General features: G+C 39.4%; 19 protein-coding genes and 1 long non-coding RNA gene across 30 annotated transcripts in view; 11 read left to right on the top strand and 9 right to left on the bottom strand.

Moving 5' to 3' along the window:
• LOC308662915 (store-operated calcium entry regulator STIMATE-like) overlaps nt 1-1,420 on the top strand; it is a 46,953-nt gene extending 45,533 nt beyond the window's left edge. Inside the window, exon 9 of the mRNA XM_081319059.1 lies at nt 878-1,420. The gene's annotated coding sequence lies outside the window, so the exon portion shown is untranslated. The remainder of the gene's footprint in view (nt 1-877) is intronic.
• A 7,055-nt stretch (nt 1,421-8,475) lies between these two features.
• On the top strand, nt 8,476-26,428 carry MUSTN1 (musculoskeletal, embryonic nuclear protein 1). The gene is made up of 3 exons (XM_081315895.1): nt 8,476-8,884; nt 22,816-22,936; nt 26,022-26,428. Exons 1-3 carry the CDS (start codon nt 8,876-8,878, stop codon nt 26,126-26,128), a joined length of 237 nt encoding a protein of 78 aa, XP_081172021.1. The 5' UTR covers nt 8,476-8,875; the 3' UTR covers nt 26,129-26,428.
• A 49,287-nt stretch (nt 26,429-75,715) lies between these two features.
• On the top strand, nt 75,716-96,259 carry LOC308662914 (inter-alpha-trypsin inhibitor heavy chain H4-like; the record flags this gene model as incomplete). Its single annotated transcript, XM_081319058.1, has 20 exons — nt 75,716-75,790; nt 77,900-78,060; nt 79,179-79,283; nt 79,930-80,092; nt 80,189-80,299; nt 80,409-80,537; nt 81,894-82,010; nt 82,719-82,887; nt 84,745-84,870; nt 85,697-85,878; nt 86,006-86,188; nt 86,701-86,840; nt 87,221-87,366; nt 88,642-88,713; nt 88,807-88,884; nt 91,267-91,389; nt 92,178-92,349; nt 92,903-93,057; nt 94,929-95,016; nt 96,184-96,259. The coding sequence occupies 20 exons, from the start codon at nt 75,716-75,718 to the stop codon at nt 96,257-96,259; spliced, it is 2,571 nt and encodes an 856-aa protein (XP_081175184.1).
• Nucleotides 96,260-108,683: 12,424 nt separating this feature from the next.
• LOC308662913 (inter-alpha-trypsin inhibitor heavy chain H4-like) lies at nt 108,684-158,079 on the top strand (the record flags this gene model as incomplete). Its single annotated transcript, XM_081319057.1, has 17 exons — nt 108,684-108,758; nt 121,026-121,186; nt 122,824-122,928; nt 123,143-123,305; nt 123,402-123,512; nt 123,623-123,751; nt 125,723-125,839; nt 126,533-126,701; nt 131,037-131,162; nt 142,179-142,360; nt 142,488-142,670; nt 145,510-145,649; nt 146,030-146,175; nt 152,492-152,614; nt 153,399-153,570; nt 155,499-155,653; nt 157,988-158,079. 17 exons carry the CDS (start codon nt 108,684-108,686, stop codon nt 158,077-158,079), a joined length of 2,349 nt encoding a protein of 782 aa, XP_081175183.1.
• Nucleotides 158,080-172,380: 14,301 nt separating this feature from the next.
• LOC308662912 (inter-alpha-trypsin inhibitor heavy chain H3-like) lies at nt 172,381-212,509 on the top strand (the record flags this gene model as incomplete). The annotated part of the gene is made up of 20 exons (XM_081319056.1): nt 172,381-172,436; nt 178,993-179,013; nt 179,133-179,211; nt 179,690-179,856; nt 180,867-180,971; nt 181,671-181,833; nt 182,278-182,388; nt 183,457-183,582; nt 183,661-183,777; nt 185,029-185,197; nt 186,871-186,996; nt 187,924-188,090; nt 189,190-189,375; nt 190,152-190,291; nt 192,437-192,591; nt 204,474-204,662; nt 205,357-205,561; nt 210,518-210,690; nt 212,180-212,291; nt 212,380-212,509. The coding sequence occupies 20 exons, from the start codon at nt 172,381-172,383 to the stop codon at nt 212,507-212,509; spliced, it is 2,697 nt and encodes an 898-aa protein (XP_081175182.1).
• Nucleotides 212,510-242,377: 29,868 nt separating this feature from the next.
• Nucleotides 242,378-274,992, bottom strand: LOC308662910 (inter-alpha-trypsin inhibitor heavy chain H3-like; the record flags this gene model as incomplete). Its single annotated transcript, XM_081319054.1, has 20 exons — nt 242,378-242,711; nt 242,800-242,911; nt 246,084-246,256; nt 248,758-248,962; nt 252,893-253,006; nt 253,862-253,913; nt 256,559-256,724; nt 257,246-257,385; nt 258,365-258,550; nt 260,493-260,658; nt 261,434-261,563; nt 261,716-261,884; nt 263,445-263,561; nt 263,666-263,791; nt 271,607-271,717; nt 271,951-272,113; nt 272,301-272,405; nt 272,912-273,078; nt 273,819-273,839; nt 274,900-274,992. 20 exons carry the CDS (start codon nt 274,990-274,992, stop codon nt 242,582-242,584), a joined length of 2,646 nt encoding a protein of 881 aa, XP_081175180.1. The 3' UTR covers nt 242,378-242,581.
• Nucleotides 274,993-281,257: 6,265 nt separating this feature from the next.
• Nucleotides 281,258-316,093, bottom strand: LOC308662909 (inter-alpha-trypsin inhibitor heavy chain H3-like; the record flags this gene model as incomplete). Its single annotated transcript, XM_081319053.1, has 21 exons — nt 281,258-284,303; nt 284,392-284,503; nt 285,754-285,926; nt 287,702-287,906; nt 291,374-291,487; nt 292,084-292,140; nt 292,901-292,988; nt 293,943-294,108; nt 294,582-294,721; nt 295,612-295,797; nt 299,767-299,932; nt 300,838-300,967; nt 301,121-301,289; nt 306,876-306,992; nt 307,097-307,222; nt 312,674-312,784; nt 313,024-313,186; nt 313,392-313,496; nt 314,003-314,169; nt 314,909-314,929; nt 316,001-316,093. 21 exons carry the CDS (start codon nt 316,091-316,093, stop codon nt 284,174-284,176), a joined length of 2,739 nt encoding a protein of 912 aa, XP_081175179.1. The 3' UTR covers nt 281,258-284,173.
• A 5,919-nt stretch (nt 316,094-322,012) lies between these two features.
• Nucleotides 322,013-353,415, top strand: NEK4 (NIMA related kinase 4). Of its 2 annotated transcripts, XM_081316822.1 has the most exons (17): nt 322,013-322,219; nt 326,305-326,571; nt 326,931-327,128; nt 328,053-328,160; nt 329,494-329,648; nt 331,550-331,679; nt 337,569-337,967; nt 340,474-340,623; nt 341,686-341,820; nt 342,132-342,198; nt 343,574-343,683; nt 345,479-345,567; nt 347,328-347,527; nt 347,836-347,969; nt 349,759-350,020; nt 352,110-352,235; nt 353,298-353,415. In XM_081316822.1, the coding sequence occupies exons 1-15, from the start codon at nt 322,127-322,129 to the stop codon at nt 349,849-349,851; spliced, it is 2,328 nt and encodes a 775-aa protein (XP_081172948.1). In that variant the 5' UTR covers nt 322,013-322,126; the 3' UTR covers nt 349,852-350,020; nt 352,110-352,235; nt 353,298-353,415. The 2 variants fall into 2 exon arrangements, with proteins under 2 accessions (XP_081172948.1, XP_081172949.1); XM_081316823.1 differs by lacking the exon at nt 352,110-352,235 and having other exon boundaries at nt 337,569-337,955.
• Nucleotides 352,252-360,221, bottom strand: SPCS1 (signal peptidase complex subunit 1). Its single transcript, XM_081316827.1, has 4 exons — nt 359,865-360,221; nt 354,232-354,291; nt 353,744-353,830; nt 352,252-353,382 (listed from the first exon to the last, which is right to left on the bottom strand). Exons 1-4 carry the CDS (start codon nt 360,171-360,173, stop codon nt 353,260-353,262), a joined length of 579 nt encoding a protein of 192 aa, XP_081172953.1. The 5' UTR covers nt 360,174-360,221; the 3' UTR covers nt 352,252-353,259.
• Nucleotides 360,222-360,261: 40 nt separating this feature from the next.
• GLT8D1 (glycosyltransferase 8 domain containing 1) lies at nt 360,262-374,736 on the top strand. The gene is given in 11 exon segments (XM_081316826.1): nt 360,262-360,692; nt 365,833-365,880; nt 365,967-366,065; nt 366,654-366,870; nt 367,631-367,748; nt 368,084-368,168; nt 369,501-369,613; nt 371,158-371,324; nt 373,041-373,153; nt 373,782-373,948; nt 373,950-374,736. Coding segments are annotated over 10 exon segments (1,119 nt in total). The 5' UTR covers nt 360,262-360,692; nt 365,833-365,864; the 3' UTR covers nt 373,974-374,736.
• A 1,663-nt stretch (nt 374,737-376,399) lies between these two features.
• On the bottom strand, nt 376,400-393,430 carry GNL3 (G protein nucleolar 3). The gene is made up of 15 exons (XM_081316825.1): nt 393,215-393,430; nt 391,497-391,555; nt 389,337-389,474; nt 388,888-388,983; nt 386,558-386,641; nt 385,617-385,752; nt 384,689-384,792; nt 383,619-383,760; nt 382,890-382,977; nt 382,059-382,227; nt 381,428-381,570; nt 379,328-379,464; nt 377,758-377,939; nt 377,279-377,360; nt 376,400-377,126 (listed from the first exon to the last, which is right to left on the bottom strand). The coding sequence occupies exons 1-15, from the start codon at nt 393,225-393,227 to the stop codon at nt 377,062-377,064; spliced, it is 1,638 nt and encodes a 545-aa protein (XP_081172951.1). The 5' UTR covers nt 393,228-393,430; the 3' UTR covers nt 376,400-377,061.
• Nucleotides 393,394-456,524, top strand: PBRM1 (polybromo 1; the record flags this gene model as incomplete). Of its 4 annotated transcripts, none has more annotated exons than XM_081316819.1 (31): nt 393,394-393,541; nt 401,337-401,492; nt 403,259-403,356; nt 404,546-404,693; nt 405,189-405,329; nt 405,485-405,601; nt 409,107-409,175; nt 409,609-409,707; nt 411,657-411,772; nt 413,101-413,196; nt 416,018-416,109; nt 416,884-417,100; nt 417,820-417,961; nt 418,433-418,530; nt 420,414-420,690; nt 422,179-422,284; nt 425,004-425,646; nt 426,114-426,325; nt 432,764-432,949; nt 433,732-433,889; nt 434,783-435,049; nt 435,362-435,507; nt 436,010-436,167; nt 436,650-436,833; nt 439,251-439,461; nt 441,034-441,235; nt 446,859-447,023; nt 450,816-450,962; nt 452,854-452,921; nt 453,755-453,971; nt 456,156-456,524. In XM_081316819.1, 30 exons carry the CDS (start codon nt 401,352-401,354, stop codon nt 456,326-456,328), a joined length of 5,094 nt encoding a protein of 1,697 aa, XP_081172945.1. In that variant the 3' UTR covers nt 456,329-456,524. The 4 variants fall into 4 exon arrangements, with proteins under 4 accessions (XP_081172945.1, XP_081172946.1, XP_081172947.1 ...); XM_081316820.1 differs by having other exon boundaries at nt 393,406-393,541; nt 401,340-401,492; XM_081316821.1 differs by lacking the exon at nt 393,394-393,541 and adding an exon at nt 398,966-399,019 and having other exon boundaries at nt 411,657-411,742.
• A 6,458-nt stretch (nt 456,525-462,982) lies between these two features.
• Nucleotides 462,983-466,289, bottom strand: UQCC5 (ubiquinol-cytochrome c reductase complex assembly factor 5). Its single transcript, XM_081316828.1, has 3 exons — nt 465,954-466,289; nt 464,399-464,588; nt 462,983-463,168 (listed from the first exon to the last, which is right to left on the bottom strand). The coding sequence occupies exons 2-3, from the start codon at nt 464,547-464,549 to the stop codon at nt 463,110-463,112; spliced, it is 210 nt and encodes a 69-aa protein (XP_081172954.1). The 5' UTR covers nt 464,550-464,588; nt 465,954-466,289; the 3' UTR covers nt 462,983-463,109.
• Nucleotides 466,290-467,175: 886 nt separating this feature from the next.
• NT5DC2 (5'-nucleotidase domain containing 2) lies at nt 467,176-499,031 on the top strand. Its single transcript, XM_081316824.1, has 14 exons — nt 467,176-467,820; nt 471,456-471,640; nt 473,225-473,299; nt 477,224-477,279; nt 479,696-479,789; nt 484,184-484,312; nt 484,767-484,827; nt 485,565-485,667; nt 487,585-487,686; nt 489,304-489,385; nt 492,240-492,326; nt 494,648-494,788; nt 495,008-495,072; nt 495,937-499,031. The coding sequence occupies exons 1-14, from the start codon at nt 467,442-467,444 to the stop codon at nt 496,196-496,198; spliced, it is 1,821 nt and encodes a 606-aa protein (XP_081172950.1). The 5' UTR covers nt 467,176-467,441; the 3' UTR covers nt 496,199-499,031.
• A 101-nt stretch (nt 499,032-499,132) lies between these two features.
• On the bottom strand, nt 499,133-620,828 carry STAB1 (stabilin 1; the record flags this gene model as incomplete). The annotated part of the gene is made up of 69 exons (XM_081319052.1): nt 499,133-499,972; nt 500,459-500,566; nt 501,364-501,510; nt 509,458-509,568; nt 509,747-509,893; nt 511,473-511,592; nt 513,474-513,580; nt 513,704-513,869; nt 514,843-514,976; nt 515,611-515,755; nt 516,872-517,065; nt 518,734-518,841; nt 521,030-521,134; nt 522,359-522,508; nt 526,345-526,534; nt 529,791-529,850; nt 530,499-530,645; nt 532,236-532,322; nt 533,562-533,738; nt 535,999-536,058; nt 536,758-536,895; nt 537,425-537,571; nt 538,933-539,016; nt 540,171-540,218; nt 541,606-541,722; nt 546,140-546,214; nt 548,364-548,437; nt 549,222-549,347; nt 550,132-550,211; nt 551,033-551,078; nt 553,144-553,239; nt 555,450-555,645; nt 556,270-556,365; nt 556,584-556,640; nt 558,072-558,200; nt 558,597-558,728; nt 560,058-560,165; nt 560,621-560,713; nt 560,986-561,063; nt 562,063-562,174; nt 564,450-564,580; nt 565,270-565,317; nt 567,412-567,507; nt 568,594-568,689; nt 573,013-573,171; nt 574,054-574,147; nt 575,206-575,389; nt 575,916-576,027; nt 576,952-577,038; nt 578,350-578,451; nt 579,748-579,810; nt 581,755-581,913; nt 582,163-582,243; nt 583,003-583,056; nt 585,309-585,422; nt 586,045-586,107; nt 587,661-587,807; nt 589,766-589,888; nt 592,142-592,230; nt 593,672-593,799; nt 602,637-602,773; nt 603,174-603,367; nt 608,956-609,072; nt 609,879-609,974; nt 611,641-611,710; nt 612,883-612,968; nt 613,772-613,887; nt 617,319-617,449; nt 620,748-620,828. 69 exons carry the CDS (start codon nt 620,826-620,828, stop codon nt 499,916-499,918), a joined length of 7,710 nt encoding a protein of 2,569 aa, XP_081175178.1. The 3' UTR covers nt 499,133-499,915.
• Nucleotides 620,829-625,504: 4,676 nt separating this feature from the next.
• NISCH (nischarin) lies at nt 625,505-681,274 on the bottom strand. 7 transcript variants are annotated; one of them, XM_081315891.1, is made up of 21 exons: nt 681,006-681,274; nt 670,052-670,135; nt 668,084-668,266; nt 667,043-667,091; nt 663,599-663,762; nt 661,834-661,929; nt 659,284-659,379; nt 658,657-658,806; nt 658,259-658,327; nt 654,026-654,211; nt 651,097-651,225; nt 647,673-647,786; nt 646,552-646,660; nt 642,211-642,329; nt 636,510-636,559; nt 634,860-636,173; nt 634,138-634,312; nt 633,409-633,562; nt 632,675-632,794; nt 629,955-630,116; nt 625,505-626,907 (listed from the first exon to the last, which is right to left on the bottom strand). In XM_081315891.1, the coding sequence occupies exons 1-21, from the start codon at nt 681,090-681,092 to the stop codon at nt 626,279-626,281; spliced, it is 4,239 nt and encodes a 1,412-aa protein (XP_081172017.1). In that variant the 5' UTR covers nt 681,093-681,274; the 3' UTR covers nt 625,505-626,278. The 7 variants fall into 7 exon arrangements, 4 of the variants coding, with proteins under 4 accessions (XP_081172017.1, XP_081172019.1, XP_081172018.1 ...); XM_081315893.1 differs by lacking the exons at nt 625,505-626,907; nt 629,955-630,116; nt 632,675-632,794; nt 633,409-633,562; nt 634,138-634,312 and having other exon boundaries at nt 635,839-636,042; XR_014024894.1 differs by lacking the exons at nt 625,505-626,907; nt 629,955-630,116; nt 632,675-632,794; nt 633,409-633,562; nt 634,138-634,312 and having other exon boundaries at nt 636,026-636,042; nt 646,544-646,660.
• Nucleotides 681,275-686,892: 5,618 nt separating this feature from the next.
• Nucleotides 686,893-701,638, top strand: TNNC1 (troponin C1, slow skeletal and cardiac type). The gene is made up of 6 exons (XM_081315525.1): nt 686,893-687,023; nt 693,624-693,654; nt 696,095-696,241; nt 696,379-696,493; nt 699,441-699,577; nt 701,177-701,638. Exons 1-6 carry the CDS (start codon nt 687,000-687,002, stop codon nt 701,206-701,208), a joined length of 486 nt encoding a protein of 161 aa, XP_081171651.1. The 5' UTR covers nt 686,893-686,999; the 3' UTR covers nt 701,209-701,638.
• A 16,191-nt stretch (nt 701,639-717,829) lies between these two features.
• Nucleotides 717,830-721,336, bottom strand: RPL29 (ribosomal protein L29). Its single transcript, XM_081317014.1, has 4 exons — nt 721,251-721,336; nt 720,555-720,599; nt 719,029-719,093; nt 717,830-718,047 (listed from the first exon to the last, which is right to left on the bottom strand). The coding sequence occupies exons 2-4, from the start codon at nt 720,589-720,591 to the stop codon at nt 717,949-717,951; spliced, it is 201 nt and encodes a 66-aa protein (XP_081173140.1). The 5' UTR covers nt 720,592-720,599; nt 721,251-721,336; the 3' UTR covers nt 717,830-717,948.
• A 337,982-nt stretch (nt 721,337-1,059,318) lies between these two features.
• LOC308661874 lies at nt 1,059,319-1,062,667 on the top strand. The gene is made up of 3 exons (XR_014025031.1): nt 1,059,319-1,059,464; nt 1,061,069-1,061,130; nt 1,062,607-1,062,667. It is a non-coding gene; the product is annotated as an uncharacterized lncRNA (long non-coding RNA).
• Nucleotides 1,062,668-1,133,103: 70,436 nt separating this feature from the next.
• DUSP7 (dual specificity phosphatase 7) lies at nt 1,133,104-1,143,462 on the bottom strand. The gene is made up of 3 exons (XM_081315524.1): nt 1,142,561-1,143,462; nt 1,138,158-1,138,586; nt 1,133,104-1,135,748 (listed from the first exon to the last, which is right to left on the bottom strand). The coding sequence occupies exons 1-3, from the start codon at nt 1,142,973-1,142,975 to the stop codon at nt 1,135,441-1,135,443; spliced, it is 1,152 nt and encodes a 383-aa protein (XP_081171650.1). The 5' UTR covers nt 1,142,976-1,143,462; the 3' UTR covers nt 1,133,104-1,135,440.
• Between the last annotated feature and the right edge of the window lie 9,971 nt (nt 1,143,463-1,153,433).

Genomic DNA, 1,153,433 nt, shown 5'->3' with positions numbered 1-1,153,433 from the left:
AAAGCCTTAAATGTGTTTAAACAGTCCACTGTTAAACAGAGTTCACATTTATTGTTTTGTGTTGAATGGCATTGCCCAGCAGCCTGATCTGAAGCTCAAAAGAAGAAATAATATTCTTCTTAAATTTGATTCTGTCAATGCTTTTTTGTAAAATAATGCCAATCTTTTTCTAACAAGTCTGAGATTCAGGTCTTTCCACACTTAGAAAATTGTAATAGAATGTTGGATTTGCTGGAGAAAAATGTAAGCCTTCCCATTTTCAAATGGCTAAGAAACAGAAATGAAATGATCAAGATTAACACCCCTCATAAAATCAAGACTTTCGATATCTTACAGAATTGTTTTAGAAATCCTGCGGTCATTAATGCAACCTTCGTTTTTTTTGACTTCAGTGTTTTAATGTCTCCCCAACTACCCTTAAGTAAAAAGTAAAACGTTCTGTACAAATGTTGCTGGTGAAACGTGCGCTAAGTTTCTCTTCAGGGAAAAGACCTCAAACTCGTTGAATTGTGAACCAAACTAAAACAATGCAAAATGTCCCAGCGCCATTCCTTCACAAGCAGGTGCTTACTTAGGTTTCCTATTAAGCCTTGCTGGAAAAGAAGGGGGCAGGGCCAGATTGTGCAGCCTTACATTTTTCTTCTTCACAAGTTGGGTCTTTGTGGTTTTTGTGCATAGCAGATTGCAGGTTTTAGCTTCCATATGAAAAGGGTGATAATGGCGAGCACACAGATTCAGCCACGTTGGATCATAGGAGACTTTCAATGCATCAGAACTGTTGATGTTCAGTAAATGATGGGGAAATTATGGTTTTAGATATATAAACATCTTGAATCGTTTCTTTTTCTTTTTCTTTCTTTTTTTTTTTACTCAAAAGGGCAATCCAAATTGATGTGTACATAAATGGGAAAACTTGGGAAAATGAAACTTGGAAGCCAAGAGATGTTCCCCACTGGAAGAAGGGGTCAGAACAGTGATTTTACCAGTTCTACTTTTCTCCAAGGCTGTCTCCTTTGTTGTCCCATGAAACAACTTTTTAGAAAGCACAAGGCAGACGGAGTGAGAATAAGGACTGGATCCAGCCTTTGCTAATTAATTACACAATGTAGTTTTGGGACTCAAAACAAAAATGAATGTTAGTCCTACAGCATTAAAAAGGAAACCATAAGGCCCATCAGATCATAATTTTACTGTTGGTATTTTATGAAAATGGAAAGCATATGTGTTGTACCTAAATAATGGTTTACAATAAAATCTGATTTGATACAAATCTGTCATTATTTGCCTTTAACACATGAGCTACATGTAATTTGGGATAGTTTTAACTGGTAGTAGAGATAAAAATCATAGAAACCTGTTGTTGGAGAGGACCACGCGAGCTCAAACCCCTTCCTTAACCACAGGATCAATTTAGAACATGCCAGACTGATCAAGCCACCAACTCCAATGAAGGGGGACCCATTATCATGCTGGAGATCGCTGATGGACCAATAATAGATCCCATCTCTCCCCTTATATTTTGTTCTTTCCCTCCCCATCTTTGTTATGTACTGTATTTTGATTATGATTTTAGAAGACTCGTTTCATATTCAGGTGGAACTGCCTTCCAGTTGGCTTAAATCCCTTGTTCTGTATCCTGCATCTTAGAATGATAACAAGTCTTCACTTTCTTCTGTATGATTTAATTTCAAGTGGTTGAAGAGTGTTATATTTCTTACCTCCACTCTCTTCACAAAAGTAAATGTCTCCACCTATTCCAGTCTCATTTTATTTTCTTCTTCTTAAAGTGTACTGCTCAGAAATGGACATTCAAGGTGGAATTTGAAGAAAGTAGAATATAGTAGAATGATCACTTTCTTTCATTTGAAAAATATGGTTTTATTGATGCAGACTTAAAGTGCATCTGCTTTTTTTTGTAACCACATATGTTCCATTTGCAATCAAATATGTTTTTTCTTCTTTTGAGAACTATTAACAAATTAGTATGCTTATCTTATAACTCAGTTTTCACAATCCTGTAATGCCTTAATTCAGGATAGAGTTGGGGAGATTGGATGGAGCTGAGCATTTATTGGCCGGATGCCCTTCCTGACGCCGTGCAGAGTTCACAGCAGATATTTTTTCATTGTGCCCTAGGAAAAAAACATCCGTTACCTAGGAATGAACTCTCAGCCTTCCAAGTGGGAGGCGAGCATCTCCCTTATCTTCCCAGGACTTCCCCATTCCTTCCATTAGCCCACTAACACTGTCAAATTTACCATTTTGTTTGAGCTTCATTTGAAAATTATTGGGTTTTTTATCCTAAGAAGTTCATATCTTTGTGTCCCCTCTTGACATTTCTTCATATTTTTCCCGATAGTTTGGGAACTCCTATGCTATATGATTAGGGATACCTGTTTCTTACAAAGAATCCATGCATTGCTCAACAAGTCTGTTCTGTGAATAAGAGGAAGTTTAAATCTGAGGTCACCAATGTGCTGTCTACAGTTCCCTCCTGTACCATCTGCTATACTTCATCTTCTTGTTCTTTTGGAGTTGGGTAACTAATAAATTTGAAAAAATAAATGAATAATTCAAAGGAAATGAAAAGCTGGCACGTTACAAAGCAAGTGCCAATCTTTGCATCACTTTAATGTTTCCAGTAGTATTAAAAAATAAATTATTGATGGCTGTATCTGAGTTGTTACTTAGATGAGAGCCAAAAATAATTTGAAAGGCTACTTATGGACTTGTGGGAGTAGCAGAGGTATCAACAGTTTGCTTTCTGTAAAACAGCCTAAGAGTGTTTATACTCTTCGTGACAGCCAGCTGTTTAATAGAGACATTCCCCCACCCTGTTCCTCATGTCTCTGGCGAGGGAGTCAAATGACAGTGCACCCCAATTTAAATACTTCTGTCAGACATTGGGATGCAAGTGTCACATGCCAGAAAAATAAGAAGATCCAGGCAGTTGAAATGGGTATAAAGATTTATTGCAAGTTTAATCTATATACAAGATTCTGAACTACTAATAGTCCAAGCAAATTAGCGGTAGATAAGAGTTAAAGGAATTCACGTTGGGCTGAATTTAGACCTCTGGTGGGCACAAAGGGACTCGTGATTGATGACTTGTTTGAACCCTCCCTCAGGCTCAGCCTAGTCATCTCCTACAACGTGTGTAATTATGGCATTTTCATGTTGATCTTGTGTGCATGTCATCATTTTAATGTCATTCCTATATGTTGCAAATGCCATTTGTTGTTGTTAGTTGCGAAGTCGTGTCCGACCCATCGCGACCCTATGGACAATGTTCCTCCAGGCTTTCCTGTCCTCTACCATCTTCTGGAGTCCATTTAAGCTCACGCCTACTGCTTCAGTGACTCCATCCAGCCACCTCATTCTCTGTCGTCCCCTTCTTCTATTGCCCTCAATCTTTCCCAGCATTAGGCTCTTCTCCAGTGAGTCCTTCCTCCTCATTAGGTGGCCAAAGTATTTGAGTTTTAGCTTCAGGATCTGGCCTTCTAAAGAGCAGTCAGGGTTGATCTCCTCTAGGACTGACCGGTTTGATCGCCTTGCAGTCCAAGGGACTCGCAGGAGTCTTCTCCAGCACCAGAGTTCAAAGGCCTCAATTCTTTTGCGCTCAGCCTTTCTTATGGTCCAACTTTCACTGCCATACATTGCAACTGGGAAGACCATAGCCTTGACTATACGCACTTGTGTTGACAGGGTGATGTCTCTGCTTTTTACTGTGCTGTCTAGATTTGCCATGGCTTTCCTCCCGAGGAGCAAGCGTCTTTTAATTTCTTGACTACAGTCCCCATCTGCAGTGATCTTGGAGCCCAGGAAAATAAAATCTGTCACTACCTCCATTTCTTCCCCATCTATTTGCCAGGAATTGAGAGGGCCGGATGCCATGATCTTGGTTTTCTTAATGTTTAGTTTCAACCCAACTTTTGCACTCTCCTTCTTCACTCGCAACAAGAGACTCTTCAGTTCCTCTTCACTTTCTGCCATTAGAGTGGTATCATCTGCATATCTTAGGTTGTTGATATTTCTTCCAGCAATCTTAATTCCAACTTTTGATTCATCTAGCCCTGCCTTTCTCATGATGTGTTCTGCATATAAGTTAAATAGGCAAGGCGACAGTATACAGCCTTGCCGGACTCCTTTCCCAATTTGGAACCAATCAGTGGTTCCGTGTCCAGTTCTCACTGTTGCTTCTTGGCCCGCATATAGGTTTCTCAAGAGACAAATAAGATGTTCTGGTACTCCCATCTCTTTAAGAACTTGCCACAGTTTGTTATGATCCACACAATCAAAGGCTTTAGCATAGTCAATGAAGCAGAAGTAGATGTTTTTCTGGAACTCTCTAGCTTTCTCCATGATCCAGCGTATGTTGGCTATTTGATCTCTAGTTCCTCTGCCTCTTCGAAATCCTGCCTGTACTTCTGGTAGTTCTCGATCCACATACTGCTGGAGTCTAGCTTGTAGGATTTTAAGCATAACTTTACTAGCATGAGAAATGAGTGCAATGGTGCGATAGTTTGAACATTCTTTGGCACTGCCTTTCTTTGGAATTGGAATGTAAACTGATCTTTTCCAATCCTGTGGCCACTGTTGAGTTTTCCAAATTTGCTGGCAAATTGAGTGTAGCACTTTTACTGCATCTTTTAAGATTTTGAATAGCTCAGCTGGAATACTGTCACCTCCACTAGCTTTGTTGTTGCTCAGCTTTTCTAAGGCCCACTTCACTTCACATTCTAGGATGTCTGGCTCGAGGTCAGTGACCACCTCATTGTGATTATCAGGGACGTTAAGCTCATTCTTGTATAGTTCTTCTGTGTAATTTTGCCATCTCTTCTTAATCTCTTCTGCCTCTGTTAGGTCCCTGCCATTTTGGTCCTTTATCATGCCACTTTTTGCATTGAACGTTCCCTTCATCTCCCCAATTTTCTTGAAAAGATCTCTGGTCCTCCCTATTCTATTGTTTTCTTCTATTTCTTTGCACTGTTCATTTAAGAAGGCATTCTTATCTCTTCTAGCTATTCTATGGAATTCTGCATTCAATTGGGTGTATCTTTCTTTTTCTCCCTTGCCTTTTGCTTCCCTCCTTTCCTCAGCTATTTGCAAAGCTTCCTCAGACAGCCATTTTGCTTTCTTGCATTTCTTTTTCTTTGGGATGGTTTTGGTTGCTACCTCTTGTACAATATTGCGAACCTCTGTCCATAGTTCTTCAGGCACCCTGTCTATCAGATCTAATTCCTTAAATCTGTTTGTCACCTCTACTGTATATTCAATGGGGATATGATTTAATTCATACCTGACTGGCCTGGTGCTTTTCCCTACTTTCTTCAGTTTAAGCCTAAACTTTGCAACAAGAAGCTCATGGTCTGAGCCACAGTCAGCTCCTGGTCTTGTTTTTACTGACTGTATAGAGCTTCTCCATCTTTGGCTGCAGAGCATATAGTCAATCTGATTTCTGTGTTGACCGTCTGGTGATGTCCATGTGTAGAGCCGTCTCTTGGGTTGTTGGAAAAGAGTGTTTGCTATGACCATCGTATTCTCTTGACAAAATTCTATCAGCCTGTGCCCTGCTTCATTTTGTAGTCCAAGGCCAAACTTGCCTGTTATTCCGGTTATCTTTTGGCTTCCTACTTTAGCATTCCAATCCCCCATGATGATAAGGACATCATTTTTTGGTGTTAGTTCTATAAGGTGCTGTAGGGCTTCATAGAACCGGTCAATTTCATCCTCTTCAGCACCGGTGGTTGGAGCATAGACTTGGACTACTGTGATATTGAATGGTTTGCCTTGGATTCGAACTGAGATCATTCTGTCATTTTGAGGATTGTATCCCAGTATTGCTTTTCCTACTCTTTTATTGACTATGAAGGCTACTCCATTTCTTCTGAGGGATTCTTGCCCGCAGTAGTATACCTGATGGTCATCTGAATTAAATTCACCCATTCCTGTCCATTTTAGTTCACTGATACCTAAGATGTCAATGTTCAGTCTTGTCATCTCTTGTTTGACCACGTCCAGCTTGCCTTGATTCATGGATCTTACATTCCAGGTTCCTATGGAGAAAAAATCTTTACAGCATCGGACTTTCCTTTCACCACCAGACATATCCACAGCTGAGCGTCCTTTCGGGTTTGGCCCAGTCGCTTCATTCTTTCTGGCGCTACTAGTACTAGCCCTCTGCTCTTCCCCAGTAGCATATTGGACGCCTTCCGACCTGAGGGGCTCATCTTCCAGCGTCATATCGTTTTGCCTTTTGGTACTGTCCATAGGGTTTTCATGGCAAAGATACTGGAGTGGGTTGCCATTTCCTTCTCCAGTGGATCACGTTTTGTCAGAACTCTCTGCTATGACCTGTCCGTCTTGGGTGGCCCTGCACGGCATAGCTCATAGCTTCATTGAATTACGCAAGCCCCTTCGCCACGACAAGGCAGTAATCCATGAAGGGGAAATGCCATTTATTACCCCACAAAATCAGTTTTTGAAAGAATTGGGTATGTCTAGTTTAATGAAAAGAAGGACTAGGGGTGACATGATAGCAGTGTTCCAATATCTCAGGGGCTGCCACAAAGAATAGGAGATAAATTTATTCTCAAACCACCTGAAGGCAGGACAAGAAGCAATGGGTGGAAACTAATCAAGGAGAGAAGCAAGTAGAACTAAGAAGAAATTTCCTGACAGAACAATTAACCAGTGGAAGAACCTACCTCCATAAGTTGTGAATGCTCCAACACTGGAAGTTTTTAAGAAGAAATTGGACAACCGTTTGTCTGAAATGGTATAGGGTTTCCTGCCTGAGCTGGGGGTTGGACTAGAAGACCTCCAAGGTCCCTTCCAACTCTGTTATTCTATTCTATAGTCAAAATTCTAAGTTTGCCCAATGGTCTAAATCTCTTTTAAAACTTGTGGACTTCAATTCCCAGAATTCCTCAACCAGCCATGGGAATTTAAGTATTAAAGTTGCCAAGTTTGGAGACCTCTGGCCTAAGTTAAAAATACCTCCTTTAAAGATTGTTTTCTGCATTCTTCCCATTCCCTTTAATACCAAAATAGGGGATACATAACTGGGAACTCATGGAGATTAATACCACTGTGGTGATACTTGGAAGCAGCATTCCCTAAGCATTGTCTTGTGTATTTTATTTATAACCAGGATTTAACACTTTCACTTGGACAGAAGTGGTGGCTGAATACAGAAATGTGAGTTTGTGTAGAAAAAGAATGTATGGAGGAGGGAGCTTACAAAACATAGAAGAAAAAGAAGACCCTTCTCTCCCTCTGAACTATTTTTGTCCTAATATTATTTACTCATTTATAGTCCATCTTTGAAAAGGGGGGGGGGGTTTGCCGTGGGAGTAATTAATCTTCATGATATAAGCAATAAAAGGAATAGCTTAAAATACATCAGCTTTAAAACTAACGAAGCAGAACCTAGATATCTGGGCACATAAAATGAAACTTAATTAGAAAAAGTGTTGCATAAGGAAGGGCTGGAAGGATTTTTCCTAAAAAGAACAGTCCCCAAGTTCTTAATTTAGACCAGTCGATAAGACAAATTTCAATCAGCCATGTTGGATTGCTTTGAAACAGAGCAAGAGAGAATATTCAGTGTTTGTTATGTGATGTTGATTTCAGGTTTTTCTGCAGGCACTGGACAATCTTCTTTGGAATAACTCACTTAGCAACAGAAATTTTGGACTCAATTGTGGTCATAAGTCATGGACTACCTATACTCTCTAGCAACTGACAATTTAAATTGATGCCACGCAGATTAACAACCACTTTAAAATAATGGGGGAAAAGTTATTTTCACTTTAAAAATATGGAGATTATACAGTATCTACAGTGGCTTCATTGTTTTGCTTTTTATATTGGGCAAAAAACTAGTGATTGAATAGTCTGCTTGAAAATGTAAAGCAGTTCATTCTAGTTGCTTGCAAAATTGCTTGTAGCTCTGTGAACTTCAAATGTTTATCTTGCATTACCAGTTCCTATGCCATATAGGGACTTAAAGGCAGTGGTGGGATTCAGCCACTTCGCACCACTTTGACAGAACTGGTAGTTAATTTTTTATTGCCCAGGCCCAGAATGGACGTCTAGAAGCAGCATCCACACAGACAACCGGTTGTTCATATATTTGAATCCCACCACTGCTTAAAGGGATATAAGCACATTAGATTAAAGCTGCTTAGAAATCAGTGCAAATGTCAGCTGACATTTAGCTCTTGTTTGTACCCTGGAAGTTATTTTCGAACTAGCTATAATTTTTGAACTACTTACACAAGTTGAAATATTATAGGAATCCAACCTAAATAAAATAAGTTGATGGCTAGGGTCATCTCACTAAGTCAAAATGTGATTTATTTCTGGTAGCTTAGTACTTCCTCACTGATTCACCTGTAGAAAGTGTTCATCCCAGGATTAATATCATGACAGATATTTCCTGCTCCAGTTGAGGATCAGCAAGTTTTGGTAGGTATTTTATTCTTCTACATTCATGGAGCATCTGCAATATAAAAGCATTGCCCTTTATAGCTATAAATAAATGGCCCCAGGGCTTCCTTTGAAGACACACTTGTTCCTAAAGACAAGGCTTCTGTATAGTTCTGCTAGCGCAGCTGTCTTTTCTTGTCACTTGTAATGTTCCTCTCACTCCACTGGTACAGTTTATTAAATGCTACAAACTTCAGTCACGGCTAAGAATAAACCTCTCGACAGTAACATGTTGTCAACCTTAAACACTCCAGAAGCTAGACTGGGAAGATGACCATGTAGAATGACTTCATAGAAGAGCCTATATAAGCCAAAGGAAGTAGGTTACTGCAGAGTTGATCCAAGGAACTACAGACTCAGTATTTTTACAAGTGTCACAACAATGTCCCAGGTATGATTTTTTTTTCTACTGCTTTATTTACAAGAATGATCATAACAATTTCTAAGAGAAACTGCAACTCTGGTGGATTTAGTCATTAGTAAGAAATGAAAAACTCATGATTTATTTTCCATCTCACCGATTTTTTTTGCTTGCACAGTCTTACTGGCATCTTTAGTGCAATAATAAATATGTCTTTGTGAAAATTTAGCTTGCAATTATTTTAAATTAGAGCAGTAACCAAAGTATGGCTTAGCTTTCTCTTTCTCATAGAATACGTGTAAAGCTATAGACCAGTGTTTTAAAACACTTCGGTCATATTACTCAATAAAATGCTTTCATTTACAATTGTGTGCAGAATTCTGCTTTATTTACAATATGCAACAAATATTGCTAAAATATATTTCTTCCTTTTGCTTGAGGGTCTTGTTTGCTGAATGCGAGATCAAAATTCTTAGGGCTGGTTAAAGAGAAAGAAGGCTCTATTAATTTCTAACAGAATTAAGTTTATTTTGGCAATAAACATCTTACAATGTTGAGATTTTTCCATTGTGTTGGAAAATGATGAAAATGTAAAGATAATTCACATGTACTTAGGGAACATTCATGTACAAAAGCAGGGAACTTCTTAATCCAAACAAAAAGACGGAAGGAAATCTGGGAGCAGGACTGCGTCGCAACTATTTAGAAACTCCTTGGAGAGGCTATATAAAGAAGTGTAGTCCTAAATCTTTTGATTAATGTTTTCAAATTGTGGTGCTTCAGAAGACTCTTGAGATTCCCTTGTACTGCAAGGAGATCAGATCAGTCAAATCAACCCTGACTGTTCCTTAGAAGGAGAAATGCTGAAGCTGAAGCTCAAGCACTTTGGCCACCAAATGAGAAGACTTGTTGGAAAAGACCCTGATGTAGTACAAGACTGAAGGCAAAAGGAGAAGGGGACTGCAGAGGATAAGATGGTTAGATCTAGTGTAATTTATGTAATGAACGTGAATTTGGACAAACTCCGGGAGACAGTGGAAAAAGAGAGGGCCTGGTGCGCAGTGGCCATTGGAATTAAGAAAAGTTGGACATAACTAGCGACTGAACAACAAAACCCTAAATCAGAGCTGAAAGGATCACTGGAGAGTGTATATTTTTCATCAGTCTGTCTCAGATAAGTTGTAGGATAGTTTGTTATTGGGTGTGCAAGGAGAGAAGAGGATTTTGGCAAAATTTGCCAATTATTGCATGTTATTTCCATAATTCTGGGAATAGTCTCACTGCTGATCTTGGATGTTGTTTCTCCTTGGGATTTTTATTATGGGAAACGATTTGTTCTGCTGAAGGACACTATTTTGATGCATGTTTCAAAAAGCCAGAAAAACATGGACGTTGTTATTATTGTGTAGTGGGTCCGACGCAAGGAAGAGACGCCAGCCGGAGTACGTGTTCAGCTCTTTATTGGAAGGGGGGTAGTGTACTGGGGAATGAGGGTTACCTGGCCTCCTTAAATACCTAGCCAGGTAAGCGGACAGCCAATGGGGTTGGCCCTAGGTTTCCCACCGAAACTGGTTTCCCGCCAAAACCATTCAGGCCAACGCCCCCTGGTGGCTGTTGCTATGCAGGTGCCTGCATACATAACAGTTATTATTTGTACAAACGTGAACAAATGTTTATATTTAATAATTTATGTATTGAAAATATTAAGAATTATATTTGTTTAAGGTTGAAGAAGGAGAATACTATTGGGAGAAGGGAAGATCAAAGAAATATACTATTAATTAATATACTAATTATGGAAGTACAAAAATTTATTATTATTGACTGTTAACTACTATTGATTGGATTTTTTCCCAAAATTTATGAACAAAGACAACACACTATACACTAGGCACTAAGGATTGTTATTGTAAAAAATCAATAAAACATTTCTTTAAAAAAGCCAGAAAAACACGTTGCTATCAGCTTGTAGCTGTCCTAAAATTCTTCCAAAATTTTGCATTGTTTATTAAATATATTTTGAACAGGAGATGTATGTCTGTACCCATCTATACTTATTTTCAGTCATTGCTATACAAGAATTATGCTGGATAAATACAAAATACCCAGTATGGACATGGAAATAAGTGGGAATGAAGAGGAGACCATATCAAATCAAAACTGTAGGACTGAAATTTCTGTGAAATTTTTCTTTCACTTTATTAACCAAAATGAAAAGTGGAAGATTTCTGCAGGGACACAGTAGAACACACATTTTCTGTTGTACTAAATGTTGGCCAATGAACAAAACATATCATCCATTATTCCAGGACATCATTTTTTCCAACCTGGTGTCTTGAGGTCCCCATAATGTCCAAACAGCATGACTAATGGATGTAGTTCTTAAGATTACAAGAATTGAAGTCCAACATTTTTAGAGGGTATGATATTGGGACATTCTCATTCCAGTTATTTATTGGTCATTAGTTGACAACTATGTGATTATTATATGTAACATATAGTGTAGCATATAATGTCCATGAGGCAAAGGATTTTTCTTTCTTTCTTCATTGTTTCACATATATGTAGCCAAATTAAAGAATGTAAAACAATGAAGAGAGAAGTTCTCCTATGTTCATGTCTGGTTCATGGTTCTCTGCTCTACTCCCAAGAGGATTCTAATTTTTTTCGCTATGAGTTTCTCTCATTTCAGCAGAAACAGATTGGAAGGGACTTTGGGGGGGTCTTCTAGTCCAGGAAACCCCATTTCAGACAAAAATGGTTGTTCAATCTCTTCTTTAAAACATCCAGTGCTGGAGCACCCACAACTTTTGTAAGCAACCTGTTCCACTGGTTAATTGTTCTGTCAGGAAATTTCTCCTCAGTTCTAGGTTGGTTCTCTCCTTGATTAGTTTCCATCCATTGCTTCTTGTCCTGCCTTCAGGTGGTTTGGAGAATAAATTGATCTCTGCTTCTTTGTGGCAGCCCCTTAGATATTGGAATGCTGCTGTTATGTCACCTCTAGATCTTCTTTTCATTAGACACACCCAATTCTTGTAACCATCCTTCATATGCTTAGCCTCCAGTCCCCTAATCAACTTTGTTGTTCTTTGCTGCACTCTTTCTAAACTCCCAACATCTTTTTTTATCATAGTGTCCAAAACTAGATGCAATATTTCAAGTGTGATCTTACCAAAACTTTATAAAGTGGTAATAAGATTTCGAAAGATTGAGGGCAAGAGAAGAATGGGATGACAGAGAATAAGGTGGCTGAAGCAGTAGGTGTGAGCTTAAATGGACTGCAGAAGATGGTAGAGGACAGGAAGGCCTGCAGAAACATTGTCCATGGGGTTGTGATGGGTCAGACATGACTTTGCAACTAACAACAACAAATAACATTTCATGTGATTGATCTTGATTCTATCCCTCTGTTAATGCAGCCTTGGATTGTGTTGGCTTTTTTGGCAGCTGCAGTACACTGCTGGATCATGTTTAAATGATTATCCACTAGGACTCTAAGTTCTCTCTCCATTTTAAAACAAAGATAATCAATAACTTGATTATCTTTCTTATACTGGATGTATGTCCAAAAACCTCTCTACATATACCAAGGAATGTGCTAATTATCTTCATTTTTATTACTTCCCATAAAACATGTTGATCCTAAAAGAAAGCACTATGTTAAGATGGAGACGGTAAAACCAACAGTCTGCAAACTGAGGGTAACTTTCACAGCTTACGTTATTTAAAATGCAAAGAGGCAGATGGGTTATACTGTCTCTATTTAATATTTTAGATTTCCTTGGCAAGTTGTTCAGCTGAAACAGATGGTCTTCATTCTGCTGAATATAAATCTGCAGCAGTTTATCTGACTGATTTTTTATATGGGAATGATGGTTACTTACTTAAACTTAATTAACCATGATGTGCATGACAACATGGAGGCAGGTGAAAAAGAAATTCAATATCTATCTACCCACCACACAATTCCATTTTAGGATATGCAGTGTGAAGCAGAGAGCACAAAGTATAAGAAATAGTATGCGACAGATAAGAAAAAAAGAAATTATAACTAATTTTTTTCAATATTCCAGTTCCATTTTCTATCTATACCTCTCCAGGGTTTTCTGCCTACCAACCATACTTACTTCTACTGCAACAATACGCTTCTTAATAAAATGCCTTTTCTTCTTTAAATTTCTCATCTTTTTTTTACAGAATCTCACTTTCAGTCTCTATCCAACTACAACTTATTTGCTCTTCTTGATATATTCACTTCTTCCTTTACTTGTTTTGCAAAGAAATTCTCATTCATTCTTTCCATAAGATTAAACAAGTTCAATGTACTTTTTTCACACTTTGTATTTGCTTTTCTATTCAGTTTACATTAACTCTTGACTCTTTATTTTTTCACTCTGTTTGCTTTTCTATTCAGCTTACATTAACTCTTGACTCTTACCTGTTCTTGTTATATCACAACTTTCTTAAGTATCACATTTCAATAATTATGTTTCTCCCAACCTACACAAATATACACGTAGCAAAGTGAGTAACAGCATTTTAGTTTCCTATAGAAACAGAGCACATATTTTCCACTATCACTCTAACAGCATTTGGACATCTTAAAATTTCTCTGTGCATTTTTAGTAGACGCATTTCAATACACAAATTCATATACTTGCTCTACATTTTCTCCATATACAGTATGTATTACTTGTAATCATTCATTCCTTTTTTTCTGTGCAATACAATCGCCTTAGTCTTTGATAAATTAGATATTCATATCCATACTCCATATTGCATCTAAAATTTGCATCTAATGTTTTCTACAAATATTTAGGATCTCATTTCAGAACATGGTGTCATATGCATACAAAAATACAAAATGTCCATGCCTTCAAATAACTTCTGATGTCCTCACAAGCATTTCTTGTATATTTATCCATAAATGCATTAAATAAATAAATAAATAGCCATGAAAATATCACATAGTCTTTTCTTATTCCTGGCTCAGTGTTGAACTATTCACTAATCATTATAGCCTGGCACATGCTTTACAGGTACTCCTCAACTTACAACAGTTTGTTCAGTGACTGTTCAAAGTTACAATAGCGCTGAAAAATGTGACTTATGACCATTTCTCATAGTTACAATGTTTGTAGCATTCCCGTGATCATGTAGCCAAAATTCAGATGCTTGGCAACTGGTTCACATTTATGACCTTTGCTGTGTTCCGGGGTCATGTGATCCCCTTTTGCGACCTTCTGACAAGCAACGTCAATGGGGAAGCCAGATTCACTTAACAACCAGGTTACTAACTTATCAACTGCAGTGATTCACTTCACCTGGAGGCGGTTCAGGTCTGGATGGGGAGAAACAGGCTTTGTCTCAATCCTGCCAAGACTGAGTGGCTGTGCGTATCGGCATCTTGGGCTAACCAGATTATTCCACCTTTAACGATGGGGGGTGAGGTGTTACCCCCCATTGATAGGGCTCACAATTTGGGCGTCCTCCTGGATTCACGGCTCAATTTTGAAGATCATATAGGAGCCGTGGCCAGGGGGGCTTTTGCCCAGGTTCGCCTGGTGCGCCAGTTGTGACCCTATCTAGACCGAGATGCCCTACGCACAGTCACTCATGCGCTCGTGACCTCCCGTCTAGACTACTGCAATGCTCTCTACATGGGGCTGCCCTTGAGGACCACTCGGAGGCTTCAACTGGTGCAGAATGCGGCCGTGCGAGTTGTGATGGGGGTTTCCCAATACTCCCATGTAACACCTCTACTCTGCGAGCTGCATTGGCTTCCGGTTGCCCTCTGGGTGAGATTCAAGGTGCTGGTGATGACCTATAAAGCCCTGAATGGCTTGGGTCCGGGATATCTGAGGGAACACCTGCTGCCGGCATCAAGCTCCCTTTGTCCAGTGCGCTCCCACAGGGAGGGTCTTCTCAGGGTGCCGTCGATAAAAGATTGTCGGCAGACAACACCCAGGGGAAGGGCCTTCTCTGTGGGTGCGCCTGCCCTCTGGAACCAGCTGCCCGTGGAGCTTAGGACTGCCCCCGACCTCCGCACATTTCGCCGGGACCTGAAAACCTGGCTCTTCGAGCTTTCCGGTCCAGGCTGAGAATTTTTAACTGGGGTTTTTAATTCTAGGGATGATTTAATCTTTTTTTAAATTTGTTTTTAACTTTTGTATTGGTTGTTTCAAATGCCCTGTAAACCGCCCTGAGTCCTTCGGGAAAGGGCGGTATATAAATTTAATAAAATAAATAAAAATAAAAATAAACTATAGCAATAAAAGTCTTTAAATGGGGCAAAAGTCACTTAACAAATGTTTCACTTAACAGAAATCTTGGGCACAATTGTGGTCATAAATCAAGGTCTACGTTTATTTCTGTTATATTTCTCTTTTATCACATTCAACTACACAATTACATAAAAGCATTTAAGCCTATTTGTTTATCCTATCTTTTGTCTAAGTCAACAAATGTACCATAAATCTCCATTCCTCCATTCATACATTTTCAAATGATCTTCTGAATAGCAAAACTCTGCTTTCCATACTGCCTGGCATAAAGCTGCCCTGCATTCTCCAAATTGTCCTATGATATGTAATTTTTTTTTTTATTAAAAAGTTTTAACATACAATTTTTCCTTTAAAAATCCCCCCTCCCCCTCCCTTCTCCCTCCCCCCCTACCTCTCCCCCCTCCCCCCCTCCCCCCCGACTTCCCAGAGCTAAATACAAGGTATATAAAAAAAACAATCATAAACAACCATATACTAACATCCATAAACTCTAAAATCCATCACTCTCTAGCTTATATAGGATAATATATATATATATTAAATATATATAGAAAAACAAAAATAGAAAAAGAAGAAAAGAAAGAAGACTTATTCATATGCTACATGAAACTTCTTAACCCTATACTTGTTCTGGATAAACTCAATCCATTTTCTCCATTCCATAATATAGCGTTCTTGCGAGTGATCTTTCAAATAGGCCGAAATCTTCGCCATCTCAGCCAGGTCGGAAACCTTTAAAGTCCACTCTTCTATGGTCGGCAGTTCCTCTTTCTTCCAATACTGACCTATCAAAAGTCTTGCTGCCGTAATAAAATTCAACATCAACTTAGTGTCCACAACTGTAGCATCTGTAATTATTCCCAACAAAAAAAGTTGCGGACAAAACTTTATCCTCTGTTTAAAAATCTTCTGCATGTTCCACCAGACTTTTATCCAAAAGGCCTTAACCTTTTTACAAGTCCACCATATATGAAAATATGTTGCGTCTTCATCACTGCACCTCCAACATTTAGGCTGATAATTCGGATACATACTTGCAAGCTTTTTAGGATCTAAATGCCATCTATAAAACATTTTGTAAAAATTTTCTCTTAGATTTTGAGCTTGTGTAAATTTTACATTCCTCACCCAAATCTTTTCCCACGTGTCCATTGTAATAACTTCCTGGATGTTTTGGGCCCATTTTATCATACAATCCTTAACAAGTTCTGTTTCTGAATCAATCTCTATCAACGCAAGATATATCCGTTTAATATGTGCTGGTCCCTGATTTCTGATTTGCTTTATCAAGTTTTCATCAGTCATTGTAAATCCATTTTTCTGGTCTTCTTTCCACCTGGCCCGTAACTGAGTATATTGAAACCAATTTTGAACAACCTTCTCTTCTCGCAAGAGGCTATATGATTTCAAACACCAAACATTTCTTTCCAAGCTTAGGATCTCCTTGTACGTAGTCACATCATGTTTGAAGCCAGCATGTATATTTTCTATTGCTTGTTTTGGAATTGCCCACAATGGTATCTTGCAGTCTAACTTATGTCTATACTTCTTCCAAACTCTCAACAATGCCTGTCTTAAAATATGCACTCTAAACACATTGTCTACCTTCTTGTCATACAACAAATATGCATGCCAGCCAAACAACAAATCGTGGCCCTCAAGATTTAATAATCTCTCTTGTGACAAATTAATCCAATCACTTATTCCTACTAATGCAGCAGCTTCATAATATAGTTTAAAATTAGGCATTTTGAGACCACCTCTCTCACGAGTATCCTGCATAATCTTAAGTTTAACTCGTGGCCTTTTCCCTGCCCAAACAAATTTATTGATACCTCGCTGCCATTCCTCCAGATTAGAATCTTTCTTAAGAATCGGTATCATTTGAAATAAAAATAAAAATTTAGGCAGGACATTCATTTTCACTGCTGCAATACGTCCCAACAAAGACAATTGCAATTTTCCCCAACTCTCCAATTCTTTTTGAATTTTCCCCCACAATTTTTCATAATTATTTTTATATATGTAATTTTAACAAACAAGACGCCTTGATTGTCTGTTACAATTAAATTACATTAGCTCCAGCAAGATTTCTACATTTAGTTCCTATGTCAACAATAAATGTTCTCTGCGCAGATACTTAAAGATTCCTAAATACAGGTAGTCCTTGACCTGTGACTACAGTGGAGTCCAAAATTTCCATTGCTAAGTAAGATAGTTGTTAAGTGAATTTTGCCCCATTCTATGACCTTTTTGCCATAATTGCTAAGCAACTCGCTGCAGTTAAGTGAATCATGTGGTTATTAAATGAATCTAACTTTCCCCACTAGCTTTACTTGTCAGAAACCATCTGGGAAGGCTACAAATGGTGATCACATGACCCTGGGACAGGGCAACTTCTGTAAATACATGCCAGTCGCCCGAATTTTGATCATGTGACCATGGGGATGCTGCAGTGGTCGTAAGTGTGAAACCATAAGTGTGAAAATAAGTCACATTTTTCAGTGCCATTGTAAGTTTGATCCCTAAATGAATGGTTGTAAGTTGAGGGTTACCTGTATGGGCATTTCTTTGAGTATATGCTTTTTCATTTGAATCAAAGGCCGATTGTTAGAAATTCTGCTTTATTCTATAGAAATGGTAGCAGAAGGTTATTATACAGCCATACAGCTTGGTAGCAGAGGATGGCTACATAGTCATAGAGATCAAATAAAGTGTAGTCTACAGTCACCATGGGCCTTGCTGCTTAACCGTTTCAACGTTCACAGGAAACCCTCCTCAGAACACAAAGGAACCATAGATTATAACCATAGATGCAAATTAAACACTGCTATCTACTGGCTGAATAATTCTGTAGTTACTGCAATACAATGAATGAATGAACCTTTATTGTCAAAGTACAACCATGCATACATTGAGATTGGCTGAGCCTCCCTTCGTGCCCCCACCCCCAAATCACAGTGACAACAAACCCTCCATCTTATTATACCATGTGAGCTAATTGCACAACACACCGGCCTTGCAAGTCAATCATACAAAATACATTCTAACATGTATTCCAACTCTCATACAGTGTTGCAACTTGCAACCATTCATTTAGTGACCAAAGTTACAATGGCACTGAAAAAATGTACTTACTTGACGTATACACTGAAAACCTTAAAACTGTCATGAAGCTGTTTTCTTGCTTGAAACAAAAGACTTTGGAAGTTTAAAACAGTTGCCATTTCAAGCTAATACGAATCAGGCTTTTTCCCTATGACTTACAAAATGCCATTTCTTCCTCATCTAGTAAGCTAGGTGGACTTGTTCAGTTTAACTCTGACAGTGCTAGAGAATTCACATCCACACATTCTTTTTCTATGCCCACTTTTCATTTATTTTACTGGGAAATTCATCTTTGATTACTCTTTCATACAGGAGCCATATATTTTCTTTCTGCTGTAATTCTGCTTAAAAATCTCACTTCTTTTTCTTCTTTCCTTTTCAAAATCCATACTTTTTTCCAGGGTCCATTCTAGGCCTTTTCATACTTCCAGACCCTCATGCCACTCATTTCCTTCACTAACTCTCTCAGTTTTTCATCATAATTAAATCAATGAGGCTTTTTAAAATTTAGATTCATTGCTATATGCCAGGTCCGTTGCTAATAAGGCTCCCCTTGTTCGAGACCTAGTGGAGAGTGAGCACGCGGACCTGGCTTGCATCACGGAAACCTGGCTGGGCCCAGAGGGTGGTGTCCCTCTGGTTGACCTCTGCCCGCCTGGTTTCCGGGTGCTGCACCAGCCTCGGGCCCATGGTAGGGGCGGAGGAGTGGCAGTAATCATCAGGGAGACCCTTAGCCCGCGGGAGACCACCGTCCCTCAGATAGTCGGGTGTGAGTCTCTCTTTCTGAGATACGGTCCTGGGGCGCAGTTGGGCCTGCTGCTGGCGTACCTTCCACCTAATCGCGCAGCGGCAGCCCTGCCTAAGCTACTCGACGTCCTCTCGGGGTTGGTGGTTGAATTCCCCAAACTCATGGTTTTGGGCAACTTCAACCTACCGTCCCTAGGAGGATCGTCCGAACTAGCTCGGGAGTTCATGGCTTCCATGACAGCCATGGACCTGTCGCAAATAATTTCAGGACCGACTCATGAGGAAGGCCACACCCCCGACTTGGTGTTCTTATCTGGACGGTGGCATGATGATATTGGTGGGGGCTCCCCAACCGTTATGCCCCTGTCATGGACCGATCATCACCTCCTACGGCTAGACTTCCGCTTTGTCACCCCCCGCCGTGGGTGCGCGGAGCCAACCAGATGGTACCGCCCCAGGCGCCTAATGGACCCTGATAGGTTCCAGGCAGCGCTTGGAAACCCACCTGCACTCCCTCACAGCTCGGCGGATGCCTTAGTGGAAGCCTGGGAAAGGGCAGCCACAGAGGCACTTGACCGAGTTGTACCCCTGCGGCCCCTGACCCGGCGCAGATCCCAGCAAGCCCCATGGTTCACCGCGGAGCTCCGGGAGATGAAGCGTCGGAGACGGGGCCTAGAGAGCCGTTGGAGATCCAGTCGATCCGAATCCGACTGGTTGCGACTAAGAATCCACACCAGGTCTTATCTCACAGCAATAAGGGTGGCGAGATCCAATTACTTTTCCACCCTCATCGCGTCCGCAGATAATCGCCCGGCTGCCCTGTTCAGAGTGACTCACTCCCTTCTGAACCAAGAGGTGAGGGAGGAACCCTTACAGGGTCGAGCCGAGGAATTTGGTCAATATCTGTTGGATAAAATCGCTCGTATTCGAACCGGCCTGGACTCCAACTGGGCAGAGTCTGAGGAACAGGACATGGGCAGTCTTGTCGACGTCATCTGGGAGGAATTTGATCCTGTGACTCCAAAGGAAGTGGACAGGATTATGAGGAGGTTGAGCTCCTCCACATGCTTACTGGACCCGTGCCCTTCCTGGCTGGCTTATGCAGCTCGAGAGGGGACACGAGGCTGGCTTCAGGCGGTCATCTCGGCTTCTCTGAGTGAGGGTCACTTCCCCGCCTCCTTGAAGGAGGCGGTGGTGAGACCTCTCCTCAAGAAGCCCACCTTGGACCCAGCTTCATTGAATAACTTTCGTCCAGTCTCCAACCTTCGCTTCCTTGCGAAGGTTGTTGAGAGTGTGGTGGCGCATCAGCTTCCTCAGGTCCTGGATGAAGCGGATTATCTAGACCCGTGCCAATAGGGCTTCAGGCCGGGCTACAGCACGGAGACGGCATTGGTCGCTCTGATGAATGATCTCTGGAGGGCCCGGGACAGGGGCCATTCCTCTGTCCTAGTCTTATTAGACCTTTCGGCGGCTTTCGATACCATCGACCATGGTATCTTGCTGCGGCGCCTCAGGGGATTGGGAGTGGGAGGCACGGTTCTGCGGTGGTTCTCCTCCTTTCTCCTGGGACGCTCGCAGTCGGTGTTGGCAGGAGGACAGAGGTCGACTCCGAGGCCTCTCGTTTGTGGAGTCCCTCAGGGGTCGGTTCTCTCGCCTCTCCTGTTCAACATCTACATGAAACCGCTAGGTGAGATCATCCGTGGTTTTGGAGTAGGGTACCATCAGTATGCTGATGACACCCAGCTTTTCATCTCAACTCCAAACAGCATCAGTGATGCCCTCGACGTGATGTCCCGTTGCCTGGAAGCGGTTCGGGAATGGATGGGGAGGAACAGGCTTCAACTCAACCCGGACAAGACTGAATGGCTGTACATACCGGCATGCCAGGATACTCAGAGCATTCCATCCCTTAACATCGGGGGTGAGTTATTACCCCCTGTTGATAGGGCCCGCAACCTGGGTGTCCTCCTAGACTCACAGCTATCCTTGGAAGATCACATAGGAGCTGTGACCAGGGGGGCCTTCACTCGGGTTCGACTGGTGCGCCAACTACGACCTTATCTGGACCTGGATGCCTTACGTACAGTCACCCATGCACTTGTGACCTCTCGCCTTGACTACTGTAACGCTCTCTACATGGGGCTGCCCTTGAGAGCCACTCGGAAGCTTCAGCTGGTGCAGAGTGTAGCTGCACGAACACTTTTGGGGGCCTCCCGATACTCCCATATCACACCTCTCCTCCGTGAGCTGCACTGGCTTCTGGTTGCCTTCCAAGTGAAATTCAAGGTGCTAATGATGACATACAAAGCCCTACATGGCATGGGTCCGGATTACCTACGGGAGCACCTACTGCCAGCATCAACACCCCTCCGTCCTGTGCGCTCCCACAGAGAGGGCCTCCTCAGGGTGCCACCGGTCAAAGAATGCCGGCTGGTGGCCCCCAGGGGGAGGGCATTCTCAGTGGGTGCGCCAACCCTCTGGAACTGCTTGCCTACCGAAATCCGGATGGCCCCCGACCTTCGCACCTTCCGGCGCGACTTAAAAACTTACCTGTTCCAGCAGTCCGGCTTGGCCTGATAGCTCTTGGGGTTTCATTTGTTTTTTACTATTGTTTAACTGTATATCCACCTTGCTCTGTACACCGCCCCGAGTCCCTCGGGAGAAGGGCGGTATATAAAAACAAACAAACAAACAAACAAACAAATAAATAAATAAATAAATAAATAAATAAATAAATAAATAAATATACTTAAGCTTCAGTCAAAAGGTTTTTTTTCCTAAGCAGATATGGACCAGTTATCCTTCCTCTTGACTCTTGAATGTCCAATGCTCCCAATTATTTTTTTGTAATCTTTCATTTCTACCTAATCACTTTGAGTAGCTTACAACCATTCAAATATAATAAGAAGTAATAAAATCACAATAAAACAAGACATGAAACAACATAAAAACAGTCATAAACAGAAAGTCAAGACCCAGGAAAGTGGTAGCCCACCATCACCAAAATCTTCAAAAACAGAATATGTAACTTTTACTGGCTTGGCAGAAAACCAAAAGCAGGCACACCTCCAAGGATAAGAAGTTCAAGGGCACTGACTCCTCTATGGAAAAGATCTGTCCAGGTTTATTTTTTCCCTCCCCTGATGAGAGGTTGGGAATCTGACTGTCTTCTCTCTCAATAACTGCAGAGGACTATGAAGGTTTTGGCTGGCCAAAATAGTTTAATGGCAGTTTTCCTAACTGTTTCCTGCTCAGTGTGTTGAGTTCTGCATACTCAGAATTGTAGAATTGGAGTTAAATGTGGTTCTTTCTCTAAAGCCTCTGCTTGGCGCAAGAATTCAGACTATATTCACAACAAATAGATTTCCATTTTATTTCCATTCCATTCCGGAGGTGAAACCGTATGGTGAACAGTTAAGAGAATTCGGTATGTCTAGCCTATCAGAGAGAAGGATTAGGGGTCACATGACAGCTGTCTTCCAGAACTTCAGGTGCTGTCACAAAGAGGAGGGGATTGACCTATTTTCCAAAGCATCTGAGGATAGGATAAGTAGTGGCAGTCATTAAAGAGAGATCCAACAACTAGGGAGAAATTTCCTGAGTACAATTAAACAGTTGCTTTCTGAAGTTGTGGGTGCTCTATCACTGGAAGCTTTCTAGAAGAGCCTGGAGAACCATTTGACAGGGATAGAATAAGAATACTGCCTTATTGGACGACTAGAAGACCTCCAAACAGCCTGATGTTGCAATTATATCTTTGTGACTGCTACCTAAGACTACTACATTTCCTGCTTCAAAGTGTTCTTTCTCTTGTCTCCTCAGCCAGCTCCTGTGAAAAAGAAACGTCCTCCAGTAAAAGAAGAAGATCTCAAAGGAGCCAGAGGAAAACTGTCTAGCCATCAAGAAATCAAATCCAAAACCTATCAAGTCATGAGGGAGTGTGGTGAGGGAGTGTGTGATGCTTCTACATGATTTTCATGCTGGATTTATTGCTACAATGGCAGCTGCTTCTGGTTTTTGTCTTCTTGTGACCCAAGAAGATAAAAGCTTACTTTGGGGTCCCAGTTCTGCTTTTAAATGCTATTTGTGTCGTACTGCTTCCATAAATTAAGTTCACTGAAGTAACATAAGTCCCAATAATGAACATTAAGAACTGAAGTCTTGCCTTGAAATAATGTACAATGGAGAATCTTCAATCCTTTTGACTAATAATATTAAACAAATTTCTTGGCCTGTCATGCCATGGCATATGGAATGGAAAGTAAAATAAGGAATAGACTGCCTATGGAGATTCTCAGTCATCCAGGTCATAGTTGTCCTAATGGTGTTTTTTCAACAAAGCAACTGGACTGGTTTTTTTTTTCTTGAGGAAGAATAATAATACATTTTGCTTCTCATCCAAGAAGCTTTTAATGAAACTTGTTCAGCTTTGAAAAAGCACCTTTGAGACAAGGAAATAGACTGCTTCACAAATTTAGCCTGAGGACAAATGGTTGCCTATATCCATCTTCAGTTCCAACAACATTGGAAACATTGACACAACAGCATCCTCCCTCCTCAGATGAGGCTGTTTGGAAGGCCTTGAACACCTGGCTCTGTGCCTAGGGTCCCAAGCGTGTAATTTCTTAGTTACATTGACACCAACAGATTATAATATCTCTTGACTGCTATTTGCATTGAATTGCCTTTTGTATTGTGTTTTAACTGTTTAGATTGTTTTTATGATTCTTTGCCAACCAGAGTTACTGGTTTGAGATGGGTAGCTATACAACAGGAATGAATGAATGTTACCATAGGAACAATCTACAGCATCAGTGTCACACTGCTGGCCCATGGGCCAGATGCATCGTAGCAAAACCGCACCCACCCCATTGCTGGCAATGGCAAAAAAGTTGCGATACGTCGCAACACATCACGTGACATTGCGAGTTTGATACACCTGATCTACAGTGTCTCGTTGATGATTTATTTTTATTTATTTTATTTTATTGGATTTATATACTGCCCTTTCCCGAAGGACTCAGGGCGGTTTACAGGGTATTTAAAACAAAAATCAATACAAAAGTTAAAAACAATTAAAAAGGATTAAATCAATCCCTGAAAAAAATAAAAACCCCAATTAAAATTAAAATTCTCAGCCTGGGCTGGGGAGCTCGAAGAGCCAGGTCTTCAGGTCCCGGCGAAATGAACAGAGGTCGGGGGCAGTCCTAAACTCCATGGGCAGCTGGTTCCAGAGGGCAGGCGCACCCACTGAGAAGGCCCTCCCCCTGGGTGTTATCCGCCAGCAATCCTTTACCGGCGGCACCCTGAGAAGACCCTCCCTGTGGGAGATGATGTAGTGCATAATACAGTCAGGGGCTCTATTTTAGACTCTGTAGGCAAGGGAGCTTGGGCATTGTTCGCCAGGGCCATCCTGATTTTGGCAATCAGAAAATCTGTTGTTTCAAATCTCCCTACATACACTAAAGATTCATCTGTCCCCACTTCCCCTCTCAGAAGGAAGGAGATCCCTGATCATATGGACCTAGCAGAGAAAGGGTGGATTCCCTGCAATGAGCACTGGTCAACCCAAGTCAGAAGCAGCTGAACCATGGATGTTCAGAGAGGATGTTCACTGAAAGAAGGAGAATCTTGCTTTGCTGCACTGTCCTGCCCTCTGCCACTCCCACCCCCAATCAACTGGAATGCCTGGTTCATAGGGTGGGCTGGGGTTGAGCTGTTTCTGTCTCTAAAGGCAGCCGCACCTCATCCCCTGAAGCTGATCTGTGAGGGTGTGGTTTACAGATTAGCTCCCTTGCAGATTAGTTGCAAGTCCAGTGCTAACTAGTCTGGGGAAAAGCCATGTGCATCTTCAGCTAAGAAACTTCCTTCTCACTTCTCACTTCGCAATCTTTGCCCCAACTGCCTCCCCCCCCTGCCCCGAAGGGAATTTAAAACATGGGTTTAAATAGAACTATTCCAGAACTGTATGAAAGTAGCTGCAAAAAACTTGGTTGCCTTTGCACAAAATGAGAGCAAGGTTTTTCAGTGGTTCAAGCCACCTATCAACACTCATCTGATCTTCAGCCCTTAAGGGAGCAATTAGTGGATACCTAACATGTTTGGTAAGAAGGCAAACAGAGCTAGAAGAATTTACCCACAATTTTCCTTAATTTGTCCTGCATTAAAGCCCCAAGGGCAGCCCTTCCCCCAGCCTCCTTACTGAGATTGCATAGAGAGCCAGTGCAAAGCATGTCAGTCTATATTTTTCTGCCAGCTCATAAGGGGAAGGATAACACTTTAAAATATTGCATGCTTTAAAAGGAAAGAACAGGAAAATAAGAAAAGCATAAACAGTCAAGAGACTATCAGCATCGTAAGGTTAAGTAAATGCATTCTTTGAAGAAGGTGAATTAGGCTTTCCTGTATTTACATATCTTATGCCATTTTATGACTGCAGATCATTACTATCAACAGCTGTACGTAGCACAGTATGAAATATGAGTTAAAATTGTCTGTTACAGCCTTGTCTTTTATTTGTTTCTTCTTAGCATTTTTTTGCAATTGCAGGATCTGCTTTTTTTTTTAAATTCATCCTTTGGTTGCAACAGGAATTGACTGACTAGCCCAGAGGTAGGCAACCTTGGCTCTTTTATGACTCATGGACTTCAACTCCCAGAATTCCTGAGCCACCCATAAAAGAGCCAAGGTTGCCTACCCCTGGACTAGCCTGACACCTGAGACTGATGATGTGGGCTGAAAGAAAGTGACTGGTCCAAAATCACCCAGCCAGCTTTCAAGGCTAAAGTATTGAGTATTTGCTCTGTTTGCCCCACTGGTGATTTTACTCCCACCTGATGATTACAGTGCAACCCAGAACATCCCCCTCAAAGTCTGGTGCATCTGAACAGGTTGCATGTCCCTACTTTGAAACATACATGATGTAGACTCTGGTGTTACTGTGCTTATTATGTTATCCTTCAGTTTGTCATAACTGTGACTGTGAACTATTCTTGCTGAAGCATTAATCAGCTACGCCTTTTTTTCAGAGCAAGCTGGCTCTGCTGCGCCATCTGTCTTCAGCCGAGAATGCACCGGAGGAGAAACTGTCTTTGACAAACCAAAATCAGAGCCTCCAAAAAGTGTTTTTGGCTGACAGCCATGAATATTCCCAGCATCCTTCACTGCTTGTCTTGTTTCCTTATATATCAGTCTTATTATTGGGCTTCTAACCTAATTCTTCAGTGATGAATCAACAAAAGTACTTGAACTGAAAGATGTCTCTTTTTTTTTTAGCTATCCAATAGTTAATTCAAGTTATGGAGTGCAGGATGATATTGTAATGACCAATTTTGTTCACAAAAATGCTCCAGGATTCTTCCTTTTAAAGTTAATGACCCAGTTCTAATTGTAATTATTGTGTAAAAGAAAATAAAGCTGGATGATTTTGACCTTTGATTATACTCTTTTATTCACTTGCAGTGTAACTAGGGAATATAAATATGTCACTTATATAATGATTTACGCACACAATTTGGTAGGAAATCTTTGGATTTCTATGGAAATAGTGATGTCTTTCTGTGGGAGAGCAACAAAGCTGAGTCTGGTTAAAATCTTGGCCTGGGACAAAACAACAGCCCAAGAGCTTTCTTTTAACTTTAACAATATTCCTTCAGGAAAAAAATATCCTCTGCCCATGCATACTTGCCAAAATAAGATTTTCCTTAATGTAGTCCTGGATTGCTGCCTCATAGCTTGAATTCTTCAGAGTAAAATAGAGCTGGAAGGGACCTTGGAGGTGTTCTATTTAGTCCAACCCTTGCTCAAGCAGGAGACCCTATACCAGACGTGTCAAACACAAGGCCAGGGGGCCGAATGCGGCCCGCAAAGTGGTTTCATGTGGCCCGCGAAGCCATCCTGGAAACAGTGAGGGAACGGCCCCCACTGCCTTGGCCCTGGCCCAGAGACCCTCAGATCGGTCCCACTCCTGCCCAGGCCCCCATAGGCACCCTTGATGCGAACGATGTAGACCTGGCCACGCCCACCCAGTAGGCCATACGCACTCTAGCCACGCCCACCCAGTAGGCCACGTCCACCCTGGCTATACCCACCCGGCCCCCTGAGGGCAACCGCAATGCTGATGCGGCCCTCAATGAAATTGAGTTTGACACCCCTGCCCTATACCATTTCAGACAAGTGGCTGTCCAGTTTCTTCTTAAAAACCTCCAGTGATGAAGAATGCACAACTTCTGGAGGCAAGCTGTTCCACTGGTTAATTGTTCTCACTGTTAGGAAGTTTCTCCTTAATTCCAGATTGCTTCTCTTCTTGATTAATTTCCATTCATTGATCCTATCTTGCCTTCTGGTGGTTTGGAAAAAAAATTGACCCCCCTCTTCTTTGTGGCAGTCCCTCAAATACTGGAATACAGCTATCATGTCACTCGTAGTCCTTCTTTTCTCTCTAGACTATCTATACCCAGTTCCTGCAACCGTTCTTCATACTGTATGTTTTAGTGTCCAGACTTTTGATGATCTTAGTTGCTTTTCTCTGCACTTTTTCCAAAGCCTCAACATATTTTTTGTAATGTAACCAAAACTGGTGTGATCTTACTAAGGTTTTATAAAGTTGTGCTAATACTTCATGTGATCTTGATTCTGTGCCTCTGTTTATAAAACCAAGGATTGCATTAGCTTTTTTGATTGCTGCTGCACAGTGCTGGCTCATATTTAAGTGACTGTCTACTAGGATTCTAAAATCCCTCTTACAGTTACTGTTTTTGAGCCAGGTCTCACCTGAAGTATGTACAAAACTGGACATTCTTCATCTTTGCCAGTGCAAACTTTGCTAAAACCCATCTTGTTACACATAGTGATGCTTGTTCCAAAGGATCAAGAGAGTGAGTGCAAAGTGGTACTTCTAGAGCTATTGAAGGAAGGTTCAGAAACAATCTTGCCTCTTAACAAAAGGATTTACTGCCTTGAAATAACTATCTATGGAGGATGAGAGAAAGTTTGGAAATGGAACCAACTTAAAGATAAAATATTATTGTTGTTAGCTGCGAAGTCGTGTCCGACCCATCGCGACCCTATGGACAACATTCCTCCAGGCCTTTCTGTCCTCTACCATCTTCTGGAGTCCATTTAAGCTCACGCCTACTGCTTCAGTGACTCCATCCAGCCACCTCATTCTCTGTCGTCCCCTTCTTCTATTGCCCTCAATCTTTCCCAGCATTAGGCTCTTCTCCAGTGAGTCCTTCCTCCTCATTAGGTGGCCAAAGTATTTGAGTTTTAGCTTCAGGATCTGGCCTTCTAAAGAGCAGTCAGGGTTGATCTCCTCTAGGACTGACCGGTTTGATCGCCTTGCAGTCCAAGGGACTCGCAGGAGTCTTCTCCAGCACCAGAGTTCAAAGGCCTCAATTCTTTTGCGCTCAGCCTTTCTTATGGTCCAACTTTCACTGCCATACATTGCAACTGGGAAGACCATAGCCTTGACTATACGCACTTGTGTTGACAGGGTGATGTCTCTGCTTTTTACTGTGCTGTCTAGATTTGCCATGGCTTTCCTCCCGAGGAGCAAGCGTCTTTTAATTTCTTGACTACAGTCCCCATCTGCAGTGATCTTGGAGCCCAGGAAAATAAAATCTGTCACTACCTCCATTTCTTCCCCATCTATTTGCCAGGAATTGAGAGGGCCAGATGCCATGATCGTGGTTTTCTTAATGTTAAGTTTCAACCCAAGTTTTGCACTCTCCTTCTTCACCCGCAACAAGAGGCTCTTTAGTTCTTCTTCACTTTCTGCCATTAGAGTGGTATCATCTGCGTATCTTAGGTTGTTGATATTTCTTCCAGCAATCTTAATTCCAACTTTTGATTCATCTAGCCCTGCCTTTCTCATGATGTGCTCTGTATATAAGTTAAATAGGCAGGGCGACAGTATACAGCCTTGCCGGACTCCTTTCCCAATTTTGAACCAATCAGTGGTTCCATGTCCAGTTCTCACTGTTGCTTCTTGACCTGCATATAGGTTTCTCAAGAGACAAATAAGATGGTCTGGTACTCCCATCTCTTTAAGAACTTGCCACAGTTTGTTATGATCCACACAATCAAAGGCTTTAGCATAGTCAATGAAGCAGAAGTAGATGTTTTTCTGGAACTCCCTAGCTTTCTCCATGATCCAGCGTATGTTGGCAATTTGATCTCTAGTTCCTCTGCCTCTTCGAAATCCTGCCTGTACTTCTGGTAGTTCTCGATCCACATACTGCTGAAGTCTAGCTTGTAGGATTTTAAGCATGACTTTACTAGCATGAGAAATGAGTGCAATGGTGCGATAGTTTGAACATTCTTTGGCACTGCCTTTCTTTGGAATTGGAATGTAAACTGATCTTTTCCAATCCTGTGGCCACTGTTGAGTTTTCCAAATTTGCTGGCAAATTGAGTGTAGCACTTTTACTGCACTGTCTTTTAAGATTTTGAATAGCTCAGCTGGAATACTGTCACCTCCACTAGCTTTGTTGTTGCTCAGCTTTTCTAAGGCCCACTTCACTTCACATTCTAGGATGTCTGGCTCGAGGTCAGTGACCACCTCATTGTGATTATCAGGGACATTAAGCTCATTCTTGTATAGTTCTTCTGTGTAATTTTGCCACCTCTTCTTAATCTCTTCTGCCTCTGTTAGGTCCCTGCCATTTTGGTCCTTTATCATGCCCATTTTTGCATTAAACGTTCCCTTCATCTCTCCAATTTTCTTGAAAAGATCTCTGGTCCTCCCTATTCTATTGTTTTCTTCTATTTCTTTGCACTGTTCATTTAAGAAGGCATTCTTATCTCTTCTAGCTATTCTCTGGAATTCTGCATTCAATTGGGCATATCTATGTTTTTCTCCCTTGCCTTTCACTTCCCTCCTTTCCTCAGCTATTTGCAAAGCTTCCTCAGACAGCCATTTTGCTTTCTTGCATTTCTTTTTCTTTGGGATGGTTTTGGTTGCTACCTGTTGTACAATGTCGCGAACCTCTGTCCATAGTTCTTCAGGCACTCTGTCTATCAGATCTAATTCCTTAAATCTATTTGTCACCTCTACTGTATATTCAACAGGGATATGATTTAATTCATACCTGAGTGGCCTAGTGCTTTTCCCTACTTTCTTCAGTTTAAGCTTAAACTTTGCAAGGAGAAGCTCATGGTCTGAGCCACAGTCAGCTCCTGGTCTTGTTTTTACTGACTGTATAGAGCTTCTCCATCTTTGGCTGCAGAGCATATAGTCAATCTGATTTCTGTGATGACCGTCTGGTGATGTCCATGTGTAGAGCCATCTCTTGGGTTGTTGGAAAAGAGTGTTTGCTATGTCGTATTCTCTTGACAAAATTCTATCAGCCTGTGCCCTGCTTCATTTTGTACTCCAAGGCCAAACTTGCCTGTTATTCCGGTTATCTTTTGGCTTCCTACTTTAGCATTCCAATCCCCCATGATGATAAGGACATCATTTTTTGGTGTTAGTTCTATAAGGTGCTGTAGGGCTTCATAGAACCGGTCAATTTCATCCTCTTCAGCACTGGTGGTTGGGGCATAGACTTGGACTACTGTGATATTGAATGGTTTGCCTTGGATTCGAACTGAGATCATTCTGTCATTTTGAGGATTGTATCCCAGTATTGCTTTTCCTACTCTTTTATTGACTATGAAGGCTACTCCATTTCTTCTGAGGGATTCTTGCCCGCAGTAGTATACCTGATGGTCATCTGAATTAAATTCACCCATTCCTGTCCATTTTAGTTCGCTGATACCTAAGATGTCGATGTTCAGTCTTGTCATCTCTTGTTTGACCACGTCCAGCTTTCCTTGATTCATGGATCTTACATTCCAGGTTCCTATGGAGAAAAAATCTTTACAGCATCGGACTTTCCTTTCACCACCAGACACATCCACAGCTGAGCGTCCTTTCGGCTTTGGCCCAGTCGCTTCATTCTTTCTGGCGCTACTAGTACTAGCCCTCTGCTCTTCCCCAGTAGCATATTGGATGCCTTCCGACCTGAGGGGCTCATCTTCCAGCGTCATATCGTTTTGCCTTTTGGTACTGTCCATAGGGTTTTCATGGCAAAGATACTGGAGTGGGTTGCCATTTCCTTCTCCAGTGGATCACGTTTTGTCAGAACTCTCGGCTATGACCTGTCCGTCTTGGGTGGCCCTGCACGGCATAGCTCATAGCTTCATTGAATTACGCAAGCCCCTTCGCCACGACAAGGCAGTAATCCATGAAGGGGAAAATATTATTACCTTTAATTAATTTCCCCCAAGTCAGAGCCATCACCCAATTCTGGGACAATGGTGCACATTTCTATAGGTGAAGTATCACTGAGATCAACTTATTATTATGGTTTGTCACACAGTCAGCTAGATGTTCAGACTGGATTTGGCATTTTTATTCACTTATCGTGTCCTTGACAAGGACTGGGATTGGCAGATGTTGTTGTATAATAATAAAGGCATTGTCGCAGGATGTAAGCTGTTCCAAGCCTTTTGCAATAGACTGGTGGTGATTTGTCAATCTTATGGTATTCAAGTGGTGCTCCAGATGTTTTGGCAAGGCGCCTGAGGAGTCTACCACTACAGGTACCATCCTTGCTTTTTTCCCCAGAGTCATTCTATTTCTCTAAGCAGTTCTTTACATTTTGTGATTTTTTCCCCAGTTTTTTCCCCCAGTGTTATTTGGCAGGTGCTGGTCTGTTTGAATTTAAAAGTTCCAGTCCACTGTATTCCTCATTTTTCAAATACTTTGTTATTTTGTGGTCCCACCAGTTCTTACTTGCATACGAATGGTATTTCTTAAAGATACTCCAATTCACTGTTTTTCGTATTTTGTCATGTCATTGTTTGTAATCAGTCTCTGTGAACTTTTTTGGAGAAGCTACTACAGGGTTCACTGTTTTTTCAGCTTTGCAGATGGCATTTCCTGCCTATTGATGTCTCCTCCTCCTCCTCCTCCTCCTCCTCCTCCTCCTCCTCCTCCTCCTCCTCCTCTTTCTTTCATATTGGAACTTTGGAGCAATACTATATTGCTACTATTTTTATCTCCTGACTTTCTCAAAAGCAGCCTGATATTAAGCTGCCATTGCCTAGCGCTGCTATTTCTTGAAACACCAAAAAACCATGAAGCAACCTTTGCTCTCTTACCTGACCAATTTGAATGCAGAAAACAGCATTAAATCCATGTCCTGCCATTTGATCATGTTCCTATGTGTAGACTGAGTTCTCAAAGATTGGTGCCTCTAAGAGGACAGCTGCAGAGCTGTCAGTTACCTGTCCCTTTGTTGTATTTTTAAAGAGTTGTGTATTCTTTAAAGCAACCCCTTGACAAGATGCCAAAGTAATTGATCCTCTACAGGGCATAAAATGAGAAGTTGGACTGAGGAGGCAGAGAAGATGTGAAATTTTCCATCACTAAGATGGGGCTACCTTCAAGTCTCCAGAGAGTCTACCTAGCAAGAGGTATGATTAAAAACAGAGAACAGTGCTTGGAAATAAATCAACTCAACTCTTGATCTCGGATGACATTTGAGAATCACAGTAATCTGGAGCAAATTTCAATATGGTGAAGAATCAGTGCATGAACTTGCTTTTAACATATTTTAATATATATTATTTCATACAATGGACTTTTCATGTAAATGTATGAAAACAAGCATTGTCTGAATTAAGACAAGTTCACATTAACAATAAGAATTGATCTGCTTCTGAGCTTACTCAGTAGGATTTCTTCCTTCCTTCCTTCCTTCCTTCCTTCCTTCCTTCCTTCCTTCCTTCCTTCCTTCCTTTCTTCCTTCTTGTAATATTTTATTAATTTTCTAATTTTACATTTAAGTATTTAAAAAGCAACGTGTGGCTGTGTTCATCAATAATTCAATAACACACAAAAGTCTTTAGTATAAATCTCAAGCTACCACATGAAATATTTCTTCTCTTTTTCCCTTAATATCTACTGTCTCATATTTAAACTAATACAGTTCTTATTATATCAATTAAGTAAAGATAGCATTGTTACATTTATTAATAAATAAATTTTTAGCTTATACATATCCTAGTTACTTTAACATTCAATCTTTATAGACAATCAGTCCTGTAATTAGTTTTTCCCAATTTTTAGTTTCCCATCAATATTTAAATTTAACATTTGATATTTATAATTTCCAAGTTTTAGGTAACCCAAGTTTCCTTTATCACAATTCATAACAAAGTCTAATATTCAAGATAGACATCTTATCCATTTGAATATTTTTTTATTTCCCACCATCTTGCATCATCTAGTTAATAATACAGTATAAGATCCTTATTTTCAACTAATTTCCAAATGTCTTAAATTTAATGACCAAAATTTCCCCTATTTCAACATCAAATATTTCCTCTTTTTTCCCTTAATTTATACTGTCTCATATTTAAGCTAATACAGTTCTTATTATATTAACTAAGTAAAAACATGTTTATTACATTTATCAGAATTTTTTTAGCTTATACATATCTTAATTACTTTTGCATTCAATCTTTATAAATAATCAGTATCCTATTTATTTGTTTTCCCCAATTTTTAATTTCCCATCAATATTGAAATGTAATTTTTAATGTTTATATTTCCAAGTTATAAATGACCAAAATTTTCTTTATCTCAGTTCATAACAAAATCTAATATTCAAAATACACATCTTGTCTATTTGAATATATTGAATTTTAATTAGTAATATAAAATCCTCTCTAATAAATCAAAACCCCCAATTTTCTTCAGCTTTATTCTGCCTTTCTTCCTTTGCCAGCTCGCCTTCCATGTCAGTGCTTTTAAGTCATCAAATAGATCTCCCTCTGTCGTTATATATATATTATTTGAAGTAAAAGAGACCATCCAGTCACCATTTTTTTCAGAAGGGCTAGCAAATCGTCTCTCTATTATTCCAGATCTCCATAGTTGTCCTGATATGTTTGTCTTCCTTTCAGTCTGTTCTTCTTGCTCCTCAAGTTTCTTCTGGTTTATATAGAAAATCTTTTCCATTTTAAGTGTTGTCAGTCCCTTTCCTAAATTTTCCATTGACTGTATTTGTTGGTCAGTTGAATCTTCTATCATAGTATTTAATTGTTCCACTTCTTCTGTTATGTTCTGCATAGTTAATTCTTTAATTGTAGTTAAAGTTTGAGTTCATATATCTAGGTTGACATCTTGTTCTTTTCTGTAGCATCTTATTTCATTGCAAGCTGAAAGAATGGTTTCATGTATTGCTTTCAACATAAAAAGAATCTGTTCCTGGTCTTCATCCATATTCTCTTAATAGTGTGTTAAGTTAAAAAAAATTAAATTCAGAGAATGAAAATAATTTTATAACTAAGTATAGAACACAGCTGAGCTTCTCACAGCTGATATTTTTCAAGGTTGAAGAAGTCTTATCTATAGTCTGGGCTTCAAGCCAAGTCTCCTTTAGACAATAACAACTTGTAATATCAAACATGGCCACAAGATGTCACCATTGCCATTTAAGATTTTTTAAGTCCAAAATTTTTATAATCCTTTTATCAATTTTATTTCTTCTTTGTAAATAAAACCAAAGTCTTTAGTAAAGATAAATCTTTTGTTCCCCAAATTTTAAAAGTATATAAATCCAGTTACTTAAGGTTATTCTTTCAATGTTTTAACTCCCCTGGAGTCACCGCTATTCTTAGCGGGTGGGATAGAAGTTCCCTTCCCTCTCTCCTCACAGGGGAGAAAATACTTTGGAAGCTTTTACAGGAGAAGAAAATACTTAGGATTGAAGAGAGGTTCAGATCTCACCCAGTCTCATCCGTGCTGCTTTAGAAGTGCCTGGTGGTAAGTTTTACTTCGGCTGTCTGCAGCCAAGGGACAAGCCAAATTTCTATGGCTGGTCTTTCATCCGGCGGTTTGGAGGGCTGCCCTGGATCAAACAGAAGGGCTACCGCCCTCCTGTGATCAATCAGGGGTCCCCTCCTTGCTTGTCGCCCCTACAGGGCAACTTTCGACCCTTCCCAGGTTCCCCCAGTGGTGCGATCTTTCTTTCTTTCTTTCTTTCTTTCTTTCTTTCTTTCTTTCTTTCTTTCTTTCTTTCTTTCTTTCTTTCTTTCTTTCTTTCTTTCTTTCTTTCTTTCTTTCTTTCTTTCTTTCTTTCTTTCTTTCTTTCTTTCTTTCTTTCTTTCTTTCTTTCTTTCTTTCTTTCTTTCTTTCTTTCTTCTCTCTCTCTTCTTTCTCTTCTTTTCTCTCTTCTCTTCTCCCTCCATCTTTGTATCTACCATTACTGTACATGAGATGGATTTAGATTATAGTTGCCAGGCATCTTATCTCAGTTTCCATCAACCTCATTTGTTCCATATGGACAATGGGTGGAGTCATTATTCCATTCAGTTTCCTCAGACCTTTTCCTTGTTTCTCCCTACCCATGACATGAACTTCCCCAGTATTTTTCTTAATGGTATGTCCTCATCAGTGCTTTTTTTGTAAAAGGAAAAGGTGCTGGAACTCACACATGTCATACAACCTGCCTTGCCTATCCTACAAGGTTCCATCCAAAAAAGGTGCCGGAACTCCGTTCTGAGTGTTCTATGATAAAAAAAGCCCCTGGTCCTCATAATATTTCCCTTGTCTCATGCCAGAGGCCACAGCAAAGAGATATTTTTATCACTTGCAGGTTTAAAACATTTTTTCCTTCTTTCTCAAAGAGATTTTTGGAGGATATTTAGCATGGTTCATTAAAATGAGATCAGGCATGACCCCCTCTTCTCTTCTCACTGGATATCACCATCATGGCCATTTTGATTTGACTTGGCACATGAGAGAGACTGAACACCTGGCTTCTTCAGAAATATCTGTCTGGGTAAAACCTGACTGGTGCTTGCTGAAGTGCCTGTCCAGCCTTGTACAAGTTCTTTATAATACAATGCTTAACCCTCTCTTGAAAGAACACAAGTCTAGTGCTCTCTTGAGAAACAGTGCTACTCTTGGGCACATAACAGGTCTCTTTAAATCAGAAAGTCAGCCAGGTTCTTCCACTTTTATGATATGTCCCCTGCCACCAATAAATAAAATTTACTTACTTATCTTGCCTTAGGTCAAAGGGGCACTCCTGGTCAACTTCATTGTCACAGAAGAATAGGGATTGGCAACGAAGATAGCACATGTTATGCCTGTGTATTTTTCTACTGCCTCATGGACTGGAGGAAAACATTTTAACATGGCCCAGACAACCAGTCCTGGCATTTTGGAACAGAATGATGGGTTTGGTTTATGTTTTAAAGCACAAATAGTACTGCAGATCCTGGTGTAAGCGTCTGTATTCTTTTCACAACCCAGAAGGGGAATTTCAGGATTTGCTTCGTGGTTCTGAATTATCCTGGAAATTTTAGTGCACTACTTCATATTAAAACACTTGCTGAATTTAATTGCTTACTAATTTACTGGTAAGAGCCTCATGATGGCGCTGTCAGCTTATGTAGTTACTTGATTTTAAAAAGGAATGGGATGGTTGTTTCTAAACTGTGCTCTATTTATTTATTTATTTTTTTAGAAATGTTTTATTGATTTTTTACAGTAACAATCCTTAGTGCCTAGTGTACAGCATGTTGTCTTGGTTCATAAGTTTTGAAGGAAAAAACAATCAATAGTAGTTAATTAATAGTCAATAATAATTAATTTTTGTACTTCCATAATTAGTATATTAATTAATAGTATATTTCTTTGATCTTCCCTTCTCCCAATAGTATTCTCCTTCATCAACCTTAAACAAATATAATTGTTAATATTTTCAATGCATAAATGTTTAAATATAAACATTTTCCCATGTTTGTACAAATAATAATAGTGTCCATATATGACATTTTTTTCTTATCAACTTGTGTTGTTTTTATAAAAATCATCTTATTAGTTCACCATATATCCTATTTTTATAATTCTTGTTTAAGCTTAATTTCTCCTTAATATTTTTATTTTTATTTTTATTCCATTTATATCCCGCCCTTCTCCGAAGACTCAGGGCGGCTTACAAGCTTAGCAGTAGCCTTCATTCAATGTATATGCCTGCTTATTAGGGCTTTCACACACACCCCAAGTGGCATTATTACAAAGTCAGCTTAATTGCCCCCAACAATCTGGGTCCTCATATTCAAACAATTCAAACAATTCTTATCAGTCATAATTTTCTCAATATTTATCATCTAAATATCCAGATTTTCCATTTAGATACACCATCCCAATGTTTTCATATTTCATGTATTATAAAAAAATACTATACTGCTTATCTATCTTATGACATCTACCTATAACATCTTTTCTGATCAGTTTATATTTCACTTATATTTGTTAAATCACTATATATCCTACTTTCAAAATTCTTAAGTTTAATTTCTCCTCAATATCTCAATCATTCCTTAATCCTGATTCTCTTCAACTTAATTTATCTTTGAATTTCAAATTTTTTATTCACATACACATTCCCAAAAATTTTACATTTTATACATTCAATCAATCAAAGGCCAACACATAAATTAAACATTCAAATAAAACAAAACTAAACAGAACCATCACAAGAGGACATAGCAATATATTACAATTAATGATGTAATCAATGTGTGATCAAGGTCTGCCTAGTTTTACAGACAGTATATCAAAAACTAGCTAGCTTCAGAAAAACTGAATCATACTGACCTGACAATAAAAATACATTGAGTATAGTCTAAAACTGGATAAAACACATAATAAAATTAATTATAAAAGATTATTAAAAGATCTAAAATGATTGTTTATGTTTCTGGCGAATCTCCAATGCTGCTGCACAGAATCTAGCCACCTGCGCTGTGAACACTGCTTGCTTATCTTTAAGCAGCCACTGGAGATAAATACTTTCCAAACAACCAGGATACCTATCAATTATGGAAAAGTTATGGATTTTCTGAATTTCCTTCTGTAGAAGGAACATCGGAGTATGTGTCCAATGGTCTCCACCTCTCCTGAGCCACAGGAGTAGAGTCTTTCAGACAGTGATGTCTTTTTATACTTGCCATACAGGACGGCCAATGGAAACGCATGACACCGTGCAAGTGAGAATGCTTTCCGGTCATTTACTGACTCCAAATGACTAAGATACCTGGCAAGTGTAACCACATATCTAATAGAATCTTGGTGCCAGAAACAGCGGAGCTATACCTAAGTCCGCTTGCCTCTTGATGTCCTCTACCCTTTGACGCAAGGTTTGTTTTGCTTGGTCATAGTCCAATTTGAGAACTGAGGCTGACAAGAAGCCTAGTTTGGAAAGGTTGGACTCGACTGCCTTGATCCATGAAGAGGAGAATTTATCTTGTAGAATTAATGGAACAAGGCCTTGCGGAAAGCAATTAAGCCTTAGCCAGATGTTTAAGGAAGCTATACAGATTCTTGCTTTGACTTTTATCAATCCTGTCTCCAGGCGCAGAAGTGCATTTGGGACATAGCACAGCATCTGGAGAATTGTTCTGATAAATTTGGATTGAACTCTTTCCAGTGGTATAAAACACAAAGCTGAGGGTCTGAGCAAGGTCCCGTAGAGAAGCTGTGCTAGCATCTTGGCCAGAAAGAGCTTAATCGCAGCTGGAACATAGTGTCCTCCCTTTGTGTGGAAAAAATTAAGAATGCCATTCGCTGATCGTTGGCCAGAGATAGCTGCGTATTCTCCATGGGCTTTTTGTGAGCCAGTGGCATGGATGACCACCCCTAGTTACTTAAAGGTGGTTACCTGCTGTATTTTGTGGCTATTTAAATACCATGAGTACCATTTTCGTCTTTTTGAAAAAGCCATAACCTTTGTTTTCTCATAATTTATGTCCAGTTTATTATATTTGCAATACTGGACAAGGGCTCTCAAGGCTCTTTTAAGGTCAACTGGAGTCCTGGAGAGAATCACAGTGTCATCTGCATAGAGCAGCAGAGCAATGCTTCGGTCACCCATTTTTGGATTATTTAAGCATTTTACCATATCATTTATGTAAAAATTGAAGAGCAAGGGGGACAACCTCCTTTTGAGTTTCAACTGACCTCGAGAGAGACCCTTGCATATTACACCTCACCTTGAGGGATGTTTTGGTATGTAAGACACGTAACAGATGGAGGAGTCTGTGATCAATTGAGGCAGCTTCCAGCTTCTCCCATAGCTTAGTCCTTGTAACCGTGTCAAAAGCTGCCTTAAGATCTATAAAGGCAGCGTATAATGATACAGGTCTATCTGATGCATATTTTTCAATCAAATGATGAAGAACTAAGTACTGATCTATGGTGCCTCTCCCCTCTCTAAACCTGGCTTGTTCTTTGTCAATCAGGTTCTCAAGATCCAACCACTCCTTTAATTTATCTTGCAGGTATTTGGCATAGAGTTTGCTGATTATATTTAGCAGACTTATTGGTCTGTAGTTGGCAGGGTTGTCTCTCTTTCCCTTTTTATAAATTGAGACCACAATTGCCAAGCCCCAATCCTCTGGGACATGGCTGGTGGAGTCAATATAGGTGAATAGCGCTGCCAGGACAGGTATCCACCACTCCATATTATTCTTTAGTAATTCGGCCAAAATGAAGTCAGTTCCTGGAGCCTTCCCGATCCTGAGTTGGCCAATGAGGTATTTAATTTCAGACTCTGAAACTGGAGGCCACTCAGGTAAATCCTTCATTATAGTCATTGTACTCTCACTGGAGGGGTCTTCATACATTCTCCGAAAATGGAGTTCCCAGGTTATAGGAGATATATGACAGTCTAATGGGGTATAGATTCTTTCAGAGTGGCAAGCTATTAGATGCCAAAATAGAGAAGAGTTCTTTTGCTTTGCTGCCATGATGAGCTGTTCCCAGGAAGACTTTGTGTCTTGTCTCTTCTTGAATGCAATCAATTGCTTGAATTGTTTTTTAAATGTAAGTAATACTAGCACACACGTGCGGGGGAACCTTTACCTTTACCTTTAATTGTTTAAGAATTGCTTTATTGCCATATCCAGTCTCGCTTTTGTACTCCTTGTATGCCAAGTTAAGGGCTTTCTTGGCTTCTACGCAGTCCTTATCAAACCATGGTTTGGAGATGGTACAGGACCTCTTAACTGAGAAATTTTGGTCATGTGCTAATAATGGTTGTAGCTTATAAACTAAACTTTTATATAGTTCTAATAAATCTTGAGTCGGGTTGGCTGATATAAAGGCTGCACGGATTTTTTGAAAATTATCCTCTGTTAGGGCTCTCCTTACCTTCTGATCCATTTGTTGGGTCCATTTACCTGACATCTTGTTAGGTCGGCTGTAGAGATTGCAGGGATAAAATTATCCTTGGAGGGTATCTGCCTGATAAAGGGCTTCATGAGGAAGATGATCACTTTCTAGGTAAGGCAGGACTTCAAAATTTTCTATATAATGTACTAAGTCCATAGAAGATAAGATGTAATCAATGGTGCTAGTTTTGGACCCTGCCATTAATGTAAATTTGCCAGGATAGTCACCAGGCCATGAGCTGTTAGATATGAAGAAGTTAAATTTATTTGCCAACTTGGCAAGACAGAGGCCAGCATAGTTAGCTCTAATGTCTTTAGAGAGTTGTATGAGGGGGGCTGCAAAGTCGCGTGGTCGCACAGAGAGACGGACACTTGAGCTGGGTAGTACTTCTTTATTTGGATCAGGAACGAAGCTGGGGCAAAGGGGGTTACCTGACGTTTCTTATACCTGCCCAGGTGAATGATGACCAATAGATTTGAACCTGGGCTTCCTGCCAGTGCAGGTGGCCAATAGGTTTAAACCCTGGCTTCCCGCCAGAGCTGACCATGCCTGGGGCTGTCAATGACTCACTCCATTCCAGCTTTTCCCGCCTCAGCAGTTATCGCCTGGAGCTGTCCAGCCCCCTGCTGTGCTGGTATTTCCTGTGTATGTTTAGCAGCATACACTACAGGGGCATTGGTTTGTATAGGGACCTTCGATGGTGGATATTGATGCTGTTTCATGAATAATGTATAATCATTTGGTCCCAATCTGGCATTAAAGTCTCCCCCTAAATGGATCCTGGCATTTGGGTGTTCCATGAGTTGTTTATAAATGTAGTGTTCCAACTCCAGCCATACAGCAGTGATTTCAGCTTTTTTAGTGAAGGAGGGAGATCAACTAATTATCAAAAGCAGGACTGAATCCCACTTGAGGAGAAGGGCCATAGCTGAATGGTTTAAAGGGGTAATAAGTGTGGACTCTGCTCTCAAATTGGTAGAAATAAATATACCCAGCCCTCCTTTCAGTCTCCCTGGGCCTCTGCCTGGCCTTGCTTCCAGCTTATATGAATAATAGCCATTAAGCAGGAGGTCATCAATAGTCCAAGTATCTTGCACCAATATAATATCCTTACCTTTCAGAGGATCAGAGTGATTAAGGCCTCTGAAATGATACCACCGGGCTACATTTCATGACACGATGTTTAAAGTGTTTTCCTTGCACTGGCCTTCATATAGTCAGTTCAAGTTCTCCATAGGGGCACTTGATGGAGGATAGTTATAATAATTGTTATTTGATGCATTAGATTGAGTAGTTATTGTCAATGCTTCTTTTAAATCATCCAGTCTCTGTGTATAATTAGCTTGCTCAGGTTCTGGCAATATATGGTTAAAGTCTATCAACATTTCTTCTGTCACACCCCCAGCAGAATCAGTGACTGTGGGTAACTCTGATTGTGGATCACTTCTCTGTTTTCTCAAGGTTGATTCAGCTGCTCGTGCTTCAAACTTATCAGTGTGAGGTCTGATGCTGCTTGGATTTAAAGCCATAGTTCCCTCATGGAGAGACTGAACCAGGAGTGGGCACAGGTTCCCTGAGCGGAAGACACGTATTGGAAATATTGAAAAACTGCTCTAAAAAGCTTTGAGAGAATTATGGACTGCTTGAAGGATAACAAAATCCACATACATTGCCTTCTTGCTGGTAGCCACTCTGCATGTAATAAATCAATCTGAGTATACTTGCAGCGGAGCAGCTGGCTCAGAGACTGCCTAACAGCTTTTCTATCACTCCAACGGCTTCTATTCCTTCTGTTGTCATAGATTTGCAAGGTAACCTGGTTGGTCTGTAAACTGAGCTTATAATGGTCACCTCTAGAGCTATCTGATTGAGTGTTGTTTTCTTTGTAGGTATTCTTTCCTCTCTCATTTATAGAAGGGAGAGAGGGGCCTATTCTAGTTTCCATTTCTGCATTAGCCATCCCATGTCTATCATTTTGTGTTCTCCTGGATCCTTCTGCAATGTTTGTTTGACTGCTGATAAACTTTGCAAAAGACTTTTTCAAGCAGTCAACCTTATTTGTGACAAATTGATAAAAGTTTGTAGATTGAATTTACGGTTTGAGCTGTGAGCAAACTTTGGAAAGGAGATCTGTTTCATTCTCCTTTACTAAGTTTGTTACTATCCCATCCTGTGCAGGAAAAGCGGGTGCTGAATTCCAGGGAGGGGAGCTATTTTTTGTGAGAGAAGCAGAAATTTCTATATACTATTTGCTTTCAAGCTCAGTTTATAAATCCCATTCCAATGAGTCACATACAGATGGGTTACTTGCTGGAGCAGGCTATTTGCAGCTAAATCTTCCATTTTCTGCTGCTTCAGTGGCTTGGAAGAACTCTGTGCTGCCGAGTGAACATGCTGTTTCTTTCTCTTTTTCCCCATTCTTGGTAATCCTGGCTTGTAGAGTTGGTAAAATGTAGGTAAAACAATGGTAGCCTCTCCGGTATATATCCTTTATAAAAAGTCTTTGACTATTATAAAAAGTCAAACAAGAGTTAAAACAGATTTAAAAACAGGTTAAATTGGTTAGGTTAAAATGCAGTGTTAAAAGGGGTTAAAAAGTTAAAATAAAAATAAAATAAAATAAAGCTTTTACTTTTGGAGGAGCTCTTTACAGCCTTTGCTCCCTGTCCACCATCTTGGCTCCTCCCTCATACATTATAAAAAATACTATGCTACTTATATCTCTTATCCCTACTATTGTAAGGTCCCTTTATATCCAAAGTTATCTGTTCTTTTAACTGTAGAACTGGAGTTGCACTATATGTAAGAGAGCATTACATATCTGCAGAAATGCACATGGCCCAAGACAAAATCTCTCCAGAAAGTGTATGGGTCAATATAAAAGAAAACAAAAGTGACTTTGCCATATGTGTTTATTACAGACCACCCAACCAATCAGATGAAATACACAAACTCTTTGTCAACCAACAAATGCATGCAGGAAGCACACCACAGTAGTAATGGGAGACTTTCACTATCCAGATATCAACTGGGAGACAAACTCTGCAGTGAGCAGGAGAACAAACAGATTCCTAACCAACCTAGCCTACAACTTTGTCACTCAAAAGGTGGAGGAGGGAACTAGACGTAAAGCTATACTGGACTTAATCCTTACAAACAGAGAAGAAATGATAGAGGGAGTTGAAGTTGCCGGAACCTTGGGCGAAAGTGACCACATCATACTAGAATTTAATACAATGCAAACACCAGCAATAGAAAACAATCCAACCAATGTCCCAAACTTCAAAAGAGCCGACTTTAACAAACTAAGAGAGAACCTAGGAAAAATGCAACGGATGAAAATCCTAAAGGGGAAAACAACCCAGGAAGCATGGGGAAAATCTAAAAAATGTGGTCACAAAAGCCCAGACTAGCACAATACCACTGGAAAAAAAACAAGAAATCCAAGAAGAAACCAGTATGGCTGCACAAAGAACTTACTAACAAACTAAAAGACAAAAGGACAAATACAAAAAGAGGGGCACATAACTAAAGCCGATCGTCAGCAGACAGCCAGAGCATGCAAAGACGAAGTCAGGAAAGCAAAGGCTCAGAACAAAAAAAAGGCTAGCAACAGAAATCAAAGACAATTAAAAAAAGTTTCTTCCAACATATTAACAAGAACAAAAATCAAGGAAACTGTAGGCCTGCTAAAGGGAGAAGATGGCAAGGAAATTTCAGGCAACAGGGAGAAAGCAGAGCTGCTTAACTCATACTTTGAGTCAGTCTTCACACAAAAAGAAACTACAGCCCAAAACACAAAAAAAAACCCCACTGCAAAAGACATACCAGAAAGAAAAATTAAAATAAGCAAGAAAATGGTAAGGGAGCACCTATCCAACCTTGATGAATATAAATCACTGGGACATGGCAGGCTACATCCCAGAGTTCTGAAAGAGCTGACAGACATTATCTCAGAACCGTTGCACCAAATCCTCCATAAATCTTGGAGCACAGGAAAAATACTTGAGGATTGGGAAAGGGCTGATGTAATCCCCATCTTCAAGAAAGGAAAAAAAACGGACCCAGGAAACTACAGACCAATTAGTTTAACATCAATAGCTGGGAAAAACCTAGAAAACATTATTAAAAAGCAGATATGTGAACAACTAGAAGCAAACAAAGTCATAGCTAGTAGCTAGCACAGGTTTGTCAAAAATAGATCATGCCAATCCAATCTCATCTCATTCTTCGATAAAGTGACTAAACTACTAGACCAGCGAAACTCAGTGAACATAGTGTACCTAGACTTCAGTAAGGCATTTGACAAGGTAGACCACAACTTACTCCTTGGTAAACTAAGAAAAGGTGGGATAGAAAGCATCACTACCAGATGGATCTGTAACTGGCTAGCAAACCTTACTTGATGAGTAATCCTCAATGGCACTACATCCACATGGAGAGAAGTAAGCAGTGGGGTGCCACAAGGTTCCGTTCTAGGCCCAGTACTCTTCAATATCTTCCTAAATGACCTAGATGAGGGAATTGAAGGGGAACTAATCAAATCTGCACATGACAGCAAACTGACAGGAATAGCCAACACCCCAGAAGACAAACACAGGATCCAAAAAGATCTTGACCAACTTGAACAATGGGCCCTATCCAACAAAATGAGTTTCAATGTGGAGAAAAGCAAAGTTTTACATTTAGGCAGGAATAACCAAAGGCACAAATACAGATTGGGCGAGACCTGGCTCAAAAACAGTGTGAGAGGGACCTTGGAGTCCTAGTGGACGATCACTTAACTATGAGCCAGCAGTGTGCAGCAGCAACAAAAAAAGCTAACACAATCCTGGGTTGTATAAACAGAGGCATAGAAATAAAGATAATGAGAAGTACTATTACCGCTTTATAAACCCTTAGTAAGACCACACCTAGAATATTGCAGCCAATTTTGGTTACCATACCAGAAAAAGATGTTGAGAGTTTGGAAAAAAAATCAAAGAAGAGCAACTAAGATGATCAAAGGCCTGGAGACTAAAACATATGAAGAACGGCTTCGGGATTTGGGTCTGGCTAATCTACGGAAAAGAAGAAATAGGGGAGACATGATAGGGGTTTTCCAGTATCTAAGGGGCTACCACAAGGCAGAGGGGGCCAGGTTGTTCACCAGAGCACCAGATGGAAGGAAGAGAAACAATGGTTGGAAACTGACCAAAGAGAGAAGCAACCTGGAACTAAGGACAAATTTCCTAACAGTGAGCGCAATCAACCAGTGGAACAGATTACCCCCAGAAATTGTGGGTGCTCCACGATTGGATATTTTTAAGAAGAGACTAGACATCCACCTGTCTGAGACAATACAGGTTCTCCTGCTTGAGCAGGGGGCTGGACTAGAAGACCTTCAAGGTCCCTTCCAGCTCTATTCTATTCTAATTATACAGTATTTTGTTTTAGGGCACTAAACCACTGCAACCTTAGTTCAGGCTCCTCTCATAATCTCCCAAACCAAGAGCAATAGAATAAAGGAGTGCTACACACCTTGTGGTGGGGAATGAAGAATTGACTCAATCTTCTTTTTGAGGATAGGAACAGATTTTTCTGTTCGTGTTAAAGCATGGGATGAAGTCTCTTCACGGAAGGTTATGGTCCATAATGTACTACATTTATCCAGTGCAGTCTAATATATGGTTTTTTCCCCAACTTTCCAGTCTAGGGCTTAGAAAGAATGACTACCTCAGTCACCTGCTATGCCTGAAAAAGGACCAGAACTGGTTTTCTTCTGGTACAAGTTCAGTACTTTTAACCACTGCATTTAACTGGAGAGAGCCATCCATTCACACAATCAAACTTGAGTTCTGTGAGCTATGCCGAGAGATACACTTTACCAGATATATAACCATACATCAAGGAAATCAAGGAGCAGTACTGCAATATGCATACAGTGCAATATTTTAATATGGCACAGATATAAAAACAAAAACAATAAAGCTTCTGAACAAAAAATAACAACTGAAATGACTATCCAAACTCGTTCTGGCTATAAACTCTGAACCTGTTCTGTTCTTGCCTTCACCAATCTGTTTCCACAACTATGGAATCTCCAAACCTTGGAACTTTCCACCAAGACTGGCAGACCAAGCTACTGTTATATTAACAGGAGCATCCCCCCCAGTCATTAGCACTGATGATGTTACCTAGTATGGTAATGAAATGTCTGCAAGCAAACAACTAAGCTCAGAGAGTACCATGGACTCCACAGTCCAACTCTATGCTACAGACATTCTCTCCTATTGACAAAAATATTTCCTGCCCAATCTTGTGCCAGAAGGACTTTGCTGGATTCAACCTAATATGTAAATATTAGACCTGCTCATTCTTCAATTTCTCCATAGCCTAGATGTTTATTAATCCAGCCTTTCCTGTAAATTAGTGACTCGGAATCTGTGTTATTTACAGAGTGGAACATTTTGTGTTGTTTTTTTGCCACTGATAACCCAACCTGAATTTTCTGATTATCCAGAATGTTATTCTTCCTCCTTCTCCTGTCATTGCCTAGGATTGGCTCACTTCCCCAAAATGAGGAAAGCTCTCCTACTGTTTGTTCACTTACTCATTCTTTATTTTAATTTATATTGGAGAGTTCCACTCAAGAGTCCTTGTTGTAGGATTCATTCTTCTCAATCTGTTATCTGAATATGGAGTATTTTAAAAGAATACCAAGTAATTAAGTAGAGCAGCAGCTGTAACAGGTCTCATTTATAAAGAATAAAATGATCATAATAGAATTGCTTTGGATGAAGAGTGCAGACTTAGCCCAACTAGGAATGAATAAAAGGAGGGGGAGCGAGGGAGGGAGGGAGCGAGGGAGGGACAGAAGAAGGAGAGGAGAGAAGAAGGGGGTGGGGAGAGAAAATACATTCTTCAACAATTTATGTCTTTCACCAATCTGTTTCCACAACTATGGAATCTCCAAACCTTGGAACTTTCCACCAAGACTGGCAGGCCAAGCTACTGTATATTAACAGGAACATCCCCCACAGTCATTAGCACTGATGATGTTACTGTCAACTCTACAGTATTTAAGCTAGGTATTTGGGCCACATTATTGCCCAAACCCATGAGGTTCGAACAGGCAGATGGATCCCTGATAGGTGGGACCCCAGCTACTCACTTAACTGAACCAATGCGCCTAGAACTATGGGAGCATTGGGAGTTTATACATTTTATGGTGGTTCCAAAATGACTGAAGCCGTGATTTGGGGACTATCTTGGCTGGATAAATGGCAACCCATGATCTGGTGGGAAAACGGAATGAGAACTCTAAGGCTAGCAATGGGACCTTCACTTCCTGATTCCACCAACGACACAAATAAGGCCCAAGGGCAGTCTCCTGAGACCCTAAAAACTGCTGTAAACTCCCCACCTGGGATATCGCTTGTCCCAACCGAGTACCGAGACCTAGGGGAGGTGTTCAGCAAAACCAGGTGTGACATCCTGCCTCCCCACAGATTGTGCTATTGAAATTTTACCTGGAGCTAAATTGCCCAAGCTGGAAATGTACTCAATGATGCCCCACAAATTGAAGGAACTGAGGGAATACATTGACAAGAACCTGGCTAGAGGATTCATTCAGCCAGCAAAATCCCAAGTAGCTGCCCCTGTGCTTTTCAAAGAAAAAAAGATGGATAGCTGAGACTGTGTGTAGATTTCAAATGGTTAAATGGGGTCAGTGTGGAAAATATGTACCACCTTAACTTAATTAAGGACATGTTAGTCCATTTAGCAAAAGGCAAGATTTTTACCAAACTGGATCTAAGAGAGGCGTGTTATCGAGTGAGAATTAAAAAGGGAATGAGTGGAAAATGGCTTTTAACATCCCCCTGGGGAGCTTTCACTTCAATGTTATGCCTTTTGGACTGCAAGGAGCCCCTGCAGTATTCATACAAATGATCAATCAAGTGTTACATGATCATCTGTACAACGGGGTCTTAGTCTAACTTTTTTCCTTTTTTTAACACATTTTATTATTTAAAACTTTGGACAAGGTGTTAATGGTCTGACAATCCTTCTTGTCATGACATCATTTTTGTATTTTATATACATATATACACTTTATGTACATATCATTTATATACAGTTATAGAATATTCAATCTTATCAACCACCTTATTCTAGTAATATGTGAAATCAGCATCCTGTGTGTTTCTGTTGTGACCTTCCTTTCTGATCCCACCATGAGTAAAACTTATTCCAAATTTTGTAGTAATCTGACTGGTCTTTATTTTTAATTTCCAAAGTTAACTTGCCCATTTCTGTGCACGCCCAAATTTTACTTATCACTTCACTCTCTTCCGGTATTTCACTGTTTTTCCATATCTGGGCGAATGTCATTCTCGCTGCTGTGATGATTAGTATTATTAAATATAACTTTTCTTTGCTATGTTTCTCTTCTGTTTTGCCAAGCGGGAAAGATTCTGGTCTACATTCGACTCTCTGTCCTAATATTTCCTCTAGCCATGTCCGAATCCTTTGCCAATACTTTTGCGTCTTATTACAGGACCACCAAACATGAAAATAAGCACCTAATTCTTCGGAACACTTCCAACAGCTAGGGGATATTGTCTTGTACATTTTTGCTAATCCTGCTGGGGGGAGATGCCACCGATAAAACATTTTATATAAATTTTCTTTATAAGCTGAGGCCAGCGTTATCTTTTTATTTCTATCCCAGAGAGTTTGCCAGATATCAAAATCTATGCCATATCCCAAATTTTTAGCCCATATCAGCATTGGTTCTTTAACTTGTTCCTCAAACATTTTGTACCCCAATAGCAAACTATACAATTTCCTTATTTGTTTCTCATCTGGCCCCAATAAAATTTTATCCAATGCAGTTTCTTGAATATTTATCCCCCACTCTTTCTTATCTTTCCCATATTGTGTTTGTATCTGTAGGTAAGCCCACCATTCCAATTTTATTCCTTGTTGTTCTAGTTCCTGTCTAGATTTCAGTTCTCCCATTTCATTTATAATATCCTTGTATGTAGTACTGTTTTCCAAATTAAACAAATTTGGGTAGACTATCGCTTCAAGGGTGGACAACCAGACAACAAGCAAAGCCATCTGAGCCAGACAGCTCACTGATGAAAAGATTAAAGGAAGAATTGAAAACTGACTCCTGGTTTCAGGAAAATCAGACCATACTGACTTATTGAGATGGGCTACCTTGGAAGGGGTCAAAACTGTATTTGCCCGAATCCCTTAGAGTCCAAGCACTCCAGTGTAGTCACGATACCAAACAGGCTGGCCACTTTGGATATTTAAAAACTTTACATTTGGTCCGGAGGCAATTTTGGTGGCCAGGTTTGAAAAAAAGATGTTGAAAAATATGTAAAATATGTAACAAGCTGTGCAACATGTTCAACAATGAATAGACACCCCAGAAGGCCTGGTCTTTTGCAGTGAGTGGTGGATCCTTCCCAGCCATGAGAGGAGATTGCCATGGATTTTATAGTGGAATTACCAGAAAGAGGAAATATGATAATATGGACTGTGGTTGATCTTTTTTCGAAGCAAGGCCATTTCATAACCTACTCAGGTCTTCCTTCTGCCCAGAAGTTAGCCAAAATGTTCCTCAAACATATTTACAGACTCCATGAGGTGCCAAAATGGATTATTTCAGTCAGGGGGGTTCAGTTTACTGCTAGGTTTTGGAGGGACTTCCTTAAACTGATTGGATCCAGACAAGGGCTGTTGTCAGCTTTTCATCTGTGGAGCAGCTGAAAAAGTGAATGTAATGACGGAACAATATATTAGATGCTATGTGGATTACCAGCAGATGAACTGGGCTGACCTCCTCCCTTTCTCTGAAGTGGCTTACAATAACACCGTGCATAGCAGCACTGGATTCACTCCTTTTAAAATAGCCACTGGTAGAGAGTTCATCCCTATGCCTGAGTACCCACAAGACCCTCCTGCTTCTCAGACTTTAGATTAGTCAGTGGCATCCTGGAAAGCTTTTGGGACAATACTAAGGAAGCTTTAGAAAAAGCGTCAAAAATCTACAAAGAACAAGCTTATAAAAAGGGCTCTTCACAGACCATTCCATGTGGGGGAGAAGGTTTATTTTTCTACAAAATATTTAAGACTCAGGTTGCCTAGCAAACAATTGGGACCAAAGTATCTATATTTCAGATTATAAATCCAGTCACATAGAATTAAAACTCCCTTGCCTCTTGGAAAAATCCACCCAGTTTTCCACTGCAGTCTGTTAAAGCCTTTCAGGGAGTCTTCTTTAAGACCTCCTCCCAAACAAGCACCTGGTTCTCTTGTAGTAGAGAGAGAGACTCATTATGAAATAAAACGAATTCTTGACTCTAGATTATACAAAGGGAAATTACAGTATTTAGTGCAATGGAAGGGATATCCATTATCAGAGGCCACTTGGGTGAAAATTACTGATGTAAAAGCTGAAAGATTGATACGTAGATTTTTTTTGACAAACATCAAAATAAGCCTTGGGGAGATTCCTAATTTTAATTCTTTCTTATTTGCAGGATTTCTCTTTTTTCTAGGGGATCTGACTGTCAACTCTACAACAAAATTAGCTGAAGCCATTTTCCCTTCGTTTTCGGTTGCCACAGAATTTGGGGTGGGGGGATGAGAGTTTTATCTTAGATATAACAATAAATTGTTCTGTGGGACCAAGGTCATTGTTAACTGCATTTTGGTGGGCTGTAACTTTAGTTTGAAAGCCTGCACAAGTATTTAATTGGGGAATGTGATTTATGACATACTACTGGGGTGGGAAGTTTCACTTGATAACCTTGTAACTTTGGGGGGGGGGTTCAGTCTTAGGTTCACTTTTGAACTTGCCGATATTATGTAGCCAAATAAATATGTTCTTTAAGGAAACATTTTTGCCTTGGAGTTCTTTTTGCTGGTCTCATCTATCGGAACCATGACAATTACCTAGTATGGTAATGAAATGTCTGCAAGCAAACAACCAAGCTCAGGACAGTACCATGGACTCCACAGTCCAGCTAAACCAAGAATTGATAGAGACTTCATCATTAAATATGGAGGTAAGATAAAAGAAGAACTAGAAATTCATTTAAGATGAATGATGAAGATGTAGAAGTGAACTAGAATGAATTTAAAAATGCAATAGTAGAGGTAACAAATTCAGAACAGGGAGAGGGGTACCACAAGAAAAAACAGTGGATGATGGAGGAAATTCTTCATCTCATATAAAAATAAAAACAAAGAAAAATACAATGAATTGCCGAAAACAATTAGAAAAAAAATCAACTGGCAAAAGAAAAGTTGTTTGCAAAAAGATGCAAGGAAATAGAAGAGACAGAATGTATGCATGATCATTTCAGTTTACACAAAAAAGTGAAAGAAGCAACAGGCCTCTACAGAAAGAAAACCAACAACTTAGATGACAAAGAGGGGGAAATTATCTTAGATGAGGATGAAAAACTAAAAAGATGAAAGGAATATATTGAAGAACTTTTTGAGGACACTAGGGATGATATAGATATGGGAAGTATAATAACTGGACCAAACATCACTATGAAGGAGGTTGAACATGCAATAAAAATAGCAAAAACAAGAAAAGCCACAGGACCTGATGGTATCCCAGTAGAAATCTTAAAATTGCTGGAAGACATTAGGAAGAATTTTTTACTGCAGCTCTTCAATCGAATATATGAAACAGGAAAGATACAAAATGATTGGCTAAAATAAACCTTTGTTACAATCCCTAAAAAATAAATGCAAAGAAGTGTATTGAATACAGAACAATAAGCTTAATGAGTGATACCCTGAAAATATTCACACAAGAATATACAACAAAATTGAGGAGCATCTAGGTAACACACAATTTGGTTTCAGAAACAATCTTGGTACACGAGATGCACTATTCAGCATTCAAGTTCTTGTACAGCATTGTAGAGATTTTGATTTTGAAAAAGCATTTGATAAAATAAGACACAGCAAACTATAAGAAATCCTGAATCAAGTGGGACTAGATGACAAAGACATCCAAATCATAAAGAATCTATATTGGCCAAAAATACTCAACTGATGCAGAAATACAAAGAGGGGTCAGACAGGGATGTATTCTGTCTCCACTGTTGTTCAATATCTACTCTGAGTCAATCTTCAACGAGGCACAGAAGAACACTGATGCTGGCATCAACGAAAACAGTGTTTGGAGCAACAATTTAAGATATGCTGACAATACAGTTCTGCTTGCCAGTAAGCATGAAGACCTTCAGCTCCTCATCAACAGAATCACAGAAATATCTGAAAACTACAGCTTGAAGCTTAACACCTCAAAAACCAAGATCATGGTCGTCAGCAAACAACCCGTTAATTTACCACCAATAAATTTGGAAGGAATACCGTTAGGAAAAGTTGAAAGGATCATGTACCTTGGTTCTAATTTACAGTACATGAAAGCTGGGAAATGACCATTGAAGTAAAGACAAGAATAGAGAAAGCTCGAACAGCATTCTTCTGCAGTCACGACATAAGCCTAAGATTGAAAATCAGGCTTGTCAGATGTTATATCTTTTCTTTTTTTAAAAAAAAAATGATTTTTCAGTTAAAATCTACATATTTAGAAAGCATCATGGTGACTGGGTAATCAGAGATTCAGTAACAGAGTTTTCAGTACTTAATTCAGGTTACATTATCAAAACGTCCTTCTCAATTTCCCTTAACATTTCATACAACCAGTTTAAACTAATAAATTTCTAGAAATAGCATGGTCAGTTAAAAAAATTGTCAATTCAATTTCATTGAGATATATCTATGTCCTGTTATTAAATTTTACCTAATTTTGATTTTAATTATATTATTCAAATTCAGCCTTTAACATCCCAAATAATATTCACAACCCAAATTTCCCTTATTTCATTACAGCAAAAACTATAGCATCTAACATGTACACAGTGGCTGAGTAGCTATGTTCTACCTAAAAAACATTGTCTGTTTCACATCCTAATACATCACACGTTACTGACAGGACCACAACCTATGTTTATCAATCTACAACTATTTATACACAACCAGATTCTGTTTTAAATTTTAGCTAATTCTTAATTCTTAAATGGAATAATCAAAGGTCTTTTAACATCAAACGTGAGATCTATAAACCAAATTTCCATTATGTCAGTGCACAAATTATAATGTCTAAAATAAGCCTAATAAATACATCAACACATTCTAGTTCTATCTCATAAACATTTTCTATTTTAGATCCTGCTAGATCACTGATTACTGAAAGGATAACCTTTAATGGTTCTCTAAGAACTCACTTTTTAAATCTAATTCTGGCTTTCTTTTTTTGCCAATCAGGTTTCCTGACCAAGGCCTTTAAATTGCCAGATAGGTCTCCCTTCACTTCAGTACATATTATTTGAATCGAAGGGGGCCATCTAGGCATCAGTGATCCACAAAAACCAAACCATTTGTAGTCATTATGTTGTTGCCCTGTTAGTTCTAGTCTCTGTATTTGCTCTAAAAACTTTATCTTCAGTTTGGTCTGGATTCCTCTTCCATCTTGGTTTGTCTGCTTTAAGTAGAGAGTCTTATCCAGTTTTGTAATTAGTGCTTGGCTATCCAGGCTTTCAGGAAACTGTCTTTGTTGATCTTCCACGTCCTCTATGTTAGCATCACTATCTTGCACATAGTATACTTCTAAAGTTATAGGCTCTTTTGATGGAGTCAAAAGTTGAGTATTAAGTTTTCCCACAGTTTGTTCTTGGTCCTTAAGGTTATTTGCCATAGTGATAGTTCCTTGTACTTTTAGAGTTTATTTATTTATTTATTTTTATTTAATTACATTTGTATACCGCCCTTCTCCCGAAGGACTCAGGGCGGTGAACAGGGCATATATAAAAATACAAAATGGACTTCCAGTGGCGGCGTGGCGCCGAAGACAGCCTTCCCGGGCTGCCCGCGGCTCAGCTGTTTGTTTTTTCGCCCGAAACAGCGCCGATCAGCTGTTCGGGCGAAATTGAAGCCCCCTCCTCGGGAGAAGAGGAGGGGGTGAGGCCCCAGGTAGGGGTAGAGTTCTCCGGGGCCGCCTGAGCTTGGAGCTTGGGCGGCTGAAGGATTGAACTCCCCCGAAGCCTGGGTTGCTCCCAGCTGGCCGGCGTCTCTGCTTTGAACTTTTTGGAGCAGAGCCAGGCGTCTGCGAACCATCCCTGCCTGAAGAAAGGACTATGATTTAAAGGAGCAGGCAGAGCGGTACAAGAGGCAAAGGTGAAGAGGATTATTTTACTATATTCTCTAGCTTGTTGGACTTTTTAAACTTTAAGTGAAAGTGCGTCATAATTGAGGACTAAAAGATGGCGGCGAAACCTCCCCCTAAAACTCTTCGGAGCGGTGGATCCTCGCCGGTGCAACAATCATCACTACAGGCGTTGCACCCTCCTGAAGCGCTGACATCGAAGGACTTACGAGATGCTCTGGATAAACTTTTGGAATCAATCAATCAATCAATGGGTGATAAATTTGCACAGATGGAGGAGAAATTGGAGAAATTGGAGGAGAGAATGGAAGAGAGGATGGAACAGAAGTTCAGCGTGATGAAGGTAGACATTTTGTCTTCAGTGCATAAAGTGGTGGAATGTGTGGAAGAATTAGATGAAAAAATGGATGATTTGGCTCAAAGGAATGCTATATTAGAAGTTAAAGCACGGGAGAATGAAAATGCAAGAGACAAAGTGGAAAGGGAGTTAAGCTTAGCTCAATATTACCAGATGCAGTTTGCTGTCAGAATCAGAGGTTTAAAAGAGAATATTAAAGAAGATTTAAAGCAGCTGATTTCTGAGGCTCTTGAAGTGGTATTAAACCAGCCAGCATCTGAAATAAGAGCAGCTATGGATAAAGTGTTTCGGGTGAATTCATGGATTGCCAGACAGAGAAAGTTGCCTAGAGATGTGGTGGTTTATTTTGCAAAAAGAGAGATTAGAGATCAAGTTATACAAGCTGCCTATGATGCTAAAGTGGTGATTGCTGAACAAGAAGTCTTGGTTTTAAAAGAAATTCCTCCAAGGATTTTAAGGGGAAGGAAAGACTATACATTTCTCGTGCATGAGCTTAAGCAAAGAGATATAAGGTTCAGATGGGAGATTCCAGATGGGCTGATGGTGATGCATGAAGGTAAAAGGTATCGGCTGATTACTGTGAAGCAAGCGCGTGATTTCTACAATAATGTCTTAAAAGCAACCCCATTAACACTTCTGGAAGCTGGAAAGGGATCTGGAGAAGGAGAACATCAAGAGGATGAAACAGAGGAAAGTGGTGCTGGAGGAGATCAAGCTACAACTTCTTTGGATGATCCTAGAGAGCAAAGAGTAACGCGTGCTGCTTTAAAACGAGCAAAGAAAATAAAAGAACAAGATCAGCAAAAGTCTTCAGATTCTTCACAACGTACATATAGTCAAGCTGTGGGAGGAGCACGGCCTAAAGAAATTAGTCCTATCAAAGCAGTGCTTCAAGAGCTTTGGGAGGATATGCATGGCAACTAAATTTCTAACCTGGAATGTTAATGGACTAAATTCACCACAGAAGAGGAAGAAAGTTTTTCAATATTTAAAACAATTTAAGATAGATGTTATATGTTTGCAAGAAACGCATATTAGAGTTTTGGATCAAAAGCATTTATTGAACTCGAGACTGGGTACGCAATTTGTTGCCTCTGCAGAGAATAAGAAAAATGGAGTGGTTGTTTATGTTAAAAGTGCATTAACAGCAGACTTAATTGAAGCAGATAAGCATGGAAGATATGTTATGATTGAGCTGTTGTTAGAAGGTAAAAAGACGCTTCTAGTTGGATTATATGCACCTAACCAACAACAAGCTGATTTTTTTAGCTTACTCCATACAAAGCTTACCCAGTTGGATTATAAATCTTTTATTTTTATGGGAGACTGGAATGGTGTTTTGGATGTACAGTTGGATAAGGCTGGAGCTTTTAAGCGCATTCCAAGTCATGCTAGACTGCCTAAATCTTTTTTTGAAATGAAGGATGACCTGGAATTGCGAGATATTTGGCGTGAGAGACACTTGCAGGAGAAGGATTATACTTTTTATTCTGACAGACACCAATCTTTTTCGAGGATTGATTTTATTTTGTTGACTAATGATTTTTTTTTGAGAACTAAAAAGGTGAAGATTTGTGCAAGAACTATTTCTGACCACAGTCCAGTTTGGTTGGAGATTGATAAGGAGAAAAGAGACAGGCGCTCGTGGCGCGTAAATGAGAATTTGTTTAGAAATCAGAGAAATGTGGAAGAATGCAAACAGCGGATGAAGGATTTTTTTGAAACTAATATGAACAAAGGTACTTCTATGGACATGGTGTGGGATGCTAGCAAGGCATATATGAGAGGGGTGTTGATATATATGAACAACAAACATAGACGTGCTGTGGAAGCTAGGAGGAAAGAACTGGAGAATGAAATAAAGGAAAAAGAAAAGGCTTTGATTTTGAATTCAGAGGATGTGAAGATTAAGGAGGCTATTAAATTGTTAAAAGGACAATTTGATAAATTAATGGCTGACCAAGTGGCAACCAATCTGCGGTTTGCCAGGCATAACACTTTTTGTAACGCTAACAAACCAGGCAGATGGTTAGCTTACAGATTGAGGAAAAAACAAAGGGCTTCTAATATAGACAAGATTGTGCATAAAGGAAGGGTTGTGTTTCAGCAGGACCTTATCAAGGACGCTTTTGTGGATTTTTATTCTAAATTATATGCTAAGGAGAAAATTAATGAAAAGGACATTGATATATATTTGGAAAATGCTAGCATCCCGGTTCTTACGCAAGTACAAAAAGAAGGGATTAATCAACTGATCACAGAAGAAGAAATTTTTATAGCAATTAAGGAATTGAAGGTGGATAAAGCACCAGGTACGGATGGCTTGACTGCGGCCTATTATAAAAATTTACAATTAGAAATGATAAAACCGTTAAAGGAACTGTTCCAGACAATCTAGAGGGGGGGAAAGGTGCCACCGTCTTGGAGAACAGCTTTTATCTCTTTGATTCCGAAGGAAGACCAAGATGTTACTCAAGTTAAAAATTATAGACCGATATCGCTCTTAAACACAGATTACAAGATATTTGCTAAGGTCTTGGCTAATAGACTGATGAGGGTTCTGCAACAGGTGATTCATGGGGATCAAACAGGGTTTATTAGTGGTAGGCAAATGAAAAATAATGTGAGGCATATAGTTGACGTGTTAGAGTTTTTGGAAAGGAACAACCAGATTGCTGCGGTGCTAATTTTTTTAGATGCTGAAAAAGCTTTTGATCAATTGAATTGGAAATTTTTGTTGAAAGTTTTAGATAAAATGGATTTTGGGGAAATTTTTTTACAACCGATTAGGGCATTATATCAAAAACAAACTGCCCGAATTATAGTTAATAATAGCTTGACAGAAGTATGTAATATTGAGAAGGGCACAAGGCAAGGGTGTCCGTTATCGCCCTTGTTATTTGTGTTAACATTAGAGATATTATTGGTTAAAATTCGGAATTCGGAAAAAATTAAGGGGATTCGAATTGGAGATCAGGACTATAGATTGAGAGCATTCGCAGACGATCTGGTTGTTACAGTGACCCAGCCAGAGAACTCTGTTGTGGACCTGATGGAGATAATAACACAATATGGGAAGGTTTCTGGATTTAAGGTTAATGTACAAAAAACAAAAATTTTGGCCAAAAATATGACAACATCGCAAAAGGCCCTTTTAGAAGGTCTAACTGGATTTGAGATTATTAAAAGGGTTAAATATTTGGGGGTGATTTTGTCGCCCTCTAATACAAAGCTATATAAAAATAATTATGAAAAATTATGGGGGAAAATTCAAAAAGAATTGGAGAGTTGGAAAAAATTGCAATTGTCTTTGTTGGGACGGATTGCAGCAGTAAAAATGAATGTCCTGCCTAAATTTTTATTTTTATTTCAAATGATACCGATTCTTAAGAAAGATTTTAATTTGGAGGAATGGCAGCGAGGTATCAATAAATTTGTGTGGGCAGGGAAAAAACCACGAGTTAAACTTAAGATTATGCAGGATACTCGTGAGAGAGGTGGCCTTAAATTGCCTAATTTTAAATTATATTATGAAGCTGCTGCATTAGTAGGAATAAGTGACTGGATTAATTTGACGCAAGGGAGGTTATTAAATCTTGAGGGCCATGATTTGTTGTTTGGCTGGCATGCATATTTGTTGTATGATAAGAAGGTAGACAACGTGTTTAGGGTGCATATTTTAAGACAGGCATTGCTGAGAGTTTGGAAGAAGTACAGACATAAGTTAAGTTGTAAGATACCATTGTGGGCAATTCCAAAACACGCAATAGAAAATATACATGCTGGCTTCAAACATGATTTGACTACGTACAAGGAGATTCTCAGTTTGGAAAGAAATGTTTGGTGTTTGAAATCATATAGCCTCTTGCGAGAAGAGAAGGTTGTTCAAAATTGGTTTCAATATACTCAGTTACGGGCCAGGTGGAAAGACGACCAGAAAAATGGATTTACAATGACTGATGAAAATTTGATAAAGCAAATCAGGAATCAGGGACCAGCACATATCAAACGGATATATCTTGCATTGATAGAGATTGACTCAGAAACAGAGCTTGTTAAGGATTGTATGATAAAATAGGCCCAAAATATCCAGGAAGCTATCACAATGGACACATGGGAAAAGATTTGGGTGAGGAACGTAAAATTTACACAAGCTCAAAATTTAAGAGAGAATTTTTACAAAATGTTTTATAGATGGCATTTAGATCCCAAAAAGCTTGCAAGTATGTATCTGAATTATCAGCCTAAATGTTGGAGGTGTGGTGATGAAGATGCAACATATTTTCATATATGGTGGACTTGTAAAAAGGTTAAGGCTTTTTGGATAAAAGTCTGGTGGAACATGCAGAAGATTTTTAAACAGAGGATAAAGTTTTGTCCGCAATTTTTTTTGTTGGGAATAATTACAGATGTTACAGTTGTGGACACCAAGTTGATGTTGAACTTAATTACGGCGGCAAGACTTTTGATAGGCCAATACTGGAGGAAAGAGGAACTGCCGACTATAGAGGAATGGACTTTAAAGGTTTCTGACCTGGCAGAGATGGCGAAGATTTCGGCCTATTTGAAGGATCATTCGCAAGAACGCTATATTATGGAATGGAGAAAATGGATTGATTTTATCCAGAATAAGTATAGGGTTAAGAAGTTTTATGTAGCATTTGAATAAGTCTTCTTTCGTTTTTTTTTCTTTTATTATTTTAGTTTCTTTTTATACATATTTAATATTATTATCATTTGTTTTATCTTATATAAGCTAGAGATTGATGGATTTTAGAGTTTATAATTGTTAGTATATGATTGTTTATGATTGCTTTTTATATATATACCTTGTATTTAGCTCTGGGAAGTCGGGGGGGGGAGGGGGGGAGGGGGGGAGCTAGGGAGGGGGGAGGAGGGAGGGGGAAGGGGGGATTTTTAAAGGAAAACTGTATTTTAAAACTTTTCAATAAAAAAAAAATACAGAATACAAAAATTAAAAAGAATTAAACAGTAGCCCAGCTAAAACAATCAGTAATAATATAAAAATCCCCATTAAAACCCCAAACACATCCCCCATCAGGCCAGGCCAGCTTGTTCAAATAGATGGGTCTTCAGACCGCATCGGAAGGAGCAAAGGTCAGGTGCCATCCGGAGCTCGACCGGCAACTGATTCCATAAAGCCGGAGTGCCCACAGAGAAGGCCCTGTTGTCAGCTCTTTGGATAGAATCAAATTTTTTGTATTAGTTTTTTCAATATCTTGTTGTATCTTGTGTTCCTCTGTCTCAGTAGTAATTTGTTTCAGTTTTGTTATAGTTTGAGTTGTAAAGTCTTTAGTTGAAGTCTGGGTTACAGCTTGTAAATTGGAGTTGGCACCTAAATTTTCCAGCCTGGAGATAAACATTTCAGAAACTTTATGGATTGTTTCTAATATGAGCTTATAATCAAGCGAGGTTTGTGGCTGATCAGTCTCCATTTTGAAGTAGTGAAATAGTCCTTAGTGGAGGTTAATTTTTAAACAAAAGTCAGTAAATATTCACCCCCACAAGCCTCGAGTTCACCTTCAGCTGTTTCAGGTTTTTATCTTTAGCTGATAATGTCAAGGGAAGTTCCAAAATAAACAGGTTTATTTGCCAAAAAGGCCACAAAATGTCCCCAGCATACTTAAAATCTTTTTCAGACAGAGTAAATTTATCAGTTTTGAGTACTTTTAAGTAACTTTTAAGTAGTTCTTTTCTCTCTTTTCTCTCGTTTTAATCAACAAATCAACAACAACTTTTATTGATTAGCCCTTGGGCCATATCAAAGTACAAAGTTCCAGCAACAAACCGTCACCAAAACTAGATAAAAGCAATCCGAAATGGAATTTGATAAAATACAATTTAAAATGGAATTAAAATACAATTTAAGTTAAAATATTAATAAAATGCAAATTTAAGATATAGATAAAATATGGAAACATTATATTTCGGAGTCGCCCTTACAATCTACCCCAATCAGTCCCACATATGCAGATCTTAACTGGATCATTTTGTTCAAATACTGTGCTACATTGGATGTTATTTTCAAGTTCTGGCCGGACATAAGGTAAGTTATTTTGATATGGGGATCCCAATGGGTCATTCGTTTGGTATATAGACCAAGATACCTGTCTCTCACCCTCTTATACAAACAACAATCAAATAGGATGTGAGCCAGGTCCTCTACCTCTGCCGCTCCGCAAATGCAGAGACGCTCATTGTACGGTATAGCATGAAATCTCCCATGTCTGACCATTGTGTCAAGCTGTTCAAATCTTGCTCTCGTAAATATCTCCCTAAGATGTTTTGGGAGTTGTGACTTCAAATAACTGTCCACTTGAAAAGTACATTTGTATTTACTCAGCCATTTCAAGTTACCCACCTTACTAAGGATAGCTATATCAGTTTGTGCTTCTATATCCTTAATTCTTTGGGCAACTCTTTTTTTAGATTGTTCTCCTGTTACACAAGAAACAGGAAGGCCACAGCTTCTTACAAAATTTGTTAGTTTGGTGATCCAGGAGATTTGTGATTGTAGTTTTATTTGCTCTAGTAGGCATAATTTGGGGAGTCTATCAGTCTCCATTTCATTAACTTTGCACCAGTAGTTATAAGCTCTAATTTTAGATAATGCCTGAATTGTATGAATTCCCAATTCAGCTCTAACTGCTGCAGCAGATGTTCTTGGATCTACACCCAAAATGCATCTCAGGTGCTGGGACTGTGTTCGTTCTAAAGCTGTGGTTGAATAAAGACCCCAAATTTCTGCTCCATACAAGAGCATTGTCGTAACCTTAGCCTTATAAACTTTGAGTAGTGGAGCTAGGGACCCTGGGTAACTATGATTCTTTAGTTTGAGCAATAAATTCAAACGGGCTTTTGCTCTAAATGTACTTCGTTGATGATGGCAGGCCCAAGATCCAGTCTTGGAAAAAGTTACTCCCAAATATACAAAGGTATTAACCTGTTCAATTGGTTCACCGTCTAATTGCCACTTATGTCTCTGATGGTTTCTTCCAAACACCATTATTTTCGATTTGGATTTGCTAATAATTAGGGAGTTATCCTGGCAATAAGAGCTGAATCTTCTTAATAGCCTACGTAATCCTACTTGTGAGTATGATAATAAAATCATATCATCAGCATAAAGCAAGCTGTTACAGTAAGTATTTAGGATCATCGGCATGTGTACCATGGTATCCTTCATTAACCCTGGCAAATCATTGATGTATAAATTAAATAATAATGGGGCCAGGATACACCCTTGCCTTATCCCTTTATTTGTGTGAATCCTATTAGTCAGGGCCCCATTAACCCCATACTGCACCCTCAAACAGGTACTTGTGTAAAGGGCTTTAATCAAAGCCAGAAGTCTGGGTTCTATTTTAAGAGATGTCAATTTACTCCATAGTACGTCTTTATTTACCATATCAAATGCTGCTGTAAGGTCTATAAAAGCAGCAAACAGGGGTCTCCTCTTATAGGCATATTTGGCAATTAGATGGTTCAAAACAAAGCAGTTATCAATAGTAGATCTGTTCTGTCTAAAACCTGCTTGTTCTTCTGTGAGGATGTTGTTTTCCTCTACCCAGATTTCAATTCTGTTCAAAAGGTACCTAGCATATATTTTTGCTACAATGTCAATCAGGCTGATGGGCCTATAATTACTAGGATCCTTTTTATTCCCTTTTTTATATATAGGGACAACTATTGCCATCTTCCACCCGTCTGGTATATGGCAGGTGTTATTTATGTGTGTAAAAAGACCTGCTAATACAGGGCCCCACCAGTTGGGAAATTTCTTAAATAATTCTGCTGGTAAAAAATCCTCGCCTGGGGCTTTATTGCTCTTTAAGCTTTTAATGATGGACTGTATCTCCTTTTCTGAAACTGGTGGCCAAGGGGGGGAGGGTTCTCGGATTTACCAAATCACTGTTTAAAAATAATTTCTTTACCGGTTCAGTGGGGGAAAACAAGCACTGATAATAATTCTCCCAGTCCGCAGCAGAGATTGGTATGTCAAATGCAAATCTCTGTTCCTTCAGAATACCTGCTACTGAGTGCCAAAATAATACTGAATTATGACTTCTGGCAGCCAACTCAAGTTCTGACCAGATTGAAATGGCAAAACGTTTTTTCTTTAATGTTATAGTTTTTTTATATTCCCTTCTTGTGTGCAGCATCTTAGCTTGTATATGGGCAGTAGGATTCCTCTGGGCAAGCCTCATGGCTGCCTTCAATTTCTTTTTCTGTCGCTGGCAATCAGGATCAAACCAGCGAGGTCTACCCACTTGGGCTCTTTTTGTAGTAGGTTTAGCTGTTAGGTGTTTCTTCAGTATGTTACACAGATTGGAGAATGCATTGAAGGCTGACATCCAGTCAGTAGTAGATGACTGTATTGTTCTAGCCCACTTAGTAGCATTCTCTGTTTTAAGGCATTCTAATATTGCCTTAGTATCAACTTTGGCCCAAATTAACCTTTTATTTTGGGTCACCTCTACCTTTTTGGTGAGCCATCTGTCAGCCATGTTATATGGTCTTAAATCTGAGCGGCCTCGCAATGTCACACTTACAGGCTGATGGTCGCTATTGTCGCTAAGGTGTACTGTGACCTCTGAGAAGAGGTCAGCCTTATCTCTAGACACACAAAAGAGATCCAGTACACTACTTGAATTGGCTGAGTGGTATGTATAAGGGTATATATAATTCTTGTCCTTACCTCCCAAAATTTGGAGATTACCCTTAAAAATTAAGGAGACTAGGAGAAGGCCAGCGGCATTACTTTTACAGTCTCTTGAGAGCCACTGAGGATGGTTATCAAAGAACTCCCCTGGGATTCCCTTCTTCTGGGCAAGCTCATACAGAGAGGGACCCAGTCTAGTATTCAGATCTCCTAATAATACCACTATGGACTGAGGGTACAATATAGATAAATCTTCTAAGATAACTTCCAAGCCCATCCAATATTCAAAATTATAGTGCTGGGATGTGCTTGGAGGAATGTACACATTTACCAATATTAACTCAAACTGGTCATATTCAAATTTGACAGCTAGAAAGTACGGATACTTATCTTCGTTATATAATTTCTCTCCCTGCCATTGCAACTCTTCTTTTATAAGAATGCATAGCCCACCAGAGGGTCTCCCTTTGTTCTTTGTTTTTAGGGCTGGGGAGGCCCATCCCTGAAAGCCTGGCAATTGTACTGGTTCATCCATTTCGGTTAGCCAGGTTTCTTGAAAGGCTATTACGTCAAATCTAGAAAGAAAGCTCATTAGTCCACTATCAACCATCCTTTTCCAGCCAGCTATGTTCCAGGTCATCAACTGTATGGGGTTCTCAGAAGCAACGTGGTCTGACTTGGTTGATTGGCTAGATGGTGGAAATGCCAGATGTCAACTTGACAATGGAGCTGGGTCAATATCATCTAAGCTTCCCATATAAACACAGTTGTTGTGAGGTTCGATATTTCTCCTCGTGGGTTGCAGAACTTGTTGTTGCTCCTCTATATCTCGGTTGCCAGTGTGCCTCTGCTCTTGCTCCAAGAATGATTTTTTTTCCAAAGAGCAGGTACTCTGGCTTAAGTCAATAAATGTAGATTTATGTCCATTTTTGGAGGGGCATGGCTGAGGGTTCATCTTGTGGAGAGATGTTGTGGGAACTTCTAAATCAAATGAGGATGGAAGCTGGATTATGTCCTTAGTGTTTGTCAGCTTAGGGGGCATTGTGTGATGAAGCCCTTTGTCTTTCAGTTGTTTCTCAGAGGATGGGTCAGTCAGTGCAGTTACTCCACTCTCAGCCTGTGTGACAACACCTTTTTTTACTGTTGAGGTAAAGGCAGATTGTTGATTAAATATCTTGTCACAAGGTTGCGTGTTTAGTGGGTCCAAATTAAATAGAGGCTTTGCTGTAGATTGGGTTGTTGTCAGTGCCTCTTTTAGGTCGTCCAATCTTTGAATGATGTTAACTTGCTCAGGTTCTGGCAATGCACTGAATAGGTCAATCAACATTTCCTCTGGCACATCCTCAGCAGTTCCTGCAGCTGTGGGTAACACAGTTCGTATATTGCTTCTTTGCTTTCTCAGGGTCAGTTCAGTTGCAGCAGCCTCAGGCTTAGTAGTGTGAGGGCTGTTGCAGCCTAGATTTAAAGCGACAGTTCCCTCTTGGTGACGCTGTTTCAGGAGTGGGCACACTTTTTCTGAGCAAAAGACCCTTATTGGAAATATAGAGAAAAAGCTCAGAAAGGGCTTCATTCTGAAGAGCATGGAGGGAATTGTGGGCTGCTTGAATGATAGGAGAATTCTCATACATTGTGTTCTTGCTGGCAGCCACTCTACATGTAGTAGATCTATCTGAGTGGATTCACAGCGGAGCAGCTGGCTCAGGGACAGCCTAATAGCTTTTCTATTGCTCCAACGCCCTCTATTTACTCTCTTGTCATAAATTTGCAAAGTAACCTGGTTAGTTTGCAGACTGTAGTTATATTGGTCATCTCTTAGACCTTTGCCTGATTGAGTGTTTTCTCTGTAGGTGTTCAAATTTTTGGGAGGAGAACAAGGTCCTTCTCTACTTTCACCTTCTGAGTTAGCCATCCCATGTCTGTCCATGGTTATCCTCCCAAGTCCTTCCACAGTATTTGGGTGGCTCCTAACAAACTCTGCAAAAGACTCTTTCAGACAATCAACCTTATCCATGACAATTGACAAGAGATTATATATTGAGTTTACAGTTTGGGCTGTAAGCAAACATTGTCTAGAGAGGAAGTCTGTCACATTTTCCCCCTTCAAATTTGCTACATCTCCCTCCTGTGTAAAAGAGGCTGTTGCCAGATTCCAAGGAGGGGAGCCATTCTCCAAGAGGGAGGAGGACAACTCCACATGCTGTCTGCTCTCCAGTTCAGTTTGTAAGTCCCATTCCGATGAGTCACATAAATTAAATTTATCTGATAAGGTGCCTGCGAATGAGTTACTTACTGGAGCAGACTGTCTGTTTGCAATATAATCCTCCATTTTCTGCTGCTTCAAAGGCTTGGATATACTTTCTGCTGCAGAGTGCTGTCTCTTCCTTCTTTTCCCCATTCAGGTTTGTTAAAACAGGTTTAAAAATAAGTTTAAAACTATGGTTTAAAAAGTTGAAATGGGTTAAAAATGGGTTTAAAAAGTTTAAAAGAGGTAGGTTAAAATACAATATTAAAAGAGGTTAAAAAGTTAAAATAAAAATAAAGTAAAATAAAATAAAACCTTTACTTTTGGAGGAGCTCTTTACAGCCTTTGCTGCCTCTCCACCATCTTGGCTCCGCCCCCTCGTTTTAATCAAATAGACAGAATAGCCAGCTTCTGTAAGGATAGGAGTTTTGGGTCACCAAAAATAGAAAGGAAGTAAGTCGAATTAAATAGTATTATTCTGTTCAAGGTTTTCTTTTTTCTCCCAGTGTGATCAAAAGCCGCCCTTAAGGAGGGTGAGGAAAAAAAGCTTCCTTCCCTCTCTCCTCACTGGGGGAAGCAAATTCAAGGAGCTTTTGGCAGGAAAAAGTAGGCAATTAGGAAAGTAAGAAGGCAATTCTTACCCAGTTTTCAAGTGCTTTCAAGTGCTTTGTTGTAATTTTGGCTTCGGCTGGAAACAGCTGAAATGATGGCCATGGAAGTGGCCAATCCTTTCTTTGTCGGCTCAGACAGTTGCTCCAAGCTGATGGGAGGGCCACCGCCCTTCTACCACTGACTGGAGAGACCTCTCCCCTACTCGTCATACCTCCAGGGTGACTTTCAACCCCTTTACAGGGGCCCCCCGATGAAGAAATCAAGACAACGTGGGGAGCATTCCCTCATATATCTGGTCATGCCGAAAACTGGAACCGGAAGCCAGATATTATATCTTTGCTATCCTGCTCTATGGAGTAGAGCGTTGGTCTCTGACAGAAGGCCACCTGAAGAGATTAGAAGGATTTGAAATGTGGATTTACAGGTGGATGTTACGTATAAGCTGGGCTGACAAGATCAGAAATGAGGTGATAAGCCGCCTGGGAAAGCCAAGGAAAATCATTAAAACAATTAAAAAATGAGAGTTAGAATATTTTGCACATGTGATGCGACACCCAAAAAAATACAGCATACTCCATTTAATACAGGGAAAGATTGAAGGCAAACGAGGTCCAGGCAGAAGAAGAACATAATGGCTTCAAAATCTAAGGGACTAGTTTGGACAAAACTCAGCAGCACTTTTTGTGTGGCTGCTGATAAAAATAGGATTGCCAAAGCCTGATTATTCAGTTGTAGAATTGATGGAGATAATAACGCAATATGGGAAAGTTTCTGGATTTAAGGTCAACATACAAAAAACTAAAATGTTGTCTAAAAACATGACAGTATCACAAAAGGCTGTTTTAGAAGAGCTAACGGGATTTGAAATAGTTAAAAGGGTTAAATATTTGGGGATATATTTGTCACCCTCAAATGTGAAGTTATATAAAAATAATTATGAAAAGTTATGGGGAAAAGTACAAAAAGAATTAGATAGTTGGAAAAAATTACAATTATCTTTTTTGGGAAGAATTGCAGCAGTGAAAATGAATGTTTTGCCAAAATTTTTATTTTTATTTCAAATGATACCTATACTTAAAAAGGATTTAAATTTGGAGGAATGGCAAAAAGGAATTAATAAATTTGTTTGGGCAGGGAAAAAGCCACGAGTTAAATTTAAAATAATGCAAGATACGCGTGAAAGAGGTGGTCTTAAAATGCCTAATTTTAAATTATTTAATTTAAATTAATTTAATAATTTCATTTGTATACCGCCCTTCTCCCGAAGGACTCAGGGCGGTGAACAGGGCAATACATAATAAAAAACAAGATACAAAAATTAAAAAGTAATTAAACAACAATGCCCGTAATAATTAATACATATTAAAAGTTAAAACCAATTTAAAAAAACCAACCCCATCCCATCAGACCAGGCCAGCTTGTTCAAAAAAGAAGGTTTTGAGATCGCGCCGGAAGGAGCGAAGCTCGGGGGCCATCCGGAGCTCGACCGGCAAGCGGTTCCACAGGTCTGGTGTGCTCACAGAGAACGCTCTTCCCCTGGGGGCCACCAATCAGCATTCTTTGATCGGAGGCACCCTGAGGAGGCCCTCTCTGTGGGAGCGCACTGGATGGAGGGAAGTTGATGCTGGCCGCAGGTGTTGCCGTAGGTAATCCGGACCCATGCCATGTAGGGCTTTGTAAGTCATCACTAACACCTTGAACCTCACCCGGAGAGCAACCGGCAGCCAATGCAGCTCGCGGAGCAAAGGTGTAACATGGGAGTATCGGGAAACCCCCAGGACTACTCGTGTGGCTGCATTCTGCACCAGTTGAAGTCTCCGAGTGGACTTCAAGGGCAGCCCCATGTAGAGAGCATTACAGTAGTCTAGACGAGAAGTCACGAGCGCATGAGTGACTGTACGCAACTGGCGCACCAGGTGAACCTGGGCAAAGGCCCCCCTAGTCACAGCTCCAATATGCTCTTCCAAAGAGAGCTGTGAATCTAGAAGGACCCCCAAGTTGCGCGCCCCATCTACAGGGGGTAATAGCTCACCCCCCATGGCCAGAGATGGGATAATCGGAATTTCCCGGGATGCCGGCACGAACAGCCACTCAGTCTTGTCAGGGTTGAGTCGAAGCCTGTTCCTCCCCATCCAGACCCGGACCGCCTCCAGGCAGCGGGACATCACGTCGAGGGCATCACTGGGGTGGTTTGGGGTTGAAATAAAAAGCTGGGTATCATCAGCATATTGATGATACCCAACTCCAAAACCACGAATGATCTCACCCAGCGGCTTCATATAGATGTTGAACAAGAGAGGCGAGATAACCAATTCCTGAGGAACTCCACAAATGAGAGGTCTCAAGGTCGATCTCTGCCCCCCTGCCAACACCGACTGCGAACGTCCCAGAAGGTAGGAGGAGAACCACTGGAGAACTGTGCCTCCCACTCCTAACCCCCTGAGACGTCGCAGCAGGATACCATGGTCAATGGATCTAAAGCCGCTGAGAGGTCTAAAAGGACTAGGACAGAGGAGCATCCCCTGTCCCGAGCCCGCCAGAGATCATTCACCAGCGCGACCAATGCCGTCTCCGTGCTGTACCCAGGCCTGAAACCCGATTGGTACGGGTCTAGATAATCAGCTTCATCCAAGAACAAAGGAAGGTTGGAGACCGGACGAAAGTTGTTTAATATTGCTGGGTCCAAGCAGGCTTCTTGAGGAGGGGTCTCACCACCGCCTCCTTCAAGGCAGCGGGAAAGCTACCCTCACTCAAAGAAGCAGTAATCACTGCCTGGAGCCAGCCTCGTGTCCCATCCCGGGCCGCATAAGTCAGCCAGGAGGGACACGGGTCCAACAAACACATGGTGGAGCTCAGCTTCCCCATGATCTTGTCCACTTCTTCAGGAGTCACAGGGTCGAACTCTTCCCAGATTAAATCGACAAGGCTGCCCGTATCCTCATCGTCAGACTCTGCCCAGTCGGAGTCCAGACCGGTCCGGATCTGAGCTATTTTGTCTGACAGAAATTGACTAAACTCCTCGGCTCGACCCTGCAAGGGGTCCTCCCTCACCTCCCGATTAAGGAGAGAGCGAGTTACTCTAAACAGGACAGCCGGGCGATTATCTGCGGACGCGATGAGGGTGGCGAAGTGGTTAGACCTCGCCACCCTCATCGCCGCGAGATAAGTTCTCGTAAATGACCTTAGTCGTAACTGGTCGGATTCGGATCGGCTGGATCTCCAACAGCTCTCTAGGCCCCGTCTCCGACGCTTCATCTACCGGAGCTCCATGGAGAACCATGGAGCCCATTGGGATCTGCGCCGGGTCAAGGGCCCCATGGGTACAACTTGGTCGAGTGCCTCTGTGGCTGCCCTTTCCCAGGCTTCCACTAGGGCATCGACCGAGCTGTGAGCAAAGGAGGCAGGTGGGGGCCCCAGCGCCGTCTGGAACCGCTCAGGGTCCATCAGGCGCATAGGATGGAACCATCTTATTGGCTCAACAACCCCATGACGGAGAGTGGCAAAACGGAAGACCAACCGCAGGAGATGATCGGTCCATGACAGGGGTGTAATAATTGGGGAAACCCCCCCGAAATCATCTAACCACCGTCCGGATAGAAAAACCAGATCAAGCGTGTGACACCCCCCCATGAGTTGGGCCCTGAATAACCTGCATCAGGTCCATGGCCGTCATGGAAGCCATGAACTCCCGAGCTAACTCAGATGATCCCCCCAGGGATGGTAGGTTGAAGTCACCCAAAACTATAAGTTTGGGGAACTCAACCACCAACCCTGAGAGGATATCGAGAAGCTCAGGCAGGGCTGCTGCTATGCGACTAGGCGAAACGTACACCAGCAGCAAGCCCAACTGAGCTCTAGGGCCACATCTCAGGAGGAGGGACTCACACCCGACCATCTGGACCATGGTGGTGACCATTATATTATGAAGCTGCTGCTTTGTCAGCGATAAGTGACTGGTTTAATTTACCACAAGCGAGATTATTAAATCTTCATTTTCTTCATTTTATTTTTTTTCTTCATTTTATTGCATTTATATACCGCCCTTTCCCTGAGGACTCAGGGCGGTTTACAGGGAGTTAAAAATCAACCATACAAAAGTTAAAAAACCAATTTAAAAAGATTAAACCAACCCTGTACAATTAAAAACCCCAATTAAAATAAATTTCTCCTCAGCCTGGGCCCGAGAGCTCAAAGAGCCAGGTCTTCAGGCCCCGGCGGAATGATCGGAGGTCGGGGGCAGTCCTCAGCTCCACTGGCAGCTGGTTCCAGAGGGCAGGCGCCCCCACTGAGAAGGCCCTATCCCTGGGTGTCACCTGCCGGCAATCTCTTACCGGTGGGACCCTGAGCAGACCCTCCCTGTGGGAGCGCACTGGGCGAAGGGCATTTGATGCCGGCAGCAGGTGTTCCCTCAAATACCCTGGACCCAGGCCATGTAGGGCTTTATAGGTGATAACCAGCACCTTGAATTTCACCCGGAGGGCAATCGGAAGCCAATGCAGCTCGCGGAGTAGAGGTGTTACATGGGAGTATCGGGAGACCCCCATTACAACTCGCGCGGCCGCATTCTGCACCAGTTGAAGCCTCCGAGTGGTCTTCAAGGGCAGCCCCATGTAGAGAGCGTTACAGTAGTCCAAACGGGAGGTCACAAGCGCATGAGTAACTGTGCGTAGGGCGTCTCGGTCCAGATAGGGACGCAACTGGCGCACCAGGCGAACCTGTGCAAAAGCCCCCCTGGTCACGGCTCCTATGTGATCTTCAAAATTGAGTCGTGAATCCAGGAGGACGCCCAAGTTGCGAGCCCTATCAACGTGGGGGTAACACCTCACCCCCCATCGTTAGAGGTGGAATAACCTGGTTAGCCCGAGATGCCGATATGCACAGCCACTCAGTCTTGGCGGGATTGAGACGAAGCCTGTTTCTCCCCATCCAGACCTGAACCGCCTCCAGGCACCGGGACATCACGGCGAGGGCATCACTGGGTTGGTTTGGGGTGGAAAGAAAAAGTTGGGTATCATCAGCGTACTGATGATACCCCACCCCGAAGCCACGAATGATCTCGCCCAGCGGCTTCATATAGATGTTGAACAGGAGAGGCGAGAGAACCGACCCCTGAGGGACTCCACAAATGAGAGGCCTTGGGGCGGATCTCTGCCCTCCCGTCAACACTGACTGCGAGCGGCCCTGGAGGTAGGAGGAGAACCATCATAAAACGGTGCCTCCCACTCCCAACCCCCTGAGACGCCGCAGCAGGATACCATGGTCAATGGTATCGAAAGCCGCTGAGAGATCTAATAGGACCAGGACAGAGGAGCAACCCCTGTCCCTTGCCCTCCAGAGATCATTCACCAATCTTGAGGGTCATCATTTGTTATTTGGATGGCATGCATATTTATTGTATGATAAGAAGGTGGATAATGTGTTTAAGATACATATTTTAAGGTATGCTCTGTTGCGAGTTTGGAAAAAGTACAGACACAAGTTAAATTATAAGATACCTATTTGGGTAATACCTAAACACGCAATAGAAAATATAAATGTTGGATTTAAACATGATGTGACTACATATAAGGAAATTTTAAATTTTGAGAAGAATGTATGGCAATTGAAGTCATATAACATTTTAAAAGAAGAAAAGATTGTACAAACCTGGTTCCAGTATGGGCAATTACAAGCTAGGTGGAAAGAGGACCAGAAAACTGGTTTTTCAATGATTGATGAGAATTTGGTAAAGCAAATTAGAGATCAAGGTCAAGCACATATAAAAAGGATATATCTTGCATTGATAGAAATTGATTCAGAGACGGAACTTGTTAAAGATTGTATGATAAAGTGGGCTCAGAATTTTCAAGAAGTTATTACAATGGATACTTGGGAAAAGATCTGGGTGAGAAATGTAAAATTTACATAGGCCCAAAATTTAAGAGAGAACTTTTATAAAATGTTTTATAGGTGGCACTTAGATCCTAAAAAATTAGCAAGTATTTATCCGAATTGCCAGCCCAAATGTTGGAGGTGTGGTTGTGAGGATGCAACGTATTTTCATATATGGTGGACTTGTAAAAGGGTTAAAGCTTTTTGGATTAAAATCTGGTGGAATATGCAAAAAATATTCAAGAAAAGGATAAAGTTTTGTCCGCAACTGTTTTTATTGGGTATTATCACAGATGCTACTGTTGTGGACACTAAGCTGATGTTGAATTTAATTACGGCAGCGAGACTTTTAGTAGCGCAATATTGGAAGAAGGAAGAACTGTCGACTATAGAAGAATGGACTTTAAAAGTTTCCAATCTGGCGGAAATGGCAAAGATTTCAGTGTATTTGAAAGACCAATCGCAACAGAGATACATTGTGGAGTGGAGAAGATGGATTGATTATATCCAGAATAAATATGGGACTAAAAAGTTTCACTTAGCATTTGAATAAGTAGTGGATTTATATGATGTATAACTAGCTTGTAGTTATTTTATTAAGAGTTAAAGTGCGATAGAATTTAATATTTTATTGTCGTTTGCATATTTTAGATTATGTTTGTTTGTATTTTTCTACCCTGTATTTAGCTCTGGGAAGTCGGGGAGGGGGGGAGGGGAGGGGAGAGTTGGGGAGGTTTGGGGAAAGGGGAGGGGGATGGGAGGGGTTATGTATTTAAAAATGTACTGTAAAACTTTTCAATAAAAAAAAGGATTGCCAACATGATCGCCAACGTCCAATAACGGATATGGCACAAGAAGTTGACAAAAAATATTTCCTGCCCAATCTTGTGTCAGAAGGACATTGCTGGATTCAGCCCAATATGTAAACATTACAGCTGCTCATTCTTCAATTTCTCCATAGCCTAGATGTTTATTAATCCAGCCTTTCCTTTAAAGTAGTGACTCAGAAGCTCTGTTACTTACAGAATGGAAAGGGTTTTGCCACTGATAACCCAACCTGAATTTGCTGATTATCCAGGATGTTATTCTTCTTCCTCCTCCTGTCATTGCCTTGGATTGGCCCATTTCCCCATAATGGATGAAATCCCAGTTCTGAGAAAAGGACTTGATTATTCAGTCACTTAAAAGATCTGGCTGAAAATGAAGAACTTAATTCATTTTCAGGATGTAGAAAGAATAGTGATTTCCTGACAGTTAGAACAATTAAATAGTGGAACAGTTTGCTTTCAGAGGTTGTGGGTGCTCCATCACTGAAAGTTTTTAAGAAGAGACTGGACAACCATTTGTCTGAAGTGGTATAGGGTTTCCTGATTGAGCAGGGGGTTGGACTCGAAGACTGCCAAGGTCCCTTCCAGCTCTGTTATTTTGATATTCACCAAAGTATAGAACATTTCTTGCCAGCATGACAGCAAATTAACTGCAGTCATGATTTAAAATGAAAACAAAATGTAAATAACAGCAGAATTAACCATTGGAACACTTGATTGGTGTTTTACCAATGAGAAAACACTTCCTCATATCCAGCTACCAGGATAAAACAGTCAAAGAGTCAAAGATAGATTTTATCGAAAATGTGGACTTATTTTATTGATCTGAATTTTTCAGTGGTTATTTCAAAAGGAGGAGTTTGGCCATCCTAGGATTTAACGCAGACAATATGTGAGTTGTATTAATATCACCAATGTAATCAAGCAACGAATCAGTGAACACCTAGAGGCAAACAAAGTCATTACCAAAAGCCAACATGGGTTTGTCAAAAACAGATCATGCCAGACAAATCTTATTGCATTCTTTGACCAGGTGACAAAATTAGTGGACCAGAGGAATGCTGTTGATATAATTTACTTGGACTTCAGCAAGGCATTTGATAAAGTAGACCTCAATGGAACTGCATCTACATGGAGGGAAGTGTGTAGTGGGGTGCCCCAGGGTTCTCTTCTGGGTCCAGTGCTCTTCAACATCTTCATTAATGATTTGTATGAGGGGATAGATGGGGAGCTCATCAAATTTGCAGGTGACACCAAGCTGGCAGGAATAGCCAACACTCCAGAAGATAGACTTAAGATACAGAAGGATCTTGACAGATTTGAACATTGGGTGCTATCTAACAAAATGAAATTCAATGGTGAAAGGTATTACATTTAGGCAAGAAAAATCAAATGCACAGGTATGGTAGGTAGTTCCTTGCTCAATAGTAGCAACTGTGAGAGGGATCTCAGAGTCCTAGTGGACAACCACTTAAATATGAGCCAGCAATGTGCTGCAGCTGCCAAAAAAGCCAACCCAGTGCTAGGCTGCATTAACAGAGGGATAGAATCAAGATCACGTGAAGTATTAATACCACTTTACAATGCTTTGGAAAGGCCATACTTCGAATACTGCATCCAGTTTTGGTCACCACAATGTAAAAAACATGTTGAGACTCTAGAAAGAGTAGAGAGAAGAGCAACAAAGATGATTAGGGGGCTAGAGGCTAAAACATATAAGGAACTGTTGCTTGAATTGGGTATGTCTAGTTTAATGAAGAGAAGGACAAGGTGGGGACATGATAGCAGTGTTCCAATATCTCAGGGTCTGCCACAAAGAAGAGGGAGTCAAGCTATTCTCCAAAGGACCTGAAGGCAGGACCTGAAGCAATGGATGGAAACTAACCAAAGAGAGAAGCAACCTAGAACGAAGGAGAAATTTCCTGACAGTTAGAACAATTAATCAGTGGAACAACCTGCCACCAGAAGCTGTGAATGCTCCAACACTGGAAGTTTTTAAGAAGAGATTGGTCAGCCATTTGTCTGAAATGGTATAGGGTTTCCTGCATGAGCAGAGGGTTGGACTAGATGACCTCCAAGATCCCTTCCAACATTATTATTATTATTATTATTATTATTATTATTATTATTATTATTATTATTATTATTATTATTATTATTATTATTATTATTATTATATCTACGCAGTGCAAATAGATGACAATAACAATGTCTTGCCTTCTAAAAAACCCCAGATATATTTGATAAACTTTCTATGGAAAAAACTGCTATAGTTCCCAATATTTCTCAAAGGTTACTACCTTTCTGAAACATTTAAGAAAACATTTTTTAAAGACAGTGAAGTTGAAACTTGGCCTTCAACTTTAAATTTTGGAGTTACAAGACCAATGACCAGTTGACTGAAGAGTAATTGTAATCCCAGATAATGTACTCAGGAACTATTCAATAAAAGTTAAATCAGGCAGCAATATTTGAATATTTAGCAAGATTTTGAGGCAGTTGTAGTATGTAGGAAGAGGTGAGTTATACTTACATCTCTGTGTAAATATTAGACTTACGGTTTCTCAAATTTTACCAAACAGTAGTTGTTCATTAACTTTATCTATATAAAATGAATTCTCCTCTATGTTTCTTTCCATTTCCAAAATGGGAAAACAATTGTTTGCTCTGTGGCTGGCTTTGTCTTCACAAATTCTATTGACAGATGCTTTTCTCTATCAGGTACTTGCCTTTGTTGGTAATTGTTCATTGAAATATGAAAAGAATATACATGCCTGAATTTTTAATGATTCAATTAATTTTACAGGTTGAAAGTTAAAACCAATAGCTAACTGAGAAGAACTAGACTTAGACCAAGGGAAGATGAGTTGCACTGTAACTGAACATGTTGTTTAGAAATGGCACGTATGACTTGTACTTGGATATGTGTATTATTAGTGTAAAGATGTAACTGAAGGTGAATAAGAGCAGATTAACAGGGGAATTTGTTGTCCCTCAGAGAGGTTGTGGCACCTCATTTAAGGTGCTCAAAGGAGGTATGTGAATTTGGATTCCCTCACCAAAGTGGGGATTGAACTCAGGCACCAAAATGCTTCTAGCTCTTTGATTCTAAGTTCAGCTTATCAGTTGGTGGAATGAGAGTTTGGTGGATTTTGAGCTTTATCTGTTGCCCAAGTGAATAAGGATATTTTGCTGGAATCCTAGCACTTTGGAATCACCCTTAGTTTGGATCCATTCTCAAGGGCCAGCAGACTCCAGAACTCGATTTATTACAAGTTCCTGTAAAGTAATGCAAGACTTCAACCAAGCAAATCTCTTTTCTTGATGTGTGGCAGCTCTTCAGAGTCTAAGAGCAGCCCAGGCTCCCTTGCTGGGAATATTTTTTGCCTCAATGTGTTTTTCATCCTTCAGAGACAGGAGCTCTCCTTTCTCTTGCTTGCGGTAAATAATCCCTATGTCCTAAATCAGAAGCTGCAAAGGCAAACACTTTTGGAAGGAATGGAAAAGACTGAGGTTTAATAATGCTCCAAACTGAGTGGTCTCTTAAAAGTATTAACATGAGATAGATTGAAAAGCGAAAGAGACGTTGATAGTTTCCAGAGTTCTGCAGAAGACTTTTCCCATTCGTTTTCACTTTTTATAACCACAAAATGTATTTCTGCTACATCTAAGTACGGTGACTTCTTATAGTTAGAAAAGACAGTGTTATTGACAATTTCATTTTTGCTCTGCTATCCCATCCTCAAAAGGAACTTCTGAATAGAACCCTACTCGACCTCTAGTTATATCTAAATGTATATATTTCAGATTATGGAGAAATATCCTAAAGCAGGTCAACTAGTGGGTATCCACAGGGGAAAGCTCAAAAAAGTCAATTGGCAGCACATCGGCATGACTGATGGCCCACTTGTTGTACTGATGAATATTCAAAGAACAGAACTTCAATAGCATATTCTTTATTTTTAGGTCAAATACAAAATGCAAATATAAGCATAGAGATGCAGGGAAGGCCCATGTCTTAAGTAAGAACAAGGTAAAGATGTCCCTTGTGGCCGATTTAGGATATCAGGACAGAGCAACCCATTCTGAAGGATAGGGGCAGGGATGGGTAGATGCTCTTTTAGGAAGCTGCAGATATTTATGGAATTTTCTTCCATGGGTGCCAGAAAATTTTTTTGCACTTCTGAACATTTCAGAATTGGGAGGTGGCTGTTGGTAGGCTGCACAGAGCACACTAAATCAAATTCTTACGATAGCAATTTTTTCAGCAAAGTGTCATATTTTTTATAACTTTAGACAACCCAAGTCGGATTGGGGTTTTCCTTCCTTCCTTCCTTCCTTCCTTCCTTCCTTCCTTCCTTCCTTCCTTCCTTCCTTCCTTCCTCCCTCCCTCCCTCCCTCCCTCCCTCCCTCCTTTTCTGTCATTATCTGCCTGCCTGCCTGCCTGCAGCACTGAAGCAGTCATAACGTCCTCAAATTTCATTCCATTAGATGCATTTTTGTCAGTTAGCTATTTTGAAGAAGCTTGATTCAAAAACTGTTGCCTTATAATTCACCATTTCACTCAGGCAAAGATCATAACAAGAGTTTTAGTAGCATATAGGTGTTTTATATAATATATTCAAACAATATAATACAGTTTAATAATTTAAAAGAACAATCTTGCATTTTCATTACAGCAAATTATCATATCAAAAATTGATTTATGTCTGTTTATTATAAAAATGACTCTGTGTGGTATTTGCTACTAATACTTTTAGTCTTTGTTCTATTGTTAGTAACAATTTCCAGCAAAGAAACCGTTAGAAGCTTTCTCTCTTCTTCCCCTAGAATGGCATTGAAATTGACAGCCTGCACATTGACTGCAAAGTTGTGTCACGGTATGCCCACACAGTCATCACCAGCAAAATTGTCAACAGGGAAGATTATTCTGATGCGGCTGTTTTCGATGTGGAACTACCCAAGAAAGCCTTCATCACAAACTTCAGCATGTAAGCACCATTTAGGCATTTGAAAAGATGAAGCATTTCAGAATTTGAGCAAGAGTTGGCAGTCAATCTCCCACTGAGGACTATAGAAAGAAAGGAGTAAATATATACAACAACATGGTTCAACCTTGCAAATTTAATATGTGTGGACTTCAACTCCCAGAATTCCCTAGCCAGCTTGCTTGCTGGCTGGGGAATTCCGAGAACTGAAGTCCACACATATTAAAGTTCCCAAGGTTAAGAAAAACAACAGTCCACAGGATGTATCCTTTTTTCTTGTTTACAACATTTATACGAATGTCCAGATTGTCTACATAATAAATCTGGTAGATATCATGAGACCCATAATGCCTTTTAACAGACCTTTTTACAAACTTGATCTATGGGAGCAATTTAGGTGGCAAATCCACTAAGGTATGGCTCAACATTTGAAATGATAAGACAGATTTGAATTTTATTTACTCATTTTTTGAGGTTTATAAGACATTCCCATTACCAAATCTGGAGTAGCATTGTTGTTGTTAGCTTCGAAGTCGAGTCTGACCCATCGTGACCCTATGGACAATGTTCCTCCAGGCCTTCCTGTCCTCTACCATCTTCTGGAGTCCATTTAAGCTCACGCCTACTGCTTCAGTGACTCCATCCAGCCACCTCATTCTGGGACTATAAGCACAAATACAGATCAAATTACTGTAAAAACAAACCATGAAATTATATCTATGTAAAAGTGGGAAATATTTTCAGAACAGTTGAAACCAATGAATGGAAACCTCATCTGGAAGATACGTTTCATTCAAAGCAAAATAAACCTGATTGACTAAAATGTAATCAGAAGAATTATTCAGCAGAACTATCCATACAACCCTACTTCCATGATTGAATGAATTGGATAAGAAATAATACTGGAAAAAATTACAATGATAAAGAAAGACAATTTAACCTCCCCCCTAATTAATATTTCCCATGAACATGAAATTATGATTAAAATGAAACTGAAATTATATTCAATCCAGTAATGTTGGGTTTTATTTTCTTTCACTTCATAAAGTACCTTACTATCAGTGGGTTTTCCTTTTCTATTTTTGGACCTTTATGAATTCTTTGAAACATCTATTTTGAAGGACCATTGATGGAGAAACATACCCTGGAATAATCCAGGAGAAACAGGCCGCTCAAACTCAGTATCAGTCTGCCATTTTACGAGGTGAAAGTGCTGGACTGGTCAAGTAAGTACAAGAAGTTTTCTCAAATTTCGATTTTAAGTGGATTTCTTTTCTTAACCAGATCCACTCAGTGCATGTGATCCACTGTTCCTTGGCACATGCAGATAATTAGATTCCACAATCATTCCTCAGAGGGTTAAGCATTAAAGCCTTATATAAGGAAATCCATGTAATCAAGTAATAAACCATGCGGGCCATCTTGGAATATTAAAGATGGCTCAGGAAGACAATGGATAATGTGAGGCTTATCATGAATACCAAAAATAGCAAAAAGGGGTTCTGCCACAAGCTATATAAGGAGAAAGGGCAGAGGGGGAGGGCAAAAGGGAAATAGTGATTAAAATAGGTAAGGAACTGGTGACAGAACATTTAGCTACTCTGATTGAATATAGTCTCAGGGTGCTAAAGAAACTGGCAGGTGTGATCTCAGAACTACTGATTGTAATCTTTGAGAATTGCTGGAGGTACAGGGAATGTGTCAGAAGACTGAAGAAGAGACAATGTTTTTCTGATCTTTTAAAGAGAGGGGAAAGCAGACCTAAGAAACTACAGACCATTTGCAGAAATCGTAGCAAAGATTATCAAGCAGTAGGTTTGCAAGCACTTAGAAAGGAACAAAATACCTAAATTATACTTTTCTCATTTATAGATCAGCTGGAAGAAAATTGGAAAAGTTTAGTGTTTCAGTTAATGTCAAAGCAAAAGGTAAAGTTAACTTTGAATTGCATTATGAGCAACTACTCGATCGAAAGCTAGGGAAATATGAATTGATCACCAAAGTCAAGCCCCAACAACTGGTGAAAGACTTTCAGGTAAAATCTCCACCAACAGTTTTGTCAATCTGTCATTATCAGCTCATATTAAGAAGGCAGGACCCAATCTCATCTTTTGCTTTTGCTTATACTTAGATTGATACTCACATCTTTGAGCCACAAGGCATAGCCTTTGTAGAAACGGAAAACAGCTTCTTGAACAATGAAATAAATGATGCTGCCATAAAGACACAGGAGGAGACCGAGGTACATGGCTGCATTTGACCCAAAACTCCTTAGAAAATTCTAACAGCAAGAAATCACTGTTGTATTAATAGTTTGCCTGACATGATTTTTATTTATCTTTAATGTTCAGGCTCATATTTCACTTAAACCAACCTTAAACCAACAAAGGAAAAACTCTGAGTCTGAAGAGACTCTTCTAGATGGAAATTTCATCATACGTTATGATGTTAAAAGGAATGTTCCCATAGGTGACATACAGGTAAGGTGATGTTTTTAATTCATCCGTGAATCCTACAATGGCCATTATCTAGGGTCTATCCTGAAATGTTCAAGTATCATAAACATTAGACAGTAATGGATAGAGTTGGGGGGAGAGGAGTTATGCCATGTTCTCAAGGTATTGCCTTCATCTTATTCCTGTCTTTGAGCTAGGGCAGCCAAGTCATTTTCAGCTTTAAAGTTTTAAAGTTTTCCCTCTTCTGCTGACAGATCCTTTCCATGGATAAGATCTAGCTTGCTTCATGTACTTGCTGATGAGATCAGGGGTTGAGATCTATCCCAATCCTGTTATTTTAGATTATTGAAGGTCTGTTTCCTCCTCTGAAATCTGAACCCAAGGGATATAAACCTAAACTAACCTTGTTTGTTCAAAACTTACTGGAAATGTAATAAATGTAATAAAAGCCAACTCTTGAGAATATCAATTTATTTCCCAGATCTCCCAGATTCCATCATAAATTCATAGTACTTATGCTATATTCCAATTTGTACTATACCACAAACTGGTCCCAATTTTTTCCCCCAGTATCTATCCATGAGGTACTTCATCTCATCCTTAGACCCTCAACTGGGACTGGCTTAAGTTGTACTGGGATTAGATTTAGTTTTCCCTTTTTTTTTACTCCATACTGCCCAGAGAAAGCTTCAGTCAGACAATCTGTTAAGCTTTGCCACCCATTAGCTGGAAGAAAAGCTAGTGATTGACAGAAACATGGTACAAGAGCAGTCATGGTAGGACAGGGATCAATGGTCAGGTCAGCAAATTTCAGGCTGGGGAACTGCCAGCAGACAGCAGTGTACTGTAACTGCATGGCAGGGAATCTATCCTATGAGAAATAGCACACACTTTGTGTTGGTCTGCTCCCTGTGGAAAATGTGTGTTTGTTGGGAAACCGAACCACAGCTGGAACAGATATAGTCAAAATATTTTTACTTCCTATCAATAAAAGTACAGAATGTTATTTCCATTCAGGATATGTGTTTTATTGAACTGAATTTATGCACCTATAGTTAGGAATACATTCACATTTATATTTTGTTAAAGCAGACGTCCTTAGCTAAAAAGTTGGTTTCAGACTTCATTGTTTTTCATACAATAAACTACTGTGTGCTTGGGAGTGCTGAATGACTTATAGAAATGTATTTCTTCAACCAAACTGTATTTTTAGAGTCACCCAGTTGGCAAGAAGGGCAAAATATAAATTAAACAAATAAATAAATAGATAAAAGTATTTTTGACCCAGTATCCCATAGAGCTAATTTTGATTTCTTTAACTTCCAGTACATCAAAATATATATCTGTAACACGTTAAAATGAATGTTTTGTTCATTTCAGATCGTGAATGGTTATTTTGTCCATTATTTTGCACCCAGAGAAATGCCAGTATTTCCAAAAAATATCATCTTTGTTATAGATCAAAGTGGATCTATGACTGGCAGTAAAATTCAGCAGGTAATTTCTCCCCAAACAGAGCATTTTCTTGAGACTACTAATAGTTTTTGTTGTATTCCAGGCTTAATTACAATGAAAATTATCTTATTTCAACAAGCCACCTTCAGGTATTCTCAGCCTCCTCTCTCTTTTATAGCTGTGAATCGAAATAGAGCAATGATGCTGTAGAGTCAAAATAAACAGCCCTGCTTTCCATCTTTTTTAATGTTCAGATTTATTTCCTTGTTGGCTTTGCATGTATCATTACTTTTGGGTGAATTATTATTACCAAGGTACTTGTTAGTTTGTTCTTTCTCTGTCCCAGTCATTTTGGGTCAGTCGTTTTCTGTTAACTAACCTACCTCACAGGGCTGTTGTCATAAGATGACTTGAGATTTAAGAGGAAAGGTGAAATATAAATCTAGAGAGCAAATAATTGAGCAACTGGCTAAAAGCTTTAGAATGAGCTGTGGAAATAATTACCCTTCGAAGTTGGTTAAATATTCCATCTTATTTGCAAGCCATTAACAACTGCCTCTGTTTTATCAAAGGCAGACATTGTAATTATGGAATATGTCCTCCTTTGTTTTCTAACTTATATTAAAGGAAAATGAAGTTTCTGTGTGCACAGGTCAAGGTTATATATATTTTCACTTATTATAATAGTTGTCAAAATGGTAGCTTTAGGCTTCAGAATTTAACCGTGTGTTGTTTTACTCTTCGTTATAGACTAAAGAAGCATTGGGAAAGATTTTGGAAGATCTGGATTCTAAAGACTATTTTAATTTAATTGTCTTTAGTTGGAATAGTTCATACTGGAAACCCACTTTGTTGCAAGCCAGCGAGGAGAATGTGAAATCAGCTAAACAGTACGTTCAAACCATTGAGGCTGATGGAGGTCAGTATGAGGACTAAGAAAGTTTGTCCATCTTTACAATACCTGTTTAATCAGGAGTTAACTGGAACTGATATCAAACCTTCTTGATTCCAGTTTTTCATATAATTACTTGACATATTTTTTGTTTAAAAAAACAAATTATTACTTCTTCCTTCTTATATTCAACATTGTTCAAAGTATTTTAGATTACATTAATAAAAATGAGGCTTGTTGCTTTGGGAAAAACAGGGAGGTAGGAGTATTAGGTATATTAGGAGCCCAGGTGGCGCAATGGTTAGAATACAGTATTGCAGGTTAACTCAGTCCACAGTTGGCAGTTCAATCCTTCCAAAGTTGGTAAAATAAGGATCCAGATTATTGGGGGCAATATGTTGACATTGTAAACACCTCAGAGAATGCTGTAAAGCACTATGGGGTGGTATCTAAGACTAAGTGCTATTGCTATATTTGCTGTCTTAAGTTGATATTTATCTATGTGTCTGTCCATTATCTATCTGTCTATCTGCCTGTCTATCTATCTATCTATCTATCTATCTATCTATCTATCTATCTATCTATCTATCTATCTATCTATCTATCTATCATCTATCTATGTCTGAATAAAAATCTCAGCTCAGAGATTTTTTTTAAAGCTCAGAGAGCACCAGGCACTCTACATAGAAATCTGTACTACTACTACTAATAATAAAGTTCATTCTTCCATATATTTGATTTGGTTTTTTTCTGAGAGGTCAACAAAGTTAGTTTTTTGGAACTGAAGCTATTATTAGGAACCTATTATTATTAAAATGAAAGATATTTATTATTGCCTTAGCGATTCTCCTGATTTGAAACCAGAGCTTTATACTTGTACAAGTTATGCCAATCCCATATAGGGACTTAGTGCTCCTTTCAAAGCAGCACAATAGCAATAGGACCCCACATTGTCATCTGTGTTCATCAGCTGTTTATTGTTCTTAGCTGGGGTGCATACAATTTTAGCTAAACTATTTTCCCTTTGGAATCTGAAGCTCCAAAATGTTGGCAGGCTGGTATTTTCCATTTCTCAAGAACTTTAATTTTTGACTCTTCCTAGTATAGATCCAGCTGCTGTACCATATTACCAATACAGTATTTCTTTTAAGACATTTTTGAAAAAAGCCCACCAGAAGAGATGGTGATTGTACAGTTTGTCCAGACTTTCTATAGCAACTGTTCAGAACTGGAACACAACCTGACATAAAAATATGGATATGGAGCCAGGTGCTGACTTAATACTGATTTTTGCATTGACTGGTCATCTACTGTAATGCAGCTTGATGGCATTTATAATATTTTTGGACCAGTGGCAATAGAGAAACATTAGTTGGCTTCAAACCACATGTTTGTTTGTGACATATATAAATGTCATTTATAAATGAATAAATAATCTAAGACTCTGAGCAGTTAAAGCAGTTAAAGGCAAAGAAAAAAAGTTATAAACCTAAATCATCCACAGTAAATTTAGAAACCCAAATCAGTAACAGCCTGGAACCAAAATAAATAACAACACTGGCATCATAACATTTTTTACAAGTCCTCCAGAATACCAAATTGTTAAAAATTTCCAGAAGGCAAAAAGTAAGGGTTAATTTGATTTCTGCTGGGAAACAAAACTGTAATGTAGGTGTTGCCATTGAAAAGCAGAATTTATGAACCATCAACTTCTCAAAATTAAAGTGCCTTTATTTACCTGTATTTATTTCATCAGCAATGAGACTTAAAACTGCATCTGATTAAATAGATTTCTTCAAATGTCTTGAAATTTCCTCTCTATGTTTTTTTAGGACAATCCCATCACTACTAGCATATTCATTGTTACAATTCTTTCTATTGCAGCAACGAATATTAATGAAGCTCTTTTGACAGCCATTGAGTTTCTGGATCAAGCCACCCGTGAGGAGTCATTGCCAGAAAAAAGCATTTCGATGATCATTTTGCTGACAGATGGTGACCCCACGGTTGGTAAGTTAGGAACAGAAAAGCTCTTATTGCTATTTATTTTAGTATGTACTTTTGAACAATAACATCATTTTTTCAAAAAAAAGTTCATTTAACACAGCCTTATTTTCTTCCTTAGCTTTTACCTCACTTATCAAACTTCACAATTTCAAATATCCTCAAATGTTTCTTGTGACTTCTTTTCCAGTGGTTTTATTCATTCAGCTCCATATCTATGTGCAGTATGTTTGTGTGAAGGTTGGTGAGTGAGTGTGTTGTTAATATGAAGGCCACAGGATTGAGGTTGGTGAAAGGAAAGAAAAATAATAATAATTCGCTATTGATAAGGTATATAAATCTTTCCACGTATATTGGAAAACAAACCCTATCATCAACCTTACAATGAGGATCAGCCTAAGGAAAACATTCTGTATGTCTCTTAGCTCTGAAATAAAATCTGCTGTTCATTTAAATATTTCAGAAATCGCATCAACTTCTCTGATCCACAGTAATATTCCATTCTTCATATTACAAATAGACTATGTTTGTTTTTTGTGATAATAACACTTTGGAAATCTGTAGTGCAGTCATATTCTATTGCGTCTGTTATTATTTTCACATGCCCATTATTCACTCTTAATCCTTTATTTTGGTTCAGTGGCACATCTGAGCAAGTTACTTCATGAGGTGCTCTGCCATGTATGCACATACCATGTTCATATCCTGACTTTTCAGCAGAAAAGGGCACCCAAGACAGCCAGTGCTGATAAAGTAGAAAAATTAGCAAATATAATGAATAATTTAAAAGAAAACTAATGCAGATATTTGTGCTTGTTCAAACATATCACAGGTGAAACAAACCCTAAACTAATATACAAAAACATTAAGCAAGCCAATCAAGGAAAGTATTTCCTCTACTGCCTTGGCTTTGGATTTGATGTAAGCTATGGATTTCTGGAGAAGTTGGCCTTAGACAATTCAGGATTCGCTCGACGTATATATGAGGACTCAGATGCAGCCCTTCAGCTCCAGGTAAGAACCGATGTTCAAAACGTGTCAGTATCTTTTGACATACATCAGTAGCACGCTAAAAATAAACTTAATTTTCCTGATTGAAATATGCAATGATTTCCTGTGGTTCTATCTTCCTTTATTTAAGGACTTTTATAGTGAAGTGGCTATTCCCATCCTGAAGGAGATTAATATAAACTACATTGGCAATGCTGTAGAGGATGTCACTGAGAATAACTTTAAGTTGCTCTGTGACGGTTCTGAAATTGTAGTGGCCGGAAAACTTGAGAATGAAATTGATACTTTTTCCTTGGAAGTAAAAGCTCAGGCGGTAAGTACCATGCAATTACTCCTAGTGAAAAAGGTACAAGAGTTCTGTTTCATAGGTGAAATACTGAGCTATGTTTCCAAACTAAGTTCTGAAAAGAAGTAACAGTGTGTTACCTTCAAAATGTTTTAAAAATACAAAATGGAGTGCATCTATGTATGTGTACAAAAACATAGGTGAAGCCGCTGCGTTACATATTGCATGATAAAGAAATCTTAAAGCAAACCATGAATGAAAGGACTGTAGCTGCTGCTACAAGTGTAGCTGCTGTTAGGATCATTTGCAGGTTAAACCAGATTTTGCCTTCATGCTGTGCAAATGTGGCCAATGAATTCAGTACTTTGAATATGCAATTCACCATTTCATTTGAGAGCTTTAATTTTAATGTGTAGAATCTTTTCTTTCTTGAAGGTAGTAAATTGAAAGGGCCTGTCCTTTCAAATATGTTCTGCCAAATGGAATTTGATTGGATATTATATCAATAACTCACCCTGATCCCTTTCCCCATTTTTCAGCATGGAAGCAATTTGACCCTGAAAGAAGATGCTAATGTCGAAGAGAAAGCACAAGTTTTTGAACATCAGAAATACATATATGGAAATTTCATTGAAAAATTATGGGCCTATTTAACCATTCAACAGCTATTAGAAAAGTCGTGAGTGATTATCTTTGCACATTTGGGGGGACGGTAACTCAAAGAAAATACTTTCTTTTAAATCTCCTCGGACAAGCGCTGGCTCTTCGGCTTTGAAACGGAGATGAGCACCGGCCCCTAGAGTCGGAAACGACTAGCACGCATGTGCGGGGGAACCTTTACCTTTTTTTAACTCAAGTAGTTAGTGCTTGAGTTCACAAAGGTGCTGGTCACGTACTAATTTCAGTTCTGTTATTCATTCCTGTTTCACTCTTAGTCTATCTTGTCCTTCAGCTTGCTTCACTTTGTGTCTCAGTGAGAAAATATGTATATTCCAAACCACATCTTAAAAAATCCTGATTTACATATAGAATCAGCGGAAACTATGCTCTGTGTTTCAGCATTTTGGAGCAAGGAGCAGGGAAAAAAAATCTGGAAAACCAAGCATTAAACCTCTCCTTGAAGTACAGCTTTGTAACACCCTTGACTTCCATGGTGGTCACTACACCAGATGCTAAAGAGTTGGTTAAGAAACCAACAGAACAAGGTAAAAACCCACATCATTTTTTCTGTGTGCAATATGAACCTCGGAATAGATTGCTGGCCATTTCATTGTCTTCTGAATTTCAATCAGTTGCTAGAAGAATGACCGGGACAATGTTTATGAGGATATCTGTAAGAGCTGCCGTGATGAATTAAGAATTCTGAAATAAAAACATGCGAATTATGGTGTGTGAGAGCATAAATATAATATCAGTGACGTTCACACTGAATACAGTATATATATTTCAAGTGTTAACTGATTACCATGAAACAGGATTGAGATTTTTCTAACATTATTTTTATTTTCTTTGAGGAAATATTTTTAATTTTTTTTAAAAAAACAAAACCCTAATCCTATTCCTTGTTTACTCAATAATATAACCAGAAATAGATCAAGCTATTTTCTGTATTGTGGTTTTATTAAATATAAACTGAATTTTCTTTAGATGAACTAGATTGATTCACATATTAGATTATTTCAATATAAAACTGAACTGTGTTCTATCCACTTTCTTTTTATACTAATTATATTTTTGTACTATTTTTTTTAAAAGGACTAATAAATGGAATGGAAAACAGAAAATTATAGCTGAAAGCTTTGTTATTTTCATTGCCTATCTTGCCACTGTGGTTATTCCTAAATTCCTAGGTTATGTTCTATAAATACTATAAGAACAGATTGTGTGTTGTGATTGTGATTGTAGTTCATAATGTTACAAAGTCTCTTGATGGAATTCTGTGATTCAGAATTCTGAATTAGACTGCAAAAGATTTGGTAAACTAATAAGGTGATGAGATGTAGTTTGGTCCAGTAGTTAAGGCCCCAGGCTAGAAACCAGGAGACTGTGAGTTCAAATCCTACTTTTGCCATGAAAGCCAGCTGGGTGACCTTGGTCCAATCCTTCTCTCTCAGCCCACCCGCTTGACAGGGTTTTTTGCTATGGGAAAACTAGGAGCAGGAAGATTTTTGGATATGTTTACCACCCTGAGTTATTTGTAAAAATAATAAAAGCGGGATACAAAATGAAAATAATAATAATTAAAATAATAATGGGTTTTCTATTGAATCAGGAGGATCTAAGTTCTGTTAACCATAAAACTGACCAGTCTACTTCAAAACAGTTGTAATCTTTCAGCATAAATAATCTCAGAGGTGGGTGAGCATGTTCTTTTTCTTACCCAAGGGGACAGTTCTGAGAATTGAGAATCTAGAAAATGATGGAAAATGAAGCCCACTTTTTAATAAAGTTGATATTATTTCTGTCATTTCTTTGTCTAGATAATGAGAATTTCCAGGAAAGATATCCAGGACTTGCTGGAAGTTCACATTCATTTAGCCATCCATCCCGTGGTATGTTTTATATTTTAGAAATATAGTGCCAGTTTTTATTTCTGACAATTTTTCCCATCATAAAACCCACCTAACATCAGGATTCTTTCATAGGTACACAACTATTGGTTTCTACAAGTGCCAAGCTTGCAGCATCTCCTGTCGCTCTACCTCATACAGTTGTCCACCCAGGTATTTTGTCATCTTAAGAAAAATTACTGTTCAGGCTGATAGTTAGTTTGGTCAGTCTGTTGTCTGTAGTACTGAGGTTTTTTTCAACGCAAGTTACTTTTTTGTAAACAATGAAACAGTGGTGATATGAAATTATTCTATCAATATTATTTTCATATGTTACAAATGTGCATGCATCAGTAGATGTAGATTATGCCATAGACCACATTATAAATAGAGCCCTTCATTTAGGAACCTGGTTGGGAAGAAGGGCGGCATATAAAATTAATAAATAAATAATTGTTCTGCTTTCTACAACATCCAAGCATTTAAATAATTTCATTTTCCTCCATTATTTCACCCTATAATCATTTTTAGACAATACTTCTGATACGTGAAGAAGAGGCAGAGACCGGGGGCGGGGGGGGAGGCATTCAAGAGAGGAATCAGTCTGGAATCATTACATTCCCACAAGAGAATCAAGTCCAGCCCCCGCTTGAATTCCATTAACTCTTACGTAGTGCTAATTTATTGCTTATCACTAGTTAACCAGAATCTTGTGCATAGGCATGAGCAATAGATAATCTTAACTGGAACTTATTGTGTAGTTCTGATTCTTCATGCCTGACATTTGCCCAGGGTAGGAATCCAGCACTACTCCACATGGCTTAACCCATGGCTATAAAGCCTCTCTTTCAATGTTTACAGCAAGGAGAATCCAGGGCCTACTTGTCTTTTTGTTCTATTATTGAACAATCCTTATCATTACCACCTCAAATCTGCTTCTGGGTAATGCAAAGCCATTGCTTTCTGCCCTGACTTCTGAAACACCTTTGAATATGCCTGTCTTCAATACAGCCAGTTTGTGTATTCCATAAGGTAAAGGTAAAGGTTCCCCCGCACATGCGTGCTAGTCGTTTCCGACTCTAGGGGCCGGTGCTCATCTCCGTTTCATAGCCGAAGAGCCAGCGTTTGTCCGAGGACGTCTCCGTGGTCATGTGGCCGGCATGACTAGACGCCAAAGGCGCACGGAACGCTGTTACCTTCCCACCATAGTGGTCCCTATTTTTCTACTTGCATTTTTACGTGCTTTCGAACTGCTAGGTGGGCAGAAGCTGGGACGAGTAACAGGCGCTCACTCTGTTACGCGGCACTCGGGATTCGACCCGAGTACAGTATTTCTTTTATCATAGATAAATTACTACTAAGTAGTCATAGAGTGCCCTAATTCAATTAGAGTGTCCCCAGGCCTTAAAAAGAAAACCAGGTTATTGTCTGATGCAGGCCCAGTATGGATCTTGAGAAGAGCCTAAGCATTTGCCTTGGGTGGCATGATAATTAGCAAGAAGGAAAACAGTGTTTGTATTTACATTCATTAGAGAGGAAGGGGTTACAAAAGAGGGGTTACATTTGTGCGGTGCTTATTCTCTTGTAACCTCTTCGTCTCCAATCTCTTCATTCTGAGAGGGGGGAGGAGGGGGTACAAAAGAACAGGTCAGGCACAGGAGAGATTATGTAAAGAGATCTTTTTTTTTCTTCCCCTCCCCCCTTGTTTAAGCAATCTCTCCATTCTGTAAACTGGCGGGAGGGGGGAATAAGCAATGAATCTGTACTTCATTAATCTTAAAGAAAGCAGACACTATTATTTTATTATTTCAGAGTAGAAAAACCATAGGATTATTTATTATTTATTAAATTTATATGCCGCCCCTCTCACCACTAAGGTGTCTCTAGATATCCTTTTAAAGCATCTCAAATGGTGTATTTAATCTACTGCAGCAAAACAGCAGAGGGAAAGCAAGTGAGGCTGTCAGTTTACTTCGTCTTCATATGTTTTGACTCCATAAGTGCAACTTGGGTTTAAATTACAGTGAACATTTATTTATTTATTTATTTTATTTTAATTCCATTTATATCCCGCCCTTCTCCGAAGACTCAGGGCGGCTTACAAGCTTAGCAACATATTTTCTTGATGGGAAAAAAAAATGACAAACCTGAAAAGGGAGCAAATATGAAAGAGGTTCATAAGGATTTAAAAGTGTTTGTGTTTATATGCTTCACAAAGGAAAATGCAAGAGCAAAATTAAGAAAATAAATCATTAAATTAAATGAATATAAACAGTTTTATAGTTTTCTGAAATAAAGGTCATATGGTACTGTCGCCTAGGTGGACCATGCCAGCTCATTAACAGGCTATTTTATTTTTTTACTGAGTGAAAAATCCTGACTTTTAGGATGCTGTGCATGGTCATTTGATGAAACAATTAGTGCTGTTGACACTAATTATAATTAGCTCAATTTTGTCAGCCATAAAGCTTAGCTAAGGTATTGGGGTTCTTGGGGTTCTTGGACAATTCCACAAATCAGTATAAAATACATATTAATAATTACTTTTCTTTCCAGGATATTTTGGGACTGTAGATCCCCATTTCCTTTTTCAACTACCTCATGAAAAATTTTTAGTTTGTGTAACTTTAAGTTGTCAGCCACAAACACCCTTAAATCTGTTGTCTGATCCAGAGAAAGGTAAGCGATTTCCATAAAGAATTGGGTAGATCTGAGTTTTCAAAGTTTTATGGGAATGTTTTCCGTGTAACAATCTATGAAAATCTATTCTTTTCTGATTCTTGTTTTTGTTGACTGTACTTTTCATCTTATTTCAGACAAATGCATTGTAACCTGTTGCAGATTCCAATATGTATATGTGGGTGTACTGACTTATCTTTGTTCCTAAATCCACTGATTATTTGTGATATTTATTTTAAACGTTGGAGATTTCTATCAACTCTTTATTGATTGTCTTGTATTATATCTGCTGCACAGATGTAAAAAATATTTAGCAGCATTGGCATGATAGATTAATGCTTGTCAGCTATCTGGATAAAAAGAGATTTTGTCATTATTTGTGTAATGTAACTAAGTCATCTCCAAATGAAGCTTGACTGCTGGTGAATTTCATGGACATGTTTAAACATCTTTTCCCTGGAGGTAGATGTAGAAATAGTAGACATAGATATAGTGGACATAGATGTAGACGTAGAGAGCTTTTCTATCTATCTTGTAATCTGCGGTTTTATGGTGGTCTCCCATCTAAATCCTAAGTGGGTTAAACTCATCTTAGGTTTTAAGTCTAAATAAATTGAGCAAGGTAGTGCACTGAATTGGCAATCAGATTAACTAAAGAGCAATCTTGTGAGATTCAGATGTTTTTTATTCATTGTATGGCAATTTATATGGCAATTATTTCTGTCCTAATGAATGTTAGGCAAACACTAATACACTTATTTCCTGAGTGTTCCTTTACATATTTGTAGGGATCCAAGTGATTGGCAAGGCTGCTGAAAAAAAGCATTTTACACAGTTTGAAATAATTTATCCGAGGCTTAACCTGGAACTAAATGTGTCAACAAAACAAATCACGCTGAAAAGTAATGGCTCCAGTGACTCTTTTTTGTGGAATGACACAGAATCTTTAACAATTGAAGGGTAAACTTGTTGTTTTTAGTTTTCTTTTATAGACAATTGAAATCTCCAATCCCTAAAACGTAGTTTCTTTTGCATAATCTGTCAGACTGAAAGGTGTCCTTTCTTCCTCCCAGAAACAGTCCACATAAAATGAAAATCTTTGTATGTCAGGCTGCAATATTAATAATATTGAATTGGCTTTATTTTTTTTACCTCCCTGGATATAGCTTTAAAACATTTTACTGTAGCTTTAAAACATTTTACTGTAATAGATGCTTCATAATATATCTTCAGAAAGAATATCATATTCTTTAAACCCTTATGAGGCCTACTCTATTAGGAATTTGCCACTATGCAGCTTTCTTAAAATTGGCTTATGATGTTGTTTATACAATCTCAAGGAACAGTTAGTAAAATTGGCTTATACAATCCCAAGGAATTGTTTATACAAGCCCAAGGAATAGTTAGTAAAACTTTGAGTAAACCAATATGACCACTTGCTATTGCATTTGTTCATCAGCATGACAAATTGTCAAAGGAATATTAGAAAATAATACAATTTGTTCTGTCTTAGGCTAAACATTACACTGACAAGTGGAGAAAGTCTCTTTCTGTCAGGACCAGACAACATTGTGACCAAAATTTTCTATATACCTCCTCCACTGGATCGGCTTGGGTTGTATTTTGAGAATAGCAATTCCTTTTCTAAAGAAGTTACTGGACTTTTTGGTAAGTATTTAACTACTGCTGTAGACTATAGTAATACAATTTGGAATTAAATTTGGCTTTTTAATATGATCATAGTATCCACAAAGCACCTTATGCACGTTATCTTGCTAGTCTTGCTAGATAACCCTTTGAGGTACATGAGCATTAAAAAGATAAATTTGCCCTTGAATCAATTTTGACTCTTAGTGAATCATGAACATATAAATTGCCTTGTGGTTTCTTTCTCAACAATGGGGGAAATTGCTTTTGGGTGCTAGTGAGTTTCACATTTTTTTCTTAGCACTCCAAGTCAGTAGCAAAAAATATAATAACCTTCTAAACTGAGGGTTGGGAGAGTGAAAACTATTCGTATGGAAATGGCCTTTGATAAGTTTTCTTATATAAAAAAAAAAGCTTTCTAGTGATTCAGAAGAGGACAAACACTGTGTCTTTAGAAGCACATATTTCTTCAGGGTGAGGAAAAAGAAAACTGGATTGTTTCCTTTTCCACTTCTCATTTGCAGAAATATTATATGTGATGGTTTTGCAACTTTGCCTCTATTTACATTATTTTTTTAATCAAGGCTTCCTGATCACAGTGTTTTGTAATAAAGATATTGATGTAGTAAATCAGAGCCAATCCTAGTGCCCTTTGGAAATTGCCTCCCAGGGTTACAAATGGTGTGTGTGTGTGTGTGTGTGTGTGTGTGTGTGTGTGTGTGTAAAATTGGTGGGATTCTGTTTATATGTAGTACTATAGAACAAACAGAACATTCAGTCACCATGTGCTTTACTGCTTAACTGTTTTTTTAACAGTAACAGGAAACAGGAAACTTTACTTAGAACAAAAAGGACATAGAGTATATAACATAGATCCAAACTTATAAATACTGCTATCCATTGGCTAAATACTACTGTAATTGTTGCACCAACCCTATGGAATCAGCTCCCCCCTGAGCTTCGGATAGCCCAAAACCTCCAATCCTTTCGCCGCGGCCTCAAAACACACCTGTTCCACCAAGCTGACCTAGACTGACAGGCATCTTAATTAATTTATATTTAGTATTTTTAATCCATTTTTAAATTCTCTAATTTTTATTGCACTGATGTTCTCAATTTCATTTATCTTGATTTATGCACTTATTATATGTTTTATTGTGAGCCGCCCTGAGTCCTTCAGGAGATAGGGCGGGATATAAATCCCATCAATAAATAAATAAATAAATGAAATACATTACAACAAAATATATTCCGACAGAGGATAAAGCCAAATCTATTGCCTTGCACTGATTATGATGAACTTGCAAAAGAATATAGGGCACACTCGATCCATGGATGAAGCTTTCCAAATGGAAAAGTAATTTCACAATTAACTAGTAGCACAATGTGCATCAACATTCCAGAAATGTTCATAACTCATTGGTCCCCAACCCTGGTCCATGGACCGGTACCAGGACATAGCATGCTAGAAATTGGTCCACACAAACAAGCAAGGAATCCCATCTGTGGAATGCAGGCAGTACATGAAAACAGGCCCCCTCCAGTCCACAGAAAAACTCTCTCCACAGAAAGAGTCCCTGGTGCTCAAAAGGTTGGGGAATTCTATCATAACTCATAAATCTAAGAGTTATTTGAAAAAGCACAACAAAAGTGGTCTGAAGTTTAGATTGTAGCTTTGAATTGCTATGGGCCGATCAAAATATAATCCCAAAATATGCAGTTAAAATGCTGAAAGATTCATTGATCATAATTACTTAAAGAAAAGCAAAGGGAAAATATTTAACAGACTTCAAATGTGACAGATTTAAGCAGAATGTAATCTGCCTCTAGATTGTCTAGGCTATTACATTTAAAATTGTAATTGTGGGTTTGTGTCTTTTTGTGTTTTCCAGGTCAGTTTTTCACTAATACATATTTTGAAATACATTCTGGCCAAGTAAGATTCATTTCTGTACAGGGACAGCTCTATGTATCCACCAGGTGAGAGAAACCAAAAAGTACTTACTTGATAAACTATGTTTATAGAAGAACGGTTGCAGGAATTGAGTATGTTTAGTCTAGTGAAAAGAAGGACGAGGGGTGACATGATAGCAGTGTTCTAATATTTGAGGGGCTGCCACAGAGAAAAGGAGCTCAATCTATTCGCCAAAGCACCTGAGGGCAGGACAAGAAGCAACGGGTGGAAACTAACCAAGGAGAAAACCAACCTAGAAATAAGGAGAAATTTCCTGACAATGAGAACCATTAATCAGTGGAACGACTTGCCTCCAGAAATTGTGGATGCTCCAACACTGGAGCTTTCTAAAAAGTGATTGGACAACCATTTGTCTATAATGTTATAGGGTCTCCTGCTTGAGCAGGGGGTTGGACTACAAGACCTCCAAGGTCTGTTCCAACCCTGTTATTCTGTTGTTTTTGTTGCCTTTTCTCTAGACTAAAAATTTTAGTCTTTAGAACTTAGCTTTTATCATGGATTTGAGAATGCAAGTGGGATGGAGTTGTGGAAAAGGTTTACTTAAAGGCAGAGGATTCTCACAAGTGTTAGAATTTAAAAATTTTGTAATGATTTATTTAGTCCTTGATTTTGGAAGTTCTGTCAGAAAGGTCTACCTTCCTTTAAGCTCTCAGAGAAGAGAGATACAAATATTGCATTATGTCACACACCCATGGATAGGATTTTACATATGTTCCACTGTACCTTTTGGACAGGTGTGTGTGATTTTTTTCTATTTTTTACATTGTGTGGTATTTTCAGTTACGCTGATTAACAGAAGGCATCAACTAACCAATTTCATTCTTACTAGGTTTTCCTCAGACATGGTGTGTCCCATGTAATTTGAACCCCTTAGAATAATACCCAGATACCCCTATTCTAGGATACCCAATTAGAGGTGAAACCAGTCACATAATGCCTCCTAGTGGTCCATGTTATTGATTTGCGGTAAATTTCTTTTCAATATAACTGTAATATCCTGTTAAACCTTTTAAAATAAAAAGTACTGTAATGTGTAGACCCCTCACTGCAAATCTAGGATAACCAAAGCAAATAAGCTAATCAGACAATAATTTAATACCACTAGTGGTTTATGTCTGGCTATAGCTTTTATCATTAATAAACTTAACACTTCTATTTTTCTATTTTTTCAGGACACGTGGCAAGGATTATAGAACTGGATCTAGTCAAACTGAACTTTTCTGCTGGCCACTGCAAATAAACAATTAAATAACATACTTAACAGCAGGAGATTTTTACTGCCTAATGTCCATGTTTTTATTGAATAGAATAAAATCTTCCACATGTTTACAGTTTAATTAAATTATCGACATAAGAGTGAATGGCCACACTTGTTGAATAACACTGCTATGTCCATAAAATTTGGTACCTTGTGGAAACCTAAATTCAAAGAACTGATTTTGTTTTCTAAAAAACAAAAAAAAGACTATTATTGTTCTTACAAAGAAGACATATTTTTTTCAATTTAGTTCAAAATGGCATATGTTATTGTGATACAAATGATTCTACATTGCTTTATTGGGTTAACAATAAAGAAAAATTGTTTCTGAAAAATGTAACAATAATGACATCTTCCCAGTTTAATAAAATATTTTTTAAAAAATGAGTTTGGGCTGAGTTTCAAGGAAATTAATGTAATGAGTGCATTAGGTTATATAAAAGTATATAATTGTTCACATGTGACCATTATTCTAATTTTTGCTGAACAAATAATAAATCCAAAAAACCCAATAGTGTCTTTTCTAGTTTTTACCAAAAAAAGTACCTCAGATTGCACCCCCCCTGTAAAAAAGAAGATGAGTGCTGGTGATTCTATTCTCAAAGGAACAGAATCAGCCATCTGCAGGCCAGACATACAATCCAGAGAGGTATGTTGTCTCCTGGAGCAAAAATCAAAGATGTGGCTGAGAACCTAACCAAAATAATTAGGCCAACAGATTACTACCGTCTCCTAGTCCTTCACATTGGGACAAATGACACAACAAAGAACCTGAGCACAATACTGAGAGACTATAACCAACTAGGCAATAAAGTTAAGGAGCTAGGAGCACAAGTAGTTTTCTCATCAGTACTCCCAACAAAAGGCCAACAAACATTGAGAAAAAAATTTTTCTAGAAATAAACCTCTGGCTAAAGGGTTGGTGTTGCCAAGAAAACTTTGGTTTCCTGGACTATAGACTGCATTTCCTATGCGAAGGACTCTTGGCAAGGGATGGGCTGCAAATGTACTTGGAAAAAGACTGGTCCAACTCATTAGAAGGGCTTTAAACTAAAATTGAGGAGGGAAGAGTGACCAATCATTAGAATCTCTAGAACACAAAACCAATCACAAATCCCAAGAAATGCACATGATCAAAGATAAAAGCTCTCCAGAATCTATATGGGTCAATATAAAAGCAAAAAAAAGGAACATTGCCATAGGGGTATACTACAGGCCACCCAACCAATCAGAAGAAATAGATGGACTCTTTGCCAACCAGTTAACAAATGTATGTACAAAACATACCACAGTAGTAATGGGAGACTTCAACTACTTAGATATCAGCTGGGAGACAAACTCTGCAGCGAGCAGGAGATCAAACAGATTCCTAACCAACCTAGCCGACATCTTTGTCATCCAAAAGGTAGAGGAGGGAACTAGAAGTACAGCTATACTGGACCTAATTCTTACTAATAGAGAAGAAATGATAGAGGGAGTTGAAGTTGCCGGAACCTTGGGGGAAAGTGACCATGTCTTACTGGAATTCAATATCATGCAAACACAAGCAATAGAAAATAATTCAAGCAATGTCTTAAACTTCAAAAGAGCTGATTTTACCAAACTCAGAGAGAACCTAGGAAATATTCCATGGATGAAAATCCTAAAGGGGAAAACAACTCAAGAAGTGTTGAAAACTCTGAAAAATGCTATCATAAAAGCCCATTGCAGCACAATGCCACTGAAAAAGAAAAACAAGAAAGTCAAGAAGAAACGAGCATGGCTGCACAAAGATCTCTCAGACAAACTGAAAGACAAGAAGGATAAATACAAAAAATGGAAAGAGGGAGACATAACTAAGGTTGATTATCAACAGACAGCCAGAACATACAGAGACCAAGTCAGGAAAGCAAAGCCTCAAAATGAACAAAGGCTAGCAACACAAATCAAGGACAATAAAAAAGCTTCTTCCAACATATTAACAAGAAAAAAATCAAGGAATCTGTATGCCTGCTAAAATGCGAAGATGGCAAGGACATTACAGGCAACAGGGAGAAAGCAGAGCTGCTTAACTCATACTTTGTGTCAGTCTTCACACAAAAAGAAACTACAGCCCAAAACACCAAAAAAACCCCACTGCAAAAGACATACCAGAAAGAAAAATTAAAATAAGCAAGAAAATGGTAAGGGAGCACCTATCCAACCTTGATGAATATAAATCACTGGGACATGGCAGGCTACATCCCAGAGTTCTGAAAGAGCTGACAGACATTATCTCAGAACCGTTGCACCAAATCCTCCATAAATCTTGGAGCACAGGAAAAATACTTGAGGATTGGGAAAGGGCTGATGTAATCCCCATCTTCAAGAAAGGAAAAAAAACGGACCCAGGAAACTACAGACCAATTAGTTTAACATCAATAGCTGGGAAAAACCTAGAAAACATTATTAAAAAGCAGATATGTGAACAACTAGAAGCAAACAAAGTCATAGCTAGTAGCTAGCACAAATTTGTCAAAAATAGATCATGCCAATCCAATCTCATCTCATTCTTCGATAAAGTGACTACACTACTAGACCAGCGAAACTCAGTGAATATAGTATACCTAGACTTCAGTAAGGCATTTGACAAGGTAAATGCAACTTACTCCTTGGTAAACTAAGAAAAGGTGGGATAGAAAACATCACTACCAGATGGATCTGTAACTGGCTAGCAAACCTTACTTGATGAGTAATCCTCAATGGCACTACATCCACATGGAGAGAAGTAAGCAGTGGGGTACCACAAGGTTCTGTCTTAGGCCCAGTACTCTTCAATATCATTATCAATGACTTAGATGAGAGAATAGAAGGGGAACTCATCAAATTTGCAGGTGACACCAAACTAGCAGGAGTAGCCAACACCCCAGAAGACAAACTCAGGATCCAAAAAGATCTTGACCAACTTGAACAATGGGCCCTATCCAACAAAATGAGTTCCAATGTAGAGAAAAGCAAAGTCTTACATTTAGGCAGGAATAACCAAAGGCACAAATACAGATTGGGCGAGACCTGGCTCAAAAACACTGTGAGAGGGACCTTGGAGTCCTAGTGGACGATCACTTGACTATGAGCCAGCAGTGTGCAGCAGCAACAAACAAAGTTAACACAATCCTGGGTTGTATAAACAGAGGCATAGAATCAAGATCACGAGAAGTACTATTACTGCTTTATAAAGCCTTAGTAAGACCACACCTAGAATACTGCAGCCAATATTGGTCACCATACCACAAAAAAGATGTTGAGAGGTTGGAAAAAATTCAAAGAAGAGCAACTAAGATGATCAAAGGCCTGGAGACTAAAACATATGAAGAACGGCTGCGGGATTTGGGTCTGGCTAGTCTACGGAAAAGAAGAAATAGGGGAGACATGGTAGGAGTTTTCCAGTATCTAAGGGGCTACCACAAGGCAGAGGGAGCCAGGTTGTTCACCAGAGCACCAGATGAAAGGACGAGAAACAATGGTTGGAAACTGACCAAAGAGAGAAGCAACCCGGAACTAAGGACAAATTTCCTAACAGTGAGCACAATCAACCAGTGGAACAGATTACCCCCAGAAATCATGGGTGCTCCACGATTGGATATTTTTAAGAAGAGACTAGACATCCACCTGTCTGAGACAATACAGGTTCTCCTGCTTGAGCAGGGGGCTGGACTAGAAGACCTTCAAGGTCCCTTCCAGCTCTATTCTATTCTAATTATACAGTATTTTCTTTTAGGGCACTAAACCACTGCAACCTTAGTTCAGGCTCCTCTCATAATCTCCCAAACCAAGAGCAACAGAATAAAGGAGTGCTACACACCTTGTGGTGGGGAATGAAGAATTGACTCAATCTTCTTTTTGAGGATAAGAACAGATTTTTCTGTTCGTGGTAAAGCATGGGATGAAGTCTCTTTACGGAAGGTTATGGTCCATAATGTACTACATTTATCCAGTGCAGTGTGATATATGTTTTTTCCCCCCAACTTTCCAGTCTAGGGCTTAGAAAGAATGACTACCTCAGTCACCTGCTATGCCTGAAAAAGGACCAGAACTGGTTTTCTTCTGGTACAAGTTCAGTACTTTTAACCACTGCATTTAACTGGAGAGAGCCATCCATTCACACAATCAAACTTGAGTTCTGTGAGCTATGCCGAGAGATACACTTTACCAGATATATAACCATACATCAAGGAAATCAAGGAGCAGTACTGCAATATGCATACAGTGCAATATTTTAATATGGCACAGATATAAAAACAGAAACAATAAAGCTTCTGAACAAAAAATAACAACTGAAATGACTACCCAAACTGGTTCTGGCTATAAACTCTGAACCTGTTCTGTTCTTGCCTTCACCAATCTGTTTCCACAACTATGGAATCTCCAAACCTTGGAACTTTCCACCAAGACTGGCAGGCCAAGCTACTGTTATATTAACAGGAGCATCCCCCCCAGTCATTAGCACTGATGATGTTACCTAGTATGGTAATGAAATGTCTGCAAGCAAACAACTAAGCTCAGAGAGTACCATGGACTCCACAGTCCAACTCTATGCTACAGACATTCTCTCCTATTGACAAAAAATATTTCCTGCCCAATCTTGTGCCATGAGGACTTTGCTGGATTCAACCTAATATGTAAATATTAGACCTGCTCATTCTTCAATTTCTCCATAGCCTAGATGTTTATTAATCCAGCCTTTCCTGTAAATTAGTGACTCAGAATCTGTGTTATTTACAGAGTGGAACAGTTTTTTTAATTTTTGCCACTGATAACCCAACCTGAATTTTCTGATTATCCAGAATGTTATTCTTCCTCCTTCTCCTGTCATTGCCTAGGATTGGCTCACTTCCCCAAAATGAGGAAAGCTCTCCTACTGTTTGTTCACTTACTCATTCTTTATTTTAATTTATATTGGAGAGTTCCACTCAAGAGTCCTTGTTGTAGGATTCATTCTTCTCAATCTGTTATCTGAATATGGAGTATTTTAAAAGAATACCAAGTAATTAAGTAGAGCAGCAGCTGTAACAGGTCTCATTTATAAAGAATAAAATGATCATAATAGAATTGCTTTGGATGAAGAGTGCAGACTTAGCCCAACTAGGAATGAATAAAAGGAGGGGGAGCAAGGGAGGGAGGGAGCGAGGGAGGGAGGGAGGGAGGGACAGAAGAAGGAGAGGAGAGAAGAAGGGGGTGGGGAGAGAAAATACATTCTTCAACAATTTATGTCTTTCACCAATCTGTTTCCACAACTATGGAATCTCCAAGCCTTGGAACTTTCCACCAAGACTGGCAGGCCAAGCTACTGTATATTAACAGGAGCATCCCCCACAGTCATTAGCACTGATGATGTTACCTATTATGCTAATGAAATGTCTGCAAGTAAACAACTAAGCTCAGAGAGTACCATGGACTCCACAGTCCAACTCTATGCTACAGACATTCTCTCTTATTGACAAAAAATATTTCCTGCCCAATCTTGTGCCATGAGGACTTTGCTGGATTCAACCTAATATGTAAATATTAGAGCTTCTCATTCTTCAATTTCTCCATAGCCTAGATGTTTATTAATCCAGCCTTTCCTGTAAATTAGTGACTCAAAAGCTCTGTTATTTACAGAATGGAAAGGGTTTTTTGTTTTTTTTGCCACTGATAACCCAACCTGAATTTTCTGATTATCCAGAATGTTGTTCTTCCTCCTTCTCCTGTCATTGTCTTGGATTGGCTCACTTCCCCAAAATAAGGAAAGCTCTCCTCCTACTGTTTGTTTATTTATTCATTCCTTATTTATCAGTGTATTGTCATTTTGAAATAAAATGAATTCTTGAGTCTAGTTTATACAAAGGGAAATTACAGTATTTAGTGCAAAGGGATATCCATTATCAGAGGCCACTTGGGTGAAAACTACTGATGTAAAAGCTGAAAGATTGATACGTAGATTTTTTTTTTGACAAACATCCAAATAAGCCTTGGAGAGATTCCTAATTTTAATTCTCTCTCATTTGCAGGATTTCTCTTTTTTCTAGGGGATCCGACTGTCAATTGAAGCCATTTTCCCTTCATTTTTGGTTCCCACAGAATTTTTTTTTTGGGGGGGGAGGAATGAGAGTTTTATCTTAGACATAACAATAAATTGTTCTGTGGGACCAAGGTCATTGCTAACTGCATTTTGGTGGGCTGTAACTTTAGTTTGAAAGCTCACACAAGTAGTTAATTAGGGAATGTGATTTATGACATACTACTGGTTTGAGAAGTTTCACTTGGTAACTTTGTAGCTTTGGATGTGTGTGTATCAGTCTTGGGTTCACTTTTGAACTTGCCGATATTATGTACCCAAATAAATATGTTCTTTAAGGAAACATTTTTGCCTTGGAGTTCTTTTTGTTGGTCTCATCTATCAGAACCATGACAGTTACCTAGTATGGTAATGAAATGTCTGCAAGCAAACAATCAAGCTCAGAGAGTACCATGGGCCCCACAGGCCAGCTCTAAGCTACAGATATTCTCTCCAATTGACAAAAAATATTTCCTGCCCAATCTTGTGTCAGAAGGACATTGCTGGATTCAACCCAATGTGTAAACATGCTTCAGTTTCTCCATAGCCTAGATGTTTATTAATACAGCCTTCCCTATAAATTAGTGACTCAGAAGCTATGTTATTTACAGAGTGGAAAGGTTGTTTTTTTGCCACTGATAACTCAACTGGAGTTTATTGATTATCCAGGATGTTATTCTTCCTCCTCCCCCTGTCATTTCCTTGGATTGGCCCACTTCCCCCAAATGAGAAAAACTCTCTTACTGTTTGTTCATTTGTTCATTCCTTATTTTAATTTATATTGGAGAGATCCACTCAGAGTCCTTGTTATACGATTTGTTCTTCTGAATCTGTTATCTGAATATGGAGTATTTTAAAAGAATACCAAGTAATTAAGTAGAGCAGCAGCTGTAACAGGTCTCATTTATAAAGAATAAAATGATCATAATAGAATTGCTTTGGATGAAGAGTGTAGACTTAGCCCAGCTAGGAATGAATAAAAGGAGGGGGAGAGAGGGAGGGAGGGACAGAAGGAGGGGTGGAGAGAGAGAATACATTCTTCAGCAATTTATATCTTTCTTTTTAGACTCAACATGGTAATGTGTATTAATTTGTAGCTACATTCTGGATGAAATCCCAGTTCTGAGAAAAGGACTTGATTATTCAGTCACTTAAAAGATCTGGCTGAAAATGAAGAACTTAATTCTGGGTGAGATCATTCGTGGTTTCGGGGTGGGGTATCATCAATACGCTGATGATACCCAGCTTTTTCTTTCCACCCCGAACCAACCCAGTGATGCCCTCGATGTGATGTCCCATTGCCTGGAGGCGGTCCAGGTTTGGATGGAGAGGAACAGGCTTCGACTCAATCCCGCCAAGACTGAGTGGCTGTGCATACCGGCATCTCGGGAGAACCAGTTTTGTCCATCGTTAACTATGGGGGGTGAGGTGTTACCCCCCGTTGATAGGGCTCGCAACTTGGGCGTCCTCCTGGATTCACGGCTCAGTTTGGAAGATCATATAGGAGCCGTGACCAGGGGGGCTTTTGCCCAGGTTCGCCTGGTGCGCCAGTTGCGGCCCTATCTGGACCGAGATGCCCTACGCACAGTCACTCATGCGCTCGTGACCTCCCGGTTAGACTACTGCAACACTGTCTACATGGGGCTGCCCTTGAGGACCACTCGCAGGCTTCAGCTGGTGCAGAATGCAGCCACGCGAGTTGTGATGGGAGTCTCCCGATACTCCCGTGTAACACCTCTTCCCCGCAAGCTGCATTGGCTTCCAGTTGCCCTCCGGGTGAGATTCAAGGTGCTGGTGATGACCTATAAAGCACTAAATGGCATGGGTCAGCAGGGAGCACCTGCTGCCAGCATCAAATTCCCATCGTCATGTGCGCTCCCATAGGGAGGGCCTCCTTAGGGTGCCGCCGGTTAGGGAGTGCCGGCGGGTGATCCCCAGAGGGAGGGCATTCTCTGTGGGCGCGCCTGCCCTTTGAAATGATTTACCTGTGGAACTCCGGACTGCCCCCGATCTGCGTTCGTTTCGCCGGGACCTGAAAACCTGGCTTTTCGATCTATCAGGCCTGGACTGAAGGTGTTTTAAGCTTTTTTAAACATTGTTTTAATTGTTTGGGCTATAATTAATTTAATTCATTTTAATTCTATTTTATCCTAATTTTATATTGTCTTTTATATGTTACCCTGTAAACCGCCCTGAGTCCTTCGGGAATAGGGTGGTATAGAAAACTAATTAATTAATTAATTAATTAATTAAATAAATAAATTTTCAGGATGTAGAAAGAATAGTGATTTCCTGACAGTTAGAACAATTAAATAGTGGAACGGTTTGCTTTCAGAAGTTGTGGGTGCTCCATCACTGAAAGTTGTTAAGAAGAGACTGGACAACCATTTGTCTGAAGTGGTATAGGTTTTCCTGATTGAGCAGGGGGTTGGACTCCAAGGTCCCTTCCAGCTCTGTTATTTTGATATTCACCAAAGTATAGATCATTTCTTGCCAGCATGACAGCAAATTAACTGCAGTCATGATTTAAAATGAAAACAAAATGTAAATAACAGCAGAATTAACCATTGGAACAATTGATTGGTGTTTTACCAATGAGAAAACACTTCCTCATATCCAGCTATCAGGATAAAACAGTCAAAGAGTCAAAGATAGATTTTATAGAAAATGTGGACTTATTTTATTGATCTGAATTTTTCAGTGGTTATTTCAAAAGGAGGAGTTTGGCAATCCTAGGATTTAACGCAGACAATATGTGAGTTGTATTAATATCACCAGTGTAATCAAGCAACGAATCAGTGAACACCTAGAGGCAAACAAAGTCATTACCAAAAGCCAACATGGGTTTGTCAAAAACAGAACATGCCAGACAAATCTTATTACATTCTTTGACCAGGTAACAAAATTAGTCGACCAGAGGAATGCTGTTGATATAATTTACTTGGACTTCAGCAAGGCATTTGATAAAGTAGACCTCAATGGAACTGCATCTACATGGAGGGAAGTGTGTAGTGGGGTGCCCCAGGGTTCTCTTCTGGGTCTAGTGCTCTTCAACATCTTCATTAATGATTTGGATGAGGGGATAGATGAGGAACACATCAAATTTGCAGGTGACACCAAGCTGGCAGGAATAGCCAACACTCCAGAAGATAGACTTAAGATACAGAAGGATCTTGAGAGATTTGAACATTGGGTGCTATCTAACAAAATGAAATTCAATGGTGAAAGGTACTACATTTAGGCAAGAAAAATCAAATGCACAGGTATGATAGGTAGTACCTTGCTCAATAGTAGCAACTGTGAGAGGGATCTCAGAGTCGTAGTGGACAACCACTTAAATATGAGCCAGCAATGTGCTGCAGCTGCCAAAAAAGCCAACCCAGTGCTAGGCTGCATTTACAGAAGGATAGAATCAAGATCACGTGAAGTATTAATACCACTTTACAATGCTTTGGAAAGGCCATACTTCGAATACTGCATCCAGTTTTGGTCACCACAATGTAAAAAACATGTTGAGACTCTAGAAGGAGTACAGAGAAGAGCGACAAAGATGATTAGGGGACTAGAGGCTGAAACATATAAGGAACTGTTGCTTGAATTGGGTATGTCTAATTTAATGAAGAGAAGGACAAGGGGGGGACATGATAGCAGTGTTCCAATATCTCAGGGTCTGCCACAAAGAAGAGGGAGTCAAGCTATTCTCCAAAGGACCTAAACGCAGGACAAGAAGCAATGGATGGAAACTAACCAAAGAGAGAAGGAACCTAGAACTAAGGAGAAATTTCCTGACAGTTAGAACAATTAATCAGTGGAACAACCTGCCACCATAAGCAGAGGGTTGGACTAGATGACCTCCAAGATCCCTTCCAACGTTATTATTATTATTATTATTATTATTATTATTATTATTATTATTATTATTATTATTATTATTATTATTATTATCTATGCAGTGCAAATAGATGATAATAACAATGTCTTGGCTTCTAAAAAACCCCTGATATATTTGATAAACTTTGTATGAAAAAAACTGCTATAGTTCCCAATATTTCTCAAAGGTTACTACCTTTCTGAAACATTTAAGAAAACATTTTTTAAAGATAATAAAGTTGAAACTTGGCCTTCAATTTTAAATTTTGGAGTTACAAGACCAATGACCAGTTGAGTGAAGAGTAATTGTAATCCCAGATAATGTACTCAGGAACTATAATAATAATAATAATAATAATAATAATAATAATAATAATAATAATAATAATAACAATAACAACAACAACAACAACAACAACAATAATAATAATAATAATAATAATAATAATAATAATAATAATAATAATAATAATAATAATAATAATAATAATAATAATAATAAAGTTGGAAGGGACCTTGGAGGTCATCTAGTCCAACCCCCTGCTCAGGCAGGAAACCCTATACCATTTCAGGCAAATGGCTGTCCAGTCTCTTCTTTAAAACTTCCAGTGTTGGAGCATTCACCTCTTCTGGAGGGAGGTTGTTCCACTGGTTAATTGTTCTAACTGTCAGGAAGTTTCTCCTTAGTTCTAGGTTGCTTCTCTCCTTGACTAGTTTCCATCCGTTGCTTCTTGTCCTGCTTTCAGGTGCTTTGGAGAATAGCTTGACTCCCTCTTCTTTGTGGTAGCCCCTGAGATATTGGAACACTGCTATCATGTCACCCCTCACCCTTCTCTTCCTTAAACTACACATACCCAATTCCAGCAACCGTTCCCTATATGTTTTAGCCTCCAGCCCCCTAATCATCTTGGTTGCTCTTCTCTGTACCCTTTCTAGAGTCTCGACATCTTTTTTACATCGTGGTGACCAAAACTGGATGCAGTATTCCAGGTGTGGCCTTACCAAAGCATTGTAAAGTGGTATTAGTACTTCACTTGATCTTGATTGTATCCCTCTGTTAATGCAGCCTAGCACTGTGTTGGCTTTTTTGGCAGCTGCAGCACACTGCTGGCTCATATTGAAGTGATTGTCTACTAAGACTCCGAGATCCCTCTCACAGTTACTATTATTGAGCAAGGTACCGCCTATACTATACCTATGCATTTGATTTTTCCTGCCTAAATGTAGAACCTTACTTTTTTCACCATTGAATTTCATTTTGTTAGATAGTGCCCAGTGTTCGAGTCTGTCCAGATCCTTCTGTATCTTAAGCCTATCTTCTGGAGTATTGGCTATTCCTGCCAGCTTGGTGTCGTCTGCAAATTTGATGAGTTCCCCATCTATCTCCTCATCCAAGTCATTAATGAAGATATTGAAGAGCACTGGGCCCAGAACAGAGCCCTGGGGCACCCCACTACACACTTCCTTCCATGTAGATGCGGTTCCATTGAGGACCACACGCTGAGTACGGCCTGTCAGCCAGCTACAAATCCATCTGGTGGTAATGCTATCTAACCCACATTTTTCTATCTTATCAAGTAGTAGGTTGTGATCTACTTTATCAAATGCCTTACTGAAGTCCAAGTAAATTATATCTACAGCGTTCCTCTGGTCTACTAATTTTGTCACTTGGTCAAAGAATGTAATAAGATTTGTCTGGCATGATCTGTTTTTGACAAACCCATGTTGACTTTTAGTGATGACTTTGTTTGCATCAAGGTGTTCGCTGATTTGTTGTTTGATTATCTTTTCCAGAATCTTCCCAGGTATTGAGGTCAGGCTGATAGGTCTGTAGTTTCCTGGATCTATTTTTTTCCCTTTTTTGAAGATGGGAACTACATCAGCTCTCTTCCAGTCCTCTGGTAGTTCCCCAGTGCTCCAGGATCTTTGAAAAATATAGTTCAGTGGTTCTGAGATCACATCTGCCAGTTCCTTGAGAACCTTGGGGTGTAATCCATCTGGTCCTGGTGATTTGAACTCGTCTAGGCTGGACAGGTGCTCACTTACCATTTTCTTGCCTATCTTAACTTGTGTTTCTATTCTGTTTTTTATGGCACTGGTTTGGGTAGGTTGGACTGTTTTTTCCCTTTGTGTAAAGACAGATGCAAAAAACGAGTTAAATAGTTCTGCTTTCTCCCTATTGCTTGTCACCTTGTTGCCACTTTCCCCCACTAATGGACCAATCATTTCCTTAACTTTTTTCTTGTTTTTTATATGTTGAAAGAAGCATAAAAGCTTTCAACTAATCAATAAAAGTTAAATCAGGCAGCAATATTTGAATATTTAGCAAGATTTTGAGGCAGTTGTAGTATGTAGGAAGAGGTTAGTTCTACTTACATCTCTGTGTAAATATTAGACTTACGGTTTCTCAAATTTTACCAAACAGTAGTTGTTCATTAACTTTATCTATATAAAATGAATTCTCCTCTATGTTTCTTTCCATTTCCAAAATGGGAAAACAATTGTTTGCTCTGTGGCTGGCTTTGTCTTCACAAATTCTATTGACAGATGCTTTTAGCTATCAGGTACTTGCCTTTGTTGGTGCTTAATTGTTCATTGAAATATGAAAAGAATATACATGCCTGAATTTTTAATGATTCAATTAATTTTACAGGTTGAAAGTTAAAACCAATAGCTAACTGAGAAGAACTAGACTTAGACCAAGGGAAGATGAGTTGCACTGTAACTGAACATGTTGTTTAGAAATGGCACCTATGACTTGTACTTGGATATGTGTATTATTAGTGTAAAGATGTAACTGAAGGTGAATAAGAGCAGATTAACAGGGGAATTTGTTGTCCCTCAGAGAGGTTGTGGCACCTCATTTAAGGTGCTCAAAGGAGGTATGTGAATTTGGATTCCCTCACCAAAGTGGGGATTGAACTCAGGCACCAAAATGCTTCTAGCTCTTTGATTCTAAGTTCAGCTTATCAGTTGGTGGAATGAGAGTTTGGTGGATTTTGAGCTTTATCTGTTGCCCAAGTGAATAAGGATATTTTGCTGGAATCCTAGCACTTTGGAATCACCCTTAGTTTGGATCCATTCTCAAGGGCCAGCAGACTCCAGAACTCGATTTATTACAAGTTCCTGTAAAGTAATGCAAGACTTCAACCAAGCAAATCTCTTTTCTTGATGTGTGGCAGCTCTTCAGAGTCTAAGAGCAGCCCAGGCTCCCTTGCTGGGAATATTTTTTGCCTCAATGTGTTTTTCATCCTTCAGAGACAGGAGCTCTCCTTTCTCTTGCTTGCGGTAAATAATCCCTATGTCCTAAATCAGAAGCTGCAAAGGCAAACACTTTTGGAAGGAATGGAAAAGACTGAGGTTTAATAATGCTCCAAACTGAGTGGTCTCTTAAAAGTATTAACATGAGATAGATTGAAAAGCGAAAGAGACGTTGATAGTTTCCAAAGTTCTGCAGAAGACTTTTCCCATTCATTTTCACTTTTTATAACCACAAAATGTATTTCTGCTACATCTAAGTACGGTGACTTCTTATAGTTAGAAAAGACAGTGTTATTGACAATTTCATTTTTGCTCTGCTATCCCATCCTCAAAAGGAACCTCTGAATAGAACCTTACTCGACCTCTAGTTATATCTAAATGTATATATTTCAGATTATGGAGAAATAGCCTAAAGCAGGTCAACTAGTGGGTATCCACAGGGGAAGGTTCAAAAAAGTCAATTGGCAGCACATCGGCATGACTGAAGGCCCACTTGTTGTACTGATGAATATTCAAAGAACAGAACTTCAATAACATAGCTGCACCCTTAACTTTAAAAACAACAACAACAAAAAACCTTTGTGGATATCCCTGCAGATATCAGGATCCTAGGCAGAAATTCACACCCATTCAGCTGCATGTACAGGATTTGAGATAGTCTATAAGAAAAGCCAAGTCTTTAAGCCAATTACGACTTTTAAAGAGATATCAATTGTTAAATCAATCTTTACTTTTTAAACAAGTTGTTTAAGGAAAAGGGAAATGAAAAGGGAAATGAATTCATCAATGAGATTTTAACTTTCTTAAAGAGACTCAGTTCAGACTCTGTACAGGGAGTCCTCAACTTACAACTATTCATTTAAAGATGGTTAGAGTTATGATGGTGCTGAAAAAAGTGACCTATCGTCTGTTCGTGAAATGGTTACTATTGCACCATTCCAGGATCACAACGTTACAATCTGTGACCTTCCTAGCCAGATTTGCTTAATGACTGTAGTAAAAATGGTTGTAAAATCGTGTCTGGTTATGTGATAACTCCTTTAATGACTGTATCACTTAGCAACTGAAATTCCAGTCCCAATTGTGGTTGTAGGTCAAAGGTTACCTGTACACTATTACAATATTCTACACTTTTAGAATTCTATTCTAATCTATTCTGTAATCATGAGTGGGAAATATCTGGCTATGGTTTATTTAAAAGTTACTAAGCAAGGAGACCTTTGAGCAGTTTGTTGTGTACTGGGATCGTTGAGACATTGAAGAGGTGAAAGTGGAAAGTAACAGTACATTTATTGAGTTAACACAGAAGTGGCTCTAACAGCCACTTTGACATCTATTTATACGGATCGCCAATAGGCGGCAGCCAATGAAACCAGAGCAACTTTTCCTGCTCAAAACACAAGCTTGCAAAGTAGTGGACAGACAGTTAAGAATTTCAATGAATACAATAGTTAACCATTTATAACTGCCCATATGAATTCACTTTAATACATGACACAGTTCATGTGCCAAAGACAGCCAGCCATGTCCTGAGAAAATATTGAAGACATAAATGCTATGCCTTTTCTCCTTGCATCCTGTAACACATTTTTGCCTTAACAGTCTGCCAAGCATCAATCTTGATTACTTATTTTATTCTTTATTGTTTAGGACAAATACAAAATGCAAATATAAGCATAGAGATGCAGGGAAGGCCCATGTCTTAAGTAAACACAAGATAAAGATGTCCCTTGTGGCTGATTTAGGATATCAGGACAGAGCAACCCAATTTGTAGGATGTGGGCAGGGATGGGTAGATGTTCTTTTAGGAAGATGCAGATATTTATGGAATTTTCTTCTGTGGGTGCCAGAGAAAAAAATCTACACTTCTGAACATTTCAGAATTGGGAGGTGGCTGTTGATAGGCTACGCACAGCAAACTAAATCAAATTCTTACAATAGCAATTTTTTTCAGCAAAGTGTCATATTTTTTATAACATTAGACAACCCATGTCCGATTGTGATATTCCTTCCTTCCTTCCTTCCTTCCTTCCTTCTTTCCTTCCTTCCTTCCTTCCTTCCTTCCTTCCTTCCTTCCTTCCTTCCTTCCTTCCTTCCTTCCTTCCTTCCTTCCTTCCTTCCTTCCTCCCTCATTTCCTCCTTCTCTGTCATTATCTGCCTGCCTGCCTGCAGCACTGAAGCAGCCATAACTTCCTCAAATTTCATTCCATTAGATGCGTTTTGTCAGTCAGCTGTTTTGAAGAAGCTTGGTTCAAAAACTGTTGCCTTATAATTCACCATTTCACTCAGGCAAAGATCATAACAAGAGTTTTAGTAACATATAGGTGTTTTAAATAATATATTCAAACAATATTAAACAGTTTAATAATTTAAAAGAATGAGCTTGCATTTTTATTACAGCAAATTATCATATCAAAAATTGATTTATGTCTGTTTATTATAAAAGTTCTGACAAAATGTGATCTACTGGAGAAGGAAATGGCAACCCACTCCAGTATCTTTGCCATGAAAACCCCATGGACAGTACCAAAAGGCAAAAAAGATATCACGCTGGAAGATGAGCCCCTCAGGTCAGAAGGTGTCCAATATACTGTACTACTGGGAAAGAGCAGAGGGCTAGTACTAGTAGTGCCAGAAAGAGTGAAGTGACTGGGCCAAAGCTGAAAGGACGCTCAGCTGTGGATGCATCTGGTTGTGAAAGTGTAAAGTAGCGTGGTCGCACACAGAGACGGACACTCAGCTGGGTAGTAACTTCTTTATTGAGGTCAGGAACGAAGCTAGGGAAAGGGGGTTACCTGGCGTATCTTTATACCTGCCCAGGTGAATACCATCCAATGGATTCAAACCTGGGATTCCCGCCAGTGCAGGTGACCAATAGATTTAAACCCTGGCTTCCCGCCAGAGGTGACCAAGCCCAGGGGCTGTCAGGCTTTGTTCGAACCAGGCTTTCCCGCCAAAAGTGGTTATAGCCTGGAGCTGTCCAGCCCCCTGCTGTGCTGACATTCTGTGTATGCTTTTAGTCGCATACACTACACCCCTTCCCCCATAGTGAGGTTTTATCCCCTTTCCATTCCTTCTCTCCAACTATATACAGTCTTATTAACTATATACAATTTGTTACATTCTATTAATTACTTTGACATTTCCACCTTCCTCCCCCCTTAGGAACGCACATAGTCAGAGAGATAGCTTGGAGCCTTGTGGGCCCTGCTTGACCGTCTTAGGAAACAGGAGACAGCACCGGTGGTGTGGTGCTGTCTCCTGTTTCTCCTGGTTGCTGTAGAGGTGGTGGATTGTGGTGTGTGTGTGTGTGTTGCTGTTCCAGGGGATTGTGTGATGCTGGGGTTTAGTTGGCTGCTTTGATAGTATTGCTGTGCCCTTTCTTCATTTGTGTTCAGTGTTTCCCTGTCTCCACTGCTGGTTTCCTGCCTGGTGTAGGGTTGCCCTTGTGACCCTCTGGTAGCCCTCCTGGATGCTTGTGTTGATGATTCCTTCTCCTCATCAGACCCCAGTGTGTCCTCAAAAACCCTTTCAGGAGCCCTTTTCCTTAGCTGGTCCAGATGCCTTTTCCACAGGAGTCCCCCCTCCACCCTTACCTTGTAGGACAGGGGTCCTGTTTGGTCTAATATTTGCCCTGGCTCCCATGGGTGACCTGAGCTATAGTTCCTTGCCCAGATGGAATCCCCAGTGTTAAAATCTTTCCTGATATTTGGGGTCCCGACGTCTGCTGCTACTCTGTCTGGGTGGAGCCTGTCCAGTGTTGTTATCAGACGTCTGCCCCTTCTGAGTTCAGCTGGGCTTTTGCCAGTTGCGGAGCAGGGTGTTGAGTGTTGGTGAAGAAGGAAGGTGGACAGCCGTTGCTTCCATTCCCCCTGAACTATGTGCTTGAGGGCGTCCTTGGTTGTGCGCAAGAATCTTTCTGCCAACCCATTACTGGCTGGATGGAAGGGGGCTGAGGTGGTGTGTCTAATCCCCAAAGTCCTCAGGAACACCTGAAAATCCAACGAAGTAAATTGCATTCCGTTATCTGACACAATTACATCTGGAAGACCTTGGGTTGCAAACAGCCCCCTTAATGCCTGAATGGTTCCTGCTGAGGTCATGTTGCCTACAGGCACCACCTCCAGCCATTTAGAATGGCTGTCTACCACTACTAGGAATGTGTGTCCCTGGAATGCCCCCACATAGTCTATGTGCACCCTGGACCATGGGGTGTGTGTTTCCTCCCACTTGTGTACTGCTGCATGTGGTTGTTCGGGCCGTGACCTCTGGCATCTGTAGCACCCAGCTACTAACCCTTCTATTTCCTTGTCTAACCCTGACCACCACAGGTAGCTCCTTGCCAGAGCCTTCATCCTTACCACCCCTGGGTGGCCCTCGTGCAGTGACTGAAGGACTCTTTCTCTTAGCCCTTTGCTTTGTGTGGCAGGAAGGTGTGATAAAAGTTGAGCAGGCCCAGGAATGCCTGCAACTCTGACTTATTCTGTGGAATTGGGGCTTCTTTGATTGCCCTGACCTTGGATGCTGATGGATGGATGCCTTGAGCATCGATCCTGAACCCTAGGAACTCTGTCTCAGTCACCCCAATCTTGCACTTGTCCCTCTTGAGTTTCAGTCCTGCAGCCCTAAACCTTTCTAACACAGCTTTCAGGTGGTCTGCCAAAACATCCTCAGAGCTACCTGCAATTAGGACATCATCAAAGTATGGGCAAACCCCTGGTATCCCCTTGAGGGTTTTTTCCATAACCTCTTGAAAAATCCCAGGAGCCACGCTTACCCAAAACTGCAGCCGGTCTACCTGGAATGCTCCCTTGTGTGTGACTATCGTTTGCACTTTAGCAGCCTCCGGGTCGACCGGTAGCTGCTGATAAGCTTGAGCAAGATCCAACTTTGCAAACACCAACCCACCTTGCAGGGACGTGAGAATGCTGCTAACTGCGGGGACCGGGTAGGAATGGGCACTCAGAGTTCAGTTGATTGTCCCCTTATAGTTGGCGCAAATACGGACCTCGCCATTCGCCTTGAGAGGTGTCACGATGGGGGTCTCCCATTCCGCTCCATCGACTGGAGTTAACACCCCCTGGTCTACCAGCTTGTCCAGTTCCCCCTTTATTTTGTGCTTTAAAGCAAACGGAACTCTCCTAGCCTTCATTCTGATGGGCTGAACCTGGGGGTTTAATTTAAACGAAATTGGGGGGGGCTGTGTGTCTCCCTAACTGCTCATCAAACACATCTGGAAAATCTTTGCAGACAGATTCAAGTGAATGGCAGCTCCGCGTCTGGTGAATCCCGGTGATTCCAATGCCCAGCGCTTTGAACCACCCTAACCCCATGAGGCTGGTTCGCTGCCCTTCAACGACCAATACATTCAATTTGCCCAAGAACCTCCTGTACTGTACCATCACTGACGCCTCCCCCCGAATGTTTATCGGTGAATTTTGAAAGTCAGAGAGGGTCAGTCTGGATGACCTCAAGGGAACCCGCTGGCCGCTCCACTCGCAAATTTCTTTAAACATTCTGGCGGAGATGATTCACACGGCTGACCCCGAGTCCAGTTCCATCGTGCAGGGGATCCCTTGCAGTTTCACCCTTAATTTTATTTTTGGAGTGAGTGTCTGAGGGCCCCCTGTTGACCAAACAGCCCCCCGTCCCTCCATGTGGCTGACCGTCAGTCTCTGCAACCGCTCCCCGGTACCTGTAGCAGACTGGAACTCCGCTTCCACTTCGTGCAGGCTGTCCCGTTGCTTGCTCCTGCAGACCGACGCGATGTGCCCGGTCTTTTCACACACCCAACACTTCACCAATTTGAACCGGCAGGTAGACCGGGGGTGCTGTCCTCCACAGCTTGCGCAGTGGTTAGATTGGGAGCCGTTTGTGCTGCAGCCAGAACACTGGGTAGACCGGGGTTGTCCGCAGCCGCCGTGCTGGGTAGACCGGGGCCCGCAGCCACAATGCTGGGTAGACCGGGGCTGGTTCGCACTGTAACTGGGGAGTTGGGTAGACTGGGGGGTGTTTGCTCCACACCTGCACTCCTGGTACTTCAGGTCCATTGCGGCTGGTCTTGGCTCCCTCAAGTTGTCTCAGGTGGTGGTGAAGGGTCGAGGGGTTCGCTGTATGGTGTCCACTTCGGATGCTGCCCCTTCTGCCCTGCTGCAGCTGCTCAGCTGATGGATGGATCCGCTTTCCCTCGCATCGGACTCCTTGGCCACGTTCCAGGCTAGGAACTCCTCCTGAACGTCTCTCAGGGTTAGCTTTTGCTTTGTGAACATCTTCTGCCGCAGCTTCCGATCCCGCAACCCACAGACAATATGATCCCGTAGCCTGATTTCTAGATTCTCAAAATTGCAGAGATGGGCTACCTGCCTTAGGGTGGCCATGTATTGTTTAGTGGACTCACCCGGGTGTTGGTCCTGTTTTTCAAAATGATACCTTCACGCAATCTCGGACGTGTCTGGTCTGAAGTGTTCGGTCAGCTTCGCCAGCAGTTCGTTGTACTCGATGGTGTTGATGTCATCGGGTGAGCAGAGACCGACCGCCAGCTGGTATGTTTCCGTTCCGCAGCTGCAGAGCAGCGCCGCCGCTCTCTGCTGGTCATCCTTAACCCCGTTTGCCCTTAGATAGCACTCGAGCTGTCCCACGAAGGCTTCCCACTCTTCGGGACAGTTACTATTAAAAAGGGGATACTGACCCAGCTGTGCCATTCCGCTGTCTCGGGTCATCCTGCATCCTGATCCGGTGCTGCCGATGGGGTCTCATCTGCGGCTAGCGATGTCCAGGGCAGGATCCCACCTTCGTCGCCAGTGTAAAGTAGCATGGTCGCACACAGAGACGGACACTCAGCTGGGTAGTAACTTCTTTATTGAGGTCAGGAACGAAGCTAGGGAAAAGGGGTTACCTGGCGTATCTTTATACCTGCCCAGGTGAATACCATCCAGTGGATTCAAATCTGGGCTTCCCACCAGTGCAGGTGACCAATAGATTTAAACCCTGGCTTCCCACCATGCCCCGGGGCTGTCAGGCTTTGTTCTAACCAGGCTTTCCCACCAAAAGTGGTTATAGCCTGGAGCTGTCCAGCCCTCTGCTGTGCTGACATCCTGTGTATGCTTTTAGTCGCATACACTACAGAAAGGAAAGTCCAATGCTGTAAAGATCTATTCCCCATAGGAAACTGGAATGTAAGATCCATGAATCAAGGCAAGCTGGACATGGTCAAACAAGAGATGGCAAGACTGAACATCGACATCTTAGGAATCAGCGAACTAAAATAGACAGGAATGGGTGAATTTAATTCAGATGACCATTAGGTATACTACTGCGGGCAAGAATCCCTCAGAAGAAATGGAGTAGCCTTCATAGTTAATAAAAAAGTAGGAAAAGCAATACTGAGATACAATCCCCAAAATGACAGAATGATCTCAGTGCGAATCCAAGGCAAACCATGCAATATCACAGTAGTCCAAGTCTATGCCCCAACCACTGGTGCTGAAGAGGATGAAATTGACTGGTTCTATGAAGCCCTACAGCATCTTATAGAATCAACACCAAACAAATGATGTCCTTATCATCATGGGAGATTGGAATGCTAAAGTAGGAAGCCAAAAGATAACTGGAATAACAGGCAAGTTTGGCCTTGGAGTACAAAATGAAGCAGGGCACAGGGTGACAGAATTTTGTCAAGAGAATACGATGGTCATAGCAAACACTCTTTTCCAACAACCCAAGAGACGGCTCTACACATGGACATCACCAGACGGTCAACACAGAAATCAGATTGACTATATGCTCTGCAGCCAAAGATACAGTCAGTAAAAACAAGACCAGGAGCTAACTGGCTCAGATCATGAGCTTCTCATTGCAAAATTTAGGCTTAAATTGAGGAAAGTAGGGAAAAGCACTAGGCCACTTAGGTATGAACTAAATCGTATCCCTGATGAATATACAGTATAAGTGACAAATTAGATCTGATACACAGAGTGCCTGAAGAACTATGGATGGAGGTTTGCAACATTGTACAAGAGGTAGCAACTAAAACCATCCCAAAGAAAAAGAAATGCAAGAAAGCAAAATGGCCGTCTGAGGAAGCTTTTCAAATAGCTGAGGAAAGGAGGGAAGCAAAAGGCAAGGGAGAAAAAGAAAGATACACCCACCCAACTGAATTCAGAATTCCAGAGAATAGCTAGAAGAGATAAGAATGCCTTCTTAAATGAACAGTGCAAAGAAATAGAAGAAAACAATAGAATAGGGAGGACTAGAGATCTCTTCAAGTAAATTGGAGATATGATGGGAACGTTTCATGCAAAGATGGGCATGAGAAAGGACCAAAATGGCAGGGACCTAACAGAGGCAGAATTGATTAAAAAGAGGTGGCAAAATTACACAGAAGAACTATACAAGAACGAGCTTAGCATTCCTGATAACCATGATGGAGTGGTCACTGACCTCAAGCCAGACTTCCTAGAATGTGAAGTGAAATGGACCTTAGGAAACAACAAAGCTAGTGGAGGTGACAGTATTCCAGCTAAGCTATTCAAAATCTTAAAAGACGATGCAGTAAAGGTGCTGCACTCAATTTGCCAGCAAATTTGGAAAACTCAACAGTGGCTCAACATTCCAATTCCAAAGAAAGGCAATGCCAAAGAATGTTCAAACTATCGCACCATTGCACTCATTTCACATGCTAGTAAAGTTATGCTTAAAATCCTATAAGCTAGACTCCAGCAGTATGTGGATCGAGAACTACCAGAAGTAGAGGCAGGATTTCAAAGACGCAGGCCTCAGTGATTACCATCTCGTTGCACTGACATCCACCATTATGAAATGCTTTGAGAAGCTGATAAAAGACATTATCATATCCAGCCTCTCACCAGCATCTGACCCACTTCAGTTTGCCTATCAACCAAATCACTCTATGGAGGATGCTATTTCTTCAGTTCTCCATCTGAACTTGAACCACTTAGAGGAAAGAAATACTCATGTGTGTTTGTTTTTTGTTGACTTCAGTTCAACATTTAACACAATCATTCTCCAGCATCTAGTAGACAAACTGGGACTTTTAGGCTTAAACTCCTTTGTGCAAGTGGATTCTTGATTTTCTTACCAACAGGCCCCAATATGTGCGAGTTGGAACAAATACCTCTAATACCATTTTCTTGAGCACAAGTTCTCCTCAGGACTGCATCCTAAGTCCACTGCTGTTCACCCTGTTGACCCATGACTGTTGTGCTAGGTTTGCCACCAACCATATTGTGAAGTTTGCAGATGATACAACAGTAGTGTGCCTTATTCATGATGACGAGGTGGAAGCTCACCACAAGGAAGTTGAGGGGTTGGTGAACTGGTGTAAGGAAAACAGCCTAGTTTTAAATACTGGAAAAACCAAAGAGATCGTTGTCAATTTCAGAAAAGGCAGGCACAGCCACACTTTGCTGTGCATAAATGATTCACCTGTGGAGCTGGTTACCAGCATCAAATTCCTGGGTGTGCAGCTAACAAGTAGGCTGGCTTGGTCGCTCAACAGTGAGAAACTGGTGAAGTGGACACAGCAGCGCCTGCATTTTCTGTGTCGCATGAGAAAAGCACATCTTCCTTCCCCTGCCCTGACCACTTTCTACAGGGGAACAATCGAGAGCATCCTGTCATACAGCATCACAGTCTGGTTTGGAAGCATCACTGCTTCAGACAGGAAGGCGGTGCAGAGAGTGGTGAGGATGGCTGAAAAGATCATTGGCAGTTCCCTCCCCTCCATCCAGGACATAGCACAGAGGCATTGCTTGAACAAGGTCTGTAAGATTATCTGGGACACTACACATCCTCTTCATGACCTGTTTTCCTTGTTACCTTCTGGGAGGAGGCTTTGTGGTATCCGCAGCAGAACATCCAGATTCAGCCATAGTTTCATTCTATACAGCATTAACCTTGTGAACTCTCAAGATTCCTCCTTCCGTTATATATTCAAGATGGACAGTATTTAATATTTATTTGTTATGTATATGTAGGGCTGTGGGTCTATACATATGTGTATATAGTATGGTTAGGTGTGTGTCATGTATGTGTTCCACTTTGTGAGCGGGCAACTAAATTTCATTTTTTTGATGTGTGCTGTTATGCCCACAGTAAAAAAATGACAATAAAGCTTACCTTATCTTATCTTATCTTATCTTATCTTATCTTATCTTATCTTATCTTATCTTATCTTATCTTATCTTATCTTATCTTATCTTATCTTATCTTATCTTATCTTATCTTATCTTATCTTATCTTACCTTACCTTACCTTACCTTACCTTACCTTATCTTATCATCTCATCTCAGAGGAACAAGAAATCAAATTGCCAGCGTACACTGGATCATGGAGAAAGCTAGGGAGTTCCAGAAAACATCTATTACTGCTTCATTGACTATGCTAAAGCCTTTGATTGTGTGGATCACAACAAATTGTGGCAAGTTCTTAAAGAGATGGGAGTACCAGACCATCTTATTTGTCTCTTGAGAAACCTATATGCGGGTCAAGAAGCAACAGTGAGAACTGGACACGGAACCACTGATTGGTTCAAAATTGGGAAAGGAGTCCAGCAAGGCTGTATTCTGTTGCCCTGCCTATTTAACTTATATGCAGAGAACATCATGAGAAAGGCTGGGCTAGATGAATCAAAAGTTGGAATTAAGATTGCCGGGAGAAATATCAACAACCTAAGATATGCAGATGATACCCCTCTAATAGCAGAAAGTGAAGAGGAACTAAAGAGCCTCTTGATGTGGGTTAAGAAGGAGAGTGCAAAAGTTGGCTTGAAACTAAACATTAAGAAAACCAAGATAATGGCATCCGGCCCTCTCAATTCCTGGCAAATAGATGGGGAAGAAATGGAGGTGGTGACAGATTTTATCTTCCTGGGCTGCAAGATCACCACAGACGGGGACTGCAGCCAAGAAATTAAAAGATGCTTGCTCCTGGGGAGGAAAGTTATGGCAAATCTAAACAGCATACTAAAAAGCAGAGACATCACCCTGCCAAAAAAGGAAGTATAGTCAAGGCCATGGTTTTCCCAGTTGCAATGTATGGCTGTGAAAGTTGGACCATAAGAAAGGCTGAGCACCAAAGAATTGAAGCCTTTGAACTATGGTACTGGAGAAGATTCCTGCAAGTCCCTTGGACTGCAAGGCGATCAAACTGGTCAGTCCTAGAGGAAATCAACCCTGACTTCTCTTTAGAAGGTCAGATCCTGAAGTTGAAACTCAGATACTTTGGCCACCTAATGAGAAAGAAGGATTCACTGGAGAAGAGCCTAATGCTGGGAAAGGTTGAGGGCAATAGAAGAAGGGGACGACAGAGAATGAGGTGGCTGGATGGAGTGACTGAAGCAGTAGGCGTGAGCTAAAATGGACTCCAGAAGATGGTAGAGGAACATTGTCCATGGGGTTGTGATGGGTTGGACACGACTTTGCAACTAACAACAACAATTATACAAATGACTCTGTGTGGTATTTGCTACTAATATTTTTAGTCTTTGTTCTATTGTTAGTAACAATTTCCAGCAAAGAAACTGATAGAAGCTTTCTCTCTTTTTCCCCTAGAATGGCATTGAAATCAACAGCCTGCACATTGATGGCAAAGTTATGTTGCGGTATGCCCACACAGTCATCACCAGCAGAATTGTCAACAGGGGAAATGAATCTGATGAGGCTGTTTTCGATGTGGAACTACCCAAGAAAGCCTTCATCACAAACTTCAGCATGTAAGCACCATTTATTTATTTATTTATTTATTTTATTTTATTTGTATACTGCCCTTCTCCCGAAGGACTCAGGGCGGTGAACAGGGCCATAAATACCAAAATAACCAAAATACAAAAATTAAAAACAAATTAAACCCTAGTACCCAAATGCAAAAAATAAATTACATTAAAACAATAATTAAAACCAAAACCCATCAGACCAGGCCGGCTTGTTCAAACAAATAGGTTTTAAGATCACGTCGGAAGGAGCGAAGGTCGGGAGCCGTCTGGCGTGCCCACAGAGAACGCCCTCCCCCTGGGGGCCACCAGACGGCATTCTCCGACTGGCAGCACCCTGAGGAGGCCCTCTCTGTGGGAGCACACTGGGCGGAGGGAAGTTGATGCTGGCCGCAGGTGCTCCCTAAGGTACTCCGGACCCATGCCATGTAGGGCTTTGTAGGTCATTACCAGTACCTTGAATCTCACCCAGAAGGCAACCGGAAGCCAATGCAGCTCATGGAGCAGAGGTGTAATATGGGAGTATCGGGAGACCCCCAACACAACTTGCGCGGCTGCATTCTGCACCAGTTGGAGCCTCCAAGTGGTCCTCAAGGGCAGCCCCATGTAGAGAGCGTTGCAGTAGTCTAACCGAGAGGTCACGAGCGCATGAGTGACTGTACGCAAGGCATCACGGTCTAGATAGGGCATTTAGGCATTTGAAAAGATGAAGCATTTCAGAATTTGAGCAAAAGTTGGCAGTCAATGTCCCACTGAGGACTATAGAAAGAAAGGAGTAAATATATACAACAGCATGGTTCAACCTTGCAACTTCAATATGTGTGCACTTCAACTTCCAGAATTCCCTAGCCAGCTTGCTTGCTGGTTGGGGAATTCCGAGAACTGAAGTCCACACATATTAAAGTTCCCAAGGTTAAGAAAAACAACAGTCTACATGATGTATCCTTATTTCTTGTTTACGTTTATAAAAATGTCCAGATTGTCTACATATTAAATCTGGTAGATATCATGACACCCATAACATCTTTTAACAGACCTTTTTACAAACTTGATCTATGGGAGCAATTTAGGTGGCAAATCCACTAAAGTACACCTGAAATGATAAGACAGATTTGAACATTATTTACTCATTTTTTGAGGTTTATAAGACATTCCCATTAACAAATCTGGAGTAGCATACAACTCTGGGACTAAAAACACAAATACAGATCAAATTACTGTAAAAAACAAACCATGAAGTTATACCAATGTAAAACTGGGAAATATTTTCAGAACAGTTGAAACCATTGCAGGCAAACCTCAACTGGAAGATACTTTTCATTCAAAGCAAAATAAACTTGATTGATTAAAATGTAATCACAAGAATTATTCAGCAATGGAGTTATCCATACAAGCCTACTTCCACAATTGATTGAACTGTATAAGAAGTAAATGATAAAGAAAGGCAATGCAATCTCCCCCCCCCACCCAATTAATATTTCCCATGAAGATGAAATGATTAATATGAAACTGAAATTATATTCAATCCAGTAATGTAGGATTTTATTTTATTTTTCACTTCATAAAGTACCTTACTATCAGTGGGTTTTCCTTATCTATTTCTGGACCTTTATGAATTCTTTGAAACATCTATTTTGAAGGACCATAGATGGAGAAACATACCCTGGAATAATCAAGGAGAAACAGGACGCTCAAACTCAGTACGAGTCTGCCATTTCACGAGGTCAAAGTGCTGGACTGGTCAAGTAAGTACAATCTTTGAGAATTGCTGGAGGTACAGGGAACATGCCAGAAGACTGAATAAGAGGCAATGTTTTTCTGATCTTTTAAAGAGAGGGGGAAGCAGACCTAAGAAACTACAGACCATTTGCAAAAATTGTAGCCAGGATTATCAAGCAGTAGGTTTGCAAGCACTTAGAAAGGAACAAAATACCTAAATTAAACTTTTCTCATTTATAGATCAGCTGGAAGAAAATTGGAAAAGTTTAGTGTTTCAGTTAATGTCAAAGCAAAAGGTAAAGTTAACTTTGAATTGCATTATGAGCAACTACTCGATCCAAAGCTAGGGAAATATGAATTGATCACCAAAGTCAAGCCCAAACAACTGGTGAAAGACTTTCAGGTAAAATCTCCACCAACAGTTTTGTCAATCTGTCATTATCAGCTCATATTAAGAAGGCAGGACCCAATCTCATCTTTTGCTTTTGCTTATACTTAGATTGATACTCACATCTTTGAGCCACAAGGCATAGCCTTTGTAGAAACGGAAAACAGCTTCTTGGGCAATGAAATAAATGATGCTGTCATAAAGACACAGGAGGAGACCGAGGTACATGGCTGCATTTGACCCAAAACTCCTTAGAAAACTTTTAACAACAAGAAATCACTGTTGTATTAATAGTTTGCCTGAGATGATTTTTATTTGTCTTTAATGTTCAGGCTCATATTTCATTTAAACCAACCTTAAACCAACAAAGGAAAAACCCTGAGTCTGAAGAGACTCTTCTAGATGGAAATTTCATCATACGTTATGATGTTAAAAGGAATGTTCCCGTAGGTGACATACAGGTAAGGTGATGTTTTTAATTCATCAGACAATGGCCATTGTCTTGGGTCTATCCTGAAATTTTCCAGTATCATAATCATTAGGCAGTAATGGATATTGTTGTGGGGAGAGGAGTTATGCCATGTTCTCAAGGTATTGCCTTCATCTTATTCCTGTCTTTGAGCTAGGGCAGCCAAGTCATTTTCAGCTTTAAAGTTTTAAAGTTTTCCCTCTTCTGCTGACAGATCCTTTCCATGGATAAGATCTAGCTTGCTTCATGTACTTGCTGATGAGATCAGGGGTTGAGATCTATCCCAATCCTGTTATTTTAGATTATTGAAGGTCTGTTTCCTCCTCTGTTCTTTGGGTATTGACCTCTATGGCCATTTTGGCCTGGGCTGCAAGAGGCACTGAAAAAGGGCCACAAGCGATGCTCTTCTGAAACAATGTTAGACAAACATTTAAAAAACAAGACTAGCGTTCTTTGGAACTAGTATTACCCAGAAGCTTACCCTAATTTAAACTGGGAAAGAGAACCACATTCTTCCAGCTGTGTATTGCTGCTTTTGTCACAAATACAAGTTTCCAACTGCTTCTGTCAACAAAGGCAGAGATGGTTTTATTACTTGGTGGGAAGACCTGGTGCCATTTGGCCTGTTCCACAGCCACTTGCTGCTATACCCTTGCAGTGCTAGTCAGGGGTGGAGCTCTCTTGTTTTTGACTACACCACCCACCTCAGACCTTTCCCTCATCATCTGTTAGCTGACGTTAGTTTTTTGAGAAGGATCTATTGTTTTATCATGACCGTGCTAAACTCTTATCCAGAAATCACTCAAATGACAAACCTTAGATACAGAGTACCTTCATGCCTTCATCCTGGCTGTAGGTTGGCTGGACTATTTGTTCTAAGTCCCCTTCTACACATACCATCTCTGTCCCACCACTTCCTTCTCAGGTTGCATTCAACGTAAAAGAAGAGGAAACCCAGGGGAACCCACCAATCCCTCTTCTCATGAAATGATCAGGACAGCAGCACTCGCTGTCCTCTTGAAATATGTGGCATGTTTTTCTCTCTGCTCCTGGGCTGGAAGATGGTACTTTATGTGGCTGTCTCACTGTGTCTTTTAGTATACTTAGCTGAACTCTTAGCTTTGAGTAAGGCTCATTTAGAAAGGCCACATCCTCTGTTTTGGTCAGTGATTCCAATTCAATGATTCAGAGTAATGAAATGTGAACCCAAGGGATATAAACAAAAACTAACCTTGTTTGTTCAAAACTTACTGGAAATGTAATAAAAGCCAACTCTTGAGAATATCAGTTTATTTCCCAGATCTCCCAGATTCCATCATAAATTCATAGTACTTATGCTATATTCTGGTCCCAATTTTTTTCCCCATTATCTGTCTATGAGGTACTTCATCTCATCCTTAGACTCTCAACTGGGACTGGCTTAAGCTGTACTGGGATTAGATCTAGTTTTCCCTTTTTATTACTCCATACTGCCCAGAGAAAGCTTCAGTCAGACAATCTGTTAAGCTTTGCCACCCAATAGCTGGAGGAAAAACTTGTGATTGACAGGAACATGGCACAAAAGCAGTCATGGTAGGACAGGGATCAATGGTCAGGTCAGCAAATTTCAGGCTGGAAAACTGCCAGCGGACAGCAGTGTAACTGCATAGCAGGGAACCTATCCTATGAGAAACAGCACACTTTGTGTTGGTCTGCTCCCTGTGGAAAATGTGTTTTTCATACAATAAACTACTGTGTGCTTGGGAGTGCTGAATGACTTATAGAAATGTATTTCTTCAACCAAACTGTATTTTCAGAGTCACCCAGTTGGCAAGATGGGCAGAATATAAATTAAACAAATAAATAAATAGATAAAAGTATTTTTGACCCAGTATCGCATAGAGCTAATTTTGCTTTCTTTATCTTCCAGTACATCAAAATATATATATGTAACGTGTTAAAATGAATGTTTTGTTCATTTCAGATCGTGAATGGTTATTTTGTCCATTATTTTGCACCCAGAGAAATGCCAGTATTTCCAAAAAATATCATCTTTGTTATAGATCAAAGTGGATCTATGAGTGGCAATAAAATTCAGCAGGTAATTTCTCCCCAAACAGAGCATTTTCTTGAGACTACTAATAGTTTTTGTTGTATTCCAGGCTTAATTACAATGGAAATTATCTCATTTCAACAAGCCACATTCAGGTATTCTCAGCCTCCTCTCTCTTTTATAGCAGTGAATCGAAAAAGAGCAATGATGGTTGTAGAGTCAAAATAAACAGCCCTGCTTTCCATCTTTTTTAATGTTCAGATTTATTTCATTGTTGGCTTTGCATATATCATTACTTTTGGGTGAATTATTATTACCAAGGTACTTGTTAGTTTGTTCTTTCTCTGTCCCAGTCATTTTGGGTCAGTCATTTTCTGTTAACTAACCTACCTCACAGGGCTGTTGTCATAAGATGACTTGAGATTTAAGAGGAAAGGTGAAATATAAATCTAGAGAGCAAATAATTGAGCAACTGGCTAACCCTAACCCTAATTACCCTTTGAAGTTGGTTAATATTCCATCTTATTTGCAAGTCATTAACAACTGCCTCTGTTTTATCAAAGGCATACATTGTAATTATGGAATATGTCCTCCTTTGTTTTCTAACTTATATTAAAGGAAAATGAAGTTTCTGTGTGCACAGGTCAAGGTTATATATATTTTCACTTATTATAATAGTTGTCAAAATGGTAGCTTTAGACTTCAGAATTTAACCGTGTGTTGTTTTACTCTTCGTTATAGACTAAAGAAGCATTGGGAAAGATTTTGGAAGATCTGGATTCTAAAGACTATTTTAATTTAATTGTCTTTAGTTGGACTAGTTCATACTGGAAACCCACTTTGTTGCAAGCCAGCGAGGAGAATGTGGAATCAGCTAAACAGTACGTTCAAACCATTGAGGCTGGTGGAGGTCAGTATGAGGACTAAGAAAGTTTGTCCATCTTTACAATACCTATTTAATCAGGAGTTAATGGAACTCATATCCAAACCTTCTTGATTCCAGTTTTTCATAAAATTACTTGATATATTTTTTGTTTAAAAAAACAAATTATTACCTCTTCCTTCTTATATTCAACATTGTTCGAAGTATTTTAGATTACATTAATAAAAATGAGGCTTGTTGCTTTGGGAAAAACAGGGAGGTAGGAGTATTGGGTATATTAGGAGCCCAAGTGGCGCAGTGGTTAAAATACAGTATTGCAGGCTAACTCAGTTCATAGTTAAATCCTTCCAAAGTTGATAAAATAAGGATCCAGATTATTGGGGACAATATGTTGAATTGTAAACACCTCAGAGAATGCTGTAAAGCACTAGGGGGTGGTATCTAAGACTAAGTGCTATTGCTATATTTGCTGTCTTAAGTTGATATTTATTTATTTGTCTGTCTATTATCTATCTATCTGTCTTTCTCTCTGTCTATCTATCTATCTGTCTCTATCTATCTATCATCTATCTATCTATCTATCTATCTATCTATCTATCTATCTATCTATCTATCTATCTATGTCTGAATAAAAATCTCAGCTCAGAGATTTTTTTTAAAGGCTCAGAGAGCACCAGGGACTCCACATAAAAATCTGTACTACTACTGCTACTACTAATAAAAATCATTTTTCAGAGGTTTTACCAGTATATAAGAAGCAAAATGGAAAAGGCCAGCGTATAGCAGAATACAATATGTGACTAAAGGAGTGGTGTAAAGGGGAAGGTTTTGCTTATATTAATCATGATGTCTGTAGCTGGTCCAATGAAAAAATGTACAAAAAGAGATGGTTTGCATCCATCCAAGAAAGGGACTGAGTGACTTTCTCAGTGATCTGAGTGATTTTCTGGAGGAATATTTAAACTACACAATGGGGACAGTGAGTTAATTGCTACAGAACATCCCTGTCCCTGGCAATCTAAAAATTATAGGGTTATCAGTGCATGTAACATAGATGTGTGTGTGGACAAGAATATCAACCTTGCTGTCACACAAAATCAAGCTTATAATAGTGAATGCCACACAAAGTGCACTAACCAAACAGGTGGTAAGAAATAGGAAAACTCAGGCACCACACAGTTTATGTAGAAAGTAAACACAGGGTCAGACATAAAGGACTCAAATGTCTATATACCAATGCACAGAGTATGAACAGTAAGCAGGGTGAATTAGAAATTCAGGTAAATGAGGGCGGATATGATATTGTTGCCATTACGGAAACATGGTGGGATGAAACCCACAAATGGAACAAACAGCTACAGGGATTTAAATTATTTAAAAGGGAACAAACAAAAAAGGAGGTGGAGTTGCTCTCTATATAAGAAATAACTACATCTCTACAGAAACAGAGCACAATGATGAAAACTGTCTTGAAAGCATTTGGGTCAATATAAAAGGGGGGGGAAATGACATTGCCGTAGATGTATACTACAGACCACCCAACCAAAGAGAGGAAATAGATGAACGTTTTGCTAATCAGCCAACTAAGGTATGTAGGAAGCACATCATAATAGTAATGGGGGAATTTACTTACCCTGACATCAACTGGGAGACAAATTCTGCACCATGTGGAAGATCAAACAAATTCCCGACAAACCTAGCAGACAACTTTTTCTTCCCAAAAGTGCAGAAGGGAACTAGGAGATCAGCCATATTGGACTTAATTCTCACTAACAGAGATGAAATGACAGAAGGTGTTGAAGCCACAGGAACCTTGGGAGGGAGTGATCATGCAATATTGGAATTCAACATTATGGAAACACAAGCAATAGAACACAGTCAAACGTCTTTGACTTTAAGAGAGCTAAATTCAATAAACTTAGAGAGCACTTGGGAAGAATTCCATGGATGAGAATCCTCAAGAGGAAAACAACTCAAGAAGCTTGAGAAATTTTGAAAAGTGAAATAATAAAAGCCCAGTCTGGCACAATACCAACGAAGAAGAAAAATAACAGCTCTCAAAAGAAACCAGCATGGCTGCACAAAGAACTCTCTGATAAATTTAAAGACAAAAAAGGACAAGTATAAAAAGCAGAAAAAGAGGCACATAACTAAAGCAGAATATCAGCAAATAGCCCGAGTCTGCAAAGATGAAGTGAGGAAAGCTAAGGCTCAAAATGAACTAAGGCTTGCAACAAAAGTCCAAAATTTAAAAAAAGCTTCTTTCAACATGTAAAAAACAAGAAAAAAGTTAAGGAAATGATTGGTCCATTAGTGGAAGAAAGTGGCAAGAAGGTGACAAGCAACAGGGAGAAAGCAGAACTATTTAACTCGTTTTTTGCATCTGCCTTTACACAAAGGGAAAAAACAGTCCAACCTATCAGAAACAGTACCATAAAAAACAGACTAGAAACACAAGTTAAGATAGGCAATAAAATGGTAAGTGAGCACCTGTTCAGCCTAGATGAGTTCAAATCACCAGGACCAGATGGATTACACCCCAAGGTTCTCAAGGAACTGGAAGATGTGATCTCAGAACCACTGAACCACTATATTTTTCAAAGATTCTGGAGCACTGAGGAACTACCAGAGAACTGGAAAAGAGCTGATGTAGTTCCCATCTTCAAAAAAGGGGAAAAAATAGATCCAGGAAACTACAGACCTATTAGCCTGACCTAAATTCCTGGGAAGATTCTGGAAAAGATAATTAAAAATGAATCAGCGAACACCTAGAGGCAAACAAAGTCACTACTAAAAGCCAACATGGGTTTGTTAAAAACAGATCATGCCAGACAAATCTTATTGCATTCTTTAATCAAGGGACAAAATTAGTGGACCAGAAGAATGCTGTAGATATAATTTACTTGGACTTCAGTAAGGCATTTGATAAAGTAGAGTACAACCTACTACTTGATAAGATAGAAAAATGTGGATTAGACAGCATCATCACCAGATGGATTCGTAGCTGGCTGACTGGCCACACTCAGCATGTGGTCCTCAATAGATCTGCATCTACATGGAGGGAAGTGTGTAGTGTGGTGCCCCAGGGCTCTGTTCTGGGCCTAGTGCTCTTTAACATCTTCATCAATGATTTGGATGACGGAATAGATGGGGAACTCATCAAATTTGCAGATGACATCAAGCTGGCAGGAATAGCCAACACTCCAGAACATAGGCTTAAAGATACAGGAGGATCTTGACAGATTTGAACACTGGGTGCTATCTAACAAAATGAAATTCAATGGTGAAAAAAAAGTAAGGTTCTACATTTAAGTAAGAAAAACCAAATGGAGAGGTATAGTATAGGTGGTTCCTTGCTCAATACTAGTAACTGTGAGACAGATCTTGGAGTCTTAATGGACAATGATTTAAATATGAGCCAGCAGTGTGCTACAGGTACCAGAAAAGCCAACCCAGTGCTAGGCTGCATTAACAGAGGGATAGAATCAAGATCACGTGAAGTATTAATACCACTTTGCAATGCCTTGGTAAGGCCACACTTGGAATACTGCATCCAGTACATCACCACAATGTAAATGTAAAAAAAAGATGTTGAGACTCTAGAAAGAGTACAGAGAAGAGCAACAAAGATGATTAGGGGACTGGAGACTAAAACATGTAAGGAACGGTTGCTGGAATTGGATATGTCTAGTTTAATGAAGAGAAGGATGAGGGGGGACATGATAGCAGTGTTCCAATACCTCAGGGGCTGCCACAAAGAAGACGGAGTCAAACTATTCTCCAAAGCACCTGAAGCACGAAAAGAAGCAATGGATAGAAACTAATCAAGGAGAGAAGCAACCTAGAACTAAGGAGAAACTTCCTGCAGTTAGAACAATTAATCAGTGGAACAACGTCCCTCCAGAAGCGGCGAATGCTCCAACACCATTTATAAGAAGAGACTGGACAGCCATTTTTCTGAAATAGTATAGGGTTTCCTGACTGAGCAAAAGTAGCGGTCAATTTGATTTCTGTTGGGAAACAAAACCGTAGTGTAGGTGTTGCCATTGAAAAGCAGCATTTATGAACCATCAACTTCACAAAATTAAGAGATCAACAATCTTTTCTCTGGAATGCAGAGATTGGCTGGTTCAATTGTAATTGAAGGTGGTATTCCGGAAAATGTTGCTTTTGAGTGGCTGGATAGTAGAAATAGTGTCAAAGTGCCTTTATTTACCTGTATTTATTTCATCAGCAATGAGACTTAAAACTGCATCTGATTAAATAGATTTCTTCAAATGTCTTGAAATTTCCTCTCTATGTTTTTTTAGGACAATCCCATCACTACTAGCATATTCATTGTTACAATTCTTTCTATTGCAGCAACGAATATTAATGAAGCTCTTTTGACAGCCATTGAGTTTCTGGATCAAGCCACCCGTGAGGAGTCATTGCCAGAAAAAAGCATTTCGATGATCATTTTGCTGACAGATGGTGACCCCACTGTTGGTAGGTTAGGAACAGAAAAGCTCTTATTGCTATTTATTTTAGTATGTAGTTTTGAACAATAACATCATTTTTTCAAAAAAAGTTCATTTAACACAGCCTTATTTTCTTCCTTAGCTTTTACCTCACTTATCGAACTTCACAATTTCAAATATCCTCAAATGTTTCTTCTGACTTCTTTTCCAGTGGTTTTATTCATTCAGCTCCATATCTATGTGCAGTATGTTTGTGTGAAGGTTGGTGAGTGAGTGTGTTGTTAATATGAAGGCCACAGGATTGAGGTTGGTGAAAAGAAAGAATAATAATAATTCGCTATTGATAACGTATATAAATCTTTCCAAGTATATTGGAAAACAAACCCTATCATCAACCTTATAATGAGGATCAGCCTAAGGAAAACATTCTGTATGTCTCTTAGCTCTGAAATAAAATCTGCTGATCATTTAAATATTTCAGAAATCGCATCAATGAACTGATGATTATTATAATGCGCATGCCCAAGATGGCGGATGTGCTTGGCTGAGCTCCGCGAGGAGCTCCAGCTACTTGGCGACCCTAGGAGTCCCAAAAGGTGCTCTATGCCCTCCATGTTGGGGTTAGGACGGGCAGACAAAAGGCTGTTGGTTGCCGTTTTTTGGCAGCGGCATAGTCCTCCGTTTTGGGAATTGGCTCCGTGAATTTCGGTGACCTTCGGAGGGGCCTCGGCTAAGCCCAGTGGAGCCTGGGAGAACCTAGAAGGCTCGGAAGAGCCGCGCTCTGTGAGGCGCCGATCAGCTGATGGTTGGAGCCGATGGAGCCCGTCAGAGCCTGGGAGAACCTGGAAGGCCCAGAGGAGCTGATGGTTGGAGCCGATGGAGCTGCGGTTTGGAACAGCGCTTGGAATGGCGGAATGGCGGAAGAATTGCAGCGGCATCTGGAGCGGCTGGCAGGGAGGTGAGCTGGAGTGCTGCAGCCGCTCCGACGTGGGGACCCACGGCCCAGTGGTGGAGTGCGGACGGTTCGTGTTTCAGACGGTTGTGCGGCACAGACCATCTTTACGTCGCTCGTGCTCCGAGAGGCCAGCTAGACCGAGTTTGCAGCCTAGCGGAAGATCTGTGGGGATCTTGGTTTCCTCCCCTATTTGCTCACTTATCGCCTGACTCTCTCCTGACACGGAGAAGAACATTTGCAGCTGGGATATCTTGCCATTTTATGATTCAGCAGGCGTTTATGCCTTGGACTAATAGCTGCTTAATTCTTTTGTCTGCCGCGCCCCCAAAGGATTCAGAAGGACCTGGGTACAAAGTCACTGTGAGAGAGTGGCTTAGACTCACCATCTGCTACCCCCCTAGAGGTGAGAGATCTATGGGGTATGCCTTACCCTGGGCGTGTGTTCCAGACCGCTCCCCAGATCAGACCTACGACCGTCATGAGAGGACGGTGGTTGACCTGTTCTGGAGGTTCACCCAGCTTGAGTGGCAGTGGAGCTGGGTTGGCGGACTGGATACCCACTCACCTTCTGACTTTAGACCCTCCTGATCAATCATGGGATCGCCTTTTGCTGGACCTGCTTGGACAATCATGACTCGCCTTTGCTATACCAGCACGGACTTGTTCGCCCTCAGGGGTGCCACCCCCTTCCTGGGTGTGACCCGCCTTTTTCTCCACTTCTCCTCTTGATGAAGGGCCCAATTGTTGGGACCCTGAGAGATGGTTGGGCAGGGACAGGAGCCTCCGGTATAAATTTAATAAGAGGCCCCTGGTTAATTTTTTAGCTAAATTTTTTGTGGGGTTAGGTAGGGGGGAGGGATTACAGGTTTGGTTGGAAACTGGGGGGTGTCCACCAACTGTTGTTCAGGCCAGGTCCGGGATTGATCACACCAGGAGGGAGCTAGGGCTGGTTGCCTCCGGGGCCCTGGAGCGGGGTGTGGGATTACCTATTCCCATGACATTAGGGAATGGCAGCAGGTGTATGAACAGAGGGCCACATCAACATCTGGGAGTGCGTCCCCGCTATCTTCAAGCGGTGATGTGCTCTGACCCTCTGGTTTCGGCACGTGGTTCTGGGAGCGAGGATGAGCAGCCACCTGAGCTCAGGCTTGTGTATTTTAACGCCAGGTCCGTAGTTAATAAGGCTCCTCTCATCTGGGATCTGGTTGAGGGAGAGCATGCGGACCTGGCTTGCATTACAGAGACCTGGTTGGGCTCAGAGGGTGGTGTCCCTCTGGTCGATCTTTGCCCACCACATTTCCGGGTGTTGCACCGGCCTCGGGCTCAGGGTAGGGGCAGGGGAGTGGCGGTAGTTGTGAGGGAGACCCTTTGTCCGCGGAAGGCCACCGTTGTCCAACTAGCCGGGTGTGAGTCCCTCCTCCTGAGATGTGGCCCTAGGGCTCAGTTGGGCTTGCTGCTGCTGTACCTTTTGCCTAGTCGCGCAGCAGCAGCCCTGCCTGAGCTTCTCGATATCCTCTCGGGGCTGGTGATTGAGTTCCCCAAATTTATGATCTTGGGTGACTTTAATCTACCATCCCTGGGAGGATCATCTGAGTTAGCTCGGGAGTTCATGGCTTCCATGACAGCCATGGACCTGATGCAAGTAATTCAGGGCCCGACTCATGTGGGGGGCCACACGCTCAATTTGGTTTTTCTATCTGGACGGTGGTTAGATGATCTGGTTGGGGGTTCTCCAATTGTTATGCCCCAGTCATGGACCGATCATCATCTCCTGCGGTTGGTCTTCCGTTTTGCCACTCCCCGTCGTGGGGTTGTTGAACCAATGAGATGGTTCCGTCCTAGGCACTTAATGGACCCTGAGAGGTTCCAGGCAGCGCTTGGGTCCCCACCTGCCTCCTTTGCTCACAGCTCGGCCGATGCCCTAGTGGAAGCCTGGGAAAAGGCAGCCACGGAGGCACTCGACCGAGTTATACCCATGCAGCCCCTGACCCAGTGCAGATCCCAGTGGGCTCCATGGTTTTCCGTGGAGCTCTGGGAAATGAAGCGTCGGAGATGGGGCCTAGAGAGCTGTTGGAGATCCAGCCAGTCTGAATCCGACCGATTGTGACTAAGGTCCTTTACAAGGTCTTATCTCGCAGCAATGAGGATGGCAAGGTCTAATTACTTTGCTACCCTCATCACGTCTGCAGATAACCGCCCAGCCGCTCTGTTTAGGGTGACCCGCTCCCTCCTTAATCAGGAGGTGAGGGAGGAGCCCTTGCAGGGTCGTGCCAAGGAGTTTAGCCAACATCTGTCAGGCAAAATCGCTCGGATCCGGACCGGTTTGGACTCCGACTGGGCAGAGTCTGACGATGAGGACATGGGCAGTCTTGTTGATGTTATCTGGGAGGAGTTTGATCCTGTGACTCTGGATGATGTGGACAGGATCATGGGGAAGCTGAGCTCCACCACGTGTTTATTGGACCCGTGCCCCTCCTGGCTGGTTTATGCAGCTCGGGATGGGACACGAGGCTGGCTCCAGGCAGTGATAACTGCTTCCTTGAGTGAGGGTAGTTTTCCCGCCACCTTGAAGGAGGCGGTGGTGAGACCTCTCCTCAAGAAGCCTGCCTTGGACCTAGCTGTATTAAACAACTTTCGTCCGGTCTCCAACCTTCGCTTTCTTGCGAAGGTTGTTGAGAGCGTGGTGGCGCATCAGCTCCCTTTGTTCCTGGAGGAAGCTGATTATCTGGACCCGTACCAATCAGGTTTCAGGCCTGGGCACAGCACGGAGACGGCATTGGTCACTCTGGTGAATGATCTCTGGTGGGCTCGGGACATGGGTTGTTCCTCTGTCCTAGTCCTATTAGATCTCTCAGCGGCTTTTGATACCATCGACCATGGTATCTTGCTGCGGTGTCTCAGGGGGTTGGGAGTGGGAGGCACGGTTCTTCAGTGGTTCTCCTCCTACCTTCTGGGACGTTCACAGTCGGTGTTGGCAGGGGGGCAGAGGTCGACCTCGAGGCCTCTCGTTTGTGGAGTTCCTCAGGGGTCGGTCCTCTCGCCTCTCCTGTTCAACATCTATATGAAGCCTCTGGGTGAGATCATTCGTGGTTTTGGAGTTGGTTATCATCAGTACGCTGATGATACCCAGCTTTTCATTTCGACCCCAAACCACCCCAGTGATGCCCTCGACGTGATGTCCCGTTGCCTGGAGGTGGTCCGGGTCTGGATGGGGAGGAACAGGCTTCAGGTCAACCCTGACAAGACTGAGTGGCTGTGCGTGCCGGCATCTCAGTAAATTCAGATTATTCTACCTCTTACTATGGGGGGTGAGTTATTACCCCCCGTAGATAGGGCTCGCAACTTGGGTGTCCTCCTAGATTCACAGCTTTCCTTAGAAGATCATATAGTAACTGTGACTAGGGGGGCCTTCGCCCAGGTTTGCCTGGTGCACCAGTTGCGGCCCTATCTGGACCGGGATGCCTTGCGTACAGTCACTCATGCGCTCGTGACCTCTTGGTTAGACTACTGCAGAATGCAGCTGTGTGAGTTGTGTTGGGGGTCTCCCGATACTCCCATGTTATACCTCTGCTCTGTGAGCTGCATTGGCTTCCATTTGCCCTCCGGGTGAGATTCAAGGTGCTGGTGATGACCTATAAAGCCCTACATGGCATGGGTTCGGATTACCTACGGGAGCACCTGCGGCTGGCGTCAACTTCCCTTCGTCCAGTGCGCTCCCACAGAGTGGGCCTCCTCAGGGTGCCACCGGTCAGAGAATGTCGATTGGTGACCCCCAGGTGGAGGGCGTTCTCTGTGGGCGCGCCAGACCTGTGGAACCATTTACCGGTTGAGCTCCGGATGGCTCCCGACCTCCGCTCCTTCCGACGTGATTTAAAAACTTATTTATTCGAACAAGCCGGCCTGGTCTGATGGGTTTGGGGTTTTAATTATTGATTTTAACTAATTTATTGTATCGGGCACAATTGTTTAATTTGTTTTTAATTTTTGTATCTTTTTTTTATTGAAAAGTTTTACAGTACATTTTATCTTTAACAATCCCCCCTCCCCCCACCCCTACCTAACCCTCCCTATCCCTCCCCCCCATTCCCCCTCCCCCCCGACTTCCCAGAGCTAAGTACAAGGTATAAAAACAAAGAACAATCATAAACATCCATATGCTAAAAACAATAAACTATTAACTCTATCGCCCTCTAGCTCATATAAAATGACTACAAGCAATACTAATGTTACATATAAAAAGAAAAAAAAAGGAAAAAAGAAAAGGAAACTTATTCAAATGCTAAATGAAACTTTTTAGTCCCATATTTGTTCTGAATATAATCAATCCACTTTTTCCACTCCATAATATAACGTTCTTGCGAATGATCTTTCAAGTAAGCCGAAATCTTTGCCATTTCCGCCAGGCCAGAAACCTTTAGAGTCCATTCTTCTATAGTCGGCAGTTCCTTCTTTTTCCAATATTGACCTATTAATAGTCTTGCTGCTGTAATTAAATTCAACATCAACTTAATGTCCACAACATGAGCATCTGTAATTATGCCCAGCAAAAACAATTGCGGACAAAACTTTATCCTTTGCTTGAAGATCTTCTGCATATTCCACCAAATTTTTATCCAAAAAGCCTTAACCTTTTTGCAGGTCCACCATATATGAAAATACGTTGCATCTTCACCACCACATCTCCAACATTTAGGTTGATAATTCGGATACATACTTGCAAGCTTTTTAGGATCTAAATGCCATCTATAAAACATTTTATAAAAGTTCTCTCTTAGGTTTTGGGCTTGCGTGAATTTTACATTCCTCACCCAGATCTTTTCCCACGTATCCATTGTAATAACTTCTTGGATGTTCTGGGCCCATTTTATCATACAGTCTTTAACAAGTTCTGTTTCTGAGTCAATATCTATCAATGCAAGATAAATCCGTTTAATATATGCTGGACCCTGATTTCTAATTTGCTTTATCAAATTTTCATCAGTCATTGAGAAACCAATTTTCTGGTCTTCTTTCCACCTGGCACGTAATTGAGTATATTGGAACCAAGTTTGAACAATCTTCTCATCTCGCAAGAGATTGTACGGCTTCAAACACCAGACGTTCCTTTCCAAACTTAAGATCTCCTTATACGTAGTCACATCATGTTTGAAGCCTACATTTATGTTTTCTATTGCATGTTTCAGGATTGCCCACAACGGCATCTTGCAGTCTAACTTATGTCTATACTTCTTCCAAACTCTCAACAATGCCTGTCTTAAAATATGCACTTTAAATACATTATCTACCTTCTTATCATACAACAAATATGCATGCCAGCCAAATAACAAGTCGTGGCCCTCAAGATTTAATAATCTCCCTTGTGTCAAATTAATCCAATCACTTATTCCTGACAACGCAGCAGCTTCATAATATAATTTAAGATTAGGCATTTTAAGACCACCTCTTTCACGAGTATCCTGCATTATCTTAAGTTTAATTCGTGGCCTTTTCCCTGCCCACACAAATTTATTGATACCCCGTTGCCATTCTTCCAAATTAGAATCTTTTTTAAGAATCGGTATCATTTGGAATAAAAATAAAAATTTAGGCAGGACATTCATTTTCACTGCTGCAATTCTTCCCAATAAAGACAATTGCAATTTTTCCCAACTCTCCAATTCTTTTTGAATTTTTCCCCATAACTTTTCATAATTATTTTTATATAACTTTGCATTTGAGGGTGACAGATACACCCCCAAATATTTAACCCTTTTAACAATCTCAAATCCAGTTAATCCTTCTAAAAGGGCCTTTTGCGGTATTGTCATATTTTTGGCCAAAATTTTTGTTTTTTGTACATTAACCTTAAATCCAGAAACCTTCCCATATTGCATTATTATCTCCATCAGGTCCACAACAGAGCTTTCTGGCTGAGTCACCGTAACAACCAGATCGTCTGCAAACGCCCTCAATCTATAATCCTGATCTCTAATTTGAATACCCTTAATTTTTTCCGAATTCCGTATTTTTATCAATAATATCTCCAATGTTAAAACAAATAATAAAGGTGATAACGGACACCCTTGTCTTGTGCCCTTCTCAATATTGCATACTTCAGTCAGACTATTGTTAACTATTATTCGGGCAGTTTGTTTTTGATATAATGCCCTAATTGGTTGTAAAAATTTATCCCCAAAATTCATTTTATCTAAAACTTTCATCAAAAATTGCCAATTCAATTGATCAAAAGCTTTTTCAGCATCTAAGAAAATTAGCGCCGCAGGGATCTGGTTGTTCCTTTCCAAAAACTCCACCACATCAACTATATGCCTCACATTATTTTTCATTTGTCTACCACTAATAAACCCGGTTTGATCCCCATGAATCATCTGTTGCAAAACCCTCATCAATCTATTAGCTAATACCTTAGCAAATATCTTGTAGTCTGTATTTAAAAGTGATATTGGTCTGTAGTTTTTTACTTGAGTAGCATCTTGATCTTCCTTCGGAATCAAAGAAATAAAAGCAGTTCTCCAAGACGGAGGCACCTTTCCCCCCTTCTGAATTGTCTGGAACAATTCCCTTAATGGCTTTATCAGCTCCAATTGTAGATGTTTGTAGTAGACCGCCGTCAGACCATCCGTACCTGGCGCTTTATCCAACTTCAATTCCTTAATTGCTATAAAAATTTCTTCTTCTGTTATCAATTGATTAATCTCCTCCTTTTGTTCCTGTGTAAGAACCGGGATGCTAGCATTCTTCAAATATACATCAATATCTGTTTCATTAATCTTCTCCTTAACATATAGCTTAGAATAAAAATCCACAAAGGCTTCCTTGATAAGATCCTGTTGAAACACAACCTTTCCTTTGTATTCAATTTTATCTATGTTAGAGGCCCTTTGTTTTTTCCTTAACCTGTAGGCTAGCCACCTACCTGGTTTATTGGCATTGCAAAAAGTGTTATGCCTAGCAAACCGTAAGTTAGTTGCCACCTGATCAGCCATCAACTTATCAAATTGTCCTCTTAACAAGTTAATAACCTCTTTAATCTTCACATCCGATGGATTCAAAATTAGGGCCTTTTCTTTTTCCCTAATTTCATTCTCCAGTTCTTTCCTCCTAATTTCCATATTACGTCTGTATTTATTATTCATATATATTAACACCCCTCTCATATAAGCTTTGCTAGCATCCCAAACCATGTCCATAGAAGTATCCTTATTCATATTAATTTCAAAAAAGTCTTTCATCTGCTTTTTACATTCTTCCACATTTCTCTGATTTCTAAACAAATTCTCATTTACGCGCCAGGAGCGCCTATCTCTATTGTCCTTATTGATCTCTAACCAGACTGGACTATGGTCAGATATAGTTCTTGCACAGATCTTTATCTTCTTAATCCTAGAAAAAAAATCATTAGTCAGTAATATAAAATCAATCCTAGAAAAAGATTGGTGTCTATCAGGAAAAAAAGTATAATCCTTTTCATGTAAATGCGTTTCACGCCAAATGTCTCGTAATTCCAGATCATCCTTCATTTCAAAAAAAGATTTAGGCAGTCTAGCATGACTCGGGGCATGTTTAAAAAACCCCGATTTGTCCAGCTGTACATCCAAGACCCCATTCCAATCTCCCATAAAAATAAAAGATTTATAATCCAACTGGGTAATCTTTGTATCTAGTGAACTATAAAAGTCAGCTTGTTGTTGATTTGGAGCATACAGTCCAACTAAAAGCGTTTTTTTGCCTTCTAACAGCAAATCTATCATAACATATCTTCCTTGCTTATCTACTTCAATTAGTTCCGCTGTCAGAGTATTCTTAACATAAATAACCACTCCATTTTTCTTATTCATTGCAGAAGCAATAAATTGCGTACCCAACCTTGAATTCAACAAGTACTTTTGGTCCATAACCCTAATATGCGTTTCTTGCAAGCAAATAACGTCAGTCTTAAATTGTTTTAAATATTGAAAAACTTTCTTTCTCTTCTGTGGTGAATTTAATCCATTAACATTCCAGGTTAGGAACTTAGTCACCATTCTTGGCATCCCGAAGCTTCTGGAGCACGTCTGCCAGGACCCCTGTAACTTCCTTAGGCCGCGCCCCTCCCACAGCTTCACTGTAAGTACGCTTTGGAGGTTCCATAACTTTCTGCTGATCTTGTTCTTGCTCTTGTCTCACTCGTCTTAAAGCGGCACGCGTCATCCTCTGCTCTCCAGCAGCTGCCGATGAAACTGTAATTTGATCCCCTCCAGCACCATTCTCCTCTGTCTGTGTTCCATCAGCATCTTGAGGCTTTCCCTCGCCATATCCCTTTACAGCTTCCAGAAGTGATAGAGGGGTTGCTTTTAAAACTTTTCTGTAAAAATCATGTGCCTGAGTCACTGTAACCAGACGGTATCTTTTACCTTCATGCATCACCACCATGCCCACTGGAATCTCCCATCTAAACTTGATGTCACATTTCTTAAGTTCCTGTGCTAGGAAGGCAAAATCTTTCCTTCTCCTTAAAATCTTTGGAGGAATCTCTTTTAAAACCAAAACTTCTTGCTCAGCAACCACAAACTTAGTATCATAAGCAACTTGAATAACTTCATCCCTAATTGCTCTCTTTGTAAAGTAAACAACCACATCTCTAGGTAACTTCCTCTGCCTTGCAATCCAGGAGTTCACACGAAAGATTTTATCTATACTTCCCTCAATTTCAGCTGCTGATTGGCCCAGTATCACTTCCAAAGCCTCGGAGATCAGCTGCTTTAAATCTTCTTTAGGATTCTCTTTTAAGCCCCTGATTCTGATAGCAAACTCCATCTGATGGTACTGGACCAGACTCAAGTCTCCATCCATTTTATCCCTTATATTTTCATTCTCTAATACTTTTACTTCTAATATAGAGTTCTTTTGACTAAGATCCTCCACTTTTTCATCCAAGCTTTGCACACATACAACCACATTTTCAATTGTAGACAAGATGTCTGCCCTCATTGCTCTAAACTTCTCTTCCAGCTTCTCTTCCATTTTCTCCTCCAGCTTTTCCATCATATCTGACATTAATTGTGTTTGCTTTTCAAAGGCATCCTGTAAATCTTTAAGAGTCAGTGCCGGAGCAGGTGTGGGAGGGAGCAAAGCTTGCAACGAAGTCTGTTGCACCGGGGAAGCCCCCGCACTCCGAAGAACTTTAGAGGCTTTCGTCGCCATCTTCCCCCACTTTCACTTGTTGCGCACTTTCACTTTTAATCCATAAAATCCGTTGAGCTAGAGAGTAAAGATAAAAGTCCACTTCACCTTGACCTCCTGTACCGCTCTGCCTGCGTCTTGATACTCAAGAGTCTTTCCTTCTGGCAGGGGTGGTTGCTAACACTTGGCTCTGCTCCAAAAATCACAGAGCAGAGACGCTGCACAGCCCGGAGCAAACCCAAGCTTCGGGGGGGCTCAATCCTTCAGCCGCCCAAACTTAAAGCTCAGGCGGCCCCGGAGAGCTCAACCCCTACCTGGGGCCTCACCCCCTCCTCTTCTCCCAGGGAGGGGGCTTCCGAATCACCAAAACAGCTGATCGGCGCTGTTTTTCAGTGATTCAACAAAGCTGCGAAGCGGACAGCCCAGAGATGGCTGTCTTCAGCGTCGCATCACCACTGGAAGCCAATTTTTGTATCTTGTATTTTTGGTATTTATTGCCCTGTACACCGCTCTGAGTCCTTCGGGAGAAGGGCGGTATATAAATCAAATAAATATAAATATAAATATAAACTTCTCTGATCCACAGTAATATTCCATTCTTCATATTACAAATAGACTATGTTTGTTTTTTGTGATAATAACACTTTGGAAATCTGTAGTGCAGTCATATTCTATTGCGTCTGTTATTATTTTCACATGCCCATTATTCACTCTTAATCCTTTATTTTGGTTCAGTGACACATCTGAGCAAGTTACTTCATGAGGTGCTCTGCCATGTATGCACATACCATGTTCACATCCTGTCTTTTCAGCAGAAAAGGGCACCCAAGACAGCCAGTGCTGATAAAGTAGAAAAATTAGCAAATATAATGAATAATTTAAAAGAAAACTAATGCAGATATTTGTGCTTGTTCAAACATATCACAGGTGAAACAATCCCTAAAGTAATATACAAAAACATTAAGCAAGCCAACCAAGGAAAGTATTTCCTCTACTGCCTTGGCTTTGGATTTGATGTAAGCTATGGATTTCTGGAGAAGTTGGCCGTAGACAATTCAGGATTTGCTCGACGTATATATGAGGACTCAGATGCAGCCCTTCAGCTCCAGGTAAGAACCGATGTTCAAAACGTGTCAGTATCTTTTGACATACATCAGTAGCACGCTAAAAATAAACTTAATTTTCCTGATTGAAATATGCAATGATTTCCTGTGGTTCTATCTTCCTTTATTTAAGGACTTTTATAGTGAAGTGGCTATTCCCATCCTGAAGGAGATTCATATAAACTACATTGGCAATGCTGTAGAGGATGTCACTGAGAATAACTTTAAGTTGCTCTGTGACGGTTCTGAAATTGTAGTGGCCGGAAAACTTGAGAATGAAATTGATACTTTTTCCTTGGAAGTAAAAGCTCAGGCGGTAAGTACCATGCAATTACTCCTAGTGAAAAAGGTACAAGAGTTCTGTTTCATAGGTGAAATACTAAGCTATGTTTCCAAACTAAGTTCTGAAAAGAAGTAACAGTGTGTTACCCTCAAAATGTTTTAAAAATACAAAATGGAGTGCATCTATGTATGTGTACAAAAACATAGGTGAAGCCGCTGCGTTACATATTGCATGATAAAGAAATCTTAAAGCAAACCGTGAATGAAAGGACTGTAGCTGCTGCTACAAGTGTAGCTGCTGTTAGGATCATTTGCAGGTTAAACCAGATTTTGCATTTCATGCTGTGCAAATGTGGCCAATGAATTCAGTACTTTGAATATGCAATTCACCATTTCATTTGAGAGCTTTAATTTTAATGTGTATAATCTTTTCTTTCTTGAAGGTAGTAAATTGAAAGGGCCTGTCCTTTCAAATGTTGTTAGTTGCGAAGTCGTGTCCGACCCATCGCGACCCTATGGACAATGTTCCTCCAGGCCTTCCTGTCCTCTACCATCTTCTGGAGTACATCTAAGCTCACGCCTACTGCTTCAATGACTCCATCCAGCCACCTCATTCTCTGTCGTCCCCTTCTTCTCTTGCCCTCAATCTTTCCCAGCATTAGGCTCTTCTCCAGTGAGTCCTTCCTTCTCATTAGGTGGCCAAAGTATTTGAGTTTTAGCTTCAGGATCTGGCCTTCTAAAGAGCAGTCAGGGTTGATCTCCTCTAGGACTGACCGGTTTGATCGCCTTGCAGTCCAAGGAACTCGCAGGAGTCTTCTCCAGCACCATAGTTCAAAGGCTTCAATTCTTTGGCGCTCAGCCTTTCTTATGGTCCAACTTTCACTGCCATACATTGCAACTGGGAAGACCATAGCCTTGACTATACGCACTTTTGTTGGCAGGGTGATGTCTCTGCTTTTTAGTGTGCTGTCTAGATTTGCCATGGCTTTCCTCCCCAGGAGCAAGCGTCTTTTAATTTCTTGGCTACAGTCCCCATCTGCAGTGATCTTGGAGCCCAGGAAAATAAAATCTGTCACTACCTCCATTTCTTCCCCATCTATTTGCCAGGAATTGAGAGGGCCAGATGCCATGATCTTGGTTTTCTTAATGTTTAGTTTCAACCCAAGTTTTGCACTCTCCTTCTTCACCCGCAACACGAGGCTCTTTAGTTCTTCTTCACTTTCTGCCATTAGAGTGGTATCATCTGCATATCTTTGGTTGTTGATGTTTCTTCCGGCAATCTTAATTCCAACTTTTGATTCATCTAGCCCTGCCTTTCTCATGATGTGCTCTGCATATAAGTTAAATAGGCAAGGCGACAGTATACAGCCTTGCCGGACTCCTTTCCCAATTTTGAACCAATCAGTGGTTCCGTGTCCAGTTCTCACTGTTGCTTTTTGGCCCGCATATAGATTTCTCAAGAGACAAATAAGATGGTCTGGTATGCCCATCTCTTTAAGGACTTGCCAGAGTTTGTTATGATCCACACAATCAAAGGCTTTAGCATAGTCAATGAAGCAGAAGTAGATGTTTTTCTGGAACTCTCTAGCTTTCTCCATGATCCAGCGTATGTTAGCAATTTGATCTCTAGTTCCTCTGCCTCTTCGAAATCCTGCCTGTACATCTGGTAGTTCTCGATCCACATACTGCTGGAGTCTAGCTTGTAGAATTTTAAGCATAACTTTACTAGCATGAGAAATGAGTGCAATGGTGCGATAGTTTGAACATTCTTTGGCACTGCCTTTCTTTGGAATTGGAATGTAAACTGATCTTTTCCAATCCTGTGGCCACTGTTGAGTTTTCCAAATTTGCTGGCAAATTGAGTGTAGCACTTTTAGTGCATCGTCTTTTAAAATTTTGAATAGCTCAGCTGGAATACTGTCACCTCCACTAGCTTTGTTGTTGCTCAGCTTTTCTAAGGCCCACTTCACTTCACATTCTAGGATGTCTGGCTCGAGGTCAGTGACCACCTCATTGTGATTATCAGGGACGTTAAGCTCATTCTTGTATAGTTCTTCTGTGTAATTTTGCCACCTCTTCTTAATCTCTTCTGCCTCTGTTAGGTCCCTGCCATTTTGGTCCTTTATCATGCCCATTTTTGCATGAAACGTTCCTTTCATCTCTCCAATTTTCTTGAAAAGATCTCTGGTCCTCCCTATTCTATTGTTTTCTTCTATTTCTTTGCATTGTTCATTTAAGAAGGCATTCTTATCTCTTCTAGCTATTCTTTGGAATTCTGCATTTAATTGGGCATATCTTTCTTTTTCTCCCTTGCCTTTCGCTTCCCTCCTTTCCTCAGCTATTTGCAAAGCTTCCTCAGACAGCCATTTTGCTTTCTTGCAATTCTTTTTCTTTGGGATGGTTTTGGTTGCTACCTGTTGTACAATGTTGCGAACCTCTGTCCATAGTTCTTCAGGTACTCTGTCTATCAGATCTAATTCCTTAAATCTATTTGTCACCTCTACTGTATATTCAACAGGGATATGATTTAATTCATACCTGACTGGCCTAGCGCTTTTCCCTACTTTCTTTAATTTAAGCCTAAACTTTGCAACAAGAAGCTCATGGTCTGAGCCACAGTCAGCTCCTGGTCTTGTTTTTATTGACTGTATAGAGCTTCTCCATCTTTGGCTGCAGAGCATATAGTCAATCTGATTTCTGTGTTGACCGTCTGGTGATGTCCATGTGTAAAGCCGTCTCTTGGGTTGTTGGAAAAGGGTGTTTGCTATGACCATCGTATTCTCTTGACAGTCCTTTCAAATATGTTCTGCCAAATGGAATTTGATTGGATATTATATCAATAACTCACCCTGATCCCTTTCCCCATTTTTCAGCATGGAAGCAATTTGACCCTGAAAGAAGATGCTAATGTCGAAGAGAAAGCACAAGTTTTTGAACATCAGAAATACATATATGGAAATTTCATTGAAAAATTATGGGCCTATTTAACCATTCAACAGCTATTAGAAAAGTCGTGAGTGATTATCTTTGCACATTTGGGGGGACGGTAACTCAAAGAAAATACTTTCTTTTAAATCTCCTCGGACAAGCGCTGGCTCTTCGGCTTTGAAACGGAGATGAGCACCGGCCCCTAGAGTCGGAAACGACTAGCACGCATGTGCGGGGGAACCTTTACCTTTTTTTAACTCAAGTAGTTAGTGCTTGAGTTCACAAAGGTGCTGGTCACGTACTAATTTCAGTTCTGTTATTCATTCCTGTTTCACTCTTAGTCTATCTTGTCCTTCAGCTTGCTTCACTTTGTGTCTCAGTGAGAAAATATGTATATTCCAAACCACATCTTAAAAAATCCTGATTTACATATAGAATCAGCGGAAACTATGCTCTGTGTTTCAGCATTTTGGAGCAAGGAACAGGGAAAAAAAATCTGGAAAACCAAGCATTAAACCTCTCCTTGAAGTACAGCTTTGTAACACCCTTGACTTCCATGGTGGTCACTACACCAGATGCTAAAGAGTTGGTTAAGAAACCAACAGAACAAGGTAAAAACCCACATCATTTTTTCTGTGTGCAATATGAACCTCGGAATAGATTGCTGGCCATTTCATTGTCTTCTGAATTTCAATCATTTGCTAGAAGAATGACCGGGACAATGTTTATGAGGATATCTGTAAGAGCTGCCGTGATGAATTAAGAATTCTGAAATAAAAACATGCGAATTATGGTGTGTGAGAGCATAAATATAGTATCAGTGACGTTCACACTGAATACAGTATATATATTTCAAGTGTTAACTGATTACCATGAAACAGGATTGAGATTTTTCTAACATTATTTTTATTTTCTTTGAGGAAATATTTTTATTTTTTTAAAAAAAAACAAAACCCTAATCCTATTCCTTGTTTACTCAATAATATAACCAGAAATAGATCAAGCTATTTTCTGTATTGTGGTTTTATTAAATATAAACTGAATTTTCTTTAGATGAACTAGATTGATTCACATATTAGATTATTTCAAAATAAAACTGAACTGTGTTCTATCCACTTTCTTTTTATACTAAATATATTTTTGTACTATTTTTTTTTAAAAAGGATTAATAAATAGAATGGAAACCAGAAGATTATAGCTGAAAGCTTTGTTATTTTCATTGCCTATCTTGCCACTGTAGTTATTCCTAAATTCCTAGGTTATGTTCTATAAATACTATAAGAACAGATTGTGTGTTGTGATTGTGATTGTAGTTCATAATGTTACAAAGTCTCTTGATGGAATTCTGTGATTCAGAATTCTGAATTAGACTGCCAAAGATTTGGTAAACTAATAAGGTGATGAGATGCAGTTTGGTCTAGTAGTTAAGGCCCCAGGCTAGAAACCAGGAGACTGTGAGTTCAAATCCTACTTTTGCCATGAAAGCCAGCTGGGTGACCTTGGTCCAATCCTTCTCTCTCAGCCCACCCACTTGACAGGGTTTTTGCTATGGGAAAACTAGGAGCAGGAAGATTTTTGGATATGTTTACCACCCTGTTATTTGTAAAAATAATAAAAGCGGGATACAAAATGAAAATAATAATAATTAAAATAATAATGGGTTTTCTATTGAATCAGGAGGATCTAAGTTCTGTTAACCATAAAACTGACCAGTCTACTTCAAAACAGTTGTAATCTTTCAGCATAAATAATCTCAGAGGTGGGTGAGCATGTTCTTTTTCTTACCCAAGGGGACAGTTCTGAGAATTGAGAATCTAGAAAATGATGAAAAATGAAGCCCACTTTGAAATAAAGTTGATATTATTACTGTCATTTCTTTGTCTAGATAATGAGAAATTCCAGAAAAGAAATCCAGGACTTGCTGGAAATTTACATTCCTTTAGCCACCCATCCCGTGGTATGTTTTATATTTTAGAAATATAGTGCCAGTTTTTATTTCTGACAATTTTTCCCATCATAAAACCCACCTAACATCAGGATTCTTTCATAGGTACACGACTATTGGTTTCTACAAGTTCCAGGCTTAGGGGTCCTTCTGCGGCTCTGACTCAAACACTTGATCACCCAGGTATTTTGTCATCTTAAGTCTAACAAAAATTACTGTTCAGGCTGATAGTTTGATCAGGCTGTTGCCTATATTTTTGTGAAGTGGGTTGCGCATGACATCCTCTCCAGTCGGTAATGAAATCCAAAAAGCTATTTCAGTAAGAAACCTAGGCTTTTCTTAATGCATGTTTTGAAATATTCAAAATAAAAGGCAAAGCTTTGGTTATTTTCAACAGAAGTTACTTTTTTGTAACAAATGAAACAGTGGTGATATGAAAATATTCTATCAATATTATTTTCATATGTTACAAATGTGCATGCATCAGTAGATGTAGATTATGCCTTAGGCCACATTATAAATAGAGCCCTTCATTTAGGAACCTGGTTGGGAAGAAGGGCGGCATATTAATTTAATAAATTAATAATTGTTCCCCTTTCTACAATATCATTTCATTTCCCTCCCTTATTTCTGCCCTATAATCATTTTTTAGACAATACTTCTGATACATGACCATAGAAAGACAACTGCCATAAAATTGGGCATAGTCATCTGTGATCTGTTTAACACCATCACAATTTATGACCAAAATTTAATTATAGTCATAAGTCAAAGACTATCTGTACAAGAGAGTAGGCAGGCACACAAATTTGGAATTTAGCAAAGTACTCATTGCTTTAATTGTGTATTCCTCATTGTGCCTGCTTACTCTATTAAAATAAGAGCATGTTATCTGGACTGAGTTTGATCCTGTTTCCCCTGATGATGTGGACAGGATCATGGGGAGGCTGAGCACCACCACCTGTTTGTTGGATCTGTGCCCCTCCTGGCTAGCTTATGCAGCCCGGGAGGGGACACGAGGCTGGTTCCATGCAGTAATAACTGCTTCTTTGAAGGAGGGTGTCTTCCCTGCCGCCTTGAAGGAGGCGGTAGTGAGACCCCTCCTCAAGAAGCCTGCCCTGGACTCGGCTGTTTTAAATAACTATTGTCCAGTCTCCAACCTTCGCTTTTTGGCGAAGGTTGTTGAGAGTGTGGTGGCGCATCAGCTTCCTCTGTTCCTGGAGGAAACTGATTATCTGGACCCGTACCAATCGGGTTTCAGGCCCGGATACAGCACGGAGACGGCATTGGTCGCGCTGGTGAATGATCTCTGGCGGGCTCGGGACAGGGGTTGTTCCTCTGTCCTGGTCCTATTAGATCTCTCAGCGGCTTTTGATACCATCGACCATGGTATCCTACTGCGGTGTCTCAGGGGGTTGGGAGTGGGGGGCACTGTTTTACAGTGGATCTGCTCCTACCTCCTGGGCCGCTCACAGTCGGTGTTGACAGGAGGGCAGAGATCCGCCCCGAGGCCTCTCATTTGTCGAGTTCCTCAGGGGTCGGTTCTCTCGCCCCTCCTGTTCAACATCTATATGAAGCTGGGTGAGATCATTCGTGGTTTCGGGGTGGGGTATCACCAGTACGCTGATGATACCCAACTTTTTCTTTCCACCCCGAACCAACCCAGCGATGCCCTCGCCGTGATGTCCCGGTGCCTGGAGGCGGTCCAGGTCTGGATGGGGAGAAACAGGCTTCGTCTCAATCCCGCCAAGACTGAGTGGCTGTGCATATCGGCATCTCGGGTCAACCAGACTATTCCATCTTTAACGATGGGGGGTGAGGTGTCACCCCCCGTTGATAGGGCTCACAACTTGGGCGTCCTCCTGGATTCATGACTCAATTTTGAAGACCATATAGGAGCCGTGACCAGGGGGGCTTTTGCCCAGGTTCGCCTGGTGCGCCAGTTGCGACCCTATCTCGACCGGGATGCCCTACGCACAGTCACTCATGCGCTCATGACCTCCCATTTAGACTACTGCAATGCTCTCTACATGGGGCTGCCCTTGAAGACCACTCGGAGGCTTCAGCTGGTGCAGAATGCGGCCGTGTGAGTTGTGATGGGGGTTTCCCGATACTCCCATGTAACACCTCTACTCCGCGAGCTGCATTGGCTTCCGGTTGCCCTCCGGGTGAGATTCAAGGTGCTGGTGATGACCTATAAAGCCCTAAATGGCTTGGGTCCGGGATATCTGAGGGAACACCTGCTGCCGGCATCAACTTCCCTTCGTCCAGTGCGCTCCCACAGGGAGGGTCTTCTCAGGGTGCCACCGGTAAGAGATTGCCGGCGGGTAACACCCAGGGATAGGGCCTTCTCAGTGGGGGCGCCTGCCCTTTGGAACCAGCTGCCAGTGGAGCTGAGGACTGCCCCCGACCTCCGTTCATTCCGCCGGGGCCTGAAGAGCTGGCTCTTCGAGCTCTCTGGCCCAGGCTGAGGATTAATCTTATTTTAACTGGGGTTTTATTTAGGCAGGGACACATATATATTTTTTTAAAAAAATTGTTTTTAACTTTTGTATTTTGGTTTTTTAATCACCCTGTAAACCGCCCTGAGTCCTTCGGGAAAGGGCGGTATATAAATGTAATAAAATAAAATAAATAAATAATTATTATAATCCCTTCCTCTTCAGTCTCTCTATTCTGCAAGGGAGGAAAAAACATACTTGAGGCACAGGACCACACATCCTGGCTACAATGGTGATCCTGTGACTGAGGAATACTGCAGAGTTTGTTAATATGGGGGACTGTTTCTAAAATTATTATTTTAGCACCACTGTAACTTCCAATGGTTACTAAACAAGGAAGTCAGCAAGTAAGGATTACCAGGTCTTAATCTGATTTTAGTACTTTGTCTCTATGTATATCTATGCAAATTTGTGGGAAACAACATTTATTAATAGTATACATATATTATCTCTCCCTCTGTATATGTGTGTCTGTGCGCGCGCAGATAAATGTGTTTGTGGCAGGTGGAGGGGTGCTTCTTATCTTACCAGTAAAACTGAGACTAGGATTGGTAAGAAATAAATATAATTCTTGTTTTAGATAATGAATTGCTATTCTATGTATTAGAATAAAGTAAAAGACAAAAATGAGCCATCTTCATTAACATGTACACTTCTGCAGGTGATACAGTCTTTAAATCATCAAGGACATATTTGAAGGATCGGAGACCAAAGTCAAGAATGGAAGTGCATTATGACTTTACAACGTTAAAGTCAGAAACGCATGGTCAGTGTCAACGGATTGCCCATATGCAGAAATAGATTGATACAATATCAATAGGTGTCAATGGTTCTGCTATGCAGATAGAGACTTTTGACCATTTCATTTGGGTTAGAATCCCAGTTCAAAAATGCTTTGGCATGTTTAAGGCAAATTACAAAACTTGATCAACTCCCCGACCCTTTGGAATGCCCATCTGGATGCTGGCAGCCCTGCCTGTAATTGACAAGACTAAGCAGTTTCACCCTAACCGTTGGCTTTTGTTTGCCTCCCAGTGTCAAGCTACAAAGATTGCTTGTGCTAGGATAGCCATGCCACTTCTAGCTAAATTACAAGGGGAGAGGGGAACGTATGGAATGCATAAGTGGTTTATATCCCTATGGGAAGCAAGAACCTAGGAGCTATGTTATGGTGAGCAGAGTCATAACCACTGCCTGGAGACTAACTGGACAGTGTGACCTGAGAGGGGAGGGAAGACTTTACTCTTTTAATTATTTTTCTTGCACCATATTGCCAGGGCTGTTTTTCTATTCATTAGTGCCGGTATGCTGTACTTGATAAAGTTTTGCATTAAAGATTGGAATATTGCAGGTGTGCTAACTTCATTGGGATCATCAGCCAGAACCTTGACACACAGCCCCTCCCTCCCCTTTGGAATGCTCACCCCCCCATGCTGGGATAATTAGCAATGTTTGTATTTACATTCATTAGAGAGGAAGGGTTACAGCCCTGAGCACATCATGCAAACAGCCAGTGTATTATTCCCTATTTGTGCGGTGCTTATTCTCTTGTAACCTCTTCATCTCCAATTTCTTCATTCTGAGAGGGGGTAAGAGGGGGTACAAAAGAACAGGTCAGGCACAGGAGAGATTATGTAAAGAGATCATTTTTTCCTTCCCCTCCCCCCCCCTTGTGTAAGCAATCTCTCCTTTCTGTAAAGTGGGGGGGAAAACAAGCAATGAATCTGTACTTCATTAATCTTAAAGTAGACACTATTATTTTAAGAATAATATTAGCATCAGAGTAGAAAAACCATAGGATTATTATTTATTAAATTTATATGCCACCCCTCTCACCACTAAGGTGTCTCTAGATATCCTTTTGAAGCATCTCAAATGGTGTATTTAATCTACTGCAGCAAAACAGCAGAGGGAAAGCAATTGAGGCTGTCAGTTTACTTCGTCTTCATATGTTTTGACTCCATAAGTGCAACTTGGGTTTAAATTACAGTGAACATATTTTCTTGATAGGAAAAAAAATGACAAACCTGAAAAGGAAGCAAATATGAAAGAGGTTCATAAGGATTTAAAAGTGTTTGTGTTTATATGCTTCACAAAGGAAAATTCAAGAGCAAAATTAAGAAAATAAAACATTAAACTAAATGAACCTAAACAAGGACAGTTTTCTGAAATAAAGGTCGTATCGCACTGTAGCCTAAGTGGACCATGCCAGCTCATTAACAGGATATTTTATTTTTTTACTGAGTGAAAAATCCTGACTTTTAGGATGCTGTGCATGGTCATTTGATGAAACAAATTACCCCCATGAAGAATTTGACAGCTCTGTTAATTAATATTTAGTAAACTTTTGCAGCCTGCTGTTGACACTAATTATAATTAGCTCAATTTTGTCAGTCATAAGGCTTAGCTAAGATATTAGGGATCTTGGAGAATTTCACAAATCAGTATAAAATACATACTAATAATTACTTTTCTTTCCAGGATTTTCTGGGACTGTAGATCCCCATTTCCTTTTTCAACAACCTCATGAAAAATTTTTAGTTTGTGTAACTTTTAGTCATCAGCCAAAAACAACCTTAAATCTGTTGTCTGATCCAGAGAAAGGTAAGTGATTTCCATAAAGAATTGGGTAGATCTGAATATTCAAAGTTCTACGGGAATGTTTTCCTTGTAACAATCTATGAAAATCTATTCTTTTCTGATTCTTATTTTTGCTGACTGTTCTTTTCATCCCATTTCAGACAAATGCATTGTAACTTGTTGCAAATTCCAATATGTATATGTGGGTGTACTGACTTATCTTTGTTCCTAAATCCACTGATTATTTGTCATGTTTATTTTAAACGTTGGAGATTTCTATCAACTCTTTATTGATTGTCTTGTATTATATCTGCTGCACAGATGTAAAAAATATTTAGCAGCATTGGCATGATAGATTAATGCTTGTCAGCTATCTGGATAAAAAGAGATTTTGTAATTATTTGTGTAATGTAACTAAGTCATCTCCAAATTAAGCTTGACTGCTGGTGAATTTCATGGACATGTTTAAACATCTTTTCCCTGGAGGTAGATGTAGAAATAGTAGACATAGATATAGTGGACATAGATGTAGACGTAGAGAGCTTTTCTATCTAGCTAGTAATCTGTGGTTTTATGGTGGTCTCCCATCTAAATCCTAAATGGGTTAAACTCATCTTAGGTTTTAAGTCTAAATAAATTGAGCAAGGTAGTGCACTGAATTGGCAATCAGATTAACTAAAGAGCAATCTTGTGAGATTCAGATGTTTTTTATTCATTGTATGGCAATTTATATGGCAATTATTTCTGTACTAATGAATGTTAGGCAAGCACTAATACATTTCCTGAATGTTCCTTTACATATTTGTAGGGATCCAAGTGACTGGCAAGTTTGGTGAAAACAAGCATTTTACACAGTTTGAAATAATTTATCCGAGGCTTAACCTGGAACTAAATGTGTCAACAAAACAAATTACACTGAAAAGTAATGGCTCCAGTGACTCTTTTTTGTGGAATGACACAGAATCTTTAACAATTGAAGGGTAAACTTGTTGTTTTTAGTTTTCTTTTATAGACAATTGAAATCTCCAATCCCTAAAACGTAGTTTCTTTTGCATAATCTGTCAGACTGAAAGGTGTCCTTTCTTCCTCCCAGAAACAGTCCACATAAAATGAAAATCTTTGTATGTCAGGCTGCAATATTAATAATATTGAATTGGCTTTATTTTTTTACCTCCCTGGATATAGCTTTAAAACATTTTAGTGTAGCTTTAAAGCATTTTACTGTAATAGATGCTTCATAATATATCTTCAGAAATAATATCATATTCTTTAAACCCTTATGAGGCCTACTCTATTAGGAATCTGCCACTATGCAGCTTTCTTAAAATTGGCTTATGATGTTTATACAATCTTGAGGAACAAGATTATACAATCTCAAGGAACAGTTAGTAAAATTGGCTTATACAATCCCAAGGAATTGTTTATACAAGCCCAAGGAATAGTTAGTAAAACTTTGAGTAAACCAATATGACCACTTGCTATTGCATTTGTAGGTAAAATTTCTCACCTCTAATTTACACTCCTTCATTAAGATAGAATTAAAGACTAATGCAGCCAATACAGCATTTGGTCAGTTTGTTATGGAAATATTTGAACATAGTCTCTTTTTGCATAATTTATCAGAGTAATAATTTAAGAATTTATGTTTGAGAATACAAATAAATTATTTGGATATTTGAGATGCATTGCTTAGATGGTTCCCATTCCAGCTAGACCCTCAGCTTGAAATTCAGTCTGATTAATCCTTCCATGTTGCAATTTTTAGTTCTTTGTTCCTTGGAAAAAGGTGGTGGTTTTAATTCATTTAAATAAAATGAAATTAAATCTAGGTGATATAAAAACTATAGTATCCTTTGTCTAATTTTTCAGTTGTTAACTAGATATTAGAAAGACTTACAATGCCTGAGATTTAATAGGATTCAAATTACCAGCTTCTTTTCAGTCTGATTTTTGCCCTTATTAGTGATTGAAACTGTTTTTGGTAATCCGATGTATGGCCATGATGGAAATAGAAACATGGCAATAGTATTGATCTTTCTGATGAATTAGCAGCTTTTAAAGATGGTGATCATACTGTCAGGATTAATACAACATCCTGTTTAAGTATACTGTATATACTTGGAATTTATTGCTCTATTATCTTTCTTCTGTGGTTCTTCTAGATTTAAATTTATATGAATGGTATTTGATACCCACATAAAATTAATCAGAAGGAGACAATGGAAATCCTAAACTGGTATCTGAAAACAATTCCAAATTGATAAAGGCAAATCATATACAATTCTGATTTCTCTTGATTGTTTCTAAGTCAGCTTTGTTTCTAAGTCAGCTTTACCTATGTAATTGTTTCATGTTGCCTTCTATAGTATCTTTATTTATTTTTCTCTTTTTTTAAAAAAAGGTGGGGGATGTGGATAGTTATTTGATAAATATCCATCAAACAGATGGGGGAAACAGTTGAGATTTTGCCTTCTCCCTACAGTCACAAATCTAGAGTAAGCTATTTAAGACTCTTTAATAAAAGCATAAGATGTAAGCCTGAAAACAAGAAGTGATTTTTGGGTTTTTTGTGTGTGGTTTTTTTAAATCATCCTCTTTTTGTTGTAGTAGATGATGCCTTCCATCAATGGAGGGACAACAATTAAAAACTGCCTTTAAAGTGTTGCTTGAATAAGCATTTTCTAATTTTCTGTAAGGCCATTGTGCTGGAAACTGCTGTGTAAATTACTTCCGGGAACTATACAGTATAAGGGATATATAATAAGAAACAAATGCAAAAAAAATCATTTACATATGGTTTATTAAAATTGTGTTTGCCAATAACAGTATGAGCAATATTAAATTACTACATCAGCATGACAAATTGTCAAAGGAATATTAGGAAATAATACAATTTGTTCTGTCTTAGGCTAAACATTACACTGACAAGTGGAGAAAGTCTCTTTCTGTCAGGACCAGACAACATTGTGACCAAAATTTTCTATATACCTCCTCCACTGGATCGGCTTGGGTTGTACTTTGAGAATAGCAATTCCTTTTCTAAACAAGTTACTGGACTTCTTGGTAAGTATTTAACTACTGCTGTTGACTACAGTAATACAATTTGGAATTAAATTTGGCTTTTTAATATGATCATAGTATCCACAAAGCACCTTATCCACGTTATCTTGCTAGTCTTGCTAGATAACCCTTTGAGGTACATGAGCATTAAAAAGATAAATTTGCCCTTGAATCAGTGTTGACTTTTAGTGACTTCATGAACATATAAATAAGTTTTCTTATAAAAAGAAGCTTCCTAGTGATTCAGAAGAGTACAAAGACTGCATCTATAGAAGCGCTTATTTCTTCAGAGTGAGGAAAAAGAAAACTGGATTGTTTCCTTTTTCATTTCTCGTTTTGAGAAATATATCTTTGCCTCTATTTACATTATTTTTTAATCAAGGCTTCCTGATCACAGTGTTTTGTAATAAAGATATTGATGTAGTAAATCAGAGCCAATCCTAGTGCTCTTTGGAAACTGCCTTCCAGGGTTACAAATGGTGTGTGTGTGTGTGTGTGTGTAAAATTTGTGGGATTTGGAGAATAAAACACAACAAGTTTGTTGAACACTCTGGATGTTCAAGTTCTTGTGTAATTGTTTGCTGCTCATCATTGCTCAATTGTTTGTTGCTCAATCATTTACCCTCTGTGAGTTTGGTCTCAGCTGAGCAGAGAACAAACATGTCTTGTATAGTTTTTCATTAATCATTCTCCCTACTCTTGGCACTTGAAATAGTCCATCTTCACCTAGAAAAATAATAATAATGTTTGATATTTTTATTCAAATTGGCAAACAAGCAATAAATGGAAGAGGAAGGAAATACATAATTCCCCTGAAATTTGAAATAAAATAAATAAACAAGCTTGTGGCCTATAACAGAAACTACTGCATTTTTTTTCTTGTGAAATTTGTCAGGGTTTATTCTCTAATAAGGGATTAGCAGCCTTCCAAATTTTTAAAATGAGAAATTTAAAGCCACTTATTATTTCCAATCACAGTCCGAACATATGTGTTGAAGGTTTTCATCAAACTATGAAAGCAATATCATGGTATCGTGATTCATAACATATATGTATCACAATACACCGACTGTATGTTGTGGAGCCTGCATTGTGATAGTGCAATATGGCTTTTGTCATTTGTTCATCCCATGCATGTCTCTGAGTCAATCAGAGATTTGCATTTTTAAATCAAGATCTGAATTCACACCTGAAATAGAAGTAGGCATTCTTTTAAATAATCCAAGATGGGCAGCTTAACCTACCCCAAACTGCAACTAAGTACCAGCATAGAAGTGAGAGGACATGATTGCAAGCTATTTCGTAGACTGTTTCATTTAAATGTGAGAATTGCTTCATGGAAGATGTTAGAAATTCTGTTAATATGTAGCTCTACAGAACAAACAGAATATTCAGTCACTATGTGCTTTCCTGCTTAATTGTTTTTTAACTGTAACAGGAAAGAGGAAACTTCACTTAGAACAAAAAGGACATAGAGCAGACATGTCAAACTCGTGACATCATGTGACGTCGTGAGATGTATCTGGACTGTTTTGCCATTGCCGGCAATGGGGTGGGGGTGGCTTCCAGATGACACATCCAATAGTTTGACACCCCTGACATAGAGTAAATACCATAGATCCAAACTTGTAAATACTGCTATCCACTGGCTAAATACTACTGTAATTATTGCATAAAATACATTCCAACAAAATGTATTCAAGCAGAGGATAAAGCCAAATCTATTGCCTGCACTGATTATGATGGTCTTGGAGAAGACTATATGGCACACTCTAGCCATGGGTGAAGCTTCTGAATAGAAAAGTAATTTCAAAATTAACTAGTAGCACAATAGTGCATCAAAATTCCAGAAATGTTTATATCTCAGGGGCTCCCAACCCCCGGTCCATGGACCGGTACCGGGACACAGCATGACAGAAACCGGTCCACACAAACAAGCAAGACCCATCTGTGGGATGCAGGCAGTACATGAAAACAAGTCCCCTCCAGTCTGCAGAAAAACTCTCTCCACGGAACCAGTCCCTGGTGCTCAAAAGGTTGGGGACCTCTGTCATAACTCATAAATGTAAGAGTTAGTTGAAAAAGCACAACAAAAGTGTTCTGAAGTTTAGATTGTAGCTTTGAATTGCTATGGGCTGATTAAAATATAATCCCAAAATATGCAGTTAAAATGCTGAATGATTCATTGATCATAACTACTTAAAGAAAAGCAAAGGGAAAATATTTAACAGACCTCAAATGTGACAGATTTAAGCAGAATGTAATCTGCCTCTAGATTGTCTAGGCTATTACATTAAAAATTGTAATTGTGTGTTTGTGTCTTTTTGTGTTTTCCAGGTCAGTTTTTCACTAATACATCTTTTGAAATACATTCTGGCCAAGTAAGATTCATTTCTGTACAGGGACAGCTCTATGTATCCACCAGGTGAGAGAAACCAAAAAGTACTTACCGTATATACTTGAGTATAAGCCGACTCGAGTATAAGCCGAGACCCCCATTTTCACCCCCAAAAACTGGAAAAAGTTCGTGACTCGAGTATAAGCCGATCCGCCGTTCTGCAAGCCTCCGCCGCCAGCAGAGGCTCGATCCGCCATTTTGCAAGCCTGAATACACAGGAATACCCTGTGTGGCCGCGGCTCTCGGGGAAGCCCTGGCTGTCCGCTTCCTCGTTCCACGCTGCCATTCGGGGCCCGCGCGTTCCCTGGGCAAATCGCGGCGCCCAGCAGGCGAGGAAACACGCCCGCTCCAGTCGCCCCCCCTTCCCTCAGGAGACGCGAAGCAAGTGACCGCCCGGAACTTACCGAGGACTTGCGCGCGGCCGAGGCTTCGGTGCTTCCAGGATCGCGCGCACCTCTCCCAAGCCGCCGCCGTCCGGAGACCTGCCGAAGTTTGGGGAGATTTGGGGAGGTGCGCGCGCACCTCCCCAAACCTCCCCAAACGTCAGCAGGTCTCCGGATCTCCGTGCCTTGCCTGCCTGCTTCTTTCGCTCACCCGTGCTTTCTCTCCCCATCGCTCACCCGTGCTTTCCCCCCCCATCGCTCACCCGTGCTTTCCCCCCCCATCGCTCACCCGTGCTTTCCCCCCCCATCGCTCACCCGTGCTTTCCCCCCCCATCGCTCACCCGTGCTTTCCCCCCCCATCGCTCACCCGTGCTTTCTCTCCCCATCGCTCACCCGTGCTTTCCCCCCCCATCGCTCACCCGTGCTTTCTCTCCCCATCGCTCACCCGTGCCGCCCCGAAAATGCCGCTGCCGCTCGCCCGCTTGCTCGCTTCCTCGCCCGGGGACCAGCACCAGCCAGCCAGCCCGCCGGCGAGAAGCCCGGCCCGGAGGTGAGGGGAGGGAGCGGAGTCGCTCACCCGTGCTTTCCCCCCCCCATCGCTCACCCGTGCTTTCTCTCCCCATCGCTCACCCGTGCTTTCCCCCCCCATCGCTCACCCGTGCTTTCTCTCCCCATCGCTCACCCGTGCCGCCCCGAAAATGCCGCTGCCGCTCGCCCGCTTGCTCGCTTCCTCGCCCGGGGACCAGCACCAGCCAGCCAGCCCGCCGGCGAGAAGCCCGGCCCGGAGGTGAGGGGAGGGAGCGGAGTCGCTCACCCGTGCTTTCCCCCCCCCCATCGCTCACCCGTGCTTTCTCTCCCCATCAAAGATTCTTGGAAGTAATGGTTGGAAAAGTTTGCAAGTCTTTGGGAAAGTTCAAGAAGTGAAAGGAATACCCTCCTCTTGAAAGACCAGATAAGGCAGACAGGGAGATGAAGAGTTCAACCGAGTTTCCTCTTTTGTTCAGGCATCTGCACCCGCTGCTTTTAAACTCGCCTGGCGCTGCAACGGCACCCGTTTTCCCCGGCGAGTTTTCCCTACCTGGCCCCTGCAGAATCGCGGCGGCGCCCCCGGAGAAGCCTACCCCGAGGCTGCGGCCGATTTTTCCTTCTCCTAGACTCTGCCGCCCAGAGCGTTGTTTCTCCCCCTCGTGCGTGCATGGGATGAGGCGAGAAACCAACAGCCTGCGTCCGTCTCTCTTTATGTATATTTCTGTATATATCTTATCTCGGGATCTAGACCTTTCGAAGGAGAAGGGGCAGCTGGAGTTCGTGAGTTGCTGTGGGACCCAAGGGTTGGGGGAAGAGAGATGGGAGGGAAAAGGGGAGAAACCTGCCGCTGGCTAGTTCTTTGTCTGATCGGGGAGCCTGAACAAAAGAGGAAACTCGGTTGAACTCTTCATCTCCCTGTCTGCCTTATCTGGCTTTTTGAAACGCACCACCGGCTGCTCCGTCCAGAAGCCCAGATTCGGGAGGGCTGCTTGGCTTCCACTTGAGCCCATCTATGTCCGCGGGCCCCCCCCCACTACCCCTAGACCTCCGCCGCCGGCGGAGGCTGGATCCGCGCTCCGCAGCGGCAGGGCGCGGATCCAGCAGAAAGAAGCAGGCAGGCAAGGCACGGAGATCCGGAGACCTGCTGATGATTGGGGAGGTTTGGGCACCTCCCCAAACCTCGGCAGGTCTTCGGATCTCCGTGCCTTGCCTGCCTGCTTCTTTCTGCTGGATCCGCGCCCTGCCGCCGGCAGAGGCTTGCGGAGCGCGGATCCATTGTGGGGCGGGGGGGAAAGCCCTTTAGCAGGATTTGCCTGCATGCCGGCGGAGGCTGGATCCGTGCTCCACAAGCCTCTGCCGGCGGCAGGGCGCGGATCCAGCAGAAAGAAGCAGGCAGGCAAGGCACGGAGATCCGAAGACCTGCCGAGGTTTGGGGAGGTGCCCAAACCTCCCCAATCATCAGCAGGTCTCCGGATCTCCGTGCCTTGCCTGCCTGCTTCTTTCTGCTGGATCCGCGCCCTGCCGCTGCGGAGCGCGGATCCAGCCTCCGCCGGCGGCGGAGGTCTAGGGGTAGTGGGGGGGGGCCCGCGGACATAGATGGGCTCAAGTGGAAGCCAAGCAGCCCTCCCGAATCTGGGCTTCTGGACGGAGCAGCCGGTGGTGCGTTTCAAAAAGCCAGATAAGGCAGACAGGGAGATGAAGAGTTCAACCGAGTTTCCTCTTTTGTTCAGGCTCCCCGATCAGACAAAGAACTAGCCAGCGGCAGGTTTCTCCCCTTTTCCCTCCCATCTCTCTTCCCCCAACCCTTGGGTCCCACAGCAACTCACGAACTCCAGCCGCCCCTTCTCCTTCGAAAGGTCTAGATCCCGAGATAAGATATATACAGAAATATACATAAAGAGAGACGGACGCAGGCTGTTGGTTTCTCGCCTCATCCCATGCACGCATGAGGGGGAGAAACAACGCTCTGGGCAGCAGAGTCTAGGAGAAGGAAAAATCGGCCGCAGCCTCGGGGTAGGCTTCTCCGGGGGCGCCGCCGCGATTCTGCAGGGGCCAGGTAGGGAAAACTCGCCGGGGGAAACGGGTGCCGTTGCAGCGCCAGGCGAGTTTAAAAGCAGCGGGTGCAGATGCCTGAACAAAAGAGGAAACTCGGTTGAACTCTTCATCTCCCTGTCTGCCTTATCTGGTCTTTCAAGAGGAGGGTATTCCTTTCACTTCTTGAACTTTCCCAAAGACTTGCAAACTTTTCCAACCATTACTTCCAAGAATCTTTGATGGGGAGAGAAAGCACGGGTGAGCGATGGGGGGGGGGAAAGCACGGGTGAGCGACTCCGCTCCCTCCCCTCACCTCCGGGCCGGGCTTCTCGCCGGCGGGCTGGCTGGCTGGTGCTGGTCCCCGGGCGAGGAAGCGAGCAAGCGGGCGAGCGGCAGCGGCATTTTCGGGGCGGCACGGGTGAGCGATGGGGAGAGAAAGCACGGGTGAGCGATGGGGGGGGAAAGCACGGGTGAGCGATGGGGAGAGAAAGCACGGGTGAGCGATGGGGGGGGGAAAGCACGGGTGAGCGACTCCGCTCCCTCCCCTCACCTCCGGGCCGGGCTTCTCGCCGGCGGGCTGGCTGGCTGGTGCTGGTCCCCGGGCGAGGAAGCGAGCAAGCGGGCGAGCGGCAGCGGCATTTTCGGGGCGGCACGGGTGAGCGATGGGGAGAGAAAGCACGGGTGAGCGATGGGGGGGGAAAGCACGGGTGAGCGATGGGGAGAGAAAGCACGGGTGAGCAATGGGGGGGAAAGCACGGGTGAGCGATGGGGGGGAAAGCACGGGTGAGCGATGGGGGGGGAAAGCGGCAGCGGCATTTTCGGGGGCAGCGGGTGAGCGATGGGGGGGGGGAAAGCGGCAGCGGCATTTTCGGGGGCAGCGGGTGAGCGATGGGGGGGGGAAAGCGGCAGCGGCATTTTCGGGGGCAGCGGGTGAGCGATGGGGGGGAAAGCGGCAGCGGCATTTTCGGGGGCAGCGGGTGAGCGATGGGGGGGGGAAAGCGGCAGCGGCGGTTGTTGGGGGCGCAGCAGGCGAGGCAGCTTCTCTCAGCAGCCTGTTCCGAACGAACGGACAGTTCTTTTTTTTTGTTGACTGGAGTATAAGCCGAAGTGGAGTTTTTCAGCCCAAAAAGTGGGCTGAAAAATTCGGCTTATACTCAAGTATATACGGTACTTGATAAACTATGTTCACAGAAGAACGGTTGCAGGAATTGAGTATGTTTAGTCTAGTGAAAAGAAGGACGAGGGGTGACATGATAGCAGTGTTCTAATATTTGAGGGGCTGCCACAGAGAAGAGGAGCTCAATCTATTCGCCAAAGCACCTGAGGGCAGGACAAGAAGCAACGGATGGAAACTAACCAAGAATAAAACCAACCTAGAAATAAGGAGAAATTTCCTGACAATAAGAACCATTAATCAGTGGGATGACTTACCTCCAGAAATTGTGGATGCTCCAACACTGGAGCTTTCTAAAAAGTGATTGGACAACCATTTGTCTATAATGTTATAGGGTCTCCTGCTTGAGCAGGGGGTTGGACTACAAGACCACCAAGGTCCCTTCCAACCCTGTTATTCTGTTGTTTTTGTTGCCTTTTTTCTTGACTAAAAATTTTAGTCTTTAGAACTTAGCTTTTATCATGGATTTGAGAATGCAAGTGGGATGGAGTTGTGGAAAAGGTTTACTTAAAGTCAGAGGATTCTCACAAGTGTTAGAATTTAAAAATTTTGTAATGATTTATTTAGTCCTTGATTTTGGAAGCTCTGCCAGAAAGGTCTACCTTCCTTTGAGCTCTCAGAGAAGAGAGATACAAATATTGCATTATGTCACACACCCATGGATAGGATTTTACATATGTTCCACTGTACCTTTTGGACAGGTGTGTGTGATTTTTTTCTATTTTTTACATTGTGTGGTATTTTCAGTTACGCTGATTAACAGAAGGCATCAACTAACCAATTTCATTCTTACTAGGTTTTCCTCAGACACGGTGTGTCCCATGTAATTTGAACCCCTTAGAATAATACCCAGATACCCCTATTCTAGGATACCCAATTAGAGGTGAAACCAGTCACATAATGCCTCCTAGTGGTCCATGTTATTGATTTGCAGTAAATTTCTTTTCAGTATAACTGTAATATCCTGTTAAACCTTTTAAAATAAAAAGTACTGTAATGTGTAGACCCCTCACTGCAAATCTAGGATAACCAAAGCAAATAAGCTAATCAGACAATAATTTAATACCACTAGTGGTTTATGTCTGGCTATAGCTTTTATCATTAATAAATCTAACACTTAACACTTCTATTTTTTATTTTTCAGGAGACGTGGGAAGGATTATAGAACTGGATCTAGTCAAACTGAACTTTTCTGCTGGCCACTGCAAATAAAAAATTAAAGAACACACAACAGCAGAAGATTTTTACTGCCTAATGTCCATGATTTTATTGAATAGCATAAAATCTTCCACGTTTTTCAGTTTAATTACATTATGGACATAAAAGTGAATGGCCACACTTGTTGAATAACACTGCTATGTCCATAAAATTTGGTACCTTGTGAAAACCTAAATTCAAAGAACTGATTTTGTTTTCTAAAAAAAAACCCCAAAAGCCTATTATTGTCCTTACTAAGAAGTCATATTTTTTTCCAATTTAGTTCAAAATGGCATATGTTATTGTGATACAAATGAATCTACATTGCCTTATTGGGTTAATAATAAAGAAAAATTGTTTCTGATAAGTGTAACAATAATGACATCTTGCCAGTTTAATAAAATAATTTTTAAAAAGGAGTTTGGGACTGAGGTTGCAGGCAATTAATGTAATGAGTCTATATTAGATTATATAAAAGTATATAATTGAGCAATCAATTTCTCCCCTAGATGGAAATGCACAAACCCACAACCTCCCCCTCAAAGAAAAAATGCAGACACCTAGCAAAGAAACAACACCAAATATCCCTTAAAAAGTCACATCAACAAACACACCTGAGACAAACAGAAAAGCACCTCAGACTGCACACACACACACACACACCCAAAAAAGAAGGCAAGTTCTGGTGATACGAGATTCTATACTCAAAGGAACAGAATCAGCCATCTGCAGGCCAGACATACAATCCAGGGAGGTCTCCCTGGAGCAAAAATCAAAGATGTGGCTGAGAACCTAACCAAAATAATTAGGCCCACAAATTACTACCCTCTCCTATTCCTTCACATTGGGACAAATGACACAACAAAGAACCTGAGCACAATACTGAGAGACTATAACCAACTAGGCAATAAAGTTAAGTAGTTAGGAGCACAAGTAGTGTTCTCATCAGTACTCCTAACAAAAGACCAACACCCATTGAAAAAAAGAATTCTAGAAATAAACCACTGGCTAAAGGGTTGGTGTCGCCAAGAAAACTTTGGTTTCCTGGACTATAGACTGCATTTCCTATGCAAGAGACTCTTGACAAGGGATAGGCTGCAGGGAAAAATATACTTGAAAAAAGTCTCATTAGAAGGGCTTTAAACTCATTAGAAGGGCTTTAAACTAAAATTGAGGGAGGAAGAGTGACCAATCATTAGAATCTCTAGAATACAAAAGCAATCACAAATCCCAAGAAAATAAATCAAACAAAGAGGTAGGGAGTGATGAGAAAAAAATAAAAAAATCAAACAACAATCAGGAGATCCTGGAAACATACCCATGGACAGACATAAAAGCCTTAAATGTTTATATACTAATGTTCAAAGCTTGGGGGACAAACAGGGTGAACTAAAAGCAATAGTACACAAGGGTGGGTATGACATAGTTGGCATTACAGAAACCTGGTGGGACAAAATCCATGACTGGAATGGACTGATGGATGGATACAAATTGCTCAAAAGAAACACAACTACAAAAAGAGGAGGAGGAGTTGCACTATATGTAAGAAAATACTACATATCTACAGAAATGCACATGATCAAAGATAAACATTCTCCAGAATCTATATGGGTCAATATAAAAAGAAAAAAAGTGACATTGCCATAGGGGTATACTACAGGCCACCCAACCAATCAGAAGAAACAGGTGGACTCTTTGCCAACCAGTTAACAAATGTATGTACAAAACATACCACAGTAGTAATGGGTGTTCTGTACCAGCCTGCTACCGGCCCTGCAGAAAAGGCAGGGACAACCCCTCCACAAACGGCAAGAGGCTGGAATTATGCCTAACAAATTTATTGCAACAAAAACAAACAAGACACGAACCAAGAAACAGGAGCTTAAAGAAACATGAACCATCCGAACGGTTGCCTTCAGCAAACCAGCCCTCCCAGACATTCCCCTTATATAGAGTTCAGGGCGTGGCTTCTCTCTGCCTCCTTCCGAGAAGCCCCATTGCCTTCCTCTGTTTACTCCTAATTGACTGCCTCCTGCGTCGGGCATCCTTGAACAGGGCCAGCTGTGGGTCATCTTCATCTACACTGTCAGGCTCACACAACTGGGTCTCCGTGGTGACCAAGTGGGAGGGGCCTGGCTGAGGGCTATCATCAGCAAGATCTTCAACCCCCTCAGCAAGGTCTTCAACACCCCCCTCCTCCTCTGAGTCATCCGACCAAACTGCCGAACCCACAGGCTGACCCTGAATCACAACAATGGGAGACTTCAACTACCCAGATATCAGCTAGGAGACAAACTCTGGAGCAAGCAGGAAATCAAACGGATTCCTAGCCAACAACTTTGTCATCTAAAAGGTAGAGGAGGGAACTAGAAGTAAAGCTATACTGGACCTAATTCTTACTAATAGAGAAGAAGTGATAAAGGGAGTTGAAGTTGCCAGAACCTTGGGGGAAAGTGACCATGTCTTACTGGAATTCAATATCATGCAAACACAAGCAACAGAAAATAATTCAAGCAATGTCTTAAACTTCAAAAGAGCTGATTTTACCAAACTCAGAGAGAACCTAGGAAATATTCCATGGATGAAAATCTTAAAGGGGAAAACAACTCAAGAAGTGTGGGAAACCTGAAAAATGCTATCATAAAAGCCCATTGCAGCACAATACCACTGAAAAAGAAAAACAAGAAAGTCAAGAAGAAACCAGCATGTCTGCACAAAGATCTCTCAGACAAACTGAAAGACTAAAAGGACAAGTACAAAAAGTGGAAAGAGGGAGACATAAAAAACGCTGATTATCAACAGACAGCCAGAACATGCAAAGAACAAATCAGGAAAGCAAAGGCTCAGAATGAACAAAGACTTGCAACAGAAATCACGGATAATAAAAAAAGATTTTTCAACATATTATTAATAGCAAAAAAGAAGTCAAGGAAATTGTATGTCCACTAAAGAGAGAAGATGGTAAGGAAGTAACAAGCAATAGGGAGAAAGCAGAGCTGGTTAACTCATTCTTTGCATCAGTCTTCACACAAAAAGAAATTATAGCACAACATACCAAAAAAATATTGCAAAAGACATACTAGAAACAAAAATTAAAATAAGCAAGAAAATGGTAAGAGAACACCTATCCAACCTTGACGAATATAAATCAACAGGGCCTGACAGTTCTTATTTATATATTTTATTAGTTTTTATAGGAGTAGGAAGAGGGTGGGGTCGGGATTGGAGTTGGGATTTGGGTTAGTGTTAGGGTTGGGTTGGGGCTGGGGTTAGGGTTTTTACAAATAATATTTTCAATATTAAGCAAACAACATAATGTCTGGGCTCATGTGTTTAAAGAATAAAAAAACCAGTGAGTAATAATTATCATAAACAATACATTAATTAATAGTTTGATAGTCTTCTTCTTGCTAATATATATTCAGAGTTACATATCACATTCCTTTCTCTCTAACTTGTTTTTCTAGCCATTGATAAAAATTATCCCATGTTCTAAAACACACTGAGTCTTCTTTCTCTTTTATCTTTAAAGTCATCTATCCATTTCTGCACACTCTAAAATTTTCTTAATTCTTCAGTTGGTAAATTTTCATTTTTCCAATATTGGGCAAATACAACTCTTGCTGCAGTTAGTACATGTAGAATTAAATATATACAGTCTTTCTCATAATTTGCTCCTATTATTCCTAACAAAAATAATTCTGATTTAAAGTCTATTTGTTTTTTAGTCATTTTCTCCAACCATAAATGTATTTGGAGCCAAAATCTTTTTGCTTTAGGGCATTTCCATCAGCTATGGTAATAAGTACCTGGTCTTTGTTTACATTTCCAACACTTGTTTGAAGTATTTTTAAACATTATTTGCTAATCTCACTGGTGTCATATGCCATCTGTAAAACATTTTATATAAGTTGTCTTTATGTGCCACTGCTTTAGTTAATTAAATTCTGTCACAAGATTGAATCTCCATGGAGATTTCTTTCTCCCATCTCAAACTTTTCTTCAAAGTTTTAGAAATCCTCTTTTGTAAATCCAAAAAGAAATCCTTGTCCAGGTCCTTCTTCATCTCTTGATTTGTCGTAAAAAGATTTTTAAAATCCTGCCTTTATTATTTTTATTCCACCTTCTTTTTTCCTCACAACAAAAACTCTGTGAGGTGAGCTTGGCTGAGAGAGAATGATTGGTCCAAAGTTATCCAGCCAGCTTTCCTGCTTAAGGCATCGTTCTCAAGGTTGGCAAGTCTCTCCGGGACTTCTTCCCATATGACGTGAGATAAGGCAGATGGCTGGAGGCACAATCCTTTCACACCCCCAAGTAAGATGCTTCAAAAAGGATAGAACAAAGCAAAATAAGTACATTGCAGAAAACCCATAGGTTATTCCCCCGAATTCACAACACAAACATCCCCCCACAATAGAATGGCAGAACCTGAAAAGCATAAGGAAGAAATACAGTGAGGATCTGACATGCCTTCCCCCTTAAAAAAAGAGAGACCCACCTGGAGAAGAGAAAATAATAACAGAGAGAATGAAAGGTGTCTCCCAAAACCCAGAGTTAATCTCAGTCACTCACCACGCTTGCAGCAAGAGTCCTCCAGGAGTCCTCTTGGCTCTTTTCCAAAATAAGACGCACGAACACGCTCAGAAGGCGCTCTGACTCCCAGCACCACAGGATCCAAGGAAAACTGGCAAGTTTCCAAACAAGAGACAGGAGTTCCAAATAGAAGTGACTGACAAGCAGGGAGATGAATACTTGTCTACCACACCTAATTGTCTCCACCCCTGCCTTTTATCCATAGCTGAGGGTTAGCAGCAGTGACTTTTCCACCCCAAAGACTGGCCCATAGCCTCTCACTGTTCTTCTCTTCTCAGCCTCTGCCGTGCCCATGCATCAATCACTGGCCCCATCATCCTCTCCTGAATCACTTGCTTCCAGGTACAGAGGTCTCAGCCTTTCCATCTAGAGGCTGGTGGATGGCCCAAGCTCTGCCTCTGTCCCTGGCTGCAACAGCTCCATTCCTTCATCCCCATTGGAGCTTTCAGCTAGCCCGATGCCCACTCCTGTGTTTCCTACTCTGAGTTGGCTGTGGAGTCTTCTGGCAGCCGACAGGCCACAACACCTAAAAGGCTTAGGCTTCACCCTCTTTTTATCTGCCTGCAATTTATAGGCTTCTCTAGCTTTGTCTAAGGCTTTTCTGACAACTGGCTGTGTGTTTTGCAATTGCAAGATCCATTCCTTAAGGGAAGGGATGGTAGGTTCATTGGCAGGTAGTTCAGGCATCAGGTTGAAACTCTGTCCTGTGGCCACTTGGAATGGGGTGTAACCAGTACTGGAATGCACTGCATTGTTGTAGGCTACTTCAGCGATTGGGTGCAGGTCAGTCCAATTGTCTTGTTGATAGTTTATGAAGCTCCTCAAGTATTGTTCTAGTACTGAGTTTGTTTGTTCTGTTCCCCCCCCCCATTCATTTGAAAATGATGACTGGATGACAGGCCTTGAACTGTGCCCAGTAGGTCCAAAAAGGCTCTGCAGAAATTGTAGGTGAATTTGACCCCCCCATCAGAGATCATGCATTGTGGGGCTCCATGTAGCCAATAAATGTGTTGTACAAACATGTTAGCCAAGGCTTTAGCAGTTGGAAATCTTTGGCAAGGGATGAAATGGATTTGTTTGGAGAATAAATCTGTTACTACCCAAATAACAGTGTTTCCTGCACTTTCTGGTAGCTACACAATAAAGACCGTAGAGATCTCTCTCCAGGGTGCTGAAGGATTCACAACCGCCTGTAGGAGGCCCTGCCTCTGTTTAGCTGCTGCGCAAATGGGGAAATTGGCTACATAGCTCTCAATGTCCTTTTTTAAAGATGGCCACCAAAACTGTCTCTTTATCAGATGGAGGGTTTTCACAAACCCAAAGTGCTCCGCTAGTTTTGAATCGTGGCAGAGTTGCATGAACTTTAGCCTGAGTTGTATGGATGTATAATTCCCCCCCTACCCAAGGTAATCCATCTTGCATTGAAAAGAGGTTTTTGTGACCAAGGAACCACTCATCCTTCTCTAGGGCTTGTGGCCGCCATACTGTCCAGTGGCAGGATGCTTTTTGCTTGCACCCTCATGTTGATGGGGGCTGCTAATTGCCTTCTGGGCAATAGCGGTTTAATTATTTCAGCTTTCATGCTGTTGTATTGCAGCATCCATGATAGGACATCTGCCAAAAAGTCCCCCCCCAGTAAGTATTGGAGAGTAAAATTGAATTGGTGGAAGTCCTGGGTCCATTGAGCTTCTTTATGGGACAGCTTCTTGAGGGTCTTTAATGTTTTGAGGTTTTTATGATCAGTCCAAACTTGGAAAGGGATCTTGTTCCCTTTCAGGAAGTACCTCCAGGTGAGGAAGGCCTAGCACACAACGTAAGTTTCTTTCTCCCTGACAGCCCATCTTTTTCAGTTTCTGTGAGTTTCTTTGAGGTATAGCTGCAAGGTTGTAATTGGCCTGCCTGGTTTTCCTGGAGTATTACTGCACCCACCATTACACCGCTGGCATCAGCCTGGATGACAAACTTTTTTTTCTGGATCTGGGTGTTTTATCACTGGCTCCGCAGAGAAAAGTCTTTTTAATTTATTTCTCAAATGCCGCTTGCCATTCCATAATCCATTCTAGTGGCTGGCTAGGTTTCAGCTTGTCTTCCCCTTTTTTTTTAGTAAGTTAGTAATGGGAAGCATGATATAAGTGAGGGAGGAGATGAATTGCCAGTAGAAGTCTGCAAAACTCAGAAAACTTTGCAGCTGCTTCTGGGTGCATGGTGGGGCCTACTCCAAATAGCTTGCACCTTTCCTGGGTCCATTTCCACCCCTTTGTGAGAAATCCAGTAGCCCAAATAGTCAATCTTTTCTTTGTGAAATTCACATTTCGAAAGTTTGTTATACAGTTTGGCTGCACGGAGCTTATTTAAAACTGCTCTGGCTAATTTAACATGCTCAGTGTAGATTAATATGTCATTCAGGTACACCAACCCCCCTCTTGTACAAATGCTCATGGAGGACCTTGTTAATTAGCTGCATAAACATTGTTGGCGCTCCTTGTAGCCCAAAACAGGAGTACTTTGAACTGGAAGCACCTTAGCAGGCAGTTGAAAGTGGCCTTGCACTCATCCCCATCCTTAATTCTAACCCAGTAACATGTTTCGCACAGATCTAACTTGGAGAAAATCTTTCCCTTTGAGAGGTGGGCTAGCATGTCTTTCATGAGCGGCAAGGGGTAGACATTGTCCACACATGCAGCATTCAAGCATCTATAATCCATAAAGAGACAGAGACCCATCTTTCTTTTCCTGAAATAGCACTGGGGTAGCCATTTTTGGTCTGGCCGGTTGAATGAAATCGCCCACCAAATTCTTATCTATGAATTTGCACAGTTCCTCTAACTCCCAGAGGGGGGGAGTCATCGAATAGAGCATGAGTTTTGGCAGCTTAGCTCCAGGGACAATCTCAATAGCCTAGTCTGTGGGATGGGGCGGCAATTCATCAGATCCCTTCTTGCTAAAGACCTCAGCCAGGTCCTGGTACTCCCTGGGTATGCCTTCCAATTCCCAATTGTTGATAGCTGCCACCACTTTGGGCTTGCACTTCACTTTGGTGCCACAGTGGCTATTGGGCAAGTGGGGTTTCCCTTTTGAGAATCTCAAATCTCCTGTCCTCCAGTTCACCCTTGGGTTCCATTTTTTTTAACTATGCCAGTCCTAGGATTAAGGGCCATTCCATGCCAGGGATCACTATAAAAGTCAGTCTCAGCCTTGTCCCCCATGGTAGATTTTATGGACATTGTAGCGAGGGTGGCCAGGATGCCCCTTGCAATAGACCCATCTAACTGCCTGAACAAAATTGGCTTCTTCAGCCACCTCACAGGAATCCCCAGATTAAACATCTGAGGCAGCCCGAGTCCAGTAAAGCCTTTAGGGCCACCTTCTTCTCCATCCCTGGGCTTAGCCGTTCTATGGATCTGGTAATGGGTGTGATGGGTCCACTTACCAAAAGTTCATGATTTGAGTTGCTGTCAGACATCTCTGGGCCCTTCTCCAGTGGGGTCGGAGTTCTCCCTCCCAATTTCTTGGAGGGGTGGAACTCCACAACCATGGCATTTTTCATCTCCATCTCCCTCAGGTGCTGGGGTGTGGGGTTTAACAGTTCTTCCTCCCCCCCCAGGCCAGTTTCCTTTTCTCACTGGAGTCTTCGAACAACACTCTGCAGCTTGATGGCCCTCTTTGCCACATTTAAAGCAAGCAGTTGAGTGCTGTGGGGGCTTTTGTTGCCTCTCACTTCCTCTTTGGTGGGGAACTCTCCATGCTTGACCAAAATGATGTTGATTTTGGGCTTAGTTGATCTCTGCCTCCTTGGCTAAGATGCCCCAGTCGTGGAGGTGGACAGAGGCTCCTTGGACAAAATAAGCATGATAGAGGTCATCATTCAGCCCATCCTTGAAACAACTCACTAAGATGACTTGTTTGGCAGAACCCGAAAGACAGAATGGCAGAAGCCAAAATGAAAGCATAGGAAACAAATACATTGAGGGTCTGGCACTTTTGTTCTACTTTGAGATAAATTTTTACTCACTTTTTCAAACTTGTTCCTTGAAAGGCCTCTTTCAAATAAATTATACAGGTAGTCCTCAAGTTAGGACAGCAATTGGGCTAGAATTTCCATTGTTCAACAATGTGATCATAAAACAAAATATCATATGACTGCATCATTTAGAAATGACAATCCCTGCAGTTGTTGTTGCTCTACTTAAATGATAGTGGGTCATTAAACAAACACCTCCTCACAGTTTCCTACCAGCTTCCAACAACCAAAGTCATTGGGAAGCTGGTAGGAAATTGTAAGTCCCAGGTGGCTGGCAGGCAGATCAAGTGGCTCCCGCTCAGTGGGATAGGGAGCGAAGGAATATGTGGGTGGCCAGGGAGATGGGGCACAAATGTAGTAGGGCTTCGAATGCTTCTGCCATGTGGGAGAAGGAGTGTGAGGATGCATGATGGTGAGGATGGTGTAAGTGTAGGAGGGATTGAAGTGGATATTGCCAGGTGAGAGAGGATGGGTGAATGGCAGGGGGGTAAAGTACAAGTGATGCCTATTAGTTTGAAAGAGAACAGAAGGGGGCAGAGCCTGTCCAAGTTCTGAGAAGAGGTGGAACAGATTCATTGGTCTGGCTTACATCCTGGTTTGCAAACGTTAATTTATGGCTTGGGATGTTATTGAACCCTGCAACAGTGGCTTATTTAAAAACCATGGCTTATTGCTATGGCTAAATCCATTCTCAAAGGCAATCATTCAAACTGTATTGTTAGAAAACAGTTTACGATAAAGGCAGAAATAATGACCATGGATGGAAATATAAGACAGAAGTACTTTGTAAGCTGAGAATTGTATTGGTCTATGGTGGGAAAACTTCAGAAAGAGTCTGGTATCATCTTTTCCAAGCAGCCAATTTTATTAGTGAACATACATTTTCCTTCTAATGTTAATTGAAAAAGTACAAGAAGACACAAGACAGAAGTACTATGCCTGGGAAATCTCAGAAATATGTCAACAAACCTATTAGCTCCCACTTCTACTTAATCTATTGCTTGTCTTACATGAAGGCAGAAGCCCAATTTTCCAAAACTGAGTCTTAAATCTGCCATTCAGCAAGTCATTTGGAGCTTTCTTGGGAACAAACAACTTTGGAATAGGTTTCACTGCAGCTGGCTTCCTGCTGCAGCTGGGATTATTCTGAGAATGGGTGGGAGAGAAAAAAAAGCTGCTTCCTTTTGGCTTTTTTCAATGACAAATGGGTGAGCGATTTAGCCAAGATACACACTGTCTTTTCCCCACATAATCAGTCTTTGATTCTGTTGAGTAACTGTAATCTATTTCTATGATTTTGTAATTAATTTGCAGACATTGACAAATATTTGGTTTTCTATCTGAGCTTCTAATTTATGTTTCACCAAAGTCATTGCAAGACTGCCTGATCTTGTTCATTCCTGCCAATGTCTTCGATCATGGGGAGATGTCTGCTGTTTTATATTCTGCTGGCAACAATTCCTGCTGTTGGATCTTATGATTTTCTAATAAATAATGTCAGAAATATCAAGGTAAGCATACGGAAAGGCAGATTGGTATTTATTCACTCATTTATTTATTTATTAGATTTACACCCCACCAGAATCAAATGGCTCTCAGTGACTTATTGATATTGAAACCATATGAGTTATGCATGCATTGTTTTGACATTGAACTGCTAGCAAAAGTCTCCAGTGGAAAGTCTCACTTCTCCTGGATACTGGAAATTACAAAATCTGGTATCGTGAAGTACTATTTTTGAAATTGCAGTATTACAAACCCCATTCTTTTCTGTTTCCAAAGTTTCTACTAAGTTTATGCTACAGTTTTTTAATGTATTGTACTCCAACAATACTACCTATTTTGATATTAGGCACATACACAAACACAAATTAAATGTAACAAAATATTGATCCATATATAAACAAACAATCCTAGAACTAAGGAGAAACTTCCTGACAGTTAGAACAATTAACCAGTGGAACAACCTGCCTCCAGAAGTGGTGAATGCTCCAACACTGGAAGTTTTTAAAAGACTGGCCAGCCACTTGTCTGAAATGGTACAGGGTTTCCTGCCTGAGCAGGGGGTTGGACTAGATGACCTCCAAGGTCCCTTCCAAATTATTATTATTATTATTATTATTATTATTATTATTATTATTATTATTATTATTACTATTATTATTATTACTATTATTATTATCATCATCATCATCATCATCATCATCATCATCATCATCATCATCTTAGGCTTTATTTAGTTTCTTTTCGGGTATTGTTTTATTGAACTGCTCTTCTATACTTGATTACATGATATATAGCATCACAGTGACCATCAGGAGTGACCAATCTGTACATGCCTATTAATAACAAAAAAAGTGAGAAAACTGCTAATTTATTAATGAAACAAACAGAATGGCAAGCGGTGTGTTTTCACATTCTGGAATGCAGAAATCCTAATCTATAGAGAAAGAGTTTAGCTACCATTATTTTCTAATTTGTACAGACTAGTGTTTCTTAGAGGGAACCTGAATTGGGCAAAGAATTATATGTTGGAGACCAAACTACTTTAACCCATATTTTATCTTTATAGCTGATTAAAAAAAACGAGAAGGGACAAGGGATGGAAGACATTGAGGCACATACAGATTTTGGACTTAACATGTGTGTGGGTTGGAGTCATCCCACTCCTAGTATGGCCCACTCCAAATATTTGCAATAAGAGGAACATATCTATAAGGGCTTTTCTTCAGAGGAATTAGGAGGGGAAAGGCAATTCCAGTTGGGACTATAGCGAAAGCATTATGATAAAAACCCCTCTTCTTCCACACAATAATACTGATCTAGCTCACCCCTCTATAGCATGTCAATGCCCAAATCCACATACATCCCTTGTCCTGCCAGAAGCCCAGGACACCAAATATCCTAGGGCATGAAGCCTCATTCCTCTGCTGATATCTTAAGGGCAACCTGCAGGCAATGGGGTTTGTGTAGGACAATGGGGTTTTCTCTATTATCCCTCCTCAAGACTGCATGCAGGCAATGGAAGGTCCTCAGAAAGGATTCATCCTGCAGCATCCTAGTGGCACCAAGTATCTTTTACCATGTTGGTTGTTTCACAAGCTCCAAATGCAAACAATTTAGAAATAAAAATCTTCCATAGAAATGGTGAGCCATTTGTTGTAACAAAGGGACATTTTTAGAATTGCACAGGCAATTTGAGTTATTACATTTTATGGATCATATAAAATCGTGTTTGTAAACTTCATCTGGTTCAGAAGTTGTTATTGGCTGTATTGTGCAAACCTTACACTGGCTGCCTTCCAGTGTATTCTGGCAGTGTATTTTGGCCTGTAAGGATCAAAGTAGAAGTCCAAAGTGCCAGTTCTTCCTATATCAATCTGTTCAATCAAAGAAACTATTAAACATGGGTAGGTGCATTTCAGTTAACATGGCCATCAGGTCAAAGGGCATCAGGTTGAAGAAAGCTGACAACCTTTCTCTTGAGAGCTCAATGCTTGGACTTTAGGAAGGTCAGTAGTAGGGTGGAACTTTTTAGTGGTAAAGTTATAGCATTTCTTCCCCTAGAAATGTTTCATTAATTTCTTCATCATTTTGTGAGTGACAGAATTATTTATTTATTTAATTCAATTTATATGTCACTCACTTCACTATCAAGCAATTCTGGGAGACTTACAGAAAATAGTATTTTCATCATATTCTTTCACTAGTTTTCAAAGTTTGTGTCATCAGCATAACAACAACAACAACTGGCTGATTGTATGAAAACCATAACTATATCTGCCTCTTGGAAAGGACTTGATAGCTGGATAAAAATGTCAAATCCAGTCTAAATATCTGGATGTGCAATGAAGCATAATAAAAATAAAACCATTAGTACCACCAGGGAACAACATTTTTCTATGCCAGGTTCCTTGGGAAAGACTTGATAGGTGAATCAAAATGCCAAATCTATTCCAAAGATCTGATGGACTGTGCAATAAACCATAGTAATAATAATAAAGAATACACTTATACGGCACCTAATTCTCAGTTACTCTAGGGTATTTAGAATTGTTAAAATATTTTTTAAAAAACAAAGAACATTATAACATTACATTACAAAAACAGCACAAGGCAAAGGAATAACGATGGTAAAAAGCAGTGCTTTTTTTGTAAAAGAAAAAGGTGCCGGAACTCACACATGCCATACAACCCACCTTGCCTACCCTACAAGGTTCCATTCAAAAAAGGTGCCGGAACTCCGTTCTGAGGGTTCAATGACAAAAAAAGCCCTGGTAAAAAGAATAAATCCAGAGGAAAAGAGAAAGAAAGAAAAGGACATCAATCACCCACAAAAAAGGCCTGGGCAAAGAGCCTGGTCTTTAAGGCCCTTCAAAAAAAGGTGGGAGCCATTCAAATATCAGGGGGAACCTTAGTCCAGAGAACAGGCAAAACCATTTTAGGAGCTGGGGTGGCGCAGTGGTTAAAATGCAGAATAATAATAATAATAATAATAATAATAATAATAATAATAATAATAATAATAATAATAATAATAATAATAATAATATCATCATCATCATCATCATCATCGTCATCGTCATCGTCATCGTCATCGTCATCGTCATCGTCATCGTCATCACCATCATCCTTCTGAAGTTCAGCAGTTCAAATCTCACTAGCTCAGGGGTAGGCAACCTTGGCTCTTTTATGACTCATAGACTTTAACTCCCAGAAATCCTGAGTCAGCCATGCTAAGGGGAAAGGGAGAGGTTTCCAAGCTGAGCCAGGCTGGCTCAGGAATTCTGGGAGTTGAAGTCCATGAGTCATAAAAAAGCCAAGGTTGCCTATCCCTGCACTAGCTCAAGGTTGATTCTAACTTCCATCCTTCCGAGGTTGGCAAAACGAGGACTCAGATTGTTGGCAATATGCTGACTCTGTAAACTGCTTAGAGAGGACCATAAAGCATTGTGAAGGGGTATATAAGTCTAAGTGCTATTGCTATTGAGCCTGCTTTCAGACAGACTGAAAAAGAATCTATTTAATGTAAACCCAGTATGATGTTTTATTTTGAGCTTTAAATTCTTATAAAAGCATGCTCTTAAAAAGAAGTTTGAATGACAGACTAGAACTGAAGACCCCATTAGTCATGGACCTCACTGGATAATATTGGGCCTGTTACTACCTCCCAATCTATATCCAAGAGGGTTGTGAAAAACAATGGAATTTTTCAACTTTTGGAGGAGAGATGGGATGGAATCAGTGGTGGGATTCATCTATGTGAACAACTGGTTCTCTGCATGGATGCCACTTCCAGAAGTCCATTCTGGGCCTGGGCAACAAAACAATTAGCTACCGGTTCTGCCAAAGTGGTGCGAACTGGCTGAATACCACCACTGGATATGATGCATCTAATGAGTGGATTAAATAAATATATTAATTTTATTTATTTTATTTATTTAATTAGTTTTCTATACCGCCCTATTCCCGAAGGACTCAGGGTGGTTTACCGGGGCAATATTTAAAAGACAATATAAATTAAGATAAAAATAGAATTAAAAAGAATTAAATTAATAATAGCCCAATAATAAAACAATGTTAAAACTTAAAACTAAAAACCCCCTCAGTCCAGGCCAGATAGATTGAAAAGCCAGGTTTTCAGGTCCCAGCGAAATGAGCACAGGTCGGGGGCAGTCCCGAGTTCCACAGCTAAATCATTCCAAAGGGCAGGCACGCCCACAGAGAATGCCTTCCCTCTGGGGATCACCCGCCGGCATTCCCTGACCGGCGGCACCCTAAGGAGGCCCTCCCTATGGGAGCACACAGGACGATGGGAAGTTGATGCCGGCAGCAGGTGTTCCCTTAGATAGTCTGGACCCAAGCCATTTAGGGCTTTATAGGTCATCACCAGCACCTTGAATCTCACCCGGAGGGCAACTGGAAGCCAATGCAGCTCGCGGAGAAGAGGTGTTACACGGGAGTATCGGGAGACTCCCATCACAACTTGTGCAGCCTCATTCTGCACCAGCTGAAGCCTCCGAGGGGTCCTCAAGGGCAGCCCCATGTAGAGAGCGTTGCAGTAGTCTAACCAGGAGGTCATGAGCGCATGGGTGACTGTGCGTAGGGCATCTCGGTCCAAATAGGGGCGCAACTGGTGCACCAGGTGAACCTGGGCAAAAGCCCCCCTGGTCACGGCTCCTATATGATCTTCCAAACTGAGCCATGAATCCAGGAGAACACCCAAGTTGTGAGCCCTGTCAACAGGGGGTAACACCTCACCCCCCATAGTTAACAATGGACAAAACTGGTTCTCCCGAGATGCCGGTATGCACAGCCACTCAGTCTTGGCGGGATTGAGTTGAAGCCTGTTTCTCCCCATCCAAACCCGGACCCCCTTCAGGCAACAGGACATCACGTCGAGGGCATCACTGGGTTGGTTCGGGGTGGAAAGAAAAAGCTGGGTATCATCAGCATACTGATGATACCCCACCCCGAAACCACGAATGAGCTCACCCAGCGGCTTTATATAGATGTTGAACAAGAGGGGAGAAAGAACCGACCCCTGAGGAACTCCATAAATGAGAGACCTCGGGGCGGACCTCTGCCCTCCTGTCAACACCGACTGTGAGCGGCCCAGGAGGTAGGAGCAGATCCACTGTAAAACAGTGCCCCCCACTCCCAACCCCCTGAGATGCCGCAGTAGGATACCATGGTCGATGGTATCAAAAGCCGCTGAGAGATCTAACAGGACTAGGACAGAGGAACATCCCCTGTCCCAAGCCCGCCAGAGATCATTCACCAGCGCGACCAATGCCGTCTCCGTGCTGTACCCGGGCCTGAAGCCCGATTGGTACGGGTCTAGATAATAGACAGATAATAGACAGATGAATGTTGCAGCAATGCATATTCTAAGGTAAAGAATTATTATTATAAATATATCAAAACATTTACTATAACATAAATTTATTTAGTCATTTAAATTTGACTAACAATGAATAAAAATTTATTTTTATTACTTTTTTTCCATTACAGAAAAGAAATGTTGCAGATGCTGTAAGTATTCTCTTTTTTTATGAGCCTTGTGCTGGAAAACCTTTCATCCTATTACACTGATTTTGAGCTGAACTGCAGTATTCATATACATGCTCTAGTTTGGGTTACCTTTTTTTTAGTCCAGACATTGCAGATACTGAAAGCTGCTGCATGTTAGAAACTGTGGAGCATTGGCAAAATGCCTTCCAGTTTCACTTTGTAAGGCTCTTGAATTGAGATTTTGTTGCATGCTTTAGGTGAGAAGTGTATGCATAATGGCTCCAAGCTCTGTATCAAAAGATTCTACATGATTTCCTTTCATTAAGCTTGAAAAAATTGTCTGTAAGAATTGTGCACCATAAAAATGAGACTAATATATATTGGAAGACCAGATTGTAATATCTTGATCCTGTGTTGCTTTTACTAGTATATGTATTTATGTATCTACAGTATTTATATCCATGTAACCAAAAACGTTTAAGTTGGGATAAAATGGAAAGTCTAATGGTAGCACTATTAGTCTTTTTTGAATGTCAGTACATATTGAGAAAATGGATACATATTTGTTGTTTTTTCTAGTTTTCATTGTGCCATTAAAACTTTGTTCTGAACTTCTGTTTGAGTTATACCAATCTTCCCAATTTGAAACTGGTTAATGTCTTTCACTAACCCACCAAGTAAATGCTCATTTTTCCAGAACACGGTTGGCATCGATATGCATAGCATGAACATTGATTCCCATATTACCTCTCGATTTGCTCATAATGTCATCACCAGTCGGGCCATCAACCTTGGCAATGTATCTAAGGAAGCCTTCTTTGATGTGGAGCTGCCAAAGACAGCATTCATCACAAGCTTCACCATGTATGTACATCTATTTTCCCAAATGACTGAGTTGTGAACAGACTACCCAATTTGGCCTTCATGGAGTCATTGCCTTAGGTGAAAAAAGTAGAAATTAAGTGTAAGTCTGCACCTTTGATTTCAGCTTTCAAATATGTGAACTAGCTCAATTTTGGAATTAAATTATCTCTCAATTTGCAAAGAGCCTTCTCTGTCTGTCTGCCTGTCCCTCTGTCTATCAAATTTATAACTACCCATCTCACTACCCATTTCTACCCATGTAGAAATGATTCTGAGCAGTATACAATAAATATAATAAAAGAGACGATAAAGCCCCCCACAAAAATACTAGAGGGAAAGATAATTTTATGTATCCCCATCAAATGGAATGGGGTTTGTTCATTCTTAGGGTCCTAACTGATTACATGTTTGATGTCTAGTAGTAACTGCATTATTCTTTCATAATATTGTAGAATAGGGAAGATTAATCTGTGATCTCCAGATTATTTCAATTCCCACAGGACCCTGTGAGCTGTAGTTTAATCTTTGGGGAGGGCCACAAACTTCCCAGCTCTCTAAGAGACACTCCTTTTGAATAACAAATTCCATTTAAAAAAATAAAAACGTAATCACATTTTTATTCTATTTGGCCGAAGAGAGTATTGGAAAACATGTTTTAAATAAGCAATTGCCTAACTAATCTCTCTTTTTATTTTGTGATGAACAAAGTCTAACTGCTGCTTCTTTCTGTGCACTGTCTAAAAATGCCAGTGATTGAACATGGTCTTTGTAGAGCACATGCCTCACCACAGAGCTAAGACTTCCCTTTCGCAGAACATCAATTACAGTTGGGTGTTTTCTTCATAATTGTCCTGTGTTTAATTGCAGTTGTCTAATCTTTAAGACAATTGTGATAGAAATGTTTTCCCTTTAAAGTAAATCATATGAAGGGATATATAAAAAAAAATTGGTGCACTGAAAAGAGAAAGACCAGAAATATTTTCATGTATAGAATACTTTTTCTTTCCTAGGACAATTGATGGTATGACATATCCAGGAACTATAAAGGAAAAAGAAGCTGCTCAAAAACAGTACCAACAAGCGGTTTCAAAAGGACAGACAGCTGGTCTAGTAAGGTAAGATTTTTTTAAAAAAAATCCTGGTGATTTATTTCAGGATGACAAAGAGAGAGAAATGTATGGATTTGTACACAGATTCTTGGAGGAAGTGTTGACTGTTGCACAGTTATTTCAACAAATTGCTAGTGGGCAAGAATAAATATGTTCAATACTATTTGTAAGTCCAGATTGTGCGTTCAATGAAGCATACATGCACAAGGACTGTACTGTTTGATGTACCAACATCAAAAAAAATACCATTTTGAATGAGAAAGGATGAGAAAGTTTATAACTATTTACAGATCCATTATGTAAGGAGAGGAGAATTTATCATTTTTTCTTATTTATTTTTTCAGTATCCAGCCAGGGTGGATTTTTTTTCTATGTTTAATGTTTTGATGATTACTTTTACTTTTTACTTTTTCATACACATTTTTTTCTTTTTCTTTTTGTTGTTATTGTTGGATATATGTTTTTTTTCTCTTTTTTTCTATATTGTAACTTATTCCCATTGATAAAACATAATAAATATATATTAAAAGAAATACCATTTTGGAGGGATATAGGAGCTCCGTTTCTCACAACTTGACTTTTTTTTGTTTAATTTCACTGACGTTTAACTTTTAAAAATTATTCCTTTAAATTAAAAAATACTAAAATGCATTTTATTTTAATGCAATGGTATATATGCTCAATTGAAAAACTGGGCCTTTCTAGAGCTTCCGGGAGGAAGACAGAAAAATTTACTGTTTCAGTCAATATTGCATCATCCAGTGAAGTGGTTTTCGAGTTGGCCTTTGAGGAGCTGCTGAAACGAAGATTTGGCTATTATGAGATGTTCATAAACGTCAACCCAAAGCAGATTGTCAAGAACTTTGAGGTAAAGTACTTCTGAACTTACACATTGATGGTGTTTTTTCAGAGTGGACTTAAATGAGTGGACATAATCTTATGCAGAATTGACTTGGGAGGCCGGTGTGTGGTGTAGTTGGTTCACATGGTGTGGTAGGATGGAGGGTTTGTTGTCACTGTGTGTTGGGGGCAGAGAGCACGGGGGGTGGGAGGCTCAGTTAATCTCAATGTACACATGTTGTACTTTGACAATAAAGGTTTATTTATTTATTTATTTAGTACACATTTTATAATTTTCATTACTATACCTTTATGCTGCTTAAGATGACAGTAAGAACAGATAGTAACTGTTCTTCTCAAGATCCAAAGAAAGATTTAGAAACTAACATTAGTATGGGTCCTCTTTGGTGGCCACTTCCTGAATTTGTCAGTGAATTTGTCAGTGACAGCATGACTCAAATTAACATTTCAGATTGAAGTCAACATCTTTGAACCCCAGGGCATCAGTTATTTGGAAGCTGAAGGTTCATTCATCACCAATGACTTGTTACCGGTCTTACAGAAGTCTTTTTCAGGAAAAAAGGTATACTAGATAACAAACTGAGCCAAAATGAGTTTGATTTGTTTTATAACAAAACAGGAAGCTTCAACACTGGTTTATTTTATTTAATTAAAGTATTTCTACTGCTGCTGATCTCATGTGTAACGACTCTGTATGGCTCACAAAACCACATCAAAACCAAAGTAAACAATAAAACTAACCACCAAAAAGCCTAAGCGAATCCTGATCGATGCTTCCTAACTCATCAGCAGACATAGGACTCCATCATTTTATCTCTGTGTTTGGGGAAAGAGCCAGCTGTTGTTTGGCTTCTGGAAAGCTTAAAAAAGAAGGAGAAACTGACAGATCTCATGAGGAAGGCTGTTCCCTAGAACGGGGGCTGCTATAGAAAAGATATGCTTTCTAGGACCTTCTAGGAAATTAAGGGAATATATTAAGGGAATAATATATACACTGGACATGAAAAACCAATAATTAAACTGGAAGTGTAGAACAGGCCCACCGTTCCAAACTGTGCACCATAGTGCCTGCTGGCACCACAGCGAATTCTCAGGGATGCTGTGGGATTATTTTACTACTTAATAATCTTGTAGTAGAGTAGACCTGACAAGGAAACCAAAGCCATAAAGGTCAGTGCTCCTTTTTTTTGTAAAGCTTTAGTAAACTTGCAAGTCTGAATACACTTCCCCCCCCCTCCCCACCTTTATTTTAAAATGAACTAAGGAGGGTTTGTCTGAAATGGTTACTCATATTGCATTCTGGACCTGGGCACAAGCCGCTTTTATCTGACTGTTGCTTCAGTAGTGCCATGGTGCAGTTTGGGAACTGCCAAGGTTCTGTGAAAAATTTACTGAGACACTTAAGGACGCATTAAAGAGAGAAGGTTTGGGACCCTCTTAACTAGGCAGTTATTTGAGGGAGTAACATGAAGGCTTAGATTGTTTCATGTGCAAGGTGTTAACTTCTCTGTGAAGCATGTATTCATATTTATAGATCCCCACTGAACATAGATTGCATATGAATGGTTAAATCTGTTAAATTTATATCTGAGTATTTATAGGTGTGCATGTGCATACATTGTGTTTTCAGGGTCATGTTTCTTTCAAGCCAACTCTGGATCAACAACGGACCTGTGTAGACTGTCTAACAACACTACTGAATGGAGATTTTATTGTAAAGTATGATGTAAACAGAGAAACTTCAGGAAACATACAGGTAAGCAGGAGTTAGTTAAATGGATGTGCTAATTGTATCTTATATACTTCATACATTTTTTACCTTCTTATTTTTCAGATTGTCAATGGATACTTTGTACACTTTTTTGCACCAAAAAATATTTTACGTTTGTCTAAGAACATTGTTTTTATCATTGATGTCAGCGGGTCCATGTTGGGACGTAAACTGAAACAGGTAACCCAATATTTTAAAGTCAGTTTCAAGGACAACTAATGCTCTAATTAGCAGAAAGGCTCTCTCAGTTTGCCTCATTACTTTTCTTTGCCAGCACTCTTGCATCCCAGTTATGTGGCCATGATCATGTGATTTAATACTGGCCCCTTTTAGATGTGCATAGCACATGCCACGCAGCATATAAAAAGGAGGACTTCATTCACACAGTAGCTGCCATCATCTCACCTTTTTTTATCCCCTCCAACTCACATCAAACTTCATGACTGAAGGGAAAAGGCAAGAGGTAAGCAGCAGTCAGACTGCTGCTGAGACAGACTATAGTCAGACTGCATTTTAACATGGAACTCATATTTGAATCTTATGCCAATTGAAGGTCTCCTATACAGAGGTTCTCAATGGTATGGAGAAGAGATTTTGGAGGATGGCACATCTTCTGGCCTATTGCAAGAGTGCCACTTCCTGTCTGTCATTGGAAACTGTACCTCCTTGGCTATTCTTGCTGGGAGTTAAGATGGAACAAGAGGAACTGGACAGTTTATGCACTCTGTTTCTTCTAATGTTTTAGTTGTTTTGGTCATGAAAATATTTATCTTGTGGAAGGCCATTTCCAGGAAAATGATCTTTCCCTTAGGACACAAAACTAAAGGGTCTCTCTCCACCCTTGTGCAGAGGAAAATGACCTTTATTAATACATCTCCCTCCTTTTGAAAGTTAGGAATCCCTTACTGGCTTTTAATATGTTTCATCCATAATAATATCAAGACATTAATGTTTCTATGGCTAGAACTTTCACAAACCCTGTGCTTGGAGCAGAATCAAAAAGATGCAATTTGGTAGGTGGTGCCATGCCCCCCCAAAAATGAGGTCCATAACAAAGGGCTTCCAGAAAGGCTATGAGTGCCTAATCCAGAAAAGGCACCAAGGCCAACCAAAGGGGGAGGTTCTGGGCCAATCTAGAATTCTAAAATGGCTTGGGGATAAATCCCATCAGTTGCCACCAGTATGGACAATAGAAAGGAAGTGTGGGACTGGTAATCCAGAATGTGTCTCCAGAACCAAACTGCCTATTTTTGTTATGAATCCTAAACTATATCCTAGTTTATACAGCTTTTCCATAGTTGATTGTGCCTCTGTATATAGCCAAACTGAGTTCTTGTATAAATGAAAATAATTGCTGAAAGTAACCAAGTTAAACTTGTATATCTTTATCAAGGTTCTTGCTTTAAGCATTGTTCTAATGTTTAATTTTAGACAAAAGAAGCACTGCTAAAAATATTAGAAGATATAAAAGAAGAGGACTACATAAATTTTGTACTGTTTTGGGGTGATGTACACAAATGGAAAGACACTTTAATCAAAGCCACTCCTGAGAACCTGGCAGAAGCAAGACGTTATGTTCAGCAGATTGCTATAGATGGATGTATGTTTTGTGGTGAAATGGACTGAATTTATTTAATTGTATTAACTAATAACATTTGCAGTTTCTTTATAGCAGGGTAGCATGTAAATTCCAGCAAGGGAAGAAAATGGTGGGGGGTTCAATTTTCAGGGGACAGAATAAACTTCACCTATCTTTCATTATTTATTTATTTTTATGCATCTATATCCTGAGTGTCATTAAAAAAAGATGGATAACAACAATAACATCACCTCTTTATTATGTGTAATCCAATTAATATCATCTAAAACAGTGTTTCTCAACCTTAGCAATTTTAAGATGTTGGGACTTCAATCCCCAGAATTCCGTAGCCAGCATCTTAAAGTTGCTAAGGTTAGAATCAGTAATCTAAAAACCTGATGAGATTCTCTGTGGGGAGAATTGCAAGGGCTTCAAAAACTGCATGTCCCTGTTCCCTGAGATAAGGACATAAAATGAACAAATGAAGGAGACACAAACAGTGCTGAATATTATGTTAGTGAATCAGGATACACCTGTAATTTTATCACAGAGAGTCTGCATGGCAATTGCCTCATAATGGATGTTGAAGGCCACCTGGTGACATCCACAGTGTCATGCCATAAGCTCTCTCCCTTTTAGTTTTCTGTGTCAAATATAAAAAGGGGGGTTGTGTTTCAACACTGCATTGCTGATTTTGTTGCACTGATTCTCCATGTCCGTCCCTGCCACAGTGCCCTGGTCTATTAGTCTCCTTCATTTCCAATTTGTCCTGACATAAATGCACACATCTTTGATGTGTTTCTGTATGTGAATGTATATCAGTGTCTTATATGAAATCAGACTATTGCCCAGTGGTGGGATTCAGCCAGTTCGTACCATTTCTGCAGAATTGGTAGCTAATTTTTTGTTGCCCAGGCCCAGAATGGACTTCCAGAAGCGGCATCCACACAGAGAGCCGGTTGTTCACATATTTGAATCCCACCATTGCTATTGCCCCTTGGAGCGGAGTATAGGTTTGACTAGCTAAGCTAATAGCTCTCCAGGGTTTCACGGATATCTTTTGAAGTACCACAGTCTGAGATTCTAGCCAAAGATTAAATATAAGAGATGTAGCATATTGCTCTACTGCAGGATTTTGTAAGCTGTAATACTGCATGAGCTCAGCCATAGATTTGACTTACCCTCATTTCTTAGATATAATAGCTTGAAGGAAAGAAAGACAATTTTAAAGAATAGATATGGCACACAGAGAAAGGAAAAACAAATTTTATCATGGAAGCCCAGCTGTTGGTTGAATGTTACAACATTCTCTTTCATTATATAAACCTGTAAATACAAGTGCAAGTGTGTGGAGTATAGTATTACAGAATATAGAATAACACAGTTGGAAGGGACTTAGAGATCTCCTAGTTGAAGCAGAAAATCCTATACCATTCCAGACAAATGGCTGTCCAATTAATTCTTAAAAATCTCCAGTGGTGAAGTATCCACAACTTCTGGAGGCAAGCCGTTCCCCTGATTAATTGTTCTCACTATCAGAAAATTTCTCCTTAATTCTAGGTTGGATGTCTCCTTGATAGGTTTCTGTCCATTGCTTGTCCTGCGATCAGGTGCTTTGGAGAATAGGTTGACCTCCCTCTTCTCTGTGACAATCTTTGAGGTATTTATTTTCAATTTGTGCACTTTTATTCCAGGGACAAATCTTAATGCTGGTTTAATGACTGGTATTGAACTGCTGAATGAAGCTCACAAAAATGGTTCTTTGCCTGAAAGAAGTGCTTCCTTAATTATTATGTTAACAGATGGCAGACCAAATAAAGGTAATTTTCTTGACAAGCAAACTTGGCTAATATTCTGGAACTAGCTTTGGGTTTCATATTTTATTCTTACATAAATTAATCTCTGTATTTGACATATACATTTAACACTAATCATTGTTTATAAAAATACTGATCAAATCATGTATTTAACAATGGTTTTTGCAGAGGTAAACATAGTATGCAATTATTTAGGAAATTTGAAGAGAATTTCACCTTAATGAAGAATAAACCATTTAACCATGCTTAGAGTCCCTTCATTCTTCTGGCTTCAATGAGAGGGAACAAGTAATAAATTCTTCAGTAAAACATCATTTCTCATTTTATCAAACCCAGAAAACTATAGCTAATGCATAGCTAACAAAGTGCTAAGCTATGGTTTACTAAATTCCCAGTTATTGAATATATCACAGTTGGCCATATTTACAAAACCAAGACCAAATTACTTTATGGATTAATTTGATGTGCAAAACCAGCCAAACTAATGAACAAACTTTGAACAAACTATGTTATAATGTCAACTTTAAACCATACTTGTTCATTGTAGCTTCTTCATTGTACAAATCATTGCACACAAAAAAGACATAGAACTGGTTCCTGTTAGTTCATGTGTTCATATAAATGGAAAAACAAAAAGGGGTTGGGTGTGCCAAAAAATTATTCAGTTCTCAACCTAAGCAAAATACAGTGTGCTGCTTTGTTTATATGAACCACAATTATATGTCAACTGAACTATAGAAAGTGTTCAACGGGAAACTGCTGTCCTGAGTGACAATTCTGATTTCAAAAGCAAGCCATGCTGCAAATTCATACTAAGCTGAGTTTTTATTACTTGGGGAAGTATAAATCAAATAGGAACAACAAAAATATAATTTTAAAAAAATATATGTTAAATATTTGTGTGTTTTCCTGTAGGAGAAGTAAACACAGACATAATTTTAGAAAATGTCAGAAACGCAATTCAAGGAAAATATCCTTTATATAATCTTGGGTTTGGCTATGATGTGGACTATGCATCTTTAGAAAAGATGGCATCAGAGAACAATGGCTTGGCTCGGCGTATCTACGAAGATTCCGATTCTGCTCTGCAGCTGCAGGTTTAAATGATTCAACATTCATACAAAATAATGGATAAAAATAGCTATGATATAATTGTTTTACTTTTAAGTTTATAAAAAAAATTAAGTCCAGCAGTAACATCCTTTTCTATATGATCATGGCTTGGGAGATCAGCACAAGACATTGTGGGCTGTTCCCTGACACCACTGGATGACATCGCCAGGGCTCGCTGCCTTGGAAGAGTGAGGAAAATTCTCAGGGATGACTCACACCCTGGACGGTATCTCTTTACCCTCCTACCATCGGGTAGGAGATATAGGAGTATAGCCAGCCACACCAACAGGCTGAAAAACACCTTTTATCCATGGGCTGTTAGGCTTTTGAACGAGAAATAACTTGTGTGAATTTTATGCAGAACTGACTTGGGAGGCCGGTGTGTGGTGTAGTTGGTTCACATGGTGTAGTAAGATGGAGGGTTTGTTGTCACTGTGTGTTGCGGGGTGGGAGCACAAAGTGAGGCTCAACTAATCTCAATGTATACATAGTTGTACTTTGACAATAAAGATTCATTCATTCATCAGACCAGTCAGAGAGGTCCCACAATGACTTCTACAGTGCAATAGCAGAAAGATTGATGGAAGGGAGCTGTCCTTTAGGCTTATATTACAGTGCCACAGGGCATGTTATGTTGGCTTGTTTTGGTAGCTGAGCAAGTCTTATCTACTTCCCTCGGAGCCAGTGACTTGTGCCTTAACAGCCACCTCTACAGGGTAGTGACAGTGCAAAGTGCAAAGATACCTTTATATCCCACGTTTATTTTTATTTTTTTATAAACAACTCAAGGCAGCGAACCTCCTCCTATTTTCCCCACAACAACCAACCTGTGAGATGGATTGAGCTGAGAGAGAGAGAGAGGTGATTGGCCCAAAGTCTTAGGCTTTCATGCCTAAGGCAGGACTAGAACTCACAGTCTCCTGGTTTCCAGGCCAGCACCTTTACCACCATTGTTAGTAAAGAATGGAATTTAATAGGGCGTCAATTTCCCCGACAAACTGTCAAGCTGAACTTTTACTGATGTTTGAGTCAATATGTTTCTGTATTTGCTTTTTAAAAAAATTCTGTTTGATTTGCCTTTAGGGCTTTTATGATGAAGTGGCCAATCCTTTACTTACTGAAGTGGAGTTACAGTATCCTGAAAATGCCATCTCTGATCTGACTCAAAATCATTTTAAACACTATTATGACGGTTCTGAAATTGTTGTGGCAGGACGCATCATAGATGATGTTCTCAACAGTATTACTGCAGATGTGAAAGCTCATGGGGTAAATACAAGATTGGATTCTTCTCCACTCATGGAGGGAGACAGCAGCCCATCCATAATATAGTGGTTCCCTATTTGAAAGGGTCATATAAATGGGAACTTGTCATTCAAAGCAGAACAACTCATCTATTCAAACATAGACCAAGGAGTTATTTCAATACTTTCCATATTTGGCATTCAGTAAGCAGTAAGCAGAAAGTAGAGGACAGGAAGGCCTGGAGGAACATTGTCCATAGGGTCGCAATGGGTCGAACACGACTTCGCAACTAACAACAACAACAAAGCAGAAAGTGTACAGTATGTGTGCCAGAGTCTGTTTGTATGTGTCTACATAGGAGACTTAAATGAACATTCTGCTTCTGGATCTTCCAGAGTCCTAAAAGGGTAAGGAAATTGGGGTGTTCAGCCACATAGCCACATTTATGGCCAGTTCCATAGTTCCAAAATCCACGGCCACTTTTTACAATGGTTTTGCCCATCCATGGCAAAACTAGACCCAAAGAGTACTATTGGTTCACTTACTGGCCATGGCATTTGCTTAACAACTATAGATTTGCTTAATGACCATTGTAAAAAAGTTTGTAAAATCAGGTTGGTCTAACCCACTTTAGACATGTAAATGTGAAGAGCAGGCTCTTTTACTGTCATATGTCAAAGACTACCTATAGATGTTGCCCCTGCTATATAGTAAACTATTACTATAAATCTAATCAATCTGAACTGCTGTCATACAAATGAATCAGTAAGAAAAGCTTTTCTTTTAAAAATTTCTAACAGGCTGAAGATGACCTAACTTTCTCTGAACAATCAGATATTAATGAGACAGCCAAAGCTTTTGAAGAACAAAAGTACATATTTGGGAATCACACTGAGAGACTTTGGGCTTACTTAACCATTCAACAGCTTTTGGAAAAACGGTAATGAAGAATATTTTCCTCATCATACTCTAGTTTAGAAATTTTATAAAAGCATCCTCTATTCAATCCAATCAATTAACAATCCTAAGCAGAATAGAATAGAATAGAATAGAATAGAATAGAATAGAATAGAATAGAATAGAATAGAATAGAATAGAATAGAATAGAATAGAATAGAATAGAATAGAATAGAATAGAATAGAATAAAATAGAATAGAATAGAATAGAATAGAATAGAATAGAATAGAATAGAATAGAATAGAATAGAATAGAATAGAATAGAATAACAAAGTCGGAAGGGAGGTCTTCTAGTCCAACCCCCTGCTCAGGCAGGAAACCCTATACAATTTTAGACAGTTGTTTGCCCAATCTCTTCTTAAAAACTTCCAGTGTTGGAGCATTCACAACTTTTGGAGCCAGGTTGTTCCACTGATTAATTGTTTAACTGTCAGGAAATTTCTCCTTAGTTCCAAATTGCTTCTCTCCTTGATTAGTTTCCATCCATTGCTTCTTGTCCTGCCTTCAGGTGCTTTGGAGAATAGCTTGACTCCCTCTTCTTTGTGGCAATCTCTGAGATAGTGGAACACTGCTATCATGTCATCCCTTGTCCTTCTCTTCATTAAACTAGACATACCCAATTCCAGCAATCATTCCTTGTATGGTTTAGCCTCGAGACCTCTAATCATCTTTGTTGCTCTTTTCTGTACTCTTTCTACAGTCTCAACATCTTTCCTACATTGTGGTGACCAAAACTGGATGCAGTATTCCAAGTATGGCCTTATCAAGGCATTGTAAAGTGGTATTAACACTTCACATGATCTTGATTCTATTCCTCTGTTAATGCAGCCTATCACTGTGTTGGCTTTTTTGGCAGCTGTAGGACACTGCTGGCTCATATTTAAGTCATTGTACACTAGGACTCCGAGATCCCTCTCACAATTACTACTATGGAGCAAGTTACCTCCTATACTATACCTGTACATTTGTTTTTTCTTGCCTAAATGTAGAACCTTACTTTTTTCACCATCGAATTTCATTTTGTTATATAGTGCCCAATATTCAAGTCTGTCAAGATCCTCCTGTATCTTAAGCCTATCTTCTGGAGTATTGGCTATTCCTGCCAGCTTGGTGTCAAATGCAAATTTGATGAGTTCCCCATCTATCCCCTCATCCAAATCATTGATGAAGATGTTGAAGAGCACTGGGCCCAGAACAGAGCCCTGGGGTACCCCACTACTCATTTCCCTCCATGTAAATGCAGTTCCATTGAGGACCACACATTGAGTGTGATTGGTCAGTTGGTCAGTTATGAAATCCATCTGGTGATGTTGCTGTTTAATTACCTGGGGATAAGCCCCATTGCACACAGTGTATTTTCCCCTGTCATATTGATTTGTGAATTTCTAAACCACATGTTAAAAACAAACTGAGACTGAAACATTTAAAAACAGTAATTTATGAACAAACTTAAAATGATCAGGGATATAACTAAATAAACTCTTTGTAAAACCCCTTAGAAAACACAAAACAGCTCAATATGTAGTAGAGTTAGAATTATAGCAGTATAAATAATGCAATACTTACCCTATTTTCATTTGTTCTGAAATTTTATTAAAGTATTTGTTTGCTCAATTTAGAAGGCTGCTGGAGTCAACAATGACTCTGGGTGGACTGAATAATTAAAAGACTAGAGAACAAAATTAAAAAGAGGGAATAAAAGAAATGTCTTTCATGTCAGTGAATTTTATACAACAGCCTTTTAAATGTAAATAACACTGCAACTTCCATGTTGGTCTATCAAGCTGTGAAAGTTATTATACAATTAACTAGAACATCAGGGGCCGGTGCCTTCCAATAAAGAAATGCTGCAGCTTTAACAGTATGGTATTGGCTTCTTATCTCCAATTTCAGATTCTATAAAATGTTCACAGAAAACATGCTCAGGATACAATAGAAACAGCCATTCTCATTAACTGTCAAAGTATTACTGCCATTTGAATATAGAGCTTTGGTTACTATTGTAGATATCAATAGATTTTGTGTATGTATTGCATCCTCTAAAAAAAAACAAAGAAGTCCTTTATGCCACTGGCTGTAAAAACATCTAGTAGCAAGTAATATATTAGGTGTTGTTCTATCATCTAGGAATTCAGCAAAGGGAGACGAAAAGGCTAACCTTACTGCCAAAGTCCTGGAGATGTCTCTGAAATATAAGTTTGTGACTCCTCTGACATCCCTGGTGGTCACAAAGCCAGAAGACAATACTGATAAAGCTGTACTTGCTGACAAGCCACTAGAAGGTACACATACTTACTAACTTTTCTAGTGTTGCCAATAAAAGGCATAAGGGATGTTGTCACACACATGAAATACCTGTACTTACATGTGGAGATAGCCACATAAGCCTGGGAAAGAATGACACTGTTTTAATGATCCAGAAAGCAATGTTTTTATGGGCTGCTATATATTCTGAATTATCTTTTGAAGAATTTGCTCAAACTTACAATATAATATATTTGGTTTTATAGTCCATCTGGGCTATAGGAATCTGAATAGCCATAAGATCACAACAGCGAGCTAGTTTTCTATATTTCTGCCATCTAGTTGTTATTTGTTTTTTGCAGCCTAGACCAAGAAAATCTACAAACCTACATACCCAGCATGCTCCCTTTTGGAATAGGGAGAAGCAAAAGAAAGCAGAAAGCAGAAAAGAAGCAAGAAAATTAAGACATAGTGTAAGGAAAAACAAAGCAAATATAGCTATGTCTAGTTCACCTCAATACCATTTACTATAGCTTTCTATATTCTGATTCTACTAGCCTCATTTTAGGCATAAAAGCCAGCAGTTTAACTTTGGGCCAGTCACTCTCAATCTCTCAGCCCAACCCACCTCACGGTTGTTGTTGTGAAGAAAACAGGAGGAGGAAGGAGCAATGCCATTTTTTGTTATTTATAAAAACAATAAAGGTGGTAGAAAAAAAAATTAAAAATACTAAGTCAATACATCACTTCATATTGTCTTTTGTTCTTTTACATCTTACCCTGCGTTTTTGACAAAATCATCTCTTTCCATCATAGCAGACTCAGGCTTCCCTTTCTTCTTGACCCATTAATTCCTCCTTCAGATATTTGTTTGATGATTTGATCTGCAGTCATTTTTACTACATAGCCAGTCCACTTCAGCTCATTAATCCACATTTTAGCTTCCCGACTCATCATCAGTCCAGAAGCTCAGGCTACCTTTATTCTCAACATTAAATCTCTCCCTTTCTCTTCATCCTCCTCTCCGCCTACCTGCTCTTTGTCATTTCATTCTCTTATATTCCAAATTGCAAGAATCTACTGATCTACACCAAAGATGCTTTTTCATGAGGCAATTGGACTTCCTTGTTTTTCTCTAAAGAAGTCTTGCTTCTCATCCAAGAAGCTTCTTCAGCTCTGACTGGATGGCGGGGAGCTGAAGAAGCTGAAGAAGCCTCTTGGATGAGAAGCGAAATGTCTTCAAAGAAAAACAAGAAAGTCCAGTTGCCTCATGAAAAAGCATCTTTGGGATAACTATGACCTGGATGACTGAGAAGCTCCATAGATTACAGGTCTACAGATCTTGACTACTGTCATCCTTCATGATTTGGGAAATTAAAGATTTAAAATACTATAATATATTTTTAGCAATGTAAAGAAGATATAGCTTAATCATACCCATGCAACATGCAGTTATGTTAAATTTGTACCATATAAAGCTGCACCATATAAAGAAAATTTGTATAAAATGTTTTATAGATGGCACATGACACCAGTGAGACTAGCCCAAATGTTTAAAAATACTACAAATATCTGTTGGAAATGTAATCAAAGACTAGGTATTTATTATCATATATGGTGGTCATGTCCTAAAGCAAAACGGTTTTGGCTTAAGATACATCTATGGTTGGAGAAGATGGTTAAAAAACAAATAGAATTTAAACCAGAATTGTTTCTATTAAGAATGATAGGCCCTAACTATGACAAGGAGAGTGGATACTTAATGTTACATGTATTGACAGCAGCGAGAATTATGTATGCCCAATATTGGAAAAATGAAAAGTTACCGACTGAAGAAGTATTAATCAAGAAAATATTGGATTGTGCAGAAATGGATAGATTAACTTTAGAGATTAAAGAGAAAGAACTTTCAGTTTAGTATAGAACTTGGAACAAATTTTATCAATGGCTAGATAAGCGAGTTAGAGAGAAAGGAATGTGATATGCAATTTTGAATTTATCTGAGTAAGAAAAATACTATACATTGAAAACTTAGTATTGTTTATGATAATCTATTATACCTACCATTGTTATTATTAGCTTTAATACTTTTATTTATATATATTTACCCAGACAATATGCTGTTTGCCAAATATTGAATGTTATTGGGGGAAACCCCAAACCCCATCCCCAACCTTTCCTGTACCCTATCCCAAATTCCCATCCCATTACCCCCCTTTTTAACCCTATAAAAACTAATTTAAAAAAATCAGATTTTTTTTCCATAAATCTTTATAGGATTATAAATCTTAAATGTTCTTGCTGAGCATTTTTGTTTATCAAAGCAGTATTTTATTAATAATGTCATTTTTTGTTTTGCATCTTTCTTATACATTGTTGGAACAGCTGAGGGTAAGTTGGACTTTTATTGAAATTTTTAACTTTATTTTTTTTAAAAAAATAATTCAGGAAAATAACTAAGTTTTACTTGGGGTTCATTGCTGCCAACGGCATAGACCTCAGGGCTCCTCTTTTGTATGTCAAAGCTGGTCATGTGAATGGACAAATATTTGGTTTGGATGATGGATATTTGTAGGAATTGGCTGCATTTATTCGAATGACAAAAGTAAAATTAAAATAAAAAATCTTGCTCTCTTTCTCTATAGTATATTTAGAATGTATTGGAAAAGGTAATTGAGGGAAGTGATTTGAATGCTGGATGTGGCAGATTTTCTGGATATTTTGATCCTTCCAGAATTCATCTGTAGAAATTCCTAATAATAAAATAATACTTCAGAAAAGTGGGGATTTGGGGTTCTTTTCCTTATTCACATTAAAGTAATTCTTTGTGTTCTTTCATTTGCATATATTCAACAACATAAGTGGCAATTCTATATTTTTTGAACTATCTCACTTCATTAAAAAGTAATTGGATAGAATTGTTTCTGTGACATTTCTTCTGTACTGATTGAAAATACTGCTAACTGTAATATTAAAAAAATACAGACATACATTATTTTTCTTGTTTCAGTTTGCATAATAATCAGTCTACTTGTGAAACTGAAAATTTTATTGCTTTTTTAAGTTTGCAATGAAAATGGAGCTTTGCCGTTACACACACTCTGAAATCTCCAGTGAGAAATGGCATGTAAAGAAATGTTGTAAATAAATGGACATAATCACTTATAGTCTCCAAGAGATTTAGTCTCTGTCAGTTTGCCTTTTGATAGCAAGCATTTTAAAGCTATTTAGTGCCATGACCATCTATGGATGCCCTTTTACTCAGGATCTGGCTTCTATCCAGTCATAAATCTAAGTTGTTATTGTGGTCAGTGTAGCTATCTCTGAAGGGGGTTCCTTTCCATTGGGGAAATCTTATAAAAGAACATAACTAAATCTGCATTGACATACTTCAGGAATATCTTCAAGTGGTTGAAATAAGCTGCCTTAATAAAAGCAACTCTCTGAAAAGCAATGCCATTTTTTTTGAGGGAAATGGACTGTCCATGCTCATGACTCCCTGCAGAATATTCTCTTGGAGAAGATCAATTAATTTTCATTTCAAAACTGAAATGAAGTGGGTGGTTTTTCATAAATACTTAGATATACAGGCAACACAGAACTGAACTAATAGGAATGCCTATAGTGACCCATTATAATTTTGGACCAGTTAATTAAAAATCCTTGACAGAAATTCCTTAACCATATCAGTACAGATTTATTGTGTTCTTCTTGTATGACTTTTCTTTATTCGTTGATTGGAATTTCTCAAATGCTAAGTTATTTTATTCATACTGTTTTCCCCTTTCTTTTATTTACTTGACAATGGCAGACATTTTATGAATAAAAAACAGTCGATGAGGGTAGACATTTTGTCTACAGTGGAAAGTGTGGCTGAATGTGTGCAAGGTTTGGATGAAAAAGTGGAAGATCTGACTCAAAAGAATGCTATATTAGAAGTAAAGGTACTGGAGAATGAAGATTTAAGAGACAAAATGGACAGAGAATTGAGTCTTGTTCAGTATTATCAGATGCAGTATGCTGTTAGAATCAGAGGCTTAAAAGAAAATACCAAAGAAGACCTAAAGCAGCTGATTTCTGAGGCTCTGGAAGCAGTATTGGGTCAGCCAGCATCTGAAATAAAGGGATGCATGGATAAAGTCTTTCGTGTAAACTCATGGGTTGCTAGACAGAGAAAGCTACCTAGAGATGTGGTGGTTTATTTTGCAAAAAGAGAAACTAGAGATGAAGTTATTCAAGCCGCCTATGATACTAAAGTAGTGGTTGCTGACCAAGAAGTTTTGGTTTTAAAGGAAATTCCTCCAAAGATTTTAAGGAGAAGGAAGGACTTTGCATTTCTTGTGCAGGAACTTAAGCAACGTGATATAAGGTTCAGATGGGAGATTCCAGTTGGATTGGTGGTGATGCATGAAGGTAAAAGATACCGTCTGGTTACTGTGACACAGGCGCGTGATTTCTACAATAATGTTTTAAAAGCAACCCCACTATCACTTCTGGAAGCTGCAAAGGGATCTGGAGAAGGAAAACCTCAAGAGGCCGAAGATGGACAGACAGAGGAGAACGGTGCTGGAGGGGATCAAATTATAACTTCGTTGGCTGATGCTGGAGAGCAGAGGGTGACGCGTGCTGCTTTAAAATGAGCAAAACAAATAAAAGAACAAGACCAACAGAAGTTTATGGAATTTTCAAAGCGTACTTACAGCGAGGCAGTGGGAGGAGCACGGCCCAAAGGAGACAGAGGGGCTATAAAAGATGTGCTCCAACAGCTTCGGGATGACAAGTATGGCGACTAAATTTCTAACCTGGAACGTTAATGGACTAAATTCGCCTCAGAAGAGAAAGAAAGTTTTTCAATATTTAAAACAATTTAAGATTGATGTTATATGCTTGCAAGAAACGCATATTAGGGCTATGGACCAAAAGTATTTATTGAACTCAAGGTTGGGCACGCAATTTGTCGCCTCTGCAATGAATAAGAAAAACGGAGTGGTTGTCTATGTTAAAAGTGCTTTAACAGCGGACTTAATTGAAGCAGATAAGCATGGAAGATACGTTATGATAGATTTGTTGCTAGAAGGCAAAAAAATGCTTTTAGTTGGACTGTATGCTCCTAATCAACAACAACAACAAGCTGATTTTTTTAGTTTACTTCATACAAAGCTTACTCAGTTGGATTACAAATCGTTTATTTTTATGGGGGACTGGAATGGTGTTTTGGATGTACAGATGGATAAGGCTGGTTTTTTTAAGCGTGTTCCGTGTCATGCCAGATTGCCTAAATCTTTTTTTGAAATGAAGGATGATTTGGAACTGCGAGACATTTGGCGTGACACACACCCGCATGAAAAGGATTATACATTTTTTTCGGATAGACATCAATCTTTTTCCAGGATTGACTTCATTTTGCTGACTAACGACTTTTTTTCTAGGATTAAGAAGGTAAAGATCTGTGCAAGAGCTATTTCTGACCATAGTCCAGTATGGTTAGAGATCAATAAGGACAATAGAGATAGGCGCTCGTGGCGCGTAAATGAGAACTTGTTTAGAAATCAGAAAAATGTGGAAGAAAAATTAATATGAATAAGGATACTTCTATGGACATGGTTTGGGATGCTAGCAAGGCCTATATGAGAGGGGTGTTGATATATATGAATAATAAACACAGACGTACTTTGGAAGCTAGAAGGAAAGAATTGGAGAATGAAATTAAGGAAAAAGAGAAGGCCTTGATTTTGAATCCATTGGATGTGAAGACTAAGGAGGTTATTAAGCTATTAAGAGGACAATTTGATAAGCTAATGGCTGACCAGGTGGCAACCAATTTGCGGTTTGCCAGGCATAATACTTTTTGCAATGCTAATAAGCCAGGTAGATGGCTAGCTTACAGACTAAGGAAAAAGCAAAGGGCTTCTAATATAGACAAAATTGAACATAAGGGAAAGGTTGTGTTTCAACAGGATCTTATTAAGGAAGCCTTTGTGGATTTTTATTCTAAATTATATGCTAAGGCGAAGATTAATGAAAAAGACATTGATGTATATTTGGAGAATGCTAGCATCCCGGTTCTTACGCAAGTACAAAAAGAGGAGATTAATCAATTGATTACAGAAGAAGAAATTCTTACAGCAATTAAGGAGTTGAAGGTGGATAAAGCGCCAGGTACGGATGGTCTGACTGCGGCTTACTACAAAAATTTACAATTAGAGTTGATAAAACCGTTAAAGGAATTGTTCCAGACAATTCAGAGAGGGGGAAAGGTGCCTCCGTCTTGGAGAACTGCTTTTATTTCTTTGATTCCGAAGGAAGACCAAGATGTTACTCAAGTTAAAAACTACAGACCGATATCACTTTTAAATACAGATTACAAGATATTTGCTAAGGTGTTGGCTAATAGATTGATGAGGGTTCTGCAACAGGTGATTCATGGGGATCAAACTGGGTTTATTAGTGGTAGGAAAATGAAAAATAACGTGAGGCATATAGTTGATGTGTTGGAATTTTTGGAAAGGAACAACCAGATCCCTGCGGCGCTAATTTTTTTAGATGCTGAAAAAGCCTTTGATCAATTGAACTGGCAATTTTTGATGAAAGTTTTAGATAAAATGAATTTTGGGGATAAATTTCTGCAACCAATTAGGGCATTATATCAAAAACAAACAGCCCGAATAATAGTTAATAATAGTTTCACAGAAGCATGTAATATTGAGAAGGGTACAAGGCAAGGGTGCCCGTTATCGCCTTTGTTATTTGTGTTAACATTGGAGATATTATTGGTAAAAATACGGAACTCGGAAAGAATTAAGGGTATACAAATTAGAGATCAGGATTATAGATTGAGAGCGTTCGCAGACGATCTGGTTGTTACAGTGACCCAGCCGGAGAGCTCTGTTGTGGACCTGATGGAGATAATAATGCAATATGGGAAGGTTTCTGGATTTAAAGTTAATGTACAAAAAACTAAAATTTTGGCTAAAAACATGACAGCATCGCAAAAGGCCCTTTTAGAAGGGTTAACTGGATTTGAGATTGTTAAAAAGGTCAAATATTTGGGGGTGCTTCTGTCGCCCTCTAATACAAAATTATATAAAAACAACTATGAAAAATTATGGGGGAAAATTCAAAAAGAAATGGAGAGTTGGGAAAAACTGCAATTGTCTTTGTTGGGGCGAATCGCAGCAGTGAAAATGAATGTCCTGCCTAAATTTTTATTTTTATTTCAAATGATACCGGTTCTTAAGAAAGATTCTAATCTGGAGGAATGGCAGCGAGGTATCAACAAATTTGTCTGGGCAGGGAAAAGGCCACGAGTTAAACTTAAGATTATGCAGGATACTCGTAAAAGAGGTGGTCTTAAAATGCCTAATCTTAAATTATATTATGAAGCTGCTGCGTTAGCAGGTATAAGTGATTGGATTAATTTGACACAAGAGAGATTATTAAATCTTGAGGGCCACGATTTGTTGTTTGGCTGGCATGCATATTTGTTGTATGATAAGAAGGTAGATAATGTGTTTAGAGTGCATATTTTAAGACAGGCATTGCTGAGAGTTTGGAAGAAGTATAGATATAAGTTAGACTGTAAGATACCTTTGTGGGCAATTCCAAAACACGCAATAGAAAATATAAATGTTGGTTTTAAACATGATGTGACTACGTATAAGGAGATTTTAAGCTTGGAAAGAAATGTCTGGTGTCTGAAACCATACAGTCTCTTGCGAGATGAGAAGATTGTTCAAACTTGGTTTCAATATATTCAGCTACGGGCCAGGTGGAAAGAAGACCAGAAAACTGGTTTTACAATGACTGATGAAAATCTGATAAAGCAAATTAGAAATCAGGGACCAGCACATATTAAACGGATATATCTTGCATTGATAGAGATTGACTCAGAAACAGAACTTGTTAAGGATTGTATGATAAAATGGGCCCAAAACATCCAAGAAGTTATTACAATGGACACGTGGGAAAAGATTTGGGTGAGGAACGTAAAATTTACACAAGCTCAAAATTTAAGAGAGAACTTCTATAAAATGTTTTATAGATGGCATCTAGATCCTAAAAAGCTTGCAAGTATGTACCCGAATTATCAGCCAAAATGCTGGAGGTGTGGCGATGAAGATGCAACATATTTTCACATATGGTGGACTTGCAAAAAGGTTAAGGCCTTCTGGATAAAAATTTGGTGGAATATGCAGAAGATTTTCAAGCAAAGGATAAAGTTTTGTCCGCAACTTTTTTTGTTGGGAATAATTACAGATGCTACGGTTGTGGACACTAAGTTGATGTTGAATTTAATTACGGCAGCAAGACTCTTAATAGGTCAGTATTGGAAGAAGGAGGAACTGCCGACCATAGAAGAATGGACTTTAAAGGTTTCTGACCTGGCAGAGATGGCAAAGATCTCGGCTTATTTGAAAGATCACTCGCAAGAACGTTATATCATGGAATGGAGAAAATGGATTGAGTATATCCAGAACAAATATAGGACTAAAAAGTTTCATGTAGCATTTGAATAAGTCTTCCTTTTCTTTTTCTTTTTTCTCTTTTTTTTCTATATATACTTAATATTAATAGTGTTTGTATTATCCTATATGAGCCAGAGAGTGATAGATTTTAGAGTTTATGGTTGTTAGCATATGGATGTTTATGATCGGTTTTTTTTTGTTTTTATACCTTGTACTTAGCTCTGGGAAGTCGGGAGGGGGGAGGGGGAGAGGGGTAGGGAGGGAGGGAGAAGGGAGGGGGAGGGGGGACTGTTAAAGATAAAATGTATGTTAAAACTTTTCAATAAAAAAAAACAGTCACATGAAAGTGTAATATAGTGTTGAAGGTTCACTGAAACTGTGAGGTTAAAATAAGGATGAAAATGGAGATAAAAATTCAATACTCCTAAAGTGGTAAAACAAATACAGCTATCCTAATTTCAGTTGTGTAACCCCTTTTCCTTCCCCCCCATGCAGCAGCACCAGCAGTATCTGCTTATCCATCATATAACCCACCAAGCTACAGTCACACGTATACAAGTGGTAAGTTTTGTTTTGATGCATTTTTTTGTAAATAGAAAGTAGGAGATGAAAGATGTTCCTTAGCTTCAAAAGCTTAATATCGAAAGTCTGCTGGTGGACATTTTATATTGTGATTATTTTACCATAAAACACATTAGTAGTATACATGGGTCACATCTGATTTGGAGGTTTAGGACTGTGCTAAAAGAGTAGTGTAGGTAGTAGTAGTAGTAAGTTATATCCTTTTTTGCTTTCTAGTTTTTTCTAACCATGGTTCTCTAACCATGAAATCCAGCAAATAATAATTTAGTTAGCATGGTTGACAATTCTGCCTTGCTAAACCATTTACAGGTAGTGCTCGGTTAGCAATGGCAACTGGGATTGGAACTTCCATCACTAAATGAGGCAATTGTAAAGTGCAACATCATGTGATTGCATTGCTTAGCAACAACAGCAACCCCAGCAATCCCACTGCCATCATTAAGCAAGAATCACAAGTCCTCAAGCGAGTTCCAGGTGACTTGCAAATAGACCCACAGGCAGGTAAGATACAGTGCATAGTGTAACTATAGCAGTCCAAGAATGGCAGCTGCCAGGCTGAGGTGGGGTATGAGCAATTTACTAGAGTGACTGGCAGCCTTCCCTGTCAGTTTCCTCATTGACTTTGCTTGTGGGAAGCCAGCAGAGAAGGTTGCAAAAGGAAAACATATGACCATGGGATACTGCAAACTTTGAAAGCGTGAACCAGTTGTCAAGTGCCCAGATCACAGTCACATGACTGAGGGAGTGCTGTGATGACTGGAACTTCAAAGACCAGTAGTATGTAAGTCTTCTTTTTCAGTGCCATTGTAACTTTGAACAGTCAATGAATGGTTGATAACAAAGAAGTATCTCTATAGTTATGTCATCATCTCATTCCAAAAGTTAATCAACTGGTTCATCAATTATAGCAAACACTGATTAGAAAAATCTAGTATACGGACAAGAGAATTTCCATAAAAAAGGGGATTACTAGATGAATCTAAATCTAAAACTCCACTGCAAACCTTATATGAAAATATTTTCAACAAATATTTGTAGCATACTCGTGTCAGAAACCCCGAGGTGTTTCTGAGTTGAAAAGATTAGTCAGTAACATCACCGTTTCCTGGGGGATGCCCAATTGGGGGCTCCTTTCATGTCCCTGACAGGAGCTGGAATGAAGGATGGGAGCTCATCTTGCCTCACAGCAGCATTGGGTCTTGAACATGGGCATCCTAACCATGTGAACCACTGTGAACCACTGTGCTACCTTCAACATATATTGAGTGGCACGCTAAAAGTATTATCATAGTGAAAGTATTATCATAGTATATGAACCAGATTCATGATATAATTTAGTCAGAACGTTTCACTAAAATGGCTTCAGAATTAAACCTCAAATGTGCAGAGTGAAATCTTAACAAATAGTAATGTCAATTTATAATGTAATCTGTTTAGCATTAGAGTCTCATGTGAATGTAATTCAATTAAAAGCAACATAGCCATTGTGTACTTATAACGGTAAGGTGTACTTAGCCATCTGGGACTTATACAACAAGTAGTGGTTAAAACAAACTACAACTGACTACAACCCCAACCAAATATCTGTCTTCAGACTGCCGTAGGCTGGCTTGGTCACTCAACAGCAAGACACTGGTGAAGTGGGCATAGCAGTGCCTGCATTTTCTGCATCACATGAGAAAAGCACATCTTCCTTCCCCTGTCCTTACCACTTTCTACAGAGGGACAATCAAGAGCATCCTGTCATAATGCATTACTGTGTGGTTTGGAAGCATCACTGCTTCAGACAGGAAGGCGGTGCAGAGAGTGGTGAGGATGGCCGAAAAGATGATTGGCAGTTCCCTCCCTTCTATCCAGCATATAAGCATTGCTGAACAGGGTTGGCAGGATTTTCTGGGACACTACCCATCCTCTTCATGACCTGTTTTCCTTGTTACCTTCTGGGAGGAGGCCTTGTGGTATCTGAAGCAGAACATCCAGATTCAGCCACAGTTTTGTTCCATACAGTATTAACCTTGTGAACTCTCAAGCTTCCTCTTTCTGCTATAGAAATAGCACTTAGACCTATATACCACTTCATAGTGCTTTACAGCCCTCTCTAAGTGGTTTACAGAGTCAGCATGTTGCCCCCAAAAATCTGGGTGCTCATTTTACTGGCTTTGGAAGGTTGGAAGGCTGAGTCAACCTTGAGCCACTCAGAATTGAACTCCTGGAGTGAACAGTGAGTTAGCCTGCAGTATTGCATTCTAAGGGACGCGGTGGCTCAGTGGGTTAGGACGCTGAGCTTGTCGATCAGAAGGTCGGCAGTTTGGTGGGTTGAATCCCGAGTGCCGCGTAAAAGAGTGAGCACCTGTTACTCATCCCAGCTTCTGCCAACCTAGCAGTTTGAAACCACGTAAAAATGCAAGTAGAAAAATAGGGACCACTATGGTAGGAAGGTAACAGCATTCCGTGTGCCTTTGGCGTCTAGCCATGCCGGCCACATGACCACGGAGATGTCCTTGGACAAGCGCTGGCTCTTCAGCTTTGAAACGGAGATGAGCACCGGCCCCTAGAGTCGGAAACGACTAGCACGCATGTGCGGGGGAACCTTTACCTTTACCTTACTGCATTCTAACCACTGTGCCACCATAGCTATGTATTCAAGATGGAATGTGATTAATATTTACATGTATTTGTATATAAGGGTGTAGGTATATACTGTACATATGTTGTATATAGAATGTCCATATGTGTGTTATGTATGTGTACACTTTTGAGAGCAGGCAACTGAATTTCATTTTTAATGTGTGCCAGTGTGCACACGGTAAAAAATGACAATAAAGGTTATCTCTTATCTTTTTTGAATATGTTAATGACATTAATTATAAAAGGGGTGAAATATATCATAAGGCATACGATTCTCATTTGTATGGGATCAAAGATCAAGCAGCCATTTGTCTTTGCAGTTGATGGAGATCCACATTTCATCATAGACATTCCACAAAAAGAAGACCATCTTTGCTTTAACATTTATGAAGATCCAGGGAAAATTTTAAACCTAATCAGGGACCCAAGTACAGGTAAGTTGAAATGATCCTGCCAAGACACAGGTTTTCCATTTCATCTTCTGCCTAAGAATTAACTCAGATATTGTGTATTTATTGATTTAATCAGTTCATATGACCACCAAACTTACAAACTGCAACTTTGGGCAGCTTGCCTAGAATTAAAACAGAAAAATAAGGGCAGGGATGTGTGTGTGTTACAAAATGTAATCATGAGAAAACACAGTGCATCCAAAGCAGTTGCCAATCATGAGCTCTACTGTTACAAAACAGGCTGAATATGGCCTGATGCCTGGAGGAAAGAGCCACGTTTTCACAGCTTTACAAAAGACCAGCAACACGGGCCATCCAAATCTTTAGGGAGGGGGCAGGGTGGAAGATGCCTTTCCATAGAAAGAGTCTGCAACAGAGAAGGAACAGAACTGAGGAGGTCATACTTATTATTATAGTGATTTTGCAGGACATAAAATATATTATTTCATTGCATTAATATACTGCTCAAAAAAAATAAAGGGAACACAAGATAAGACATCCTACTATTAAATACAGTACATTGTGTTGTTTAAGTGTTCCCTTTTTTTGAGCAGTATATATTTCTATAGCTATTGAAAACTGCTTGTATTTATTGTATTTATTTATATAATAAAATCAAATTGCTTTCCATTGAAAGAAACCTAGAAAGGCCTCTCTTCTTCATCCTTTTTTTAAGGCATTACTGTCAATGGACAGCTGATTGGAAATAAGCAGAGCAGGAATGATGTTCAGCCACAGAATAGTTATATTGGTAGACTTGGGATTCTCAGTGAAGAACTGAATTTAAAGCTTGAAGTAACTCCTGAGAAAATCATTCTATACAATGGCACAAAGCAGATGACATTCACGTGGCTGGATGAAGTTACCTTACTACGTCCCACGTAAGATCCTAAATCACTTTTAAAAGTAAAGTGGACTTGTGTCAAGAAACTCAAAGAAGGAAGCTGACCCATCAAAGTATTTTATTTTATTATTAAATTCATGCTTATTATGCTTTTGCAGGCAAGGGCAGTATCATACTCTGATTCCTGTTTTAACCACACAAGAATGTAGAGTGGGTTATGTAAAAGATAACAAGTAACCTGAACTTTAATCATGGTTAAACAGAGATCTGGGGCCTTGGTATCTGAATATGCTTGATAACTGTACTTATTCCATGAGACAATCTCTCTCCCTCTCCCTCCCTCCCTCCCTCCCTCCCTCTCTCCCTCTCTTTATTCCCCCCCATTGAGGACCCACCCCAATCCACGTCTTAGGAAAACAAAAACTCTTGGAGTCAGTTCTAGTCCAAAAGGAATTTTTACTAGGACATGCTTGGTTGTGGAAATACAAGACAGGACTTAGTATTGTTTTACAAATTGAAACTTTAAAAAGGGTTCCCGGTTCAACCCCCCCTTCCCACAACACCATTTGGTCAGCCCCCATCATTTTACTTCGTGTCATCCCTTTTGTGGGAAAACAGGAACTTCGAAACTTTATGGTTATTGCCTTCTTCCTCTACAGATTTAAATGAAAACACAGGCCAGATGCCCTCTTCTCTAACCCTCCCTTTTGTTCCCCCAGTTCAAAAGGTTTCCCTTGGTCTTTGAAATAACCTAAGGCAGGCTGAATCCACATGCGCTCCTCCTTCCTCGGGAGATGGCAGAATCCATGGGGGTGGGATAATGTTTTAAACATACATTTATGAATGTGATATAAATGGATTCTGACAGTAAGTGTGTGTGTGAGAGAGAGTGAAAAACACTGGGAGAAACATAATTTTGCTATATCCCGCTAGAAATAAAGCTTAGAAAGGGACAATAATACTATGGTAGGGATTGGTAGAAAGTGACAACAACAGTACACATAAAAGATTTTAAAACATAAAGCATTCTTCATTTGCAATGTATTAGTATCCCCTTAGAAATAAGCCCCATTGAATTCAATAGAAGCTACTCCAAAACATGTATAGAATCACAGTTATGCTTTTCATTCAGAATTACCCCTTCTAACTCATGTTAATTTCCCCTGTAGTGCTTAGTTGTTCTTTGAGTCTTTGAGAAATACAGTGATATGAAGAGGGCATCCATTCTGGTCCTTTCTGTCTCAGCCCACACTGATCTGAAATCAGGGTACCAGGACTACAGCAGTACATCCCTCACCCCAATGACTGTGATTCCAACAGCTGGTGTTGGCTGTTGGCTTTTGGCTTGATGCTTTAGGATCAAAGGCATACTCTGCCAAGTTGCTAAAAACCTAGGTTGTATTTGACATTCCACAGCGAGGTTGAACCATTCACACTCAGAGAATAAAGCTAGCTTCCAACAGGACAGGAAAAGGGGAAAGAACATTAGCATTAATGATGTTATCTAGTTTGGGTAATGAAATGTCTACAAGAAAACAGCCAAGCTCAGAAAGCACCAAGGACCCCTCATTTCAACCCTGAGCAACAAATATTCTCCTTTGTTGGCTTTATGTCACCTTTTCAGTGCTGTTGTAACTTTGAACGGTCACTAAATGAATTGTTGTAATTTGAAGGCTACCTGCATTAGCATATTTTTTCCTCTGAGCTGTCCACAGAGGGCCTTCTCTGTGGGCGCTCCGGCTTTATGGAACCAGCTGCCGGTCGAGCTCCGGATGGCACCGGACCTTCGCTCCTTCCGACGCGGTCTGAAGACCCATTTATTTGAACAAGCTGGCCTGGCCTGATGGGGGATGTTAGGTTTTTTAATGGGGTTTTTTATATTGTTATTGTCTTTATCTGGGCTATTATTTAATCCTTTTTAATTTTTGTATTCTCTATTTATATGTGCCCTGTTCAACGCCCTGAGTCCTTCGGGAGAAGGGCGGTATATAAATATAATAAAATAAATAAATAAATAAATAAATACTTTTCCATTATTTTTTAAAATAAATAAATAAATCCATCAGTGTATCATTTTTTCCACATCCTCCTATTCTTTTCATTATTTTTCTACTCCTTGAAGTGACTAGGAAGATAATGAAATAATGCACTGATGGACACATTAAAATAACAATATAGCTGAAAAATAGGTAACTGAAGGGGAAAAAATAGTACGTTGAGATTTAAAACTGCTATCTCTATCCAAACTAATATTTTGCTGCATGTAAGCAAAGGTTATAACCATTATGTTACAAATAAGTCTACTGTAAATGTTACTACAGTAGATGTTATCCAGGGAAAGCAGAGAAAAAGCAGTTTTATTTCAAAATTGATTGGTGTCCCTCCGTGTTATGTATGTTTTAATACTTTAAGTTTATACATTTAATTTAGATTTGTATATGGAGATTGATAAGGGAGATGAATCTTCTCATGGGGGGGTTGAAATATCAATCAGAAAAAGTATACAACATGCAAGAACCTTCTTCTGAAAGCTGTTCAGAATTTTTCTTTTCATTTATAATATTTTTAAAATAGAAAATTTGGGCAGGCAGGTTTAGATTAAGTAGTTCTGTAAATCATCGTCAGCTGAAACAAACTGAGCAAGCAGACCTTCAAACCTGTTTATTTTCCCAGCAGGATTGCAGGAAAAGCAGGAAATCTCTATGGTTCTAAACACCTTGCCATTCAGGAATTAACTATTTCCCTGCCTACAAAGTAGTGCTTCTAAAGCAGGCTGAGGAATTCTGAGAGTTGAAGTCCACAAGTCTTAAAGTTGCAAAGTTTGAAGACCCCGGTTCTAAAGTCAGTGCCTATCCTGAATTGCTAAATAAGTAGTTATGATTCAGTTGCCATCTGAATTTCAGATGGGAATTTCAGATCATACATAGCCGGCAACCTCTTGTGGCTAACAGAACTCTGATCTTTCTTCAACAGCTAAAACTGCCTAAATTCCACTTTGTTTGCCTGCTGACCTCTTTGTCAGGACCCACCTCAATCCACATCTTAGGAAATAAGAACTCTTGGATGCAAGTTTAGTCCAAAAGGAAAATGTTTAATAGGATGGAATCGATTGTGGCAATACAAGACGGAATCTAACAAAGTTACATTTCAATCCTATATAAAGCATTCCCATTTCAGCCCCCTCCCCTCATCCATTTGGTCAGGCTCCCATCATTTACTTAGGAGTCAGGCCCTTCCGTGGGAAAGGGAACTCTCCTTGTTTTTATTGTTATTGCTTCTTCCTTTTCAGTTGTAAATGAAGATGCGATCCAGATTTGTCTCTCCCCCTCCCTCCCCCAGTTCAAACGTTTCCCTGTTGTTTGAAGATCGCCTTAAGTAACCATCCTCTCCCCCCCCCTCGGAGAGATGGCAGAATCCCCAGAATAAGCACAATGTTCTACCTATACATTTATGAAATGTGATATAAATGGATTCTGACACTCTTCTTTATCTCATCAACACTAACTCATTTTAGCTGCAGTAAAAGAGAATATCTATAGTTTAGGATTGAATTACGGAATCTTTGGTGCTCTCTGAGCCTGGTTGTTTGCAGAAATTTCTTTATCCAGCTAAATAATATCATGAATGCCAGTGATTTGCTCATATAGAGCTCAATCACATTTATGCACCAGTCAAAAGAAACAATAAGTATCTAGAAAGGAAATAAAAATATTACAGCAACATTCAGATAAGCAGGGATCAGCACCAGACAATCAATATCCTAATCAAGGAACTACCAAGGAGAAAACCACTCCCTCACTAACACTGGCAGGGTAAACTACAGTATATCTAAACTGGGAGCAACCCCACATTCCCTTGCAACTATGATGCTGTCTAGTTGGGCAGTGAAATATCCTCAAGCAAACAATCAAGCTCAGAGGACACCAAGTGCTCCTTTCAGTTCCTTAGCCCATCTCAGCTTCCTTCCCCTTTTCATCAGACAAGCTCTCTCTCTCCCTCTCTCTCTCTGTGTGTGTGTGTGTGTGTGTGTATGCGTGTGCGTGTGTGTCTGTTTATATATACTTTATCTGCTTGTTTGTTTAGTCTCTCAATAAACAATACTCACAATACAGTATTTTAAGGAGGTGAGCATATGATGAAAACAAAAACAGAAATATAGTAAAGAAACTCAAACCAGATCCAATAAGATTTGTTTTTGGACCACCCATCACCCTCATAGAGACAATCACTAAAACACTCTAGTTCTAATACAAGGACTGGAACCAAACACGAGACTCACATATCCCTCTGACCCCAAAAGCCTGCAGAAACAAGGTCTTTCATGCCTTAGGAAAGGCCAAAAGGTCAAGGATCTCAGGGAGGATGCAGTTTGTTCTGGGCTATTTTTCCCCCAAAGATTTCATTACCTCCAGGCATAGTTTATATATCTGAGAGGCCATGTGTCAGGATAGCAGACAGAGTTTACAAGCTCCATTTTGTTATATTGATACAAATGTGTACACAAACACAGACTTCTAAAAATATGAATGACTAGGAAGGCCTGTCACAGGAAGGAAAGGACTTTGCAATTTCCCCCCCAGAAGCAGAATGTTGAAAGAGCACATCAGCAGGTGAATTGTTGAGGGAGACGATATGGCAGCCTGTAGTCTTGACAGGTTTTTCTTAAGATGGTTTAGAGCCAAACTAGCATGAATACAGGGTAAAAACTTACAGGTAGAGTACAGAGAGGTCCTCTGTAATTTAGAGAGATCACATTAAAATCTGACGTCCTAGGGAATATCTCTAAATTTCATAGGATTTTTTCTGCCTTCTGTCCATACAGAAGAGTTTGGAAAAGCTTTGCAACGCTTGGAGTTTCTTCGTGGTAGTGTGGGTAAATTGAAACCAGTACCTATTCTTGTCTCAATGATAAAAATGGCTTGGGTTGCCTGCTTACACTACTTTGAAACCATTGCATTGACCTGCTTCTATCATATTTTCTCATCCAAACTAGTCTGACCTTTAAAATCATCCGAAAGAAGAGTTTGGAAGTATCTGTGGGAGAAGGAGCAACATTTGTAATAGTTTTACATCGAGCTTGGCGGAGAAATCCAAAGCATGGAGATTTTCTTGGGTTGTACACTCTGGATAGCCACAGACTATCTGAACACACCCATGGTCTGTTAGGTAGGAATTTGTGCAACATTTTTGATGTGCAGAACTTAAAAGGAACTGTTCATTCTATTTAAATCTGAAAGGCTCTGATAATTGAAGTTTCCTTCCATAAAATATTGTGCTCACAAAGATGAAAAGTAGCAAGCAACTGTTTTATTATCAATATACAAGAAGACGTCTTGGATTTCTGGATGAAATATAATTATTTTTTCTTTTTGGTAACTCTTTCATCAGGTTTTAAAAATATATTAATTTCTTTTGTACACTGGGAAAAGAGAATTTAAATATCTTTCTTGACTAGTTTCATTTATGTAGCTATCCAAAGAGTTGATCTTATTCCACAGAAAAGCTTCCAAGATACAAGATGAATGTCTCTGTTATTGCTTCATATTACAACTATCCCTTGGAAAATAACATCACACCAAATGAGAGATGTAATGTCCTATTTTATTTTTTTTTGAAAAAAATAAAAAAGTAGGAAAAGTATGAGATGGAAATTTGTGTATCAGATTGTTTCCAATCCCTTTTAATTGAAATGAATGGCAGCAAGAAAGTTAGAAGCATGGCATCAGGAAGGGCCTCTGACCAGTAAATACTCAGTTCCATCCAGTCTGCCTGATTCTACTGAAAGGTAAGGGATTAGAGGGTCATAATAAGTGAGGTTGTTTTTTTGCCAAAACAAAAGAAAACAAGAAGGAAATAACAAGGGTGTATTTACTATAAGCTTAGGAACTTTTAAAAAAAATGTTTTTTTTAAATAAACAGTAAAACATCGTTTAAAACTTTTAGAAAGCTGCAAACCAGCTTAAAGGTTCAGATTAATTTGGAATTATTTATAAAGAATCCTTCCTGCAGGAAAATGTTTTAAAAAGTGCAAAATTTTAAAAACTAGACACTACAGGAAACTAATCATTTCAATTAAAGATAAGAACAGATACATTTGACTAATAGATACAGAATGGTGCATTGTGAAAATACTGAAGGACACTTTTGAAGAATGGTGTCAAAAGTTAATATTAACAATGTCAGTCAACAGCAATATCTGACTTACATGGATAGACTGTTTAAAAAAATGTAATGGAAGAGCAACAAGTACTGCAAGTAAGAGACTGAGTTGAAAGTGGATTTAACAATGACAGGTTACAAGAATGACATGGAAATTTCATTCACTGGACATACAAAAAAAACCTTATGTTTTATTAATTAAAAGGGACAAACAAATAATAAATCAAGGGAGTGACCTGGATAATTTTCCTATATTGAACTTTTAAAAAACTGGTTAAAGTTTTGAATTTCATGAGAAAGGAGAAAGAAATGAAAAGAAATCAACTTTCTTTTATCTTTAATGAGAGTACTTGAAAAATCAAGTTTTATTTAATAATAGGGAAAAGTAGGATCTTGCCTGAGTAGAACCTCTGCAAAGACCAATATTCTATTTTATTTCTATTTGACATGTTTTTCTAGAAAACAGTTTAATTGATGTTGCTGCTTTCATCTTCAGGTCAGTTTTTTCACCCAATTAACTTTACCATACTTGAGGTCCATCCTGGATCTACTCCAGAGAAACCAGATGCTACCATGCTTGTTAAAAATCACCAGCTTACAGTCACCAGGTAAACAATAATTCAAGTATTGTGGAAATGGTATTTTACCTGCAGGAGGTTTGCCTCTGAAATTTTACTTTCTGTGATTTTCCTGCAGGGGATGGCAAAAAGACTACACTGAAGATTCAAAGCATGGCAAAAATGTTCCTTGTTGGTTTATTCACAATAATGGAGAAGGTCTGATTGATGGCACATACACTGACTACATAGTCTCTAATCTGTTTTAATCAAACATTTAACTATGATGATGGCATTTTGAAACAATCAAATATTATTACATGACACGTGCCCAACGACATCAAAATCCTAATAAATTATAATTTCTTCTCTATAATGAAATAATTCTATACTGTATTATAAACTTACCCAAAGAGAATCACTAGTTAACCCACAAAACTCATGAGCTACTGTGTCTTCCATTTCTTTTAAATATTAGCTCTGAATGTTTCCTCTCTATAGTTAAATGAAACAAAATATAATGTTGTTAGAAAGAGCTTTTTAAAATATGTTAAGAATCTTATAAAAACCTATATAACATCTTAGAAAATGTTATGTAATTTTCAACTGATATTAAAATTTGTATGTGTATATGTGTTTGTATTTATTTTATACACAATAGCTAATAATTATCATCGGAAAGACACATTATTACAAAAGCCAATGCAATAAAATTACTTAACAGAATAACAGAAAACTAGAATAACAGAACTGGAATTGACCTTGGAGGTCATCTAGTCCAACCCCCTGCTCAGGCAGGAAACCCTATACCATTTTAGACATATGGTTGTCCAATCTCTTCTTAAAAACTTCCAGTGTTGGAGCATTCACAACTTCTGGAGGCAATTTGTTCCACTGATTAATTGTTCTAACTGTCAGGAAATTTCTCCTTAGTTCTAGGTTGTTTCACTCCTAGATTAGTTTCTATCCATTGCTTCTTGTCCTGCCTTCAGGTGCTTTGGAGAATAGCTTGACTCCCTCTTCTTTGTTGCAACCTCTGAGATATTAGAACACTGCTATCATGTCACCCCTAGTCCTTTTCATTAAACTAGACATATCCAATTTCAGAAACCATTCTTTATATGTTTTAGCCTCCAGTCCCCTAGTTCACAATTTAACAGCAAAGACAAACCAAACATAACATAGACATATTTAACATACTTAAAACAATACCTCACAATATATCCAAGCATATATAAATCCATGTATATCCACAGCTAAAACAAAATAGAAATTACCTTGCCGTCTTCTCTATTAATCTTAACACTAGTTAAATAAAATATTCTTTAAATCCCTTTTAATGGCCCTAGAGCTTTTATGAAAATAATGTAAAGGAGGAATCTGATTCCAGAGAAGTGAAAGAGGTCCCTGCTCAGAAAAATGTAAGGAAGAAACAGGACTGTAGGGAGAACTAAATCCTGAGTGGGTGAGTTTCCTAACAAAAGGACTGGTAGTTTAAATGGGACTTATATAATGCTTTACAGTGCTTTACAGCCCTCTCTAAGAGATTTACAGAGTCAGCATTTTGCCCCCAACAATCTGGGTCCTCATTTTACCGACCTCGGAAGGATGGAAGGCTGAGTCAACCTTGAGCCAGTGAGAATCAAACTGCCGAACTGCTGGCAGCTGGCAGTCAGCAGAATTAGCTTGCAATACTGCATTCTAACCACTGTGGCATTCAGAATCCTGTTATGTTGCCAAGGCCGAAGCAGGTTATGATAGAGCTCTTTATTGCTCTGCCCCTGCAGTAGACATTAAGGCTCCATCCCCACTTCTCTGAAGGCAGCCACCCTCAGTCCCACAAAAGCCAGTAAGCAACAAAACCAATTTGCAAAGACAGAGAGTCCAAAGAGAAGTCCAAAGAGAAAGTGCAAGCCTACAGGGCAAAGTCAAGGTCCACAGGGCAAGGCTAATCCACAAGGAAAAAGGCAAGTCCACACAACAGAAGTGAAACGTAAAGGTAAACAAGTCCCTGCTGATTTTACTTTGCTAATCATTGCTGACTCTTAGAGGCCAGTCTTCACCTCTGTTGCAAGGCCACTGAGCCAGTGTTGTCCGAAAACATTTCTGTTATGTACTGGGCTTTTGGGTACCACACTACGTGCGTTGCTGGAGAGCTAACGGCTCTCCAGCAACCCAGACAGGCCGTCTCCGGGCCTGCAATTGGTCAGCCTCTGGCAGCAAGCAGATCCTGCTTCACCGTTTAAAAGGGCTGAAGTTTTTGAGGGGTCGGCAATACTCGCGGGAGGGAAGAGACATTTTCCCCTCCCCTCTCTAGGCCGGCTAGTAAAGCTACACTAGTGGCCGCGTGCTCAGTGGACGCATTCCCTGAGCCCAAGAAGCAGGATCCAAGAACACAGGAAACGAGGAAAGATGCCGAAGGTCGGCAAGCTCAGAGAGTTCGACATAAAACATCCAGAAGAATGGCCATCTTACCTCTCGCAAGTGGAGAACTATCTATGGGCAAACCAAATTGCAGAGTGAGGCCTAAAGGCCACCACATTGCTGTGCGTGTGCGGACAAGCAACTTTTGTCCTAGCAGAAAACCTTTTCGCACTGATGAAAGAGAAGCTGACTGGGCATTTTCAGCCCAAGATGTTGGAGATGGCGTGGCATTTTAAGTTTGACCAAAGAGTGCAGTTACCCAGTGAGACAGCTTCAGAGTTTATTGACGGCCTAAGGCAGGCCGCACGCCTTTGCAAGTTCTCGAACTTAGAGAAACGACTGAGAGACCAATTTGTCTGTGGCCTTCAAGACAGAACTCTTCAGCAGAGACTGTTTGCTAGACCCAATCTCACATTCTCCGAGGCACAGGATGAGGTCATGGCCAACAAAGCAGCCGGGGGTGCAGTGCAAACAGTGCAGCCCACCAAACCTTCAAGGGTTGAAGATTCTGTCCATCTTGAGGTCGCCAAATGCGTCACAGAATCGTCAGAAGATGAAGAACCCGAAATCAACAAGCTCCAAAGGTAACAAACATGCAAAACCGCAGAAACCACCAACGAGAGAACAATTACAAGGCAGTTCTCTTATCTAGATGTAAGGGGTGAGGAGGCAACCATCTTCGCGCCAGTTGCAGATTTCTCTTGGCCATGTGTAGAGCTTGCGGAAGGACCGGGCACATCATGGTGGTTTGCAGAGCCCGCCAGAGAGACAGGCCACCCAAACACCAGTCGAAGGAACTGACTAGGACAGGTACTGGGGCCCAGGGTCCAGTTAGTGTGGAGTTCTTCAGAAGCCGGAGGAGCATTTGCCCCACCGGGGCTCGTCATCCCCTCAAGCCTAAACTCAAGCTCTCGATAGAGCTACAAGGAGTTCCATGTAAAATGGAGTTGGACTCCAGCTCAGCAGTATCGATCATTTCTCAAGACATTCAACTTTGTGTGTAGGTGCAGTAACCACTGGGCTAAACTAAGGCCCTCAGATATTATTTTAACAGATTTTCAGAACGCTCACATTAAAGTTAAGGGTGAAGCCACATTATTGGTAAAATTTAAAGGGTTTTTTGGGGACCTGGATGTCATAGTAGTAGAGGGCCAAAGAATGAGTCTTATTGGACTTGATTGGTTTGATGCTTTGGGCATTTAAATTATGGGCATTAATAGTACACAAACTGCAGACCTCATGACTGTTTGTGAGGAATTCGCGGATATTTTCGAATCAACCCTGGGGACGTACACAGGCCCACCAATTTCATTTAAGTTAGATCCTAACATTGTGCCAATTAGGATTAAGCCTCGCAGGGTCCCTTTTGCCCTAAAGCACAAAATCAATTCTGAAATCGATAAGTTAGTAGAACAGGGAGTATTACAGCCTGTTGATGGGGGGAGTGGGAAACTCCTATTGTCACCCCCTTGAAGTCCAATGGGGAAGTTCGCATTTGCGCAGATTATAAATGCACATTAAATTAGGGCCTTAATCAACATGCTTATCCAGTTCCTGTAGTCAGCCATATTTTAGCCTCCTTACAAGGAGGAACCATTTTTGCTAAACTTGATTTAGTGCAGGCGTATCAGCAATTGCTGGTTGACGAGGCCACAGCCGCAGCTCAAACAATAGTAACTCACAGAGGGGCATTCAAAGTCAAACGCTTGCAGTTTGGTGTCAGTGTTGCACCGGGTATTTTCCAAGGGATTATGGAACGCATTCTTAAGGGTATTCAGGGTGTCTGCCCCTATTTTGATGATGTTCTCATTGCCGGGGAATCCCCAGAAGTGTTGGCCAATAAGCTCAGGGCTGTTTTGCAGAGGCTCCACAATGCAGGCCTCAAATTAAAGAAAAACAAATGTAGTATTGGGGTCTCATCAACGGAATTCTTGGGGTTCCGTATTGATGCTAATTCCAATTCACCCCGCTGATTCAAAAGTGAAGGCCATCAAAATGGCTCCAAGGCCTAAATCAAAGGAAGAGCTGCAAGCATTTTTGGGCCTCCTAAATTTTTATCACACATTCCTACCTCATAAGGCTGCGATAGCAGAGACCCTCCACAAGCTGCTTGATAAAAAAGCCCCTTGGAAATGGACTAGCTTACACGAAAAAAGTTTCCAGGATTTGAAAGCCCTTCTATCAGAAAAGTCCACTGTAACTCATTACATAGAGTCTAAACCTGTATGTCTTGCATGTGATGCATCTCCCTATGGGGTGGGGGCAATCTTAAGCCACATAGAGAAAAATGGGAAACAGGTTCCTATTGCGTTTTATTCTAGGACCTTATCTTCTGCTGAGCGCAATTATGCACAGATTGATAAAGAAGTCTTGGCCATAGTGGCTGGAGTCAAGAAATTTCATGATTATTTATATCGCAGGGATTTCACTGTCTACACTGACCACAAACCTCTTTTGGGATTGTTCACAACAGACAAACAAACTCCCCACATACTAACTCCAAGAATGCTCAGGTGGTCTATATTTTTGTCTGCATACAATTTTAAGTTAATTCATAAACTGGGGAAGGAAATGGGCCATGCGGATGGCCTCCGCAGACTACCACTGCCACTAATGGATCTTGATCCAGCTCCTGCTGCTAAAATATTGTCCATTCAGGGCTTACCTGAGTTTCCCCTCCACGCAGGGGATATTGCTGCTGAAACTGCCACAGATAAAATTCTGAGCAGAGCGTTGCCATAGGTATACACGGGCTGGTTGGAAAAAAGTCCAGGCTCTGAATTTCAAAGTTATTTTGTCAGGAGACATGAGTTGTCTGCACACAAGGGCTGCATTTTATGGGGCAACAGAGTCATTATTCCCTCTTCATTGAGGGACAGAGTCTTACACTCTTTACATGAAGGCCATCCAGGCATTGTAAGGATGAAAGCCTTAGCTAGAAGTTACCTTTGGTGGCCTGCCCTGAATAAGGCTGTAGAGGATCAAGTTCATGGTTTCTATACTTGCCAGCAATCTAGGCCTGAAATGCCTCAGGCCCCAGTTCACAGGTGGGAAGAAACACACACTCCCTGGTCCAGGGTTCACATAGACTACAGTGGGCCTTTTCAAGGACAGCTTTTCCTGATAGTAGTGGATAGCCACTCAAAATGGCTGGAAGTAGTTCCAGTCCCTAATATGACTACTGCTAGGACCATCCAGGTGCTGAGAAAACTCATTGCAACACATGGGTTGCCTGACGTTTTAGTTTCTGATAATGGGGCTCAATTCACTGCTGCTGAGTTTCAGGCTTTTCTTAGAGCTAACCTCATCAGACATGCTACGTCTGCACCATTTCATCCTTCTTCGAATGGACAAGTAGAATGCATGGTGAGGACAACAAAGGAGGCACTCAAGCATATTATCACAGGTGACTGGCATCACAGATTAGCAGATTTTTTGCTCTACCAGCATTCTACACCCTGCACTGCTACAGGTAAAAGTCCTGCTGAGCTTCATTGGGGAAAATGTTTAATTACTAAACTGGACAGGTTGCATCCAGACAGAGTGGCATCAGAAGCCTCTAGACCAAAACCCCTGAGGGGGCTGCAAATGGGTGATTTGGTTTGGGCCAGAAACTATGGGCCAGGAAATTTATGGGTTCCTGGTCAGGTGACCAAGGCATCTGGACCCCTATCTTACAAAGTGGGGTTGGAGGGAGGGCGACTGGTCAGAAGACACATTGACCAGCTTAGAAAGAGGTTTCCAGAATGGTCACTAAGAGAGGACTGTGGCATAAGTCCCTCCCGAGGTCCTCAAACTGGCACCCAAGCCAGCCCACACCAGAACCACTAGGGTTTCCCCTTCTCAGCAGAAGTTGATTGCAAGGAAGAACCAGGTAGCTCAGAAGTGCAACATGGAACCCCTGACCAGGCGAGCCAGCCAAATCTCAGCAACTGCTGTGCCTACTCTGCAGAACAGACTGACTCTGGGGTGGGCTAACCTGGTGAGGCCAGCCAGAGCATTTCAATTCCCCTGGACGATGGAGCACAAGGTGACATGGGTCTACTTAGCCCACCGGGTAAGCTGGTAGACCACAAAGTGAGTGGAACTCCAAGGTGTTCCTCCAGGCCACACAAACCTCCAGCGTATCTTACAGACTATATTGTAAAATAAAGTGATGTATAGTGTGTGACAATTGTACCACTACCTACAGAAATTGGGGCATTTTGAAACTGCTTGTAAGCATGTTCATTGAGACGTTGTTTAATCTCTTGTAGTACTTACTGCATTGGCAAGCTATTTAGCCGTTGTTTAATCTTATTGTAGTCCCTAATGCAATGGCACGTCTGTAAAGGTCACTTAATATCATTCTAGCCACCATGAATGCATAAGCATTATTTTTTTATTATTTTTTTATTAGGTATTTTGGTTGTTGGGAGTGATTCATAAGTCTTGGCTGTTGTCAAGTTTATTAAGGGGATTATAGCCTGATCTTAGGAGGGAGGGGTGTTATGTACTGGGCTTTTGGGTACCACACCACGTGCATTGCTGGAGAGCTAACGGCTCTCCAGCAACCCAGACAAGCCATCTCTGGGCCTGCAATTGGTCAGCCTCTGGCAGCAAGCGCGGGTTCAATCTTATTGGCTGCTACCATAGGGCTTGGCTATATATTGGGGCTGGGAGCAGCCCAAGCTCAAGTACAGTTCCATCTAGAAATAAAGAATGAGTTTCTCTACACTCAGCCGTGTGTCTTCATTCCTGCTCACCAGAACCCACAACATAACAATTTCTACAGTCATGTGGCTAGCATGACATAACAGAGTGCCGTTACCTTCCCACTGAAGTGGTGTATAGTTATCTATTCACATTTGCATGCTTTTGAACTGCTAAGTTGGCATGAGCTGGGTGAGCAAATAGGACCTCACCCCGTCACATGGAGCTCAGGTCTCAAACTTGGGTTGTCGGCTTTTTAGCCAACAAGTCCAGCATCTTAACCACTGAACCACCTCGCCACCCCTGTACTAACAGAAGAGCCAGTCATAAAGTTCTTGGGATAGTACATATCCTTTCAAACTGAAAGTGCCAATTTTGGAAAGATCTTCCACATAAGAAGTAATTAAGCAGGCATACAAGCCTAACAGTTGATGCGTTTCTCATCTATATCATTCCGCTAAAGAGACAGGAATTTTTTTTAAATAATATTGTATTAGTTTTTCAATATTTACAATAATATCTTTAGAAAGCAACGTGGTGTCCAAGTTATAATAGTTCCATTTTCAGACAGATACATATTATTACAAATCTCCACATTATTATAGCTAATACTTCCTCTCTTTTTTCTTCGATATATATTATCTCTTATCTAAGTTAACATATTTTTATTGCTATCCATCAATCACTTAATAGTTTATTTTATTTTATTTTTTGAATGTATATCCATCGATCTTTTAATATATTTCATATTTTAACATTCCATCTTTAAAACATCAAACACCTTATCTATTTTTTCTAGCTTTAATTTTGTATTAATATTAAAATTAAAACATTTAAGATTTTGATTTCATATTACTAAATAACCTCTTTTTCCTTTATACAATTCTCTTCCATACTTAATACTGTAATCCAGTTCTCATTTATCTCATTTCCATATCTATATCAATTTTATTTTATTTAAAATAATAATCATTAAAATACAAATCGCAAGGAGAAAAAAAGAAAAAAAGAAAAAGAAAGAAAGAAAGAAGAAAGGAGGAAAAAGAAAAGAGGAGGACAATAAAATATTCTTGTTTCTCATTTAGTTTCCACATATTAAACCTTAACCAAAATTTGTTCCATTTTAACATTCAATACATCCTTCATATCTCTGCATCCAAATATACTAGCTACATTCTTAACATATATACTGTACATCTTAACCCATATTGTTTTAAAAAATTCAATGTTTCAATGTTAATTTAATTTAATTTAATTTAATAATTTGATTTCTATACCGCCCTTCTCCCGAAGGACTCAGGGCGGTGAACAGGGCAATACACAATAAAAATCAGATACAAAAATTAAAAAACCATTAAAAACCAATTAAACATCATGCCCATAAAATCAATACATATTAAGTTAAAAACTAATTTTAAAAACCCAACCCCATCCCGTCAGACCAGGCCAGCTTGTTCGAAAAAGAATGTTTTAAGATCGCGCCGGAAGGAGCGAAGGTCGGGGGCCGTCCGGAGCTCAACCGGTAAGCTGTTCCAAAGGTCTGGCGCGCCCACAGAGAACGCTCTCCCCCTGGGGGTCACCAATCGGCATTCTTTGATCGGCGGCACCCTGAGGAGGCCCTCTCTGTGGGAGTGCACTGGACGGAGGGACGTTGACGCCGGTCGCAGGTGTTGCCGTAGGTAATCCGGACCCATGCCATGAAGGGCTTTGTACGTCATAACTAACACCTTGAACCTCACCCGGAGAGCAACCGGTAGCCAATGCAGCTCGCGGAGCAGAGGTGTAACATGGGAGTATCGGGAAACTCCCAAGATGACTCGCGCGGCCGCATTCTGCACCAGCTGGAGTCTCCGGGTGGACCTCAAGGGCAGCCCCATGTAGAGAGCATTACAATAGTCTAGACGAGAGGTCACAAGCGCATGAGTGACTGTGCGCAAGGCATCCCGGTCTAGATAGGGCCGCAACTGGCGCACCAGGAGAACCTGGGCAAAGGCCCCCCTAGTCACAGCTCCAATATGCTCTTCCAAAGAGAGCTGTGAATCTAGAAGGACCCCCAAGTTGCGGGCCCTATCTACGGGGGGTAATAGCTCACCCCCCATGGCCAATGATGGGATAATCGGAATTTCCCGTGATGCCGGCACGAACAGCCACTCAGTCTTGTCAGGGTTGAGTCGAAGCCTGTTCCTCCCCATTCAGACCCGGACCGCCTCCAGGCAACGGGACATCACGTCGAGGGCATCGCTGGGGTGGTTTGGGGTAGAAATAAAAAGTTGGGTATCATCAGCATATTGGTGATACCCAACTCCAAAACCACGAATGATCTCACCCAGCGGCTTCATATAGATGTTGAACAGGAGAGGTGAGAGAACCGATCCCTGAGGAACTCCACAAATGAGAGGTCTCAGGGTCGATCTCTGCCCCCCTGCTAACACCGACTGCGAACGTCCCAGGAGGTAAGAGGAGAACCACTGGAGAACCGTGCCTCCCACTCCTAACCCCCTGAGACGTCGCAGCAGGATACCATGGTCGATGGTATCAAAAGCTGCTGAGAGGTCTAAAAGGACTAGGACAGAGGAACAACCCCTGTCCCGAGCCCGCCAGAGATCATTCACCAGCGCGACCAATGCCGTCTCCGTGCTGTACCCGGGCCTGAAACCCGATTGGTACGGGTCTAGGTAGTCAGCTTCCTCCAAGAACAAAGGGAGCTGATGCGCCACCACGCTCTCAACAACCTTCGCCAAAAAGCGAAGGTTGGAGACCGGACGATAGTTGTTTAAAATTGCTGGGTCCAAGGCAGGCTTCTTGAGGAGGGGTCTCACCACCGCCTCCTTCAAGGCGGCAGGAAAACTACCCTGACTCAAAGAAGCAGTAATCACTGCCTGGAGCCAGCCTCGTGTCCCATCCCGAGCTGCATAAGTCAGCCAGGAGGGGCACGGGTCCAACAAACACGTGGTGGAGCTCAGCTTCCCCATGATCTTGTCCACTTCTTCAGGGGTCACAGGATCGAACTCTATTCATTTGTATTTTGTTTTTTATCTTTATTATTATTTTTGTTAAGTGATCAATATTTTTATCTACTCATCAAATCATTCTCGTAATCCCAGTACTATCCTGTCTATTTTAATATTATGTATTTCAGGCCTCTTAAAAATGTTCATATTTCTTCAATCTTATTCTTGCTTTCTTCCTTTGCCATGTCATTTTATGCTTCTTTGCCTCCAGGTCATCAAAGCATTCTTGTATTACTATATTATGTTGAGGTGGACCTCCAATCTTCACCTTTGAAGAGTTAAAGAATCTACCAATAGCACCAAGTCTTATTATTTTCACCTCTTGATACAATTGTCCTGGTCCAAGTAAACATCCTTCCATATTTTCTTCATCACCATCTTCAGAAACTTGTATTTGTTGACTATTTAGTTCTTCTGCCAATATATTTAATTGTTCAATTTCTTCTATTGAGTCCTGTCCCAATAAAATATTAGTTGTAATCACAGTCTGAGTTTGGGTTAGTTTTATTGAAATACTTTCTAACTCTTTTCCAAAGGCTTTTATTTCATCGCCAGCTGTAGAAAGAAGCTGATAAGTTTGGTAGGATATTTCCCACAGAGCATGAATTTGTTTTTGAAAATCTTCCATTGTAGACTCTCACACCTGACGTTCAAGGTTATTCTTTATCTTGGGTTTTTGTTTTTGTTTTTTTTTCTTTAAAGAGAAAGTCAGAATTGCAATTTCAAATTTAGCCACTGGGTGTCCTCCAAGTACTTTAAGAATACTTTTCTTTTGTTATTTGTTCCTTAAACATTTTGTTTCCAAAAAACCTCCACCCCTGAATTTGTTTGCTGCCTTCCGAGGAGAGGGTTAAATTCCCCCTCCCTCTTCACAGGGGGGAAAGTACTTAGCAGCTTAATTAGGTGAAAAAAGGATGATTGAGGTACAAGAGAGGAATCTTACTCTCGTCTCTTCCACGCTGCTTAATGTTGCCTGATGTTAGCTTTGACTGATGTTAGCTGTGACTAGGGGGTCTTCGCCCAGGTTCGCCTGGTGCACCAGTTGCGGCCCTATCTGGACCGGGATGCCTTGTGTACGGTCACTCATGCGCTCGTGACCTCTCGTCTTGACTATTGCAATGCTCTCTACATGGGGCTGCCCTTGAGGACCACTCGGAGGATCCAACTGGTACAGAATGCGGCCGCGAGAGTTGTGTTGGGAGTCTCCCGATACTCCCATGTTACACCCCTGCTCCACAAGCTGCATTGGCTCCCAGTTGTCTTCCGGGTGAGATTCAAGGTGCTGGTAATGACCTACAAAGCCCTTCATGGCATGGGTCCGGAATACCTCAGGGAGCACCTGCGGCCGGCATCAACTTCCCTCCGCCCAGTGCGCTCCCACAGAGAGGGCCTCCTCAGGGTGCCACCGGTCAAAGAATGTCGACTGGTGGCCCCCAGGGGGAGGGCGTTCTCTGTGGGCGCGCCGGATTTATGGAACCATCTTCCGGTTGAGCTCCGGATGGCGCCCGACCTTCGCTCCTTCTGGCGCGATCTAAAGACCTACCTGTTCGAACAAGCCGGCCTGGCCTGATGGGTGATGGTTTGGGTTTTATTGTTTTTTATGTATTTTAACTTATTGTTATAGTTTTTGGGCATCTTGTTTAATCTCTTTTAACTTTTGTATTCTTGTTTTTTAACATGTATTGCCCTGTTCACCGCCCTGAGTCCTTCGGGAGAAGGGCGGTATACAAATAAAATTATTATTATTATTATTATTATTATTATTATTATTATTATTATTATTATTATTATTATTATTATTATTATTATTATTATTATTATTATTATTATTATTATTATTATTATTATTCAGCTGTCTGCAGCTTAGGAGCTGGCCATATTCCTATGGTCAGTCTTTCGTCCGCCGGTACAAAGGGAATGCAGGCACTAACGAGGGGGTTCCTGCCCCCCCCCCGCATTTCTGCAAAGGTCCCTTCTGTCTGGACACCCCTCCAGGGTGACTCTTTGGTCCCTCTAGGACCCCCCCAGCGATGCAAATCTGGACGTGGAAGATGGGAGCCATCCTCCAGACATCCATTTTACAGCTGTAGACAAACCGGAAGCCAGGAAATTTTTATCATGCATAAAATTATCAGCCTTAGTTATTTCTGTGCCATATGCAGCAGTCTATACCAATGGCAAAGACAACAGCAAACAGTTGTTGTACATATTTGGGCCTAAGTACACCCAAACAATTCTCACTTCAACATATGCATGCTATTCTATTAGGTTAGAATCTCTATTTAGACAATATTTTGTAAGCCAATAAACTGCTGCCTATCAACCAGGAGATCCATGCAGTGTAGTGCAGTGTAGTTGCCATTATTTTAATTTGAAGACTGCATATGTCAAATTACTGTGGATGAGGGGGGGGAAGGGGGAATGATAACATCTTTTTAAATCATAATTTTCATTACAGTTCTGTCTTTTGGGAAATTCTTTAAATTGGTGTTTCTCCAACTAAACAGAAGTGCTATCTATTCTCCCTCTAGGTAGCAGAAAACATACAGACTTGAAAACTTCTATCTTTGTTGCAAATCTCTGTCCTGTTTGTGCACCCAGTTATTATCTATGAATACCTCCAAAGTAATAAATTACAAATTGGAATAGATTTTATCCACCTTTAGGCTGCCAGAGGACAGGGTCAAACTAAAGCAAAAAATACTTTTTTAAACAAGCCGATATATGCCTGTCTCAACTCATAGGTTGGGGAAAACGAAGACAATGTCATGGGCCAAGTAGAAAAAACAGATACTGTTAGGACAGCTTTGTGCCATCCTTAGGTGTGAAAGGGTGGATAGGTGGGGGAGGTCCTGTCTGTTAATTATAGTAAAGGTTGGGGCCAAAAAATGGACCTCACCCTTTTTAACTAGTAATTGGCTGGAACACCATTATTAAATATAAGAGGTAACCTAGGGGTGTTTATTCTTAAGGAACTGCAGGTCTGTTATCTTTCTATTGAGTATGTTACAGAGTTTCATCATTCATTCAGTGATTTTTGTTGTTATGGCTGAGATCTAGATTATTGCAGAGGTTTTTGCTGCTTCTCTATCCAGCCAACCTTTTTCCAGATTTTGTCAAAAGACATAATTCCACAAAAGCACAAAAAAACAAAACAAAAAAGTAAATATATAATGATAAAATGATCATATGATTTCACTTACATATAGAACAGAACAGAACAGAACAGAACAGAATAGAATAGAATAGAATAGAGCTGGAAGGAACCTTGGAGGTCTTCTAGTCCAGCCCCCTGCTCAAGCAGGAGAACCTATACCATCTCAGATAAGAGACTGTCCAGTCTCTTCTTTAAAACCTTCAGTGATGGAGCACCCACGATTTCTGGAGGCAAGCTGTTCCACTGGTTAATTGTCCTCACTGTTAAGAACTTTCTCCTTAATTCCAGGTTGCTTCTCTCTTTGATCAGTTTCCAACCATTGTTTCTCGTCCTTCCCTCTGGTGCTTTGGTGAATAACATGACCCCCTCTTCTTTGTGGCAGCCCCTCAAATACTGGAATACTGCTATCATGTCTCCCATATTTCTTCTTTACTTTAGACTAGCGAAACCCAAGTCCTGAAGCTGTTCTTCATATGTTTTAGTCTCCAGGCCTTTGGTCATCTTAGTTGCTATTGTTTGAATTTTTCCCAAACTCTCAACATCTTTTTTGTGATATGGTGACCAAAATTGGCTGCAGTATTTCAGGTGTGGTCTTACTAGGGTTTTATAAAGCAGCACTAATACTTCGTGTGATCTTGATTCTATGCTTCTGTTTATACAATCCAGGATTGTATTAGATTTTTGCTGTACACTGCTGGCTCATAATCAAGTGATCGTCCACTAGGAGTCCAAGGTCCCTCTCACAGTGACTGTTTTTGAGCCATGTCTCGCCCAATCTGTACTTGTACCTTTGATTTTTCCTGCCTAAATGTAAAACTTTGCTTTTCTCCACTTTGAAACTCATTTTGTTGGATAGGGCCCATTGTTCAAGTTAGTCAAGATCTTTTTGGATCCTGAGTTTGTCTTCTGGGGTGTTGGCTACTCCTGTCAGTTTGCCGTCATGTGCAAATTTGATGAGTTCCCCTTCAATTCCCTCATCTAAGTCATTTATGAAGATATTGAAGAGTACTGGTCCTAAAACGGAACCTTGTGGTACCCCCACTACTTACTTCTCTCCATGTGGATATGGTGCTATTGAGGACTACTCATTGAGTACAGTTTGCCAGCCAGCTACAGATCCATCTGGTGGTGATGTTGTCTATTCCACCTTTTTCTAGCTTACCAAGGAGTAGGTTGTAGTCTACTTTATCAAATGCCTTATAGTATATAAAGACACATCTATCCCTGTCCTTTTCCAGGATCAGCAGCACTATGCCATTCATTTTCACCATTCCATTTTTTTCCAAATAGAGTTTGCTTATTATTTTTGTGAGCAACATTTTTTGTTGATTTGTGCAACATTTTTGGGTAGCTAACCTGTAACATATCTAAAACCAATGTTTGACTTTCTCTACTTTAGTCTGTCCCCTTCATGGATTACTGCCTTGTCGTGGCGAAGGGGCTTGCGTAATTCAATGAAGCTATGAGCTATGCCGTACAGGGCCACCCAAGACGGACAGGTCATAGCAGAGAGTTCTGACAAAACGTGATCCACTGGAGAAGGAAATGGCAAACCACTCCAGTATCTTTGCCATGAAAACCCTATGGACAGTACCAAAAGGCAAAACGATATGACGCTGGAAGATGAACCCCTCAGGTCGGAAGGTGTCCAATATGCTACTGGGGAAGAGCAGAGGGCTAGTACTAGTAGCGCCAGAAAGAATGAAGCGACTGGGCCAAAGCCGAAAGGACGCTCAGCTGTGGATATGTCTGGTGGTGAAAGGAAAGTCCGATGCTGTAAAGATTTTTTCTACATAGGAACCTGGAATGTAAGATCCATGAATCAAGGAAAACTGGACGTGGTCAAACAAGAGATGACAAGACTGAACATTGACATCTTAGTATCAGCGAACTAAAATGGACAGGAATGGGTGAATTTAATTCAGATGACCATCAGGTATACTACTGTGGGCAAGAATCCCTCAGAAGAAATGGAGTAGCCTTCATAGTCAATAAAAGAGTAGGAAAAGCAATACTGGGATACAATCCTCAAAATGACAGAATGATCTCAGTTCGAATCCAAGGCAAACCATTCAATATCACAGTAGTCCAGGTCTATGCCCCAACCACCAGTGCTGAAGAGGATGAAATTGACCAGTTCTATGAAGCACTACAGCACCTTATAGAACTAACACCAAAAAATGATGTTCTTATCATCATGGGGGATTGGAATGCTAAAGTAGGAAGCCAAAAGATAACTGGAATAACAGGCAAGTTTGGCCTTGGAGTGCAAAATGAAGCAGGGCACAGGCTGATAGAATTCTGTCAAGAGAATACGATGGTCATAGCAAACACTCTTTTCCAACAACCCAAGAGACGGCTCTACACATGGACATCACCAGATGGTCAACACAGAAATCAGATTGACTATATGCTCTGCAGCCAAAGATGGAGAAGCTCTATACAATCAGTAAAAACAAGACCAGGAGCTGACTGTGGCTCAGACCATGAGCTTCTCCTTGCAAAGTTTAGGCTTAAACTGAAGAAAGTAGGGAAAAGCACTAGGCCACTCAGGTATGAATTAAATCATATCCCTGTTGAATATACAGTAGAGGTGACAAATAGATTTAAGGAATTAGATCTGATAGACAGAGTGCCTGAAGAACTATGGACAGAGGTTCGCGACATTGTACAACAGGTAGCAACCAAAACCATCCCAAAGAAAAAGAAATGCAAGAAAGCAAAATGGCTGTCTGAGGAAGCTTTGCAAATAGCTGAGGAAAGGAGGGAAGCGAAGGCAAGGGAGAAAAAGAAAGATACACCCAATTGAATGCAGAATTCCAGAGAATAGCTAGAAGAGATAAGAATGCCTTCTTAAATGAACAGTGCAAAGAAATAGAAGAAAATAATAGAATAGGGAGGACCAGAGATCTTTTCAAGAAAATTGGAGAAATGAAGGGAACGTTTAATGCAAAAATGGGCATGATAAAGGACCAAAATGGCAGGGACCTAACAGAGGCAGAAGAGATTAAGAAGAGGTGGCAAAATTACACAGAAGAACTATACAAGAATGAGCTTAACGTCCCTGATAATCACAATGAGGTGGTCACTGACCTTGAGCCAGACATCCTAGAATGTGAAGTGAAGTGGGCCTTAGAAAAGCTGAGCAACAACAAAGCTAGTGGAAGTGACAGTATTCCAGCTGAGCTATTCAAAATCTTAAAAGACAATGCAGTAAAAGTGCTACACTCAATTTGCCAGCAAATTTGGAAAACTCAACAATGGCCACAGGATTGGAAAAGATCAGTTTACATTCCAATTCCAAAGAAAGGCAGTGCCAAAGAATGTTCAAACTATCGCACCATTGCACTCATTTCTCATGCTAGTAAAGTCATGCTTAAAATCCTACAAGCTAGACTTCAGCAGTATGTGGATCGAGAACTACCAGAAGTGCAGGCAGGATTTCGAAGAGGCAGAGGAACTAGAGATCAAATTGCCAACATACGCTGGATCATGGAGAAAGCTAGGGAGTTCCAGAAAAACATCTACTTCTGCTTCATTGACTATGCTAAAGCCTTTGATTGTGTGGATCATAACAAACTGTGGCAAGTTCTTAAAGAGATGGGAGTACCAGACCATCTTATTTGTCTCTTGAGAAACCTATATGCGGGTCAAGAAGCAACAGTGAGAACTGGACACGGAACCACTGATTGGTTCAAAATTGGGAAAGGAGTCCGGCAAGGCTGTATACTGTCGCCCTGCCTATTTAACTTATATGCAGAGCACATCATGAGAAAGGCAGGGCTAGATGAATCAAAAGTTGGAATTAAGATTGCCGGAAGAAATATCAACAACCTAAGATACGCAGATGATGCCACTCTAATGGCAGAAAGTGAAGAAGAACTAAAGAGCCTCTTGTTGCAGGTGAAGAAGGAGAGTGCAAAACTTGGGTTGAAACTTAACATTAAGAAAACCAAGATCATGGCATCTGGCCCTCTCAATTCCTGGCAAATAGATGGGGAAGAAATGGAGGTAGTGACAGATTTTATTTTCCTGGGCTCCAAGATCACTGCAGATGGGGACTGTAGCCAAGAAATTAAAAGACGCTTGCTCCTGGGGAGGAAAGCCATGGCAAATCTAGACAGCACACTAAAAAGCAGAAACATCACCCTGTCAACAAAAGTGCGTATAGTCAAGGCTATGGTCTTCCCAGTTGCAACGTATGGCAGTGAAAGTTGGACCATAAGAAAGGCTGAGCGCCAAAGAATTGAGGCCTTTGAACTGTGGTGCTGGAGAAGACTCCTGCGAGTCCCTTGGACCGCAAGGCGATCAAACCGGTCAGTCCTAGAGGAGATCAATCCTGACTGCTCTTTAGAAGGCCAGATCCTGAAGCTAAAACTCAAGTACTTTGGCCACCTAATGAGAAGGAAGGACTCACTGGAGAAGAGCCTAATGCTGGGAAAGATCGAGGGCAATAGAAGAAGGGGACGACAGAGAATGAGGTGGCTGGATGGAGTCACTGAAGCAGTAGGCGTGAGCTTAAATGGACTCCAGAAGATGGTAGAGGACAGGAAGGCCTGGAGGAATGTTGTCCATAGGGTCGCGATGGGTCGGACACGACTTCGCAGCTAACAACAAACAACTTTAGTCTGTCACAATATTTTTAATATATATTCTGTTCGGATTTTGTTTATTTAATCTTTACTTGATTTTCTTCCCAGAATCTAGCTAAATAACACATAAGGACTCTGACCTTAAACGAGATAAATCCCAAATCTGCAGTTGGACAATATGGTTAACTAAAATGTCACAAAAGTGAGGAAGCTTTTGAATTCTTCAGATCTCTTCTTCAGGCAGATGTAGAAACCTGAAGTGTAGATAATATCTGCCTGAAGAAGAGTTCTGAAGAATTCAAAAGCTTGTGTCAGAATCCATTTATATCCCATTCATAAATCCCTACCTGTATGGTCTAAAATCTTACACCCCTCACTGGATTTTGCCATTCCCAAGGAGGAGAAGAGAAGATGTTAATTGGCCATCCCTATCCATTTGATGTAAGGTTGTTTATTCAGCTTGCCTGGAGGCCATCATTAGACCAGGGGAAGAACCTTTGAACTGAGAAGAACAAAGAAAGGGAGGGGGGAGAGATCTGGTTTGTATCTCCGATTAGAATCTGAAAGGGAGGAAGGAAATGTCGTAAAGGCATGGAAGATCCCTCTTCCCTTGGAAGGTTTTGACACTTGAACCTTTATTGATCCGGGACTGACCAAATGGACTGAGGGGAGGGGGTTTCACTCGGGGACACTTTAAAAGTATCAATCTGTAACACAGTTTTCAGATCCTGTCTAGTTTTTCCACTGACAATCATGTTTTAGTAAAAGCTCCTTCTTGGACAATCCTGTCTCCAAGAGTTCTTCTTTCCTAAGATGTGGATTGGGGTGGGTCCTGACAGCTTGCTTTCTGTTGAAAGTCTTCAGTTTGTCCTCCAATCATCCAACAGTGCTCCAACAAGCTTAATAATATATATTACTTATCTCTAATAAAAGAAATAGGCTGATAGTCTTTTGTCTTTATTTTAACTAACCAGGTCTGTGTCCACTCACTGGCTAGTAAAATAGAAAGCTATCCTCAGTGAAGGATAAGCAGGCTGTACCAGAGAGGACAGCTTTTATTGTCAGAAGAAAAAATGCTTCTTCCCCAGGTGAAAAAAACCTTGCTGGAACTCAGCTGGAAGGATGGAGGACAAGCCAAGCATCCAGCCTGCTTCATCTAGAGAAAGTAAACTAAAAGCTCATTTCTTAGACAGCTGGAACACAAAAGAGTAAGGAAAGAAGGGGACTGCTGAATTAATAAAACCGATTATCATCTCCCAATAACCTGGTTTTTGCTAACAGTGGATCCTAATAAAAATGTTGATGTTTTAATACATATGTTAATAGAATATGGAGATTTTCAGTTTTAAGATAAATAAAGGGAAAAAAACAAGATCATATACTACTAAAACTCTCCTGTCTATTTGTCTATAAGTCAACTTCAATTAGCCAAAATGATGCATCATAGGGCAACCATTTTTGAATCCAGTAACTTAAAGATTGCATAGAAAATCAAAGAACCATTATTCCCATATAATTGATATTTTAAAGATCTTCACACCAGTTGCATTTACAAATTTGCGGCCACTTCAGCACTGCTGTGGTCAGCCACAGTCACATAATTGTGATTTCTGACACTATGTGCCAGCTTCCCACAAGTAAAGTCAATGGGAAGCAAGCAGGAAATCAAAAGTTGCTCCAACTCCCACTGCTTTCCCCCCCCTGTCCATGGACATTCAGTTTATCTCTTTAGGTAAGTGAATATTGACAAAGAAAAACCGAATATAATATGTCATAGGTTGTCTAGTATTAATTAAATATATGACAGAGGGTGATCAAAATCAGAATAATTGACTGGTTTCATACTGGAGATGGTTAATATCTAGGAGTAAATGAATGTCTTACGACCGTAGAATGCTTTTCTGGTTGTTGTTGTATATACCTATATTGAAAAAATGATGTGCCCTTTTGCAATGGCAAAAAGATCTCAATTCATATAACAAGGCAAAAAAAACCATAAGATCAAATGAAAGTGTTACAGGATGCTAAAGAAAGAGATAGTTTAGCAGAACCTAATCTAAAATTATATTTTGTGGCAAGCTTTCTGGTATGTTTAAAAGAATAGATCTTGTTGAGGAAGAGAAGGTTGTTAAATTTGGAGGTGTAACAGTAACAGTATAACAAAGTTGGAAAGATCCTTGGAGGCCTTCCATTCAGGACAATTTGCTGTCCAGTCTCTTCTTTAAAACTTCCAGTGTTGAAGCATTCACAGCTTCTGGAGGTAGGTTGTTCCACTAGTTAATTGTTCTCACTGTCAGGAAATTTCTCCTTAGTTCTAGGTTGGATCTCTCTTTGATAAATTTTCAAATGCTACTTTTTGACAGGCGCTCAGATGCATTGGAGAATGAGATAATTCAGATAAGGACTAAATAGGTTAGATGATAAGGTAAGGTTAAAATATACATTGAGTTTAAAAATCACCATGTCCAAGATGCCCTGTTAAAAATTTGGAATAAATACTGTATAAGAAAAGTTTGTTCCTATATTGTCATTAGGTAAAGGTAAACGTTCCCCCGCACATGCGTGCTAGTTGTTTCCAACTCTAGGGGCCAGTGCTCATCTCTGTTTCAAAGCCGAAGAGCCAGCGCTTGTCCGAGGACATCTCTGTGGTCATGTGGCCGGCATGACTAGATGCCAAAGGCACACGGAACGCTGTTACCTTCCCACTGTAGTGGTCCCTATTTTTCTACTTGCATTTTTACGTGCTTTTGAACTGCTAGGTTGGCAGAAGCTGGGACAAGTAACAGGCACTCACTCTGCTACACGGCACTCGGGATTTGACCCGCCAAACTGCCGACCTTCTGATCGACAAGCCCAGCGTCCTAACCCACTGAGCCACCGCGTCCCTATATTGTCATTATACACCTCAATTTGAGAAGCTTTTGTCAGGAGACAGATAGCAAGCCAAGAGAAATGGTTAAATTATGAGGATTTGCTGATGTTTATAGATGACAAATCTATACTTAAGATTTGTATAGCTAAGTGCAGAAGGTATAAATTTGACTAGGTTTGCCTATGTGCAAATAAAGGCACACTTTGAAAAGGATGTGAAACAAGGAGATATAGGAAGAAGTAAGAATGAATTTCAAATATGACCAACATGCAATTGCAATAATTTATAAACTGCTGTTAAAATGTGATATAGAAGATGAACAAGTTGAGCAATACAACATTAGGATGGTAGATATTGGACACAGTATTGGTAAAGGATATTTGGGGGAAATGAACGCTAAAAATATTAAATTTACTCTGTGCAATAATTTAAGAGAAAAAAAATATAAAATTGTGTATAGATGACACTTGTGAAACTATCAAAAATGTATAAGAATGTTTCAAGGAACTGTTGAAATTGTGGAAAAGAGGATGGAACCTACTGTATATGTGGTAGAGACTGCAATCCAAATTATTATTATTATTATTATTATTATTATTATTATTATTATTATTATTATTATTATTATTATTATTATTTATTAAATTTATATACCGCCCTTCTCCCGAGGGACTCAGGGCGGTGAACAGGGCATATATAAATAGCAAATACAAAAATTAAAAAGAGAATTAAATAATCGCCCAGTAAAACAATACAGTATAAAAACCCATTAAAAGCCCTAAAATCCCCCCATCAGGCCAGGCCAGCTTGTTCGAATAAGTGGGTCTTCAGACCGCGTCGGAAGGAGCGAAGGTCCGGTGCCGTCCGGAGCTCGACCGGCAGCTGGTTCCATAAAGCCGGAGTGCCCACAGAGAAGGCCCTCCCCCTGGGGGCCGCCAGCCGACATTCTCTGAGCGGGGGCACCCTGAGGAGGCCCTCTCTGTGGGAACGCGCAGGGCGGAGGGAAGTTGACGCCGGCAGCAGGTGGTCCCCAAGGTACTCCGGACCCATGCCATGTAGGGACTTAAAGACCATAACTAGAACCTTGAACCTCACCCGGAAGACAACTGGTAACCAATGTAGCTCACGGAGCAAAGGTGTAACATGGGAGTACCAGGAAACTCCCAAGACAACTCTCGCGGCCGCATTCTGTACCAGTTGGAGCCTCCGAGTGGTCTTCAAGGGAAGCCCCATGTAAAGAGCATTGCAGTAGTCCAGACGAGAGGTCACGAGCACATGAGTGACCGTACACAGGGCATCCCGGTCTAGATAGGGCCACAACTGGCGCACCAGGCAAACCTGGGCGAAAGCCCCCCTAGTCACGGCCACTATATGGTCTTCCAGAGTAAGCCGTGAATCTAGGAGGACTCCCAAGTTGCGAGCCCTATCTACGGGGGGTAAAAGCTCACCCCCCATAGAAAGAGATGGAATATTTTGAATGTCCCGGGATGCCGGAATGCACAGCCACTCAGTCTTGTCAGGGTTGAGCTGAAGTCTGTTCCTCCCCATCCAGACCCGAACCGCCTCCAGGCAACGGGACATCACGTCGAGGGCATCACTGGGGTGGTTTGGGGTCGAAATAAAAAGCTGGGTATCATCGGCGTACTGATGATACCCAACCCCAAAACCACGAATGATCTCACCCAGCGGTTTCATATAGATGTTGAACAGAAGAGGCGAGAGGACCGACCCCTGAGGAACTCCACAAACGAGAGTCCTTGGGGTCAACCTCTGCCCCCCTGCCAACACCGACTGCAAGCGTCTCAGGAGATAGGAGGAGAACCACCAAAGAACTGTGCCTCCCACTCCCAATCCCCTGAGACGCCGCAGCAGGATACCATGGTCGATGGTATCGAAAGCCGCCGAGAGGTCTAATAGGACTAGGACAGAGGAATATCCCCTGTCCCGGGCCCTCCAGAGATCATTCACCAGAGCGACCAATGCCGTCTCCATGCTGTACCCGGGCCTGAAACCCGATTGGGACTGGTCTAGATAATCCGCTTCATCCAGGACCAGGGGGAGCTGATGCGCCACCACACTCTCAACAACCTTCGCAAGAAAGCGAAGGTTGGAGACCGGACGAAAGTTATTCAATACAGCTGGGTCCAGGGCGGGCTTCTTGAGGAGAGGTCTCACCACTGCCTCCTTCAAGATGGTGGGGAAATTACCCTCACTCAGAGAAGCCGATATAACCGCCTGGAAGCAGCCTCGTGTCCCCTCCCGAGCTGCATAGACCAGCCAAGAAGGGCACGGGTCCAATAAACATGTGGTGGAGCTCAACCTCCCCATAATAATGGATGAAATTGGTAAAATAATAAGAATCCCTTCCAGAAGTAGACGTTAGGGTTTATGGAAAAACAACTGAGTAAAAAGAACAGTCTTAAAATTGCATGTGATCACTCCAACAAGATTATTATATGCACACAACTGGAAAAATATTGAAAAATATCCAAAAATCGAAGACTGGATAGAGCCTTGGTGGAGCAGTGGGCTAATGCCTCCTTAAGTAACACCAGCTGCCTGCAATTATTGCAGGTTCGCATCCCACCAGGCTCAAGGTTGACTCAGCCTTCCATCCTTCCGAGGTAGGTAAAATGAGGACCCAGATTGTTGGGGGCAATAAGCTGACTTTGTAATAATGCCGCTTGGGGGGGGCGAAAGCCCGAATAAGCAGGCATATACATAGAATGAAGGCTATTGCTAAGCACATTGGTTTGTGCTTAGATTGTAAGCCGCCCTGAGTCTTCGGAGAAGGGCGGGATATAAATGGGATTAAATAAAAAAAATTAAAGTTATGGACTTGGTGGAAATGGCAAAACTGACATGCCTAATAAGGGACAAATCTACAGAGGCTTTTTGTTAAAGACTGGAGCCCAATTTTGGGTTACATTACAAAAGTAGACAAAAAGAGCTTGATGATAAAGGGAGGGTAATAGAAAATTTACATAGTAATTGTTGTTGTTGTTAGCTGCGAAGTCGTGTCCGACCCATCGCGACCCTATGGACAACATTCCTCCAGGCCTTCCTGTCCTCTACCATCTTCTGGAGTCCATTTAAGCTCACGCCTACTGCTTCAGTGACTCCATCCAGCCACCTCATTCTCTGTCGTCCCCTTCTTCTATTGCCCTCGATCTTTCCCAGCATTAGGCTCTTCTCCAGTGAGTCCTTCCTTCTCATTAGGTGGCCAAAGTACTTGAGTTTTAGCTTCAGGATCTGGCCTTCTAAAGAGCAGTCAGGGTTGATCTCCTCTAGGACTGACCGGTTTGATCGCCTTGCAGTCCAAGGGACTCGTAGGAGTCTTCTCCAGCACCACAGTTCAAAGGCCTCAATTCTTTGGCGCTCAGCCTTTCTTATGGTCCAACTTTCACTGCCATACATTGCAACTGGGAAGACCATAGCCTTGACTATACGCACTTTTGTTGACAGGGTGATGTCTCTGCTTTTTAGTGTGCTGTCTAGATTTGCCATGGCTTTCCTCCCCAGGAGCAAGCGTCTTTTAATTTCTTGGCTACAGTCCCCATCTGCAGTGATCTTGGAGCCCAGGAAAATAAAATCTGTCACTACCTCCATTTCTTCCCCATCTATTTGCCAGGAATTGAGAGGGCCAGATGCCATGATCTTGGTTTTCTTAATGTTAAGTTTCAACCCAAGTTTTGCACTCTCCTTCTTCACCCGCAACAAGAGGCTCTTTAGTTCTTCTTCACTTTCTGCCATTAGAGTGGTATCATCTGCGTATCTTAGGTTGTTGATATTTCTTCCGGCAATCTTAATTCCAACTTTTGATTCATCTAGCCCTGCCTTTCTCATGATGTGCTCTGCATATAAGTTAAATAGGCAGGGCGACAGTATACAGCCTTGCCGGACTCCTTTCCCAATTTTGAACCAATCAGTGGTTCCGTGTCCAGTTCTCACTGTTGCTTCTTGATCCGCATATAGGTTTCTCAAGAGACAAATAAGATGGTCTGGTACTCCCATCTCTTTAAGAACTTGCCACAGTTTGTTATGATCCACACAATCAAAGGCTTTAGCATAGTCAATGAAGCAGAAGTAGATGTTTTTCTGGAACTCCCTAGCTTTCTCCATGATCCAGCGTATGTTGGCAATTTGATCTCTAGTTCCTCTGCCTCTTCGAAATCCTGCCTGCACTTCTGGTAGTTCTCGATCCACATACTGCTGAAGTCTAGCTTGTAGGATTTTAAGCATGACTTTACTAGCATGAGAAATGAGTGCAATGGTGCGATAGTTTGAACATTCTTTGGCACTGCCTTTCTTTGGAATTGGAATGTAAACTGATCTTTTCCAATCCTGTGGCCACTGTTGAGTTTTCCAAATTTGCTGGCAAATTGAGTGTAGCACTTTTACTGCACTGTCTTTTAAGATTTTGAATAGCTCAGCTGGAATACTGTCACCTCCACTAGCTTTGTTGTTGCTCAGCTTTTCTAAGGCCCACTTCACCTCACATTCTAGGATGTCTGGCTCGAGGTCAGTGACCACATCATTGTGATTATCTGGGACGTTAAGCTCATTCTTGTATAGTTCTTCTGTGTAATTTTGCCACCTCTTCTTAATCTCTTCTGCCTCTGTTAGGTCCCTGCCATTTTGGTCCTTTATCATGCCCATTTTTGCATTAAACGTTCCCTTCATTTCTCCAATTTTCTTGAAAAGATCTCTGGTCCTCCCTATTCTATTATTTTCTTCTATTTCTTTGCACTGTTCATTTAAGAAGGCATTCTTATCTCTTCTAGCTATTCTCTGGAATTCTGCATTCAATTGGGTGTATCTTTCTTTTTCTCCCTTGCCTTTCGCTTCCCTCCTTTCCTCAGCTATTTGCAAAGCTTCCTCAGACAGCCATTTTGCTTTCTTGCATTTCTTTTTCTTTGGGATGGTTTTGGTTGCTACCTGTTGTACAATGTCGCGAACCTCTGTCCATAGTTCTTCAGGCACTCTGTCTATCAGATCTAATTCCTTAAATCTATTTGTCACCTCTACTGTATATTCAACAGGGATATGATTTAATTCATACCTGAGTGGCCTAGTGCTTTTCCCTACTTTCTTCAGTTTAAGCCTAAACTTTGCAAGGAGAAGCTCATGGTCTGAGCCACAGTCAGCTCCTGGTCTTGTTTTTACTGACTGTATAGAGCTTCTCCATCTTTGGCTGCAGAGCATATAGTCAATCTGATTTCTGTGTTGACCATCTGGTGATGTCCATGTGTAGAGCCGTCTCTTGGGTTGTTGGAAAAGAGTGTTTGCTATGACCATCGTATTCTCTTGACAGAATTCTATCAGCCTGTGCCCTGCTTCATTTTGCACTCCAAGGCCAAACTTGCCTGTTATTCCAGTTATCTTTTGGCTTCCTACTTTAGCATTCCAATCCCCCATGATGATAAGAACATCATTTTTTGGTGTTAGTTCTATAAGGTGCTGTAGTGCTTCATAGAACTGGTCAATTTCATCCTCTTCAGCACTGGTGGTTGGGGCATAGACCTGGACTACTGTGATATTGAATGGTTTGCCTTGGATTCGAACTGAGATCATTCTGTCATTTTGAGGATTGTATCCCAGTATTGCTTTTCCTACTCTTTTATTGACTATGAAGGCTACTCCATTTCTTCTGAGGGATTCTTGCCCACAGTAGTATACCTGATGGTCATCTGAATTAAATTCACCCATTCCTGTCCATTTTAGTTCGCTGATACCTAAGATGTCAATGTTCAGTCTTGTCATCTCTTGTTTGACCACGTCCAGTTTTCCTTGATTCATGGATCTTACATTCCAGGTTCCTATGGAGAAAAAATCTTTACAGTATCGGACTTTCCTTTCACCACCAGACATATCCACAGCTGAGCGTCCTTTCGGCTTTGGCCCAGTCGCTTCATTCTTTCTGGCGCTACTAGTACTAGCCCTCTGCTCTTCCCCAGTAGCATATTGGACGCCTTCCGACCTGAGGGGCTCATCTTCCAGCGTCATATCGTTTTGCCTTTTGGTACTGTCCATAGGGTTTTCATGGCAAAGATACTGGAGTGGTTTGCCATTTCCTTCTCCAGTGGATCACGTTTTGTCAGAACTCTCTGCTATGACCTTTCCGTCTTGGGTGGCCCTGCACGGCATAGCTCATAGCTTCATTGAATTACGCAAGCCCCTTCGCCACGACAAGGCAGTAATCCATGAAGGGGACATAGTAATTACAATAGTATAAAATAATAAGAAATGGTTAATGGATCTATGAGGAAAGTATAGGGTGGAAATGGACTATCCACCAGATGGATTTGTAGCTGGCTGACTGGCCGTAGGCAGCATGTGGTCCTCAATGGAACCGCATCTACATGGAGGGAAGTATGTAGTGGGGTGCCCCAGGGCTCTGTTCTGGGCCCAGTGCTCTTCAACATCTTCATCAACAATTTGGACGAAGGGATAAATGGGGAACTCATCAAATTTGCAGACGACACCAAGCTGGCAGGAATAGCCAACACTCCAAAAGACAGGCTTAAGATGCAGGAAGATCTGGACAGACTTGAACACTGGGCGCTATCTAACAAAATGAAATTCAATGGTGAAAAAAGTAAGGTTCTATATTTAGGCAAGAAAAACCAAATGTACAGGTATAGTATAGGTGGTACCTTGCTCAATAGTAGTAACTGTTAGAGGGATTTCGGAGTCCTGGTAGACAATCACTTAAATATGAGCCAGCAGTGTGCTGCAGCTGCCAAAAAGGCCAACACAGTGCTAGGCTGCATTAACAGAGGTATAGAATCAAGATCACGTGAAGTATTAATACCACTTTACAATGCCTTGGTAAGGCCATACTTCGAATACTGCATCCAGTTTTGGTCACCACGATGTAAAAAAGAGTACAGAGAAGAGCAACAAAGATGATTAGGGGACTGGAGACTAAAACATATAAGGAACGGTTGCTGGAATTGGGTATGTCTAGTTTAATGAAGAGAAGGACAAGGGGGGACATGATAGCAGTGTTCCAATATCTCAGGGGTTGCCACAAAGAAGAGGGAGTCAAGCTATTCTCCAAAGTGCCCATAGGCAAAACAAGAAGCAATGGATGGAAACTAAGCAAGGAGAAAAGCAACCTAGAACTAAGGAGAAACTTCCTGACACTTAGAACAATTAACCAGTGGAACAACCTGCCTCCAGAAGCTGTGAATGCTCCAACACTGGAAGTTTTTAAGAAGAGACTGGACACCCATTTGTCTGAAATGGTATAGGGTTTCCTGCCTGAGCAGGGGGTTGGACTAGATGACCTCCAAGGTCCCTTCCAACTTTTATTCTTATTCTTATTCTTATTCTTATTCTTATTCTTATTCTTATTCTTATTCTTATTCTTATTATTATTATTATTATTATTATTATTATTATTCTCATAGTTGAACTGCAGAGACCTTGCTGCTTGTTTGTTTGCAGATGTTTCATTACCTGATTAGGTAATGTCGTCACTGTGAGTAAGTGTGGGGTTTGTTCTCTGTTCATAAAGTACACACTCAGAGAGGGGTAGAAAAGCGATTGCCTCTTGGAAAGGGGCAGTAAACTGACATGGGCTAAGGAGCTGAAAGGAGTCCTTGGTGCACACTGAACTCAGTTGTTTGCTTGCAGATGTTTCATTAACCAGCATCATTCATGCAAGTTAGTGTGGGGTTTGCTCCCTGTTTGTACACAGTACCTGGTCCTGTCAGTGTCATGAGGATGTGGTTTTCTCCTTAGTATTCTTTCATTAGGGCATCATTTTCGATGAGAGATGAGATGAGAGAGAGAGAGAGAGAGAGAGAGAGAGAGAGAGAGAGAGAGAGAGAGAGAGAGAGAGAGAGAGAGAGAGAGAGAGAGAGAGAGTTGGATAGAGATGGACAGATAGCAAACAAGATGTTTAGTTTTGTGTTGGAAACTTATTGTTTTTATGTTCATGTACTGTGGGGGGGGGGGGGTTAATGTCTACTGTATGTGTAGAAGTGTAATAAAGTTTATATCCAGAAAAGAAGGGCATTTGGGGAGGGGTTCATGAATAAACGAAACTGATTAGAGGCAATAAAGACTCAGACTAGCCCTAGAGGGATTTACTAAAACAATCCTAATAAGAAAATTGGACAAAGTAATTGGGTGATAGGTACTTAATCCCATCAATGTTTCTTTATTGGTTAACAAGAAGCAATATATTTTTAGTATCCCTGCCACCTCTAAAAGACTCAGTGTTTTTAAGCAGGAAAGTGGCTCTCCTTACACAGTTTTCCAGTTATGATCCCTCAACAAGAGCAAATCAGAGCCTTAGAATTTCCTGCCCCCACAATGCAAAGTCTTTATTAAAAAAAATCTTCCTTTCTCTTTCTGTTTCTTTTCCTTGTAAGTTGGAATCCAACAATCTTTTAATAAAGTATGATCTTCCTCCTGAGAGTAGCACTGCATCTTTTTTATCCATACATACACACACACACACACACACACACAAACACACACACACACACACACACTCCTTGTCTATTCCTCTGTACTGTACTGATTTTCCCTTTCCTCCATAATATTTGCTTGCCCAGCATCACCTTTTAGCTCTATATTCAGTCTAAAGTCCAGAGTCATTTCAGACAGTAAACAAGTCCATTGCAAACTGTACGTATAAAAATAGTAATAGCCACCTATAGAAAAGGACACCACCTCCCATCTCCTCCCCCAATCCTGCAAGTTTCCTGCACTTTGCTATTGACAGAATTTCTTCACAGTTATGCCCTCCTTTACCTCTTCAGGTATCCCGTAACCCTAACGGGGGAGAGGGGGGAAGGGAAAAAGCAATGGATTTTCCCCCTGAACTGCGTCCATAAAGAACAAGGTAATATAATCCTTCAGGGTATGGATAAAATGAAAAAGCCACTGATGGAATCAACCTAAATTGTACTGTGAACATTTTTTCCACAATGGTAATTAATGGCGATCCTGTTATTATTTCTCTTGAGCACAATTAGAAGATAATATTGGCACCATCTGCTTGATTGCTTGGGAACTGGTCTTGAAAATTTGGTAGGGTTCCATCTTGTTAACCATGTTATTTAATATCTGTCTAAAGCAACTGGATTTGGAGTAGTTGTCATCAATGGATTGGTGATAGCAGTAGTTTTCTTTCCTGCAAACTAGAGTTTTGATATTTTGACCATCTCTTCATCTGTGGATATTAATACGGATTCTCTAATGTGGAAATTGTTTGTCTGCTATAGGAGCTCACTCACTCACACACACAAACACATTTTGGACATATTTTCACGTTGCATCTTATAGGTTTTCCATATTTAATGTTTAGTTATGTAAACTTGCCTAGAAATACTCAGGAGTGAGTAGAAAATAAATGTATAATTAAATCAATTCCAAGTTTTCCAGTTTATTGAAATTAAATCTAAGCCGGAGATACACATATTGTACCATGAATGTATCAGATTCATTTACGCGGATTCACAACAAAATCCCCATTATTAAAATATTTCTTTAGATGATATCGCAAGCAGTTATCATAGCATGAACTTTTTCATCATTATCATCATCATCACACCTCTGAAGGTTTTTTTTTAATTTCAAAATATGCTGGGAACAATGTAGTCTGTGTGATTGCCATCAATAAGGCCATCTCCATTGTTGTGAATAAACCAGCAAGGGATATTAGTGCCATGCTGGACATCAGCTGTGTAATCCTTCTGCCATCCCCTGCAATAGAACATAGAAAGCAGTGAGCTTAGAGCATCCAGTTCATGCAACCATGTCAATATCAGCTAAAACGTCAGGCTCTCTTTACCTGGTTACTGTCAACTCGTTATTTTTCACAATCATGGTGGCATCTGGTTTTTCTGGATCTGATCCAGGGTGGACCTCGAGTATATCAAAGTCGATTGGGTGGAAAAATTGCCCTTAAAATAAACATGACAGCAGCAACAGTAATTATTAAACAGTTGGCAGCCTTGATTAAATAGTTGTCAGTCATTCAAGAGCCAAATCATAAGCAGGGCCACTTCTTGCATTTGACAGGGCTAACTGTGGCTATAAATTGGATGTATCTACTTTTATAGCTACCCTGTTCTATTTTTATTTATGTAGAAATGTTGCATACATTACTGTTCTGCTTTCAGAGAGCTTGCCACTGAGACCACTACCACTGGGATTGGCAATGGGGCACTAAGGTTCCAATTTAAAATAAGCCTGTTTGAATGATCCAAATACTGCTTTGAAAATTGCTTGTGCTTCGTGTTGTACGTATGGAAGAGATAAAGAGCTACAGAGAAGATAAAACGGCTCTTGAAAATGAAGGTTCTGGTTCTAAACTGCTAACTAGGGAGAAGTTTCTTCTTTATTATGGGAGGGAAAAAAGCAAGGGAGGGTGCCCCAGGTCAAACTGGTTGGCTACATTATTCTTGTCCACCAAATTGTTTCTTTCAAGGTCCAGAAAAGAAAAGGAATGAACTGGTGATTCCATTTTTCATCTCTATTCTGTACATTAAAGGATTAAACCTGGGATAACCAAAACATTAACTAACCATTTGAAACTGTCTGTGCTAATTACCTAGAAAATTGTTTCCAGTTAATTTGGGAAGTTCTGTCCTTTTTTATTTAAAAATGGTCTTTGGTTAATAAATTATCATTCCATTTATTTTACTTTTTATTTTATTCATTAATTTTTTATGCTGCCCATCTTCTGACTACACTAACTGTTTTCTATCTCTACCTAATGTTCATTTCTCTCTCTCTCTCTCTCTGCTTCTGCTTATTCTGCCAATCACCGTATATACTTGAGTATAAGCCGACTTGAGTATAAGCCGAGACCCCTAATTTTACCCCAAAAAACTGGAAAAGGTTATTGACTCAAGTATAAGCCGAGGCTGGGAAATGCAGCAGCTGGAGGCTGGATCCCCCAAAAGACGTCTCTGCTGAGATGAGAGAACGGGGTGGCAAGCCGCCGAGAATGGGGCGGTGGAGTGCTCCACCGAGAGAATGGGGCGGCTTGCTGTTCTCTCGGTGCAGCACGGCAGAGGCTGGATCTCGTGAAAGAAGTCTCTGCCGAGAGAATGGGCGGCAAGCCTCCACCACCCCATTCTCTCAGCGGAGCGCTCCACCGCCCCATTCTCTCGGCAGCTTGCCACCCCGTTCTCTCATCTCAGCAGAGACGTCTTTCGGGAGATCCAGCCTCTGCCGTGCTGCACCGAGAAAACAGCAAGCCGCCCCATTCTCTCGGCGGAGCACTCCACCGCCCCATTCTCTCGGCGGCTTGCCACCCCGTTCTCTCATCTCAGTGGAGACTTCTTTCGGGGGATCCAGCCTCTGTCGCCCCCTTTTCTCAGCTGGGCTCTGCCGAGACGAGAGAATGGGGCAGCAAGCCGCTGAGAGAATGGAGCAGTGGAGCGCTCCGCCGAGAGAATGGGGTGGCTTGCTGTTGGCGCGGTGCGGCGTGGCAGAGGCTGGATCCCCCGAAAGAAGTCTCCGCCGAAAGAATGGGCAGCAAGCCTCCACTGCCCCATACTTGGCGGAGCACTCCACCGCCTCATTCTCTCGTCTCAGCGGAGACTTCTTTCGGGGGATCCAGCCTCTGTCACCCCCTTCTCTCAGCTGGGCAGCTGAGAGAAAGGGGCGGCAGAGGCTGGATCCCCCGAAAGAAGTCTTCGCCGAGAAAATGGGCGCTGAGACGAGAGAATGAGGCGTTGGAGCACTCCGCCAAGTATGGGGCGGTGGGCAAGCTTCCACCGCCCCATACTTTGCGGAGCGCTCCACCGCCTCATTCTCTCGCTCAGCGGAGACTTCTTTCGGGGGATGCAGCCTCTGCCGCCCCCTTCTCTCAGCTGAGAGAATGGGGCAGTGGAGCGCTCCACCGAGAGAATGGGGTGGCTTGCTGTTGGCGCGGTGCGGCGTGGCAGAGGCTGGATCCCCCGAAAGAAGTCTCCGCTGAGCGAAAGAATGAGGCGTTGGAGCGCTCCGCGAAGTATGGGGCGGTGGAAGCTTGCCCACCACCCCATACTTCGCGGAGCGCTCCAACGCCTCATTCTCTCATCTCAGCGCCCATTTTCTCGGCGAAGACTTCTTTCGGGGGATCCAGCCTCTGCCGCCCCCTTCTCTCAGCTGCCCAGCTGAGAGAAGGGGGTGACAGAGGCTGGATCCCCCGAAAGAAGTCTCCGCTGAGCGAGAGAATGAGGCGGTGGAGCGCTCCACAAAGTATGGGGCGGTGGAAGCTTGCCCACCGCCCCATACTTCGCGGAGCGCTCCAACGCCTCATTCTCTCGTCTCAGCGCCCATTTTCTCGGCGAAGACTTCTTTCGGGGGATCCAGCCTCTGCCGCCCCCTTCTCTCAACAGCTGAGAGAAAGGGGCGGCAGAGGCTGGATCCCCCGAAAGAAGTCTTCGCCGAGAAAATGGGTGGCAAGCTTCCACCGCCCCATTCTCTCAGCGGAGGCTTGCAGAGGTGGCGGCGGAGCTGCGCGCGCAGCTCTCCAAACCGCCGCCGCCCGTTTGGAGAGCTGCTGCCTTCGTCCCTGTTTGACAAAAGCAGCAGCTCTCCAAACTGGGGGGTGGAAGTTCTTTTTTTTTTTTTGTTCACTGGAGTATAAGCCGAAGTGGATTTTTCAGCCCAAAAAAGTGGGCTGAAAAATTCGGCTTATACTCAAGTATATACGGTAACTGTTTTTTATATTTGCTCTGTTTAATAAATAAACATTAGGGTGTATTTATTGCTGCCTATGTCAAGTGGTGTGATCTGATCTAGATAAAGGGATTGAATGGAATATGCTTGGTGAAAACCAAACTGGAAATTACTCATAATAATAATTTTAAAAACCCACCAAAACCCCAACAACTTTTCTAAAGAATTGGGTCTAGCAGAAGGAACAATCCAAAAATAAACACTGCATTGCTGAAAAAAACAAAAGTAAAAAGCACGTATTACTGTCTACTTAATCTCATGCCAAATCAATGCTAAACCAGTTTAATCTCATGCCAAGTCAGTCAGGAGTTTAACCTCATGCCATGTCAGAAGACCATATGCCTTGTGAAAGGAAAGCAGTGGGGGGAAAAATCCCCCAGAATAATATCTTTCTGTTACCTAGTAAACCATGGGTTTGTTCAGATAATCTGTGACTATCCACCATGTAAAATCCCAGGAAATCTCGGTGCAGTGGATGTTTCTTCCACACTTGGTGAAGAACAACAACAAACTTTGCTCCATTATCCATTGAAACCTCCAGCCTCTGTTTTCGTTTGATTTTTAGTGTCAAACTAAGTGGGAAAAGAGAAACCAAGCAGGGGAAAGTGATTATTAGCGTGCATAATGCAGATATTCAGATTAGGAGATTGGTTGCAAGGGGACAGCCATTTCTGGAGAAGGCATCTGTAAGCACATGACTGTTGTTTAAATTACGCCTAGTTTTAACTTTTGCTGTAGCCTATCAATTCTGCCCCTCAACCATGTTCAGTTTCAAAAATGTAAATGCCCATAAAATTCCTGTACAATGCCCAGCTTCCCCACCTTGTCAAATTAGATTCGTCAATTGCAGTTGAAACCAGTCCTAGAAAATTTCCCAACTTTTAAATATGTACAGTATTGTGATATAATTTATGCACTACACTTCTGGAAGGCCCATTTTCATCCATGAATCAAAGCATGCAACAGGTCCCTACCAGAACGCTGCCATTTTGGAGGGAGGGAAGTTGGGGATTGAGGGTGTTTGTACATTGTCTCTCCTTTTCACTCTTACGCTTTGATGTATCTGCATGGGAATTGGGGAGGAGGAAATGGGCTCTCAGGACCATTTGGCTCGACTCCTTCCGGTTAACTCCTGCCTACTACCCAAGGTTGTGGCGCCAGAGAACAACTCATTATCACCTTTTCGGCTCTAGGTCTCACAACAACTTCACACCAGTGGATTGGCCCCTGTTGGACTAGGGCATTGGGGTGGGGTTTGGACAGTAGAAAATTTAGCTTAACATTTCTTACGGGAACTTCGGATTCCGCCTGATTTCTCTGTAATCACTTTCTCTTGGTAAAAGATCCTTTTGAAGTAACACTTGTTTCAAGAGTCATGCTTTCCTGAAGAGATAGCTAGGCAGGACCATACAGTATGTGGTGTCTGTACAGGTAGTCCTCAACTTATAATCAGTAATTTAGTGATTGAAATTACAGCGGCACTGAAAAAGTTGACTTATGACCATTTTTTACACTTACAATCGTTGCAGCATTTCCGTGGTCACATGATCAAAATTCAGACACTTGGCCACTGGCTCATAGTTATGATGGTTGCAGTGTGCTAGGGTCACCTTTTGCAACCTTCTGACAAGCAAAGGCCGTGGAGAAGCCATATTGACTTAACAACCAAGTTACTAACGTATAACGACTATGGTCATTCATTTAGCAACTGTGGCAAGAAAAGTCATAAAATGGGGCAAAACTCAGTTGTCGGTCTTGCTTAACAACATAAAGTTTAGGCTCAATTGTAGTCGTAAGTCGAGGACTACCTGTAATGGTGTTTCTCAATCTTGGAAGCTTTAAGATGTGCAGAATTCTAGCTGGGGAACTTTGAAGGTTGAAGTCAGCACATCCCAAAGTTGCTAAGGTTGAGAAACATTGGTAATAGAAGAAGCTTGCCAACCATGGACTCCACACCCTTTCTCTGATGTTCTCACCTCAGTCTCACTGACACAAGCAGATTCTTCCTTGAAATATTGTCCCCCACACACAAACACACTCCAAAGCAATTATTTCAGTGGGACATTGTGGTTTTTTTAGATAACTCGAACGTGAGCATATTAAGTATATGAAATATATTGAAAATATATATTTTATATATGCTTCAAAAATATATTTCACCTACAGGTAGTCCTTGACTTACGACCACAATTGAGCCCAAATTTTATGTTGCTAAATGAGACATTTGTTAAGTGAATTTTGCTCCATTTTATAACCTTTCTTGCCACAGTTGTTAAATGAATCATTGCACTTGTTAAATTAGTAACACGAATGTTAAGTGAATCTGGCTTCCCCATTGACTTTGCTTGTCGCAAGGTCGCAAAAGGTGATCCAATAATCCCAGGATACTGAAACCATCATAAATATGAGTCAGTTGCCAAGCGTCTGAACTTTGATCGCATGACCATGGGGATGCTGCAGTGGTCGTAAGTGTGGAAAAATGATCATAAGTCACTTTTTCCAGTGCCATTGTAACTTTGAATGGTCACTAAACAAACTGTTGTAAGTTGAGGACTAGCTGTTTTATGAACAATGGGTTATATTTCATGGGCCTTGTAGAATGTTTAATAGTTCGCATAATTTATTTTTATAAAGCATGCCTCATATCTGCACATAAATGTATAGCATGGTGCCCTTCTCTGTAGCTGAATTCATTTAGATCTACTCCACTTTGTTTATATTAGGCCTGGACAAACTTGTTTTCTTGTGAGGGTCACCTTCTTTCAGGGTTAGTCTCTCGGGGGAATGAATTATTAGTAGAGTCAAAACAAACAGAGATTATAAGAGCAGAACCCAAAGGCAGTGCAGGAATAGAAACAGAAAATGGGTGGGAACATCCATTCTGTCTGACATTCTTTTTTCTCTTATTGCATTCTGCAATGAAATAAAGATAACCTGTCAAAAGTCTGATCTGGTATCTTGCCTTTGGCTTTTAGAAGAGTCCAAGAGATGTGCAAAATTACAGAAGCTTCAAGTCACCCATCCCTGATTTAAGAATATCACTTTTATACATTTAGAACTATGCAAAGCTCACCTGGGTTGTTGTAAGGTAACTTCATCAAGCCAACTGAATACTGTCCTTTTCATACCATTTTGAAGGATGATATTCTGAGTTGTTATTTCAAGCCTTACATTCTGATTCATAGTTACAATCCCAAGTTTTCCAAAATATGTATTCTGTGGTCTTACGTTATTGATGCTCTTTTTATCTCCAATAAGCTGTCCATTAATGGTAATGCCTAAAGTCCAGAAGTGAGGTTAAAGGGATGGCATGCGTATAAGTAACATATTTGTAAATATAATTGTACCCCTCCTTACTCATTGTTAATTAGTTCTGGGAATTGTGATGAATCCCCAAAACAATGTGTACCAAACAATTTTTTTCCAAAAGCAATAATATAGTAAGTTGCAATGTAGCTGACAGCGATAAGTTCTAGCTTATGCCTTGAGTACCAAACCAACAATCAGTCCTGGCAGAAAATGTTCATGTCAAAATACGTTGATGGGATGAGTTTCAAAGCGGTTGAGTACCAAGATGCCACTGTATGTCTTTTCCTGATTTTCAGGAGGCAGAATTGCATACTGTTTATTTTTGTCAAACTGGGATTGATTGTAATGAAAATGAAATGTTTATTTCTTTTTTCCCTAATCTTAATTAATAGTATGTTCCCTTACCATAATATTATGTGTGTACTGACAAAAAACCATTGGGCCAATATTCCGCTTTAAGCTCTCTTGAAATATTTAATGTAATGAATTATTCTTATATTTAGTATAATAAATTATTCTTAGAATAATTGAATTTTCTTAATCTCCTCTAATTGGGGATAATTACATATTTATTTCTTCAGAGAATAATAGATTGTTTTAAATATAAGCAAGTAGCTTTTCCAAAGGGCAATTGGTAATTCCAGATTCTAGAAGTCATATATACTAGTGTGGGTAGCTCGGAAAAAAATATATAACATTCTGAAGCCTTTTCAATAAAAAAAAAATCTACTTCTACTGATTTGGATTTGTTCCATCATTTAAAATTACATCTGTTATTTAGATTGGTGCATAAGAATCACTATGGCATCCTTGAAGTGATCTTACCTTCTGACATCTGTTAGAGTACTTTCAAGGTGATGATAACCAGAGTATAGAAGTAGGGATGAATAAACAGCCATACTAAACTAACAAAATGGTATATACACTCAGAACTAAAGCAAATAATCTATCTTGAGATATATTGGTGGTGAGTGGATTTTAGAATATAGCAGAAACTTTTATAAGCCTAGGCAACCCTGAGCATGTTGTTCACATGTTAGCAATATTGGTGAATTCTTTAGATATACTAGCATGACATGGAATCAATGTATAAGTGGTTATAAGAGAGTGGAACAGTATAATGGATGAACATTTGAAGTAGCACACATACACCTTCCTCTATGTCTATGATCATATCGACTTGATGACTCAATTTTCCAATAATAACCTAGTCAAACCCTGAAATTCACTCCTATTGGATTGAAAAGGGGGGATACTTATACTGTATTGAAGTACTATAGTGATAGTTCTACTATCTAGCTGTACTGCTATAGCAGACTTTAGAATATGGGATTGTCAGCAACTAATCTAACGATGTGGTGACTCTAGTATATAAACATCCTATGTGCCAAGCATTCCGGATTCAAAACTTTTAAACAGGTCTTGTGAAGAGAGCAGTAGAAGCTTCTTTAGTATTAAAGGAATATGCAAGACAGTGGCAGTTAAAGTTCATTGTACAGTATGGAAATGGAACATTTGGGTATGCCAGAAGAAAAAAGTAAAAAGAACTGTGAGACATTTGGCGTGATACATGCAAGAACTATTTTTGATTATAGTTTAGTTTGGTCGGAGATTATTAAGATTAACAGAGATAAGCGCTTTTGGCGCGTAACTGAGAATTTGTTTGGAAATTAGAGAAAGGTGGGAGAATGCAAATAGCAGGTGAAAGTTTTTTTTCTTTTCCTTTTTTTTTGAAATTAATATGAATAAGGACTGGGATTAAGAAAATTTATTTTGAGTAAAGATCTTTTTCTGTTTTCCTCTTTTTCTTTTCTACTTTATTTGTAATATTAATATTGTTTGTACTCATTTTATATGAGCTAGAGAGAGATAGAATTTATAGTTTATTGTTGATAACATAGGGGTGTTTATGTTTGTTTTTTGATTTTATGCCCTGTATTTAGCTCTGGGAAGTCGGGGGGGGGGGGAGGAGGGAGTGGGGGAGAGGGATAGGGATGGGGGAGGGGGGGATTAAAGTCAAAATGTATTGTAAAACTTTTTAAATAAAAAAAAAGAAAAGAAAAAAGTAAAACGCCTAATTCCATATAAATTTAAAAAGCTATTAAAGCTTTTTAAATTTAAATTTCCATTTAAATTTAAAAACCTTTAATAGTCAGTGTTATGTACTGGGCTCATTAGTAATACCACGTGGGTTGCTGGAGCAGCTAACGGCTCTCCAGCAACCCAGACTACAAGTCTCCAGTGCTGCTATTGGCTATCCCTAGGCGGCAATGGTTGCTTCAAACCTATTGGCTGCCACCTAGGGGCTAGACCACGGGTCGGCAACCCGCGGCTCTGGAGCCGCATGCGGCTCTTTGAGCCGTCTCCTGCGGCTCCCAGCCACCCGGTGCGCGCGCACCTCTTCGAATGGGCAGTGGTGCGCGCGCACCTCTCCAAATGGAGAGTGGCACCGCCCGTTTGGAGAGGTGCGCGCGTACCTCCGCGCGAACGGGCAGCGGCGCCGCTCTTTGAGAAAGCTGCCGCGGCCCGTCTGCAAAGCTGCCGAAAGCGGCAGCTTTACAGACAGGCCGCGGCAGCTTTCCCAAGAAGCGGCGCCACTGCCCATTCCGAGAGGTGCGCGCGCACCTCTCCGAACGACCGTAGGTGCGCACACACCTCCCGAAACCTTTGGAGAGGTGCGCGCGTACCTCCGCGCGAACAGGCAGCGGCACCGCTTCTTGGGAAAGCTGCCGCGGCCCGTCTGCAAAGCTGCCACCTCCGCTCCCTTCCTTCGCCCGGCCTGCTTTTCCAACCTCACTTCCCTCCCTGCCAAAGCTCCTCCTTTTCTACTTCTCGGCTTACACCCCTTGGCGAGAGACCCCAAACGTCCCTTTCTCGCCGCTCCTCCCTCCCTGCCCGCAGAGGCTCTTGCCCTCCCCTGGCTCGTTCAACGGGGGGGAATAGGTCGGGTACCCCTTTCCCCCCGAGAACGACACGTGTAAATCTCAAAACGACCCCGGCAAGCTTTGCGCAAAGCCGCCAGGCAGACCCGCAAGCTGGGGCTCAGAGCCAGCAGCTGGAGGGGAAGAAAAAGACGGCGCCGTCTGAGGAGTCTCTTCTTCAGCTATCTTGCTCTGCCCGTCTCCCGCTTCAAAGAACCTCCTCAGCGGATCAGTGCGGTGAAGAGGCCGGGCTTCCTTCGGGGGGCCTTTCATTCCTGTACAAGGGGGAAGGGGAACTCTCTGTGCTTTTGTGTGTGTGCGTGTGTGTGTGTGGCCCATCTGCAAAGCTGCCGAGGAAGGAGAAGCAGGATACTGGTTGGGTGGGGGAGCGGCAAAAGCGGGGGGGAGAGAGAAAGAGAAAGAGCCTGTCCTGCTCCCTTTCTCTTCCAAGCGGCGCTGCTCAGCGGAGACGGCGACGACAACCTCGGAGTTACAGCCTAGGAATGCTAAGAATGCGGGGCAGCCACCAGCAGTGGAAGGCAGGAAACATCGGGGCTTGAGATCTCGCTTTCCCCCAATTTCCTCCCTCTCTCGTGCTTTACATAAAAGAGCCCAGTGGCTCTTTTCCTTTTTCAGGTTGCCGACCCCTGGGCTAGACTATATATTGCAGCTAGTTGCAGCCATTTCCCCAGTACAGTTTTTGCACGAAATAAACCATAAGTTTTCCTGTACTCGTTTACCTCGTCTTCATTCCTGCGCCAAAGAACCCGCTACACAACAGTCAGCCTGGGTATTATGAAGAAAATGGAATCTAGGAGAATGAGCCTCAAATTTACACACTATTACATGATGTGCATATTCTTTATGCAAAAGAAACAGACCTCAAAAAAGCAAATGGAATTAGATAGACATTGAACTGATCTAGCAGTGCCATATCATTCTAGCTTTCCATTGCAATTTCAGAAAAGAAAGGCTCACCTGTAACTGGATCTCTTACCAAATTTATCACTACCCCTGGCTCCTCATTAATATTGAAACAAAGGGCATCTTCTTTCTGGGGCACAGCTATGATAAAGTGTGGGTCTCCATCAACTGCAAAGAAGAAATCACACCAAAATCATGCTTCCATCAGTGGGTCATTTTATTTCTGTGCTCTATAGAGGAATGTAAGAATAAAAAGTATGGAAAGACGCAGAGTTTCTATTTAGTAATTTTTGTAGTGCCCTTACAATAGAAAGAACATTCAGGGTAACGTTATTGTAACATGGGCCTTAGCCTTAGTCCAACATTAGTAACTGAGAAGAGGAGGTCCTTGATTTCCTTTTCTTGTTACATAATCATCTCTAGTTGATGATTGATGGAGCTGAGAAAAAAAATAGGCCTATATCTTTCACGGGCAGCAGTAGTTGCACTAGACATGATCCATTCTTTGAAGAGCCTTCCATTTTAAGGTAGGTATCAGATGTTCCAATCCACATCCAACAGTTGGCTGTTCTGTCTCAAACAGAAGGGTCTGAAACCATTTTGTTGCCTTTAGTTCATGGATTCATGCCCCTAGGACCTCAGAAAGATTTAAATATTTCTCTCTCTCTCTCTCTCTCTCTCTCTCTCTCTCTCTCTCTCTCTCTCTCTCTCTCTCCTCCCTCCCTCCCTCCCTCCCTCCCTCCCTCCCTCTCTGTATGGATAGATATAGATATAGATATAGATATAGATATAGATATAGATATAGATGATATAGATATAGATATAGATATAGATATAGATATAGATATAGATATAGATATAGATATAGATATAGATATAGATACAGATACAGATACAGATACAGATACAGATACAGATACAGATACAGATACAGATACAGATACAGATACACAAACATATATGTTACAAACCCTCTGAGATTGTGTTCTAGATATTTATGAACTCTTAAAAAAGGAAACTTACCACTAGAATAATAGTAAGGGGCAGGTGGAGGTTGATAGCTGGACACTTGCTGCTTTGCTGCATAAAAGAAAAGAAAAACAAAACAATTTATTCCACATGTGGTTGTTCTGGTAAGTACATCAGTTAACATTCTGCTCCATTTCAATAATAGCTTTGTAGGCCAGGTTCACATTTGGGGCAGGAAAGAGAAATTTTGGGGGGAGGCAAGGATTACATAACATTTGAAGGAAGGACAGGAACATTCAGTAAAGCAAGCAATGGGATCAATTTGTGCACCTATCTTGCATGTTCATGGACCGAGATTTTTTTGTTTTTGTTTTTCTTGGTCTGAGTTTAGTGCATCAGGAATTACACCAAATTAAGGTTTACCCTGCACAGATTTCATTTACTTTGTGCCTCAAAATAAGGGAAGATCATTTCTTTTCACTGCTTGGTAATTATGGTAATTTGGAGACCTGGAGGCTCTCCAAAAGAAAGAAAAAAGTTTGAGGACTACCTGTGACTTTGGGCAATGGATTATTCACCTGTGATTTAGTGAAGGATTGGAATTACTTCTTTCATTGTCAAAAGTGGTATTAGATACTTTCTTTGTTTTCTTTATCACTTAAAAAGCCTCTGCACATCACTGCAGCACCAAACCCTTCCTTAGCCACAATTGCCACAATACTACAATGGTCATTCCAGAAAGTGCTGCAGGAGCTAAACAATCTCTGCAAAGAGCACCAACCTTCTGTGAGTGAAGAAATCACTATAAAAGCCAGTGCTTTTTTTGTAAAAGAAAAAGGTGCAGGAACTCACACATGCCATACAACCCTATAAGGTTCCATCCAAAAAAGGTGCCGGAACTCCGTTCTGAGCGTTCTATGAGGAAAAAAGCCCTGATAAAAGCTAAACAAAAACAATGTGTGGAGTTTTCAGACTGAAGTCAGAATGCCAGTTCAACTTCACTTGTGGCTGATTTTTACTTTTACCATGGAACTACTGGAGCAAAAAGTCCAGATTTGCTCCCAGCAATCTCTGTAATAGAATTCCTTTAAATACTTGGTTGTTGTTTTTATTATATGTGAATATGACCTTCCTGGATGTAAGGCATTTCCCATCTGCACAGGCATGGTGAGCAAGATTCAGTTGAAACTTTCCTTACAATCAACTAAGCTGTACAATAAATTTCAGAAAATTAGGCTAGTAATTTAAATTTTATATAATTTAAGTTACACATTTAGAAAATTGCTCTGAGATAATAAATGGAAAATACTGCTTATACCTTCCTTTAAAAGCACATTGTATATTTAAATTATATTCCATTGTGAAAATATACACATAGGTAGCAAAAAAAGGAATTAAAATAACACTCAATTAAACCTGACCAATGAGATGGCAAGATCTGAGATCTGAGTTAAACTTATTTAAAACACCACTGACTTATTATTGCTTTGTTTACTTCTTTTCAATTAAATCTGGAACTCTTCTAAGTAAAATGTTATAATAAGCTCATTTTCGTCTAGAAGAAAGGCAAAGAATTACAACTCAGTTTACCTTCAGCTGTTTCCAACGATGATAAAAGACAGAGAGAAGAAGGGAGGGGGGAGAGAGAGAAAGAGAAACATTAATTTTTATGCCAAACTAGTTTGACTGCCAAAAATTATAACTGACTATCAAAATAAGGATAGGCTGGAGGGTGCCCACAATGTCAATTATATGTCTCTAGGCAGCTATTTTTATTTCTTCTTAAAAAAAAACAGCTACTTCCTTTTAAAAGGGCTTGATCAAATCATCTCTAATTATACATATTACAAAACATAGTTTATACACATAATTATTCCCTTCACCTTCCTCCCTTCCTCCATCGATTCATGTCATGGAGCTAGTTAGCAAAGCAACAGTGTCAAGACTTTTATTTCCTTTAATCCTTTCAGTGATAATCTTCTTCTGATAGAAATGATACATTTCAGATTGCAATTTTTTCATTTAAGAGGGACTTCATGATACCACATGACCTTTGAGAGGGAAGGGAACTACTGTAAGAACAACTCTGGTGAGGTTAGCAGATAAATTTAGTTGAATCCTTTATGGCTCTAGAGCTGAGGTGTCCAAATGGCCACTTTTACACCAGTGGACTTCAACTCCCAGAATTCGCAGGCCAACCATAATGTCCACAGGTCTTAAAATTGACAGGGTTGGACACTCCTGCTCTAGTGCTTGTTTCTTAATCATAGCAATAGGCTGGAGAATTTTGGGAGCTGAAGTCCACACATCTTAAAGATGCCAAGGTTGGGAAACACTGCTCTAGCAAGCCATTGCGTTTGAATCTCTTTTATAGTTTTTTTTAAAAATTTTTAAATATTTAAGTTAAAATGTAAAAAATAACAAAAGAATATGACAAAGGCCATATTGTGAGATTATTCTTCTCAAGTTCTTCTCCTTTGGAAAATACATGGAATATCACAATGCATGTGGAAAAGTGGTGGAGCTTGTGTTGCAATGCCAAGATGCTGGTGACATCAATCTGATCCCTCTTGGCCTGTTGGCAGATGCTGCTGAAAAGCACACACCACAGAATTCACGCTTTCCTATCCTGATCTAAGAGGAAAGTATACTGCTTGCTGCTCCAGGATATTCTTTGATTAGTTCAACTGTGAATATTAGGAATACTCACCCCAAACCACTAAAAGCCAGATAGAGTAATGTCCTTATGACAATATCTGTACCTTCTATAGGTTTGTCAGCAACTGCTTCCTTTTCTTCATTGTCTTCTGGCTTTGTGACAACCATGGACGTTAACGGAGTCACAAACTTATATTTCAGAGACAACTCCAGGGCTTTAGCAGTAATATTTTCCTTTTCATCTCCCTGTGCAACTGAACTAAAAGCAAGGACATTGGAGAAGCATTTAGAAAATGTTTTAAGCATGATAATATTAATTATTCAGTATTTTTCCACCCTGTAATGCACAAATATATGGTAAATTGCTCTAAATAATAAAATAAGTAGGATATGACCTCATGAATACTTTGGCAACAAAAGACTCGTCTCCTAAAAGAAGAAAGAAATGACTGGGAGTTAAAACTAAACTTATCAAAGTCTAATGTGAAGTTAGAAGACCTGCAATAATTACCATGCATTACAATATCTGAAACAATTTAACTTGGGCCAAAAGATCAGATCAGTTACAGGCCAAAAATACTAGTCAATTCCAGGCTTTATTGAATGAAACTAAATTTCCTCTTTTGACTGATTTTAAATTTATCTTTAAAACAGAAACCTTAACCCTAAAGTATAATCTTTCTCAAGAAAGGAATAGAAAGTGATTGATTCTACCTGTCCTCATGAACTTCTCTGGATTAACTAGAAATAATAAATCTACTGGAAAAAACCTTACATTACCGTGCTTCTAGAAGTTGTTGAATGGTGAGATAAGCCCAGAATCTCTCAATATATTCTCCAAATATGTACTGTTGCTCTTCAAAAGCTTTCTTTGTTTCCTCAACATCAGCTTGTTCACTATATGTCACCTCATTTAGTGCCTACAAGAAAGAAAAGGATTGGATTTATAATTGCACTATAATTTTTCAGCACTACACTTTTAAACAGGTGTTTTTTTCTATGTATACGCAGATTGAGCAACAGATGGCTGATTTCACATATATCAAAAAAATTCAGGCAATCTTTAAAGGTCTCAATAAACCCTATCGGTTTCTAACACATTGCCATTATTAACCAGGAAGATACAAGTACTTCTAGCAAGTAAACTATATTTTTGATTTGAATATTTTCATTGTACACAAATGTGGTTTTATCTCTTAGTAGTGAGCTGCCCAGAATTTGGTACAAGCTGGGTCACTACATAATCACTATATAACTATTTTTATATAAAATACATGCATGCATACATCCATGCATGCATACATACAGTATATACATACATACATACATACATACATACCTGTATTACCCTGCTTGCCCAATCTCAATTTAAATCCCACACCAGCCTAGCCACTCAATGCATCTGATGAAGTGTGCTGCATTTCAGAAAAAAATGTGCCTTTCAATAATGTTAGAAGGAAAAGGTGCCATCAGTCCCCTTGCATTGAGTGGATGAGACTTCATTTGTCACTCAGCTCAACATGACCACATTCAGCCATGTAAACTAGTGATAATATGGATGCCTCCCATGATGCCTCACTGCCTGAAAATGCTTTGTGTGAGACTTATGACAGGTGAAACTATGTTGAAATGTGGAAGGATGGATATGGCTTGGAAGTTTAACTTCAGTTTGGCTAGCTACTAAATGAAATAATTAGCCAATATACCAGGAATCTGAATGGCTTTCCCATCTCTAGAAGCAATATAAATAGAGACCATCTCCAAAATCAATTTTTTCACGATTAGTTCTATCTTCTGGAACATCGATAAAGGCAGGTAAACTATTTAATAATTTCCCCTGGAGTACCTACTTTCTCACCAGTGTTTACACAGTTATGTTTCTGGAACTAATTAACTTACCCCTTGAGCCTTTACTTCTGCTGTGATACTGTTCAGGTCATTGTCTGTAATTCGTCCAGCCACAACTATTTCAGAGCCATCATAATAATGTTTAAAATTATTTTGAGTCAAATCTGAGATGGCATTTTCTTTATAGTCTAACTCCACTTCAGTAAGCAAAGGATTGGCTACTTCATCATAAAAACCCTGGGAAAATAGATACTAGGTTGAGTAAAAACTGTAACGCTAAAAGTGTATTTATTCTTGAAATCAAAATATTGGAAATTAGAAGTTGCTTTTTTAACCACGCTATTTTTCTACACTACCCTTCATTTGGAAAAGTACTCTGGAAAACAGAACTCTCTTTGAAAGTTTTAATTCTTTAAAACTCTATCCCTTCTTTCACATCTACCATTTTGTATAGATATGGAAAAGTGAGTTTAGAAGTAGCAATGACATTACACATGTGCAGTACAAAAATTAGGACTATTTTACTGTACATGTTAATAAAACCATTTTCAAGTCTGATGAATTTTATTTTTTTTAATCACGAAAAAATGTGCAATTCTTTTCGTTCACAATGTTTACCAACACAAAGCAATTCTCGACACCTTTTCCTATTTTGCAAAACCATTGATTACTGGGAAATCCATTTTTAAAATAAAAAGGTCTACTTTCATTCATCATATATATTCCCTGATGTAGATTCTCATGAGATAAATTTTCCTGATGTGAGCAGATTTTTCAAAGGAAGAAACTGACATTTAAAATTGGACACAGATTTAAATAAACTACTTTTTCAAGTTTTGTCTCCCCAACCTCTCACTTTTTATTAATTTTTGCCAGGAAAATATGGAGTATGATATGGAATGAAATAACAGTAGTTAGTTGCCTGAGAAGGGATAAAGTTTCATCCCAGTGGGCTGTGCTGATTCTATTGCAACAGGCCAGAAACAAGAAAAAAATGGTGTCTGAGGTCAGGATCTAGTCAAGAACTAAAGAAAAATATGGTCCCTGTGATGCCTTACCTGAGTTGGCCTCTTTAGAAAACTAATTGATGGGATGATGAAACTTATTATTAACAATGGATTCTATATTTTCTCACTCTATGTTTCATGGTATATAAACATATTCTTAGTTGATTCTTCACCACAGTGTGGGAGGGATATATATGCTAATCTCTCTTGGCTACTTTTGGATGCTATACACCTCTGCTTGAGGATGGGATGAGATACCATTTTCTCCATGGCCTCTTATAACTGAAAAAAGTAATCAGTGACCTTTCTGTGCTTGATAAGAAAATTATTTATCAAATAGAACAAAAAATCTAGCAGTTATTTCTATCTTGTCTAACCAGTCCTCTTGAGAAATGAAGCAATGGGAGGCAGGAATGGTAACAAAATTATAATCTTAATATACACTGTGGACACAGGTTGGAGAAAGCTGAATTGTATTTTTTTTTTAATTTTGTCTTTCAATGTCATCTGGCCTAAGAATTGGGCCAAAGGCACATCTTTGAACATTGTGGACCAGAACGCTTGCTGGCAGCAGATCATGTCTCAGTGACGGATTCAGAGCTCTGACAGGAAATGGCAGAAATGTCTAAATTTTGGTAGCCATATTATACACAAACTGCTTTTTTTGTTGTAGAATCTTTTTTTTTCTTTTTATGACTCTGCAATCTTTTGATTGGTAGTAGAGTCAGGGTGACTAGAATAGAGCAGAGCATTTACTGGCTGGATGTCCTTCCTGACATCTCCATGGATTTTGCAGCAGATATTTTTCTTTGGGCCCTAAAAGAGAAACATCTGCCACTACCTAGGATTGAACTCTAAGTCTTCTGAGTCAGAGGAGAGCATCTTCACTGCTCAGTCACCATGCTGCTCTGTTGGAGAATCAATACATTTTATGACCAATAGAAGCTGCTACCAAACTTCATCTGGGATATAATTCCTGCAGTTTTCAGATGGTAAACATAGAAAATTGGGAAAAATGGGAGGAGAGGAGAAGACATATGTTTTTTCTCTCAGGTCTGAATCCAAGTAAGGGTAGTGTCGTTATCATACCTTGTACTCAGTGTCATTTCTCTACCACAGAAATATTTCATCATAAATATAAATATCAACCTTTCATATGTTTATTCTTCTACCTGTAGTTGTAAAGCTGCATCTGAGTCTGTAAAGATGCGGCGAGCCACACCATTGTTTTCTGTTGACAATCTCTCTAAGAAGGCATAGTCAACGTGATAACCAAACCCAAGACTATATATAGGATATCTTCCTTTAGTTGCATTCTTAGCATTTTCTTGAATGTCTCTGGGGTTTGATACACCTGCATAGAAAGGATCACAAAACACAATTAAATAACACAATTATCTGAAACATGTTTGTGGGGTAAACCTTTTTGGGCAGAGCAATCCTGTAACTTAAAAACAGGGCTCTACAACTTCCTAACTTTCAGCTTCAAACTTTCCTCCTAATGGGTTGGAAGAGAATGAGTAATGTTGTAATTTGGTTCCTTTTTTCTTTCCTCACTGCATTTTCCCTGGGAAAAACAGTTGCTGTTGTTATTTATTAGATGTATTGTATTATAGCCCCCCTGCCCCATCCCAAAATATCTTGAAACTAGCGATAGACAATCAATCAACAGCAGCTTCAGGAGTTTAGCAGTCATTTGGGAGCATTTCTGGGAGCTTCTCCCAGGACTTCTGTAGTGCCTCTCACAATGAATACTAATTTTCAGCCTTTGGAGGTAGGGAGGGAACTACCAAATAATACAGAGACAAGTTCTTCATAGGAGGTGGAACTAGATCTATTTCTGCCAAAAGAAACCTCTTGGGAGTCCATGATTCTAACTGGCCAGTAAGTGCCTCCCAAATCTCACAAAGCTGAGAAACAGGTTTGGATACTCTTGTGATATGCACATACATAAATCATCTTCCTTCCCAGTCCTCTATAACAGCACAAAGCTATAAACGTGACACATGACCACCAGGAGTTGTTATATAGAGAGAGAGAATGGAGAAGACTACGTGAAAACAAGGAGACTGAATAGCAGTCTTTTTCCCATATTCATTGGTCATTCAGCTACTTACCTACATTGGCATCCCCATCAGATAACATAATGACTAAAGAGGCACTTCTTTCAGGTACAGATTTACTTTCATAAGCTTTATTCAGCATTTCTATGCCAGTCAGTAAACCATCATTAAAATTTGTTCCTACAAAGTAAAAACAGGGGTTCGAATTTTTCAGCATATGAAAATAGAGATTCAAATATTTTCAATGTAGTGTTTTTAATATAGCCATTTTATTTTAACCTTATTTTAATACAGCAATTTAACTTTAATTTTTCTTTTTATTTTCTACTTACCTCCTCTGTCCCTTATTTGGCTAATAAATTCCTTTGATTTGTTCACATTCTGCGGAGTAGCTTGAATTAAATTATCTTTCCAGGTTGAAACTGAAGATTCAAACAGGATGATATTGAAGTGATCTTCCTCTTTTAAGTCTTCCACTATTTTTGTCAAGGCTTCCTTTGCCTAGAATTATTTTAAAAAAAATCTAATATGGAACAAATTCTTTTGTATTTGAGGGATTGCTCAACTCTCAACAAAGGACTTCTGCTCCATACTTACTCCAACCTGTGTTCCTTTCAACTCAGTGGGCTCTCTATACTAGCACATTACATTGCTATGATCTTTTCTTCCCAATTACAGTATATTAGCCAATTGAAAACAAGGTAGTTCCCTACTGCCAGTAATCAATATTTTATCTGATAGGAGTTTATCTCTTTAAGTAGTTAGATGATAAGTTACATTGTGATAGAGCAGAAGCTATCAGCTCCTAAATTCAGATGTTATGCTCTTGTCCTGCTATTGCCACCCACATTATATGCTGCTGACAGATCCTTTGATTGTATTTGTTTGCTCAAAGTCTTCAGCTATTTAACCCAAAACTACATCCTTTAAGGACAAATATTTACTGAGGGGGAAAAAATCCCGCTTCTTTTTGCGAAAGGTAGACCTCCACACTGAGGCAACACTCCCTTGTCTCCTAACCATGGTCAGTAATATTGTGCAACAGTCAGGCTCCAAACTATCATCCCTTAACCATCAATATTAAATTTAATATGTATTTTTTCATAAATAAAAATTGGCTAAGTCTTTTCCGATGTATGTGAAATTTTGCCTTTCCCCCATGAAATTCTAGGATGTTTGAAATAACATGAAATCTTACTAGAGAGATAGCTAATATTTTTTTAAAAGGATAATTGCATAACATGTTGCTCTTTTAAAAAATTATTGCTATTATTTTAGATTTTTATCTATTTTTAATAATTTCGTTAAGTGCAAACTGATTGTTTCAAAATTAAACTGCTTCCTCAAAGAGAGTCCTCTTATATTCACATTCACCATTTTGGGTCCTCACCCTAGTTGTAAAGCAGAATAAAGCAGTTGGCAATGTCATGTTCAAGCTTGCCAGTATCCCACATTTCATTCTAATGCTGAAGTGTTTTATTTCCTCAGGAGCCAGCTAGAAGAATGTTCTGTATGACTTTGGAGCTAAATAAATATATGGCTTAAATCAGCGATCCCCAACCTTTCCGGCTTGGCGGTCTGGCAGGGCTGGGGAAGAGAGGTGATGGTTATGTGTGAGTGGCAGGTGTGCCCGGACAAACGTGCACAGCTCCTATTTGTATGAGTGGAGCTTTGTGCATGAGCAGAAGTGGTTGCTGCACAAGCTAGTGGATCTTCATGCATGAGCGCAAGCACCTACAGCTTGGGTGAGTAGAGCTTCACGCATATGTACACGCTCACCCACCACCTGCACAGCCCTTTTCTGAACAGGCCGCAGCCAGGGACCCCTGGCCTAAATCAACACATCAAAAAGAAGGGTGAGCTAAAAGTTAAGGATGAAGCATTAGAGCTCAATTACATTATTAAATAATTTCAAGTTTACTATGCTACATATTTCACTATATGGGTAAATCTTGTAAGACAGAAATAACTTGGAGTAAAAGATTGTAGGACCTGATTTTATCTGCTGTACAATTTATCATCTTTCTAGCGATATTACAAGAATTTGTGTTGTTCACTTACTTGCTGAATTTTCTGTCCAGACATGGAACCACTGACATCTATTACAAAGGCAACATTCTTAGGTAAACGTTCAAGGTTTTTTGGTGCAAAAAAGTGTACAAAGTATCCATTTACTACCTAAAAACATTAATAAATGTAGCATTAATTTGTGGTACGGTTTTTTGTTTAGATTTGTTTTTGTACTGGTATATTAGTTTAAATGTCAAACAACTAGATTTTACCTGTAAATTATTAGGAGAATCTCTGTTCACATCATACTTAATGACAAAATCTCCTTGTAGCAGAGTAGTTGTACAATTGTCACAGGTTCGTTGTTGTTCAATAGTAGGACTGAATGATACATGAGCCTTTAAAAAGAAGAAATCTTCATCTTAGATTTCAGCAAATGAAGAAAGCAGATTCTGCAGAAGTTTTGCTATCATTCAGCAATCCAGGATAATGAACTGTAATATTTCTCAGTACATCTTCTGCAATTTATATTCAAATATTACTTCCAAACAGCTGTGGTATATTTTTAATTATTAAATATTGGAAGAGCCCACATTGTATGTACCAGCTTTCTGCATTTGTAGGAACAATAAATGCAAGAAAAGCTAGCAGTGGAACCTTTGCGTTTTTATCTCCTTTTCTTGTCTAAGAAGACTTACTCTGCATATCTTACTCTGCATTGCCTCTTATGAACCATTCTTATACACTCAAGATTATTTCATTCATTCATTCATTCATCATATTTACATGGTGATATTTATTATTTTTAGTTCCTCCTTCATTGATTTTATTCATTACTTTTTCCATAATGCTGGATACACCATACCAGTTCTAGGCTGTGTCAGGGGAAAAACTTGTTCAAATGAAACAGGAGACAACACACAACAAAAGTCTCACTTTAGGATCCAGAGGTTTATTGAAATGTGAAACAGACATTCAGTACATTACTTAGGTTCAAACCCATTGCAATGAGGGCCAAATGCACAAGCAGTCATTAAGGTGTGACAGCTTAATGGCCAAATGGCAACACCCTCATCTCTGAGGCAAGCAAAAGTCCTTGCAGAAGTTTTACCCATCAGCAAGGGTCAGTTCCTCTTTTAGTTCCCATATTCCATTTATCCCCTTCATGCATTACTGCTTTGTCATGGCGAAGGGGCTTGTATAGTTCAATGAAGCTATGACCTATGCCATGCAGGGCCACCCAAGACAGACAGCTCATAGCAGAGAGTTCTGACAAAACATGATCCACTGGAGAAGGAAATGGTAACCCACTCCAGTATCTTTGCCATGAAAACCCCATGGACAGGACCAAAAGGAAAAAAAGATATGATGCTGGAAGATGAGCCCCTCAGGTTGGAAGGCGTCCAATATGCTACTGGGGAAGAGCAGAGGGCTAGTACTAGTAGCGCCAGAAAAAATGAAGCGACTGGGCCAAAGCCAAAAGGACGCTCAGTTGTGGATATATCTGTTGGTGAAAGGAAAGTCCAATGCTGTAAAGATTTTTTTTCCATAGGAACCTGGAATGTAAGATCCATGAATCAAGGAAAGCTGGACGTGGTCAAACAAGAGATGTCAAGACTGAACATCAACATCTTAGGAATCAGCGAACTAAAATGGACAGGAATGGGTGAATTTAATTCAGATGACCATCAGATATACTATTGTGGGCAAGAATCCCTCAGAAAAAATGAAGTAGCTTTCATAGTCAATAAAAGAGTAGGAAAAGCAAAACTGGGATGCAATCCCCAAAATGACAGAATGATCTCAGTTCGAATTCAATATCACAGTAGTCCAAGTCTATGCCTCAACCACTGGTGCTGAAGAGGATGAATTTGACTGGTTCTTATAGAACTAGACATCCTAGAATGTGAAGTGAAGTGGGCCTTAGGAAAGCTGAGCAACAACAAAGCTAGTGGAGGTGACAGTATTCCAGCTGAGCTATTCAAAATCTTAAAAGACGATGCAGTAAAAGTGCTACACTCAATTTGCCAGCAAGTTTGGAAAACTCAACAGTGGCCACAGGATTGGAAAAGATCAGTTTACATTCCAATTCCAAAGAAAGGCAGTGCCAAAGAATGTTCAAACTATCGCACCATTGCATTCATTTCACATGCTAGTAAAGTTATGCTTAAAATCCTACAAGCTAGACTCCAGCAGTATGTGGATCGAGAACTACCAGAAGTACAGGCAGGATTTCGAAGAGGCAGATGAACTAGAGATCAAATTGCCAACATACACTGGATCATGGAGAAAGCTAGGGAGTTGCAGAAGAACATCTACTTCTGCTTCATTGACTATGCTAAAGCATTTGTTTGTGTGGATCACAACAAACTGTGGCAAGTTCTTAAAGAGATGGGAGTACCAGACCATCTTATTTGTCTCTTGAGAAACCTATATCTGGGTCAAGAAGCAACAGTGAGAACCGGACACGGAACCACTGATTGGTTCAAAATTGGAAAAGGAGTCCGGCAAGGCTGTATAATGTCACCCTGCCTGTTTAACTTATATGCAGAGCACATCATGAGAAAGGCTGGGCTAGATGAATCAAAAGTTGGAATTAAGATTGCCGGGAAAAATATCAACAACCTAAGATATGCAGATGATACCACTCTAATGGCAGAAAGTGAAGAAGAACTAAAGAGCCTCTTATTGCGAGTGAAGAAGGAGAGTGCAAAAGTTGGGTTGAAACTAAACATTAAAAAAACCAAGATCATGGCATCCGGCCCTCTCAATTTATTTTCCTGGGCTCCAAAATCACCGCAAATGGGGACTGTAGCCAAGAAATTAAAAGACGCTTGCTCCTGGGGAGGAAAGCCATGGCAAATCTAGACAGCACACTAAAAAGCAGAAAAATCACCCTGCCAACAAAAGTGTGTATAGTCAAGGTTATGGTCTTCCCAGTTGCAATGTATGGCTGTGAAAGTTGGACCATAAGAAAGGCTGAGCGCCAAAGAATTGAGGCCTTTGAACTATGGTGCTGGAGAAGACTCCTGCAAGTCCCTTGGACTGCAAGGCAATCAAACTGGTCAGTCCTAGAGGAGATCAACTCTGACTGCTCTTTAGAAGGCCAGATCCTGAAGTCGAAACTCAAATACTTTGGCCGCCTAATGAGAAGGAAGGACTCACCGGAGAAGAGCCTAATGCTGGGAAAAATTGAGGGCAAGAGAAGAACGGGACGACAGAGAATGAGGTGGCTGGATGGAGTCACTGAAGCAGTAGGTGTGAGCTTAAATGGACTCCAGAAGATGGTAGAGGACAGGAAGGCCTGGAGGAACATTGTCTATGGGGTTGCGATGGGTCGGACATGACTTCACAACTAACAACAACATTCCATTTATATAAAGAAACTGTCCCCATTTCCTACTGAAGGTCAATGGCAGCAAAAAGTATTTGTTAGCAAGCTCAAGTCTAATATATAATTGATATAAACCACTTATAAAAGAGTTATCAATATATTTTTCCTTTCACAACTGTTAGGTATTGTTTTATGTTCTTCAATAAAGAACCTATTGGGTTTTCATTCATACTAACTTCCAGGGTTTTATTTGTACAAAACCAAGTCAAAAGAAGGAGGGCCTTGACTGTCTGATTGTTTCCCACCATTTTGAAGCCACTGACTTCATCACTGCATATGATCCTGCACTGAGCATATACTATTTACTCCCCCTGCCCAAGAGTGTTCTGTTGGGCAAGAAGAGAGAGTAACTTATATTTATATAAGTAACTTATATATCCGGGTAAGATTCAAGGTGCTGGTTACGACCTATAAAGCCCTAAATGGCATGGGTCCGGGTTACTTACGGGAGCACCTGCTGCCGGCATCAATTTCCCTTCGTCCAGTGCGCTCCCACAGAGAGGGCCTCCTTAGGGTGCCGTCGGTCAAAGAGTGTCGACTGGTGGCCCCCAGGGGGAGGGCGTTCTCTGTGGGCGCGCCAGACCTTTGGAACCGTTTACCGGTGGAGCTCCGGACGGCTCCCAACCTTCGCTCCTTCCGACGTGACTTAAAAACATATTTATTTGAACAAGCCGGCCTGGTCTGATGGGTTTAGGGGTATTTTAACATTTTGTATTAATCTATTGAATTGGGCTGTTGTATTTAATATTTCTTTTAATTTTTATATATTGTATTTTATTGTATTGCCCTGTACACCGCCCTGAGTACTTCGGGAGAAGGGCGGTATAAAAATTAAATAATAATTATTATTATTATTATTATTATTATTATTATTATTATTATTATTATTATTATTATTATTATTATTATTATTATTATTATTATTATTATTATTATTATTATTATTATTTAGGAACAAAAGAGTTTGTCAGCCTGCTTTGCAGGCAGAAAGGCCATGAGCAATCCAGCAAGGAGTTCTGACTCGATTGAACTGCTCTATGATGGAAACTATGGAAAAGTCTTCTTTCTAATAAAAATGCTGCTGTGGTGCTTCACATTCTAGAAGAACCAAGGCCAAAAGAAACAGGAAAAAAGCAAGAAAACAGTCATGGATCACGCTTCTGTAATAGCAAGTGATCCCTTACTAGATTATACTGAGAAAAGAAATGTGGAGTAGACTTCAGAAACTATTCAGCACTGCAGCTTGACTTCTCAAGTGTCTGTGCTGCTACCTTAAACAATGTACCTATATTAGCCAGTGTAAATAATGACTTAAACTTCCAAATGCATTATCTGTTCATTGGTAGGAATTCTTTTCAGGAACTCAGAAAGCTAAAATATAGGGGAAGGTTTTCATTATCTAATGTCCAGCACTTTTCCAAAATATTGACTTACCTTCAGAAAGAGCAAAGAAGCCTTGGAAAAGCAAATAGAACATGCTTTGCAAGAATGAGTAATGTATTTGGAAGAAAGCCTAAAGTACTGCACACTTTACACACTGATAGTGGGAGTAAAAACACAGGAAAGGAAGGTGAGAAATAGCTGAGAGGACAGAGGATAAAACATGACAAAATAGTAACCAATATCCCACCACAAAGTGATGGGGCAGAGAGGAAAACCAGAATCTAATGCAAATGATCAAAAGCATGATTCCCTATGCTATACTAATAAAGTAATATTGGGAAGAAGTAATAATGCTTGCAACTTCCAGTACGAGCTACCCATAAAAGACAAAGTGAATTGTGGTACAGGTAGTCCTCGACCTACGACCATTATTAAGCCCAAAATTTATGTTGTTAAGTAAGACATTTGTTAAGCGAGTTTTGCCTCATTTTATGATCTTTCTTGCCACAGTTGTTAAGTGAATCTTGTTTCTCCATTGACTTTGCTTGTCAGAAGGTCACAAAAAGTGATCACATGACCTTGGGACACAGCAATGGTCATAAATATGGACTAGCTGCCAAGCGAATTTTGATCACGTGATCATGGGGATGCTGCAAAAGTCGTAACTGTGAAAGACAGTCATAAGTCGCTTTATTCAGTGCTGTTGTAACTTTGAATGGTCACTAAATGAACTATTGTAAGTCAAGGAATACCAGTATAAAACCAAAGCAATGTGAAGCACATCATGTGTTGGAATTCAAAGCGTATGTACCGTATATATTTAAAATTTTATAAAACTATCCTCTTTCACTTCAGCAATCTAATACGTTTAAGTTATGAAGATATTAAATAGACACAAGTGATACATAATTCCCTGCATTCTATTAAAATAAACAGCGTGGCATATTTTGATGAAGACAAGGACTGAATACTGAGATTTCATTTAGAAATGCCAAGAGGAGAAGCAATAGTGGAGCTTTCATAGCAAGAAAAAATTGTGATGAATTAGTGTGATGAAGAAGGCAATACAGTGTCTAATTCTACAAGACAAAATAGGTTGCCAACAGATACTCCCCAAAACATGGCAAAGATTACAATGGAATCTTTGTAGCAGCGGTGAAACACATTTTATTAATAATACCCTTTGCTAATTTAATTTCGCTTATTAAATGTCTCAATCTCAAAGGACTCAGAGCAGCTTTAAGACAAATGTTGCTCAATACCTATATGTACCGTAAAGGCAACTTTCCTATATGAAGGAAGGCATATAAATGTAAAAGCCATCATGATTCAGAACCTGAAAAAGAAAGACTTGTGTAAGTTACAGAAGTGTGTCCATGGATTCAAATAAGAAGAATCAAATAAAACACTGGAATCAGCTTGGAATGAAACACTGAATCAAACGTTTTTTTAAGGACCAGGACTCGAATCTTGTCTATACATCAGATGCAAGAACAGGAAATGGACACTGACTTTACTGTTTCTCTGTGTGCACAGTCTTTCTACCGTGTTTCCCTGAAAGTAAGACCCAGTCTTACTTTCTTTTGGGCTCTGAAATAAGCACTAGGGCTTACTTTCAGTGTAGGAGTTACAATTACCAGCACCTGCTTTCCCACTCCATCACATTTCTCTGTGGCCGCAGAGCTGGACAGCTTGCCCCACCACCGCCCAGATGTGAAGGTTCCAGTCTCTGTCAACAGCAACAGCAGACTTCCCCTCTGGGATGGAGCTCTCTGCTGCCATCGCGGCTTCCCCCTCAGAGCTGCAAAGGTGGAGCTTGGTAGGCAGTGGCAGGGCATAGCCCAGGCGTGGCCCAGCAGCAGCAGCAAAGCAACAGCAGAATCCCCCCAGGATGGCCCACTGCAAGGTACCATTATTTACTCTTAATACTAAGCACCTAGACCAGGGGTAGGCAACCTCGGCTCTTTTATGACTCATGGACTTCAACTCCCAGAATTCCTGAGTCAGCTTTGCTAACCTCAGGAATTCTGGGAGTTGAAGTCCATGAGTCATAAAAGAGCCGAGGTTGCCTACCCCTGACCTAGACTGAGCCCTGTTCCCTGTTCCCTGTTCCTAGCTTGCAGCAGATGCCGATGAGGCCATCCCAGGGGAATTCTGCTGTTGCTTTGCTGCTGCTGCTGCTGCTGCTGCTGCTGCTGCTGCTGCTGCTGCTGTGCCATGCCCGGCCTATGCCCTACCAAGCTTCACCTTTGCCGCTGGCTTAAATGATACAGGTAATGCCTCGGAGCAGCCTTGCAGTTCAGAGGGGAAAACAGCAGTGGTGGCGGAGCGCTCTGTCCCAGGGGGAGGGAGTCTTCTGTTGCTGTTGACAGAGACGGGAAGCTTTGTCTGCTTGAAAATGGGGCAGTTGGAAAGGGAGCGAATCCCTCCGTTTCCAACTGCCCCATTTTCAACCAGACGAAGCTTCCAGTCTCTGTCATTTCTCCGAAAAGTGCATGGCATGCCCAGATCACATTCCACCCCCACACCTCCATGCTGGACTTACCTGGGCTGCACCAAGGGGCTGGCGGGCTGCTCCTGGACACCGTTGGCCCCACATGCTCGCCACCACTTGTGCTGGCCACACCCACCCCCGGGCTTATTTTTGGGGTAGGGCTTATATTAAGTCCACCCCTAAAATTCAACCTAAGGCTTACTTTCAAGGTAGGGTGTACTTTTGGGAAAACATGGTATAGCTACCTCCTTCAACATTAAAAAATACTGTAAAGCAGAAAAACTTTGAAAGAGTGAAGATTAGATGTGATAAGGCTTAAATATATTCAGTATTATTGTTTGGGTTCAGCTTCATCCCTTTTTTTGAACCCTGCTTATTTTTTCCATTATGACACACATATTTTTTTTGTAAGTGCAGTTCTTTAGCTATTCTAGGAAAATATTGCCTATTCCTGATATAGGGAAATGATTGGGAACTACTTTTACTTTTGTGAAGTATCCTCAAATAATTCTGTGCCTGTATCTTTGCTGTGCCATGTCTCACTTAGAGCCTTGACTGGGACAATATTACCTGTCAACTGAGTTCCATGAAACAAGCAGATATATTCAGGGGCTCATTCTCTTCTTCTCTTCTGGATAAGGCATGTCACCATTGTGATTCTCTCTTCTTTCATATGAATCCATTTGACTTCTTGTGTACTTACTTTCAATCAGGGGAATCTGCATCCAAGGTGGTGACCATCATCATGGCAGATACTCCTCATGTTCCAACTCACCATAGTTAATCCTCAGTTAACAATGGTAATTGGGACTGGCATTGCCACACAATGCACTTAGCTGCAGAAATCCTGGCAGTCCCCATTGCCATTGCCCATCCCACTGGTCATTAGGCAAGGACTACCTGTGTCTGAATCACCTTTCAAGATTCTATTACCAGGCATACCTTTTTTTCTGAAAAAGACTTTTTCACGACTGGCAGCAGTTCGTTGTTGAGGAATGTCCCTTCAACTTCAAGTTCACTGATGCCTTGAGGCTCAAAGATGTTTGCTTCAATCTGTAACATTGATTTTAAAAAAAATTGATGTTAGCAAGACTGAGAAAAAAATCAGATATACTACCAATAATGTAAATTGTAAACAAAGCATTAAAAAAAGAATTAAATCCATAGTTATTTATACATTTGTCTCTAAATTAATGGGAGAGATAAAATTCCCGGAAAGAGTTCTGAAACTCACAAGCTTTTCCAAAAACTACTACAGGATAAAACCACAATACATTTGATCGTACCTCAAATTTATTGACAAGCTGCTTTGGGTTTACTTTTATAAACATCTCGTATTTCCCGAACTTTCGCTTCAACAGTTCTTCATAAGTCAATTGAAAAGTAACTTTGCTGGATGACGCAACGTTGACCGAAACACTGAATTTCTCTGTTTTTCTTCCAGAAGCTCTTCACATATTAAACACAGGAAGATTCATAAGATTTAAGAGAGCCATAAAAGGATGGTCACATATAGCCCACCATTTAATACTTCCATTTGCTCTCTGTTCATATACTTAGCATCTGTTTATTGAATAAATAATTAGGACAGCAAATGAAATAATGAAACAGATAGGGTGTGGCCTCACATACTTACTTCACAAGCCCTGCAGTCTGGCCCCTTGAAACTGCTTGTTGATACTGTTTTTGGGCAACTTCTTTTTCCTTTATGACTCCAGGATAAGTGACACCATCAATTGTCCTATTGAAGGATACATCAGATATCTGAATATATATGCAGAGATGTTATTATTATTATTTTTGCTTCAGTTCATCAAGTAAAGGGGCTATTTGAGAGGAATAATGCAGAGGCTGGAAAGAATGCTGCCTCTGTATGACTGAAAACATAAATGAATAAAAATGAAGGAAGACCTTCTCTGGATATTGCAGAGCAGATTGGTAAAAACTCTACCCAGAGAGCAAGTCTAGTTCATAGGAGCTTATGTAAGAGATGGTCCCCTTTTGGATGAACACTAAAAAGGATGAAGGTAAGAATAATGCTGTAATGGAACCAGTTATCTAGACTGGTGAGAACGGAGAGGTTGTGAGGGAGACCTTAGTTTAGGTTTCCTATTTTGAGCACATAATTGGATTAGACGTCTACAACTGCAGCTGTGTGATTCATGGTAGTTTAACAGCATCTGAATGGCTTAATTATTGCTAGACTGATCTCCAAAGCATAGAGAAATAAGAAAATAATGTACATACAAGGTAAAGTTGGAAATAAAGGCTGTTTTAGGAAGCTCCACATCAAAGCGAGCTTCCTTGGACACATTGGCACGATTGACAGCTCGACTAGTGATGACATTACGGGAAAACCTGGAAGTAACACTGCAGTCAATTTTCACCCAGTAGATTTCTATGCCTTGGGTGTGCTAGAGAATAAAAAAGTCACACAATTATAAAGAAATATACTGCTGATGTTTTTAATCTTTATTTTAAACACTTTGAGGTAGCAAAAAGATCTTTCACTACCTCACATTCCATAAATAGTAATTTCTTTTAATGCTAATTACAATTAATCATTTTTTTATTTACTTACAAAATGTTTCATAAATTGCACCTGACCCCAATCATTTTCTGGTTCCATTCCTATTATTTTTGACAATGAATTCCTAAGGCCCAGATATATGTTCAGCATATTCACAATACAAGAAATATCCAGAAAATGATATGAAGGGGGATCTGTGGGTCAGAGTTTGATCTCTGATCCTCACAGGCCAAGTCTTGCATTGTGGGTTGTAATGAGGCACAATACAAGAACAAACTTCTAAAGCATTTTATTTTCTTTCTGTAAAGGGAACACAAACGGATATCTGTAAACCCCTGAATCCATGACCGAGGTTGTCTCCTTCATAAAAGTCGGTGATGAGGCCTTCACACACATGCACATGATGGGTACTTTGCAACAGTGAATGAAATATGCCATTTGCTCAGAATTACAACATCCCTGAACAGAAGAGGATTGATTTCAGAAGAAATCAATATAGCTTTCAAGTTGAGTAAATGATTTAAGCCCAGCAATGAAGAGGCATTTGACTAAGATAAAATATTTATAAAATTTCACGTGGCATGGAAACGTAATGACCAGCATTCTAAATGAAAGGTTACTTACCACATCAGTGGCACTTCTCTTCTAAAAATAGAGTGAAAAAAGGAATAATTATTGCCAAACAACATATGTTGTATCTTACCAAATATGCTACTTAGTAGCTGTATGTCATTCCACATTTCTTTTCATTTTAAGCGAGAGCATCACAATAAATGAGAGCTCCCATAATAATCAGCATGCACGACCTTGGCTGAGTTCTTACCAAACAAATCCCCATCTTACTGACCTGTCTAGTCTGGAAACATTAATTACGTGAACAGACAAAAATAAACTTCTGGAAAATATGCCATAAATTATCATACTATAACTATAATAAATATCTTTACTTAATAGAGTTGTTCTACTGTTCCTCAGAGGCACAGAGTACTAAGATTATTTCATATTCCTTCCCATGTCTGTGGAATTGCCTAAGTTCAGTTTTAGGTAAGTTAGGTGTAAACATAGGTGTGGTGGATAGCTCTCTCATGTATGTATATATGTATGCATGTATGTATTTATGCATGTATGTATTTATGTACCACTATGCATCCGTTTCAAACACCCCACCATTACACACAAATTGACGGAAGTACTCCTTTGTTATATTTGATTCATTATTTCTTAATTCAGTGTTTATTTTTTTTAAAAAATATTTTTTTAAAAAATTGAAATATACAACACAATATATAGCAGACAGAAATCAAGTTTGGATCCAATAGGGTCCGCCTTGGGGTACCTATCAGCAGCTCATTAAAGAAGTCACAGGAGCTGCTGACAGGCAGATTGAGGGACCAAAACCCCTTAAAGGCTCCTAATCAAACCTTTATTATGGTCATAGACCAGCATAACTTTGCCTGCTTCATATCCAAATGCAGCATGTCTGAGCCAGCTAGCCCAGGGCATGAAATTTCATAGAGAAGTAGTTTCCGTGAAGTTTAGAATTGCAGCCAAATTAAGTATGTGGTAAGTAAAGATATCTCAAATCAGGCAGGCAGAAGGCTGAAGAAGTCTTGAAGGATCCAGATAGTGGATTTGCAGTTGCTGCTTAAAGCTAAAAAAAAATCTAAGGAAATAAGTAGGGGACTTGATATATTTAGCTACGTACCTTAATGTTTCTCAGCGGGTTTATCAAAATATCTGAAGTTACAAGAGCAGGAATCAAGGCCAGTAAAATATAACATGGGATATGCTTCCCCATGTTGGAAGAAAAATAAAAATGTCAATTTGGAAGGACCTTTATTTGTATGAACCTTGTCCATAGTCAAAGAGTAACATCGAAGTAACTATGGCAAATATTTATCTTTGGAAAATGGTTGATGAAATTTCTTCATGAAAGCTAGGGAGCCTAAGTCCAGAAAAGAATATTTCAGCCTCTAATCTATCTAGCCTACATTCACCCATTGTGTCCTATGTAGAACACCTTTAAAATTAACTCTCAAATTATATTTCACATCTGTTTCACCAATATGGTCAGAACTCTTCAGATTTCTTGAGCTAGCACTTGGATCACCTGGATACATTTCCCACCTGAGGCTTCTATTTCAATTAAAGTCATTATGTTTTTATGCATGCAAATTGCTCTTATGAATAAGCAGGAATCAAGGCCAATAAAATATAACATGGGATATGCTTCCCCATGTTGGAAGAAAAATAAAAATTTCAATTTGGAAGGACCTTTATTTGTATGAACCTTGCCTGTAGTCAAAGAGTAACATCCAAGTAACTATGGCAAATATTTATCTTTGGAAAATGGTTGGTGAAATTTCCTCATGAAAGCCTAAGGCCTAAGGCCAGAAAATATTTCAGCTTCTAATCTATCAAGCCTAGGTTCACCCATTGTGTCCTAAATCTCACCCATTGAGATTTAAAATTTAATTCCAAATTATATTTCGCATCTGTTTCACCAATATGATCAAAAATCTTGAGATTTCTTCAGCTAGCACTTGGATCATCTGGATACATTTCCCACCTGAGACTTCTATTTCAATTAAAGTCATTATGTTTTTATGCATGTAAACTGCTCTTATGAATAACAGGAATAAGACTTTATAAGCTTTTCCCTTGGTTTTTCAGAATCTGATTAAAGAAGAAAATTGTTATAAAACATAATTAAATTGTGGTTTAAAACATGCTTCTACTTTTAAGTTCCTGTCAAAGAGAAATTTCTCTCTTAATATATACTGTTCAAAAAAAAATAAAGGGAACACAAGATAAGACATCTTACTATTAAATATAGTACATTGTGTTGTTTAAGTGTTCCCTTTACTTTTTTTTGAGCAGTATAGTTTTCAGAGAGATAGTAACAATTGCTCTATCCAGTGAATAACTAAATATACCTAGAATGAAAAGATATTTTGTGTCTTTCTTGAACAAAAAACGTAGAAAGAACAGAAGGTAAAACTGAATCTTGGCTGAAATTGTCCAAAGCTGAATTATTAGTCTCTGCAACACTGTGCAACTCTAGAAAGAAAATGAGGTGACCAATGAAGGAGAATATTTGTAGCTCAGGGTTGAAATGAGGGCTCCTTGGTATTCTCTGAGCTTCCTCGTTTTCTTGCAAACGTTTCATTACCCTAACTAGATAACATCATCAGTGCTAGTAAGGAATATTGTTTGCTGTCATTTTATATTCTGGTGTCTTGCCTGTCTGGGTGGGTGGGGGTGGTCTTACAGTAGGGATTCTTTGCTTGGGCCATTTACTGAGAAAAATAAAAAGACTCCAGCACCTCTGCACCAGTAATCAGCACTCAGATCAGCATAGATTAACTCCAAGTTCACCTTCAGACCGAGAATCAAGTAAGCAATACCCCAATCAAGAAACTTCCAAAGAGCCACTAGTAAACAGCCCAACCAAAGAATCCCTGAGACCACCCTCACCCACACAGACAGGCAAGATACCACAATATAAACTGACAGCAAACAGCACTCCTTACTAGCATTAGTTAGGGTAATGAAACGTCTGCACGAAAACAAGCAAGCTCAGAGCACCAAGGACCCCCTGACTGGAAGAGCCTTGGCGCCTCCTGGTGGTCTCAAAGAAAAAGTTGCTTATCCTGTTCTATGGACCTGTAGTGTGTGTGTGTGTGTGTGTGTGTGTGTGTGTGTGTGTGTGTGTGTGTGTGTGTGTGTGTGTTACTAATCTCAAGCACACTTTCCAATTGCAGAAAGAGATTCCGTCTCAACAATAATTTAGCAAATAGAGATGGAAATTGAGCAGAGTATCTGGGAAAGAGACATGGATGTGAATTCCGTTCCCCCCCCCCAGTATTTGTATGAAAAGCATATTCTGCACAGAGCTCTCAAAACTCTAAATGTTTCCCTGATGCATTCTAATATTATCAAATATCAAAATATTATCAAAGTACAAAAATAGAGAAAAATAGCTTGATAATAAAGGGAAGGTCTTATAGATTAAATATGAGAAGATAATAGAACATTTATATAGAAATTAAAATTGCATAAAATAATCAGAAATGATTAATGGATCTATGAGGAAAGTGAAGGGCGGAAATGGACTACCTTTGTTTTTCAATACAAGACAATTATCTATCTATCTATCTATCTATCTATCTATCTATCTATCTATCTATCTATCTATCTATCTATCTATGGCTCTCCCTACAAATCAAACTTATCAGTTTTCCCAGTTATATCCCACAGTTCTAACAGCAAATCAGAGGCCTAGAATTTGCTGTTCTACAATGCAAAAATAAAAGATATTCTTTTCTACTGTTTTCCATTTCTTTTTCTTGTAAGCTAAAAACCAACAATCATTTTAATAAAGTATGATCTTCTTCCCAAGCGTTGCACTGCATCTTTCATATCCATGATGTGTGTGTGTGTTTCTGATTGGGGCTGGTCAGCACCCGTCAGCTGAAGTGACCCATGCTGAAACCAGCTGAGAGCCGCAATGGTTTTCTGCAGCTGACAGTGCTAAGCAGCTTCGAGGCTGGAGAGGTAGGTGTAAAGCAGCCTTGGCTGAAGCTGAGCAGAGCCACACAAGCTGGAGCAGCTGATTTGAGTGAGGAGAAGAGTGTTTCCTCAGGAACCACCCAAAGCTCCGCAGCTGGAAGAGCTTCAGCAGAGGCCGATCAATCCAAATCAGAAAAGGTGCGCAGACCAAACTGTGGACCAGGAAAGAGATGCTGGACAGGCTGTGCTCCAGAAGTTTTAATAAATGCCTCCAGCGAGATTCTATCGGGGCCTGAAGGAAAGGTCAGCTCTTTATAGCCACCGTGTGCTCTTGCCCCATGGAGCACCTTTTACGCATGAGGCGCCCGGCTCATTCACACCCTGGAATGTGAGGAAGGTGGCCAGAAGCAGCAGCAGAGGTGCCTTCCCACTCGATAAGGCTGGTGCAAGGTAAAGGCGCTCTGGGCTCAATTCCAGCCACCCCCTTCCCACCCGGACCACTCCTTCAGTCAGTTACTTGGGTGCAGTAGCCCCCTCCTCTTCGAGAAGCCTCATCCAACTCTACACGGGGAATTCTGGTGAAAGGGGGGCACAATGAGGAGTGTGAGGGAGAAGCGAACGGGCTACGGCAGGAGTGGTGGGGTCTATTCATTTGGCAGTGTCATTTGGCAGGAAGAGAGAGGGAGGGAGGGAGGGAGGGAGAGGGAAAGAGGGAGAGAGAGCATGTGAACTGCAGCAGAGGCTGGTCTCTTCCCAACCCAAATGGTGAAGCATCAATTTGGTTTCCAGACATATTTTCAGAGCCCTGGGGAAAGCATGTAGAGCAAACTGTTGTGGCCCTTTTACTTTTCGTTTCCTAGGAACTGTCAGACAGTTATTGAGACAGGCGAGTGGCAGCCACCCCTTTTTAAAAGACAAAAAGGATTGGAATTTGTTAGATTTTCCCAGTAAGTGGTTTGCTGGAAGGAAGAGGGAGAGAGGGAGGGAGGGAGAGGGAGGGAGGGAAGGAAGGAAGGGAGAGGGAGAGAGGGAAGGAGAGAGAGGGAGGGAGGGAGGGAGGGGGAGGGAGAGAGAGCGAGAGAGGGAAGGGGAGGGAGAGAGCGAGAGAGCAGTTCATTGATTTCATAAATGCAACACACTATAGTTTTTTTATACATAGCATAAAGGTAAAAAATGATATATGCAGTGTTATCTTCATTTTAGATGTCAAAAGGGTTTTGTGGCTCCCGGTGTTTTCTTTTCTGTGGGAAACGGGTCCAAATGGCTCTTTGAGTGTTTAAGGTTGTCGACCCTTGACCTATACTATACCTGTGCATTTGGTTTTTCTTGCCTAAATGTAGGACCTATTTAACTTATATGCAGAGCACATCATGAGAAAGGCAGGGCTAGATGAATCAAAAGTTGGAATTAAGATTGCCGGAAGAAATATCAACAACCTAAGATATGCAGATGATACCACTCTAATGGCAGAAAGTGAAGAAGAACCAAAGAGCCTTTTGTTGCGGGTGAAGAAGGAGAGTGCAAAAGTTGGGTTGAAACTTAACATTAAGAAAACCAAGATCATGGCATCTGGCCCTCTCAATTCCTGGCAAATAGATGGGGAAGAAATGGAGGTAGTGACAGATTTTATTTTCCTGGGCACCAAGATCACTGCAGATAGGGACTGTAGCCAGGAAATTAAAAAAATGCTTGCTCCTGGGGAGGAAAGCCATGGCAAATCTTGACAGCACACTAAAAAGCAGAGACATCACCCTGTCAACAAAAGTGCATATAGTCAAGGATATGGTTTTCCCAGTTACAATGTATGGCAGTGAAAGTTGGACCATAAAAAAGGCTGAGCGCCAAAGAATTGAGGCCTTTGAACTATGGTACTGGAGAAGACTCCTGCGATTCCCTTGGACTGCAAGGCAATCAAACCGGTCAGTCCTAGAGGAGATCAACCCTGACTGCTCTTTAGAAGGCCAGATCCTGAAGCTAAAACTCAAATACTTTGGCCACCTAATGAGAAGGAAGGACTCACTGGAGAAGAGCCCAATGCTGGGAAAGGTTGAGGGCAATAGAAGAAGGGGACGACAGAGAATGAGGTGGCTGGATGGAGTCACTGAAGCAGTAGGCGTGAGCTTAAATGGACTCCAGAAGATGGTAGAGGACAGGAAGGCCTGGAGGAACATTGTCCATAGGGTTGCGATGGGTTGGACACGACTTCGCAGCTAACAACAACAACAACAACAGGACCTTACTTTTTTTCACCATTATTTGTTAGTTAGCACCCAATGTTCAGGTCTGTCAAGATCCTTCTGTATCTTAAGCCTATCTTCTGGAGTGTTGGCTATTCCTGCCAGCTTGGGTCTTCAAATTTAATCCATTCCTCATCTATCCCCTCAGAGTGCTGTGATTCAGATATGTGAACAACCAGTTCTCTGTGTGGATGCCTCTTCCAGAAGTCCATTCTGGGCCTGGGAAACAAAAAAATTAGCTACCGGTTCTGCCAAAGTGGTACGAACTGGCTGAATCCAACCACTGTCCCCTCATCCAAATCATTGATGAAGATATTGAAGAGCACTGGGCCCAGAACAGAGCCCTGGGACACCCCACCACACACTTCCCTCCATGTAGATGCAGATCTATTGAGGACCACACGCTGAGTACGGCCAGTCAGCCAGCTACGAATCCATATGGTGGTGATGCTGTCTAACCCACATTTTTCTACCTTATCATGTAGTAGGTTGTGGTCTACTTTATCAAATGAAGTCCAAGTAAATTATATCCACAGCATTCCTCTGGTTCACTAATTTTGTCACCTGGTCAAAGAATAAGATTTGTCTGGCATGATCTGTTTTTGACAAACCCATGTTGGCTTTTGGTAATGATTTTGTTTCCCTCTAGGTATTTGCTGATTCATTGCTTGATTATCTTTTCCAGAATCTTCCCAGGTATCGAGGTCAGGCTGATAGGTTTGTAGTTTCCTGGATACATTTTTTTGCCCTTTTTTGAAGATGGCAACTACATCAGATCTTTTCCAGTCCTCTGGTAGTTCCCCAGTGCTCCAGGATCTTTGAAAGATATAGTTCAGTAGTTCTGAGATCACATCTGCCAGTTCCTTCAGAACCATGGGGTATAGTCCATCTGCTCCTGGTGATTTGAACTCTTGTTCACTGTGTTATTTACCTGTAATATCTATCTAAACCAGCTGGATTTGGAGCTGTTGTCATCAGTGGGTTGGTGATAGTTAAAAATATTTTTCATTTCTTGCAACCTAGAGGTTTGATATTTCGACCATCTCTGTAACTCTACATATTAATACTGCTTCTGTAATGGAGAATTTTCTATAGAACAAACTGCTATTGGAGCTGACAGACACACACAACCACAGCATTATCCAGACATTTCGGAGATATTTTTATGTTGCAACATATAAGTTTTCCATATTTAATGTTTAGTTATGTAAAATTGCTTAGAGACATTCAAGAGTGAGTGGAAAATAAACGGTGTGGAAAAACCCAATGAACAAGACAAGAGACAGCAACACAAAACAATAGTTCTTACTTTAAGATTCAGAGGTTTATTTTGCTAATAATTTGGAACATAGCAAGCATAATAACACATCATCAAGTATATTAATAACCCATTGCAACGAGGACTATATGACATAGCAGAATCCAATAGGACAGCTATAGGCCAATGGCAAATCATTCAGGTCCAGTTGCAACCTTTTATACCCTTTCTCATTCTAAGACTGTAGTCCAGGCATGTCCAAAGTCCGGCCCGGGGGCCATTTGCGGCCCAGGGGGCGGTTTAATACGGCCCTCTAACAGCCCTCCCTGCTCTGTGTAAATGCGGCCCTCCCATGGCCCTCCCTTCTGATTGAGGGCGGCAAGCAGAAGACTGTCTGCCACAGGAGGGAGGGCAGTGTGAGGGTGTTTCTGAGCAGCATATGGAGTCTCGGGTGCTGCCAGATCCCTTCCTTCTTTTCCCCCTTCTCTCTCTCTCTCTCTCTCTGTCTGTGTGTGTTGGACCCGCGGGGAACAGCTGGTAGGGAGGCGGCAGTCCGGCATTTCCCCCCCTCTCGTTTGTGTATGTGTGTGTCGGACCTGCGGGGAACGGCTGGTAGGGAGGCGGCAGTCTGGCATTTCCCCCCCTCTCATTTGTATGTGTGTGTGTGTTGGACCTGCGGGGAACGGCTGGCAGGGAGGCAGCAGTCCGGCATTTTTTCCCCTCTCATTTGTGTGTGTGTGTGTGTGTGTGTGTGTGTGTGTCTCGGACCTGCGGGGAACGGCTGGTACAGGTGGTGGCAGTCTGGTGTTTGCATCTCTCTGTGGGCCCGACACACACACACAGGAGGGGGGGAACGCCGGACGGCCACCTCTACCAGCTGTTCCCCGCAGGTCTGACACACACACACAGGAAGGAGGTAAACAACGCCGGACCACCGCCTCCCTAACAAACCTCTCCTGCGTGCGGAGAAATGCCCATTCCCTCTGCTGAGCCATCCCATTTGCTTGCCTTGCGGAAGGCAATCATTTGGAACGAAGACACGAGTTCAGCGTTTCTCCGCCCGCGCTGATCTCGCCCTCCTTACAGTCTCCCTCTCTTTGTTTCAGCTTTCTTTCTGCATTTGGGATGAAGACTCGAGAGAGGGAGACTGTAAGGAGCATGAGATCAGCGCGGGCTGAGAAACACCGAATCTCAAGTCTTTGTCCCAAATGCAGAAAGTGCTGATCTCGCGCTCCTTACAATCTCCCTCTCTCGAGTCTCCAGTCTTTGTCCCAAATGCAGAAAGCAAGCTGAAACAAAGAGAGGGAGACTGTAAGGAGGGCGAGATCAGCACGGGCTGAGAAACGCTGAATCTCGAGTCTTCATCCCAAATACTTGCCTTCTGCAATGCAAGCAACTGGGATGGCTCAGCAGAGGGAATGGGCGTTTCTCCCCACGTGCTGATCAGCGAGCGCAGAGAAACGCGGATTCCCTGTGCGCCCTTGCAAGATATGGAGGTGCTCCAGGGAAGTAACTGGGATGGCTCAGCAGAGGGAATGGGCATTTCTCCGCACGCGCTGATCAGCGGGCGCGGAGAAACGCCGAAATTCGAGTCTTCATCCCAAATGTAGAAAGCAAACTGAAACAAAGAGAGGGAGATTGTAAGAAGCACGAGATCAGCGCGGGCTGAGAAATGCCGATCTCGTGTTCAGATTGTTGGGGGCAATCTCGCTCCAGCGTCTCGTTGAGCACACTGGGCCGCCCCGCTCCTTGGGGCTCGCTGCTGCCATGGGGGCCGGCTCGGGGATTTGTTTCTGCAGGTTAAATCGGAACCAAGCAGCAAGTGAAAAAGTTAGCAGCAGTAGCGGGAGTGGTTTTAATTGCCAAGTGTCCCCATGGAAGTCAATGGAGGCGCCGCGGCTGGCCTTTTGAGTTGGTGAGTGAATGAGAGCGAGAGAGAAACGTTTTTTGAGCAGTGTGAGTGAATGAGAGCATGAAAGAGGCTTTTTGGAGCAAGAGTGAGGGAATGAGAGAGCGAGAGAGAAGCTTTTGCAAACAAAAAATGAGTGAATGAGACCGAGAGAGAAACTTTTCCAAGTAAATGTGAGTGAATGAGAGCGGAGGGGGCAGGGCGCCTGTATGTCTCCCCTTAGGCTCCACTGTTCTGTCAAGCCTCTTGTTTTGCACATAAAATACATTGTGAAAACTCAGCTGTCAGTTGATCTTAATGTTATAAAATGAAAAGTATGCCATTTGCAATTAACTTGGCATAAAATAATTCATTTGCATTTAATTGTAATTGTTCAAAGAATGTTCGGAAAAATGTTCGGCCCTCCAGCATGTTCACTTCATCCAATCTGGCCCTCTTTGAAAAAAGTTTGGACACCCCTGCTGTAGTCAGATGGTCCGCTGACTTTTGCTGACTTCTACTGACATTTGCTGACTTTTACTGATCTCCTGCTGACCTTCTGCTGAACATAACTATCCACATATACCCGTGTACATTGCAACCCGCATCCATCAGCTACTTTCAGTTCCCCTTTTTCCCACAGTTACAATACTCAGGTTCCAATATACATAGAACTATCTACTTCGCAATTTCATATTGCACAAAGCTCAGTAGATTACAAATAGTATGTTCATATTGTGAAACAGTATAGAGTTCGAGTTAAAGCTTTGTTTTAAATCACTACTGTGGGGCTTATCTCAGGTTTGCTCCAGCCTCATCTTGTTATATGAGGAGGGGGCTATACTTTCATCTCCCACAATGGGTAAATAAAAATGTTTTCCAATTTATTGAAATTAAATCTTAAGCAGAAGATACACATATTGTACCATGAATGTATCAGTTTCAATTATTCAGATTCACAACAAAATCCCCGGTATTAAAATATTTCTTCAGATGATATCACAAACAGTTATCATAGCATGAACTTTTTCATCATCATTATCATCATCATCATCATCATCACACCTCTTCAAGTTTTTTTATTTCAAAATATGCTGGGAACAATGTAGTCTGTGTGATTGCCATCAATAAGGCCGTCTCCATTGTTGTGAATAAGCCAGCAGGGGATAATGGTGCCATGCTGGACATCAGCTGTGTAATCCTTCTGCCATCCTCTGCAATAGAACACAGAAAGCAGTGAGCTTAGAGCATCCAGTTCATGCAACCATGTCAATGTCGGCTAAAATGTCAGGCTCTCTTTACCTGGTTACTGTCAGCTGGTTATTTTTCACAATCATGGTGGCATCTGGTTTTTCTGGATCTGATCCAGGGTGGACCTCGAGTATGTCAAAGTCGATTGGGTGGAAAAATTGTCCTTAAAATAAACATGACAGTCGCAACAGTAATTATTAAACAGTTGCCAGTCTTGATTAAATAGTTAGTTGTCAGTCATTCAAGAGCAAATCATAAGCAGGGCCACTTCTTGCATTTGACAGGGCTAATTGTGGCCTTAAGTTGGATGTAACTACTTTTATAGCTACCCTACCAATTCTGTTTTTACTTATACAGAAATGTTGCATACTGTACATTATTTTCCTGCTTTCAGAGAACTTGTCTTATATGGGTCACATTATCATTGGGATTAGCAATGGGGCACTAAGATTCAACCTTAAAATAAGCCTGTTTGGATGATCAAAATACTGCTTTGGAAATTGTGTTTTATGTACTGTACGTTGTTCATATGGAAGAGATAAAGGACTACAGAGAAGGTAAAATGGCTCTACAAATTGAAGGTTCTGGTTCTCCCTACTATTGTGTACAGCTCCTGTACAATGGCTTTTGATGGCTCTTGATAGCATAGCTTGTTGAGTTGAGAAACTTAATTAGGGAGAAAAACAGGGCAGTTAGCCACATTATCCCTATACATCAAATTGTTTCTTTCAAGGTCCAGAAAAGAGAAGTAATAAACTAGTGATTCTATCCATCTCTATTTGGTAGAGAAAAGGATTAAACCTGGGATGACCAAAACACTAACTTCCTGTCTCCTGTATAAAGTGACTCCTTTCTATCTCTACCCAAAGTTCATATCTCTCTCTCTCTCTCTCTCTCTCTCTCTCTCTCTCTCTCTCTCTCTCTCTCTCTCTCTCTCTCTCTCTCTCTCTCTCTCTCTCTCCCTGCTTCTACCTGTCTTTTAACAATTCTGCCAGTCTATTCTTTTTGATGTTTGCTGATCTTTAATAAATATACATCAGGATGTATTTATTGCTATGTATATCAGGTGATATAGCGATCAAATGGAATGTGTTGATGTAATTAAACTGGATGTTGCTCATAATAATAAAAAAAACTGCACCCAAACTGAACAACTTTTATACACAATCTATTCTAGCAAGTGATACAATCCAGAAATAAATATTGCATGCCTGAAAACAAACAAAAGTGGAAAGCAAATATTGCTACCTTTTTAATCTCATGCCAAGTCAATGCCAGTTTAATCTCAGGCCAAATCAGTCAGGAGTTTAACCTCCTGCCAAGTCAGAAGACCATATGCCTTGTGAAAGAAAAGCAATGAAACACAAAAACCCCAAAACTCAAAACTCCCTCAGCATAACATCTTTGTGTTACCTAGTAAACCGTGGGTTTGCTCAGATAATCTGTGACTATCCACCATGTAAAATCCCAGGAAATCTCGGAGCACGGGATGTTTCTTCCACACTTGGTGTAGAACAACGACAAATTTTGCTCCATTATCCATTGAAACCTCTACGTTCCGTTTTTGTTTGATTATTAGCGTCAGACTAAGTGGGAAAAGAGAAAGCAAGCAGGGAAAAGTGATTATTAGCATGCTTAATGCACAGGCTCGAATTAGGGAGATTGGTTGCTAGGGGAGAGCCATTTCTGGAGAAGGCATCTGTAATCACATGGCTGTTGTTTAAATTATGCCTAGCATTAAATTCTACCATATCCTATCAATTCTGGCCCTCAACCTTATTAAATGATGAAGCTATTCATTCATTCACCAATGAAGCAGGCTGAAGTAGAGCAATGCAAATAAACCTCTCACCTGAAACAATTGCTCTAATTACATTATGCTGATTACTAGCTCTAGGGATTGGTCTCAGTTTCAGCCAGGATCACTATGTACGTAATACACTAGACCAGGAGTGGGGAATTAATTTTCCCAATGGGCTGCAGGAGAAACTGCTGTAGAGGGCCAAACCAATAGGGTTGTGAAGGGGCATAGGTGTGCATGCATGCAAATATGTAAAGTAGGGGGGGGGAAAACAGTCGTCTTCAAAATGCAAGCAATCCACACAGGCCAGACAGGGACAGCCAAAGAAACAGAAGTGGCCCAGGAGCCATAAAGTGCCCAGGTCTACACTAGACTATCCTTCTAGCTTCTTCTGTTTGCAAACATTGGCCTTTATGGACAATTGCTTCCGTACAATTGTCTGGATCTGGATACCCATATCTGCTTTTATTTATTTACTTAAACACATTTGTATAGCCACCCATCTCACATTGTGACTCTGGACAGCATACATAGTATATATGTTTTATTATTTCCTGTATTTCCAGTGCCATTTGAAGGAGGGGGAAAAAAGGGTTTCTGCTCACATATACCACAGCAATTAAGAAAAGTGCATAAAGTATCAGGTGTTCCCCTGTTTTTTTCTGTAAATATTCATATTAAATGAATTGTATCACATTTATCTGAAACGAAGAGCAACTTGTATTTAAGAAAATTACTCCCCATACAGAAGAGAAGATAGGGAAAAGTATAAACGTGCTGGTTGATAACTGTAATAAAAATTGAAGTTTCAAAAATATAAATGTCCATAAAAATCTGTACAATGCCAACTTCCCCACCTTGTAGATTAGGTTTATCAACTGTAGCTGAAACCAGTCCTAGAAAATCCTCCAGCCTTTAAATATATATTGGGACATAGTTTTATGTGCCACACTTTTGGACGGCACATTTTCATAGATAATGTGGTGTTTGTACAGGTAGTCCTTAAATTACAAGGAATCTTTTAGTAACTGAAGTCATAATGGCATTGAAAAAAATAATGTATGACCACTGCAGAATCCCCATGGTCATGTGATCAAAATTCAGACACTTGGCAACTTTTTATAAAGCATGCCTCATATCTGCACATAAATGTATAGCATGGTGCCCTTCTCTGTAGCTGAATTCATTTAGATCTACCCTACTTTGTTTATATTAGGACTGGGCAAACCTGTTTTCTTGTGAGGGTCACCTTCTTTCAGGGTTAGTCTGTTGGGGGAATGCATTATTAGTAGAGTCAAAACAAACAAAGATTATAAGAGCAGAACCCAAAGGCAGTGTAGGCATAGAAACAGTGGGTGGGAACATCCATTCTGTCTGACCTTTTTTTCTCTCATTGCATTCTGCAATGAAATAAAGATAACTTGTCAGAAATCTGATCTGGTATCTTGCCTTTGGCTTTTGCAATAGGCCAAGAGATGTGCAAAATTACAGAAGCTTCAAGTCACCCATCCCTGATTTAAGAATATCACTTTTATACATTTAGGAGTATGAAAAGCTCACCTGGGTTGTTGTAAGATGACTTCATGAAGCCAACTGAATACTCTCCTTTTCATACCATTTTGAAGGATGATATTCTGAGTTGTTATTTCAAGCCTTACATTCCGATTCATAGTTACAATCCCAAGTTTTCCAAAATATGTAATCTGTGGTCTTACATTGTTGATGCTCCTTTTATCTCCAATAAGCTGTCCATTAATGGTAATGCCTAAAGTCCCGAAGAGAGGTTAAAGGGATGGTATATGTGCAAATAACATACCGTATTTTCCGGCATATAAGACGACTCGGCGTATAAGACAACCCCCAACTTTTGGGAAGATTTTCAAGATTTTTCGTCTTATACGCCGAAAAATACTTACATGTCAGTTGCCAAGTGTCCGACACAAGCCTGATTCAGCCCTGTCTGATGCAGATGGTGCAAAGCCTCCCTTTTAAAGCCCAAAGGGGCTTTTCCTTCCACCCACCCTTTGGAATAAACGTAAGAGCTGCGTTCACAAGACGCGCTCTTCCAGGCCAGACTCTGCAAACGGCACGCCAGAAGCCCCAAACACTGCGGGAACTCCAAGTCCCTGCCTTTCGGCAGCCTGCACAACTGAGCGCAATCCGGCTTTGAGAGCAGATTTGCAGACGGAGCAGCCGCGTGTCTGGAGCCAAGCCCCGCCCAGGAGGCGGTCAGCCAGGCGGGCCCGGAAGACGCACTGGAGAGCCAGGCTTGGGGCAGCCATGCCGAGGCCGGCTGGTGAGGGCCGCTGCGTGGTCTGAGGGCGAGAGGGGCACCAGGCTGCCAAGTACCGCTGTCCAGACTGCCGGGAGAGATAGCGGGTAGCAGGGCGCACTCTGCTTATGCTCAGATGCCGCTTGGGGGAGGGGGAGGGGCTTCCTGCCACTCCCAGGGTCTGGCATTTGCAAGGGGGAGGGGAAGGGGCTTAGAGGCTCTTGGGGGTGGGAAGGGAGAGTCACGTTGGAGGGGGGACTGGACTAAGGAGGCTTGAAGTTGCTTTGGAAGAATGGGGACACTCGATTGATTTATGTTTTTTTCCCGGTGTATAAGACGACTGGGCGTATAAGATGACCCCCCAAATTTTGAGAAGATTTTCATGGGTTAAAAAGTCATCTTATATGCCAGAAAATACGGTATGTGTAAATATGTCTTTTCCTGGTTTCTTGGAGGCAGGACACTTTCCATACTATATATTTTTGTTAAACTGGGATTGATTCTAATGAAAATTTATTTATTTGATTTCTATAGCCACCCTTCTCAATCAATGACTCTGGGCAGCTCACAGTTCAAAAACATGCATTGCAATGAAAATCTTAAGCTTTTAAAATAATAAAAACAGTAAAAACCATTTAAACAATAAAATACATTAAAACGTCTAATTCAAACTACACGCGAAGGCAAGATATCTGGCCTGTTAACACTATAGCTAGGAGGCAGGGCCATAGGCTCATATAGCTTGGCTTGTGAGAATAGCCTTTAAAGCTTTATGGAAAACTAACATCATGGGGGCCATTCTAATCTCCAAAGGGAAAATATTCAATAGAGTTGGGGCTAGTGCAGAAAAAGCTCATCTTTTAGTCCAGTGGTCCCCAACCTTTGTGGCTTGGCGGCTCAGTTGGGGGGGAGAGGGGAACTGGGTTCTGTGGGCAGTGGGCCAGTGTGTGCTCATGCAGCTCTTGCACGACTGATGGGCTGGCACAAGCGACGGGCCAGTGCCAATGAACACATGTGCCCACTAGGCCACCGCTCACAGAGGTTGAGCTGTGTGTATATGTATGTGCTCTGGCCAAGCACTCACATGGCCCAATTGCAAATAGCCCACAGCCTGGTAGTGGACTGCAACCCAGGGGTTGGGGACCCCTGTTCTAGTCCATGTCAGCCTACATTTTTTTGGCTGATGCTGTAGATCCTGTAGAAGCTTAGAAATTATGGCGGGAAAGGCGATCCCTCAGGGTAAATGAAATGTTTAGTTCTTTCCCTCCTAATCTTGATCAATAATATCCCTTATTATAATATTGCATTTGTACTGAAAAGAAAACCATTGGTCCCATCTTCCACTTTAATTGGTCTTGAAATATTTAGTGTAATGAATTACGCTACTTAGAATAATTTAATTTTCTCAATCTCCTTTAACTGGAGATAATTATACATTTATTTCTTCAGAGAATAACAGATTGGGTTATATATAGGCAAGTAGGTTCTCCAAAGGGCAATGACCATTTATTGATAATTCCAAGTTCTAGAAGTCATATATTCTAGTGCAGATAGCTTGGGAACACATACATAAAATTCTGAAGCCTTTTCAATAAAAAAAATCCCACTTCTACTGCATTTGGATATATTTCATCATTTAAAATCATGTCTTTTCTGATAATCTGCTAATATGATAATCTTTTTAAGACTGGTGCATAAAAATCACCATAGCTTCCTTGAATTGATCTTATCTTTCGCCATCTGTTATAAGTGATCAATGTGATGATAACAGAGTATAGAAGTAGGCACAAATAAACAGCCATGCTGGAATACGAAAATGGTATATATATTCAGAACTAAAGAACATAGTCCTCAGCTTATGACTTCAATTGAGCCAAAAATTTCTGTTGCTAAGGAGGCAGTTGTTAAGTGAAGTTTGCCCCATTTAATGAGGCAATATTGCCTTTCTTGGCAATATTGTTAAATGCAGTTGTTACATTAGTAACAAGGTTGTTAAGTGAATCTGGCTTCCGCATTGACTTAGCTTGTCAGAAAGTTTTAAAAGGTGATCACATGACCCCAGGACCCTGCGACCGTCATTAATATGAGTCAGTTGCCAATCAGCTAATTTTTGATCACATGATCATGGGGATGCTGCAACAGTCTTAAATGTGAAAAATGGTCATAAGTCACATTTTTCAGTGCCATTGTAACTTTGAATAGTCACTAAACAAATTGTTGTAAGTCAAAGACATCTGTAATCTATTTTGAGATATATTGATGGTGAGTATATTTTAGGATACAGCAGAAGCCATGATAAGCCTAGACAACCCTGAGTATGTTGTTTGCATGTAGAGCAAGAAAGGTAATCAAGAGCGGAAAATCCCCCTAATTCCATATAAATAATAAGCAGTCCAAATTAAGGTAAAGGTAAAGGTTCCCCCGCACATGTGTGCTAGTCGTTTACGACTCTAGGGGCCGGTGCTCATCTCCGTTTCAAAGCCGAAGAGCCAGCACTTGTCCGAGGACGTCTCCGTTGTCATGTGGCCGGCATGACTACACGCCAAAGGCGCACGGAACGTTGTTACCTTCCCACCGTAGTGGTCCCTATTTTTCTACTTGCATTTTTACGTGCTTTCGAACTGCTAGGTTGGCAGAAGCTGGGACGAGTAACAGGCGCTCACTCTGCTACGCGGCACTCGGGATTCGACCCGCCAAACTGCCGACCTTCTGATCGACAAGCTCAGCGTCCTAACCCACTGAAATTAAAAAAAGCTTTAATAGTCAGCCTGGGTATTATGAAGAAAATGGAATCTAGGAGAACAAGTCTCAAATTTACAGACTATTACATGATGTGCATATTCTTTATGCAAAGGAAACAGACCTCAAAAAAGCAAATGGAATTAGATAGACATTGAACTGATCTAGCAGTGCCATATCATTCTTGGTTTCCATCGCTGTTGCAGAAAAGAAAGGCTCACCTGTAACTGGATCTCTTACCAAATTTATCACTACCCCTGGCTCCTCATTAATATTGAAACAAAGGGCATCTTCTTTCTGGGGCACAGCTATGATAAAGTGTGGGTCTCCATCCGCTGCAAAGAAGAAATCACACCAAAAATCACGCTTCCATCAGTGGGTCATTTTATTTCTGTGCCCTCTTTGTGCACCGTTTAAAATGAAATAGAGGAGTGTAAGAAGAAAACATATGGAAAGATGCAGAGTTTCTATTTAATATATTTTTGTAGGGCAATAGAAAAAACATTCAGGGTAACATTATGTAACATGGGCTTTAGCCTTAATCCAACATTGGAAATTGGGAACAGGAGGTCCTTGATTTCCTTTCCTTGTTCCATAACAATCTCTAGCTGATGACTGATGGAGCTGAGAAAAAAATAAGGCCTTTATCTTTCACGGGCAGCAGTAGTTGCACTAGACATGATCCATTCCTTGAAGTCTCTCCCATTTTAAGGTACAGTATGAGACGTTCCAACCCACATACAACAACTGGCTGTTCAGTCTCAAACAGAAGGTTCTGAAACTCATTTGTTGCCTTTAGCTCATGGATTCTCTCTCTCTCTCTCTCTCTCTCTCTCTCTCTCTCTCTCTCTCTCTCTCTCTCTCTCTCTGTGTGTGTGTGTGTCTGTGTGTGTCTGTGTGTGTGTCTGTGTATTCTAAAAAAGAAACTTACCACTAGAATAATAGTAAGGGGCAGATGTAGGTTGATAGCTGGATACCTGCTGCTTTGCTGCATAAAAGAAAAGAAAAACAAAACAATTTATTCCACATCTGATAAGTACATCAGTTAACATACTGCTCCATTTCAATAATAGCTTTGAAGGCCAGGTTCACATTGGGGCAGGGAAAGAGGATATTTGGGAGGGCAAGTATTACATGATATTTGAAGGAAGCACAGGAACATTTTGTCCTTCAAACAATTGGTAAAAGGAGACTTAGAGGCTCTCCAAAAGAAAGTAAAATGTTTGAGAACTTCCTGTAACCTTGGGCAATGGATTATCCACTTGTGATTTAGTGAGGCACTGGAATTACTTCATTCACTTAGAAAGTGGTAAGAGATATTTCCCCTGTTTTCTTTACTACTTAAAAAGCCTCTGCACATCACTGCAGCACCAAACCCTTCCTTACCCCAAACTGCCACATTAATACTATGGTCTTTCTAGGAAGTGCTTTCAGAAGAAAAACATCTTGGCAAAGGGCACCACACAGCAGTGTGACTGAAGAAATCACTTTAAAAGCTAAAAAAAAAACCAATGAAACACCTGTGCAATTTTTAGAAGAAGTCAGACTGCCAGTTTGACTCCACTTGTGGCTGATTTTTATTCTTGCCATGTGTCTGCTGAAGCAAAAACTCCAAATTTGCTGTATGCTAAATGTACACATTTCATCTTCAGGTAGCAAAAGAAGAAACTAAAATAATACTCCATTAAACGCGATCAATGGAATGGCAAAATATGAAATACGAGATAAAGAATTAGAACCTAATTTACCTTCAGCTGTTTCCAAGGATGTTGATGATGATGATGATGAGAGAGAGAGAGAGAGAGAAAGAGAGAGAGAGTCAATTTTTATGCCAATCTAGTTTGACTGCAAACTAGGCAGCTATTTTTTTCCTTCTAAAAACAGCCACTTCCTTTTAAAAGGGCTTGACCAAATCATCTCTAATTATTCATATTACAAAACATATTCTATACACATAATTATTCCCTTCCCCTTCCTCCATCGATTCATGTCATGGAGCTAGTTAGTAAAGCAGCAGCGTCAAGAATTTTATTTCCTTTAATCCTTTCAGTGACAATCTTCTTCTGATAGGAATGATACATTTCAGATTGCAATTCTTTCATTTAAGGGGGGCTTCATGATACCACATGACAAAAACTATAAGGCCTTTGAGAGGGAAGAGTTCTACTGTAAGAACAACTCTGGTGAGGTTAGCAGATAAATTTAGTTGAACCCTTTATGGCTCTAGAGCTGAGGTGTCCAAACTTGACCACTTTAAGACCAGTGGACTTCACCTCCCAGAATCTCCAGGCCAGCCATTACATCCACAGGTCTTAAAGTGGCCAGGTTGGACACCCCTGCTCTAGTGCGTGTTTCTTAATCTTGGCAACAGGCTGAGGAATTCTGGGATTTGAACTCCACACTCCTTAAAAATGTTTGTTCTTTATTTTTTTAATTGTATTTTCGAAATATTTAAGTTAAAATGTAAAAAATAAGAAAATAATGTGATGAAAGCCAGATTGTTCAAGTTCTTCTCCTTTGGGAATACATGTAATATCACAATGCATGTGGAAAAGTGGTGGAGCTTGTGTTGCAATGCCATGATGCTGCTAATATTAATCTGATTCCCCTTGGCCTTTTGGCAAATGCTGCTGAAAAGCACACACCACAGAATTCACGCTTTCCTATCCTGATCTAAGAGGAAAGTATACTGCTTGCTGCTCCAGGATATTCTTTGATTAGTTCAACTGTGAATATTAGGAATACTCACCCCAAACCACTAAAAGCCAGATAGAGTAATGTCCTTATGACAATATCTGTACCTTCTATAGGTTTGTCAGCAACTGCTTCCTTTTCTTCATTGTCTTCTGGCTTTGTGACAACCATGGACGTTAACGGAGTCACAAACTTATATTTCAGAGACAACTCCAGGGCTTTAGCAGTAATATTTTCCTTTTCATCTCCCTGTGCAACCGAACTAAAAGCAAGGACATTGGAGAAGCATTTAGAAAATGTTTTAAGCATGATAATATTAATTATTCAGTATTTTTTCCACCCTGTAATGCAAAAATATATGGTAAATTGCTCTAAATAATAAAATAAGAAGAATATGAGCCTATTGGCAAAACTAAACTTATCAAAGTCTAATGTGAAGTTAGAAGACCTGCAATAATTACTTGCAATATCTGAAGCAATTTAAAAGATCAGATCAATTACAGGCCAAAAATGATGAATGGCTACTAGTTAATTCCAGGCTTTATTGAATGAAACTAAATTTCCTTTACTTTTGACTGGATTTAAAATTTATCTTTAAAACAGAAACTATTAACCTTAATCCTAAAGTATAATCTTTCTCAAGAAAGAAATAGAAAGTGATTGATTCTACCTGTCCTCATGAACTTCTCCGGAGTAACCAGAAATAATAAATCTGTTCAAAAAGCCCTATATTACCATGCTTCTAGAAGTTGTTGAATGGTGAGATAACCCCAGAGTCTCTCAATATATTCTCCAAATATATACTGTTCCTCTTCAAGAGCTTTGTTTGTTTCCTCAACATCAGCTTGTTCACTATATGTCACCTCATTTAGTGCCTACAAGAAAGAAAAGGTTTGGATTTATAACTGCATTATAATTTTTCAGCACTACACTTTTATACAGGTGTTTTTTCCTATGTTTATGCAGATTGAGCAACAGATGGCTGATTTCACATATATCAAAAAAAATTCAGGCAGTCTTTAAAGGTCTCAACACATTACAAGTATTAACCAAGAAGATACCAGTACTTCTCGCAAGTAAACTATATTTTTGGTTTTTATATTTTCATTGGACACAAATGCGGTTTCATCGCTTAGTTGTGAGCTGCCCAGAATTTGGTACAAGCTGGGTCGCTACATAATCACTATATAACTATTTTTAAATAAAATACATGCATACATGCATACATACCTGTATTACCCTGCTTGCCCAATCTCAATTTAAATCCCACACCGGCCTAGACACTCAATGCATCTGATGAAGTGTGCTGCATTTCAGAAAAAAATGTGCCTTTCAATAATGTTAGAAGGAAAAGGTGCCATCAGTCTCCTTCTAATATCTTGCATTGAGTGGATGACACTTTGTCACCCAGCTCAACATGACCACATTCAGCCATGTAAACTAGTGATAATATGGATGCCTCCCATGATGCCTCACTGCCTGAAAATGCTTTGTGTGAGTCTTATGACAGGTGAAACTATGTTGAAATGTGGAAGGATGGATATGGCTTAACTTCAGTTTGGCTAGCTACTAAGTGAAATAATTAGCCAATATACCAGGAATCTGAATGGCTTTCCTATCTCTAGAAGCAATATAAATAGAGACCATCTCCAAAATCAAATTTTTCACAATTAGTTCTATCTTCTGGAACGGCAGGTAAACTATTTAATAATTTCCCCTGGAGTACCTACTTTCTCACCAGTGTTTCTGGAACTGATTAACTTACCCCTTGAGCCTTTACTTCTGCTGTGATACTGTTCAGGTCATTGTCTGTAATTCGTCCAGCCACAACTATTTCAGAGCCATCATAATAATGTTTAAAATTATTTTGAGTCAAATCTGAGATGGCATTTTCTTTATAGTCTAACTCCACTTCAGTAAGCAAAGGATTGGCTACTTCATCATAAAAACCCTGGGAACAAAATAGATATCAGGGTGATTAAAAACTGTAACACTAAAAGGGTATTTATTCTTGAAATCAAAATATTGGAAATTAGGACTTCTGGTTCCGGTTTTCAGCACGACCAGACGCATGAGGGAATGCTCCCCACGTCGTCTGGATTTCTTCATTGGGGGGCCCCTGTAAAGGGGTTGAAAGTCACCCTGGAGGGGTGACAAGCAGGGGAGAGGTCTCTCCAGTTGGCGGTAGAAGGGCAGCGGCCCTCCCATTGGCTTGGAGCAACTCTCTGAACTGACGAAGAAAGGATCGGCCACTCCCATGGCCCATCATTTCAGCCATTTCCAGCCAAAGCCAAAATTACAACAAAGCATTTGAAAGCACTGAGAATTGCCTTCTTCCCTTCCTAATTGTCTACTTTTTCCTGCCAAAAGCTCCTTGAATTTGCTTCCCCCAGTGAGGAGAGAGGGAAGGGAGCTTTTTTTCCCCACCCACCTTAAGGGCGGCCTTTGATCATGCCGGGAGAAAAAAGAAAACCTTGAACAGAATAATACTATTTAATTCAACTTACTTCCTTTCTATTTTTGGCGACCCAAAACTCCTATCCTTACAGAAACTGGCTATTCTGTCTATTTGATTAAAAAAAGAGAGAAAAGAGAGAAAACAACTACTTAAAACCTACTTAAAAGTACTCAAAACTGATAAATTTACTCTGTCTGAAAAAGATTTTAAGTACGCTTGGGACATCTTGCAGCCCTTTTGGCAAATAAACCTGTTTATTTTGGAACTGCCCGTGACATTATCAGCTAAAGATAAAAACCTGAAACAGCTGAAGGTGAACTCAAGGCTTGTGGAGGTGAACATTTACTGACTTTTGTTTAAAAATTAGCCTCGACTAAGGACTATTTACCATTACTTCTAAATGGAGACTGATCAGCCACAAACCTCGCTTGACTATAAGCTCATATTAGAAACAATCCATAAAGTTTTTGAGATGTTTATCTCCAGGCTGGAAAATTTAGGTGCCAGCTCCAATTTACAAGCTGTAACCCAGAGTTCAACTAAAGAATTTACAACTCAGAATATAACAAAACTGGATCAAATTACTACTGAGACAGAGGAACACAAGGTACAACAAGATATTGAAAAAACTAATACAAAAAATTTGATTCTATCCAAAGAGCCAACAACTCTAAAACTACAAGGAACTATCACTATGGCAAATAAACTTAAGGACCAAGAACAAACTATAGGAAAACTTAATACACAACTTTTGACTCCATCAAAAGAGCCTATAACTTTAGAAGTATACTATGTGCAAGATAGTGATGCTAACATAGAGGACGTGGAAGATCAACAAAGACAGTTTCCTGAAAGCCTGGATAGCCAAGCACTAATTACAAAACTGGATAAGACTCTCTACTTAAAGCAGATGAACCAAGATGGAAGAGGAATTCAGACTGAACTGAAGATAAAGTTTTTAGAGCAAATACAGAGACTAGAACTAACAGGGCAACAACATAATGACTACAAATGGTTTGGTTTTTGTGGATCACTGATGGCTAGATGGCCCCCTTCGATTCAAATAATATGTATTGGAACGAATGTAGATCTATCTGGCAATTCAAAGGCCTTGCTCTGGAAACCTGATTGGTAAAAAAAGAAAGCCAGAGTTAGATTTAAAAAGTGAGTTCTTAGAGAACCATTAAAGGTTATCCTTTCAGTAATCAGTGATCTAGCACAGGGGTGTCAAACTCAATTTCATTGAGGGCCGCATCAGCATTGCAGTTGCCCTCAGGGGGCCGGGTGGGTATGGCCAGGGTGGGCGTGGCCTACTGGGTGGGCGTGGCTAGAGTGTGTATGGCCTACTGGGTGGGCGTGGCCAGCTCTACATCATTCGCATCAAGGGTGCCTATGGGGGCCTAGGCAGGAGTGGGACAGATCTGAGGGTCTCTGGCAGAAGGAGGGTCTCTGGGCCAGGGCCAAGGCAGTGGGGGCCATTCCCTCACTGTTTCCAGGATGGCTTCGCGGGCCACATGAAACCACTTCGCGGGCCGGATCTGGCCCCCGGGCCTTGTGTTTGACATGTCTGATCTAGCAGGATCTAAAATAGAAAATGTTTATGAGATAGAACTAGAATGTGTTTATGTATTTATTAGGCTTATTTTAGACATTATAATTTGTGCACTGACATAATGGAAATTTGGTTTATAGATCCCACGTTTGATGTTAAAAGACATTTGATTATTCCATTTAAGAATTAAGAATTAGCTAAAATTTAAAATAGAATCTGGTTGTGTATAAATAGTTGTAGATTGATAAACATAGGCTGTGGTCCTGTCAGTAACATGTGATGTATTAGGATGTGAAACAGACAATGTTTATTAGGTAGAACATAGCTACTCAGCCACTGTGTACATGTTAGATGCTATAGTTTTTGCTGTAATGAAATAAGGGAAATTTGGGTTGTGAATATTATTTGGGATGTTAAAGGCTATATTTGAATAATATAATTAAAATCAAAATTAGGTAAAATTTAATAACAGGACATAGATATATCTCAATGAAATTGAATTGACAATTTTTTTAACTGACCATGCTATTTCTAGAAATTTATTAGTTTAAACTGGTTGTATGAAATGTTAAGGGAAATTGAGAAGGACGTTTTGATAATGTAACCTGAATTATGTACTGAAAACTCTGTTACTGAATCTCTGATTACCCAGTCACCATGATGCTTTCTAAATATGTAGATTTTAATTGAAAAACCAATAAAACTTGTTTAAGGACAAAATATTGGAAATTAGAGGTTGCTTTTTTAACCACACTACTTTTCTACACTACCTTTCATTTAGAAAAGTACTCTGGAAAACAGAACTCTCTTTGAAACTTTTAATTCTTTAAAACTCTATCCCTTTTTTTACATCTACCATTTTGTTTAGATATGGAAAAGTGAGTTTAGAAGTAGCAATGACATTACACATGTGCAGTACAAAAATTAGGACTATTTTACTGTACATGATAATAAAACCATTTTCAAGTCTGATGAATTTTATTTTTTTAATCACGGAAAAATGTGCAATTCTTTTCATTCACAACTTTTACTAACACAAAGCACTTCTTGACACCTTTTCCTATTTTGCAAAACCACTGACTGTTAGACAATCCATTTTTAAAATAAAAGGTCTACTTTCATTCATCTGTATACTCTCATGAGGTAAATTTTCCTGATGTGAGCAGCTTTTTCAGAAACTGACATTTTTAATTGGACACAGATTTAAATAGATTAGATTAGATAAATTTTATTGTCATTTTTCCCTGTGGGCACAATGGCACACATTAAAAATGAAATTTACTTGCTTCCTATTTACTGTTGTAAATAAACTATTTTCTAGATTTCTTTCCCCAACCTCTCTCTTTTTATTAATTTTTGCCAGGAAAATATGGAGTATGATATGGAATGAAATAATAGTATCCTGAGAAGGGATAAAGTTTTGTCCCAGTGGGCTGTGCTGATTCTTTTGCAACAGGCCAGAAACAAGGAAAAAATGGTGTCTGGTATCAGGATCTAGTCAAGAACTAAAGAAAAATAAGCACCTGGTTGGTCCCTGTGATGTCTTACCTGTTAGATATAGTGTCTTTAGAAAACTAATTCATGGGATGATGAAACTTATTATTAACAATGGATTCCTATATTTTCTCACTCTATTCTTCGTTCAATCTTTGCCACAGTGTGAGAGGAACATATATACTAATCTCTTTTGGTTACTTTTGGGTGCTATACAGTTCTGCTTAAAGATGGGATAAGAATACCATTTCCTTCATGTAACTGAAAAGAGTAATCAGTGATCTTTCTCTGCTTGATTCATGTCTGAATCCAAGCAAGAGTAGTGTCGTTATATTTTGCACCCAGTGTCCTTTCTCTACCCAGAAATATTTCATCATAAATATAAATATCAACTCTTCATATGTTTATTCTTCTACCTGTAGTTGTAAGGCTGCATCTGAGTCTGTAAAGATGCGGCGAGCCACACCATTGTTTTCTGTTGACAATCTCTCTAAGAATGCATAGTCAACGTCATAACCAAACCCAAGACTGTATATAGGATATCTTCCTTTAGTTGCATTCTTAGCATTTTCTTGAATGTCTCTGGGGTTTGATACACCTGCATAGAAAGGATCACAAAACACAATTAAATAACACAATTATCTGAAACATGTTTGTGGGGTAAACCTTTTTGGGCAGAGCAATCCTGTAACTTAAAAACAGGGCTCTACAACTTCCTAACTTTCAGCTTCAAACTCTCCTCCTAATGGGTTGGAAGAGAATGAGTAATGTTGTAATTTGGTTCCTTTTTTCCTTCCTCACTGAGTTTTCCCTGGGAAAAACAGTTGCTGTTGTTATTTATTAGACATATTGTATTATAGCCCCCCTGCCCCATCCCAAAATATCTTGAAACTAGAGATAAACAATCAATCAACAGCAGTTTCAGGAGTTTAGCAGTCATTTGGGAGCATTTCTGGGAGCTTCTCCCAGGACTTCTGTAGTGCCCCTCACAATGAATATTAATTTTCAGCCTTTGGAGGTAGGGAGGGAACTACCAAATAATACAGAGACAAGTTCTTCATAGGAGGTGGAACTAGATCTATTTCTGCCAAAAGAAACCTCTTGGGAGTCCATGATTCTAACTCGCCAGTAAGTGCCTCCCAAATCTCACAAACCTGAGAAACAGGTTTGGATACTCTTGTGAGATGCAAGAACATAAATCATCTTCCTTCCCAGTCCTCACAACCATCATATATATATATTTGTTAGCAATCTAAAAAAAAATTACACAAATATGAGCTGTCACTGTTGTGACTACTGCCTGTGGATGGCCTTCGGTTAGGCCGAAACAGGAAATAAGATTTGTCCCATGTTTGGGGCCTAGCAAGGTAATCTAAATAGTTAACAAGCATGTATATATATATATATATATATATACACATACATATATTGAAAACAAGGAGACTGAATAGCAGTCTTATTCAAATATTTATTCGTCATTCAGCTACTTACCTACATTGGCTTCCCCATCAGATAACATAATGACTAAAGAGGCACTTCTTTCAGGTACAGATTTACTTTCATGAGCTTTATTCAGCATTTCTATGCCAGTCAGTAAACCACCATTAAAATCTGTTGCTACAAAGTAAAAGCAGGGGTTCAAATTTTTCAGCATATGAAAATAGAGATTCAAATATTTTCAATGTAATGATTTTTTTTAATATAGCCATTTTATTTTAACCTTATTTTAATACAGCATTTTAACTTTAACTTTTCTTTTTTTCTACTTACCTCCCAGTGCCCTTATTTGGCTAATAAATTCCTTTGATTGGTTCACATTCTGCGGAGTAGCTTGAATTAAGTTATCTTTCCATATTGAAACTGAAGATTGAAACAGGATGATATTGAAGTGATCTTCCTCTTTTAAGTCTTCCACTATTTTTGTCAAGGCTTCCTTTGCCTAGAATTATTTAAAAAAAAATCTAATAAAGTGTAACAAATTCTTTTGTATTTGAGGGATTGCTCAACTCTCAACAAAGGACTTCTGCTCTATACTTACTCCAACCTGTGTTCCTTTCAACTCAGTGGGCTCTCTATACTAGCACATTACATTGCTGTGATCTTTTCTTCCCAATTACAGTATATTAGCCAATTGAAAACAAGGTAGTTCCCTACTGCCAGTAATCAATATTTTATCTGATAGGAGTTTATCTCTTTAAGTCAGACATGTCAAACACAAGGCCCGGGGGCCGAATCTGGCCCACGAAGTGGTTTCATGTGGCTCACGAAGCCATTCTGGAAACAGTGAGGGAATGGCCCCCACTGCCTTGGCCCTGGCCCAGAGACCCTCCTTCTGCCAGAGACCCTCAGATCTGTCCCACTCTTGCCCAGGCCCCCATAGGCACCCTTGATGCAAACGATATATAGCTGGCCATGCTCACCCAGTAGGCCATATGCACTGTAGCCACACCCACCCAATAGGCCATGCCCACCCTGGCCATACCCACCCGGGCCCCTGAGGGCAACCACAATGCTGATGCGGCCCTCAATGAAATTGAGTTTGACACCCCTGCTTTAAGTAGTTAGATGATAAGTTAAATTGTTATAGAGCAGAAGCTATCAGCTCCTAAGTTCAGATGTTATGCCCATGTCCTGCTATTGCCACCCACATTATATGCTGCTGACAGATCCTTTGATTATATGTGTTTGCTCAAGGTCTTCAACTATTTAACCCACGACTTCATCCTTTAAGGACAAATATTTACCGAGGGGGAAAAAATCACACTTCTTCTTTTTGCCTCCACACTGAGGCAACAGTCCCTTGTCTCCTAATCATGGTCAGTAATATTATGCAACAGTCAGGCTCCACGCTATCATCCCTGGACCATCAATAGTAAATTTAATATGTATTAAATATGTAAAAATTGGCTAAGTCTCTCCCCATTTATGTGCTATTTTGCCTTTCCCCCATGAAATTGTAGGGTGTTTACGATAACATGACATCTTACTAGAGAGATAGCTGAGATTTTTTTAAAATGATAATTTTATAACATGTTCGTCTTTTAAAAAATTATTGCTATTATTTTAGATTTTTATCTATTTTTAATAATTTGCTGACTCTTGACATAGTTCATGAACATATTGATTCACGGCTTAAGTGTAAACTGATTGTTTCAAAATTAAACTGCTTCCTCAAAGAGGGTCCTCTTATATTCACATTCACCATTTTGGGTCCTCACCCTAGTTGTAAAGCTGAATAAAGCAGTTGGCAATGTCATGTTCAAGCTTGCCAGTATCCCACATTTCATTCTAATGCTGAAGTGTTTTGTTTCCTCAGGAGCCAGCTGGAAGAATGTTCTGTATGACTTTGGAGCTAAATAAATATATGGCCTAAATCCCATAAAAAGACAAAAAAATGGGAAAACACCAGGTCCAGATGGGCTTCCGGCAGAGCTATATAAAAATATAAAAGACATACTAAGTGAACTGCTGAAAGATGTTTGTAATGGACTTTTGTTATAGGCTAAACTCCCAGCTACATGGATGGAAGCAAATATTACTCTAATACCAAAAGAAGATTCAGATTTGACGCAGATCAGGAATTATAGACCGATTTTACTGCTTAATGTGGATTACAAAATTTTTACTTCAGTAATGGCAGAGAGACTGAAATAATACTTAGTTGAATTCATACATCCAGATCAAAATGGCTTCTTACCAAAGAGACAAATTAAAAACAACTTAAGAGTGATAATGGAGATATTAGAATACTATGAACTACACCCAGGGAAACAATTAGCAGTAATATTTTTAGACATCCAAAAGGCATTTGACAACGGTTCCTGGCAATTTATGGCTCAGCAACTACAAATAATGGACTTTGGACAGAACTTTATAAAAATGATAAAAACAATATATAACAAACAGAAAGCCAAAGTGATTGTGAACAGAGACTGTACCAAGAGCTTTGAGATAAGAAAATGCACAAGGCAAGGATGTCCACTATCCCCATTGCTATTTATTTTTACTTTGGAAATTTTAAATAGAAATATTAGACAAGATACAGAAATTAAAGAGCTGGAGATAAAAGGTGAATCATATAAATTACAAGCATTTGCTGATGATCTAGTATTTATCCTAGAAGAACATTTGGAGATGATTCCTAAATTATGGGGAAAGATACAACAGTATGGAGAAATGGCAGGATTAAAAACAGAGAAAAAACAATGGTAATAGTTAAGAATCTCACAGATAAACAGAAAAAAACAAATGTCAGAAAAACAGAGAAACAGATAGTGAAAAAGGTTAAATATTTGGGTATATATCTATTGGCCAAATGCTCAACAATAAAAGAAGATAATTATATAAAATTATTGAAAAGAATAAAACTGGACTTGGAAAGATGGAAGAATCTGCAATTGTCAATATTAGGAAGAATTGCTACAGTGAAAATGAATGTATTGCTGAAGATTCTATTTTTATTTCAAACAATTCCGATAAAACTTGAGAAAAAATTCTTCCAAGACCTAAATCATTAATTTTGAATTTTGTCTGGCAAGGAAAGAAAGCTAGAATTAAGATGAAAATGTTACAAGACACTAAGGAAAATGGAGGTTTTGGGTTACCAGAATGGGCCTTGTATTATCAAGCATCTGTTTTAACATGGATGAAAGAATGGATAACTCTTAGAAATAAAAGGTTGTTATATTTGGAGGGGTATGACTTACAATTGGGATGGCACGCTTTCTTATGGTATGGGAAAAATAGAGTTCATAATTATTTCCAAAATCACTATACAAGAAATGATTTGTTAATAGTATGGGGAAAAATTAAAACTAAAATATATTTAAAAATTCCAGGATGATTATCAACGATGGAAGCAATTTTACATCCAAACTTGGTAGACTTTGAAAAAATTTGGACATATAGAGATATTCTAAATATTGATGGGAATTTAAAATCTAAACAAGAACTGGAAAATCAGTGTATCAACCTGTCGTGGTGGGCATTTACAGATGCAAAATAGATATGAAAAAGACCTGAAATTGTATGGATTTTATATATTTTTTGTCTTTTGGTACTATACATGGGGTTTTCATGGCAAATATACTGGAGTGGGTTGCCATTTCCTTCTCCAGTGGATCACGTTTTGTCACAACTCTCTGCTATGACCTGTCCGTCTTGGGTAGCCCTGCACGGCATAGCTCATAGCTTCATTGAATTACGCAAGCCCCTTCACCATGACAAGGCAGTAATCCATGAAGGGGATTTTTTTTTTGTTGGACCATAAGAAAGGCTGAGCGCCAAAGAATTGAGGCCTTTGAACTATGGTGCTGGAGAAGACTCCTCCGAGTCCCTTGGACTGCAAGGTGATCAAACCGGTCAGTCCTAGAGGAGATCAACCCTGACTGCTCTTTAGAAGGCCAGATCCTGAAGTTGAAACTCAAATACTTTGGTCACCTAATGAGAAGGAAGGACTCACTGGAGAAGAGCCTAATGCTGGGAAAGATTGAGGGCAAGAGAAGAAGGTGATGACAGAGAATAAAGTGGCTGGATGGAGTCACTGAAGCAGTAGGCATGAGCCTAAATGGACTCCAGAAGATGGTAGAGGACAGGAAGGCCTGGAGGAACATTGCCCATGGGGTCACGATGGGTCAGACACGACTTCGCAACTAACAACAACAACAACATAATTTTTTTTGTTAATTCTGGAAATGGAAAGTGAACAAGTTAAAGAAACAATGATAAGATGGGCAAAAAAACTTTGGTTATAATATAGAACTAGAAAAGTTGCAAAAGCTATAGGAAAGATATTATAAATTGACAATGTCAACTTCATATAAAGAAAATTTATATAAAATGTTTTATAGATGGCACTTGCCACCAGCAAGATTAGCAAAAATGTTTAAAAATATGTCAGATAGATGCTGGAAATGTAAGCATAACTCAGGCACGTATTATCATGTTTGGTGGACATGTGGCAAAGCAAAGGCTTATTGGAAAAAGATACATGCTTGATTAATAATAATAATAATAAGTTGGAAGGGACCTTGGAGGTCATCTAGTCTAACCCCCTGCTCAGGCAGGAAACCCTATACCATTTCAGACAAGTGGCTGGCCAGTCTCTTCTTAAAAACTTCCAGTGTTGGAGCATTCACCACTTCTGGAGGCAGGTTGTTCCACTGGTTAATTGTTCTAACTGTCAGGAAGTTTCTCCTTAGTTCTAGGTTGCTTCTCTCCTTGAGAGAACTTGTTAGAAACTTGTTAGAAACAATATTGGGAGAACATGTTGATTTTAAACCTGAACTTTTTTTATTAGGTATAATGGCAGAAAAGACTAACAAACAAAGCCTATATTTGATTTTACACGTCACAACAGCAGCAACAATAATCTTTGCGCAATATTGGAAAAATGAAGGACTACCACCAGAGGAAGAAATAATAAAAAAAATACTGGAATGCACAGAGAAGGACAGATTAACTATGAGATTGAAAGATAAAGAAGAAACAGAATATTATCAAACTTGGGATTTATTTTATCAATGGCTAGAGCAGACATGTCAAACACAAGGCCCGGGGGCCAAATCCGGCCCGTGGTTTCATGTGGCCGTGAAGCCATCCTGGAAACAGTGAGGGAACGGCCCCCACTGCCTTGGCCCTGGCCCAGAGACCCTCCTTCTGCCAGAAACCCTCAGATCTGTCCCACTCCTGCCCAGGCCCCCATAGGCACCCTTGATGCGAACGATGTAGAGCTGGCCACGCCCACCCAGTAGGCCATACCCACTCTAGCCACGCCCACCCAGTGGGCCACACCCACCCTGGCCATACCCACTCGGCCCCCTGAGGGCAACCACAATGCTGATGTGGCCCTCAATGAAATTGAGTTTGACACCCCTGGGCTAGAGGAAAGAATGAAGGATTAGGAACTGAATATGTATTAGCGCTTTTAAACCCAGACAGCACGTTGGTTGAAAAAATAATATATGTATGTAAGAGAAAATTAATAAAATCTTTATAATAAATAAATAAATATATGGCCTAAATCAGTGATCCCCCAACCTTTCCAGCTTGGCAGTCTGGTGGGGGTGGGGGGAAGACAGGTGATGGTTCTGAGTGAATGGCAGGTGCGCACGTATGAACGCGCACAGCTCCTATTTGTATGAGTGGAGCTTCATGCATGAGCAGAAGTGGTTGCTGCTTCATGCATGAGCGCAAACACCCACAGCTCGGGTGAGTAGAGCTTCACGCACATGTACACGCTTGCCCACCACCTGCACAGCCCCGTTCTGAACAGGCCACAGCCAGGGACCCCTGGCCTAAATCAACACATCAAAAAGAAGGGTTAGCTAAAAGTTAAGGATGAAGCAGTAGAGTTCAATTACATTATTAAATAATTTCAAGTTTACTATGCTACATATTTTACTATATGGGTAAATCTTGCAAGACAGAAATAATTTGGAGTAAAAGATTGTAGGACCTGATTTTATCTGCTGTACAATTTATCATCCTTCTAGCGATATTACAAGAATTTGTGTTGTTCACTTACTTGCTGAATTTTCTGTCCAGACATGGAACCACTGATATCTATTACAAAGGCAACATTCTTAGGTAAACGTTCAAGGTTTTTTGGTGCAAAAAAGTGTACAAAGTATCCATTTACTACCTAAAAACATTAATAAATGTAGCATTAATTTGTGGTACAGTTTTTTGTTTAGATTTGTTTTTGTACTGGTATATTAGTTTAAATGTCAAACAACTAGATTTTACCTGTAAATTATTAGGAGAATCTCTGTTCACATCATACTTAATGACAAAATCTCCTTGTAGCAGAGTAGTTGTACAATTGTCACAGGTTCGTTGTTGTTCAATAGTAGGACTGAATGATACATGGGCCTTTAAAAAGAAGAAATCTTCATCTTAGATTTCAGCAAATGAAGAAAGAAGATTCTGCAGAAGTTTTGCTTTCATTCAGCAATCCAGGATAATGAACTGTAATATTTCTCAGTACATCTTCTGCAATTTATAGTCAAATATTACTTCCAAACATGCTTTATCAATCTAGAAGCCTATCCTGTCCTGTATTCACGCTTTATAATAATGAACTAGAGCCCTACAATAAGCTTATAAGTAGTGCATGGGTATACTTATTACAACAACTTAAAATCTTCAATATTTGAATAAACAGATTGTAACTAGTAGCTATTGATACACTTTTTATACATGTAAAATTTCTGAGGAAGGAAACCTTGGGAATTTTTTAGAGGAATATTTAGAATGGGATGAGCCACGAGTTGCTTTCAAACTTCAGCTGTGGTATATTTTTTAATTATTAAATATTGGAAGAGCCCACATTGTATGTACCAGCTTTCTGCATTTGTAGGAACAATAAATGCAAGAAAAGCTAGCAGTGGAAACTTTGCGTTTTTATCTCCTTTTCTTGTCTAAGAAGACTTACTCTGCATATCTTACTCTGCATTGCCTCTTATGGACCATACTTATACACTCAAGATTATTTCATTCATTCATTCATTCGTCATATTTGCATGGTGATATTTATTACTTTAAATTCCTCCTTCTTCATTGATTTTATTCATTACTTTTTCCATAATGCTGGATACACCATACCAGTTCTAGGCTGTGTCAGGGGAAAAACTTGTTCAAATGAAACAGGAGACAACACACAACAAAAGTCTCACTTTAGGATCCAGAGGTTTATTGAAATTTGAAACAGACCTTCAGTACATTACTTAGGTTCAAACCCATTGCAATGAGGGCCAAATGCACAAGCAGTCATTAACCGTGACCAGGGCTTTTTTTTTGCCATAGAACGCACCTTTTTTCAATGGAATTTGTGGAACTAAAAAAAGTCCAGTCAGTCCTTCCAACTTCTTGTGGGGGAAAAAAAAGATCTCACAAGGAGTTGGAAGGTCTGACTGAACTTTTTTTAGTCCCACAAACTCCGTTTCCCTGCAGCAGAAGAGAAACACGCCAGAACTGGAAATCAGGTTAGCAAAGAAATTCTTTCAGGAAGAGGGAGGAGCTGCGGCCGGGAGGAGAAGCGGCAGGAAACGGGGCTGCCATTTCCAGAAGGGAGAAGGGAGACGTGGGGCAATGCAGGGCAGCATGCAAGTGCTGTTCTCTGCTCTGCATCCCTGCACACAGCTGCTGTGTTCTCCATTCTCTGTGAGACAGGTGACAAAGGACTGGTGGAGGGAGGTGGCGGGGGAGGCTTGTGCCACCCGGTCACAGCGCAAGCCACAGGAGAGTTGGCAGAGGACGAGGAGGTAGCTGCATCCAGGCAGGTGATCTGCGGGGCAAAGCTTAAAGAAAGCCAATCCAGCGGCGCACAACAACAGCAGACCCGTTCACCATCACTCATCCCTGGCTCCAAAATGGTAGAGGGGGACCAGGCCTACCTCGCCCATCCCATCCACCTTAGCGTGGCAGTCCTGCTCAGGATGGGAGTGAAAGCACTGAGCGTGACAGCTTAATGGCCAAATGGCAACGCCCTCACCTCTGAGGCAGGCTTTATACCTTACTACTATGACAACCCCTGACTTCTGGAACCACCCAACAACCATCCCATTTCCCTTTTATTGTTAAAACCATCAACACATGGCTTTCCGGACAGCACCTTTGCTAGTTCCCTTTTCCTGAAACTGACCACTTGGTTATTTCCCTGTTCTTGTTCTTTTGCCCTGGCTACTAAGCGAGTTTCCTGTTCCTCCTTGTCCTTATTCTAACCAGTACTTTCCTCCCCACCGTTCCTACATGTGTCATTGCAGAACTTTTACCCATCAGCAAGGGTCAATTCCTCTTTTAGTTTCCATATTCTGTTTATATGAAAAATGTGTGCCAAACATGAACTGTCCTCATTTCCTACTGAAGGTCAATGGCAGCAAAAAGTATATGTTAGCAAGCTCAAGTCTAATATATAATTGATATAAACCACTTATAAAAGAATTATCAATATATTTTTTTTCCTTTTTCCTTTCACAGCCGTTAGGTATTGTTTTATGATCTTCAATAAAAAAATCTATTCATACTAACTTCCAGGGTTTTATTTGTACAAAACCAAGTCAAAAGAAGGAGGGCCCTCTTTCACTTCGGCAATGTAATATGCTTAAGATATGAAGATATTAAAATGACACAAGGATACATAATTCCCTGCATTCTATTAAAATAGACAGCATGGCATATTTTGATGAAGACAAAGACTGAATACTGAGATTTCATGTAGAAATGCCAAGAGGAAAAGCAATAGTGCAGCTTTCATAGCAAGAAGGAATTGTGAACCTTTGTAATAAAGAAGAAGTGGAAGTGATAGCATAGGCAGAAACAAAGGCCACTGGAGAGACCCAACCACAGATAAGATACTCAACTCAACAAGGCAATTTGCCTTCTAAATGATTTCTCTTCTAGCCAGGGAGGACGATGTACTAGATTTTTCCACAAGGCACCCACGCTGGAGGGAAGGCAAATGGCTACATGCTGCTGAACTTTTTTACAAGAAAACACAGACTTTCACAAAGATAACAAAAGAGAGAAAGTTCTTTGGAAACAAATTAGTTTTCGCAATCAGTGTGATGAAGAAGGCAATACAGTGTCTAATTCCACAAGACAAAATAGGTTGCCAACAGATACTCCGCAAAACATGACAAAGATTACAATGGAATCTTTGTACCAGCGGTGAAACACATTTTAATAATAATACCCTTTACTAATTTCATTTAGCTTATTATATGTCTCAATCTCAAAGGACTCAGAGCAGCTTCAAGACAAATATTGTTCAAAACCTATATGTACCGTAAAGACAACTTTCCTATATGAAGGAAGGCATAAAAATGTAAAAGCCATCATGATTCAGAATCTGAAAAAAAAGAGTGTCCAGGATTCAAACAAGAAGAATCAAATGAAACACTTGCATCAGCTTGGAATGAAACTGAATCACACGTTTTTTAAAGAACCAGACTTGAATCTTGTCTATACCAGGGCTTTTCAATCTTTTCACCCATTGTACCACTTTTAGGATATGGCAACATCCGAGTACCACCAGTCGCCTAGCAAGGTGTCAAAAACTTGACCAAAAAAAAAAGGAAAAAAGTGATGACATACAGGTAGTCCTCAACTTACACCAGTTCGCTCACTGACTGTTTGAAGTTACAATGGCACTGAAAAAAGTGTCCCCCAAGTCACAGCCAAGCAAGACACCTGCCTGCCCACCCGGCGGTGCTCTTCCTCTTGTCCGAGGTTTTCATTGTTGTGAGCATTTCTGTTGAGGATTGGCAGCAGGGGTGGGGAGGGTTTTTGGTTTTTATTCCCCCAGTCTGCTGGGTAGTTGCAGCAGGTTTTGGTCACTTCACATGACCCTGGGAAACTCTGATTATCATAAATATGAATCAGTTGCCAAGCATCTGAATGTAAATCACAAGACCCTGGAGATGCTGCAACATTCCAGCTGATCGGCGCTTCTTCTGGGCTCAGAAGCGCCAGGATCAGCGCCAAGCTCCAGCTGGAGCCTGACGCTGATCCTGATGCTTCCGCTGAGCCCTGACAGCCCTGCAGCTCCAGCCATCTTCCCCTCCCCACTACTTTTCTAGGATGGTCGCGTACCATCTGCCAGGTGCCAATATACCACAAGTGATACCCGTACCACTGGTTGAAAAGCCCTGGTCTATACATCAGATGCAAGAACAGGAAATGGACACTGACTTTACTGTTTCTCTGTGTGCACAGTCTTTCTACCGTGTTTCCCTGAAAGTAAGACCCAGTCTTACTTTCTTTTGGGCTCTGAAATAAGCACTAGGGCTTACTTTCAGTGTAGGAGTTACAATTACCAGCACCTGCTTTCCCACTCCATCACATTTCTCTGTGGCCGCAGAGCTGGACAGCTTGCCCCACCACCGCCCAGATGTGAAGGTTCCAGTCTCTGTCAACAGCAACAGCAGACTTCCCCTCTGGGATGGAGCTCTCCGCCGCCATTGCAGCTTCCCCCTCAGAGCTGCAAAATGGAGCTTGGTAGGCAGTGGCAGGGCATAGCCCGGGCATGGCCCAGCAACAGCAGAACCCCCCAAGACAGCCTTGCCAGTACCCACTGCAAAGTGCCATTATTTACCCTTAATACTAAGCACCTAGACTGAGCCCTGTTCCCGGTAAATACTACTAGCTTGCAGCAGATGCCGATGAGGCCATCCCAGGGGAATTCTGCTGTTGCTTTGCTGCTGCTGATGGGCCATGCCTGGGCTGCGCCCTGCTGTTGTCTCCCAAGCTCCATCTTTGCCACTGCCTTAAAGGGGATAGGTGCTGCCTCAAAGCTGCCTCACAGTTCAGAGGGGAAAGCAGCGGTGGTGGTGGAGCGCTCCGTCCCAAGGGGAAGAGAATCTGCTGTTGCTGTTAACAGGGATGGGAAGCTTTGTCTGCTTGAAAATGGGGCAGTTGGAAAGGGAGCAAATCCCTCCGTTTCCAACTGCCCCATTTTCAACCAGACAAAACTTCCAGTCTCTGTCATTTCTCCGAAAAGTGCATGGTGCATCCAGATCACCGTCCTCCCCCACCCCTGTGCTGGACTTACCAGGCAAGCTGCAGCTGCTTCTGGACACCGTCAGCACCCATGCACTTACCACTGCTTTTGCTGGCCACGCTCACCCCTGGGCTTATTTTGGGGGCAGTGCATATTTTCAGGGAAACACGGTATTGGGCATAAGCTACCTCCCACAACTTAAACAAAATAGAAACACTTTGAAAGTGTGAAAACTAGATGTGATAAGGCTTAAATATATTCAGTATTGTTATTTGGGTTCAGCCTCACCTACTGTTTTTGAGCCCTGCTTATTATTTTTTTTCATTCTGACCCACCTATTCTTTTGTAAGTGCAGCTCTTTAGCTATTCTAGGAAAATATTGCCTATTCCTGATATAGGGAAATGCTTGGGAGCTACTTTTACTTTTGTGAAGTATCCTCAAATAATTCTGTGCCTGTATCTTTGATTGTGGTTGCCCTGTGCCATGTCTCACTTAGATCCTTGACTGGGACAAAATAACCCATCAGCTGAGTTCTATGAAGCAAACAGATCACTTTTAAGGAATATATTCAAGGGCTCATTCTTTCTTTTCTTCTCTTCTGGATAAGGCATGTCACCATTGTGATTCTCTCTTCTTGCATATGAATCCATTTGACATCTTGTGTATTTACTTTCAATCAATTGGGACTGGGATTCCCATTGCCACACAACACACTTAGCTGCAGAAATCCTGGCAGTCCCCATTGCCATTGCCCATCCCACTGGTCATTAGGCAAGGACTACCTGTGCACCCTTCAAGATTATTATTCTATTACCAGGCATACCTTTTTTTCTGAAAAAGACTTTTTCACGACTGGCAGCAGTTCGTTGTTGAGGAATGTCCCTTCAACTTCAAGTTCACTGATGCCTTGAGGCTCAAAGATATTTGCTTCAATCTGTAACATTGATTTTTTAAAAAATTGATGTTAGCAAGACTGAGAAAAAAATCAGATATACTACCAATAATGTAAATTGTAAATAAAGCATTTAAAAAAGAATTAATTCCATAGTTATTTACCGGTAAACATTTTTCTCTAAATTAATGGGAGAGATAAAATTCCCAGAAAGAGTTCTGAAACTCACAAGCTTTTCCAAAAACTACTACAGGATAAAACCACAATACATTTGATCGTACCTCAAATTTATTGACAAGCTGCTTTGGGTTTACTTTTATAAACATCTCATATTTCCCAAACTTTCTCTTCAACAGTTCTTCATAAGTCAATTGAAAAGTAACTTTGCTGGATGACGCAATGTTGACCGAAACACTGAATTTCTCTGTTTTTCTTCCAGAAGCTCTTCACATATTAAACACAGGAAGATTCATAAAATTTAAGAGAGCCATAAAAGGATGATCACATATCCACATGCTGAATAATATAGCCCACCATTTAATACTTCCATTTGCTCTCTGTTCATATACTTAGCATCTGTTTATTGAATAAATAATTAGGACAGCAAATGAAATAACGAAACAGATACGGTGTGGCCTCACATACTTACACGACAAGCCCTGCAGTCTGACCCCTTGAAACTGCTTGTTGATACTGTTTTTGGGCAACTTCTTTTTCCTTTATGACTCCAGGATAAGTGACACCATCAATTGTCCTATTGAAGGATACATCAGATATCTGAATATATATGCAGAGATGTTATTATTATTATTTTTGCTTCAGTTCATCAAGTAAAGGGGCTGTTTGAGAGGAATAATGCAGAGGCTGGAAAGAATGCTGCCTCTGTATGACTGAAAACATAAATGAATGAAAATGAAGGAAGACCTTCTCCGGATATTGCAGAGCAGATTTGTAAAAACTCTACCCAGAGAGCAAGTCTAGTTCAGAGGAGCTTATGTAAGAGATGGTCCCCTTTTGGATGAACACTAAAAAGGATGAAGGTAAGAATAATGCTGTAATGGAACCAGTTATCTAGACTGGTGAGAACAGAGAGGTTGTGACGGAGACCTTAATTTAGGTTTCCTATTTTGAGCACATAATTGGATTAGACGTCTACAACTGCAGCTGTGTGATTCATGGTAGTTTAATAGCATCTGAATGGCTTAATTATTGCTAGACTGATCTCCAAAGCATAGAGAAATAAGAAAATAATGTACATACAAGGTAAAGTTGGAAATAAAGGCTGTTTTAGGAAGCTCCACATCAAAGCAAGCTTCCTTGGACACATTGGCACGATTGACAGCTCGACTAGTGATGACATTACGGGAAAACCTGGAAGTAACACTGCAGTCAATTTTCACCCAGTAGATTTCTATGCCTTGGGTGTGCTAGAGAATAAAAAAGTCACACAATTATAAAGAAATATACTGCTGATGTTTTTAATCTTTATTTTAAACACTTTGAGGTAGCAAAAAGATCTTTCAATACTTCACATTCCATAAATAGCAATTTCTTTTAATGCTAATTACAATTAATTATTTTTTTTATTTACTTACAAAATGTTTCATAAATTGCACCTGACCCCAATCATTTTCTGGTTCCATTCCTATTATTTTTTAAAATGAATTCCTAAGACCCAGATATATGTTCAGCATATTCACAATACAAGAAATATCCAGAAAATGATATGAAGGGGGATCTGTGGGTCAGAGTTTGATCTCTGATCCTCACAGGCCAAGTCTTGCATTGTGGGTTGTAATGAGGCACAATACAAGAACAAACTTCTAAAGCATTTTATTATCTTTCTGTAAAGGGAACACAAACAGATATCTGTAAACCCCTGAATCCATGACCGAGGTTGTCTCCTTCATAAAAGTCGGTGATGAGGCCCACACACATGCACATGATGGGTACTTTGCAACAGTGAATGAAATATGCCATTTGCTCAGAATTACAACATCCCTGAAAAGAAGAGGATTGATTTCAGAAGAAATCAATATAGCTTTCAAGTTGAGTAAATGATTTAAGCCCAGCAATGAAGAGGCATTCGACTAAGATAAAATATTTATAAAATTTCACGTGGCATGGAAACGTAATGACCAGCATTCTAAATGAAAGGTTACTTACCACATCAGTGGCACTTCTCTTCTAAAAATAGAGTGAAAAAAAGGATTAATTATTGCCAAACAACAGATGTTGTATCTTACCAAATATGCTACTTAGTAGCTGTATGTCATTCCACATTTCTTTTCATTTTAAGCGAGAACATCACAATAAATGAGAGCTCCCATAATAATCAGCATGCATGACCTTGGCTGAGTTCTTACCAAACAAATCCCCACCATCTTACTGACCTGTCTAGTCTGGAAACATTAATTACGTGAACAGACAAAAATAAACATCTGGAAAATATGCCATAAATTATCATACTATAGCTATAATAAATATCTTTACTTAATAGAGTTGTTCTACTGGTCCTCAGAGGCACAGAGTACTAAGATTATTTCATATTCCTTCCCATGTCTGTGGAATTGCCTAAGTTCAGTTTTAGGTAAGTTAGGTGTAAACATAGGTGTGGTGGATAGCTCTCTCATGTATGTATGTATGTATGTATGTATGCATGTATGTATTTATGCATGTATGTATTTATGTACCACTATGCATCCGTTTCAAACACCCCACCATCACACACAAATTGACGGAAGTACTCCTTTGTTATATTTGATTCATTATTTCTTAATTCAGTGTTTATTTTTTTTAAAAAATATTTTTTTAAAAAATTGAAATATACAACACAATATATAGCAGATAGAAATCAAGTTTGGATCCAATAGGGTCCGCCTTGGGGTACCTATCAGCAGCTCATTAAAGAAGTCACAGGAGCTGCTGACAGGCAGAGTGAGGGACCAAAACCCCTTAAAGGCTTCTAATCAAACCTTTATTATGGTCATAGACCAGCATAACTTTGCCTGCTTCATATCCAAATTCAACATGTCTGAGCCAGCTAGCCCAGGGCATGAAATTTCATAGAGAAGTAGTTTCCGTGAAGTTTAGAATTGCAGCCAAATTAAGTATGTGGTAAGTAAAGATATCTCAAATCAGGCAGGCAGAAGGCTGAAGAAGTCTTGAAGGATCCAGATAGTGGATTTGCAGTTGCTGCTTAAAGCTAAAAAAAATCTGAGGAAATAAGTAGGGGACTTGATATATTTAGCTACATACCTTAATGTTTCTCAGCGGGTTTATCAAAATATCTGAAGTTACAAGAGCAGGAATCAAGGCCAATAAAATATAACATGGGATATGCTTCCCCATGTTGGAAGAAAAATAAAAATTTCAATTTGGAAGGACCTTTATTTGTATGAACCTTGCCTGTAGTCAAAGAGTAACATCCAAGTAACTATGGCAAATATTTATCTTTGGAAAATGGTTGGTGAAATTTCCTCATGAAAGCCTAAGGCCTAAGGCCAGAAAATATTTCAGCTTCTAATCTATCAAGCCTAGGTTCACCCATTGTGTCCTAAATCTCACCCATTGAGATTTAAAATTTAATTCCAAATTATATTTCGCATCTGTTTCACCAATATGGTCAAAAATCTTGAGATTTCTTCAGCTAGCACTTGGATCACCTGGATACATTTCCCACCTGAGACTTCTATTTCAATTAAAGTCATTATGTTTTTATGCATGTAAATTGCTCTTATGAATAACAGGAATAAGACTTTATAAGCTTTTTCCTTAGTTTTTCAAAATCTGATTAAAGAAAATTGTCATAAAACATAATGAAATTATGGTTTTAAAACATGTTTCTACTTTTAAGCACCTGTCAGACAGAAATTTCTCTCTTAATATAGCTTTCTTAGAGATAGTTTCAATTGCTCTATCCAGTGAATAAATAAATATACCTAGTGTTATGTATTGATATTGACCGTTATGTATTTTTATTTGAATATACCTCCAAACTGGTTCTATGAAGCCCTACAGCACCTTATAGAACTAACACCCAAAAATGATGTCCTTATCATCATGGGGGATTGGAATGCTAAAGTAGGAAGCCAAAAGATAACTGGAATAACAGGCAAGTTTGGCCTTGGAGTACAAAATGAAGCAGGGCACAGGCTGATAGAATTTTGTCAAGAGAATATGATGGTCATAGCAAACACTCTTTTCCAACAACCCAAGAGACGGCTCTACACATGGACATCACCAGACGGTCAACACAGAAATCAGATTGACTATATGCTCTGCAGCCAAAGATGGAGAAGCTCTATACAGTCAGTAAAAACAAGACCAGGAGCTGACTGTGGCTCAGACCATGAGCTTCTCCTTGCAAAGTTTAGGCTTAAACTGAAGAAAGTAGGGAAAAGCACAAGGCCACTCAGGTATGAATTAAATCATATCCCTGTTGAATATACAGTAGAGGTGACAAATAGATTTAAGGAATTAGATCTGATAGACAGAGTGCCTGAAGAACTATGGACAGAGGTTCGCGACATTGTACAACAGGTAGCAACCAAAACCATCCCAAAGAAAAAGAAATGCAAGAAAGCAAAATGGCTGTCTGAGGAAGCTTTGCAAGTAGCTGAGGAAAGGAGGGAAGCGAAAGGCAAGGGAGAAAAAGAAAGATCTGCCCAATTGAATGCAGAATTCCAGAGAATAGCTAGAAGAGATAAGAATGCCTTCTTAAATGAACAATGCAAAGAAATGGAACAAAACAATAGAATAGGGAGGACCAGAGATCTTTTCAAGAAAATTGGAGAGATGAAGGGAACGTTTAATGCAAAAATGGGCATGATAAAGGACCAAAATGGCAGGGACCTAACAGAGGCAGAAGAGATTAAGAAGAGGTGGCAAAATTACACAGAAGAACTATACAAGAATGAGCTTAACGTCCCAGATAATCACAATGAGGTGGTCACTGACCTCGAGCCAGACATCCTAGAATGTGAAGTGAAATGGGCCTTAGAAAAGCTGAGCAACAACAAAGCTAGTGGAGGTGACAGTATTCCAGCTGAGCTATTCAAAATCTTAAAAGACAATGCAGTAAAAGTGCTACACTCAATTTGCCAGCAAATTTGGAAAACTCAACAGTGGCCACAGGATTGGAAAAGATCAGTTTACATTCCAATTCCAAAGAAAGGCAGTGCCAAAGAATGTTCAAACTATCGCACCATTGCACTCATTTCTCATGCTAGTAAAGTCATGCTTAAAATCCTACAAGCTAGACTTCAGCAGTATGTGGATCGAGAACTACCAGAAGTACAGGCAGGATTTCAAAGAGGCAGAGGAACTAGAGATCAAATTGCCAACATACGCTGGATCATGGAGAAAGCTAGGGAGTTCCAGAAAAACATCTACTTCTGCTTCATTGACTATGCTAAAGTCTTTGATTGTGTGGATCACAACAAACTGTGGCAAGTTCTTAAAGAGATGGGAGTACCAGACCATCTTATTTGTCTCTTGAGAAACCTATATGCGAGTTAAGAAGCAACAGTGAGAACTGGACACGGAACCACTGATTGGTTCAAAATTGGGAAAGGAGTCCGGCAAGGCTGTATACTGTCGCCCTGCCTATTTAACTTATATGCAGAGCACATCATGAGAAAGGCAGGGCTAGATGAATCAAAAGTTGGAATTAAGATTGCCGGAAGAAATATCAACAACCTAAGATACGCAGATGATACCACTCTAATGGCAGAAAGTGAAGAAGAACTAAAGAGCCTCTTGTTGCGGGTGAAGAAGGAGAGTGCAAAACTTGGGTTGAAACTTAACATTAAGAAAACCAAGATCATGGCATCTGGCCCTCCCAATTCCTGGCAAATAGATGGGGAGGAAATGGAGGTAGTGACAGATTTTATTTTCCTGGGCTCCAAGATCACTGCAGATGGGGACTGTAGGCAAGAAATTAAAAGACACTTGCTCCTGGGGAGGAAAGCCATGGCAAATCTAGGCAGCACACTAAAAAGCAGAGACATCACCCTGTCAACAAAAGTGCGTATAGTCAAGGTTATGGTCTTCCCAGTTGCAATGTATGGCAGTGAAAGTTGGACCATAAGAAAGGCTGAGCGCCAAAGAATTGAGGCCTTTGAACTATGGTGCTGGAGAAGACTCCTGCAAGTCCCTTGGACTGCAAGGCGATCAAACCGGTCAGTCCTAGAGGAGATCAATCCTGACTGCTCTTTAGAAGGCCAGATCCTGAAGCTAAAACTCAAATACTTTGGCCACCTAATGAGAAGGAAGGACTCACTGGAGAAGAGCCTAATGCTGGGGAAGGTTGAGGGCAAGAGAAGAAGGGGACGACAGAGAATGAGGTGGCTGGATGGAGTCACTGAAGCAGTAGGCGTGAGCTTAAATGGACTCCAGAAGATGGTAGAGGACAGGAAGGCCTGGAGGAATGTTGTCCATAGGGTCGCGATGGGTCGGACACGACTTTGCAGCTAACAACAACAACAACCTCCAAACTGTTGTGGAGGAAGATTGAAGTTCATATTTGAGCGGGAAAACCAACTTTGAATCTGATTGGTCGCCACCTAGTGATGGCATGTATAAATATCAATCAGTCTTCTGGTTCACCCCAGTTCTGTTTTCCTTGCAATAAATCATGTTGCATCAGTTTGGTCTGGTTATTGACTATAAGAACCCACTACGCAACAGCTAGAATGAAGAAATATGTTGTGTCTTGAACAAAAAAAAAATTAGAAAGTACAGCATAGATGTTAAAGACTTCTTGGGAAGGTAAAATTGAATCTTAGCTGAAATTGTCCAAATTATTAGTCTCTGCAGCATTCTGCAACTCTAGAAAGAAAATGAGGTGACCAATGAAGGAGAATATTTGTAGCTCAGGGTTGAAATGAGGGGTCCTTGGTGTTCTCTGAGCTTCCTTGTTTTTTTTTGCAAACGTTTCATTACCTAACTAGATAACAACATCAGTGCTAGTGGCCAGGGCTAGATAAAGCTATTGAGGCCCAGGTACACGGGAGTTACACATGTCAAGAGTCCAGACCGGAGATGCCACAGGCTCCTGTCCACTGATGGGAGGAAACGCACACACAGTGGTCAAGAATCCACGTAGATTTTGCCGGGCCCTTTCAGGGACAGTTGTTTTTAATAGTGGTCGATAGCCACTCTAAATGGTTGGAGGTGGTTGCAATTCCCAATATGACTACTACAAGGACCATCCAGGTGTTGCGGTCAGTTTGCAATGCATGGGCTTCTGGATGTCGTAGTCTCAGACAACGGAGCCCAGTTCACCACATCAGAATTCCAGGCCTTTCTCAAGACCAACCTCATAAGGCATGCCACATTGGCTCCCTTTCACCCGTCATCAAACGGGCAGGCAGAACGGATGGTTCATACAACCAAAGAATCCCTCAAACACATCACTACAGGGGACTGGCACCACAGGCTGGCCGATTTCTTGTTATGCCAGCACACAACACCTTGCACAGCTACAGGCAAGAGCCCCACAGAGCTTCGCTTTGGCAAGAGGATAATAACCAAACTGGACAGGCTGCACCTCGATAGAGTAGCCTCCGACACGGCACGTCTGAAGGCACCTAGGAATTTACAAGTGGGGGACCAGGTTTGGACCCAGAACTACAGGCAAGGGCAGTTGTGGATGGCAGCAAAGGTTGTTAAGATGTCAGGACCACTCTCCTACGAGGTGGTCCTGAAAGATGAGTGAGTCCTTTGCTGACATATTGATCAACTGCGCCAGCGGCTAGCAGAGCAGTCGCTGGCTCAGGATTTCCAAGAGGGACAGACATTGAGTCCACAAGCCAGTATTCCAGCAGACCAGTTTGCACGCTCTGAGAGATCTCTTGCACAGGAGAATGGGGACAGAGCCATAAAAGCACTTCCCCTAGGGACACAGACTGTACTATAGGAGCCGGACAGTCATCCGATAACAAGTAGCAGCCCTGCCGATTTCGTGGCATTTTCGGACTTTGGTTTGGGCCAAGCAGGACAGGCCAGCCAAAGGGACGCGAGTCATTTTGACTCCACCGAACCGCAGAGCCCAGGTCTACCTAGCACAGCAGGTGAACCGGTAAACCAGGAGTTTCTGGCAATCCCCCAACGCTCTGAACGAGCACAAAGACCCCCCCAAGTACCTACAAGATTTTGTAACCAAATGAATGTGTGTGCTATTCAGGGAGAAGGGGTGTAATATATTAGCCTTATATGCTGTAAGTGCTTGCTTATGTTGAACTCTTTGCTAATGACTGGATTCACGTGTATGTTTTGTAACGGTTGCTGGGCAGGCCTAGACTGGCTGTCTTCAGCCGGTTAAGTAAGGTTTGGGGCGGGAAACTGCTGCTTTAAACCTATTGGTCGCTGCCTATCGGCCAACCATATAAATAGCTGTGCAGTAGCTCCTAGGTTGCTTGTTATGTTCTAACCTTCAATAAAGCCTGTTGCTGTTTGAACCTCCTGTTTCGCTCAGTGCCTGTAAAGAACCAACTACACAACAAGATGTATCTGAGCCAAGACCAAGAGCCAAAAACCCCTAATATTAATTCCAACAAATCCATATTGGAATTCTTTTTTAGGAGCAAGATGTACACTGACTTCAATCCAGAGAGACTTCAAGTAAATATGAAAAGATTTTGATTATGTGATATCCTGGAATGAGAACTATTTGAGCCTACAGGACAGGTATGCTGTAAAATAAAAACAATGGCTCAGGTTTACTGTGCAGCAGCAGTGGCTCTTTAGGTCACCAGTTAATGTGGTGTTGCATCATAAATTGACCAGATTGTCATAGCTGCATATGTCAACAACATCCAGAGAATCAGTTCTGTTCTCCTTAACTATTATAAATGTTTGTAATATATAATAAATAGCTTTCCATGAAACAGAATTCACATCATGAATTTGCCCATTGCAAATTATGAACAATACACGGAGGGCCATGATACTTTATTCCTGGTCTTTCCACTGAGGTGTCTAGACGTCCAACACCACTCACGAACCTACCAATGCAATAAGCAGGATCGGCCACAACTCAGGCGGCTTAAATGCCCGCAATTTCAAAACTCTAGCCAGAATGCCCAGAACTAAAATGGCTGACAAGCAGTAAAATAGTGTAGGTAACAGGATTGAACGCATGCGCCGAAGAAAACTTGCCCGTGTCCAAAATGGTCGCCCAAGCATCGGTAACACTGCCATAGAAAATAGAAGGACGTCTTTCTTTTGTACGTTCTGGAAGTAGTGCTCTCTATGGCACCCCGAGGTTTGGCGATCTCTATGGCATCGGCAGCCGCGTTCTCTCAAGGGGTGAATGGGGGCTGCTGCAGCCCCCCCGCTCCCGGCTCTCAACGGGCTACTTGAGTGCGGGGTCGCGTGAAGATGCCCCCGGGCGAATACACTTTGGTGCGGGTTGTGGGGAAGGGCAGCTACGGGGAAGTGAGCCTGGTGCGGCACCGGCACGACGGCAAACAGGTAAGGAGGGCTGGGGGAAGGGGGTTGTTGGGAGAGGGACACGGGACACGTGTTGCGCGGAGTTGGGTGGGGAGAGACAACGCTACGCTTCCTCTGCACTCCTTTTCGCTCGCCCTCCCTTTCTCCGGAGGCCTTTGCGGGTTAGGGATGGAGGTCGGCGGCCTGTGCGAGTCTCTGGTTGCTTTTGCTCTCCCACCAAAGAGGAATTCAAAAACAACTCCGCGCTGCGAAGTGGTGGCTTTGCTTCAGCAACAGGCATTGATTGCTCCGTGTGAACATAAGGATCAACCATCCTTTCCTCCCTCTCGCTTTGAAATTTACTATCGATGCTGTCCCCGCTCTTCTGTAGGCTGATGCCGATCTGCAGCACTCCCCCTATCTATCCTCGTCATCCAGCTCTTCAGCGGATTTCTCCTGAGAAGAGTGACTCTTTACACATGTCGTAATTTTTCAGCCAATCCCCTCAAACCCTTCTTTTTCCTGCAAGAGCAGCTTTCCATCAGAACATTAATAAATAATGTCTTTAGACGACACCTACACTAGATCTTATTAAAGCTTTAAATCATCTGAAAATCTAATCAGGATTTTTTATTTATTTTGAGTCTAGTACATTAAATTGAGATGTATTAAAGGAGAAGAAAACCAGTCCGTAATTCTTGATTGCCAGATTTTGATAAATGATTAAACAATTCACTTACATCTTTAGAACCTTATTGATTTGTGGTCTTGTAAAGCAAATAACAAATAAATTAAAGCAAAAAGGGCAACAGTGAAAACTCTTATTATAAGCCTTCAGTGTGCCCTTATCAATTGTACACTTCCAGCTTGACTGGAGAGGCAACCCATATGCTGAGGTGTCCTAAATGTTGATCTATATTTCAAACTGCATTTGAGGATTTTCTGCCTCGATACACTGACATTAAAGTAGCTTTTTAAAACAAGGATACCAAATTTAAAGCAGGAGATTTTCAAACAAGTGTCATTTTAATTGTTAAATTAAGTGCAGTCTGAATTAAATGAAAGTTCTGTATGTCGGAAGACATGTCATTTGGGGATTTGGGACATAGTTTGTACTTTTGAATGTGCAGACTGGCAGTTTGGAGATATTCCTGGAAGTATTATTGGCCCCTGGAGAGCATATGTCTGTTTTGGGTGAGAAATGCCTTTGGCTAGCATACAGTGTTAATTTATTTTATTTATTTATTGATGGGATTTATATCCCGCCCTATCTCCCGAAGGACTCAGGGCGGCTAACAACAAAACATATAATTAGTACAGAAATCAAGATAAAAATGAAATTGAGAACATCAGTGCAATAAATTAAAATTAGAAAATTTAAAAAATGAATTAAAAATACTAAATATAAATTAATTAAAATGCCTGTCAGTCTAGGTCAGCCTGGTGGAACAGGTGTGTTTTGAGGCCGCGGCGAAAGGATTGGAGGTTTTGGGCCATCCGAAGCTCAGGGGGGAGCTGATTCCATAGGGTTGGCGCTCCCACAGAGAAGGCCCTCCCCCTGGGGGTCGCCAGCCGACATTGCCTAGCTGACGGTACCCTGAGGAGGCCTTCTCTGTGTGAGCGTACTGGACGATGGGAATTTGTTCCCGGCAGCAGATGGTCCTGCAAGTATCCCGGACCTAAGCCATGTAGGGCTTTAAAGGTAAGTACCAGCACCTTAAATCTCACCCGGAGGGCAACTGGTAGCCAATGCAGCTCACGCAGGAGGGGTTGTAATATGGGAGTATCGGGGAGCTCCCATCACAACCCGTGCAGCTGCATTCTGCACCAGCTGAAGCCTCCGGGTGGTCTTCAAGGGCAGCCCCATGTAGAGAGCATTACAGTAATCAATACGGGAGGTAACGAGTGCGTGGGTGACTGTACGTAGGGCATCTCGGTCCAAGAAGGGGCGCAATCGGTATATAAGACGAATCTGTGCAAATGCCCCCCTAGCCACGGCTCCAATGTGATCTTCAAAACTGAGTCGTGAATCTAGGAGGACGCCCAGATTGCGTGCTCTATCAATGGGAGGTAACATCTCTCCTCCTATAGTCAGAGATGGAACCTCTTGGACTAAACGAGATGACGGTATGTACAGCCACTCAGTCTTGGCCGGGTTGAGTCGAAGCCTGTTTTCTCCCATCCAAATCTGTACCGCTTCCAGACAACGGGACATCACATCGAGGGCATCACTGGGTTGGTTCGGGGTGGAGATGAATAGCTGGGTATCATCAGCATATTGATGATATTTCACCCCGAAGCTACGGATGATCTCTCCCAGCGGCTTCATATAGATGTTGAACAGGAGGGGCGAGAGCACCGAACCCTGAGGCACTCCACAATTAAGAGGCCTAGGGCTTGACCTCTGCCCTCCTGCCAACACCGTCTGCGAACGGTCCGAGAGGTAGGAGGAGAACCACCGCAGAACGGTGCCTCCCACTCCCAGCCCCCCAAGACGACGCAGTAAGATACCATGGTCGATGGTATCAAAAGCCGCTGATAGATCTAATAGGACCAGGACAGAGGAATAACCTCTATCTCGGGCCCGCCAGAGATCATTCACCAGCGCGACCAATGCCGTCTCCGTGCTGTGCCCTGGTCTGAAACCCGATTGGTACGGATCTAGATATTCAGCTTCCTCCAGGTTCAAAGGGAGCTGTCGTGCCACCACGCTCTCAACGACTTTCGCAAGGAAGCGAAGGTTGGAGACAGGACGGAAGTTGTTTAAAACAGCTGGGTCCAGTGCCGGTTTCTTGAGGAGGGGCCTTACCACCGCCTCTTTCAAGGCAGTAGGGAAGTACCCTTCACTCAGTGAGGCATTGATAACTGCTAGGAGCCAGCCTCGTGTAACCTCCCGAGATGCATAGACTAGCCAGGAGGGACACGGGTCCAACAAACATGTGGCGGCACTTAGTTTCCCCATGATCTTGTCCACTTCATCCGGAGTCACAGGATCGAACTCTTCCCAAATGTACTCGGCCAACTTCATCGTTTTCCTCTCGTTAGATACTGCCCAGTCAGAGTCCAGACCAGCCCGAATCTGAGCAATTTTGTCCACCAGATATTTACTAAATTCCTCAGCCCGTCTATGTAGGGGGTCCTCTCCCGTCTCTTGACTTAAAAGGGAGTGGACCACTCTAAATAGGGCGGCCGGGCGATTATCTGCAGACGCAATGAGGGTGGTGAAGTAGGCGCGCTTTGCCACCCTCATTGCCACAAGATAGGATCTAGAAAAGGATCTTAACTGTGTTCGGTCAGACTCAGACCGACTGGTTCTCCAAATGCTCTCTAGGCCCCTTCTCTGGCGCTTCATCTCCCGCAGGTCCTTGGAGAACCAAGGAGCGAGTCGGGACTTGCGCCGGGTCAGAGGCTGCAAAGGGACAACGCGGTCGAGCGCCTCCGAAGCAGCCTGTTGCCAGGCATTAACTAAGGACTCGACCGGGTTGTGGGAGAGGGAGGTGGGAATCGGTCCAAGCGCCATCTGGAATTTATCTGGGTCCATCAGGCGCCTGGGGCGGAACCACCTGGTCGGTTCCGCCTCCTGACAGCGGGGGGTGACGTGACGGAGGCCCAACCGCAGGAGGTAGTGGTCTGTCCATGAAAGGGGTTGCGATGTTGGAGTAACCCCACCCAGTCCATTTAGCCATTTAGTTTAATTAATGGAGCCCTTTCCTTGAATGGAGATGTAACGCTGTATTTATGGTCCTAAAATCACATTTATTTTAAGGTGTTGTATTTTCTACTTGCAAAGGATTAAGTGCTTTCCTTGAAAAGTGAAAGATGTTGGTTGGTGGAGAATGCTACAGGTAGAGTTCTGTCAAAGATTAAAATATCATTTCTATTATCAGGCTACTTTGCCATCACTTTTTATAAAGTGCCAAGTTTATTTGCTTCTTTTATCCTTCTCTACCTCTCTCATGCATGTTGCTTTTGCAGGTGGGAGGGTTGTTTTTATTTTAAGCAACTCATCTCTTTTCTCAGGTGATAGTTTTAATAGTACAAAGCCACATGGTTGATCTTTAGATTTCTTTCATTTACAGTAATATCCTTTTTAAAAAAAAGATTAAACCTTCTTTCTATGTCTGCAGTATGTTATAAAAAGGCTGAACCTCAAACGTGCCTCAAGCCGTGAGAGAAAAGCAGCAGAACAGGAGGCCCAGCTATTGTCACAACTGAAGCATCCAAATATAGTCACCTATAGAGAGTCCTGGGAAGGTGATGATGGCTTGCTTTACATTGTCATGGGCTTCTGTGAAGGAGGGGACTTATATCATAAACTGAAAGAGCAGAAAGGACAGCTTCTTCCTGAGTCTCAAGTGGTAGAGTGGCTTGTTCAGATTGCTATGGCACTGCAGGTACCTGACTTCCCTTTACCAGACAGTTCTGATATCATTGAATTTTAGCATGAATTGATTTTAATCATTTTATCTCATGTGTTCTAAGAAGCCGATTGCTAGTTTCCATGAATATTTGTAATTAGCAGAGAAAATAATGAATGTATTCTTGATGTACTTTTGATCATCTTATTAATATCTACAGAGTCAACAAAACTGATTGGTAATAATGGCTATCCAGCTTGAGAGATTTATTTAATGTATTCTCTTCCTTCTGCAGGGAGCTCATAGTCTATTAAATAATTGTTTCTTTTCCATGCAGTAATTCAGGAAAATAAACTTGATATGTTGTTTGTGAATTCTCCTATTTTATTTTTCAGTATTTGCACGAGAAGCACATTCTGCACAGAGATCTCAAAACTCAAAATGTTTTCCTGACGCGTTCTAATATTATCAAAGTGGGAGATCTGGGAATAGCCAGAGTGCTGGAAAATCAGCATGATATGGCTAGTACTCTAATTGGCACTCCTTACTATATGAGCCCTGAGTTGTTCTCTAACAAGCCTTACAATTACAAGGTAAAAGTATACCATATAAATGAACTTAGTCTCTTAGGTATCTATCCTCAAGTAACCAGTCTACATTATTCTTGAGATGAGGTATTACCACTTAAACATACCATATCTGGGCTGCCAGCATTCACACAGCCAATATATGGAGAGCCAATAATTTGTTTTTCTTTGCTATCTTTGGAGTTTTCTGGATTCTTGTGGCTAGTATACTTGTTTATAGTGAAACTACAAACTTATAGCAGAATAAGACAAATTTTACAAAGAAAAAGCAAATACATTCCCAAAGACAGAAAATGCTAAGGAAATTTAACATGCATAGTATCTAGAACGTTGATTGTCTTTTGAAGGGAAAAGAAAAAAATGCTGGATAGCATGAATGGGATGGGCTGCTCTGGAAGAAGGACAGATTGAAGGTCTGGAAGACTGAATGTTCCATATTGCAACATTTTGAAACATGTCCTTCCTACTTGTTAATTCCTAATGAATCTTCCTGATGTTCTTCCTCTTCTACTCCCTGCAACTTATTTCCAAAGTTTCTATCATGATTCTATTTAAAAAAAACCATTACATTATTTTCATAATTCTAGTGAATATATCTAGTGAATCATATTAAAAAAGATTCCATCTATAGGTTATCTAGAGGAAACCAAAATAGTGAATATGATATGTTGGAATGGCAACTACATCAGGACTTTCAAAATCTGCATTGTCATAGGCAGGCAGACAGACATACAGAAAGAATAACTTAACAGCAATGTCTAGCAAACTTTGATCAGTTTGCTACATAAGAGGGCTTTTAAGATATTTGATTTATGGGGCACCTGTGAAATAGATGTATTTCATGGGGCACCTGTAAAGCAATGTATTTCATTTGATTTTATCTGGATGGCTTCTCAAAAATATATTACTGTGCTTTGTTTGCTTTTACAGTCTGATGTTTGGGCCCTGGGTTGCTGTGCATATGAAATGACCACCCTGAAGCATGCTTTTAATGCTAAAGACATGAATTCCCTGGTTTATCGAATTATCGAAGGAAAGGTACATTTTCAGCCTAATATTTAGGTTGAGCATGGTGGACCTGGGAGTGGTTGCTTCAGGAAGGGAAAGACTTGTGAACTTCCCTGTTGGCTTCCCCATTGACTTTCCTTGTGGGAAGCTGGCAGGGAAGGTTGCAAATGGTGATCACATAACTGTGGGATGCTGCAACTGTCGTAAGTGCCAGTTGGTTGTCAGATGTGCAGATCACAATGCCATGTATGTGCTGGGAAGGCTGGGACTTCATAAGTACCAGTTGTTCAGCACCATCATAAAACATTATTATTGTTATACTAACAAAAGACAGCAACATCCAAAAGCCATCATGACTTCTTTTCATTCTTCGATTTGATTTACGTAGTTGCTTAACTCATATATTCCAAGTAGTTTACAATAAAATAAATACAATACATAAAATACACAGTGTAGAAACAAAAATACTTAGCCATGCATCATAAAAAGAAGAAAAAAAACAGCCAAAACCAAGAAAATGACTCCGTGACACACACACACACACACACACACACAAAAGAGAGAGAAAGAGAGAGAGCACAGACTTTATACTCTACCTCTTTTTCATTTATACCTTGAATAATTAATGGCCATGTACAGAAATGATATACAGTTTAATTAGATGTACAAGTCAGAAGTGGCTGAGACATTTCTGGCTGCCAGACTCAGGTTGGATAATAGGCATAGCAGTTGAACTGGTAGGAGCAACCACCTTGGTTTGCCTTGTAAGGCTGGCTACTGCTGACTTCTGTCCATCCATCCGAGTCATGGGCATTTCATAAGCAAATGAAGATGGACAGCTTTGTGATCTAAAGAATGTTATTTAAATGGAAATGCTTTCCTGTTTCAACTGTTAACATGTCATTGAAATGGGACTGTTCTCTTACAGTTGTGATGTGTTCTGGAGGAGAAGGAAAAAAGCAAAGTAGGAGCAGCCATTTGGCAGGGGAAAAAATAACAGAGTCTATGTGCATGACACAGGAGTGGCAAACATTGAAAGCTGTTTGAATTGTTTGAAAATCGAGTGCGCCTTGAGAACAAGCCAATTTCACATTGGGAATATTTCTTCCAAGCTTTTAGCAGAATGACAAATCAGTTATCTATTAATAACTGGGTTTCTTATTAAATGTTTAAAAAGTTCTAGACAATTATAACATTTCTTGATGATATTAGTTGCAACACCCTGTTAGAATTCTAGCCCTACTTTTTAGCCTCTTTCAGAAAGGTGTTCCCAGAAATTTGGTTAACATGCATAGTAAAACAGAAAAATGCCTTAAGCTCATGTAAAGTGTTCTTTTTTTCTTCTGTGTTCTTCTTTTAACAGCTGCCACCAATGCCAAAAGATTATAGCATTCAGTTGAAAGAACTGATAAGGACAATGCTTAGTAAAAAGCCAGAAGAGAGACCCAGTGTAAGGAGCATACTGAGGCAACCGTATATCAAGCAGCAAATCTCTCTATTTTTGGAAGCTACAAAGGCGTAAGAGATGTTTAAATGAAAAATAATTTGAGGCAAAGTATTTAGCGTTATCATTGGTGTTACACCATTCTAGGGTTCATACACTGGCTCTGATAATGAATTCTTGAGACAAGGTTGACTTGGAAACCCACCCCATTTTTATTACACACAGAGAGAGAGAGACAGAATAAAGAAACACTTAGTAAACCTTTGAGTTAGTTTCACATTATAACCCAAACCATAGCTCCTTCTATATTAGCTAATAGCCACCAAACCCGATTCCTGCTGATATGGAACTTTTGGCAATTCAGATGGATAGTCCAGGTGAGCTGGAGAATACCCAAAGCTTATGCAAGTCGGAAGTTGGCGTTGGAGTGACTTGTCAGAAGACTAGGTCACATCTTTATGCAGCAGTCTGATATTATAGGTCCTGATGTTGGGACTCTCCTGAAGAATTAAAAATACAGGGAAATCAAAAGCCCCCTCCCTTGCTGCTCTCTTGCTTCTGGCCAAAGTGTCAGTTGTATACCCCCATCAGTTTGAAGTATCGGCTGATAGCAACTGACTGGCATAGGTTAACTATAGTCAGGGCTTTTTTTCCTCATAGAACGCTCAGAATGGAGTTCCGGCACCTTTTTTGGATGGAACCTTGTAGGGTAGGCAAGGTGGGTTGTATGGCATGTGTGAGTTCCGGCACCTTTTTCTTTTACAAAAAAAGCACTGACTATAGTAACTGGGGAAGAAGCCATCCCCTGTCTTATTTGGGACTCTTGTCAATCCCTCAGTGTTTGTTTTTTATTTTATTTATATGGAATTAGTCTGTTTTAGTAGTTGATCATTATTTTATCAGAATTCAGTTCCATTCAAAGGCCGACTGGATCAGTACTAGAGCTAGCGCTAACAAAAGGCAGTGTTGTAATGAGTGATAGCCTAAGGCCTAAGAAAATAAGGTGTAATTGGGTTTATTTCAGCAGCTCTATAATATCTTCAGCATCAGTTTGATCCTATATCATGTTGGCTCATTGGCTCGTAATTATTTCAAACACTTAGCTACTTTTTACTGCATGTTGTGTTGTCCTCAATTATTTCTTGTGCGAAGGTCTACCTAAACTTCTTTCCAAACTGAAGAATTTTTTCATATCTCACAATTTTATAAAACGTTTTCAAGAAACTAAATATTGGAGGAGGGTTTATCTGTGAAAGGAAACAGAAAGGTTAGCCTTCCTTGAGTGCCCCTTGAGTTTAGTGCAGAATAGGGTAACAGTCCTTTCGCCGCGGCCTCAAAACACTCCTTTTCCACCTGGCTGACCTGGACTGACGCATTTTAATTATATTTACAATTTTTAATTTATTTTTAATTTTTAATTTTAATTTATTGCACAGATGATTTTAATTTTATTTGTATCTTAATTTCTGTACTTATTATATGTTTTGTTGTTAGCCGCCCTGAGTCCTTCGGGAGATAGGGCGGGATATAAATCCCATTAATAAATAAATAAATAAATAAACCCCTACAGCAGCATAGGAGATAAATCCAAAAGCTACAGAGAAAATGAGAACGATGACAGTGATCAGGGCCATAACTTCTTTAGCAGTAGCTTCTGCTCTATTAGCTCGTTACATATCTCGTACGTTGGGCATCTTTCATAGGAAGTAATACTTTATATTTGGCCATGCTTGAGATGTTGGATTTAGTTGCCCTGTTGATCTAACCGATACATTCTTAAAAGTTGCTAATTAAACCATATTTCATGAATGTTTATGACTTGAGAAGCAGTTTTGTATCTAAAATAATATCCATATTGCTGTGCATGCAAAACCTATACATAGAAGCATGAGAAAATTATGTTTTGGCAAAAATCATTTAGAAATGTCTACGTTTTGTAAATCTGATAATATACCTTCTTGCTTTTTCCCTAAAGAAAAACATCTAAAAATCATAAGAAAATGTCTGAACCCAATCCTCGGGGATCTTCAGAGAAAGCTGAATTAAAGAAAGAAAATACAGTACCTCAGAAGCTTCCAGATGAACTTTCAAAGAAGTCCAATGGGGCAAGTTATTATTTTAGCTCTGCAGCCAGAATGGGTGGGGCAGAACAAAGTCCATGGTCAAATTTGATGAAATACAAATTTTCTTTCAAATTGAGAAAGAATACCAATTCATTCTTAGTACTTCTATCTGATTTTTTCTCATAATGATAGCCATTTAAATTCTGTTCAATTGGAGATGCATAGTCAGTTTCCCTGGAGCAGGCATGTGAAGCCAGGTGCGTCACGCTGAAACCGCGCTCACCCCATTGCCGGCAATGGGAAAAAAGTCGCAATACGTTGCACAATGTCACGTGACGTCGCAAGTTTGACATGCCTGCCCTGGAGTGTTGTGTATCACCAAACCTACAGAAATTGCCACTGAATTGTAATTTACATTTCACAGAAGAAAATTCTGAAATCCATGGAGACTAATGAAGTAACTGCTTCCGTTTAAAATAAATGTAAATTTTGTTCAGTTCCCACCTAGTTCTTTTCCCTGTCCTACTCGCTTTTCAGAATTCAGTCCCTGACATGCTACCCAAAAGTGAAGTGAGTCTCTTGCTCTTCACAAAGTTGTTTACCCCTATAAGGCATGGGTCTGCTCAAGAACAGTAAAACTAATCCTTGGAGAACACAAAATGAGTAGAAGATAGAACAGCCTTTTTTTTACAGTGCATTTTTAAAAGAATTTTAATCCCATTTATATCCCGCCCTTCTCCGAAGACTCAGGGCGGTTTATAATCTAAGAAGCACAAATCAATGTGCTTAGCAATAGCCTTCATTCTATGTATATGCCTGCTTATTAGGACTTTCCCCCCCAGCGGCATTTTTACAAAGTCAGCTTATTGTCCCCAACAATCTGGGTCCTCATTTTACCTACCTCGGAAGGATGGAAGGCTGACTCAACCTTGAGCCTGGTGGGATGCGAACCTGCAATAATTGCAAGCAGCTGGTGTAATTTTATGCTTACATGTTACACTATCTTTTTTGCAGCTGGAATGGTAGCTGGTGATTTATGGGAGTATGGAAAACTTGATGTAAATATGAAGTTCTGTAAAGAACTGATGTTCAAAAAATAAATAATAGCTGGTGGTGGGATAGTTCTAATAGCGGTTACCGTATATACTTGAGTATAAGCCGAATTTTTCAGCCCACTTTTTGGGCTGAAAAACTCCACTTCGGCTTATACTCCAGTCAACAAAATAATTTTACCGAGGACTTGCGCGCGGCCGAGGCTTCGGTGCTTCCCTCCAGAGGAAGAAGGCGCTGGATGCGGCCGGCTCTGCGGGGAAGGGGGAGCGGCGGCGGGGGCGACGGAAAAGCCGCAAAAACGGTAGGAGAGATGCTGACTGGCGGCGGCCTCGGAGGAGGCGGAGGGGGAGGAGGGAGGGAAGGGTGACCGGGCGGGGGAGGGGGGGGTGAGCCAGAAGGAAAAGGGAAAGTCATCCCGCAGAGCGGTTGCGAAAAGAGGGAGGAGATAAGCCAGCCCGGTACCTGGATCCGCTTCCTGTGTCTCCTCTGCTCTGCCATGATGTCCCCGTTTTGGTCTCCTGGTGACGTGGGGCTGAGCCGGAAAAGGGGGAGGGGGAGACCGAGGGAGGGAGGAAAGAAGAGAGAGAGAGAGACGAGCTAGCGTCAGCCAGCGGTGTCACGCGGGGCAGCAAGCCATTAGGAGCCCTTGGGGAGGCAGCGCAGTCTGGCCGCTGGGCTTGTGTGTGTGTGTGTGTCCCATCTGCAAAGCTTCCGAGGAAGGAGAAGCGGGATACTGGTTGGGGGGGGGAGCGGCAAAAGCGGGGGGGGGGGAGAGAGAAACGGCTCCGCCTTTGGTTCCCCCTCCTAAAGCACAGGGGCGCTAGAGAAAGTTTGGAGTTGGGTAAGGAAGCGCAAAATTCAGGAAGAAAAGCGGGGCGGCAGGCAAACGGGAGACCTGTACAAGGGGGAAGGGGAACTCTCTGCTTTGTGTGTGTGTGTGTGTGTGTGTGTGTGTGTGGCCCATCTGCAAAGCTGCCGAGGAAGGAGAAGTGGAGGAGGCAGTGGCGGCGGAGGCGGCCGCAGCACCGGCAGCCTTCCGCTTTTGCCGCTTTTGTGTGTGCGTGTGTGTGTGTCCCATCTGCAAAGCTGCCGGGGAAGGAGACACACAAAGACACACAAAAGCGGCAAAAGCGGAAGGCTGCCGGTGCTGCGGCCGCCTCCGCCGCCGCCACTGCCTCCTCCATTTCTCCTTCCTCGGCAGCTTTGCAGATGGGACACACACACACACGCACACACAAAAGCGGCAAAAGCGGAAGACTGCCGGTGCTGCGGCCGCCGCCGCCACTGCCTCCTCCACCCAACCAGTATCCCGCTTCTCCTTCCTCGGCAGCTTTGCAGATGGGACACACACACACACACACACACACACACAGAGACACAGACACAAAGCAGAGAGTTCCCCTTGTACAGGTCTCCCGTTCGCCCGCCGCCCCGCTTTTCTTCCTGAATTTTGCCCTTCCTTACCCAACTCCAAACTTTCTCTAGCGCCCCTGTGCTTTAGGAGGGGGAACCAAAGGCGGAGCCGTTTCTCTCTCCCCCCCCCCCGCTTTTGCCGCTCCCCCCCAACCAGTATCCTGCTTCTCCTTCCTCGGAAGCTTTGCAGATGGGACACACACACACACACACACGCACACACAAAAGCGGCAAAAGCGGGGGGGGGGAGAAAGAAACACCTTGTTCTCTCGTCTCAGCGGAGACTTGTTTCGGGGGATCCAGCCTCTGTCACCCCCTTCTCTCAGCTGGGCAGCTGACAGAAAGGGGCGGCAGAAGCTGCATCCCCCGAAAGAAGTCTTCGCCGAGAAAATGGGCGCTGAGATTTTCTCGGCGAAGACTCACCTTCTCCCGTTCATCACATTCTTCGGTAAAGAGATTCACTCGATCCATGGTTTCAAGGTTGGGGTAGAGAAATCCCGGTTTGTTTCAAGAAACCGGGGTGGTTTATGAGCCTATAGATTTTAGACTTTGCATCTTGTTTTGCTTCCTCGGTTCCCACGAAGCCCGAAATTCTTTTTTCCCCCCTCTGGTTTCTGCCCAACTGTCAACTCGTGGTAAAACAAACAAACAGAAAGCCCCCCCCCCTCTCTCTCTCTCTCTCTCTAACGAATTGAACAGGCACCCAAGCTATCAGGTGATGGCGTTCACACTTGGGTGTTTGCGCGGATCAGAAACGGAAGGAGAAATTCATTTCTGCTTGCAATTCACTATCTCGGTCATCCCTGAGAGAAGAGAGCTTTTAAAGAAGCAGCTGCAAAATTCGTTCATCCTCTTCCTCATCCTCATCCTCTCTCTCTCTCTCTCTCTCTCTCTCTCTCTCTCTCTCTCTCTCTCTCTCTCTCTCTCTCTCTGTGTGTGTGTGTGGTGTGTTATCTCGAACCAGATGGGATGGCAAAGTCAAATGCAAATGGGGATCTTGCAGATCTTGCCCTGCCTTTCACCCCACGGTTACCTTCTGTTCTTGATGAGCTCACGAGTGCTCAAGGACAAAATAGGGCAGGGCAGAGCCGGCAGTTAAAAATAGGATGCAGATAAAAGGAAAGGTAAGGAGGGGTTCAGGTTGAGAGGAGAGGCTGCATAGCCTTAGTGTAACTCCTGTTTGGGCTGACTGGGTTGCCTCCGATGGGCTCTGACAGTGGAACAGAATGGAATAGAAAATATGGAATGGAATGGAACAGAACGTAGAACAGAACAGAACAGAATAGAATAGAATAGAATAGAATAGAATAGAATAGAATAGAATAGAATAGAATAGAATAGAAATATAGAAAGTGAATGGAATAGAATAGAATAGAATAGAAATATAGTGAATAGTGAATAGAATAGAATAGAATAGAATAGAATAGAATAGAATAGAATAGAATAGAATAGAATAGAATAGAAATATAGAAAGTGAATAGAATAGAATAGAATAGAATAGAAATATAGAAAGTGAATGGAATAGAATAGAATAGAATAGAAATATAGAAAGTGAATAGAATAGAATAGAATAGAATAGAATAGAATAGAATAGAATAGAAATATAGAAAGTGAATAGAATAGAATAGAATAGAATAGAATTATAGAAAGTGAATAGAATAGAATAGAATAGAAATATAGAAAGTGAATAGAATAGAATAGAATAGAATAGAATAGAATAGAATAGAATAGAATAGAATAGAATAGAATAGAGCTGGAAGGGACCTTGGAGGTCTTCTAGTCTAGCCCCTTGCTCAAGCAGGAGGACCTATACCAGTGGTGGTGAACCTATGGCACGCCTGCCAGAGGTGGCACTCAGAGCCCTCTCTGTTGGCACGTGCGCCACCACCGCTGCCAGCAGCAGGTCCTTGTCGGTTGGTGGACTGGAAGAAAAGGGAGGGGGAAGCATTTTACATGCGTGCATGCGCGCACGGGGCCACGAGCAGGCACATGCTGCAAAGGGGGCGGGGCTAGTGCCTGCGTGATACTCACTAGCCCAGCCCCGTTCTCACGTGGTGCGGTGCCTTGTATCTGCACCCTGCGGCGCGGCGGTTGGCATTTTTGTGCCTTGCGGTACGGTGGCCCATTTTTTGCTCCCCCTTTTTTTCGTGCCAGAGGCGGCACTCAGAGGCGCCTCCCTGTCCCCTCCCCCGAGGGCACCAGAATGCCGATGCTGCCTTGGCACTTTGTGATAAACAAGTGGGTTTTGGCTTGCGGTTTGGGCACTCGGTCTCTAAAAGTTTCGCCACCACTGACCGATACCATCTCAGACAGGTGAATGTCCAGTCTCTTCTTAAAAACCTCCAGTGATGGAGCACTCTTGATTTCTGGTGGCAAGCTGTTCCACTGGGCAGCTGAGAGAAAGGGGCGGCAGAAGCTGCATCCCCCGAAAGAAGTCTTCGCCGAGAAAATGGGCGCTGAGACGCCTCATTCTCTCGCTCAGCGGAGACTTCTTTCGCGAGATCCAGCCTCTGCCGTGCTGCACCGAGAGAACAGCAAGCCGCCCCATTCTCTCGGCAGAGCACTCCACCGCCCTATTCTCTCGGCGGCTTGCCACCCCGTTCTCTCATCTCAGCAGAGACGTCTTTCGGGGGATCCAGCCTCCAGCTGCTGCATTTCCCAGCCTCGGCTTATACTCGAGTCAATAACTTTTACCAGTTTTTTGGGGTAAAATTGGGGGTCTCGGCTTATACTCGAGTCGGCTTATACTCAAGTATATACGGTATATAATAATTATACCTATGCTGTGGAAGATGGGAGTGTGGAAGTAACATGAAAGAAAAAGATGGACAAATCTTCTGGTGCTGCTTCATGGCAATCAGAGTCAGATGCCTTAGTGATGCCTTGATAACACAGGGAGAGAGGTGGAATTAATAAGTAATTTCAATGTACCCTTCTTGCCTTAAGTTCCCATACCTGCCCCATCACAACATATTGTTACAGTAATACTGTAGTAATCTTACAAGATTAATAAGTTGGAATACCAGCATGTTTGGTCAGGTACCTTACTGAAGATCTTGGACCTACATAGACTGAAGATATTGGACCTTCATGTGTCTTGGAGGTACACAAAGCATCAAAGCATCCTGTAAATAAGGACAGGGAAACCCACTTCCAGACCAACTAAGGCCATTGCAAGAAATATCAAACAGACCAACAGCCTGACTTCTATATGACTGACCTTTCCCTGATTCATGCACCTCCCATATGACCAAGAGGTCTTTTGTGGGTGGTGGTGTTGGCTGAGCCATTCCTGCATAATACCATTCTAATAAGACATGCCATGTCTTTCCTCAGTCCATCCCATGCAAAATCTCGTGGCTGGATCAAGTCAGATCAAAATAAATTACCGTAATTTTATGCTTACATTTAAAATAATCTAGCTTCATAGAATGGGTGACCTAATTATACTTTTTACTATTACAGAATGAAGATAAATGTTTAATCAATAATAAAACATTTGAAGTTTCTTCTTCAAAGAAACTAGCACCTGAACCTGAAAAAAACAGCAAAAATGGTTTGAATAGCTTAGATGTCTCTTTGGCAACAATGAGCAAAGTAGATATACTTATTGTTCCACTGGAAAAGAGAAACTCTGCAACCAAACAGTTAGCAGAACATAAAGGATCCAGAAATGTACACATTCCCAATGAAGCAGAGCCTGAAAGAGCAAAAAATAGCCCAGAATTAAAGGAAGAAAGTTTACTGAAAATGACAACGCCTTGCCCCAAAACTGGAAAAGTAGATGCCAAGGAGACCGATAATGGTGGTGACGCTACGAAAGTTCTGCAACCCAGTTCAAAGATTCCAGCTGTAAGCAGTAAAGTAATTACTTTCTTTTTCACGTAGGTGTTTGTGTAGGTGAATATGAATGAATTAGAAGATGTACAGGCAGTCCTTGACTTACAGTCATTTGTTTATGTTCAAAATTACAGTGGTCCTGAAAAATGTGGCTTATGACCGTTTTTCACACTTAACGACTGTTGCAGCATCCCCGTGCTCATATGATCGGAATTTGGATGTTTGGTAACTAGCATGTATTTATGATGGTTGCGGTGTCGCGGGATCATGTGATCATCTTTTGTGACCTTCTGACAAGCAAAGTCAATGGGGAAGCCAGACTAACTTAACACATGTGTTACTAACTTAACAATTGCAGTGATTCACTCAACAACTGTGGCAAGAAATGTTGTAAAGTGGGTAAAAGTCACTTAACAACTGTTTTGCTTAGCAACAGGAAAACGTTTGGGGCTAAGTTGTGATCGTAAGTCAAGGACGACCTGCAAATCTGTTGAAAATGTGACTGGACTCTGAAAAGCTGGTTTCTGCGGTTTCAGTCATTAGTGCTAAACTTCTGTCATGAACTGATTCTGGACATAAGTTGTTCCTGTGCTATTAGTTGGTTTTCTTCTGTTGGAACAGCTCCTTCTTCTTCAGGCAAAGCAGTGCAGATTTCTTCTACAGCACAAAAGTGTTGATGCTTTGCTAGTCTTAACACTATATTTATTAATTAATTTATTATATTTTAATTAATTATGTCCACTGCTTGGGATTCATATTTTTAGGAATGTATTTCTATATAATATGTGGGCAGCCTAAAAATATGTTTTGTCACACAACCAGCCAGATGTTTAGACTGGATTTGGCATTTTTATCCACCAGCCAAGTCCTTTCCAAAGACCTGGGATAGACAAATATTTCTTTATTGTTATGGTTTATGTATGGGTAACCTACAGTTAGATTCCCAATTTAAGACTAGTAGAGACGTCATAATTCAACTCTAACTAAGGACTTGAGAAATTAAGATAGCTAATTATTATTAGCTTGCAAATTGTGCATTCACCTATCCCTTTGCATCTCTTCCAATTAGACTTTTTTCCTACTCAACGTCAGATTTTTTGCTGAAAAGTCAGGTATTTTGCCTTGAATTCCCTTCCCAAATCTATTGTTAGCATTTAATTTCATTTTAATTTCTATCGGATAATATCATTTTTGAAAAAGTGATAGTTTTTTTTCCTAGGCAGAACAATTGCATTGTACTATTTATTTACCTTTAGAGGGCTATTGAATGAATACACATGCACTTATTTCAATGCAATCACAGATATTCAGATCTAAATATCTCTGAGCCTTTTGTGATCAGATTTTGAGGCTTAGAACTATTGAGGTTGATAAAGACCTTTGCACAATTTTCTAAAATAGGCAAACTGAATTTAAAGAAATAAACCTTATTTAAATGTTTAGATGTTTAGCCCATCTTGATTATTTTTATAAATAATGAAAGTCCATAAATATACAGTACATAATAATCTTTCCTTTCCTATTTTTCCTACAACCATAATAGCCCTTCCAGATCTTGGAAGATTTGCTGGAATTAATCAGAAGTAAGTTAGATTAGAACATACCATATAGGACAGACATGTCAAACACAAGGCCCGGGGGCCGGATCCGGCCCACAGAGTGGTTTCATGTGGCCCACGAAGCCATCCTGGAAACAGTGAGGGAACGGCCCCCACTGCCTTGGCCCTGGCCCAGAGACCCTCCTTCTGCCAGAGACCCCCAGATCTGTCCCACTCCTGCCCAGGTCCCCATAGGCACCCTTGATGCGAACGATGTAGAGCTGGCCACGCCCACCCAGTAGGCCATATGCACTCTAGCCACGCCCACCCAGTAGGCCACGCCCACCCTGGCCATACCCATCCGGCCCCCTGAGGGCAACCGCAATGCTGATGCGGCCCTCAATGAAATTGAGTTTGACACCCCTGATATAGGACATCCACATGCAGTAGTTTTCCTTGCAATATTACAAAAAAAAACTTTATCTTTGTCATCTTCTAGGGTGGTTTGTCATTTTTTTACTTAATAGTTTACTAGTTTAGCCTTAGGTAAATGCTAAAGTATTAGTCTCAGCCTCCAGCTGTTGTGTTTAATGCCTACCTAATAGTTCTTTTACTCCCTTCAATAATGGAGATATTGCTCTTTCAGTTTCTAATACTTACGTATATCACATTCTATTTAATGTTATAATAGTAGGTATTCATAAAAAATACAGCAGACTCTCTTTCCAGAGTCTGGACTGTACTGAGAAACTGCCAGTACCAATTATTCCTATAGAAATTTAGGTAAGTATTTGAATTTTGTGGTCTGCAACACAAATATAATTATGTCAGTGATTTATTTGAAAGTAAGATGACATAATTTGCTTCAAATTTAATTTTGATTAAAATAAAAATAATTTTGGCTTTCTATTAACACTTTTGAACTAAGTGTACATACTTGATTCTGGAAAGCATGGATTCAAGTATTATAAAGTATGTATATATATTTGTAGAATGAAGCCTCCTGTGGAAACTCAGGAGAAGCTAAAGATCTCATTCTGCCTATAAGCACTCCTTCTTTTCGGCCTCAAGGATCAGTTCAAGAGCCTTCCTTGTCACGACAGCGACGACATAAGAAGCAGTCTGAGATCTGTTTAGACAAGGTAAAGATTAGGACAGTATTGGGTTCTAAACTGAGTAGAACACCTATATCTTTGGAAGCAATTTTATTGGTTAGAAAGCTATGAAATGGAATGTTCAATAAAAACAGATTCAATACTTTTTCCCCATGCTAAATATGGGGAAATCCAACATTAAAAATTGGAAAAAAAGTCATATAAAAAATTGGATGGAAGTAGGGATATTCTTTGGACAAATTGATAACTCAGAGGCAATTTTTACAGTTACAACAATATAGTTTTGACCAGCAGCATTTTCAGCTTCTGAAGCATCTGAGATACTAGAAAAAAAATGTTTAACTCGTTTTAAAAAAAACAACCCCAACTACCATTAGTTTTTATAGATATAGAGCCCTGGTGGTGCGCTGGTTAGAATGCAGTACTGCAGGCTACTTCTGGTGATTGCCAGCTGACAGCAGTTTGGCAGTTCCAGTCTCACCAGGCTCAAGGTTGACTCAGCCTTCCATCCTTCTGAGGTTGGTAAAATAAGGACCCAGATTGTTGGGGGCAATAAGCTGACTGTAAACCGCTTAGGGAGGGCTGTAAAGCACCGTGAAACAATATATAAGTGCTATTGCCATTGCTATTTACGTTAACCAAGTATATTCAGTTTAATGTTCTGTTAAGCTTTATTTTATAGGTTAGCACATTTCAGTATAAAAGCTGATGTTAGTTTGCAGCATATATGCTACAGACATCTGCCTTTACTGGAATGATAAATGTATAATATGTTGTCTGGGATATATTATATTCTATTTTATCTGTGTGGAAAAAATGAAATGAAGTGCTATTTGAATATTAATAAATTGGGAATGAACTTCATCCATGACTGGATAGCCTGTGGTGCTCCAGATGTTACTGAAATATTACTAGGAACATTCTGTATCGGTCATGTTGAATGGGTTACTGAAGGCTGCCATTCAGCACACTCACCAGCCCTGTCCTTGTAGAATCCTTCCATACGTTCTTGAGTGAATGCGGCTCTCATACTGTACCTGGTTTTTTTTGGAAGAAACCTTTTATAAAGTTGCTATTTCTCCTGTTAAGATTGCAGCACTTGGTCATCGGCAACTGCCCGCTTATCCTGATGTGAATGTAAAGACAAAAGAAGTTAACACAGAGCATCAGCGTGCTGCAAATGTTCTGAAAAAGTCAAAAAGCTTTGAAGTAGAACATTCCAAGGTTTGTGCCAAATATGTTTATGTACAACATGTCCATTTTAGAAATTACTAAATTTGGATATTCTCATTTTATATGCCAATTTGATGTAACATTGCCAGAACTATGTAGAAATATTTAAAGTGGGATTAGAGCAGTGTAGTTCTTTCCCAAAGTGTCTTCAGCAGTTTTGTAGAATAAGTAAAAAGAAATGCCGAATGACCTATCACTTAGTTGTAAAATTTTAATTTCTTTTAATAAGGTGTGTCAGTGCCGTATATATAATCAATTAAAAAATACAGAGTTTACTGTTTTTACTTTTTCTCCTTTCAAAGGATCGGCCATTATCAGCTCGAGAAAGGAGAAGATTAAAGCAATCCCAAGAAGATATGCTTTCTTCTGGTAATAGTTTTCTTTGCTGTGAAGTCCTTGGGGCTCTCTGAGCTTGGTTGTTGGCTTGGAGACAACTAGGTAACATTTTCAGTGCTAGAAGGGAATGGGGTTTGCTCTCTGTTTTTACAAAATAGTTTGCTCTGTCATTGTTGGTGAGGTTTTTGGTTTCTTCCATGGCAGTTCCTTGATTAGGCTTTTGGTTATTGCTTGATTGTTTATCTCATGTTAAGTGTTTTTTGCTTCCCTCCCTTTACATTTTACATGCTTATATTCACATAGATACACACACCTCATCTGTTACAAATTTTCAGTACCGTAATAATTTTCTCTTAAAGGGGCCTCACTGTAACAGCAAAAAAACAAATACATTTCTTGACACCTCTTGGGCTCTTTCTGACTCCTGAAGTTATTTCTTAAGGTGGTTTAATTTAACCGAAAACTTAAATGGGAATCTGGCATGCTGAAGTTTTGGAAAATAAAAACATTGGATAGTTACACTTAATGTTTTTAAAAGATTCACAGCTGCCCAGAAGAAAAAAAGCCCCCAGAGAAACAGGAAGGAGCATCTGTGAGTGTAAAAATGTGGCAGGAAGTACCTTATTGCACGGAGAGTGCGAGAAATGATGGGGCTGTCTCTTATTTCTGCTTCGTTTTTCTTTAAATGTGGATGTTTCTGTGTGAATTCATTTGTTTCATCTTAGTGCTGTATTTGGCCTCTTAGTGGGCTGCTTCAGTTTGTCCTCTGTAAAATGAATATTCTGTTGTATTATAATATGAGAGGGACACAAGGCACCGACTCTACTTTTAGTTTCCTGGCTACTTTAGCTACTGTATTAGCCTTCGTAATCTGCTGACTGGAAATAGGCATGTCTTTGAACAGTGAATTGGTGTGTTGGATCTGTTGTCTTTGGTACTGAGGTTTTTGACAAATTCCCTTTATTTTCCCTTTATGAATTTGCTTTCTGGGAAACACATACTTTGTGGCTGGCCACGATGATCATATCAACTACTATATGAATTGGAAACTACCCCTTCATGGCTGTTGGAAAAGTATAAACAATAGGGTGGAAGGGATTAAGGGATTAAAATATCATGGAGCGGATCCCAATTCAAATCCTCTTCCAGCCATTCAAACTCAATAGGTGACATTGAGATAGTCAGATTTTTCAGTCCAACCTACCTGTAGGAGGAAAAAAAAAAAGATTGTACAATGCTTTGAATTTCTGGAGGAAAGGCAAGATAAAAATTTCGTACATGAATGAATGTTAAACTGAACTGAAGAAAGGCCAATTTTAGTTTGTTGGGTTTTTGAAGTTGCTTTCATAATTAGTGCATGTACAAAGTAAAATAAGAATAAACCATACATTTCATTGTTCCTTTTCAGAGCCTTCTGTAAGACGAATGTCTTACAATGCATCAACAGAAACAAAACTTCCAAGGGAAGACCGTTTTATTCAGATTGCTCAATTTACCTCAGAAACCAGCACTGATAAGGTAAGTCATTGTCATATGTTAAGTGTAGTACATCAAAAAACAATTTACAGTATTGCAGAATATTATAAACGCGATGTCTGCCGTCAATAAATGGAATTTCTACTACTTATAGTATTACATCTATGATTTCTATTATATTGCTTATATCACGCCTCTGAAGAGAGAGGACTATATTGGAAAATCTTACTGCCTTCTTTTTACAGCAGAGGCAGGGCAACCTATGGTGAATATCTTCATCCCCCTAAGTTTGGAGACAGGGCTTAGAATTGTTGTAACACAGGTTTTTGGGGGAGGGGATAGTAATTACTCAGTTCCAAGCAAGATCACCAACCCCAGCAGCATGACAGGTGCATCTCACATCTTGCCAGAGAATATGATTAACTCTGCAGGTGCCAAATCACTGATCATGAGCTGCATCCACTCACAACCTCTTTGTTGTTGTTGTTAGCTGCGAAGTCGTGTCTGACCCATCGCAAACCTATGGACAGTGTTCCTCCAGGCCTTCCTGTCCTCTACAATCTTCTGGAGTCCATTTAAGCTCACGCCTACTGCTTCAGTGACTCCATCCAGCCACCTCATTCTCTGTCGTCCCCTTCTTCTCTTGCCCTCAATCTTTCCCAGCATTAGGCTCTTCAGTGAGTGCTTCCTTCTCATTAGGTGGCCGAAGTATTTGCATTTTAGCTTCAGGATCTTGCCTTCTAAAGAGCAGTAAGGGTTGATCTCCTCTAGGACTGACTGGTTTGATTGCCTTGCAGTCCAAGGGACTCGCAGGAGTCTTCTCCAGCACCATAGCTCAAAGGCCTCAATTCTTTGGCGCTCAGCCTTTCTTATGGTCCAGCTTTCACTGCCATACATTGCAACTGGGAAGACCATAGCCTTGACTATACGCACTTTTGTTGACAGGGTGATGTCTCTGCTTTTTAGTGTACTGTCTAGATTTGCCATGGCTTTCCTCCCCAGGAGCAAGCGTCTTTTAATTTCTTGGCTACAGTCCCCATCTGCAGTGATCTTGGAGCCCAGGAAAATAAAATCTGTCACTACCTCCATTACAACCTCTTACGGACCTTACAACTGTCTGGCTCATGATAACAAACCTTTGAGGATCTGGGGTTCCTGAATAAGAAAAAAGGACTCTTCAACCAACTGATAACCTTCAACACCTAGGAAAATTTCTGAAACATAAAAGGGTGTGCTTTTCTTATTAGAGGAAACAAAGGAGGCACTGTCAAGGCACCATTAGCTTTTTGAATCAGTAGTCCAGATTCCAAAGTTCTTGTACAGATTTAGTATCACAGATGAGATTCCACTCAAATCTCCTGCAGTGAATATTTATCCTCTTCCAGAACCTTATAGCAAAAAAGCCCCAGGGATGATTAGCAATCTCTCTAAAACAGATTTGTCTCACGTCAAATGACTGCCTCGTGATCCTTGTCCTTGTCTATATATAAGTAACTTAATTCTTCTGCCTTGGTTAAAGCATCCTTTTGCGGGAGGGTCTTTCAGAAATAGCTCATAGCACAGACTTTGGGGACTTCCTGATGTAGGAGTTACCCCTCAGGGTGGTTCTGATATGTCCTTTTGTAGGATGCTTATAGAAACTTTTTATCACCATTGAAAGTATTTTGTAATCTGCTGTGCTTTCAAGTACTGGCCTCTACAAAAGTATTTCATTAGAACCTTAAATGGAGCTAAAGTCACATGTCTCTTTCACTGAGAAGCAAGAAAAAGAATTTTCTATCGAATTATGCCGGTAATGGTACTGTTTTCTTGTACATGAAAAAATTGTCTTCAACAGAAGAAAAGCTTAACTGGTTGCTGCACTGAAGATGAACTGAGCTCTTCTACAAGTTCTATGGAAAAATCAGATGGAGATTATAAAGAAAGGTAGGTGTTTTCTGTCCGTAATTATAGATTGGTTTACACATGTTAATCGCATATATGGTTTATTATATAAATACAACTATTGTTAATAGGACCCAGATTGTTGGGGGCAATTAAGCTGACTTTGTAATAATGCCGCTTGGGTGTGTGTGTGAAAGCCCTAATAAGCAGGCATATACATAGAATGAAGGCTACTGCTAAGCTTGTAAGCCGCCCTGAGTCTTCGGAGAAGGGCGGCATATAAATGGAATTAAAATAAATAAATAAATAAAAAATAAAAATAATAAACCATTAGTGTATTGTATGATAAGTTCATTGTGGATGTTAAGCCATAACCAGTCATTGAATGCATTTGTGTATCTATGTGAACATATGATATAGTCATGCCCCTAGTTCGAGACCCAATAAAAATTAATCAATAGCCAAGTTTAGGAAGCACTGTACTTTGGTATAAAAACCTTATGATTCCCACTTATCTTTCAAAGAGAAAAATGCTAGAAGAACTGCCAAGGAGTTTTCTGTGTAGCTTTCTTTAAAATCAGTAAAAATTCACACAATACAAATTCACATTATTTGTATTGATAGTTTTGTTAAGAATCTCAGTAATCAGAATCTTTTGCATCTTTTTCACATTATCTTAATTTGAACTTGAAGCTTCCCTTCTCCCCTTTGGAAAGCTTTATGAAGAGAATATGGAAATTTGTAGTTTTTTGCATAAAGTCTCTTTGTTCCAGCCAATAGATAAAAAAAATTTTTAATTCCATTTATATCCCGCCCTTCTCCGAAGACTCAGGGCGGCTTACAAGCTTAGCAGTAGCCTTCATTCTATGTATATGCCTGCTTATTAGGGCTTTCACACACACCCCAAGCGGCATTATTACAAAGTCAGCTTATTGCCCCCAACAATCTGGGTCCTCATTTTACCTACCTCGGAAGGATGGAAGGCTGAGTCAACCTTGAGCCTGGTGGGATGCGAACCTGCACTAATTGCAGGCAGCTGGTGTTACTTAAGGAGGCATTAGCCCACTGCTCCACCAAGGCTCCTAAATATTCCTAAACCCAGTTTATGTATAGTTCATGTGCCTTCTGCACGTATGGGAGTGTATTCATCCCTCTCTACTTCATGGTAATAGTTTATTACTCTCATGCCACAAAAGTAGAGGCAATCCTTGACATAGCTTCAGTTGTTTAACAACCGTTCAGTTAAGCTCCTTATGACCCATTCTTGAAGTTAAGATTGCTGTGCCCCCCCCTCCAGTCATTGGATTGCAGTTCGGATGCTTGACAATCGGCTCTCATTTACAATCAGTTGTTGCATCCTGCAGCCACATGACCATGATTTGTAACATTTTTGCTGGATTCCAGCATGATTTACTTAACAGCTATGTAATTGGTTTAATGACCATGATGACTTGCTTTATGACTGTCATAAAAACAGTTGTAAAATTGAGTCTTGTCACATGGTGCTTCGACCTGTGACCACAACGTTGTATGGCTGAAATTCCAGGCCCAGTTGTAAGTTGTTGACAACCAGTATGATTTTGTGAAGTCTTAGATTCTTGTCTTGCTCGCACTTGGTTTATTTCCAGCCCCTTCCTCATTCTGGAGCAAGAAGAGAAAAATGACAAAACCCTTATGGAAAATAAGACCTAAGCCATACTTTACACAGTTCTGTGTACTATACTAAGTTCAGATAGTTCACCATTAAAATTCTCGAATCATGTAGGATTTGGTGTATGCTGAAATATTTTCTTGTTTTGCAGAAAAAGTAATGAAATGAATGACTTGCTACAGCTGATGACACAAACACTAAAAATGGATAACATTGAAAATTATTCACAATTTGCAATGTCAACACCTGACTCACAATTCAGACTAAATAGGAAATATAGAGATACACTGATCTTACATGGGAAAGCAGCTGAAGAACCTGATGAATTTCAGTTTCAAGAGCTTCCATCAGGTCTGTATGTTATGCTTGAAACTTGTGATATTCAAATTAGATTTTCTGCTCTAGCAACAAAAACATTAAGTCAGAAGAAAAGCAACTCCCATTTTTAAAGGTTCAGTTAACCTATTCCATCTGCAGAAATAATAAAAGCACTAATTCTGATTATTTAGAATAGAATGCTGAATAGAATCTGAGAATCTCCAGGGAATATTGATCTGAATTAAAATGAAAATGTTACCCTTGATCTCTGCAATTATAATTGGCTTTAGTTACCAGAAATCAAATCCAAAAAATAATGTATTTTATTTTTATTTTATTAGATGACAAATCTGGTCCCCAGAATATTAGGAGATTGCTTGAGATTTTAAGAGCAGATGTAGTTCAAGGAATTGGGGTAAAGCTGCTGGAAAAAGTTTACGATGCCATGGAGGAAGAGGATGAACAGAAAAGAGAAGTATGTTTTTTGACAGAACAAATGTGTACATTTCTTTTTGGTATTTTAGCATTTAAAAATAAAGAAAATGTAATTTGGGGATAGTAAAGTTTCAGAACAGCTAAAGTGGAATTTTCTCAGAAATACCAGCCCTTTGTTTGCATAAATTCAGGCAACTCGTAAGTTGTGAAAATAAGATTGTACCTAATGCAGATAATTGATTCATAATTAAATCTTACTAGTAACTAGTAATAAAACTAGTTACTTCTGGTTAACTTAAATTGTTACATTGTTTCTGCCTAGAGATAGTCCTTGACTTATGACCACAGTTGGGACTGGAATTTCTGTCGTATGTTGGTGCAGTCATAAGTCATCAGATGATTGGACCCAATTTTATGAACATTTCTATCATGGTTGTAAAGTGAATCATCACTGTTTTTAAGCAAATCATGTAGTTGTTATGTGAATCCAGCTTCCTGAAAGGATGTTGTATTTCAATCATGTAATTGCAGGGCACTGCAACTGGTTATAAATGAGAGCCATTTGCTAAGCGACCAAATTGTGATCATGTGACTGTGGGGATAGCACAATGGTTGTAAGAGCAAGTACAGGTTGTAAAGCTCTTTTTCCAATGCCTTCATAACTTTGAACTTTAAAACAATTGTTAAACAGTTGCAAGTTAAAACTACCTGCATTGAGTTTCTTCTCCCTTATCCATAGGCTGATTGCAAGAAGTAAGATAAGGGTGGATGTGCCTATGTGTTTGCTTCCTTCTTGGGCCTTTGTCTGCTTTTTGAATAGTTCAAAATCTAACCAAGAAAAGAATAATTTTAATACAAGCCAAATCTAAGAATGTAAAGGAATTCCTAGAAAGCTGGCATTCTGATAGATCAGAAATAATAGACTCATAGAAATATACCCAATCTACGAACTATTTCAGCAAGATAGTCAGGAACAATCTAAGATGAAACAATATAGCCAACCAAACTAGGTAGATCAAGATAGGTCAGACAAGGTACAAACCCCAGAAATCCAATTCCCTTGTGCCAAAGCAGTGAAATGTTTGTAAGCTTAGTGAATACCAAGATACCGAAATTTCAACCCTGAGCTGCACATATTCTCCACTATTGCTGTGTCTTAGTGTTGCCACCAAATTCAGTGTTCTATAAATTCTTAATTGTGCAATTTCCCAGATATGTGCACTAGTTATCTTTGGACGTAATTGTTGTGATTCAGGGTCAGCCTGTGGGTTCGGCAGTTGGGTCGGACGACTCAGAGGAGGAGGGGGGTGTTGAAGACCTTGCTGAGGGGGTTGAAGATCTTGCTGATGATAGCCCTCAGGCAGGCCCCTCCCACTTGGTCACCATGGAGACCCAGCTGTGTGAGCCTGACAGTGTGGATGAAGATGACCCACAGCTGGCCCTGTTCAAGGATGCCCGACGCAGGAGGCAGTCAAGTAGGAGTAAACAGAGGAAGGCAATGGGGCTTCTCAGAAGGAGGCAGAGAGAAGCCACGCCCTGAACTCTTTATAAGGGGAATGTGTGGGGAGGGCTGGTTTGCTGAAAGCAACCGCTCGGATAGTGTTTCAAAGCTCCTGTATCTTGGTTCGTGTCTTGTTTGTTTTTGTAGTAATAAATTTGGCAGACGTAATTCCAGCCTCTTGCCGTTTGTAAAGGGGTTGCCTTTTCTGCAGGGCCGGTAGCAGGCTGGTACAGAACAGTAATAATAGTGATCAGCTTTGCATATAATTTGCTTAAAAGTACTATTCAAGTTTGAATTACAAGATGTTTTTTCCCCCTCCTTTAAATAGCTATGTTTGCGGAAGCTCATGGGAGAAAAGTACACATCTTATAGTATGAAGGCTCGTCATTTGAAGTTCTTAGAAGATAATGTGAAACTTTGACAAATACCTCAGTTGAACTGTTCCTGAAAGAAAGACACTCAGTTTGTAACTGGATTTTTAAAATTTTCTTACATTCAGTCACTTAGAAGATAAACTTTTTCCCATACTGTTTCCTGTTATCTATTGTAGATTGTGTACTTAGTTTATAAACAGCAATACATGCTTAAAGGTAAGTTTGGGTAAGTGGGATTTTATAAATACTAGCAACAAGCAGCACTTTCTAATAATTCTGTCTTTTTTAAACATATTTTTATTTCAATGTCAACAATCATTTAAAATTTGCAACCCTGCATATAGTCAAATCTATAATGGTACTGTGTTGGAATTCGCTATTTTAGACTATCTCTGATTTCAGCCCAAAAATAGAATTTTCACTAAAGCAGGATAATTTTCAATTAATGTTGTGGTATAACGAAAACACTAACAAATTCTATTCAGGAAAAGAACATAGATGTTTGTGATGCACCAAAACATAGGTAAATGAAAATAATAAGGCTATATGAAGACCTTAATGCTCTCTTAGCTAAATTGTTTGTCGAGCATGTGGTATGCTCCCTGTTTATACACAGTAGCTTGCCTTGCCAGTGTTGGTGGGTGTGTGGGTGTGTGGTTTTCTCATTGTTAGTTCCTTCATTAGGATAGTTTTCTGCTTTTTTGTCTGGTGTTAATCCCTGCTTGTCTGGGTGTTGATTGTTGGAGAAGATGTATTCAGGTCTTTTGTTTCCTTCAAATAAGCTCAAGAGAGTACCAGGGACACCAGAATTCAACCATAAACTACATATTTTCTCTTCGTTGGAATATATCTGAAAACCAGCATTTTTTAAAAAAATAATAATAGTGTACTAATCTATCCAATATTCATATAATATTGGATACATAGACTAGTATGACTATTTTTTTAAAAGTAAAAAATTCTGTGGGGCTTCTTATGTACCTTCTAACGAATACATATTTTATATATGAGACATATCATTTTCACATAAATTGAGCGTCTAGAGCAGGGGTGTCATACTGAAGCTGCACCCACCCCATTGCTGGCAATGCAGAGTCACGATACGTCGCAACAACATCACGTGACGTGGCAAGTTTGACACCCATAGTCTAGAGCAGGGGTGTCAAACTCGCGACATCATGTGATGTCACGCGACGTATCGGAGCTTTTTCCCCATTGCCGGCAATGGGGTGGGCGTGGTTTTGTTGTGACGCATCTGGCCCGTGGGCTGGCAGTTTGACACCCGTGGTCTAGAATATTTTGCTTGAAACATAATGCACTATTTTAATAAACTTTCGGTTGTGATAGGATGTGTTTAATTAGGTAATTTCAGATTTTAATTGAAATGATCTAATTCATTTCATAGGAATGAAGTAGAATGATTTTAGACTTTGGAGCGATATAAATATTAGTAATTTCTTCTACTGAATATTTTCTTGCTTTATTTTTAGTTTTATGAGACCAAACGGCAAAAACTCTCATTTTTTTATATTACACTGAAAAGCTAAGCATCAAGCAAAAATAAAATATCTTTAGGCTTTGATTATACCTAGTTTGAATTTCAAACTCTTAACTCTTATGGTACATCACACCCTCTAAAACCTATTAACAATATATAATTAATTAAATCAAGTAAAATTAAATAATATGTGAAATAAACAGAGGCCAGTTCAAATAGAAGCATCATTTCACCAAATGGGAACAGTTTTAAGGTTACGTGGGACTATGTCTTGAGTGTAGAGGGAACAGCCAAGGAATCTGAACCAGTAGATGTAACAGTGAAAATAGTAAAAAAGCAGAAACACACTATTGTGCCCAAAAGGCAAAAAATAATATTTTATAGTAAGACCTGGCCCTAATTATAGCCAGTGCAGGGCTCTTTCCCTTCCTCCCCCCCCCCCCCCCCGCCACCCCAGTGCTTTGAATGGATTGGATCCAGGAGTTAATTCCATTAGTCATAGCATCTAATGAGCAAAACTTGAGTAGAATACTCATGTTGATGAAAAGGAGCAGATGCCAATGCTGCTACCACATCCCCAGTATTACAGAAAACCTAATGATACCCAATAGATTTCGAAGAGACCAAAGAAAGAGGGTGAAAATTCTACCATTGTCCATTCTGCCAATGGAAATACACTGCCAGATGAGATATTTCTCAAAGTGGAAGATGCTATGTCCCCAAAATACAAACTCAGCAGTTATATCAATAAACTTTTCTACAAACCCTGGAAGATGGAGTTATTTTTGTTCTTCTTCATATTTTTAGGACATGCAGTAATAAAATTTAAAAGCAACAAATGCTTTGCCAATTCACAGAATACCAGCATTTATCATGGAATGCGGATTATGGGTTACAGTTCAGATGCCGGAAAAATATGCATGAATGATGGAGGTTAGAGAATGCAGAAGAGTCCTATCAGAAGGAAATTAAATACACACGTTCAAACATATGATGTAAAACCAAAATGGTTATAGCATCAAAATATCATTGAAAAGAATCATTCTTGTATGGTAATCTACTATGCCCCTATAATTTTGGTCTAAGTCATAAGTGACAAAATGGGATTGCTATAGCAAATTTAATTTGACCTTTCATGGTGGAGTCTGTTTTGAAGTTCATTCACTCAGATTCATTCCAGATCACTGGAAATAAGGTCAGCTGGTGTTCAGAGACGTTAACATAGTTGCTACTGTAGTTTTTAGATACTACTGTGATTTCTGGCATGATTTGTGTACATTTATTCCCAGTGGTCACAACTGATCATTACTATGTGTGTTCATGAGTATGATCTGGAACTCTGCCTAATCTATATTGCATTTGTTAAAGTGAACTATAATCCATTTAAATTTCATCCCATAATAAGTGCTAATTATTAAAGTACCAGAAGGTTATTATTTTTGCTGGAATTCACATGACTACTTTGAGAATGCCTTGAATACATACATATTATTTAAAATATCATTTAAACACAGATTCAGAATTAGTCATAATATGATTTTGCAGTAATGTCTAAGAAACTGGTTTTAAGAGATTGGCCTATTTTATTGTTGACTAGAGTTAAGATTGTTAAACACTTGAGATTTCTATGATTAGTGGTAGTAGACTTTTAACCACTGCAAAAGATGGAGTAGCAAAATAATTGTTTCCATGGCTCCCTTAATCCTCCTAGGATGTACTAGAAAAGATTGCTGAGCTAAACTATAGTGAGTTAAGCAATTCTGCTATTAAATGCAGGTATTCCAATATTTAAATTACTTAATACTAATAAATCACCAAGTTTACTATACCATGGATGGAGTTAAATAAAAAGAAAGAATTTATTCTCCAACTGCAGAAATACAAAACCAAATAAAAGAGAAGTAATCGATTTTAAAGCAAATTTAATGGCAGAAAATCATACAGAAGATGTAGTTTTTCAATTTTTAGGATGCCTCTTTACTTTTCTGTCTGCAGGTTTCTTATCATCTGTTGCAGATTCCTGAACAGGAAGCCATTTCAGAGGATTGCGGCGGTAAATGGGCCATGGAGGCAGTGTGAGCTGTAATAATAAAAAAAATAGGACAACTCAAGACTTCTATTAAATGCTTTATTTTTTGGTTAGGAAAACTAAGATTAGGTGCAAAGAAGACTACTCTGGTGAGCAGTATTTCCATATTATATGTAGTTACTTCAAATGAAGATCAGGACAGAAGCCAAATGCAAAAACAACAAAAAAACTGGAATATCAAAACAACAGAATAACATACAATACAATGTTAATAATTTATTGACCAAAGAAAAAATAATTACCTTAATCATTTAGGTGTGTGCTTGCATTATGGGTACAATTTACTACAGCCATTGCAATACTTGATATTTTGAATATATTATGAATATTTGCTATAAAGTTATATTCTTACCAGGCACGATATAGCAAATCCAGCCATTACTATGTAAACTGTCCAGCCAAACTGTTCAGTAATATATCCATAAATAAAGCCAACCACCTACAAGATAAAAATTAGATATAACAAAGGATATTCAAGTCTATTTCTCAAATCCAATATAACAATTTAAAATGTATACAACAACTAAGGAAGTTATTGGGAATTCATAAGAAAGCATCAAACTCTCATAGTCTATATAGTTCAAGGCACATGCTGAGAAAGGTATAGATTTTAATCCAGAATGTTCTTACTACAATGACAGCTATTTTGAAAAAGGACTGGGATCCAGAACATTTTGCTTCAATAATTGGAAGGGAAGGGGTTTTGCTTATTTTCTAATGTGTTACATAAAATATTCTCAAGGATCTTATCCTTTACCTCTTGTGAACATCTTTTCAGGAAGGTAAAGTGGAAAGGTAATGAATTTACAGTGACGGTGTTTATGTTTTTATTATACTTACAGCAGAGAAAAGGATTATTCCTTGAAAAATCTGCTCTGCTAGTTTTTGACCTTTGTAGTCCTGTGGAAAAAGAAAAATAAATAACACCAAGTTTCCCCATTCTTAAGAATTATAGCTTAAACCAAGATTTCTGATAATATAATAGGTATTAGAGCTGAGAATGCATTTAAAAATAAAGCCGAGGAAGAGTTCTTAAAAATAGATATTTCTACTGAATGTGAAAGAACAGCTGAATATATTTAGAAATGCTGTCAGTACAGTTCATTTCTAATTGCTGTTGTCTGCTAAATATATAAATTAAATAAACTATATTTACCTATCAACTTACATTTGACTTTTGTGACATCTTTAGGCACAACAAGCTATTGTAGCCTCTAAGTGGTGATGTCAGCTCACTTCTTGAAAGTTTAATATGCTCGTCAAGTTTTGTCTAACAAGGACAAGAGGATGAAAAAAAGATTTTTCTTTACCTCTCTACAAAGAATTTTGTAAAATTCTTCAGATACTTGTGTTCTGGCTAGGTTTGCACATTCTATTAATATTTAATGTGAATATGTAAACTTAATCATTGTGGCTTAAGTAATAATTCATAGTCACTACAAATCATAATTTGCTTCAGTGTGTGATTTTACTTAATTTAAGTTAGCGGAATTCAATCAGAACTGAAGGGAATGGACTAATTCACTTGGGTCCACTCATTTATACTTATTTGTTCAATTTGTACATCTTGCACATGTGACTAGGCGGCTCACAGTTAAAACTCAAAAAACAAATACAAATAGTAAAACAATTATTTATTTATTTATTACATTTTTATACCGCCCTTCTCCCGAAGGACTCAGGGCGGTGTACAGGGCAATAAATACAAACAGAATATAAAAGTTAAAAACGAATTAAATAAGTGCCCCAAGTTAAAACAGTAAAACAGTAGTTAAAATATATTAAAACCCCAACCCTAACCCATCAGACCAGGTCAGACTGCTCAAATAGATATGTTTTTAGATCGCGCCGGAAGGAGCGAAGGTCGGGGGCCGTCTGGAGCTCAACCGGCAAGCGGTTCCACAGGTCTGGCGCGCCCACAGAGAACGCTCTCCCCCTGGGGGCCACCAATCGACATTCTTTGATCGGAGGCACCCTGAGGAGGCCCTCTCTGTGGGAGCGCACTGGACGGAGGGAAGATGACGCCGGCCGCAGGTGTTGCCGCAGGTAATCCGGACCCATGCCATGAAGGGCTTTGTAAGTCATTACTAACACCTTGAATCTCACCCGGAGGACAACCGGCAGCCAATGCAGCTCGCGGAGCAAAGGTGAAACATGGGAGTATCGGGAAACTCCCAGCACAACTCGCGCGGCTGCATTCTGCACCAGTTGGAGCCTCCGAGTGGACTTCAAGGGCAGCCCCATGTAGAGAGCACCATTAAACATTAAAACCATTAAAACCCTAAAAAATAATCTGCAGGAGAATGACACTCATGAACAACATAATCACTGCATAGGTCGCATGCTGTCACAGGACATGCCCCAAACATGGCAGCAGAGGCTGTGTCTTCAGGGCTTTCTAGAAAGTTAATAAGGTTCAGGCCAATTAAATCTTGGGGGGGGGGATAACATTCCAAAGCGTGGGTGCTATGGCAGAAAAGGCTTGTCTCCTGGTTCTTGTCAGATGTAACTCTGGCAAAGGGGAGCTATAACACATCTAATGGGGCAGACAGATGTTTCATTGAGGTGAGGTTGTCCCTCAAAAAACTATCCCGTGCCCTCTAAGGCTTTACTTCATTAGCATCACCTTGAATTGAACCCAAAAGCAAACTGTTAACCATTGCAGCTTGTGGAGCAGTAGTTTGACATGCTGATTATGGCTCATCAAGTAACATCTATAATTTCCTGCATCACTGCATTTTGCACCCAGTTGCCTCTTCCATGTGCTCTTTAAGGGCAGCCCATTTTAGAGTACATTACAGTAATCCAAGGCATGAGTGACTGAGAGCAGAGCTTCCCAAGCCAGGAAGAGGTGCAAATAACGCATAATCTAAAGTGGCTCAAAGGCCTTCCTAATTACAACTGCCATCTGCTCAATAAGTCTGGAATGACCCCAGATTGAGCGTAGGCTCTGGGGCAATGCCTCCCCATCCAGCACCAAAGATGTAGTTCCCAGATCCTGAAGACCCCCAAACTTGAAGCCACTCGGTCTTGCAAGGGTTAAAGCCTGCTGTTCCCCAACCTCCAGGCACTGGATCAGGATTTCAACAGCATCATTTAATTTGCCAAGAACTGTATTTCTGGTATAATCAGCGTACTGATGATACCCTTCCCCCTAGCAGTGGATAACCTGAGCCAGCATCTTCATGTAGACAGTAAATAGGAGTGGAGAAACCTTTTAACTCTGCAGGACCCCACAAATAGGGGCCAAGGGCAGGACCTCTTCCAATCAACACCAGCTGAAACTGCCTGTGATAAAAGGAAGAAAACCAGTACAATATCCACAGCCAACCCCTGCTGCCGGCCCCAAAAGATACCAGTTAATGGTACTGAAGGTGCTGAGAGGTCAAGTAGAACAAGGATGGCTGTAGAGCCCCATCCTTCTCACACTTCATCTAAATGCACAATCAATTTTGTTTCAGCCTCATATCTAGGCCTGAAAGAAACTGAAAGGGGTTAAAATAACCACTTCATCCAATATCCTCTGAAGCTGTTGTATGATCACCTTCTCAACAACCTTCCCTAAAAAGGGAAGATTGGACACTATGAAAATTGTGTAATTAGGTTGGCAGCAATGACTTCTTGAGGTGGGGCAAAACAATGACTCTTTAAAGGGTGGAAAAACAACCCACTCCCTCTAGGAAGAATTAACCACCTCTAGAAACCAGCCATATAGATTATTACAGGGGTCCCCAACCTCTGGTCCATGGACTGGTACCGGGCTACGGCATGTCAGCAACCAGTCCACACAAACAAGCAAAGCCCCATCTGTGGGATGCAGGCAGCACACAAAATCACGCACTCTGCGGTCCACGGAAAAACCTTTCTCCATGGAACTGGTCCCTGATGCCCAAAAGGTTGGGGACCTCTGGGTTATTACACTAAATAGGAACTAGAAAGAGGAGGAAGAAACATTTAATGCCTAAAGGAAAGAAGGAAATAAATGTAAACACAAGCACAAGCCTTGATAATTGTAAAACAGAAATTCTGTATGGAAGGACTGTAATCCCTGTCCAACTTCATTAAGTAAACAGTATTCATGTATTCAGACTTTTAAAAATATTTTATATATCACACTTTGGTTGGCAAATAGCAACAATAATGTCATTTAGTGAGACCTAGTAGGCATGCCTTTTTGGTGTTGGCCCTTGCCTTTGGAATGATTCTTCTTCTCAGTTTGACTGAATCCTACAGGGCATTAGAAAGGCAATTCAAACCTGGCTCTTCGGTCAAGATGAAAAATATATTGCTCAGTACCCATTAGAAAGATATATTCTAGTTTGCTCACCAGATCACATTTTTGATTTTAGTGATGTTACTTTTACACTGCATAGTTAATGCTTTTGTAAGCCATTTAACTATCTAATCACTAGGAGGTGAAAATGATGGTACATAATCAAACTATGTGGATCATAACAAACTGTGTGGATCATAACAAACTGTGGCAAGTTCTTAAAGAGATGGGAGTACCAGACCATCTTATTTGTCTCTTGAGAAACCTATATGCGGGTCAAGAAGCAACAGTGAGAACTGGACATGGAACCACTGATTGGTTCAAAATTGGGAAAGGAGTCCGGCAAGGCTGTATACTGTCGCCCTGCCTATTTAACTTATATGCAGAGCACATCATGAGAAAGGCAGGGCTAGATGAATCAAAAGTTGGAATTAAGATTGCCGGAAGAAATATCAACAACCTAAGATACGCAGATGATACCACTCTAATGGCAGAAAGTGAAGAAGAACTAAAGAGCCTCTTGTTGCGGGTGAAGAAGGAGAGTGCAAAACTTGGGTTGAAACTTAACATTAAGAAAACCAAGATCATGGCATCTGGCCCTCTCAATTCCTGGCAAATAGATGGGGAAGAAATGGAGGTAGTGACAGATTTTATTTTCCTGGGCTCCAAGATCACTGCAGATGGGGACTGTAGGCAAGAAATTAAAAGACGCTTGCTCCTGGGGAGGAAAGCCATGACAAATCTAGACAGCACACTAAAAAGCAGAGACATCACCCTGTCAACAAAAGTGCGTATAGTCAAGGCTATGGTCTTCCCAGTTGCAATGTATGGCAGTGAAAGTTGGACCATAAGAAAGGCTGAGCGCCAAAGAATTGAGGCCTTTGAACTATGGTGCTGGAGAAGACTCCTGCGAGTCCCTTGGACTGCAAGGCGATCAAACCGATCAGTCCTAGAGGAGATCAATCCTGACTGCTCTTTAGAAGGCCAGATCCTGAAGCTAAAACTCAAATACTTTGGCCACCTAATGAGAAGGAAGGACTCACTGGAGAAAAGCCTAATGCTGGGAAAGATCGAGGGCAATAGAAGAAGGGGACGACAGAGAATGAGGTGGCTGGATGGAGTCACTGAAGCAGTAGGCGTGAGCTTAAATGGACTCCAGAAGATGGTAGAGGACAGAAAGGCCTGGAGGAATGTTGTCCATAGGGTCGCGATGGGTCGGACACGACTTCGCAGCTAACAACAAATCAAACTATCTATGTTGAATCATGTTGTTTGGATATGAGTGGCCATATAAATGCTCCAAATAAATAATCAAAACAATCAATTGAACAAGTCTAGTCAATTTGGAAAACAAGAAGGAATTAACAAGTCTAGTCTGCCCAATTTATGGTAAACCTCAAAAAAGAATAGGATGTTTAATGCTCTATCAATAAATCCAACTGAGTTGGCACACCACAGGGATTAAGTTTATTCATATGTAAATTGATTCATTTTGCCAAATGTCCCTTTAAATAGTAGAGACGTCTGAGGGAGAAAATATGTTCAGCAGCACCTATTTTATCTATTCTGTCAGTAGTATGTAATATCTCCTTTATTTACCTCCTTTATTTTGTTAAATTTGCTGCCTATCTCGCTGTGGGGCTACTCTAGGCAGCTTTAATAAATTTAATCAATGTAATATTTTAAATTTAGCGTTTCAATATTTTCTAAGGGCGATGTTTGGTGTTATCTTTTTGAAGTAGAATTCTGTGTTAAATATGTTTAACTGATTTTCGCATGGTAATACTGATTGTTAATTTTGTTGTCCCTAAGCCATCCACCAAAATGCATTATGAGACAACTGATAAACATCCTACCGAAACGAAAACTTATTTTGGAGTATACAATTTAGGTACTGAAAATCCGAGGCAACTCAAAAACAGGGAGGGGGACAGAGGACGTAGAACAACGGAGCCTTTTTGTTTTGTATTCCGAACCGAAAATCTTTTCCGCCTAAATCGGCACCTACAGTCATCGGATCCTCGGGCGCCTCTATTTAGGACACGTTTCCTTATCAGCGCAGACAGCCAGGCAGTTCCCATTTGGTGCCTGCATGTTTGACACTTCCTGCCCGACCTGAAAGTCGGGCGGACGGCACAGTTCTGTCCTGCGCTAGCGGGGGGGCGCGACGGAGGCAAGTCCCGGGACGCCACCGTCTTACCATCTGCGTCGGGATGGATCGGAAGAAGTTGAGCATGGTGCCCGGCGGAGCAGCGGCGCCTAGATCTCTGCAGCCGTCAGCGCTTTCCGAGAGGAAGGGAGGCAGCGGAAGCTCCTCGGCTCTGCAGGGAGGAAGCTTGCTCTCCGGCGGCTGGAAGGAGTCGCCCTGCGGGTTGTCGTTGAAGGCGGGAGAGCCGAGCGAAGAACAGTCAACGGGCTCTTCCGGCTTCTTGATCAAGACGGCTTTCTGCCGTAAGGCGGGCGCTCTCGAGCATACCGGATTCGACGTCCTCTTGCCCCGCCTCATCATTTTTGAATTTCCGGCTCGGCTCGGGCGGGGTGCGGGGGCCGTTCCCCTCCTGGACTCATTCCAGAAAAATGCCAACTCCGCCGGCGGATGCTGCCGTCTGTCGGTCGGCTGGCAATAGCGCTGTGACGTCACAGGCCTCGAGGCGAACGGCGGAATCTCAGCTCGTCGCCATGACAACACGCGCAGCAGGCGTTTCCCACCCTTTTCTTTTCCTGAGAAACGGGTCTTAGTGAAGGTGGCGTCTATCTTGTTGCCGCTCTGGTTTTGTTTTTGTTTTTTTTTTCTACCACGAAAACGGGTGTAGCTATGAAGACATATTTGGCATTAACGCTTTTGCGAACGCCCTTGTTTAGGTATCGCCTTTTTTTTAAAAAAAAAATCAGGCACTTTGATAGGCACCTTTTATTTTCCCAGCTGTTGATTACAGTACTTGGTGTTGAGTTGGCAATTCGCGCGTGGCCGCCAGACTGTGCAAAGGGAAGGGAGGAATAGAAGAATCTCTGTATTGTGGGCTAGCAAGTAAGACTCGTGGGAATAGACCTGCCTGTTTGCCATACCGTGGGGGTTGAACTGCTGGAATGGATCTGAAATGAATAATAAGCCTTACCGTATGTTATGCAAATATTATACATTTCCCTTTTTAATATGCAGCAGATCTAGTCGGGTGGCCAGCATCTCTGAGCAAGGGGGATGGAAGGCAAGCGAGTGGTGGGGTTTCCTTTTGAAAAGTGGTAGTAGTTTCTTTTGAACTGATGGATTGTGATCTCTGACTTATGTCACTTGGAGTAGCAATGATATAGGCGTTTTGGAATAGGATTAGACAGTGGAAGGAAGAAAAAAATTGAAGAGATAAGATGTTAAAACATTTGCAGAGCACCAGTTATGTAGCTGCAGAACAGCAACGTGCTCTTTATATTTGTCCATATGGTCACCTGGCTGGTTGATACTTAATAGTTAACAATAATGGTTGAATGGTGATTCTAATCTGTCAAACCCCTGACTAAATACTGGTATGTATATTAGCTATTCCTGTGATGCAGATGATATCAAACTTTTCAGGGTGTTAAAAATAAAAAATGGTGAGCTCCAAAAGGATTTTATAGAGAGAATACACATTGAATGAAGTTCAGCTAAAATAAAGTGAGATATATTGACTATAATTTCCTCCAACTTCATACATACACTACATTGAAGGGATCTGAGCTATCTATAATCAAGAAAAAAGATTTTAGGATTGTAACAGATGCTGTTTCCATGCGCAGTAGCTGTTAAAAAAATACCCAGTAAATTCCATTTTAAGATTCACAGGAAAGGAGTGAAAGATAAGAACAGCTAATGTTGTATTACTCTGTCATAAATTGGCAGTATGTCTGCACTTGTGATAATCGCACTAAAAAGATCCTAGGGTTGGAAAAACACAGAAAAGTGATTCAAAATGATTAAACAACAGTGGTAGAACATTGGGACTCTTTAGATTAGAAAAAAGTGATTTAAGAGGACCATGATGGATCTTGTTGTGATCCAGTAGGCACTTTTTATGATCTAATGGCATTCTTTCAGATATTTCAAAACTACTGTACCCCTTATCTTCTTATCTTAATGCTAAATATTCCCATTTCTTTTACATAGAATACAATTTTAGTTCCCTGAATTCTTAATATTAGTTTTGATAAAGCATTATGATTACAATAGGACTACAAATTATGACCCGCAAGATAAATGAAATATATAAACTAATATATAGCCATTAAGTTTTTATTCCAAATGTGGTTGATGCCACAGATTCTGTTCACATTAAAGTCCCATAATTTTTGATCTAACAAAATGCTATTATCTTATTTAAATATGGCTTTTATTGTGTACTGTATAGGATTACATCTTAATTATGATAATTGAGAAGCTATGTAACAGGAATCTTTATTAGCATCAAATTCCTCATTCATTGAATGGTAAAGCTTTTGGGGGTGTAATTCAGTGGAATGTAAACAGTTCACATGTGCAAACTACAGCTTGTAGCATGTGCTTATAAAACCCAATGCAATAGCAACAATGAAGATGTTTCTCATTATTAGTGCAAAATGCTTTGTGGTGAGAATATTCTAAGAAATAAAATAGGTAGTTTAGGATTACCAAACTATGAAATCAGCCTTCCCTAACTTGGCTGCAGCCTAGACAAAATTGCTTTGTATTACCTTCAGACTCCCCTTCATGGATTACTGCCTTGTCGTGGCGAAGGGGCTTGCGTAATTCAATGAAGCTATGAGCTATGCCGTGCAGGGCCACCCAAGACGGAAAGGTCATAGCAGAGAGTTCTGACAAAACGTGATCCACTGGAGAAGGAAATGGCAAACCACTCCAGTATCTTTGCCATGAAAACCCTGTGGACAGTACCAAAAGGCAAAACGATATGATGCTGGAAGATGAGCCCCTCAGGTCGGAAGGCGTCCAATATGCTACTGGGGAAGAGCAGAGGGCTAGTACTAGTAGCGCCAGAAAGAATGAAGCGACTGGGCCAAAGCCGAAAGGACGCTCAGCTGTGGATATGTCTGGTGGTGAAAGGAAAGTCCGATGCTGTAAAGATTTTTTCTCCATAGGAACCTGGAATGTAAGATCCATGAATCAAGGAAAGCTGGACGTGGTCAAACAAGAGATGACAAGACTAAACATCGACATCTTAGGTATCAGCGAACTAAAATGGACAGGAATGGGTGAATTTAATTCAGATGACTATCAGGTATACTACTGCGGGCAAGAATCCCTCAGAAGAAATGGAGTAGCCTTCATAGTCAATAAAAAAGTAGGAAAAGCAATACTAGGATACAATCCTCAAAATGACAGAATGATCTCAGTTCGAATCCAAGGCAAACCATTCAATATCACAGTAGTCCAAGTCTATGCCCCAACCACTGGTGCTGAAGAGGATGAAATTGACCGGTTCTATGAAGCTTGGAGTACAAAATGAAGCAGGGCACAGGCTGATAGAATTTTGTCAAGAGAATACGATGGTCATAGTAAACACTCTTTTCCAACAACCCAAGAGACGGCTTTACACATGGACATCACCAGACGGTCAACACAGAAATCAGATTGACTATATGCTCTGCAGCCAAAGATGGAGAAGCTCTATACAGTAAGTAAAAACAAGACCAGGAGCTGACTGTGGCTCAGACCATGAGCTTCTTGTTGCAAAGTTTAGGCTTAAACTGAAGAAAGTAGGGAAAAGCGCTAGGCCAGTCAGGTATGAATTAAATCATATCCCTGTTGAATATACAGTAGAGGTGACAAATAGATTTAAGGAATTAGATCTGATAGACAGAGTGCCTGAAGAACTATGGACAGAGGTTCGCAACATTGTACAAGAGGTAGCAACCAAAACCATCCCAAAGAAAAAGAAATGCAAGAAAGCAAAATGGCTGTCTGAGGAAGCTTTGCAAATAGCTGAGGAAAGGAGGGAAGCGAAAGGCAAGGGAGAAAAAGAAAGATATGCCCAATTAAATGCAGAATTCCAAAGAATAGCTAGAAGAGATAAGAATGTCTTCTTAAATGAACAATGCAAAGAAATAGAAGAAAACAATAGAATAGGGAGGACCAGAGATCTTTTCAAGAAAATTGGAGAGATGAAGGAAACGTTCAATGCAAAAATGGGCATGATAAAGGACCAAAATGGCAGGGACCTAACAGAGGCAGAAGAGATTAAGAAGAGGTGGAAAAATTACACAGAAGAACTATACAAGAATGAGCTTAACGTCCCTGATAATCACAATGAGGTGGTCACTGACCTCGAGCCAGACATCCTAGAATGTGAAGTGAAGTGGGCCTTAGAAAAGCTGAGCAACAACAAAGCTAGTGGAGGTGACAGTATTCCAGCTGAGCTATTCAAAATCTTAAAAGACAATGCAGTAAAAGTGCTACACTCAATTTGCCAGCAAATTTGGAAAACTCAACAGTGGCCACAGGATTGGAAAAGATCAGTTTACATTCCAATTCCAAAGAAAGGCAGTGCCAAAGAATGTTCAAACTATCGCACCATTGCACTCATTTCTCATGCTAGTAAAGTTATGCTTAAAATTCTACAAGCTAGACTCCAGCAGTATGTGGATCGAGAACTACCAGAAGTACAGGCAGGATTTCGAAGAGGCAGAGGAACAAGAGATCAAATTGCTAACATACTCTGGATCATGGAGAAAGCTAGAGAGTTCCAGAAAAACATCATCTTCTGTTTCATTGACTATGCTAAAGCCTTTGATTGTGTGGATCATAACAAACTGTGGCAAGTCCTTAAAGAGATGGGCATACCAGACCATCTTATTTGTCTCTTGAGAAACCTATATGCGGGCCAAGAAGCAACAGTGAGAACTGGACACGGAACCACTGATTGGTTCAAAATTGGGAAAGGAGTCCGGCAAGGCTGTATACTGTCGCCTTGCCTATTTAACTTATATGCAGAGCACATCATGAGAAAGGCAGGGCTAGATGAATCAGAAGTTGGAATTAAGATTGCCGGAAGAAACATCAACAACCTAAGATATGCAGATGATACCACTCTAATGGCAGAAAGTGAAGAGGAACTAAAGAGCCTCTTGTTGCGAGTGAAGAAGGAGAGTGCAAAACTTGGGTTGAAACTAAACATTAAGAAAACCAAGATCATGGCATCTGGCCCTCTCAATTCCTGGCAAATAGATGGGGAAGAAATGGAGGTAGTGAGAGATTTTATTTTCCTGGGCTCCAAGATCACTGCAGATGGGGACTGTAGCCAAGAAATTAAAAGACGCTTGCTCCTTGGGAGGAAAGCCATGTCAAATCTAGACAGCACACTAAAAAGCAGAGACATCACCCTGTCAACAAAAGTGCGTATAGTCAAGGCAATGGTCTTCCCAGTTGCAATGTATGGCAGTGAAAGCTGGACCATAAGAAAGGCTGAGCGCCAAAGAATTGAAGCCTTTGAACTATGGTGCTGGAGAAGACTCCTGCGAGTCCCTTGGACTGCAAGGCGATCAAACCGGTCAGTCCTAGAGGAGATCAACCCTGACTGCTCTTTAGAAGGCCAGATCCTGAAGCTAAAACTCAAATACTTTGGCCACCTAATGAGAAGGAAGGATTCACTGGAGAAGAGCCTAATGCTGGGAAAGATTGAGAGCAATAGAAGAAGGGGACGACAGAGAATGAGGTGGCTGGATGGAGTCACTGAAGCAGTAGGCGTGAGCTTAAATGGTAGAGGACAGGAAGGCCTGGAGGAACATTGTCCATAGGGTCGCGATGGGTCGGACACGACTTCGCAGCTAACAACAACAACAACCTTCAGACTGGAAGCAGATAATTTAATTACATTGAGAATGAGGTATAAAATAGTATATTTGAACTGTTTCCTAGTTCAGTCTTTTATTTGCTTTCTGAATTTAGGAGAAACCCTATCCTTGTTTGATTCTTGAGTTAGTAAATATAATAAATAACTTTTTCCATAAAAATAACTGATTAATGGAAAATTAATTTTCAAAATGTGTTTTTCTAGGCAAATGTTGGAAATCTGACATTTCCTCCAAATTTTTGTTCCTCATTATGCACAGTATTACTACTTGACCTGTGAATATTATATTTTATCTCTTATTGGATCTCTTTGCATGTTTGTGGAGACTTTCTTAGTTATGTTCCTTTTTTGTAGACCTGTGAAGAGATTTTTCATCCACAAAGAAAATGTCATTAAGAAAAGGTATTTCCTCTAAATAATGATTTTTTTAAAAGTTAAACTACTCAGATGCTGTTATTCTAACAACCACTTTCTTTTTTTCATTGCAGTAAACATAACCATCCTCGTATTTGTTGTTATTATATTTCTGTTAGTGCTGCATCACAACTTCCTAGGTCTCAGTGATATCTTAAAAAAAGAATTATCAGGTATTCCTCCATTTCTCTATTTTAATGTCTGCTTCAGTAAAAATGTTTCCTGAAGGAAATAAATACCCTTGTATATGTTTTATAACCAAGATTTTTTTCTGTAAATACATATTGCATGGTGGCACTGTTTAATTTTGATTCCATACCTTTAACGATTATTGTCATCCATTTGTAATTCCTTGTAATTGCCCACTTTTATTATTATTTAGCATTTCTGACTAGAGGTTGTTAAAAATGAAACAGTCACTCTGTAGGATGGCTATTTTCAGAGTTGCTTCTTTTGTATCAGTTTTTTAATATAACTTAAAATATAGATTTTATTGGACATGATTTCAACCTGTAAATTTTATTGTTTGAAAATAACCTCAAAGTAATTGTTGCCTTATAAGAGGTGATCATTAAGAGATAAACATTGGTTTAAACATCACAGTAGCTAGGGTTTGTTTAACCATGTTTTAGCCATTGTTTATTCAATAAACCATAACTGAGTTTGCATATTGTGCCATTAATCTTGTTTACTTAAGACAAAATATGAAGTTACCCAACATGCTGAGTTAAAAATGTAATGCTGTAAATAATTATCTGTAGATTCAAATCCACTAAGATTTCAGCCAATAGATTTTATACCTGAAGCTCCTCAAAGATTGATAGTGAAAGAAAATGACAAGGAAATTCCTGTGGTCCTTACGGCATCTGAAGAAAGGCTTGGTGGTGTAATTGCAGCTGTGAACAGTATTCAGCAAAACACCAAATCCAATGTTGCATTCCATATTGTCACTTTGAATGACACTGTGGACCATCTGAGGTAAAAATTATTTGTGAAATTTTATTGCCCACTTATTTAGTAGAGGATGATTTTTAGATGCAATCATGCATTCAAAAAAGATAGTTATTCTTATATTTAGTGACTAAGAAGCAATTATTTATTCTTGGCCTTTAATTATTTGACCAAGGTGACTTTTAAAGCAACCACGTTTTTTTAGCTTCCTGACTCTTGAAAAGAAAAGTAGCTGCTTTAGTGAGCACTAAGAGATGCTACTTGTTACTTCTTCCGGGTCATTTTGTAGTTTGTGCAGCCCTAATCTGTTTCCTTCGTTCGTTCGTTCGTTCGTTCGTTCCTTCCTTCCTTCCTTCCTTCCTTCCTTCCTTCCTCTTCCTTCCTTCCTTCCTTCCTTCCTTCCTTCCTTCCTTCCTTCCTTCCTTCCTTCCTTCCTTCCTTCCTTCCTGTCAGTCTGATTCAAGCAATTCTCTTGGTAATATTTTCAGAAGTGATTTGCCCTTTCCTTTTTCGTAGGACTGTGTGATTGACCCAAAACCACCAAGCTGACTTTGTGCCTAAGGTGGGACTAAAATGCACAGTCTACCAGTTTTTGGCATACCTTAATCATTACATCAAACTGGGTCTCTGTTGTGTAAAACTGAATTTCACATTGTCATACTCTGTCCTATTCTTGATTGTTACAAGATTCACCATGATGAGAAAATTCAAAGAATTATTCTTGTAGGAAATCACTCCAACTATTTCAGTAACATTTGATATTTCTATTACTTTCTTAATTGTGTAGGTCATGGCTTAGTAAAACCAGTTTAAAAAATGTTCAATACCGAATTTTGAATTTTGATCCTGGTATGCTGGCTGGAAAAGTGCAGATAGACTCAAAGATGCCAAATTCCATAAAACCGGTAAGAACTACTGATTTATTTTACTGTAAATATAAGTTTTCAACATTAGTGATAATTTATGTTTGAATATTTACTTAGTTATTACGCTTTTTAGGAAGTTGTCTTACTATAATTACTGATATAATCTTTAATTCTCTTTTGCGTATCTGATTTAGTTGGATATTTTGGTAATTTACTAAGGAATAATTTATAAGTTTTATCTTATTCACTAAAGTTGCCTCAAATACTTCTACTTAATCGTGTTGTGTATGAAGGTGTATCAAAGAGATTTGATTACAGGTGTCTAATGTTTGACATGTCATAATTTGTTTTTATCATATTTTGTTTCTTTCTAGCTGACCTTTGCAAGATTTTATCTACCTAATTGGATCCCAAATGCAGAAAAGGCCATTTATTTGGATGATGATGTGATTGTACAAGGTATGGGACTTTGCTTTTTAAATATGCTTAAGGACATATAAGTTGCCTTTCAACATCAAGCCATATCTGGTGCCAATGAGATGTGTTGGGATATCAGTTCACAGAAATCATAGCAATTTTCATCCTGATCCCTCCTACTGCTTTTTGTAGTGTATTTCCCTGGCACACTATTGAAAGACCAAGGGTATCTCTTTAAAAAATGTTGTGTTCTTCTGGTTTAGATTAATTAATCATGTCTTATAAACCCAAAACCTACTTTGTAATAGTCTCTGTTTCTAGACCCTCCCAATTGTTTGTGCTAGTGGTCATATTTGTTGTTTGAAGAATATGCTGTGTGCTTTTAGGCAGTCATAAAATATCTGCTATGGTAGCAGAAATTATCACATTTCACCAAGGTGCCAATTGAGGTTACCTGCTATCATTGTGAGACCATAGCATACTCGTGATCAATCCCCAGGCTACTTGTTTATTTGTTTTTCAGGCAGATGACGCCATTTAGAAACAAAACTGTAGCTACCCTTAATTTTTAGCTTCTGGAAACTATATAAAAAATTGAGACCAATTTTACCAATGCATTTAAATGAAAAATAGGGGGGAGGGAGATGCACACTAGGAAAAGTAGAGAGGATGCTACCAAAGTTATTGCACATTTGCCTTGATTGAGACTTAATCTGGCATCTTTTAATCTTTTTTCTGTTGTTTTTATCTGGATGTTGTGTTTTTATGCTTGTTAGCTGTCTAGAATTATTTGATTAAAATGGGCAGCCATGTTATCTAAACATAAAATTTTATTAAGATAATTTATTTCTAGCTGAAACAGCAGTTCATATTAGCCTAATGAGCTCATTTCTATCATGTGCGAATATGAATTGAAAACAAAATATTTTGAAATTGTTGGATGCATGATTATTGGATACATGCCTCTATCTAAATATAATAGTATCTACTTGGTTTCCATACTCAACAATCTCAACAAGTGATTCTGAGCAGTGTACATCATCACAACCATTGTCCCTGGTTGTTATATTAAGTTACATGTGGTTTTTTTTTACACATAACCATGTTGCATTACAAAACTTCCTGAGAGATACATTTCAGTTTTAAAACTTATTTACTTAGTGGCATATAAGCTTTTGTTCAAGTAAGAAAGCTCTTTGGATAGACAGATACAAGTTTTAAACTTTGCATAGCATTTATTGGAAAACATTCACTGTTAGTATGTATGTTCTAAATATTGGAAAGGACTGTTGAGATATTTATGTTAAAATGACAAATTGTGGGTTTTCATTTGCTTGCAATAGCACTTTCTCATTGTCTATGATGCATTTTCAGATGATATCCTTGAACTTTACAACACTCCATTGCAACCAGGCCACGCGGCTGCATTCTCAGATGATTGTGACTCTACTTCAAATAAGTTTTCTGTCCGTGGAGCAGGAAATCAGGTGAAAGCAGCTTGAAATCTTTTCCTCAGTTGCCAGATATATTTAATTTGTATTATATTGTAATTGTTTTAACTGTTTTATAATTGTTTGCTGCCCAGTCACTTGGTTGACTTACAGAAATTTGAATAAATGAGAATGAAAGACCCTAGATGTTAGAAGATGTTTGTAATTGCCTGGTTCCATTCTTAACTTGAAACTTTTACAAAAGTTTAGTACCAGTTGCAGTTTTAGGAAAGCATTTTTTTCAAGTTTTAAAAATAGAAGTAGTATAACTTCCTGCTGGTATGCTTCATGATTGGATGGATTTTTAAATTTTGTTAGTTTGAAGTTTTTTGCAGCTACATCCTTATTTTTGTATGCAGTCTTTAATTCTCTTTAGGATACTATGAAGTGTGCTTTTGTTCTCCATCTTCCAAGGAGAACTCCATTACTGTTTTGAGGTAATCAAAACAGTTTCACCTTTTTATTGATTAGCAAATACCTTGCTTTCCATGGGCTGAAAAGGAGATAGAAGGAAACAGACCTTTTTCCAATTACATGTAAATTACTTTTTTTGTGTCTTCCAGTGTTGACTCCTGGTGACTATCTGGACTAGCCTCTGCACTTTATTTGGCAACGTTTTTGGAAGTGGTTTACCATTGCCCACTTCCTAGGGATAGATTCCTTGCCCAAAGTAACTCAGCTGGCTTCATTTCTAAGACAGGACTAGAACTCAGCACTTCCCAGTTTCTAGCCTAATACCTTAAGCACTACAGGTAGTCCTTTTTAGTAACAAATAAGACTAGCACTTGGTAGTTAAGAAAAGTAGTTGCTAAGTGAAACCACACTGGTGTTTACCTTACCTTTCCTTTACAGATCTGTCAGGTCATAAATGTGAGGATTGGTTGTAAAGTTACTTTTTCATCACTGTTGTAACCACAACTTGCTAAACAAGATCTAATTGTATATCATGTTGTATACATTGGGTAGGAAGATATTTCTTTATTTTTAAGAGGGCAGAGAGACAGAGTAGAAACTATAGGCAGAACAGAAGTTCCCCTATACCCAGCCTCCTGTCTATCTGCTTTGAAATCTTTCAGGCTTAAAAATATTAAGCAGGGTAGACCTGGATAATATATTTAGATGAGACTTTGACAAATTTAAGGTCTACACATAGGTTAAACATTTCAGTTTGGGAAAAAAAGACAATGGCAGGTCACTTCCATACCTAAGAAAAGACCATGGAAAATACATATAATCATCCAAAATCAAATCTGACTCAGTGAAATTTTTTAAAAAGGGGAGAGGTAAAAAGGAAATCCTGTTGTGTAAAAAGTTCATTTGTGTGATGTTCCATGTAGACTTGGTAATTACTGTTTTCACAGTACTATCAGTGATGTCTGCCAATTTACCTATATATTTAAAATAATCTTAACAGGATTGGAGACGACTCTGTCCAACTTTCTGGTTTTCTGTAGAGAGGAAGCATATGTAATTGAGGAAATCTTTGGAGTGGTAGTTAGGAATAAAACTGTATCTGAAGCCCAGTTTCTATATATTTTCAGTATAATTACATGGGATTTCTTGATTATAAAAAAGAACTGGTTCGGAAGCTGTCCATCAAAGCAAACACCTGCTCTTTCAATCCTGGTGTGTTTGTTGCAAATCTAACGGAATGGAAAATACAAAATGTTACTAAGCAACTAGAGAAATGGATGACACTTAATGTTGTGTGAGTATGTACAGAGCTTTTTTTTTTATTTGATAGTTGAAGAATGGGACCAATTGTATGTGAGGATGAGAAGTGGAGAGATCAAAATACCCTGAAGAATTGTCTGTCTTTCCTATCAATCTTCCTGAATCTGTTGTCTATCAGGCATCCAAAAATTTTGCAAGCAGCAGTCCAAAATATTTAGAAGGGCATTATTCCTTTGGAAAACAAATCTAGGCAGTGCTAAAATCATTATTGTATAGGAAGTTTATCCCTACAGGGATCTCTTATTTGAAGCCAATTATCTTGTGTTCTGCTAACACTCACTTCCTTTATTGTGTTTTTCTAGCTCATTGTCTAGAATGTGGTTATTTATTATACGGCATATCATACATGGATTAGCAATATATATTAACATTTCACCTAGATTAGTAAAACACAATAAAATATAAATGTTGAAAAGATCTGTGTTCAAATACCAATGCCTAGGCCATCTAAACATTGAAGTGCAGCATTGTTTATATTAAAAAATAATCAGAAATCACCGTATATGCTCTTAGCTTACAGCCCGATCCTAATGTGATCTGTTTGACGTGGGACTCCCCAGTCCCACTGAGGAGACTGTGTCTCATTTATACAAAGTCCTGGCAGATGTCCTGTGAGGTGTGAATCCTATTCAGGATTGTCCATTGTTGACGTAGTTCAAAGCCTGGCACCTTTCTTGTGGAGTCATATATGTCTTATGTCTGGGCATTCAGCAACCCATTTGACTTTCTATTGGAAATTGATGTTAAAATTGTTTGGCCGATGTTGTGCAAGTGCCTTTGGGCGTTTCTTGAATTTGAATCTTCTAATAAATAAGGAAGGTCGGCACCAGTAGGAATAAGTTGTTCATAATTTTTCTTTATTTCTTACTAGTGCATCTTGTCTTCATAAAGCTGGCGGTTCTGTATGGCTCAGAACAGGAAACCAGCAAATCATCAACTTAAAATTCTCATGGTGCTGTTGTAACTGTTATCTTAACTTATTAGTATGGCAGCTGTTAAGCCATACAGGGCACAGTATTTTGCTATGGGGTAGACCAGGGGTCAGCAACCTGAAACAGTGAAAGAGCCACTCGGAACCGGTTCCCTCACAAAAGGAAAAACTGGGAGCCGCAAAAAAATGTGTGCGTATGTGTGTACATGTGCGCATGCGCAGAACAGGGTTTGAAGAGTGGAGCCAAGGCGAGATATGCACCTACCCTGCATATTTGAATTGATTGGTTGACCTTTTTTAGTCCCACTTTTTTTTTTTTGGACTGCACATGGCAGAGGACCGGGAGCTGCAGGAGATGGCTGAAAGAGCCGCATGTGGCTCCGGAGCCGCGGGCTGCAGACCTGTGGGGTAGACCAACCCTAAGGCTGATGACTTGAGGTTGGCAACCGAAACTCCCCATTTAGTTACACATAATTTCTGGTGTATATTGTTCCTAGTATTGATTTTTGGCCCTTGCTGGCTTCAGGTTTATCTTATAGGAGAGAGTCCGGTCCAATGTTACTCCAAGGTACAATGTGAATTATTCAATGTGAATAGTAAGGGTTTGCCATTGATTTTTTTTAAATGCAAAAATATGTAAATACATTAAAAACAAAATTGCAATCCACTCAAATTATGTACCTATGAAAATGGTTTTTCTTGTTAATAATGCTGCTTCTGGTTTAGCTGGTAATATGCATTTTCTTAATCACTGACTAGAGAAGAGATATATAGCAGGACTCTTGCTGGAAGTATCACTACACCTCCTCTGCTCATTGTATTTTACAAACGACATTCAAAAATTGACCCTATGTGGAATGTTCGCCATCTTGGTAAGTAGAGAAAAAAAACAATTTCACATTAACTTTGTGCCTTTTATCAAATTGGAACGAATTTTGATTAATCAAATGGATTGAGATTAGAATCCCTTTTTCCCTCCATCCAGTACTAATTTTAGTGGTTTTGGATGAAATGGAAACATGTATTCTTCCCCTTGCCGTTTCTCATGCATGGTCAAAATCTGTGAAATCTGTTTTTTTAAAAATATATAATTTCTGTGGACCTGGAGGGAAACAGGTGAAACCCCCACTATATGAGTTGAAATTCACTAGTAGGATGTTTTTCCTCCCCTGCAATAAAGTGATTGGTTTTCCTCTGGGAGAGTAACATTCAAATAGTCTAATTAAGAAAACCTGACCTTTTTAAAATACAGTGCACTTGAAACTTCTGTGGTATTTCAATATGCACTTAGTGCAAGAATTTCGTCTTTAGCACTCTAAAATAAGGCTTTATGTCTAATTTTGAAGGTAGTGAGCAGTGAGAAAGGAACAAAGTATTTCTGATGAAAATTTCAATGTGTGAATCTAGCAAATGGTTAGTTCCATCTGTGGTTGAAAACCGCAGAAACAACTTCTGCTTCATGATTTCTTGTTATAATTCTTTTTCTTATTCCATTTAAAGGTTCAAGTGCTGGCAAAAGATATTCGCCACAGTTTGTGAAAGCTGCCAAATTACTTCACTGGAATGGACATTTCAAGCCCTGGGGGCGAACGGCATCTTTTTCAGATATTTGGGAAAAATGGTACATTCCTGATCCTAGTGGCAAATTTAACCTGATTCGCAGGCACAGATGAGATTTATGCAGCACATTAATAAAGACTTAACACCTACATGCTTTTCTCAGGAAACCTGTAAGATCAGAGTGAAATCAGTATGGTATGTCTGCTTAATGTACACTAAATTTGAGAAAGACTTGAAATTGTATGTCTGAAGCAACAGCTTTGTGCCTTCAAGTACAAGATGAAGAATAGCTTGACTCAGCAACAGGTAGTCCTCAATTTATGACCACAATTGGGGCTGGACTTTCCCTTATAGGTTGTTGTGGTCATAAATCTAGTCAGACCCGATTTTATGAAAATTTTTGTGGTTATGAAGCAAATCGCATGCTCCAGTTCCCTCATGGGCAGTTTTTTGCTGGAATTTTGCAAATAAGGTCACATATTGCAATGTGATTGTAGGATGTTGCACCTAGTTATAAATGTGAGCCAGTTGCTAAGCACCTACATAACAGTCATGTGACCATCACAGGATGATGCGACGGTACAGATCATAAGTCACTTTTTCTGAGGCTGGCGTAATTTTGAACTGTCTTAAATAAACAGTGGTTAAATTGAGGACTATCCGTACTCAACTACACTAGATGAATTCTTCAGACATAAAACTTTTATAAATGAAATATTACAAAATGAACTTCATCTAGGAATCTGACACTCCTAGGTATCTGCAATATTATCTTGCATAGCTATTTTTTTTGAAGAAAAGCTTCTTCCTCTTGACAGTAACCCATGAACATAAGTTTTGTTAGAGCTTTTTCTCTGTAGTATTTAGTTAAATGTTTACACTTAAGTCTTTTGTAGATTTACCGTATATACTTGAGTATAAGCCGAATTTTTCAGCCCACTTTTTGGGCTGAAAAATTCCACTTCGGCTTATACTCCAGTCAACAAAAAAAACTTACCGAGGACTTGTGCGCGGCCGAGGCTTTGGTGCTTCCTGGATCGCGCGCACCTCTCCCAAGCCACCGCCGTCCGGAGACCTGCCGAAGTTTGGGGAGGTGCACGCGCACCTCCCCAAACCTCCCCAAACCTCGGCAGGTCTCCGTTCCTCCGCGCCCTGCCTGCCTGCTTCTTTCCGCTGTGGAAAGAAGCAGGCAGGCAGGGCGCAGAGGAACGGAGACCCGGCGACGTTTGGGGAGGCGCCCAAACCTCCCCAAACGTCGGCAGGTCTCCGTTCCTCCGCGCCCTGCCTGCCTGCTTCTTTCCGCAGCGGAAAGAAGCAGGCAGGCAGGGCGCGGAGGAACGGAGACCCGGCGACGTTTGGGGAGGTTTGGGGAGGCGCCCAAACCTCCCCAAACGTCGGCAGGTCTCCGTTCCTCTGCGCCCTGCCTGCCTGCTTTCCGCAGCGGAAAGAAGCAGGCAGGCAGGGCGCGGAGGAACGGAGACCCGGCGACGCTTGGGGAGGTTTCCAAACCTCCCCAAACGTCGCCGGGTCTCCGTTCCTCCGCGCCCTGCCTGCCTGCTTCTTTCCGCTGCGGAAAGAAGCAGGCAGGCAGGGCGCAGAGGTCCGGAGACCTGCCGACGTTTGGGGAGGTTTGGGGAGGTGCGCGCGCACCTCCCCAAACTTCGGCAGGTCTCCGGACGGCGGCGGCTTGGGAGAGGTGCGCGCGATCCTGGAAGCACCGAAGCAAGTCCTCGGTAAGCTCCGGGCGGTCACTTGCTTCGCGTCTCCTGAGGGAAGGGGGGGCGACTGGAGCGGGCGTGTTTCCTCGCCTGCTGGGCGCCGCGATTTGCCCGGGGAACACGCGGGCCCCGAATGGCAGCGTGGAGCGAGGAAGCGGACAGCCAGGGCTTCCCCGAGAGCCGCGGCCACACAGGGTATTCCTGTGTATTCAGGCTTGCAAAATGGCGGATCGAGCCTCTGCTGGCGGCAGAGGCTTGCAGAACGGCGGATCGGCTTATACTCGAGTCAACAACTTTTTCCAGTTTTTGGGGGTGAAATTGGGGGTCTCGGCTTATACTCGAGTCGGCTTATACTCAAGTATATACGGTAATCTGTTTTTGTAATTTAGTAAATGATGGAAGAAACTGCCCAACAACACTAGTACAACCTGTTTAAATTCATGGAGAAAGCTTGATTTGTTTGTGAGTTCAGATTAATGTACATTTGATAACTGTATTAAAAAGTAATGTCTTACAATATATTACTTCTTCCAGTAAATGGACTCAGTTTCTTGAGCATCTATTTGGGAGATGCACAAATTAAAAGAAAAAATAAATTTTGATCTGTTACTAAGAAAAGAGTTTAGAACAGAGGTGTACAAGCCTAAGCGTCCCTCCTCCAAAAGTTGCTGCTAAACTACAATGCAACTGGAGAAACTTATCGGATACAGAAATATTAAATATGTCGCATAGAAGAATGTGACCTCTGGTGGGCCATCCAATAGTTAAGTATGATTCTTGTTCAAAAAAGGCTGAGTCACTTTTGTCTTTTTAATTAGCAGGTATTAGGAAGACCTTGTAAATCTACTCATGTCTGTGGCTGCACTGCTTACATATTGAAAGGAAGAGGCGTCACAAATATATGTACACTTTATATTTTCTAATTACACGTGTTTTTTCCTCAAAACAGCATTATGTGTTCCTATATACAAACGTAATTATGTCTTATTAAGATGGAACGGAGGCTACAGGATTCCGAAAAGTGCATAATTCAAAAAAAGAAGAAGCAGTCTTCACCCTATTCCTTTATCCTTTTATAGGCTGCAACCTTTATCTTAGTGGTATGCATACAACTGTAGAGAGGGGGGGAAAACCCAAGAAAAATGATTTTCATTCCACCAGTTCAGTTTTTTCCCCAGTTTGGAAAGCAGAAAGACCTGTTATCCATACTTGCTCTATTTAAAACACAAGAAGCCCTGCACAGGTTACAGTCTAAATTATTGCTTCATTCTGCTTTTATAAAACATTGGTTTTACTTATAGTACATTACAGTTATAGTACATGTGATCAAAGCATTTACTGAACAAAGTTTACTACATCAGAAAGTATCTTTCCTTATCAGCTGCTGTTTCCAATATATTTACAAGAATCTGATGTTTGGTAGCTGCAAAAAAACTGTAGGATAGCAGATTAGGAATGCATTCCAGAATGTGAAAAATACTTGGAATTTTGTAATATTTTCTTCACATGTAATCAGTATTGAAGTCATAAGCATCATCCAGGTCACTGGTTTTGAGTTCTTTATCATCTGAAGAAAAGAAAATAAGTTCAGAATATTTTGGCTTTTTCTATTTAAATATTCACTCCTGTGAAATTTGTAGGTTTAATTTAATTTAATTAATTTATTAATATTTCTATACCGCCCTTCTCCCGAAGGACTCAGGGCGGTTTAATATATACCTATAGATAACTTGTCCAAATTGGCATTCTTTGCTTTCAGTTCTTCAGAGAGGGTTTGACTACTCATTAATCCACCACTTTCCTGAAACAAGACGATCAATAATTGCTATATTAACATTAGTAATATAGGAAAATCAGATGCAGTGCATATACATTCCTACATACTTTAGATTAGTGGTTATATTCTCCATTTTAAAGAAACTAAAATCTATTGTATTAACAGGGTTTCAAATATCTAAACGTCCATCCTTTATGATCTGAGTGATGAACCCACAAACCGTATTTTGAAATTGCTTAGTATTATAAATGAAATCCCATGTCACTTGGATGAGGTTTTGCCTGTGTAACATGACTTCTTTCTCTTTCCATGCACACTGTTCAAAATGTATTCCTCCTGGTTCATTCACAGGAGAAACAATTCAGCCAGGGAAAGACCTCACTGGACATCATCCTAAATATCTTAAAAGTTCAACCGTTACCTCTTCCACATCATCAAGGTCACTTTCATCATCCTCAATTTCTTCAGTTAATTCTTCATCATTATCTTCTGCATTCTCTGATTCTAGGGCTTCCTCTGGCAGTTCATTATCTTCCATGATGCCATCCGTGAAGCCAGGAGATTGGAAGACAATAGTGCTTGCCTGGTTAGGGTATTTGTTAGCTAAAAAAGAAATATTCCCTTAAGAGACTGACTGAACAAACAGTACTTGCTCAGGCATTTTGCCAAAAGATAAACTGCCATGGAAGTGAATTCTGCTGCAATGCTTTTAAGATTATGAGTTTGTTACCAAAACTGCTAATTAGCAAGACTATTTGCTATTTTTTTATTGAAGGGGGAAAAAAATAAATGGAGGAACATTAGCTGCACGTAGTCCTTAATTTATAGCCTATCGCTTAGCAACTGTTCAAAGTTACGAACTTCCCCAAGGCAACTTATGACTATATGTCTTTTTTTGCTATGAATATTCCTAATGGTTTATCAAATATATTTATCGCATCTCTAAAGCCACCCAGCTCCATTACAACTCCAAAATTTCTTAAAACTTTGTCAGATTTAACACTGCACTAATATTATAAACAGACCTTATATAAAACATAATGCCAAGTATGTACTTCTAGACCAGGCATGTCAAACTGCCGGCCCGCGGGCCAGGCACGTCATCCCGAAATCGCGCCCTCCCCATTGCCGGCAATGGGGGAAAAGTTGCGATACATCGCAACGTCACGAGTTTGACATGCCTGTTCTAGACGAATAGGTTTGCTGTCCTAAGTAATATGAAAAGAAACCAGAAAAGGCAATTAGAAACACCCTTCCACAACAGGTATTCCACCAACTACCAACTGCATACAAGAGACTTGAATAATTGAAACCAGGAAAAGTTATACCTTCCCCTCCGCCACCTCCAAGCACCATGAACCAAAATTATTTATAACTCCTGATGAATTGTAATGTTTGAGACAACTAGCACTATAAATTTGCATTTTTAAGTAAAGCTCAATCAGAGTTGGGATAAGCTATTTCAAGCAAAAGAGTATTTAATTAAATTTAAACAAGTTTAATTATTTCTAGTATATGGAAATAATTTTATGTAGGACAAAGCAATAGATGGAGAAAAGAGTTAACATTCCTATGTAAGCTAATTGTAATTTGAGGATGAAGTTGAGGGATATGCTGGTATCTTTAAGGTATTAAACTTTGTTTTCCCTAAAATGTGAAACACACCCTACATAGCAACCAATTTATTTTTTTCATGGAATTCAAATATAGCCTCTGGAAAAAGTCTATTCTGTAATATGTAAACCAGCTTGATTTCCAGTAATTTATGCTAGGTCACTATGGATTTTAATATATATATATATATATATATATATATATATATATATATATATATATATATATATATATATATATATATATATATATATATATATATATATATATATATATATATATATATATATATATATATATATATATATATATATATATATATATATATATATATATATATATATATATGAGAGAAGGTTAGGTTAGACTAATCTTACCTTTTATCGTGTTTTTGTTATCTTCTTCCAGTTCCTGAAAATTAAAACCCTCCTGCACTGTTGCTACTCCTTCCCTGGAAAGGTGTGGAGACAGAGTCCATGGTTCAGGAGGTCGAGAATAGTAACTAACTCTGGCACTGTAAAAAAGGATATTTAAGAGAGATTTTAACCCTTTAATAGAAATATAAAAAATCCCTTAGATGAAATAACTGAAGCTCTTAAAACTTGCTTTCTGCATGTACATACATATAAGGTAGTCCTTGTTTAGCAACTGACTCAGATAGTGATCCTTTGCAATTATGATGGTGCTGAAACAATAACTAAGTGGCCAACCTGTGTACTTATGACCATTACAGTGTCCCTGTCTCAAGTCACATGTTCAGCATTATAGCCAGTATGGTATCATCTTGTCCAGTGCAGGGCAGAGAGGTTGCTTAAACAAGCTACTTCTGCCTCAGCTGTTTTTCTCTGCAGCATAGCACTTCCCTAAAAAGTGCTAACTGGAAGTTAACAAGTGATCTTAATCAATTGATTAGAATCCTCTGCTGGCAGTTGCCTGATAATGACAAAATCCTAATCAATTTCACACTGAAAGCTTTTGTTTGTCACCCTGAGCTGCACTAGGCATTACTTTCCACTGTGTGTACCTTTCCCCACTGTTTGTACCTTTTACTTTTTTGTAATCCCTTGCACTCCAATGAATATAAATACATATATTAACTTCCTTTTGCTAATTATCTCAGCACAGACATAAACATTCCAAAGGACAAGAGAGTGGGGAAAAATGGCTTAAGATTTGCCCCTTTAGCCAACTTCCTCATCAGTAGAGTTCTGGAATCCCACCATTTGGGTCATCTGGATATTTGGGATTGTACCCTTCTGATGCTGTACATTCAGGAACAATTTCCTAATAAACTCTTTTCAAGATTTATTACTATTTTGGTGTCTACCTTAGTGTTCTTCTCATTCTTTGGTATTGTTGTAATTCAGGGTCAGCCTGTGGGTTCGGCAGTTGGGTCGGATGACTCAGATGAGGGGGAGGAGGGGGGTGTTGAAGAAGAACTTGCTGATGATGGCTTGGAGGCTCCGCAGAGCCCCCAGCCAGGCCCCTCTTACTTGGTGGAGACCCAGCTGTGTGAGCCCGACAGTGTGGATGAAGATGACCCACAGCTGGCCCTGTTCAAGGACGCCCGACGCAGGAGGCAGTCAAGTAGGAGCAAGCAGAGAAAGGCTGTGGGACTTCTCGGAAGGAGGCAAAGAGAGGCCACGCCCTGAACTCTTATAAAGGGAGTGTTTGGGGGAGGGCTGGTTTGCTGAAAGCAACCGCTCCGATAGAGGATCAAAGCTCTGGTATCTTGTTTCATGTTTTGTTGTTTGTTTGTGTAATAAATTTGGCAGACGTATTCCAGCCTCTGCCGTTTGTACAGGGGTTGCCTTTCTGCAAGGCCGGTAGCAGGCTGGTACAGAACACGTATTCACTGTGCAAGTTCCAATTAAGCATTGGCACTTGATTAATTGCAATAGGTATACAGGTAATTCTTGCTTAATGACGCTCAACAAATGATACTTACGTCAAGTCACTGAAGTTAGGTTTTTGCAGTGCCCTTTCAGTCACAAGCTCAAAAAACCAGATTCTTGGCACCTATCCACTCCCTCCACTTGCCTACTTCTCCCCTCCCATCTCTGCCCTTTTGACTGCCCTCCATTCTGCCATGGTCTTCATGCTTTGCAAAAAGCAATGTTTCAGACAAGTTTGTTGTAATACTATTTTTATATCAGCATGGCATGCAAAATATACTTAAAAGTGTAAGTAGTCTTATTTATGTCTGAGTATTTAAGATTCAGTAATATACATTTTTCATAGTAAATTTCCTGACTCAATTTAATAAATACACAAAGGAGATTCTTCCCTTCCTCTGAAATTTTACATGGTTATAGCATGTTTTATGGTACTAGAAGGAACAACAGTCTTAGATTTCAAACCAACACATGGCAAATTTACTGTTTGGTTTTCCAAGCACACATCTTATATAAATAAAAAACATCTCACCGCTGTAGCAAAATAACTTATTTTATTGTATTAAATGACCACATATTTACCCTGTCCAATCACATAGGAGTAATTTAGCCACACCTTCTGTATCAGGAAGACCACCTTTTTTCAACATTCCTCTCTTTTGAGCGAGCAAAGTTAAAAATTCCAGAGAATTCCTGTAGTCCGGGATATTATAGTGTAACATGATCTAGAATAAAAGAATTATATTGTATTCTCAGAGTTTTCTCCTGTATGAAGAAATTCCTACATAATTTCCAACCGATCACAGCCAGTTGCCTGCTTCTCTTCCAATTCATTTATATAAGTCGCTACTTTTCTGATGTGGGAAAAAATAAAGCTGATCAAAAACACCATTTAAGGGTACAGCAAGATCAGAGTTGGATCTGATGTCATCACAACAGTATGACATAGCAAATATCCTCATTTCTCACTTGCCTAAATGGTGGCACATTGAGCACAATTATATTCTCTACTGTATAAATAGAACATAAATATTTTCTTGTAGATATAATCAACACAATAATGAAAGTTTTTTCAACAGTAAAATTTCATTAATGAATACATTGTCATCTAGTTGCATTGGTCAAATCCTACACTGAATTATAGAAAATGAGGTTTAATCAAAAGCTCATAAAATGGCTACAATCAAATGGTGAAACTGTACAGTATTTTTACCTGCTGTTTCCTACAGTGCTTCAGAACAGCATCTACTGAATCAAGTAGGTTTTCAGCATTTGTGATACTTCTCAGTGCTAAAGCTAGAGCAGAGCATGAAGGTGCTGCAATTATACAGGGACTATCCAACATCTTGATACGTTTGTCAATGTGCACTGCTTGTACGGACCTTAACAGAACAGACACATAATGGTTGGGATGAATCAGGTGCACGCACAAACCAAACTATGAGGAAACAAATGGCAGAATAATAGAATGTAGTCATCCATCGTTCACTCCCTAGAGACTAAAATGGACAATGTGAAATTTGAGCGGGCCCCGAACAAGGAGTATATATCGGAGGTGGTGACCCTTTGAGAGCTGTATGCAACGAAATTTCATTTTGATGTATGCCGATTGGTGTACATTCAAAGTGACAATAAAGTTATCATCATCATCACAGAAGGATGGGAGAAACTTTGAAAGAAGCTACTGAAGGAAATAGCTATCTAGCTAAATTTAAATTAGGATTAATTTTTATTATGAATTGATTCACATAATTCTATGTATAACAGCTGCATCTTCCGGCCACTCTATAAATTACAGATAAGTTAAGAAAAACAAGGGTTTTTTCCATACCGGTACTTTTCCTCCTGACAAAGATGCAGAAAGAATTTTTCTCTGTAAAAAGTGGGTGGTGGCAGACACTGGGCAGGCTCCCAAGGATTATAGGACAGGATTCAATAGGAAAGATTGTGGGAGAAGAACTGAGGGACTGTTGCTTGAGGGACCCCAGAAAGACCAACCAAATGTGTGCTCTGCTACAGCACTGCTTTATTAAAGCGAACTAACTTTGTTAGGCCTCTCTCCGGTCCCACGTTGCAGGCGCGTACCTCTTTCAGACTATTGATTATGCTGCTTTTCCCCACGTTTGGAAAACCTAAAGCCCATCATAAAACAAAACAAAAAAAACTTTGGTAAGACATAACATGAAGTGAATTATTTTGAAGATCAGATTCAGATAAGTAAGATTCTATTTTTAGTTCCACAACACACATGAATGTAAATATAGCATCTTCAAATTACTTTATATTCTAGGAATGCTGTTTTCAATCTGATATTCCAGAAAAAAAATATTTATTCAGAGAAGTTTGGATTTCTATTTCAATCTCCTCTTCCTCTCATTTGACTGTTCCATTTAGGTTTGAAATACAACAGGGTCTGGGTGGAAGAATAAAATGCAGTACATTTCCATCTTTGATTTTGGACAACTTTGCATTCTTTGAAAGTTATACTTGGTTATTATAACTGAAGTCAATTAGGTTTTCACTTTTTAAAGCTGCCTATAGAGCAAGATCAGAGTTGGATCTGAAGTCTTCACCATGAGACTAAGAATAAAGCATATATCCTCATTTCTCACTCCAGTATTATAAATAAGCAGCCATCCTGAGCATAAAAGTATAACATGACCAATTATAATATTTTATGCATATTTTCAAGCATCAATTTCCATAGCAGTTCTTACTATATACAAGTGTGTACTATAATTCATAGAACTCCTTAAGGACAAGGCAAACATACCTATCACCCCAACCTGCATTCCTTCATCTTTAGTCATGCAATATCCTTGAAGAAGTTTCAGGAGGCATTGGCTTCCAAAGCATTTACTTGCTCTTGATAATTCTAGATATGCACTATTCTTTTTTGTCTTTCTTCTCTCTTGCTGTAAATTTAAATTAAGATTTCAGTGCCAACAGAATACCTATTGCACAGAGAAATATATTTCAACTATAATAGACTACAAGATACAGCCATGTGACAAAAAGCCTGACAAGATAAAAACAGCTTTTTACTAAAAGAAGAATTTAAATCAAAGAATCAATTATAATAAATCCACAAAACCAGTTAAAAGAGAGATTAACTTTTTGTCTAAACAAAAAGCAGAACAACATTCCATCTGAAGTGGGATTTATCACAATTCCTTCAATTGTTATAGGATAAAATAGGGAAAGTTAAGAACCTTATGACTATTTTATATGACACCCAATCCTTCTTGTCCCTAATTTCGTTCAAGCCTCCAGGTTTATTTTTTACATACATTCTGTATAGTGTAGTAGATTTCACTGCACTCATCATTTATTCACAGATGGAAAACAGATATGTTTTTTAGCATTAGATGATCATAACAGAGTTTTCTGGTCAAAGAATTTTAGCTATTAAGAAAGAAACAATACGACTGAGGAAGCACAAATACTACTCTGTCTGGTAATATTAGCACCCTTGCTTATTTCAAATGAAAATACACTTTTTTCTACCTAACAATAATTGTACTATCATAATATAATCAATTTTCCAATTGTGATGGAAATACTTTGATTTGCGTTCCTGTAGGAAAAGGGGGTTGGATTGAGTAGTTTAAATGGCCTATTTCAATGATTCTCTAAAAAGATATATGATAGTGGTACTATAGTCTAAACATGCTCCCCTTTACAGAAATTAATGATTGCTGTATCTTCAGGAATGCTAATTTAATCATTTTATTGAACAGGAGGAAAAGATTTCATATCTTTACTCTTTTATTAATAGTTTGCATATATTATTATAAAAACAGATTGGGTAGTATTACAGAAAACAGGAAAACATATTCTTACCACAGTTCTGTCTTTTATCTGCATTGCAGATTTAAAAGCAATAGTTGGAAGGTCTTTATTTAAATAACTTAACCAATTCTCTAAGTTTTCTTTTGGTATCAGATCTAGGAGAAAAAATATGCAGAAGCTTGCTGTAAAAATATTCTGTTGTGTGACAAGCCATGCTTTCCAAACATTGTATAAGAGAGTTGTGTTAGTAGTCTATGGAGGAAAAAAAACAGAAGGAACCTGGTAGCCTATTTCCCAACTAACAAAGGCATCTGATGAAGTGAGTTGCAGCTCATAAAAAACCCCATCTTGCCTTTTAATAAAATTTGTTAATCAGAAAAGTTGCTACCAAATTCCTCATGCCTTTTCAGGTTTACATCTAGAAAGCCACTGAGTTATGATTGCAGCAGAAGAGAATGAAGCACAGTTTAATCAAAACTTTAATAAAAGCATTTCCATAATCAGCTTTATTTCAGTTTCTTGCAATACAGGACCGCACTAAGTGGGAATAATGGCCTGTGTGCCTGCCAGCAGCTTAGAAGGCAAAATGCCTTTTCACAAGATCAATTCATTATGTCGGTGCAATCTAGGTGTTTCTAAACATATAGGATGAGAATTACTAGAATCAGCTATGGCTCGTTAGCAAGAAAAGTGAGCTCAGAGTTGGATCTGACAGTCTCCAGATGCAGGTCAGCACGTTTTATAGCCTCCTCATAGCTCACATCCTACTGAAGAATTATTTAAATGATAATGTAATCAACAGCGTAGTCAAAATCTAAAGCTTAATTACAAGGCTGCCTCTATCAGCATTTAAGAAAAATGGGCAAGTCTATTATCTTCATTTCTAAATTTCACGCAATAGATCTTCAAATCACTGGACTTCATTACCCTATGAATAGAGCTGAGAAGTTTATGTAAAAACGTTACTCATTTTACTTACCAATTTTATTTAAAACCAAAATTATTTTTTTTCTTCCATCAGACTGAGCAATAAGTTGTTCAACCTGTGGACATCTGCAGCCTAGAGGATCTCTAGCATCCAAGATTTCAAGTATGACATCTGAAGCCTCAATTACCTAAGTAATAAAGAACAATATAGTGTTTGAGACCATAAGATTAATTTACACTTGAAAGCTTCCCAGTATTATTTTGGTATCAAGCTAATTTAAGAGCAATTCAAATGGACTTAAAACACTTCTCCGACAAATTGAATACAACCTTCTCTGAGGATCCAGTTTTCAGAATCATATTTCTTAGGTAGAAACTATGCTAAAAATGGTTGGGAACATTTAAATATATAAAGGTAACTGCAAATATCTTTATAAAAAGTAGGATATAAATACAAATAAAATATGCACATGTTCAAAACTTAATAAAATGGAGATAAAATGGTTTGGAATATATCTAAAATATTTTTACCACTGTAATTTTTTTTTGTCTTTGAATATACTGAAAAGCAGCATGTAGGGGAAAAAATGGTCTTCTAGTCAGGTTGGGGAATTCCCCTTGTGCTCTCCTTCCCTCCCTAAATCCTCCATCTGCTCTAGGACTGAGGAAAGGAGGACACAAAGATGAAGCGAAGAGGACAATATTTTGCCAATCATCAGCAAGAGATCATACTGGATGCAATACTGAATAGTTCAAATTATTACTCAGGCAAAAAGTATAATTTATGATTTCACGAATTTATAAAGCAACTACTAGATATTATATAAAAAAAGAAACATGTAACCAGCATTTTAGGACACTGAAGATCTTTATTAAATGTCTTTTCTCAAAGAACAGAACTGATTTTTGTGGCTATTTTAAGCTGTCAAGCTAATAGTTCTTTTAAAATTAAAGAAATATATAACATTTATTTTATCTGGAAAACATTCTCACCTTTTTTAACTCCCCACAAAATGATTTCTTTGAATTTTTTTGGACCTGCTGGTTAGATTTCATTTTTTGCTTTGTAGTTGATTTCTATAAATAAATGGGGTGAAAAATCAGAGGAAAAATTTAGAACTTAGGAAACTAATATCACTTATAATAGTGGGGAGCAATGATAAAACATTCTTTAATTTACAGCATTTATATGCCCTCCTAGTCCAGAGACTCTGCAGTGTGCAAAACATGATATACCAGTACTACCAGTCCAACTAAAATACTTTTTAACCCATTGAAAAACACCCTAAAATATAAAACTAACTGGTTATCCATAATTCCTCATTAGGGGCCAAAGCTCTGCTGAAATAGAATGGCTTTCAGTGCCTTCTGAAACAGCAAAGGGAAGGGACCAAGCATCTCTGGGGAGCAGTGTTTGACTACATGGGGGGTGGGGTATTAGAGATGACCTGCCTTTTGGCCTATTCCTTTCGCCGTTACTTTCCATGGGGGTAGAAACTTAAGTAGATCTAACCTAGATATTCAAAAGAAGATCATAGTGAGCAAATCCCTGACATAATCAAATAAATATAGAATAAAATTTTATTTGTAATAACCAGTATTTTGCATTAGGTTCCAAAATCTATTGGCAATCAGTGCAGCAAGTGCAGAATAGGGGCCACTCTGCAATGATGGGTCTTCAGTATATATGTAAGCCAGACATGTCAAACTCGCGACGTAATGTGATGTCACGCAACGTATCGGGACGGTTTTGCCATTGCCAGCAATGGGGTGGGCGCAGCTTCCGCATGACGCATCCGGCCCATGGGCCGGCAGTTTGACACCCCTGATAAAAGCTGTCTAGTTACTATGGTATATTCTGTACCAGTTACAGCACACTGCCTGTAAAGGCATCACCACGTAGAGGTGTGTCAAACTCGCAACATCACGTGACATGTTGCGACATACTGCAACTTTTTCCCCCACTGCCGGCAACGGGGTGGGCACGGTTTCGTCGTGACACATCCGGCCCGCAGGCCAACAGTTTGACACCCCTGACGTAGAATGTATTTATTTTTTTTAAATCCCATTTATATCCCGCCCTTCTCCAAAGACTCAGGGCGGCTTACAATCTAAAGCACAAATCAATGTGCTTAGCAATAGCCTTCATTCTATGTATATGCCTGCTTATTAGGGCTTTCGCCCCCCCCCAAGTGGCATTATTACAAAGTCAGCTTATTGCCCCCAACAATTCTGGGTCCTCATTTTACCTACCTCGGAAGGATGGAAGGCTGAGTCAACCTTGAGCCTGGTGGGACTCGAACCTGCACTAATTGCAGGCAGCTGGTGTTACTTAAGGAGGCATTAGCCCACTGCTCCACCAAGGCTCTGTGGGAATTCTATCATGTGTTGATCAAGGTATGATTTAGTGTCACTAAGGCTTCCTGTGGTAACATGTGCATCATCTGAAGCTAAACAAAAGCCTCTGACCAAAAAAATCAAAGGGGATTCTCAAATGTCAGATGTGCTCCTTCGGGGGAATGGCACCATAATTAAAACAACCATGGGACACAATATTTCCAGACAGTCAGGACGCTTACACAACCAGCATCTCCATTTTGATAGGTTTAATCTGAGCTTGGTTTTCCTCATCTAATCCCTATAGCCTGCAGATTCTGGTTCAAGACTTGAATAGAACCAGTGCACTGTACTGTACTCCAAACTGAATCATGATCTCTCATAGCATTTTCAAATAGATACTAAACAACATGGGGAAGAGGGCTGGGTTTTGTTGTACTTCACTCTAGAGCAGCCACAGGTTGGGTCACCCACCTCTATGACTAGCTAAAGTAAAGGTAAAGGTTCCCCCGCACATGCGTGCTAGTTGTTTCCAACTCTAGGGGCCAGTGCTCATCTCCGTTTCAAAGCGGAAGAACCAGCGCTTGTCCGAGGACGTCTCCGTGGTCATGTGGCCAGCATGACTAGATGCCAAAGGCGCACGGAACGCTGTTACCTTCCCACCGTAGTGGTCCCTATTTTCCTACTTGCATTTTTATGTGCTTTCGAACTGCTAGGTTGGCAGAAGCTGGGACGAGTAACAGGCGCTCACTCTGCTACGCGGCACTCGGGATTTGACCCGCCAAACTACCGACCTTCTGATCGACAAGCTCAGCATCCTAACCCACTGAGCCACCGCGTCCCTTATGACTAGCTACATAGGTACAAATGCAGAGGCTCAAGGTATAATTATTCTGAAAAAAATAAATGCGTTTTTTCAAATTAATGAAATATCCCTCTCAACTGATCAGCAAATCTGAATGTAGCGCTTTCCTAAAAATTCTTACCTCATCACCTGCATCCTTTTTATTTGCTTGTTGGTTGCGTTTCTTTTGTAGTTCCTTCTGACGAGCAAGTTTTTGCTTCTGTTTCAATTCTTCACGCTATTAGCACAAAATATAAATATGTTCTTATACACTATTACAATTATAACTTTCCTGATCCTGCTTTAAAACTAATAATGGCCATTCCTCTAATATTTATCTGGTTATTGTATTTCACTGTACAGGACTTTATACATTATGCACTGTATGACATGTGGCATACATATGCTTTAATTATTTTAGCAGATATAGAACATATGCAAACCACATATTTTTTCCTGTAATCCAGCAAACATGGAATAATGGTTTTAAATACCTGATAGGTGCTCAGAAAATATTAGTTGTTTTCAATTAAAAAAATGGCTAATTGCCCAATTTTATATGCCTACATGCCAAAGTTTAAACTGTTTTACCTGTTGTTTCCTATGTTCAGCTTCCCGAAGAATCTCTTCTTTAAATGGAGCAGCATTAGGAACTCCGGGATCTTTCTTTGGCTTCTTGTGCTTATGTTTCTTGGCTTCTTTTCGTAGTTTTTTATTGTGTTCTCGTACCTGTAAAAACCAGTGGCCAACTTTTACTATTACAGATTTTCAAACCTGAGATTTTTCATTCCCCTTTCCTCTTCATATAAAACTACAACACTTTCTATGCTACATATTCTTAGATTGTAAAGGACATGTTTTATTAAACATGGTGGGCAATTATCAGAACACAAATGTGGCAGGCAATTGTATAGGAGCACATCTTGCAATAAAAAAAAGAAAGACTCACAAATTTGGATCTAAATGTACCTTATATTGCTATTTCGAGCCAACTACAGATGCTATACAAAACACAATTTTATTCTGATTTTTGGAACTTTGAATTTTTTTTACTTATTCATTCCTTTCTAAACTATGTATTAAGAATATGATGTAAACTATAAGTTAGCTTGTCCCTAATCATGAATTCTAAAAACATTAGTTTAAAACTTTACAATTCCAAACTATGTACCAAGGTATCTTAGCAAATTCATAGGGGCACTGTGGGATACTTTAGGTTTATGAGGGAAACACAGTGATACTCAACATCTTTTGAATATTATGAGTGTCATGAACCAAAAAAATGGCACTTCTGGTTTAAAATAATTCTGCAATGTTATTTAATGTTATAACAAAATTAGATAAGGAAATCATGGAATTATACCACTGAAGAGTTAATTATAACATGAATGTTATGTTCTTTCCATACTTCTCATACATGGATTCAAGTAACCTAATATGCATTTCTACCTATTCCAGATTTTCCTCACTCTCTTTGATATCCCCTAGGTATGTTATTCCAAAAGTTCCCAATTATAGGAACTAAAGCCAGAAATTGAGACAGCATCAATTGGAAGAAGGTTGATCCAATGCAGTAATAATCAATCTTTCACCACATACCCACAATGAGAAGCACCTGGACCACATGTCACACACCCCTAAAGACCCTCCACAGGAATCTTCAAAAATAACTACTATCAACTTCAGAGCACAAACCTTTCATAGTGATTATTCTTTGAGCTGCCACCAAACACAGGTTTAGTGCTCCTCCACTTAAGGGCTATAACTGTGTTCAAAGGAACCCAAACAACAAGTGACAACCATGAGGGAAAGGATTGTGTTAATCAACTCTCCTGCTTCACTAAACAATTTGTGTCAAAATAGCACTAAATCTGTGTTCAGAAACAGCCTGCCACCTGACAAGTGCTACTGAGGAAGGCCACAAGATGAAGTGGAAAGGAGAGCTTTCTTCGCTGCATCACACAATTCAGCCGGCCACCTCTCAGCTCCTGCAACTGACTCGCTTATCAAACCCCTTACATCAGAGTACCAGCAAGGGAGGCAATAATTGCAGCCTATTAATTTTAATGCAAAAAATTGGAAGTAAAATCAGGAATCTTGGCATGTGAAAGAAATGTCCATACATTAATAATTCCATTAATAAATGGAGTTATTGAGGCAGAGTATTTTTGAGCATTTTGGATTCCTTCTTCCTAGTTTTAAAACCAGAGCTGAGCTGCTGTCTGACGTAAGCTATTAACAAATTCCTCCTCCATCCGGTGGTAGCTTATTCAAATAATTCTCCCATCAATCTCTCCACAATCTTTCATATTATCCCCATTTCCTTTCACCTCTCTCGAACTGGGGATCAGCTGCCAGGTGAGGTGGAAGATGCAAGATTGGGGTGGGGGAAGCCTTTTCAAAGATCCTATATCTCCAAGCTTATGGAACAGCAGATTTATGGAATAAGAGTCATGGCAAATAGAGAGCAGTCAACTGTCATCTGATCTGATAACTGATATCCAGGATTCAGAAATGGCAGGGGAAAAGGGTATGAGTTTTGACCAATAATTTAAATGACATCTGTAAAAAGAACACCAACACAAGAGTGCTGATATAGCCTAGCTGGGTAGTTGAGAAATGGGGAGAACCTTCTCTATATGTGAACACCTGTTCTCTGATTGTAAGCCAGGACAGAAAACCGGGATACACAATGAGAACAGCAAACTCCATACTTATTTAAACAGGAATTAATGCAAAATGCACACTTACCTTCTTCTGTATTTTATAACGTTTGTGGCAGGTCATGCGCTTACTAGCTTTTTTCAGCTCTGAAAGGTAAAAATGTCATTAAATTCTATCACCAGATATCAGATAAATGAAACATGTGCCACACTACTCTTTCACAACTATGAATCTAGAGATGGAATTTAATAAATAGGAAGGAAAAAGCCTGACTACACCTAAATTACAGGTAGTCCTCGACTTAACGACCACAAATGAACCCAAAATTTCTGTTAAGTGAGACATTTGTTAAATGAGTTTTGCTCCATTTTGAGATCTTTCTTGCCTCAGTTGTTAAGTGAATCATGGTGGATGATAAGTTACTACCTGGTTGTTAAGTGAATCTGGCTTCCCCAATGACTTTGCTTGTCTGAAAGTTGCAAAAGGTGATCACATGACTGTGGGACACTGCAACCGTCAAAAATATGAACCAGTTGCCAAGCATCTGAATTTTGATCATGTGACCATGGGGATGCTGCAAAGGTCATAACGGTGAAAAACAGTCACAAGTCACTTTTTTCAGTGCTATTTAACTTTGAATGGTCACTAAACAAACTGTTGTAAGTTGAGGATTAGCTGTACTTAGGTGATATTAGAATTTTATCCTGTTTACACGAAAACACACAATATGATTAGTAATGTAATCTTTTCTTAGTTCACAGTGCTTAAAATTTAAGTCTTTTGGATTAGTCACAATTGCTTATCGTCTGTGGTCATTAAAGTAACAAGTAACAACAAATAAATAGTTGGCTGACATAATATACAATATCCTTGGCTTTTTCTCAATGATTTTCCCCTTCATTATATATTGTAAGATTGTAAACTTTCCCATTTGTTTTTTTAAACAACCAGAATTCACCAGTACAAATACAGATTTAATTAACTCTCCATTTGAGAGCTCAAGGTCATATCAGAAGTCATACAGAACAACAAAACCCTTAGAAAAATCAAGATAAGAAGTGCAAATAGGGCTGCATTTCTAGAATTCTTTGCTTCTTGTTACTTAATTTTGCATCAGCTTTCAGGGCGATGCAGGCAAGCCACATTATCCCAAAAAAGTGCTGTTCAAAAGGCAACTGGCCTTTCCTGTTCTTTTTTCCCCTTGAAAATGTTTAGTTTCTCATCCAATTCTGAAACTGAAGAAATTTCTTGGATGAGAAGTGAAACGTTTTCAAGGGGGAAAAAACCCAAGAAAGTCCAGTTGTAAGAGATAACATTGGTCATTTTTTTTTACCGCGAGCACATTGGCCCACATTAAAAATTAAATTGTTGCCTGCTCTCAAAAGAAAGTACCTATCTACCCATACCCATAAATATATATCTTTGGGACAATCATAAGCAAGATGACTGAAAACCTCCTTAGATAGCAAGCCACGTTACCCACAGACTTCTCCCATCTCCAGCCCTCGTGGCTCTCTGCTGGCTACGGAAGCGCAGTCCAACGCATCTGGGGAAGATCAGGAGGGCCTGGATCACATTGTGCCTGTCCAGAGCACGTCTCTACACTCGTTCCTTGTGGAAACAAGCGGCCACTCCCGATCTAGGTCACTTTTGGCCGGAACGGCTCGCGAAGCAAAGGCCCAGGAAAGACACCTTATACGGAGCTCCTTTCCCGCGTCTCTCCAGTTGCGAGTTATTAACCAACTGCTCGACTCCCACTACCGGCCCACGCCGGTTTGTCCTCCCATAGCTGCTGCATTACTTACTCGGTCGCTTCATGGCGGCCGGACGCGACTCTCCTCTTCTTCTTCTTCTTCTTCTTCTCGGCCACCCACGTGGAACCAAGAACTCGCCGAGAGGCTGCCGTAAAGCGCCGTGGCCGGGCTGTCGCTCGGCGAGTCTCGCTTGGCGGTTGAGTCCAGCTTTGCGACAGCGGCGGGATCGCCTGGGAGCGAGCGAGCGAGCGAGCGAACTGAGCGGCAACAGTGGCGGCAACGCCGACGGCGCGGGGGGCAGTGGCGGCGACGGGGACTGAGCGCGGCCGCGGCTGCAGGAGGCGGAGGATTAGCAGCAGCAGCAGCGGGGCTGGCTGGGTAAGTTCAGGGTGAGGGGCCGGGCTTGGCTTGGCCAAATAAAGCGGCGCTCGCGGGAAGGGAAGAAGACAGGAGGCCGCGACGAGTCTCCTTTGTGTGGCTCCGGAGCCGCCGGGCGAGGTTCTTTTGCCGTAGCCCCGCTCTCTTCGCCTCGCCTCCCGAGGACTCGGGGCTGCTCGCCTCCTCTTCGGGTCTGTCCGCTTCTGACCGGCCTTCTCTCCTTCCCTCCCGAGGGGAAAGAGACCGGCCCTCCCGGCCACCCCCTGAACTGCCTCTGACCTACTAACCCTCTTTTCTCTCCCTGACTTCACACACACACATCCCCCCTGCGAATCTTCCCGTGTTTCTGGTGGGTGGTGGGTTCTTCCCAGGAATTTGTGGGTGATTTATCTGTTTTCCGGGTTTTCTTTTTCCCTTGTCAGCACGTTATGGGGGGGTGGGGGAAACCCCAACATTTCACAACCAGTTAACAGGAGGGTATCCTAAGCCTCCGGTAGAGAAATGATTTAAAGTTTTCGCCTTAGGTCCAGAGCAGAGCCCGCTGCACTTGTCAAAAGTAATCAATTCTTTTGACTGACTCCTCTCTCGCCCATCCACTTCTCCACATAGAGGCGTAAACCATCTTCTCGGCTACTTTTCCACAGTAAAACTTACTTCTGAAATACAAGTGATAGTTTCTTGGAAAGCGTGGCTTTAGGTTTTCTGATGAAAACAATATGAAATACAGGTACTGTTTCTGAAGCTGGAGTCATACACTGTGCTGGCATATGGTAGGTAATCTGTTGATTTGACGTGGTAAAACCATAATATGACACTAATTTGAATTTAGCATCTTGTATGAACCCGGCCAGTTACTTCACAAAGCACAAAAGGACAGGAATTCTGCAAATTATAACAGCTAAAAAGAGTGATGTGTACCATCAAATGTCAAATTGACTTTCCTTTAAATATTTCATATTTCCTTTATTTAAAGATGCTGAAGAGCTTAGCAGTGTACTGGAATTTATAGTTTAGGTATTCACCTAGTAGCCAATATTTTGAAACTTCCAACGTTCATTTATTTCTATATTTAAGGAGTTATATATTTCTCATTTTGCTTAGCAGTGAAAATATGCCATTCTATTGAGACTGTCTTGCCTGTTAAAATAAATTTTGAAAAACCTAAGGAAGCCATTGTCGGAAAAGAAGTCCATTGTTTTTTGGGGTTTTTTTAGCATATTGATAACATCCAAATAGACAGATTTGGCTGATGTGGTTAACAAGCTTTCAAGTTGCACAGAACTTTTTTCAGATCTACAGTATAATGAAGGTCTTATATTTTTGGAAGTTAGAATTATCTACTCCAAATTATTAAAATTATCTAGTCCAAAAAGACAAAAAATGTAGTTAAATGGCTGTTTTCATTTAATAATAGAATAATGGTTATTTCTACAGAATAGTACAAGATGCTGTTTTCATGCTTCTGATAAATATAGATTGTTTTCATTTCATTCTACCCAGAGATTACAGCTTAAAAGTGATGTTTTGTATATGAAAAATACTGTTTTGTTCTTGATATGAATTTTAGCAATTAATTTAGCTGATATACCTAAGTCAGATAGAAAAATTAATGTCCACTAAACTGTTGTTATATTGTAACAATTGTAACGATGTTGACAATTTATTTAAAATACTTAGAGCATAGTAATTATCTAAAGTCAAGTAAACATTCTCATACGTTCAAGAAATATCAGCACAACTATTTAACTAATAGAAAAATTTTGTTGTTTTTGTTTTTAATTAGGGCTATTGTTTAATCTTTTTTTAATGTTTGTATTTGCTATTTTATTCTGCCCTGTGAACCGCCCTGAGTCCTCAGGGAGAAGGGCGGTATATAAATGTTATTAAATTAAATTAAATTAATAGAAAAAGAATGATAGTTCAGTCAGTGGACCTGCAGCAACCAAATATTATTTTTATAACAAGAGTATTTGGTGTTGTATTTATTAACTGTTCAGATAGGTTATTTGATATAAAGATTTACAATAAATTGCAGACTACAAAATGCCCTTTTAGATAGTAGGCTGACTAAGTATTATTTTTAAATGCACTATTCTGTGTACTCTTTTTCCTACCTGAAACAATTGTAAAAGGGTTATTTACATATAAAAAATACTCATCACAATATTGCCTTTTAGGACAGGGTGGCCAAGAGGCCATGGCCCGGTAGTGGGCCGCAGCCCATAGATTGGGGACCTTTGTTTTAGGACATGCAGTATAATGCAAAGAATAGAAAGGGAGTAGGTAAAAAAGGCAGAAGATGTGAAAAAGAAATATAACTAAATTATTTTATGTCAACATTACTTATTATAATGCCCCATCCTTGCAAATTATGCTTATTTCCACACTATTTCATGCACTGTTTTATTTTTTTAACCCTTTGCTGTTTTTTCTTTTTTGAACTCATCAACTCTGTCCAATTACAACTTTCATGTTTTCCCTTCTCAGATCATTCATTTTTATTTCACAATGTTTTATTTCCAGTTTGATCCTCTTTCATCCTCACAAAATCACCTCATTGAATTTCTTTTGAACTGGTTAGTCACAGTTGCCTTTAATCTATGTTCATTTAACACTCTTTGGTTTCTGATCGTGTTTCTTCTTCTATTATTATATACTGTCAATAATTAATCTATTCCCACCACATTTGACGTAAATTTCTTTTGGCATACCTATCTCTCACATCTGTATAATAAAATGGGCAGAAAACATTATTTTTACATTGCCATTTTTGTTTTTTTCAACAAGCTTTAATGCTTCACAACAGACCACATACTCCATCATGTTGATCAAATCTTTTCTTCCAAAATTTGCATGTTATAATTTCTCCACCCATTTTTCCACCTTAAAATTTTTTTAAGTAGGTTACATAAATTAATCTTCCTTCGTGTTTTGTTATTTACAGAAACTTGCAATTGTTCTACTTAGTTTTTCTAGTCAAATGCAATTACAGGTAGTCCTTGACTTACAAGAGTTCATTTAGTGACCAAAGTTACAACAGCACTGAAAAAAGTGACTTATGATCATTTTTCACACTTATGACCACTACAGCATCCCCATGGTTATGTGATCGAAATTCTGATTCTTAACTGACTCATATTTATGATGATTGCAGTGTCTTGGGGTCATGTGATCACCTCTTGTGACCTTCTGACAAGCAAAGTCAATAGGGAAACCAGATTCACTTAACAACTGTGTTACCAACTTAACAACTGCTGTGATTCCCTTAACAACTGTGGCAAGATAGATCATAAAATGGTGCAAAATTCACTTAACAAATGATTCACTTAGCAACAAAAATTATGGTTGTAAGTCGGGCTACCTGTACTTTGGTTTTTAATATATTAAAATTGACATATGCAGACACAGATTGTATCTGAATCTAACATTCACATGAATCATTTTTGTTCTCTCCCATAGTGTCGCATCATCTGCATACAAAAGTATAAGTATTTTCATGTCCCCAATCATCACAACTAACAAGAAACATTTCCTAATATATTTATTCATTTTGATGATTTTAAACAATCAATCAGACATTAGACATTATCCTGCTTCCTGCCTAATGTTGAATCATTTGATAATCATTCAATGTCCTTATGTATAGGGTATTTCAATTAGATCATATTTAGGAACCACACTGACACCATACTTACATTAAACGTTCCATAATTCAAGCTTATTCTCTTTATTCTACACTTTCTTTGAATCAAAAAATATGTAGTAGATCATATATTTGTACATTCCTGAAAAACATTCTCAAAAGCGAAAAATCTCTATACAAAAAGTCATACAGCTTTCTCAAATTTTGCTAATGTCAACTCACATGTGTTCTATCAGAATTGCCAAGCACCTTGCCAAGCATACTTAACAGATTAATCCCTTTACATTCCTTCTTGCCACCTTTTCTTTTGTTTGGTGAACAATAACGCCATTCTTTTATTGTCAGGTACTGAAGCAGCTGTCTGTCTGTCTGTCTGTCTGTCTGTCTGTCTGTCTCTCTCTCTCTCTCTCTCTCTCTCTCTCTCTCTCTCTCTCTCTCTCTCACACACACACACACACACACACACACACACACACACACACACATTACACTAGTCAGATAGGCAGTCCATAAGCAAACCAAGTCAGTGTTCTAATATCTCGTCTGCTTTTACCATCTACACACTACTATTCTTTAATATTCACACAACATATATTCTTTTTTTATTAGTTTTTAAAAACTAGTTATAGGATTCATTTGAATTTTGGTCTTCATTATCATACCCAAGCAAATCTCCTTCCAGCATTCTCTCACTTCAGTTTCATCCCATATTATTTAATTCATTCTGAGAGAACCTACATGTTGAATCAACAATAGTATTGTAAATATTACCCACTTTCCAACCAATGTTTTATTTTATTTCAAAATCTCTTGCTTCTTTTCTTCCTCTTTTAATTAAGGGGTTTTTGCTATCTTGGATTACATTATTTTATACATGTACAATATTTTTCATCCTCAAAGACATTACAAACTGCATTATCTCATCATTTCAAACACTATATGAAGTACAAATCCATCATTTTACCTTTAACTTTCAATATCTCTGCTTTGTTTGAGTGTGCTTTCAATTTATTTGTCATTTATCAGACAAAATTACAGCTGCTGCTCTTGGCTTGGAATAAAATATGAAAAAGTTGTTACCAAAATGTGATTTACTTCTATATATATGTGAACCATAGTTTGTCACCTTATGTGTTGTAAAAATAGCCAATTATTCCAAAATCAATGACTAAGCTATAGTTTGAAGGGCTTCAGCAGCTGTACTTAAAAGCATTAGATGTGTGTCTGCATTTTTAACTAGAAGTTTTTATAATGATTTATAATTTATTATAATTAAACCTAAATGACTTTGTTTTATGATGTATACTGGCCTTTGCAATTTCTGAATCTGTTATTTTTTGAATGCTGTTCATTATTTAAGTAGAATAACAATAGATACACTATAGTGATTTATATATAATGAACAGTTTATTTTGTTAGTATAGTTCTGGAATAATATGACCATTAAGATCCTAGTTCTACTATATAAAGTAGCAGAGTTTTGTACTGATTAGTTTAAAACTACAAACTTTATTCACTTATTCTAAGACTGCTAGTTTCGTTCTGAATTTTAAATAAACATTATTTCAAATTTGCTTACAATCCAGTTATTGTAATCCTACATTGTGCTGTTTTCTATAGTTTTCCTTACTCTTTCTTCTTAATTCCTTTATTTACCTATTCTTCCTTTGTTTCTTCTCTGTTTTCCTTTCCTTTTGTTATCTTCTCTTTCAGTTTTGGCTGTACTAATACTGCGGCTGAGTTGGTGCTTTAAAGATTTCGCTTTTCTCAGTTTGTTTACTTGCCTATCAGACATTATGAGGAGATTGGCTTTTCGTGGTGCTGGTTGTACTCTGGTAAATCTGGTAATTTGCTGGTAATGTGTGTGCTGTTTGTCCCTTTTCCATCCATCTCAGCCATTTTTGTTTTATAAAGGTAGTCCTTGACTTACAACCACAAGTGAGCCAAAAATTTCTTTTGCTAAGTGATATATTTGTTAAGTGAATTTTGCCCCATTTTAGGAACTTTCTTGCCTCAATTGTTAAGTAAATCACTGCAGTTACTAAATTAAGTAACATGGTTGTTAAGTGAATCTAGTTTCCCCATTAACTTCGCTTGTCAGAAGGTCACAAAAGGTGATCACATGACACAGCAACCGTCATAAAGATGAACCAGTTGCCAAACATCTGAATTTTGACCACATAACCATGGAGCTGCTGGAAAGGTCATAACTGTGAAAAATGGTCATAAGTTACTTTTTTTCAGTGCCGTTGTAATTTTGTACAGTCACTAAATGAACTGTTGTAATTTGAGAACTACCTGTATTTGTAAAAGTCATATTTTTTTCATTTATCTCATGAATGTGTACATTAATTTGGTTATCAGACATGAAGTGCAATTAGACTAACTGTATATTGTATGTTCTTAAAATATTTTTCTGTAAATAAAAATTGGAAAACATGATTTTCTATTTGTTTCCATTGGAAAACCAACTAGTAATCCTATATTTTAATTTTGTTAAAAGAACTTGCCTGGGATAATAGCTGAGAGTCTTATTTATTTTATTTTTCTGCTTTTAAATGAGTAGGACATTTTGAAAGGTTTATGAATCACTTCACACTTTAAAATTGCAAACAAGTCATTAGCTCACTTCTTCATGGTCATCTTTTAGTCTGCATTTGTAACTGTAATTTCAGATTTAAGATTCAGCTTTTTTGTCTCAGATCAACTAGTTCCTTATGGTTCCATAATTGTTTGATGCTTTAAATAAAAAAATAGTTTAAGTAACATATACTTTGTTTAAAATTGGCTGATCTTTTAATTTCAATAGTAATTATATTACATTATAATTAATGTTTGTCTTCAATTAAATAATAGTTTTCTTAGGAAGTACTGGCAAAATATAAGAACCTTACTTAAGATTCTTTTATATTTTGTTTTCAGCACTTAATCTATGTCCACATTAATGTATTCAACCTATTGTGTAATATCACTGCATTCTCCTGACAGAAGCATTTCTACTGGTGTTGATGAGTTTAGATTGCATCATTTATTTCTAGCTTAGCAAACAATTTGTTTTCAAATAATATTTTATATTCTTTCACTTTTTCTTTTAGGACACTTTTGCACAAATCACAGTAGCCTTTATGGCATAAATTTTGCATGTTTACTTCAAAATCATGCTATATATGTTTTAAAAATGTTACATATGAAAGTACTTTGGGACATAAGTTGTTCTTATATTGAATATAGCCTATGAGAAATATAATCATAATCTCTGTAATTACTATACGTTTAATGTTAGCAACTAATTCATGATTCACTTGTAATTGAACATTCTTCAGTCACAATTGGATCTAATACTTTGGGACTTTGGTGTTGGCACAAAACAGAGTTTGGTTGTAATTACTTTTGCTTAATGTTGTACATTGCCTTGAGAACTGTTAGGTGGACAAAAGGAGATTGATATACTGTATTCGCTTAAATTAGTTATTAGAACAATGCTTGATGTCTAGATTTTTCAAGCATTTAGAAATCACAAAATAATATAACTAATTTATTTGGCCAGAACAAGCATTGATAATGTTTCTTTTAGAAATAGAAATGTTGCAGTCTCTTCAGAAAACCATTTATTTTGTTATAATTTTGTCATTAAGGGGCTTGGATAATACAATGATTGCTTGGCAGTAAAACCATTAATATAATATTCCAATATATTGTATTTCCCAAACTTGTCTGTATTCCCCAGACAGCATGGCCATTTCCCAGAATTCAGGGATCTAAAATAAAGTGTGTTGGAAGCTATGCGTTGTCCAGAAGTTATCTAAAACCAATTTTTTTAGGATTGAAGGTTACAGTATTCCAGACAATTTTCAAGCCCCCAAAATTGTATGCAAAAAATGCCCCAGAGAGCTAGAGAGAGTGGGAATAGATCCTTATCAGTGGGTTTTATCATTGTTCTTAGCCATGCTCACAGTGGTAGCCATTTTGTGAATAGGTGTGGAGCTAGTTTATCAGAATAACCACATTCTTTCAAAATACACAGCATACCAAAGAAACCTGCTATAAATTATTTCAGATAATGGAATTGTAGATTTTTTAGGGTTTACTATCTTATCTTCTGTTCTCTTTGTTTGAAAGCTTCAAGTTTAAGAACATTTTTCTCTATTATAGAAGAAGTTGGATTCCATGAGCTCAAAGAGGCGAAGGGCTACCTCTCCTTCTAGCAGTGCCAGTGGAGGAGATTTTGATGATGGTCACCATTCCACAAACACACCAGGTCCAAGTAGGAAGCGGAGAAGACTTTCCAACCTCCCAACAGTTGATCCTGTAAATACTATGAATGTCTTATCTTTCTAGCCTAGTCATTGTGTACAAGAAACAGTCTTTGCCAGAGGTCCTCAACCTTTTGGGCACCAGGGACCAGTTACGTGGAGAGAGGCTTTTCGGTGGACTGGAGGGGGCATGGTTTTGTGTGCTGCCTGCATCCCGCAGATGGGCTTTCCTTGTTTGTGCGGCCCGGTTGCTGGCATGCCACGGCCCGATACTGATTCACAGACCCGGGATTGGGGACCCGTGGTCTATTGTATCACCAGAAAGCAACTGTTAAACTCTTCTTTTTTTAAGTTCTTGAGAGAACAAAAATATCAACCCTTTAAATTAGATGATATGCATACAGATTGGAGAATAATAAAGCATCAGAATTGCTACAAACATTTTGCATTTTAACATTTCGGGGTGCTTAAGTTTGCTGAAAAATGTTGAATTACAGGGACTCCTTGTTTAGCAACTGGCCTGTAAAACAAAGGAAAGTTGAAGTGAGATCATAAGTCATGTTTCATGTCATGACCATTTTATTTAACAACCAAGTTGCCAGCCCCAGGTGTGGTTGTAAATGAGGACTTCCTGTACGTTTAATTGCACTTTATAAGTGATGCAACTCACCATCTTCTTTGAAGTTGACAGCTTTCCCAGGACTGCTGAAGTCATAGCTTGGTATGGTGGTGGAGTGGAATGTTAGTGCATTTGAAGGAAATAACAAATAAAAACTTCCACATTTAATATTTTTAAAATCTCGTAGCCACCTTCCTTATATTGGGCTGATTTTTCTTAATGTCATAGGGATGTCTGCTGATAAAACAAAAAGGGTGCTGATTATTTTTCTAGTATCAGAAAAACCAAACATTTTTTGTTATAAAGTAACAACAAACCTTATTTTAAATAATAACATAGAACAGTAAGTTAAGAAAAATTGTCCCTACCCATTTTCGGAGTGTAGGCCTCCCCTACTGGGCAAACTCTGGCACGTAAACTGGCAAAAGGCAGAGGCCCGTTTCCTGTAAAGTAGGATTTTCTCCTTTAGATGTACCTTTAGGAAATGAATTTTATTTGTATATAAGCTGTTTAACATGTTCACAGACAAAATTCATTTTCCCCCAGCCTATCTTCAAATTAATAAAACAGGTTTTCTTTGTTTACTTTGGTTTGGTTGATTTTGGCTGTTATAATTGCTTATTTTGTGCACAGACTTTGTAATTGGAATTGGCAACTTGATGGTTGAGGGAGACTATCAAACACAACTTTGACAATGAAATGGCTAAGGATGACTTAAGACTACTTCAGATATGAATTGGGAAGAGATAAAAGAAAAGAGGTTAAGCTGTTTGACCATGCTTAACTACTGGTGATGACTCTGTGTTATTAGCTCATTCATGGTTCCTTATTTTCCAACTGGTCAAACTGACCAAATTAAGAAATCCTAGATTTTTTAGGGGTCATAGCATATGGTTCCATTTATAACAAAAATACCTGAAATACACACACACACTTTTAAATTAGCAAGGTAAATTTTGATCAGTATAAGTTGGCATTTTCTTTAAACTTCTTTTTCTGGACAAAGTAGTAATGTATCCCATCTCTCCCATGGCTTCAGTATTTTATGAAATTTTACATGGCGTCCTTTGTTCTTACTGGCTCATCTCATGCTACATGATTTTGAAACATGAAATGTTTTGAACATTAGAAGTATAGTGTTTTATAGATAATATCACTGCAAACGTACTTTTTATTTTTTTCCTGTTGACCTACTATTTTAGATTGCTGTTTGCCATGAATTATACAACACAATCAGAGATTACAAAGATGAACAAGGAAGGCTTTTATGTGAATTGTTCATTAGGGCCCCCAAAAGACGGTAAGCTTAAGATGTTCATTGATAAGTAATCTAACGTTATGTATTTTTGGTGTTTTAGTATTTATGTAGAGTATATAAAACAATTTGCTATAAAGTGTTTTAAGTGCAAAACTTTGTGAAATGTCTGTCTGTAACTGCAAAACTGCAAAAGCATCAAGAAGGCTATTTGGGTCATTTCAGGAGGGTCTCAAACTTCTACCAGCCTGTTTTGTACTTAGTGCAGGATGTTTGTTGGAGTTCCATGCTCAAAATGATTCAAAAGAAGATGTTAGATGTACTCCTAGTATTTATGTTTTTGATTCTAATTGGATGATCAAGTTACTTATATTTATAAATAGAAGGAGCTGTTTTGGTAGTTATATTTCAACAGAAGTAAGGTTTATAAACACAATAATACAGATGTCCCCATCCTTTTGGACACCAGGGACTGTGCCATGGAGAAAGATCTTTCCGCACACCAGAGGGGGTGTTTTGAATACTGCCTGCATCCTGAGGGTGGAGCTTTGCTTGTTTGGGCGACCGACTTGCTGGCGTGCTGTGGACCAGTGCCTAACCCCTGCAATAATACTTGAAGATGTGTTAGGTGCAAAAATACTAATGTCAGAGACCTCTTTTCATATTTCATACCTCTTATGAGAATTCAGGAAAGCCTTGCAGGAGGCTTCTGGAAGTTTTAGGAAGGAGTTGAGATGAAGGGAATCTTTGTTGGCAATCACACGATTGAGAACTTGGCAACAGGCAGATATTTTCAACGGTCATAGTATCGTGTGGTCACATGATTGCCATATGCGTCCTTCACAGCCAGTTTTTGGCAAACAGTCTAATGGTGAAACCAGCTGAAAAATTGCAAGTCGCAATCATGTGATGACTTGTTTAGCAACTGTGGCAGAAATACGGTTGTAAGTTTGTTAATAACATGATGTCTTACTGAACAACTGTGTTGTTTAGCGATGAAGTTGCCATTCCCAATTGTTAAATGAAGACTTCCTATAATAAAAATAGTTCAGGGAACAGTGCTGATGTCAGAAATCCATTGTTTTGTTGTTATGCTGATGTAACTGTTGATATAATTGACAAAATTATTCTAGCTTTTGAGTAGAATAATCTGGAGTATATATTTTAACACCTGTTGTGAGGCACTGTAAATTTTATTTGTATTAATTGCATTTTCAAAATGTTATTACAACAGAAATCAGCCAGATTACTATGAAGTAGTTTCCCAGCCTATTGATTTAATGAAGATCCAACAAAAGTTAAAAATGGAGGAATATGATGATGTGAACGTCTTAACTGCTGACTTCCAACTGCTGTTTAATAATGCAAAATCCTATTATAAGGTGATAGTGCTTTGTTTTAAAAGTCATGGGTTATATTTTCTAGCACTGATTTATATATGAGTTAAGTAAATAGGTGGAAAAGGTCATTTCAAGCCTCTCAAAAGCTGACAATTAGAACAAGTAGCTTTTATTCTCTTTTGTAATATAATTACAGTTAATGACATTTTAACTGATATTAATACTATAACTGTTATACGCACATACATATATATATATATATATATATATATATATATATATATATATATATATATATATATATACACCACACACACAAATACACACACACAAACACACACGAATGCTTTTACTTATTAAAAATGATTAGATCTAAAATGTTTTAGCAATAAGCACCTACTTAATTAAGGAGCCAGTGAGAGACTAAGCAAGTGTCCCCACTCTGGATCCAAACCACCTTTCCTATTTTAATTAGAAGTATCCTTGTTTACTTCCTAATTTAAAAACAAAGAATATTGTTTTGATTCTATTACACAGCCAGACTCTCCTGAATATAAGGCTGCCTGCAAATTGTGGGATTTATATGTACGGACAAAAAATGAATTTGTTCAGAAGGGAGAAGCTGAAGACGAAGAGGAGGATGAAGGCCATGACAATCAAGGGACTATTTCTGAAATTGTAAGTATGAACTTTGCTACTTGACAATAAGTATAATACTTATTGTAATTGTATTGGTCTGTGGCCAAGCCAAAGTATGCACAACTGAGTTAATCACATTTTTTAACATTTACACTTACTATGCAATTGCCTTAACAGGATTATTTTTGTATCAGTCTTCTCCAGGTTATTTAAAAGAAATTCTTGAACAACTTCTTGAAGCAGTAGTTGTAGCTACAAATCCATCAGGCCACCTTATTAGTGAACTTTTTCAGAAGCTTCCCTCTAAAGTGGTGAGTCACAATACCTAAAAATAATTATCATAATACACTGTATTGAACCAATTCAGTACAATTAACAGAAGTGAAATCTAAACATGAATATAAAAAGCACCAGCTTGAATTGAGACAGAAAATAGGAAAACCATTCCATGTGAGAAAAACTCTGTAAATACTATTTTCCTGTTGTGTTCTTTCTTTCTTTCTTTCTTTCTTTCTTTCTTTCTTTCTTTCTTTCTTTCTTTCTTTCTTTCTTTCTTTCTTTCTTTCTTTCTTTTTTGCTTTTTTTACACTTCTTAATTTTATGAAATTTTATATGCATATGGATAAAAACATAAAGTAATAAGAGAAAACATAAGAATAAAAAGAGAATAGGGATAGAAATGCAAAGAGGTATAAAGAAAAAGAAAGGAAAATGAAAATGACTTCCAACTTCTTCCAAGTATATAAGATAACTTTTAACTCTTAATTTAAAACTGTGCTCTAATATAATGTCCATTTTAACTTAGCCATTGTTGCCTGTTCTGTCATCTTTATTAATCATTCCTCTACTGTAGATATCATAGGATCTTTCCAATGCTGGGCATATAAAAGTTGTGTTGCTGTTATATAAAACACCATGTGACTTGACTTTTTTTGCTCAGCTTATCACACAGCTTTTAACTAATTCATCTTCCATTCCTGATTTTAACAAAAGTTTATACATTTTAGCAATAAGGTTTTCATCATTTGTACACAGTTCCATTTCAAAAGTAGTTTTATTGTGTTCGTAATCATACAGTTTCTTGTTAGCTTTAAATCTCTCCATGAGTTCCAGATACAAAAACCATTGACAGTTGAAACATTCTAATGTCAGTTCCTTGCTAAATTTTAATTTGATATCATCTGTAGTGTATTCCAATAAATCTGCATATCTCAAACCACTTTTATCCGGTCCTCATTTCATTTCTATAATATACTTCAGGGGGAGAAAGCCATAAAGGTATTATTATTATTATTATTATTATTATTATTTATTAAATTTTTATACCGCCCTTCTCCCGAAGGGAGATTATTGGCCTAATCTCATTTTATATTTATTTCAAATGCTCAAAATGGCTTGCCTAATAAAGTGGTTATGAAGCCAATGTTAACTTTAATTTTATCGTAGCATAGACACATATGCCATGCAAATCTCAGATCACGGCCTTCTGGATCTATTAATCATGTATCTCTTAACATCACCCAAGAAAGGCAAGAAGCTGCAAAGGGCAATTCAAATCTGGCAGGCCTAAACTTCCCCTCTCTTTAGCACAGGCATGTCAAACTCGTGACGTCACATGATGTTGCACAACGTATCGGGACTTTTTCCCCATTGCCAGCAAAGTTCCTCTTCACTTTCTGCCATTAGAGTGGTATCATCTGCATATATTAGGTTGTTGGTATTTCTCCTGGCAATTTTAATTCCAACTTTTGATTCATCTAGCCCTGCCTTTCTCATGATGTGCTCTGCATATAAGTTAAACAGGCAGGGTGACAGTATACAGCCTTGCCAGACTCCTTTCCCAATTTTGAACCAATCAGTAGTTCCGTGTCCAGTTCTCACTGTTGCTTCTTGACCTGCATATATGTTTCTCAAGAGACAAATAAGATGGTCTGGTACTCCCGTCTCTTTAAGAACTTGCCACAGTTTTTTGTGATCCACACAATGAAAGGCTTTAGCATAGTCAATGAAGCAGAAGTAGATGTTTTTCTGGAACTCCCTAGCTTTCTCCATGATACAGCGTATGTTGATCTGTAGTTCCTCTGCCTCTTCGAAATCCTGCCTGTACTTCTGGTAGTTCTCGATCCACATACTGCTGGAGTCTAGCTTGTAAGATTTTAAGCATAACTTTACTAGCATGTGAAACGAGTGCAATTGTGCGATAGTTTGAACATTCTTTGGCACTGCCTTTCTTTGGAATTGGAATGTAAACTGATCTTTTCCAATCCTGTGGCCACTGTTGAGTTTTCCAAATTTGCTGGCAAATTCAGTGTAGCACTTTTACTGCATCGTTTTTTAAGATTTTGAATAGCTCAGCTGGAATACTGTCACCTCCACTAGCTTTGTTGTTGCTCAGCTTTCCTAAGGCCCACTTCACTTCACATTCTAGGATGTCTAGTTCTATAAGGTGCTGAAGGGCTTCATAGAACCAGTCAATTTCATCCTCTTCAACACCGGTTGTTGGGGCATAGATTTGGATTACTGTGATATTGAATGGTTTGCCTTGGATTTGAACTGAGATCATTCTGTCATTTTGGGGATTGTATCCCAGTATTGCTTTTCCTACTCTTTTATTGACTATGAAGGCTACTCCATTTCTTCTGAGGGATTCTTGCCTGCAGTAGTGTACCTGATGGTCATCTGAATTAAATTCACCCATTCCTGTCCATTTTAGTTTGCTGATTCCTAAGATGTCGATGTTCAGTCTTTTCATCTCTTGTTTGACCACTTCCAGCTTTCCTTGATTGATGGATCTTACATTCCAGGTTAATATGGAGAAAAAATCTTTGCAGTATCGGACTTTCCTTTCACCACCAGATACATCCACAGCTGAGTGTCCTTTCGGCTTTGGCCCAGTCGCTTCATTCTTTCTGGCGCTACTAGTACTAGCCCTCTGCTCTTCCCCAGTAGCATATTGGACGCCTTCCGACCTGAGGGGCTCATCTTCCAGCGTCATATCTTTTTTCCTTTTGGTACTATCCATGGGGTTTTCATGGCAAAGATACCGGAGTGGGTTGCCATTTCCTTCTCCAGTGGATCACATTTTGTCAGAACTCTCAGCTATGACCTGTCCGTCTTGGGTGGCCCTGCATGGCATAGCTCATAGCATCATTGAATTACGCAAGCCCCTTCTCCACGACAAGGCAGTAATCCATGAAGGGGAGATAGGTAGGTAGGTAGGTAGGTAGGTAGGTAGATAGATAGATAGATAGATAGATAGATAGATAGATAGATAGATAGATAGATTTAATAATGATAACAAAGTAGTAACTTTCAGATTTCTTAGAATAGAGCTAGCCCTAATTTGCTGTACATATTAGGGTTCTGAAATTCAATATTAGGCAGTGCTTTTCCCAGCAACCAATTAATTGACATCTCCTAGGAAACTTCCAATCACCAACCCACCCTCCAGTTTCAGATCTTACACAGACTATAAAGACTCCATGACAATGCTGACTTTTGAATCGTGCTAAGGAAGCCTTCCTTTGAAAACATGGCAAAATGTCCACAGAAAGTATAAGTTGGTGTTTTGGTAGTGATCTTCCAAAGCCTAGAGACCTTGATGCTAAGTATGTATAGTGGTAACTGGTAAACAATAATGTATATGATCAAAAAGTGTAGTCATAAGGCCAGTGGGGGTAGACATCACTGTATAAAGATTAGGTATGTCACTGATTGTAACTTGTGAAATTCAGATAGAAAAACTACAGTCCATAGAATAGTTAATCAATCAATGTTTCACATGGCATCATTTGGATTTCTTTTTTAAACTTTCAGCAATATCCTGATTATTATGCAATAATTAAAGAGCCCATAGATTTGAAGACTATTGCTCAGCGGATACAGGTACAGTATAAATTTGGCTGTATTGCCTTTGAACACAAAGTCCAGAAGGTGAAAAAGTTTTGAAAAGAAATATTTGGAGTAAATGGAATTTAAAGCAACACTTTTGTTTATAGGTTATAGCTTTCTTAGATTAATTATTAAATTAATCAAACAAAATTAGCTTAGAGATTGTTTCCTACCATTGTTTTCTTGTTTTCTGAAAGAATTATGTAGTGACATTTCTTCTTAAATTGATTATTTTTGTTCTTTTTATTTATATGGTAAAAATACTTTTATATATTGTACTTTTGTTTCTAATTATATATTACTTTATCATAATGTTTGTATATATGTAAGTGACAGAAAAACTCCGAAGTCCACACAGCAAAGTTTTAAATTATATATGTTTAATATGAAAACAAATTTTCAATTTTTAATCTGCTTTTACTTGTAGAATGGAAGCTATAAAAGCATTCATGCAATGACCAAGGATATAGATCTGTTAGTTAAAAATGCCAAAACTTACAATGAACCAGGATCTCAAGTATTCAAGGTTGGTTAAAAAGTAGAATTCAATTTCTTTTATCACAATACTCATACATAATATTGACATTCAGTAATTACAAGAATAGAAAACAATTCTGAAGATTGGATTTGTACAAGCTCACTCTTAGTTATAGAGTGTTCTCTGTGATTTGATAGAAGTGAAGGGAGAAAGACTTTTTCAAAGCTCTTCTGGTTTAGACTTCCAAGGTTGAAGAGTCACATTTGCTTTTTGGTTTTTCCATAGTGGTTTGTTACTTCTTTATCCACTTCAAATAGCATTTATATTCCAGTTCCTTTTTGTTTAAAAATGTCAAGGTACTCAATTATATCAATTCTGAACTTTATATCTATGGAGATTCTCAGTCATCCAGGTTGTCCCAAAAAGTGCTTTTTTCAAAAGGCAACTGGATGTTTTTCTTTAGGGGTTTTTTTTTTCTCGAAGTTGTTTCATTTATCATCCAAGAAGCTTCTTCAGTTCAGTAATGTTGTCTAGGAAAAAAACCAAAGAAAATCAAATTGCCTTTTGAAAAAAAATATATTTTGGGATCTAGACTTAGTAGTTGGCCACTTTGATCTTGCATCTCAAAAGTTTCCTAGATAATAACTCCAAACCAATTCTGGGATGTGTGTAATCCTCCCCAGTATTTTATTGTCAAATAATAGATTGGGTTTTGTAGAAAACAAGTTAAATGCAGAAAACAAGATAAAACATGGTTAATGCAGAAAACAAGATAAATCTTTGATTCCATTTACATTGTATGAACTAAATAAAATTAAATGATAATAGACCTTATTTTTAAATATACATAAGTATGATTCTGGCTTTCACATAGCATTTTTTACCAATGAATCATACCAAAGTTAATAGGATCCATGCCACTTGCAGCATTTCATGCTAATGATAAGGGCAATAAGGAGCTGTGACTAGGGGGGCCTTCGCCCAGGTTCGCCTGGTGCACCAGTTGCGGCCCTATCTAGACCAGGATGCCTTGCGTACAGTCACTCATGCGCTCGTGACCTCTCGTTTGGACTACTGCAACGCTCTCTACATGGGGCTGCCCTTGAGGACCACCCGGAGGCTTCAACTGGTGCAGAATGCAGCCGCGCGAGTGGTGTTGGGGGTCTCCCGATACTCCCATGTTACACCTCTGCTCCGCGAGCTGCATTGGCTGCCAGTTGCCCTCCGGGTGAGATTCAAGGTGCTGGTAATGACCTATAAAGCCCTACATGGCATGGGTCCGGATTACCTACAGCACCTGCTGCCGGCGTCAACCTCCCTCCGTCCAGTGCGCTCCCACAGAGTGGGCCTCCTCAGGGTGCCTCCGATCAGAGAATGTCGATTGGTGGCCCCCAGGGGGAGGGCGTTCTCTGTGGGCGCGCCAGACCTATGGAACCGCTTGCCGGTTGAGCGGATGGCCCCCGACCTTCGCTCCTTCCGATGCGATCTAAAAACTTACCTATTTGAACAATCCGGCCTGGTCTGATGGGTTTGGGGTTTGGATTTAGTTTTAACATAGTTTTAATTATTGTATTATATTGGGCATAATTATTTAATTCTTTTTTAACTTTTGTATTTATATTTTGATATTTATTGCCCTGTACACCGCCCTGAGTCCTTCGGGAGAAGGGCGGTATAAAAATTTAATAAATAAAATAAATAAATAAATAAATAAATATTTAGGAATGTTTTGGCCATGTGCCACAAATTTAATGAAAACTCAGTTTTAACCCAAATTTATTTATGTTATTCTGATTTCTAATCTAGAGACTACTTTTCAAGCCAGCATACTTTGTCTATGATCAGCCAACCTGGAGGTATATAGTAGGCTCAGTATGCTATATATCTAAGATGTATGGACATAGTACAATCAAGATAACTTAATGTATTTATCTATCCTTGCAGACCATTCTTTTTTAAACTTCATTCAAAGATTCCTTTTTTATTTCCTTTAACAGGATGCAAATGCAATAAAGAAAATATTTAATATGAAAAAGGCAGAAATTGAGCATTCAGAACTAACTAAATCAAGTCTGCGAGTCAGGTATTGTAAGCAGAATAGAAATATAGAAAGGTATTGATATTTTCTTTTTTAGTTAACATTTTAACTTTTAAGTGTTAAATATTAAAATTATCTGTAGCACTGAATTGTGGAGAAATAGTTGAGATTCTTAAAAATGTATATTAAAGAATATTAGGTGTCATAATATTATGATCTGGTGCAAGATCTGATTTAAGATATTAAGCAGACATGATACCACATGCTCCTTAATTTTATGAATTTAATCTACAGTTCAGGATAGTGAGGATCTGTGTTACTATTTCTTAGTTTTAATTTTTTTAAAGAAATTAGGAATCATGGAATATTAAAACCTCCTATTAAGACTGTGCATAGCATTCATACTAAGTGTATTGCAATATTTAGGACCAGTACATTGCAGAAGCCTGACAAACAGTATGGCTGTTTTAACAATTTGTTTCTGCTCTCATGTTTTGCAATGCATCTCTTTCAAATGCTTTACACATTCTTAATCTGTCTGTTCTCTTTTCATATGCCTTCAACTTTCTTAGTAAATTTATGTCTAAAATTTCCCCTACCATATTCTATATCTATATGCTGACTGGGTAATTCTGGGAATTGAAGTTCACACATCTTAAAGTTTACTGAGGTTGAGAAACACTGGCTTATATTATGTAGTCCAAGTTCAACTTATTATGTTATATTATGAATGAGATCAGCAAAAAAATAAGGATGCAAAGTTTTAGGCCTCAAATCCTGAAAATTTAGAATTAGAGTACATAATTCAGCCTTTTCTACAAGAGTTCACTTTATTCTTTTTATTTTTGGGGTGTTTTATTGTTTTGTATGTTATGTAACAGCTGGAATTTAGTATTCTTCCTAATTGTTGAACAGATTTGAATACATGAAAAATTGTTTGCTAGCTTTTATCTTTATGTTTAATTATGAACTGTGACAAATGTGGCTTTTGTTACTTCTGTGCTGCATATTTTGCTTTAAAATTGATCTCAATCCGGTTTTTTTAATCTTTTGTCTTTAATAACTTAGTCCAAAACACCCAGTGTCAATTAAGAGTGCTTTTACTTAATGTATATTTGCAATTGGATATACATTTTCTGTGGAGTGAGTTCTTAAAACTGAGACTACTGTTTTTCCATGCATACTTGACTCTGAAATCAATTGGATTTACTTCCAATATGTGAAATAACTTAACTTTACAAATTAGCCCTATTACTACCCTTAGTAACATTCAACCACATATTTATCTGTTCATTGCAATGGTAGAGTCTTTTGTAGCTTTCAAAACTTATGTAAAAGAGCTGAATCTTAATTTTTGGTGGATTTCTTCCTTTCACTGTCTGGCTTATTTATTCTCCATAAAGGACTGGAAATCTGACTGCTTCCAAGCTGACAAGTCCTTCCTCACAGGGTAAAGGCAGTGTTGTCGATGAAAGAAATTCTGCTAATAAATATTACCGGTGAGTTCTTAGTATCTAGATATAGTTCAGTCAATTAATCTTTTCAACAAGCTGGTTTATCCCTCAAATTTTAATTGTTAGCTTTATATGTATATAGAAAAAAGTAAGCATTTATTTTAAAAACCCAGAAGAATGGCCTCATTTGGTAACTTTGATGCCAGTTTTTTTAATATTTATGGTTTTAATAGACATGTATTATGTTGCTTTATTATTAAAGTTATAATTGCTAGTTAGGAGCTGTCCAGAGTTTGATATAAGATAGGTGGCTATATAAATGTGTTAAATAATAGATGGATGCATGATTCATATATTTTAGGCCTCACTTTCCTTTAAATCTTCTGAATGAGGTTGCTATCAAGCCATCCACAAGTGAAGGTGCATCTGTACCAGTTTCTAAGTACCTTTCAGATATATGGAGCAACTGTCAAAATTCTGGTCAGGGCTCATGTAGCTTCAGAACTCCCAAATGCTCCCATTGTTGTTTGTTTGATTACTTCTTCATTTTGCTGTTAGATGACTGGATTTTTAAATTATAGTTGAAAAGTCAATAATACTCTTCATATTGCTATGAGAAATTGTCTTTTCTTTAGTTATTATTACTCTGTATGCTGTGGAACTTTCCTGACAGCTGCAAGGGATCAGGAACATTTGCAATAATCTTCTACCGATTGTGTCATAGAAAAGGTCATATCAGATTTAAACACGAAATGTTTTCCTGCAGGGGATTGATATAGCTGTGTTTCTGAATGTGAATGAGCCAAGCTTGATTTTGGCTCAGTCAGTGCACTACAGTCCCCCTAATCGAGAAATTAGGGGGACTGTAGTGCATCAGTCAGATTGTCTTGCTAGCCAGATCACTGAACCCAAAAGTTAAGAGGATGATGGATTTGAAATTAGAGTTGCTATGTCGATCAGAAGGTCGGCAGTTTGGCGGGTCGAATCCCGAGTGCCGCATAACACAGTGAGCGCCTGTTACTTGTCCCAGCTTCTGCCAACCTAGCAGTTCAAAAGCACGTAAAAATGCAAGTAGAAAAATAGGTACCACTACAGGTGGGAAGGTAACAGCGTTCCGTGCGCCTTTGGCATCTAGTCATGACGGAGACGTCCTCAGACAAGCGTTGGCTCTTCGGCTTTGAAACGGAGATGAGCACCGGCCTCTAGAGTCGGAAACGACTAGCACGCATGTGCGGGCGAACCTTTACCTTTACCTTATGTTCTGTCAATTAGTAGATTAACTAATGAACATTGTTTAATGTATTATAGACACCCTTAATTTAATAAATTGTAGGTGGCAGATAGGATCTTGGGGAAATTTTTTTTTCACTATTTCATATTAGGAAGGATTAATGCCTCTCTTAGGATGACATTTGTGACCTAAAATATCATACAAAATAAGCAGTTCTTAAAAATAGTGTACCTTCTATGACATCTAGAGTTTTAATATTACATTACATCAATCATGAAGAACGTCATAGATTTTGCTGTGTGTCCACATTATTATCTTAAAAATGGTTCTTCATAGATGTAGTTCTTTATTGCTGAAAGCTTGATTCAGTTTAAATAAGTAGGAACGCAATATATCTGCCATTTACTTCTTAGTCCTAACAGCACCAATTATTTTGTTTGTTGCACTTTCCATGATAATCAAAGTTATCTGAAGATACAGTATTTATAAAAGAACTCATAAAATATAAATGTTAATTGTTTAAAGTATTGCTTAACAATAAAGCATAAGATATTTGAAAACATCAGGGTTATGATTTTGGTTAGAATTAACAAACTGAAGTTCCATAGTGTAAGAAACAACACAGCCTTGCCAAATGGATACTAACATGAGTCTCCTACAGTGTAACCAGGTATATTATTCAGGAAAGAATAATGTCCAGGCTCTCCTTTCCTTTTCCTCACTGTTCAAGACGTAGGGAATGTTCATCTAAATCTAATGCATTACTTTCTCAGTAGAATTCCCTTTCAGTGCCCCTTTTTACTAACTCAGCAGAAAGTGCACATTTTCTCAAAGACAAACGAAAAATACTCATGTCTAACACATCCATCATGAAGCATTCTGTCAACTTTTTTTTCCTTTTTTCGTACCTCTCTAGGAAGAAAATAATTGACCTACATTATAGCTGTGTTGAAATATTGAGCTTGCTTTGGACTAAGTAGCATATAATATTAAACATGTTCCTTTTTCTTTAAGGTAGTATAGCAATAGCGCTTAAGAATACTGTCCCAATGGCTATTGTATTATTTTCTCATCTGGCTTTCAAATCCAGCAGAAAAGGAACCTTACTTAAAATTAAGATGTCTTCATTTTTGAAAAGTTTGAAAAGCTGCCATCTGTCAGGCCCAAAACCAAGAAAGACATGTGGTGATTCTTCTAAGCTAAATTCTCTATTGTTTCACATGCACAGATATAATCTTGTCAGACTGAGTACTCTGCTATCTGCATCTACAATATACTCTGTAAACTATTAGGGAGGGTCTGTCTTCACCCTGTTTCTCTCACACATAATATCTTGACTGAGTTGCTTCTTACTTCTCTGAAATGCACCCACTCCCTCCTGGAATCCACCATTTTGTAGTATGTTAAACTTGCAAGAGGCTTCTTCTGGAGAGCCAAAAGAACCTTGCATTAGCCCCTGTAAAGCCCAGCATAAAGTTCATAATCAAAAATAAACTTTCATAGCAAGAGCTATGAAAGAGCTACCTGTATTTGCTATACTGTGCCAATATAGCTACTATTTTAAATATAGATGCATATACTCCAATCATAGGGGATTTTTCATTTATTACCTGTCTTTCCTTTAAAAATTCACAGTAACAAAAGAGCTGTCCAAGGCGATCGTTTATCAGCAATAACCATGACGCTGCAGTATGGATCTGAAAGTGATGAAGATGCTGTTTTAGCTGGTAGGAATTGAAGAAGCATTGTTCATATCTGCTAAGAAATAGTATTCCATTTGTTTTTCTTTGTCTAAAAATATGAGATATATTTGATATTTATATATTTATATTTATTAAATTTTTATACCGCCCTTCTCCCGAAGGACTCAGGGCGGTGTACAGGGCAATAAATATTAAAAACAAAGTACAAAAGTTAAAAACCAATTAAATATTATGCCCGATATAAACAGTAATTAAAAACCATGTTAAAACCCCAACCCTTAACCCATCAAACCAGGCCGGATTGCTCAAATAAATAAGTTTTTAGATCCCGCCGGAAGGAGCGAAGGTCAGGGGCCATCCGGAGCTCGACCGGCAAGCGGTTCCACAGGTCTGGTGCGCCCACAGAGAACGCCCTCCCCCTAGGGGCCACCAATCAACATTCTTTGATCGGAGGCACCCTGAGGAGGCCCTCTCTGTGGGAGCGCACTGGACGGAGGGAAGTTGATGCCGGCCGCAGGTGTTGCCGTAGGTAATCCGGACCCATGCCATGTAGGGCTTTGTAAGTCATTACCAACACCTTGAATCTCACCGGGCAACCGGCAGCCAATGCAGCTCGCGGAGCAAAGGTGTAACATGGGAGTATCGGGAGACTCCCAGCACAACTTAAGTATTGTCATTTTATGAATTGAAATTATTAAATACGCTCTCACTTTGGATCTCTTTAGTCAGTTTGGAACATATGAAGAGGGAAAGGAGCAAAATACAGTAACAGCATATATTTCTGTTCATCATTCCTAGCTGCTGCCCGTTATGAAGAAGGAGAATCTGAAGCTGAAAGCATTGCTTCATTTATGGATATATCCAATCCTCTCTACCAGCTTTATGATACAGTTAGAAACTGCCGAAACAACCAGGGTCAACTTATATCGGAACCCTTTTTTCATTTGCCCTCAAAGAAAAAATATCCTGATTATTATCAACAAATCAAAATGCCTATTTCATTGCAGCAGATCAGGTAAACTGCTATTCTGCATTTTTACATATGTTAAATTTGTTGTTTTAACAACTGAAAGGAAAGAAGAGTTCTTTTATATACTAAGATACTATGCCATTACCATAAATACCAAAATAATTTTATTTATTTATTGTTTCTTTTATTTTTAAACCATCCAACAATGAAGTCCATAGGTCATGCCTAAAATGCCCCAAATTTAACAACTAGTTAAAATTTAAAAACAGATGAAAATCTAATATGAAATTAGGATTTAGTTAACATTTGGACAAAAATTATTATTTGTAGAAAATAATGTAATAAGCTTTAAAATTATCCAATATAATTAAATAAAATAATTCATTACCTCATTCATTATTATCTTTATTCCTGTTGTAATTATAAGGAAAAATAATGTTATTTATTAACTAGAAGAACCAATCAGATTTTTATTTTGTAGGCATTTGCAAATGAAGTATTGCATCCACACATTTAAGAACTGAAGCACCTCATCTTTCTTGACTTCTCTTAGTTTGTATTAAAGTGTGTTCCAAACCCAGTAATACCAAATAAAGAATATTGCTTCTAATTTATTTTCTCTTGCGCTGACAAAATCATTTTGCAAAATGTATATCTCTTAACCCTCAATTAGAAATTAAATGTGAGATTGGGTGAAAAACATTCAGCACTTTAAAATACCAAATATCATTTACAGGAATGATAAAAGATTGTCTTTTCTACAGAACGAAACTGAAGAATCACGAGTACGAAACCCTCGATCATTTAGAATGCGATTTAAACTTGATGTTTGAAAATGCAAAGCGTTATAATGTTCCAAACTCAGCCATTTATAAGAGAGTTTTGAAAATGCAACAGGTTATGCAGGTAAAACTTCACATTATGATTCTGGGGCTTATATTCAAAGAAGTTAGTATTTGGTTCATTCATTATCTAAAATGGTAGAAACTATTGTCTTTAAAAATCTTTTTTCTTCTATTTAGTAATGGAAATATTCCCAATTTTTAACTAAGCATGATCTTACGCACTTTCTCAAGGAAAAGACTTTTGGTGGTCCTATGCTAATTAATTGTAACTGCTAACAAATCATTGTGTGATGGTATTTTTAAGCATAAAGTTTTCACTTAATTTATTGTTCTAGAATGGTTTATTTATGTATATCCAGTATTTAATATTTTCCCATAATGCAAATGAACTAGACATGCTTTACTTGAAACTTTTTCCCCAATGCTTGAAAACTGATGTTTTATCTTTGCAGAAAGAATGTGGCTATTTAATATTCACACATTTTAACATATTCAGTGATGTGAATTGGATCTGTGATTGGTTCTATTTCAGGCAAAGAAGAAAGACCTAGCTAGAAGAGATGAAATTGAGGATGGTGATAGTATGATATCTTCTGCCACATCAGATGCTGGGAGTTCAAAAAGGAAAAGGTATTTGCTATTATATATGTCTGTGTTTGGCACAATAGTAGTTTGCTTTAACACTCAATTCTCACCAAATATCTCATCAGTAATGTCTTTAAGGCAAAAAAATGCATAATCTAATTATCTGCTATATCCTGTTGAAATTTTGCACAATATTTTTAAAAATAATATATAACTCTGAGAAGTATAATTTAGAGAACTGTTGCAAACTGAAAGATACCTTCATTTAAAAAAAAACCATGACACAAACAAGTCACTTTTCTTAGAAACACTAAAATAATTATGTCCGTTGAAAATCTGCCACAATTGCTTCAGAAGCTAAATCTGCATGATTGTATGTGCACAACCCCTTTGCTATACAAGTATTGTCTGTGCACAAACACATACATACAGAGATCAACAAAAACAGCTTTCAAAGCAACCATGAAAATTTTACAAAGAATTGTACTTTAAGTCAATGTATGTGGCTGCTAATCTCACAAATGAACCAGTCAGTCCTAGAGGAAATCAACCCTGACTGCTCTTTAGAAGGCTAGATCCTGAAGCTAAAACTCAAATACTTTGGCCACCTAATGAGAAGGAAGGACTCGCTGGAGAAGAGCCTAATGCAGGGAAAGATTGAGGGCAAGAGAAGAAGGGGACGACAGAGAATGAGGTGGCTGGATGGAGTCACTGAAGCAGTAGGCATGAGCCTAAATGGACTCCAGAAGATGGTAGAGGACAGGAAGGCCTGGAGGAACGTTGTTCATAGGGTCGCGATGGGTCGGACATGACTTCGCAGCTAACAACAACAAATAACATTTGTCAAGAATAAAAAAAACAGCAATAGTCACTAAGGATAAACCTAAACAAAACAATTTCAGCTGGCTATCTCACTCCAAGAGCCCCAGGCCTTACACATGCAGGCCCTCAATGCTTTACAAAAGGCCAGCAGGGTCAGAAGTTAGGAAGTTTGGCAAGTGGTGCAACTGGTCCCATAAGAGGAGGTAGTCCTGCAAATAACCTCCTCCTATGCCATGATGGGCCTTCTAGGGCACAACAAGTACCTTGAATGCCACTGGGAAGTACATTGGAATCCATTGTAGCTTGTGGAGCAGAGCTGTAAAATGGGAGTACCAAGGTGTGCCTATAATTGCCCACGCTGTTGCATTCTGGGCCAGTTGCAGTTTCCAGATCGTGGGCAACTCTGTAGAATGCATTACAATGAATCCATTTCGGAGATGAATAATGCATGAGTGATTGTGGGCAGCATCTCCCATTTCAGGAATGGGTGCAATTGGCAGATAAAACGAAGTCCTCCTAGCCATGGCTGCCACCTGCTCTCAGGATAGAAGCCATGAATCCAGGAGGATCCCTAAAATTGCCTGGGTTCTATTTCTGGATTGTTGTGAACAGTTTATTAATTGTTGTTTTGATGAAATCCTATTCAGTCTTAGATTTAAAATATTAGATCTTCACTGCCAATATGCTTCAAGCTTCTTAAAAGTCTAAGTAATGATTTTAGGTAATTAGTAAGTAAGATAATTTTTCCCAGAAGGAAAGAAATGCAATGTTAAGATTGCTATTCTGGGTTAATATATCAGAACAATAAGCTTTGTTTACCGTAAATTAAACCAAGATGCTCATGCTTCTCTAAAAATTGACTATGTAAATCTAATCAACTATGTCAAGAAAGTCATACATCTACAATTTTAGTAGAGGTTATTAAGCTTTTAAGTCTGGTCCTTTCTTTTTTCTATTAGAACCTTTTCACTTTATTTATTCATTCATATAGACTCTAGGTAATGTATAATATAATAAATAGATTTTCACAGAAGAAAATAGCAAATGATTTAGGTTGCATATACCAAGATTAAAGTAGCCTTTTCCTCTCTCTTTAATCTAAACAGTAAGAAGAATATAAAGAAACAGCGAATGAAAATCTTATACAATGTTGTTCTTGAAGCACGAGAACCTGGGACAGGCCGAAGGCTATGTGAGCTGTTTATGGTGAAACCTTCCAAAAAAGACTATCCAGATTATTACAAAATTATTTTGGAGCCAATGGATTTAAAAATAATAGAGTATAATATCCGTAGTGATAAATATGCTGGAGAGGAAGCTATGATAGAAGATATGAGGTTAATGTTTCGAAATGCGAGACATTATAATGAAGAAGGCTCACAGGTATACCTGAAGGAAAGATATTTTAAAAGTTATCCATATTTCCCTTAACTTACTCTGTAATTTACAATAAATAAAACTTGGTTTTGGAGCTTTATTATATGAATTTCACAGTATTTTTTTACACTTGTTTAGGCTCCTCGTATAGGTTTTGTTCGAAGCTGCCTACACATTTTTTAAGCATCTTAACCATCGGGTTGTTGAATAGGGTACAAATGGTTGCAGTTACTGGGATTGTTTAGTCCTTTAGAAATAATTATATTACATCAGATTAGTGTTTGCAATCAGATTATTGCTTGATAGTAATCTGTAAATCAGTTTATCATGCTGATACTGGAGATAATAGATTTCAGTGGTACCTCAGTACTCTTCATTAATTGGTTCTGGGCAGCGTGATGAGTACCAAAAATGATGAGTACGAAACAGATTTTTCCCATAAGGAATAATTTTTATTTTTATTTATTTTAATTCCATTTATATCCCGCCCTTCTCCGAAGACTCAGGGCGGCTTACAAACTTAGCAGTAGCCTTCATTCTATGTATATGCCTGCTTATTAGGGCTTTCACACACACCCCAAGCGGCATTATTACAAAGTCAGCTTATTGCCCCCAACAATCTGGGTCCTCATTTTACCTACCTCGGAAGGATGGAAGGCTGAGTCAACCTTGAGCCTGGTGGGATGCGAACCTGCACTAATTGCAGGCAGCTGGTGTTACTTAAGGAGGCATTAGCCCACTGCTCCACCAAGGCTCTTGTAGTGAATTACAAGTTCTAGCTTGTGCGTTGAGAAACAAACCAACAATTGAGTACCAGGAGAAATTTTCGTGTCAAAATGTGTTGAGTACCAAATTCAATGACTTTCAAAGGAGTTGAATGCCATGGTACCACTGCACCAACCAAGCTAGTTACTACTAGCAATTTTACCTGCATGAACTTTCAAACGCTATCCCTCTTTAAAAGGCAGATTAATAGATTCAATGGATTATTTAGCTTTTCTTCTCATCGGTCCTGAATCATTCAGCCTTACAGTACTAGCTTTGGGCATTCTAACAAAAGGATTAAAAACAAGTTCCTATCTACTTTTTTACATTATATGTAACTTTGTTAGGATATGAAATAAACAGTACTGTGAACATGGAACATTAGAATCTGATAAATGAGATTTTGAAGTAAGGCTCTTAATCTCACTTAAGAAAAGGCCTTCCACGTTATATTTATTCTAGAAAGATACTCTTACATTTACATTTAGGGGGTTAGAGTGGGCCTACCTGCTGCCAATTTCCTAGTACAATTTAAGGAATACTTTAACCATTAAATACGTTATAAATATTAATCAGCCTCTTGGCCATTACCATTCATGCCATTACATGAATATGTATACCTGTAGTAGCTAAAACACCAGGCTCACATGGTTGAAAAGCATATTTACACATAAATTTATTGCCTTATACATTTTGATTATGAATTAATTTTACTTTTGTTGATAATAGGTTTACAATGATGCTCATATTTTGGAGAAAATTCTTAAAGAAAAGAGAAAAGAATTGGGACCTCTGCTTGAAGATGATGAGGTTGCTTCCCCTAAGTTAAAGTTGAGTAAGTAATGATGGTGAATTCAGTTTTGAATATGTAATGTTTGTACTTTGGATAGAAAGCTTGTTGAATAATTGAAATAGGTTATTTGAAGTACAAACTCCTAACTTTTGCTTACTTTTTCAATATAATCGAGAAAAATTCATAAACAAAAAATAAATGTAATAACCTCTATTAGCAATACACTTAGACTTATATAGTGAGGGGGAAGAGTATTTGATCCCCTGCTGATTTTGTATGTTTGCTCACTGACAAAGAAACGGATCAGTCCATAATTTTAATGGCAGGTTTATTTTAACAGTGGGAGGCAAAATAACAACAACAAAAATCCAGAAAAATGCATTTCAAAAAAGTTATAAATTGATTTGCATTTTAATGAGTAAAATCACTATTTGACCCCTTCGCAAAACATGACTTAGTACTTGGTGGCAAAACCCTTGCTGACAGTCACAGAGGTCAGACGTTTCTTGTAGTTGGCCACCAGGTTTGCACACATCTCAGGAGGGATTTTGTCCCACTCCTCTTTGTAGATCCTCTCCAAGTCATTAAGGTTTTGTGGCTGACGTTTGGCAACTCAAACCTTCAGCTCTCTCCACAGATTTTCTATGGGATTAAGGTCTGGAGACTGGCTAGGCCACTCCAGGACCTTAATGTGCTTCTTCTTGAGCCACTCCTTGGTTGCCTTGGCCGTGTGTTTTGGGTCATCATCATGCTGGAATACCCATCCACGACCCATTTTCAATGCCCTGACATTTCTACCTCCATGTTTGATGGTGGGGATGGTGTTCTTGGGATCACAGGCAGCCTTCCTGCTCCTCCTAACATGGGAGTTGAGTTGATGCCAACTTTGGCCTCACCTGACCACCCAGTTCTTCTCTGAATCATTCAGATGTTCATTGGCAAACTTCAGATGGGCCTGTACATGTGCTTTCTTGAGCAGGGGGACCTTGCGGGCGCTGCAGGATTTCAGTCCTTCACGGCGTAGTGTGTTAGCAATTGTTTTCTTGGTGGCTGTGGTCCCAGCTGCCTTGAGATCATTGACAAGATGTTCCCGTCTAGTTCTGGCCTGATTCCTCATCATTGAAACTCCATGAGGTGAGATCATGCATGGAGCCCAAGACTGAGGGAAATTGACACTTATTTTGTGTTTCTTCCATTTGCGAATAATCGCACCAACCATTATCACCTTCTCACCAAGCTGCTTGGCGATAGTCTTGTAGACCATTCCAGCCTTGTGTAGGTCTACAATCTTGTCCCTGACATCCTTGGACAGCTCTTTGGTCTTGGCCATGGTGGAGAGTTTGGAATCTGGTTGATTGATTGTTTCTGTGGACAGGTGTCTTTTATACAGGTAACAAGTGGGGATTAAGAGCACTCTCCCTTTAAGAGAGCGTTCCTAATTTCCACTCATTACCTGTATAAAGGACACCTGGGAGCCAGAAATCTTGCTGATTGATAGGGGATCAAATACTTATTTTACACTTTATAATACAAATCAATCTATAACTTTTTTGAAATGCATTTTTCTGGATATATTTTTTTGTACTCTCACTGTTCAAATAAACCTACCATTAAAATTATAGACTGATCATTTCTTTGTCAGTGGACAAACATACAAAATCAGCAGGGGATCAAATACTTTTTCCCCCTCACTGTATGCCATATCACAGTGCTTTACAGCGGTTTACAGAATCAGCACATTGCCCCCAACAATCTGGATCCTCATTTCATCGACCTTGGAAGGATGGAAGGCTGAGTCAATCCTGAGCTGGTCAGAATTTATCTCCTGGTAGTGAGCAGTGAATTAGCCTGCAGTACTGCATTCTAACCATTGTGCCGCCATAGCTCTTGAGTAAATGAGTATTATTACTCATTTATTTTTGTTTATGAATCTTTCTCAGTTATATTGACTCTTTTGCTTGCTAATCTTGTATTAAACTAACTAACTATATGTATTAAATTCATATGCTAGATTTCTGGGACATAGGACATTCTAACAGTTAATATTAGATTAAGGCAATCCAGTCTTCTAAGATTTCAGAGAAACGTTGTCTTCCAGAGACTGCTCCCATTCTCATCCTTGAAAAGTTGCAAAATGCCCTAAAATGAGGCAAGAATAAGGTACTTTTGAGATTTTAGGGAAACAAATTATTATAAGTGATATTTATAAAGAAGTAATTATTATTACAACAACAACTGTGTTTTGTTTTAACTTTGTAAAATCATACTTGTCTTTAATAGCATTTACTGTAAACCTTTAATACTGAATATGGCTTTAGTAAGTAATACAAATTGTTGATGATTCAGAGATAAATATTAGTACTGAATTTTATACTTAGTGGTCAGTGCCATGACCTAGAAGTTTCTAATGTTTATCAAACACGACTCATACATAGGTTTCATCCTTATTTTTTTTTGTGCAGTCACAAAATCATATGTAATAGAGAATCTCCAGATGTGGATATAAATATCTGTTAAATTCCTATGATCATGGAGTCTAACAAGTATGTCTTTTACTTGTGACAAAAGTAATGTGACTCTTATAGTAGTTTTTCTCTCACTACTTTAAATGTACCATGTCATGTGTTCCACTGTGAAGGAACATTCAGAGTATGTTGAAAAGTATAAAAAGTCTTATCAATTAGATCTGCCTGACCAAAAATCCTATTAATATATGAGCAACCGAAGTTGCAAATGGTAAAATTCAGTTTTATCTCCCTAGGTAGAAAAACCGGCATCTCTCCTAAAAAATCAAAATATATGACTCCAATGCAACAGAAGCTTAATGAAGTATACGAAGCTGTGAAGAACTATACAGATAAACGAGGTAGAAGACTCAGTGCTATTTTTCTACGACTTCCATCGCGGTCAGAGCTTCCTGATTATTATCTGACAATTAAAAAGCCAGTTGATATGGAGAAAATCAGAAGTCACATGATGGCCAACAAATATCAGGATATTGATTCTATGTTTGAAGATTTTGTAATGATGTTTAATAATGCCTGCACTTACAATGAACCAGAATCCTTGATTTACAAAGATGCACTTGTGCTACATAAAGTTTTGCTTGAGACTAGAAGAGATATAGAAGGAGATGAAGATTCTCATGTCCCAAATGTAACTCTGCTGATCCAGGAACTTATACATAACCTTTTTGTCTCTGTCATGAGTCACCAGGATGATGAGGGGAGATGCTATAGTGACTCTTTAGCTGAAATTCCTGCTGTTGACCCCAGTTTCCCAAACAAGCCTCCTTTGACTTTTGATATCATACGGAAAAATGTAGAGAATAACCGCTATAGAAGGTTGGATTTGTTCCAAGAACATATGTTTGAAGTGCTGGAACGTGCAAGGAGATTGAACCGGTAAGTAGAACTTTTACTTTTGCTCCAACTAAGACTAAAACAAAGAAAAGCCCTTTTTATAATAAAGCATTTACAAGATACGAGATATGATTGATTTATAAATGTGAAGAAAACTTAATTTTTAAAGGCCTTTGAAGGTTTTACATGATGTCTATTTTGTGTGCAAGCCTTGATGAAAAAACAGACTTTGTCATTCTAATGGGAATTTTCTTGTAACATTTAGCTTACTGCATTATCAATTAAAATAATACCTATATTTAGTTCTAGATGTTCCTTAATAGTAATATACTCTAAATATTTTTAAAAGCTATTACAGTTTTTTATTTCATTTCATTTTGACATTTGTCATTACATCTAAAGCAGGACCAGAAAAACAGTATAAGATGCAATTAATATTTATGATGTGTTCATGCTCAAATTACTATGTTTTATATGTTAGCATATACATACTATTCTTTTCCTTAAAGGACGGATTCAGAGATTTATGAGGATGCTGTAGAACTTCAGCAGTTCTTTATCAAAATCCGTGATGAACTCTGCAAAAATGGTGAAATCTTGTTATCACCAGCCCTTAGCTATACTACTAAACATCTACATAATGATGTAGAAAAAGAGAAGAAGGAAAAACTTCCCAAAGAAATGGAAGAGGACAAACTTAAAAGAGAAGAGGAGAAGAGAGGTAACTGTATGGTGTATATTGTGATACTTCTATTGATGTATAATCATTTATAAGAGGAGATTGGGTAAAGATTGATTTCTATTATCAGTATAGTTTACGCAATGGTCACTGTAGAATAAAGAATAATTATATAATTTTAAATATAGGGAAGTCTCTTAAACAATCCTCTTTTCATAATTTAGCTCTCATTTACCTTCAGATGTTGATATTCAGCAAGAATTTCAGTGAAAATAATTTTAAGTGTAAGGCAAACAATATTATGAAATATAGATTATTCTACAGAAATTCTCAAATTCTCTTCCCTAAAAGAATTATTTGAAAGAATGTGATATTTAGTCAGGAAGTCAACATCAACATTTGTGTTCTTTTAGTGGTATTTCACAGTAACTTATTTAAGATTGGTTGTTTGACAGCCACTTTTTTTTAGCATCAATAACTCAAGCTTCTTCAAACTAGCTGTACAGAAGATAAGCATGATTTTGTGTTAAATTGTTTGTATAACTTCAGACAGCTTTGCCATATTAATTATTCAGATAGTGCAGCGGCTCCCAACCTTTTCTATACCCCGCACTCCTAAAACACTTCTGATATATTTGCACGCCCCTTACAAAATTTCAAAATTCTCTCGCCCCTCCTGTTCAACATCTACATGAAGCCGCTGGGTGAGATCATTCGTGGTTTTGGGGTGGGGTATCACCAGTACGCTGATGATACCCAACTTTTTCTTTCCACCCCGAACCAACCCAGTGATGCCCTCTCCGTGATGTCCCGGTGCCTGGAGGCGGTCCAGGTCTGGATGGGGAGAAACAGGCTTCGTCTCAATCCCGCCAAGACTGAGTGGCTGTGCATATCGGCGTCTCGGGTTAGCCAAGTTATTCCACCTCTAATGATGGGGGGTGAGGTGTTACCCCCCGTTGATAGGGCTCGCAATTTGGGCGTCCTCCTGGATTCACGGCTCAATTTTGAAGATCACATAGGAGCCGTGACCAGGGGGGCTTTTGCACAGGTTCGCCTGGTGCGCCAGTTGCGTCCCTATCTGGACCGAGACGCCCTACGCACAGTCACTCATGCGCTTGTGACCTCCCGTTTGGACTACTGTAACGCTCTCTACATGGGGCTGCCCTTGAAGACCACTCGGAGGCTTCAACTGGTGCAGAATGCGGCCGCGCGAGTTGTAATGGGGGTTTCCCGATACTCCCATGTAACACCTCTACTCCGCGAGCTGCATTGGCTTCCGGTTGCCCTCCGGGTGAAATTCAAGGTGCTGGTTATCACCTATAAAGCCCTACATGGCCTGGGTCCGGGTTATTTGAGGGAACACCTGCTGCCCGCATCAAACGCCCTTCGCCCAGTGCGCTCCCACAGGGAGGGTCTGCTCAGGGTTCCGCCGGTGAGAGATTGCCGGCGGGTGACACCCAGGGATAGGGCCTTCTCAGTGGGAGCGCCTGCCCTCTGGAACCAGCTGCCAGTAGAGCTGAGGACTGCTCCCGACCTTCGATCATTCCGCCGGGGCCTGAAGACCTGGCTCTTTGAGCTCTCGGGCCCAGGCTGAGGGGAAAATTTTAACTGGGGTTTTAATGTACAGGGTGAATTTAATGCTTTTTAAATTGGTTTTAACTTTTGTATGCTTTGATTTTTAATTCCCTGTAAACCGCCCTGAGTCCTCAGGGAAAGGGCGGTATACAAATGCAAATATTAAATTAAATATTAAATTAAATTAAAATAACAGCAACAAATTATACCTATACACTATAATTTTGAAAGTTTTTGCACCCCCTGGAATATCATCTCGCACCCCCAGTTGGGAACCCCTGAGATAGTGTATCAGTAAGACCACAGCCTGATTTAAGGCTAGATTTTGGAGTTCACGTTTTCTTACTGTGTTGGATTTATGTAAGATTAGATATGCAAAGATAGTGACTAGACGACAACGGGAAATAATTGAGCTAAATTTATTCTGGTAAATGTAGAAGTTAAGATATAAAGCTAGAAAACAGGAGACCATGAGTTCTAAGTCCCTTAGACACAAAGCCAGCAGGGTGACATGGCGGCAGTCATTTTCTCTCAGTCCTAGGAAAGAAGCATTGGCAAACATTTCTAAAAAAACTTTGCCAAGAAAACTTCAGGGACTTGTCTAGACAGTCTTCGAGAATTGCACATAATTGAACAGAAGGAAAATAAATAGAATATGTTTAGCAGTACATTAATATTTATGACTGTATTAGCTGGCATTTTGCTAATGCTATTTAGAAATGACCAAATAATATATTGTGGCATAAGTGTTTGCAGAAGTGTGCAACTTCCCCTGTTTGCATTGCCAGTAAAACAGCACTGTAAATAAAGATTCCATATATACATTCTGAGGTAATTTACTGTATTCTCATTAGAGGAACAGACAGGCTTAACATGAAAATAATATGTCCGTGTTGATATTTTAACAGTAATTATAAGCTATAACATAACTATATAGTTTCTATATAATAACAATAATAACAACAACTGCTTCCATCCTGCGACAATATCTGTAATACCATCAAACATCCACATCTACTTATCCCAGGTCCTTGGTAAGGACTCGATAGGTAGACAAAAATGCCAAATCCAGTCTGAACATCTGGCTGACTGCGATGATAAATAATAATAATAATAACAACAATAATAACAATAATAATAAAGTTGGAAGGGACCTTGGAGGTCATCTAGTCCAACCCCCTGCTCAGGCAGGAAACCCTATACCATTACAGACAAATCGCTGTCCAGTCTCTTCTTAAGAACTTCCAGTGTTGGAGCATTCACAGCTTCTGGAGACAGGTTGTTCCACTGATGAATTGTTCTAACTGTTAGGAAATTTCTCCTTAGTTCTAGGTTGATTCTCTCTTTGGTTAGTTTCCATCCGTTGCTTCTTGTCCTGCCTTCAGGTGCTTTGGAGAATAGCTCGACTCCCTCTTCTTTGTGGCAGCCCCTGAGATATTGGAACACTGCTATCATGTCACCTCTACTGTAGTCCTTCTCTTCATTAAACTAGACATACCCAATTCCAGCAACCATTCCTTATATGTTTTAGCCTCCGGTCCCCTAATCATCTTTGTTGCTCTTCTCTGTACTCCTTCTAGAGTCTCAACATCATTTTTACATCGTGGTGACCAAAACTGGATGCAGTATTCTAGGTGCGTCCTTACCAAGGCATTGTAAAGTGGTATTAACACTTCATGTGATCTTGATTCTATCCCTCTGTTAATGCAGCCTAGCACTGTGTTGGCTTTTTTGGCAGTTGCAGCACACTGCTGGCTCATATTTAAGTGATTGTCCACTAGGACTCCAAGAACCCTTTCATAGTTACGACTGTTGAGCAAGGTACCCCCTATACTATACCTGTGCATTTGGTTTTTCTTGCCTAAATGTAGAACCTTACTTTTTTCACCATTGAATTTCATTTTGTTAGATAGTGCCCAGTGTTCAAGTCTGTCAAGATCCTTCTGTATCTTAAGCCTATCTTCTGGAGTATTGGCTATTCCTGCCAGCTTGGTGTCATCTGCAAATTTGATGAGTTCCCCTTCTATCCCCTCCTCCAAATCATTGATGCTGTCTAAACCCACATTTTTCTATCTTATTAAGTAGTAGGTTGTGGTCTACTTTATCAAATGCTTTACTGAAGTCTAAGTAAATTATATCTACAGCATTCCTCTGGTCCACTAATTTTGTCACTTGGTGAAAGAATGCAATAAGATTTGTCTGGCATGATCTGTTTTTGACAAAACCACGTTGGCTTTTGGTAATGACTTTGTTTTCCTCTAGGTGTTCGCTGATTCATTGCTTGATTATCTTTTCCAGAATCTTCCCAGGTATTGAGGTCAGGCTGATAGGTCTGTAGTTTCCTGAATCTATTTTTTCCCTTTTTTGAAGATGGGAACTACCTCAGCTCTTTTCCAGTCCTTTGGTAGTTCCCCAGTGCTCCAGGATCTTTGAAAGAAATAGTTCAGTGGTTCTGAGATCATATCTGCCAGTTCCTTCAGAACCTTGGGGTGTAATCCATCTGGTCCTAGTGATTTAAACTCATCTAGGGTGGACAGGTGCTCACTTACCATTTTCTTGCCTATCTTAACTGGTGTTTCTGATCTGTTATTTAATGGTACTGTTTTTGATAGGTTGGTCTGTTTTTTCCCTTGGCGTAAATGTGGATGCAAAAAACAAGTTGAGTAGTTCTGCTTTCTCCCTGTTGCTTGTCACCTTCTTGCCATTTTCTCCCACTAATGAACCAATCATTACCTTAACTTTTTTCTTGTTTTTTACGTGTTGAAAGAAGCTTTTTTTGTTATTTTTGACTTTTGTCACAAGCCTTAGTTCATGTGATGACCCAGGGCACAGCACAGAGGCAGTGCAGTCAGCTGCCAATTCAAACAACCCTTTGATTGCTCCAATTTTCCCCCCAATGCTCCCACATTTCTGGCAAACCTCCAAACAAAAGAAGACACACACACCTTCAGCCGACTCTGGCTTTAAGTAGTTTCACATACAGTCTGATTAGGAGAGGGATCTACTCAAGGCCACGGAAATAAGGAATGACACATACATCATAAACCTAATGAGTCTGTGTGAATACAAGCTTGCCCGAGCAGTTTCAGAAGAGAAGCCAAAATACAGTCCAAGGTCTTTAAACATCCAAGCAACGTTGTCAGTCAGTCCAATAGTCAGAATTTCCAGGTTTCCTACATCGTTCCCTCCTTCTCTCCACTCTCCGTGCTCTAGGATCAGGTGGGGGTGGCTCTTGCTCATCACCTGAACTCTCTCTCCTGTTCATCCTGTTCCAATCCTGAACGGCCCTTGCCTGCCTCGGCTTGCTCTTCCCCACATTCCTCTGAAGCCACAGATACCTCTCTCAGCCTCCATAGGGTCCCGTTCCAGCTCATTTTCCTCTGCAGATTCAGGCTTCCGACAGAGGCATGACAGTTCATTTTGAGCCTTAGCTTTCCTCACTTCATTTTTGCAGGCTCGGGCTATTTGCTGATATTCTGCTTTAGTTATGTACCTCCCTTTCCATTTTTTATACTTGTCCTTTTTGTCTTTCAATTTATCGGAGAGTTCTTTATGCAGCCATGCTGGTTTCTTTTGAGAGCTGTTATTTTTCTTCTTCATTGGTATTGTGTTAGGCTGGGCTTTTATAATCTCACTTTTCAAAATTTCCCAAGCTTCTTGAGTTGTTTTCCCCTTGAGGATTCTCATCAATGGAATCCTTCCCAAGCTGTCTCTTAAGTTTATTGAAATTAGCTCTCTTAAAGTCCAAGACTCTAGTTTGACTGTGTTCTATTGCTTGTGCTTCCAGAATGTTGAATTCCAATATTGCATGATCAGTCCCTCCCAAGGTTCCTGTGGCTTCAACACCTTCTATAATTTCATCTCTGTTAGTGAGAATTAAGTCCAATAGGGCTGATCTCCTAGTTCCCTTCTCTACTTTTTGGGAGACAAAGTTGTCTGCTAGGTTTGTTAGGAATCTGTTTGATTTTTCCACTTAGTCCCAGTTGATGTCAGGGTAATTAAAGTCCCCCATTACTATTGTGATGTGCTTCCTACATACCTTAGTTAACTGACTAGCAAAAAGTTCATCCATTTCCTCTGGTTGGTTGGGTGGCCTATAGTTAGATTTTTAAATTAGATTATATAACCTTTATTGTCATGTTTCCCCATGGGCGCAATGACACAAATTAAAAATTAATTTAGTTGCTTGCTGTCAAGGTGTACACAAAGAATACATCTATGGCAATGTCATTTTTTCCCCTTTTATATTGACCCAAATGCATTCAAGACAGTGAATAGAAATAGATACCTTCCACAATAAATTTATACCTTATAACTAATATACGTAGCTTCTACATTATTGTTATACCTTTAATTTCCAAATGTTTTGGAAATTCACATTCTCTGAATCACTCATCTGATTTCTCATGTATAATTCATTTGTGAAGAAATAGATCAAAACTGTAGTTGCTTGGATTTACTCAACATCAAAACCAATAACCATGTTATGATTAAATGTGACGTGTAATCTGCCTTTCACTTTACAGAAATTTGAATATTGCTTGAGATGGCTAGTGTAAGTGGTAAGTGTTGGATATGGGTCCAGCACTTAAATCCTACTTAAACATAAATTGGTTTTGAATCAGTTATTAACCTTTAGTTCAATCTACTTCAAAAAGCTCTTTGGATTAAAATGAGAGGAGACCTCCCATGTATATTATATTGAGTTTGTTTGTGAGGATAAAGTAGGATATAAATACACTAAACAAATAAAAAGAAATTTTTGATAACATTGGTCAAGAAAAAGGCTATACAACATCCCCAAAGGCAGCAGCACACAAAATATTACAGAGTAAAGTAAATGCTCCTGTGAGCATTTAAATTGAGTAGAAATAATTTCCCATGCTTTCTTGTATGTTGAATAAGAAGCTGAAAAGAGTGAAGATTCTTCTGGAGGATCAGGACTGTCTAATTTACACAGAACATACAGCCAAGATTGCAGCTTTAAGAACAGCATGTACCATGTTGGAGACTATGTATATGTTGAACCTGCAGAAGCTAATTTGCAACCTCATATAGTCTGCATAGAACGATTGTGGGAAGATTCAAATGGTAAGAAGTGTTACTTTATGTAAAACTGTTTTAAGATTAAAAAAAACCAGGGAAGTACTGAATATATACTTTGATTTCAGAAAGATAACTAAAATATAATCATAAACAACCAAGGACAGCAAATCCCATCAGTAATTTTATAATTGGGAATATTTGGCACTATTCAAATAAGATTTCCCTGTATGATTGTTAAGACACTGTCATGAAGTTAACATAGTACATTGATGGTTTTTGAAATAAGTCAGAACAAGAAACCATTGTCTGGGCATCAGCTGATTCTTCGCTTTTTATTTCTTTGGAGTGATTCAGAAAGACAACTCCACTTGATTTCATTTGATATTCATTTGATACCTTTTGGTATGATGATGAGATTGTTATTCTCAACATTGTGTATGATTGGTACAAGTTCCTGTTACTATTCTCTTTAGCATTACTGATAAACAGTAACCTCCTTTTCAACTTTAGTTCCTTCACAGGGAACTTACCATTCATTCATTCATTCTTAAAATTAAATGTAGTTAAGTGTTATTTCTTTTAAGTGGGTACAGGCCTCAAAAGTTGGCTAGTTTTTTTCAAATTCATCCAGGTATTTTGAATATATTGATACTGAAGATAACAGACCTAAAATGCTATAGTTCATTGGCTAGAAATCTTCTAAGCAAAGCTTCAGACAGCAACCAGAACATGATAATTGTCTGTTATAAAGTGACCTTAAAATTATTCTCATAGTTTTGTATGATAACTTTATTGTCTGTGGATGCTAAACTCTGTCTTGTTTTTAGGGGAAAAATGGTTATATGGCTGCTGGTTTTACAGACCAAATGAAACATTCCATCTTGCCACCAGAAAATTTTTGGAGAAGGAAGTGTTTAAAAGTGATTATTACAACAAAGTTACAGTGAGCAAAATTCTAGGCAAATGTGTGGTTATGTTTGTTAAGGTGAGAAGAATCTAATTGAACTCTTGGGATTAATACTGATTTTTTGCTTGCATCTTACACTTGGGAATAGAACAAAAAGGGAAACTGGCCCTGTCATTGTTGCTTACAACTCCTTCTAGCATGACAGTGTTGGGGCTATTTAGCAGTATCTGGAGAGTCTTTGTGTCTCCCTGATTTGTGGTTTACAATAGAAAATAAACCGTAAATGGTGTCTAATTTATAGAAGTTAAGACACAAGTTATTAGAAACAATAGTTTATTTGAAGGAAGAGAGAGAGGATAATCCCAGTGATGGGATTTTTGACAAGAGGTTCAAAAATTCCCCTCTTATTGTAATGGATTTTTTATAAGAGAAAAAAGAAAAAAAGGCCACCTTTGGGTTTTGAGTTTCTAGAAATTAGCCTTATCCCTCTATATCAGAGGTCCCCAAACTTTTGGGCACCAGGGACCGGTTACTTGGAGAGAGGTTTTTCCATGGACCAGAGGGAGCGTGATTTTGTGTGCTGTCTGCATCCTGTGGATGGGGCTTTCCTTGTTTGTGCGGACTGGTTGCTAGCATGCCATGGACTGGTACTGGTCCATGGACCGGGGGTTGGGGACCCCTGCTCTATATAACTAAAACATTCAGGTTTGCAGTGGCTTCTAATACTGTAGTACTAGATCAAGCATACTTCAAGGGAAGAACAGGGCTCAGGGGATAGGACAGGATAGAATCAGGATGGGAAATCCTTTCTTATTGTTGGAACTCAACACTGCTGTCACCTTGAGAGGCCTGAATTGCAAAAAGCAGCAGTTTAATTACTCTATTTGATAGTGTTCAGTAAAGTGCTGGCTATTTTCTACTGATTGCATGTCTGTGTATTGCCCTAACGTTCATTTCTTTCCATCTTACAGGAATATTTTAAGCTATGTCCAGAAAACTTCAGAGATGAAGATGTCTATGTTTGTGAATCACGTTATTCTGCAAAGACCAAGTCTTTTAAGAAAATTAAATTGTGGACTATGCCAATTAGTTCTGTACGATTTGTCCCTCGAGAAATACCCTTACCTGTGATTCGTGTTGCATCAGTGTTTGCTAATATAGACAAAATTGATGAAGAAAAACATACCGATGCATCGGAGGATACCAAAATTGGAGACGGTATTCTTAGTCTTGAAAAGGTATTTATTTTATGGGAAAGAGTTATTAAAATGGAAATGTGAGTGCCTTGAATTTACTTGGACACAGGAAATTCTGACTTGATGATAGATTTCCCATACACTTTGATAATTTCATTATTTTTAGAGGCAAAAGCAACTGTATGTGTAGAGATAAATAAAAATAATTTATACAGTATATATTAGACCTCTATATGGACATTGGTGATCCTACAGAAACATTGCCCTTGCATGTTGCTGAAGATTTCCAATATGCTTATTCTCTAATATCAGTTGCATTACTTTTTCTATTTCATAAATGTTTCTGTATTTCAGGATAAGGAAGATGTTCCAGTAGACATGTCAAACGGAGAACCTGGCTGTCACTACTATGAACAGCTTTGCTACAATGATATGTGGTTAAAAGTCGGAGATTGTGTCTTCATAAAATCGCATGGTTTAGTCCGACCAAGGGTTGGCAGGTACAACTTTTTTAAAAAGTGGTATAGCAATAGCACTTAGATTAATATACTGCTTCACAGTGCTTCACAGTTCTTTCTAAGTGGTTTACAGAGTCAGCATATGGCCCCCAACAATCTGGGTCCTCATTTTACCGACCCTCGGAAGGATGGAAGGCTGTGTAACAATGGCTTGTATTGGGGGTTGATCAGCTAAAAACTGCAGTGGGAAGAGTACGCAGTGATGCAGTCACATGATGGTCCACTTTACAACTGCATTGCTTAGCAACAGAAGTTCTGGTCTCAATTGTGGACATAACTTGAGTATCTGCAGTTGCAGAAGGTACAACAGCAAAAATGAATATAACTGTCATATAATACATTAATATCATCCTGAAGAAAAATTATCTTTGCGGTTTGGTAAGAGTCCGCAGTGATTTCATAGCATAATCAATACATTAATTGAAAGGAAATGTTAAAATTGAATTTGAAATACTTTGAAGCAGTGATTTTTCTATATTTTCAGAATAGAAAAAATGTGGGTTAGAGATGGAGCTGCCTATTTCTTTGGTCCAATTTTTATTCACCCAGAAGAAACAGAACATGAGCCAACGAAAATGTTTTATAAGAAGGAAGTATTTTTAAGTAACTTGGAAGAGACTTGCCCGATGACATGCATTCTGGGTAATTAAACAATAAAATAAATTTTATTACTATGTTTCAAATTGTACAGTTGAAAAAAGTTGTCACTTCCTTAAATTAATAAAATTGCAAAATAAAGTTTTATAATAATGAAATTTCTTTAAAGAAATAAGTTCTAGTTTTTAGTTTGCTAACAAAAAAGAAGAAATTGACTCTGAAAGTCATCTGGCTCTTTTCTAGAGAAGTACGGTAACTCTTGGGAATATTGGACAGCAGATACAGTTTTGTGTTTGCATTAAGAATGCTCATTTGGTATCTGTTGAATCGATGACAGCGTAAGCACATGTTATATTAGGAACCAGTAGTTGTATGCAGCACATTTGACATTGGTTGCTGTATGGCTTATGAGTGCAATTAATCACCCTAATTCCCACACACTTTTTGATATTTCAAAATTTTCAAACATATTACAAACGTTATGCTATGATGAATAAAATACAGCTATTTATTATCCTTTCTTTTAGGAAAGTGTACTGTGCTGTCTTTCAAAGACTTTCTTTCCTGTAGACCAACTGAAATTCATGAAAATGATGTTCTTCTCTGTGAAAGTCGCTATAATGAAAGTGACAAACAGATGAAAAAATTTAAAGGATTAAAAAGATTTTCTTTGTCTGCTAAGGTAGTAGATGATGAAATTTATTATTTCAGGTAAAGTATGCTTTAATTTTTTAATAAAAATAATATAACTTAATTTGATCATACAACAGAGGTGAATACCTCTTTTCCAGTAAAATTATAGAAATACTGTGGCTGACAACGATGAAGGTAATTTAGAGGTCCAGCAGGGCAATAACTTTTTCTTTCTTTCCCATAATTCCCACAATAAGGCATTGATGAGAGCAATTAGTGCAGTGTCTGTTCCATCCCCAGGACTGAATTCTGATTGTTATAAGTCCCAGTAATCTCCTACCTCCAGAATTCTCTGTAATTGCTCCTCCTCCACTTTCTCAATAACCAAAAGGGGAAGTTGACCATAGCAGAATAGGTTTCCATTTGTCTTGGATCCAAGAGAGGCAGCTTAAAACAGAGTAGACCAATATCACTTTCAAAACAATTAGAACTGTTCCTTTCCTCAAGTGAATTGATTATTGGCCGGAACCAGGTTTGTGTCCCCTCTCAGGTCTCTTATCCAACTAAGAATTACAGAGGTCTACTTCACCTGCAGTGAAATTAAGACCACAAAGGACCTGTCTCTTTCCCTGAGTTAAATAGGCTCAAAAGTCTCCTATGCTTTTTCCAGCTCAAAGATGGACAGGTCCCTGTAATTTTCTTGGCTTCCTTGGTTTTTCAGAAGTCTTTGTCATTGCCTCCTTTCTAGGGCCGAGAGAAAGTGACTAACCCAAGGATACCAAGCCCAGGGTGTTACTAGAACTCACAGTCTTCTGGTTTCTAGCCTGGTTTCTTAACCACGACACCCAACTGGCAGAGAAGGAGTTATACGCTGCTACTCTTATTACCACAGAATAGGTGGTGTTTTACTGGTACCTTCATCTAATCAGACTCACTTCTCATTCTCTGCCCTATTTTTTACAACTATCTTTTTCTCTGTATACACATTATAATATTGTCTAATGTGTATGTAGAGAAAAGGATAATTGTAAACAATAAATCAAACAGAACAAGAAACAAAATTAAAGCAAGGAGACAAAAGGCAGAATGATTTCCATGGAAACTTGTTTTGAAATATTTTGGAAGTAGGTGAAGAAAATTTAATTATAGGCCTCAAGGATAACAAATGAAATTTATTTGTTACTTAATTTTATTTTGTTTAAACACTTTATGTAATTGCCATCTCAAAAATGGCTCTTGAATTGTACAATTAAAACAGATTTCACGAGTCCAACAATCAAAACATCCTGGATTGGGTCCTGACCAAATGCCTGGAAAGGAAAACTGGGCCTTCAGAGTTTTACAAAAGGCAGCAGGGTTTGGTTAATCCAGATTTCAGGGGGAATGATATACCTTAGAGCAGGAATAGTGCCAGAGTGGCATGGTGACTTAGGTGAAGACACTCATCTCTCATTCAGAAGGTTGAGAGTTCAATCCTAGGAACACCAGATGCTTCTCAGGGCGCAAAGAGAAAATATGTGCTGCAAACTTCACGTAAGCGTCAGGAAGGGCATCCAGCTAGTAAACACTCAGCTCCATTTGCTCTGACTCTAGCCCAGATTAAGAGATTACAAGATTACAAACAGCAAGTATGGTGACAGAGATGGGACATCTGATTCCCATAGAGTAACATTAAGAGGCGGGACCTGAAGTATCACAACTTTTTGGATGTAGAAGTTAGAAAGCAATTAATTGTTAAGAATGTCTGGGAAGGTGTTTGACAGTATTGTGATTGAAAGTATAAAAAAGGTGATAATGAGCAACATGTGGGATATGTGCTTTATACATAGAAAATACCCAAATGATTTGCAGCAAAAGTTAAAGTGTGTGGTGCAATAACTCATACAGATTTGAAAATTAATATAAGGCCCTGACACTTGACAGAAAGAAATAATAAAGGCTTATAAGTTTTACATAAATGGTGAATAATTAGAGCAAGATGAATTTCTGTCTCTTGGTACAATGTTTATTAAAGATGTGGAAATGGATGGATAAATATTAATATAGGCAAATAACGGTAGAAAAATGAGTGGTATGTAATCTGATGCAATAAATGAATGGTAGTTGAAAAAAAATTTAAATGGTTGTGTGAAACAGCATGCTTCTGCCCACTGGTTTATTTAGAAATTGGGTTTATCGGGAGAAACATAAAAGTAAGTTCAGTGCAGGAGATGGGGTTAAGTATGACTGTGGACTGAATTAAAAGCTGAGTGACCACACAGAGCAAACACAGTCTGTGTATTAGCATATGGGTGTGGTTGAAGCAAAGATGGTTTTCAAGGACAGAAAGATGTGGAGAGGGATAGTGGAAGATACTGACGTCAACTGGACTTAGCTATGTTTCCCTGACCTGGCACCTAGCATTTGTTTGATTTACTATCTGTTGCTTCTTTCTGTGTTCTAATGAAGATAAAGACTGGGTTTAGTAAATATATACTTTTTCTTTTCTTTTCTAGGAAACCTATTATTCCACAGAAGGAGCCATCTCCACTTTTAGAGAAAAAAATTCAGCAGCTAGAAGCAAAGTTTGCTGAGTTAGAAGGTGGAGAAGAGGATATTGAAGAGATCGGGGAGGAGGAAGGTGAAGTCACAGAAGCACCAACAATACCTCAACTGCAGACTCCACTCTCCAATGAATTGGATATAATGCCATATACTCCACCACAGGCAATATGACTTACTAAATCATATTCGCAAAATGAAGATATTTTTGTGAACTGTGTAACAACGTAACTGTGTGTGAATGATGCAATACGCTCATGTATTAAATAAATTTATATGGCTACCCACATCATATTCATGACTTTGGTTGGCTAAGAGTTAAAAAATAAAAACATAATAAAAAGAAAACTTAAGTTTAAAACAACAGAGAAAACACAACAAACCTGGGAATGCTCAGTTAACACAACCAAGGCCAAGAATAGTATCAGGGTTCCAGGTTTTATGGCAAAGCCAGGTTTTTAATGTGTTGTGAAAAGCTAACACGGTTGGGACAAATTGATTTCTAGGAGAATGATGTTCCAGAGAACAGGTACCATAGCAGAAAAACTTCTCTTTCTGAGCTCTGTCAGGTGGTACTTATAGACGGGCCCTGAACAAACCTCTCCTGGCAGATCTCATAGGATAAATAGACATCACTGGGGAGAAACCTTAGCATCAGCCATTATTTAATCCATACAGTCATATAGGTGGGGGGGGGAAATGTAACATTGTACTGTGAAACATGAAAATGAACATTCTTGATTGCTGTAAAAAGTGAAATTATTTTTTGTTTTTGTCCTACCTTTAATATTTTTTATAAATAACTCAAGGCAGCAAATATATCTAATACTCCTTCTTCCTGTTTTCCTCACAACAACCCTGTGAGATGGTTTGGGCTGAAAGAGAATGACAGGCCCAATGTCACCAGCCAGCTTTCATATTTAAAGCAGTACTAGATCTCACTGTCTTCCGATTCCTAACTGGTGCCTTAAACATTTGTTAACTCTAAAATGTGCCATATAACTCTTGAATAATAAGCAATACAGGTAGTCCTCAACTTAAAACCATTTAGTGACCATTCACTAAATAACGGGACTGAAAAAAAAGTGACTTATGACCATTTTTCACACTTGCAACTGCTGCAGCAACCCCCAAATTCAGACGCTTAGCAATTGGCATGTATTTATGACGGTCGCAGTGTCCTGGGGTCACGTGATCACCTTTTGCAACCTTCTGACAAGCAAAGACAATGGGAAAGCCAGATTCACTTAGCAACCATGTTAACTAACTTAACATCTGCAGTGATTCACTTAAGACTGTAGCAAGAAAGCTCATTAAATGGGGCAAAATTCACAAAATTTTGGACTCAATTGTGGTTGTAAGTCAGGGACTATCTGTAGCAGATACATTCCAGTTTGTGAAGATTCTACTGATCTTAGGAACTAGAGCCAATAATTTTACTGTAACATCCAGGTAGAGTACCTGGCATCTGTGTGTTTCCCATTTTATTTTATTTTTTTGTGACTAAGAATTTACAGAAAGTTTCAAATTCATGATAAAGTGTAATATATCCTTATAACTATCCTACAGCTTATAGCTCATATAGAGTTGTGATGGAAGTTGAGTGATCTCTACTCAAAGCACTTCTATAATGGTCAAAATAGCTGATCTGTGGCAAATAAATACATCTGTATTAAATAAATACATATGAATTTTCTATACATTTATTGCATTCTCCCTCTTTTTTTAACTTTATAGTCCACTCCGAAGTCAATCAAAGGCAACGTAAAAAAAGAAGGCTCTAAAAGGAAGATCAATATGAGCGGATACATCTTGTTTAGCAGTGAGATGAGAGCTGTTATTAAAGCTCAGCACCCAGATTATTCCTTTGGAGAACTCAGCAGACTGGTTGGAACAGAGTGGAGAAATTTGGAAGCCTCCAAGAAAGCAGAGTATGAAGGTAAATCTAAATCAGAAAAAAGATGCAATGTCTAAACAGGCAAGTCCAATTTAAGTCTTGAAAATGTTAAATAGGTAAAGGATTACATCCTGGGCTGCCCATAATAAATTAGATACATTAGTGATGGTGAAACTTAAAAGAGAGGTTTGGAAATTAAACAAGCAGAAGTAATACAACCAGAGACCTGAATCAGAGAATACCAAGTGACTTTTTAAAGCAAGAGGTTTTGAAAAGAAATAAGATTAAAAACTGAAAAGGAGAACCAGGAAAAGATTACAGCAGGCATAGGATAGAGAAAGAAATCTGAAATCTGTATGCTAATGTAAAACAATTGGTCCAGGTATTCTGCTACTGGTCTTAAAGCACATTGAAAGAAAGAGTTAGAAAAGTATACTTAAATATTGTTACTGAATAAGAGAACAAGCAAATAAGGCACAGCATAATGTGAAAAAGTATGTTTGTTCAAATCTGAAAGACAAAATAGAACAGGAAAGGGCACATTGTGTCTTTTTCATGTACGTGTTGTTTCTAAACTTTCAACTGTAAATCTGAGGTGGATGTATGATATAATAAAACATACAGTAAGATTACTTATCAACTAAAATGAGTCGCTGTAGAAAAATAAAACATCCTTTCATTACTTATATAAAACAAAGAATTGCAACTTAATGAAATTTTGCATTTTACTTAAGTTATTGAATCCAGATGTGCTCTTAATCCTTTGTCATAGTGATTTAGTTGTTTAAACAACTTAATTTTTTTAATTTGACAATAAATCTTTATATATTTAAAAACCATATTTTCCTAATCCTAATCCTAAAATAATTAAAGTTATTGTACTGTTGGAAAATAAATTTATAAACATTACAGAATGAAAAAAATAATTATTTCAGAACAAACTGAATTTTTAGATTAAACTTTGTATTGGATCTTTAAGTCTTCCATTTAGTTTTAACTTATGAATTTAGTATATCATTTATTTGCAAAAAAAATAGTTCTACTCAATTATCATTTCAAGTAATTTTTCTTCCGTAGAACTAAGAACATATATTTGTTGCACAATTCGAAATAAAAATTAGGGGTTCCTATTGATTTCTGTCTTTCGAAACATATATAATCTGTGATTTGGGACCATTCTTTTCATAATGTGTTATTATATTGTTGATATTGTTATTATATAATACCTATGGGAGTTAACTATTTGTTTCCACTAATCCTGTGTTTTATTTTGATTAGAATCCATGGGTTGGATTCTGGTTTAGTTGTATTTAGAATAGACCTATTAAAATCAAGTAATAGTGAACTACTGATTTCACTCTTCTGACTCTAAATGTGTAAAGCTTGATTCCAAAACTTTCTTCTGTAACTAAATTTTATTAGTCATTTTGCGTGTGGGTGGAGCAAATAATAGCTAAAACAAAGTCAAGTAATTTGTACTGTTCCTGCAAGTGGACAAAGAAGATAATCCAGTCTGAAACTACCTGTGTTTCCCTAAAAATAAGACCCTGTCTTATTTTTTTCGCCTCCAAAAGAGGCACCAGGTCTTAATTTTCAGAGGGTGTCTTTTCCACTCACCCCGTGGTGGCAGCACCGGCAGCCCCACTCAGCTGGCCCACTTCTTCTGCAGCCGAAGGAGGAGCTTCATTCTACAGCTGAGGATGGAGCTCCAGTCTGCATTTGGCAATCAGAGGCCTTCTGGAAAGGCCTCTGTGGCCGAGAACCTAGCTACGGATTGAATACAATGGAGTTCGGCCTGCATTCCCCAGTTAGAGGCCTTTCTGGAAGGCCTCTGACTGTGAAATGCAGGCCCGAGCTCCATTGTCAGCTGCAGAATGAACCTGCTCCTTCGGCTGCAGAAGAAGTGGGCCGGCAAGGCAAGTGTCGATCCATGGGAGGCCTGGCTGCAATGGTAAGCTCCAACCCCCCCACCCCACCCCCGCCCTAACTTGATTTTTAGGCATGCGCATCGCCCCAAAACTAGGCCTTTGGGGGGGATAAGACTTATATTAGGGCCCATCCCCAAAAATCAAGCCAGGGCTTATTTTGGGGGTAGGTCTTATTTTTGGGAAACCGCGGTACATTAAAAATGAGAAGGAAACATGATTACAATTTTCCTTCTTAAATGTCATTTACAGAATATAAAATGCCACAGAATTTATATGTCAATAAATACTTTTTAATAAATAATGGAAAATAATTCTAATTGGATTTGTGTTTTGAGTAGAGACATATACAGCAATAATTGACTTGAATCTTAATTTTGAGGCTTTGAAAATGGGGCGCTGTGTTCTAGATTTATTTATAGACTACCCACTTTGATTTAGAAGCTAGTTTTGACACAGAAAATTTCATGTCTACATTTAATCAACTATGGGTTTACAGGGATGAAAAGTACACTATTTTCACTTGGACAGAATTGGATTTTAAGAAAAAGTAATATGTCAAGTGAGTAGGGCAACATGGGGATTGTGCTAAGCACTTTATTTTACATGGAAGTTACTGATATATTTTCCTTTGCAGAATTGCATTACGTTTCCTTACAGAGTTTGTTCTTTCGGGCTTTTTTGTGCAAAACAGCGTCAGGATATATTACTTACTAGATAGCATTGGTAAACCATTTATAATTAAAAGTTAGTGCTATCAATTGCAAGCTACATATTTTTTCCCCTGGCATTTTCCTTATGTGATGAATATTGATTTTTACACATGAGAATTTCCTCTAAATTATAAGTAAATATAACTAAAGAAGAATAGATTAACAAATGAAAGAAAGAGTCCTATCATGCCTTTAACATTTCATTTCATCTCAATCGTTTCAAGCCCTGGTTTGAACAAACTGGGATTGGATGTGTTGAATTTGGCAATGAAACTAGAAAGTTTAACTCCTGCTTCTACTAATCATATTTAATTGCTTTGTCATTACTATATTTTCCCTCTCTTTTCTGCTTATATCTAGCACAAATATTTAAGTCAAAATCATTTGTGAAATGTCTGCTATTTTTCATAGTCCAAGTTCACGTTAATAGAATTTGTATGAAAAAATTTAAACTGATGAAAGTATCTTTAGAATTGTTTGTTTGATGTTTTCTTTTAACAATCATTTATAAAAAATAGTTAATTCATGTTTTTCTTAGTTAAATCAAAAGAGAACACATTACTTTTTTCCTGATTCACTAATGAATGGTACCTTTGATATGAATCATACATCGTAGATACTAAAGAAATTCTTATGTATCCTTACTGTTTATTCCTCCCACCCACCCCAATAGATGATGTATGTGTAGCATTCCTTGTGTTGTTTGGTTTCATGTTCCTTAAATATATATTTGGGTTATCGCTTATATTCCTATCCTCTTTTTTTAATACAAAACCCACCCTTTTCTTATTTAACTAATATACAGAAGCGTTTCAAAAACTGAAATGGTACAATAGGAGATGAGTCTTCAATCAGATAATGTATAAATGCTTGCCCCATTCTTGATTTTTTAACAATATTTTCATCATTTATCTTGGAAATAAGAGAGAAATCCTTTGTTCAGTTTTCCTCTAAAAGGTTAGAGTGAGTAGTGGCAACATTAAACCCATAACAGAGCCTTGGTGGAGCAGTGGGCTAATGCCTCCTTAAGTAACACCAGCTGCCTGCAATTATTGCAGGTTCGCATCCCACCAGGCTCAAGGTTGACTCAGCCTTCCATCCTTCCGAGGTAGGTAAAATGAGGACCCAGATTGTTGGGGGCAATAAGCTGACTTTGTAGTAATGCTGCTGGAGGGGGCGAAAGCCCTAATAAGCAGGCATATACATAGAATGAAGGCTATTGCTAAGCACATTGGTTTGTGCTTAAATTGTAAGCCGCCCTGAGTCTTCGGAGAAGGGCGGGATATAAATGGGATTAAAATAAAAATAAAAAATAAATAAAATATCTGTAGTGCAGACAATTTGGAATGGCATTAAAAATACTACTTTAGAGAAGTAAACACTGCCACCTAAAAAGATATTATATTCTTTAGTAAAATTTACCCTAATTGTAAACAGCTAAAAATGTGTTTAAATTACCAAATGCGTCCAATGTGTTATAATAAAAACTTAAAAGAACATTACTGAAGGACCACAATAATAGGAAAGCATTAAAAACTTGTTAACATAGAGAAAATAGGAGAAAGCTCACACTTGCTGTTCCTTTGACAACATATATTAACAATTTGGGGAAATCTTATTTTAATAGATTAAATCGAAGAGGATGTCCGCTATATACAGTACAAATATGCACTAAATATAAAACTACATAATTGCAACAATTTATGTAATAATAGTTTATTAAATGACACAGATTGTATCTTTTGCATCAGTTGTCATTTGAGTGATGGTATTAATTGCATACATTACCTCATTTGCATCTGCATAATTTGAGTCATGGTGGTGTTTTGATTGCAAAATCTGTTGTATCAAAATCTGCTGAATTGATGTTTCATTGTATTACTAATTTGGTAAAGAGCAAATAAAGTGTTTTAATAAACAAGTCTTCTTTATCAACTTCAGCCTTAGTAGTAGTAGTAACAGGTTAATTCTGTGAAGATTGAAGTGGATTTGTAGACAAAGGATAGCTGACTTACAGGTAGTCCTTGAATTATGTCTTTAGTGGAATCTGCCCATCATGGTAGTAACTCATGACAGTCGTAATGTGGACTGGTCATGTGACTGACCTGATTTTTAGACTGACCTTTTTTGCAGTTAAGGAAATCTGTGGTTGTTAAGTGAATGCTACAGTTGATAAGAGAACTAGTAGTTCACTATGGACGCAGTTTTATTGAAAATCAGAAATAAGTGCTGGTTTTCAGCAAATCCATTGTACACTGTGGTCACATGACTGCAGGACTGACGTCCAGGTGCATATATTATTTAGCATTAAACAGCTGCCATTCTGTTCATAAGAGAATGGTGTTGCAGTTTTTAAAAAGATGATAAAGAATAAACAACATGGCTTAGATTATGAAATCACAAAGCTTGCAAACCAATACTTTTTTCTCCTTCCTGTCACCTATAGCACATCCCTATCTATTTTATTGCACAATTCCACAATCAGGTAGGACTCAGCAGAACTTCAGATTCAAAGGCAAAAAAGTGCATTGGAACCTTAAACCAAATCTCCTTTTCCCCCAGGAACATGCTGCAGCTGCAGAAGGCAGCCAAATGAGGCTGTGAAAACATACAGCTGCTTTAAGGAGTTGCAGACAGATGCTTTGTGAGTGAGAGCCCACATGTTCCAGAGCACATTTTTCCCTTAAAATCTGTAGCTGTGCATAGTCGGTTGCTTCCACATAGAAGAAGATCTTGGGAAGCGTAGAAGGGAGGCAGACACAGAAAATAGCCTCCCCGTCTTTCCTTCTCCCCACGGTTGTCCCGACCTGAGCCCGTATTTCTTGAAATCTTTGTGAATTTCAAAAAAGAATTCATATATCCTTTTTTTTTGTTTGCAGCTGAATAAGTTCAAAATTACATACTGTATTACTAAAATTGTGTGGGCTCTTTTTTCCTACCTAAGGCTAAATGATCAGAGAATATATTTTTTTTAAAAAAAAAATCTGGGTGATAAAACAGAACTGAAAATCTAAAATACTTTTGCAGAGCGGGCAGCTAAGGTTGCTGAGCAGCAGGAGAGAGAACGAGCAGCACAGCAACAGCAGCAGAATTCTTCCCCCCGGGCAGGCACTCCTGTCGGGGCTCTTATGGGGGTGGTGCCTCCACCAACACCAATGGGGATGCTCAATCCGCAGTTGACACCTGTTGCAGGTAAAAACAAACAGGGGCTCTGGCCATTTTTCCTTCATCCACTTTACCAAACTCTTAACCAATCTAATAAAACTTTCTTCTTAAAATTTACCTTCAAAGCTTCCTGATTTTGAGCACAAAGCTTGCTCCCACTGGTAGAGATATTATATTTAATCATAAGCATGCACTCTTATCCTGACCACTCCTGTAACGGCACTTTCCCTAATCAGCAATCCTACGCCTAGTTTGAATTGTATCCTCTCTATTAACTGTTGGGTGTTTTTTGTTTTTTTGTTTTTGCTGCATAATCAGTATATCCTGGGCAAAGTGAATGTACATTTGAAGTGGACTCCAGTCTACGAAAGTTTGTTCAGTAATGAGAATTAGTCTGTAATGTGCCACAAACCTTTGTTCATTTTGCTCACGTAATATAATTGATTTCAGTATCCCATAAGCAACTTTCTTTCACTCTAATGATGTTAAGATGGGAACAAATGAGTATTTTACCTTCGTTTGAGAATAAAACTAATGTTACCTTCCAGTTGAAATGATCGTGTATGTTTGCAGCAACACACAGGAAATGAAAAAAGTTGCAAGTATTTTTTCTAGACCAGGAGGCTTTAGCAGCCTCTCTGTATCGCTGTTCCCAGTGGTCACTTTGGATGAAACATTAAAATGTGGTGTAATATGGCATACATTTGGTCTTGATGTGCCCCTCTATCTCTGGCATGTCTATATGGAGCAATTTGAAAGACTTTATTCAGTTATCTACCAATATAACTGAACCCAGAAGTTTAGTGAACATTAGTTAACATTTGGTGAAAGAAGCCAACTTTGAACCAAAGTTTATGATCCTTTTAAACAGTAACTCATGCTTAGAAGTTGGACTTTTTGATCAGAGGAGAGCAGAGCAGAGGATAATGAGTCTCAGGCCCATTCTCACAATGCATATCTTATCATTTAATGTTACTTTTGAAATGGCCAATGTAGGATACAATATCTCAGGTCTTTGTTCAAAGTCTTATTTTCAAACCTTGGTGTTAAAGCCTTGCATCACACTTAAAGTTTGAAAGCAAGGCACTAATTAAACATTTGCTTTTGAAATGTATATGGACCCATTTTCAAACCAATACAGTGTTCTGTGTGTTTTACAGCTATTTCTTTGTTTGGGAAATGTAATGTATATAATTGATTTTGGAAGGATCAATTAATTTATAGGAAATAGATGTCTCAAACTAATATATTGTTTATTTTTTCTCTTGTATCTCCCATTGTCTGTACTATATATTCACTTGATATAAAATAAAAAATGCAGCTAATATAATTCTCACAAATGATCATAATATGCTTACAACATCTACCATATTATTAATTTTGGTATCGTAGACAACTGTTTGTGCTGAATTCAGACTCTATTATTTGAATTCTGTTCCTAGAACAGGAATTCCAACTATTTGGTTCTACTTATACCTCCTGTGAATCCCTTCCTTAAATTCGTTCTAGAAAATGAAAGCTCTGAAATTGCATGAAAGGTGCACTGGATAGCAGGGAAAAATAAAATAAGAGAAAATGCTTCTGCCTTTAGCTTCTACTTATAGAATACTCTTCTGTCTCCATGTTTATGCTTCTTCCATGAAACAGTACTTTAGGTTCTACCTATTATTTTTTTGTCTTCGTTCTTTTTTTTAATGGAGGTGTCATCATGAGTGGCATGATACTCTAGGCCTTTGAATTTTTTACTCAGTTCCTGAGCATGCTTAGTTGCGCAGTGAATGCTTGTGCTGTGCTTGTGGCTAAGAATGTGATGTTTGAGCTATGGAATCCTATTCAAACACTCCATCAATTACAATTTGGGAACTTTTGTGTGTCAGCTTCACATGCTGGTTTACAAGGGTGCTAGGCTACTTTGGGACTTCTCTAAAGAGAATTGACAAACATTTGTGACTTGCTTTGAATGCTTGATAGGTTCAGTATAAATACTGAGTATAGCCATTAGTTTTATTGTTGGGCATTATGCAGTAGCCAGTGATGTTTTCTGTTAATTCAATGTCGGACATGAATATACTACTCAGTAGTACGTTCTCCAATGAATTTCTTTGAGCATCCTTATGTTTTTTTTACATAAATAATCTTGAGAATTTGGTTTCATGAAATATATGGAGGTTGTCAAGGCTGTTGAGAAACTAGTCCAAGAAAGTTTGTTTTTAAGTAGCTTAAATTGGAAGGATTCTTTTCTGTGAAGTTTAATTTTTTGATATGTATATTTTAATCTCTCCTTTATTATTTTCATTAAAAATGAAGGTGATGAACATAGCTAATATTCCTTCCTCCTCCTATTTTCCCCACAGTAACAACCTGTAAGAGGGGTTCGGCTGATGGCATCTGGCTTTCATGCCTAAAGCAGGACTGGGATTCACAGTCTTTTGGTGTCCAGCCTGATGCTTTAACCACTAGACTTATCTCTTTCAAAGTTTTCAAAAAAAGTGGTGGGGGTTGAGCAAGGACCTCCTGACTAGAGGATTCCTGTCCTAGTATACATATTTCTACCCCCTTATCCAGAGGGTCATCTCCATTCCTTACATCATACGAAAAGAAATAGCAAACCTCTAACTATTTCAGCATATGCCTATACATTTCAACAGTTAATAGAAGATGTTTGTTTCACTAGATTTATTTTAGCTATTAGATAAGGTTCACACAGCCATTGCAAATAATGAAAGTCATCCTGTACAAAAGATTTATTACTTCCAAAGTCCTTTTCTCCTGTAATAAATGTAGTAAAAACAATTACATTTGAATTAACATCTATGGTTCCAACTGTGATGGTACCACATAATTTATGTACATAGGTGCTGTTTTGACTTTCTGTGGAAGCCTACAAAACAGCTTGCAAAGATAACTTTCCCAAATTCTTCTTTTTCCCCCCTCCATTATCTTGATTATCTAATGGAACATCTTCTCCATTATTTCTATCAGGGTAATACTCTTCTTTCCCTCTCTGATGTTGCCCCACTTGATTCCTTATAAATCTTCAAGAACAATCCTTGCTAACAAAACTTCCCCTATATTAATCTTTCTTTTTCAGCTATTCCCTTCTTTTTATTTTCTTCCTCAAGAGACATGCCCACTTTTCTGCCACATTGTACCTTTTTCTCAAATATTTTATGATTATTAGCAAATACAAATTAAAACTTTTGGCATTAGGTATTAATAATGTCAGCATGACTATTGGCAGTTCAAAAATTTGAAATTGTAATTGTAGAAAGTATTGTCTATGATGATAAATTTTATGAAATTGCGTGATAGCTCAGGTGTCTCTCTCCTGAAATTGTTTTCATACTCAGTCGGTCTTGATGAGAATGAGATGAAGCAGAATAGCCCATTTTCTTCACTGTTGTTGAATTAATTTCTTACTTGTTTAAATAATTGTGTCAAGCATGTTAAATAGTGAAACTGAGTGCTTTTTTTCTAACTATTTATTTTCTATGCAGCTACAATACTATACCATAAATTCAGAATGTGCTTATAACAATGCTGTATACATTCATATAACCAACAGGACATTTACATATATTTGCAGTTAATATTCTTTTAATGATGTAGAGTTTGTTTCTTTCAAAAATATGCCAGTAAGCTAATACTAATCTGTTATAAATATTCTATTTATCATTGTAACATTGTTTTTGCAAAGTACTAATTATAGTGTTGTATGGCAATTCTGAAGATGCTTATGTGTGGGTAGTGCACGTCATTATTAATTTGACCATTTTGCATGTCATTGATGCATGTTTGAAATTTGTTGTGTTCTTTAAGGCATGATAGGTGGCTATCCACCAGTGCTGCCACCTTTACAAGGCCCAGTTGATGGCATTGTTAGCATGGGCAGCATGCCACCACTTCACCCTGGGGTGCCTCCACCCCATCAACTTCCACCAGGCATGCCAGGCATCCCACCACCGGGTAAGAATGAACCTCCTCATTCATTCATTATCTCGTCTTTCTGTTCTCACCCCATTTAATCAATTACTCTAGGAGAGGTTTGCAACGCATCCACTTGTAGCTTCATTGCTTGTCTTTTACTGACTGTCATAGGTCTAGGATATTGAGCTGTTAATGTGAAAGTACAATGAGAAATCTCTTAGGTACAGAAAATACATATACTGGCATATTAAATTTGTTGGCAAAGCAACATATGTGGACAGTCCAGCATCAAAAGGAGTTAACTAGTAAAATGTAAGAACGCCTCAATTAGTGCTTAAGGGCTTGGCTTGACCAGAGATGTGGAATATTAAAGGCTTATATTTTCCATTCCATGGAATACGTCAGAAGTCTTGTTTAAACTGGACTAAATCCAACTAACTCATAATACCAATAGAAATCATTACATCAATTTGTTTTTCACTTCTAGCTTTTAACATTGCAGTGATTTCAAATGTGTACAGTATATCCTATTTTCAACTACTTGGTTTAATATTAGGCAAATAAAATTTTACACCTAACACATGATTATATTTTTTCAATACGCTGTCCTATGTACTATATTCTAAACTCAAAACGTATCCAAGAAGTAGTAGTAGTTAAATGTACTTTTTATATTTGCCCTGAGCGTTGAAGTACATTTCTAATTACAGTACATTCCAGGCTTACATACTTAAATTTTATTGCCTGGACAACAATTATCTATTATGGTGAAAATAATATTAATCAAAAGTTAAAGATTATTTAACTTTCCTTTCTATTCCTCTTTTAAAAAATATATAGATGCACAGGCAGTTATGAAAACCCTAGTTATTTTACTCTTTTTTCCCTGCTGCTAATTTTTATTTTGCCTTTTCTGCATGCATTGAATAAATTTAGGTAGAAACTAATAAAGATTATGTTTGCATGTCATACTTAACTCTAAACAAGTGCTTCCAAACCATCCATCAGTGGTTTAGCAATAATTAAGCATGGTATATGAACCTAGAATAATGGTACATTTAATTTGGTTTATCATCTATCTCTCCTGAGTTACACTTTGTGGTTTGTAATAACCAGAAATGGTTTCCATGCTACATTTGAATAACCCATATATTTATTGTAAAACCACAAATGAGTTGTTTGGAAACCACAGCTTTCCATTTCAGGTTAAAGATGACGTGCATACAGTCAAAATCTGTATCTCTCAGCAGGACTTGCTTAGAAGTCTCCTAAAAAGTTATTAATTGCAAGCAGAAATATACCGTATTTTAAAGTTCTATAAATAAGGAGTACAAATGTGAGCGCATTTACACTGGAATAATAACAATAAATTACAACATACATTTCTATGGTACACTGTTTACTGTTCACTACCTGTAGCAAGTGTGCTTCTCTGTTCTTAGAAAAATTCTAAATTATCTCCTTAAATAGAGATGGTTATTTGGTAAAATAGCATGTTTGATTTTAAAGGGTAGACTAGAGCAAATTTCTCACAAAGCCACCTGAAAGTGATGAGAAGTATGTGGAAAAAGGACCAAGCACAAACCTTTGGACCCATCATGCAGTGCTGTTGCACAGTTTAATTACAAAAAAGTTGTGTTGAGTACTTGCACAAGTTCCATTGTAGTCATGTTTGGGAATTATTTATGAATCCAGTGGATGTTACTTATTACTGGATGAAGTTAATTAGGTGGAACCCAAAAACAAAACATATCTCCGACATCCAGATGAAATGATTAATTATACTGCCTTAAAATATATATATTTTGAAAATATTGGGTTTTCACTTTTTTGAGGTGACTTTAGTTTGTTATAATGGAGCAGTATTCTTTTGTTTGTTTTGTTTTTAGATTGAAATGAGATTGTGGTTTTGATATGTTTTAAAATACAGGTGTTCTAGGGCAAAACGTTTCTTCCATGGTAGGAGCCGCAGCACCAGGAAGTCCATTTGGGCAGCAGGTAGGTACAGAAAAATCCAATAAATCATATTCTGATATTGTGTTTTTTTTAAAGAAATAAACTGTCTTCCAGTTCTTTAAAGGGTGAATAAATGAGTAAGAGGTGATAAGGGAATAACATCAGCAAATTACAAACGTGTATATTTATAATGTATTTCTAATTTGCTGATGTTACTCCTTTATAACCTTTTACCTGTAGGAGTCAGAAATGCTGGATAATCTTTTCAGTCTGGGAATTGGTTTATGTGTGTATAGTGCTAGTAATGTCATAGCATCAGCAGTGTTGGCTGGGCAGAAATTTGAAGAGAGTTAATTTTTCTACCAGGTTTGGGGAACTTTATAGAAGTTTAAAATATCCGTTTTGCCACTTAAACAATCCAAAATGAGAAAAAAATAGTTTGGGTTCAAGATTTTAAAATTTCATTTGGTATTTATATTCCCCATCTCCAAAGCCTCCATATTTTTCGACCTGCACACTCATGGAGAGTTTGGAGGCCTCAAATGACATTTTAATGTGCTTACATGAAATCTTTGAGTTGTCCACACATTAGAAAGTTATGCCAAAATCTGGGTTGTGATTAGATGAGGAGTTATAGGGTCTCTGTGAGGGCAATCTGTTTATCTAGCCACCTACTTATTAGATACACATCCCTACTATCCAGGCAATGATGTATATTACCCAAGACTGATAATGTTGCCTAGCTAAGCATATAATCGTCTGCAAGTAAAATAACCAAGCTAATACTTGTCAAACATTCTTAATACTAAATATTTCTGGCTGTTCTTGACCTAACCTCTAAAATGCATTCTTGATATTGTACTTTATATTTCTAGATGGGTATGCTTGGTCCCCCAGGCCAACAAGCGCCACCTCCCTATCCTGGTCAAAACCCAGCATCTCAACAGGTCATGCAGCAGCCTACAACGCCTATGTTTGTCTCTCCTCCACCAAAGACACAGAGGCTTCTCCATTCAGAAGCTTATCTGAAATATATTGAAGGTCTTAGTGCTGATTCAAATAGCATTAGCAAGTGGGACCAGACCCTTTCAGGTAAAATTACAAGGAAATGAACCTCTTAAAGAACGTTGACACTTTCCATATTCTAGCATTCTTTCATCTTACGTTAGAACAGCATCTGCAAAGGAAAGTATATCACTTATGGTCCAATATAATTACACAATTCTATTTCTATCAGTAAATTGTAGATTTTTGTTCTTAGATTTACCTAGATTAATATTAAGTTATGTGGAGAAATTTTAAAGGAAATTCTTTTTCTGTGCACTGATTCTGTATTTTTCCTTTTTCACTGGTATGTAACAGGTCAATTTGGTCATCTTACTAAATTATTCATATTTGTTCCATTTTTTATATTTGTTTATGTTTATGTTTATTGGACTTATATACCGCCCTTCTCCCGTAGGACTCAGGGCAGTTCACAAGGAATTTAAAATAACAATACACATTACAAAAGTTAAGAACAATTAAAATAATTAAATTTAGTCCTTGAATAAAATAAAACCCTTATTGTTGTTAGCTGCGAAGTCGTGTCCAACCCATCGCGACCCTATGGACAACGTTCCTCCAGGCCTTCCTGTCGTCTACCATCTGCTGGAGTCCATTTAAGCTCACGCCTATTGCTTCAGTGACTATTAAACTCCAATTAAAACCCAATTAAATAAAATTACAATTAAAATTCTCAGTCCTGGCGGGAAAGTTCAAAGAGCCAGGTCTTCAGGTCCCAGCGGAATGAATGAAGGTCAGGGGCAGTCCTGAGCTCTACGGGCAGCTGGTTCCAAAGGGCAGGTGCACCCACAGAGAAGGCCCTCCCCCTGGGTGTTACCCGCTGGCAATCTTTTGCCGGCGGTACCCTGAGAAGGCCCTCCCTGTTGGAGCGCACAGGCCGGCAGCAGGTGTTCCCTCAAATATCCTGGACCCAAGCCATTTAGGGCTTTATAGGTCATCACCAGCACCTTGAATCTCACCCGGAGGGCAACCGGAAGCCAATGCAGCTCGCGGAGTAGAGGTGTTACATGGGAGTATCAGGAGACCCCCATCACAACTCGCGCAGCTGCATTCTGCACCAGCTGAACTGTCTGTAGATTTACCAGGTCTTTGCTACTGTGGCCCTATTCAAGATCAGTTCCTATTTTTTAGTTCCATCTTATTTTAGTGCTAAATGAAAAATAGATGACAAACTGTGTGGATCTGTTACTTTCCATAATGGACTTACACTTATGATATATTAATCATAGAATCATAAATTATAAATGGGGGCATTTAGGCATCAAGACTAATTCCTTGTTCCCAAAATTCATCTTCCATTGTACCAACGTCTGTCCAGCATCTGGTTGGTAGTTGATTATCTTGTTGAACTACTGTTAAAAGACGTTTTTTTTTAATACTTGGCTAGAATCTTCATTTCTATCATTTAAAATTATTATTCTGCATTTTATCATCTGGATAGATGGAAAACGAATCTTTATGTACTCTGTGATAATCATTCACATATATGAAAAAACGTTACGACATCTCGCTTTCCAGTCATCGTTTCTCAGTATTTTCAGTTCCCTGATTATCAGTGTTGTCCTCTATAGAATCATTTCCAATTATCCAATTTTGTCTTTCAGCAAGATGTCCAGAACTGAACATAATATTGACATGGGTTCAGATTAGTGCACATTACTTACTGTTACTGCAAACTTAATTCTTATTGATACAGCATTTTATTTATTTATTTTATTTTAATTCCATTTATATCCCGCCCTTCTCCGAAGACTCAGGGCGGCTTACAAGCTTAGCAGTAGCCTTCATCCTATGTATATACCTGCTTATTAGGGCTTTCACACACACACACCCAAGCGGCATTATTACAAAGTCAGCTTATTGCCCCCAACAATCTGGGTCCTCATTTTACCTACCTCGGAAGGATGGAAGGCTGAGTCAACCTTGAGCCTGGTGGGAGGCGAACCTGCACTAATTGCAGGCAGCTGGTGTTACTTAAGGAGGCATCAGCCCACTGCTCCACCAAGGCTTTTTACGTACTACTTTTTCAGTTCATGTTCATCACCAGTTCCAAAATCTTTTTTACAAATAAAATTTCTAATCTAGGGATATCCCCTCCTGTATTCATGCATTTAAAACAATAATGTATTTTGCAGGTTGTATAATGCATCAGCATTATTGGTGAAGTATAATGACATATTTTAAGGCAATATATCGCTTTTCTTGTTGCAGCACGAAGACGTGATGCCCACCTCTCAAAAGAGCAAGAAAGTCGTCTTCCTACACACTGGTTGAAAAGCAAAGGGGCTCATACCACAATGGCAGATGCACTATGGCGGCTTCGAGACTTGATGTTGAGAGATACACTTAATATCCGCCAGGCATACAACATAGAAAATATTTAATCTTTCAATGCCAACATATAAAAAAAAATTGTGGAACATAGCTGTTTTAGTTATTGGTGAGGGAGAGAAAATTGTTTTTATTGCATCTTATTGTATATTGCAAGATTGTTTTTTTATAAGGACATTTTTAATAAGCATATTTCACTTTTTGTTATATTATGTTGACTTTTCTTAAATATACAGACTTGTGCATATGGTTGACTTGAAAGATGATCTCATGCTTGGTTCTAAATGCAAAGCAAGGTTATATCTTTTTTTCTTCACAAATTCTGATAAGATAGGGAGGATGTTTACAGTTTATCTTGAAAAAACATACATTTACACCTAGACCATAGTGGCATGAGCATCCCTGTATTTATACGGTAATTACTTCTGGCAGGTACATCACATTTGCTTAAAGGGTTTTTTATTTAAAAAAAAAAGTTACTGAAATAGAGAAAAAAACCTGGTAAATACAAGAATCTAAATTTTTGGTCAGTAGGAGGATCACAGGACTTAAAAATGAAGAAAAATAATCAAACACTTCAATTAGTTCAAACACGGTGAGTTTGTACTGACCAACTTGTCCTTTGTGAAGAGTCCTATAACCATGAGACTGATCTAGGGAGAGAGTGTGTTATCGGCTTCATTTCTCCAGAAAAAGAAATCACCACAGTTGGGCTTATAGAGATACTCGAGGAAGGATAAATAACTACAAGGGTGCAAATATTTGTTTCTGCTTTCTATTTAATATGATTCCATTTTTGATAGTAAACATAATACTTTTGCATTCTCAGATCGCTTACAGAACATTTATATATTTAACAGAACATGACATTTTTAAGGATGCCAAGACCTATGTATATTTAATACATTTTAATACTTTTACATTTCTACCACTGGGAAAAAATGGATGTGTTGTTATCTGAATAGTTAAGGTAATATTACAAATAATGCAGGTTTTAACTGACCTTTGAAGGTAAGTAACAGGAATGTAAAAGAGAGGCTTGCCTAAATGCTATCCATAATTTGGCACTGAGATTTGTATACTATTTTTTAAATTGCTCTGATATAAGCATTGTACTGCAGCTACTGAAAATTTCAAGTGCATAACCAGTTGCACTGCAGTGGTAAAAGGTTTAACATAATAATGTTTTTGGTGGGCATTAAAACCCTGATTTTGAATATCTTAGTTGAAAAAGTAAAAAAAAATATTTTCAAAAATATCTTCTTTTGGGATCACAGTTTTTACATCATTTGCAACTCCAGTATTTAGACAGTCTCTTTGAAGTTGTTCATGAAGTTTAATTGGGTTTCTTGTTAATTTATTTTGAGCAAACTACCTTCGACGTAAAATTGTGTTGTTCCCTGATTTGCTGCCTAATTTCACAAAACTTCTTAGTTTCATTGCCTTCCTCAAGATGGGACTGGCAATTGATAGAAATATTAATTGGTCATTTCATTATAAAATACTTTAATTAAATATGTAAATACTTTGACTTGGTGGGGAAAAAGTATGACTATAATTTTAAAAACAAGTTTAAAAACACCAAATAAATTTCATGGAGGTTTAGAGCAAGTAACAAGCTAAAACTTAACATTGTCAGAAAATATGTTTTTAGAAAATTAGCTTGATTTCTAAGGAAAAACTACTTGAAATGAAAAACTACTGTGGTTTTCACTTTAGAAATTGTAGAAATAGGGAGGAATCCAAATTTAGTTCACTAGAATTAAAATATTCAATATACAACCCTGGTTTAATGCAGATCCCAAAAAAAATAATGATGGCAGAGCTATTTCAGAGATATAATTTATACTTCTAGGATATAGCTTTTGACAAATCTAATAAAACATTTAAAGAGATACAGTTATCAAATAAGGTACTAATATAAAATGTAACTTAATTGACATTAGAGGAAAAATATTTTGTATCTTTAATATTCTATAATCTGTGGTACAAAGAACCTTAGTTTATATTGTTTAAAATATTTAAAAACCTCAGAGAGACATATATATGCTGCTACTCCCACCCCCTACCCCACCCCCACCAAGTTTATTTTTCTCTCCTGGGGTTTTCTTAGTTGACCTTATAATTTTCAACATGGAAGCAGTTGCAATGTTGGGAGCTGCTAAAATAAATGCATGCCTGCTCTTATGGCTTGTGACCAGTTTGTTTGACATTACCTCAGATAATGGTATTTTCAACCACAAAGTTAAAAGAAGCCAGTAGCACATCCTAGTTCTTGAGTACTTAGAACTGCCTTGGACATTTACTTAATACAATCACTTTTGTTAAGAATTGCTAAAATTACACCAAAGAATTTGGATTTATTTATTTTTATTTATTATTTAAAAAAACATTTGTTAAGAACAAGATGAGACACCCTTTGGATGCTGTGTAATGCAGAAGGATCACTGCTGAATAATTTATAGCATTACTTTCCCAGAGACCTGACCTAAGGGGCAGCTTCACCACTCCTAACAGCCTAGGAGTAAACAATTAGAACTGTAAATGAGACCTTTTCTTTGGAAGTGCAGAGCACTCCTCTTAAACTATTAGGCTGGCCCTAATTATTTTAAATTTAATTTATTCCAATATCATCTGTACTGGGGCATTTTGGTAACGTGTAGGGTTTAAGGTTTGGTGGTTACAATCCAGTATTGCACAATTAGCACACAATTATTTTTTAATTATAATTTGTTGAACAGGAGAACAAACCATGTTTTATTTGTGGCCACTTGGAATTCATTATTTGTTATCTTCCACAGCCATTCACTGTATTAGAATAAAAGGACTTTGGTTATTCAAATAAAAGTATGGGAAATGGTTGGCTTGAATGGTAAAAATACATCAATTTCAGTTTGAAAGTGATTATTAGTTTATTGCCTATTTATTCCTTACTTTTTTTAAAAAGAGCGAATCTGTATATGAATTCAAGTCAATGCTTTTAACTTTTTTCCAGCATATATGCTTTTGGACCTGGTTAATCCATGCCTCATTTTTACATCTGGTTGTATACTCCAATGAGTAAAGTGATAATTAGTCCATGTGCATGTACTATCAATTTGTCTTTTTTGAGGCTTTTTAATTTAAATAAAAATAGTTTGTAATTTGGATTAACCAGGTTTGATTGTTCCATTAAGAAGTCTCACTTTTAGTTCTAGACAATTTTACTATAATTCTGACATGTTCTGTAAAGAAATCATGATGACATGCAATATGTGCATCCTGGTAGTTACTTTAGATACACAGAACAAGTTTAAAATCTAGAGAAAAATAGGCACGTTTATCCTACATTCAAAAACCTTTCCAAAAAGAAACATAACCACTGAGCTTTAGAAGAATACAGAATTTTTAAATTGGTACACAGATAGAGAAGCTAAGTTCTCATGTATGCTAAGCCATTACTTGTTTTCTCACAGTTAAGTTACAACAGCTGGCATCATACTAAGTCAAAACCAAGCTAATCACATATGTGTGAAACCTGTCAGTGTGATTTGTCAGCTATTATTGATAGCTTAGCATTAGGAGCGGACTATGGTATTTGGTTGTTCATTGAACAATATTAATACCATCACGATTTACTACAGTGTCTGAACTGAGCCTATGCTATAAAGGTATGTATCAAATTCTATATCTCTCTTATTAGACTTGTTTATTAATGGTATCAAAATAACATTTAAATAACCTTAATTTTATAGGCTAGGGGAAAAAGTCTTTTTCCTGGTTTTGAAGTCCATGTTGGAAGTTAGTGTGTTTGTAAACCAACTTTAATCAGATCTTGGCTAATCAAAAAATTGAACAAAAGGATCCATTTTTTTCATGTGTACAGCCAACATCAGAGTGAAAGTCCACAACTTGTCCCCACTGTATTTCACCATAAACAATGATTTATTGCAATTGCCCATATTTGATAAAATAACCTAAGTCTTGCAATGTAGCTATGCTTATGTTATAGATTTAATTTCTGCTCAGTATTCTTAGATTTAAAATACAGCAATACTTTTCCTTTGATCATAATGGATTTATAAATCTAGCAGATGGCCATACAGTACATTTTTATATATTTTTTCTTTGAAATTATATGTAGCTTTTCTTTTTTGCTATCTATTATGTATATATATTGACCATATTTTCTTAGAAAAAATAAAGGACAAACCTGAAAAAAGGGCAAAGATGGAAAAGGTGCATAATGATAAAAATGTTTATGTTTAAAACTTTGTTTTACAAACGTAGTGTTTCTAGTGAGCAATGTGATCTTACTTCATCTAGTACATTCATTCATTCTCAGCTATTTTCTCCAAGATTAATACAGTTCAAAGGATTTTTTTAACTAGCCTTTCTGATCAGACAAGTTCCACTTGAGAAATCTATAGCTTTTAAAATAAATACATTTTATTTATTTACATAGCCAGTCATCTAACTTAACCGATTCAGCTAAGGTGAAAGGGAAAAAAAACCAAGAAAATTCTCATGTCAGTGTGATAACTATCTCAAATTTTCTGTCCAGGTTTGTCAGGTTTTTCCAAAGTTGCAGATCTCCGTTTCATAACTACAGTCGCTGTCCTTGTGAATTTTTAACCCTTGGAAATGAAGTCTATTATTACTATTGTGCCTGTTTGCATTAGATGGGCATGGTGTGATGACATCTCAGTGTTTTTTTTTTCCTTTTTAAAGAAACAGATTGGCTTTTTGCGCTCTCATCTTTTATCAAGAGAATCCTTAAGGTTTTTTCACTTCAGGCATCCAAGCAACGCCAGCTTATCTGAGGTTTTCGGTGTTTCTCCCAACAATTTTAATTCCAAATTTGATTTATTTTAATCCAACATTTCTCCTGACATTCTGAACACAAACTAAATACAATATGGAGACATAGTAAAGAGCCTTGGCACATTCCTTTCCACTATTTGAGCTATTTACGTCTTGCATATTTCAATTGTTGCATCCAGGTCATCATGCAAATTCTTCAGTGGCAAATCGGATGGCCTGGTACACCAGTCTTTTCAAGAGCTCTTCACAATTTCTTATGGCTTGTCTTTGGATATTTTTCTATTATCCATTTGTTGTTAGCATTGTGACGTCAGCTTTCTAAGTTCAGCTGGTGTACATCAGCAGTCCATATATCACATATTGAAGCCTGGATTGCAGAATTTTGGGCATTTTCTTTCTAGTATGTAAAATTATTGAGAGATCTAAAAGGCCAGACTGAAGGCATATCATGCTGGAAAAAACGAAGTTGCATAGAGCTGACTCCAACTTGATAGTAGTTAATAAAATCCTTTTATGTTAAGTGCAATTGACAATTTGAGCATTTGTTTAGGTAGTGTCTTTTGGTATTGCAATAAAAAAGCTAGTTTCTTGTCCCCTGGTTACTACTGTTTTCCACATCTGCAAGAATCTCTAATTGCATCAACTTAAATGTTTTTAACCAGTCCTGCAACTCTCTTAACTCCTGCAGTTTTGTTGTTATTTCCTAGGGCCAAATTCACTTCCCAGAATGTTTGGCTATATTTCACTATCAAATCCTTATTCATTCTGTCTAATCACAGAACATAGAAACCTGCCATACAATTTAAGACTACTGATTAATCTGATTATGTAAATTGAAAAGCAGATCTTTAAAGTTTCTGCTATCTGAAAGTGCAACTGATAGAATTGGCATTTTTCTCCATTCAGCAAGCTATTTTTGCTGATTTTTTTTACTAATAAAAACAAGAATGTTATAAGAAAAGCAAGGAAAAATTATCCTGAATTACAGGACACTGCTGATTCCCTTGTGTATATTTTTCTCCAGAGTGTGGAAAGCAACTCTAACTACAGTGTATTATAAACTTTGTTCTATTTTACCATGTCAAGTTCATTTTATTCATACATATTAAGTTCACAAATAGTAAGTCATGATTTGCTTAGCCATAGTTTAGGTAATAGCACGTTAAGCCAAAATCAAATCTCATTATGGCTTTGAGAAATACATAAATCCAGATGAGACCCACATTATCTAGTGTATTCACAAATACCTTCTGTGCAACAACTCCACATGTCAATTAAAACATGAATCTATATTATATACATATTCTCATAATGGTCACTGTGTGTGAGAGAGAAAGAATTCTCATTATAACTTGCTCCCCTAAACCAATGACTTGGATTATGAGAGAACTGTTGCAAACATTGGAATTAAATGTTCCCTTTTTGCCTTTCCTTTTTGCACTTCCTCTGGTCAGCCCAGTAACACAGTAAAGTAATTCCTTTTACTTTAATAAGACAATACATAAATGTGATTGTGTACATTTACAAAAAACGATAAACCAATATGTCACGAAACAACAAATTTCTAAAACACAGAGCAACATTTTCTAAAATGCAACAGGTAACCAGTCTTATTGTTATGTGAGTAAGTCTGAGTTATAATCATGCTGGCCACATGACCACAGAAATTTCTTTGGACAATGCTGGCTCCTTTGGCTAAGAAATGGAGATGAGTCCTTCCCACTAGAGCTGGAAACAGCTAGACTGAGTACCACAATTACAGCAGCAGAGTACACCACTGGAAGTCCTGAAGAACCAGGATAGGGACAGATACATCTGGAGATAATTTATGTGATCACTCTTAAGTCAATACCAACTTGATGGCACTTGAGTTCACCAAAATAAATAATTAAAACAAAGCAGACTTAACAAAAAATACATTTTACTGAACAAAATGCAGTCAGTATTCAGTCTTATTTTAAGCAAACTTTGAAACTTAGATTTATTTATTAATTTAGAATCCATTATGTACAGATAATTTCAGTGTTGTAGTCACTTTTCTTCCAACTTCTGGTAATATTGCTCAGTCTGTTTTCTACGGTAAACATCATCTGCAAAACATTTGTGACCATTTCTATTAACTTTTTGAAAATAGTTTATTTATTTAACATAATTAAGTTGCAGTGTTTCAAACTTAAAACAATGGGTAATTCATGCAAGATCAAAAGTATAAGGAAATTATCATCAAGGGCAACCTTATTCAATCATGAATTCCACAGTGTGGTGGAATATTTTCATTCTGACATATTTTTTTAACTAATACCCACTTCTCTAATTTAAGTAAAGTGTGAGATTAATCTCAAATTTAAACTTTGAAATTAGGCCAAGGACTAATTTTATCCATTTCTAAAAAATGCAGGATTTTAGAAATTAGTTTTCTGTTTTGTAGAATAGTCATATTATGCTCAGTCTGAAGCTAATACCTCTGTCTAGCCATTTTAGTAGTTTTTCATCTGTCTCCAAAATACAATTGGAAGATTACCTGAATATTTTATCAACCCTTAAGCTAAAAGTAAAACCATATTTCCCCAGTGTGGTGATTTGTAGTTTTCTCAGGAGCAGTATGCCTGCCGATAGGTTTTAAGATGACACTGAATCTTTACAATTTTAAGATAATTCCATTCTACTATTTTATTGGAGCACTTGAGGCCTTTGATGCCAAGCAGAAACAGAATAACAGAGTTGGAAGGGACCTTGGAAGTCTTCTAGTCAAACGACCTCCTGCTCAGGCAAGAAACTTTATACCACTTCAGACAAGCGTTGTCCAATCTTGTCTTAAAAACCTCCAGTGTTTGAGCACCTACAACTTCTGGAGGCCAGCTGTTCCACTGATTGTTTTAACTGTCAGGAAATTTCTCCTTAGTTCTAGGTTGTCTTCTTGATTAGTGTTTCTTGTCCTGCCTTCAGGTGCTTTGGAGAATAGCTTGATCCCTCTTCTTTGTGGCAGCCCCTGAGATATTGGAACACTGCTATCATGTCACCCCTAGTCCTTCTCTTCATTAAACTAGACATACCCATTTCCAGCAAATTTCCATTCTTTATGTTTTAGCCTCCAGTTCCTCAATCATCTTTGTAGCTCTTCTCTATACATTATTTGAAATGATTACCATTAAAAGGTTGCCTTAAGTTCTTTTTTTTTAATAAAAGCTGAATATCAAACAGAAATTTGAATATTTCAATATAATTATTTGGAAAGATGTGGAAATTAATATAGCATAATTAAGTCATGCATGTTTAAATATATCAAAAAAATTTTTTAACAGAAGTTTAATGATACTTACAAAAGGTCTGATTGCCAATTGGAACATTAATCATAAACCATTCCATAGCACCACCAAGAACGAAGTAGAAAGGAAGAAATCTGTATATACCAAACCGTTTCTTTCCAGGTACTTTATTCATTAGTTGAGTTATTTTACTACTGACAGACATTTTAAGAAAAATTTAAGACTCGTTGTAAGAAAGGTGATTCTGAAACACATCAAACAAAATTAATATTTTATGTATAAGGCTGTCCAAAATATGGTTAACCAAATATATAAAAGTATGGAATAAAATTCAGTTTTATCTTTGCATATTTCACATCTGATTATACCTGGGCTCAGAAAGACACAAAACTAAAAAAATGCAGCATTATTCTATTCTATTGTTATTACTATTACTAATAAATCTATTTAATTTATTGTGAGTTAATCCCAAAAACAGTAAAGCACAGCAATAGCACTGAGACTTATATATCGCTTCATAGTGCTTTACAACACTCGGCAACATTTCTGAATTCTATCATTTTCACCTCAGCTACTAAAATCCTTCCTGACCATTCTTGGGGAAATGAGAATAAGGGGTCCTTTGATGCTCTGAGCTTGACTGCAGGTGTTTCATTACTCAACTTAGCAACATCATCAGTGCTATCAGTATGTGATGCATACAATCTTTCATTTTATAGCAAAATCCTTATAAAATACAATATGAAGACTGACTTAAGATCATCTATTTTGTTCAATGCCACCTAATGAGGATCAACAACCTGCTAGAACCTAGAACAATTTTGTATGTTTGTTTGTGGTAACCACTGATTTCAGCATACCATATACAATTTGAAATGCAAAGAACTCTAACATCAACAAATCTTGCAAACATTTTAAATACCCATTTTGCATTAGTCCATCTCTAGCTAGCCATCATTCCAGAACCAAATAGCTATTAATAACATTGATACTGCACTTATACATGTTCTGCACAAGCCTGTAACGTTTCCTTCCAACATATGACTGATGGAAAATAAGAGACCATTCCCGGGGTTTACATTAATCATTCACTATCCTTCAGATCCTGAAGCAAAAACTCAAATACTTTGGCCACCTAATGAGAAGGACTCACTGGAGAAGAGCCTAATGCTGGGAAAGATCGAGGGCAATAGAAGAAGGGGACGACAGAGAATGAGGTGGCTGGATGGAGTCACTGAAGCAGTAGGCGTGAGCTTAAATGGACTCCAGAAGATGGTAGAGGACAGGAAGGCCTGGAGGAACGTTGTCCATAGGGTCGCGATGGGTCGGACACGACTTCGCAGCTAACAACAACAACATCCTTCAGATCCAGTTGTGAATAAGTTGTGATGCCATTCAGTCACTAATACCAAGAAAGCACCCAAGGCTAGCTAATGTCTAGTTTTACGTAAAAATTCTCCATCAGAGAACGCATTTCCAGGGTCTGAAAACCTTGCAAATTTGGTCTAGTGGTTAAGGCACCCAGGCTAAGAAAGCAAGAGACCGCGAGTTCAAATCCCCTCTTATCTGCGTGACCTTGGGCCAGTCACTCACTTTCCGCCCAACTCACCTCACAGGGTTGTTGTTATGAGGAGGAAAATACGGTGGAAGAAGGAAGGTGGTGTTGCATATGTTCGCCGCCTTGAGTTATTTGTAAAAATAATGAAGGGAAAATAAATAATTTCTGATTACTATAACCAAGGACCCGTGCTCATACAAAGGCAATGCTGCTTTTCCACCCCCGCCACTCTCGGTGGGAGACAGTCAATCAAAGAGGCCGAACACTCACAACAGCCCCCCCTCACCTACAGGACTCAATAAAGAAGAGGGCGCGCAGGACGAGAGCGCAACAGGAAGAACGACCACCCTCCCACCCATCACGTCTTCCGAAAGAGACGAGATAGCGATTGGTTACGTGCTGTGCGTAGGGGGCGTGGCCTGCCCGTCTTTGAACAGAAAGAACGGAACGAGCTGAGGGGGCTTTCTGTGCGGGTGCTGCTGCTACGCCAGCTGCGATTCTCAAACGTCGGGCGCTGGTGGCGTTCCTAAAGCCCCAGAGCTGCTGCCTCAGTTCAGTTGCAAAACCGGCGAGGCGAAGCGGTTAGAAGCCTCTGACCGCCCCCTGTCGGAGCCGAAGTCGAGTAATCCAGTGTCTTATTGCCTCCCAACATTTTGTAAAACTCTGGGCAACTCATTCTATGCAAGATCAACTTGGCGAAGTGAATTTCGCTTTCTTTTTAATCAGGTGTCTATCAGTTCACAGGAGCAGGCAGTCTGAATTGGAACACGTTTTATCCATTGAAAAATAGGAATAGGGCTTTCTGTACGTGTTCCTTATATCCCTCCATTGGCCATTTTCACTGAGCATTCTTGTAAGCGAAAGCATGTCCTTTTTCCCCCAGAAAGATTTCTCTCGAGAACTTACTTTTATACGACTTGTCCGAGTAGCCTCATTCGCGGCTCAAAGGAACGGGAATTACAGTGTCCGAAAAAGAAAACATGCCCGCCCTAAACATTTTAAATAGCCTAGAGCAGGGGTAGGCAACCTCGGCTCTTTTATGACTCATGGACTTCAACTCCCAGAATTCCTGAGCCAGCTGGACAACAACCGAGCTGGCTCAGGAATTCTGGGAGTTGAAGTCCATGAGTCATAAAAGAGCCGAGGTTGCCTACCCCTGGCCTAGAGCCAGGAGGGCCAAAAGGATCTTGGGAACTGTAGTTCTTGTCTGTCCCAACAATCCGAAACAACTCACAGGAGCTGAAGGGGGCGGGGAGGGGGGGGAAAGAGGACACCGAAAACGTTTAACGAACTACAAATCCCAAGTGGTCCCGAAGCGGCGGCACTTATGCTGGAAGACCCGCCTCCTCCTTGGCAAGTCTTGGGCTGGAGCGCTGCCGCAGATCCGCACGGACTGGTTGCTCTTAGGCGGGTCGGATGGCTGGAGGAGTCGGTTGTTGTCCAGTCTGGCGGACGATGCAGCTGAAGAGGTGCGTTGGAGATCTGAGATGACGGTCTTATGAACTCATCTCCAGGAAGAGGCTCTGGTCCCGGGAGGCCATGGCGGCGGCTGGACTCAAGGCTGCGAGCAGCGGCATATGGAAGAGCGGCGGCGGCGTCGTCATCCTTCAACAACTGATGGTCCCTGTTTCCAGCCACGGCAGCTGCTGCTATTATACAGGCCCCGACGCCGGATCGGGGCGGATGGGATGCAGGCACCAGTGGACCCATCAGCCGCAGTCCGAGGAGCATTGTCTCCCGACGCCGGCCTCCTCTTCGATCGGCGGCACAGCTAAGAGAACCGCCGACGCCGGTCCTGCTGGGGCAGCGACAATGACAGCTGCTTCCTTGGGCAGCCACCAGCCCAGCTCCATCCAAGGGATCGATACGAAGTCCTATCTCTGGGCCAAATACCACGAAATGAAAAAGCTGGTTTATGGTAAGGAGGGAGGGAGTGGGAAGTGGTGGGGCTTGGCTCTGCGTGGCATTTCGTTGAAGACCACTAATTCTGATGAATTAAAAAGCCTCAGTGTGCGTACATCTGAGAGCTGCTCAAACACTCGTCTCGTTTGATTCCAAAAAGGGTGAATGTATATAGGAATAAGGAATAGAATAGAATAGAATAGAATAGAATAGAATAGAATAGAATAGAATAGAATAGAATAGAATAGAATAGAATAGAATATTCTTTATTGGCCAAGTGTGTGATTGGACACAGAAGGTATTTATCTCCGGTGCATATTTACATCTGGTACTATTATATAATTGGGTGGTTGTATCATTCTGTGGTGATCTTAAAGTGGTTTACATGATAATGTTAGTATTCCTAGTGAGGAAACACCCACATTACAAACTGTTACTTGTGCATTGCTGTTAATAGTATCATCTGCTGCCAAACTAACTTATGCTAACTTATTCTCTTCTATTGGTGATCTGCTAATTGTGAGAGTAACTAAGAATGCCAAATTATAAAAGATGCTGCAAATTGTATTCTTTTTTTAATTAAAGAGTTTTACAAAAAAAAATTTTTACAATACATATCCCCAAAAGCCACCCGCCCCAAACCACCCCCCTTCCCCCCCCCCACTTCCCAGAGCTGAATACAGGGTTATAGACATAATAATCATATTCTAACTAAGATTATCCATTATAAAATTAACCAAATTCATAATGTGCTTTATCACTTTATGACTTTATAACTTATTCTCTTCTATTGATGATGTGCTAATTGTGAGAGTAACTAAGAATGCCAAATTATAAAAGATGCTGCAAATTGGATTCTTCATATTTTCTCCAAAAACATATTTGTGTTTACTAAATGACATACGTGGGTACCATGATGATTAAACTAGATGACATTAAAATGGGAAACATTTTTAATCAACTCTTCCAATATACACATTGCTTATCAGCTTACTAAAATTAGTAAGGTTGCGATCCCTTACATGTTTTGCTTCTGTGTTTTGTTAAAATTTAACCTTCTAAGCTCCTTGAACTTGTGCGTGTGTGTGTCTGTTTCTGTGTGTTTTAAAATCTCTGTTGTACATAGTTTGTGAATTCTAGGTTGAGGGTTTGAAGTTGATTCTTCAGTTGCTTGAATATTTCAGTTAAGCTGAGTAATGAATATGCCAACATCATTTGTTGGAAGCATTTAACACATTTTTAACCATCTTAATTGGCTCCACAATTAGTTTCTGGATGTAGTTCAAACTAATGTACTGGCATTGTACTTTCAAGGTGAAAGTGGTTTGAACTTGCTAACTTGCAAAGCTTTCTCTCAGAAGAACTACCTGTGTGTTCATATCTCTAGAAAAGGCTATGTTTCAAGCTCCCTTTCAAACTAAAGCAGGTTATAGTAAGTTCTTAGTTGCAGTGTTATCCTCGTCAAACACTTTCATTCCTCTATTGTCTGATTAGCATCTTTCCAGGTCTGAACAAGAGAAATGTTGGTTCTGTATCATAAGGATCACTATCTTAACAATCTCAAAAGGCTACTTAGCTTTAAAAAAAGGGTCAAGAATTGTTTAAAAACTATAACAGATGTTGGATGAACTTCTACTATTTTTCTCTCTAATGATACTAGGTCATTTTTTAAATAAAAAAATACACTGCAATTCTAATATTTTTCAAACATTTGCCAGAATTCACTTGAAGGATTCCACTGTGAAGCCATAATGTGAAATGGAATTTAGCGGGTGACTTGAATATTTTTGTAAGTTTGTTCCTGAAATGTAAACAAGATAACTTATTGGCAAGATTTTAAGTGGACAGTTGAACCAAATCTTGGCAAGATGTCAGCATGAAGGAAAATATTTGCAATAAAAGACATGTGATAATATGTATTTCTTACATAATTTGGTAGAATAAAAAACAATTAGTTGCTGATATTTTAACGAAGCATCTATATTCTATACCACTACTAGCAAAGAGAACCAAGATAAAAGAAATTACTTCAGTTACTTTACTCCTTGCTAGTTAGATGCAAGGAGGAAGGGAGAAAATTATTTTATTCTGTTTGTTCTCCCCCTGCTCCCCAATATTAACAGTAGGAAGTAATTATGCAATGTCTATTCCAGATCTCCTATGTCCTTCCTCTCCTGATACATATTTGCTATAAAATATTGGTAATTTAACTGAAACATAATATGTAGCAGTATGTTGGAAGATTTCATTACCGATATAGTATTTCCATTTGTGCTCTATTGATAGAAATGTTTTCTGAGGATGAGTAATTCTACTTCGTGGAATTTGTTTTTCATGAAACCACTTTATTAGACCACTTCAACTCTGAAACAGAATTATTATTTTTAAAGTATATCTTCCTAGCAAAGCCTTTTTGAGTGTTCTGGGAAGCATTGTATTAATTGAAAAATGTATCATGCCAGGAAGCATATTTTTTTCACTCATCAAAGTAGTTTGATGCTAACTGCTTTCACAGTATTTTTCTTTCTGCCCTTGAAAAACCAAGTTGTTCAATAATAATGGGCTTTTGAGGTTATATAATAATTGTAGACAGAAACTAATAATGTTCCTTGGTGCAATGAAATTTGCTATATGAATGCCATCTTCACAGTTCTGACCTGTTAGCTAAGAAATGCAATGCTTCTCATCCTCCCATTAGATATGTACTTGTAATAGAAAATTGCCATCAGACTAGAAACTAAGAGACTGAGTTCTAATTCTGGGTTAGGCAGGAAGTCAGCATGACTTTGGGCCAGTCAAGACTGACTTAGCACAAACAACAGCTATTCAAGAGCTGGTGTCATATACAGTAATGATTAAGGTACCAGGCAAAAAACGGTTACCTTAGGCATGAAGCCAGCTGGGTGACCTTGGGCCCTTTCAACCCTAGGAAGGAAGCAATGGAAAACCACTTCTAAAAAGTCATGCAAAACAAAACTCTAGGGATTAGTACTAGCAGACATTAGGAGTTAACACTGTAGAGGGAGCAAGGGAGATTGTTTTTCTTTTATGGTGAACTAATAACCCACTTGCAAAACTCTTGATCTTCACAATGCAGGAGTGTAAATAGATCAGTTATATAATTCCAGAGAAACCCCGTAACAAGGAAAGTGCTTTCCATTTATTATAAAGCAATTCTAGAATCCTATATATCAGTGTTCAAGTGGCAAAAATGAAGAATTCAGTTTAGATGATATTCCTATTCTCTCAAATAGGAAAGACTAGGCTGTATCTACATTATAATACACATACCCTTTGTTTAGCTTTACAGGGTTAATCACTATATGTGTAAAAACCTACAAGCTAACAATACAAATAAAGGATCTAATTTAAGTAAACAATGTATATGGCTGCCCATCTCAAAACTGTGACTAGTTATTTTAGTTATTCTTTTTGGTAATGAAAATTGGAATGCTTGAATTGGCTGAAATATTTATTTTTTGGACCATCTGTTCTGAAAGAAAATGTCAGTAGTCTTCAATACCCAGTTATAATGAAAAAAGGAATATTTCATCCCACCCTACCCTAACCCCCTATTTTTTTTACACGGTATTCCTGTTATGCATAATCTTGGATCAAAATAGTGCCTGTATTTTTCTTGTCTTTTTCCAGATCTGCTTCCACCAGGTGTTTGCAATCTTCTTAACCCTGCAGCTATCTATGCCAATAATGAGATTAGCTTGGGAGACGTTGAGATCTATGGTTTTGATTATGATTATACATTGGCACAATATTCAAACTTGCTACATTCAATGATATTCAACACTGCCAGAGATATCCTAATTGAGCAGTATAAGGTAAGTTTGCAATTTTCGTCATCTCTTCTTGTGTGATGCTTGATCTGTAATAGATTGGGGCAGTATGGCGTGGAAATGATTTTAAGATAAGTACTTTTTACTTCTACATTTCTTGACTTCTTTGTGTTTCTAGATTCTGACTTTCATAGTTACCTTCCACGGTCTATTGAGATCTAGTATTGATGAGAAAGGCTTAAAGCAGCAAACTTTTCCCTAATTCTTTGTTCACCTGTTAATGGAATTTGATCCACTTTTCCCCATGCCTAGCTCAGCCCCTACATGACTTTTTAAATTATTTATTTTATTTATCTTTCCTTTCCTTTTTTATTGCAATCATTTTTACTGAAGTTTAAAATTATAAAGATAAAGTAATATAAACTAAAAAATATATAAAAAAGAAGCAAAAGAGAAAAGCAGGGATGGGAAAAGGGGGAAATATATAAAAAAAAGAAAAGAAACCAAAAATATAGAAAGAAATAATTTGCCCCTTCATCAAGTATAAACATAGAAACATAGCTTGACATCTCTAATTTTTTAACCAAAACTATCTTCATTCCATACCACATCTATTATCTATTGGCAAATAATAAAATCTCATCTTTCAATTTTAATCAGCAAAAGTCCGTTAAATTATACTAGAAATAAATAAACACACACACATATAGTATGTGTGTATATACACAAGTACTTCATCATTCTTTCCTTTACACGATACCTTGTCAGTTTCTCTAAAACTCTTCTTCCCACAGTCTTACATCTATAAACTGATGTGGAAAAGCTCATCATTCTAACTTAATCAAGAAAAATTCTATTAAGTGCCACTGGAAAATTGAAAATATTAATATTTAATCCCTTCAAACGATATCTCACAATTAATTTGTTATTTTTTTATTTCCTATTGGGCAAATCCAGCGCCCTTATGAAAGGCTCTGATTGCAGCTTGGGGAAAGTGGTCTCTGCCGACACCCAGAGTTCTAAAACCTGCCAGAAACTGCTACTTTATGGCCCAATCACGGGAAAGGTCTGTAAGGAGCGCTCTGGGCAATCCCAAGTCCTCTCTTTCTCTGGAAAGAAATTCAGGGACCTGGTTCCTTCACCAATTCCCCAATCAGCTTTCTACCACAATCATTGGCTCTGCTAAAAACAAAGCTGTCTTAGTCTGATATTACTCCCCAGAAGTAGTTTTTATGCCATTTCAATCAGTTCCAATTATGAATGGCTTAAATAACTTATTTCCATAAATAAGATTATGATTTACAATATCTGTGACAAAGAATATAACATATGCACGTTCATGTCAAAGATAAATAAAATCACCCCTCAGAGGAAACAGCTCACATTTCTATTCTTAAGGCATGTTAAAAAAGACCAGGTTTCTACATCACCTCTTTACTTTTTGTCACTTCACCCTCTGCAGTTGTCCGATGAGTTTTATTGCTGATTATATTCCTGTTCTAAAACTATATTCTATGTATCCATTGCCATACAGTTTGCTAGTTGTCTAGATTTCTACCAGTTCTACCATATAGCATGTATGCCAGTTAGAAAGAATATACTCATCCTTTCTAATGAAATGTCTTGTAGTACCCAGAGGGACTTAGGAAATATGAATACATTCCTGGTTTTGCCATAAGAGGACTTCATTATGATGTGCACAAGGTGAGTTATACAGTAAATATGTTTTCAGTTGGTCTTTCACATATTTAGTAACATCATTCGGTTCATTGTGGAAATTGGAAATGTTGAAGTATCTAGTTAGTTTGTTAAGTTACAGCTATTCTTGGAGAAATTAATCAATAATGGTGTATGTATGCATGTGGGTTTACACATATACACAGGAGAACAATCATCCTTGAATTACAACAGCAATTTAGGATCAAAACTTCCATCACTAAGCATTGTGAAGCACAACATCATGTGACTTCTGGTGAAGACAAAGGAGCAGAGATGGCAGTGCGGTAAGGTTGGCAGCCACATAGCATTTTCTGGCCAGCCAAACCTCTTCAGATAAAGGAGAGATCATGAGGTTGCCCACTTGTTCTCCAGATAGCTGCATCTAATGCGTAAACTACAGAAATTGAGATTTATGTGGCCAGCTTCTAAGTGGAATGGTTGGGAATCAAGGGATTCCACTAAGCTCATAAGCACAATATAGCCTATGGGTATGTCAAACCTCATGTCCTGATCACATTTAGAAATTGCTTCTTACCTGCTTTTCAGCTATTAAGAACATTCTAATCAACAAATCTGATAAGATGTGCCAGTTGAGTTCACTTTAATTCTTGGTGAAAGAAGCTCTAAAGAGAAGTTTAAGGACATAAATATGTATAACATTTATATAAAACATAGGTGTATGTGTACGTGTCTGTATAAGTGGCAAAAGATTGATTAGAACATAGATTTTGAAAAGTTAGAAACAGAATAGGAGTACAGAAAGATGTGAAAATGAGATTTTGAAATTGAGCAGTGAGATTTTTGTGTGTACAGAGGTAGAAAAACAGTGGATTGTGAAATTAATGGAACTGGCAGAGATGGCAAAACTGACTATCCTGATGAAAGATACAAGTTTGTCTGACTTTGTTTCTACTTGGAGACTACTTTTATACATCTTGCTTAAGAAAAAGAAATTTTGATTTTACCACTGATCTGTTATGATTACAGAAATATTGTTTATATTTAGTGTTTACTATTAAATATGTATATATCTTTATTGTATATTTATGTAAATATATATTTATAGTGTTATATACTTTTTATATTATGTTAAAACCTCTCACAATAAAAAGTCACTCCTTTTTTGTTTTTCTCCATATTTTTTCTTGTCACTTTTAAACTTTTCTACTTTCGATCCCCTACCCCCTAATTTTTCCTTTTCTATTACTTTGTATTGTATCTTTTTCTTAAACTTGATAAGGTTTTCTGAAATTGATCATAGGAATCCTTCCATAGAAAAATGCTGTTGTTTTGAATTCTGGGGAAAAAATGATAAGGTGGGAATTTGAATACTGAACACTAGAGGGAGTCAGAAGCAATTAAAGATTACAATTAATAAAAGAAAAGAAAAAAATGACTTATTAAACACAGAATGAAGCAAAATACTTTAACACTGGACATATTCAAAGATATTTGTGAGTGATAGTTCCAGAAAATAATTTTAAAACTTATATAATTAAAGATATATAGTTTTTGAAAGAAGTTGTGGAAGGTTTTGCTGGATTAAAGATCAACTTTGTAAAGTAAAAGAAATGGAATATAGGGTGGGTTTATTTGATCAAGGTTAAAATGGATATGTTGTTTCTGGCAATCTTTGATGGGCTTTTGCTGATCTAGGATCTGTTCAGAGATATGACATGAAGTATGGGATTAAGAGATTTTTTTTGTTATATTTTTAAGAGAAGGTGACAAATTTTGAAAATTGTTTATACTTGAGGTGACGGGGGAAGTTACTTCTTTATATATTTTCCTTTTATTTGCTATGGGTTTTTTTCCTATCTATATCTTTTTTTCTACACGTTCTATCTTTCTTTTTGCCTTTTTTGTATTAAGTTGTATTTATTTTTATTACCTACAATGTTTAATAACATTATTTAAAAAAAGTAAAACACAACATCACACAATTGCATTACTTGTCAATGGCAGTCGTAGTTACTGTTGTAATCCCAGGACCACATGGATCACTGAAGCACACGTGACTGCAATATAAGAAAAGGCAGGAGGCCAGGCAAGCAGGCCCGTGAGTGGGAGCTATAGGCAGGTGGTCCTGGGCAACACAGAAAGAAGGCCGGATCCTGAGGGTGGACACTAAAAGCACAAGTGAGTGCGCGGGAGGGGAAAACATGGGGAGAGAAATTTGAAACTTCTTGCAAGCTTCCCCATCGACTTACTTTGTGAGAATCCAGCAGGGAACATTGGAAATCACAATCATGTGACCACCGCTCTCTACTACATTACAATTGTGAGTCTGGCACCAAGAGCTGAAAGCCCAATTATGTGACTGCACGGTCCCTGCAATGGCCACAACTTTGCAGTTTGGTCGTATGTTTCCTTCGTTCAGTGCCAGCATAACTGAACAAGTGATTGTAATCCTTGGGCTACCTATAAAGCCCTTCTTTCCCTGTAGTTACATAGTATGACAATCTAAAAAAAAATCAGATAATGCTATGCAATAAAATCTGGTGGAATATTCTTGCTTATGGCTTAAGATTTTCTAAATTTTGCAGCTACATTCAGTATATGGTTGTTGTTTTTTTCAAAAAGAAAGAGGAACTTGATGCTAATAATGCCCAAAGTGGCTTGAAAAACATGGGAAGGGTGTTAGGAAAGTCTTTTTTTCAGCATTTTGCAGGCACGATTGCAATGATCTCTGTAAACAATATTAGGGTACTTTGTCATCTTATTTTTTCCCTTTGCTAGCATTTTTTTTTTGTCGCCAGTAGGGAATAATTACAGCTCTAACAAATCCTCAATCTCTGCTGGCTCTACAGCATTAAAAAATTTTTTCCTGGAAGTTAGAAGCAGGATAGGATGTGGTAAACTGAAAATTTAAGCACTGCAACTGATCTGGAAGGAGACATTGTCACAACAGTTGATGGTAAATGAATAAAATGTTCTCATCTGGCAACTGTTCAGATATAAGTAGAGATAAGATAGCAGGAGTTACAAAAAGTAACATCAGAGCATTTCCATTTAAAAAATGGACCTCTTCCTCTTAGTTATTTAAAGTAGAAGATGTCAATATAATGCCTGCTAGAATACCAGTTGTTCTTGATGCAGAAATAAAACTGATCCCTGAAATAATACAAGATTGCACATTGATCAGCTAGAAGTCCTGAACCTGTGGACCGTGGCCCACTACTAGACCATGGCCTATTGGCCATTGGGCCACGTGAGTGGCTGGCTGCTATGTGTGTATGCGCGGGCGCGCACAGTCCCACTTGTGTGAGCATCATGACCATTGCCGTAAGCACCATGGGCATTCATGGACCCACTAGCGCGAGTGTCAGGTGTTCACAGCCCAACTCACGCAAGCATCACCGTGAATGTCGCGGGTGTTTGTGGACCCACTCATGCCATTGTTGGCATGAGCATCATGGGCTTTTGCAGCCCCCAGTGCACCAGCGTCACTGCGAGCGTTCGCAGCCCCACATGTGTGTGTACTCGCAGCCCCATTGATGTGAGTAATGGGTGTTCATGCGTGGACATGCATTTAACCCCCCCCCATAAAACTGTCCCTTCTTTCCCTCCTGCCCCCCACTCCGGGCCACCAACCCCGAAAGATTGGGGAACTCTGCGCTAGAAAGTTACCTATCTCTGCAAAAATAGTAAGAGTGGTGCTTCTATCTGTACAAAATTCCTTCTGTCCCTTTCTTTCTTCAGTGGAAGTAGAAGTATGGTGTGACTCTCTACGCAGACATAAACAAAAAAAGGGTGGGTCATCATCATATACATCATATTTGTATCTGCCAATGTAGCATTAAATGCATTGCCTTGTGAAGAATAGTTTTGTCTGTTTTTCTTGAACATTAAATTCTTCAAGCTAAAAGTATGAATTATTTGCACAACAAATGTCTACCTTTCTTTTAGAGTCTTCTGATGAAGATTGATGCTTTCCACTATGTTCAACTGGGCACTGCCTATCAGTGAGTTTAGCAAAATTATATGCATTTTGTGGAGCATAGAAACAGTTGTTCTTTGTGCAACATTTAACATAGGAATCAGAAGCAAATATGGGTCATGAGTGATGGCACAGGATTGTTTACTTGCTCCAGAAAAATGTCTTGAGCTGCTGAAGTCTGAGTGTCCTGGCAAGTCTTTCTGAAATTGGTGCCAAATTAAAGGATCAATGACTAAAAGTTTGGGCATATGAGAACCAATTTAGCTATAAATATTAGGAGATTAATTGATCTTGTATTACAACTCAGCCTGCATGGGAAATAAAACATTGTTTTTGTTATGATTGTTTGAGTCAAAGGTGACTCCTGGTGATGACAAGTATTAGCCGTGCAGTTTGCTTGGCAACCTTTTTTCAGAAGTCGTTGGCCAGGTGCTCCTAAACCACTACAGCAACCTGGCTCTCTTAAAAAATCAAGAGTTCTATCAAAAGTATCACCCATAGAGCTTCAAAGTGAATCTTTTTAAAATGTTGCTGTGGCACGCGGAAGAATTTGCAAAACTAACAGCATTGCAATTCATGTTAGCTTTTACTTTGGAAACGCTACGAATAACAGAAGATTGAGAAGGTCTAGATCAGTGTTTCTGAAAATGTGGTCCTAGGACCCCCGGGGTTGGGCCAACACTCTCCAGGAGGTCCGCGAAATCAAAATTATTTTCCAGCCTATATTAATACAATTAATTCCAGCCTTATTTCAGTGCAATATTGAAATCCCTTCAAACAATCACGAGAAGCAATATGGCAGCAAATGAATCCATCTTAATTTTTAATACTTTAAATATTCATTATATAAATAAAAACTCTTGGGATCCACCATGATTTTTAAAAACGGGAAGAGAAAAAAGTTCAAGAAACACTGCTCTAGACAAACTTTGAACAAAGGAGATATTTAAAAAAATCATGATTTAAGGAAGCAGTATTTGCTAATGCAGCTGCATTTCAGTAATACTCTTCTGCTTCTTCAACTAAATGTTGCCCTATTAATCGGTTTTTCTGCTTTGGTTAAAAATTAACTCAGTGTGGAAAAATTAAATTCCCTTTTGTCCTACAATCTTATCATATGAGGTTATTTGTGTATTTTGGAGACATTTTATCTATAGGCAACTTTTGTTATAATCATGGAATATTTAAATTTATGGCTCTCTACATTGGCTGTTTCCTTTTCTTCAGAAACTTGAGTTCAATTAACAATGATAATGTTAGAAACTCACTTGGGTCAATGGAACAGTAATGAATCTTAAGCAAAAAAATTGCCACCAGTCTTCATTAATATCTTGATAAGTGCTAAATTATGTCAATTCACTTGTACAATTTCTCTTCAAATTCAGTGCCGATAAAGATAAATTCTTCTCTTGAGACAAACTCACCATCTTGAGATTCGTTCAATCAGTCAGAGCTGAAAGGGACCTTGGAGGTCTTTCAGTTCTTGAGGAGGTCTTCTCCCCAAGCAGGAGATCCTATACCATTTCAGTTAGGTAGCTGTCCAGTTCTTTCTTAAAAACCTCCAGTGATGAGCCATCTACAACTTTTGAAAGCAAGACGTTCCACAATCCTCACTGTTCGGAGTTTCTCCTTAATTCCAGGTAGCTTCTCTCCTTGATTAGTTTCCATCTGTTGTTTCTTTTCTTCTTTCTGCTACTTTGAAAAATAAGTTGACCCCCCTCTTCTTTGTGGCAGTCCCTCAAATATTGGAATACTGCCATCATGTCACTCCTACTCCTTCTTTTCTCAAGACTGGCCATACCTAATTCCTATAACCATTCTTCATATGTTTTTTGTCTCCAGGCCCTTAATCATCTTAGGTTGCTCTTTGCACTTTTTCCAAAGTCTCAATATCTTTTTTGTAATGTGGTGACCAAAACTGGATGCAGTATTCCAGGTGTAGTTTTACTAAGGCTTTATAAAGAGGTACTGATACTTCATGTGATTTTGATTCTATGCCTCTGTTTATATAACCAAGGATAGTATTAGCTTTTTTGGCTGCCGCCGCACATTACTGACTCATGTTTAAGCATCTACTAGGACTCCACGGTCCTTCTCACAGTTAATGTTTTTGAGCCAGGTTTCGCCTAATCTGTACTTGTACCTTTGTTTTTTTTCTGCCTTGGTGTAAAACCTTGCTTTTCTCTACATTAAATTTCATGTTGTTGATTAGGGTCCATTGTTCAAATCTGTTAAGATCTTTTTGGCCCTAAGCTTGTCTTCTGGGGTGTTAGCATGAACATGCCTGTTTTCTTGGCAATACCTTCTTTTGAGATGCTTTTAAGTAGGATAATACAACTCTCTTAAAAAGCAACCTCCCTGAAGATTTTAGGATAATATGAGCATAGATGTCAACTAACTTTTAGTGTTTTCCTGACTGAATTATTGTAATTTGTTTTTAGGGGGCTAAACCCAGTGCCTGATGAAGAAGTTATTGAAATGTATGGTGGAACACAGCATATCCCATTATACCAGATGAGTGATTTTTATGGCAAGGTAAAGTAAATTCACTTTACTGAAAATTTATTAGATTTAAATGAATTAAATGCTGAAAGTTTAATCAGATCATCTTACCAGACTAAAACTTCAGTAAGAAAAATGTTAATGATATCTTCCCAGTGTTGAGAAAAACGGTAACAAAAGTGCTAGTTGCAAACACATTTAACTATTTTTTTAAAAAAAAAATCCACCGGACCTGTTGATTTCTTTCTAGAGTAAACAATGGTTATTAGTTCCCCGCACTTTGTACAAAGGCAAACAAACATGTATTGTTTACAGTAAGTATTTTCTACTTTGTAACACAAACTTCAGAAAAGTTTTCTTTTTTTCTTAAATAGTCCGGGGTCACAAAAGATCGTTGTTGCTTCACTGTAGATGTGAAAAATCTGACCATATCTTTGTGTTTTGTTTATTCCTTTTGAAAATGATCATGATCATACAATTGCCACAAAAATGTTCTGCTGCCATTGTAGCTTTCAAGCATTCAATCTAGGATTAAGTCTTTGTACTGTTTCTCTCTCTGAAGATTTATAAACAGGATTATATATTATGCACAGCTTCGATGACATAATTTTTCTCCAATTTCTTTATTTAGGTTCATTAGTATCATTAGTAGCGGCACTACTCAATAATGGGAATAAAGTAGTAGTAACAATTTTATTTATCTGCCTGGTTCTATTGAAGGTTGAAAAAGTAGTTGGGAAGACAACAAACTGCGTAGAATTTATTGTCAATGGCAAAGTAACATGGTTATCTCCTCTGTATGAAATATGATCTCTTTTTTTTCCTTTTCACATAATACCAGTTTTCATGTAATATAATATAGGAAGTTTTTATTTTTACAATGAATACATCCAAAAAAATTTCCCTGGCTCATTGTTTTTTGTTTTTTGTTCAGATGTGTAAAGTTGGACTAATGGGTTACTGTTTAATTTCTTGCTGTTTAATAGAATAACATATACTCCTGTTGTCCTTGGACTATCTTTAGGCAGAAGTGATCATTTGGTCTATGAACCTGAACTTGGAAATCACCCTGTATCATCAGAATTTCTCTGTATTTTAACTGGATCCACCCTTTATAAATAGCATTCTGACTTGCACTGTGTATGTGATATTCCGTATATACAAAGAATGCCCATAGTTTAAAGAGTCACTTTTATTGTTTAATTCAAGATAAGAGGTGCTTCCGAACAGAGAGCTTATGGTGTTATTAAATATATTGTGCAACCTTCCTTCTTTCCCTCCCTTTCTCCTTCTTGAAAAAAAAAGAAGGCTGATAAAATAATAGGTAATTCTTAACTTATAACCACAACTTGAACCCAAAACTTCGGCTGCTAAGCAAGACAGTTGTTAAGTGAACTTTGCTCCACTTTATGATCTTTCTTGCCACAGCTGTTAAGTGAATCACTGCAGTTAAGTTAGTAACACAGTTCTTAGGTGAATCTGGCACCCCCATTGACTTTGCGAGAAGGTCGCAAACATGATCACAAAACCCCAGGAGACTGCAACTGTCACAAATATATGCCAATTCCTTAGTGTCCGAATTTACATCACATGACTAGGGGATGCTGCCGTGGTCATAAGTGTGAAAAAACTCATAAGTCACTTTTTTCAGTGGTGTTGCAGTGTCAAACAGTCACTAAATGAATGGTTGTATATTGAGGACTACCTATAATAGAAAAAAATATGGAAGTGTCCAAATGCAAGACAATAATCTGGAAGAGGCAACATGATTACATGACAAAAACTTTGTCAAAAAGTATTTTTAATGTTTGTTTGCTCAAATACCGTATTTTACCATTACAGTATGTTAAAATTGTGTGCTGGAAAATAAATATGAATTGTTGGATGGTATGGTGTCTTATGTGGATGTACCTTGTGGGAAAAAAAAGCAATGGCTGGGATGTAACGTTTTATTGCTTTATTTTGCACTAAGCCGCATGCAACACAGAGATTGTCTACATACTCCAAAATTCTTATCTCCCTGTTTTCCTTTGGCCAGCCCCTTGGATAAGTTCATGGATTTGCAGACAGTCATAATATTTGAAAAGAAAAAGCCAAGTGAAGCTTTGATAGCTATCAGCAAAAGGGATGTACGGCTGCCAATGTAACTGACATTTAGCTTTCAGCACAAGTGGGAAAACATGGATTTTATTTATTTATTAAATTTAAATATGCTGCCATCTCACTGTGAAGCATTTCTGGAAGGCTTACAATATCATAAAAACAATAGTTAGAAACATTAAAACATTTAATCACGCACAACACTCAGGAACAAAGACCCAAGCGACACAGAGTTTTAGCAGTTCTAAATACACTCTGGAGACTCAGCAACGAACATGCTCAGAGTGCACACTTCAAAATCCAGCAAACCAGTCCAGATGACTGGTGATTATCGAAGTGTGCATATACCTCCACCTAAAGTTCAACTAACAAAGCAAATCAACTCTGAATTAGTAATTTGTGCTTTTATAAACTTTCAGTATGAGTGATCCTACAGCTGGATTTGGTGAGGCTAGAAAAAGGGTTTTTTTGCCAGGGGGGGGGGGGAGGAATCCAGTAAAAAAGTCATAAAACAAGGGAACTGATACGTTTGAAAATGCCAAGTTTGTTCTGAGCTTGGAACACTTGCAATTACTGTCTCAAGATTAAAACTATAGGAATGTGGCTGGCTGGTATGTTTATTTTCTCAATTAGTAGCGCTTTTTGGCTTGGGGGGGGGAAATATAAAAGTGATGGCATTAGTTCTTTTGTCTTGTTAATATGCTTGACTGAATGTGGGAATGAAGTAGAGAGCTAGAGTTTCCCAAAGCAAGTATGTCGGTTATATCAGCAGTTCAGCCTGAGAAACATAAAGCAGGATATCTGTTAAGCATGGGAAAGGCAGGAAAGAGAAGCCTGGGATTTAAATCACAGAGGACATAAGAAGGAACTTGCTCTCAATTAAAACAATCATCTAGTTTCATCCTAGTATGTACTAAAAATTCTTATCTGTGTTGTGGCATTTGTCTGATAGTTTCTCTCACCAACTCAGGATTTACTTAAACAATTGAGAAGACTCTCTTGAAAAATCCAGAGAATTCTGGATTCTGGTATCATTTCTAACTAATTAGCTTCAATTGCTGTTACAAATGCTTTATAGTTTAATTTATATTTTACCATTTATATTTTAAAATGCTTTATATTTTAATGTTAAATTTTTTTAAAAAAAATCCGTTGGTCAATTTTTCTGTTAGCTGAATGGCTGATAGAATTCATTAGGAACTACTACCTCACTTATTCTTGTCCTTGGAAGATTAAAAAAAATGCAAGGTGTTTTTTTTTCCAAATTCTCATTGACCTCAAAATGTTTTGTGCTTTGTTCCACTGGAATATGGAAACGTTGAGCTAATTTTTGCTCCATTGGGAAATAGCCAGCAGGAAAAGTTGGTGGAATATTTTGAAGAGGCTGATTTTTTCTGCATACCAGTTCAAATGTGTTTTTCATTTCTTGCACAATGCTTAATTGAAGATAATTTAAAATTATTTTAAATAGCAAAAGGGGAAAAATCCTGGGAACATACTTTTTTGTACTATATTTATTTAAAGTTTTCAACTCTGAATAAGGAGGCTGGGAACTAACATTGTAGTTCATTTAAACATTTTCTATAATTTAGTAAAGAGTTTTCTGGATATGTATAATATTATACTGTTTCATAGTTATTGGTTAATTTACTTCAGGAAGGGCTATAATGTATTAGACATGCATACTATGGCATTAAAATTGTTTATTGCTAGAACAGATGCAAAAAGCAATGCAAATAACCCTAATAACCAAAAATTGCTGGATCCAAAATTAGCTTTGTAATTTAATGATAGGGAACATAGTTTAATCTTCTAAATCTTTAATGAATGGGTTTTCTGTGCAATTAGTTCATGGAACTTGATATAATTTCTTTTTCATGCTATTCATGTATACAGTTGGCTATTTCTAATTATTCTCCAATATAAAAAAGATGAATCAACAGTTTAAAGCAGACAGAAATCACATATTCTTTAGATCAGCCCTTAGTTCTGCTGGAAGAAAAAAGAGTTTTGAAAGTATTTTATATTTCTAATAGAAAAATGTTTTGTCAAGCTTCAAAAACATCTCATTCTTGCGTTATCTACTTTATGAGTCTTTCATAAGCATGGCTTATTTAAAGTCTTACTTATGGATGGAATGTTGCAGGGGCTGATTCTAAACGAAGAACAAAGCCAAGCGTATATTTTGCTCTGCTATAAAAAAACAGTGTATTTATACATTAATTTTACAAGGGAGAGCATTTGTCTTTAACAACATCATATTTTGTTGTCTACTCCACAATTCAACATTTTTTAAAATAGTAATAATCTTTCGTTCTTTCGAGTAGGGTCCATCGATTAAACAATTTATGGACATTTTCTCTCTTCCTGAAATGACCTTACTTTCATCTGTGACTGACTATTTCATGACTCATAATATTGAGTATGACCAAGTTCATCTTTTCAAGGACATCAGTGTAAGTATAATTCTTCTAGAACATAAAAGATGAAAAAATAATAATGAATTAGTTAATGAATGAATGAATTAATATTGTTTGCTCAAATTCGTGTCAGAAGCATCAAGCTGTTTCTGGGTTGAAAGGATTAGCTGGTGACCTCACCATTGCCTGGGGGATGCCCAGTTGGGGACCCCCATTAATGTGCCCATTTAAGCAGTAACTATCTACTTGAACATTTTTAAACTGCTAGGTGGGCAGGAGCTGGAGCTAATGACGAGAGCTAACCCCATCTCCCAGTACCACATGGGTTTCAAACATGGACTTGTTGATCATGAACCCAGCATGCTAACCACATGAGCCACCACGGCCCCTAATAAATAAATATTGTTTGGACTGGTCTTTTTGGTAGCTTTGTAACAATATGTAATGCCAGGTTTTAAAACTAACACCAAATTTCTCTTTCTAATTTTAGGATGCCATTAAAGATGTCCATGTGAAAGGAATGATGTATAAATGGATTGAAAAGGACATGGGTCAGTGAAGGCTTATCTTTTGAATGCGAATAATAATGAGTACTGCATGTAATGGTTTTTGATCAGGGGAGTGAAACTTTATGCATATTATCTTGTGGTTAACCAACCAGTTCTGTATTCCACCAAGAGGTAGAACCAAAGAATAAATTCTTTCTTTTCTGCACCTTGTATATACTTATTAGCGTCCGTACCTGTGATCACAAAGATGCTTCGACATAACTATTTGTTAATGTTAACATTAAGTAAGCGAGAGAAAAAAGGGGTTTCTTTTCTCCCTAACTGAATTACTGTACCACTGCAATCTATATATCTATATCTATAAAACAACAATAATTACATGGACAATATTTTTAGCCGCAATTGGTTTAGACATGGAAGATTAGAAACGCTCTGCACCCACTGGATCCCTTTCTGTGCTTCAGAACAGATGTGAGCAGTCAAAGCTAGTTCAAGAGATGGATTGTCTCATCCCACACACAGTACTTTAGTTCATTCTTACGCTGCCCACAATTACTTTATCCATGCAGAAGCTTCTCATAACTGTCCCTGCTTGGCAAAAGAAATCTGAGTTGAGAGCAGAGATTTAGGGAGAGGAAGAATTCTTGGTCCTGTCATTCCTTCCTTCTTTGGAGAGCTCCCATACTTTCTGTAGATGAATTATTTCATTATCACCAGGTGAAATGTAACTAAACTGTGTCTTTTACCATTGCAATATTAGCTTCACTTGTTTCTTGCAGAAAAATATATTCTTCATGGAGATGAAACGTATGCTGTCTTAAATAGATTGGTTAACAACAATAAAAAACTCTTTCTCATCACAAACAGTCCTTTTAGTTTTGTGTAAGTATTAACTTGCATGTATTCATCTTGCTGAAATGATCAGTCATGTGCAGATATAAAGAGAGAAATGTGAGGACTGAAAATGTCAGTAAAGATGGCTTATCTTTATAGCATCGTATGATTTGGTGACCTATTTGGTGACCTTAGGGAGCACCTGCTGCCGGCATCAACTTCCCTCCGCCCTGTGCGCTCCCACAGAGAGGGCCTCTTCAGGGTGCCACCGATCAGAGAATGTCGATTGGTGGCCCCCAGGGGGAGGTCCTTCTCTGTGGGCGCCCCAGAGCTATGGAATCGGTTGTCGGTTGAGCTCCGGATGGCACCCGACCTTCGCTCCTTCCGTCGCGATCTGAAGACACTCTTATTTGAACAAGCCGGCCTGGCCTGATGGGGGATGGGTTGGGTTTTTATTGTCATTTTAATATATGTATTTACTGTTTTTAGTTGGGCATATGTTTAATTTTCTTTTAACTTTTGTATTTTTGTATTTTTTATATGTCTGCCCTGTTCACCGCCCTGAGTCCTTCGGGAGAAGGGCGGTATATAAATAAAATAATAATAATAATAATAATAATAATAATAATAATAATAATAATAATAATAATAATTATTATTATTATTATTATTATTATTATTATTATTATTATTATTATTATTATTATTATTAATTCTGTTACATATTCAAGTCTGTCTTTAATGCTCACAACTGTAAAGATGTACTTTAAAAAATAATGAAGTAGAATCATTTACTTCCCAAACATTCAGCTTTATAGCACACTATATGTTTTTTATATTTCAGTTAGCCTTCCCTCTCTCTAATTACAGTTACATATTAAAAAAAAAAACCTGGAGCGACCTATTAGCGCTCTAGGAAAATAATAGGTCTCTAATATTCTGGAATATCTAATATCCTACTTCTCACAAGGTGTTACGGTCTCACATTCAGAGGTTTTGGAACAATTGTAAAAAAATGAGAAATATAAAGCATTAATGTTGTTCTTAGTAAATGTTATGGGACCAAGTGTTTAGAGACATAAAAACCATTCTTTATTTTATCTGATGGTAGGGCAACTCCAAACATGCATCAAATCAAATGATTTATTTGTTCAGTGCCTGCATTCCTTAGTTGTCTATAATCCTACAAATTCCTTAAGTAATCCCTATAAGAGCCTCAGTGTTGTTAATGGCCATAATAATGTTTCTAATAGTGGGATTGATAGCAAATCCTAGCTGCATGAGGAAAATCCTCTAGTGCAGACATGTCAAACACAAGGCCCAGGGGCCGGATCCGGCCCGCGAAGTGGTTTCATGTGGCCCGTGAAGCCATCGTGGAAACAGTGAGGGAATGGCCCCCACTGCCTTGGCCCTGGCCCAGAGACCTTCCTTCTGCCAGAGACCCTCAGATCTGTCCCACTCCTGCCCAGGCCCCCATAGGCACCCTTGATGCGAACGATGTAGAGCTGGCCATGCCCACCCAGTAGGCCATATGCACTCTAGCCACGCCCACCCAATAGGTCATGCCCACCCTGGCCATACCTACCCGGCCCCCTGAGGGCAACCTCAATGAAATTGAGTTTGACACCCCTGCTCTAGTGGTAACTCATTTTTTAATTCTAGAGAAAGAAGGAGGCTTTTCACTGAACTTTGCCTAAGAAACATCTGGCAACAACGCTTGCTCTTGCCAAATGCTTATAAAGTTAAGCATTATACAGATGCCATTGTCCACTAATCCCCAGATTGATGAATAGCCACCTATTCTTACCAGCTAACAAAGGTGGTTAGGAACCTCTGCTCTTTGCTAAATGTACTGAATGACTCATAATCAGAAATAATGTATGAAGGAACTCTGAGAGTAGCTACTCTTTTGCTTAACAAAGTGAACATGAAGTTATTTACATTTCCCTCCTGTTTTGCCTATAGCGATAAAGGGATGAAATACATGGTTGGCAAAAACTGGCAGGACCTTTTTGACATGGTCATTGTGCAAGCAGATAAGCCCAGTTTCTTTACTGATAAGCGAAAGTAAGTATATTGGTTGGATTACGTTACTTAGATATAATCCACACTTAATATTTAAATATATACAGTATTTTCCACCAAAACAACAAACAGATATTCTCTTCTTTTCTGCCATGAGCAGAACAGGTCCCAAAATGTACCATATCATGATGCCATGCCATGATCATTATCCTAACACCATCTGTGGGAGAATTAATTTTGCAACTGATATGATTTTAAGTAATAGATGCACAGGTCAATTCACACTCCTTTTGCTAAAATTGGCTTCCAGATTGTGTGTAAACATGTGAAATTGTTTCTTAGCCTCATGAGAAGAATGTTGAAGCTTTTTTTCTTTTTATGACCCTTTAATCCTTTGTTTTGGGGTGGACTCAGGGCAACTGAGTGAAGCTGAGCATTTACTGGCTATCCCCTTCCTGATGCCTATGCCAAGTTCACAGCAGATATTTTCTCTTTGCACCCTGATAGAGCAACATCTGCTGCTGCCTAGGATTGAACTCTCAACCTTTTGAGTGGGAGGCGAGCGTCTTCACCTCTAGGCCATCACGCAGCTGATGTTGAGGCTTTATTACCCTGTGTAATGACAGACACTGAACAGAAAATTTTATCTACAAAAAATTCAAGCTATTCTGGTTGTTATTCATTCATGTGTCTGCTTATTCATTCTTTCTTTTGGGATGGATGGGTATGTGTGTGTATGTTCGCATGCATGCCTGTAGTGTAGTGTCAAGTATGTAGTGTCTGATGTATGAAATTTTACAAAGTATTTCTTTGAGTGTGGAACTGCTATTTTGAGTTCGAGTGTTTCAAGCCTCACAGAAAACAGTTCTGAGTTCATTGTTTTGAGCTTGGATCTATTTTCAAAATGTTTAAAGCACCTTGTTTTACACTTAGCCCTCAAAAATTCATTTTGTGAAATTTCATACTTGAAACTAAGTATTGTGACATTATGTAAACTAGGAGCAGACTTGTCTTTTGGTGTCGCAGGGCCATATTTAATCATTTGCAAAACTGGAAGGTTGCAGAAATGGGATGAAAACATAAATTGGGTAAAGCTCTTTATTATATCATCAGGCTTGGGATTCTTATGTTTCTTTGGTTGGTTGGTTTTTTTTCCTGAGTTCTGGATGGTGAAGTTAATTTCTTCTTGGTAACAATTTAGATTTAGGCTTACCCTGCTTGTAGGTTTCCTGTTTTAAAATAGTTGGAAATCAACATTCACAGTACAGGTTAGAGCAATGTTTCTCAATCTTAGCAACTGTAAGATGAAATCTGGGAATTGAAAGCCACACATCTTATAGTTGCTGAGGCTGAGAAATTCGGGTTTGGGACAAGCTCCAGAAGTTCGAATATAGGGATATAAGATAAGTACAACAATATATACATGGACCTCAGTTTTCCTAATTTGTTTTTGTTAACACATTTTTCAGTAATTTGTTTAACATGATAATAATCTCAGTACAAGTCTCAATACATGCATTTCATCTATGTGGTACTTTCTATTTATGTATTATTTTTAGTAGCTAAATTAGTGTACTTGAAATTCTTTTGATTTTCAGTTTAAAAGCTTTTCTTGTAGAATTTTTGTAATGAAGCTTATACCTTTTTGATTTTTTGAAGACCTTTCAGAAAAATGGATGAAGAAGGTTCTCTTCACTGGGACAAAATAAACAAACTGGAAAAGGGGAAAATCTATAAACAGGTAAAATTACTTGGTAATTTGTCTTTACTATCATGGGGTATTTAATAATGCTGACTTTCTGGAGTTAACTTCAGATATGAGGATAACCATGAAAAATAATCTTTGTTACTGTCCTTTCTAATAGCTTAATGTTATAATCTATTCCATGTGTTCTTTCATTTAAATTGTTAGCATCTCCTGATACTAACATTAAACATCTGATATGACAAAAGTTAAATAATGTGTAGTCTGTGCTGGACTGTTAACTCTTCTCATTCAGGACCATGCCCTTTATTTTAAAATTATTCAGTCTCCATTGTTTTCACTCAAAAAGAAAGTGTTGTTTTATGTTTTCTTTGGCTAAGTAATCTGTTTCCTATTTTCTTTCCCCTGGGAATTAGTATAATCCTGAGAAGGGCTGCGAAGATTATTATTTAGAAGATGATAATGAAAAAATGTTAGTAATATGCTTTCAGAACTTTAGGACTTATTTTGAGATAGAACACTATGGGAACATTTTATTGCTGAAACAATATAATTTTGGGCAGAGTGATTTTATGCTAATTGAACAGGGATTTAAATCTTGCTTTTATTCAGCCAGCAAGAGTCGCTCACGTCAATAGAGAATTGCTTGGAATTTTCCATCAGTAGGAGAAATGGGGAGGTCTATCCAAATTTCCATTGTAGTCACTCTCTGTTGTAGAGAATCATCAACCCTAAAGTCAGGTTTGGACAGCATGAGATTCAGAGAGGGTTAATTAACAAAGTTTACTTTCTTGCCTTCTGTTAGTGGAGTCTCGTTGAGTCAGAAGCCTTCCATGGCTGGAAGAAGACCTTCTTTCCATGGGAATCTTGTATGAGATCCAGGCCAATGATTATAACATTATTCAGATATAAAGGCAAAATATGAAGAAATGACGTATTTACTAATGGAACACTCTGGGAATAAGGCTGGGAAAGTAGAAACTACTTTATAGATTCATACCATGTGTGATCTTATACATGAGCAGAAGATTTTCAGTTTGGAAAATATTTTGGCCTTATTTTTTTATATTTGTTCCTAACTGCCTGTATAAGAGACTGATGTGGAAGTCAACAAACTAAAATTTTCAGATCACTGGGATAGTGGGTGAATAATAGCATGTCTGGTTAACATTGCCACTGAAATTGGCATAATGGTTCTCTGTTTTTTATCAAACATGAAAAATGTCTTTTGATTAGAGAGATTCAAGCTGATAGTTTCAGGCATACATTGAATGTGTTGAATGTATTATGTCAGTAATAATAAAAGAGGCAACTTGACTTGGTTTCCAATTTTTAAAACATAATGGAGGGAGACTATGTTGTACTATTTCGACTCAACCCTGACAAGACTGAGTGGCTGTTCGTGCCGGCATCCCGGGAAATTCTGATTATTCCATCATTGGCCATGGGGGGTGAGCTATTACCCCCCGTAGATAGGGCCCGCAACTTGGGGGTCCTTCTAGACTCACAGCTCTCTTTGGAAGAGCATATTGGAGCTGTGACTAGGGGGGCCTTTGCCCAGGTTCGCCTGGTGCGCCAGTTGCGGCCCTATCTAGACCGGGATGCCTTGCGCACAGTCACTCATGCGCTCGTGACCTCTCGTCTAGACTACTGTAATGCTCTCTACATGGGGCTGCCCTTGAGGTCCACCCGGAGACTCCAGCTGGTGCAGAAAGCAGCCGCGCGAGTCGTCTTGGGAGTTTCCCGATACTCCCATGTTACACCTTTGCTCCGCGAGCTGCATTGGCTACCGGTTGCTCTCCGGGTGAGGTTCAAGGTGTTAGTTATGACTTACAAAGCCCTTCATGGCATGGGTCCGGATTACCTACGGCAACACCTGCGACCGGCGTCAACTTCCCTCCGTCCAGTGCGCTCCCACAGAGAGGGCCTCCTCAGGGTGCCGCCGATCAAAGAATGCCGATTGGTGACCCCCAGGGGGAGAGCGTTCTCTGTGGGCGCGCCAGACCTCTGGAACCGCTTACCGGTTGAGCTCCGGACGGCCCCCGACCTTCGCTCCTTCCGGCGCGATCTTAAAACATTCTTTTTCGAACAAGCTGGCCTGGTCTGACGGGATGGGGTTGGGTTTTTAAAATTAGTTTTTAACTTAATATGTATTGATTTTATGGGCATGATGTTTAATGGTTTTTTAATTTTTGTACTTGATTTTTATTGTGTATTGCCCTGTTCACCGCCCTGAGTCCTTCGGGAGAAGGGCGGTATAGAAATCAAATTATTAAATTAAATTAAATTAAATTATTTGAATGTTTGTTGACAGGTCAGTGTTAGTCCAGCCAAAGTTCACAGAAAGGTTGAACCATGAAATAAGGGGTCTGCAGCAATAGACTCAGTATATCAAGTTTAAAATAATATTTCGGCACAAATTCAGTATGTAACAAGCTATCACAGTTGTTCAGTTTATTTACTGAAGCAGTGGCTTAATTGACAAAATTATTGTGAGTGGGGGTGAATTTAAAGTTTTCCCATTATAGCTGCAATAAATTGTTTTAAAAATCTAGTAGTGTGTGTGTGTGTCTGTGTATGTCTAAGAAAAAGAACTGAGTTAATGATTGTACAAATGATAGGATTATAAACTTGGTTTTAAGGAATTCCCATTTTCTCTAATTTGATTCAAGTTCCCGTGAGAACTCCTTAAGCCTCTATCTGTAGCCATGTTTAAATCAGCAGCTCATGATGAAGAAATATTTTTCCTTTGCTCTGTTGAAATATCAAAGTGCTAAGAGATGTATTGTCTTGACCTTTTCAAGCCAAGCATGCAGTGTTTTCTTTTTCAGTAAAGAAACTGGATATTTGGTTTATTCTCACTTTTCCCCCCCCCCTTTCTACATTTCAGGGCAATCTGTTTGATTTTCTGCGGCTAACAGGCTGGCGTGGGTCCAAAGTCCTTTATTTTGGTGACCATTTGTACAGTGACCTTGCAGTAAGTACTTCAAACCTTTTTTGCACCAGCTGACGCCAGTGTCACTTAATGTTCTGTGTCTGCTACAGGGAGGCAGTTGGTTTGTTTTCTGCTCATTGAATTAATCGTTATTGTTTATCAAGATATATAATGGAAAATATCCAGATCTTAGAGCCTGTGATTTTGCAGTATATTCATAACCCATTAAATTATATTACACAGTTCCTTTTTTAACCAAGTTTAAAACAGCAAGATAAAATTTAAAAGATTTATTTCCTAGGTTGTATTCTTTTGAATATAGGGACGCGGTGGCTCAGTGGGTTAGGACGCTGAGCTTGTCGATCAGAAGGTCGGCAGTTTGGCGGGTCGAATCCCGAGTGCCGCGTAACAGAGTGAGCGCCTGTTACTCGTCCCAGCTTCTGCCAACTTAGCAGTTCGAAAGCACATTAAAAAATGCAAGTAGAAAAATAGGGACCACTACGGTGGGAAGGTAACAGCGTTCCGTGCGCCTTTGGCGTCTAGTCATGCCGGCCACATGACCACGGAGACGTCCTCGGACAAGCGCTGGCTCTTCGGCTTTGAAACGGAGATGAGCACCGGCCCCTAGAGTCGGAAACGACTAGCACACATGTGCGGGGGAACCTTTACTCTTTTGAATATCTTTTCCATTCTAAGCACATACGTAACATCTTTTTAAAAAAATAATAGTTCTTTTTTTCCTTAACATGTTTGTAACAACTTTATTTTAAAATCATACTTAAAATAGTTCTGTCTGTCTATCTATCTGTATCTCTATCTGGTTTACAAAACTGAATTTTATCTGAGAAGGCAAACATTTCTACCCCAATTAATCCTCTACCAGGATTCATCCTCATATGTAAATGGAACGTTGATTTAGAGACATTTCAGTGCACCGTGTAGCAATGAAATATTTTGTTGTGATTTCCAACTCTCATCTCTTAACGATAGCAAAACTAGAGCATTCCTTATTGTTATATTTATTTTGGGGAGGTAGAATGGGTGCCTGAAAATGAAGGATGCTGTGGCTAAAAAAAATGTGGAAGAAGCCATGTGCACCAGCAGTTCACCATGGATTTTGAAACTAATGTTTCACAGTTTTGAAGATACAGTATCTTCTTCAAACTGAGGAGAATGGATCTGGGCTGCTGGGATCACTTGTTATGCGCTCTCCATAGCTTGGCTTGTTCAATCAGAAATGAGTTCCACTGGATTCAGTGAGTCTTGATCTTTTATGAACTTGCACCTCGCTGAACCATACAGAACCATGACTATTGGATCATACACATACATCTGAAGGCTTCCAGCGTGCTGCTTGAGACTTCAGGTTGCTGCATTTATGTCATGTAGCTATCTATACACCCTTCTTGGGACTTATACCGTTATGAAATCTCTTCAGAGTACTGCTTTATTTATTTTCTATTCAACGATAACATTTGCTTCTTTGTTAGAGTATCTGGTGTCATAATTTTAGGCATGTATTGTGTTTTATGGAAATAATCTTGATATTTCATTTGAATATATTTTTCTAATCGCACAAGGAAAACAAAACAGGCCTTGGGATGTCAACCACTTGAAAGATAGGGCTAGACAAGATCTGTTTGAGTGCGGTATCTTTTCTGCAAATGCATGTCATTATTTATTGTGCCTGGTTAATTAATTTTCTTTTGATGCTGTTTTATAAATAGTACAGCAACATCAGACATTTTTACAGAACATTCTGTTCATACTATTAGGCTAAAACCACCCTTCAACCATTTTTTTTTTACTGTTAACTACTCAAATTCTTAAAGGAGTTCCCAAGGAATCGTGGTTTTTAAACATTCTGCATTATTAGGGGTTTTTCTCTTTATGAAAATGTTAGGGAAAGAAAGGTTTAAATGAAAAAGGGGGAGGCCTCTCATTTTTGCAATTCTTGAGGAACAGATCTAATCGGTTTTTTTTGGGGGGGGGCAGGGTTTAGTAACAGGGCCAATGCATTCCAATCCTGGAGGGTCATTCCAAGTTCAAAGTCCAAAATTGCCATATGAGAATCTTACCTAACAAGGCTAGTAACTTAGGCAAAACCTGTAGATCTGTAAGATTTATAGATTTATAGTTATCTGTCTGATTGCGTTGGACAAAACAGAAATGCCCCAAATGAGCAGGCAGAAGTATTTTTGTATACTGGATGAAAAATGTGTCTTCCCCTCCCCCCCAAATGATCTTGATGTGCCTCATTCTGCAAGGGAAGCTATGTAAGTGGACGGCTTTTTCTATAAGGCTGAAACAGAGGATCCTAAGTCAGTAAGTCACTCCACTGCCTTTCTCGCCTTCTGTTTAAGGACCTCATGCTACGTCACGGTTGGAGGACAGGCGCCATAGTTCCAGAATTAGAAACAGAAATACGTATCATTAATACAGAACAATATATGCACTCTTTGACCTGGCAGCAAGCTCTTACAGGACTTCTGGAGAGAATGCAGGTAAAAAAGAGAGTGGGTTATGGGCATCACTGCATAGTTGTCATTTCCTTCAACTGGATTAAGCACAGTTCCTGGATATGCTTTCTGGATTGTGTTGTATTCGAAATATTTTCTGCAAATATTGGAATATGTTTTTTTTCCCCTGATAGAAAGCTCATCTTAAGAAATAGCATGTTCAGTCACTGGTCTTTTGCTTTAATTTTCTTCTTTTAATTTTAGATGTATCAAGATGCAGAATCAAAGCAAGTGCTTTTAGAGTGGATGAAAGAGCGACAGGAGATTAGGTTAGCTATCTTGATTATTATGTGTTCCTTTATTTATGAAATACGCTAGAAATGATTTAAAGTGTACACTTTACAAATAGCAAATACAATGTCCTGTTTTAAGTAACATACTACTGTAACTTCTTAATTTGTGCCCTGTAAAGTATTTTTATGTTATGAAAATTTTTATGTTGTGGGAAGAGAAAGTATTGGCCAGGATTGGAACTTCTGGATTTCTCATTTTTGGCCTTGATGAAGATTTGCTTTTTATTTCTTTGATTTTACTTTCCCTCATTGCTGACTTTTGTTTGTTTGCTTTTTCTGAAATTATGTTTTCCCTCAAAAGTTTTGGAATTTCTTTCTGCTTCACTTTTTAAAAGCTCGTTTATATCTCCTTACTATTGTCCCATCTTTTTCATTCCTTGTGGCTCTAAAGAAGAAACAAACCATTTTCTTAGAAAGAAAAAAAATCAGGTTCATGAAGAGTAGAATAGAGTAGAGTAGAGTAGAGTAGAGTAGAGTAGAGTAGAGTAGAGTAGAACAGAACAGAACAGAACAGAACAGAATAGAATAATAGAATAGAATAGAATAGAATAGAATAGAATAGAATAGAATAGAATAGAATAGAATAGAATAGAATAGAATAGAATAGAAGCTGGAAGGGACCTTGGAGGTCTTCTAGTCCAGCCCCCTGCTCAAGCAGCAGAACTCTCCAACCAAAACTAGAGACCAACATTTATAATACACATTCCTTGTCTTCTGGGGGTAGCAGAATAAAGTGACTCATTGTGGAATGCTTCTGTATTAGTAAATTTTCTGTATTGTTTTCTCTTTCTCTGCCAAGTTTTCTATCTAATTTTATTATACCAATTTCTTTCCTTTCAGGTCACTTTCAAAGAACCTGTTTAACCCCCAGTTCGGTAGCATTTTTCGAACCTTCCACAACCCAACCTATTTTTCTCGAAGATTGATTCGTTTTTCTGATATTTACATGGCCTCTATCAGTTGCCTACTGAATTATGATGTGAATTTTACTTTTTATCCTCGCCGAACACCTCTACAACATGAAGCTCCCCTTTGGATGGATCAGCTCTGCACAGGTTGCATGAAGACTCCTTTCCTAGAAGAAATGGTACATATTCGATAAAAGGGATTATGATATGCATAGTAGAATCTTAGTTTCCTTTTAGGAGGCTGCTGTTACTATGTGACCACTGTTGTACTTTTGTTCTGAGCACTTCCTAATAGAAAGGTACCTGACATAAATGAATGGAAAGGTGGCACAAATATTATATCTGAAATCCTGGTAGTAAAATATATTATCCATGCTTGATTATTCTCTAAGAATAAGTTTTAAATCTGGTATCTGTAACTTAGTCACAGCTGACTTTGTGTGCTGAGAAGCTTTCTACATGTTGGTAGGCTTGTAGATATAGATTATAGATCTATTTTTTCTTTAGAACCACACATTCAAAATTTAACTTCCACAGGAATCCTTGCTACATCAGCTATACAGTATATGACACAGTAATTTAAATAGTTCCTAATCAGTTCACCAATCAGTTCACATTCAGTTACAAATTTGAAGATACTAACCTGTGTATTTCTAAAGAACTGAGCATGGTACAGTTCTGTATAAACCAGATATGCTATTAGACCACACTCATTCGTTCATGTGTTATCTCATTCAGATTCACTATTTGATGACATTAGTTAATGTGATATTAAATATACAGTGGCTCATTTACAAATTCAAGCCATCACTTGATACTGAATTTATCAGAAGATGTATATTTATATAATAAATCATCCCTACTTAATATTCAAAAAAATCACTTTTTCATAACGGCAGGTGAATAAATTATCTTTAGTTGAATAACCTATTTCATAAAATGCCAATTTACTTAAGGAATTTATAAGAATTTTTGGACATTAAAGCACAAATAGATGTTACAGATTAACCTGTCCTCTAAATATTGTATGCATGACTAGGATAATAAAAGATTAAAATAGTGATTGCTAGAGCCATTATCCAACTATAATGGAAAGAATATTTCCTTTATTCTATACCTAAAACACTCATATCAGCAAGAGCTAAAACATCAGAAAACAAGTCAGAAACGGGTCTAGTATAAAAATAGTGGTCTCTTAGGAATGGTGAATCATCAAAGCTAAATTGTTTTATGCATCAGAATTTGCATGGACTTACTATGATCTTTTAAACTTAGTTCAGAGATGCTTTTTTTTAACCCATATATCTTAGATTAGATATAAGTGCTGTGGGACTCTTATTTTTTCTGCATTTGATCATGAACTATTGCCAGCCAGGACCATTGTTGTATCAGAGTCAGATATAAGAAATACATATTAATAATGGAATGTCTTTGAATTGAAGGCTTTTATTTAAGGTTGCACTTAGGACAACTGTTTATATTAAGGTCAAACTGTTGTGTGTTGGGTTTTACCCATTAGGTTCTGTAATGCTGCTATAGTTCAAGCTATACCTATAAATGAAATGATGATTGATTGAGGCTACTTAGATTGTTAGAACTATTCAGATTCTCACTAGAGATGGTTTTCAAGGAAATGACTTTCAAGGAACTGACGAACACTTGGATATTCCAACAATATATTGAACCAAAGAAATCTTTGTTACTATGTTTGTAGTTTGTGATTTCATGTTAGGGTCACATTAGGTGATCTCTGGATGCAAGATGATTACAAATTGGAAGTCAGATGTTCTACACTGTACTCCTTCCCAGAATTTTTTTCAAGTTTTTCAAAATGTGCCTATTTTTCAAAGTTTTGAAACATTATCAAATAAGTTACCTCTTACCAAATTGAAAAAAACCCTACTCTCTTTTAGTAATAATAACATTTAAACTTGCTTCATGTTTAATTCAGTAGATTCTTTAGCACATTGGTGAGAACACCAATGCAGTTCCTGTGTACAACTCATTAAAGCAGCCACATCTGTTTCCAGGACTGCTATGTCATTAAGGCCATTAAATTCAGGAAGCTTAGATGAAACAAAAAATCATTTCATCAATCCTATTCTGATGAATACATACTTCTGAGTATTCCATTGTTTAATGATGATTAAGATTGCAGCACCTTATAGCATATGGATCATGTTAAGATTGATAGATTTGCTAAGAACGCTGTTGGTTATTTGATATTCCTCTTCTGTCCACCCTTCAAACTAACTTGAAGACTTGGGGAAGTTTAATCCCCTACCCAAGTTAAGACTTCTGCACTTTGAACTGCCACTTCAGTGGAAAGAACCAAGGGACGCATAAGCTAAGTTGCCATAGTTACTTATGGAAAATAGGAATGTTTATGATGGTTCTCTGCAAGTGTTTGTTCTATAGAAAACTGTTATATTAGGGAAGACCATGGATGTTGCCATCACTTGGACTGCATTTCTGGAACTTTTATCTGGAGATACCTATCCCTTCCTTCTCTCTCTGAGACAGTGTCTTAGCCTTGCCAATTCATGGGAAATATTTCATTGATGGAACCACTTTTACATCCATATTTTGCCTCTAAAATGACACTGAGAGCAAAAGGTAGAAATAGGCATCAGGACTGAATACCAGGGAATACCAGAACAGTGCAATTTTGTAGCTTGAGCTAAGCATTTCTCTGAAAAATAGCTGCCATATTTAAACACCGATGAGGCCTAATTTATTTATCTTTTAAACATGAAATTATTAACATAGCAATTAACTTCCTAAACTATGTTTGGTAATGAGATAATGTCTGTTACTTTTAAAGGTAGACTGATCAGCAAAAAACTAGATAGTTTAGAAATAGGAGATCAAAAACATGGATAAGAATTTGATATTTTTCCAGAACTGGGTACAATTGTTAATTCTGTTTCCTGAGTCTATCTACAAAATAAAATATTTTGTTTATCTTTTCCAGAATTATGTGTGTAACAATAACAAAATAAAATATTGTGTTTATCTTTTCCAGAATTGTGTGTGTAAGGATAATTTCCAAAGGAATGTTCAAATACTTGATACTGGAATGACAATATTTGTTGTTGCAAGGATGAGCTATTGCTGCATTTGGTTACTAGGCATAACACCATTTATTTTTTTTTTACAAAAATAATACATTGCTTCATTATGGAATAGTCCTAATGTTAATATATTTCAGTTTTCTTCATGGGAAGGGGGAAAGAAACAGTACTAATTATAAGGCAAAGAGAGATAATTGGCATCTTTACTGGTAGCATGTTGATGTAATCATGCTTACCTAATAGTGAAAAATGTTAAGAATTGCTTGTAAGGTCCCTTTTTCAAACTTTACAATGTATTACAATTCAGGATGCTTACAAATATGTGCTATCTACAGTTTACCGGTAACAATTTTTGACAATCTTTCATTAGAAGATTTAAAAATTATCAAAAGAAAGCTCAGTAGTGCAGTTTCAAAGTAAATTTGTCCATTCATTAAATCTGAACTAAAATTTCATTGGCCCATTCAGGGTTCTCACAGTATCCATTTGCCAGACACATTCATGAGTCATTCCTAAGTAGCTGATTGAAGTTTCATGGACAGGATCCAAAGGATTCTGTGCATGCTACATAATGTTTTTAAATTCTATCCTTTCATATTACGGTTACACTCAGAACTTATTCCTGAAGGTCCCTAAAAAGAGGCAATGCAACATGAGAGAATGAATTCTGAACAAAAAAATGGGAAATTCTTTATGTGACTGCCAATGCCAATAGCTCTTTCAATCATAATTCTTTCCCATAGCTTTAAAAAGAATGGAATTGAGGTATATAAAATGTTGCTTCAAAATATCAAAATTTCTGGATTTTTTTAAAATCCTGGTTTGTGTTACAGTATATTACTCTTGTCTAAGAATGTCTTCAGTATCAACAAAATCTTCTCTGTGGCGAGACTCCTGAAACAAAGATACAAAAACATAATAAATAAATAAATAAATCTGTAACAATGAAATAGGCAGCATATAAATGTAACAAATAGATAATAAATAATCTAATTTCATAGTGGTATTCAGACAGCTAAAACCAATAACTGAATATGACCAGTTCCTCCAGTTCTATTGGACTTCATAGGTGCATTGAAAAGATAACACATCTTATATGTTCTAGTTACAATTAGAGGAACTAAAGTGGAATGTTCAAACACATTTTGTCCCCATCCGCAGCAAGATTCCATGTCAAACAGGCGACTCTCACTCAGTATGCTGAAGGTGAAGCCCATGGATTTGGCTCCACAAAGGAATCATTCAGAAGCAGTCATTTTATGCACCGAGTATGCCACGTATCCCTAAGAGTTAACTAGCTTTGGTTGCATGTAGGTAACAACTGCATTATAGGTTGTTGGTATCAGAAAATATTCAGCACTAATGTTTCAGTTGTCTTACCTCAAATGGTTCATAGATAGAGCTATCTGCTTCATAAATAGGATTTGGAATGGATACTAAGTGTGGGCTCCTTTCCTGCCAGGAAGATTCATCATCGTCTAGTTCAGTCTATAAGTAAACAGACTAAGCGTGACTCTGTTCTTCAAACTACACAGTAAAAATGAATCAATGAACTCAAATAGAGAGTTGAGAGAAAGTGATTTAGCCAAGGAGTTTAAAGCTAATCTGAAATTTTGTACACATGGATGTATTTATGTACGAATTAAACACAATTTATCTAGCTGCCCAACTCACGCACAGTGATTTGAGGCAAATTACATTATTTTTTTTTAGCTGGAAAGAAATTGATCGCTACATTATTAGATAAAATCCCCTATAAGCCAAGTTTGACTCCTAGGGATGGCATGGACACAAAAATATAATTTCCTTGGCAACAATACGGAGGCAAGTTTGCTCTTGCCCTCCTGTTTCTCAACTTTCCAGGCCATTTGGTGACCGTCACCAGGTTTGATCCTGATGAGCTTTTTGAGAACAGCGCTATAAAGATTACTTATACTGTGTACATATATCTCAAAGTTAACATTCAAATTGATCAGAATCAGTAATGTAGTTTTGAAACTGTGGCTATGGAATCTCTTTTTCTCTCAAGGTATTAATAATCTTTCATTTTTGCTCATGTTGCGAAGGACTTACAGACGTTATAGCCCAACAAAACGAACAGACATCGCTAGAGAAGGTTGTTATAACAATAAAATTTAAATTGTGGTGTTTGATTTGGATGAGGTTCTATAACCACTAATGAAATTACAACAAAAATTACATAATTATTTCTACCCGAGTTCTGTTGAAAGAACATTAAAGTCTATAATTTGTCATGATCAAAACTGAGACTTGGATTTACATACCCTAAGATAGCGAAAGTGCAGTTGTTGGTTTCTCCTTTTGAGACAGAGATAAGACAATCCAGCAATAGTTGCACAGAACAGAACTATAGCAACAACGGTGCTTATGCCAATTGTCATAGCAGCAGATGGTTTTACAGTACTTGAAATCTGTAAAAAGCAATGCTATTTTCAAGTCAAATATCTGCAAGGCACAATCTGATATTAAAAAGAGGAGTGTACTGATTTGTTTAAAGGTGAATGTATTTTTCAAACATCCTTAATATTATAGCTAATATTTTAAAAAAAGACAAAGCAAACTAAAAGCTAGACTTCTTGTGATTATTTTTGTACTTTGCACTTTGATTTTATGTATAACTGTATTTAAAAAGAATAATTATATATATATATATGTATGTATGTATGTATGTATGTATGTATGTATGTAGATCTTTGGTCATTCAGGTTTTGTCCCATGTAGAATTGGAGGTATCAGGGCACCGTTTAGACGAAATCTCATCCGTCATCCTCAGGCTGGTGACTTCAGCTTCGTTCTTCTGGGAGAAGTGTGTGGTAGTGGCTGTTTGTTCCTCTTTTTTAAACTGCCAGAGAGGGTGTGTTCTGATATATATATATATATATATATATATATATATATATATATATATATATATATATATATATGTATGTATGTATGTATGTATGTATGTATGTATGTATGTATGTATATATATATATATATATATATATATATATATATATAAAAATTAAAGTAATCTGTATAACTATTAACAACCTTCACTATTGGAATAACTTTTTATTGTTTTTGTTTTACTCCGCTAATGTTTCACATTGGCTAGAGTGAAAAAGCAATGTGAAATATTCAACTGGCTTTGGAGAAAATTATATACAACTTAATTTATAGATGTTTTTAAAAAATTAGACAACAGTGTCTCTGAAGGATTATGTCATTATGTCTAGTTGTGTGCTAATGCTGTGAGGAAACATGTGCTTTGAGAATGTAATTCAGTTCTAAGATGCAAAATTATAAAGGCACTGCATTATTTTCTAAAGTGCAATTCTGTATTTTTATAGGAAATATACAGACTATATCCTAGGGATGATGAACGTTTCAGTCCTTAGTGACAGGCTGCCCTTTTGTCTTTGAAAAGGGCAAGAAATGAACTTTTAAGAAAAGCAATAAAATCAGCAGAGAAAGTTGAGTGGGAATAACAGCCATGAAGACCAAACAGACCTATTTCGTCCTCTATAAACATCAACTTGGCACCCACTGCCCTAAAGTAATAACCAGTGCCTCCAGAAATTAAATAAAAAAACCATTTTAAAACAGTAGATCTTACAAGATTTGACCATTTAAATACTATTTTTCATTAAACTTCATGAACTCTTGGGAAACTTCGTTAAGATTTGGTACTATCATGCAATTTAACCATGTCTCTAACCGTGTCTCTGATGCCTACAGAGATGGATTCTCGTCTTCCAATTCTGCAACCTCTCTCATTTTTCTTTTTTTATTGAAAAGTTTTAAAAATACAGTTTTCCTTTAAAAAACCCCCTTCCCCCTCCCTACCTCCCCTCCCTACCTCCCCCCTTCCCCCCCCTCCCCCCCTCCCTCCTCCCCCCCCACCTCCCCCTAACCCCCCTCCCCCCCCCCGGACTTCCCAGAGCTAAATACAAGGTATATATATATAAAAAGGCAATCATAAACAACCATATACTAACAACTATAAATTCTAAAATCCATCACTCTCTAACTTATATAGGATCAAACAAAACTTAGCATTATTAAATATATATAGAAGACAAAATAAAAAAAGAAAAAAGAAAACGAAAGAAGACTTATTCAAATGCTAGATAAAACTTCTTGACCCTATACTTATTCTGGATAAACTCAATCCATTTTCTCCATTCCATAATATAATGTTCTTGCGAGTAATCTTTCAAATAGGCCGAAATCTTCGCCATCTCTGCCAAGTCGGAAACCTTTAAAATCCACTCTTGTATAGTCGGCAGTTCCTCTTTCTTCCAATATTGACCTATCAAAAGTCTTGCTGCCGTAACTAAATTCAGCATCAACTTAGAGTCCACAACTGTAGCGTCAACAATTATTCCCAACAAAAAAAATTGCGGACAAAACTTTATCCTCCGTTTAAAAATCTTCTGCATATTCCACCAGACTTTTATCCAAAAAGCCTTGACCTTTTTACATGTCCACCATATGTGAAAATATGTTGCCTCTTCATCACCACACCTCCAACATTTAGGCTGATAATTCGGATACATACTTGCAAGCTTTTTAGGATCTAGATGCCATCTATAAAACATTTTGTAAAAGTTCTCTCTTAAACTTTGAGCTTGAGTGAATTTTACATTCCTCACCCAGATCTTTTCCCACGTGTCCATTGTAATAACTTCCTGAATGTTTTGGGCCCATTTTATCATACAATCCTTAACAAGCTCTGTTTCTGAATCGATCTCTATCAATGCAAGATATATCCGTTTAATATGTGCTGGTCCTTGATTTCTAATTTGCTTTATCAAATTTTCATCAGTCGTTGCAAATCCATTTTTTTGGTCTTCTTTCCACCTGGCCTGTAACTGAATATATTGAAACCAAGTCTGAACAACCTTCTCTTCTCGCAAGAAACTATATGATTTCAAGCACCAAATATTCCCTTCCAAACTTAAAATTTCCTTGTAAGTAGTCTCATCATGTTTGAAACCAGCATGTATATTTTCTATTGCGTGTTTTGGGATTGCCCACAATGGTATCTTGCTGCTTAACTTATGTCTATACTTCTTCCAAACTCTCAGCAATGCCTGTCTTAAAATATGCATCCTAAACACAGTATCTACCTTCTTATCATACAACAAATATGCATGCCAGCCAAACAACAGATCATGGCCCTCAAGATTTAATAACCTCGATTGTGTCAAATTAATCCAATCACTTATTCCTACTAGTGCAGCAGCTTCATAATATAATTTAAAATTAGGCATTTTAAGGCCACCTCTCTCACGAGTATCCTGCATAATCTTAAGTTTAACTCGTGGCTTTTTCCCTGCCCACACAAATTTATTGATACCACGCTGCCATTCCTCCAAGTTAGAATCTTTCTTAAGAATCGGTATCATTTGAAATAAGAATAAAAATTTGGGCAGGACATTCATTTTCACTGCTGCGATCCGTCCCAACAAAGACAATTGCAATTTTTCCCAACTCTCCAGTTCTTTTTGAATTTTCCCCCATAACTTTTCATAATTATTTTTATATAGCTTTGTATTAGAGGGCGACAAAATCACCCCCAAATATTTAACCCTTTTAACAATCTCAAATCCAGTTAATCCTTCTAAGAGAGCCTTCTGCGAAACTGTCATATTTCTAGCCAAAATTTTAGTTTTCTGTATATTTACTTTAAATCCAGAAACCTTCCCATATTGTGTTATTATCTCCATCAGGTCCACAACAGAGTTCTCTGGCTGGGTCACTGTAACAACCAGATCATCTGCAAATGCTCTCAATCTGTAATCCTGATCTCCAATTTGTATCCCCTTAATTTTTTCCGAATTCCGAATCTTAACCAATAGTATCTCTAATGTTAATATAAATAACAAGGGCGATAGCGGACAGCCTTGCCTTGTGCCCTTCTCAATATTACATACTGTTGTCAAACTATTGTTAACTATAATTCGGGCAGTTTATTTTTGGTATAATGCCCTAATCGGTTGTAAAAATTTTTCCCCAAAATCCATTTTGTCTAAAACTTTCAACAAAAATTGCCAGTTCAATTGATCAAAAGCCTTTTCAGCATCTAAAAAGATTAGCGCAGCAGAGATCTGGTTGTGCCTTTCCAAAAACTCTAACACATCAACTATATGTCTCACATTGGTTTTCATTTGTCTTCCACTAATAAACCCCGTTTGGTCCCCATGAATCACCTGTTGCAGAACCCTCATCAGTCTATTAGCCAAAACCTTAGCAAATATCTTATAATCTGTATTTAAAAGCGATATCGGTCTGTAATTTTTAACTAAAGTAGCATCCTGGTCTTCCTTCGGAATCAAAGAGATAAAAGCTGTTCTCCAAGACGGGGGCACCTTTCCCCCCCTCTGGATTGTCTGGAACAGTTCCTTTAACGGTTTTATCATCTCTAATTGTAAATTTTTATAATAGGCCGCAGTCAAGCCATCAGTGCCTGGTGCTTTATCCACCTTCAGTTCCTTAATAGCTGTAAAAATTTCTTCTTCTGTAATCAGTTGGTTAATCCCCTCTTTTTGTACTTGCGTAAGAACCGGGATGCTAGCCTTCTCCAAATACGTATCAATATCTTTTGCATTAATGTCCTCTTTAGTATATAATTTCGAATAAAAATCCACAAAGGCATCCTTAATAAGATTCTGTTGATACACAACCCTTCCTTTATGCTCAATCTTATCTATATTAGATGCCCTTTGTTTTTTCCTCAGTCTATAAGCCAACCATCTGCCTGGCTTATTAGCATTGCAAAAAGTATTATGCCTAGCAAACCGCAGATTGGTCGCCACTTGATCAGCCATTAATTTATCAAATTGTCCTCGTAACAGTCTAATAGCCTCCTTGATCTTCACCTCCTCTGGGTTCAAAATCAAAGCCTTTTCTTTTTCCTTTATTTCATTCTCCAGTTCTTCCCTTCTAGTTTCCACTGCACGTCTATGTCTATTATTCATATATATCAACACCCCTCTCATATAGGCCTTGCTAGCATCCCAAACCATATCCATAGAGGTACCCTTATTCATATTCATCTCAAAAAAATCCTTCATCCGCTGTTTGCATTCTTCCACATTTCTCTGATTTCTAAACAAATTCTCATTTACGCGCCATGAGCGTCTATCTCCTCTTTCCTTATCAATCTCCAACCACACTGGACTGTGATCAGAGATAATTCTTGCGCAGATTTTCACCTTTTTAGTTCTCAAAAGAAGATCATTAGTCAACAAAATAAAATCAATCCTCGAAAAAGATTGGTGTCTATCAGAATAAAATGTATAATCCTTCTCCCGCAAATGTCTCTCACGCCAAATATCTCGCAATTCCAGGTCATCCTTCATTTCAAAAAAAGATTTAGGCAGTCTAGCATGACTTGGAATGCGTTTAAAGGCTCCAGCCTTATCCAACTGTACATCCATAACTCCATTCCAGTCCCCCATAAAAATAAAGGATTTATAATCCAACTGGGTAAGCTTTGTATGAAGTAAACTAAAAAAGTCAGCTTGTTGTTGATTTGGAGCATATAATCCAACTAAAAGCGTCTTTTTACCTTCAAACAACAGCTCGATCATAACATATCTTCCATGCTTATCTGCTTCAATTAGGTCCGCTGTTAAGGCACTTTTAACATAAACAACCACTCCATTTTTCTTATTCTCTGCAGAAGCAACAAATTGCGTACCCAGCCTCGAGTTCAATAAATACTTTTGATCCAAAACTCTAATATGCGTTTCTTGCAGGCATATAACATCTATCTTAAATTGTTTTAAATATTGAAAAACTTTCTTCCTCTTCTGCGGTGAGTTTAGTCCATTAACATTCCAGGTTAAAAATTTAGTTGCCATGTATATCCTCGAAAAGCTCTTGGACCACAGCTTTGATAGGACTGGTTACTTTAGGCCGTGCTCCTCCCACAGCTTGGCTATGAATGCGATGTGAAGAATCTGAAGACTTTTGCTGATCTTGTTCTTTTATTTTCTTTGCTCGTTTTAAAGCAGCACGCGTCACTCTTTGCTCTCTAGGATCATCCAAAGAGATTGTAGCTTGATCTCCTCCAGCACCATTTTCCTCTGTTTCCTCCTCTTGTTGTTCTTCTTCTCCAGATCCCTTTCCAGCTTCCAAGAGCGTTAATGAGGTTGCTTTTAAGACATTATTGTAGAAATCACGTGCTTGTTTCACAGTAGTCAGCCTATACCTTTTACCTTCATACATCACCATCAGCCCCTCTGGAATCTCCCATCTGAACCTTATATCTCTTTGCTTGAGCTCTTGCACAAGAAATGTATAGTCCTTTCTTCCCCTTAAAATCCTTGGAGGAATTTCTTTTAAAACCAAGACTTCTTGTTCAGCAATCACAACCTTAACATCATAGGCAGCTTGTATAACTTGATCTCTAATTTCTCTTTTTGCAAAATAAACCACCACATCTCTAGGCAACTTTCTCTGTCTGGCAATCCATGAATTCACCCGAAACACTTTATCCATAGCTGCTCTTATTTCAGATGCTGGCTGGTTCAATACCCCTTCGAGAGCCTCAGAGATCAGCTGCTTTAAATCTTCTTTAACATTCTCTTTTAAGCCTCTAATTCTGACAGCAAACTGCATCTGGTAATGTTGGGCATGGCTTAACTCCCTTTCCAACTTGCCTCTTTCAATTTCATTCTCCCGTGCTTTTACTTCTAGTATAGCATTCCTTTGAGCCAAATCATCCACTTTTTCATCTAAATCTTCCACACATTCCGCCACTTTATGCACTGAAGTCAAAATGTCTACCTTCATCACGCTGTACTTCTGTTCCATCCTCTCTTCCATTCTTTCCTCAAATTTCTCCAATTTCTCCTCCATCTGTGCAAATTTATCAGCAATTGATTGATTAATTGATTCCAAAAGTACCTGGGCATGTTTATCCAAGGCATCTCGCAAATCCTTCGATGTCAGCACTTCAGGAGGGTGCAATGCCTGTAGTGATGATTGTTGCACCGGCGAGGATCCTCCACTCCGAAGAGTTTTAGAGGGAGGTTTAGCCGCCATCTTTTAATCCTCAATTATGACGCACTTTCAATTAAAGTTTAAAAAGTCCAACAAGTTAGAGAGTACAGTAAAATAGTCCTCTTCACCTTTTCCTCTTGTACCGCTCTGCCTGCTCCTTTAAATCATAGTCCTTTCATCAGGCAGGGCTGGTTCGCAGACGCCTGGCTCTGCTCCAGGAAGTTCGGAGCAGAGACGACGGCCAGCTGGGAGCAACCCAGGCTTCGGGGGAGTTCGATCCTTCAGCCGCCCAAGCTCAAAGCTCAGGCGGCCTCGGAGAACTCTACCCCTACCTGGGGCCTCACCCCCTCCTCTTCTCCCGAGGAGGGGGCTTCAATTTCGCCCGAACAGCTGATCGGCGCTGTTTCAGGCAAAAAAACAAACAGCTGAGCCGCGGGCAGCCAGGGGAGGCTGTCTTCAGCGCCGCGCCGCCAGCGGAAGTCCCTCTCATTTTTCAGTTATCACTGCCATCTTTCATAATTGCATTGCATCGTAAACAGTCTTATGAACCAATAATGAACTCAGGGAGAACTGATTCTTTCTCCTATCGTATTACCTTTGCTCAGAAAATGTATTTCATTAGTTAGTATTTAATAGTAGAAAATTATTTCTACTTGAGGGGAAAAAACACCATCATCATGCCATCTTATGATCACTACCATCCTGGGGAAGAGCAAATTCTGAAGTGGGAAAGAAGAATTGGATAGCCCTATGTCTAAACGATGCTAACATTTATGTTCAATGATACAGACTGAGAATGATAATTTTGTATTTTAAAAAAAGTAATTTTGACTCATATTTGCAATGCTCAATACAACTTGTACTGATGCCCAAAGAGTCCATCTCTTTAGGCATCAGAGATATGGTTAGGGACATGGTTAAATTGCATGACATTACCAAGTCTTGTGAAGTTTCCCAAGTTTGCATGGAGTTTGATGAAAAATAGGATTAAAATGATCAAATCTTGTGAGTGCTACCATTTTAAAATAGTTTTGTTTACTCTAGTGGTTAAGGCACCAGGCTAGAAAGCAGAAGAAGACTACGAGTTCAAGTCCTGCCTTAGCCATGAAAGCCAGCTGGGTGAATTTGGGCTAGTCACTCGCTCTCAGCCCAACCCACCTCACAGGGTTGTTGTTGTGGGGAAAACAAGAGAAGGAAAATTTGTTGGATATGTTCACCACCTTGGATTGTTTGTAAAAACAGTAAAAATAATAAAGGTGGGATACATAAACTTACAGAATACTACTCAGATCTTAATTATGAGATAAGGAAGGAATGCAAAACAGATAGTTTCTCAAGAAAAGAAACTGGTAACTAACCTGGTTATACTGCAGAGGTACCTTTAAAGGACTCTGAATAGCATGAATAATCCCATTGGAGGCCAGAATATCCCATTCAACAATCGCTGTATTGTTATTTGGTTCAGAAACCTGGTGCAATAAAAGTGAACCAAAGAGCTTTAATTTATCATTCGCTGCAAATGAGCTGTAATTCAGAGTTCCAGGCTTAAAGAATGCTACAAATCCAAGACTGTTTCAACATTATCCAAAAAGATAAGGCACAGAAATTCGTGGCTAAGAGGCTTGCATAAAGAGAATTGATACTTACAATGAGGAAAGTATGACTCAATGACTCGGCAATGGAAAGATTGTATCCTGCTTGGGAAGGTATTATTGTTCCAGCGGTGAGATTGAAGCTGGAGAGGGCAACATCACGCAGTGATGCATGAAGTTTTACATCCTTCAGTGATAAAGACTAATAAAACAAACAAAAGATACAGCTGAACCAAAAGTTATTTTACTGATGAGAAGAAAGCCAACTGCATGATATACAATATTGGATTGCGCTGTATTATTTCTATGCCACCTCCTTGAATGACTGGCCTTTATTCAGCCCTATATATCTTAACAGTGATTCCATTGTACTGTACGTGCTTTTAGCCTGCACAAACTGATGTCAAAGGGGCAAAACAAAGTGCAGGGCCCTGTAGTTATAGTGGATCCATTTCCTGCATTGGTTGCTGACACGTGATTGTAAACTTGCAGGCCCATCAAAAATGAAAGGACCAAAGACTTAATACAGTTACCCACAAACATAGGGAAAAATGGCAACCTCCACGCATATAGTAAAAAGGATCATCCTTTTTTTCAAAGTAAAGAGAGAAAGTGAGAGCAAATGGCTCATTGGTGGTTAAAATAGGAGCTGTTCAAGACTGCCCTAATCTCACTTTCTTGTTGAGGCTGAGCATATTACTTTTCACTCAAGTAAAGCCCACAAAGTAGCATAAGTATATCCAGTGGTGGGATTCAGCCAGTTCGCAACACTTTGGCAGAACCAGTAGTCAATTTTTTGTTGCCCAGGCCCAGAATGGACTTCCGGAAGCGGCATCCACACAGAGAACCAGCTGTTCACATATTTGAATCCCACCACTGAGTGTATCTGTCTACACATTTGAAAAATTCTAATGCAGGATTTCCTTGTACTGGCATATTATGAGACTCTCTCTCTTTTTTGTCATTGGGACTCAACTTTCGTAATCAGAAAATGTAAACAAAACCCTTAAGACATTTTTCCTGCCTTTTCATTCATTACCAGATTTAAATTTACCAGTTCATCTGGTAATGAACCAAATTTAAATTTAAATGTGCTTTTAGCCTGCACGCACTTAAATTTATTTTTTTTTCATTACCAGATTTAAGAATGAAACAAATTTAAATTGTTTCATTTAAGGCAGACAGTTCAATAGATTATCTGGAGTTCTATCAGGATTATGTTTTATAATATTACAGAGTGTTTTTATCCTTGTAAAGCCATTATTCACATTTAAAACAATGCATGTATGGGTTCTGTATGATTATCTAATCTCATTGCATTTACTAAAATGTGAATTATAATTGAATTGAAAATTCACACTGGGGTAGTTTAGCCTATGAACAAAATAACACCATTTCCTTTATAGTTTAGCTGTTCTTGCTCCCCCAAAGAACCAAAGCTCTTAAAAATTTGAAGAAAATTGTAAAAATTCTTCCGTTATTCTGTCATAAAGCTAAAATACCAGGATTTCATGAGAAAAATGGAATATATATTTATTCGTTATCTTCTTCTGCAGTTGCTTTAAAAGAATCTGAATTTCCTGCTATGCGGCAATTAATGGCTTTACTAGAAAGTAAGGCCCATTCAAGACAGACAACTCATATAGGTTGTACATCAAAGTTATTAGCTTGACTCAATTTATTTGTGATTATTTGTTTTTGCTGCTGCTTTTGAGATGGCACAAAGTTATTCACCCCTCCAACTAAGACTGCACCAGCAGTGTCCATTTTGTGGTCCTTACTGTATTATCTCCAAAGCCAGAGTTCACAGGTATGAAAAGCGTTTTATAAGCTATGTCCTCAGAGAGGAAATTTACAAAATCTACTCCTTCCTGAGTGGTGTTAGCATAATCCAGAATTATCTGAAAAAGAGGAAAGAAAACATCATCATCATCAAAGTTGGGAGGGTTAGGGTTAGGGTGCAGACTGCAGAAATGGACAGACTTACTTTAAGGTTGAAAGAAAAGAAGAAACAGAATATTTTCAAACTCCAATGGTTGGAGAAAAAATTTAGGGATTAGGAATTTAATTTGTATTATTTATTTATTTATTTATTTATTTATTTATTTATTTATTTATTTATTTATTTATTTATATTACATTTATATCCCGCCCTTCTCCGAAGACTCAGGGCGGCTTACAAGCTTAGCAGTAGCCTTCATTCTATGTATATGCCTGCTTGTGAGGGCTTTCACACACACCCCAAGCGGCATTATTACAAAGTCAGCTTATTGCCCCCAACAATCTGGGTCCTCATTTTACCTACCTCGGAAGGACGGAAGGCTGAGTCAACCTTGAGCCTGGTGGGATGCGAACCTGCACTAATTGCAGGCAGCTGGTGTTACTTAAGGAGGCATTAGCCCACTGCTCCACCAAGGCTCTATTAGTGAATAAGATACTCAGACAACACATTTTTGTTGAATGTTACTATTGAATTGTTTAAAAAAAACTTTATTAAAAAAAAAGTTGGAAGGGATCTTGGAGGTCTTCTAGTCCAATCCCCTGCTCAGCCAGGAAACCCTATACCATTTCAAACAAATGGTTGTCCAGTCTCTTCTTAAAAAATTGTGTTGGAACATTCACAACTTCTGGAGGCAACTCATTTCACTGATTAAATTTTCCATCAGGAAATTTCTCCTTAGTTCTAGGTTGCTTCTCTCCTTGATTAGTTTCCATCCGTTGCTTCCTGTCCTGCTTTCAGGCGCTTTGGAGAATACCTTGACTCCCTCTTCTTTGTGGCAGCCGCTGAGATATTGGAACACTGCTATCATGTCACCCCTTGCTCTTCTCTTCGTTAAACTAGACATACCCAATTCCATGATTAACCAGGAGTATTACTATTACTATGTTCAACTCAAATGTATCAAAGGGACCATTTCTAAGTAGCTCCTACAAGGAATAGCAAATATGAATTTCCTTCCCCTCCTAAACTGAAGGGCATTTGCATAACAGTAAACTGAGTAAAAACTGGCTGATAACAGCAATTTGACAGATCAAAATTTAAAACTCCACTTGCTTTTCAATGTAGCTTATCTTTTCACTTCAAGGAAATAAAAGACAGAGGCAGGATCCTTTAAGGAATAATTGAATATAATTCCATTAATTCTGGAATTTGATCTGAATAATGAGACACTGCTGTGGAGCATTCAGGAAGGTTGCACAAATTGGTCTTATTAAAAACAAGTTCCTTAAGAAAACATACTGTAATATATTTCAGGCTTTCTCTGCAAAAGATGCAAGTGTGGTATAGATCAGTCTAAAACAAACTGGAGGAAGTAGCAAAGAAAGTTGCAGTTGCAGTTAACATACATTTTAAAATCAATATGTAGCAAGAACACATAACTCTAGAACTAACATATTGAATGTTGTAGGAACAATCAAAAGCCAAACTCAGATTCAGTACATTAAGATTACAGTACTTCAAATTCAAAAAGATTTGAAAAGCAGTCAACGCTGAGCGAACATTGACTTACATGTTGGTAAGTTTTGATATGAATAAATATTTTCCCCCAAGTTTCAAGATAAATTACTTTAATTTCAGAGCACTTATTTGGCATAGTACTGTGAAACATATAGATGTATCTGGACCAGGTTTGAAGGAAGGAATAATGATCACTAATGGTTATTTTAAAAAACAAAAACAAAACCCATCATCTTCATACTTACCACTTATGTTTCACTGGCCATTCACAAATATATTCATAGTAGCAAAGCTAGAGAATGAAGGTACTACTAATACTTACTGAATAGAAGACTGAAAAGTTTGCCTGTTGAGCCAACACATCCAAAAGGCTGCCTGTGCAAGAATAGCCATCTCCAATGAACCCATCTCTACAGTTACACTGTACATCTGAAAAAGAAATAAAATTTGGTGGCATTTGCATTGGAGACAAAGTTTAAGATTTTGTAAGAGTTGTTATACAGTGGAAAGGCATATATGAGATGACACTTATGACCTCATTTATTTTCTCACCTTGAATTCGATAGCAGTAGGCATCCCACTTTTCGCTGAAGTTGCTTCGATAGCCATAGTTTACAATGCCCACATGATGAGTACCACAGTTCTGACTTGGGTATACAGTTGGGTAACCGGCTGTGCGATTAAAAAGCCAACCTACTATACAGAGGTGGAACCCCATCTAGAAAAACAGACAGGCTTTTCAAAACAATTGAAACATTATTTCAATACTCAGATATATTTCAACAAATATTTCTGACTATTCATATCTTGACAAGATTATCTTGTACAATGATAAGCTTAAATGTAGCTTTCTTAATGTGTCACTCAATGGGCTATGTTTATTATTTATTTATTTATTGAATTTATATACCGCCCTATTCCCGAAGGACTCAGGGCAGTTCACAGGGCTGAGATATACCCTGTTTAGGTTTCCATTTCCTCTGCATGCCATTCTGCATGTCAACCTCCCATCGCCCAGTTCGCTCCCACAGAGTTGGCCTCCTCAGGGTGCTGTCGGCCAGGAAATGTCGGCTAGCGACCCCCAGGGGGAGAGCCTTCTCTATGGGTGCACTGACCCTCTGGAATGAGTTGCCTCCGGAGCTGCAGATGGCCCCTGACCTTCGGTCCTTCCGCCGTGACCTAAAGACCTGGTTATTCCAACAAGCAGGCCTGGACTGATCATGGTTTTTAAATTTGGTTTTTTATTGGTTTAAATTGTTCTTATTTCTTATATTATTTAATCCTCTTTTAATTTTTGTATTTATATCTTTTAAGTTTTTATTGTTGTGAGCCGCCCTGAGTCCTCAGGGAGAAGGGCGGCATATAAATTTAATAAACCTTAAAACCTTAAACCTTCTAGTGTCTATGTGCCAGAAGTGGCTGCCAGCTTTTCATGGTACAAAAACAAGTACACTCACTTCCTCACATTGAGTCATTCATTTTTTTGGTTTAAATTTATTTTAATTTGGAATTCTAATGTGAAATAGATAAAAAAAAAAGGTGAGGATTCAGTGGGATCCAATGGGAGTTCTAAAGCTTCCTTCAGACAAAGGACATGAAGTTCAACCAGTAAAGCATATCTAGTGTGACTCTTAGCACAGATCAAAACCTGAGATACAAATTGAACTGTTATCACTGAGCTGCCTTGTTACCTGCTGAGCAGCAGACAGCTGCTGAAGGGTGGCCAAGGTAGCTCCCTCAGCTGCGCACCTGGCTTCAGCCTCTTCATAGGTATAATTGTACTTTCCTGTGGGAGACTGCTGGTGGAACACACCAACGGTTTTGTCTGGAGAACAATCATAGAATGTTACGTCTACTAAGCTGTGTTGAGATGTGGTTCAGATTTAGAAAAAGACCCTCTGAAATGTTAGAACAGATGCTCAATATTTTTATTCTAAATGCCTCAATTTTAACCGATAAAAAAATAAGTATAAAACATCAAGGATTATGGCAAAAATAGGAGTGATGTTAGAAAAGGAAGCTAATTACATGTATGTTCCACAAAACGAGGATATTCCAAGACTAAATCCAATACTCTATTGGGTAAATTGCATCCAAAGAATAAGAAGAGTCACATTGGATCAGATGATGGTCTCCCTATGGGCAGAATAGCATCCCATCCATTTCTTTTCCTCCAAAGAAAGAAGTAAGCCACAAGAAGCAAACAGGTGACTTTTAAATTTGGGGAAGAATTGAGAAGCAAATTAATAAATTTAGATTATTCCAAAGCAAGAGACAAAAAAAAATCTGATTTGGACTTGATCAATTATGTGCCTTTACAGAACACAAAAAGCATCTTTGTTTAGTAAGGGCACTCTCTCCAAAAGTGAGAACCCCCCTTCCCCAAGTACTACAGTAGAAAATAGAAATCATGAGACGAATTATCCAAGGGACGACTGAATAGAAAAAGGTATTTCTACCCTCGAAATGCAGGTCAGTACAAATAGCCTCCACGTGGCATTGCCCGTTCTCTTCCAAGCAACGGTCTGTAGGGGGAATAGCTTCCTCGAAGCACTGCATTCCATTTCCAACATAACCTGCCTTGCATTCACACCTCCGGGTATTCTGCAAGGCAAGGAAGCCAGGCGTTACTGCAGTCCTAAGGCCAGTGATGGCAGTCAAACCAGAGACAGACAGCCAAGAGAGTGGAATACAAAAAGAACTCAGCAGCAAGTCAAAGAAACAATATGAATCAGAAGTCTCCTTGGTCTCCAGTGGTTAGAATGCCATATTGTAGGCAAACTCTGCCTACAATCTGGAGATTGATCATGTCAGGCTCAAGGTTGACTCAGCTGTCCATCCTTACAAGGTCAGTAAAATGAGGACCCAGATTGCTGTGGGTAATAGGCTGACTTTATAAACCACCCAGAGAGTGCTGTGAAACATTATGGTGCAGTATATAAGTCTAAGGGATGCGGTGGCTCAGTGGGTTAGGACGCTGAGCTTGTCGATCAGAAGGTCAGGAGTTTGGCGGGTCGAATCCCAAGTGCCGCATAACAGAGTGAGCGCCTGTTACTTGTCCCAGCTTCTGCCAACCTAGCAGTTCGAAAGCACATAAAAATGCAAGTAGAAAAATAGGGACCACTACGGTGGGAAGGTAACAGTGTTCCGTGCGCCTTTGGCGTCTAGTCATGCCGGCCACATGACCACGGAGACGTTCTCTGACAAACGCTGGCTCTTCGGCTTTGAAACGGAGATGAGCACCGGCCCCTAGAGTTGGAAACAACTAGCACGCATGTGCGGGGGAACCTTTACCTTTACCTTATATAAGTCTAAGTGCTATTGCTGTTGCTATTCATTGCTTTCTCAAAAGTCAGATCCATTGTTGATCTGAAAGTTACTTTTGCTTTTCAGAAATGGACTGCCAACTAGTTAAATACAGTAGTTTCTCTAGAGTGTGAAATTTTACCCTAAGAAGTGAAAGAAACATTCTATGTGACAGGAATTTATGGAGTTGATATAAGTTACACAAACAATAGTGTTTAATACATGGAGTGAATATTTGGTACTTGGAGAAGAGAAGAGGAAATCCATATTCCACTGTGCACCATTGTCCTTCCTTTTCAACCCATTGGGTGGAATATCTCCGCAAGAAGATCCCCACACAGACATTTCACATGATCTCATTTCACCAAGACTTGTTGCAAATACGAGCGTGCAGAAATTAAGTCCGATACTTACTGGACCTGTGCTGATACAAATTGCATGCTCACTGCAGTGTCCATTCCTTCCATCTGCACATCTGTCAATAGGATCGCAGATGTAGCCATCACCCTGGTAGTCCATTGAGCAGGTGCAGGAGACATCTGTTCCATTCTGTGTGCACTTAGCATGGTTGCTGCAGCCACCGTTGTTGTTTCCACACTGGTCAATCACTACATCAGAAAGGGCCATTCAGTAATGCATAACTTTTGAGTCTGCTTAGGGAGTGAAGTAGGGCTGAGCAGATTTCCTCAATTCCATTCTGTAATTGTTCTAAAATTCCAGATTGTAATACTGCTTGGGTTGACTTCCAGTCAGTTTTGGAACATTAGAATAAAGTTTGTCCATGAAATCAAAATAGATTTTTTAAAAAACCCAACCTTTAAAATGTTCTAGGTTCCAGTTCCTCAATCATTTAATTGTTATATTATTTTACATTTCGCCGGGACCTAAAAACCTGGCTCTTTGAGCTATCTGGTCTGGACTGAGGGGTTTTAATGTTTTTAAATTGTGATTTTAATTTTTTGCGGCTAGACTTAATTTAATTTAATTTTAATTTTATATTGTATTGTTTTTAAATTTTGCCTTGTAAACCGCCCTGAGTCCTTTGGGAGTAGGGCGGTATATAAACCGAATTAATAAATAATAAATACATTTTTATGGATAAGCAAAGCTCATTTCTTTTTTAGCAAGCTTTTAATGCAAAGTGAACACCACTTAGTTTGAGTAAATTCAAAATGGATCTCACCAACAAGAAGGGATGCTAACATTCTAATGCTATTCTTGAGAATCTATTGCTGTAATAGGTACTCTTCTGCATACTTCAGAAGATATTTTGGGAGATGAAACAACTTTAAAATACTTCTGCAATAATTTAAATTGCATGGGAAAATAAGGGGTTTTTTTTGGTTTTTTTAATCCCATTTATATCCCGCCCTTCTCCGAAGACTCAGGGCAGCTTACAATCTAAGAAGCACAAATCAATGTGCTTAGCAATAGCCTTCATTCTATGTATATGCCTGATTATTAGGGCTTTCGCCCCCCCCCCAAGCGGCATTATTACAAAGTCAGCTTATTGCTCCCAACAATCTGGGTCCTCATTTTACCTACCTCGGAAGGACGGAAGGCTGAGTCAACCTTGAGCCTGGTGGGATGCGAACCTGCACTAATTGCAGGCAGCTGGTGTTACTTAAGGAGGCATTAGCCCACTGTTTCACCAAGGCTCTTTTTAAGTTCCCTATTTTGACATTCTTATTTATCTCTAACAGTAAAATTTTTGAATTGTAAGCTGCCCAGAATGATTGACTAAGATGGGCAGCTATAGAAATTGAACGAATAAATGAATACATAAAATTGTCAAGAAGCGGGATTTCACAGCTGAAATCCCACACAAGTTGCTCATTGAGAAATTGGAAATTCTGATCAATGCAGAATTTAATTTTAAAAAAGAGGATAAAAGGGCACTCATGCAAGATGATATCTTCAGGAATCATTCCAGAACTGTTTTCTACAGTGGTTTGGTATCTATAAATCTGGATTCATGATTCTTCTCTATTTGGGAATTATGAATTAATTCATTTACATTATAAACTGACTTTCTCAGAGAAAGATTTACTCAGATTCCAATAACTCTAAAGAGATGAATACCACTTACACGAAAAACCAGACATACCTATATTGGAGGGTTTGTGTGAAAATGAAAGCAATTAAAGTAATGCAACAGAAAAGCATCCAATGTTATTGTGAAGGATATAGCCTTATATCCTGAAATGATGCCAACATTTTAACAATAGGATGGAGCTTGCAAATGTAAGATTCACCCTTTGCAATTGCAACCATACCTGTGCATGTCTTTCCATTTCCCTCGTAATAAAGGTTACATTCACAGATGTTATTAGCCCGGCAGACAGCATTTGGATGGCAGGCTGGGGAGCACTGAGGCACTGCAGCTGAATATATACGTAAACAAATCAGACAAGCCAAAAAATTCACTTCAGAATTAGACATACAGCTTGATTAACTTTATGCATTAATGCATCCAACAATTCTGCTAGATTTTACTATGGGAAGTCCCCATTACAGAAAAATCTTTTATCCACTTTGCAAAAGGGAATATTGCTACCCTACACATTTTCTGGCAAGAAAAATTCAGTTATAAATGAATATGCATTAAAGTGCCTTAAATGTAATATTTGAGCAGCATTTATCCAATTAACCTTATTCACCAAATCAACTCTTTCGCTTTTCACTGCCATTTATGAACCTGTCACCACTATATTTCAAGGAAATCCTTTCTTTCTAGATCATGCTTCTAATCTGTATTATACAGTGGGATTGAATATATTTTATTCTCATCTAGTTGTCTGCATGACTTATTTATCACAACTGTGGTAGAATGAGAACAATAAGTTGTGTTGTGTGGGATTAAAGTTCATCTGCTCTTGGATAGGCAGTCCTGAACAGATTTCACGTAAAAATAAAAATGATCTGCATGGTATGATTGTATGTATGTATGTATGTATGTATGTATGTATGTATGTATGTATGTACTGTTTGCCTTTGAGTCAGTTTTTGACTCTTGCCAGCTGCCTGAACTAATTTCTGCAAATTTCTTGGCAAAATTTTAGTCCTTGTTGAATGACCTCTGATTCAACGACCATCTGACAGTGCTGAATGAAGGGGACTTATAATAGTAAGTAGTTGTAGTGGTATTTGTGGCTGTCACAGCATCCCAGCAGTCACCTGATTGCAATTCATGTGCTTATCAACCAGCTCCCAGTTGTGACTTCATGTTGTTTAAAGCTCATCGTTCAGGTCTCACATTAACCCTTGTTATAAATATTTGCTAATCTGTCTTTGTTTATTGTTTAAATCTTTTAAACAATAAACAATGACTTCACAGTGCCATGTAGTCACTCATTCACCATTTGCAATATCTGCTGCTGGCTTCTTGTAACTCAAGTCATTGAGAAAGGTAGCAGGAGGTCACAAATAGCAATCTCGTGATTGTGGGATATTGTGACCTTGCAGGATTTGTCTGGTGCCAAAACCTTAAGAAGGCTGGTAGCAAGTAATCTCTCTGTGCACTGGGTTTGTGGGAAGGGGAGCTATTATTGCTATTTTTATTATTTTAAAATATCAAGTACAGTGGTGGCCAAGGGCTGTTGGAACACCAGGAGAAGAACTCATGCAGTGACAGAAATGGGCAAGACTCATGTGGGGTTTTTTTTCTTTGCTGGTAAGTTCCTTTGCCATTTAAAACTATGTTAAGCTAATTTTACAGTGAATGGCTATTTGCATGGGACAGGATGGAAAAGGTTACTTAGGGACATTTTCATTAGTGCTGCCAAACTTCATGTTGTTTAAAGCTCATTGTTCAGGTCTCACATTAACCCTTATTATAAATATTTGCTAATCTGTCTTTGTTTATTGTTTAAATCTTTTGAACATTAAAAAAAAGACATGTCACCAATGTGCTACTAGGGAATCGGGGTTGTTGTTTTGCTTGATTTTGGAGAAAAACTAGATGAGAATTTGAGCGGGATAAAACTCCCTGTATTGGTTGGATATCAATTCTGAGTTAATGTGATTAAGGGAGAGAGCAGGATTCTTCCAATACATATAGGAACTCCCCAAACCCTGTGATTTCAAAAATATATTAGCCTGCGTGCTGATGGTGACATTTTGACATTTAACATTACATTTTGTACAAAAAAGAAAAATCAGTTTCTTCAATTAAACAAGGCTAAAGTGCTACAGATATGTTGAATTGTTTTTTCCCCTTCTCTGATGCTTCCAAAGATGTTACACAAGCCTGAAATATCATACAAGCTTATAAAATCCATGAACAAGGAAATCAGTGGAATGATGGAAAAAAAGAAAAAAAAAGCATTACTACCTTTTTTGAGAAATGAAGGCATTTGCTGAGACCTACTGGGCCTTTCTCTTGGGTGATGTTACCCAACCATGGCCAGTTTCGGATGTGTGGGTTTTAAATCCCAGAATTCCACCGCCAGCATGACCACTGAATAGAATTCTGGGAGTTGAAGTCCACATACCTGAAAGTCACCAAGGCTGGGAAATGCTGCTCTACAGAGTTGTATTTTTGCAGTGTGCCAGCCCTGAGACTTGCTCTACCTAGTTTGATTTCACAGTGCTCTCCAGTCCATCCCACGGAGCAGAAGCAGAAGCCATCTCCGAGCAGCCCTTCGTTGCATATCCCGTTTCCTGAACAATTGCACTCTGCAATGAAAAGGAAGCAACAATCATAATCTTCAGCTAAGAAAAGGAGTGCATAGTGGTGTATGGAGCTGTCCCAAGCTCCTCTTTTACCCGATCATTCCTCCTCATATTTTTTTTTACCAAGGGATAAAACATCTAAGTGATGTCCTGATAAGCAGTAATTTACTAAGTCACCAATGGATGTTGGAATATTTTATCTTTCATTGTAAATCCTCCTCTTTGGCAACCTGTACCCTCCATGTCGTCCTACACCTGAATGAATTTAATGGCAAGGAAATCACAGAGTGACGGAAAGAAGATTATTAGCAGAAGGGGGTGGGGAACACACCACTCCTCCACCCTGAAAGGAGAACATGGAAATAACTGTTAAATCATTCAGGGAATCAGGCAGAAAATGAGAAACAAAAACTGTTGAGTATATCCAAAGGACAATTTTGCTATTAACAGAGCCAGCTCTAGGTTTAGACCAAGCAGGTAGCAAGGGCGCCAAATTTTAGTGGATGCCAAAATGGAAAAGATTCTCCAAAAAAACACAATAAAAAAGTGAAAAGCAGTAATGGTTTACACTTGGGAGGAGGGGGGCTAAATGTAACTTTCCGGTGTAAATAGGTTGAAAAACTCCAAGAAATTTAAAAAAAATCTGGAAAACCCTAAGTGTGAAGTTCAAAAACTCAAAGGAAAAAAAAGGAAATAAGAGGCACCTCACTGAAATTCCAGACAAAATTGGAAGAGGAGCCAAACCGTAACAGGTGCCAAAATATGACTGTCTAGAGCACCAACAAACATGCCCTTATTAGAAATGATTACTTTTCATCACCCTCTTGTCCTATAGGCACAACTGTACAATTCAATCACAGCTGCAGTAATCTTACAAGGTATGGCACGTTAAAAAATATGAAAATGACTTTTAGAATTGAGGGTAACACATGAAAAAGGCAATGGTCCATAAGGACAGGGTTGTCAAATCCTATATTGCACCATCAACCAAAACATTCAAGACAGTACCATGCAGATATCTTATAAAAATCATCCTTTCTCTCACTAAATATATATTGAGTGGAAGAGGGGGGGGGAAATCGCTAGTATAATCTTCAAATACCCCTGGACACCTGATGCAGAAGATATATATGGGAATTACAAAGACAGTGCAAAGGGTACCATCATGGCAAATAGTGAGGAAGAGCTAATTTACAAGCTTTTGTTATGTTGAAAACATTGTCCTACCTTTGCAGTCTGGCCCATAGTACCCTGGAGCACAGAGTTCACAAGCCACTCCAACAAAAGATGCATTACAATTGCACTGTCCAGAGCCTTTATGCCCATCGTTGCACGTACCACGATTTTGGCATGGTGCTTCGAGCCCTCCGGGACACACTGAAAGAGGCAAAACCGACACGTTTTCAACCAAATGTATTGCTTCAGAAATGATGAATGAAGTCATACAGGCTTTCCAAAGAGACCACCGTCTATTTGGTCATATAGTTTTATCCATTTCCTAGAAACAACTGTTTAATAAGCTACAGCTAAATAGCTTCCTCCATCTCTGAAACTTTATGTGCTGGGCATGTATAATCCTTCATTTTTTCTCCAGTGCTTTGCAGTTATTTTAGGCACAATCACCGTAACTGTTTGCAGATTTGCCAGTTATTGCACCCATCTAAAATTATCATTAGAGGTAGCTTCCTTCAAGAATCTACTGTTAAAAAAAATAAACCTAGGAAGATGAAGAATAAAGTTCTCTTTAATAATTGCTTTTAAAAATCAGGGTAACTTTCTGCTGATTACCTTTCTATCATTCTAATCTAAAAGAAAGGTTTCACATGATGCTATAAAGGTGTTCTGCCTCTTACTGTCATTGTCTGTCTGCCAGTTAATCACACCCTTTAATGTATCCTACCTGGCATAGATTTACCCATGTATAGTAATGGTTTTTACTGATTTATTTTGAATAGCATACATTTGTCAGGGGGACCTACACTTTACAGAGTAATCCTGACAGCCTAATTGCTAGTTTGTTCGGTTTCACACCTGCAAGCTTATCCACGGTGCGCCATTGGAAGCAAATGAGCTTGCACCATTATAGTAGTGGTTATGATCATTCATTTCATGGCCTCTTAGGTCTCATATCTTTTGGTGTTTAGCCAAGCCTTAGAACAATCGGACTTTAGGACAACCCAGAATGTTCTTTATGTAGTAACCACCTTATTTGGGACAATAATTCAAGGTGCTGGTGATGACCTATAAAGCTCTGAATGGCTTGGGTCCGGGATATCTGAGGGAACACCTGCTGCTGGCATCAAGCTCCCTTCGTCCAGTGCGCTCCCAGAGGGAGGGTCTTCTCAGGGTGCTGCCGATAAAAGACTGTCGGTGGATAACACCCAGGGGAAGGGCCTTCTCTGTGGGTGCGCTTGCCCTCTGGAACCAGCTGCCCGTGGAGCTTAGGACTGCCCCCGACCTCCGCACATTTCGCCGGGACCTGAAAACCTGGCTCTTTGAGCTCTCTGGCCCAGGCTGAGAATTTTTAACGGGTTTTTAATTCTAGGGATGATTTAATCTTTTTTAATGTGTTTTTAACTTTTGTATTGGTTGTTTTAATGTAAACCGCCCTGAGTCCTTCGGGAAAGGGCGGTATAAATAAATAAATAAATAAATAAATAAATAAATAAATAAATAAATAAATAAATAAATAAATAAATAAATAAATAAATAAATAAATAAATAAGCAAACCATGGAATTAATAATAGTGAATACTGAATGCCTGCCCGAATAGTCAGATTTCAGATCTATAATCATATGAGCTTAGAATAAGGGAACCTGACTAATCTGAAGCTCTAATTCTAAGCAAAGTTTGTAGGGAGTGAGTTCCATTGTAGTCACAAGGTTTACTAATAGAAGAATGAAGCCCTGATCAGTTTAATTGTAATTTATTTCTAGAGATAATACCAACATTTCAGATTGTGCTAGATTTATAATATCTCTTTCTATAAAAGAACTAGAAAAAAGTCAGGCTTCTCTGTATCTCCCAAGTTAATAGTTGTGAGGATGGATTAGACCCCCCCCCACACACACACACACAGCTGATCTAGATTTCACTCTACTCTTTTGCCTTTCAATCAATAGTTTAAGGTCAGGAAGTAGTGCATGTTATTGACTACATTATATACTTCACATTTTCTTGTTATGTGAAACAGATGGGATAATATAGTACAGAAACAATGTCTCTTGGCTTTGCTTTGATCCAGTGCATATGTTATTAATTTTTTTTAAGTAGTATCTAGGCATTTTCATTATCTGGTTCTAAAAATTCTGAGTTTCTATTATCTGTTTTGTGTGCATTAATAAAAATAGCTGGTTTCTCTAATCTGTAGGTGTTTTTTTAAATTACACAATTTATGTGAACAAACACACTCAGAAATAACCACGAGTACTATATTTTTATTTGCTAATAAATATCTTAGTAAATAGGCTTATTCCATTTGTAAGACTTGATAATGCCTCTTAGGAAATCATAGAAAAATAAAACACAATAATAATCAGTAACCTGTACTTTGTACAAATATTATGTTGCTCAGCATGTAGCTTTGCCAAACCCCATACTCTTTCTGCAAATAGATGGCATATGAATGCCAAGATTGAAGATAAATGACAAATTCAGCCTTAAATACAGGTAATTTTCATGAAGTGGTTTTCCTTTGTTTTCTTTAGAAGTTTTTTTTAAGTCTATATGTCTGGCATTTTAGGAGTTTCCCATTTAAGTAACAACCATGTTTTCAAGATTAGCTAGATGCAGGATCTGCTGCAATGCAGTAAGAATTGTGCGGCACAGAAAATACAACAGTACTCCAGTACACATAACTACCTCTATGAAAATCAGGAAAAGCGATTTGTTTATTGATTTGGTCCAGCAATGGTTGCAATTCAGCATTTAAGTATTGCTAAGAGACAATGGGAAAATCCATGAAATGTTGTTTTATTTCTTATCATGCTATGGAATATTTACCAAACACAAGCACCCGAAGGCAGGACAAGAAGCAACGGATGGAAACTAATCAAGGAGAGAAGCAACCTAGAACTAAGGAGAAACTTCCTGACAGAACAATTAACCAGTGGAACAACCTGCCTCCAGAAGTGGTGAATGCTCCAACACTGGAAGTTTTTAAGAAGAGACTGAACAGCCATTTGTCCGAAATGGTATAGGGTTTCCTGCCTGAGCAGGGGGTTGGACTAGATGACCTCCAAGGTCCCTTCCAACTTTATTATTATTATTAAGAATGATATTTTTGGCAAGGGGGAAGAAAAGTGAGTCATTCAATATATAAAGGAAATTATTAAGTGTATGAAATTTAAGATATGTTCTCATATTGGTGAATGGCAGTGCACAGAAAATTAGGCATGTATATCAAATTCAAAGGAGCATTAGAAATAATGATATATGAGGACAATTTGGAAATAAACCTCTGTTTGGTTATCAATGGCAGACACTCACATATACAGAACTTTTGTTATACACATTAGAAAACCTAAACATTACATTACTTTTTGACAAAATCGCCATTCAAATTGAGACACTTGACATAACGTCTTACAAGGTTTGAAATTCCTTAGTAATAGTTGCTCAGCACTAAATCTGGGCTATAATGTGTGTGTGTGTGTGCGTGATCAAAAACATCTCAATGGAACTGCTTTAAAAGTTCTTGAGTGCATCTAATGGTGTGTGGGCGAGCATTATAATGAACTAACACCACACCAGAAGTTGTGCCATAGAAAATCCCGCCAAATGTGAAGATGCCAAAGGACTACTGCTAGTGAAGTTCAAGGAGCGTGGTTCAACCATCAGTTTGAAAATCTACTGTGAAACATGAAAACTCAGAAAAGCCATCCATAACAAACGTCAGGGCATGCTGACTTCCAGTGTGGTGTTGATTCACAGTAATGTAAGGTTGTAGTTTTCTAATGTGAATAATAAAAGTTCTGTATCTATGAATGTCTGTCATTGATAACCAAATGGAGGTTTATTTCCAAATTGCCCTCATAGTTCAGTTAGAGGATCCAGAAACTTAGATGTGAGACATAACAAGGACATTTCACCCTCATAGATGGTAAAACAAATTGTTGTGTTATTTTTACCAACTGCTATTGCCATGTGTTATAATTACCAAGTTAGGAACGAAAAATATATTATTTTATCTGGAATTTTAATATTCCTTACCCTGGCAGTTCTTTCCATAGTGATTTGCACAACATTGGGGTGTCCACTTAGAGACAAGGCATGTTTTCTTGCATCCCTTAGTGAAATGTTTTCTAAGCCGGTTTTGATACAATGGCACTCGAGAATATTGCCGCCAGGAGTACCTCCTTGGAACCTCAAAAGGGTCATAATAGCAAGCCTGGATTTCCCCCTATTGGAAAAAGACAACTTTTTTGCCTTTTGTTGGAAATTTGATTCTTAAAATGAAAGTATACATTCAATTTGCAAGGTATGTGGGAACTTCCTCCTATTATTCCTATGTGCTAAGAATTTTCATTGGAGTACATAGAGGAAAAACTAATGGACAGGCAAAACTCTGGTGCTCCATCACTTCTTTTGACTCAGAATTCCAGGACTCTCTTTGTATCAAAAGTCCTCAAACAGATGGGGATTGCTCATATGACCAAGACAGAACTGTTTACAACAGGCCCGTAACTCTGAAATCAGAATGCATTATGAAGTTGGAACACCACTAAAAGCCAGTGGTGCTATGATCCCAGCAAGCTTTGTCATGGTGACAAGGTGAAATACAGTGTCCTAATTAGAAGTCCAAAGTCTGGGAATCTCCAGATAGAGAATGAAACTGTATATACTGTATTTTTATTGTATTTATTGCCCTGTACACCGCCCTGAGTCCTTCGGGAGAAGGGCGGTATAGAAATTAAATTAAATAAAAATAAAAAAAACTTCTCAAGACCTTTCTTCTCTGTAAATAGGCAGAAATTCAAATATAGATGCCTTTTTTTAAAAAAAAAATCATATTGCATCAACTCTCCAGACAGTATCTAATTTTGTAATTCAAATGCTCTGAAAATTTCAGTTTACTTGATTGCAACTAGGTTCCCCCATGCAGTTTATCAGAGCACCTCCCAACTTTCTTACCAATACATTCTATGTTCACCTTTTCCCTCCTTTTGCTGGCTTTATTGACTCAAATCACAGACTGAATGATTTATCATTTTGCCATTCTTAATTAGGACTGCTATAATATGGTTTTAAAGAAGTTCATCGGACTTCTGTTATTACACTGAGCAGTGCTTTTTTTGTAAAAGAAAAAGGTGCCGGAACTCACACATGTCATACAACCCACCTTGCCTACCCTATAAGGTTCCATCCAAAAAAAGGTGCTGGAACTCCGTTCTGAGCGTTCTATGAGGAAAAAAAGCCCTGACACTGAGGCACTGGGTTTGGACAAGGTCTGAAGGACATTTTTCAAATTGTTTTGGAAAGGTGCTATTACTCTTTTCTAATAGAAGATATATACCTTCATTTAAAGCTTGATCCAGGTCTGGGGGTGCAATAGCTCAGCTGGAAAGCTTATAACCTAGGTTCAAGACCCAAGCACTGCTCAATAGGGTGAGTCCCATTCCTGTTCCAGCTCCTGCCCAGCTAGCAGTTTGAAAACATGCAAGTGTGAGTGGATTAATACTGTACCACTTTAGTGGGAAGGTAATAGGGTTTCATGCACCTTTGGCCTATGGCCATGCTGGCCATATGACTCCAGAAAAATATCTTTGGGCAATGCTAACTACATCGGCCAAGAAACAGAGAGGAGCACCATGCCCTAGAATTGGACATGCCTGAACAGGGACACCTTTATCTTTACCTTTTGATCTGGGTATATTACTAATTTTACTTTTCATACCAAGATAACTCTAAACCCGAGACTCTGAATATATCAGATGGCAATGTGCATACATATATACAGCGGATATGGAAAGTCTGCACACCTCTGTTAAAACGCCAGGTTTTTGAGATGTAAAAAAATTAGACCAAGATAAACCACATCAGAATTCTTTTCACCTTTAATATAAGCTATATAAGCTGTGCAATTCAACTGAAAAACAAACTAAAATTGTTTAGTGGGGGAAAAATAAAAATAAAAAACTAAAATAATGTGGCTGCGTAAGTGTTCACACCCTCTTATAAGTAGGGATGTGGCTGTGTTCAGAATTAACCAATTGTATTCAAACTGATGATAAATAGTAGTTAGTACGAACCTGCCATCAGTTAAAGTGACTCTGAACAAACCTATATAAAATTCAGCTGTTTTAGTAGGATTTTTCTGACATTTACTCAGTTGCCTCTTACAGCAAACGCTATGAACTGCAAAGAGCTTATACAGCATTAAAAGGATCTCGTTGCTGGAAGGTGTAAGTCAGGAGAAGGGTAAAAAAAAACATTTTCCAAAGCATTGGCTATATCATGAGACACAGTGAAGACAGTCATCAACAAGTACAGAAATATGTCACAACAGTGAAATTACCAAGAACTGGATGTTCCCCCCAAATTGATGAAAAACAAGAAATACTGGTCTGAGAGGGTGCCAAGACACCTACAGCCAAATTAAAAGAGCTGCAGGAATTTCTGGAAATACTGGCTGTGTACTACATGTGACAACAATCTCTGTATTCTTCATGTAATACAACTGTGAGGTAGGCTGGCAAGATGGAAACCTTTTCTTACCAAAAAATAAAAATAAAAAATCCAAGCCTGGCTACATTTTACAAAAACCTACACCAGGTCTAACAAAAGCATGTGGGAAAATGTGTTATGGTCTAATGAGACCAAAGTTGAACTTTTTGACCATAATTCCAAAAAGTATGTTTGGCAGAAAAACAATACAGCGCATTCCAAAAGTACACCCTACCCCCAGTGAAGCACAAGAGTGGCAGCATTATGCTGTGGGGCTGTTTTTCTTCAGCTGGAACCTCAAGGTGGAGGGAATTATGAACAGCTCCAAATATTAGCCAGTTTTGGCATAAAACTTTCAGGCCTCTGCTAAAATGCTGAAAATGAAGAGGAATTTCACCTTTCAACATGACAACCTAAAGCAGACCTCCAAATCAACAAAAGAATGGCTTTAGCAGAAGAAGATCTAAGTTTTGGGATGGCCCAGCCTGAACCTGAATCCGACTGAAAGTCTGTGGGTGGCCTTTTGAGGATTGTGCACAGGAGATGCCCTCGCATTCTGGCAGATTTGGAGATTTTTTACAAAGAAGAGTGGATAAAGATTCCCAAGGCAAGATGTGTCATGCTGACAGGCTCCTACCCTGAAAGCCATCATAAAATCATAAAATCAAAAGGTGCTTCAACAAACTATTAGCTTAACTGTGCATTTTTATGTAACCACAGTATTGTAAGTTTATTATTTCTCCCACCCCAATTATAGTTTGTTTTTCAACTGAATTGTACAGTTTCTATGTTATATTAAAGATGGAAAGAATTCTGAAGCAATTTTGTTTTACATCTCAAATACCTGGCATTTTAACAGGGGTGTATAGAATTTCTATATCCACTGCATGTACTCTTTCGCATTGTGCCTGTCTTGGTAAACCACCATCAAGTTGCTTATTATCCACATCTTGTCAACTGTGAATCCACCATTTCTCAGGGGGCGGGCTTACCATTTCCACTGATCCAAAAGGACAGAATCTCTCAAAGCCACAAGGACCACATGGAGCATTCTGAGAAGAGATTATAGGAAAGAAGGAAAGATAAACAGGTATGTAAGAAGCCATTTCAACTTTAATCCGAAAATCTGTTAAATTTTTCTTTCTCACAAAAGCTGCAACCTATTTGCTGGGACACGTTTTTGGCCACAGAACTCCACTTTGGCTACTAAACTCATGATGACAGTGTTATGGTTAACACAGCTGGCATTTGGGGCCCTGTCCCCAATGTTTAGATGCTTTGAGGTGTTCATAATAGGTATTTATCAGTATTTTAGAATTTAAATCTTGCAAAACAAGTAGAATACATACAGATTATACAATCTCACCTTAAATGAAATTGCCATGAGAGGGATAATTTTTTAAAAAATTGTACAGTTCAATAGAAACAGAAGTGTTTTGAAGGTTGTTTTTTTTTAAAAAAAACAGCTCTCATATTATTATTAAATTTATATGCTGCTCATATTTCCAATAAGGTGAAAGTAAGTTCCACAAACATGGGAAAAGCACGGAGAACTTGCCGGCTGCCATTGTCAACATTATTATAAGAAATTTAACAAATTTATCTTTTTGTCTAGAGAATCCTTTAATGATATTCAATCAACAAAAGGAAGATAATTATCTAAATCAGTAAACATTGGTATTTAAAATTCAAGTACTCACTGAAATCTCAACAGTTTGAAACTCATCACAACGGGATCCCAAATCTGGAGGCTCAAGAAGGTGATCAATTCCATAAGCAATGCCCACATTGAATTCCATATATCGCTGGACAATCCTTGCATTGTCATTGTCCACCACAATATCCCCCTGCAAACCAACAAAGCAGTAAAAGTGAATCAGAAGACAGAAAACGAATATTGGAGGCTTTGCTTCTTGATCCTTTTTACCTTTTTTTGCCTCAGATCAGAAGCACTGTAATTTATGCAAAAAAAACCCCTCTATCTATAAGGTATAAACTTTATACACAGTAAATCTCATCACATTTAGCAAGCTGAACAAATATCCCAGTTGTAGCCTCTTTTTAAAAGTCAGTCTTGTAAGATCCTGTCTGTTGCTACACTCTCTTTATCTCCTGATTGCATTGCAGCCTCCTTTCCTAATTTGGTATCCTCAAGATTGCTGCACTATAGCTCCCAGGATGCCTAGATAATCCCCATATATTTACTTCAAGATGTATTCAAAAAGTTGCTGTAATGTTTATACACATCCTACTTTCTTTGGTCTCTGTCTCCCAGATTCTTTGTTTCTTGATCAACTTCCCTAGCTTGTTCCAGCTTCTCCTAAAATAAGGGACTCCTTTAGATTACTGTTCTCCTTTTTGTTCCTAGCTTCTCTTTCTTGGCCCATACCTCTTTTGCATCCTTTCTATTGTGTACTGGGTTCATTGTGCAGGAATGGAGATGAAGCGAGTGAGTTCAGCAATGATCATGTTTATTTGCTTGCAGGATCTGAACTGGAGAACGGGGCTGCAGCTGCAGCAATTTATAACCTGGGCCCTAGACGGCAGCCAATAGGTTTAAAGCAACCTATTGCCGCCTAGGGGCAGTCAATAGCAGCACTGGAGACGGGGAGTCTGAGGTGCTGGGAGCCATTAGCTAGCTCCAGCTTACCACGTGGTGTTACAATCAAGCCCAATACATTACACTTTCATTTGCCTCCTCCCATGACCTTTAATACTTGCAGCTGCTGTATCCTCTACCTACTCCTTAGCCTAACTTATAAACCTGCTTAGGACATTATGATCAAAACTAATGTCATGGTGGCACAGTGGTTAGAATGCAATATTGCAGGTAAACTCTGCCCACAGCCAAGAGTTCGATCCTGAAATCGTGACAACTATGCTTGTGATTTTACTTCAGCTTTCCTTTGCTTTACAGCATCAGAAAGAATATGACCCCAAACAGTCATATGAGCCAAAACGTAGTGTCTGGAACTTGACTCATGAAGGGCAGTCTTATAGCCCTATTCTTTCATTGCTTGGAATGTTCACCCAGCATTGGGCTAATTAGCAAGAAGGGAATTAATGTTTGTCTATACATTAAATGGAGAGGAAGGAATTACAAGAGAGTAAGCAGGCACCCAATAAGGAATACTCATAGAAAGGAAGGCCCTAGCACCAGCTGTTTGTATAACAAACTGCATAGGAGGCAAACAAAAGCCTTAGTGAAGCAATCTCTCTTGTCTGTGAGAGGACAAAGGAAAAAAAATAGCAAGTCAGGCACAGGGGAACATGCACTAACCATTACTTTTTCATCACCTTCATAATTCCAAACAGTGCTGCCCAAGGCAGTCCCTAAGTGAGGACTATCTATATCTTTTGAAAATCCATTTAGGCAGGACAGTATTGTACATCACTTTGCCCTCTTGTGGCTTCAGTTTAAAAGAGTGCTTACTTACCGCATGTGTTTTGCTGCAGCTAAATGAAATCGTTGAGCCGTGCAAAGTCCTCAAGGATGACAGTTCTGTCAGTTTGGAAGCCAAGACCTAGAAAACAAAACAGTAAATAATGATTGATTTTCCACAGATTCAAGCTGGCCAAAATAGATCTGGAGAGGTTGTGTCTTATGTTTCATTCATCGTACATATAAACAGGAATTGGGGAAGGTTTCATTTTCATCAAAAGAATAAAAACTCATTTCCTCATTTGCCTTCTGTGTTCTGTGATTATAAACTTTGTTTCAGACAGTAAATGTTTCTGGCAGTGAATCAGCTAGGAAGATAAATGTTCAGGAAGGTTAAATAGGAATGGGTCTCACTTAAGGCTGCAAAAGATCTTGTTGAGAATAAATTTCCCTGTGGATCCATGATATGATAAATGCATGATCATATGAAGCACTGCGAGAAAATCAGCATCTGGATAAAGAATCCCACACCACTTTGAGTACTACCTCATTTATTTTGTGCTGGTAAAAAAAAAAAGGAAATCCTAATCCAGGAGTCTTCCAAACTTGGCAACTTGAAGACTTGTGGACTTCAACTCCCAGAATTCCTCAGCCAGTTGAAGTCCAGAAGTCTTCAAGTTGCCAAGTTGGGAGAACCCTGTCCTAATCCTTGCTCAGTGTCCTGACTATTCTTCTAAGTTTTTTTTTAATTAAACGTCAGAGAAAAACAATGTTGAGATAGACTCCTTAACAAATTTACCATGGCCTCTATCCATATTTTTCAAAATATGTGAAGTCATGCTTAACAGGTATGCCTGTTTCCTCTTGAAATACATCCTTTGTATTTGAAATACATCCTTCTGTTTTACAGAGCTAAAATGCACCTTAAATTAGCCACGTTACTTAAAAGAATGAATGGGCTGGCACCTGTAGATGCCCAAGCAATTATGATGATCAATCATTTTCATTTTAACATTGTAAAATGCCCAGAGTTGTCTATTTCAGATGGGCAGCCATCTAAATCTAAAAATCTATAAAATAAATAAATAAAATTATAATTTAGTAATTCATTGTTAAAATAAAAAGGCATTGTTAATGCAATTTTATACCAGCTGCTCTAAGATTTTCTCTATTTTAATTTTCCCCCTTGCAATTGCTCAGTTTTGGCACATCTCCAGTGAATAAGCAAGCTAAGGCCAGTAGCAACTTCTCTCCCACAGTCAGATCTCACAGATTTTATCAGATAAAATGTTGGTTAAGCAGTTTACTTATTCAAAACCAATTTCTAGCCAGGCTTAAGTGACATGAAAAGGAGATGTGTTTTCTTTAACTTTGGGTTTACCTTTATGTCCCGGATCATGTGCCCTTTGAGATAAGCAACCAGTTTGCTCCTGTGGTCTTTATGATAGAGCCATTTTTGCATTTCAGCAGGAAGAGAATTAAAGGCTGCATCAGTTGGCCACAGCATGGTAAATGGCTGATGAAGGGTATTATTGACCAGATTAAGAAGTCCTGCTTCCTGTATAGAGACACAGAGCAGTAAAATAACATGATTTTACAAAGCTAAGAGAATTACTGTCAACTGGTCAACACCCCCCTCCCCCAAACGTCAGTCTTCAAAAGATCGGAGAGCTGCATCAAAGTTTGTATGGAAACAACCTTCATGCTGTTGAGTGGGATGTAAGCCACAAGTCTGGGAATTGGATTGATTGTTATTGGAGGGTTTTAGGGAGAGGGGGGAATGAGTGAAAAGTGGCCAAACAGATGCCTGATGCCTTAAGCCATTTGGGCTTTACAAAATTTCCTCCTTTCGTCAAAGCAGGCTTCCTCTGTGTCTTAACCGGTCTGGTTTAGAAATGTGGATTTTGATATGCTGTACAATGCTCAGCACAGGGAAAGAAAGCTGTGCAGGACACCTATGGTGACCAAAAAATAAAATAAAAAATCTGGTAGCATTTTTTCAGCCTGGCAAAGTGTTTGTGCACTTGATGAAACAAACTGCAGCTCACAGTGTATGCCTTTTAATAAATCATAATGCTAATGTGTTTTTAAAAAGGCTACCATGCTCTACCTGTATGTTGATTGCAACAATTCCTGTTATGATTATTTTATGACTGTGTCTATTTTATTGGATGTTAATTTTCAGCAACTTTGAAAGGCTGGTTACAAAGTGAGCGAGTGGTAATAAATACATAAATAGGCTACAATCCTGTAAATACTTAAAAGTGAAAGCAGTGTTTGAAGAACATTACACTATATCTATACACGTTTGATTCAGAGAAAACCAGAATGTCAGAAAATGATTGTTTCTCATGAGAACAGTTCTATGCTTTTGTTATGGTTAAAACATTGGGATTTGGGAACCTTTCTAATCTACTGCAAATCACCCAAACATCTACCCATCCATACCCTACTTTCTGCCCACTTTTAGGATAGGTTTAGGGTCTTGAAAGATTTCTGGAGGAACATTAACAGCTATGAAGCCTTCAGAGTTCCATGTTTCAACAACGGATCTAAAAAGAGTTCTGCAAGGAACAAATACGTTGGGAGAGTTGAATTAATCAAGAAGGCCTTGTGAGAGGATGCACTCCCAAACAAGAGCAGAGTGTTAAAAGAATTCTAAGGAAATAATAGAATGTCACATTAAAATAAATGCTCATGATATAGTTGTCTGGGATGCAGAGCATGGAGTTAGCCTGGCTGTTAATGAATGCTAATGTCATAGTTCCGATAAAAGACACAGTTTCAAACAAAATGCAAGCATCGGCACTCATGGAGGGATGCCAGAATCTGAAATCTGCTCCCCCCACAAACCCATCATAACACACACACAATCCCCACCCTTATCTACACGTCATAAATCACATTATCCAATTAGTTTTACATATGAGGTTTCACTTCCCATTCTGTACACGGGCTTTTCCAATCTTCTAACAACATCCGGGTAGATTTCCTCCCCCCCCCCCAAATGAAGCAATTAAAGTAACAGGCTGTCTCTTATATTGTCAGTGCAAAACATGTCAGTGTTTGCAGCGTTGACAGCTAATATACATTGCCAAGAATTACTAAGAAATACATGAGGGTAGAAAAGACTCACTTCTGTCTAAGTAATATTTCGAGAAGAAGGAAGTGCAAGAAAAAAAGAGAGACAATTTTCTTTTTTTTTCTGTTAAATATACAGACTCTCTTAACTAACAGTCGGCCAAGTCAGAAAGAGATCCAGGACAGCATGTGAAGCATCTTCCTTCTATCTATTTATCTGAGTTTTCCCAGGTGGTCAAATAGGCTGAGATTATACCATCTCCATTAGTCCACATGTCTGTAGCCAGTGAGTGAAGTAGATAATGTTTTCTCTCTTCAGACCTGAATTCTATTAAAACTGAAACCATTATCCAATTAATCAGAATTCAAATCCCACTTCTGAAATGCACGTTGAACCAAATTTTAAAATTATATTATTTTGTATTTTTAATATATGGGTTTTAATATGAACCTGGCTAGATGGCAGCACACAGAAAACTTGGACTAATCTTAAAAAGCTACGCGAGTGATGGTTAAGATTTGGATGTGAGACTATCAGGAAACTGCATGGCTCTAAGCTATGTTTGGGAATTGAAAAATAATAATTGGAAAAAGATAACAGCAAGCCACTTCCATATCCTTGTCAGGGAAATTACATAAATGTATCCATGAAATTACCAGTGGTCAAGCTCAACTCAAGGACTACTTCACTTATGTTTCATTCTATGGATTGAAACTGAAAGAGAATGTTCAATTACCTTTAGAAGCCTGCTATATGTTTTGTATCCAAGAGCCTCTGAGACCTCTATAATGGTTTTCTGGAAAGCAATCAATCAGAAAAGTTGCCAATAAAATCCCAGTTCCAGAGTCTGATCAGAAAAGCATTATGCCTGCTTGAAGGTGCATGGAAGAGATGCAGCCTAATTTTTACATCTAACATTGAAACAAGCTGCCTCTTTCCCCATTTCTGGCAATCTAAAATGTGCATGTGCAGCTGTAATACACAGAGATGGCAAGTAAATCTTATATCATGTGTATCCTGTTTAAAACACAAGGATAAGATGCTTTGCAATAGCCCTGAACCCAGATAATGACATGATCTGCCATACAGCAATTCTGAAATATATTCAGTGGCAGATAACTATGTGCAATGCTGCAGCCCTAACAGATTTTACTTCAGTTATGCAACTCGTACAGAAAAGACACAAAAAATAGATCAGAGTCGGATCATTCCATCTCTGAAATAATCCAAACTGTATGTGTACCCAGGCATGAACACTCAAACAAAATAGAAATATATGCAATCAGGTAAGATGGATCTATGGCTCACAGTGCCCTAGTAAGTGGATAGTTAGTGTTTTAAACATCTAACTCAGAACTAAGTATAGTATAAGAAATAAAGAGCCATTAAAAGCCATTGTTATTTTCAATAGCATCTAGTTTTACAGTAGTTTAAAGACTAGCAAACTCATTATGGCTTCTTTCACCTTTTCTACCGTATCTTATTTTAGACATACCTGGGATAGGCCACATGAAATGTTGTGGTGCTGCAGGTCATATGGGGCTAAGACCCCATCAATAATATGTATGACTCCATTCTCTTGAGTAATGTCACTTTCAATTATCTTAACTTCATCATTTAAATACAGACTGTTCTGGGAGGGTAAAAAAGAGGGAATACATTTCAAGCACTTTTAAAAACAGACTATTATACATTATACAAAAATATAAGAATATTATTCTAGAGCAGGGGTCCCCAACCCTTGGGCCATGGCCTGTTTGAAACCAGGCTGCTGGAGAAATGGGCACAAGGACAAACACCATCCGCTTCCTTGAGTGGAACTTTGCATGCGAGTTCAAGCACCCTCTGTTCACGCGCAAAGCTCCATTCATGCAAGTGGAGGGCATGTGCACGCCGCTCACACAAATGGAGCTGTGTGAACACTCAGGCGCCTGTTACTCACACGACACACACCCCCCCGGGCAGGCCGAGCCGTTCTGCAAGCTGGAAAGGTTGGGGACCGCTGTTCTACAGGGATTATCATTGGCCCTAAAAAATAACCCAGTTCCATGAAAAATGAAGACCTGATAGGACACAGTCACATAAGGTTTCTCTTGGCAGTGCAGAAAAGTCTTTTTATGACTAAGATGGAAATGAAACAGGACGGTGACAATGACACACACCTCTTTCATGGAAACTCTGATTTTGTGACCAGATAAAGCTGTTAGAAAATCCTGTGATTCCAAGTCATCTGATAGGAGCTTCTGGCAGATGACTGTGTGATAGCGAAGCAGATCTTCCATGCAGCCAGCTTCTTCCCATTCTGAAAACTAAAGAAAATATGGTTGTACAAAGCAAGCACAGGTTAATCCATTCTTGTTCAGGTGTTTGAAATGAAGCTGCTCTCTGATACAATAGTAATAAATCATGAATGCCGTCTAGTGCATCTATTTCTATTGTCTAACGCAATAGAAAAATGGTTAAAACCTGGTTCTCATGATCCATTTGTCACTCCAAAAAATGTAGAGCTGTTGGGCACCGGCATAAACATACCAACCAATTACATCATACCCTTCACTACAGACAGGGAAAACTGAGCCACAACCAAAATTCAGTTCAATTGAAAACTATTATTCATTTATTAACTTAAAAGGATGGCAACAATAATACAACTATAAACTATAAAGCCAAATACTAAAACTAAAAACCTGGTGCCTATATTGTCTTAGGATGCCTCAACAGCCATCTGTAAATTCCTATTGCTCTACCTCAGTGCCAGCCACAATGGCTTTTTGCAAGGCTAGACCTGCTGGATTGCCAAGGTGTTTGTGTGTGTTCCATGAGGTAGGAACAGCTACGGATAAGGCACACTTCCCAAGTCCCTTTAGATGGCAGCAGGGAAGGAATCTGAAGTGCATTTACCCTATTGGATCTTGTGGGATGGGCAGTTATTCTCAGGGAGAAGTGATCCCTCAAATAAGTGATCCCCAGTGCCATGTAGGGATTTAAAGGTGATAACCAGCACCTTGAGTTGCCCCACAGAAGTAAACTGGGAACTAGTGCTGTTCACATTATAGGGGTGTAACATAAGAAAACCTAGGGGCTCCAAACATTGTATGTGCTGCTGGATTCTGAACTAGTTGTAGCTTCCAGATGGTCTTCAAGGGCAGCTTCATGTAAAGCACATTGCAATAGTCCAAACAGAAAGTGACTAAGGCTTCTTGGTCCAGGAGAGGGCACAGTTGGCACGCAAGATGAATCTGTGTGGAGCACACACCTCCCAGACATGACTGCCACCCGCTCCCTAAGTAGGTGCCATGAGTCCAGGAGGACACCCCCCCAAATTGTGTGCCATCTCAATGGATATGGCATATGGATGGTACTGTACCCTGTTTTGTCCAATGCATCTTGCTCAGTGTTTCCATTAAGATGCTACAGAGGAAGTTCAAATTTAGCTGAAGACATTTATATTTGGAAGCAAACTTAAAAAAAAAATAACGCTTAACTGAAACAAGAATTTGCCTAGAAGTTATCCTTCCTTAAGGTTCTCTTAGTGAACTCTTCTTTTACATTAAACATTTTTTTAAATTTTAATCCCATTTATATCCCGCCCTTCTCCGAAGACTCAGGGCGGCTTACAATCTAAGGCACCCCTTGGTTTTTTCAAATGCCACCTTTCACAAGTGCTTACTGTGGTCTTTGTCTGTAAGTAATCAGCATGTGGGACGAAAATGGTGTATGGTCCTTTCCCTGTTATTTCCAATACTCGATAAAACTGCAACATAGGGAGAAGTCCAGGGATTAGTATAAATACCAAGCAAAAGTTATAATCTACAGGTGTTTGGCATTTGGATTCTGAGAAATTGGCCGTGCACTGAAGATGCTGCAAGAGGTAATGTCATCTTGGTCTTATCAACAGGGTTATACTGTCAGGTTTTGCAGGAAATGATAGCTCTATGCTGTACCAGTACCCCTGCCCTTGGGGTATGGTGTTGGCTTTGGTCGCTGGCTGAGGAATTGGAAAAAGTACAAAGAACAGTGAGAAGGGAAAAGCTTGGGAGATAAATGACTAAGAATGGTTTAGGAGACTGGGTATATTTAGGCTAAGGGAAAGCTAAGGAAAAACAGTCTTCTAAATATTAGAAGACTGTTCTAATATTTCCTGGGCTATCATAGGGAAGAGGGTGTGCAGGTTTATTTTCCACAATTTCCAAGAACCATAAACGAAAACTTCACAAAGGGGATTTAAATTTGACATAAGAAGTAATTTCTTCACTGAAAACTAGGAAACACTAGAATAACCTGTTTTTGAAATCATAGGTGCTCCATTATTGGTGATTTGAAAAAAAAAATTGACTGACATTTGTCTGGGTTCGCATTCCTGCCCTGGGCAGTGAGTCAGAACTCAGGACCTTCAGAGTCTCTTTGAATCTGATGATTCTATGAACTCTGTACCCATCATAGAAAATTTCTTCTCTCTTGTTGCAACACTATTCTTTTCATTGGGTATTTTGCTGATTAGATTCCACTTCCCCCCTTTTCCCCCCTGAATCTTCAAGACATTTAACAATATTAAGCAAGAAATGCAAAATATAAAATGCAAAATAAGATACAAAAGCCAAAAATATAAAATTGTTCACATATAAAAGTCCTGGCTAAAAGCATGGATCTAAATTCCATTGTATGCAGAAATAGGAACCATACTCAACCCCACCCCCACCCCACTCCCAAAAAAACCCACCAGAAAAGACAATTTCATCCGTTGAGGGACTGTCTAGAAATGGGCATAGGTCAACCTTCCAATTCTGATGTTTTCCAGATGTTCTGGTGTATAGTTCTAATTGGATTGCACGGTTGCAGGGATTGTGCAAGGAACTTTCTGGATCCCACTCCAGTTTTTTACCACATAGAAATCCTTCTCATACTTACCTTGCTGTAACGAAGAAATTCAGAGGCATCTTTTCTTCCCATAAGTTCCTGAAGAAGGAAGCAAGGAAGGAAGGGAGGGAGGGAGGGAGGGAGGGAGGGATTAAACATGTTCACAATAACAAGTTTCTTCCAAATTTTAGGAACTACAGTATGTGCATAAAAAACATTCATAATAACAGGCTTCTAATACTGCAATTGCAGATGTGGGAATTCCTTGTAAAAACTCTCCCACTGCAGAATTATAATAGAGAAAAGCAGATCTGATGCATGTCAGGTTTTGAGCCCTACATTCTGGCTGGAATCTTCATAGGTACTTGAACTGATTGGCCAGAGAATTAATGAAGGCATGGATGCAGTAATATCTGGCAACCAAATGTAGTGGCCGGACTGATCTTGCCTTTGATTCTGACTCAAGGCTTCCATGTGCCCCAAGAGACTTGGGAGCTATCACACTTCATATATTCAAGGTGCTGGTGATGACCTATAAAGCCCTAAATGGCTTGGGTCCGGGTTATCTGAGGGAACACCTGCTTCCGGCATCAAGCTCCCTTCGTCCCGTGCGCTCCCACAGGGAGGGCCTTCTCAGGATACCGCCGGTTAAGGAATGCCGGCGGGTTATTCCCAGGGGAAGAGCGTTCTCTGTGGGCGCGCCGGCCCTATAGAACCAACTCCCCATGGAACTTAGGACTGCCCCCGACCTTCGCTCATTCCGCAGGGACCTGAAAACTTGGCTCTTTGAGCTGTGTGGCCCAGGCTGAGGGGTTTTAATTTTTATTGGGTTTTAGTTTTAAATTTCAGGGACTTCATTTAATTGTCTTAATCTGATTTTAATTTTTGTATGTTTGTTTTAATCCTCCCTGTACACCGCCCTGAGTCCTCCAGGAATAGGGCGGTATATAAATTTAATAAAATAAAATAAAATAAATAAAATAAATATGAATAATTTTGAATTATTAATTATAACAATCATATTTGAACCATTCAATATAGGAAATTATGTCCTTACCAATGAATCCCCAGATAGCATACATAAGGGGTGTCAAACTGCCGGCCCACTGGCCGGATGCGTCATGCCAAAACCGTGCCCACCCCAGCTCCAGCAATGGGGAAAAAGTTGGGATACATCGCAACACGTCATGTGACGTTGCAAGTTTGACACCCCTGGCATACATGAAAAAAGCTTTGTTTTCTTTATATTTTCTTTCAAATGAAAGTTCAACTGATTTATCATCTAATTTTTTACTATTTTTTTAATTCATGGGATCATTTGCAACTATCTTTTCTTTTTTGCAACATTTTTCAACTATGTCACATGCTGCTTTTTCAGTACTACTATCAGCACAAAGTTTGGGAATGTTAAGAAGGAAGACTGGTCTTCTAGCATTTGGGAATGGATGCTCACAAATTTTGCAAGTTTTAGTAAAATATGTCTTACCTCCCATACTTTTCTATGGCATGTGAAGCCATCACCAGTCCCCAATAGACAAACGCATGTTCGATTCTGATTTGCATTTTTAAGGCACATAGCTAGTGGACTGCAGCCACCATTATTCTGATCAAGAAAAGAAGAACTAATAAACGGGAGTTATGGTAGCTGTAAATAGACAATTTTCCTTTTCAGAAAAGTGAACGAGCTATCAACAGCTTTGGAGAAGTGGAAAGTAGCCATCTCAGTGAAGACAGCTGTGTGCAGAAACTCAATACCATGCCTAAAGCAGGGGTAGGCAACCTTGGCTCTTTTATGTCTCATGGACTTCAACTCCCAGAATTCCTGAGCCAGCTGGCTCAGGAATTCTGGGAGTTGAAGTCCACGAGTCATAAAAGAGCCAAGGTTGCCTACCCCTGCCTTAAAGGTTTCCATGAACCTGTCAAGTCATTCAAAGATTTTAAAAGAGAAAGGTGCCTTAATGGAAATTCACCTGCCACCTCTCTTTTAAGGAAATTGAAGCACATGAAATTAAGGTTATCTATTTAATGGATATAGTTTTCTTTGTTGTGAAAAACACTTATTACTTTCTATTATTAGTGATTACATGAAGAATTTCCTTTTTGTTCCCATCTAAGGTTATTGGGTTTGATAACAAGCCCCATAATCCCCATCATGAAATATATACCTCCAAGCTGAAAGCCATACTACTGCTTGTTGTTGTTGTTGTTAGCTGCGAAGTCGTGTCCGACCCATCGCGACCCTATGGACAACATTCCTCCAGGCCTTCCTGTCTTCTACCATCTTCTGGAGTCCATTTAAGCTCACGCCTACTGCTTCAGTGACTCCATCCAGCCACCTCATTCTCTGTCGTCCCCTTCTTCTATTGCCCTCAATCTTTCCCAGCATTAGGCTCTTCTCCAGTGAGTCCTTCCTTCTCATTAGGTGGCCAAAGTATTTGAGTTTTAGCTTCAGGATCTGGCCTTCTAAAGAGCAGTCAGGATTGATCTCCTCTAGGACTGACCGGTTTGATCGCCTTGCAGTCCAAGGGACTCGCAGGAGTCTTCTCCAGCACCATAGTTCAAAGGCCTCAATTCTTTGGCGCTCAGCCTTTCTTATGGTCCAGCTTTCACTGCCATACATTGCAACTGGGAAGACCATAGCCTTGACTATACGCACTTTTGTTGACAGGGTGATGTCTCTGCTTTTTAGTGTGCTGTCTAGATTTGCCATGGCTTTCCTCCCCAGGAGCAAGCGTCTTTTAATTTCTTGGCTACAGTCCCCATCTGCAGTGATCTTGGAGCCCAGGAAAACAAAATCTGTCACTACCTCCATTTCTTCCCCATCTATTTGCCAGGAATTGAGAGGGCCAGTTGCCATGATCTTGGTTTTCTTAATGTTAAGTTTCAACCCAACTTTTGCACTCTCCTTCTTCACCCGCAACAAGAGGCTCTTTAGTTCTTCTTCACTTTCTGCCATTAGAGTGGTATCATCTGCGTATCTTAGGTTGTTGATATTTCTTCCGGCAATCTTAATTCCAACTTTTGATTCATCTAGCCCTGCCTTTCTCATGATGTGCTCTGCATATAAGTTAAATAGGCAGGGCGACAGTATACAGCCTTGCCGGACTCCTTTCCCAATTTTGAACCAATCAGTGGTTCCGTGTCCAGTTCTCACTGTTGCTTCTTGACCCGCATATAGGTTTCTCAAGAGACAAATAAGATGGTCTGGTACTCCCATCTCTTTAAGAACTTGCCACAGTTTGTTATGATCCACACAATCAAAGGCTTTAGCATAGTCAATGAAGCAGAAGTAGATGTTTTTCTGGAACTCCCTAGCTTTCTCCATGATCCAGCGTATGTTGGCAATTTGATCTCTAGTTCCTCTGCCTCTTCGAAATCCTGCCTGTACTTCTGGTAGTTCTCGATCCACATACTGCTGAAGTCTAGCTTGTAGGATTTTAAGCATGACTTTACTAGCATGAGAAATGAGTGCAATGGTGCGGTAGTTTGAACATTCTTTGGCACTGCCTTTCTTTGGAATTGGAATGTAAACTGATCTTTTCCAATCCTGTGGCCACTGTTGAGTTTTCCAAATTTGCTGGCAAATTGAGTGTAGCACTTTTACTGCACTGTCTTTTAAGATTTTGAATAGCTCAGCTGGAATACTGTCACCTCCACTAGCTTTGTTGTTGCTCAGCTTTTCTAAGGCCCACTTCACCTCACATTCTAGGATGTCTGGCTCGAGGTCAGTGACCACATCATTGTGATTATCTGGGACGTTAAGCTCATTCTTGTATAGTTCTTCTGTGTAATTTTGCCACCTCTTCTTAATCTCTTCTGCCTCTGTTAGGTCCCTGCCATTTTGGTCCTTTATCATGCCCATTTTTGCATTAAACGTTCCCTTCATCTCTCCAATTTTCTTGAAAAGATCTCTGGTCCTCCCTATTCTATTGTTTTCTTCTATTTCTTTGCACTGTTCATTTAAGAAGGCATTCTTATCTCTTCTAGCTATTCTCTGGAATTCTGCATTCAATTGGGCATATCTATGTTTTTCTCCCTTGCCTTTCGCTTCCCTCCTTTCCTCAGCTATTTGCAAAGCTTCCTCAGACAGCCATTTTGCTTTCTTGCATTTCTTTTTCTTTGGGATAGTTTTGGTTGCTACCTGTTGTACAATGTCGCGAACCTCTGTCCATAGTTCTTCAGGCACTCTGTCTATCAGATCTAATTCCTTAAATCTATTTGTCACCTCTACTGTATATTCAACAGGGATATGATTTAATTCATACCTGACTGGCCTAGTGCTTTTCCCTACTTTCTTCAGTTTAAGCCTAAACTTTGCAAGGAGAAGCTCATGGTCTGAGCCACAGTCAGCTCCTGGTCTTGTTTTTACCGACTGTATAGAGCTTCTCCATCTTTGGCTGCAGAGCATATAGTCAATCTGATTTCTGTGTTGACCGTCTGGTGATGTCCATGTGTAGAGCCGTCTCTTGGGTTGTTGGAAAAGAGTGTTTGCTATGACCATCGTATTCTCTTGACAAAATTCTATCAGCCTGTGCCCTGCTTCATTTTGTACTCCAAGGCCAAACTTGCCTGTTATTCCAGTTATCTTTTGGCTTCCTACTTTAGCATTCCAATCCCCCATGATGATAAGGACATCATTTTTTGGTGTTACTTCTATAAGGTGCTGTAGGGCTTCATAGAACCGGTCAATTTCATCCTCTTCAGCACTGGTGGTTGGGGCATAGACTTGGACTACTGTGATATTGAATGGTTTGCCTTGGATTCGAACTGAGATCATTCTGTCATTTTGAGGATTGTATCCCAGTATTGATTTTCCTACTCTTTTATTGACTATGAAGGCTACTCCATTTCTTCTGAGGGATTCTTGCCCGCAGTAGTATACCTGATGGTCATCTGAATTAAATTCACCCATTCCTGTCCATTTTAGTTCGCTGATACCTAAGATGTCGATGTTCAGTCTTGTCATCTCTTGTTTGACCACGTCCAGCTTTCCTTGATTCATGGATCTTACATTCCAGGTTCCTATGGAGAAAAAATCTTTACAGCATCGGACTTTCCTTTCACCACCAGACATATCCACAGCTGAGCGTCCTTTCGGCTTTGGCCCAGTCGCTTCATTCTTTCTGGCGCTACTAGTACTAGCCCTCTGCTCTTCCCCAGTAGCATATTGGACGCCTTCCGACCTGAGGGGCTCATCTTCCAGCGTCATATCATTTTGCCTTTTGGTACTGTCCATAGGGTTTTCATGGCAAAGATACTGGAGTGGGTTGCCGTTTCCTTCTCCAGTGGATCACGTTTTGTGAGAACTCTCTGCTATGACCTTTCCGTCTTGGGTGGCCCTGCACGGCATAGCTCATAGCTTCATTGAATTACGCAAGCCCCTTCGCCACGACAAGGCAGTAATCCATGAAGGGGATACTACTGCTAGACAACTTTAATTCAATAAGTGTTTACATCAATCAGCAATAGGGTTATTGACTAACACACAATTAGTTGACTCCACTAAACATACTAAGCTATAAACTATATTTTATAAATTATGATGGTTGAATTAACACATTATGCCAAATCCAAACAAAACACAGTGTGATCTAGTGACATGGTTGCTTCCCCCCATCCCCCTTGTGAAATTTATTATTGAAAACTTTTAAGGATTACCAAATAAATCAGGGCTGGGAAATGTACCATGGCATGCACAAACCTTTTAAAATGGTAGCTGTATGACCTTAAAATTAAACAAAATATATTTTTTTAAAAAAAACAAATGTCACAAGATTGCAACTCAAAACCTTGTAAGATTTGGGTAACAATGCCAGATGACTTCAGGGAACTCCTGATATTTTGGTTGATTTTTTTTAAAAAAAGAGTTAATTTTTAATGTTTATGTTGGGGCCTGCACCTAGATTACCTTTGTGATGAGTGGAATCACACCATTAGCAAATCTCTGTTGGGGTTAGTATTGTTTGCTTTTTTAAAAGGTGAAAACTAGCATTCAGGAGATCTTACAAAAACAAACAAACCTCTGAGCAAGGATCAACATAGTCACATGTATTAATCCCATCACCAGTGAACGCAGGAAGACAGTCACAGGCAACCTGAGAGAAATAAAAACACCGCCACATATTTCACATTCAGAATTTCAAACAGAGGGACACAAACTGCCAGACATCCTTCTGCAGCAATTATAAAGATGGCAGATATTTGTCATTTTCCTGCTCTGCCTCTTTCTGCAACTGTGAAATAGAGGAAGTGCATCCTACATATGCAGACTTTGCAGCTGCTATGGGTGTCAAAGGTTGTGAGAGCACAATCGCTTAATAGTCCCATTGCAAATGAGTGAGCTCTGTGCATTTTAAGCCATTGGATGTTCCTGCTGGGGAAGCAGAGCAGCGAGTACACACTTGCCACACTTCAGTGTGAGTATGTAGAGGACAGACTAGAGGAGCTCTATCTCCAGACTGCCTATCCCTTGGTAGGTCCTATGCCTACATTGGGCTCTTTCAATCCTGGATACATGAACGGGAGGGAAAGGGACACACACACACCCTTCTTTCCCATTCATGTGTCCCTTTCCCTCCTGTGTATGGGATGGAAATCCACAACCATTGTTGCAGATGTTAGACCATAAATTACTTTGATCCACCTCTCTATGCATCATCAGCAAGGAGATTAAGCAGATGGCAAGGAAGATGCACATCTTACAGGATACAATAGAAATGCTACTGCTGCCTCAGAAGTAACCATTTATGCTAATGACTCAGCTGCCTCCCCAGATTAAAAAAAGCAAGACACAGACCATACTTTGAATTTATTCTAGAAGGCCAACTCCATAATAGAAACCCTAGTGCCACATGGAGCTTTTTATCTATTTGCAAAGGACATCTATGAGGTTATATGTTGGGGGGGAGTGGGGATGCTTTGTGATGCACTTTTAAAAAAGGCCAGGGCTTTAATCACATGCTTGAAACTACCATCTTGACTTTTTTGTTTCTCTCTCTGGACACCCTGACTGTGTGATTAAGAACAAGCAATACAATCCTTCCTCTACTTCAGGGGTGTCAAACTCAATTTCATTGAGGGCCGCATCAGCATTGCGTTTGCCCTCAAGGGGCCGGGTGGGTATGGCCAGGGTGGGCGTGGCCTACTGGGTGGGCGTGGCTAGAGTGCGTATGGCCTACTGGGTGGGCATGGCCAGCTCTACATCATTTGCCTATTGGTGCCTAGGCAGGAGTGGGACAGATCTGAGGGTTTCTGGCAGAAGGAGGGTCTCTGGGCCAGGGCCAAGGCAGTGGGGGCCGTTCCCTCACTGTTTCCAGGATGGCTTTGTGGGCCACATGAAACCACTTCGTGGGCCGGATCTGACCCCCAGGCCTTGTGTTTGACATGTCTGCTCTACTTCATTATAAATAAGCCCCATTAAACTCACTGCCAAACATAACAGATTGTTTTGAGACTTATCACTGCAATCTTGGGACTGGCAAAAATCACAAAAGCAATAGACAGAGGAAGTAGCATAGGTAAACTATTTGTTTGGGGTGCACTGTGCATGCTTAATATATACATCAGGACAACTTTAGAGACCTTACAGTATCAAAATCCTAGCACCATTTATAACAGTTGAAGAAGTTCCTGCAGCCTTTTATACATTTCTGTGTTTGATTCTCTGCCTGTGTGTGTGTGTGTATATATATATAGAGAGAGAAAGATTGAGAGACGGAGAGTGAGAAATTCAGATTATTGTTGTTAGTATCATTGCTTTTTTCATATGAAGGTTTAGAGATTATTACAACTCTTTTAAGTATGCATTCACAGGTTTTACCTACCCAAGCATCCAACATTAAGAGTAATATATACAACATGCACTAAGTGTGTTATAATAAACTTACATTATGTAATAAATATAAAAATGATTAAAATCATCATTTTATTTTGCTGATCACAGAGGAATCAAGGAAAGGCTTGAGCAAACAGTAAGATTCACCTGTGTCATAGAAACAGGAAACAGAAAAACTCATCCCAAGTAGAAGAAATGAACTTCTCAACAACTTTATTTAGCTAAGGCTCTAAAGGAAATGAGAGTCTCCACTGTCAGATGTTACAAAAATAAAAATTACAATTATATGGAATAAGATAGGAAACAAATATGAATAGTTCAAAGTATTAAGTGCTATGTTCTCAACTGTTTTTCATTGTAAGTATATTGTTAGTAAACTTCAGAATAGGATAAGATAAAAATTTGCTTACCAAACCTGGCCCTGTTTTAATACAGTTTGCATTTCGGTGGCATCCTCCATTCTTTTCTAAGCACCGATCCAGTTCTATACATCAAAGAAATACACATTATATCAGATTGCTTCCACCAAAAAATATGACTGTTACAAAACAAGGTCTCAGAAGATATGAATTGATGAATATCCTGTTAACTTGTGCAATGAGTGCAATGAGCAAGGATAAGTCAGGACACATTTTTCATCTTTCTAAATGCCCCAGATCTTCCTAGTGAAAATTCATAATTGATTAGGGAAAAACAATATCAAAGAAAACTTTCAAGCAGTTTTTACCTTCCCAAGTGGAATATTCATACAGTACCTGTTACAAAGTATCCCACCTACATATGGAACAAACAATGGCATTCATTCTAATGGGGAACCTTGTAAGCTGTCACTATCGCTGGTGAAGAATCCTCTTCTCCATTATTCAGCGATCATGTCCACATTATTTTACTATCCAGCTTACAGTGAAGTAGCCAGCTACATATACATGTACATTTTAAGAAAGTGCTGACTGCCTGGGCTGATGTAACAGGAACCCAGAGTCACCTTATCGGGGAGATGGGTGACATATAAATTTAATAAATAAAAAAGGACAACTTCTCTGCAAGAGAAATAATGCCATTGTTTTATCATATTTTAAATATTTCATCTTCTTTTAAATGCCACTCATTTATTTGAGTACTGATCTATCCCAATAGCTAGTTTCTAATCCCATTTACTGTATATGGTCGCCAATTTCACAAAAGTGACTATGGGCAGAAAAAAAAACCCCACTTTTTAAAGCCACATCAACCATCCTTTCATCTGTTTTGAACTGTATGATGCTTACCTCTGCATAACGTTCCATCTCCTGAATAACCTTCTTTGCAAGTGCAGATGTTTTTGCCCGGTGCTATTTTGGTACAGTTAGCATATATGGAACAGCCGCCATTATCCTCAGCACAAGGGTCTATTTCTGAATTGCCAAAGAAAAAGAGGGTGGGCTAAAATAGAAAACAGTTGCACACAGGTATGGCAAGTACATTTGCGAACACCTGGGGACCTTGTTCAGACTGTGGTTTGAATCTTTGCTTTCCTCCAGTATATCCCCATTTATGAATCAGGATGTTTCTGCTGTTCCTCTACAACTACCAAATCTGCTACTGGGTTTTACTGGTGTGGTGAAACTAAAGTGAAATACGGTAGGGAAGGCTCATGTGGGATGTAGAAAACTATAATTCAGAAGAAATGTTGGGAGAATTTTGTCTGCTCCTTGACCTGAATGAAAGAGCCGGCAAGGATTTCAAGCTTTTGTTTTGCCCAGATTGGCCTTTCTCAACCCAACTGCCAGAGAATGCACATCAGGCTTTCATGCCAGTTTTCTTTGACATGGACCTGGAGGAGATTTGCATTGGATGTAGACAAAAAGGACTTCCCTAAGATTACAGTGTAAACATTTCTCTGCAAAAATGCTCATTTCTCTTCACCCAACAACTTGCTATGGAAAGTCTGAACGCAGCCCATAGGAAAGCATTGAACGCTACATTTTAAATTATATGAAACTTACCTTACTAATGTTTTACTTGTTGTAATGTTCAAATGGTGAACATGTGTCTATCAGCAATGCTTGTGCATGTAATTTGTGAAAAATACGATAAGTTTTAGCTATCATAGATCTGTCTCTAGGTACTGTATGTGTATACCTGCGGTGTTAAACTATCAAGCGTGCATTATGAATTGAAAGCATTTGCCAGCTATACCTGCACAAGAGGTTCCATTTCCAGAATAGCCAGCAGAACAGGAGCAGGTAGATTGAGAATTAGTAGAGTCATTAACGCAACTGAAACAGAGTAATAAGGGATTGAGAATTATATATAAACTCACACACATATGTTTATGATGACACTGAGTGTTAATTGTGTTGTGCTTGTTTGGCTTGCCTCATATTGCTCCCCTTCTGTCATTTGTCTAAATGTGTAGTTACACAACAGAGATACACTGCAGGAAGCTCAAGTTACTGATATATGTTTCTTTCTCATGCTCAAAGTGGAATTTTTGCACCTTGAAAATAAATGGAGATTGTGATTGAAAACAATTACAAAGTCAATCATTCTGATGCAGGAATTAGTGGTTATGGTCCCATTAATATTTATATGAAAATTGCTTCGTGGCAATAATTCATCTTACTGATTTGGATAAGAAAATTAATAAACCATGGGAAATGTCTTGCCTACTCTCGTTCAGAATGAGAAGATATAGTTTGAGAGACATATATATTTAACTTAAGGAAGATCTTGATGAATGGAATCTATACTTTCACAGGTTTTATTTGTAAATAATCTCTAACTGTACATTAGAGAATTTAATAATCGCCAGATCATTTTTAAGGAACTAAGCAATATATAATAGAGAGGCTTAATTAAAAACTCAGCTTCCTAGAAATACTGCTTAAATTTATTGATTAGATTTTTATCCCGCCTATATTAATGTACAAGTAACTCAAGGTGATAAACATAGATGATACTCCTTCCTCCTCCTTTTCTCCCTATCACAACAGCCCTGTGGAGAAAAAGAGGGAAAATATCCCTGTGGGGTTGTTACAGAAAACAATCACCCAATTTCAAACATGTTCTAAACTTTGTTCTAAACCACTGTACTTACTTGGCATTCACATCACAAGTACCATTGCAGAAATCAGTTTCAATCTCTGCAAAAGAACATTTTGTTAGAACATTGTCCAATCTCCAAGAAAAAATAATTCTCTCAAGTAGTCATGTACTTTGACTATAATCAGTGCTTTTTTTGTAAAAGAAAAAGGTGCCGGAACTCACACATGTCATACAACCCGCCTTGCCTACCCTACAAGGTTCCATCCAAAAAAGGTGCTGGGACTCCATTCTGAGCGTTCTATGACAAAAAAAAGCCCTGACTATAATGATATGTGGGAATGATCTTGGGAGACATAAGAAAGAGCTGCAGGCTAGACAACCAGCTTATAAGAGATATCCTGAGCTCCTCACCTCAGAAGCAAGAGGTGTTCTGGGAAGCATTTCTGAAAGGACCCTGCCTAGTTTCCTGGAGAATAAAAGGAAAAGAGGGGAAAAATACTTTCAGTTTCACAAGATTCTGTTAATGTAACCTTACAATACAAAGAGCATTAGTACTCATGGTGTCGGCTGGAGAGCTGACAGCCTGGGTTTGAGACCTGAGCTCCGCACAATGGGGTGAGCTCCTGTTATTTGCTCTAGCTCCTGCCCACCTAGACCTTCAAAAGCATGCAAATAAATAGGTTCCACTTTAGTGAGAAGGTAACAGCATACCAAGTGCCTTTGACCTATAGCCATGCTCTTCACCTGACTATGGAAATTGTCTTCTGACAATGCTGGCTTCCTCGGCCAAGAAACGGAGATGAGCACAACTAACAGGGAAACCTATACCTTTACCTTACTCATGGTGCACTTTTTGTTTGGACTACCTCAAAGGACTAACATCAGTCCTTTGAGGTAGTCCATTTTGGAGTTTTAAAACTGGCCTTCAACCCACAGGGATATCTCTGTCTGCCTACAGCATTGTTGCAAATGAGCAGCAAAGGGATATACAAATAACCAATTTACAGAATGCCATGGTACAACTAACACAACAGCTGCGACAGAATTTGCTTTAGTCTGCAGCAGCACAGCAACACGAACAGCACTTAGACTTACATACTGCTTCGCAGTGCTTTTACAGCCCTCTCTAAGCTGTTAACAGAGTCAGCATATTGTCAGGTCCTCATTTTACTGACCTCGGAAGGAAGGGACCTCGGAAGGAAGGATCCTCACCTTGAGCCGGTGAGGATCGAACCCCTGGCAGTCAGCAGAACTAGCCTGCAACACTGCATTCTAACCACTGTGCCACCACAGCTCAGGCAATCCTCCTGCATTCTTAAATTGGCTTAACAGAGCCATTTAGGGTGGGGGGGGGGCCCTGATCAGTTCCAGGCCTTCACAGCAAAATGTGAAAAGTTTATGGCCAGTGGAGTTTCCCACATAATGTCTACATTGGCTTAGATTCTTAGTTAATTTTTTAAAATATTTGTTTGATGTTAAGGAAATGAACGGAATTTTAGAACCTTGTGAATGAAACACATTCTCAAATTAATCTCTACTTTCAGCAAGGACTCTGGGTCCAAGATAGGGCTTAGAAAATAAAAGGCAGGTGGTTGCTATCCAACTGAGGTTGTTTTGGGGTTTTTTTTTGCCTTCTGATATATGGATGTTTTATGATTGGTCACACTATCAAGGTAACTTTTTTGTGAGAAAGCCCATTACATGTTCTCACATTTCAAATGTGCCCACTGGCCCCAAAAGACTGGGCTTTTTGAGTATGTCACACTATTGATTGATGATATTACTATTTTCTCATTCTACTTGATGAACCTAATTAAAGCAAGAATTGTTTATAAGCTATCTCATTAATTGATTAAATGTCCAAAATGTTGCATAAGTTTTATTTTTTTATGGTGTTCCTTGATTGATAGCAATAGTTGTTCTGTATATTTGATTATGCCTTATATCTGCAATACACTTTGTACTATCTCCTAGATTTGTTTGAAAAACCAAGCATTTTCTGCGGATTTGACTGCAGGAGAAGAAAAGGGACACACTGGTATTATAACAAAACTCCAATTCTGCAATTTTTAATATAGTCCTTTCTCATTTCTTTTAAATTTGATTTTTTAAAAAATCCAGTAGGTTCAAATCTGGACCGGAATGCCTTGTTTCTCAACTTACCTTGGTCACAATTAACTCCTTTAAATCCTGAGTTGCATGTGCAGCTTCCATCACCTAACAACCCATCGTTGCACTGTCCTTTATTGCAATTGCACTCTAAGAAGAAATATAAGTCTTTTTTAGGTATAAATGAATACACCCAATGTTACCTATGCTGGTTTTTCTGCACCATCATGGCCAACAGAAAACCCAATTATTATATGTAGCTACCTCTTTCTATGCAGCCCTTATCACTATCAATTCCTGCACAGGGCCCTAGAAATGAAATGTGAGTGAAAGTATTTGAAAAATACACACAATATTTATAGAATAATGTTCTAGGAGTTTAAAAATTACCTAGAGGGACCTTGGAGTCATAGTGAATGATCACTTGAATATGAGCCAGCAGCAGCAGCCAAAAAAGCTAATACAATCCTGGGTTTTATAAACAGAGGCATCGAATCAAGATTACACGAAGTATTAGTACTGCTTTATAAAACCCTAGTAAGACAACACGTGGAATACTGCAACCAATTTTGGTCATCTTACTACAAAAAAAGATATTGAGACTTTGGAAAAAGTTCAGAGAAAAGCAACTAAGATGATCATAGGCATGGAGACTAAAACATATGAAGAATGGCTGCAGGACTTGGATTTGGCTAGTCTAAAGAAAAGAAGAAACAGGGGTGACAGGATAACAGTATTCCAGTATTTGAGTAGCTGCCACAAACAAGAGGAGGTCAAATTATTTTCCAAAGCACCAGAGGGTAGGACAAGAAACAATGGTTGGAAACTGACCAAAGAGACAAGCAACCTGGAATTAAGGATAAATTTCGTAACAGTGAGGACCATTAACCAGTGGAACAACAGTGAGCGTTCCATCACTGGAGTTTTTTAAAAAGAGGCTAGACAGTCACTTGTCTGAAATGGTATTGGTTCTCCTACTTGAGCAGGGGGCTAGACTAGAAGACCTCCAAGGTCCCTTCCAGCTCCGTTCCATTCCATTCCATTCCATTCCATTCCATTCCATTCCATTCTATTCTATTCTATTCTATTCTATTCTATTCTATTCTATTCTATTCTATTCTATTCTATTCTATTCTATTCTATTCTATTCTATTCTATTCTATTCTAGTGTTAGAATAATCCAGGGCGTTTAGTAACTTGCAGGTGGCAATTAAATGTAAGTAATAGGATAATTGTTTGGCTTGTGATTTGGGCCACATTAAAAATCGGAGGATGGCCCCAAGTTTCAGAAAATCCCAGGGACTGCATGCAAATCTTTTTGTGTGCATCACTGTTTTTGACCAAATGCTTCTCTATGCAGTAGCACAGATGCTATTCTGATATTCCAGCCATAGATGGCAGAGGCGGCATAGAGATTTGATAATAATTATTCCCCAGTTCTTTATACAGTTTTTCCTTGAGTTACAACCATCATTTAGAGACTGTTTAAGTTACAACAGCACTGAAAAAAGTAACTTACAACTGGTCCTTGCGCATACAACCGTTGCAGCATCCCCATAGTCATGTGATTAAAATTCAGGCACTTGGCAAACTGGCATGTATTTACCGTGATTGCAGTGTCCTGGTGTGTGTGTGTGTGTGTGTGTGTGTGTGTGTTTTTGTGATTTGACTACCATCTATGACCTTCCCAGCCGGCTTGCAATAAGCAAAGTCAATGGGAGAAGCTGGATTCACTGAATGACTGGGTGATTCATTTAACAATCACAGTGATTTCCTTAACAACCATAGCAAAAAATGTTATAAAAAATTTGGCATGACTCACTTAAGAGCCACCTTGTTTAGCAATGGAAATCTTGGTCCCAGTTGTTGTCTCAAGTAAAGGACTCCTTGTACAGGGAGCCCTTGACTTACAAACATTCATTTAGTGACTGTTTGAAGTTACAATGGCGCTGAAAAAAGTGATTTATGACCATTTTCGCACTTATGACCGTTGCAGCATCCCCATGGTCACGTGATCAAGATTCGGATGCTTGGCAACTGGCATGTGTTTATGAACGTTGCAGTGTCCCGGGGTCACGTGATCACCTTTTGTGACCCTCTGCCAAGCAAAGTCAATGGGGAAGCCAGATTCACTTAACCACCGGGTTACTAACTTAACTAACTGCAATGATTCACTTAACAACGGTGGCAAGAAGATGAGGCAAAACTCGACAAACGTCTTACTTAGCAATGCAAATTTTGGGCCCAGCTGTGAATAAGTCAAGGACTGCCTGTACAGTATTTTGAAAGAAATAAGTAGCACAAAGAAGAAAAACCAGGTTCAGATGGCACAAATAGGGGCGAATAACAGCCATAATCACCTGATTGGCACTTGGGTCCATATCTTCCTGCCTGACACATTTCACAGGCTGTACCATGGAAACCTTCCTGGCACTGGCAATCTCCATTGCCTTCGATGCCATCTTGACACACCCCGTGGCCAGAGCACCAGTTGCCTGGCTTCCCAGGACACATCTCACACATAGCACCATAGTAGCCTGGACAGCAGATGGAGACCTCAGAAAACAGACAGATTGATAGTCAGACCAGGAAAAAAAATAGGAATTTTGTACAAATGTAAGGATTACTGCTGAGCGTCTCTTTATTTTGATTCTGCCTTATAAGACATCCAGTGTCATAATGTTTGAGTTGGATGGCTACATAAAATCTTGATTGGTGCCATGTTCAAAAGTTGATATTGCTTAGGGCTTGAGATGGTATCATAATAGCAATAGCACTTAAGACTTATATACCACTCCATAGTTCTTTACAGCCCTCTCTAAGCGGTTTACAGAATCAGCACATTGCCCCCAACAATCTGGGTCCTCGTTTTATTGACCTCGGAAGGATGGAAGGCTGAATCAACCTTGAGCCTGTCACGATCGAACTGCCAAACTTCTGGCAGTCAGCAGTCAGCAGAAATAGCCTGCAATGCTGCATTCTAACCACTGAAGCTCAGTGGTGCATATGGCACCAGTAATATTGATATACTTCTATGCATCAGCAGGGTAGTCAGTTATACATATTATGATCTCAGTCTCCTAATAAAGAAATAAATATTTCTGGGCCAACCAGAAGAAAATGGTGAATAGCTGCATAGTTGGCATATGCACAGGTATCTAATCAATAGGGGTGACTTACTAGGGAAACTTTGATGCAAGTAAAGTAGCAGCCAACTAATCTCATGCCTCCAGCTTTAAATACACAGTGAGGAAGATTTCCTTTGCCTGGATGTTGCTGTCAAAAAAAAAGTAAAAAAGTTGATAAGCAGGTATTCCAAATAGATAACATCGAGGCATGATCAAGAAAGAATTATTATTTTAACTGTTTCTAACCTTCTCACAATAAACATTATTGGCTCCAAAATTCTGCAGAAGGGCTGCTTTTTCTAGAAAGTTTGCTGGTGACACACTTGATAGACCAAAAAGTGTCAAATGAAATAAAGCAAGACTTACCGCAAGCACTGATCCTGCTGGGCACTTGAATCTTTTGTTGCATTTAGCACATCTTGACTGGCGTATGGGGGGGAGAGGATAAAGGATAATTAGTAGATATTTCAGAGCATGGAAAAATATTAGCATCAATTGCAGAAGGGTAACAAATCATAACACAGCAGAAGCCCTCATTAATCATTATCTGGTTATTATTTTTCATATTCTGTGATAGCAGAGATATTAGCATTGTCAAGATTTATTTATTTATTTATTAGCTTCTTATCCTGCCTTTATTACTTTATAAGTGACTCAAGACAACGAACATACATAATATTCTTTCCTCCTTCCATTTTCCTCACAACAACAACAACAACAACAACAACCCTGTGAGGTGGGTTGGGGATAAGAGAGAGTGATTGGCTCAAAGTCACTCAGCTGCCTTTGAAGCCCAAGGTGGTACTAGAAGTCACAGTCATCTGGTTTCATTTTAACCACTACACCAGGCTGGCTCTCTATCCATCCTTATCTCAACCTCTTGTTATTCCCACATCAAGATTTATTCAATTCAACGCCATAGACCTGTTTTATCTTAATGAACCAATCACTTTTTATTGAGGTTTTAAAATCTAAGTTTACGTCAACAACCAAGTTGTCTACTGGTTTGAAATTATACCAACTCAAGACTGCAGGAAAAGCCATTTATCAATGAGAAACTTCAGAGTCAAATAGATTGGAAGATCAGATTCCATCATCTTCCTTATACTCCAGGGCTCTATACTTTACCTTTCTACTAGACAAAAACCAGAATTGTTTCACTTTATCATCACCACTTTCATGCATTATGTTGCACTCTGTTCTCGGCAATATATGACCCAGACTGGCTCTCAGGATATTTGGTTAATAGACCCAATTCAATGATTTTATAGGGAGGCACCACTGAATACACTATCTGAGAAATCAAAGTATTTACTTAAAAATTAGAGGTTTTAGTTTCAGTTAGGTGATGGAGGACTGGGGTCTGAACCTGCCAGGATTCATTAGGTTCATAAAATCTTGACCGATTATTTTTGTTAGCATAACTACTGCTATGAAAACAAAATGCTAATATTAAGTTTTGTCATTTTTATTATATTGATAAAATCCTCACCAGGATCATACATACATTTTTTAAATTTTTAATCTTAAATTATTCAGGTTTTAATGTTTTATTGTATTGATTAAATTGTATACCACCAGAGTCCCTACTTGAGGGAGATGGCCAGTTAAGAAGTTTGATTGATTAATGAATGAATGAATAAAAATAGAATATCAAATGCTGTTGAACAGGCCTATGATGCCAGCTTAGTTGTTCCTGAAAGTTGCAAGATTCCAGATTTTAAGAAGAAAAAGAGTGTATATCCTTTATATCGGGCTGAGGGCTCAGGCAGTCAGTTTAATCATAAATCTCAAATGAGGTAGTAGAAAACAACTAGTACTCATAACGAAGAGAGAAAATCTCTAATACTTCACCTTTTGCACAGTGGTGGTATTGGTAGTGCAACGGTTTTTGTGAATCTGTAGAACTTGAGAAACCCCAATCAACATTCCATTTCTTGTTTCAACAAATGGGCCATCCAAAAGAACTCTGTTTACATATGTCTACAATTAAAAAAGGGATGAGAAATGAAGTATGGTTCAAAGCACAATTATCCAGATAGCATTACAATTATCCAGACAGCATTCTAAAACCTTCCTGAGCCAATACGGCATCCACAGTGGAGGCCAACGGAAACCAACGAACTTTTGGTTTTTAATCTGTGTATGTCAACTTACTAACCAGAATTCTGGGATCTTCCAATTTATGTTACAGAGATTGCTGAATAAATTTCATATATAAACAAATAAAATATTTAAAATAAATACATAAAACATTTCAGGGATTGAAGCCATAGTACGCACACATATTTACTATTTGAAAAGTATTGTATTTGATATTTTAAGATGTTCCTTGTTAAACTACATACTGTAGAAGTGTAACTTATAGCTCATTCTCACCTTATTGAGTGTATTCGAAAACATGAGCCAATTGGAGAATCCTAACATTGTGCTTCTATGCACTCCGTTCTTCAGGTCTTTCAAAAACAGTTTATCACCAATTACAATATGATACTGCATGGTGTCATTATCCTGGAATCCACACAAAACAAAATACTTAAACTCAAAAGACAATTATTAGAATCAACAAGGTAACAGCAAGTGGAATAGAAACTTAAAGAGAAGATGCATAGTAATAAGCCATTGTTCTTCAATTTATGCCTCCAAATATCTTGGTCATAACCCACAGAGGAGTCATTTTCTTCCCATCTCCCATGATTGAACTGCAGACTGGCCTTTAACAAGGTTGTTGCTTTGCCATACTCAACCACATCAAGCTCATCTTGATTCACAGAAAAAGTGGCACAAGAAAATATTCCCATTGCCCCCCTCAGAGAGAATAGCATTCTTATATGAAGCGTTGTAGAACCTAGAAAAAAGTTCAGCATGTTGCCAAAGCCACTCGATGAACTCACGAAGCAGAAATGCTAATTTAATTTCATCATTATATGTGGTACATACTGATACCAACCTAAAGCCAAGTCCTTAAATGATATATAAAAGCTATATTTTATTAGGAGATAGTGAATAATTTATTCATTTATAATTATATTATTATTAAATTAACATAAATTTTCAATTATGTTTAAATTGTTTAAACCAGGGGTGTCAAACTCAATTTCATTGAAGGCCGCATCAGCATTGCGGTTGCCCTCAAGGGGCCGGGTGGGTATGGCCAGGGTGGGCATGGCCTACTGGGTGGGCGTGGCTAGAGTGTGTATGGCCTACTGGGTGGGCGTGGCCAGCTCTGCATCGTTCGCATCAAGGGTGCCTATGAAGGCCTGGGCAGGAGTGGGACAGATCTGAGGGTCTCTGGCAGAAGGAGGGTCTCTGGGCCAGGGCCAAGGCAGTGGGGGCCGTTCCCTCACTGTTTCCAGGATGGCTTCGTGAGCCACATGAAACCACTTTGTGGGCCAGATCCGGCCCCCGGGCCTTGTGTTTGACATGTCTGGTTTAAACCATATCTCATTTTTCAGTGGAAGTCAACTGGCGTTTATAGCATTTCTGTACATATGACAATTCAGAGTTAACCCGTGAATTGATTGTCAGTCTCTTATATGAGTTGTCTTGGGAACACAGCAGTTGTTAGCCAGCAGATGTGATGAGGTAGAAACTTTTAAAATCAATTCAATGTCCTCCCGTAGGGCTTTGTGGTACATGAAGCAGCCAGCAACAGTTAGTTCCAAATGTGTTATCTCAAGATTGAATCCAAATTCTTATTTATTGATATGTTGTTTCCCACAAATAAACAAAGAACTGTGCAATCATGTATATGTTGAATCAAAAGTCTCATTGAGTTAGGGGAGCTTACCTCTACATGAGTGCAATTAGGATTATTTCGTTAAAGAAATAAACTCTTACCAGTTGTGTAATATTTGATGCTTGGCAATAGTTCTCAATTGAATTATTCCCTGGGACAAAAATTGTATATTTTTCCGATGACTCAATTTCTCTCACCAACTGATATCTCTGAAAGTTTAAAAAATATAATTAGCAAGTTAATCAAGTCAATGAGGATTGCACTTGATAGCTACAAGAAAAAATCATGTTAAGATTGTTTTTAAATATAAGATTTTGCCAATTCCATGCCTCGAAAACAGCAACAACGAATAATTAATATTAAGAATTCAGACTAAAATAAATCCACTGCATGTTTGTATCAGTAACAAACCTTTGCTTGCTTTGGATGGCAAATTGGGCAGCATATAAATGCAATAGTCAATAATTCAATTTCTCCAATTGTTTGATTTGGGGTTGAATCCTCTGCACCCAGCTATTACATTGTGTAAATCATTACTTCGAACAAGGTATAAACTTAGTTTATGTCTTCCACTATATCACATACTAAGATGATCTTCCTCTAGCCCCTTGTAAAGGAACTCTTTAAGAAATATCGGGCAATATCTTTCAGCTGAGGACTTTACCTCCAGTAGTTCTTTGAACTTCCAGAAAGAGGGCACAGTGTTTAGTTGCTCCTGCAGACCAGGTGGGATCTTGACAGATGTTGGTAACAGAACCTGATCAAAAGAAAAAGTGAAATGAGGAATGCTAATTACCTGACTTTTTTTCACCCAATAATTTAAAAACAATAGCATAAAGAGGGTGCTATTGAGATGAGAAAAATTGAATTTTAGAAGGCTCTTCTCAATACCTTGGTGACATTGTTGCTTCTGCTTAATAAAAGACCAATAAAGGAGATATGCTTAGCATTAAGCATTTAGCATGTCTTTCCCTTTCCCTTCTCGAATAACAGGGAAAACAAAGATCCAGGCCACTCTAATCAACCTACCTTTCTGATGATATAAATAGTGCTATTAATAGCGGGAATATCACCCAATACAATGCTGGCATTCTGAATAGTTATTTCCTGAAAATCAAACATATGCAGATGTTAATTCTGAATTATTATTATTTATTTATTTATTTAAGAAAATTTATATGGCCATCCAACTCACTCGCAGTGACTCTGGGTAGTTTACAACATTGTACAATCAATAGAAAAATAATAAAACGATATCTCCCCAGTGACAACAATCAAACAAGCCATTTGATGGGCTCTACCCACTCTGGGGTCTCCAGGCTCATTGGCAAAACCAGGTCTTCAGGACCTCGCAAAAGTGTGTCAAAATTGGGGCCTAATGTATCTCTTCCGGGATGATGTTCCACAGGGAGAGAACTACCATGAAGAAGGCTCTTCTCCTTAGTCCCCCTTAGTCAGGGGTGTCAAACTGCCAGCCCGCGGGCCGGACGCGTAACATGGAAGCCGTGCCCACCCCATTGCCGGCAATGGCAAAACTGAGCCCGATACGTCGTGCGACGTCACATGATGTCATGAGTTTGACATGTCTGCCCTAGATGGACCTACTTAGGAGAAGGGAGCCATAGCATTCCCTGCCTCCCCACTCTGGTGGGTCAGGTACATGTGATCAGGAAAAGACGGTCCTTCAAATTAGTCTATGAAAATATAACCATTCCTATTACATTTACATCAAAACACTTTTTTTGCTCTAATTGGTGTACAGAGCTGACTGGAAAACCTTAATTTAGGATCACTTCTTAGAACTGGACATTTTATAATCTGACATCCTTTGGATTTGTCAAACTGCAGTGGCTGTAATTATGGGCTATGCATTCCAGCATATCTGGAGAACAAAAGTGTTCCATTTTAATCTCGACAATTGCTACATGCCTTGGTACACACATTATGATCAACATTTTCCCAATAAGAAACATGAGCCTGTAGGTTCACCTTGGTTCTACTTTCCTTGGTGCATCTTTTCTTCAGTTTAAAAGTGGGATCAGCATATTTCAAAAGTATCACTCTATTTTTGGTATCGGAAGTAATGTTTTTAACCTACAAGCTTACCCCATTGTTGCTCTTTATTTCCCACTTGGCCTCTGGATTGAGAGTGGGGAGTTTTTGGCCAACATACATCTTGAGTTGCTGAGTTGTGAAGGAACCCTGGAGAATATGAGACCTATGATAGAATAAAAATATTAATAAAACTACAGTTGGTTGGTTAACAGCCAAGAGAACACCTTGTTAGATTCAGTTATGGTTAGCAAAAAAACACACAACCCCATAGCCTCCTTTAAATGTGTCAGGAGACTCTATTAAAAAACAATTCATCAGCCATCTTGTCTATGGAGATTCTCAGTCGTCCAGATCATTCATGGTTGTCCCAAAGATGTTTTTTCAAAAGGCAACTGGATTTCCTTTGTTTTTCCTTGAAGACATTTTGCTGTGACAGTGTAATCAAAACTGTTTTAAAGGTTGTTTTTTTAACTCACAAAAAATAGGCAAAGCTTTGATCAACCTTGACTTTTTTAACCACCCTTTGAAGGCAGCCTTGTTGGTGTGAGATTAGGCCAAAATTTAGAATTTGTATATTAGTGTAAGGTATCAATGCCTGCTAACATCTGTGCTGTTACAATTTATTGTTTGGAATATTTTTCATTTTAAAAAAATTAAATTCTCACTAAAAGAGAAATAAATGTTCTTTCTGCCTTCAAATCAACTTGATCTCACAACCTTTCTTCAGTGTGGACATTTAGTAATCCATGTTGTGAAAAAAACCAATAGAGCCCAGAGAAAGGTTTTCGTTTGAACTGAGTTGTTTGCTGTACAATTGATCCATAGAATGCCTTGATCCCAAGAGATTGCTTTAAGTATCTGATAACTGAAACAGGCAAAGGAAAACAGGGACAATTGGAAAGGAGGACAAATGGGAAGAAAAGCACCACACACACAGTTTTACTTTCTTGGCATCAGCACCAACAATTACAGTGAAAAACTGCAGATAAATAAATAGAGTCCTTGATGCTTTCTGAGATTGATTGTTTGCTTGAAGACATGTTGTTACTGGACAATGCCTGAAGATGTTATCTAGCTGGGTAATGAAACATCTGCAAACAAATAATCTAGTTCAGAAAGCACCTAGGATTCCATAGTTTAACCCCCAGCTACACATATTCTCTTTTATTAAAACAACAACATGTACTTAGGCCCTTATGCCTATGAACTTACTTTTTTAATCATCAGAAAGATTAGTTTTTTCCATGACAGAAATTTGCTAAGGCTAGTTAGGAGGCAAAAGCCTTCAGCGTGTAACTGATTGACGTCTTGTCCATTTTAAGCATCATGAAAGTTTTAATCAACTAATTAGGGTCAGGGAGCTGCTCAGGAAGAAATACTCAAAAAGCCAGACTATTTAGACCAAGGATGGGGAACCAAGGCTCTTTTAGGACTTGTGGACTTTAACTCCCAGAATTCTGGGAGTTGAAGTCCGCAAATCCTAAAAGGGCCTTGGTTCCCCATCCCTGACTATTAAAGCTATGCCTGCCAAATGGAGGATGTGAGGATAAAAAAGACTTGTCCTCCTTTTGCTAGATGTCTGGTAACATTCCTCTAAAATACACTCTAGAAATAGATGCATTATTGGGTGTGTCTGAACCTAATAAATGTTCTTATCTTCTCTAGTCCAAAGCCAGAAATTAAAATGTCTCAAATCGCTCTCATTGTTCACTATCCAATTAGAAAATGTTAGAGGACATTCTAAAGATAAGGAAGTTAAACTGGATATTCTTATGCATTGATATGTATGTTTGCATTCCTGTGCATTGGTAAGTATGTTTCTATGTTGGTAGCCACATTTCTTTTTTAAAAAAAGATATAGATGGGATGGATATGAGTATGCACATCTGGGTCAAAAAATGTTATGCAGAATTATGAATAAGGATATCTGAAAGAAGATGCACACAGACTGTATTTCATGTATGAGCTATAAGTACAACACAAACAGATGAAACCATGTTTTGCTAGATGAAGTGCAGAGTTGCCCTAAGAGTTTTGTGTTCATGTGAAAAGAAACTACCTCATATTGGAAGAGTCCACCTTCTTGCATTGCCTCCCCTGGAAAGACAAGTGTTTCAAATTGCAAAACTGTCTAATTCTACTAAGGTTACCTACCTCTTTAGATTATCACAGGTACCACACTAAAGTATGTATCTGAACTGTCACTGAACTCTCATTCTTAAAAGCTGAAAAACTGGTATTCTATAAACCGAGGTGAATATACTAAAAGATGTGCTGCACAGCCCATTGTAAAATCTTTGAAGCAACCCCTTCATACACAAAACCTGTCACCTGGCCTATGGCAAAGATCATACCTGAGTAGATTTCACTAATCAAGAGAAAAATCAGGTTTACCTATTTATACCGATTCTGATTTTGACAAACACGGACAAAAATACCTGACAAGAGATGGTAGCATGTTGGACTCCAGCCAGAATTCTTTTTCAGCCTTGCTCAAATTTTGGACAGCTTCTTTCAGAGGCACCAGAACAGTCACATTGCCTCCTCTGGGCATGCTGAAGTGGGATTTCTTTTGATTAAAAAAAAAAGATAACATGCACATGCATTAATACCAGTTTCTTCTGTGCTCAGTTTAAAAGGCCTAGAATTAAATATGCAGATCCACCACCAGCTTCTTCAATGAAATCACTTAAATCAGTGGTGTCTGGTACCTCAGACTCCCAGTATTTTGTATTATAAAACTATTTTTCACCTAAGTTTACAAATCATAGTATGTAGACAATAAAGCAGTTTTAGCATCCTTTCTGGTCCAAAGGCTCATCTGTATGATCATCAAAAGACACTTAACCCTTCTAGAACAAGTTCATTTTTCTCAAGCAAGTGCCTCACTAAAATATGTGTTTCTTCTGATCACCAAGAAACATTTTCAAAAAAATACAAAAGTATTTACAGTTTTAAAATTACTCAGCAGATTGAAATATCCTTGTTTTGCTTCTGTAAGAAACTGCCCTAATTACACAGGATGAAATTCTTTATTTATAAATTGGTTGCAGTGGGCTTCTTTTTTAAACAGATTTATATGAAGTTCCACTTAGAGAGCCTTTTGTGTCAAAAATTTTAAAAGGCCATTTTTAAGATAAATTCTTATTTTAAAATGTAAATAGATTTTTTTCTACTGATGGAACAATATGCTTAAACCCAATCAACTTTGTTTTGTTTCAGAAATGTTAAAATAGCACAACAACAGAAAATCCTTACCTTAATCCACTCATAAAAAGTTGAAAAGTGGTAATTCCTTACTAGCTCCTTCAAAAAGATAAAACAACAAATTTGTAAAGCATTATTCTAGGGGTCTTTAAAAAAGGATTCATACAGCATGCTAAACAAGTTTAATTTAACCATGATTTAATTATAAACTAAGCCAATGTGTTAAGAGAAAGCTAAGCAGACCACATTACAACTTTAATACTACATGTAATTTAGGCAGATGATGGTTAGATGTTTGGGAACTTGCCTAGCGATCAATCTAAAAGAGAATTCTGATATTTTCCTACTATAACAGCAGAAGCTACAGGTATTCAAGTATTATAAGCCACCCAGGGCTACTTGTTAATGATATGGGTGACATATAGATTTAATAAACACATAAATTTATTGTCTTTATTTTAAATATTTATGCTTTATTTACCCTTTATATCAGGATGTTCAATTTTGGCAACTTTAACCCTTGTGGATTTCAGTTCTCAGAATTCCCCAGCCAGCAATATATCGCTCGAATGGCACATAGTATCTTTAAAAACACAACTTATAAAAGAACAAAACAAACAGAGGGGGATCCATCCATCCATCCATTCTTCCAAACAGCTGGACAACACTCCACCTCCAATAGCATTAAATCTGAAGAGCCTTTCCACAGAAAGGCATCCATAGATTTTGCCTCATTACTGGACTTTTTAAACCTGCTAGAAATTTGACAAATTGGTCAACTCACTCTTTCATTCATGTTTTCTTACCTGACTTGGTTTTATTTCTGGTTTTGTATTTTTACCATTGTTAAGGACAGACAACATCTCTGACACCAATTTAATGGCACACAATCAATTAATGTACTTATAGAATGTCTTTACCAAGAAAAAAAGCCTTATACTGACAACTTAATATAAAACAATAGCTGTCTTTTCCCTTTTGGCTCAAGCAAAAAACTACCTCTGAACATGGAAAGAGCATTCAGCTCTTGGACGGAAGGCACTTTAGGCAAAGGAACTGGGGACATTGTCTTATGGCAAAGCAGCTATAGAAAAAGATGGTTTGGTTCCACTTTATGATCCAAATCAGCAAACTTTCCTTGTATCTCTGCTTTGAACTAGCACTTTCCCAATGGTTTAATGCTACTTCAATAAAAGTAAGGGCTGGGGGGATACGATAGCAGTCTTCCAATATTTAAGGGACTGCCACAAAGAAGAGGAGGTCAACTTTTGGAGAAAAGCACCTGACAGCAGGGCAAGAAGCAATGGATGGAAACTAATCAAGAAGAGAACCAATCTAGAACTAAGGAGAAATTTCATGGCATTTATAACGATTAATCAGTGGAATGCCTTGCCTCCAGAAGTTATGGGTGCTTCAACAGTGGAAGTTTTAAAGAAGAGATTGGACAACCATGTGTCTGAGATGGTGTAGGGCTTTTCTGTTCGAGTGGGGAGTTGGACTAGAAGATCTCGAAGTCCCTTCCAATTCTGCTACTCTGTTATTCTGTTTGCATTTAATCTGATTTTATTCTGTAAATATGGATTGGATACATTTTTAGCATCATATTGACACACCATAAGAAATCATTCTTGCCAACTGGGAGAAGAGAGGGAGATGACCTCCTCCCTTTCTTTGCTTGCCCCATAGATGCCCTTTCCAAAAGTTGTCTTATTTCTAGTCTGGTCTAATGAAGAAGAAGTTGGACTGGATAGTCATTGTGGTTTCCGGTTTAGAATGGGAAATCTAGAAAGTGCTGAACTTTTTCTTTTAATAAGGAAGCTAATGGCAGAATAGTGGGGGGGGTTTATCTTAGAGAAATGTTCCTTGTAGGTCTATACGTGCTTTTTTGTTAATGGGAATGATAAGCAAAAAGCTGAGTATGAGAAGTGAGATGCTGTGCTGTGCACAAACAGGGAAGCCACTTGAGGCTTATGTTGGCCCAGGATATTTGAATTGTCTGAAAGATGATCCATCAAAGAGTTCTTTCCTGGCCATATCAGAAGATGGCAGACAGAACAGAGCCACTGCCACTGAGTTATGGTCCTTGCCTGATACAAATAAATAAATAAATAAATAAACAAACAAATAAATAAATAAATAAATAAATCAGTTTACTGCTCCCACCTGAAAGAGAACAGAAATGCATCTTCTTACCTTCATCACATCGCCGTAACATTGAATTCCATCTCCTATATATCCATCAGAGCAATGGCAAGTTTTTTCCCCAGTATTGAGAACCTGGCATACAGCCTGTTGAGTTTTAAAGAGACAATTATCAACAATAGGAAAGCAAAGTAAAGAAAATAAGCAGAACTCAGTGTCGCCTAGATAGTATGCTAAAGGTCTAATGCACTATGCTTCAGAGTGGTATGAGACCCAGCCCTGTGAGTAGTCCCCAAAATCTTTGGAACGGCCCCGGGGAATATTCAAAAATTGTTACTACATTGTAAATTTTAATGGGACTGATGACAATTATTCCGTACACATCTAGAGAATAATTATATAATTACATTTTAATTAAACAAAACTGTATATGAAACAAAATCAAAGAATGTTCTTTGCCTTAGTTTCAAGAATTTGCTTTGAGAAACACAAGCTCTGCACAGCATCCAAAGCCAGTTGTGGCCCTCAGTCCAAGTCATAGGCTAGGCCAGGGGTAGGCAACCTTGGCTCTTTTATGACTTGTGGACTTCAACTCCCAGAATTCCTGAGGCAGCATGGTTGGCTCAGGAATTCTGGGAGTTGAAGTCCACAAGTCATAAAAGAGCCAAGGTTGCCTACCCCTGGGCTAGGCCTTTAAAATAAAACACACATTTTAACTTCTGGGTTTCTGTGCTAAAGCAAGCCATTCTTTTTCTATGTGCAGGCTAAACTGTTTCATATTGCTTTGTAAGAGCAGAATATTTGAACAGTTATGAATGAATGCATCCATAGTTGCTTTTGGTCTCTTTTTTGCTCATTTTAGCTCTATTCTTCAAACTGTAAAAAAAAACACACACTTTTGTGTTTCTTCCAATATAAGAATTTTTGCATGCAACTATGTCAAATATGTACTATTTTGTAGTTGGTTTTCTTATAATATTGTGTAAATTTTATTATTAATTTAGATGGTTTATGCTTACTTTACTAAATGAACTCTGTTCGAAGAACTTTCCACCATTCTGAAGAGATTACAGTTTTCAGCGTCAACCTAGGTTCCTCAATTCTGTGCCTTTGTACTGTTGAATGATTTGTGTCACCCCACCTATTGTGGCTGTTAGCCAGGGGAGCTAGAGGACAACCCATCTGAAAGGTATTAAACAGGGAAGGCTGTCCTAGATTATTCCCATGTCTTACCAGTTCATGGCAGCCCCCATTGTCCATCATACAAGGGTCAATATTATCACAGATGTAACCATCACCCTCATAGCCTTTCTTGCACATGCAGCTGCTCTGAAAATTGAAACAGCAGGGACATTAGAAAACTTACACCAGTGATGGCAAACCTTTTAGACACCGAGTGCCCCCAAACTGCCCCATCCCTGCTCCACCCCTGCCCCTGCCCTGCCCTGCCCGTAGGGCCACCCACTGCCTCCACAGCCCACTGCAGCAGATCGCCCAGGCGGCCCAGCAGCGCCATGGTGGACACGCCCTCTGCCTGCGCCCTGCAGCATCATCTGCATACGACAGGGCACAGGGGCAGAGTCTTGTCCCGGCTGCCTGGCTGCCATGTGCTTGACTGCACTGCTCCGGGGGGGCTCCTGGTGAGAAGGAGGCCATGGGTGGAGGTGGGGCTGGGGCGACGGCACGCATGCCCACAGGGAGGAGTGCCGCCTCTGGCACGCGTGCCATAGGTTTGCCACCACTCACTTATACTATTGGACAGGAACTAAGAAAAAGAACAAAAAGTTTTCATTTTAACCTTTGTTTGGTAGCTTCTGGAAATGTAGGGAAAAAATTAAAGTCTGATACTGATATATTTGTAACTTGAAATTTGAAATTGACCTAATTAGAAACATATTGGATTTTTCATGTGCAAGATTAGATAACGCTAGACAGTCAGTAGGTTTAGGTTTAGGTTTTATTTAATTTGTATACCGCCCTTCTCCCTAGGGACTCAGGGCGGTTCACAGGGCATATATAAATAACAATACAAAAGTTAAAAAAAGATTAAACCAATGCCCAGTTAAAAACAATAATACAATTCTAAAACAACAATTTAAAACCCATAATCCCCCATCAGGCCAGACCAGCTAATTCAAATAAGTGGGTCTTCAGGCCGCGACGGAAGGTTCGGAGGTCTGATGCCATCCGGAGCTCCACCGGCAGTTGGTTCCATAATGCCGGAGCGCCCACAGAGAAGGCTCTCCCCCTGGGGGCCACCAGTCGGCATTCCCTGACTGGAGGCACCCTGAGGAGGCCCTCTCTGTGGGAACGCACAGGGCGGAGGGGAGTTGACGTCGGCAGCAGGTGGTCCCCGAGGTAACCCGGACCCATGCCATGTAAGGACTTAAAGATCATAACCAAGACCTTGAACCTCACCCGGAAGACAACTGGTAACCAATGCAGCTCGCGGAGCAAAGGTGTAACATGGGAGTACCGGGAAACTCCCAAGACAACTCTCGCGGCCGCATTCTGTACCAGTTGGAGCCTCCAAGTGGTCTTCAAGGGAAGCCCCATGTAGAGAGCATTACAGTAGTCAAGGCGAGAGGTCACGAGCGCATGAATGACCGTACACAGGGCATCCCGGTCCAGATAGGGCCGCAACTGGCGCACCAGGCGAACCTGGGCGAAAGCCCCCCTAGTCACGGCCACTATATGATCTTCCAGGGTAAGCCGTGAATCTAGGAGGACTCCCAAGTTGCGAGCCCTATCCACGGGGGGTAAGAGCTCACCCCCCATAGAAAGAGATGGAACATTTTGAATGTCCCGGGATGCCGGAATGTACAGCCACTCAGTCTTGTCAGGGTTGAGTTGAAGTCTGTTCCTCCCCATCCAGACCCGAACCGCCTCCAGGCAACGGGACATCACAGAGAGGGCATCACTGGGGTGGTTTGGGGTCGAAAAGAAAAGTTGGGTATCATCGGCATATTGATGATACCCAACTCCAAAACCATGAATGATCTCACCCAGCGGTTTCATGTAGATGTTGAACAGGAGAGGCGAGAGAACCGACCCCTGAGGAACTCCACAAACGAGAGACCTAGGGGCCGATCTCTGCCCCCCTGCCAACACCGACTGCGAGCGTCCCAGGAGATAGGAGGAGAACCACTGAAGAACTGTGCCTCCCACTCCCAATCCCCTGAGACGCCGCAGCAAGATACCATGGTCGATGGTATCGAAAGCCGCCGAGAGGTCTAATAGGACTAGGACAGAGGAATATCCCCTGTCCCGAGCCCTCCAGAGATCATTCACCAGAGCGACCAATGCCGTCTCCGTGCTGTACCCGGGCCTGAAACCCGATTGGTAGGGGTCCAGATAATCCGCTTCATCCAGGACCAGAGGGAGCTGATGCGCCACCACACTCTCGACAACCTTCGCAAGAAAGCGAAGGTTGGAGACTGGACGAAAGTTGTTCAATACAGCTGGGTCCAAGGCAGGCTTCTTGAGGAGAGGTCTCACCACCGCCTCCTTCAAGACAGTGGGGAAATAGCCCTCACTCAAGGAAGCAGATATAACCGCCTGGAGCCAGCCTCGTGTCCTCTCCCTAGCTGCATAAACCAGCCAGGAAGGGCACGGGTCCAACAAACATGTGGAGGAGCTCAGCCTCCCCATAATCCTGTCCACTTCATCAGGGGTCACAGAATCAAACTCTTCCCAGGTAACGTTGACAAGACCGCCCGTGTCCTGATTGCCTGACTCTGCCCAGTTGGAGTCCAAACCGGTCCGAATCCGAGCGATTTTATCCGACAGATGTTGACTAAATTCCTCGGCACGACCCTGCAAGGGATCCTCCCTCACCTCCTGATTAAGAAGTGAGCGAGTCACCCTAAACAGGGCGGCCGGGCGATTATCTGCGGACGCGATGAGGGTGGAGAAGTAATTACACCTCGCCACCCTCATCGCTGCGAGATAAGACCTAATATAGGTTCTTAACCGCAACCGGTCGGGTTCGGATCGGCTAGACCTCCAACAGCTCTCTAGGCCCCGTTTCCGACGCTTCATCTCCCGGAGCTCCGCGGAGAACCATGGAGCTCGCTGGGATCTGCGCCGGGTCAGGGGCCGCAAGGGTACAACCCGGTCAAGTGCCTCAGTGGCTGCCCTTTCCCAGGCTTCCACTAAGGCATCCGCCGAGCTGTGAGCAATGGAGGCAGGTGGGGACCCCAGCGCCGCTTGGAATCTATCAGGATCCATTAAGCGTCTGGGACGGTACCATCTAATTGGCTCCGTGCCCCCACGGCGGGGGGTGGCAAAACAGAAGACCAGCCGCAGGAGGTGATGATCGGTCCATGACGGGCATAATAAATGGAGAGCCCCCACCAAGATCATCCAACCACCGTCTAGATAAAAAAATCAGGTCAAGGGTGTGGCCTCCCTCATGAGTTGGTTCTGAAATTACTTGCGTCAGGTCCATGGCCGTCATGGAAGCCATGAACTCCCGAGCTAGCTCAGATGAACCTCCCAGGGATGGTAGATTGAAGTCTCCCAAAACTATAAGTTTGGGAAACTCAACCACCAAACCCGAGAGGATATCGAGCAGCTCGGGCAGGGCTGCCGCTGTGCGACTAGGCGAAATGTACACCAGCAGCAAGCCCAACTGCGCCCCAGAACCAAATCTCACAAAGAGAGACTCACACCCGACTATCTGAGAAACGGTGGTCTCCCGCGGACATAAGGTCTCCCTAATAGTAACCGCCACTCCCCCACCCCTACCATGAGCTCGTGGCCGGTGTAGCACGCGGAAGCCTGGTGTCAGTATGTTCTTAGTTATAACTTCCAACATCCTTTCCTATGCATAGTTCTGTCAGTCCCAGGAGCCTTGGACCTCCTCCCAGGACTCTGATTTAGGTTCTCCAGCAAACTGGTGATGGCTGCAGCATCAGAGAGAATATTGGAAAGCTACGCGAACCAACATGCTTCCTTGTAATCAAGTCTATCTTAGAATCTACTCAAATATGGTCGTACATGCCAGAATAACTTTCCAGTTGAATCAGGCTTAATAAGCACCACATGAGTTAAAACCAACATTAGCATTCCTTGATTGCCTTGCAGTTGAATCAAGTTTAACCAGGACCAGCATATGTAAGACTCTAGTATTAAACTCTCTGTTTGAAACTAGCCTCTTGTCAGAAAGAAGTGTTTGCTTCTTGTGGACTTATACAGTTGCTCATTCCCATAACTTAAACCCAGCCAAACATGTGTACTGTATCATTTCTGGGCTGCTTATGCCATCAAGTTTGCTTTTTTTGGAATCTTAATCTAGATTTTCATTACTGTAGTTTTTAACTTCTTGACTGACTTATACTTCTACTGTATATTTTTGTGGCCATGAGTAATCCTTTGGGGGAATTAGCCCAAACAAATTTTTTCCTAGAATTGTGCAACAACCATATGATCCTAGGAAAAGGCATGGCTTCTTAAAGGAGTTACAAATTCTCACTTTTATTGTTCCATTCAGTGCAATTCAATAGAGATTGAAAATGTTAAATTCTACGGCCTGCAGCCACTTTAAATATCTGATGCTATCATATAAAAAGAAAAGCCTCATCATCATTTAACAAACGTAAGAGCCATAGATCCTTTTTAGCAAGACAGCATGGAATGACAATACTGTACCTGTCCAGGGCCAATGTAATTACAATCAGCATTGATGTGGCAGCCTCCTCTGGTCTCTGTTACACAATTGTCTATGGCAATGCAAGCTTTTCCATCCCCGGTCCAACCCCGGATACACTGACAGCTGACTCTGCCAGGACCTGTAGCGGTACATGTAGCCTGGCAAAAAAAATGGAAAAACAAGATGAGAATGAGAGTAGGGCATTTTTGCACTTTCCATTTAAGCTATGCTTGTTCATGCTATCTTGATTCTAAGCCATCTTAACCAAAACCTGTCCAGGCTGAGACATTTTGGCAACAACTTGTAAGTTATTTGTTTTGCTATCACATCCTCTCATAGGATAGTTCCCTGTGGCTATGTTACAGGAAAGCACTTTCCTAACTTTCATAGGCAGGTGTTTGGGGATAATTCTATATGTATGACTGTGTGTCTGTGCACAGATACTCAAATACATATCTCACATGCACAAACTTAAATTGTATGGACAGACAAATTCAAAATAAGCAGCTCAAACACGTTCTTCTTGTCCCACAATACATTCTGTTAAAAGTTCCAAACCTCCATTTACCGACAGTGCTGAATTAGCAGAATGGTTAAGATATTTTCTCAGAACAGTGAAAGATTGCAGTTTGATACTCAGTAGAAACAGGAGGTTGGGTGTTTTTTTAAGCACATAACTTTTCTTGATTAGATTGTTTTTCTATCTCAGCCTTTTAAAACAATAAGTCTGGGGCTTCCTGTTTTAGCAATTTTGGCATATAAAAGAGTTTCACTTCCAGATCTCAATTGCCCAACCTTTTTTTTTTAACCCTCAATGGTTAGATAGCCTAGACATTGATATTTGAGCATAGACATTTTTCATATTTATATTTTATTGTGTTTTAGGTGAAATGTTAATATATATTGCTAGTCCATGTATGATATGCCATACGCTAAATAAATAAATAAAAAACAAACAAATAATACTAAAGCATTTTTTAATCTGGATTAATCCAAAATGTGATCTAGGTTAGTAAACAAAAAAATATTGATCCACTTACATTTTCTGAACATCCTCCCCTTCCTGGCTTACTGCAGGCATCAATGGGCTTACAGGAAAACCCATCCCCTTCATATCCATCAAGACAGACACAGCTAGGAGACAGGCAGAGAGCAACTAATTAAATCTGGGGTGCCTACGAATTGCCTACTCATTCAGATTAAAGTAATGCTAATTTACGATACAAGCCATGACATTGTCATGCAAATGGTGTCATTTGCAATGTATCATTTGCACATTACCTTTGCATAATAACATCATTGCGCAAATGCCATATATTGTAGCAGAATTTGGTCGATTGAATGCAAACGTCCATTGAATTAAATTGAAGTTTCATCATAGTTTCTATAATGTCTGGAATCATTTAGAGCAGGGGTCCCCAACTTCTGGTCTGAGGACCAGTACCAGGCCGCAGCATGCCAGCATCCAGGCCGCACAAACAAGCAGAACCCCATCCGCAGGATGCAGGCAGCACACAAAACCACACTCCCTCCAGTCCACGGAAAAACCTCTTGTTGTGTAACCGGTCTCTGATGCCCAAAAGGTTGGGGACCTCTGATTTAGAGTATCTGCATCTTTCCAATATTACGACTGGATTCAGGCATTGCACTAAACCATGTTTTGCTTGATCAGAGTTTATTAAAACATTAGCTGGCTTCATATGATATTCTGAATTAAAAGCAATAAGGCCATATTCTAAAACATGACTTACTATGACCTACTTACTATTGCTATCAAGGCAATAGCTATGTTCCTTTTGATCCAAGGAACAGAACCCCTTTTCTCATCTAAAAAGCCATTCAGCAAAACTGTTTTTATATCAAGGGGGAAAAAATAATAAAACTGGAGCATCCTAAGCATTTCTACTGTAGAGGAAATCCTGTTGAATACATAGGACCATACTCCAAAGTAGGATGTTTAGGAACACCCAAACAGAATTAATACACTGTTCTGTTGCATTCCCCATGTTTACTAAGGTTGTTTTTCAAAGGTCAGAAGGATGGACAACATTACACCATCGTGCCTTTAAATTTCCATAAATTTCTTTCAGTCAAGAGATTAAATATGAATGCAAGATTTTTCAGTGGTGATTTATGCCTTTCCCCAATCAATCTAAGGAATCTGATCTCAGATGCATCCTGCAAGGACTCACTTCGCAGTGTCATTCACAGTACAGGTGGCATGGACATGGCAGTTCAGGGTCAGAGCGGCAGATTCACAACTGTGAGATTGTATGTCACAAAATTCACCGGTGTAGCCATCTGCACACGTCCCTGTCTGGCACACACCCCTGCTTCCTGGTCTGTTGTCACAAATTCCATGGATGCAGTCACAATCTTCCATTGCGAAGAGAAAAGAAAGATAAAACGTAATCATTTAAATTATAATTGTGGGATTTCTTGAACACCTTTAATGACATTTAACCCGTATAACGGCTTGGCATTCCCTTTCAGCTTTGTTGTGCTGACTGTAAAAAACAGACAATTTTTGTAGGCTAAGATATTGCATAAAAACAGGTCACTTCTGGTCATTAGGGATGGGAGTGGCAAGTTCAATCAATTACTCAGAACAGAACTGGAAGGGAGACTGGAGGTCTTCTAGTCCAACCCCCTGCTCAAGCAGGAGACCTTACGCATTTCAGACAGTTACCTAATTGTACATTATTATTTAATTTATTTTTACTTCCAGGCAAGGGAAGCTTGCGGCATCTTTTCCTTTTCTCTCAAGCACCGGGATAAATTTACCAGGCTTGGATATTATGCACCTGGGTGTAGAAAGGAGGATGCTATTTCTAGCTCTGTTTCAGGCAGCAAAATATCTCCACTTGTCTCAGTGCCTTCCTGCCTGATTTGCGTCTCAGACCTTCAGTGCAGTTCTCCCCGTGCTTGTTTGGGTTTGTGCAGATGTGGCAGGCAATTCCTTTGAAGCCATCGTAGCAGTTGCATTGACCATTTCCAAGAATGCCGTCATTACACTGGGGGGAAAAAAGATTCCAATGTGATGTTAAAGGTAAAGGTAAAGGTTCCCCCACACATGCGTGCTAGTCGTTTCCGACTCTAGGGGCCGGTGCTCATCTCCGTTTCAAAGCCGAAGAACCAGCGCTTGTCCGAGGACGTCTCCGTGGTCATGTGGCCGGCATGACTAGACGCCAAAGGCTCACGGAACGCTGTTACCTTCCCACCGTAGTGGTCCCTATTTTTCTACTTGCATTTTTACGTGCTTTCGAACTGCTAGGTGGGCAGAAGCTGGGACGAGTAACAGACGCTCACTCTGCTACGCGGCACTCGGGATTCGACCCGCCAAACTGCCGACCTTCCGATCGACAAGTTCAGCGTCCTAACCCACTGAGTTAATTTGCTCTTTCTGTCAGCTTACTACAAGACCATTCTCCTGACCTAGTCTAGTCTCATTTGTAAATGACTATGGATCCTTAAGGTGTATGTATACATACATACATACATACATACATACATACATACATACATATATATACTTCAACTTTTGTCCCACTTCACAATGCTTTTCAGCCCTCTCTAAGTGGTTTACAGAGTCAGCATATTGCCCCCAACAATCTGGGTCCTCAGAAGGATGGAAGGCTGAGTCAAGAAGCTACACAGATTTCAGAAAAGCATCTTTAAGGCTTGGATTCCTTTATCTTGAAATAAGAAATCAATAAAAATGTAATAAGAATTTCTTAGCTCTGTTTACAACGAGTTCATTGGAATGGAGTCTCCTGGAATGCTTTAAAATGCTTCTTTCAGATTTTTTGTCGGCTGGTAAAGTGCTATGAGATAAGGTGTTAACTGACTCATCCATTAGTGTCTCTTGATTGTTTATATCTGTGCTGTCATTTATTCTCTTCCCCCCCCCCCGCACCTCCTATCTCTCATACACTTACACTTCCTTTGTCGAAGCATGGATTGGTATATCCACCAGGACACGGGGTGCAGGAAGAACCAAAAAAACCTTTGCAGCATCCAGGATTCTTTTAAATAAACACACAACAGCAAAAAAGGTGTTCAATGTGCCATTCTTCTTCCTTTATCAAGGTGTAGCTACAACCTCCCCTCCCCGAGTCACCCAAGAGAGCAACCCAAGGGAAGTCTCAAAGGTGCCTTTTCAACAGGCAACTGGACTTCCTTTGTTTTTTGTTGAAGACGTTTTGCTTCTCACCCAAGAAGCTTCATCAGTTCTGGCAGGATGGTTGGGTGGATGGAAGGATTAGTTCTGATGGAGGGGGGAGGGGGGGAAATGGAAGGATTATATTCCTTTGCAGTCATTTGGTGATTAGCACTCTCTCTGAGAGCCATCTGTGCCCTCAAAGTCACCTGAATCAGAGTGCAAATGAGCGCGGAAGCTTCTTGGGAACTGCTGAAAGAACTATGTTGTAGACAGGAGATAGGTGGTGTCTTATCTCATGAATAATATGATCCTTCCATTCCCCCCCCCCGCCACCATCCTGTCAGAACTAATCTTTCCATTGCCCTCACCATCCTGCCAAAACTGATGAAGCTTCTTGGATGAATGGTGAAAAGTCTTCAAGGAAAAACAAAGAGAGTTCAGCTGCCTTTCGAGAAAATCATCTTTGACACCACCGTGACCTGGATGACTGAGCACTTCCATAGACATTCAACTCAAGGGAAGACCAATATTGATTTTGCCTTTCTTTATTTTGCCTTAATAAAGAGGCCCAGATCTTTTAACAAGGTGAGTTATGTAACAAGCAGATCTTTTATTTGGGCAGGAAGGAGAACAAGTGAGCATTGACCCAGAATCATTCTCTGGTGCTCTCTAAATCTTTGAACTAAAAACTCTGGCAAAATGCAAGGCGGCTATCCCAAATTCTTTGACAATACCTCATACACACCATGTGGTCAAGATGATGGTTGTAAGGGTACAATTGAAACTCTGCCCATTTCCACTGCGCAATGCACAACCTTCGGACACCCCTGATCTCTGGGGGAAGGAGCTGAGAACTTCCTTTTGCTATTTCTTGTATGGCTATAGGTGATGTTGTGAGAGAGTGGAAGTCTGTGTGCATTTATGTTCACACTTGGATCTTTATATATCCAAAGCGACTCCAGCCACACAAAACAGAAAGAGGTGAACGGACCTGGGGAAATCTTAATCTTTGTATAGGTATTTAAAAATACTTAATACTTAAGTTGCAAACTAGTTACAAATGGTAAATAGGAAAGCATCAAGATTTAGACAAGGAATCTACGGAATAAGTTTTGGAATGAGGGAAACATGGCATTTCATAATAAGTGTTCTCTGCTGGGTACCTTATACTTACCACTTCAGTCAGATTGCAATATTGATGGCAACCCTTTTTCAGAAGATTCAAACCAAGTGGATCATGAGTATAAACACACTCTGTTGAAAAAGCCTTGTCTTCCTTTGGAAGAAAAACAAATTACAATTTTTAAAAAAGCATGATTCATTTATGTTCCACGTTTTTACATATGTTCCATAATCTTTTGCCAGCCAATGAATGTTCAAAGAGAGGCAAAGTTATAAGGAAAGCTACAAACAGGAAAAGCCAAGAAACAGTTTCCTCTCTGACAGGCAAGAGAAATCATGCTTTTCAAGATAGCTCTCTAGTTCACCTCACAAAGAGATAGAACAAGGAAGACATAACAGAAATTGTGTTGCAAGCAAGGTTTTTGTGTGTGTGGGGTTTTTTTGTTTTGTTTTTTGATTAGGAGCCAACACATCACAAGGCAGTCATCTATTTTGGATAGAGATGGGAAAGAACGCAGATACCATTCTGGATGCAATTTTAGAGAATGTTGGAGAATTCCACTGTCAATTCACTTATTTCAGCAAAACAATATTATAGAAGAACAGATCTTTCAACATAATTTTGTATTCTGCTTTTTAATACACAATTTCAGAAAACCTTGTATGAAAACTCTCTCTTTTTCTTTTTAAGTAAGGAGCACTTCAAGGACTAACCAGGGCTTGTTCTAAAGGACTGAAATATCTAAAATGTAAGCAGCAATCAATTCACTGTTAAAAGTGTTCCATAAAATAGTATATTGCAGATACAATGGCTCTAACAAATATGTATTTGCAGCTTCGGCAGCGTACAAGCTTGCTCGGTTGTTCTAATGTAAATCATCTTTGATACTGTTGAAGTACAACCAGCATTATAACAATTCATGGTAAGTCCTTGGAAATCATTATTGTCTCAATAGCTACAATCAACCTGCTGTCCCAGAACTGATAGAAAAGCTAGAACAGCAATTGCAAGAGGACTGAAATTAAACAGTTAAACTTGAACAAAGAAAAGGCAGTTCAAATAATTGGAGTCCTTCCAGCTGACACCAGCCAAAGCAGACCTTTTCAAGCCTGTATTAATTTGACCTCAAAGATGCCAATGCAGAAGAAAGGTTGATTCTGCCCTGTACTGATTTTGATCAACTTTTTATTTCCTTCCTGGTTTGTTTTTATAATGCTGGGTAACTGCTGAACATATGTCCCCTATTTAGAATTATATTTGAAAGGGCTGACTTCACCAAAGTATCAAAATCTGGAAGGTTTGAAAGGCTGCAAATAGAAATCATGATAGCTAATATTCATGCTATGTAATAGCATTATTATTAGCATCAACGTTTCCCATGACAGGATCACAAAATACAGCAGCCCAACTGCAGCACAATCGTCATACAGAAAAATCAGTGCCAGTTACCATAATTTTGCTCCCAGGAGGACAAATGCTGCTATTAAGGAGCTCACAATCCACACAAGAACCCTGTAATAAAAGCCAAGGATAAGAAGTAATTAACTGATTAATAGATTTTTTTAAAAATGTTGTGTTGTTAAGCTTATAGCTGCCATCACAGCTGCCAGACTGAAGAAAGATATTCTGCAGATTATGCATGAGCAAAATTAATTTAAAACAGAATTACACAATCATCTATTCCCCTCCCATGCTGAACATAAAGATAACAGACTGATATGATATTTCATAGACATCTTCATTGTTCTGCTCAGTGATAAATCCATGAAAAATCCCGCATCGTCACATAGAAAACATGCATCTAAGAAGAAATTGCAGTACAGTCCATTCAGGAATTTTATTGAGTTCTTGTGTTCTCTGATTTATTGAATTTATGTGTTCCATGATCTGCACACACTTTATTACAGGGTTAGATTACACCATCAATATTAGTCTGGTAATAAAACATCTGCAGGAAAACAACCTGCAAAGCACACAAAAACTCAACTTATTAACCCTCAGCTACATAGATTCTCTAATATTGGAAGGGATTTTATTTCTGCCACTTATCAGCTGTTTTAATTGACTTTTTAATTTAAATAAAACACTGGTTGCTGGGGATGAGAAATACGATTATCAAGCCATCTCTTGCTTTGCTGGATAAATTGAAGGCATTGTAGCCTTAGAAGATTTAAGTGCTTAACGCAGTAGCCTGGCAAATCAGTAACACCCAGCACTTAATTCCAGCTCAAAAGGAGCTTGCAATAAGAAAACTTGAATATTTGATTATGTCTACAGAGGGACACGTTGCTTGCTCAGATCAGCCTGACTGTGGTCCAGTCATCTCTTTAACAATTTAAGGGAAAACTGATGATTATTTGGAAAATTATACTTGCCAAATGTTTCCTTGCTCTGAGCTAAAGATTGCTCCTAAATTCCTTGAGGGTTACATATACATACCCCTCTATTTACAATACTTTTAATATAACTTCTGTAAAAAAAAAGTCAGAAATCACTGTATACTTTTGTTTCAATTGCATTGCTTTTTCTCTTTCTCACTCTCACTTTTTTGCTATTTTAAAACATTTTTTCTTTTCTCTCTCTGTACTATTAAAGAAAGCAAAAATCCAATCCAAAACAACTCTAAAGCCACTGGAGAACCCCTGCCCCATCCTACTTCATCCATCAGTTTCACTAAATGTTTTTCTTTGAGGAAAAGGGAAATGAACTTGTGTGACAAAATGTAGAGGAAATATTCAGCACAACATTATAACAAAAACAGAAACTGCTTATTTTCTACCAAGCATGCAGTATTTGTAATGCAATTTTGCATATTTATTTCTGCTGCTTAAATCGTACTAAACATTTTAAAAATTATGCTGCCCTTTTACAGCTTGTAGGTAACACCAGATGAGAAATGTTCCAATATTTTTGTAAAAAATAATAATAATAAATCTGTCCTGTAGTATCCATGGGAAGAGCTGCAATGGCTGCAACAGTGTCTATGTAAGATCAGTGTCTCGAAGCCCGGCTACTTCTCTGTATAAGCAACAGGAAGCAGATGTTTTCAGAAAGGTGCTGAATCTTTATCAAGCTAAATGGCAGAGACTGAGTCAACAGGAAAGGCTAATTCTCACAGGAAATGCAATATGGTGGCCTCTGAGGAGCCAAATGGCTTTTGAGGTTAAAAATAGCCTAGGTATAATGTGTACATAGACAAACATTCATTATCTGTTAGACTTGGAGTAAAAGGAGGAAATTCATGGGGGCGGGGGGGGGAAGCTGAATTTGCAGAAAAAGTACAGGGAGAAAATGGCTGCTAGAATTGGACTGGCGGGTCCACAAATAACCACCAGGGGAACAGACTGGGTTTGTCTTCACAGAATGTAGCCTTTTCCCATCACCCCCAGACCTTTCTATCTAATATATGTTTAAAAACAAACAAGAGAAAGAGAAAATTGGATATCCTTGGTTTACCTTCACAACTTTATAATGTACTTCATTACACTTCTTTGGCAAAATTGGGAGTATAGATGAAGGAATCAAGATACCATCCAAGGTATGAATAATACCATTTGAAGCCAAAATATTCCTTTTGTTTATCATAACCTTGGAATTATCCAACAGAATACTTCCCTGGAGCAAGAAAAAAAAAAGCATTTGCTCACTGCATTGCTAGAAGTCATCAAAATACATCTGTGTAAAGTAGACCCTGTCAAGGTATTGGGATAATTCAATATTGGAGAAAGCTATGCATAAAAATAATTTGTACATAAACCTGTCAGCTACGGTCCCTGGAATGTAGTCAGAATCATGGGCAACCTCTCCAGTCTCTCGTTAGACAGGATAGTAATATTCTAGAAATTTCAGTGTAATAGTACTTACATCGTTACTGATCTCAACTGTCAGCAATTGGTTTGCCATGGTCAGAATATGTGGCATCATTATTAGTCTTTCTACAGAGACCTGGAAAAGATTGAATTTATTCATATATTTATTTGATTTATATAGCCGCCCATCTCTCACACAATTAACATTCTCAGGCTCAGCTGTTCAGGTCTTGGACCAATATGTTCAGTTCACAGCCACTTTCATTATGGCCAGAGAATTGCTTGGGTTCCTGGTTGCTTTCTCACTAGAGGTTCACCTAGCTGAAGTCCTTCTAGTGGAGTCACAATCCTTTCCTTAACTCCATGGTCTTGATCCAAACAGGGATCCTCCCATGGTCACGTGTAATCTCTTAGACATTGATTGAGCTTACATATCACTGGCGACAGTGCAATTACTTGAGAGTAAATATTGAGAGGAAGGATGAAGGCACTTCTGCATGTTTCCAACAACCTCTTTTGCATAAAGAGGCCACGCAGAAGATTAAGATACATATTTAAAATTCAATAATTTAGCCACAAACAGTGGTTTCTTACTGGGCAAAAATGAAAACTGCCTGTTTGTTTCGATTAGTTTTAAATAAATAGATTTAGTTTAATAACTATAAATCTCTTTTGAAAAGACTTGCAGTAGCATGGCATAAATGGCATGCTTGTTCCTATTGTTCTATTTGTGCTAGTTCCCTAAAGAAAGGGACCTAGTCTTAAGCAATACATCAGACTTTAGGAGACCCTCTTGTCCATCTGCGTTTCCTTTTCACCAGTCCAAGAGTCTTGGCAAGGAGCAAATTACATGTGAAAGTGATGAAATGAACTTGGAATGCAAAAACAACCTTACCGATGCTGTGGGATAGATATGATGTTTCACAAGTTCCTGAAGCTTATTTATGCCCTAGTACAGGAAAAAAAACAATTATAAAAAATCCTTGGACTTAATGTTTGATGATTGCACAAGAGTGTGAAAATAACAATTTCGTGTGCATGTAAGTCATATTGCAAAACCAGAGTTTCTTCCTGAAGGACAGCATGACTTGTATGAATATGCCCAATTAATTTTTACTCTAAAAAGTTTGAATTTAATAAGAAGGGATTTTTGCATTGGCCAATGCAAAAGATCAGAGTGATAAAATGAAAATTAAAAGCTGCAGAAGGTTAATTCTTCAATCTATAAAGATCCTGTCTGTACTTATTACCAATCGTTCTTCCTCTACTCTGCAATTAGATTCTGACTTTCCCATTCCAATTTAAACCCCACACCTCTAAGTTTCTGTATTCTAAATCAAATCTTACATTAGCAGGAGTCTATTGTAAAAACAGTTTTACTAAGTGAGGGGAAAAGCACGTTTATATTATTTAAAATTATGCTTTGCCATTCTGCTCAATGTTACTGAAAAATGCATACAGACTGACTTTCGATTTACCTAATTAAGAGCCCATGTCTTTTAATAAAATATGCAGATATACAACATTATCCTTGCAATTTATTCTCCTGCTGCTATTATCCAGACAGTTCATTTTGTTGCAGAAAAAGCAGCAGAGAAAGACTACTGTCAAAGACTACTGAAAGCAAGAAGATTGCCCTGAAAGAAGTCAATATTGTTATCCCTTTCCACCACCAATTAAATGTGAGAGATCCATGTGTTTCCTCCATTCATTAGATCAGTGTTTCTCAGTCTCAGCACCTTGAAGATGGTTGGACTTCAAGAATTTCCTAGCCAGCCTGATGTCTACCCATCTTCAAAGAGCTTTGCATTAGATTAAAGGAAATTGATCTAATCCTTACTCTAAACATCAACCTGACTATCAGGTTAATACCCCAGAGTTTTGAGAGTATATTCAAATTGTAAAACATTTCTCCCACCCTCCAGATCTCTTTCTCCCTCTCCCTCTCTCTCACACACACAAATACACACACAAACACACACATAAACACACACACACACACAGAGAGAGAAATCTATCTATCTATCTATCTATCTATCTATCTATCTATCTATCTATCTATCTATCTATCTATCTATCTATCTATCTATCTATCTATCTATCTATCTATCTAATCATCAACTGAGAAGGTAATCTACCTCCCCCACTTCAAACCCTTGTTTTTAGTTTGTATTAATTTTTGTAATTTTAATCCATTTTATATTGATAACTGTTATTATATGTTGTTTTATCTTGATGTAAGCTTCTCAGAATTGCTTGAACTATGAGATGGGTGGCAAATAAACTTGACAAATAAATAAATATGGTTTGTATGGCTGTTCATCACAAGTTCCTGACACTGGATGGCTAACAATGTTAAAAAATATAAACACATAAAAAACCCCAGAAAAACAAAAACCACACAATAAAACAGACCTATCAGCCTCAAAATAACAACCAATGTACAGCCCAGCCCCACTTTCAAACTCTCCACCCCAATGATGCAAACAAATATCAATTACCAGTCACTATTTGAGCTGTTGAGTTTAATTTCTAAAATTATAAATAGCTTAGGGCTAAGTCATTTGATGGACTACACACAAACCTATCCATGTACTAAGATTGGCACAAGAAGTTCTCCTAAAGATACCCATACTTTTCTTCAGCATATGGGAGATGCTACTTCCTGTATTACTCTCAAACTAGAGAAGTCTCCCTTAAAAGTTGCAATTACCTTTAGTAAAACTTTGGGTTAAAATGTTCAATAGGCATAATTATTCTCCAATGTAGCAAATTCCACATCTCTCTATGCATGTGCATTTATGTTGTTCTTATATGTATACAATAAGCATATACTGTATACATATAGAGATTTAGTAACATTAAAATCTATCTCTCTATATAAAGCTTCCATTAGATATTTCACATTAGAATATTTAAATTCTGTAACGAGTAGCAGCATTCTGCACAAAACAGATACAGGATAAAATAAAAACCCATATTTACAATAATGGCTTATTGAACAAGCAATAAGTTAGATATTTTATAGAATGTTGTCCTTAAGAAGGCGTATTGTATCAATTTTTATGATTGTCCTAATTTACCAATGTTTCCTATATTGGGAAGATAAAACAATAGGCTAAATGAACCATCTATGAGTGTGATCATAATGAAAACTCATACCCTTTTAATCCTCAGACTAATTAGCTAAGATAGTTTTACCTCTGTGAAGAGATAAATTAACCTTCCATCTCTTAATTTTTCCACTGCTTCATTACTTGGGACAAACACAGTAAAAGGTCCAGGACCGTCCAAAATTGATGGAAGACCACAATTCTGTAAAATATTAAGCGCCATGGCCATTAGATAACTTTAGTGTAAAATGATTAATTAACAAAAAACATTTCTATGTGTAAATTATACTAAGCAGCTAAATAATTCAAACCAATTATACTCAGCATTCCTGATAAAGTTCCAATTCAGCCAAACTATTAAAATGGTCAAATGCTTTAAGTAGCTCACTAAGGATTACTGATTTCATCAAGATTTGGTGTGAAGAACTTTAGTTGAAAATGATCCAATGACAGATCAATTCAGATGTTCCTGAGTAAAATTTTTACACAGAGACAATGGATAGGAAGACCATTTGAAGAAAAGGAATCCTGATTCTGTTTCTTCTGTAAAGAAAGGATGGATTTATTACAATCCAAAAGCAACATTATGGAAATGAATAAATTCTTCATAAGTTTTACTAATATTTTAATGATATTTATCATCTATTATATTTAATCATCTGTTTGATCTCTTAAAAGGGAACATTTATTCTGTATCCTACTGTAGGTCATGAAAATATTAAATGTTCAAAAAGCAACACCTGCCATTTTTTTTGACAAAAAAAAGAAGAAGAAGCAGTATCAGCATTCATTTCATCCCATCTGAATATGGGAGAGATACTCACTTCTAATATTGTTTCAAATCGGCTGGAAATCTCCATGGAAGCAATAATTTCGGCAATTGTTTTCTGCAAAAACAGATGGACTAGAATGAGAAGTGGTGCCATGCACAGAAACTCATTTTAGTTTGAAACAATGTAGTTATGAAATATGTAAGTGCAAACAAATAATGTCACATCTCTCTCCTCTTTCTACTCTGTGCCATCACTACTCTACAGAAAACCTTTGAGTTGTACTCCCAATGTTTTCCCTTCCATTGAGTTCAGTAGAATTTGCTCCTTAGCAACTAAGATGACAGCACAATCTAAGTTACTAAATTCATGTGAAGCATTTGCATCCTGCATTCTGAATATCCTAAATTCAGGCACCTATGAACCAACACAGAGGATCTGAACCATAGTTCACTACAGGAGAAAAATCCACCAGAAATCATGGAGGTAAAGTAAATATTGTGCTATAATAACCTTTTGTATATAGTCACTTTCCAGTTTTGCCAATGTCTTATGGAAAAATAAACTAAATATTTTTTTTAAAAAAACTGATACAAAAAGAAACAACTGATTGTTCTCTGCAAATATTGTACATTTAGGCTTCATGGCAATTCTCTGCAAATACTTAGAGGAACTGATCCAGCAAAAAGTAATATAAGATTGCTCTATTTCTGCAAGCCCAACTGTTTTGTTTTGTTTTGTTTAAAGATGAGTGAAAAGAGATGTAAAGGGATATTGAATCAACTTGGTTTGTCCATGATGGCTTCTTAGCAACAATGCAAAGTGGATTTACCATCTTCTTCTGGGATGTTTTTTTTAACTTCCCAGTAGAGTTAGTTGAGAAAAATCTTGACATTTTGAGTAAATGATAAGTAAATATAGGAAATATAAGGTAACATAGTTCCCAGATATCTTCCATGGTTCCCATTGGTGTACAGCAAGGTTTTTATGGAGTTTCTTTCAATTATAGAGTTAGTTAGGAAGTTGTATGCTGCATAACAATGCCATATTTAGTGCCTTTGGGGCTCAAGGAGATAGCAGAGAACATTGTGAAATGGCTAACATTTTATGAGTTTACCCATCACATTGTCCCATTCCAAATCTTCCCAGGACCATTTATTAGTTTGGGAAAACTGGAGGAAATAATATTTTAAGTGATATATGCTTCCTGCTATACCTAATATTATGCAGTAGGGGTTGTGTGGATCTTTATAGCATCAAACCATTCACACAAGTCCAGTGCTATAATCTCAATGTATACATGGTTGCACTTTGACAATAAAGGTTCATTCATTCATTCAAAAAGTACTTTGGGGCTCAAGGAGGCTTTAGATAATGGGTGTCCAAATTTTGGCTTGCCTGGGTCATGCTGAGTGTTTTGGGGCCACATATAAAACATAGTTAACATATATAAATAAATTTCCTTCATTTTTAAAATATTTTATTATATCTTTTGGGGCCACAATACCAGCTATCCAGACCACCTGCAAATCGGACATGTCTGTTTTAGATTGATTCTAGGTTAGAAATACAATTGTGGCCTATACTTAAAAGCTAATTTGTTTAAGGAATTATCCCCATATACTGCCTATGACTCTGTTTTCATAAGGAAAAAAGAACATTCATCATACCTGAGCATTATCAGAGTTGTCCATGGTGTTTATTTTCCTTATTGGGTCAACAAGATGTATAATACCATTAACTGCTGGCAGATTGAAACCAATGAGGGTATAGATTTCGTTTGGAGAATCCGAGTAACTGTACCTTACAGGGGCCAGCTGGAGAGCAATACAAGGTTTTTCTATGGTAAATATTCCTCTATGATTAAGTTTTATTATCGCTTTGACATTTTATTGCAATTGTTAATACTTGTAAATGCAGTTATTGTTCTTGAATTGTAGAGTGCAGTTGGGCTTTAGATCAGGATTTAGGTTGGAGATGGCATTCGTCATTTGTACTGATGGTGGAAGAGGGGCAAGCGTGGTGCAACCATTCTTGTGCTGCTTGATCTCTCAGCAACTTTTGATACTGTCAGCCATGATTTCCTTTAGGACAAGCTTCAGTGGAGATGGGAGGCACTGTTTTACACTGGCTATCCTCCTTTCTCTGTGCCTGCTTTCAATCAGTTATGACAGGCAGGGAGAGATTGCACCCAGGGCCCCTCACTTTGGGGTTGCTACATTGTTGAGTTCTCTATCCCCTTTTGTTTAATGTTCTATTCCAGCCTATGACCGGCCTTGTTTGAATGTCAGGGACAACCCCTTTTTATAATCAACAGGCTGGAAAACCCCCAACCAAATTTATTTACAAAGAGTTCAAACAAAAGTAAAACAAAAAGTTCAAACAAGACTTAAACCAAAAGGTTGAACAAGAGTTAAACAAGAATAACAGACCAGGACTCTAGCAGAAGATCTTCAAACAGTTGCCTTCAGCAACCAGCACCTCCCACACATTCCCCTTTTATCAGCAGTCCCAAGGCGTGGCTTCTCATTGCCTTTTCCCGAGTTGCCTCATTGCTTTCCTCTGTTCTGTTCTGCTAGATTGCCTCCTGCTCCTAGCGTCCCTGAACAGAGCCAGCTGTGGATCATCTTCTTCCAATCCCTCATGCTCACACAGCTGAGTCTGAGGAGGAACAAGACGGGAGGGGCCAGGCTGAGAGTTCTGCAGTGCATCAGAACCTTCCTCTGACACCAAAGGCTCTCCAAACCCCTCCTCCTCCTCCTCTTCAGAATCATCCGACTCAGCTGCCGGAACCACAGGCTGACGCTGAATCATAACATTTAATACCTCCATGAGACTGCTGGGTTTGGAGTCAGCATCATCAATATATAAATGATACCCAGTTGTATATTTCAGTCCCTGGCTTTCCAGCAACATCCTAATCCAGCGCTCGGAGGCTGCACAGATTGGAATGGGAAGGAACAGGCTTTGTCCCTCCCCCAAATCTGGAGCTATTTTATTATTGACTCTTATCTGAGACTTCTGTACAATCTACAGGGCCATCTTGGACTCTCCTGCTCACAAAGCAGATAGAGGAGGCGGCTTTTGCAGAGCCACATCTTATATATCAATGGATCATATAGTAATTCATGCCCTAATCACTATACTATTGGGCTCTAGATGTTCTGGAATATGCCCATAATCCATTAAACTCTCAAGCCCCCTCAGACCCTAATCCTAGAGAAGACAGACTGAACTCAGCAATGGAGTCAAAGAGCTCAGGAAGGTTAGTACAACAACAACAATCCCAAATAATCCCTAGAGCCTGACCTAATGAATGGAATCTCACATCTGGTGACTTATGTAACAGTGCCCTTGAAAACCATAAGAAATTTCTAAATGATGATTGCCACATCTCCACCTTTGCCCTTGGACTTTGGCTGATGCCACATCTGAAACTCACCTGGAATATCTCTGAAAGGGCTACCCATCCTCACCAAACAGGCTCCTGGATATAATGTTTGAATTAAATCATTGAAATATAATTGTGATATTGAGTATAATAATTGTAAAGGAAAACATTAGACACTTTTCCTTGGGCTATTTAAAACTGACTTAAAATTTCACAAAGGAAAGAAGGAAGGAAGGAAGGAAGGAAGGAAGGAGGGAGGGAGGGAGGGAGGGAGGGAAGGAAGGAAGGAAGGAAGGACGGAAGGAAGGAAGGAAGGAAGAGACAAACATGTATTTTGAACTATAGCTTTATTTGTAGAATCTCAGGTCTGTAAAAAATATTTACCGCTTCATGAAATACCCCTTTATGTCCAGATAATGTCCAAAAATACCCAGTGTTGTGCATATCTTTTATCAAGTGCTGCCCAGGTATTATATGCTTCCTGCAGAATTCCTGTGCATATCTGACCTTCATGGAGAGGAGATAAAAATCAAAAAGCATTACTCTGTATGCAGCAAGTTGAATATAATATTTTTAATTTCACTGTACAAAAATGTACTAATATATAATGTTCCATATAAGTTTTGTAATGATATCAAGCACTTTATCCAAAATTAGACCAAATAACTTATGATGATGTATATTGACTCATTTCTCTATTTTTTACTCTCCTTTAATTCATTATTTTATTTCTTTTTAAAATAACACATGTAGATGACAACTGCATTTCAAAGTTTTTTTATGGTACTATCCTTTTTTGTCTTTAGATGAGTTTTGAGGTCACTTTTAAAATAATAAAATATAATCACTGTGAATCTCTAGCATATATAAAATATAACTGAGACAGCTATTCTATACATTAGCATTTTTGACAGTGTTGTGACCCCTGGCAGGGCAGCGTCACAAGACATTGGATGGAGATTCACCTTACAAATGAAGGCAAATATTCCAGGATAATGATGCAAGATTGAATCTGGATCGGTCACCGGAACTAGACATTTATTTATTTATTTATTTATTATTTATTAATTTAATTTATATACCGCCCTTCTCCCGAAGGACTCAGGGCAGTGAACAGGGCAATACATAAAAACTAGATACAAAAATTAAAAATTATTAAAAAGTAATTAAACAATGCCCATAATAAATTAATACAAATTAAAAATTGAAGTCCATTTATAAAAATCCCACCCCGTCCCATCAGGCCAGGCCAGCTTGTTTAAAGAGATGGGTTTTAAGATCGCGCCGGAAGGAGCAGAGATCGGGCGCCATCCGGAGCTCGACCGGAAGATGGTTCCATAAATCCGGTGCACCCACAGAGAACGCCCTCCCCCTGGGGGCCACCAATCGGCATTCTTTGACCGGTGGCACCCTGAGGAGGCCCTCTCTGTGGGAGCGTACTGGGCGGAGGGAAGTTGATGCCGGCCGCAGGTGCTCCCCAAGGTATTCCGGACCCATGCCATGTAGGGCTTTGTAGGTCATTACTAACACCTTGAACCTCACTCGGAAGACAACTGGAAGCCAATGCAGCTCGCGGAGCAGAGGTGTGACATGGGAGTATCGGGAAACTCCCAATACAACTCTCACGGCTGCATTCTGTACCAGTTGGAGCCTCCGAGTGGTCTTCAAGGGTTTACTCTTCCAAGCTTTTGGACTCATGCTAGAGCCCATCTTTAGGGAACTTCTCTCTATAGGAATACGTGCTTTGGGTTATTCTGTGAGTCATGTTTATGTGGTACCTTTCTATTGGCTGATTGGTGTGTTGATGGCTGCCAATTGGCTGTTTCCTTGTGCTGTCAAGCTCTTAAGTACCTGATAAGCTGGTGGTAAATCAGCACTCCTGTTAACTGACCAGGGGCCCATTTCCCAGGCTTCAATAATTTCCCTGGCTATCTTTGTGCCTGCATGGCCAACAATCTTAATAGCTGCAAAATTAAATGTGTGTCCTTGCTCATTGTAATGTGAGGCTACCAATGAGTTCGAGTCTCCTTGTCTGATTGCTTGCTTGTGTTCTTTCAATCTGGTGGTTAACTTCTTCCTGTTTGTCCTGCATAGTCAAAGGGGCAATCCAAACAGGGGATCCAGTAGATTACATTGGAAGTATCTCCCACCTCCAAGCAATCTTTACAATGAACAATTTGTCCTCGTATGGCAGTCTCTGGGCAGTGTGTATTGCCCACTTGCAGATCTCGGAAGCTGCGTTCTACTGCTTCCAAAATATTTTTGATGGATGGCAGGGTGTGCCATATGGTCTTTTATTTTCTTTTTTCTTTTCTCTCCTTTGTGTTTTCTGCAGGCATCTTGTATGCTTATGCTTGAATTGTTCATGTAGGTACCTTCTCTCCAGTTATTTAGCTTCCTGGGTATTACAGTGGGTTCTCACTCTGCCGTATACTGTAGTGTTCTGACAGAGCTCTTTTTGTGTCACAGTGGATGGTTACTGTTGAAACTAAGAATGTGTGGAGTGTTGGTGGCCTTATGATAAACTGTGATTTCTAGGCTTCACCTTCTTTGCAAGTTCTGCAAATAATTATCCCTCTATCTCTCCCTTCCCCTCCATTGTAATTGTCTCTGAAAAACAAATGCAGTGAGTAAAAATACCAAATGAAAAGAGCACAAAGCTTTATGGAACTGATAATCCTACTCAAGAAGGACTGTGGTAGTTTTACTTCAGACACAAATACCAGGGGTAATAAAGTAATAAGAGGTAAGAGTACTTACACTGAAGTTAAATTGAGGATAGATGAATCCATTAGGCACAAGTACCGTGAAAGGCCCATAGTTCTCCAGGATTAATGAACAACCCATATCTGTTAAAAAATCCATACCACATATTCATTTAAATAAAAACCTGAATATCATAAATAATCATACATATTACTGGAAGCATTTTCCTTAACAGAATATACGTCCTATTTGCAATGCCTTCAGCTAGATGTGGGGGTTGAAGTTTTTATGAAGACATCTTCATTATATTTCTGTTTCTATCCCCTACTTGGGCAACTCTGAACTGGATATTGAGAGGTTGAGGGAGACATTTAACTCTTCCTCAATACCTTACTATATATTCCCAATCAACACTAGCCACCCAGCTGCTACTTGCCAGACCAGGAAACAGATGCAAGTACTTACCTATTTTCCACAAAAAGGGAAGCAAAGATAGAGCATATACTTAATTTCCCATTTTAATATGTAAGTCTACTATATTCATGGTTAGAAAAGTCTTTTAGGTATATTTGGAATCTGTATTGAATTTAGTTTATTAATATAATATTAAAGTATATTTAGCATTTACATCCATCCTGAAAGGAAAGGAAAAACCCACCAAAAGTTTTTAGCATCCTTAGATATCAAGACTTCTTTTTAAGGACAATTAAAAAAAAGTTAGGAGACCTAGCTATGGCATCCCAATATATTTTCTTGTTTAGCTACAAATAAGAGAGACAGCTAGCTGAATTTCATTCTTCCTTGTTCTGAAATTTATACTTTATATGAACTAGGGAGGGATAAAATGTTATCAGTCTCAAATCTCTTCATGCCAACAAGAGATCTAAGTCCAGCCCACCTTGAATCCCATAGACTCTTATCTACCACCAATTTTCGTTAACTCTCTCTGTTTCCCCGAAAATAAGACAGGGTCTTATTTATTTATTTTTTGCCTCCAAAAGAGGCACAGATCTTATTTTCGGGGTGGGGGTGGTGTCTTACTCACCTTCAGCACTGACAGCCCAGCCCAGCCGGCCCACTTCTTCTGGCTGCGAGGTAAGTGGGTGCGGGACACATAGGGCCGATCCATCCCCCCACCCCCACCCTAATTTGATTTTTAAGTATGTGCCTTGCCCCAAAACTAGGGCTTATTTTCGGGGTAGGGCTTATATTAGGCCCACCCCAAAAAATCAATCTAGGGCTTATTTTCAGGGTAGGCCTTATACTTTTGGGGAAAAAGGGTATTAGTAGTTCAGAATGTTTTAGAGAGTGATAGCTTGCAACAAACCTATATTCATTTGAATCGCCTTGGGTCCTGATTTCCTGGACTTGGCATTGTTAATTCTTTTATCAGGTAACAAGCTAATTTAATCAATGCTGTTACCCTTTAAGTAAAAACATCTGCCATGAGTATAGTAGGATTCTTCCCATTTACAGTAACAATATGTATTCAAAGATATCAACCTGAAACAACTAGAATATTTTAATTATTTTCTACCAGATTGCAGTTATGTATAGCTAAATTCACTCAGAAAAGAAAGTTACCAAACAGTTTCACTGCATCCTTCAAACGATTGAAAAATTTTCCTATTTTATTTTTCTTAATGATTTCACTCAGGAGAGTTTTGTAACAGGAACCTCCAACTTCCATTTCTTCCTTTTGGCAGATGCAGCTGAACACAAGAAGGTAATATAAGATGAGATTTGGGCAACTGCTTCATTATTAAGTGTTTCACAACCAATTCACATTAATTTAGGAATTATTTAGGAGCTACAGTTTTACTCCTTTAGTAAAGGGAACACCAGAAAATATAGACTTATTCAAATATTTACATGCAGGGATACAGATCTGTCACTTCAATTAATATAGGAGTAGTTTGAAAAAGAAACAGAACAAAATTCTCAGTTGCAAATGACATCAATAATATCAAGATCATTCTGGGCATGTACAGGTAGTCATCAACTTACAGCCATTCATTTAGTGACCAATCAAAGTTACAACGGCACTGAAAAAATTGAGTTACAATCGTTTTTCATACCTATGACTATTGCGTCTTCATGGTCACATGATCAAAATTCAGATGCTTGCCAGCTGACTCACATTTATGACAGTTGCAGTGTCAGGGGGTCATATGACACCTTTTGTGACCTTCAGACAAGCACAGTCAATGGGGAAGCCAGATTGACTTAATGAAGTGTTACTAACTGCAGTGATTCATTTACTAACGGTGGCAAGAAAGGTTGTAAAATGAGGCAAAACTCACGTAACAATTGTCTTGCTTAGCAATATAAATTTTGGGCTTAGTTGTAGTCATAAGTCAAAGATTACCTGTAGTGACAAAAGGCTTGGAAAATGCCAATATCAATCTTCCTCATTTGTGCCATTCCGATCATGTTAAGCTTCAAATCCAGTGTTGTTTGAGTATTACAGGAGTAAAAGTCCAACATATCTGAGTATCATATTGGGGAAGGCAGCCCTACTTCCTATCTGAATTTGTCAAATGTCTTTCTTTCTTACACCTACATATGTACAATGGGACATTAATAATATTGCCATTCCACGCTGGGAAAGATGCAATCTCTGAACATCAATTTTATGGGGAAAATGTAATTTTTGTAAAACCTGAAATAGCAGAGTAGAGTTTACTTGGTATCTAAAAATCCAGGTTAGAAGGAGGGTAATACAATGCTCAAGATGGCTGACGACCACTGGATTTGCATACAATTCCAAGGAAAGCATATGGTTTTCAAAATATTTCCAAGACAATGATTGCCCATTTTAAAAGTGGGTACTACTGATATTCCCCCTTCATGGATTACTGCCTTGTCGTGGCGAAGGGGCTTGCGTAATTCAATGAAGCTATGAGCTATGCCGTGCAGGGCCACCCAAGACGGACAGGTCATAGCTAAGAGTTCTGACAAAACGTGATCCACTGGAGAAGGAAATGGCAACCCACTCCAGTATCTTTGCCATGAAAACCCTATGGACAGTACCAAAAGGCAAAACGATATGACGCTGGAAGATGAGCCCCTCAGGTCGGAAGGCGTCCAATATGCTACTGGGGAAGAGCAGAGGGCTAGTACTAGTAGCGCCAGAAAGAATGAAGCGACTGGGCCAAAGCCGAAAGGACGCTCAGCTGTGGATATGTCTGGTGGTGAAAGGAAAGTCCGATGCTGTAAAGATTTTTTCTCCATAGGAACCTGGAATGTAAGATCCATGAATCAAGGAAAGCTGGACATGGTCAAACAAGAGATGACAAGACTGAACATCGACATCTTAGGTATCAGCGAACTAAAATGGACAGGAATGGGTGAATTTAATTCAGATGACCATCAGGTATACTACTGCGGGCAAGAATCCCTCAGAAGAAATGGAGTAGCCTTCATAGTCAATAAAAGAGTAGGAAAATCAATACTGGGATACAATCCTCAAAATGTCAGAATGATCTCAGTTCGAATCCAAGGCAAACCATTCAATATCACAGTAGTCCAAGTCTATGCCCCAACCACCAGTGCTGAAGAGGATGAAATTGACCGGTTCTATGAAGCCCTACAGCACCTTATAGAAGTAACACCAAAAAATGATGTCCTTATCATCATGGGGGATTGGAATGCTAAAGTAGGAAGCCAAAAGATAACTGGAATAACAGGCAAGTTTGGCCTTGGAGTACAAAATGAAGCAGGGCACAGGCTGATAGAATTTTGTCAAGAGAATACGATGGTCATAGCAAACACTCTTTTCCAACAACCCAAGAGACGGCTCTACACATGGACATCACCAGACGGTCAACACAGAAATCAGATTGACTATATGCTCTGCAGCCAAAGATGGAGAAGCTCTATACAGTCGGTAAAAACAAGACCAGGAGCTGACTGTGGCTCAGACCATGAGCTTCTCCTTGCAAAGTTTAGGCTTAAACTGAAGAAAGTAGGGAAAAGCACTAGGCCACTCAGGTATGAATTAAATCATATCCCTGTTGAATATACAGTAGAGGTGACAAATAGATTTAAGGAATTAGATCTGATAGACAGAGTGCCTGAAGAACTATGGACAGAGGTTCGCGACATTGTACAACAGGTAGCAACCAAAACCATCCCAAAGAAAAAGAAATGCAAGAAAGCAAAATGGCTGTCTGAGGAAGCTTTGCAAATAGCTGAGGAAAGGAGGGAAGCGAAAGGCAAGGGAGAAAAACATAGATATGCCCAATTGAATGCAGAATTCCAGAGAATAGCTAGAAGAGATAAGAATGCCTTCTTAAATGAACAGTGCAAAGAAATAGAAGAAAACAATAGAATAGGGAGGACCAGAGATCTTTTCAAGAAAATTGGAGAGATGAAGGGAACGTTTCATGCAAAAATGGGCATGATAAAGGACCAAAATGGCAGGGACCTAACAGAGGCAGAAGAGATTAAGAAGAGGTGGCAAAATTACACAGAAGAACTATACAAGAATGAGCTTAACGTCCCAGATAATCACAATGAGGTGGTCACTGACCTCGAGCCAGACATCCTAGAATATGAGGTGAAGTGGGCCTTAGAAAAGCTGAGCAACAACAAAGCTAGTGGAGGTGACAGTATTCCAGCTGAGCTATTCAAAATCTTAAAAGACAGTGCAGTAAAAGTGCTACACTCAATTTGCCAGCAAATTTGGAAAACTCAACAGTGGCCACAGGATTGGAAAAGATCAGTTTACATTCCAATTCCAAAGAAAGGCAGTGCCAAAGAATGTTCAAACTATCGCACCATTGCACTCATTTCTCATGCTAGTAAAGTCATGCTTAAAATCCTACAAGCTAGACTTCAGCAGTATGTGGATCGAGAACTACCAGAAGTACAGGCAGGATTTCGAAGAGGCAGAGGAACTAGAGATCAAATTGCCAACATACGCTGGATCATGGAGAAAGCTAGGGAGTTCCAGAAAAACATCTACTTCTGCTTCATTGACTATGCTAAAGCCTTTGATTGTGTGGATCATAACAAACTGTGGCAAGTTCTTAAAGAGATGGGAGTACCAGACCATCTTATTTGTCTCTTGAGAAACCTATATGCGGGTCAAGAAGCAACAGTGAGAACTGGACACGGAACCACTGATTGGTTCAAAATTGGGAAAGGAGTCCGGCAAGGCTGTATACTGTCGCCCTGCCTATTTAACTTATATGCAGAGCACATCATGAGAAAGGCAGGGCTAGATGAATCAAAAGTTGGAATTAAGATTGCCGGAAGAAATATCAACAACCTAAGATACGCAGATGATACCACTCTAATGGCAGAAAGTGAAGAAGAACTAAAGAGCCTCTTGTTGCGGGTGAAGAAGGAGAGTGCAAAACTTGGGTTGAAACTTAACATTAAGAAAACCAAGATCATGGCATCCGGCCCTCTCAATTCCTGGCAAATAGATGGGGAAGAAATGGAGGTAGTGACAGATTTTGTTTTCCTGGGCTCCAAGATCACTGCAGATGGGGACTGCAGCCAAGAAATTAAAAGACGCTTGCTCCTGGGGAGGAAAGCCATGGCAAATCTAGACAGCACACTAAAAAGCAGAGACATCACCCTGTCAACAAAAGTGCGTATAGTCAAGGCTATGGTCTTCCCAGTTGCAATGTATGGCAGTGAAAGTTGGACCATAAGAAAGGCTGAGCGCCAAAGAATTGAGGCCTTTGAACTATGGTGCTGGAGAAGACTCCTGCGAGTCCCTTGGACCGCAAGGCGATCAAACCGGTCAGTCCTAGAGGAGATCAATCCTGACTGCTCTTTAGAAGGCCAGATCCTGAAGCTAAAACTCAAATACTTTGGCTACCTAATGAGAAGGAAGGACTCACTGGAGAAGAGCCTAATGCTGGGAAAGATCGAGGGCAATAGAAGAAGGGGACGACAGAGAATGAGGTGGCTGGATGGAGTCACTGAAGCAGTAGGCGTGAGCTTAAATGGACTCCAGAAGATGGTAGAAGACAGGAAGGCCTGGAGGAATGTTGTCCATAGGGTCGCGATGGGACGGACACGACTTCGCAGCTAACAACAACAACTACTGATATTCACAACTAAAGAATGACATAATTGAGCTAATCTTCAAAGGAGAAGCACCATTCTTCTGTTGCAATCTAGTGGATCTCAATGAGGCTTGAATGAAGTTGCCACTTGAACAATTTTGCTCCGCATGATGATCATAGAAAGGCCAAAATAGAAAAATACCTTTCTCAAGGAGAAACATTGCAGACTGCCTTCCAGGTATTGGCTTCTAATATTGGAAATTAAGACTTTCTTTCTTTCATATTTTCATCAATAGAGGATCAGCAGCTTTCCAGTACAAGCTACTAAAGCCTGCTGCTTTCAATAAATAATAGATACATTTTAGGAATGTTGACATATTTGCAGCTATTGCCATACTGTATCAAGCATATAATTTGAGTAAGTTTACAGTGGGGATTCCCAAGTCTAAAATAGCTGCCATCAATATTCATTGTGTTCAAAAAATACCCCCTTCTATTTTTGGATATTTTTTCAATATACTGATTTGTATTATTTGTAATTTGAAAACATATATTAGGCAAGCTTGTGTTTCAGATAAAGTGCTAATACTTTGGGATGTATTGCTAGGGCTGGGAATACAATACGTCAATGGACCATAAATCCCACCAGTTCTAGCTAGCATAGGCTGATCACGGATGAGTGAGTTAATGTCCAGCAACTGGAATTCCATAGACACCCTAATGCTACTCTACTTCTACTCTAATCACACATCTCCAGGAGTTGTGGTAGTTACTTTGGAATGTCAGAGTCTCTTGGCCTTACTTAATGGGTTGTTAACAGCCTCTGATGGCTCCAAATACATGCAAATTAGAATTTGTCTTCTGTAAATTCAATATGATCAGAGATGCAGTAATGAGGAAAGAGGCAAGTTAAGAATTTACTTGTTGTTGTTGTTGTTAGCTGCGAAGTCGTGTCCGACTCATTGCGACCCTATGGACAACGTTCCTCCAGGCCTTCCTGTCCACTACCATCTTCTGGAGTCCATTTAAGCTCACGCCTACTGCTTCAGTGACTCCATCCAGCCACCTCATTCTCTGTCATCCCCTTCTTCTATTGCCCTCAATCTTTCCCAGCATTAGGCTCTTCTCCAGTGAGTCCTTCCTTCTCATTAGGTGGCCAAAGTATTTGAGTTTTAGCTTCAGGATCTGGTCTTCTAAAGAGCAGTCAGGGTTGATCTCCTCTAGGACTGACCGGTTTGATCACCTTGCAGTCCAAGGGACTCACAGGAGTCTTCTCCAGCACCATAGTTCAAAGGCCTCAATTCTTTGGCGCTCAGCCTTTTTTATGGTCCAACTTTCACTGCCATACATTGCAACTGGGAAGACCATAGCCTTGACTATACACACTTTTGTTGACAGGGTGATGTCTCTGCTTTTTAGTGTGCTGTCTAAGTTTGCCATTGCTTTCCTCTCCAGGAGCAAGCGTCTTTTAATTTCTTGGCTACAGTCCCCATCTGCAGTGATCTTGGAGCCCAGGAAAATAAAATCTCTCACTACCTCCATTTCTTCCCCATCAATTTGTCGGGAATTGAGAGGGTCGGATGCCATGATCTTGGTTTTCTTAATGTTAAGTTTCAACCCAAGTTTTGCACTCTCCTTCTTTACCCACAACAAGAGGCTCTTTAGTTCTTCTTCACTTTCTGCTATTAGAGTGGTATCATCTGCGTATCTTAGGTTGTTGATATTTCTTCCGGCAATCTTAATTCCAACTTTTGATTCCTCTAACCCTGCCTTTCTCATGATGTGCTCTGCATATAAGTTAAATAGGCAGGGTGACAGTATACAGCCTTGCTGGACTCCTTTCCCAATTTTGAACCAATCAGTGGTTCCGTGTCCAGTTCTCACTGTTGCTTCTTGGCCCACATATAGGTTTCTCAAGAGACAAATAAGATGGTCTGGTACGCCCATCTCTTTAAGAACTTGCCACAGTTTGTTATGATCCACACAATCAAAGGCTTAACATAGTCAATGAAGCAGAAGTAGATGTTTTTCTGGAACTCCCTAGCTTTCTCCATGATCCAATGTATGTTGGCAATTTGATCTCTAGTTCCTCTGCCTTTTCGAAATCCTGCCTGTACTTCTGGTAGTTCTCGGTCCACATACTGCTGGAGTCTAGCTTGTAGGATTTTAAGCATAACTTTACTAGCATGAGAAATGAGTGCAATGGTGCGGTAGTTTGAACATTCTTTGGCACTGCCTTTCTTTGGAATTGGAATGTAAACTGATCTTTTCCAATCCTGTGGCCACTGTTGAGTTTTCCAAATTTGGTGGCAAATTGAGTGTAGCAATTTTACTGCATCGTCTTTTAAGATTTTGAATAGCTCAGCTGGAATACTGTCACCTCCACTAAGCTTTGTTGTTGCTCAGCTTTTCTAAGGCCCACTTCACTTCACATTTTAGGGTGTCTGGCTTGAGGTCAGTGACCACCTCCTTGTGATTATCAGGGACATTAAGCTCATTCTTGTATAGTTCTTCTGTGTAATTTTGCCACCTCTTCTTAATCTCTTCTGCCTCTGTTAGGTCCCTGCCATTTTGGTCCTTTATCATGCCCATTTTTGCATTAAACGTTCCCTTCATCTCTCCAATTTTCTTGAAAAGATCTCTGGTCCTCCCTTTTCTATTGTTTTCTTCTATTTCTTTGCACTGTTCATTTAAGAAGGCATTCTTATCTCTTCTAGCTATTCTCTGGAATTCTGCATTCAATTGGGTGTATCTTTCTTTTTCTCCCTTGCCTTTCGCTTCCCTCCTTTCCTTAGCTATTTGCAAAGCTTCCTCAGACAGCCATTTTGCTTTCTTGCATTTCTTTTTCTTTGGGATGGTTTTGGTTGCTACCTCTTGTACAATGTTGCAAACCTCTGTCCATAGTTCTTCAGGCACTCTGTCTATCAGATCTAATTCCTTAAATCTATTTTTCACCTCTACTGTATATTCAACAGGGATATGATTTAATTCATACCTGAGTGGCCTAGTACTTTTTCCTACTTTCTTCAGTTTAAGCCTAAACTTTGCAATGAGAAGCTCATGGTCTGAGCCACAGTCAGCTCCTGGTCTTGTTTTTACTGACCGTATAGAGTTTCTCCATCTTTGGCTGCAGAGCATATAGTCAATCTGACTTCTGTGTTGACCGTCTGGTGATGTCCATGTGTAGAGCCGTCTCTTGGGTTGTTGGAAAAGAGTGTTTGCTATGACCATCGTATTCTCTTGACAAAATTCTATCAGCCTGTGCCCTGCGTCATTTTGTACTCCAAGGTCAAACTTGCCTGCTATTCCGGTTATCTTTTGGCTTCCTACTTTAGCATTCCAATCCCCCATGATGATAAGGACATCATTTTTGGTGTTAGTTCTATAAGGTGCTGTAGGGCTTCATAAACTGGTCAATTTCATCCTCTTCAGCACTGGTGGTTGGGGCATAGACTTGGACTACTGTGATATTGAATGGTTTGCCTTGAATTCGAACTGAGATCATTCTGTCATTTTGAGGATTGTATCCCAGCATTGCTTTTCCTACTCTTTTATTGACTATGAAGGCTACTCCATTTTCTCTGAGGGATTCTTGCCCGCAGTAGTATACCTGATGGTCATCTGAATTAAATTCACCCATTCCTGTCCATTTTAGTTCGCTGATGCCTAAGATGTCAATGTTCAGTCTTGTCATCTCTTTTTTGACCACGTCCAGCTTTCCTTGATTTATGGATCTTACATTCCAGGTTCCTATGGAGAAAAAATCTTTACAGCATCGGACTTTCCTTTCACCACCAGACACATCCACAGCTGAGCGTCCTTTTGGCTTTGGCCCAGTCGCTTCATTCTTTCTGGCGCTACTAGTACTAGCCCTCTGCTCTTCCCCAGTAGCATATTGGACGCCTTCCGACCTGAGGGGCTCATCTTCCAGCGTCATATCGTTTTGCCTTTTGGTACTGTCCATGGGGTTTTCATGGCAAAGATACTGGAGTGGGTTGCCATTTCCTTCTCCAGTGGATCACGTTTTGTCAGAACTCTCTGTTATGACCTTTCCATCTTGGGTGGCCCTGCACGGCATAGCTCATAGCTTCATTGAATTACGCAAGCCCCTTCGCCACGACAAGGCAGTAATCCACGAAGGGGAAAGAATTTACTTACTTATTTGCTATAAATTATATTTCACCCGTGTAATTATCCCTTTTTGATAGAAAACTGGGAAAAAGGAAAGACAGAAGTACTGTAGATGGTGGTTGTGATCATGGATCTTCTACCTACCCTGTCTGATCTGAGGTTTTTAGGAGAAAAATAGGATAAAACACTTAACAGAAAATTAACACATGTATCAAGAAGTACATTTCACTGGGAACTAGCCCTTCGCACGCACGCACGCACGCACGCACACAAACACACACACCTAAAATAGAAAACATGTAACCAGACTTCTGAATTTAGCATTATAGCAAACAACAGAGATCCAGAATAGCTTCTATATTGAATTCATGCTGGGCTTCTGAATTACTTACTTGAAAGACCCATCAGGGGTCATTTCACACCTTTTTACACTGCTGTCACAAAAATACCTTGAACATTCATTGGTCAATATGCATTCATATGTCCCGTAATTTTTCCTTTGCATTCCTGCTTTGCATTCGCAATTTGCCTGTGAAAATAGAAAGAATACTAGTAACAATTCCTTAGGCTCCATGCAAGGCTTTAAAGGTAATAACCAACACTTCAAATAATAACATTAAAAAATCAGTACCAACCAAAGTCAAAATGGGATCTAGACTCAATATGCAAACTTAAGCAAAAATATTATGAAATAAACATGAAAGGTTTTTACCAAATATTAAATGAATGAACAAGCAGCAGGCACCAGGATCCTGATACATAACATTATTAAACAAAGGGATTCAGAGTGCATCACCTCTGTTGGCATGTACCTGCTAAGCAGAAACCATGGGAGATAGGAGAGCCCTCAAATAACTTGGTCTTATTTCTAACTGTCTGCTTTCATACATGGCTGTTACAATCAAAGTACACTGCAAGACACCATTTACCTTCCCTCCTCCATTGTTAATACAGTTGGTATGTATAGGGCAGCCACCATTATTGAAAAGACAGGGATTCCTGACTTGGCACACTCTCCCATTTCCTTGGTATTCCTCAGCACAAACGCACTGATATTTGGTTTCCCCAACAGTCTTGCAAACAGCATGTGGGGAACACGGAAAGGAGTTACAGGGATCCTGGGCTGAAAATAAAGTAAATGAGAAATATTCAGAACTATAATAATGCAAAGCCAGCTTTCAATAATACTAGGTTCTGTATCGGAAGAATCAAGCCTTTACCAACCAGAGAAATTAGCTGTATCTTAAGCTGAAAGCAATTCCCGAACTCTGACTATATGATTCTCCAGACACCCAAAGACTATAATGCTCAAACATGGAAGCAAAGCCTGTAATATCCAATCGATTTTCTCCATCATGTAGGATTTACCTCTTTATGTTTGTTTTTTTAAAAATCCATTTATATCCCGCCCTTCTCCGAAGACTCAGGGCAGCTTACAAGCTTTAAAACACTGGGAGCTGGGGTCAGGTCTACCTTAAAACCATTGGCCTAAATCAGACCCAAGCCCAAATATATAATCCAATCCTTTATTTGCTTACACCTAATGGCCAGAATCTTGCCAAATTAAAGATCTTCTAACCTAACAGATCTAGAATGTAGCTACCCTGAACCTCTTTCTCCCTCCCCATCTCCCTCCAGCTCAGGATTGCAGCCTCTTAATTTGGGCTTCTCTCTGCCCAAAATCTTTTCTTCTGCTTCTCCAGATGCATATTCCTCTGCATGTCTTTCTCCAGAACAAATGGGAATACTTAGCCCATTTTGGCTGATCTCAAAAAAGTCAGGCTAAATTAGACCTGCTTGCTCACTAATTTATTTATCTGCAATCTAAGCTACTCCCAATTGAACCTGACTCTGAGTAGCACCTAATTCTCCAACTTTGCATATTCAGTTTACAGTAAAAACAAAATTAATGTTTTATTTATATTATAATTAAAGTATATTATATTTATAAAATATAATTCATAACATGGGCCAAATTGATAGGAAACATATTTTTAAAATGTAAAAAGAAGAATATCCCACTCAAAAGATCAGCAATTGATGCCTGTCATAATGCATGCCTCACTAGTCATAACATTCTGGTCCTATGGCCATGTTTTCATGGACTTTCTGAAACCCTGAAAGGATAGAAGAAGCCATGCTGAAAACTGGGGACAAGCCATTCCAGAAGAGGGGGCTTGCAGTTGCAAAGGTACCCTCCAACTGTCCACAAAGATGATAATTCCTGGAAAAAGGGATCCAGAATGAGGCAGTCCTGCTCAGTCTTTTAAGGCGAGCAGATATTCCTGGGAAAAGGCAGTCCTGTAGATATCCAGTCCCAAGCCATTTATTACCACTTGGATGACAGACAACTAAGAAATCTCAGGTGTGCAAAATAAAATGTGAAGTCAAAAGGAAGAACAAAGTGGTAAACCATTTTGTAGACATAGTGAGGGGAAAAAAACTATTTGATCCCCTGCTGATTTTGTACGTTTGCCCACTGACAAAGAAATGATCAGTCTATAATTTTAATGGTAGGTTTATTTTAACAGTGAGAGACAGAATAACAACAAAAAAATTCCAAAAAATGCATTTCAAAAAAGTTAGAAATTGATTTGCATTTTAATGAATGAAATAAGTATTTGACCCCTTCACAAAACTTGACTTTGTACTTGGTGGCAAAAGCCCTTGGTGGCAATCACAGAGGTCAGACATTTTTTGTAGTTGGCCACTAGGTTTGCACACATCTCAGGAGGGATTTTGTCCCACTCCTCTTTGCAGATCCTCTCCAAGTCATTAAGGTTTTGTTGCTGACGTTTGGCAACTCAAACCTTCAGCTCTCCACAGATTTTCTATGGGATTAAGGTCTGGAGAATGGCTAGGCCACTACAGGAGCTTAATGCGCTTCTTCTTGAGCCACTCCTTTGTTGCCTTGGCCATGTGTTTTAGGTCATTGCCTTGCGGGAATACCCATCCACGACCCATTTTCAATGCCCTGGCTGAGGGAAGGAGGTTCTCACCCAAGATCTGACAGTACATGGCCCCGTCCATTGTCCCTTTGATGTGGTGAAGTTGTCCTGTCCCCTTAGCAGAAAAACACCCTGAAAGCATAATGTTTCCACCTCCATGTTTGACGGTGGAAATGGTATTCTTGGGTCACAGGCAGCAGTAACACGGCAAGTTGAGTTGATGCCGAAGAACTCGATTTTGATCTCATCTGATCACAACACTTTCACTCAGTTCTCCTCTGAATCATTTAGATATTCATTGGCAAACTTCAGAAGGGCCTGTACATTGGCTTTCTTGAGCAGGGGGACCTTGCGGGCACTGCAGGATTTCAGTCCTTCATGGTGTAGTGTGTTACCAATTGTTTTCTTGGTGACTATGGTCCCAGCTGCCTTGAGATCATTGACAAGATCCTCCCGTATAGTTCTGATTCCTCACCGTTCTCATGATTATTGAAACTCCATGAGGTAAGATCTTGCATGGAGCCCCAAACTGAGGGAGATTGACAGTTATTTTGTGTTTCTTCCATTTGCGAATAATCGCACCAACTGTTGTCACCTTCTCACCAAGCTAACTTGGCGATAGTCATATTGCCCATTCCAGTCTTGCTTAGGTCTACAATCTTGTCCCTGACATCCTAGGACAGCTCTTTGGTCTTGGCCATGGTGGAGAGTTTGGAATCTGACTGATTGCTTCTGTGGACCGCTGTCTTTTATACAGGTAACAAGCTAAGATTAGGAGCATTCCCTTTAAGAGAGTGTTCTTAACCTCAGCTCATTACCTGTATAAAAGACACCAGAGGTTTTGCTGATTGATAGGGGATCAAATACTTATTTCACTCATTAAAATGCATTTTTCTGGAATTTGTTTTGTAATTATTCTGTCTTTCACTGTTAAAATACACCTACCATTAAAATTATAGACTGATCATTTCTTTGTCAGTGGGCAAACATACAAAATCAGCAGGGGATCAAATACTTTTTTCTCTCACTGTATATTTACCAGAAGCTCAGTTTACTCAAGGGAGACTTGATTTTATTTTCCTAATATGTTTACATAACACTCTGAAGGGCTAATTGTTTAATTGTTTATGGACAGAAAGATAACTATCTAGAAAAATAGATAAGAATTGTTGGTTGCCTGGCTTTCACCAAATCCTGTGGTCTTTCTTTTGACTTTGCTCAACTTTATCACACACAACCGCTTGTTGACTTTGGCTAGTCCTTTCTTCTCAGGAGCTGAGTGAAGTTTTCAAACACAGGGCTCTTTCCTTTGAAAGAATAAACAAGTACTCTCCCATGAGGTTCACAAAAGTCAAAAGCTGGGTCACTAATATATTTATTTTGATCATCAACCTCAACTAGATGGAACAGGAGCAGGAAGGATATGAGAAAGGAACCTTTTGGAAAACAGGAATAAAATCTTATAATAACAATAATTAAATGAAATTGAATTCACCAATTCCCTGACTTCTTGCTCTGGTTTTGAAAGTGATTTTGGACAAGGTGAAGAAGCTTTAGCAGGAGACAGTAGCTAAATGCCTCTTTTATTGCTTTTGGTCTTGTTATAGTTTTCCGTGTCGATTGTGAAGCCCTTCTGTATTGCTTGGTGTTACAGGAGTTTGAGAGCCCAAGAAATCAAGAGCAAAGGGGCTTCTGTTTGTTGAGTTGATCTCCTATTATGGCTCTCACTAGCAAAGGATTACCTTCCTTGGTAATTAACAGAATAGAGTATGATAATCTATTCTGCATAAGGGTGATTTGAAGATAATTCAGTCAGTTCCAAATGTAGGCACCCAATTAATTTCAGAAATAACACAAATGGAATACTGGTATATGAATAACAGGATTGTGGTGTCATGATTTTTTTTCTGCTTATGTGCTAAATCTACTATATTACAGTCATAGAATCAGAGAACTGGAAGGGGACATTTCATGCATCAAGTCCATTTTCTGATCACACAGAAGTACCGCTGACTGGAGGCTGTCAAGACAAAAGAGCAGGGAGCTTCCACATAATCTTGCTGACCCAGAGTCACTTCCCAAACCTTCTCACATGAACCAAACCAGGTACTTAAAATCTAATGCTTGCATTTTCTTTCTCAAGGAAGAGATTCCTTTGGATCTCTTACATTTTGTTTGTTATTTTGAGTTAAGTTTACTATCATTCAAGATCATTTTGAATGCTGTTTCTCTCTTCTGTAATGCAGTTAGAGACTTCTGAAGGATTTGACTCAGACTTTCCTCCTTCCAAGGTTGGTAAAATGAGGACCCAGATTGTTAGGGCCAATATGCTGATGTTTGTAAACTGCTTAGAGAGGGCTGGAAAGCACTGTGAAGCGGTATATAAGTCTAAGTGCTGTTGCTGTTAATAGAAATGACAAGAGGGGTAGAGGCTATGTAGTGAGGTTTGGAGCCTGGCTCCCCACTGCAGATATTCTGTACCTGACATTTTGTGCATATCTGTCTTGCTCAAATCCCTCACATTGTAGGGTAAAAATATAAATAAAAGTAAATTCAACATTGGTGAAAAATACCTTGGATTAAAGAAAATCTCTCTGAGTTGGCTGTGCCTGAGAACCTCAAATACCTTCTGAGGACTCCTGAAAAATTAGCCCATTTTTCCTAGTTAAAACACTGAGGTGTGAACTATTTCTAAATCACATTTCATGCCTGCTATGAATTCTTTAGCAGCTTTGTAGTTTTGGGACACTTACATTCTCTGTGCTTTCAGGACTTCCAGAACAGTTTTCCTAACAATGACTGTAGCAACAACTGATCTTTATGTTTACAATCCAACTGTAATATTGTATATTTATTTATTTTAAAGATCTATGTGGCCGCTCATCTTAAGCAACTCCAGACAACTCATCCCAGAGAAGATACAGAAGGTAAAACAGAAGATTAAAATAAAATAATAAAATAAAATGTAAAACAATTTTCTGATTCTCTCAATTGCTGTGGTTGCAGTCTTCAGGCTGGAGCAGGCTATGTGGCAGAGTGCCAGTCTCCCCAGTGACAAAACAAATATGCAAGACAAAGCCCCATCTGTGGTGCTTTTCTGAGGGGGTGGAGTCAAGTGGTAGAGAGAGGGTGTGTGATCCATGTGTGACAGTCTTTATAAACTGCATTAATGATTTATTGCTACAGCAATGGCAGGGAGAAATCATAGTCTAGAAGACTAACCTCCCATATGAAATACCACTTTTCTATTTTCAACAATTAGAAGTGTTTGAAGTGCTATTTAATCCAGAACAACGCCACCTGTGCAAGGAGGAGCATCAACAGGCTGAGGGAGCATCAACATGCTGAGGCAAAGTCCAAGTTTCATAGAAGCACAGAAAAACTTTTCAGAAGGAACCACTTGGTTGTGGAATGCTGAATGTTGTTGGGAGGAGAAATGAACAATCAGCTGGCAATAAGAATGAAATAGAACAATTTATCCAGCCTGGTTTCCTCCAGGTATCTTGAACTACACGTTCCATCATGCCTTAGAATGTTGATTGACAATGAGTGGAACTTAGTTCAACACTGTTAAGAAAGACTGGAATAGAAGGCCCTGGAAGGACACATGGTTGATGGACTGGAACCACTGAAGAATGTTTGCTATTACTTCTTATGGATCTCATTTTATGAATTTTGCTTACAGGAATTATAAAGAAAACACATGTGGGGTGGCTTTGAAATGCTCTAACATGCTACATAAATGTTCAAGGTTTTCTCTTACCTAGACAATGTATCCCAATCTTCTTGTAGCCTGGAACACAATCACACTCAGCCTTCCCATTCTTTACCACACAAAGGGAGTTGGCTTCACAGATTACTCCACCACAATTGGGAACTTCTGGAATCACCAAACAGGATTATTTGAAATTAGAGCCCCTAAAGAACATGAAAATATCTTTTATCTCCATAGCTACAGATATCTGAAAGTTATGACCCAATTATGCAGAGGGATTTATGAGGAATTATTGACAGGAGTGCAATCACTTAGATGTGTCTTCCTCGGAGAACTGGAATTATATTTTGTGTTCCATTTTGACTATCTCTTTATAGCTTGTCTATTTTAAAACAGACTCCCCAGAGTTAGGAATTTAATTAAAAGCACTACATATTTACACGCAATCAGAATAGCATGTAATAATTCTTCCATTCTACTGCTTTAATTTGTTCTCCCACTTTAGAACTAATCGCTCTGCCCATAAAGCAAACAGAACTCTCTCTCTCTCTCTCTCTCTCTCTCTCTCTCTCTCTCTCTCTCTCTCTCTCTCTCTCTCTCTCTCTCTCTCTCTCTCTCTCTCTCTCTCTCTCTCTCTCTCTCTCTCTCTCTGTGTGTGTGTGTGTGTGTGTGTATGTGTGTGTTATGAGTGTGTATATGTACAGGGCAAACAACAGGATCAGTATTTTTTATCTCTTTTCCTCATTTATTTATTATCGATCCAGAAACCAAATACTGTATGGAGCTCAGACTGTTCTGAATACCTGTTAAAGGTTTATTTCTAAAGTTTAACATATTATTCATTGCCTAGCAAAAAAAAATCTAGAGATTGCCCCAGATGATCTCCAAGCCATGCTAGTTATTCCTAAAGCAATATGATGGTGAGATCTGAAGACCAAAGGAATGTAAAAGGTACACCCTCATTTACTCACCTTGGTCACACTTGGGGCCCGCGTAACCAGCATAGCAGGTACACTGTCCATCTCCAGAGGGGCCATGGTTGCAAATTCCATGCTGACACTCACATACTAAGCAAGAGAAGAGGATTGAATAATTCATACTTAGAGTCTTATCAAAAATGCTGCAATCATTAATGTAGCACTAAGAATATTGTTCTGGGAGCTGGAAAGCTTTACCATGAAGCTCATTGGCTCCCTTTGAGCCAATCACTATTGTTTGGATAAATCTTCTTCAAGGAGTTATTGTTAGAGAGATAAAATTAGTATTGTGCATTCTATCTTCGAGTTCCCAAAGTTTGTGAGTTTAAGTGTTTTGGACTGAAGCACAGACAACTGCCACTATATGACTGTTTAAGAAAGGATTGAAAATTGGCATATTGGTCTTAAAAGAACAAACAACCTACTTGTCCAGCCAGCCTCTGAAAACCCAGTGATGATTGGAGTTCCAGGAACACTTCAATTTTTGTGGAGAAGAACAACCAGAATAAACTTGATCTTACTTGAGAGTTACTCTAATAAAAGTCAGGTAGCAGAGTGAAAAATGGGGGGAAAAGTGGCTAACATTAAATATAAAGAAGACCAAATTAATGACAACAGATGGAACAACTAGCCTTAGAATTGACAATGAAGAAATCAAATCGGTGGAAATCTTCAACAATAAAGGAACAAGCAGTCAAGAAATATGGTATAGACTAGCATTTGATAAAGCTATCATGAAGGCCTTGTAAAAGATATTTAAGTGCCATGTCTATACCTACAAAGATCAGAACCATGCAAAGCAAGGTATGCCCTGGAATGGAAGCAAAAGTTAGACTTTAAAGAAGCAAGAGAGGAACAGTATGGACACTTTTGAACCATGTTTTTGGAGAAGACTCCTAAGAATGCAATGGTGGAGAAGACTCCTAAGAATACTGTGTACATCCAAGAAGACAAACAAATGAAACGACAAAGAAACCACTCAAAGTTCTCACTCAAGGCAAAAATGAAAAGGCTGAAATTATTGTATTCTGAACACATTCTGTGAAGAGGTAGCTTTCTTAAGAAATCTATAATGCTGAGAAAGGTGGAAGAAAACAGTAAAAAAGGAACAGCAAGAACGGTAGCAAGACAAATGAACTCAATTACACTGGTGATGAAGGCATCACTAAAAGACCTGAAAGATCAGATTAGGGATGGATTGTCATGCAGAAAACCTATCTATGTGGTTGCTAACAGTCAACAACAACTTGATAGAGCTTTACCAATAGCACCTCTGTCTTGCCTGGAATTAATTTCAACCTGTTCTACCAGTTCTAGCCCAATATAGATACTGGTTTCCTTGGAGACTGAGGTTTGGAGTGGTGCAGCTGGGTGCCCCAATCTTCTACCTATACACTTCATTATTCTCAGTTGCTTCATAAATAAGGGTCCTGATAGAGCTCTGCTGTTGAAAAGGCACTTAGGAGCTATAGAGTCAACTATTCTCCACTATCACTGTACTCTTCAGATCAGGGTATCAAAATTAATGTAGATGGATAACATAAGAAATTTCCAAATGTATTCAGAAATCGATACAGATCCATCAGATACCTAGCCCAGAACATTTTAACTATGCACCTCTACAGTGATTTATACTGCCCATTGCTATTATCATGTGACTATGATTTGCCCATCAGCTCATTCAAATTTTCCCTTAGTTGACTACCAGTCATTATCTCAATTCATTTCAGTGAGATCCTGGGCTTGAGATGCTTACCAGATTGACAGTCAGGGCCGAAATGCTTTTCATCCTTGCAATCTTGGCATGCGAAGCCACCATAATTTGCCTAAAGGAATCAAAGAGATGAACTTTTTACAATGGTATTTTTATGTCAAGAAAGAAGGAAGGAAGGAAGGAAGGAAGGAAGGAAGGAAGGAAGGAAGGAAGGAAGGAAGGAAGGAAGGAAGATCTTGGGCTTCCTAACAATAGAGTTGAGGAAATTGTAGTACTCCAAAGCTGCAGAACTACAACTCCTTGCAGATCTCTCAATGATGTTGCCAACAAAAGTTGCTGGAAGGTATGTGTCAACTTCTGAAACAAACCTGGCTGAAGCCATCTTCGTCGTTCTAAGTTGCCACAAGTTGGGGAAAAGGGGGAAAGGAAAACGGTAGCATTGCTAGGCTAAACATACAGCGGACCCATGGGAACCAAGGTCATTCCCACAGAAGCTGGAAGGCCAGTTTTGCTGAGAGTGTGATTTCCTCCTTGATGGCTCCTTGATTCATTGCTGGGCAAGCTACTATACATAAGCAGGCAGCAAATGCCATAGTCACTAGCACTAAGGATGTTACCTAGTTGGATAATGAAACATCTGCAAACAGACAAGCAGAACAAAGAGCATCAAGAACTCCACAGTTCAACCTTGAGTTACAGATACACTTGCCTGCTGTATTTATTATTTCATGACATGCCTTTCCCTTGGTGATCACATATTAACAGCTCCATTAAGAACTTCGCTTATTGAGCATTACAGTATATACTTTCCCAAGAAAAGTAACTATTAAATGATGAGCAGAATGAAAGGGCATCAAAGAAAGCCAAGTAAATTGAAACATGGACTCTCTGGGTCTTCCTGGTGACACTGAAGATGCCCATCTAAAACTCACAGACAGCAACACAAACTTTTCTACAAAGATTCACCTTTAAAATACGCCTTGATAATGGAACAAGGTATAAGAGCTCATTAGCATAAACATTCAGAGAGATTCTTGCTCCCCATCAGTCTCTGGATTTCTTGTGGAGAGGGGTGAAAGTCTGGTATTTTTTGCTTGTTTTTTGTTTTAGTAGTAGGACAAATTTATTCCTCCAAATGTAAATGTCACTCTCTTTCTTTTATTAGCAATGTGGGAGAAAGTCATCCAAGCTAGCGTTGTGATACACTAGAAGAATGCTCTTGGCTATAAACTTTCCAGCCTACTGCTAGTAATACATTCTTGGAGAAAGCAAACCCAGTCTTACATTACAAATGCAAGTTCCATTATTCGCAATGCCATCCAAACAGATTCCATGCTGGTTGCATACGTTGTCAGATCCACCAGGACATTCTACGAGAGGAAGAGAGTTACCACGCTTAGATTGTTTTAAAAACTGTCATTCCCATACTATTTCGATTAAATGAGGTGCATCCTCATTGCAAGACATTACAAACAATGTATGCCCATTTCTTCTTAGTTCAGTGGCCTTGTGGAGAAAGCTCTATTCATATAAACACCGGGGCCTAGTTTTGTTTCTTTGCGCCATCCGGGATAATAAGGATTCTTCCTTCTGAATGAATCTGGTTCACTCAGAATAACAGAATCTTGCAAGTCTAAAAGTGCAACTCTTCCCCATCATCTTCACAGCTCAACAAAAGAAGGGGAGTTCCTTCTGAGACATTTGCCGTGCCCCCTGCATTCCTTCTGCAGGCTCAGCTGCCTCTTATCTGACTGTTGTCTACTCTGTGGCTCTTCTTCTGTCTCCCAAGGTCTGTCCTAGATGCCATTACAATTGGAGACCCTCCTTTGTGTATTGACTTGACTGGGATTGACTCTTATACATCAAATGTGCAATTGTTGTGTTATGTCTACAATGTGGGTTTTTGAAAATTTTGTTCTCCTTTTGCTGTTGTATGTCATCATTGTACATTGCCTGTACAATATGTGCAAATGATTGCAAAAGGTATATTTTTTCAAGTATACAGCATGCTGATGCTGCCTGCCTCTGTATGGCCCAGTGTTTAAATCCTTATTACTTATTGGACTCCATAGCTTCAGTACATACAGACTCCAAAAGCTTGTCAAGCAAAACATGATTCCCAAAACATTTGAGTCCCTGACTAGTGGTATGTGTCCTATATTCAAAGACTTACCATAGCATTCAGAACCCCAGGATCCCGGGCAGCATTGTTCCTCTTCTACTTCCTTCTTGCACATGTAACTGCACCCCAAGATAGATAAGGTATTCTCACCCAGGTTTACTGTATACCTGAAATAGGAAAACAAACACACATATGCACAGATGCAAAAATTGTTATCATTCAGGGAACTATAAGGCACAGTAATATATTCCAAACAACACCTATAGCACAGAAAAGCCAAAATCTGATCTGAAAATAATTTCTATCATGATCATGTGCCCTGAAGGTAAAACTAGAAATAGCAGTGTCATTTCTCAGGCCCAAATTTGGCTGCCCAGAATCAGTGATACAGAATTGTTGACCTTACTTCCTTTACTCTTGGTTTTTCAATATTGTGCATAAATACTGTATGTGTAAGTGTGTGTATGTACACATAAATGTATGGACTTTGTACCTACAGTATGTACCTAAGTAGGTAAGTAGGTATAAGTACTTTCAAAAACCTAAAAGCATATGACTTTGAAGAAAAGCAAAAACATTTTTATTCTAGAGCAGAGGAACAGAGTGAAAAGAATAGCAGATTTAGAAAGGCAAATTCTAATTGAACAATTAAACCAAAAACAACTAGCTAATGATAACGTCAATAGAATAGTGGAATCAATTGCTCATGGAGGTTGTGGATAAAGAATTGGGGGTGTTCAAGCAGGAGGAGGAGCACGGAGGAGCCATCTATCTAAGATGTTTTAATTTGTAATCCTGTACTGAATTGTTAGTTGGACCCAGTGTCCAAAACACTCCTTCCAGTTCTGTAATTTTATCTATACCCTTCAGCTTGCTTCAACAACAGATGAGGTGCCTTGTTGTATCAGTATTATTTACATACAACACTAAGCCTTTGTACAGGTTAGCACAGCGAATGCAACTGCTTGCTGCTACTGGCTACACCATTCCTGGGTTTAAAAAAGGAGCCAGCAGACATGAGCACACCATAGTAGAGCATATTCACCATTCAGTCATATTAAGCTTAAAGCATCGTGCAAATATACTCAACGGAAGAGGCTTCCATTGACAACTAAGCTGCATGCATAGGGTGATCTTTCTGTTCTGCAAGAAATCCTTCCTCAATTCATAGGGTGAACCTTTAAGATCCATCAGTTTTTTGACTCTGCGTATTGCCAGTGGTTAGTTTACCAACTGTTTAGCAGTTCTCCTACTTGCTTTCCCTCTATATGTGGGGATCTCAACTTCAGGATTCTCAACAATTGCCCTGCTGGCTGAAAAAATCTGCAAGGCTCTCCAGATTGGGAGAAGCTAACTTAGAAAGTTAACATATCACCATCCCAGTTACAAATGAAAATATTTAATCTGCATATTAGAAGCTCAGTTTTTTTTTAAAAAAACAACAACTTTGAGAATTATTGAAAATCATAGAGGAAATTAAATTAATTCCATGGCAGATACGTACTAAAAGTACAAAAATTGTTTAAGCCCTGGAACCTCAGCCCTTTTTCTGTAAATTAGGTATAACAACTTCAATATCAATGAGACACTGTGCAGTTTTGGTTTTCAAAAGCTAAATATGTTTGGTACATTTAATGGCAAATGGGTTGGCATCCATATATTAAGAATTTAAAATATTCGGGAGCTTAACTTCAAATTGTAGAAGTGAGGAATAGGACATAATAGAACATAACTGTTACTTTAGGACAGGGGTCTTCAAACTTGGCCCTTTTATGACTTGTGAACTTCAATTCCCAGAATTCCTCAGCCAGCATGCCTGGCTGAGAAATTCTGGGAGTTGAAGTCCACAAGTCATAAAAGGGCCAAGTTTGAAGACCCCTGCTTTAGGAAATCAGCATGCAATAAAAAAGCACAGATGTTAATTTGCAATTTGAGTAATACTAAACTAAAAATTAAAGGATTATGAGAAAATGATTTAGATTCAAAAATAAGAGGAAACACTTTTGCTAGTAGATAAATAATGAATAGATTGAATTTTATTACAGTCACAGATTAAAATAAAAACATTACTATTGTTTTTTGTATTAGAAAATGACATCCAGTACCAAATATATTATTGATATAAGTTTCAAGTTTCAAGTTTTATTTAATTTGTATACCGCCCTTCTCCTTGGTAGGGACTCAGGGCGGTTCACAGGGCATATATAAAAAAGACAATACAAAAATTAAAAAAGATTAAACCCATGCCCAGTTAAAAACAGTAATACAAATCTAAAACGACAAATTAAAACCCATAATCCCCCGTCAGGCCAGACCAGCCATTTCAAATAGGTGGGTCTTCAGGCCACGACGGAAAGTTCGGAGGTCTGATGCCGTCCGGAGCTCCACCGGCAGTTGGTTCCATAATACCGGAGCGCCCACAGAGAAGGCCCTCCCCCTGGGGGCCACCAGTCGGCATTCCTTGACTGGCGGCACCCTGAGGAGGCCCTCTCTGTGGGAACGCACAGGGCGGAGGGGAGTTGTATTCCTTATATATATAAGGAAAGGAAAAGACATGTATAGTCTGTGTTGGTATCTATTGAAAAAAAATTGTGTATATCATAGTTTCCAAGAATTTTGACATCTTTTATAGCTCTTATTGGCATTCATATGGAAGCCCCAACATTACTAAGAGGCTTATTTGGTTTTTGAATTAACATTAAATTTTATTTTGCCTGCAGTGATTTCAATATACTCGTAGAACCCACCACTGCAGTACTTGAGCTATGAGCAAGGGCTACCCCAAACCAAAGATTGGTACAGTAAATAAATAAAGATTGCTTGAATTTGATTTGTACCTCATAGCAATCCTGATTACCATTCTAAGCCAGAGAGATATCTTAAACAGCTCAGTCTCATTCTACCTACTGTAAATACCACAAAACATTTTGCAGACAGCTAAATTAATATTTTTTCTTCAGTGGCACTTAAAGTATAGGTACTACTCTACAAGCTTTGTAAATCAAAGTTCAGTTTACTGCAGATATCAAGATGTTGTTGCTCTAGTGATTTCTTTATAAATTTTATTGTTAAAAATGGGTGCCATTCAGTTGCATTTTGGTCTGTGACTGTAATGAAATTGATTTATCTGTCTAGCTCTCCGTTGTCATCTACCTGCTTGCCTGCCTGACTACCTGCTTACGAAAAGAAATATGTCTATGTTGTTTCAGTTACTAAATAATATGATTAAACTTTGCCACAGGCCATAATCTGACATAATCCACTCTAGTTATCTCAAAAATCAGTAGTACTATCTAGATGTGGTTACTTACATAGGTCAGCTCTGTCACATAATCAAATGTATTATTTACGTAGAAACCTCCAAGCCTTTGGTATCAAATTCTGCATGCTCAAATTCTGCATGCACAGAAAGTAGAAGCTTGACAGATGTTGTCTCCTATTAACTGGGACTGGCCTGGATTTTTTCTTCCTTATTTTTCCCCATAGGTGTAAACCATCCCTATTACTTTACCATTAAACAAAGTGTCCTTTGATTCATTGGGAAATCCCTGTTCTAAAATATATCACACAGAGAGAAATAGAAAAGAGCACCTTTTACCTGCATTGGTTTGGCCTCAGAGTTGGTCTCCATCCATGTGGGCATCTCACTCTCCGAGAAATAAGAGCACAAGTAGTGCAAGAAGTAGTCTTCCTATATGTAAACTTCCGGTTACATCGCATTGATTTTAACTGGAAAATGGGAAAGTTAATAATTCTTGTACAAAATGCACAGTTTCATAACTCAGTTAAAAGATAACAAGCTGCATCAACAGGTTTTCAAACCTGTTTAATGTCTTATCTCCAGAGATAAAGCCAAGTGACAGGCATCTGGAAATATTTCTGATCAATCCATACCCAATGCATGCCAGCCTTCCTTGATCCAACATTGTCTGATGGTTTGGGCTGCCCAACCTCATCACAGCATGCCAGCTGAGAAATATGGGAACTATAATGCAACACATCCCAGAAACTCTGGAGACAAATTGATCCAAACTAATGAATTACTGGTTTTGGCTTTCCTGCTACACGCACAGAAAAGTGCTGCCCCCATGCCAGCACTTTAACTTCAGTCAGTAGCACTTCCCCAGCAATGTTGTAACACAACCCAGAGAACCATTCATTTCTCCATTCTGCATCCCAGATGGCTCTGCTTTATGAGCCCCACATGTAAGGCCATAACTAACATATTCTAGGACCCCCATATGTTCAACTGCAGAAAACAGGGTGCACCCACCGTCTACAGGATCTGCTTCCACTCAGATAACTACACCAACACTGGAGAAATTTGTTTTTGTTCAAAAGTAGATAAGAGAGCCCTGAAGCATGTTAGAAGAAGGGAAAAAGCATGCCTGAGGATTTTAAAGGAGGGAAGCTGTGAGCGAGCAGATAAGAGGCTGGAGCTAGGTATTTATCGTTTCTGGTGCTCTATTGTTTTCTTTGAGGAAAAATAGATTGGATCTCACTTTTACGTATCTTTCTTCTACATATTTGACCATACTGGTAAGGTCCCCATTCTTAATCCAGAGACAAATGTAACTCTGTGAAGGAATGACTCCTCTGAATGTGATGAGCATCCAACTGATGAAGTCTCTCCAGTTCAGCAGATAATATATATATATATAAATTAAATAAATAAATAAATAAATAAATAAATAAATAAATAAATAAATAAATATAAATGAGCTTCTCTGGGAATTGGATCCTCACTCCATTCCCACTGCTATACTGCACTTTTCAATAAGTGCAAGGTTCTGTTCCATTTGTTATGAAAAGATACTCTTAAAGTGGGTTAAACCAAAGTTAACTTTACAAAGTTAAACCCAAACTATATATACAAATCATTACTGGATTAGATTAAGTTATTGGCTCAGTGTTCTAATTCAGAAGGTAATCCCATCCAGTGAACGGTAGGTAACATTTCAGTAATCTGCTCCCTGTTGTTTATTCATCACTGCAGGCAATAAATGACAAAATCAGAGTTCTGGATGTAATTCTTCAGACTCTTGAGGCAGTGTCAGTATCCCTAGCCCTCTTTGAACACACAACATCATTATTGTTGACACATTCCTAACATTTTGAATTTATTGTGTGGTAAAATCATTTATTTGTTTAAATGCCAGAAAGTAATGTGACTCCCTTTCTTTTTTTTTTGTGGTTTTTATACGTAGCAACAGGATATCTATAAAAAAATGTCTTTAGTCACTCTTAATAGTATTCATATTATTATAAAATCTTGTTTAGGAACATACAAAGTATGGAGTTTCCATTTCATTTTCCTGTTTTGTGCATTTATATGAACACAGTATTGTTCTACAGATTATTTTTTTGGGGGGGAGGGGAGTTAATTGGAATTCATCCTATTCAAAATTCATATTTATGTTTGGATAAGCTCAGTTTCAACAAAGCTCTTTAAATGCTCTCAGAAATCCAGATTGACCAGGAAAAGATGATTCAGATTATACATACACTCACAGAGCACTCAAGGTTATCTATTTTGAAGCTGTGTGATCCCAAGAAAAGACCCCTGTTTTAAGACAATGGTTGACAAATGTTTTGGACATACCCTGGTTTCTCCAAATCATTTTTTCCTGTTAAAACTGGATTACTACATAGTCCTGGTTTCTTTCTCAGAAAGGCCAAATACATTTTCCTATATAATTCCTTCCTTCCTCTTACATCTTCTACAGATTTATTTATTTATAAATAAATAACTCAAGGCAGCAAACATATTTAATACTCCTTCTTCCTCCTATTTTCCACATGACAGGATGAGGTGAGTTGGACTGGGAACAATGACTGGCCTGAAGACACATGTTTATTCATAACTGTTTGACATCTAAAAGAAGAATACTTATGCTATTAGGATATTTATCAATAATTAAATTACTTTTTGATCTATTCTATCTTCGTAAACATTTGTTTTAAGATATGACTTTTTCCTTTACAGATATCAAGTAAACAACAATAGATTGGCAAACAGATCTGATTCTAAGTTGTTTACAACTCTTGGTTCATTATAGAAAATTATACGTGGAAGGACTGAGAGTTCAAAATAAATTCTGGAGATTTGAATGTGATGATGAGGATGAGGATGGGGAAGAGGAGGAAGAAAAATCTGATGGACTGCAACCAAGTGTAATAAAAATAATACATCATCTGCCTATCTCAAGTCCTTGGGGAGGATTAATAGGTGAATAAAAACGCAAGATCCACTCTAAAGATCTAGCTATCAGTGCGAACAACGTAATTTATTATTTAAAAATTATTCTTTTTTGTTAAATGTATTAAATTTGTATTAAAAATGCATATGCCACTCAACCCCATTGATCCTGGTCTGTATCTTTTATACCAGGCTCTGGTGGATCATGAAATTTCCAATATATTGGGGGAAGGGGGAGAAATCTCATAAAACTTTCCTAATCCCTCCAAATGGGGAAAAAATTAGGGGGACCAAATTTTTACCGTTCTACTCTGGGAGGCTTCAAGGAATGTTAGGGGGCTGCCCTACTGCATTCCTAAATTAGACAATACATTTATCAATGTTTAAATAAGAATAATTGAAAAGGGGGAATTATTCAGATTTTACAAATATTTACACTTAAATATAGTTAGATTATGCTAAATAACTTGCCAAATCACTCGACTTAACTTACTAATTCTGATGGAAAATTCTTAATTATTTAATTCATTAAAATACATCAACTTTGCAATTTTATACATATATTTTCCCAAACCATACACATAGTATAAGAACAGACCTAGTTCTAAGGTCTGGTTAAGTGGGAATTTGCTTTTTGAAGCTGAAGTAATAGTTATTTTTTCATCTCATCCTCTTTTCAAATATCCTGCTGCCCCTTTAAGTGCTGAAGGATTCTACAACTTTTGTCGGAGAAGCAAGCTAATTTTCCCAAGTTAGCCAGAGCTTATTTCCAAGTTAAAATGGCAGAGTGGACTGCAATTTTCACCCCTCAGAGAATAAAAAACTGACCTGATTTTTCTGCCCTTCGTCTTGAAAAGTTGCACGTGTTGCTAGGATGAACAAGACTAATCCAAGAATTTTCCTCGGCATGCTTTTCCAAAAGATATCTCTTTGCCCAAAACGGGAAGTGTACAGTTTGATAAAATAACACCGCCTACTAAAAATGGGACCCAAGAAACTGTGAAGTTAAATGAGAACTGAGTGAAAGTCTTTGCATGTTGTAAATCTCTTAGTCCTAACTATTCAGAAGGAGCAGCATTTTGACTAAGCCTCAACTGTCAGCAAATTTAAAAGGAAAAAGCAGGGAGGCATAATCTGCATGAAAATGATTCTGAGAAAGGAAAACAATGGATTACTCAAAACAGGAACATTAACAAGTTTCCTCTCTTCTATCAGTTACAACAGACAGAAGGAAATCCTTTCATTTTTTTTTATTGGAATGGAAGTCTGATTGTGTATTTAACAATGAGGTAAAGCTGCCCATGAACTAGATTTTGTTAACAACCCAGATGGTAAATTTATATGATATCAGGGTAAGTTATAATTTGCTGGCAATTTTTCAGCAAATCAATGAAAACATGAAATATAAGATAGCAATGTAGAGAAAATGCTGCTTATAAACATAGTGGCTTCCTGGTTATTTCTTGATATGAAGAACAATCCTTATGAAATTCTCATTAAACCAACTTATTTTGAAATGTTTGATTTTCAAGGCATACTAGTGATGATTATATTATTCCCCCAATATTCCTTCCATTCTTCCTCCTTCTTTCTCTTTCTCCTCCCCTACCTTGCAATTATCTGGACCAATAGTAGTTATAGTTCTGATTCTTTGAGTCATCCTCAAGTACTCTTTAAATTCTTGATTGCTGATATTAACACAGAATATTTGATCTATCACAATATTGCTGCACTGAATAAAAGATTCTTGATTATGAAGTTAGAAATGAACAATTACTATATCAAATGGAGAATATACTGCAGTTTAAACTGTGTAGTCAGGAATAGGGTGAATCTCACGAGGATCCAAAAATTGCATAGCTTGTCCTTCCCAACAAAGCTATAAATGCCCATAGTTGCTTAAAAGTAGCCTCTGTGTAAGACTCAACAAATGATTTTAGAAACTAAAGGTTGGGATTGCAGAATTATAACCCTGCGTTCACTGCCCATCAATATGCAAAACACTGTTGCTTGTTTTTATTGATTTATTTCTATTCTTATGGAAGCCTAGGAATGGAACAGATAAAATATTTCTGTATGTATACACACACACACACACACACAAACAAACACACACACACACACACACACAGAGCGTTCCGTGCGCCTTTGGCGTCTAGTCATGCCGGCCACATGACCACGGAGCAACTGGTTATTTTATAAAACTACTGAATTAAGATGCCCAGTTTCTCCTTTGATTTCTGATGTGTTAGGATATGCTTGTGTCATCAGATACAATATCCTAATATCTGTGAAGGGGTTTTTGGCATACATCATCAGACCATACAGTACATTGGTATTCTATGCTGATGATTACTGTTTATTTTTCAGTGTCATACTCCAGGATAGTTTTTTAATCAGTGTAGTTTAGTGTTGAAGCCAACAGGCAAAGATCTATAAGCATCCCGATTACACTTTTGTATAAATACTGAATTTATTAATTGTTTATATAGTCTTATTTTATGGGATATTTCTCTGTGGGAGCGCCAGCCCTATGGAACCAACTTCCCCTTGAGCTCCAGATGGCCCCGGATCTCCGGTCCTTTCGCCGCGGCCTGAAAACATTCCTTTTCCATCAGGCTGACCTGGACTGACGACAGGGATTTTAAAATGTTTTTTAATTTTTAACTTCAATTTTAATTTATTCTATTGGGGCTGTTAATTTAATTCTTTTTAACTTTTGTATCGTTGTATTTTATTGTTGTTAGCCGCCCTGAGTCCTTCGGGAGATAGGGCGGCATATAAGTCCCAATAATTAATTAATTAATTAATTAATTAATTAATTAATTAATGCATTAAATATGAACAATATATACAAAGAAGGATAGTAATAGATGAATTTTTACCTTTTGAGTAGGTAAAAACTATCAGAATGGATATAATCTCTGATATATATATCTGGAAAAGGTTTTTAAAAAAACGATCAGTACAGATAGTCATCGACTTATGACCAAAATTGAACCCCAAATTTCTGTTGCTAAGTGAGACATTAGTTCAAGGAGTTTGCTCCATTTTATGACCTTTTTGCCACAGTTGTTGAGTGGATCACTGCAGATGTTAAGCTAGCAACACAGTTGTTATGTTAATCTGGCTTACCCATTGACTTTGCTTGTCAGAAGTTTGCAAAAAGTGATCTCGTGACCTGGGGATACTATGACCATCATAAATATGAGTCAATTGCCAAGTGCCTGCATTTTGATCACATGACCATGGGAATGCTGCAAATGGTCATAAATATGAAAAATAGTCATAAGTTACTTTTTTCAGTTATAACCTTGGTCACTAAATGAACTATTGTAGGTTGAGGACTACTTGTACAAGGTAAATCTTCATGTAGTTTTTTTATTTCAAGCTGTTGTTGAAAAAAATACTTTAGTCATTTGAAGAAAAGAGATTTAGCTTTCCCAATCTTCAATTATACCATTATGCATATAATTTGACCACTATAAAAACTCTGGGGAGGTTCACTTATTGCTCTTTGGGAATACACACATGTAGCACCTTTAATTATTCAAACTGTTTGGGATTCAAAATACAATAAATCTGTTCTTACTATACCACCAATTTGAAAATTGTGGCATACATTTTTCAATTGGATCTTTTTTCTCATGTCAGATTGATATTATGGGGTACGCGAAACCTTGGAATTGACAAAAAGTCAACCAACCCTGCACGGAAGCTTTCAATGGAACTAAAGAGCCTCTTGATGTGGGTGATGCAATGTATGGCTGTGAAAGTTGGACCATAAGAAAGGCTGAGCACCAAAGAATTGAAGCCTATGAACTATGGTGCTGGAGAAGACTCCTGCAAGTCCCTTGGACTGCCAGGCGATCAAACCGGTCAGTCCTAGAGGAGATCAACCCTGACTGCTCTTTAGAAGGCCAGATCCTGAAGTTGAAACTCAAATACTTTGGCCACCTAATGAGAAGGAAGGACTCACTGGAGAAGAGCCTAATGCTTGGAAAGATTGAGGGCAATAGAAGAAAGGGACGACAGAGAATGAGGTGGCTGGATGGAGTTACTGAAGCAGTAGGCGTGAGCTTAAATGGACTCCAGAAGATGGTAGAGGACAGGAAGGCCTGGAGGAACGTTGTCCATGGGATTGTGATGGGTCAGACACGACTTCACAACTAACAACAACAATGGGTGTTGAGACTTTTACTTTCTGATGCAATCCTGGGAGATAATGAGTTATTAGTTTGTTTTTTCCCTATGTAAAGAATAATTGTCTATTGCCACCTACTGGCTACATTTACAACTACAATTATTGATATTTCAATTCTGACCAGTATTTTCGGTTTCAAGGACAGCTACAATTATACAAATAACAAAAGAGCTCAGTTTAAGCATTCTTTTCCTGTTTCATTTGTTAAAAGCAACTGTTTAAGATGACGGTATGGAGGTGGAGGTATTACTTTTCATTCAGTAGTCAGCCCCCCCCCCATTACGTGTGGATGATTATAATGAAATCTGGGAATCTTTTACTGAAGCTTCATGTAAAAACGTACATGTGTATGAGAACCCCTTGCACATTTGTTTTATTTTTGCTTTTCCTGTTAATTAAGGGCAAATCTAAAATGAAGAAAAAAAAACAATAAAGCAGCAACTACTCTGCTGGATTTTATAAACACTCTGAATTGGAAATTATTGTTCTTTCTTGCTTGATGAATAACCTTTCCTATTTGGCAGACTACTGGATGAAATTTCTTATTTGGCTCTTAGAGAGAAAGGAAGTTCTGAATCAGAGGCCAGTGTCCTCCTCTAGAGATGGAACATTTATTTAAATTTCAATTCCCTAATACTCAGAATGAGGCTTATGTGTATAAATCACTTCAGCTACAGCAGTATATTTACTTGTGACAAATGTGACAAAGATTGGCCTGACTTAGAGATATGCATGACCTCACTTATCAAAAACAAGGTCCACTATAATCTTTCAGTATATAGCTGCAGCCTAAGAAAGTTTAAATAATTATTTTGCAGTTGTTCCTAATAACGTTTTCAACTTGTATTCTGAATTCCTGTCCAGAGGGCATTGAACTCTTCAAATCAGCTACAGCCCCATACGCATTTATGTCTTTTTCCTACCCTTCCACTTCTTATTCTGAAATCTCCAAATTTCAATTCAGATCAGAGGCCTACCTGGTCCACAGGAGGCAACAGCCACCTATTGGAAGCCTAGAAATAAAGCCTGGTCATAATAGCCCCATCGTCTCCATCAAGTAGCACTTAACAAGAAAGCTTTTTCTTGAAAAATGAAAAGGAAATGCAGTTCACTAACACTTTTAAGTTTGAATTAAAACAAATGGGACAAAAACCAGGCTATTTGCAGGTTAATGGGATTGAACAGAGAGAAGATGATCATAGGTGTTCTTTTATGCACCTTTATACAAATTTATTCTGATTTTTTTTGCTCAGGAGTTGGATCAATTGCTTTCATAGTCTCTTCTCTCTTTTCATTTACTTCACCACCTGCTGACCTGCACCGTAATCGAATTACTAAGAATCTGATTATATCTTAAAAATAAACTAGGGTAAACCAATAGTTCTGTCAAAATTCAGTTTATTATTTTGGAGAAATTTGGCAACAAAAACAAGGTGCTCCTAACAACAAATGTTTCATTATTTGTTGGCATCAAATAATTATGACCATTCCTGACCAATCATTCTGTCCGCAGTGTTGAAATCAAACCAGTAACTTTGCTCCTTGAAAATTTAAATGACATGTGAAATCAACATTCAATTTGGTGAATTCTATCATGTTCACAATTAGCCGACAAAACTAAAAAATTGATACATCATAAAAAGACAAAATGTAAAAATTATAAGAAATATCGTTAAATATCAGCAGTATAAGCAGTGTACATCTTGTACAAAGAACATTGCACCTTAACGTAGCACAAGCATCTTTTGATACCATTATTTATATATTTTTGTATAGAACAGTATTGTAGAAAAACACAGTGGAAACATTAACAGCCCTAAATGAAAGTATGCCAAGTGCTGACTCCTTTTGTTCCATACAGTTGCCTAGAATGCTTAATTAGGAATCTGGAACATGTTACTTGCTACATAAAAACAGAGTTTAGAAAATTCCAAGACAATCATTTAGCAGCTTATGTTGTGTAATAACACCCCCTACCCACCCCCACCCCCACCGCAGAAGAAATACAAATGGCAATGCACAGCAAAGAAAAAAAAACCCAGTGTAATGTGACACTGCTGTGAAGACAATGCTGATCCAGGGTTAAATCAGTCAGTACTGTGCTTTAATTCGCAACTGTAGACCTGATAAGCTGAAATATTTAAACCCAATAAAATTATCCGGTGAGCTCCAAAGGCAACTCCCTACCACACAGTATCTCCCATTGCCTAGCAAGTAGTGAGATCAGTTTTTCACGGCTATCAGGACTTGGGATAAAGACACACCAGAGCACCTCTTGGCTGACATTACTCTCTTGTGCAGTTTCTCCTTTAGGAAAACTGAAGACATTGCCAAAGTGATCTAAGGTCAGGTTCTGCATGAGATCATGATTCTGAATGTCATCAAAAACAAATGTGAGTGCCTGAGGATAGGCCTGATAGCCCATGAGCACACGATCTAGGTCACGGATTCTTCTTCCATCTGCAAGCTGATACTTGTCTCTCTTTGGTGGTTCCTTTGCAAACTCAGGCCGTGGGTAGCTGATGTAGTCCTCGTTGAAAAGAAACAAATCTGAGCTAGTTAGGATCAGTGTTTTAGGCTGGAGGGAACTGAAGGCCTGAGCGGTCCCCTCCGTCGTATTGACCTGAAACGCCAACACATAAAGGAGTAGATTCAGGGATGGGGATTTCATGACACTGTTCATCTTCTCAGCAACCAGAAAAGCAAGGTCCCCAATTTCTTCTTCGTTGGGATATATGAATCTCACTCTGCTAGAGTGAATCAGCTCATAGTTTTCCATTTTTCCTGAAACGATAAAGAAATGTATATTTTGAATAATTAGATTTAGAACTAATTCAGAGCACTTTTCTGAAAAAAAAAATCTTCTCAAATTAAAACTTGAAATTATTAAAAACACACTATAAAGAACAGAGAAAAAGACACACATTCCAAACCCAAAGAAACTGAGTTATGAATCAGAAAATTCACCTGTGCTACACGTACTCATGAGGTACACTATTTCCTTTTAATTTCAGCCTTCCGTATATCATAAGACATCAATAACCGATGTGCATCATTTTGATATTTACTGAAATAATTAATGTGAAGCACCCTGAGCAATCCAATATAAACACATTTTAGCTTACTTTTAATTAATGCCCTTTCTTCAAATTTCTTATGATGGTATGTTCTTCCTATTTATTTTTATGAAGATCCCAAATAGCCAGAGAAGCAGATATATATGCACTGACAAGATAGGTTAGGGTAGTAGGAATACATGGCAGGTTTTTCTGTGGCCACATGTGATTATGATAAGACTGATCATATCTTTTTTTCTGTTTTTGTAGAGAGGCAATTATACTATTTGTTCAGACTTTTAACACTCTTGAACACTGAAGTGTGGTGTAGTGGCTGTGAGAGGCACTATCAAGTTCACTGAAGTTCAGTGATGTGACATTAAGCTGCTCATTCTCTTTGAGCCAATCTACTTCATAGGATCATCGTTATGCAGAAAAAGGCAAGCAGAGTGTGCTGTGTATGCTGCTGAACAAGAAGATAAGATACAAATCTGAGTCCTTAGGGAGAAGGGCGGTATACAAATCAAATCAAATCAAATCAAATCAAATCAAATCAAATCAAATAAATAAATAAATAAATAAATAAATAAATAAATAAATCAATAAATCAATAAATCTTATAACAAAACCTCAGTTACATTTCAAAATCCAGTCATGAAATATTTACATGAAAGAAAGATAAGCTTCCTGAGTGAGTTTTGCTGAAATTTTGTGGGGACAGTTTTATGATTGTTTAATGTGGTTTTGTTTGAAGTGGTTTGCATGTGCTTTTAACAAAACAACAACTGTAAGATACATTATGGCTGAGAGATAGCAACTGATGCAAAGCTATGCAGTGAGCTTTGTAGCTGAGTAGACATTCTGAAGCAAAATACTATTTCAGACATAGCAATAGCTATACCACATTGATTCATGCTGAGATTTAATGCTGTGAAACTGCCCTATTTTCTGATTACTATCACTGTTTTAAGTTGGCCATACTAAAACATGCCTTTGATAATACTTTCTAGTTCAATTTTATCTTTTTCTTAGGGCTAGTCTACTTTTCTGAAGAATTATATAATGCAGAAGTGATGGGAATACATTCGTTCAGATGCAGTTTAGGGCTAAAACGAATTGCACAAATACTGAAGAAATGACAAAACACAATAACCCTGTGTTAAAGAGCTAGGCCAGATGTTAAGATCTTATTGCTTCTGCATGTGAAGGAAGTATCCTTTCAAAACACGGGGAAAGAAGTAGAGGAGCATCTGCATCCAGTAACTAAATGATTCTATCCTCCTTTCCTATTTTAACTCTTTAGACCAGACCCAAGCAATTCAGGATATTTTCTTCTGATTTTTTCTAAAAAAAGCTAACTAGAAATGTTGCTTAAAGCCAATTTATATCTCAGCTGTGCCTCAATCACCAAATGCATGGTGTGCACGTCACATGGAATACCCTCGAATGGCATAACATAACATTCTGACTGTTTTCAATTATTAGTAATTTAAAACCGTGCAAAACAGAAGTGTCCAAGGGACGTTATGCACATCCACTCTGAAAGCAATGAGCGTTCACTGACTCCACAATGTATGTAAATCACAGCTGATTTTTGATTATAGGTTATTTATGAAAAATGTGGGCAGATGTATATCCAATGGGAGTATGTAGCTGAGTCTGCTGTTGATAACAATCAATATATTTTCAAGGCCTGAGTATGTTCCGTATTACTGACATAGGATTTTCAAAGTCTGCATACTTCATCAGTTTAATTTTCAAAGTTCTCAAAGCTTGCACGAACAAGAACAAATTGGAAATGAATTACACAAAAATGGAAAAATCTTTCTCACATTGTTGGTATGTGGGTGTGCCAAGGATTTCCTGACTTTGCTAAGCAGTTTATGTCAACTCTATGCCCTTTCATTTTTACTGAGTATTCAGTATTTTTTCCCCGCCATCAGACTCAGTATCTGGGGAAACAGCAATAGACAAGCATGAGGAAGTATGCAGAACAAGGAATGTCTTTTCCAGGGAAGAGAAGAGACTCCAATTTACATTAACTCTTTTTCCTGTGTTAGCAGGCACCAAGTACCTACCAATGCAGTAGCATAACAAAGTGGACAATTAATATGTCCTTAATTTATTTCCTTCCTTCCTTCCTTCCTTCCTTCCTTCCTTCCTTCCTTCCTTCCTTCCTTCCTTCCCTCCCTCCCTCCCTCCCTCCCTCCTGCATTCTATTCCATTCCATTCCACTCCACTCCACTCCTCACACAGACAACCCAATTGTCATCCTCTATGCTGCACATTAAAGACGAAATGTATTTACTTCAAATGGATTTGCCTACTTTAGTTTTAGCAAAAAGATACTAATGTATGCATCACTGCAAATGAGAGCCACTTTGGTCTAGTTAAGGCAACAGATTAGAAACCAGGAGAATTTGAGTTCTAGTTTTGCCTTAAGCATGAAAGCTGACTGGGTGACTTTGGGCCAGTCACTCCATTTCAACCCACAAGGTCAGCTCAGGTGACAAGCTGGTTGGTCAATTCCTATTAAGACTTTTTTTTAAAAAGCATACTTGCAGGAAAAGTTTAGGAAGAAAAAATAGGTATCACTTCAAATGTAAAATGCCATTCTGCCTATTGCTTTACCATTATTGGTCAAAAACATGCATTAAACACATGATGATTTGCTATCAAAAGGTAAAATCTTAGCAAATCAAATGAACATTATCCCAGACAGGTGTGATGAAATATATTAATTTAGCCTACTAAAATACTTCTAAATCTCTTTACCTGTATTTTTCTTCCCAAATTCAGAGTAGAAGTCCTTATCCACTGGTTCTGGCGATGGTGTTCTTGCAAGGAGTGAGAGCACTGCCATCAGGTGCTGGATGAAAGCGTGAGTGCTATAACTGTCTCTGGTTAGGCAGGTTAATATATGTTCCGCCGAATGTCCTGAAAAGGACACAAAACTAAGGCTCTTTCTGATACAATTACAAAATTAGGATAGTTTTTAAACACATGCATACTTGTAACAATTTCCAAATATTATCATTTTCTTCATTCATTCCTCTGCATAACAACGGCAGCTACTGACTGGATCTCCAAACTCGACATTAAACTCTGAAATGTTATTTCTGTTTTCCTCTTAGGTTTTATAATTGCTTCTTTTTTTAAAAAAAATGTTTTAACTGTTCTAACTTATAAATATGAAGTGCTTTTAATTCTGTGTGTGACCAGCCATACGCTAGCTAGCTAGCTAGCTAAATAAATAAATAAATAAATAAAATTCTTCATTCAGTTTGGCACATGCTCTTCTATAAAACAGTCTGTATAATTTATCAGTAGAAGAGAATATACATAGTTCAGGGCTGAACTGTGGAGTCCTTGGTACTCTCTGAGCTTCATTCTTTGCAGATGTTTCATTACCAGAATAGGTAACATCTTCATGCTAGAAAGGAGTGGCACTGCAATTTGCCCTGTCAGTGTTGATGGGGTGTTATTTTCTCCTTGGTAATTCCTTGATTAGGCTGTTGTTTACTACTGACTATTCTTTACTGCTTGATTGTTTGTCTGAGCTGGTATTACTTGATTAGGGCATTGTTTACTACTTGATTGTTTGTCTGGTGTTAATCTCGATTTATCTGGGTGTTGACTGCTAGAAATGAGGTATTCTGGTCTTTTTCTTTCCTTTTTAGCTTTTACTGTTTCTTTTGAAAGGTGTGTTAAAGTTGTTTATTAACTTGCAATGTCGATGGCTGATGTGTCTGAGTGCCAAGAAGCTTCCAGGAATTCCCAAGCGTTTTTTGGATTCATTTTGATCTTGGTCTAGCTTGTCCTAGTTTGTCTAGTTTATGTGCCTTTGTTACAAGTATATACTGTTGTGACAGAGTTCAGTCACTTCCAAGGTGCATCATCTCAGGCTCACCAAACCTACACCTTAATACAGAGAGATGATTAATATGCAGCAAGAGGAAAATTTCACCAAATTCAATTCACCAAATTGGAGAGGAAGGGCTTTTGGAAATTACAGGGAGTTCCTTGGGAGGAAGGAGAGAAGTAGAAATTGGGTACAAGAGTTAGGAAACTGTTCCTGAGCCTCTGACAAAAGGTTATCTATAAGAAGCTGGAAAAGCCGGGGACTTCAGCCTCAGGCATATTATGTTTAATAATTTAATTCATATTAATTTAACAATTTGTGACTGATATTATTATTATTATTAATTATTATTTATTAGACTTATATACCGCCCTTCTCTCGTAGGACTCAGGGCGGTTCACAAGTTTTTTTTAAAAAAACAATACAACAATTACAAAAATTAAAAACACTTAAAATGATTACATTAACCTTGAATAAATAAAAATCCATTAGAATCCAATTAAAACCACAATTAATACTCTCAGTCCAGCCCAGAAAGCTCAAAGAGCCAGGTCTTCAGGTCCCGGCGGAATGAGCGAAGGTCAGGGGCAGTCCTCAGCTCCACTGGCAGCTGGTTCCAGAGGGCAGGCGCACCCACAGAGAAGGCCCTCCCCCTGGGTATTGTCCACCGGCAATCTTTTACCGGCAGCACCCTGAGAAGACCCTCCCTGTGGGAGTGCACAGGACGAAGGGAGCTTGATGCCGGCAGCAGGTGCTCCCTCAGATATCCCGGACCCAAGCCATTTAGGGCTTTATAGGTCATCACCAGCACCAGCACCTATTGTCTCTATAAAAGAACAGTAATTTTTTTTTCAAACCTGCAAATTCTTCATAATAGAACTGTCTCTAAATAGCAGCAGACTAGCATAATTTTATAGTCTGATTGAACTTTATGTTTCGTCTATTGCAGACGTGTCAAACTCGCAACATCATGTGACGTCACGCAACATATCAGGACAGTTTTGCCATTGCCAGCAAAGGGGTGGGCGCAGCTTCCGCGTGACGCATCCAGCCCACGGGCTGGCTGTTTCACACCCCTGGTCTATTGGAAGTCCCTTTAAATCACTGACATTTTAACAACTCTATCTTTTAATCTTTCTTTCCAGTGAATATTTATTACTTTTTAAAAAGCTACTATTTAATGAATGAGTGCCATAGGCACAAGCACAGCCACAGCCATAATCATAGCCAAGACTGGATTTATTTGCCTCTTCTGAGATTGGTTTATTTCATAAAAGAAAGAACCGATTCTGCTGTCACATATTTCAATTTCTATGCTATACATTCAAGTGATGCTATAGAATTCATTTCATTTTTCCCCATCATTTTTTCCTTTTAAGCTTCCAGAAAGTAACACGTCGTGTGGGAATCCCATGTCTCCCACACGCTAGCACTAGGGAGAAGGACATCAGGTGAAACATTCCTTATATAGCCCATAGAAAGGAATTTTGCTAATGACATATTTCAAATGCTCATAAAGAACCATCATAAATTGTGCTTTGCACTAGGAATAAAGAATGGATTCGCCTTTAATCTAGTTTGCTGATAACAAAATGCAGGAATGAAGAAGGAAAGAAATCTCAATGCAACTTACCAGTAAGTCGAAAATACTGATCAAAAAGTCCAATGTTCACTGAATGCAGATCATTTAATTTTAGAACTAAGCAAGGAGTGAGATGGAAAGAGCTGAATTCAAAGTCAGTGCCCCAAAAACCTAGTGGGTGATAAATGTATAGTGGTCAATACCTAATGGCCTTAAAAATAATTAGTTTCAGGTACCAGGAGAATTAATGTTCATAATTGCATTCGACATCTTTATCTGAAATAAGCCATTATTGAAGGTGCAGCTATGTATTAGTCTAGCAAACATGTTTCTAAATCTGAATCATGTAAATAACATAAACCATCAGAACCAGATGAATACACTGAGACCAATAATATAATAGTCTGCTCCTTGCCCATATAATTCTGCCTTGTAACAGCACTTGTACCACACCCTATTTCTACACTTTCTGGGTTACCAAGTAAAAACATTGTGGAAAGTTTTAAAAGAAGATTTAATGAATAATCAGAATTAAAAACCCTGTTCCTGTTTGAGATGTTTTCCTTGAAAACAACTCCTCATAGCTCTGTTAAAGCTATCAAGGGAAACTGTCACTCCCAAACATGCCACAACTATGAGGCTTCCTCAAACTGTTGCTTTAAAAATAATACTATAGGTACAGTACAAAGCAAGAGTTTAAAATTATGGCACCTTTGCATAGGCCTTAGTGTGATTAAAAAGCTGCATACATTTTGAAAGCCAGGAACCGGCCTGTTCTACCATACCTAAATGGTGATCATTAGAATGCGTCACAGAATCATCCAACAAGAAGTAAATAGCTTTTGTTGAAAGTAGTATACAAGTTGCCACTTCCATATCCGGAGCTTTATAAAACAGAACAGATGACCACATGAGATGTCTTAGTTCTTCATTTTCAACCTATAATATTGACAATGCAATTAATCTTTTAGTTAGGTATAATTTCGGATGTATTTTCTTTGACCTGACAAAGACTCACATTTTATCATTATTTTGCATATCAAGGCGCCTGCAAGTGTAAATTCCACTATGAAGATAGATGTCTTCCTTCCCCTTTATCTTACTTAGTTATCTATATAACATCTGAGTTTTGTTAAATGTTTATAGTAATTCTTCAGCATTGTCATCATCTGTGTGTCAACTCTTTCAATTCAGGGAAGCATCCTGATATTTCTGGTATTGCATCAATGACCCAATTATAGGTCAATTAAAGAAATCTACTTTACTGCACTTATAAAGTGGCAGTAAGAGCAATATGAACACTGTATTCCCATCTGTACCATTCCAATAAACGCTACAGCTGAATGAAAAGAAGAAGAAAAAATATCTTGAACCCATTCTCCTACAAACATTAATGCCTCAGTAAATGTCTGTTTCTTCAGGATGCCCCTGGGCATTTTGCTGATCTTCAAATGCCATTAAAACAGACTAACACAGCTTCTCTTCTGGAATCTCTTATTTTTGTGTACTAATACCTCGGCAATGCTGTTATGGAAAAATTCCATAATGTATTTTTCTTTTAGCCCAGCTACATATTGAAGAGATGGAGAGACTGAAAGGTGCACAGGTATCTGGTTCTCATCGGTAATTCTTTGCATCAGAAATTCAGATGGGTACAAAGTTGAAAATGGCAAACGAGGCTTGCAAAAGCTGGAAAAACAGATTAATGCATATTATCAGAGAGAAACAAAAATAAAACACAAGTATTGATGCATTATAGGCATTCCATCTTATTACTCTTTCATAGTATAGCATGGCTTTCAAAATATCAGTTTATTTTGCATGGAACAGTTTTTATAAACTTTATAGATATTAGAACTCTTTACCAAAGCTATTTTTTAAATATTTGACAACTTAATGTAAGTCACAAGAATCATTGTTCAAAATATATATCCTGCCTACTGTTTTGACTCAAATAACTGAAAACTCTCATTATTCCTCTGTTTTGAATATACTTATACCTTCAAGTCAGGCTTGACTCCTGGCAACAGCCTGGACAAGTTCCTGCAATTTTGTTAAGTCATTGCCCTATTCCGAGAGTTGAACGAGAATGAATGGCCCAAAGCCACTCAGTTGGCTTTGAACATAAGGCAGGACTAAAATTCAGAGTTTTGTGATTTCCAGTCCAGTACCTTATCCAGTACATTTGACTGACTCTCAGGCTTTGAACAGTTAATTTAAAAATGCATATACCTACCTTGTAGTTGGGCCATGCCTTAAACAGTCCGTAAAAGAGTTTCTGACCGATTCTACATGACTGGCATCTTTGAAAATAATTATGGTCTTGACGTCTTGCAAAAGTGTCCTCAGAAAACTATAGATTCTCAGAAAATGGAATTTCTCGTGAGGTAGGACAAATATTGCTGTGACAAACCTGTAGCCAATTAACAAATCCAGGACATATCCATCTGAAAATGAACCTTCTTGCTGTACTGAAAAACATGTGGGATACAAAAGAACAGAAGCCAATGGAATTCTGTTGAGTTTGAAAATGTTCCTGGCGTTCTCTGAGTTCATGAATTTACCTGGCAGTATATTAAAATCAACTTTAACTATATGAAGGTGGTGAGATGTGAGAAATATCCAACAAGGGTGCAGCATACAATGGCTCTCTCCAGCTGATTTATGAATCGCAGAGTAAAATGCAGAGGAACCACAATGCTTAGAACAGGTTTGACCCTCATTGCCCAGTTCTGGCAAACATAGTTCCTTTTGACCATCAACCTTATTATGACAGAAGAGATAAACTGGGAAACAACCTTTTATCTCTGTGTTTTCGGATGAAATATGATAAAACCCCATCAGCTGGTAGACAAACTCTTGCAAATTAGCTTTGCCACAATACAGTACAGAACCAGTTAAAGCAGGCTTATAGTGCTGAATGCAAAACTGGTGTAAACAGGAATAGAAATCTTGCAGATTCTGAGTGTCTGACACAACAAACAAGCAGGTATCGCCATTGTTTATGTTGAGCATCAAACATATTTCTGGTATTAAAAAACCAAATTCACTGAGGTCAGAGTATGGAAAGCAGAGTACAACTTTCAAAGCAGAAAGTATATGCTGGCAATTTCCTTTGGAATCTTGAACAATTTCAAATACAGCTATCACATTACTAGCCAAAACAAAACAGGAAGCAAACTGCCTGAGTCCTTTATGAACCTGAATGCAAAAACTCCAGAGGATTTTGATTATAGTATCTTGTTTTGCTTGGGTCGTCTGCACACCACTTGAGGTGGGAGCCACTTTAGAGATCTGATATCCTTCATGAAGTCCCATTTCAAAGTAGCCATCTTCAGTTTCTGTAACTCTGGAATCACTCAAAAGATCTCCCATGTGCTCAGTTTCCACTGAAAAGAGGGGCACATGTCCCACGGCCTCTGCAATCAAGGTAGAGAGATGTTGCACAAAGTCCTGATTTGTGGTAGCGTATGACATACAAGTGAAAGGCAGAGTAACAGTATTAAGAGGATCAGGCAAGGAATCGGGTCCTTCTTCTGGATATCCCAAGCTTTAAAAAGAAAGACACAGACAGACAGAAAGGAGCAAACTATAGTAACCTAATTTAAAATACTGACTTAAGTTTCAGAAACTTTCTCAACCACTGAACCATATGGCATAGCTCTAATGCAACTGCAAGCATAAAGCTCATTAACCCAGAAGCCTTATGGATCTCTATTTGCCCAGGTTTCTATAGTAATGCAAAAGCTACGCCTCAGGCAGATATTTCATGACGTTTTTGCTTTTCTTTTTTATTCTTCAAAGAATCAGGTAGCAAAAGGCAGTTTTATACTATGTCAGAGTTCATCAGATAGAAGAGAATATCAAACTGAAACTGCAGTCTCACCACATGCGATGTGTGCTTTTATCAGAAAGGTCCAAATCTGGAGCAGGTACCTTCAAAGAAAAGGGGCGGGGGGGGGGGGAAGAGAGAAAAGGCTAAATATGATACATTTTTGAATAAACATATGCATAACTCATTGAATAATATATAGGGACGCGGTGGCTCAGTGGGTTAGGATGCTGAGCTTGTCGATCAGAAGGCCGGCAGTTTGGCGGGTCGAATCCCGAGTGCCGCATAACAGAGTGAGCGCCTGTTACTCGTCCCAGCTTCTGCCAACCTAGCAGTTCGAAAGCATGTAAAAAAAAATGCAAGTAGAAAAATAGGGACCACTAGGTGGGAAGGTAACAGCGTTCCTTGCGCCTTTGGCGTCTAGTCATGCCGGCCACATGACCACGGAGACGTCCTTGGACAAGCGCTGGCTCTTCGGCTTTGAAACGGAGATGAGCACCGGCCCCTAGACTCGGAAATGACTACCACACATGTGCGGGGGAACCTTTACCTTTACACATCTCATTGAATAATATATACAGTGAGGGGACAAAATTATTTGATCCCCTGCTGATTTTGTATGCTTGCTCACTGACAAAGAAATGATCAGACTATAATTTTAAAGATAGCTTTATGTTAACAGTGAGAGACAGTATAACCCACAAAAAATCCAGAAAAACGCATTTCAAAAAAGTTTTTAAATTGATTTGCATTTTAATGAGTGAAATAAGTATTTGATGACTTAGCAGTTGGTGGCAAAACCCTTCTTGACAATCACAGAGGTCAGATGTTTCTTGTAGTTGGCCACCAGGTTTGCACACATCCCAGGAGGGATTTTGTCCCACTCCACTTTGCAGATCCTCTCCAAGTCATTAAGGTTACGAGGCTGATGTTTGGCGGCTTGAATCTTCAGCTCCCTCCACAGATTTTCTATGGGATTAAGATCTGGAGACAGGCTAGGCCACTCCAGGCCCTTAATGTGCTGCCTTTTCTTGCTGCCTTGAGATCATTGACAAGATCCTCCCGTGTAGTTTTGGGCTGATTCCTCACTGTTCTCATGATCATTGAAACTCCACGAGGTGAGATCTTGCATGGAGCCCGAGACTGAGGGAGATTGAAATTATTTTGTGTTTTTTCCATTTGCGAATAATCACACCAACTGTTGTCACCTTCTCATCAAACTGCTTGGCTATAGTCTTCTAGCTCATTCCAGCCTTGTATAGGTCTACAATCTTGTCCCTGACATCCTAGGACAGGTCTTTGGTCTTGGCCATGGTGGAGAGTTTGGAATCTGAGTGACTGCTTCTGTGGACAGCTGTCTTTTATACAGGTATCAAGCTAAGATTAGAAGGACTCCCTTTAAGAGAGTGGTCTTAACCTCAGCTCGTTAACTGTATAAAAGACACCAAAAATTTTGCTGATTGATAGAGGATCAAATACTTATTTCACTCATTAATATGCAAATCAATTTGTAACTTTTTTGAAATGCGTTTTTCTGGATTTTTTTGTTCTGTCTCTCATTGTTAAAATACACCTACCATTAAAATTATAGATTGATCATTTCTTTTTTTTTTATTAAAGAGTTTTACAATTTTTTTTTACAATACATATCCCCAAAACCCACCCACCCCAAACCACCCCCTCCCCCCACTTCCCAGAGCTGAATACAGGGTCATAGATATAATAATCATATTCTAACTAAAATTATCCATTATAAAATTAACCAAATTCATAATGTGCTTTAACTCTCCTTTAACATTGATACATTCAAATTATTAAAAACATAATAATAATAACTTTAACAAAAATATAATCAATACTAGTACTAAAATTAATAACAATCTAAAATTTACTCATAAGCTAAATGGAACTTTTTAGTCCCATATTTATTCTGGATATAATCTATCCATCTCCTCCAAACTGAAATATATCTTTCTTACGAGTGATCCTTCAAATAAGCAGAAATTTTAGACATTTCTGCAAGATTCGATACCTTAAGTATCCATTCTTCTACTGTAGGCAAACTATCCTTCTTCCAATATTGTCCCACCAGTAACCGTGCTGCTGTTATCAAGTTCAACATCAAATTGATTTCTTTAGTATCACAATCTACAACAATACCCAACAAAAACAATTGTGGAAAAAACTTTATCTTTCTCTTAAAAATCTTTTGAATGTTCCACCAAATTTTAATCCAAAAAGCTTTTATATTTCTACAAGTCCACCACATATGAAAATAAGTAGCATCTAAACTGCCACATCTCCAGCATTTAGACTGTAGGTTAGGATACATGTTAGACAACTTTTTGGGATCCAAATGCCATCTATAAAACATTTTATAAAAATTTTCTCTTAAATTTTGAGCCTGAGTAAATTTAACATTTCTGACCCAGATTACCTCCCAAATATCCAATGGAATTGGTTCCTGTATGTTTTGTGCCCACTTTATCATACAATCTTTAACTAATTCCGTTTCCGAGTCCAATTCAATTAAAACATTATATATCCTCTTTATATGTGCACGATTTAAATCTCTAATTTGTTTTACTAAATTTTCATCTATAATTGTAATGCCAACCTTCTGATCCAGCTTCCACCTAGCTTTCAATTGGGTATATTGAAACCAAGAGTAACTTATGTTTTCTTGTTTTAACTCATCTAATGATTTAAGTTGCCAATTATTCCCTTCCAATCTAAGTAATTCCTTATAGGAAAACATATCCAAACTCACTCCCATAGATACTCCTTCTATCACGTGTCCGGGAACTCCCCAAATCAGTATTTTATAATTTAACTTATAATAATACTTTTTCCAGACACACAGCAAGGCACTTCTAAGAATATGAGATTTAAAAGCCCTGTCTACCTTTTTATCATAAAGCAAATATGCATGCCATCCATATACCAAATCCCAACCCTCAAGGTGAAGTATTCTTTTATTAGTTAAATTAAGCCAATCGCTAACCCATGTCATGACCACCGCATCATAATACAATTTCAAGTTAGGCGCCTTAAGTCCCCCTCTTTCCCTAGCATCTTGCAGAATCTTAAATTTAACTCTTGGTTAGATTGATCATTTCTTTGTCAGAGGGCAAATGTACAAAATCACCAGGGGATCAAATATTTTTTTCCCTCACTCTGTGGTCCTATTCACAAAATAATTATATGGAATTTCTTGATGATGCTTAATGGTGTCAGATATAGTTTTTTATCATCCTTTTAACTTTGTAGCTAAAATGATTAATAAGCATTACTCAATCTAAGAGAGTCAGTATTTGTTACAATGAATTATTTTGGGTGTTTAGGAGGTATTTACCGTATTTTCCGGCGTATAAGACGACTGGGCGTATAAGACGACGCCCTACTTTTCCTGTTAAATTACCATATTTTTCGGACCATAAGACGCACCCAGTTTTTAGAGCAGGAAAACAAGAAAAAAAATATTCTGAACCAAATAGTACCCGTATACTAAAACAGGGCTTTTCAACCTTTTCATCCATTGTACCACTTTTAGGACAAGGCAATGTCCGAGTACCACCAGTCCCCCAACAAGGTGTCAAAAACTTGACGCCCCCCCAAAAGGAAAAAAAATGATAAAGTACAGGTAGTCCTTGGCTTACAATGATTCACTTAGTGACCGTTCAAAGTTACGACGGTACTGAAAAAAGTGACTTATGACCATTTTTCACACTTAGGACCATTGCAGCATCCCCAGGGTCATGTGATTTACATTCGTATGCTTGGCAATCAATTCATATTTATGATGGTCACATTGTTCCAGGGTCATGTGATCGCCTTTTGCAACCTTCTGACAAGCAAAGTTAGTGGGGAAACCAGATTCACTTAACAATCATGTTACTAATTTAATTTCTCTCTCTCCTTCTCTTTCTCTCCCTCTCCCCCTCCCTCTTTCTTTCTCTCTCTCCCTCTTTCTCTCCCTCTTTTTCTCTTTCCCTATTTCTCCCTTTCTCTCTCCATTTCCCTCCCTCTTTCTTTCTCCTTGTCTCTCTCCCTTCTCCCTCTCTATTTTTCTCTTTCCCTCTATTTCTCCCTTTCTCTCTCTCCATTTCCCTCCCTTTCTTTCTCCTTCTCTCTCTCCCTCTCCCTATTTTTCTCTTTCCCTCTATTTCTCCCTTTCTCTCTCCCTCTATTACCCTCCCTCTTTCTCCTTGTCTCTCTCTTTCTTTCTCTCCATCTTTTCCTCTCCCTTTCTCTCTCCCTCTATTTCCCTCCCTTTCTTTCTCCTTCTCTCTCTCCCTTTCTCTATTTTTCTTTCCCTTTCTCCCTTTCTCTCTCTCCCTCTATTTCCCTCCCTCTTTTTCTTTCTCTCTCCCTCTTTCTCTCCCTTTCCCTCCCTCTACTCTCCCTTTCTTTCTCCTTCTTTCTCTCTCCCTTTCTCTCCCTATTTCTTTCTCCTTCTCTCTCTCCCTCTTTCTCTCTATTTCTCTCTCTCCCTACCTCTCCCATTGTCCCTTCCTTCTTTCCTTCCTTCCCTCCCTCTTTGTCCTTCCCTCTCCACGTTAGAGCAGTACCTGTGGAGGCGGCCCTGCGGCCCGGCTTTCTCTTGCAGAAAGCAAGCTAAAACGGAGCAAGGGAGATTGCCAGGAACGCGAATCGGCCGATCTCGTGCTCCTGCAATCTCCCTCACTCGGTTTCAGCTTCCCTTGCTACAAGAGAAAGTAGGCTGAAATGGACCGAAGGAGATTGCAGCAGCGCGAGATCAGCCGATTCGCATTCCTGGCAATCTCCCTCACTCCGTTTCAGCCTGCTTTCTCTTGTAGCAAGGGAACCTGAAACCGAGCGAGGGAGATTGCAGGAGCGTGAGATCAGCGTTTTTCAGCACATGCCGATTCGTGCTCCTGGCAATCTCCCTTGCTTTCCACTTGCGGAGGTTGGGGCTGGCCATACGGATCAGCTTCGGACCATAAGACGCACCCTCGTTTCCCCCCTACTTTTGGGAGGAAAAAAGTGCGTCTTATGGTCCGAAAAATACAGGTATAGGGTTTGGGCTATACTCGCCATATAAGACTACCGTATTTTCTGGCGTATAAGACAACTGGGCATATAAGACGACCCCCGACTTTTGTGAAGATTTTAATGGGTTAAAAAGTCATCTTATACGCCGGAAAATACGGTACACATGGGTTTGGTTCAGCATTTTAAGGAGATGCATGCAGTATAGGGTCCTCATGTCATATTTTCAATACAGGCACCTCTTTCAAAGGGTAGCTCTTCTCTTAGGCCTTTGGAGAAAATAACTGATCTTTCTTTTCCCTTCCAAGTTTATTTTCTTTGCTATCATTATTCTTCTGTCTTGTGCTGCGTGTATTTTCTTATTGTTCTTTGTTTTAAATGCTTTAATAATTATAAGTCACCCAGAATTGTTGGGAGTCAGGCAGCATAGAAATTTTATTAATAATTATTATAAGCACAGTTGCTGTTTTACATAGCAACTGCTTTGCTTCACAACTGAGTTGCCGGTCCCCATTGTGGTCTAAATGAAGACTATCTGTATTTTTAACCATGATACAAAAAGATCACAAATTCAATATACAGAAAGTCTATGCTGTATAAAGAAAATTATCTCCTCTACCTAGAAGTTATTTTACAGAATCCTTTCATTGATCTTGTTTGGCAAGACTAAGGAAAACCAGTTCAAGAAACTTAGACCCATCTTAAAAGGTATAAAGTAATTTTCAACTGAACATGCCATTACCTGACTTGTACTACTTGAATCTGGTGTTTCAGGGCATCTTTGGGTAACTGTATGGCTTTCAGGAGTCAAACTACTTGATGAGAAACTGCTGACTAGGGCTGTTTTCTTGTATGCTATTTCTACAAAACAGAAGCAGTCTTAATGTTAAACAAATACATACATTCATACACAGAAAATATACCAAACTATATTCTATTTCACAGAAGCGTGTTTATTAACAATAGTATATATTATTTATAAATGTACTTTTTGATTCATCCTACATTTTACGTTGCTCCAATGGTAAAGGCTTTGGAAAATGCTATCAAACAGATAATATGCACTTTGCAGCAGAGTTAACATTCCAACTTAATTTACCCTGTAAACAATCTATTTTCTCCACCCAAACTACTTTATTTGTACAACAAATATGTAAATATAAATTTACACCCTCCTCTGAAACAATTTAAGCAACTTATATTTGAAAGTCTTTCATATAATTTGGAATATGTGAAGTGTGGAAGCATGTATTATTCCATACTCAGTCATTTGAAGAATGTCCTCTAATACGCTGTCAAATGAGGGAGGCATCTAATTTGTTGACCTCCCATTTCCATCGTTTGAGTTGACTGGAGAAGCAGAGTGGAAACTGTTCATGGCAGAAGTCCGTACACTTCACAGCATACATAAGACACTGTCAAAATCCTCCTACAAGAGCTTGCATAAGTAATGAGAAAGGAGGGAAGACTGTGCTAGAGAAAGTGTAACTTTTTAAACCATAACTATTGGCCAAGATGACAGCAGTATCTTACCTTTTTAAAACATGCTTATTGCCTTTAATGAGAAATAATTCATTATACAAGCTTTGAGATTGGGATAGGGGTTTTTTTGCATTTTTTTTCTAGGGAAATTTTGTAAGAAACAAGAGACTTTAAGATCCTCTGGATCAAGATTCCGATAGACAAGACCAAACAAATCAGAACTCCGAGGCTTGAAACCAAGTCTGAAGTTTCCTTCAGAGAGCAACAATATTACAAAGTTAAACTTCCCACCCCAGTGCTATGCAACTAGCTACATTCCCCAATAGAAGAGTTTGGCGGGCTTTCTAACTAAATGCTCCAGCACCTATCTGACTGACAGAAATAACCTTGGTTCCCAAGGGACAGTAAAATGTTTAGACTAGTAGAAATCCTCCATCTCCCTCCCAATCTTGTGGCAACTTAGAACGAAGAAAATGGCTGACATCCCCACTATTTTAGGCTTTATCCAGAGAAGATTCAGCCTATAAGCAGAACATGTATTTATTTAAAAGACCTATATGGCTACTCATCTTATATACAGTAACTCTGGGTGGCTCACAACATAGTAATAGAATATAAAACACACAATGTTAATGTATCTACTAGCACAAGAAAGATCCTCCCAGGCTATGTAAAAATGCAGTATAATAAGAATACAGCATTGATATTTTTACTGTATTCCTTTACAATATTCTTGTTACCCATGAACTGAGATCTTCCAAGAACAGCAGCATAATTCTGTGGCTATTAATTAGGAATATAGTATCTTTGTTTAGGAGTGTATATTCCTAATACATTTAGGACTGCAGTGCAAAAATTTAAATATATTAATACAAATATAATCTGTTATCTCTTATTCTAAAAAGATATATTTGTAAGAATTTATGTATCAATATGTTAGCATTTCAATTATTAATAGGAAGTTTGTACGGTTTGTATATCTGTCTCTTTATTAATACAAAACAAAAATACATAATCAAATTTTAAGAAGTTGAAAATGTATTATATTATTATTGTAATACATACTGTATTATTTACATACTATAATCCAGAGGTCCCCAAACTTTTGGGCATCAGGGACCAGTTCCGTGGAGAGAGGTTTTTCCGTGGACCGGAAGGTGCATGGTTTTGTGTGCTGCCTGCATCCCGTGCATGGGGCTTTGCTTGTTTGTGCGGACTGGTTGCTGGCATGCTGTGGCCCGGTACCGGTCCACGGAACAGGGGTTGGGGACCCCCTGCTATAATCTATTCCACAGAGGTATTGATTAAAAAGAATAATAATCTTTTTAGATAATAATCTAAAAAGAACAATCTATTCTTGCAAAAACTGAAGATAACAGGAAGTTAAAATATTATTTGTACTATTTTCTGTTTCCTGTAAAATATTTAAATCTAGGATCATTTTTTTAAAAAAATAAGTCAGTGACAACTGATATGATTAATATTTGAGGAAACAGATGGTTTCATTAAAAACATTCTTGTCATCATTTATGAAATAAAACAGAGTTGAATCTCAGTGCTTTTTAAATAATGCAGGGGTGTCAAACTCAATTTCATTGAGGGCCGCATCAGCATTGCGGTTGCCCTTAGTGGGCCGGGTGGGTATGGCCAGGGTGGGCGTGGCCTACTGGGTGGGCGTGGCTAGAGTGTGTATGGTCTACTGGGTGGGCGTGGCTAGAGTGCATATGACTTATGCATCAAGGGTGCCTATGGGGGCCTGGGCAGGAGTGGGACAGATCTGAGGGTCTCTGGCAGAAGGAGGGTCTCTGGGCCAGGGCCAAGGCAGTGGGGGCCGTTCCCTCACTGTTTTCAGGATGGCTTCGCGGGCCACATGAAACCACTTCGCGGGCCGGATCCGGCCCCCGGGCCTTGTGTTTGACATGTCTGAAATAATGTATTCCAACAAATCAGCAGTTTTCAAAGCATCTAATCCAGATTGGAGGTCAGAAATCAGGAACCCAGACATACACTGCATGGTGTGCAATAGTGGTGAATATCTGTAGCTCGGGTGTAGGACGAGGGTGAAGATTCGTTCTCAGAGCTTGTGGGTTGGTTTTCAAATGTTTCATTACTAGGGTAAGTATCATCTTTAGCAGCATTTAGGTTATTAACCTAACACAGACATCCCCTAAACTCTGCTGAAGATGTTATCTAGCCTGGTAACAAAAAGTTCGGAAATCAACTCATAAGCTCGGAGAACAAGCCTTCACCCTCTTACACTGCATGGGTTCATAGTACCACAGTTCATAGTCTCCAAGAATATATAGTCTTAGAAATGTATATCCATGCGTTCATTAACATACTACTGAATTTTGGTCATTCTGACATTTGGAAAAGCATCTGAGCTTTGGGAGAAATGACATCTTATTGGTAGCTTATAAAAAGCAAAGACTGAAACTATGAAATAGCAAGAAACAGTAGTCAGCCTTATATTTTGGGATCAGTGGAGTACTATTTATTTTATTTATTTTATTTTATTTTAATTCCATTTATCATAACAATGCTACCCTACTGAAAAAAAATTATTATTGAAAAAAGCTTGGGATTTGGCAGATGAAATGCAACCTCATATACTTTCCCCAGAAAGATCCTGGATAATTCCAATTTGCAAATATGTTATCTGCTAGTAATACCCATTGTACAAATAGTTACAAATAATAATGTTGCAGTTAGCTAAAGTATTTTGTGGGGTGGGGAGTGGGAAAGCAGAGAATGCTTTAGAGATAGCCATATACCGTATGTTACTGAGAATACTACCCTACAGATGTTCTCTAATTATATATATTTTTGAAATAAGAAGAAAAATAAAGAATGCTTCAGCAAGCAACATTAATATCACTGGGCCTTGATTTGCTCCATGTTAGCTCAGTAGTCGACACTGGGCCTCTTTGTCACTTTCTCCATTATTTCTATTTACTAATTAATCACTGAAGACTATCATACTCGGAGTCTCAGCTTTGATCCCAAGTTCCATCCTTAGTGGCACTATTAATCCAGAAATCCACATTTAATTTGTGGATGTCACATATGCAGTAACCCCATTTTAAATGTTTGGCAAACAGCTACACAAATATCACCACTTTAGTTTATTTAACACATCTTTCAGCTCATTTAACTTCTTTTCTGTAGCTACTGTTTCAAGCTATTTCAGTCTTAAATTTATAAATTTAAATTTATAAATTTATAACTCTGGCAACACACTTTGCAGAATTGTAATGTAGCTAAATAGTAAAATAAAGGAAGCAAAAAATCAAAATGAGAAGAGCAAGGGCTCTGCTTCTTTCCCATTTTATGCAGATAGATAAAAATGTATAAAAATGAACACAGCAACATATTTATTTGACTTGTATATCACTATAATCTGCTCAAATTCCAGGAAGCTAACAACAGCAGTTTATATTAACAAATTAAAACTTCCATAGTAAAATAACTGGTCATTTGATATATATACATATACATATACATATCCCATTTTTATATAGATAAATTCATGTATATCAATGCAGCCTACAAAGGCAGAACCAAGAGGCCCAGCCTAGCAGCATGATACATACATGATTACCTTGACTGGAGCTGACAGGACGTGGCAGAGAAGGAGAAGAAGGATGAACAGAAAGAGAAGAGCAGTTTGATTTTGAACTGGTAGCAGAAAGCTTTGAATCTTCAGGGATCTGAGAAGGAAAAAACAAATAAACAGAAGGGCTAGGAACAAAGGTTACAAAGTCACCTTACCAAGAACTGACATACAAGCAAATATTGTTGGGGGCAGTATCCTGACATTGTAAACCACCCAGACAGTGCTATAAAACAATATGGGGAAGTATTGCCATGGATATAGAGTGCTTGGGAGTGATTTAATACAGGTAGTTTTCACTTAACGACTGCCCTGTTTAGCAACTATTCAAAGTTACGACGGCGCTAACTTTGTGATCGGTCCTCACACTTACAAGCATGATAGCATCCCTACAGTCTTGTGATCAAGGTTCAGGTGGGTGGGTGTTTATTATTGTTGCAGCATTCTACTGTCATGTAATCGTCACTGGCATGTTTCACAGTCAGCTTCCAAAGTCAATGAAAAAGCTGGCAGCAAAATTACAAGTCAATCATGTGGCTCCTTACTTAGACACAATGAATCATTTAGTAACAAAAGAGGAGGTGATATTGTAAGTCTGTTACTGTCACATGATGTCTTGCTTAACGACTGCATCGCTCAGCAATGGATTTGCTGCTCCCAACAGCTGCCATTAAGCAAGCACTACCTCTATTATAATTTTTTTCAAACTGATGAGATGGGGAGCACATAAATTTAATAAACAAAAAAGCATTTATTAATACTATAATATAAAGTTAAATTACTATTTGATATAATGGTTGTCTCATATCTCTTATGCCTCTTCTACTGTACCTGGGAGGAACTTAGAAGTTTTTATTTCATTTTTCTATTATACTTTAGTGACCTAGTCCAGGATGGACAAACTGTGACTAATCTTAATTACAGTTTAGGGTTTGTTCAAATGACATATAAAAGGATAATTAATTTCTTCCTTGTGAGTATGGTAGGCTAATAAAATCTCAGTTTTGGGGAAAGATGCTAACCTCAAAAATTGTAAATATGGTTTAGTGTTATATTTTAGAGGAGATGACAGTTAAAGTGATCATACACCTATTCATATAACGTCTCACCTTCTTATCAGAATTACTCATTTTGTATTTTACATCTTTTGCTTTTTGTATAGCTTTCAACACTTCAACAGTGTCAAGTTCTTTTTCAGTGGTTGTGGTATTATCCAAACAAACCTGAAAGATATCAAGAAACCAAATTAGTCCTCAGCTAAAGAGACAAATTGAATTAGATCAACAAGAAAAAATGGAATAGAAATTAAAGAGTTCTTCCTTTTTAAAAAATAGGTTTAACACTTTGACAAAAAAAGATACAAGATTCATAAAGTACAAAAAGGAAAAGGAAATAAATAACCCAAATTATTTTTGTCACAACCCAGGCATGACAGATCAGAAGACCTTCACAAATAACATAAATTTCAAAATTTTAGGCATATAATTTAACAATAAATAACTTTAAATCTTACTCTAATCAAAATCTTAAATCATATTAATACAATTCATCCAGAAAATCATGACCAAATCATACCTATATATTTACCATGCAGAAAAATAACCAGCTCCTTTTAACTACCTTGATGGATCAGAATAGACCCAGAACAAAATTTTTGCTATATTAGTATCATCTTAAGATTGTAAAACATTTTTATTAAAACATCAGATCATAAGAACTAGATGTTCTTTATTCGCAAATCTTTTGTACATTATCTACATTTATTGGTCAGATTCTTCAATTCTTAACATTTAAAGCAACTTTGTTTAATATATTTAAAATTAATGTAATTACTGAGGCCATCAGTATCTCTGATCCAAATGTAGAACATAACAAATGTTTTATTTGAATGTACATAGCCATTTATCAGTTTTTGGTAGGCTATATTCCTTTTGGAGCTTATAAAAAGTCTTGAAGATACATTTAACAATAAGCTGGTCTATGATTATGCCCATTTTCAGCCCATATTTTATTAAAAAAACTCTTCACCCAACTTTTTAAAATAAGAATTATTTAAGAGAGTTTATTTTTCATGTTTGAATTTCTTATTTAGGAATATCTAAACAAATTTAGCTATATTTTCCAATTAAGAGTGTGATTCCTAAAACAGTAAAAACCAAATACAGGTAATCTTTGACTTACATCCACAACTGAGCCTAAAATTTATATTGCTAAAGTAGGCATTTGTTAAGTGAATTTTGCCCCATTTTATGTTTCTTGCCATAGTTGTTAAGTGAATCACTGCAGTTAAGTGTCAACGCTGCTAACACTGGATGTTCCTGCTCTGACAACTGATGAAAATGCAACCATTTCCTCTTCTCCTTTAACATGTTTTTCTTACTTTTAGAAATCAGGTGCAACATTGGGGGTGGGATGGGGGGTTAGGATGTAAGCTGAGTTAGCCATAATAATAATGCTGCCGTGGGATAAAGGGGTACGAGCTGATAACATTTTGGCTTTTTGGCCGGCTTAGGAGAAAGCCCGTGTTTGAAGCTAATTGGGGAATGTGTTTTATGACAGTTTATTGGGGGTGGGAATTGTACTTTGTTACTTTGTATCAAGGGGAATGGAATTTAGTTTTTGGGTTCAACTATGTAGTGCCTAGAAGGGACGTGGTGGCTCAGTGGGTTAGGACGCTGAGCTTGTCGATCAGAAGATCGGCAGTTTGGCAGGTCGAATCCCGAGTGCCACGTAGCAGAGTGAGCGCCTGTTACTCGTCCCAGTTTCTGCCAACCTAGCAGTTCAAAAGCACGTAAAAATGCAAGTAGAAAAATAGGGACCACTCCGGTGGGAAGGTAACAGCGTTCCGTGCGCCTTTGGCGTCTAGTCATGCCGGCCACATGACCACGGAGACATCCTCGGACAAGCGCTGGCTCTTCGGCTTTGAAACGGAGATGAGCACCGGCCCCTAGAGTTGGAAACGACTAGCACGCGTGTGCGGGGGAACCTTTACCTTTACCTTATGTAGTGCCTATACTTTGTTTCCCGAATAAATGTTCTTTAAGGAAGAATTTTGCCTCAAGGTTCTTTTGATGGGTTTCATCTATCGGAACCATGACATTAAGTTAATAACGTGGTTGTTAAGTGAATCTGGTTTCCCCATTAATTTTTCTTGTCAGGTCACAAAAGGTGATCACGTGACCCTTAGAAGATATTGCAACCATGATTAATACATGCCGGTTGCCATGCATTTTAATTTTAATCATGAGACCATGGAGATGCTGCAAGGTTCGTAAGTGTGAAAAACGGTCATAAGTCACTTTTTTCAGTGCTGCTGTAACTTTGAATGGTCACTAAATGAACTACCTGCACTTGCCAAAATGCTTAAGGTTGGAAACAGTTTTTCACAGTGGTATATTTTTCATCTCATTTCATTCCAACCTCGACAAGAAATATGCAGAGATATTCAACTGAATCTCTACAAGTTAGCCTTCTGTTAAAATACAAATGGGAGTCACAGTTTAGAAAGTAAACCTAAGAATGTGATCACAGCACAGAAATTTAATCATTAAATTATCAATTTGTATAAAGCATCTAAGTGGAATTAGCATGGGCATCTCTCCCAAAGTATGTACCAGTCATTAAGAATATTGATTTTGACAATTCATTCTTCATTTATGATGCAACAGGGAACTTGTCAAATGTCCTCTTATGGTTAATTGGATTAGAAACCTGTGGCTTGTTTTATCAGACAAAATAGAGACATTCAAAATATAAAGGTTATCTAGAATTCAACACAAGTTGTCATTTTATGCAGATGCTACTTTGGGACTCATTAGGAATTACAAAAGCTCTTTACCTAAGTTCATAGTCTGTGCAACAACATAGCAAGTTTACTGGATACAAAGTAATTTGAGTAGATCTAACATATTGCCTATTGATTAGGCTTCTGTGATTTTTTTGTTTTTGAAAATAGAAATATGTAAATGGGATTTATCGTTTTGATCTTTTTAAATATTTGGGAATAATAATTTAAAATAAAACACAATTACTAGACACAAATATTTCTAATTGTTTAACACAGATGAACAGCTATATTTATTAGAGGGCTGAAAATATGTACTATTGTAAAAGGAAAAAAAAAATCTTTCCAAGTGGATGTCCAAATTCAACTATGACTACATAATCTAGTTCAAACTGTCAAAGCATTAGTTTGCATATACAAGCTTCATTACACAGATTCAGAAAAAATTATGTGTGCTGCCACAAACCTAAAATTATGTGTGCTGCCTCAAACACTGTAAACCAGACATGTCAAACTTGCGACGTCACGTGACATCGCGCAACGTATTGGGACGGTTTTGCCATTGCCGGCAATAGGGTGGGCGTGGCTTCTGGATGACGTGTTCGGCTTGCGGGCCGGCAGTTTGACACCCCTGCTGTAAACCCTCTCATTTTATGAATTACATTGCTGCTCCTAGGCAATGATGCTTATACATCATACATCATATTCAAGTCAAAAGTTAGAAGATGAACCAGTCTTTGAAGACTTACCTCTGAGGCTCTGTCACCAAACTGAGCTAGAACTTTGGTCCTATAATCAGGAATAATACTCAAAGGATTGTTGGCTAACACAAGCTTTTCCAAGCATGGAAGGCCTCCTATATTCCTTATTTCATCAATCTGAAACAATAGAGGCATCTATTTCAAGCATCCATTAACATGGTCAAACATTTTGATATTACAACTGAAATCTACATTTTTACTCTGATTTCCTTCTGCCATATTTGATATAATAATAATAATGTTGGAAGGGACCTTGGAGGTCATCTAGTCCAACCCCCTGCTTAGGCAGGAAACCCTATACCATTTCAGACAAATGGCTGGCCAGTCTCTTCTTAAAAGCTTCTAGTGTTGGAGCATTCACCACTTCTGGAGGCAGGTTGTTCCACTGGTTAGTTGTTCTAACTGTCAGGAAGTTTCTCCTTAGTTCTAGGTTGCTTCTCTCCTTGACTAGTTTCCATCCGTTGCTTCTTGTCCTGCTTTCAGGTGCTTTGGAGAATAGCTTGACTCCCTCTTCTTTGTGGTAGCCCCTGAGATATTGGAACACTGCTATCATGTCACCCCTCGTTCTTCTATTCATTAAACTAGACATACCCAATTCCAGCAACCGTTCCGTTTTAGCCTCCAGTCCCCCAATCATCTTTGTTGCTCTTCTCTGTACTCTTTCTAGAATCTCAACATCTTTTTACATCGTGGTAACCAAAACTGGATGCAGTATTCCAGGTGTGGCCTTACCAAGGCATTGTAAAGTGGTATTAGTACTTTACGTGATCTTGATTCTATCCCTCTGTTAATGCAACGTAGCACTGTGTTGGCTTTTTTGGCAGCTGCAGCACACTGCTGGCTCATATTTAAGTGATTGTCTACTAGGACTCCGAGATCTCTCTCACAGTTACTACTATTGAGCAAGGTACCACCTATACTATACCTGTGCATTTGATTTTTCCTGCCTAAATGTAGAACCTTACTTTTTTCACAATTGAATTTCATTTTGCTAGATAGTGCCCAGTGTTCGAGTCTGTCCAGATCCTCCTGTATCCTAAGCCTATCTTCTGGAGTATTGGCTATTCCTGCCAGCTTGGTGTCGTCTGCAAATTTGATGAGTTTCCCATCTATCCCCTCATCCGAATCGTTGATGAAGATGTTGAAGAGCACTGGGCCCAGAACAGAGCCCTGGGACACCCCACTACACACTTCCTTCCATGTAGATGCAGTTCCACTGAGGACCATACGCTGAGTACGGCCTGTCAGCCAGCTACGAATCCATCTGGTGGTGATGCTATCTAACCCACATTTTTCTATCTTATCAAGTAGTAGGTTGTGATCTACTTTATCAAATGCCTTACTGAAGTCCAAGTAAATTATATCTACAGCATTCCTCTGGTCCACTAGTTTTGTCACTTGGTCAAAAATGCAATAAGGTTTGTCTGGCATGATCTGTTTTTGACAAACCCATGTTGGCTTTTAGTGATACCTTTGTTCGCATCAAGGTGTTCGCTGATTTGTTGTTTGATTATCTTTTCCAGAATCTTCCCAGGTATTGAGGTCAGGCTGATAGGTCTGTAGTTTCCTGGATCTATTTTTTTCCCTTTTTTGAAGATGGGAACTACATCAGCTCTCTTCCAGTCCTCTGGTATTTCCCCAGTGCTCCAGGATCTTTGAAAAATATAGTTCAGTGGTTCTGAGATCACGTCTGCCAGTTCCTCGAGAACCTTGGGGTGTAATCCATCTGGTCCTGGTGATTTGAACTCGTCTAGGCTGGACAGGTGCTCACTTACCATTTTCTTGCCTATCTTAACTTGCATTTCTATTCTGTTTTTTATGGCACTGGTTTTGGTAGGTTGGACTGTTTTTTCCCTTTGTGTAAAGACAGATGCAAAAAACGAGTTAAGTAGTTCTGCTTTCTCCCTGTTGCTTGTCACCTTCTTGCCACTTTCCCCCACTAATGGACCAATCATTTCCTTAACTTTTTTCTTGTTTCTTATATGTTGAAAGAAGCTTTTTTTGTTATTTTTGACTTTGGTCGCAAGCCTTAGTTCATTTTGAGCCTTAGCTTCCCTCACTTCATCTTTGCAGGCACACGCTGTTTGCTGATGTTCTGCCTTAGTTATGTGCCCCTCTTTCCACTTCTTATACTTGTCCTTTTTATCTTTCAATTTATCAGAGAGTTCTTTATGCAGCCATGCTGGTTTCTTTTGAGAGCTGTTATTTTTCTTCTTTGTTGGTATTGTGCTAGACTGGTCCTTTATTATCTCACTTTTCAAAATTTCCCAAGCTTCTTGAGTTGTCTTCCCCTTTAGGATTCTCATCCATGGAATTCTTCCCAAGGATTCTTCTTCTCTCTAAGTTTATTGAAATTAGCTCTTTTAAAGTCCAAGACTCTAGTTTGGCTGTATTCTATTCCTTGTGCTATATATTTCTTTTCTTAATGTGATGGCTCTAAGAAGTATGCATTAAGCCCTCTCTTCTGAAGTTAATAAACCCATATCTAGGGTAGAAAAAATTGCTTGCTCCATTCCTCCCCCAATACCTCTCCAAGTATAAATTTATTACCATAGGTATCTAGGTAAACTAGAAGAATGATTGAAACGGAGACCAATTGCTCTATTGAGATTTTAAGCAAAGGCTTAATGAAAAAAAATTATTTCTGCTATATATGAGTTAAAACATTTCCTTTTTAAAGAGAAGCCAAAAAGGTAGCATTCTAAGATCAGAAACCAGATAAAAATGATGCAATAGAAGCCGATTCTAACATGTACATTTCAAACAGACTTCTAAGAGTATTAATTGAAAGCGTAATTAACTAAGAATATTAGCTGAAGTGTAATTATTCCCTTAGCAGATTGAAGCTTGGAATCCTAGACACACCGAGTATGGCATGACGAGTTCTGAGCAAACAAATACATAATTGTCTCAGTACCTGATCCACTTTATTGTTACTAAGATCCAAGTTAACTAAAGAATAGAGTTTGTTGAGTCCGGAAAGTCTTTCCAGGTGATTCCCTGCTAAATTCAGCGTTTTGATATTTCCAATTTTTGTATGAATTCCTTCTAACGTTGAAAGTTTATTGTAGGAGAGGTCCAGGTGAATAAGATTGTAGAGATGCTACAAGTGAATACATAAACAGGTTATGCTATATATTACACAGACCTTGAAGTATTAATTCAACAACAGTTGCCCCTATTCAGAAAAAAATGGATAAGCTCAGCTAACTGCTTAAAGATGTGGTGCGCAAAATGCATCAGAGGTTCACATCGTCCTATTTTATGTTTCCCTTCTATATAGTTTCTGTGCTTTTCAATTCCATGTCATTGGTTTATAAGTCAGTATTGAAGATGTATATTGTGAACTTTCGAAATTGCAAAAGCCTGATACTGTGAAGTTTGAAAGATACTTATTTTCCATCAATTAGACGCAGGGGTGTCAAACTCAATTTCATTGAGGGCCGCATCAGAATTGCGGTTGCCCTCAGAGGGCCGGGTGGGTGTGGCCAGGGTGGGCGTGGCCTACTGGGTGGGCATGGCTAAAGTGCGTATGGCCTACTGGGTGGGCATGGCCGGCTCTACATCGTTCACATCAAGGGTGCCTATGGGGGCCTGGGCAGGAGTGGGACAGATCTGAGGGTCTCTGGCAGGAGGAGGGTCTCTGGGCCAGGGCCAAGGCAGTGGGGGCCGTTCCCTCACTGTTTCCAGGATGGCTTCATGGGCCACATGAAACCACTTCGCGGGCCGGATCTGGCCCCCGGGCCTTGTGTTTGACATGTCTGAATTAGAGAATAACCTGAAGAGCTCCCCATTTCTATGTTTAAACAAATATTTTCCCAACAGGAATTGCAGGTGAGATATCTGAGCTCCTGACACCAGACTGCATGTTTAATTTTCTTTTAGTTTCCCACTTTGACATAAAGTGACTTAAATGTTAACAATTTATTTATATAACAAAACGTGAATATAGTATTTATGTAAGACTTGTTTGTTTAGAATGGGTTTTCCATTTTCATCTTTCCACATCTAATAAAAATAATTTAAACTCAACAAATCACGTATTAATATCTGTTCCACACGTTTTACTGACTAACTAAGGCCTTGCAAGACAGTGATTTTCACATAATAGTTAAGCCCTTGAGCATTTCTAATACAAAACTTGTCACCCTACTACTGTAGATAAGTGTTCTCAACTTTGGCAATTTTAAGATGTTGCACTTCAACTCCCAGCGATCTTAAAGTCACCAAGTTTGAGAAACTCTATTAGATCCTTAAATTAAACTCAGATGAAATTTTGGTCCTGAATTCCAATAATTACTTTTAGGTTGGGAATGACACACTGAATCCTGTATGCTTCAAGTGACACCTCCCCCCAGCATCCCCAGATCACTCTGACATAATTTGGAAGGTGGCATAATTTTAAACTATTTTAGGTGAGTTGTGAAAGCAAGCTAATGGTGGGAAGAAAAGAATATTTTGCTTCCCAGAGGCTTCTCATTTTTTTTCTACCCAAAATCAGCCTAAAAATAGCACTACCTTTTGGTAACATTACAGCATCACGATAGCCCCTTTATCCAGTTATTTTGAAGCCTAATTGTGGCCGCAATCCATCCTAAACACCCGTTTCCCTACTTTAGGTCATATCCAATTTGGTCTTCCCCTGGCAGATCAGTTATTGGAAAATGTAATTCTAGTTCTTGCTCCAAAGTATCACTTCAATATGCTTCAAGGGTATAAAGAATCCTCCAGAACAGATTAATGGAACAGAGAAAATAAAAATAGAAGAATGTAGGAAAAAAATTGACTGTAGTCATTACACGTCTTATATGAATAAACATTTCTACAAAAACTACCAAATAGAAACTCCAAGAATGGTGAATGTAACATTTATTTTATATTTTGTTTCCCTGAACTATACACAATATAGTCAAAAGTCTCCTGAACCATCAGCAATACTTTAAAAATGATGCTGAAGACTTCCCATGCTGAATTAATAGACATGGGATAGGCTGCACTTCATAGTCAAATTACTTTTTCAATTACTGTTGGTGACAATATGCTGACATTGCAAACCACGCAGAGAGTGCTGTAAAGCACCATGGAGTGGTATATAAGTCTAAGTGCTATTGCTATCTGAAGTGCAGCATACAGTGGTAACATACAGTCAACTGCTTTGAAACGCATTGAATTTGGTACTCAATGCATTTTGATGTGAAAATTTTGTCCCGGTACTCATCATTTGTTTGGTACCCAATGCACAAGCTAGAACTTGTTAATGTCGGCTGCCTTGTGACTAATTACATTATTTTTTATGAGAATAAATTGGTACTCATTGTTTTTGTTTCTCATTGCACTTCCTGGAACCAATTAACAATGAGAATCACTGTATTACTAAAGCAGAGGACAGGCAATCCGGCTCAAATTACCATCTAGTATTGCTTAACGGTTGCAATGTATGGCAGTGAAAGCTGGACCATAAGAAAGGCTGAGCGCCAAAGAATTGAAGCCTTTGAACTATGGTGCTGGAGAAGACTCCTGCGAGTCCCTTGGACTGTAAGGCGATCAAACCGGTCAGTCCTAGAGGAGATCAACCCTGACTGCTCTTTAGAAGGCCAGATCCTGAAGCTAAAACTCAAATACTTTGGCCACCTAATGAGAAGGACGGACTCACTGGAGAAGAGCCTAATGCTGGGAAAGATCGAGGGCAATAGAAGAAGGGGACGACAGAGAATGAGGTGGCTGGATGGAGTCACTGAAGCAGTAGGCGTGAGCTTAAATGGACTCCAGAAGATGGTAGAGGACAGGAAGGCCTGGAGGAACATTGTCCATAGGGTCGCGATGGGTCGGACACGACTTCGCAACTAACAACAACAACAATTGCTTAACGGATTGCATGCATTAAAAATAGTAATCTCAAAGAGCTGAAATGGAAAAAAATTAAGAAAATGTATGCTATAGGCAAAGGTATACATTATACTACCGTGTTTCCCCCAAAATAAGACCCACCCAGAAAATAAGCCCTACCCTGATTTTTTAGCATGCGCCTAATATAAGCCCTGCCCCCAAAATAAGCTGGGGGTGGGCATGGTCAGCACAGGAGGTGGCAAGCGCATGGGGGCTGACGGTGTCTGGCAGTAGCCACAGCCCATGCAGCACAGGTAAGTCTGAGTGCTGTGCAACCATCAGGTCAGCCCTCCAAGAAGAGGTACAGAGGGGAGGTAGGCGATCTAGACATGCTGCGTGGCCAGCTGGCCTGCGGGAGGTTTGCGCAGTGGCACCAGAGCAGACAGAGGCAGAGGAATGGGGGTGGGGAGGGTGGGGAGGCAGGCAATTCAGGCATACTGTGTAGCCGCCTAGCTCAAGGGAGGCTTGCATGGTGGCACTGGCAGCAGCCGGAGGCAGAGGTATGGGGGAGGCAGGCAATCCCGATGTGCTGCCCACTCCGTCCCACTGTCTCTCGGCTTGCCTGTGGACATGCCAGGTCAGGCGGCTGTGCAGTGCATCAGGATCATCTGCCTCCCCCCATGTCTCTGCCTCCACCTGCTGCCGGTGCTGCCATGTGAGCCTCCTGTGAGCCAGGCAGCCGTGCGGTGCACTGGGATCAGCTGCCTCCCCCCTGCACGTCTGCCTCTGCCTGCTGCTTGGACTCACCTGTGCTACATGGGCTGCGCAGCCCAAGTATGCCAGCCAAGGGGCCGGTTGGTTGTGCCTGCTGCCAGACACCATTGGCCCCCACGTGCTTGTTGCCTCTTGTGCTCGTGCCATGGGGGTGGGGTGCCCGGCAGGCTGAATACCCTGATATCATGTTTCCCTGAAAATAAGCCCTAATGCGGATAGATAGATATAGATAGATAGATAGATAGATAGATAGATAGATAGATAGATATAGATATAGATATAGATATATAGATATATAAATAAAAAACCAGGTCTTATTTTTGGGGAAACATGATACAAAGGTATATAAAAGCATACAATATACAAAGGTACATACTATATTATACTATGCTATAATCAATTAATTAGTTCAACTAATAATGACAACAATCTGGAAGTCCTAGAAAATAGGCATTGTTATGAGAAATAAAAGCAAGGAGCATCCAGCTAGATTTAAAACAACAACAACAACAACCACAGACAACTTCATTAAGACAGATAATCAGCAAACCTGTAAATTTTCCACTAGTGGTACATCATTGTGGCTTAAATCCAGAAATTCAATCTTCGGCATTAATTTCTAAAATAAAGGAATAGTAAGCCTTCAGTCCAATTAGAAGTTATCAGTCTTGATCCAAAACAATTAATCCCTGATAATGTGAACCCTTAAGAATTTTAGAACTATTTTTTTCAAGCAATAGCCCACGGAGAAATTTCAAGGGATTTTGTACAAGAGTGGACTTCTTTACAGTTAAAAGCTATCATCATTCTGTAACATTCAATGTAATAATCAAGTCTTCTGCAAGCTAGAGAAAGTATTAAAAGTACTGATTATATCACTATGAGCAGAAGAGATATCTTTTCTGTCTCTTATGAAACTGTTCCGAAATATTTGTTATGAACTCTTACCACTGAATTGTCAATTTGAGCTATACTATTATGACTCATATCTAAAGTTGTTAATGTTCTCCAAGTTGGAATAACTGCTGTCACAGGATTTGAAGATGCGCCTTCTGGCTCCCACTGGTCAAATTCATAGGCCTCAGGTACTAGGACCTCCTATTCAAACCACAAATTGAAAATAATATGAGGGGGAGAGAATAGAGATTTCTGATTAGTAAGTCATTATTTGACAAAAATTGTTAACGTCTAAACAAATTTAAAATCTGGATAAGAAATTAAGATTACTATTTTTTGCAAACATACTCTTTATTTTATGGATATGTCTTATTTGGAATATTTAACACTAAATTCTAAGAATACACACACATAGGTACACACATATGCACATGTGTCCATATGTGTGTATCTGTGTATTCTTAGAATTTAGTGTTAAATATTCTAAATAAGACACACCATAAAATAAATTTACTAAAAATTCATTAATATCAATAGAGATGAAATAATATTATTTAAATGTCTATAGTAAAACATCAAATATACAAAAACTGAGCTGCTGAATGAACAAAGAATATTTTTATTTTTTAAATACAGCTTTTAACATTATAATCATAATACAGCACATTTGAATCTTACCATCATGGATGTTGCTGAGAATTGTACACTTAGTGTTGCTAGAGTGTGCTTTGAAGATGTCAGCCCATTAATAAGTTTTGCACCACAGTGATTTATCTATTTTGAAAAAGCAATAGTAAAGAAAATGAAACAACAATAAAAGAAAACATGAAACTGTTTCACATGAAATTTTACTTTTTGCACTCTAATCTCCCCATTTTTATTAAAAAAAATTTTTTTGCAGTATTTTATTAAAAAGTCTTCTTCAGGGGAATACTGTAAATGCAATAAAAGTCAAGAAAGCCAATTATAGTTCCCAACATTGATTCAAATAAAAAAAAATCAAATATCACTACTACTGAAATCAGCTTCTGGAGGTGTAATTAATACAGCAATCTGAAAATAGCCATGCACAACTACAAACAGGAGAACTCTTTCTCCTTACAAAAACATGAAACAACCCTTATGGAAAATGTTTTGGGGGATCCCTCAGTGTTGCTTTATGCAGGGATTCAAGAATAAAGAGAAACAGGCAAAATGGCCTCCACAGACTCCCTGCTATAAACAGACTTCTGTTTGGAGTTAGCATGCTACCTTAGAAACCATGCGATGGGTTCTAAAATGCAACCACAGATTATGCACACAATACTCCACTTCTGGCATCCTTAATTACAAGAATCTCAGGAAATTAAGATGAGAAACGCCAAAGGGGCTAAGAAGCAGCTCTTAGTCACAATAAGCAATGGTGGGCTAAAAACAGTAAAACTTTGACTACATTAAACAGTTTTTTAAAAAATTAAGTTATACATTATCTTTCCATTGAAAATGTACTCTCAAAACAATTTAGAGCTTAAGTCAACCTAAAAATGCAAAAAGTAAAACAAAAATCGCAAGTAACTGAAAACCTAATAATCAAACTATTGATGTTGAAAGGCCCGACTAGAGAAGCATATTTTTGCAAAGACAATGGATGCCAAATACCAAATAAGTCGTGCAAAGGGATGATACATGCTTAGGCTCTCCCTCATGCTGAATATACATGCCTCTGAAAGCAGGGCCTCCCCTACAGTGTTCAATGGCCACTTTTATCAAGAGAAAAGCAGTCCTGCACAAGGCAGTCTGCTTTGCTAGTCACCCTGTGGAAATGCCTTCTATGCAGGCATGGACAACGCTCAGATAACGGGGACCAGGGCTTGGAGTTGTGCTGGCCTTTGAAAGGGCAGGAACCTCAATGCTTCTAAAAGAAGGTTTCACAATATTCCCCTCCAAATAGTCACATAACTCTACAAAGCTGTTTAGGGCTTTAAATGTTTAACACCAGATCCTCAAATTCTGATAAGTAAAACATCTAACTGCCAATTCACACTCAATTCACAAGAGCCTTGGTGGAGCAGTGGGCTAATGCCTCCTTAAGTAACAACACCAGCTGCCTGCAATTAGTGCAGGTTCGCATCCCACCAGGCTCAAGGTTGACTCAGCCTTCCATCCTTCCGAGGTAGGTAAAATGAGGACCCAGATTGTTGGGGGCAATTAAGCTGACTTTGTAATAATGCCGCTGGGGTGTGTGTGAAAGCCCTAATAAGCAGGCATATACACAGAATGAAGGCTACTGCTAAGCTTGTAAGCCGCCCTGAGTCTTCGGAGAAGGGCGGGATATAAATGGAATTAAAATAAAAAAAAATAAAAATAAAAATAGTATTATTTGGCAGTTAAGCTGTTGTAATGGAATTTCTGGATTTTTTTCAAACCTAGCCCTGCTAGTGTATTGCAAAGCTCAAAACATAAAATGATATGTGAACTGTTATCGTCAAACCCGACAGTCAAGTTAGCAGTAATGCCATAAATGCCTTCCTTCCCACAACTATCAGCTTAAAGATCAGGGTACTTTCCAAGGGTGTATCCCTCCTCTTTCAAGGAAAGCGCAACCTCATCCAGAATAGGCTAAGTCTCAATCCCTGCGTCTAATCTCTTACTGATGTAGAACATGCCCATCTGCCTAGATTTAACTTCAATTTCTTCCTCATTACTCAGCTTGTCATTAAATTCAGACTGCTTACTGGTATTCAGGAGCAAGGAGCAGCAGAGCTGGCTGATCATCTACTCCAAAAACAAAAGGGGTTTCCTCAGCAGTTTCATGTAATTATTTACCATCCCAGACCCAACACAGAATATTTCTGGACATCAAAGGTCAGTGGCCTTTTAAGCTTTCAAAAACTGTTTCCCCCCCCCCCCTCGGCCTTTGGGTTGTAACTATTAAATGCCCACCTGCATGATAGTGTCATTTCTATTTGGATTGCCATTTTATTATTGCTTATTGATTTATGTACTGCAGTTTTATATTCATTTTGTTAGGTTCTGTTAAATTTTATGTAAGTTGCTTATAGTCACTTTGACTGATTAGGGGAGCCTTACAATTTCTTTTAAACTAGTGTCCCTCAGCATGACTTTCTGGACAGAAGAATCAGAACCACTACAAGACCCAAGGTGCCAATCAGTCCAGAAGAATACAAAACCCTTAGAGTACATGAAAACAATTTCCAATAAGTATTCCACAAACAAAGCTCTTTTTACCTGAATCTGATGAAGAGATTTAAATATTGATAGGTCAAAAGGCAAAAGATGTTCCTGAATATTACTGCTTCCAACAGGTCCACCTGTGCCAGTTATCTGGGAAAAATGCATATTATTATATGTATATGTACATATGATTTACAGAATAATAAACAGAATGCACAGATATGTTTTTTGTTTAGAATGCTGATTATCTTGTCAAATTATATTCCAGTTTTATAAATATATACTGCAATATTTTAATATTTATATAACTAAATTTAGTAAAATATTGAGCATGCCACATTGCTCAGCATCAAGGCACTGTACACATTAGAAGTTAAGTCCACAATCTTGTTCTTTCTTACAAAATAATAAAAAATATAAGGATTTAAACTTCTTTTTTTGGGATCTAATTTTAACATAGTTTCCATTGTATTAATCTGTTTTATTTATATTTTTCATTTTATAGGTTTAAAAATCTTTTAAATCTTTAAAAAACGTTCTGAAAATGCTGAGGCTTATAGATAACAATAAATAGTATCAATTAAGAAGTCCTTATTGAACTATTCATCATTTTGGCAATTAAAGAAAGATTCAAATACTGCTAACATTGTGAAGGACAACTTCACATCTAATTATCTCTGGCATAGTGAGAGATTTCAAGCATGCACCCATTTGCTTAAGTATTAACACTTAAATGGGGGAATATCTGAATGAATTTTTAACTTCATTGAAGCACTGAGTAAATTTATAAATATCAACACAAGTGCATGCTACAGTACTATTGTATTTCTTATCATCTGATAAATATAAGATCAAAAACACTATAGCAGGGGTGTCAAACTCAATTTCATTGAGGGCCGCATCAGCATTGCATTTGCCCTCAAGGGGCCGGGTGGGTATGGCCAGGGTGGGCGTGGCCTACTGGGTGGGCGTGGCTAGAGTGCGTATGGCCTACTGGGTGGGCATGGCCAGCTCTACATTGTTTGCCTATGAAGGCCTGGGCAGGAGTGGGACAGATCTGAGGGTCTCTGGCAGGAGGAGGGTCTCTGGGCCAGGGCCAAGGCAGTGGGGGCCGTTCCCTCACTATTTCCAGGATGGCTTCGCGGGCCACATGAAACCACTTCGTGGGCCGGATCTGGCCCCCGGGCCTTGTGTTTGACATGTCTGCACTATAGGCTTATTTAAAGAAAATAAGTGTAACTTTGGAAAAACAGGATATGAAAAAAATGCTGTAGTGAGATACAATTCTATAACCAGAACTGATACTTATTCAGATGCAAGCAGTACCGAAGCAAAAAAAAAGGAACTTAAGGAAATAATTAGCATAACAGTATATAAAGATCTTACTAAAAGCATATTAAAGTATTTTAATCTCACTGTTCTAATTTAAAGAAATCTTCTCCACACAGCTTTTAAAGCTCAATGTATTTTCTAAGAGTCTACCTTAGAGGCAATTATCTCTGTCTTCATGGAATTATCTCCATCTTCATAGGGCGGTCCAGACAAATATCTGGACTATCATATATTTCTTTGGCATTCTTGTTCTTTCTTCAATTCCAATGCTACTGGGAACATACAACTTTTAACTTACAATAAGATACATATTAGTCTTTAAAATAAGAAAGATCTTAACAGAAGACCATCTTAACAGAAGACCTCAACAGTGCTACTTTCTTCCAGTTTCTTCTACCAAGGCAAAAAAAACCCACTTCCTATAAAGCACAGTCTCTACAGACAACATAAATGAGCAACTGAAATATTTTTCATTAGAGTCTGTTACCTTTAAATATTTGAGTCTGCATGCGAAATCCAGAATGTGACCAAGATCAGTTCTGGCATCACCATTTGCACATGTTGGTTTCCCCTGACGCAGCTGTTGAGTAACAGCATAAAGCTGCAAAGGTTTAATACTGAAGACTTCACCAGCCATAAGTAATTGCTCTCCTAGAAAACAAGATGCATATATTTAGAAATAATACCTAGAAAATAATATTGTAAAAGAGATATGATATGGTTATATCATATTTGAAATTTGAAACAAGGATATACAATCTTTTCTGTTTCGAAGGACATTCTATCTTGTGTGGTATCCAGAAAGTACAAGTATACGAGTACGTTTAATCTACAAGCATTCATTCAATGACTGTTCAAAGTTACAATGGCACCAAACGAATAGTGATTATGATCAGTTCTTGGAGTTCTGGCTGTCCCAGTACCCCACAGTCATGTGATCTAATCTGGATGCTCAACAATTAGCATGCTCTTACAACCTGTTGCGGTGCCATACAATCAAATGACCAACATTTGTAGTCTTTCCTACTGGCTTCCCCAGAAAGTCAATGTAAGTCTTCTCCACCCACGCACTCTTCTCCAGCCCATCTGCATTCATGATGCACTGGCCATTCACGCATCCCCTTCCCCTCATGCAGCCTCTCACACTCACTCTTGCACTCTTCCTGTAATGGAATGTGTGGGTGATCTTGTGAAACAAGGGGAAAAGATACTGCCTAGGAAACAACCAGACAAGAGACACAAAAGCCTCTAGTGGCTTAATGGTCAGAGAAAGAAACTTAGGAAGGATTGGATCTAATGGATCGAGCAGTTAAAAGTGAGGGGAGAAAGATTATCCTTCCAGGCTTGCAAGATTCTATTAATGTAGCCTTACAATAAAGTAGAATTAGTCCACCTTGTTGTGTTTTCTGCCTGGTTAGTGGGAAAGGCTGACACTTCCCAACCCACTCCTCTCACGCACATCCTTGGACTTTGCATACCCTGAGTGGCACCTCTCGCACACCCTTCCAAACTCTTACTGCACCATTTGCACACACCCTTGCACCTGCCTAATATGTACTGCACCCCTTCCCCAACCTTTATGCACCTCAACTTGTGCCTCTTGTATACCCTCTGCACCCTTCCTGACTCACATGTACCCTCCCTGACACCCCCCCCCACACACTCCCTTGTATCCTCTTCCACTCTTGCCACGCCTCACTCACTCCTCATCCAGCAGTGGCCATTTACCTGTTTCCTGGCCCAGGACTTCCCCAGTGATCTTGGCTGTGGAATTTGGCAGGAAGTTGCCTCACTAATGACCGTGGGATTTAGTTAACAACAACCAGGACTACAGAGGTTGCAGTCACTAAGTGATGTGGTTGCACTTTATGACTGCACCTCTTAGCAAAGAAATTCGAATTCCAATTGCCCATAGTAAGTCAATGACTACTTGTAACAGAAATGGGAGAAAGAAAAATGGGCTGAATAATTTTGTTACCAATTAAATACTTAAAAGGAATAACCAAGACAAAATTTAAAAAATAAATGGACCATTTGCCATTTCTAAGCCAGGTCAACTCCAGGCTAATTTCAATTCCAACTGCAACAAAATCTAAGCCAGACCTGCACAGCGTGCAGCCCTAGATCCAACATAACCTAGATGACCGAGAATCTCCACAGACATTTAGCTATGCACTTTGGGATGAACACCCTTCGAATGGTGCCGGAGTATGAATGGATTTCCAGAAAAACTGCAGACTAGAAAAACCATTTGCGCTTCAGTTTGAGAGGCAGACAACACAGACTCATCCCCAACAGCCTGGGCCTGTCTTCAACAGTGAAGGGACACAGGGCAGAAAACATCCTGCAGAAAGCACAGCTCCACAACACACTCCTTTCAGCAGTCCCAAGAAGGCTCCACACCCATTTGCACTACTCAGGTGACCCTGAGGACACAGAGAAACCCCCAAGTGGCCTCAAGGACTCTCTGAAAGAATGCAAATGATCAGCTGTCTGCCAGGGATATAAATCCTTCCATTCCCCACTATCCAGTCAGAGCTGAAGAAGCTTCTTGGATGAGAAGCGAAACATATTCATAGAAAAAGTAGAAAGTCCAGTTGCCTCCTGAAAAAGTACCTTTGGGACAGCATGCAGCCCGCTAAGCAAACCATCTCTAGTCTGCTAGTGTTTTTTGAAAGCTTAACAAATCCACTACTGCAGGGGTGTCAAACTCAATTTCATTGAGGGCCGCATCAGCATTGCGGTTGCCCTCAGGGGGCCGGGTGGGTATGGCCAGGGTGGGCGTGGCCTACTGGGTGGGCGTGGCCAGCTCTACATCATTCGCATCAAGGGTGCCTATGGGGGCCTGGGGAGGAGTGGGACAGATCTGAGGGGCTCTGGCAGAAGGAGGGTCTCTGGGCCAGGGCCAAGGCAGTGGAGGCCGTTCCCTCACTGTTTCTAGGATGGCTTCACGGGCCACATGGAACCACTTCGCGGGCCGGATCCGGCCCCCAGGCCTTGTGTTTGACATGTCTGCACTACTGCCAAACACCATTTCCGCCAGGATCGATCACCACCGCCTAGCTTTTTTCAGTCACCTCTGCCCTGGAAGAAAAGGTGCAAAGTGCTTCTAAGTCCTCACCAACACTACTTGCTCCAGCACTGCCCCCACATCGCTAGCTGTCAAACAGAATCCCAGGTTTTGTTTTGTTTTTTTTTGTAGTCCACAACAATTTCTAAAGTTGTGGTCCTTCCTTCTCTCCAAGTTGAGTATGCCTGATCTAAGTCTGAACTCTCTCGTTAAAGAGAAATTGTTCAGGGAAGTAAACTGAAGTTTCAGGGTGTATAGTTCAGTTATACTTGCCATAACATAAACATAACATACAATTAATGTAATGCTTATGCCTGTTTCTGTATCTATCATGTATATATCACACCTTAGCCATGAAAGCCAGCTGGGTGACTATGAGCCAGTCACACACTCTCAGCCCAGCCCACCTCACAGGGTTGTTGTTGTGAGGAAAATAGGAGGAGGAAGGTGTGTTGGATATGTTCAACGCCTTGAGTTGTTTGTAAGAGGTGGGATACAAATAAATTTAAAAAATATAATTATTTGACCATAAACAAAAGGAAACAATTTTAGATAAGTTTCAAAAATCATTTTTAAATATCACAAAGAGAAGAAATTTCCTATGACTCTAACCAACATAATTGAAGATGCATTGCATGCTGTACTATTATGAATGAGCATCCCCCAACATTTTCGGGCAATACATCTGCTTTATGGAATTAAGAATCTATCTAGTACCTTAGAATCTATCCACAGATAAATATCACATAGTTTGGTGGGATTCATTATCCTCTTTGCTGTACACTGTAATAAATAAGATTTTTAAAGAAAATATATGAAAAAATACTGCAATTAAATGTTAAGAATTCTGATGTTTCATACCTTTATGAAAAAGTTCTTCAGCCAATGCAGCTGTGATTCCAATGATTTCCTGCAAAAAATAAGAAATAAAAATATAAAATCAAAATATTATTTAAATCTATATAGTTCATAAAATATTTTACAGAATTTTATATCTTAAGCAATAGTGTAAATTACATGTTTATTTCTTCATGGAATATTTTCATCTGATTCAATATTTTCAGCTCAATGCAGTAAAATCATTAAACAACAAGGCAATGTAAATAAGAAAAAGTTTAGTCTCGTAGCACTTTAAACAAAAGTACCCTTCCATCATTTGTCTGCTTAAGTTCCAAGATGGTTATACTTTATGCAAAATACGCAACACGGAAGGAGACTGAACAGACGAAGGCAGGCAGGAGTGGGGGAGCGCTGGAATTGCCACTGCTGGGTGTGAGGTCACGTGACATCATGTCTTACGACTACATTGCTTAGTGGTAGAAATTCCAGTCCCAACGGTGACCAAAGACTACCTGTGTTTTTTGTTATTTATCTATATCTCTCCTTCCTGTGGGATGCATTGGTGAATAAGGGTACTTTACTTATCCATTTGTCACCTCCTAAATGGGCTACTCTAATATGATTTCACAGGACTGCTCCAGGAAAAGACTTGGAAACTGCATCCGATACAAGACACAACTATCCATGTACTAACGGAAACACCTTGATACTCCCACGTAACACCAGTACTTCAGGAGCTGCAATGGTTGCTAGTTTGTTCAATTCAAAGGATTAAGAATAGCCATTTATCCTTTTATGCATCCATCCATCCGTCCTTCTATCTTTATTTCTTATAGGAACCCGCTTGGAATAGTTTTTGACTGAAGTGACTTAAAAGCATTTATTTATATATAAACAAACAAATAATTAAATTAATAAATTCAATACAATGACAGGCCATCTGGCTGCTCAACTAATAGTAACAGTTCGGTAAATAAAAATGATCTTATGTTTAAAACAAACATAATGAACTGAAAAGATGACAGTGCAAAATTTATTAAATTCTGGTAGGAAAGAACTTACATAAAAATGAAAATGTAAGAATTGTGATAGTACTTTGGGTGCTGCCAATGGAAATATAGCAAGAAGAGTTTGTAGATATACTTCCAACTCTTTTTCTCTTTTTTCCACCAAGCTTTTAGAATTTTTACCAATAATCTTTTTGGGAGGCAATATATTCTTGTCTATCTTCTTCTCTAAAACAAGCTGTAAAAGACACAAAGTTAGGTTAGCCTCTGAATGAATCAGTGCTTTAAGGACTTATAACATTAAATAACAATAATAGTAAGACCCAGTTCTCAATAGAAATGCCTTATATTATTACTTTACTTTTATTAAATTTGTATACCGCCCTTCTCCCGAGGGACTCAGGGCGGTGAACAGGGCGGTGAACAGGGCACATATAAATAGAGAATACAAAAATTAAAAGGAATTAAATAATCGCCCAGATAAAAACAATAACAGTATAAAAACCCCATTAAAAACCCTAACATCCCCCATCAGGCCAGGCCAGCTTGTTCAAATAAATGGGTCTTCAGACTGCGTCGGAAGGAGCGAAGGTCCGGTGCCATCCGGAGCTCGACCGGCAGCTGGTTCCATAAAGCCGGAGCGCCCACAGAGAAGGCCCTCCCCCTGGGGGCCACCAGCCGACATTCTCTGACCGGAGGCACCCTGAGGAGGCCCTCTCTGAGCGATTTTATCCAACAGATGTTGACCAAACTCCTTGGCACGACCCTGCAAGGGTTCCTCCCTCACCTCCTGATTAAGGAGGGAGCGGGTCACCCTAAACAGGGCGGCCGGGTGATTATCTGCGGACCCGATGAGGGCAGAGAAGTAATTAGACCTCGCCGCCCTCATCGCTGCGAGATAAGACCTAATGTGGGTTCTTAGTCGCAACCGGTCGGATTCAGATCGGCTGGACCTCCAACAGCTCTCTAGGCCCCGTCTCCGACGCTTCATCTCCCGGAGCTCCGCAGAGAACCATGGAGCTCGCTGGGATCTGCACCGGGTCAGGGGCCGCAAGGGTACAACTCGGTCAAGTGCCTCAGTGGCTGCCCTTTCCCAGGCTTCCACTAGGGCATCCGCCGAGTTGTGAGCAACGGAGGCAGGTGGGGGCCCCAGCGCTGCCTGGAACCTGTCAGGATCCATTAAGTGCCTGGGGTGGTACCATATAGTTGGCTCCATACCCCCATGGCGGGGGGTGGCAAAACGGAAGACCAGCCGCAGGAGGTAATGATCGGTCCATGACAGGGGCATAACAATTGCAGAGCCCCCACCAAGATCATCAAACCACCGTCCAGATAAGAAAACCAGGTCAAGGGTGTGGCCTCCCTCATGAGTCGGTTCAGAAATTACTTGCGTCAGGTCCATGGCCGTCATGGAAGCCATGAACTCCCGAGCTAACTCAGGTGAACCTCCAAGGGATGGTAGATTGAAGTCACCCAAAACTATGAGTTTGGGGAACTCAATCACCAACCCCGAGAGGACATCGAGTAGGACATCGAATAATTGATAACAATCTAATCTACATATATTTTTTAAAAAATGATTTTTAATTTCTAATAGCAGCTACTTGAGATATAACCTCAATTTCTCTGTCAATTTTGAAGGAAATTTTCTAATTACCACTCTATAACTTAACTGGGTAAGCAGATATCATAATTATCTTTTGGTTTTCAAGTGAATTTTGGGCTTCTGAAGAGCATCTTTAGGAAAATAACTCACCTCCCTCTCTTCAGTCCTTTTTTCCCATTAGGCAAAGCTAAAACAAGGTCCTAGGACAGTACTTGCCTACAATTTAATAAGCCAGTATTCCTTTTCAAAAAGCATACAAGCATGCTAAGCTTGTAAGCCGCCCTGAGTCTTCGGAGAAGGGCGGGATATAAATGGAATTAAAATAAAATAAATAAATAAATGCTGGAACATTTTCTAAGTGACTGAGTGTCAAAGATTAAGCCGACTCTTTTAGGGATACAATTTAAGAACAATTACCTTTTCATGAAGATCATGGAAGTCACTATATCGATGTTTTACTATCCACTCATGGGTTCCAACAGTCACTTGAATGATATATACCTAAAAGAAAAACAACTTTTAATCAACAGATACACATTCACATAAAAATATACAATTCTTGCAATGCTGCATTTATTTTAAATTCTATATTTTTTTTCATGTACAACTCTCCACTTCAAATGGTTATATGAACAGAGTGTAACCAAAAAATTACAACAAAGCAGAAGTCAGTTTCTATTTATACTAGGTTATTATTTTGTGTTTGAGGTAAACTGAATACCATTTTGAAAAAGCTAAAACAATAATCTGGAAAAGAAAATATTACACAGTGTGTACAAATCTAAGTTATTTATCAAATTTATATAGCTGCCCATTTCACCATGACTCTGGGTGCTATACCAATCAAATAAAATCAGAATATATAAAAATATTCTAAAAGTCATTATAAAACACAGAAAATTGTTATTAAAAATTACTGTAACATGCTAACATTAAAAAGGCATAGAGGTTCTTATGAAATGTATCAGTACCTAGTTGGTCTCAAAAATGTTGTATGTATAAAATCCCTACATCCTTCCCAAGTGTACAATAGAATCGCTAACTCATACATAGCCTGCTATTTATTGTTATTTGAATATCGTGAAAACCATGAAATTAACAGATGTCAGCACAGACTCGTCCAGAAATGTTATTATACTATACAAACAGTAACAAATGAAAAACTAATAATAGCTAACTTTACTTTTGATCATAAAGCTTCCTTAAAACATCCCAAATTTTAGACTCCCAGAACAAAAGAGTTTTCAAATAATGCAATGTAACATTTCACAATATTCAATACTGATCATATCCCACATCAAGTACTGTTGTCAGCCCTGACACTATGCCCAATTCTAGACAACCTTTAAAACCTTCAAATAAACAAAACAAAAAAAGGTTCTGAAAAAAGTCACAGGGATCAGCAGGGACTGGAAAATTAAATCCTGTGAAGAGAGACGGAAGGATCTTGCCATGTTTAGCTTTGAGTAATTAAGCCTAAATATGTAGCACCCTTCAAACACCTGAAAGAATGTCAAACAAGAACAGTCAAAGGCCGTTCTACATTGCTGAATGCAGAATAAGGAATAATGGGTTTGAGCAAAGCAGATTTTGATTATTAGAAAAATAGAATTCTAACAAAAAGAGCAGCTCAACAGTAGAATTAATTACCAGATAGTGATGTTCCCTTCATTAGAAGTACCCGTATATACTTGAGTATAAGCCGACACCCCTAATTTTACCCAAAAAAACTGGAAAAAGTTATTGACTCGAGTATAAGCTGAGTATAAGTATAAGCTTGGCCCCTTCTTAGCAACATATCTATATTCTGTGCCACGCCGAGCCGCTCGTTGACTCTGGCAGCATCCCGGAGCTGGCTCGGGCCGCGGTTCGCAGGGTCCGCTCATCAGGCTGCCAGGCTTCCTGGCAGCACATCCCGCAGGGACGGTCTGCTAGGGAGGCGGCAGTCAAGCGTTGTTTCCCTCCTCGTGCGTGTGTGTGTGTGTGTGTGTGTGTGAGAGAGAGAGAGACCTGCGGGAACGGCTAGTAGAGGTGGCGGCAGTCCGGCGTTTGCGTTTTTTTGTGTGTCGAGCCCCGTGGGCCCGACACACAGGAAGGGGGGAATGCCGGAATGCCGCTTCCCTACCAGCCATTCCCGTGAGTCTGACACACACACGCACGCACGAGGGGGAGAAACAACGCTGGACTGCCGCTGCCTCTACCAGCTCTGCAAGCCTCTGCTGCCCCTTCTCTCCGCTGCCTGTTCCGAACGAAAGGGCGTCCCTTCGTTCGGGCCAGGCTGCTGAGAGAAGGGAGCGGCAGAGTCTTGCAGAGCTGCTCCCTTCGGCTCCTCTTTGTTCAGGCCAGGCAGCGGAGAGAAGGGGCAGCAAAGGCTTGCAGAGCTGGTAGAGGCGGCGGCAGTCCAGCGTTTCCCCCCCTCATGCATGCGTGCGTGTGTCAGACCCGCGGGAATGGCTGGTAAGGAAGCGGCATCCCCCCCCTCCTGTGTGTCGGGCCCACGGGGCTTGACACACAGAGAAACGCAAATGCCAGACTGCCGCCACCTTTACTAGCCATTCCTGCGGGTCTGACACACACACACACATACACACGCACGAGGGGGGAAACAACACCGGACTGCCACCTCCCTAACAGACCTCCCCTGCGGGATGTGCTGCCAGGAAGCTGAGAGAAGGGGGCGGCGGGGGCTTGCAGAGCTGGTAGAGGCGGCGGCAGTCCAGCGTTGTTTCTCCCCCTCGTGCGTGCGTGTGTGTGTCAGACCCACGGGAATGGCTGGTAGGGAAGCGGCATTCTGGCATTCCCCCCCTTCCTGTGTGTCGGGCCCAAGGGGCTCGACACACAAAAAAACGCAAACGCCGGACTTCCGCCGCCTCTACCAGCTCTGCAAGCCTTTGCTGCCCCTTCTCTCCGCTGCCTGGCCTGAACAAAGAGGAGCCGAAGGGAGCAGCTCTGCAAGGCTCTGCCGCTCCCTTCTCTCAGCAGCCTGGCCCGAACGAAGGGACAGTTCTTTTTTTTTGTTCACTGGAGTATAAGCCGAAGTGGATTTTTCAGCCCAAAAAGTGGGCTGAAAAATTCGGCTTATACTCAAGTATATACGGTATTTAAATAAAGGCTCATTCATATGTCAGTGATACTTTAATTTGGATCTTGCATTAACATGTTGAATTCAACAGCCTAAGCACAGGTTGTCCTTGATTACAGTCATAATTGAACCTACAATTTCAGTTGTAAGTTGTGATGGTCACAAAGCGGCTCACCACGTGACAGGACCTAATTTTATGACTCATGCAGCAGTTGTTAAATGAGCCTATAGTTTGCTATGGGGCGGTTTCTGCCAGAAACCAGAGGTAAACACTGATTTCTGGCAAAAATGTCATAAATTGCGGTCATATAACTGAAAGGCTGCAAATGGCCAAAAATGCAAACCAGCTGCCAAGTGCCCAAAATGTGATCATGTGACTATGGAGGGAACGCAGATGTCAGAACTTTGAAACTGGGTCAAATGTCCCTTTTTTGGAGTCCGCTGGAATTTCGAATGGACGCTAAGTTACTGGTCTAAATCAAGGACTACCTGTAGACTTATTTAATATAGTTAAAGTTATATCCTATTGTCCCTATAAAGAGCCTCATTTTTATCCTCACATATTACCATACCTCCGACACAAACTGCATTACTGTGTACTATAGACTGCTTGTTATAACACATGTTCTTGGTTTGATCTAGTGTGTGCTTTTCACCTTCGAAATCAAGATGTAGGGGTCGAGTTGAATGTAACATGGCAAGGGAATCAAATACAGTACTGCTCTACACCAAAATATCTGTGTTACACTCGATAGGACACTTTCATTTAAACAGCACTGCCTAAATACTAAAGCTAAAGCTAAATAACATCATCAGGAAACAGACATCTATACATGGGGGCCCAACCACCCATACTGTGATCATTGGGTTTTGCCCTGAGTATTTCTGCAACAGAGTACGCAGCTGCAGTATGGAGTGCATTCACACATGCAAAACAAGTCGACATTGCTGTCAATGAAGCAGTATGCATAGTGACAGGATGCCTTAAACCAGCAGTCCCCAACTTTTGCGGCTTGGCGGCCTTGCTGGGGGAGAGGAGAGGGGAATCGGTGCACACACACGCAGCTTCACTCACGCAAGAGAGAAGAGAAGGTTTTGCAGTGCTGCCTCGGCTCCTTCAGACTTCTCCATGCCAAAAACTTATGCAAAGGGACGGAAGGCCTGAAGCAGCACAAATTTGCTCCCCTGAAGCCTTTTATCCATTTGCAAAAGCTTTTGGCACAGAGAAGAGAAGCCTTTGGGGGGGTGCAGTCTCATGTTCCTTCAGTCTCACCAAGGATGCCTGACACTCCAAAAGCAGATCGGGTGTCCCGCGCAGGCAGCCTCGGTGAGTCAGCGAAGCTGAGCTTGTCCCACTCAGACTCTGCTCTCCCCACTCTGCTTCTGGAGCATTGGGAGCAGGTGGCTTGGTAGCCCAGCTGGGGTGGAAGGGAAACCGGGCTGCACGAGTGGAGGGCTGGCACAAGAGAGAAGCTTTTGAGGCACCCGCAAGTGGGGCTGCACTCACAGGCACGCCAGCCAACCACTCACATGGCCCGGTTGCAAATAGGCCAGGGCCCGGTAGTGGGCCATGGCCCACAGGTTGGGGGCCTTTGCCTTAACCCACACCCATTAAGAAAATGTATCCTCTTGTTATTGCTTCACCTAAGAATAGGAGAGAAGTAGCAGCAGATGCCGAGAGAATCAACAAGAGAATGATCCCCGGCATCCTCCGAATGGATACCTGCCCCAAACTTGTCGACTTAGATCTACCGTGTTTCCCTGAAAATAAGACCCAGTCTTTTTCTCCCCTCCAAAAGAGGCACCAGGTCTTATTTTTGTGGGGTGTCTTTTCCACTCACCTCCGTTACCAACAACTCTGCCCAGCCGGCCCACTTCTTTTGCAGCCGAAGGAGTTTCATTCTGCAGCTGAGAATGGAGCTCAGCCCTGCCTTTTGCAGTCAGAAGCCTTTCAAGAAGGCCTGTGCAGCTGAGAACCGAGCTGTGGGTTGAATCCATAGCTCCGTTCTCAGCTGCATAGGCCTTCCGGAATGCAGGCCCGAGCTCCATTGTCAGCTGCAGAATGAAGCTGCTCCTTCGGCGGCAGAAGAATCGGGCCGGCGAAGCAAGTGTTGATCCATGGGAGGCCTGGCTGCAATGGTAAGCTCCAACCCCCCACGCCTCCCTAGCTTGATTTTTAGATGTGCACCTCGCCCCAAAACTAGGGCTTATTTTCGGGGTAGATCTTACTTTCAGGAAAACACAGTAGGAAGAGTTTTATGGCACGAACAAATATTCTTGAATGTATACAGGAGCAAAACTGAATTAGAAGATGGAGGAGAGAAGTAATGGAACAAGGAAAAATCCCAGAAGGTAAATGGCTGAGGGATCTGACCTCCCTTATGTCACTTGGTAGAATATTGAATAGATTGAGGGTTGGGGGTACCTAAGTGTAAAACCAATATGGTCAAGTGGGAATTGCTGGTAGATAACAACACGCTATGTGAATGTGGAGAGACGTAGAACCTGACCTATCTGTTGGTCTGTCAATTACTACCAGTAGAACATATGGAAAGTGATTTGTTTCTAGCTAATGATAAAGCCAAAAAGGTGGCCTCATTTTGGCAGTTTAAGGTTTCATCTGGACACAAAATAAATAAAATCACATAGGTAAAGAGCAGCTAATCTGAAACACCACCACAAAAATCAATAGGATTTGGTTGGAGATGCTTTTTTTTACAGGTGGCTCCATTCAGAGATGGAGAAAATTCCATTTAAGCCATGTGAATCCCACTGGTGAAAGTAGAGGGAAAAGATCTCAGTAATCTACGCTCTAATTTCAGTGCCTAAATAAATAGTCAGCTATTTTGTTTCAATAGAGATATTCATGGGCTCATTCTGCTATCAAAGCTCCTCTCACGCATATACATTTTTGTCCATCTCATGGAATAAGACATACTAAAGAGTTTTCTCTTCAGAAATATTTGAAATTAACTAACAAAGCTTAGCTAAAAATGAATAAATCAATGGTTAGTATTGGGATTGATAGAACTGGAAAGCTTTTCATAATGCATCAACAAAACTAGATATATCCACAAAGCATTAGCATGACTTTTATTCATCTACAGAATGAAAACACAAAAATTAGAAGAGGGAAATACAATGCATAAAAATGTACAAAAATGTAAAAATTAGGGTGCCTCTTCTTTAGAGCAATGGAAATCAACTTCAATGAAGTAGGAAGCAAGCAAGTAAATTGTATTTGCCCCTATTCAACCAAAATGAAAGCATCACAATAACTCATTTTCTTTTTCAATGATTTTGATTTCTAAATTATATTTTTAAATTACACTGTTTCAACACTAATTCTACAAAGCTACGTGATGTCATATAGTAATCATATTGTTAATGTATGTTTTAATTGGCTAAGATAATGCTGACAGGATGTATTTTACCTTAAGACATTTTCTTCTAAATATAGCTAGATGCCATGATTTGGCCCTAATGCCTTATGAATTTATGGGCAACTTCTTCCATCTCCATTGTCACTCTTTCAAGGACATTCCAGCATTCTCCTGAACACTGTCCTTCTACCATATCTGTTTTCCTCTTCAATGTCCCTGAATCTTAAGTTTTTTCTAGACCCGTGGTGGCGAACCTATGGCACGTGTGCCACAGGTGGCATGCAGAGCTCTCTCTGTGGGCACATGTGCCGTTGCCCCACTCCTAGACCTTCAGCTGAGTTTTATAAAACCTTTTCGCTTTAGGCCTCCACTGCCATGTGCAAAAAAAAAAGGTTCAATCAATTTCAACTTCTCACAGAGAAAAAAAAGATCTCGCAAAGTTGGAATTGATTGATTGAACTTTTTAGTGCCACCCAGTCTGCCGTTACCACCGCAGCCACGCCCACCCAATTGGCCACACCCACCCAATGGGCCACACCCACCTGGCACCCGACAATACATAAGTGGGTTTTGGGTTGCAGTTTGGGCACTCGGTCTCTAAAAGGTTCGCCATCACTGTTCTAATCTAGACCATCATTGACTCACTAAGTGTGCAATCCTGTACTGGATGAAGGAAGAATGAAATGTTCCAGGGCAGCCACATACTAGAATTCCCCAGGGTGTTTCTATTGGAAGGTTATAGTTTTAGTCTGTCTATTAAGTATAAAGAAAATAAAGAACTAGATTCAATTGGATCTTGCTGTATCATGTTTGGGCTTAGGCTTGACATTGGCTGTAACAGTAAATACATAACAGAGAAAAACACTGCAAGGATCATAAATGCATACATTGGTTACAAAGTCACTTTTTATCATTGCTGTAAGTGCCAATAATGGTCACTGTCCAAGGCAGTTGCTAAATGAGAACTACTTGTATATTCATAGCTTCATCTCTTCTTTTCCATTCCAATTTTCCTGCAAGATAGCTCATGCTCTGCTGGCTTCAATTTCAGAATCAGTGAAGCTACCGAGCCTTTCCACTATACCAAGATGATAATCCCTTGGGAAGATTACAAATTAAGCACAAAAAGTGTGTGTCCTACTGAGAAAGCTATGTTATGAGCACCGTCACATACAGTCTGGTTCTGCGTATCTGTTTAACTGACTGGGTTAATGGGGAGAGGGTTAGCCAAGGCAAAGGTTAACAGAGAGGAAGGGGAATCAGCCTATTCTCCAAAGCACCTGCGGGCAAGACAAGAAATAACAGATGGAAGCTTAACATACTTAGAATCCAATTTAGAATTGAGAAAATTTCTATTAATCAGAACAATTAAGGGCTAGCCTCCAGAAATTGTACGTGCTCCATCATTGGAGGTTTCAAAGATGAGATTGGAGATCCATTTGTTCAGAATGGTAAAGGGTCTCCTGTTTGAGCAGGGAGTTGGACTAGATAGAAGATCTCCAAGGTCCCTTCCACCACTGTTGTTCTAAGTGCTTCCATTTCTCCATTTCATTCACTTATTAATATGTTAGAATATACAATGTGCTAGTTCTAATAAGTAATGTAGTTGAAATATCACTAGGAACCTTGTTATAGACTGTTATGCAAGCTATTGAAGCTACATATGCATGAAAACCTCTTTGAAGTTTTCAACGCAGCAGTTCTGACTGCTAAAGGAAGTAGCTGCTTTGCAAACTGAACAGTAGCAATACAAGATGCTGCAGCAAAAAATTCAAAGAAAATTTGGGTTGCATCTTTAGCTTTTCCAGCACATGCACTCCTCCAAATTATGCATCTAGAATGAACATAACAATCTATGCATCAATGAACATACAAAAGATATACAAGAATTTTGTTTTACAGTTTAAGTGATAAACTATATATGCTCGGAAATTGCCATTTTTTAGTTCTAGAGTTAAATATTTAATGTTACAAAGAATCGTAATTATAATTATCCAAATAGACAGGGAAGCTCTGCATTTAGTGCTTGCAGATTTCATCAGAGAAATAATCTAAAAGGGTAGTGAATAAAGACAGATGAATAATTCCAAAATCCCCTTTATCCATAGGCATATAAGCATAACAGATAAGATTTCATATTGGACCTTATGAGAAAGGATAGTTATTAGCAACATAGGTAACAGTATTCTTCTAGATCACGGGTGTCAAACTCGCCACATCACGTGACATATTGCAACGTTTCATCACTTTTTTCGCATTGTTGGAGTTGGGATGGGCACGGCCTCCGCATGATGCAACCGGCCCACTCCAGCAATTTGACACTCCTGTTTTAGATGATGTGAGCCATAATCCTGTACAATGCTAAGTTAGAATTCCAGAAAATCTTGAACTGCTATTTGTCTAAGAGTGCTGCTGAATTCAGCCCATTCTCTCTCTTATTCTTCTAATCAACAGTGACAGATAAACTACAGATTTGAAAGTGTATTTTTTTATTATAACAGGTTCTGGCTTGTAGCTCAGTTTTTCCAATTCCTGGTTGAACACTTGTTGGTGAAGAGAAAACAAACAAGTCGCAAGAAAGATAGTATCCTTTCTACAATACTTACACCCTTGTAAGTATTGTAGAAAAGGATGTATAGGATTATCACCTTCTTCGATCCAGTGCATTGTGTCTTTTTCTTTCACAATTCTAACCAAAATGGGAAGGAGCAAATCATACTGTGAATTCCTGCGGTTGCAGATCCAACATTTTTCTATCTGGTATTAGGTCAGAACAGGCATAGCACAGTTAATGGAAGGTTTTTAACTACTTCTTGCTATATTCTAAATAGCAAGATTTTATATCACATATCAAGTTGCACAACAATTATACCTTCAATTTATTCTTGACACTCTCATGACACTGTGCAATAAGATTTCTACCCATTTTTTTCTATTGCAGTGCCTAGAATTGAAACTATTGCTGCTCAATAACAAACCAAACAGATCTAGCACATTGATTTCAACATAAACAACCTAGCCACATACTTTTCTGCTGAAAACATACTTTTATCCAATTTTAGCTGGTCCATGCATTATGCCTTATATACTGTATACATAAACAAACACTAAATTTGGAACTACGGCATTGAACTTTATCTTATCTTAATAAAACCTGAATGACCTTCACTGATCTCAAAAAATTTAGAAAGGTTAGAATTTATTAGTACTGGAAGATAACCAAGAAATCCCAGATCTAACAGGTCAGACTGAGAAGTCAAAAACCATCTCAAAAGGCACAGTCAAACCACTTGTGTATTTTGAAGAAACCTACAGTATATAAATATATTAGTATAGTCCTTGGGAATCGAACTCATCTCAAAGGTCTCTTCAAATATTCATTTTCTTCTGATTAAATAAAAATGTCCCTATATATAAACTTGAATATTTTGCAAAGCATTTCAATCAAAACTGATTAACATTTTAGATGCAAACTCCAATGAAATAAGGCCTATTCATAGTATGAGTTCATTAAAAAGATCACTTAAAACTATATGCACACATAAAGTTCACAGATGAAAATTATTTAGCTGAAAAATTAGCAGATGAGCCCATTTTGGTTATATAACAAAACAGCTGGAATATATTAAATTATATATTAATATATCATCTTTTTGCAGTGTTAGCTCTTAAATATTTTCTGACTCACTGTTTTATTAAAAGGTAAAGGTAAAGGTTCCCCGCACATGTGTGCTAGTTGTTTCCAATTCTAGGGGCCGGTGCTCATCTCCGTTTCAAAGCCGAAGAGCCAGCGTTTGTCCGAGGATGTCTCCGTGGTCATGTGGCCGGCATGACTTGATGCCAAAGGCGCACGGAACGCTGTTACCTTCCCACCGTAGTGGTCCCTATTTTTCTACTTGCACTTTTACGTGCTTTCGAACTGCTAGGTTGGCAGAAGCTGGGACGAGTAACAGGCGCTCACTCTGCTACGCGGCACTCGGGATTCGACCCGCCAAACTGCCGACCTTCTGATCAACAAGCTCAGCATCCTAACCCACTAAGCCACCGCGTCCCTTTTACTGTTTTAATAGAGAGACATAAATAACTTTGTAGAAAAGGCCAACTGCAATAATAACGTTACCGGAAAAACATTATACAAATATTTTTCCTTTTCTCCACAGACTTCAAAAATGTTAACTAATCAGATCGCTATCAACTGCTTCATAAGTCGCAACATTTGATTCAGATTCGAGAATATTACCAGCTGATTGACTTAACATTCTTTCCGCATTTTACTTTAAAGCCACCTATTATATTTTTAGTTCCTTCTCCAAGGATGCTGCATGCTATTCAGAAGAGAATAAATTGTCTGTCTTTCCCAACCAGACACCTTAAAGGCAAGTTAGGCAGCCCATTACTCCTGGCCAGCACTTTGATCCATACCGGCAGGGAATGATTGGAACTAGAGTCGCACACGTCTGAAAGGCGCCAACTTCGGAAAAGGACCATTTACAATCGCAACCCGGAAAAAGACACCACCTTAGCTTGCTGATGCCGAGACATCGATTTCCTTCCTCTAGGGATGCTGTGTTATTTTGTTTTTTTTCCACCTAGGACAGGGGTAGGCAACCTCGGCTCTTTTATGACTCACGGACTTCAACTCCCAGAATTCCTGAGCCAGCATGGCTGGCTCAGGAATTCTGGGAGTTGAAGTCCACGAGTCATAAAAGAGCCGAGGTTGCCTACCCCTGACCTAGGAACTAAAGAACTCCCTGAAACTCTAAAACACGAAAAGCACCGGCCAAGACAGTTTGGGCCGCTACAACGACTGAACCGACAGCGCTTTTCACGGGATCCCGGGAGGGCGACGTCTCTTGACTCGCCAGACCCCCACCGTCTCCGCGAACCCCTTCGCACGCCGCCTCACCGTGTAGGTCTCCACCAGCTCCGACCCAAGAATGCGGATACTTTTCGGAGGCTCCTCGCCCTCTTCGCTGGTCCTCAGCGCCTCCATGTCCCAAGTCGGAGCGCGGAGGTCGGGAGCGACGGGTTGCTGCGCTCACTCCGCCGCTGGTGGAAGGCGAGCTCCGCCGGCGGCCAGTGTCGTGAGAGCTACTGCGCCGCTTCTCTCCGCGCTGGCCATGACCAGCGCAACTACGATCGTCACGGCCGCCATATTTGCTCCTCTGCCACCTCCCGCTCCTATCCGCGCAACTGAGGCCAGGCCCCGATGACGTCACTCGAGGCTGGGGGGGGAACAAAGGGGCGTGGCCTCGGGCTAAAAGGCGGAGCCTACCAGGACTTGAGGTTAAGATCTGGGTTGCGAGGTTTCGATCGGCCGCCAGGTGGCGGCAAAGCGGGGAGGCGATCGGGATTTGTTTACCGCCTATTTTTTGTGCTGCAAGATGTGATTTTGAGGGTTTTCGACCCCGTTTGCCGAGCTTGTTTACAGCGTAAACCCATCAGCGTAACTGTGATGGGCAGACAAAACTATAATGGAAGTTGTGGACTACCGTTCCCATCGCTGCATTTACCTATTTGAGCAAGCCGGCCTGGCCTGATGGGGGATGTGCTGGGGTTTTTATTGGGGATTTTTATATTATTCTACTGTTTTTAGCTCGGGCTCTTATTTAATTCTTTTTTTAATTTTTGTATTCTGTATTTTTTATGTGCCCTGTTCACCGCTCTGAGTCCTTCGGGAGAAGGGCGGTATACAAATATAATAAATGAAATGAAAATGAAATTTAAACTAGCATGACCAGGGAAGTAAAGCCGAATAGCTTCTTGGCTCCGTAAGGCAGGATTTGATGTATTTTCTATTCATTTATTTAGCATGGATAATGCTTGTGTTGATCACTCCTCTTTAATGTTAACCAAAAACTTGTGCTATTACAATACTGCCTTTGTAGTCCAGTCGCTGCTCTCTTTAAGAGCAAGGCTTAATAGAGTGACATGGAATTTCTCAAGACATTGCCATGCCGTGAATTTAGGAAATGTAAGCATGTAAGCCCCCCCCCAGAAGGAAATATTAAAGAGGCAGAAATGCATGCCCAGTTTTCTTAATAGCCCCAAGTCTTCCTCCCCCAAGCAGAAACCAACCCCGCCCTCAAGTCTCTGTCCCAAACAGAAACCAAGTCTGCAGAATTGCAGATGTGATAATCTTGTCAGAAAGGCTGGAGTCAGGAAACTGGGATTAGGAAGAAAGATCCCTAGAATCAACAATCCCTCACACCAAAAATCAGCCCAGCCCCAGGGAAGCAGGATTGATGTTTGGGGCATAATAGGATTAACCCATCACCATCAGAATACCAGAAAGGCACACTCAGACTTAGGTCAAAGTTCATGCCATAGGAACAATTCCAAACAAAAGGCTCAAGAAGGTATAAAACCCACTCCCTACATGTGCTCGCTCTTTTTTCTTCCAGAGCCATCTTTCTGTCTGGCTCTCCTCTTCAATAAATTGCAACCTTCTTTCTAAAGCAGTCACCATGTTGTTTATTCCCGGCTTGGACTGAACCGTGATGAAGACTTTTCCTTCAGCACATGTTTCCAGATAAATTGAGATATGAAAAACCATTGTATTATTGCATGTTATGAGAATATTTTTTACACTGCATGCAACACAAGTTATAGCACCAAGGCAAATCTTTTACATCATTCTACACTTACAGAGTGAGCGCCTGTTACTTGTCCCAGCTTCTGCCAACCTAGCAGTTCGAAAGCACGTAAAAAATGCAAGTAGAAAAATAGGGACCACTCCGGTGGGAAGGTAACAGCGTTCCGTGCGCCTCTGGCGTCTAGTCATGCCGGCCACATGACCACGGAGACGTCCTCGGACAAGCGCTGGCTCTTCGGCTTTGAAACGGAGATGAGCACCGGCCCCTAGAGTCGGAAACGACTAGCACTCATGTGCGGGGGAACCTTTACCTTTACCTTTTACACTTACTGAGAAAGGTGAGAAACACTGACCCTGAAAGTAGGTGGAGAAAAAGCTGTTTATATTCCTGATGTTAATTATTGGCAAGGGGCTGGTGGCTTGGCCAGACCTTAAATTTTGCTGACAGGAGATAGTTTTAGTGTACATAATTCCCTATTTTGTTCTTATTTTGTTTTCTGTCTAGAAGCAGAAAAAAAATTAAAAATTGATGCTTATAAAAATTCCAAAGAAAAGGTGAATATAAATCATGTCACATAAATCATGGAACACCTTTTAATTCAAATGAAGTTTTACTATAGTAAGGGTGCCCCAAGTCATTTAAAGAGAATTAGGGGGGAAAAACATGTTTGGGAAAAACTGTAACTTAGGAATATCTTGAAGACAAATGGGAAAAGAACATCCCTATAAACTGCTGCATAGTTAATTTTGCACTGTCCAGTACAAGTCTGTTTTCATCTGCTGCTATGACCAGTTAGCAGTTGTTGATATGGATATGACAGTTAACAGCAGTAGTGTTGGTAAGAAATAGACTGCACTGTAAAATGGAGTACTGGGACCCCAAACTCGGGTTGTCCTGCTGAGCATAGTTGGGCATATATGAAGGAGAGGCAGAATGGCAAAGCATGATGGATAGGGAAGTCTCTACTGATAGATCTCCAGAGAATAACTTGTTCGCTATGGGTAACAAAACCTGCTTGCCCACATTCTTGTTTTTTCTCTTTTCCTATTTTTGTCTTATGACATTAAGCATTTGCTGCCAAGTAGAGGAACAAACATATGACAATATTTCAAAGCTGTATGAAGTTCTAGGGTTCACTGTGGTCAAGCCACTTTTTTAAAGGTCACACCATCTTCTTCAATTAACACTGATTTCATTTGATTTTATAGAGGGAATGGACAAGAATGTTTAGGAATGAGTCATCCTAAAGATTTTTTCATAGTTATAAGAAACAAAGGAAAGCAATAACAATCAGTGGTGTGGGTAGGGAAGCAGAGAACCCTGGTTCTCCAACATCGTATGTAATATGGTTTCTACCTACTGTAGCCATTAGTTCCCAAAAAGTAGGTTTGCTGGCCACTGACCAAAAGATTGTCAAATCCTGCATTATTCCTTTTTGTTATTCCAAACTGTGGTTTCACTGCCAATCTTTCACTGAATGCTTTTTTTTTTTGCTTTTTTCAAGAATTTGGCAAATAACATGCAACATGCTGATTTTCTCCATTAACAACATTTGGACTTGTGTTCCCTTGATCAGGAAGGTTGAGAAGATCAAGCCGAGGAACAGAGTCATGAAGTACTATAACTTCATTAATAGACAGTGATGTTATTAACACCACAAACAGATCAAGATTCTTTAACAGGTTTAGTCAACATCAATTATCTATATGTTGCAATATAAAGTCGCAGGGTTGCTTTGCCATCTATCCCTGTTAACAGGGCTTTTTCCCTCATCGAATGCTCAGAACGGAGTTCCGGCAGCTTTTTTAGATGGAACCTTGTAGGCTAGGCAAGGCAGGTTGTATGACATGTGTGAGTTCTGGCACCTTTTTCTTTTACAAAAAAAGCACTGCCTGTTAATAATACATAGAATCACCCGAGGCATAAACTGCACTGTGTTGTACGTACAAGTACTGCTTGTTTGCAGAAGTCTTGTGGGTAAAGCTCCAACATTACATGGAAAATATTCCTGATGTTTTATAGGACAAGATTGGATCTAATGGTGCTTCTCTTGTGGTCTCTTCCTCCCACACTGTTTCTTTGATCTGAACACATGTTTCAAAACACATTGGATCACAGGTGTGTGTGTCAGATCAATCTTTATACTTTCTGCCAAGTGATGTTTCATCTCTGAAACTACTTAGTAATGTAGTCCTGTCTGACATGGAGCTTCTTTGCCAGAGGGAAAGATTGGGTAATTGGAATCTAAAAAAAAATCTCAACTCTTTTTGAAATGGGATGGCAGTTGAAAGACAAGGAAGAGTATCCCAAAGATGCTTTTCCACGAAGCAACTGGACCTTCTTGTTTTTCTTTGAAGACGTTTCGCTTCTCATCCAAGAAGCTTCTTCAGCTCTGACTGGATGGTGAGGAATGGAAAGATTTATATTCCTGCAGAAAACTCTTTGTTTGCATTCTTTTAGCGAGTCGTTAAAGCTACCTGGAGGCTTATCTGTACCTTCAGGGTCACCTGAGTAGTGTAAATGGGTGTGGAGCCTTCTTGGAACTATTGAAAGGACTGTGTTGTAGACGGGAGATAGGTGATGTCGGATTCTTCCCCCTCTGTTGAGAGAAGGCTGCTCAATTTTGACATAATGGCCTCTTTGACCCCTCTTTCAAACCAGTGGTCCTCTCTGTCCAAAATGTGGACTTTGCTGTGTTCGAAAGAGTGTCCTTTGTCTTTTAAATGCAGATGGACTGCTGATTCTTGTCCTGATGGGTTTGTTCTCCTATGTCAGGATGTCAAACTGGCAGCCCACGAGCCAGATGCTTCACGCACACAGGCCATGCCTACCCCGGCTCTGCAAAGGCAAAAAAAAGTTGCAATACGTCACATGATGTGATCGAGTTTAACACCTGTGTCCTGTTTTGTGCCATATGTTTATAAAGTTGTTGTTTAAGAAAATGACCGTGAGCATATAGCAGCTTCCCCCACTTGGATGCACTTCAGATCTATTGGGCCTGAATTTCTCGTAGGGTTCTTAGACTGTATGATCACATGCATGAAGAATATATTTACATGATGGGATTAAAATAAACTGGAGTTTTGTAAGTGTAAAGAAAGATATAACTTCTCCTTATTACAATGAAGAAATAACAAAAACGTCTATAACTAGAAAAAAGCATGTCAATGATAGCCTTACATTTTTAATCATCTTGTGCAATCAATTCTAGAAAGTATAACCTGAACATAAGTACAAAAGGAAGGTAACAAAATGTGAGAGGAAATAGCTTCATGTTAAGTAATTTTGATTATTGATCATGTATATTCGCTAATATGGGTGGGCTTGTTAATTTTTTGTCAGTTTTACCTAGATGCGTGCAATATAGTTAGACAGAGGGGGGAGCTCTCAGTCAGTGGACAGATATTTTTTATAGCACATACATTCTCTTCATACCAGTGCCTCTCACTGAACAATCTATGTATGAATGGCTGAGTAAGTTGTTTTGCTTAAAGGCAGGAATTTGCCCAGCTTGCACAGATGTTTGCAGCAAACAAAATAAAAGAGTCAGTGCAAACAGTCGATCATCAGGTGATGCAATAATGCAGCTGAGGAAGCCTTGTGGTAAAGGGACACCAGGCTCTTAAGCATTCTTTCTGAGGAATTAGGGAGGTTGATGGAATGCATTTTTAAAAAAGCAATTCAATCAAACCAATCTGCGGTGGTTTTATTGGGTGCCATAAATTTGTCTGTGGAAAGAGGTACTTGATATTTGTTCTCTTTGCCTAGAATGCATGCCCATGAAGCCTATCTTTTGTTCTGTAACGTACATAGAGCTTTTTGGGAAGAGTTCTTTTAAAAGGATAGTTATTTTAGTGGGTCACTCTTGTTCTGCCAGGGGGATGGGGACTTTACAAACATTTTGATTTTTGCCATAATCACTATTAACCACATGGAATCAGAATGCCTCAAACCCACAGTAAATGAGGGCCGTAAGGCCCAATGTGTGGTATAGGAACCATCTGATTCCTAACACACACACTCACACAAAGCATCAACAAAATTGGATCAGAATTTAGAAATGTCAGCTGTAACAAACTTTGCATACCTCCCTGAAGACAGGGTGAAGAGTTAGACTTGGAATGAATAGCATGGCCATTCACAGATGTCTATAAACTGGGCTGTGTAGTTCTTGACTGACACATTTAGGGCTGACAGCCTACTATAAAAGGAGTGCTTCAAAGAACAGAAAGCTGGCAGAGGTCGATATTTGTCTCTGTACCATTTTTCATCTCCATCTAGTTCCTAACCCACAATAATTAACCATGGATGATATTTACAAGGCAGCAGTAAGTAACTTTTCACACTCTGTTGTATTAAATCTCAGGCAGATTCTGAATAATAATATTTAGGATTGTAAGGAAAATGTTTCAATAAAGAGCATTCAATCAGATCCCATAAATGTTTTACACATTATGATATTCGTTAATGCTAAAACTAATAATTTACAATGTACTTTTTTAATTTGGTGCGGAGCATTTTTATATAACCTAAGTTCCTTAGGTATCGCAAGATAGTTTTGATGAAATCCTAGCTGCTTGTATTTTCTGTAGAAATTCAAAAATCTATTGAAGCCCAATTCTAACTAAAGCTAAAAGTAATTTAAAGCTCATGGCTTTGACTGATTTTAACATAATTGTTTGCTGCATAGGATTAGTTTGTTAATATAAATGCAAATCTTTTTTTATTTTTACACCCAAAGTATTTTGCAGAAAATGGCATTGCTTCCTATCATTTTCTCTTTTTTATGACAGATTTTTTCCAGATTTCTGTCTGACAAACTCAAAAATTAGTTACATGTGAAGATACATTTTACAAATTCTAGCAATATATATATGCATGTATAAATATGCTGCATGAAAAATGAGTCACCAGAATCCTGGCTGCTTAAAACTCTTCAGGAGATTTAGACCACTTAAGAGTTTGGCTAACATTTATACTGGTAAGGAAAATAAATAATTGCAGATGTAATGACGATAATAGAATTATCCTCAGTAATTCCACTTTAAATGGAAGTAACAGGATAGATGCACTTCTTAAGAAACACTAATAAGACCAAAGGGAGAAGGGTAGTTTCTGCCTTGAGCTCATCCTGATGAGTGCTCAGCTCCCCAGTGTAGCTTTAAACAGCTGCTGTGTGTTGTAAATAGTTCTCCACAGGAAAAGAATAGTTCATGATTGGACACATTTTAGTTTAAAATAAAGATTCCTTTTTAATGTTTATTGTTAAATATACAAGACCCTATCTTTTAGCTTGTCAGTATCCTCTTGATTCGGAATACCTTGCCTGTAGTGAAGAAAGAACTGGAATTTACAAATTACTAGGACTCGGCTCAAAGTTATTAAATTATTGTGTCCTATCTTTCAAGAACAGATGTCAGCTGAAATATTTGAGGAAATGTATTATTAGTAAAATGCATTTCAGTTTTAAATGTTTTCTATAATAAAGTACTTTGTTATTTCTTACTTTCTTCTAAAATCTTTGGCATTCTCATATAATAGAATAAGAAGAGTGTTTTCTTGTTTTTTTTAGCAGTGTTTTTCAGAAGCTAAGTTCTTAATTTCCCAATTTTGGACTCCCGAGGAGCACAAACCTCCCTTAGCTTGACTCTAGAGTGAAATTGCCCTGAATTATTTATTATGTACCAATGGTATCCCACTCACTTGTACCCATTTGATTTTCACAATTATGAAGATTAATCAATGTTGAGAGATGTGATTTGTCAAAATCCACCCGGCATCCCTTACAACTGTGTGCAAATGTGAACCCAGTATCTTTTGCCTGAGTCTTTTATCATGGCACTACATGAAGTGTGTCATATCTGAAGGGGTCCCCCAGAAATGAAAGAAGATGTTCTTCCTGCATTTATTATAAGTGTGTGATAGCTCTAAATGTGTTTTCATTTGAAAAAAACAATCATTCATACAGACCTATGAAATTCAATGGATTTATCACTTTCCCACTCACATCTCTTATGCAGAGATAAGTTTAGAATGGCTTTCAGATGCTTCTAAACCATAGAACTTTGCCAGGGACATGTTACTAGATAAATGCTAATGTCAGTCAGCTTCTGGGAACAATCAGAAATGTTATCTGTCTTCTTAGCACCTAAGCCACTAAGGCATAAAAATAGCCAGCTTGCCAAAATAGTCCAAGTATGTGGGCTGCACAACAGAGAGGCATTTGCTGTCTTCAGACTTTTCAGCTATCCTGGTCTGTTGAGGAGAGAGAGGGGGTTATTTTGGCCATCACAATGAAGGAACAATGACAGCTGCTCCAGTTCCATCACAGTGGCTTAAATAAATGGGTTCAGTTTTCACTATGAAATTTTGCAGAGGCATCTTCTTGCTTTTGTTATCTCAGCATTGTAGGCTGTACTCTGCCTGCTGGTGCTACCACTCCTCCTCCATCATTCATTTTGTCAGATCTCCCCTTTAAAACAATTAGGTGTTTCAGATAAAAGCAAGTGGCAATGGATTGGTGCATGAGTAAAAACAATTTAAGAGAACTTCTTCTTCATGAGAACCTTAAAGAGGAGGAGAGGGAGCTAAATAAAAGAAAGGAACCAGTTTCATGCACAGAATGCTCTTTCAGTATTTGAAACAAAGACCTCTCTGGAAGGTTTCTGTAATCATTTTGAGGAAAATGGTTGACTATATTTTCATATAGCTAGGTCTTTGTAGATTAAAATTAGCTGACTTGTATTCAGGAATGAGTATCTAGTACAGGTGATATTAAAAGCTCTGAACTCTATTCCCATAAAACATGTAGTGTAGTATCATGAATTAATGGACATTTCTAAATAAACCTCTTGAGCATTACAGTAATCAAAAGAAAAAGTGACAAAGGCACATATTTTTAAAGTTAGGTGAAAGGTTTCTAAATGAGCTTCTATAGTGCAGCATCCTTAACCGGAGAAGTGAATCTCTGATAACAGCTATGACCTGTAAAACTAGGGTTGGGTTCATATCAGGTTGAAGCTTTGGAGGAAATCAGCTCTTTCACATACCAGTCTGTTCAAGCACTTATATGGGCTATATCTCACTTTGTCCAGGTTTTTTTTATAGAGAGAATAAAATAATGAGGTGTCTGAATTCAAACTTTGGACAACTTCTACAACTCATTTGAGGTAGATGTTAAAAACAAGGGCTGCCCATGCACACTTTGAAAAATATTTGGAAGTTCTTCAGTTCTTGTACCAGCATGACCAGGGCAGCTGCCTGCTGTTCATTAAAGCATACACGATTTTTATTTTTTTAGGCTTCTAAAGAGACCTAGCAAAAGAAATACCCTTTAGAAGAGTCACATTAAAGACACACTTTGATGATTTAACTCAGTGAAACAGGAGCAAAATCTTTTTTTCATGTTTTGGCAAGATCTGAAGCAATTCTTTCAAATCATCTTCAAAGCATGAAGAGCCCTGTTGAAAATATTGGGGACAGGATAATAACTAGAGAAGTCCCAGATACCAAAACTAATGGGGTTAAATAAAAGCCCCAGCATTTTCTCTTAAAAATGTATTTCCAGGAAGACTGCAGAACTCACAAAATACCGTAGTGTTTCTAATGCTCAACTCAAAAAGATCCTGTAATTTATAGTAGTTAGTAAGAATCGCTTTGAAGGCAATAGTATCAACAATAATACACTCCAAATAGGAATTGATAGTCAAACCCATTCCAGCCCAGTGGTCAAGTGAGACCAAAATGGATTTAGAAAATCGATAGTATCTTGGCAAACTTGGAACTGAGACATAACCATCCATGTCAACAACATCTTGCCCCAATTTGGTTAGTAAGAAGGTGGGAGATCTTTCACAATGTATAACAACAGTTTCCATCACATGGTAGTATAATCAGAATTATAATTTAATTTAAGAATTAGAAGGGTGTTTTAAAACACATAGTTAGGAATTAAATCACAGACAGAAAATGTGTATACATTTCTATACTTGACCTTTTATTAAATCCTTCCAGGATTTGCTTCACCCTGCCTGATAATATGCTGAATATCTGATTTGCAATTCTGTCCATTTTACAGACATGTTTTTCAGAACCGAATGCTTCAGCATTTTGCCCAAGAGATAAATTTGTTATCCATCTTTGAGGAGGTTCCATCTTTGGTTATGGGAGGAGAGGTGTTACCTCCCGTTGATAGGGCACGCAATTTAGGCGTCCTCCTGGACTCACGACTCAGTTTTGAAGATCATATTGGAGTCGTGGCCAGGGGGGCATTTGCCCAGGTTCGCCTGGTGCGCCAGTTGCGCCCCTATCTGGACCGAGATGCCCTACGTACGGTCACTCATGCACTCGTTACCTCTCGGATAGATTACTGCAATGCTCTCTACATGGGGATGCCCTTGAAGACCACCCGGAGGCTCCAGCTGGTGCAGAATGCGGCCGCGCGGGTAGTGATGGGAGCATCCCGATACTCCCATATTACACCCCTCCTGCGTGAGCTGCATTGGTTACCGGTTGTCTTCCGGGTGAGATTTAAGGTGCTGGTACTTACCTTTAAAGCCCTACATGGCCTAGGCCCAGGATATTTGCAGGACTGTCTGCTGCCGGGGACGACTTCCCATCGCCCAGTGCACTCACACAGAGAGGGCCTCCTCAGGGTGCCGTCGGCTAGACAATGTCGGCTGGCGACCCCCAGGGGGAGGGCCTTCTCTGTGGGAGCGCCAGCCCTGTGGAACCAACTCCCCCTTGAGCTCCGGATGGCCCCGGACCTCCGGTCCTTTCGCCGCGACCTCAAGACGTTCCTTTTTCATCAGGCTGACCTGGACTGACGACGGGTTTTTGAAATGTTTTAATTTTTAATTGTTTAGTTAATTTATTTTGGGGCTGTTTATTTAATTTCTCTTAACTTTTGTATTGTTGTTTTTATTGTTGTTAGCCACCCTGAGTCCTTCGGGAGATAGGGCGGCATATAAGTCCCAAAAATAAATAAATAAATAAATAAATAAATATCCATCTATCAATACCTAATTTTGAGCCAGCCAGGTTGGATGGAATCTTTCTAAGTTGTTTTCCTGCTAAGAAGGGGAGACGAAGACCGAATCTGAGTCAACTTTTCCTTCCTTGGACAGACTTCCTATACTGTGATAAAAGGAAAAACTGGCTTATAAAAATTTAGTAACTGAAAACAGCCATTTTGCATTTCTTAATGTAATTTCATTTAACATTATTTTCATATGAATACACTGTTATTCTCCTTTAGTGTTATTGTTAATTATTTAGTTAAAAGTAAGCCTGTATGGTCAGACCTGGGTAGATTCTGAACTGTTGCATTTCCTTCTGTACTATTCCCCTTGGGCTTGTCCATCAACATTTCGAAGACTAATTTATCTGCTGTTTGTCTGTATATCTGTATTTTACTAGTTCAGGGCAGCTGAGTGGACATAAAGCACACATTGGCAAAGTAGTGAGTTGGTATGCCAATCAGAGCTTTTCCCTACTTGATAATTGGTGCTGCAGTCCTATATACCCTCTTATCTGGATTAAATTCCACTAAACTCAATGGCACATAGCATTGTACTGGAAGCATCTCACTGCTGTGTTGATTCAGAAGTTATGTCTCTGACAGGGGAATGCCATCCTATAATAAAGCTGGACAACTAAACTTGTTTGCAGAGAGAAGGGATGTGCATAACAGATTTATATTTGCAGTCTAATTTGTTGGTTTAAGGATACTGTAATTGACAGTAACTGTATATTTTCACTCCCTTTTAATTTTATATATGTGTTCAAGGAAAAACCATTGATGTTTTAATCATTGTAATCAGCTGTATGAATTCCAGCTATTTGTTTATTGAATGATTAGGGTCTCTTCCAACTTCTTATATGATGATGATGATGATGATGGTGATGATGCAGTGTTAGGAGCTCTTCTTTGGAAGCAGCTGGAGAAATTAAGCAGGGGTATTAAATTAGGCCACAGCCAATTCCAACTAAATTTATGAAGGTAGCTGCAATCTATTGGACATATTCTGACAAACATCTCAGTTCACGATTTGCTCGAGATAAGCTCATAGGACATATATCCAGTATGGTAATTATGTAGAGTAAGATTTTAGTGAATAGAACGTGTTTCTGAGATGAAGTTAACAGGTGTCTTACAGCAATGAAACTCAAGGACTTACAAATGGCAAATAACAGGATTATATACTAATATTATAAGGACAGTGTTAGTATTATAATATGTTCATTATATAATATAACATGTAATTTTTATTTTGCTCTGAAGACAAATTATTAATTGAAATAATGTGAATAACTCACAAAAAATTAAATTAATCTAATTAATCTAATACTTCAATTTTTCTATGAGCATGGCTACTTCTGCTATATTTTATAGATAGAAATTACCATTTGAAATTCAGTTTTAGCTGTATTTCACTCTAAAAGTAAGCCTTTGAATCAACTGGAAGATGGTTGTCTGCAATCTTTTATTACATAATCACTTCATCAAAAGTCAATGATTTGGGTATATTCAATTGGATTTATAAACTGATGAGTACTATTTAGTTTCCCTACTGTACTTTCCAAACTAAGCTGAGTCAAGACACTGTGGTAATTTAACACAATTAAGAAGATTTCTTCAAAGTTCCAAATTCTACCAAAAATCCTCTACCCCACTGAATTGAACATTTAATAAATATATTCTATGATTCATAATTTAATTCATGAAAGATGTTTGTCAAATCCATACTTAAAGTTTGATATAATTGTAATCTGTACACTAATATGTATTGCTACAAAGTGTGCATTTTTGTATGTTTGATTGTTTTGAGCTATACTTTAGAGATTAAATGATTACAGTACACAGCTCATGTGTGAGAATTGCTAAATATGTAAACACAGATTCATCAATGGAATCTTTATTTTAATAGGTTGAGCAGTTGACAGATGAACAAAAAAATGGTAAGTATATAAACTTCATTTTTCCAAATACCTCTCAAAGGGTCTACCTTTAACTGAACAGAAATCTTGAGGATCATTAAAAAAGAGCCATCACCAATGAAAATCAACTTTCAAAATGAATGTGCTCATTTTAAGAAATACATTCTGATTTTTTTAAAAAAATTTACAGAGTAATGCAAGAGTAGCTTCCACAAAAGTTCATAAAATATATAAAACCCAATAGAAACAATTCATGTTACTTTTATGTATTAGGTCAAATCACTCAAATCTATTTCAGTATATTATTCAATACCATGAATAAACTATGAAAAAAGGAAGAAAATGCTTTATGTGATACTAAATGTCAGCTTGGCAACCGATCAGAAGCTTAAAACAAGGCTCTCTGATAGTTTTTAAAACTGAGAGACCTAAAAAACAGCACTCAGCTGTCCCCCTCTGCCTCCAAGTCATTTATTCTTACTGCAGCATAATCTAATGTTCTCCATTCCTTTTTTTCCATGTAAAAATGAATGGCCAAGTAAACATAAACTATTAACATAATTCTTGGGATTGTGTTTTAACTGGGTTATTTTACTCACATTGATTCACCCAAATCATTTCAATATAGTTCATGAACTATATTATAAGGAAGAATTTAATTGCCTTCATTGTAGTTTCCATTGGCAGTCATTATAAGTCCCTACATTGTGCCTGAGTAAATTTGCTTCTGAAAGTGAAGGGAGGTATGCAGTGCTTCTGAGGAATGAGATCCAATCAGCCTTATTGAGAGGAAAAAGTTTGTATTAGCAAATTAGAGTAAAAAATATCACTTAATTTTCAACATATCCATACAGTATGTTTTGTTACAAAGTTTTATAGATCTCGTTGATTAGTAAATTCCATTAGATCTCCAGTTTAGTTGATTCCATTTATGCCTGAGAGAGAATCAGTCTGGTATTATATGAGACAAAAACTAGAATATTACTGAGTTGAACCCTGCCCCGTTTGTACCCATCACAACACAAACATGTGTAAGCAGTATCTTTTCCTGCAGTTCCTTAACTCATCCTTAGCCTGTGGGTGAGACAGCCTTAAATCAGCTGTACTTGGGGAAATGATTTACCCCTTAAACTAGGGCATCTAACAATGGCTGCAAGGAATGTACAATCTGACATGCTTTCCCACTCATTCTCACTGGTGGTGAGTGTTATGTACTGGGCTTTTGGGTACCACACCATGTGCATTGCTGGAGAACTAACGGTTCTCCAGCAACCCAGACAGGCCGTCTCCGGGCCTGCAATTGGTCAGCCTCAGGCGGCAAGTGCAGGTTCAATCTTATTGGTTGCTATCATAGGGCTTGGCTATATACTGGGGCTGGGAGCGGCCCAAGCCTAAGTACAGTTCCAGCTTGAATAAAAGAATGAGTTTCTCTGTACTCAGCCCTGTGTCTTCATTCCTGCTCACCAGAGCCCACGACATAACAGTGAGGTCAGATGCTCGAGCACTTGTTGGCCATTTCAGGCTGATTCAAGCATATTCCCCTTTCTCTGCCCCCACTGCTTTTCTCTCCAAAACTGTAGGCACAATTTGACCTGTAAAACATCTACAAGAAGCCGTGTGTGTGTGTGGGGGGGTAGGGATTGTTTTTCCATTTTGGCATGGTATTTTTATAACTGGTGGAGGGGGCAGTGCATAAAGGCCACCAGAGGGTTATACTCCAATAGGAACGTCTGCTGGTTGTGAAATGCTGCTATGAGGCCACTATTGTGGACAAGAGATTTGCTTTGTTTTAGAATTGTACACCAGTGCCAGAGATGCACTGCCCAATTGCAAAATGTTTCTAGCCTCTGAACTGGAGGAAATCAGCCTTTGCATTTATTTTATTATTTTATTTTATTTTATTTTATTATTTTATTTTATTTTATTATTTTATTTTATTTTTATTTTATTTTATTATTTTATTTTATTTATTTTATTTTATTTTAATTTAATTTAATTTTATTATTTTATTTTATTTTATTTATTTTATTTTATTTTATATTTTATTTTATTATTTTATTTTATTTTATTTTATTTTATTTTTGTATGTCAGTGTAACTATGTGGGTATGTAGGTGTGGGAGAGAGTGATTTCACTCTTCTTCCCGTTCATTTCCCAGTTTTAAATCTTTATTAAGAGAAAGAGCACTGAAACTCACAATTGCCAGTCCTCTCTCTTTTTTGCATCTCTGTCATGATGCCTGGATATTTTCCCCCTGACTGGTGACATTTAAAAGTTAAACAAGGCTGGAGAAATCAGTTGCTTTGCTTAGCATGGCTGGCAGGTGCATAGTCACCTTACCACAATTTAGTAAAGGATTAGAATAGATACATTCAAGGCACAGTAGGAATCAACAATGCTCAAGATTTGCTCTTGAGGTATCGCACTCTTAAATTAATTAGTTTTGCTTCTCTCTCTCCAGAATTTAAAGCTGCTTTTGATATATTTGTCCTGGGTGCAGAGGATGGATGTATCAGCACAAAGGAATTGGGGAAGGTAATGCGCATGCTGGGACAGAATCCTACCCCTGAGGAGTTACAGGAGATGATTGATGAAGTAGATGAAGACGGTGAGCAATTTCTGCTGGGTGTTTGTACAGTATAAGTCTTTAAATTTATATTTGCTGTATCGTGTTTATATAACTTAATATGGGAAATAATTCAAACAGAGAGGAAGTTAACTTGGTGCTCTATTTTTCCTTGACAGGCAGTGGTACAGTAGATTTTGAAGAATTCTTAGTTATGATGGTCCGGTGTATGAAAGATGACAGCAAAGGAAAATCAGAAGAAGAACTTTCAGATCTCTTCAGAATGTTTGATAAGTAAGTGGCTCTATTAGCATATGCCAGAGAGTACAGTAATCAAGAGAGTACAGTAATCAAGTTGAGTCTTCATGAGTTTCATACTGATAACACAAGTAAGACTGAAAACCTCACTGTCATGACAGAATTACATATATAGATACTTCTTGTTTAGCAACCAAAATTTGGACTGGAAATTTAGTCATTAAGTGAAGCAGTCACTACATGGAACCATGACTGTGCTTATATGATTTCAGTTTTCCTTTGCTTTACACACCTACTAAAGTTTTAAATAACAAGGATTGGTCATAAAATTACTCTTTCATCACCATCATAACTGTGAACAGTTGCTAAATGAGGCAGGTGCTAAGTGAAAAACCACTCTATTTAATTTCTGATATAAAATTAAAGCTGTTTAACACATGTTTATTAGTAGTCATGAAATCAGCTTGATCTTTACATAGAAAAGAATTCTTTTGTAATATAATGCTTCTTGTCTTCTGTTTCACTTTTTTGATTTATAATTATTCAAGGATGGATAACAGTTTTAATAATGTTAACAATAAAAAATAAAATTTATTCCTGAGGGCTAATGCCAATGATGGAAATCAGGACTGAAATGCACTATGGACAGGATTTGTTTCAGAAGAGGGCAAAACCATTCATTCTGTCTCCTCTCTTTTTTCTAGCCTTCATTCTTTCTAGAATGGTTCTCCCTAATGTATTTTGTGACACACAAACTTTCACACAACAGCCAGGCAGAAGTGAAGGGATAACGGCCTGTTACCAAAAAAAAACCCTACTTGACTGGAGGGCAACAGAATCTGCAGTTTTATTTGCCTTCTTGAAATATATTTTGATGAAGATGAACAATTCACGTGCAGAAGTGGCTAATTTCTACCAAACGATGGAAAAGAAAAACATTTTATTAGAATGTGATTCTTTTCATACATGAATGAACAGAAACCTCTTCAGTCTGGGTTCAGTCCTATTCTTGAGATAGAATCATCCTTTGGCCTGCTAAATATTTACCTGTGAGAGGAAGACAGAGGAGCATATTTGTGTTGATTTTACTTTGATCTCCCAATAGTTTTCAATACTGTCAACCCTGATGTTCTCCTGTAGTTACATTAATTCCACTGCTATTTGCAGGACAGTCTCAGAGAGTAAATTGGGTGATTCTGCCTCTGACAGCTCTTTTTTTTTGTTGTTGTTGTCTCTGGAGCCATTTAACATTCATAAGATCTGGTTTGGAATGGTCTGATTGGAAATAAAGTACCATCACTATACGAATCAGATCAATTTTTCCATATCCAATTCAGAGGAGAAAAGGCATGTTCTGAAACCAGTCATGGAGTGTTTAGGACAATAAACTGGATCTTGAAAAGATGCGGAAGGAGTTCTTACAGACAGTTTGTTCCTGGAAATAGAAATCAGAGAATCTTCCCAATCTAAATGGGACTATGTTCCCTTAGAAAGACTGTATTTTTTTTTAAATCCCATTTATATCCCGCCCTTCTCCGAAGACTCAGGGCGGCTTACAATTTAAGCACAAACCAATGTGCTTAGCACATTGTGGAGTCTTTGTTTGTGGAGTCTCCTAAAGTCACCACTGCTCTTGAAGGCTCAAGTAACCTCTATGGCCATGATTGGCAGTTCAGTTGATATACCAACTTTGTTCTTTCCTAATTGTATATGTATATGGCTATTTATGTGCTGGTAACCACATACCTCAGTTACTATAATCTCCCCTGTGGTCAATCTGGAAGCTCCAATTAGTTCAGAATTATAGTTGCCAGGTTGCTGAGTCAAGCGTATATTACACCTTTGTTCAGGTAGCTGCAGAGGCTGCCAGGCATCAGTCAACTTATTGTAACTTTCATTTTTAACATCTAAGGCACTGAACAATTTGGGGGAGGTTATCTGATAGATTGCCTTTATCTTTATAGAACTGGTTGATCACTAGAAGTTCCTGCGGAATATGCAGTACTTTCCCCCCCCTTCCTCATGGGTAGGCCTTCTCTGTTTTAACAACTGCATTCTAGAACTCTCTCTCTCTCCCCCTGTCAGCCTTCAGAGGTAGTCCTGACAGGAACCACACCCAAATAAACTCATTCTATTTTATTGTAAGGTTACATTAACAGAATCTTGACAGTCTGAAAATACATTTCTCCCTGCCTCACCTTTACAATCCAAGAAACTAGGGCTGGTCCTTTCTAAAACATTTGCCACACTCACAAGCTTTCTGCAGGCTAAGCTGCCTCTTATCTGACCCTTGCTCTGGCTGCATCTCTTTTCCCTGTCTCCCAAGGTCATTCCCACATAACCTTACACACCCTTGAACTTTGTGAGGCATCTACTATAAGATTTCTGTAATGATTATTCTTTCACACTGGCTTCCTTGGTGTAAATTTTAACGATCAGAAGTCTGTTTTGTTCTCCATCTCAGTATCTCTGGGAAGAGCCTCTGACAATTCAGATGTCATTATCAAGAAATTTGTGTTCCCCAAAATATAATCTCATAGATTATCAAACAAAAAGAAATGAAGACCGTTATAGTGACCTCACAGTATTTGGGAAGAATTCACACAAACATTAAATATGGTGGAATTTGAATTCCATTTAGCCCTGGTATCTGGGATGGAAATTCTGCAGGTTGCAGCTCCATTGTATCAGGAGAGCTGGAAAAGCTGTTTTAGGAATGTAGTGATGAAATATCCATTTTTAATAGCTCCAGTAAATTGGCCACTTGAGGGTTTTGCCATTCCTTTCCTTGTAAAGTTCAGAACTCACACAAATCCCCAGGTGATTGTATCTCTTGAAATGAAAAGGTAAATGGTGACTGGGGCTTCGTTAAGTATGCAAGATGTGTAAAGGAACTGCAGACACCTCACTTTCTGAAAAAAAATTGTGAAAAGTAACATTTGTAAAAGGGCTTCTGTTTTTTAGCTTATCCTTTCTTTCACAGAAACGCAGATGGATACATAGATCTGGATGAACTAAAGCTCATGTTACAGGCTACAGGAGAAACCATCACTGAAGATGACATTGAGGAGCTAATGAAGGATGGCGACAAAAATAATGATGGCAAGATTGACTATGATGGTAAGTTATGTTTATACACTGCATAATATTACAGCCAGAAATACAGTATTATAAAAACAAACTGAGGAATCACTTTAAAATTTGGAGCTCCATCTTAATCAGTAAAAGAACACCTGCTGGTTAAATGAAGAATAAAATTCTCAAAAGTGCTGCAACCTGCCCAAAATAAAAAAAAAACATGCTTATGTCCTGTGCTTTCTCCTATTTGTCACTCCCCAATGGTCTATGTTTAATTTATGAGTAAGCTTTTCAATATATAGAATTGGTTTTTTGATGATTATTCCCGAATGAACCCAACTTGGATATGTCAACAGACTTGGGGATCTCGTGGAAATGGGGATTTAATAATGTACCATCTAATGCTCTAGCCCTTTGGTCTTTTATAATGTAATATTCATGTTTGAATTGTAGATGGTTTTTACATAATTACTGTTTTAATGGTTTTATTGTATGCCTCTTAGAGTTACATTTTCTGAGATAGGTGGCATATAAATAAATAAATACGTTCACACATACACGTACATGTCCTGTATTCATCACGAAAAAAAAAACCCAAAGAGGTTTTTTTTGCCAGATCATTGGAATCCATGGCCATACACCATAAATATTTTGTTTTGAAAGTTTGGTTTGAGAAATAATAAACACAATTTTCCTAGAAAAAAAGTATGCAAGTCTAAGCAAAAGCATCATCCCTACCATATGAATGGGATGAACCTTGACATAAATTCACCAATCTTTGTTGAAAGAGACATGGAATGTTGCTGAATGGCTTGGATCAAGACCAGTCTTTGAGCCCAAGTGTTATGGGTGTGCTGCCACCACGTGGCTGTTTTGGAGAAATTACAATGTGGGCAGTCAGACCCTCCTACCCTATGATGTATTTCCTCTTCCCTCCCCTTTCTGGGATGGACTTCCTCCTCCTTTGCCCCTGGAGAGAATCCCATCCTCCATTATCCAGCTAACATGTGAGAACAGCAGATGTGCAGACACTGGGAATATTACCATTTTCTGACCTTGGGAACACCTTGGAAATGCTGTACAATCGTCATCTTAATGCACCCCACCTGCTGTATTCGACTACATGCAATAAAGGTATTTCTATATGATAAAGGGTGTTTTCCATGAGTTCAACTATCTGAAGAGAGCTGTTAATGTTAAGGAAATCTGCTTATCTAGACCACAGAGGTCTTATCAAGAGATTAATTAATGTACAATGGCTTGGATTCAGAATAGTCAGAAAATGGTAATATTCCCAGTGTCTGCACATCTGCTGTTGTCACATGTTAGCTGGATAATGGAGGATGGGATTCTCTCCAGGGGCAAAGGAGGAGGAAGTCCATCCCAGAAAGGGGAGGGAAGAGGAAATACATCATAGGGTTGGAGGGTCTGACTGCCCACATTGTAATTTCTCCAAAACAGCCACATGGTGGCAGCACAATGGGAACAAATTGGAGAACAAAATACTGTATTTTTTTAATGTGCAGTCTTGGATAGAGGAAGTAGCACGATGAAAGAAAGGGCTGAAAGGAACAATGTGGCAAAGGTCAGGAACATTGCCTCATTTTATGAATATGATCTTTGGTTTCTCTCCTTTTGCAGAATTTCTGGAGTTTATGAAAGGCGTTGAGTAAACATGAGAATTTTTGAAGGCAGTATCTTTATTTGAACATCTTCAGTGTTGTCTTTTCACATTTCATCAGGTCTTCTTCTCTCATTATTTTCATGAAGTTATGTACTGAACATTGTGAAAATCAGGAAAACATGACCCATCTCTTTTTAAGTGCCTCAAATGGTTAATAGGCATTGACTGAGCCATATTATTATAATGCCACATGCTATGGCATCATCAAACCTAAAAATGTTCCTTAATTGATGACTAGCTTCTGCTGGTTACAATGAAAAATAACACTTTAATAACTATTGAGATGTTTAAGTTATTATCAAACATTTTCATTTAACATTAGGATATGCTTTTTCCTTTCTGTACCTCTTTGCTTGCCAAGTTAAACTATGTAAAAAACAAATGTATGTACAAAAAAGTTTTATTTCCAAAATGCTAATAAAAATAATTGCAAATCAGAGTGTTTGTTTTGCAGACGTTCCTGGGTATGGGATGCTGTCGTGCATGCCTATGAGAAAAAAAAAGAAGCAGCTGTAAATTAAGGCTTATGTTTATATCAGAGACAGTCATATTCAATATACCAGACATTCCAAAGTCTCCATTTAAAGTGTGATACTTTCTGTAACTTTCCCTTAGCCTGGTGCCTTGAAAGGTATTGGACATGAGCTCCATAATTCTCAGATAAGCATCCTTTAACATCATCTCATCTGAAGACCATCAAGTTGTTGGAACTAGCAAATACAGCCAGGCTGCAATAATTCTTAAAATGTCCAATAGCCTCTGACAGATAGGGAACTATTTCTAGGAAATCGGTATTTGTTTGTTTATATCAATATATCCACCCATTTTGCTAGCATGATTCCAGATGATTAAGAGTTAAAACATCAGTACAAAACAAAGCAATGATGAAATAAAAACATCTATAATCAAAACAAAAAGCAATTGATGGATTGAATACATTCAGGCTCACCTAACCTCCTGAGCCTATACCCCAGAACTTAATGATTTTTTTAAAAAAATCAACTTGGTCAACTTAACTTTGGGTAGTATCATATTCCAAAGGGCAAGTGCTGTGATAGAAAAGGCACACTTCCTGAATCCTGCAAAATGATGGAACATGGAGCATGTCTTTTCTGCTGTTCCTGATGGGACAACAGATACCATTGCAGAGGCAGGCAATCCTTCAAATAACAACCCTATGGCATGAAGGGCTTTTTTAGTGAGCACATATTGGAAAGTCAACACAGTTCACAAAGCAGAACATCAAGAGACGCCCATATTGCTTAAGCTGTTGATGTCAAGCTCAGGAAATGGAATTCAGGCAATTCAAATGGGTATAGGTTTATTGTGTGCTAATGCTCTCTACAAGAATCTGAACTACTAATGGTCAAAGCAAATTGGTGGTAGATAAGAGTCAACAGGGATTCAAGGTGAGCTGGATTTAGTTCTCTTGTGAGTGCGAAAGGACTTGACGCACTTGATGCATTTGACCTCCTCCCTCAAGCTCAACCTGGTCACCTACAATTGCTTTCTAGACAAATGCAGCTTCCAGATATACTTCAAAGACAGCACTTTGTAAAACGTGTTGCAGTACTGTACTATAATCCGTTCAGGAGGTGAACCAACGTGAGTGACCATACATAGTGCCTCCTGGTCCAGAAAGGGGCATGTCAACCCAGATCAGGGAATCAACTCCACAGAAAGACTAGAACTATTTTTATTGAGAGCAGCTATAATAATAGAATCTTGCAAGGGAAGCTGTTGGCAATATTATCTTGTTTCCAGGACTTGCCTACTCTCTTCAGTTAGGGCCATAGGTTTAGAAGATAAGTTGCTTTGATTGAGGACACTAAGTACCCTTACTGATTATAAAAATCAGCTAATCATCTAGCTGTGCATGTGTGTTTGTGTGTGTGTATGTACATGTGCACCTGCTCATTACCAGGTTTAATTCTTGAGCTTCTTTCTTTCATCCTTTCATCAAAAAATATTGCTTGCAGCTCATTCCTTAGACTGAGCTGCTGATGGAGTCTGCACTGTTTTTATATACTGTAATAGACTTGGCTGGTCCGAGGCTACTTGTTTCCTGCATAGCCTCATTTTACGAATACTAAGCCTTCACCAAGAAGCACATTTATTCACCAGTACCATTGCTGAGTAACAAGGAACCCACTTTTATCATAAGAGCAAGTGTATCTTTCTAATCATTACCTGAAGGGCTTTCAAAGTGCTGCATTCCTCTGCACCAAAAATAAAAATGGGGTACCCATGAAAGCGAGATCTCTTTGTAGTATCATTAAGGCAAGTAGTGCCTTCTCTGAGATATAATAAAATTATGATATTTTCCTCTTTCAACAGATCTTGAAACAAAAGGGAATGATCTATTCTAATTTTTATTTCCAAATGAAAATCTTTGGATCCAATGTAATTTACCTGTTGCATCAAGCCTTTGAAAAGAAATACAAGTTTAGATTAAAATCAAGTTGAAGAGACTGAGTAATGATTCTTGGTGTTTATCATTTTTAATGGAAGTTCTATTTTATGCACAATTATACCATCAACAGTTCATTTCACATAATAAATTAATTATTGTGGCTGAATCCAGCCATTCTAATTTATATTTGAGAATTCTGTGTGAACTCAACTATTTGAAGGTTATTTGATAAATCATGGTTGAGACATGTTTATGTGCACTTTATACACATATGCAACACTTTAATGTATGAACAAAAATTAATTTAACCACTGACTGCTCCCAGTTATAGTGGAAAAAAATCCAGGCACTCAACCAGTCTAAAATAACTCCTCCAATTTCTATTTAGAAATATTTTTTCTAAACATCTGAGTGTTCGCATTTCAGTTTTATCATTGAGGAATTCATAGAATTTTTGAAAATATGTGGGTTTAATGCAAATAGAAAAGTACCACATTTGCCTGCTGGAAAGATGATCCTGAATGTGAGAAAATTACTCTAAAAAAGAAAAATTAGGACAAAAACATCATCTATATCAGTTAACATATTCTCAGTGAATCTAAATTTTTCCATATTTTTAAAGAAAATTATTTGGGAAATAAACTAGCTTTCCTTTCAAATAAATGTAGAAACACAATATTTTAATGGCACATCATTAGATATTAAGGAACATGTCATGTCTGGAAATTGATACTGGAATTCCATGTTCACATATTTCCAGGAAACTTTGCATCAAAGCATCAGCTACATGGGAACAAGTAGCCACAAAGAGCAGGTGGAGGTTGAAATCTTTAGCTCCAACATTCTTGTTTATTTATAAACTATATGACCTGCTTTTCATTATTACAAAAAATTGTAAGCTATGGCTCCAAAATGAGGTTGAGCAAGGAAATTATATATTACAAAACCAAATATTTCCAAGATTTGTTGGGTCTAAGACTGGTTTAAATCTACAGTGTTATCTTGTTATGGCATGGGAAGAAAAAGAGAAGTAAGTTTCGCTGGTGGGTGGAAAACTCCAATCCCAGAGTAAGATATCTAAAAAGTAAGATCCTTCTGAGTCTAAATTAGTTAGGTCTTTAGTTAGTAAATGAATGAATGAATGAATGAATGAATGAATGAATGAATGAATGAATGAATACTTCTGCCCAGAAACTGTCACCCACCTCTTATCCAAGACTAGCTGGTTTCATCCATGAAATGGCTTCATCAAGCCATTTCCTTCACCTTTCACCTTTCACCTAGATAAAATTGTATCAGCTCACATTATTTAATTTAATTTAATTTTAATTTTATTGAATTTATATACCGCCCTTTCCCGAAGGACTCAGGGCAGTTTACAGGGTACTTAAAACATTGATACAAAAATTAAAAACGATTAAAAAGATTAAATTTAATCCCTGAAAAAAAATAAAAAACCCCAATTAAAACTCTCACCCTGGGCCAGAAAGCTCGAAGAGCCAGGTCTTCAGGTCTCGGCGGAATGATCGAAGGTCGGGGGCAGTCCTAAGCTCCGCAGGCAGCTGGTTCCAGAGGGCAGGCGCCCCCACAGAGAAGGCCCTCCCCCTGGGTGTCATCCTTCATTTGGTCTCTTTTACCAGGTGGCATCACACAAACTACAGTATTATTTCTCAGAGATAGTCTTATCTCTGTCGGCAACATCAAACAAAGCATAATCAGGGTTGGTGCCATTGTGACAGACTGGATGGTGATCTTGCCCATCTCACACTCATTTCTACTCAGGGTTCAATCTCCTTGTGGCCATATTCCACAGCTGGTGGGTGGGTAAAAACGGAAAGCTATAGAGATGAAATGTTTACACTGCCTGTCTGTTCATAAGAGTGCTCTGGGCATCTATCTATATATGACTACATTTAGTGCTGTAATTGATGAAAATATGTGCATTGTCTAGTATTTAAAAAAGCCACCTGGCTGAAACTTTAAATAGGTAGATCACTTTCTTAAAAGTACAATAGCAGTGCAATCTAACACGCGCCTGCCTGCTCGAAGTCTCTATGAATCCTGACTCATTTGCCAATTATTTGCAAGACTATAGTTTAAAAGCAGAAGCCTTAAAACTCACAGTACTTTGTATATGTTCTAATTGATTACTTGAGTCAGGTTGGCATTGGAACATTAAAGCAACATTTCATGATTTTTTCATGATTTTTCTAGATATGTGGCTTAAGGAAAGAAAAATATCAGGAATAGCATTTGCTTAGCAGGGTCTTGTAACAACTGTTCTCTACCCTGTAACAATGAGTAGCTATTTATAGGCACATTATTAGACGAGAAGGTGGAAATTCTTGGCAGACCAGAGGCATTGCGCAAGCAGCTGTCACAAACCACTATCCTGTGATCTTTAAAGTGTTCTTTAAAGTCTCTCCTCTTGAGTCGTGCTTAAAAGTATAGAACATTGTCATAGCTTTTGTTGAGACAGAAGGCAAGGAATAGAATTTTAGTATGTTCTATTCCACAACTGATTCTAATAAATATGTCACCCAAAAGTGAATTAAAAAGTTATTTCATCTTTCATTTAATAGAAAAATATTCTCAAAATCTTATGTTGATATTGAGTCATTTGTTTTCACAAGTTTTCAGATAGTATGTTATCTTTTCCAAGCTGTGAAACAGAGATCTTTTACTGGATAGTGTTCTGTCCCAGCCTATGTTGTTCCTTGTTATGCTCACAAGGAGAAATCCCTCTTCCAAGAGACAGGCAGGAACCGCAAGAAAAACCAACCCCTTTTATTATTCACAGACCTGAGTCAATGTCCAAGGCAAACAAATACAGTTCACAGAAACTCGATCCTCAACACAAACGGTTGCCTTCGATAACCAGCCCCTTCCACACCTTCTCTTTTATAATTCAGCCAAGGCGTGGCTTCCTAATGACTTCTCCTTTGCCTTTGGAGCCACCCCATTGCATTCCTCTGTCCTACTTGCTTCTCCTTCCTGCACATTTGTGCATCCCGGATTTGTCCCAGGTGTTCTTTATCACTGTCCAACTCAGGCTCCCAGCACAGCTGTGTCTCAGCCTGAGCATGATTAGAGGGGCCAGTCTCCTCATCCGACTGTAAGTCTTGGAGCCCCTCAGAGCCTTCCTCTGACTCTAATGTCACTCCAGACCTCTCCTTCTCATGTGATTCCTCAGACTCAGCTGCCGGATCCACTGGCTGGCGAGGAATCACAACTGATAGATAGATCTGAACTCATAGAGTCATATAGGACAGAATAAACCTCAGAGGTCTTCTAATCCGGCTCCCTGCTCAAGGCAGGAGCCTTATACCAGTGGTCCTCAACTTTTTGGGCACCAGGACTGGTTCCATGGAGAAAGGTTTTTCCACGGACCTCAGAGGGCATGGTTTTGCATGCTGCCCACACCTCACAGATGGGGCTTTGCTTGTTTGCACAGACCAGTTGCTGGCATGCTGCGGCTGTGTGCCAGTCCACGGACCAGGGGTTGGGAACCCCTGCCTTAAACCATCCCAGTCAAATGGTTTCCAGACTATTTTGGAAATTCTCCAGTGATGGAGCATCCACAGCCCCAGGATGCAAGCTATTCCATTGATTAATTGTTCTCACTGTCAGAAAAATTCTCCTTATGATTGTATCTCTCTTTAACAAGCTTCCACCCAATATGTCTTGTCCTGCTCTCTGGTGCCTTAGACAATGTCAATCCCCACTTTGTAACATCTCCTCAAGTACTGGAATTCAGTTATCATGTCCCCCCCCACTCCTTCTCTTTGATAGGCTAGATATACCTAACTCCATGAACAGTTTGTTACACGATTTAGCCTTCAGACCCTTTATCATCTTTGTTGCTCTTCTCTGCACACACTTTCCAGGGTCTCAACATCTTTTTTTGTATCATGGTGACCAGAACTGGATGCAGTATTCCAAGTGGGGCCTCACTATGCAATGTCAAGCAGTATTATTCTATTTTGAGATCTTGATATTATTCCACTGTTGATGCAGTCTAGGATTACATTGGCTGTTTCAGCAACTGCAGCACATTTCTGGCTCATACATAAGTAGTGGTCCACTAAGACACATAGATCTCTCTAACAGTTACTACTGTTGAGCCAGGTACCACCTATTTTGTACTTATGTATTTGATTTTTCCTGCCTAAGTGCGGGAGCTTACTTTTCTCTCCACTAAACTGCATCTTGTTGTATAGGGCCTAATGCTCAAGTCTGTCAAGATCCTTCTAAATCTTGAGTCTGTCTTCCTTTTTTTAAAAAATATAAATCTTTATTTACATTTCGTGTTAAAAACACACCATACACCAACAAAGACAAAAAAACCATTTACAATATACACAAAACGAAGAAATCGAAAAATTGAAAACCATTTCAAAAATTTCACATTATATCTACTTCTAAACTAACAATTATATTCCATTCATTAAGTCTCTTATAACCATCCACCTCCAAAACTTATTCATTAACAAAGACTATATCACTTCATTTTTGACCAACCTCCAAGCCACCCTCATTTCTTTAATCTTTTATCCATCCAAATATACCATTTATTCCATGATAGAAATGCTGGTGTCTCTTCTTTACCCTTCAACTTCTTGGTCAATGTGTCTGCTTCTGCACAATCAAGTATTCTCCTAATTATAACTTCATCCGACCCTACTCAAGAAGGGAAGAAGACCAACTTACAAAGAACTTTTAGATAGCGGGGGAGAACTCAAAACACGACAAGATCTGGCTCAGCAAGGGTTTCAACTGGAGTGGTGGGCCTACCTGCAGATCCAGTCAAGGTATAAGAAGGATAAGGAAGGAAGGGGTATCTATCTGAATCTGCAGGAATTAGATAAGATTCTGCTGGGTCCGGAGAAAGGGATGATATCTAAGTGCTATAAATTGCTGCTAACTAGGGTAGTAGGGGAGGAGGTGGTAAAAGATGCAATGATTGCCTGGGGGAAGAATTTTGGTTATGCACTTCCACTTGAGAAATGGGAAGAGATTTGGTGGACTAATATGAGGCTGGTGGTATCCACGTCATATAAGGAGAACATATACAAAATGCTTTATAGATGGCATCTCCCTCTGGCCAGACTTTCCAAAATGTTCCCTGGATTGTCGGCCGATTGTTGGAAGTGTGGTAAAGGGATTGGCACATACTATCACTTATGGTGGACATGTCCAGAAGTGGTTAGATATTGGATGAGGATCCAAAAATGGATAGAGGAAATCACAGGGTGTTTAGTTGATCTTAAACCAGAGACGTATCTGCTTGGCTCCAGGCCTGGAAATATTAAGAAGGATATATGGTATTTGGTCTTACATATCTTAACGGCAGCAAGGATGGGGTATGCTAAATTTTGGAAGGCAAATCATACCCCGCCGGATGAAGAGTCTGTCTTCCAAAGTGTTCGCAATTCCTGCCAATTTGGTGTCACCTGCAGATTTGATGAGTTCTGCTTCTATTCCCTTATCTACATTATTTATGACTCATTACATTACATTATATTACTATCTCCAAAAAAAGAATAATACATAAGAGATTATTCTTGTCTGAACACCTTGGTTGGATAATGTTATATAATAAGTAGCTGTAGAAGCAGTAGATTTCTACTAGGTTTATTCCTTCTTTTTCTGTTTTTTGTCCACTAAAACGTAGAACTCACTGTCGTTGTCATCAAAATTTAGACAGACATTGGGCAACATTGTACTATAAGTTAATTTCATTCAGTCTGTAAAGAAGAAATTTGAATTGGGTTTGCATGACATATTGACCACCAAGTCAATCTATCTAGTGGCTGTATCCATTCAGTTTTCTTGACAGGGTTTGAGTTTGCTCTGGTTTTCTTCCAGAGTGGTTTTTCAACTTCCTAATCAAATCAGATATATTTTAGCACAGCAAGTTTGGCAAACAAAACAAATGTGACTGATATATGGTTTAGGGAGTCCTGTGCACTCAGAATTTTGGACTAACTGAGTAAAATTGCATTTGAGCTTGTTTATCGTGCTAACTCTGTGAAATAACAGGTACAAGATTGTCACTGAGCAAATTAAGCCATCTTCTCTACTAGACAGCCTTTTATGAAATATCTTTCTCCTCTGATGGAGGTGGAAGCTCAGTTGAACTTCTAGAGATTACAATGTTATCTAGGTAGAGCAGTTTTCCTGGCCTGATGCCCTCCGCTTGCCCTCCACATCAGCACCTACATTCTGCCAGCCAGTTTGGGCACTGCCCAAATAACCATTCAGTATCTTGGGAAGGCATCAAGTTAGAAAAGGCTTTTCCCTCTCCCAAACAAGAGAGGGAAAGCACATTAAAAGTACTTTATGTGTGATTACAATTAGACTGCATTTGGCCTCTAATTAAATGGCTGCAGATCAGCATTTTGTTTTCCTTCCATGTACACTGAAATGACATCTAAAAGATCTCAGATTCTGGAACAGGAAGAGCAGCTTTACAACACTATAATATTCCTTTCTGCTGGGATGTTTGTAGATTTCCCAGTGTAACCTCTACAGGTAATCCTTGATTTACAATTATAACTGGGACCAAATAACAACAACAACAACAACAACAACAATAAAGTTGGAAGGGACCTTGGAGGTCATCTAGTCCAACCCCCTGCTCAGGCAGGAAACCCTATACCATTTCAGACAAATGGCTGTCCAGTCTCTTCTTAAAAACTTCCAGGGTTGGAGCATTCACCACTTCTGGAGGCAGGTTGTTCCACTGATTAATTATTCTAACTGTCAGGAAGTTTCTCCTTAGTTCTAGGTTGCTTCTCTCCTTGAGTAGTTTCCATCTGTTCCATCTGTTTATTATGATTAGATTTCTGGTCATAAGTCAAGGTACTGACATAACAGGACTTGATTTTACAGCATTTTTTTTGCAATAGTCATTAAATGAATTACTGCAGTGGTTAAGCAAACACCACAGTTGTAAATGCAAATCGATTCTTTTGAATGGGTTTTTTTTAAATCAGAAACTGTGGTCACGTGACCACAGGATACTGCAACCTCTTGTAAAGGCAAACTAGTTGTCAGGAGCCCAAAATGCGGTCACGTGATTGCAGGAAGTTGGCATGGCATTTTACGATGGCCTGAAGTGCTTTATAGCAGGGGTCCCCAACCCCCAGTCTGTGGACCAGTACCAGGCTGCAACATACCAGCAACCAGGCTGCACAAACAAGCAAAGCCCCATCTGCGAGATGCATGCAGCACACAAAACCATGCACCCTCCGGTCCGTGGAAAATCGTCTCTCCACGGAACCGGTCCCTGGTGCCCAAAAGGTTGGGGAGCTCTGCTTTATAGGCTGTAAAATACCCATTCTGAATCCACCATAATGAATGGTCTTTAAGCAATTGGTTATACGTTGAGGACTACCTGTACTCTTTTTAAAATCTTCTTTTCAAGCATTAAGCAAATCCAAGTCTATTTAGCTTTGTGACCCAAACCAAGATTGGTTGTAAAACAGGCTATAATACACACTAGTTGGAACCTCTTTCTGCCAAACAACACCTGCTACAGTGACAAGTCTGTCTATTGTCATTATTTGCACTGATATAAATTGGCCACCTATCTCCAGTGACCCAGGTAATAGAGGGCTGTATATGGAAATATCTGAGATTTTCAGAGGATGTAGAATTGGGTCTTAGCAATGGAACAAGTGGCTAACCAGATGATTAGACATACAAATAGAATATACAGTTATTAAAATGGTAAACACCTGCATTAAAAGTATAATTGTATCATATCTATCTGAGAGAATGTGGAATGACTGGATCCAAAATTAGGAATGTCATCATGGTGAAAAACATGAAGTTTAATACTGATGCAGAAAAAACTAGTTTTGGCTTACACAAATATTGCATATGAGTCCCAGTGTAAAAAGGACACCTTTGACTTTGAGGGGTTAAGATTTTACTCCTACACCAAGGCCATCTCACAATGCTAAGGCAGACCTGATATCTTTGCAGTGTCAAAACAAACAAGCCCGACTCTTCTTACAATTGAGTTCTGCCCTTAGTTTGCATGATTCCAATTATTCCATCTTGCATTGTGTCACATGTGCTATTTTAGTCTGGATGCTGTTCAGACCATATTTGGGAAACTCTAGTGTAGGACAACAGAGCAGAAGGTCAGGGATGACAAAGGCTTCCAACAAAGCTAGAATTTCGCAACTGCAAATGGAAAGTAGCAGAGCAAAGCTATTCGGTGTTGCTGCTCATGGTTTAGGAATTTATCTCCCATGCAAAGATTTTGTTCTGGTTTAACTAAAACTGGTTTGCTGACTGAAGCAGGAAAGGAGATGCTCCTACGGACTGTATATGTCTAACTCTACCTCTTAATTGGAATCTTGATCAGCCAAATATTTTTGCATCACACAGTTTGTGGGGCCTAAGAAATAGTTGAATGAAGCTCAGTGAAGATAGAAAAAAACATGGAATACCACTCCTTCCAGCAGGACCAGTTAATACACAACTTTTGGTAACAGATTTTGGGACTCTTGATCAGTGACAGGTTTTCCCATCCTTGTAAAACAGAATGCATCAATGTTATATGAAGAAACAGGGTTCTCAGCTACACTTGCCCCTATGCTTTTTTTGTTCCCTTTGATGATAAAGGAGGAAGGAGGTGAGAAGTACACACAAGGAATGCTAAATTAAGGCCTCACATCTGCATTAAATATCAACAAGCTTGATTTAGAATAATCAGGCTGTAGCGTTTACATCTGTTTATTCCAGTACCAACTGGGGAGCTCTTGAAAAGGCAGAATTTTAATTGGTGGTATTCCAATGAAAAATACAGTGTAGACAAGTATACCAACCTCAGCCAACATGGTGACTGGTAATTCTAGTGGCAATTATGTAAAGCAGTGGAATGATTAAGGGTGAGGTTACAGACCCAATTCTATATTGTTCCTGTCTCACATGAGGAAATAATTTCTGCAAACTTATGTCTCCATCAGCACTACGCACCAAACATATTCCCACGGTACTCCCAAGGATCCTCCAAATAGTAGATAATTAAGGTAAAAAGCTCATTGGAATTGAGTCAGGCTGTTGGTGACTGCATGGATGTCTGGCAAATGACACAGAAATGACTTGCTGTTGCTGCATTCTGGGTTATTTTTTAGCTTCCTCATCTAGCCTACAACTCTAGCCTATCAAAGTAAGAAATGGTCCTGATTCTACTTAATTTCTGAGCTCAGATGAAATTTTAGGAGAGCACAGGGCTCCTAAATGTGAAAGAAAACATCTGTTGTGTTTATGAGGTTAGTGTCTAAACCAGCCTTCTCCAGGTACCCTGCAGGTTATATGCTGATCATGTTGGCTGGAAATTTTGGAAGGCCAAACATAACTGATTTATACCTGACTTAAGGCTGTCTGTCTTATAAGCAAATCACATGTAATTATAACTTTCAGACACAAAGCCATATAAGTAGCCACTCTCCTGACTCTGAGATTATAAGGAGAAATAATTAAAACAGCTTTTGCCCCACTAACTTTGAAACATCTTTAAACAATGGCATTATAGCAATAGCACTTAGTTTTATATATCACTTCATAGTGCTTTACAGCCCCTCCAAGCAGATTACAGAGTCAGCATATTGCCCCCAACAATCTGGATCCTCATTTTACCGACCTTGGAAGGATGCAAGGCTAAATCAACCTCGAGCCAGTCAGCAGAAGTAGCCTGCAGTACTTCGTTCTAACCACTGTTGCCAACACAGTTCTTTAATTATAATAATCTAACTCAGGGCTTTTCAACCAGTGGTATGGGTACTATCTGTGGTACATTGGCACCTGGCAGGTGGTACGCGACCATCCTAGAAAAGTGGTAGCGGGGGAGGGGAATGAGCTACCGGTGGCAGCACAGGACAAGCCTGAGCGAGAGATGGCTGGAGCTGCAGGGCTGTCAGGGCTCAGTGGAAGCGCCAGGATCAGCATAGGCTCCAGCTGGAGCTCGGCACTGATCCTGGCACTTCTGAGCCCAGAAGAAGCACCGATCAGCTGGAATATTGCAGCATTTCCAGGGTCTTGTGATTTACATTCAGATGCTTATGACGGTCACAGTGTCCCAGGGTCATGTGAAGTGACCAAAACTTGCTGCTACCACCCAGCAGACGGGGGGGGGGAATAAAAACCAAACACACCCCACCCCACCCCCACTGCCAATCCTCAACAGAAATGCTCACAACAATGAAAACCTTGGACAGGAGGGAGAGTGCACCGGGTGGACAGGGAGGTGTCTTGCTCGGCTGTGGCTTGGGGGCCACTTTTTTCAGTGCCATTGTAACTTCCAACAGTCACTAAGCGAACTGTTGTAAGTCGAGGACTACCTGTACTTCATCACTTTTTTCGGGGAAAGGGTCATCAGGTTTTTGACACTTGCTAGGCAACTGGTGGTACTCGGATGTTGCCATATCCTAAAAGTGGTACAATGGGTGAAAAGGTTGAAAAACCCCGATCTAACTGACATGTATCACTAAGTGCTAAAACAGCTTAGCAGGATATGCAAATCCATCCATTGCTGCTTAGTAATTCTATGTAAGTGATGATTTTTCTGCAGTTTTCACCTTAGAAATTGTGTAGTTCTAGCAATTAAAAATCAGCTAATTGCAATACTGTAGATGGAAAAGATGCAGAATCAGCAAACCAGATTAATCAGCCGGGGAAGCCTCCTTCTAACAGAAGGCTGAAATGTTTAGAATTTCTAACTTCAAATATAAGTACAAACAATGTGGCTGGTCACATATGACAAATTAGAACACAAAACAGCACTCCCACCTTCTTTAAGAGTAATCAAAAAGTCAATCCAGGGATATATCCATATTGGAGGTTTTTGGGAATAACAAAAGTGTCATTGAGAGTTAGGCAGCATACAGGTTTAATAAATTATTATTAATTGCTGTCTTACAATAAATAAATAAGCTTTACTTCCTGGTCTAAAGCTCCAGTGTTTCCTGAGGGGTCTTCCATTGATGTATTAACTAAATTTGTTTAGGAGGTTGAGCCTGAGGGCAGGTCAAACACATTATCAGTTTGGAGTCTCTACCCCCATGTAAGACATTTAAGTCCAACCCTGTTTTGAAGTCTTTTGACTCTTATCTGGTGCCAGTTTGCCTTGACCATTAGTAGATCGGATTCTTGTGTATAAATAGCATGGAGTAAACTTGTAGTACTTTTGAACCCTATCCTGGCTCCTGTTTTCTTGCGTCTGGCAGTTTTATTCTGCTTGGTTTTTCAGGGTCAGCCTAAGTCATTACTGACATATCATAGATTCAAACGTTTTTACATTCACACTGAGACAAAAATGGAACATTAGATCAAATTAATTAGTAGAGGCTTATTAAAGGCCATTATACAGATGGCATTTCTTCAGCTTCAGTGTAACTCAGAAGACGAGATTCTTATCGATAAAACAATACAACTGTTGTCATGACTTGCTTATCAGCCTGCCAAATAGTCGGTTGGGAAATCTTGAAAACAAAACGTTGGATGAGATTTTCCTTTGGCTTTTTCATGAAATGTTTTCTTATGGGCAGCGAATGACTGATATTCTTCAGGTTAGCAACCAACAATTAGTCTTCGTTCAAATGCATTTCCATCAGCAATTCTCAAGTCTCCCTTTTTAGTTGAATAGTGTGCAGAACCTGCCCCCTTCTGGACAAGGGGTCATATTGCTGATTACTGAATAGCTCATAGAACACTGGAAAAACTTAAACATTCATGATTATGGAAGGGAGGGAGGAAGCCATGATCATTTTTGAAGGTTAATTTAATTTTTTTGTGAGAATGTGCTTCACACTGAAAAGGACAAGGTAGCAGACATTCCTTGTTTTATTATTTGCAAAGCAGATGAAAAAAAAATCAGATAATCCCCGGAAAGTTTAAATGAGCATCAGTAATGGTGACGCGAGAAACCGGAACCTAACATTTGGCTCTAAAATTCTGAACCAATATCTGAAATTCATGATCACGGGGGGCCCCCTGCCAGGTAAATATTTTAACACATTCGATTACATTTTTAAAATATAAAAATGTTTCATGAAATCAATTTAACAAAATTATTTAATAAATGTAACAATCTTAAAAATGTATTTAAATTTAATAAAAAGTTAAAATTTTATTAAATTTAATAAAAAACTGCCACATTTTATGTTATTTTATGTTATTCAGCTTGGATTATAGACCTTAAAGAATTTGAATATTTGTAATTCAGGGGTTTTATTAACATTTAGATATTTAATTAATATTTAATTCCGACCCTCTGGAATGAGTTGCCTCCGGAGCTGCGGATGGCCCCTGACCTTCGGTCCTTCCGCCATGACCTGAAGACGTGGTTGTTCCAACAAGCGGGCCTGGACTGACTACAATTTTTAATTAGGCTTTTTACTGGGTTAAATTGTTTTGTAATTTTGCATTTATTGTTAATTCTCTTTTAAATTTGTTACTGTTTTTTAATTTTTACTGTTGTGAGCCGCCCTGAGTCCTCAGGGAGAAGGGTGGCATATAAATTTAATAAAATGAAATGAAATAATATCACCAAATATTCCTGCCATTTTGTTGTAAACATCATGGCATGTAATAAACGATGTTAAAGGACAAAATTCTTGAATTTTTCTGTACAAATAACTCCTGATAAAATAAATATCACAAAACTGTGTTACCTTTTTAGTCCATTATAGTACTATTAGATTTTTGATTTTACCAAAATAAAAAAGGCACAAAATTCAGTCTTCAAATGTGTCACGGCAAACTCGACAAAATACGTTTAAATTGAAGGCTACAGGAATTAACACACTGAACTATTTCACAAAGGGATCAGTAAATGCAGAATATATAACTAAACTGGGCCATATTAAGCCATGTATTGAAAAATCAGGAAAAGCATCCCCGTGTACAATTCGGTCTTCATTAGCCTTTATTAGAAGCATGGTGGCTCAATGCCTTAATAATACTGGAGATGGTTTCTGGTCCAGCAGCTCAAGTCCTAGCACTCACGTCTTGGCAGGGTGAGCTTCCGTCATTCACCTCAGCTTCTGTCCACTTAAGTTTGAAAGCATGTTCTATGCAAGTACATAAATAGGGACCACTTTAGTGGGGAGACAAGTTGATGCTCTGTGTAGGCAGTCAGATTCCCACTGGCTCTGAACCTTCTTGGTTGCGTTGCCTGTTTGCAAGGTGGATCCAGGAAGATTGGGATTACTGACACAAAACAATGTAATTACTGTATAACTAAAACCTATATGAAAGCATTGTAATTGATAGTATCAGTGAGGAAATTAGCTCATTGCATAAAAAGCTTAAGTGAAATTCTAAAATTAGAAGGAAACACAAGAGTGAAAAGAGCAACATTGTTCAGGAATATCAGAATATTAGAAAATTTAAAATGCAGAACGAGCTGAGGTTAGCCAAGAATACCAAAAGAAAAATGGGCTTCAATTGTTTCAAGTAACAAATTTCCAGCTATTCAGTGAAAATGTCAAAATTGTTATAAAAAAGGCTCTTTCCTTGCTCAGTCTTCTGCAAGAAAATATGTGAACAGCTGAAATAACTGGGATTCTACCTCTGGCATGACAATACAATCATCTCCAGATTATGAATTCTTTCAAAATATCCAGAGGATTCTATCTTAGGATGCTGAAGATACAGCCTGGTCAAACTGAGAAATCCTTGAGAAGGGAAGCAAATTATGCCCCTATCTTCACAAATAGGGGGACCAAGGGATAAAGATATCATTTTGGACTATGAATGTGACATTAATACCCGTGAATATGCAAGGGAAACTAGAGATAGATTGAGATGCAACCCTCTTGCAAACAATGTTAAGACTATTAATTATTAATATTAAAATGATCATGGCTTTCTTAGAAAATCTCAGACTGAATTATTTTTTGACTGAATTATTTCCATTAGATTCTCAGAATTATGGGAAATAATGTAGCTTCATTGCAATGAGGCATTTAATAAAATACCCTGTAATATTCTGATCTGCAGGTTAAATAAATATGGACTGAATTGTACGAATATACTGAATTCATGTCTTGAAAATTCAATTCGGAATGCAAATTCTTAGCAGTTTAATAATAGAAATGATTGTGGGACACCTAACATAAAGACTTACGCTTGGAAAATATAAATTCTTGTAGACATAATGAAAACCTGACACTGCACACACATATTACACTCATTTTTATTAATATAAAATACTTTTGAGTGAAAGACAGTACATGGAAAAATGGTCACCCAATTACTAAGCAAGGTAATTCACTTTGCCATAGAGAAGCAGGATGGTTATTTAGCGTTTTTAGCATTATTAGCCCGCATTTTTTTCAGCCCTTTCTTGTTGTGCTTCTTTGCAAAGCGCATATTCCTCAGGAATTTGGGATCCACCTAGAAAAGAAGAGAAAGGTTGGGAATACACAAGAAATATAATTTACTTTTTGATTCATTTATTTGGAAGTCTACTAGAGCTCAAGACAGCCAAGTAGACAATGTATTCATTGTCTGTTTTAATCTATAATATTTCATCCGACTGTAAGCCACCCAGAGTACTGTGACATTGACAGCAAATAAATAATGTAATAAAAGGTTGGCAATACCATGGGATACTGCTAATTTCTTAATAGTCCTGTTTACATCAAATTCATAAACCCACTCAGAATGGCCCCCAAATCCATTTTTGCTTTTTGTTCTTTCAAGTAGCCTTGTATGGGGGACATGTTAGCTGCCCTAATTGTAAAAATTAATTAATTCTACATTTAATTTGTAAAAATAAATTTATTTATACAAATAAAATAACAATCATGGAACATTGTATCTGACCGCACAACCAATGCTAGAGATGTACAGAATGCACCGATTTGTGAACAGAATAGTTTGGAGAACTCTGGCATATTCTATTTCCCCTCCAAAGCATGGCAAATCTCATTTGGACCTTGCCATTCCAGGAACGCTTTCCAGAAATAAATCCTTGGAACTATTAGCAATTCAAAATGTCCTAGATATGGTGTTCAAATGAAATAGGTCCACTTTAGTGTCTGATCACTCTCAGACTGATGGTGGTGAATTCTGCCCTTTCCTAATCAGCATCATAAGGAAATGGTGTCGCTCAGAGAATAGTTGTATGCAACATTGGGCACATACAAAATAAAATCTAAAGTTCTCAGATATTTGCGTTATTAGGCTTCTTCTTTCAGATTGGGGGTTTATAATATTGATGTGTGGTACTGAAGTGGGATTGCTGTAGTGCTTCATGTCATGGTCTGTGACCGTGCAGTAGCATTCACTGTTGTCAGGCCCCTATACACAGACACAATGAGCAGGCTGTCAATGTCAGCAGCTGCAAATGAGTTGACAAAAAAAGGCACTCACCCCCTTCAGAGATTCATATCTATGTGACCTGGGTTTTTTAATGCCGTTTCTGTGCCATTTGCGAGCTGTTCAAAGATAATATTCAAAAATTTAAGGCAACAAATATTATACATTAGTTTTATCCCCTTCTTTAAAAAAAATAGCAAAATACCTATTTCAAGTTGCTTTTTCTATGTTTGAAAGTTCTACAAACCAATGTAACAGAGTGGCTAAGAGCCTAGAATCTAACATAAAAGATCACCCCTGATTTTGAATTGTGTTTCAGATAAAACTTGTCATCAACATTCACTGCAATATCATAGATAAGCTGTTCCTCTGCAGCAATCACATTTTTTGGGCTAACAATCAAAGCCAGTGAAAATGGGAAGACAACTGATGAATGAAATAGACGATACTGTTTTGATTACAAAGCTGATGTTTCTCTGCATAGTTTTTCTTTTGATATGTGGAACTGCCAAAATGCGCTCATAATTTCTCTCCTCATGAAGATCACTTAATCGCTTCTAAGGGTGTCTTCTTTACGTGACTGAAAGCCCAATATTTCATAACAAGTCGGCTGTATAAATCTATCATTAATTCCTACAAGGTTTCATTCTTGAAGGTCTTCTAGTCCAGCCCCCTGCTCAAGCAGAAAACCCTATACCATTTCAGACAAGAGGCCATCTAGTGTCTTCTTAAAAACCTCCAGTGATGAAGCACCCACAACTTCTGAAGGCAAGCTGCTCCACTGGTTAATTGTTCTGTCAGGAAGTTTCTCCTTAATTCCAAGGTTGGTTCTCTCCTCAGTTAGTTCCCATAATTTCTTGTCTTGCCTTCTGATGCGTTGGAATAACTTTTGTTCTATCGTGATATCCTTCTATCAAGCATGTACTTTTAATGTCTCAAACCAGGTTTGTCAAGCATGCAATTATTATCCATTTTTTCACACAACTTTATTCCAAATATATACTGCTCAAAAAATAAAGGGGACACTTAAACAACACAAGGTACTATATTTAATAGTAGGATGTCTTATTTTCTGTTCCCTTTATTTTTTTGAGCAGTATATTTCTACTAACAAATAGAAACATTTGCCTGACACTAATGGAAAATACTATTACACTCAAGGATAATTATATATGAAGATAATCTAGGAATCAGGGAACGACAAGACCAGCCATTATCAAAAACCTAGGAAAGGATCACATTTCATTGTTTAAGCTCAACGCTTATGTGATGTTTATACAGTTGCCCCTGTAAAGCTACATGATTAGCCTTCTAAGTGACTAGAATTGGGATTGCCTGCTTTTGGGCAGAGATGTCTGCCTCTATTAACCAGAGATGGGAAGAAATCTGGTAATAGTTTTCGCCTTCTGAAAATCAAACCCCATTCAAAACTATTCAATTTATATTATGTAACCTATATAGCAAATGTTAATAAAAAAGTTATTAACATTTAAGCTATTATGCCAATGTTAATCCTTTCACATACAGGCAAATAGTAACATTATAGCTATTGTCATTCCTCAATTCCCATTAAAACCTACATTGATTGTGTGTGGTATGGTTCTTGGACTTGGCCATGGCTAAATCTGTTGAAAGAAGCAAAGAGAGAAGCGTTAAACTCAAACATAGAAAAGAGCAGTACCCTCTCAAGTATCTTACAACACAGGGATATTCTTTACACTCACTTAGCAACTAATGCTCACTGCTGAATCAGAACATGGCCCATTCAATTTGACACGTCCGACGCAAGCAACTAGACATCTGTATGAAACCATGAAAGGCCATAACTATCAAAGTTTCAATCTCTAATTACTAAAAAGCAAATCTTCACTTAATAAATTTAATAACCGACAACACACCACTGTGTATATACTACATGCACAACAAGACTAAATTCCATCTACCAGATGTCCAATGCCCATCAAAGCAGCACAGCCTTCTTAGAGCCGAAGTAACCCCCAGAAAGCCTCATTTCGTTCCTTTTCCACCCGCTAATCCCCGGGACTTAAAAGCGCCCCCTACGCCTTTCTTCTTTCATCCTACTCCTCTCCGGGAGAGTATCAACATGAACCATCTTTCTCAAGCTCATCTATTTCCACCACCCCCACCTTCCCATCAGGAAAAAAAAAGATAACACGTTAGTAACACAACCATATTTTCCCCTCCCGGGAACTGACTACGCTACAGTTTTCCTCGAGACAGATGATTGCGGATTCCGGAGATAAAATTCAACTTACGCGTCCGCCGAAGTTCAAGCCAAAACCGGAAAAGAAGTAATTGTCGCAAAGCATTCCGGGATATCAGCCATAGAGACCGGTAAAAATGCAGCTCAATGGGCACGCGAAAGTACTGTATTGTAGCGTGTCCGGCTGGAAACAGGAATCGCAGTGAAAAAAGTTCCGGAACCCGAAAACGACTTTTTCTACTTAAAAAAACAACAACAACAAAACCCTTTTTTAAGCGCAGTCAGATAATTAAAGAAAAGTTTTAGAGATGAGCGTATTCTGCTCTTTTCAAAACGACGGCGGCGGCTCTACAGGTTTCTCATTTTATTAAACGGGTCACTGCATAGCACATCATGAGGTGCGTCGTTCGTATCTTGTGTATAATAGTATTGGATTGAAAGAAAAAGTGAAGAAAGTAGATATTTCTCTTTAGTCAGAAAATTAACAGTGATTTTTTTTCAATTATAAAGTAACCTTGTAGATTATTACATGCTTGACTTTCAAAAATGTATCCTGTCTTCTATTTTTTGCTTCACTTCTTTATTTTCCTTTGTAGAATTTAAGTATTGAAACACTAACTTAGCATCAGAACGACATGCTTCACTAGAAAAATACAAAGGCGAGTTTCTTTTCTTGCAAATTACAATTTTTGGGGGAGATAAGTTGTAAATAATGCATAAAAGTAGGGATATGTACCAAAAACAGGATGCTGAATCTCAATTGGGGCGAGGCAAAAATTCTTGGAAAAGTATGCCAACTGCAATGACTGAAAGGAAAGAATTGGTTTATTGTGATTTCAAAAACAGAGCGATGTTCAGCACTGTTCAGAGCTGTTCAGAGCAATCAGTTCAGCTTTTAAAAATGGATGAAGTTGCAGGATCAAGCAGATCTAGGTCCAATACCAAAACTGTATAAGAAAGTACCTTATTTTAATAGTGAAATTCTCCTAAAACCTGAACTCATGTTTGTCTCACTGGGGCACTATTTTATAATGTCAAGGGAGGGAGGAAATTTTGTACCTATGTGTACACATTGTAATTCTTCTGAATGTTCTCTTTTAGTATATTAATAATTTTGAACTACCTAAATACTCCTTAAACCCTAAATATTAAGAAAAAAATACTACATTTTAAGGTGAAGAAACAGAACTGAAAGTAAGGAAATCTTTGTTCAAATTCCATTTTTTTCATAAATCATGTGGACACAAAATCTTACGTTTTTTCCTGAGAAGGTAATAGTTTTGTGTGTATCCCAATCAGTTATCACCTGGGAAATATCTAGAGAGCAGTTCTGACTCTTTCAATTAAGTCAAGTGAAGTTACTAATTTTGACTCTGAATTTTGAGTTACTACGGTAATTTTGCTACATTAAGTAGTAGAAGGCTTTTAAGATATGTGATAAAATTTGAACTGCCTGAATGAAATATCAAGGCAATGCAGAAAGGTTTAAAAAAACTTAGACAAAATGAATCTCCTTGAAAAAGAATTCAGGGGTTGGAAATGATGGACACAATACTGAAAAAAAGAGTTAACAATCCTCCTTTTTAGTCTCTTAAACTCTTTATGCTGAACATGAGCAAGCCCTAGTGGCTGCAGTGGAGAAATATTTATAGATCTATTTAATTTTGCTCAGGAAGAATTTCTGGAAGCTGCATATTAAGTTCAACCCAAACTATCACAGTCCAAACTGGTTGAAGGAGATGTTTTTCAAAAATCTAATAATAACATTTTGCAATTATTTTAGGTGAGAAAGTATCTTGGGGTATGTGGCAAAACGTTAATCTGTTCTGATTTAATCTTAAAAGCATAAATAATTCAATTAAATTCATAATACTTTTTTGAAATATTTTTTTATTGAAAGAAGGTTTTATATGGATTTTAAAGTACCATAGAAGCATACAAGAAAATGTAGGAAAAAATTTAAATGCTGAAAAAATGTGAAATAGAAAGGATAATGTTTAGAGACAGCAAGGAATACTTTCTCCTTTTATCCTGCAAATGTCAGCCTATGCAAGGATAGTGGAATGAGGAAATTTTATAATCCTGAAACTGCTGCAAACTATCTCAAAGTAAAGTTTGGAATTGATACTGCTTTTGGAGCAACATAGTACACACAAAAATGTATCACTATGCTCTTTATAACCGATTATGAAGTAGAAGATTATTGGAGGTGGGGGAAATTTTACTTCCAAGTAATTAGAATAGAATAATAGCATAATAACTTTATTGTCACTTTGAATGTACACTAATTGGCATACATTAAAATGAAATTTTGATGCATACAGCTCTCAATGGGTCACCACCTCCAATATACACTACATAAATATGACAAAAATAAATAAATACAAATTATGCATATACTCACATATATGTCACAGAGAGACAACATAGTCTACTTCGGATTATGTATACATGTGCGTGGCGAGAAAAATGAATCTTGTGAGTTTATCACACAGTGGCATAGGGAACAAAGCTATTACAGAATTGGGTTGACCTGCTAGTAATACTTCGAAACCTTCTCCCAGAGGGGAGCAACAGAAACAGACCGTAAAGTGGGTGTGTGGGATCTATAATAATGCTTTGAGCTCTAGGCACATAGCACTTATAGCAGCATCCTGAATACCAGGGAGCGAGCTTCCTATGATCTTCTCGGCTGTCCTTACCATTCTCTGAATGGACTTTCTATCTGAGGCACTGGTGCCACCAAACCAGACAGTGACAGTGGCGTAGCGTGGGTTGTCAGCACCCGGGGCAAGGCAAGTAATTTGCACCCCCCCTCCACAGTGGGCAGCGACCCGGCGGCTCGGATCGGATTCGCACAGCCAGCACTGCAGTGAGAGAGAGTGAGTGAGCCAGGCAGGGGCAGAAAGCTGCGAGTGCGAGCGCGCCCCCCCAGATGTTGCGCCCGGTGCGGCCAGCCCCCCTTGCACCCCCCACGCTACGCCACTGGACAGTGATGCAGTTTGTTAAAATGCTCTCAATCGTGCCTCTGTAAAAAGTCACCAGGACAGAAGGAAAGAAATGTGCTCTTCTCATCCGATGCAGGAAATCAGTTTAGGAGAAAGAATGAATGTATCTCTGTTTCAGGCTTATCATCCTGGGATGCTTGTTATCTTTTTTTTTATTATTATAATGATTTTTTCCCCAATTGTACAGGGTTTTTTTTCTGTTTTTCATTTTAACATGAAAAAGAATTCTTTTAAAATCAGATTTTTCTATCCTTATCTTTATTTATCATATAGGCTACCCAAATCCTGACAATTCAGGATGGTGAAAAACAATAAAAATGAAATATAAAAGCAATAAATACAAACAATGGTTGACCTGGAGGGAACAACCTACAACCACTCCCACATACATATCCTTCTAAAGGAATTACTCTAGCCCCTGGTGGTGAACCTATGGCACATGTGCCACAGGTGGCATCCAAAGCCCTCTCTGTGGGCACGCGCGCCATCGCCCCAGTCCTAGGCCTTCAGCTGGGTTTTATAAAACCTTTTCGCTTTAGGCCTCCGCCGTCATGTGCAAAAAAAGAAGGCTCAATCAATCAATTTCAACTTCTTGCGGAAAATAAAAAGATCTCACAAAGTTGGAATTGATTGATTGAACTTTTTAGTCCCAGCCAGGCTGCCATTACCACCACAGCCATGCCCACCCAATGGGCCATGCCTACCCAATTGGCCACACCCAGCCAATGGGCCACGCCTACCCGGCACCCGACAATACATAAGTGGGTTTTGGGTTGCAGTTTGGGCACTCGGTCTCTAAAAGGTTCACCATCACTACTCTAGCCCAAGGCCTGGGTGAAGAGTCAGATCTTCAAAGATTGCTTGAAGAAAGTAGGAAAAGAGCTCTTTCAATTTCTGGGGGAATATTGTTCCAAAGGGCAGGTGTGTAACAGAGAAGCCATGTTTCCAGGATCCCATTAAATAGCATTATTTAATGGATGGGATCCAGAATGTTAACTCTGTCTGAGCAAATGGAATGGGCAAAAAACGCGGGAGACAGGTAATCCTTCAGTCCTCCTCATGCCATGTAGTCTTTATAAAGCACATTGAATTGCCTCTAGAATCTTACTGGCAATGAGTGTAGCTTGTGTGACCATCACTACTTATACCACCTCATTTTGGATTAGCTGCAGCAATGCACCTAGAGCAGGGCTTTTCAACCTTTTCACCCATAGTACCACTTTTAGGACATGGCAACATCCAAGTACCACCAGTCGCCTAGCAAGGTGTCAAAAACCTGATGACACCCCCCCAAAAAGTGATAAAGTACAGGTAGTCCTCGATTTACAACGGTTCACTTAGTGACTGTTCGAAGTTACAATGGCACTGAAAAAAGTGCCCCCCAAGCCACAGATGAGCAAGACACCTGCCTGCCCGCCCGCTGGTGCTCTTTCTCCTGTCCAAGGTTTTCATTGTTGTGAGCATTTCTGTTGAGGATTGGCAGCAGGGGTGGGGTGGGGGAGTGTTTGGTTTTTATTCCCCCCATCTGCTGGGTGGTTGCAGCAGGTTTTGGTCACTTCACATGACCCTGGGACACTGTGACCATAAATATGAATCAGTTGCCAAGCATCTGAATGTAAATGACAAGACCCTGGAGGTGCTGCAACATTCCAGCTGATCGGTGCTTCTTCTGGGCTCAGAAGTGCCAGGATCAGCGCCGAGCTCCAGCTGGAGCCTATGCTGATCCTGGCACTTCCGCTGAGTCCTGATAGCCCTGTAGCTCCAGCCATCTCTCGCTCAGGCTTGTCCTGTGCTGCTGCTGGTTCAGCTCATTCCCCTCCCCCGCTACCCCTTTTCTAGGATGGCCGTGTACCACCTGCCAGGTGCCAATGTACCACAGGTGGTACCTGTACCACTGGTTGAAAAGCCCTGACCTAGAGTGCATTGCAATTGCCACACGCAGGACGATAAAGGTATAAATGACTCTGCAGAGGGCCTCCCAGAACAAGAACCCACTAGATGTATCTATGCAAAGGCCTTCTTGGCTACAGCTATTGCCTGCTCACCAAAGAGGAAGATCAATTCGCATATCAGCCCCACTTAGAACTCATCCAGAACTAAGGGTAGAAATTCCTCTGACCCATTGTGGTCCCACAGCAACAATTCAGTCCTGCTATGGTTGAGCCTGGGACTGTGTTTTCCTATTCAGATACTGATGTCCTCCAGCCTGAGGATAACACCTTAACAATAATATTTGGTCAGCCTGAAATCAAGGTATACAGCTGTCATCTGCAAAATGGTATTATCTGACCACAAACCAATGGTTGTATGTATATGTTAATATATCTATATATCATCTATATCTCTAGAGAAAGAGGCAACAGAAATCACATCTGTGTTCCTCAGCTATTGCAGTTACTTTTTTTTTTTTTAAAAAAACAATGTTGGTATTTTTAAATGCTTCCTTTCTACCATAAAGATATGCTAAAAAAACATGGAACTTATTTTGAAGAACATTGTTTTAAGAATAGTATCAACAGGCCCAATGAAAATCTGCCTCAAATGTCAAATAACCGTTTCTTTTTTAAAAAGTTTATTGTAAAACTTTTTAAATCATTTAAATGAATATATACATGGATACATATAAAAACAATTGGCTTAAAAACAGACAACTGTTTTTAAGACAATTGTTTTTATATGTATCCATGTATATATTCATTTAAATGATTTATATGGGGAGGGGGTGAAATCTCATTTCTGTGACTTTGGAGGACTAATAAGTAAAACCGTAATAATCAAACTCTAAAAGTCAAAGAAAAATGACCACAGCAATAACATTAATACAATACAGCTGATACTAAAAAAAATTACGTCCTTTAACTATGTATGATATCTTTCCTGCCCTGTCTAGATTTTATAGCCCAGATTGGGTAATCCTACCTAGTCACGCTAAAATATTTTGAAGAGCCATGTTTGAAGTATAATGATGATGGATGTTTTACAGTCTTCCACTAAAACAGCTTCAAATGAAAAAAAGAACACCTGCCAACTTTGTATAATTTTATCCAACAGCAGTCTTCTGGAAATAAAAGAGAGAACTGAATAGAAACAGTAACTGGAGAAGTATCGTTGGCTCTTAAGGATTGTCTGTTTCTTTTCATGCAACATAATTTACTCATAGTCTCCTCCTCTCACACTTTACTATTAGGAATAGGGAAACACTGCTCATCTTTCTATGCTTTGTGGGTGTTCCTTGCATATTGCTCTAGGATTCCATGGAATTGAAGCCCAGTTTATAAAATCTTTTAATATATACTTATGTTCATACAGACTAAGTTTAAATTGAGAAGACGGTTGCATGGATGGTAAATATTTCATGCTGTTGATTTTCCTCTTCCACTCTGCTCTTTGTAACCTTAAAACTTGTGTGAGCCAGAGATGGGTGGGGTGCTCTATTGGGTTACCCAAACTTAATAGCGAGAAATCTAAAACCTTTTGCTTTAATTTAACATTCTGCCTCTCTCCAAACCCCTTGGAACTACCAAACTTCAGTCCCTTCTAGCAAACAATCGAGCTCAGAGAACACCAAGGATTCCACAGAAATGAACTATGCTTGCAGGGGAAGTTATGTGTTATATTCATGCCAGAAGGGAGTGGGGTTTGCTCTCTGTTTATATACAGCAGCTTGTCAGTGTTGGTGGGAGCGTTCTTTTTTCCTTGGTAGTTCCTTGAGTGGGCTGTTTTTTGGAACATAGTACAACAGATGCGTGGAGGCATCATCCACTTCTGTAGGGCTTTCTGAGTGGCGGGGAAATATAAAAGGTTACTTGAGAGAAATAATCTAGAAGAACTTTGTTTCCCACTGGTTCTTAATATCAGTCACAATGACTTTTGGTAACATGAAGAACATGATTCTTACGAATGGGTTACAGGTAGTCCAAAGATGAGACCATAGCTTGACTCAGATTATCGATACAAATCCTCATAGGTCATCCCTGCACAAGCAGCATTAAGTCTGCAGTCATTTGTTTCTCAATGCTACTGAAGAATCTGCTAGTTAGTTTGTTTCAGTACTTGTACTTTGTTTGTAGGAATTGGACAGATTCCATATAGCAAAAGAAAAAAGAAAAGAAAAGAAAAGAAAAATCATCTGATTAAGCTGTGTGGGTGTCTATCTCTTGTTCTTGAATGCCATCTCTGTTATTTCAAATCATGTTTCCACTGCAAAAAGCTGTGAAGCTAAGCAGTTGGAAGAGACTAACTTCCACCCTAGGGTGTATGATAATAACCTTGTTTAACTCCCTTCATGAAATCTGAAAGAAATTAAGATGGGGAATAATAGTCTAAGTGAAGTCCATCCCTAAAGAATAGAATACTCTAGACCAGGGGTGTCAAACTGCTGGCCTGCGGTCCGGACCCGTCATCAGGAAACCACACCCACCCCATTGCCAGCAATGGAGAAAAAGCTCCGATACGTTGTGCGATGTCATGTGATGTCACGAGTTTGACATGTCTGCTCTAGACCTTAGAGTGAATTAGCTAGGTAGCAAAGAGCTATGCAACACCTTACTGGGGCTCAAATCAGGTTAGCACCCAGAAAATCATAAAACTGTAAGTTGGATTGGAAGGTCAACAGATCATCCCAGAAGAAGGTAATAAAACTATTCCTACAATATTAAGAAAGCTATATGGGAATGTTTATATAGTTTACCAGAAGTCAAATTCAAGTTGAGATGTTCAGTTTTCAAAAAATGAAGGCTAATCAGTGGAAGCAGCTGGAAATGTTGCCACTAGAAGGAGCTCCTGCACAGAGAATGAAAAGTGTGCAGCTGTTGAATTATTACTTTTTTCCCCCCAAAAAGAAGTGGAGCCTGATGGAATCTCTCTCCTCTCTCTATTGCTCTTTCTCTCTTTTACTCTATTCTTATAGATTTCTTTGCAACATTTCTTATTGTTACAGATGATGTAGAGAGCTTATCACAAATACATTATTTTGAAAATGTCTGGTATAATATAATGTAAATGTACAAATTTATATCCTGTTTATCTTCCTTTGCGATGACAGGGGTTCCAGTTACAAGCCAATTCTTATTTTGAAAGTTCCCCTTACCTTTGAACCATTAAATACTCAGGAGGATCATAAAGTGTGTGTGTGTGTGTGTGTGTGTGTGTATGCATGTGAATATTCCAGAATGCAAAAGAGTCGGATATGATAGATTTGAGGGTTTTAAGAACTCTGCCAACATCATTCATTATTTGATTTTCAGTTGTCTGTAGGTGAGTTAAAGAATGAAAAAAACTCATGAATTCAAATACTGTCATCGTATGCCTGCATGTGGCAACTTTAAAGAACATTTTTTCAAGGGCTCCAGAAGCTTGAACTGTTTTTGTGGACTTCACAGATTCTTGGTAGAACTTTGAGAAGATAGTCTGCTTTTTTAATATCACACCAACAAAACAGGCTCTCTGTCTAATTCCTGTTGTTTGCAGAACTCCTGTCCTCCATCATTAGTATTTGCCTCCTGGATTTTAATTTTCATTACTGATGGAAAAAGTGTGGCTATTCAGAACCATTGCAGGAAGGTGATCCATTGTGAGGGTACAGTATTCTTTGTACATATCAGCAGCTCCTTAAGGAAGCCATATTTTTCTTATTTTGACAGACAAGCAGGAAATCATCAGGTTGTTGATAAAATACTGTCTCTATTCTTGTTCTCATATTGGTGAACAGATGGCGGATATTGTTTGTTTGCATTTTTTATTGAAAGCAAGTTGAAGGGAGCCACAGGTGTGATATTACATGAATGTTAGAATTAAGTAAGACCAAGGCTTTTTTTCTCATAGAACGCTCAGAATGGAGTTCTGGCACCTTTTTTGGATGGAACCTTGTAGGGTAGGCAAGGCGGGTTGTGTGACATGTGTGAGTTCCGGCACCTTTTTCTTTTACAAAAAAAGCCCTGAGTAAGACAGAGAGTTGGTTTGGTTTGCATTTTAATGTGAATTGCCCTTTGTTAAATCTGTATCTTAACTAAAATGCTAACATTCACACTTTTCAGAATGTGCTGCTGTTTACATCTCAAACAATACTGTACATAGTAAAATGTGTATATAATTATGAATAAAGGAAATAAAATACAGATTACATTTTGAGGAGACTTTTTTAAAAAAAAGTAACATGCAAACATGTGCATAGAAAGGGCAGAATATACTCATGAACCATAAATGAGTAAAATCAAACCTGAGAGTTGTACTTTTAAACCTCTGTTTAAAGTTATTGACGATCCTTTCCTTTACAATACAGTCTCTAAATTCTTTTCCCCAACACTGGCTGATCTCTCCTTTATGAATACAGTGAGCTTGCAATATAAAAATACAGCAGGTTCACACATTGAACTGACCCATAATTTAATTTGTGTGCAACTTAGAATGATGTATGAACTAAGCCATTGTGGCGTAGTACCATCCAGTGAATGTATTCAACTAACCATGATTAAAAAACTCCTGGCTTAGTGTGGCATTTTCTAAAGTAATTTATTCTATGGCTGAAGCAAGATTTGCACTTTAGACTTCTTAATTAAAATTGGCTCCAATGTTTAACCACAACACTACACCAGTTCTTATATTACCCTGCACTGAGGCAAAAAGAAAAAAGAACCACTAATAAGTCTTAAGTGAGTTGTTTCTGTCCTGGTGCTTTTCTATTTTTTTTTCCCTTCCTCCTCAAGGAATTCAGTTCTGGGGCACATATAACAGTGAATCATGAACTGAGGTCTGTGGGAGGTAGCTAAGCCTAGTAATCTAGGATTTTTCTACTGAGTCTTTTCTGGACATTTCCTCTGTGGTCGAAGGTTCTCCTTTGGGATTCTCTGGAATCCCCACTGCAGCTGCTTGTGGGGTCAATAAAGGGCTGGAAGGAGACTAATTAAATAATTGTTCTTAGAAGTCTTGGCAAACAAAGACTCCAGTCTGCAAGGCTGAATCCCCTTTGATGCCCCTACATTCTTTCGCAATGAATTTCTTCCAGATTTCACTGAGGTCAACAAACCACAATTTGTCTGAGACCTCAAAGAAAGACCTTCAATCAGGGAGCATTTGATGATTAAAAAGGCAGGAAAAAACAGCTTTGTTGATCAGAGCAGAGGCCTGGGAGACAAAGGGTCATGCCTTTATAGCCTTGTTGCACTCACATGATTCTGGAAAAGCCACTAGCACTGTGAGCTTAAGACATATTTCTACTTTTTAGTAGCAGTTACTTCTGGGGAGGTGCACTCTGACTTAGTAGCTATATTACATGTATATATGGCCTGTAGATACATTTATTATTCCTTGTTCTTCACAAGGAAAACTTTGGCAGTAAGAAAATATATGGGAAACGTAGGTTGATTATCCTTCTACATATTGATTTCTGTTGAGAAGGCCAGTCATAAATTATTCACTATTTTTGCTTATTACAAGCATGCTTATTACCCTCTCCTATTTGCCTTCGTCTAGATAGGTAGGCATATTTGACAATTACTTTCTAAGAATATCCATGGGCAGCTGCTATTATTATTATGTCTTGGAAAATGCAAAATTAGAGGCTGGCCCTTATTTAAAAGAACCTTGTAGGTTGTAGTGTAGACACAATTTGGGTTGTATCACTTTGGTTCTCATACAATTGAATCCTTGACCATGTCCAAAAATCAAACCAAAAGCGAAAACTCAGTCTAAGGGACAAGGATTCCAACTTCAGCCATACAGTTATGTGGAAATTATCTTCATGGGCAAACACATTTGAACTCCCTGTCATCATCATGATGGTGCAATCCAAATATATCTTTTAATGTTATTGGCCACAACTCTTCTGTCTATTGTTACATTCAAAGGATCTATATATGAAATATAGATGTCCTTAAAAAGTAAGCAGTAACCATCTTCTGGAACATTTTGGAAAGGGAATCATGTGGGGCACTCTCTGTGGAGAGGGAAGGGGAGAAATGGGTGTTTCAACAAAACATGGCTACATAAGGGGCAGTCCTTGTGGTTCCTGTTGCAACAGCCATTTCCTCCTCATGAATTGGTTCTGGGCCTCTTTAAAATGATCTCAGGATTTGAGAGATGTTCTAGAATGTTATAATTTTCATGCACTTGGCCAGGTAAGCCTGTATTTATATATATATATATATATATATATATATATATATATATATATATATATATATATATATATATATATATATATATATATATATATATATATATATATATATATATATATATATATATATATATGTTTAAGTATTTGTCAAGGTTTTTTGAATGGACCTTGCTAATTAACTCTTTCATTCCTGTTTTGGCCCGGCTCAGGGCTTATCCACAGGAACTAGTCAACTTATGACAGCTCATTATTTGTGCAAATTATTCAAATTGCTAATAAAGAATTTGGGAGGCTAAGATGATCATTTCGAACTATTTATGTTCTCATCAGTTAGTCATACCCTTTATCTGAGATTCAAAAAACCTTGACAAATACTTAAACATACATTTGCCTTGCCTTCCAGCTAATATAAGAGAGAAGGAACCCGTGGCTCAGGAGGTTAAAACACTGCCTGATATATATAATCAGCCCGGGTTCGAATCTCAGATAAAGGGTATGACATATTGACAGCAAACAAGTTCCAAAAAAACAAAATCACCAATATGATTCAGCAGGGGACTCCGAAACAGAAAAACATCCAAGAAGAAGAACAGAACAACGGACGAGCCATCTTGCCCTACATAAAAGGAACAACCGACAAAATCAGTAAAGTACTACGCAAACATAACATCAAAACCGCATTTAACACTGACAGAAAGATATCAACCATCCTGAGAAATCCCAAAGACAAAATAGAACTGGAAAACCAGGGCATATACCAAATCCCATGCGCCTCCTGCCCAGCAACATACATCGGACAGACTAACAGAAGAATAGAGGTACGTGTAGAAGAACATAAGAACTCAGTACAGAAGAAAGATCACACATCTTCACTAGTACAACACATAAACACTACGGGACACAACATCAATTTTAAAGGTACAAAAACAATCGCCAAAATAGAACATCTCAATAGCAGAATAATCAGAGAAGCCATTGAAATAGAAAAACACCCAGACAGTATGAACAAGCGAGACGACACCTCCCGCTTACATGCCATTTGGAAACCAGCATTGATAGAGAAACGAATTTCAGCAAACAAGGATTTAAAAAACCAACAAACAACCCCAAATGCCACCAGTCCCAGCAAGACTCATCCACACCCAGAACAAAAACTCTCCCACACAGAAGACAGAACAAGTCAAGCAAAAGTGCCATCACCCAAGCAGAAGAACGCTCACACGAACCTGACTGACCCATACCAGAGATACATAGCAGGTCCTCGAACTCGGAGCCAAACCAAAGCTCTGGAGGCCACTACACAGCCCACTCCTCAGGACACCAAATCACAACACTCAGGATATTACAACACAACAAAAAACCCCACCCATTCAGAACACACCCCTCCCAATCAGAAGACAGCCACGCCTCCAACCAATCAGAAGACAGCCACGCATCCACCCAATCAGAAGACAGCCACGCCTCCAACCAATCAGAAGACAACCACGCATCCACCCAATCAGAAGACAGCCACGCCTCCACTCAATCAGAAGACAACCACGCCTCCACCCAGTCAGAGGACACCCCCACCCAATCAGAAAGCAGCCACGCCTCCACCCAGTCAGAACACAGCCCCACCGGCAGTTGGAAGGAAAGGAACAGCCAGACCACGCATTGCTCCTGGAAGCAGCAGGAGGAACACTCCGGCCTGATGATGACGGATGGGATTTCGTCGAAACGTCGCCACAACTTTCTGAAGATGAAAGGAACGCGGGAAGAAACCCGAGACTCTAGATCTACACATACAGACACCCGCGAGAATCTACGAAAACATATATATATATATATATATTTATATATATATATATATATATATGTGTGTGTGTGTGTGTGTGTGTGTGTGTGTGTGTGTGTGTGTATCTTTGGTTATTCGGGTTTTTCCCCGTGTAGAACTAAAGGTGTAGGGGCGACGTTTCGACGGAATCCCATCCGTCATCATCAGGCTGGTGGCTTCTGCTTCCTTCTTCTGGGAGAAGCATGTGGCTGTTTGTTCCTCTTTTTTAAACTGCCAGAGGGGGTGTGTTCTGTGGGTGGAGGTGTGCTCTGATTGGGTGGGGGAGTAAATGTGTTCTGATTGGGTGGGAGTGTGTTTTGAATGGTGGGGGTGTTCTGATTGGGTGGGGGTGTGTTTTGAGTGGATGGGCTGGTCTCAGCTGCCAGCCTTAGACCTGAGCTGGTGAGTTGTGCTGCTTTTGTTCGGCTTCGTGTTTGTGGTGGTGCCATGTTTTTATAGTGGGTGTCAGTTTGCTTATTGTGTGGTTTGGAGGGGTTTAAAGTGGCTGATGTTGCAGCTGTAGTTAGGTTTCTGTTTTGTGGTTGTGCCTCGTTATCATTGTGGGTTCGGATTTGCTTTTTGAATGGTTGTGTGGTGGTGATGTCATGTGGTGTTATCATGAGTTTGGGTCTATCATTCTTGGTGGTTGGGACTCGTCTGTCAATCAAGGCGGGTTTCCAAATGGTTGGTAGGCGAGAGGTATCATCTCGTTTGTTTATGCTGTGGGGGCGTTTTTCTATCTCAATGGCTTCTCTGATTATTCTGTTGTTAAAATGTTCAATTTTGGCAATAGTTTTGGTTTTTTTAAAATCAATTTCATGTCCCGTGGCTTTAAAATGTTGGAACAGGGATGAAGTTTGTTCTCCCTTTCTGAGTGAGTTCCTGTGCTCTTCAATGCGTGCACTTATTCTTCTGTTGGTCTGTCCGATGTATGTGGTGGGGCAGGTGGGGCATGGGATTTCGTATGTGTTTTTTAGGATTTATTTATCCTAAATAAATACAACCCCCCAAAACACATCCTAGATCTGACCAACCACTGCCTATCTAACACATACTTCATCTACAATGGACAAAGATACAAACAAATGGAAGGAGCACCCATGGGATCACCCCTTTCACCTGTCATCGCAAACCTCTACATGGAACACTTTGAAACCCTCGCTCTAGAAAAATCCAACCACAAACCCAAACTCTGGCTCAGATACGTAGATGACACCTTCGTAATCTGGCCACACGGCAAAGAAAAACTGGATGACTTCCTCACACACCTCAATAGCCTACACCCCAAAATACAATTCACCATGGAAACAGAAGCTAACAATCAACTTCCCTTCCTTGATGTCTTAGTCTACAAGAAATCCAACGGCTCCCTAGGACACACTATCTACCATAAAAAAACACACACAAACCGCTATCTGAACGCACTCTCACACCACCACCCAGCACAGATCAACTCCGTAGCCAAGACACTCATCTCCAGAACAAAACACCTAGCTGACGAACAACACCAAAAAACCGAACTACACACTCTCACTAATGTACTAACAGCCAATGGATTCCAAAGAAACACGATTACCAACTTAATCCGAAGAGAGACACCCACAAAAACCCAAGACAGAGAACAAGAAAATGGCAAAGCCCTCCTCCCATACTTAAAAGGGACCACAGACAGAATCAGCAAGGTCCTCCAAAAACACAACATCAAAACAGCATTCTACACAGACAGAAAAATATCCACCATCCTAAGAAACCCCAAGGACATAATTGGCTTAAAAAACCAAGGAGTATACGAAATCCCATGCACCACCTGCCCCACCACATACATCGGACAGACCAACAGAAGAATAAGTGCACGCATTGAAGAGCACAAAAACTCAGAAAAGGAGAACAAACTTCATCCCTGGTCCAACACTTTGAAGCCACGGGACATGAAATTGATTTTAAAAAAACCAAAACTATTGCCAAAATTGAACATTTTAACAACAGAATAATCAGAGAAGCCATTGAGATAGAAAAACGCCCCCACAGCATAAACAAACGAGATGATACCTCTCGCCTACCAACCATTTGGAAACCCGCCTTGATTGACAGACGAGTCCCAACCACCAAGAATGATAGACCCAAACTCATGATAACACCACATGACATCACCACCACACAACCATTCAAAAAGCAAATCCGAACCCACAATGATAACGAGGCACAACCACAAAACAGAAACCTAACTACAGCTGCAACATCAGCCACTTTAAACCCCTCCAAACCACACAATAAGCAAACTGACACCCACTATAAAAACATGGCACCACCACAAACACGAAGCCGAACAAAAGCAGCACAACTCACCAGCTCAGGTCTAAGGCTGGCAGCTGAGACCAGCCCATCCACTCAAAACACACCCCCACCCAATCAGAACACCCCCACCATTCAAAACACACTCCCACCCAATCAGAACACACTTACTCCCCCACCCAATCAGAGCACACCTCCACCCACAGAACATACCCCCTCTGGCAGTTTAAAAAAGAGGAACAAACAGCCACATGCTTCTCCCAGAAGAAGGAAGCAGAAGCCACCAGCCTGATGATGACGGATGGGATTCCGTCGAAACGTCGCCCCTACACCTTTATATATATATATATATATATATATATATATATATATATATATATATATATATATATATATATATATATATATATATATATATATATATATATATATATATATATATATATATATATATATATATATATATATATATATATATATATATATATATATATATATATATATATATATATATAGTTAAATTTTTATACCGCCCTTCTCCCGAAGGACTCAGGGCGGTGTACAGGGCAATAAATATCGAAATATACATACTAAAGTTAAAAAAGAATTAAATAATTATGCCCAATATAAAACGATGATTAAAACAATGTTAAAACCAAATCCAAACCCCAACCCCATCAGACCAGGCTGGATTGTTCAAATAAATACGTTTTTAGATCGCGTCGGAAGGAGCGAAGGTTGGGGGCCGTCCGGAGCTCAACCGGCAAGCGGTTCCATAGGTCTGGTGCGCCCACAGAGAATGCCCTCCCCCTGGGGGCCACCAATCGACATTCTCTGATCGGAGGCACCCTGAGGAGGCCCACTCTGTGGGAGCGCACTGGACGGAGGGAAGTTGACGCCGGCAGCAGGTGCTGCCGTAGGTAATCTGGACCCATGCCATGTAGGGCTTTAAAGGTCATTACCAGCACCTGTAGCCCTGCAGGATTTGGGCAGCCCAAAAATATTCATGGAAACCTTCACCTAAGCATTTACATTTGGATCATAGTTCTTTCTAGTATCTAAATCTGACACAACAGTATGTTTTGTTAACAGTGGGACTGATTTCAACAGTTCAACTTCCAGTGTAGAGCGATGCTTAGGGCAGTTGTCAGTTTTACCTTGAGTGTCTGGAGGGACCTGAGTTCCTGTGTCTTCGGATGCCTGAGTGCTTCAGTTCTGTGCTGATGGGATCTAAGAGCTTGTGCTGTAATTCACAATGTGTTAAATACTAGTATTCAACTTTTTTGGGCAGGTGCCAAATGCAGGTTGAAGTGTTTTTCAAGGATAAACCTCATGTGTGTGCAAGCTTACAAAAAGGTTCTCTGCAGTTCTGTGCCTGGAATTAAATCACAGTGCTTTACAGCACTTTCTGAGAAGTTTACAAATGTCAGCCTATTGCCCCCAATAATCTGGGTCCTCATTTTACCAACCTCAGAAAGATGGGAGGCTGAGTCAACCTTGAGCCTATCAGGATCGAACTCCTGGCTGTGGACAATTAGTCTGCAATACTGCATTCTAATCACTGCGCTACCATGGCTCCCTCTATAGAAGAAATCTTCAGGGTTCCATCTTCAAAGAACACTTAAGCATGTTGCATAAAACAGAGCACTAAATTGATGCTATTACCCCATTCCTTGCAAATTTCATAGGAGGCATGGGAATAAACATCAATTTTTGAAATCTCCAGTAACAGCTGAAGTTTCAGAGACTCAACATGGCTAAACAAGTTGTTGGATAGTAGACAAGAAAAAAATCCTAAAGAGAGAGAGGATCTACTTAATGCAGAATATAGGAATTAAGTCCTGGATATAATCTGAATTGTGCCAGTGCCTAAATTCTAGGCCTTTTCATGCTACCCATTTGAGTCTCTGGACTTTTGCCTATTCTTTTCCTGGCTTGTAGGGTATAACCATCACCAGCTAACATGATATTTGATATTAATGGTAACCACAGTCCAAGTGGTTAGAATGTGACCCTGGAAAATATGAGTATCAGCTCATTTTCCTTAGTAGAAAATCAGTCCCTTGAAAGGTTAGGTTTGCTTTAATTATTCACAGGACATTCAAATAGCAAGACATGCATACAGGATATGTAAATATCTACAATGAATATATCTTAGAGAAGTAATATTTAAGATATAGAAATACAAGCCATTTGGCATTGTTTTGTTTCTTTATAATTTTCTAAAATATTTAAAATAAAACATTATTTCAAGAACATGGTTTTTACTGACTATACCTCTCCTCTTTAAACCAACCTACCTTCCTTCCTTCCTTCCTTCCTTCCTTCCTTCCTTCCTTCCTTCCTTCCTTCCTTCCTTCCTTCCTTCCTTCCTTCCTTCCTTCCTTCCTTCCTTCCTTCCTTCCTTCCTTCCCCTCTCTTTTTTGACACCTATTTCCTTGACATCTCAACTGTGAAGCTTCTGTTACCAAGACATGTGGTATGCTTCATATCTCTATAAAGACATAAAGTACCTACCATGCTTATAACCTATTAATTAGAGCAAGTATCCAGATTTGAAAATGGAGCAAATATAAATAGCTTATGGTTTTATTTTCTACTGATAAAAGGGCATATGTTTGCTGATCTATTAGCATGGGTACGTGCTTCAGTTACTAAATTCTGCAGTTTCCAACAGATTTGGCCATTAGAAGACAAATATGTGTTTTATAACATAGGCTTCCAATCTGCTATCATATTTTTTTTAGTTTCCTTGTGCTGTGGTTAATTTAATCCATTTATTTCTTCTTGTCTTAGAGTTATCTGTAGACTTATTTATTAACATTTTAATTCCACACTGCTTGTACATAACCCTTGTGTTGGAATACTAAAGCAAATACCACTTCCATAATGTAGCACTCTTGGGTTGTGTCAGCTGTGGGAAGGCACTACGAGGCACCTTTTCAAAGTTTCTGCATTCTTAGAAGCACATTCTTAGAATACTGAGCCTTGGTGGAGCAGTGGGCTAATGCTTCCTTAAGTAACACCAGCTGCCTGCAATTAGTGCAGGTTCGCATCCCACCAGGCTCAAGGTTGACTCAGCCTTCCATCCTTCCAAGGTAGGTAAAATGAGGATCCAGATTGTTTGGGGCAATAAGCTGACTTTGTAATAATGCCGCTTGAGATGGGGCTGAAAGCCCTAATAAGCAGGTATATACATAGAATGAAGCCTATTGCTAAGCACATTGATTTGTGCTTTAAATTGTAAGCCGCCCTGAGTCTTCGGAGAAGGGCGGGATATAAATGGGATTAAAATAAATAAAATAAATAAATATTTTTCCTCCTTCAGACCCTACTCTGTGCCACCTTTAAACCATTAGAACTAAGAGTACTGTTTTGGAGTTGCTCTGAAGTGTAGGGTGATTGCCTCAAATGACGGTGGTGAGGAAGGGCAACACATGTGCTGAATAACACAATTATACATTCTATATGGTCTTCCCTATATATGTAAGCAAGGGACGCGGTGGCTCAGTGGGTTAGGACGCTGAGCTTGTCGATTAGAAGGTCGGCAGTTTGGCGGGTCGAATCCCGAGTGCCGCGTAACAGAGTGAGCGCCTGTTAGTCGTCCCAGCTTCTGTCAACCTAGCAGTTCGAAAGCACGTAAAAATGCAAGTAGAAAAATAGGGACCACTACGGTGGGAAGGTAATAGCGTTCCGTATGCCTTTAGCATCTAGTCATGCCGGCCACATGACCACGGAGACGTCCTCGGACAAACACTGGCTCTTCGGCTTTGAAAGAGAGATGAGCACCGGCCCCTAGAGTCAGAAACGACTAGCATGCATGTGCAGGGGAATCTTTACCTTTACCTTTATATATGTAAGCTACCTTCCTGACAATAGAAATTGAAGATGCTGTCTGTCTGTCTGTCTGTCTGTCTGTCTGTCTGTCTGTCTGTCTATCTATCTATCTATCTATCTATCTATCTATCTATCTATCTATCTATCTATCTATCTATCTATCTATCTATCTATCTATCTATCTACAATATCTATCTAGCTATCTACAGTATCTATCGTCATATTTTAAAGTGGTCATCTCTCTCATAGATTGACTCTCTGAATATCGGCAGAATGTTAGAATCATGGGCCAATCCTGAAGTGGGAAGGTGGCACTATTTTCTTCTTTGCCTCAGACATCAAAATCTTTCCTTCTTATAACAAAAGTACTAGTGTAAACAATCCAGTGATGTATGAGATTTGATATCATACCATAAAAGAAAAGCAATGAGTAATGGTGATATTAAAATAAACCTGGCAGACTTAAGAAGCAGTATCATTCATTTGCCTTTGTTGTCATGGTAGATATGAAATGTGAATTTAGTGGGGTAGGATAAGGCATCTGGATTTGAGAGAAAGTAGTACAAGCGCGGCTTATTTTCTGGAAAATATGGATCAATATGGCACTTTTGCCTTTTAATGTGGCAGCAATGAAAATGTTGGATAAAAACATCTGGCAGACTGGCATTTTGCTATTATCAAGCAGAAATTGTTAGCTGGCACATTCCATTCTGATGTAGCCATGATAATATAATTACATTTCAAAAATTTTAAGCACATGCATGGTCTGTACCAGGATTTTATATGGGCTGACAGCAAAAAGGTAAGGGCAGTCCAGCTTTTAAAATAATTATCCTTAATATAGGATTATTGGTGGAATTTCTATTTATCCCAGATCCAGCATATTAACCAGGCTTCCAAGTAGATCAGTCTTAATTTACAATCAATATTACAGTATTTATGATGTAAATAAACATGCAATTGCATTAGCGCTCTTGACAACAAATTGGAACTTCTAGAAAAGTTTCCAGTGGGGAAAAAAAAGCACTCAACACTGGACTCATTGTGTAAACTCTGGAAAGCAATGGGGTGTGATTCAGCCTCTTTCCCTAAGCTTTCTAAATCCAAGGGAAAAAAGAATGTGGACAGAAATAAGATTAGCTGTATAAATGAGGAATGAGTGATATTTTCAATATTCCAGCCAATTTCTTTCTTGATGGTCAAAAACTGAAGATGCTCTCATGGATGCTCTCACGAAAAGTCCATTGCTATAATTGGGGAGGTATCATTACACCAACTAAGAGAGGAGTATTAATCAGCAGGTCTGCGTTGGTTTCCCCTGAACTTCATGCTGTCCTGGTAGTTTGGACTGCAATTCCCGTCATTTGAAATCAACTTAAGATTGGATGTGCTGGCTGGAGATCATGTGTAGTATGGACTGACAGATTTGGAGGGCATTGCATTGAACAATGTTAATTCACAATCTGTAAGAAACAAGGCAAAGAAACTCTTCAAAGTTTATTTACCCCTTTTCCAAAGTGTATTTACCCCTTTTCCAAGTACCCCTTTTCTTTATGTGTAGAAACCAAATAAGCACAAAGAAATAGATCTAATTTCATTACATACTGAGAAACTCTATAAGCAAGGAAAGGAAAATTATTTATGCCCCCAAATTAGCCTTTTGGGATGGAGAGTTGGCCAAGAAGAAGAAGGGAGAACTGCCCTGCAACAAAAAGTGGCAAGAAATCCTGATATTCTGGAACGACGGTGTTGTGGTGGCAGCACACCTGATTTAATTTAATTTAACTTAATAAAAGAAATCCCAATCCCAATTTTCACGTATGCAAATCATAACACAAAATAATGAAATATTTACAGAGCCAATTGTGGTGTTAGCTCCAATATAAATTTGTGAGAATGTTGTCAAGCCCATGTAAAAGAGATGTGGTAAGTTAGATTGGTAGCATATACATCCACATCTGAATGCTTTGACGATCTCTCTTGTCCTTCATCAAGCATGCCACATGTTATTTTCCCTTCTCTTTCTCTCAATCCCAATAGGCTAATTCAGGGCCATATTTATCAACAGCTCCAAGTGGATGTAAGGCCTCTCCCTTGGTATCTGTGGAACATTGCCTTTGGCCATGGAAGGAACTGTGGGAAGAAAATGGGGGCCAAGGAATTTGGTTTACGTGAGAAGAGGCAACACAGTCCAGATGTGAGAGACGTGGGAGGAAAATGTTTCATAAAAACTCCACTGTAATTAATTCACTATAGCTGAAGCTGGGAATTTATTCTTACAGTTTTCAAGATTCTGTCTATATTTCAGACAGGTTAAATATACCTTCCTGGAATCTATATTGTTCTTGCTTCAGTAGTTTGTCAGTTACATGGGGGTCTCCTGGATAATCAGCAGCAGCTCTCCCCCTCTGTCCTGGAATTACAGCTGATATACTGTAAACCTGAAAGGCACCCCGTCTTTGTCCATCCAGGTTTCAGTAATACAATGACAGGTCTGTCCTTTTATCCAGGATCAAGCATGGATGAGGAATGTTTTAGTGTAGAAAAAGCTGGCATTTAACAGCACTAATTTGCTTCAGGATACTCTGCTACTTAGTACCTAAATAGAGATTGGGGGGCTAGAAAAGGGAATTAAGATTATATTTTTGACCTTCCTTTTTGGATGATGGCCTGCCCTCCATCTTTCACCATATCTTTCCCTGCTCATTCTTGCTTCAGTGGCATACATCCTTCTCCAAGTCTTCTTCTACCTTCCCTGTATTTTCTTCTCCCAATGATTTGGAGATAATACAATCAGATAGGAGATGAGAATAATACCTCAATCTTATGTTCTCTCTTAATGCATTACATTTATATGGTTTATCCATAATTGCTTTAACAAAGCTATTCCATATTCTTAACTATTCCACCCATCTCTACCTCCAGATTTGGTTAGACCCAATTCTATGTTGGGAAACACCCAGCCAGGCAGGGAGGAAGGATCAAGTAGGTAGCTTTGAATTTTTGCACAGCCATAAGAGATCCAAAGAGATCTTTCCCCCCCAAAAAAACCCCTCCCCAAAACTTTTATCTATCTGTTCCCAAGGGAAGGTGAGTGGTCTGAGGAGATTCCTGCATTGCAGGCAGAATACAATAAAGTAGTAAGCTTGAATTCTACACATGTGGGTCTGGTCAGTTGTGCCTGACATTCTAGTAAGCAAAGACTCACCTCTCTTCAAGTTCTTATGTGTAATAGTATGTGGGAAATGGAGAAAATAAATGTTCTCTAGGGGACAGACAAATAAGAGAAGAATAGCCTGCAGCTTGATGGGAGGGGGGGAGAGGAGCAAGAGGCTCAGGAGGGGCCTCCCAGGTTTCTTGGGCTGCAAAGGCGATGGAAAGGATGTTTATATTTTTAGACTTGCAAGATTCTGTTAATATAGCCTTACAATAAAGAAGAATTTGCCTTCATTTGTGAAAGTAGAATTAGCTCATCTGATTGTGTTTCCCATCTGGTGCACCTGGTAAGGCTGATATTAATTTGCAAGTCTGAAAGTACAAATTTCTCCCCCCCCCATCTCCTTTATAGACCAAGAAACTAGGGAGGGCCCCTTGCTTTGCCCATTCTTAGATGATTGTTCCCTAGGCAGCATCTCTCCCAAGGTCTTACCCACATATCCTTACAGTATGCTTGTGGACTAATCTACTATAATTCCCACTCTCATATGGAACTGTCAACCCAAACCAGGTCCTTGCTTGGTCCAATCCAAAATAAAATCTCCTACATTCCCTTTAGTCCCAGGTCTCCATCTCTACATGCTTCTCTGTTCATCCCTGCTCAGGTCTAAAATGTGAGGCAATTTCCTTGGGGGTTCATAACTTCCTCTCCCATGAAGATTGTTCTTTTGTTGTTGTTATATTTGCTATCCTTCCATTATGGATACCCCAAGGATGTGAATGAATATGATGTGACAGTATACAGCTCAAACAATGCATGTTACTCCTTTATCCCACATGCTTTTACTGAGCTTGATTCTTCCACAGCACTGGAGTCTAAAGGCATAATGCTGATTTAGGCAGGATCTGCACTAACTAGTGACTCATGATATCTTTTGAAAATGATCCATCATAGTCTCAAATAACAGTAATGAAGTCAGGCTTTATGTTGCCTCAGGGATGGATAGGCAAAGCTAGAAGATGCTAAAATGCATTAGTGGATGATTATTAGGGCAGCTCGCTTTATTTATATCTGACCCTATATTTAATTTTTGTGAGTATATAATCATACAGCTAGTGCAGATGGATTTATTCCTGAATGATGTTTTGCCAGCAGACCAAATTCACCCAGGATTGTTACTCCATTCAGTTTTGCTATTTATTGATGGTCAGAAGAAACCTCACATGGCTTTAGTTTTCTGCTGTAATGTTGCCATTGTGAATAGACCAGTTATTTGTGGGAGTTAGCTAATTACAGAAATAGCTGCATCAACTCAAAGAGAGAGGAAGGAAAAGGGGAAAACACTGAAATGACAAGCACATCTCAGAAAGGAAAGACACAAAACAACATTATTCATCATGCAGAAAGAATGAAATTAATCTCAGGCTTGTGTTATGTAACCTTGGAGATGAGCATGAACTTACTGTCATGGCAACACAGGACCTGTTGACATACCTGTCTCAAAATGTTTACAGTGGAGATATTAATCGTGGTTTCTTCCAGCCAGTTGGAGTCCAGCACATTTTATTATTGGGTTCTGCAAAATATTGAAGGGTTCTCCTCACGAATCATCCAACTCTGTTGCTAGAGTTCTATAAATGAGCCTTCTTGAAACAAATTCTGCAGCACGACAGTTGGTTCACAGACATTTTTGCAGGAAATTCTCATAGGCAACCCAACTGTTTGCTGCCCATCTGTCTCCTTATCTCAAACATTCTGCCCCATTTATTGCCATCTCTGAAGGTGAGAACATTCTACAATAATTCTTTCAAAGTTGTCTGAGTGGGTTTTTTCTATTACTTAGTAGGATTTTACTTTAGAGCTGTTTTTTTTCAAACTTGGCAACTTTAATATATGTGGACTTCAACTCCCAGAATCCTACAGGCAACATATTCTAAAGATGCTTTAGAAGCTGGTCAACAGTTCATACATGTACTTTACCTTACTCCCCAACCAGAGACTGCAAAAAGGTTATTTTGGAAGTGGCTGGGTAATTTTACATATATGTATATGTGTGTGTATGTATATGCATATGTGTGTGTGTGTATGTATATGTGTGTGTGTGTGTGTATGAAAGGGAAAATTGACCACTTTTTACTTTTTCTAAGGTGAACTGATACCACTGTTAGATGGAATGCAGCTTCTGCCTCCTCCAATAACTGTCAGCCTCATCAAAATATATAAATGGTTATTGATTTCATTTATTGCAGCATTCTGTTTTGAATGAAGAGATGACATACTTGTGGGAATTTCAGCCAGAGGGGCCACAATAACGTGGTCAACCTTGGGGACCATGACTGGTGGCAGAGGCATTCTAAAAGGTAAAGGTAAAGGTTCTCCCGCACATGCGTGCTAGTCGTTTCCGACTCTAGGGGCTGGTGCTCATCTCCGTTTCAAAGCCGAAGAGCCAGCGCTTGTCCGAGGACATCTCCATGGTCATGTGGCCGGCATGACTAGACACCAAAGGCGCACGGAATGCTGTTACCTTCCCACCATAGTGGTCCCTATTTTTATACTTGCATTTTTACGTGCTTTCGAACTGCTAGGTTGGCAGAAGCTGGGACGAGTAACAGGCGCTCACTCTGTTACACGGCACTTGGGATTCAACCCACCAAACTGCCGACCTTCTGATCGACAAGCTCAGCGTCCTAACCCACTGAGCCACCAAATAGCCCTGTGGAATATAAGAGCTTTCTGCTCAGTGCTGGTTATCATGAGGCAATGATTGGCTAGAATATAGCTCTAGCTGGAGCTTCCTTCTTCTCCAACTAGAGCTGATCTAATAGTACTTAGACTTTCTCACATCTCAGGCATTGGCCTTAGAGAGCAAAGAGGTAGGAGGCCTTCTTTTAAATTATCTTTTTAATACATTTCTTGCAACAGGTGGTGGAAATCTGGGAAGAACTTTGTTGTCTTTGAGGGCCTGTCTTGATTGACGTCTAGTTAATGAATTGACAGGGAAATGGAAGTCCAGTCACAACCTATCAGAGTCAAGAACTAAGGTCACAGACCAACATGGATATGTAAAAAGTGTATTATTATCCTTCTCACCTTTTCTGTTACCAATTTGTATTGGTATCTTATGACTATTACTTGTAGGTTGTATCGTATGACATGGTTATATCTTATGATTTATGACTTTGTTCCTTGTATGTATACCAAGAGCTTATGCATCAGAGTGTTCTGTACCAGCCTGCTACCGGCCCTGCAGAAAAGGCAGGGACAACCCCTTTTACAAGAAGGCAAGAGGCTGGAACTAAGCCTACCAAATTTATGGATACAAAAGCAAACAAGACACGAACCATGAAACAGGAGCTATTCAAGTGGTTGCCTTCAGCAAACCAGCCCTCCCACGCATTCCCCTTTTATACAGTTCAGGGCGTGGCTTCTTTTTGCCTCCTTCCAAGGTGCCCCATTGCCTTCCTCTGTTTACTCCTGATTGACTGCCTCCTGCGTCGGGTGTCCTTGAACAGGGCCAGCTGTGGGTCATCTTCATCCACGCTGTCAGGCTCACACAGCTGGGTCTGCGTCGTGACCAGGTGGGAGGGGCCTGGCTGAGGGCTCTCATCAGCAAGCTCTCCAACCCCCTCAGCAAGCTCTTCAACACCCCCCTCCTCCTCTGAGTCGTCCGACCCAACTGCCGAACCCACAGGCTGACCCTGAATCACAACACAGAGATAAATTCCTTGTGTGTCCAATCACACTTGGCCAATAAAGAATATTCTATTCTATATTCTATCTATCCATGAGTTACTATAGTCAGAGCTGATGTGTGCAGGAGGGAGGATGTGAGGGAATTAAATCTGGTCCTGGGAATGGGGAAAGGAGGAATAAATTGCTAAGGGAGAAGAATGTCCAGAAAATATTGCTTAGTCCTGGGAAAGAAGAAAGCATGATGAAAAAACACAAAATAATCATGCCTTGACTTTATTTGGTATAAGCTCTGACAGGCCTCACCATAATAAAGAGCATTTCTAAAACTTCTCTGCTCCCAACTTTGCTTGCCTCAAATGGCTGACTGAGGGAAACAAAGTAATAGGGGAATGAGGGCGGAGGGAGAGGGAGATTGTCTATTTTCAGCTATTCGTGACTCTCCTCTTAAACGTTGCTACAGCAATAGCTGTGTGGGCTCAGTTTGATGACACTGAGACAATATGTTTGGGATTTAGAGAAGAAGGATTTCCTAAACATAGGATATATTGCCCAGTAGATTGCCACAACTTTGAAAGTTTTACTGACCCTTCATTATGACACGGGAACTGCCAGTCAGTTGGACCAGGTCAAGTCAGCCTAATTGAGATAGCTCATTAACACATCCCCTTTTAGCATTTATTTATTTTAGCATTTATTCCCACAAGATGCAATAATAGTTTCTAGCTGTTTTTAAAAAGTGCAACAAATAGTCTGAACTTGAAAAGTTAAAAGACTTAGAATAGTTAAAACGTACGAGTGCATATGTTTGTGTACATGTTTCTTCTAAAACTCCACAGAAGAGTTTTGTCCCTTCTAAAGGCTTTCCTCGGAACTGACAGCAACAGCCCGCTAAGATTTGCATCTAAAATACAACCTTTAGCCTACAGTGCACATGTGATTTAGAAGATCCCTTTCTGTTTTAAGATACAGCAATTAAAATATTCTCCATGTATTATCACTGAGAGCATTCTCAACGTCTTTGTATATTACTTCACAGAGTGCAGAAGGAAAGTTATAACTGTTCATTTCCTCTAACAAAATCAGAAATTTTTGAACAACCTCAGCACTATTCTTCTCTATCTTATTTATAGTTTAAAAATCAGTGAAATTAATTTTAAATCAATCATAGCTGTACTGTTTTTGAAAAAAAAAGAATGTTATGTGTGCATTTGTTTTGCAACTGGAAAAGTCATTCGGATTTAACAGACATTCAACTTTAACAGACACCCTTTCCTCCACTATCGTATGATATTATCATTGGATCTCTCTCCAGTCCAGTCTACCAGTGGGTGCCAGGATATACAAGAAACAACATTGCCCAATATTGTCACCAAAAAGGATTGATTACACATGGAGGAGATATTTAGTACTTGCAGTCCAGCCATGGGAATCTTTATTGGCATTTTTCCCCTGTTAGTCAGATATTTCTTTTTCAGTAGATCTAAGATTGAAAGATAGAACAAAGTTTAAGGGGACACCTCCCAATTTGTCACTTTGATAGTTCTTCTCCCCTCCTGATGGAATAGATAGAATTTATGGATTTTTGTCTCAGACTTTATAAAAATGGGAGGGTAAATAACAAATAATTAAATGGATATGAATTGCTGCCACTTTTTTTTTGCAACTTCACCAGGCTGCTACACATTACATAGTTCTTAAATGAAAGTATGCACCCTTCTAAATCAACTTCAGTAAAACAGTCATCATTTTGAATCTTCAGAAATTCAATAGATAGAATCAAAATTAAGAAATGTGTCAGATTATATAATATTATTTTATTGTTGCCACATTTTTCTTTTTCTAGATGAATAAAGTGGGCATTACTGTACATTAGCTGAAAGCATAAAACTATCTGAATGAGGGGCTTTTCACAAAATATTTATCAGCTTCAGCAATATACTAGTGAAATACTACTGTTAGATCAGCATCCTTGAATCAGATTTTCCTTCTGTCTTTAAACATTTAGCAGTTACTCAAGACAAGTTTTCAGTGTCCAAAATCCAGTGCAAAAGAGCTGATAAGAGTTGGGCTTTTCATCATCACTGAATTCAACTCCATGAGCTAGCAAAAAATATACCTGTACACACATAATTATTACTCCCTCCACTGTGATCCTACCTTGATACAGGCATGACTCTGGGAAATGCTGATTCCTTATTTATAGTTAATAGGACACATTATGGATAGGGACGTTGATCCTTCCCCTTCTACCAATTATTAATATCCAACTGAAAAACTATTTTGCTGGAGCTGGAGAGAAGAATTTTGATAGATGATTATATGGCAGGTTTAGCCTTTTGTCAAAATTTGTTCTGGTTTTGCACAAGGGTTTTATGTGAGTGCATTCAAAGGGAGACTGATTATTGGCTCATACCAGCTAACAATATCATTCTGGGAAAGTATTAATCTAGCTGATAGGGCTTTTTTGGACATGGCTTCAGCACTGTTCCAGAAGAGCTTTAAATTAATTTTAAAAAGGTCCCAAACCCCAGACAACAGCTGAGAAGTATGAGGAGAGTTGTAATATGAAGCAGAAGAAAAGAAACCTGATTCTTTGTAGCAGCCCTTGTTGTCACCTTTGGTCAGCTGCTGTTAAGACTGATTCAATCTCCAACTTCTGGATCAGTGTCTAGGATATGGAAGAAAGGCGTATGTCTACTGCCTGATTCAAGTGTTATGGCTGATTGGGAAACACAAAGCTGAGAACAATATTAAACTGCCTCAGGTGTGGGTTGGGAGTGAGATGAAGGCAATGCCTTTTTTTGCTATCATGTCCACCTTGTGGAACATCCTCCTTCCAGATATGGATGGCCCCAATCCTATTAGTCTTTTGTAAGGGCCTAAAGACCTGGTTGTGTGCTTGGGCCTGGGGCACCTAAAACCTATGCAGGAACCAAATTCTTGATTGCGTTAGTGATTGGGATTTGTTGTTTTTTGGTTGCTTTGTATTTTAACTTTTGTAACTGTTTTTATTTAAATTTAATTCTATTTGCCACCTAGAATCACATATTGAGATGGGCAGCCATATAAATTGAATGGATGGATGGATGAATGGATGGATGGATGGATGGATCGATCAATCAATCAATCAATCAATCAATCAATCAATCAATCAATCAATCAATGTCATGAGGACATGGGGGAACAAAGAGGGTGATGAGGCATGTTCTAGACATAACATCAATAAACAATGAGGGGACATCACCCACCCCTTACAGCCTGCTCATTGTTGAACTATTTGTTCAATCATTTCTTATCATGCTTAGAGTATAATATTCTTACCTGCACTGAGGATTCCATAAGTTCTATAGAACATGTTATAATTTATACCTATTTATTTGTAAATTTGCTTTATAAACTTATTTGTTTTATAAATAAAAAACTGATATTTTTTTGCGGCCACACATTTTTGAATAACCCTCTGAAGAGGAAAACTTTGGTCTCTATGCCTCTTACCCAGCATTAATTTACACTGCACTTCCCTATTTTATTTTTTCCAGGCACACTTAGCAAATTAATAATCCCACTTAATATATCACTTAATATTTCAATATATATGTATTCTTATCTTGATTTTGGTAATTCTGACTTGTGAGGCAAATGTGTAGCTTGATTTTCATTATTTACTCTTATTTTTTAGTCACCAGGATCTAGCTTGAACAAATCTTCTAAAATATGTCTCCCATGACATGGAAGTCTCATTTAGTGTAGGGTACATTATGCTTCTGATCCACCAGTGATGTTTACAGGAAGTTCTATCTGAAAGCATAGAATTAGGATGACCACAAGGAAGTGAGAAATTATTTACTGAAGATTAAAGGGCTTAGAAAAGCCACAAGATAAATCAGTCAGGTTAAAAGAACAGTAGCCACTATTTTAGATTTGCAGCTGCTGGCATTTGCGTCCAATTGTGTTGCAAGAGGAAAGGAATCTGACATGCATGTTACTTCCCAGTGTTTGCTAACCAGCTCTAGACAACATTCTTCTGATAAGGCCTTTTTATTGGCAGATGATTGCTTTCCTCTGAGATACCAGTATTTGGAATTAAGGAGCAACAACACTTTTAAAGTAGCAAAAGTCCAGTCACTTTCCTCCTTTATTTGTGTTATGGATTTCTAAACTAATTTCTATAATTTTCAAAGCATCTTATGAAATCATAATCATCCTTAGTACCATGAGCAAGAACCATTAAGCAAAAGATGCATTGTTACTATCTCGGCTCCTTATACCTGTCAAATCCATCCTTGCCATTATAGCTTTTTTAAAAAAAATCCGTTCAGTCATGTCCAATTCTTGGAAGCTGCCTGGACGAGTCCCTTTTTTTCAGAAATAGTTTTGGTGTGTAGTGGATTCTTGGGAAGCAGGAGGTGAGACAAGAGGGTTCAAACAGGAACATTGCTTTATTGTAGTAACGGGAACAGAACTGAGAACAGAGGCTTCTACGCAGCTACTTATACGGTTGATCACTAGGTGGCAGCGAATAGGTTTGAAGGAACCTATTCCCACCCCAGAGCCAACCAATGATTGTCCTGGAGACTGCATGTCTGGGCAGCCAGTGAGTTACACAGACACCCTGATTAAGCAATCTCAAGCAGCATTCAAAAGAGTTCAGGTAAAAGGCCCAATACATTACAAGTTTGACACTGCCTCCTTTATAGGGTTGAAAAAAAGTGATTGGCCCAAAGTCACCCATCTGGTTTGTGCCTAAGTTAGGACTAGAACTCAGGGTCTCCTGGTTTGTAGCCTTAACCACTACACCAAATTGGCTCTCATTAAAGCTAATAGCTTAGTCCCATATGGCATTCTGGTGAATTGGAGAAATTTACTACCCTTCATCCTCCTTGGTTTCTTCTCACTGTGAGAATTCTGTGAGAATATTTTTATGAAGCAGCAGTTGACCTGCTGGAAAAAGATTTGGACTACCCACTTAGTGTTTTGGAGGGGAGGGAGAGGAAAGAGAAAGCTTTACATCATTGTAACTGTCAATAAACAACAGATCAGGAAAACCAAAGTCAGACAATAAGGAGCATTTTTTGTGCTTAGAAAAGGAGAAGAGGCCATCCAGGGCTGAAGAGACATGGTGGCCTAAAGGTGTTAAGGAACTAAGTTTTTCCACTTCCCTCCAGGCTTCAGGCCTTCAGGCTTTTCATTGTGTAGGGATGAGTGACTCTTTCCCAAGATTCTGATAAGAAATTGTCACCTGGATACTTTGATGCTATTAGCACTAATGTGAGCTCCCATCCCATCCTAGTAGGATTGCATGGAGGTAGAAAGGGGGCTATTTTTATAAGGCTATGATGGAAACAAAATGATAAAAATTAAGCCTCCTGTTCTTCCTAAAGCTCTATGTGTCTGTTTGTGGTGATAAAGGGCAGCTAGAAAGTATGAAATGAAAAATAGGACTCACAGCCAAGCACACTTCTTTGGCAAAAGCAACAGCATAGTTTATTGCACCTTTGGATTTGTTTGATTGTCTTTCAATAAATCATAGGACCAAGGTTTTCTTTTATTAATGACTTGAAAGTGTAGCTCCTCTCCATCAGAGAAAAAGCATCATGAATAAGCTGCGCCAGACGTTTCGACGAAATCTCATCCGTCATCCTCAGGCTGGTGACTTCAGCTTCGTTCTTCTGGGAGAAGTGTGTGGTAGTGGCTGTTTGTTCCTCTTTTTTAAACTGCCAGAGGAGGTGTGTTCTGTGGGTGGAGGTGTGCTCTGATTGGGTGGGAGTGTGTTTTGAATGGGGGCTGTGTTCTGATTGGGTGGGGATGTGTTTTGAGTGGATGGGCTGGTCTCAGCTGCCAGCGTTAGACCTGAACTGGTGAGTTGTGCTGCTTTTGTTTGGCTCCGTGTTTGTGGTGGTGCCATGTTTTTATAGTGGGTGTCAGTTTGCTTATTGTGTGGTTTGGAGGGGTTTAAAGTGGCTGATGTTGCAGCTGTAGTTAGGTTTCTGTTTTGTGGTTGTGTGTCATTATCGTTGTGGGTTCGGATTTGCTTTTTGAATGGTTGTGTGGTGGTGATGTCATGTGATGTTATCATGAGTTTGGGTCTGGTATCATTCTTGGTGGTTGGGACTCGTCTGTCAATCAAGGCGGGTTTCCAAATGGCTGGTAGGCAAGAGGTATCATCTCGTTTGTTCATGCTGTGGGGGCGTTTTTCTATCTCAATGGCTTCTCTGATTATTCTGTTGTTAAAATGTTCAATTTTGGCAATAGTTTTGGTTTTTTTAAAATCAATTTCATGTCCCGTGGCTTTAAAGTGTTGGAACAGGGATGAAGTTTGTTCTCCCTTTCTGAGTGAGTTCCTGTGCTCTTCAATGCGTGCACTTATTCTTCTGTTGGTCTGTCCGATGTATGTGGTGGGGCAGGTGGGGCATGGGATTTCGTATACTCCTTGGTTTTCTAACCCAATTATGTCTTTGGGGTTTCTTAGGATGGTGGATATTTTTCTGTCTGTGTAGAATGCTGTTTTGATGTTGTGTTTTTGGAGGATCTTGCTGATTCTGTCTGTGGTCCCTTTTAAGTATGGGAGGAGGGCTTTGCCATTTGGAATCCATTGGATTCCAAAGAAACATGATTACCAACTTAATCCGAAGAGAGACACCCACAAAAACCCAAGACAGAGAACAAGAAAATGGAGAACAAGAAAATTTCGTCGAAATGTTGCTCTTATACCTTCAATTCTACGTGGGGAAAAAACCCGAATGGCCAAAGATTATATATATATATATATATATATATATATATATATATATATATATATATATATATATATATATATATATATATATATATATATATATATATATATATATATATATATATATATATATATATATATATATATATATATATATATATATATATATAGGCCATCTTTTCAGCTATAGTTTGCAACATAGTAGTGACAATTTCCATCTTAATATTTCCACTTCAGGTAGGGTAGGGTTGGGAGGGAGGGAATATTTCTGCTTTCTCCATTCATTTGTTTTGAAAGGAGAAAGGAAGGGATTCCACTGGTCTGAATTGCATCCATTATTTCATTGATTCCTATATAATGAATGGGAGAATGGAAGGCAGTCACATGACTCCTGAAAGCAGGCGAGTGCTTGGAGATATTCCTAGCATCATCTTTATCGTAGCAAGCCCACTGCTGGGTTTGTGACAGCAAGTTTGTTTAGTCGTGGATAAACTGCCTTCACAAAAACTGGATCAAACCAAGTTCAGCCCTGCTAGGATTTCCATTTAAATTATACTCCTGAGATATGATTATGAGGAGTATGGAAAGTCTGTTTTCTGAATTCAGATATGAATGGGGTAATATCCAATTCATTCCTGTAACTTTTTCCTCATCTAAAATTATGCTTCATTCAAGTGGCGTGTTTCCTAGTAACAGTGACAGCAATGCACCATTCTTCACAGCTGGCTTCATCCATTCAGACTGAATTCATGAGGATAAGTGATCCTAATCCCCTGAGATATTTTTTTAAAAAACAGCTTGCAGACAGGTCTGTTGTAGATTTTATCTCAGAGGAACTGCTTTTTCTATGTATGATGATGATGATGATGATGATGATGATGATGATGATATCTATTCAATGATGCCTGACTCTTGACAATTCTATGGGCCAGGTGTCTCCACGTCTTCTAATCTTGCACTACCTTTTATATGCACGGGGGTTTCTTTCACAGAGACAGAATGATTGAGGAGGCCCAATTTTTATCCGTGTGAGTGTGTGTTTGTGTGTGTACATACCAGTAGTGGGATTCAGCCAGTTCGCACCAGTTTGGCAGAACTGGTAGCTAATTTTTTGTTGCCCAGGCCCGAATGGACTTCCAGAAGTGGCATCCACACAGAAAACCAGTTGTTCACATATCTGAATCCCACCACTGGTACATACACATATACATACACACATCAATATAAAACCTTCAGTTTAAAATGAAAGCTACGGATGTTTTCTATTTCTGTTTATTCAAATATCAAGCAATTTAAGATAAATTCTGTGCTATGTAAATGGCAAAAATGTGTTTAATCTGATTTAATTTAAAGCTGTTTTATTCATTGATGCATAGGTTTTCAAATGACATATTATTTAAAAAAAATATCTCAGAGAACTAACACTATCCTCTGGTCTGCCTGGAACATTGCAGATACTTTTGTAAATTTTGCACAAAATTAAAAAGGGCGTTTACATTTGATTTTTGTTAAAGTTCGATTTTATTTATTTTTTGTCAGTTTGGTCTACTTCCCAAGAAAGGTTTGCAACTTCTAGGTTACTTTGCTTTATGCTATATGGATGGAATATTACTCTATGGTTTCATTTTTTAAAAAAACTTTTTATCCTTCTAACTTCCAGTAAGCAAGGACTGCTGGTGGAAGATTTCTTACACACTGAGGTTAGGAGAAGATACTGGGTGAGAATACTCCTGAAAAATAGACAGTGGTACAATGAAATACCAAGACATTACTTCAAAATGAAGGATGGTAGAGAAGTTTGCGAAGACAGAGGGTTTTAGCAAAGGAGATCTGAGACTTCCAGATTTTAACCAGACAAACTTACCACTACAATTATTTCATAAACAATGTCATACATGTTTTTTATAGCCTAGAAAAAGTTTTTAAAAGTCAATGTTGGTACTTACATTCAGAAAAGCTTTTGAATTTTTCCACTCAAAGAGCAATATGTGGATTGTTTTATCCACAATCCAGTACACAAACTGAACCCTATTGAAAGAGGCAAACTTGATTCTGGAATAATGGGTATTAATATTTTATAAAACATTACTACATAGGTTTTAGAAATATCCTTGAATTCAGCATTAAGTTACTCTTCCATTTACAGAATATTTTACTACAGAGAGCTAGGCTCTCAACAGGGTAAGTAGGTTACTTTGTTCCAAATTGTGTGTATGCCTTTGAGTTCGTTGTTTGATTCCTGGCAAATGCTTGGATTAGTCCCTGCAGATTTTTTAGAAATGCAGTTTTCTTGGCAAGATTTTTCAGTAAGGTTTGCCCTTACCTCCTTCCTGGGGCTGAAAGAGAGTGACTGGCCAAGGGTCAGCCAGCTGGCTTTGTGCCTAAGGACTAGAAGTCATGGCCTCTGGTTTCCAATACACCAACCTGGCTCCACATTAGGAGAATTCATTCACTTTTCACTGCTTCACTGCTGTTACTTTATTACCGGTCTTGAAGATCTTTGGAAAACAACCACATCCCTATTTACATGTTAATATGCAGCGACAGCTAAGGAGTCATATAGGATCATATTCTTATTCTCACTCCCAACATCATACACACTGAAGTTACCTTGAAGGTCCAAATATTGAAATTGCACACGCATTGTACAAGCCCTAGTTTACTTAAACATGGTTTGCTTATACGTTGGGATCTCCATCATCGTAAGTTATAAATCATGGTTTATAAACACCAATGGCTGGTGTACAAAGCAACCAACCCCAAAATAATTTAGAAGTCATGTGTCCCTAGTTGATAAAATCAGGGGTTTACAAACCGGAAAGAATATGTGAGCTCTGTTTGTTAGCCCTATTACCATCAGCAGGAGTAGCACAATGGGAGTATTTTCCAAACTGTATATTAAAATGATTGAGCTCCTGTCAGAAAATGAACTCATTTCAGCTTCCTGCACTTTCTATCATTTCTTTTTTTTTGGGGGGGGGGGTTTGTTCCTTCCTGACTCAGATCTCAGAGGGGCATCATCGGCCCACTCCTAATTATCTTGACTGGGAACATATCCAGGCAGGCTCACCTTAATTTACTTTGACCACAGACTGTGCAACAACTTCCCAAGATCTTCCCCATGGCATCATGGCAGGAATGACCAACCCTTTAATTGTCAGGAGTGGGGAGGATGTCAGCACAGATTGGGGAGAGTAGCCATTCAGAGATAATAAAGGAGGAAACAGAAACAATGAAGGTGAGGCTTGGCCCAAAGATTTGGAACAGGAACTGACAAATCTTAAGATTAAATGAGATGAAAGGCTGCAGTGGATAATGCATCTGTCTTTTACCGTACTTGTTTACTTAAGTAGTATATCTGCATTTATTTAAAACTTTAGTTTGCCAGTTGTGTCGAGAAAAGGCATTGCTTCTTTAATTCATGGTTAACAATCTCACTGATTGTTAGAGGAAAACCCTCAATTTTAGTATTTTTTTTTTTAAAATATAATCATTATGGGACTTTGGAACACCATATACGTAGTTCTTGACTTACGACAATTGAGCCCAAAATTTGTGTTGCTAAGAGAGACATTTGTTAAGTGAGTTTTACCACATTTTATGACTTTTCTTCCCACAGCTGTTAAGTGAATCATTGCAGTTGTTAAGTTTGTAACATGGCTAAGTGAATCTGGCTTCCCCATTCAGTTTGCTTATCAGAAGGCTGCAAAAGGGGATCACATGACCCTGGGACACTGCAACTGTCATAAATATAAGTCAATTGCCAAGCGTCTGAATTTTGATCACATGACCAAGGTGATGTGGCAATGGTTGTAAGTGTGAAAAGGTCTTTTTTTAAAGTCCTGTTGTAACTTTGAATGGTCAGTAAATGAACTGTTGTAAGTTGAGGACTACCTGTATCTCCTTTATGGACGTCTCAGTAAACAAATAATATAGTAATTTTAAATGTCTAGTGGACTTTTGTAGATTTCAATAAGACAAGGTGGGATTGAAATAGATCTGCAGATATTGGAGGAAAGACACTAAGAAGATTGGCATGGAGAGAAGTACTGTGGGGTTAATTTTACTGGGAAGATTAGGAATACAATTTGCTAAATGTATGTCTCTTTAAGACAGCTTTCATACCCAAGGATGTAGCCTGCAGGGGGAAGTATTTGAAGAAGCAATCACAGATCAGAAAGTGTAGCTCATTAAATTTCAAAGAAAACACAAATGGAAAGGACAGTTGAATGAATGAATGAATGAATGAATGAATGAATGAATGAATGAATGAACAGACATGAGATTACCTTTTTTCCAGCTCTCACTGTAGTATCATTCTGTATGTGAAGCAGTTGAAATTCAAGACTGAAATACATTATTGGGACATAGTAGAAATAATATATGTAGTGTTTTTCCTATTGTTAACACTATATTTTTCCCCCTTCAATTGAATTGTCAATTCATCCTTACACTATCGAAACTGTATACTACTATACTATTGTTCTTTTATGCTGTTTTTGTGGGACTTTTTGTATTGTATTTTCCTCTCAATTTTTTTTTAACGATTGCAAACTGACCAGGGTTGTTGAGATTTGGGCAGCATATAAATTAAAAAGTATCATTGTAGCCTTTAGTATTATTCTCCTTTAGTCAAAGAGGGATTTTTTTTCCAAAAAGCTCTGTTAAAAATAAAACCCCTTGCTGATATCTGATTAATCATCTTCGTGCAAGATACTTGCACTAATTTCCACAGCAAATGTATCTTTCGTCCATAACCAGATTTTCTTAACCTCTGCCACTTAACCTGTCACACCATTCCATCCTTCTCAAGTTCTTATAACCGGAACCCTAGAGGCACCTCTCTGGGTCAAATGCCTGCCAGCTACAAGTGCTTTTTATAGACGGAACTAAAGAGGCCCTCTCAGTCCCCTGGGAGCCTTTCCAGATGTTAGGCACTGCAAAGAGCAATAAATGTTTCTTTAATAGCCACCTGCAGCAGGAACAGGGGCTGCTAGCCTATGTTGCTTTTAAAATGCACCCACCCAGTTCTAATTTAGAAGTGTAGATGTGCTGTTCATGTACATTCTCCCCCCCCCTGCAGACGGTTTCAACTCAATGCTTTCTTGTCACCTCCTTCTTCTGTGGAGTAAATCTACCCGATCTGCAGAACAGCAAACTGAATGCAATCCACCTTTTGTTTTGATGGTAATCTGGTTTGCCCCTCCGTTTGAAGTTAAATCAGGCAGAAAAACTGAGCTCTTTGGAGGGGCATCATATCTGGGCTTGATGGGATTACAATCCATGTATGCACACCTTCAATCCTGGAAGGTTATTGGATTTACATATTTGATTTCCAGCTTTAAATGCAGGGATAATCTGGAAGAAGAGACAGCTGCCTTGTATCAGCAACTTTTTCTGTGCCTTGTATTGTGGGATGAACTACTCAACTAAAAATTCAGGAAGCTTCCAATATGCATGAAATATAGCTGGTTAACAAAGGCCAGAGCACACTTTTCAACCCACAGGCTGCATTTAAAGCAACCTTTCCTTTATTGGAATCCTGGGAGGGGAAAAAAAACCCCCAGATCGTTTGACTTTTCCTTTCATGCATCTTAATAAATTAACTGCAAGGTTGATTTTACATCACCTCCTTTGCTATGAATTATTGTTACGTTAACTTAGTGGTTTTTAAGGTGAGCACACTTTGAAAATAATATCAAATTTTTATTATCAAATTTATTTGCTTAGCGCCCCTCTGCTATTCATTAAAGCATGCATGTCTTCTTTCAGGCTTCTATTACTGCTTGGAAAAAAAATTGTGGATACTTTAAGAATTGCATCAACTTGGATGGATAGATTCCTTAATCAGTAACCTCTTTTTTTCCAGAATGGCACAGAAGCCTGAAAGGGGGTGGGTGGAGAAAAGCTTGTGTGCATTGATGAATATCAGGGAGATGCTGGGCTTGTACTCACATGAGATCTGAAGCATTTCTGAATCATTCATGAAATGTGTATGGCCACAGTATTGATCTGTAATGGGTTGTTAGGGCAGGAGAACAAACAGGGAGAAAATGCATCCCAAGAAAACTGTTCAGAGCAGAAGCAATATCATTGGTAGGAAGGCCTGATCAAATAACTGGACTCTTCTTGCTCCGGCAAACTAATTAGATGGTAATGAGTTATTTGGATTTTGCTGCTTTTTTGTTATGGATCAACAGAATGAAAAAAAAACAACCAACCAGAAGTTGGATATTTCTGATCATGATGAGGTTCCTGTTATTTCAGTTTAAATAGGAAAACTTTTTAATTTTCTGCTGGCTTTTCCAATTACATGCTATATATTGCTGGATGGGGATTTTTAGTTAAAGCTCCACAACTTTTATAAGGCAAATCTATGCAGTCAGTAATAATTGGGCTCAATGGATGTTCCGTCTCAAGTAGAGATGTGATTGCTAAACCCACTTGAAACAGCCAGAATAAACTCAAATAAAATGGGAATAGCAAATTACTTTATTCAGATGCTTCCAATGTCAATAACTCATGGTTACAGCAAAGGTCCATCCGGAATGCAAGGTTGTAATTTGAACCCATCTCATTAGGGAAAAAAATGATGAACTTTACATCCTTTGCAAAGTTACATGTTGAAGATGGAGCTTGATATTCCCAGCCAGATGCCAAGGTTCATCCAGAGAGATTGTACAAAGGTAAAGGCAGGAAGTCCTGCCATAAACTGTGAAAGCTCCACCCACTTAACTAGAAAGCATGGTATTCACTATACAGCTAAACTACAATTCCCATAAGACATCTCTTGAGGAAATAACGTTTAACCCTGTAAATGCTACATGTTCTTACATACAATGCTGCTAGGGTGTTGTATTAACCCTGTAAATGCTGAATACACTAACACAGTTCTTAATTCCTAAACTAGATATAAAATGGAGCAGCTGAATATATACTGGTCCAGCACAATGGACCTTCCTCCAAGTAATCTCTGGTCATTCTGTGAGATTTTACATGTAGATGTCGGCATGATATAAAGACATTTTTAACTTGATGGTATTAGAACTTTCATGTAGAAATAATTACCTATTGATTAGCTATCTAATTATAGCTTGGTATCCTAACCCTAGCTATTTTTTGCAGCTTTGATTGGAATTGACTGAGTTCCTGAATCAAGCTGAATCAGACCGAAGGCCTACCATTCTTTTCCTATAGTGGCTAAGCAGATATTTATGGGAAGGGTAAGCATGTTATGAGTGCCAGTAGGTTGCATTTTCTAGCTGCTGTTAGAAAGAGGATGTGCTAGCTCTCCCTGTACCACCACAATCCCCAGGCTAAAAGATATTTCTAGACAGAGATTAAAGTTAAAGTATGTTTATGCCAAAACCTGAGTCAATCATCAATATCGAAGGCTGATTGCTCTGTTGTTCAGCTTTACTCTAAATAGATACTGTAGGAAACATCTGGAAAATACTTGATCATATCACTGAGGACTGGTTGATTATTTGAAATCTTCCTTACCTCTCTAGACCTTCAATCTCAGTCCTGTGAACCTGCTTTGTTCTGAAGAGTCTGGCAGTTTTAAAGGCAGATCTGGTTCTGAAGCCCCAAGGAATCGTAATATCCCCACATATTGAGGTCCATGATAAGGTTGGGAAGCTAAATCTGTTCGGTTTCAGTTAGTAAATATTATGTTTTGTTTGATTTCAAAGTGCACCCTTTCATTTCTGACTTCCAACTGCTGAATTCTTTGACAAATAAAATGATTAGGGAATTCAAGTTCATTCATTCTTTTCCTTTGTTTGAGGAGTGGTGCAACCTCTATGTCCAATGGCTGGATAGGAAGGAAGAAAACTCTGGAAAACAGGCCTTTCCTTCACTAGAAGGGCAATCGTTGTGGTTGATTTCTAATGGGGCCAAACTGGAGTTTAGTCACTGTAGATCACAATGTGACTACCTTGAAGATACATAACTAATGAGATGTCTTCTCCTACTTTGGAGGGCTGGAGTTGCATATGACCCAATCTATATCAATATGTCAATTAAATTTTAGGTCTAAGGGAATCCAATAGTGCCCAGAGGCTCACAGTTTGCTCATCCTTGTTCTGGTCATGCAAAGAGAGGGGACCACTGAATTGCCAATACTCTGAGCTTATTGATGTAACTTACTAAGCAAGTTTATCTGTAACTGGGGGTTAGACAATATGGGAAACAATGCCTACTTTCAGCTTCCTGTCTAAAAATCTACAATTCTCTCTTTTTTTTTCAAAAAAAGAAAAGAAAAGCATTTTGGAAACAAAAAGAGCAAACAGCTGCCCTACTGGGGTTAGAACCACACAGATAACTGTTAGCTAGAAGGATGAGTTAAATATACTGTAGGTTATCCACCTCCTCCAAGTAATCTGGGTTACAATGATACATAGAGGCTCCGGAACACACAGGGGAGTTCACTTAACCAAATCCTGGGTACAAATTGTGGTGAAGGGACCTTGCCTTAATTATAATTTAATCTATGCTCTGGGTTAGGACCTCAGTGCTAAAGCTAACCATACTAATGCTTAGTGTGTCCTGTAGGCCTGGCCTTTCCCCAAGAAGGGAGCATAAAAGAAACACATCATGTTAAGCTCCTTTTCCTTCAGAAGGGATTAGGCCCTAGGGCTGGGGAGCCTCAGGTAGGTGGCTTTCCGCTGAGTGACCCCACATGTTACGTCAAATGAATTTCTTATTCCCAATGATTCAGGCAGTGCCAGCCTGCACATTTTGCTGTGATGAGCTTTTTTGGGACCTGGGTCTTAGCTCCATCAGCTTACGCAGATGCTGTTTGAAAAAAAACAACAACACACAGTTCAGCTCTGCAGCAATTTACTCTTTCTTGATCCCAGTAAATTTTCCCCCCTCTTGCATGCTTGTTGTGTTCTTCTTCCTCATTAGCCAAGAGAAACTGGAAATGGAGTTGCATCCAGATGTGAAGCAGAAAAGCATTTAATTACTGTCCTCTGGTTCCTGTGGCAGATATGCCTCCAGCCCTTGCCTTCTTGCAGTGTGAATGAGGCATAACATTAAAAGCAAACCCTCTCACTTTACTCAACAATATTTTTTTATTTTTATTTATTAATTTTATATGCTACCCATCTTTTCATCAAGTGACTCTGGGCAGCTTATAAGAAGGTAAAACCAGAATATAAAACATTAAAATGATAAATATTAGTATTAGTAGCTAAAGAAGGACCAATATACAATGGGTGGAGGTGGAATCCTCTCTTAATACACTAATCACCTCCAGTATGGTGGACATACATCAGGACCCCAAGCCAATCAGCAGAGGAAGGCTTTTAAGGCCCCAATGGAAGGCCAAGAGGGTAGGAGTGGATCTTCCCTTGAGGAGTTTGATGTTCCAGAGGGTGGGAGCCAGGGCACCCAGGCTTTTCCTCTGGACCCTGGCACTTGAAATTCCTCGACTGACAGGTCTACAGCATGCCCCTCTTGCCAGTGTGAGCAGGGTGGGCCAATCCAATTGGGGTGAGATAGTTCTTATTTTCACATAAATCAGACTGTAATACATTTGGAAGATACTACAGGTGACAGGTTTGGGAGGGCACCTGCAGAAAACCAGGTGATGAGATCAATCACCTGCAAAGCATGCTGACCTCTCTGTTAGAATTGCCAGATCAGAGGTGCAGATATTCAGATTTTTGTCCAGCATTTTGCAGCCTTGACCTGTCCAGTCCTGCCTTTACTATTTCCTATTACCGTGGTGTTGTGGCTGTTAGTATTTGTACTGTAATCAGTTATAAGAACTTTTCTGTTTGTTTGTATGTATGTAGCGCCACATCAGCCTAGTTCCAATAAAGAAGGTATTGTTAAGTTGAATATTTACCTTTGGGGCCCACGTAAGAAGAAAAAATGCTCAAGGAAAAGATATGCACATCTGATGGTGTGGAATCTTTCTTTTTGGTCTCTATATAGATGAAACAATTTTAGATAAAACAATCCAGATCCATAGATCTTTTCTTCTTTACTTCCCCTTTTACCATTTCAGGTCCCAAGGGAAATACAAACTTTTGGTTCTTGCACTTCTCGTGGCCTCAACCATTGTTATTTGATGCTGCTGTAGTGTGTCTTTAGTGTCTTTACATCTTCTTCTGGGTCTGCCTTGTTCTCTTTGACCTTTTCCTCTTTTTATGTATGTCTTATATGGTATGGAATCTCCAGGCACTCTCTCCAGATGGGCAAACAACTTTATTTGCTGTGTTTGTATGTAGTTTAATGTTGGTTCTATTCCAAGATAGAGGTGACAATAACAGGACCAGAAGGGTGGGTGGAATGGTGGCACATCCTGATTCATTTATTTTTTATTTATTTATTTTAATTCCATTTATATCCCGCCCTTCTCCAAAGACTCAGGGCGGCTTACAAGCTTAGCAGTAGCCTTCATTCTATGTATATGCCTGCTTATTAGGGCTTTCACACACCCCCCCCAAGCGGCATTATTACAAAGTCAGCTTAATTGCCCCCAACAATCTGGGTCCTCATTTTACCTACCTCGGAAGGATGGAAGGCTGAGTCAACCTTGAGCCTGCTGGGATGCGAACCTGCACTAATTGCAGGCAGCTGGTGTTACTTAAGGAGGCATTAGCCCACTGCTCCACCAAGGCTCATGATGGACTATACCAAGTTTTAGTCATTCTTTAGGTCTGGGTGTTGAATTGACTATGGGCAATTAGTATATACACATCTCAGTAGCCATGCAGCTCACATATTTTCATATATCTGCACATATACACACAACACATACTGCACTCATATAAAATAGATTCACATAGTGCACTAAGACATGGCTTGTTTAAATGTATGTATTGAATGCATCCCAATTGGATGGGTTCTCAGTGTGCTAATCATAGACTGATTACTATCACAATGGCTAGATAGACATATAGTGCTAAATCAAAACCAACTCCCATTATGAATGTGAATCAAACATTGCATCCTATTCACTCATTAGCATATAAGAATATTGTGCTTTGGAAGATTGTTTAGAAGATCATTTCTGCACTAATGATTTCTAATTGTCTTCAGTGCAACATCCTATCTTCATCAATGGTTTATTGCTGCAGAGATTGCTGGATGACTTTCATGCAGAAATAATCAATATCTTGAAGAGGCAAGGTTATTTCCAAAGATGTAAGGTCACCGAATTGGGATGGACCTCTAGAGGATATGTTCTCTACCTGGCAGCATTGAAAAAAGGGTCAGAAAATAATAATGTGAGGAGAACTTTTTTTGCACCTTGAAGAAACTGATTCTGCTACATAGTCAAGTCTTAGTACATTAAGAAAACATAACGGCATTATTCAGTAAAACAGCAGGGATCAGATCCCACTTAATGATGTAAGATGGCCCAGAATTTAAAGGCTTATGCACATTATATTTTGATCATGCATTGAAAATAACTTTTCTACAGTTGTAGAACTGAAGACAGAGTTATACAGCAGCCCCAATGACCTGGTTAGTCGTGTATTGTGCAATAGATTTAAAATGACCAAACTGATGACTGATTAGAAATAAATGCTAAAGTCTGTTTCAATAGTAATAAGATTAGCATGAGCTTTTATAAGCTTCATGTTTCCTCTTTCCCACCTATGATGCCAAATCAAAGAACAGTCATTGAAAAGCACTAAAAAAGTGAAGAATTAATAAGCTTGCCTGTTAGTTTGATTCTTGGAATAGACAGGAAATAATACTGACTAGGTCTGCCATTCCATGACCTAGAATGTAGAAATGAAACATTTATTTTTAATGTATTTCTTTTATTTCTATGGCAGCCCCCACACCAAGTAAAATAGTTCCGGTAGGTAATGTTTTGCCACTTCTAGTAACTAAAGGGAGAGAAGATGAAGGAATAAACAAGGAATGGTGGAGGAAGGCTGGTAGAGTTAATTTATCTCCAAACTCCTTGGATTGAAGTTTGGGATGATGAGTTTTATATTTGGTAGCTAAAAGGCTAACAAGTATAAAACTAAAAGGAGATGAAGAGATTAGGGAATTGTCTATACTTGTTACAAGAGAGTGGGAAATCTTTTCCTTAGTAGTATGTGTACAGTAGTATGTGTATATGTATCTTTTTATACATTTAGTTTTTGCAATTCTTTTTCTTCTTTTTCTCTGCTGGATTGTATTATCTTTTATTGTTCTGACCTATAATAAAATTGTTTGAAAAAAACCAGATTCCTTGGATGGATGCTGAATAATTAGAGCTTTGGTTTCTACATTCATGCCTAATACTTTGTACATTCCTGTATACAAAGTGCTTACTTTTCTCCCACTTCATATGTATCTACTAAACCTGGGATTCATACCATAGCTGTCATAAATATCAATGTGCAAGAGTGGGTTGGTAGGAGCATTCTGGTACAACAGAACGTGGGATGTGGTGTGTAACCCACGGTAGCCATTTTGACAAAATGCAGATCCTCCTCCACATTATATATATATTTTTTCATGGAAACACTCTTAAAACTCCAAAGACTCCCACTATTGCTTGAAAGACTGGGAGCTATTGTCGTAAGCTAATGTCTCAGTTGACTGTCTTTTTCTTCTGCCTTGCATGAAAAGACATAGTATTAATAGCAGTGGTGGTTCAGTGACATCCCTAAATAAGCATTGAACTTCAATAGAACTTGATTCCTTTGAGAAAAGAAAATACTTGTGGCAATATAGTGGCTTTTCATATGAAACAAAATACAACGACAATATCCCTAATCTTTGTGGCTGGAGATAAGAGAAGGAATCAGTCTGTGTGCATGCCAGTTAGGATACCATTTGTTGACTGGTACTTAAAATATGAGCAATCTTATCTAGCAAGACTTTTATTAGATCACACATAACTTTTAACTCCAACAGAGACACCGTCTATTCATCAAGATTTCCAAATCTTAATTCACATTGTCTCCCTTTATTTAGGTTGTTTTCATGAGGCACAAAAGCAAACCAATATCATGCACTAGCTAGGATATTTCCTATTCATTAATCTTTTCCCTACTTGAAAATGTCCTTAGAAGAAGTCACTTAAAGAGGCCAACAGCCGTATTTGGAGGAACAGACATTCTGTATCAAATGTGCTTTATTATTTGAAGTAAGGGATGACAAGGCTTTCATTGAACCAAAATAGAGGAGATTTTTATGACACATACCATTATATATGTAGCTCTTTTTAAGCATTAAAACAAATTAATTACAGCAACATATTCCTGGGATTTGAATTTTTTTTTGGGGGGGGGGCGTTTCTGGCAAACAGTATTTGTTCTAAAAAAACCAGTAAAATTTGGTTGTTCCTGGAAAAGAAAAGGGGTTTTTTCCCCTCATAATATGCGTATATCTTACATTAATTGGATAATTGCGTGAGACACCCACCCCCCATACTTGGTGAAAGATACATCAAAATATATTAGTAATCAAACTACATAACTTCAAGTCGCATAATATGCGACTGGCAGTCATACATTGAACATATAATGAGTGTTTTCAGATGTGGCTTTCTGATGAAATACCTCTCCTCTCATTTACTTAATTTTACAGACACTGCAGACAATTTTTCTTTCATTACTTTGCAGCCCTCCCATATTTTCTACTGGTTCTTCCATCATTTTCTGAGTTCCAATAGCTGCATTATGCCTTTTGACCAGTGGTGGGATTCAAATCTGTGAACAACCAGTTCTCTGTGTGGATGCCGCTTCCGGAAGTCCATTCTGGGCCTAGGCAACAAAAAATTAGCTACCGGTTCTGCCGAACTGGTGCAAACCGGCTGAATTCCACCACTGATTTGACTGTTAGTGTTAACAATTCTCTATGCAAAATCACCTGTTAGATGGATTCACAGAATGGCATAAGGTAGACTTCCTTAATTTGTGATTATGTATGTTGTGGGAACACAGGCATTGATCTGGCATGCTAAATTAGCTGGGCCACTGGGTTGAAGATAGTTTATTGCTTGGGCAAAGCATCTTAAGTAGACAAAAAAATAATAATTAAGAATTAAAAGTGTAAGGTTGAACTCATGTGAAATCACCCAATATATTTATAAGCATGTTCAGGTGAAGATGCTGAACAGAACTATCCAATTAATTCCTCATATTTCACTTAAGGTCCTCTAAAGAGGAATAGAGCCATGAAGAAAAAAATGCTAAGAGAATACATTTTTTTCGAAGAGGCTGAGAGACGTGGGATCCAATAGTTAACGTAAGACAGATAATTGAAGAGAAGAAGACAATATGTGTAAGAAGTCTGTGTTTGCTTCACTTACAACTTGGTGATCATGCTAGAAAGTGGAACAAATTATGGCTGATGGATGTGTCAAAACATCTGATTTTCATTCTGAGGAATCTTTATAATGAACAAGAAGCTACTGTAAGAACTGAGTTTGGAGAAACAGAGTGGTTTGTAATAGGGAAAAGAGAGAATCAAGAATGACTATAGTCCCCATGTCAAATAATACATACATACAAAGATGGCAGGTTTGGACAAGATGACAGTTGGAATTGAAGCAGCAACTGGAAACACTAGCAATTTAGATATGCAGATGGCACCTCTTTGTTAGCTGAAAGTAAAGAAGACCTAGAAGAGAAGGATTTTTTAAGATAACTTTTTCATTAAGAATCTTGATTATAATAGTAAACTGTAACATGAGTTAAATTTTTAAAAAAGGGGATACAAAGGAATAAAAGGTGCATGAATATTATTAGCAATAGTGCTTAGGCTTATATTTATTTATTTTTATTTTATTGAATTTATATACTGCCCTTTCCCGAAGGACTCAGGGCAGTTTACAGGGTACTTAAAACATTGATACAAAAATTAAAAACGATTAAAAAGATTAAATTTAATCCCTGAAAAAAAATAAAAAAAACCAATTAAAACTCTCACCCTGGGCCAGAAAGCTCAAAGAGCCAGGTCTTCAGGTCCCGGCGAAATGAACGAAGGTCGGGGGCAGTCCTAAGCTCCGCGGGCAGCTGGTTCCAAAGGGCAGGCGCACCCACAGAGAAGGCCCTCCCCCTGGGTGTTATCCGCCGGCAATCTTTTACCGCCGGCACCCTAAGAAGGCCCTCCCTGTGGGAGCGCACTGGAGAAAGGGAACTTTATGCCGGCAGCAGGTGTTCCCTCAGATATCCCGGATCCAAGCCATTTAGGGCTTTATAGGTCATCACCAGCACCTTGAATCTCACCCGGAGGGTAACCGGAAGCCAATGTAGCTCACGGAGTAGAGGTGTTACATGGGAGTGTTGGGAAGCCCCCATCACAACTCGCGCGGCCACATTCTGCACCAGCTGAAGCCTCCGAGTGGTCCTCAAGGGCAGCCCCATGTAGAGAGCGTTGCAGTAGTCTAAACGGGAGGTCACGAGCACATGAGTGACTGTGTGTAGGGCATCTCGGTCCAGGTAGGGTCGCAACTGGCGCACCAGGCGAACCTGGGCAAAAGCCCCCCTGGTCACAGCTCCTATGTGGTCTTCAAAATTGAGCCGTGAATCCAGGAAGACGCCCAAGTTGCGAGCCCTATCAACGGGTAACACCTCACCCCCCCATCGTTAAAGATGGAATAGTCTGGTTAACCCGAGATGCCGGTATGCACAGCCACTCAGTCTTGGCAGGATTGAGACGAAGCCTGTTTCTCCACATCCAGACCCGGACCGCCTCCAGGCAACGGGACATCACGGCGAGGGCATCACTGGGTTGGTTCGGGGTGGAGAAAAAAAGTTGGGTATCATCAGCATACTGATGATACCCCACCCCGAAACCCCGAATGATCTCGCCCATCGGCTTCATATAGATGTTGAACAGGAGGGGAGAGAGAACCGACCCCTGAGGGACTCCACAAACGAGAGGCCTCAGGGCGGATCTCTGCCCTCCTGTCAACACCGACTGCGAGCGGCCCAGGAGATAGGAGGAGAACCACTGTAGAACGGTGCCTCCCACTCCCAACCCCCTGAGACGCTGCAGTAGGATACCATGGTCGATGGTATCAAAAGCCACTGAGAGATCTAACAGGACTAGGACAGAGGAACAACCCCTGTCCCGAGCCCACCAGAGATCATTCACCAGCGCGACCAATGCCGTCTCCGTGCTGTGCCCAGGCCTGAAACCCGATTGGTATGGGTCCAGATAATCAGTTTCCTCCAGGAACAGAGGAAGCTGATGTGCCACCACACTCTCAACAACCTTCGCCAAAAAACGAAGGTTGGAGACCGGATGATAGTTATTTAAAACAGCGGGGTCCAGGGCAGGCTTCTTGAGGAGCAGTTATTATATACCGCTTCATAGTGTTTTGCAGCTCTCTGTAAGCAAGAATCAGTGCCCCAACACTCTTGGTCCTCATTTTACTGACCTTGGAAGGATGGAAAGCTTTGTCAACCTTGAGCCAGTCAGGATTGAACTCCAGGCTGTGGGCAGAATTAGCCTGCAATACTACATTCTAAGCACTGTGCCGCCATGGCTCACGAAAAAAGAGAGAAGAGAAAAGAAAGAATAAAGAGAAACAAAATAAAGAAGTGACTTACAACCACCATCATAGCAAGTATAAATACATTTAATGTTGACCCCCCCCCCCCTAAAGTTACAAACATTTATCTCTTTAGGCCATATCCTTAGTCTATCCATAGAAACTGACATCATTACTGACACGATTGAAACTGTGGCTACTATTTTCTGATTCAATTCTTCAAAACTTTGCTCAGTATTTTCATTTTTAGAATGTTTTGGAACATTTTACAGGTTTTTAAATATTGCCTCTGCCTAAAAACTTTAGTTCCTGCTAGTACCCATGTTTTGAAACCATGAAATTGCATATCTTTGTTTTGTCTTGTAAAAACTAAAACAGAATCTTTCACACAAGAAGCTGCATATTTTTTTATAATTAATTCCAAAATTTTATTGTAAAAGTTACAACATTCCAGTTTTATATCTTAGTTCATTTATAATTCTAAGATCATAGTCTTATTTGGATTCTTTAAATTCTTAAGCTTATCATTAAAATTTTATTTCATTCAGAATTGAAGGCAGACTCATCTAGTATTTTAAACTGGTAGATCTGAAGATCTCTAATAACTTAGAAATAGGTAATGAGCAATTTTTGAAAACGATTAGAAAGTGAGGTTTGCAAACTTAGTGTTCTTTAAAAGTCTCTGCAGTTGTAAGCAAGATGGCTAATTCTGTCATCCCCCAATGCTGAAACCCATGAAAAACCACTGTCCTGCAGTCTCCTCACGAGAAGCAGCCATCTGGAGCACAGATCCCCTGTCTTCTCCTTAGCAATAGCAATAGCATTTAGACTGATATACCATTTCATAGTGCTTTACAGTTTACAGAGTCAGCATATTGCCCCCAACAATCTGGCTCTTCATTTTATCCACCTCAGAAGAATGGATAGCTGAATCAACCTTGAGCCATTCAGAATCGAACTGCTGGCAATGAGCAATGCCTTAGCATGCAATAATGCATTCTAACCACTGTACTACCATGGCTCTTGCCTGGAGATTGTCCAAGGGAACCATTCATTATTCTTTAGTCTTTGCCATGGTTATTGGCTCCATTTAAACAGATTTTTCTTCAGTTTGCTATTATTTCCCCGGATGTCCCCAGAAAAAGCAATTTCTTTCCAGGAATAATGTATATCTGTCAAAACTAACCATTGAGATCAAAAGAGAAGACAGTCATTTTCAAATATAGATTGGGAGAGTACCCTGATTGATTTTTGTAATCCAATCAGTTCTGAGCCAAATAAAGACTGATTATTCCCTTAGGTGATGAGGTGATGATCAGCAAGCAGAAGCTTACATCTTTTGCCATGTAATAAAAATGATTATGCTTGGGAGTCTTGAGGCAAGTAGAAGATGGAGAAGACAACATATAAAATGGATAAATGGGATTAAGAAGGTTATGAGGTAATGTCATAGGAAGTTACTACTAGACATAGGATAGATGTTTTCTTTGATGTTTATAGAACAGGGGTGTCAAACTGCTGGCCTGCGGGCTGGATGTGTCATGTGGAAGCTGCGCTCACCCCAGCTCTGGCAAGGGGAAAAAAGTCATGATACATTGCAGCATGTCACGTGACGCAGCGAGTTTGACACCCCTGTTATAGAAGGTGGATCTTCTCACTGGCTATCTGAGAAGTTTCTAAATTCTTAATGATTCAGCATTAAAATCAATGAAGAGTACAAAAACTGATGTATGATTTTTTCGTCAAAATGCAGAATAGTGTAACTTTTTAAGTTCAAAATACAAAATGGCGTGCAAAAATAAAAAAAAATGGGGAAAGAATTACATTTGATCTCTAATCTGGATTCTGTAAAGTTCTTGGAAAACCCTCAAGTGTCTTTGCAAAACAAGGTCTAAAAAGTCAGTTCTTATTCCAGGTCTGACTATAGTTGAATTTTCTTTTCTCCTCAGTGTTCAGTGACATTTTATCCCCTTTTCTTAGTCAGAAAAATCCCAATTATATCTTACTCAGAAGCATGGGAGACTCTAAATGAATGCCCTAACAAGAAAACGGTATAATAGAAGGCAAGATTTGTTTTTTATGAAAGGACATAGTGTCCAAGCCAAGCACTTTCTTAAGTAGATAATACACAAATCCTTGCCATTTACATTTGCCCTACTGCATTAGGGACAAAGCAGCTACTGGGATCTAATGGCCTATTTATTGAAAATAACTGTGGGAAAAGGATAAACTTATTAATTGGTATTGCCTGTGACCCAACAATAGAACCCTCCCATCTCACAGTGCCAATGAAAATAGATTATCCTGCCTTTGCATATTTGAATAAAGACTGAATGCAAAAATTGGCCATTAGGGTAAATAGGTAATCAGCTGAGGCTATGCCCTCCTGGAAGAAGAAAAACTAAAGGCCATTAACACTTTAATTCAGATTTCCTCTTCCTTCTTTGTATAAGCTTTGATTAATTGCCTAATCCATCTGATCCTCCTGAGAAAAAAACACTTCAGCTGATCTCAGTCTAAGCTTAATATGATTTAGACTGTCCATTCTGTGAACTGCCAATGAAATTATAGGCCATCAGTTGTGCATAACAGCTTAAGACATATTTAGTGGTCCAGTGATTTGTTCAATATCACAAATAGGTGTTTTTCACTGTGTATAACACAAAATAGAGCAGCATTTTGTGCTACATTTCCATACCTTCACTATTATTGCAATATTAAAGAATGCAGGTACTTTCTAGGTATGTATTGCATCAGTTGTATCCCACATTTTCTCTGAGAGGTCAACATAGCATTCAGGAGAAGCCTCCTGTTGTTTTATCCTTTGCACATGCGCATACGGGCCGCATAACCCGCAAGGGGCTAGCAGCCCCATTTGCGCATGTGCACAGGTGCTAGCCACCCTGCTAGCCACCATGTACCTGCGCAAATGGGCTGTGAAATCCGTTTGCACATGCACATAGGCGCTAGCCACCACTAGCCCCACGTGCAGGCACAAGCAGGTCCACAGGCGCTAGAGCAAGGCGGGTGAGTTTGTGCATGTGTGTGCACTCACTGGCCAACCTGTCCCATGGCCCAGTGGCCAGTAGGATACAGCCCAGTAGTGGGACATGGCCCATAGGTTGGGGACCCCTGCTTAAGCACTCAGTTAAAGAAACAGTGATTCCTTGTGCATTTACTTATATAAGCTCTAAGACAATCTTCTGGGTTCTCCAGTCTGACTGAGTCACAACTATGATTTAGAAGAAGGGCTACTTAGTTGTGGCACTAATTCACTGAAATTTAACAAGATCGTAGTTAAATGGTGAAGGTTATTTTTCACCTTCCTTGGCCTTCTAATTTGGTAGTTCTTTTCCCCTTTATATTATCCTTCTTTATCATTATGTTATCTTGTTTTGATACAAAATTTCTTGGAAATGCATATTAAAGTGTGCTGTGCAAATTCATCCAGTAAATTACAAATATGATGGTAGCCAACTGGATATGCAAATTAGTGAGTTGGTCTAGAGTACTTCTTTTTAACAATTTCCTCCTTATTTTATTGGGAAGCTTTTGGACTTATGATAACCTCTTATCCTTGTAACATCCATTACTAAGGATTTTTATAGTGACAATGTAATCCTACATTTATTTTCACTTGAAGGAAATATACCTCGCTGAATTCAATGAGACTTACTTCCACAAGTTTGTTATAGCTGCAAACTCAACTGTTTCCTTTATTCAGCATTGGTCATGTATGTCAAATCAGCCACACTTCTTCTGTGTTCATTTTGCATGTGGAATGAATATATATCTGTAAATAGTTTCAGTGCAGCTGCATTTCAGTTTCTATTGCATTCCCCTGATAGAACTTTTTGCTAGAATTACAATTGCTTATGGGAATGACACTTTAGCTTGGGGACATCCATTTAGCTGAAAGGCTAAATGAAATGGAGCACTTTTTCAGCTCCAATCTATAGTGACTGGAATGTTTTAAAGAGAAATGTTCATATGACAAATTTCCCATTCTAGTTCCTGTTAAAAGCCTAAACAAGTTAGCTACTCCTCCTCTACACATTCCAAATTGATTGTGGCTGATTAGGAATGACAGTATATTCTGCAGTACAAACTTTACTAAGCAAAGCTGTGGTCATATTCAATAAACATTGTCAAGTTCAGTTTTATAAAGTCAGCACATCATTTAGAGTTGTGTCTTCACAGCATTTCATTTAAATCAGGGCTTTTCAACCTTTTCACCCATTGTACCACTTTTAGGATATGGCAACATCCGAATATCAACAGGCGCCTAGCAAGGTGTCAAAAACTTGATGACACACCCCCCCCAAAAGGAAAAAAGTGATAAAGTACAGATAGTCCTCGATTTACAACAGTTTGCTTAGTGACTGTTCAAAGTTACAATGGCACTGAAAAAAGTGCCCCCCAAGCCACAGCCGAGCAAGACACCTGGCTGCCCGCCCGGCAGCGCTCTTCCTCCTGTCCGAGGTTTTCATTGTTGTGAGCATTTCTGTTGAGGATTGGCAGCAGGGGTGGGGTGGGGGGGTGTTTGGTTTTTATTTCCTCTCCCCATCTGCTGGGTGGTTGCAGCAGGTTTTGGTCACTTCACATGACCCTGGGACACTGTGACCATCATAAATATGACTCAGTTGCCAAGCATCTGAATGTAAATCACAAGACCCTGGAGATGCTGCAACATTCCAGCTGATCAGTGCTTCTTCTGGGCTCAGAAGCACCAGGATCAGCATTGAGCTCCAGCTGGAGTCTGGCACTGATCCTGGCACTTCCACTGAGCCCTGACAGCCCTGCAGCTCCAGCCATCTCTCACTCAGGCTTGTGTGGTGCTGCCACTGGTAGCTCATTCCCCTCTCCCGCTACCACTTTTCTAGGATGGTCACATACCACCTGCCAGGTGCCAATGTACCACAGGTGGTACCCGTACCACTGGTTGAAAAGCCCTGATTTAAATGAAATAATTACATTCTGTGGTATTGAGATATAGGTCAGGGTCAGTATTATTTAAGGATGCAGTGGAACATATTCTGGTTTGTTTTCTTTGGTTTTAGCTATGTTTGAAAATAGTGTAATTTTTTCTAATGGTTTCTGGAAAGTGTTCATCTTTTGTCAAACTATACACCAACTCATTATTTCCTGCCATGTGCAATGAACTTAGTGCTCTGCTATTGGTTCAGCTCTACGAATGATTGAATTATAAACACAACCTACTTTCTTTACTTGGGTATAGATACTTTAATGCCCCCTTTATGTTAACTGAATTTGCATTTGCTGTAAAACTAGAAGAATAACTAGAAAAGCATGGAAGACCCAGTTGGGACCTGTTTATAAGAGGTAGTGATCCATTAGAGCACAGGTGTTAAACTTGCCATGTCACGTGACATGTCACGATGTAGCGCAACGTTTTTTGCATTGCTGGAGCTGGGATGAGCATGTGTGTGGGGGGAGAAATCCCCAGCTGCAATTCCTGTGCAAGATTTCCTGCTTGCAAAAGGAAGGGACAAAGAAGGAGGGAAGAAAGGAAGGAAAGAAGGAAAGAAGGGACAATGGGAGAGAGGGAGGGAAGGAGGGCTGAACTGAAAGGAGCTTCCCAACCACCCTATCTCAAGAAGAAGAGAGGAACCAGGTAATTAATATTTCCAAAACATTGTAAGGGTGGCAGCTATACAATGCTCTGGAAAGATATCATTGCAGAGGGCGTGATTCTTGATTCTCATAAGTTGGCATTGTTTGAGTGATGGATCCTGGAGTGCACCACCCTGCTTGATCACACTGGATGGGTAGAAACATCCAGTGCCATTTTTATTTGAAGTTATACATTTTAAAATACCATACCATGTCCTGTACTTGCAGCTTCTTTTTCAACACATGAATATTCACTTTTGCAGCACTTTCCATTTTGGAAAAGGGCAAGAAAAAAAAATCAATCCTTAAATATCTAGCCTTTTTGTGCACAGCTGGTACAATTTATTATTATTATTTTTCTGATGATGGGCTTGAATTGGCTTAGGATACAAGGTGAAATGTTGCTCTTTGCAAAGTCCCAGGCTAATTTTAGCATCATACAGAGACTTGTCCTATCAATTGATGCAGAAATGGGATAGTTTGGAAGCTGTGTTAATTGAAAATATCTGTCAAATATCTCATTTCTTTTTAAGTACATTTCTCTCTTATGGTTCCCAACTCGAGTTTTAAAAGTTTTCCTTGTATTTAATGAGGCCAAGAAACTAGATTCCTTTCTCATCATGGTTCTGTGGAAAAGCCTGTCACGAAGGCAAATTTTATGTGTTTCCCTACAGTAGTGGTCCAAGAAAAGTGGTTGCAGGTTCAGGACAATCAGGAAAGAAAGTTCCTTATACCAAATTTAGTGATCTTTCACAAAAACATGTTACAAACTATAGGACAGTTTTCCCCCTACTTTATTTTACCCTTTTATGAAGTATATTACATTTCATCCACCTAAAAGTACTACACCTTCCATATCTGATGTAATTCTTTAATTTTAGACATGAATGAAGCCATCTATACAATTTGCCTACTGCACAGAAGTCCAAATCTTTATATAGCTCTACTCTCCAGAGCCTTTTTCTACCATCTTGCGAGGCCAACAAATACTAAGTTGTTCTCTTGATGAATTTGGAAGCCACTTGATACAAGAATCCTCCCTAGCCAGAATTCAGTGATTCCTGACTTGTAGCTTCATTCCTTACAGACAATTCATGTAGTTTTATTGGCTGACTGATGCATCAGAGTTGAACAGTTGTTGTTACCTAGGAACTGATTATTGCATATTGCCACTACATAGGGGAAGTTAGCAAACTCCATGGTGCTGTCTCCAGTCCCACTTGTTTGTTTAGGTAGGGATTGAAGCAAGAGGAGGTAAGTGAAGTTGACAGAAGTGAAGCAAAAAATTCAAAAGAGACAAAAGTTTTAACAGTTTCCTCTCTGAAATGTTAAAGATGTTGAGTTTCAGACTTCACTTCAATCGTCCCACAAATTTAACTTCAGTATTTTTCCGAGATATGGAAGAAAATCCATAGGGGAAGGGATTGGATGACTTGATTGCACCAGAAACTTCCTGCCTGCTGGAGCCACATATGGAATCCTCAAAAAGAATTCAGATTCCAGCATATGAAAATATTCCAACATGTACTTTTTGAAAGAAGGTGATACGGAAGTATTTGATTCAAAATCAGGAGAAGACGCTGAAAGTCAGGAATGCAATTCGTCACCATAAGTGAAACAAAAAGAAAAATGCACAGGAATGGTTTTAGATTTTTCACAATAATTTGATGGTTGTTGGAACTGTTTACCAGTACACGAAGTCCTTGCTTAACAACACAATTTGCTGCAGGCAGCACCATGGAGTTCCCGGAATTTCCTAATTGGGATTGGCAACTTGGTCATTAAGTGAAGTGGTCCCTAAGTAAAACTATGAATGTGCTTATGACCTTACTTCAGCATTCATTTGCTTTACAGAGCTGCATAGGTTGTAAATGTAAGGCTTGGTCACAAAGTTACTTTTTCATCACTGTTGTAACTGCAATAGTTGCTAAATGAGGCAGTCGCTAAACATGGACTACTTGTATCTTGATGGAGCTGAAGAGTATTTTTTGTGGGGTCCTTGATGCTACTCTGGGCTTGGTTGTTTTTTTGCAAACATTTCATTACTGAACCAGGTAACATCATCGGTGTAAGATGCATTCCAGCACTGAGCTACAAATATTCACCTCTAGAGTATTTTTTAAATAATATTGTGAAATGATGATTTATGTAAATTGTCCTGTCACAGTGAAATATTATAGTTAGTGAATTGGATCTAAAGAATATATTACAAAACTGGAAATATATCTTCCCTTCAAAGAGAGAAAGTATCGATACACACAGAAACAACAGCGGTACCTACTTTTGAACTCTTAAAATAACTTGCTGTCTTTTAAACTTAGGTAAAGGTAAAGGTAAAGGTTCCCCTGCACATGCGTGCTAGTCGTTTCCAACTCTAGGGGCCGGTGCTCATCTCCGTTTCAAAGCCGAAGAGCCAGCGGTTGTCCAAGGACGTCTCCGTGGTCATGTGGCCGGCATGACTAGACGCCAAAGGCGCACGGAACGCTGTTACCTTCCCACCGTTGTGGTCCCTATTTTTCTACTTGCATTTTTTACGTGCTTTCGAACTGCTAGGTTGGCAGAAGCTGGGACGAGTAACAGGCGCTCACTCTGTTACGTGGCACTCGGGATTCGACCTGCCAAACTGCCGACCTTCTGATCGACAAGCTCAGCATCCTAACCCACTGAGCCACCACGTCCCTTCTTTTAAACTTAGCTCTAGCCAATTTCCAAACCCATATTGTCTGCTTTGCTGCCTTAGCTTATTTAGTAACAACTGCATTTGCTGTTCTTCAATTATAGCAAACACCCAGACTCCCAAGGCAGTTTGCAATAAGGAGAAGAGGAAAACAATAATCCATCAAAGAAACATCACTTTTAAAATTGCCAGTAATGGCAGAAGCAGAACCTAATGGAGTCATCAGGTTCCTTCAGTTCTGATTACATGGCAGAAGGCCTGACATCACATTTGGCAGTTGGCAAGCACCCCCAAGAGAGCTCTTGAACATACTGTTCTGTATGCCACAACAACAACAACAGCAGCAGAAAAGGAGTCAGCACTTGCCCAAATCCAGATGAAGAGTGTGTTTTAGAAGATCTCCGAAGCAGAGGGTTGGGAGACCTTTTCCAATTGATCGGTACTTTTATGAAAATAGTTCCCAAACTGGCAAATGTCTGCTCTATTTTTAATGAAGAAAAAAAAAACCAGAGGAAAACTGGCCAAATCAGACCCACATTATTTCATCAGCTTTGCAAAATGGTTTTGGAGATGTTTATCTATTTTCTTGGTTGTGTTTTGAAAAGACTTGCCATAGTAACATTATTACTTTCACTGTTTCACTGTAAAGAAATCTTTTTTTCTTCAGCAAGTCGAATATTGGCTTAAGTGCCTCTTTTTAAAAAGATAAAATAAGAAGAGATACTTGGTCAACTTGTACTACTTGGGAAATCAATGTAACTCCTGACTATCCCCTTCTCCTCCCCCCCCCCCCGCCCAAATTTACTTCCACAAGAATCCATGGCACAATGGGTTAAAATTCTTCGAGTATGCATTTAAAATTTGTGTAGAGTTGTGGGATGTACTGTTGGCTTGTGTTTTTTTACAGACAATTGGATTAATTTACTCTTTCTGGATTAATATATTGATTATAATGCAGTTTCCTTCAGGAGGTACTAATGTTCAAAGGTTGTATGAAAAAAATATATCATGAAAATGTACCATAAAAGAAATCTATACAGGTAGGGAAAGTTGTGTATAACTTGAGTAGCTGCATTCATATGCATATGAATCATATATGAAAAGTGTGAGATTTTGTGCATTAAAAAATCAGAATAACATGAACATCAGATGCAGATTATAATTGGATGCAAACAAAGCAACTTGAATCAGATATAGATGGATTTGTCCATCCTTAGGTTGCTTTATGCTTGCTTTATGATTGATGAACTGAACTATCTGGATCCCATGATGTTCTGTACTTTTATGAAGGAACTTACAATCTCTGTCACTCTGGGGACATTGCTAAGTTTTGTCTGGATAGTTGAGGGCTGTATCATACAAGTGGCCACAGCAAAGACCCTCTTTTGGGAAAAAGATGTCTCAAACCTGTGAGCACCCATTTTTGTCCTTTTCTTCAACTAATGTAAAAAAATGGGGGGAGGGGGCTGAACCCTTTGCCTTCATCCTTTCTGGAGTGGCTTTGCTTGCTGGTTGGCCACTGATTCCCTACTGAAAGTACTGCTTTCTCATGATATTTTTTAAAAACTTTATAGGTAATCCTCATATAGCAATAACCCTGTACCACAGCAGTTCACAGTTAAGACTGTGATAAAAAAGTAACGCTGCCATCAATGCACAGTCTCTCTCTCTCTCTCTCTCTCTCTCTCTCTCTCTCTCTCTCTCTCTCTCTCCCTCCCTCCCTCCCTCCCTCCCTCCCTCCCTCCCTGTCCTTCATTCCTTCCCTCCCTTCCTCTCTCCCTTCTTTCTCTCTCTCATATGTTTGGCATTAGTCAATTAGTATGCATTGTCCTATGCCTGTCTAACAAGCTATCTTTTCCTGAGCTGTTTTTTTATAGCATAGTGCCACCCTAAAAATACTAAATGCAAGTTAACAAGCTCCCTTCTGTAATCTTAATGACTTGATTAGAACACTCACTCTCACAGCTGCTGCCTGAAATTGACTAGATTCTAATCAGTTTCACACTAAAAGCTTTGTTTGCCTTTAAGTGGCTTGCATGCTAGGCAATCAGTTTTCTTTTCACTGCAAATTCCCCATTGAATGCCTGCTTACTCTCTTGTAATCCCTTCCTCACCACTGAGTGGTTAAATAAAGACATTGATTCCTTTCTTGCTAATTATCCCAGCTCTGAGTGGGGAGAGTATTCTAAAGGGTGGAGAGTGGGAAAATGGGGCTATAAGATTTGCTCCTTGATTTGGCTGTTTTGTGTTCTGGAAACTTTCCCTCCCATTTGGGTTCACCAGGCTGTTTGGAGTTATATCCTTCTCATGCTATAGTATAAGGAAAATAAAAATGGAAGTAAAATCATAAACCCAGTCATGGTCATGTGGTCTTTACTTAGTGACCAGTTGCGGCTGGGGGTTGTGGACCCCTGCATTAAAAGACATAAGTGAATGTGAACACACTTTTTTAAAATAAATATTGCTAGTCTGAACAGTTGCTACCAGAGTCTTTTTCTTGGTTTCCATAGCCTAAACCAGGGGTAGGCAACCTAGGCTCTTTTATGACTCGTGGACTTCAACTCCCAGAATTCCTGAGCCAATAACTTCCAATAAGATAATAAGCCAAATTTTATCTGAATCATAATGAGGGTGGGTCTGCAATGATACTTCCAAGACTTTAACTTGAACAATGAAAGAAATTTTAAGAACATCTTACAAAGATGAAAAGATATTTTGTGGATTAGAAAAAAAGCTGTCTAGCTTTCCTTCAAAACCCTACCTTGTAGTTATAATAAACTTGCCATTCTTTAAGTGAGCAAAGAAAGGAGCAGCAGGCCATATATTCTAGTCATGCTGGCAGGAGGGAACTAAGACAATCTCTGTAATGTTTAGAGGCCAAATTATAAGGCCTTTGGAAAGTGTTCACTGCTCTGAATTAGATGAACTGTTCCCTCAGGAGCAGAAGGTCACTTTCAAGTTGAGTTGGAATACTTTCAAAAACAGAATTACGTACATTTTTAGAAACAATCAAAAAAAAAAAAAAAACAATCCTCCCAAGGGTGAAATATTATGACTGAGCCTGTCCCACCGATGTCACGGATTTAACACTTTCTCTCTTCAGAAGCCATTTGCTGGAAAAACAGAGTGATTTTAAAACTGTCACACAATTTGTTTGAGTCACTGCCTTCTTCTAAATAGATAAACATGCAAAAATAATTCAGGTGATGAACTTAGGTTAGTGATAACTAAAGTTGCTCCATGAGATTTGGTTGGACACAACTGAGATTGTCTGTTAAAAGGCTGGTGTTGTGATGTTTTAGATCACTGAAGTTACAGAATCATGCGATTATGTTCAGGTGTTTTTATTGTTTACTACTAACAACTGGTATATGGGCAGACATTTTTTGTCTTGACCACAACAAAGGTTGCCTTGCTCAGTTCAGTATATTCTAGAAAGATTTGGGTTATAAGTCTCAGAGAATGCTGGCAGTACAGGTACTCCTTGACTTACAACAGTTTGTTTAATGACTGTTTAAAGTTACAACGGCACTGAAAAATGTGACTTATGACTGTTTTTCAGAGTTATGACCTTTGCAGCATCCCCCTGGTCATGTGATCGAAATTCAGATGCTTGACAACTGGTTCATATTGATGACCGTTGCTGTGTCCTAAATTCATGTGTTCACCTTTTGCGACCTTCTGACAAGCAAAGTCAATGGGAAGCCAGATTCATTTAACAACCAGGTTACTAACTTACCAACTGCAGTGATTCACTTACATACTGTGGCAAAAAAGATCACAAAATGGGGCAAAACTCACTTAACAAATGTCTCACTTATCAATAGAAATTTTGGGCTCAATTGTGGTTGTAAATTGAAGACTACATGTATATTGTGAGAGTTGTTGTCAGAGCTGGTCGATTAACTTTTTTCTTCCCCCAGAGCATATAGCTTTGATTTAAAATCATCTAGTGCTATCAGTAGAAAATCTTTGTTGATATTTTAATGTGGGACTGTTGGGGGGAAGTAGATGATACCCTACACCTGATTTTAAAATTAAATTTCTGGGTCGGCTAGTAGCAGGTTGTTTTTTTTAAACTCATGTGAAACTTCAAGGTGTGCACTTATTAGTGTCCTTCTGGTTTGGTTCATGAATGCCAATCTTGAAGGAATCAATCAAGGAACAGCAGGCTGGCAAAATGCAATTTACTGGACAAAACATCAGTGACTGATTTCTGTTGCAGCCCAGGAAATAATGTTTCAGAAACTGCTGTGCCCTTCCCATTTTTTCCAAACTGAAGAAAAAGTCATAGCCTAATCATAAAAAAGCCCTCTCAAACACATGTTCTTCTCAGGTGGACAGTGCAAAAGTATTGCTAAGTGTCACTGCATTAAGCCTGTTTTAACATCTTGATCAATCTATTTTGTGGAAGTTATCAGAAATGCCAGTTGGCTTGTACTACTGTGGTTTTGTTGTGTATTCCATATGAAGTGGATTTTTGACTCTTCCTTATTCATTGAATTTTAGTTGATTGTGGGTGTGCTGGTCAGAGTAAACAGCTATTTTAGGAATTAAGAACTATCCCCTTAAGGGATAGCCTTTCAGGTAATATAGTTTTAAGTTACTTGGTCACATCTGTGTTTTGGATTGGCCATTGGGAGGGACTTCTGATTGGCTACCTGGGATTACTGGCTATGGGCAGGCCATTGGGGTTTTTATGACTTCCAGCCACGGGAGCTGTTTGCTCCTTCGATATGGGAAATACTACCTCTTTTCACCTATGTGTTGGCTCAAGATTATGAAATGTGCTTCAGAAGAATCTCCCCAGTAACTGTGAGTTAATGTTTAGAGAATGCCTGATGAATTAAAGTAATCTGCATGAAACCCTTTCCGTGGAGTTTATCTGCCTGTATCAAGCAATAGTAGCCCCCTTTGCTTGAAACAGAACAGTGGGAAAGTAGAAGATTCCAATGAAAATGTTGTTGAAAGTTATGGGAAAGTCAGATTGCTTTGGCTAGAAGTCTGAATATATGCTTGCAGAGGATTGTTGAAATTAGGCAGAAAATTTTGGTCAATATGATGACCATGCCCAGCCTTTATTTAACAGAAAAAAGGTGGCTGCTTTCTTACATACTTCCATGAAATGATTTGATTGCTGTTATTGAGACACCCTGGATTTATAGATCCATGGTCCATATAGACTAATTGTGATGTTCCAGTTCTAATGAACCTATAGTATGTTAGGTGTTTCTTGCTGTCAAAAAGACTGTAATGGAATCTTTGAATACCATGTGAATACCATATTTCAGGTCTGAGGAATGTGCAAAGGTATTTGCATAATGCTCATCTTAATTCTCAACCTTTTGAGATTCAATTCAATTTTTACATTTTATCAGAATCCCTCCTATATTTTGCCTACAACAGTAAAGTGTTCATGGTAGATGGAGTGTGTGCTATATGGATCAGCCTTCCTTTGGTGGGACAGATAAAGTTCTTTCATAAAGGAAAAAGTCCACTGAAAATATTTCTCATGTTAGACTTATTTCTTAAGATGCCATATCTGCATTTCTACTTGAACAAGCAAACATGATAAAGTTAGACATGTCTGCTACTTAAAATAAAGTCTGTGGCAACTCTGGAGAAACATAAGAGACATAAGACTAACATAAAAAAAGTATGGAGCAGAAGAACAACAAACCTTTCAACACAGAATGAAGTGAATCAAAATGCTCACTAGAAGCATTAATAACAAAGCTGTAGGTTAGCTATTATGGACATAAAATGTGAGGGCAACAGATGATAAGCTGGCAATATGCATAGTTTAACTGAGGACACATAGATGATCTTATGAGAATTCAAAGAAGTAGGTACTAAGAAACAGTTTGACAAAATAATGTCTACTGGATCACAAAGAATTGGAAGTAACCGAACAATTACTGCAATAATGCTCCTCTCCGTCTTAATGAGATTTCCTGAATGGTTGTTTCAGGAGATCAGCACCGGAGAACAGAGATCTCCTTTCCCTGGAGATCAGCAAAGTTAGGTACTATCACTTTTTATTCTTGTCTGCAAAATATTTCTTGGGTATTACTGTTCCCTGTTCCCTGTTATTGTTCAGTTTTTAAAATGTTATTATCATGAACAGATTGTGACCTGCTCAGCAGCTCCTGATTGAAGAAAAAATGCATCTGAGTATATAAATAAATAATAAGATTCATAGCTCTGTTGGGAGATCACTGCTAAGTACAGTTGATGTCAGTATTATTGGATTAACTGCTTACAGTTACCCCAGTATTACTAAGATCAATTGATAGACTTGTTCTAGTGTTTTCAAAAAAGAGATTTTGAACATTGCTTGGAGATTCTAGAAATGGTACTTGGGATCTTTTGCATGCAAAGAATGAACTTTATGTAGTCCTTCCAAAAGTTTATATACACTGCAGGGAACAAAGTCTCCCCCCAAAAAAAAACCTATCCTAGAGGTGGCAGAAATTGACCCTGGGATTTTGTACATACAAAGCTTCTGCTCTACCAGGAGGTAGAAACTGTGATTTACCAAAAGTGGGGCAATTCATGCACTGAAATAGGGAATTCAGGTCTGTAATCTCAATTTATGTGCATGGTATTACTGCTTTCCATGAATATGGGAAACTGGAGAAGTAGCACTGAATGAACTACAATGTGAGAGAAGGCTGATTAGGATCTTCAGTGTTGAAGTCTATGTTTACTAATTAGATTAAGCTTCTCTGTCTGGGGCGCATTTGTCTCAGTGAGGCATGTTGCATCACAGTCATGACACTATTAACCTTGCTAAGGCATACCAGGATTATGTGTTGACTCACAAGGCTGTTTTGAAAGGGTGCTCCAAGGATGGCTAAGGTGAGGCCCCCTTTCAAAGCTTTCTACAGCTTTAAATTAGAAGATTCATGAATGAAATCTCTGAAGAAGCTGTTAGCTTTATGGGGGGATTTTTTTTCTACAGAGTCCAAGGACTACAATTTAGGTTGGAGGAATGCGCAGTCAGCACAGCTAATATCCCATAATGTCCTTTCTTTCCTCTTTGTTACCATTTCTTCTGTTTCAAAACAGCAGTGCAAAACTGCTAGTTGTGTAAATAAAAATGAAAGGAAACAATAAACTGTTAGAGACCTGAGGGACCATGAGGGCATGTTTGGATCTCTTTATTTTAGAATTAATCTATATTTGTGTATGTATGTGAAATTTAAAGTCTAAAACAATTTTATTAGTTGCCCTCCGGGTGAGATTCAAGGTGCTGGTGATGACCTATAAAGCCCTTAATGGCTTGGGTCCAGGATATTTGAGGGAACACCTTCTTGGCTGTTTAGGTCTGAGATAAATGTAGTCAGATTTGATATGAATTTGCTCAGGAAAAACTTTTTACAGCAGATGTACCCTGTGCTTTTCAATGTACCTGGAGTTCCAGGGAGATTTCATCTATACTGTATATTTGAGGCTGTTTGGAGAGATTCTCCACTGATTTTTCAACCTTACTTCAGCCAACAACCTCTGCCATTCTCTGTTCTTCATTTTTCAAAAAGCATATTAGTTTTCTATCTTTAGCCAAGGGAGAGTTTGGAGATATCTCTCTGTGCCTACTTGGCAGAGACAACTTCTCCCCTCGTTAAGATGTGTGCTCCTTCTTCTGAGCTGATCTGCTGGCAAGGAGGCTATATGTGTAACAAGAGGAAAATAAATGCATGGGAGCTGATTGTATTAACTACATTGACTGATTTTTAACTGAGTTGAAATGAAATCGAATGAAATCAAATGTAATTTGGCCTTGCCAACATCTTGAAAATATGAGTTCTTTTATGTGCTGCTTGGCTTGCCAAAACATATGTAGCTCTAGTTATTCATTATGCATTGTTCAGCTGCCTGTTTACACAGCAGAATCATCCAGTAGTTTCTAATTTGAATCCCAGCTGAAAGCAGATGCTGATGTTAGAGACTGCTGATCAAATACCATAGAAGTCCAAGGTGGCCATCTATTCCATTTTCAGGGATACTCCTGCCACAGCACTAGAGAACCATAGCAACTGAAAGAGACTGGAATAAGTGGCCTATAAATTACCTCATGATTCCTATGGCCAGGAAGTGGAACATAAAATGCTGCCTTACCTCTCTCCATTCAACTTAATGGAATGAAAACTGCCCTCCAAACACTACAGATCAATATGCCCCTGTTCACAAAACCAGGAGTCCTTCTACAATTTAAACATAATGAACAGTCATGAGATGGATAAGCCCAGTGCTTTTTTTGTAAAAGAAAAAGGTGCCGGAACTCACACATGTCATACAACCCACCTTGCCTACCCTACAAGGTTCCATCCAAAAAAGGTGCCGGAACTCCGTTCTGAGCGTTCTATGAGGAAAAAAAAAAGCCCTGGATAAGCCAATGTTTAAAATTTTAAAAATGCCAGTCCTAGGCTTGTGCCTGAGGTGCCATAAATAGTCTGTATGATATGTTTAGTGATGAGAGAAGAAAGAAAACACTAAGGATGTCTCCTGTGATTCATCCCAATGAACTGCAAAGATAGCCTAGAGCAGAGGTGTCAAACTCACAATGTCACGTGACGTGTCACGACATATCATGGCTTTTTCCCCATTGCCGGCAATGGGTGGGTGTGGTTTCACCATGACGCATCTGGCCCATGGGCTGGCAGTTTGACACCCCTGGCCTAGAGTCATATGTAGGCATTTGGGTGGGAATCAACTAAATATGACTCCACAGCAATCTACAGCAAATACTCTACAGCAGTACTTTTCAAACTCATCGACTTTAAGACAAGCGGGCTTCAACTCCCACAATACTGGCTGGGGAATTCTGGGAGTTGAAGTTCACACATTTTAAAGTTGATGAGATTGAAAAACACTGCTATAAACTATGTCTGTAGTGCATTGGGATGAATCAGAGGGGATGTCATGCCTCTTAAAAATGGTTACTGAGGCATCTTTGTGTTACAGTTCAAGGGAGATGAGGAAAAGCCCATAGTCTCCTATGAAAGCAGAGAGAGAGATTGAAGAGGGGATTCCAGATAATGGTAAATTAGGCATATTTATTTCCTGTTTTTGCCACCAAAAAAAAAATCAACAGACTGTTTGTCTGAACTGCTCAAATACCAGTTAGATTCATTTTCATTTATGCCCATTTAGGGCTGCGTGTAAGAAGCAATCCTTGATTATTTCTGTTTTTAGTAATGGGTGAATAAACCATCTTTGATAGATATTTTGCAAATTCCATTTAATTTTGTAGATAATTGTCATATTTATCTACAGTTTGTTTGCTCATCCTCATAATCTTGGACTGACATGAAAGAACATTTAATACACTTGAGTACTGTTTTGCAGACAATGGCAATACTGTGAGCAAAAACACTGTGAGCATTTGAGTTGGGAATACAAATCAGTGCACAGTTAATTTTTTAAAATGCGTTGGATATATAGTGATATAAATATACAGTCCAAGCTATTCTCAAGTTTTTAAGGAAGTAGAAGCATCATTTACTGTATAGGTGGATGTAAGAGAAGTATTTATTTTGCAAAACAGAAAACAATTGACTATAGTTCCTGTTTGACCAATCTGGTTTTTTTTAAAAAAAAACAACAACAACCTGAAAGCAGGGTTAATGGGAACAACTCAGTACTGAAAGTCAAGAAGCTAGTGAAACATAATATAACATGGGAATAAAAATGGCAGATGAGTGAAAACTGCTTTCAGTAATAGTGGTTAAGAAATACAAAATTGAGAAGCATATAACTAAATTTTCATAGGATAGTTATAAAATAATTACACTGTGCTATTTCACCATAATTCTTGCACAGATTTCACAGTAAATTATTTAGTCCCTTGAATACATAGGCCTGCCTTTGTTTTAATCACATCTCCTTGTCTAATTAAGATTGTAATAGTAATGTTGTTCCTTGGGAATATTGCCACCTCTTTCTCTGTCTTCTGGTGAAGGATAATTTAATTTGGGATTTGTTGATTGCAGCAGTTGTGTGGATATTCCAGAGAACACTTCATTATCCTCTAGCATTTGTTCTTTTGCATTGAATTGATGAGATTCTGTTGATTATTCGAGCAGGGTAGCAAGGAAGAGTTTAATGGCCATTAGGAGGGAGTAAAGCAACAAATAATTCATTATTCTGGCAGTCAAGCTGCTACAGGGAAAGACATGGACTGTGCATATATTCTCTCTCTCAATTTCTGTATGTGTGTGTGTATATATATATGTGTGTGTGTGTGTCTATATATCTATATCTACAAATGAGAAATATTATTGAGTTCAACAGGACTGTTTTCCAGCTGCTATCAGGTCAAATTGCATTATGACCTGATTTACTTACTACAAACACTTTTGGAATTACCATTATCTAATAGTATGTGCAAAGGATTTGTAATTCTGGACATACATTTCCAAATGTCTTATGTTCTGGTCACTTATTCCACTTACTTTCTAAAACTCATATGAGTATCCCTTGGACCACTTGAGATTCTCAGTCATTCCAGATATTCCAATTACTTTTTCTCTGCTGCCCAACTAATCAACTTCATGTAATCAATAGCAGTAATGAAGCTATGAGCTTCTTGGTTACTAGATCCAAGAACAAAATGTTACCCTCATCTCTTTCTAGCAAGCCTGGTCAAGATAGATGCTTCTCGGTTGGATTTCTGGAAGGGGAAATGTTTTATCTTGATTTTTCCCCCAGATGTTTCCATTGTACAGCAGCATTCTTTGTCTTGTCCATTGGCCTTGTTTAAAGAAAGACAGACATGGAGAGGTGTAAGGTTGCAGGGAACAAATGAATCTCTTTCTGACACAGGAAGCGAATGTGGACAAAATATACTTCCAAATCAGGGAAGACAATTATAGAAGGTTGTAGCACTAGCAAAAATGCACACATTTGTAGGAGTATAAACTACAGACTACATTTGGGACTTGAGTAAAAAACACACCGATCACAATCTTCTAGCTGCCTGTTAGTACTGGATTCTGAATAGATACTGTAGAGTGATGATTAAACAGTGCTGCAACACTGGAGGTTTTTAAGAAAAGATTGGACAACCACTTGTCTGAAATGGTCTAGGGCTTCTGGCTTGAGCAGGGGTTGGACTAGAAGACCTCCAAGGTCCCGTCCAAATTCTGTTATTCTGTAAGTAATAAAGCCAGGATAAAAATTTAAATAAGTAGATAAATATTAATATTATTCTACAGATTATCCTCATATTTTATTTGAGATAATTCTAATGAAAAGTATTCTCATAAAATATCTCTTGAATGTTTCAAGATTCATGGCATTTAATATTCATAAATGTTGCAATTGCCATAAGAATGTAATGGTAACTATTATTTAGCAACTATTTGAGAACTGACATGCAGTTGTTTATTGCCTATTTGTTAATTTATTAAATTTATATAGCTATAGTCAGCATCTGCTTTTACGCTATCCAAACTGATAGCTATTTTAAACATATGGAATCTGAAGTACATCTCAAATAAACAAGAATAAAATAAATAGGAGGCAAAATGTCTCAACCAGTTTTCTGAAGTATTTTTTTGTGACCTAAAAACATCTCACATTCACTATAATTTTCTTTCACAAAGAATGAGAAGGTCACCTTGGTTGCTCTTTCCAATCACTTGGTGGAGTTGTGATGGTGATCATGATCAGAAACAAGACTAGGACTGAGTCTGTCCTCCCTTAAGGCTTAAACATGAATTAGGCACATTAGAAGAACCATGAAACAGTTTTGCTAGCTCGCTGAGCCAGTCATCACTGCTCCTTTTACCTCTTGTGGTGGCAGTTGTTGTGAGTGGGAAGCAAGAGCCCTACTGTGGCAGAACACATCTTCAGCTGCAAACATATCAAGCTCTGATTAATAGCAGGTGGGTGCACACATCTGCTTTTCAATCCTGTAATAGATAGAAGAAGAGTAGGAAGTGGGGGGAATAGAAGCAATAATGTAGCTGGGGCTAATATAACCTGACTGAGACTTGGTTGAGTGAAGTTGCTCTGTTCCACCTCAATAACAGTTTGAAGAACGTACCCTATGGCTCACTCTTCAGGGTCCCATACATGCTTGAGAACCTCTGATCTAAGTTATGGAATGCTGCTGTCAGAGCACACTGTGATGGCCTAACTGTGGCCATTGTTGGACTCAGGGGCTTGCTTGATTTTGACTTAGTTGCCTTGTACTAATCCAGTAATTAAGAAATAATGACCACATTATCAGTGACTGGAAATCCTTATGGTCATTTTGCTGAAAAAAGAGAAAAATAAGCTTGTGTTTTATGAGTTTGAAGATTAGAAAGGATAGCTTATGGGAAGAAGGAAAATATAATGTAAGCATAGAGAGAAAGTGTAAAATATAAATGCATTTATAAGCACTGTCGAACAGTTTGGAAACTGCTTATTTATAATCTTTGCTTCATTTCTATTTCTACTTCTGTTTCTATTTTCTTTCTTAGACATTCAGCATTGTTCATTCTCTTTGTTGTTTCTTTTCTAGTATTTGAATTATTTTTAATCTTGCTAAAATTTCTTCAATAAAAAATATACTATTAATAAGTAAGAATTAATTGCCACATGATCTTGCACAGTAGAATCTGTTCTGACAAACTATTCAGACCAGAGCCACAGTAAAACAGTAGCTATAGCATTAGACCAGCACCAGAGAGATCTAGGTTCAAGTATATAAATGAAACAAATAATAATACAATAGTCTAGGACATTTTGTGAACTACTGTGTTCTTATATACAATGCTTTCATAATAAGGTAAAGGTTCCCCCGCACATGCGTGCTAGTCGTTTCCGACTCTAGGGGCCGGTGCTCATCTCCGTTTCAAAGCCGAAGAGCCAGCGCTTGTCCGAGGACGTCTCCGTGGTCATGTGGCTGGCATGACTAGACGCCAAAGGCGCACAGAACGCTGTTACCTTCCCACCGTAGTGGTCCCTATTTTTCTACTTGCATTTTTACGTGCTTTCGAACTGCTAGGTTGGCAGAAGCTGGGACGAGTAACAGGCGCTCACTCTGTTACGCGGCACTCAGGATTCGACCCGCCAAACTGCCGATCTTCTGATCGACAAGCTCAGCGTCCTAGCCCACTGAGCCACTGCGTCCCTGCTTTCATAATAGTATTGTGTAAATTGTGTATTGTATTTTGGGGGTGTGACATGTATGTGTCTCACTTTGAGAACGGGCAACTAAATTTCATTTTTGATGTGCGCCATTGTGCCCACAGTAAAAATGACAATAAAGATTTATCTTGTCTTGTCTTGTCTTAACCAAGCCATTTAAATAAATCATAATTTAATGTGATATATGAATCCAGAGTAAGGCAGCTTTCATTGCATTATATTTTATAATTTTAAATTGCCCGTAATTTGATTTGTTTTAACAGTTTCATATTTTGGTTTTCTAGTGATAGTTTTGCTAGCTGTCCTCAGAACTGTGACCAGAGGAGTGAAACAAACACGTTATTTCTTTGACTACAAAATAAGCCATTATCTTCCTCTGTCACATTTTTTACAGTTGGCATTGTGTCCATGTGTGTGCATGAAATATGTTTTCAAAACATAAGAGTAATATGGCTTTTCCTTCTTAAAGGCCTTTTAAAGGAATATATATACCGGTATATATATATATATATATACCGGTATGTATATATATATATATATATATATATATATATATATATATATATATATATATATATATATATATATATATATATATATATATATATATATATATATATATATATATATATATATATATATATTTCTGACACCTATGTAAAGGGGAGAATATTATGGGCAACACGAACACACAAAATAAGGAGGCATCCTTTTTTCATTCAAAGATTAGATACAGTATTGTTGTTGTTAGCTGCGAAGTCGTGTCCGACCCATCGCGGCCCTATGGAGAACATTCCTCCAGGCCTTCTTGTCCTCTACCATCTTCTGGAGTCCATTTAAGCTCACGCCTACTGCTTCAGTGACTCCATCCAGCCACCTCATTCTCTGTCGTCGCATTCTTCTCTTGCCCTCAATCTTTCCCAGCATTAGGCTCTTCTCCAGTGAGTCCTTCCTTCTCATTAGGTGGCCAAAGTATTTGAGTTTTAGTTTCAGGATCTGGTCTTCTAAAGAGCAGTCAGGGTTGATCTCCTCTAGGACTGACCGGTTTGATCGCCTTGCAGTCCAAGGGACTCGCAATAGTCTTCTCCAGCACCATAGTTCAAAGGCCTCAATTCTTTGGCGCTCAGCCTTTTTTATGGTCCAACTTTCACTGCCATACATTGCAAAGATACAGTATACAATTGTATAAAAAGAGATAACAAAAGTTTCAAAGGAAGGAAGATGAAAATGATTCTCCTGGTATATGGGGAATAATGAATGGTACCACATTTGACAGAAAAACTTGAATTGCAGCCTTAAGAGAACCTTCCCGAGTTCAGGAGAGCTTCTCTTAGTTCTGGATTTCCATATCAAAGACATGAGAACTGATTTCTATAAATCACTGTTGAAAACAAGAGAGAATTTATTTATTTATTTTATTTTATTAAATTTATATACTGCCCTTTCCCGAAGGACTCAGGGCAGTTTACAGGGCATTTAAAACAACCAATACAAAAGTTAAAATCAAATTAAAAAAGATTAAATCATCCCTAGAATTAAAAACCCCAGTTAAAAAAATGATGTCAGATGAAGTAGAGTTTGAAATTCAGTTAGTGTTCGTGTCAATAGGTTACTGTTGATTTGCATACCAAAATAGGAGGGTCAGTTCATTGCAGAAAAAAAAACCTTTTGTGTGAGTGGTAACATACTATTGTGAAAGTTTCAAGAATGGAAAAATGAGGATTATTTATTTTCTTGTGATATATAATTTGAACTCCATCTTGCATCACTTGGTAATGTTTTCCTTTATTATTGCTCTTTCCTTTTCCTTTGTTTCCCCTCCTACAGCATTGGTACTGCGATCTTATTTTTCTACAGCCTACAGCAAATCGGTGTGGCTTTTATTTTGGTGGAACTAAAAGTCTTATTTTATATTTATCCCTGCTTTCTTCTTATGCTGTTCTTCCATCCTAATAAACGCAAAGAGCTTCACAAATGTTTTACTTAAGAAGAGTCATCTGACAAATGCTCAATCTCTACTGGGAGTGTGAAAGGGAAACTTATACCCAAAGCATCCATAGTTATTTGCCCTTTGCCATGCGTTACTCAGAAACGTTGCCAGAGTAATGAAGAAAGCACTAGTGTTTTTGCTCACACTGACCTCTTTTTGGCTTTTTGTTGTTCTGGCTATGATTCATTGATATCGGTCTTGTTGAAATAAGAATGAGATGATTTATGTTTCAGATATATCCAGAAACAAAATTAAAGTCCTGCAGGAATGGACTCTCATTCACATGACTCCTGAACTGGTGGGGAAGCGCAGAAGAAAGCCACTTCTCTCAATTTAGCATGGAGTTGCAACTCCCCAACAGCTGGCTATGTTCATGTGACACCACTCTGTGTCTGGATGTGCAGAAAGGAAAGAAGAGAGAAAAGAGACTGAAAGGAGATGAAACCAAGTATGCAGCCAGATAAATGAAAAAAGGCAAAAGAGTCTTATCTAAGGCTTTCTTGCCACATACCTTCTTATGCTGCATACTGGAAGAAATGAGCTGGAAGATTTATCTTGCTCTCCTGAATCTTTATTGTTTTTTATACCCCCACCTCTCTCTCTCTGTTTTTGGGCAAAACATCTACTATTGCATTTATTTTCCACTGAAGTTTTTCCTATAGTCAATCAGGTTATGCAATTTATACCTGTTCAATTCTTCTCCTCCTTCTCTTCCTCTTCTCTTCTTCCTCCTTCTAAATAATAATAATAATAATAATAATAATAATAATAATAATAATAATAATAATAATAATAATAATAATAATAATAATAATAATAATTTAATTTTTATACCGCCCTTCTCCCGAAGGACTCAGGGCGGTGTACAGGGCAATACAATAAAATACAATATATAAAAATTAAAAGAAATATTAAATACAATAGCCCAATTAAATAGATTAATACAAAATGTTAAAATACTCCTAAACCCATGAGACCAGGCCGGCTTGTTCAAATAAATATGTTTTTAGGTCACGTCGGAAGGAGCGAAGGTCGGGAGCCGTCTGGAGCTCCACCGGTAAACGGTTCCAAAGGTCTGGCGCGCCCACAGAGAACGCCCTCCCCCTGGGGGCCGCCAGTCGACACTCTTTGACCGACGGCACCTTAAGGAGGCCCTCTCTGTGGGAGCGCACTGGACGAAGGGAAGTTGATGCCGGTAGCAGATGCTCCCGTAAGTAACCCGGACCCATGCCATTTAGGGCTTTATAGGTCGTAACCAGCACCTAATAAATATGTAATATTCATTATAAAAAAATTAAGATAGCCAAAATTAGGATAGCCAAGGGCAAAAATACCTGATAGGGCAGTTTTAACAACAGAAAAAAAATCCAGAATGCACATTAAAATTTAAATATTCAATGAACTGCACAGCAATATTTGACTGGGAATTTAGTCTGCTTATCCTGATTATTTTGTCAGTGCATCGGGCACATTCTCACTTCTGGTGCTTTGCAAATCTATTCACCCTACATTAACACAGGCACTGTAACCAAGCAGAATTCTTAACACTTTAACAAAACTGATTTGCTGAACTGCTCCTGATATGTTTATTAAGCAGTAATCTCTTTGAATGTATAGCTATGTGAGCAAAAAGTCTCTTTTTGCTTAAAAGTCTTAAGCTACTTGTCCCTTTTGTTTAAAGCAGCTGGAAATGAAGCTGGCCTAAGCAATTGCTCTCCAGATTTTATGTCATTCTTTAGCTTTGGCAATAATGCTGTTCAGATGTTATTCAGATGGATAGCCTGTTTCTTTATCCATTCCATCCAGGAGAGCAAGCACCATTCATTTTCCTTCCTGATAGCTTCCTATCTGTGTTGGGAAGAAAACTCCATTTTACCTTCCTTTCTGTTCACTTGGCTACAAAAGGAAACAGGCAGAACTCTTATTGTTTTAATGTGATTAAAGAAAGGGGAATCTAAGATTTCAATGGCCTTCAAGTTGGAATAAAAATTGTCCAGTAGTTCATTAATTTTCTCAAGCTGGCTTTTACTTCTCTGATGATTGGTATTCTGGTTGCATGCATTTAAGGGCATTAGTGAAACAGTGCTTCAGGACACTGTTTCTTGGAGATATAAAAGGAACCCATAATGCTTGAGTTCTGTCTTGCAAACTACAGTAGCACGATCCTTACCTTGGTCTCCGACATCTCCCAAATTGTCCTAAAAAGCAGAAACCCATGACCAGAAGAGAAGTGGCATGTCAGAAACTCCACACAATAAAATTATAGATACAGCCAAGTTCAAATTAAACCCACAGCAGAGAACTTTCACAGTCAGAAAACATCACTTTTTGGGTAGAGCAGGAGAGGACAATTGCAGACTGTATCTACTCTGGGGTGTTATCTGTTCAAGCCCTCTCATGTGGCTGTTGAGGGGTTGTTTGCCTGTGTTGCAGGATGCATGGAAGAGTCCTAGAACTGGCACCCTCCTAACCCAGATCACTTGACTCTACCTGATGCAAAAGCATATACATAGAATGAAGGCTACTGCTAAGCTTGTAAGCCACCCTGAGTCCTCGGAGAAGGGCGGAATATAAATGGAATTAAAATAAAAATAAAATAAAATTTCCTAGCATTGTTTCCCTCCTTCTGTGGTGTCTAGTGTTCTTATGATGGTCCCTTCATCTTATCCTCAACCACTATGTGAGAGTACAAATGAATTGTTCTTAATTGTTCCACTGTTAAAATGGTCTTTACCCTCTCATTCAAACATAGTGCAAGCGCAGCCTTGGGATGTGTACAAATTCTTAGGCTTTGTTACGTTTCTTTATTAAAAGAGAGTAAGAGACAGTAGTGACTTGAAACAGATTGCAATCACCAAAAAGGTTAGGATTGGGAATAATCAGTTTCATGCCACTTCAACTTAGCAATGGGGTTTGGCCCATTATTTCTTTAAGAAATACTTGTTTTTGTTCAGGAAAAGTTACTTGACATAAGTACTTGACTAAAGAAGCTACTTGGATAAGCAGTGAAATATTTCAAACCAAAAAAAGAAACGAAGTCCAGTTGCCATGACTTAATTTCCAGACAACTGTATCTGGATGACTGAGAATCTTCATCAACTTACTTGATATAATTTTTCAGTTCCAGTGATGAATGTAGAGGTATTTGGGAAAAGAAAGGGAACATTCTTTCTCAGGAATATTCAGGAATAGTCAAGAAAGTGAGGATTTCACTATAGATTAAATATGTCGTATTTAACATTAAATGTGAAAAGCATTGCAGTTGTTAGTTGTTTACTTTAAAAATGAAGCCAAATATACCTGTTCTGACCAGAAATAATTTCTCTAAAGTTTTCTCCAAAGGGAGAAACTTTAACATAGATGTTAAAAGGCAAATTTATGAATTAAAACAAATCTAGCTATCACTAAATAAAAATACTTCATGAGAGAATAATTTAAGATGAGAGACAGAAAGACTGCCATAGTCCTGATTTTAAAGAATTGAAGCTGTGACTGAAAAGGCTTTATCCAAAGACCTATAGGATCAGACATGTCTTTCTAAAGGAATCTGAAGGAGATATTTCTATAAACCAGAAAATACAGGGACAGACATACAGACTGATATTTAGAACTGTTCTTTTCAAACTACATAATCCTAATATCTTCTCTCCTTGAATAAAGATGGCACTAACTCACACTTCCTTTCCTCACATCCTCTGGCTATCTCGGGATTTCATCTCCCAAAATTCATAAACACCAGGCACCAAAATCAAGAAGGCTGAATAAATTAGAAGGGATGGGGTGGTGGTGGTTATTTTTGAATTGGCAATTAAGCATCCATTTTGGAGGCAATCCAAGACTTTGTAAACTGATTTCCTCATCTTCACACCAGTGCTTGGCCTTAAGCCTAGTTGAGTGAAACTTTGCTTTGTTTGCCACTAATTTTTAATTAACGACAATAGTCCTGTATAATTTTCCTAATAAATTAAGGACAACCTATGGCCTTTAGCAGATTCTCCACTCTGCCAGAGAGTTCTTTTTTTTTCAGCCTCTAGATTTTAAATTTCAGAAAGCCTCAGTAAAATGTAGTCCATATTCCTCACTGAGAAAACAGTGTTTTCTTCCAGTCGATTTTCTTTCACCAACTTCTATGATTCTTGTGAAGATTAAAAGAAAGGAGAATAAAATCTGAACAGCAGATGTTTTTCAATATGTTTTGAAGGGGTGATAAGTGCTATTTTGTTTACCATATATTTATTCAGTCCCTTTGATTCCTTAAATGTGCTTTCTCTTTCTTTTCCTTGAAATAAAATAGGGTAATGTAATTATTTTCTTTGGACCAGCATTCACCAAAGCATATGCAAGCTTCCAAGAGGCATGAAACTTTTTAGCACATCCCATGGAAAAATAACAAAATGTCAGTTCCAATGTAGAACAATAAAAATAAATCGTAAAATAGATATTCTTCCACATGTAATCAATAATCATTGGAAGGGAGATGCTGGAATCTGTTTCCTGGTAGCCCACTCTGGAAGGCAGACCGGGCTCACTTTCAAAATGTTTTCAGCATCTGAGGGTGCAGAAGCTATGGCCGAGGAAGTTAAAATATTGCTTTGAATCTGAGGAGATCTGGGAAACCTAAGCTTGGTACAAACTTAATACATCCATTTTGTGCCTCACTTCCTTTTCCCCTGCAAAATCTAGCAATAATCAGCATAAAGCAGGACAAGAAGCAATGGATGGAAACTAGTCAAGGAGAGAAGCAACCTAGAACTAAGGAGAAACTTCCTGACAGTTAGAACAATTAACCAGTGGAACAACCTGCCTCCAGAGGTGGTGAATGCTCCAACACTGGAGGTTTTTAAGAAGAGACTGGACAGCCATTTGCCTGAAATGGTATAGGGTTTCCTGCCTGAGCAGGGGGTTGGACTAGATGACCTCCAAGGTCCCTTCCAACTTCTTCTTCTTATTATTATTATTAAATATGGGGTGTTAAAGAAACAAAAAGGATGCTTTTAAATTTCATTGAGAAGATTTGTTTAATACCTTATAGCCCATCTGAGACAGCCAAAAACCAGGCCTCATCCAGTCTATAGATGCTCTGATTCGACTCTAAGAATCACTTCAGCTTGTCCATCCTCACTTTGGGGTTTTATTCTCAGATTGTTCATTGAATTTATAATAAGGTCAGTCAATGACACACAGAGTCTCCTCTCCCTTCCCTTAACTGTATGTAAAGAAGATACATGAATAGGGTTAAAGGGAACTAGTAGGTAACTCTGAATGCTCTGGATGGATATATTTTTTTAATTGACGATTTAAATAAGAAACTGGAAACTGCCCAGTATGTGTATGTGTGTGCGTGTATAAAACTGTCAGGGAGGTGTCAGTATGATAGATTTGTAGTTGCTTTCAATTTTTAAATTTCAGTTATTTATTTGTATCCCACCTTTATTATTTTTACAAATAACTCAAGGTGGCAAACAGATCCAACACACCTTTTGCCTCCTATTTGCCCCACAACAACAAGCCTGTGAAGGGAGTTGGGCAGAAAGAGAGTGACTGGCCCAAGTCACCCAGCTGGCTTTCATGGCTAAGGCTGGACAAGAACTCACATTCTCCTAGTTTCTAGCCTGGTGCCTTTAACCACAATTCCAGTTCAATCAGCTTTGGTATTCAAACAGTGACTGTATTTAACTAATGGGGAATTTGAGTTTGTGCTAACAATTAATTATAATTACAACAATTACAATAAATCATAGGCCTTTGTGAAGTTTTCCACTAATTAGCAATTAATGAATATCAGATAGCAGCAATGATTATATGCAGAACTATCATTTAGAATATTTGTTGCATCTCTCTCTTTCTCCCATATATAGAGCCTTGGTGGAGCAGTGGGCTAATGCCTCCTTAAGTAACACCAGCTGCCTGCAATTAGTGCAGGTTCGAGTCCCACCAGGCTCAAGGTTGACTCAGCCTTCCATCCTTCCGAGGTAGGTAAAATGAGGACCCAGATTGTTGGGGGCAATTAAGCTGACTTTGTAATAATGCCGCTTGGGGTGTGTGTGAAAGCCCTAATAAGCAGGCATATACATAGAATGAAGGCTACTGCTAAGCTTGTAAGCCGCCCTGAGTCTTCGGAGAAGGGCGGGATATAAATGGAATAAAAATAAAAATAAAATAAATAAATAAAATATACTTACCAAGCAAAATTAGCCTGATAGCCACTAATCCTGTCCAAACAGGACAGGGGCTTGACTTGGGTACTGCAGGCAGTCAAGACTAGGGAGAAATATTTTCTGCTTTGTGTATTCCGCAATGGGCAACCTTGCTTCTTCAGCCATTCTCCATTGCTTGCTCTTTCCCTTGTAAAACAGATGATTAGAGGCAGAATTTACAACTACCTAGAACTGATTAAATTAAGGTATTCACACAGTATGTTTCACTGGGTTAGGGTAATTTAATCCAGACAAATCTAGGGCAGTTTGGAGTTAAAGCTAACCTCAGAGTTTAATTAAAACTAATCCTCTGCTGATGGGATTATTGTGTCTGAATAATTCACTGATTTCCCTCTCTGGGTCTGCAGGGAAGACAAAATCTAGGGCAGCAGCAGAGCAAATAAGAATCACTAGATTGCTGCTGCTATAAACATATCAGGACAAGGTGCCTCCTTCATGTTTATTCTTGGACCAACTCAAACTGTTTTAAGAATAAAGCCCTATTTGATCTAGGGGAGAAGATGGATCCATTCTCAACTGCCTCAGTCTTTGGCTGACTTCAAGATGTAGGAAGTAACCTGTGTGCATGTGCTTAGGAAGGGTTGCTGGGATATCCTCATGGTGGACCAATTGTGTTGGTGTAAAGTATATTTAGGTATGTTTCCTTTTCTTTCTATTTGGGTATTTATTTCTTTTATGTCCTTTTCATAACATTGTTTATCCCCAAAAGGAATTGAATGATGGATAAGATTGTACATATTGGAATCCATTCGACATCTTGGCAAGCCCTTGTCTGGCAATTACAATAGAGACCAGCTTAGAGAAATGGTTGCTAAGTGACCAGATGTGCAAAGGTCATAAATATGAGAATTGATCATAAAGTGATTTTTCATTATTACAATTGTCTATGATCATTAAACAGTGATTACTTGTACACAAGACAGTAAAACAAACAAAAATTTCCAAACAAAGCAAAAGAAAATGAAACCAAAATCCACCAGGATCAAATAGTTATTGTGCAACTTCAAGCATGCACACAAACATACTACACTGCACTCTACTGGTGATGAACTAACAAAGTTAGAAATGCCAAAGTACTGTTGCAGCATCTGTCTAAAGGCCACACCTTTTGATTAATTTCAGCATGTTGCTTGGGAGATGAAGTCCATCAAAAAGATCTTGGCATATTTGTGTTGTTTGAAATAGTTCTTTTCTTCCATAGAGAAAAGGTCAATGCAAATTTACAGCCAAAAATACCTACCACCTGTCTCTCCAATTGGCAAATATTGCTTTCAAAATACTGAAAAGACTCTAACAGGTTGCCCATCAGGAATCAAGGTGTTAGTGTATACACATTGTTATTGTAATGTATACTACTTTTTTGATTATGCAATTTTTGTTGACATACTGAGCCTTCTTTTAGATTCTGTAAGACACCAATAGAATCCCATTTCATTTTACAACATCACACATAGTGGGTAGCATTTTATTATTACTGGGTTTTTTTATTGATAGTATTATTCTTCTGCATTCAGCCTCAGTTTATTGGTGCACATTCGCTAAACTGTTGCATCTCTATCAGTGCTAAACTGCACCCCATGAGTCGATTAAGCCATGTGGCAGGTCACACAGTATAAGAACAAATCACTAAACAAATAAATATATTCAAAGCACACTGAACAAGAGTGACAGCACAGACTATAAGAAACATTGGTCCTAATTGTTTTCTTCTTAGAGGAGTGACTGGAAGTCTGATTCTGCTAATTCTTTTCAGCCATCTACACACTCATTTCTTAGGCTTTGTTGCTCCCAATTAAGGCCATCAGTCTAAACATCAATTTAGCTTTAATGTGACAAACTGTTGACTAGCTTTCTGTCCTGGCATCTCTTCCTCAGCAGAGTCTGCTTCAAGGGAATACTTAAGTTTTCTAAGTGGGATGAATGCTGTTCCTTTCTGGAGTATTTGAACTCATCTGTTGCTGAGAACATTGATCTGTGTAGTCAAGATGGAGCTGGACTAGGGGAGATATTACTGCCAAAGAACAGGACAGACAACTGAATAAAATGTGTGTTGACTAATGTTCGTATGGGCACCAGACAAATTCAAGAGAAATGTAATTTTTCTCCTGCAGTGCTACAATATGGTAAAGAGCCTTGGTGGCGCAGTGTTAGAATGCAGTATTGCAGGCTAACTCAGCCCACTGACTGGCTCAAGTTGACTCAGCCTTTCATCCTTCTGAGGTCAATAAAATGAGGACCCAGATTGTTGGGGGCAATATGCTGACTCTAAATCACTTAGAGAGGGCTATATAAAGCACTGTGAAATGGTATATAAGTCTAAGTGCCATTGCTATTTCTATTGCTATTAATCATAGGCAATGATAAAAGAAATGTAAATTTATGAATGTAATCAAATGCACAGATAGGTTATGGAATACCTAGTTTGATATTAATACTTATAAAAAAATTGGAATAGTGTTTTTCATCGTTTCACTGAGTAAGAGTTAGCAGAGTAGAAAAAAAGAAACACTGTAAATACAATCTCAGCAGAAGTAGAGACTTCAAATCTTGGAAAAACAATACTCAACATGGATATAATGAACTTGAATGAAATTATTTAGCCTCTCAGATTTCAAAAATGTTCCTCATAATCTTCAAGTCCAGCAGTGTAGCTTTAAATCAATATTTTCCAATTGCTACCTCGTATTATCAATACTGGCTATGAGAAGGTTGGCATTTACCAAAAATTGAACTTATCAACATTATGGAGAGTAATGAACTGCTCCTTGTCAAGTCCAAGTTGATCTTAATAAACACTATCAATTCATGATTTATTTGTTGCCTCCTCATAAATTAACGACATGATGGCTAGGAAACTGTTGTCTTAGATAACAGAATAACAGAGTTGTAAGGGATCTTGGAGGCCTTCTAGTCCAATCCCCTGCTCAAGCAAGAGACTCTATACCATTCCAGATAAGTGGCTGTCTAGTAATGGAGAACCCACAACTTCTGCAGCAAGCTGTTCCATTGGTTAATTGTTCCCACTGTCAGGAAATTTATCCTTAGTTCTAGGCTGATTCTCTCCTTGACTAGTTTCCATCCATTGTTTTTTATCTTGCCTTCTGGTGCTTCTGGAGTCTCAACATCTTTTTTATAATATGATGACCAAAACTGGAGGCAGTATTCTAAGTGTGGTCTTATTAAGTCTTAGTAAAGCAATATATTAAGGCTTTAAAAAGTGGTATACTACTTACTGAGGCTTTATGAAAAACGGCTTTGAATTCTGAAAACTTTCATTCCAGTGTAGTTGAAGGTTATTACATTGGGGGAAAGGGGGAGGTTTCTTACAAGGAACATGGAATTTGTCATTTTTACAATCCCCTACATTTTACATGTGATGCTATATTTTGATTATGACATAGATTTCCTTGGATTCCTTCTTAATACTACCATAATTTTGCTTTGGCTACTCAACCCCTATTTTTTATTTTTAGTTTGCTAATCTACAATTCCATCCTAATGAACTAAAATAGCAATTCCCAATCTTTTGGACTGGGCATATTCGACATGAAAGTATGTCCTGAAAGCCCTCATAAAACAGTTACCATGAAGGATGTAGCATATTTTCCAATTAACAGAAGGCAGACTAACAAGGTTGCTTCTTGTCATACTTTTGACAAAAGGCTTTTTCAGCCATAGTAACCCCAGTCCTCAAAGCACTGATTCATCTGCTTTCCCCCAAAGCAGGATGAATATGGCTGCTTCCCTGACCTTTCAAGGTCACTTGATTATAGCCCTATTTTCTATCCAAATGATTATAGCCCTATTTTTGTTTTCTATTTTGCCTTTGCCTTGATGATCAAAGGAAAAATGAAGGGTAACAAATATACCTTGATAACCACTCTTCTGTCTTGTCTGCATGAATTGCCTTCATCTCATCCCCAGTCCACCAGTGAGACAGAGTTATCTTTACCTGCACTGGGATTAATGTGCATGCTAGCAACTTTAACAGTATAAAATCAGTTAGCTCTGTTATCTCAGCAGGTATTTTAGCAGGTATCTAGCTGAGTTTTCTACCAACTTAAGGGTGGTTGGAGAGCATGTCAATTCTTCCCTGAAGGAAAACCTGTAGACTTTTTCTCTGACAGGTGGACTCTCATTAAAAAAGGCTTCAGCTTTAGTCATCCATCAAATTTATTTTTGAATCAATCAATCAGAATAGAGCTGTAAGGGACCTTGGAGATCTTCTAGTCCAGCCCCCTGATCTATATCATTTCAGACAAGTGACTGTCCAGTCTCTTCTTAAACCCCCCCAGTAATGGAGTACCCACAACTTCTGAAGGGAGCTGTTCTGTTGGTCAATTGTCCTCACTGTTAGGAAGTTTCTACTTAATTCCAGGTTACTTCTCTCCTTGATTAGTTTCCATCCATTATTTCTTCTCCTGCCCTCTGGTGCTTTGGAAAATAAATTGACCCCCTCCTCTTTGTGGCAGTTTCTCAAATACTGGAATACTGCTATCACGTTGCTCCTAGTTCTTCTTTTCTCTAGACTAGCCAAACTCAAATCCTGCAACAGTTCTTCATATGTTTTAGTCTCCAGCCTTTAATCATCTTAGTTGCTCTTGTTTGCTCTTTTTCCAAAGTTTCAACATCCTTTTGATAATGTGGTGATCAAAACTGGATGCAGTATTCCAGGTCTTGTCTTCCAGGTCTGGTCTTGCTAATATTTCACTGGATTTTGATGTTATGCCTCTGTTTATACAACCAAGGATTGTATTAGCTTTTTTGGCTGCTATTGCACACTCCTGACTCATGTTTAAGTGATTGTCCACTATGACTCCAATATCCCTCCCACAGTTACTATTTTCAAGCCAGGCTTCACCTAATCTGTACTTGTACCTTTTGTTTTTCCTGCCCAGGTGTAAAAACTTGTTTTTCTCCACATTAAATTTCATGTTGTTGGTTAGGGCCCATTGTTCAAGTCTGTCAAGATCTTTTTGGATCCTGAGCTTGTCTTCTGGGTGTCAACACTGCTAACATCAGATGTTCTTGCTTTGACAACAGATGGAAATGCAGCCATTTTCCCTCTATTGCTGGAAGGGGGAATGTGGATGAGAGTCCAGCTAGTCATAACAATAATAGCTCAGCCGTGGGAACCCAAGGTCATTGGGCCCTGAGTTGATAGAGTTTTGGCGGGCTGGAGAGCTGGAGAGAAAGCCCGTGCTTCAAGCTAATTGGGGAATGTGATTTATGACTGTTTATTGTAGGAGAGAATTGTGCTTTGTTACATTGTACCCAGTGGAGGGGAATTTAGTTTTTGGTTTCAACTATGTAGTGCCGATACTAGGTTTCTCGAATAAAAGATTCTTTAAGGTAAACAATGACTCGAAGTTCTTTTGAAGAGTTTCATCTGTCTGAACCATGACACTGGGGTGTTGGCTATTCCTGCCAGCTTAGTGTCATCTGCAAATTTCATGAGTTCCCCTTCTATTCCCTCATCTAACTCATTTATGAAGATATTGAAGAGTACTGGGCCTAAGATGGAACCTTGTGATATAAATTTGTGGAATCAAATTTATGGGGCCTATGCAGCATCTAAATGCATCTTAGGAAACAAAAATCAAAGTATATTGATAGTCAATTTTCAACATTCCAAAGTCTTTTTAAAGATATTCTATTTTTCCCCCTCAAAAAGGGGTCAAATGGTTCTAGTAGGTTGCCCAGAGTCTATATTGGGAACTCCCACATCTAGAAGGACTTTTCTGAATCTTCTGGAGATTTCTAATAATTATTGTAATAGCCTATGCAGAGAATAACTGTGGAAGTGTAGAAAAGCATTTGGCCTATGAAGTAGCTGCTATGGACAGCATGTTGGAATGTACTTTGATGAAATGGCTCCATTTCCACAATTACAAACTTACACAAATCAGCGAGCACCTAGAGGCAAACAAAGTCATTACTAAAAGCCAACATGGGTTTGTCAAAAACAGATCATGCCAGACAAATCTTATTGCATTCTTTGACCAGGTGACAAAATTAGTGTATCAGAGGAATGCTGTGGATATAATTTACTTGGACTTCAGTAAGGCATTTGATAAAGAAGATCACAAACTACTACTTGATAAGATAGAAAAATGTGGGTTAGGCAGCATCACCACCAGATGGATTTGTAGCTGGCTGACCAGCCGTACTCAGCGTGTGGTCCTCAATGGAACTACATCTACATGGAAGGAAGGGTGCCCCAGGGCTCTGTTCTGGGCCCAGTGCTCTTCAACATCTTCATCAATGATTTGGACGAGGGGATAGATGGGAAACTCATCAAATTTGCAGACGACACCAAGCTGGCAGGAATAGCCAACACTCCAGAAGACAGGCTTAAGATACAGGAGGATCTGGACAGACGAACACTGGGCGTTAGCTAACAAAATGAAATTCAATGGTGAAAAAAGTACCGTATTTTCCGGCGTATAATATGACTGGGCGTATAAGACGACCCCCTACATTTCCTGTTAAATTATAGGGTTTGGGCTATACTCGCTGTATAAGACTACCCCTCTTCCAATGCACACCAAATAAAAATTAAAAAACATCAGATTAGATTTTAATATGGTAATTTTAATTCAAATGCTTATGACATGCAGGTACTTAGTAGGAAAACTGTCACTTATAAACATAAGGCTGTTTGTCATCAAACATGTAAACATAAAACAGTGCAAGTGGATTAAACTTAATAATAATAATAATAATAATAATAATAATAATAATAATAATAATAATAATAATAAGAAGAAGAAGAAGAAGAAGAAGAAGAAGAAGAAGAAGAAGAAGAAGAAGAAGAAGAAGTTGGAAGGGACCTTGGAGGTCATCTAGTCCAACCCCCTGCTAAGGCAGGAAACCCTATACCATTTCATACAAATGGCTGTCCAGTCTCTTCTTAAAAACTTCCAGTGTTGGAGCATTCACCACTTCTGGAGGCAGGTTGTTCCACTGGTTAATTGTTCTGTCAGGAAGTTTCTCCTTAGTTGTAGGTTGCTTCTCTCCTTGACTAGTTTCCATCCATTGCTTCTTGTCCTGCTTTCAGGTGCTTTGGAGAATAGCTTGGCTCCCTCTTCTTTGTGGCAGTGCCTGAGATATTGGATCACTGCTATCATGTCACCCCTCACCCTTCGTTAAACTACACATACCCAATTCCAGCAACCGTTTCCTATTTTCCTAATTCACTTTTTCACTTTTCCTAATTCACTCTAAAGCTTTCCCTGCGCAGAGCCTTAAGTAACACCAGCTGCCTGCAATTAGTGCAGGTTCTCATCCCACCAGGCTCAAGGTTGAGTCAGCCTTCCATCCTTCCGAGGTAGGTAAAATGAGGGCCCAGATTGTTGGGAGCAATAAGCTGACTTTGTAATAATGCTGCTTGTGGGGTGGTGGTGAAAGCTCTAATATGCAGGCATATACATAGAATGAAGGCTATTGCTAAGCACATTGATTTGTGCTTTAAATTGTAAGCCGCCCTGAGTCTTCGGAGAAGGGCGGGATATAAATGGGATTAAAAAAAAACACAAATGGGAGATCCGCTCCAGGTTTTCCAGCCAGCCCGGCCAGTTCCTGAGTCAAATGTGTCCTTAGAGCTAGGCAGCTGCTCTGGCTACGGCATTCCCCACCTGCCTTTCAAGTTGCTCTTGCATTCCCCACCTGCCTACAGCTGCTCTTCAACTTTAGAAGGAAAGACGCCCAGAACCCAGCCTGTAAAAAATCACAGACTGCAGCTTCTACTCTAATTGGTCCCACTTTCCCTGCGCAGACTAAATGGAAGATCCGCTCCAGGTTTTCCAGCCAGCCCTGTCCCTAAAGTTTCAGCACACGGCATATAAGATGACCCCTGACTTTTGAGAAGATTTTCATGGGTTAAAAAGTCGTCTTATATGCCGGAAACTACGGTAAGGTTCTACATTTAGGCAAGAAAAACCAAATGTACAGGTATAGTATAGGGGGTACCTTGCTCAATAGTAGTAACTGTGAGAAGGATCTCGGAGTCCTAGTGGACAATCACTTCAATATGAGCCAGCAGTGCAGCTGCCAAAAAAGCCAACACAGTGCTAGGCTGCATTAACAGAGGGATAGAATCAAGATCACGTGAAGATGTATATTAATGTCTGCAGGAAGCTCAGTTACCATTTCAGTTTATGGGAAAAATATGTCTCAAAAAAATTATCTCTGAAAAAATCAAAATTGGGCAGATGCTAATGAAACATTTTAAACGAGCCTAAATCTCATTTGGCATTCTGCTGTTTTGCAAAAGTGCTGGACATGTGACATAAACAATTTATTAAGCTATTGAAAGAACCAGATGTATGTTTGTATGTGTCTGTCTGTGTGTGTGTGTGTTGTATCTTATAATTATTTTGTTCTTGTATATTATAGGAATAGAAAATAATTTTAAAAAGAGCCACCTGTACATGTTGGTATGTATCCAAATATTTATGAATGTGCACATCTATATTTGCCTGTTAGGAAATAAGAACCGGGTATGCTTTGTGTGATATTATTAATAATAGAAATAAAGAACACTGACTAAGAACCGGGTATGCTTTGTGTGATATTATTAATAATAGAAATAAAGAACACTGACTTTGTTATACAGTTCCAGTATAACACTGAAAACAAACAGATAATTCATAGCTGAAAGTATCCTACATCCTACTACAAATTTAGTCATTCTCTCTAAAAATTTTAATCCTGGAAATAGTGCTTCTAAATCTAAGGTATAGGATGTGCTATTTTTGAGGGCCAAAAGTTAATTTGAAATACAAATCACACAATGTGCTACTTCTTAAAGCAGCCAGCTCTTTTCCTGCAATCACCTGGCAGATCCCCACAGCAGTACTAACTTCAGACCTTCAGTCTAAAAATAAGCGGTCCAGAGTTGCTTGATGGTGAGAAGAATATCATACAAATTCAGTAAGTAAACAAACAAGCAGACAACCCAGGGCAACCCCACCTCCTAATACTGAGAAGAATCTGGACCCGAATCTACAGAGGTTTTATTGGGCAATTAACAAGACTCTCATCATGTGCCTCTGAACTTTTCTGTTTAACCTACTGTATAGGTGGCACCTGTAGAAAAGCCTGGATTTGGTTAGAGAGTCACAAATAGTATGGGGGGACACTACATCTTGCAATAACTTGTAACCTCCAATAACCCCAATCCGCCAGTCCTTTTGACACCTCCTGGAAACTAAGTCCCAACATATGGCAGCATCTAGCTGACCTTGCATCTTCCTGGCCTTGCAAGCTAAGCAGGTTCAGGGAATAGCAGGAAGGTCTACCAGACAAGACCATGAAGTCAAAAATATTCCTATGCAGGCAGTGGAAAACTTCTTCTGTAACACTGCCAAGGAAACTACCTTGTTGTGTCTACTTGCTCCTTGGAACCATGACTGGCTGAATGCATCTTTGTTTACTTTACCTGGAGGCGGACAACCAGAACACTGTTAATGACATTTTTTTCCTAAAAAAAGAAAGGAAAAAAAGCCAAGACACAAGGTTCTTCTTTCACATTCTTTTGAATTTCTTTCTGGAAGGCTGTGCATGTGCTGTGTCTCATAGATAACAAGAGTGCATGAAAAAGTAGAGTGGCATTTAAATGCTTTCAAGCCTCTTTGAAGAAGCAGCTAAAGTATGATGCATTTTAAAAGGTAGTGCATGATATAGGTGGACTTATAAAAGTTATAAAAAAGGGAGAAAACTTGGAAGAGTAAACAACATAAGAGGCACTCAGCTTGTAATGCTGCTCTTGACATTTCAGTAAAATGCTTTTTTATATATATAAAAAAAGCTTAGAATTCTCTGTACAAGTGTTAATCGCCAGATATAAGAAGGAACTGGGACTAGATGAGCATGAAAGTAAATTTAAAGAAACCCCCACACAATTAACAATAATTTACAATAATTATAAATACAAATAAATATTATAAAACAACATTTTACTTATGTAACAGTAATAGTCCGATTGATAGCCTCTATGTAAAAGCATGATCTGGAAAGGAAGCCAATTTGGTGGCATTCTGTACCGTCATTGTAATGATTGCCTCAATACACGTCATAGATGACATATGCTATAACCCATCCTTGAAACATTTCCCTCAAAAATCTGTGCTTCCCCCTATCATGAGGTCTTCTGTGGCTTCTATGCACTGCTAAGTACAATGTTGGAAAGCTCCAATGCCCTCAACTTGATCTGTGAAACACCAGCAGGGGAAGATGTATGCTGTTTACACAAGCAAAGAGAATCAGTCTCAGGAGTTCTCAGATGGCACTGTGAAATTGACCAGAAGGGATTATGAAATTGACTAAAATAGATTGTACTATGTGGGGAAATTTTTTAGAGAACCCATGAAGTGTAAACAGGATTATGGAAAGAAGTGCTGTTTCCCCCCAAAAAGAAAGATGGATTATTTTAAAAATCATCTAATGGCAAGGAATTAAGAAGAGTTTAGTAGCACCTTTTCTAACACATTTTATTAAAAGGCATACACTTTTGTGACCTGCAGCTCTCTACATTAGATTGTTTCGCCATCATAGACTAACACAACTCTCCTCCGACAATATCTATACCGAATGGGTGGAAACCACAATATTTTCTTTGGACCCTCCCTTTAGCATATAGAGAACTGGATTAATCCTTCATCTCATGTATGGCAATTAATTTCACTGCACTGTTCATCAATTGCCTACTCAGCAGCAGTTGCACTTTGGGGCCACCTCAGTGCCTTGGGGAATCCAGCATTGATTCTAATATGTATTCTAATTTCATCTTTTTTCATATATATATACCCCTGTTCTGTGGCTTCATTGTTTTCCTCACCTGTGAAATAGAATTGTTAACTCATAGTGTATATATACTTGGCTTAATAGCTCCAAAATAAGGAGAAATAAGGATGCAGTTTGGGGAGACTGAGGTTTATGCAGACTCATTATCTTAGCAAAAACCGGGTAGAGAATAACTTCTGGAAGCAATTTTATTTGGACAGAAGGTTACACATAGTGACTAATGGGCTGGAGCAGGGAAAAAATGAAGGGCAATCAGCCCTGTCTCTCAGTAGTAACCTCAAGAAGTAAGCTTGTTGTTTCAGAATTCAACTTTGCATCACTAGCTTTATGCCACCCATAACCTTCCTGAGGCAATAGATGTAAAAGCAGTTATGTAAGTTGTTTCCTTGTGTAAAGGACTTTGCATATGTCTATGTGACACTCCCTATTGGTTAGATCACGACTTTTACCACTTCCTTCTTCTCTTAGTCCAATTCTCATCCTCTTTTGGTTCTGATCTGTTAAGTTCAGGCTTTTTCCTGACCAACTCTTTCTCAGTAATGAAGAAAAACATATTACAAGAACTGAAAGATTGAGTAACATTGGTTTCCATTGTTAGGTTATTTTCTAAATAAAGATGCATTTATTTTCTTTCTTGCAAAAACCACCCTCAAGAATATTGTCTTCTAAAAATTATATTTCCAACTTCATTGTTTCTCTCTCCTGACTTTATTTTCACTATTTACAACGAATGTATCTTCTGAAGAAAAACAGAAAAGTTATTTCTGTTTTCTATTTTTCTCTCTCCCCAGGCTGTATTTAGAAGTGTGGAGTTTCTGAGGTTTGAAATATCCCTTAGTTCCTGTTATGAAAGCTCACAACTGAAACTCATTTCAGGAAGAATTGACTGATTCAGATGGCAATCCTGAAAGTAAACATCAGTGAAAATGAGTGTCATCAGATGACACTGCAAAGGGTTCAACTTTTCCAGTAGGAGATCCAGGCCAAGGCTCATGAGAAAAAGGAAACAAGGCCATTTAAAGCGGAGAAACGGAAAAAAAAAATAGGAAGCTTGTCATGAGGGCAGGGATGCTGCTTGTTGACTTCTTGACTGACCTGTAAAGATGAAAGGTTTAGATCCTGTCAATTTCTCAGCTGTAAGAATTGGCCATCATGTATTCACAAATATCTGTGAGAGAAAGCAGTTTTTCTTTCATGCTACTCATGGAACTCTGCTATTCACTGAGAATGTGACTTTGTGGGAACATCAATAAATGCTTCAGGCTTCTTCCTGCTTCTCACACTGTGAAGGAACTCTGTCATAGATTCCTACCATCTAAAGCCTATATTTCAATCATTACTGCCCAGAGAGACAGATATTATCTGTTCCAAACTAGAGCAACAACCTTTGAGGGCATGGGAATTACTCCTGGTCAAAGTCACCTTGCAGACAGTTCAAGCAATATGTAGAGGTTAATGTTGCATGACCTCTCTGTACATCTCTTTTTTTTTCATATGTACAGAAGAGGGTGGGCATCAATCATTCTGACAGAAAGGAGACTTTTGGCTGTAGTTCTCTGACTAACAACAGATGATCTCTGTCAGCTTTCCCTGACTAGGCAACTTCTCTTGTGTTGTGTTAGACTATTTGGGATTCTATAATTCTGACACAGAACACATCAAAAAGGGAAAGTTGTCCTAATTTTGACTTAATAAGGATTAAATCAATCAAAGAGCAGTTAGTGGCTACACAATTATTACTTCCAGGTTTGAAGGCTTGATCAAGAGATTTATTAATGATATAAACAAATTTCAGTCGAGTAGCAGGTTGCTGGTATTGTATATTCCTAATACAACCAACACCTTTCAGGAGGTATGTGGAAACCACCACCCCCATCATGTGTTACAAGTCTAAAAAAGCCCTGCCTCTATTTCACCTCATGCAATGCTTAAACAACACTTTATGTATTTCAGTTATATCCTTCCTTTTCTATAGAATCTTTTCCCATTGTATCTTCACAACATTCAGTTGTGATTAATCATTCTATTACAGTACACCTATTTCTTCAAAATTTGCTAGTTTTTGCCAGTATAGATAACACAACAGGATATAATAGAGGGAAATATTGCCATCCCCTGGCCTCCTAGCCTGGGATCTGTAGATGGTACTAATAATGGCAGGTTTATTCTACTAAACATAGTGTAGTTTGTGCTGATGTAGGCTCAAGTGAAATCTATAATTTTGAAACCTTCTTAAGAGAAGAATTCTTTGAGTGGGAATCTCCTTTGAGGTCAATTCAGTGTTAGAGAGAGGGGAAAAAATCACATGTGAAGCTATGTAGTATGAACAATGTTCTCGGATCCCAGTGCACAGAAATAATTGTATAATAACTGCAAATGTTGTACCTATTCATTTATGGTGTCTTTTCTCCATGGGTTTTCTCCAGATATGCTAATTGGAACACTTATCATTCCCTGGCCAGCATGTCTACCAGTTTAGAAAGGTGGATGCTAAAGACATGTGAAGGTTGCCAGATTGGCAAAGATGTTCTATATAGCATCAATTTTATCAAGACATGCCAAGCAAACAAACTATTTATGAACTAATCATAGGAATTTCTTTCTTCTTCTTCTTTTGGCCTTGTTTTGGCATTGCAGCATTGAAGAAATTCTCACACAATGAAAGATATGGGATGTGATTTCATGAAGTGTTGGAGATATTATTGTAGTTCTGAAGAACTCAACTGGCTCCTTGCAAGCATCTGAGACAAATCAAAGACAACGTAGGGCTATTTGTTAGAGAAATTTCTGCCCTGTAGAAGCTAGTAGCCCACAAGCATTTGTTAAGTGGTTAAGTCAACTCTGAAGCCATTTAGAGCTGTGGTGGTGAACCTATGGCACGGGTACCACAGGTGGCAGGCAGAGCCCTTTCTGTGGGCACGCGTACCATCGCCCCAGTCCTAGGCCTTCAGCTGGTTTTTATAAAAAAAATTCGCTTTAGGCCTCTGCCGCCATGTGAAAAAAAAGGTTCAGTCAATCAATTTCAACTTCTCACAGGAAAAAAAAAAGATCTCACAAAGTTGGAATTGATTGATTGAACTTTTTAGTCCCACCCGGTCTGCCATTATCACCACAGCCATGCCCACCCAATGGGCCATGCTCACCCAATGGGCCACGCCCACCCGGCACTCGACGATATATAAGTGGGTTTTGGATTACAGTTTGGGCACTCGGTCTCTAAAAGGTTCGCCATCATTGATTTAGGGCTAGCTGTTTCTTTCTAAAGTCCACCTTTTTGTCATTTCTCTGCATTGGTCACCTGGAAGAGAGGTTTACTTGATTAAAATGCTATGTTTTGTTATATTCCTGGCTTATTAATAACATGTTTCATTAACGCAGTATTGTGCACTGCATATGAAAGAAGATGCAGAGTGAATAACATTCTTGGTGGATATTTAATAGATATGGGTAGTAGTCAAATATCATTGAAACAGAGGAGGCTGAATTAATATATATATTTTTCTCATATAGAGCATGACACTTTTGTCATCGTAGATACCCTGTGGTGCAGACAATCAATATAGCATAATTGCATTGAATGGAAACATTATTATAATTCCTTTGATACTTCATCTTGGTTCATGTTTGTCCAAAATAATTAGGATTTGGCCACAGTCTGACTTGAAATCACTCTTTGTAGCGAACCGTTTCAATCCTAATCCAGCCTTTAAATTCCTTTTGAACTTTATTACATGTGTGCAGATTAACAAGGTATAAGAAAGCCTTATCAAAGAATCCAACCATATGATTACCAGGTAGGATTTTCTCTTACAATAAACATGTCCATCAACTGCTTTCAAAGTTGGTTGTTACACCAGTTGTCAGGTAAATTGGCAGGTTTTCTTTTTTTTCCTTAAATTATTTCATTTACTTACTATGTTTCATCTTTGCAAAAGCCAAAGAACTAGGAATGCCTTCTCATCTGTGTGGCCAAAATCTTCAATCAGTTTCTGTGCCAGAAATGGTCTAGTTTGGTCAGTGTGTCATAACTTACACACCCTTCTCCTGTCACCTCTCTTCCAAGACATCCTTGCTTTTTCCAAGATGCAAGTTTGTTGTTTTTTACCTGCTATTCTCCAATTATGCAACACTGGTAGAACACTAGTATGTTCCAGTGATGGCAACTCCTGAATGCCTATGATTGGTGGAGTCCTGTCAATGAGGCTTGGAGCTCAGAAAGGCCTGCTAAGTGCATTAATTCAATGGATGCCCAACAGGTTGTGAATCACCAAAGTTGTGAATGCAGCCCACATAGGTTGCAATAAATTGATAACTACTGCCTACCTTATCAACAAGGAAGTTGATAAGCATCTGGTATTTACAGTAAATGGTGAATGGCCCGCAATTAGCCTTAGAGGTCAAATAGCGCACAGATCTAAGTTAGGGGAAATGTAATTGCTTCAGATTTTGGTCTGATTCACGAGGAAGGTTAAGTAATGGAAGCATTGTATCATAGGTATTTGCATACTGTTTGAAAAATATATGGAACACAATAATGTGGCAAATAGGAAGAAGCATGATCAACATGGTTATTTCTCATGTCAACATTATTTCCTGTTATTACAGATAACATGAATCTCTACTTCGTATGTGTTGAGATCTTGAATTTTGATCTAATAGCTGAGTCAGACGTTTTAATTGATAACACACCTTGGAGTTGCTGCAATGGAAAACTGAGGTATAAATCTTACATTATAGATATAGAGATAGATATAGAGATATAAAAATATAAGATAAATATAGTGATAAAATAACTTACAATTTTTGGAGAAAGTTTATATAACTTCAGAGTATTTCCAGTAAATAAAAATGACTGAATACATTCATGAAGGATAGGATTATCAACAGCTATTGATCTTGAAGATTTAATGTTAATTTTAAATATTATTTTAGATTTTTTTTATCCTGCCTTTATTATTTTTGTAAATAACTCAAGGCAGCAAACATTCCTAATACGCCTTCCTGCTTATGTTAGGCTGAGAGAGAGAGACTGGCCCAAAGTCACGGAGCTGGCTTTCACACCTAAGGAGGGACTACAACTCACAGACTCCTGGTTTCTAGCCTGGTGCTTTAAAAACTAGACAAAACTGGCTCTCTTTGTTACCTTTAGGTTGCTGTCAGGAAGCCTCCAAATAACAACTGCATGGGAATGTTGGTGGGAGAGTGGTGTAAAAACAAGGAAGTTGATAAGCATCTTTTTGCTTGCGAGCACCCCAGGGGCATCTGCTTGGCCACAATGAGAAACAAAATGCTGGGCTATGATAGTCTGTGATGTTATCTAGCTAGTCGAGTAGGAACACCAAGGAACTAAAAAGTTAAATTATGAACAATGATGATGAAACTGAAGGATGGAAGATATCTGACACATCTCCACCAGCAGACAAAATGTTCACTGGACTTTGCCAGTTGGTAGAAGACCAGCCTCATACGATCTGGGAAAAGCCATTTCCATATACTCTTCAACCTGAGCTTAGAAATAGGTGCCATCGTTGACTAAAGCATCTAAAAATATTCAACTATAGAATCTTAGCTAAATAAATATTGGAGATTTAATTATTATTTTTTTTATTGAAAAGTTTTAACATACAATTTTTCCCTTAAAAAATCCCCCCTCCCCCACCCTTCTCCCTCCCCCCCTTCCTCTCCCCCCTCCCCCCCTCCCCCCCGACTTCCCAGAGCTAAATACAAGGTATATATAAAAAAAACAATCATAAACAACCATATACTAACAACCATAAACTCTAAAATCTATCACTCTCTAGCTTATATAGGATAAAACAAACCTTAGTAATATTAAATATATATAAAAAAAACTAATATAGAAAAAGAAACAAAGAAAAGACTTATTCAAATATAAAACTTCTTAACCCTATACTTATTCTGGATAAATTCAAGCCATTTTCTCCCTTCCATAATATAGCGTTCCTGCAAGTAATCTTTCAAATAGGCCGAAATCTTCGCCATTTCAACCAGGTCGGAAACCTTTAAAGTCCACTCTTCTATGGTCGGCAGTTCCTCTTTCCAGTACTAACCTATCAAAAGTCTTGCTGCCGTAATTAAATTCAACATCAACTTAATATATTCCACCAGACTTTTATCCAAAAAGCCTTAACCTTTTTACAAGTCCATCATATATGAAAATATATTACGTCTTCATCACCGCACCTCCAACATTTAGGCTAATAATTCAGATACATACTTAGCTTTTTAAAATCTAAATACCATCTATAAAACATTTTGTAAAAATTCTCTCTTAGATTTCAAACTTGTATAAATTTTACATTCCTCACCCAAATCTTTTCCCACCTCCCACTACTTGGCTGTAAGTACGTTGTGAAAGTTCCATAGACTTCTGCTGATCTTGTTCTTTTATCTTTTTTGATCGTTTTAAAGCAGCACGCGTCACCCTCTGTTCTCTGGGATCATCCAAAGGTGTTATAACTTGATCTCCTCCAGCACCATTCTCCTCTGTCTGTCCATCTTCAGCCTCTTGATATTCTCCTTCTCCAGATCCCTTTGCAGCTTCCAGAAGTGTTAATGGGGTTGCTTTTAGAACATTATTGTAAAAATCACGCGCTTGCATCACAGTAACCAGACGGTACCTTTTACCTTCATGCATCACCATCAACCCAGCTGGGATCTCCCATCTGAACCTTATATCTCGTTGCTTGAGCTCTTGCACAAGAAATGTAAAATCCTTCCTTCTCCTTAAAATCTTTGGAGGAATTTCTTTTAGAACCAGAACTTCTTGATCAGCAATCACGACTTTAGTATCATAGGCAGCTTGTATAACTTCATCTCTAATTTCCCTTTTTACAAAATAAACCACCACATCTCTAGGCAACTTTCTCTGTCTAGCAATCCATGAGTTCACACGAAACACTTTATCCATGCCTCCTTTTATTTCAGATGCTGGCTGATTCAATACCACTTCGAGAGCCTCAGAAACCAGCTGCTTTAAATCTTCCTTAATATTCTCCTTTAAACCTCTGATTCTAATGGCAAACTGCATCTGGAAATATTGAGCAAGACTCAATTCTCTATCCATTTTGTCTCTTAAATCTTCATTCTCCAATACTTTTGCTTCTAATATGGCATTCTTTTGAGTCAAATCTTCCACTTTTTCATCCAAATCTTCCACACATTCAGCCACTTTATACACTGAAGACAAAATGTCTACCTTCATCACACTGAACTTCTGTTCCATCCTCTCCTCCATTCTCTCCTCCAGCTTCTTCAATTTCTCCTCCATCTGTGCAAATTTATCACCCATTGATTCCAAAATTACCTGGGTATGTTTTTCAAGAGCATCTTGTAAGTCCTTCGATGTCAATACATCAGGAGGATGCAATGCCTGCAATGATGATTGTTGCACCGGAGAAGTTCCAGCACTCCGAAGAGTTTTAGGGGGAGGTTTAGCCGCCATCTTTTACTTTCAATTGTGACGCACTTTCACTTTAAGTTTAAAAAGTCCATCAAGCTCGAGAGTAAAATAAAATAATCCTCTTCACCTTTTCCTCTTGTACCGCTCTGCCTGCTCTTTTTATTCCATAGTCCTTCCTTCAGGCAGGGGTGGTCGCAGACGCCTGGCTCTGCTCCATAAAATCAGGAGCAGAGGCGCTGGCCAGCTGGGAGCGACCCAGGCTACGGGGGAGTTCGATCCTTCGGCCGCCCAAGCTGCAAGCTCAGGCGGCCCCGGAGAACTCGACCCCTACCTGGGGCCTCACCCCCTCCTCTTCTCCCGAGGAGGGGGCTTCAAATTCGCCCGAACAGCTGATCGGCGCTGTTTCGGGCGAAAATCACTCAGCTGAGCCGCGGGCAGCCCGGGAAGATTTAATTATTGAAATAGTGTAGAAAACTAAGGTCTCTCTGACATCACATCATTTCCAATCCCCAATCTTTCATTGACCGGTTTGAAGCAACTTTAATTCTTTTTGGGGCTCAAAATGCAGAGAACACATTGAACAAGTCAGTGATTTGCCTCCAATCATTCAATCAGCTAACAATAACCAAGCTACAGTATTAGAGACCTCAGAGCAAGAAAACTTCCCTCACTGTTGCTCCACAACAAAAAAGAAATAAAAGGTATTGCAACTCCCCCTCACCCCATCTATGCTCCAGAACAGGGGCCGCCACAAAGAAGAGGGAGCCAAGCTATTCTCCAAAGCACCTGAAAGCAGGACAAGTAGCAATGGATGGAAACTAGTCAAGGAGAGAAGCAACCTAGAACTAAGGAGAAACTTCCTGACAGTTATAACAACTAACCAGTGGAACAACCTGCCTCCAGAAGTGGTGAATGCTCCAACACTGGAAGTTTTTAAGAAGAGACTGGCCAGCCATTTGTCTGAAATGGTATAAGGTTTCCTGCCTGAGCAGGGGGTTGAACTAGATGACCTCCAAGGTCCCTTCCAACTTATTATTATTATTATTATTATTATTATTATTATTATTATTATTATTATTATTATTATTATTATTATTATTATTATTATTATTATTATTATTATTATTATCATAGCTGTTGCTGTTAAGAGATTGCTATGAAGACACTTAGCTCCAATTTAGTTTTCGTATTTAAAAACTTTTTAGCTGTGATGGTGAAAGGACAGCACACTAGCAGTTTTCCAAGCCTCTCTCCACTCCCCCATCTGTAACTATGGTTGCATGTTGCTAGAGTGACCGAAGTGAAAAAGAGGGGAAAAGACATTCTAAGTAATGTCTAAAGATAGGAACAGGATGCTGAAATTGCTTGTTGAGATGGATGACGAAAAAGCCAGAATCCTCACATTCCCCCGTGTGCATGAAAGAGAAAGAAAGGAAATTGCTGGAACACATTGTCCAACAGACACGCACTGGAACAAAATAACAAACCTCTCGCCAGTTGATTCCTGCCAAGAGATGGGGGTAACAGAGTGAATTCTTAGCAAATTCACCCAGTTCCCTTTGCCTGGGCCACAATGCATGTGGGGAAAGTGACAAGGATGAGCAAGCAGTCAAAACAGCTCATTCAAGCCTAGCTGCTATATATAGTGGAAGAAAGTGGGCATTTGCCTGGTTACATGCCAAATAAATAGAAAAAGAGCAAGCAGTGGCTGTGAAAGAGGAACCACAAAGCCATCAACATCTCTTTCTTCTTTATGGACTATTGGGTGAAGTCCAGGAAGAGGGAAGCAAGAAGAGACATGAAAGCCTATCATTAAAGTGGGCTTGGGAGAACAGTCCACAGGTTTTTGTGTACTGTGCTTTAGGACAAATTGTAATTGACACAGAAAGAAATAATCTCAACTGGTGAATGTTATGATAAGGCAAGAACACAGAAAACCTAAGCAAATTCTGGAGAAGTGCAAGATCTCGTTGCGAAAATGTCCTTAAAATGTTTTTTTAAAATTCACTTCAATAACAGTTACAAAGAATCACAAACATTGTGAAGAAATGGTCAGTTGCTATAGGTAGTCCTTGACTTATGACTGGTTGCTTAGTGGCCATTAGAAGTTATGATGGACTTCCCATAAGATACTTATGACCTGGTTCTGAAATTCCAATGGCTCCCCCCACCCAGTCACAAGAGTACATTTTGGGTGCTCAGCTTTTATGGCTCTTTGCAGTGCCCCACAATCCCATGGTCATGTTTGTCAAAACTTGGTGTTCACTTTGGGTTTTGGTGAAAAGGCCTCATAACAAACAAGGGAGTCCAGGGTTGTTAAGTGAACTCATTAACAACTGCCACAAGAAAAGGTCATAAAATCAGATTGGTCATGTGATGATTCACTTTACGACTGTTATGACTTATGACTGTAATGGGCAGGCTCCCAAGTCAAGGACTACTTTTATGTATAAAGTGAAAGGGAGAAAAAGATTATGGCTTAGAAAGAGAAGGATATGTCTTTAATCGATAGAAGATGTATAGCCAAGGAACACTTGGCCAGGAGTGGAGAAGCAAAGCCATAATTGCAAACATTTTTACTTGAAAATAAATCCTAATGTATGTTTGAAAGCAGCACCCCGTTGAAAAAAAAGAGGATTGCTGTTTGTATAGGTTCATATGGGAGAAGCAGAAATGCATGGATCAGACTCCTATGTGATCGCTAGCCAGAACCATAAAAGAAAGTAATGGCAAGGATTAGGTTTTCCCACACTCCCATGTTACATGACTGGAATTCAACAGGAGAAAAACCACAGGCTCCAAAATCACTCAGACTGGGATGACTTAAAAGCCACTCAAAAAATGCTACATCAGAGCAACACACAATTGTATAAGTTGGCAGTATTCAGCTTCTGAGAACAGAATATAAACACACAGGCTCTTGGAGTTCATTCATGTTCTCTGTGACCTTTCTTGAACAAGCAGGGGAAGCAGTCTGGAAGTTACAGCAACTCTGTTGTGTGTCTTCACAGAATGGAGCCCACAAATCTCTCTTCTATTTATTTATTTATTTATTTATTTATTTATTTATTTATTTATTTATTTAATTAAATTTTTATACCGCCCTTCTCCCGAAGGACTCAGGGCGGTGAACAGGGCATATCTTAAAACTACAAAAGTACAAAAGTTAAAAAAGAATTAAATTATTGCCCACAATAAAAACAATAAAAAATATATATAAATATTAAAACCCTAAGTAATTCCCCATCAGGCCAGGCCAGCTTGTTCAAATAAATGGGTCTTTAACCCGCGCCGGAAGGAGCGGAGATCCGGTGCCATCCGGAGCTCAACCGGCAGCTGATTCCACAAAGCCGGAGCGCCCACAGAGAAGGCCCTCCCCCTGGGGGCCACCAGCCGACATTCTCTGACTGGAGGCACCCTGAGGAGGCCCTCTCTGTGGGAACGCACGGGGCGGAGGGGGGGTCAACGCCGGCAGCAGGTGGTCCCCGAGGTATTCCGGACCCATGCCATGTAAGGACTTAAAAACCATCACTAAGACCTTGAACCTCACCCGGAAGACAACTGGTAACCAATGCAGCTCGCGGAGCAAAGGTGTAACATGGGAGTACCGGGAAACCCCCAAGACAACTCTCGCGGCCGCATTCTGTACCAGTTGGAGCCTCCGAGTGGTCTTCAAGGGAAGCCCCATGTAGAGAGCATTGCAATAGTCAAGACGAGAGGTCACGAGCGCATGAGTGACCGTACACAGGGCATCCCGGTCTAGATAGGGCCGCAACTGCCGCACCAGGCGAACCTGTGCGAAATCCCCCTGGTCACGGCTACTACATGATCTTCTAAGGTAAGCCGTGAATCCAGGAGGACTCCCAAGTTGCGAGCCCTATCTACGGGGGGTAAAAACTCACCCCCCATAGAAAGTGATGGAACGTTTTGAATGTCCCGGGATGCCGGAATGTACAGCCACTCAGTCTTGTCAGGGTTGAGTTGAAGTCTGTTCCTCCCCATCCAGACCCGAACCGCCTCCAGGCAACGGGACATCACAGCGAGGGCATCACTGGGGTGGTTTGGGGTCGAAATGAAAAGTTGGGTATCATCAGCATATTGATGATACCCAACTCCAAAACCACGAATGATCTCACCCAGCGGTTTCATGTAGATGTTGAACAGGAGAGGCGAGAGAACCGAACCCTGAGGAACTCTACAAACGAGAGACCTAGGGGCCGATCTCTGCCCCCCTGCCAACACCGACTGCGAACGTCCCAGGAGATAGGAGGAGAACCACCGAAGAACTGTGCCTCCCACTCCCAATCCCCTGAGACGCCGCAGCAGGATACCATGGTCGATGGTATCGAAAGCCGCCGAGAGGTCTAATAGGACCAGGACAGAGGAATATCCCCTATCCCGGGCCCTCCAGAGATCATTCACCAGAGCGACCAATGCCGTCTCCGTGCTGTACCCGGGCCTGAAACCCGATTGGTACGGGTCCAGATAATCCGCTTCATCCAGGACCAGAGGGAGCTGATGCGCCACCACACTCTCAACAACCTTCGCAAGAAAGCGAAGGTTGGAGACTGGACGAAAGTTGTTCAAGACAGCTGGGTCCAAGGCAGGCTTCTTGAGGAGAGGTCTCACCACCGCCTCCTTCAAGACGGTGGGGAAATTACCCTCACTCAAAGAAGCAGATATCACCGCCTGGAACCAGCCTCGTGTCTTCTCCCTGGCTGCATAAACCAGCCAGGAAGGGCACGGATCCAATAAACATGTGGTGGAGCTCAACCTCCCCATAATCCTGTCCACTTCATCAGGGGTCACAGAATCAAACTCCTCCCAGATAACATTGACAAGACCGCCCGTGTCCTGATCGTCAGACTCTGCCCAGCTGGAGTCCAAACCGGTCCGAATCCGAGCGATTTTATCCGACAGATGTTGACCAAACTCCTCGGCACGACCCTGCAAGGGATCCTCCCTCACCTCCTGATTAAGGAGGGAGCGAGTCACCCTAAACAGGGCGGCCGGGCGATTATCTGCGGACGCGATGAGGGCAGAGAAGTAATTGCACCTCGCTGCCCTCATCGCTGCGAGATAAGACCTAATATAGGTTCTTAACCGCAACCGGTCAGATTCGGATCGGCTGGACCTCCAGCAGCTCTCTAGGCCCCGTTTCCGACGCTTCATCTCCCGGAGCTCCGCGGAGAACCATGGAGCTCGATGGGATCTGCACCGGGTCAGGGGCCACAGGGGTACAACTCGGTCCAGTGCCTCAGTGGCTGCCCTTTCCCAGGCTTCCACTAAGGCATCCGCCGAGCTGTGAGCGACGGAGGCAGGTGGGGATCCCAGCGCTGCCTGGAACCCGAGAGGGTCCATTAAGCGTCTGGGGCAGTACCATCTAGTTGGTTCCGCATCCCCACGGTGGGGGGTGGCAAGACGGAAGACCAGCCGCAGGAGGTGATGATCGGTCCATGACAGGGGCATAATAAATGGAGAGCCCCCACCAAGATCATCCAACCACCGTCCAGATAAAAAAAACAAGTCAAGGGTGTGGCCTCCCTCATGAGCTGGTTCAGAAATTACCTGCGTCAGGTCCATGGCCGTCATGGAAGCCATGAGCTCCCGGGCTAACTCAGATGACCCTCCCAGGGATGGTAGATTGAAGTCACCCAAAACTAGAAGTTTGGGGAACTCAATCACCAAACCGGAGAGGACATCGAGTAGTACGGGCAGGGCTGCCCGTAGGATGAGAATCAGTCAGGAAAGAGGGTCTTTTTCCATCCAGTTAATTGTGGGCGCAGAAAACTATGAATTGCCAGATTGGTTAGTTACTTATTCCACACCCGTTACTCTCTTGTTCCTGTTTGTGCAGGTGTATATGTGTACCACCTCTAAAACATAGTACCATTAGGAATGCTAGGCAACCTTCACCCCAACCATGCCACAAATGTCATAACACTTTGCACAAAGAGCTGGAAGTGCAGGTGACTCAGTCACACTTCCTGTTCTACGGCTTCCCTGATCAAGCAAGAAGTTCTAGGGGCAATCTTTTGATCTTATGTTTCCATGTGAGGCAACCATATTGGATATTTCCAATGATCTTGCAACATTGGTTATTATTAAATCATTATTATTTAATTTGGTTATTAAAAACAGTTTCGGCATGCATGTTGTGAGGGGAGGGGTATGTGTTGCAAAACAGGCAGCACACCCAGATCTTTCCAAACCAGCTTTCTCAAAGGGTTCAATTATTTCCTCAGATAATTTCAGTGGAGTGAGTGGGCTCCCTAGCTGTTGTGTCACCCAATAAGCGTCTCATTTGGGAAATGGAATATCAGTCAACGTGAATCACATTTTAACACATTTACACCAGAGGACAAACTATAGGACAATTACGGTAACAGAAAGTGCTGTCTTACTCTATCTTGCCTGCTGAATTCCTAGTTAAAGGAACTAGGGGAGCTGCTCCTCCTGCTTTTCCTTCATTCCCAGTTACAGGTAGTCTTCGACATACGACCACAATTGAGCCCAACATTTCCATTGTTAAATGAGACATTTATTGAGTTGTGCCCCATTTTATGGCCTATCTTGCCTCAGTTGTTAAATGGAACACTGCAGATGATGAGTTAGTAAACCGGTTGTTAAGTGAATCTGGTTTCCCCGTCGACTTTGCTTATCAGAAGGTCACAAAAAATGATCACATGACCCCAGGACACTGCAACCATCATAAATATGAACCAGTTGCCAAGCATCTGAATTTTGATCACATGATCATGTTGTTGTTGTTGTTAGCTGCGAAGTCGTGTCCGACCCATCGCGACCCTATGGACAATGTTCCTCCAGGCCTTCCTGTCTTCTACCATCTTCTGGAGTCCATTTAAGCTCACGCCTACTGCTTCAGTGACTCCATCCAGCCACCTCATTCTCTGTCGTCCCCTTCTTCTCTTGCCCTCGATCTTTCCCAGCATTAGGCTCTTCTCCAGTGAGTCCTTCCTTCTCATTAGATGGCCAAAGTATTTGAGCTTTAGCTTCAGGATCTGGCCTTCTAAAGAGCAGTCAGGATTGATCTCCTCTAGGACTGACCGGTTTGATCGCCTTGCAGTCCAAGGAACTCGTAGGAGTCTTCTCCAGCACCATAGTTCAAAGGCCTCAATTCTTTGGCGCTCAGCCTTTCTTATGGTCCAACTTTCACTGCCATACATTGCAACTGGGAAGACCATAGCCTTGACTATACGCACTTTTGTTGACAGGGTGATGTCTCTGCTTTTTAGTGTGCTGTCTAGATTTGCCATGGCTTTCCTTCCCAGGAGCAAGCGTCTTTTAATTTCTTGGCTACAGTCCCCATCTGCAGTGATCTTGGAGCCCAGGAAAACAAAATCTGTCACTACCTCCATTTCTTCCCCATCTATTTGCCAGGAATTGAGAGGGCCAGATGCCATGATCTTGGTTTTCTTAATGTTAAGTTTCAACCCAAGTTTTGCACTCTCCTTCTTCACCCGCAACAAGAGGCTCTTTAGTTCTTCTTCACTTTCTGCCATTAGAGTGGTATCATCTGCGTATCTTAGGTTGTTGATGTTTCTTCCGGCAATCTTAATTCCAACTTTTGATTCATCTAGCCCTGCCTTTCTCATGATGTGCTCTGCATATAAGTTAAATAGGCAGGGCGACAGTATACAGCCTTGCCGGACTCCTTTCCCAATTTTGAACCAATCAGTGGTTCCGTGTCCAGTTCTCACTGTTGCTTCTTGACCCGCATATAGGTTTCTCAAGAGACAAATAAGATGGTCTGGTACTCCCATCTCTTTAAGAACTTGCCACAGTTTGTTATGATCCACACAATCAAAGGCTTTAGCATAGTCAATGAAGCAGAAGTAGATGTTTTTCTGGAACTCCCTAGCTTTCTCCATGATCCAGCGTATGTTAGCAATTTGATCTCTAGTTCCTCTGCCTCTTCGAAATCCTGCCTGTACTTCTGGTAGTTCTCGATCCACATACTGCTGAAGTCTAGCTTGTAGGATTTTAAGCATGACTTTACTAGCATGAGAAATGAGTGCAATGGTGCGATAGTTTGAACATTCTTTGGCACTGCCTTTCTTTGGAATTGGAATGTAAACTGATCTTTTCCAATCCTGTGGCCACTGTTGAGTTTTCCAAATTTGCTGGCAAATTGAGTGTAGCACTTTTACTGCACTGTCTTTTAAGATTTTGAATAGCTCAGCTGGAATACTGTCACCTCCACTAGCTTTGTTGTTGCTCAGCTTTTCTAAGGCCCACTTCACTTCACATTCTAGGATGTCTGGCTCGAGGTCAGTGACCACCTCATTGTGATTATCTGGGACGTTAAGCTCATTCTTGTATAGTTCTTCTGTGTAATTTTGCCACCTCTTCTTAATCTCTTCTGCCTCTGTTAGGTCCCTGCCATTTTGGTCCTTTATCATGCCCATTTTTGCATGGAATGTTCCCTTCATCTCTCCAATTTTCTTGAAAAGATCTCTGGTCCTCCCTATTCTATTGTTTTCTTCTATTTCTTTGCACTGTTCATTTAAGAAGGCATTCTTATCTCTTCTAGCTATTCTCTGGAATTCTGCATTCAATTGGGCATATCTATGTTTTTCTCCCTTGCCTTTCGCTTTCCTCCTTTCCTCAGCTATTTGCAAAGCTTCCTCAGACAGCCATTTTGCTTTCTTGCATTTCTTTTTCTTTGGGATGGTTTTGGTTGCTACCTGTTGTACAATGTCGCGAACCTCTGTCCATAGTTCTTCAGGCACTCTGTCTATCAGATCTAATTCCTTAAATCTATTTGTCACCTCTACTGTATATTCAACAGGGATATGATTTAGTTCATACCTGAGTGGCCTAGTGCTTTTCCCTACTTTCTTCAGTTTAAGCCTAAACTTTGCAAGGAGAAGCTCATGGTCTGAGCCACAGTCAGCTCCTGGTCTTGTTTTTACCGACTGTATAGAGCTTCTCCATCTTTGGCTGCAGAGCATATAGTCAATCTGATTTCTGTGTTGACCATCTGGTGATGTCCATGTGTAGAGCCGTCTCTTGGGTTGTTGGAAAAGAGTGTTTGCTATGACCATCGTATTCTCTTGACAAAATTCTATCAGCTTGTGCCCTGCTTCATTTTGTACTCCAAGGCCAAACTTGCCTGTTATTCCAGTTATCTTTTGGCTTCCTACTTTAGCATTCCAATCTCCCATGATGATAAGGACATCATTTTTGGGTGTTAGTTCTATAAGGTGCTGTAGGGCTTCATAGAACCGGTCAATTTCATCCTCTTCAGCACTGGTGGTTGGGGCATAGACTTGGACTACTGTGATATTGAATGGTTTCCCTTGGATTCGAACTGAGATCATTCTGTCATTTTGAGGATTGTATCCCAGTATTGATTTTCCTACTCTTTTATTGACTATGAAGGCTACTCCGTTTCTTCTGAGGGATTCTTGCCCGCAGTAGTATACCTGATGGTCATCTGAATTAAATTCACCCATTCCTGTCCATTTTAGTTCGCTGATACCTAAGATGTCGATGTTCAGTCTTGTCATCTCTTGTTTGACCACGTCCAGCTTTCCTTGATTCATGGATCTTACATTCCAGGTTCCTATGGAGAAAAAATCTTTACAGCATCGGACTTTCCTTTCACCACCAGACACATCCACAGCTGAGCGTCCTTTCGGCTTTGGCCCAGTCGCTTCATTCTTTCTGGCGCTACTAGTACTAGCCCTCTGCTCTTCCCCAGTAGCATATTGGACGCCTTCCGACCTGAGGGGCTCATCTTCCAGCGTCATATCGTTTTGCCTTTTGGTACTGTCCATAGGGTTTTCATGGCAAAGATACTGGAGTGGGTTGCCATTTCCTTCTCCAGTGGATCACGTTTTGTCAGAACTCTCAGCTATGACCTGTCCGTCTTGGGTGGCCCTGCACGGCATAGCTCATAGCTTCATTGAATTACGCAAGCCCCTTCGCCACGACAAGGCAGTAATCCATGAAGGGGACATGATCATGGGAATGCTGCAAAGGTCATAACTGTGAAAAACAGTCACAATTCACTTTTTTGAGTGCCATTGTAACTATGAATGGTCACTAAATGAACTGTTGTAAGTCAAGAACTCCCTGTATCTCCTCCCTGCAGGCTAGGAGGCAAGGTGCTAACCTTTTGTATTCAACTGATTGGGAGCATTATGCTAATTGTTGTTGTTGACATTATTATTATGGTTGTTTGAATGGTCACCCAGATGTTTAGACTGGATTTGACATTTTTATCCACCTACTGAGTCTCTATGGAGATTCTCAGTCATCCAGGTCATGGTTGTCCCAAAGGTACTTTTTTCAGGAGGTAACTGGACTTTCTTGTTTTTCTTGAAGACATTTCGCTTCTCATCCAAGAAGGTTCTTCAACTCTGACTGGATGTGGGGAATGGAAGGATTTGTCTGCAAGGAATATAAAGAAGCGAAACATCTTCAACCCCCGCCCCAAGAAAGTCAAGTTGCCTCCTTTAGGACACCTACTGAGTCCTTCTTTCCCAAGGATCTGGAACAGAAAAATGTTGTTTGATGTTGTTAAAAAAAGTATCAGTGCAGGTTGTAAAATAAAGCTGCCTTTTGCAATGACGGATGGTGATTTTTTTCAAGGCTGTTGTTGCTCCAGACTTGGGATTACACCCAAGGTGTCATTACTATCTTTGTTTCTTTTGCTATAATTGTACTTCTTTCTGCAAGTCTTTTTTCCAGTTCTTTCTCTTCAATTCTGTCTTCTCCAGGTACTGCCACATACATAGTCTGAACTTTGTGGTCTTTTTTTTTTAAAATGACAATTAAGTCTGAGGTGTTATGTGGCAGCTGCTTGTTTGTTTGAATTCTAAAGTCCTAGAACACTTTAGCTCCTTCATTTTCTATTACTTTGTCTAACTTGTGGTCCCATCAGTTCTTGCTTGCAGATCTACCATTGTGGCTATTTTCTCATGCCGTTGTTTGCAGTCAGTCTGTGTGAGCTTATTGCAGCAGCTAATTAGCTGGTCCAATAGGAAGTGCCCTCTTATTTGCTCCTGTGTTCCCTTTTCAGGCAGTCTCTGCTGCTTTTTCCTCTCATGCCTTCATCTCCTGTGTAATACAGTTGGAGAGATGCAAGGTAAAACAGGGGCTGAGGGAAAAGGAATAAGCCTGCATTCTGCTCAGATGTCTGTGTCAGATGGTAATTCTATCCATATTGCAAAGTTTGCCCTCCTGGAAAACTTTTTATGGCTTAGACTGTTGTTACCCTCAGGACTGCCAGTTCCAGGTGAAATTGCCCACTCACTCTGGTCTACAGGTACCCACCCTTCAAGAGATCAAGATAGCAGGAGCCTGTAAGGTGGCTTTCTCAGAAGCAATCCTTCCCTGTGGGATCCTCTCCCCCTGGGATCAGGATAGACCCAACTTTTTGTCAGTAAGGAAGAGAGTGAAAGCACTCCTTTTTCATAGGGTTTTGGAATGGAATAACAGTCTTCTGTGACATCATGCTGATGGAAATGTCTTTGGACAGCCATGGCTCAATGGCGTGGAAGTGGCGTTGAGCACTGCCCCCTATAGTCGGCAATGACTAGCAGAGTAAAATCTGCAGGGACTTCTTTACCTTTAACTTTTGGAACAGGTGGTCTTCAGTGGTTGATGGTAGCGGAGGACGATATGCTTTTTCTGACAATTGCGTTTTGATGTTCCATTATTATAATAGTTAATACTGTCCAAATGTCCAGCAACTAAGCAGCATACTAATCTGTTATTATAAATAAACTGGCAATTTGATTTTAACATTCTGCACAGTCTCTCAACTTTAGGCTGCCTATTCTGCAGCTGTCCTTCAAATGTAGGTGTTTGATTCATTTGCCGACTGGTGCTAAAAATAACTGCACTTTTCTATTTTCAATGGAGCTGCTATCTTTGATAAGAACAGTGTAAGTGCTGCACAGTCTTTTTTGTGCATTAGCATTAGCTGACTGGGAGTTGTGCTGCATACATAACATGGACATCATTTATCTTCCTGCATGAATATTATTTCTGGGTTAAAAAAGGGAAAATGACCTGTGTTGCCTAGATTAGAAAAGAAACATTTAAATAAAACATAGTGCGTTTCTGTTACATTTGTATCCTTCTCAGATTATTCATTTGGAAAGCCATTTTGGGGCTCCGAAAGTGGGCTCAAAGCCCTTTCTCCATTTAGTATCTGTTGATGTGTAATACAAGTGAAAAGGGGTGGTCCCACACAAACATTTTTTAACCTGTATATGGATGCCCACAGGGTCAATCCCTTCATTCAGTTTTGCTGATTTATGACCTAATTAGGTATTAGACTTGCAAATACAGTGCACAATGTGCATAAAATCATATTACAGGTATAGGTAGCTACAGGAAAATTTTAATTTGAAGCATAGGTTAATGCAAATAAGTGCAATTTAACTTTCTTATTGTTGTGTTGTCTCCTTCATGGATTACTGCCTTGTCGTGGAAAAGGGGCTTACGTAATTCAATGAAGCTATGAGCTATGCCATGCATGGCCACCCAAGACGGAAAGGTCATAGCAGAGAGTTCTGACAAAACGTGATCCACTGGAGATGGAAATGGCAACCCACTCCAGTATCTTTGCCATGAAAACCCTATGGATAGTACCAAAAGGCAAAACGATATGACGCTGAAAGAGCAGAGGGCTAGTACTAGTAGCGCCAGAAAGAATGAAGTGACTGGGCCAAAGCCGAAAGGACGCTCAGCTGTGGATGTGTCTGGTGGTGAAAGGAAAGTCTGATGCTGTAAAGATTTTTTCTCCATAGGAACCTGGAATGTAAGATCCATGAATCAAGGAAAGCTGGACGTGGTCAAACAAGAGATGACAAGACTGAACATCGACATCTTAGGTATCAGCAAACTAAAATGGACAGGAATCGGTGAATTTAATTCAGATGACCATCAGGTATACTACTGCGGGCAAGAATCCCTCAGAAGAAATGGAGTAGCCTTCATAGTCAATAAAAGAGTAGGAAAAGCAATACTGGGATACAATCCTCAAAATGACAGAATGATCTCAGTTCGAATCCAAGGCAAACTATTCAATATCACAGTAGTCCAAGTCTATGCCCCAACCACCAGTGCTGAAGAGGATGAAATTGACCAGTTTATGAAGCCCTACAGCACCTTATAGAACTAACACCAAAAAACGATGTCCTTATCATCATGGGGGATTGGAATGCTAAAGTAGGAAGCCAAAAGATAACTGGAATAACAGGCAAGTTTGGCCTTGGCGTACAAAATGAAGCAGGGCACAGGATGATAGAATTTTGTCAAGAGAATACGATGGTCATAGCAAACACTCTTTTTCAACAACCCAAGAGACGGCTCTACACATGGACGTCACCAGACGGTCAACACAGAAATCAGATTGACTATATGCTCTGCAGCCAAAGATGGAGAAGCTCTATACAGTCAGTAAAAACAAGACCAGGAGCTGACTGTGGCTCAGACCATGAGCTTCTCATTGCAAAGTTTAGGCTTAAACTGAAGAAAGTAAGGAAAAGCACTAGGCCACTCAGGTATGAATTAAATCATATCCCTGTTGAATATACAGTAGAGGTGAAAAATAGATTTAAGGAATTAGATCTGATAGAGTGCCTGAAGAACTATGGACAGAAGTTCACAACATTGTATAACAGATAGCAACCAAAACCATCCCAAAGAAAAAGAAATGCAAGAAAGCAAAATGGCTGTCTGAGGAAGCTTTGCAAATAGCTGAGGAAAGGAGGGAAGCGAAAGGCAAGGGAGAAAAAGAAAGATACGCCCAATTAAATGCAGAATTCCAGAGAATAGCTAGAAGAGATAAGAATGCCTTCTTAAATGAACAGTGCAAAGAAATAGAAGAAAACAATAGAAAAGGGAGGACCAGAGATCTTTTCAAGAAAATTGGAGAGATGAAGGGAACGTTTTATGCAAAAATAGGCATGATAAAGGACCAAAATGGCAGGGACCTAACAGAGGCAGAAGAGATTAAGAAGAGGTGGCAAAATTACAAAGAAGAACTATACAAGAATGAACTTAACATCACTGATAATCACAGTGAGGTGGTCACTGACCTCGAGCCAGACATCCTAGAATGTGAAGTGAAGTGAGCATTAGAAAAGCTGTGCAACAACAAAGCTAGTGGAGGTGACAGTATTCCAGCTGAGCTATTCAAAATCTTAAAAGACGATGCAGTAAAAGTGCTACACTCAATTTGCCAGCAAATTTGGAAAACTCAACAGTGGCCACAGGATTGGAAAAGATCAGTTAACATTCCAATTCCAAAGAAAGGCAGTGCCAAAGAATGTTCAAACTATCACACCATTGCACTCATTTCACATGTTAGTAAAGTTATGCTTAAAATCCTACAAGCTAGACTCCAGCAGTATGTGGATCGAGAACTACCAGAAGTACAGGCAGGATTTCGAAGAGGCAGAGGAACTAGAGATCAAATTGCCAACATACGCTGGATCATGGAGAAAGTTATTGAGGCCTTTGAACTGTGGTGCTGGAGAAGACTCCTGCGAGTCCCTTGGACTTCAAGGCGATCAACCCGGTCAGTCCTAGAGGAGATCAACCCTGACTGCTCTTTAGAAGGCCAGATCCTGAAGCTAAAACTCAAATACTTTGGCCACCTAATGAGAAGGAAGGACTCACTGGAGAAGAGCCTAATGCTGGGAAAGATTGAGGGCAATAGAAGAAGGGGATGACAGAGAATGAGGTGGCTAGATGGAGTCACTGAAGCAGTAGGCGTGAGCTTAAATGGACTCCAGAAGATGTTAGAGGACAGGAAGGCCTGGAGGAACGTTGTCCATGGGGTTGTGATGGGTCAGAGACGACTTCGCAGCTAACAACAACATTGTTGTGTTGTAATCATCACAACATAACAACATTGTTTCTGCTATTTGCAGGTATGTGGAATCTGAAAACTGTAATTCCAGGAAAGTTGGAGAAGATTATTGTAAAGTCAGGCTCCCAAATAAGTCTTCTTCAGTGACTAGTTATGTCCATAGTTTATGGTCAGGAATTTGAATGGCTAATTCTCATTAGATTTTAAATAAATACAGTACCTGTATAGTATTTTCTCTCTCTCTCTATTTCTCTCGTTTCCTGACTTATTGAAGAACAGAACAGAACAGGACAGGACAGGACAGGACAGAACAGAACAGAACAGAACAGAACAGAACAGAATAGAATAATAAAATTGGAAGGGACCTTGGAGGTCTTCTAGCCCAACCCCCTGCTCAGGCAGGATACCCTATATCATTTCAGACAAATAGTTGTCCAATCTCTTCTTTAAAACTTCCAGTGTTGGAGCATGAAACATCTTCTGGAAGAAAGTTGTTTCTTTGATTAATTGTTCTAACTGTCAGGAAATTTCTCCTTAGTTCTAAGTTGCTTCTCTCTTTGGTTAGTCTCCATCCATTGCCTTCAGGTGCTTTGGAGAATAGCTTGACTCCCTCTTCTTTGTGACAGCCCCAGAGATATTGGAACACTGCTATCATGTCACCCCTAGTCATTTTCATTAAACTAGACATACCCAATTCCAGCAACCATTCTTTATATGTTTTAGCCTCCAGTCCTTTGATCATCTTTGTTGCTCTTTTTCAGTTTGTAGTTTTATTGTAGCCAAAGACAATAAAGAAGAACTGAAGAAGCTTCTTGGATGGGTAGAAAAACATTTTCAAGGAATAACATTTTTCATGCTTTGAAAAAAGAAAAAAGAAGAAAGAAGATGATTCAAACTATGGCTGTGGGATCTGCTTTCCTTATTTTAAAATTGTATTGTATTTGCTCTTTCATCTGTATTATCAAATTGCTACAAGGTAATGACACTGATATCCACGGGAAAAGGGCAGTTAACCAGTAATTCAAGACAGGAAGGATCTTAAAGGAATTATTAGTGTGAATATCCCATGGTACACCTAAAGAAGTGAAGCTTTGTGGAGACTTCCAGTCTTGCATTGTAGTGACAACGCTGAGAGATTGCGGGGCTCCACACCCCACGGCTGGGTCAAAAGTCACCCCGGAGAGGCGACAAAGAAGGAGGGCCCCCCACTGATTGCAGAATGATGGCAATTGATCCAATTGATCTGGGGGAAGATCTCCAACCTGACAGGAGAAAGGCTAGCCCCACCTCGCTGGCTAGCCCAAGCTACCTGCAGCCAAAGTCCAATAGCACTAACCAGAACAACTGTGAACAGCGTGCTTGGAACTGGGTGAGAATATCGATCTTCTCTCTCCTATTTTCTAACTGATTTCCTAGAACAGTTCCCCAAGAAGGAAAAAATATCCTCCGAAAGTGAGAAGGGAGGGGACTATACTCCCACCCTTCCATAGATGGAAGCAGCGAATTAATGTTTAAGAGGGACAGAAATATATTGAAATGAAGTTAATAATACTACAGTTTGGATAAATCTGAAAATTATGAAAACTGTTAAGATTCTACATCTGAAAGAGTATTGATGAAATTATAAGAAAATAATTCTTTGTCTTAAAAGTTGGAAAATGAATAGCTAATGACATCTAGTGGTGGATTAGAGCATAAAACTACAGTTGCATTAACTCAGAAATTGGCAAGACACCCAGAAATAGAGAAAAACTTGTCCCTTTGAACCTCAGAGACTTTTAGCCAAATAAAGAACAGCTGGGAACAAAAGAAAGAAAATACACTGGGATATCTACTACAGAGTGAGAACTACATTTATTTTAAAAACTGCTGACCTTCTGGGATTATAAATACTTACTGAGCTGTGATTTCTAAGCTCAAGAACTGTTTGCAGAGAAAGAAAAACCTTGACTTTTGCTAATCTTCTAGGGGAGGGGATGTTACTGGAAAGCTCTTAGGTGACTAAATATTCTGGACTGCAATTTTGGCTAGTTGATAATTGTAAGACCCCTGAACAGAAGAATTATTATAAAACACTGCTTTCAATGGTGCTTTGACAAATTGGAAATGCATTGTAGTACAAAAACCATATATAAAGATAAGAACTGCATAAGATTTGGTTGTTTGGATTTTAAGATTGGCTGGTCTGACAAGGCTAATCATAGAGACTATGGTACTGGTGAAAGACTATCTGGAGGGGTGATAGAAAATGGATGTTGCATACCTATCTAAAAGTGACAAGAAACCACACCTAATATTCCCTTCTGAAGGCCTAGCCTGGAACACCAGAGATCTGCAGGAGCAACACTCTAATACAAGGCAAATACCTACCAGGAGGAAATGCACACAATGCTGCAACAGATTCAAATGACAATTGTTCAAACAATAATGAGATTAAAAACAAGTTTGATGACATAAATGAGCACATCTTCAAACTAAACTTACAATTAAAAAACTCTCAGAAAATGACAATAAAGAATAAACAAATAAATCAGATAACAGAACATCAATCAGAGGAAATTGACCCAAATAGGGAAGCTACAAATGAAGAGAACTACAAAGAAAAGAAAATCTGTAAGATTTTGCCAAAACAATGAAAATGCAAGATATTTTATCATTCAGGACTTCAAAACAAACTTGAGGATAAGAAAGAAGATCTAACAAAATGGATTACAGAGCTGCTAGGAGAATCATTAGAATTTGAGAGACAAAAAAAATATACATCCTGTTCCCAACAACACTCCCAAAAATACAGGAAGAACTCCCTGGCAAGTGGAAGATACTGACTTGGAAAGCTACCTGGCAAAAGAAGAAGGCTAGAGTTAGATTTAAGAGATTTGAATTGTCTTACCAGATGGAGTACTATATAATTAAACACTTGTTTGAATATGGTTAAAAGAATAGATAAATTTTTGATATAAAGGGACCCTACAGTAAGAGGGATAAGATATATAAGTAGTATAATACTTTTTATAATATATGAAATTTAAAAATATTGGGATGGTGTATGTGAATGACAAATCTGGATATTTAAAGATAATTAATTTTGAGAAAATTATGATTGATAAGAATGGTTTGAATACTGAGGGGAAAATAGCTTAAATAAGAATCTTGAGGGGGACTTGCGGGTGGCGCTTCAGCGGTGTAGACGGTCGGGATCGACCGCCAGCCTTCCAATTTCGTTAAAGCCATGGAACAGCTGACGATCAGCTGTTCCGCGGCTTAAAAATCCTTCCCCTTGGGCGAAGAGGGGAAGGGGGAAACTCTGGGTAGGGGTAGAGCTCCCCTAGAGCCCCAAAATGTTTATTCTGGGGCTTGAAGGGTGAGAGCTCCCCCAAAGCCTGGAAAATACTCCAGATCGGAGGACTTTCCTGCTTTTAAGTAGAACAAGACGCTGAATCCACTCCTGCTGGATTTGTTTGTTATCTTGAGTAATTGATGCAGGCGAAGCAGATGTGGGAGCAATATAAACAGCAAGTATAAGACTTTAACTCTGGAACTTCAACTTTTTTTCCTGTTTCAACGATCATTTTAAAAAAGAAGGGGAAGATGGCGCCTGAGTGATTCTTTGTAACAAGAATTGAAAGCGTCTGGCTGGTGTTTTTTCCCCTCAAAGTGAAAGTGATTGTTTGGATATTGAGGAGGAATATGCAAAGTGGATTCTCAGAACTTTAAGATTTTGTTAAACTTTGGAGCTGTTTAAAAGTGATTATAAGACTGGGATACTTAACAGTTAAACTACAATAGCAAGTGGGGCGGAAAAGTGAAAGTGTGCAACGAAAGTTAATTAGGTGTTAAAATGGCTTCCAAATCACCTAGAATTCCCATTTCTAAAAGTCCGGGGGCATCGCCTGTTCAGCAATCTGGAATTCAATCTTTGATGTTACCTGCTGCAGCTGTTGCACCTGCACTGACTTTAAAAGACTTACAAGATTCTTTAAAAGATGCTTTAAAACTTCAGTCTGAAAAAATATCTGAGCAGGTGGCAGAACTTATTGAAGAAAAAAATAAGGAAATATGGGAGGATATTTTGATGGCATATCAGGGGCTCTCAGGTTGTATTGAGAGTCTGGATGAACGTGTGGAAGAAGTGAAACAAAATAATCTGATGCTGGAGGCTAAAATGTGTGAAGTTGAGAATAAAATGGATAAAATTGATGATGAAGTGGTGATGACACAATATAGAGACATGGAGTTTGCCCTGAGGATAAGAGGTTTAAAAGAGAATCCACAGGAAAATCTGGAGGAGATGTTGGTGGATGCTCTGGCACCTATTTTGGGAATTCAACCGGAAGATTTTTTGTGGAGATAGATAAAGTATTCCGTGTTAATTCTTGGATTGCTAGACAAAGGAAACTGCCAAGAGACGTGGTTGTGTATTTTACAAAGAGAAAGATCAGAAATGAGATCATTGAAGCTTTTTACAATAATAGATTTAAAGTGGCTAATCAAGAGGTTTTGATTCTGAAAGAGATTCCCCCAAGAATTTTGAGAAAAAGGAAAGATTTTGTTTTTCTGGCAGATGATTTTAAAAAACAACAGCTTCAGTTCAGATGGGAGATACCAATGGGGATTGTGGTGAATTATGCTGGAGTAAGATATCATCTTAATACAGACCTGAAGGCATGTGATTTTTATTCTAATGTATTGAAAGCAGGTTCACTGCCATCTTCAGAAGTTAAAGGAGAGAAAGAAGAAGTTAAAGGAGGAAAAGAAGAAGGAGAGTGAGAGGTACAAGAAGTACAGCAAATCTCAGAAACTGTGCAACCCCAGGTTTTATTAGAAGAATCCAAGATTCAAAGAGTGACACGGGCTGCATCTAGACGTAAGGAACAACAACAACAACAGAAACAGTGTTCTATAACTACAAGTCAGGAATCTACTTTTAGTGAAGCAGTGGGAGGAGCTAGGCCAAAGAGGCAGATGCTTATGGATCTGCAAGAAACACTCCGAAAGCTTCAAGTCGCAAAAGATGGCGACAAAGTTTCTAACCTGGAATGTTAATGGAATAAATTCACCACAAAAGAGAAAGTATTTCAGTATTTGAAACAATTTAAAAATGATGTTATATGTTTGCAAGAAACGCATATTCGCACATCTGATCAAAAATATTTGATAAATTCTAGACTGGGTATACAATTTATTGCATCTGCTCCAGAGAAGAAAAATGGAGTAGTTATCTATGTAAAGAAAGACTTAACAGCTAATTTAATTGAAGCAGATAAACAAGGAAGATATATTATAATTGAACTATTAATAGAAGGGAAGAAAATACTTTTAATTGGAGTATATGCACCTAATCAACAGCAAGGAGAATTTTACAAACTGTTACATAATAAAATATTTCAATGGGATTATAAATCGAGTATTTTAATGGGAGATTGGAATGGAGTGTTGGATACTCAGAAAGATAAAAAAGGTTCTTTTAAAAAATACTCCAAGCCATGCTAGATTGCCAAAATCTTTTTTTGATTTGAAAGATGACTTGGAATTGCGAGATGTCTGAAGAGAACGAAATTTAGAAGAAAAGGATTTTATTTTTTTTTCTGATAGCCATCAATCTTTTTCTAGGATTGATTTTATATTAACTACTAATGATTTTTTTTCTAGGATTAAGAAGATTAAGATATGCCCAAGAACTTTATCAGATCATAGTCCAGTTTGGATGGAATTGGATAAGGGCATGGGGGAAAGAAGATCATGGAGATTAAATGAAAATTTGTTTAGATATGAAGAAAATGTGGTAGAATGTAAAAAGCATATGGGAGAATTTTTTTATTATGAATATGCATAAGGGTACTCCCATTGAAATGGTTTGGGATGCAAGTAAAGCTTATATGAGAGGAGTGCTAATATATTTGAATAATAAACATAGATATAGATTGGAATATAAGCGTAAAGAAATAGAGGAGGAAATAAAGTTAAAAGAGAAAGCTCTTATTCTGAACCCATCTGATAAGAGGTTGAAAGAAGTAAAACTAACGGGATTTGAAATAGTTAAGAAGATCAAATACTTGGGGGTATATCTTTCAGCTTCAAATGCAAAATTATATAAAAATAATTATGAATTGTTATGGTCAAAAATACAAAAAGAATTAGATAGTTGAAAAAAATTACAATTGTCCTTATTGGGAAGAATTGCAGCTGTGAAAATGAATGTTTTTCCTAAATTCTTATTCTTGTTTCAAATGATACCTATACTTAAAAAAGACTCAGATTTGGAGGAATGGCAGAGAGGTATTAATAAATTTATTTGGGCAGGGAAGAGACCAAGAGTTAAACTTAAGATAATGTAAGATGTACGTGAAAGAGGTGATCTTAAAATGCCCAATTTTAAATTATACTATGAGGCTGCGGCATTATCATCAATTAGTAATTGATTTAATTTAACACAAGGGAGATTACTGAATATTGAAGGATATGATTTGTTATACTGTATGGTTGGCATGCTTATTTATTGTATGACAAAAAAGTGGATAATGTTTTTAAGACACATATATTAAGATATGCCCTGTTGCGAGTTTAGAAAAAATATCGTTATAAGTTGAATTTTAAAATTCCAATTTGGGCAATACCTAAACATGCAATAGAAAATATAATTGTGGGATTTAAGCATGATGTGATTACATATAAAGAAATTCTTAGATTGGAAAGAAATGTATGGCAATTAAAGCCATTTAATATTTTAAAAGAAGAAAAGGTAGTACAAACTTGGTTTCAGTATGGGCAGTTACAAGCTAGATGGAAGCAGGATCAGAAAATTGGTATTTCCATAGTAGATGAAAATTTGGTTAAACAAATTAGAGATCAAAGTCCTGTACATATAAGAAGGATATATAATGCATTGATAGAAATAGATTCAGAAACGGAACTTGTTAAAGATTGTATGATAAAATGGGCCCAGAATATTCAAGAACCAATAACGATGGATACTTGGGAAACAATCTGGGTCAGAAATGTAAAATTTACACAGGCACAAAATTTAAGAGAGAATTTTTATAAGATGTTTTATAGATGGCATTTAGATCCTAAGAAATTGGCATGTATGTATCCAAATTATCAGCCTAAATGCTGGAGGTGTGGTTGTGATGATGCAACGTATTATCATATATGGTGGACTTGTAAAAAAGTTAAAGCTTTTTGGATTAAAATTTGGTGGAATATGCAGAAGATATTTAAAAAAAAGATAAAGTTTTCTCCACAATTATTTTTGCTGGGTATTACTATAGACTGTACTGCTATAGAAACTAAATTGATGTTGTATTTAATAACGGCAGCAAGACTTTTGGTAGCACAATATTGGAAGAAGGAGGATTTGCCTACTATAGAAGAATGGACTTTAAAAGTTTCGAACCTGGCAGAAATGGCAAAAAATTCAGCATATTTGAAAGACCATTTGCAACAAAGATATATCTTGGAATGGAGAAGATGGATTGATTTTATTCAGAATAAATATGGGACCAAAAAGTTTTATTTAGCATTTGAATAAGTAGTAGATTTATAAGATTTATTATTATTTAGTTATTTTTAAGGAGAGTTAAAGTTCGATAGGATTTAAAGTGTTATTATAGTTAGCTTATTATAGTTTAAGATTGTTAGGGTTAATACCCTGTATTACGCTCTGGGAAGTAAGGGGGGAGGGGAAGGGAGGGGAAATTGGGTGGGGGTGGGGGAGGGGTGGGTTTTATGTTTATAATGTATTTGTAAAACTTTTTAATAAAAACAAAGAATCTTGAAAACAGGACACATAGTGACTTAATAAGATGACTTTAATAAATACAATTGAAAAATAAGTCGATAAGAAAAGATGTTATATGTTGATGTTATTGTTATTTGTAGAAACACAAGAAAAATGTTTATAACCAACCTTGTACATATCGAAAGTATTAAGAATTATATTTGTTTAATGTTGACAAAGGAGAATACTACTGGAAGAAGAGACAGTCAAGGAAATATATCATTAACTAATATATTGATTATGGAATTATAGAAATTAATTATTGTTTTTAAATATATGAACCCAGACAACACACTGTTTACTAAGCACTAAAGACTGTTATTGCAAAAAATCAATAAAATATATTAAAAAAAGAAGTGAAGCTTTGAGAATCAGTTCCCAATAGAAGAGAAAAACATGAGAGGGAAATGGTTATTGTAAAAAGGAGGTAAGAAAATATTTTTGAACAAACAGAAAATCGGGGAAGGGGGGGGAATCAAGATTTGTTTGCCCAAGAGTCATTCCTCCAATTGATCTCTAGGTAACATTTTTAAAAAGAAAATCAGATGTTTTGAAGTTTATGTCAAAAGCAGCAATTTGACCTCACCACTTCTCTGCTCCAGCTTCTGGTAAACTTAATGATTTAATATGGAATCAGAACTTCAAACAATCCTTTTCATTCTTTCATCAGCGAATGCTTCAGTGGGAAGAGAACATTTTCAAAGATGTTGATGTTATATCATGATCACATTCATGACTTGCTAAATTATACTTACCATTAATCATGGACTAATCTAACAGCCACCACAAGGTAATCAAGTTAACTATGTTGGCAGTAATTCTTGAATTCTCTGCTGCTAAAGCCAGATATCCCAGTTACTTTTGTACTAGTCTTTAAGTATTTTTTATGTTAAACATCATTGTTTGTAACTAACAAAAAAAGAAGAAGTCTACAGTAGCCAAATCAAGGACATGGTATGGGGAATAGGAAAGGATACTTCCTATTTTAAGTTACTCCTCTTTGGAATAGCCTGGTTTTTTAAAGGATCAATCGTTGCTCAGTTGTAAATTGGCCATTAATCTAGGTTTGGACATATATTGAACAATGATTAAGGTATCCTATTAATAAGCCATGGTTACAAACTGTAAACTCTCCCAATGATCTTGGTATAATTAGGGTGGTAAGTCCAGCTTCTCTATATATTAGCATGTCATACAGAAGTTGCCAAAGAGTTTTATACAAGATGTTATTAGGAAAAGAGTGGATTTAAATATAGAATGTGCTTTAGCACACAATCTCTTAGGTATTTGTGGACCAGAGCGTTTTAGATTTGACTGTAAAAAGGTGCTTTGGGATGCATAACAGTATAGATTAGCGTCTCTTTACAACTCTTTCGAGCACCCACATCCATTTTATGCCTTTGTTTGTTTAAACATTTTTGAGTGACTACAATATTTTAAAATGTATTCTTGTTCTGAAGGTCTTCCTAGACAATTCTGAAAGAACAAGAATCTAGATTAGTCATTCTATGATCCCTCTGAGGGTATATGAGATTTTCCTCCTTGTCATGGTTGGCTCATTCTCAGCCAATGGCACTGCTTAGGCCATCTTTCCTTTCTCAGGCCAGACAGCTGACACAGAAAGCTCTGTCACATCAGTCAAAACCACTTTCTAGTGGGGGACATCCCATGTAATTATTTTTGTGTTCTCTGAGTGAGCAAAATAAAACCTACATAAAGGATTCATCAAAACTGACAGACTTTCTTGAAGGTGTGGATGGTTGGTTGACACTACTAACAATATGTTAGTAGAGAACCAATCAATGTAGACTTATGTAGATGGCATTGATGACTGCAAAGGGTTTTCAGGAAAGAAGAAACAACTATTTTTCCTACTTGTCACTCACTTCCCAAGTGCAGAGAAATTAGATGTTTCACAATTAGATACTGATTATGTGCCACTTGAATATGTCATTTTGAGCAGAACAGGCAACTGTCCCTGCTTCTATTAAACTCACATCTTCATTGCTGTAGTTTCACACTTCATTATCACTGTTATTTTAAAATCTGGCTTGTGGTGTGTCTGGTCTGCACAGAGAATTAAGTCTGAGCTCAAAGACAAAATTGTCTTTGGCAGTAACTGCCTAAAGAGTTCAGTAATAAAAATTGCCCCATACCTGCAGAGAGATCAAAGTGGATTATTTCAATGTGTGAAGTAAAAATGAAGACATTTTTTAAAGGGACTTCTGACAGAAAAATGTTTCCTTCAGTCTGCCTAGACAGTTAAAAAATCATAAAAAGGCACCACTAATTATAAACAGGTTACCTCCAGACCACAGACCTTCAAGGCTGCTGAATCATTGATTTTCCACCATCAGATGAAAGCTGAGTTAACTCAGTGGCAATTCATAGACTTCATATTTAACTCTCAGCCTGCAGTGGCAGCTCTCACAATCAAGATCCTTCTATATTACTTAATCAGAAGCAAACATTTTCTGATTGTACTCACAACACACTAGACTATGGGGGGTAATATAGCCACTGTTTAGCCTGCTGTCTGAAACACCATCACCCCTGAAGTTCTGCTATGCTGCTATACTGACAGGTTCTTCATGACAAGCAATGACACTGGGAGAGTACACCAAGATCATACACTTCCTGCGGAGTCATCCAAGGCATACAGTTCACATCAGCATCCCAGCTAAAGCAAGCAGGTGCCTATAGAAGGCATCAGCAATATAGGAAGATGCTGAAGGCAGATGTTAATTTTAGTGACAATAGCAAAGACATCATTTTGTTCTATACCACAGAAGGCAATGGCAAACCACTCCTGCATTTATCGAGGAATCCACATGGATAAACAAGATAAAATAATTGATATATAATACTGCATGATGGGTTCTTCAGATTAGTTGGCACTCAACATGTAGTAGTAGTTTGTAGTACTAATGGTGTTTATGATGTAGTTAGATTAACACTTTTGGAATATCTAGTTGATGATGTCACCATGTAGGAAGAAAAAAGCTGAAGCTGAAAAGACAGAAACACAGTGGGAACGTGGAACGGAAGAAGCATGAACATATAAAAGCTTAACCCAGTGAAAGATGAAATCAGTTGATTACACAGAGATTAATGGTACACTTTAGAAGACCTAAAGGGCCAGGTAGAAGCCATGAAAATCTAGATAGGGGACAGATCCTGGAGAAGGTTTGCCAATGTGATTGGTAAAGTCAACGCCGATGTGATGGCACATAATCAGTTTGAATCAAGCCATTAAATTAAAAAATATAATGCTGAAGAATTGTTATTTGAGATTCAAGGTGCTGGTAATGACCTATAAAGCCCTAAATGGCATGGGTCCAGGTTATCTTAGGGAGCACCTGCTGCCAGCATCAATCTCCCATCGTCCTGTGCGCTCCCACAGGGACGGCCTCCTTAGGGTGCTGCCGGTCAGTGAGCGCCGGCGGGTGATCCCCAGGGGGAGGGTGTTGTGATTTAGGGTCAGCCTGTGGGTTTGGCAGTTGGGTCGGACGACTCAGAGGAGGAGAGGGGTGTTGAAGAGCTTGCTGATGAGAGCCCTCAGCCAGGCCCCTCCCACCTGGTCATGACGGAGACCCAGCTGTGTGAGCCTGACAGCGTGGATGAAGATGACCCACAGCTGGCACTGTTCAAGGACGCCCGACGCAGGAGGCAGTCAATCAGGAGTAAACAGAGGAAGGCAATGGGGCACCTCGGAAGGAGGCAGAGAGAAGCCACGCCCTGAACTGTATAAAAGGGGAATGCGTGGGAGGGCTGGTTTGATGAAGGCAACCGCTTGATTAGTTCCTGTTTCATAGCTCCTGTTTCATGGTTGGTGTCTTGTTTTGCTCTGTTTTATGTTAATAAATTTGGCAGGCTTAATTCCAGCCTCTTGCTGTTTGTAAAGGGGTTGTCCCTGCCTTTTTGCAGGGCCGGTAGCAGGCTGGTACAGAACAGAGGGCATTCTCTGTGGGTGCGCCTGCCCTGTGGAACGACCTGCCTGTGGAACTCCGGACCGCCCCCGACCTTCGTTCGTTTCGCCGGGACCTAAAAACCTGGTTGTTTGATTTATCTGGCCTGGACTGAGGGGTTTTAAATTTTTAAATTTTAAATTCAAATTTTAAATTTGGGCTATTGTTATTTAATCCTATTTTAATTTTAATGTTATCTTAATTTTTGTACTGTTTTATCTGTTTTTATTTTGCCCTGTAAACCACCCTGAGTCCTTTGGGAATAGGGTGGTATAGAAATCTAATAAATTATTATTATTATTATTTCTTTGCCATTATTGTGCCTGCTGATAGTAACCCAGCAGCCCTGTTTAGGGTGACCTTTTCCCTATTGAGAGTCCTGGGCCAAAGATCATTTACAGGGATCAGCTGAGAAATATTCATGCTATATGGTAAGCAAAGTCACTCAGATTTGCTTGGAATTGAACTTGCCTGGGGCACAGTCTTTTGATTTTACTGAATTTAATTCTGTACTCTCAAGGAATGACAAGATCCTTCCAACAGTTCAACTGCCTGTTCTTAAACCCTGGCTGCTCATGTATTATTAAAGGATATCTCTCCTCCATAAGAGGACATCACTGAACTCCTCTCTGTTGGATAATTACCAGCCACTCTCTTTGCAGGGAAAGTTATGGAAAAGGTACTTGGAAGACAGCTACAAAAGATCTTGGAAGAAACAGATTATCTGGATCCATTTCAGTCTGGTTTAAAACCAGGATACAATTCAGAGACAACATAGTCATGTTTGTTGGTGTTCGGTGGAGCCAGGTTGACGACACTAGGTTTACATCTCAACTGCAAGATGCACAAATGAACCTGTCAATGTATTTACAGGTTTCAGTTCAGTGCCGACAAAAGTAAGCGGATAGCACTTAGCAATAGCACTTAGACTTATATACCAATTCACAGAGACAGCATATTGCCCCCAACAATCTGGGTCCTCATTTTACCGACCTCGGAAGGATGGAAGACTGAGTCAACCTGGAACCGGTGACAATTGAACTGCTGAACTGTTGGCAGCTGGCAACCAGCAGAAGTAGCCTACAGTACTGTATTCTAACCACTGTTCCACCAGGGCTCAGCACAGATTGTGCTTTTGGGCCCAATAGGGTTGGACATGTTAACATCATTGGTCTTGGATTATAGTGCACTTCATCATTCCAGACTGATACACAATTTGGCAGTCCTTCTGAACTTGCTGTTATTGCTTAAAGAGCAGGAGGCAGCCATGGCCAGGATGGCCTTTACCCAGGTTCACTTACTGTACTGTGCTAGTTGCATCCTTTCATTGATCAATTACTCATGCCCTGATCATCTCAGAATTGGATTGTTATAATGCACTGTGCATGGGACTGCCCTTAAAACCACCCAGAAACTACAGCTGTTTCAAAATGTAGCAGTGTGAGTAGTAACAGTTGCCATTTGATGTGCTCATGTATCTCAGTGGTGGGATTTGCACGAGTTCGGCAGAACCAGTAGCTAATTTTTTATTGCCCAGACCCAGAATGGACTTTTGGAAGTGGTATCCACACAGAGAACTGGTTGTTCACATATTTGAATCCCACCACTGATATATCTCCACCATTACTCCAATTGCCTTAGTTGTAAGTCAGCTTCCAAGTGAACTTCAAGGGGCTGGTTATTACCTGCAAAGTCCTGTAACCCAGGAGATAAGGCCTGGTTATCTGAGGGACTGTTTTTCTTCAATCATTTTTGTTCACCTAGGACATTCTGCAGAATGAGAGTGCTCCAGGTCCCCTCTATTAAAAATTGTCAACTTGCAGGACCAAGGAAGCACATCCCCCCAGAGATAAGGACTCACCTTCTCTCCTAGGATTTCAGAAAGCTGTCAAGGTTGAATGGCTAAGATGCTTGCTAACCTCTATAGCTGCTCAACATGCCATAGAAACAAGGGGGAAGGGGAATCTGGGAAATAAAGGGGAGTTTCAGGAAGCTGTCCATGGACTGTGAGAATCAAGGTCATCCAAAGCAGGTGTCTGGCAGAGAAGTGGACCGTTTTCATAACAAACAGAAAGAATGTGATTGTCCAACATGAACACATGGTGGTTGGGGCTTATGAAAAGCTATTGGTAACTAACCAGAATTTCGTGCAGGAAACTTAGACTTGATTTTACATCTTTGATGCCAGGATGTGCATTCAATAAAAATTTATCTCTTATGACACCTCAAGCCTGTAGAGTTCTTTAATGTTGAAATTGCCAGCTGGCATAAACTCTGAAAACCTGGCTTTTGTTTTAAGTCTGGACTTATTGTATTATTGTGTAGGGGGGAGGCTGTTTGTTTGATTTTTGTCATTGTTAAGAACATTTCAGTTTGGACTATATGTAGCTTTATGTTTTATCTGTTTTTATTATTTTTAAAAAAGTTTTGTACACTACCCACAGTTTATTAGCATTGGAAGGTATAATAATTTTTAATATAACAACAAAACAACAACAATAACAACAACAACAATAATAAAGGCCATCAAACATCAAAAACATCTACCAGACTATCCCACCTTCTTTACACAGATTATCTGAAGCTGTATGAAAAAACTCCATCTGAAATAGAATCGCTGCTCAACACAGTCTGTATATATATAGCCAAGATATTGTAATGGAGTTTGGCTTGGACAAATGTGCCACACTCACTATCAAAGAAGAAAAAAATGTGAAAACTGAAGGAATCAAGATGCCCCATGAAAATAACTTTAAGAGTCTGGATGAGGATGATTGCTACAAATACCTGGGTATCCAGGAAGACCAAATGAAGAACAGAATGGAGGCATGGGAAGACAAAGCACTACATGGCCAGTACATTAAAAAAATAGCTGGGAAAGCAGATAATAATGAGACCTGGCAATGTCTAAGAGCAGGAAAGTTGAAGAATGAGACCAAGGGACTAATTCTGGCAGCACAAGACCAAGCCTTAAGGACAAATGCATACAAAGCCAGAATTGAGAAGACAGCAATAGACAGTAAGTGCCACCTATGCAAAGAAGCTGAAGAAACAGTGGACCACCTGGTAAGCTGCAAGAAGATCCCACAGACTGACTACAAGCAGCGGCATGACAAGTAGCAACAATGGTGCATTGAAAGATCTGCAAGAAATATCATTAAATTGCTCTGGGACTTTAGAATTCAAACAGACAGGCACCTGCCACTTAACACCCAAGACTTAACAATTGTCAATAAGAAAGACAAAAAAGTCATTTTTCTAATTCTGCATTGTGCCCCCAATTTTTTGCCCAAGATATCATTGTTTCTTTAAGTTGTTCATCTTCCATCTTCAAGTTTAACAAAAATTTGTAGAGTTTCTTAATGAATTTTTCATCTGATGACAATAGTATCTGGTCAAACACTGTTTGATCTTTATAAAAACTATGTTTTAGAATCTTTTTTGTATCTCATTTGCATTTGCAAGTGTAGCCACCATGATAGCTCAGTGCCCTGTTTGTCCAATTCTACTTATAAAGAAAATTTATATAAAATGTTTTATAGATGGCATTTACCACCTGCAAGATTAGTAAAAATGTTTAAAAACATGTCTAATAATTGTTGGAAATGTAGGCAAAAGCAAGGCACCTACTACCACCTCTGGTGGACATGCTCTAAAGTGAAAAACTTTTGGTCAAAAATACACATTTGGTTTGAGAAAATGTTAAGAAAACATGTAGATTTTAATCCAGAACTATTTCTTCTGGGTGTAATTACAGAGAACTATGACAAAAATGTATATATTTAATATTACATGTATTAACAGCAGTGAGAATTTCATTTGCACAGTACTGGAAAAATGAATAAACACCAACAGAAGACATAATTAGGAAAATATTGGTCTGTGCAGAAATGAATAGGCTTACATTGAAAATGAAAGAGAAAGAAGATATAAAATATTTTCAAACATGGGATAATTTTTACAAATGGTTAGAAAAATGGAATAGAGAGTATGAGTGGAAGTTGTATAACTATTAATGTCAAATATGTGGACCCAGACAACACATTGTTTATTAAGCACTAAAGATTTGTAACTATAAAAACTTAATAAAATATCTATATAAAAAAGAAAGACAAAAAAGTCTGGATAGTGGATGTGGCATTGCCTAGAGACAGCAGAACAAAAGAGAAAGAACTGGAGAAGATAACAAAATACAAAGATCTACAAATAGAAATAGAAAGACTGTGGGAAAGGCAAGCAAGGGTAGTACCAATAGTAATAGGTGCCTTGGCTGCAATCCCAAAACAACTGGAGCACCACTTGAACACCATTGGCATTGACAAATTCACCGTCAATCAATTGTGGCTTTACAGGGACAGCTTCCATTCTGCCAAGATATCTGTAACACCATCAAACATCCAGATCTGCCTATCCCAGGTCCTTGGTAAGGACTAAATAGGTAGATAAAAATGCCAAACCCAGTCTGAATATCTGGCTGACTGTGTGATGATCAATCATCATCATCATCATCATCATAATTTAATAATAGATCCAGCTTTTTAAAATCCAGACTTAGATTTATCTCATTAAGAAAATAATAGAATGAAAGGGGAAAATTTAAGCTGATAAATGAGAATTCAACAAAATTATTTATTTATTTATTTATTTATTTATTTATTTATTTATTTATTTATTTATTTATTTATTTATTTATTTATTAAATTTTTATACCGCCCTTCGCCCGAAGGACTCAGGGCGGTGTACAGGGCAATAAATATCAAAATATAAATACAAAATTTAAAAGAAGTTAAAAGAATTAAATAATCATGCCCAATATAATACAATGCTTAAAACTATGTTAAAATTAGATCCAACCCTAAACCCATCAAACCAGGCCAGATTGTTCAAATAAATAAATTTTTAAATCGCGCTGGAAGGAGCGAAGGTCGGGGGCCATCCGGAGCTCAACCGGCAAGCGGTTCCATAGGTCTGGCGCGCCCACAGAGAACACCCTCCCCCTGGGGGCCACCAATCGACATTCTCTGATCGGAGGCACCCTGAGGAGGCCCACTCTGTGGGAGCGCACTGGACGGAGGGAAGTTGATGCCGGCAGCAGGTGCTGCCGTAGGTAATCCGGACCCATGCCATGTAGGGCTTTATAGGTCATTACCAGCACCTTGAATCTCACCCGGAGGGCAACTGGCAGCCAATGCAGCTCGCGGAGCAGAGGTGTAACATGGGAGTATCGGGAGACCCCCAACACCACTCGCGCGGCTGCATTCTGCACCAGTTGAAGCCTCCGAGTGGTCCTCAAGGGCAGCCCCATGTAGAGAGCATTGCAGTAGTTCAAACGAGAGGTCACGAGCGCATGAGTGACTGTACGCAAGGCATCCCGGTCTAGATAGGGCCGCAACTGGCGCACCAGGCGAACCTGGCGAACCTGGGCGAAGGCCATCCATTCCTCATTGTTGCCCTAATTGAATGCTTGATACTGGTAGAACATGTAGGAATGTCTTCACTGATGATTTTAATGAGAGGGCAGGATCATATGGAGCAAGATAGTCTGGTCCCAAAAGATAATGGACTGTGAATTTGTTTCCCAAACGTATCAGTTAAAAAACAATGAAACTCACAGACACTCATAAGAATAATTTTATATCAAATGAGTTTTCAGATTCTCTTTTAAAGACAGCTCTATCTCTGGTGTACGGTGGTTCTTTTAATATGTTATACACATATTTTTACCATTAGATCTGCAATTTCCATGAAAGGCAAAATAGTTCAGAAAAATCCTCAGTGGTGCTGTTGCAATGAGGGTAGCTCTTGTTTTATTTAAAGGAAGAAAACTGTTGCAACTCAGGTCTGAAAAGAGATGGAAGACCAAACAGGAAGAGCTCAGTGTAATAAGTAAGCAATGTACCGTCAGAACTGGGTAAACAAAGGACTGTCCAAGTCAGCCCCAGTTGCTTCTGTTAAGAAAGATTTGGCTGTTTGGCTGCAAGCATTAGACTGAACTGGGCCAGTGTCACAAGGAGAGGTTTTCTGAAGCTGTCCTTGAGGCCTCTGCTGTAGATGAAAGCACAAAATCACTGGCTTGCCAGTGGGGTACAACAGTTTTTGTGATAACATATTAGTTGAGGTAGGTTGATAACCACTTTTTTTGTCATAGGAGTCTGGTGCTGGATGCAGCTCCTGTTTGGGTTGAGAAATGGAAAAATAAGATTTGGTTTGTCTCAATGATAGATGCTTTGGCTCTTTGAATACATGAGCCTGGAATTGCTGGACTAGTAGTGCAAGTGCAATTAGTTATAGGCATCAGCGATAAACCTGTGGTGCCTGCCACTCAACTGGAAGACTACAGAGTTCTAAGAGTCTCACCCAGTTTTTCAGTCTGAAAGAAAACAGTCAGGTATAGAAGCAGCATCTTCTACCCAACGACTCTGGCTGCTTTTTTTTAACCACTAATGGCAATGGAAAAATAATGATCCTTGAGAAGGGATTAAAGATACTGACAATGGATTAAAGATGAACCTGTTCCCAGCCCAGGGATCCTATGGTGGGATATGTGTGAAGAACATAAATGGATTAATGGATGTTGTGAATGTGTGTGTATTTCTTTTATCATCCATAGACCTGTTTGAAAGTGTTTCTACTCTAATTTAGCACCATCAGTGATTTGTCCTTCAACAAAATGTTAATTCAGAGAAGTTTTTATATTCCCGCTTATCATGAGACACGTTTTATCCTTTCCCTAAAGAAACTGAGCAGAATTAATAGTAGCACAATGTAAATAACAAGGAAGAATCTGGATGAAGAATTTTACTCCATGTTACCTCTCAATATAGAAAGAAAATAATGTAATGGTTGAAATCATCACTGAGATCATTTTTCACATGCAAGGAATCTTTTTTGAGATGCTGGAGTAAGGTCTACAACATATTGGCATGGGTCCGGATTACCTACGGCAGCACCTGCGGCCGGCGTCAACTTCCCTCCGTCCAGTGCGCTCCCACAGAGAGGGCCTCCCCAGGGTGCCTCCGATCAAAGAATGTCGACTGGTGGCCCCCAGGGGGAGGGCGTTCTCTGTGGGCACGCCAGACCTGTGGAACCGCTTGCCGGTTGAGCTCCGGATGGCCCCCAACCTTCGCTCCTTCCGGCGGGATCTAAAAACTTACTTATTTGAGCAATCCGGCCTGGTTTGATGGGTTTGGGGTTGGGTTTTTAACATGGTTTTATTATTGTATATATCGGGCATAATTATTTAATTGTTTTTTAACTTTTGTACTTTGTTTTTTAATATTTATTGCCCTGTACACCGCCCTGAGTCCTCCGGGAGAAGGGCGGTATAAAAATTTAATAAATATAAATATAAATATATTGGCAGCACAGCCATATCTGGATGAAATAACTTTATGGTGGTGAGCTCTTGTGTTATGTACGTAGGGTTGTCAGGTTGGAGCAGCCACCTTCAACACCAGGTGGCACCTGTCAGGTGCCCTGATTGGTCAACCTGTCTGGCGGGAAAATAGAGCAACCGGGTTGGTTAGCTCAAGGGGCATCGGCATTATAAAAGGGGCACCGGAGGGCATGCTGGGGCTCCATCTTGTATTCAATAAATGGCTCTACGTACTACCCTGTCTCGTTCCTGTCTCCACACGGTCGGCCACTCTATAACATCTTGCATACAACTATGGAAGCCCTGAGACCAGACAGAAGGAGAAAACTCTGGAATATTGTAGTTACAAGTATACATAGCCTTCAAATTAGTGTTGACTCCTGGTGCTGGACTAGTCCCTACAGCTTTCTTGGTAAGAATTTGGAAGTAGGGTGACCCTGTGTTCTTCCAAGGATTGAGAGAGAGAGAGTAACTGGTTTAAAGTTGTTATATACTGGGTTCTGTGCTTGATTGAAGAGACGAGGCGAGTGAGTTCCGCAAGAATCATTCTTTATTTGCTTACAGGAACTGAACTGAGAAACAGGGCTGCAGATGCAGCTATTTATACCCTGGCCTCTAGGTGGCAGCCAAAAGGTTTAAAGCAACCTATTGCCGCCCTAAAAGCAACCAATGGTGGAGCTGGAGATGGGTTGTCTGAGGAGTTGGGAGCCATTAGCCAGCTTCCCTGCTTAAACAACCTTCCAGCACTTAACCCCATGTGATACTCTTTAGTAATACAAAACCCAATACATTGCAAAAGTGATCTTAGAAATTTGTGCCTAAGGCAGGACTAGAACTTACTGTGTTATGTTTGTGCTCCCAGATTTGCTTTATGGTCACTCACACACAGTTCTGGAAAATGGCTACACTCAAAACCACTGAACACTGAGACACAATCAGTTCTTTAGAATACATGGAGATCCAGTGAATTTAAAATAACAGCAAAACTTTGTGGATTACAATCAGTGGTGGGATTCAGCCAGTTCACACCAGTTCGGCAGAACCGGCTAATTTTTTGTTGCCCAGGCCCAGAATGGACTTCCAGAAGTGGCATCCACACAGAGAACTGGTTGTTCACATATTTGAATCCCACCACTGGGTACAATGCATATATTTGCTCTTTTTCATATGCACACACACACATCCACACTTATCCCCGTCCTTCTGTCCCTAGCCAGAGGGACAGAAGTTGTCCACAACTCAAAGAGTGAGTGGGCTTCAGGACCTCTGCTTTGTTGATTTGCAAATCTAATTAGCTGTTCCTGGGATCTTGGGAAGGGGTTTCCATGTGCTCAGTCCCAATTTCCTTTGTCTGCTTTAGGTGATATATTTTCTGTTGCTTCCTTAGCAACTTGATGCCTTCTTAATTACTTCTCCTAAGGCAGGCATGTCAAACTTGCGGCGTCACATGACATCACGCGATATACCATGACTTTTTCTCCATTGCTGGCAATGGGATGGGTGTGGTTTCGGCATGACGCATCCGGCCTGTGTGCTGGGAGTTTGACATGCATGTCCTAAGGAATTTTTAAGACAAGATTCCTTGCTTTTGTCCACCCTGCTTCATCTGTAAGTATGGCAGTTTCAGACTTGTCTCAAAACTTTCTCCTGGTATCTGGTGCCTTAACCATTATATCAAACTGGCTCTTAGCTACAATATAGCAGGAGTTATTCTCTCAGTGAATATCCAGGATACCTTTCAGAAAAGGAAAGATCAAGGCTCCTTTTGGTAAGAATTCCTAAACATCAGAGTTAAATTTATGCTAAGATTGCGTAATGTTTTTTTCCATTTTTACTTGGCTGATTCCAAGTTGTGCAGAGCCTGGAGACTACATATTTTACTGTGAATGTCTTGGCTCATGTAACAGTGCAAAACCTTATTTCCTGCCACAAATCTATATTTTAGCAGATGGGGAAGGAAAAAAAATCTTATTTTAACTCTTCCCCTCTCCCCTTTATTTTCTTTTTCTCCTTAACCCCTTCAAAGAAAAGTGGATTCTTCATTTATGAGAAAATCTTGCGAATCCAGGACAGTCTATAAATTCTTTTAAAATAATATGAACGTTGTTTAAATAATAACCATAAGAGACTGGATGCTTCTACTCTTGGGTTCATAATCCTCTTAGAGCAAATGAAAACATTTAAAATGTAATTTAAATTATGCAACAATGATTCTCTTTTATTGTAATCCCAGGCCTCATCTGGTATCTATCAAATTAAATTCAGCATTGAGGAAGGGTAAATAATTAACCTTCCATTTTCCAAACTTCATGGACAATCTCAATGTCAGATAGATCTCCAGCAAGTTCTTATTAAATGCTGAAGTGAAGCCACCAATACTCACTTTGGTAAGCAGATTTATGCTATGGAAGCAATATGATTTCCTTTGCTGAAGCAAACAAGCCAATCTCTCCCCCACTCCACTCCCACTTAATCTCAACAAAGACGTTTAGGAAGCCTCACATCATTTCAGTGCTGGGGGAAAAGGCATTTTTAACTTTATTGCCCCAGCATTGGCCAAAATGCTTTCAAGCTGAGTGGTTTCAAGATTGCCCTAGTGAGCAGTGAAGCTGCTCAGACTAGAAAAACCTCAGTGCCCCAGAGGAGACTCTTGGGTGGGCAGCTTCACTGTACTCACTGAAGCCACCCACCCTGGAACTCTCTTAGAATGTGCTGAAGATTTTCCAGGAGGACAGGCTTTGTTGAGCATGGCAAGATTACCAACAATGCACATTAAAGCTGGCCAACTGGAAAAACTTCAGGGCTTGGCTCCTCACCTTTGATAAGTTTCAGAAGATTCATTTGTCAAGAGCTTCAGCCACTGGAGGCAGGTGGCAGGTAAGGCAACACTGTTGGCTTGCCTCTCCTGGACTTGCTTGGCAAGAGTTTTGGTCAGTGTGTGCTGAGGAGGAGAATTGCGATTTAAAAAAGAGCTTTGTTCAGTGGGAATGATGGGGGCAGGCCTTTGTGTAGTCTGGAGGATTTTTTTTTAGCATGCCATCACCAACCCAGAAACATTTTGGCATTCTTAAGGGGATTCCAGAGTTGCTGGGTTCCTGTGGTGGTCTCCAAAGTTTCCTTGTCACATGCTGAACATCTTCCAGGCTAGCTGCCTTCCTCCATACCCACTCCTCAAGGGCCTTGGTGCCCACTCTATTTCTCTCCTTCCATCAATAAAAGAATGGGGCATATAAGGCCTGAAGTTGATCAGTGAGAACTAACATGGTCTTGATCAGACAGAACCATTATGTAATCATGAAAAGAGATGTCTCTGATGTTCATGGCTAGGAAAACATGCTATCTCAGAAAGAAAGGAGGAAAAGATTTAGGATTTAAATATCAGGCTGGTATGCATGTATGTTGTGTACATGCAGGTATACACAGTCTATATATCTACAGTGTATTATGTGTATTTCAAACCTGCTGCCCTAAATCAGTTTGCCAATGTTTTGCCAAATGGACCAGTTCATCCAGCAAATGAGGTAGAATATGCCACAAATGTGGCTCCCATATTGGGCAGCACCAGCAGGCCTCTGATACCAAGCTACTGAGAGGGCAAAAATTGTTCTAACCAAAAATGTTCAATGATCTTGGTGTAGGACTTCAAGAGATGCTTCCCTTTGACAAAGCTCAACTGGAACATTCCCTCAAAGCTGCCTCATGAAGCACATGGCTCCCTGCTTCCAAAAGCAACAGGGCCTCTTGCTTTGCTTCACCTCCAGCTATTGCCTCTGGCACTTGAAGGAACCAGAAGTGCTTATGTAACGTTGCATCAGAACCCTCTTCCAGCTTCTGCCAATGCCAATTGAGGCTGTGTGGCAGCATAAAGCGCTCTATCAAAGCAAATTGCCTCAGTGAGATGAACCTCATCCTTTTTTGTAGCCTATAATGCCTCATTGAGGTAAATCAGCACTGCTTCACACAGGCCAACTATGTGGTCCCAAAGCCATCTATGTAATGGGAACACTTACAATAAACCATTGTCTTTTTATAGCCTTTCTAGTAGGAATTAAAATGAAATAATATTGCTATTGGCAGCAGTTGTTCCCTAGTCAAAACAGAATATCTGAAGCACATCAACTGCACTTCAGGTTTTTTTGTATGTGTGCTTTCTCTATAGTTCTGTTCTTCCAATGTTTTTACTATGTACAATTCTTTTTAGGATTTATATAAGCCAGCTTTAAGCCATAACAAGAAGTTCGTAATGTTCATCCAAGAGATAGTTTCCTCAGTTATAATGCCTATTTGGTACACTGTAAAGCTGAAATGGTTTCTCATTTGACAAAAACATTGGGCAAGCCAGTGCAGAAAAGTTATAGTCTGACAATAAACTTATGAACAGGCAAACTCCATCCATTTCTAAGAAAACATTCAGATTCCATCAAAGGAACTTAGCTCCCAAGGATTTAGGGATCTGTGAATAAACTTGTGAACTCTTAAAGTGGTAGATTGAAATAAATGCTTTTCTTATAAGAGACTAAGTAGGGGTCACATAAGTCACCTCTGACTCCTGAGTTTGCACAGAAAGCTCCTTTTGAAGCATGTTTGGATAAGTACTTCGAGCAGTGAGGAACATGGCATCACCACTCTCTTTTTAAAATATTTATAGTTGGAAACCAAATTGGCATTGAAGGCACTTCGTCATGAGGATTTTGCAGCAGAATGAAAGTAGTTCTGGATATTTGTATTCCCATGACATCAGCAGGGTTAGTTAGCCAAGATGATTTATTTCTAGCTTAACTGTGGTCTAACTGAAACTGCTGCAAAATCTTTTTTCCTTTTCTTTTTTCAATCACTGTGGCTCCATTTCTCTGCTGGAGGGAGCTCTCAGCATCTTTCTCCTCCCTGTTTCTGTCCTTCAGGCCCTGTGAAAGAAATGTTAGCTTGGCCAATTCCTATTCAGTAGCCAGTCCAAAACCCAAAATAGTCTTATCAGCTACCCCTTCTCTTCTGTGGAAGGCTAGCTTGCCTGTTTGATGATTCTTTTTCTCTTGTTCAGTTTTTTTTTGCCTAGAGTGGAACTAAGGGGCTTGCTGAAATGTGTGAGCCAGAAAAGGATGAGGTTTGTTTGTTTTTTGTTTTCTACACTGCCCATCTTACCAAAGTGTTTTACAGTTAGCCATTTTACTTAGCAGAAGGGGAGACAATTACAAATCAGCTTTAAATGGCTTCTGGGCGGTGCAAACAATAGAAGAGGGTAAGTATTTTCAAGATAGCTAATCTTTATAGACATTTGGACTTTTTCTATTTTCTGCATGAATTTTTCTAGTATAATGTGTTCATGTCGACCATGGCACATACAGTATCTGAAGGATATGCTTACCTGTGTATCTGGTAGCATCTAATACAATAGACTCCTTGCCCCTGGCTTAATTGTTACTCTTTACTGGGGCAAAGGCATGATTCAGCAGGACTATGCAGAACTGCCAGTGCCACAGACATCAAGCCCTAACAACCTGAACATCCTTGAAGAGGGTGGTGGATACAGATGTTATATCTCTCAGATACTATAACCAATAGCCATACTGGCTGGACACACTAGAAATTATAGTGCTTCAGCTTATGTTGTATACGTATTCAGTGAAGCATAGCTAATTTACAAAACCTGAGGACCATATAAAGTAGCCTTTATGGTGGCATTACTGGTCTTCTGGAAACAGTCCTATAAATGTTGGACTAGGTCAACATCTGAAAGTTACTTAATTTCCCAGATGCTCATGTCTTTGTAGACAGTCCAGGATAGTCTCAGCAAAGCAGGCATGTAAGAATGTAACTGCTTTGAGAAGGGATGCTTTGCTTCCGCTAACATTTTTTGTAAAGCACTTTTTAAAAAATATTGCCATTCAGACCTGACTCCTGCAAAACTCTTTTCCTTTAAAAGAAAAGTCGCTGCTCTTATCACTTTTTTTTTAAAGTGTCCTCTGGGAGACTGATAATAGAAGATTCTGAAACTGTCTCTAGCTGTCTCTAGTCACGTGCATCCAGGAAATGAAGTTTCCTACAGATGCTGACCTGATACTTCATTTAAAATAATAGCCTTAAAATAACTCAACTATCAATGACTTTATATAATTTTGGTCTGTATTTGTAATAATTAGCAAAGGAAGAACAAAACTGATGTATTACCTGGGGGAAGGATTACAGTGTGATTTTTAAAAAAATATTTGTATACTTTTGTTTTGCCTGTTGAAAAGATACCCTTCATGAAATTATCTGCTAATCATGATATGCAGTATATTACTTAAAGTTCCACCCATGAGGTGTAATATATAGATACTGGCAGGTTTTATTTTGCATTTTTTTTTACTATGCAAAGCAGTTTCTGCAATATAGAAATTTAATGAGAAAAACTCTTGATGAGGACTTATGGTTGAATCAGGCCTGCAAACTGTAGTTTGAGATTTATAGTGAATGAGACCATATTTCAAAGCACCAAAGTGCATTCTGGAATTTAATAATACTGTACATGAGAAAAATCCTAAGATGTATTGCTTCTGCAGGAGCAGGAGGAGCTTCTGGAAAGTGTTTGGATCCCAAATGCAAGTGGAAATGGATCTAGCAGATGAAAAGTTAAAGAAGTCAGCAAATAGTTGATAGGTTTCTTCTTTTTATTCTATCACTAAAAGCATTGTTTGGCTGATCCGATTCTTCTTTTGGGTGCCCAAAACAAGAATTTTCAACTAGGACAGAAATACATGCTCTTTGGAACCACACTGTGTCAGAAGTGTATTAACTTCTTAAGTGTAAATTACTCTGATGACGAGGCTCATATGCTGTCAAAGTAATTCACCTTTTATAATGAACTGCAATATGGCTATTGGTTAGCTGTCTTAACTTAGCTTACATTTCTCATCTAGAAAAGTCTAACAATTCTCATTGCTGCATAGTAAATAGGAAGCCCATAGTATTTGATACATCTGATAGATTTTTCCCCAAGGCTTTTCTTTTAGATAATTCTTGATAACTCCGAATACTCTGTGTTTAACTCTCCTCAATCCTCAATTTCCCTGTAGTGGCTTTTTTCACCCTATTAAATTTATCTTCAGGCACCAAGATGGGGAAAGCAAGGTGAAGGTGCCTTTAAGAGATAGCCACACATCTTTTTTTGCCCCAGCACAAAGACACCCTACTAACAGTTTATAAAGGATATGAATGGGCAAAACCATCCTCAACCCACTACAAAGGTCCCCTCCATCTGTATTTCCTTTTTTTTAAAAAAAAATGTTTTTTTACTTCTACTGTCACAAGCCAGGCTACGGGCCAATCTTCTCTTACTGGCCTTTGAGTGTATTGTGGATATAGTTCCCTGGCCACTAATTTTCAGGGTCTTTGGCATGGAAGAGTCAGGTTTCCCCATTGTTCCAAATAATATTCCTCCGACTTTTCTTGTCAACTTATGGTGGTAGGCAGGTGGGCAGAAGTGGAGAGAGAAGGGCAAGAAGTGAATTTTGGAGGTGCCAGCATTCCCAGCCAAAAGAGACCCCACAAAAAGGACAAAGAGGGAAGTGGATTTTTTGGACCCAATTCTCCATTTACACCCACAGAAGCCAGAGCAGTTTCCTCAATGGTAGGTCCACTTAACTGAAGGAGTGACACTTTCAGAAGCACTTCCCCTTTGGAACATTTTCCTTATTCCCTCTGCCTTCCAGGGAAGGTGGTGGGCATTTTGTTCAGAAGTCTTCTTCAAAATCTATTGTCTACTGTCTAGACCAGGGGTGTCAACTGCTGGCCTGTGGGCCGGTTGCATCATACAGAGACCGTGCCCACTCCAGCTCTGGCAATGTAAAAAAAATGTTGCGATACATCACGACATGTCACGTGATGTAGTGAGTTTGACACCTATGGTCTAGACCAGGGGTAGGCAACCTCGGCTCTTTTATGACTCATGGACTTCAACTCCCAGAATTCCTGAGTCAGCTCAGGAATTCTGGGAATTGAAGTCCATGAGTCATAAAAGAGCTGAGGTTGCCTACCCCTGGTCTAGACCATGGGTAGGCAACCTTGGCTCTTTTATGTCTTGTGGACTTCAACTCCCAGAATTCCTGAGCCAGCATGGCTCATCTTGGAAACCTCTCCCTTTCCCCTCAGCATGGCTGGCTCAGGAATTCTGGGAGTTGAAGTCCATGAGTCATAAAAGAGCCAAGGTTGCCTACCCCTGGTCTAGACTGTCAGATATATGCCAAGAATGCTCTCAGTGAAGGGTAGCTGTACTATAGTAGAAGTGGCACCTTTGTAATCAACTATCTCTCAACTCATCAGTGGCAGGAATAAAATGGGGGACTAATACAGGTGAAAATAGTTCCTTTGCTGCCAAGAAGACTTGTGGATCTCCTGCTGCCAGTAACTGCCACAAAATAAGCATTCCCTACCCCACCTGTTTCCTCCTCACAATTCTACAGCAGATAGTACCCTGTCCTCCTTTCTTTCCTAGGAAGAACAGGACTTAGAAGTGCAGTTAGACTTCTTTAATCTAGTATAGCTATCTCTTGATTCCTACTCTGGATAAAACAATTCCGAGTTGCAATGCTAGTTCAACATCTACTATGGAATTAATATGTCATTTGATAGAGGCAGAGATTCTTCCCTGTTGGACATGATATCTTACGAGTGATTACCTAGACTTCATTCTGCTTAGCTAAACATCCATAATTTCCTTGAGTGCCTTTTTGTTTTGTATTGTTTACAGACCTTAGTTTTGTATAATTCTTCTTCCAGCTGGAAGTTATATAAAATGACAGCTGCAAATAGGAGCTGCTTGATGACTTGATGAAAAAGCTCAGTGTAGGTCATGGCATAATCTTCAAGATACAGATTTCAGCTCTCAAACAGATTGTTTTTCATGATCATATACACAAGATGGGACAATGTTCAGGATATGAGAGGTGATCCCTATTTCACATTTATAGTTCCTATACACTAAATAGCAAACAGCAATGTTATCCAATTACTCCACATTTAGCTAATTTTATTTGCTATAATTAAAGCACAGTGGTGGCTCAGTGGGTTAGGACCCTGAGCTTGTCGATCAGAAGGTCGGCAGTTTGGTGGGTTGAATCCTGAGTGCCGCGTAACAGAGTGAGTGCCTGTTACTCGTCCCAGCTTCTGCCAACCTAGCAGTTCGAAAGCACGTAAAAATGCAAGTAGAAAAATAGGGACCACTACGGTGGGAAGGTAAAGAGCGTTCCGTGCGCCTTTGGTGTCTAGTCATGCCGGCCACATGACCACGGAGACATCCTCGGACAAGTGCTGGCTCTTCGGCTTTGAAACAGAGATGAGCACCGGCCTCTAGAGTTGGAAACGACTAGCACGCATGTGCGGGGGAACCTTTACCTTTACCTTTAACAATTCAGAGTTGACAATTGAAAGGTAGCAACAAGGTAAACATTTAAAACTTGAGTTCAACATTCTGAATTGTTCATTAAACATTGTCAGTAAAAAATGTGGAAGTTGGATTTCTAAATTTCAAGCACTGACATTATTTAATTCAGATCTGTTTTTCAGAAACTGTTTTATATTAACAGAAGACATTTATCTCATCTTCCCCCACTGATTCTTTCCATATGTATTGGACCAGGCAAGACTAAATGCCTTTAGCTCTTCAGCAACAAAAGACAGCTTAAAAGCACCATGAATTCTGGGCCCAAAGTGGTTACAGGTGCCAAAGAGAAGGTTTCATGTTTCAAGGGTTGCAACCCTAAAATCCAGACCTAGGACATTTGTTTCATTTGTGCCAGTTTCTTTAAAGCATTGTCTTTTTCTACTTGAAGTAATACATACTTGCCATGATCATACAAAGAAAGATTAAATCCACTAGTAGCCATAATAATCAGCTTACAAAACTACAGAAACATAAAAGGTAAAATTGAGAAAAGAAGAAAATAAAAAGGAATTTTTTTAAAAAAGGTGAAAGATGACAAAAGCAACAGAAAGTAGAGAAAGAAGAAAAAAACTCAAAGTGTCTTCTGATGTTCTTTGAACATAGTTATCACAATGTCCACATATCATTGTTCCCCTCTTCCCGTAAATATAGCTCTTTAATCAATAAATCCCCAAATCCTATATTAACTTTTCTCCATTTTCAGCAAAAAGTCTATAAAGAGTTTTCAGTCAATCGCACTGGTTTGAAAACCAAACAAAAAAAGTAAAATAGTACAGGATAAAGCTTTTAGCTCATCAGATCCTTCAGCTTTACATAAATGATGTTTATTCTGTTGAAAATAATAGCTCTAAGCATTCCTTGAAATGAATTAGTTATTTTTTTATTTGGTTCAGAGCTAAAAAGAAGTATCTATTGGACTATTAAAATTGTTTTAATATTGCTCTTCTGTATAATTTTGCTTTCAGTACTATTCCCAGGAGTCCGTATTAACTTGAAAGCACACATGTACAAACATACACACACGCCCACAGAGCTATATGTGATTGCCAGTAACTTGCCATTTTGCAAGAGGCATTTGATTTTATCATCTAATTACAGACTTTTCTAGGGGCACTCAGTTTTTAAATGATGATAGAAGACGTAATGTAGAAATGCCATACTTTAATTTAAAGAGCAAATGCATGCTCTTTTATTAAAGTACTAATAAGGCATTTCTTGATGGTTTATTTTCAAGGCCAGTGTTTATTTCCAGAATGGGCCAGCTCGCCGTGGCCAATTCACCACAGCCAACATGCTGTGGGACAACTCACTACAGGACAATTTAACAATTAAATGTAATCATTTTAAAATAAATAAAAAAAATATTATAATTTTTGTCATTTGCATTTCATTCTGTCCCTCCTTTTGCATCCTTTCTTTAATGATTCTATTCTGCCAGTTCTTTGATATTAAGGTAACTCTTGTCCCGCAGTGACAAGAGTTGCTGTGGTAAGTTGGCCATGGCGAATTGTCATAGACGAGTTTATTTGGTACCAAAAAAATGAGCAACAGTTAAAGCAATTTATTGATTAAGTATAATATGTTTGTCAGCAAGACAGAATTGGTTATTTTTAAAGAAATCAATGTCCTAATGGCTTGTATCCTAAAATACAGTAAATTCATTAAAGCAGGACAACTGCTGTAACAAATGAAAATGGAAAATTGTCTCTAAAACTGTTTAGAAAAGATCTTACATACCTCTATTTTTAAAAATAAGTGTATAGCTGTGAAAATTTTTTCAGCTGGTGCTGAACTAAAATTTTGCAAACACTTTTGCTTTTCCACAAATATCCTTTCATCACTTTAAACCACTTCATGACAGAGAGTAAGATTAAAAGAGAAAATAGCTGAATCAGGTCAATGATCTTTTTCTCCACATCAACCAATCCTGATTTATACGGAAATGGGTCTGAATGTACATTTAAATGTGTAAAACAACACCTATCCCAATGAATGTACAACTACATGAATTATTTTTCAGGTATAAATATTATCTGCCTATTTGCTATTTTTCAACTAAATATTATATTAATTTTGTCTATGGAAATTCTCAGTCATCCAGATCATATTTATCCCAAAGATGCTTTTTCACGAGGCAACTGGACTTTCTTGCTTTTTTTTTGAAGATGTTTCACTTCTCACCCAAGAAGCTTCTTCAGCTCTGACTGGATGGTGGGGAATGCAAAGATTAAATTCCCCTTGAAAAAGATATTCTCAGGCATTAGTATTTTTATGCATGCAGAAGAATTAGGTTCAACTATTTTAATATTCTCTTGTGTTTAAGAGACAAGACAACCTCACATACACCGACAACTTGAAAAATTATTCATAATGAGACAGACTGGGAGCTGTTTATAGATGGATCTTCTTCTGGGCAGCTAGAAAAACTGGTGTTTTATTCTTATCCAAATAGTCTGCATTTATGTGAGACTAAGAATAGATTTCACAAAGTACAGTTCCTTTTACAAAACAGCTAATTGACTTCTGTGTTCTGAAGAAAGTCCATGATAGGATAGTATTATCACCCATGGTTTTACTCCTCAATTCCAATCAAACAAATTCCACCTTCTGGGTACTTGGGCTTAGTAATAGGAGCAAGCTGATTTCTGGTATTGCAACTCTTTGCTCGGCATGATGAGGCCTTATCATTGAAACCATATGGTCTTGGAATTTCCATATGGCCTTCCTGCCAATTTGCTTGAATACCCCATAGTTTAGTCTCTCTCTCTCTCTCTCTCTCCCACTCCTTTTCTCTCTTGAAGAAGACAGTGCCAAAAATAGCAAACTAGGAATTTGCTTTTGTTATTTCTGAATTTGCAACATGGAGGACCAAAGAAGGAGACAAAGACAGAGACAAATGTAGACGGAGAAGGAGAAGAAAGACTGTCACCCCTGATGGGTAGCACCAGTGATACAGGCTCATGATTTATCTTTTTAAGTATCCTAACACAACTGTCAACTTAAAAGAAAAGCAATTTAAAAAGAAGTAGCAGAAATTTGTATGGTGGTTAATATTAAATATTATCGACAATAACTGTCATGTACTTAGAGTAATCTGGTAAATACATACTTGGCACAGAATAATGTGACTAGCTCCTTTACAGTACAATAACATACTGAACAAAGTACATTATTTTATTACAGCAGAAGCCCTTGACCTTGTTTCACAGACCAAATCAGCCATCAACTCCCCAATAAAAGAAACCCAATCAATTTCAAAAAATATGAGATTAAAAAGGTAATGTAATTCCTATAAAGATGCTAACATGTAAGGTATGATGGATGGAATCTTATAAAATTCTACAGTTTCATTAGAACTGGCTGATGTAGGCCTTTGTAAATATGAATATTGGTGTTCAGGGGAAGAAAAATGTTTTTTTTTCCAGGCCCAAAGCCTTCAGGTTTTCTACCTCCCAAGAATGCCATCCATATAAACCTATAACCACAAGCAGAGAAAGTACATTTTTCATTACCGTAGTATCTGTATAATTTCCTCTGCTGAATCAAAGCTGATTTTCTTGTACTATTCACAAAAGAATAGGGTTCTCAAGGCTCAAGAACCTTCTTAGCTTTGTTAACAGAACTCCCAATTAGTAGACTCTGAATCTCAGAACTTTTCTGTACAGATACCTCATTCCACCATTAATGCTTGGAATTGCCCTCATCCATAACTTGTCTTCCATTGAGCATATGGTTCATGTATAGGCCGGCCAGCCTTTGGGGACCAAGCTATCACTCCGTGTAAAGAGCAGACACATGTTGGATGATCATTCCATGTCTCATGAACTACATGAGATTTTCTGGGGCCACCTAATGAGAAAAATTCAGGGGCCAATATCAATGGTGCGATTCCCTCCCTCCCCACAAGCATTTGAATGTATTTATTTATTTTAAAAGGAAGCCTAAAAATAGATGGGTAAGTCTGCACTGTTTGTTACTGTTATTTTGCTTACTTGTTCCTGCACCACCACCACCCTGCATTAAATTTTGAAAAGTGCAGTTCCCGGCTGCAACAACATAGCCACTTCCATTTTAAGACAATATTGGTAGCACTGGAGGAGCTGTTGCTAGAAAAGAATCAATGACAAACCTTTGAGGGCTTCCAGATTTCCTAGACTGAATTGAAATCACAGCTGTGAGAGATCAAAGACTGCTGCATAGATCACAGAGATAAACCCAGTAATGGTAGCTGTAATTACTATTTCCATTACAGTGCCTAGGATCCAAATGAGCATAACATGATGAAACATTTATCATTTGAGCTTAAAATATTTACATTTTGTGTTCAGTTGATTGTTTAAAAATACTAATCTCAGAAGCAAAGTCATTCTGTGCTTTGTTTTTTCACTTTTATGAATGTCTGGCAGATACCAAAATTCTCCTCCTCCTCCTCCTTCCTCTTCTTCTCCTCCATTTTTTTTTGCCAACATTGGATTAGAATAGCACACAAGCCAGCAACACTTTGTTAAAACCTGAAGTTTGCCACATGATGATTTCCCTTGCTTTGCTAAATTAAGTCAGTTTCTTTTTAATTTTAAAGCAGAACTGTGAAGCCTTGAAAACATGCCATGAACAGTAGAAAAAAAAATCTGCTGAATCCTAAACTGTGAAATTTGCTCAGATATATAATACTTTTAGACATCAAGTGTGAACCATTGTTTTTGACAAAGGATTGAACTGGAGTACTCATTCAGTACAATTGAATATTGCATTTTTTTTTGCAAAGTGGTAGAAAGATAAGGGGTTGCAAATATAACAATAGAATAGAAAGATAGACATGACATTCAGTTTTGTTTGGAACTTTTGTTATCTACCAGGTAAAATACTTAAAGACTTGATGTTCTCTAAAGGCAGCATTCCCAAAGCTTATTTTACAAGTCTCTTCCTTTTGTTGGTTTGTTGCCACATTTCCCATCTCCAGCACAAAGCTCATGCATCGGCACTGTTCATTTGTTCGTTTTTCCCCCCACGCAGGAAATACATTATACCAACATGGGAAAACAATGACTTATAATGTGTGAATGTAGATTCTACATTGGCTAGCTCTCAGCAGCCCTACAATGTAAGGTACGCCAGTTTTATTATCACCATATTATTGGTAGTGGAATTGCTGAGATGCAGAAAATAGGGGATTCCTAGTGGACTTATAGCTACCAAATTGCATGACCAGGGCAATTTGTATAGGAGGCAAGAAAATTCATTCAGATCATCACTTTGAATATTCTAACATGCCTAGACTGTCCACAGTTAGTATGGTAGAAGATTTGAAAGCATTATTGTCTGTAGGCACAACCCAAATCAGAAGAACTGTCTTATTAAGATTCATACTGAGTTCCAATAACACCTAGAGGATCCATAGGAATATAAAACCACTGAGGAAGGAGGTGACCCATTGTAACACTTTATCCCACTTTTACCCCCTCCCCCTAGTTAATCCAGAATATTTTAGTTGATGACATCAAAAGTCACTGAGAGGTTAAGAAGCACAAGAAGGTACAATTCACTATATAGCACTGAATGCTTGTTCATTGCTGGTGGATGCTCCTGAGGACAGAAGACAAGGCAGTTGATGCCAGGAGATGTTGGGCTAACTGTAGCAGAGACCAGACTGAATATGGCAGTCAATGAGGTTCCTGGCAAATCTCCATCAGAAACCCATTTTTTTTGTACAAAGTAGATTAAAGCAACAAAGACCACAAAGCTCAGCTTTAAAACAAAAGCAAAATAAATATGTATTTAAAATCCAGTAGCAAAATTATCAAGGTACTGTTTCTTCCAAAATGAAGCATAGACATAGGACTCCCATTGCCATTCCCACAGTTTAAATATCATCCCTTCAGACGGTCTCAAATTGCCATTTGAAAAATACATTTCAGCCTATTTTCAGATCTTTGCAACCTCCTCCCCACCTTTCTCTTAAACCTTTTTAAAATGCCCACCAATTTGGGTGCCCAAATGGCAGTAGGGAGATAATGCTAGATTTTATTCTTTCTTCTTGTATTTGCAAAGCTCTGTAAGTACAAAGCACATTGCAAAAATGGATGGGAATGTCAATGATTAGACAAGGAAAGATACTGTATGTGTATAAAGATTGCCATGGTGATCTCTATGCACTGTATAATATTCATAGCATGACCCAAAATATTTTTCCAGCTTAGACCAGGCAACTTTTATCTAAAGTATAATTCTGTGTTAACTTATTTGAGAGTAACCTACCATGCTGGATAGTTCTATCCTTCTTTTCCAATTAATTCAATTGCAAGGGGATACAAGAAGCAAGCCAATATTAAGGGAGATGGGGGAAACAGATGGTCACCTGATAACTTACTTCCACCAAAGGGGAAAAAATCAGTGGGATTGGAATGTTAACAGAGATGATTTAAACCAGATGTGACCAGCTGTAAGGAATATCCAGGAAACCTTGCTAACAGGAAGGTGGGCTGCAATCATATTAAAGGTAACGTGCCTTTATCAAAAACAGATTCAGGCTACAGATGTTTTCCTCCTCCTCCTCCTCAGATAGTGTGGTGTAAACTGTTTTGATGCCTACCCTTCACTTTCATCAGTCAAATAGATGCAATCATAAACTGGACTTAGACCAGAATTGCAAACCTCACCATTTTCTGGTAGCAAAGAGTTAACTAGAATGTTCTGGTTTTCAATACTTTTTCCCCAGCCTAGATCTGGTAGTCGTATGCTTAAGCCCAAGTCCACAGTGTGAAATTGAAATGGAAATGACATGTTTGGGATGAGATTTTTATTTGTTAAATGCCAAAAGAATTGCATGGAAACTGCATTCCCAAGCCACCCCTAAGCTTTTGGGAATTTCTCCAAGGATGAAAAGTAGAAGTTGGAGGAGTCTCAGGCAGTGTAGATTACTTACATGTTGGCAGTTACCATGCCAGACAACTTAGGAAGTATGCAGACAGAAGTGTAAGATTTGAAATCTGATCTTCTACCATGAATAATCTACTGATATTAAAAGCAACATTTTGGTTTTGTATTCAGTATGAAAGTAAGGTCTAAAAACCCAAAAGTCATGAAATGAATACTACTATTCCATGAAAACAGAAATGGATCAGCAAAGAGAAGGAGGAGGAGATATCTTGTGTCCATTTCTCTTTCTGGTTCATCTTCCAACCCACAAATTCTTGGCTGCTTCAGTTATTGTCTATCAGACGATACTACTATTCAGTGCCAAGCCTGTGACATGGAAGAACACAGTTATTTAGAATCTAAAGTGCTAAGAAATTTGATTGAACTATGATGGTAGGATCAGTATGACTTAACTATGCCTGATATGGTTAGTTTCAAATACAGTGGCAGACAAGAAAAAAAGGAGCTTGAGCATAATATCCAGCACAAACAATGACTATACAAAATAAGAAAATGTGTTATGGGGCAAACTCCATCACCCTACACTTGAAATTGGATGCAAGTACCCACTCTAAGATATGTGATTTGTCTGGCAATATTGCAATGCATTGTCATTTGCCTATCCCATGCACATATGTTTATGAGTTTCAGTGAACTATTGTGAACCTCCCTCCCTCTTCAGATGTTCTGTTTAATTGTATCCAAGTTTCAGCTGGGCAAACTGATATGGCAATGAAAGACAGATGTTCTCTTGAGTGCTTCTATCTCTTTTCCTGATTGCTGGATGATGTCTGCTTTTGTAGGATTTAAGAAGCCACACAGCCATTTTAATGTGGTTGAGTGTAAAAGAATTCTGCTATCACAAATAGATCACTACCTAGCAGAATTACTATATGATTCCAAGAGATGGAGAACTCAGGGGGTTGGGCTATTACTTAAGCATTTTGAAGCATCCTGGTTGCTTTCTGTAACTTTCCAACATCAAGCATGGATAATCCTCTGAAAAGACTGGTTGTCCAATGAAATGGGAAGAAAACTGGTGTTGTTAATACAATTATTTCTAAATGTCCCCTGTTGACCTCCAAACTTCTTAGTTTCTGAGGATCCAATGGTAATGAAGCACTACATCAACAGATGTACTGGTAGTGGAACTATCTGACTGAATCTGAGAATCTTGGATCAGAATCCATTAGCTACAGCTGGGCAGTGAAAAATGGGGCTGTGCACTCATCGCTTGATGACTGTGAAGGAATAATAAAGGGTCTGTTGTCTCTTCAAAACCACAGGAAGACCTTTAAATCATTACAGTATTAGCTTCCAGCAACCTAGAGGAATTCTGATTCTTTGCCTTCCTGTTCATTTTTGGGTACAATTCAAGGTAATAGTTTTGATATACAGAACTCTAAAAATTTGAGCAAAGCTATCTAAGGGAGGAATGTTTCCAATAAAGGAGAATATTTGTCCTTGGTGCTCTCTGACCTTGGTTGTTTTCTTGCAGACATTTCATCACCCAATCTAGTGCTAGAGGAGTTTTTCCTTCTCCATCAGTCTGGCTAATCAATGAAAGGCCAATTATATGTTCTATAATCTAGAGCAGCCCCTTTCAATCTTTTTAATCTGGATGACTATTTTTTTCTTGAAATATTTTTCAGGTCTCAGAGAAAGGTTCTGCATAAAAATGGCAGGAAAGTATGAAAACTTTACACTACGATTCACTTCTAAACCATATGATCCATGCTTTGCAACACTTAAAACAGCAGCAAAGAGTCACAATGCAAAATGTGGTACATGAAGTTCAAAAAATGGTGTTTATTTCTTTTTCCAGTCACAATCTCTTTCAGACTTCTAGTGACTTCTCACAGAACCTCCACTGAGAAAGGCTGATCTAGAATATGTTATAGAGGAATACAGTCTATAGGAGTATAAACTAAATACCTGACACAGAGCTCTTTAAGAAGTTGCACCTCCATTTTTCTTGTTTATTAGAGTTGAAACTAAGTCCTTCACTACTTTTTATAAAGGAATAGAAAATGCTAATCTGTTCCACTGGACTGTTTAATGTTGTTTTGTAACATTGTTCAGTTTTAACGCAGTTCTCAAATTTTATGGGTTTTCCTCATGATTCTTGCTATTAGAATGTCAAATGTTATAGCATGTTTTTATTATACATCATTTTAGAAGGTTAGGTAAGCAGTTATTTACATTAACAAAGCTTGTTTCTTTTTTCTTTTCTTTCTTTTTTACTAAAGAAAGGGAAAGCACAGTTTGTACTCCAGTCAGGTCACTGTGTCCCAGTTATTCTGGGCAGAGTTTCTTGTTCTCAAATCTTGCTGTGTTAATGAAATAATCACTTGCTCACTCTGCGGCAATTTAATAGGTAAGTGGGTGTCTTCATATTTTGTAGATATGTCTCAATTGAAGATATCTCTTCACCTGGATACATAACAGTCTTGCTGTCAATACTGAATTATTTTGTAAATTTCATCCATTCTTAGGAAAAAGACTCTTTTGAAGTGAGAGGTGGTATTTTTGAAATATCTTAAGAGCATCTTATACAGATGTTTTGCTTGGATTAATGATAGCCATCAATGGTAGGTGGTTACTGTTTTCTGATCCAATTCAAATCTTGTTCATCCAGAAGATAGGAAAACCAAAAAATTCTGAGTTAAGAAGGCCTTCCAAACTGCATTATTACAGGGAGTCCTCGACTTACAACAATTTCTTTAGTGACTGTTCAAAGTTGTGACGCCAATGAAAAAAGTGACTTATAATCATTTTTCATACTTATGGCATTGCAGCATCCCCATGGTCATCCCCATAAAATTCTTGGCAATTTATGATGGTTGCAGTGTCCCAGGGTCATGTGATCACCTTTTGTGACCTTCTGACAAGCAAAGTCAATGGGGAAGCCATTGACAACTATGTTACTAACTTAGTAACTGCAGTGATTCACTTAATAAATGTGGCAAGAAAATTCATAAAGTGGGGCAAAACTCACTTAACAAATGTCTTGCTTAGCAACAGAAATTTTGGGACTCCATATGGTCGTAATTCAAGCACTATCTGTATTTGACAGTTATACCAATTTTAATTATTTTTCTGCTTTATTGATAGCCTGCTGACTCTTGTCTTCCATATATTTTGTTGAAATTGCAGCAACATTTTAGAAAGTGACTTGCCAATAGTTTCTTCCTAGGGTTGGGAGAGAGCAACTGATCCAAAGTCATCTTATTTTGCAATCTAGAATTCACAATCTCCTGATTTCTTCATCAATGAGGACCCAGATTGTTGGGGGCAATTAAGCTGACTTTGTAATAATGCCGCTTGGGGTGTGTGTGAAAGCCCTAATAAGCAGGCATATACATAGAATGAAGGCTACTGCTAAGCTTGTAAGCCACCCTGAGTCTTCGGAGAAGGGCGGGATATAAATGGAATTAAAATAAAATAAATAATAAAATAACTACTGACGCACAGGAAACTAACTCAACTTTGTAAGAAAGAATATTCTACAGCCTAGGGCTGCCACTAAAAAGATCCTGTCTCCTGTTCCAGCTACTAGTGCCCAAAGCTTTAGAGCAGGGGGCCTTCAAACTTGGCCCTTTTATGACTTGTGGACTTCAACTCCCAGAATTCCTCAGCAAGGCATGCTGGCTGAGGAATTGTGGGAGTTGAAGTCCACAAATCATAAAAGGGCCAAGTTTGAAGACCCCCTGCTTTAGAGGCAAAAGCAAAGACTGATCCTAATGGGGAGTGTCTTTATGCATGAGACATTGGTTCTTTAGTACCCAGTTAGGTCCTCATTTAGGACTATGGTTAATTGGATCGACTGAACAAATGGAATAAATCACAATTTTCTGGATTTGTACATTAAGCTAAAACATAAATTGTGTTCTGCAAATCAGAATGGATAGGCTAAAGCCAGACAACTTTGTTATGTTTTAAAAGATTCTATGAACGCAGTTAAGAAATCAACTACAGTTGTGTTTACATGTGGGAAAGATTTCAGGATGGGCCACACAACACTTTGCACTAAAAAGCACGATGGGCAGTTGCACTAGAAAGTGAATGGTTGGTCAAAAGACCATAATAAAGATATTTGATGAAGAAATCCAGGTTAAGAAGCACCCTTGGACTATCAGCCTTATCCTTCTATCCAGGGCTTTTTTTCTCATAGAATGCTCAGAACGTAGTTCCGGCACCTTTTTTGGATGGAACCTTGTAGGGTAGGCAAGGTGGGTTGTATGACGTGTGAGTTCTGGCACCTTTTTCTTTTACAAAAAAAGCACTGCTTCTATCCCCCTTTTAGGCCAGACTATATTCCAAATCCCAATTAGTCTTACTGAATACCAACATTACGTTTTATTCAAATTGTATTGGCTTCAGGTGATAAAAGATTATGTGGAAGGCTGGATATAGGATATCATGTTAAGATAGTTTTAAAAAATCTTTCCAAAAGGATTTTCTTGATGAACACGTATAGTCTTCTCTTTTGAAATATTTTTTATGCAAAATCTTCTTCATCAAACTGAATGAGATTTGAAAGTTTTCTGCCTGGTATATTGCCATGATCTCCTGATTTTGGAAATGGCTCAAAAGGTGGGTTTGGAGTTTCATTTAACTCAGCAGCATCCATGTCATAAAATACTGTAGCTGACTGTTCTTCAACACTGTTTTTAGATTGACAAAGAAGAAAAAATAGGATATTATCTCTGCCTCATTTATTCAAGTGGCCTTTTTAGTTGCATTTTTTTCCAGTAAACCTGTCAATTGGAACACTGAGTTATAGAATTTTATCTTGTTGCTGTTCTATTTTTTATTTTTATGACAACAATATGTGTCTTGGAATCCTGCCTCAATACCACTTCCTCTCAGAATGAAGTCTGCTATCATTGCTCATCTAATGTAACAAGACTGTTCCCCAAGCTTATTCTGCATCTTTAAATTGCCCTCCAATCCTGCCTTATGGTCAAACTGTATAATAATAATAATAATAATAATAATAATAATAATAATAATAATAATAATAATAATAATAATGATGATGATGATGATGATGATGATGATGATGATGATGATGATGGAAGGGACCTTGGAGGTCATCTAGTCCAACCCTCTGCTCAGGCAGGAAGCCATATACCATTTCAGACCAATGGCTGTCCAGTCTCTTCTTAAAAACTTCCAGTGTTGGAGCATTCACAGCTTCTGGAGGCAGGTTGCTCCACTGGTTAATTGTTCTAACTGTCAGGAAGTTTCTCCTTAGTTCTAGGTTGCTTCTCTCCTTGAATAGTTTCCATCCGTTGCTTCTTGTCCTGCCTTCAGGCGCTTTGGAGAATAGCTTGACTCCCTCTTCTTTGTGGCAGCCCCTGAGATATTGGAATACTGCTATCATGTCCCCCCTCACCCTTCTCTTCTTGCATAGCTTGAATCTAGCACTGATAACACTTTAGTGCTTATAGTGCCTATAGTATTATTACAAGTAGTCCTCAAGTTACGACTGCAACTGAACCCAAAATTTATGTTTCTAAATGTTCCACATTTGTTAAATGAGTTTGTCCCATTTTACAACTTTTCTTGCCACAGTTGTTAAGTGAATCATTGCATTGGTTAAGTTAGTAACATGGTTGTTAAGTGTATTTGGATTCCCCATTGATTTTGTTTGTCAGAAGGTCTCAAAACCTGATCATATGACCCCAGGACACTGCAACCATCATAAATATGAACCAAATTTTGATCATATGAACATGGGAGATGCTGCAATGGTCATTAATGTGAAAAAAATGGTCATAAATCACTTTTTTCAGTGCTGTTATAACTTTGAACAGTCATTAAATGAACTGTTGCAAGTCGAGGACTACCAATATATGGGGATTATTTTTAGAAATCATTTGGTTAATTCCCATATAATAGATTTAGACAATAAATATAGTCCTGTATAATAGAATTGCTAGCATTTCATCAATCTATATAATTTCCATATCAATCTTTGATGCTGTTTGTTTTGTAAAAAAGACACTAAGCATTATACTAATTTTCCTCTAACAAATACATTTTCTTTACTGCACTCCTTTTTGCACAACACCTTCTTAATCAATACATGTTTTGTGCACAGTTGCCCTTATTATTTTATTTAATAGACAATTGCAAAACTGGAAAAAAGTGGCGCAGCTGGCAACTCATCTTGGATGCATGAATTAAAGTGTTTGGCTTCAAATAGAAGACTAAATGAAATCCTCTTCCACCTTCACTTGTCACAGACATATTTAAAGTAGTCATTCAAAATTTTAAAAAAGGGATAAGGCAGACAATAGACACTGCTGTTAGAATTACACACCTGTCTTCTGCAATCTCCATGGCTCAAAGGAAACATATAGTGGGGATTTATTTATGCTCTGTTACTTACTTGAGCATCCCTATGGTCTTCTTGCATGCTTTTTCAATAGTAGAATAGCTCTGAAAAACAGGGCCATGTGATGTTCCTTATTTATACAAGTGTTTTTTTTAGATACATACCTAAAAGTTATATGGCCACTGATCTCACTACTGTGACATTGAGCAGCTAATAATGAATTAACCCCCACAAACCAAAAAGGTATCCAAAATAATTCAGGTAAGAGGTTTCAAGCACCATCAATATACCATCTACCAAAGATACACAGTCAGATAAGAAAGCTTCTTGTTCGTGCTAGTGAATCCATTAATTTTCTATTCTCCCCAGTACCCTCCCACAATAAATTCTCCTGGCCAAACCTTCATTGAATTTCTTTAGCAACAGCTACTCCATCACCCTTTTTAGGAAAGCTGGGCAGCCTATTGGAGGACTCATTCTCGATTGCCCCTCTTGGGTTGAACTTTCACTGTTTGCTGCCCTTAGTGTCATTTGTTCCCGCAGGAATATTTTCCAGATAATTCCTTGAGGCTTCGCATCCAGATTGTGTTTACATGTGGGAAAGATTTCAGGATGGGCCACGCAACACTTTGCACTAAAAACCACGATGGGCAGTTACACTAGTAAGTGAATGGTTCTAAAATTTTAATTAAGGTCACTGCACATGAGAAGGTTTAGGCCTCCTTTCCCCACCATTACATTTTTCATATTCTCTTGTACATGTAGCAAATTATGTATCTGCACACATACACTAAATTACTGCAAATAAGAATAACACTCACTACCGCACTTACTACTTTAGAATAGCCAGGATGTTTTGTTGGTAAGTGAAATTATCAGACCACCTATATTTATGAAATCTTCATATGCTAACTGATATAAAATACAACAGTATTTCACCACAAAACATGCAAAGAAAATATAGCTACTGCCTTTCCTTAATGGCAGCTTGGTATGACTGCTGCTGTCAACATAGTCCACCCACTAGAAATATTGACCAAATTATAAGAAAGGAGGAATACAACTAAGTATTGGATCAGTCCCATCCAATATATTACTGCATTTCAGGCTCTGTTGCTGCCGTTGAAGAGGCCATTCCAATTTTGATATAGCTGCTGAAATCCTGGAGTCTTTACTAAGACTGTTATCGCACCAGTCAATTACTAGCTAATGCACATTATAATTCTACTGGGTATTGCCCTGATGGCACTATTGTTGGTTGTAGTACAGTGGATTCAAATAATGTAAATGTAATTAAGCTAATGTCTATCCTGGCTGGGCAAGTCATAGTGAAAGAATCATTCACATTTTAACTCTGAATTGTCAGGAGACACAGAATATCAATCCACATCATATCAATCAATCAATCAATCAATCAATCAACCAATAGTAGCTTTCACAAAAGGATCTTAGAAGCAAGCTAACTAAATGATCTGCAATTTATCACTTTCCAGAGCTTCTAACTGTATTAATAATCCTTAATTTTATAATGTTTGTACTATTCAAATGACTGGGACTTTTTAGATTTTGTGATACTACAACTCCCTAAAATGGTAAAATAACTTGGGTGAACTAAAACAAACAATGTCACTGGATTTAGGATTGGGTAAGAAAGAATATATGCCACAGACTTTTGACAACTATAGTGTAGAATATATATAAAATAAAACCATTCTAGAATCTTACAACTTTATAAAACTGTCTTGTTTGAAATGAACAAAAATCATATCAAATGTTAAATCATATTTTAATGGAAAGATGATTTTGATTATTTTTACTTGATTCTTGAAATTTTGGTATCTTTTTTGGGAGAGTTAATTTTTCATATCACATTTACATTTGATTGCTATTTGATCCTTATCAAAGTGTTGACATAATTTCTGATATAATTCTTTATAATTATTTGCATCTTGATTCCAAATTCAAAGTGTGATATTTTTAGATATTTTTAGGATTTTTATTTTTAACTAGTTAGAAGAGACATTGATGAATTGCTCATCTTCAGTAGTACTGTATTGAAATATCAGACAGCAGTTTAACATCAGATAAGTTTGACTTATCTGACTTATCTGACTTAATTTCACTAATACATACACTTCTAGAGATAATCCAAAGAATGAGGCTTATTATTACATTGATGGATATTCACAAGAGAAGTTGAACCCAACTCTTGGTAGTCAATAACAATCAATCTTCAGTATCTAATAATCATTTGCCATATTATCAATAGGGGTAAGTTGGTCTTTGGAAATAAGACTCTTGCCACCTTTACAATGTAATACTCAAATGTGAAGCATTACTCAAGGTGGGTTTTACTAATATAGAAGAAATTAGAAAATTAGTGTCTATTAGGCTGTGGTGCAGCCTAAAACTGCCCTTGAACATTTCCCAGGGAAGAAGAGTGAATGAATATTGTAGCATGAGGTCTGAGGGGGGGAAACGCTCAAAGCTAATCCATAGCTTTTGAAATCTCTTTTTTTAATCAAACCAAGACTTGTACTTCTCCTCTTTGGACAACTGCATCTGGCAGTGACACAATGGTCCTTGATTGAAGTTGCGAATGTTGATTGTCTGCATTCTGCCCTCTTATCATCTGGTGTTTCTGTTGGAACCAATAGCTGGGACAGAATAATGCAATTGCCTTGGGTGAATGGCTCTTCTATGGGTACAGTGCAAAGGACAGCTGTTCATCCAGGACAACTTTGAACTGCTATTGTGCCTAAAATGTGTTGTTATTCACACTGGGGAAAGAAGGGAGTTTTGAACTGTGTATAGCATTTGTCCTTTCAACTTTATCCATCCTTGTTGGAAATGTTTCACAACTTGGCCAACCATTAACTTCCATTGAGCTCAATAGGATTTGTTTCTGAATAGACAGGGCAGGGTTGCTTTGCTTACAGTACCACATGGCCCCTGAGTTGAGAGAGGAAAATTACAGCTTTGGACCTTTGCATCTACCATTCTTACTTCATCCATAGCAGCTTTTCTTTAAAAGTTATGTGTGCAAAATATTTTGAATTAAATCTGTTTTTTCTCCCATGGACAGAGATGGCATCCTGAAATATTTATCCCCTGCTTTCTGGAAGCAATGCAGATGTTGACCAGAGAAATTCTTCTGAATATTTTTCCTACCAGGACTCATTCAACAGGATTGAAAGGTAATTCATTTTATAAATTATTTCAAAGGAGAAGAGAGTTTTGGTGAAATTCTCACAGGTGCAACGTGCTTAAGGCATTTGCACATAGGTTCTTCATGGCACTTTAGAAACAGTTTCAGGCTAGCTCAGTTGGGGGAAATTTAGAGAAATGGTCCTTCAAAAGGCTGTTTGTGTTCAGCTGAGATACATGCACACATCGATAACCACCCACAACCACACCTTTTTCTGAATGTTGGATCACATGGGGGGAGGGACTGGGAGGGGATGAAAAAGGTTTAGCCAATGCTGAAAATGTTTTTCTGGTAGACCAGTTCTTTATCTAAAAAATTACAGGTGAATGGTTGGAGGGGGTGGGTGATACTGGCACCCTTCTTTCAAAGCAAAGCTATATCTGGGAGAAAAATGGTTGAGCTGCAAGGGGCAAAAATTGATTAATTTGTTGGATTTTTTTGAAGGAAGAGGAAATGCCTGAGGATCAGTTGAAAAATTGTAGCAGGCCTGACATTGGTCCTTCTCATGGATGGAGAAGACCAATGCTTCTGAGCTGTGTGGGCTTGCTGAGAATGATGGCGGGCTTGCTCTTTCTACCAGTAGTGATAATGCTAAAAACAAGAACAGCTGCATCAAAACAATGAAAAAAACAAACAAACAAAAAAAAGGAATTTTCAAATAGTGCCCACTCCTCCCCCACCCCCGCCACTAAACTTGCTGATAAAAACAACCAGCAGCAACACAGACATATGCTGAATGGTGTTGGAATTTAATCACCATGACAAGCCAGCCCAGGTCACATTAAATGGCCTGCCAGATGGAAAAGCTGCCCTATCTTGCTGTGTGCAGCACAAACAACAAACTGCCACCAAAATGTTGATGGCAAAAATATCAGTTTGGAACTGCTAAGAGTTCCTATCTGATGGGCCGATTGTTTATTTATTCGGATAAAAGAAATAAAATGTGAGCTGCTTTAGACTATTGATGACAGCCACAATCACAATCTGGTCCAAACTGTCAGAAGTCTATGGGGGACGGGGGGAAGCAGAAGAGAAATTCAAGTCAAAGTAGGTAAGGAATTGGTGAGAGACCACCCAGATGCTTTGAATCAATTCAGGTCTCCCCCAGTGGACAGAGTGCATTACTATACGTTGAAGAAATTGGGGGATGCAATCTTAGGACTATTTGAGTACAGGGAAAAACCAGAAGATTGGAAAAGAGGAACAAGTGTACCCAACATATGGGGGATTATCCCCCTTTCCCTTCCCCTCCTTTCCCTTCCCAGAGCACAAACATTCTTCCCTTCCCTCCCCTCCCCTGGAACATTGGCTATATTCAGTATTTCTCAATGCTGAGAAAAGTAAGGTTCTACATTTAAGTAGGAAAAACAAATGATGACATTTGGTATAGGATAACAAGAACAAATAGGCAATAAGTGGCTTAACACTAATGCTTGTAACAAACATCTGGACATCTTAGAGGACAATACTGTAGCTGCTAAAAGAGCTGATGCAATCTTGGGCTGCATCAACAGAGGTGCAATGTTGAGACACCCCAAGGTTCTCAAGGAACTGGCAGACATGATCTCAGAACCACTGAACTATATTTTTCAAAGATCCTGGAGCACTGGGGAACTACCAGAGGACTGGAAGAGAGCTGATGTAGTTCCCATCTTCAAAAAAGAAAAAAAATAGATCCAGGAAACTACAGACCTATCAGCCTGACCTCAATACCTGGGAAGATTCTGGAAAAGATAATCAAACAACAAATCAGCGAACACCTTAATGCAAACAAAGTCATCACTAAAAGACAACATGGGTTTGTCAAAAACAGATCATGCCAGACAAATCTTATTGCATTGTTTGACCAAGTGACAAAATTAGTGGACCAGAGGAATGCTGTAGATATAATTTACTTGGACTTCAGTAAGGCATCTAATAAAGTAGATCACAACCTACTACTTGATAAGATAGAAAAATGTGGGTTAGATAGCATCACCACCAGATGGATTTGTAGCCGGCTGACAGGCCGTACTCAGCATGTGGTCCTCAATGGAACTGCATCTACATGGAAGGAAGTGTGTAGTGGGGTGCTCCAGGGCTTTGTTCTGGGCCCAGTGCTCTTCAACATCTTCATCAACGATTTGGATGAGGGGATAGAAGGGGAACTCATCAAATTTGCAGACAACACCAAGCTGGCAGGAATAGCCAATACTCCAGAAGATAGGCTTAAGATACAGGAGGATCTGAACAGACTAGAACAGTGGGCGCTATCTAACAAAATGAAATTCAATGGTGAAAAAAGTAAGATTCTAAATTTAGGCAGGAAAAATCAAAGGCACCTGTATAGTATAGGTGGTACCTTGCTCAATAGTAGTAACTGTGAGAGGGATCTCAGAGTCCTAGTAGACAATCACTTCAATGTGAGCCAGCAGTGTGCTGCAGCTGCCAAAAAAGCCAACACAGTGCTAGGCTGCATTAACAGATGGATAGAATCAAGATCACACATGAAGTACTAATACCACTTTACAATGCCTTGGTAAGGCCACACCTGGAATACTGCATCCAGTTTTGGTCACCACGATGTAAAAAAGATGTTGAGACTCTAGAAAGGGTACAGAGAAGAGCAACAAAGATGATTGGGGGACTGGAGGCTAAAACATATAGGGAACTGTTGTTGGAATTGAGTATGTGTAGTTTAACAAAGAGAAGGGTGAGCGGTGACATGATAGCAGTGTTCCAATAACTCAGGGGCTGCCACAAAGAAGAGGGAGTCAAGCTATTCTCCAAAGCACCTGAAAGCAGGACAAGAAGCAATGGATGGAAACTATTCAAGGAGAGAAGCAACCTAGAACTAAGGAGAAACTTCCTGACAGTTAGAACAATTAACCAGTGGAACAACCTGCCTCCAGAAGTGGTGAATGCTCCAACACTGGAAGTTTTAAAGAAGAGACTGGACAGCCATTTGCCTGAAATGGTATAGGGTTTCCTGCCTGAGCAGGGGATTGGACTAGATAACCTCCAAGGTCCCTTCCAACTTCTTCTTCTTCTTCTTCTTCTTCTTCTTCTTCTTCTTCTTCTTCTTCTTCTTCTTCTTCTTCTTCTTCTTCTTCTTCTTCTTCTTATTATTATTATTATTATTATTATTATTATTATTATTATTATTATTATTATTATTATTATTATTATTATTATTATTATTATTGCAGTGTATGCCTCTCAGTATACACAATGAACAGCACAGCAGGAGGCTGAAGAGCAGCTCAGCAGGAGGCTGGACAGCTCCGGGCTATAACCGTTTACGTGGGAAAAGCCTGAATGGCTCAAGCTGTTGACAGCCCCAGGCATGGTCAGCCCTGGCAGGAAGCCAGGGTTTAAACCTATTGGCCACCTGCACTGGCGGGAAGCCCAGGTTTGAATTGATTGGATGTGATTCACCTGGGCAGGTACAAATAGACGCCAGGTATCCCCTTGTACCCAGATTCGTTCTGTTCCTGAATAAACGCATCATTACCCAGCTCTGTGTCCGTCTCTCTGTGAAGCACGCGACTTTACAATTATTATTATTATTATTATTATTATTATTATTATTATTATTATTATTATTATTATTATTATTATTTATGGGAAGTGATAGTTCTGCTCTATGAAGTGTTGTTCAGACTACACCTGGTATCCAGGTCTGGTCACCATAATATAAGATGGATGCTGAGTAATGGAAAGAGTCAGTGGTGGGATTCAGCCGGTTAGCACCACTTTGGCAGAACCGGTAGCTAATTTTTTATTGCCCAGGCCCAGAATTGACTTCCAGAAGTGGCATCCACACAGAGAACCAGTTGTTCACATATTTGAATCCCACCACTGGAAAGAGTATAGAGAAGAACAACCAGAATGGTCAGGGCCTGAGACACTAAATCCTATGAAAGACAGTTAAAGGAACTGAGTATATTTAACTCGAAGAAGAAACAGCAATACTTTTCAGCAAAACCTCAGTAATTTTAGGCCTCTCACAAGGAAGATTTATTTTCCATTGTTTCTGAGGATAGGACGAGAACCAATGGATAGAATTTTACAAAGGGAGTTTCAAAAGAGGAGAAATTTGCTGACTGCAAGAGCCATTAAAGTTGGAGTTGTGCTGTAGGCACTACATCATGGGAAGTTCTCAAGCAAAGGTAGGACAACCATTTATGCTCTGTTCTATTTGATCCATTAACAACTCCAAGGAGCACAGTGCTACTCTTCTCACAAAACATAATCTCTTTCACCTCTTTCACATCAGCTGGCTATTATACCTACCCATTGAGCAGCAAGCTGAAACAGACTTCTTTTTTAAACACCAGACCCTGGTCTGTTTTTCCTGATTCCTGTTATTAAACATGGCTATCTAACTTATTGAGTTCTCCCACATGTGCACGGGCATGAACACATAGACAGTTTGTAATTAAGAAAGAATCCATAGACAAAACAAGCTGCAACCATGTTAACACTGTTCATACAATGCCCCAGACCACAAACATTCCCCCAAGCCCACTTTGTGCATTATTGTCATTCCACAGTGCATGATGAATTGAAGCTTTGGGGCTCTTGAGATTTTGAGACATGTCAGGAGCACCTGGTGAATCCCTGAGATAATGAAATGTGCTACAAATTCAGAAACTTGGTGACAGCTTTACAATTCAAGTCAACCAGTTTTGCTGCACTCTCAAAACAGATTTTGCAGAGGGTTGCTGATGAAAATGGATCTTTGGCATATGGGGGTACATTGGACAAAATACAGGCAGCTGAATTTATATCCTGACTTAGTGTTTGTACATAATCCAGAAATAAAAAAATGCATTTAATAACAAAATTAAAATCAACATTGACATTGCTCTTAAAAAAAGTAAACATTTGACAATTTGGAAAATAAATGTGTTTTTAACCTATTCCTAAGTTGGAAGAATGGGTCCCAAAGACATCTTAGGAAGTACAATCCAGAGTTTGGTAGCCATGCAGAGAAAGTATTTTTCTAAATTCTCCACAATTATTCCTGTAGCACAGCAGGATTTTTAAAAGGGCCTCTCCTGCTCATCTATATAACTGGGCAAATTCAGCAAAGAGATGAAATAAAATTTAATAGAAAATAGTTATGCTTGTTCTAGTAGTTAATTTTATATTTTGTAACTAAAGTGACATTTATTCTTTAGTTGCTCATTTTAGTAGTAGGATTTTTTATAATTGTACTAATGTTCTGTCAATGTATACAGAATATATGTCTTTACTGCAATGTAGCAGATTCAAGGATGTATAGTGACTACTTTATCTCTCCTCCTTCCACAGTTAATACTGTATAAGATCACCTTGTTAGAATAATATACAGCATGTATGTTGTAATGTATTGGCCATAACTGTTTTAAATCACTTGCTTAATGTCTGATCACTTGCTTAATGTCTGACCTAGATTCCTGTGTTATGTAATGGTTGCTGTTACTGAAAGGCAGACTTGCTGTCTCCAGACTGATAATTAGGTTTTGGGCGGGAAACTGTTACTTTAAAACTATTGGTCGCTGCCTATAGCTGTGCAGCAGCCATTAGGGCTGCTTCTGTTCTGAGTTAATAAACTTGTTTGCTGTTTCAACACTTTGTCTTGCTTAATGCCAAAGATATAACAGTGGTGACGAAGGTGGGATGTGCTGCTTCATTGTAAGAGCCTGAAGTTATTAGGAGGTGAGGCCAGCACAGAGCCTGGCAGGAACCACGTTCCCCTCCCCCCCTGGTCTGCCAGCAAACCATGCTGGAGTGCACTGTGCCCTAAGGATCCGTCCTAGGGCCTACGCAGAAGGCACCAGCACAAGGCAACACAAGCAACAAGAAACGCAAACAACTCACCATGGCAAAAGTGGGGAAACTCGAAGAATTCGATGTCACACACCCAGAGAGATGGGCGTCCTACATTTCCCATGTCGAAAATTACCTCCACGCCAACCAGGTCGGCAAAGATAGGCTGAAGGCTGTGACCCTCCTCTGCATGTGTGGCCCAGCCACCTTCGACATTGCCAAGAACCTGGTCACCCCAATGTCGCTCATGTCCATCACCTACGTGGACTTGAAGAAAAAGCTCCAAGACCACTTCAAGCCCAAATTATCTGTCATAGCGTGGAGGCATGCTTTTGAGTAGCGGGAACAACAGCCCAGCGAATCTGCTACAGAATTCATCGCCGCTCTTTGTTAAGTGTCCCAACTCTGCAATTTTACGGATTTGGAGGAGACACTAAGAGACCGTTTAGTCTGTGGACTCTGGAACCAAGAGCTCCAACAAAAACTGTTCGCCAAGGAGACTCTCTCACTACAGGAGGCTTTGAAGGAGGTCATGGTGGATGAAGCCGCCGGAAGGGCATTAAAGCACTGCAGCCCTCCAAAAGCACTTCAAGCACCAAAGCCATCCACCATGAGGAAGCCGAATGGATGGAAGACACCGACTCAGACTACGAAGTCGACAAGCTACAAAACCACCAGGAGAAGGGACTGTGGCCAGCTGAGAAGGAAGTTCCATTCCTTAGATGCATGGGCTGTGGAGGCTGCCATCAATGTGCAGAATGCTGATTCCAGACAACCACGTGCTGGGCCTGTGGTAAACCAGGCCACATTGCTGCCATTGCCGAGGTCGCCAGAAGGAACATCCACAGGAAGACCCAGTCAGGAGAGGTCCTGGGGTTCCGGGGCAACACTGAGTAGGGTTCTGCTCCAGCTGAAGGAGCATGTTCCACACTGGTGCCCATCACTCCCTTAAACAGAAGCTTCGACTTCAGGTCAAGCTTCAGGGAGTTCCATGCAAAATGGATCTTGATACAGGTTCGGCCATGTCCATCATCTCCATAGGGACATTTAGGCACATTTGTAGCTGCAGCAACAAACTTCAGCCATCTAATCTACTGCTCACAGACTTCCAGAACTCCCAAGTGGCAGTCAAGGGTGAAACCACACTTCTGGTGAATTTCAAGGGGTTGCAGGCCCACTAGATATTGTTCCTGTGTTATGTAATGGCTGCTGTTACTGAAAGCCAGACTTGCTGTCTCTAGGCTGATAATTAGGTTTTGGGTGGGAAACTGTTACTTTAAAGCTATTGATCGCCTAGAGGCTAACCATATAAATAGCTGTGCAGCAGCCATTAGGGCTGCTTCTGTTCTGAGTTAATAAACTTGTTTGCTGTTTCAACACTTTGTCTTGCTTAAAGCCTAAAGAACTGAAGATATAACATATGTCTTTAGTGCAATGTAGTACAATTCAAGGATGTATAGTGACTACTTTTTATCTCTCCTCCTTCCATGGTTAAATACTGTATAAGATCAACTTGTTAGAATAATAATTAATCCTGGATGCTGCATTATGCTGCTGATATCTCTTCATATAACATGTACTTTGAATGACCCCTTTACCTGTATCTCCCTTCTTGTTATCTTGTATCATTATTGCCTGTATTTAGGATCTTTATAAAATGAGTACATTCTTAACTTTATTTTTTCAATATTCTATATAAGATCTATGTTATCTTGTAAACTTTGATCTTGACTTTACTGAATGCAAGAAAGAGGTCAGACTGTAGCACAGGTTGCTGTAACCTGCTATCTTTAAAATAATAAAATGCTTTCACGATCCTTTTCAGTTATTGGCATTTTGCTGGGTGACTTTTCCATCAGCGTTCATAGCAGAACAGAGGGTCCTGCAGAGAATCAGCCCCCTCTACTATCTAGGTGCTTAAAGATCACAATAGGCTTTTGATAGCCAGTGCAGATCTTTTAGTATAGACATCATTATTCGTGCATCTTGTATATTAGCCAAAGACATCATTGCCACAATTTAGACTAATTGCAATTTCAGAAGAGTTTACAAGGGTGGCCCCATATAAAGTATACTGCAGTAGTAACCAAGGTGTAGATAATTGTCACTAGGTCTGTTCAGCTCAAGCAGGGTCACAATAGCTGCATCCATCAAAATTGTGCAAATATGTTCCTTGTCATAATGGCCATCTGCAAATCTGGTGACAGGAATATTCCTAAGCTATGAACCTGCTCTTTCTGGGGGAGTGAAACCTCAACAAAGAGACATCACCTTAACCCTAAAGTCCAGCTTTCTCCTTACAAGCACTACCTCTGTTTTCTCTGGATATAATTTTCATGTTTTCTCCTTCATTTAGTCCTTGCCTGTCTATGAAGATTAATAGTGAACACAAGGAATGCAGCTTGGCCTTAACTCTACTGCTTCTCTGAAGGTTTGTGTTCAGAATCCAAGTTACCTGCCCATGGAGGTTCCAGTCTCTCCCCTTACCCTTTTCATCCCCCTCTCCTAAGATCCCTTTCTTTTGAGGGAGCCAAACTTTCACCTCCCAATCTAGTATCCTCCAGATGTGTTGGATTTAGTTTAATGCTTCTCAACCTTGGCCACTTGAAGAGGTGCAGACTTCAACTCCTAGAATTCCACAGCCAGCCATGCAATTAGAAGTATTACAAGTATGAGCAAATTCAGAGGGGATTAAGATGTGTGACTTGCAAGTGTGGCCTCATTCTCCACCCAGTTTCCAGTCTTACATGATCAGGCAAATACCAGAAAGCATGGGTGTCAAACTTGATTGGGTCATGTGACATATTGTGATGTTTTTCACCTTTGCAAAGCCAGGGTGGGCTTGGCCTGCATGTGACGCATCTGGCCTGCATGTCGCCAGTTTGACATCTCTGCCAGAAGGTACCAATGTAATTAAAGGAAGCATAAAAGAAAGGCCACAAAATTCTGCTCCAGCCATCTTGCTTTGTTTGCATATATTAGGGCATTCATGCAATTCTTTGCAGGGAGAAAGACTTTGGGTGTATTGTCAAAACATATGAATGTCTTCAACATGATCTGGAACCCTGGGGTATTTGAGTTCCTGATCATGTTGATGTATGGCTAGCCCAGGGGTAGGCAACCTCGGCTCTTTTATGACTCATGGACTTCAACTCCCAGAATTCCTCAGTCAGCATAGCATAGCTGACTGAGGAATTCTGGGAGTTGAAGTCCATGAGTCATAAAAGAGCCGAGGGTGCCTACCCCTGGGCTAGACTATATATTGAACTCAGCAAAATATCACACAGTATACTTGGAAGTCAGCAGGAACATAAACATAGGTATATAGCACCAGGCAGAGTTATAGAGGCTCTGAGCCATAAATCAACTTCAACTACATTGAAAACCCTAACCTGCTGATGATATGTCTATCATCTTTGTATCGGCCAAAGACTATATAGCTTGATTTCGGTGTTTCCCACTGACTTTCTGTGTTTCTACTCCCTTCCAATCATCAAAATTTCCTCCCAGATAAGACTTGAAAAAGGGTAATTGCTTTTATGCATCTTAGGGCTGTGCTTGTATGGTGTTGGATTAAAGAGGAAAGTGCTATTTTAACACCAATGTGTGAAAGACAACGTAAGGTTGTCTAACTTATATTGGTGATGAGATGCAGGGAACATCATAGGGACTCAGCAGATAAAGGATGTTGTCAAAGAAAGTTTGTGCCAGGTTTAGATGCAAAAGGGAAGAAACTCTACAAATGCTTAAAAAGAAACTATACATTATACACAAATTAATTGAACAAAGTTATTTTTAGAAAATAGGAAAGACTCTGATTTCCAGTGAAGAGAATGTTGGATAATTTTGTTGTTATTGTTAGTTCTTTGTTCCAAATTATCTCTTAGCTTAAAATATGTTTTCCCCTCCTTTGGGGATCCAGATGTTTCTTTGCATGCAAAGAACAGCTTGTATCTGTGCGTGTGCAGGTTGGAGGCAATTCTGAGCAGCAAAATCAGTTGGCAAGAGAAGTGTCAACTATCTCCTCCCCAGTTCTTTGTAAAAAAAAAAAGTGCACTCCCCAAAGCCCGGTTTTCATGAAAAAACAACAACAACAAAGAAACCAGAGCTATTTGGGATGAGTTACATACCATGTATGTTCATTTTCATCTTTTCTTCCCCTGCTGTATATGTTTAGGTATTCTGGGAGGAAAAGAATTCTGAATTATTGTAAAAAGCTGGATCAGAGCCAACCCCACCCCAGCAAACCTGAATATTTTAATTATTAACTAAGTTTTCAAGATCATCAAAATAAAAATATGCCTATATTACAAAGCACTGTAAGTTGTTGAATTTAATATAATGGCACTCTCTCAAAATGGGGTAAATTAGTCTAGCAGTTTGACTTGGTGGGACTTAGAAAAGAATAAAGAGGGGGTCAATCTATTTTCCAAAGCACCTGAAGGCAGGACAAGAAACAATGGAGGGAAACTAATCAAGAAGAGAAGCAACCTGGAATTAAGGAGAAATTTCCTAGCAGTGAGAACAATTAGCCAGTGGAATGATTTGCCTTCAGAAGCTGTGAGTGCTGCATCAGTGGAGGTTTTAAAGAAGAGACTGGACAGTCACTTGCCTGGAATGGTAAAGGGTCTCCTGCTTGAGCAAGGGGTAGGCTAGAAGACCTCCAAGGTCCCTCCCAACTCTGTTATTCTGACTTTCAAGCACTTCCAGGTGTTGCAACTGCAATCTGGCTCCCTCTAAGGTAGCTTATGTTTAACTGCTGTTATTCTCCCCCAATCCCCAGTGGCAAAAGACAGCACCTGGAGACATCGCCCTCACATTCATCACTAACTGCCAGTGTGGGAGTTGGGGAAAAACATGCAATTCAACTTTTGTCAGAAAGTCTCTCCCTCTCCCCCCCCTCTCTCTGTGTAGTGTGTGCACGCACACATATGTGTGCCAGTTGCAACTGAAGTAAAATGCCAGCCTATTTAAATGTAAATCTAGTGACCAATGCTTTGGCAAGAAGCTTTCATTTTAAGAATGCACTTCCTAGAGCTGCGTAGGAGGTTTATTAAGCATCTGGAATGTTTACTGCATACCAGAAGCAAGAGACTATGCAGACACAGGAATTAAAAAACACACAAACACACAAAACACCTACTATTTCTCAGCCACATATGGTGTCTATAGATTTCCTTCTGCCAGTTCACATGGAAACACAAATCCATGCAACCCTTTTCTCTAAGAAATGTCTCTGAGTACAAAAGCCGTACAAAAACAGAGAACTTCCTACCATGTTGTCAATTGTGTATTGTAATGGCTGCTGCCTTCAGGCTGGTGGGTGCTGTAAGAACAGGGCTTTGGCCCTGACTCAATTGGTCTCAGTGTTCAGCTTTCCAGGAAGAAGTTTCAAATTTAGAGCCTAGAAGTGCTTGGTAGAGAAATGAGGAAAGGGGTCCGAGAAGCTATCAGTTGCTTCGAGTTCTGGAGATTTCCACTGGGGAAATTGCCAGAAAATTCAGTATTTGTGAGGCAGAGCAGGCAGTGTGTCAGTGGCAGAAGAAATACTTAAAACAGGCTACAAGAGTTGATATGTTATGACAATTGGAGAAAGGACAAGGTCTTGGAAAATGGATCTGCTGCAAGAATCCAGTAACAAAGAAAACACACATGAACTAACCATTGTTGCTTTCAGCTGAACATAGCTGTTGTGTATGTAGAAATGCCAGGCTAGTATAGCCAGGTGGCATTGGTCGGGCATCCTGATTGGTCAACCTGTCCGGCGGGAAATATACAACACCGGGTTAGGTGTTACCTGGCCGGCGGGAAAATAGAGCAGCCGGGTTGGCTGGGTTCATGGGCATCAGTAGGCTATAAGAGGACACTGGGGGGTTTGGGGACTCAGTTCCATCTTGTGATCAATAAAGGTAACTTGTACTATGTTGTTTCATTCCTGTGTTCACGCGGTCGCCCACGCTACAACAATAGCATTTGTATCAGTGCAAGAATTTGGTCTATTTGGGGGCTATTTCTCTATGAGCATAAGATTGGCATTAAAAACCCCTGGCATTATCTTTTATGGAAGGTCTATATGGAAGGGCCCGAGTAGCTTCCTGAGAAAGTTCTTAAAACTCTCACCAGAGCAGGTAGATACCAATTTTTCTTGTTAGTTAATTTTCTCCCTCATTATATTATTTAAAGAGACAATACTAATCTGTAGTCTGTTCACTTGTCAGTCATTTACTAGTAGAAATCAGAAGGCAAATAACGAATTATTCCAAAAGCTTGTTGTTATGGTCTGATGTCTGACTTTTTCCAAATACACTTTGGTGGTCTCTGTATCATAAAACAGCTCCCATTGTTTTACAGTTAGTATGGCCAATGGCTAGAAATCCAAGGGAGCTATAGCTAATCAGACCTAACTTTTCTGCCTCTGTAAAAGCTATGATGATGACTATGGTGCAAAAATAAAGGGGATCCTAACCAAATATTGTTGCATAAAAGGCAGGTTCATAGTTGGGATACATATCTGATGTTCCCAGAGTTCCATATTTGTGCTGCCCCTCTCCATTCATTCATTCATTCATTCATTCATTCATTCACTCACTCACTCACTCACTAACTCACTCACTCACTCACTCTCTCACCCACCCACTCACTCATTCACACACACACACACACACACACACACACACACACACTGGTTTAATGAGTTTATTAACATTCTCCAGCAATTCCCTTCACCAAAATCCAGAACCGCCCCAATTAAGTCCAGCCACGAGCAAACCAAGGTTAATCCACAGCGCAATGGCCAAATAGTCCACAAAACACTTGAAAGTTTCTTGCCAAACAAAATAACTCCACCAGACAAATTTAATCCACCAGGCAAACTTAAATCCACACACAAACTTAAATCCACACACACACACTGGCAAGAAAAGTCCAGAGTTTCCAAGGCACTATTCAATTCCAAAGCAAGGCAAGAATCGCAATGACAAGAAAACACACAGCTAGAAAATAAACACGTTCCCAGCAATGCCTCCATCTGTCTGCTATGATAAATAGGCAGCTTCCAGTGCAGCCATTAAGATGGGTGAGACTTTCTTCTCTCGAGTAATCTGGCTGACCTTCTCTGCTCCTGCCTTTTCTCTGCCCTGTGTGTTCTCAGATCAGGTACAGAAGGCAGTTCCTCCTCCTCTTTGCTGGCTGCCTGTAATTGCAAACTTTCCCCAGCTGGAGCCTAAGCCAAATCTCTTCTGGACGGCCATATGGAACCATCAATCAATTCAGTTCTTGATGTGCCTGGAATTGGCTTATCCTCCCCTGAGCTTACATCTACAGAGGTATCTGGGGAATCATCCAAAGGAGTCATCACAATATTCCATGTACAAACACACAGCAACATCCCAGGATTTTATATCTACAGGTGAAACTCGAAAAATTAGAATATCATGCAAAAGTTCATTTATTTCAGTAATACAACTTAAAAGGGGAAACTAATATATGAGATAGACTCATTACATGCAAAGCAAGATAGTTCAAGCCGTGATTTGTCATAATTGTGATGATTATGGCTTACAGCTCATGAAAACCCCAAATCCACAATCTCAAAAAATTAAAATATTGTGAAAAGGTGCAATATTCTAGGCTCAAAGTGTCCCACTCTAATCAGCTAATTAAGCTATAACACCTGCAAAGGGTTCCTGAGCCTTTAAGTGGTTTCTCAGTCTGGTTCAGTAGAAATCACAATCATGGGGAAGACTGCTGACCTGCAGAAAACCATCATTGACACCCTCCATAAGGAGGGAAAGCCTCAAAAGGTAATTGCAAAAGAAGTTGGATGTTCCCAAAGTGCTGTATCAAAGCACATTAATAGAAAGTTATGTGGAAGGGAAAAGTGTGGAAGAAAAAGGTGCACAAGCAGCAGGGATAACCACAGCCTGGAGAGGATTGTCAGGAAAAGGCCATTCAAAAGTGTTGTGGACTTTCACAAGAAGTGGACTGAGGCTGGAGTCAGTGCATCAAGAGCCACCACACAGATATGGATCCTGGACATGGGCTTCAAATGTCGTATTCCTCTTGTCAAGCCACTCCTGAACAACAAACAACATCAGAAGCGTCTTACCTGGGCTAAGGAAAAACAGACCTGGTCTGTTGCTCAGTGGTCCAAAGTCCTCTTTTCTGATGAGAGCAACTTTTGCATCTCATTTGGAAACCAAGGACCCAGAGTCTGGAGGAAGAATGGAGAGGCACACACTGCAAGATGCTTGAAGTCCAGTGTGAGGTTTCCACAGTCTGTGTTGATTTGGGGAGCCATGTCATCTGCTGGTGTTGGTCCAATGTGCTTCATTAAGTCCAGGGTCAACGCAGCCGTCTACCAGGAGATTTTGGAGCACTTCATGCTTCCTTCCACAGACAAGCTTTATGGGGATGCTGACTTCATTTTCCAGCAGGACTTGACACCTGCCCACACTGCCAAAAGCACCAAAACCTGGTTCAATGACCGTGAGATTACTGTGCTTGATTGGCCAGCAAACTCGCCTGACCTGAACCCCATAGAGAATCTATGGGGCATTGCCAAGAGAAAGATGAGAGACATGAGACTGAACAATGCAGAAGAGCTGAAGGCCACTATTGAAGCAGCCTGGTCTTCCATAACACGTCAGCAGTGCCACAGGCTGATAGCTTCCATGCCACGCCGCATTAAGGCAGTAATTGCTGCAAAATGGGCCCAAACCAAGTACTGAGTACATATGCATGCTTATACTTTTCAGAGGTCCGATATTGTTCTATGTACACTCCTTGTTTTATTGATTGCATGTAATATTCTAATTTTCTGAGATTGTCGATTTGGGGTTTTCATGAGCTGTATGCCATAATCATCACAATTATGACAAATCACAGCTTGAACTATCTTGCTTTGCATGTAATGAGTCTATCTCATATATTAGTTTCCCCTTTTAAGTTGCATTACTGAAATAAATGAACTTTTGCACGATATTCTAATTTTTCGAGTTTCACCTGTAAATGTCAATAGACAAAAATTATGAAGGACTGAATATTTTTTAAGATCCTAATATTTTAAGCATTGATCATACCAGGTTCCTATGGTAATGACCTTCCTTCTCAAATAGATGGCTCATCTCTATATTTCATTTGAGCAAAGACTCTATAACAGTGATGGCATTAGAGACTGAGTGCTGAAATGGCAACCCAAAGCCCACTTACTGTATGTATCATTGGGTGCCGGGTGGGCATGGCCCATTGGGTGGGTGTGGCCCATTGGGTGGGCGTGGCTGCAGTGGTAATGGAAGGCTGGGTGGGACTAAAAAGTTCAATCAATCAATTCCATTCCAACTTTGCGAGATCTTTTTTTTTCCACGAGAAGTTGACATTGATTGATTGAACCTTTTTTTTGCACATGGTGGCAGAGGCCTAAAGCAAAAAGGGGTTATAAAACCCAACTGAAGGCCTAGGACTGGGGTGATGGTGCACGTGCCCACAGAGATGGCTCTGCGTGCCACCTGGGCACGCATGCCATAGGTTTGCCACCAAGGCTCTATAATATCTACAAGAAATTGTTCCTTCTCTCAGTATGTAGGAATCATACCCCCAAAATACAACAATAATGCTTTTTTGAGAATATAATGCTGTGAATATAGCTTCTGGAGCTAACAACTAAATTTCTTTGGCTACCAAGATCACAGGGAAAAAAATATTAGAAGAACTCTTGAATATCAGTGTTTAACATTAGGTTCAAGCTGTATGTTCATATTTTAAGCATTTCTCAAGGAATTAATATGGAATTTTAAATATTATTTGTCAGTGGCAAAAGATGAAAGTTGATTTCTTTAGGATAAGAATTTCTTCAGCTTATTCAATATTATGAATATTTATTCACAAAGATCATGAAAATGAACTGTGATTTTTTTAAAAAATTGTGGGAGAAATCCAGTTGTGGACTGCCTATCCAGATGAGGATACCCAAATCTTAAAATGTCAGAGTTACGCTCTTTGCATATTTAGCCGTGTTTCCAGCATAGAATTTTTTAACATTTTAGATGGCAAAAAGGACATTGTACTGTCTAGTGCAAATTGTGAAGAATTTTCTCTACTTTACTAAAATTGCCAGATGTACTTGTAAATAATATAGAATGGTACCGATATTACACAGCTGTGTAGTTCTCAGAGAGTTATTTCCATTTTAACAGTTTGATTCTGAGCTGCTCTTTCATTTGCTTTTCATAACATTTCAGTATATTATGTGTTCTCTTTTCCTCTTCTTTCAGAGTTATTTGATATTAGTCTCTGCTTAACCACAACTGCTATTAGTGCTGGCCCAAACATTTTCAGCCTGAGCCAAAAGACAGTTGGTAACCAGCTCCAGCCTCCACACTCAGATCTCACTGTAAGGATTATTGCTTCACCAATCACTTTCTCTTCCTGGACCGTCAGAAATAAGTTTCTTCATTCTCGTTTTTTCTTTAGGCTCAACCTTGATGCCTCTGTTAGTTTGTCCACTGTAAATCAGCAAAGGCCTGTTATAGCTTGCCAGAGCTTCTAGGATTTTGTGAGAAATCAAGTCCAGATCGAATCTTTCCACATTCCTACAAATATCTAGGAATAATTGTGATAGTTGATCAAAGCCAGACATTTAGACAGTATTTGGCATTTCTGTCCACCTGTCCTTCCCAAGGACCTGGGATAGGCAGATATTGTATTTTGATGGTGTTAAAGGTATTGTCACAAGATGTAAGCTGTTCTAAGTAAAGCTGCCTTTTGCAATTAAATGATGGTGATTTTGTCAATGCTGATGGTGTTCAAGTGGTGTTCCAGAGGTTTGGGGTTTGCATCTGAGGGTGTATAAATGTGGGCAGTATCATTGTTTTCTTTTGCCACACTTATTCTCTTTGGGGCTCTTTATATTTTGTGATTTTCTCCAGCTCTTTCTCTTCTGTTCTGCTGCCTCCAAATATTGCAACCTCCATTACCCAGACTTTTATTCTTTCTGATCAACAATGGTTAAGTCTGTGGTGTTATATGGCAGGTGCCATATAATTTGAATTCTAAAGTCCCAGAGACCTTTAGCTTCTTCATTTTCTCCTTATTTATTTTGTGGTCCCACTACTTGCTTGCAGGCAAGTGATATTTCTTACAGATATTCCCAGGGCTTTTTTTCTCATAGAACGCTCAGAACGGAGTTCCAGCACCTTTTTTGGATGGAACCTTGTAGGGTAGGCATGGCGGGTTGTATGACATGTGTGAGTTCCGGCACCTTTTTCTTTTACAAAAAAAGCACTGGATATTCCAATGCACCATTGCTGCTAACCCTTTTATAAAATTTGGGATTGAGAATTCTGGAAGTTCTTATCAACTACCTTATCAAAGCTACCATATTGGGAAAGGTGGTGACAGAAAGTCCAGATTCTTCATTTGATCTTCTAAATGCTTTATTCTGGTTTCACAACTCCGAGGGAATCCACTGCTATTGAGTAAAATATTTTCTTTGCTCACTTTCCCTTTTCACTAGATTTATAATGTAAAGCAACACATCTCCCTTACCTTTGTCTTGTGACATTATGATTTATTAGTTTACCATTCAGTTTTTCCTCCAGCTTTCCACTACCAACTGTCCAAACCATTGAGTAGAACACACCCTCATGTACAAACTTCCATGACAGCCTGGAGGGGCAAGCAGAGGCAGGTCAGAACAAACGCATGATTAATGGAGTGTATCTCTAAAGATAAGAGCAGGCTAATCTCTTTAGATAAGAACTCTCCTTCCACCAAGGTGATCTATCCAGGCCTAAAGTAGGTGACATAAGCCCACTGCTACCTAGATAATAAAGCAGACTAATCAGTTACTTATTAATGCAGTGCTGGCCTATATTTCCACATTATAAACTCCTCTGAGTTCAGGCTGAATTTGAAACAAAACATTTTAGACCCTATAGAAATTAGATACCCAGGTACACATTGCTGTGAAATGGGCAGCCATATAAATCAGAAAAATATTTATTTATTTTATTTTATTTTATTTTAATCCCATTTATATCCCGCCCTTCTCTGAAGACTCAGGGCGGCTTACAATCTAAGCACAAATCAACGTGCTTAGCAATAGCCTTCATTCTATGTATATGCCTGCTTATTAGGGCTTTCGGGGGGGGGGGCAAGCGGCATTATTACAAATTCAGCTTATTGCCCCCAACAATCTGGGTCCTCATTTTACCTACCTTGGAAGGATGGAAGGCTGAGTCAACCTTGAGCCTGGTGGGATGCGAACCTGCACTAATTGCAGGCAGCTGGTGTTACTTAGGGAGGCATTAGCCCACTGCTCCACCAGCTTAGGACTGCCCCTGACCTTCGCTCATTCCGCCGGGACCTGAAGACCTGGCTCTTTGAGCTTGCTGGCCTGGACTGAGAGTATTAACTGGGGTTTTAATTGTATTTTAATTGGGGTTTTCATTTCAAGGTTAATGTAATCATTTTAATTGTTTTTAATTTTTGTAATTTGCTGTATTGTTTTTTAAAAAAACCTTGTGAACCGCCCTGAGTCCTACGGGAGAAGGGCGGTATATAAGTCTAATAAAATAAATAAATTAATTAATAAAAAATAAAAACAAGTGAGGGATAGCAAGATAAACTTAGCAAAGAAAACATTAGAAAAAATGAATTATCAAGTCCAGAAGATCCTATTGAGAGATCATGGTACGATCCTTTGCATTTATTTTATGAAGCACTATTTTATTGCTCATATTATGAAATATTTGTTTACTTATTTATAACATTTAGAAACCAATGTACTTTGGAAGCTCTAGGTAGTATCCAAAGTCAAACAATACAAAGCACAATATATTTAAAAAAATCACTAACAGCTATGAACATTAACAACGATATGGCTCTTCGTCCAGCTACTCAATCAATGAAGGCCTTTCCCATTAAGTTAGGTTTTCACTATTCTCCAGAAGGTATAAGAGTGAAAATCATTCTTATATCACTAGGTACGCTGTTTTAAAGGAGGTGAGCAGCTAAGGAGAACACCTAACTCCATCATATCTCATAGTAAGAGAAGTTTAATAGGCAGATTTTGCCTAGAATATATAAAACTGTTTGATGAGGTTATCAAAAATTGGAGGTGCAATATCATCCCTTTGCTGCCAACATTGTTTTATATCTTTATATCCTGGCCATTGAGTGAAAGATCTGGAGGAATGGGCTAGCATGGATTAAATATTGTTTCAGGACTGGTTAAGGTTCAACTGTATATCAAATATTCCATAAATAGAGCAAATAAGCTGTTCTCCCAATCCTATTCCCTATTCTTTTTAACAGTGATGTATCCATAAGATAATCCTTCCTCCTATCCCTTGACTTTCCTTGATATCATTCATCAAAAGTCTTTTAGAAGTCAGAATAAACAAATCAATCTGCATCCTCCTTGACTGTCTAAAAACCTATTAGAATTATTGAGCTAAGACTCAGTTTTTCTGAAACTGTATTGATTCTCCTTTCTGTATCTTGATAAAGTTAGTGGAATCACAGAGGATGGACAGGGAGACGTCAAACAAATCTTTGTGAAAGTCCCTATATCATGTGGCAGTAAAATTATAAAAAAGCTTTCCATTGGCACCTACTCCACCTTCCCCATATTAATTGTCTTGTAAAGAGGACACACTTCATTAAAACATGGCAAATGAGGAATGACTTAAGCTTGCATACATATACTTCATCCATAGCTGAAGTACTTATATTCCTTATTTTCAATGATACTATTCCAAGCATGATTCATGAAAGCAATATAAGAAGACTTCTTGACTGCATTGAGAAGGCAACATTATCTTTTCAAGACTAGGCTGTGTTGTGTTCACAGACAAATCCAAGATATTCTAAGAAGGAGGAGACACTGGATGAAGAAAACTTATTTTTCTGAAACAGCATAATTTCATTACAAATAATTGTAACTCTTCTTGGTTAAATGGTTAGGAGTTAAATTGCTATGGCTAATTACAGAACAGCTCTTAATTCATATCATCACAAGTTATATTCAACACGTTATTGGTTTTGTGTTCGGTACCTACGAAGGATGAGAAGTAGCCAGGGAGAAAAAAAATCAGGATACAGCAGACATGTCAAACACAAGGCCCGGGGGCCGGATCCGGCCCGCAAAGTGGTTTCATGTGGCCCGCAAAGCCATCCTGGAAACAGTGAGGGAACGGCCCCCACTGCCTTGGCCCTGGCCCAGAGACCCTCCTCTTGCCAGAGACCCCCAGATCTGTCCCACTCCTGCCCAGACCCCCATAGGCACCCTTGATGCGAACGATGTAGAGCTGGCCATGCCCACCCAGTAGGCCATATGCACTCTAGCCACACCCACCCAGTAGGCCACGCCCACCCTGGCCATACCCACCCGGCCCCGAGGGCAACCGCAATGCTGATGTGGCCCTCAATGAAATTGAGTTTGACACCCCTGGGATACAGAAAAAGATTGTTCCCCCCCATTTTTTTCCCCTCTTCCCCATGAAGCTACAGGAAACCAAGTGGCAGTGATTCATTTATTTAGCCAAGGCAAACCCATCTCTGGTGTTTCAAAGCCAAAATTAGAAGATGTAGCCCTCGTGTAGGTCTACCACATATACCAAAATGAAGATCACCACTGACAGCACATCTCTTAATGATACTTCATTTGTGATCCAAATTTACTTCTACCTTCCACAAACTAGTAATTATATAATTTTCCCTGCCCGAAGTTACAGGATTCCAAAATCTCAATATGAACTTGAACCCATTTCAACCAGGTGGGCAGGATTATGAGTACAGAAGTGCATTTCCCCTTTTTTTAGTAGAAGCTAGTAAAATAGCAAATGAAAACACCAGTTTAATTGACATTCAGCACCACAAAGTGGGGGAGGCAATTCCTGGAAGTAAATTTCCTCGCCTCTTCCTGCCCCGAGCATCTTTGAGTGTTTCTTTGCATTTGCTCCTTCAGAGAAAGTGATTTGGGGTCCTCTTGATGTTTTCAATTACAACTCCCACAGTTTGGGGTTGGTTTGTTTGTTTTTTTCTTGGTCATGCTGGAGTTTTGGTGGTGCTCTTTATCTTAACTAGTGTGTTCACATTAAACTACTCCTAAAGACTCTTCATGAAATTCCTAGGGGAAGATAATTGGAGAGTGACTAGTGGAATATTGTAAGTGGGTTAAAAGCAGCTTTGCATCTAACTCATTACAATACACAGATGTTACAATAGAAAATGTATATTTTTATTACAATTACATTTAAAACTATATTCATATCCTGAGCCACTTTTTTTTAAAAAAAATCATAAAACAATATGAAAGACAGTAAACATCCTTGGATGAATTGGAGATATTGAAATTAGTGGTTCAGGCATGAACCATTGGCTAGTTGAGACTATTATCTGTCTCCCTGGGTCTCCTTTTTCCCCCCAAGATAAACTCTTGCCCACTTGCACCCACCCAAATAAAATATCCTTTAACATCTATGTATAGCTTATTGACTGTCTGTCATACATGGCCTAGATTTTGAGATAGAGATTAAAGACTGGGAGATTCTAATTTCATGTCAGAGTTAGTCAGAGGTATCTGTTGTAACACCTTTGTTTTCCTTTGGCCAAGTGTAATTCCAGAGAACTGGAGAAGTGAGGGAGAGGCTAAGTGAAAAGTGAACTAACTTATATCCTTTTCTCTCCCAAGAATGTATTTTTTTATTAAAAAGTTTTACAATACATTTTATCTTTAACAAACCAAAAAAAGAAAAAAACCCTCCCAACCCCCTCCCCTCCCACCCTCTTCCCCCTCCCCAACCCTCCCCAACCCCTCCCTCCCTTTCCCCTCCCCCCCCACTTCCCAGAGCAAAATACAGGGTATAAAAATACAAACAATCATAATCTAACTTACGCAAACAATCCTAAACTATTTAAACTACCGAACTTTAACTCATATAAGAAAACTCCAAACATATATATATATATCATATCAATAATTATACAAATACAAAATAATACTTTCCAATCTAATACCAAAACACAGGGTATAAAAATACAAACAATCATGATCTAACTTACGCAAACAATCCTAAACCATTCAAACTAACAAACTTTAACTCATATAGGTAAATTCCAAACATACATATATATATCATATCAATGATTATTCAAATACAAAATAATACCTTCCAATCTGATACCCAATAAAAACAATCCCAAATAAACCAATTTATATCAATTATCTAAAACTATTCCTCATTCCAACTAAGCTTTAAATTCACATTATCCTAATGTGTTATACAACTTAAAATACCATAGATTACTTTCCAAACTTACAATTTTTTTATATAATCACATCATTCTTATATTCTTATATTCTATTACCTATTCCAATATTACCCATAAAAATATTACAAATTAGCTTCAATCACAAAGAAAACAATTTATATCAATTTTATAAAACTATTCTTCTATCCAACTAAAAGCTTAAAATTTTTCATCCAAATAACAAATCATAACCTACAGAATATCAATAAACACTACTACAAATCTTCCCAATTAACTTTTCATAATCATCTTAAAACTAAAGCAACACAAAATATTACATAATTATTTTATAAGGGTAAAAAATATATCCCCAAATATTTAGTCCTTCTATCAATTCCAATTCCCATAATCCTTATTACATTATTATCTCTTACAGTTATGTGACTAAATCTTCAGGCTTGATTCATTCGTCCAGAAGTAGCACGCCTCTTTCAATTTCTGGCCTTCTCCAGTGATAATGAAATTTGACCCACTCCTGTATCTTCCACATCTGTCTGCATTAACCCTTCAGCAACTTGCGGGTTCTCTCTGGAACGTTGAGACTCTCTCTCACCTTTTTTCTTTGTACATTCCAAAGATGGTATGGGGACTGCTTTTAAAACATTACTGTAGAAATCATGTGCCTGAATCTCCGTGGTAAAACAGTACCTCATACCTTCATAGGTCACCACCATACCCACTGGTATTTGCCATCTAAACTTGATATTACGTCTTCTCATTTCTTGTGTCAAAAAAGCAAATTCCTTCCTTTTTCTTAAAATTCTTGCAGGGATCTCTTTTAAAATCAGAACTTTTTGCTCAGCAATTACAAAATCAATATTGTAGGAGGCCTGGATAACTTCATTTCTAATCTTTCTCTTTGTAAAATAAACCACCACATCTCTGGGTAGTTTCCTTTGTCTTGCAATCCACGAACTAACACGGAAGATTTTATCTATATCTTCCATTATTTCATCTGCTGGTCGCTCCAACACCCCTTCCAAAGCCTCAGAAACCATTTTCTCCAAATTTTCCTTAGGATTTTCTTTTAGGCCTCTGATTCTTAAAGCAAACTCCATCTGATAATACTGTGTCGAAATCAAATCATAATCCATTTTCTCTATCACATTTTCAGTTTCTGTCATTTTGGCTTCCATTCTAATATCATTTTGAACAAGATTTTCCACTCTTTCATCCAAAATCTCAATGCTTTTAGCCATGCTTAACATTGCAGACGTGATGTCTGCTCTCATTTCTGCTAATTTCTCTGTAAACTTCTCCTCCAACTTTTTCTCCATTATCTCAACAAATTGTTGCATTTGCTTTTCCATAGTCTCTTGCAGCAAACTCTGCAAATCTTTAACTGTAAAAGCTGATACAGATTCAGATGCAGAGGACAATGAAGTTTTCACCGAAGACTGCTGCCTCAGGGCAGGAACTTTAGAAGATATAGCCGCCATTTTCACCCTCTATTGTTAACTACGGACTTTCACATGCAGATTCAGCAAAGTCCATTGAGTTAAAGATCAAAACATCCTCTTCACCAAAATCTCCTGCATCGCTTTGCCTGCGTCCTCGTTCTCAAAAGCTCTTCCTTGCTAGCAGGGATGGTTGCGAACGCCCTGTTCTGCTCCAAAAAGCCTGGAGCAGAGGCGCCTCGCAGTCCGGAGCATGCCCAGGCTTCGGGGGGGCTCAATCCTTCCGCCGCCAAAACTCTATTGTTCTGGCGGCCCCGGAGAGCTCTACCCCTACCTGGACGCTCACCCCCTCCTCTTCTCCCGAGGTGGGGGCTTCCGAGCCGCCAAACAGCTGATCGGCACTGTTTTCGGCGGCTCTATGGAGCCGCAAGGCTGACAGCCAAGAAATGGCTGCCTCCGGCGTCGCCTTGCCATCTGGAAGCCCCCAAGAATGTATTTAGTGACACAATTTCAGCTATGGGCTCAATGAAATTAAACAGTCACCCCAAACTTAAATTCCTTTCCTGGAAGCTCAGGTGCAAGTGCCAATTTTGGAAACACAGACTTCCAGGTTGAAGATCACTTTGCAGTCCATTCATACATTTAAAGAAGCATGGTTCCACAAAGAAAGGAATGAAAAACAGGAAGATCTGAAATTATATAGATTTTGAGACTGGATGAATATTTTGCAAAGTCAAAATGGTTTCCTTGCTCTAAAAGCCAAAGGAAATGCTCATCTGAAGTAGCTATCTTCTTTCAGATGCCTCTTTTGAATACTCAGCTTTACCTCTACTTGTTCTTAGCACTAAAATGGGCCACTTCAGTTCTGGGAAATCTATGGACTATATAGATCTGAGAGATCAGAATACCAGACAGCAATATTGGTTTGAACTGCATAGAGAGATCTGGCTATATAGACCTGATGGGCCCCTATACAGGTTGAAATGAGGCACAATCTAACTCCTGGTAGTGTAAAATAAAAAGACAATGCAGGACATGGACTGTGTGAAAACAGAGAAATTTATCTCCTCTGTGGGGTTGGAAATCATGTAAACCTCTCATATGAGTACATAACATAACACAACAGCTTTGAGAACTTAATGGAAACTGGAAAGTATACATAAATCTAACAATAGATTCTATGTATTTCTGCAAGCAGACTCATCCTATGGACATTAACAATATACCTTGATTGACATTGGCCTCCCTAAACAAACCATACACCACCTACTCACTAAACACCATACCCACAAAGATGATGCCACCACAGAACACTCTATGTCCATAGAAACCATCATGAAACTTCTTGATCTATGCCTCAACACATACTTCAAGTTCAATTGGAAAATCTATAAGTAAGTTCAAAGTACCCCAATGGAATCGCCCATAATAGCAGAAGCAGTCATGCAATGACTCAAATCCATAGCTCTACCCACCATCCAACCAAAATTCTGGACACACTACATCAATGACATCTTGGTCATCATCAAATGCTCCCAAATTGAAGAAACAAACTACCTTCTCAATAACATATTCCCTGGGATCAAATTCAAATGTGAAGAGGAAACAGACAACATACTCCCATTCCTTGACATAAGGAGACTAGACAACAGAGAATTGGAAACCCATGTCTACCACAAACCCATGCACACAGACCAGATCCTCAGCTTCACAAGGAATCACCCCAGTACACACAAAAGAAGATATGTTCAGACCTCTTCAAAGGGCCAGGTCACACTACAGCACCACTACACTAAGAAAAGTGGAAGAGAAATGGCTGCTTGACGTCTTTCTCCATAACAACATACAGCACCCAAACCACAATACACCACACAGTCAACCACACGCAAAAACTACCATATACAAAAAAGGGTTGTCAGAAATGACAGCCAGAATTCTCCAATCTCTAGGAATAGCAATGGCCAACAAACCCACAGCCACACTGTGCCAGGAACTATCCAGAACCAAAGACAATATACAAAAGGGTGAAAGAAACATTGTAATCTACAAAATCAGCTGTAACAATTGCAACCAATTCTACTCTGAAAAAACATTACGTCAATTAAAAACCAGCATCCACGAACACGGCTGGTAGTCAAACGCCATGATCCCAAATCCTTAATCTCTACCCACACTGACATCAAACAGCACCAGTTTGATTGGAGCAACACAAAAATCATTGGCCACACTATCAGCTGTCATGTTCTTGAGTTCATCAAAGCCTGGCACTCCACAAGCAATTCCATCAACAGACACACTGACCTACAGCCAGCCTTTGAACCCTTCAGAATTCAAATCAACCACACAGTCAGCCAGAGACAGCACCAACCCTCAACCAACCCATGCAAGCCCCCCCCAACCAGCACTTCATCTCCCAATGAACCTCACCTGATGTAACCTCCCCATTACAAGACTCATCACAAGACTCTTACTGACGACTCACCCCTGACCCAGAACAAGACCCTTCAGAAGACCCTCACTTGACACACCCACACCTGACCTATCACAAGACCTACTGACCACATGAAGCCCTTATAAACAGAAGAACATTGACATTGACATCCCCTAAACTCCACTGAATATCTCACCTAGCCTGGTAATCAAACTTTTGGAAATCAACCCACAAGCTCTGAGAATGAACCTTCAGCCGAGCTACAGATATACACCACTATTTCAAATTAACAATTCCATCTGGTAGACCAACCACCGTTGGAAGAACTCATTCTCCTCTTTTATAGGATTTCGCTTATCTTTGTCATTTTTCAAGAAGTTACGGGAAAGCCTTTGAGCAGGTTAGAGTCCTTTCGCTAGAACTGAGAAATGAGGACAGGTAGACTCTTCCTGTAGTATCTGTCTAAAAGCAAGGACCAGTTGATGCTTAGAAAGAAGTTGTACTATATGTTACTCTGCATTATATTTGATGCTAAGATGGAAATGTCCTACATGAAAGAAGCAACATTAAATGTATTTCAGCACATACCCTTAGTCTTATACATAAGCTCAGTACTACAGAACATTCATCAGCTGCCCTGCAGGCCTAATAAGATGCAGTTGAAACAATCTCTAGTAAATGTCTGAGCATGTTTGCTTCCTGCTTGCTGAGATCAAAAGGGTTCCTCACCTGCTTAGTATTCAGCACATTTTGCAAGCCACAAGAGGAAATGATCAAAGGCTGTGTATATTGTTTTTTTACAGCTCAGGGATCAGGGAGTTTTCTAGCCAGCCTCTGACCACAATTCAGAAAGTTACATTTGCTGAAGTTGAACTTGCTGCCTTTGTTGCCAGCATTCATGCTCTTCAAAAATAAAATAACTAGACTCTCTAATTCAGCGGTCCTCAAACATGGCCACTTTAAGACTTGTGGACTTCAAGTTGGCTGGCTGGGGAATTCTGGGAGTTGAAGTCCACAAGTCTTAAAGTGGCCAAGTTTCAGGACCCCTGCTTTAATTCCTTAACATTTAATAGGACAGTGTGTACATCTGCCACATGAGGTAAATCCCCCTTAAGGGTTTCAGAGCTGCTCTGAAGCCATTTGCCATTGTCTGCCCCATCTGTTATTCACTCAACCAGTGAATGAAGCACTACCTCTCATTTATATAACTAGATGTCGTTTTCTTGAATAAAAGGGGGAAAGGTTCTCCTGTGCTTTACTTTTGTCAGCATTTTATTTTCCTGGTCTAAAAAAACAAAAAAAACGTTATCATTTTAATGTTGTTGTCATCTATTTTGAGTATAGAAAGAGAATCCCTTCCTGTTTAAAATAACAAGCTCAATGCAATGTCACCTACAGGGGGGAAATTGGCAAAATAACAAGAATAAAATGGAAGGGCCCTTTGCAAAGAGATCATCATATCTTGATCCAGTCAGGGTCAGCTATGTTACAACTAAATAGTGTGCTGCTATTTATATAAACCAGAGTCACCATAAGCCATAACCTTTGAGAAGGTGAAAAGAATGGAATAGAACAGAATGACAGAATTGAAAGGGATCTTGGAGGTCTTCTAGTCCAACCCCCTGCTCAGGCAGGGAATCCGATACCATTTCAGACAAATGGTTGCCCAATCTCTTCTTAAAAACTTCCATGTCACCCCTCATCCTTCTCTTCATTAGATTGGATTAGCCTCCAATCCCCTAATCATCTTTGTTGCTCTTCTCTGGACTCTTTCTAGTCTCCTGATTAGGGGTATTGACTATTGCTACTTATAAAGGGCTTTTCCATGCCCCCCCCCCCTAGTAAATATGCAAACCACTGAATTTGGCACAATGTTTTCTGGCCATAAAGACTCTTAAAAATATAAGGAAACATTGGAAATATTGGTTAGAGACAAGAGAAAATATTTTTCTTTCTTCATGCACTATCTCAATTTAAAATCCAGCATTTGCTTTTCATTATTTTAATGTTAAATGATCTGCAATCTAATAAAGGATGATAGATTTCTTTGTAATAAAGAATTTATTTCTCTTATTGAGCATCCCAAAGTAAAGCCTTTGTATAATTTGGAATATAATTTAAGACAACAATTTACTATACTTCCATGTCAGAAGCACTGGAGAGCTTCTGTAGTGAAAGGATCAATTGATGATGTCACCATTGCCTGGGGAATACCCAGTTGGGAGCTCTTTTCACATCCCCGTTAAGTTGCCCACTGAAGTGGTACCCATCTATCTACTTGCGGTTGCCTGCTTTCAAACTGCTGGATTGGCAGGAGCTAGAGAGCGTGATGGGAATCACTCCAGCATGAGGCAGCGAGCGGATCTCAGACGTGAGCTTGCCAATTGACAGAACAGCATCCTAACCACATGAGTCACCGCAATCCTTTAGGATATGGACAGCTAATAGAGGTAGCTTGAAAGGAGTAAAGTAACAGGTGAGAGCTATAAAACAATCTCCTGCTAGATTTCCTGACTTTTTAATATCCAGAAGCCTGACATTGGTCAGTCAAGCTTGCCTTTTTCAAGTTGAGATTGTCTCTAGTATTTTTGTGAATCTCCCTTACAGGGTTATAGAAGGATGAAATGAGAAGAAGAAATATCTGTGCCTTCTTTAAAGAGCAGAGAGCCTTATATTTAATAAATATTCATTTAAAATCATGTCTAACCATTTTTCAGCTTGATTATTGTGGTAATAGGTAAAGGTAAAGGTTCCCCCGCACATGCGTGCTAGTCGTTTCCGACTCTAGGGGCCAGTGCTCATCTCTGTTTCAAAGCCGAAGAGCCAGCGCTTGTCCGAGGACATCTCCGTGGTCATGTGGCCGGCATGACTAGACGCCAAAGGCGCACGGAACACTGTTACCTTCCCACCATAGTGGTCCCTATTTTTCTACTTGCATTTTTACGTGCTTTCGAACTGCTAGGTTGGCAGAAGCTGGGACGAGTAACAGGCGCTCACTCTGTTACGCGGCACTTGGGATTCGACCCGCCAAACTGCCGACCTTCTGATCAACAAGCTCAGCGTCCTAACCCACTGAGCCACCAGGTCCCTATTGTGGTAATATGGGGTAGCTATTCTTCGACTGGAAACCTCAGAGTTAGATGCAGTTGGAATGTGCAAAAAATAATTCCACTCTTTTTCATATCTAAAACCTCACTTTCCAAACTGAACTTCTGTTTCAGGTCACTTTTTTAAAGAAATCTAATTGGCATAAAGTTCATTTTATCTATTTCTCCTAAAATCAGACAAATGAGGAAAAGAGGCCCTATTTTTAGATAATTTATACACAGGCTTCTAACACAGTAGCACATTTTTTGCAAGAAATTAAAGGAACTTTAATTTAACTTACATTAACTATTTATGTGAACTTCAATGTTCTGGGTTTGTGAGCCAATGGAAAGGTGCCTTCAGGAATGTGAAATTAATTCCTTTTGCTCGTATAATGCAATTAATACAACAGTCTCTTCTGTATGCATGTATGCCTGTGTGTGCATGTGTGTATGTTCATGAGCTTGTATGCATACTGGATACTTCAAAGAGTGCTTAAGACTGGATGCAATCACTTTGCTGCTGGAAATGCAATTTAGTAATTTACACTTTGGATTTGTCATATTGTTGGATTTGGACTGCAATCCACAGAATTAACATGCCTTTGGATCAACCACCATTGATTAAAGATGCACGTCTTCTATTTGACAGGCTCCAGCACCTGGAATGTATCACAATATCCAAAGGGTGGTGGGGTGTCAAAAGAATAATAATATAGCATTGGAAAAACAAATATGCAACTGACTTCATCAATAGATGGTTAATATACATTACCTGTCAACATTTGCTTTAAGTTCTTTTTCTCAAAGAACAGGAATTTCAAACAGTTTGGTCAATTTGACGAGAGTTCTTTATACCCCTCAGGACCCATTTTTAATTCTTTTTTCTCTTCATTTTGTAATTTCAAATGTTGGATTGTGTTGTTAATTCAGTCTATGTATGTGGATTTCTCTCTTTCAAAATTTAATTAAATTTAAATTTAATTTAATTTGACATTATGTTCAAACATTTTTTGCTTCTCCAAAAATCAGGCAGATGGGAAAACAATACTCTTATTTCTTGGCAACTATTTAAAGCATTCGTGTGGATATGCCGAAATCAAGCAAACTTTTAATGAATCCTTCTGCAGTTTAATATTTTCTTCCTGTGGGCTGGAATACAAATCCCCCAAATTCCAACTGCTGAAGAGGAAATGTAATTCTATAAATAAGCTTTTCCATTATTGAATCCCTTATGATATTTTGGATTATAATTTCCAATTATTGCTCATGGCATTGCAGAATTGAAATGAACTGTGCAGTATCTTCTAAAGCATTTTGGACCAATGGATAGCCGGCTTTTGTTTGAAGATCACCACTGAAAAGTTTCTTATTCCACTAGACAATTCTTACTTCAATAGATTCCTTCTGCTATCAAAATTTGTAATTTTAAGCTCCTAGTACTGTGACTTCCTGGGGTGGCTTATATGTTGAATTGTCCTGCTGCAAGTTGTTCCATGGTGAGTTGACCATAGCAAGCTATGCCACGCTGAGCTGGTCACAGCAAGTTGGCCATGGGGGGCTATCTGTGGCAAGTTGGCTAGCCCATTCTGGGCTTATATGACACCTTGTTAGATATCCAAAGACTGCTATCGTATTTTCTCCTATTAATCTGGCAGGATTGATGGGAGTTATATATTAAAATGTCTAGATGGCAACAAGATCTGGAAATGTGCTCTAAGCCATAAACTACAAATGCCTAATGAAGGAAATTGTAAGGACAGACAAGGCTTCAATAAATGTTTAAAGAAAATATAAAAGCTGTTTGAGAACTGCTTTTGCCCAAAAGCAAAGCTCATTCTTCAAAGAGAGACACAGATAGTTCTTGTTTAGTGATGGCTTTGCTTAGCAGCTGTTCATCATTATGATGGCAATGAAAAAGTAACTTTGAAACAATCTTTGTATTTGTAGGTAATCCTTGACTTATCACCACAACTGGGACTGGAATTTACATTGTAAGTCATTGCAGTCATAAGTTGAGTCAGACCTAATTTTACAATAATGTTAGGGTGGGTGATTTTTGCATATATATATATGTGTGTGTGTGTGTGTGTGTGTATACACACACACACACACACACACATACATGCATGCAAAAGGGGAGTAGAATTTACTGTTTTTTTCATTTTTTCAGCATCCTGCTGGGGTGGATTCAACATGTTAAGTGTTAAATTTATTTGGTATTTTTTCCTCTCTTTTTGTACAACTTTTTTTTCTTTTTTCTTGTTGTTAGTGCTGGACATATGTTTTTGGTTGGTTGGTTGGTTGGTTGGTTTTTCTGTTTTGTATTTTATCTTTCATGATAAAAGAAAATAAATATGCTTAAACATAAATGTGAACCAGTTGCCAAGTGCCCAAATTGTGGTCACGTGACTCTGGGGCTGGTACAGTGCAAGTACAAGTCTTAAATTATTTTTTCCAGGATCCTCATGGCTGAACAATCATTAAACCAATGGTTGTAAATTGAGGACTTTGCAGGTCTGTAAAGCAAATGAAAGCTGAAATAAGATAATAAAATTGTGCTGTTTCTGACCACTTTGCTTAATGACCAAGATGCAGATCCCAATTGTGGTAGCTAAACGAGGACCACTTGTAAATTATTGGAGGGGGGAGGTTAAGGGACCCCATTCCCTGCTTCTCATACAGTCTGCTTCCACACCTAAAGAGAACTGTGTAGACAGAAATCTCCTTAGAATGTTAGCTTTGCAAAAATAGTCTATGTAAAGGTAAAGGTAAAGGTTCCCCCGCACATGCGTGCTAGTCGTTTCCAACTCTAGGGGCCAGTGCTCATCTCCGTTTCAAAGCCGAAAAGCCAGCGCTTGTCCGAGGACATCTCCGTGGTCATGTGGCTGGCATGACTAGACACCAAAGGCGCACGGAACGCTGTTACTTTCCCACCGTAGTGGTCCCTATTTTTCTACTTGCATTTTTACGTGCTTTCGAACTGCTAGGTTGGCAGAAGCTGGGACGAGTAACAGGCGCTCACTCTGTTACGCGGCACTCGAGATTCGAACCGCCAAACTGCCAACCTTCTGATCAACAAGCTCAGCGTCCTAACCCACTGAGCCACGTGGACTAAACAGGTTTGTTTACAGGCCCATAACTCAGATTCTCAATTCCTGGCCTAGTTCCACTGAACAGCAAGATCTGAAGATGGCTTCTCATCATTTTCATTTGTGGAACTCTCAGCCTAATCAGAACCCTACAGAAATATGGCTGGACTTATATTGCCACTTATTTGGAAGCAAATTAGCAATACATTTCTTGTAGAATTTATTTTGGATAGAGGATCCAACTATAAACCTTTTGTAAAGTAAAGCTGACCATGATTCCATGATTCAAATTCACTTCATAACCTTTTCTCTGATAACCACAACAGTTGGATTTTTTCTTTTAAAGTTTGAGATTCTCAAAATGCCAGATTACGTGCTAAACACATAACTCATGTATACAATACATTGAAGAATTGCTACAGGGACTTCTCTTCCATTTGAATAAGTTTACAGAGGTGTAAACGTTTATAGATACACCTAAAAGTTTTATACTTATCAAAGAAGCTTGCATGGATCATAGCTCACACCATCTGATTAGTGGTTCTGAGAAAAGCCCATTTCACATACAAACCGCAGTTTTGAAGGAATGGAAAAGAATTAGGATTTTCGAGAAGGTGACTACAAACAGAACAGAACTTGCGTGGGGCATAGACATCCTTGCACTTCAGAGAGTAAATAATATACTACTACAGTTTTATTAGACTGTTAGTAAAAGTTAATTTTATGGGAAAGATCCTTGGAAAGGAAATAATAAGTATGCATGCAGGGGAACAGAGTTCATCTTCTGAAATGGACTTTCAGCATCTTGTCACACCCACTCACCCAGTTCTGATTTGCGGCAGGCAATCAGCTGTGACATCTCAGATAACTGTACTTAGACCTGTGTCCTACACTTACTCATTCTTATCCAGGCTGCTTAAATTTTATTCAGATGTTGGTGTTACAGACATTGGTTTAAGTAAAAAATATAAAATATGTCTAAGTTTCATAGAAGCAAAAGATAATAAAGTGTGTAGTGTGGCTGGGAATTCTGGGAGTTGTAATCCAATAAACTAGTGAGCACAAGGCCAGGGAGCATTGTCATAAGCCAGAAGAGGACACTTTCTGAGTATGATTAATTAAATGAAACGAGGCACACTTTTAGAAGTTCCATATGAGTACCCTTTCACAGTAGACGGTTTGATCAAAATATAGCTAATGCCGAAAGCATTAGCAACACCTACTCCCAGCAATAGAGAGAAGCAACTATACTCCAAGCAAGGAGTAAGGAGTCCTAATGAATGCTGCTAAAGTTTCAAATCTGCTTTTTTAAAAAGTGAGTCAGATGCAGCCCAGATTTAAGCCTCTGCATGCAACATTTTCCAGCCACCATATGGAAACCGTGGGCTTTATATGGGTTTAGATCTTGGAGTGTAACATTTTAATTCTATTCCTTGGGGGCATTACATATTTTGGTGACCGACAGCAGTTCCATTTATTACCAACTGTTTTATTAACACAGTTCAGTGCTTCTTTCCTTTTCCTCACCCCCTCCCACTCTGCATCTGTCTTTTAAACATTTACCTCAGTTGCAAAATCAGCTAGGATACTTGTCCAGATAAGTAGGCTTGGAAATATATACATTTAAAATGTTTATATTCTCTAGGAAATCTGAGGGCCGAGAGCTATTGTTAAGAAAAGTACATAGATGTCCATTTCCCGAAAAATGGAAATAATGTCGCAGAAATAGTAGTGGATGACATTTATCTCACTCATTTGGAATTGTTCAGGGGCAAATTGGCTGTGACGAGTTGGCTGCAGAGAGTTGTCCCATTCCGTACTTTGCTTGTGAATGTTAGTCAGTTTCGTCTAAGAAGTTTTAGCCCTTTGTTGACTTCCACTGATAGTCAATGGAACCACAAAACCTTTCATTTTTTTTTCAAACTGAGGCTTGGAGATGAATCAGACTGCCTTCAAACCATTTCAAGCGAATAGATCTATATTATGAATCATGGGCTTGCACCGCAGCTTATTTTAGCGCACACCCTACTTTTTATCTAAAGTTTCTTTGTATAAAAATCTTTGCATGAGAATGATATCCTGGAATAAAAATTCTCTTAAAACAATTATACCATTATTTTCAATTTGTGGACTAGATGGCAATTCCTTGCCTCCCTCTCACAACATTTCTGTCCTCAGGATACCCACTTAAACAATGAGACTTCTGTTAGTCACTACACAAACAATTACACAAGAAAAAGCTAACTTGAGTTGTACAGGGTTTTCAGGGGTGACAGATTGTCCTCATTATCCAAGATATTATCACAATTTGGACTGTGGACATATTAATTTTCAGTTTTTTCCAAATAATTCACAGAAGATTCAGAGATTGACTATTCAGATTCATCATATTCGATACCTTCAATGGCACATATTCTTTTGGAATTCACATTGGCCCTAAAATTCTCACAAAATTTTCTCAAAATTTTCTCAGAATTTCCAAAATTTAACAATGGACTTCAGTGTTCTCCTTAACTCTAAATTTTATTGCTTAGAATCCACAGATTGATTGAAAGAAGGTCACTGTGGCAATAATTCTGTTTGCTGGAAAATGCAGACTGTATATAAATAATGAGTTGACCACATAGTTTGCCATATTTCTTTTTTACACAGTAAAATATAGAATCAACTGTATAAATTATTTCCGCTTGACAGACTGCTAATCATAAATATTTTATTTCCCTATATCAGGTTCCAGTCTGAGACAAGAGGGAACAAACCCAAACCCTGTTTACTAATTCCTGATGATTCTTGTTGACTCCTGAAAAAGAAATTATGGTAGCTTGAGAAAGGTGGTTTGTGATCTATGACTTGTTTGATCTTTACTCATGCTAAATAATATGTGCACGTTTTTCTTTTTAAAGAAACAACAACACCCACAACAGAACACTTCTGATGAAAGGAAAATGTGGAACCTACGTGAAAAATGATGCATCTCTAAAACCAGCATTAAGCTTTTTAAGAAAATGTTGTGTGGACTCTGTTGATTGACATATTTACAACCAGTAGTGCAAAAAGGCCAAGGTAGCAAGATTCAGCACCAAACACAAACAAATCAGACTAAGCTAGAGCACAGGTAGGTGCTCCATCCCTGTCAAAAGATGGCCTTTTATCTTTGTGCAGCAATAAAATGGCTTTGTCAATTACAGTGAAGGTCTTTCAGATGCAATTCCACGCTAATCACCCATAATAGCCACTGAAGTTTTCCAAGGTCATTATTTTTTGTGCCAGCGAGTTCATGCCCTTTCCAAATTCAAGATGTGAGGATTGCTATGAAATTATCTGAGACAATTATCATCATCATCATCGTTCTTCAAAGCTCCAATCTTCACCAGGGATATCATTTAATTGCCAGAGCAGAAGTCCTCTGTTGAAAAGTTCCACAAATTGCAGACCACTTTCTTTCTGCTTTTAGAATTTCAGAGTGGCAGGAGGCATCGTAAACTTGAGACGCTTTTTCTGCTTCACCTCGGGATGCATTGTACTCTCTGTTGACAGAGAAGAGACAGAGATGAGGTCAAAAGTACCCCCAAACACATTACAGCTTCTTCTGAGTCCATATGATTTCAGCAGAAACTGCTTTTTGGTCACATTAGCAATGATTTCACTACAGTGCAGAATGCTACTCACTGTCTTTCTTTCAAAAGGAAACTAGCCAAATGGAAATCCAGAAGTGTGTTAACATTTTGTAGTAATTAAGGTTTCAGTTCGCATGCTCCTAGGATGCCATGATTGAACAGAAGAAGAAGAAAGAAAAAAGCTCATCCTCACATTCTGCTAACCGTAATATGAAGGCATCTTGCTAAACATTTTGAGAAGGCAGATCCTCAACTCAACTGCTTCCCACAGCAGAAGCAATTTAGAGTTGCCATTCACTCTTGTAGTTTTAAAGCAGTTGACCCTTCTTCCAGCAGACATCATGCTCCAGTGACTTAGTGATGATGTTGGTGGTGGTCCTACAATCAAATGCTAGCCACTCAGCTCCTATCAGCTTGCTTACATTACTGCAGACACTTGTCTCCCATCTGGCCATTGGTCACTTCACCTCATGGCCATTTTGGCTCTCCAGATTCATCCATGTGCATAATGCTTGATCTGAACTCCTTACATTTACAGTTTTATTGTTCTTCTGAAATAGTACTAGATCTGTTTTTAAGGATGCATTTAACAACCTTTTTTTATAAAAAAAAAGTACTGATTTTCTAGTTAATTTAAACAAAGAAACAATAAAAAATCCATTTCTGCCCAAAATTATGTTTCACAGGTTTTCCAATACTTCTGCTGACATGGGCTTCTATAAGGCTAACAATTTTGAGGGGGGAGGAGCAGAGCCAAGGGATGGCATTGGTTTGATATAAGTGGTATTGTAGCACTATAGCTCAAGCATTGTCCCTTTTCTACATGGGTGGCAACATCCAAAAGCCAAAAGGGCTGGAGCTTGCAGTGTGATGCTGCAACAATGTTTTCATCATTGTGACTGAAGCATTGGAATGCCACAGACACCACAGTGCATCCTGGTTTTATTACACTGGAGAAGTTGAAATATCATTTTTTATGCTTCTCTCCACTTGTTCCCAGCCATCATTTCCTTGCATCATTTGCTGATTTGGGACTATGGGAGCTCTGGTAAAATTAACAAGTCCTGCCTGTTTCTCCTTTTAGTCCCTGTTGAGGAGGATGAGCTGAACTGAATGCAGCAACTCACTCCTAATGCTGACATCCCTTACAACACTTACTGATCCCTCCTTCCCATTTTGCCTCATGTCCAACTATAAGACCATAGAGTGGAGGACTGCAGGATGAAGCAACTGATTGCTTTCTGAAGAGCTTCTTCACATTTCAGTCTGCCTCTGTCCAAAAGCATGTGTGTGGATGTGTGTTTAGCACCCAAAGCCTAGTCCCTATTTTTCTACTTGCATTTTTACGTGCTTTTGAACTCCTAGGTTGGCAGAAGCTGGGACGAGTAACAGGCGCTCACTCTGCTACGCGGCACTCAGGATTCGACCCGCCAAACTGCCGACCTTCTGATCGACAAGCTCAGCGTCCTAACCCACTGAGCCACTGTGCAAATAGAAAGTCTTAGTTCTGAGCCTCTAGTGGACTAGGAAGATTTGTTCTATGTGTGGAATATTGTTTTTACAAAAAGAAAATTCTCTTGTGCACATTTAAATATTTCTGTGTCTCATGCGCTTTGCTTATATTTTTATATGGTAGCTGGGCACTATATGAAAATAATTTAGTGTACAGCAAGGTTGATACTAAGCAGTTGTAAATAGCAGGACTTACTTGTTCAAGATAGCTTATTTCCATTGTTTACATATGTTAAAACTTTATTCCTATGCTAACTTGGGAGGGATGGGGGAGAACTTAGGAAATGTTAATTAAAGGATCAGTAGGTCAGGAATATCAAAAGCTGAGGAAATCATTGCCAACTGGTGACTTGAGCAATATTTCCTGTGAGCATCTCATTGAATTGCATATGATTTATGGGTAAGTAAACAATTTATTATCTTGTTGATGATAAACTTCAGAACCTCAGGACCTTAGTGAACTCTCTCACCTCTAGAAAACAAAAAGAGAATTTTTTTCTTTTTGAAAATGATGCCATGTTAAACCTTGAACTGTACAGAAAGACATTTAGCAGATTGTGTGTTTACTCTTCAAAGAATTTGCAAAATCATAAATATGCATGGATATCACAGTACCATTTTCAACCTATTCAAGGCTAGCACACCAAAGCAACTTAAAAATCATCTCATGGTTGTTTGGCCCTATGCAATATTTTTCCAGTCCTAATATATATGTTCCATACGAGATTGCAAATTTGCATTGCATATTGGACCATATCGGATTTTTTTTTGCTTTCTTTCTGATGTGCTGATTTGTCACATGCAATTTATTTATTCTTCCCTAACAAATAATTTCTTTCAGATACTGTCTAGAAATAGTTTGATTCTATGGAGATGATTCACATCCACACACCAGGTAGATTGTACTTCTGGCCAATTCAGTTCTCAACTTCTCTGAAAGTATATCCCACTGTATCTTATTGGGTTATAGCCACAAGGACATAGGTTCTTCAACAGATTTTTTTTTTTTGCTTTGTGCTTTCATATACACATAGATATCTATAAAAATAATTTTAATAAATGAATGCACGTTCTTTGTCAACTATAACTGAAACTGAATACAATAGGACATCTGCAAAATTTAATTCTAATGTCAAACAATAAGCACTCTTCTGAGCAGAAATATCTTAATAATCCAATTTTTAAAATTTGAGCATTTGTTGAGCTCATTGTGGTCCATGCTTGAAACAACTGCTATTAGTCTCCATGAATGCCCTTTGCTTGAAGTCTAACTCTCAAGCCATGGGACTCTTGAGAATCACATATTTATTTATTTATTTATTTATTTATTTATTTATTTATTTATTTATTTATTTATTTATTTATTTATTTATTTATTTTAATTCCATTTATATCCCGCCCTTCTCCGAAGACTCAGGGCGGCTTACAAGCTTAGCAGTAGCCTTCATTCTATGTATATGCCTGCTTATTAGGGCTTTCACACACACACCCCAAGCGGCATTATTACAAAGTCAGCTTAATTGCCCCCAACAATCTGGGTCCTCATTTTACCTATCTCGGAAGGATGGAAGGCTGAGTCAACCTTGAGCCTGGTGGGATGATCTTTGCTCATTCAAAATTACAGTTGAGTGATAACTTTTGAAGGAATTCTGGGGGAGGTACACAAAGGTTTAGGGACCAATGTAGTTCCAAGCTTATATATTATACTCCCACCTTGAGTCTATGATAACTTGAGTCTCACTGAAAAAGGGTGACATTAACTTCATATGTTATGCCTTTTACAGATCCTGGATATAATTAATAGAGATATGGCCTGTTATTCAACTCAACATATCTCATCTTCATGAGAAGGGAGAAAACTCCTAGACTGGGAGGTTTACTTATATTATTTCATAACAACAGATGACAAAATTAGGAACCATTAACAGGGGGAACACTTTTGAGCCATGTGTATTTGATAAAGATTACAACTGATTACAGTGTGGTTGTGTATATTAAGTTGGAAATGTTTGAAAAAGCAGGGCACTCTCTTTGAGAGAGATGAAGGTATAAATTAATAATAATTAGAATGAAGAATGTGTTGGGAACAATATGAAACAGAGAAACAAGCTGGAGAAGAATGGCACAACCTCTTAAGTGTTGTGTGTTCATAAGGGAAAAATGAGTTCATCCAAAGTTTAATTCATTTATTGGGTTTATAGAGGTAAGGTGGTACATAGAGTACACTTTCCTATTTTCCAATAACCCGCTGAGATTTGTTGAGCTAAAAGAGAAGGACTAGACCAAACCACCCATCTTTTCTTTCTGCTGCATTGGTTGTTTGATTGGTGAAGTGATATTATTATTCTTTTTTTTTACATTATTGGTACATGGCGTCTGCAGTTATTCATGTAATTACACTAATTTGTTAAGAAAACAAAATTAAAGTCAAGATGAACAATATTCTTAGAGTATATAACTTTGACAAGTTATATACTCTTTTTGGAAGGATCAGAGGGGCACCCATATAGCTTGTTGCTATGGTGATTTTAAGTGCTACTAGGTCACAGCTGCTAGAAAGGAAAAAGACTGGTCAAGGCAAATTGAGGTAAAGAGACTAACATATAGCAAGCCTTTTCCATTTCAACTTGAAGCTTTCCCGATATTTTGAGTTTTTTAGAATTCCCATTTGGCATAATCACCTCATTTTGAATTCTGGGAACTCTAAGTGGAAGATGTATGCAGTTTCCTGCATTTTCTTTAGTTTGCCAAAGAGAACTGATGAGGCAAAAAGTGCACTCAGTCTGCTCCAAATGTACAGCTTATGGTAGATCAAATTACTGAATAATCATATATTAATCAACCCATTTGCATTAAAAAAATAGATGTAACATTTTTTTTCCTTAGATTTTCTCTATAAAGAATAAAACTAATATTTCCTGGAATTGTTGCAAGTGCAAACATGAAGTTTTTCTCATAAAAACAATGATATTAATTTTTGTTAGTATGAATTTGTGCTGGGGTAAAATGCCAAAATATTGCGTTTTTGCACTGTGAGGAGATATTCATTTTTCTTTCAAACATCCAGAAACTCCAGCCAATAGTTTTCATTTCCTTTCATATGAGCTGTTTCTTTGGCTCCCAACAGCAGGATATCCAAGTCCTGGAAGAGTGAAATTGGGATCTTATTACAGCACAGCAGTCTCTGGTTATCTCTTCTCTTTCAGGCAGAATTTTGGAAAACTGTTTCACATAGATTTTAACAGTAACATGAAATTCATTAAATATGCATGTTGAAAGCTTTGTAAAACAATGTAGTGGCTACTTGCTTAAGACTGAGGGAGAAGGAAAGAGAGTGACCAAAACATACGCAGTATCGAGAACCAGCTGGTATTTTTGGCCAAATGCAGACATTTGGATGGGTTCCTGGCTATTAATTTTAGATTATAACTCTGAAAACCAGTGATGCTAACAGGCAGGTCTGGAATGATAGGCCTTAGAAAATACACAAAAAACAATTTACTAAGAAGCAAACTAGGACTATGTTAAGTCAAGTTATAATTGCTAAATCAGTACAATGGGAATTAGGGGAGCTGAGTTCTTAAGATTCTCAAAGGAAAGATTTTGGAATGGCTACTGGAGAGGTTTTTGTGAAATGCCTTGGGTCCATAGAGAAGTACCCATAATTCATTGCCTTCCATAGCGGCAAGATTATGAAGCTTTCCTGCCGTAACAGAGCAACAACATTTTACTCTTCGGCTGATTTTTTTCCTGGAAGTCAGTTATTAAAGGAATAGAAGACCCAAAAGGTACGTATTAAATCTTTCAATATTGCCACAGTAGCACAAAGGCTCAACTATGATAGGGTGAGGGAGAAAAGCAATCAAGATGAATAAATAGTAGATGAGTCAAGCTACAGTATATAATGAAATGATTAAAAAAAACAGAGTTGGAAGGGACTCTGGAGGTCTTCTGGTCCAACCTCCTGCTCTTTTCAAACTTTTCTTTAGAACCACCAGTGGTGGAGCACCCAAACCTCTGAAGGAAGCTGCTGCATGTATTAATTGTTCTCACTGTCATGAAATTTATCCTTAATTCTAGGTTGGATTGCTTTTTGATAAGTTTCCATCCATTACTTCTTGTCCTGCCTTCAAGTACTTTGATAAATAGGTTAACCCCTTTTTCTTTGTGACAGCCCCTTAAATACTGGAAGACTGCTATCATGTCACCCCATGGTAGGCATTATCAATTGGCCTGTCCTATTTGGGTTTGAGCAGTTCTGCATGTGACAACAGAGTCCAATTGTTCAATGGGCCATGCATTCTTCATCCTTACAAAGTGCATCATATCTTCATTCTGCCAAGTATAGAGATCTTATGTATTTTACCCAGAGGCAGATGGGAAAAGGCCACATCTGAAAGGATAATAGGAAATCCAAAATATTGAAAAGTCCATTGTTATGTGTAAAGTCAGTCATGTGGCTTGCATAATCCTCAGCCTGAAAAGGTGATTATAAAGGCCTCATTCCAGATTTCCTTCTAATTCTTCCACCCAGTTACTAGAAGTTGTACCAGGGTATTTTAATACAATATTGCTATTGACTGATAGGCAGGGCTAGATGAATCAAAAGTTGGAATTAAGATTGCCGGAAGAAACATCAACAACCTAAGATATCCAGATGATACCACTCTAATGGCAGAAAGTGAAGAGGAACTAAAGAGCCTCTTGTTGCGAGTGAAGAAGGAGAGTGCAAAACTTGGGTTGAAACTAAACATTAAGAAAGCCAAGATCATGGCATCTGGCCCTCTCAATTCCTGGCAAATAGATGGGGAAGAAATGGAGGTAGTGACAGATTTTATTCCTGGGCTCCAAGATCACTGCAGATGGGGACTGTAGCCAAGAAATTAAAAGACGCTTGCTCCTGGGGAGGAAAGCCATGGCAAATCTAGACATCACACTAAAAAGCAGAGATATCACCCTGTCAACAAAAGTGTGTATAGTCAAGGCTATGGTCTTCCCAGTTGCAATGTATGGCTGTGAAAGTTGGACCATAAGAAAGGCTGAGCGCCAAAGAATTGAAGCCTTTGAACTATGGTGCTGGAGAAGACTCCTGTGAGTCCCTTGGACTGCAAGGTGATCAAACTGGTCAGTCCTAGAGGAGATCAACCCTGACTGCTCTTTAGAAGGCCAGATCCTGAAGCTAAAACTCAAATACTTTGGCCACCTAATGAGAAGGAAGGACTCACTGGAGAAGAGCCTAATGCTGGGAAAGATTGAGGGCACTAGAAGAAGGGGACGACAGAGAATGAGGTGGCTGGATGGAGTCACTGAAGCAGTAGGCGTGAGCTTAAATGGACTCCAGAAGATGGTAGAGGACAGGAAGGCCTGGAGGAACGTTGTCCATAGGGTCGCGATGGGTCGGACATGACTTCGCAGCTAACAACAACATTGACTGATAATTTACACGTGCGAGAGCAGGAAATACTAGGAATCCCAATGGCAACAATTGTGCTCATTCAAGAGGCCAAAAATATGACAGATTGTATTTTTCCAGCTTCTACCATACCAATTTTCAAAGCCTCTGGAAGCTTAAATGGACAATCTGAGCTTCCTTTTGAAGTGTAGTATGAAGCCCATAAAATTGTGTGAGCACCAATGGGCTTTCACCTCTGCGGTTCAGTAACATTGATTCAATGTATTTCAGGATTTTCATCCAGTCATCCCTGATCACCAGTCTAGAGTGCAGTGTCACTTTATCAAGTATGTCTGTGCTTTTATTTCACTAAAGAAATAGCCAAATCATATACTGAGTTAACAGGGGGAATCTTTACTTGCAGGAAGGAAATGAAATTAACAGTTTGTTTCCAAAACACAATATTGAGATAGTTAAGAAAAGGCTTCGTTGTTGTCAGAAATACAAGAAGAGCATTTTTCATAGCAATTTTCCTTCCTGAAATAAAGTATGGTTAAAAAAACAATATTTGAGGGAAATAGATTTAATAAGGAAAACATGAAATTGCAGGCAATCCATGCAAAACTTTCCAACTCATATCAACCAGGAAGATAAGTGGTGTATAGGTCTTACCTTATCTCTTTTCTTACTTATCTTGTATCAGCCACATTATCATTGGTGCAAATGCCATTCTATGGGAAAATAACCTGAGGGCATTTTCAAAAGATCCCCTCCTGCAAATCTTAACATCTGGATAGGTTGACATTGGGGAAGTAGTCAGTCAGATAGTCTCATATAGGTCTGTTCAAGTCAACACAAAATTATAGCTGGGAAACTGCTGGAAACCGTTGTGCATCTATTAATATGGGTATCATATTCAATAGAGGTAACATGTATTGGTTAGTTGCCAGTGGTGACATTTTCCACCAAGTGAAGCCTGTGGATATTTTTTAACATCATCATCATCATCATCATCATTATCATCATCATCATCATCATCATCATCATCATCATCATCATCATCATGTTGGAAGGGACCTTGGAGGTCTTCTAGTCCAACCCCCTATTCAGGCAGGAAACCCTATACCATTTGAAACAAAATGTTGTCCAATCTCTTCTTAAAAACTTCCAGCGTTGGAGCACTCAAAACCTCTAGAGGTAGGTTGTTCCACTGGTTAATTGTTTTAACTATAAGAAAATTTCTCCTTAGTTCTAGGTTGCTTCTCTCCTTGATTAGTTTCCATTCATTACTTCTTGTCCTGCCTTCAGGTGCTTTGGAGAGTAGCTTGATTTCCTCTCCCTCTGATATAGAATGTGCTATATCAATTAACTCATTGTCCCCGTTGTTCAGTTTAAATATCATGTTATATCATATCATATCATATCATATCATATCATATCATATCATATCATATCATATCATATCAACCTTGGGAGGAAGTGATCATGCAATATTGGAATTCAAAATTATGGAAGCACCAGCAATAGAATACAGTCAAATTATTGTCTTGGTCTTTAAGAGAGCTAATTTCAATAAACTTAGAGAGAGCTTGGGAAGGATTCCATGGATGAGAACCCTCAAGGGGAAAACAACTCAAGAAGCTTGGGAAATTTTGAAAAGTGAGATAATGAAAGCCCAGTTTAGCACAATACCAGCAAAGAGGAAAAATATTTTATTTATTTATTTTATTAAACTTATATACCGCCCTTCTCCCGTAGGACTCAGGGCGGTTCACAAGGTTTTTTAAAACAATGCAACAAGTTACAAAAATTAAAAACAATTAAAATAATTACACTAACCTTGAAATAAAACCCAATTACAATTAAAAATACAATTAAAACCCCAGTTAATACTCTCAGTCTAGGCCAGAAAGCTCGAAGAGCCAGGTCTTCAGGTCCCGGCGGAATGAGCGAAGGTCAGGGGCAGTCCTAAGCTCTACAGGCAGCTGGTTCCAAAGGGCCGGTGCACCCACAGAGAAGGCCCTCCCCCTGGGTATTGTCCGCTGGCAATCTTTTACTGGCGGTACCCTGAGGAGACCCTCCCTGTGGGAGCGCACAGGACGAAGGGAGCTTGATGCCGGCAGCAGGAGTTCCCTCAAATATCCCAGACCCAAGCCATTTAGGGCTTTATAGGTCATCACCAGCACCTTGAATCTCACCCAGAGGGCAACCGGAAGCCAATGCAGCTCGCGGAGTAGAGGTGTTACATGGGAGTATCAGGAAACCCCCATCACAACCTGCGCGGCTGCATTCTGCACCAGCTGAAGCTTCCGAGTGGTCCTCAAGGGCAGCCCCATGTAGAGAGCGTTGCAGTAGTCCAATCGGGAGGGCACGAGCTCATGAGTGACTGTGCGCAGGGCATCTCGGTTCAGATAGGGCCGCAACTGGCGTACCAGGCAAACCTGGGCAAAGGCCCCCCTGGTCACGGCTCCTATATGATCTTCAAAACTGAGCCGCGAATCCAGGAGGATGCCCAAGTTGTGAGCCCTATTGACGGGGGGGTAACACCTCAACCCCCCCCATCATTAAAGATGGAATGGACTGGTTAGTCCGAGATGCCGGTATGCACAGCCACTCAGTCTTGGCAGGATTGAGACGAAGCCTGTTTCTGAAGCTCTCAAAAGAAACCAGTATGGCTGCATAAAGAACTCTCTGATAAATTGAAAGATAAAAAGGAAAAGTATAAGAAGTGGAAAGAGGGGCACATAACTAAGTCAGAACATCAGCAAATAGTCCGAGCCTGCAAAGATGAAGTGAGGAAAGCTAAGGCTCAAAATGAACTAAGGCTTGCAAACAAAGTCAAAAATAACAAAAAAAGCTTCTTTCAACATGTAAAAAACAAGAAAAAAGTGAAGGAAATGATTAGTCCGTTAGTGGGTGGAAGTGGCAAGAAGGTGACAAGCAACAGGGAGAAAGCAGAACTATTTAACTCATTTTTTGCATCTGTCTTTACACAAAGGGAAAAAAAACAGTTCAACCTATCAAAAATAGTGCCATAAATATAGAATAAAAACACAAGTTAAGATAGGCAAGAATATAGTAAGTGAGCACCTGTCCAGCCTAGATGAGTTCAAATCACCAGGACCAGATGGATTGCACCCCAAGGTTCTCAAGGAACTGGCAGACGTGATCTCAGAACCACTGAACTATATTTTTCAAAGATCCTGGAGCATTGGGGAACTACCGGAGGACTGGAAAAGAGCTGATGTTGTTCCCATCTTCAAAAAAGGAAAAAAATGGATCCAGGAATTTACAGACCTATCAGCCTGACCTCAATACCTGTGAAGATTCTGGAAAAGATAATCTAACAATGAATCAGCAAGCACCTAGAGACAAACAAAATCATTACTAAAAGCAACATGGGTTTGTCAAAAACAGATCATGCCAGACAAATCTTATTGCATTGTTTGACCAAGTGACAAAATTAGTGGATCAGAGGAATGCTGCAGATATAATTTACTTGGACTTCAGTAAGGCATTTGATAAAGTAGATCACAACTTACTACTTGATAAGATAGAAAAATGTGGGTTAGATAGCATCACCACCAGATGGATTCGTAGCTGGCTGACAAGCCATACTCAGTGTGTGGTCCTCAATGGAGCCACATCTACATGGAGGGAAGTATGTAGTGGGGTGCCCCAGGGCTCTGTTCTGGGCCCAGTGCTCTTCAACATCTTCATCAATGATTTGGATGAGGGAATAGAAGGGGAACTCATCAAATTTGCAGACGACACCAAGCTGGCAGGAATAGCCAACACCCCAGTGTCACGGTTCAGACAGATAGGCTTAAGATACAGGAGGATCTGGACAGACTCGAACACTGGGTGCTAGCTAACAAAATGAAATTCAATGGTGAAAAAAGTAAGATTCTACATTTAGGCAGGAAAAATCAAATTCACAGGTATAGTATAGGTGGTACCTTGCTCAATAGTAGCAACTGTGAGAGGAATCTCAGAGTCCTAGTAGACAATCACTTCAATATGAGCCAGCAGTGTGCTGCAGCTGCCAAAAAAGCCAACACAGTGCTAGACTGCATTTACAGAGGGATAGAATCAAGATCATGTGAAGTATTAATACCACTTTACAATGCCTTGGTAAGGCCACACTTGGAATACTGCATCCAGCTTTGGTCACCATGATGTAAAAAAGATGTTGAAACTCTAGAAAGGGTACAGAAGAGCAACAAAGATGATTAGGGGACTGGAGGCTAAAACATATAGGGAATGGTTGCTGGAATTGGGTATGTGTAGTTTAATGAAGAGAAGGGTGAGGGGTGACATGATAGCAGTGTTCCAATATCTCAGGGGCTGCCACAAAGAGGAGGGAGTCAAGCTATTCTCCAAAGCATCCGAAGATAGGACAAGAAGCAACAAATGGAAACTAATCAAGGAGAGAAGCAACCTAGAACTAAGGAGAAACTTCCTGACAGTTAGAACAATTAACCAGTGGAACAACCTGCCTCCAGAAGCGGTGAATGCTCCAACACTGGAAGTTTTTAAGAAGAGACTGGACAGCCATTTGTCTGAAATGGTATAGGGTTTCCTGCCTGAGCAGGGGGTTGGACTAGATGACCTCCAAGATCCCTTCCAACTTTACTATTATGATTGTTATGGTATCATCTCATCTCATCTCATATCATCCTATCCTATCCTATCCTATCCTATCCTATCCTATCCTATCCTATCCTATCCTATCCTATCCTATCCTATCCTATCCTATCCTATCCTATATATTATTTGGGATATATGTGTGTCTTACTTTGTTCAGGTAATTTTCCTGACAGTTGAGCAAGTAAACAGTGAAACAACTTGCTTCCAGAATCTGTGGGTACTCCAACACTGGAGGTTTTAAAGAAGAGATTGGACAATAATTTGTCTGAAATGGTATAGGGTTTTCTGTCTGAGCAGGGGGCTGGACTAGATGACCTCCAAGCTCTCTTCCAACTCTGTTATATCTTACTGAACACAAGATACCTCATTTTCAGTCTGCCAGCTAATCATCTTGAGGCTCCATACTTAGTTTTCTGGCATCTATTTGGTTTGATACTCAGTAAGAACAAGCCTGTAAAGGAAAGGAAACCAGTGGGCTCTTTTTACATTCTTTCAGAGTTTAGTAGTAATGATATACAACTGGCTAAGTGTCCTATGTAGACATATTTTCATAATGTAAGTCAAAAAAGAACAAGTGATTCTTTCATGGGTTTTTTCATGTTGCACTATTTCCATGTACTTCCAAGGGCTATAATTGACAACTAATGAATCCTGAAGCTGAGGAATATTATGGGGAAAAGATTTGTTTTTTAAGTGCATGGCAAGGATGTTCTGTCTTTGATCCAAAGGCTGAGTAATGTCCTGGAGTTGTGCTTACCTCAACAGGTGCACTTACTGTAAGTATAAGAGGCGCCCAAATGAATGATGTTTTTCTTTCCATGCTCAGTTTCAACATATACTTAATAGCTTTTTCTAAAATAAGAACTATACTTTTTCCAAACCTAATGTAAACAATAATGTCTTACATTCACTGTGCTCTTCTCTGTGAAGGATGATACAACCAATTGCCGAGGGGGGGAAAACATAACCCATGCTTTGCTAATGATGCTACTCTCATAACTGAAAATGCAAATGAACTGGAAGCTCCATAATGAAAGCCAAGTGGCAAAGCGGAAAAAAATGGGACTAAGATTAAATGCAAAGAAGACCGAAACAGTAACAACAGATATGGCAACCAGTCTCAAAAACAGTTTTGAAATGGTGGATAGCTTCTGCCTTTTAGGATTGACTGTCAACTATAAGGGAGCCAACAGTCAAAACTGATATTGTATGATAGCCCTTTGTGTGATAACAATGAATTCCTTAGAAAAGATCCTCAGATTCCATGATGTGGGTGCACAGATAAGAATTATGCAGGCAATGGTTTTCTATGTGACACTCAATGGAAGTGAAAATTGGACTTTGAAGAATCAGGATGTAAAGAGTATTGGCACTTTTGAGCTTTGTTGGAGAACAGTCCTAAAAACACCACGAATATGAAAAACCAATAAATGGTTCATAGAGCAAATCAATTCAGAGTTCTCACTTGAGGCACAACAACTTACTGCATCGGTATGATAACCTTTCAGGTATTCAAGATGCAATCATTTCAGTCTTCATTATTTTTTTTCTGTAGGCTAAAAGCACCCAGAACTTTTAACCATTCTTTACAAAATTTAGTTTACAGACTCTTCACCATTTTGATGGCCCTTCACTTAAATCACTTCAATTTGTTGTGGTCCTCTTTGCATTATATGGAATGGAATGGAATGGAATGGAGTGGAATAGAATAGAATAGAATAGAATAGAATAGAATAGAATAGAATAGAATAGAATAGAATAGAATAGAATAGAATAGAATAGAATAGAATAGAATAGAATAGAATAGAATAGAATAGAATAGAATAGAATAGAATAGAATAGAATAGAATAGAATAACAGAGTTGGAAGGGATCTTGGAAGTCTTCTAGTCCAACCCCCTGCTTAGGCAGGAAACCCATTACTATTTCAGACAAATGGTTATTCAATCTCTTCTTAAAAACTTCCACTGTTGGAGCATTCACAGCTTCTGGAGGCAAGTTGTTCCACTGATTAATTGTTCTAACTGTCAGGAAGTTTCTCCTTAGTTCTAGGTTGCTTCTCTCCTTGATTAGTTTCCATCCATAACTTCTTGTCCTTCCCTCTCAGGTGCTTTGGAGAATAGCTTGACTCCCTCTTCTTTATGGCAACCCCTGAGATATTGGAACACTGCTACTAGACTAAAACTGGACACAATTCTCCAAATGCATCTGCTCTAGGCAGAATAGAGTGATACAGTTACATCCTCTGAACTCAGTTCTATGTTTCATTTTTCTGTTTTAGCTGCTATGTTTAATCTGCTGACAACAACGGCCAGATTGCTTTCACAGGTATTACTGACCCAGCCAAACAAGCCATATACTTGTTCTTCATATTTTTTCCGACCCAAATGCAGATGGGCTGGACGTTGGTAAAATAAAATATGCTGCATTTTTACTCTTGAGAAATGGTTAGTCCATTTGTACAGATCAGTCTACTCCTGCACATACAGCCTTAAAAGAAATTTTTCCCTACTCATTAAAATAGAAAAGTAATTCTCTACCTTTCTATCTCCTGTATTAGATTTTTAAGTTTCCCTAACTACAGAAGCAAAACCAAGAGTGCTGTTGATGTACCGGCAGTACTAAATGGAATTCATTCCATGTGCTCCATAGAAATAATCAGATGCTAAGATTAAGAGCAACATTCATCTTAATTTATTCTTGTGCATTAGATAAGAGACATTCTAATTAATATTTGCTGAAATTGAATAGCTTGGACATAGGCTTTTACTAAGTATATTTTTGTGGAGGTTTATCAGAAAGATTTGTTCATCGGGCTGAATGTTTGCCAGAAAGGAACTGGATTTTGAACACAAACAATCAGTCTGCAGGGTGGTGTTGGATGCAAGTCTCAAGATGAACATAGAGCACATAGGAGAAGGAGAACATGTTAGAAAGCAGTGCTGTGCCAAACTTTACAGGTTTTTTTGTATTGATCATGCTTCAATTGAAATATCATCAGTGCAAAATAGTGAACCATCTTTGAAGCTTCTATACCAAGCCAAGCATCATGATCTCTGAAACAAAACTACCGTACTACAGTAATTCAGTTGGTGTTATTTTTATTTTATTTATTTATTTTAATTCCATTTATATCCCGCCCTTCTCCAAAGACTCAGGGCGGCTTACAAGCTTAGCAGTAGCCTTCATTCTATGTATATGCCTGCTTATTAGGGCTTTCACACACACCCCAGCAGCATTATTACAAAGTCAGCTTAATTGCCCCCAACAATCTGGGTCCTCATTTTACCTACCTCGGAAGGATGGAAGGCTGAGTCAACCTTGAGCCTGGTGGGATGCGAACCTGCACTAATTGCAGGCAGCTGGTGTTACTTAAGGAGGCATTAGCCCACTGCTCCACCAAGGCTCTTCCTCCAACCTTCTTATTATTCCTCCAACCTTCTTCAGCACTTCCATGTGAGCTTCTGAAAGCATTGAAAGAGTCTTTAATGTATGTGCAACAGTACCCTCCATTTCCTGGATGTGTCCATTTGCTAGATGTACTGTCAAAGTGAAGCAAATTAACTAAAAAAGGAAACTGCATCATTATTGCATTTTGATAAGCTGAACAGATTTTTGTGAAGTTTCTAACAAGGCAGTTTGTGACTGTACCACACATGCTTATTAGAGTGGCTTAATTTGATTAGAATAGTTTTCTGTGGTAGCCACATTAACCTTTGACTGCTAACAGAGCAAGTAGTCACGCGGCACTTTATAAATGATCTAATTGGTTATCACCTAATACATTCATTAGTCTTTAAAATGCCACAGCATTCTTTCATTAATTAATTATGTTTGCTTCTGCTAGATGAAAATCTGATTTCATACCATACAGAGATGGAAAGGGCCGTTTAGGCCACCCAATCTATCACCTTATTTGATGCAGCCATTCAAATTAAAGTACCCAAGAAGGTTAATAGCCTAGCAGTCCTTGGGTAAATACATCCTCTGAAAAGAAACCCATCACCTTTCTCTATAACTGGTTCCCCAATCAAACTGTTCTTACTTTTCTCTAACATTTAATTGAAATCTGCCTTTCTATAACTTAAGTCTATTATTTTCTGTCCTGCACTTTGGTAGGCATGGTGGGTGTTGATTTATTTACTTAGTGAAGATATTTCTACTCTGCCACAGGGGAAAAAAACCTCTCAAGATAAGGCCCTCTTAAGCAAAAAATTAAAATACATTTGCCAACAATTGCAGTATGAGACAATGAGGGCAGCAGAAGCTTGAAAACCATACAAAAGGATTAACAAAGATCTTTAAATAAAAAGGTACACATACCAGAAATAGAAACTGAAACAATTTCAGAAAAAGAGGAAAGAGGATGACTGGAAATCAGAAACTCCCTTGATAGGCCTCAAGGTAACTTGCCTAGAGTTGCCTTAACGAGATAGATGGCAAAGAAGTCTAATAATTAAATAAATTTAAGAACTTCTATTTTCGGTTATCACTTTCTTCCTTAGCAATAGCATTTATTTTATTTTATTTATTTTATTTTAATTCCATTTATATCCCGCCCTTCTCCGAAGACTCAGGGCGGCTTACAAGCTTAGCAGTAGCCTTCATTCTATGTATATGCCTGCTTATTAGGGCTTTCACACACACCCCAAGCGGCATTATTACAAAGTCAGCTTAATTGCCCCCAACAATCTGGGTCCTCATTTAGACTTATATACCACTCTGTAGTCTTTATAGCTCTCTCTAAGCAGTTTACAGGATCAGCATATTGTCCTCAACAATCTGGGTCCTTATTTTACTGACCTCAAAAGGCTGAGTCAACCTTGAATTGGTCAGGATTGAATTCCTAGCAGTGGGAATGCTGAGTTAGCTTTGAATATTGTATTCTAATGATGGCACCAACATGGCTCTCTCTACCAGTTTGTTCAGTTAATGGCTTTTCAGAATTCGATGTTGATGACTTTATCCTTGTGGGTTCCCCATAGATGAATTCTAGAAGGACAATCCTAAATTTAAAATTATTTCCTCCAAAAAAGAAAAGTGAACAGGAAATGGAAAAAGATATACAGAAAAAATCCTATGGAATGTGCAATAAGAAAGGGAGGGAGGGAGGAAGGGAGGGAGGGAGGGAGGGAGGGGAAGCAAAGCAGAGCCCAGTTAAAACTTGTGGTTTGGTTGAAGATTGACTTACTTCATGCTACACATAGGCTATATTCCCACAACATGCTGAATCAGGTAAGTTAATCTGAGTAAACCAATATGGGTAGTTTCACTAGCTTTCACTTGTAATTCTTTTATGCCTTCGCTTTTTGTACGAATCCACCTAGTTTGCTTTCCCAATAGTGTATACCTGAATAGGTATGTTTTGAAAAAGATGTTGAACTATCTTTTGCCATGCCATCTTCAGCAAGAGTATTCTTATCTACTATGGACAGAGATCTTGATTCTGAAGACATGAAGTTTAACTCATCTTTGAAATCTTGCAATTTTTGGCCTTCATCCCAGGAGCAACAAAATATTTATTATGTTCCTGGAAATCCCAGGCAGAACTCCAGGGATCTAATTTTATATGAATATATTTGGCCTGTTCTTTGGCATCTGGAATAGAAAGGTCCTCTGAACTCAGATGTTTCTACTCTACAGTCACTCTACTGGTCTAACAATGATTTGCTTTCTCAACATTTTTTTAAAAATAAGGGGCTAGAAGGAATAAAATTCTGAATTTGTGAGAAGACTTGGGAACAGTTCAGAAAAAAACCCAAATTAAAACTATCTTTATCTTTCCCTTATGTGTTTCCCATCTGCATTTTAAATGTATTTATATCTATTCTGTACAATTAAAAGAGGCTGCTAATTATTGTTGCTTTTATTGTTTTCTATTCCCTTATTATTTCAGGGATTGATTGTGTAGTAGAGAAAAGTTTAAAGTCAGTCCTGGCATTATTTTCTTCCATTCATTATGTAATAAAATGTGAATTACAGGTAGTCCTTGGTTAAGGACAAAAATTGGGACCAGCACTGGTGACTAAGCACTGTGGTCACTAAACAGAAAACCATGTAACTGCAACAAGTTTACTTTCCCTTCAGTTGTTAAGTGAATCATTGCAGTCATTAAGTGAAATATGTGAATGCAACTTTCATTCTACTTCCACATCTATTAATCCTGTTTGTCACAAGTGGTTATGAAGCAAGTGAATGGTGTTTCCTTGTCCTCAGCAGGCTGTGATGGTTATAGATGCAGCCCAATTGTAAAGAACCCAAATGGCAATCATGTGACTGTGGGATGCTGTGACAATCATAAATGCGAGAATTAGTCAGAAAGGTGTTTTTTTTAAAAAAAAAATACTGTTGTAATTTTGAACAACCATTAAATCAGGCAATCAGTTAGTGAGGACTAACTGTATTTGTAGATCAGATATACAGCAGTGGTATTTCTGATATTTGAGTGGTGAGATATGCTTACAGAAGCAAAGCTAAATTTGATCTGATTTAATTTAGATGGAAATAAATTAAATACGGTAAATGCAATAATGCCCTGAATGTTCATTTTGGTTCCTTTTTATCAAAGGCTTTGGTGTGGTCCTGGGAACATAGTCCCCTGATCAACAGAGCAAGTTAAGATTCCCTGGGCAACATGAATTGCAACTGAGGAGATGGAATGGATATGCTCATATAGTAGTATCTCTTCTGAACTTCCTTGGTCAAAAGCATATGTCCAAAGTGCACCAAATAGAAATAAGGCAACAGTGTGTATTTTGAGAAGGTAGAATTAATACAGTATAAAGAGAACCTCGAGAAGCTTTTAATTCAAGTAAGGTAATAATATTGAATCTAATTCAGGACAGCAATCTGCTGCTATATATTAATGCCCTGTCCTTATCTGATTCTGTTCTCTCCTATAAATGTCCTGGAAGAAAACTGGCTATCTTTCCCCCTATAAATCCAGCACAATGGGCCTGCCTGTAGGAGCTGCTGTAATACAAACAATAGTTAAACTTGTGAATGACAAATGAAGCAAGTGCAAGACAGTGAGAATGGATGTATCGGGTGGTGATTTATTTTCCTTAGTTTGCGATTGTTTTCCCTGGAGCAAATATGCACATGTTGCCCTTGCTGATTCGAATGAGGGAGGGAGAAGGAAGGAGCCTGAGCACTTTGGCTCCCTGTCTCAGTTGGCTACTTGCCCACGTGGAAGAGACAGTGAGGGCCTTCCAGGAATAAGACATGTGTAGCTCTCTCTCTCTCTCTCTCTCTGTGTGTGTGTGTGTGTGTTTGTGTATTTGCAGAAGCTCCAACTCAGAAGAAGAGAGACTCTAAAGGATTCCATGTAATAGCTTGAACTCTGGTCTGTATACCAATTCCCAAAAAGAAAAGATCCTGCTTTACTCCCCACTTTCCCCCCGGCTTTGTAATCTGTTGTGCTTTGTTGGCAGAGCAAGACCCAATGGAGCACGCCCTGGAACAGCACAGAATTGCCTAGGCAAGACCAAGCCTGCCCCACTTGCAGAGCCAACAGAGCTCCCCAATGTTAACGCTTAAGAGTGCTGTTTTTGACTGCCTTCTTCATCTCTGCTCTAGCAGGGCATCTCCTTTCGATCAAAGTGGAGCAGCTGCTGTGATAGACAGGGATTGATGTATTTATACTGCCTGGACTTGGCTCAGTTTATTCAGAAAGTTGCTTCTGCATTTGAGAAATTCATTTCATGGGTGAGAAAGGCTTGGTGACTTCATTACCACACAAACAGCAGGGATGGGTTGCTCAAGAGAGTCATTATTAGTAAGTAAACAGCACTCGCCCTGCCTTTGTTTGAGGTATGGCACGACAGCCACCAGGTGAGATGAGTTTTGCTTTATTGGAAATGGCAGAGCCTAATTTCTAGCTAAACAGAAATCCAGTATCCTTTCTAGAGCACATTGTTCCATCCATGTGAGAAGTATGATTTTCATATACCTTTCAAGATGAGATGAATACTTCTTATATCCGAGCTTCTAACAATCCAAAAAAGAGACCAGCAACATAAGAATGCAAAGTAGACTCTCATATGCTTCCAACTGGAAATTCTCTGGTCAGTCATCATGGACTTAAAATGTGTGCTTATGGAGCTGGCAGGAAATAGTGCCATGTTGTAGGAGTCCAGAAAACCTTCCCACACCCAGAGCAACAAAATACATGTTTTAATTTGGGCCTTGAAATGGACCTGCAGGATATTGGGTTTAAAAACCCACATAAGGTTTTCACAGGCTAGACATTAGCATTTACAGTTATACCCATTACTTCAGTGGTTCTCGCCTTGTGGCCTGTGGACCCCTGGGGGGGGGCTGAAATGTTGTCACAGGGGGTCCAAGAAGGCCTGAAGAAATGTTAAGATTTAAATCTTAAGGCCTGGGGATCTGTGGATATTTAAAGGGGTATTTAAAGGGGTCAGTGTTGAAGAAAAGGTTGAGAACCACTACATTACTTTAGAGCAGAGGTGTCAAACTGCCAGCCCATGGGCCAGATGCGTCATGAGGAAACCGCACCCACCCCATTGCTGGCAATGAGGAAAAAGCTCCAATACATCATGCGACATCACGTGATGTTGCGAGTTTGACATGCCTGCTTTAGAGTATTTGTGTGCTGATTACTCACTTAATGGTTCAAGGTGGCTTAGGCAGTGCCAGTGTTGTGTAGTAGTTAAGATACTGCCTAGGACTGAGAGAGCCCAGATTCAGATACTTCCTTAGCTATGAATATTCATTGAGTGACTATGGACCATTAATTTTTCCCTTCCCCAATCTACTTCCCAAATTGTTGTGGGAATTAAGAGGAAACCTCTGAGTAAACTGCCTTTCACTCCTGAGGAAAGGAATATATAAATCAATGATGACTGTGGTGGTAATGGCAAAAAATACAGTTAAAGCCAATCTTTATTAAAACAATAATTATAAAATAATTTAAAAGTTGAATTAAAATTCAAACAAGTATATTTCAAATATCCTCCAAAACCATAATCAGGAATCATCTGCCTTTAACTCCAACAATAGGTTATTCCAAAATATGGGCCCTACCACAGAGAAAACAGAATTAATCATGTCATGTCTGTAGAAGCTGCCTGGGGGATGATTTCATAGTGGTGCCAGATTATATAGGAACAGGCCGTCCTGCATGTACCTTGGTCCAGCTACAAGCTGTTGCCAAATTGCTTTCAGCCTTGATGAATCTCTTCTGATGAAACCTCTTTCACTTTTGTGGCCTACATCCACAAATAGTAAGTAGGCACCCAGCCTTTTCATTCTCAGGATCTTTTGGCAAGTCAACAAAAATAGGACATACAACTATTTATTCTATTTATTCTAATACTCAAGGCAGTTTGTAACAAATAAAAGTAGAGAATATTTCTATGCTATCTTGCAGTGCATGTCAAGTTTTACCATTTTCTGATTTATATGCAGTGCAATACTTCAAGGTTCTGTCTTAAGCCTGGTACTCTTCATAAATGATTTAGACTAGGGTATAGAAGGGAAATTCATCAAATTTGCAGACGACACCAAGCTGGCAGGCAGCCTACACTCCAGAACATAGGCTCACGATATGGAAGGATCTTGATAAGATTTCTACAAAATGAAATTCAGTGGTGAGAAAAGTAAGGTTCTACACTTAGTCAAGGAAAAGCAAATCCACAGGTATAGAATAGGAGGTACCGGGATGAAAAGTAGCAATTGTGAGAGGGATCTTGGATCCTAGTGGACAATTATTGAAATATGAACTAACAGTGTGCTGCAGCTGCCAAAAAAAACCCAAAGCAATCCAAGTCCGTATTAACAGAGGATAGAATCAAGATCATGTGAAGTGTTAGTACTACTTTGTAATGCCTTGGTAAGACCACACTTGAAATATTGCATCCGGTGTTGGTTGCCATGATATAAAAAAGTTTTTGAGACTCTAGAAATAGTGCAGAGAAGAGTAACAAAGATAATTGGGGACTGGATGCTAAATCATATGAAGAATTGTAGGAAATGGATATGTCTAATTTAATTAAAAGAAGGACTAGGGGTGACATAATAGCAATGTTTCAATATCTAAGGGAGGGGAGGGGATCAACCTATTCTCCAAAGAACCTGAAGACAGGAATATATCCTAGTCTAAGCAATGGATGAAAACTAATTGAGGAGAACAACCTAGAACTAAGGGGAAATTTCCTGACAGTGAGAACAATTAATTAGTGGAACAACTTGTCTTCAGAAGTTGTGGGTGCTTCATCACTGGAGGTTTTTAAGAAGAGATTGGACAACCATTTGTCTGAAATGGTATAGAGTTTCCTGCTTGTGCAGTGGGTTGACTAGAAGACGTCCAAGGTGCCTTCCAGCTGTTATTCTGTTATATTCACAGCAATACCGCAAGACTGTTTAATATGAACAACACTGGTTTTTGTAAAGCAACTAATCCAATATAATAATAATAATAAACCTTTATTGTCAAAGTACAACATGTGTACATTGAGATTAGCTGAGCCTCCCCCCGTGCTCTTTCCCCCCAACACACAGTGACAACAAACCCTCCATCCCACCACACCATGTGAACCAACTACACCACACACCGGCCTCCCAAGTCAATTCTGCATAAGTTCACAGAGATTATGTCCCATTTAAAAGCCTAACAGCCCACGGATAAAAGCTATTTTTCAGCCTGTTGGTACGGCTGGCTATATTCCTATATGAGAACTTGATATATGGAAACCTGGACAGAGCATTTTTCTCTCAGAATATTAGAATAAAGCATCATCCAATGAATCTGTCTCCACACAATGACAAAGTTGAGAAGTTCAGTAATTCGGGAAAAAACAAGAGAGAACCAAAAATATTTTAGAGAAAATAAGGTAGTCAATAGCTACTAATTATAACTGCTGCTTCTAAATCAGAGCAGCATGCATCAGAATATTAAATTGGAGCTTTTACAGTAGCTTTACTAAAAGAATGATTAATTTGAACTAGGGAAGCTTTTTTATAATAATCTTATGTTCAGCACACAGCTATTCCATATCAATAAAAGAGGCGTGTTGTTACAATATATGAAATAATGTAACGTTGATTTTTTTTCCCTTAAACCACATCTTAGATATACTGCTGTGCTGGTGTATAACAACTGAAGAACATATTATTATATGAGATGGAAGAAAAATAATCCTTCAGGCAAGAAACAATAAGGATAGTTCTGAGGAGAAGAGCATATTTTGGAAGCCACCTTTTTTGTGGGAGCATGGCAGTGGCTCAAGAATGATAGCAGACAGAATCTGGATGTTTTGCCCTTTTGAAGAGGAAAATTGGAGATTTTGAAAAGAAAAAAAAGGTAGAAATGTAACATATCATTTTATGTTATTTTTTTTAAAGAGAAAGAAATATTTTAGCAAAGAATTGTCTGTAGATACAGATGCTATATATGGGGTCTGAATACCACAGTATATGTTTTGATTTCTCCTTGAGTCTATAAGAGTTTTGTTCATTTCCCATAACTTAGTTCATCTTAACTTAGTTTGTCAAGGATTCTGAAAACAATGTTAAATGTGTATAATTATATCCAGGCATTCAAATACTATGAATACATTTGGAGCAATGTGTAATAATAACACCAAAAAAAGTGGGTGGGTGGAGAAATGGATTCCAAAACAATCTTGTGATATTATGAAATGATCAAAAACAGTCAGAAAAAGCTCCATTCTTCAAGTTTTTCTTTTTAAAATGTCCGACCACTTTTTATGCATGCCTTTAATGAGTAAGTACTTCAGTTCACCATTTTTATTTTGATGATAATACATGATAATCATGAGTCTCAGTTGCCCACATGCAATAAAGTATCTGAGGAAAAATTCCTTTTCATTGTTAAATTGCTAAAATGTTGTGAAAATTTTAAAAAAGCACATAGAGCTCCTCTTCAGAGGAAACCTTGTATGTACCCAGTCTGGACGCATCTCCACATTCCATGTTGGCCAGCAGAAGCTGAACCATTGTATTTACTTTAAGAGTATATGGAGAACAGGAATAAAGTTATTTGACTATAAATCTATGCAAAGACTATAAACATTTAATGTAATTATTGTTTTACAAATACAACTTGAGACAATAACCAGCTTGTGAGTCATTGAGAAGTAATCTTTTGAATTAATTCTAGAGTTCCTCCTTATTGAGATACATACCTCCTCATGAACTGGACAGAAATGTTTATCTCTTCCTGGAAGGGAGTTTTTTTAGACTTTTGCTCCAAGGGCAGGAACAATAAAAATGAGCTACCACACATCAGTTCTGTAACATTTCATAGCTTTTGTTGAATGACTAAAGCTCATGACACATGTCCTTTCAGAATCGTTCAGATCTTCACCAAAGCTTCCTCCAGGACCAACCTTATAACACAACTGATCCCACACTAGACTGTATTTTATTTCTACATTTAATCCAAGTTTGATAACTTGGCATCCTGATGTCCTCTCTCTGGAACATCTTTTCCTCACAATCCTACCAGCCTTCCAGAGACCCCTCAGGCTTAGGGATCCCAAGGAAGTGTGTACCCTGTTAAACGGTTATATTCTATAGTTAAGGAGCACTCTCTTCTATCTTTTCATTATTTTTTAAATGCAGCTTTTAATTGTTTAATGGTAGAAGACTATGATTTTACTTTTTAACTATGTGCACTACCCAAAGTCACAGGAAAGTGAGATGGGTGGCCATAATAAATAAATAAATAAATAAATAAATAAATAAATAAATAAATAAATAAATAAATAAATAAATAAATAAATAAATAATATAAAATAAAGAAACAAATATTGTACAGTGTTTAAGAGTTCACAAAACAGGGTATATAGTCTTCATTTAAAAATATTCAGATGAAAATCATAATAGGACATATAAAGAACATTTAAGAGATAGTGAGAGAAACATGTTTAGAAAAAATATTCGTAAAAGAAAAGTTTGGATGAAAAGAATTGGTTTTTAGCATTGGTAAAGCATTTGTTTATTTGCAGTAGGACCCTACAAGCTTTGGAAATGATTTCAAGGAAGTGGCTCAGACACGGGACCACCCCTTCATGCCCCGCTGCTATTCTTTAAAGCAGCCCCTCTTTTTCAGACTTTCACAGAAGCCCAGAAAAAGATATGGCTACTCTGAGCAGTCTGTTGAAATCCAAAGGATGTCTTCTGAATCATTTCTGGAGTGTACTTGTCCCCAGTCTGTAGTTTTTCAGAGTCCTTCCACCACAAGTTGGATTTTATCTTTGGTGACTCAGCAAGAACTTTTCTCTCCATATACCTCTTCTTTCATTTACCTTTTGCCAACCTTGTATGCTCCCATATCTCCATCCTCAGCAGCCTGTCGGTAGTTGGGAGATACAGTATAATCCATCTTATCCATTTGAATTTAAAATCAGCTTTTGCTTCTGCAAAAAGAATGGCAAGTGCTCTCTCTGTTGAACTCTCAATACCTCACTGAAGAGGAAGGATCATCACATTTTGGGCCCATGTTGTGATTCTTCTGAAAATGTCCTCAGATTGCATTCATCAACATTTATGGCAAAAATTCCTACATTCAGTGCCACAATTCTCTCCCCCTCCCCCTGCCTTTTGCTCAAAGGGCAGACTAGGTGAATCAAATCTCTGCAAGACATAATGTGTCCATTTGTATCATTAACTCCCCCCCAAACCCCAAGCCATCAAAGCCAGCTGTGCTTATTCTAGCCACAGAAAATAGGGATGGGGGACAAAAGGCCACTCATAATAAGATTTGTCATTGCTGCAAACAAGGGATCATGTGACAGTAGCAAGAGGAAGGGAAATCATGTATAAAATCTGTTCAAAATTTAATAGCAAATGATAAACTTTAACCAAATTGTGGCCAAGCCAAAATAGCAACAGGAACTCATTTAATTCTTTTCCCTGACAGTGACAGATATACCGTAATTGGTTGGTTTCTTTCTTCAGTGTGGATACAGATGATTGCTGGTCAACAACAAGCCAAATTTTAACAGTAGGAACAATCAGCTGGGCTGCTGGGTGGATATATAAATTCGATAAATAAACCAAACAAGTATTGTATGTTTTCCAGAGTGTAAACTGGTTCATCTCCTAAATTTAAAGAGAAGGAAGGAAGGGCTGCAAGAAAGCCAGTGTTTATAGAAAAAAGGAAGTTGTAATATAGTTTACAGAAAGATAGTGGTGTGTGAAACAAACCATAAAGAAATGTGGATGATTTCAGTTGTTTACAAAATCAGCTTACGACACAATTTTTAAAATTAATGTATGCATGGTATACAAATGTTTTCCTTTCTCCCAAAGCATACCACAAAAACCAATGGAGGTAGTTCAGTGCTTCTTTAGAAATAATACTTGTTTATGACTTATGGACATGGTGTTCTTGTCAAGTAATTAAGGAGAGTTAAACGTTGTTGAAATAAACTACCCAGCCATACCTGAGAGTAAGATGTCTGGAGGATATCAAATACATTTTGTGTGTATTTTGTGCCTCTAGATTTCAAATAAATAAGTAAATCACCTGCTTATTCACTCTAACGTATTCAGCACAATTAAATTAGAATCCGTGAACTGGGTATGCGCTAAGAAATCAACACTGATCTGAGCTGAATTATAAACTCAAAAGTTAGTTTTTGACTAACTGGTAACTCTCAAGCTCTGAGCCTCTTGTATAAATGGGTCTTAGCCTACCTTACATGGTCCTCACTACCATTTGTTATAGATGTTGACAACTCACAGAATCCAGAGTCCAAGTGTTAATGCCTGACATTTTGCTACTTATTAATACTTCTATAGCATAAACTTGAATTTTTGCTTTTTGTTTTATATTATCTAACATTTTCTAGTATATTAATATAGATAATATATTTTTCTATTATAGTAATGGAAAAGTACAAAACTACACATAAAATACAAAGAACAATAGGAAGGAAAATGTCACTGTTAAATAGCAGGTTCTTTGGTGCAGGAAGACGTGGAACAGAGTACAGGATAACTCACTGTTTATTTCATGCTGGAACTGTACTGAGAGAAATGCCTGCAACTAGCCGCAATATATAGTCTAGCCCCTAGGCGGCAGCCAATAGGTTTGAATCAATCATTGCCGCCTGGAGATACCCAATTGCAGCACAGGAGACTAGTAGTCTGGGTTGCTGGAGAGCTGTTAGCTGCTCCAGCAACCCACCTGATATTTCACAAGAGCCCAGTACATAACAGTCACAGTATGGCAAAGTCATGGGAGGTGGAGAAACCAGATAGAGAATAATGCCGTGCAAAATTATCATGAAAAATCAAAATAGAAAATGTACATATAACACTAGAGGTTATGCATACAAGATTGTTAAATAAGAGAAGAGCTTTCCAAAGTTTTAAACAAACAAAAATGTAGATTTAGACTTTACATTTTAAGAAGTTTATGTGAAATTTCCAACATGTAAGGGGAAAAATATGGGATATAATTTAGTTCTACAAGGCAAGAAAAATAATATTTGAAACTTGAGCAGACAGTGAAAGTGATCAATGTGAATTGTAAAGAGAATTCATCTGGATTTTTAAATTATTCATCTTTTTTGTTTGTTTATTCTCATGTCTGGGTCTCCATTTGTATATGGATGTACTTTTCTTGATGAGTCATCTATGGATACAAATGATGTTTGACTGTGCTGGAGAGGAAAATTTCCTCTATGGCTTTCTGTGGGTCTGTCCTCTATTTACATCTTGCTAGAAAAATTCTCATTTGTGGTCTCTTAAATATGTTACAGAATCCCCATTCACATTCCTTGTGGATCTTTTAGTACAGCCTCCAAGTCAGAGCCATGATTCTTCAAAGCAGACCTGGCATTTTATGTCCATTGGTGAACCCTGTTGCCCAACTTTTAGAATCAAAATTATGCAGTGACCTTCAGAGCCTCTATTTGACCCTAGTCTTATATGTTCTGGGATATGAGCCAGTTTAGGCTATATCTCAGCAAGAAAACACAATAAAACTGGAATGTGAAACCTCTAAAAAGACAGCTCCCATCTCTTTTGGGTTTTGTGGAGTACTTTGCACCCTTTGAGCTTAGTTGTTTGTTTGGAGACATTTCATTACCTAACTAGGTAATTTCTTCAGTTATAGCAGAGAGTGGGGTTTGCTCTCTATTTATACATGGTAACTTTCCCTGTTGTTGGCGATGCTGTTTTTTCTTAATAGTTCCTAGATTAGAGCATTGTTTTACTGTTTGATTCTTTTGTTTTTCCTTGTAGAAAATCTTTGAGACAACAGTATCCAGCCAGGGTCTATTCCTCAGAAAAGTCATATCTACTGGTGCCCACACAGAGCTTATACAGAATATCATGGACCTGCAGGGTGATGGAGAAACATAAAACTGAAAAGAGACAATCCTAGCACTTCTGCTAACTAGTAACTGTGAAAAAAGCTATACAAACTTCAAAGATAAACCTAGAACGAAATGAAAGAGCAAAAGCTGATTCCACAAGAGAATCAAACTTTCAAAAAAGTAGAGGACATTTTTTGGATTTAAAAAAAACATACTAAGGATGGATTTCAGCACAGTATGACCTTTAGGATACAGTTATCTATGCTGAATAGGTTTAGATAAGCTGATTTCATCCCAATTGCTTTGGGAGTGTGGCTCCCAGCATTCCTAATCCAGAATGTAAAGCCAAACATGAGCTGTGTTCTCATTTCCTTTGCTACTGTAATGAGAATTTATACTTTTCTGCAATTGTGTGCTTTCTATACAGACCTTCAGGAATATGATTAAATTCAACAACAAGTGCAACAAGTGATGAGATCTCATCTCTCCCTCTGGCAGGTTCCCCAACAGTGATTTATAACTTCTTTTACATTACTCAGAGGTTGTTCAGACAATTGCCTGTCCTTATTACTTTATTTCAACACAAAGGTAGTTGATGACAGTGGTGGGATTCAAATATGTGAACAACCGGTTCTCTGTATGAATACTGCTTCCAGAAGTCCATTCTGGGTCTGGGCAACAAAAAATTAGCTACCGGTTCTGCCGAAGCGGTGCGAACAGGCTGAATCCCACCACTGGTTGATGACTCCAAAAGCCACCAGTGGGTACTGGGATTCTCTCTCTGTGTGTGTCTCTCTCTGTCTCTCTGTCTCTCTCTCTCTCTCTCACACACACACACACACTTAGGTATATGAAGGCTAAATGTTAAGTATTGTTCTAATTGAAGATTAAAGAACTAAACAGGGTTGAATATAGCTTAGTACTTAGTTGGGAGACTGCTAAGAATTCCCAGGTGATAGACTAGATTGTGAAGTTAGAAAATGACCCTAAAGTGGCAAGAGCAAGCAACGTTGATGTAGGTGTCCACAAAGTCACCAGGAATCAATTTAAACACCAAGGAAATTTGATCTTTATTGATATTATCCAAACTCTGCTCAGCATATCTCTTAAGTCAGGGACAGGCCTTGGTATGCCACAGAAGCTCCAAGCATCCTTTCCTTTTTGCCTTGACTGCCTGGAGATTTCCAATCCCTATCTTAAGGCACTGGCATCTTTTTTGAAATATAAGGCCAATATTGTTGATAGTGGTATTAGTAATAATAGTTGTATGTTTTTATCCTGCCTTTTATATAGTTTTGTCAACTCAAGGTGGCAAACATAGTTAATGCTCCTTCTTCCTTCTATTTTTCCCTAAGAACAATCCTGTGAGGTGGGTTGGACTGAGAATAACTGGCTGAAAGTCATTCATTTGCTTCTCATGCCTAAGGAAGCCCAAAACTCACCCATTCCTGTTTTTCTAGGCCAGCACTTTAACCACCACACCAGGAACAGTAGAAATATGCATAAGTACTATAAATCTCATGCTTTCTCATCCATATATATTATAAATGACATACTCTGCGTGGATCCATATAATCGAGAGTGCGAATCTTTCATCCTTTGGTCCTTTTTGCAAAAGGACAATCAGCATATATATTGTACCATTGCTCTGCAAACTTATTAATGTGCCATATTTTGAATGAGCTACTCAGTCAGTGCCTTTATGGGTGAGGTTTAGCATAAGAAGAAAATAAAGAGCAACATATCCTTTAAATATCCCTGCTTCACTCTGTTTCTTAGCAGTGTATTGTCATAGGAATAAACATACGTCCTGGTGGGTTGCAACAATCTTTAAACACTACAGCAAATTTAGCAAAAGTAAACTCAGAACCATTGAGCTAACATAATCCAAACTGAACAAACCTGAGGCCGGATGATAGTGATGTTACTTAACTGGGGCAGAGATGACTCAGAGATGACTTGGCCCACGGCAGATAACAGGAGCATTTAGAAATGAACTCTGCCCACTTTAGAAGGTTCAGATCCTCCTTCTTTTTGGGTAGATTTAAAGAAAAGCAGATGGTCGTTGTCAGACTATTCATAAGCAGAGGACAGAGCAGGAAATGCTAGACCTGGGAAACATGAACATAAATATTACTAATTTTATTGCACATTAGATCTCTTTTCATATGGAGAGATGATTAGGCTGTTTTGTGAATCAAATCAAAAAGTACTGCCAGGTGTGGGAACTGAAGTTGAATAGCTCCATTGAGGTCAGATGCTTTATGTGACTCAAAAAGCAACTCTAGACTTGAAATAGGGCAGGGGTGTCAAACTGCCGGCCCACGGGCCAGATGCGACATGGTGAAACTGCACCTACCCCATTGCCAGCAATGGGAAAAAAAGTTGTGATACGTCATGACATGTCACGTGACATTGCAAGTTTGACACCCCTGAAATAGAGCTATCAGGATCCAATAAACTGAAATTTGTTTTCCTCATCACAAATGAATCCTACAGTTCTTTCACTGAAAAAAAACTTCTTCAACCCCAAATGTGCAGCTGCAATTCATCTGGCTGTGAATCACCATGCATGTGGGCAAAAAACATTGGGAGAAGAAATTCAGCTAGAAAGAAACAGACGCTTACCTGGAGCTGCACTTCAGCAATGGTGTTGTAAGATTTAGCTTGTCCATAGGACTTTTCCATAAATGTGGAAAAGTGCCATTGAGAGAAAAAAAAGAGATATGGGCACAATGCACTACAGCTTTAGATCTAAACCTAAAATATGACATATATAGGATCTAAGGCCCTATATCAGACATGTCAAACACAAGGCCCGGGGGCCAGATCCGGCCCGCAAAGTGGTTTCATGTGGCCCATGAAGCCATCCTGGAAACAGTGAGGGAACAGCCCCCACTGCCTTGGCCCTGGCCCAGAGACCCTCCTTCTGCCAGAGACCCTCAGATCTGTCCCACTCCTGCCCAGGCCCCCATAGGCACCCTTGATGCCAACGATGTAGAGCTGGCCATGCCCACCCAGTAGGCCATACACACTTTAGCCATGCCCACCCAGTAGGCCACGCCCACCCAGGCCACACCCACCCACCCCCCTGAGGGCAACCGCAATGCTGATGTGGCCCTCAATGAAATTGAGTTTGACACCCCTGCCCTATATAATATAAGTAGTAGGAGTGATAGTTGCTATGTGCCCCATAATTCTTGTGCCCATGAATATGAATAGATCAGAGAGACAAAATCAATGAACAAAATATTGCATAGCTTTTTTTTTACTACATTATTTATTTATTTTATTTATTTTATTAAATTTATATAGGCATGGGCCTAGCTTTTCAGAGTTGAAGATCTCATTCAATCTTATGTGGCTTAGTAAGAGCAGAAGTGGACAGACATAAAATGCATAAATATATACACCAAATATTCTGTCTCTGTAGCCATCCATATGCTTCCAAGGCACCAGCAGGCAGGACAAAAAAAACCCTCTCCCAATTACACAATATAATTAAACAATTTAAAAGTATTGGATTATTTTATCTATTTGTTTATTTATTTATTTATTTATTTATTTATTTATTTATTTATTTATTTATTTAATTTAATGGGACTTATATGCTGCCCTATCTCCCAAAGGACTCAGGGCGGCTAACAACAATAAAATACAAGTAAAATACAAATATTAAAATTAAAATTAAACTATATCTATAGCCCCAATTCAATAAAACCTTAAAACCATATTAAAACCCCTTATCATCAGTCCAGGTCGGCCTGTTGGAAAAGAAATGTCTTAAGGTCACGACGAAAGGACCGGAGGTCTGGGGTCATCTGGAGCTCCAGGGGAAGCTGATTCCACAGGGCAGGTGCCCCCACAAAAAAGGCCCTCCCCCTGGGGGTCACCAGCCGACATTGTCTGGCCGACAGCACTCTCTGTCTGAGCGCACAAGGCGGTGGGCAGTCGTTCCTGGGAACAGACGGTCCTGCAGGTATCCCAGGCCTAAGCCATGTAGGGCTTTAAAGGTAAGAACCAGCACCTTAAATCTCACCCAGAGGGCAACCGGTAACCAATGCAGCTCATGCAGGAGGGGTGTAATATGGGAGTATCGGGATGCTCCCATCACAACCCGCACAGCCGCATTCTGCACCAGCTGAAGTCTCCGGGTGGTCTTCAAGGGAAGCCCCATGTAGAGAGCATTGCAGTAATCAACACGGGCGGTAACGAGCGCATGAGTGACCATACGTAAAGCATCTCGGTCCAGATAGGGGCGCAACTGGCGCACCAGGCGAACCTGGGCAAATGCCCCCCTGGCCACGACTCCTATATGATCTTCTAAACTGAGTCGTGCATCCAGGAGGATGCCTAAGTTGCACGCCCTATCAACGGGAGGTAACACCTCTCCCCCCATAACCAAAGATGGAACATCCTGGACTACACGAGATGCCGGTACGTAAAGCCACTCAGTCTTGGCCGGGTTGAGTTGGAGCCTGTTCTTCCCCATCCAGATTCATATCACTTCCAGGCAATGGGACATCACATCAAGGGCATCACTGGGTTGGTTCGGGGTAGAGATGAAAAGCTGGGTATCATCAGCATATTGATGATACCTTATCCCGAAACCGTGGATGATCTCACCCAGTGGCTTCATATAGATGTTGAACAGGAGGGGAGAAAGGACTGACCCCTGGGGCACCCCACAATCGAGGGGCCTCCGGGTTGACCTCTGCCCTCCTGCCAACACCGTCTGTGAATGGCCCAAGAGGTAGGAGGAGAACCACCATAAAACGGTGCCTCCCACTCCCAACCCCCTGAGACATCGCAGCAGGATACCATGGTCGATGGTATCAAAAGCCGCTGAGAGATCTAATAGGACCAGGACAGAGGAATAACCCCTATCCCCGGGCCCACCAGATATCATCCACCAGCATGACCAATGCCATTTCCATGCTGTACCCGGGCCTGAAACCCGATTGGTACAGATCCAGATACTCAGTTTCCTCCAGGACCAGCGGGAGCTGCCGTGCCACCACGCTCTCAACAACCTTCACAAGAAAGCGAAGGTTGGAGACAGGACAAAAATTATTCAAAATAGCTGGGTCCAAGGCAGGTTTCTTGAGGAGGGGCCTCACCACCGCCTCCTTCAAAGTGGCAGGGAAGCACCCCTCACTCAAAGAAGCATTAATCACTGCCTGGAGCTAGCCTCGTGTGACCTCCCGAGCCGCATAAACCAGCCAGGAGGGACACGGATCCAACAAACACGTGGTGGCAATTAATCTACCCATGATCCTGTCCACTTCATCTGGAGTCACAGGGTCAAACTCCTCCCAAATAATGTTAGCCAGACCCATCGTTTCCCCCTCGTCAGATACTGCCCAGTTGGAGTCCAGACCGGTCCGGATCTGAGCGATTTTGTCCAGCAGATGCTGACTAAACTCCTCGGCCCGTCCTTGCAAGGGGTCCTCCCCTGTCCCCTGATTTAAAAGGGAACGGGTCACCCTAAACAGGGTGGCCGGGCAATTATCTGCGGACACAATGAGGGTGGCGAAGTAGGCACGCTTCGCCACCTCCATTGCCACAAGGTAAGATCTGGTAAAAGATCTTAACTGTGTTCGGTTCGGACCGACTGGATCTCCAAATGCTCTCTAGGCCCCTCCTCCAGCGCTTCATCTCCCATAGGTCCACAGAAAACCAAGGGGCCAACCTGGACCTGTGCCAGGTCAGAGGCCACAAAGGCACAACGCGGTCAAGAGCCTCAGAAGCAGTCCATTGCCAGGCATCAACCAAGGTCTCGACCGGGCTGTGGGAAAGGGAGGCAGGGATCAATCCAAGTGCCGTCTGAAACCTTTCCGGATCCATCAGGCGCCTGGGGTGGAACCACCTGGTCGGTTCCGCCTCCCAGCAGCGGGAGGTGGCATAATGGAGTCCCAGCTGCAGGAGATAATGATCTGTCCATGAAAGGGGTTGAGTGGTTGGAGAGACCCCACCCAGACAATTAAGCCACTGACCGGAGATAAAAATAAGGTCGGGCGTGTTTCCCCCCTCATGGGTCAGACCCTGAATAATCTAGGTCAGGTCCATGGTCATCATGGAAGCTGGCTGACTTCCTTCCTTCCTTCCTTCCTTCCTTCCTTCCTTCCTTCCTTCCTTCCTTCCTTCCTTCCTCATTTATTTACTTTTGAATCCTTAACAAATTCTATTAGACAATCTAGTAACATTATACATGCCAAGTGCAGGAAAATCAGGAAGTCCAGGCAATTGAAAATGCATATAAAGGTTTGTTGCAAGCTCATGCTCTCTACAAGAATCTGAACTACTAACAGTCAAAGCAAATTGGCAGTTGAACGTTATGTTTTGTCCACTGACAGGGCTGGAAAATGAAATCAGATGTTTGCTGATCAGTCAACTGTGCATTGCCCTTATGACCCACTTAAAAGTCCTAATACATGCCAGCTTGGCTGCAGAAAAATAAAATAAAAGAGAAAACATAATTGCTAAAGGTTTTGTCCCAGCCTCCTTTTATGTAATCCATTTATTTAACTACTTTAAAAGCAGTACAGATTGTTTGTGTCAATGAACAATCTGAGCTTCCTTTAGAGCAGAAAAGCTTCAGGTAAAAAATCTATAGAAATGTAGAGGAAATCTTTCCCAAATAGTAACTGAAGCTCCTATCCAGGCAAGAGAGTGGGTGATGGTTCCCCCCACCCAGTAATTTAGGTTTTAAAGGTCCACAAAATCCAATTTCTCCTCTGAGAAGGAATCTTAAATTAAAACATCTAGATGGAATATGAGAGTTGACTGTCCAGCTTCTGCTACATCAACAGTGACTGTGTTTGGGAAAACCTCCCACTCACACCCGATGAGCTCAGTGATCAGTTCCAATTTGTAAACCTGAAACTGTATTTTGAACTAAAGGAAGTTTGTGGCCCATATTCAAATAATATGAATAATCTTCTAGAAGGTTACCAGAACATGCTTAACTGATGGCCGGGTTTCCCTATGTAGAATGATTTTCAGCTTCTGGTAAATGATGCTTTGACCCTACAAGGCCACTCAGACTTTCAACGATAATCAGAAGCCCTCCCAAAACAGACCACAATTGTTATGTATGGGAAATGATATAGGGCAGGATGGATGGACAAGAGGTAATATTCAACCTTATCTGAACACTTGGAAACACAATTTATTTTGCAGTCCATTTTTATTCTGGTGATCAAACAGTAGACATTATTTTGTCTTCCCTTTTTAAACTATCCAGAAAAAAGTCGTATGGTGCACTATAACTCCCTAATGCACTGGAGCTTGTGTAGGTGGCAGTACCTGTTTGACCTTGGCTGAAACAGCTAAGCAGGATCAGACCAGATTAGTACTTGGATATGAGAATACTAGAGCTGTTGGTGAGATGAGAGCATAAACAAAAATAGAGGAAGGCAATGAAACCATTTCCATATTTTAACAAAACTACATCGATTTTGTCCATGTAAGCAATAGGACGTAAGGTTAAGTTTACCTTTAATCCATCAGAACAATCCATTTTTAAAAACATTTATTGTGTCCTTCTTAAGCATGTCTAAGATACATATGCCTAGCATAACAGAAGGAGGAGGAGGAGGAGGAGGAGGAGGAGGAGGAGGAGGAGGAGGAGGAGGAGGAGGAGGAGGAGGAGGAGGAGAAAACAAATAACAGGGTTACTACTAATAACACTATGTTCTGGGTAATAGTCCTGGGACTTACATTTGTCCAGAATCAGCTGAAAGACAGCCTTAAAGCTAGGGATAGCCATCTTGAAGTACGTCTATGCCTAATTGAATGGACTTAATTGTAAGGAAAAATGAGCAATGGTGGGCTTTTTTCTGTTCTCCATTCCATATAAAAGAACATTCAAACTAATGATGCCATTTTGGCAGTTATGGGTTTTTATTTATTTCCCCAGAATGCCAGAGTTTTCAGCACTAATAAAATTAAACACCTACTGTAAAGTAAGATCCTTGAGATACATTTAGCCTGCTGCTGTTGCTATTATAGTTGCCTCTGAAATGCACAATTCCTGAATTTCCAACAAGCCTTGGCACAAGTTGTTATGGCATGACTGAATGTTGGCAAGAATTCAGCTTGAAACACACACATGCACCCATTTCCTCCTTGGGCTTTTTGAGATTGGGAGAGTTTGGATATCAAAAGGGACGCAATAACTGGAATGGACCTATATATTTGTTCACAAGACACACCCTATTCTAACATCATCACTGTTCTCTTTGCTCCAGTGAGTGCTTTATGGCCTACTTGAGCTTTCCTTGACAACAGTTTCCATAACCTGGAGGTGACTGCTGGAGAAGTGAGTCACGTTCTTCTTCCACCCTTCTTCATCTCCACCACCCTTCTCTGTGTCAATTTGCCAAGGGCTTTCTTTGGATAATGAGCTGATGAGTTGGTGGAGTGATTCATGGAACTTGCATTAACCAGCTTCTCTTGGCAGCCACCTCAGCTTTCCACTTTCAGAGTGGCAGGTTAATATTTGATCAGGCAGTAGAATGGATTAGGCTTTAACTCTGGGGTTTTAAAGTTAGTTATTTGGTTTTTTAAATAAGTGATCCTGAAAAGTGTTTGGACCTCAGGGAGGATTCCTATCAAAGTGGTTTAACCATTTTTTTTCCATGGAAAGAGAATATATGCTCCATCAGTTTGTGCCAGCCAAATCATTGTTATTAGAATGGACATAACAGACTTATCCCATGAATGAAAATTCAGGAATTTTTCAAGCCTCTTTACCTGCTTGGCTTTGCTATTTTGTAAAGTCATGCCATTTAACCATTTCACTTGGTTTGACAATGCTGTAGTTTTATTCAGGCTCCAACTCAAGCTTAACTAAGGTTCTGCTAGAAATGGGACTGCTCTTGAATGTTTACATGAAGAAGGTACAGTCTATCTTTTGAGTCAAAAAATACTTTGGTACTTGTTCAGTAAGAGCCACCCACTGGGTGAGAGATGAGATACTCTAGTAATTGGGCTATTTCCCATCAGAGCTCATGAACCCAAACAGTGTTGCGAATATCATATTCAAATAAGTGTTTTTCCCATGTTGAGAAAATACTGGCTGGGGAAATCAGTTCCTTACTCATCTCCAAATATTTTTCACTGGCTTTAGAATTCTGATTCCGAATCATACGGAAATACTATCCACAGAATCATAGATAACAACCACAGCAATAATAGAGGCATTGGAAAAAACAATGGCTGTTATGGCAAAGAAAACTCCATTAAAATCCCGACTGCCTGATGAGAATGAATTTGTGAAGGCTAGGTGAAGGATCAGCACATCACATTCAATCCAACATTCATTCATGCATGTTTTCTCCTGATCCGTATGGCTGCTTTTGTTTGGTTTTTAAGTGTTGGTATTCATTTAGGAGATTAGTTGCCTGAGATGAAGGACAGAATAACAACCAATGCAATCCAAATATGAAATTCAGTCAAATAGACATTTCAGTCTCTCTTTACTTCTACTGTCAGGCCTTAGTGCAGCCTCTGCTCTTGATCCCCTCTGTCTCTTTCTCCCAAGGCGTCAGACAGCCATCTCATTTTGCCATTGAATTTGTGACTCAGTCTCAAAGTGTGTGCTTGGAGTATGTATGTAGTTTTCTAGACCAGAATCTGGATGCATCTTTTCAACTGCTTCATCAAGTAATTATTCAGTTCGAAAGGAGATTTGTTTTAATGACATCTAATAACTAGTAAGGGAAGGCCTGCATTTGTATGCTCTATCATGTGTCAGACATGAGCTTTAGCTTTCCACAAAGTTAACAATCTTGCATTTTGCAATTCTTATTAAGCAGATAAAGATGCCCCTAAGTCATACTTATGATCTGCCATTATCTTTTTCTAGAATGCTTTTCTAACCTAACAATCTAGCCAATGACTATGATTCCCAGTCCTTCATCCAACTACTCCCCAGGGCAGACTTTGCTTAGCTTCCATGATTAGCCAAAGCCATCGAGGTGTCATATCTCTAAGCTCACAGACTACAAGCTTTTGAGCTCTCCAAATTATTTAGGTAGGTAAATAGTTTGTTAGTACTAATGCTCTCAATCACAAAATATTTAGCAAGATTTCAAATAAAGTGGAAGAAGAAAGGAAACAGGAACTTTAAAAATGCTGGCACTGACACCATCAAATCTGCATTTAGTCAATATTTAAAAGAAATGCAGACCTCCAATATTGCAACAATATCATGATACAGCTAGGGCTCTTCCCAAAGTTTTCCAGGATGAATACAAAAGATAATATGCACCTGAGTATAAGAAATGTATTCAGTTCTCTATTGATCAGGGGTCTTCAAACTTGGCCCTTTTATCACTTGTGGACTTCAACTTCCAGAAGTCCTCAGCCAGTGTGCCTGCCTGAGAAATTCTGGGATTTTAAGTCCACAAGTAATAAAAGGGCCAAGTTTGAAGACCCCTGCTATTGATTGAGTGATTGAGTCATTAAGTCATTGTGAACCACAAAGCACCTGAAGGCAATGGATGGAAACTAATCAAGGAGAGAAATAACCTAGAACTAAGGAGAAATTTCATGACAGAACAATTAATCAGTGAAACAACCTGCCTCCAGAAGTTGTGAATGCTCCAACACTGGAGGTTTTTAAGAAGAGATTGGAGAACCATTTGTCTGAAATGGTAAGGGTTTCCTGCCTGAGCAGTGGGTTGGACTAAAAGACCTCCAAGGTCCCTTCCAACTACTACTACTACTACTATTATAAAACTTTTATTCATAAAACATGAAACTCAGTCAACTGAACACTCAAATTGACTGGTACTAATGGTTGACACAGGCTGTTGCCAGCATCCTAGGTATAAACCAGGTATCTCCTTAAAATGTAAGATGTTCTGAGTAGTGCAGTTTTTTGTAGCTTTGCTGGAGTTATTGCAGGAAGTTGCAATTTCTTGATGTGTTTTGTAAAGTTTTTGGACATAGTTCCCAGTGCCCCGATGACAATGGGTATCACTGTTATGCGTTTCATCCATAATCACGCAGTTTCGATGGCCAGGTCGCAGTATTTCATAATTTTTTTCAGTTCTTTTTCTTCAACTCTGGCATCTCCTGGTACAGCGATATCAGCTGTATGCTTTGGTTCTCTACAACTGTGATATCTGGCATGTTGTGTTGTGTTCTGGCATGTTGTGTCTGTATTCGGAAGTCCCACAAGATCTTCACCCTCTCATTCTCGACAACTTTTTCCACCCTATGTTCCCACGGCTTTTTGGACACAGGCAAGTCTTTATTGTTGTTGTTGTTGTTGTTGTTGTTGTTGTTGTTGTTGTTGTTGTTGTTGTTGTTATTATTATTATTATTATTATTATTATTATTATTATTATTATTATTATTATTATTGTCTTATCCATGATGATCTGGTCCTAACCTGCTATCTCAAATCTCCCAATGATACACTCCTCAAGGCTGTAACTGATTCTATCCATCTTATAACAGAATAACAGAGTGGGAATGTTGGAGGTCTTCTAGTCCAATCCCCCTGCTCAAACAGGAGACCCTGTACCATTTCAAACAAACAGTTGTCTAATGTCTTCTTAAAAACCCACAACTTCTGAACACAACCTGTTCCACTGGTTAATTGTTCTTACTGTCAGAAAAATTTCTCCTTGTTTCTAGGTTGGTTCTCTTCTTGATTAGGTTGCTCATCTTTTTTTCTTTCTTTCAACCTTTCCCAACATTAGAGTCTTCTATAAGGAGCTATGTCCTCACAAAAATAAATCCAAATAGGTTAATTTGAGCCTATTCATTTGTGCCTCTGTAAGAACTGTGGCTTGTTTTATTGTTAATCCATCTGTTTTAATTGGCTGTTTATGATATTCTCAGGAGTCTTCTCCAAAGTCAAAGTTCCAAAGTGTCAATATTCTTCCAATTCTGCTACTTCAAAGTCCAACTTTTGCTTCATGGAGCATCACAGGGAATACCATGGTCTGATGATTCTGATCACAGCATTTGGATATCTTTTACAAAACCTTCCTGGCTGTTCTATCAAGTGCTAGTTTGTGGTGTATTTTTTGATTGTTTGTTGCCTTACTGCTGATGGTTGATCTTAAAAGGTAGGCACTATCCTGATCAGTGAGCTGCATTTAGTCCAGTGAGTCACAAATTGCGCAGGTCCAGCTAAAGAAATAGTGTGGGGGTGATTGCTTATTTTATTCACTGGTAATACCTATTCTTTCAGACAGAAAGCAAGTAATCATAAACCACAGGAAGAAACCTGTCATTAGTGTAGATACATATACACATAGATACATATAGATACACACACACACACATATATATATCTACAGTACATGTATGTGTATGTATGTATACACACACACACAAACATATCCATTACAACATATATAGTAAAAAATGTTTAACAACTACAAGCATGATATTTTCAAGGTAATTACTAATCGTGGGTATTCATAAAAAAGATGTGTTAAGCATCAGATCAAAGCATCATATGAGTGATTGACTTTAACCTTTAGAGATTGGTATCCTTATCTGTACTCATTCGGAGATTATAATTTTTTTAAAAAAACTATCTGTAATAGGGAAAGTAAGGATTTGCCATGTGTTACTGTAAACAAGAGACAACTCCCATGATTGCATATTTCTCAATAGTGGATAATTGTGAATAAAATTAATATTGAGTATTGGGCTTCAGTAGGCAAGGAGCATAGTTACAACATTATTTATTGACTCAAACTAGAAATGGGGAACTGCAGGCAATTGCCTGTAATTTATACTCTGAACCCACAGGGCCTTAACCAATCACAATACTTGAAAAGCCCGCCCAAAATATGAATGTTCAAAGTTTCCCTCCAAAACAGTTGGAGTTAACAGTCAGGGTCATCTAGAGGTTAGTTTCATTTTAGCTTCACAAGCAGTTGGAGTTAAGTTAGTTTCACTTTAGCCGGGATTAACACAACTTTATATATATTCAATACATAACAATTAATATGAGTTTTTTAGTAAACATTTTACATGGCTTTTAGGCCGTTTAAAATAGCAAGATGATGTACTGTTGCATGCACATTATGTGGAAGAGAAAAAAAGGAGAGAAAAAAATCTGTCCTGAGCAGATAGGCCCTATAGAAGTATTTATTTAAATTTTTATTCCACCTTTATTACTTTTGTAACTAAATCAAGGCAGTGAATACAGAATATACTCCTGCCTCCTCCTACTTCATATGTCATTGTTGCTGACTGTTATTACACATGTGCCTCTGCACGCCACTTTCCCTTCTTCCTATGAGAAATGCTGGACCTAGCTGAATCCTCTGGCTTTCAGGTCTCCTGCCTGAACTCCATGCAGAGGAAGGATCAGCTGCCTCCAGCGCAAGTTTGGTCGCATCCCAGGAAAGCAGCAAGCACAGGCTTGATTATCTGGCTTATGAACTGAAAAAACTCATTTGTCCTTGAGCTGGGAGGATTTGGGCCGGCATAAGAATAAATGCCACGGAGGCCATGCAAGTGTGCATTTTTGAGGTGCCATCTAGAGGGTAGCAATAATCAAAAGTAAGGCTCTTAACTGCAAAAGCGAGTCTTTTGTACATGCAAGTCTGCTTTTATATTTTATTGTCCTGTATATTCCCAATGAAAATAGCTTTTCTATAGTAAATTAATCTCACTTTTCCTTTTGTACCTTTGTCTAGTGTACAACTTTCATGCTGGGTTTTGTTTTGTTTTTTGGGGGGATTAGTAGTAGTGGGGACACATCATCAAGTTTTACAGTGAGTCATAATTGGGTCTGAGTCATAATTGCATGGATGCTCCACCTTACAGTTAAGGAAAGCTACCAAGAAGCAACATAGTAAACATCACAACTACAGCAGGGAGGGGGGGGGAAAACAACAGTTGTATAAGCACTCAGTAATTTGAAATAATCTCTTTTTTCAGAAACCCATGAGATGAGAGGCAAGTAATACTGGAATTATATTTTAACCTATATGATTACTACTCTAGCAGTAACTGGGGACAAACAAGGGCATGTCTGCATGGAAATAAAGTAAGTTACTTCCCCATTGGAATTTAGGCGCTGCTTCAGGATATCCTGGGACCCTATATCCATTGTACACAGAGTTCAAAGTAGGATGTTTTCCAGTCAGTAGAAACTCTGGCTCCCTGGCTCTTGCCTCCACACTTGGTTACGTCTGTGTTGCACTGAGCACTGTGTAAGCAGTGGTGCTGTAGTTCTTTCTCAGACTGCTCAGAAACAAGTACTGATTTGTGTTGTTGCTGTTTCAGAAATACAGCACAGGGGCATATGGGATTGGTTGGCTTGAGGAAGCAAAGGCAGTTTATCGTTGTTTCAAGGCTGATTGTGATGGGGATACTTGCAGTTAACTCAGTTGCACAGAATCTGAGAGGTGACAGTTGGGGCATGGCCTGTCTCTCCATCTGCAAAATATTTATTTCCTCTTTCATGAATAGCCCTTTATATTGCCAAGTAGACAGAAGATAGATAGATAGATAGATAGATAGATAGATAGATAGATAGATAGATAGATAGATAGATAGATAGATAGATAGATAGATATGTGTGTGTGTGTGTGTGTGTGTGTGTGTGTGTGTGTGTGTGAGAGAGAGAGAGAGAGAGAGAGAGAGAGAGAGAGAGAGAGAGAGAGAGAGAGAGAGAGAGAGAGAGAGAGAGAGAGAGAGAGAGAGAGAGAGAGATCCAAGTGACACACTGGAAAAATGCAGAAATAGAATTTGGTGTGATTTTTATTTATGTCTTTTCTTTGTTTCCCACAGATTTATTCTGAAGATAATGCTGTTGACAGGCACGGGGGGGGGGGGGTGTGTGACAGTATATGAGAGTGCCAGTGTTTTGTGTGTGATTTGAAAACACAAACAAAAAACAAAACCTCACGCTAAAACTACATGTCTGAAATATTTATAGCACCAGCTGAAGGACCAATTTGGATCCTTCAAAGTTGTGTGGGAGAGCATTTCCTAGCCAAGTTGCACAAAAGCGATATGCAGCTCTGGCACAGCCTCAAAAATGGGTCGTTTGTAAACAATCATAGCATTAAAGAAGCCGTAGAAATTTGTGCAACAGATGGTTGTTTACAGCATGCAGCCTTAAAAGGTTGCCACCTCCCTCCTCTTATGCTTCCTACGTTTACATATTTTTCAGTCTCTCCAATTGGCAGATTAGAGGGGAAAAAGAGGGAGGGAAACTCCACTCTAGTTGCTTTGTTTATATGTGCTCGAGAAAGTTGTCATTAACTCTGAGGACCCCAACCATAGGCTGCCATTTTGTAAAAGGGCAGAACGTGATGTTGGTCTTCAGGACATTTTAGTTTTTCTGTGACTCTTATTTGAGAGGGGAACAAAATACATTTTCCGGTACAGAAAATGTTGCAAACTTCCTTACAACATCTTTCTTTTTGCATTTTTCTGAGGAAGGATGCGACAGAGTGCATGCTCTTTCCTTCAAACAAAACAGAATCTGGAAAAGACTGTTACGTATTGGGCTCAATTGTAGTACCATGTGGTTAGCTGGAGCAGCTAACGGCTCTCCAGCAACCCAGACTCCAGGTCTCCAGTGCTGCTATTGGCTGCCCCTAGGCGGCAATGGGTTACTTTAAATCTATTGGCTGCCGCCTAGGGGCCAGGCTATAAATTGCAAGCAATAGACTATGAGTTCTGCTGAAATCAATTGCCTGTCTTTTTTCCTGTGAAAAAACCCTAATACATTACAAAGACGAAGTTGTTTGTTCCCAGAAAATCCATATATAATTAGGCCCTTGAAAGGCAGCTTCAGTTTGCTTCAGTGAGATGCTTCCCACTGCAAAGGTAACACTTTCGAGATGTTTTGCATTAATCGGACTTTGCATCATCAAAGCAAAGTCCTGCTTGCAAACCTTGTGGCATGACTGTGGAGCTATGGAAGATTTAACACAGTACTAGCGTTCTTCTTTCAGCATTAGCATGTGGGCTAAATCTTGTTGAAATGAATTCTGCACAACTGAGCATAGGATCATTGTTCTGTACAGCTGGCACTTCTATCATATACACAAAAATTGAGCAGGAAGGCAGCTGAACATAAGCCAGTAGACAGAAAGTATAATTGCTCCTTGAGTAAAAGTGCAGTTTGCATGGTACAGTCAACTCTGAACTCTGACATCTTCCCTCATTTGTTAGGATCTACTACCTGGAAGATGACTGAAGAATGTAAGCTAGTTTTGTGTATCACATGTATAATTTGGTGTGAATGTGTTATTTAAAAGCCACAGTTATCTATTAATTCTGGTGGGATGGTTCAGAATAACCCATAATAGAAGTGTCTATATTTATACCCAGAAAGCTTTCTTTTCTATATTTTATTATTTAATAACATTTAATTTGTGAGTGTGTATGTGTGTCCGGGTGTAAAATTAAAATTATTACTTAGTATTTAAATACTTTCAATCACAATTCTGAAACTAGGATAATATGTAAGAGGTATGACAAAAGTAATCAGCCCAAAATGGAACACAGTAGCACAGTGTTAAAATTTTCTGTGAGGTCAGCTAAAATTTAAAATAAAAATGACACATGTTTTAAAATTCATTACCTTGGTGTATAATGTAATGTTTCAGTTCCTCTGTGTCAAATCTAGGTGTACATCATTGAATTTACAGTAAAAAAAACATGACACTAATGAAATCATCACATTTTAGATTTAAGTAAAGTCTCTTTTGAATCATGCTCCACACCTGGGGACTTCATGGTCATGCCTATTTATTTTCTTGACAACAGTGTGGAAGTAGTTTATAACAGAACAACAGAGTTGGAAGAAATCTTGGAGGACTTCTAGTCCTACCCCCTGCTCAAACAGGAAAACTTATACCATTTCAGACAAACGATTATCCAGTCTCTTCTTAATAAGTCTCTTCTTTATAGCCTTGGGATTTCCTAATAATTCAGTTCAATCTTCTAGTCATGTCTGCAGTGCCCATATCATTGTTTTAAAATGCCATAGCTGTTTCATTGCCTTGGGGTAGGGTCTGATTGCTCAATCCAGCTGACTAATCTCTCTGCTCTGCTTCTTATTTCTGGGATCCCAGCCCACCTCGCGGAAAGAGGGTTTGCCTTAGTAGTTGGAGTAGAGCAGCAGTTAACAGCTTCCTGGTCGGTCACTCATTTGCAGTGGTGCATGCCACGTAACTTTTGGGGCTGAGAATACCATCCTGTGGGTTACGTTGAATAGGATTAGGTTTATGGTTCTTCTGAATATGATATCAGAAGGAGGAATTTTCCCCACTGATAGGAAAATATCTTTGGGAGAAAGGATTCTTACATTCTAAGCAAGGACAGCTCACTATTCCTCTCTAACCTAAATGATACCTTGCCAGCATTATTAGGCTCTCTGCCTGGCTTCTGGCAGCTCTCGTCTGACTTTTCCCTGCTGGAGGCAGCACCACATCACTTCTTGCCTCATCAGTTAGAGAAGAGAGAGAGGACAGTCCACAATATAGGGAAAAAATGGTAGGAGGTAAAGCCTTGTACAGACTCCTGAATTGTAACACTGAAGGTGCAGCTTGAAGCTGAATAGCCCTGTTCCCATAACAATTGCTATTGGAAGGGGCTGTGGGCATCATGTCTCAGCTTCTGACCCACTTCTTCATAGTGTCTTTAATACAAGTGCCCCAACCTGGCCTCCCCAGATGTGCTGGGATTGTAACTCCCAGAATTCCCAGCCAATCACTTTTCAATGTCCCATTCTTGGCTTAGTGTTATACAAGAAGTTGTTGGGAAAGAATAATTCAGATAAAGTTACAGTAAGTGAACTGATTTCTGCCCAAGCACGTTTAAAAGAGACTAATTATTTCATCCCATGAAGCTCTCATATACATTGATTTAACTTTTTTTTATTAAAGAGTTTTACAAAAACAAAATTTTACAATATATCCCCAAATCCCCAAACCCACCCACTTCCCCCTCCACTTCCCAGAGCTAAATACAGGATTATAGTTACAATAATCATATTCTAAATAAAAATTATGCATAATATACAATTAACCAAATTCATAATGTGCTTTAACTCCCCTTTAACATAACTACAAACAAAGTACCAATAACAATATCCCACTAAAATCTACTCATAAGCTAAATGGAACTTTTTAGTCCCACATTTGTTCTGAATATAATTTATCCATCTCCTCCAAACTGAAATATATCTTTCCTGTGAATGATCTTTCAAATAAGCAGAAATCTTAGACATTTCTGCAAGATTCGAAACTTTAAACACCCATTCTTCTATAGTGGGCAAACTATCCTTCTTCCAATATTGTCCCACCAGTAACCGTGCTGCTGTTATCATGTTCAACATCAAGTTAGTTTCTTTAACATCACAATCTACCACAATACCCAATAAAAACAATTGCGGAGAAAACTTTATCTTTCTCTTAAAAATCTTTTGAATGTTCCACCAAATTTTGATCCAAAAAGCTTTTATATTTCTACAAGTCCACCACATGTGAAAATAGGTAGCTTCTAAACTACCACATCTCCAACATTTAGACTGTAAATTAGGATACAAGTTAGACAACTTCTTGGGATCCAGATGCCATCTATAAAACATTTTATAAAAATTTTCTCTTAAATTTTGAGCCTGAGTAAATTTAACATTTCTAACCCAAATTATCTCCCAAGTGTCCAACGAAATTGGTTCCTGAATATTTTGTGACCACTTTATCATACAGTCTTTAACCAGTTCCGTTTCCGAATCCAATTCACTTAAAGCATTATATATCCTCTTTATATGTGCACAATTTAAATCTCTAATTTGTTTTACTAAATTTTGATCTGTAATTGTGATGCCAACCTTTTGATCTGACTTCCACCTAACTTTCAATTGGGTATATTGAAACCAAGAGTAACTTATGTTTTCTTGTCTTAACTCCTCTAATGATTTAACTTTTTTTTAAATGGAGCATTGGGATAAGAGATTTAATTTCCTCAGTATTTTTCCAAATAGCTGCTGTGCTGAAGGGACACAGGTAATCATCATTAATTCTGAATGAAAAGGGGAAAAAAACCTTTGGAATTTCCAGTATTCAACTCCTCCATCCTATTGATTTCAGAAAGACTTGTGTGCTTAACCTATTCTGAGTTATACCCAAGAGACACCAAATGCCCTGCTCTAAAGGAGTGAGGGGTCTGAATTTGTTCCAGAACATCAGGCATTAAGAACACTCACTTGGCTGAATTCACTTCATTCATGAATTCACATCCCAGAGGGATGCAGTTGCCCTGATCTTTGATAATAAAAACAGTAAAATGACTTACGGTATCAGAAAGACTCATACATTTATTATCATGACGGATCATAATCAATGCCTTGGTGGAGCAGTGGGCTAATGCCTCCTTAAGTAACACCAGCTGCCTGCAATTAGTGCAGGTTCGCATCCCACCAGGCTCAAGGTTGACTCAGCCTTCCATCCTTCCGAGGTAGGTAAAATGAGGACCCAGATTGTTGGGGGCAATAAGCTGACTTTGTAATAATGCCGCTGGGGGGGGCGAAAGCCCTAATAAGCAGGCATATACATAGAATGAAGGCTACTGCTAAGCTTGTAAGCCGCCCTGAGTCTTTGGAGAAGGGCGGGATATAAATGGAATTAAAATAAAATAAATAAATAAATAAATTCCATCAGAGGCTAACTGCCACAAAACTTTTTGTTGTTTTTAATGGAAGGTAATGTTCTTTATAAATCAAATTTCTCAGGCTTGCTAACTTTCGCAGCCTAGTCAAAGATAATCAAAGCACCCATTTAGTTTTTAGTTCAACTTTCTGTGATATCTTCAGCAAATCCTGGCTTGTCTGACCTCAAGTAGGGAGACTATGTGCCTGACTTTAAAGAGGGCGCTCAGAACATCAGTCCAGTTCTAGTCCAAAGAATTTAGAAGAAGGGGGCCTTGAAACTGTCCATAGATATACAATACCTGCAGTTGCTCTATGACACAATCTCTAGTAAGCATATTGCATTTTTATTTTTATGTTAGTAATACTTTTCACATGTACCTCTATACATATACAGGACATTGGTATACGTATACTGATGTTATGCAGATGTGGTTCCTTTTCATACTTTTTTTTCCTTGATAATTCTTTTCTCTTTGGGACATCTTATTAGTATTTGAGGACAAGAACTCTCTCTCCTCCTTTCCAGTGATGCCTTCCAGATTTGGAAGGTGACTGTTAGGAAGGGAGAAGATTCTTTTACTGGACTTCCTGATCTCTTGTCTTCTTTGTGTTTAACCAACTAGACGTGCATCTGGTGAATTGGCATGGAGCCTGGTTCTGGAACTGAACTCTTGATCTCAACAAATTCACCAAGGGTTTGTTGATTGGCATTGTTTATGAGTTGTTTATGAGGTGTACATTAAACATGTTTTAAAATTCAATGTGGTCTAGGCAACAGCAGATCTGTCACTGTTTTTCTTAAGTTTCTCATTTTTACAAATATGTTCATATAAATGTTACATATATTTTGGTTCATATCTGTAAACATAGACCTTTTTGCAGTTTTAGCTGCAAATATTAGATTACAGATTTAGCTTCTTGATTGTGATTTTTATTAAAAAAAAAAATAATATTTGGCTCAGCCATAGATTTTGTGCATCACATGTGACTCACACATTTCTGGATGTTCATTCTACTTTGAAGATTTAATCCAGTAAATCTTTTTAAAAACAAATTAATAGTTGCAATTAAAGTACACAAACCTCTAACACTTACAAGAATCAGCATTGTTCTGCTGATAGTGCTAAAAATACAATATCTTCTTAGACATGTCCTAAAAATACAGTGTTCTCTTGGATATGTAAGGAGTAAAAAGTCTGTAAAAAGTAAAAAAACTGCCTTATACTGAACCAGGCTAATGAACAATTTAGTGAAGAAGTATTTGCTCATAGCAAACATATCTTAACTGACTCACTGGGAAATAAAACTACAATGCTAGTTTGTTTCATCAAAGATGCCATGCACGCTGGCTGAGGAATTCTGGGAGTTGATGTCCACAAGTCATAAAAAGACCAAGTTTGAAGACCCCTGTTATACAGAATACTTGTGTTGCCAGAAATATGTGTAGTCTGAAATGTGGATGTGTGTTTGTGTGTGTGTAGTAATGATGGCCCTGTAGAAATCAGTGCTGGCTGAAAGTCCTGGATGTTATGAAATTGTCTCAGGCCCACCCAGATAGGTGTATGCTAACACAACTCAGCCAGTTTATTCAGGATGTTTTCTAGTCTTAACTCAAGGACTTATTTCTTCATGTAAGTAAACAGTGAACAACTTGCCAATGTTACTATCAGCCATCACCCATTAGGAACCAGGAGGAGAGGAAACAGCAGCCAGGGGTTTAATCTAAATAACCTTCCATTTCATAGGCCTTGTTGACCTTCCTTAACTGGCTATCATTTTATTTTTCAATTTTAGCCTTCATCAAACCAGCCGAGTGCTGCCATATTAGTTGGAGATGTTGGGAATCTTGTACTGAGCAAGGCTAGTCAACAATTTAATGAAGGACCACAGTTACAAGAAGCCCATCTCAAATTGAGGATCCCAGAAGAGAAGATAATCCAGGCTTAAGATCCAGGTCTAAACAAGGTTTGACATTGCATGTTGAGTGCCATGCTCTCCACAGTGTTCAGAATCAGGATTTTTTTAAATGTAGGATTCAGGACTTTTATGGAATGAAATGGTGCCTTAAGTATTTTCGTTTTCCCTAGCAAAATTCCTCAGCCTCCTGAAATGGGGAAGAAAAACAAATTTGGGACTGATTTTTTTTTCTGCACTGCTCCTGAGACCACAAAAAATATGCTGGTACACTGTAACTCTAAGGCTATGTTTTCTTCACCCTTCATCTAAGTAACAGATAATTTGGACTTAGGCCTAATTGCTATTTGTTCTTTCTATATATCTTTTTTTTTTGCAATTTGTCCATTTTTAATTCCATTCAAAATAGTTTCCAGGTGTCATTGGCCTTTTGTTTTGGACTTTTTTTTAAAGGCCAATATTTGGTAGCTGGGTTGAAGTGCCCCTACAGGCGTATTTACAACATTCCATAAGTTATAATACTGGACAGAGTTTTGTCTCCTCGGTTTGTACACGACTATAAGAAGTTCAAAAGAAGGATTGGACTGTTGAAGGAAGAGACTGGACATCAAAGGTGTATGGATTACAATCCATCTATCTGTGAGATGTTCCATCTGACTGAGCTTCATCACATTGCTTTCACATAGCAAAATATCTAGTGAAAACATATCACACACCATCTGAATGAGTCAAGGCAGGCCCAACATCTCTAGATTGGTGGATCGGCTAAGTTCTGGGCATGAGCAGAGGCTGCTCTCATTGAATAAAGCCACTACAACTTACCTGGATAGAATCCGGGTGACATTTTGAAAGGAATCTGAATTAACTACAGGAATAGAAGTGTAACTTCACTGATCTACACCACAGCTTCTGCAAATCTTTGGTGGAACTCTTTCCCACCCAGATGTTATATTGGATGTCAGAAAACTCTATTATTGAACGGAGATAGAAAAAGATCTTCCTCCCCCATGACCTCAAAGACAAAACAGCTGACCTTATTCAAAGACAATGATTGCTTACTAAAACATTCCTTGTTGGCATGTTTTGTATGGCAAAAGCTACTGAAGTATTTTGTCGTCTGGAAATTGCAACTTGTTCTCCCTTTAATTATTTGCTCAAGTAGGATGCTTCACTCAAACCTTTGTCATCCTTTTGAAGCTCCCAACAGTCTGTTCTAGGGCTACAGAAACTGGATTAATTTCCCACATTAAGAATGTTTACAACATGACCTTTTCCAATCTGCATGGTGGCTTTTGGTTCATCAGAAGTGTGGCTTACCATAATTTCTTTTATAGACTTGGTTTCAATTGAACCCTGTTTCTGTATATTCCAGTTAGTAATCTATACCTAATGATTGACTATTTAGGTAATCATTATCCACAAGTTGCAGAAATAAAGTCTAATCAGTGACTGGTTGAGGAAGTGACCTTGTCTGATCTGTGATGCAAGAAAGGAAATGAGCAAATGAACTAACCTTTTCAAATTCACTACATTCTAGTGAAGGACAGAAATGAATGAATCAGCACTTTAGACCAAGTGCTTCAGAGCATACTATAGCTCCCAAGGTTGTTACATCCTTTTCTTTTCTTTTTCCCAGCTGATGGGGGAAATTTTGTTTCATGACTGTATGTGCTACTTAGCTACACATAACGCACTGAGACAAATGTAAAAATTTACATTTCTACAATGGAACTAAATTTCATTCTGAGATCTCGGCATTTCACTGTCATCCCTTCATGGCTTACTGACAACCAAAAATCTCACATGATCAGAAGTGAGTTGATTACTCTGAAGACCTTTCTCAGATCTGTCAAATTGGATTGAATATGGAAGATTAATGCTCAAAATTTCCCACAGTATTTTTTTTTATTAAAAGCAGTTACTTCTCATTACTCCATCCACATAAGCAGAGCAGGCCAGGGAGGGGATGGGTGGGAAACTCAATTCCCAGTTCTATTTTCCTAATTTAAAACTCATGAAGGGTGGAAGGCATTTTGTATTTTTTTTTCTTTAGGATTGATTGAAATCCAGCTGGGTCCCTCCTCTTGTCTTTGGATAGCATTGTGACAGGTCCTCTAGCATGAGGGAATCAGTCCTCTGGGATCGGTTCCCACAAATAAGACCCCCACTGGTTTCTTAATAGTATGAAGTTGTTGCTGTTGTTAATAATGTGACAAAAACGCTAGTAAATAGATACAAAAGAATTGTGGGAAAAGGTAATTGTTATCTTTCGTTTCATGCCAACAGAGTTCACGTACAAAATATCACTGCATCGTTTTTGGAGAAATCAAAATCCTTTCAGACAGGGTGGCATGTATTAGTCTTGGTGCCCAGACAGTCTCTGCCATTTGGTGTCTGGCAGCATTCATTGCCCTACACTGCCATACCACTTTCAGGATGTGACACGAGACATGGAAGGCTGCTCATTTTCCCCCAAGACAATATTTATCCTATAAGTAAGGATTACTTTATGAACTTGCTATCTTTCTGTCAGGGATTATAAGAAGCCACTTCTAAACATTGCTTTTGGCAAAGACCCAATATTTACTAAAGAAATTCTGCCAAATTCTGTTATGTCTCGTACATTCTCTTTTTATATTAAATGCAATTGTTTTACCCTCAGCGGATGTTATTCACCTAGAGAATGGCATGTTTAAGCATTGGATGTCTCATGCTTCCTCTTCCTTCTTCAGTGGAATCAGCAGAGAGGAAGACTGTCCTCTGCCACTCATATTCACAAATGGACAGGTTACAAGGAAAGTGGGATTTCAGAATCAGAAGCAGCGAAATGCACTTGGTGCCTGAGGAACAGAGTGAAAGGTGAGCATTCTTTAACACAGGCACATGCACTCCAGTCCAAATAAATTTAATAAATTGAATTCAATTCAATCACCAATTATCCAAGGCATGATTCTGGGGTCTGAAACTGGCATTTTTGTATGGTGGAAAAAATACAGCAATAATACATTTAATTTCTGGGCACCTTTTCATTATTCCCATGTCTCCTTATACATAACCTTAGAACTGACCTGGTTCAATGGTTGATTTCAGTCAGAAATCTTTCTCAACACATGGTTTTCATACGAGTCTAAGCCTTTTCATTGGTGAGGCTCTTATAATGGAAAAGCCATCCTTATACAGGCTGTTGCTAAAACTTCTGTGACTTCTACAAGGAAAAATTGGGAAGTATCATGTTTTATTAAGTGATAGAATATTGCCTGTTGTACAACTTTTACCTGCAGTTCTTGTGTCACTAAGATGGTACGTATAAATTCAACTTTCACAGATTTAATTATGCATGTTACTAAAAGTTCTGTAAATTAACTTGCTAACAATACTCTCTATGTTTTCCAAGCCAAATACAGTCAATCAAGAACAACATGCCTTCAGTATCTCTCGGGTTATCAAGTAACTTAAGCTCGTTTGCTGAGTGTCCCATCCTTTTGCCTGGGTCATGTTAAGTCTAGTCTTTTGTGAAGCTTAAGTTGTTGGGGATCCCTTTTCCCTAAGAAAACAACAAGCATAGATAAGAGGATAATAATAGATTTTTACCATGCCTCTCTGATGGTTAAATATTGAGTATAGGTAGTCCTCGACTTACAACCGCAATTGAGCTCAACATTTCTGTTGCTAAGTGAAACAGTTGCTAAGTGAATTTTGTCCCATTTTATGACCTTTCTTGCCAGAGCTGTTAAGTGAATCACTGCAGTTGTTAAGTTAGTCACATGCTTGTAAAGTGAATCTGGCTTTCCCATTGACTTTGCTTGTCAGAAGGTGGCAAGAAGTGATCACATGACCTGGGCGACACAGCAACTGTCATAAATATGAGACAATTGCCAAGCCTCTGAATTTTGATCACGTGACTTTGGGGATGTTGCAAGGATCATAAGTGTGAAAAACGGTCATAAGTCATTTTTTTCCACTACCATTGTAACTTCAAAAGGTCACTAAATGAACTTTTGTAAGTTGAGGACTAGCTGTACATCATAAACTTAGCTTCCCACCAATAAAAGGGAATTGGTTAAGATAAATCTGCTTTCATTTTTGATAATACTAAAATTTCCAATGGATTTTTATTTCTAATGTATTTATTGCCTAAAATAAAAATACAGTATAGGAGGATTAATGCAGATTATTTGAAATATATGGTACGGTTGGATAGAAGGAGAATGTGTTGACTGAAGCCAAGACAGGAAGAGATGAATGCTGCTGGGCAAAAAGATTGTTGCAAGTCTACACACAATGTGAAACTGCAGAGGCATCATGGCATGTTTTTTCCAGGTGTGAAAGGGGGATCCTCCGAAAGGCTGAATGAATGAAAATTGAATAAAGAAAAGTTGATGCCTTTGAATTGTGATGCTAGGAAGAATGGTTAAGAATATCCTGGAGCTCAAAAAAAAGAATCTTTTAGTGTTAAAAAAAGTTAGATTTGACTGATCACTGGAATGTTACCAGCCAAGCGTAGATCCTTTGGACACATAACGTGAAGGCAAGAGTCATTGAGGAAGTCTTTGATGTTTTACAAAATCAAAGGAAAGTGAGAAAGAGGCTGACAGAAGTCACAGCTCGATAACATCACTGATGCCAGCTTACACAGATTTAAAGAAGCCATTACTAACAGACAGTCCAGTTATGAAAAGATCAGAAAGATTGAAGAAATCTGTTTCGAATTCTGAGCTCAAGCTTCTGCCAAGTCCCTGCCAACCTTGGGCTTAGTTGCCATTCCTCATCCAAATTTACTTCACCAGGTTTTCAGAAGGACACGTTGAAGGGCTCCCCTGGCATTGTCTTCAGCTCCTTGGGGAAAAGTAAGTAGCACATGGGACCTCAATTTTAAGGAATATTTTTAAATAAATTGTTGGTATACTTTGCAGGTGATTTTGTAATACTTCCATTCTATAACTGAATGCACTTCTGGAAGGTTGTATTTGGAGAGGACGCAACTGACTGGTAGGTCAAGTTAAAAACTGAGCCAAACAGACCTATCAGCCTGACCACAACACCTGGGAAGATTCTGGAAAAGGTAATGAAAAAATGAATCAGCGAGCACCTAGAGGCAAACAAAGTCACTACTAAAAGCCAACATGGGTTTGTCAAAAACAGATCATGCCAGATAAATCTTATTGTATTCTTTGACCAGGTGACAAAATTAGTGGACCAGAGGAATGCTGTAGATATAATTTACTTGGACTTCAGTAAGGCATTTGATAAAGTAAATCACAACCTACTACTTGATAAGATAGAAAAATGTGGGTTAGACAGCATCACCACCAGATGGATTCGTAGCTGGCTGACTGGCTGTACTCAGTGTGTGGTCCTCAATGGAACCGGATCTACATGGAGGGAAGTGTGTAGTGGGCTGCCCCAGGGCTCTGTTCTGGGCCCAGTGCTCTTCAACATCTTCATCAACAATTTGGACAAGGGGATGGGGAATTCATCAAATTTGCAGACAACACCAAGCTGGCAGGAATAGCCAACACTCCAGAAGATAAGCTTAAGATACAGGAGGATCTGGACAGACTTGAACACTGGGTGTTATCTAACAAAATGAAATTCAATGGTGAAAAAAGTAAGGTTCTACATTTAGGCAAGAAAAACCAAATGTACAGGTATAGTATAGGGGGTACCTTGCTCAATAGTAGCAACTGTGAGAGGGATCTCAGAGTCCTAGTGGACAATCACTTAGATATGAGCCAGCAGTGTGCTGAAGCTTCCAAATAAGCCAACAGAGTATTAGGCTGCATTAACAGAGGGATAGAATCAAGATCACGTGAAGTATTAATACCACTTTACAATTCCTTGGTAAGGCCACACATGGAATATTGCATCCAGTTTTGGGTCACCACAATGTAAAAAAGTTGTTGAGACTCTAGAAAGAGTACAGAGAAGAGCAACAAAGATGATTAGGGGCCTGGAGGCTAAAACATACAAGGAACGGTTGCTGGAATTGGGTATGTCTAATTTAATAAAGAGAAGGACGAAGGGGGACATGACAGCAGTGTTCCAATATCTCGGGCTGCCACAAAGAAGAGGGAGTCAAGCTATTCTCCAAAGCGCCTGAAGGAAGGACAAGAAGCAATGGATGGAAACTAGTCAAGGAGAGAAGCAACCTAGAACTAAGGAGAAACTTCCTGACAGAACAATTAACCAGTGGAACAACCTGCCTCCAGAAGTGGTGAATGCTCCAACACTGGAAGTTTTTAAGAAAAGATTGGACAGCCATTTGTCTGAAATGATATAGGGTTTCCTGCCTGAGCAGGGGGTTGGATTAGATGACCTCCAAGGTCCCTTCCAACTTTATTGTTGTTATTGTTTTTGTTGTCGTTATCATCATCATCATGCCATTTTGAGCTGACTTAAGCTGAAATCCACATGATTCATGCTTGTAGGTTGTATATTCCCTCTTAGTCACCTGCCAAATGAAATTAAGCAGACAGGACATTAGTCTCAGCATTTCCTGGTTCATAGTTCTTCTCCCTAGGCTACATTTTGTATAAGTGCTGTTGTCCTTGCCCTGCACGATTCCTGTTGCATTTTCAGGGATAGGCAACACACATTTTTAGCTTTTTATTAGTCCAAGGCAATATCCACCTCTTCTTTGGAAACTGCCTTACTCATTCCACTTCATTTGTTGTTTTAAACAAGGTTTTTTGTGGGGTGGGGGTGGGGCAGGGGTAGGATGACTCTTCTTCCTCTTGGCAGCTGCCATTTCCTGTGGCCATCTTCTTGCTCCACAGTGCATTCAAGGAAAGTCATGCCTATTCTTTCTTTAAAGCATCAATAGTTTAAATCAGGGGTCTTCAAACGTGGCCCTTTTATGACTTGTGGACTTCAACTCCCAGAATTCCTCAGCCAGTGTGCCTGGCTGAGGAATTCTGGGAGTTGAAGTCCACAAGTCATAAAAGGGCCAAGTTTGAAGACCCCTGGATTAAATGAAAGTGAAAAGTGGACTTAAGGAAAGACTGAGGAAAAAAAAAGAGATGGGAGATGTGCAACTGTGGCTGAGATCATTTATCATTCTATTCTATAATTGGCTTAGTGAATTGTGCAAAACCAGCTTTCTGGGATTTATTTAGTAAACAACAATTAAATGAACTATGGCTTTGCTAAGTCCTTCTGGCCTGATCTAGTTTAACTGTGATGTTAACTAAGGCTGCAGAGGGCCTTGTATTTGAAAGCTAAAAGATGCTTCAGAACATGTAGAAGTAAATGCATAGCTTCTGACTGCCGTTCCTTAAACCAAATGCATCGTCTTCTAGGACTGGCTTGCAATTGCATGATCCTGGGAAAAAATATATAGCTGCTTTAAGGTGTTGCAGACACATACAAAGTGAATGCCCATGTTTAGGCTGAAAGATCTTTCTTTGCTTTTTAAATCCAAAGCTCTTATTTTAGCTATTTTGTTTAAATATTCCTTTAACTGTTAACTGCCTTGAGTGTGCTGTGGCTGGAAAGCTGGAGAATAAATCAGATAAATATGAGTAAACAAATTCATACAATATGTGAACCCAATCTATCTTTAGTACTTGACAATGTTTTTCTGTGTTTTCTTTTTTCAATTTATCTTTTAGATGTGCAGAATTATCTCCCCATCTGGACTCCTCATTGAAGGGCAGATAAAATAAGGAATCACTTTCTGACCAGACCTAATCTTCAGATTCGTCAGCAGAAATAGTCTGACAGCACAAAATGGGACTCTCCTCTTCCTGAGATGCTGAGAAAGTTGCCAACAGATAGGAGATAGACAGTAGTAAAGTAGGCAAACCATAGGCATCCCCTCTGCATCTGGAAGTTTATCATCTTTGGTCTTGGTTGCTCTAACCCAGACAGACCCAGTGTGTAATCAGGAGGTCTGTTAGACTCACCTGCGTAAAGAGCAGATGGCTATCATGGCTAGGAGGCCTTTGCTCAACTTTGCATCATTATACTCTTTCATGTATAGGGAGGCTCACTGCTCAGTCAATCATGTCCTGATCATTTCCTAGCTAGGCTATTGCAATGCTCTCAACATGGGGCTACTCTAGAAAAATATCCAGAAACTTCAGCTGGTACAAAATGAGACTGCACATGCAATCTTGGCCACCCAAACATTTTAACACATCTATTGTGCAACCTGCATTGGGTGCCCGCCTACTTCTGGATCAAATTGAAAGTGTTGGTTGTGACCTTTAAAACCCTACATGACATGAGACCAGGTTATCTACCAGACCATATTCATCCCATTATATCGGTCCATTCTCTCAATCAGGCAGGGAAGGCATGTAATCCAAAGAATTCTGATTGGCAGGGTTCAGGAAGGGAGTTTTCTCTGCTCTTCCCCCACACACACCCTGTGGAACACTCTCCCCCCAGAAGTGAGCAGACCCCCATTCTCTTGATTTTCCAAAAGGGGGTTAAAACATGGTCCTGCACCCTTGCTTGGGATGCACAGACGAGCACACAGCCACAGGGCTGGCTAGTACCCTGAAAGTCCTCAGCCCTCTCTTAGTCAATTTTTTAATATTCCTTTTCTCTTAATTTTTACACAGTTTTTACACTTTTAATATTTTATTGTTCACCACTCTGTAAGGGAGATGGGTAGTTCTTAAATAAATAAATAAAAATATAAGATAATGTCTTAGAACCCTTTTGTAATAGAAGCTTGTCAAAGCCTGTCTTCATATTGTATGAGCAGAGAATCTGGTCTGGAATCTCCATTAGATTTATCACAGTTATTTCAAGTGTTTTTTGAAAAAGGTTTACACCTTTCTCAAACTCCTTGTAAATTCTTCCCTAAAAGAGCTCTCTTGGATTAGGTTGGGCTGGCTCCTTCACAAGTACATCAGTTGTATAATCCTATTTTAAAAAAATCAGGGGTTTTTTTCTCCCTTTTTTCCCAGAAGCTCTCCTTCAAGGAGTGGCTCAGGAACAGGTTTGTACTGGTCTGGCTGGATGTAAACAAGGCAAAGGGAAAGTTTTCAGATACCCTGATGTAGTGTGCGCTCTGAATAGGATTAAGAGAGCATAGCTCATGGTTGGCCAGCCTGCTAGTCTGCTAGTTCACAATACTGAGCTTTTTGCTGCAATTTTAGACAAGAGATTAAAGATCCTGGAGCACAGGGAAACTACCAGAGGACTAGAAGAGAGCTGATGTAGTTCCCATCTTCAAAAAAGGGAAAAAATAGCATCACCACCAGATGGATTCGTAGCTGGCTGACAGGCCGTACTCAGCGTGTGGTCCTCAATGGAACTGCATCTACATGGAGGGAAGTGTGTAGTGGGGTGCCCCAGGGCTCTGTTCTGGGCCCAGTGCTCTTCAACATCTTCATCAACGATTTGGATGAGGGGATAGATGGGGAACTCATCAAATTTTCAGACGACACCAAGCTGGCAGGAATAGCCAATACTCCAGAAGATAGGCTTAAAATACAGGAGGATCTGGACAGACTTGAACACTGGGTGCTATCTAACAAAATGAAATTCAATGGTGAAAAAAGTAAGGTTCTACATTTAGGCAGGAAAAATCAAAGGCACAGGTATAGTATAGGTGGTACCTTGCTCAATAGTAGTAACTGTGAGAGGGATCTCGGAGTCCTAGTAGACAATCACTTCAATATGAGCCTGCAGTGTGCTGCAGCTGCCAAAAAAGCCAACACAGTGCTAGGCTGCATTAACAGAGGGATAGAATCAAGATCAAGTGAAGTACTAATACCACTTTACAATGCTTTGGTAAGGCCACACCTGGAATACTGCATCCAGTTTTGGTCACCACGATGTAAAAAAGATGTTGAGACTCTAGAAAGAGTACAGAGAAGGGCAACAAAGATGATCAGGGGACTGGAGGCTAAAACATATAAGGAACGGTTGCTGGAATTGGGTGTGTCTAGTTTAATAAAAAGGGCTAGAGGTGACATGATATCAGTATTCTAATATCTCAGGGGCTGCCACAAAGAAGAGGAAGTCAAGCTATTGTCCAAAGCACCTGAAAGCAAGACAAGAAGCAACGGATGGAAACTAGTCAAGGAGAGAAGCAACCTAGAACTAAGGAGAAACTTCCTGACAGTTAGAACAATTAACCAGTGGAACAACCTGCCTCCAGAAGTGGTGAATGCTCCAAAACTGGAAGTTTTTAAGAATTGACTGGACAGCCATTTGCCTGAAATGGTATAGAGTTTCCTGCCTGAGCAGGGGGTTGGACTAGATGACCTCCAAGGCCCCTTCCAACTTATTACTGTCTAAAAGTAATAAGAAAGTCTGATGTCACATTTTCAACCTGGACACCTCTGCTGCTTGATGCGATATATCAACAAGAACATTGACAAAGAAACTGTAGGAGATGACCAGGCTGTGCCTGAGGAAGGAGGAGTCAAATGCATTATCAGTTTGGAATCCCTTTATGTCCACAAGAGGTCTAAGTCTAGTCTACCTTGAATTCTGTTGACTCTTATCTACTACCAATTTACTTTGATCATTAGTAGTTAAGATTCTTGTTTAGAGGTAGCATGGATTAAACTTATACTCCTTTGAACAACCTTATTTTTTGATACCTGGCACCTGACATTAACACACAGATTTCTCTCTTTCCCTGAGAGATGTGGTGTGTGTGTGTGTGTGTGCGCACACACACACGCATGCATATTTGTGTGTATATACATATACATGTGTGTTTATGTGTCTATGAATGGCACAGTGGCCTAGAGTGAAGACATTCACCTCCCACTCACAAGATTAAGAATTCAATCCTAGGCAGCTGCAAATGTTTCTCTGTTGTTGTTAGCTGCGAAGTCGTGTCCGACCCATCGCGACCCTATGGACAACATTCCTCCAGGCCTTCCTGTCCTCTACCATCTTCTGGAGTCCATTTAAGCTCACGCCTACTGCTTCAGTGACTCCATCCAGCCACCTCATTCTCTGTCGTCCCCTTCTTCTATTGCCCTCGATCTTTCCCAGCATTAGGCTCTTCTCCAGTGAGTCCTTCCTTCTCATTAGGTCAGTGGCGTAGCGTGGGTTGTCAGCACCCGGGGCAAGGCAAGCATTGCACCGCACGCCTGGCACCCCCCCTCCACAGTGGGCGGCGACCCGGCGGCTCGGATCGGATTCGCACAGCCAGCACTGCAGTGAGAGAGAGTGAGCCAGGCAGGGGCAGAGAGCTGCAAGTGCGAGTGCGCCCCCCCCCAGATGTTGCGCCCGGTGCGGCCGGCCCCCCCTGCACCCCCCACGCTACGCCACTGCATTTGGTGGCCAAAGTATTTGAGTTTTAGCTTCAGGATCTGGCCTTCTAAAGAGCAGTCAGGATTGATCTCCTTTAGGACTGACCGGTTTGATCGCCTTGCAGTCTAAGGGACTCGCAGGAGTCTTCTCCAGCACCATAGTTCAAAGGCCTCAATTCTTTGGCGCTCAGCCTTTCTTTTTTTTTTTATTGAAAAGTTTTATCATACATTTTATCTTTAACAAACCCCCCTACCCCTCCCCTATCCCTCCCTCCTTACCCCTCCCCCCCTCCCCCCCCGACTTCCCAGAGCTAAGTACAAGGTATAAAAAACAAAAAAAAAGAATCATAAACAATCATATGCTAACAACCGTAAACTCTAAAATCTATCACTCTCTAGCTCATATAGGATAACTACAAACACTATTAATATAAAATATATAAAAAAGAGGGGAAAAAAAGAGAAAAAAGGAAGACTTATTCAAATGCTACATAAAACTTTTTAGTCCCATATTTGTTCTGGATATACTCAATCCATTTTCTCCACTCCATAATATAACGTTCTTGCGAGTGATCTTTCAAATAAGCCGAAATCTTTGCCATCTCTGCCAGGTCAGAAACCTTTAAAGTCCATTCTTCTATGGTCGGCAGTTCCTCCTTCTTCCAATACTGCCCTATTAAGAGTCTTGCTGCCGTAATTAAATTCAACATCAACTTAGTGTCCACAACTGTAGCATCTGTAATTATTCCCAACAAAAAAAGTTGCGGACAAAACTTTATCCTCTGTTTAAAAATCTTCTGCATGTTCCACCAGACTTTTATCCAAAAAGCCTTAACCTTTTTACAAGTCCACCATATGTGAAAATATGTTGCGTCTTCGTCACCGCACCTCCAACATTTAGGCTGATAATTTGGATACATACTTGCAAGCTTTTTAGGATCTAGATGCCATCTATAAAACATTTTGTAAAAATTCTCTCTTAGATTTTGAGCTTGTGTAAATTTTACGTTCCTCACCCAAATCCTTTCCCACGTATCCATTGTAACTACTTCTTGAATATTTTGGGCCCATTTAATCATACAATCTTTAACAAGCTCTGTTTCTGAGTCAATTTCTATCAATGCAAGATATATCCGTTTGATATGTGCGGGACCCTGATTTCTAATTTGTTTTATCAAATTTTCATCAGTCATTGTAAAACCAATTTTCTGGTCTTCTTTCCACCTGGCCCGTAGCTGAGTATATTGAAACCAATTTTGAGCAACCTTCTCTTCTCGCAAGAGGCTATATGATTTCAAACTCCAGACATTTCTTTCCAAGCTCAGAATCTCCTTGTACGTAGTCACATCATGCTTGAAACCAGCATGTATATTTTCTATTGCGTGTTTTGGAATTGCCCACAGTGGTATTTTACAATCTAGCTTATGTCTATACTTCTTCCAAACTCTCAACAATGCCTGTCTTAGAATATGCACTCTAAACACATTGTCTACCTTCTTGTCATACAACAAATATGCATGCCAGCCAAACAACAAATCGTGGCCCTCAAGATTTAATAATCTCTCTTGTGTCAAATTAATCCAATCACTTATTCCTACTAATGCAGCAGCTTCATAATATAGTTTAAGATTGGGCATTTTAAGACCACCTCTCTCACGAGTATCCTGCATAATCTTAAATTTAACTCGTGGCCTTTTCCCTGCCCAAACAAATTTATTGATACCTCGCTGCCATTCCTCCAAATTAGAATCTTTCTTAAGAATCGGTATCATTTGAAATAAAAATAGAAATTTAGGCAGGACGTTCATTTTCACTGCTGCGATCCGTCCCAACAAGGACAATTGCAATTTTTCCCAACTCTCCAATTCTTTTTGAATTTTCCCCCACAGTTTTTCATAATTATTTTTATATAACTTTGTATTAGAGGGTGACAAAAGCACCCCCAAATATTTTACCCTTTTAACAATCTCATATCCAGTTAATCCTTCTAAGAGAGCCTTTTGCGAAACTGTCATATTTTTAGCCAGAATTTTGGTTTTCTGTATATTAACTTTAAATCCAGAAACCTTCCCGTATTGTGTTATTATCTCCATCAGGTCCACAACAGAGTTCTCTGGCTGGGTCACTGTAACAACCAGATCATCTGCGAATGCTCTCAATCTATAATCCTGATCTCTAATTTGTATATCCTTTTTTCCGAATTCCGTATTTTAACCAATAATATCTCTAATGTTAATACAAATAACAAGGGCGATAACGGACACCCTTGCCTTGTGCCCTTCTCAATATTACATGCTTCTGTCAGACTATTATTAACTATAATTCGGGCAGCTTGTTTTTGATATAATGCCCTAATCGGTTGTAAAAAATTTTCCCCAAAATCCATTTTGTCTAAAACTCTCATCAAAAATTGCCAATTCAATTGATCAAAAGCTTTTTCAGCATCTAGAAAGATTAACGCCGCAGAGAAAAACTCTAACACATCAACTATATGCCTCACATTATTTTTCATTTGCCTACCACTAATAAACCCCGTTTGGTCCCCATGAATCACCTGTTGCAGAACCCTCATCAGTCTATTAGCCAACACCTTAGCAAATATCTTGTAATCTGTATTTAAAAGCGATATCGGTCTATAATTTTTAACTTGAGTAGCATCTTGGTCTTCCTTCGGAATCAAGGAAATAAAAGCTGTTCTCCAAGACGGTGGCACCTTTCCCCCCCCTCTGGATTGTCTGGAACAGTTCCTTTAACGGTTTCATCATCTCTAATTGTAAATTTTTATAATAAGCCGCAGACAAACCATCCGTACCTGGTGCTTTATCCATCTTCAATTCCTTAATTGCTGTAAAAATTTCTTCTTCTGTAATTAATTGATTAATCCCCTCTTTTTGTACTTGCGTAAGAACCGGGATGCTAGCATTCTCCAAATATATATCAATGTCTTTTTCATTAATCTTCTCCTTAGCATATAATTTAGAATAAAAATCCACAAAAGCATCCTTAATAAGGTCCTGTTGAAACACAACCCTTCCTTTATGCTCAATTTTGTCTATATTAGAAGCCCTTTGCTTTTTCCTCAATCTATAAGCTAACCATCTACCTGGTTTATTGATCTCCTCTAGGACTGACCGGTTTGATCGCCTTGCAGTCCAAGGGACTCACAGGAGTCTTCTCCAGCACCATAGTTCAAAGGACTCAATTCTTTGGTGCTCAGCCTTTCTTATGGTCCAACTTTCACTGCCATACATTGCAACTGGGAAGACCATAGCCTTGACTATACGCACTTTTGTTGACAGGGTGATGTCTCTGCTTTTTAGTGTGCTGTCTAGATTTGCCATGGCTTTCCTCCCAAGGAGCAAGCGTCTTTTAATTTTTTGGCTACAGTCCCCATCTGCAGTGATCTTGGAGCCCAGGAAAATAAAATCTGTCACTACCTCCATTTCTTCCCCATCTATTTGCCAGGAATTGAGAGGGCCAGATGCCATGATCTTGGTTTTCTTAATGTTAAGTTTCAACCCAAGTTTTGCACTCTCCTTCTTCACCTGCAACAAGAGGCTCTTTAGTTCTTCTTCACTTTCTGCCATTAGAGTGGTATCATCTGCGTATCTTAGGTTGTTGATATTTCTTCCGGCAATCTTAATTCCAACTTTTGATTCATCTAGCCCTGCCTTTCTCATGATGTGCTCTGCATATAAGTTAAATAGGCAGGGCGACAGTATACAGCCTTGCCGGACTCCTTTCCCAATTTTGAACCAATCAGTGGTTCCGTGTCCAGTTCTCACTGTTGCTTCTTGACCCGCATATAGGTTTCTCAAGAGACAAATAAGATGGTCTGGTACTCCCATCTCTTTAAGAACTTGCCACAGTTTGTTATGATCCACACAATCAAAGGCTTTAGCATAGTCAATGAAGCAGAAGTAGATGTTTTTCTGGAACTCTCTAGCTTTCTCCATGATCCAGCGTATGTTGGCAATTTGATCTCTAGTTCCTCTGCCTCTTCGAAATCCTGCCTGTACTTCTGGTAGTTCTCGATCCACATACTGCTGAAGTCTAGCTTGTAGGATTTTAAGCATGACTTTGCTAGCATGAGAAATGAGTGCAATGGTGCGATAGTTTGAACATTCTTTGGCATTGCCTTTCTTTGGAATTGGAATGTAAACTGATCTTTTCCAATCCTGTGGCCACTGTTGAGTTTTCCAAATTTGCTGGCAAATTGAGTGTAGCACTTTTACTGCATTGTCTTTTAAGATTTTGAATAGCTCAGCTGGAATACTGTCACCTCCACTAGCTTTGTTGTTGCTCAGCTTTTCTAAGGCCCACTTCACTTCACATTCTAGGATGTCTGGCTCGAGGTCAGTGACCACCTCATTGTGATTATCAGGGACGTTAAGCTCATTCTTGTATAGTTCTTCTGTGTAATTTTGCCACCTCTTCTTAATCTCTTCTGCCTCTGTTAGGTCCCTGCCATTTTGGTCCTTTATCATGCCCATTTTTGCATTAAACGTTCCCTTCATCTCTCCAATTTTCTTGAAAAGATTTCTGGTCCTCCCTATTCTATTGTTTTCTTCTATTTCTTTGCACTGTTCATTTAAGAAGGCATTCCTATCTCTTCTAGCTATTCTCTGGAATTCTGCATTCAATTGGGCGTATCTTTCTTTTTCTCCCTTGCCTTTCGCTTCCCTCCTTTCCTCAGCTATTTGCAAAGCTTCCTCAGACAGCCATTTTGCTTTCTTGCATTTCTTTTTCTTTGGGATGGTTTTGGTTGCTACCTGTTGTACAATGTCGCGAACCTCTGTCCATAGTTCTTCAGGCACTCTGTCTATCAGATCTAATTCCTTAAATCTATTTGTCACCTCTACTGTATATTCGACAGGGATATGATTTAATTCATACCTGACTGGCCTAGTGCTTTTCCCTACTTTCTTCAGTTTAAGCCTAAACTTTGCAAGGAGAAGCTCATGGTCTGAGCCACAGTCAGCTCCTGGTCTTGTTTTTACTGACTGTATAGAGCTTCTCCATCTTTGGCTGCAGAGCATATAGTCAATCTGATTTCTGTGTTGACCGTCTGGTGATGTCCATGTGTAGAGCCGTCTCTTGGGTTGTTGGAAAAGAGTGTTTGCTATGACCATCGTATTCTCGTGACAAAATTCTATCAGCCTGTGCCCTGCTTCATTTTGTACTCCAAGGCCAAACTTGCCTGTTATTCCAGTTATCTTTTGGCTTCCTACTTTAGCATTCCAATCCCCCATGATGATAAGGACATCGTTTTTTGGTGTTAGTTCTATAAGGTGCTGTAGGGCTTCATAGAACCAGTCAATTTCATCCTCTTCAGCACTGGTGGTTGGGGCATATCAGGGTACAAAGAGAAAGTATCTGCTGTGAACTCTGCATAGGCATTAGGAAGGGTGTCCAGCTAGTAAACTCTCAGCTCCATTCAGTCACCCTGACCCCACCCCAACCCCACCCCAACCCACTGAAATAAAAGATGACAGATAATATAACTATTTCCATCTGTGGGATTTGAATTATGACATTTCGCTCATCCTTTCAAGTCAACAGTCCACTTGATCTAGTAGTTAAGGCACCTGTGAGTTCTAGTCCCACCTTTGGCATGAAAAAACAGCCAGATGGTTTCAGTTCAGACACTGTCTTTGCCCAAGCTGGTAAGGAAACAGTTACCAATTATCTACTGCAATATATGATCATAGCCTGCGTATACCAATCAATACCATTTATGAAGTATAAATTATTTTACAGTTGAGGAATGCTGTGCTGGGAGATACAGTAAATTATTGACCAGAGAACAATGATTACAGGAGTATTTCTCAGTTGGATTTTATTTACCATACTTAAACTATTGGATTTAGGCACTAAAACTCTAGTAATCTTAGGCTGTCTTCTGGCTACAATTAGAAGATGAGCACTCAAGGCCAAGTGGCAGTACTAAACCATATAGACTTCTCCTCCTGAGTGCTAAGGATGTGCAAAGCTTTGAAAATGTGCTTTGCTTCACTGAGGCTGTGAAGTTGTTTGATGGAACAACAGAGCACGTCCCCTAGCTCCCCCTTTCTAAAGAGAGAAATGAAGCTTCCATGTTGTCTTGGTTCATGCTGCTCTTTCAGTCTCCTTCTGCACTTCTTATAGCCCAGCAAACACAAATATCTACTGGAACCACTAGAGAAGACTACTCACGTTTCTTCAGTGGAGCAAATGGCATTATTATTAGCTTTGCCTTGACACAGCAAATAGTGTCATCTTCACAGTTCAAAGCGTCCCATCAGGACTACTTGTGATTGTCTTGCATGGGCTTGTTATGGATGCTGCAGTGCAAATATATCTCTTTCATCCAGTCCAATGCTTTTTCAGTCAGAAGAGCATTAAAACTGATGAGATATTTATAAAGCATCACTGCCCAGTTTTTGCTAATACAAAAGTGCTACGTTCATAAAAATACAAAAGGGGTGGTTAGTCTGCCTGCAGCTTACCAATCCCTCCCATTATCTCTCGCTATATAAATTGTATTCCAAAGGAACCTAATTATGTTCAAACACAATGAATTCAGCTACTTTTAGACAGTGATATTTGTTGCAGCTAACAAACATTTTATGAGACTAGAGACTACCTGCATTGTTGCCTACATTCATTATTGAATGAGAAGTGAAATTTCAGGTAGAGTTGGGTGAAAACAACAGTTAGTTTATTCCTATCCAAATTCATGGACATCCTAAAATCTCCAGAAGATTAAAAATTCCTGCGTTAGATTTTTTATACCAGAAAATAAAAATAAGAATATGGGGAGAAAGTTTCTTTTACTCCATACCATTAGGATGTGTGGCATGTGGTTGGTGCACTCAAAAAAACCTGTACCAAAACCTGTGCATTGGTTATGTATTGTAGAGCAACAACTCAGTTCTGACTCTATATCCCATTTACTGTATATCTCAGGGATGCACAACATTTTGGTGCTAAATATTGTCACCTTTGGATAAACAGCCACAGACTACACAGCAAAAACAAGGAGGGCCATGTCAAAGAACTAACTTGGGCCAGGACAACCTTCCAAATAAATGAAAGCTTGGATTTAATTATAAGTTTTTTTTTCTATCACTTTAAAAAAAATCACATTAAAAAAATTAAGAGAAATGTAGAGTTCATATCTGGCTTAGGTTTTTTTCAGGTCACCTCTGATTTAGGATTCCACACAACAAAAATAATAATACCAGCTCAGACCCAGAGTGTCGCTTCTTACATCTCTACAGACCAAAAAGGACAACATTTCAGAAGTATAATGCACATTTTTCAGTTAAAAGCCCCTCTCCTTCTCCCAATTGGAAAAAGGCCATGGCAAACCACTTTTCAAAATGCTGCCAAAAAAACTGGAGGGATTTGTGCAAGACGTTGCCAGGAGTCAAGAATAATTCAAAGACACCCCCCCAAAAAAGGAATCACTTCAACTCTGAACTCCATATACAGTAGTTGGCCTGTTTGTGCTGACCCAACATAACTAAAGTGCCAACATACGCATGCATCACACATCAACTAACTGTGTTATTGCCAGCACAGGACAGGAAATGATCAGCTAAAGTGTGATAAGGGGACATGGTTATCTGCTTGACTACCATTCATTTCACCCAGTGACAAAGTCTATGGTTACCAAATCTTCATAGAACTTTACCTTTTCCATTACATAATTCAAAATACGATTAGAAAATGCAGTGAAATCCAATTGAGGAAGTTGATAAGAAAAAAGATAAGACTTCATACTGTATCTTTTTTGTAACTCAAAGGATTAATCTGGTTACAATATTCTATAAGCAAACTCACTATTTTCATGGGATTATTTCTCAGTCCTATCTTAAAACGGCCCATCATACAAGAATATGAATATAATCTATGATCTCTGCAGCGGTAAAATGAAGTTCAGTTAAATGTAATTTGTTATTTCATTCTGATTTGTAAGACAATCTGAAGTGAGACAGTTATTTCATTCAGAGAAAAAGCAAATTTTACTACGTACGAAGCAATCCAGGTCATACTCTTTGAATCAGTCGCCTGAATAAGACAATTGCATTGAAGATTAGGAAGAATTTCATTTCCCCTTGGTAAAATTGGACTAAAAGTAATGTGATGTAATACAGTGTAATTCCATGAATAGCTTTTATATAAAAATCCTTACTTCATATACAGATGAAGGGGTCTGTTTGAAATCATCTCAGTATTTCCTTTTTTCTCTCTCTTAAAGATAAAACTTCTTTCAAATAAAATTGAATTCCTGGTCTCTTTATAGAATGTCCTTATAGTTAGTTTGGCAATAATTCAGAAGTGTTTTGCCAGAGCCTTCTTCAAAGAAGTGTTTTACATACGTCTCCAATCTACAACTCCCACCCAAGGACTAATCATGGCTGACTCTGCATCGCTTCCAAGCCCAGACAAGATCAGCAAGTCAGTTGCCATTATTCTAGGTGCAGTGAGCAACCAGACTTTATTCAAATTTAGCGCTGAATAGAACTATGTTGTTAATTAGTCATAGATCACAACAGATACCTTCTTTTTTGCTTTGCTTTGCTTTCTTTAGAGGGGATGAGCCATAAACTCCATTCTGGAGCATATATTACATAGGCCAGAAGCCTGAGGCTTCGTTTGTAAGATATTCACCTAAATACTCCAGTGAATATTCCTTGAGCCTTTGTTATCTCTTGTGCACCAAGTTTTACAGAAACGTATATATCTATACAAAGTAAAAGAGAAAGTGAATGGACAAAGGGACCCAAAGGACACAGAGGAGTACATGGCTAAGGTTCACCTGTGGCCTTGAGGACAGAGGATCTTCACTTCAGTTATTGAATCAATATAGATCAGTAGATAATTTGATTTTGGAACAAGGTTGTAATGGTATATACATTTAAATGTAAAACATCACAACAGTATTGTAATTGGCCTATAGTTTTCAGAAATAAATAGATTCAGTGGCTATAACAATCTGAACACTGTTGTTCACTTATATTCATACTTTCATGAAGGCAAATGCAATTCATGTGAAAATGATAACATGGTGAGAGGGAAGGAAGGAAGGAAGGAAGGAAGGAAGGAAGGAAGGAAGGAAGGAAGGAAGGAAGGAAGGAAGGAAGGAAGGAAGGAAGGAAGGAAGGAAGGAAATCAAGCATATGGGCAGGTCTGGCCAGGTAGCAACTTTATACCTGGATTATATCCTCTCTTATCAGAAGAGTGCTCTGGTGACATAATACAGCTGGTTTATGTCCACCAGCACTTTGCCTCTTTCTCTTAATGGGCTGTTTGTTCAAGTCACTTTCCAAACACTCATAGCTGTATGATAAATGTCAGTGAAATGCAAAAGGCATAAAGAAAATGCACAAAGCTGCTGTGCTTGGCCAGAAAAACTAACAGTATGTCAAGGAAAGGAAGAATTGGAAATCTGTAAGCCAATTTATGAAAAGAAAACAAAGAGAGAGTAACAGTTTGAAGCTGTCCACAGCTAAAGCTCATTGGAGCAGGAGGGGAGCTCCTTGTCCCATTCAGCACAAAGGGGCCTGTAGATAAAGAAAGGGTCTTGAATCAGAAATAAGTGTGCTGTGTCTAAACATGGTTCGCCAAGTAGCAATGAAATCGCCAACACAGACACTGTTTTCTAGGGCAGCCTTTGTTATTAGATGCTGTATAAATGGAACTTCAGGTAAGCCACACCCAGGGTGCTTTCCACTGATACCTTCATGTTCTTGGGAGCGTGTGAGAATCATGCAATATCAACACACATGCTTATCACTATCCAGCTGAACTTCTGTATGCGGCTAACTTAGAGAACTACCAGGAAATCCAGTTGGTACAAGATATGGCAGCTTACTTGCTGACAGGAGCCCCTTACACTGTTGCTGAGTCCTCTATATTGGTTACTCAGAGACTTCCAAGTACAGTTCAAAATGCTGGTTTTTAAACTAAAGAAACCCACATGGTCTGGCACCAAGGGACCTTCAAGACCACAGTGGGCTCATCTTGGGAGAAGCATTTGGGATTAAGGCCAGGAAATGTTGTTTCTTTGTTGTGAAATTGACATTCTAAAACAGTCTCTGCTGGCCATTGGCACATTGTAAAGAAACATTGGTTCCCATGCTGATTGTCTGTTGGAAATTGGTGATTGTAGAAAGCCTTTGGGGGGTTAAATGTTATTGTACATATGAATCACCATAATTGAGCCCAAACTTTCTGTTGTTAAGTGAGACATTTTTAAGTGAATTTTGCCCCATTTTATGACACAGCAATGGTCATAAATATGAACCAGTGGCCAAGCATCTGAAGTTTAATCACATGACCATGGGGATGCTGTGACGGTTGTAACTGTGAAAAACAGTCATAAGTCACTTTTTTCAATGTCATTGGAACTTTGAATGGTCACTAAAAGAACTCCTGTAAGTTGAGGACTACCTATATAATTTTTAGGATGTTTGTTATTGTTTCACTGATTGAAATTTAATAAATATATAAATTTCCATAACAATATTCTACAGGGATTCTGAGTTGCTGAAGTAAATTGAATGGGCTGCCTATTGTTGCAAAAAAAAAGTTTTCAGTTGGAGACCCAGAGGTAGGTCAATGCTGGGCCTGAGAGCAATTTATGGATTAGTATTATCTTTTGTTTTTAAATAAAAAACAGAGGTCATCAAACTTGGGGTCACTATAAGCTGACTGAATGGGACTAACTGCAAGAGCCCCTCTGCAAGGCAGATAGGGAGTTGAGATGATAGATAGATAGATAGATAGATAGATAGATAGATAGATAGATAGATAGATAGATAGATAGAGATGGATGGATAGATGATGGATGGATAGATGATGGATGGATAGATAGATTGATGATGGGGGATAGATAGAAGGATGGATGGATGAATAGATGGATGGATAGATAGATAGATAGATGATGGATGGATGAATGGATAGATAGATAGAAAGATAGATGATGGAGGGATAGATAGATAGATAGATAGATAGATAGATAGATAGATAGATAGATAGATAGATAAAGATTATCCTTCATTCATTCAATTTCAATAGATGCCCTTCTCACGCAAGACTCTGGGCAGCTTACAATCACTATATTTATTCTCTGTGTTTATAGTATGACACATAAAGGTCTTGTTAAAGAAAGGAACTTGTTAAGTAGTTCAGCAACAAGAGGTAAAGCTTTGAGTCCATTCATGATATCTGAATCAACATACCAAGTTTTCTGTCAAGTTTGTTCCTGCACAAGTGACACAATGTTCTGTTTCTAACTTGTGTCTGATTGTTAAATCTTAACTGCAAAAAAAAAGTAAAGGAGTTTGTCATCAAATTGGTTTTTCGCTGCTACAACATTGGAACCATGCCAATGATTAATTGGAATAAAATAAATTTTAAAAATGGGTCATGTGCCTCATGCAGGAGTTTGATTTTCATTTATGACTGAAATAGCATATACAGTAGATAAGTCCAATCTCAGATGCACATGGAAGAGGAAAGCAACATTAGCAAGGAGATTGTTGATTGTGGCATCAAGTATTTGCATAGCACACAGTAAACAGTGTTCTGGGCTCAAACAATACTCTGACCCATACATCAACCAACTGAGCTGCATTTTCACAAGATGATAAGTACTAACTAACTAATTAACTAACTAACTAACTAAGCAACCAGCTAATTATAATAAATTGAACAAATGCATTTGGTTAGGCATTTTATAAGAACATAACCCAGTGTTTGTAGCAAATGGTGACAGTCACAGCATCTAGTCACCAAAATAAACACCATTCAGAAATGTAAATACTGTACTGTTGACTAGAAGTATGGTGATTATGCTATCCTCAAAAGGCTTTTGCCTCAGACAGGACAACAGGAATAGGTTTGAGACTATTTTAGCAGTAACATTTCAAAGAAAATCTCTGATATTCTTTTGGTCTCTTGTGAAATTATGTTCACTACTCCCATTGTACACCCACTTGAATATGCATCCAATCTAATTAAGTATATGCATATTGATACTGTGGCAGGAAGAATGCAGCAATATTAAATCAGAATGGCAAAAAATCTCATGATCACGTAGTGGGAGGTTACTGGTACATACCATCTCTAAGCTCTTATTTGCATCTTATCGCAGGGTGGTCCTTGAAAAATGGCAGTCAATTTTTACATAGCATTCATATTTGAACAGGAATGTTGCCCTGTGGTACTGTATGAAGAGATGAAGGATTCGTCTCATCTTCTGTTGAAGTGGGGATATTTCATAAGCAGCTAGTCTTTATGCAAGGGAGAATCTGAGATGCTGGAATGTAACCACCAGGCAAAGTGGGGGGCAGGGTTCCCATGGAGACACACTACTGGTGGTTGTAAGATAGCATGGATAGGCTTCTTCCTTCAGCAAACTGATGGTGCCTAGCAATCAGAATGATCTGTCTAGATGCTTGTCTTCTTCCATTTGCTCAGCTTCTGTACGTATGAACAGACATGGTCAATAATACCGTATCATTCCCAGTTTTTTCTTACCTCAAAGGAAACAAATTCTTTGGGCCTTCTCCCGAGAAATATGATGACGAATGTACAACATAAGCACAAAACTAGGGTTATTCTGCATTAATGTATATTATATATTAATTTAACTTAAACCATATATATTGCATCTATGTTGCATTCTATAGCTGTGATCACATACTGTGTTTCGTCTTCTGCTTATGTTTCCACTTCTTTTCAAAACCAGGCATGCATGTTTCTATGTACACTTCATTTCATTTCCCAATTTAATGCCTTTCATTGATAATATTGGTGACACAGAAGTCTAGCACATATGTAAGGCACCTTGCTGAGAATGACTTAGTGTCAAATGTTCCTGGATTATTTGTTTCACCCCAGCCTTAAACAGAAATGCATTAATGGAATCAGAAAGTAACCTAGGGCGATTTGGGCCATTAAATCCAAACACTTACTTAGTGCAGGAATCCAGGCTGTTTCTGTTCTTCTCCTGTGCTTATCCTTCTTTCCATTTCCTATATGTGGTGTTTTGTTTGTTTCAAATATTCCTTAAGATTTTCTGGTTTCTTTTGCTGCCTTCCATTTTTTTCTTTCTTGGGAAACTTTTATTTGCAGTTCTGCTTCTAGTAATTCCCTCTCTCTTTCCCTCTCCTTCTCTCTCTTTCTCTCTCTCAAAAGGAAAACTTCGGCACTTAAAAGATGAGCAGGCTTGTGATGCTCTGCAAATGCTCTTTCTTGAACCACTTACTTCCATCTGGCAACTTTCCAGATATATTAGATTTTCACAGAATTCCCAACCAGCAGAAGCCATGCTGGTGTGGAATTCTGGAAAATATTATTTATTTATTTATTTATTTACTTACTTATATGTTTATTTGTTTGTTTATTAGATTTATTGGCTGCCATCTTACCGCAGGATTACTCTGGGCAGCATACAATGTTTAAAAGGATAAAACTGTACAAAATCTATATATAATACGAATAAAATATTATAAAAATACAAATTCAGAATACAGATATAGTCACAAAATGTTGGCTGAGTATCTAATTTGGAACCATTTTTCTAGGTGTTTCTAATGCTTATTCCCTTAGATCTATATCTTTTTACTTTGCATTATCATAATCTTCTTCGTGAAAACAGCTTGATTGCATCCTGCATCATAAATTCTGCATGGAAACAGTTGGGACAGATTTATAGAGGATGTGTTGCCTGAGTTATCGATGATTCACAGCACGTTGTTCTCCAATGTGTTTTGCCCAGAGGAGATAAGATATCTTCTGGTAAATCATTTATAGATATTTGGCAGCCTGGATTTCCAGAGTTGGAAAGTGAATCTAACCTTAAAAACCATGATATTAAAAATTATAATGATGTACCTGCCTGGAAATTTTTCTTAAGAAAGAAGTTTTTCTTTCTTTCTCTCTCTCTCTCTCTCTCTTTCTCCCCTCCTTCCCCACATACAATGCCAAAAAGCTGAATGTGGAAAGAGTTCACTCGTTTTATTTCTAGTATTGTATTAAACACTAGCTATGTATATAATATATGTTTATGTATATAAGCTTTTTTCCATGGCATGAACAAAATAGAAAATTTGTTCAGATTACTTGCAAATCTTCTTTGTATATTTATTGGAGAAAAGAATTAATTCAAAGGCTGATGAGTGACACATATTTTCTGCTTCATGACATTTCTGCAAGATTCCCCAAAAATTATTCTAGAGATAATATTAAGACATGGTGAGAGCACACAGTTACAGATATTTATTTGCTCTGTTCCTCACCTAGGAAGACTATTACTATTTATTGCTGCTAACCAAAACTGCTAGGAGATTAAAATCACCAAGGCACTATTCCATTTTTTGTATGTACTGAATTATTACAAATGCATTCATATTCTCCTGTATATACCATCTCACTCATTTCTTCTGTTTTTACCTCTTGAGATTTCTGATATTTTTCCATCTTTTGAACTGGGGAGATTTTGTTTTTCTAATCTGAATCAGGTAAAGTTTACCAAATTTTCAACTCTCTATATTGATCCTGCATTTACAGATGTAGTCTGACAAGCAATACAAGAGGCTTTTCTTAAAATTTATTTTAACTTTAAGAATGGACCCCTCTTTTTGTTGCAGAGGTACAACTGTTATTGCAAAATACTGGGGAGCAGGATTAGCTGATAACTCTCTTTTCAGAACATTTCATGGCTCAGACAACAACCAAGGTATGATTTTTATTAGGAAATCTAGGAAAGGCAAGCTCAAGAAAGTATCGGTATGTACATATCAGCACTACAAAGGTTTTCAGATGATCTTCAGTTCCAATTTATTTATGTTCAGGTTTATGTGATTTATAACTCTCTGACAGTTGTCTAATCCATGGCAAGTTTGTTGTTGTTGTTAGTTGTAAAATCGTGTCTGACCCATCGCGATCCCATGGACATCGTTCCTCCAGGCCTTCCTGTCCTCTACAATCTTCTGGAGTCTATTTAAGCTCACGCCTACTGCTTCAGTAACTCCATCCAGCCACCTCATTCTCTGTCGTCTCCTTCTTCTATTGCTCTCAATCTTTCCCAGCATTAGGCTCTTCTCCAGTGAGTCCTTCCTTCTCATTAGGTGGCCAAAGTATTTCAGTTTCAACTTCAGGATCTGGCCTTCTAAAGAGCAGTCAGGGTTGATCTCTTCTAGGACTGACCAGTTTGATTGCCTTGCAGTCCAAGGGACTCACAGGAGTCTTCTCCAGCACCACAGCTCAAAGGCCTCAATTCTTTGGCGCTCAGCCTTTCTTATGGTCCAACTTTCACAGCCATACATTGCAACTGGGAAAATCATGGCCTTGACTATGCACACTTTTGTTGGCAGGGTGATGTGTCTGGCAGGTTTAATGTATGGTTAATGGCAAATACCTATAGCAGTTCTGATCTAAAACACTGAAAGGGCACTAGGTGGACTGGGTTAGGAATCAAAGCACAGATGAGTGAAAACCTCAGCCCATCTGAATGCTAAAATAACTAGATCAACTGGGAGTCCTCCAAATACTTGAGAGAACCAAGAATCTGCTAGAATTCAGACAGTGGCAGTTAAGGAAGAGCAAAATGCCACTGCTGTATTTTTTCCCCATCACTTTATCAATGTGGAGTCTCTCTGGCTGCCCCTTTTTATGAGGTCAGAGAGTTTTCTTATGATGTCTTTCTTTTTAAAATGTAATTGCAGCCAGGAAGATGTGGAGTGGTAGATAAATGAACCCATAATAAAAGGCAGGATGCTAATACAAGTAACTTGGGTAAAGCAGAAAGCCACTAACAATCCAAGGGATTGGATTAATTAATTAATTATCCTCTCTTTGGAAACAATTTTCTTATGTCCCTTGAGACTGAATGTGAAGGGCAAAAGGAATGCAAAAGAAACTTTTCTTAAAGCATGGGTAGAAAACTGTGTGTTCCAGGTTTGCCATGAAAATAAGTGTAAATACGGTTGAAGACAATTTCTCCTGAATACATAGATAGACCATGGATCCAAATATAATCTGTGCCTGGCCAGGTAAGAAATTTAGACAAATTAAATGGACAGAATTGCCCATACCCCATTAAGGCTCAGCTTGGATTTCTAAGGATCAGTTCAGGAGTGATCAATTCATGATCAATGTCTTGATGCTTGCAAGGATGTATCAAAATTCTTTGTTTTGTTCCCTACCTTCCCTTAGATCTGGACCTGCGCAGTATTTCAATAGGAGGCCACCAGGCAATTCTAGGGCCTTAGGCTAGACTGGAAATACAAACTCAGATATAAATGGCAAAAATCACTTACAGATTATTTCCTAGAAAATTATATGGATGCTTCCATATAAATAATTACTCAGTTACAGTAGTGGGATTCAAATATGTGAACAACTGATTCTCTGTGTGGATGCCACTTCTGGAAGTCCATTCTGAGCCTGGGCAACAAAAAATGAGCTACCAGTTGTGCCGAAGTGCTGCAAACCGGCTGAATCCCACCACTGCTCAGTCAAACTCATTCTAGGGAGTCTTTATCTTGTAATCCAAAATGATCTGACCACTGCTATTGTACCCTGACCTACGAGGCATGGAACAAATTCCTACATTCTCATCCTGGTAGTTGTCCCTTGTATTCTCTGCTTTAAAGAATGCTGTCTATAGGAGCCCCAGCCATCTGCATGAGACCAATGAGACCTCTGTTCTTGAAGTCATCTTTAGCCCTTATGCAACAAAAATTCCATAGGCTTTGGCTGCTGAACTCCAAACAGGGCACTATTGTTCCAAGCTCTTCCAGTAATCACTTGCTTTCTTCTTCCTACCAAGAATATCCCACACGGCTTTTGCACTATTAATCATCTGTGCTTTGTTTTGTTTCTATGCTTTATTCAAGATGAGTCATATCCCGTTGGGCCTGTGGCCCCAGTCCTAAGTATACTCGCTAGTATGTTCTGCTGGCTGGAAATCTCACTGAGGTTTTTCTTATGAAGCTTGTGGCCACACTTTATGAAATAAATTAATTTTACAAAGTTTGGATGATCTGGAATCGTTCACCACTAAAGTGCTTCAATGCTTTTATTGTGGGGAAGACAACCTGCAGCCCAGGAACTCCCAATTCCAAATGTCATTGCTGGTGATGAATGTTATGCCAAATCTTCAATCTTAGGTTCTAAAATAAATTCTGTAAGTTTTAAAAGCAAAGCAAATGCCAGAGTTCCCTTCATAAAACTCAGATTTTATGACACTTCCTCACTCAGCTTTAGAATCCCCAAAATACAGTATTTCTCAGCCACCCACTAAGTTGTTCCTTCTTAAGAAAATTTGATGACAATAATAATATAATTACAGCTGACTTGTTAGATCTGTTGAACATCCACCTGGTCCATATACAGATCCAACAATGATGAAGCAGATGTCTAGAAGATGAGAAAATTCTTTTGTTATTCTTTGTGCATAAAGAAAGAAGCCTCTACCCTAAACCTAATCCTAGATTTGCATCCTGTCTTTATTTTGGGACAGTAATAGGCAAATTTTGGGTGCCCAAAGGCTCTGCTGAATATTTTTGGATGGATGATATTTAAAAAATTATGGAGCATTAAAGTTTGGAGATTAATTTTGTTGAAGTATTGAAAGGTTTTTAAACTATAATTTCCATCTGTTTTTCCACCTCAAAATGGTGGAAACTATGTGTTTGGTCTTCAGCAATGATAATTAAAGAAGTCTTTGTTGGCCACAAAAAGGGTCACATCCCTGGGGCCATAGATAGCTCAGTAGTTTCAGTGCCTGAGTATGGACTTAATGGGTGCCTTTCTGGTCCTAATTCAATCCCATAACCAGTATATTATCTTGGATCTCAATAATGACAATAGTAATAACAACAGAAACCTTTCCACTGCAAGTTCCTAGTCTTCCTTCAACACTGAGGTAGCACTCTCAGTGCAAAGAAACTTCTACTTGTATCTGTATATAGGTCTATGGAAGCATCATCCTGTCCTTCTCTGTACAGTAAATGTTATAAAGAGAAGAGCAAATCTGGCATCATTAGAGGCAGAACTGGCACCTGTAATCCCTCCCACAGCTCTTCAGCACCTTATGTTTCTTTGCATCAATGCTATACTTCAGGAAGATTTAATGAGCACTCTATTTGAGCCTTTCTTAATTAAACTGGAGAAAGATTCAGTCCTAATCATTTTTCCCCTGTAACTAACCATTGCCTTTTGAAACATTTCCCTCTTGGAAAATAACTTTGTTGGTGTTTCAATAAAACTGTCCATGTGTTGTCCTGATAATACGGTTTCTTTGATTTCCAAACAACTTGATAACAATTGCTTATCCTGTCAATGAGATGCTAATTTGTCTCCTTTCCTTATGTGTTTAATAAACTGTGTTTCTGCCTGAGGCTGCTCCATGCATAACCAACTGCAGCAATTCACTTAAGCAGAGGGAACAAGAACCAGGGCTTTTTTTCTCATAGAACGCTCAGAATGGCATTCCAGCACCTTTTTTTTTTGCACAAAAAAGCTCCCTCTATTAGCTTTCGAAAGCCTATTGCAGGAGTAGGCAATCTTGGCTCTTTTATGGCTCCTGGACTTCAACTCCCGGAAATCCAGAGCCAGCCACGCTGAGGGGAAAGAGAGAGGTTTCCAAGCTGAGCCATGCTGGCTCAGGAATTCTGGGAGTTGAAGTCCTTGGGTCATAAAAGAGCCAAGGTTGCTTACCCCTGCACTACAGGAGGACGTTAAAATTATTTATAAGGTTACTTCTTTAGGAACTAAACTTTTAGAATCTAAAACAGCTAATTCAAAAAAGCCAACACATTTTTCATCTGCTTCTGTCTTTTGGAAGGTAAAATTAGATAACAAAATAATCTATTTCCTATGTTAACATCTCTGCAATGAAATCAATAAAGGTAACAGGAAAGAAATGAGAAACATTTTTCTCAATGTAATATGTCTAATTTAGTATCTTTTGTACATACTCTTGAAAACTATTTTGAATCTATGACCATCTATAACAACTAAACCTCTTTAAATCAAACAATTCTTAAGAATGAAATATTCTTAATTTGGACTTTACTTTTACTGTTTGGACTGTTGTGTGTTTTGAAAAATAGATTATTTAGAATCTAAGTATGTTGCACTTCAGTCTTTAAATAATTAACCAAGTATATACATAACAATATACAATGTTTTCCATGGTGAGCTTAACATCAATAACAACATTTATTAAAAAGGCTAAAATAATTTCTAGTGGTATTATCTGTACATTAAAATTTTGTTTATTTATTTATTTATTTATTTAATTTGATTTATATACCGCCCTTCTCCCGAAGTCACAATCTTTTACTTTTCACATTCTGGACAAGCAGTGGTCATGTTACCTAGCAAAAGATGTTACATATGTGCATAAGTGTAGTCAGTAGCATATGCCTTTTTAAAAATATCAAACATGCAAAGAAACAAAAATAAGTCCAAAATATCTGTATTACATCCAGAAATGCCAACTTTGCAACCAATATTTCTCATCCATAACTATGGCACCCTAAGGATACCTGCATATATCCAAATGCTTCTCTGGGATCAGTAACACAGCAGGGATTGCTTTTTCCTTCCAGTAACAGATTGCTGGGAAATACCAAATATGGCCTTGAGAATTCCAATGTTTGTTACAAATTTTTCTGGATGTGGTTGGAAAGAGGCCTAGAAATGCCAGCACAAATACATCACACTTGCTGAACGTGCACACGCAACTAATTACAATCTTCAATTATATGTGATATATCTAAAATGAGATGAGCTGTTTTTCAACTGCAACTTGTGAACCATTCCATTTTGCGGCAAAACAATCCAGGACAAGCTGATCAGCAGAGCTTAGAGAGGACTCATTAACACAATTTTGGGGAAGGAAAGAAACAGAAGGACAGTTTAACATCTTCCAGTTGATGTTATGTTATGTAACATCTTCTGGGAGTTGAAGTCCACGAGTCATAAAAGAGCCAAGGTTGCTTACCCCGGGCCTATTGGCTTTTAAAAGCCAGTAGGAATTGCTGCTGAGCATGCCAAAAAACCCGGCCGGCAAACGTTGCACAGGGAAGTTGTCTGCAGTGAAGGCAGGAACTTTGCACCCTCCCTGCTGCCCAACTACACCATCTCAACTAGGTAAGTAAGATATTATTTGCAAATAGGATGGCAATAAACAATTTAGGCTGCATTTACATCAGGGCTTTTCAACCTTTTCAGAAATTGTACCACTTTTAGGACATGACAATATTCAAGTACCACCAGTGCTTAACAAGGTGTCAAAAACTTGACTAAAAAAGGGGGGGTATTTTGGGTTTCATTGGTTAGATTCATTTATTGTTATAGAAATGGCTAGTTTATAATATTATATAAAAGCAAAAAGTTGAGGTTCAATGTTAATGCTTCCTTCTACTCCTGCAACAGAGGAAGTCAGAAGTCAGTGCCTTTTCTTTTTCCCTTCTCCCCCTCACTTTTCCCTTTTTCTCTCACCCTTCGCTTGCAAAAGCCCCCCCCCACTCACTCACACTTTGCTCACAAAAGCCTCCAGTCACTCTCACTCACTCCTTCGTCTCTTTCAAAGGCACCTCATTCAGTCTCTCCCCCACTCACTCCATCACTTTCAAAAGCCTCTTGCTCACTCGCTCACTTACTGCCCTGACGCTTCCAAATGCTCCCAAACACCACTTGTTTGCTTGCTCACTTACTGCATTTGGAAGCAACGGGGCAGTAAGTGAATGAGTGCTGGTGCCGGAGGCCATCAGCTGTTTGGCGTCGGAGACCACTGCCACTGGGTTGGGGTTTAGAGCAGCTCTGGGTGGGGGCTCAGCACGGGCTGTGGCGTGGCAACTGCGGGGAAGGGAATCCCCGCGGTGGCTGTGGGGAGGGGAATCCCCGCAGCCTGTGGCTCCGAGCCACAGGGGAGGTGGTGCAAAGGATGGGCGGCAACACCATAGCAAGACACCGGCATTGCTGCCAGTGACAGCACCACTGAGTTCCGGCACCTTTTTTTTTTAGCAAAAAAGCACTGACAAGAACTATTCTTGCCCAAAAATGGATGTAGCTGCTAAGTAGCTGGCCAAAGTTACTCAATGCCACTGAAGTCAGCTAGTCTCCTGTGAAAATGCTGGAGCAAGGCTGTGAATCTGCTCACTCAAGCATCCTCTAAACCTGACAACTGCCTGCTAACAGGCTCTCCCTTTAGTCGTGGATAATACTTATACAGAAAATTGCAGACAGGCTGGCACTGATCAGCGAGCAATTGCCTACATTATCCTGCTAGTTGGATAAATGTACTAATTGCTCAAAGAAGCTTTTTTTTACATTTGGAGGTGATTTCAGTGGCAACAGCAGCACTGAAACACCAAACACGTAGAGGCCCATTCCCACTTCACTTTTAACAGGATCAGCCAGGGAGCAAGAGTTACTATAGAAATTCGCAAAAGGGGTTCACTGATCAAGGCAACTAATCCCAAGAAAGTAAGACTTGGCCCTAAACCAATCCAAACTAACATCTTCTGATCATCTGGGTCATGGGAACAAGCAGCCATGGACTTCTCCAAACTGTGTGTCTCCCAAGATTGAAAAGAATAGCAGAGTTGTTGCAGAGGTGTATAGAAACTGTAAATGGGCCCTTAATTATTGTGAAGGAGGGGACAGAAATGGGTAGGAGGTAGATACCTATTTTACTACAATATATTGCTTCTTAATGCTTCAGCTGGGGGGTGGGGGGATAGAGAAAGAGAAACAAACAGCCTCCTTTCCTCAGTCACCATGGTTTGAATGTCTGTTCATCCGTTGGCTGGAGAACTCTGGAAGTTGAAAGCCTTACATCTTAAAGTGGTCATGGTTGAGAAACTCTGGTTTACCTTACGTTGGGCTATGACTATAATAAATACTTGATTTGAGTCACTATCAAAAGGAAGGCATGCCAACAATCCTTGATTAGCAGCTGCTGGCACCTGATGGGGAGTCTATAAACTGGAAGAGGAGATAACTGAGTTATTTGTCTTGTGGAAACAGAGCCAGTGAACAGTAACAAGATTGTAGCTATAGTAGGCCACTAAGAAAGAAAGAGATATCAGCACATGCCTGTAATTTTGAAGATTTTTTTCCCCAAAAAAGGACCTTTAACAACAACAAAAAAACCCCCAACCCTACAACTCTGTCAGGATTGTTTTGGGTGAGAAACGAAGGAGTGGAATAAAAATTGCTGAAAGAGGGCATGAGCGACTAACTGGCTCAATGTATAGGAGCATTCTTCCTTGAGATATTTTGTTATAGCTCCTATTTGTTCCTTCAAATTGTAGACTCAAGTTGCTGAGTACCAATATTTTGGAAATAAACAATGGTTTACACCTGTTTGGACTCCCTAAAGGCCATAGAATAAATCAATTTGTAATTTAAAAGAAAATGATTTTTTAGCATTTAATTATTCTGGACTAACAATTTCCAAAGGTTCTAGTTTTTCCCCATAGAAAGGCCACTCTTAGCTCTCTTTTGTGTAGTAAGACGTATTTGGGGAGGAAAAGGTAAAAATAGAATGAGCTGATGATGCTCTGAAATCAAAGAAAAGCAGGTGAAATTCCATGTGTACAGGTATTCACTAAAGTTCAGAACTGATTTAGGGGCCACTAAAAGACGCTTGCTCCTCGGGAGGAAAGCCATGGCAAATCTAGACAGCACACTAAAAAGCAGAGACATCACCCTGTCAACAAAAGTGCGTATAGGCAAGGCTATGGTCTTCCCAGTTGCAATGTATGGCAGTGAAAGTTGGACCATAAAAAAGGCTGAGCGCCAAAGAATTGAGGCCTTTGAACTATGGTGCTGGAGAAGACTCCTACGAGTCCCTTGGACTGCAAGGCGATCAAACCGGTCAGTCCTAGAGGAGATCAACCCTGACTGCTCTTTAGAAGGCCAGATCCTGAAGCTAAAACTCAAATACTTTGGCCACCTAATGAGAAGGAAGGACTCACTGGAGAAGAGCCTAATGCTGGGAAAGATTGAGGGCAATAGAAGAAGGGGACGACAGAGAATGAGGTGGCTGGATGGAGTCACTGAAGCAGTAGGCGTGAGCTTAAATGGACTCCAGAAGATGGTAGAGGACAGGAAAGCCTGGAGGAACATTGTCCATAGGGTCGCGATGGGTCGGACACGACTTCGCAACTAACAAAAACAACAACAACTAGAACTCAGCCTGCAGGACTCTCTAGAGCAGGGGTCTTCAAACTTGGCCCTTTTATGACTTGTAGACTTCAACTCCCAGAATTCCTCAGCCAGGCATGCTGGCTGAAGAATTCTGGGAGTTGGAGTCCACAAGTCATAAAAGGGCCAAGTTTGAAGACCCCTGCTCTAGATTTTATCAATAAGGAGGGCAAGGCTTTGGAGCTCTGCAGCTGTGGGGCCTAAGCAACAGACCTTTCCTTTAGAAAAGAAGTATCAGAGGTTTGAACCTGATGCCACACAATGTGTTGATATGTTTCCTCTCACATTTGCTTCTCTTCTGTGAGCAAAGACTATTGATGAGAGGTTGGAATCTCAGAATCCGTAACTGGCCTGGGCCCTGTTTCCAAAGCCAAGCCCTCAGCCTCAGAGTCCTATCTAAGCAACACTTTCTTTCCTAAAAAACAGATAACTTCTAGGAAGAGATGGCAAGTGCCAAGCTTGTGCCATACTTCTCTTACTCGCTTGAGGCACTTTTTTTCTCTGTCTTCTTTCTCCATCATGTTGGTGCATGGCTGGGAGTTTGCCAGCAAGGCTTATTAAGTTATGTGCAAAAGCTCTGATTGGAAGAAGAGACTCAGCCTACCACTCAGCACTCTGCTGCAAAAAAAAGAAAAAGAAAAAGAAAAAAAAAGATGAGCATTAGGAACAGAAAGCTCCGTAGGTTATTTGTTGCTTGATTAATTTACCCAAGTTATGTCCTCCTTTTCTCTTCACAGAACCACCACGGCACCAAGAACAGTTTTTTTTAAAAAAAATACAAGTCTACAAAGAAAAGAGATAATGATAGTTCACTTCAAATATTGTAACATAAGAGAAGACCGAATCCTTTTTGCCCCTTTTCTAAGGGAGATAAAATCATGATTGAAGGAAGGCAGATTTTGATTGAAAGTTAGGAACATTTTTCTTATGCTACAGGTAATTCAGTCATAGGTTCAGTTAACCAGCATAATAGGCTGTGAGAATAAGCCCAGAAGACAGGAAGGAGAACCACCACCAGAGCAATGGTCAGAGAAAAGATATCTCAACCCACAGAGGGATTGGGAAAGGAGAAAGCATCTCAAAAAAGGACCCACCCTATTCCTTGGGAAACTAAAGGCAAGGGGAGGGAGAAGTTCTGCCAGCTTTGCAAGGTTATTGTGAGAAACACCAGCCCCAAAAGTACTAGCTTTAGCTTTATTGTGAGATTACATTAACACAATATTGCATCTCTTTTCCCGTCACTTTTGTTATGTATGCAGGCACCTGCATAGCAACAGCCACCAGGGGGCGTTGGCCTGAACGGTTTTGGCGGGAAACCCAAGTTTGGCGGGAAACCTAGGGCCAACCCCATTGGCTGTCCACTTACCTGGCTAGGTATTTAAGGAGGCCAGGTAACCCTAATCTCCCAGTTCGCTACCCCCCATCCAATAAAGAGCTGAATTCACACACCGGCTGGCATCTCTTCCTTGTGTCGGACCCACTACACAACAACTTTCACAATCCAAGAAACTAGAGAGGTTTGCCAGACCCCCATTCCTTCTGCAAACTCAGCTGTTGCTTGTTTAACTATTGTCTACTCCACAGGTGTCAAACTTGCCGCGTCATGTGACATGTCATGACGTATCAAGACTTTTTTTTGGGTTGGCGGAGCTGGGGTGGAGCACAGCCTCCCTATGATGCAACCGGCCTGACAGTTTGACACCCCTGGTCTACTCTGATCTTTTTTCCTGTTACCCAAGGTCATTCTCACCTACCATTACAAGTGCTTTCAGACTTGCAAGTTTCTGTTACTGAAACTTTACAATAAAGATATTACCAGTACTCATAATTTTGATTTCCTTCCTGAACTAAGCCAATAACCGGTGAGGAGTCCCCCTTGTCTGGACATGTTCAGACAGAAGCTGAAGTGACATCTGTCACGGATTTAGCCTGGATTCCTGTTAGAAGTAGGGAAGGGCATTCAGTGAATTCAAATGATCTCTTTCAATTCTATGACTCTGGCAAGTACTACGTTTGGGAATGAGAAATGACTTTCAGTTCTATTGAATAGGAAGAGATGCTTCTTTGGTTAACTAGAAAACACTTGTATTAGCCTTGGTGATTTTTGCTGCACAGTAGCTATAAATAGCTCATTGCTCAGGTATCATGGGGAAAGAAACACTGGTCAGTTTCTGTTCTGTACCAGCCTGCTACCGGCCCTGCAGAAAAGGCAGGGACAACCCCTTTTACAAGAAGGCAAGAGGCTGGAACTAAGCCTGCCAAATTTATGGACTCAAAAGCAAACAGAACAAGACACGAACCATGAAACAGGAGCTATTCAAGTGGTTGCCTTCAGCAAACCAGCCCTCCCACACATTCCCCTTTTATACAGTTCAGGGCGTGGCTTCTCTCTGCCTCCTTCCAAGGTGCCCCATTGCCTTCCTCTGTTTACTCCTGATTGACTGCCTCCTGCGTCGGGCGTCCTTGAACAGGGCCAGTTGTGGGTCATCTTCATCCACGCTGTCAGGCTCACACAGCTGGGTCTGCGTCGTGACCAGGTGGGAGGGGCCTGGCTGAGGGCTCTCATCAGCAAGCTCTCCAACCCCCTCAGCAACCTCTCCAACACCCCCCTCTTTTTCCTCCTCTGAATCGTCCGACCCAACTGCCGAACCTACAGGCTGACCCTGAATCACAACAGTTTCATAGACAGAAAAGAATGGGTTTTGCATCTGTCTAGTAAGAAATAGCATTGAGGTTATAAAATCCTCAAGAAAGAGAGAAAGGTCTACTATCGTATCTTTAATTCATGGCAGATTATACTTCCCATCTTGATTCTTCAGACAACTGGTTGCCTGGGGGGGGTCCCAGACACCGGGGTCATTAACCAAGCTTGCTAGAAGGTCTGAGAGTTGGGAAAACAGATGTAGATTAACAGTTTTCCCAACATTTATCGTCACCCCTTTCTGAAATAAGAATTTCTAGGTTTAGGAAATTGATCATGGAGGTGAACGGGTAAGATGGAAGAGTTGCTTGAAAACAATTTCTCTCCTGATATTTTGAGGTTTCTCTCTGATCATGGAATAGGGGATTAATCTATTTTAGGACACTGTCACAGAAGCACAGGATCACACATTCATTGTGCCAGAAAGTCACAGCTCAGAAAAGTGAAGCTTAGAGGTCAAGAAGAGCCATATAGGAATTAATAATGGGTTTTGAGGGCAGGGGGCACTATTACCTTGCACATATGAATCACTGTAGCAATCTGCTTACAAAAGATGAAATCAGATTATTCTTTGCTTAAATACTTCTGTCAGGTCACTGGAAAGAAGAATTTAAAATATAGCCACCAATCATGCTTCCCAATTTTTAGCAAGGTGCAATTGTTCCTCTTCTACAATAGATTGCATGCAATTTGTAACAGTGCAAAGAGAAAAGAAAATGGACCTAAATGCCATTGAAGCTGCTAAATTGTGCTAAAATACTTTTTTGGACTTTATTTTTCAAAGGCTGAATATAATTGAGGGTTTTTTTTCAAAGTAATGAAATAACATCTATGACATTGCAAACAAGCATGGTTCTGACAGTGCTTAAATTGTTATTGGTTTAAATTCACCCCTGTCCCCAATTTTATCACAATTTATAAAACTAAATTAAGTGTACATAAGAAGTTCAGAGCACATCCAAATCCCACTATCCCAGTACAGTTTTTAGGTGGAACACATTGTTCACTCTACCCTTTTATGAATTACCTTCATTCAACTGTTATCCTTCTAAATATAATTATCACTTGGCTTTGGAGGTCTATTTAGGGTTTAGTTTATAAAAAGGGGTGCTTCAGATGGGAATTGCTACTTGGGTGGAGAGAAGCTACCCCTTTTACTTTCTAGGTGGCCAACCTTCTGAAGCTGTCTTGCATGTTGGGAATAACATGCCAATCTGCACATATAATTTAAGTTATCCCTAAGAAAGAGAAAGACAAATCAATATGAAGGGTCAATCAACACCTTCAACATAATGTTAAGAAAGATCATTTAGGAGACCTTTCTTTTAGCATTAGGATTCCTTTTGACCATCCTCGTGGCTACAGGATCCCTTGTTCATGGAAGCATGTTCCTAATAGGTTACAATCCTGACCTCAAACAAGTCACAAGGCATTAAGACTCAGGCTAAGGCAAGCTTCCTCCATTAAATGATGTAGCCTGAAACAACCATCATCTCTACCAAGTTTGGGAGATCATAGTTTGTAATCTACTATAGATAGAGAGTCCCTGCTTGAGAAAGGTTGGTCTTCAGGATGGATTATGGCTAAGCAAATATAGTTATATAATAAGATATAGCTACTTTATATAATGTAAATCATTGTTTGTTGTTCAAGCTTTCCTCTCCTTGCTTTTGCTTGCCTTTTAATATTTTTGCCAGTTTAAAGTGTTGATGTTTGCTGATGTTTAATAAATAAACATCAAGTTGTATTGTTGTCAGCTGAACTGAGTGTTGTGTGTGCTTGCTATATTCTGTATGTAAAGATTGGGAGTATGCTGGGTGCAAACTAAACTGAAAAATACCAGCAGCATTGTAAACCATTGACAATTTTTCCCATCTTTGCCATTCAAGAAAAGATTATGTCAATAGTTATTTGAGGCTGAATGCCTCACAGCTATTCAGATCACCTGGGGTGGAAGTGCTATCATATACTACAAAATTTCCCTATTCTCAGTCTATCCACCTTGCTACGGTTGTCCTCTTCTCTTTTCTCCCACCTTTCCAAGCACTGGAGTCTTCTCCAGAGAATTGGGTCTTCACATAATATTGCTTCACATAATGCACCTAATGTGTAGGATACTCTGAGACTGGTCATTTGTGCCTTGAGTGAGAACTTTGGGCTCATTTGTTCTGTTCTAAGTGAAGCTATAACTCTACTTTTCCCTGGGTTTCTCCTCCATTGAGGTTGGCAAAAGTAAATTAATGAGTACTGCTTATTTTTGATATTACCGTTTTTCTGTAATGAATGTTCCTTCATTTTAAATGGAAGGATGTTGCCATAAGTATCTTCTCTTCAACTTGTTGAAACAAGTTGCTTGATATGATAATCATTATTCTTTCCATTTTATCTGCATTCACTTTGAGTTACCTGAGTTCATTTATATTCAGGTCCTAAATATGTCTTAAGTCAGCATTTCCCGGACTGCTGCCTTCTATCTAGATGTGTTAGACCACCAGTTTCATACTTCTAGCCATTATTGTTCAACACATCTGTTGAAAAAGGATGGGTTAAACTGTTTTGCTTATAAACAGTTAATAGCATTCAACCAGCATAGTAGATCAGTGTGTGTGTATGTGTGTATTCTCAATTCGTGGTCTGGGTTAAAAGTAAATATCTACTGGTGGTTTGGAGAGAGCTTTGATTTGGATTTGTTTGTGCAGAACAGCCAAAGCACATTCTGATGCTCCTCAAACCGCACAAATGCTAATAAAACAAACAATTTGTGAGAACTTGCATAGCCAGAATTGGTATGAAATAGTCATCAGTACTGAGACTTCACATTTTCACATTCAGAAATGTTTTCAGAAGTAGCCATCAGGTTCATGTGGCCTCTATGTAAAGTAACTGAGCGCATCCTCCTAGCTCATCTGTTTCTATTTTGTTTGTCATTAATGAGAAGCAAAAAAAAATGTTGGATATAGCACTAGCAATAGCACTTAGATTTATATATTGCTTCATAGTGCTTTACAACACTTTCTATGCGGTTTACAGCATAGTGCCCCAGATCTGGGTCTTATTTTACTGACCTCAGAAAGATAGAAGGATGAGTAAACTTTGATCTGGTCAGGATTGAACTCCAGGCAGTGAGCAGAGTCAGCCTGCAATGTTGTATTCCAACTATTGTGCCACCTACATGTTTTTAAGCTTTGGGGTGATACAGTAAAGTGGCTCACCTTGTAGAAGAGCTGCCTCCTATCTTCTCAGTTATCTGAACTGGGCCACTGCTTGTAATTTCCAGGTGCATCATAGCCTAGTCTAACCATCACATCTACTGGTCTTCTGCTTCCATTATTCCTAGCTAGCCAGGTCTCATTTGTAGGAATTATGGGAGTCACTCCAATAGGAATCTAGAAAGCACCAGCTTGGGGTACGAAGGACTGGTCTTTTCCTTCAAACCTGTTTGCTCCAAAGATTCATTTTGAATGTGTTCTTTCTTACTATTGTCTTGTTTCTACTATGGTTCTTGTTATGTCTCATACTAATAGGTATTTGAAAACAGGATTGAGAAAACATCATTAAATAGGATCTCTGTTGTCTAAGCTGAAGCAAAACAACATAATCGTAGAAAATTGTTCTCTTGACTTTTACACTGGACATTTGAAGAGTCATGACATCCCACTACATTATCCTCTCTTGTTACAATCACTTCCCATTTAGAACAGACATAATTATTTTCTATTTCTTCTCTAAGCCGTGATTACTTCCAAACCAGATGCTTCTCAGCTCCTGCCAGCTTTCCCTTCACCTGCAGAAGAACACCTGTTCTGACTTCTTTTTTAATTTAAGTGCTGGTAGTTTGGTCCCATTTTGGTTCAGGTAGAGCCCATCCCTCTTGTATGGGTCAAGCTTTTTGCAAAATATTTTCAATGCCTAATAAACAGGATGTCCTCCTCTTGGCACCAATATCCTTCCATACACTGAGACATTTTAACTCTGCCTGCCTAGCTGGTCATGTGCATGGAACAGGTAGCATTTCAGAGAAAGCTATTCCGGAGGTCTGGCTTTCCGTTTTCAGCCTAGCAGCCTGAATTCAGCTTTCAAGCATTTGTAGATGTGGTTGGTGCCCATATAGACCATGACAGCTAACAGCTGCCCAGGACTTCTAGCAGCCTATGTAAATGGTGTGTGACAACTACAAGCTTCACAACAGGTAGGCAAGTCACCATGTAATCAACATGCCCAGCAGATACTCATATATCTGCATTCCTAATTATTGAATCACCTACACTCAGAAACCCTGATTCCCCAGGACAAGAATCCTCAGTGTGAGAGGAAACCTGTTTGGTCTATAAGAAATAGAACTTCCCTTTTCTTCAGACTGATATTCTCCTTCCCTAGGAGCCTTATTCTCTGTAACAGCCAAGGAGCTGTCTCCCTACAAATAGGACTGTGCTATGACATCCCTAAGAGCACCATCTGTCTCCTACATCCAGTAGAACTACCTTGGCCTCAAAGAATCAGACTTGTCCCTTGGGTGCCAGGAGCTCCTTGCATCATTCGCACAACCACAATTTCTGTCTAGAAATTAGATGTATGGGTCAAGAGAACTGGAAGGCACTTTATATTTACCTGCAACCATTAGGTTTCTCATTGGTGCCCATATGATTCAGCAGTTCCTTCTCACATGTTAGCTCAGGAGAAGACATCCAGCATTCAAGAAGCAACATGTCATGAGCTGGCACTCAATGTCATCATTCTATGTTGTATCACAGTAGAATCTAGATTCTTATTAATATTGGCAGACACTAAAGGGAGGGCTCCTTTCCTCTGCAGATTAGTTTCTTCAAAAACAACAGGGCCATAATTTTATCAATGTGAAGATAGGCACAATCCTCGCCTTAAGCTATCCCATGGGTGAAGAACCTGCTCCCCTCAAAATGGTGCTGAATCTCAAGATCCAGCAGGCCTTGCAGGCATGTCCATGGTGGGAGAGGGCTCCTGAGATTCATAACACAGCAATATCTCAACACAATGGATGTGCCATATTACACTGACCAGTTATCTAAACAAAACTAAAATTGGGAATACAAATCTGAACCCATGACAGTTTCCCATACTTTTAATTTTTTTTTAATTATTTTAATTCCATTTATATCCCGCCCTTCTCCGAAGACTCAGGGCGGCTTACAAGCTTAGCAGTAGCCTTCATTCTATGTATATGCCTGCTTATTAGGGCTTTCATACACCCCCCAAGCGGCATTATTACAAAGTCAGCTTAATTGCCCCCAACAATCTGGGTCCTCATTTTACCTACCTCGGAAGGATGAAAGGCTGAGTCAACCTTGAGCCTGGTGGGATGCGAACCTGCACTAATTGCAGGCAGCTGGTGTTACTTAAGGAGGCATTAGCCCACTGCTCCACCAAGGCTCTATTTTAATATTGTTCTGAAGCATATGCAGGTTTTCAATTAATTGCCATCATACTGGCCATAAAGTAGCAAGAACAAACTAAAGCCAAGGGCTGAGCCAAACAGGGAAAAGGGGATAAGATGTTTTTATTAAATGTTTGTTCGTATAGAACAGTGGTTCCCAACCTTTTCTATACCCCGCACCCCTAGAACATTTCTGATATATTCTCGCACCCCTTACAAAAGTTTGAAATAATGGCAATGAATTATGCATATACACTATAATTTTGAAAATCCAAGTTTTCGCACCCCCTGGAATATTGTCTTGCACCCCAGGGGGTGCAAGCACCCCTGCTTGGGAACCTCTGATATAGAAGCATCCATTGGTTTCCATGCAGATAGCCAAGAAAGCAACAATTTTCAGGATTGTCTCTCCATTAGGATTAGCAGCCCAGATTGGAACAACTGTTTGTTGGAACAATTAGCCCAAAGGCATTGACACAGTAGTGGGATTCAGTCAGTTTGCACCAGTTCTGCAGAACCAGTTGCTAATTTTTTGTTGCCCAGGCCCAGAATGGACTTCTGGAAGCAGCATCCACACATGGTTGTTCACATATTTGAATCCTACCACTGCGGCAATTGTGTTAATTTGTGCACATGAAGGACATTTTTGCATTTTTAACGGTGTGACTGTTATCTAGCCCATTTGACATGAAAATATTTAAGTCAGATAATCACCAAATGTAAGTTCCAGAATTCCCAGGCAGTTTAAGAGTAAAAAGGTAAAGGTAAAGGTTCCCCCGCACATGCGTGCTAGTCGTTTCCGACTCTAGGGGCTGGTGCTCATCTCCGTTTCAAAGCCGAAGAGCCAGCGCTTGTCCGAGGACGTCTCCGTGGTCATGTGGCCGGCATGACTAGACGCCAAAGGCGCATGGAACGCTGTTACCTTCCCACCGTAGTGGTCCCTATTTTTCTACTTGCATTTTGACGTGCTTTCGAACTGCTAGGTTGGCAGAAGCTGGGGCGAGTAACAGGCGCTCACTCTGTTACGCGGCACTCGGGATTCGACCCGCCAAACTGCCGACCTTCCGATCGACAAGCTCAGCGTCCTAACCCACTGAGCCACCGCGTCCCCCTTAGTTTAAGAGTAGCTGCTTTAAAATTAAAAAAAATGGCAAGTTTGAGTGAAATGTGAATGATAAATTTTATGAAGAAGCAAGTCTCCTTTAGAGGTACTGAGATGCTGTTAATGCTATTTCAAAACCAAGATATCATTAATATAAATTTATCTGGGTCTGTGATGTTTTTGAGGACGGGAAACAAAATTTATATCATTCATTTTTCTGTTGGTTTCACTGACTTATTCAGAAAGGCATGTGTGTGGTTTTAATCATGTTGCTCATGTTTTCTTTGTTACCAGTTTTTGTATTTTGTATTTTTTAATGTTTGCCACCTTAAGGATATTGCTATGAATGAAAGTTTGAATTTTAAACTGAATAACTCATGGATAATCCTTGAAGCTTCTTTTATTTTAATCGTTAGTGAAAAGAGACTTTTCTTACTTGCCAATTACTTGTGTTATGCTTACAAGAGTATACTTTCAGCCATCCATGCCTTGCCCCAGACAATCCAGAGAGGCTTCTGATATAAAGGTTTTCTCTAGGTTGTCAGCACTGGATTACACCCACGATTCCATTTTGTGTTTTTAAAGGAAAAAAATATCTCACATTTCTTTAGTTTATATGTAATTTCAAAGTGTGCAATGGAATACCCTGCCATGCTGCTTAAAGGAATGATGAGTGTCCTGTTTTGTGAAAAAGAATATCCTGTGGTCTAATCTTTCTTTGGCTTCCTATTGGCTTCAATTAATCCCAACAGAAGAGATTGGATGGAATCTCTTCCAATTGGACTTCTTCCAATCAGGAAGCATAGGCAGCAAGAAAGGCTACAGAGTGATGAAGAATAATATCAACACAACAAAAGAAATGAGGATGAGGATGCAACACCCTCTAGGCAACAATGCAATAAGCTCAGGAATACAAACTGCCAAAGTGATTTTTTAAAGAAAATGCTAAAGCTTCCTAAGAATGGGATAAACATTCAGGAAATAGAATAACAGAATATAGGCAAAGTATTAAAATGAATAAAGCAACTTAAACATAAATACTATCATAGAACACCTATTCATAAGTTAATATCAAGTTACCTACTCATTACAGAGGGCCTTCACAAATTTCCATTACTAGTTTTTCCATAGACCTAAAGCATGGGCTTTCTTGGATCATAATTCCCATCAGCCCAGCTTGGGGATGTGGTCCAGCATTTAGAGGGCACCTAAAGTTGGAAACCCAACTTTACAGAAACCTAGATAACCCATGATGTGTTGGATCACCACTTCAGAGATATTTTCTTACTTAAACAGAAAACAGAATGACCATGGGTGGGCAAAAAAAGATAGTAGGAACAGGAGCGACTTCCAATTTCCAGCTGGCTTCCCAATGACACTCTTTGTAGGAAGCTGGAAGGGAGGATTCAAAATTACAGTTATGTGATCATTGGGTATGTCTAGTTTAATGAAGAGAAGGACTAGGGGTGACATGATAGCAGTGTTCCAATATCTCAGGGGCTGCCACAAAGAAGAGGGAGTCAAGCTATTCTCCAAAGTGCCTGAGGGCAGGACAAGAAGCAATGGATGGAAACTAGTCAAGGAGAGAAGCAACCTAGAACTAAGGAGACACTTCCTGACAGTTAGAACAATTAACCAGTGGAACAACCTGCCTCCAGAAGCTGTGAATGCTCCAACACTGGAAGTTTTTAAGAAGAGACTGGACAGCCATTTGTCTAAAATGGTATAGGGTTTCCTGCCTGAGCAGGGGGTTGGACTAGATGACCTCCAAGGTCCCTTCCAACTTTACTATTATGATTATGATTGACCACAATGGTATAGCATTGTGGCAGCACTGAAGCAGCCATAACTTTGCCAAATTTTAATCCCACAGGAATCATGAGTCCCAGTTTTGGGACATATTCTGTAAGTTAGCCCATTTGAGCTATGTTGATTCAAAAATTGCTGCCCTGTGATGCACCATTTCTCCCAACAAAGGTTACAAACAATCAAACAGACATGGGAGTTTTAGATGTATATGGATGGTTTTCTCTTCACCACGGCTTTTTTTCAGTGTTACACAACCATAGAGGAAGAGAAGAGACTACAAAATGATGATGATCTCATTGCTGGCATGTTTTGTTCCATAGCTTGTTTTAACTTGTGAAGAATTTCCCCCAGGCTCCTACCCATGAGGACAAAAATAAACACAAAGGGGGTGGTGGTGGTTCTGACATTCACACCATGGTGTATTCATCTGGAATAAGGTGTGGCAGCACCTAGGACAAATTCAGAGAAACCTCTGGTAATACTAGTCAGATAACTTGAAGTGAACACATTTGAAAGTTCATTGATTTCCATTCACTCATTACCCAACTGAAGACAGTATTCATGAAGCAATGAAAGATGAAAGAGCTGAATGGTACCAGAGTGTCCTGAAAAGATGGGAAAGGAAATTAGAACAAAGGCAATTAGCATAGCCAAGGTCTCATGGGATAATTACTCACAGTTTACGTGTGAAATTCTTACAAAAGCGAAACACCTTTTGCAAACCAAGCTTCCATATAAGTGCCATTTCTATTTATTTTTTTCCAAACCTATAACAACACAAGCTGCCTATGTCAGCTTCATTGATTTGATTTGATTTGATTTATTATATTTATATGCTGCCCTTCTCCCTAAGGACTCAGGGCGGCTCACAACAATAAAAACTAAAAAAGAACATGAAAATACAAAATTTAAAAAAGAATTAAACAGTAGATATGTTTGATACATAGTAATTTAACCCCATAAAACCAAATTTAAAACCATAGTCAGTCCAGGCCCGATTGTTGAAACATCCATGTCTTCAGGTCACGGTGAAAGGACCGAAGGTTGGGGGCCATCAGCAGCTCCAGAGGCAGCTCATTCCAGAGGGTTGGCGCGCCCACAGAGAAGGCTCTCCCCCTAGGGGTCGCCAGCCAGCATTGCTTAACCGACGGAACTCTGAGTAGGCCGACCCTGTGGGAGTGAACCAGGCAATGGGAGGTTGACAATGGCAGCAGGTGGTCTCGCAAATACCCCAGGCCTAAGCCATGTAGGGCTTTAAAGGTAATTACTAGCACCTTGAATCGCACCTGGAGGACAACCGGAAGCCAATGAAGCTCGCGCAGGAGTGGAGTAACATGGGAGTATCGAGAAACTCCCATAAGTACCTGCACAGCCGCATTTTGCACCAGCTGAAGCCTCCGGGTGTACTTCAAGGGCAGCCCCATGTAGAGAGCGTTACAGTAATCCAGGCGAGAAGTGACAAGGGCATGGGTGACCGTGCATGGGGCATCTCGGTCCAAAAAGGGGTGCAACTGGCACACCAGGCGAACCTGTGCAAAGCCCCCCCCCCGGGCACAGCAGTTAAATGTTCTTCCAAATTAAGCCGTGAATCCAGGAGGACACCCAAGTTGCGAGCCCTTTCAGAGGGGGGCAATACCTCCCCCATCAAAAGAGATGGAACATGTTGGACAATACGAGATGCCGGTATCCACAGCCACTCAGTCTGGAGGGGTTGAGTCTGAGCCTGTTCCTTCCCATCCAGACCTGTACTGCCTCCAGGCACCGGGACATCACGTCAAGGGCATCACTGGGTTGGTTTGGGGTGGAGATGAACAACTGGGTATCATCCGCATATTGGTGATATCTCACCCCCAAACCACGAATGATCTCACCCAGCGGCTTCATATAGATGTTAAACAGGAGAGGAGAGAGAACCAACTCCTGAGGCCCCCCTGCCAATACAAACTGCGAACGGCCCGAGAGGTAGGAGGAGAACCACCGTAAAACAGTGCCTCCCACTCCCAACCCCTCGAGCCATCACAGCAAGATACCATGGTCGATGGTATCAAAAGCCACTGAGAGGTCAAGTAGGACCAGGACAGAGGAACAGCCCCTGTCCCGGGCCCACCAGAGATCATCTACCAGTGCGACCAATGCCGTTTCCGTGCTGTAACCGGGTCTGAAACTGGACTGGTATGGGTCCAGATAGTCCGCTTCATCCAGGAATTGCGAAAGCTGATGCGCCACAACACTCTCAACAACCTTCGCTACAAAGCGAAGGTTGGAGACAGGACGATAGTTATTCAATGAGGCCGGATCCAAGGCAGGCTTCTTGAGGAGGGGCCTCACCACCGCCTCTTTTAAGGCGGAGGGGAAGACACCCTCTGTCAATGAAGTGTTGACAACTGCCTGGAGCCAGCCCCCTGTCACCTCCCCGGTGGCCAAAACTAGCCAGGAGGGACATGGGTCCAGTAAACAGGTTGTAGCACTCAGTCTGCGCATAATCCTGTCCACATCATCCAAAGATACAGGGTCAAACTCACCCCAGATGGTATAACCAAGACCTGCCCCTTCCACTCTGCTGGATTCCACCCAGTCGAAGTCCAAACCAGAACGGATCTGAGCGATTTTGTCCTGCAGATACTGTACAAATTCCTCAGCCCTACCCTGCAAGGGGTCATCCCTTGGTCACTGATTAAGCAGTGAGCAGGTCACTCTAAACAGGGTGGCTGGGCGGTTATCTGCGGACGTGATGAGAGCGGAAAAGTAAGCACACTTTGCCGCTTCCATCACCACTAGGTAAGACTTAAGATACGTTCTCAACTGTGTTCAGTCAGATTCGGATCTGCTCGACCTCCAATGACTCTCTAGGAGTCTTTTCCGGCGCTTCATCTCTCGGAGTCCCTCGGTAAACCAGGGGGCCACCCGGGATCCATGCTGGGTCAGAGGCCACAAAGGCACAACTCGATCCAAGGCCCCAGCAGCTGCCTTCTCCCAGGCTGCCACTAGGGCCTCGGCAGAGCCATGGGCAAGGGAAGCAGGAAATGTCCCAAGCTCCGTCCGGAACCTCTCAGGGTCCATCAGGCACCTGGGGTGGAACACTTGGTCAGTTCTGCCTCCCAGCGGTGGGGGGTGGTGTACTGAAAGTCTAGCCAGAGAAGAAAATGATCGGACCATGACAGGGGATGGATGGTTAAATCACCCCTACCCAGATCATTAATCCACTGCCCAGAGATAAAAACCAGGTCGAGTGTGTGACCTCCATTATGAGTCAGGTCCTGAATTATTTGAGTCAGGTCCATGGCCGTCATGGAAGCCATGAACTCCCAAGCCAACTCAGATGCTTCACCCATGGAAGGCAAATTGAAATCCCCCAGAACTATAAGCCTGGGGAACTCAATCACCAACCCAGGCAAGACGTTGAGGAGCTTGGGCAGGGCCGATGATACGCAGCTGGCACACAAGTACATAATCAATAGGCCCAACTGAATGCCAGGACCCAACTTCAACAGGAGAGATTCACACCTGCCTATCTGAGGGACAATGGCCACTTGCGGACAAAGACTCTCCCTAATAATAACCCCCACCCCCCCACTCCTGCCCTGGGCCCGTGGCTGGTGAAGCACCCGGAAGCCCGGTGGGCATAACTCCAAGAGGGGGACACCTCCCTCTTGGCTCAACCAGGTCTCCGTGATGCAAGCCAGGTCCGCATTCTCCTCCTCAACAAGATCATGTATGAGGGGAGCCTTGTTCACCATGGACCTGGTGTTGAAATAAACCAACCTGAGCCCAGGGTTCTGCAATCCTATGCCCCCGGGGAAGTGAGAAGAGCAATGAGGGCAGGAACAGGCAACTGCTTGAAGACAGTGGTGGACCGTTCCCCAATAACAATAAAGCCCTCTGCTCCCACACTCTCTGCCCCTCCCAATCACCGTCAAGATAGGGAGACCCTCCGCACTCAGAGCTGAATCTGCCCCCAAACCCCTATTCCCCCCCGCGACCGTCCGATGGTCTGGACTGCTGTCCGGGTCGAACTCCCCCAAGTTCATTCCAGATCCCCAAGGCCTCCCCCCTCCCGGGTCTCCTTAAAATTTTATATAAAAAACTTAATAAAAATCCCCTCAGCCTCCTCTTTGAAGCATGCCATCTCTCAGGGTCCCACAACCCGTCATCAAGAAAGTTCTTATGTAGGACAGATGAGTGTTCCTGCGAGAGGGGGGAATCTCGCAGCGAGTAAAGTTCTCTAAAAGTGTACGCTGGCATACAAAGGAAGGCGGTAGCATCGGACAATGAAGGGTGCCAGCAGATGGAGTCAATGGAAAATTCAGTCGACATGTGGCAGGTCCCAGAGCCATAATCATGGTAAGAGTGGAGTAGTCTACGGCGGCAGCAGCAAGAGCCACAACAGGTGATGATGACAAGTCTAAAAAAGGGGGAGGCAGCCTAATGACAATGGCGACGGACCCAAAACAACAAGATTCAAGCAGAGCAACAAGGGCAGCAGCAGCCTCTGCAGCGGCAGGGAAAGCAGCAACAACAGCAGACTCCACAGCCGCAGGCACAGTGCCAGCAGGACCAGGTCCACTGCACTCACGGAGCTGAACTCTCCGAGTGGCAGAGGGGGAGGGGAAAACAACATCGAGTCTCCCTTCCCCCTGCCACAACCCTGGTCTCGGTAAAAACAAACAGGCACGAACAGAGCCCAAAATTCCGACAAAGATCACTTGTCACAGCTCCGCTCGGCTTAGATGAGCAGGGAAACAGTCGAGTCGGCCCTGCCGAGCTGCCAGCGTCCTCTCACCAGTAAGTTAGAAAGTCGGCTTCTCCGGCTTCTCCTCCCATGTCCTCAGCCATTCCGAGACATATCCTGATGGGGGAGGGTGCTAACGCTCCGCCAGCAGTTCCACCGACCGAATGGGGGCCAAAACGATGACAAAAAGCCCCATGGTCACCCAGCAGAGCCAAAAACCGCTCCACATTAGAAACTCAAAAGCCAGCGAGCAACCATCTTAGGCATGCGCAGTTGATCTTGCAGAAACAGACAGTCCTGTCTAACGCTCGCATGTTACAATAAGGTAATGCAGCCATATTCTTGTACTTTCCATTTCAGGGGCAATTTGGAAAAAAGACATAAAACATAGCAGTAAAAAGGGTCAGGAAGTACATCAAAGTGTTTGCTTCTACTCATTTCTGTGATGGTGGGGGCAGACTACTCATCCATCACAATACCATAGATGACACAGTTAATATTAAAAGGAATGTTCCTGAAGAAGAATATGGACAAATAATTCATAAACATTTTCTTCTCTTCTTAAATACTCAGATGAGAATATATTGAGCAATCAGCCTCTCAATTTTGACATAGGCCTTTCTGGCTATTTGTCCATTGTACAAGGAAATACCATTATTATTTCAAAGGAAAAACCTTCATATGCTACTATATGAAATAGTAGCAGAGAATTAGAGTTTCAAGCAATGCCAGCATCATTAAAAGGCTCAAGAAGCAAAGTTCAGCAAGCCAAGAGCAATCAAGTTCACCAGATAGTATGTTTGATAGAATTTGCTCCAGCACTAGCTGCTAGGAACTGAAAGCTTAGAAAGCCAGAGGTTCAAAAACAAACAAACAAACAAACACACACACACACACACACACACACACACAAACACACACACACACACCCTATCTAGGCCAGAGATGAAGTTGTCAGGTCATTTAGAAGAAATTTCTCTTGGCAGGTAGGATCCTCCTTGAAAGGAAACATTTACTCATGACTGAACCTGCTTCTGAGTTAAGTGCTGTATCTCTGGGCTGAAACTCAATCATCTCTCCAGGGCTTGGTAGTACTTTAACCGCTCCTTTCATATCAGATGCTTGGTAGATCAGGCACAACTTTGGACAAGGAGTCTTCCAGAGATCACATGAAAGCAACAGGGAGATAGAATTGCACTCAAATTGCTGTAGAGATACAAATGAATGTCTTGCACAAGGTCTTAGAATTGGGACTTGCAGAGTCAGTGCAGCAAAGCTAAAGTATTTGTGGAATTCGTTACAAGCAAGGATCTTTATAAGCTTGTACTGAAAATGAAAAGCAATTGTCAAAAAACATTGAAGAACCTCTATGGTTCTACCAAGGAGAAACAAATCCCTTCAATGTGCAGTGTCTACATTAGGAGGAAAGTAAGGAATACATTAATTTTGCAAAAGCTGAAACACCAACATAGCCGCTGTTGTTTGAAGCAAGTATTAATATGTGCTACTCCATTAATTAGGCAATATTGTTTAATTAATCCACTATGCATATACCAAAGTGTTTACACTCTCCCATTATTTTTGTAGAATAAGATGAACAAATATGCATTGTTCCACATAATATGTATTCATTGGTCTATTTTCCAGAAAATATGAAACATTTATTTTAAACATCTATCAGACAAAGAGGGCGGTGCCTTGTCTCTGAATCTTCAAACCAGTTGTGACTGAATCTGGTTGGATTGTTATGCTTCACAAAAAAGAGGAATGATGGTGTTTTAAGGATGCTGGAATGAACAAGAACATCCTTCTTAAAAGTGAACAAATATGACATACCGTACATTCAGTTGTATTGTGATAGGTACCAGGGGTGTCTCCACAGCGATAGATTTTGGGATGGAGTGTGGCATGCCTAACATGACTTAAGAGTCCTAGAAATACTTAAATAAAGATTTGTGTGGAAAAGAAGGCACCCAGGTATGAAAAACAACCACATATTATCTCTGGATCAAAAGTTAAATCAAGCAAGAAGCAATCTCACCCAAGTTATCTCTTGCTTGGTTGCACCATTTCATAAGACAGAGATGGAGTCTGAAAACACAATTATGGGACTGTCAGCAATCAGAGTTTTGAAGGCAAAGGAAGTTAGTCATCATGGCAAGCATAGAATGATGGGAAGTTGTGAGTAATTTATTCTCCTTTATTTTTGTGAAGTGGGTAGAGATGTATGTTTATACACAGATGTGAGGGGACAAGAGTTAATGGCTAGCAAATGAGCATTGATTGGATGATAGTTATTTGTGCTTAGCTATTGCCAGAAGGAGCAGGCATGGGTTAGTTGACAGTTCTGTCCCAATTCTAAGAACACACAAACATTTAAATATGCTTTTTCTTAAAGCATCTTTGTGTCCAAATAGATAAAAAAAACAGTCAAAACAGCTCAGATGAACTCCAGGTGCATTTTCAAGTGGATTCAGAAAGGTTGAGAAACTGGCTGTTTGGAAATGACTGAAGTAAAATCAAACCTACACTAGAATAAGTAAAAGGTTATTATTTCTAAGCAAGAAAAAAGATTAAGTTGTTAGAGGAAGAAGGAGAAAGGATGAGAATGGAAAGATGGACAAAATATTTGAAGGGGAATGGAAATTTTAAAAAAATTAAAAGAATTGTCATCATTATATTGTACAGATAAGCAGAAGACATCTATAGCAAAATGAAGGTGGGACTACAGTCAATATTAAGAATATTTCTCCCTCTACCCCATCCCTATAATCTTATAACCCTCACAACAATAACAAAAAAAATAATAATTGATTGCAATAGCTAATCTGATGTGAGGATACTGTAGGTCTGACAAGACCTAAATCCAACATGTTCTTTTCTACCAGTCTGTTAGATGAGCAAGCATCAAAGGGCATTGAAGCACGAGGCAAACACAGACACTTTTACAGGGCAGTATGCGAACTGGTGTGATGACTCCCAAAAGCATTGTAGAGCTGGCGACCAGATAAATTAAAGACATACACAGATGTATACCTCAAAAGAATTAATACTATCATTCCAAGCTAGAGAGTAACTCTAGTCACTAGGATCTATGATAACTCTCTGCGGCCAGCTTGCCACCACCAACTCACGTCTGCTAACACACTGCAGGACAACTACATACAACCAACTCACCATGGGGACGATTTGCTATGGGTGGCCAGAGGGATGTATTCACTTCTAACCTTTTTCTTCACTTCAGTGTGCTTGACAGTGTTCAGGGTTTCTTGACAAACAAGACAAACAGAGACATAGAATCAAAACTACATGAAGTATTAGTACTGCTTTATAAAACCTTAGTAAGACCACACCTGGAATACTGCATCCAGTTTTGGTCACCACATTACAAAACAGATGTTGAGACTTCGAAAAAAGTACAGAGAAGAACAACTAAGATGATTAAAGGCCTGGAAACTAAAACATGAAGAACAGTTGCAGGATTTGGGTATAACTAGTCTAGAAAAAAAGACTAAGGGTGATATGATAACAGTATTCCAGTATTTGAAGGGTTGCCACAAAGAAGAGGGGGGGCAACTTATTTTCCAAAGCATCAGAGAGCAGGAAAAGAAACAATGGATGGAAACTAATCAAGGAGCAACCTGGAATGAAGGAGAAACTTCCTAACAGTGAGAACAATTAATTAGTGGAACAACTTGCTTCATCACTGGAGGTTTTTAAGAAGAGACTGGACAGCCACTCCTGCTTGATCAGGAAGTTGGACTAGAAGACCTCCAAGGTTCTGTTCTGTTCTGATGTTATCAGCTTAAAGGATGATCAGGTATTTGTAGCAATCATCTTCATCCAGACTTTTGATGTTATTTCCATAGGGCAGCTTGATTCCTTCCATTTTAACTATTTTTCCCCATTTGATGCTGAGCATGGCACATTTTGTGATGGCCTCCTCGGATGCCTTTCTGGATGCCAGCACAGAGGAGGGCAAACCAGTCCCAGGCACATACCTTGCCTTACCTCTACTTTGTCCTTGCCTTGTGGACTGCTCCAGCTTTGTGGTTTTGTGCTGGAGTCATTTCAGAACTGAGCTGGGGAACTTGTTGGGCAGGGGGTTGCCTTGTTGTTGGACTGGGGATTCCCTGGGGGAGACTCTTGGAGGGCTTGGAAATAAACCCCTTGAATCATCCATGATGTGTTTGGGTGTGAGCAGAAGCAGGACACATTTGAACACTCCAAACTCCATTGCAATATGAGTAGTTTCATAGTAGTTTATGCCAAATTCTTTCCTAGTTCAAGACTGCAAATGGTCTGGATAATCCATTTCCTCTATCAATCTCTGAAGCTGCAGTATCACAACTTTCTCATACAAGTTTGCTAAATTTGAAACATTAGCTACTGGCTTATGCTGCTTAAAATATGTGGATCCTGAGATGGCTCACTATAGTCTCGCCATCATTCCCTTTAGCCTAGAAAAAACCTCTGCAAAAAGATAAGTATTTTTATTCATCTGAGAAATCACTGGCAAGACAAAAGCCTTAAAGGCTCTTCTAAGTCAAGCTGAGGAAAGATCTGATATACAGTACAAGTAGCAGTAGATACAGATCTAAGAACTTTATTCATCTCCTTAGGAGACAAGCCCTATATAACTGGCTCATATTTATTAGATGATAAGGTGGACACCTTAGGTACAGTGTTGTCAGATATGGCATCAAGCCTAGAGGAATTTGATTTTATAAGACTACTCCCAATGGAACTCAAATGGTAGTTGGGAGTTGTGATTCCACACCGCCATAGACTAACAGAACTCTTTTCCTAAGACGTCTTAGAAAGGAATGTCTCTTTTTATGACTTCCATGCTAAGTAACAGAAGCATTCTAAATTTATCTGGTCTTTGGGATGCCAAAGAACCCTTTGGGGTTTTGTATTTGATAAAAGAACAAGCTTAAGTTGTAATTGTGAGATGGTAGTCAGATAAGCAAACCTCTTGAAACAATTAAGTCCAGCTCTACATGAAGGCAGTGTCTGAATGGGATTTATGATATATCAGGTGGCCAATTTGAGTTTGTTTTCAATGATGGTTATGTGAAATTACAGCACAGAAAAGAATTTGGGAGTGTGGCTTTTGTGCCTCACATATGAAGAATCTGTTTGTTGCTGTAAAACAGAAAAATCAAGTTACAACAAATCCCTTCTTCTTCGTTGTTGTTGTTACCTAGTGGGAAAAGCTGATGGTAAATAATATTCTGCCATCAACTGAAAATCTGAAAGCCAGGTGGGGGAGGGGGTTGTGAACATAGCTTCTCCATTAATACTGTCCTTTTTTTTCTGAAAAGCAGCAACGCAAAGTACAGTTGATGGGAAGGGAATACTTTGCTTTGCTGAGGTCAAAATATCCTTGCCTTTGTGCAACATATTCTTGGTGAATTGCACTTGCAAAAGCCTTCTACTTATCTCTAGTTCTTCTGCTTGATACTTCCTTGGCTTAGATGCCATCCTCAGCTGGGTTACCATCTAGAATGGAAAGGTGCCCACCATGGGCTTCTTGTTTGCTCAGATTTGTTGCTTCTGTAGGCTTTCTGAGGAAGAAGAAAAATTAATTGAATAATGTCACAGAAATAATTTATTGAAATTCCTGTCCAGCTTTGTCTTGGGTGGAGATTACGGGAGGACTAATGAATTATAATGGTAGACAGAAGGTTGATGAGATCCAGAATGCACTGCAGCCATTCTTTGCTTTGATAAGTTACAATTAATTAAAGTTTCCCTCAATGGACACACAGTCTAGGACACTTGAACAAGATAATTAGCTCTCAAATTTTAATAAATTGCTTAGTGATTTCTCCAAGTTATTATTTTGTTCAACTCTGTCAAAGGAAGAATTAGTAATAAAGAATTCTTCTGAGCACAAAACTTTTAAAAATAATATTAAAAATCTCAGCTTATTAATAACAAGAGGCCACCACCCTGATGTACAAAATGATAACCAGCTTCTGTCGGCATATACCAATTGCTCTGATTCAGCCCAAGACTGCAGACATGTTTGAACTAAATTTTTTCAGAGCAGAATTAACAAAGCCATGCAATGAATAATAGCTCTTTTAAGAGCCAAACATGTTAGAAATCTTTAACTGAATGCCTCTGAATGCACCAATAGAATTGTCTCTATCTCATATTTTATCTGAGAACCTGAACAGCATTTTAAGTATTAATATATTTCTTCAAGAAGATTCTCCAAACCATGGCAGTTTTCAGAGTAACATGATTATTTTAACTATTGCTATTATCTGTGAACTCTTACCGGTATTTATAATTGCAAGGTTAGAAAGAGAGAGGAACAACCATAATATCAGGAATATTTTTCATTGGTTATTTTTACTAAGTATAATTCCTCTGACGGTTTAACTAGTGCATTACAAATAAAATTGATTTAAAACATTATTACAATCACTGCTCTTGTTCAGTCACTTTTGTGTTCCACTATATATTTCTTTACTATAGTTTATAAAGTGTTACTGCTTAAGAGTTTCAGCTAACCAGCATTTTTCCAGGGTACTCCACTACAGAATATCCAATTCATGATTTTTTTTCCACTTCTTTCTTCTCTTTTTCTCTGTGGGAATTGAATAATGAGCACATTGTTAAGTGTTAATAAGTAAGAAAGCAGCACATTGAACTCAGTGATGTTGAGTGGTTATCTAGAAAACTCTCCCCTTTTGAGCCAGGTCTTCATTTATCTATCTTGGTATTGTCTATGTTCACTAGCAAAAGATCTCAAGGGTGTATGTACCAAGTGGTACAGAGCCTATTTCAAAATGCTGAGGTTGGGGGTTGAATGTAGAGATTGGGCAGGGAAACTAAGCACTACATACTGACCGTCAGCCTCTTTCCGATGGAATACTATTAAAATTTGTTATTTCAGATTGTGTTCTAATATTCTGTTCATTCTAAAGCAGAGTGGAGAACCGCTTTGAAAAATTTGCATTGTTAAAGAAATGTAAGTATCATCGTAGCAAACAAAAAGCAGAGATTTTATATTAGGTGTGTGTGGGGGGGAGAGAAAACCATTTAAATTTAACCACCACACTGGTGTAATATTTAGAACTGCCTATGGGAAAAATCATTTGTATTGGTTGCAGCTTTACAGATAGAAATAGTCAAAGAAAAACTTCTGCTGGGAAAACTACTTTTATTATACAAAATAAAGTTATCAAATCAAATACTTTTTCTTTGATACTCTTTTCACAGTGAGAGAAACAACACATTCTTTCTTAATTCTGTGTCTTGTTTTTCTATCTCCTACCATGCTGTTTCTTACTTAGTTCTTGATTTCATACTAACCACCTAAATTCCTAGGGCTCTATTTCTAGATATCTTATTTAAATTGTCTTCCCTTATTTCTATTTTCTTACTTCTGCTTAAGAGAAGTAGTTTATTTGACTTGCATTTTAACCTTAGACCTTGTCTTTTATTTCTCCTTCACCATTATTCCTTGATTTTATTTTTAGATAATTTCCTTTCCTTCCCCCCCGCCCCTTCCCTTTTCCCCCCTAGCTATCCAGATCTCATAGCAACCTATTGGGCTCTAATTAAGGACTTATCTGGCCTTGCCAATCTGCCAACTATATCAGAGAGGAAAAATCAAGACTCTTGCTCTCTATGACACCAGTCCTAAGTTCTGCAAGACAACCCTGTCACCCCTTCTTCCTTGTGCTGTTTTGCTAAGGTCTATCATTGGGATCTTTGTGAATCCTGGCTCATATTTGTTGCTTTGAGTGCAGCACTTGGTCCACTGCTTCAAGTTCTTTGTGTGATGGAAGGAAGGATGCATGGATGGATGGAAGGAAGGAAGGAAGGAAGGAAGGAAGGAAGGAAGGAAGGAAGGAAGGAAGGAAGGAAGGAAGGAAGGAAGGAAACTGCCAATGCTCAGGAACTTCATGGGTCCCTATTGTCTGCAGCCTGTCCTAGCTGCCACTGGTTGCTTTCTGCACCATATATGGTTCTTTTCTCTTTTTTTGTAATTTCCACTTCCACTTCAATACCACTCTCAGACACCTGATCTTCTCACTGCTCTACTCCAACCACTAGTTCTTTGTCATTAGCAAACAATGGCATTTTGATGGCTGCTTTCTTTCTTGGGATCATCTTTCACCATCTTAAGGCAAGATCACCCTCCATTCTTATGGCTTTGGCTTTTCTGGGTGACTAAACAGGTACAAAAAGATCCACCCCATTGTTGATTATTGTTTACCTTAATCTAGGATTTTATTGGTTTTTATTTTATTTTTCCTTGTATTGGGCTTTGATTTTGTACAATGCCAAAAGCCTCTGAGGTAGCTGATTTATAAATCTTATAAAGAAAGTAATTTGAACATACATGCATGTATTCTTCTTTGATTGCCTTATATCATTCAACCCAATGCTGGCTGCACCAGTAATATATATTGGGCAGCTCACAATTCAAAAATATGTTACAATTAATTTTTTAAAAACATGTTAAATCAATAAAACAATATAGCCTTCAATCTGCCAGAACACACCAACTACGTCTCAAAAATAAAGAGAATCACGACTTTATTTAAAAGTGCTGTGTCTTTGGCTTACCTTCAACAAAGGTAAGTGTATACATGCAGAATGAGCTGGATGTGTGAAAGTAAGGTGCAGGCAGCTTTGCTGCTTCAATTATCATTTCACAACATTTCAGACAGATGCTGAATTAGATTGTGATCTTTGTGGGCAGGAAGCCACTGGAGACAGGAAAATAATAATAAGCAACAACATACATTCATAGCTTAACTCACTCAATTTTTCATCCAGCTTCAGCAATTCTGTAGAAGAAGACTCCAAGGCTTGAATTTCATAAGGAAACAGTGAATAGCCAGCAATCTCAGATGTTCATTAGGCAATAAGGCTTCTATTGTTGCTGACTTGCCAAGTACATCTGAGTATTTGAAAAAGTTGGTTGAAAAACCATGTCTGATGTGATAACAAGTTAGGATTTTATGGTGTGTCCCTCAGTTAGAGATGGATGCATGATAGATAGATGAGAGAAAGATGACGGGGAGGGAAGAGAGCTGATGATGATAGATGATAGACAATTGGTAGATGATAGATTAGATAGATAGACAGACAGACAGATAGATAGACTGACTGACTGTAGATGGATGAATGGATATACCCTACTTCCACTCTAGAAAGCTTGAAATTACAAAATGGATCCTTCATTCTAACAGTTCCAATAATTCAGAATTATGTATAAAGGTAAAGGTAAAGGTTCCCCCACACATGCATGCTAGTCGTTTCCAACTCTAGGGGCTGGTGCTCATCTCTGTTTCAAAGCCGAAGAGCCAGTGCTTGTCCGAGGACGTCTCCGTGGTCATGTGGCCAGCATGACTAGACGCCAAAGGCACGCGGAACGCTGTTACCTTCCCACCGTAGTGGTCCCTATTTTTCTACTTGCATTTTTACGTGCTTTCGAACTGCTAGGATGGCAGAAGCTGGGACGAGTAACAGGTGCTCACTCTGTTACGCGGCACTCGGGATTCGACCTGCCAAACTGCCGACCTTCTGATCGACAAGCTCAGCGTCCTAACCCACTGAGCCATATAACTGTGTCATTATCATGTTGCTTGTTCTACTATCTATACTGTTGCTATCTTGAAGGACTCTTGGTGATTTTACAACCTTAAAATATCCATTGTCAATATTAAAACAATAACAAAAGTTCTAAAAATATGCAACCCTTCCCCATCTCAAACAGCCCTATGTATCATGCATTGCAGTAACCCAAGGGAGTGGTGGTGAGGGCATGAGTCACAACAGCAAGGTCTTGTCCAGATAGAGCTGCAATTGGCATACTAGCCAATATTGAATGAAACATCACCTTTTCTGTGGCTTCTGCCAGTCCAAGCAGACGTTGCAACTACAGGAAAATCCCCAAATCATTAAACTGCTTCTTCCCCAGTAGTGTTTTCCCATCGAGATGCACCACTGGACCTACCAGAGAATACCAACAGTAACTCTGTGGTAACTCTGTTATACTAGGATTCAGTTTGAGCCTGTTCTCTATCATCTACATCCTGACCATTCCATAAACTAGGACAAGACTTCAGCATTATTCTAATTTGGTTTATTTGACTAATCAGTTTATAGTGGTTTATTATATTGTTCTTGTTATTGCTGGTATTCTTAGCTGCCCAGAGTTCACATGTAAGATGGTTGGCCATATAAAATCTCTAAATAAATAAATGAAGAAAGAGCATCACCAGCATGGCCTGGAGAGGTGATATAGGATTATATTCAAAATATCAATAATATCTAACATGGAACTGCTGGATGAATTGTCCCAGTGGCTTTATGTAGAGCCTTCATGGATTTGCCTGTCAAATTATTGGAAAAGTTCCCATGCACAGACCAGAATTTATCTGGACCCATCAGGAATCTTGGAGGGACCATCCAAATAGTTCCAGACCTGCAGAGACCATAAACATAGAGTCAATTATATCTAGACCAGGAAATGATCTGACCACAATAAAGGGGGGATAGTAATGTCCTCTATACCCAGATCACATAATAGTATCTCCAGTATAAGGTCTCATAGCAACACCTCTGAAATGACCTAGAACAGAGATTTTTGCATGTCAGGTCCAAATTACTGGGGACAAATCTAAGATTGCCATGGAAGCTATGAACCTCTGGCTTCTATTAGAGCTAGCCACCACCACATGGATTATTGCCTAGGAATGCAATAACATGAGGTATGTTCAATGTTTAGCAGGCCACAACACATGACATCATTAATATATTTAACTTGGTATATTCTTGTTTCACAGATTAATACTGCCCTAAATATTTTTAAGAAATAACAGAGGCCAAGGCACCATAAAATTGTATTCATTCATTCGTTCAAGTCATCCTTCAATAATCTGCAAGAACCTATTTCAAGTTCTATTCAGACCATTTTGAATCTAAGCAGCCATCAAGCTGCTGAGATCTGTTTCCTAGTCGACTGAAGGATTAAATGTTCACACACAGATTCACCAGAAATCTGCTCTTCAAGAAAATTGCCTTTCACCTGATACTCAGGTAGAAACTAATTAATTTTTTAAGGCAACAATCAGCAGCAATTTGATGAAGATTTATATTTAATGCTAAATCTTTATATTTTCTCACCTAGATTCATTTGCCAAAATGTTGGCATTGACATTGAGTAAGATTTAATGAAACCCATGCAGTGCTTGGCAGTAATGGTCAGACAAGGAGAGGAGGTAGGTGCAGCAAGACGAATAAGGGAAGAAGGATAGAAACTAAATTTATTTCTGAAATGGATACACTTATATACAGGAACATGCATGCCCATCCCATTCAAGAAAGTCTGGGACTTATTATAAACTGTCTTATTGTTGGCCTGCTGTTTCTTTCCTTGCAGGCAAAATAACAGGAGCCTCATAACAAGGGGCCAGAGAAAGGGTGTTTCTCTGCAGCTGTATAAGCTTTTCTACAAAGACCCCACATGGATGCTTTGCCTTGTTCTTCCAGCTCAGGTTAAGCCGAAGTCTCCTCCTCTCCTATCTCTTAACGCAGAGACAGCAGTGCCAACAAAAACACACAGGCAAAAGATCAGCCCTTGCTCCTCCAGGTTCTGTATTTCATTTAATCAATTCACATGTAATTAATGCTATTAATGTATACATATACAATCATGACTATTGAAACATAATGAAGGAATAGAGAGAGAGAATAGCAAAAGGTTTGATGTTGAGCATTTAATGGAATGACTTATTTTCACCAATGCTGAGCTCACATGTTTAAAAAATGCAAAATATACAAAATTAAAACTTGATAAAAAAATAAACACACACCATATATTACCACTCAATGAAGTACAACAATCAATGCAATTTCTCCAGTCTAATCCCTGTCTTTTGCCATCACCTTTTTCTGTAAGGAACTGTGCAAATTGATCTCAACTGCTTCAGACTGTTTAGGGACATCTGATGCAATGGAAAAAAAACATTAAAAGTTGTTACCATTGCAGCAGCCCTCTCCAGCATTTCTCTGGTAATGGGGAGGGTGGGGAAAAAGAAAACCTTATCAACATTATTATGCAAGTAATCCAAACCAGAATCTTATTCTTTAAAACGGGCTGGTTAGCGGTCATCTAGAATTTACAGCCCAGAGACAGTAATCTACCCCATGATTAATATTATATCAAAATATTCAGCCTGAAAATGAACAAGACTACATTCTTCAGCAGAAAAACTTATCAATTCATGTCCCTTAGGGACATCAAGAACCTTATAAATAAAAGACAAACAAACAAATAGGACCCTGAATGGGAAGCAGTGCCTTCAGAGACCTAGGAAGCTTTTCCAGCAGTAACTGCTTCCTCTGTTGTTTCAGTGCAAGAAAGGAAGCAGCAGCTGTGTGATGTCTCTCCTTAGCCATCCTCAATCTCTGAAACCTGGAGAATATCGGTGCTTGAACTCTCCTGCCAGAATGAGGTCTGGGGCCCAGGGAATTCAATGCCTGGTCTCCCAATAAGGAAAGTCATTTTCAGTGATATCTGCAGTGAGGGAGGAGGGGTTAAAAACTAATGCATGTAAAATGGGGTGGGGCTTCAAAGACAGAAGTGTGGCTGCCATCTTGACTTTTCTGGCCCATCCTTTCATTCCAGTCCCTAATGTGAGGAGAATATAAATAGAGTCTTGGTGGCATTTTCAAAATTCTGTCTCTGGACCTACTAGAGAATTTGGGGGCTTGGGGTTTAAGGAGAAAAATTATCTAGATTAGTATTCAAAGTGGCAAGAAACAGCTTCAGGATTGTCTTTGGAACACAATGTAATAAAAATTGTCTGTGCCTTCAGTAGAGGTTAGCATAGTTTTAAATTTTCTTTAGAGGCCTTTCTTCTCAGTGTCTCTCAAAGCAGTGTTATATTAGCTAGCAACCAAAATAAGAAATAAGAAGGGAAGGTATGTCATTGTCACAGGTGAGTGTCCTCCTTCAGCCATCAGCTCCCGTAATTTCATCATTGGCCATCTTGGCCCTGGACACGAATCTGGGCATTGTCTCCAGGGCATTGCCTTGAGGAAGGATGCTTTCCAGGGCTTTGGGTCTTAAACATGCACATTTGTTATAGCCTTCCCTCCCCCTTTTAAAATTCCAAGGGTGGGTTATCTTAATATTCAGCCTTATTGAAATATTCAGCCTTATTGAAAGCAGCCTTGGAATTTTGGATTGGATGATCCTTGTGCCCTTTGTCAATAGAGCTACGTGTATGAAAGAGGTTTTGTATAATGACAAACAGTTTGGGAAGTTCCATGGTCAAGAATACAAAAGATAATTAAGAAGTCCTGGATCCCTCTTCCAGTTTCTCACTTCCCACAAAATAGGCCTAAGTCCCATATATCAGCCAGAAGCAGGATTGAAATCTTAATTGTTCAGTGCTATGAAAAATACAAAATGGATAAAAAGATGGGCATCTTTTTCCAGACATCTCTCTCACCAGTGGTTTATTGTCCCAGCTTTGTGAAATGTTCTTAGATTGCTGCTTACTGTCTGGATAAATGCCAGGCCTACAGGAGGTATCTGGATGAGAAAATCTCATTCCTTAGGATATGATTACTTTGGCAAGCAGACTCAGTCACGCATAACTGTAAGTAAAAAAACCCAAACACACACACAAAGAAACAAAACAAAACCCAAATCAGTGAGCTAGCTATTATACAAAACCTCTTTCATACACGTAGCTCTATTGACAAAGGGCACAAGGATCATCCAATCCAAAATTCCAAGGCTGCTTTCAATAAGGCTGAATATTTCAATAAGGCTGAATATTAAGATAACCCACCCTTGGAATTTTAAAAGGGGGAGGGAAGGCTATAACAAATGTGCATGTTTAAGACCCAAAGCCCTGGAAAGCATCCTTCCTCAAGGCAATGCCCTGGAGACAATGCCCAGATTCGTGTCCAGGGCCAAGATGGCCAATGATGAAATTACGGGAGCTGATGGCTGAAGGAGGACACTCACCTGTGACAATGACATACCTTCCCTTCTTATTTCTTATTTTGGTTGCTAGCTAATATAACACTGCTTTGAGAGACACTGAGAAGAAAGGCCTCTAAAGAAAATTTAAAACTATGCTAACCTCTACTGAAGGCACAGACAATTTTTATTACATTGTGTTCCAAAGACAATCAAAGCAGAGTATTATCTTGCTTCTCATTCTTCCTACCAGTTCATATCCAACAGGTGGACTGAATTTTGAAGTACAAAATCTCAGAACTTTTAAGTATTTTTCAAATGTCTCCATAAACACAGGTCTGTATGGAAGAGGTTCTTCTCCTGTATAAATTCCAACATATGGAATGTCTTTCTTGGAAGTAATGGTTGATGGGTTTAGAAAAAGAAGATGATATAACTCTTTCCCTCTGCATGGTTTGAATATTGGCTTATCGTGGATGCGTTTAATTTTTCTTTAAAAAGATGTGGTTCACTTTGTTGTTAATGATGTAGAGTCTCTTTGTCTGAACAAGAATGAAGTAAAGAAATCAAACCAATAAATAAACAACTATAAATCAATCAATAAACAAATAGCAGTAACAAACAAACAGCAGCAAGCAGAACATTCTTAAGGAAATGAACAAGAATGTTTGTGAAATATTGATTTCTTTAATTTCTCCAAAATCATTGTTACTTTTATCAGTGACAAAAGGATTCTGGATTTTGTTTTACTGTTTTACTTTCATTTCAGTTACCCCTGTGGATCATTTATCAAATTGGTGGTGATCAAGAATATGGTTCTTGTAAGATTCAGTTTCAAAGTTGGCACCAGCGTTAAACCAGTAATGCCTATTGGTTCTGACATCTTTTCACACTGATTTCAGTAAAACTAAAGAGGATTAGTCGAGTTCTGAGCAAAATAAGGCAGCTTATCTCATTGGACTGGCAGGGTTTGGCTGTGTCTGGGCTGTTTTCATCCCATCTCCTCATTTTCCAATTCACAATAAATGATACAGAATGGAGGTGCTACTCTAGATTAGAGATTAATAACAGTTGGGAATGACAAGGGATCCTTAGCAGGAAGTACACTAGCCAGGATGTGGCCTTGATAGCATTGATCCTTTCCAAAAATAAATCTACTGTGAATTTTTATAAGATGGCTAAGGGGTCTATTGTTCCTCCTCATACCATTGGCTACTGAATCTACTTGCCTAATCATAGCTAATTACAAATTAAGCCAGCTTGGCTTAATAAATAACTGTTTCATGTCAGCACCCAGTTTTGTCTTGCTGTGATTTGTATATGTGTACAGGAATAGCACCAAAGCTGTTGCCTTCTTGGTTTCAAGCAAGTCTAACTAAATTTTACTACCAGATTCTTTGTTGTTAGACACATATATTCCCTCACATATGCATAAATACTAATGTTTGGAAACAACATGCAATTAAATATACATATTTATTTGTTTTGGTTTTAAATGTGTCATCCCTTAAAATCTGGCAGGCCAGTTAAAGGGATTTGAGTATATCTGTTGTCCTTAGCAAAGCTTCTTAAAAAAATATAAGAACAGGAAAATAAAACATCTGGGTACAAGACAGCTCCCAACACTGGATTCTTTTCTCCCTGTGTCCCTGTGTCTGTCTAACTCCACAAACAAAAAGACTTTCTGGAAATAATCATGTCATCTTTCCTAACCTTTTGTGCCAGAGAACTGGCTTGACTGCTTGAATTTTTGAAGCTTAATAGATAAGATGAAGGAAGCAATTTTACCTCCAGCAAGTCTCTTAGGCACAAAAAAAGCTGTCTTTGTGTTGAGCTGTTTGCTCACTTTTGGCTTGGACTCCATTTTCTCAGTCGTCTATGTGGTGTCTTATGTTACTGCATTTCACTTTCCCCAAGGCTATCAAGAGGGCCAAAATCAATTTTCCAAAGGCAAACAGGCCAAAGTATACAATGGAATTGGAGTTTTGAATACAGGATAATTTTACAGAATGGTAAAACATATTTGTCACACTCAGCCTTCTATGGATACCTAAGCAGAGTGTAAAACAAGCAACGAATGGTTAATCTCAGAATAACCAACTCCAACAAAGCAGTTTTTCCATAAACATCTATGTAAAATCCTGCTGGATCAAGCTGAAAACTCAGCAAAACATCTGTTTGCCACTATGATCAACAAGGTGCCTCAAGGAAATCAGTAAGTAGGATATGAACACTCTCAGTTATATACCCTAAGTGCATTTTTTTTGCTTTTTGTTTTTTTAAAAAATCCATTACTGATGGCTACATAAATAAATACATACAATGTTCTTGGCCAAAATACAGAAATGATTTGCCGTTGCCTTCTTCAGAGGGATCTTGTCCACTTTCCCATTTAGCCTATAGCCCTTGTATTTCCTAGTTGCCTCTCATCCAAATACTAACCATGTGTAATCTTACTTAGCTTTGGGATCAAGAAAGCTTATACCTACTGTAGTTAATATATCATATCAAAAGCTGATTTAGGATATGTAGACATCATTAAGTAGCCATCATAAAAAAATGTTAGCCACTAGATTCCTTTGACAGAGAACTCCATGGTTTGTCTATTATGTCAAGCAGCATCTCTGAATCAATATTTACCTCCACTGGAAGAGCCTACCTATTTGAATTAAGAAACCCAACATTTCCGTATCCATTTTATCCACAATTTATGTACTTAAATACAAATATCATGTTCCAATTTACTTTTCATTTTTCAGAACTAAATATACCTAGTATTGGATGTAATTGGAGCCTCTCCAAGAGGATATTTATTCCCTATAAATAAAAGTCCTGTGGAAGAAGGTTCAACCTAATTTCAAGAAAGATAAGTCCTGTATAAAGCAACCCTTTAAAATTCTTTGGATGTCAACAAATTTTAAAAAAACTTTTGACAAATTTGCTCACCAAAGACACCTTTGCAAACTGAGCAGCAATAGGACAAGAAAAAAATCCCTTAGGAGAAGAAGAAAAAGCAGAGAATAGCAATAAACAAATACTTTAGGCTCTGAAAGGATGTGACTTTGGGGAGTTGGCCAAGGATTAATAAGGTTGAAAAATGTGCTAAAGACAGCAATATTAATGTAAAAATAAACAGTGGAAGGTTCCCCAAAAAATCTCTCCAAACTGGAGAATTGACATCAGTATGGCAAATGCAAATCAAAGTAAACAAAAAATATATATCCTAATTTAACGTATATGCTTGTGGAGACAGACAAAGAGATCTTGAGGTCATAGTTGCTAGCTTCAAACAAATGTTGACCAATGGGTGACTGTGGTAAAAAAAATAAATCAAATTCCAAATTGGGAAGTATTAACATTCTTTGTTATGAGTATGGTTGGAATACAGAGTACAGGTCTGATCAACGTGATTCAGCTGCTGAATTGGAAAGGATACAAACAGCAGCCTATTTATTAGAAGAAAAGTCATGTGCTGGGGCTCTTTACTTTAGAAAAATTGTGTGTGGACATAATAGAGATGCATAAAATAATGCATGACATGGGAAAAGGAGAGATAGAATGGTTCTGTCAGACTTGCCCCAGTCTCCCCCTCCCTCAAGTAAGTAAGACTCTTGAATCCATTGAGTTGAATCAAAAGAACTTTTACTGAGAGAAACTGAATGCAGTAAAGTCAGGCGGAATCTGAAGGTCCTGCGCAAAGCTTAAAGCAATTCTCTCAGTTTCCCAATCTCAACCTCCTTGACCAGTCCACTGGCAACCAGTGTCATGCCAAGATGTTTTGAGAATGCTGAGGTGCTAGGCAGATAACAGTTCACACTCAGGGTGTGATGGCCTTAGAACCTGGCAAAAACCAGCTGGAAAGAGTCCATCCCATCTCCAAAGATAATCCCCCTCCCTAATTCCCAAGTAAACAGCAGAAGTGAAAACATCTTAAGCATGCCCTCCCCCTTCTCCCCTCAGCATGATGGCAGGACACCAGAGTACAATACTGGACCTGACAGGTTCTTCCTTTTGCTTTATACTAGGCTTGAAGATCATCTGCTCCTTACTGCTCAAGATGGCTCAATATTATCTGAATACCAGAGGCAGCATGCTTCCCAGCTGAGTGGCTGGAAAAGTTTTCAAAAGAAATTAAATAAACTAATAAAGAATCAGTTTCTCCAGGTCTAATAATCATGATGGCTATGTGCTGCCTCCAATATTAGAGACAATATGTATCTTGATATCAGCTGCAATAAATTAATGGGGAAAGTCTCTGCTTTCATGTTCTGCTGATGCAATTTTCATAGATCTCTATTGCAGCTGAGGAAACAGAATGATGGAACAAAGAGACTATGCTTTACTCCAACAATCAGCATTTGGGTGTTCTTAACCCCCTCACATAGAAGAGATGATCCAGTCCCAGATTAATATTGTGCTTTATTCAGAGGGGCTATCTGGCTACTGAGAGTTAGGTTTATAAGGTCAGATGAGAGGTTTATCCTAATTCAATAAGTACCCTATGCCAGAACATCTGAGTTTTTGCAGCTTTTAATTCAAAGAGGAACAATTAAGAATTTTGGTTCTCTATTTAGAGCCTGTTTCACAGCTTGTTTGTGCCATGCAGCAAAGAAATGCTAGAGGTCAATTGATGTTCCTGCTTTTTCCACTTCTCTTGCAGAGCATGCAACAATACTCATACATTTCATCTACTAAAATAATCAGATTATCTGGCTATTTAGGGACAGTTATAAATCTGCTCTAAAGATAACATCTTTTAAAAACAGGTTACCACATTCAAAGAATATCAATAATAAATTATGATAAAACAATCTCATTTGGCAGACTAAAACTAGCCAGAGAGAAATTAGTAGAGAACTACATTCTTGTTCAAGGCAAACCATTCAATATCACAGTAGTCCAAGTCTATGCCCCAACCACCAGTGCTGAAGAGGATGAAATTGACCAGTTCTATGAAGCCCTATGGGACGCGGTGGCTCAGCGGGTTAGGACGCTGAGCTTGTCGATCAGAAGGTCGGCAGTTTGGCGGGTCGAATCCCGAGTGCCGCGTAACAGAGTGAGCGCCTGTTACTCGTCCCAGCTTCTGCCAACCTAGCAGTTCGAAAGCACGTAAAAATGCAAGTAGAAAAATAGGGACCACCACGGTGGGAAGGTAACAGCGCTCCGTGCGCCTTTGGCGTCTAGTCATGCCGGCCACATGACCACGGAGATGTCCTCGGACAAGCGCTGGCTCTTCGGCTTTGAAACGGAGATGAGCACCGGCCCCTAGAGTCGGAAACGACTAGCACGCATGTGCGGGGGAACCTTTACCTTTACTATGAAGCCCTACAGCACCTTATAGAACTAACACCAAAAAATGATGTTCTTATCATCATGGGGGATTGGAATGCTAAAGTAGGAAGCCAAAAGATAACCGGAATAACAGGCAAGTTTGGCCTTGGAGTACAAAATGAAGCAGGGCACAGGCTGATAGAATTTTGTCAAGAGAATACGATGGTGATAGCAAACACTCTTTTCCAACAACCCAAGAGACGGCTCTACACATGGACATCACCAAACGGTCAACACAGAAATCAGATTGACTATATGCTCTGCAGCCAAAGATGGAGAAGTTCTATACAGTCAGTAAAAACAAGACCAGGAGCTGACTGTGGCTCAGACCATGAGCTTCTCATTGCAAAGTTTAGGCTTAAACTGAAGAAAGTAGGGGAAAGCACTAGGCCACTCAGGTATGAATTAAATCATATCCCTGTTGAATATACAGTAGAGGTGACAAATAGAATTAAGGAATTAGATCTGATAGACAGAGTGCCTGAAGAACTATGGACAGAGGTTCGCGACATTGTACAACAGGTAGCAACCAAAACCATCCCAAAGAAAAAGAAATGCAAGAAAGCAAAATGGCTGTCTGAGGAAGCTTTGCAAATAGCTGAGGAAAGGAGGGAAGCGAAAGGCAAGGGAGAAAAAGAAAGATATGCCCAATTGAATGCAGAATTCCAGAGAATAGCTAGAAGAGATAAGAATGCATTATTAAATAAAAAGTGCAAAGAAATAGAAGAAAACAATAGAATAGTTAGGACCAGAGATCTTTTCAAGAAAATTGGAGAGATGAAGGGAATGTTTAATGCATAAATGGGCATGATAAAGGACCAAAATGGCAGGGACCTAACAGAGGCAGAAGAGATTAAGAAGAGGTGGCAAAATTACACAGAAGAACTATACAAGAATGAGCTTAACGTCCCTGATAACCACGATGAGGTGGTCACTGCTTAAAATACTACAAGCTAGACTCCAGCAGTATGTGGATCGAGAACTACCAGAAGTACAGGCAGGATTTCGAAGAGGCAGAGGAACAAGAGATCAAATTGCTAACATACGCTGGATCATGGAGAAAGCTAGAGAGTTCCAGAAAAATATCTCCTTCTGTTTCATTGACTATGCTAAAGCCTTTGATTGTGTGGATCATAACAAACTGTGGCAAGTTCTTAAAGAGATGGGCGTACCAGACCATCTTATTTGTCTCTTGAGAAACCTATATGTGGGCCAAGAAGCAACAGTGGGAACTGGACACGGAACCACTGATTGGTTCAAAATTGGGAAAGGAGTCCGGCAAAGCTGTATACTGTCGCCCTGCCTATTTAACTTATATGCAGAGCACATCATGAGAAAAGCAGGGCTAGATGAATCAAAAGTGGTGGTGATGGATTCTGAGTAATTCTGAACACAAACACTCATTTATTTAACTGTGTTTGTTTATTAGTAACTTTGAATATCAAAAAAAAAGACTTAAAATTTGTTTTGAGTCACAAATATACATTCAAAACATAATTAGAAGGAAAGCACATGTCGTGCACAAAGATTCAGTATCATTCATTAAGTTCAGAAGATTTATTCCTCAAGCCTATACACAATAATCTAGTCAGCTAAAGTTCATTACTAAATTGGCATCAAATAAGGGTCAGTGGAATTCAAAATGGGTTGGATTTAGACTGTTTGTGGCAATGTAATGATGCTAGGCTGATGACTTGTTTAACTCCATCCCCCAGCTCTGTCTGCTCTTCTCCTACAGCACATAAAATAAAATGCATGTAATTAGAAATTTATCTTTACCTTTCTTTTTAAATTAGCAATATACTGTTTACAGAACACAACACTCTCATTTGCTATACCAATTATTGTTTTTTATGGATTTTACTGTTGATATTTTTTCTTTCATTTCAGTGAAATGCATAGACCTACAAAATGGGAAAGGGAAGGGCAGCATATTTAAACCTTTTCAAATATGTAATTTTTGTGTTCCTTATGTTTCTCTGATTTCGGGTTCTTTTTTCTTCTGTCATATATTTACACAATGGAAATTAAAAGGAAAAATAGGTAAATAACATAAATGTTGCACTTTAAGAGACAAAATAAAATTTGTTTTAGTGAAAATTTAAAAACCATTTTTTTAATAAAATGGAATTCCAAATGCTAAGCTGTGAATTTCAGTTTTTGTTATGTCATTGTCCACACCCAAACCACAGAGGTGGTTTACAAAAAGACAGAATAATAGCATTAAAAGCATTGGAAGATGAAATCTTAGAAAACCTGAGAAGCTCTGAAATGTATGGTAACACAGTCAATGATGAATTCATGAAGCACAGTAATTCTAACATAATACCTACTGTGGGAATAACCTAGGGAGTGTTTTGGCCAATATTTTGACTAGATCTGCACAATGCAGTAAACCATAATTTGTTTTCTTATTTTTTCAGCAAACCTTAACACCATTTTGCACACATAATGGCAAGGTATAATAACTGCATTCACAGTAAATCAAAATAAAACAGACTACATTATGCCTTAGCACAAAGCTGAGTCTAGGCATTGAGTCACCTCAAAATGCTAATCCTGTATTAGAGTAAAAATGAAACTTGAGGAAAGCTTCTTGCTGGCTCCCACAGTTCCAGTGCTTTACGTCAGTTGGAATAGTTCCTCTAAAAAGCTAGGCCCTCTACTTGTGCAATTTGGGGGAACTGAAATATCAGATCATAAACTTCCACTTTTCCTAAACCAAAGTGCTTCATCTGCATTTAAAAGGCTATTTCCCCTTCTCCATTAGTCTTAAACATATCAGTTTACTCCATCTTGTGAGCTTGAATTTCCTAATCCTTCTGCAAATAACAACAGACCTTCCCCCACTTGCTGCCCTTGGGAGGTGTGCTTGAGCTTTCCAAAGAGAAAGGTCAGCTGAATCTGGCTGCCAGGGGTGCTGAGAAGGAATTCCAGCACCTCCTCAGAGAGGAAGAGGCAGACTGTACCTTAATCTGCCCTCATCATATATGACATAATAGGATTTCATCTGAGTCCGGATTGGAATAATAAATATGAAAGAATCATTGAAGTGAAACCTGTTCGTTGATATGTACTGGCTATTACGTGAGTGTTGGGTTCTCCTGGCTGGCTGTCAGGTACTTTTTATGCTCTGCTGACAATATTTTAGCCATGTGGCTGAAGAATTCAATGTTCTCAAAAATATTTAAATGCAGAAATAAATAACCGATAGAATCAGAGGAAATTGAGAAATGGTTGGAAATAATGCCCTGGAGGTTTGCTGAGCTTTCCAAAGTAATCTTCTGATTAAATTAAAGTGAGATTCCTATGGAGCCTCCATCATGTCGAACTGTCTTTCTTGCTTGGGGATGACCAGATGTGTTGAGATGACAGTTTTTATAATTCTTAGCAGTATAGACAGCAGTCACAAGGGCTGAAAATTCGTAGAATTTTCAACCCAACACATCTGGATGGGGTCAGAGTAGAGTAGACTGGATTTCATTGTAAAAAATTCCTCCCATAGAAAGCAGTCTATTGAAATGCCTGCCTAACAACCAGATCACCACCCATCTGATTAATTCACAAGGGTATTTCCAAATTGGCCAATAGGGAGACTTGGCAAGAATAATGGACCGTTCCAGAAGTCTTCCTTGGTTGCTTGGTATTCCCTAAACTTGTTTTTCTTCTTGCAGATTACCAAACTAAGTAATATCATTGGGGCATGAGAGATTGAAGCCAACTGACTTTACTCCTACAGTACGTGCGTTGATGATCCTGATAATTCAGCCCTAAGCTACAGATATTTCCCAGAATTGTTCTTATGTAGACATGCTAGCTGATGGAATGCCACATTCACATTTCAAGGGATGCCTTATGCTTTCCATGCCAATAAGAGTTTGCTATAGGCACCATAATGCTCAGTCCAATCAACTAGCCAAAATCTTCCTAGATGCTTATGAAGATTCTCAGTCATCCAAGTTATGGCTGTCAGAGCTGAAGAAGTTTCTTGGATGAGTAGCAAAATGTCTTCAAAGAAAAACAAGCAAGTCCAGTTGCTTCTTGAAAAAACACCTTTGGGATCTCCTAAAAGTTATTTGCTTTCACCCGAATCAGACTCTGGTGCTCTCGTCCTTCTTCCACACAGCTTCAAGGCTATGTTATCAATAGTGTAAATTTTCTCTATGATGAACTTTAATTGTCCATTGAATGACATTTCTGGGGGGTACTCTTAAAAACTAACGGATGGAGATGGACAAAATTGTATTTTATATTAATTGTCCTGTTTAAAGAAACCCTAAAAATCTGACTCTACCCCCAGGCTGTGGATCAGAAAACTAGTAAATATCTGTGATGCCTTGCCCTTTTGAATAGAAATTGGGCAATAGGGGTCTGGATCTTATTTTTTAAAAGTGTAATTCCTTATTTCAATTATTTGCTCTTCAATGGAGTATTTTACAAAGTGTGCAGAGTTATAGAACAGATAAGGGTGGCCTATAGATTCCACACACAAATTAATAGTTAATATGATTAACCTTCAGTCATCTATTGTTTATTTTTCTTTCCCATCACATAAAAATAATGATTTATAACAAGTTTTGGACATCTTTGTAAACCACATCTCAAACTTTCAGAGATTGAATGTAGCCTCAACTTATACACCTTTATTTTAATGTCTAAAAAACCCCCTTCACTAGATTTCTTTTATGCACCTGAAAGAGCAAGAAGCCTTAAAATGATTAGGCATTTGCGAGAAGGTTATTTCCAGAAATGGATAATATGCAGAAATGAAGTTGTAACATGACACATTTTCAAGTCAATCATAGAGAAACTAATAAAGGAGAATATTTATATCTCGGGGTTGAAATGAGGGGTCCTTGGTGCTCTCTGAGCTTGCTTGTTTTCTTGCAGACATTTCATTACCCAAACTAGATAACTTCATCAGTGCTAGACTGCTAGCACTGATGATGTTAGCTAGTTGGGTAAGGAAGCATCTGCAAGAAAACGAGCAAGCTCAGAGAGCACCAAGGACCCCTCATACCATAGATAAACTAAAGAGAAGCTTGATAGTTATTAAGGGAAACTGCATCTATACCAATTTAATACAAAAAAAGATTAAAAAGTGGCCTAAATTATTGCAGTTGGCATTAGAATTTTGGGAACCGTTCCCCAGTTTGCCATGACATTTTTCCATAGACCAAAGGTGGGTGGAGGTTGAATAGGTTTTATGCTAGTTGTTAATTATCATGTTTCATGGTGTGTTTATGTCTCATGATATTAACTGCCAGGAGTCTACTGTGCAGTGATGGCAGTATATAACATTGAGAGATAATAAAGAAATGTGTCTAAAGATAAGCATGTGCCCATGGACATTTCCCTTGGTACCTACCTGGCTACCTATCCTGCTTGATTTTTGTTGTTGTTGTTGTTAGTTGCGAAGTCATGTCCGACCCATCGCGACCCTATGGACAATGTTCCTCCAGGCCTTCCTGTCCTCTACCATCTTCTGGAGTCCATCTAGGCTCACGCCTACTGCTTCAGTGACTCCATCCAGCCACCTCATTCTCTGTTGTCCCCTTCTTCTATTGCCCTCAATCTTTCCCAGCATTAGGCTCTTCTCCAGTGAGTCCTTCCTTCTCATTAGGTGGCCAAAGTATTTGAGTTTTAGCTTCAGGATCTGGCCTTCTAAAGAGCAGTCAGGGTTGATCTCCTCTAGGACTGACTGGTTTGATCGCCTTGCAGTCCAAGGGACTCGAAGGAGTCTTCTCCAGCACCATAGTTCAAAGGCCTCAATTCTTTGGCGCTCAGCCTTTTTTATGGTCCAACTTTCACTGCCATACATTGCAACTGGGAAGACCATAGCCTTGACTATACGCACTTTTGTTGACAGGGTGATGTCTCTGCTTTTTAGTGTGCTGTCTAGATTTGCCATGGCTTTCCTCCCCAGGAGCAAGTGTCTTTTAATTTCTTGGCTACAGTCCCCATCTGCAGTGACCTTGGAGCCCAGGAAAATAAAATCTGTCACTACCTCCATTTCTTCCCCATCTATTTGCCAGGAATTGAGAGGGCTGGATGCCATGATCTTGGTTTTCTTAATGTTAAGTTTCAACCCAAGTTTTGCACTCTCCTTCTTCACCCGCAACAAGAGGCTCTTTAGTTCCTCTTCACTTTCTGCCATTAGAGTAGTATCATCTGCATATCTTAGGTTGTTGATATTTCTTCTGGCAATCTTAATTACAACTTTTGATTCATCTAGCCCTGTCTTTCTCATGATATGCTCTGCATATAAGTTAAATAAGCAGGGTGTCAGTATACAGCCTTGCCAGACTCCTTTCCCAATTTTGAACCAATCAGTGGTTCCGTGTCCAGTTCTCACTGTTGCTTCTTGACCCGCATATAGGTTTCTCAAGAGACAAATAAGATGGTCTGGTGCTCCAATCTCTTTAAGAACTTGTCACAGTTTGTTATGATCCACAAAATCAACGGCTTTAGCATAGTCAATGAAGCAGAAGTAGATGTTTTTTTGGAACTCTCTAGCTTTCTCCATGATCCAGCGTATGTTGGCAATTTGATCTCTTGTTCCTCTGCCTCTTTGAAATCCTGCCTGTACTTCTGGTAGTTCTCTATCCACATACTGCTGGAGTCTAGCTTGTAGGATTTTAAGCATAACTTTACTAGCATGTGAAATGAGTGCAATGGTGAGATAGTTTGAACATTCTTTGGCACTGCCAAACTACTTCGGGGCAAATCAGATCGCGGAAGAAGGGCTGAAGGCCGCAACTCTACTTTGTGTGTGCGGTCCAGCAACCTTTGATTTGGCCGAGAACCTTTTCGCACTGACACCAATTGAAGCGGTCTCCTACGTAGACCTCAAAAAGAAGCTAACCAAACATTTCCAGACCAAGATGTCTGAAATAGCTTGGTGGTTCAAGTTCGATCAAAGAGTGCAGCAACCCGGGGAATCAGCTTCAGAGTTCATAGCGGGCCCGAGGCAGGCTGCACACCTTTGCAAATTTTCAAATTTAGAAGAGCGACTACGAGACTGACTTGTCTGCGGCCTACAGGACAGAACTCTTCAGCAGAGACTCTTTGCTAGACCAAACTTAACGTTTTCTGAGGCACAAGATGAAGTGATGGCCGACGAAGCTGCCAGGGGTGCAGTTCAAGCAGTACAGCCCGCCAAAATGACAAAGTTTGAAGAAACGGTCCACCTTGAGGATGCCAAACACACCGTAGAATCTTCCGAGGAAGAACCTGAAATCAACAGACTCCAAAAGCAACCCAACGTGCAACACCAAAACAGCCAGCAGCAGTTACAAGGCAGTTCTCTTACCGAGATGTAAGTGGTGCGGCGGCAACCATTTTCATGCCATTTGCAGATTCTGATCAGCCATGTGCAGAGCTTGCAGAAGGACAGGCCACATCACAGTGGTTTGCAGAGCCTGACAGAGAGACTGGCCACCCAAACACCAGTCAGAAGAACTGACTTGGAGAGGTACTAGGGCCCAGGATCCAGTGAGTGTGGGGGTTTTCAGAAGCCGTAGAAGCGTGTGCCACACCGGGGCTCAACACCCCCTCAAACTCAGACTTAAGCTTATGGTAGAGCTACAAGGAGTTCCATGTAAGATGGAATTGGACTCTGGCTCTACAGTCTCAATTATTTCTCAAGACACTTTTAACTTTGTGTGTAGGTGCAGTAACAATTGGGCCAAACTAAGACCCTCAGATATAATCCTAACTGATTTTCAAAATACATTAAAGTTAAGGGAGAAGCCACTTTGACAGTAAAATTTAAGGGTTTTTTTGGGCACCTGGATGTAATAATAGTAGGGGGCCAGAGAACAAGTCTCATTGGACTTGATTGGTTTGATGCCTTAGGTATTCAGATTACTGGTATAAACTGGACTCAAACTGCAGAACTCGCGTCAGTATGCGAGGACTATGCGGATGTTTTTTATTCAGCCCTAGGAAAATACACAGGCCCACCTATCTCATTTAAGCTAGATCCCAATGTAGTTCCAATCAGGGTTAAGCCTCACAGGGTCCCCTTTGCCTTAAAACATAAAATTGATTCAGAAATCGATAAGCTTGTAGAACAGGGAGTGTTACAGCCTATTGATGGTGGGGAGTGGGAAACTCCTATAGTCACTCCACTTAAAGCCAACGGGGAAATTCGCATTTGCGCTGACTATAAATGCACACTAAATAAAGCCCTCAAGCAACACGCTTACCCGGTCCCAGCGGTCAACCACATTTTAGCCTCCTTGCAAGGGGGTACTATTTTTGCTAAACTTGATTTAGCACAGGCCTATCAGCAATTGCCAGTTGATGAGGCCACAGCTGCGGCTCAGACAATCATGATTCACAGGAGGGCTTTCAAAGTTAAATGCTTACAGTTTGGAGTCAGTGTTGCACCAGGCAATTTCTAGGGAATCATGCAGCATACACTTAAGGGTATTCAGGGTGTCTGCCCTTATTTTGATGATGTTCTCATTGCAGGGGAATCCCCAGAAGTGTTAGCCAGTAGGCTCAGGGCTGTTTTGCAGAGGCTTCGCGAAGCAGGCCTCAAATTAAAAAAAAGCAAGTGTAGTATTGGGGTTCCTTCAACAAAATTCCTGGGTTTTCAAATTGATGCTAATGGCATTCAGCCTGCTGATTCTAAAGTGAAGGCCATTAAAATGGCTCCTAGCCCAAATCCAAAGGAGACTTACAAGCATTCTTGGGCCTCCTAAACTTCTACCACACATTTCTACCTCATAAGGCCACACTAGCAGAGCCCCTCCACGGGCTTCTAGATAAGAAAGCTCCATGGAAATGGACTAACTTACATGAAAAATGTTTCCAGGATTTGAAAGCATTTCTGTCAGAAAAGTCCACTGTAACCCATTACATAGAGTCTAAACCTGTATGTCTTGCATGTGATGCATCTCCCTATGGGGTGGGGGCAGTTTTAAGCCACATAGAAAAAAATGGGAAACAGGTTCCAATAGCATTTTACTCTAGGACCTTGTCCTCTGCTGAGCACAACTATGCTCAGATTGACAAAGAGGCCCTAGCCATCATTGCTGGAATTAAAAAATTCCATGACTATTTATATGGCAGGGACTTCACGGTCTTTACAGAACACAAACCTCTGTTGGGACTTTTCACTACAGACAGACAAACCCCCCACATACTTTCTCCAAGAATGCTGAAATGGTCTATTTTTCTATCTGCATACACTTTTAAATTGATTCACAAACCGGGCAAAGAAATGGGCCATGTTGATGGCCTCAACAAAGTACCACTGCCACTAATGGAACCAGATCTGGCTCCAGCTGCTAGAATACTGTCCATATAGGACATACCTGAATTTCCCCTCCATGCGGGGGACATTGTTGCTGAAACTGCCACAGATAAAATTCTTAGTAGAGTATTGTCATGGGTATACACGGGCTGGTTGGATAAAAGCCTAGGTTCTGAATTTCAGAACTATTTTGTCAGAAGGTATGAGTTATCTGCCCACAAGGGGTGCATATTATGGGGAAACAGAGTCATAATTCCCACTTCCCTAAGAGACAGGGTTTTACAGTCATTACATGAAGGCCATCCAGGCATTGTCAGAATGAAAGCTTTAGCTAGAAGCTACCTTTGGTGGCCTGGCCTTGATAAGGACATTGAGGCACAAGTCAATGGTTGTTATACATGCCAGCAATCTAGGCCTGAAATGCCTCAGGCCCCATTCACAGGTGGGAGGAAACACACGCTCCATGGTCTAGGATTCACATAGACTACGCTGGGCCCTTTCAGGGACAGGTCTTCCTTATAGTAGTGGATAGCCACTCCAAATGGCTGGAAGTAATTCCAGTTCCTAACATAACTACTGCTAGGATCATCCAGGTGCTGAGAAAACTCTTTGCCACACATGAGTTGCCAGATGTCTTAGTTTCAGACAAGGGGGCCCAATTCACTGTTGCTGAACTTCAGGCCTTCCTTAGAGCTAATCTCATCAGACATGCAACGTCTGTGCCTTTTCATCCATCATTTTACCTACCTCGGAAGGATGGAAGGCTGAGTCAACCTTGAGCCTGGTGGGATGCGAACCTGCACTAATTGCAGGCAGCTCGTGTTACTTAAGGAGGCATTAGCCCACTGCTCCACCAAGGTGTTTAATCTCGTTGTAACCTATTTGGGTTTTTTTTTGTTCTATTACTTTTATTTTAGTGTGTATTGATAATGAGTCTTGATAATTGCATTGAGACTAACTTGTGTCAATATTGTCTGATCTAAGAGGGGAGGGGTGTTATGCATTGGGCTCATAGTAATACCACGTGGGTTGCTGGAGCAGCTAATGGCTCTCCAGCAACCCAGACTACAAGTCTCCAGTGCTACAATTGGCTATCCCTAGGCGGCAATGGTTGCTTCAAACCTATTGGCTGCCACCTAGGGGCTAGACTATATATTGTGGCTAGTTGTAGCCATTTCCTCAGTACAGATTCTGCACGAAATAAAATATGAGTTTCCCTGTACTCAGCTACCCCGTCTTCATTCCTGCGCCAAAGAACCTGCTATTTAACACAGATAACCATTCGTTAATATCACTCTGTATGTTCCAAGACCCTCACTTACACCTAGCCATGATCTCAGAATACTGATTGTATGTGGAGAAAACAGAAAGTGGAGTTTGTTGCCTTCTGACATTGCTAGAAAAGAAAGAAAATTATATTTGGAATGAAATGGTCTGCTTTGGAGGAATACAAATCCTTTCTTTCAACCCACATAGACAGGAAAGGTTGTGAGACTTTCCTTGTGAGGAGAGAGAACCCATATTATCCATTGTTTTAGTTCAGAAATATAGAATCTGAGGCTCCAGGGCAGTGGTGGGATTCAAATATGTGAACAACTGGTGCTCTGTGTGGATGCCACTTCCAGAAGTCCATTCTGGGCCTGGGCAACAAAAAAATTAGCTACCGGTTCTGCCGAAGTGGTGCAAACCAGCTGAATCCCACCACTGCTCCAGGGCCATATCTGCACTCTCCCCAAAGTTTCAACCCACCAGAACATTTTTCAAATTTGCCACTAAGTTGTACTTGTGTGACAGAAAAAAAATAAGCAAGGAGTAATTGTGTTTATATGACAGCCATTTTGATGTAGTGGTTGAGGCCTCAAGCGAGAAACCTGAAGGCCTTGAGCATGAAGCAAGCTGAGGGATCTTGGACCAGTCACTTACTCTCAGCCCTAGGAAGGAGGATTCTGAAAAATCCTGCCAATCTTGCAAAGACTTGTCCAGGCAGAGAACTGGACAACATTGACTGGAAACAAAAATATGCTTATATATTACTTAATTAAGCTAATACAACTTTAATGAAATGTACATTTGAATGAAAGGAAATCAACATGAGCTCTTATTCTGCCCCGATCTATTTCTTTAGCTTGACTCTCATATTTTGGGAATGCAACTTCTACCATACCTCTGAATAGCAACCAAAACTCTTTTCAGTCTTGTTCCAGAAACACTGTACTCCTGTCCATTTCCAAATAGTGAAGCTGTTGCCAATAGGTGAACAGACCTGACTTTCTTTCAGAGTGAGGTCAACATCAATCTGAAATGCCTTTTACCTGAAGGTAGCTATGGCTCAGGAATAAAGCATCTGCTTTCCATGAAGAAGGCATCAAATTCAATCCCTGGCATTTCTAAGACAGCAGGAAGAGCTGATGTGTGAAAGCTGCTGTCAGTCATGGAGAAAATGCTCAGCTATTACATAGGCATGTGTTAAATGAACCATTTAGGATTTTTGATTATACAAAAATACACAATCATATTGGTACATGTTGACTCCCAACCCTGCCAGTGCTAATGTGCTCTTGTGGTACTGCTCTAATCTGCTGGTACTGCTCTAATCTGATACAATCATTAACATCAATTTACATATGGGGGAATTTCCTTCCTTCCTTCCTTCCTTCCTTCCTTCCTTCCTTCCTTCCTTCCTTCCTTCCTTCCTTCCTTCCTTCCATATGGCTGCCTATCTCAACAAATGACTCTGAGTGACAAACAAAATCAAAAATAGAATAAAAACAATGACAATAGTACAAACATTAATATACTCTACATAGTAGCTAAGAATAAATCATGCACCATGATCACTAATATAATTAAGAAATAGTCCTTGCACACAGCCAGGGCCCCAGTTTGACTCTGCCTCCACCCCAGATTCATGCTTAAACATACTCCCACCTCTCAATAGAAAGCACTTCTGTTCCATTTCACCATTTTTATACAGCTGGGGCCATTGACATATCAGGAGCATTGCATTTTGACTCCTTTGCAAGAGCAGAAAAATAGGCTCTCTACTACTGAAAATACACAACACCTATCCAACTGTGGAAATGTAACCAAGCTGTCATTGTTATGCTGTTTAGTCACAGTATCATTAGATGGGTAGATGGCTTAGTACAGTCCCTTTCCAGTCTGGAAGTGGCTCCAGTTGAGTTTTGTAATGCATATTGATTTTGGGGGGTCGGCTGTCTTTCTGGTGTTTGTACACTCTGTCTATGACATGAAATATTAGCTGGAATAGAATGAGGATATTTCCCCTATGATTCTTTCAAGAGATGAAACATATCCCTCCCCCATTTAAAAAAACAAACAAACAAGGGATTTGGGTAGGGAGAAATATGCTTCAAGGATTCTGACGAGCATTGATTAGATTCCTTTTACAAGCACTCATTTCAAATGCACCTTGTGCCTCAACAAGGTGTGAGAGATGAAGCAATTATTAAATTGAGACAGTTTCCATAGCACTGGAGAATGATAACAGTGCACAGGCATTGCACTTGTCAAATTTTTTACAGCCATAATCCTTTTTCATCTGTACAATTGCAGAAGCCTCAGCGAATGCCTTCAGTTGAGAAGATGAAATTGGACACTAGTTCAACATGCATCTTTATACCAAGACCCACAAGATTGATCAATATCCAAGCAGCTGAAAACTCCTTTAGACCAAAGTATCTGGTCATTTGATCAGGACGTTCCCCAAATTTGCTCTACATTTAGGTAACTGCTTCTGTCAAAACAAAAGCCCCCTTCCACCAGGTAATACTGCTAACCATCAAATACTGCAGCACTCAAGAGTCTGAACTTGGTGCGTCAAGGAAATGCCAAATTGGTGATGGACATCTTTAAAATTTAACTATCATGAAATTTATGCCTATCATCAGTTCAATCTTCAACTTAAGCTCTTCCTGCTTGGAAAAAGTGTTCTATTGAGAAAGTAGTTGCTTGTGATTCCCATCTTAATACAAAAGGGTAGCCATATGAAATGCAAAACACCCACCTCCTTTTGATGCTCATTTTAGTTCATCACAGCTGGTCACCCTGCTTCTTACTGCATAGATTCTGTACTGCTACTATGAAAGTCACCTTTGCAGAAGAACTGAATAATAAAATGATCACTCTGTTGCAGGACACTCTTCAAACATGAGGGAAGATTTTGTTTGGGTTTTTTTGGAATTTTCTTTTGGGGGGAGGATTTATTGGAGAACAGTAATGCAGCAATGTGTTCTAAGAATGCTGCACAGTTATATTCTTTAGAGTACAGATCCTGGTTTACATTTTATTTATTTACAAATATTTACAGTATATGCCACCTCCTCCCTGGAATTCTAATTTAATATCTTTTAATTAATGAAAATGACACAGCCCAGATCCTTATCCTCCACTTTGTGCCTTCTTTTGCTAGGAATTTCTCATTTCAGTGGAAATGACTCATAGTGATTGGACTCCAGAAGCAGATTCTGTTTTCTTATATATTTATTTCTTAGAAAGTGCTTTCTGGAGAAGATTGACCATGTTTTTAACTATTGACCTGACCTGACCCAACATTTTTTTCCACAAGCTCAAAGAACAAATCTTTACCCTCATTTTTTTCAAGTTCTGGAAACAATGCAATGTTGGGTTGAGGGATTATTACCTAGGTTTCCACTGTTAAATGCATCAGGGGAGGGGGTTAGACTGTATGTTACAATTCAGAAAGTCAGCAACTATGGGACATGAAAGTGATGGAAAGTTTGTGAAAACTCCTTCTAAGGCTCACCTTTTTAGTACTGCATTTCACTGTTCTTTCCTTGAACTCTTAAAAACCTTTCCAGGCTGTTAATTATATGCTTGTAATGCTTAAACACTTTGTGTATAAAATTTGCAAATTCTCAGTTGTGACCTAGACCACAAAATTAATGAACAACACAGTGCAACCCTTGCCTGACTCACAGAGTGAATGGGTTTGTTTTAAAATACATTTTTTTAAAAATGCTTCCTACTATATGGGAGGGAAGAAGCTTCTTACTTGAAATCATCAAATAAAAGCTGGACAGCCAACAGCTGAGAATGCTCCAGTCTAAAATTTTCAGCATGGAGCATGGTTCTGATTTATATTTTCCCCTCCAGCTAAACAGGGCCATTATTTTCTTCCTTTGAAGAGCCCTAAAGGAAAAGGTTGGGCATATCAATGTGATGTGTGGATGCGATATGAAGAAGGAGCAATCTGTGTGATATGGCTAGGGAAAGGCTTTATGGTAAATATAGAGTACAGATTTTTTTTTTTACCAGAGTCTGAAATTCCATTAAATCTGACAACAGTACGGTGAAAGATTCTATCTTGTTAACATATATCCATGCAAAGAAAATCTGCATCTGTAACACTGCTAAGCTGTCCTGCATTCTGCCCAGAAAAAGAGACAACAGGAAATGGGGAGTTTTCCTTCACCTTGACATCACTCAGCTTTCAGTTTATGAACATATGAAGAGTCATATTGGATCAGATCAAAAGATCACTTGATGCTGTTCCTACAAATAGAAAGCTACAGAGTTTAGATGAAAACAATTACTCAGCTGGATCTTGTTCTCCAGCAATTCAGACGACTAACTCTGATACTGGAAATCAGAAATAGGTATTCCATTTCCATAATGATCAGCTAGATATCTACAAGAAGCCTTCAACAAGAAATGTCCCAAAAGTGCTTTTTCAAGAGCAATGGGATTTCTTTGTTTTTTCCTTGAAGACATTTCACTTCTCATCCAAGAAGCTTCTTTAGTTCTGACTTCAACAAGACAGATTTACAAAAACATCTTCTTACTCGTGTCCTCGACAATGGATACTTACAGAATATTGCCTTCAATAAGTACTGTATATATTCATGGTTAGAAGCTATTGACAAATTTTTGTCCTCATCCAAGCTGATGATCATCACTACATCTAATTATTCTTGTGATAAAGTTTATTTTCACAAATACCAATCCATGAATAATACTAGTTTTGGCATTCATTTCACAAACCCATATCATTTGAAGCCGTGCATTCAAACATTGCCGATCAGTTTTAGCGATTCTAATCTAGTGGAGGTTTCCATGGTACTTACAGTGCAGGCAACTCACAGCACTGTTTTAGTACTTGCCATCTGATGTGTTAGATGATTGGATTATTTTTACCAGGGAGCAGAGAGTACCTATCTGTTTGGAAATGCTTTGTTGCTTTAAAAAAAAAAACAACAACCCTGGAGACATATGCTAGAATGTTCATAGTAAAACATGCCTGCAGGGAAAAAAAAGAAATGAAATGCACATGAAAGAAGGTGAGAAATCCTATAAATTCATAACATGATAACTAGAGAATAGATATATCTTGGATTATCAGGACATGAACACTGTCCATAAGTAGCTGCTGAAAAATTAGCAATTCCAACCTGGCAAAATACCAAGACAGGTTTTGCCTCTTCACTTTAAAATCGATCAACAGCTTCTGTTAAGAACTGCTGTGGGGGTCAGTGAAAATGTTTCATTTTTTATGCTAAGTGGGTATTATTATTGAGCAATACCCAATAAGTGGGTGTTATTGAGCAAGATAAAATATTACTGGAAACTCTGTGTAAAAATAACAGACAAATGCAGATTAAGACAAAAAGCTAGTGACAGCAAGACTGTTTTGGAAGGTGGCAGTGTTTGGATCCTATGTATGTGCTGAACAATTTCTCTATAAATAACAAAAGATCGAGATGTTCTTTTAATCAAAGATATTGCACCATGTATAGCATTCTGGGGGGAAAAAATCTATTCAATACTTACGGTAAACTCAATATTGTAGAGGGACAAACTGCTGGATCATATTCAGACCAATGTGTATCAACAACAAAAGTAAGAACAAGTGAAGAAGCACTAACAAACTGCTAAACCAGAGTGGGTCCCACTCTGTCAGTGATTGACAACTAGTTAAATGGGCCAAGGGGTAGCAAAATGTTAAGTGATTTACAATACTGAGTTTGCAGCCCTGTTGCTCTCCAGACAGATTTTGCTGACAGGGACAGGCAACGATCATACTCTTCCTCAAAGAATTTCTTGGCATTTTCTTAATATGGACACAAGAACCATTTTCTTACTATTCCAGGCAGCAATTTAATTGGGGGTGGAGCAGAAATTTCAAAGCCAGTCCCCAGACTACTTCATAACATTATAATAATGTAATAAGAATGATAATATAATTAGGGTTTATAATTTAAAAGTAACTTGGGTAAAATGTTCTTGATCAGCCCGGGATTTTGATCAAAGTGGGGGACAGGCAAAAATTGGAATTACAGTAAACCAATCAAATTGATTCATGAAATTAATTGCAACGTTCAGTGTAATTTAGAAAATCAATCCAATTTCATTCAGTTGGCCAAAATCTTTTAACTGGATTTGACTGGATCATTAAAAAGCAGGAATATATAAGGAGAAAATTGTCCAAGCTGGGTCAAATAGGGCCAAATTTATCAAATGTATAGTATTCCATTTGAGTTGATAAATCTTTTCATAGTCTAAATCAATCCAAATTGCTCCATGCAGTATAAAATATTTGAATTGGTCTACTTAGGACACCTAGTTCTTGTTTTATTTTTTCCCTACCAACACCCAATGGTGAAAAAACACAGCACTGTTATTTGCTATTTGCCATTGATTTCAGCAGGGCTTGTAGTGGGCATCTGTGGCCCAGAGCTACTTTGAGAGATATGATTTCATGAGTAGTAATGCCAGAAAAATAATTCATAAGTTTTTAAACTGCAAGGAAGTCGTATGATCAGAACGACAGACTTTAATCATAATGCTATAGAAGAGGAAGAGTTTTCAAGGAATACAGGATCTACAAGAGATGTAGAAGTCAGTTGCTATGAAATTAAACTGATCTCCCAAGAAAAATCCCTCACGCCTTTAGTGACACAATTTTATGCTGATATGCTTTCCCATCCCCATAATTATGCTTGTTGAACTAAAGGTGAACTACTGAACAAGTGCAAACAAGACGCTAACTTTTGTCAAGGATTGGGGCAGCTGAATTCTTTCATCCATGATGTCTAAATAACCCATCATTGTCTGACAGCTAAAATAGGAGAGGGAGAGGGAAAGAAATACTCTATATTTATCTATGGCTGGTGTTAAATAGCGGGTTCTTTGGTGCAGGAATGAAGACGCGAAGCTGAATACAGGATAACTCATTGTTTATTTCGTGCTGGAACTGTACTGGGGAAATGTCTGCAACTAGCCACAATATATAGTCTAGCCCCTAGGCAGCAGCCAATAGGTTTTGAATCAACCATTGCCGCCTGGAGATAGCCAATTGCTACACAGGAGACTTTAAGTCTGGGTTGCTGAGAGCCGTTAGCTGCTCCAGCAACCCATGTGATGTTTCACAAGAGCCCAGTACATAACACCTGGGTCATCACAAATCTTTCTATATCATCTTCTTTTATGGGAAACAGGATTATAAGAAACTGCCATTACCAGAAAGTTGACAGAGAAATGTGATTCTGAAAATGAATCAACAGAGGGGGAAAATCACCTTACCTGTTGCTAATACTAGGTTGCAAAACTATTACAAAAAGGGTATTTGATGGGTGCTCAGTATTTGGAACTATTATACAGGCCAGATCAGATGTCTTTTTCAGCTACTGTAATGATAAATATCATCTTTGCTGTAATAATGATATTAGTAATGTCCATATTAAGACAAGCTGTGTTACATTTCTGATATCGCATAGCAATTTCTGAAGGTTGATTATGACCCAGTAGGAAAACCAACTTCTGATGCCAAATAATAACTTACCAGCTGTGGGAGAAAAGTAGTCTAGAAATCTGTATTAAGGCTTACTGTGGCAATGAGTGCATCACTGAGAAACCCACATGGTCAGCCACATTAATTACTCTTGTTTGCTACATAACAAGGCAGAATGGACTAATTTAGTGCCACAATCATAGCTCACGGGTCTGACCTCCCACAGTCAATGCTTCAGTGTCTTAAGCCTTTCCTTTGCTCATGGTGATTCATACCCCAGTGGCTTCCTATCTGGATTACTGCGATGGACTCTATCGGTCCAGAATATAGTGGTGCAGGCAGCTTTTGGCATTTTGTTGCATCCACATTACATCACTGCTCTACTTTCAATGGGCTTCTGGATGCAATTCAAGATGCTGGTTACTGTCTATAAAGCCCTACATGATATGGGGCCAGCTTATTTCAGGAACTGCCTCTCTCCCATTATTTCTGCCTTCCTCATAAGTTTCAGCAGAGAAGATATCTCTGGAAACCTTCCATCAGAGACTGGCATCTTGCTGGACTCAGGAGTTGTGGCAGCATCTGCACTGTAGAGCAATGTCCGTTTGTAAATCCAGATAGGTTTTTGTAAGACATTGAAGATCTGCCTGTTCCCCTAGGCCAGGGGTAGGCAACCTTGGCTCTTTTATGACTCATGGACTTCAACTCCCAGAATTCCTGAGTCAGCATAGCTGACTCAGGAATTCTGGGAGTTGAAGTCCATGAGTCATAAAAGAGCCGAGGTTAGGAATTCTGGGAGTTGAAGTCCATGAGTCATAAAAGAGCCAAGGTTGCCTACCCCTGCCCTAGGCATTTGATTTACAGTAGTGGGTTACACGTTCTGTTTATTAAAGTTGTTTTTATAAATTGGGATTATCATTTTAACTTTGGATATTGTTATTTAAGTGGTGGGATTGTTGCTGTTTCAAATTTATATGCTGCCCAGAGTCTCTGGGGGGGAAAGAGAAATATAAATCAAATTCAGCAATATTATCATGTAAATAATATAAATAAATAAATTTTATAGAGTTTGGATTTTTTTTTACTCCACAGCTGATTCTGTAGATGTCTATGGAGATTCTCAGTCATCCAGGTCATAGTTAACCCAAAGATGCTTTCTCACGAGGTAACTGGACTTTCTTGTTTTTCACTTCTCATCCAAGAAGCTTTTTCAGCTCTGACTGGATGGTGGGGAAAGGAAAGGGAGTATAAATCTTTCCTTTCCCCACCATCCAGTCAGAGCTGAAGAAGCTTCTTGGATGAGAAGTGAAATGTCTTCAAAGAAAACAAGAAAGTTCAGTTGCCTCATGAAAAAGCGTCTTTCGAATGATTCTGTAGATGTTTTCATACAAATATACAGTAGATATTATACTGTACAATAAATGAGTAAACATTCTTCAGACATAACAGGGGATTGGGGAAGTTTAACTTGAGAAAAGGTTCCTTTTATAAGACAGAGCTACAAGTACATATTTGTCAATTCTCTGCAATGTGCTGTTCACAAAATTGGTGGTAGAAATGTTACATCTGCTCACATCCACATGTAGGAACCTCAGTTAGCAGATACTTTTGGAAAATGAATCTCTGACTATGACCATGCAAAAATTAAAACAATAAGTTGTGTGTGCACAACTTGAAGTACAACGTGAGGTGCACAATATAAATCCATGCCAAACAGAATGATAAACAGGACACAGGCCTTATACCCAATTACTTGAAGAGTATTTCGCAGCCTGGGTACTCTTGCAATATATGGATTAACTCCTAGAACTCTCCAGCCAGCAGACCTATTGCTGAAAATTCTGGGAACTGAAGTCTCCACATCCAGAAATTGCCAAGATTATAGAATTCTGTACTATGGTATTCCCCAATTTGCCTTACATAAAACCTAGTCCTAGAGTACGACTCCTGTCATATCAGCATGCATGCCTACAAGACTCTAAAGCCAGACTAGAGTGCACTGCTTTGACTTTCAGTACTACTGTAGTTATTACTACTCCTTTTATCAATCTCACTGCAATTTCTTTCACCCTGAGAATATGTGAGTTACATTAATCTCTTCACTAATTTCTTAATCATCTTTTGCTAATAGTGTCTCTAGAAATAATACTGTTTCATAGTATTGGGCCACGCCCAAACTATGTTCCAAAAAGAACTTGGTTGATTAAAGGGGTAAAAAAGAATGGGGGAATAAAGATGGGCCCACTACCCTTTGAAATTGTCTAAAAATTCTTCTCTTGAAAAATCTCCAGACAAGTCATTCTTCTTCTGTAGGAGACAAAGGGTAGATGCATGGGGAGAGAAAACTCACTCCAGGATGAGTCAAATCCCCTTTTAGCCTTGTAGCCTACTCTTATTTATTTCCTTGTTCATTTCCTTCTTTAAAATAGAAGCAACACTTTCTATTCAAGTTCTATTCCTTTTATTCAAACACCCGAGTTGGCTTATATTTTCAAGTAAGAGAGAGAGAGAGAACATTGAAATGAAAATAATAAAACTACAAGGCAATGTAAACAGAAGCATTCAGCCTCATCTTCTCCCCAAAATTGTTGGAAGGGTAAGGGAAGGAGGGAGGAGGCTCTACAAATTGCTTTGCCCTTCATTACTTTACAGTTGTAAGAAGTTTTATATTCAAATATATTTTACTGTTTATACTATTTCCACCTTCTCCTTAAAATATTAACAGACTCCAAAACGGTCTGAGAATCAGTGTCTCCACTAGATAATTAACAGTCAAGCTGAAACTAAGTTAATCAACTAAAATTAGCAAACTTCCTCAAATGAGTTACCCAGACCTAATTCACATATCAAGGAATAAAGTCTGCAAACACAGTTAATTGAATGCGGTCTCCCAGAGGAACTGCATGTTCACAAGAATAAACACACACACACACACCTCAAGTGTCACCCTAGAATCAGCACATAGACATTTCAAGCTCCCTCTTTCAAAATCTGCTGTTGTACCCCATTTTTCTGCAGCCTGCCCCTAAAAGTAAATTGTTTTACTTTTAGGAATAAATATTACTTATTTCCTTATAGCTGTCTGTATCTCATTTTTATTTATACTTGTGCAACCCCAGCTCTAGTTGAAACCCCAAATTATTGTTCTGACCCAGTGGATGGCCCTTGAGATTCAAATAAATAAAATAAAGTGCAAAGTGCAATAAAGAACATCATACTAGCTCTCTGAGCGCTCTCTCAAAGGAATTTAAAGGTACTCGATGATACAGTCCTTAATAACATTTCTTTTTCACAAACCAGGAGAACAATCTACACTGGAACTATCTACTGTACATCTTATGTAAAAATAGCTCAATATATTTTTGCTTCATCATATCTTTAGAGATTTTGCCCTTCAGAATATGAAAATCTTAGGAGCCGCAGCAAAAGGAATGATTCATGCATTGATTTGGCAGCAAGACTAAATTATGCTTCTTCTATCCAGGTGCATTTATCCATGTTAAATGAGGAATGGCAAAGAGGTGAGTTTCTAGGCATTCGGTAGGTTAATGTTTGCTAGACCACCTTGCTGTATAAGGAACTGAAGAAAGCAGAAGGAAGATCTATTCTTCTCCTAGCTTCCTGTTCTCCAGAATAATAATACAGATAAGAATGATACGGTTTCTCTTTTCTCGAGACATGGCTTACCTCTTAATAAGCTTTTTTCAAAACTTTTGTTTCTGTCAACGGGGTGACTGAAACATAGGTGGGGGGGGAAGAGAAGAGTACTTTTCCACTGTTACAGTAAATGCATTTATGGAGTCATTCTTTGGGATATTTCCTAATCCTTTAATAGCAAATTAATTGCTTTGGGACATTTCAGACTGATCACTTTATCCGGCTATTAAACCTTCTTCGGATGGAATGGAAACAATCTGCTCTTTGCCCTGCTTTATGCACTCTGACTGGGTAAACACCAAGGTGATTAAAGTGTGTCAAAGGGGAATATGCTCCTTTTAAGAACCTGGCACTAAGGTGGCCTCCAGCATTTGATTTGAGGGACTGCCAGGAAGGCAAAGCAGCCATATCTGAACCACAGCAATGCCCCCTCCCCTTGCAGATTAACTTCCTAGGAAAAGAAGGCCCTTCCCCAATCAATGTTCCCAGGGTGTTTTAGTTCTCTCTAGGAACCAGACATTAGAATGGCTGCTTTCCAAATTTTTCCATTCCATCTCCCCTCTCTGCTCCTCTTTTTCCATTTTCTCTACCCAGTGGTAAGCATGCATGGTTTTTTGGTGGATCTTTCTTCGTTTTGGGGGTGTGGGGGGGAGATATGGAAACAAAGTTTTACAGACTGCCAATATCTTAATAGAGAAACAGTTCAAGTACAGTTTTTGTCTAAACTGAACTGGAAGTTACTCTTTTTCTTTTGGGGCCATTTTCCTAATGTTGCAGTCCTATTCATTGGAGAGTATCTTAGAAAACATCTTTCATGTCCCTCTGCCATCTCTTCTTTTTTTATTTTAAACACCCGCACCCTCATGCTTGATGCCCTGTTTTTGAAAACATCTCAAACCACAGCCAAAACTTGCAAGTTTCTTTGTAGGTGAGAAACAGAAGTGGAAAGGAACTAAACAGGTTTTGATATAAACAATGCTAGGTAAATAAGCTTCAGATTTTGGAGTTATATTGAAGAAAGCACTGATAACTTTGAAAAAGCCCTTCCCTATCACTCCAGATCCTCTGTTCAGAGCTGTCATTGTGTTTTTCCTTGGAGATTAATATTTTAAAGATAAAGAGGCAGATTAGAAATGGTTGTTTGCTGTTTGAGCAAGAGTCACCTTGTTCTGTTAAATCACCAGGATGAGAAAGAAAAGAAAAGGAAGGGAAGGGAGGGAGTAAAGTGAATCAGCTTGCCAGGTAGCAAGATAGGAGCCGCTTCAGCTTAAGACTTGCCCTTGAAACAGCCTAACTTCCTATGAAGAAACATGAATAACCACTTCTAGTTTCCAACAGGAAGTGTGGGTTAATTCAGATGTGAAGAGGAAGTTTAATTTCCTGCCTCTCCAGGAGTTAGTAACATTGACCTTCTTGTCTTTCAAAGAACTTCACTGAAATAGCAATTGAGAAAATGCCGCCTGGAACTGAGCAAGTCACACTCGACTGTCCTGGGCCATTGAAGTATGAAGGACTGATTACTGTACACAGACACAAACAGAAAGTGAAGGCAAGATAGGTCATGGGGAGAGCATACCATGTGGAAATGCGCTCCACTCCAAGTCTGGGGAATGTGTGAAAAGGGTTAGAAGAATCACCGTCCTGCAGAAGAGCTTCACTGGCACTCCTTCATTTGATGCAGAAAATTCTAGAGCTACCGCATTTTCACCAGATGCTGTCAGGCTTCTTTCTGAACACCTGGACTAAGGAAGAGCCCACCCACACTGCAGCTCAGTAGTTCCCTTCTTAAACTGCTCTTATGAAAGTTCTAATGTTTAACCCAGTTCCGATAATGTAACCCCAAAAGTCTTATATTATGGGACAACAGAGAAGGGGATTTACATATTTTCTATATTAGAAGAGTCCTTGTTATTCCTTGTAAGTCCAATTATCTTGATTCCTATGTAGTCATTTCTTTCTCCAGACTATCAGAATTAGTTCATTTAAACCATTCTCTTTATGGACAGCAAACTACCGTAGATATTTATTGGCTATACATTTTCTATATTCTCTATGGAAAGCACATTGCCCCAAAATAGGGCTGCAGATAAGATGGATGAAAGCCCAGTATCCGATTAATGTTACTTCTTGAGACCTGGACAGTACTGTTCTACCAATGTAGCCTAAAACTGCATTGACCTTTCTTGCAGCTGCATCTCAATGCTCATGACTTCATTTCCTATATTTTATATGGCTTGGGGATTGCTGTCTGGAACTCTAAGCTCCCCCTTTGGAATTCTTTCTAGGAATTAAGGGTGGAGCACAGAGGAGCATGAATCAGTGCAAGTTTAGAACCAGAGAAAACAAACCTTGCTTTCTTTCCAGAAGACTTATGCAATAAAGAAACATCACAGAATTTTCTCGAGAGAAAATTTCTTTCTACATAAATGTCATTGTTTGCTTTATCAAGATAATTCCTTCAAAAGGGATTTGTACAGAGCAACTGGAAAGTTTCCTCTGTCTTTAAAACTATTTTCATGCCATTTTCTCTAGTACCTATAAGGAAAATGAATTCTTTAAACATTTAATGGAAATATTATAGATTTACATTGTGGACTATTTTTCACAATAGATTAAGGCAAGGACAGGCTTAGGGAAGCATAGATAATGTTCATTTGAAAGCCTCTGGAGCATGAGTGGTTTTGCAATGCCATCGCCAGGCATTGGGAAAGAGAGTTTGAACTAAAAGATCAGATGGTGTGGTGCATCTCAAGCGGGTTTAATGTATCAATATTTACCTTTTTATTAGCTAATAGTAAGTAAAAACCGTGCTGCTGAAAGTCAATAATTTTACTGCTGAATTTTAAGGACATGGTCTCAAAGCCTGGAGACTCCAACTTGGGAGCAAATGCTTACCAGCTATCAGTTGACCAAACTTGCACCGATTTGAACTTAAAACTTGAAATGATTCAATGTACAAAAAGACTCTGTACTGGCAGTCAAATTCACATAGATTCCCATGAACAGTCTTTGACTTCCATGATATGCATTCAAGCTAAGGCAATCTATATACATCTGGGCTTTGTGCAATGTAAGGACTATTTGATCTAAGATCAATACAGTAGCCTGGTGTTTTCCATTGTTGGGAAATGACAGACTCAGGAATGGCTGAGAAAGGTTCCTGATGTTTGGTTCAGAGATCACTGGTGGTTCAAAGATATGGTAGGTGGTTTCTTGGTGCAAAAGATAATGTTAAAGACTATCAAGGCTGACTCGTAACGCACCTCCACTCGCAGTGTGACAACAGAAACGGAGGAGGATGCTTGGAATGTATTGGGAGCTGGGAGGGAGGTGAGGAATTTATATGATCCATTTGCAGCCTGAGAAGATCCTGATACTTCAAGGCCGTGCGATGGGAACCTTCCAAAGGCACAGACTGTTTTCCCAAAATAAAAAGAATGTGTTGGATTGGTGGACAATGGACAATGGGTGGCCCAGATGGGGAAAAGGGGAAATTAACTATGCTGTTTTTTGCGCGAAAACCTCAGAGCTAGCTTCGCTTCTTCTGTGTCTGTATGTATCTATTAGTAAAGTTATGCTGTTAGTAAAATAATGTCCCAGGAGTTTCTTTTGCTGCATATGCCAATGGGACAGTTGACATATACATATAAAATGAACAAACTCTTTTGAGAATGTTAAATTGTGCAAGATTTTGATATTCTCAGCCAAAATTTCTTAATATTTCTGCTGGGAACATAAAAGCAGGGGCTTAGTAATCTCATGAGATTTCAGCCATATTATAATTATTTTTAAAACACATTGATTAATTAATACAGTTCCATTTGGGAGAGGGACACATTTGTCATGATGCATGCTAGAAATGCTTTATTACTGAACTCTAGCTAGACGATCTTCAAAAGCTTCTGATGGTGATGCTCTTGTCCGCATAAATGGAAAGACTGGGAAGTGCTTTTAAAGAGCACCTGAACCTTTACTGAATATCTTTTTGAAAATATCTCTTTGGGGTCTTTCCCCCTATTTAGATTATCCTCAACCAGAGAAAAGATAGAGAAAAGCAAGGTAAAGAAGCCTAGCGCAAAATTGCAATGGGATTTTTCTGGATATTCTGCAATTTGCCTCAATTAATGATCTGCATTGCCTATATCTACCTGGCCAAATCCTAGGTAGAAAGACAACTGAATTAATTGGGACTTTGTTTTGATTAATCAGGTTCAGAAGTCTGCTCTAATCAGACAGTTTTAGTGTCCAGAGACCACTCAAAAGCTTGAGCTATATTTTTTCCAATAGATGTCCAACCAACCTCCTTGGCTGAGCACTTTCTCTCTACGTGTCAGTGTTCAGAAAGAGCAACAGGAAAATATTTCTGCCTTATGGTTACAATAAGGATATGATTGTGCACATGAGACCACTAAGTTCTAAATTTATCCTGTCTCTAATTTGTCTGGATCATAAATGTTTTAAGTGTGCCCTATGCATTTAAACTGAACGTGCATTAATGTATAACATCCAGCCAAATTACAAAGGGCTCACAGCTGTGTTAGGCTGCATAAGTTTGTCATACTAAAGATATGAAACTAGCACAAACAAACACCATTCCCTCCCACTTGAATGATTTCCCTGCCCCCCAACAAGTTGGAACAATTAAATATGAGTCAGTCTGAAAAAACTATATTTTTATTCTACTTTCTTCTAAGGCACATATTGCATTGTTCTGTTCACATATATTATGATAATAAAATGAGAGAGGGAGAGGGAGAGGGAGAGAGGGAGTGTGTGTTAGTGCATTGCACTAAGCCACAATGGGGTCTGATTTTCACTTAATATGTTGTGTCATGTTGCCAATAGAGATTGTAAGGGAGGATTGTGTTGTTGGGTTCTTGGTGTTCCCTGAACTTGCTTCTCTTCCTGCAGATGTTTTTTTTATTTACCAAGATAGGTAACATCACCAGTGCATGGAGGAGTGCTGTTTGCTGGCTGTTTATATGTGAGAACTTGTCCTACCAACTCTGATTGGGGTATTATTTCTTTGATTGCTTTTTGGGTGGGGTATTGTTTCTTCTTTGATTGTTCATATTTATCTGGTGCTGGTTCCTGCTTATCTGGGTACTGTTTAATAGGTGGTGCAATGAGGAAGAGTATATTTAGGTCTGTTTATCTCTTTCCTTGATCTTAGCTTTCTTTCTTTCTTGAATGGCTCATAGATGGAACTTATCTCAATTATCTGTTATTTGTTAACGGCTGATTCATCTAAGTTTCCCTACTGTAGGAATTATGGAGCTGACTTGTTCTGAAACTGTAGTTGAACTTGTGGTTGAGCTATGTGGGGCAACAGGCAGAAAACTGAGAGGACACATCCACAAACATCAAGCAGCAGTCAGAAGATATTATGAAAACTCCTTAATCTCACAATATACTGACAATAAATCTTAAGCTGGGGATGGGGGAGTTCTAGAGGATGTTTTCCACTCAAGAAACAGTTCATGTTTTTTTCTCTTTTCTTAACGTATTAAATATGCTTAATGTATTACATATGCCTTTCAGGAAATTGTTGAAGTCTTGGTTGTCCTCTTAGGCCTTGGAGACATGTTTGTGAAGACTTCTTTTCCATTTTGGTTTGTTTGGTTTAATTTAGTTTGGTTTTTTTATTGTTTTTCTCATCCGTTGTATTTTTTCTTTTAATAAATTGGTTTTTAGTTGTAAGCTACCCAGAGTTGTTTGGAAATTGGGTGGCCAAATAAATAATAGGCTGCAAAATGTTTTTTGATTGATATGGCTAGGAATTCTCTGGAGTAATTACACCTTAAATGTAACTGAACTCAGTGTGGCATAATTTTCACTAGACATGCATAAGATTACATTGTACATTTACTCCTGTGGAAGTCTCTTAACTCTAGATCAGACATGTCAAACACAAGGCCCGGGGGCCAGATCCGGCCCGCGAAGTGGTTTCATGTGGCCCGCGAAGCCATCCAGGAAACAGTGAGGGAACGGCCCCCACTGCCTTGGCCCTGGCCCAGAGACCCTCCTTCTGCCAGAGACCCTCAGATCTGTCCCACTCCTGCCCAGGCCCCCATAGGCACCCTCGATGCGAACAATGTAGAGCTGGCCATGCCCACCCAGTAGGCCATACGCACTCTAGCCACACGCACCCAGTAGGCCACGCCCACCCAGGCCACACCCACCCGGCCCCTTGAGGGCAACCGCAATGCTGATGCGGCCCTCAATGAAATTGAGTTTGACACCCCTGCTCTAGATGATATACTTTCTACAAAAGCACACGGGGTACATATGAGCCTTCCTAGCCAACTTTCATCAGTTGTACTCTGAAATTAATTTGTTGTCCAGTTCGGAGGAGCATGATTCTTTTTATTTGGATCAACTAAAAAAAAAGCTATCTCCTGGGTTTTTTAGTATTTCTCATGGCAGACGATGAAAAAAAAATATTAAAAAAATGAACTGTGGGCCAAAAAAGTATGTAACTAAATGAGCTAATTGAATGCTTGTAACTGGGTCTCCTCCATCATGACTGAGTCATGACAATTTTTATGTAACAATCCTACTAGCTCTCTGGGTTTGACAGCTTTCTTTTTCCTTTTCTTTGTCTTTATCTCACATACAGAGTGGCAAATTCAGCCAGAGTTGATCCACACCTCTGACTCAGCACCGCTTCATCTTTGGAAGGTACCCCTTAAAAGTTCTAATATATGATTCTTCAAATCAGATGTGATTAATAATTGTAGGTAGAATTCAAACTAAATTACTTGCACTTTTAAAAAAATATATAAATGAAATTATATTATCTTACATTGGTTTCAGTGTAACTGTATTACAACCAACTTTTTCTCTACCCAACTCTGTTTATTAAGAGTAGGAACTTGTAGGCCTCCAGAAGTTACTGAACTGCGATTTCAGCATTTCTAACCATAATCTTTGTTTGGTAGGCATTGGAATCCCATTAGGAGGACCATAAGCTCCCCACAGTTACTACGTCATATTATGGTAGAATTGAGGCAGGAAATTTATACCATCAACTTCACTTTGAGAATTGAGAGTGCAAACCTCCAAGGGAAAGCCTCTCCGAAATTTTTTCAATTATGTCCCCTTGTTAAAAGATTCCATGGGGGACAAACCCCCCCCCCACTTCCTCTGGTAATGAATTTTACTATTGAACTACTGTAATTCTTCAGTTGAACCTTATTGTTAAAGACTTCTTCCAAACATTCAACTAGAATCTACCTTCCTGAAATTGGCAATGTGGCTCAACAAACACTGGTTGGTCTTAGTATTTGTATGTGTGGGGTGTCTGTCTGTATGTGTGTGTGTGTGTGTGTGTGTGTGTGTGTGTGTGTAACATGCCTTTGGATACTAGAAAAGTACTATTATATCTCTTTTCAGTCCTTTTTCATCACCTTGCTTCTTTAAGTCTTTCTTTAAGTTATGGACTCCTTATCACCACCATTGCCTTCCTTCCTGTTTCAATTTGCTGTCTTATGAAACACAGAAAGAATTTGTATTGGCCTGGTATGGTATTATATTATGCCATGTTTTTTGCATTTTTATAATACTTGTCTCTTTATGACAACTGTTCACTTTGTAGCCTTGGTAAATTAGTCAGTTCCTTTTCTTACTTCTAACAAATATGAGACTCTGAAACTTTGAAATATTTCAGTGGAAGCTCCTGTAACTAAGCAAGAATGACCTCAGTAATTAAATGGATGCCTTGTGGATTTCACTTCTGTACAGACAAAATTCAGCAGTGGACCTCGCTCTCTTTATTAAGGCAGGATATGGAAAAAGAGAGTATGTTTCTCTCTACCGGCACCAATTTTGAACTCTAAAGTCCAGACTTTGTCATTATCTGCCAAAGGGGAGTGCAGGGCAGGCTTTCAGGAGAACTGTAAATATCACAGACTAGCAAACTGTAAACTTGTCTTGCATGTCTAACAAGTTAAAAAGGAACAGAATGCATTCCAGCTGGCATCCTTGCAAGCCTTCAGACTGCAGCCATTTATTCAAGGTAAAAGGACGGAGAAGGAGCCACAAACGAGAACAGCAACAGCCTGAGTTTTCCACTGCAGGGTGCTGGCAGACAGCAGATCTCTAGGCTTTGTACAGCCAATAAAGCCCTTAATAAAATCATACTTTCTTGCTTTGCAGTTGAAGCTGTTCATGCCTTACATCTCTAAGAAGCCAAATCCAGACCAAGTGTGTAATCCACAGCAAACTGAACGCATTGGCAATGTTGGTATGGTACCATAAGTAATGTTCCTCAGATTTCTCAGCTTTAGTTTATGTGTTGGACTGAACTATTTTCAAGACCATCTCCCTCCCTCCCTCCCTCCCTCTCTCCCTCTCTCCCTCTCTCTCTCATACACAAACACATATACACACACACTCACAAATGCACCAAAGAGGGCATAATGAAATGATCAAGATAACCACTGACTGTTATCTTTTTCTTAGACTGTCATTTTGATGTATTGTAGGAAGGGAAAGAGGAAGTGGTCATCTCTACACTGCTGTCAAGAACCCAGCTTTCTATCCCACCTAACTAAATATATAAATAAACCTGGCCTACTACTGTACTGCAAATACCATTTTAATTTTTCCTACTGTCTTAGAGGAGCATTATATCAGGACCATTAAAATCATGGGTCTTCAAACTTGGCCCTTTTGTGACTTGTGGACTTCAACTCCTGGCTCAGCGTGCCTGGCTGAGGAATTCTAGTGTGCCTGGGAGTTGAATTCTGGGAGTTGAAGTCCACAAGTGATAAAAGGGCCAAGTTTGAAGACTCCCGATTAAAATGATGGTTGACTTGGTTTCAGATGTTGAGAAGTTCCCTGAAGATACTGAGGAACTACAGCCTCTGGATGATAGAGAGTGGCCTCTCCTCATTTGCTAAATGAGGAGTATTCTTTAATATATTGAGGAGCTGAGGGAAATGAAATGACAAAAGAGACATCTAAAATAATGTGGATGGAAACCAGAATATGTGACTGGACATGGGCATAAGTTCTGATCGAATCTATACCAAGATGGTAAAAATGGTAAAGCACAGCATAATGATCCACAAGTTCAAAGAAATCATAAATTATATTGTAAGTCATTATCCCAGCCAGCTATTTGGACTCCCAGCCAATTACAACTCCCAGCTAAAATGGATGATTTTTCTCTGCAAAATAGTAACTCAAAAGATCACCTTCCCCAATAGGGTGTAGTTCACATTAGAAAAGTTATTCTTGAAGGACATTTTGCAGATCCAGTAAAGGTGAAGTATTAAGGTGAGTTAGTCTGATACATACCAGATGAACTGAAGTGATTCTGTGTTTTGCACACCAACACAAGGGCTTAAGCTGAAGTTGCTGGGCTTCAGGTTCCACATTATTTTTTCACCACAGTGTTGCGATGAACATGATTAGCCTTCTGGGATCCATAGACTAGGTTCTTTCACAATCACACTCTGGCAACTGCAAACATTATCTTCAGGCTTTCCAGAGTAGATAGCACAAGGAGAAAGGAAATGGGTTGTTGCTTTTGGCAGAAAGGTTTTGTATTCCTCTAGGGAAGAGGGGGAGCTGGGATACTTCCATAATGACCTGAATGAATTCTGCTGCAAGTCTGAAACAATATTTTGATTCCAGCCCTATACCAGTGCCAAATACTGTACTTTTAAAGGTGTCTTTCACTTCAGCACAATTTATCCTCTGCTTCTCCAGAAAGTTTTTCTGGAGTAAAAAATTTTGTTATAAGGAACAACAGCAACAACAGCAGTAACACTTACATGGAAATTACTTTATAGGTATGTTTCCACAAGGAGGCAAACACTACCTTATATCTAGCTGGAAAATGTATTCAGCTGGGACACTTTGCTGAAGGAGAACTGGAAAGTTATGAATTTTGCCTGAAAATTTAGACCAACCATTGAATAATCCCTTCTGAAATGAGAATCCAGGTGGAAAGGTTTAACCAAGGTTTAAACTAGTTTAGTTTTCCAAGTGATGTATTTTACTCTAACTATAGATTTTGGTGCCACTTTGTACACATTTTGTATATTTTCATTTTTACATGCGAAGAAGCAGCCTAATAATGAAGATGTATTGAGTTACTAGTTTCAAAATCTCACAAAGCTTGCCAGTACTTGGAGACTGTAAATGGTGTAATTTCAAACATCTGGCGAACACCAGTTCTCCTAGGCCTGCATTGTGATCTTCCATTGGTTTTTGTGTTGTTTTTCATACAAAAGGTTAATCATTCCTACTTCCCTTCATGTTTTCTGGATTGCTCCACACCGTTAGGAACAGATTTTAAAATCCACATGTCACAAAGAACATTGTCACTGAAATTTAATGGGGAATTATTTACTTGGGTGGCTAGCAAGAATTAAAAACATAAAAAGACATAAAAATAAGCAAAGAACCATATAATACCAGAAACAATAACGTATATCACATTTTAATGGCTCCTTCAACATCCTGGCCACATCCAAGTAATTATGAAAAATCCTATTCATAGCAACCATTAGTCTTCTACCCAGGGAGGAACATGGAAAAAAACAACACACGGGAAAAGTAGCAACAAATCTGGATTTGTTACCAAATGTGTCCCCCAAAAAGAAGGTTGCTTGGATTTTTCCCAAACATACCTCTACATTATGGCTCCTCATGCTACATCTTGACACATTCAAAGGGCAAGACAATGTTAGTTGTCTAATTTTAGATAGGAGCTGAAGTTTTTGAGATTTCCTAATTAAAAATTAGAAAGAAGGGATGCATGATTGGGCTACAGCTGAGTCTTGTTCTGCACCGAGAATAGACTTTGAGTGCAAGGGAACATCTCATCTTTGCTAAAATGATTCTCAATACCAGGTCACTTTTAGCAATCTATGCCAAGTGTCTTCTGGTGGCCGAGCACTCCTTGCTCTCTCAAATGCACACAGAGGTCGCAGGATTCCCTTGGACTGAATGGACTGATTTCTGATTGCAGGTTGAACTCATTGAGACTGGGATCAAGCATATGGATGGGATGCTGTGGTTTGGGTCTTGTATCAGGCTCCCTGAGTGCCTTCATTTGATTTTCCTCCTGGTTGGAAAATATTTCCTTAGATCGGGAGCAAACCCTCGTTGCAAGCATTCTCAGACACACTCATTGATTGACTTCATATATTATATTTTTAGCTGCACATTTGAAAATATGAAGTGTATGGTGGGCCACAGACTGGAAAAGATTGGGACTTGGTGAGGAAAATCAGCTGAAGCAGATTAACAACTCTCTACTGTATGCTTATTATGGCTGAGTCATAGGCATATGAAGAGGTGGGCATATTTAGTACATTTTTCCTGAACTAGAAATAAATTATACAGTGTTCAGAAATTGTTCCTGTATTAGAAAAAGAAAGTTTAGTTGTCATGCCCACACCATAGATCTGAGAGACTCCAGACAACTGAGATGAAAGAGGAGATGAAAGTAATATAATATGTAGGTGGTAAGACAGACTCACACATCTGCATGCAACCCAACAGCCAGAAAAGAATCAGATCGAACATTGGATAGCTGGAGCTAATTTATGTGGGTTAACATCTCAGAACAATTCGGCAATTGTTCTACAAGAGAGGGGTGGGGAATTTATAGGTGGAGGCTGTGAATATTACAGAAGACACTCTTACTTTTCTGCTAAGAATTTGAACACCAGTTGAACCTGAATGCAGAAATAAGGGCTCTGAACAAAATAACAAAATATCTGACAGACAAATGTTAAGGAAAGGTTTTTGAGAAATATCACTGTGAAGTGGTGAATAATAGGCTGAAGAAACAAATCCAGTTTTTTCTAATTTACCAGTGAGAGTATTGCTTGATTTCTGGTCTTGGTATACATCTTGCTCCACATTTAAGCTTTGAAAACATCTTTTTAAGGGGGGGAAGGGTCTGCATATGGATTGGCATGTAGTTGCTTCCCCTCTTTCAGCCCAACTCACCTCACAGGGTAGTTGCTGTGAGAAACTAGGACCAGGAAGGGGTATTATGTATGCTCACAGCCTTGAGTGATTTACTAAAATAATAAAATAGTGGGGGAGGGGAGGGGAGGGGAGGTATTTTGGAAACCTTTGGACAGAGCTATTGAGCAATACTAGGGTACTTCCTTGAGGATTTTGTACCATTTTTGGGATAGGCTCAGGAAATCTCTAATGTTAGATATGATAAAGAAATGAGTGGTTTGTTTGTTTGTTTTCTATAATCGCCCATCTCATTGAATGATTTTGGGTGGCTTACAATTATTTATGTCTAATCCAAAGAGAGGGCAGCCCATTCCAAAATAATGTGAATACTATCCCTTAGTCCAGTGAGCTATTTAGTAACAGCTCTCAATATCCTGTCTAGATTTAATTTCACTCATATACTTCAACTCTATAATTAGAACTATTGATATAAGTGGGTGGTTGCAAAATTGTCAGTACACTATGATTTCACTGCCACAGTTGCAGGGACTTTTAAATGAAATAGAGGCTTCTGGCTTTGCAGCTGGAATGCTTCCATTCATAGTAACTTCCCAGATTTTTTTTTTTATATAAATCATCTGACACGTTGGAAAATACAGAGGATAGAGTTAGCAGTGTATTTAATTTAATTTATTTTATTTCCTTTTGGCATGACATTTTTATGATTTCAGAAGCAAAGGTAACTCACAGGGGGTGAGGTTCTACTTGAATAATGTACTTTATATTCTTCCGTTACTCATCCCTCATCAATTTGATTCATATCACTGATTTTTCTCAGTTCAATACAATATTCTGACTTAATATAATATGAATCGATTCAAACTAAAATTTAGTTTAGAGAAATGTACATTCAACTCTGATGATTCAGTTTAAGAAAAAAATGGAAGCTCAACTGAATTGTCTTCAACAAAATTTCTAAATCAAATCTTCACAGAGTGAGCACTGGTTGATTTGTGATGGGAAAGCATGTGTGCTAATTGCCGCAAGATATTCTTTGTGTCTTCTTTATGCTTCAGGATTAATAGAGGTAAAAGTAATTGCATTTTAATTTTAAAGAACCTGGTGAAGAACTGGATGATAAAAAGGGTGTGGTATGAAAGTGACTCTCATCTTCTTATCACATGTGACTTGTATATTCATACCATATACATACATAAACAATGGCTCAATTAGTCATTTTAAACCCTGGACATAGTTTTACAATGTCTAACACTTTAGACAGCCATGCCCACGTAAATACTTATTACGTTTTTTTTAGTTGTGAAATATACATGTAATATTTCTCTTCTCCTACAATCCAGCAGAATTTCAAATATATTAGAAACAGATGAATTTGATTCTGTGTTGAGCCACAATTAGATCTCTTTGCTAACACTAAATTAAGAAGATACTCTTAGTTTGCTTAATTCACATGTTCCGTTCACTTAAATCATAGCACTACCATAACCTTAGGAGATTATTGATGCTGCTGTGCTGCTTAATACAGTCACACAGAAATGAGCACAAGTGTGTGTGGGGGTGTACATGAAATGGACTAACCCATGGGATTGAAATTTGGGGACATTGTGGCTGCTTCAGTGCTGCCATGGTTTTGTTCATTTTATCCTCATTTTCAATGTTCCCTAACATCTTCCTAGATGCTTGCATAATCTCTCACTCACTCCCCCACCTAAGGGAAGGGAAGGGGATTTCTGATGTTCCCTATCAGCTTCCCTCAAGGAAACTCAATGGGGAAGCCAGCAGGAAATTGGAAGTTGCTCCCAACCCCACTGCTTTTTTTTTTGCCTGCCTTTGATCATTCTGTTTCTCGGTTTAGATAAGGAAATATCTCTGAAACAATGACCCAATGGGTCATGGGTTTTCTAATACTGTACTTTAAATTTAAAAATGGTGACATGAACATCTTTAATAATGTATGTATGCGTATATGAATGAATTAGTTAAGAGATACTGCATTGAATACCATGAATTTTGGTCACCTTTCACATCCGTAAGAGCTGGCACCAAGTATTTTTGCTGTTTCTCCTGTAAATTGCCCATCTGTGTAGTCACTTGGGTCATAAAGCCCTTCTACCTTCTCCTTCACACAGCAAGTACACATTAGGGCAATTGCCTTCTTAGGTTAATACAAGGTCACCAAATGGTGCACAGGTTCTCATATTCTCCACAATCCTACATCAGGAAAAAATATAAACTAAAAAAACAAGGGGAAGATTGCTTTAGAGTTCCCTAAAAGAAATGCCAGGCCTTTCCCACTCCATCTAAAAGAACAAGAGCAGTAACAGTTCAGTAATTATAAATGAAATAACTAAAAAAAAATCCAAAACAGTGACACACACATATACATAAACAAATGGTTCCTTTAATTGTTTATCAAATTTAGGAAGGAAGTGGGACTCAGACAGAGTGATCCGAAGTTGCTGACCCATCATATGACATTCCTTTTCAGAAACAAGAACAGCAGCCCTCCCACACAGAAAAACAACAAGAAAGGCCTTGACGCGAGCTGAGGACATCCTAACCACACCCTGGAGGTGGCAAGTCCATCCAAATTGTTACCAGGAGATTAATAAAAACCACATATGAAATTGATTTCAGAGTGTAGAAGGAAACATTTATTTTTTATAGCAAATGTCTATGACCTATACTAGTCTGAAGCAATATATTTCAGTGTATTTCTTGAATATCCTTAAATATTTGCAGTATTATTTCCATAGTTTTATCATATTCATATAAAACAAATAAATAAAAGTATCCAGGTTTCACATGTTACAGATACATATACATTTTAAGAATCTCCTCCTCCTCCTCCTCCTCCTCCTCCTCCTCCTCCTCCTCCTTCTTCTTCTTTCCACTTTTTTCATCTCAACTAAGTATTGATCCATTGATTGTGGCAAGACTGACCAACTGGCTAGTAGTGCAAGCAAGATGTTATGGGCTGATAGAGAATGACTGGCCCAAAGTCACCCAGCTGGCTTTCATGCCTAAGGCAGGATTAGAACTCACAGTCTCCTGGTTTCTAGTCTGGTTCCTTAATCACTAAACCAAACTGGCTGTCTCCTTAAAAAAACATACATGCCAAAGTGGTGATGTAATTATTGAGAAATTAAATTACACTCCCAGAGCCAATTCAGGTGACCATTACAGTGGGCTTTGGCTCCCAGGTTAAGAGAGATAAATTTAAATATAGGTTTCCTTTCCTTTCATTATCCTGCCTAATTGTCATGAATAAAACCCAATGCAGTTTTTTGTAGGTCAGAAGTGATGTTATATGTGGAAAGTAAACCACTCACTTGATAGTAGAATAGTAGGTAATTCCTACTGAGGTAGGAATGTTTGCTTTATGCAGCTCAACAAATATTAGCTCAACAAGTATCTTGTATTTGTTGTACCTGTGGGCAAATTTATTCAATCTGTTCATGACCTCTGGAACAAAGGCTTCAGAACAATAGTTGTTTGTGAGGTCTACAAATGAAAAGGGTTACTATGGGGAATGTATTCTCCTAAACTGGAGAGAGAAAAATTGTCCTGATTCTGTCCTGTGCCAAATATTTAGGTATTTATTTCATACCCCATGCCAATTTTTAAGAACTGCAAAATCCTTTAAAACTGGGTTTCCAGTGCTTAGTCTAAACTTCAAGGTCTGAGCAGTCATCATCCTAGACCTAGTTGGGCCAATATAGGAATATATAAAATATTGTCATGCATTTAGCCTCTGACATGCTATAGTACTCTCATGGGACTCTGTTGCCTGAGATGTCATGTGTAGTTTGTTTATCATAGCAGCCATGAAAGGTATATGTTCATTTGGAACATTACAGATGAAAAGTTGGGAAAGAGTGTTCAGCAGAAAGGTTAGATAAAGTTTAAGCCTTCCTTCTGGGAGTAAATTTAAGTTTAATCCTTCTGAATTGAATATTTGTCTTGTGTTACTTCTTTATTTTCAATACTTAAAGTTAAATGTCTAAGTTAGCTATTGATCATATGTTGGCAGGGGTGTCTGTACAAACATAAGGGACACAATTGTGTGATCAATGAACATGAAAAATGGTGGAGTTTCAATCACACAGTCACAGTGGCTGTCTTAACCTCTTACATCCCCCCTGTGGCTGATCCTGTATGGTTGGGACTGTGATTTTCAGATCTTGGAGCATCAGTGATATTGTTACAAAAAAGTAAAATCTGACAGCTTTGGATTTCACCCAGCGCAAGTTTGGCCTGCTACTGCTAGGGTAACAGCAGTGGTGCTGATCAGTCATAAGTTGTACAAAAAATGTGTAGACAGAAGCAGACTTCTTACCAGCGACTACACTTCAGTTGGTTGATGGCTATACGAACAAAGGACAAAAAGCAATAAAGGTGATAAGGATGAAGGAGCACTATTTCATAATAACCCTAATACTGGTTATGCAAAATTGTCTTTTGTAATTGACCAGGGTCAACAAGTTCCTGGCAACGCCTTTAGGGAAGGATAAGGCTTCCCTTAGATTTTGATGCTTCCATAGAAGAAAGTCACCTCCAGGCTCTGTGATTTTGCTCTGTGATCAAGGGCAAATGACAGGATCACAAGTAACCTAGATACATAGCTTATTTTAAATCTTTTATCACTCTCTGCACAAATTTTCCATTTCAGAGATAAGTAAGCTTTTTCCTACATCAGAATCATCATCAACATCGTTCCCATATGTAATAATAGAATGTTGGCCTTCGTATGTGATTGCATGCTTTTTAACTATCACACATGGAATCCAGATGGCGAATTATAACTCTAAATAAGAAAACATGGCTTGGGACGTTCAGGGCACATTCATTATTCATTGCTCTTTGATAGGATAACTCCAGTTTAGTCTGGAATGAAGCTGAAAGTTGGATTTGTTGTTACAGTTTCTAAATAAAATTGAAATTGGCCTTTTCCAGTCCTTATTATAAACAGCAAAATAGCATCTTCTAGCTAGCCCAGCTTATGAGTCACATTATTCAAACAAACTTTCTTCTGACAGCTTTATTGTGAGGGTATTTTTTTTTTGCACAATGTGCAAAGGTAGCTGAACACCCCCCCCCATACACACACACACATTCAGAGTTGCCTCGAACCCTGAGATGATCAGCAAATAAATATGATAAATAAATAAATAAATAATAACCTAGTGTGAGGTGATAGAATACTCCTGATTAGATTTTCAGTGCTGCAGCTCTAACAGGTTCACAAGAGAAAGTTTATTATTCTATATTTATTAGCTAAAAAAATTATTGCCATGACTGAATCAGTTCTCAGAGACAAGATATGAATCAACTTTGCATCACCTTGCAGTGAAGTAATTTGTCCTTTCTGCTGAATGATTCGATCTCAAGGGAAGCTCATGAACAGGTATGTGAAGACCAAGGAATGAGAAAGCGGGGGTGGGGGATCTCTCTCTGCATTATTGGGCAAGGAACCAAAACAAGCAATCACTGAATTCTTTCAAAGGTTACATTTGTGGTTGATTAGAGAAAAGTTTCTCAATCTTGGCAACTTGAAGATGTGTGGACTTCAACTCCCAAAATTCTGGAAGCTGAAGTCCTCACATTTTCAAGTTGCCAAGATTGAAAAACACTGGATTAGAGAACAAGTAGTCTTAAGAGTTGAACCTGAATTCTTGACAACAAGCGGTGGAATTGATGTAATCAGAAAAGCATTAAAAACACCACCATATTCTCAAGTGTTCTTTCTTTCACAGAGTTACAAAACTGATTCTTGCAGAGGATAGGCCTCTCATCATGACACACGTGAACCCTTGTGCAAAACTGGCCTCTGGGCTGTCCATGGGGAATCAGAGAAGCCATGTATCATGTGCCACACAAGTCAAACTCAATTACATTGAGTACGCTTTTTAAGAGGGAAACAATTGATGTAAAGCCAGTAATTAGAAACAATTTCAATATTTGTAAATATGTTGATGCAATCAGCACCTGAATACAATGGGAGGGCATTTAAAGCTACATTTCCCAATATCACTTTTACTGGTTTTTCTCTCTCGTGCTATTTTTCCTTTTTTTATTTGTTTACTTCATTGGTCTTTTTCATTTATGTGATTATGTACATTTTTCTTTGGAAGCATAGCAAACAGTGATGATATTAATATTAATTTGATGTTCAGAGTCATATAGAGATTCCTAGTAATTTCTTCAGATGATATAATTCTCTTAATTAACTTTAAATTTTACAGTAATTATAATATATTTACTGATATTTTATTGTCTGCTCTGTCCCTTTCTGTCTTCTATTTTTAATTTATGTAGCTCTTCTTTAACTACTCCAATAAATAAATTATTTTTAAAAAAACAACAACAACAAAGTCAGCTAGAGCAAAATTCCCTAACCTTTCCAGTTTTGCTGACCAGGAGGGGAGCGGAGATGGTTCCATGTGAGCGGCTGGCAAGCGCATGCACACAGCTCAACAGAAAGTTAGAAGTTTATTCTGAGCCTCTATTTATTTATTTATTTATTTATTTATTTATTTATTTATTTATTTATTTATTTATTTGTTTATTTGTTTATTTGTTTATTTATTTATTTATTTATTTATTTTTGGGACTTATATGCTGCCCTATCTCCCAAAGGACTCAGGGCGGCTAACAACAATAAAAACAACAATACAAAAGTTAAAAGAAATTAAATAAACAGCCCCAATAAATAAGTTAAACTAAACAATTAAAAATTAAAAAAAACATTTTAAAAAAACCCTGTGGTCAGTCCAGGTCAGCCTGATGAAAAAGGAAAGTTTTAAGGCCGCGGCGAAAGGACCGGAGATCTGGGGTCATCCGGAGCTCAAGGGGGAGTTGGTTCCACAGGGCTGGCACTCCCACAGAGAAGGCCCCTGAGGAGGCCCTCTCTGTGTGAGCGCACTGGGTGATGGGAAGTCGTTCCTGGCAGCAGACGGTCCTGCAAATATCCCGGGCCTAGGCCATGTAGGGCTTTAAAGGTAAGTACCAGCACCTTAAATCTCACCCGGAAGACAACCGGTAACCAATGCAGCTCACGCAGGAGGGGTGTAATATGGGAGTATCGGGATGCTCCCATCACTACCCGCGCGGCCGCATGCTATCTATCATGCTGCCTCTCTCATGTAATTAAGAGAGGCACAATTAGGCTCTCTTCTTAATTGTTTGGCATGATATGCATGATGATGACTTTTGGTGGTGGTTTCATAAGTGGAGGTGGACTGTTCTACCTATTTGAACTTCAAGGATGGAGGACTGGGCTAGCCTGGACTGTAGCATAATATACTGGAAGATGGCTGTAGTTGCCTCTTTTGTTTCTTTGAGGGCATTTTGTGGCATTTTCTCAGCTTTTTGCCAGCCATGATTGCTGAGTTGCCCTGTTTTTTGGTAGTTGCTTTCTCTAATCTGATTGGACCTGGGGGCTGCTTTAGGAATTTGCGGTCACTTTCTGGAGGAGCGGATTGAAGAACTGATGAGAGGACAGACTGCACTGGAGATGGCTGTGCTTGTTCTCCTGCTCTGTTAGCATAGAATTGGGTTTTAGAACTATGCCATCTTTGATAGTGGATGTGGTTGCAGTGCCCAGAAAGATGCAGTGTGCAATCTGGAGGTCCTTCTACACTCACAATTCCTGCTTGAAGAGCAAGTGGGCAACTATGTAAATTTGATTGATCAATCAATAAATTACTACAACTCAGTCAGTGAGGTGGGACCTTATGCATAGAACTGCACTATTTCTTTATGCCTTTCCAGATGCAAAACTACGTAAGGATTATGGTAAAAGGCAGAATAAAAACACATAAGGCTCATCATCAGAGTCTGTTTCCTTCCTCATTCCAAATGCAGACCATGATACTGAATGTGTAAGTGATAAACATTCAGAATCTGGTGTAAACAAAGAGACAGTGTTTTGTCTATAATTGTAACATATTGCTTTCTTGCAAACTGTTGCCTGGCATGCAGCCTCAACTTCCCCTTCACCTCATATTTTTGTCTCGGCACCTTTGCACTATTATTATCTGTGAGATGATTCTCAGAACTTTTAGTTTCCTGTTGCCTGATGCCAGTGCACACATAACTTAAAGCACATTAAAAACTATATTGCTGGTTAGACATGCAGGAAATTGCTTCTATGTCATTTTGAATGCAATCCATCCAGTCCAGATCCAGGTTAGGGTGAGGTGGTTAGGGTTAGGTATCTCTCTAGAACTACATTGCTCTAGATAGGATTTCTAAAAGTCTTTCCAGCCTGTACTACTAAACTTATTGACCAAAGAGATTTGCATACAGATTTCATTGCTACTCCTTACCCAAAGCCCATAAACACCGTGAATTTAAATATATGTTCTCATATCAGTTTAAGAACATCTAATAACACTTTCTTGTATCCCACTTAGAAGTCAACAGGCTGAAATTAATTCATTCCAATCACATATATTTAGGATCTATCTGCTTGCCCTTCTATAGAAAGGCTTTTTGAATATGTGCCAAGCTGGCACAATTTCTGCTGAGAGTATCTGGGAACTAAAGCACATAATCATAATCATAATCATGGCTGGAGTACTGGGGCTTTAAATTGTGGCAGTTTGAAGGAGGACACATGTCTTTGCTTCAGACGTTATGTACTGGTAGTTCTTTGTTGCTTGCCAGATGGCATCAGCTGTGTCTTCCAGCGTCCATCACATTTGACTGCAGTTGGCATGAATCAACTAAAAATGAAGGTCAAGGTCCCTGGACTCTCAGGAGCAGTTTTTACCTCGCACTGAAATGCCCCTTCAGCATCTGACACTTTCCAAAATAGTTTAACAGTTCCAATGATCCCCAGCTAGCATTCTTAATATCCATGTTGGCTACAAGAACTAAGGCTTGTAATACAACTGTAACTTTTGGGTACAGAGCTAAAGAAAATAGAATTCTCTGATAATAAGATGCCCCAGATCCTAACCCTCATGTTCCTGTATATGGATTGATAGTAATTACATTTTTTACCAACTCAAGGATTATCTTGTGTGTAGGAGTATCAATTTCAGATTCAGCCAGATTCACAAAGATAAGTAACATTTTCCAAAAGAACTCAGCAATCAAGATTGGCCCAAAAAGCAATGTAGGAAACGTATTAAATTCATAGATGCAGTCAAATCACCTCAAACCAACCTAAATCAAATCAAAACAGAGGCACAAAAACATGCATATTCTGTGGCCAGATTAAAATGATCCATTAAAATGCCATAACTGATATCAGAAAAAGGGCAAGTCTTCTTACTCACTCCAACCCCTCCCAACAATGGGTCAAGCATGTCTTCCAAGGGAAAGAATCCCCAGGTTTAATGTCATCACTGAAATGATTCTTTTCCACTTTCCTATCAAATGCAGCCTGAATTGTGAGGAGGAACAGCTAAGCAGAGCCTCACCTGCAGATCCTACAATGTAGGCAGGTCCATATTGGGAAAATAAAGGCAATAGAAAAAGAGGCCAGTAAGAGATATAGTGGCCAACTACTGTTGCTAATACCACAAACTGAGCTCACAAGAACTCAGAGAAGCAATTCCTGATAAACAACCTTCATAAACTGTTGCCCAACAGGTCATAGAGAATTGGGAAGCGATTGATTGACTCAAAAACAAAAGCAATTTACAAGGCAGGCAGAAGTGGACCCCTATGGCCATAACTATGGTTGAAATCCCACCCTATTTTACATGCATGGTGCTGGTGCGGCATAGAATTGCAGTCATCAACTTGACCATTTTAATATATACACAAAAACGGACACAAATACAATTCTCATATTCTCCTTGCCTTGTCTGGATTAAGTTTTGGTTGTTTCCTCATCCAATTTGCTGCCATCATTCAACCCTTAGACCAGTGTTTTCCAAACTTAGCAACTTTAAAATGTCTGGACTTCAGTTCCCAGAATTCCCCAGCCAACTGTTGGGTAGGGAATTCTGGGAGTTGAAGTTCACATATCTTGAAGTTGCCAAGTTTGAAATTGTGACAACTAGCATAGAAAAAAATCCAGTTCTATCAGCTTACTGGCTATTCTAAGAATATCCCAAAAACCTGTTCAAGTTGTTGAACCATAGAAAAGATCACTTTCCTTTAATTTGATAAACACAACAGTTCTGACTGAGCACTGCTGTTTTTCTTCCCTGTTTTGTTTAATTTGAGTCCTGCCTTTTCCACAGAGCCTTAGATTGGTTGTGGAATCTTCTGATATTATGGTCTTCCAGGGCTGAGGATGCACTTAACCCATAGTATGACTAAACATAAAGCAACATTTTAACCATTGCCACTCTCGTCCCAAACACATGTTTTCTATATAGCAACTCCTTTTTCCTGTCATTCTGCAAGGGTATTTATTGTTCCACAGGGAGGAAACTGCATTCCAAGGTCTAGTCAGGAGAATTAATCTGGTTACCAGATGTGAAAGCAAGACCAAGACCCCAGTCTAGCCCAGAGATACCCCATCTGAGAGCCCAGATATTCTGGGGCTCTTGAAAATCTTGGAGACAGCCTCCAGAACTCTTGAAAAAAATGTGGTCAACCTTCAATATTTGTTTGCTTGTATGTATGGAGAGATTGTTAGGAGTTTACATAGACTTGAAGGCACATGATCAGTTAACAACATGTTTATTACACAAATGTATAAGTCTGTCCATCTTAACCAACTAACACCCAAATGAACTCTGGGCAGGAAACAAAAAAAAATAAAAAATAAAAACAGTGTTTAAAATGGCTTCCTTCTTTTGAACTGTTTAATCCAAAGTAATAGTATGAGAAATCTAATTTATCCATAAGTAGATCTGTCTTTTTTTTAAAAAAAAAACTGGAATTGTCCCATAAAGGGTCAATTCAGTCTTTTCCATAGATTTTTGCAGTATTAAATGCAGATATTAAATAAGATCCCTGGACAAACAGCTATCCCAATACATATCAGGATTGTAGTACAATCAAATAATTATTCCAAGATAAGCCCAAATACCCCTTGATGGATTACTGCCTTGTGGCGAAGGGGCTTGCATAATTCAGTGAAGCTATGAGCTATGCCATGCAGAGCCACCCAAGATGGACAGGTCATAGCAGAGAGTTCCAACAAAACGTGATCCACTGGAGAAGGAAATGGCAACCTACTCCAGTATCTTTGCCATGAAAACTCTATGGACAGTACCAAAAGGCAAAACGATATGACGCTGGAAGATGAGCCCCTCAGGTCGGAAGGCGTCCAATATGCTACTGGGAAAGAGCAGAGGGCTAGTACTAGTAGCGCCAGAAAGAATGAAGCGACTGGGCCAAAGCCAAAAGGATGCTCAGCTGTGGATGTGTCTCGTGGTGAAAGGAAAGTCCAATGCTGTAAAGATTTTTTCTCCATAGGAACCTGGAATGTAAGATCCATGAATCAAGGAAAGCTGGACGTGGTCAAACAAGAGATGACAAGACTGAACATCGACATCTTAGGAATCAGTGAAGTAAAATGGACAGGAATGGGTGAATTTAATTCAGATGACCACCAGGTATACTACTGCGGGCATGAATCCCTCAGAAGAAATGGAGTAGCCTTCATAGTCAATAAAAGAGTAGGAAAAGCAATACTGGGATACAATCCCCAAAATGACAGAATGATCTCAGTTCGAATCCAAGGCAAACCATTCAATATCACAGTAGTCCAAGTCTATGCCCCAACCACCAGTGCTGAAGAGGATGAAATTGACCAGTTCTATGAAGCCCTACAGCACCTTATAGAACTAACACCAAAAAATAATGTCCTTATCATCATGGGGGATTGGAATGCTAAAATAGGAAGCCAAAAGATAACTGGAATAACAGGCAAGTTTGGCCTTGGAGTACAAAATGAAGCAGGGCACAGGCTGACAGAATGTTGTCAAGAGAATACAATGGTCATAGCAAACACTCCTTTTCAACAACCCAAGAGATGGCTCTACACATGGACATCACCAAACGGTCAACACAGAAATCAGATTGACTATATGCTCTGCAGCCAAAGATGGAGAAGCTCTATACAGTCAGTAAAAACAAGACCAGGAGCTGATTGTGGCTCAGACCATGAGCTTCTCATTGCAAAATTTAGGCTTCAACTGAAGAAAGTAGGGAAAAGCACTAGGCCACTCAGGTATGAACTAAATCATATCCCTGATGAATATACAGTAGAGGTGACAAATAGATTTAAGTGCCTGAAGAACTATGGATGGAGGTTCGCAACATTGTACAAGAGGTAGTAACTAAAACCATCCCAAACAAAAAGAAATGCAAGAAAGCAAAATGGCTGTCTGAGGAAGCTTTGCAAATAGCTGAGGAAAGGAGGGAAGTGAAAGGCAAGGGAGAAAAAGAAAGATACACTCAATTGAATGCAGAATTCCAGAGAATAGCTAGAAGAGATAAGAATGCATTATTAAATGAACAGTACAAAGAAATAGAAGAAAACAATAGAATAGGGAGGACCAGAGAACTCTTCAAGAAAATTGGAGAGATGAAGGGAATGTTTCATGCAAAAATGGCCATGATAAAAGACCAAAACGGCAGGGACCTAACAGAGGCAGAATTGATTAAGAAGAGGTGGCAAAATTACACAGAAGAACTATACAAGAATGAGCTTAACCTCCCTGATAATCACAATGAGGTGGTCACTGACCTCGAGCCAGACATCCTAGAATGTGAAGTGAAGTGGGCCTTAGAAAAGCTGAGCAACAACAAAGCTAGTGGAGGTGACAGTATTCCAGCTGAGCTATTCAAAATCTTAAAAGACGATCCAGTAAAAGTGCTACACTCAATTTGCCAGCAAATTTAGAAAACTCAACAGTGGCCACAGGATTGGAAAAGATCACTTTACATTCCAATTCCAAAGAAAGGCAGTGCCAAAGAATGTTCAAACTATGGCACCATTGCACTCATTTCTCATGCTAGTAAAGTTATGCTTAAAATCCTACGAGCTACACTCCAGCAGTATGTGGATCGAGAACTACCAGAAGTACAGGCAGGATTTCGAAGAGGCAGAAGAACTAGAGATCAAATTGCCAACATATGCTGAATCATGGAGAAAGCTAAGGAGTTTCAGAAAATCATCTACTTCTGCTTCATTGACTATGCTAAAGCCTTTGATTGTGTGGATCACAACAAACTGTGGCAAGTTCTTAAAGAGATGGGAGTACCAGACCATCTTATTTGTCTCTTGAGAAACCTATATGCGGGTCAAGAAGCAACAGTGAGAACTGGACACGGAACCACTGATTGGTTCAAAATTGGGAAAGGAGTCTGGCAAGGCTGTATACGGTCACCCTGCCTATTTAACTTGTATGCAGAGCACATCATGAGAAAGGCAGGGCTAGATGAATCAAAAGTTGGAATTAAGATTGGCGGGAGAAATAACAACAACCTAAAATATGCAGATGATACCACTCTAATGGCAGAAAGTGAAGAGGAACTAAAGAGCCTCTTGTTGCGGGTGAAGAAGGAGAGTGCAAAAGTTGGCTTGTAACTTAACATTAAGAAAACCAAGATCATGGCATATGGCCCTCTCAATTCCTGGCAAATAGATGGGGAAGAAATGGAGGTAGAGACAGATTTTATTTTCCTGGGCTCCAAGATCACCGCAGATGGGGACTGCAGCCAAGGAATTAAAAGACGCTTGCTCCTGGGGAGGAAAGCCATGGCAAATCTTGACAGCACACTAAAAAGCAGAGACAACAAAAGTGCGTATAGTCAAGGCTATGGTCTTCCCAGTTGCAATGTATGGCAGTGAAAGTTGGACCATAAGAAAGGCTGAGCACCAAAGAATTGAGGCCTTTGAACTATGGTGATGGAGAAGACTCCTGCGATTCCCTTGGACTGCAAGGTGATCAAACTGGTCAGTCCTAGAGGAGATCAACCCTGACTGCTCTTTAGAAGGCCAGATCCTGAAGCTGAAACTCAAATACTTTGGCCACCTAATGAGAAGGAAGGACTCACTGGAGAAGAGCCTAATGCTGGGAAAGGTTGAGGGCAAGAGAAGAAAGGGACGACAGAGAATGAGGTGGCTGGATGGAGTCACTGAAGCAGTAGGCGTGAGCTTAAATGGACTCCAGAAGATGGTAGAGGACAGGAAGGCCTGGAGGAACGTTGTCCAATGGGGTCGCGATGGGTCGGACACGACTTCGCAACTAACAACAACAAATGTGAACATAATAGAAAAAGCCTCAAAAAGCCCCTCAAAATGTAATTCATCTAAAACACATCTATCTAGATCTTATTTCATTGGAATGAAATAAAGGATAAATTCATATCTATCAATTGAAAAATATCTCCTGAGAACTCATTTAATATGACAAACAATAAAAAGATAACCGGAAACTTTAGTCCTATAGTTTTATGCAGTGCTTTTTTGGTAAAAGAAAAAGGTGCCGGAACTCACATGTGTCATACAACCCTCCTTGCCCTCCCTACAAGGTTCCATCCAAAAAAGGTGCCGGAACTCCGTTCTGAGCATTCTATGAGGGAAAAAAGCCCTGGTTTTATGACAACATTCTTCATATGACTCTATGACATCAAATCTGATTTACTTCACTGTATACACTAGACTAGAGTAACCAAAGAGGTTATTGAACATATAGCTGAATAAAATGAGATTAAGGCTAACATTTTCTGGTCTATCTATAAAACACTACCTATAATTATGTAATAACGTGTAGTAGAATCATATGCTCTGATAAAATTGTAGTAATGTTTTCAGAAGTTCTAATTAGACAGGCAAGAAAATCTAACACATTTTTTAAAAGGAAGAAAGCAGAAATCCTTATTGTGTGCTTTAGCATAAAATGCAAGGAAGAAGAAGACACACCATTAATGATAACATGTGATTTAGGATGGAATGCATAATATCATGCAAATTATAAATCTTTGGAAAAACCTAATGTGTCAAAAACTTTCTCAGCATTCCAAAAACGTGTATCTATTTTGAGCTGGAGCAAAACCATTGATTAAACATATGATATTGTCAGACTCTATCCAAAACCAGCTTGATTTACAACAGTTGGAAGAACAAACTGTAATCTGTAGATGAAAGTAGCTGTTAAAATCTTATCATCCACATTTATCAAGGAAATGGATCTATAATTAAAACACGCATAGCTGGATTTTTGCCTCGTTAAGGAATAATTATGTTGGTCTCATTAAAATTAAAAGGCAAGGATTTATTCATTCAAAAAAGCTTCACCATACAATGGTGTTTTTTTTCAAACTTGGCAACTAGAAGATGTCTGGATTTCACCACGATGTAAAAAAGATGTTGAGACTCTAGAAAGAGTACAGAGAAGAGCAACAAGGATGATCGGGGGACTGGAGGCTAAAACATATAAGGAACGGCTGCTGGAATTGGGAATGTCTAGTTTAATGAAGAGAAGGATGAGGAGTGACATGATAGCAGTGTTCCAATATCTCAGGGGCTGCCACAAAGAAGAAGGAGTCAAGCTATTCTCCAAAGTGCCTGAAGGCAGGACAAGAAGCAAAGGTTGGAAACTAATCAAGGAGAGAAGCAATCTAGAACTAAGGAGAAACTTCCTGACAGAACAATTAACCAGTAGAACAACCTGCCTCCAGAAGTTGTGAATGCTCCAACACTGGAAGTTTTTAAGAAGAGACTGAACAGCCATTTGTCTGAAATGGTATAAGGTTTTCTGCCTGAGCAGGGGATTGGACTAGATGACCTCCAAGGTCCCTTCCAACTTTTATTATTATTATTGATCATCGCACAATCAGCCAGATGTTCAGACTGGATTTGGCATTTTTGTCTACCTATCAAGTCCTTACCAAGGACCTGGGATAGGCAGATATGGATGTTGGATGGTATTACAGATACCATCGTAGGATGGAAGCAGTTCCTAGTAAGGCCGCCTTTTGCAATTGACTAATGGTGAATTTGTCAATGCCAATGGTGTTCAAGTGGTGCTCCAGTTGTTTTGAGATTGCACCCAAGGCGCCTATTACTATTGGTACTACCCTTGCTTGCCTTTGCCACAGTATTTGTAGGTCTTTGTATTTTGTTATCTTCTCCAGTTCTTTCTTGTCTATTCTGCTGTCTCCAGGCAGTGCCACGTCCACTATCCAGACTTTTTTGTCTTTCTTATCGACAGTTGTTAAGTCTGGGGTGTTATGTTGCAGGTGCTTGTCTGTTTGAATTCTGAAGTCCCAGAGCAGTTTAACGTTAACTTTATCATTTTCTATGACATTATTATTATTATTATTATTATTATTATTATTATTATTATTATTATTATTATTATTATTATTATTATTATTATTATTATTAAACTTTTACTCATTAAATATGAACCTCAGTCAACTGAACATTCAAATTGACTAGCACTAATGTTTGACACGGGTTGCTGACAGCATCCTAGGTATCAACCAGGTATCTCCTTAAAATGTAAGATATATGTATATGTGTATACATATACATACACACACACACACACACACATATATATATAAAGGGACATGGTGGCTCAGTGGGTTAGGACACTGAGCTTGTTGATCAGAAGGTTGGCAGTTTGGCGGTTCGAATCTCGAGTGCCGCGTAACAGAGTGAGCGCCTGTTACTCGTCCCAGCTTCTGCCAACCTAGCAGTTCAAAAGCATGTAAAAATGCAAGTAGAAAAATAGGGACCACTACGGTGGGAAGGTAACAGCGTTCTGTGCGCCTTTGGCGTCTAGTCATGCCGGCCACATGACCACGGAGACGTCCTTAGACAAGCGCTGGCTCTTCGGCTTTGAAACGGAGATGAGCACCGGCCCCCAAGATTTGGAACCGACTAGCACGCATGTGAGGGAGAACCTTTACCTTTACCTTATATATATATATCCATGAGACTCAAAGGACAATCATGTGTGTGTAAGAGAGAAAGAAAGAGAGAGAGAGAGAGGGAGGGAGGGAGGGAGAGAGAGAGAGAAAGAGAGAGAGAGAGAGAGAGAGAGAGAGAGAGAGAGAGAGAGAGAGAGAGAGAGAGAGAGAGAGAGAGAGAGAGAGAGAGAGAGAGAGAGAGAGAGAATAATTAGATCAGCATATTGGTGGATGGAGAAACTGAAACAAACCATTTTCTTGATCTTCAAAACTTGAAAACATGCTGCATCTTTTATCTTTGCCCAAACAGAATAAAAATACTTGAAAAGAGGAAGAAAACCAAGCCAGGCCAAATGTGAACATATATGATAAGTGTTGTTGTTGTTTTTTTTAAACTGACTTCCTCAATGAGGAAATTACATTATCATTTGGGGGGAGGGTTAGTTTCCATGGGTCAATACTATTATGCTCAATTTTATAAAAACCTAAATTAGCTAACATTTTGGGAAAGCTATTTAATCAAGGGGTGGGCAACTTATGCTTTCCAGTGGTTTCAAAGTAACATTCCCATAAACTCTGACCAGTTGTCACATTATCTGGGATTTGTGGGAGTAATAAGTGATTCAAAGGATCTGGAGGGCACCGTGCTGCTTACTACTGCCATACTAGTATAGCTTCATTAAAATTATCAGCCAAAGTTAGTCATCAGGTTGAGGTTTCCAGAGGATACCAGATGGAGACAAACCACTGGAACAGAATGAAATTGGTATATTGATTAATGGCAGGAGTCTAAAACAAAGGTGCTAGAAGGAAAGATCTATTATTATCCTTAGAGAAGTATCGTTATTGCAGTCCTTTTCAAATGTTTTGAAAGGCTATGTGGTCCTTGATTTTTTTTTTTCTGTTGTCTATATCTATCTCAAGTGCCCAGCTCACATTTGGAAGAGTTATCCAAAGATAAGAGAAAATCAAAGAACATTTGACATGTGTAAAGTTTGCTCGTATGGAATGCAAAGCAGAAAAGGATCGTTTTTAAATAGAAATTAGACAACATAAGAATTATAATTACAAAATATAAAAAAGAAAAGACACGCACTGCATTGGAAGCATGGATGTCATTAACAGCCCAACAAAACTTGTTTTTCCCAATGTTCTGAAAGTGTTTCCTTCCAAGAGCTTCTGCTCTTTCTTCCAGGTGATTCCACAGTTCCAAACATCACACTCACTTTGCATGTTGCAGAAGAATTGGACTTGGGCTGTGTATTAGCCAGGGAGAGGACACTCTTCAGATAGCATAGCACTCAATGGGCAAAAGAAAAGGTCCTTCTTACTTTTGCAGTGCCCTGGGACAGAGAAAAAAGGACAAAAACCTACAATTTGTGTGCATGTGTGTGCGCGCACATGCAAAATAAGCATAGGGAGAAACATCAATCAAATCAGTCAATTTGGAATGGAAAAAAGGAGAAAAGGTTCATTCATTCAAATAAAGTTGCAGAGCAGGTTTTGAATCTGGTTAGGAAGCCTAGACAGCCACCCAAGCAATGAGGCTGAAGTGGAATTCATTGGTGTTTTAACAGAACAGATCAGGAAAGTACATTACACTGATCTTCTTTAATTCTCTCCAATCTTACCAGATTTTTTTTTTAATCCATTAAGACAAGGACAAAAAAAATAGATGTTGGGGGGAGCAGGTTATTACTCCTCAGACACTTTGGGTTGGGTTGTGTAGCCGGTTCTTTGCAGGCAATAAGTGAGATGGAAGGTTGCAAACAGGAAATGCTTTATTGAGACAAACAGGAACAGAACTGAAACAGTGGTTGCTGCGCAGCTACTTATACGGTTGGCCACTAGGCGGCGGCCAATAGGTTTAAAGGAACCCATTCCCGCCCCAAATCAACCAATGATCTTCTTGGAGACAGCAAGTCTGGCTTAGTCATTGACCGTTACACAGACACACCATTGAGCAACCTTTAAACAGCATTCAAACAGACATGTGAATCAATACAAGTAAAAATCCCAATACATTACAGGTTGTTCCAGAGACTATATCATGTACTGAATCCAAAGACAATCCAGAACAAAAGGCAATGTGAATATTTGTATACAAACTACAAATGAAAAGTTTTCAGTGGGAGCTGAAATAGTATCTCCTGTTTCTTCTAATCCATTGAAGGTATAGTACAGATCAGTACCTGCACTTCAAAGGAAACTGCATGGAGGAGAAGGGCAGAGTCATCATCCAAGGAATAAAACCTATGTCTAAGATTGTAGGAAAGTCACAGCAGATGAATAATTAACTAGACGTTTGGTATCCTATTAGCTCTGGAAGTGCAGCATATCAGACTGAAGGCCAAATAATAATATAGCAAAAGGAGACTTAGAGTCTTTAACATGACATTTTATCCTTCTATCAACTTGACATTTTTGCTTTTTCCTCCTTCTCCTTTATCCTTCTTGGCTAGTTTGATGTAGCTAGTTCAATGTAGTGATAAAGGTGTTGGCCTAGAAACCAGGGGACCGAGTTCTAGTTCCACCTTAGGCATGAAAAACCAGCTGGGTGACTTTAGGCCAGTCATGCTCTTCACAGGATTGTCGTTGTGGGGAAAATAGGAGGAGGAAGATATGCTGGATATGTTCACCGACTTGCTTATAAAAATAATAAAGGCAGGCTAAACATTTAATAAATAAATAAAAACTTTTGGAATATATTGAAGTCCGTATGCCAAGTTTCCCTCCTAGATATCGCAGTAATAAGGCAGAAGCGCTTCCTTTGAAAATAGTGATACCTCCAGTGACCATCCCCTCTGCTAGGAGTTGACAAGGTTAAGCTGGACTGCTGCCAAGATGTTACACCCAATTGGCTTTCAGACAATGCACACACAGCACTGAGCTGGATTGAGGGCAATTGATATCCTAAACAGGCTCACAATGGCGCCTCTCAGCCCTTCCATTGCTTAAATGACATGTTATATCCCCATAGGTAAGCGCTGAAAACTGAAAGTTGAGAATGGCAGTGAAAGTGTTCAGGGCATGATAACAAGGGGGGAAAACTCTGTAGTACTCCCCATTTCTTTGGTATCCTAGGCTTGTGCTAATTTTGCTCAGTGGCTAACCCAGCATGTGTTTCATGAACATCCAAAAGCTGAGAAACATCTGCCTATTAGTTAGAGAAGGCTGCTTTATCAAAATCTAATTGTGAACTTGTAGGAGGATGGAAGAGACTTGATCTAATAATTCATTTGCATTATAGAGAAATACAGAAATCTAAAATATGCCACAGTCCTTCTGGTCTATATTACAGATAGTCCTCCATTTATGGTCATTCGTTTAGCAAATATTTGAAGTTATGATGGTGCTGAAAAAAGTGACTTACAACTAGTCTTCACAGTTACAAATATCATAGTATCCCGCAATCACATAATCAAAATTCGGGCACATGACAGCCAACATGTATTTACAACAGTTGCAGCATCTCAGGTCACATGATCACCATTTGAGACTTCCTCTGGGGCAGGGGTAGGAAACCTTGGCTCTTTTATGACTCGTGGACTTCAACTCCCAGAATTCCTGAGCCAGCATGGCTGGCTCAGGAATTCTGGGAGTTGAAGTCCATGAGTCATAAAAGTGCCGAGGTTGCCTACCCCTGCTCTGGGGGATTCTGACAAGCAAAGTTAATGGGGAAAGCTGGATTCACTTAATGATTGTAGTGATTTGCTTAATGACCATGGCAAGAGAGATTGTAACATCAGGCGTGACTCACTTATTAATCTGGACCCAGTTGTGATTGTAAGTTGGTGTAAACTACACAGAAACCCAAGATCCAATTCTAATTAAGAACCACAAGCAAAGGGAGAAAATGGTGAACATTATTTCAAAACAAACAAACAAGCTTCAGTTGATCCACTTTTTATTTGGAACTTTATATTTGCATTGATTTATACTAGTACTTTATCTGCTGCATTGATTTGCATTTGGTTTCCCAGCCCAGCCGAGAACGCTAGTATTTACTTTTCAACTCCTTATTAGTTACCTAAAAATTACTGGCCCTTTATCAACCTGGCTGAAATGTCAGATTCTCCCGAGAGTTCCCAGAGCTGCCACAGAGAATGAGAGGCAAGCAGTGATTATTGGCAAATGTTTTTGGTGTGAGGGATGCCCCAGAGAGGGTTGCCTGGCACTGGGTTTGAAGTCTTTTCAATAACACCTGAATAAGGTTACCAGGTATCTGAACAGGCAAAGGAGGACAGAGACAAATAGAAAGGAGGGCAAATGGGAAGGGGGAAGGACACACTAAATGTTTAACCTTCTTGGTATCCATGATAAAAATTATAGCAATTTTCGCCATACAAAAAATTCATGTACTGTATTTAGGCCTAGAGGTGTATGAAAAGCATCATGAGTGAGGTGGACAGTTATATAAATAGGATAAATAAATAAATAAATATTAAATAAATAAATAACTTTCCCTTGGATCAGAAAATTGATTTTTCAATTGCAATATTTTTTTCCAATAAATGATTATTTTCAAACCCTATGATGATACAGAATTGATAACAAAGCACTTTTCAAATTTCACAATAGAAATGTATGATGAGTCATATGATCTACAAACTATAGTGATCCCCGATTTGAAGGGGATGAATTGAAGCTGATTGCTGGAATCAGGAAATAAACTCAATAATGCAGGTCTAGGCTGTCAAATCTGTTGATGGGCTAAGGAAACAAAGATGCAGGTAGTTTACAAGGTCACAATACACAAAAGTGTGAATGTCTACTATTATAAAAACAGTCCATAATAATAATAATAATAGATAGGTTGATAAAATTGCCAAACCCAATCTAAACATCTGGCCGACTGTGTGATGAACCATAATTTACAAAAAAACACCAAACCTTCAAACACTGGACAAACTCAAATATATCTTTAGCCATGCTTGCTGGACTGAGTATAAAATGGCCCCTTAAATAATTTACAATCTTCAAATTGTGGTTCTCTTATGTGCATCTATCAAAAAAAAAATCAAGAGATGGCCATGACTGGCTAATCAAAACCTTGCCCCTTTTTACATACATTGCATAATTTAACATATAAATTTACATATATGTAGAAATGGGTGGGGCTTCAATTATATGAGCATAGTTACCCTTGATCCTAATGAATAAATTATTAAATATTAGGGCAATGTGATGCTTTAAAGGGAGCTTCTGTTCGTATTTAATTCAATCATCCCATCTAAACCATTTTGTAAACTGAAGCAGATACCTGCAGAAATCACATGACTATGCCGAATCAGGGTATTTGCGGCTGCTTCCAGAGATGTTACAAAACATAACTATATTTCAGCTCCATCCATGGAAAAGGCAAAAAGGAAAACTGTTTGATATGATGGCCTGTCTAATGAATATGATCATCTTATTAAACTCACTGCTTGCAGATTAATGGCAAGATTAATATTGCCTTGGGCTTCATTGAGTGTCAGCTCTCAGCTTCTAAACAGAGTCAGTCCCAGATCTTCACCTAGTTCTCTATTCTGCAATTTCCCTAAGTGGAAAGTGACTAGGGACACTAATAATCTGGAGCATTGTGGTTGATAAAAAGCACAGCATAACAAAACATGCAAAACTGCTTCCATCGCCCCAACTGAACAAGGGCACAGCCTGTCTTGTGTTGGCATATCATTGGCAGTTTCTTCCAAAAGCACTTGAGGACAAGGCAAGGAGAGTGACAAATTAAAATGCATTTCTGTGAGGAGGTGTTTTTTAAAAAAACTAATTTGGAAAGTAAAAATATATACTAGTGAGGCTTCACTGCTGTAAAAAATTCTATTGTTTAGAATGGCTCCCTCAAGAGCCTTGGTGGAGCAGTGGGCTAATGCCTCCTTAAGTAACACCAGCTGCCTGCAATTAGTGCAGGTTCACATCCCACCAGGCTCAAGGTTGACTCAGCCTTCCATCCTTCCGAGGTAGGTAAAATGAGGACCCAGATTGTTGGGGGCAATAAGCTGACTTTGTAATAATGCTGCTTGGGGGGGGTGAAAGCCCTAATAAGCAGGCATATACATAGAATGAAGGCTACTGCTAAGCTTGTAAGCCACCCTGAGTCTTCGGAGAAGGGTGGGATATAAATGGAATTTAAAAAAAAAGTCCTGACATTCTCAGATTTTACCAATAATCTGCAATATTTGGGCACAAGGTCAGGCTTTTCTCCCAAGAAGTAAACTTGTCTGTGGAGATTCTCAGTCATCCAGATCATTATTGTCCCAAAAGAGCTTTTTCAAAAGGTAACAGGATTTTGTTTTTCCCTTGAACATGTTTTGCTTCTCATCCAAGAAGCTTCTTCAGTTTTGGAGAAGTTCTGAAGAAGCTTTTTAGATGAGAAGTAAAATGTCATCAAGGAAAAAACAAAGTCCAGTTGCCTTTTGAAAAAGCACCTTTGGGACAAGAAGTAAACTTATTACTTAGTATTAATGGGGCCAGGGAACCACTAAATGAGCCTCAATGTAGTCTGTACTTTAGTCAGCAAGATCTGTTGTGACTGCACAAAGGTAAGCTCTAGTTCCACTGATAAATGGCAATAGACACATAATGAGGAAGATGCTCTGGTAGTTTTTTGAGCTCCATTAAGCAGAAGCTTCAGTCTCCTAACCCTGAATAATTTAGTGATAGCTAGGACAAAATTGCTGCCATTTCAGCTAGTACACTAAATTATAGCATGTGAAATCCACTGTGCATGAGCTGGGGCTGAGCTCTCACAATACATTCAGCCAAAGTCAAAACCAACTAAAGCATGTCATTGATTTCTGGGTTGGATAAACTCCACCTTTTTCTTGTTCTCTCTCCAAGAAATAATTTCTTCTGGAAATCATTCACAAGTCATAAGAGGGATTGCATTGTTCTCCACATGGATTGTAGCAAAGGGATGAAGAAAACATCTCCTTGTAATGGAAGCAGCTCTTGCATGAATCTGCCTGCAATGTCCTCATGAAGCTGATGTCAGATATATTGTTATCTTTATCTGGAAGTATATCGTTATGGATTGTGACAGCCTCATACCATTTATTTTGGTCCTTATTATAACAAGGCAGCTTCTTTAGGCACGAAGTGCCAAATTCCCTCCCTTCCCTGCAGGTATCTTTAAGCTAATTGCACATTTTCTTTAAACAACCCTTATGATCTGGCTGACATTATTGCAATAAGTAAGTTCTAGCTGCAGTTCTGAATAGCCAAAGTAATGAGTCGTACATTGAGTAAGTTCACAAAGTTTTTTTATTATTTTATTGTGCCACACATTGTATAAGGAATTGTGTAATGTTAGTTCTTTTCAGATAAACTCATTGGATGGGTGGGTTTTGTTATGGAATTAATCTGTGTTTGTGGAAACTAACATAAATGTGCAAATCTGCTTTGTCTCATTCACATATATCACCTTGAGACAAAATTGTAAGGCCTGGCTTAATACTATAACTGGTCAAAAAGAGGCAATTGTACATGATTGGATGGATTGACACCTCATTTCCACTTAAGATGAATTGTGTGGCTTGGCCTTTTGTGATGTTTGAATACAACTATAAGAGTTTGTAAATAGCTTACCTAAGCTTGAAGTATGAGCTAAGTCACAACTGTTTACACTGAACAAACCAGAAAGTAACTAAGGTAGGGAAAGAACATTCCTAGACTTTTTTTCAACCTTTTTCTCAGCACTGTCCATAAAGTTATATGTATTTTCTCCTGACTAATGTTGCATCTGTCCCTGTGCATACATGTGCAAATGTGTATGACTAATCAGGACAGTTGTGTATATGTTGCCTCTGTGTGTGAGTGAGAGAGAGAGAGAGAGAGAGTATAATCAGGAAGGTTGCCTTTATGTGAGTACTTATGCTTTCTCCTCATGTTGTATTTAAATGGTTTGTGTGTATATGTGCACTAGGAAGCATGAGGAAGGTTGTTTAAACCACATGCTTAGGAAGAAGGAGTCAGGGAGGCTTAGAATAGGTGATAGATATGGCACCAGTGTCCTACTGCTTTAATATAGAGATATTTGGGGCATATTTGTCAGGATTCTTTCTTACTCACCCTCTGGATAATTTAAGCCCATTTTAACATAATATTTTAGGTCAGCCTTCCAAACCTGGTATACTCCAGATGTGCTGGACTATGAGTCATGCTGGACACACTGTCTGGAGATAGTTATAAACTCTATTGAGAGATGCAGCACCACAGACTACAGCTTTCCACATGATAGTTATATTAGTCCAACAAATGAAAACCTTTCTCATTCTGCCTACATTTTTACCAATTTACTAATTAGATTTGCTATCTTCTTTGTTAAAATTGCTTTCCTTTGAACTGGATTGTTATGCTTTGTTATTTTAGTTCAGGCTTCCCCAAACAGGTGTCTTCCAGATGTATCAAGATACAGCTTTCACATAAATACGCTTCTGACTACTCTTGTGTCTCATGGACATGAATTCACAAGAGTTTATGCTACAATAAATCAATTCAACCATAAAGGGACCAAAATGCTTTTTCTTGTATTTACTGAAGCAGACTAACCAGGCACTCCTACAAATGTGAAGGTTTGGAGAGGGGAGGGGGGATGAGGTGAAAAGTGCAATTTAGAAAGCAATGTAGTTGCTTTTATTATATCACTGTGCTATCTGAACAATTCTTCTCTTTAGTATGGAGAGACAATGTTTTGATGGACAAGACTCATACTTTACTTGGGGTACAAGCATGGAATGGGTTTGGCAGCAATATAGAGCAGTGTGATTTTCTGGTGTGGAGGGTGACTCTTTGAAGCTAGATGTCTATGGTGAAAAAGCATCTTTGGGTCTTTGAAGCTAGGTTTCTTGAGTTTTAAAATGTGTTACATGTCTTCTAGATCTTAAAATGGTCAAGATTTGAGTTTTCCTTGGGAATGGAAACTAATACCAATTGCTGACATTTGCAGTTACTGTACCATCAGAGGTGGTTCCATGATCTACAAAAAGATTTCAGGGGCTACAAATGGCTCCTTGACTATCTTCCTCTTACCAATTTATACTGATTACACTTTGAATTCCAGATATGTACTACAACCACATCTCATGAGAGATGGCATTGTTTCAAAACTTGAAAGTTTGAAGTTCCAATGTCTACCATAAGCCAACACATTTTCTAGGGCTAGCCAGTATGAAATGATGGGCATTTTCTTTCTTTTTTATGTATGTCTTTAATTGAAAATTAAGTAGGCTATTTTAATCATTTTCTGTTGGTATAGGCTAACTCTAATCAAACAGTAATGTCTCTTTGCCTAAAAATAAAACTGCTAGAAGCGAAGTTGGTTGAATGAATCACACTAAATTATTTATTTACTAATTATATCCCTAACCTTACATGTTCATAATTACAAGAATTTTCACTTTTACTAATTTCTTTAGGCTTAGTTGTATAGTGGCTGGAACAAAGTTCAGTATATAAAGAAATATAATATCACAATGATTTTTTTTAACCTTTCATTCTCCAAATAATTTTCAGTATGATTGATTTTTTTTAGTCCCCAGTTGAAAATGCTGATGTTCAGCAGGTAGAAATTTTAATATACCGTAATAGACTTTAATTATATTACGGTACTCCAGAATTTTTATGTAAAGTGGAATCTTGTATATATCTACACACAAAAAAAATCTGTTGTGCTTATTGGGTCTTATTCCTAGTAAAGGTGTCTAAGAGTACAATCTGAGTTCTTGTCAGATCAATACCATATGCATATAAAGTGGCAAGACTCACCTGAAAACAGGTAAAAAAGGTAGGCTATTAGTCCTTTTCTCCTGCTTTTTATTATATACAGTGCTGATTCACAGTTAACATTGTTGTTACAGAGATGTTTCCCAATGCAATCCCATAAAACAAAAGATGCCCTTAAATGCCCATCTGCGTCCATTGGGGTACACTGGTAGAAATAGACTCGCTCTGTGGACTCTGCCTGAGCACAGCCAGCTGCACCACTAAACAGAATGAGGTAGCTAGCTCTAATTTCTAGGCATCAAAAGAAAGGACTAGTACAATGAAATCATTCAAAATGTCAGTAATCTCACCCAAGGATGAAAATCTCAAAGGTTTATATCTGCCATCAAGTCATTTTCAACTCCTAGCAACCACACAGATTTTATCCATGATAATCTATCTCTAAATTTTTTTCCCAGTTTATTTTGCTCCCCCTTTCCTTTTTTGACCAAGTAATACATTTTACACATGTAATTAGACTTTGGAATTTGCTACCACTAGATGTGGTGCTGGCTACCAGCTTAGCTGGTTTCAGTCCAGGGTTGAACCAATTCTGCTGGGAGATTAGTGGGCTGTCATGTGCAGTCGGTCAGTCCCTTTGACTGCTAGACGAGATGAGTCAGAGATCCGATCTAGCAGGGTACTGCATTTATTCTTACGCTGTCTCATAAATTCAATGAGGACCAGTGCTCAAAGGGCTATATCCTAATGCCTTTTAGTCTTCAAGACAACAACTTTTATGTTGTGTAAAGCAGTGCCTGAGTTAGGAACCTCATAGGGGCAAGACTTTGTCTCTTCTTAGAATTTTATTCAGTTCATCTCTGCAGTTAGATTGTTCAAACTGTATGGATTAATTCTAAGTCTGCAGGAGTTTCAGTCATTACCACTTCTGAATTTGTAGATCAATAACTCCATCTGTTATGTGACAACCCTCAGCTGAGAGCTAGTTTCAGTTTGCAAGTAAATTGAAGCTTGTGCAAATACTATGATGAAATAATTTATAGAAACAGGAAGTTATATAATCAGCAACATATATTAATAAAATGACCCAGAGATAAAACTATATTTTGCAAGAGAGTTGGTGACTTTGTTCATAGGACTCATTTTAAAATGTTGTCTCTTAGATTAAATGGGAGGGAAAGCTATTAGACACCTGTATGTAAGATGAGCAACATAATCAAGATGGGCCATGCAGACATTTCAGTTCCTGGAAAAGCTAATGGCACAGCACTTATCTAAATGTTAAGTATTTCTGCTCAGCCTCTGACTCTCACCACCCTGAAAAAAGATATTGTGTGCTCATTTTTGAAGAATAGAAAATAACTGCTTTATATGGCTTAGTAAAAAGGCAAATCTAAGCATATTTATTTTTTAAAAAGACTGTTTGAATAAGATAGAAGATATGTCATCAGAGGAAACACTATGGTACAGACCTTGTCTTGTTGGGCTTACCAACAAATATGCTCCTGTGGCATATTTTCATGCAATGTCTGTGATGCTGCCTTCAAGGCATATATTTAATACCCTCAAATGTTTGTAAGGAGATGTCATATCCAACTTATATTACACCTTTATTTTGACACTGTGGTAGCTTCCATATGTGTAAAATCTGTCAGGCTTTGGCACTGGTTATCTGAAAGAGCTATCAGATGACTGACAATAACTTGGAAGAAACGTGACAAAGGCTAGGGATCAGCAATTTTCTTGCCAGTAAAGTTTTCTGCCAATTCACACATAGGTGGGGAGAAGCTCATAGATCAATGTTCCTCAATGCTAGTAGCTTTCAAGATGCACTGGAACTATAAGTCCACAAATTCCAAGACAATATGAATAAAGCTTTGGAATTCCAAACATGTCTTCAGGCATCCAGTTTGGAGAAGACTAGAACAAATAGGTTTCAACTTGTGTATTTCTACTCATTCCATTTAAGAAAAAAACCATAAAGCTAGCAAAACAAGGACCATCTCTTGGTAAAGATTCATGCATAAATATATTTATTTTCTTATTCCTCCAAATAAAGAGCAAAAAATACTAAGGAACACTCCTCAGGAAAGCTTCTGAAGACAAAATTTGGTGATACTGGATAACAGAATGGCTCAGTCTACATCAGTCTCACATACATTCAGACAATACCTTTTAGAGCATTGAAACCAGAGATTTTAAACCATAAGGAAAAGTTAAAAGATTTTGGGCCACTAGCCACCAAGAAATAAGTTGGTATTGTGTCATCATGACAAATACATTTATGTCACACAGTATAAAGTGGACCATAAGAAAGGTTGAGCGCCAAAGAATTGAGGCCTTTGAACTATGATGCTGGAGAAGACTCCTGCTAGTCCCTTGGACTGCAAGGCGATCAAACAGGTCAGTCTTAGAGGAGATCAACCCTGACTGCTCTTTAGAAGGCCAGATCCTGAAGCTGAAACTCAAATACTTTGGCCACCTAATGAGAAGGAAGGACTCACTGGAGAAGAGCCTAATGCTGGGAAAGATGGAGGGCAATAGAAGAAGGGGACGACAGAGAATGAGGTGGCTGGATGGAGTCCCTGAAGCAGTAGGCGTGAGCTTAAATGGTAGAGGACAGGAAGGCCTGGAGGAACATTGTCCATGGGATCGTGATGGGTCGGACATGACTTCACAACTAACAACAATAATAAAGTTTTAGGATCAATAACATCAATATTCATTACTATGAAGTCAATTCTAGAAAAATTAGTTTGGGGAAGGGAAGAATCACAGGTGAGCAATTCTGAATCCAGGCACAATAGGATCAGAATGTCTTTTTTTCTTATTTATTTATAAAAGTTATAAAGATTTAGAGGCCATCCGTCTCCAAAACTCTCAGCAGCTTTCATCAAAACTAAAAAGCAATAAAAAGGAATTTCCATGCATTCAATTCAGTAACATTGAAAGTTAAAAGACAAAACTAGCAGCAGCATGGAATGGTTTAGAATGTATGTCCTGGCAGTATCCCTCACTTGAAGTAATTATTTTAATGGGTCCAGAGAAACAGGACAGGAAAATATTATTATTTACACAGCATATAATTAACCTATAATCTATAGTTGCAAGATGTGACAATGTCCAGTGGAAATGGCAGCTTTAAAAACTATTAGATAGATTCATGGAGTTTTGATATGTCTGTAACAATTATTCACATTAATCAGAAAGAGACAGCATTAATGAGTTGACTGTGAACTCTTTAGAAGCTTCTGGCTGGCTATAGGTGGATACAGAATGCTGGGCAAGATGGACTTTGATCGGCCTTAAAAAAGTTATTTTTATATGCTTACAGTAAACATTAACTTCAGCAGTACATCAATCCATTTAATATTTTTATTTTTATTTTATTTAATATTTTGTCAAATGATTAATAGTTTTTAGTACTTATAAAGATATGTCAGGTTCCAAGGAATAATTTGCATGATCAAATATAAAGAGAAACCATTAGTACTGCTTTTAATTCAAAACTTCACATAACTTCCAAATTGCCTGTGACTTTCAAGTCCTCTCTTTTGTATCTTTAGTCCCCACTAACCTATTTAAGTGAACACAGAGAAAATACAATAACATAAATGAAGCACAACCAACAAATAGGTCACTGAATACTGCTGGCATTGGCTAAAGAGATGGGAAGATGTTTGCGCCGTAACAGATCGAAACATGTAAGGACATGCTAGCTAGCCATTATTGATTCTCAAGAACTTGCCACACTGATCTGGGGTGTGGTATTGCACTTTACTGAAGTAAAAAGCTTACACCCTGAAGACTATTTCAGCCTATTCAATAACATGATAGTGCTGATTTTTCTGTCTTAAGCACTAATGCCAACTTCTCATTGTTGACTGTCTTGACAGCAATGTTTTATTTTAAATTGTTCAATTCACTTTGACTCAGTGGTTTGAGATGATCCGAAGTTGCTGAAATATTATTTCCAGTTAAAAAAATACTAGAGAATAAATTCAGATGAGAAGTACCAGCTTATGTGTGGGCCTAACAACATTGATAATGGGGATGCCGCAATGGTTGTAAGTGTGAAAAATGGTCAAAAGTCACTTTTTTCAGTGCTGTTATAATTTCAAATGGTCACTAAATGAACTGTTGTAAGTTGAGGATTACCTGGGATTTCACAAAAATCCCAGGCCATTAATTTCTCTTTGAAAGACATCATCTAAAACTGGCTTAATTTTTAAGTCATTAATTCTTGTATCTAAATGTTTTCCTTTGAGTTCTACAAATGTGTGAGCAAGAATTGGTATCCAGACTTGTCTTCTCTTATTCTAACTATATATCTAGCTATACAGGGGTAGAAAGGACTGTTGTGGATTCTCTCATCTGGGTTTCTGTAGTTCCATCATCCTTCTCTCTTGTCTTCTGCAGGTCTGCTTGACCATGTCAGGAGAAATCATAGGGGCTTCATCCCTCGTTGGACCAAGGACTTGCTGGTCAAATAAATTCTCCTGATATTTTTCCTAATGCTTCTCATTCATTTGGGTAAAACAAAATATGCTGTAGATCAGGGGTCTCCAATCCCCGGTCCATGGACCGGTACAGGGCCGCGGCATGCCAGCAACTGGACTACACAAACAAGCAAAGCCCCATCCGCGGGATGCAGGCAGCACACAAAACCACACCCCCTCCAGTCTGTGAAAAAACCTCTCTCCAAGTAACTGGTCCCTGGTGCCCAAAAGGTTGTGGATTTCTGCTGTAGATAGCAAATATTTCAAAGGATAAAAGAAATTGAGAGTATTTCTCATGGGTTGAAATGGTGTTTGCTTTATTGAGTAATTAGGTGGCCATGATCCTGACTTTCATTACAAATGATCTTTCCAGCATTCTGTTGCTTCTCTGGCTCTTCACAATTGGTTAGATCCCAAGGAAAGACATAAGGGGCGATTCACTATTCACTATTAAAGGGGATCCATTCTTGAGAAATTGTTGGATACATTTTTCTCATCTTATTTTCTTGAAATCTCCTATAATCACAATCAATTCTAGATTATTGGGTGACCCACCAAAGCAAAGAATAGAAAGCAGCTCAAAGGATTCCAGAGGAATTTGCTGAAAAATCCTCTTTCCATTGCCCTTTTCCAACTGGTCTTATTCTTAATAGTTATAGTTTAATAGTTTATTTATATTTGTATACAGCAGAGTTCATTAAATAATTGTATTTTATTATTCTAATTGTACTTGCTTGTTTATTGGATTAGACATATAGTAAATATTGAGAAGAAATAGTGACCTTTCTTGTCAGGAAAAAGACAAATTCGGATCCAGTTTCATTTCAGTTAGAGAGGAATGCTTATTGTTAGCCTGCTGTTAAATATTTAATTAGTCTACGATATCCACATTCCTTACTTTTATCTTTTGATATGCTACTTTCTCCTCTTGTCAACAGGGAATCTGATCAGATCTTGTTTCGAGGTACCTCCCACTGAAAAGGAGTATCTAGTCCATGTACAAGCCAAATGAAGAAAGGAAACTGATTGAAGGAATCGTTAATATAATTAACACACCTAAGATTGGTACAGGATTATTGCAAGATCAGATTAGCAAAAATACTGTGTGGGAGAACAGGGAAGATCTACTTATTCAGATTCCTGCTGTAGGCTAACTTGGGCTAGAAGAGAACCATCTCAGTTCCTCAAGATGGCTTAATTATGAAATAAAATATGATCCTTTATAACTTATTAGTCAAACATTAAGCCAAAATAAGTCCTAAAGTAATCAAAGTTCCAAAGGCATTTTTTTCCAAAAGGCAACTGGACTTTCTTGGTTTTTTTCTTTGAAAACATTTTGCTTCTCATCTAAGAAGCTTCTTCAGTTCTGAAGCTTCTTGAGTGAGAAGCAAAACATTTTCAAAGAAAAAAAAACAAGAAAGTCCAGTTGCCTTTTGGAAAAAGCATCTTTGGAACAACTAATGAACTGGATGATTGAGAATCTCCATAGTTAGACAGTAATGGAAGTGTTTTTAAGGCATTCACTAGCATTTGCTTTTTTATGGTCTTGCTAATTGTCTCAACCCTGTGCCTTAGAAATATTTTCTTTCTTAAATAAATGTAACATTTTTGGAAGTTTTGGACAACTTTCCCCCTCTAACATTCACTAAAAACAACTTATAATGGCACAATCAAGAGAAATATAAGAAGACTTAGCAAATTTTCATATGGGGCTTCGACATTATTCCTTTGTTTCTGCATTGGCATTATGGTTAGGGAGTCAAGCCAATCTTCTTCCATCTCTGTGGACCAAAATGTCAAACATTTCCATTGCATCTGAATCACTTGAGCTTCAAAGGACCCTGCAGTGTTCTCATTGGCAGAACTTCCATCACTTTCCAGCTTTGCCATTCTCTGTCTCCCCTTATCTCTTTCCATTGCATTTCCCCTGGGCTCTGGCACTTTTGATTGGTCTTTCCCTATTCCCCTTTTCTTTTCTAGTATTTTTCCAATAGATCTTTTCTGGCTGATGGATGGGACCAGCTTATTCTCCTCTATGTATGAGCTCCTCGAACTTCCTTAGTTCTCCAACCAGTCTGCAATCCAAGAGCAAATGCTAGCTGAATTCATGCACTTTTTGTCAGGGAAGAAACAAGCAAACAGGGAAGAAACAAGCAAACTTCAAATAAAAACAAGAAACAAGAAAAAAAAAAAACAAGAAAGTCCAGTTGCCTCTTGAAAATGCATCTTTGGGAGAAGTAAACACCAGCAACTGTTTCCTCTCCAGATGGGGGTCAGCTGGTCCTCGTTTTGTTTGATGTCCTTGCATTTATTCAAGATTAGGAAAAATATTCAGGATAATTCTAGTTTTTGAAGTTAAGCTTATCAAAGAAAATGCAACTATATTACAATGGTCTGCTAACATTTGCATTTTTGCAAGACTTCATCTCGTCAGATCACGTTTCATAAGATATCAAGATATATTGTGCTCAACAGTTCTTATCCCACCCCAAATTAGGTTTATCTGCCAGCCCAGATGGTCTTAATTCATACTATAGAACTCATTTACTTCCTCTGCCCATAATCAGATAAGAGTCTATGGGTGTACTTGCTACTGTCCATTTTATTTGTACTATTATTTATCATAGTTGTATATATTTTGATTCCCAGAAACTCTTCATTTTCTCCATAAATATGTGAACACAACTTTGATGTCTTTTCATGGCTCACAAAGGATTTTTGTTGCGTCATTTATAAAAAGCATCATTTGTCTTTAGTGAAACTTAGGCCATATTAACTGCATTCATAAAATAATTGTGAAAAAGATGGAACAGATTTTTTTCCCCACACTTTTCCACTTGCCGTTAATTCTTGCTATTGAAGCTCTTAAACTTTACTGTTTTAGAAAGGCATGGATGGACATTTTTATTATTTATTTATTTATTTATTTATTTATAATTGAATTTCTATACCGCCCTTCTCCCAAAGGACTCAGGGCAGTGTACAGGGCAATAAAAGCATTACAAAAGTTACAAAAGTTAAAAGTAAATTAAATTAATGAAGCCCTAACAATAAATAATTAAAAAACCCCAAACCCTTAAACCAGGCCAGCCTGTTCAAATAAATAGGTTTACAGATCCCGGCGGAATGAGCGAAGGTCGGGAGCCATCCGGAGCTCAACCGGTAATTGATTCCAAAGGGCTGGCGTGCCCACAGAGAATGCTCTCCCCCTGGGGGCCGCAAGCCGACAGTCTCTGACCGACGGCACCCTGAGGAGGCCCTCTCTGTGGGAGCGCACAGGACGAAGGGAAGATGACGCCGGCAGCAGGTGCTCCTGTAAGTAATCCGGACCCATGCCATTCTACCTTTCATTCAAGAAAACAGGTTGCATATGCAATTCTTGGTTTTCTATTTTATTCTCCAAAAAAAAGCTACAAAGTAAAGTAGGCTAACAGAGTCACCTACTGATTCCTCATAGCCAAACAGGAATTTGAAATAGGATGTCAGTCCTTTCGGGTAGATCAGATAAGGAACTGATTCCACATGATGATAGCAACTATACACTATTGAGATATGTATAATAAACTCCCTTTTTACAGCCCAGTAATCCCTTAATTGTGGTAGAGTTGTGGCAAATGGATGGAGCCGAGCATTTATTGGCCAGATGCCCTTCCTGATGCCACACAGAGTTCTCAGCAAAGATTTTATGCTTTGAGCCCTAAGAGAGAAACATTTGCCACTGTCTAGATTTGAACTCTCAACGTTCCGAGTGGGAGGCAAGCATTTTCACCACTAGGCCACTACATCGCTCATGTTTAAATAAGTACAGTATAATAACAGAATCTTTCAAGCATGATTGTGCTTTAGTTTTCTTCCCTCTTATATCCCAGTGAACTGGGGAGGAGCCTGTCTGAATCTCTACCAAATAACTATCCTGTTTCCCAGGACTTAAGGCAGGGCTTTTCAACCTTTTCAGCCATTGTACCACTTTTAGCATATGGCAACATACGAGTACCACCAGTCACCTACCAAGGTGTCAAAAACTTGACCAAAAAAAGGAAAAAAGTGATAAAGTACAGGCAGTCCTCAACTTACCACAGTTCGCTTAGTTACTGTTTGAAGTCACAATGGCACTGAAAAAAGTGCCCCCCTAAGCCACAGCCGAGCAAGACACCAGTCTACCTGCCCGGCGGTGCTCTTCCTCCTGTCCAAGGTTTTCATTGTTGTGAGCATTTCTGTTGAGGATTGGTAGTGGGGGTGGGGTGGGGGAGTTTGGTTTTTATTCCCCACCCTGTCTGCTGGGTGGTTGCAGCAGGGTTTGGTCACTTCACATGACCCTGGGACACTGTGACCATCATAAATATGAATCAGTTGCCAAGCATCTGAATGTAAATCACAAGACCCTGGAGATGCTGCAACATTCCAGGTGATCAGCGCTTCTTCTGGGCTCAGCAGAAGCGCCAGGATCAGCGCCAACCTCCAGCTAGATCCTGGTGCTGATCCTGGCGCTTCCGCTGAGCCCTGACAGCCCTGCAGCTCCAGCCATCTCTTGCTCAGGCTTGTGAGGTGCTGCCACCGGTTCAGCTCATTCCCCTCCCCCGCTACCACTTTTCTAAAATGGCCACGTACCACCTGCCAGGTGCCAATGTACCACAGGTGGTACCCGTACCACTGGTTGAAAAGCCCTGACTTAAGGAACGATTCAGCACCTTTTTGCTTCTAGAATTGTTCTTGCTATTTCCCTCAAGCTTATCTCCCTGATTCTCTGCCTAAGAGCTCCCTGATCCTTTGTTCCAGACTATATATTTTCAGAAATTATGTTATAACATCTCAAAATAAACAGCAAGGAGTTTACTTCTTTCAAAATGTTTCTTATTTATTTATTTTATTTATTTGCGCCTGTCTCACCTAGAAGTGATCACATCGAAATCGTCTCCCCCACCCGAAAGTGGCCGATTAGGCCAAATGTACTTTTTATCATACACTCACACATAGCGACACTGCTTTGTCATAAATGGAAACACCTTGCTAATATGGAATCTGAATGTAAATCTAACTGTTTACCAAATTATGCTAATGAATTATTTGCCATCCAGACTTGCTATCTTTTTTAAAAAAAACATCTTTATATCAAATTTTGCTACAGATAGAATGTATATAATTTGGTGAACAGTTACATTCATATTCAGATGCCATATTAACCAGCTGTTGCCGATTATGACAAAGCACTATGTATTGAGAATATAGTGACTAACACCCCTCCTTTTAATATTGAGTGGTTAACCAGGAACTACATTTTATATCTCACCTCTGGAATGTCAGGGTTTTCTTGTGACTGGTAATGGAAAAGGCTTTAGGATACATTTCATTATTCTTACAAGTATACTCTGTGTGTATGAGAGATAGAGTAAGAGTGAATCAACAGATGACGGCAGCTGCGCAAAAGACAAGGCTTCTCAGTCCCAAGGGTGTGTCCAGTCACCCGACTGGTTAGATCACGTATTACCTAAAACCCTGGGAGGAAGTTAGTTCCCATGAAGACAGGGTCTAAGGATAGTGGTGAAGGCCAGGTAGGATGTGGGCAAGGATTACTCAGTCTCATTATGAGAAACCATCATAATTTGGTTTTCGCTATCCTCACTCATGCCTCAGCTTTCACTACTGATGAAAGTAGATAATAACGCTCCTCAGTTTTAATAAGTATGTGTCTCCACTGACCTGGGAACAAAACAGATCTCTCCCACAGACAAAATATTCAGACTCTCACAGCCCTTTTACAACTCCTAAGTTAGGAGAAGCAGACCTGCTCCTTTCCTGGTGCAAATGGAGAGATCGAGACGTGCTAGCTCAACTTACTGCATAGGAGAAAGGAGATAATATTTTTAAATAACATCTCTTTCAGTTGAAACACTGCGTGTCTATCTATCTACATACAGGTGAAACTTGAAAAATTAGAATATTGTGCAAAAGTCCAGAAGTAGCTTCCAAGTGGAAATAAAGCTTGATATGTTCTAATCTCTAAAAAAAAAAGCAATCAATTTTGCCATTTCTGTTATCACTGCTTCTTCACAACTTTTGCCATTCATTCTTCTGTAGTGAGGATTGAAATATCTTCCCCTTTCTGTGTCTATAGAATTCTTGCTACATTCAATATATAAAGGTAAAGGTAAAGGTTCCCCCGCACATGCGTGCTAGTCGTTTCCGACTCTAGGGGCCGGTGCTCATCTCCGTTTCAAAGCCGAAGAGCCAGCGCTTGTCCGAGGACGACTCCGTGGTCATGTGGCCGGCATGACTAGATGCCAAAGGCGCACGGAACGCTGTTACCTTCCCACCGTAGTGGTCCCTATTTTTCTACTTGCATTTTTACGTGCTTTCGAACTGCTAGGTTGGCAGAAGCTGGGACGAGTAACAGGTGCTCACTCTGTTACGTGGCACTCGGGATTTGACCCGCCAAACTGCCGACCTTCTGATCGACAATCTCAGCGTCCTAACCCACTGAGCCACCGCGTCCCTACATTCAATATATACAACAATAAAATTCACAAATCTATTTTCCAACACGCTCTGCTAGAGAACAGTTGAGATTCCTAGCAATTGGCAGAGGTGGAAACCCGTGAGGTTCTCCTCAGGATTTCCAATGTCTCCCAACTCTTAGTGGTAGCTTATCAGATCTTTGCAATTATCCACATGTTCCTTAGCAATTCAGAAGGGGAGAGAAAAGAAGGTAAGTAGGTAATAAGAAGGTAGGATGGTAGATGCACAGGTACAGGTGAAACTCGAAAAATTAGAATATCGTGCAAAAGTTCATTTATTTCAGTAATGCAACTTAAAAGGGGAAACTACTTCTGGACTTTCTGCTTGAAAATAAAAGTTTGGATTTTGCTAATTAATATAATTTGTTGTTATAGAAATGGCTACTATTTGGTAAGTTAGTAAAGTAAACAATTGAAATTGTAATTTTATTTTGTACTTTACTGCACTGAAAAATTTGGAAGTTGATCCTTTTTTCTTTCACCTTGCACCTACACTTCTTCCTCCTTCTTTCCCCTTCCCTGTTTCTCTAATCTTTATCTTCAGTTGTATTTTATATTATGATAACTTTAATAATAAGAATTTAAAAGTTTTCCTACGCATATTATTGGTTCACTGAAAAAAATCAGTGCTGTAGTTTAAATTTTGTTATGAAAAGCAGGGAAAAGCATTCATAACACATTAAGCTACGTATTTCTCTGAAAACCCAGAACTATCCTGACACAGAAATGCAAAGCAAATGCCTCATTAATAGTTTGGGATGAGTTATTGATGGCATCAGCAATCTGTCCTTCAGCAGTTGCCAGGCAATTGAGAAATTTAATCAAAGAAAATGTATAAATTGGGGGGGGGGGGGAAATGTTGGGCTATTGAGTGGAAATTTCAGACAGACCTTACCAGTTGCATTGCCCTCTGAAAATCAATCTGCACTGAATCTTTGTTTAAACTTTTTGGATCAGGATCAAAGTATACAAATTAATAAAGATGGGACTGCAGATTTGCAAAAGAATGAATTGCACTTTGTCTAGTTTTTTTCTGGCTGCACTTCAGTGCCCTGCTCTGTTCCTTCCTCATCAGTAGATACAGATTTTTGTGATGCGGCTCTTGAGGATTTTGAATTTTCCAAGGTACTTGAAGCTACAAGTACAGCCAAAACCTGCACAGGCAAGGGAATGCTTCATGGAAAAAAGCCTCCCAATAATAGTTAAAAGAAAAATCACCTTAAGCAGCACATTATAATGGTGACCGCAGAATGTAAATGAAATAAAATGGAACAAACAAAGGAGGAACAGTGGTGTTTGCCTGGTTCATACATCAGGATTTTTGAACCATGGTTGTTAAACCATCCATAAGAACGCATAATTATGAGTGACTTGACACACCATCCTAAACCAAATCAATAAACATCATCATTATATTATTGTTTTATAACCCTGCTGATCTTAGCAACTTACAAAGAATCATATCAAAATAACAATCTACAATATTAACAAAACATCAGCAATTAAAACCCTGTTCGGTTCAGGGAAAGTATCTAAAGGTAACTGAAAGCCTTCCTGAAGTCTAACGAAATGGTCCAAGCTTTCCTTATTGAATTTTAAGGTTTCAGGTGGCTTGCAATATATATTTAATTTATAAGTTTTTTTAAAAAAAACTGGATTAAAATAACATTTGTTCCCAGACTAAAACAGCATTCCCAGTATTCAGATTAAAAGACTCAACAGTCACCCTAAATCCAGATCAGAGAATAGAGCCAGATTATAAGGGACTTCCAGACCTTGGAAAGGGGAATCCAGAAGTATCTCTAGAGCAGGGGGTGAGCAACTAAGGCAACTTTATGACCTGTGGACTTCATCTAGCTGGCTCAGGAATTCTGGGAGTTGAAGTCCACAGGTCATACTGTTGTCACAGTTGTACACCTCTGCTCTTGAGGGAGGTTTGTTCCAGAGGGCAGAAGGCATGGTTCTTCAGTCTTACAAGATGATAACATTTAATTGAGCAGACCTGCAGCTCACCTATTCTGCCTGAATGAACTGGACAGGCAGATACCATCTGGAGACAGGCACTCCTATAGCAGTGATGGCAAACCTTTTAGACACTGAGTGCCCAAAAACTGCCCCACCCCCACCCCCGCCCCACCCCATCTGCTCTGCCCCCATCCCCGGTCCACCCCCGGTGTGCCTGCCCCGCCCCTGCCTGCTCCCGCTCTGCCCCCCCACTCCACCCCCCTGCTCCACCCCCCGCCCTGCCTACCCACAGGGCCACCTACCGCCTCCATGGCCCGTCGCAGCAGATTGACTAGGTGGCCCTGTAGTGCCATGGCGGCCATGCCCTCCACCCGCGTCCCACAGCATCATCTGCACACAATGGGGCATGAGGGCGGTCTTGTCCCTGCTGCCCGGCTGCCATGTCCTTGGCTGCACTACTCTGCATGGGCTGTGCCCAGGGGCAACTCTCCTCCCGGGGGGCTGCTGGTGATGAGGGGGCTGTGTGGGGAGGCAGGGCTGGGGCAACGGCACATGTGTCCACAGAGAGGGCTCTGAGTGTCACCTCTGCAACGTGTGCCATAGGTTTGCCACCACTGCTCTATACCATGGAGGCCTTTGTAGGTAGTGACCGGCACCCTGAATTGGACCCAGTAGCCAACTAGTAAATAATGCAACTCACATACACCAGGAATGACACATGGGCATAATGAGAAGTATCTGTTGCTCTTCACATTGCTGCATTTTGAATCTATTTTTTTTAATCCCATTTATATCCCGCCCTTCTCCGAAGACTCAGGGTGGCTTACAATTTAAGAAGCACAAATCAATGTGCTTAGCAATAGCCTTCATTCTATGTATATGCCTGCTTATTAGGGCTTTCACACACACACCAAGCGGCATTATTGCAAAGTCAGCTTATTGCCCCCAACAATCTGGGTCCTCATTTTACCTACCTCAGAAGGATGGAAGGCTGAGTCAACCTTGAGTCTGGTGGGACTCGAACCTGGACTAATTGCAGGCAGCTGGTGTTACTTAAGGAGGCATTAGCCCACTGCTCCACCAAGGCTCTATTATAGTTTCTGGATGGTAGCTCCATCGCAATAGTCCAATCATGGCATCTAAAATCAAGTCATCTAAAAGGTTGCCTGGATTACAAACCTGGCTCACGAGATGAATGTGTACAAAAGCCCTCCTAGTCAGAAGTGCCCTCGGCTCTTCTAGCAGTGGCTGAGAGTTCAGGACCCAAACTGGGCACTGATATCAAATGGAGAAGTGCAACCCTATCCAGATTGAACATAAAACTTCTCAGACTTAGGAGGAATCCATTTCTTTTTGCATTGTACATTCTAAACTATGAACATCAGGCATTAAACTTTGAATGGTAGCTATTTTGATTCCAGGAAGGAAAAACCTGAGCAAGCTTCTAACACAAGGGTTCCTGAAATTTTTGCCCTCACATCAACCTTTAGTGAAATGTTAAAAACCCAAACACTAAAATGAAGCCAAATAAACAGTGGAAACAATCTAATGAAATTTTGGGAAAGGTGGATTTATTTAACAATGTACTGTAGTACTAAAAGGCTCTTCGCACCTTCCCTGGACTTTGTCAGCACCTCCCCAAAGGAAGTACAGCACACATCTTGGGAAACCCTGCTCTAACAGTTTTAAAAAGATGTTGCCATAAAAGGTGGCAACAGCATGCATGTTATTTTCCATCTTCTAAATATCAGTATATGCAAGCATAATATTTTAAAAGGACTAAATTCTTGCTCTAATTTCTCATTCTTTGCAAGCACTCACAATGTTTCGTAGTCTAGTGAGTTTTCTGTGATTTTCAATTTTTATTTAATTAATTTAGGAGGTCCTTGGTGCTCTCTGAGCTTGGCTGTTTTCTTGCAGACGTTTTATTACCCAACCAGGTAACATTATCAGTGCAAGAACAAAGTGTGGTTTATATTATAGTGGCTTGCCCTGTCAGTGTTGGTGAGAGTGGTCTTGGTGGTTCTTCCATTGGACTGTTGTTTACTGTTAGCTTGTTTGTCTGAGTTAGTATTTCTTGACTGTGGTATTGTTTACTTTTAATTCTTGGTCTGCTGTTAATCTTGGCGTTAATCTCCGCTCATTTGGATGTTGATTGCTGGTGAAGAGGTATTTTGGTCTTTTTTGTTTCCCTTTTGATATTTTGATTATCTTTTTTGAATGATATGTAGATGGAGTTTATCTCTATGTGCCTGATGACGGCTGATTTGCCTGAGTGCCAGCTTCCAGGAATTCTCTACCATTTTTTGACTTGGCTTGGTCTAGGATTCTCACAGTTTCCCAGTTGAAACTATGGTTGAGTCTGCCCATGGGATTGGACACAATCAAGCTAAGAGGCACCAAGAACCCCATAGCCCAACCCTGATCTATAAATATTGCCTTCTATATTTAATTAATTGTTGATACCTGCTTCCTAATGGTATCAACAATTAATTAAATATAATTAATTGTTCCTTTCTCTGCTGCTGTGTGCCCCTGCCAATTGATTGGCATTGGCTTCAGATTAACAGTTTTGATTGCAAAGTTCTAAAAAATCCAGTTCTCATACTCAGTAAAATAGTCACCCACCACCCATCTTGTTTCAGAGATAGATGAACCTTACACCGCAGTGAGTTTTACTGTACACTCCGGAAGATATTTGATGAAGAACAGCCTGCTTGGCCTTTTACATCTCAGTTCATGCTTCCCTTCAGTTTTGGGGGATACCCTCAAATGCAGGTTTACTGGCGTGCGTGTTTGTCACCAGGCAATATTTTTAGAATATGTTTGAAAAATAAGCTTTACTTTTAAGGCTTTTCTGGTACCATAAGTAGATGAAAGCTATTTTGGTTTCGTAGTGCTAGTTTTTTCCAAAATTAATCTTCCTTTATAACTGATCCTCAGAAGTCTATCAAGGTGAAGTTTTGATGACATGGTTGAAGCTGCCATGTGGCCCTTATTTTGACTCCCTTTCCTTGTGGACATCTCTGGGAGATGTAGTGGGAATGCTTTATCAGAGGAAAGGTGTGTTATTTGTCAGAGTTTCTGTCATTTTGTTGGTCTGGGCTGTGGCTTCTTTGGGGGGTCTGCTAGATTACCCAATGACCCTAAGATACTGTATCGATAATTCCCACTTTTAAAAAAAAATATTTTGCATTTCATCAGGTTTGAAACATTTGGTCAGGAAGTGATGCATTGTATATGTGAAAACATATCATATCATTCTTGACCATTTAATTATACATGGTTCTTTCTGTTAGCCTTTTTTAGGCTAAAATTCATCCTTTTGTTTCTAAATCAGTTTTGTGTTTGGGTGTCTGTTTTGTGTTAATGGTGTCACTAAAGATTATGCCACCCAGCAGATTTCAAACCTGCTCCTTCTCCCTTCCCCACTCAACGTAAGGCTCAAAAGAAAGGGGCTCACAAGATAGGAGCTGAGCCTTTGGCAGTGTAGAAACCGTGTGGGTGTTTATTTTCCATCCTGCTCATAACACATCCAGATGGGTCATAATTTTTTGCCACCCACATCCTTCTACAGTTTTATCACAGATACAGTCTTAATCTGCAGAGCGCACAAAATTCTAATTGTTATAAAACAGAGACCAGTTATAAAAAACAGTGCATAGAGTAGGTTATGAAATATCACTGGCTATTAAATATCACCTTCTAAATATAGAACAGTTCAATATAGAAGACCGCCAAATGTCAAGTGCCATTAGATATCACAGAGGAGATATTGGATATTTGCTAGGTAAACAGCATTAAAATCAGTAACTCAGAATGTCTGGGCTTGAGGAGACTTAGAGAGTCTATTTCCATCTTAAAGAGCATGGTCCTCTTCTACTTCCCTGTATCCTTTCCAGAAGAGACTTGGGCAATTCACTGAGTATGGAAAAGGAAAAAATATTCTCTCTCCTCCCTTATTAGTTTAGTCATCAGCAAAAGGGTTAATTGGATAACACCCATTCTTTCAGTCTCTCTCTTTTTTCTTAATTACATCACTAAGCTGGGGCAAAACTATCCCCACCCCACTCTTGCTTTCTTTCCTCACGTATATCAAATAAAGGTGCCATAGGGGTTTGTGAGGGGGGAAAAAATCAAAGCAGTCACTTGTGTGTGTGTTTGTGTTTGTGTGTGTGTTGATAATTATGGGAATCTGAATGGGCCAACATGCTAAGAATCAGACATTTTCATCCTTCTCCTTTCCCCATTAAATCATCTCTCTCTGCTAACATTAATAGACATATGAATCTTCTGCTCCATGGTAAATGGGCTTGGGAGAACAGGAAAATGGTGATAAGAAAAACTGAGCTTCCCCCCACCAGTGATTTTGAATTTGACAATATAAAAGGATAGCTCTTTGAGAAACTTGGATACTACTCTGAATTGAGCAGGTTTGAGGAAAAAGCATAATTTTCTGTCACTAGGAAAGACACAAGAGAACACATTACTATTGGACTGGATATGGGATAATAATGACAACATATGGATGGAAAATAAGCCTGATCTAAATAAGATGTGCTGTTGACTCAACATCTAGAAGACTTCTTAAGATGCAGTTCATTATTTCGTATTCTCCCTGTTTGTGTTGGAGATTAAGGTGCTTCCAGATTGAAAAGATTAGTGACATCACTATTGCCCAGGGGATGCCTGGGGGGTGGGAAACTCCTTTCATGTCCCTCCTTTCATCAAGGAGCTGGAGTGAATGACAGGTGCTCATCCCGCCATGCAGCCGCACTCAGATCTCAAACACAGGCTTGCTAACTTCCAGCTCAGTGTCCTAACCACATGAGCCACCACGCTCCAATTTTGTGTTAAAATCCCCAATTATATCATATCAAGCCTGAACTGGATGGAAATTTTCTTTACCCATGTGTTGCTACATGAACACTGCTCTTTGAAACTTGGCTGCCATACAAAAAATGTGATCCATTCTCTTTTTACTTTGGGAGTTAGCAACATGGATCCATTGTAATTTTCATCATTTTTCAAACTCATCCCACTGTGTCAAACTCAGTCCAAGAAAAGGCCATGATTTTTCTTAGAAATACTCCAAATGTGACAAATTGTCACTTGTTTAACAATTTGACTCAGCTTTTTGGATGAAAAGAAGAACAGTTGCTTCATCTGCCTTTAATAAGAGCTCCCACTCCACACCCTTTCAATGGCTGCATACTTCCACTAACAACCATAACAAAAAGTTCTTGGTACATAAATAATTGCAGCAGAATTTTCATCCTGAACTGATTTATCAGTGCATGTTTAGGCACAGGCAAGCCCACACTGTAGTCAGCACAAGTTAGGAAAGACAAATGCCTCCTACGCAAACTGGAGATGGAGAGGAAGCAGCAAGAAGTTGGAGACAGATTAAAAAAAAAACCTGTTGGAACAGGACCACGTAGTCTCAGTAGATGGAACTCAACCAGGAAGTTAGTGGTGATACACATGGAATAAGTGAAGATTTATTGTTTAAGATTAAAACTGTTCTTTGCCAAAGCGGGTAAGTAAACATTCATTAAGGATTTTTGAGATTTTTATCAACTAAACACACAGTTACTACCATTTGATAACCCTAATTTGGTTAAGCTAATTCCACATCATGCCTTAAGTCCCCATATTTAAATCTCACTAGTAGTCCAGAATGCTATTTTCTCATGTCTATCTGCAAAATGCCCAGATTCCTAACAGTGAGGAACTCTGAGATAATATCTGTGAAATACCCTGAAATTTCAGAAAATATTAAACTTTAATTATCATATTCATGGGTAGGAAGGTGGATGGGAACGGGTGAATGGATGGATGGATTGCCCTTTTGCATATTTTTATTGGAACAACTATTAAACTAAAATTGTTTCTTTACTTGGAAAGAAAAAAATGGCACTGTCCATGAGGTCCACTACTCTATCAAGAATCAAAGCTATTACAATCCCAGAATTGGCATCTTTCTGAATAAATAGCTATTTCATCTTGCTTAGGTTGAATCTGAACCTGTATCTCCCCACCCCTGACAGCCTCCATACACTGGTCCAGATTACTCTTCTTGAGAAGGGCATGTCCTGTCTCTGCAAATTGGTATCAATTATGGTATGAATCCATCTCACTCTACCCTTCTTGGCCATTTTAATCACACAGGGCTCAAATCCACAAGTGGCAGAGCTAAGATCACAAGAAAGTTTATCCATTTTCTTAACATTGAGAGGAATCTTGCATCTTACCATGGTTCCTTGAGCTAACTATGCTCAAATAGCCTCACTTACAAGACAAACATTAAGGTTTAAGACAATGAGTATGACAGTGTTGACCTTAAGGCAATCTAATATATGTTGGAATGACAATAACAATGTACTGGTAGTTTTCACCTAATAACCATATTGTGGAGCAGCAACTCTGTCACTGAGCACTGCACTGGGGCTGCCCTTGAGGACCACCCGGAGGCTCCAACTGGTACAGAATGCAGCCGCGAGAGTTGTGTTGGGAGTCTCCCGATACTCCCATGTTACACCTCTGCTCCGTGAGCTGCATTGGTTGCCAGTTGTCTTCCGGGTGAGATTCAAGGTACTAGTAATGGTGTTTAAGGCCCTACATGGCAGGGGTCCGGAGTACCTTAGGGAACACCTGCTGCCGGCATCAACTTCCCTTCGCCCTGTGCGTTCCCACAGAGAGGGCCTCCTCAGGGTGCCACCGATCAGAGAATGTCGATTGGTGGCCCCCAGGGGGAGATCCTTCTCTGTGGGCGCCCCGGAGCTATGGAATCAGTTACCGGTTGAGCTCCGGATGGCGCCCGATCTTCGCTCCTTTCGCCGCGATCTAAAAACATTCTTATTCGAACAAGCCGGCCTGGCCTGATGGGGGATTGGTGGGGGTTTTTATTGTTATTTTATTGGGGTTTTAATATTGTATTGACTGTTTTTAGTGGGCATATATTTAATCCTTTTTTAATTTTTGTAACTTTGTATTTTTATTCTTGCCCTGTTCACCGCCCTGAGTCCTTCGGGAGAAGGGCGGTATATAAATATTATTAAATAAATAAATAAATAAATAAATAAATAAATAAATAAATAAATAAATAAAATGTAAGGACTGGTTACATATCCTTTTGAAAACATCATTGTAACTTTGAATGGTCACCAAATGAAGCAATCAGTAAGTGAGGACTACCTGTACTTCTTTTATACAGCTGAAAATTTGCAAGGCAAAATAAATCTTAATAAAATCCATGAATATTTTTCCCTTTTTATCAATAAACAAGCTATACTTTATACACATAGGTTCTTCCTAGATGACCACTTTTTAAACTGAATACAGACTTAGTTTTATAAGTCCTAATCCAACATTCCCCCAAAATGAATTTAAAACAATAAGAAGTGAAGATCTAAAAAACAAAGAGCAGTATTTTATCATAGGACATTGTAATTCTTTGATCTAATCCTATGCATTTGAATTTACTAGAAAATTCCTTCAAGAAGGTTTTTGTGACCTGTAATACAGTACTTTTGAAGACGTTCAGGTCATCCAATCCAGGTGTCAGGCAGCAAGCCAATTTTTTTGGGAAGCTAGTAGCCTCACCTAATCCGATTATCATTCCAAAAGTGAAAAACCAAAAAGAACAGGCAGGAACTAGTCCAACACTTCTATTGAATGAAGCTGCTCTATAAAATATTTCCCCAAAGCCTGTCATAAGGATGCATTGTGAATGCAGGCTGACAAACCAAAACAAAGACTCTGAAGTCTGAGTGAATTGAACACTGGCATTCACAATTTCCTTTTCCGATGTGATAAACCTAATACTGTACGCACTAAACTATTGTCTGGGGTAAGAGGTATTAGCAGACCAAGGAAAAGCTCATTTAAAGTGAGCCTATCTCATGTTTTACTATTAAACAGTGAATTTTTGACTTTAGATTTTTTTTTAAAAAAATGTATTTTTCCAAATATTTAGTTCCATGTGTAATTTTACCATCAAACATTCCATTACTATTCCACTAAAACTATTCCATTAAAAAAACTACAAATTTCACATAGAGAATTGTGTATCTGCAGGTATAGCACAAATTTGATATAGGTCTGAAGATGAGATGAATTTCCAGTTATGACACCCTCCTTACAAAATGATTCTGTTCAGGTTGCAGCAAGCAATGAATCAACTAACACGTCCCACTGAGACATTTTTCTCAACATGACCCAGGCAATGTGTTGCAGATCTTCATCCTAGATCGATCCAGAACTGGGTATGTATAGTCTAATGAAGAAAAGACTAAGGGTGACATGATAGTAGTCTTCCATATCTAAGGGACTGCCACAATACAGAGGGGGCCAACCTATTCACCAAAGCACCTGAGGACAAGACAAGAAGGAATGAATGGAAACCTATCAAGGAAAGATCTAGAACTAAGGAGAATTTCTCAATAGTGAGAACAATTCATCAGTGGAATAACTTGCTTTAAGAAGTTATGGATGCTCCATCACTGAAAGCTTTTAAGAAGAGATTGGACAGCCATTTGTCTGGAATGGTGTAGAGCTAGAGCAAGGTCTCTTCCAACTCTGCTATTCTGTTATTGTAGGGATGGGTAACTATGGCTGTCTCATGTCCTGTGGGAGTTGAAGTATACAGGTTGCAAAGAGGCCATAGTTGCCCACCCCTGTGTTATTATCTTTGTCAATTACTTGTTTTATTTTAGGGAAGATTTTCACTAATTAGAGTGTAAGGAAGAATATTTGTACACTTAGCTATGCTCTTCCTAGATAAATGTCCGGCATCTGGGAAAAGAGATGGGCATCTGCAGACTGGGAAGGGAGGGAAATAATGACATATTCCTGATAACATTAAAGCCCAATTTAAGTTTGTGTGTGGGATTTCTTAATCAAGATACACACTCACAACATTTGTGAGTTTACATCATTAAGTGTATGTGTTCATCATTTGGTATCTTTGTGCTCCGCTATGGAGGCCATTAAAATAACTGTGATATGACCAGTCATTCAGAAACCTAGCCTGGATTCAGATGCTATGTTCAGCTATGGAGTATGTTTACTGTCCATTTGTTGAGAAAATGGATGGAAGGAATTAGCAAATGTAACCATTCTTTGAAACTTATTGTCTAGATTCAGTTTAATTGGAGTTCTTGAACTTGAAACTCCCTCAGCAGCCTTGTGTGGTAACTTTTGTGGAGAGAAAGCTACAGGAAGTAGAAGCTTTTAGTTTTTGCTGGGTTTTTCAGGCACTTCTTTATAGACTCTCCTACTTGGCTTTGGAAGTGGTTTCTGTTGCTACTTTGATGGACACTTCTAGGAGGTTGTGCTGAGAGATTACTGCTTAACTCCTTAGCAGTCAAGATTCCTCAGCCGTTTAGTCTTTCTCCTGTTCTTTGATGTCTATATAAAACAGGAATGCGTAATGCTGATTGGTGTGCCTGTGAACCGTGCCAATGCAAACATGAAATTTAATTTAATTTCATTAATGGTTATGCTTAATTAGCATTAAATGCATTAAATAGACTTAACAGGATTACTATTCAGTCAAGAACATAATAATGTTCCTTTTATGTCCTATTAAAGGTTGCAACATTTGGAGGGCCTCTAGGGGCCACACTCAACACTTCTGGGCCTGCATTAGTCCCTGGGGCCTTAATGTTTTGCATCTCCTATATAAAACTACTAAGAGAAAAGCAATCTGGAAATTAGGTAGGAGATGTCACTTAATCAGACACAGGTGAGGCTGTAACCATTTTGAATCAGTAATTTGCACAAACATCTTCCAGCATTTACAATTTACTTTTGATTTTATCTCCAACTTGCAGTATAGGCCAAACATTAATAAGATCAATTTCTCTCTCTCATCCTCCCATCTGGGCTTTGCTATGTGCCACCTGCACCATGATGCACCTAACTATGGCATCACACTTTTTCTTCACCTCTGCTGATTCCTGCTGCAGAACAATGAGATTTCCAAATGATTATGTGCAGATGAAAGCTGGACAAGATAGTAAGCAACTGAGCTGGTCCTGGAGCTTCAAATGCTCACATTTTTAGGCTTGATTGAACTTTTTTTTTCTCCCAATAGAATTTTAATAATTGTAACAATGAGGGAGTTTTTCATCAAAGAAGACATTTCAGTATCATTCAGTTTTATCTTCCTGATAAGCAAATTGTGATACGAAAGGTTAATTTTTGATTCTTTGATCCTGCAAGATCAAAGATGAACTCTTTCTACCACAATTTTTCATTTTTGGGAAGGGACAGTTCTGTTTCTCTTTTAAAAGTTGCCCTGTCTGAGTTTTATATATAACACACAAATATAGTATAGATCTGAATTGATTGAAAATATATTGATTGATTAGTTAAGCTCCTAAGTGAAAAAGCGTTCAGAATTATTACTATCTTGTAATGTAAGTTTAATCTCAGGCTGCCTACAAATTCTTAAACACGTTCTTTGCTTTCTTTAACAATACTGACATGCCAACTAGCTCCTTTCAAGTACCCCTCCTACTATTTTAATTTTCATATGCCAAGAGCCTTGGTGGAGCAGTGGGCTAATGCCTCCTTAAGTAACACCAGCTGCCTGCAATTAGTGCAGGTTCGCATCCCACCAGGCTCAAGGTTGACTCAGCCTTCCATCCTTCCGAGGTAGGTAAAATGAGGACCCAGATTGTTGGGGGCAATTAAGCTGACTTTGTAATAATGCCGCTTGGGGTGTGTGTGAAAGCCCTAACAAGCAGGCATATACATAGAATGAAGGCTACTGCTAAGCTTGTAAGCCGCCCTGAGTCTTCGGAGAAGGGCGGGATATAAATGGAATTAAAATAAAATAAATAATAAATAAATATGCTTCCTCATATGACAACTATTTATTTAGTTTACAAATGGGGGAAATGTAAAGGAAATTATTTCAAGACATCTTATTCAGGACACAGTCTATCAGCTATTTCCTTTAACTTTTTCATTTAATATGTCAATGCAAATCTATATTCGTTTTGCAGGGAAAAATATGCCAGGGGCCCATCACTAGCTGTAGTTTTTTTTTAAAGAAACTTTTATTTTTAATACTAGCTTTATGAGAACTTAGTCACATGAAATACAGCTGCAGATTCTCCTGCATGATATACCATTAGCAGATTTGATTCTATAATCTTAACAGATTGGATTACCAAACCATTCTGCTGTTAACTCTTTCCAGATTTATCAGTTAATTCTGATGACAGGTGGAAATACAACTAACTTGGATCCTCAGACAAGCAGATATAGTTTACACAGTTTGGGCCATAGGGAAGATCTTTCTTCTTCAGAAAATTTGGAAACACAAACCATTCTCCTGCACATTGTTTCCGGTTTTGATTTCTATTCCATAAAGATCATATAAATTGAGCATCTTTCAAAGGAGAAATTGCTAATCCCAGAATCACAGATGACCTACCAAAAATAATAGATTTTAGATCAGGTAACATTTCAAATCAACCTCTAAAATATTACTAGCTTTAGCTCTGGCTGGTTTGTTTAATGTTAGGACTCATTAAATTGCCTTCTTCTTCTTCTTCTTCCCAACCCCATGTCCTATTTCTATTACTAACTGCATATGTTTGAACATTTTGCTTGGCCTTTTGCAATGGATTTTTTTAAAATAAAAAACCCTACTTTATGATATATTGTTCTCAGTGGAAATAACTAGCATCCTAGAGAACTGCCCAACTTTTCATAGACAGGTCCCAAACCATTCTTTAGCAATTATGGTTGTAGCCTAATAACCAGAGTACCTGGAAAATTGCTTGGTACAGTCAGTGTTTTCTCCATAAGAATGTTAACCCTTCAGGGATGTAATAAATAACTATCTGAGTAATAACAATGCAGAGCACAAACAAAAGACAGAAGAAGGAAGCAGAGCAGAACAGTGACTGCCACAATCTGATGAGACTTCCTGTGACAGGCCCCTTTCTCCCATGGTCATAGCAAGCTATGCTGCTTAACAGGACTATCTCCATCTCAATCATAGTGGACTTGTTAGCTACAGCAGTGGAGATTGCAATCAAATATTCAAGAAAATGAAGGATCCCCAGTCATCCTCACGTATCCTCCCCAAGAGTTGCTATCTGCCAGGAGTTATCTTGACAGTTATCCACAATCTGATGGGAGAGAGAAAACAATTGGCGTGCCATTTTGCAAATGTGAAAAATGAAAGAGCAAATCAGGATTTCATAAGCCTAAGTGGCAATACTGATGTGAATGTTGAGGAAGGAATCAGAGAAAGAAGAAATAATTTAGGCTACTGAATATAGCCAGTCTTGATTAAAACATTCACAATAGATAATGCTCCAATCTCTGCTTTAATATGCTAAACCAGATATGTTCTGAACTGGACACAATAATTGAGGTAGAGTCTGATCAACACACTATAAATTGGAACTGTTGCAATGCATCCCACAATTTGGAAACTACTGATCTATTGAACCAATATAAAATTAAAATTGTTCTCTTTTTTCAGCCACAGATCATTGATTACTTACATTCTGTTGTAACCAGCAACTATCTTAATCTTCACAAAGATTATTGCCATGTATCCCTCATTCTGTGCATTTGACTTCTGTTTCCTAGGTGTTTTACTTTGAATGCCTGTGTTAAATTTCATTCAGTTATTTTCAGCCAATATTTCTAACCCAGAAGTCTTAAGTCCCAAAAACCATTCTGCCAAAAAACTGGGTCCCACCATGATAGAAATAAATTGTGCTTTTCCTAAGGAGAATTTTCCAAGAAGGAACTATGTTTACATGCACTCTATCAATATCACTTATTTGAAAGTTTTAATTTAAGTTTCAGTGACTTACTCTATATCCCTCCTCGACTCTTACATACCATCTGCATCCCACCTGTGACACCAGCTGATTGGGGGGGTTACCCCTTTTAGCTAACAGTATTAGTTACTCCATTTTGTATTACCCAGAAGATTGAGAAGCATTCTCTCTCCCTTCTCATACCAATCATTAATAAAGATGTTTTAAGAGTACAAGTTTCAGGATTCACTCCTGTGTCACTCTGTTTGATACATGCTTTTGGTTTTACGAGGAAGCATTGTTTAATATTCATTGAATATAGTTTTCAAGCCACAGGACGTGACAATTAAATGCATGTAGAGTAGCTAGCTAGTCAGAATATCATGACGCATATTCAATGCTTTGCTGAAATCAAGATATATTATGCTTAAAGCACACCTACAATCTATTAAGTAACTAATCAAAGAGAGAGTGAAGGACAGAAGGCAAGACCTAATCAAAGTGCTTATAGGCTGATTGCTTTATGATCTCCTTTAGAATCTTCCCAGCTGTCAATGCCAGATTGGCAGGTTTGGTCAGCCTTGCCCAGTTAATAAAATAGGAATCATAGCCAGATAAGCTAATTCCACTATATTATAAGGCTACACTGACAGAATCTTTCAAGCCTTAAAATACAATTCTCCCCCTAGCGCCTAGCCCATAGCACTATAGCAATAAGATTTAGACTTACATACGTTTCATAGTGCTTTATAGCAGTCTCTGGGTGTTTTACAATGTCAGCATATTGCCCCCAACAATTGGATCCTCATTTTACCAACTTTGGAAGGATGGAAGGCTGAGTCAACCTTGAGCCCTGTCAGGATTGAACTCTAGGCTGTGAGCAAAGTTTGCCAATACTGCATTCTAACCTTTGCACCACCAGGGATCCCCATGTCCTTAACAAGCCGAGAAACCAGGGAAAGTCACTTCTGAAACTCTTGCCCCAGGCAGGCTAAGCTGTCTCTTATCTGACCATTTGCTTGGCAGTGTCTCCCAAGGCTTTTCCCACACGCCATTACAGGTTTTCAATTTCCTATAGCCTTTCTTTTTCCTTTTTTGAAGATGTCTTCCAATAATATGGAACTTTAGAAAGTTCTTTCAGTATTCTAAGGACACCTCACCTGGCTCTGGAGATTTAAGTTTATTCAAAGTTAACAGATATTTCCTGGTCATGTTTCTGCCATTATATAGCCTCAGTACCATCCCTTCATGTTGCTTTTCACTGTTGCCTGGCCAAATATATATCCTGCTCTGAAAAAAATGAATTGGGCCTGAATGGTTCCACTTTTTCCTTTGTTATTTATTAGCAATTTAACTGAGCAGTTGTTGGTAAACTTTTTTTTCTCATTCTTTTATTTTGAGCAAATCTGAAGAAGCCTTGTTATTCTCTGCATCCACATGTAGAACCTAATAATAATTAATTGCTGATCACTTCTCGCCCCTACCTCTTTCTTCCCCTCAAAGGGGTTGATTTTCACAATTAAACATGTCTTTCTCTAAGAACATGTAGACAGAAGAAGGGATAGTGGGAAAATGTTGCTGTCCCTTGATCAAAGGAGAATGTGAGGAAATCTAAAAACTAAAGCAGGAATTCCCAGTAATGGGAAGCCCCTGGCCATAGCTCCAGAGAAAATACTGCAAAACAGGTTTTATTGCATTTTGCCTGGAACAGGAGCTGAGCCAACTGTTAATTAGCTCAGCTCTCCAAGCTGCACACAAGCCTTGGTGGAGGAGAAGACATGGTGGTCTCTGAACAAGCACTTTCTACATGTGGAATGACCCTAAATCTTCTCAGTTGGGTCTATCAAGTCACATCAAGTCAACAGTGGATGATCCTCTTGAGAACTATTGGGAAGGAATATGTTTGACAAAGTTTGACTCCCCACAGATATGGGAGTAAATTCACTATCATTATTTCTTATCTCTTTAGCCGACCTCGTGTTTTCATTCTGGAATATGTCATTCATGTATTTTCTATGGTTGAGTGAGCGACAAAATACTATTTATTCATCCTATTTTAAGCCAAGTATTCATTCATCTGGATTCCTGACTAAATGGATACATGCAATGCTGCATTTCCTCTTTCTTCTGCTAGTTTTGAACAGTTTATTTCTTTTGATTACTTTAAACCAGTATAGCCAGTTTGATCTAGTAGTTAAGGCATCAGGCTAGAAAGCAGGAGAGTTTAAGTCTTACCTTAGCAATGAAAGCCAGCTGGGTGACTTTGGGCCAGTCTCTCTCTCTCTCTCTCTCTCTCTCTCTCTCTCTCTCTCTCTCTCTCTCTCTCTCTCTCTCTCTCTCTCTCTCAGCCCAACTCACCTCACAGGGTGGTTGTTGTGGGAAAAATAGGAAAAGGAAGGTATATTGCATATATTTACCACTTTGAGTTATTTCTGAAAATAATAAAGGCGGGATATAAATAAATGAAGAAAAAAAAAATTAAAAAATGTATGGGGAATCTTCCCACCAGCTCTTTTTGTCTATTAAATCATTTTGTCTTCCTTGTTCTAAGACATTCAGGATAATTTTATTTCCCGTACTCTGAGCATGAGAATGAGCTAATATTCTGATTATTTCAGCAACACTCCAACTTCATTCTCAGCGCTGGCAGGATTCTGTTTTAAGTCCTCATGATCAAGCTTGCTATGAGTTTTGGTCAAATACATTTGTACCAGTTCTTATGAAATGAAAGCTTTGACAGCAGTCTGTCATCCAGATTATGACATTTAGATAAAGGTAAAGGTTCCCCCGCACATGCGTGCTAGTCGTTTCCGACTCTAGGGGCTGGTGCTCATCTCCGTTTCAAAGCCGAAGAGCCAGCGCTTATCCGAGGACGTCTCCGTGGTCATGTGGCCGGCATGACTAGATGCCAAAGGCGCACGGAACGCTGTTACCTTCCCACCATAGTGGTCCCTATTTTTCTATTTGCATTTTTACATGCTTTCGAACTGCTAGGTTGGCAGAAGCTGGGACGAGTAACAGGCGCTCACTCTGTTATGCGGTACTCGGGATTCAACCCACCAAACTGCCGACCTTCTGATCGACAAGCTCAGCGTACTAACCCACTAAGCCACCACGTCCCTTTATGACATTTACCAGCAGTCAATTGTCCACAACGCCAAATCACTTCCATCGACATCATTTCCAAAGTGAATCACTAATCTGCAATATTTTTCTTTTACTTTCCAATCCTCTTCCATGAACTGAAGCCATAAAATATTGCCATCTTAGCCTGGGTTCTTGACTTCCTGCCCTAGATCTCAATCCATGGTGATTTACTTCCATAAGAATCAGCAGGAAATGACAATTTACAGTTGATATGGTAAATAATAGTGATTGTTTTGTCATTTGCTGGACTAAGCTGCTGGCATACAGCAACTTCACAAAGTGAGGGAATCTGAGGGAACACCTGCTGCCGGCATCAAGCTCCCTTCGTCCAGTGCGCTCCCACAGGGAGGGTCTTCTCAGGGTGCCACCGATAAAAGACCGTCGGCGGATAACACCCAGGGGAAGGGCCTTCTCTGTGGGTGCACCTGCCCTCTGGAACCAGCTGCCCGTGGAGCTTAGGACTGCCCCCGACCTCCGCACATTTCGCCGGGACCTGAAAACCTGGCTCTTTGAGCTCTCCGGCCCAGGCTGAGAATTTTTAACTGGGGTTTTTAATTCTAGGGATGATTTAATCTTTTTAAATTTGTTTTTAACTTTTGTATTGGTTGTTTTAAATGCCCTGTAAACCGCCCTGAGTCCTTCGGGAAAGGGCGGTATATAAATTTAATAAAATAAAATAAAATAAAATAAAATAAAATAAAATAAAATAAAATAAAATAAAATAAAATAATAAAATAAAATAAAATAAAATAAAATAAATAAAATAAAATAAAATAAAATAAAATAAAATAAAATAATAATAAAATAAAATAAAATAAAATAAAATAAAATAAAATAAAATAAAATAAAATAATATAAAATAAAATAAAATAAAATAAAATAAAATAAAATAAAATAAAATAAAATAAAATAAAATAAAGTCATTGGTCTGATTGGCACATAATTGTGTGTTTGTACTCATGTAAAAAAAGAGTCTACTACAATGAGTCTTCTCTTTGTCTTAGTGTAGGGTACACCTGCATTCAATCTGCTCTTCAGGAATCTCTTATTCAGTAGGAGATTAATCTTTGGAAAACATCCAGAACAAATAAAGGTAAAAGGTAGAGGGTTATTTACAAAACAGAACATCCATTTTAACTCCAGTAAAAGAAAAAGCTGAGCATGAAATGAATGAAGAGTGGTTTTCTCAATTAACATTAAGTTTGACTTTAGCAGATGTTAGAATAGTAAACAAAAATAGACTCATGGGAGATTATAAACCAGGAATTCTCTGGGCTATAGTCCAGATTATAAGGCTGCAAAAAGCTTCCTGTAAGAGGGCAATGTCAAACCATGTTTATAAAATTGCCAAGAAGTCACCAGGAACTGAGTTTGATCTGAGCCTAATGGTTAAAGCACCAGGCTAGAAACCAGGAGGTGGTGAGTTCTAATCCCACTTTAGACACGAAAGCTGGCTGGGTGACATTGGACCAGTCATTCTCTCTCAGCCCAACCCATCTCACAGGGTTGTTGTCAGGGAAAATAGGAAGAGGAAGGATAATAGGTATGTTTGTCGATATTAGAAAAATATTAGCATAGCTCATAGCTTCATTGAATTACGCAAGCCCCTTCGCCACGACAAGGCAGTAATCCATGAAGGGGAAAAATATTAAAAGTAGGATATAAATAAACAAAATTTGAAAAAGATGTAATTGATTAGATGCCATGGCAATTAATTATAATACATTTTCTGTTTCACTTTATGGCAATCAGACCACTTTGGGTTGATATTCTATTGTCTCTTACTCTAGGTCAGACATGTCAAACACAAGGCCCGGGGCGAAGTGGTTTCATGTGGCCCGCGAAGCCATCCTGGAAACAGTGAGGGAACGGCCCCCACTGCCTTGGCCCTGGCCCAGAGACCCTCCTTCTGCCAGAGACCCTCAGATCTGTCCCACTCCTGCCCAGGCCCCCATAGGCACCCTTGATGCGAACGATGTAGAGCTGGCCATGCCCACCCAGTAGGCCATACGCACTCTAGCCACACCCACCCAGTAGGCCACGCCCACCCTGGCCATACCCACCCGGCCCCTTGAGGGCAACCGCAATGCTGATGCGGCCCTCAATGAAATTGAGTTTGACACCCCTGCTCTAGGTCATATGAACCATTTCAGGAGGTCAACAAATTAATGCCATGGTCTGGCAGCTTTTTCAGGAAGGCCACTTTCCAGATTTTCTTTTCTTTTTCCCCTGTAGATATTGTTTAATAGATGCATACAAGCAGAAATTCAACAGCAACTTTTTCCCCCTAACCCAGATGTAATGATGTGAGCTTCATTTATTGAATTTCTATCTGTAATGCAATTCTAGTTCTCCAGTAATAAGAAAGTAACATTTAGCCAAGAGCATAGAGGCTCTATGACATTTTAGATATGGCAATTCAAAGAAGAAGTAGACTGTATGTATCAATGTCCTTCTTATATATTTTCTCCTAGGCTGATATGCAAGTCTTTTTTTCTATCATGGGACCTAATGCATCCCCTCACAGGAGGGAGATGTGCCAGATCAACTTCAGATAACTGCAGGGAATAGGAAGTGCCTGTCAGTCAATCTCACATCCTATCAATTTTCTCATTTGAGATAGAAAAACATTAAAGCCCAACTTGTTAGGCTTCCTCACAATTGTAAATCCTTGCCTTTATGATATTTTCAACCCTTGAAACCCATAATTTGGGGGCCAAGAGAAGAATCCACAAAGTCACTGAGAGGCTATGACTGCAATCCAGAGCTTCACGTGTAATACTTTACAACAAATATGTGCCAGTCTATTATAAATATGAAGTGTTGATTAGCAGAACTATTTACATGCTCTCAAGTCTTCAGGGCTACAAATTATGTGTGTGTGTCGGAGGGGGGGGGAGGTGAAGGAAATCAAGGCTGCTGCCTTAGAAAAACCAAGAACTAAAAAGTAATGCTTGTGTCAAAAACCATATTTTCTGTGTTTTCTTTTTTCAGTTAACAATTTAGAATACAGTTTTGCTATTCTGTGTTTCACCGTTACATATCAAATGTGGGTTACCATTATAGGTCATACATTAAATTGTATTAGATTTTGAGGGTCACCATGCAGTGCTACATGTCAAAAAATGTTGAAAATACCAGCAACGGGCAGAAGAGGGGAACTGTGGACCTCAGCTCAACTCTCAGCATTTCTAATCAATGGCCATGTTGCCTGAGGCTGCTGAGAACTGAGATCTAACCACAGCTGAGGACCAAACAGTCCACACTTCTCTATTAAAGCATGTGACCACACATAAGCATCTGCTATTGGCCAGATACTATCACATATTGTCTAATACTTGAGGTCAACTGACAGATAACGTTAAATATTGATTTGTGCTTTAAATTGTAAGCCAGCCTGAATCTTCGGAGAAGGGCGGGATATAAATGGGATAAAAAAATATATCCCCTTCATGGATTACTGCCTTGTCGTGGCGAAGGGGCTTGTGTAATTCAATGAAGCTATGAGCTATGCCGTGCAGGGCCACCCAAGACGGACAGGTCATAGCCGAGAGTTCTGACAAAACGTGATCCACTGGAGAAGGAAATGGCAACCCACTCCAGTATCTTTGCCATGAAAACCCTATGGACAGTACCAAAAGGCAAAACGATATGACGCTGGAAGATGAGCCCCTCAGGTCAGAAGGCGTCCAATATGCTACTGGGGAAGAGCAGAGGGCTAGTACTAGTAGCGCCAGAAAGAATGAAGCGACTGGGCCAAAGCCGAAAGGACGCTCAGCTGTGGATGTGTCTGGTGGTGAAAGGAAAGTCCGATGCTGTAAAGATTTTTTCTCCATAGGAACCTGGAATGTAAGATCCATGAATCAAGGAAAGCTGGACGTGGTCAAACAAGAAATGACAAGACTGAACATCGACATCTTAGGTATCAGCGAACTAAAATGGACAGGAATGGGTGAATTTAATTCAGATGACCATCAGGTATACTACTGCGGGCAAGAATCCCTGAGAAGAAATGGAGTAGCCTTCATAGTCAATAAAAGAGTAGGAAAAGCAATACTGGGATACAATCCTCAAAATGACAGAATGATCTCAGTTCGAATCCAAGGCAAACCATTCAATATCACAGTAGTCCAAGTCTATGCCCCAACCACCAGTGCTGAAGAGGATGAAATTGACCGGTTCTATGAAGCCCTACAGCACCTTATAGAACTAACACCAAAAAATGATGTCCTTATCATCATGGGGGATTGGAATGCTAAAGTAGGAAGCCAAAAGATAACTGGAATAACAGGCAAGTTTGGCCTTGGAGTACAAAATGAAGCAGGGCACAGGCTGATAGAATTTTGTCAAGAGAATACGATGGTCATAGCAAACACTCTTTTCCAACAACCCAAGAGACGGCTCTACACATGGACATCACCAGATGGTCAACACAGAAATCAGATTGACTATATGCTCTGCAGCCAAAGATGGAGAAGCTCTATACAGTCAGTAAAAACAAGACCAGGAGCTGACTGTGGCTCAGACCATGAGCTTCTCCTTGCAAAGTTTAAGCTTAAACTGAAGAAAGTAGGGAAAAGCACTAGGCCACTCAGGTATGAATTAAATCATATCCCTGTTGAATATACAGTAGAGGTGACAAATAGATTTAAGGAATTAGATCTGATAGACAGAGTGCCTGAAGAACTATGGACAGAGGTTCGCGACATTGTACAACAGGTAGCAACCAAAACCATCCCAAAGAAAAAGAAATGCAAGAAAGCAAAATGGCTGTCTGAGGAAGCTTTGCAAATAGCTAAGGAAAGGAGGGAAGCGAAAGGCAAGGGAGAAAAACATACATATGCCCAATTGAATGCAGAATTCCAGAGAATAGCTAGAAGAGATAAGAATGCCTTCTTAAATGAACAGTGCAAAGAAATAGAAGAAAACAATAGAATAGGGAGGACCAGAGATCTTTTCAAGAAAATTGGACAGATGAAGGGAACGTTTAATGCAAAAATGGGCATGATAAAGGACCAAAATGGCAGGGACCTAACAGAGGCAGAAGAGATTAAGAAGAGGTGGCAAAATTACACAGAAGAACTATACAAGAATGAGCTTAATGTCCCTGATAATCACAATGAGGTGGTCACTGACCTCGAGCCAGACATCCTAGAATGTGAAGTGAAGTGGGCCTTAGAAAAGCTGAGCAACAACAAAGCTAGTGGAGGTGACAGTATTCCAGCTGAGCTATTCAAAATCTTAAAAGACAGTGCAGTAAAAGTGCTACACTCAATTTGCCAGCAAATTTGGAAAACTCAACAGTGGCCACAGGATTGGAAAAGATCAGTTTACATTCCAATTCCAAAAAAAGGCAGTGCCAAAGAATGTTCAAACTATCGCACCATTGCACTCATTTCTCATGCTAGTAAAGTCATGCTTAAAATCCTACAAGCTAGACTTCAGCAGTATGTGGATCGAGAACTACCAGAAGTACAGGCAGGATTTCGAAGAGGCAGAGGAACTAGAGATCAAATTGCCAACATACGCTGGATCATGGAGAAAGCTAGGGAGTTCCAGAAAAACATCTACTTCTGCTTCATTGACTATGCTAAAGCCTTTGATTGTGTGGATCATAACAAACTGTGGCAAGTTCTTAAAGAGATGGGAGTACCAGACCATCTTATTTGTCTCTTGAGAAACCTATATGCGGGTCAAGAAGCAACAGTGAGAACTGGACATGGAACCACTGATTGGTTCAAAATTGGGAAAGGAGTCCGGCAAGGCTGTATACTGTCGCCCTGCCTATTTAACTTATATGCAGAGCACATCATGAGAAAGGCAGGGCTAGATGAATCAAAAGTTGGAATTAAGATTGCCGGAAGAAATATCAACAACCTTAGATACGCAGATGATACCACTCTAATGGCAGAAAGTGAAGAAGAACTAAAGAGCCTCTTGTTGCGGGTGAAGAAGGAGAGTGCAAAAGTTGGGTTGAAACTTAACATTAAGAAAACCAAGATCATGGCATCTGGCCCTCTCAATTCCTGGCAAATAGATGGGGAAGAAATGGAGGTAGTGACAGATTTTATTTTCCTGGGCTCCAAGATCACTGCAGATGGGGACTGTAGCCAAGAAATTAAAAGACGCTTGCTCCTTGGGAGGAAAGCCATGGCAAATCTAGACAGCACACTAAAAAGCAGAGACATCACCCTGTCAACAAAAGTGCGTATAGTCAAGGCTATGGTCTTCCCAGTTGCAATGTATGGCAGTGAAAGTTGGACCATAAGAAAGGCTGAGCGCCAAAGAATTGAGGCCTTTGAACTATGGTGCTGGAGAAGACTCCTGCGAGTCCCTTGGACTGCAAGGCGATCAAACCGGTCAGTCCTAGAGGAGATCAATCCTGACTGCTCTTTAGAAGGCCAGATCCTGAAGCTAAAACTCAAATACTTTGGCCACCTAATGAGAAGGAAGGACTCACTGGAGAAGAGCCTAATGCTGGGAAAGATCGAGGGCAATAGAAGAAGGGGACGACAGAGAATGAGGTGGCTGGATGGAGTCACTGAAGCAGTAGGCGTGAGCTTAAATGGACTCCAGAAGATGGTAGAGGACAGGAAGGCCTGGAGGAATGTTGTCCATAGGGTCGCGATGGGTCGGACACGACTTCGCAGCTAACAACAACAACAAAAAATATATATATATATATATAGACCACTGTCATGAGTTGGTTGGCAGATATTGACTGCTACATATTGGACTCTATCAAACATTGATATATAGTGGTGTGTGTGTGTGTGTGTGTGTGTGTGTGTGTGTGTGTGTGTGTGTGTGTGTATTAGTTGATAGACACTGACATTGTCAAGATTGACTACTACTGGGAAATAGATGCTGAAAGCCACAAACAGTCATTCACCCAGGGTATAGTCACTGCACAGAACCTGTCATTGAGAAAGTTAGAATGTCAATTCATTGTAATTCACCGCAGAGACAATATTTCCTGAGACACTGAAAATCTGATGGAGGATGCTCATCTAGGAGCTAAGACCATTTTTCAGCAAACATGAGGAACTTTATGCTTCTTTCTTCAAAGGTGACTGCATGTTTCAATGTTCTTTTGAGCCTGACTTGCTTATCCAGCCTTCATTCTCCCAGAATTAGAGGAGAAAAATATAGGAAAGTAGGTAGAACGAACAGGCTGGGCTGCATCATGTTGGAAAACCTGATCATGCTAACTTCATAATGGATTCATTTCCACCATTTCCACCATAAACCACCACCACCACACAAGAGACACACACAAGGTACAGGCCTTGTATTGATCTTGGTGGAAATGAAAAAAATTGCAATCCGGGCACCCTCATCTGGCTTCACCTGTCCCATTCTTCCCAATGTGATCTATGGTTGGGATTGGAAAGAATGGTTTGCAGTGGGAATTGTATCTCAGTATCTATGAATAATAAGGAAAAAGGCTATAATAATATCATAGTGCCTTTCCATAAGAGTTAACATGGATAGAATTTTGGAATCCTACATTACTCTAAGACACAGTATGGTCTGTCTGGTTTGGGTTTAATATGTTGGGTGAGTCCAGCATCGTGGTTTGTAAACTATATAATTTAAGGTATAAAATAGGTGCATACTCAGGCAATTACTGTTTATCTAATAAAAAAAGTTGGCACACTGTATAAACCAGGCCTTTATAAATATATCCCATTTAGAGATCTTTTCTTACTTTTCTTTTGAAGAAACCCTCACTGAGATTTTCTCCATGGAAAATCTTAACCCAACCATGATACAAACATGCCCCAGCAGCAACTGTTTTTGTGCTGAGCTCCCATGATGTTTCCTTTATGTTCTCTACAATTCATAAGTAAGACAATCATAAGTTATCCTATAACAGACAAATTTATCCTTTGATTCTCTTGTTAAGATTGTTTGAAGGAAATCTTCCAGCACTCCTTATGAACATACATATTTAACAACATGACTAAGATAGCATGCTGCTCTATATTATATCATCAAGGGCCCTCATTTCAACCCTGAACTACAAATTTTCTCTCCATGGTATCCTACATCCATCAACAATGGAGAGGGAATGCTTTCTATTTAACCACTGGTAAATACTACTTAACGGAAATGTTAAGGATGTGGAATGGGAACCCACCAAAGGCCAAAATGGAAAGTTCATTCAAACTCAATAAGTACCCATTTCTAGACATTGTGGTCATTGTGGAACACTCTTCAAATCTCTTTCACAATGTCATTTCTTTCCCACACAGTATTAAGTTTAGTCAGGTGGTTAAACTATCCAGTCAGCAGATGGTTAAAAATAGTACTGTTCCAGAATCCACAATCAAGTTACTGTGAAAAAAAAATCCCTCTACTTTACACAACTGAGGCTATTATTACCCTGAATCCTGTCCAAGGATGTTTTAAGAGTCAGCCAAAAGATCAACAGTAGATCAAGGAAAGACCACAACTTACTACTACACTCTCTCTCTGAAGAGCCTTGGTGGAGCAGTGGGCTAATGCCTCCTTAAGTAACACCAGCTGCCTGCAATTAGTGCAGGTTCGCATCCCACCAGGCTCAAGGTTGACTCAGCCTTCCATCTTTCCGAGGTAGGTAAAATGAGGACCCAGATTGTTGGGGGCAATAAGCTGACTTTGTAATAATGCCGCTTGGGGGGGGGTGAAAGCCCTAATAAGCAGGCATATACATAGAATGAAGGCTACTGCTAAGCTTGTAAGACGCCCTGAGTCTTCGGAGAAGGGCGGGATACAAATGGAATTTTTTTAAAAAACATGCATTTGTACATATACCGTATTTGCTCTTGAGAAGCTTCTTTAAGAGCTATTGCACAACGTATGCCAATTTTCCCCAATTTTATAACCTTGTAGTATGTCCCAAAATTCTCAAGAAACATGATGGCTGGAAATTTTGAGAGTTACAGTCCCACCAGATCTGGAGAAGGATAGATCAGTGTACAGTTTCCCCTCCAAATAAATGAATTTTGTCTACATTATTTAAAAATATTTCTATAAATTAAGGTTTCTTTGATGAAGCCCATGGTGGGCCAAATTCTCACATGGACAGTTTCAAACATTGGAATAAAGATCCATCTCAATATAAGATAGCAAATGTTATTATGATTTATGGTTGAATACATTGTACAAATTCAGCCAATTATAGCATATTTAATAATAAACTTTAAATTAAATCATGACTCAGCAAGATTAAAAAATCCAGATTCTGGGTTTTATACTACCACATTTTTCCTTCTGTATTCTTAAAACTTTTGCTAAATTATTTGTTTATACCATTGATATCCCCCTTTTCTTCAACAGATCTGAGGAGCAAAACTACAGAAATATATTACTATGAAACTATAAATCCTTCCATTCTGGACCATTCAGTCAGAGGCTCAGCTAATCTCAATGTACACATGTTGTACTTTGACAATAAAGGTTTATTATTATTATTATTATTATTATTATTATTATTATTATTATTATTATTATTATTATTATTATTATTATTATTATTATTTAACTGAAGAAGCTTCTTGGATGAGAAGCGAAACCTCAAGGAAAAAGAAAAAAAGTACAATTGCCTTTTGAAAAATCACCTTTTGGACTACTAGGAAACTATATACCATATTTGTATTTCATAGTTATATATTCTCTTGAAATTCTAGATTTAATCTTAAAATTGATTACGTTTACTGCTCAAACTAAACAGTTTACAACTGAATCTTTGGCAAGCACGTTTTCTTTCTTGCTAATTCTACCACACAGCCAATTAAGCCTTGCTATTTTTCTATTCTGTCTGTTTTCTGCTCCTTCCTAACAGATTGCTTTCCTCTCCTTAAATGTAACCCTGAAAGTGGCTATTGTGATGACAACTGATTTTTGGATTGCCGCTTGTAAACTTAACTAAGGAAACAGCCATTGACAAATCCAGGTCTGTGGTGCCAGACATCTGGTGAGGCAATTTTTTTTTTACTCAACTGCATTTGTATCCTACTCTTTCATTAATAAGTCTCCTGAAAGAGCTTACAAAGACAAACCCTGCCCTCCAACTCAACAAATTATGATGTGACACAAAAGAGATGGTTAGAGAGGAGGGAGATGGAAATAGGATTAGCTAGTTTTTAGGCACATTTCAGAGTGGAAAGTTGGCAGATTTTTATCAGCTTAGTTGAAGCCCTGAGCATCAGCAACGAGCCAAAATTCTTCTCACCAGCTGGGCAAACAGTGAGCTTCTTCAGTACTTGTGTAAAGCACACTTAAGCAAACAAGCAGTGACTGTTAAGCATACTCTCGGGTCACCTAACTCCAGACAAAAATATTGGCTCTCTCATCTATTAGCCCGCAAGCAGTCAAAGCCTTCAGTTACACAGTCTGGACGCTTCTGGTTAAGACCTCCATTTTGTTGATGGCTAATGTGGGCCAATCTGCTATTGTCATTGGATGGGGCCCTCCTACTACAAAAAATGTAAGACAGAGGAGGACAGTTGAGAAAGATACCGTAACACAGCAAATGTTTTTCCTTTTGCTATTTCATAAGAACTTTGAGAAAAAGAAATGATCAAAGATAAAGGTGTAGTTGCCTTGTATTCACAGGATTTCTGACAGGTATGAACCTGCTTATACCAGGCTGGTAAACACAAGCTTCTTCTCTGGTCACCTATTTCCAGTGACATTATAGCTAAATTTGAAAGTGAAAGGTGACGTGCAAGACTCATGTCTTCCTGGGATCAGTACTATCACTCTACAACTGAGCTCTCCAAGGAACAAAGCTTGATTAATCAAGAGAGCTATCTAAAGATTCAGTGGACTTCAGTACTGAATGATTCAGACTAAATTTCAGCTTCTTTATGAGAAGGAGCTCGTTAATATCCCTCAGGAAAGTTCTTGGAAGATCCCAATCACGGGAAACAGAAAACCACATTTGAAAAGGGTTTAGCCAATAAGGATGTTCAGGATGTTCTTTAAGCTTTCATTTATATCAGAGCCTCTCTCCCCAGATCTTACCACAGGCCTTCAAAATTAAGCTGTGTGTGTAACCAAATACTATATAAACACTGACAAGCAAATAGAAGTTTGGTTGGACTTATGTGTTAAAGGCAAACAGAATATTTCTTTAAAGAAACAGGAAGCCAAACTGTCTTGGGAAACACTTTAGACACAGAAACACTGTTTTTTAAAGAAAAAATAGTATTTATTTGCAATATAAACAAAGTCCCAATATTGGGTTCAGGATATATATAGGGTCACTCATTTTTTTTTCCTTCATTAAACACAGAAAGCAAAAGCTGTCCCTCACTCACAAATTCTCGCATATATGAAGAGGATGCATTTTTAAGTAGACTACCATTGGCACAGGAAGCCTTTACAGAAACCAGCTTAAGATACAGATGCACTAAATCCCTGATAAATAAAATTTCTCCTTGAGGTAAGATGCAGTTAGGAGATTCCTCATCTGCTTGCTCATCCATGTGTAGTGCTCCACTTTTCCTGCCTCTAAATGACCCAATAACCCTAACATTGACGCTTAAAAAAATCATTCCAATATTTTCTTAAAAGCACATACACCCACACATACACATCACAGTCCCATGATGTGATAGCATTAAACATTCTTCCATGTGGAGATTTATTTACTTTTGAAAAAAGTATATTTTTAAAAAATGAATACTTAAGGGGGGGGAAAGAGTCCGTGGCTTTTAAGTTTGAGAGTGAAAGTGGAAAGGGAGGTGGGAAAAAGGAGGGACTACACTGCAGCCAATAATTTTCAACATCCATTCTGCCCTGGGGGGGGGAATTAAGCACCACTTTTCTCTCATCTAGTATAATACATTAATGAGAAATATAGACAAGTCTTCTTGTTATAGAAGGCACAGCAAAGAAATTCTCCCAAAAAAGTTCTCCTCAAAAACCTCCAATGGCCTCCATAGTTAATTAGCCTTCCCTCCTCCTCTCTCTCTCACACACACATAACACCTTTTTTCCCTAAGTAGTATAATCCCATGGCCTCCCATGGTTCCTATTTAAAGTATCTTCTGGTAGTACCCAAGTTGCCTTCCCAAACTGGCACCAATTCCCAGAATTGTCAGAAAGACTTCAACTAAACTAACCTGGATGAGAAATCTGGGCGTTGTCATCTCAACCCATCTGGAAAGTGCCAGGTGAGGGAAGCTGCCTTAGGAAGTCTGTGCTCAAGCTTTCTACAACAGCAATATTGTTTGATTCTTTGTTCACCTCCAGGCTGCTCCTTCCATGCTATTTATTTATTTATTTATTTATTTATTTGTGTGTGTGTGTGTGTGTGTGTGTGTGTGTGTGTATATATATGTATATATGTGTATATATATGTGTATATATACATACACACATATATACACATATATATATACATACACTTGCACATATATATGCACCCATTTATATGTAAGAATCAAGTGTGCCAGATAAACGCTAACAACATGAACAGTATTTTCATTGCTTTGGAAGCTGGAATGATTTCAGGCCAGCTGGTGATGTTAACAGTCAAAAAGGTTGCGCATTACAACCAAGAGCCTCCAAGCGTGCTTTTACCACTTCTGGGTGGAGGTTATAGATGTTATCTCAGGTAATATTGAACAGAGTGGAAATTAGGTACAGAATAGGAGGGGGTGATGGGACCTGGGGAGGGTTTGGCAAAGTTTGTTTGTTTTTAATCAGAAAGCACGTTGGTGCTTACTCACCTTGGCAGTCAGTGCAGAAAGGTTTGTGAAGGTGAACATGGTGCGGAGGGGCATACCTTACCAGCTGACTCTCATAAATCATGAAAACTCCAGCTAGATGCTACCCAGGTATAGCAACAGGTCTTTCTTTGTCTTTTCCCCACCCCACCCCCAGTAACATGCTAGAGAACATATTGAGGCTTTACAGAGTGTGCAAAATGCATTTGGTCAATAGAAACATTTGAATTTTTTTCCTTTCTCTCTCTCTTATATCTAAAAAACATAAAATTGAACAAGAACAAAATAAAATACTGGTTTTGCAACCTGGTCTGTACAAACAGTCAGGAACATACATATTGAAAAAGAGCTTGAACCCAAGAAAGAGTAAAGATTACCTCTTTTTAAAAAAGTAAACTGGGATGTAAAACAGTCTCGGGCCAACACTTATTGGTCAAATTTGCTAAGTGCACGAGTCTTCTTTGCTTTCCACACCAAGCTAACCCACACTGATCCAGTAATACACGTGCGTGTGGTACATGTGCATGAGTGAAGTGTATTGTATCAGTCTCTACACACACTAGAAAACAGTTATTGCCAGAAACAGCTACAGTCAGAATGTCAGGCCATCTGCCCCATGAAATAATTCTGGTGAATGAAGTAACACTTCTGAACCATTTGGATTCGCATAAATGGTGCACACCTTTTCAATTAAGCAGCAACTAGGCAGATCTGCTTGGAGAAACCAGTTCTTTCAAAGCTGACTGGAAAAACTTTTTCCATTAATGAATTTGAAATGCTCAAGAGAAGCTATTCAAGGTTTCAGGTTCCCCCAGCAAAATCTCCTTCATGTGGACTCCAATGTGTTCAGCTGAAACAAGTTGTGATTGGTTGGGGTAGTAAAATAAAGCTGGTCCCCAGGCGAGCGGTTGTCACATGGGCTGTTCAGTCCCAAAGTTCTTTCAAAGTCCAGAAGCTGTCCCATAAAGTTAAAATTGGGGGAAATGTTGGACTTTTTCCTTTTCACAAAATCGTAGGCGTCATTCAGAGACAAATTGAGCTTTTGCATTAAATAGGCCACAGTTACTGTTACAGACCTGCTAATACCAGCAAGGCAGTGGACTAGAATCCCACACTTCTTGGAACGGGCCTCATCTGCAACAGGAAGAAATATGTGAGCTTTCTGAATAAAAGAAATGGGGGGGGGGAAGGGGGAGTGTTTAAAGCAAGAGTAAAATAGGGAAGTTTAACTTAGATTAAAGCTTATAATAAATGCATTTTTATTATGCAGTTTTTTTCTTCACAATTTAATGTTAGTTCATGCTGTCTTGCCACATAAAGACATAAGCAAACTGATATAATTGGAGACGATAAAGAAATAAGCCAGCCATATCTTCGGAAGAATGACAGAAGTTACAATCATAGTTTTGCATCCAAAGTTCCTGGAACCTTTTAAAGACACTGCTTATTTAATCCTTGTTTCCTTTTAATATTAATGAGCATTTGGATGGATGGCTTACAACTAGCTAAGTGGACACATGTTGCCATATGGAAAAAAAATATTACTATAAAGGAAAGAACTTGAGTGAATAGCTTGTGTTCTCTAATTAAACCCAACCAGGTTCAAATGGATGTTAAAGAACTAAAATGTGTTAAAAATCTTTAAAAGAAACACAAACGTCGTGTTTGGTTATATTCAAGTAGACAGTAGTACTTAAAGAAACTAGGCCCCTACTTAAGGGTGAACAGTTTTCACAGGCTAAAAGCACTATTGAAGAATGTTTAATTACAATGTCTACACACAATATTACATCCTAATCCTAAATATGGTTATCTGATATCTTTCCAATAAAGTAAGGCAAAGACGGCAACTCCATGCATGTTTCTCTGTATTTAGCTTCAGGCAACTGTACCTAACATTTACTTTAACTCATGCAACAGGTCTTCCTTTTGTCTTCCTTTGCATATCTCTGAAGGACCCCAGAACAGATGCAGAGTAATTAACAATATATTCTACTGATGAGACAGCATTGATACAATATATTCTTACACCAATGTTGAGAGATGGATTTGATGCCTGGAAAAAATACGTAATTTAGCTAAAGAACAGAATGTGAGAATTCATAAACACTATGGCATCAAAGAAAATGTAAGGAATGAACTTGTTGGCTTTTCATTTCATATCATTGTCCAAGCCATTAATCCGTGCCAGATCACTCAGCATTATTGTCTTCTAAATGAAAAGTTTTTTTCCAAATATGTGGTAGTGTTCTATTTGAACACATTTTTTTCTATTTTAATCGGTAATCATTTCCTGTCCTAAAAACCAAATTGTGGTTTGCATAGGAGAGGATGTTTTGACTAAGCTAGTATCTAAATACCACATTCTACAAATAGGCCTTTAAGCAAAGAGAAAACTTTTGATCAACTGACATAATACAAAAACAAAGATCAGCTCGTATCTCTCTGGAAATCAGTATCTAAGGCTGCACTTTCCATAAAAATATGAATTTAGAATACATGGAATATCAGGAAGGAGACAACTTTGATTTATTTAACAATTCATTCAAGCATATGTTGTTGCTACAGTAAGAGCCTGGGGCTGGCCAACGGCTACATTATTATTTGCAGTATATGTAATGTGGCAGATAAACCGCAGTACAATTGCAATTTAAAAATGAAATGAACTAAAAATACTGAAGGAGAAAATTCCATTTTTTAAAAAAAAATAATCTCATATTTTAACTCTCTCTTCAATATGCTGGAGCCAATAACACCTGCAGCAATATTATCTGGCTCACGCATGAATGCCCTCAGGTGACTTTAACATGTTAATGAACCAATATATTACAGAGTCTAACTTTAATGATCAAATGGTGGATGGGCAGGGATGTGCTTTGTTTGTGTGAGCCAGAGCCAAGTTTTCTTCTGTAATTTTAGAACTGTTCTGAGAATTGTTGAGGTTACTTAATGTGAACTCCAGAAATGGCTGGCAAATTTGATAGGACACCCAATAGCAGCGTGGAGAGATTCCAGGACGCGACAAGAAAGCTCCTCTCTTCTCCTAAGCAACTCTGACACAAAACCTAATCAACATATCACGGAACCACGCTGACCATATTAGCTCCAAGATTTAACATGAGTAAGAATTCAAGACATTGGGTTAGAACTGATTTTTGCCTGACATATATTACTCAGGAAAAAAGGAATGTGTACAGCTCAGCTGTGCAGAGCTGAACCTCTCAAACAAAAATCAAACACCTTACCCAATTCCTTCCCTGTAATCTATTCCACATGTTATCATTTCTAATTCACTGATGTCAGATGAAGAATAATCTTTTGGCTTTAACTGGAATAAAGCCTGCAGCCAAACTCAAGTCATATTTAAAGCGTGTAAATGCTGGCACACTTACCAATACCTACTAACTTACACATGCCAAATCTAATTCTTAGACAGATGAAATCTATAGCGAGCAGATAGTAGTAAGAGCAGAAAACAGCTAGACTATGATAGAACACTACCCAAAAGGGCTGTGACATCAAGAACAGGATGCCCACACCTACCAATGAAAGCGATGGCTTCAGGAAAAAACTGGGAGAGATTCTGACTCCAGTGATCTGAGATGGGAATCTGCTTGTACTTGAACTCTCCGTCATGCTCAAACATGTTGGGAAGATTAGGAGTGACGTTCAGAATGTACTTGATGCCGTATTTGCCCAAGACATCCAAATTGCTGGAATCTTTGGCACAACCCAGATACAAATAAGGAAGAATCTGGACAGGAAAAGCTGGCTGGTTGTTTGGGATTGGGCTCCCATCAGACTCTGTGGCACTGCTGGGTTCCCGGTCAGATTCTCCATCAGAGCAATCAGAACTTATCCTCAGGCCTCCCAGACCAAGGACAGAGGCAGGAGGAGAGTTGGCTGGAGAAGAACTGTCAAGATTGGTTTCACAATGCTCTGAGTATTCGGTCTGAAATTTATTGAATCCACCTGTGGGAGGGGAAGAGAAGATATGCTTTAATGCCATGTTTCTTAAGTCAGTGAGGTCTTAGAAATTTGCTCTTTAAATATAACCTCCACAAACCATGATTGTGGATTTAAAGAAATTTTTATGCTGTAAAATATCATTTTCCCAAGGAGGCCCAGAAGATTCCATCAATATAAAATCAATCCTAAAACTAAAACAGGATTAACCAGGCATGAATATATACATTTAACAGCAACAGAGCTGGAATTACATTAGCCCCCCCCAAAAGAAATACTACTTGCAGAAATGGGATTTCCACGCTCAGAAGCTTAAGGCAATTTTAAGTTTAAAATCACCTGGACTTATTTCAGTTAACTGTGTATAAGGCTGCTACCTGGTTTGCTCAAGCTCTGCCATAGTAATCTCAGCTGCCAACTCGCCAGAACAGGCTTGGCCTGTTCCTCTATTTTAAACAGCAGCCTAACATGCGGTCCTGTAATCAGAAAGTTTTCACACCATGGAGACAAGTGTTATCAGTCACTGTCTGCAGATAACATTGAGAAGAAGACAATAAAATGTTAAGAATCCTAAAGGTGGTACCAATATAGCAAGAACTTTAACAACACAGTCTAATTTTACAGACATTTCCTATTACATTTACTACAACTTGTTGCTAAGTAAAAGTGCTTAGAATTGTATAGTCACTAATTTAACTGAATCATGTTGCCAGTCTCCCATTCTGTTTTGTCTCTTGAGCTTAACTCTTCCCAAAACTGTGTCACAGCATTTTAATTAAAGATAGAGATGTATCAGACTAATAGCTGGGCTTTATATTTTAAAAGTTGGTACATCACACATGTTGCTTCTTCATCCCAACTTGCTAAGGAAGTCTCCGATGCAACCTGCATCACATCAAAGCCCAATTTCAATGATTGCAACCTTAAAAGAATGACAAAAATGCAGAATCCATACATTCAACTCTTCCTGCACCCACTACCCTTATGTTTAGATCCTGTCTAAACAAGGAAGAATTTGGAGAACTCAAAAATGGGAATGTTATTTTATAAAACTTGCTTGGCCTTAGGAAAGTTATTGCCTTAACATCAGTTCTGCAGCAAATGTAAGTCTTCTATAATTTTTAAAAAATTCTGTACATATGTTTGAGTCCAAAATACCAACAAGCAGCATTTAAATGAAAATATTGGGTTTGGATCTTTTCCTTAACATCTAGTTTTCACACTAGAGATATGGATGGAGAAAAGGAAGCAATTAAAGAAGTATTCAAAAATTCAACAGGCATTATTTAAGAAAAAGTGGACAGCCAATCTAAGCGCACACACACACACACACACACACACACACTCTTCCTTTTTGATTTAAAACAAAAAGTAGTAAAATTAAGATTTCATAAAAGTTTAAAATCAAAAGTTTCTCATTTTTTTCTTGAGAGGCTCCTGTGTTCTTAGAACTCTGTAAGAGACAGAAATTCAGCAGCTGTGGCTTTTTCAAGATACTCAGTTATAAGATGCTTCACCTGCTAAATTACCCAGTACACATTTACAGAAGTCCAGTTGAAAAAGGTGACAAATCTGAGAATAAGAGGTTTCCAGTTTACCTATCAAAGATGTTTAAAAACACGGATTAGAGGGAAATGGTTCAACTTTAAATGGACAAGCAATAAATTAAAAATAATAGCAGGTATAGAAGTCACTCTGTATCTGAAGGAGAATTTGAGACAGGAATGGAAACTTCCATTTGTTAACAAAATTGCAATATGTGAATATTGCCTGTAATCAGCTAAATAGCTAACTGTATGATCACATAGTCAAAAAAGAGCTACATACATAGAAATGGGCACAAAGAATGTTTATCTACATTTAGTGTTCTACTAATGTACATGGACCTGAAATTCTCTCCTGAATCTTTAATAGGCATCCAAGCAACACTTTACAAATCAGTACCATTATAAAAGACCTAGAGGTATTTAAATGGCCTGGTACAGTTGGAATAAAGTCACCAAACAGAATTCAGCCGTATACATAAACAGGAAGGGGAGAATCAGCTTTCTTTTTCCCCCTCTTGAAAAAGAAAGACAATATGAAACAGCCATTTTGGAATTTTAATTAGAAACATTTCCCATTCAGGCTCGCTCCTAAATCAGAACAGGAGAGGAAAATAGAAAATTAGTAGCTTAACTCCTTAATTTTTCCTGTTTATCGGCTAGGTTAAAGGAACTGGGATTGTCAAGAGGAAATATGGTGGTGTTAGTACAGCACTTGGGCTAAATAACTTTTAAAACATACTTTACATGTACCAAGAAAGATACTGAAAAAGGAAAATGGGGGCAATGCACAGCAAAGCATTCACTGAACTACTTGCAAATACATACATACATACATACATACATACATACATGGGGAGCGGGAGAGATCTCCTATCCTAAGAACATTTTTTTCCTCATACGCTACTTAGTACTTCCCTTTCCTTGAGCTGTTTGGAAATCTGTAATTTTAATTTTACTTGCACAGTACAGAGAGGGGGCCAATTTTGGCTCAGTATCCCTTTCTATTTCTGCCTCAATCCTGCCACCAAGTGATCGTGCTGGTATGTGTCCTGGGAAAAGGCAATTATCCTTACCTTGGCACTCATTCAGAGTAACTATATCACAACGCTTCCAGGGGAGGAGAGTGTTTTAGGAAAGCTGAATGGGGAGTTTAATGAATTAGGTCTTCATTCAAAATGAACTTCAGAGAATGGGAGGCAGAGACCAATGCAATGCAGCAAGGCCAGATACGTCATCTAGCTTAAGCAAGTTGCTCAAAGGCAAAGGCTGATCTACCAAGTCCGGCCTTCAAAGACACAGAAGAGGAAGCAAGGCACAAAACCCAGGAGATTTATCTGCCAAACAAATTTCAATTAAAAAGCAGAATGGCAAACTGAGTAACGCCTCCTGCCTCCTCTCTCCGGGTTATTACAAGCACTTCTTTGGATCAACTGCACATGGCGAAAACAGGATAGCGGGACCACTGCATAAAGTTAGCCTGGCAGCGAGACAAGGGGTAGAACAGCTATTCCTTGCTGTCAGCTCCTTCCTTTCCATCTGTGGAGGGAAGAGCTGCTAAAGGGCACCAAGACAGGAGGGGAAAGGAAAAAATGTAGAGAGTTGGAAAGGCAGGGCCCTCCAGAACTTCTGAATAATCACTCCTGAAATCCTTGACCAGTATTCATTCTGACTCATAGGAACTGTAGTCCAACATGGGACCACATAGGCTCCCTTCTCCCTTTAAAGACCAAGGTGGCTAGTTGACAAGAGGAAAGGAGCAAGGTAAAGGACTAGATAATCATCGCTGAATGATGGAATGAAGTGGCTTTCCTGGATTTTTCCCATTCAGAGTTATGGAAGAATCTCGCCAGAATTTCTCCTTCGGGAGGGAGAGAATGATGTCTCCCGTGAGAGTTTAGCAAGGGAGAACATTTTCCCCTTCCTACCGAAGGGGGAGGAGAGAAATGAATCGAGACCAGAGAGGCCCGGAGGCCAATACCTGCCGTGTAGCGTATTCACAGCACATGCAACCATTTTGCAAAACAATTAATCAAACAGGAGATGAAAGCAAAAGCAAAATCCTGCTTCGCCGAACCCAAAGGAACGAAAGACACGCGCCCTTTCCAAGTCCTTCGCGTGTTTTTGTTTTTTTTTGCTTTCAATGCCGACATTCCCTTTTTTATCTTTTCTGCGGGAGGAAAACCTCCGGTAAAGGCAGCAAATAACTAAGATTGGGAAACAGGGAATACGTGATAGGAGGACAGAGGGAAATGGAGAGATAAGAACAAATCGCGAGGGGAGGGGGGGTGCGATTAGGCGGGAATTTTTGCCCCGGCTGGGGACTCGCAGCCTCCAGCCCGGCTGGTAGAATAAAGAGAGGACGAAGGGAGAAAAGCTCGCCAATCCTGCGTCAGGTGGTCTGAGGGCTTCGAGGACGACCCCCTCCTCAATTACCTTTCAGGTAGTACGCCTTGCAACCATCGTCGCGGAGTTTCTGTAGCAAAAGGCCCAGGACGGAGGTAGGGGCCCCGCCGTCCTGCTGCCACTCAGCCGTGGATTCGTCGTAGAGCAGGACGGTGTCCGCCTTGCAGCGCTTGACGAAGCGTTCCTTGTCCTCGTTGTTGGGGATGATGGAGCGGATGGGCAGATTACCCTTCTTGAGGCGCCGGAGCATCAGGCCCGGGATAGCCAAGTTGATGGCGGTCTCGATATGCGAGGACTCGAAGAGCTCGTGGGGCCGACAGTCGAGCAGCAGCAGCGAGCTGCCCCCGCTCGATTCCAGCTCCTCTTGCAGCCACTCCACGCTCTTCCACGGCATCGCGGCAGCCATGGAAGCCCGGGGGTTGCTGCCCCAGATATGATTTTTCATCAGGATCGCACAACAAGGGGACGAGGAGCGAAGGAGCCGGGGGCGGGGGGGAAGAGAGAGCAGGGACGCGAGCGCCGAAAACCAGTCACTCTCGGGGAGGGGAGGGTTCCGCCGCCGTCCCCAAACCCACCCAGAAAGAAAGTGAACAAAAGGCGGGGGGGGGGGGAAGGCGACCCGAAGCGGCGATCGGCTGGAGGGTCTGCGGTGGGTCGCGCTCCGGCCGTTTCCAAGGAGTCGGCGCTCCGCTGCCTTGCCCGCCGCTAGGCTGCTTCACTTCCACTTGCCAATGGAGCTAGAAGCGGGAGGTGCGAGCGAGCGAGCGAATCCCTCCGGTTCCTCTGCCTACTCTGGGAGGAAGATCCTGCGGAGCTAGGGATTGCCAGGCGCCTCTGGCAGCCGGCCCTCCTCGGGAAGAAAAGCTGCCGTCCCTTTGGTCGGATTTAGGCGGCTTGAGCTGCTCCTTCAATATCCGCTACGTGCCCCCTCTGGCTCCATCGTGGATTCAGCCTGACAGTCTCAATTAAAAAGAGGCTTCGCCATCGGAGCGGCGTGTCGTGCTCCAGGAGGCGGGCCCTGCGAGGGAGGGAAAGCGCGAGCGAGCCAGGCCGGCCCCGCTTAAAGGAGAAGCGGCCTCCGGGAGTGTTGCAACCGAGTTTGTCAACCCCCCGAGGTCTCCCCTCCTCCGCGTCAGCCCTACGACTTGGCGCTCTTAGAAGCAGCCTTTCCCCTTCCCCGAGCCGGTTTGGTTCAATGGAGGGATTTAAATAACGAGCCCGCTGTCCTGCCTCCTTTTGGGGGTGGGGAGGCCGCTGCCCGAGTGAAAATTATCGCTCAAGAAACATGCCCGGCCGCCGACAAAGCTTTTCGACGAGAGCGCTTAAAGAGTTCAGGCAGGACGGTTTTTCGGGAGATGCACAGCGGCCGATTAGGATTTATAGTTTTAATCGTCGGTGCCAGATCTTTTGGATTTTCATTCCTTTGAAAAGTCCGTTAAGTTGCCTCGATGGAAAAGGAGACACAAAGTGAATTAACAACTTCAGGCTCTCGTACTTGACTATTTATACTGATCAAAAAGCCCTTTTAGGCCCCTAAGAAAAAAGTTGGCCCATAAAACTATACGCCTCCCTCATTGCTTATCTTCTCCCCCCCCCGCCCCATGGAGACGTTACTGACATTTTTATCGCTGGGGGAGGAGTTACTGTAAGATTCAAAATATCCAGGCCGCGAAATAACACTTCCATTGCTTTCAACTCCCTAATTCAGCCTCGACTTCCCCCCCCCTCCTTTTCAACTGTACAACTACAAAAATCCGCACCAGAGCTACATAGCACCATGTAGCGGTCGTCCGGAGTTTAGCAGAACAGATCTAACGACCCCCCCCAATCGACAAATGACTCGTGTGTTTTTTTTCCCCGACACAGACCCACAAAGTAATTACCTTTTAATTTAGGGTGGCGAAAAGTGTCCAGTCCTGGGATTGTTAGGGATTTAGTGGATTGCGCGACTTCAGAAAACTGAATCGCTTTAATAAACCATGGTTATGCAGCCACTGGGGGGGCCCGCTTCCCGATAAAGGGCATAAGTTATTCCGCGGACCAACTGCAGTGTTTTGTGGCTATAGAAAAACAAACAAGACAGACCGTCTAACTGTATGATTGCCACATGCAAAATCCGACGCGCGCACCGTGTGGGAGCAGAGCTGTGCGATCCATAATAAACGGATTCTAGAGCTGATGGGTTCTAAAAACTTAAGATTTGCACGATGAATTCTTAACTAACAGAGCTCTGCCTTCCAGTACAATATATGTTATATTAATGCTTGGAGTTTGGCATTTTATAAGCCGCTCAAAATAGGCGGGGCTGAAATACGACGACCTCATTGGGGAGGGAGGCGGGGCTTCTAGAATGTTGTGTATCAACCCGCCGAACGCGGGAAGGGAGGATCCGTACAGTAGAAAGAAATGAATGGGCTGTTAGAAATGGATGAGACTTGAATGTCTCCAGTTGGCTTGCGCACAAATCAGGCGTTGTGTACTCTTCTTTAACTTACTGTATTGTGATGAAGGTGGAAGCGTTCTTTCTCCTTCTTCCTGATGTTCTCGAACGCCTCCGTAACAATTTTTAGATGAGCGACATAATGTAAGTAGGCAAAAGTGCAGCAAAAGACTGGAAAAGGCATGGAATTAAAGGCACTTGCAAACTTAGTAGAAAGATTTGAACTAGCTGTCCTGTTTCCGACAGAGAGGTGGAGTCGCAGATTCTTTGTCCCGGGTTAATCTGATTCTTGCCGTAACTAACTTGTGACTAATTCATTCAGTTTACATTCCATATCTTTGACCGGTTTAAAATGCCAGCCTCGAGGCAGCAAAATCAGACTTGATTTGAGGGGTTTTATTTCCTGCTTGTTCCATTAGTTGCTTGTGGGGAATAGTGGAAAATCTTGCATAAATGCTGATTTGTTACATTTTGGTTAATCCTAATAAAAGTGTTGCTCATATTTAGAATTTATATTTATTTCCCAATATCCGTTTTTAACTGCTGTATATTTGGTGCTTCAGTACTAATTTGGGCCAACAAAGTAATGAGAGTTGAGCCACCTCAAAACTCAGTCCTTTATATATTTGTATTTTTTCCTTAGGTATATGACAAATAGATAAACTGATCTATGGAAGAGTTAACCCATATTTTAGAGGCATATTCTATATGTTGTCAATTAATCCAATAAAGAATATTGATTTTATTTTCTACAAGGAGTTACAATTTGTAAAAACGTAGTCTTCAAACTTGACACTTTTAAGACTTGTGGACTTCAACTCCCAGAATTCCTCAGCCATCATGGCTGGTTAAGGAATTCTGGGAGTTGAAGTCCACAGGTCTTAAAGTTGCTAAGTTTGTAGACCCCTGACTTAGACGGCTTGTACTCCATTTATTGAGAACCAGTTTGGTGTACATTGTGGTTAAGGTATCAGACTGGAGACCAGGAAACTATCAGTTCTAGTCCCTTTTTAGGCACAAAGCCAAATGGTGACCTTGGGCCTGTCACTTTCTCTCAGCCCTAGGAAGGAAGCAATGGCAAACTTCTTATGAAAAACTTTGCCAAGAAAACTTTAGGACTTCTCTGGGCAGTCTCTGAGAATTGTACAGGAAAAAAATATTAAGTGTATTGCATCTTGTTTACCTAAAAGGTTGCATCTTATAAATACATCTCCCCTGGAAATAAGCTTCATCAAACGCAGACTTGTGAGGAGACATCCCTGGGTTGTCCTACAAACTTGGATTGCTTCCCAAATGATAGTTAAGGGGGAACATAACTGAGATCTTACATTAAGCTGTAATTTCCATAACCATGATTGTTGAATCAACTAGGAATGGGTGGGTTATCATTAAATAAGTCAGATTATGGCTGATTATACTCATTTATCATATATATACCTATGCAACAGACTTGCCATTTTATTTTGAACCCACAGAAAAGAACCTAAGTCTCTTTTTTTAGTTTTCAACTTCAGAACATGAAAACTAGATTTGCATATTAGACTGAGCATGGTTTCTTGAAACATGATTTATTGAAGAAACCACAACTGGCAGAAATCATTTATACTCCACTGTTTACAAATTACTAAGTCTATGTACATGCAGTTCATTAAAACCTTGGTCCCAAACAAACTGTACTCTAACTGAGTTCCTCAACACACTAAACTAAAATATGTTCTGATACACTGTGACCTAGTGCAGTAGCCCCCATCCTTTTGGGCACAAGGGACTGGTTCTGTGGAGAAAGATTTTTCTGCGGACCGAAGGGGACATGATTTTGTGTGCTGCCAGCATCCCGTGGATGTGGCTTTGTTTGCATGGGTTGGTTGCTGGCATGCCACAGCCCAGTGCCGGTCCATGGACCGGGGGTTGGGAACCCCTGGCCTAGTGCATCATAAAAACTCAGCTGGCGAAATCGGATTACATTACATGAGCCATCCCGTAAAGTGAATTCATAAACAGAAAACCCTGAGTTACCATGTTGTACAAATATAGCCAATAGCTCTGTGATGGATGACCCCAGTCTAAAAGTTTCTAAAGTAGATCGTTGTTTTAAGATGTCTTGACTTTTGAGACTTGTAGCTTAAGACAGGTTCATACCAACACATTAGGCTGATTTAGCAGGATTGCGTGTGGCTTGGTCACATGCAAATCCAGTCCCTGTAGTCAGTTTATCATTCAGTTTGTTGTGTGAACATAGGCAGTTCAGTTAATCTAATTAACTATGGTTCAGTTAATCATGGGTTAGAGCATTCTGTAAATACAGCTCTAGAAAGTTGCTGTCTGGGCATTCACTTAAAAATAACATTTACTTGAGAACTGAAGCAGAAACTCATGTACAATGTAAACTATTTTTGCCTTGCTCAGATAACGTTCCAAGTTTGCGTGTTCCTCAAAATACATAAATATTGCAAAATGTTCAAATGTGATTTATGCAAATAGTACAGGGAGAACAGTATTTAAAGTACTAAGGTAAACATGCACGCATATGAGAAATCAACAACTCAAGAAACTTGGATGTTTTTTTGTAAAACATGACTTCATTCCATTAATTTATACATAGGCTTATAAGCACATGGAAAATGTTTAGAAAGTTGGCCAGAATCACAGCAATACTTAGTTCTTATGGGGAATCTTAGTCACCTCAAAGTCTTTATTTACTAATCTGATTTTACAAATTTATATGTCACTCACTCCAACATGGTGCTAGACTCCTTATGCAAACAGAAATATTTATAATTCTATAGTTACAAACCTGGATGTAAAACAAATTCTTGTTATCTTGCTGTAATCAGCAGAAGCAATATTTATTTTTTTAAAAAGCAAATCAGTGCAAATATGTTTAAATTTGGTAATAGTGGAATTTGATTTTGTGCAAATGTTAAGCTACCTTCTCGCATTTTTAAAAGAAATATTCATTAGCAAAATGTACATGGCTATGAATACATGCCCATAATTAGCTTAAATGTTTTACATTTTCCTTATGAAAGTGCTTTAAAAGGAGTCCAAGCAGAAAAACAAAAATATAAATCCTTCATTTCCCTAGCAAATTACATGTGGCTTGACTGAGTGGCACATTATCATTCAACCAATGTAGCTCTAAAAAGTTACAAATGTTGGTATTTTTCTGCCTGGACTGCAAATAGAGTTAGAATTTACAACGAGTTGACCTTTTATGCTTGATAAGGAAAGGCTTTCTAATTCACTTTACAAATACAAATCAGTCTATACCTTCCAAAATTATACTGTAATTGCAGAAAGTTTCCACTGACCTATGTATCAAGAACTTCATTTTCTGTAACTTTTTGGATAAAAGAAATATTAATAAGTTAGACAGTTTAAAATGATATATTAAAAATAGAGTATGCCCATTGTAAATTGCCGTATATAATCAATTACATTTTCTACCAAGAGAGCCAGTTTGATGAAGAGGTTAAGGCACCAGACTAAAAACTGGGAGATGGTGAGTTCTACTGAATTCCTCAGAGGGATGGAGTATTATTTTGAGTTACTTATCTGTAGAAGGAGGGGCAAAAGACCACAGTCCTGATCTTGACAGGACTGTGATCATGTGTTATGGCTGCCATGTGGACTCTTTTGACCCCCACAGGTAATTTTCCACGGTATATGTGTACACACACAATCATACTGTGTGATTGAGTTCAAACATTATATCAAGCCATGATTTGCCTAGCAATTGTTTATATCAATAACGTTGGTTGAATTTGCACAGCATGCTAAATTATTGCAGAGGGAAGAAGGTATGGCCTTGAAGGACCGGAGGAAGAGCTGCTACCAAGGCAACAGTCAGATTAAAAGGGCCTGAGCCCAGGACAAGTTCATATGAAGATAAAGGGAGGGAGGAGAAAGCACATTTAGACTTGCAAGAAGCTGTTGCTCTAGCTGTTACAATAAATTATGGCATTAGTCTGATCTACCCAGAAGGGCTGGCTAACAGTTGCACCCCGTGGTTTACAAATGACAACGACTAGGGTTGCAGAGTAATGTATGCCAAGCCAAAACCAAGCCAATCATCTTATAGCTTACAGGTGGTCATGCCAGAGTGTTTTCCTGCAGTCGGGGAGCCAGCAAAAAGGTATTGTATGTGAGCATAAAGGCTGCCTTCATCACCAATCCTTACTCTGCCTTGGTACCTATGGTAGATCCTATAGCCTCATTTTGCCCCTTGTCAAATATCACCTTCCAGGAGAAGGAACAATCAGCAATCACTTCTCCTTACTTCGTGTATGTAGGTGGGTTCATAGAAAAGCTGGTTTAACCACTTGTCAGTTTCCCCACCTACAGGTCACAGGTGTGAAGGTATTATATGTCAGTTACCTGTCAGGCAACAGTTGTGAAGAAGATGCCCCTGCTCTTCTGAAAGGGCCTCAGTCTTTTGTCTAATTACATTAACATGGCCGATGCGTCACACATCAGGTGCAGAGGAAGGCAGCCGAGTGAAAAGCTGGGAGTGCTTGAGAACAAGCAAACTCCATCCACAACTGGTGATGCAAGGGATTAGAAATGATGGCAACTATTGACAGTGGCCAGAGGCATTGATGGGAAAGGTGTGTCAAAAAAAATCACAGCCACATTTTGATTTTTTTGATACGCTATACTTTTCTGCATGTTGTCCAAACACATCAGAGGTTTGGCTTTTGAGTGAGTATTGTGGCATGTTGTAACATTAACATTACCGCTCTCTGTAGGAATAATCTCAGAAGATGGATAAAAAAAGATCCCAAGCAGGTTAAAAATGAAGCACCATTATAACGACAGGAAAATATTTTAAGACTTCTGAAAAAGATACATTTTTTTAAACCTAAGTGAGCAAAAAAAACAACAACCAGCCAGCCATACGAATATATATGTTCAATAGCTACCAAAACTGAAGGCCTGATGAATACGTTGTAGGGCTTTGCTGGGTCTCTGAAGGGAGGCTATGCTGCAATTTTAAAAATCATTTCTTTTCTTCCATTTTTCCCCCCCTAAAGATGCAATTACTCTTCTAAACTGCATTTTAAAGCACTTTCCTTTTTCAGCAATTTACCAGTTGTGGTACATTCATTTTTCTTTGCAGATGTTTTGGAAGCAGAAACATTGGAATGGCTGAAGTAAATGAATATGAAGAGTTCTTCCTTTGAAGTGTTATGCACTAGGGAATGCCCTGACACATTCACAAATGCACAGGCTCTCGTTCTTCACTCAAGCCTTCATAAAATAGTTTTATAGGTATATCATGTACATATTCTTCCTTTCTTCTACTGGACTGAATAGCGAGACAGGCTCCCAGGCGGAATCATTTTGCAAAACTGGACAAACATGTCCTGACTGGATAGGATCTGACTTTCAAACCAGGTTCGCATTATGGAAAATTCCTCTACTTTCATTAATGTTATTCATTAATGATGTTGCTGATCTACATCTTCCAGCAGCTCCTTTCAGCATGGCCAGTAGTAAGAGAGAGAGGTGGAATTTTAATGGTGAAAGTCCCTATTTCTGTGCTAACACAGTGGAATCTCTAATGTTAGCCAATGAAGGGAGATCCCTCAGTCCAGTTTACAAACCAAAAGGATGTTTAGAGGGCTGGAACTGCAGAGCTCCTCTCTCTTCAAAGAGTCTGGTGCAAAGACAAAGGAAAAATTATATCCTTCCTTTTCTCTTTGCTAAAATAGATTTTGGGAATAGTTTGGGAATAATTTGTTGAAATCAAGGTATGAAGCTTTGGTAGACAGTTATTTCACCTTGCCTGAACTACAGCACATGCTATAGGTTACCATGGAAATGCTACCAAAAATGGCCTTACTGTGATGAATCAGCCAAACCAGTGCTAAACTGCAAAGTATTCATAGAAGGCTCTGGGGACTTACATTTTAGTGTCTCCATTTCCTCTTCATCTCACAGCCAAAGAAGGATCATCTTGAGGAGATCTTCTTCCAAGGCTTTTCTGAAACAAACTGGAACAGGTTCGCCAGTTATTAAGCTCTGTTTCTGAAATGTAAATTCAGGCAGGGTGGTGGTGGCCTTGAATTTTGCAGGATAAAAAAAAAATCTCTCTGCCTAGTGGAGTTACATCACCAACTATGAGCAGAGACTGAAACCACAGCATCTTGGTGTTCTGGATTGCTTGATGTACTGCACCTCCATTCCACACTTAGACATGACATCTGGACTTTGAAGATGGAAACTACCCAGGAAGTCCTGGGGGTGATGGCCGTTTCTTTTTCTCACACCTAGTTTCCTGCGCTCCCCTCATTTGTATCCCTGATACCTACAGATCTGTTGGATGGACTTTCGTCTCCCCAACTAATGTCCTGGCTAAGAATTATGGGAACTTAAGTCTAACACCATTAGAATCCACTGGACTGAGGCATGATGCTCTGGGACTTCGTTCACAACATTTGTCATAAAACATCTTTAGGTCTCAGGCTCAATTTCTTCGTTTTTAAAACAGTAACCATTAAAGGAAGAGGAACAGAAGAGGGATGGAAAAAAGAAGACTTGCTACCATTTTAGCCTGTAAACAGTTTGTTGCATTGATGCCTCCAGCTCGTGATATGTTTAACAATGTCCTTTAGCTTGCTTCAGTTTAAGCCTGCAGTGATATAGGTTTAAATTAATTAAAGTTGACAGATTGGTTGCCAAGTTAAAAGAAATCAATCTTACTCAGTGAAGTTAAACATGCACTTGGAAGCTCACCTCTCTTCTTGGGACTTTGCAAGCTTTTGCTTGGGTTGTATGTTGCCAGCTGGTTCAAAATGGTGTGCACTCTTCCAGTCTTAGTAGCAGGAGATCTGTGTTAGTCTATGACAGCAAAAATATATATATATGAATCTGGTAGCACCTTTTCTCACTATTTTTTAAAAGCTGCAGTTCACGAAAGCTCGTGCTTACACTTGTTAGAGGGAAACACTGCTACCAGATTCCTGGTCTCTAATATGAAGAATTGCCCAAGCACTGCATCAGTTTTTGCCTACCTGGTGTCTCAAACTGTTGGGAATGTAGTGGAGTGAGAAACCCTGGGGTTCCCCAAGAAAGGCCATGACTCTCCCTGGCCAAGCCCTTGTGGTGTACGAGAGGCAGGCTGTCATGCCAACTGATCTTCACAAATTCCCACAAACACAATTCCTCAAAGCATATTGAGTGTGGTCAAGTTTTTATTTGTTGGTGATTTAAGATTTAAGATTTATTGAGATTTTTATACCGCCCTTCTCCCAAAGGGACTCAGGGCGGTTCACAGGGCATAAATATAAACAACAGTACAAACAGTACAAACATTAAAAGATAATTAAATTAATGCCCAAGTTAAAACCAGAATAATAAAACAAACCTATGAAAAACCCAAGTACCCCCATCAGGCCAGACCCGCTAGTTCAAATAAATGGGTCTTCAACCCGCGACGGAAGGATCGGAGGTCTGATGCCATCCGGAGCTCAACCGGCAGTTGGTTCCATAACGCCGGAGCACCCACAGAGAAGGCCCTCCCCCTGGGGGCCACCAGTCGACATTCCCTGACAGGAGGCACCCTGAGGAGGCCCTCTCTGTGGGCGCGCACAGGGCGGAGGGGAGTCGACGCCGGCAGCAGGTGGTCCTCGAGGTATCGCGGACCCATGCCATGTAGGGACTTAAAGATCATAACCAAAACCTTGAACCTTACCCGGAAGACAACTGGTAACCAATGCAGCTCACGGAGCAAAGGTGTAACATGGGAGTACCGGGAAACTCCCAAGACAACTCTCGCGGCCGCATTCTGTACCAGTTGGAGCCTCCGAGTAGTCTTCAAGGGAAGTCCCATGTAGAGAGCGTTACAGTAGTCTAGGCGAGAGGTCACGAGCGCATGAGTGACCGTACACAAGGCCTCCCGGTCCAGATAGGGCCGCAACTGGCGCACCAGGCGAACCTGGGCAAAAGCCCCCCTAGTCCCTAAACTCTTCCTAATGCACTAAAAATAACCCATTTCTATTATTTCCTATTTTCTCCACATATATTAAAGTATTGTTGGAGATGTGTGTGTGTGTGTGTATGTATAAGCCTACATTTGTCAGATTCCTCAGTTTTTGAGCCATGCTGATTGGGAATCTCTTTTAATGTATTGATTTTCTGGCCTGAGAAGCTGCTAGAACAGCAAACATAATACAATAAGCAAAGCAAGAGTTCCTCTTTTCTGAATGTCAGCCCCAAAATATTTTTTCCTAACTGTCCTGTTCTCTTCATTCAAGAGTCGCGGCCTTTACCTGACCTGCACTACGATAGGGAACATCAAGTTGTGCAAGTATGTGTGGATGGTGTACATTTTTACAAATAATTTCAAAACAAGGAGAAGGAGAAGAGACACATTCAGAGCTTTTATACAAGCTTTTCAACTCCTGCATTAATCTGTGCTATTTTTATCTATGCTAATGATGTGCTGGGATAATAAGGGTT

The sequence above is a fragment of the Vipera berus genome, assembly GCF_964194415.1.
Source record: "Vipera berus genome assembly, chromosome: 2".
Classification (NCBI taxonomy): domain Eukaryota; kingdom Metazoa; phylum Chordata; class Lepidosauria; order Squamata; family Viperidae; genus Vipera; species Vipera berus.
This window is presented reverse-complemented; position numbering and strand designations above follow the sequence as displayed.

Bases quoted from the DNA above. Each gene is read 5' to 3' on its own strand.
- DUSP7 (XM_081315524.1), bottom strand. From the start codon at position 1,142,975: ATGAAAAATCATATCTGGGGCAGCAACCCCCGGGCTTCCATGGCTGCC. The intron at 1,138,587-1,142,560 runs GTAATTGAGGAG...CCCCTCCCACAG, and splicing joins CAAGGCGTACTACCTGAAAG to GTGGATTCAATAAATTTCAG. The intron at 1,135,749-1,138,157 runs GTAGGTGTGGGC...TTCCTGTTGCAG, and splicing joins TGAAGCCATCGCTTTCATTG to ATGAGGCCCGTTCCAAGAAG.
- NEK4 (XM_081316822.1), top strand. From the start codon at position 322,127: ATGCCCCCGGGCGAATACACTTTGGTGCGGGTTGTGGGGAAGGGCAGC. The intron at 327,129-328,052 runs GTAAAAGTATAC...TTGCTTTTACAG, and splicing joins ACAAGCCTTACAATTACAAG to TCTGATGTTTGGGCCCTGGG. The intron at 337,968-340,473 runs GTAATTACTTTC...ATATATTTGTAG, and splicing joins TTCCAGCTGTAAGCAGTAAA to AATGAAGCCTCCTGTGGAAA.
- RPL29 (XM_081317014.1), bottom strand. From the start codon at position 720,591: ATGGCCAAGTCCAAGAACCATACCACACACAATCAAT. The intron at 719,094-720,554 runs GTAGGTTTTAAT...ATCTTTGAACAG, and splicing joins CCATACCACACACAATCAAT to CTCGCAAATGGCACAGAAAC. The intron at 718,048-719,028 runs GTGAGTGCCTTT...CTTCTTTTCTAG, and splicing joins GATATGAATCTCTGAAGGGG to GTGGATCCCAAATTCCTGAG.
- TNNC1 (XM_081315525.1), top strand. From the start codon at position 687,000: ATGGATGATATTTACAAGGCAGCA. The intron at 687,024-693,623 runs GTAAGTAACTTT...TTATTTTAATAG, and splicing joins ATGATATTTACAAGGCAGCA to GTTGAGCAGTTGACAGATGA. The intron at 696,242-696,378 runs GTGAGCAATTTC...TTTCCTTGACAG, and splicing joins TGATGAAGTAGATGAAGACG to GCAGTGGTACAGTAGATTTT.
- GNL3 (XM_081316825.1), bottom strand. The intron at 385,753-386,557 runs GTGAGAATGTTT...TTTATTACTTAG, and splicing joins TTTGTGGGGAGTTAAAAAAG to GTAATTGAGGCTTCAGATGT. The intron at 382,978-383,618 runs GTATGTTTGCCT...GATGGGCTTTAG, and splicing joins AATGCAGGTTGGGGTGATAG to GTTTTCCAAACGTGGGGAAA.
- MUSTN1 (XM_081315895.1), top strand. The intron at 22,937-26,021 runs GTGAGGGAGTGT...CCTTTTTTTCAG, and splicing joins TCAAGTCATGAGGGAGTGTG to AGCAAGCTGGCTCTGCTGCG.
- UQCC5 (XM_081316828.1), bottom strand. From the start codon at position 464,549: ATGTCTGTCAGTAGTAAAATAACTCAACTAATGAATAAAGTACCTGGA. The intron at 463,169-464,398 runs GTAAGTATCATT...AATGTTTTGCAG, and splicing joins AATTGGCAATCAGACCTTTT to ATGATGTTTACCGTAGAAAA.
- NISCH (XM_081315891.1), bottom strand. From the start codon at position 681,092: ATGGAGGCGCTGAGGACCAGCGAAGAGGGCGAGGAGCCTCCGAAAAGT. The intron at 668,267-670,051 runs GTAATTGTTCTT...TGTCTTTTACAG, and splicing joins TCCATGATCTTCATGAAAAG to CTTGTTTTAGAGAAGAAGAT. The intron at 654,212-658,258 runs GTTTGCTGATTA...ATTCACTTGTAG, and splicing joins CACTAGTGGAAAATTTACAG to CATCTCTACAATCTTATTCA.
- NT5DC2 (XM_081316824.1), top strand. From the start codon at position 467,442: ATGGCGGCGGCTGGACTCAAGGCTGCGAGCAGCGGCATATGGAAGAGC. The intron at 477,280-479,695 runs GTGAGTTTAGCA...ATTTGTTTTTAG, and splicing joins CAACTGGGCACTGCCTATCA to GGGGCTAAACCCAGTGCCTG. The intron at 489,386-492,239 runs GTAAAATTACTT...TCTACATTTCAG, and splicing joins AGGGGAAAATCTATAAACAG to GGCAATCTGTTTGATTTTCT.
- SPCS1 (XM_081316827.1), bottom strand. From the start codon at position 360,173: ATGATGAGGCGGGGCAAGAGGACGTCGAATCCGGTATGCTCGAGAGCG. The intron at 354,292-359,864 runs GTAAGACGGTGG...CTTTTTCCACAG, and splicing joins GATCCATCCCGACGCAGATG to GACTACAAAGGTCAAAAACT. The intron at 353,831-354,231 runs GTAAGTATAATA...TTTATCTTGTAG, and splicing joins GAATAATCCTTTTCTCTGCT to GTGGTTGGCTTTATTTATGG.